This window comes from Pongo pygmaeus, chromosome 16 (assembly GCF_028885625.2).
Source record: "Pongo pygmaeus isolate AG05252 chromosome 16, NHGRI_mPonPyg2-v2.0_pri, whole genome shotgun sequence".
In the NCBI taxonomy this organism is placed as follows: domain Eukaryota; kingdom Metazoa; phylum Chordata; class Mammalia; order Primates; family Hominidae; genus Pongo; species Pongo pygmaeus.
The window spans coordinates 33468666-34612598 of NC_072389.2; the positions used below are offsets into that span (position 1 = coordinate 33468666).

General features: G+C 44.4%; 9 protein-coding genes, 1 long non-coding RNA gene and 4 pseudogenes across 32 annotated transcripts; 6 read left to right on the plus strand and 8 right to left on the minus strand.

Annotated features, from left to right (window-relative positions):
• Positions 1 to 18725: 18725 nt before the first annotated feature.
• On the plus strand, positions 18726 to 139802 carry TJP1 (tight junction protein 1). Of its 6 annotated transcripts, none has more exons than XM_054450550.2 (28): positions 18726 to 19222; positions 40257 to 40313; positions 67512 to 67636; positions 68683 to 68785; positions 74300 to 74576; positions 78466 to 78569; positions 79136 to 79304; positions 79619 to 79766; positions 98079 to 98218; positions 99450 to 99555; positions 103457 to 103607; positions 106455 to 106563; positions 107529 to 107748; positions 108023 to 108207; positions 108310 to 108405; positions 111613 to 111695; positions 112648 to 112858; positions 113160 to 113260; positions 118921 to 119271; positions 119616 to 119855; positions 120497 to 121369; positions 121505 to 121602; positions 122786 to 123013; positions 128620 to 128789; positions 130576 to 131053; positions 134173 to 134390; positions 135610 to 135753; positions 138262 to 139802. In XM_054450550.2, exons 1-28 carry the CDS (start codon positions 19196 to 19198, stop codon positions 138354 to 138356), a joined length of 5307 nt encoding a protein of 1768 aa, XP_054306525.1. In that variant the 5' UTR covers positions 18726 to 19195; the 3' UTR covers positions 138357 to 139802. The 6 variants fall into 6 exon arrangements, with proteins under 6 accessions (XP_054306525.1, XP_054306527.1, XP_054306528.1 ...); XM_054450552.2 differs by having other exon boundaries at positions 18733 to 19222; positions 135610 to 135714; XM_054450553.2 differs by having other exon boundaries at positions 18733 to 19222; positions 135610 to 135693.
• Positions 139803 to 160844: 21042 nt separating this feature from the next.
• LOC129014584 (uncharacterized) lies at positions 160845 to 166989 on the minus strand. The gene is made up of 3 exons (XM_063652343.1): positions 166962 to 166989; positions 164519 to 165212; positions 160845 to 162829 (listed from the first exon to the last, which is right to left on the minus strand). Exons 1-3 carry the CDS (start codon positions 166987 to 166989, stop codon positions 162802 to 162804), a joined length of 750 nt encoding a protein of 249 aa, XP_063508413.1. The 3' UTR covers positions 160845 to 162801.
• Positions 166990 to 226587: 59598 nt separating this feature from the next.
• On the minus strand, positions 226588 to 227271 carry LOC134738215 (tubulin beta chain-like; annotated as a pseudogene).
• A 44966-nt stretch (positions 227272 to 272237) lies between these two features.
• Positions 272238 to 740348, plus strand: ENTREP2 (endosomal transmembrane epsin interactor 2). 4 transcript variants are annotated; one of them, XM_054450957.2, is made up of 11 exons: positions 272238 to 272456; positions 477646 to 477702; positions 608213 to 608323; positions 664073 to 664207; positions 708746 to 708853; positions 723186 to 723346; positions 723874 to 724009; positions 731832 to 731907; positions 734159 to 734383; positions 735892 to 735966; positions 736998 to 740348. In XM_054450957.2, exons 1-11 carry the CDS (start codon positions 272238 to 272240, stop codon positions 737312 to 737314), a joined length of 1620 nt encoding a protein of 539 aa, XP_054306932.2. In that variant the 3' UTR covers positions 737315 to 740348. The 4 variants fall into 4 exon arrangements, with proteins under 4 accessions (XP_054306932.2, XP_054306933.2, XP_054306934.2 ...); XM_054450960.2 differs by lacking the exon at positions 272238 to 272456 and adding an exon at positions 273070 to 273078; XM_054450958.2 differs by lacking the exon at positions 664073 to 664207.
• NSMCE3 (NSE3 homolog, SMC5-SMC6 complex component) lies at positions 590775 to 592471 on the plus strand. Its single transcript, XM_054450961.2, has one exon. The coding sequence runs from the start codon at positions 590912 to 590914 to the stop codon at positions 591824 to 591826; it is 915 nt and encodes a 304-aa protein (XP_054306936.1). The 5' UTR covers positions 590775 to 590911; the 3' UTR covers positions 591827 to 592471.
• On the plus strand, positions 625328 to 662516 carry LOC129014497 (DDB1- and CUL4-associated factor 6-like; annotated as a pseudogene).
• Positions 740349 to 741835: 1487 nt separating the features above from the next.
• Positions 741836 to 969114, minus strand: APBA2 (amyloid beta precursor protein binding family A member 2). Of its 4 annotated transcripts, XM_054450953.2 has the most exons (15): positions 969072 to 969114; positions 932788 to 932866; positions 858479 to 858532; positions 804638 to 805628; positions 784702 to 784782; positions 783614 to 783650; positions 766791 to 766936; positions 765698 to 765733; positions 761435 to 761521; positions 758227 to 758412; positions 754430 to 754609; positions 753161 to 753373; positions 751611 to 751730; positions 746139 to 746279; positions 741836 to 743089 (listed from the first exon to the last, which is right to left on the minus strand). In XM_054450953.2, the coding sequence occupies exons 4-15, from the start codon at positions 805586 to 805588 to the stop codon at positions 743018 to 743020; spliced, it is 2250 nt and encodes a 749-aa protein (XP_054306928.1). In that variant the 5' UTR covers positions 805589 to 805628; positions 858479 to 858532; positions 932788 to 932866; positions 969072 to 969114; the 3' UTR covers positions 741836 to 743017. The 4 variants fall into 4 exon arrangements, with proteins under 4 accessions (XP_054306928.1, XP_063508576.1, XP_063508575.1 ...); XM_063652506.1 differs by lacking the exon at positions 969072 to 969114 and having other exon boundaries at positions 858479 to 858528; positions 932757 to 932866; XM_063652505.1 differs by lacking the exon at positions 969072 to 969114 and having other exon boundaries at positions 932757 to 932837.
• Positions 754619 to 758022, minus strand: LOC134738264 (uncharacterized). The gene has a single exon (XM_063652509.1). The coding sequence runs from the start codon at positions 756396 to 756398 to the stop codon at positions 755775 to 755777; it is 624 nt and encodes a 207-aa protein (XP_063508579.1). The 5' UTR covers positions 756399 to 758022; the 3' UTR covers positions 754619 to 755774.
• A 40314-nt stretch (positions 969115 to 1009428) lies between the features above and the next one.
• Positions 1009429 to 1017322, plus strand: LOC129014334 (golgin subfamily A member 6-like protein 1). 6 transcript variants are annotated; one of them, XM_054451633.2, is made up of 11 exons: positions 1009429 to 1009906; positions 1011235 to 1011363; positions 1012160 to 1012189; positions 1012454 to 1012504; positions 1012593 to 1012686; positions 1012781 to 1012887; positions 1014266 to 1014324; positions 1014655 to 1014796; positions 1015440 to 1016516; positions 1016899 to 1016969; positions 1017174 to 1017322. In XM_054451633.2, the coding sequence occupies exons 1-11, from the start codon at positions 1009565 to 1009567 to the stop codon at positions 1017226 to 1017228; spliced, it is 2157 nt and encodes a 718-aa protein (XP_054307608.2). In that variant the 5' UTR covers positions 1009429 to 1009564; the 3' UTR covers positions 1017229 to 1017322. The 6 variants fall into 6 exon arrangements, with proteins under 6 accessions (XP_054307608.2, XP_054307609.2, XP_054307610.2 ...); XM_054451631.2 differs by having other exon boundaries at positions 1009466 to 1009906; positions 1015443 to 1016516; XM_054451634.2 differs by lacking the exon at positions 1016899 to 1016969.
• Positions 1017323 to 1021109: 3787 nt separating this feature from the next.
• On the minus strand, positions 1021110 to 1022261 carry LOC129014586 (uncharacterized; annotated as a pseudogene).
• A 3915-nt stretch (positions 1022262 to 1026176) lies between these two features.
• On the minus strand, positions 1026177 to 1028643 carry LOC134738265 (uncharacterized). The gene is made up of 2 exons (XR_010123926.1): positions 1028099 to 1028643; positions 1026177 to 1027175 (listed from the first exon to the last, which is right to left on the minus strand). It is a non-coding gene; the product is annotated as an uncharacterized LOC134738265 (long non-coding RNA).
• Positions 1028644 to 1028816: 173 nt separating this feature from the next.
• Positions 1028817 to 1045555, minus strand: LOC129013767 (E3 ubiquitin-protein ligase HERC2-like). Of its 7 annotated transcripts, none has more exons than XM_063652516.1 (10): positions 1045371 to 1045555; positions 1044592 to 1044743; positions 1041932 to 1042090; positions 1041735 to 1041845; positions 1040842 to 1041093; positions 1038709 to 1038902; positions 1034260 to 1034460; positions 1031863 to 1032091; positions 1030100 to 1030277; positions 1028817 to 1029054 (listed from the first exon to the last, which is right to left on the minus strand). In XM_063652516.1, exons 4-10 carry the CDS (start codon positions 1041817 to 1041819, stop codon positions 1028976 to 1028978), a joined length of 1218 nt encoding a protein of 405 aa, XP_063508586.1. In that variant the 5' UTR covers positions 1041820 to 1041845; positions 1041932 to 1042090; positions 1044592 to 1044743; positions 1045371 to 1045555; the 3' UTR covers positions 1028817 to 1028975. The 7 variants fall into 7 exon arrangements, 6 of the variants coding, with proteins under 6 accessions (XP_063508586.1, XP_063508582.1, XP_063508583.1 ...); XM_063652512.1 differs by having other exon boundaries at positions 1028817 to 1030012; XM_063652513.1 differs by lacking the exon at positions 1044592 to 1044743 and having other exon boundaries at positions 1028817 to 1030012.
• A 223-nt stretch (positions 1045556 to 1045778) lies between these two features.
• LOC129014587 (uncharacterized) lies at positions 1045779 to 1079270 on the minus strand. The gene is made up of 8 exons (XM_063652344.1): positions 1079097 to 1079270; positions 1077543 to 1077716; positions 1075003 to 1075268; positions 1074304 to 1074406; positions 1069523 to 1069657; positions 1048767 to 1048876; positions 1048088 to 1048283; positions 1045779 to 1047071 (listed from the first exon to the last, which is right to left on the minus strand). Exons 1-8 carry the CDS (start codon positions 1079268 to 1079270, stop codon positions 1046907 to 1046909), a joined length of 1323 nt encoding a protein of 440 aa, XP_063508414.1. The 3' UTR covers positions 1045779 to 1046906.
• A 5666-nt stretch (positions 1079271 to 1084936) lies between these two features.
• On the plus strand, positions 1084937 to 1086516 carry LOC129013770 (putative synaptogyrin-2 like protein; annotated as a pseudogene).
• Positions 1086517 to 1143933: the final 57417 nt, after the last annotated feature.

Below are 1143933 nucleotides of genomic sequence, written 5' to 3' on the forward strand. Positions count from 1 at the left end.
GTCAGCCTTATCCAGTCACATTCCACCTTCTTGTGAGTTCTTGTTGCTCATGGGAAATGCCAATGTCCTATTTTTAGAAAAGCAGCCCTCAAACTGGTACCCTTTGAAATCTACTTCAAGGACTTTGAAATGCAGGAACTCTTATTCTCTGGTTCATAGTTTGCAATTTCAGATAGCCACACATCTACAGTACCATCTCCTAGGGAAGCCTTCCCGAAGTCTCAGTTATGCTCCCCTTTTCTGCTCCTCTCTCCTACCTGTACCCTTAGCCCTTGCTCTCTTCTTTCTTATTTTGTGTCCTTCTCTGGACTGTAGGTTCTTTGAATACTGAGACCTTCCACTTATTCTTTCTTCTATCCCAAACACCTGGCATAGTGAGTGGCATCCTATCTAAGCAAACCACTGGGACCCACTGGATACAGCAGCTGGTCTCTTTCCAGAAGCTGAAGCTGACAAACAACTACCTAGGCCTCCTTTGGCCACATAAGGATGGAGGCTTCCTGGCCTCAGGAGGCGTGTCCTGGGGCAGTGTTGTGGGCAGGATGGGCGGGGATGGAGTGGGGAGAATCCATGCCCAAGATTCAGCTCCTGGAGGAACAGGGTGCTGTCTGGAGCATCTGTCTCACAGGATAGTTTGCTGAGCCTGTCTTCCATCACCCTTTCTTACCACCCCTTCGTCTATCCTCACCTACATTTCTTCCCTCTTGCCCAACCTGAGAAAGAGACGTTTAACTTAATAACATCTCTTCAGAGTGTTTAAAAATGATGGACAAACTTAAATGTGAAACTATAAAACTTCTAGAAAATTCATAAGAGAGAGGACTTAGGACTGGGTGAAGACCTGTTAGACTTGATGCCAAAAACAATCCATAAGAGGAAAAACTGATCAATTAGAACACATCAAAATCAACCTTTGCTCTGGGAAAGAGCCTGCTGAAAGGATGGAAAAACAAACTAGACGAGAGAAAATATTGCATTAGCAAACCACATATTCAACAAAGTCCTTGCACATAAATATATAAAGACCTCTCAAAACTCAGTAGTTTAAAAAAATCTGATTAGAAACTGGACAAAAAACACACACACCTCATCAAAGGGGACATGCAGGTGGTGGCAAGTAAGCCCATGAAAAGCTGTTCAACGTCATTAGCTTTTGAAGAAATGCAAATTCTTAATAAAACCACAAGGTATCATTACACACAAATCAGAATGGCTAGAGTGAAAAAATAGTGAAAACATCATATGTTGGCAAGGATGCAAAGAAACTGGATCACTCCTACATTGGTGGTAGAAATATAAAATGAGACAGCCACACTGGAAAACAGTTTGGTAGTTCCTTTCAAAACAAAAAATGAATTTACCATACAACTTATTATTTCAATTCTTAGGCATTTATTCCAGAGAAGTGAGGAGTTATTTTCACATGGGGATTTGTACAGGAATGTTCATAACAGTTTCATGGTTTTTGTATAATATTTTTCTTGTTATTTTATTATTTATTTTTATTTTTAGAGACAAGTTCTCTCTCTGTCACTGAAGCTGGAGTAAAGTGTCATAGTCATAGCTCACTGCAACCTCTACCTCTTAGGGTCAATCCTTCCACCTCAGCCTCCTGAGTAGCTGGGACTACAGGTGCACACCACCACACCCTGCTAATTTTTAAACTGTTAAATGTAGAGATGAGGTCTCACAATGTTGCCCAGGCTAGTCTTCAATTCCTGGGCTCAAGTGATCCTCTTACCTTGGCATCTTAAAGTGTTGGGATTACGGGCATGAGCTACTGTACCCAGCCACTATTTTTATAATAGCAAGAAATTTGGAAACCACTCAAATGTCCTTCAGTAGGTGAATTTAGGCCAGGCGCGGTGGCTCATGCCTGTAATCCCAGCACTTTGGAAGACTGAGGTGGGCGGATCACGAGGTCAGGAAATCAAGACCATCCTGGCTGACACAGTGAAACCCCGTCTCTAGTTAAAATACAAAAAATTAGCCAGGAGTGGTGGCGGGCGCCTGTAGTCCCAGCTACTTGGGAGGCTAAGGCAGGAGAATGGCATGAACCTGGGAGGCGGAGCTTGCAGTGAGCCAAGATTGCACCACTGCACTCCAGCCTGGGTGGCAGAGTCAGACTCCGTCTCAAAAAAAAAAAAAGGTGAATTTTTACCGTGGGCTACTATGCTGATAAAAAGGAAGGAACCATTGATACATGCAACAACTTGTATAAACCTCAAGGAAGTTACGGTGATGAACAAACATAATTCCAGCAGGTTATGTACTGTATGGTTCCATTTATGTAATGTTCATGAAGTAACATAATTATAGAGAGGGAGAACAGGTTAGTAGTTTCCAGGGGTTAGGGACTGGGGAGAGAGGATGGGTGTAGGCTGTAAGGAGTAACATGAGAGAGTCTTGTGGTGAAGGCATAGTTAAATCCCTCAGTGGTGGTGGTGGTTATGGTTATACAAGAAAGACTACATTGTAATAAAGTTGCAGAGAGCTGTGCACACACTACACGTACACACACACACACACGAGTGCATGTATAACAGGTGAAATCTGAATAACATGTTTGGAATGTACCAATGTCAATTTCTTGGTTTGAATATTGTTCTAGAGTTACGTAAGGTATTCTTCACATTGGAGGGGCTGGGTGTGGGTAGCTTGTACTCCCCTGTACATTTCTTTGCAACTTCTTGTTTTATTTTGCTTTTTTGAGACAGAGTCTCACTCCGTCACCCAGGCTGGAGTGCGGTGGTGCAATCTCAGCTCACTGCAACCTCTGCCTCCTGGGTTCAAGCAATTCTCATGCCTCAGCCTCCTGAGTAGCTGGAATTATAGATGTGCGCCACCACACCTGGCTAATTTTTGTATTTTTAGTAGATACAGGGTTTTGCCATATTGGCCAGACTAGTCTTGAACTCGTGGCCTCCAGTGATCCACCTGCCTCAGCCTCCCAAAATGCTGGGATTACAGGCGTGAGCGACCACGCCTGGCCAACTTCTTGTTAATCTACGATTGTTTCAAAATAAAAAGTTTTATAGAGCAGTGGATATTTTATATATGCGTAGCCTATATGATGAATTTATAGATGCTAACAACCTAATTAACAAAGGGATGGACGTTTTTGGAGAGCTGGAAATGAATCCTCCTAAGTCGAAAAACCTATTCTTGCTAGGAAATAAAATTATAGGTATTCCACACTCAGATGCTTTTGAGGATATTTAGCTTGATGTCATCACATTGGATCGATACCAGGAATCAGTGTATTGTGCGCTTGAGAAGAGCAGAGGTTCAAGTCAAAAGAGATATGTCTTACCACTGCAGGCAGTTGAAAGAAGTGTTATTGGAAAAGGAAACAAAAAGAGTAAAGATATCCCACTGTGTCATGGGGCAGAAAGAAACAGGACATGATCTTTTGCTGTTGTTACTAAATATAGGTACTATCTTTTAAATTAGCCATGTTGTATTTATGTTTTCTTTGTAAAAGTCGTACATTTATATGTGTTAAGAATACACAACATATAAAGCCTACAAAATTTAAATAACCAATAGAGACTTTTTTTTTTTTTTTTGAGACGGAGTTTCGCTCTTGTTGCTCAGGCGGGAGTGCAACGGCGCGATCTTGGCTCACCACAACCTCCGCCTCCTGGGTTCAAGTGATTCTCCTGCCTCAGCCTCCTGAGTAGCTAGGATTACAGGCGCCCACCACCACGCCCAGCTAATTTTGTATTTGTAGTAGAGACGGGGTTTCTCCATGTTGGTCAGGCTGCTCTCGAACTCCCGACCTCAGGTCATCCGCCAGCCTCGGCCTACCAAAGTGCTAGGAAGACTTTTTAAAAAAATAGTTAAAATAAACTCCTGTATCAGAGAACAGAAAGAAACATTTAAAAGTATTGTTATATTTTTCTCACACATTGCTTAATTTGTTCTACTATTAATTACTATCATTAACTAGTTCTATTGTTGTTCTGTTTAAATAATAACATTTATGTTACAGGAAAGTAATACAGAATAATATATTTCACCTCCACATCTTTTCTGTGTTAAAGCAGTAACACGTGTATAATTACTTATTTTATGTTTGTCTTAGTCCATTTGTGTTGCTATAGCAAAATATCATAGATTGGGTAATTTATGGACAGTATAAATTTATTTCTCACTGTTGTGGAGGTTGCAAGGTCCAAGGGGGCTGTGCCAGTGGGTTTGGTGTCTTTGAGGGCTGCTCTCTGCTTCCAAGTTGGCACTTTGTTGCTGTATCCTCTAGAGGGGAGGAAGACTGTTTTCTTACATGACAGAGGCAGAAAAATGATGGATGGGTAAAAAGGGGTGATCTCTGTCCCTCCAGCCCTTTTATCAGGTCAGTAATCTCATTCATGAGGGCTCTGTCTCTGTGACTTAGTCTCTGAAGGCCCCACTTCATAATACTATGACATTGGCAATTAAGTTTCAACTCATGAATTTGGGGGGATATTCAGACCATATGTTATGTTATTATGTTTTTTGTCATTATCACTGTGTCCCAGGTTGACTCTTTAAAAGTTGATCATCCCGGCTGGGCGCGGTGGCTCAGGCCTGTAATCTCAGTACTTGGGAGGCCAAGGCAGGTGGTTCACGAGGTCAGGAGATGGAGACCATCCTGGCCAACATGGTGAAACCCCGTCTCTACTAAAATACAAAAAATTAGCCAGGCGTGGTAGTGGGCACCTGTAGTCCCAGCTACTCGGGAGGCTGAGGCAGGAGAATGGCGTGAACCTGGGAGGCGGAGCTTGCAGTGAACTGAGATCGTGCAACTGCACTCCAGCCTGGCGACAGAGCAAGACTGTCTCTCAAAAAAAAAAAAAAGGTTGATCATCCCACAAATAACGTAACAATAGTGTCAGCAAGAAGCAGCAGTAAGTCTAGTTGAAACTGGCTTCCTGATCCACCTCTGTATTTCCTTTGAGGTGAGGATAGTGAAGAGTGTACCAAGCTGCTCACACATTTACTTCCCCTCCTGACACCACAGTGGTTGTGTTTTCTCCCTACTAAGAGAGTGCTCTGAATTTAGTGCCACAATTTAAATGTATTCTTGAATAATCATATCCGACAAAGACAAGAGTGAGACAAAGGGAGTATGAAGTTAAAGAAGAAAAAAACTGGAAAAATTTTAAAAGAAATTGTTTCTGGCATGTAGTAAGAAGTATCCATCGCCTCTCTATCTCTCTGTCTCTCTCTTTCTCTCTGTCTCTGTCTCTCTCTCTCTCCCTCTCCCTCTCTCTCTCTTTCCCCATCCATCTATTTACCTATTTGTTGAATAGCTAAAAAAAGAATGAATGAATAAGTGACCGAAAAGTATGCTAAATGTTGCTAAGTTTTCCAGTCCAGCTAATTGTGGAGACTCTCTCAAAAGGATTTAGAGAATACAGATTTGAAATCTTTTGGGTGTTTATCACATTTCTTAGTTGACTTAAACTGATTCTACATGTGCGAATATCATGTTTTGTGCTTTTTGTTTTGTTTTTTTGCAGCTAGGGTCTCGCCCTGTGGCCTAGGCTGGAGTGCAATGGCGCGATCATAGCTCACTGCAGCCTCAACCTCCTGGGGTCAGGTGATCCTCCCACCTCAGCCTCGCCAGTAGCTGGAACTACAGGCAATTTTGTGCTATTTTAGGCACCAGTTCCTTGCTGCATTCAGGATATCAGTGAAATGAATTTGGCTTTGTCAGAATGTTTCCAAACAATCCAGAGACAGGAAGCCCCACCCTTTGAAAACACACACTCTTGCAACCATATACTTAAGCTGAGCTGGGATTTTGTATGTTTTTAAATGTGCCCAGCTTTTATAAAACTTTTGATTTTCATATAATATGCACTCTGTTACAGAAATATTAATCACATTTAAAATTACACACATTTAAAATTAGAGCTTTTCATGGAAACAAAGTATTAATATATAGTTTTGTAATAAGCACTGTAAGACCTACAGATAACCACATCTCACATTGGCCTCATAGTCAGGGATGAAAAAGATCTTCAGCTTTTAACCTAGATCACTGAAAGTTATAGCTATAAAGTATCTTGGAATTCATCCAGCCCACTTCTCCTGGCCCCCAACAAGCCCCTCTCATCACCCCTCCCCCATTCTGCAGATGAGGAAACTTCATTCCCAAAAGACCTTTTCCAGATTATTTGCATCAGGTTCTTTCTGATGCCTTCACCATGTGTGTCCACACTTTGTTAAGAGAACATTATTTTATTATTAGGTAGAATGATAATGAATCTATTGGCTTTTCCTCAGCTCTTTGTGTTGCCTTTTCAGAAAGACAAAACAGGATAAAACAGGAGCAGGAGAACAGAAGTTCTCCCCAAAGCGCAGAATCCCTGTGGGGCCCTGGTTTCTGCCGGTTTTTGCTGCACTTTAAGCTCAGCTGCAAGTTTTAATTTGTCCCCTTCAAGTTTAGTTTCACAAATAATGAAGCTGCCACCAATTTTTCTTAGCTTTTACTGTCTATTCCTTCCATTCACCAGATTTAATTATCTTTTTGTGTCATTAACCTTATTGAATAATGTTAACTCCAAAGTCATGGTTCAAAAAGGTATTTGAAACATTTACTGGATAGAAGTTTGCTACTGCAAAATAGTATAAAACATCCTCAGGCCCGGCGCAGTGGCTCATGCCTGTAATCCCAGCACTCTGGGAGGCCAAGGCGGGTGGATCATGAGGTCAGGAGTTCAAGACCAGCCTGGCCACGATGGTGAAACCCTGTCTCTACCAAAAATACAAAAATTAGCTTGGCAGGTGGCACCCGCCTGTAATCCCAGCTACTCTGGAGGTTGAGGCAGAGAATTGCTTGAACTTGGGAGGCGGAGGATGCAGTGAGCCGAGATCTCGCCACTGCACTCCAGCCTGGGCGACAGAGTGAGACTTCGTCTCAAAAAAAAAAAAAAAAAAAATCCCCATTTACTCACAAGATTCTTATGCTTTAAAAAATATGCTTACAGCTGGGCGCAGTGGCTCACACCTGTAATCCTAGCACTTTGGGAGGCCGAGGTAGGCGGATCATGAGGTCAGGAGATTGAGACCATCCTGGCTAACATGGTGAAACCCCGTCTCTACTAAAAATACAAAAAATTAGCCAGGCGTGGTGGCGGGCGCCTGTAGTCCCAGCTACTCAGGAGGCTGAGGCAGGAGAATGGCATGAACCCGGGAGGCGGAGCTTGCAGTGAGCCGAGATCGCGCCACTGCACTCCAGCCTGGGTGACAGAGCGAGACTCCGTCTCAAAAAAAAAAAAAAAAAAAAAAAAAAATATATATATATATATACACACTTAGAAAAATTATATTGCATCTTTAAAAATATAAATGAGGAGGTTGGATAAATTAGCATGTAAATGTGGGTGGCATTGTGTGAGTAGTCATTTTAATGTACTGAAAATAGCTATATTCATCAAAGATTAAAGTATCAATTAATTTAAAAATACTTTCCAAGTAGGCCGGGTGTGGTGGTTCACACCTGTAATCCTAGCAATTTTGGGAGGCCAGAGCAGGCAGATCACTTGAGGTCAGGAGTTCAAGATTAGCCTGCCCAACATGGCTAAATCTCATCTCTACTAAAAATACAAACATTAGCCAGATGTGGTGGTGTGCACCTGTAATTCCAGCTCCTCGGGAGGCTGAGACACAAGAATTGCTTGAACCCGGGAGGCAGAGGTTGCAGTGAGCTGAGACTATGTCACTGCACTCCAGCCTGGGTGACAGAGTGAGACTCTGTCTCAAAGAAAACAAAAAATTTTCCAATTAAATAGCTACTATTATGGAGAAATATTTAACTATTTTGAATTTTTCTTTTGTAAGTACAGTATTTTGCTAATGATACTAAGATTAACTACACAACCCTTATACGTATATTATTATAAATTATGTGATTCTGCTAAATTGATCAGATTTACTTGAGCTTTTTAAGGTGAAAATGTTTTGATATTTTCTTTTAGTAAAAAATACCTCTACTAGAAGATCCACATGTACTTCTGTGGCTTCTATATAGAATTTTTTTTTGTGGCACTCTAAATATTCCCTCATTAATCCTTATACCTGGATCCAACATTTGCAAGCAAAAACTTTTGGTAAGGAGGAAACATGATTTGTTCTCAGAGTACACAGAGTGGAATCTGCTTTGCTGGAAAGTGTGCCAGCCAAGTTGATGTGTGCTAGGGTGGCCCAGTGTGGCCCTTAGGGGGGGAAAGGCTAGGCGGCCTCTCACGGGGATGTGTGCTGGGGAGGAAAGGCTAGGCGGCCTCTCACGGGGATGTGTGCTCTCTCCACACACTGGCCACTTGGGTTGCAGAATTGTGTCAGGGGAGAAAGGCCAGGCCATCTGCCAGCAAACTCAGTGACTGTTTCTGTAGTGTCTGGTCATAGTTGACCAGAGGCAGAGCCAGACCTTTTTAGTCTTCCAAGGAAAAAAGTTCTACATAGTTTATCTTCCCACATCTGCCTCTGTCAGTGGAGTAACTACTTGGTTTTATAGCACTTCATATATACAAAAGGAAGTAGTCTACCTAAGCCTTCCATTGCCTTTAGACAGTTTCCATATATACCATTTTCTAGTGACATGGAATTCCCATTCAGACACCCTTATTGAGTACATGGCATGTCCCTCACAGTGCTAAGAAGCTAAGACAGTCTTCTGCATGTCTATAGTACTTCTATAGGTTTATCCTTATGTATTAGTCAGTCATTGCCATGTAACAAACCACCTCAGTATTTAGCATATTAAAAAACGATCATAATTCTGTGGGTCGGCAAATCTGGCTCAGACAGCTAGACTTGCCTGGGCTGACTCTGAAGATGCAGTCAGTTTGTGGGCCCCTTGGCTGGGGCTGTGTGGTCTACAATTCCCTCACTCATATGTCTACAGGTTGGCAGACCCTCAGCCAGGGTCTCTCATTTCTTTTCCACGTGACCTCTCCAGCAAGCTAGTCTGAGCTTCTCCTGTGGTAGGCTCAGGGCTCTCAGCGGCCCCAATGCCCTAGTGCTTTTCAAGCCTCTGCTTGTGTCATGTTTACCCTTTAACTAAAGCAGTTCTCACTGCTGACCAGATTCAAGGGATGGAAGAAAAGACTCCATCTGTTGATGAGAAGAGCCACAGTGGCACATCCAAACAGGGACAGGAATAATGTATGGCAATTATTTACAATCTACCTATTTTAGCTGACATAAATATTTCAGTTTTTATGTTGTTGATTTGAGTGATAAAGAACTGTCAAATGTACACCAATATTTAAACATACTCCAAAGAAAGATTAATAATACAATAAACCCTCCATGTGCTCATCGCCTGATTCACCAGTTTTGAATATTTTGCTACATTTGCCGCCTCTATTTTTTATTTTTCTCTTTGCTAAAGTATTTAAAAGCAAATCCCAAACATGTCATTTCAACTCTAAATATTTCAACATGCATCTCCTAAAAAGGGGTCCCTTCCTTATGTAGTCATGATGCCATTGTCACATCTAGGTCCCATCTAACACTCAGTCCATAATCAAATTTCTCTAGTTATCTTTAAAATGTCGTTTTACAGTGAGTAGATTTGAAAAGAAATCCACATAAAATCCACAGCAGTCCCATTTTCCTTTTCTTTTTTATTAACTTGTTTTTAAAATGGGGTCTCTCTTCCTATATAGACCCTCCCACATCTGTCTGTTAAGCTTGCCTTTGGAGTCATTTAACTTGCACCTTCTTCCCTTGTATTTCTGTTTATGCACATTAGCCCTGTAGACTGGATTTCATTCAGGTTTCACTTTTTGGCAGGAATCCTTTATAGATGGTACTGTGTGCTTCCAATTGCCTCACATGGGAGGCATGAATGTTTGCTTGTCTTGCTTTCAGTGATGCTAAGATTGATCATTTGATCCTTTGATGATCACTGCCTGAATCTGTTATTTCATTAAGTAGTACAGGATGATGATTTTCTATAACTCCTTCCAGATTTATTAAGAAAAACTTTCCCTCAGCAATTAGAGTTATTTGGCTATCTGAAATAAAGTTCATACAAAATATATTCTCCTCTTTTAATTGACAGCTTACAGAGTACGGACTTGGTTCCCAAGTTTTATCCAGGGGTGTTCAATAGGTTATTGTTTTGGGGGCTCTCTTGCTTTCGTGCTCTTTTTTGTTTTTGTGAATTAATGGGTTTTAGATATTCAGGGTTTTTCAGTCAGGTGCATTCTTTTTCTTTTCTTCCTTTGTTTCTTTTCTTTTGCGGATCAAATTGTATCATCTTTGGCCAATAGGAGCTACTTGTTGTTGGCTTCTGTATCCTTTTGATTCATTATTCTTTGAGAACTTCCTTGTTTTCTGGCCCAAAATGTCCCAAGATTATCTTGTATATTTCTTGCTCCAGACCTGTAATCAGCTGTTCCTAGTTGGAGATTACAATACGGACATTAGGAGTATTCTTTGCTATTGAGTTTCCATTACTCCCAGTCCTTTTCAATGGCCAGAGCTAGGAATTATATTAAAAAAAAAATTAATGCTGAATTTTTCAACTTAAACTAGAATTGCAAAATTTTTACTTAACTTTTTTTATTTTATACTTGTTTCTCTTTTCTCTTAAACAGAAAATCTTGGTTTCTAACAAAATTAACATACATTTATATATTAGTATAATAATATGTAATATTAGCATTATTATACACTAATATATAATAATGTTAATATTACTTTGAAATTCTTATATATTTATATTTAGCTTCAAAACTATTATATACATAGTATGGTAATGTTCATATAAATTGATGTGTGTTAATTGCTAATAGACGTAAAACGTACTAATATATATTACATCATATATTAGACAATACATTATATATAATTATTATACATTTATCATATAAATATTATTCTGACATGTATACATATTAGATGACATGCTAATGAATATGTAACAGTTTTAATGTACACATATATAGAGCAGTTTCAAAGTAATAGTGTTATTACTAAAAGACTACTGAATTAAATTTAAGATATTTTTACAGTGCCACTTTCATTAGAATATGCTAGTGTCATTGGAAATAATTCTTTTATCTATATAGTTAGGTCACTGATTTAATGTAAATTGATTTTCTTGCTTCAATTTGTTTTCAGCTTTTAGAGATGGCTTTTTTTTTTATTTCATTGTATTTTTTTTTTTTTAATGTAAGAATTTTTGTTTCTAGAGCCAAAGTGGTTTATAGGGCATATCTAGAAAAGTCTCATATCATTGCTGCCCTCTGTCTCCTCTAAAAGTAACCATTATTACTTGTTCTCAGTTTTCCTTCCAGTGTTTCTTTTTACAGATGTGTATTTATCGTCCTTTAAAACATTTTTAAAATAAAAAATATAGTTACCTCTTTTTAAAATGCAATGTTTTACAAAGTTCTACTAATTTTTCTGTATTTTACATTTATTTGTTTTGAAAGACTTATTATAAAGGTTTTATAACACACACATTATTAAAAAAATGCAAACATTATACTCTGGGGGAGTCTTCTGCTGCTTTTAAGAAATCTGGTTTTTTTTTTTTTTTTTTTAAGGCAATGAATTTGGTACTCCCTGCCATCTTGGGAGGACAGACTCTAATCTAAAGAGATGTAAATTTCTTCTACTCTCCCCTTAGTGTTTGAGGCTCAGAAATGTCTCACAGCAGTTCTTTCATAAAGGTGAGCATCAGGAAAAAAGTTTCCTGAACTGAATCAGAAATGTGAAATTCCACATGGACCCTCTGTGTGATTTTTGTATTTATGCTCTGCCTCCTCCAGGCACCCTCACACACCTAAGTTTATGAAAGTCCAGAGGCTCGAAAGTAACATGTCCAAAATAGTTTTCACAAGATTTGGAAAGTAGGAGGAATTGGCAAAATTGGAAGCATATAAGAGAAATTAAAGAGTTAAAACAGGCAGAACTTGATGCAATTTAATTATACTGTACCCATGTTAATCGTTTAGTTTTCAACAAATGTCCCATAGTTATGCAAGATATTAATATTAGGGGAAGTCAGGTAAAGGGTATACAGGAACTCTCTGTACTATCTTTGCAACTTTTCTGTAAAGCTAAACTTATTCTGAAATAAATTGTACTTATGTACTTAACACACACACATAGAGCCGGCCAAGTGCCAAGACTTAGAATTGGGGCCCAGCATGGTGGCTCATGCCTGTAATCTCAGCACTTAGGGAGGCTGAGGCCTCTTAAGGATCACTTAAAGTCAGGAGTTCAAGACCAGCCTGGCCAACATGGTGAAACCTTGTCTCTACTAAAAATACAAAAAAAAAAAAAAAAAAAAACCTAGCCAGGCATTGTGGTAGGCTCCTGTAATCCCAGCTACTGAGGAGGCTGAGGCAGGAGAATCTCTTGAACCCGTGAAGCAGAGGTTGCAGTGAGCAGAGATCAAGCCACTGCACTCCAGCCTGGGCAACAGAGTAAGACTCCACCTCAAAAAAAAAAAAGACTCAGAATTCATTCAGTTCAAAAGAATACGTGTTAACAAATTAAAAGAAATAACCTGATAGAGCAAAATGGGTAAGTGATGTAATAGGCAAGTGATATACCATTGTTGTCTACCAGATAGGTGAAACTACAAAAGATTAATATTATCAAGTGTTCATATAGGGGGAGGGGAGGAAACAAAATAAGTTGATCTGGTTTTCTTAGAGGGCAATTTGGCAGTATCAGTGAAATTTTTTTTTTAAGTAAGCATATTCTGTAACCCAGAAAATTCCTTTTTGGATGTCTCTCCTAGAGAAATACTTATACATGTGTACAAAAAGATATATATATATTTTTTTGTTGTTGTGACATTATAATAGAAATAATCTTAGTTTGATAAACTATAATGCACCCATATTATGGAATACTAAACAGCCATTTTAAAATGATGAAGCAGATTTTCATTATTTGATATAATCTCCAAGGTGAAATATTACATTAAAAAGTTAGAATATAAATATTGTCTATCATTAGTTTAAAACACACAAAACCATACATTCTTATATTCTTATATTCTCTCTCTCTCTCCTTCTCTGTCTCCACACACACATATCACGTAAATAAATATACAGAAAGTGATCTGGAAATACACTCTCTAGTTAGGCTTAGATCATAGTATTCCTGGGTAATTATAGGAATGGGAATGTAGTGGATATTGTTCTGTTGGACTTTAAAAAATATATCAATTGCATGAATCTTTTACAGAAGGACTGTATGCCAGTATTACTTGTGAAATTAAAGTGGGGAGGGGGAAGAATGCCAAAAGACCTGGGCATGCATTCACAACAGAAAGACCTAGTTGTGGCAGACGACTCTTGAGAAGCTTGTCACAAACTGACAGAACAGTATCTGCAGGAAGAGGTGGACTCAGAGCTGCCTCTATAATCTAGGGGCCCTTTGTTTCAAAGGGAGGAAAAAAGTGTCATTAAAGGTACACATAAAGCTTTTTCTTTTCTTCCAGGGTTTCCATCCTGACTTGTCATGTTTTTTATGCACTATTTCACGTTCAGAGTAAAGAACAATTAAAAATGTGAATTATCAGCATGAATTTTACTGTTTATATTGTGCAACACCAGTTTTAAATGCAAATTTCAGAATATTTAACTCATGCGGAGTCAATGAAATTACACAGTTTATATTTTGTGGCTTGTCCCTGGAGGATGCCTCAAGCTGGCTAGAAGAGACTGAACACAGCCAGACTCGGGAAGGCTGGAAGGAGGGAGAGGATTCCATCCCCAGGCAGGGAAACAGCCCAGGGAACACTCTGGCCCTGGGGCCCTAGAGGATTGGGGGTGGGTAATCAGAGCAAGTACAGACCCTCATAGGGCCCTGGGGTCCCACTAATGTGTGCTGGGCGTGATAGCTTGCTGTGATGACATTCATGCAAACCTCCTGACCTAAATGCCCTGCTGGGGACAGGGTCTGGGGACTTTGAGCCACGGGCCTATTGCTGCAACCCACAGCAGATGGTAACCACCAAGGATCCTTAAACCTCCATGACTGGATCTGGAATCCGGGCTGGGCCAAAGGCTCACCCTCACCAAGAGATGGCCTCCAGCCAGGCAGCCACCAGACAGAAAGTGATACTGCCTGTTTGGGGCTTTTGTGCACTCAAGATGCTGTAGGTATGCATACTCAAACCCCACACCTTGCTTGGATCCCTTTCAGCAGTGGCAGTGGAGCAGAGTGGGAGAAGACCAGCAAGGGTATCCAGAGCTGTGGGAGCGGGCAGCTCAGATACCCTCCTAGGAGGTGACAGGACCCTGTGAGAGCAGAGGCCCCAGTCCCCCAGTGTGTGCCTCATTTTCCCATTGACCTTCACTTACAAAACACAAATCCAAAATGAAAGTCCTTACAATTCAAGACAGCAACCACATTAAACCCCAGCTGCAAGCCCTTCTTCCCTGGGGTCTTGTACACCTGCAGTAGTGCACACCTTGGTAGGTAGCCTGGGGAGCCCTGACTGTGTTTATGATGGGAAACACTAGAGGAAGCTTGAATTCTCAGAGGTAGAATTCATTAGCTAATGACAGGATGAAGATGATACAGAAAGAGGACATAGCTGAGAGGGTCAGCCCCCCAAGATGGAATTCGTAACCCTTGGGGGGAAGATGGAGAGGAAAAGCGGATGCCCAGGGTAGACTTGTCAGTGTTTTGGCAGGAAGGGAAGGGAGTTTCTATTCCTTAATGTCTGTTTTCTCTGTGGATTATAAGATGAGATGTTTTGCCTGGGCTGGGGAGGGAGTCTTAAAGGAATCACAGGAAAGTATAGATCAGAGTGGAGGAGCTGTCAAGAATGGAGGACAAACCGCTCAGGGATGAGCCAGAGGCCTGTATGCCAGCCTGCCTGGATTCCAGTCATGGATTTATGGAGCTTCCGACCTGCCTGGTTGCGCAATATTTGGGACTCTGAAAAAAGAAAGCTCCACCTTGCCCCAGTCAGAGGTAAGGGTAGCCCCAAAGGAGGAATTCTTTCAAGGAATAACTTTCTGTATACTGAACTGAATTTAAAAAGACTTGTTTTTTAGTGTTTATGTCTTCTTTTTTTTAAAAAAAAAAAAAAAAGAAATGGTGTTGGTAATAGCTTTCTTTTTGTATTTCTAAACTGTGGTAATATGCACATAATATAAAATTTGCCATTTTAATTATCTTTACATATACAGTTTATAATGTTTGTTTTAAAATGTTTTTACTTTATAAGATTAAAAAGTTGGTACTCCTGTATTGCACCTCTAAGATGGTTTTAAAATTTTTGCTGGTCTATGAAATTTAGAAACATTATGAGCCTTAAAAGAATCTTTCCCCCATTTAACATTGTTACATGACTTTATTGGCAGAGGAAAATTCTGTAACAATTTTTAGAATCTTTAATGGTATGGCATAGGAGTGGAATCAGGATTACTTTTGGTTGTTATAACATCTTGATAAAGTTCTTCTCCTTCTAATATTTTGTATATATTCTCTTCTCTGACATTATCGAGATTGTCTAATGCTTCACTACCGTAAATAAATACTTCCTCTTTGTGTGTCAAGCGTAAACTCACAGTTCATGTAAAAATAACATAAATATGCTTTCCTAAGGATCTTTTTTGCAATTAAAACCATACATATACATATATACAAATTAGGTATGGATATAGTTGTTCATTTGGTCAAGGCTGTTTTATTAAGTAGTTCTATCTAAAATGTGTAAAGATTTTGCACACATAATGCTTTTTTCATTCTGAGCCGCAGACACCAAAAATCCCACAGGAAGTTGTCTTTTAAGTGTTGTGGTTTTTTTAGTTTCCTGTTTAGTTGCAGAGATGATCAGAAATAAGATAAATCTGTACAATCGAAAGAGATTTGTGGTTAAACATTATTGTAACTCTAAATGAGAATCCTTAATTAACTTGTATTTCTTCCCATATTGATCTAGAGGAGCTATTATGACATGCATGTGTAAGCATAAAAGTCAGAAAATACTTTTTTGGTGTTCCATGGATAAACTCTTTAATTGTTAAAGGGGTGATTCTTTCAGATTATGCTTTATACTTTCCACTTGTTATCAAAGCACCTACCTAAAAATAAACTGTAGGAATAAAGCTTTGTTTTTAATTGTTGGCAACAGTGTTTTACCTTTATTTTACAGATGATAAAAACCTTTTCTTGTTTATTTAAAGAACAGACTTTATGAAGTTTAATTTAGATATTAAAAATACCACTGAAAATTTTTAAAGTGATACTATTAGTCACTGAAATACTGAATATAACTTTTAAAGAATAGTATTCTCAAGATGAAATATTTTTGTTTGATTTCATTTTTTAAACCATGGCAAAGGTAAAACCGTTAAATATATAACTATTTTTAATTAGTGACAAATAGTTGCAATCTAGCATTTAAATTACACATTGGGCAACTTGTAAAAGTGACAAATAAGGAAAAGTGAAAAATGTCAGTGCATTTGTAGATACTGTCTCTAGATTTAGGTGCTATTAAAGACACCACACCTAGTTCTAGGCAGGTTATGCAATTGCACATCTTCTTAAATGGTAAAGATAATGTGAAAGGTCTTTCATCACCTTTTAAAATTAAAAAATACCTCCCAAACCTTTTTAAATGGTGTTTGCACATGAGGAAATTTAATCACAATTTTTTATTATTATTTTTTTTAATGGGGTCTCACTGTTTCCCAGGCTGGTCTTAAACTCCTGGCCTCAAGGAATCCTCTGGTCTTGGCCTCCCGAAGTGCTGGGATGATGATGATGATGATAATGATGATGATGATGATGATGATGATGATGATGATGATTTGAGACGGAGTTTCACTCTTGTTGCCCAGGCCGGAGTGCAACGGCACGATCTCAGCTCACTGCAAACTCCACCTCTCGGGTTCAAGCGATTCTCCTGCCTCAGCCTCCCGAATAGCTGGCATTACTGGCGTTTGTCACCATGCCCAGCTACTTTTCTATTTTTAGTAGAGATGGGGTTTCACCATGTTGGCCAGGCTGGTTTCGAACTCCTGACCTCAAGTGATCTGCCTGCCTTGGTCTCTCAAGTGCTGGGATTACAGGCGTGAGCCACTGCGCACGACCCCAAGTGCTGGAATTATAAGCGTGAGCAACTACGCCTGGCCACCTTTTTTTTTTTTTTTTTTTTTTGAGACGGAGTCTTGCTCTGTTGCCCAGGCTGGAGTACAGTGGCACGATCTGGACTCACTGCAACCTCTGCCTCCCGGGTTCAAGTGATTCTTCTGCCTCAGCCTCCCGAGTAGCTGGGACTACAGACACGCGCCACACCAGGCTAATTTTTGTATTTTTAATAAAGACGGGGTTTCACCATATTGGCCAGGCTGGTCTCGAACTCCTGACCTCGTGATCCGCTCGCCTCGGCCTCCCAAAGTGCTGGGATTACAGGCGTGAGCCACCACGCCTGGCCCACATTTCTTAAAAGAATAAATAATACTTTGTCCAAAAGCAAAACAATTACAACATGACTTTAAAACAAAAATGACTTTAACCATTTTTATGAAGAACAAAAAGGAATATGGGTTTGGTTTGCAGAAGGCTCTTTTCTAGTTCAGATAGCTTTGGGTTGCAAGATGTGTGGCACTTTACTTAGAAGCCTTAATTGATACTTATGTATCATCTACACATACTTTGTTAAATTTGTTCTTTTCATACAGTTGAATTCTAAAGAGAAAACCATTGTCTAAAGCCTGATGTTTATGATTTCTTCCATTTCTTCTGTGCCGGTTGTGGCACTATACCAGATACTTTAAAGATGTTATCATTGATGTTACTAAAAATTTCTGGCATTTTTGAAGACCTCTACATTTACAAGTATAGATTAGTGAGGCTAGGAATGGTTTCTTACCATGTTCCTTGGTGTTTAGCAAAGCCGTCAACATTTTGGGAAGTTTGTGTAGTGGCTGATTAAACTGGACCATGGACTGCACGTGTTTACACCCTTTTCTGCCCAACTTTGAGTTGGAGGGACAGCGTTTGGAATGCAGGGCAGCCTGACCCGTTCAGTCAACAAGAATTTCAGCAATCTTGATGGCCAAAAATAAACTTTCCAAGATTCCTGTCTAGATGGGCGGGAAAGAGACTTTGGATATATCTTGAGGTCTAATGTGGGGTGTGGGCCGAGATGTCACAGGTCTCTAGGGTGTTTCTCAGGCTGCTGCCTCCGGGTGCCCATGACCTCATCACCAGTTTCAGCCTTGGCAGTCGGCACTGGTGAACGAGAGCAAGGCTTCTGACCCTGCCGGAGCTCCTCGGAGATAAAAGCCATGACGCGCCTTGCAGAAAATGCATTCCGCTTTCCTTGGGAACAACGCCGAGGCACGCGGTGACAGCCGTGACCATGCTGTTTGCCCAGTGAAGGAAACAACTGGCGGGTATCGGCTCTGCCGGCCTTTCCAGCCGCACTCATGCATGGGGCTCATATGGCGTGGCTTGTCGAGGAGCAAGTGGACAAGTCTCTTAAGGAAAGCTTTGGTGCACAGGCGCTTTCTCCTTGGGGGCGAATTTTGCTGGACCTTGGATAAAAACAAACAGGAAGACTCGCACGGCAGCGGAAACTGTCTTCCAAGTTACTTGGGTTACCCGGCTTTTCCTTCCGCGCTTGGGGTCGGACCCCGGCCGCTCGCCCCGCCCCCTCCCCCGCCGCGGCCCCGCCCCCGCCCCGCCCCGCCCCGCCCCGCCTCGCCTCGTCCAGCCCCGCCCCCGCCGGGCCGGGCATGCTCAGTGGGCCGGGCCGGCAGGTTTGCGTGGCCGCTGAGTTGCTGGCGCCGGCTGAGCCAGCGGACGACGCGTTCCTTGGCGGCCGCCGGTTCCCGGGAAGTTACGTGCGGAAGCCGGCTTCCGAGGAGACGCCTGGAGGCCACGAGTGCTGCTGACTGGCGGGCGACTGGGGGAGGCCGACGTGGCCGGGCTGCGAAAGCTGCGGGAGGCCGAGCGGGTGGCCGCGCTCGGAGGGAGGTGCCGGTCGGGCGCGCCCCGTGGAGAAGACCCGGGCGGGGCGGGCGCTTTCCGGACTTTTGTCCGAGTTGAATTCCCTCCCCTTGGGCCGGGCCCTTCCGGCCGCCCCCGCCCCTGCCCCGCTCGCTCTCGGGAGATGTTTATTTGGGCTGTGGCGTGAGGAGCGGGCGGGCCGGCGCCGCGGAGTTTCGGGTCCGAGGAGCCTCGCGCGGCGCTGGAGAGAGACAAGATGTCCGCCAGAGCTGCGGCCGCCAAGGTGAGCGCCTCCGCGGCCGCCAGGGCCAGACCGGGCCGAGCGCCGCCGCCCGCCCACCGGCATCTGGTCCGCGTCCCGCCCTCCCTCGCCCGTGGCTACCTGGGCCCCGGGGCGGCGGGGTGGGCAGGGCTGGAGCGGGGCCGCGAGCAGCGGGCCGCGGCGAGCCCCTCGGGCGGGGGCGGCGCGGGCCGCGCTGGGGGCGGCCGGGGAGGGGGCTGCGGGCGCCCGGCTGCCGTCCTGGGCAGGTGCATAGCTGTCGGCGCCTGTGCCTAGCTGCCGGCGCCTATGTCTAGCTGCGGCTCGCTGAGGGCGGGGACGCGCAACAGGTCCCTCGCGGAGAAACTCGGCTCCAGTGAGGGTTCGGCGGCCGCCAGCCGGCCCTCGGCGGGTCGGGGCTTGGGGTGCCACCTCCAGCTGGCCGGGAGCTGCTGTCTTTGGAGGAGTGGTTGGTCCCCGGCGAAACCCTGTAGTTTCGATCTGATGTCACTCCCTGCGGTATGCGCACGCCAGTGATAAGGCGTTGAGACTGCAAAACACTCCACTCAGCCTGTGAGGTGTAGTAGGTCGGGTTTTTTTCATGCTGTATTACTTATTTAAGGTAACTTTGAAAATAACATCTTTAACATTTAATGATTTAACTTGAATTAAACTTTCAAAAGTAATACAAAGTATTCCTACGAATGAACAATAAGATGAGCTCTTAAAAATTAGTAAAGACCGGTGAGTTCAGCCAAAAAAAAGTAACATTTTTCCTGTTATTTTTCCCATGGGCTCTGAAATATTATTCCGTTTTCCCATTGCTTTGAAACTAAGTTGTGTATTACATTAAAAAGCCAAAGTTCTTGAAAAACAGCTAGAATCCTTCTCCCATTTTGTATATTAGTTTTTTCATCATAAAGTAGTACTTGTTATTTCAAACAAAGGAATACAGAAATGTGAGGAGTAAAAATCTGCCCTTTAAAGAATATCAATTCATTACTTCAAATAGTATCGAGATACTTGGGCAGGTAGTGGTTTTATGTGTGTATTTTTGTTTGAAATGCTTACTCGTAACATCTGGGAGCAGGAATACTATGCCTCTGAAACTTTTGAACTCTCACAGAAGCTTGTTTGCTGGCTGGGAGAAGCTAGCGGTTACACTTACTAATGAATAGATTGTTTTAAGGGATATAGTATTCTTCGTTTAAGAAAAATTTAACTTGTACCTTTTGACCTTATATTGAGGAAGAACAATCTAAAGGTAAAACTTGATCCAGAGATTTAGGATAAAAGGCAACATTTTGCTTTGGTTTTAAAATAAACTCCCATTATTTGTCTTTTCTGGGGCTTCCTTTCCTTGGAGGAAAGGCTTTGTTTCCGTATTACGCAGAATGTCACTTTGTTCCTGAAGTGTGATCTCTGGTACTTAATATGCAAGACAACACACTTTTAAGAGGTTATTTCAAATATGGAGAGAAATACGTTTTCAATGGATTGCCACAGTAAGGTGATTTAAAAGGAGGAGAAGTACTTCTGAATTATAGTATTGAGATTTGTATGGCATATTGAAAAGCATCACTCGTTAAATATTACATTGTAGGGACGTTTTTTGCCTTCTAAATATTTACGAGTAAAAGGCAAGTTGAAAGCTTTTTTTTAAGATGCTGTATTATGGAGCCACCTCAGAATTTTATATAGAGCAAAACAGGCCATAAATGAATAGGTGAAATGAAATAATATTGAGTGACCTGTTTCTGTAAGTCACATTTAATTTTTGAAGGTGATTAAAATGCTTACTAAGAGCCAGGCTGGACTCAGTGCTTTACATATGATGCTTTTGTTTTCCCCACCCTCCCTTCAGTTTAAAAAAAAAAAAAAGGCAACATTAATTTGGAAGCTCGCTGTTTTTGTTTTTAGCATGATAGTTTGGGAAACTCCTGCCTAATAAGCCAGTGCTTTTGGTTCGGTTTTCTTTGTAATGGTTGAATAGTTTGTCATCCTATGAATATGCTGCTGTTTAGATTATCTTTGCTTTATTGATAGACATTTGTTTCCAGGATTTTGCTCTTGGAATGTTAGCCTTTTTATATCTGTACACATATATTACTGTATATCAGATTCTTAAAAATGGAATTACCGAGGCAAAGGCTATGTGCAGTTTAAATTCTGATATATACTACTAAATGTATCTCTAAAAAGACTACCTAGAAATAAATATAACAAATATTGGTGAGCTACTGGAGTCTTAATGAAGGACATAAAGTGAGATCTGAATAAACGAGATGAAACAACGTATTTTCTGGATGGAGACAGTCACTGTTGTAGAATTTACTAATTTTCCCCAAGTCAGTGTCTTCTAGTGTCGTATTGTAGAAAACTTGACATATTGATAAGAAAACCTACCTGATAAAATGATAGCCACAAAATTTTGGAAAAAGAAGGCCCGATCAGGAAACTTGTTAGAAATTCACAGTCATTTAAAGCAGCCCGTCAGTTCAGGAACCAGGGAGGTCCAGAAACATCTGTGCATTTATGGGTTTTTAGTAATTATGATCATCGGTATTATTGCATGTCAAGTATTGTTCTGAGTGCTAAATTTATTTAATTCTCACAGTAACCCTGTGAAGTGAACTATTATCTCTACTTTTTGGTGAAGAAATTGAAACACAGAGATACGGTAACTTTTAAGTTCATTTAGCCAGCAAGGTGGAAAACTACGAATATGTGGTAAAAAATAATATCGTAGACTATTGGAGAAAGTGGCTTGTTCAATATATGGTGCTAGGACTATTGGTTATCCATTTTTTAAAAATGTTTTCTGCCTCATAGGCTAAAAAAAATCACAGGAAATCTAAATGACAAAGAGCAATAAAAATTCTAAAATAGTAGAAGAAAATGTAGAGTACTACTTAAAAATATGTATGTACCTAGATTGAAAAGAATTCTCCATGCATGATAGTAAAGAAGTAATAAAGGCGGGCGGATCACTTGAGGTCAGGAGTTCGAGGCCAGCCTGGCCAACATGGTGAAACCCCGTCTCTACTAAAAATACAACAATTAGCCGGGCATGGTGGCACGTGCCTGTAATCCCAGCTACTTGGGAAGCTAAGGCAGGAGAATTGTTTGAACCTGGGAGGTGGAGGTTGCAGTGAGCTGAGATCGGGGCCACTGCACTACAGCCTGGGTGACAAAGTGAGACTCGGTCTCAAAAACAAAAAGTAATGAAGGAAAAAACGTGGCCGAGTGCGGTAGCTCACGCCTGTAATCCCAGCACTTTGTGAGGCCGGGGGGGGGGGGGGGGGGCGGATCACGAGGTCAGGAGTTCAAGACCAGCCTGACCAACATGGTGAAACCCCGTCTCTACTAAAAATACAAAAAAAAAGCCGGGCCTGGTGGCGGGCGCCTGTAGTCCCAGCTAATGGAAAGGTTGAGGCAAGAGAAACGCTTGAACCCGGGAAGCAGAGGTTGCATTGAGCCAAGATTGCACCACTGCACTCAAGCCTGGGCAACAGAGCGAGAGACTGTCTCAAATAAATAAATAAAGGAAAAAAACGTTTTTTATATGTGTGATATACGTCTACATTCGCAATCAGAATTTTGTTTACTGGTGTACTTGATTTAAGATTATTAGAAAGTTGAAAAACAAGAATTAGGGTGGTTCTCTGCGTCACCAAAGAATTGTTTAAATGTGTAAGAAAGTGGTATGAATCATTGTAAGAAACGATTTCATTGGTTGAATTACAGAAAAGTGGCTGAAGGAAGTTTCAGTGGCTTCTGTGTTTTCAAGCTATTTCCCTTTGGAGGAAGCAATAAAATTTAATTTAAGATTGTGCTATTGTGTATGTTTATTAGATTTTGCTGAATACTTATGTTTTTGGTAAGTCTCGGGAATAGTAGTATTGCCCGCTGTGGCTATCTGAAATTATAATGTAAGTTAGTATTAAAATGATCTATGTCATTTTTTACTGTTACACTGATTTACATGATACCCAGGAATTAATATATTGTATCAAGTGAAACACAGTGGGCTTTTTTTTTTTTTTTTTTTTTTATCTTAAGTTCTGGGATCCATGTGCAGAATGTGCAGGTTTGTTACATAGGTATACGTGTGCCGTGGTGGTTTGCTGCACCTATCAACCCATCGTCTAAGTTTTAAGCCCCACATGCATTAGGTATTTGTCCTAAATGCTCTCCATCCCTTTGCCCCACCCCCCCCCCCCCCCCACCCGGGTAACAGGCCCCAGGCCCTGGTGTGTGATGTTCCCCTACCTGTGTCCATGTGTTCTCATTGTTCAACTCCCACTTATGAGTGAGAACATGTGGTGTTTGGTTTTCTATTATGGTGTTAGTTTGCTGAGGATGATAGCTTCCAGCTTCGTCCGTGTCCCTGCAAAGGACATGAACTCATTCTTTTTTATGGCTGCATAGTATTCCATGGTGTATATATGTACCACATTTTCTTTATCCAGTCTATCATTGATGGGCATTTGGGTTGGTTCCATGTCTTTGCTATTGTAAATAGTGCTGCAGTAAACGTATGTGTGCATGTGTCTTTATAGGAGAATGATTTATATTCCTTTGGGTATATACCCAGTAATGGGATTACTGGGTCAAATGGTATTTCTGGTTCTAGGTCCTTGAGGAATTGCCATACTATCTTCCACAATGGTTGAACTAATTTACATTCCCACCAACAGTGTAAAAGCGTTCTTATTTCTCCACAGCCTCGGCAGCATCTGTTGTTTCTTGACTTTCTAATAATCACCATTCTGACAGGTGTAAGATGGTATCTCATTGTGGTTTTGATTTGCATTTCTCTAATGATCAGTGATGATGAGCATTTTTTCATATGTTTGTTGGCCACATAAATACCTCCTTTTTTTTGGCAGCATAAATGTCGTCTTTTGAGAAGTGTCTGTTCATATTCTTTGCCCAGTTTTTGATAGGGATGTTTGTTTTCTTGTAAATTTGTTTCAGTTCCATGTGGATTCTGGATATTAGACCTTTGTCAGATCACTAGACGCCGAAAGTTTTTCTCCCATTCTGTAGGTTGCCTGTTCACTCTGATAGTTTCTTTCGCTGTGCAGAAGCTCTTTAGTTTAATTAGATCCCATTTGTCAATTTTGGCTTTTGTTGCAATTGCTTTTGGTGTTTTCATCATGAAGTCTTTGCCCATGCCTATGTCCTGAATGGTATTGCCTAGGTTTTCTTTTAGGGTTTTTATGGTTTTGGGTTTTACATTGACGTCTTTAATCCATCTTGAGTTAATTTGTGTATACAGTGGGCTTTTCTTGATATCTTAACGTTTTTGAAACCTTAAGAACTGCAGAAAATGGCCAAGCTAATGAACAAAAATTAATGACAAAAATCAGTCATTACATATAGGGATTGTTTCTTGAGTGAGTGATGCAATGTAGTTTTAATTATGATAGTTACTGATCAATGCATACTTGCTTCATACTGTTTTAAAAGTAAAAAACTCACTGTAGTTTGTGAGAAGTCACTGAAGTTTGGCTGCCAACTTTTAATGATCCTCACTGTAGCAATAATTTTTGTGTGTGTTTGGCATTTTAGACCGTCGTGGTTAAAGCTTTAATTTATATAGTTGGCTGATAATCCTAACTACATTTTACAACTCTTAAATTTGTTTCAGGACAGCTTCATAAAACAGTTTCAAATTGTAGTGTTTTTCCCCCCCAGGTTATATATTGGGACAAATTACATTATAATATTAGGAAAGACACCAATTTGCCAGGCTCAAGCATGTAATCCCTGCACTTTGGGAGGCTGAGGCGGGCGTATCACCTGAGGGCGGGAGTTCAAGACCAGCACAACCAACACGGCCAAAACCCCGTCTCTACTAAAAATACAAAAATTAGTCGGGTGTGGTAGCACATGCCTAGAATCCCAGCTACTTGGGAGGCTGAGGCAGGAGAATCATTTGAACCCAGGAAGCGGAGTTTGCAGTGACCCGAGATCGCACCACTGCACTCCATCCTGGGCGACAGAGTGAGACTCTGTCTCAAAAAAAAAAGGAAAGACACCAATAAATAATGAGGTGGAAACCAATCTGTGGCTTTGAGGGCTGTAATGCAGTCTATGTAGTTCTGCTTCCCGTTTGATTTGAAGGAAAAAAAGTACAGTAGTTCCACTCCCTTTTTCCCCTCCAGTCCTGGAAACAAGGTCTGGCTCTGACTTTTACTTGCGCTTTAATCTCTTTTCTGTTTAGAGACCAAATGTAAACTCTGTACAGTTCTAAGAATAAAACTGTGTATACATATGATAGATCACCATGCTGCTATGGAAAATGCCTTTAAAAATAATAGTTTTAGTGGAAAATTTGGAGATGGAATCCTGTTTCTTGACATACCCCTGATATAAAAATTCACTTTACTGAAAGACCATGAGTCCAGCTGTAAATTCATGTGTAGTGCCACCCATCTCTGACCGCTCAGTCATTGCTCATTTCAGGCCTGCCTGAAAGCATTCACGTGCTCAGCATTGTGTATGACTGAGCATTATAGTAGCTGAAGACAAGCTAGTGGAATGAGCCAGTCATTTCTAATTAGCAAAGTTTTGATATGTTAAATAAAAAGATAGTTTATGTCTAGAATGATCCTCCTGGAATATTTGACTGGAACTTGCTTTGCACCTCTGAATTTTGAAAGCAAATCTTGAAAAACCTTTTTACTTTAACAACTTTTAGTCTTGTAGAAAGAAATAGACATTAGGATAGTTTACAGATTTTAAAGTTAATCCTATAAAATTGATGTGTTGCAGTATTTCTTGCATAAGCCAGCAATAAAAATAAGACTTTTGCTGTCTCTGACCTAGAGTGTATCTTTATTTATTTATTGCAGAGAAGAGTGGCTTCAGGTTGCTCCTTTATGGGCTAGCCAGGTGCTTTATTTCCATTCCTCTTAAACAGATAAATTCTTAATAATGAGAAGTATGTGGGGAATACGTAGGGTAGGGAGTTTTATCTTATATCCTAAGCATGGATGTAAATAAATGGACTCTGAATGATTGCCTTTACCAGGAGAACACAGCTTTAGATCATGAGAACACCAGTGTTACCAAACTTTGTACTGTAAAACACCATTTGAAATGTGATAACAAAACCCTGACTGTCATATATGTAGTGCTTGATACTGAATCTCAGGTGGCCCTCACTTTGGGATAGATCAAGAGATAAGGTTTTATTAGTTTGTGTTGTGGTTATATTTCACTTGATATACTGAAAATACTGGGAAGTGAGTTAACTGATGAATGATCTCAATTCTAGTTTATCATGTCCAGAAAGGAGGTAAAACAGAAGCTGATATTACTTTCTGTGGATTCTAATTAGGAGCATAAGATTAGCGTATACCTGGTTTAATTAATTTTTTTTGATTTGCTGAAATATTTTTTTCCTTTTTAAGAAAATGTAAATTCCCAAAGACTGAAAAGTTCATTTTTCTTCTTGGTTGTCTTAGGAATTTTCACTCTTTTGGAATTGTCACTGTCTTGGAGATTGTACAACAGTTTCTGGTAACTGAATATCACAAGTTAAATTTAATATAAGATTAGCTCACTTAATTCAGTATGTAATTTTAAAATTCAGGAGGATACCAGTAATGACTAATTCTTTTTGTTAGCTTAACAAATATTAAATGAGTACATTTTGTTTGGGATCCCCATCTAGAAATTTACAGTTTTCAACTGCTGTATGCTGTAATAATCACTTTGTGAATTGTGTAACTCATTGCTGAAGAAACAAAGGATTTGCATTGTTTACTCTTAAAAATATGAGCAAACTTATGGTCATCCTGTAATAACAGAGCATTCTTGTGTGCTTTCTTCGTTGGAGGAGGTGACAAAGTCATTATCTAAAGCCTGGGCTTGCTGCTCAGCAGAGTTTCTGTATTTTTCCTTGTTAATATTTTTAAATGTTTGAATTGAATCTGGATACATTCATGTAAGTTTTCTGCATATGTTTGGTATCAGTATCTCAATAGAAGGGAGACATCAAGAATTATAAAGTAATTGGGCTTATATGCTTAACAGCTCCTTGAATATACTGACAAGGCAAATGGACACTATACTAGCTGTTACTGTTACATTTAGGGTTCAAGAAGCTGTGAAATATGTAACAATTTGGATTCCTAAAGCGGAATTTTACATTCAGCAGATATTTGTCGGTTACCTCGTGTGTACCAATCACTGTTGTAGGTGCTGGAGATGCAGCAGTGAACACATCTCTGTACTGATAGGGCATTTTAATGGTGCGGGTAGAGAGCAGCAAATAAAATTCTGTCCATAATGATAAGTGCTAGAATCCCTAACATGCCTTCTCTGGGTCATATCCTCCCTCCCTCCCTCAAGGATTACATGTATCTTGTCTTCTAGGGTTCTCATTTTCTAGTTCTTCTTTATAGTTACCACCTAATTATGCATTCTGAAAGCACTAGTTTTGACTCTCTGAACTTTGCGCATACAGAATCTTCTAGTGTGAATTCTGTTGCGTATGGCTTCTTTTGCTCAGCATTATGTTTGTAAGATTATGTTGTGGATAACTGTAGCTCATTAGTTTTCATTCTGTTCTTGTACTTCATGGTATTCCATTGTATGAGGACTTTATTGGTTTCAGGAGAAAATAGTTTCAGTTAGACTTTTGTGGCTTTTTGGAGAAAAATATTGTATATGTCTGTCTGAGGGGCAAGAATTAGATATGCATTATTAGGCAGTCATTGGAGTACTAACAGCTGAGTAAAAGGTAGTAAGCTTCTTTTGGTGTTCCTGTGATTATCTTGAAAAATCAAGTTGGTCTTAGTTTGGAGGTTGTTTTGTGACTAACATGTTTGTCATACTAAAGTTCGTTTTAGTAGTAAGTATTGAAGTATGTTTTAGTAGTAAGATATCCACTTACCTGACTGATCAGACCACCAAAAGCCACAATCAGGGGAAATACATGAATTTGGCAAAAATGGGTCTGCCTTTCAAAATATAATTGTAGGAAATTTTTCCTGGTAATGTCATATAAAGGTACTAAGGAAGATTTATTTACTGATTTTTTTTTTCTAACAGTGGCAATTATTGGAGTATTAATACAGAAGTACACTATTTTGATGCTATATCACCTATAAAAATCAAGTCAGTAGCCATGGCAAGTAGGCTTACATTTTAGTTATAAGTGTGAGAAATGTGTCAAAACAAACAGTAGCCCCTTATATTGCATGCTGACTCTGTGACAGATACTGAGCTAAGTGTTTTAGGTGCATTATCCCGTTTAATCTTCACAATTCTGTTAGATACTACGATTATCTCTGTTTTTACAGGTGAGGGATCTGAGGTTAAATTTACTTGCCATAGGTAATCATACATCTACTTACATGTTCTATAAGTCATACATTCACATCCTTATATGTTCGTGTGTTGTAAGAGAGCACCAGGGAGAAGAGGATGGAATGGTGTTAGGTAGGTCTTAGACCAGACAAGCAGCATGAATCATGAAAGCCAGAAGAGAGGGCACTGCTCCATCAGAGCACAAGCCAGTTCGTCTAAAGGAAGCAGCTCTTGCTCAGCCCCAGCTGATTGTTGTTTTGGAAGAAGACAGGCCAGATCTCCCAGTTTTTCAAAAGAGGTTGTAAATCCGGATTTTCATGTAAGTTACCCTGACTTAAGTCTTGCTAGTTGACTTAGTTTCTTATATCTTTTTATTGTGAATTATATTGCCATGTGTACAAAAGTACATAAAGCAAATGTACATTAATGGAGTATTATAAAGTGAACATCCGTGTAAACACCATTCATCTGTCAGCAGGCCAGATCCTGCACAGAGAGGTCAAGTAAAATAAGGACTGAAAAGATTATCATTGAGCAACTCTTAAGTTTTACTTATATGTGAGTTTAGCCTCTGGAATCTGTATCCTGAGTCTGCCACTAAATGGCTGTTTTCTCATCTGTACACAAAGTGCAAATGTAAAAATGCAAACAAGACCCATCTCAGGGTGATTGTGGGCTCAGCACATACTAAGATTGTGGGCTCCTATTATGTTAGCTGTGTCTTCTAAAAACATTTTAAGTGAAGCCCATTTTAATATCAGAGAGGAGGCATATAGGAATTTTATTTATTTACTTGTTTATTTATGGACAAAGGTTGGCCTATAGATTATTTAAGACATTCATTCATTCATTTTGGACAGAGATCAGCCTGTAGGTTAGTAGTTTTCAGCCCAGCAAGATGTTCTGTGGTTTCAGAAGGAGGATTCATTTATTTATTTCTGGACAAAGCTCAATCAGCCTGTAGGTTAGTAGTTTCAGCCCAGCAAGATGTTTTATGGTTTCAGAGGAAGGTTCCTTGGGTTCCTGAGATACTTTTGAAAAAATTATTGCAATGGCATTAGATAAGAGATACAGTCTTTAGTCTGATGGATTAGGCAATAGAGTTGAAAGACTATTCCAAATCCAGGGTACCTGGCTCAATTTGGATGTCTACCTAGTGTGGTGAATGGTTGATTAGCAAGTTCCATTCAGCTTTGATCTGCTGAGCACCTCAGGTCTTTCTGCTTGTTTTATCCGTACTTTCAACCATTTACATTCTCCCTCCCACTGCCCCTGCACCCCCACCAAGTAATCCTCCCTCTGGATTCCTGTAATAGCCTCCTAAGTAGTATCATACCCCCCTCTTCCCCTTACAATCTGTTTTTCTGAAGTAATCTTTTCAAAATGCAAGTTTGATTAGTTTCTCTCTGTTCCACCCCCCAACCCCCCCCCCCCCCCCCCCCGCTACACACAAATACGAACACTCATCCTAAAATTCCTAGGCTGCTTAACTACCTTTAGAGTAAAAGATCAAAATCCTTAATATAGTCAGTAAGCTCCTAGTGGATTATTTGGCCCCTGCCTACCCTTCTAGCCACATCTTATATCTTTTTCCTCCTTGTTTCTTGTTCTCAAACTGTGCTTTCCTCTTTTTGGTTCCTAGCAAGTGTACTTCCTGTCAACTTTCTCTTTGAGTTCCTCATGGCACTGTTTTTCCTTCCTTCATAGTACTTATTTAAACTTGTGGTTATATATTTAGCCATGGAGTTTTTCAATCATCTAGTTCTCCTGCTAGACTGTAAGCTCCATGGGAACAAAGGTCATACTAGTTTTGTCCAGTTATTCGTGTAGTTTAACACAGTGTCTAGTACATAGGAAACTCTCAAACATTATTTGAATGAATGAGAGATGCTCTTTCCTACACCAGGCTCTTGCACGTGCTGTTTTTTCTAGCCGGAAACCTTGCCACCTCCATCTCTCATGCACCTCATAGCTGTCTCTTCTCCTCAAAGACTTTGCCCAGAGCCCAGAAACTAGGTCAAAACTCTGTGCTTTAAACTCTGTGTATCCCTTTATAGCACTTACGATAACCTGTACTTAGTTCTCCGCTATTATTTGATTAATATCCGTTACCCCTTCTAGACGAGAGTTGCCTTTTTAATGCTGTTACTCACTTTCTGGTAATGTTAGACCACCTTAAATTCAGCTTAGCAGCAGAAGGAAGGTACTAATCCATCTCCAGGACTAGTTGCATTTTTCTTACTATTCTGAAAGGGGAGGGGAAGCAGTTGCTAGAATAGCCAGCTGATGGAAATACTACTTAATATCCTGGCATCATGGTAGCAGCATTCTTGGTTTGGGTCTTTCCTAAATCAGTAATTAATTTCTAGTCCCCTCAAGTTACCTTCTTTTAAGTGGAAAATTTTCAAACCTATAGAAAAGTGGATGTGGGGAATATAATGAATTCCCACGTTATTGTCACCCAGTATGGTTAACAACTTATAGCCAGTCTCATTTCATCTGTATTTCATTCATTGTGTCTTGTCTTCCCCATTATTTTGAAGCAAATGCCAGATATTTTTTCATCTGTTAATACAGAGTGAACATCCCAAATCTGAAATGCTCCAAAATCCAGTACTTTTTGAGCACTGACATAATACTCAAAGAAAATTCTCTTTGGAGCATTTCAGATTTCAGATTTTCGGATTTCAGATGTTCACCCTAAAATCGGAAACACATGGTTCGAAGCATTTCAGAGAAGAGATACAATACTCAATATCTATCTGAATATGTATGTCTAAAAGATGTCTTTTTTAAAAGTGCTATAACTACATTATCATTAGCACACTTTTAAAATAAACTCCAAATCAAATACTTAAGTGTTTTGATTTTTTTTTTTTTTTGTAAGACGGAGTTTCACTCCTGGTTGCCCAGGCTGGAGTGCAGTGGCACAACCTTGGCTCACTGCAACATCTGCCTCCCTGGTTCAAGGGATTCTCCTGCCTCAGCTTCCTGAGTAGCTGGGATTACAGGCATCTGCCACCAAGCCTGGCTAATTTTTTGTATTTTTAGTAGAGATGGGGTTTCACCGTGTTGGCCAGCCTGGTCTCGAACTCCTGACCTCAGGCGATCCACCCGCCTTGGCCTCCCAAGTGCTGAGATTACAGGCGTGAGCCACCGTGCCCGGCCATATTTAGTGTTTTCTAATTGTCTTAAATGTCAACTTTCCTTGATGAGGTCCTCTTACTGTGATTGTTTAACATTTCTCTTAGGCATATGAGGTCCCCCATTTGTGTCTCTCTCTTTCCCCACTTCCCTTGCAGCTTTATTGGTTGAGAAACAGGATTATTTGTAGAATTTTTCACAGTATGGATTTTGGTATTTGCTTCCTTGTGGTGATTACAATGGTGGTTGGCCCACTGTATTTCCTGTAAATTGGTTAACTGGAGCTAGAGCAATTCTGTTGAATGTAGTAGCCACACCAAAACTTTTTTTAAGGTAAAATTAATTTTCATGTTTTATTTAACACACATATCCAAAATATTACCATTTTAGCATTCAATGATATAAAATTATAGGTGAGATATTTTAAATTATTTTCCATATTCAGTCTCTGAATACTGTTGCATGTATATTTTACATATCGTATGTATATTTTGCACATAGCATATCATAATACATATCACATATTTCATATCATATATATATTTTACATATACCATATCTCAGTTTGGACTACCCACATTTTAAGTGCTGAGTAGCTCCATGTGGCTGGTGGCTACTGTACTGGATAGCACAGATCTAGAGCCTTGATCAGATTCAGATTTGATTTTTTTGTTTGTTTGTTTTTACAGTTCTACTTCATAAGTGGCATTCAGTCCCAGGGTTTTTTCTGTTGTTTTTGGATGATGTCTGCAGCCATTGATGATCAGTGTCTAGATCCCTTAATTCACTAGGTGTTACAAAATGATGATATTCAATTTTTATTATTCCTTTTTCATTGGTTAGCTGGAGTGCTTCTAAAAAAAGAAACTTCCCTTCATCTACTATTTTGATCGCCCACTGGTACTGTTTGTATAGGAAAGGAAGAGTAAATATCTTATTCTTTTCCTATATGTACCAGTTTCTCAAAATAATGAGTTCTGCCAGCACTTAGCATTTTTTGAAATCACTGTGGGCATATGGTGGATGGAAGCATATTTGATTTATTTTAATCCATTGCAGTCAAATTACTTACAGTTCTGTCAGGTTACTTTATTTTGAATTTTTAAATAACATAATACATTAAGCAAATCATAGGTGTACACAGATTGATGAATTTTCAAAGTGAATATGCCTGTTTGCCCACAACTCAGATCAAGGAATAACATTTACTTTACGTCCCAGAAGCTCCCCCACCTTCATCCCTTCCAGTTACTTCATACACAAAGGTAACCCTGTCCCAACTTTAACAGTGTAGATCACTTTTCCCTGTTTCTTGTTTATGTTTTTGTTTTAAGACAGCCTCACTCTGTCACCCAGGTTGGAGTGCAGTGGTGCAGTCTCGGCTCACTGCAAACTCCACCTCCTGGGTTCAGATGATTCTCAGCCTCCCAAGTAGCTAGGATTACAGGCATGTGCCCCCACGCCTGGCTAATTTTTGTATTTTTAGTAGTGACGGGGTTTCACCAGGTTGGCCAGGCTGATCTTGAACATCTGGCCTCAAATGATCTGCCTGCCTCAGCCTCCAAAAGTGCTGGGATTACAGGTGTGAGCCACCATGCCTGGCCACTTTTGCCCATTTTTTGTTTCGTAATTCAGATGTGACGTTTACCAGTTTTCAAGGATTATGAAATTCATGTGTTCATTGTAGGATATATAAAAACTTAAAATACACAACTCTGAAACCAAGTTTTTTTTCTGAGTACATAAATATGATTTGTTCCAAAATTGGTATCTTTCTGCATTTTTCTATACCATTATAACATTTTTTAAAACTTTTTATTTTAAAATATTAGATTTATAGAAAAGTTAAACTCTTTAGTGTGGTTACATTCTCCATCTGTAATATAGTTATGTTCATTTGTTACTGTTTTTATTCTGTTTTTGATTCCTCCCCTTCCACCCATGTCTTTTTGGTTTTAATAGTTTAATTTTTTGATCTGTGAAGGGTAATGTCATGAAACAATACTGTGGTCTAAGAAAGAGAGTTATACAAAAAGATATATACTCAGAGGACTGTCACTCTCTCTTCATCCCTGCTATGCCATTCCCTTCCTCCTCCTGTCTACCTGAGTAAACTGTGAGAGATCTTTTTATCTATCTTCAACCTTTAGAAGATGCTATACCTAAAAATAGTTCTATTTTTGATAACTGGAAAGCACTCTAGATTTTAAGTTTCCAAGAATATTGTAACTGTCCCTACTGAGATTTTCTTAATATTTAATGTACACATACTGGTAACTTTTAAGCTGATGTTCTTTCACTCTTATTTTATAGCTAATATAGAAGCTTATCTGTGAACTTATGTTTTTAGCAGACCTTCAGCTTTGATCAACCAAAAAATTACAGGTTCACTGTGTCTGTCTTTCCAACTAATATTTCCTAGTCATATCCATCTCATCATTTGTTTCCTAAACTGTTAGCCAAGGGATGGATACAATGATACATTTGTAAATTTAACCAGTGTTGAATACAGTGGGGTGTTGGATGCTAAATTTACTTAATTTCTATTGAGACTTTTATCCTATAGTTGCTGCCTTCTTATTTTGATCATTATTTTAATTCTTATGCTTCCTGAATTTTTATCTTCTATTCATGACGTTTGTTGAATCCCTGAATATCGTTAGGACCCTTCTTCATTTTATTTTAGAGTGATCTTTTTTACTACCTCCTGGACATTTCTATTTTGGGAATTTAAACGACAGCCCATCAGATCAGTCCAAATATACATATTTTGCCTTACCTTTTAACATGTAGCACTATTCCCTTTGTACTTTTGTGTTGCAGTGATCACAATTTGAAATTATGTAATTGAAACTTCATTGAAGGGCAGGGGTCATCTGTTTTATTCACTGAAACCTACCTTGTACTTCTCCTTAAGTTCCTGGCTCAACCTCTTCTCCATAGATGATCTTGCTTTCAATTTGGATGGAAAAAAGCCAAAAAGACCAAAACAGAAACACTTTGGAGTTCAGAAGGAATGAGAAGCAGTTCAGTGTAGCAGCTTTGCTCACAGAAGGAACTCGGAGGGTTCACAGAGTATTCTTAATACCTTTACTATTGGTTTTCCTAATGGGGAACTGCATGTCATCAAGAGTGTTCTTGAAGATTTGTGGAAATTTTATTATTTTATGATGTCAGATAAATGAGGTATATTGATTTCAAAAATTGAGGGATCTTAAGCTTTGGTGTATACTCTGGACAGTAAGTAGTGTTTTGTATTAGCTCCGCTGGTTTTCATGTATCCTTATTGTCTGCTCCTTCTCAAGTTCCTTTGGTTGTCTACAGGGTTATCTTAGTCCTTGGGTAATTACATCTTTTCCTTTTGACTTCAGCACTGCTACTTGGTTGACTACTCAAGAGCCATCTTGAACTCTGCCCCCACTTCTCACTAACTTTCTAACTGGTTTCCCTTTCTCAAATCATTTTCCTATTACAGCCTTCAGAATGAATTCTGATTATGTCATTTGATTGTCAAAAATTCTTTTGTGTCTTCCATTTGAGTTTAAAGTCCTTGGCATTATATTATAAAGCCTGTTATGATCTGGTACCCTTGCACCTTCTCTCCTTTTACTCTCTCCTTGTTCCATAGATTGTACAACTTAGTCATATCAAAGCCAGCATCGTGTGTAGCATCACACAATCTTGCCAACATGCTGTATCTTCTGAAACATCTTTCTCCACTTTTTTCCTGGACATCCTTCAAGCTTGAACTCAAAACGTTGCTGTCTCAGGGAACAGATCTCTGATCTTCACAGCAGACAGAGTCCTTTTGCATCTTCCATAACAGCTCTTATCTATTTGGTGCAAAAGTTATTTATTTTGGTGCAAAAAGCTCTTATCTTTTGATGCCATTTTAATGGCAAAAGCTGCAGTTATTTTTGCATCAACCTAAATACCATTTAGTGTTCTCAGCTGCTGCTTTGAGCCCCTAGGGAGGGAGAGGGACCTATTTTTGGCCTCCCCAACACTTACCATGTCTGATACATGTTTGTTGAATGAATGAATGAATGATACATGGATTGGTTTTGAAATTACAGCCATAAGGATAGTAAAATTTAACTGGCTGTGTATTTAGATAGTGTTAAGGAGTTCTTCATTTGGAGTGTTCTTTATATCTTCTCTCTTGGATTTCTTCTTCTCCCAGTTATAGGCTCATCCTGTCTTGTCAGTTATTGTGCCCTCCTATCTTTCCCCATTCAGTAATCAGTCCTAAAGGACAGTGAAACTGCCTAGAACTGGGATCTGAAGTTTTGGCAGGAAGCCCTTCAGAGTTGGTGATCTGAGTAGTGTCTTTGCCAGCTGGAGCTTAGAACAAAGAAACTAAACAAACTCTTGGCAGATTCTGAAATACAGCTTTTTGCTTGTTCAGAAATTGTGATTCTAGTCAGTTGATGCTGACTTAGAAATGTGCGCAGAACTCAGAATCCAGCAACCATGAATTGCAGTCACTTTTGATGCCTGCAGTGCTTCACTAATTATTGAATTTGTAGCCTGTTCATTGGAATTATAGTCTAATAGAATTTTGGAGCTAGAAAAGTCTTTTCATTTGAGATAATTTCACCCATTTCCCTAGTTGTATAGGTGAGGAAAATTAAGATCACGTTTCTAGTTGATGATACCTTTCGGCTCTGGTCTCCTTATGCCTGGTCTAGTTCATTTCCTGTTTACCAGCATCTGTCTGAGTTACTTAGGGAATGGTAGTGCTAGAATCATGCTTAGAGGAGTAATACATTTTCCCCTTGATCTCCTACAAGCCTAAATGTCTTGAGCCTGAGACTGGTAATTTACCAGAAGCTTTTTGTGCAAGTTATGCAATTATCCCTTGTGCATATTTGAAATGAGAAAATGACAAGCAAGTTTACAATAAGGATATTAAGTTTTAAAAATAATTTGATAAGTAATAGATGAATGTGATTAAAAGTGCAAAGGGCTTCCAGTGAAAAAGTGCAAAGGGCTCCCAGTGAAAAGTGAGACTCCTCCTACCTGGTTTTCCTTTCTCCACTCCAGAAGCCATGCGTTTCTTAGGTATTCTTCCAAAGGAACCTCCACACCCGTTGCTTTTCTAACGCATCAAAATTCTCAGTCATTAGTGAACATTTTTTCTTTATGGAATGCTCATGAAAATAGTGGTTAATAAATTTACTGGTACTAAAAATGTTTTATATCAATTTTAGCTTTGATTTCTGAGTGATTTACTAGAAGGATTTCTTAGTTTTTCCCCAGCATTTTATTATGATCACTTTCAAACACATAACAAGATTGAAAGAAGTTTGCCATGGATACCTGAATCCCAACCACTAAGATTCTACCATTATCATTTTACTGTATTTGCATTATTACGTATTTACGTGTTTGTTCATCCTTCGATTCCTCAGTTCATTCAGAACTCCTCATCAGGACTGCCTGGTTATATAAACAACTATGGATAGAATTTGCTACTTTTGCCACAGAAGCAAATGAAAGGCTAGAGAATGGAGAGAGATGACATGGTCCATGATTTAAACTAGGAATATATTTTTCTGTTTTTTTTTTTTTTTTAAATAACGAGTGGTAAAACATAGTAACTCACTTATATTATGAATTAAGTTGGTTTAGTGGCTGGTCAAGAGCCTAACCACTTCTTTTGATGTTTCATTCTCAATTACTTTCTTCTACATAGGTCTTCCTTCAGATAAATCAAGCTATAATTGATGTTTAACAGAAGTTTTTTGAGATGTGTACTTTTCCAGTCCTCCAAAGAAAAACTATATTGATTTTGATGTGGAATGGTGAGAGCAATTATGTTTTAGTATTTTAGTCTTCTCCCTTGTACAAAGTAAGTTTGTCTTACTGCACTCCTCCTGGAGATTGTACGTTAAGACCTTAATGTATAGATTGCTTACTAACAGGAGAATAAACATTTTTTATAATTAACAATAAGAACATTAATCCTCTTAAACATTATTTGATTTTCCTAAAAAGCCATGTGAAAAACAGATACAGATGCTTCTCAGCTCACTTAGAACAATGTCCTGATTAAACTCATCATAAGTTGAAAATATTTTAAGTCAAAAATGCATTTAATACATCCAACCTACCCCGTATCATAAGCTTAGCCCAGCCTACCTTAACCATGCTCTCACAACACTTAACATTAGCATATAGTTGGGCAAAATTATCTAACACAAAAGCTTATTTTACGATAAAGTGTTGAATATCTCATATAATTTCTTGAATACTGTAGTGGAAATGAAAAACAATGGTTGTATGGGTACCATCGTAAAGTCAGAAAATCAAGTTGACCCATCCTAAGTCAGGGACTGTCTGTATTCGAAATGTCAAATAGGAATGCGATTTGGTGAATATGGTTTAAAATACATTGCCAGTTTGTTCTGATGGGGAATGGAGAAAGGAAAGCAGGAAGATAAAACACCTGATAGAAAAATGTCTCCCACAGTCCCTTTACTTTGAAGGTGATAAACAGTGTTAACATTTTGTTTATCCTTAGAACCTTTATTCCCTACTAATGTTTAAACAAAATTAGGATAACCATGTACATGCTGTTTTACAACCTGCTCCCCCCTTAATGTTAAATAAATTTTCCCATTTGATTAACATCTTCTTACAAAATGGAAAACTGTGTTCATTAAGACCTTAGAGAGGATGATGAACTGTTTCATACCATAGAGTATGTTATCAAAGAGAGTTAAGTGCATGTTATCACATCACTTGCCATTTGGACTGATAGGAAAAATATTAAAAAGGCAGTAAAACAATGTCAGTGGTTAATGAAATAGATCAAGAAAAGATGAGCTGAGAGCTATGCAAGCAGTTCTCATTCTTAATATCAGCTGAGATTGGACAAACTGGCAACTCTTGCAGATACTTTTATCATGTGTATGTTAGTGGGACTGTTGATGTTTAGCTGATTTACTCATACTATTGTTGCTTCTCATTGATGGAAGAATTTTTTTTTTTTTTAATGCATTATCCCGGTCAGTGTTTGTTTAAAAAAAAAAACAGCTTTGTTTCCAGTGGAGGTCTCATTAAAGGGAGGTTTTGCTGCACTTCATTGGAAGATTGAAACAAATGCTGGTGAGGTTGGCAGTTCTTATCTATGGGAGTGAACAGAGAGATCCTTTCTCTCTCCTCTCTTATTCATCTGGCAGGATAATCTAGTTGCTTTGAATTTAGGGAAGCAAGCTTTCTTTATAGGGACTTACTTTCTAAAATGGCATTAATCTTCAATTAAAGTCTCTGTGGGAAAGGAGAGAATGGGCCCATGGCACCTTGATAGGCATATTCTCATGATGCTAATGACAGCAGTAAGAGAAAACAGACCTCACTTATGAAATAGGCGTTTATAGTAATGGGTGACTAGTGGTCTGAGAGTGTCAGGCTTAGCCTTCTCCCTTTTTACTCTACCTTTTGATAACTCTGAAGAATCTTTTTAAAATTTACTTGTAAATACATTTTAGGAGTCCCAATTTCATAAAATGGTAACATTAAGAGAGACTGAAATATTTTAAGTCTCCTAGAGCAATTAACCCCATTTAAAAGAAATTTATTTTGAATTCCTTACTGCTAATTCCTTAGATCAACCTTGTCCAACCCGTGGTTCACAGGTCGCATGCGGCCCAACACAAATTCGTAAATTTTCTTACAACATTATGAGATTTTTTTTTGCAATTTTTTTTTAAGCTTATCAGCCTTCACTAGTGTTAGTGTATTTTATGTGTGGCCCAAGACAATTCTTCTTCTTTCAGTGTGGCCCAGAGAAGCCAAAAGATTGGACACCCCTGCCTTAGATAATAATTTATTTTCCTCTCTATTGAGACGCTCATGACAGGAGGTAAAACTGAAGTACACTATAATTTGGGTAGGACCTGTATTGGAGCTCTTATTGCTTTTATTTTATGATGATTCTTGGGGGAGTTTGAGAGATTGTTCTTTTTTGTTTTTGTTTCTTGTGTGTGTCTACGTGTGTGATACATATACTAGAAAAGCTGTTCTTTTTCTTTTGGTTATGAATGAAGCTTGAGTAGGTAATTCTGTAGCAAAACTGAAACTAGTTAGAGTAGTCATGTTTGTGATGTTAAAGCAGCCATTTGCCAAACCTATTAATGGTTTTATCTGTTTTCTTGTAACATGTATATTTATAATTACTGTGTTCAGAGGCATTTAACTTTCCCTTCCTTTGTAAAACGTAAGAGATGCTTTTAAATATTTACGTACCATTAGATATTTTAAGATAATACCGCTCTTTTATTCTTTTCTAAGTATAAAGTTGCAGAATTAGCTTGAATACTGATTTCAGCTTGCATGAAATGAATATAGAGCAGCTGTCCAAATTAAGTTAAAAACAAAGGAAGTTCCTGTGTGTCGTTTCCTGTCTCTTAAAAGCAAACAAAAAACTTTCCATAATTATTAAGGTCCTTTCAGAGTATCTCTAATATTAACAGTGTGAATTTTGGTATTTCAGTGTGCTGAATTGTTGGATGTTCTTGCTCACCTTATTAAGGACATTTTCTTAAAAGGTAAATGATTTGTTTTTCTTTTCCTTTATCAGAGCACAGCAATGGAGGAAACAGCTATATGGGAACAACATACAGTGACGCTTCACAGGGTAAGTTTGTGTTGCAGTAAATAATCTGTGTATAACTCAGGATACTGGCAGCTTTGAAAACAATAGAGGAAAGCCAGATGTCAGGAAGCCAGAGGGAGGAGGAAGCTTTTTCTATATTCTTTTGTTTAAAATTAGAGTTACAATAATTTTTTATTAAGGTCAAAAGTGAGCATGATTACTTTTTCATATATCTTTTTGAGTATTTGCTGTTTTTATTCCTGACTTAAAAAGTGATTTGCTTTTTAAAATTTTGAGTGATCAGATAAAAGATTCTGTACATTAGTATAAATTATTATAAACTGCTTCAACCTTTCTGAGTATATATGCATCCATTGTGGGAATGAAGTTTGAAATTAAACCAGGGTTGTATGCATAATAAAATCCTAAAAGATACTTAATTGATTTCAAACATGTTGACCCAAGCTGTTGCTTAAACAATTGCAGATGCGAGAAGAGAGATGAGTAGTAGTAAGAGATGAGTTCTTACTTGGTGGGACTAAGAACTTTGTCCGAAGTGAGACTGCTATCAGTTTGAATTCTAGTTCTACTTTCTCTCTAGAAATGGGGAAGTGATTCAGTCACCTTCGAAAACCTTGGTTTTCACAAGTTTAAAATGGAACAAATTGACACCAGTTCATGCTTTACCAATTTGTAAAGTTAAGTGTCTCTCAAAATTCTCTTTCCTCTCTTTCAAGAGAGCTGAATCTACTGATTACTCCCTTTCTTAGAGAATGTATGGAAAGAGAGAATATTTAAATACTGGCCTTGCACTTTACACTTACTGTTTCTACCAGCTATATCCATTATTAGGAAGATGGAAAGGGGAAAGAATCATGTTCCTGGACTCTGCCCCGATTATCTCACGAATGTTTGGATCTGCACATAGTAGATAATGGGTAAATTAATTATTAAAAAATAGTGGTTTTTGGCTGGGTGTGGTGGCTCATGCCTGTAATCCCAGCACTTTGGGAGGCTGAGGCAGGCAGATCACGAGGTCAGGAGATTGAGACCATCCTGGATAACATGGTAAAACCCTGTCTGTACTAAAAATACAAAAAAATTAGCCAGGTGTGGTGGTGGGCGCCTGTAGTCCCAGCTACTTGGGAGGCTGAGGTGGGAGAATGGCGTGAACCCAGGAGGCAGAGCTTGCAGTGAGCCGAGATCATGCCACTGCACTCCAGTCTGGGCAACAGAGCAAGACTCCCTCTCAAAAAAAAAATTCTGATAAGCTACAGTCAACTTTTTAATGTTTCATTATTAAATGGTGAAGGAAATCATTATATAATACTAACCTTAACTTTCATAAACCTGCAATGTGGCCTTCCTTTGTTTGAAATGTATTGATAGGTAGCATATTTAAATCAGATACATATGATTACACATGTAAAATAACTTCTTATGACTAGTGGCGATGTCAAAGATTTGGTATTTTTTTTATCACATTACATTTATTTTTATTAAGACTTTTATTGTTTTTATTGGTATAATTTACATACAGTGAAATTGACCCTTACAGTTCTGAGTTTTGACAAGCATATACAGTTGTGTAACCACCACAATTAAAATACAAGACAACTTCAATACAAAAACTTTCTCTTACACCTATTTGTAATCATCCCAGTCCCCTCACCTCCACTTAACCAATGATATGGTTTCTTTTTGTACATTTTTGCCTTTTCTAGAATGTCATGTAAATGGACTCATACAACATGTAGCCTTTTGAGGCTGACTTCTTACACTTAGCCTAATGCATTTGGGATTTCTCCATGATGTTACTCTATCAGTAGTTTTTCTTATTGCAGAGTAGCATTTCATTGTATGAATGTATAATTGTGTATTCATTCTGCAGTTGTGGTATATTTGTGTTTTACAGTTTCCACTGATTATGAACAAACCTCTAGTGTACAGTTTTTTGTATGAACATAACTTTTTATTTCTTTTGGGTAAATACTTGGGAAAAGACTTGCTGTAGGTCCCATGGTAATTATTTAAGTTTTAAAGAAATGGTCAAACTCTCTATACCATCTAACACCACCACTGGCAGTGTATAAGAGCTCCATTAGTTGTGTATCCTCATCAGCACTTGATACGGGTTGAGCATCCCAAATCTGAAATCTAAAATGCAAAATTCAAAACTTTTTGAGTGATGATGTCATGTTTAAAGGAAATGCTCGTTGGAACATTCTGAATTTTGGATTTTCAGATTATGGGTGCCGAACTGGTAAATATAACGCAAATATGCCCAAATCCAAAACATTTGAAATCTGAAACCTTTCTGGTCCCAAGCATTTCAGGTAAAGGATACTCAATCCGTATTGTCGGATTTAGAAAGAAAAGAAAAAAAAAAAAGGCTGGGCACAGTGGCTCACACCTATAATCCCAGCACTTTGGGAGGGAGAGGCTAGTGGATTACCCGAGGCCAGGAGTTTGAGACCAGCCTGGCCAACATGGTGAAACCCCGTCTACTAAAAATACAAAAATTAGCCGGATGTGGTGGCAGGCGCCTGTAGTCCCAGCTACTTGGGAGGCTGAGGCAGGAGAATCACTTGAACCCAGTAGATGGAGGTTGCAGTGAGCCGAGATCGCGCCATTGCACTCCATCCTGGGCAACAGAGCAAGACCAATTGCCATTCAGTGGGTACCTAGCGGTATCGCACGTGGTTTTTAGTTTGCTAATCTCTAATGATCTCTTGATGTGCTCATTTGTTGTGCATATATCTTTGGTAAAATGTATTCAAACCTTTTGCCCATTTTTAATTGGGTTTTTCTTATTATTGAGATTTTATAAAATTGTGGCAAAATACAACATAGACTTCACGTATTCAAGACTGTTGCCCATTTTTAAGCTCTATGTTGCTTGTTTTTTAGTTGTTGAGTTACAGTAGTCTTTATATATTTTGGATATTAACCAGTTGTTAAATATATGATTTGCAAATATTTTTTTTTCTTTCCATGGATTGCCTTTTTACTCTGTGATTATTCTTTTTGGTACACAGAAGTTACTGAGTTTGGAGAGGTTTTTTTTTGTTTGTTTTTGTTTTTTTTTTCCCACGTATTCAGGGTGCAGGTTCTTTATCAGGTATTATTTTGTAAATATTTTTTTCCCATTCTGTGATTTGCCTTTTCTTTCTCTTAATGACAGTGTCTTTTGCAGTACATGCTTTAAGTTTTGGTAAAGCTCTGGCCAGGTGTAGTGGCTCAAGCCTGTAAACCCAACACTTTGGTAGGCCAAGGCAGGCGAATTACTTGAGGCCAGGAATTTGAGACCAGCCTGGCCAACATGGTGAAAGTCTGTCTCTACTAAAAATACAAAAATTAGCCGGGAGTGTTGGCATGTGCCTGTAGTCCCAGCTACTCGGGAGGCTGAGGCAGGAGAATCAGTTGAGCCCAGGAGGCAGAGGTTGCAGTGACCTGAGATCGTGCCACTGCACTCCAGCCTGGGAGACAGAGTAAGACTCTGTCTCAAAAAGAAAGAAAGAAAAATTTTTGATAAAGTCCAGTTTGTTAATTTTTGCTTTTATCAATCATGTTTTTGGTTTTGTATCTCAGAAATCTTTGCCAAACCCAAAATCAAGAATAATTTTTCCTCTGTTTTCCTTTAAAAGTTTTATTTCAGTTAAATTCTGTTTGTGCCATGAGACACAGGCAGAGAGATTTTTTTTTTCATACAGATGTCCAGTGTTTATTTTGAAGAACCATTTTGTTTGAAAGATTATACTTTGTCCATTTAATTGCCTTTCTCCCTTTGTCAAAAATCAGTTGACCATAATATTTCTGGACTCCCTTGTCTGGTCTATTGATCTGTGTGTCTGCCTTTTTACCAGTTACTTCTGCATCGATTACTGTAGCTTTATATTAAATGTAGAAATCAGGTAAGGCAAATCCTCCAAATACTTTTTAAAATTATTTTGGCTATTCTAGCTCCTTTGCCTTTCTGTATAAATTTTAGAATAATTTTGTCAACTTTTATCTTCCTTCCCTCAAAGAAAATAAAACTGCTGGGATTTTACTGGGATTGCATTTGAATCTACAAATCATTGGGGAGAATTAACATTTTAACAATATTGAATATTCCAAACTATGAATATAATATTATCTCCTCATTGTTTTATTTCTTTAATGTATTGTAGTTTTTGGCGAATAGATCCTGCACACATTTTGTTAGGTTTATAGTTAAATATCTCATGTTTCTTGGTGCTATTGTAAATAGTTTTTTTTTTTATTTCAATATTTGATTGTTCCTTGTTACTGTGTAGAAATGCAGGTTTTTTGTTTTTTGTTTTTTGTTTTTTATAGCAACTTTGCAGTCTTAAAATTACTAGTTGTAGGAACTTTCTTGTTTAGATTCCTGGGTGTTTTCCTATGTGTGGGCAGTCATGTCATCTGTGTATAGAGGCAGTTTTTTTCCCTCCTTTTGAATGCTCTTTATTTCTTTTTCTTGCCTTATTGCGCTAGTTTGGACTTTCAGGATGTTGTTAATTAGGAATGGTGAGCAGGCATACTTACCTTACTCCTAATACTGGGTAAAAGCTGTCTTTCACCAGTAAGTGTTTTTTTGGTTTGATGCCTTTTATCAGGTTAAGGAAGTTCCCTTGTATTTCTGTTTTGCCATTGGTGGTTGTTTTTAATCATGAATGAAAGTTGAATTTTGTCAGTGCTTTTTTTTTTGCGTGTATGACTGGGATTATATGGGTTTTCTTCTTAATCTGTTGATATGGTGGATTTCTTGTTGTTTGTTGAACAGCCTTGCATTCCTCAGATAAATTCTACTTGATTGTTACATGTTACCCATTCTAGATATTGCCGGATTGATTTGCTGATGTTTTGTGAAGATTCTTGTTTTATTGGTCAGTACTTTTTTTTAACACTGTTTGTATCTGGTTTTGGTATCATGGAAAAGCTATACCTCAAAACAAGGAGTTGGGACGTGTTCCTTCCTTTTGTGGTTTCTGGTAGAGTTCATGTACAATTGATTTTATTTTTTTTCTTAAATATTTGTTAGAATTCACTAGTATAGTTACCTGGTGCTAGAGTTTTCTTTGTGGGAAGGGTTTTCATTACAAATTCAGTTTCTTTAATTTTATGTAGGAATATTCAGGTTATGTATTTCTTCCTTGTTACAGTTTGTTTTGTTTTTTTTTGGTAGTTTGTATCCTTTTTTTTTTTTTGAGACAGAGTCTTGCTGTATCACCCAAGCTGGAGTGCAGTGGTACCATCACGGCTCACGGCAACCTCTGGGGTTGAAGCGATTCTCCTGCCTCAGCCTCTCGAGTGGCTGGGACTGTAAGCATGCGCCACCAGCCTGGCTAGTTTTTGTGTTTTTAGTAGAGCCAGTGTTTCACCAGGTTGGCTGGGCTGGTCTTGAACTCCTGAACTCAGGCAGTCCTCCCACCTCAGCCTTCCAAAGTGCTGGGATTACAGGCGTGAGCCACCATGCCTGACTGGTAGTTTGTATCTTTCAAAATATTTGTCTTTATCATGTAAGTTGTTAAAATTATGAGCATAACGTTGTTCATAATATTCCCTTATTTTTAATTTTGGATGGTTCTATAATGCTGTTTTGTTTTGTTTTGTTTCATTATTTATATTGGTAATTTGTGTCTTATTTCTTGGTCAGTCTGGCTAGAGGTTTGACAATTTTATTGATCTTTTCAAAATACCTACTTTTGTTTTCATTGATGTTCTTTATTCTGTTTTCTGTTTCATTGATTTCTGCTCTTATTTTAATATTTTTCACCCTTTTGTTTACCTTGAGTTTAAGCTCTTTTGATAGTTTTTTTACTAGAAGCGAGATTATTCATTAGAGACCACAGGTGCAATTTGCTATTACCACATTACATCTTTTCCCTACTACCTTTTCAGTTTTTTCAATAAGCAAAATAACATAAGACACCTTTAAATTAGCTAAAGTATGTTTCCTTTTGTATGCTTTTGCTTGGTTTTGTTAGGAATTCATGTGTAGGAAAATACTAAATGTATTTGCCACAGACCTGTGTCTCATTAGCTCCGGGAAAGTGGGAAAGATCCTCAATATTAAGAAAACAGAATCTGATTTTTCTGACCTTGTTAGAAGTGTCATACCAATTCACTGTGGTAGGTAATGGCTCAGGCAGGTCTGTTATGTTAATGCCGTTTTAGATGATTAGTGTAGGTTCCATTTTGTACCTGGCTTCTTTCTGTGCCTCAGTTATTTTTTTGCCATGAGAGGGCAGCCCAGAAAATGTCATCAGAAGATACATAGAGATAAGAGAGGTATATAACTCACAATTCTTTGGTTGTTGAATATGCTAACTGTTGTACTAGAAAAACAGCTGGGTTTCCTCTGAGCCTCATCACAGAGAGACTATGACAAAATCAAAGTCCTCACCAGCCATCCCTCCAGGAATGGTTTTTTGGTTGTTTTTTGTTTGTTTTTGGTTTTTTGAATTAAGAAATATTTTCAGTGCAAGCAGTAATAAAAAGTCTCCCATCAAAGAAAAGCCCAGGACCTGATGGCTTCACTGCTGAACTCTACCAGACATTTAAAGAAGAATTATATCACAAAAGCTAAGAAGAGAATACTTCCAAATTCATTCCAAAGGCCAGTATTTTCCCTGGTACCAAAACCAGACAAAGACACAACAAAAAAAGAAAACTACAGGCCAGTATCTTTGAACAGAGATGCAAAATCCTCAAACCAAATTCATCTACATATTTAAAAGATCATTCATTGTAATCAAGTGGGATTCATCCCAGGGATGCAAGGATGGTTCAGCATACTCTGATATGGTTTGTTTGTGTCCCTGCCCAGATCTTATGTTGAATTGTAATCTCCAGTGTTGGAGGAGGGGCCTGGTGGAAGGTGATTGGATCATAGGAGTGGAGTTCTCATGAATGGTTTAGCACCATCTCCCCTTGCTACTATATAGTGAGTGAGTTCTCATGAGATCTGGTTGTTTAAACCTCCCTGCTCTCTGTCTTTCTCCTACTCTGGCCATGTGTGTTCCCCTGTTGCCTTCTGCCCTGATTATGCATTTCCTGAGGCCTCCCAAGAAGCCAAGCAGATGCTGTCATGCTTGCTATACAACCTGCAGAATAGTGAGCAAATGAACTCTTTTTTTTATATAAATTGCCCAGTCTCAGGTATTTCTTTATAGCAATGTGAGAACCACCTAATACATATTCAGATCTGTAAATGCGATACATCACATCAAAAGAATGAAGGACATAACCATATGTCCATTTCTATAGATGCCAAAAAAGTATTCAGTAAAATTCAGCATCTCTTCATGATAAAAACTCAACTGGATGTAGAAGGAACATGCCTCAACACAATAAAAGCCACAGACAGATAAACCCACAGCTAGTATCATGCGGGGGGGATCTGAAAGCCTTTCCTTGTAAGATCTGGAAGAAGGCAAGGAAGCCCACTTTCACCACCTTTCTTCAACATGGTACTGGAAGTTCTAGCCAGAGCAATTAAACAGGAGAAGAAAAGAAAAGGCATCCAAATTGGAAGGAAAAATTTAGATTACCCTTGTTTGCAGACAATAGTATCTTAAATTTAGAAAAACCTAAGGACTCTACTAGAAAACTGTTAGAACTGAGGTTTAGTAAAATTGCAGGATGCAAAATCAACATATAAAAATCAGCAGCATTTCTGTATGCCAAGAGCAAACAATCTGGAAAATAAACCAACAAAATAATCTTATTTCCAGTAGCTACAAATAAAATAAAATAAAATAAAATAAAATACCTAGGAATAAACGTAACCAAAGAAGTGAAAGATTTCTACAATGAAAACTATAAAACACTGATGAAAGATATTGAAGAGGGCACCAAAAAGTGGAAAGATACTCCATGGTCATGGATTCAGTATTGTTGGAATCAGTGTTGTTAAAATGTCCACACTACCCAAAGGAATTTACAGATTCATTGCAACCCTTGTTAAAACACCAGTGACATTCTTCACAGAAGAATGTTTTAGGATTGGAAAAAAAATCCTAAAATTTTTGTGGAACCACAAAGACCCAGAGTAGGCAAAGCAATCCTGGGCAAAAAGAACAAAATTGAAGGAATCACATTACATACATTATGTGACTTCAAATTATACTCCAGAGTTATAGCATGGTGCTGGCACAAAAACAGACAAAGACCAGTGGAACAGAATAGAGAGCCCAGAAAAAAATCCACACATTTACCTCCAACTCATTTTCAACAAAGTCACCAAGAACACTGGGGAAAGGATAGTCTGCAATAAATGGTGCTGGGAAGACTGGACATCCACATGCAGAAGAATGAAACTGGACCCCTATTTCTTGCCATACACTAAAACAAATCAAAATGGATTAAACACCTGAAGTTATGAAACTACTAGAAGAAAACATTGGGAAACACTAAAGGTCATTGGTCTGGGCTAAGGTTTCTTGAGTGTGACCTCCAAAGAACAGGCAGCCACAACAAAGTGGACAGTGGGATCACGTCAGGCTCAAAGCTGCTGCACAACAAATAGTCAACAAAATGAAGAAACAACCCACAGAATGAAGAAAATATTTGCAAACTACCCAGCTGACAAGAGATAATAACCAGAATATATAAGGAGCTGAAACAACTCGATAGGAAAAAGAAATCCAATTTAAAAATGGGCAAAAGATCTGAAGCACAAGAGCTGAATAGATGTTTCTCAGGAAGACATATGGGTAAATGGTCAACAGGTATATGAAAAAATGGTCAACATCGCTAATCAGAGAAATACTAATCAAAAGTATAATGAAATATTTCATCCCAGTTAAAATGGCTTTTATCAAAGAGACAGGCAATAACAAATGCTAGTGAGCATGCAGAAAAAAGAGAAGTCTTATACGTTGTTGATAGGAATGTAAACTAGTACAGTCATTATGAAGAATAGTATGGAGGCTGGGCATGGTGGCTCACACCTGTAATCCCAGCACTTTGGGAGACCGAGGTGGACGGGTCATGAAGTCAGGAGATCGAGACCATCCTGGCTAACACAGTGAAACCAGCCGAGCGTGGTGGCGGGCGCCTGTAGTCCCAGCTACTCGGGAGGCTGAGGCAGGAGAATGGCGTGAACCTGGGAGGTGGAACTTAGAGTGAGCCTATATTGCTGCACTGCACTCAACCTGGGCAACAGTGCCAGACTGTGTCTCAAAAAAAAAAAAAAAAAAAAAAAATATTATGGAGGCTCCTCAAAAACTAAAAATAGAGCAACCATATGATCCAGCATTTCCACTGCTGAGTATATATCCCAAAGAAAGGCCTGGGCGCGGTGGCTCATGCCTGTAATCCCAGCACTTTGGGAGGGCAAGGTGAGCAGATCACCTGAGGTCAAAAATTCAAGATCAGCCTGACCAAAATGGAGAAACCCCATCTCTACTAAAATACAAAAAATTAGCCAGATGTGGTGGTGTGCACCTGTAGTCCCAGCTACTCAGGAGGCTGAGGCAGGGGAATTGCTTCAACCCGGGAGGCAGAGATTGCAGTGAGCCGAAATCACGCCATTGCACTCCAGCCTGGTGACAGAGTGAGACTCCGTCTCAAAAAAAAAAAAAAAAGGAAACGAGTATATCAAAGGGATAACTGCACTCCCATGTTTATTGCAGCATTATTCGTGATAGCCAAGTTATATAGAATCAACGTTAAGTGTCCATCAGTTGATGAAGGGGTGAAGAAAATGTAAATATGCTCCATGGAATATTATTCAACCATAAAAAATAATGAAATCCTGTCATTTGCAACAACATAAATGGGACCGGAGGACATTACGTTAAATGAAATAAGCCAGGCATAGAAAGACCAATACCACATTTTCTTACTCATGCGGGAAGTAAAAAAAAAAAAGAAAAATGAACTCATGGAGACAGAGAGTAGAATGATGGTTACCAGAGACCAGGAAGGGTGGTGAGGAAGTAGGGATGGAGAAGACTTGGCTAATGGGTGCAAAAATATGGTGAGAAGGAGTAAGATATAGTGTTTAGTAGCACAATAGGGCAACTATCGTTAATTTATTATATATTTCACAGTAACTAGAAGAGTGGAATTGAATGTTCATAACAACAAAGAAATGATAAATACTTGAGGTTATGAATATCCCAGTTACCCTGATTTAATCGTTACACATTATACTTGTATCAAAATGTATGATGTGGATCCCATAAATATATACAATACTATTTACTATAATTAAAAATAAAAACATTTTTAAAATCTTTGGACAATGAAAAAGTCTTGCCAGTGCGAGCTGAGAGAGTTATGCCAAAGCATAACTTAATTGACTTCATTCTCTGAGGCTACAGAACGGTACTTTCAACTGTCTTAGTCTTTTGGTGTTCTAAGATGATGCCGAATAAAATTTAGACTATCAAGAGCAGGGTCAGCAAAGTATTTATATAAAGAGCCAGATAGTAAATAAGTATTTTAGGCTTTGCAGACCATAAATCTCTGTCAAAACTACTCAACCCTGCAGCCGTATTGTAAAAGCAACCATAGACAACAGGCAAACAAATGAATGTGGCTGTGTTCCAACTGTGGGCCATAGTGTGCTGACCGCTGATTAGAGCAGTGGCTCTCCAGGTTTTATTGTAAAGAGCGATCAACTGCACAGTCCCTGCCCATCAGAGATTCTTACTCAGTTTGTCTGGGCTGGGATCCCTAACATGTATTTTAAATAGGCTTCAGTTTGAAATGGAGGGCTGTAGCCTCTGGCATCCCACTTTTAGGAAACACTCACAGAGGAATGAGAAAGCTTATTCTGAGGTGAGCAAGTGGGCTTTTGGCAGTGGTAGTAAGTGAAGGGGGGATAATTTGAAACTGTATTTGTTTGGCAGTAACCTGGAGTATAGATACTCTGTATTGCCAAATAAACACAAATCCATATTCTTTGACATCTGACAGTCAATTTTATGAAAGTTGGAGGTAATGTTATAAAAAAGCCATTTAATTGATGAGAACCTAACATTTTCTGCTATTTACTGTCTAGAATAATATATGCTTCATTCTTTCATTTGTATTTCCAGAAGGTACTTTCTTCATCTTATGTTTCTAGAAACCATTGAAACCCTATTCATTCTTAAAGACTTAAGTAATTTTTTGGTGTTCCACTGTATGCCAAGCACTGTTGCACTCTTGTAGGCCCTGGAATTGTATCAGAAAAAAACAGGCAGAATTTACGTCCTCATGGATTCTGATCTCTCTACTGGTCCTCAGTGACAGTTGAATATGTACATCAGATAGTTGTTTACCCCATCTCCTACTACATTATAACTTTCACAAGGGTTGGAAATCTTAAGTCAGTTTTCTATCTCCTTAGTGCTTGGTACCTAGTTCTGCCCCAAAAAACTTAATTCCCTAGGACACCAACCATGTTGAATAAAGTCACTCTTGGGAGGTCTACAACAGCACCGCCCGGTAGCAGTATAATATAAACCACATATGTAAATTTAAGTTTTTTAGTCTTCCTATTAAAAACTGTAAAAAAAAAAAAAAAAAAAAAAAAGGTGAAATTAACTTTATAATAGGTCTTATTTAGTATGTACAAAATATATTTCAACATGTGATAAGTTTAAAAATGGATCAGTTGATCTTACAAAATTGTTCACTTTTCAATGTCAGCACCTTTTAGGTAACACTAGCCATATTTGAAGTGCTTAATAGTCACATGTCTTATGCTTATCGTATTAGTGTAGGTGTGTAGCTTCAGATGGTAACCGCATGTGTTCACCTCTCCTGCTGCTGTAACACACCCACACCTTTTCAGCTTTCAGATACTCTCCCTTAGAAAATGCATACATTTTTCTAATTCTTTGAGAAATGAAGTGAATTCCTCAGAAAAGAGCTGCTCGTCATTACTCTGCTTTTTCATTTTCTAAAATAGAATTATGTAAAAGATTAAATATTTGTATACTAAAGTATTAAAAGATGAGTATAGAAAGCAAGGAAACTAGTCAGATAATTTTAAGGGTGAGCTAGTGAGTGTTTAAACTAGGGAGGTGATTGCATAAGAGGTAAACTTGGGACAGGGGTGCCAAGGCAATGCACTGGAGGGAAGAACAGTCATTAACAGACCCAGGACAGCTGGTTAACCACATGCAAAATAATGAATTTGGACCCCTACCTCACAAGATTTACAAAAATTAAGTTTAAATGAACCATAGGTGTAAGTATAAGAGCTTAAACTCTAAACCTCTTTGAAGAAAACACAGGAATAATTATTCGTGACCTGGGTTAGGCAATGGTTTATTGGATATGATGTCAAAAGTATAAGCAACAAAAGGAAAAACAGGTAACATTGGACCCCATCAAAATTAGAAATTTTTGTGCTTCAAAGGACACCATCAAGAAAGTGAGAAGATATTCCACAGAATGGGAAAAGATACCTGCAAATCATACATCTGATAAGGGATTTGTTTCTAGAATATATAAAGAACTTTTATAACTGAACAATAAAAAGACAGATCAGTTGAAAAATAGCAAATGATTTGAATAGGTATTTCCTCAAAGAAGATGTATGAATGTGCAATAAACGCATGAAAAGATGTTCAATATCATTAGCCTTCAAGGAAATGTATATCAAAACGTATAGTGAAATACCCCTTCACACCCACTAGGATGGCTGTACTCAGAAAGACAATAAATGTTGGCAAGGACGTGGATAAATTAAAACCTTTGTCCATTGCTGATAGGACTGTAAAATGGTGCAGCTGCTGTAGAAAACAGTTTGAGAGTTCCTCATAGAATTATTATGGGACATAGCAATTCCACTCATAGGTATACATCCAAGAGAAGTGAAAGCAAATGTCTACATAGTAAGTTACACATGAGTGTTAATGGCACCATTATTCATAATAGATCTGGCTATTAGCTGATGAATAATGAATAAACATTATGATATATACATAGAATGGAATATTATTTAGCAATAAAAAGAACTGAAGTACTGATACATGCCACAACATTGATGAACCTTGAAAACATTATGCTAAGTGAAAGATGCCAGTCATGAAAGAACATATATTATGTGATTCCATTTATAAGAAGTATTCAGAATAGGTGAATAGAGAGTTATATTAGTGGTTGATGAGGCTAGGGGATTGAGAGATGATGGCTAAAGAGTGCAGAGTTTCTTTTTAGGGTGGTGAAAATGTTAGAAAATTTTGATGGGGTCCAATGTATGTGTTTACTCTTTTGTTGCTTATACTTTTGACATCATATTCAATAAGCTGTTGCCTAACTCAGGTCATGAAGATTTATTCCTGTGTTTTCTTCAAAGAGGTTTAGAGTTTAAGCTCTTATACTTAGACCTATGGTTCTTTAAACTTAATTTTTGTAGATGTTGTGAGGTAGGGGTCCAAATTCATTATTTTGCATGTGGTTAACCAACTGTCCTGGCACCATTTGTAACCAGTGATGGTTACAACTATCTACATACTAAAAACCATTGAATCATACACTTTAAAGAGTGAATTTACGATATATGAATTATATATCAGTAAAGTGATAAAAAGAATTTTATCTGTCAAGCAGCTCCAGACTGCTATCTGATAAAGTATTTAAGCTGAAGCAAACATGTAATTTAAGATACACTCCCTTTATCTGGTAGAAGGCTATTGTTTGTACTTAGTGCATTATAAGTTTTTCAGACCCTTCATTATATTTGTTTGTGAAGTAGGTGTTAACCATGTGAAGTGTAATGTAAGTCTCAGAAAGGTCTAGTAAAATGCCCCTTAAGAGTGAGAACTTGAACCCAGGTTTGGACTCAGCATACAGTGCTCTTTCCATTTATATGTCAGGTTTAATTTACAGTTTTTAAATGTGGCTGGCACAGTGGCTCACAGCTGTAATTCCAGTACTTTGGGAGGCCAAGGCAGGAGCATCACTCTAGGCCAGGAGTTCAAGACCAGTGGAGGCAACATAGTGAGACCCTGTCTCTACACACCCCAAAAAAATTTAGCCAGGCATAGTCGTGTCCACCTGTAGTCCCAGTTACTTCAGGAGGCTGAGGCGATAGGATCACTTGAACCCAGGAGTTTGAGGTTACAGTGAGCTGTGATTGCACCACTGCACTCCATTGTGGGCAACAGAGTGAGACCCTGTCTCTAAAAAACAAAAAGTTTATGGAACATAATTTCTGAAATTAAGAACTCATGTAATTCACATAAACTAAACAAAGATCTCTCTATACATGCAATAAAGTAAATAAAATAAAGGGTAGGTAATTTGGCAAGGGAGGAGCCAATGAGTGTTTAGAACATTGGTGGTGAGGCTAATTTTATAGGGAAAATGACAGTCTTAAAGAAGGGGAATTGGAGGTATTCTGTAAGAAGCTGGAAATAAGAAAATGGAACAGGAATGAGAAATGAAAACTATGACTTGGGAATCAGAACTAAAAGAATGAGAGTAAGAATAAACAGGAAGACACACACAATTTGACTAGCCAAGGGACATAACTGTTAAAAAAAAAAACGAGTCAATCTGGCAGTCATAGAAGATTGAACAACATTTTGAGAACTACCAAGTTGGTAGAAAATCTGCAGTGCTTGGGTCTTGTGACTTCTAATCTGGGCTTACCACTAACTAATTTTGAAGAGGCCTTTAAATCTCTTGGGACCCCCATGGAATCAAAGTATATTAAAGTTGATAACATTAAAATCTCTCTTATTCAGATGAGGAAACTCAAATCTATGGAGGTCTTACATAAGGTCATGATTGGCAAGTAGTATAGAGACACACAGGACCCAGGCCTGCTGACTTCAGCTGTAAGAAGGGAGCTGGAACAGACAATTGCTGGGGCTCCGTCTGGTTTTCAAATTCTGTGATCTCAGTGGCCACTGTGAAAACAAATGGCTAGAACAGGTTCCATTGAATGTTATTGAAATTCCACTGAAAGGTTAATGGGAAGAATAAGAGGAGAAAAGTAAGACTAGAATTAGTGAGGAAAGTTATAAGTTAGCTGATTGTACAAGCCTGATGTGGAAAAATGGGAGAATAAAATAAAAGGCAACAAGTGGAATCCTTAAGTAAGTAATTGGGCATATTCAATAGGAACAGAGAGGAATCTTTGGTGAATAAATTAAGCAGTTATTTGTGAAACGGGAGCAACTTTCAGGAATTTTTTTTTTAAGGAACCAAGAAATACTTTAACCAGTGGGTGGGCAGACCTTTTCTGTGAAAGGCCAGATTGTAAATAGCTTGACTTTGTGTACCACAAGGTCCCTGTTGGAACTATTCAGTGCAAAAGCAGTCATAATTATATGTAAAGGAATGGGCATGGCTAGTGTCCAGTAAAACAGGACACGTAACTGAAAAAATTCCGGGACCCTGTTTCCAAGTTCTAACGTAAATTCAGTTGTCTAGCCAGGCATAGACATATAAACACAGAAGTTATTGCTGCTCATGGTTGCTTAAGGTTTCAAAAGTTTGAAATACGGCAAGTCTTTGATGCTCTTTCTTCCATCCCCAGAAGCTAAAAGTTATCTTGTACATTTTCTCATGTAAATATACTTTTAAAAATCAACTATCTTGGCAGAACTATACAATTTGTACGTTAAAGGTAGATGAGAAAAAAATGGCACGTTTTCCATTTCTTTTGAAAACCCCTTGGGAAGGTACCATGATAGTCTCTTAGGAAGTCTAATACAGAGAGCATATTATTGCTTCAGAGTAATCTACCTCTGTCAACTTTGATTACTGGAAACGGTAAAAAATTTTTTTTGCACATGCTATCATTTATTTCTCTGTTTTAAAATGGTTTTTACCGTATCTAGATCATAGAGCTGTTACATCATTTAACCTTTTAATCCTTGTTTAATCTTGGTAAGTACAGTATATATGTAATGCTTATCACCAGTCCTATCCATGTATCTCTTGTCATTTTGATTGTCAGAATGTTACTCTCTATTAGATTCCTTAGGATGAGATCATAAAGACAATATTTCCTGTGTTCTTGCATGTTGACTGGTTTATTTGTGTTTTTTTGTACTTGAAGGTCAGTTTTGTTGAATATAAAATCCTTGACTCGGCTGGGTGCGGTGACTCACGCCTGTAATCCCAACACTTTGGAAGCCGGGGGCGGATCACCTGAGGTCAGGAGTTTGAGACAAGCCTGGCCAACACGGCAAAACCCCATCTGTACTAAAAATACAAAAAAAAAGTTAGCCAGGCTTGGTGGTGGGCACCTGTAATCACAGCTACTTGGGAGGCTGAGGCAGGAGAATCACTTGAACCCGGGAGGCAGAGGTTGCAGTGAGCCGAGATCACGCCATGGCATTCCAGCCTGGAGGAGGAGAGCGAAACTCTGTCTCAAAAGAAAAAAAAAATCCTTGAGTCGCTATTTCTTTTTTCTTAAAATTTAGTCATTTAAATATATTTTTGGTGTTAGTCCTCCTGAGTTGATATTCTCAGGTAACTCACATATTTACAGTGATGTAAACTCTTTCAGTACCTAGCTTCAATGTTTTCAAAAATAGTATCAGGAAAGTTTTTTTTGTTTTTTTTAACTAATTTTTCTCTTCCCTTCTTTTTGATTTGCTTCTTTAGGGACTCCTACTGTTCATATATATCATGCCTCTTTTGCTTGTCTTTAGTGTTTGTAATGTTCCTCAAATCCTTTTTATAAAATCTCTGGCATTTTTTAAAAAATGTTATTTGTTTATTTAAAAACTTTTATTTTAGGTTCAGGGTACATGTGTAGATTTGTTATGTAGGTAAACTTGTGTCGCAGGGGTTTGTTGTACAGATTATTTCGTCACCTAGTACTAAGCCTAGTACCGAATAGTTACTTTCTCTGCTCCTCTCCCACCCTCTACCCTCCGGTAGTCCCCAGTGTGTTCCGTCTGTGTCCATGTGTTCTCATAATTTAGCTTCTGCTTATAAGTGAGAACATGCAGTGTTTGGTTTTCTGTTCTGCGTTAGTTTGCTAAGGATGATGACCTCCCGTTCCACCCATGTTCTTGCAAAGGACATGATCTTGTTCTTTTTTATGGCTGCATAGTTATACTACATTTTCTTCATCTAGTCTTCCATTGATGGGCATTTAGATTGATTCCACATCTTAGCTATTGTGAATAGTGCTGCAGTGAACATATACATGCATGTGTCTTTATGATAGAATGATTTATATTCCTTTGGGTATATACCCAGTAATGGGATTGCTGGCTCGAATGGTAGTTCTCTTTTTAGCTCTGAGGAATTGCCATACTGCCTTCCCCAACGTGTATAAGCAGTCCCTTTTCCCTGTAGCCTTGCCAGCATCTGTTACTTTTTTTTGACTTTTTTTAATATTAGCCATTCTGACAGGTGTGAGATGATAGCTCTGTGTTTTTGTTTGTTTCTTTGAGATGGAGTTTTGCTCTTTATGCCCAGGCTGGAGAGCAGTGGCACAATCTTGGCTCACTGCAACCTCTGCCTCCCGGGTTCAAACGATTCTCCTGCCTCAGCCTCCCAAATAGCTGGGATTACAGGCATGCACCACCACGCCTGGCTAATTTTTGTACTTTTAGTAGAGATGGGGTTTCACCATGTTAGTCAGGCTGGCCTCGAACTTCTGACCTCAGGTAATCCACCAGCCTCAGCCTGCCAAAGTGCTGGGATTACAGGCATGAGCCACCACGCCCGGCTGCTCATTGTGGTTTCGGTTTGCATTTCTCTGATGATTACTGATGTTGAGCATTTTTTCATATGATTATTGGCAATGTTTTTTGTTTTTTTTTTGTTTTTTTTGTTTTTTGAAAAGTGTCTGTTCATGTCCTTTGCCCACTTTCTAATGGGGTTGTTTTTTTTCCTTGTAAAATTGTGTATAGATGATGGTTACTAGACCTTTGTCAGATGCATAGTTTGCAGATGTTTTCTCATACTCTGTAGGTTGTCTGTTTACTCTTTTGATGGTTTCTTTTGCTGTGCAGAAGCTCTTTAGTTTAATTAGATTCCATTTGTCAATTTTTGCTTTTGTTGCAGTTGCTTTTGGCGTCTTTGTCATGCAATCTTTGCCAGTTCCTGTGTCCGGAATGGTATTGCCTGAGTTGTCTTCCAGGGTTTTTATAGTTTTGGGTTTTACATTGATGTCTTTCATCCATTTTGAGTTGATTTCTTTTTCTTTTTTTTTTATTATTATTATACTTTAAGTTTTAGGGTACATGTGCACAATGTGCAGGTTAGTTACATATGTATACATGTGCCATGCTGGTGTGCTGCACCCATTAACTCGTCATTAGCGAGTTGATTTCTATGTATGGTATAAGGAAGGGTTCCAGTTTCAATCTTCTGCATATGGCTAGCCAGTTATCCCAGCACCATTTATAGAATAAGGAATCCTTTCCCCATTGCTTGTTTTTGTCAGCTTTGTCGAAGATCAGATGGTCATATGTGTGGCCTTATTTCTGGGCCCCCTGATGTTCTGTTGGTCTGTGTGTCTGTCTTTGTTACAGTATCATGCTGTTTGGTTACCATAGCCCTGTAGTTTAGTTTGAAGCTGGGTAACATAATGCTTCCAGCTTTGTTCTTTTTGCTTAGGATTGTCTTGGCTTTTCGAGCTCTTTTTTGGTTCCCTATGAATTGCATTCCTGATTTGGCTCTTGGCTGTTGTTGGTTTATAAGAATGCTAGTGGTTTTTGTATATTGATTTTGTATCCTGAAACTTTGCTGAAGTTATTTTATCAGCTTAAGGAGCTTTTGCACTGAGACCATGAGGTTTTCTAGATACAGAATCATGTCATCTGCAAACAGGGATAGTTTAACTTCCTCTCTTCCTATTTGGATGCCCTTTATTTCTTTCTCTTGCCTGATTGCTCTGGCCAGGACTTCCAATACTGTGTTGAGTAAGAGTGATGAGAGAGGGCATCCTTGTCTTGTGCTGGTTCTCAAGGAGAATGCTTCCAGCTTTTGCCCATTCAGTATGATGTTGGCTGTAGGTTTGTCATATACAGCTCTTACTATTTTGAGGTGTGTTCCTTCAATTTCAATGCCTAGTTTATTGAGAGTTCTTAACATGAAGGGATGTTGAAGTTTATTGAAGGCCATTTCTGCATCTATTAAGATAATCATGTGGTTTTTGTCTTTAGTTCTGTTTATGTAATGAATCACATTTAATGATTTGCATATGTTGAACCAACCTTGCATCCCAGGGATAAAGCCTACTTGATTGTGGTGGATTAGCTTTTTGATATGCTGCTGGATTCAGCTTGCTAGTATTTTGTTGAAGATTTTTGCATCAATATGTTTTCAAAGATAATTTGCCTGAAGTTTTGATTTTTGTGTGTTTGCCAGGTTTTGGTATCAGGATGATGCTGGCCTCATAGAATGAGTTGGGGTATTGTTCCTCCTCTTCAGCTTTTTGGAATAGTTTCAGTAGAAATTGTTCCAGCTCTTGTTTGTACATGTAGAGCAGCTATTAATTCATTTGGTCCTGGGGCTTTTTTAGTTGGTAGGCTATTTACTACTGATTCAGTTTTGGCACTTGTTACTGGTGTGTTCAGGGATTCAGTTTCTTCCTGGTTCAGTCTTGGGAGAGTGGGTTTGTCCAGGAATTTATCAGTTTCTTCTAGATTTTCTAGTTTGTGTGCATGGCGGTGTTCATAGTATTCTCTGGATGGTTACTTGTATTCCTGTGGGGTCAGTGGTATCCCCTTTGTCCTAATTGTGTTTATTTGGATCTTCTCTATTCTTTGTCTAGCTAATAGTTTATCTTACTGATTTTTTTTTCAAAAATACAATTCCTGAATTCGTTGGTCTTTTGAACGGTGTTTTGTGCCTGGCTCCTTCAGTTCAGCTCTTTTTGTTATTTTTTGTCTTCTGCTAGCTCTGGAGTTGGTTTGCTCTTGTTCCTATAGTTCTTTTTGTTGTGATGTTAGGTTGTTAATGTATGTAATGTTGTTAATGTCATATGTATTGTTGATTTAATGTTAGGATGTTAGGTTGATTTGTTTTTACTTTTTCTCTTAAGATGTTTTTTGGTCTTATATTCCTATCTAAAATGACTTTTTAAAATTTCACATTTGGTCTCGAATTCTTCTTCTTCATTTCTACATTTTTTCTAATTCTTTCATGTCTTGTACCTTCTTGTGCTAATAACAGTTTTAATCCTCTCTCTCTTTTAAGCCTTCTTTCAGGCGTACTTTTATTGTCTGCAGAGATGTTATTCTGCTACTCAGTATCCATTGTATAGTAACTTTATGTAGAGCGGAGGTCCCCATCCCCCAGGCCACAGAGATGTACTGATCTTTGGCCTGTTAGGAACTGAGCCACACAGTAGGAGGTGAGCGGCGGGGCAAGTGAGCAAAGCTTCACCTGTATTTGCAGCCACCCCCCATTGCTCTCATTACTGCCTGAGCGCTGCCTCCTGTGGCGGCATCACATTCTCACAGGAGTGTGAACCCTGTTGTGAACCATGCATGCAAGTGATCTAGGTTGCACACTCCTTATGAGAATCTAATGCCTGATGATCTGTCACTGTCTCCCATCACCCCCAGATGGGACCATCTAGTTGCAGGAAAACTAGCTCAGGGCTCCCACTGATTCTACAATATGGTGAGTTTTGTGTTTATTTCATCATATATTATAGTGTAATCATAATAGAAATAAAGTACACAATAAATGTAATGTGCTTGGATCATCCCGAAACCATCCCCTCCACCTGCCGGTCTGTGGAAAAATTGTCTTCAAAGAAACCAGTCCCTGGTGCCAAAGAGGTTGAGGACTGCTGGTAGAGAGGGTTTGATTCTGATCGTTTTCTTTTTCTCATTTTTGCCTGTAATTTGTGGTGGTTTTTTGTTTTTGTTTTTGTTTTTTTGTTTTTGTTTTTGCAGGAGGTGGGGAGGATTTTGTTTGTTTGTTTGTTTTAGAATATGACTTTGTTCACATGCTAAGGAAGTCTCCATAGCCGGTTGTTTATCCTCTCCTCGTTGCATTTTGCACTTCAGGGGGGATACATTGACCCCCTAGTTTTGTTGTAAATGTTGCACTTGGATTCTTGGTTTGTTACGTAGTCAACCTGCCTGTTTTTATTCAGGAAGATTCTTTCATGCATACTGTCATTGCTGCTAATTTTTCCAGAATTCTGTTTTTAGTGCTCTAATTAGTGCTAGTTTAAAAAAAGAGTCTCTATAAAGGGAAATAGAATTAAAGTTAAATTGAATAATCAATCAAATACTTGTTGAGGTTCACTGACTTGGTGAACCACTTTGTTTCAGGCTTCTGCAGGATTGCATTGAGCTGAAAGATGTATACGAATATATTGAACTAGCAAGCCAGTCACTGTGATGACTTGTTTTGGCAAAGAGAAAAGATTTTACTCACAAGACTGCCAAATGAGGAGATGGGAGAACAAATCTCAAACCCACCTCTCCAAAGATGGGATTTTAAGGATGTTTTTGGAATAGAGTACCAAGGTTCTCCAAGGTGTGGGGAAGAGAGATTGGGGGTAAGGAAAAGTGAGTTAGTTAGGATCTGCATACATGTAGTCAAGTTATACAGCTCTTCATAGAATGCATGTGTGAAAAATGGCAGTATCACCATGATCTGAGGAAGGAGGTTTTGGCCCTCTGACATCAAACGGTCACCTCTTTGGGCATTCATGCAGGCCCAGTTGAAGGGTCGGTGGTCTTAATCAGCTTGAAGTGGACAAGAACGGCCAGCTGGTTCCTGGAAATAACTTTCAGCAACTGTTACTGTAGTGACCCACATTCAGAAGCTGTCTATAAGGAAGTTCATGGGAGATTTGCTATGTGACTTGCTAGTGGGGATTTGAAAATACATCAACTAGAAGTAAGCGATGAAGAAGGCAGGTTAAGTTTGGCGGGCTTAATCCAGGTTAGCCTTCGATTTTAAATATGTGACTTCCTCCCAAATAGGGCCTTGATAACCCAGGCTACTTGTGGTGCTGCGTGTTAAGTAGCACAAGTGTGTACATGTGCCCCAGCACATGTACAGGATGGACCACTTCTGTGAAAGCCAAGGGTGGTTTTATGAATGAGATGACGTGGAACCTGGGTTTTGAAAGATGAGCTGAAGCTTGCAAGATTGATAAGGTAATAAGGAAATCCTAGGCAGAGAGGAGATGTTAAGCCATAGTTTGATATTGCATGATCTGCCTAAGCAGGAATCAGTATTTAAGTGGGTTTAGAGCAAAGACTGGGGTGCTGGGAAGCAAGTTTGTAGTTGTAGTCAAAGGCATTGCATGCTAAGGAAGTCCACCAACTCCTCTTCTCCATTTTTGCTTAATTGGTGTAGACTGAGGATCGTGCATCAGCAAGCAGTTTTGAAATTGTTCCCAAGTGATTCTTACCTGCAGCCCGGGTAAGAAGTCGCAGGCCTCCTGGATAGTCATTAAGTGAACTGTGGTAAGCACTGATGTAGCAGGATTACCTGCCCTACTAGGTGCCGGAACTGCATTTACTTGCTCACAAGTAATTTTTTAAAATGTATGCTCGCATCCCTGCCTTGCTTATTGAAAGTTCCTAATGTTTTTGGTTATTTCTTTAATCTTTTTATATTTTTAACTTTTAAATAAAAGAAGAAAATAAAAGAACTACCAAACAAGATGTAAGTTCATACTGTAAAATTACATAGAGTAATTTTTCAAATTACTAAATTACAAAGATTAGTCCCCACTTCTTTGAAGGAGAAAAAAAGGGAAAGGATAATCCTTTACTAAGGCTGGGGTGTTTAGGTTTTTTTCCCAGCATTTTGCAGTTACAAACAGTCTGCAGTGAATAACCTTGTGCGTTTGTTATCTTTGTATTGTGAGAGAGATATGTGTATCTTTAGGGTACTTTCTAGAAGCTAGTTTGCTCTGTCAAAAGATAGTACATTTGTAGTTTTGTTAGGTTACTGCCAAATTCCTCTCCTGAAAGTTGTAGCTATTTGTGTGCCATCAGTAGTAGACTGCCTGTTTCCTATAGCCTCCCTTTTCTGAAATATGTTGTACTTTAATGTTTCTGTTCTTGGTGTTCTTTGGTTTTAATTTGCATTTATCTGTGGGTTTTAACATCTCATGTATCTTTTGTAAATTGTTTGTTTCATTGTTCTATTTTGTTGTTTTTTTTTTCTCCCTTCATGTTTAAGTAGTTCTTAATATCGACATTTTCAAAGTGTGGTCTGTGGACTCCTAAAGGTCCCTGAAACCTTTTTAGGTTCAAGGGCAAAACTCTTTGTATTCAATATGAAGGTATTTCTTATCTTCTTTGCTGTGTTATTATTTGAGTGAAGGTTCAGAAACAATGGTGATTAAAACTGTGGGCTTTGTAGCCCAAATCAAGGCAGTGCCACCAAACCTTATAATAGTCATTGTCACACACTCGTAGATTAAAAGAACAATTTCAGTTTTATTTAAGAATGACTTGAAACAGTAAGAACTATGTCTTGTTACTTTCCAACCCTTGAATACACACGTTTTCAGTAGTCTAGGCATGCAAACAGGAAGTGTGCCTAAAGTACTTCTGCCTTGTACTAAAGTACTTACGTGATTGTTTGAATTGCAGCCGTGTATTGAGTGGGGGGTGGAAGGCAGGCGTCACTTTTACTTGAACAATTGTTTACTTGAAGGAATGTATGGTTATCCAAACTTGAATATTTGACAAACATATTTCTCCAAAATGAATGAATACCTTGCTTCAAGGAGAACAATTCTTGATAGTATTTGTTGCTAACAATGAAAACTGATTTTTAACACAAAATTTAAAATTTGAGAAATTTTTATCTGCCACCATAAGCTCAGTAGCTTTTCAGTACTTAAAGACTTTTTTGATAACCTTGATAGTGATATTAACACATGATTTTAAAATACACTGTGTGGTGAAATGTGGCATCATTTGGAAGATTTGCCTAACTCAGGGAACCAGTATTTTCCAAAAGACTAAGGCATGCTATAGTAAAATTATACGTGGATAAAATACTCATTCAGAGTGTAAAATAGGCCAATAGATATTCATGCAACAGTACAGACAGTTGAATGATATGGTTTCAAACTGTACGTTGTTACTCTCCTTTAGGAAACTATCATTTATTAAGTTTTTGGCATAAAATCAAACATGAATTTTCGTAATTACCTAAAAAGGCTACTAAAATAACTCTTCTTTTTCAATGACTGTATATGTGTATGAAAAGCTGGATTTTCGTGTACTTTAACAAAAAGCAACATACTTAAAACAGGGTTTGTTACAGTGGATTTTCACAAACTTTGTTTTCTCTTCAGCGGTGAAAATCAAATTTTGTCAAAGGCTTTTTCAGGATCTTGGAGATAATCATATAATTTTTTTCTTTAGATTTATTAATAAGATATATTATGCCAGTGGATTTCCTACTAATCTTGCATTCCTGGAATTAATCCCTTTTTCATGGAGTATTTATGTAGTGTTGGCCTTTGTTTGCTTATTTTTATTTTGTATTTTGCACTGATATAAATAAATTATGTTGAGCTGTAATATTGAGGGGTTGGTCATTATCATGGACAGTCATCAGCTTTCAGTGTCAGTATTATACTTGCTTCATAAAAAGAATTTAGAAGCTTTCCTTGATATCAGTGTTCTGAAACATTATATTGTATTGAGGCTGTTTGGATATTGCATGTTTTGGCACAGTTTCCCTGGGAAATCATTTGTGCCTGGTGCCTTTTTGTGGGATAATTCCCTCATAAATTTTGCTGCTTTTTTCTCCAGAAATTGGGCTGTTTAAGCTTTTTATTTATAATAGGGTCAATTTTGGCAATCTATATTTCCTTCAGGAATTATGTTTCCTTTAGGTTTTCAAATTTATTTGAATTTGTTCTGTAGTCTCTTATGTTTTCTATGCCATACTAATAGTCATTTGTCTCTAATCGTTTATTTTTGAAGTTTTAGTCCTGCTTTTAATTTGAAATTTGGATATTGTCTTTGAATTATGATGAGTGTATGGTTTTGTGTACAGTAGTCCCCTCTGAGCCATGGGGTATATGTTCCCCCAGTGGATGCCCGAATTCGTGGATAGTATCAAACCCAGTTTTGCTATTAATTGGAGCACATTTCTGTGCCTGTCTTCCACTCACAAGTTTAATGCCTTTTCCATCTTAAATAAGCACTTACCATGAACTGTGGCGAAACCCTTGCAATTTTAGGTGTGACAGCAAAACCAGCACAAATTTCCTTTTCCTTCACAATTTCACTAGTAGAAGATTCCTTCTCCCTGTCGATCTTAGTAACCTCAGCATATGATTTTTTTTTTTTTTTTCTGTATTAACTGGAGGACTTTGGCCTTCTCTGTTGAAGGAAACACTTTACAGCTTTTCTTTGGCATACCGAATTGCCAGCATCACTACTACTGCACTTTGGGGTCATGATTAAGTAAAATAAGGGTGACTTGAACACAAGCATTGTGTTACCTCTCCACAGTTGATCTCATAACTGTGACAGCTACTGAGTGACTAATGGGTGGGGACCCCCTATGGCATGGAGACACTGGACAAAGGGATGATTCACGTCTTAGATGGGACATAGCAGGATGGCAAAATATTTCATCACGTCTTAGATGGGACGTAGCAGGATGGCAAAATATTTCATCACACTACTCATAACGGTGTGCAATTTAAATCTTACCAATTGTTTATTTCTGAAGTTTTCCATTTAAAATTTTCAGACTGCAGTTGACCTGAAGTAACTGAAAGCAAAGAACATGAAACCGAGGATAAGGGAGAACCACTGTAGTTGGTCTATTTTTGTTCTATTAAATTTTGGGGGAATATATAGAGAAACAGATTCAGATGGTTGCCATTATCTTCAGCTACTCAGAAATTTCCCTGTTTGTTATTATTTTCTTTTTTCATATTAACTTTTTTGTATTTGCTTTATTGCCATATAATTCACATACCATACAATTAAAGTATGCAATTCATTGGTTTTTAGCATGTTCCGAGTTGTGTGACCATCACCAGAGTCCATTTTAAAACATTTTTATTACTAGGGAAAAAAAAAACACCTCCCATTGAACTGTCACCACCTCCAATCCCTGTAGCCCTAGACAGCCACCATTCAAGTTTTTGTCTTTATAGATTTGCCTTTCTGAGCATTTTATATAAACGGAGTAATAGAATCTATTAACCTTTGTGACTGGTTTCTTCACCTTAGCATGGTGTTTTCAGGGTTGATTCATGTTATACTATGTATGAGTACTTCATTCCTTTTTACACACAATGTTTCATTGTATGGATATATACCACGTTTTATCCATTCATCAGTTGATGGACAGTTGGAATAGTTGGTATTTATTCATTTTTAAGAAGAGTTTTTTTTCTTTTGCTACTTCTATAGGCTTTGGGATAGGAGGACAGGTGATGTATGCACTATTCATGGTGAAAATCGTCTCCTCTGTTGCGGACTGGAAAGCTGAGGGAGGAAGTTGTTACCTTTGTCCTAAGGCAGTTTGAATTGTACAGTTTTATACGAAAACATATATTTCTGGCTTAATGATTCTGTAGCCTTAAGAAAATGTATGATGTCTCTTTAAACTTCTCTTAAGTACTTCATATCCTTTCTAGGGAATAGTGATTTCTTTGAGATCAGGTAATTTTTTAACAACCTGGAAAATATTTTGAATTTTTTATATACCGGCCTGTCCTGAGTCATTGTGGTAAAGATTCTTGGCTCTTTCAGAAGTGCATAGCTTATTATAATTTAGTTTTTAAAAAAGGTAATTTTACAATGTTTGTTCAATATGGCTAATGTACACCTTCTATTGTATAGTGTGCACATTATATTCTACAGAGATTTTTAGAAGTTGGCAGAAGTTGTTGAAAGAAGTTGAAATAACTAATACTTGATTTTCAAAGCAATTGATATTTATGTAAAATGACAAAGGGTGTATATGCTGGATAAGTCTGTCATCTTCTAAATCAGTTGCCAGGATGACTGATGATCACACTGGGCTCTGCCAGTCTCCTCAGGACCTCTTCTGATAATCAAAAATAAAGTCAGGATTTCAGTGTTAATAATTTTTCATTGTCTTTTGGTTTTTAAAGAACATGTATATAGTTGGTGATTTTTAATATTCTATTATGTCCAGTAGTTATTACAGCATGCATTCTTGTACAAGGATAATTCTAATAGGTAACCATGCAGGTGAGTGTTTATGGATCACAGATATAAGATTGTAATTTTTATATTTTGGTTTCTCTAGGTTGTAGAGTATGATATAACAATTATTTTTGTCCTTAATAGCAATATTTTACTGTAATTTTTACTTTAGGCTCCTGGATTTGGATTTGGAATTGCAATATCTGGTGGACGAGATAATCCTCATTTTCAGAGTGGGGAAACGTCAATAGTGATTTCAGATGTGCTGAAAGGAGGACCAGCTGAAGGACAGCTACAGTAAGAGTGCTGCTTATCGTGGGCACCTGTGCAACAAGCAGTGTTCCTGTCCTCAGGCACTGGCCTACTGTCTTACACTGTCTTAGTGATTTTGCCATATTCACACACCAGCTGTGCCATGCTTCATATATTTTTCCTTAAATTAACATATATTTACTTAAGAGGGAAACTGGCCAGGTGTGGTGGCTCACTCCTGTATTCCTAGCACTTTGGGAGGCTGAGGCAACCGGGAGTTCGAGACCAGCCTGGGCAATGCAGTGAGATCCCCATCTCTACAAAAGAAGTTGAAAAATCAGCTGGGCATGGTGGCTTGTGCCTTTAGTCCCAGCTGCTTGGGAGGGCAAGGCAGGAGAATCCCTTGAACTTAAGAGTCTGAGGCTGCAATGAGCCATGATTTCACCACTGTACTCCAGCCCGGGTAACAGAGTGAGACACTGTCTCCAAAGAAAATAAAGGAAGCTTTATCCCTATTAAAAATGGAAAGCTAGTATCACTCACTTTAAATAGAATGTGTAACTGTAAAAATAGTGAAAAAGAAAATTTATAACTCCTTTTGGGTAGAATCTAGCCTTCAGAAGCCTCTCTCCCCAAGTCTTGCACCCTTTTTGTTCCCTATGAAGATTAGTAAGATAAAGAGAAACACAAAATATACTAGCAAAATAATGGCACTATAATTAGAAGAATTAAAAGATGAAAAACTTAAAAGGGAGTAAGTTTTCCAGCTGTATGACTTAGTATCATTTAATGCCCTGTAACTGTACTACCAAGAATCATTTCATGTATGTGATATCTGTTCAGTCTTTTGGGGAAATACTTTGTTAATGACTTAAAAAAATTAAGGACCTGTGGTTAGTTACTTGTTAAACATTCTGTGGAGAAATCTGAAAGTAGATCGGTTGACATTATTTTATCATTGATCTGAAGAGAAATTAATTAATTGGCTCATAATAAGAATACATTTTAGAAGTACCTATCTTGAAAATATCATCATAAACTTACCAGAATGTTTTTCTCTAACATATTATTTTGTGCCCTTTTCCCCTTAGGGAAAATGACCGAGTTGCAATGGTTAACGGAGTTTCAATGGATAATGTTGAACATGCTTTTGCTGTTCAGCAACTAAGGAAAAGTGGGAAAAATGCAAAAATTGTAAGTATCTTTTCTCTTTAATTTAGTAAAGGTACCCCAACTTCATTGTTGATACATTTCTGGTATTTGAATTTATTCTTCCCATTTAAGGAAAACTGAAACAATAGTTCCAAAGTTAGTTGTTTACACTTGAGTGTTTCTTCTAACACTGGTGTGGTTTGTCACTGGTATGTGTATTTTCTCAGTTTAGATACCAGGATTTTTTTCAATTGAAAAAGGAAAGGGGACAGTTAAATAGTTACCTCTTTTTTTTTTTTTTTTTTTTTTGGAGACGGAGTCTCACTCTGTTGCCTGGGCTGGAGTGCAGTGGTGCGATCTCAGCTCACTGCAAGCTGTGCCTCCTGGGTTCACACCATTCTCCTGCCTCAGCCTCCTGAGTAGCTGGGACTACAGGCGCTCAACACCACGCCCGGCTAATTTTTTGTATTTTTAGTAGAGACAGGGTTTCACCGTGTTAGCCAGGATGGTCTCGATCTCCTGACCTCGTGATCTGCCAGCCTCGGCCTCCCAAAGTGCTGGGATTACAAGCGTGAGCCACCGCACCCGGCCGAATAGTTACCTCTTTTTGGCTTAATGTTTCCTCCTCTTTTCCTCCTCTACCAGTCACATGCTGCATGACAGTGTTTTGGTCAACAGCAGACCACATATCTGACAGTGGTTCCATAAGATTATAGTACTGTGTTTAGCTTTACCGTGTTTAGATACACACATGGTTACCATTGTGTTACAGTCGCTTACAGTATTCAGTTCAGTAACATGCTGTACAGGCTTGTAACCGAGGAGCAATAGGCTATGCCAGGTAGCCTAGATGTGTAGTAGGCTATACCATCTGGGTTTGGGAAGATACGTTCTGTGATGTTCACACAAAGACAGAATTGCCTAATAATTCACTTCTCATAATAGATATATTATGTTACTGTACTGGATACTGTAGGCAGCTGTAAAACAATGGTAAGTATGTGTATGTCTAAACATGGAGAAAGTACAGTAAAAATATATAATGGATAAAAAAATGATATGCCTGTTTAGTGCACTTACTATGAATGGAGCTTGCAGGACTGGAAGTTGCTCTGAGTGAGTCAGCGAGTCAGCGAGTGAGTGGTGAGTGAATGTGAAGTCCTAGGACATCACTGTACAGTACTGTAGACTTTGTAAACACTATACATTTAGGCTGCACTAAGTTTATTTTTAACGTTTTAATATTTTTAAAGTATTTAATATTTTATAAATTTATAAAATCTATTTAAAAGTCTTCTTTCTTCAATAATAAACCTTAGCTTACTGAAACTTCTTTAACCTATAAACTTTCTAACTTTTTGACTCTCGTAATAACAAACACATTGTACAGCTGTACAAAAATATTTAAAATTTTTTAGGTTTTTTTTTTTTTTTTGAGACAGAGTCTCGCTCTGTCGTCCATACTGGAGTGCAGTGGCGTGATCTTGGCTCACTGCAAGCTCAGCCTCCCGAGTAGCTGGGACTACAGGCACCCGCCACCACAGCTAATTTTTTTGTATTTTTAGTGGAGACAGGGTTTCACCATGTTAGCCAGGATGGTCTTGATCTCCTGATGGAGGCTGTCTCGTGATCCGCCCGCCTCGGCCTCCCAAAGTGCTGGGATTACAGGCTGTTTGTGTTTTTTTAACACATGGTTTTGCTTTGTCACCCAGGCTAGAGTGCAATGGCGTGATCTTGGCTCACTGCAACCTCCGCCTCCCTGGTTCAGGTGATTCTCGTGCCTGAGCCCTGGGATTACAGGTGATCGCTACCAAGCCCGTATTTTGTATTTTTAGTAGAGACGGGGTTTTGTCATGTTAGCCAGGCTGGTATTGAACTCCTGGCCTCAAGTGATCTGCCTGCCTTGGCCTCGCAAAGTTCTGGGATTACAGGTATGAGCCACCGCACCTGGCCTAAAATTTTTTTTCACTTTTTAAACTTTTTTAGTTAAAACTAAGACACAGGCACACACATTAGCCTAGGGCTACCCAGGATCAGGGTCATCAGTGTCACTGTCTTCCACCTCCACAGCTTGTCCTAGTGGGAGGTCTTCAGGGGCAGTAACACGCATGGAGCCATCATCTCCTATGACAACAATGCCTTCTTGTGGAACACCTCCTGAAGGACCTACCTGAGGCTGTTTTCTCAGTTAACATTTAGAAAAAAAATAAGTAGAGGGAGTACACTCTGGAATAATGATAAAAAGTTTAGCATAGTAAATACATAAACCAGTAACATAGTCATTATCAAGTATTATATTCTGTACATATTGTATCTGCTACACTTCTATTCCACTGGTAGCATAGTAGCTTTGTTTATACCAGCATCATCACAAACATAAGTACTGCAGTGCACCCACAACATTATGACCCTGTGGTGTCCCTAGGTGATAGGAGATTTTCAGCTGCATCGTAATATCATGGGGCCTCTGCAGTACTTATTGTCCATTGTTTTACGTGGTGCATGACTGTGTAGGTATCCACATGGCCATGCAACATTTCACTATGCATATATATTTATCCAACCCACTCATTCACAGGCATTTCAGTGTCCAGTCCACAAGTATTTTTTTAAAATTCAGCTGCAAAAATCATCATATTGCTACCTACTTCCTTAGTTAATTTTTAGAATAATTTTCTAGGAGTGGCTTTTCAGAGTCAAAGGGCCTGAATGACTTTTGATGTATGTATTGCCAGTTTGTCCTTCAGAAAATCAGTAGGCTGTTGAGAGTTCAGTTTTCAACAGGTCCTAAATCTTTGCCAAACTGATAAACAGGTGTTTCAAATGAAACATTTTAAATCACAAGTGGATTTGATCCTCTCATGGTGTATTTACTACCCATTTGTTTTTTCATTTATCTGTTCATGTCCTTTGCATTATATGGTGGTGATGGTCATACTAGAGTGTTTTCTGTAGTCAGATTATTAGCCATTTGTCATACTTACCTCATGTGTTGTTATCCTCTCTGCTTTTGTGAATGCTTGTAAGTTGTTTGTGTTTGTTGTTTTGTAACATTTTGTTACAACATTGAAATGTTTTCATTTTTATTTTGTAATGTCTGTCAGACTTTCGCTTTATTGGTTCTGCCTTGGTGTCATGCTTCCAAAAGCCTTTTAATTGCAAAAACCTCTCTTGTATTTTGTTCTAGTACTTACACGGCATCATTTTGTTTTATTTTACCTTTGAGACTTCAATTAAGCTAAACTATTTTGAAGTAGGCATTTTTTTTCCTAAAAATTTTGATTCCAAATTGTTCATAGTGTTAAAATCTAGCATAGTTGTCACACCTACTAATTATTATTCATGTTTATAACTGTTAACTCATAAGTAGAGAATCACAGTAGGACTGGTTACCTTTCAATAAGTTAAGCACCTACTAGATGCAAGCATTGCATTATATGTACAGTTAAATGCATGGTAAGGAACTTCTCAAAAAACTCAAATCTTAGTGGGCTGGATAGGTATACATACTGATAACCATATAATGCACGTCATCTGAGGTTGATAGGTCAGGTACAGTAGAATCCCAAAGAGGTGGCGCACCCTTACAGGAATGATAGGGAAAGCCTTGAGTGCTCATCTGCTCAACTTTGTTTTTGTTTATTACTAGGGAGGAACTGAAGATTAAAATACTACTAATACCAGGTATTGCTTCCAATATAATATGTTGGAAATTAAGTAGAAGTGAGATGTAAAAGCAGGCAGCTAGCATTAGGAATGCTTTACAGAAAATATTACCCTATAAGGACTTCAGCTGTGGGTTGCTCCAAGAGGAGAAGGGCAGCCTTTCTCTTTCAGTTCATAACAGGGCATTGGCTGTCCTCCTTTTCACATGCTGGCCTCTGCTCTTTCTCATCCTTGAGCTTCAGCGTTGTTTCCTCAGAATGGCCCTCTGCTCAGGCCCTCATCCTGATCCTGAACCAGTATCTGATAATAATAGTAGTAGTCATAGGAAGCAGTAGTATTAAGTGTAGAGCAGCCCTTTGAAGAAGTTTAGCCACATAGAGAAGAGATGAAAGATGGTAACATGCAGGTGAATAGCAAGACAGAGAAATAGAAGATTAATTGGGGGAGCTTAGTAGGTAGAGGACAGATTTTGGGTAAATAAAGAGATTGAAGTTTCAGGTAACCTGGAGTATGGTAATTGATGAAGAAAAAAGTCTTAGGGGTAGGTAGAGATGAGAATGAGAGCTCAAATACAAGGGTTTCGTTCATCCAGGGAGAAGATCGCCTTGGTCTTTGAGGCCAGAAGGAAGGAGGACCAAATAAATGAGACACTGAAAAAATTTAGGAGGGGAGGGGGAGTAAAATGGCACTGATCTCCTTAAAGCAGGCTGAGTGGCTGGGATCTTGAAGAATGGTTGTAGAATACCTACATTAGCAAATTCCATAGAGAGGCAACGATATGTAAATGAAAGGATTGCTGAACAAGAGCAAGACTTCTGTAAAATGAATTTACAAAGGGCCTCATCAGCAAAGTGTGGAAGTGAAGGTAATAATAGGACTGGAGTTTGTCATGGCAGATGATTGAGGGGTCAAGAAAAAGTCATTTAAATATGGCAACAGGATGTCTCATGCAAACTTGGGGGGAACGCAAGTGAAACCAGGATGGAACTGATGAACTGAGAGTAAGAGAAGATGAAGGAATTGGAAATAAGATAGTGAAAAGTTTCAGTAGCTCCAGGTGTCCGACATAGAAGACAAGGAGCGATACACAAGGAGATCCTGTAGAACTACAGTGAGGTCAAGTGTATACTATTGTGAGAAGGCAAAGTGTAGTCCACAGATTACAGGGCCGCTCAGTCAGCAGGTGTAGTACATGTAGATCGTCAGCTTGCAGAGAATGAAGGAAATAAGTGGACAGGCAATACAGAGCCAGTTACCAGAGTCATTGAGAAAAGAATGCCAGAGGGAAGAATTTGCACCTAGACTGGGAGTACGAATTGAAGAGATCCAGAGACTGAAAGCAGTTTGTGTTGGTGAAGTACAGCTTAGTTAATTAGCTCCAACATATTATTGAATGTTAGTGCGGCTATAGAATAAATTTATCTCTTAGAGGTTTGGGGCAATTGTGGGCTTTGATATGGATGCATTCTAAAATTTTTAAGGAAGCAAGTTGGACTTGGAAGTTTGCTGTGGTTTTGGTAGCACCTAGAGTATATTTGATGGCATTAGAGTACAGTGCTGTCCTTTTTATTCAAACCACCAACAGTTGTTAGTTTCCCTGTAAGCTTGTGATTATTACATCAGGAAGATCTTTCTGTGTGAAGTAAATAAAGAGGTTTTTAGGCCCACTCTTTCTTATTTGTGCTTAACCAGATCTGTTTATCAGGAGAACAGAAAACACAGCCTTTATGGAAATATATTCCTTAGAAATTTGTTGTTGTTGTTTGTGTATTGTTTCTTGCTGGTTCATAGTTAATATGGGATGAGAAGTGTAATGTTCCTTTGTGTTTGGAACTGAACGTACATATATGAAAATCAGTCAACTTATTTTTTAACCTTTTTAACTTGCAGACAATTAGAAGGAAGAAGAAAGTTCAAATACCAGTAAGTCGTCCTGATCCTGAACCAGTATCTGATAATGAAGAAGATAGTTATGATGAGGAAATACATGATCCAAGAAGTGGCCGGAGTGGTGTGGTTAACAGAAGGAGTGAGAAGATTTGGCCGAGGGATAGAAGTGCAAGTAGAGAGAGGAGTTTGTCTCCGCGGTCAGACAGACGGTCAGTGGCTTCCAGCCAGCCCGCTAAACCCACCAAAGTCACACTGGTGAAATCCCGGAAAAATGAAGGTATTCTCTGCCAACTCTTGCTGTTATTTTCACTTGAAAATTTAAAACTAATTTTAATGAGAAAGTACAGTTGCTGTCTCTTCATGTCTTTGCTTTGTGGTCTTCGTGTTTGTGTTCTATCACTATAAGTCAAATCCTGTTATGGCAGGCTTCAGGGACTGTTCATTTTTTTCTTTTGGAACAGATAACACTTCAAGTGAATTGTCCAGGGCTTGGCTTTTGGATTTGTAGTGATGAGAATAGCCAAGTACAAATTATGCTAACAAGAAATGTCACACCATCACCAAATGGAAATTCAGTGTTTTTCTTAACTGTTAGTAGTGTAATCATGGAGAGAAATCTTGGGAGTGTTGTTGTTGTTGTTGTTGTTGTTACAAGGTCTGGTTCTGTCACCCAGGCTGGAGTGCAGTGGCACAATCTCAGGTCCCTGTAACCTCTGCTTCCTGGGCTCAAGCAGTCCTCCCACTTCAGCCTCCCTGGTAGCTGGAACTACAAGTACATGCCACCATGTCCAGCTAATTTTTTTATTTTGGGTAGAGACAGAGTTTTTGCCATGTTGCCCAAGCTGTTCTCAAATTGGTGAGCTCCAGCAGTTCACCTGCCTCGGCCTCCCACAGTGCTGGGATTATAGGCGGGAAGCCACTGTGCCCCGCTGGGACTTCTTCCCCCTCACTCCAGACTGTTTTTTTTAAATGGAGGAATTTAAGGAAAGGAACCCCTTAAAGGGCATTTCTCCATAATGCAGTATTTCTTTGAAGTTTTTGAAACTGAAACTCAGCTGCTTTCCCTCATGCCTCATTAAATTTGATAAAAAATGGATCTGACTGTGGCTTCCTCCTCCTGTGGGCATGCATGACTGATCATTTTGATATAAAGGGTGTTACAGTCGGAATATTAACAAGACTTACTTTGATCTGCTTTACCACTTGGCATATCTCCTAGGTGGTATTCCCTACCCCCATTCTAGAGCAGACTTCTCAGTGAAGTCTCAGTGAAGTTGTCAACATTTGCTGTTTCTACTTCACCACTTACCCCTCAACCCTCTCTGGTCTGGTATCTTTTCTGCTCTGCCCCCAAAAATGTTCACACTAAATCTAGTGGAAGTTTTTCAGTCTCTAGCTTGCTTGCCTTTTCAGTATCATTTCACATGGTTAACCACTCCTTATTTTTAAAAATAATGTCTTCTTTGGTAGTACTGCATCTTTCTGGTTTTTTCCCCCCACCTTTCTGTATCTTTTGCAAGCTCATTCTCCTCACCCTGCCGTTCATAACGTTCTGTCAGTTTCTCTCCTAGAATCTTTTTTTCCACTTAACGTAATTTTTTTTTTCTTTTCCTCAGGTTGAATAACAATTAATTTAGGCAATCTCATCTGCTCCTCTGCTTCCAGTCACTGCTGATGATGGCAGAACCTCTTTCTCCAGCCCAAATCTTTACACTTTTGTGTTCCAACTGTTAGGCATATTCACTTAGATGTTCCTGTAGGTCCCTGAAACACAGCACATCTCAAATGAAACACATCTCCCTCTTAAAATTTTTCTTTGTATTTCTCATGAAGTATTCAACTGAATGTGTTCCTATTGATCCAGTTTCTCAGGCCATTCCTAGATGACATGGTAGTTACCCTTGCCTTCTCTTTTTTTCCCATGCACGATGAATGTCCTCACTCCTGAATACCACTCTTATCCATCCCACCCTTTCTCCACTGTCTCCACCCTTTTCCAAGCCACTGTCATCTCTTACATAGACTCATTTGGTCTCATAGGTTGTCTCTTGGATCCCTTTAAGTTGATTCTGCAGATTTCTTCATAGATCCTCTGTGACACTTCCGTCTTACTCTTTTGCCTCTTTCTTCATTAATTCTCAGTCTCAGCTACACTAGACTTACGACTTCATTAGGTCCACCAGGTTTTTTTCTTCATTACTTTGATGCATTTGTTTTGAACTTTTCAGCCGTCACTCACCCCATGCATCCCCTCCCCCACAAACATACCCTTCAGGTTTAGGTCTTTCTTAGGTAAAGTTTTAACTTTAGTATTTCTTCCTCAGGGAGGTCTTCTCCTTCCCCCTAGTAGGTGAAGAACCCTTGTGTTTCTGCCCTCTGAACTCACCGCATTTGGGATTACCATGCTAACATCCTTTTTTTCACTGACTGTAAATTGCCAGAGTGCAGGAACTATCTCATTTGCTGCTTTCTCCCTAATGCCTGGTACCTAGTTGATATATACCCCAAGAAATATTTAGAATGAACGAACAAACTAATATACAAGGAATATTTTGAGGTCATCTGTGTAATGGTCATTTGTAAGTGTTTAATCTTGAAGAACAGTTTTTTAACCATTACCCTATCCTTCTGTGATGTAATGACCGTATGGATGACTGCCTCCTTCCTTGCCCAGATATCCTAAAAGGCCGTTTTCTTCACCCTGATTCTATTTCTGGCTGTGAGTACTCTTTGTATATTTGTCTTAAGTTAAACTGTAATTCTGATGTAATTTTTTTTTTTTTTTTTTTTTTTTTTTGAGACGGAGTCTCACTCTGTCTCTCAGGCTTGGAGTGCAGTGGCACAATCTCAGTTCACTGCAACTCCGCCTCCCAGGTTCAAGCAATTCTCCTCCCTCAGCCTCCCAAGTAGCTGGGATTATAGGTGTGCATCACCATGCCCAGCTAATTTTTTGTATTTTTAATAGAGACAGTTTTACCATGCTAGCCAGGCTGGTCTCGAACTCCTGACCTTGTGATCCGCCCGCCTTGGCCTCCCAAAGTGCTAGGATTACAGGCATGAGCCACCACGCCCAGCCTACTCTTATGTAATTTTTAGACACTTAGGTAATAGGTCTGTTAATTTATCCCATGTTAAAACAATTTTCTGTTTTCCATCTTGGTTTTTGATTTTGTTTTTAATGCAGTAAGACTCTCCTCACAGAACCAGGGGCAATCCTTTTACTATTGACATTATACTGATAGTTGTAGTCATTGTTCTTATTTTTCTCAAAATATGTTTTTCTGCAGCTGTTGCAGGAACCTGGGCAGTTCTCTGGACTCTGCTAGTAATTTCCTCAACTTCCAACATTCCTTACCCACAGACAGAATCAGTGTTCTCACTCTTGGATACTTTGTTGGTTGTTTAAAGGAAAGGACTGGCATTATAACTCTTGCCCACATCTGCCTGGCTGGTTGTAAGCCTTTGCACTCAGGCTTAGTACATGCTAGTACTCTGAGTTTGTCTATCCAGTGTCATGGGGTGTATAGGAACTCTGAGTATGTCTATCCAGTGTCATGGGGTGTATAGGATCAGAAATATTTTTGGTCTAGGAGCTGGGAAAAATAGAAGTAGTATATGCGTGATAATAGTCATCAATAAAATGGTCAGTCTTTTCAAAGTTTTTCAAACCTCAAGCAGTTTACTCTTTAGAATTATATCTCTAGCCAGGCATAGTCTGGCACATGTCTGTTAGTCCCAGCTACTCTGGAGCCTGAGGCAGGAGGGTTGTTTGACCCCAGGAATTCGAGTCCAGCCTGGGCAACATAGTGAGACCCTGTCTCTTAAAGAAAATTGTATTCCTTAAGCATTCTGAAGAGCTAGTGTATCAATGCTTGGTCAAAAAGAAATGGTGTCCTCTTGGGGATTTTCTCCTTTTCAGTAATATGGGAACACGGTCTATCAGTCTTTCGTTTGAACCATACACTTTGCCTTTGCTTTCACGGAGACATTGCAGACTTGCTAATTAGAGGGAATGTCTTATATGCAGGATGGCCAAGAAAAATTTCTTGTTATTGATTGTACTTGAAAACTCTATGTAGTAATTAATTAGTTTAGTTGTATACTTGTAAAATCTATTTAGGTGTCTTAGGATGTTATACTAAAAACACTTACTTATATTATTTCAGAATATGGTCTTCGATTGGCAAGCCATATATTTGTTAAGGAAATTTCACAAGATAGTTTGGCAGCAAGAGATGGCAATATTCAAGAAGGTGATGTTGTATTGAAGGTATAATCATATTCTTACTTTTTAATGAACTGAAATAGAAAACAAGTTCTAGAGTTACCATGTAGTCTGCGCTCTTGTTTGAAGCAATTTTGCCAAAAAGAATTAAAAATCAGTGTTTGGGGGAGAGGGATATAAATTCCCTTTATGCATTATTACATGTCAACACTGATGCTTTAGGTATCACAGGGTCATCCTGAGATAATTATTCACAGGCCGGTACTACTTTGTAGATAGATATATCTGTTCTTACACATTAAAAAGTTCTGATAATTGCTTCCAGATACTATTGAAATGCTTATTTATTTGTTTGTTTATAAGTAATAGAAAGTGACAGCCTTTTGAGAAGGAGTTAGGGGATGCTACTATGGGTTTTTCTGACAGCGACAGTACAGTAAAGATTTTATCATCTCAGGAAGGTGGAATACTTTGACAATTTGGAAAAGTATAAAGAGAATATTTTGGTTCTTATAGCAAGGAGTGGTTTGGATATTTCTGTTTATAACAAACTAAGTTAACATTTGTATTTTATTATTTACTTTCAAGCTATAATTTATTTTCTGTTGCAGATAAATGGTACTGTGACAGAAAATATGTCATTGACAGATGCAAAGACATTGATAGAAAGGTCTAAAGGCAAATTAAAAATGGTAGTTCAAAGAGACGAACGGGCTACGCTATTGAACGTCCCTGATCTTTCTGACAGCATCCACTCTGCTAATGCCTCCGAGAGAGACGGTGAGTGTGATTCTGTTTGAACGTTCCCTCTAAGTGACCTATTTTCTTACAATACTAGGGAGATTGAACATCTTTGAATGAAATGATAATTTTCTACCAGCCAGACACCTTCAAAATCTGTAAGTTTTATATATATTTTTTCCTGTGGACACCTCACCACTATTGATATGATTGCTGGCAGGTGAAATTAATGCATAAATTTTCCATTTTATATATAATTTTACTTACTAGTTTGTCTTCATTATTACTGGAGTACCTTATACTTGACTGTAATTATTTTTGTGGGAAAATAAGTAGCACTCTTTTATTAACAGACATTTCAGAAATTCAGTCACTGGCATCAGATCATTCTGGTCGATCACACGATAGGCCTCCCCGCCGCAGCCGGTCACGATCTCCTGACCAGCGGTCAGAGCCTTCTGATCATTCCAGACACTCGCCGCAGCAGCCAAGCAATGGCAGGTAAGACACCCTATTTTTTAAAAAAAACGGGTTTTGTTTGCTTGATACCAGTATCTGAAATTGCTTACAAATAAAATTAAAAGATGGATTTCTTTTGATTATTCAAGATTAGATTTGTTTTTCTCAACTTAGACATTTTTTAAGTCTAAAATAACCGCAAACTTTCCCTTAAAGGGCCAGATAGTAAACATATTTCAGTCATGCAGGCCATATAGTTCTTGTCACTGCTCAACTGCAAAAGCAACCATAGACAATGTGTAAATGAATGGGCATGACTATGTTCCCATAAAACTTTATTTACAAAAACGGTTGATCCGCAGCTGCAGTTTGTCATACTATTGCATTAGAAGATGCTAGCAAGCTTCAGGAATCTACTGCTTGGGAAAGTTAACTATAGAAGTCCTTTAATAAACACATTGATCTGGACTTTGTTTTCTCTTTTAAAAATACACTAGTGTTGGCCGGGCACGGTGGCTCACACCTGTAATCCCAGCACTTTGGGAGGCCGAGGCAGGCGGATCACTTGAGGCCGGGAGATCGAGACCAGCCTGGCCGACGTGGTGAAACTCTGTCTCTACTAAAAATACAAAAATTAGCCAGGTGTGTTGGCACATGCTTGTAATCCCAGCTACTCGGGAGGCTGAGACATGAGAATTGCTTGAACCTGGGAAGCAGAGGTTGCAGTGAGCCGTGATCGCACCACTGCACTCCAGCCTTGGTGACAGAGCGGAACTCTTTCTCAAAAACAAAACAAAACACTAGTATTTATGCCAAAGGTTCTGGTATACTGGTAGTATATGACCTACCTGAGTTTATCTTTCTTTAGACTCACACGTACATTTGAGAATCTGAAGAAAATTATGATCCTTCTCTCCAGAAAAACGTGCATGTACACATAGACCCAGCAATTGCATACAATTTCTGGAGAAGACTCCCAAGGCTCTATAGGCCATCACCTGACCCATGGTTAACTGCAGTCCACATGAAGATCGCTTAAAACATGAGTCCAGGGCTGAAGAGACAGTTTAGAAGAAAAGGGAACTCTTATATGTTGTTGATGGGAATGTAATTGATACAGCCATTCTGGAAAACAGTATGGAGGTTCCTCAAAAAATTAAAACTAAAACGAACTAGCACATGATCCAGCAGTTCCACTTCTGGGTACATATCCAAAGGAAATGAAATCACTGTCGCGAAGAGATATCTGCACTCTCATGTTTGTTGCAGCATTATTCACAATAGCCAAGGTATGGAGTCAACCTGAATGTCGAACACATGAATAGATAAAGAAAATGTGGTGTATATGTTCACACACACAATGAAATGTGATTTAGCCTTTAAAAAGAAGGAAATCCTGCCATCTGGAACAACATGGATGAACCTGGAGGGCATTGTGCTAAGTGAAATAAACCAGACACAGAAAGACAAACACTGCATGACCTCACTTACTGTGGAACCTAAACAAGTTGAACTCATAGAAACAGACAGTAGAATGGTGGTTACCAGGGGTAGGGGTGGGGAGGAATGGGGAGATGTTGGTTAAAGTGTACACAGTTTCAATTATAAGATGAATAAGTTCTAGAGACCTAATTTACAGTGTAGTGACAAGAGTTAATAACGTATACTTGAAATTTGCTAAGAGAGTAGATCTTAAGGTATTCTTTTGACACACACTAAGAAAAGTAACTGTGAGGTATGGATATGTTAATTAACTTGGTTGCGGTCATCATTTGAATATGTATATCAAAACATCACTGTTGTACACCTTTAATAGATACAATGTTTATTTGTCAATTGGACCTCAGTAAAGCTGGAAAGAAAAAGTAAATTTGGGTCTAGATCTGAAGAGATGATTTAGGATTAGAGATGTTGAATTGAGACTTAACTTGCATAGAGGTGTTAGCTGAAGCCATAGAAGTCACTAAAATTGCTAAGAGAAACAATTTGGAAAGAAGGCAGAGAACTGGATAACAGGGAGCACTTTCTTTTAGGAAGGTGAAGAGGCAAGGGAGAAGGAAGAGAAGGGAGGCGTACCTAGCCAGGAGAGAGCTTTTTTAAAGTTTGTAAAAAACCGTAGTGACAATGGTAGTTAAAACTGTATATTCACAAAAGTGTTTTGCATTCTACTAAAATGGGAACTAGTAAGAGAAGAGGATAACTTATAAGAGCTATGAATGTGGTTGCTAATTCATATCTACGGTAGTTTTTATGTATTTGTGAAGCTGATTATTTCTAAATTTCAAACCTAGATTTATAAATTATGAGAACCCTGGTGTTTATTTTAAGGATGTAGTGTTTTTTTAAAGGAATATTATGGCATGTTATGTGTAAAGTTGGCTTATCTTATAACTGATGATGATTTTTAATTGCTGCAGTTAATATATTCTAAAAATCTTCCTGGCACAGCATAGATGTTATCAGGAAAAGGATTACTGCCGCAACACATATACACACACAGTGATATAGCACCTTTGATGATTCACGGGAGCAGCTGTAATTTTAACATCTCTTTCTCAGCTAGAAACCATGCTTAAGTAATTTGGACATGATTTCCCCTTTTAAATAAAGCAATCTGAATCAAAATCTCATGTTTGGCCATTAGTTTAGATTGTAAACAAATTCTCAATCTTAGAAAATTCTTTCTGATGTCTACTTTCTTCATTTAGAGTTCCTCAGCACTTAGAATCTGTAACCTTAACTTAAAAGTGGAGGGGTTTTTCCCCCCTAAAATTACTATTTTTGTATTATATTGTGATTTTTTTTTTCTCCTAGGAATCATAAGTATTTTCATGGGTGTAGCACCAGTAATATGGGAGCTTTTAAAAATACAAACTTCTGGGGCTTGCTTTCAGTTCATCTGAGACGGAAGCAGGCAATACATTTGACCCTCGAACAACCTGGGGTTTAGGGGGACCAAAACCTCTCTCCCACCCCTGACAGTCAAAAATCCACCTGTGATTTTTAACTTCCCAAAAACTTAACTATTAATAGCCTACTGTTGAGTGGAAGCTTACTGATAACATAAACAGTACAAAGTTTGTAGGTTAGATATGTTATATTCAGTATTCTTAAAGTAAGCTAAAGAAAAAGTGTTAATAAGAAAATCATAAGGAAGAGAAAATACATTTACTGTTCATTAAGTGGAAGTGGATCATCATAAAGGTCTTCATCCTCGTTTTCCTTCACCGCTCATTTCCTTCATCCTTGTTTTCACGTTTAGTCATCTGAGGAATAGGAGTGGTTGGTCTTTCCGTATCATGGGTGGCAGAGGTGGAAGAAAATGCGAGTGTAAGTGGACCCGCACGGTTAAATCTCATGCTCTTCAAGGGTCAACTGTATTTTTTTGTTTTTAAGCTTCTGGTATCTTTCTCTTCTGTGCACTGCTAGATGTGGGAACTACTGGTTAGAAAGTATAGTATATAAAAGAAAAGGTAACTTCAACTACAGAAGGAAAAATCTCTTCAGATTCTTTTCATATTTTTTGTGGTGAGAATTTAATTCCTGAAAATTTAGTAATCGGCCTACAGACAAGATATAAATAGTACCAGTTGCTTAAAGGTTTCATTTCCACCCCAAAGTTGAATCTTCAAATCCTGTAACTGTGGAGTTTTCATTTAGAGCATTCCCTGCATTTTGAGAAATAACTTAGATACATTATAAGAGTAAAATGCTAGTGTAAAAAAACACTAAAGGACTTCCATATATAGTCTTTTGTTTTTTTAATTTAATTTTGGCTGTGTAAGTGTCTTTTTGTTTTACAAATTGTATGTAAATTATCTTTAAAGAAGTGATTAAAAAAAAAAAATGACCTGGTCTCTGTGAGAAAGGTTTCACTTGAGTGTAAAAGGAAGTCTGTCTTGGCAAACATCAGCCCTGCCCTATTCTCTTCCTAGATTTCTGAATACTTTTGTATATTTTTAGGATGTGCGATTATCTGCTGAGAATAATAACCTCTTCATCTTCATTTTGTGAGAAGTGATAGAATATAGTGATTTCTTAGGGCTTTGGAGCCAGACTTCCTGGGTTCATGTCCTAGCCTGCCTTTGGTTACTTGCATAACCTTGAAACATCTGTGTTTCAGCATCCCCATATGCAGTGAAGCAGGCAGGTCATACGTTACAGAATGGTGAGAAATTAGTTATTACAATACCTGGCACATGTGTTCGCTACTGTAATTATTATGGTGATTCATAGTAGTAATAATAGTATCGTAAGTTAGAATTTCCAAATGTGCTTTCTTATCTGCTTGTATTTAACCATTTCTGAGATTTCCTCATTCTATAGTTAAGCAAACTAAAATTGAGAGGTTGCCATAAAAGTCCAGGATTATGTTGTTGACATGGGATTGGGGCCAGGATTAAAACTATTGGCTCTTTGACCGAAATCTTCGACCTTACTGGTGTAGAGAAAGAAATTTCATAGCTTAATTACTACTTAATCTTCAGGAAACTAAAATCTACCAGAGTTCCATTGTTGTCATGACCTACTTATGTTCCTCTGTGTGATATTCTTTTCTTAGAGAGCAAACATATGGAGAGAATTCTGAGAAAAACACACAAGCTTGTTCTTCATTATAATTAGATGAACAATGTATCCTCACTGTTGTCTAGAACTGGAGTTGGCAGACTGCACCGTGTGGGCTAAATCTAGCCTCCTAGTTTTGTAAAGTTTTATTGGAAACCCATTCCACAATGGCATAATCGAGAAGTTATAAGAGAGACTATATGGCCAAGGGAGTCAATTACAGAAAAAGTTTCCAAATGCTTTGTCTGGAATGTTAAAATAGTTTTGTTTTTAAATTCAAAAAATATATATACATAGGGAAAATAATTACAGTGGTTTTCTTATATCTTGATGCTTGTTGCTGGGCTTGTTTGCTTTGTTTTGTATTTCACTTAGTATTGTTGCAGAGCCCACTCTGGGCCAAGACTTGGGCTGTAGGAGCTGGGAATACTGAGAGAGCCCACAGTTGATGGTGACACTTTGCTTCTTGGTGATTACTGAGCAGGTATCATTGAAAAGAGATTTCACTGATCTTCCTGTAGTCCCTGCATAACTAGAGAGTATTTGATTTGCAGGGTATGATCTAGGCCTCTGCTTGGTTAGATTGTATTCTTCCTCATATTTACAGCTATTTTAACAGACCCATTTTATGTTTCCCTCTAGGGGAACAGGTGTTACCTTTTTTGTTCTAAAAATTTTTATAAAAGTGAGCATGATTAGTCATAAGCAGGTACAATATTGAAAAAATTCTATTACAGTAAAAGTTCAGACTAACAGGATGAAATTGAAATGTGGGAAATTTGGATTGTCAAGATTTACATTTGGCATTCTACCCATTTACATTTGTTACACTCATTCCCTGAAACCAACAGAGTTCATCTAAGGCCTAAACTGTTTTCTAAAGTGTTTGGGGAATGTGTTTTCACAAATAGAAAAACAGTCCAGTTTATATTTAGCAAATCCATTTTATGAAAATGGTTACTTCTGAGAAACTTAAAAGCATTGTTTTCAGAAGATTGAAATTTTGTTACAGTTACTTAATCTCTTCATTCATTGTTCCTCCTGAGAAATGCCTCTACTAAATTCTAAAGTAAAAGGTGTGTCAGCATTGATACAGCTTATGATGCAGCAAATACATGACAGTAAAATTGAATTTTCTGAATCAGAAATTTTTAGCCTAAATTCACGTTTGGCCAAGTTAAGATCATATATTCGGGATCAAAACCTCTTATCTATACAATCCACTCCATATTAGGAGTTTCCCAAGAGTGCTGAGTAAGTCCAAATAAACATGCAGGTAGAGCATATAATGTGCAGTCACGTGTCACTTGATGGGGACACCTTCTGAGAAATGCATCCTTGTGTGAACATCATAGAGTATACTTACACAAACCTAGGTGGTAGAGCCTGCCACACACCCAGGCTATATGGTGTAGCCTATTGCTCCTAGGCTACAAACCTGTACAGCAGGTTACTGTACCGAATACTGTAAGCAGTTGAAACAGCAGTTAGCATTTGTGTATCTTAAACGTAGGAAAGGACAGTAAAACTACAATATTTTAATCTTGAGGGACCACCATTGTCTGTGGGGTCCATTGTTGACTAAAATATCCTTATGTGGTCTTAGCTTTTAAATTAAAGATCTAGTTTTTTATTTACACAACTTTTCCTCTACCTTCCATAATTGTTTTCGTCAGCATTTGAGAACTATAAGTATTATTTCATCTTACTATATATAGTTTGTCACATATTGCTTAATTTTCTCTGAAACTTACATACAGGTTGAGCGTAGGTAATCTGAAAGTGCAAAATCAAAAATGCTCCAAAATCCAAAATTTGAGTGCCAACATGACGCTCAAGGGAAATGCATTTCAGATTCTGCATTTTCAGATTAGGGCTGCTCAATGGGTAACCAGTATGATGCACATATTCCAAAATCCGAAATCCAAAACAGTTCTGGTCCCAAGCGTTTTAGGCAAGGGATGCTTAACCTGTGCAACTTTGCCAATAGGCTAAAAATTATTGTTGAGACATCCTAATATTGATGAGCATTTTTTTTCTATTTCAGATGTGGAGAGGTAACCATCTTCTGACTAGTGAATTTCTTTTTAATTTTTTTGACTTTTAGGTTTAGGGGTACATATGCAGGTTTGTTACATGGGTAAACGTGTCATCGTGTTTTGTACATACTATTTCATCACCCAGATATTAAACCCAGTATCCAATAGTTTTCTCTTGTTCTCCCTCCTCCCACCCACCCCCCTCAAGGAGACCCCAGTGTCTGTTGTTTTCCTTCTTTGTGTTCATAAGTTCTTACAATTTAGCTCCTACTTACAAGTGAGAACATGCAGTGTTTGGTTTTCTGTTCCTGCATTAGTTTGCTAAGGGTAATGGCCTCCAGCTCCACTCATGTTCTGGCAAAAGACATGATGTTCTTTTTTATGGCTGCATAGTATTCCATGGTGTATATCTACCACATTTTCTTTATCCACTCTGTCATTGGTGGGCATATAGGTTGATTCCATGTCTTTGCTATTGTGAATAGTGCTGCAGTGAACATCTGTTTGCATATGTCTTTATGATAGAATGATTTATATTCCTTGGGTACATACCCTGATTGGTGAGTTTCAGATTTTATTTACTGATCATTGGTGTTAGTCTTTTGTCTAAATAAAATAGATTTCATAACTCTAATTTGATAAGTGCTTTATTCTAAACAAGAATTACATATATTGTTGGTAGTGAACATGGTGTTGGTAGTACTACGTGTTCTTTTTTAGGCTCACCATGAGGTCCTTTACCTTTGTTTTTGTTTTTGTTTTTGTTTTCTGTTTCCCTTTCATCTGAGAAAGATAGAAAGGGTGCCAGTTAGATACGATTCATTAAGTATCTCAATGGTTAATCAGCGAATGAATAACTTCTTTCCCATGGCTCCTGTACCTTACACCGTGACCAGTGTGCATAGTTCTGAGTGATCAACAGGCACCACAGTGAATGTTCCTTCTGTAGTGAAGGTTGAAAGATTTTACCAGTAATGTGGATGTTATCCTGCTCATTCGTCCTTTGCCAAATACTTACTGATGTCACATATATGTTACCAGTGTATGGCGATAAATATCCTGAGCAATCTTTTTTTTTTTTTTTTGACACGGAGTCTTGCTCTGTTGCCCAGGCTGGAGTGCAGTGGCACGATCTCAGCTTACTGCAAGCTCCACCTCCCAGGTTCACGCCATTCTCCTGCCTCAGCCTCCCGAGTAGCTGGTACTACAGGCGCCTGCCACCACGCCCAGCTAGTTTTTTGTGTTTTTTAGTAGAGATGGGGTTTCACCGTGTAAGCCAGGATGGTCTCCATCTCCTGACCTCGTGATCTACCTGCCTCAGCCTCCCAAAGTGCTGGGATTACAGGCGTGAGCCACTGCGCCTGGCCATATCCTGAGCAATCTTAGGCAAGATCTCTGCCATCATTTGGATATAAGCTCTATATCCAAAGCAAATACATAAATTTGAAAATACGAAAAAGTAAATTTTCGTTAGTGGTTAAATGCTATAAAGAGAATCAGGGTAGTGTAATAGTGAAGCAGGAGGGGACAATATTAGATAACAGGCTCAGGGAAGAAAGCTTCTCTGAGGTCACATGATTTTGAACTGGGTAAGAAAGACCCTGGCAGGTGAAGGTCATTCTGGAATAAGGCAAAGCATGTACTGCTCCTGAGATGGAAACTCGACCTACTGGAAGGGCAGCAATATAGCCCATGTGGCCACATCATAAGAGCAAGGGAGAAAGTGATTTGGAGATCCAAGAAGTGAATTTTTTCTGTTTTAAAAACTTTGGTTAGAACATGAAAGTTATTTTTAATGTTATTACTTGAAATGTTATTAAATGCTTTTTTTGCTAATATGTGTTATCTAACATTTCAAAGTGAGTGGAATATCGATGACATCCTGAACTTTTGTGAACGAACTGTTATTTTCAGTTTGAGGGGATTTCAGGTTACTTCATTGAAATTCCAATATGAGGTTTTATTTTCAGTGTGCTTTTGTGAGGGGCCAGAAGAGGGAAGATTTTAGTTGATTAAGTTTCTCTAGTTAATGGAAACCCAAGTGTAGTCATGGGGTATTCAGTGATTGCTGTTAGATTTTAACCCTTAAGAGGAGATCATGGATCAAATAGCAGAAAGGCAGGCTTCAATATTTACCACATATCCCCTGTTTAAAAAGTGAAAGTAGGCCAGGCACGGTGGCTCATACCTGTAATCTCAGCACTTTGGGAGGCTGAAGTGGGCAAGATCACTTGAGGTCAGGAGTTCAACACCAGCCTGGCCAACATGGTGAAACCCAGTCTGTACTAAAAATACCAAAATTAGCTAGGCGTGGTGGCGTGTGCGTATAATCCCAGCTACTCAGAAGGCTGAGGCAGGAGAATCACTTGAACCTGGGAGGCAGAGGTTGCAGTGAGCTGAGATCACGCCACTGCACTCCAGCCTGGGCGACAGAGCGAGACTCCGTCTGAAAAAAAAAAAAAAAAAGTGTATTTAGCTGGGCGTGGTGGTGCACATCTATGATTCCGGGTACTCAGGAGGCTGAGGTGGGAGGATCGCCTGCTTGAGCCCAAGAGGTTGAGGCTGCAGTGTGCCATGATCATGCCACTGAACTGTAGTCTGGGCAATAGAACAAGGCCGTGTCTCAAAAATAAGTAGTACAAAAATAAAAAGTAAAAGTATAAAGTTTATTTACTCCATCAGCTGAGACTTGTTTTCTTCTACAATATTTAAAAATGGCAAATTTAAAAACAGACTGCTCCACTTGTCTATATGTATAAAAATAGTAAATGTACAAAGAAAATCTTGTTTGCAAATTTTTAAAATGTGAGACAATTTTCTGTTTTCTCTGAGAGAATCCTAATAAGGTTTGTGACATTGGTCTCCCACTATAAAATCTACCAAATAAACTGCACAAAGTGCTATGTTACTCATAAGTATTAGTCAAAGTACAGAATAATCGTTATACCACCAATGGAGGTGTAACAACACAATTCTTTAAGGGAGAAAAAAGTCCTCTTGGGCTTTCCTCAGTTGTTTCTTACTAAAAGTTGTCCATATCCATGAAAATTACTTTTGAACCGTAGATCTGTTTTTCTTCTAATGCGGATGGACTAGATTAATAGATTAATGTATAAGATGAGAAGCACTTGTACAGAAGAATAAGCTCCACAAACACATACATCTAAATTATTGCCTAAAAACCTTATCACAGTGAAATAGACTCAGATTTTTTCAGAAGCATGCTCATGAACACATGTATGTTTTAGAAAGTAGATTACATGTAAAGGACAGATTTACATTGTGAGAAATTAGCTTGCAAAATGACAAAGTGGGATTAAGGTAATTATTCTCCTGCCTTCTCAGCATACTTCCTGGGCAACTTTCTTACCTTTTGTTCCCAAGTACCAGCCGTGTAACTCTTGCTTTCTCATCCCCAGAATTCTTTGGGTACCAGTGCAGAGAGAGACCATTTTTTAATTGCTGTGAAGGAGGAACTTCAATGTGTATATATTTGTTGCCATATCAAATTAGAGGATTAGCAGTGATTGCAGCATTCTAAGTATGAAACTGGAGTGTGCCTTCACTTTTCTGTCTTACATGTAATAGAGCCTTCCAGGCTGAAATTTTCCTGTCAGTGGAAAAAACTTTGGAATACAGTTAACTTAAATTCTTAGCATATTTTTATTGTTAATTGTGGCTGAGATAATCCAATGCCTTTTAAAGGGATTAGTAGCTAGCTTTTGTTTTCAACCTAAACTGTGGTGTTCTTGCCTACCTTATGCAATTAATGAACTTCTGAAAAGTATGTATAAATCCGTTTTTGTAGTATAAGTCTTTAATTTGTAATGGGGAGTTGGCTTTATAAAAGGATATTCTACTAGAGTGAATGTTCAGTGCTCCATTTATTTCCTGTATTAAGGTTATTTTTAAAATAAGGCACATCAAGTTGATTGGAAAGGTGTTCATAGAGCTAGAAGTAAGAGGGAAAGTGCTATGAAATGGCGACCAGGCATATCTTACCAATCAGGAGACAGAAAGCACAGTTTCCATGAACAGAGAAAGTTGAATGTAAAGAAATTAAACATAACAGGAGTAATCAGGGATTGACTGGTAAGAACTGAAGAGAGCTCTGAAGATTAAGAACCACAGATAGGGCTGGGCGCAGTGGCTCATGCCTGTAATCCCAGCGCTTTGGGAGGCCGAGGTGAGCAGATTGCCTGAATTCAGGAGTTCGAGACCAGCCTGGGCAACACGGTGAAACCCTGTCTCTACTAAAATACAAAAAATTAGGCCGGGTGCGGTGGCTCGCGCCTGTAATCCCAGCACTTTGGGAGGCCGAGGCGGGTGGATCACGAGGTCAGATCAAGACCATCCTGGCTAACACGGTGAAACCCTGTCTGTACTAAAAATACAAAAAATTAGCCGGGCGTGGTGGCACGTACCTGTAGTCCAGCCACTTGGAAGGCTGAGGCAGGAGAATGGCTTGAACCCGGGAAGCGGAGCTTGCAGTGAGCCAAGATCGCGCCACTGCACTCCAGCCTGGGTGACAGACCAAGACTCAGTCTCAAAAAAAAAAAAAAAAAATAGCCGGGCATGGTGGCATGCGCCTGTAATCCCAGCTACTCAGGAGGCTGAGACAGGAGAATAACTTGAACCCAGGAGGCGGAGTTTGCAGTGAGCTGAGATTGTGTCACTGCACTCCAGCCTGGGCGACAGAGCGTGACTCCGTCTCAAAAGCAAAACGCAAAAGAACCACAGATAGAAGGAGCAGTACTCTCCTTGGTGCTGAGATAGAGTGCCAAAGGAAGAGGCTCCCACCCACCCATCCTCAGGGCTGAGATCTGGCCTTCTTGGAAAGGGAACAACTGTGCTCACTGAGTGGCCGAGAATTTGCTGTGGTATGTCACCGGACGAACTTGCATGGTATTTGTACTCCCATGTGCTGGGGAGGTATCTCATGGGAGACTTCACACGACAGAACCTTTTGAGAGAGTCTCTGGAGCAGGCTGCTGGCCACCGAGTACTTTAGGATGCTGGGCACTGCAGGAGCATGCTGAGGGGATGCACCTTCTCTCCTACAGTGTTTCCCCAGGACCCTGTACTGACCATGCTGCCTGGCCTCTGCCTATACTAAATGGCTCCAAACAGCTGCAATTTCACAACTGAAGTTTTTTACTTGAAACAGCATGTTACTCCTTGCTAATCTAATTGAGTGTGTATTAATTGGCTACGCTGGTCACACATTTGATTGGGTAAGACCTAAAGAAGGCTCTGCTTACAGTGAGTCCATTCATGTGACCTATAAAATCTCTCTCAGAGGCTCCTTTCCAGTCTGTCTTTGTCTGTCAGCTGTCTTGTCTAGAGCTTTCAACTAGCTCATAGCCTCCAGATAACGAGGTCATTACCTTTAGATTAATACGTGCAAGTTAATAGAAAAAAAAAAAAAAAACCCAGAAACTCGTCTTACCCTTCTGGGGAAAAGCAAAAGTGCCCATAAGAGGGTCTTGAGGTACCTTAAAATGCCCAAAGTTTCCTTCTAGGCTACCAGGAGCTGGAATACGTAAACATGAACCTGACTCCGAACACATAATTTTTATAGAAAGCTTTCCTCATAATAGCAAACACACACACACACACACACACACTTTTTTAAGCTTAAATATTGAGAGCCATTAGGATAGAATTATGTGAGGAAGGGCTGGTCATGGTGGCTTGCACCTGTAATCCCAGCACTTTTGGAAGCCGAAGTAGGAGGATCACTTGAACCCAGAATTTCGAGACTTGCCTGGGCAACGTAGCGAAACCCCATCTCTACAAAAAGTAGAAAAAGTTAGCAGGGTATGGTGGCATGCATCTGTAGTCCAGCTACTCTTGCAGGCTGAGGTGGGAGGATTGCTTGAGCCTGGGAGAATGAGGCTGCAGTGAAGTATGATTGTGCCACTGCACTCCAGCCAGGGCGACATTGAGACCCTGACTCAAAAAAAAAAAAAAAGAATTAGGAAGGTTTGGGGAAAATGTGATTCATTATCACAACCTCACAATTTCTTTCAATAATTGTCACTGATTGTTGACTAATTTAATGTGTAAATTTAGATTTTATCTTGACTTCATAGTCACATTTGCTTGTGAAAGAACATTTTAATGTTTGGAAAAGTTAATTATTTTATTTTGTGCTGTAACTCTAGATCTGCATAGTCCAACAGCATAGCCACTAGCCACATGTCTCTGTTGAACATTTGAAATGTGGCCAGTCCAAATGGAGATGTATTGTTAGTGTGAAATGCACATTGGATTTTGAAAACACAGTATTCAAAAAATGTAAAATACCTCATTAATAACTTAGATGATGAAATATTACTTTAGATACGTTGAGTTAATAAAATTTATAAATTGATTTTGCCTTATTTTATTTAACATGGATTCTAGAAAATTTTTAATTATGTAAGCAGCTCATAATTCTCTTAAACAGTACTGTTCTAGATGTTTATGTATTATTGAATAATGCCTCCATCTTTTGGTAGATAATGGAAATGCACTAACAAAAGCTAATATTTCAGATATTAATTGTATGAAAAATTGAATAGAATGGTGTGAGTCCCATTTATGTGAAATGTTGTTTTGGAAGGCTAATTGCATTTAATGTTATAATGATTATATCACAGGACAAAAAGGTAATTAGCAATGGGATATGCAAATTGGCCAAAGATAAAAATACTCCCAGAAGTTTTGTGTGTTATATGGAGCAAGAGCCCTACTTGTATAGCCAATGACAACCTATCGTTTATCATTGAGGAGAGCATTTGAGTTAAAATATTGTAAGTTAAAATACCAAGATGGTAATGTCTGTTAATCACATTTTAATTTTTAGAAGTTTTGCTCAGTTACAAGAAAGAAGAAAATTAATTGGAATTGTTACCTTTTCTAAACAAATTCTGCTTTGTACAGAGCAACAGAAATCTGTAGAACTATTAAAATTTTGTGGGTAACTCATTCTATTTAAAAATACTCATTTTTAACTTATTTTTTCACTTTTCTCTTTTTAAAAATAATTTTATATTTATAATCATATTTTTTAATGCAAAGAATGCAGGGATAATTTACTATTTTGCACTGCCCTTTTAATCTGAGGAGCACAGCACAATTTGGGGATAGAGCTTAATTTTGTTGATTTATACTTAGCTAATTGTGGTATTTTATTACACAAGTAATAGCTAAAAATTTTGATCTTTTACAATTTATTGTTTGTATTTATTTATTTATTTATTTATTTATTTATTGAGATAAAGTCTCTCTGTCTTGCCCAGGCTGGAGTGCAGTGGCGCAATATCGGCTCACTGCAACCTCTGCCTCCCAGGTTTAAGCGATTCTTGTGCCTCAGCCTCCCAAGTATCTGGGATTACAGGTGCATGCCACCACACCCGACTAATTTTTGTACTTTTAGTAGAGAGCGGGTTTCACCATGTTGGCCAGGCTGATCTCGAACTCCTGACCTCAGGTGATCCACCCACCTCGGCCTCCCAAAGTGCTGGGATTACAGGAGTGATGTTTCATGTTAAACATCATTTGCATATTTAACCGGCTAATCTTTTCCAGTTTAAAAGTAGCTCATCCTTGTTTGAGCTAGAAAATACCTTGGCTTTTTTTTTTTTTTTTTTTCTTGAAAGATTGTTTTACTTCAGTGCAGCTCATTAAGAATATACCAAGTTAAAAGTAGAATACACCTCCACAGAATGGTTAAAAGAATACAAAAATAGAAACTATGCAAAGTACTTATTTTTTACTCCTTCAGGAAGACAACATAGAAAGAAACCTTTTCCTGAAAAGAGACTGCTAATAATATACATTAATAAAACCAAATTTTATGTTTAAAGTTAGGCTTTATTTAAAAATAATTTTAAATATATTTTTTCAATCTTTATAATAATATATTAGTAAGTTTTTGTAAAAGTTGAAATAGTAGAGATAACTGTAAAATTCCTCTTGGCTACTATTGGCTGTTTTTCCCTCCAAGGTGAACCACTGTTGCTTGTTTGGTATCTGTTGCTTGTCTGTACATGGGCATGTGCAAACATGTCTGTTTATATTATAGAGAAAACTTTTTAAATAGCTATATGGTATCCTGCTATATGTATTCTGTAATCTGTGTGTCTTACTTGGCGTTTTGTTTTGAAGTTATTTTCTTTCTTTTTTTTTTTTGAGATGGAGTCTCGCTCTGTCGCCCAGGCTGGAGTGCAGTGGCGCGATCTCAGCTCACTGCAAGCTCCGCCTCCTGGGTTCACGCCATTCTCCTGCCTCAGCCTCCAGAGTAGCTGGGACTACAGGCTCCCCCCACCACGCCCGGCCAATTTTTTTGTATTTTTAGTAGAGACAGGGTTTCACCCGTAGCCAGGATGGTCTCGATCTCCTGACCTTGTGATCCGCCCTCCTCAGCCTCCCAAAGTGTTGGGATTACAAGCGTGAGCCACCGCGCCCGGCCATTTTAAAGTTTTCATGTCTGTACATATCATTCTATTTCATTACACCTAATTTTAATAGTCTTTTACAAACAATGCATGCTTATTAGAACAAGTGAAATAGATCAAATCCACCAACTCCACTTCACCCCCAGTTCTCACTCTTCTTGAATTAAGCCATTCTCCAGACTCGTACTGACATTTGGTATCATATATAGGGTTTGAGTTTTTCTTTTAATAATTAAGAGATCAGGTTTTGAATTATTACTCAGCTAAATTATTTCAGTTGAACAATACAAGGTGGACATCCAGTTTATTCTTTTGATAAGAAACTTTCCATATTATGGACATCTTGTTTCTAGGTATTTGCCTGTGAAAACATGGCAGTAAGCACCTTCGTACCTGATTTCATGTACTGTGCTGGTGCATTTTATTTCTAAAGTCTTCAAAGAGTGTGTTTGTGTTGTTTAAAATTTTTAATGGATAGTACCAGATTACTGATATAGCTGTGTTTCAAATGTAAGTCTTTATAATACCTTTTCTTGTGCAAGTAAAAGTTTTTAATCTTGTCAGATATTTTTATCTTGCCTTTGTGGCTTCCGAATTTCTATCCTACTTGCAAAGGCTTCCCCCAGGCTAAAGTTTTAGAATGTTTAATGTTCTTGTTACTGGTGTTATCTTTTCCTTTTCATTTCCATCTGATTGTTGACGATATTGACAAAAGATTTTTTTATGTAATGAAAATTATCTTAATTCAAAAAATTTTTCAGTAGTCTTTAATATTCATTAAGTTTTGTTTTTTTTCCCCCAATATTTTGGGACCATTAGCTCGTGATTATACTACCTGGGTCTTCAAAATCAGAGTGAATAACAGTAGTGTTCACAGGTATCACTGTCCTGTTACTGAGTTTGCTGTAAATAGTGTAAATACATTCAGCATTTCACTATTTGATAGGATGTTTGCTCTTGGTTTTAGAAAATAGTTTCTTTCATAATTATATTGCTTATTTCATTTTTTGTTTAGGAATGACTGCAAATTTTCTCATGCCTGTTTGATATTAACACTTTTTTCTGTAAATATTTGTGCATAATAATGAATTGTGTCAATAAATTCCTAATGTTGAACTAATCTTGCACCCTTGAAATAACCCTGATGATAGTCTTCTAATACACTATTGTATTCTCCTAGCTAGTATTTTATTTATTTAGAATTTTTTCCTCCATTCATAATAAGAAATATATTATTTTCTCTCTTTGTACTCTTGTCATCAAGATTTGGATGTTAAAGGTTCTGGTAGCCTCAGATTGGAATGCTGATGACCAGAGTATTGATAATTGTCGAAGATGAGTACATGGGGTTTTATGATACTGTTCTCTGTATGGCTGTATATGTTTGGAAATAAAATTTTTTTTTTAAGTGAATTAGCTTTTTATATTTTTCTGTGGTCCAGGATAATTAAACAAATTATTTGTTTTTCCAAGGTTGGGAGAATGCAGCTGTAAAACCATATATACGTGATACTTTGTAAAATTATAGATCTTGATTTATCTTTTTATTCAAGATACATTTATTGGCTTCTTTTAAAATATATATTGTCTTGGTACACTTTATGATTTCTGTTTATCTGGGGAAGTTATTAATGAACATTTAGTTTTGTTTTTTGCCACTAAAACTGATAACTAGAATGAATGTTCTTATAAATGTTTTCTTGAGTACATTTGTATTTCTCTAGAATAAATATAGAAGTGGAATTACAGTGTATGACCTAGTTACATTTTTTGTTTTGGTAATTTCCATTTTGTCTTCAAATAGTCATACACCTTTACCATCATTTTGTGAATATGTCTGTTTCTCCATATCTTTCCCTACTAGTGATGTTATCACGTGAAAGTTCTCATGGATGATAATATGATTTCTTTTTTTTGAGACGGAGTCTTGCTCTGTTGCCAAGCTGGAGTGCAGTGGCACAAACTTGGCTCACTGCAACCTCTGCCTCCCGGGTTCAAGGGATTCTCTTGCCTCAGCCTCACGAGTAGCTGGGACTACAGGCGCATGCCACCACGCCCAGCTAATTTTTGTATTTTTAGTAGAGACAGGGTTTCACCTTACTGGCCAGGATGGTCTTGATCTCTTGACCTCGTGATCCGCCTACCTCTGCCTCCCAAAATGCTGGGAATACAGGTGTGAGCTACTGCGCCCGGCCGATAATACAGTTTCTAATTAATTTGTATTTCCCTAGTTCCTAGTGAGGTTAAATGTGTTTGCATATTTATTACGTATTTGTACATCTTTTTGCTGAAAAGCCTCTTTGTATTTTTGCATTTCTCTCTTGAGTTGTCTTGATTGATTTATAGATTTTTTTTTCTTTTTCAAAGAGACAGAGTCTTGCTCTCTTGCCTAGGCTGGAGTGTAGTGGCTCTATCATAGCTCACTTCAGCCTCCAACTCCTCGGCTCAAGCAGTTCTCCCACCTCAGCCTCTTAAATAGCTAGGACTATAGAACAAGCCACAGTGCCTGGCTAAGTTTTAAATTTTTTTTTACAGAGTATGGAATTTGCTATGTTGCCCAGCTGATCTCAAACTCCTGGGCTCAAGCAGTCCTCTTGCCTTGGCCTCCCAAAGTGCTGGAATGACAGACATGAGCCATCATGCCTATCTTTTCTTTTTTTAAGTACCAAATTCTTACATATGTTACTTAGGTCAGCACGTAGTCAACATTTATATTTAGTTAAACTGTATGAAATTGTTAACATTGAGCTGTTTGAACTAAAGAATTCCCATTTCATTTAGTTCAGCCCAGTATTATATATGTTTCCCAATTATTTGCACGTACTTTATTTTTATGTAATCACTTTTGTTGATATACTGTGGCTTCATTGAGTCTTACTTTAGAAGACTCCTATTGATTATGTGAATGTTTAAACTCTTTTTTTAGGACTTGATTTCATCTGAAATCAGTTTATTTTTGTCATTGTTAAACATACGGATCTAATTTTTCTACATTTGTGGACAGTTGTCCTAACACCATTTATTAAATGTTATGTTCCTTTTCCAACAGTTTTGGAATGCTACTTTCATAATAAATTTTGCTATTATAGATATATTTCTTCATTTTCGATTTTATTAATCTATTTGGTTTTTCTGTGGTAATGCTACTCTAGTTTTAATTACTAGGTTTTTACAATATTTTGGTATCTGTTAGAGCAGGTTGTCATTGTTTTTGAAGTTGCATTGCCTCTTCTTATACTGTTCTCTTACAGATGTTTTCCAGAATCATTCTTATGCTCTTGATTTTTTATTTTAATGACATATAGTCTCCGGAGTAGAGATGAAGAGAGAATTTCTAAACCTGGGGCTGTCTCAACTCCTGTAAAGCATGCTGATGATCACACTCCTAAAACAGTGGAAGAAGTTACAGTTGAAAGAAATGAGAAACAAACACCTTCTCTTCCAGGTAAGCATAACAAAACACTAAGTTCAAGAAACGTTTGCAATTAGAGTAAAGTAATTGTTAGGATTTACAGAAGATTTTAAAGATGCAATTACTATTATTCTTCTCATGTGTGAATTAGTCTGCATATGACTTCCAGCATTTTCCTTATGGGTAGCAGGTTGGCACAAATCAGTTGCCTTTCATGAATGTTTTCCTTTACTTTCTAGATAGAAAATATTTATCATTAACAACAACTTGCAATTAATAAAATTGTTTTCCAACACTGCTCTTTAAAGAGAAACATGAGATTGGCTTCAAAAATTTAAAAACAAAAGTTATTTTGCTTTTTTGAAAGTGTTTTCATAAACATTTTATGGAGTATACCTTTATTTATTTATTGTCTTTGGGTTTGTTTTTTTTTTTTTTTTGAGACAGAGTCTCACTCTGTCACCCAGCTGGAGTGCAGTGGTGTGATTAGCTCACTGTAACCTCAAAACTCCTAGGCTCCAGCTGTCTTTCCACCTGATCCTCCCTACTACAGGTGTGCACCACCACACCTGGCTATTTTGGATTTTCTGGTTTTATTGTGGGTTTTCTTTGTTTTTTTTTTGTTTGTTTGTTGTCGTTTTTTTGGAGAGATGGAATCTTGCTTTGTTGTCCAGATTGGTCTCCAACTCCTGGCCTCAAACAATCCTCCCACTTGAGCTTCCTAGAGTGTTGGGATTACAGGTGCAAGCCACTGTGTCTGACCCAAGCAGCCTTTTAAAGCTGTCTGTGAAGACAAAACAGAATCAGCAGGATGCTAAGATCGGTTGCCTGGGAGGCCTGGAGATTTTGTTTCTGATGTCTTTCACTTCCTTTTCTCAAATCATCTTTCTTGCTCTGCTTGCTGAGTGGCAGAAATATGGTTATTTAAAAACATTTTATCATAATGAGGAAAGGTAGCTACTTTGGCAGTCTTAACAGGGAAATGTAGGAATTCTCTCTTCTCATATCTATTTGTTGTTATTCATTCCTAAAGAATAGATTTTTCAAATTCTGATTGCTGGAACTATGGAAAACACAGGTGACTGTGTAACATACCTACTTATTACAAAGACTTCAGAATTTATTACTATAAAATGTTCTCTAATACATATGGTAGATATGTTCCTTATCAGGTTCTCTGAACTTATGAATCATATTGCTTGGTTGCTTGCATTATTATTCCATGTTTTTCTAAAGTGAGTCCTACTCAATTTTTTTTTCTTAGAACCAAAGCCTGTGTATGCCCAAGTTGGGCAACCAGATGTGGATTTACCTGTCAGTCCATCTGATGGTGTCCTACCTAATTCAACTCATGAAGATGGGATTCTTCGGTAATACAGTTGTGAAGTTGTATTGTTTTCTTTGTTCATTATTAAGCATTATTTAGAGTAGGAATTTAATTGTAAACCATATTGCATATATTTTTTAAAATAGTACATACCACCTAATAGTATGATTAGTTTTTATATTTAACATTCTGCTACTTATATAGATAGTCAATTAGAAATTAGACAACAAAGGAACTTTTTGGATGCTTTCTTTCTCACCACTGTCTCCTGCCTAGTTTTTAAGTTAGGAATTAGAAAAAAAAAAATTCTATTCAGACATCAGAATTTCCACAGCTTTCCAATGGAGCATTAAAAAAAAAAAAAAATCAGTGTTTCTCAATCTCAGCACTAGTGGCATTTTGGGCCAGGTAAGCATTCGTTATGAGGGGCTGTCCTGTGCATTGTGGCATGTTTAGCAGTAATCCTGGCCACTAGATGCCAGTAGCAGTCCCCTAGTTGTGACAATTAGAATTATCTGTAGACATTACCAGATGTTTCCTTGGGGGCAAAATCATGGTTGAGATTGGTTGAGAACCTGTTCTAGGGTAGTTAGCAACTCAAAAGTTTTTACTATCTTAACACCTTTCATTACTTTACATTTTATACTTGGTAGAGTTGAGATGTAAATTTGTAAACAAATTGCAAACCATCATGATTATCAAATTAGTTTTTTGTTTGGTTAGTTTTTTTGTTGTTTTTTTTTTTAACAGGGTCTTGCTCTGTCGCCCAGGCTGAAGTGCCGTGGTGCAATCTCAGCTCACTGCAACCTCTGCCTCTCGGGCTCAAACAATCCTCCCACCTCAGCCTCCTGAGTAGCTGGAATGAAAGGACACACACCACCACACCTAGCTAATTTTTGTATTTTTAGTAGAGACTGGGTTTCGCCACGTTGCCCAGGCTGGTCTAAAATTCCTGGGCTCAAGCAGTCCACCAACCTCAGCCTCCCAAAGTGCTAGGATTACAGATGTGAGCCACCGTGTCCAGCCCAAATTAGTTTTTTATTGGCACTGGTAAAGGGGACATGATGTGAATAATGGCGGGGCGAGGCTTACGCCTGTAATCCTAGCACTTTGGGAGGCCAAGGCGGGTGAATCACGAGGTCAGAAGATCAAGACCATCCTGGCTAACATGGTGAAACCCCATCTCTACTAAACATACAAAAAATTAGCTGGGCGCCTATAGTCCCAGCTACTCGGGAGGTTGAGGCAGGAGAATGGCGTGAACGCAGGAGGCGGAGCTTGCAGTGAGCCAAGGTTGCACCACTGCACTCTAGCCTGGGTGATAGAGCGAGACTCCGTCTCAAAAAAAACAAACAAAAAAGAAAATTGGCAGATTTCCTCAAGTGGGTTAGATTTAGACCGAGCTAGGTAGATAGAAGTAGTTTCTGAAAGAGATGGGGCTTTTACAAGTTTAAAACTACAATTTTAATATTAGGTAATTGATAATTCAACCTTTTATAAATTGTGCAGGCATAGATAGTCCCCTTCTTTTTCCTTTCTTGGGAATTGCTTGAAAACTTGTGTAAGTGTTTGAGGTTTAGGAAACTGTAATGATAAGATTCCAGAGACTGCCCGGGAGCGGTGGCTCATGCCTGTAATCCCAGCACTTTGGGAGGCCGAGGCTGGCGGATCACGAGGTCAGGAGATTGAGACCGTCCTGGCTAACATGGCGAAAACCCGTCTCTACTAAAAATACAAAAAAATTAGCCGGGCGTGGTGGCGGGCGCCTGTAGTCCCAGCTACTCGGGAGGCTGAGGCAGGAGAATGGCATGAACCCAGGAGGTGGAGCTTGCAGTGAGCTGAGATCGCTTCACTGCACACCAGCCTGGGTGACAGAGCAAAACTCCATCTCAAAAAAAAAAGGAAAGAAAAATTCCAGAGACCTCCTTCCCTGGGAGAACAAATACCAAAGAGGATTTGAGGACGTGGGCAGGATTAGTAGCTGTGCCAGGAAAGGTTTGGTTTTTCATTTAAAGCCAATGAATGGATTTGATGCAGAAGTTAGTGAGTCTGTTTTGCTATTGCAAGTAGTTAATATAATGCAGGCAGGACAAAGTATAAAATGTCAGTCATCTAAGGCACTTGACACTGTTGGTGAGATATGGCCTAAAGCTGTCTTCTAACAGTGGTTTTCAGAAGCCATGTTTTACTAAAGGGTGGATACTGTGCTCAGTTGTTTTTACTTTTTGAAGCGCATTAGATTGGTCAGGGTTAGAAGAGGATTTCCAAAGACTTATAGTCTTTTGTTTTCGTTTTTGTTTTGTTTTGTTTTAAAGAGACAGGGCCTCACTCTGTCACCCAGGCTAGAGTATAATGGTGTGATCATTGCTCACCATATCCTCAAACTCCTAGGCTCGAGGAATCCTCCCACCTCAGCCTTTGGAGTAGCTAGGACTACAGGCAACGACCCACAAAACCCAGCTAATTTTTTTTTTTTTTTTTTTTTTTTTTTAGTAGAGACAGGGTCTTGCTGTGTTGATCAGGGCTGGTAACAAACTCCTAGGCTCAAGCAGTCCTCCTGCCTCAGTCTCCCAAAGTGCTGGGATTATAGGCTTGAGCTACCACACCCAACTGAGACTTGGAGTCTTAAGGACTTTGAGGAAATATTTAAAGAGCTTTCAGTACAGTGGGTTTAGGAGAAGAATCTATGAGAATGCTTTTGACCTGGCTAGGATACCACTACAACCAAGGGGCTTGGACCATTTGTAGTAAAGCTGGTAAATAGTTTCATGGAGGGATCAAGGATGCCACCAGCCAGTGAGAGACCTCATCTGATTCTCAGGCTCTTTTATGACTAGCTGATGTTAGTTCCAGGTCAGGTAACCCAATCAGAAATGAATAAATAGTAAGTTGTGAAAGTTAAGGTGATCTCTTTAGTTGGCTTAAAGAGACTAGAAATCGCTCCTTCCTCAACACATTTCATTCATTTATTTGACTTGTGTTTTTTTGTTGTTGTTGTTATTGTTATCTGTTAGTTTCTAATAATTTGGTTAGTATTACATAATAAAGAGTATAGGGATTTTTTTCTACACTTCTTGGGAGAATAGGTAAAATAGTGTATTTTTTTGGCTAGGAATGTGAGAGTACTTATGAATCCCTAGAAGGGAAATATAGTGGGTAATTTTTAATTACAGTCTGTTTCTATCCAGTCAATTCTTACAAGACATCCTTTAGTATTTGTTTTAAGGAATGTCACAAGGTTTCAACACTACACTGATGCTAGAGGTGGGTGTGTATGCATTATTTTTTTTTTTCCACTCAGAGAACTACAAAGGGACAGATTGGATGTGGGGCTAATCTAGAAAGGCTGAATGACTATATGATTTGTATTGTAAAACTCAGAGGGGCAGCAGAGTAAGTAAACTACTCTGTGAACTACTGAAAGACTCCACCAACTGCAAAGTTTTTTTAAAAATCACTATCTATTACATGTAGAAATCACAATGCTTGGAGCCTTATTTTGAGTCCATCGTGTCAGGAAAATTAGCCAATTTATACTTCAATTTCTACCTTTATTTAAAAAAATTTGACTTTACAGTTATTTAATAGAAATGATGTGTGAATTGGGGTGGAAAAAATGGAAGATGTCTTTAGCCATTGGGAATGTACCATGACTCTTTGAGAGTTGAGAAAACATTGTTTTACAAAGTAATTTTATAAATTAGTTATGTAAAATAGTACTTGCATATTAAATTTGAATATTCCAAAACTGTTAATCAGAAAATAGTGTTATTAAGTCTGGTTTGAATTCTAACACTAAATTTTATTTAGTAAATTAGTGGTATGAGAGAAGTTTTAGAAATTATGGTTCTTTATTTAATTCTGAATATAGTTTTCACTGTAGTGTTTGCTATAACGTTTTAAGCTCTTCTTAACTGTTTCAAATGAAATATCTGTTTCAACAGGCCCAGCATGAAATTGGTAAAATTCAGAAAAGGAGATAGTGTGGGTTTGCGGCTGGCTGGTGGAAATGATGTTGGAATATTTGTAGCTGGCGTTCTAGAAGATAGCCCTGCAGCCAAGGAAGGCTTAGAGGAAGGTGATCAAATTCTCAGGGTATGTCAGTATTGCAACTTATGTGGGTTAAAAAGTATTTGGATCACCAGAAAAAGGTATCAAACAACAAGCTTACTACTGTAATTAGATTGTAATCTGTAAGCAGTCTCCATTGAGCCATTTAAACTTTCAAACTCAAAATCCATCAGGTCTACCTTATGCTGGACTTCTCACTTCCCATTCTTGTATCTTGCTCTTGTTTACTGCTATATTATGTGTTAGTAAAGAATGTGACATTTCATTTCTACCACTCATGTTCACGGAAATAAAAGAAAATAAGTCTTATATCCCGATGATAATATCTACCAGGTAGTCTTTGGAAGTTCAACTAAACATTCAGACTGGCAAGACTCTGCCATGGGCCACAACTTGCCAGCAAGCAACATCAAGTGTTCCTCTCCCATATGAGTCATCTTGAAGCAGTCCGCACAACCTCTGGGACCTTCTTAACCCCAGATAATGGCTCAGGCACAGGGAGATGGAATTCACATCAAAGGCAAATGTGTAAGCTGCTTGCCTGGCTTTGAAACTTCATACTCCACAAGAGACAGGATCAGTTACACAAATCAGGAAAGCCCAGGTTAGATGCAGAGTATCAATAGAGTGTATAGAGTCCTCCCTTCCCCATAAATAGTGACATAGTACCATGTTAATCTGTCTCCTGTTTCTTTTTAAAATATCCAGACCTCCATTTGATTTGCTAGATTAAACTATGTCCCATTTTAATCAGAAGGTATCTGTCCGTTGTGAGCTCCTGCATTTTTTCTGCCTCTCTACCACAAAGTCTTTTGCCATGGCCTCCCTATTCTGGTCTCTTTCTGTACTCAGCCTGCCTCTTGCCAGTGGCCTGGATTCAGCCTCCTGTCTGCTCCAGAATCTTGTAGCTTTGTTCACTTTCTTCTCTTTCTCTCTCCACTGGTTCTTCATCTATCTTCCACTGTCTCATTTTGTCCTGTTTTGCTGTTTAACTTGTTGAAGGATGTGGTTGAGGTCCTTGCCTGTTTTCAGTCATTGTGGTCATACAGTTTTGCAGCCTGGCTTCCACCTTCACCACACTGAAGCTCAGTTTTCAATAAGCCATCGCTGAGTTAATGTCATCCTCAAGCCTCATTTTCCTTTATTTTTTAGCAGCGTTTTGACTGTCTTAATCTTTTTTGAAGTACTTTTTTCCTTAGATTCCGTAATGCTGCCATTCTGGTACTGTAATTTTTTTATTCTTTTCCTGCCATCTTTACTGATACTTTTAAAACTTGGGAAATGTTGGTAACTCTCTGCTTCTCTTGCTACACTGCCTCTTTATTGGGTTTGGTTGCTCAAGTGAGCAGCTCGTAATCAAAATCTTTTCACTCAGCAATTTCCTGAGCCCTGTCATTTTCTCATTGAATCCTCCTCCTTTTCCCTTCAAACTTAGCATGTCAAAAAGTCAAATCATCATCTGACTTCAGACCTATTTCCATCTGATCTGATATGGTGATTCTTTTTCTGATGATGTTTACATTGTTGTCAATCAAGTTATGTCAAAAACATTTAAATACAACATGTATAATAACGTTCACTATACCAAGGAAAGTAAAGAGACCTATTTTCTTACCCATCTCTTAATCCTGTTTTGAAGTAATCAGGGCACACGTTTTTTAAATGTTTTTTTTTTTTCTTGAGACAGCGCCTCACTGTCACCCAGGCTGGAATGCAGTGGTGTGATCACGGCTCACTGCAGCCTTAAACACCTGGGCTCAAACGATCTTCCCCTCAGCCTCTTGAGTAGCTGGGACCACAGGTATTCGCCACCACATGTGGCAAATTTTTGTATTTTTTGTAGAGGCAGGGTTTCACCACGTGGCCCAGACTGGTCTCAAACTCCTGGGTTCAAGCAGTCCACCTACTTTGGCCTCCCAGAGTGCTGGGATTACAGACATGAGTCACTGCGCCTGGCTAAAAAATGTTTCTTAATAGTTCACTTTTGTTTTGTATCATAGAAGTAAGTGGTGCATGTCAGATTTTTTTGTTTCTAGGGTTTTTTTTTTTTTTTCTTTTTTGATCTGGAAAATTTCCAAACGGTGGAAAGAAGAAAACCTGCCTGTAATCCTGCGCACAGTCACTGGTGACATTTTAATGAGTTCATTTTGGCATTTAGAAGCTTCTAATAGAAGTAAATATTAACTTGGCAAACACTGAGCCAGATGCTCTTACAGGGTTGCCACAGTGCAGATTGTCTTTTTAATCCCATTTTCTTTTGATTTTTTTTTCTCAGCAACTTGTAAAAAGTTATCTTTTTTCATCTAAATTGGTTAAATTTTACACAGATGATCTTTAATGTCAGGACACACTGAATACTATTTAAATAAATTTATACCTTTAACTCACTTTATTTGTTTCTGTTTTTTAAAAATTAGAGTGTATTCTTTTCTCCAAAGTAAAATAAATTTTTTCATCTTAAAGATGTGATATTTTCGGCCAGGTGTGGCGACTCATGCCTGTAATCCCAGCACTTTAGGAGGCCAAAGCGGGCGGATCATCTGAGGTCAGACCAGCCTGCCCAACATGGTGAAACCCCATCTCTACTAAAAGTATAAAAAAATCAGCTGGGCGTGGTGGTGGGCACCTGTAATCCCAGCTACTCGGGAGGCTGAGGCAGGAGAATCGCTTGAAACTGGGAGGTGGAGCTTGCAGTGAGCTGAGATCGTGCCATTGCACTCCAGCCTGGGCGACAGAGCGAGACTCTGTCTCAAAAAAAAAAAAAGATGTGATATTTTCAAATTAGGTAGACTGAGAGTATCTGTGTCCTGTGTACGTTATTTTCATATTCTTAAACAGCCAAGAATGATTTATGAAATGTTACTTTAATAGGTAAACAACGTAGATTTTACAAATATCATAAGAGAAGAAGCCGTCCTTTTCCTGCTTGACCTCCCTAAAGGAGAAGAAGTGACCATATTGGCTCAGAAGAAGAAGGATGGTGAGATGCTGCCAGAAAATGGAGGAGATAAACCTGTAGAGTTTGAGGACTTACAAAGCGATTTATTCCATTTTTAAAAAATAAGTCGCTCAAAGTTGAGTGATGAATGAATTTGTTAATCTCAGAGAAAGTTACGTAATTCTAAGTCATTTAGGAGCACAGAATTTCAGATGATTCTCATTAGCAGAGGATGCTAATAGGACTAACCTTTAAAAGTATTCTAATTTAAATAAAATGCCATCCAACCCTTTACAAGTGATAGAAAGTGTTGATTTATTAGCCATCAGAACCATACAAAAGTATATATGAGCAACTTTCAAATTTTGTACTGATGTTTCTAAGCAATACACTCAGATGTGTATTAGCATTCAAGAGAAAACCCCATTTTTTCTGTGATAAAGTAGATGATTTTCACTTAGAGCCAGGTTTCTCAGCCTTGGCACTGTTGACATTTTGGACCACATAATGCGGTTTTAGGGACTGTCCTGTGTATTGTGGATGTTCAGGAGCATTCCTAGCCTCTGCTCACTAGATGAGATGCCACTAGCACACACCCCCTACCCTTTCAGTACATAGATGGGACTGTCAAAACTGCATATTGGCAAATGTCCAATGTTGGATGGCGAGGGATAAAATTACCTTTATTTGAGAACTGCTGATTTAGATATGGAAATGTCTATAATGTTTGCAGATAAGTTAGGTGATATAATAGAAAACAAGCGTGTGGCTTTTGACAAGTTACTTGATGTATTTTCTGCATCAGTTTCCTCATCTGCAAAATGGAAGTACTAAGAGTTTCAATTAGTTTCAATTCTTACAGTGATGAATACGTGAAATAAAATAATACAGTACCTGGCACATAGTAAGAATTTGTTGGATATTATTATTGATATTATCATAGCATCTGTCTTTCAGATTGTTATGCCACTAAATATTGATAATGTGTTTGTTTTTATTCCTTTTAGTTTATCGTCGCATTGTAGAATCAGATGTAGGAGATTCTTTCTATATTAGAACCCATTTTGAATATGAAAAGGAATCTCCCTATGGACTTAGTTTTAACAAAGGAGAGGTGTTCCGTGTTGTGGATACCTTGTACAATGGAAAACTGGGCTCTTGGCTTGCTATTCGAATTGGTAAAAATCATAAGGAGGTAGAACGAGGCATCATCCCTAATAAGAACAGGTATGAATGCTTGGATACTTCTCATAGAGTGAATCAAGTAAATGATGATAGATCATTTCAATCCCACTGGGAAATTTTGGTAATGTAAAGAATTTTCATTGTGTTCAGCGTATCTATAACTGAGTTAGCTTTACAAACTCCTCTTTATTATAACCATTAAGATTTAAACTGTATGTGAACTTCCATCCATTATTGCACTTTTCATTTCATTGTAGGTCTTTTTCCATTTTGCATTTTAAATGCCCTTATTTTAATTTTCTCCTTTCTTGTGTAGAGCTGAGCAGCTAGCCAGTGTACAGTATACACTTCCAAAAACAGCAGGCGGAGACCGTGCTGACTTCTGGAGATTCCGAGGTCTTCGCAGCTCCAAGAGAAATCTTCGAAAAAGCAGAGAGGATTTATCCGCTCAGCCTGTTCAAACAAAGTTTCCAGCTTATGAAAGAGTGGTTCTTCGAGAAGGTAGATTATTTTCTACAGACTAAACTAATACCCTTTAACGTCAATATGTTTAAGAAAGAAAAGGTATAAAATATGCTGTTTTTCATGTGAATTTCTTTCCAGCTGGATTTCTGAGGCCTGTAACCATTTTTGGACCAATAGCTGATGTTGCCAGAGAAAAGCTGGCAAGAGAAGAACCAGATATTTATCAAATTGCAAGTAAGTAGCCTCAAAGCTAACTTAAATGAGGTTGGGAGTTACACCTCTAAAGTGAGTGAGTTCTGATTCATTCATTCAATAAAAATAAGACTTTTTGTCAGTGAAAAATTAGCAGTTTATCCCATTCTTTTAATTTGGTGAGAAAACCCCAGTGACCGTGTCGTTGTTCGACCAATTCGTTTAATGAGAAAAATCACCGTTTAGGAAACTCTTGGCTTCATATGAAAATTGCATAGTATACAATGTCATTGAATCCTCCCAGTCATGCTCTGAGGTAAGGAGTATAATATCCATGTTACAGTTGAGCAGCTTGAGACTTGGATGGTCATTGTGTGGATCCTTTCCAGTTTCTTCAGTCTGAACTTCCTGGTGGCCCTCAGTGAACAAGTGACAAGACTTGGCTTTGACCACAACCCTTTCTTGCTCCATTCCAGCTCTTTTAGTCGTTAAATTGACAAATACACAAATAGTTAAAAAGGGTAATAAAACATTGCTAATGTTATCAGCTGTTACTATTGCAGACATTTATAATAAGATAGTAAGTGTAAGTATTGAGGCTGCAGTGCTTTGTATGCCAAATACGTTTTGCTTACAGATCCTTGTTTTATTTACTTTCTTTATTTTTTTTAGAGACAGAGTCTCACTCTTGCCCAGGCAGGAGTGCAGTGGTTAGATCATTGCTCACTGTAGTCCCAAACTCATGGGTTCAAGCAGTCCACACACCTTGGCCTTCCAAGCAGCTAGGACTACAGGCATGTGCCAACACGCCTGGCTAGTTTATTATTATTATTATTATTTTTGTAGAAACAGGGTCTCACTATGTTGTCCAGGCTGAACCTGAGCTCCTGGGCTCAAGTGATCTCTGGCCTTGGCCTCCCCAAGTGCTGGGATTACAGGTGTCAGCCACTGCAGCCAGTTTTGTTTTATTTTTAAACTGTTTCTGTAATTATAAAAGTGCCATTCTCTGTTTGGAAAAGTTGGAAAGTTAATTTTTACACATATCACCACCCTAAATTTTATTCCATTGTATTTTCTTCCACTCTTTTAAGCATATTTTGGCAAAGTTTTATTTATACTGTTTAGAAAAGTTTATATCCTATTTTCCTTTTTCATAGGTAATGGCATATTTTCATTTGATTATCCTGCAATTTTTGGTTCGATTAGGCTTTTTTTATATCGTTTGTTTCAAATTTATATTACTATTACAAAAGATACAGAAATCTGTCCGTATTTTGTTTGCTTGTTTATGCCCTGCTTTGTTTCCCAAAGGATTTAAATCCTTAAGAATATAGCTGTTCCCATAATTATGATGAAGTTTCTGCTTTCCAGAGAGTTGTACTGGGGATTTTGTTCCCACTGGCACTATATGACCCTCAGGACCCTCAGTAACCTTTTTTTTTTTTTTTGAGACAGAGTCTCGCTCTGTTGCCCAGGCTGGAGTGCAGTGGCGCGATCTCAGATCCAAGCTCCAAGCTCACCTTCTGGGTTCACGCCATTCTCCTGCCTCAGCCTCCCGAGTAGCTGGGACTACAGGTGCCTGCCACCATGCCCGGCTAATTTTTTTGTTTTTTGTTTTTTGTTTTTTTACTTAGAGACGGGGTTTCACTGTGTTAACCAGGACGGTCTCGATCTCCTGACCTCGTGATCTGCCTACCTTGGCCTCCCAAAGTGCTGGGATTACAGGCGTGAGCCACTGCACCCAGCCGACCCTCAGTAACATCTTTAAACTGCATAGTGTTAATTTAAAGAATCAGAACATCATCTTTTTTTTTAAATATATTGCTTTTCATTTGGTTGCCAATGAAGTTGATAAGGATATTTATTTTCTGAACATCAGAAGATTTGCAGACAAATGATTTGAGTAAAATCTGAGCAAGTTGGAAAATGTTTATTTGTCTTAGTTTTTTCAGAAGAAGTTTGTTTTGTTTTGTTTTGTTTTGTTTTGTTTGAGACAAGGTCTTACTGTGTTGCCCAGGTTGGAGTGCACTGACGCGATCTCAGCTCACTGCAACCTCCGCCTCCTGGGTTCAAGCGATTCTCCTGTCTCAGCCTCCCCTAGTGGCTGGGATTACAGGCACCTGCCACCGCACCTGGCTAAGTTATCTGTAGATGACATTTCACCTGAAGAAGTTGGTGGTAACCCTTACCCATAACCAAATTTAGGATTTTTAGATTTGGGAAAAGCAAGTATGATGACTTACAAAGCTCTGCCTTAAAGGGTAATACATTGGTTTAATCAGGTTTACTCCACAACAAGGAATTCAGGTAGCTTAGTTTTATATCTTCTTTGAATCTAATGACAGTCTTTTGAGTTGAGGAGTTAGTAGCATTTTTTTTCCAACCAAAATTCCCAGTTGATCTTTCTTCTTAATTCTCCAGTGTTCACTAGATTTGAAATTCTGCCCTGCTTGCCCATGGTGCTTTGTCTTATGGTAGTCTCATTCTCCAAAATCATTTATATTGACCCTCAGTGTGACTTGTCTTTCCAGATCTCTGCCTTTGTCTGATCTCTGAAACACCAAAGCTCTTCCTTTCCTTTCAAACTTTCCTTGTGACCAGAGTCACAAACGTTTCTGTGCTCTGAGATGGTTGGTTGGAAACCAGCCCAAGCTGCATTTGGCACATTATACACCAGTGAAGACAGGTTGCCAGGATGAAGCCATAGGCTGTCTCACAGTTACAGCTTCCTGCCCCCAGGTTCCCCTTCTACTGATGTAACTAAGGTCTCTAACCCAGAACTCCCTAGGCAATCTGCTATAGCACTGTTACCGATGGTTGATGGACATGCCAAGGTATTGACCTCTTCAGCCAGTAGTGGCTGGTTAGAGCTTGGCAAAGGAGCAGCCCCCTCAGTTTATCTCAGTGTGCCATATAAATAATATTTTTTCTGGATGTTACAGTGTGAAAAAGGGTGGGAAGTAGTGCCCTGTTGAGCCATATTAGAGCCCCAGGCAAAAGAAAAAAATGTGCATTCCTATATATTTTTTCTTCTTTAATGGCTAATTTTTTTTCCGGAATATTAAAGTAGTTGAAAAGAAAAATGGAAAGTGTGAATATTAAAACTCACTTTAAGTACTGCATGCATAAGACGGTTTCCACAAACAAAAGTCCTATCCAGCCCGGCATATCAGTGGTGGCCAGTAGTTGAGAAACTCTGATCTAACCAATGAAAATTTGATCTTATTTTTGTCCTGACATAATGAATAGAGAGTGAACCACGAGATGCTGGAACTGACCAACGTAGCTCTGGCATTATTCGCCTGCATACAATAAAGCAAATCATAGATCAAGTAAGTTATTAAAACTTGACCCATTTCATTATGTTATTGTGGTTTTGAGTGGGATGGGATTTGGTTAATTTGAATGTAGAAGGTAGTTTTTCTGAGACTATTACTGACATACTATAAGAAAATTAAGCCCTTACTGAAAAGCATTATAATAATTACTTTCAAGAGAATAGTTACTGTAGGCATCAGAAGATGATTTTTCATTACCACAAAACAAGTGTATGATGTTTAGATGTAATTAACAGACTGCTTATATATTATATCAGTACAATTGAATTTGTAGTTTGATATTTACATTCATAAGGAATGTCAGGAACATTAAATTCTTAAACTTATTTTTATTTTAACTGTACACGGATAATACTGTCAGATGGCGGTGTTAGGGCTAAGTCGTAAAAGTGAGCTTCATAGAAAGGTTTTTAGAAATTTGGCTAGAAATGGAATTGAGTTAACTTACAATTAGTTTTTTAATATGTGCTCCTGAGACATTAGAATACAATTAAAGATCTGTTACCACTGAAATATAGTACAGACTTTTGACTTTTTCTGAATGTGATGGGGTGTTTTTTTTTTTTTTCTTGGTTTGTATTTGTTTTTGTTTTTGAGGTAGGGTCTTGCTCTATTGCCCAGGCTGGACTGCACTGGCGTGATCTCGGCTCACTGTAGCCTCTACCTCTCAGGTTCAAGCGATTCTTGTGCCTCAGCCACCCAAGTAGCTGGGATTACAGGCGTGCACCACCATGCCTGGCTAGTTTTTGTATTTTTAGTAGAGACAGAGTTTCTCCATACTGGCCAGGCTGGTCTGGAACTCCTGGCCTCAAGTGATTCACCCACCTCGACCTCCCAAAGTGCTAGGATTATAGGCGTAGCATGAGCCACTGCACCCAGCTGAATTTGATGATTCTTAATTAATGATGTCTTGTGTCTTTGTATATATTTTTCTTTCTGTTTCTAGGACAAACATGCTTTATTAGATGTAACACCAAATGCAGTTGATCGTCTTAACTATGCCCAGTGGTATCCAATTGTTGTATTTCTTAACCCTGATTCTAAGCAAGGAGTAAAAACAATGAGAATGAGGTTATGTCCAGAATCTCGGAAAAGTGCCAGGAAGTTATATGAACGATCTCATAAACTTCGTAAAAATAATCACCATCTTTTTACAAGTGAGTATGTTAATAAAGGCCTTCTTTCAGCTTACAATGTCTGGGCAACATTAAGTAGGCCAAAATGTTACGGTATTCAAATACTAAAACTTACATGATCTTTTCTTGGAAAGCTTCCTGTTGTGTTAACAGCTGCTGTTTGGTTAAAAGAAAATATACAGTAGCAAAATAGAAATTTCAAATGTTTGCATCCTTAGATACCATCTTTCAGTAATGACGATTTAGCTCTAAGCAGGGTTGAATTAATTCTGACTTTTGGCAGTGCTCTAACCATAAAACCACATCGTTAATTTATTTTCAGCTACAATTAACTTAAATTCAATGAATGATGGTTGGTATGGTGCGCTGAAAGAAGCAATTCAGCAACAGCAAAACCAGCTGGTATGGGTTTCTGAGGGAAAGGTAAGACATTTCCTATTACTTTTTTGACTTGTTCAGTAAATTATGTAACCAATCAGAGATGCTTTTGAGATACCAGTACTTTCTGATTAGATCAACATATTGGAGAAATTTGGGGAAAGTTAGCTTTTAGGTTTTTATAATTTGTGTGTAGGGGTTATGAAAGTTGTTTCTGATGGTAAGAGAATTCTTAAATTTTCTCGCCTGTTGAATTACCACTACAGTAGGATTGTCTCCTAAAGAATCTTAAATTATAATGAAGAGCAGGTTGAGTTCTGATGCTGCCCCTGTCTGGCTATGAATGATGACTCTGAGCCTGGCTTCAGTTTCCTCCTCTGAAAATGAGGGGATTTGGATGGCCTAGGTGAGCATCTCCCAAAGTGCTGTCCTCAGCATGCTCAATTCAGGACTTGCTCTAAGAGAGAAGGCACTATGAAGGCAAGCAGCGGGTGGGAAATAAACCCTAGACCCCTCGCGAGTATCCTGGTACCCACTGGCATTTAAAGGCTCTGAGACATCCTAAAAGTTAAAAAGCCTACTTCATGCATTTCCTCACATTTATTTTTCACTCAACACCTGTTAACATTCTCACAACATACTGGGAGATATTGAACAAAGCAATAGATCCTTCCTGGCTTTGAATTTTGGTTTTCTGTACGTCCAAATGACCAGCTTTAAAATAAATACTTTTGATTGTCAGTCTTTCTGGTTTTATAGCAATCTTTGATGGGAAGGTCTGTTTATTTTGTCTGGAGAGTTAATCATTTCCTCAGAATACACTATTGAAGGAAGCTTTTTTTTTTTAAATGTCTTTTACCTTTTTCAGATCAGTGCAGTAAGTTTTGGTTATTAGGGAAGATCGAGAGTATCTCTGGTTTTTATTTTGTTCTTTGTACTTCCTTGTTGGTTTGGTTTTTGTTGTGTTTTGCCCCCGCATGGTCCCTACCTTCCTCTGCCTGGCTGTGGCTACAGATGCTCTGACAGTGCATGCTGCATGCTTAGGACACCCCATGTCCCCTACCCAGACATACACAGCCTCTGCAAGGAGAGCTGTTAACACTGAGAGGCAGTGTCTATTGTTCTCACCTATAGTAATGTGTCAGAACTATGGTTTTTCTCATTATGAACCAGTCTGGGGGATGGACCATGCATACGAGAGCCTAAGACCACTCTGAATAACATGTCAGCTGGAACTTGATAGGAAAATGAAGGTGGAAACAAACCACACCACTTTACATGAACACACTATTACTAATTTCTACTTTTGCAGTACTTGAAAGGATTGTAGTCTTGTTCATACTAATCTTCTATAGCAACACAATTCTGTTAACATCCTTTGGCAGGTCCAGTGTTAATAGCTTGCACTAGTGAATTCTTAAAATGAAATTAGTCTATAAATGTTTTCCCAAAATGCACAAAGTATACATTTGTACTATCTGAGAGGCTTTTAAAAAATCCACGTATCTTAATTTTTTATAATTTCTTTTAGTGATATTCTTGTGTGCTTTCTCTGCTTGGTTTTAAAATAAAGGTCCAACTTTCTAGCTTTTTATGTGAGGAAAAATAGGTTATTTATTATCAGGCCAGACTGATGCATTTTGTAAGCCAGAAAAGGTTGTTACAACTTAAAGCTTATCTTCCTGTCCTCTTCTCTTCAAATATATTTCATAGAATAGATTCTTAAACTAAAACTACTTCATTTCACATTGACTTTCCTGAACCAACTACTTTGACCTAATTGCTAGAAAGAGTTCCTTTTTACAAGATCTAACACAGTCTTATATATTCCCTGCTAAACCAGGAAAAGTCATCCTGAGGCTTTCTTAACATATTTCCGAAGTTCAAAGCAACCCATCGTTCTTGCTTACATCTGCATTTCAAACCAGCTGGAAAAACTAAGTGGATTGATTAGTTCTAAGTTATTCTTGCCCGGACTTTCAATATTTCCTTGACTGGCTACTGGATTATAGTATTCAGAACCCTGGCAAGTTAAAGATTAGAGTAGAGAGCAAGAAGACTTTTCTTCTGCAACGGCTGTTACCGAGTTGAGAAACCATTGAGACTTGTTCAGAGGGATTGTGCTCTAACAGGATAGATCCCTGGCAGATGCTCTCTTGAAAACTGGAGCATGGGGAGACCTGACACACCCTAGTCTTTCTTATCAGGAAGGCAGTGCTCAAGGTCAGAGTCTTAACGAGCCAAGCATGGGGACTGTGTGGAAAGCTCCATTCAGGCAACTTGACTCCCAAGACCATGCTTCTGGCACAGCAGACCTGCAGAGCCACACCAAACCTGCTAGTTAATAGCAGTGCATCTTCCTGGAGGACGAGAGTTTTATGTTTGTCCTTCAGTCCATACTGAAGTGGAAGAAATACTTTCTGATTTCTGGATTCCAGATCCTTCAGCTCTCGTGAGTAACTGAGCACGGTGTCTAGGCAGGGTCTTCAGGGAGTGTTCTCTTTAATCCAGGTACTAGTGTCACATTAGTGTCCAGTGATAACCTGTTGATAGCAACTCTGTAGCTTCCTTTCCCTCAAACACTTCTCACTTTCTTTCTGATCTACTCAGAAGATAATCAACATAAACTATTAGAAACTGAGTTCTTAATTACTTACAAAAGAAAAGCATTACTGTATTTCTCCCTCTCCATCTATTGGATACTGCTTCTATGAAAAATAATAAATAATTTCTTCTTAATGTAGCAACCACCATATAGGTGATGATTTTCCATTGTGTTTCATAACAGCTTTAAGGGCCATATGTTTAACAGGTTGTTTTAGTCTGCTCTTGAACTGCTGTAAAGAACTACCTGAGACTGGGTAACTTACAAAGAAAAGAGATTTAATTGGCTCACAATTCTGTAGGCTGTACAGGCTCCTGCTTCTGGGGAGGCCTCAGGAAACTTAAGACAGTGAAGGGGAAACAAGCATGTCTTACATGGTTGGAGCAGGAGGAAGAGAGAGAAGAGGGTAGTACTACACGCTTTTAAACAGACAGATCTTGGGAGAACACTTATCACAAGATAGCACTAGGGGGATGGTGCTAAACCATTAGAAACCGCCCTCATGATCCAATCACCTCCTACCAGGCTCTACTCCAACACTGGGGATTATAATTCAACATGAGATTTGGGTGGGGACACAAATCCAAACCTTATCATTCTGTTCCTGGTCCCTCCCAAATTTCATGTCCTTCTCACATTGCAAAATATGATGGTGCATTCCCAACAGTGCCGGAAAGTCTTAACTCCTTTCAGCATTAACTCAGAAGTTCAAGGTCTCATCTGAGACAAGGCTAGTCTCTTCTGTCTAGGAGCTTGTAAAATCAAAAACAAGTTAGTTACTTCCAAGATATAAAGGGGACATAAACATTGGGTAAATACTCCCTTTTCAAAATAGAGAAATCTGCCAAAACAAAGGAGCTCCAATCCCCATGAAATTCCAAAAGTAAGTAGATTAGTCATTAAATCTTAAAGCTCCAAAATAATCTCCGTTGACTCCACGGGTCACACCCAGGCTACAGTGATGCAAGGAGTGGGCTACCAAGGCCTTGGACAGCTCTGCCCCTGTAGCCACGCAGGGCACAGCCCCTGCAGCTCCTTTCATGGACTGGCATTGTGTGCCTATGGCTTTTCCAGGTGCATAGGTGCATGGTGCATGCTGTTGGGGGACCTACCTTTCTAGGGTCTGGAGGACAACGGGCCTCTTTTCACAGCTCCACTAGGCAGTGCCCCAGTGGGGACTCTGTGGGGGCTCCAAGCCCACATTTCCCCTCCACACTGCCCTAGAGGGTCTCCATGAGGGTTCCGCTCCAGCAGACTTCTGCCTGGACATCCAGGCATTTCCATACATCCTCTGAAATCTAGGCAGAGGCTCCCAAGTCTCAACTGTCTCCCTCTGTGCACCTGCAGATTTAGCATCATGTGGAAGCTGCCAAGGCTTAGGGCTTGCACACTCTGAAGCAACAGCCTGAGCTGTAACTTGGCCCATTTTGGCCATGTCTGGAGCTAGAACAGCCATGATGCAGGGCACCATGTCCTGAGGCTGCACAGAGCAGCAGGGCCGGGCCTGGCTTGGCTCACCCACGAAACCATTTTTTCCTTCCTAGGTCTCCAGGCTTGTGATGGGAGGGGCTGCCGCAACGGTCTCCAAAATGCCCTGGAGACATTTTCCCCCATTGTTTTGGCTGTTAACATTCTGTCTCTCGTTACTTAGCAAATTTCTGCAGCCAGCTTGAATTCCTCCCCAGAAAATGGGTTTTTATTTTTTACCACATGGCCAGGCTGCAAATGTTCCAAACTTGTATGCTTTGCTTCACTTTTAAATATAAGTTCCAGTTTCAGATAATCTCTTTGTACACACATATGAACACATGCTGTTAGAAGCAGCCAGGTCGCATCTTGAATGCTTTGCTATTCAGAAATTTCTTCCTTCAGATACCCTAAATCATCTCTCTCAAGTTCAAAGTTCCACAGATCACTAGAGCAGGGGCACAATGCCACCAGTGTCTTTGCTAAAGCATAGCAAGAATGAATGACCTTTACTCCGGTTCCCAGTAAGTTCTTCATCTCTGTCTGAGACCTCCACAGCCTGGACTTATATTGTCTATATCACTATTAGCATTTTGGTCAAAACCATTCAACAGGTCTCTAGGAAATTCCAAACTTCCCCTCATTTTTCTGTCTTCTTTTGAGCCCTCCAAACTGTTCCAACCTCTGCCCATTACCCAGTTCCAAAGCTGCTTCCACATTTTCAGGTATCTTTTGGGCAATGCCCTACTTCTCTGGTACCAATTTACTGTATTAGTCCATTCTCACACTGTGGTAAAGAACCACCTGAGACTGGGTAACTTATAAAGAAAAGGGGTTTAATTGGCTCACAGTTCTGCAGGCTGTACAGGCTGCTGCTTCTGGGGAGGTCTCAGGCAACTTACAATCTTGGTGGAAGGGGAAGGCAGCAGATCTTATATGGCTGGAGCAGGAGGAAGAGAGTTGGGGAGGTGCTGCACACTTGAAAGAACAGATCTTGGGAGAATTCTGTCACAAGACTGTGTGAGGGAGATGGTGCTAAACCATTAGAAACCACCCCCATGATCCAGTCACCTCCCACCAGGCCCCTCCCCCAACACTGGGGATTACAATTCAACATGAGATTTGGGTGGGAACACAAATCCAAGCCATATTAGTTGTTTCCTAAACATAAATATATTAGCTCTTCTTCAACTTTTGAACTGTTGGGTTTATTTCATAGGCATTCTTCCATGCGCTATTCTGTCAGTGTGTCCTTGTTTCTGTGAGCTTAGTTTGGTAACATTCTCCCTCTTCCCCTTGCTTAAAAGGGCTGAAGAGCTAGTGAGTAGGTTTTATAAATCTGAGCAGTATCAGAGTTTCTTCGTTGTCTTCCAGGGCTGGGCCCTGGAGCCTAACTTTGTCCTGGCTTACCGGCCACTGTTTCCTTCATCCATGCCCTTCAGATCTCAGGGGGTGCTCCATGTGTCTGCATGTGTGCTTGTACAATCTTCTTGACTTTTCCTTACCAGAAGTTTCAAGAAGTAGATGTGACTTCTCCAGAGAAAGATATCCTTTTCAATCTGCCTTGTACGATAAAGGCCATCTCTTAAAGAACTACTGAGTAAAATTTGTAATTTACTTTTATTTGACCCAGGCGGATGGTGCTACAAGTGATGACCTTGATTTGCATGATGATCGTCTGTCCTACCTGTCAGCTCCAGGTAGTGAATACTCAATGTATAGCACGGACAGTAGACACACTTCTGACTATGAAGACACAGACACAGAAGGCGGGGCCTACACTGATCAAGAACTAGATGAAACTCTTAATGATGAGGTTGGGACTCCACCGGAGTCTGCCATTACACGGTCCTCTGAGCCTGTAAGAGAGGACTCCTCTGGAATGCATCATGAAAACCAAACATATCCTCCTTACTCACCACAAGCGCAGCCACAGCCAATTCATAGAATAGACTCCCCTGGATTTAAGCCAGCCTCTCAACAGGTAAGCAGCAAGCATTCAACGTTTTGTAGATAGAGGTGCATTATTAAGTTTTAGAATGTGGTGATTGAGTTAAAAATATATATGTTGTCCTTTCTCCAGATTAAGAATTAATCTTCAGTTTCAATTTGAGAGTACCAAGGGCTTAATTCTAAATTTTGTGTGTTTGTCTTAACACAGCAATGTACTGGATTTTTTTTTTTTTTTCCCAAAAAGTTTAGGACATGAGGTCATAGTTTTGTTATTCAGCACACTTAAAATGTATGTCTACCAATCACTATAAATTGAAGTGGAAAGTTAGCAGTAAACAGAAACACTATATTTAAAATATTTTAAACACTTCACAGAAAGCAGAAGCTTCATCTCCAGTCCCTTACCTTTCGCCTGAAACAAACCCAGCATCATCAACCTCTGCCGTTAATCATAATGTAAATTTAACTAATGTGAGACTGGAGGAGCCCACCCCAGCTCCTTCCACCTCTTACTCACCACGAGCTGATTGTTTAAGAACACCGAGTACTGAGGCAGCTAACATAATGCTAAGAGGCCAAGAACCATCATTGTCGCCGCATGTAGACCCAGCAAAGGTACCTGTGCTGCGCTGTTGCACTCATTTGTTGCTGTCCATCAGCCTGGCACATGATCATTTTTGCTTTGCCCTTTAAGTGTTCCTTTTGCTTTTTTACTGCAGGCTTATACACTGTAATGCTTTCAAATCAATACAAATCATTTCAGTTTTGTAGTTTGCATGGCTTCCATTGGTATACTGATTATTTGAAAACAGGCCTTTTAATTGAGATTTGTGCTTATTATATTATTTTTATTTTTGGCTTTCAGTATCTTCCAGAATTCCTTAATATGTAATCAAAACCCATCATAAACATATTTATGTTAATACAAATTATGATGCCCGTAAATTTGCTTTAGGATTTTTCAGTGTCAAAATGAAGTGTAATCAATAGTGCATTAATTTTCTACTAAATTTAATATTTATCTTTAACTCACTGTTTATTTAGTACATGCTGAAACATAAAAGCCCCTACCTGCATTATAAATTTTGAGCTTTCACTTAAACCAGCTTTTTCCACTAATCTTGTCTATCCTGATAATAAATGGTAAAGCATACCATTTTCACATATTAAATCATAGTTTAATATTTAATCAGTCTAATAAAATAGACTAGAATTAGAAACAAGACTTTGTCCTTAAATGTGAATTTTTTATACAGGTGTATAGAAAGGATCCATATCCCGAGGAAATGATGAGGCAGAACCATGTTTTGAAACAGCCAGCCGTTAGTCACCCAGGGCACAGGCCAGACAAAGAGCCTAATCTGACCTATGAACCCCAACTCCCATACGTAGAGAAACAAGCCAGCAGAGACCTCGAGCAGCCCACATACAGATACGAGTCCTCAAGCTATACGGACCAGTTTTCTCGAAACTATGAACATCGTCTGCGATACGAAGATCGCGTCCCCATGTACGAAGAACAGTGGTCATATTATGATGACAAACAGCCCTACCCATCTCGGCCACCTTTTGATAATCAGCACTCTCGAGACCTTGACTCCAGACAGCATCCCGAAGAGTCCTCAGAACGAGGGTACTTTCCACGTTTTGAAGAGCCAGCCCCTCTGTCCTATGACAGCAGACCACGTTACGAACAGGCACCTAGAGCATCCGCCCTGCGGCACGAAGAGCAGCCAGCTCCTGGGTATGACACACATGGTAGACTCAGACCGGAAGCCCAGCCCCACCCTTCAGCAGGGCCCAAGCCCGCAGAGTCCAAGCAGTATTTTGAGCAATATTCACGCAGTTACGAGCAAGTACCACCCCAAGGATTTACGTCTAGAGCAGGTCATTTTGAGCCTCTCCATGGTGCTGCAGCTGTCCCTCCGCTGATACCTTCATCTCAGCATAAGCTAGAAGCTCTGCCTTCAAATACCAAACCACTGCCTCCACCCCCAACTCAAACCGAAGAAGAGGAAGATCCAGCAATGAAGCCACAGTCTGTACTCACCAGAGTTAAGATGTTTGAAAACAAAAGGTCTGCATCCTTAGAGACCAAGAAGGATGTAAATGACACTGGCAGTTTTAAGGTAAATATGTCTTTAGTGCCTTGGATGCATGGGCACACAGTTTAAAAGGCTTCTTGGCTCTCCCCTCCCCCATTACATGATATCTATTCTGTAATTATTTGTTCCTTAGGCATATTTGTCTTTTTTTTTAAACAGCCTCCAGAGGTAGCATCTAAACCTTCAGGTGCTCCCATCATTGGTCCCAAACCCACTTCTCAGAATCAATTCAGTGAACATGACAAAACTCTGTACAGGTGAGTGCACTTTGCGCTCTTTGTGGCATAGAACTGACCAGGAATTTAACCCTCTTAGTCAATAAGAAAACCTTTTACTGTGTTAGTAGAGGAGAGGTGTGAATAGGAGGAGTTTGTCCTTAAACAAAAACTATCAGCTCTCCTAAACAGTGATTCTAGGGGGAAAAAAACAGAACTTTATTATACCTTTTCTGACAAATCTTTATACCTTTAGCAAACTTTCGGAAAGATATTCTCCAAGCAGATGATTAAATAAACGTTTTTAAGCTCTGACATTTGTATTATGTTTTTTAGTTTTAAAAGTGCTTTTCGACATGTGAACTCTTAGTTTCCAGTGGTGAGGAAACAGACTCAGATTGGTTAAGATAACTAAATCATTTAGTGAGCATGCATAAGGTGCTTGCCCTTGTGCTAAGCACATCAGCATAATGAGGTGACGCTGTCGTTGTTCTGCATTGTAGAGAGAGACACTGAGGCTGAGAGGGGTTAAGTAACTTACAAGACTTCTTAGAGCTGGAAGAGAAACTTGGCCCGCTGCTCCTCAGCCTGAGCTTTTTCCTATGGCCTCATTGCACTGCCAATAAGTGACAGATTAGATTTGAATACAGTTCTTCTGATTTTTTTTTTGACTGAATATATGTTTGCACTTAGGATAAAGAAGAGAACTGTCTAATATGAATGTACTTAATGACTTGCTTTCTTCCTCATCTGCTTTCTATGCCTTCTAGAACTTTAGACCATATAGAGTTATTTGTTCGTATGAGAATCATTGAGATCCTGGACTGAGTTCTTAAAAATCCCTTTGAAAGTTCTTAAAGTCCATCATTTACTGTTCTTGACCTTGGTATATGTACTTCTCAAGATGTTCACTGTCTTGGTTACATTGCCCTTTGTCTTTCTGATTAACTACTTCTAACCTGCTGTCCCCTAATCATATAATCGTTTAGCTTATTATATTGTGTTAAAGGACTCATGAGCCAGAAGGGGGCTGCCTTTTGAGTATACTCTGTAAGGACATGGGATTTGAAATATCCATTTTTAACTGTTGGACTGCTCAGATCCTCGGTAATCACAGCAGTTAGTAATTATTGACCTTTTGGTCAAGATAAGACTTACATATTCTACTTCCTTCATAACATTACTATCTAAAAAGGTGTTCCTTTTGTCATTCATTATCTGTTAGGATCCCAGAACCTCAAAAACCTCAACTGAAGCCACCTGAAGATATCGTTCGGTCAAATCATTATGACCCTGAAGAAGATGAAGAATATTATCGAAAACAGCTCTCATACTTTGACCGAAGAAGTTTTGAGAATAAGCCTCCTGCACACATTGCTGCCAGCCATCTCTCTGAGCCTGCAAAGCCAGCTCATTCTCAGAATCAATCAAATTTTTCTAGTTATTCTTCAAAGTAAGCTATTTCACCTGGCTTTTAAAAATAGGATGCAGCATATTAATCTCGTGCAGTTCAATATATTTTGAAGAAAAATAATTTAAGTGTAATATATGATTTCTGTAGGCTCTGGTGGTTCAGCATTGTACATACTTTTTAGTTCTGGGATGTGTGTTTTGTTTTTAAAGTCTGCTATTAGATGTACATGGTTTCTGCATTCACAAAGATGCTAACATCACAGGGTTTTGACAGAAGGCAGTGTCAACCACAAGGACCCTCATCACTAGGTAATCATCGGTCTTCACTTCTGTACACACACCTAATGATGTCATGCTGGTTCTTGTTCTTTTGTTTTTATTTTTTAAATATAAAAACAGATGTGAGGAGGATCCTGTTTGAGGGAAATACTGAACAGGTTTTTGTTTTTTGTTTTTGTAAGATTTCTGATCCAGTTTTACAGGTGAGGGAAAATGACAGGGCAGAGCTGGGACTGAACCCCAAGTTTCTTGACTCCCAGTCATCTTTTCCCTGTGCTTGCTGCTCCCCTCCGTTTACTCATCCCCGGGTTTTGTGTTGGTTTGTTCTCCTTTCTTGTGCCTGGATGGGTTTGTGTCTCCTACTGGTTCTGTGTCTCTGGTTGAACCCTGACTGATAAGAGAATTTGGTACTGATAGTTGGGTCTAAGCCCACACAGGCACACAGATAGATTCATACCTCAACAGAACAAAACCCACAAGAACAAAAACAGATCTGGATTTGTCAAAAGAAATTCATTTACACAGTTACAGGGGCTGGCTAAGCAAGTCCTATTTCAGAGGGCAGTTGGTCAGGAAGGGAAGATTTTGAGCTCCTGGGGAGTGTGGGATCAGGGAAGGCCTAAATTCTCATTCAGAGGGCTCTGCTGATTAGGCCAGGCCCTCCCAAGACCATCTCCCCTCAACTGACTGGGGACATTACACCTGAAAAATCCCTTCATAGCAGTACCTAGCCAGATGGACATACTAGAATTCATCACACATAGTATTGTGTCTAGATGAAAAGCACCTAGATTTTTCCTTACTTAGTTGTGTGGGCTTTGGATTGTCTTGGGAAATGACCTATTTGTCATTTACTATTGAGTGAAAATTGTTTTAGAACGTACTTTAAAACCACTAACATTAAAACCTAATTTTAATTACCACTGCTTTTTTCTAAGACATCATTCGTAGTGAAGACTTTTTTCACTGTCCTATATTTAAGACTTTGTGTTTACAGAAGAAAGCAGTTTACGAGAACACAAATGCAAACTGAGAGTGCTGCAGTGGGGGTTATATTAAATGCAAATCGTGTCTTGCGCTAGTGTTGTGAACCACCCCTTAGCACAATACTAGAAAGGGGTTGTGGCATCTAGATGGTGTCTGGACTGAAGTGAGCTAGGCACAATATAAACCCACACAGGCGCACAGCTGGGTTCATACCTCAACAGAACAAAACCCACAAGAACAAAAACATGTGGATTTGTCATTAGGAATTCATTTACATTTACAGTGTTACAAGAATTCAATTACACAGTTATCATAGTAGCATCTAAATGGTATCTAGCCTAAAGTGAGCTAGGCACTGAGCCATAGGAGCTCACCTTTGGTAAGACAGAAGGGTGTACCCTTTAGTTATTATTTTTACTAAACACCGTTAAACACATTCATTCCTGTCAGAAGGCGGCTCAGGGGTTTAGTTTAAAGATATCTCTTATTTATCGTTTTACATATTTGGTAAATAGAATACAACCTTAAAAGATTCTGTGGCCAGGCGCGGTGGCTCATGCCTATAATCCCAGCACTTTGGGAGACCGAGGCGGGCGGATCACGAGGTCAGGAGATCGAGACCATCCTGGCTAACACGATGAAACCCCATCTCTACTAAAAATACAAAAAAATTAGTGGGGCATGGTGGCGGGCGCCTGTAGTCCCAGCTACTCAGGAGGCTGAGGCAGGAGAATGGCATGAACCCGGGAGACAGCTTGCAGTGAGCGGAGATCGCGCCACTGGACTCCAGCTTGGACAACAGAGTGAGACTCCGTCTCAAAAAAAAAAAAAAAAAAAAAAAAAACCGGGTGCAGTGGCTCATGCCTGTAATCCCAGCACTTTGGGAGGCCGAGGCGGGCGGATCATGAGGTCAGGAGATCGAGACCATCCTGGCTAATATGGTGAAACCCTGTCTATACTAAAAATACAAAAAATTAGCTGGGCATGGTGGCAGGCGCCTGTAGTCCCAGCTACTCTGGAGGCTGAGGCAGGAGAATGGCATGAACCCGGGAGGTGGAGCTTGCAATGAGCCGAGATCGTGCCACTGCACTCCAGTCTGGGCGACAGAGCCAGACTCATCTCAAAAAAAAAGGAGTATATTTAGGTCTAAAAAGTAAGTTGTTTTGCCAGGGAATCGATTGAAATGCATGTTTGCTTTCTGTGTTAATTTGTTTTTCTAGAAAGAAGACTTAGCTTATTTGTGATGTATAACTTCAGGGTGTAGAACATTGCCTTGCATACAGTAGGGGCTCAGTAATTGTTGAGTGAATGAAGCTTAAAACAGGGCATGGTATACTAGGTGCATCCACCACCCTCCTTTTCATTAACACAGCTCTGGAAGGAACCTGTATTACCTGGTCATTGTTTTCACAGGGATATATTGTGAAACAGATGACATCTGTCTTTGTGAATTTACTCAGAACTCAGTTTGATTTTACTCGCTGCTGCTGTGAGTGAGAAAAGTATAGTTTGGGCTGGATACCAGTATACTTTTTTTTCCTTTGTAGTGTGAAATTGAAACTCTTTATAATTGTGCTGCATTTTCCCATATAGGCATTTAATGGTTAGAGAACTGGAAAGGAGAATAAGGGTCATGGAAGATAACTAAGAGGGTAGTTGTTTCTGTAACTTTCCCTTGTAACGCTTTTTCATCCTGTTGTCCAATGGTGGGTACAACTTCATCAACTGGAAAATAGCTTAAAATGTAGGACTCTGTCCTGCATTTCAAAACCATTTACTGTTTGTCACTAAATAGACTGCCTTCAGGCATTTCTTCCTTTCAGTAAATATAGGAGTACCAAAATTTTCTTCCTCCAGATGATGTGTGCTTATGCTTCACTTAAAAACACACCTCAGAAATGGTGAGAATTAGAGATGGAAAATAATCTTTGTTAGCACAGGACAGATGCCCCAGGGAGCAAGCAGATATTACCCAGTCTAACAGTTCCATAGAGCTGGATTAGAACTGGAAAGGTTAGGAGACAGTAGCTTAGACATTCACCTCCAAAGTAAATTAGAAGTTTCCAGGATTTTAAGACAGTGCAAGAAGAGCAATGTGCCTCCAGGGCTGTGCACATGTCTCAGTCCAGAGATTGAGTCAACTTCTTCAGGACAAACCAGGGATTTTTTGTTATGAAATCTACCTTTCAGGACTCAACTCACTATGTGAGACTTCCAGGTCTCCATAAATGATGGTGGTTTTTAGCTTTTAAAGAACTAAATCTAAGAGACTGATGTTCAGTTGTTTTTGTGTTTGTGAGACATCATTAGATGAGAGAGAGCCTGAGCATCAAGCATGCAGCTTCACCCGTAAGACTCCACCACCACAGGGCCCAGCTTATGATTGGAGATGGAGGAGGTCTTGCTAGAAAGGAACATGTGAAGCCTGGCCAGGTTTCAAGCCAGGCATGTTTATATCTGTCCATTTACCATTCCCCTCCCAGGGGCTCAGTGTAGCTCTTCTGTTGTGTTACTTTTTCCTGTGTCTTCACTTGCAGAATTTCTTTGCCCAGCCTTTTTTTTTTTTTTAATGGGACATTTCACTCCCACTTATTCAGAACCTGCTAATTATCCTTGATCACCACTCTTTGATTTGATAAATTTCTTTGCTCACTATTAGCAGCTGCAACAGAGGTGGAGAAGGAGCAAAGTTCAAACACATTGCTCTTCACTGCAGTACCAGTTAAAGTACATGAAGGGTGGGCCAGCAGACGGGGCATAACTAAGTGACTGTGTTTTATTTATCTTTAATTTCCTTGGCCAGATAAGAGTTAGTGATATGTTCCTTTATAGACCAAATTATGGTGAAATGGTGGATGTTGGTTGATATTTTTAAATTACATTTGAGTTCCATTTGCTGCAAATTTACTTAGTTAGATTGACCATTTTCTTTCATTTTTCTATTGCGCTTGCTTTGCCATCACCTAGATTTCTTGGCTCTTACACTAGCTATGACTACTTGAAAAGGAACGTCAAGTGGTAAGACTGGCAATTAATGTGAGGCTGTTCCATAAGGTGTCCCTCACTGTGTCACTGGCATTATGTGCACTTTCAGATTTTAATGTCATCATCAAGGGCTTAGTCTAAATTCATGAAAGCAAGATAAAAAAGCCAATCATAAGACTTCTTCAATGAAAATTTATGAAAATGACCAGGGGTATTCCAAATGTATATGTTATTGTTGGTGCACATAAAGCTAGTGCAGCTTTGGCATTCAGCAAGTAAGGTTTAGATGGCAATGTTGCAATTATGGGTCTTTTAAAAAGATTTGTGTGAATTTTGTGTTACATATTAACAATTGGCAATCTGAAAAAATAAGCATACATGGCACAATTTGACTTAAATGAACCTTGTAAAATAAAGCAGGATCTGCTGCTCTAGCAGTCATTTAACCAAAAAATGGACCTAGTAACTCAAGGGGAAATTTTAAAGTAAAAGCTCCAGTTTTTTTAGTTTTACTGAAACACAGATATGCCCATTGTCTGTGGCTGCTTCGAGGCTATAACCGCATAGTTTGAATAGTTGTAACAAAGACTGTATGGGCCAAAAGACCACAAACGTTTACTCTCTGGTGTTTCAGTGAAAAAGTTTCCAACCCCTAGTCTGTGACATCTGTTTCTATGGTGCTCCGAGTATGCCAGATGCCAGATACAAAATCAGAAGTGGGTCTAGGGCCGGGTGCGGTGGTTCATGCCTGTAATCCCAGCATTTTAAGAAGCAGAGGCAGGCGGCTCACTTGAGGTCAGGAGTTCAAGACCAGCCTGGCCAACATGGTGAAACGCCATCTCTACTAAAAGTACAAAAATTAGCCAGGCGTGGTGGCTGGTGCCTATAATCCCAGCTACTCGGGAGGCTGAGGCAGAAGAATCGCTTGAGCCTGGGAGGCAGAGGTTGTGGTGAACTAAGATCATGCCACTGCACTCCAGTCTGGGCGACAGAATGAGACCCTGTCTCAAAAAAAAAAAAAGTGGGTCTCAGGAAAATTTGTGCCATGATATGTTTTCAGAATATTTGCAAGACTTTCTTAAATCTGTCAATGTTACTATCTTTTGTAAATAACAATTAAATATTAAACTATACCCAAAATTTCACCTGCCTTTGGTTGCCATCTTCTGGATGTTTTACTAATATTCTTAAAGTATTTGTGTGTCTGGACATTTCTTGTGCCGATAAATGGTTGAATCTGTTTTTATATTTTGGTAGAGTAGCTACCCATACTCATGAGAATAAATAGTGAAATTTCTAGTTTTTTTTAACTTAGAAATACATGGAGAAATGAGAACTTGTTTTGTAAATGTGAGTCCATTTTCAGGTGTTGGCATTTTCTTCATTTGTTAACAGGGGAAAGCCTCCTGAAGCTGATGGTGTGGATAGATCATTTGGCGAGAAACGCTATGAACCCATCCAGGCCACTCCCCCTCCTCCTCCATTGCCCTCGCAGTACGCCCAGCCTTCTCAGCCTGTCACCAGCACGTCTCTCCACATACATTCTAAGGGAGCACATGGTGAAGGTAGGAAGTTCAGAAGTACACATTTTAACACAGTAATGCTTATGAAGTAAAATTCTGGTGGTTTCTAGGCAAAATGGTTTTTACATTAAAAAATACATGCTTGAAACCTTTGGGCTGGGAACAGTAAAAACTAAGAATTTTGTTAAAAGTATGTCTCCTGTTTTTACAAGACCATTATTTTGTACAAGTCTTTTAGCTAAACAGATTTTAATCTGTTTTATGCTAGTCTCTAAATCTTCTGGAAGTAGTGTTTGCCAGTATATCTAAAGATGGTTTGTAAAACCTATTATGTTTTATCTTCACACACCCAAATAGAAAAGCCATAATGTTTCACATAAAATGTATCCCATAGCACTTTGACTTTTGCATTTGCATACCAGGTAGATCACATATAGCTCCAGCTTATTCATCTTAAGAGCTTTGTAACATTTTACTCTCAGCATATAACACAAAGTGTTTATCTCTTCTGCCGTGGACAGGCATTTTCCTAGCATAGACTTCTCTTATTATTCCGTTAGGAGGCACCTCCCAGGGCTTGTGAGTCTTCAAGCAGATGTGTTATAGTTCTGGATTGAGACTATCTTTTATTAAGATTTTTTTTCACACATGCCCATGTTTACAGATAAAGACAGTTTTAATTCTTACTTTACAGTCTTTATGCCTTTTCTCTTTTTTTTTCCTCTTTTTGAGACGAAGCCTTGCTCTCACCCAGGCTAGAGTGCAGTGGCGCCGTCTCAGCTCACTGCAACCTCTGCCTCTCGGGTTCTGGTGATTCTCCTGCCTCAGCCTCCGGAGTAGCTGGGACTACAGGCGCACACCACCACGCCCAGCTAATTTTTGTATTTTTTGTAGAGACAGGGTTTTATCATGTTAGCCAGGCTGGTCGCGAACTCCTGACCTCAGGTGATCCGCCCGCCTCGGCCTCTCAAGAGTGCTGGGATTACAGGCATGAGGCACCGCACCTAGCCTTCTTTCTTTTCTTGCTGATTGCACTGGCCAGGACCTCCAATAAACTCTGAAATGTAAGTGGTGAAGTTGGACCTCTTTTGCTAGTTCCTGATCTTAAGGAGGAAGGACTTCATGTTTTACCCTTAGAATGTTAGCTGTAGGATTTTCGTAGATGTCCTTTGTCATGTTTAAGACATTCCCTATATTCAGCGTTTGCTGAAAGCAGTCAGATGTTTTTCCTGCATGTATTAAGATGACCATATGATTTTTCTTCTCTTACTGTGGAAAATTATATTACTATGTTCATGAGGTATTTGGATTAATAATTCTCTTGTCTTGTAGTGTCCTTAATTATTTCACAGAGTTCAGTTGGTACTATGTTACACTGCCTCTGGCAGTGCATAAAAAATCCTGTGGTTCCACTTCTTAACCAATATTTGGCATCATCACACTTTTCGGTTTTTCCATTCTAGTGGGTGTAAAATAGTATTTAATGCTTTTTGTTGGTTTTGTTTTACATTTTTCTAATTAATAGTGAGTATCCTTATTATATGATTATTGGGCATTCTAGTTTTCACAAAGACTAGTGCCAGTCTTTGGAGGCCAGGAATCTTAGCAGCTGGACCCTGACTCCAGGGCAGCAGCGTATATTCATGGCACCACCTGTCCATGCTGCCCTCATCCCTCAGCATCACACCTAGCTTCCAGGGCTCAAGAGTCAGGCTCTGGCTGTGCGACCCACACGCCTCGACTCCAGCACCAGGACAAGTTAAGCTGGGACAGGGCTATTATAACTTTTTTTCAGAAAGTTTTTTAAATGCTTATGTTTGTTTTTCAGGTAATTCAGTGTCATTGGATTTTCAGAATTCTTTAGTGTCCAAACCAGACCCACCTCCATCTCAGAATAAGCCAGCAACTTTCAGACCACCAAACCGAGAAGATACTGCTCAGCCACCTTTCTATCCCCAGAAAAGTTTTCCGGATAAAGCCCCAGTTAATGGAACTGAACAGACTCAGAAAACAGTCACTCCAGCATACAATCGATTCACACCAAAACCATATACAAGTTCTGCCCGACCATTTGAACGCAAGTTTGAAAGTCCTAAATTCAATCACAATCTTCTGCCAAGTGAAACTGCACATAAACCTGACTTGTCTTCAAAAACTCCCACTTCTCCAAAAACTCTTGTGAAATCGCACAGTTTGGCACAGCCTCCTGAGTTTGACAGTGGAGTTGAAACTTTCTCTATCCATGCAGAGAAGCCTAAATATCAAATAAATAATATCAGCACAGTGTCTAAAGCTATTCCTGTGAGGTAAGACTTATGCCTTTGCTCAAAGCATTGACCCTGTGATTTTTCTCATGTGAGTTTGTTGTAGTTTATTTGACTTGGGACTTTGAAGTGATCTTTTTAACTCAACCTTTAAACTGAAGAGTGTTGTTGCGATGAATGCTGTTACATAGAAAGTCCTCCAGGAGGTACAAGATGTTGGTAAAATAATAAAGCTAACAGTCATGTATGGTTGGTAGGTATTGTCATCATCCCTGTTTTACTAAGAACCGAGGTTGAGTGACAGTAAGCAGTTTGCCCAGGGTCACAGCTAGAGTGAGGTGAGCCTCAGTGTAGCTACTGGTCATCCGCCTCTGAGCCCATGCTTTTTTTTTTTTTTTTTTTTTTTGAGACAGAGTCTCCCTCTGTCACCCAGGCTGGAGTGCAGTGGCGTGATCTTGGTTCACTGCAACCTCCACCCCCTGGGTTCAGGCAATTCTCCTGCCTCAGCCTCCTAAGTAGCTGGGACTACAGGTGTGTGCCACCACGCCTGGCTAAATTTGTTTGTATTTTTAGTAGAGAGAGGTTTTCACCATGTTGGCCAGACTGGTTTTGAACTCCTGACCTCAAGTGATCCATCCGCCTCTGCCTCCCAAAGTGTTAGGATTACAGGTGTGAGCCACCACCCTTGACCTCTTTTTTTTTTTTTTTAAATAAGACAGAGTCTCGCTCTGTCACCCAGGCTGGAGTGCAGTGGCGCGATCTCGGCTCTTTGCAACCTTCGCCTCCCAGGTTCAAGCAATTCTCATGCCTCAGCCTTCCAAGTAGCTGGGACTACAGGCATGCACCACTATGCCCTGCTAATTTTTGTATTTTTAGTAGAGGCAGGGTTTTGCCATGCTGCCCAGGCTTGGTCTTGAACTCCCAGGCTCAAGTGAGCCTCCCAAAGTGCTGGGATTACAAGTGTGAGCCACTGCACCCAGCCAAGAGCCCATACTCTTAACCAGCCATGACCCCTTGTAACTTCCTGACCTACTGGTAAGGTGCATGTGGAGGGCATCTAAAAACATTAAGTATCTGTGTTCCTCATTCATTATTCGGTCCACAATGATGCTAAGAAGAAGAATAGACTAACCTCTGACTGTTTAAAGAGCAGCAGTTAGTAAGATGGCTGAGCAAATGAGACAAAGCAAGCCCACCTGGAGCCTCCCTGCAGCTCCTCTTTCCTGTCTTTCATTCCACGGCGATTGACCAGATGGATTCTGGCCATACATAAAAGCTCATCTCAGCCTCCTACAGCCAGTTCCATTTTCACGCCACCATAAAGCAGAAGCACTTGCAGGCAGGGAGAACCAAAGGTCAGGATGGCCACCTGAATCTGCTTTCCAAGAGAAAGGATGGTTATGGTGGTCACTGCCTTCCTAGCTCTGCACATCCACAAATGGTCAGGGACGGACAGAGTTGGCCCCCTGCTATGTAGCTCAGGCTGCACTCTGCTCCCTTGATGTTGTGTCGTAGGATGTCATCCCTGGCACTCTGGTCATGCTGGAGTGAAACTGCAGCTACCTTCATGTAATTCTGTTTCATTGGTCTTTCTGCTCACCTTTAAGCCCTGGCTCAAAACTGTACTTTCAGGAAGTTGATAGCCTCTACTTTTGAAGCAGTCATTGATACCACATCCCCTTTGCCTTTGGTGTTCTGTGATTACTAAGTTAATCTACTGTCTCTCTTTCATGGATGTTTGGGATATGCCCATACAAGGGTCTTCACCTCATGGAACCTTGGAAGCCTTGCCTCCTGCAGCCAGAGCGGGCACTTGGTCCTCAGGGAATGCTGAGGCAGGACCATACTCATGCGCACTTAAAATCCTAGGGAGAGTTTATCAAGTCTGAGATGCTGTCAGCTGTGAGATGCACCATTGTTTTGTGTCACTAAAAATAGAAGAACAGCCAGGCACGGTGGCTCATGCCTCTAATCCCAGCACTTTCAGAGGCTGAGGCGGGCGGATCACTGGAAGTCAGGAGTTCCATTCTGGCCAACACAGTGAAAACCCGTGTCTACTAAAAATACAAAAATTAGCCGGGCATGGTGGCAGACGCCTGTAATCCTAGCTACTCAGAAGCTGAGTCAGGAAAATTGCTTGAACCTGGGAGGTGGAGGTTGCAGTGAGCCAAGATTGCACCGCTGTACTCTAGCCTGGGTGACAGCAAGACACTCCATTTCAAAAAACAACAGGAAGGGAAAAACAGGGCTACCAATTAAATTGTGACTTACCAGTTTTAAAGTTCCAATTTAATGGATTTTAAAATGTGCTTCATAAAACCCAGTACCTGTTTAGTATCCCTTGTCCAAAGTTCTTGGGATCTGAAGTGTCTCATATCTTGGGTTTTTTTGGATTTTGGAATATTGCCAAAATGCTCCAATGAGCCATTTCCTTTGAGCTTCATTTTGACACTCAAAAAAAAGTTTACGATTTTGGAGCATTTCAGATTTTCAGGTTAGGGATGTTTCACCTGTAGTTGGGTGTTCAAGGCATCAGATTTTACACTTTCAGGTTGCAATTCAGTAATGAAGGTCGTTTGACTAATTGCCTTCAAAAATTGAATTTTTGAAATTTCTCTAGAATTTTTGAAATTTTCTGGAATGGAATTTCTCTAGAAATAATATTCTCGCCAGGCGCGGTGGCTCAAGCCTGTAATCTCAGCACTTTGGGAGACCAAGGCAGGTGGATCACGACGAGATCAGGAGTTTGAGACCAGTCCGGCCAATATGGTGAAACCCCGTCTCTACTAAAAATACAAAAATTAGCCATGCGTGGTGGCGCGCGCGCCTGTAGTCCCAGCTACTCGGGAGGCTGAGGCAGAAAAATCACTTGAACCCGGGAGATGGAGGTTGCAGTGAACCAAGATCGTGCCACTGCACTCCAGCCTGGGCGACAGAGTGAGACTCTGTCTCAAAACAAAACAAACAAACAAAAAAGAAATAATATTCTCTGAGATAACCCTGTCAGTAAAATCTGTTGCCAGAAACTTATCTTGTTAAAGTAACTTCTTGATTATATGGAGAAATAAAAGTAAAGTGAAAGCACGTAATACAGTAGTAGTAAAAGCAAAGCACCTGTGTATTATTAGGAATTCACTCACTAGCCATTTCTGAACTTTCAGTCCTTCAGCTGTGGAAGAGGATGAAGATGAAGATGGTCATACTGTGGTGGCCACAGCCCGAGGCATATTTAACAGCAATGGTGGCGTGCTGAGTTCCATAGAAACTGGCGTTAGTATAATTATCCCTCAAGGAGCCATTCCCGAAGGAGTTGAGCAGGAAATCTATTTCAAGGTCTGCCGAGACAACAGCATCCTCCCACCTTTAGATAAAGAGAAAGGTAAATGTGTTTATTTTTCTCCTTAGTTTTGATAAGAGTTGCCCTGTGTGCACTTCAGAGCTTATAGTGCTTGGCTAATAATGCAGCACCTCTCTACCTCCAGATGAGTGCTGTATCGAGGGGTGCCCTGGGGACGGTGTTGCAAGCAAGCAGTAGGTGGCCTGAAGCAAGGCTGTGGTGACCACACTGCCTGCTTTTACTTTTGATGTGAAATAAAAAATGATGGCATAGGACAGGCCACGGGATGTCTCACCTGCTGAGCAGCCTAGACTGACCTAACCAAATTTGTCTTTGAATCAGTCAGCCTTTGCGTCTCTGGAGATGGGTTAGGTAACACCCACTCAGAAAGGCTTTGCTGTGCCTTCACCTGATTGGAGAACCTAAACCTCTTGACAGATACTGTCTTACTCATCACCCCAGAACCTAGCACTAGTACATGCTCGGCAGAGTGCATGAAGGAGTCTCAGGAGATGACAGTATGTTTCTGAGCTTCTTAAGGAAACTTATTTTCATAATCCTCCTGGATCTACCAGGATATTATAATGAAGTGTGTTGTGATTTAGCATCTTTTAGCAGTGCTTTTACTTTCCTAAATAAATTTAGTTTGCTTTCTTACATTTTGCTGGAATACTGACATCTGATTCTGTACTCTGATTTTGGGGATATCCTGTTTTAAAAACCAGTAGGACTGACTGTGTTGGCCCTGCATGAATCTCTTTAACCACCTATGGAGCAAACAAAACATTTTAAAAATGGAAAATATGTCACATTTGTAACAAGTACATTTGAATATGTTTTATACTATAGACCCATATGATTGAATGCAGTAGCCACTACCTGCACCTGGCTAGCTAGCACTTGAAGTGTGATAATTTTGGATTGAAAGATGCTGGAAATGTGAAATACACACCAAGTTCCAACGATTTCATATATTGATTACATGTTGAAAAACAGTGTTTTGGTTATATTGAGTTAAATAAAATATTAAAATATTGCAATATTTGATATCATCTGTTTCTTTTTACTTTCTAACGTGGCTACTGGGAAATTTAAAATTCCATATGTGGCTGCTGTTACATTTTTTTGTGGTCAGTGCGACTGTAGAGAACTAACTCCATTAGGCTTTCAAGCATATAATTAGAAGCAGGGTGAGGAAAACTGGGATTCTAGAAGAAAGACCACATCCATCCTCTCTGCCTATCCCCTTTTCCAACTCCAGGTGAAACACTGCTGAGTCCTTTGGTGATGTGTGGTCCCCATGGCCTCAAGTTCCTGAAGCCCGTGGAGCTGCGCTTACCACACTGTGCGTCCATGACTCCTGACGGTTGGTCTTTTGCTCTAAAATCATCCGACTCCTCGTCGGGTATGCTGTCTTCAGTCTGTCCTTTGGGGGCTTTGGGGACTGTCATTGATTAATACCTGGGCTGATGATGCTACCCATGCTGTGTGTTAGCAGTCTCTATCTCTGTTCCTGTGGCCTTGTAGGCATCACCAGTGTTTTCACATTTATTTGTGGTGCATATATTGTAAATAAATATGGAAAGGTAGAAGAGTTTCTGCCTTTTAAAAATTGATAATTTGGGCCGGGTGCGGTGGCTCATGCCTGTAATCGCAGCACTTTGGGAGGCCGAGGCAGGTGGATTACCTGAGGTCAGGAGTTCAAGACCAGCCTGGCCAACATGGTGAAACCCCATCTCTACTAAAAATACAAAAATCAGCCAGACGTGGTGGCACACGCCTGGAATCCCAGCTACTAGGGAGGCTGAGGCAGGAGAATTGCTTGAGCCAGGGAGGCGGAGATTGCAGTGAGCCAAGGTCGTGCCACTGCACTCCAGCCTGGGCAACAGAGCGAGACTGTCTCAAAAAAATTTTTTTTTGATAATTTGGCCAAATATTGACTATTTCTTGGTGTTCAGAAAAATGATGTATTCTGTCAAATTTTTCAAGATGCAGTGGGAGGATTGTTATTGTCCTGCACAAATAGGCATTTTTACCTTATTAAAATGACTTTGTTCCTTTATATAACTATTTCTGTTTTTGGTTACTATTGTTTAATTTCTTTTTTGTTTGTTTGTTTGGTTTGGTTTGGTTTGGTTTGGTTTTTTGAGTTGGAGTCTTGCTCTGTCGCCCAGGCTGGAGTGCAGTGGCACAATCTCAGCTCACTGCAACCTTCGCCTCCCAGGTTTAAGCGATTCTCCTGCCTCAGTCTCTATTACAGGTGCCCGCCACCATGCCTGGCTAATTTTTGTACTTTTAGTAGAGACGGGGTTTCACCATGTTGGCCAGGCTGGTTCGAACTCCTGACTTCAAGTGATCCCACCCGCCTTGGCCTCCCAGAATGCTGGGATTACAGGTGTGAGCCACCGTGCCTGGCCTGTTTAATTTCTTAATCTACAACGTATGTATACCAGAGAAACTTAACAAGGTCTTCCATTGTGATCATACTTGGCCATGGTTTTTCAGTGTAATACTCTAAATTACTTCTTTTATACGCTATTTGTAAATGACTTTTTGCTCCTGAGATCATAATTTCAAAGCTTCCATTGCATTTTCACAATTTCTCACTTCCTTGAGTGACTTAAGTCAGTTAATAATTAGAATTTTATTTTTGGTGTAGGTCACTTTAAGCGAACCTGATTTAAAGTCTAGCTTCCAAATCTTTGATAAATCAGATGAGCATTATTTAGTTTTAGTTTGGTACAGTATGAAATAAAAGTTTGTGGTGTAAAGATTATAACAAGAGCATATTTTAATGTTACCAGAGGAAAAAATTACATGTAAATACATATTTCCTCATATTTACAAGTACCCCATTTCTGGAAAAATGAAATGCTTTTGGCTCCAGATATTGCTTAGGTAATGTCTAATATACTGTAGGCAAAGTTCTCAGCTGGCGCTGTTGACGTTTTGGCCAAATGATTGTTGTAGGGCCCTCCTGTTCGTCGTGGGATATTTAGCAGCTTCCCTGGGCCTCTACCCCTAGATGCCAGCGGTAACAAGGAAAACTGTCTCCAGATGTCCCATCAGGGGCAGGGTCGTTCCTGTTTGAGAGCTACTGCTGTAAGGGGAAGCAGAAGTCCACAGTTGTGACTCTCAGCTTGCTTGGATACCACAGAGACATGTAGTCATCCCTGCCTTCTTCACATTTAATAGAAATCACCAAGAGCTTATTAAAAACTTAGATCCTGAGACCTAACTAACACCCAGTCAGTGAGTTTTTGAAGCTGCATGATTAATTTTGTTGTCCAGCTGGAATCAGAGCTGAGCAGCTCTGGTGCAGTCTCGTTTTTTTGCTTGTTTTTTGTAAGGGGGAAGATAGTCTTCAAGAACTAGATTCTGCAGAACTGAGTTTCATTTGTTGGTCTATAGTTGAGTGTGAGAAATGTGTCCTCATTCTCAGCTCAAATAGGTGATCACATAATTATCCTCCAGACTTTTGAAACTGGAAAAAAAAAAAAAAAAGTGCTACTGATAATTATGTGGGCTCCAGCAAACTGGGCCTGTCCCAGGCATAAGATTACCATCACTCACTTGTATTCATTTTTTGAAAAGGCCAATGCACTTGATAATGTAATAAAGGCAAAGTCTGAAAGTTAAAAAACAAAAAACAAAAAAAACTCACACTTAATGGTGTGAGTTGGAAAGAACGTTTTAAAAAAATATTTTTTTAGAAGTGTGAAACACCTTTGAAAATTGTTAGATGCCAGCAGATCTGCATTGAAATAAAGCAATGTGTTTTGATACAAATACAATATGCTGAAGAAACAGAAGAAAATTATGTCTAAATATACGTATTTGCCCTATAATTGCAAAGCATTACCGATAGCAGTTTACTCAACTGTAAATGACATCAACTTCTTTTCTCTCATAGGTGATCCTAAAACCTGGCAAAACAAGTGTCTTCCCGGAGATCCAAATTATCTCGTTGGAGCAAACTGTGTTTCTGTCCTTATTGACCACTTTTAACTCTTGAAATATGGGAACTTGATTAAATAATGTGAAACTGGATTAAACTTAATCTAAATGGAACCACTCTATCAAGTATTATACCTTTTTTAGAGTTGATACTACAGTTTGTTAGTATGAAGCATTTGCTTGAACTGATAAAGATGAGTGAGCATGCCCCTGAACCATGGTCGGAAAACATGCTACACACTGCATGTTTGTGATTGACGGGACTGTTGGTATTGGCTAGAGGTTCAAAGATATTTTCCTTTGTGATTTTTGTAATTTTTATATCGTCACTGCTTAACTTCACATATTGATTTCCGTTAAAATACCAGCCAGTAAATGGGGGTGCATTTGAGGTCTGTTCTTTCCAAAGTACACTGTTTAAAACTTTACAATGGCCCTGGCCTAGCATACATACACATTTTATTTTATTATGCATGAAGTAATATGCACACATTTTTTAAATGCACCTGGAATATATAACCAGTGTTGTGGATTTAACAGAAATGTACAGCAAGGAGATTTATAACTGGGGGAGGGTGAAGTGAAGACAATGACTTACTGTATATGAAAACATTTTTCTTAGGGAAGGATACAAAAGCATGTGAGACTGGTTCCATGGCCTCTTCAGATCTCTAACTTCACCATATTACCACAGACATACTAACCAGCAGGAATGCCTTACCCTCATGTTCTTAATTCTTAGCTCATTCTCGCTGTGTTACTAAGTTTTTATGGCTTTTGTGCATTATCTAGATACCGTATCATGACAAAGACTGAGTACATTGTGCATTTGGTGGTTTCAGAAATGTGTTATCACCCAGAAGAAAATAGTGGTGTGATTTGGGGATTTTTTTTTTCTTTTCTTTTCTTTTTTTTTTTTTTTTATTTGACAAGGGGCAGTGGGGGTTTTCTGTTCTTTCTGGCTATGCATTTGAAAATTTTGATGTTTTAAGGATGCTTGTACATAATGCGTGCATACCACTTTTGTTCTTGGTTTGTAAATTAACTTTTATAAACTTTACCTTTTTTATACATAAACAAAACCACGTTTCTAAAGGCTACCTTTGTATTCTCTCCTGTACCTCTTGAGCCTTGAACTTTGACCTCTGCAGCAATAAAGCAGCGTTTCTATGACACATGCAAGGTCATTTTTTTTAAGAAAAAGGATGCACAGAGTTGTTACATTTTTAAGTGCTGCATTTAAAAGATACAGTTACTCAGAATTCTCTAGTTTGATTAAATTCTTGCAAAGTATCCCTACTGTAATTTGTGATACAATGCCGTGCCCTAAAGTGTATTTTTTTACTAATAGACAATTTATTATGGCACATCAGCACGATTTCTGTTTAGATAATACACCACTACGTTCTGTTAATCATTAGGTGTGACTGAATTTCTTTTGCCGTTATTAAAAATCTCAAATTTCTAAATCTCCAAAATAAAACTTTTTAAAATAAAGTGCTGGCTTGGTCTGTTTGCCCACTGTTTTCTAGTTTCATGCAGCTTTATAATTATGTTTTAAAATCCTGCACACAAATCCTTATCACCCAGCGTCACCTGCCACCTCGTCGTCCGGTGTTGCATGCAGAATCTCTCCCCTTGGCCAGCATGTACAGATGAGTGGGCAGTGCTCATCTGAAAGGGCTCAGATTGAAGTGGGGCAGAAGGACCTGGAGACAGAGTGGGAGAAAGCAGCAGGCAGACTTCCCCCTGCGGGTAAACACACACCCCTGCGTGGAGAAACACCCCTGCATGGGGAAACACATGAGTTCGTGTGTGTGTGTGTGTAACCATTTGTATATGGTTTTATTCCCCAGATAAATAGCACGGGCATTGTTTAATGTCACCCACATTTGGGGGAAGAAAATGGGTTTAGTGAGCGTAAATATTCCATTGTGGACATCCTACTTATTTAACTGCCACCCCTGTTGATATTTGGGTTATTGCTATAGTGTTTTAGTAAACATCTTTGTGGACTGAATCCATCTGGGTGGATTTTATTTTTTTCATCTTTATTAAGGTATAATTTACATACAGTAAGTTACTGTTTTTAAACTGTTAGTTCAAATTTTGACAAACACATACTGTTTATTTACCACAGTTAATACATAGAACAGTTTATCTTCTCAAATCATTTGTACCCCTTTATATTCAACCCCTCTTCCAGCCCATGGCAGGATGATCTCTTCTGTTTCTGTAGTTGCCTTTTTGACAGTGTCATACAAATGGAATCATAAAATATGTTGGCTTTGAGTCTGGCTTATTTCACTTAGCATGATGCATTTGAGATTCATGTATTATGTTGCAGGTTCTTTTTTACTGCCAGGTGGTATTCCATTGTGTGGCTGTACCAGAGCTTGTTTATCCATTCCCCAGTTAAGGAACTTTTGGGTTGTTTCCAGGTTTGAGAGATTATTAGTAAACTGCTATAAACATTTGCATACAGGTTTTTGTGTAAACGTTTCTTCATTTCGCTTGACTTCAGTTTGATGAAGTCTAGTTTATCAGTTTGTTCTTTCATAGATTGTGCTTTTGTTATATCTTCACTAAGATGTTCTGTCTTCACTAAGAGAAATCTTCACTTAGCCCAAAGTGTAAAGATTTCTCAAGTTTCAGAATTTTTTGTTTTATATTTATGTCTGTGATCCACTTTGAGTTAATTTTATGTGTAGTATGATATAGGTGTTGAGTTTTTTATTGTTTTAAATGTGTCCTTATTGTAAACACAGACACACATATATAAGGCCTAAATAAGACAGTTTTCATTTAAATAAATTAGGGAAACAATTTATTGTGAAAGGGACACAACTCAGTAAGTCTGTTTTTTGTCCCCCTACCTTTTAGTATGTGGCATGAACACCTGGTCAGGTGTAGATACCTAGAGCTCCTTCCTAAGGACATTTCTGTTGCCTAACCATCTTCCCACAGCACTGAGCATGGTGCAGTGAGTTCATTCAGATGGCCAAGCTGTAGGGTCAGAATTCTGCTTTTGCCCTTCCCCTATACTAACGTTACAATCAACAGAAGGCTTAGTGAACATCCACTAATGCTGCGTGAGTCAGTTCCTCCTCTTGACCTCTGAGCAAATACTTAATGCGGTACACAAGGCACTGTGCAGATGGAGATGACTCAGATGAGGAGACACAGACGTTGACACTGGGTGGCTTCCATCTAGACAGGGAGCAGTTGGCTAGGAAGGGATGTGGCAGCAAATGCAGGAAGGCCACCTAGCAGGCAGATGGGGAGTAAGTTTTCGGTTTTCCTTGACTCGCAATTTGAAAACCATTTACTGGATAGGAAGCCAGGCTCTGTTTTCTGTCCAATTAGCAGAAAGCAAACCAGAGAGCTGTGTGCACAGATGCATCCTGGGACGCGTTACTGCGGCTGCCCAGCAGCCCTACATGTAGAGAGTGACCTGGCACTCTGTTTCCAGGCTGCTTAGCCGGGTTTCCCCAGATGGAGTGTGGGAAGATCCATTGTTCATGTGCTGATTCTTTCAGAACCACATTGTTGTCTCCTGATCAATTTGATCACAGCAAAAACTCAGTGGCATTTTTGACTCTTACCTACTCATGTGCTTTCCTTTGGAACTACTTGACAGTGAAGGAGCTGTTGCCCAAGATGCAGGAATACCATTTGGTTTAGGGGAGGGGGTTTTTGTTTGTTTTTGGCAGAGGAATTCACTAAGAAGGTATATATTAAACTTGGAAGATTTCTAGTTCAAAACTAAAATGGATAAAACTTTAAATGTTTGTTTTCCATTTCTATTTTGTAGATAATTAGGGCTTTCTTTACCAGTGGCCATGAAGGTGCCCCCTAGCGCTTGTTTCTCCCAGCTGATGGGTGTTCATTCAGGTTAGCCAGAAGTTGACACAAACAAGGTGCTCGCAAGAGAGGTCTGTAACCAACTACGACAAGCCTTCCACATTCTGACACTCTCCCTTCCCTCCCTTTGCACCATAGGCTGTTCTGAGGGAATTGTGTCCACAGTTGTCTAGGAAACCACATGCCAATAAAGACTAAAAATTGAGTTTTGTTGGCACCAAGTGTTCTGCCTACTGGCACAATGCCAGGCAGGGAAGATGTGTAAGGTTTTCACTTGGTGCATGAGAGAAGTGCACCTCGTGAGACGCAGCAGAGCCCCCATATGGAACGCCCTCCTCTGGCACTCGCCCACGGAAAAATAGGAAGAGGTGGGTGCACGGGTGGTGATTTTAGCATGTTTATACCTTGGCTTGATTGTCACTGTAAAGTTTTGAGGTAATTTGATCTATTTGTCCACATATCACCTCCTGGTCTTAAGTGGATTTGAAAACATGCAGGTGTGAATCATTTTATACCCCCTCAAAAACAGAAGGAAAGAAAACGTGGAAACTGACATGTGGTCAGTATGCTGCTGCTGTTTAGTGTTGAGGGGCGTGCCAAGTATTCACCCTAGCAACTCTTCATTTCTTGTCAATGGGGGTGTGGCAGAAACCGGCTGGAACGACAGCAGTGGGGTTCCTAGAGAGGACTTTGAGGACATGGGATTTCCCAGAGCACTTCTGAGAATGAGTGCCTTCCATGTTGGATAAGGACAGCTTGAGGATGAGCGGGAACCAAGTGGAAAGGAGGAAGGTTGAGACCCAAGAAGCAGCCCCAGTCTTGATACCTACCAAGCAGTGGTTGCAGTTGTAGTGGGAAGCTGAGGGCTTTCAGAAACATTTGAAACTGAGTGCTTTAAAGCAAAATTGAGTTTCTTTGCAGCCTGCTCTTTAGTAGAGGACACGTGCACCAAACAGTCCCAGGGCTTCATTGGTTTTTTTCCTGGAGACGGAGTCTCGCTCTGTCACCCAGGCTGGAGGGGCAGTGGGGCAATCTCGGCTCACTGCCCCACCATGCCCAGCTAATTTTTGTATTTTTAGTAGAGACAGGGTTTCACCATGTTGGCCAGGCTGGTCTCAAACTCCTGGCCTCAAGTGATCCGCCCACCTTGGCCTCCCAAAGTGTCCGGATTAATTACAAGTATGAGCCACTGCGTCCAGCCCATTGGTTTCTTCTTGATAGGACCAGGGAGGAGGGTGGAAGCTTGGTCAGTAGGATCCAGTGCTGCTGCCCCTGGGGGACAGGATTTGGTTCTTAACGTTTTTGAATATTTAAGCTCAGTTGAAATGCTCCCACCAAGCCTTGAGGAGTTGCTCCCCAGTTTTAGCAGCCATTAATGTGCCACATTTATGACAGCACAAACTGCAAATTTTCCAAGGAAGCATCTTGAACCTGAGTCCTCTTGAAACACTTTTGTGGCCTTTCCAAGGAGGACCACAGGAAACACAGGGCGGGCACCAGGAGTTAGCAGAAAGTGGATCTGCGTCCACTGTCTTGACGATTTTGTGGGATAGAGGCAAAAAGAACCCTGTGCAGGGAGGGCAAGACTAAACCGAAGGCCCTCACCTCAGTCGGAACCAGGAGAGCACAGCCTCCAGCCCATCACAGCCCAGCAACTTGTGTCCACCACCCAGGCAGGGGAAGGGTTATTTTTTATTTATTTATTTTTTTTTTTTTTAGCATATTTTCACACTTAGTTGCAATAACACAGCATTAGCGAGAATAATACAGAGAACTTCCCTTCTGCCCTTGACCTAGACTCCCTGAGTGTTGCCAGTTTTCCACCTGTGCAGTGCACTCTTAGGTAGGTAGGTAGGTAGTCAGCTTGGGCTATGGTAACAAAATACCATAGACTGAGTGGCTTAAACTGAGTGGCTTAGATCAGGTCCAAGATGCTTCCCTGGAAAATTTGCAATTTGTGCTGTCATTTATTTATTTTCTCATCGTTTTGGAGGCTAGAAGGTGCCAGCATGGTCAGTTTCTGTTAAGGGTTCTCTTCCTGACTTGTAAACAGCCACCATCTCTGTGTCCTCAGTGGCCTGTCCTTGATACATGCACATGGAGAGAGCAGACATGCCCTCTGGTGTCTCATTACGATCCTAATCCTATCAGATCAGTGCCCACCCTTAGGACCTCATCCAACCTCAGTTACTTCCTTAGAGACCCCATGTCCAAATGCACCCACAGTGGGGGTTATGAATTTTAGGGGACATAAACATTTCTGCCCATAACAGTATTCTTCTGAATCATGCGAGCATAAGGTTGAAGACATGATGCATATTACCTAAGAACAAGGGTATTCTCTTATATAACTACACTACACTTAACCTCAGAAAGCATTACAAGAATTGACTTTGGCTTCATCTATTTTCTTCTATTGGCTCTCTGTTTTTCATTGCGTGGAGTTTGCGCTAGTCTTTATTATTTCTTTCCTTCTTGCTTTGGGTTCAGTTTGTTCTTTTTCTAATTTTTGAAGGAGGAAGCTTGGTTTAGTGATTTCAGATATTTTTAAAATAGGCATTTTAAAGCTATAAATTCCCTCTAGATACTGTTTAGCTGTACTTCATAAATGTTGATATTTTTACATTTTCATTTAGTTCAAAATATTTTCTATTTTCCTTGTGATTTAACCCCTGAGGTATTTAGAAGTAATTTTTTAAATTTTCAGATATTCGGGGCTTTCCCAAATATCTTTCTGTTGTTTTTAATTAATTTTATTCTGATGTGAAAACATACTTTGTGTTATTTGAATCCTCTTCATTGAGTACAAGGTCTATCTGGAGAATGCTGCATGTGCTCTTGAAGAGAATGTGTATTCTGTTGTTGGGTGGGGTGTTTTATAGATAGAGGAGAAGTCAAGTTGGTTGCTGCTGTTCTTCAGGTCTTCTATATCCTTGCTTGTTTTCTGTCTAGTTCTCTCAGTTACTGAGAGTGGGGTATTGAAGGCTCCAACTATTATTGAATTGCCTTTTTCTCCCTTCAATTCTGTCAGTTGGGTTTTACCTATTTTGGAGCTCTGTTGTTAGAAACATGTATGTTTATAGTTGCTATATCTTCCTTATGACCATTATGAAATATCCCTCTTTGTTTCTAGCAATATTATCTGTCTTAAAGTCTATTTTAACTGATAATAGAATATCAGTTAAATTTTCTTATGGTCCCTGTTTGTATGGTATATCTTTTTTCATTCTTACTTAGTTTTAAGGTATTTGTGTCTTTTAATCTAAATGGTATCTCTTTATACAAAGCATATAGTTGGATCTTGTTTTATTACTATCAATTTCTGCCTTTTGATTGGAGTGTTTAATCCCATTTACATTTAATCTAACTATTGATATGGTTTAATTTCTTCCTGCCACTTCTCTATTTATTTAATGATTATATGACTTAGGCTTTTTTGTTCTTCTTTCTCCTTTATTGCTCTCTTTATTCCTAGAGCAACCAATTACAACAAAAAAGTAAGAATGAAGCAATAAAAAAGGAATTAAAAGCATACTAGAAAATATCTATATAGAGCATATAAGAAATATAGATATTTTCTACTCTGCTTGGGTTAAATGCAGGTTATCTTCTGATGTCATTTCTTTTCAACCTGAAGGAATTCCTTTAGTATGTTTTATAAGACAGATTTGCTTGCACTGAATTTCTTCAATTTTTGTTTATTTTGTCTTCACTTTTGAAGGATAGTTTTGCTAGCTAAAGAGTTCTTGGTTAATAAATACTTTTCCTACAGCACTTTGAATATGTCATTTTAATGTCTTCTTCACTTGAGACAGCTGTTAAACATAGTTCTTCCCTTGTATGTGATAAGGTGTGGTTTTTTTTTTTCTTTGCTGTTTTGAAATTTTATCTTTGTCCTTCAACTCTGTATGCATCTAGCTATAGATCTCATTCTGTTAATCCTATTTGAAGTTTGTTGTGCTTCACTGGTGTATTTTTCATCAAATTTGGGACTTTCTTGCTATTATTTGTTCAAATATTTCTTCCCTTTTCTCTCTTTTCCTTCTGGGACTTCTATGACATGTATTTGCTATGCGTGATGAGTCCCAAATTTAGGTCTGTTTTTCAGTTTATTTTTCTTCATTTTCTTTTCTTTCTATTCTTCAATTTGGATGGGTTTTATTAATCTCCTTTCAAGTTCACTGATTCTTTCTCCTGCCAAATCAAATCTGCTATTAAACCCTAAATATTTCAGTTATTGTACTTTTCAACCCCAGAATTTCCATTTGATTTTTTTGTTTTTTTACAATACCTATCTTTTTATTGATAGTCTGTATTTGACGAGTCATTGCTCTTAAAAATGGGCTGGGTGCAGTGGCTCATGCCTGTAATCCCAGGACTTTGGGAGGCTGAGGCAGGCGGATCACCTCTCAGTTGTTCGAGACCAGCCTGACCAACATGGTGAAACCCCGTATCTACTACAAATACAAAACAATAGCCTGATGTGGTAGCATGTGCCTGTAGTCCCAGCTACTCGGGAGGCTGAGGCACGAGAATCGCTTGAACCCAGGAGGCAGAGGTTGCAGTGAGCCGAGATCATGCCACTGCACTCTAGCCTGGGTGACAGAGTGAGACTGTGTCACTCCAAGAAAAAAAAGAAAAGTCAAATCAAATTGAAACGATTTCTTTTAGGTCTTTAAACATTTTATCATAGCTGCTTTGAAATCTTTGTCCACTAAATTCAAACATCTGGGCACCATCAGACAGTGTCTATTGATAGCTTCCTCCCCACTTACCACCCAAATAGGGATCACACTTTCCTGTTTCTTTGCATGTCTCATAATTTTTAAAACTGGACACTTTACATAATATTGTAGCAACTCTGGATTCTACTCCTTCCCCTTACCCCCAAGGGACTGTTGCTGTATTTTTGTTTTAGTGACTTCACTGAACAAATCCTGTAGAATCAGTCTCAACCTCAGTGTGCAGCCACTGATGTATCTGTTCAGTTTGGGGTTTTTGTTGTTGTTGTTGTTGTTGTTGTTATGTTCAACTCTAGCTTCCTAGTGGTTGCCTGTGGGTTAGCATATGTGGTCAGCCAATGATTGGTCAAATGTACTTAAACACCTTTAACCACTAAGGCTTCCACGCTTCACCAGTGTATTTGTGTGTGGTTTAGGGAATGCATTTGGAGTTGAGGCAGTGTACAAATGTGCCCCAGCTTTCACAGTCTGTCAGGTTTCGCATCTCCTCTGCACAGGCACAAGGCCTCATGTTCAGCCAGAGATATATAGTCAACCCCTGGCATCAACAGGGGATTTGTTCCAGGACCCAAAATTTGATTCCACAGATATTAAAACTCACAGATGCTCAATTTCCTTACATAAAATAGAATAGTATTTGTATATAACTTGTGCAGTCCTCTCACAGACTTTAAATCATCACTATGTTACTTATCATACCTAATACAATGTAAATGCTATATAAATAGTTGTTACACTGTATTATGTATTTGTATTTTTATTTTTCTGGGTACTGAGGTGTATATATTTATGGAGTACATGAGATATTTTGATACAGGCATGCAATCTGAAATAATCACATCAGGGTAAATGGGATATCCATCACCTCAAACATTCATTGTTTCTTCATGTTGTAAACATTCCAATTATGCTCCCTCAGTTATTCTAAAATGTACAACTAATTATTGCTGGCTATAGTCACCCTGTTGTGCTATCACATAGTAGATCTTATTCGTTGTATCTAACTATATTTTTGTACCCATTAACCTTTCCCATTTTCCATGCTCCCCCACCACCCCATGTATTATTATTATTTTTCATTGATTTTTGAGGCAGAGTCTCACTCTGTCACCCAGGCTGGAGTGCAGTGGCACCATCTCAGCTCACTGCAACCTCCCCATCCCAGGCTCAAGCGATTCTTCTGCCTCAGCCTCCCTAGCAGCTGGGACTACAGGCACCTGCCATCACGCCCAGCTAATTTTTATATTTCATGTAGAAACAGGGTTTCACCATGTTGGCCAGCCTGGTTTTGAACTCCTGGGCTCAAGTGATCCGCTCATTTTGACCTCCCAAAGTGCGGAGACTACAGGTGTGAGCCACCTCCCCTGGCCATTTTTTAATATTTTCAATCCATGGTTGGTTGAATCTGCAAATACAAGGCTGACTCAATGGATAGCTGGGACTCTGCAGTCTCTCCTGGGTGTTGTGCACAGCCCTGCACATGCATCTGGTCTTCCAGACTGCCATGGACATGTGGGCACTTAGCAAGGCCCACTATGGTTCTCATTCTCCAAATCTCCCAAATTTCTGGCTAGTCTACTGGTCTGATGTTTGCCCAACTCAGATTACCACATCAGGCTAGCTACAATATTGACCTTTCCCAAGATTGCTACTATTCCTGCTTCAAATCCAGCCAGCCCCACAGGGCAGTAAAGCTGCTGGGCTCCATGGCATGCCCTGCCTAGCAGATCTACACAACTGAGGTGGGAAGTGGGGCTATGAGAAGCCCAGGCAAAAATGCCATTTCTCATGCAGGGGTTTTTTCCTTAAGTAAACATGTCTCAACATGCTGTCTGCTTTTGGCTGTTTTCCAGTCCTGGAATGATGGTTTTGACCATTTTATCCAGTTTTGCTGTTACCTTTTAGGGAGAGGATTTGCCAAACTCCTTACTCTGCCGTTCCAACTCGAGGCTTAGGAGGTGTAACATGCATGCATGCATCTGGTCTACCCATATTCCAGTTAGTCATTTGACCCACTGACACCCTGTAGAGCACTTCCCCTCAGTGAGACCCAGCGCAGGGCCCATGTTGCCTGCACGTGCCACGTGTCTTCAGTCTCCTCCTTCACCTGAGCCAATTTCTCAGGCCAGACGGGGTTTCAACAGTGGTGAATTCAATTACTCTAGGAGCAATAGGTTATTAAAACTTGTTTGATGTACATTTCGCATATGGTCCAATTCAGAAACGCTTCAGGAGCACCTGCTATCCTCTAGACAATGTGGTGACAGGACCCTGACCTGCCTAAGGAACGACAAGTTCCAATGGTCTGCACAGTCAGCACACAGTACGACCCTCAGCAGGGAATGTGGGTTCTTTCCAGGCTGTGGGTGCCAGGGGCTGCAAACCAGGAAGAGGTGGGGCCAAATGTCCTGGGGAAGCACCTTCCTCTAACTTCCTTCAGAAAGGTAGGTTCCTATGGGGTTCAGTTCATGGGATACCAGCTTGAGATCTCAGTCCAGTGTCAGGGTCCATTTAAAAATGAGAAACTTTTGGGAGGCCAAGACAGGAGGATTGCTTGAGCCCAGGGGTTCAAGACCAGCTTGCACAACATAGAGAGACCCTGTCTCTAAAAACAAAACAAAACAAAACAAAACAAAAAATTTTTTAGATGAAGTTTCGATCTTGTTGCTCAGGCTGAAGTGCAATGGCACCATCTCGGTTCACTGCAACCTCTGCCTCCAAGGTTCAAGCGATTCTCCTGCCTCAGCCTCCCGAGTAGCTGGGATTACAGGCACCCACTGCCATGCCCGGCTAATTTTTTAAATATTTTTAGTAGAGGCGGGGTTTCACCATGTTGGCCAGGCTGCTTTCAAACTCCTGACCTCAAGTGATCCAACTGCCTCAGCCTCCCAAAGTGCTAGGATTACAGGTGTGAGCCACCATGCCTGGCTCTCCCCAAAAAAATTTTTAATTAGCCAGGTGTGGTGGCACATACCTGTAGTCCCAGCTACTCAGGAGGCTGAGGCAGGATCATCGATTGAGCCCAGCAGGTCGACGCTGTAGTGAGCCGTGATCATGCCACTGCACTCCAGCCTGGGCAACAGAGTGAGACCCTGTCTCAAAAAATAAAGACGAGAAACTGAGACACAGAGAGTCCCATTGGCTGACACACACATAGAGGTGGGCAGAGCCAGGGCAGGCACCAGGATCCCCTGACTGCCAGTACTCTTCTCAAGGTGCCAATCAGGGCAACAGTTCCAGAAGCACAAAAGGGACACCACACGTGTGCTTCATGTCATAACCAGGCAGGATTCCTTAGGGAACACTGAGGCAGGGCAAGACTTAAAACACAATTTCCCAGTCCCAGGGCAGGCCCCAGGTGGAGCTGGCAGGGGCACGCGGTCTTGCAGTGGGAGCAAGACCCATCAGTGTCCACCCAAGTGAAAAGTCTCTATCTCTGTGGCCATGGGCTGGGGCCATGAGCCCTGAAAGGCCTGGTCTTCCCCTGGTCAGGTACCCCTCTGGCCCTTGCTGTGGGCGATGTGTTCTACAGCCTTACCAGCCTCAGTTTCCCCAAGCACACACTGGGAGGCCATGAAGGAAAAACAGGTGGAACTACTCCAAGGCCTGGTCACTTGAGTCCCCCAGTGGATGCAAGGACAGATCACCATGAGGGTGGCAGGGAGCCAGGGGACCTGGAGCCCATGAGTGCCCTAGGCTCCTCCCTCCCCACTCCAGGGTGCACTTGAGGAGGGAACTCTGCAGCTGCGCGGGCAGCCTGTGCCCGCACTCCCACCTTCTAGAAAGACAGGCCCCTGGCAGCACGGGGCTGGGCTGGCATGGCGGATCCATTCCCTGACTCCTTACGGAGGGCCGGGCTCACTCAGGAGCAGGAGGTATCCACACACCACCTCTCACAGGACAGGGCCGTGACCATCCCAGAAAGGGAGAGCTCCAGCCCGCGCAGACCCAAGCCTTGGAGGAAAGTGGAGCAGGACAATACGGTGCTGGACCACCGGGCTCACGCCCTCCCTTCCCCCTCCCCTCATCCTCCCTTCCCCCTCCCCTCATCCTCCCTTCCCCCTCCCCTCATCCATGCATGCTCCAGCAGTCACTCCTCTCTCCCCAGTGTCCCCATGGTAGAACTGCAGAGACCATGATGATGGCGTCTACTTCAAGGAGCAGCCGGGTGGCATGGATGCTCTGTCACAGGTCAAGTGTTTAGAACAGGCCTACTCTCGGGAGGTGCTGTTAACCATCTGTCATCCCTGTGTCAGTGGCTTTGTTATCTCAGGAACCAATTCCCAGCAGAGTCACTAAAAATGCCATCTGCAGAATCAGAGTCATGCCAGCCTGGCCTGTCCCCGAGCCGGTGCCGGGCCCTGGCGTGAGTGAGGCCCTTCGGAGTCACATGGCGTTGAAGCACAGCAAACCCAAGCCAGCGGCCCCGTCCCAAGAAACAGGCAGCCAGGCCCGGAGAGTGTCTGTAGCTGCCTCTTGGAAGAAGTGAGGCCAAAAGCTTCAGCGATTTTCTTCAAAAGGAAGCTTCAGACCAGGAGCAGAGAGCAGCAGAGCCAGGCACATGTCAATGATCAAAGCCAGGAACGTGGCATGCAGATTGATGAGGCCAAGTGGCCATTGCTTTGAAAACTTAGACCAAGCCACCTCCTCTGCAGGAGCAGCCCCCGCGTGACTTCAGCTCCTCTTTTCCACGTGTGTGCCTGCTTCAGGCCAACTTCTCGGTCCTCTTGGTTGGAATTTGGAGGAGCAATGCAACTCCATTTAGTGTGAGGCCAGGAGAGGTCAATGGGATCCCAGGGCCAGGCTCAGCCTCACCAAAGGCAGGTGATTGCTGTGGCAGGGTGGGGCTCTTTCACGTGCTTCAATAAATTCCCCAAGAGTTGCCAGCCAGTAGCGACACCGCGTGGCAGGGCGTGCCTTCCTCCCAGGCCACACCTGCCTGCCAGGCTGCCAAGGGACAGGACTCACCTATAGGTGGAGCGTGGCTCCCTCCCAACAGGGAAGCCCCAGCCCATGCTCGCAGATACCCAAGGGCCTGACGCGCTGCGTGGCAGAGCGCCCCTTCCTCCCAGGAGGGCACAGCCGGACATCTCTCCTAGCCTCTGGCCCTTAGTGGGGCCAGGTAACCCATGCCACCCGTCACTGTGCCCCATTCCCAGGCCCGGCCCTGAGAAAGCCTCCCACGCTGTTCTCCCTGCTTTTCTTTCCCCAACAACAGCCCCACGTGACAGCAGGAAGGGAAGACAGGAAGTGTTGGGTTTGGTTCTGGTGGGAGCACGCTGACCCCACACTTGAGTCCCCGCCCCGAACACTGCTCTGGGGTTCTGCTAAGCACACTGGCCTGGCCCGCGCCTCCTTCCAGAGAGTGTCAGCCAACCAAGAAAAACGCCCCGCTGCAGAGCACATCAGGAGGTTCTGCTCGGGCAACATGAACCCTGAGCTGGGGTTTGCTCAGTGTTGGCTGTCAGTTTCTGGTGACCTTTGACCACATAGAAACTCTCACCTGGGGAAAGCAGCAGATCCGTGCCAGGGGCTCACCCTGCCACGAGCCACACCTACCTGCCAGGCTGCCATGGGGCAAGACTCAGCCTCAGGTGCAGCGTGGCTCCCTCCCGACCAGGAAGTCCCAGCCCACACTGGCAGCTGCCCAAAGGCCTGGGGCACTCGTGTGCATAGGCCACTAAAGTCACGCAATGCCAGCCAGCCTTGGTGAAAATTACCATGTGCTCAACTGAGGTACTGGGTCCATGACCCAAAGGGGACCTCATTCTGGTTGCTGTGGGCACTGAGGCTGTGAACCATCCTGCCCCCTAAAGGGATGACAGTCTCGTTTCCCACACTCTGAAAAAAGACCTGCACGTGGCCCTCTTGCTGCCTTCTCCAACCTTTGCACAAAGAATTTAGAGCTTTGGAGAACAATCCACAGCTTACAGGACCTTAGAAGCAAAATTCGTGTTTGGAGAAATTGTCAGACTGAAGCTTGGCAACACACTGCCTCGGTGCCTTTGCTACTATTTGAACAACTGCTATCAGCTGGAAAGGTTCTTCCCTCCTGCCCCCAGGGCATTCCTTTCCCTCCAGCTGGAAATAGACTGACCAGATGTGTCTGGAGTTGGTTCCTGCCATTGGGTTCACAGTTTCGCTGACTTCAAGAATGAAGCTGTGGATCCTCCCAATGAGTGTTACAGCTCTTAAAGATGGCACGGACCCACACAGTGACCAGCAAAAAAACTTATTGTAAAGAACAAAAAAATTAGCTTCCACAGTATGGAAAACAACCCCGCCACTTGCCGCTGCTGGCTGGTGAGGAGCTGAGGAGGGGGCCAGCTTTTATTCCCTTATTTGTCCCCACCCATGTTCCATTTCTGTCCTATCAGAGTGCCTTTTTTTCAATCCTCCCTGCGATTGGCTACTTTTAGGATCCTGCTGATTGGTGCATTTTACAGAGCACTGATTGGTGCATTTTACAGAGTGCTGATTGGTGCGTTTTACAGAGCACTGATTGGTGCATTTTGCAATCCTCTTGCTAGCTACAGAGAGCTGATTGGTGTGTTTTACAATCCTAGCTACAGAGTGCTGATTGGTGTGTTTTACAATCCTCTTATAAGACAGAAAAGTTCTCCAAGTCCCCACTCGAGCCAGGAAGTCCAGCTGGCTTCACATCTCACAGGGGCATCACGCCCAGAGAGGTCATTTTGGAATGACCAAAGGGTATCATTGGTGGCCCCTTTAAGAAAATATTCTGTTTCCAGAAGGCCCTAGAAACTTCCCTTCCCATGCATAGTCAACTAAATTGGCAAGAATTCTGCCTACATGGCTGATACTGTCTTGGACGATAACTCTTATTTGCAGGGGTGCTCTCTCCCCACCTTCCTGCTTTCTCTGTCTTATTTAATGTCCAGGAACAAAAAGGGTGGAAAAAATTAAGAGGTGGCCTCAGTCCTGTCCACCCTAGGCGAGGTGGTCAGACTCTGCTGGCGACTGCAGCCGTTTCTCTCAGGTGACTGGGGGGACTTCCCCCAGGACCACTTCAGCCTCCTAGATGAGACTTTCTGCAAACATTATAATTCTTGTCAAAGTACTGCAATTTGAATTTCATGGCAGTTCTACATTTTATGCTAAAATGACTCATTTCCCCATTGCAGGAGGATGATGAATACCCTACAGATGGCAGCTGCTCCTGTTCTCAGGAGCCTTGTCATTAGGAAGAAAAGGATAAAAACCACAAACCTGTTATCTACTGAGCAATTCTGAGCTGCTCTGGAAATTTGAAAGGCACTGGGAAGAAAAGTGTCACCAATTCTGCTGGGAAGGGGCCAGGGTGTGGGTGGGGGATGTGGGCAGGGCTGGCTGCTCGCTTGCCCCCTCCCTCCGTGGCGAGCCCACTCTGCACTCCTGCCCTTTCTTCAACTTTTCCTCCTTCTTATCTTCGGATCTTCCTTCTGCTCCTCTACAGCTGAGCCTTCCTGAGGAGGTAAAGGAGTGTCCCTGGTGCTTGGGCAAATGAAGTCGGTTCAGCCCATGCTGTCACCACGTGCAGGGCCCTCTCTCAGTGTGACTGGTGTGACAGGAGGAAGAAGGGCAGTGAGCCGTGGCCCAGCTATTGCAGGCGAGAGGGAAGCCAGCCGTGTGCCTTGGTACACGGTCACCACCAACCCTAACGCCACCTCACCATAAGCCAGCTGCCAGCTCCCGCCGGCCCATCCACGCCCTTGTCCACAGGTACCAGTGGCTCCCACAGGTTTCTCCTCCACATCAATGGAAACAGTCATTCAAACTGGAGCTGGAGGCCCCCAGCAGCTCTTGTTGTCTTGTTGTTGTCCACACATCACAACTCTCTTCTCTACTCAGGGACAGCCAGAGCAGCTTCCTGCAGTGCAAGCCCTGCCTGAGGCCATTCTGCCTTTCTCATCGGGTCTCAGCTCGTCCTGGCCACACCCGTCCAGGCCTTTCTGCAGGAAAGGAACTTTTGCCCAACCATCCATTTTGAAAGTGGAGACTCTATCTCCATTCTAATGCTCCTCTTCTTTTAGACTTTTAAACACTTTTTTTTTTTTTAATAGAGACAGAGTCTCGCTCTGTTGCCCAGGCTGGAGTGCAATGGTGCGATCTCGGCTCACTGCCCACCCCCCCACCACCTGGGGTTCAAGCGATTCTCTTGCCTCAGCCTCCCAAGTAGCTGGGACTACAGGCATGTGCCATCACATCTGGCTAATTTTTTTTTTTGTATTTTTAGTAGAGATGGGGTTTCACCATGTTGGCCAGGCTGTTCTTGAACTCCTGACCTCAGGTGATTCGGCCTCCCAGAGTGCTGGGATTACAAGCGTGAGCCACCGCGCCTGGCCTAAACACAATTTTATTGTGAAAACAAAACTGGAAACTGGAAGGTGTAATGATCTTCTATATACAGTCATCCCACAATATTTGTAGGGGATTGGCTCCAGGACCCCCAAAGATAACAAAATCTGAAAAGACTCAAATCCTTGATAAAATGGTATAGTATTTGCATGTAACCTCCACGCACCATCCTATATACTTTAAATCATCTCTAGTTTTCTTGTAATATCTAATACCATGTAAATGCTACGAAATAGTTGTTATGCTATATTGGTTTTTATTTGCATTATTTTTTATTATTGTATTTAAAAATTTTTTTTCCAGAGTATTTTCAATCTGCAGTTGGTTGAATGGGCAGATAGATGCAGAACCCATGGGTAATGAAGGCCAAATGTACTATCTTGATTCAATAATTGCTATGCTAACATTTTTCCACATTTGATTTAATTTCAACACACACACACTATAAATGTTTGTTGCTCTACCATTTGAGATTAAGTTGCAGACATTGTAGTAAGGTTGGCATTTCAGATTGGCAGAGGAAAGATGGGCTCTTTAGTGAATTATACTGGGACAGCTGTCCCGCCTCTTCAGGGAAAAATAAATTGCACCCCTATTGAACTATTTGACCAAAATTAATTCCGGATGGGACACAAATTTAAATCTGAAAAGTGAAATAATAAAAATGCTAGAGGAGAGTATAGGTGACTATTTTTATAATCCTGGAACAAGAAAAGCCTTTCTAAACACGCCACAAAAATCACAAGTCATGAAAAAAAACCATAAATATGACAATAAAAATAAATACATGTAGGCCAGGTGCAGTGGCTCACGCCTGTAATGTCAGCACCGTGGGTAAGCTGAGGCGAGCAGATCGCTTGATTCTAGAAGTTCGAGACCAGCCTGGGCAACATGGCAAGACCCCGTCTCTACAAAAAAATTTAAAAAAAAGTAGGCAAGGCATGCGCACCTGTAGTTCCATCTACTCAGGAGGCTGAGGTGGAAGGATCGCTTGAGCCAGGGAGGTGGACGCTGGAGTGACCCAAGATCATGCCACTGTACTCCAGCCTGGGTGACAGAGCAAGACTCTATTGCAAAAAATAAATACAGATATACACCCGTACATATATATAGGTACGTAAAGTGTAAACTGTGCCTCTTTACTGACTTTAAACAAAAAGCAACGCAGACTTTAAACAACAAGCAATAGTCATGTGTCACTTAACAACAGGGACACAGTCCAAGAAATGCGTTGTTAGGTGATTTCATTGTTATGAGAACATCATAGAGAGCACTTACACAAGCCTAGATGGTCCAGCCTCCAACACACCTAGGCTGTATGGTGTAGCCTGCGGCTCCTAGGCTACATACCTGTACAGCATGGCACTGTGCTGGATACGGTAGGCAGCTGTAACACAGCCATGAGTATTTGTGCATCTAAATGTATGTAAACATAGAAAACGTACAGTAAAAATGTGATACTATAATTTTATGGGACCACTGTTATATACGATCTGTTGTTGACCAAAATGTGGTTATGTGGTTCATGACTATACTTACGGATAGCACATCAAGTCAATGGGGAGAATATTTTGTCACGCATTAATAGTAAAAGTAGTTCTCTTAATATACAAAGAGCTCTTGCAGATCAGTTTTTAGAAGATGACAAATCTAAGGTCAGAGCTCAATAACTGACAGTTCCTGGAAGAACAATGGCCAATAAGCATAAAGACATACTCAACTTCACCACCACCAAAGAAATGTCTGGAAGACAGTGAGTCATCAGTTTCCCTCATGGATCGTCTCAGATTGGCCAAGACTAAAATGAGGGATAATCCCTGGGGCTGGGCAGGTGATGAGAAGCACATTCTCATCTGCCACTGGAAGAGAGTAAAGTGGTTCTGCCCTCTTACAGGACAATTGAGAAAAAAAAAATTGAAAATAAAACTTTGAAATCCTTTAGACTCAGCTCAGCAATCCTGCTGCTGAAGATTTATCTCACAGAAAAAAAAAAAAAATGCAAGCAAGTGTGTGAGTTGCAGCCTACAGGGATGTTTGCTGCAGCACTGGGGGGAAACCTGGAAATGGCGCCCTATTCACTGGACGCAGGTGGCAGGCAAGCTCTCACAGTGGGGCTTAGCCCCTGAGGGTTCTTGGCTTCACCCAGGAAAGAATGCAAGGGCCAGCTGGTGGCATTAGGCAGCCACTTTTCCTGAACTGGGCCAGGGCTGACTCCTCAGCAGTGCACCCAGAGTCAGCAGCATATAGGCTGAGGCAGCTGCACTCACAGCCACTTATACTGATTTCTAATGACATGCACATTAGGGGCAGGTTATTCGGAAATCTCTAGGAAAAAGGCAGCAACTTCAAGGTCTTTGCCAGGGCATTTGTAAACCGTCATGGTGCTGGTGGGAGTGTCTTGTGCTAATGGACAATGAGGGCAAGGAGAGGTTGCTTTCAGGGCCATGTGCTAGTTCCCACGGGTTTCCTCCTTCATCCCGTGGGGACCAGGGAATATATCCTGCAGGCCTCCGACCTCACACTAAGATGGGAATAACAGACAAAGGGTGGAAAACCCCAGCCTGGCCATGACGTGTGGTCACAAAGCACAAAGCAGAGGCACACAGTGACTCCTGCAGCTCAGCGCGGGACCTGGGGCTCAGAGATAGATCCTAGGGGCTGGGTCCCTGCTGTGCGTTCTGACTCCGTGGCACCCTCCCTCACTGTGACCTCGTATGGGCTGCTTTGCCTCTGTGTGTTCACATTCTCATCTTGATGAAAGGAGCACAAGTATCCAGCTTGTCATGGGCTGAAGTATATCCCCCAAATTCCTATGTTGAAGCCCCAATCCCTAACGGGATGGTACTGAAACCTGCCCCAGGATTAGACAGGATTTGTTAACCTGCAGAATTTCTTGAGCTCATTTTGCAGGACAGTGGAGAAGACAATTTGCTACAATCCCCTCTATTTGCAAATAAGTGGGCTGCCAGGAGGGACCAGTTGGAGCCAACATGGCTGACTAGAGTCTGCAGAGTGCACTGACTCTCCCACGAGCCACCTTTTGATGTCAGAGGGCCCAAAACCCCACTTCCAGGTCATGCTAATGCCAACATTGTTTTTAAACGTGCAACCCACGAAGCGGCAGGTAGGGCAACAGTGAGTGCCCGAGGGACTCAACAAAGCCCCTTCCTTCCAGCCAATCATCGTCCCGCCCCGAAACCCCACCCTCAAAATCTCCCTTACATCTATGGTGGCAAGGCCAGTGGGAAGACAGATAGGAACATTTCCTCCGGTCTCCATGTCAATCAACTGGCAATAAAGCCTTCCTATTGCAAAAACTTGGTGTTTTGGTGTTTGGCTTCCTTTCCTTGAGGTCAAGTGGACCCAGTTTGGTTGGGTGACAGGAGGAGCCCCCAGTCCCTGGGCCACGGACCAGTACCTGTCCATGGCCTGTTAGTAACTGGGCCGCACAGCAGGAGGGGAGCAGCAGGTGGACGGGTGAGCATGACCGCCTGAGCTCTGCCTCCTGTCAGATCAGCAGTGGCATTAGTTCTCATAGCAGCGCGAACTCTATTGTGAACTGCACATGTGAGGAATCTGGGTTGCACGCTCCTTATGAGACTCTAACTAATGCCTGATGATCTGAGGTGGAGCTGAGGCGGCAATGCTAGCACTTGGGAGTGGCTGCAAATACAGATGAACATTAGCAGAGAGGTTTGACAGTACAGAGCCCATCATAAATCAATTGCAGAGTCATATCAAAACCCTATGTGTGAGTGCCAAGTGACAATGAAGCTGCATGCAGTGGCAGGCTTTATCGAGGCAAGCGAGCTGATGGATTTCAGTTGTACAGCTGCATCTGGTGGCTTTCAGAGTATGTTTGCGACAACTTCAAATCTCCATACGTTCTGGATTACAGCCAAGGCAGAATCTCCTGTGATTGTTCCCAAAGCACTGAAAAGCCCACTTCCATCTCCAACATCCTGTCTTTGTGAAGCAGGGTTTTCTGCAATGACCTCGACCAAAACAAGATTACACAGCAGACTGGACATTAGCAACACACTTCAGGTGTCATCGTCTTCCATCACCACCAGATGGGACCGTCTAGTTGCAGGAAAACAAGCTCAGGGCTCCCACTGATTCTACATTATGGTGAGCTGTATAATTATTTCATTATACATTACAGTGTAATAATAATAAAGTGCACAATAAATGTAATGCGCTTGAATCATCCCAAAATCATCCCCGCAACCCAGTCCATGGAAAAATTGTCTTCCACAAAACCAGTTCCTGGTGCCAAAAAAGGTTGGGGACTGCTGAGTGATAGTACCAGGAGGCAGGGCCTTTGGGAAGTGATCAGGCTTCACTAGGCGATGAGGGTCTGGCCCATGATGGGACTGGCGCTCTTAGAGTGACAGCAGAGAGCTTGTTCTCTCCCTCTCCCTCCCTTTCCCCTCTCCCCTCCTCCTGGTCCCCACAGAGGGACTAACCATGTTCCCAACTACCCCCATGAAGAGCTTTTTCTTCAACAAAACCTGCCACTTTGAAGTTACCTCAAGAAATTCTCTCCGAAGCAACCCTGTCGTCCAGCTCTAGATTCCAGGCTTTGAGGAATCCAAAGATAGAAGAGGTCTCCCTTATTAAAAGAAAAGCCCCTGGTCCTGGTGCCTGATAGCCCAGCCTCTGATGAGACGAGATTCATCTTCACTTATCTGTCTGTAGTTGCTTAAATGACACTGATCCATATAAAGGGGCAATGTACAAACTCACCATTTTCAGGAGTAAGGAAAGTGTTTTCCTTCTCTTTGGGTTAAAAAACAAAACAAAACAGTAAATCCTGCACATCCACCCACCCCCCACCCCCCCAAAAAAACTATGAGTTCATTGTTGAGAGGGGAAAAATGTATTTGTTTATATTTAAAAATAATGTTTTGGATATTTAAAAACAATGTTTTGCTTTGTTTACCACATCGAGCCAGCACCCCAATGCACTGGCTAAAGCTGACTTTCTTTTAGTCTCAAAGGAGAAATTCCTATTCCTGATTTCCTTCTGAACAACAGAGTTTTAAAGTTTTTTTTCTTACACCACGATTGGGCTTGTAGATTTCTTTATCTGTGAAACGATTTTCATCCCAACCATTTGGACTACGGCCATAAGTGAAAGAAAAAAGCCTTGAGTTGAGAGGGAAACGTCACAGAGCTCACGACCGACTTCACAGTGGAACAGACACGATCACTGATGGTACCGCCCGTGGAAAAAAACTTCGTCCATTTCAGAAATCTTTTTCTTTTTTTTTGAGACGGAGTCTTGCTCTGTCGCCATGGCTGGAGTGCAGTGGTATGATCTTGGCTCACTGCAACCTCCGCCTCCTAGGTTCAAGCAATTCTCCTGCCTCAGCCTCCCAAGTAAGTTGGGATTATACGTGCCCGCCACCACTCCTGGCTGATTTTTGTATTTTTCGTAGAGACAGGGTTTCACCATTTTGGCCAGGCTGGTCTCCAACTCCTGACCTCAGGTGATCCGCCTGCCTCGGCATCCCAAAGTGCTGGGATTACAGGCATGAGCCAACATGCCCGGCCTCACTTTTCTCTTTTTAAGTGACCATTTCTCAGTTGACAATTTGGAGATTGAGAATGCAGGGACAGCACAGGTAATATCTGACAGCCTCAAGAGTGGCAGGAGGCCATGACAACCCCCTCACCCGGTGCCTGCACAGGGGCAGGGAAGTGTGAGCTACATGTAGAGGGAGGACCATAAAAACAGGCCCAAGAACAAAGGGCTCAGAGCTCTGCTGACCTTACAGGATTCCCGTTTCTGTGTTTCCTGTGCAATGCCCTTCACATGGCCTGCTTGAGACCTTCCATCAGCCCAGTCTGAGGTCCCTTAGGGGACGGTGTAGACCCCAGGAGGGAAGGGCTGGCTCTTCTCTAGGATGTCAGGAGGACCAGAGCTGCTGAGGCCCCACCTCATCTGAAAACAACACAGAGCAGGGCAGAGCCAAGCCAAGCTGAGAAAGGAAAGTGGAGTCCTAATCATACTATTTGAGGATGCCTGGATCCAGCTGCACCTGAAGCATTCCCCGGGTGTGCCAGTTATGCAGGACAGTCCTTTCCTCTTCTGGGGCCTAGATTTCTATCACTGAGCTCCAAGCAAGCAGACATAAAACCCAAAGGCTGCCCAGCATCCTGGGCTTGGAAATCAATTCTGCCTCCAGTCTCTGTCTTGCGGGTTCCAATGTGAAGATGTGTTTACATGTGTTTACATGATAAGCTTTCGTTTTCCTGCTCCCTGAGGTTAGGTAAGAGCACAGATACTCAAACACCTGCACATGTATTTGCTCCCAAGCCACACTGGAGATTTCATTGTAAGCTTGACGTGTTTATTATATGACAGCAATTGCCACCTCCACCCCCCAGGCCACAAAGGCTGGCCTGGCAGGGAGCCCTGAGCTCTGGGACTGCCGCCCCATGCGGACCCTCCCTTCCTGTCACTGCCAGCCACTGTCTTCCTCCCCCCGAAGGCCTCCTCAGCTCCCGGATGCTCCCGTCACTGTGTGTTTGGCAGTCCCAGGTCTCACTCTGCAGCAGGCGTCACCTTCCCTGCTGCCACCATCTCCTCCCTGCTCCTCACCCTGGGACCTCGCCCTTCACCTTCTGACTCCTGGTGGGTTTGACCTTGTGTGGCAGGGCAGGGAGTGAGGGGAGCTGCAGGAGGCCGAGAGCAGGAGAGCAAGGTGACTATCCCGATGCCACCCCCGGCTCCCTCCACACGGGGTCCCTGACATGAGGTCCTCAGCTCCGTGTTTTTGCTACAGGGACCCTGGCCGACACGCCTGTTGGTCAGGCATCCCCCTGGCCTGCAGCCATGGCTCCACCACCAGCCCGCCTCCCCACCAGAGCAGGCCTCCTGTCAATGGAACCTGTTATTTTCCCTGGGTTCTCTCTTCCTCCCATCTGAGCCACCACCATACCAGCCCCTGCGAGGTGATGCCTCTGGTCTTCCCAGAAGCAGTCTCCTCTCCCTGGATGCTCTTCCCTCTTACCTGGGGACCACTTTCTCACTCAATTCTCCCTTCCTCCACAAAGCCCTCCAGGACTGCTGCCAGGGGCTGACCCCCTGTGGACTTGCCCCCACCCCTTCATGTACACCCAAGACACCTCCATCCTCTATGTTTCCCAGCCACCAGCATCCCCTGCCTGACCTGCACACAGACGGTGCCCAAGCAATGCTCAAGTCAACGGACTCATCTGTTTGCTAAGGCCAAAACTGTAAAGAAAAGCAGTTGGGTTGGTTTTAGAAATGATTATTCTAAGATTAAAGTGCCAAATCAACACATTACCTATGAAGGAGAAGAAATGTTCACATATCAAAACTCATTAGCTCTGATAGGAAAAGAAGACATGGCCACTAGCAGTTTTAAAATAAGTATCTCTGAAATGCCACACAGCTTCCTCCTTTCCCTCTGAATCACCATTCGTTCATTCTTCCTGGCTGCCTTGGGTTGAGTGCTGAGGAGGTCTAGCAACATCAGAGCGGCAGGAGCTGCTGTCCATTAGCAGCATTTGGCACGCTGGAGGGAGCTGCAATTAGATTGAGCTATCAGAGGGGGTTTCCATAAATCTCCCGGCATTCTGCTTAATGATTCTCAGCTATCCTTTCTTCCCTTTGCAGGCAAGAGCTGGGAGGCATTTTGTGGACCAAAAGCACTTTGTTCTGCAGAGCACTTTCAGCCTGTGTGGGAGGATGCCCTGGCACATGGGGAGGGGCCATGGGTGTGTGTTCATTGTGCACTTTCTCCTGCAGACCTCTAAGAGTCCCGAGCCTCCCCCGCCAGTTTCCATTTGCAGAGACCCCATTCACACGTAGCTATTTTATACATGCTCCTTGATAATCAAACCAGAACTGCTTGGACATCTGCATGGCTATTTTGGGGCTTCTAGGAGACTGAGGAAAACAACCTTATTTTCAACAGTCCACAAAGATGTGACATCATTCTGAACAGTAAGGCTGGCTGGGCTCGGTGACTCATGTCTGTAATCCCAACACTTATGGGAGGCCAACGCTGGAGGAACACTTGAGCCCAGGAGTTTGAGACTAGCCTGGCCTACACAGTGAGACCCCTGTCGCTAAAAAAAAAAAAAAAAAAAATTTTTTCTTTTTCTTTTTTTTTTTTTGAGACGCAGTTTCGCTCTTGTTGCCCAGGCTGGAGTGCAATGGCGCGATCTCGGCTCACTTGCAACCTCCGCCTCCTGAGTTCAAGCAATTCTTCTGCCTCAGCCTCCTGAGTAGCTAGGATTAACAGGCATGCACCACCACGCCCGGCTAATTTTGTATTTTTAGTAGAGAGGGGGTTTCTTCACGTTGGTCAGGCTGGTCTCCCAACTCCCGACCTCAGGTGATCCGCCGGCCTGGGCCTCCCAAAATGCTGGGATTACAGGCGTGAGCCACCGCACCCAGCCAGTGAAAATTGTTTTTAATCATAAAAAGAGTAAGGCTTTCCAGGAAGCCAAGCAAGTGTGGTGATTGCTCTGTGAACCGCGAGAGACCAATTCCGCAGCATTTACAAAACCCCCGCTGGGACTCAGCACAGTGCCCTTCCTCCAAACCTCAACTCCCGCAGGGGCAGAAGCAAGGCACCTGTGAGGCGCATCACTTTGGACACACCACTGTGGTTTGTTTGCTTTGGTTTGACCCCAGGTGGGAAAATCCCGGCCTGGTTCTCCTCCTCTCCCTCCCTCTCCTCCTCAGCTCTCCTCAGGACTCCCCTCCTCTCAGCTCTTACCTGGAAACTGCTCGGGACAAAGCCGCGTCCCCGCTGCGCGTGCAGCCTCCCAAGGCCCTCCCCGCCGGCCTCCCTGCCTCCCCCTGCAACCCTCTCTCCACGCGGGCAGCCTCGGCGCTCACGCACCCTGCAAACCCCTATCCCTCCGGGCCGGAACACCCCAGCTCTACGGCTGAGGGTGCAGGGGCGCCGAGGGCTGGGCGCCCGGGAGTTCCACAGCTCCCTGCACTTGATCTTCTGCAGTGGTTCCAGAAGTAAACCGCCGCCTCCTTCATTTTTGCTTTGTTACGGGGTCTGGGCTCTGTCGCCCAGGCTGGAGTGCAGTGGCGCGATCTCGGCTTACTGCAGCCTCGACCGTCCCGGGCGCAGGTGATCTTCCCACCTCAGCCTCCCCGAAGTGCTGGGACCACAGGCGCGCGCCACTACGCCAGGCTAATTTTTAAATTTATTGTAGAGATGGTGTGCGGTGGGGGAGGGGGCGTCTTACTATGTTGCGAAGGCGGGTCTCGAACTCCTGGGCTCCAGCGATCCTCCCGCCTCGGCCTCCCTAAGTGCCAGCCGCCTCCCTATTTGCTGTCTGTCTGGGGCTTTGCCCTCTGGCGGGCTCCGTAGCAGTGACCGGCCCCTCGCTGCGGGTGGACCTGTTCGTGCGAGTCGCGCGGGCTCGCGGCGGCCAGGAGCCTGTGGGACGCTGCGCGGGGGCTCCCATCCCGCGGTCCCAGGACCCCCGGCAGCAGCTGCCACTCTCAGGGCGGAAAGTGCCTGGGTGGCCAGCGCAGGGACCTGGGGAGAGAGCCACCCCGGGGAGGACGGCACTGCAGAGGCGGCCAGGAGGCACGGGCGGCTGGGCGACCCGGGCAGGCGCTGCGGGATGCCGAGGGCGGGGGCGGGGGCGGCGCGCTGGAGACCCCGCGGCCAACCAAGGGGTGAGCAAGGAAGGAGGGGAGGGAGCGGCCGAGGGGCCCAAAGCTGCTGCAGAAGGTCGGGGAAGCGAAGGGCAGCCGCGCCCAGGCCCCGGCGGGGGAGGGGAGTTTCCGAGTCCCGGGATGCAGAGAGGGGAAGCCAGAGGGGCGGAGGCTGGCGGAGAGGCGGATCCCACGGGAAGAGGCGGGGAGCGTGGGGGACTGGGGGCGAGGAGGCAGCGGGACTGGGCGGAGCAGGGGCGCCACAGGTGCGGGGCGCTAGTGCGAGAGGCGGGGGCAGCGGGGAAGGAAGGGAGGCCGGCAGGGGGAAGCCCGCCCCTTCCTCCGCGCCCCCTCCTCCCTCTCCTCCATCCCCCTTTTCCCCCCTTCCCTCCTCCACACCCCCTCCTTCCCTCCGCGCCCCCTCCCTCCATGCCTCCCTTTCCCTAGGGAAAAGTGCCCCTTCTTTTACTCTCTCTTCCATCCCTCGATATTCTTAATCCCTCAGGCGGCTGGTCTCACAGGAATTTAAAGAAATAAAAAATCTGATTAAAAGTGTGCTCAAGCCGGGCGCGGTGGCTCACGCCTGTAATCCCGGCACTTTGGGAGGCCGAGGCGGGCGGATCACGAGGTCAGGGGTTCGAGAACATCCTGGCCAACATGGTGAAACCCCATCTGAACTAAAAATACAAAAATTAGCTGGGCATGGTGGCGGGAGCCTGTAGTCCCAGCTACTCGGGAGGCTGAGGCAGGAGAATCGCTTGAGCCCGGGAGGCAGATTTGCAGTGAGCTGAGATTGCGCCACTGCACTCCAGCCTGGGCGACAGAATGAGACTCTGTCTGAAAACAAAAACAGAAAAAACAACTCTTCCCATCAGGCAGCGGGACAGGGTGGAGCGTTTGCTGCTTCTGGCTGGGGTAGCCAGGAGTTGATACAGGCTTCCTGGCCCCCGAGGCACAGACCTTGACCGTTGGCAAAGCACCCCCCCCCATCCTCTGCAGGCTGGAGAAGGGCTGAGTCCCACACACCCTGGGAGGCAGGAAGTATCCCAGGACACATTTCCTCAGTCACCCTCCTGCCTGACCCACTAGAGAAATGGGGAAGGGGGGCCACACGCTCTGGTTTCTCCAGATTTCCTGAATTGCCCTGAACACACACACAGCAACAGGACGGGTACTCAAAGGCTACCACATCCCAAACTCAACCTTCAGAGAAATGGTAGATCTTACCAAAGCAATGTCCATGATATGCCTTTGCAAAACTGTAACAGACAACTATGACAGTGAAAGAGATCTGACCTAACTGACTCCATCTTTCTTCCAACCCCCAAGCTGTCCTTGTTCTTTCCTGGGCATGAACTAACTTTGGGAGGAACTTGGTTTATTGTTCTGCTTTGAAACAAAGACAATAACAGCCCTTTCCCAAAACAAACTCCCTTCCTGACTGGGGACTACACTGCCTTTGCAGGACTAACAAATTAGCTACAAGATTAGAAATTAGGGTTTAGGAGTGATGCAGCTGGAGACTGCAAGATTCTGAGCCATTCCAAATTGCTCCTGAGAATAAACTCACTATGGTAAGGCCTAAGATCAGTGCTTGAGATAATTTGTAGACCCTGCACATGATGATCAATGATCAGCTGGCAACACATGGGGTCTTGTGGCCTCTACCCAGAAACTGACTCAGCAAAAGAGGACAGCTTCGACTTTCCGTGATTTTGTCAGAGGTGTTTGAACCACAGCGACTCCATCTTGAATAGGGGCTGGGTAAAATAAGGCTGAGACCTACTGGGCTGCATCCCCAGGAGGTTAGGCATTCTTAGTCACAGGATGAGGTAGGAGGTCAGTACAAGATACAGGTCATAAAGACCTTGCTGATAAAACAGGATGTGGTAAAGAAGCCGGCCAAAACCCACCAAAACCAAGATGGCGACGTCTTTTAATAATTAGAGTATAATGAGCTGTGGTCGTCCTCACTGCTTATTATACGCTAATTATAATGTTTAGCATGCTAAAAGACACTCTTACCAGCACCATTACGGTTCACAAATGCCATGGCAACGTCCAGAAGTTACCCCATATGGTCTAAAAGAGGGAGTAAACTTCAGTTCCTGGAATTGCCTGCCCCTTTCCTGGAAAACTCGTGTATAATCTACCCCTTGTTTAGCATATAATCAAGAAATAACTAAGTATACTTCCTCGAGCAGCTCATGCCACTGCCCTGCCTATGGAGTCTCCAACTTTATGGACTCGCCCTGAATTCTTTCTTGCGTGAGATCCAAGAACCCTCTCTTGGTGTCTGGATTGGGACCCCTTTCCAGTAATAATTTTATCTTCTACCCAACCAATCAGCATTCCCCATTTTCCAACCCCCACAACCCACCGAATTATCCTTAAAAACCCAGATCCCCAAGTTTTCAGGGAGACTGGTTTGAGTAGTAATAAAACTCCAGTCTCCTGTGCAGCCGGCTCTGAGTGAATTAAACTCTCAGCTGCAATTCCTGTCTTGATAAATCGGCTCTGTCTAGGCAGTGGGTATGGGGAGCCCATTGGGCGATTACACATGGACCGTGTGTGGTGACTCCATGTTCAAGCAGCCAGAAACTCCCTGGTTGAGCCACCTGGATAACTGAAATTTCCCATACTTGATTTGACTTTTAGAACAACAACAACAAAAAAAAAATAAAGAATGCAACAGTGTTTTTCTTTATTTTTCACCTGGAAATCATTTTTAACCTTTGAAGGTAGTCAAGGACCCATTTGAAAATCGGACAACTGATTTCCTCAGAAAAGCAGACCTTAAAAATAAAAATTGTACATGCCATTTTGGGATCCATAGGCCCTTGGATAAGAATCCCTGTAGTAAACTGGGCGCAGTGGCTCATGCCTGTAATCCCAGCACTTTGGGAGGCCAAGGCCGGTGAATCATTTGAGGCCAGTAGTTTGAGATCAGCCTGGCCAACATGGCAAAACCTCGTCTCTACTAAAAATACAAAAAATTAGCTGGGTGTGGTGGCATGTGCCTGTAATCCCAGCTACTCGGGAGGCTGAGGCATGAGAATCATTTGAACCCAGGAGGCAGAGGTTGCAGTGAGCCAAGATCACTGCACTCCAGCCTGGGTGACAGAGTGAGATGCTGTTTCAAACAAACAAAAAAAGAATCCCTGCAGTAAACTGTATCTTTCCAGCCCCTGGAAGCCATGGCATCTACAGTGCCAATTCCGTGCCACTGTAGATGGAATTCAAGGCAGACGGGGGCTCCCTGGGGGACACTGTGGCGTGTGCTGCCTTTGATGGGGATCACAGCCTCTCAGCCTCTGAAGCTGGGAGAATCGCTGGGATCACCTGTCCAAACAGAGAGCCCACGAGGACCCCAGAGAGGTTCAGGGGAAATGAGTGGCTCAGATCTGGAGCCAATTTTTATGTTAAAAGGTTTCTTTTCTTAATAAAGGCCCACTGAGACCCAGATGAGTAATGAAATGTTGAACAGCAAAGCAAACAAAAGCCACCCTGCTGAGAAATGAAGAATGGGCTTGAGCTGTTTTTACTCAAACACTTCTCACACCAAATGTGGGATTTTTTCCCGCACCAGCCAGTTCTCAGTACCAACCTAGTGTCCTATGATTCAATTCAATTCTGACACTAACTAATGTCAGACTGAACAGGTTCAAGGGCTCAGTCCCACAAGATCGCCTACACTGCAGACGCCAGTCCCAAGTCTTAGGTACTCAGAGAACCTACACTTCTGTCTGACTTGGCTACAAAGTCAGGAGGTTCTTACAATCCCCACCTCCCTCAGGTCAATAATTGGCTAGAACAGCTCACAGAAACCAAGAAAACACTCATTTAATATTACCAGTTTATTACCGTGGACACAGACGAACAGCCAGGGCTAGGTCTGGAAGTGTCCCGAGCCCAGGAGTTTCTGTCCCCAAGGAGTCGGGGTGTGCCACCCTGTCAGCACATGGGTGTGTTTGCTGACCTGAAAGTTCTCCAGACTTCGTTGTTCAGGAATGTTTAGGGAGTTTTCATCACATGGGCATGACTCATTAATCATTGACCACTGGTGATTAACCCAATCTCCAGCCTGTCTCCTCTCCCCAGAGGAGGTTTGCGGGGAGTGGAGCCGAAAGTTCCAACCTCTTAATCCTGCTTTGGTCTTTCTGGGACCAGCCCTCATCCTGAAGCTGTTCAGGGGCTCCCAGCCACCAGTCATCTCATTAGTACACAAAAAACATTCATTCTTCTCACTGCAGAGATTCCAAAGGTCTTAGGCCCTCTGTACCAGGAACGGGGACAAGGACCAAATCTATGTTTCTTATTGTATCACTGTGCTTCACATCTTAGCCTTCCCCAGGCATGAGGCCCTGGGCAGCTCATGGTCCTCTGTGCCTAGGGTACTGGGACCCCTCACTGCAGGCCCTTTGTGTAGGCTCCTTGGAGGGACCCGAGCAATTCTCTACCACAATTTTTGCTTTCTTTTTCTTTAAAGAGAGCTCCCAGGTGGCATAAACCTCAGGCCCCACACATCTGCTTCAGCGTGTAATAATTTGGCTTTTCTCATCCCAGAAGGGACAACAGTGCCCTGAATGAGCAACCCCCAGCCCAACAACCTCTTAAGTGGTGGCATTGTAAGTCGAGAGCATATTCAATTTCCAAGGCTGGCCTGTGTTCACAAATACCTCGTCCTCGAAAGGCCTGAAACATCTTGTGACTCAAGCTTCCCCACCCTTCAGGGTTTCCATAGATCCCTGGGAATCACCGCTGGAACCACTGTTCTGGGCGAGACCCTTCATGCGTCCTGCCCCAGAGCCATCTCACTTCTAGGCAGAGTGGACTTGCCTCTGGAACCCTGTTTGGAAACCCAGGCACCTTTCTCTGTTGCTTACCTTCCCTCTCCCCTGTCTGCCAACCGCACTGCTGTCACCTCCTTTCAGTCCCCAGCCCCCACCATGGATACTGCCTTACAGGGGAATTTGACAGGCTGCATTTAGCCTAGATTAAAATGGCTTTAGAATACGATATTCAAAATCTGCATGTCACTCAAGTTTATCATAAATACAAGATGCAATAAACTTTCTTATCTTGACAGCTGAGCTGACATGGCTTCGGAATGAATAGCATCTTGGAGTTCTGACTCATCATGAAAGTGCATGGGGATTGCAGGGACAGGCTGGAGTGTCATTTTTAAGCACAGCCAACATGCTTTTGACAGGGCAGGCACACCGTGGGATCGGCTCTTTGCTGCTCCAGACAGCCACTGCCACGTACAGCTACTGCTTCATTATTTATGGTAATAGGGACAGGGATGACATGGATCATTGAAATCAGCATGTCATTAACAAATAAGATGCACTGAGGAAGTAATTCAATCACCTCTCTCCAGGCTCCTTTTAAGGGAGCTGCTGGAAAACCCTCCACAGGTCCTCCCTTCGGGCCCTGCATCCAATGAATGGGGTGGGGGATGGAGTCCATTCCTTTCCTCCAGGAGCCTCCTGGGGAACCAGATGAGGATCACCTCTGGATAAGCCTCAGATGTGATGGGGAATTCCTTAAGAATGCTCTCTGTCCATTTTCTGTTGCATGTAATAGAATATTTGAAACTGAGTAATTGCTAAGAAATGAAATTTATTTCTTACACTTCTGGAGGCTGGGAAGTCCAAGGTTGAGTGGCTGCATCTGGTGAGGGCTTCTTGCTGGTGGCGACTCTGCAGATACCCAAGGTGGTGCCGGGCATCACATGGCAAGGGGGCTGAACATGCTGGCCCATGTTTCTTCCTCTTCTTATAAAGCCACCAGTAATCCATTAACCCACCAGTCCGTTAGTTCATGAATGGGTTAATCTATTCACAAAGGCAGAGCCCCCATGACCCAATCACCTATTTTTTGTTTTTGTTTTGATTTGTTTTTTGAGATGGAGTCTCGCTCTGTCGCCCAGGCTGGAGTGCAGTGGTGCAATCTCGGCTTACTGCAACCTCTCCGTCTCCCGGGTTCAATGAAATCTCGTGCCTCAGCCTCCCAAGTAGCTGGGACTACAGGCATGTGCCACCATGCTCAGCTAATTTTTATATTTTTAGCCCTTTGAATCTTCCCTGGTCATAGTTATGGGAGCGGGAGAAGAGGAATTCTGTGGAGGGGGAATAAATGATGACTAGGGAAGATTCAAAGGGCTTGAAGAATATACCACCGTCTGCGGTAAAGTCTGTTGGGCCTACAGAGCAGACAATGGTTTGTGACAAAAGTCTGTCCAGGTGTGTTGACAGACTTTAGTTTTCCTTCCTGATATATGGGTGCAGTTAATGAAAACTCAGGGAAGTGACTGGAGGTGACTGTTTTTCTTTCGTAGGCCCAGACTTTAGACAGATAAGGGAATGTCAGAGAAGCCCATGCTTTGGGGCAGGAGGGAGGACAGAGACCTTGAAGCCCCTTTTTCAGTTCAGCATGTACAAAGCATCAAATTTGGGGCATCAGCTTCTGAGCCCCAGCAATGTTTTCAAAGTTAACCCATGTTGTAGTATCAATCAGTATTTCATCCCTATTTACCGCAAATAGTCTCTTCTTGTATTGATATATACCACAACGTGTTCACCTATTCATCAGTTGACGGGCGTTTGAGTGGTTTCCACCTTTTGGCTCTTACAGAGTAATATTGCTAGGAACATTCATATACAAGTTTGTACGTGGACATGTTTTCATTTGCCTTGGGCATACCTAGGAGTGGAATTGCCGGGTCATGGTAATTATATGTTTAATTTTTTGAGGACTCACCAAACTGTTTTCCAAAGTGGCTCCATCTGCCAGAAAGTGTGGTTCTCCTTTTCTGCTTTGTGATTGTTCTTGTTTATTTCTGTTGCATTTCCCTGGACTGGCAATAGCAGACAATGCAGTGGAGGCCTAGGGGCCTGAGCGGCCTACTGGTTGTGCAGATCAACTGCTCCCTCTTCTGTTGCTAGAGTGAAGGGCAGTTTCTTTAATCAACAACACCCTTTTCTTCCGTGATTGATTGCTAGGGTGCTCTCTTGCTGGGTCCTTATTATTACTTTTTTAAGACACTTTTTCCTTTCTCTGCCTTCTAGATGTGGTGTAGACATGAGCAATGGGTGTCTTCTCTCCTTGCTCACCTGTACAGTTTTAAGGAGAATGGGTAGGGAGATTCTAATTTAGACAGCTGCCACTATCCTCTGGGGCATAGTTTCAAATAGTGCAAAATGACATGGCGTGAAGAAAACAGGCCAAGATGTAGAGCAAATAGCGACTCTACATCTATAGGATATAGGATGTTTTCATGCACTGAAGTGTGTCTCCCAAAAAGATATGTTGAAGACGGCCGAGCATAGTGGAACACACCTATGATCCCAGCACTTTGGGAGGCCGAGGTGGGTGGATCACCTGAGGTCAGGAGTTCAAGACCAGCCTGGCCAACATGGTGAAACCACGTCTCTACTAAAAAAATACAAAAATTAGCTGGGCCTGGTGGCGGGCGCCTGTAATCCCAGCTACTTGGGAGGCTGAGGCAGGAGAATCGCTTGAACCTGGGAGGTGGAGGTTGCAGTGAGCTGAGACCACATGCCATTGCACTCTAGCCTGGGTGACAAGAGTGAAACTCCGTCTCAAAAAAAAAAAAAAAAAAAAGCCGGGCACAGTGGCTCACGCCTATAATCCCAGCACTTTGGGAGGCTGAGATGGGTGGATCACGAGGTCAGGAGATGGAAACCATCCTGGCTAACATGGTGAAACCCTGTCTCTACTAAAAATACAAAAAGATTAGCCAGACGTGTTGGCGGGCGCCTGTAGTCCCAGCTACTTGGGAGGCTGAGGCAGGAGAATGGCAGGAACCTGGGAGACGGAGCTTGCAGTGAGCCAAGATCGCGCCACTGCACTCCAGCCTGGGCGACGGAGCGAGACTCTGCCTCAAAAAAAAAAAAAAAAAAAAGAAAAGGTATGTTGAAGCCCTAACCTGTCAATGTGACTTTATTTGGAAATAGGGTCTTCATAGAAGTAATCAAGTTAACATGAGGTCATGGTGAATTAGAGTGGGGCCTAATTCAGTGTGACTGGTGTCTTTATAAGAAAAGAAGTTTCACAGACACATAGTGGGAGTGCCAGGTGACAATGGAGGCAGAGATTGGAATGACACATCTATAAACTAAGGAACATCGAGGGTTTATGGGAACCACCAGAAGCTGAGAAAGATAAGTAAGACAGATTCTTTCTCAGAGCTTTCACAGCAAGAGAGCATGGCCCTGCAGACACCTTGATTTTGGATTTCTGGCTCCAGAACTGCGAGAGACTACATTTCTATTGTTTATGCCATCCAGTGTGTGGTTACAGCAGCGCTGGGAAACTAAGATGTCAAGGAAGGCCACTCCAGGAACTGAAAACTCAGGGAAGAGCTTCCTTGGCAGAGGACATAACAAGTGCAAAAGTCCTGAGGTGGGGACTGGCCTGGCAGGCCCGAGAAACAGGGATGCTGGAGGGCTGGTGCAGGCACGGCGAGGACTTCAGATTTGATTCCACAAGGGAGAGGAGGTTATCGTAAGCAGGGAGCAGCACAGTGAGATTTTCATGATCAAAATAGTCTAGCTTGTCTATGGAAAATAGAATTCGGGAGAGAAGACAATGGGGGAGACATGACCTGTAGAAGGCCACTGTAACTGTCCAGGAAAGATGGTGGCAGTCTGGGAGAGGGTGGGGGTGAGTAGGGGGAGGTGTAATGAGGGTGGATTTGGAAAGCAGAGTCAGTAATATTGCTGATTGGTTAGATGGGTGAGAGAGCATGAGCGGAGTCAAGTCTGACTGCTGGATCATTGGCCTGAGCTGCTGGTGACACCCCTGCTGGGATGAACGTGGCTGGGGAGGAGGGATACTGAGAATTTAGTTTTGGGCATGTTACCTTTGAAATGCTGATTACACATTCAAGTGTATAAACAATTTTTTTTTCACAAAAGATGATGTAGGCCAGGTGTGGTGGCTCACACCTGTAATCCCAGCACTTTGGGTTCAGAGGCTGGAGGATCACCTGAAGTCAGGAGTTCGAGACCAGCCTGGCCAACATGGTGAAATCCCATCTCTACTAAAAATTCCCCAAAAATTAGCTGGGTGTGGTGGTGTGTGCCTGCAATCCCAGCGACTCAGGAGACTGAGGCACAAGAATTGTTTGAACCCGGGAGGTGAAGGTTGTAGTGAGCCAAGATTGTACCACTGTACTCCGGCCTGGGTGACAGAGCGAGACTCTGGCTCAAAAAAAAAAAAAAAAAAGATGATGTAAACAGGCTCCTTGCATTCCTAATATACACGTGCCTATGATTTGCATAATGCAGACAGGAACATAGGAACCTTCAAAACAGGTCCTCTAAATGTGTTTAACCACAGAAGCAGGAAAAAAAATCATTACGTTAGAGTCCAAGATGTGGCCTCCCAGCTTTCCCCTGTGCTGCCTGCATGAGGAATGGTTGCATGGCAGCCGGCATGCTGTTCAGGAAGAAAGAGATCTCAGCCAGCTCCTCAGAGTCAGCGCAGCTCTCCAAATATGACTTTAGTGACATTTCAGAGCACAACCCAGTTTTCCTCCCACGAGGAGATTCAGAGGGGTGTAAGCGTTCCCTGGAGGGTCTCCATTACCACCAGCAAGAAAACAAGTGGTAGCGATTGATGTCTGCTACCCACCATGAATGATCTGTGTCACCCCTCTTGAGAGAGTCATTTTATCTAGGGGAGCGCAATGGCTAGTTAACAGACACCAGAAGAGCTGAGCAAGATCTGCATTTTGCCTATATTGCAAGTACCCAGCAGCTGCTCTGTAAGTGGTATTCAGGGCATGAAACCTATGGTGAATTTTTTTTTTAACTGTTGAACTAGGCTCTGCTGATAGAGAACTTCTCCTACAAGCCAGATACACAGAAGAAAGGCACTAGCAGAGAGGAAGGTGCAGGAAAGAGAGGGCATGAGATGGGGCACTGCCCCTGCAGAGGTCTCTGGCTGGGAGCCAGTGCCCAGAGGGCAGGGCTAGCCATGAGCTCCCCAGGTGTGGGAGAGGATGGGACGGTGGGCACAGTTGCTCCTCACTCGGAGCAAGTTCCCAACCGATGACTGCAATGTTCTCTTTGAAGTGGAAAGAGAGACTTAAGGGCTTCAGAAAACCAGAGACTTGAAATAGCCACTCCAGAAGGTGGCAGAGAAAGTTGGATTGGGGACACACCAGGATTGCTGGGCACAGCTGCATCCCAGACAATGTAACATCTGACTTTGAGATTTCTCTGTGGCAGTGCCCAACAGTGCCTGCCCAGAAACAGAAAAGGCAGAAGTTTGGTCCATTCAGGCCAAAATTGGCCAGATAAGTATCAAAAGACAAAGGGCCAAGAGAGTTCCAAATATTGCCAAAGACCCTGAGACTGGCTGAGGATCCAGTCAATGCAGGCTGTTATAACCATCACAAAACCCACATTTTAGGGAGTCTGCCCAGGTCCCACAGTCCAATGCGGGTCCGAGTCAGTGGGCGGGTTTGTGTTGGGGATAATGACTCCCTCCACCCCATCATGCAAGCACCCAGGCCATACCCGCACTGCCATCTTCCACACGCGGCTTCCGAGTCTCCCAGCATCGGCATCCAGCTCAGGGAGGGAACATCAGGCAGTGCGCAGGAGCGCTAAAAAAAAAAAAAAAGAAAAAAAAGAAAGAAAAATAAAGAGTCGCTTTCCACTACAGAAAATTATAGTTGGCTTGCAAACCAGCCTCAGATACTGCCCAGACCCATTGGGAAACAGCAGCTGTGGGTTCTCCAGTTTGGTGCAGTGAAGTTTAAAGAGATAGGGGAATTTAGCTGTTGACCACAGACCAGAGTGTACCTCTCCCATCTAAGGTGTGGAATGACCAACGTGCACATCAACACAGCCGTCCCTACTCACAGTCACAGTCACAGAGCCATACTGCAGAATTAAAAGCTCACAGCATTGAAAAAATGCAGCACTTAACGTTTATAGCACAAAGGAATTTACATTTGAGAATGCATCAGATTGTAATATATATTCCGGGAGGAATTTATTATCAAAATATGAGGCTTCATCCCCCCATGCTATTTTTCATTTTTTTTTTGAGACGGAGTTTCACTCTTGTTGCCCAGGCTGGAGTGCAATGGCGCGATCTCGGCTCACTGCAACCTCTGCCTCCTGGGTTCAAGTGATTCTCCTGCCTTAGCCTCTTAGGTAGCTGGGATTACAGTCACACACCACCGTGCCCAGCTAATTTTGTATTTTTTTTTTATTATACTTTAAGTTCTAGGGTACATGTGCACAATGTGCAGGTTTGTTGCATGTGTATACATGTGCCATGTTGGTGTGCTGCAACCATTAACTTGGCATTTACATTGGGTATATCTCCTAATGCTATCCCTCCCCCCTCCCCCTACCCCACAACAGGCCCCGGTGTGTGATGTTCCCCTTCCTGTGTCCAAGTGTTCTCATTGTTTAATTCCCACCTATGAGTGAGAACATGCGGTGTTTTTTTGTCCTTGGGATAGTTTGCTGAGAATGATGGTTTCCAGCTTCATCCATGTCCCTACAAAGGACATGAACTCATTCTTTTTTATGGCTGCATAGTATTCCATGGTGTATGTGTGCCATATTTTCTTAACCCAGTCTGTCATTGATGGGCATTTGGGTTGGTTCCAAGTCTTTGCTATTGTGAATAGTGCTGCAATAAACATACGTGTGCATGTGTCTTTATAGCAGCATGATTTATAATCCAGCTAGTTTTGTATTTTTAGTAGAGATGGGGTTTCTCCATGTTGGTCAGGCTGGTCTCAAACTCCTGACCTCAGGTGATCCACCTGCCTCGGCCTCCCAAAGTGTTGGGATTACAGGCGTGACACACCATGCCTGGCCCATTTTCTTTAAGTAAATAGTTTTCTGATGTCTTAGGTAGACATGGACATGGAAAACATAGATGTTTTAAAGGTTAATATGTGTGTCACTGACTACGTTTGTATTCAAATGGAAAAGAACAGTTATTCCATTGGGCAACAGTTTTCACACTAATAATGACCCTTACAGTAAACAGTAATAATGAAGTGGAGACTGTCAGCCATTGGTTTTATGATTTCTGTGTATTATAGCCTTGGATGCTTATAAATGTGTGTGTATATGTGTGTAGCTCATTAAATATTCTACTGAATTGTAATATTCAACCTAATATTACATACCTCTTTTTTGTTTATACTCAGGTTTTAAAGTATAATCTCAGATAAATTAGTCAGCTGAATTAAAACACCGTGAGGGTATCTGAATTTTATGCAATAAAATTACATCTTCTCGGCCAGGTGCAGTGGCTCACACCTGTAATGCCAGCACTTTGAGAGGCCAAGGCGGGCAGATCACGAGGTCAGGAGTTCGTGACCAGCCTGGCCAATGTGTAGAAACCCCATCTCTACTAAAAATACAAAAATTAGCCGGGCATGGTGGTGTGCACCTGTCATCCCAGCTGCTTGGGAGGCTGAGGCAGGACAATCACTTGAACCCGGAGGCGGAGGTTGCAGTGAGCAGAGATCTCGCCATTGTACTCCAGCCTGGGCAACAGAGTGAGAGTCCGTCTCAAAACAAAACAAAACAAAACAAACAAACAAAACAATCTTCTCAGAGGATGCAATTGTCTGATTCTTTCAAATGAACTTTAATTTCCTTTTTCAGTTAAAACATCTTTGGCTTTGTTTACTAATTTTCATTAAATGGAGAATTCTTTACAAATCAGCAAAAAATGCTGTAATTACAACCACACTCTTAATTCATGTAAATATCATTAATGCTTTGCAATAATTATAGAGTTGTTCCTTGGCATCTGAGGGGGATTGGTTCCAGGACTGCCAGAGGATACCCAAATCTGTGCATCTTTAAATATTGCCGTTGGCCTTCTGGAACCCACCTATAAGAAAAGTTGGCCCTTTGTGTATGCAGGTTTCACATCCCATGAATACTGTATTTTCAATCCTCGTTGGGTTGAAAAAAGTCCTCATAGAAGTTGACCCACGTAGTTCAAACCCATGTTGTTCAAGGGTCAACTGTAATTATTGGATTCTAATTGCAAATGATAACAATAAAGTGCTACTTTAAAACTACTTTTCACACAGAGTGTATTTGCACTACTACTTGTCAGAAAGAAATCCAAAGAAATGCTCACTGAATTTGTTCATTACTTTACAATTTTAATTTGATTCAATTTTGAAGAGGTGATAGAGTCACATAGTTCGAAACCCAAAAGATACACATCTAAAAGGTACATGTCTTAGTCCATTTTGTGCTGCTGTGAGAGAATACCTGAGACTCAGTAATTTATAAAGAAAAAAAAATTTATTCTCTCAGTTCTGGAGGCTGGGAAGTCAAAGATCAAGTCACTGGCATCTGCTGAGGGCATTTGTGTATGTGTCCTCACAGGATGGACAGCAGAAGGGCAAGAGAGAGCAAAGCCCTCCATCAAGTCCCTCTAGAAGGGCACCCAATTCCGGCATGGTCGAATCACATTTTAAAAGTCCCATCTCTGAATACTACCACATGGCAATACTTGAATTTTGGAGGGGGCACATTCGAACCACGCTGTAATGGAAAGATCCTTGCTTTTATTTATCCTTGCTTATTATTTATAACAGCTCAAGCCAAAAACAATTTAAATGTTCACTGATAGCACGTACAGAAACATAGTGGTGGCTGGGTGTGGTGGCTCACGCTTATAATTCTAGCGCTTTGGGAAGCCAAGGCAGGCGGATTGCTTGAGATCAGGAGTTCAAGACCAGCCTGGGCAACATGGTGAAACCTTGTCTCTACTAAAAATACAAAAAAATTAGCCAGGCATGGTGGTGCACACCTGTAATCCCAGCTACTCGGGAGGCTGAGGCACAAGAATTGCTTGAACCCAGGAGGCGGAGGTTGCAGGGAGCTGACATAGCACCACTGCACTCCAGCCTGGGTGAAAGAGCAAGACTCTGTCTCAAAAAAAAAAAAAAAAATGTAGTCGCATATTCATGCAATGGAATATCATACGGTAATAAAAATGAACAGCTACTTACGCATGCTGTAATATGGACAACTCCCACAAGCATAAGGTTGAGGCATAAAGTTATACTATATGGTTCAATTTACATAATGCTACAAAAAAGGCAAAACTAGTCTATGGTGTTAAAATTATGATAGTGGTTACCTTTAGGGAGGCAGGAATGTAATATTTTGGGAAAATGCATTATTACTGTAGTTCCAGTCTGTTCTGTTTCATGACCTAGATAGTGGTGATAGTGGTTTTCTGGGTGTATTATTATTATTATTTTTTTTTTTAATTTTTTTGAGATGGAGTCTCGCACTGTCTCCTAGGCTGGAGGGCAATGGCGCGATCTCGGCTCACTGCAACCTCCGCTTCCTGGGTTCAAGCAAATCTTCTGCCTCAGCCTCCAGAGTAGCCGGGATTACAGGTGCACGCCACCACACCTGGCTAATTTTTTTGTATTTTTAGTAGGGACGGGGTTTCACCGTGTTAGCCAGGATGGCTCGATCTCCTGACCTCGTGATCTGCCAGCCTCAGCCTTCCAAAGTGCTGGGATTACAGGCATGAGCCACTGCACCCGGCTTCTGGGTGTATTATTAAAGGAATGATAAGGACCACCTACTAACTGAAAATGTGAGCATTGTATTTATTTCAATTGAGTGGATCCCCAAAGGGAAAAAAATATCAGGAATTTTATGTGCTAGAAAGGAGAGGTTCATTGTGATTTTGCCAGTTAACAATTGCAACTCACAGCCTGTACTGGGCAGAATGCATCCATCTGTATGTTGTGTGAAGTGAGTCTTGTTGCTTTTTAGTTGGGAAGGAATTTTCAGTTAGGTTGGGTGAGGATCACCTCTCGGTTGTTTATCACCTTTGCTAGTGTATTGCTCAAAGTTTATAGTCATTTAACAGCTTTGGCTGGTCAAAATAATATTCATGTTTGATTAAACCCCAGGCAAGTATTGCTATGATTATAAACTTGTTTTTTTATAGTACTTCATAATGGCCTTACCTTATTCAGAGATGAAAGGTTGACCTGAAAGGATAAGAAAATTATCAAGCTTTCAGATTCAGATCACATTCAGATCAGTCTTGGGTGTTGTCTTGAGTAGATTGTTTTTGTTTTATTGATTTGTTTTATATTTAATGAAGTGTGATTTATATAAGTAAAATTCTTGTTAGTATACAATTCTATGAGATTTGAATCTTATGCAGTTGTGTAACCACTACTCCCATCACCCACACAATCAAGATACACAATGATTCTATCACCCCTAAAAATTCCACCTTCCCCCATTCCGCTTTTTGATTAACCACCTCCTCCTAAATTCCCAGTTGTATTCGTCAATTATCCCTCTGCTATAAGGACATACTCGAGACTGGGTAATTTATAAAGGAAAAAGGTTTAATTGACTCACAGTTCGGCAAGGCTAGGGAGGCTAAGGCCTCAGGAAATTTACATTCATGGCGGAAGGAGAAGTAAACATGTCTTTCTTTACAAGGTGGCAGGAGAGAAAAAAATGAGTGCCCAGTGAAGGGGGAAACCCCCTATAAAACCATCAGATCTCATGAGAACTCACTCACTATCACAAGAACAGGATGGAAGAAACTGCTCCATGATTCAATTATCTCCACCTGGTCCCCCCCATGACCTGTGGGGATTATGGAAATTATAATTCAAGATAAGATTTGGGTGAGGACACAGCCAAACCATATCATCAGCATTGGCAACCCCTGATTTGTTTTAACGTTTTGCCTATTCTACCATATCATATGGCCTTTAGAATCTGACTTCTTTCATGTATTAATAGCACAAGGCATTTGAGGTTCATTCATGCTGTTATGTGTATCTGTAGTTCATTCCTTTTTACTGCTGAGTAATATTTAATTATATATATATATACACACACGTACATACCACACTATAGATAGTATTTCATACATATACCTCATAATTTGGTTATCTAATTGAGAGGTGAGGCCAGTTGGACTTCCTGGGTCGAGTGGAGACTTGGGGAACTTTTCTGTCTTACAAGAGGATTGTAAAATGCACCAATCAGCAACTTTTCTGTCTCACAAGAGGATTGTAAAATGCACCAATCAGCGCTCTGTAAAACGCACCAATCAGCACTCTGTAAAACTCACCAATCAGAACTCTGTAAAACGCACCAATCAGCAGGATTCTAAAAGTAGCCAATTGTGGGGAGGATTGAAAGAAGGGTACTCTGATAGGACAGAAACAGAATATGGGCAGGGACAATAAGGGTATAAAAGCTGGCCACCGGCTAGCCGACAGCAGCAACCTGCTGGGGTCCACTTGTGTGTTGAGAAGATTTGTTGTTTGGCTTTTCACAGTTGCTACTGCTCACTGTTTGGATCCGTGCCATTTTTAAGAGCTGTAACATTGCCATTTTTAAGAGCTGTAATACTGCTGGGTGCTGTGGGAGGCTAAGGTTGGTGGATCACGAGGTCAAGAGATCAAGACGATACTGGCTAATATGGTGCAACCCTATCGCCACTAAAAATACAAAAAAAAAAGGCAGTCGTGGTGGTGGGTTCCTGCACTCCCAGCTACTCAGGAGAGGGAGGAGAAGGGCCTGAACCCAGGAGGTGGTGTGTGGAGTCAGCCAAGACCACCCTGCTGCTCTCCAGCCTGGGAACAGAGGGAGACTTGGTCTCAGAAAAAGAAGAAAAGAGCTGTAACACTCACTACGAAGGTACGGCTTCATTCTTGAAGTAAGTGAGAACACAAATCCACTGGCAGGAACCAACTCCCGACCCGTAATCACAAGGTGATGGACATTTGGGCTGTTTCCGGAGTTTTGTGGTCACGAAAAGCTGCTTTAAACGTTTGTGTAGAGGTTCTTGTGTGAAGATGAGTTTTTCATTTCACTTGGGTAATACCTAGCAGTGAGATTGCAGAGTCATAGGGCAGGTACATGCTTAACTTTAAAAGAAATGAACTGTTTTTCAGAGTGGCTTTACCATTTTACTTTCCTTCAAGCAAGATCTGAGAGTGTTGGTTGCACCCCGTCCTTGCTAGCATTTGGTGGTGTCAGTTTTTTAGCCATTCTAACAGATGTGTAGTGGAATCTTACCGTGGTTTTAATTTGCCCTTCCCTGGCAAATAATGGTAAATTATGTTGAGCCTCTTTCCATTTGCTGTGTTGGCTCAAGTTTCTGTCTGCTATCGGAATTCTCCTACTTTAAAAATTTACTGGCCAGGCTCAGTGGCCCACGCCTGTAGTCATAGCACTTTAGGAGGCTGAGGCAGGCAGATTGCCTGCACTCAGGAGTTCAAGACCAGCCTGGGCAACATGGTGAAACCTCGTCTCTACTAAAAATACGAAAAATTGTGCTGTGGTGGTGGATGTCTGTAGTCCCAGCTACTCGGGAGGCTGACACATGAGAATTGCTTGAAGCTGGGAGGTGGAGGTTGCAGTGAGCTGAAATCGTGCCACTGCACTCCAGCCTGGGTAGCAGAGTGAGACTCTGTCTCAAAAAAAAAAAAAAAAAAAAAAATTCCGTTAACATTTCTTATATTAATAGTACAGATTTTCTAGTAATGCAGTCTTTCAATTTTTGTTTATATGGAAAAGTCTTTCTTCTTTATTTTTGTAAGATATTTTCACTGGGTATAGAATTCAAAGGTGGGAGCTTTGTTCTTTCTGCATTTAAAAAATGTTATGCCTCTGGCCTACATAGTTTTTTTTTTTTTTTAACGGAGTCTTGCTTTGTCACCCAGGCTGGAGTGCGGTGGCATGATCTCGGTCACTGCAACTTCCTTTTCCCAGGTTCAAGCGATTCTCATGCCTCAGCATGCTGAGTAGCTGGGATTACAGGCATGCACCGCTGCACCCAGTTAATTTTTGTAGTTTTACTAGAGACAGAGTTTTGCCATGTTGGCCAGGTGGTGTCAAACTCCTGGCCTCAAGTGGTCCACCCCCTTGGCCTCCCCAAGTGCTGGGATTACAGGTGTGGGCCACTGTGCTCGTTTTTTTTGTTGTTGTTGCTGTTTTTTAATTCTAGCATTTCTATTTGATTCTTTCTCATAGTTTTTATTTTTTAGTTGAAATTCCTCATCTGCTCATGTATGTTGTGAACTTTTCCACAAGCCTTTAACATGTTAATCATAGTTATCTTAAATTTCCTGTCTGACAGTTCCAACATCCGGTCATATCTAAGTCTGGCTCTCTTGATTGCTCTGTTTGACTGGGAGTTGCTTTTTCTTGCTTTCTTTTGTGTCTTGTAACTTTTAGTTGAAAGCCAAACATGGTGTGTTGCACAGTAAAGGCTAAAATGAATGGCGTTTTACATAGAGATGGGAACACATCATTTTCTGCTAGGCGTTTAGTGTGGGGAGCTGAGTCAATATAGGTGATATTTGAGTTGGGCTTGGGTTCTGTTGTTGCTATGGTGACTCTCAGTGAACGACAAGATTCAAAATTCTCTAGTTTTACCTTGTGCATAGATTAGGGTTGTGCTACCAGAGAATTTTTCCTGTTACACTCTCAGCTGTAGTCCTGTGGTCCTGTGTCTCAAAGAGAAAGGGCACATGGAAAAAGCTGAGGCTACTGGAGGGATGAAGAATTGAGGCCATCATCACGCTCTACCAAAGGTGCTAATTTTTCAGTTGTGTTTTTTTCAGAGTCATTTTAGCATCCTTTCAATTTAGGATCATTTGATGTTTGTTGAGATGGTGCAGCAGCATTTCAGAAGCTGTTTATGAATCATTTGGCAACCGCAATGATTAGAAACAGAGATAGAAACAGCATAACTAATAGATACAAAGTACCCCTCCTTTTGTCAAACTCAAGCCATGAGACTAGGTTTCAACTGTATGCATTATCCCACTTTGGACAACCTGTTGGCTTGTTGAATTTTATGTAAGGAACTCTCATTGATCCAGCTGCAACAGGAGGTATTAGTCAGGACACAAATATCACCTTGCTCTGCTAGTGTATAATCAAAGGCAATTCTGTTGTCTAGTAACACTTCATCAAGAAAGTTCAGGCTCATTTTTTTTAGCCTATAGTGCAAATATAGTTTTATTTGAAATGATTACCATGGCAATAGAAATTTTGTATACTGCAAGATAAGGAAAGATACCTTACATAGAGATATGGATCTCACCATCTCTAATTCCTCCAAGTAGATTTGCATTCCATTGAGAGCGTAGGATGGGTGTAAAACATGCTTGATAGAAATGGGGAATTTAAAAATTCATGTAAGTTCTTATTAATGCAAGTCTTTCCACAAGTTAAAAACTGACCAGATTCAGTACAGCTTTTATATGAAATCTTTCTGTCAAAGCGTATGTTCTACTTCCAGTATAAAATGAATGTTAATTGTTTAATATATATGAATTCTCCAACTGCACAAACATGTTTGCCTTCCTCTATGTAGTATTGGCACAAAATTTGGTAATTGGTCCAAATTTTAGTTTCCAGTTTTGATTTGGGTCTGATGAAATCTTCCATGATATGAATGCGAAAGTTTGAGAAAACAATTTTACCGTTAGTCACATAATTTAGTGTACAATTACAGAAATTTAGGTAGAAACATCAAAAACAATTAGGGAAAACCTGATCAGTTTCTCAGTTCAAACTTTGGAAAAGATTTTAGGCCTTGGCTGGGTCTAATATTTAAGATAAGTATAATTATAGCAATATTATAAATATTTAAGATAAGTATAGTTATACTGATGTGTATAAATGAAATATGTTCAATCCACATGATTGAACAGGACATGTTAGCATCATAAGCTTGGAAATCTTGAGCAGAAATGTGGAATGCTTGATATCCCCTAATAAGGAATACATTAGAGGTCAGAGATGCATTTAAAAATCCAGATTCTTTCCGATTTCTGGAGCTTTACACTACCAGGAAAATGCCCTGGTAAGTGTAAGCTCTCCCTGGACCACGTGTATTAAGGACAAGAATAAAAAACATGAATAAGCCATTGTTGGTGTGTGTATTAGTCCATTTTCACACTGCTATAAAGAACTGCCCAAGGCTGGGTAACCTACAAAGTAAAGGGGTTTAATTGACTCACAGTTCAGCATGGCTGGGGAGGCCTCAGGAAACTTATAGTCATGTCAGAAGGCAAAGGGGAAGCAAGGCACCTTCTTCACAAGGTGGCAGGAAGGAGAAGGAATGCAGGAGGAACTACCAAACACTTATCAAACCATCGGATCTCATGACATCTCACTCACTATCATGAGAACAGCATCAGGGAAACTGCCCCATGATTCCGCTACCTCCACCTGGTCGCTCCCTTGATGTGTGGGGATTATGGGGATTACAACTCAAGATGAGATTTTGGGTGGGACACAGCCAGACTGTATCAGTGTACTATCAGCCAGTTTAAATCAACAAAAAGAAATCCAAATCTATATAAGGATTAGAGACAGAAGCAAGAAACAAGAAGAAAAAAGAAAAGAAAATCTGTGGTTTTGGTCATTGGGTCTTATTCTGATTATCTTGAGTGGAAGCTGCTTCAAGTATTCATCAGTGTGGTGCAAAGTACTCGGGTAGCTGCTGTCAACCTTCAGACAGTTTTCTTTATCTGGAGTTTTTTGTTTTGTTTTGTCTTAAGGTGCAGTTTCAGATACCCAGTGATATGGACTCCCAGTTGGCCCTTGCTACCAAATCAATTTCTTTGTCCATCTTTTTGCACAGGGGATACATGGATCCAAGGATACACTCCTTGCAGTTTTACTGATATCTGTTATTAAGAACCTTTGTTATGGGATCTTTTGGGTGTCATTTTTCTGGCCAGAAACCTCTGAGGTTGGTGGTGCCTTTGTCTGACTTTTGATCCGGTCCATTCGGCTTGTTCCTCCCACTCGGCCTGGCAGGCTATACTTGGCTCATGCTACCGGCCTGGGTCCACCCCTGCCAAGGGTGAGCCAGGTGTGGAGTGACGGGGTGCATGAGCAAGTGAGCGTGGGGTCTGGCTGCTGCACACAGTCAAGCAGACCGGCTCCTGAAGTAGCAGGGGCAGTTTCCAGGTGCCAGCACAGGCAGCAGCTCTCTGCAAGGCTGCAGCTGGACCAGGCACACTGCAAGCAGCTTTGGCTGGCCCTGGTGGGGAGTGCAGTGGTGCCTGGAAGCTCAGAGACTCCAACAACCACAGGGCCTCAAAGACAGAGTCACAGCCCTGGCTTGGGGAACTCCCAGGTCTGGGGTCCCCAAAGGGCCTCAGCTTTTCTCTCCCACTCTTCACCTGCAATGTGGAGAGCAAGGGGCATGTTTCAGCCCTGTTTGTGTTACAGCACTTCTAGACTTACCATTTGGCGCCTTGAGTTCTTGTCCTGCAACCAGGAAGAATGAGGCATGCAGACAAGTGGAGGGTGAGCAAGATGAAGAGGAGCTTTATTGAGCAGTAGAATAGCTCAGGGACCCACTGTGGGTAGCTCCTTTCTGCAGCCAGGGTGTCCTGATGAGTGTTCAGCCCTCAGCAGAGAGGAGGAGGCCCTGGGGTGGGTAGCCTCTCTCTGCTGGCAGGTTGTCCTGTCAGCTCCACAGCTCTTAGCACAAAGGAGGGCCTGGAGTGTGTTGCTCCTCTCTGCAGGTAGTTCATTGCTGGAGTGGGAAGGCCCTCTCTGCAGCTGGTTGTCCCATTGTCTCTCCTGCTCTGGCTGAGCCTGGGGCTTTTGTGGGCCTCAGAGTGGGGAAGTGCATGCTGATTGTTCCATGGGCAGCCATGGGTGGGCCCAGTGTAGGGAAAAGAAAGAGAGATCAGACTGTCACTGTGTCTATGTAGAAAGGGAAGACATAAGAGACTCCATTTTGAAAAAGACCTGTACTTTAAACAATTGCTTTGCTGAGATGTTGTTAATTTGTAGCTTTGCCCCAGCCACTTTGATCCAATCTGGAGCTCACAAAAACATGTGTTGTATAAAATCAAGGTTTAAGGGATCCAGGGCTGTGCAGGACGTGCCTTGTTAACAAAATGTTTACAAGCAGTATACTTGGTAAAAGTCATCGCCATTCTCTAGTCTCAATAAACAAAGGGCACAACGCACTGTGGAAAGCTGCAGGGACCTCTGCCCTTGAAAGCGGGGTATTGTCCAAGGTTTCTCCCCATGTGATAGTCTGAAATATGGCCTCATGGGATGAGAAAGGCCTGACCGTCCCCCAGCCTGACACCCGTAAAAGGTCTGTGCTGAGGTGGATTAGTAAAAGAGGAAAGCCTCTTGCAGTTGAGATAGAGGAAGGCCACTGTCTCCTGCCTGCCCCTGAGAACTGAATGTCTCGGTATAAAACCCGATTGTACATTTGTTCAACTCTGAGATAGGAGAAAAGCTGCCCTGTGGCAAGAGGCGAGACATGTTTGCAGCAATGCTGCCTTGTTATTCTTTACTCCACTGAGATGTTTGGGTGGAGAGAAACATAAATCTGGCTTACGTGCACGTCCAGTCATGGTACATTCCCTTGAACTTAATTATGACATAGATTCTTTTGCTCACATGTTTTTTGCTGACCTTCTCCTTATTATCACCCTGCTGTCCTACTACATTCCTTTTTGCTGAAATAATGAAAATAATAATCAATAAAAACTGAGGGAACTCAGAGTCCGGTACTGGTGCAGGTCCTTGGTATGCTGAGCGCTGGTCCCCTGGGCCCATTGTTGTTTCTCTATACTTTGTGTCTTATTTCTTTTATCAGTCTCTCATCCCACCCGACTAGAAATACCCACAGGTGTGGAGGGGCAGGCCACCCCTTCACCCAGGAAAAAGCACCATAAGTTCCCCCTCCAGTCCACAGGACTGGCAGCCTGGCCCCCAGGCTTCAGATCTTCTCCAGCCAGAAGGTGGGGCTTCACTGGGGACCCACCCCCTTCCATCCAGGTTCAAGAACCTGTCTGCCTCCTGCTGCTGTCCACGGTGCCCAGGCTGCTTGAACTAAGGGGCACCTGCAGGCCAGCACCAAGCTGCCCTCAGCCCCTCCTTGGCTTCCCCTCCCATGCTCGTGGGTGCCCAAAGCCTGTAGGGGGCTGAGGTGGTAGGGAGCTGGTGTGTCGGTGCTGCCCCGAGTGTGTATACACCCAGCTGGGTTGTGACAGTGCCCGGGCTTGGCCCCAACCATGCTCAAAGATCAGAGCGGGCGCTGAGCTGGGAGAGGCCAGGCAGCAGAGCAGACACCCCTGAGCCTGTGGAGACGGGGCCTTCCCAGGGCCCCAAGGGTACAGACTGCAGAGATGCCCAGGTCTTGCACCTGGGAGGGCAGCTGCAGAGGTACCCGGGGAGGGCGGGGCTTCAGCCTACTCGGGGAATGGGAGGCCCGGGCCTGCCTCTCTGCTGCAGCTGGCATCTTGGCAGCTGCCATTCTAGATGGGCCGCTTCTGCCATCGCCTTCCTAGGATCCTTTCCAGAATGTCTCTAGAGAATATTTCCAATTGGAGTCTTTTCCAGAACACCTAATATCTAGGTTGAAGGAGTGTAGAGGTTCTGAAGGTGAAGTTTTTGAAAATCTAGTTTGCACCCATGGAAGATAAGAATGATTATTGAATTTCTCTTCGACAGTATTTAGCTAGGTCTGCCTGAAGCAAGGTCCAGTCAATTACGAGTGGTAAAACTTACAGGTGCATGGGTCTTCTAGTTGTTAATTCATAAGGTTACAATCTATAAGTTCCAGAACAGCCTGACCTGATGGCCACTAGAGGTAAAATTCTCAGCCACAGATGTTTAAGAGCTTCAGTTAACTTAACCAGTTTTATTATTTTTATTTTTTAGAGACAGAGGTGTCTATCTGTTGCCCAGGCTGGCATGCAGTAGTGCAATCACAGCTCACTGCAGTCTCAAACTCCTGGGCTCAAGCAATCCTCCTACTTGAGCCTCCCAAGTAGTTAGGACTACAGGTGCATGACATCATCCTTGGCTAATGTATTGTACTTTGTTTTATTTTTTTGGAAACAGGGTCTTGCTATGTTGCTCAGGCTGCTCTTGAACTCCTGGCCTCAAGCAACCCTCCTGCCTCAGAAGCAGGACAGAAAGCAAGAAGCAATAAGAAAGAAAAATGAAAAGCTCCCGAGTAGCTGGGATCATAGGCACACATCACCACCAATTTAAGTTGTGTACCTCTACCTTTCCTGGAAACTGGAGAGTAAGGGTAACAAGACTTTTTTTTTTTTTTTTTTTGAGATGGAGTCTCGCTCTGTTACCCAGGCTGGACTGCAGTGGCATGATCTTGGCTCACTGCAGCCTCCGCCTCCCACGTTCAAGTGATTCTCCTGTCTCAGCCTCCCGAGTAGCTGGGACTATAGGTGTGCACCACCACACCTGGCTAATTTTTGTATTTTTAGTAGACATGGGGTTCCACCATGTTGTCCAGACTGGTCTTGAACTCCTGACCTCCGGTGATCCACCCACCTCAGCCTCCCAAAATGTTGGGATTACAGGTGTGAGCCACCACGCCTGGCCTAGATTTTTGATGAAGTAGTAATACCTCACCAAGTCTCTTTATGACTGTTCCAGTAAATGAGTATCTTTAACATTAGTGAGTATGATTGGCTTCCCAGGTGGGAAAAACCATTGTCTAACTTTTTTTTTTTCTTTTTTTTTAGTTTAGTTATTGCAGTGGCTTTTCTACTTAAGAAGAGCTCACGTCCAGAGAATTTACAGACAACCCCTAGCACATATGCATGATCTCCTGACTTGGGAAAGTGGATAAAGCCTATCTTCAAGTGTTTAAAAGTCCTCTGGGATATAGCTCAGATCTGTGTCCCACCATCACAGTTTTTTTGTGGGGGTGGGTTATGATAGTACAGATGAAGCATACGCCTTTCACATCTCTAGTTACCAAGGGGAAATGTCCCCACTAACTCTTATCCATGGTAGAAGCCCTATTGTGCATTTTGGTCAATTTTTACCTCAGTTTTTTTGGTGTAAGCAAGTGGCCATCCTTGCTCTGTTAGAGACCACTGAAATTGACAGAACAACCTGATTTTAGCCAGCATTTCTATTTTCTTTTCTTTCTTTCTTCTTTCTTTCTTTTTTTTTTTTTTTTTTTTTGTTGAGACGGAGTCTTACTCTGTCGCTCAGGCTGGAGTGCAGTGGCTTGATCTCGGCTCACTGCAACTTCCACCTCCCAGGTTCAATCGATTCTTCTGCCTCAGCCTCCGAGTTGATGGGATTACAGGCACACGTCACCATGCCTGGCTAGTTTTTATATTTTTAGTAGGGACAGGGTTTCACCATGTTGGCCAGGCTGGTCTCGGACTCCTGACCTCAGGTGATCTACCCGCCTTAGCCTCTCAAAGTGCTGAGATTATGGGTGTGAGCCATCGCACCTGGCCCAGTGTTTCTGTTTCTTGAATCTAGGGCTAAATACTCTGTCTGAAATAAATTGTATGTAAAAAAATCTATTCATGTTTTTACATTTCCTTCATCATAAATAACTCCTAAGAACAAGGAGAAAAGTGCACTTCCTTTGTTTAATATCTGCCAATGCACTCCCATCACCTTCTTTGTTATCACTTATACTATGTACCTTCACTTTTAATTGTATGCCCCTTTTGGGAGCATCAGTGCTTTTAACAAATCTGTTTTTTTCTCCATTTTTTTAGGCCTCCCTGATGAGGTCAGCTATTCCTTCAGTCCCATAGCATCACCAAATTATATAAAACACCAAAGGCATAATAGCTCTGTGTGTGTGTGTGTGTGTGTGTGTGTGTGTGTGTGTGTACATGTGTCCCTTTTGGCACCAGCTCTGGTAAAGGCTACTAGTTCTACAATTGAGCTGGCTCAACTTTGGGTGAAAGGTTATCGTCTAGTACAGTTTTTTTTTTGAGATAAGAATTTTCGCTCTTGTTGCCTAGGCTGGAGTGCAATGGCGCTGTCTTGGCTCACTGCAACCTCTGCCTCCCTAGTTCAAGCAATTCTCCCGCCTCAGCCTCCCAAGTAGCTGGGACTACAGGCACGTGCCACCACATCCAGCTAATTTTTTGTATTTTTAGTAGAGATGGGGTTTCACCATGTTGGCCAGGTCTTGAACTCCTGACCTCAGGTGATCCACCTGCCTCGGCCCCCCAAAGTTCTGGGATTACAGGTATGAGCCACTGTGCCCGGTCCTAATACAGTTTTATGTAGTCACTGCATAACTTCAATGGTATTGACCTTGATCATTTAAAAAGAACACTTGCTCCAGATTCTGTAGGAGAACATCAACTAGATCTTCCTTGGAGATACTTGACTTCATGTTTGCTGTACTACAGTCCTGGGGCTCTTCTTCAGGTGGTGGAAGCAATACTGCAAGACTGAGATGATAACACTGACACATGGTAGGTAACATGAGAGACGAACAACAGCAGCCAGTCTGAGCTAATGGGCTTGCAGAGCAGTGCTGGCTGTTGCTTGTCAGTAGTAAGGACTGAACAGCCTGGGCAACCCATGGAGTTAATGGTGCGACAAGGATAATATCTACAGAAGCATTGACCATTTTGCAACCACTGTTATGGCACATAACAAGGAAGAAAACCCTAGCCACTGAGTCTAGAGAAGTGCCTAAATCAGGAGCGGTTTCTGGTACTTCCCATGTTGTTGAGCTAAAGCCTCTTTTTGGTACCCCATGGCACCTCCTTTTTGCTTCAGCTAAAGGAAATGTGCCAAATTGGCATAAGGTAAATGATGATGTTGTTGTTCAGGTAGAGCTGGTATTGGGGCCTGTTGTGATTTAGATTTCAAAGTGACAAGGTCAGTTTCATCAAGGAAGTTTTCTGGTTGGGTGTTTTTGGTAAGTTCATGGAGGAGTCAAGTTATGCTGGAAAAATTGGGAATCCATTGCTTTTCATACCTCTTAAGTTTCCCAAATCCTATGAGTGTCCTATTTTTGGGTAGAGTGTGCCTGTTGGTGGAGAGGTCATCTCCTAAATCATGTCCCACCTCTTGGCAAAAGGGTCATTTTTCCTTTGAGGCTTTATCATATTTAGCCACTTGCTCCTTTAAAGGGTGGATTGAGTCCTCTGGAGGGTTTTCCGGGAGAGATATATATGAGGCAAAGTCTTCTATATTGAATGAAATTGTACCCTTTTGGGAGTATGTCCCTTAAATCGTGATTTAAAGACTGGAAGGAATATAAGGTGTTTCTGAGGTATTACTGCCCAAATACCTGTATACTGTTAGTCATTCCAAATAAAGAAAATACCTATTGACTATATTTACAGAGATGCCAAAGAAGGCTGAGAAAGGTCTACCACAGTGAACTACTTGCCTGTAAGTGAAACTGGAGATAGAAGAGCATTAGAGTGGGGCACTGTGGGAAGCCTAGGGATAACTTTAGGAATGTTTCTTAAGTGTTGAATAAATGAACATCCCATCCCTTTCCATTAGGTTTGTAAAAAGGTGATACATAGACTTCTGTGAGACATTTTTGATTTGAGAATGTATAATTGGTTTTATTCCTTGAATAACTTCTGCTTTCAGAGGACATTAGAGTGGCTTAGGCAAGGACTTGAGAGGATCTACCTGTGTGTTTTCAGGCTCCATTCCTATTGTATGTCCTCCATTAACAGAGCTTTTGCTCTGTACCAGCCAGAGTAAGTTATCTACAGTTTCAAGAGTCAGGGTCTAGGCAAGTTTAGGAAAGTCAAGTGTAGAAATAGCATGCTGTGAAATTGGGTGATTCTTGCAGGTGGGCACTTAATCTGACAGCTGCATTTATATAAACGGCCTCTGCCAGGTGGGTGGAGAGGCGTGAAGCCAGGGAGGATAAATCAATGTTTTCTTCTGTTGGTCCTCATATGGTGGTCAAGGTTATGGGGAGAGAAATGGGTTTGAAATACCCACTGTAGTAACCCATTGATTTCTCTGAGTGACTGATTGTTTTATTGCAGTAGGGTTCAGGATAGACAGAGTGGCCCTTGTGTCAACTAGAAATAGGCCTTTGTGTCTCTTTATGTCTACAGATATGGTAGGCCGTGTCCTAAAAGTGCCTCCATGCCCCAAGATTTCCATTCCTGGTTATTCCATCAAATGTTCATCTAGGTACTGCCAACAAGAGATTTTGCAGTTATAATTAAGGTCCCAAGTCAGCTGAACTTAAGATTCAGAGATTAACCTGTAAGATTATCTGTGTGAGCCTAATCTAATTACATGAGTTCTTAAACGTAGAGGACTTTCCCTAGCTGATGGGAGAAGAGGCAGGTAGAAGAGAAGGCAGAAGGAGAAAGAGCCCAACCACAAGAAGGAACTGAAGTGCCATCACTGGTTTGAAGACACAGAGGGCCTCATGTAGAGAAGGACAGTGGCTCTTTACCCCTAGCTAACAACCAGAAAGGAAACAAGCTCCCCAGTCCTACAACTGCATAGAACAGAACTCTGCCAGCATCCCGAGTAAGCACAAAATGGGTTATTCCTCGAGCCTTCAGATAAAAACCCAGCCTGGCCATCACCTCAATATCAGCCTCATGAGACCTTGAGCAGAGAAGCCAGTCAAGCCACCTGGACTTCTGACCTCCAGAGTGGTGAGGTGAGCAACAGGTGCTGTTTTAAGCTGCTAAGTTTGAGGTAATTTGTTAGGCATCAATAGAAAGCTAATACAATCAATGATTTCTTTTCTTCTGAATCAGAGAACAGAAGACATATCCAAGCACTCTTATATGGCCTTTGGAATTATGCCAGCAAGAGCTCTGTTGGCTACAACTGGCCTTTTGCTTTCAAGACAAGACCAAAAGCATAAATCTGACATTTGCCCTGCTTCCAGTGTGACCTGCCACACTCGGGAAAAACCTCACATATTTCACTCTGAAATAAATCATGTCTTATTCTAGTATCCCGAATCAATAAAATACTGAACATTTCCCACAAAACTATTATGTCTTTCAGAAATATGGTAATCACGGCCAGGCACAGTGGCTTACGCCTGTAATCCCAGCACTTTGGGAGGCCGAGGCAGGCGGACCACGAGGTCAGGAGATTGAGACCATCCTGGCTAACACAGTGAAACCCCATCTTTACTAAAAAAATACAAAAAATTATCTGGGTGTGGTGGTGGGCACCTGTAGTCCCAGCTACTCGGGAAGCTGAGGCAGGAGAATGGCATGAACCCCGGGAGGCAGAGTTTGCAGTGAGCCGAGACTGCACGACTGCACTGTAGCCTGGGTGACAGAGCGAGACTCTGTCTCAAAATAAATAAATAAATAAATAAATAAATAAATACACCGTGAACAAGCTACTGTAATGTGGCAACTTTGGTGAGGTTGCAGGGAGGCGTCGTTGCTGTGGTTTTCAACATTCGTGCTTTATGATTTGGTGGGTAAATGCTCCTGATGTCTGACTGCCTGGCATGCTTTGCCTTTTCTTTTCAAAATACTTTTGTCTTCGAGTCCTCCTTTGATGCTGGACACATTTTTCCAAAGCCCCTGCTGTTGGCAGGATCTACATCTATTTTTTTCACCATTTAGACTTAATTCTAGGTTAACTGAGAAACAGAATTCTCACATGTCTCATCATCCCTGGCTTTAAGGTTTGGAGTGAGCTCTGCAGATTGGAGGGCCATGGATTTCTTTTCTTTTCCATATGCTCCATTTCTAAGAATTCTCTGATAATGTCCTGCTATAGTGTGCATTTGGTATTCCTCTAAGTTTGTGGTCTCCCAATGAACTCAATTTCTTTCTCTTTTTTCAGAGATGGCACCTCGCCGTGTTTCCCAGTCTGGTCTTTAATTCCTGGGCTCAAGCAATCTTCTTGCCTTGGCCTCCCAAAGAGCTGGAATTATGGGCTTACAAGCATGAGCTACCATGCCTGGTTGATCCCAATTTCTTCTGACTGGGTTAGTAACTTTGGGACTCACTTCTTTTTTTTATTTTTCTTCTTTACTTTTCTTTTCTTTTCTTTTTCTTTTCTTTCTCCTTCCTTCCTTCCTTCCTTCCTTCCTTCCTTCCTTCCTTCCTTCCTTCCTTCCTTCCTTCCTTTTTCTTTCTTTCTTTCTTTCCTTCTTTCTTCTTTCTTTCTTTCTTTTTTTATGGAGATGGAGTCTTGGAGTCTCGCTCTGTTGCCTAGGCTGGAGGGCAGTGGTGTGATCTCAGCTCACTGCAACCTCCACCTCCTAGGTTCAAGCAATTCTCCTACCTCAGCCTCCCGAGTAGCTGGGACTACAGGTGCATGTTGCCATGCCTGGCTAATTTTTTGTATGTTAGTAGAGACGGGGTTTCACCATGTTGCCCAGGCTGGTCTTAAACTCCTGAGCTCAGGCAGTCCGCCCGCCTCGGCCTCCCAAAGTGCTGGGATTACAGGTGTGGGCCACCACGCCCGGCCAGGACTCACTTCTATGATGATGAATTCAGGCAGAACCCTTTGAGTGTTTACTTCCGTGTCTCTATATGACTCCTTTCGATAACCGGCTTTATTGAGGTATTATTTATATACTGGCAATCTGCTCATGTAAAGTGTGCAATTAAATGGCCTTCAGTATATATTCATAGGGTTATCACATAATCCATTTTAGAACGTTTTTATTTTCCCAAGAAGGAACTCTGCACCCCTTTGTCATTGTCCCATCAGCCCTTGGCAACCAGTAATCTACTTTCTATCTGTAAAGACCTGCCGATTCTGGACACATCACAAAAGTAAAATCATAGAACATATGGTCTTTTGGAACGAGTTTCCTTCACTTAGCATGCTGTTTCCAGGGTTCATTCATGCTGAAGCATGTATCAGTTCATTTATTCTTCTTGACAAATGATATCTAATAAAACGTATACCACATTTTATTTTATTTATACATCAGTTGGTGGACATTTGGGTTGTTCCCACTTTTTGGATATTATGAATAATGCTGCTTTGAACATTCACATACAAGCTTTTATGCAGGCATGTATTTTTATATCTTCAGTATACGCCTACAAATGGAATTACTGGGATATACGGTAACCATTTGAGGAATGGCCAGTGTGTTCTCCAAAGTGACTCTACCAATTTACATTCTCGTCAGTAGTGTATGAGAGTTACAATTCCTTCAAGTCTTTTTCTTTCTTTCTTTCTTTTTTTTTTTTTTGAGGCAGAGTCTCGCTCTGTCGCCCAGGCTGGAGTGCATTGGCCCCATCTTGGCTCACTGCAAGCTCCACCTCCCAGGTTCCCATCATCCCATCATTCTCCTGCCTCAGCCTCCAGAGAAGCTGGGACTACAGGCACCTGCCACCATGCCCGGCTAATTTTTTGTATTTTCAGTAGAGATGGGGTTTCACTGTGTTAGCCAGGATGGTTTCAATCTCCTGACCTCGTAATCCACCCACCTCGGCCTCCCAAAGTGCTGGGATTACAGGCGTGAGCCACTGCACCCGGCCCCTTCATGTCTTTTTCGATGCTTGTTATCACTTGTATTTTTGAGTCTAGATTTTCTGTTGGATGTGAAGTGCCGTCTCATGTGGTTTAGATCTGCATTTCCCTGGTGGCTACTGATGTTGAACATTTTTTTGTGTGCTTATTGGTCCATTTGTATATGTTGGAGAAATGTCTATTCTAATCCTTTGTCCACTTTTCAGTCGTGTTATTTGTGTTTTTATTGTTGAGTTGATAGGATAATTTGCAAATATTTTCTCCCATTCTGTGCTTGTATTTTAACTTCCTTAATGTTGTCCCTTGAAATAGAGAAATTTTAGTTTTAGTGAAGTCCAATTTATCTACTTTTGGTTTTGCTTCTTGTGCTTTTGGTGTCATCTCTAAGAAAATGTTGCTTAATCCAAGGTTATGAAGATTTAAGTCTATGTGTTCTTCTAAGAATTCCATAGTTTTAGCTCTTACGTTTAGGTCTTTAATTCATTTTTACTTGCCTTACAGTTTTGCATGTGGAATGAGGTAGGGGTTCAATTTAATTCTTTTGCATGTAGACATCCAGTTGTCCCAGCACCATTTGTTGAAAAGATTATTATTGGCCAGGCGTGATGGCTAACGCCTGTAATCCCAGCACTTTGGGAGGCCAAGGCGGGCGGATCACAAGGTCAAGAGATCGAGATCATCCTGGCCAGCATGGTGAAATCCCATCTCTACTAAAAATACAAAAAATTAGCCGTGTGTCGTGGTGTGTGCCTATAGTCCCAGATACTTGGCAGTCTGAAGCAGAAGAATCACTTGAACCTGGGAGGCAGAGGTTGCAGTGAGCCAAGATCGTGCCACTGCACTTCAGCCTGGCGACAGAGCGAGACACCATCTCAAAAAAAAAATATATATATATATATGTGTATATATATAATTGTTATTCCCCACACCCAGTTGAAAAGATTATTCTCTCCCCCCTATTGAATGGTTTTGGCACCATTAATGAAAATCAGTTGAATATAGAGATACACAGGTTCATTTCTAGATTCTTAATTCTATTCCACTGATCTATATATCTATCCTTATGCCAATACCACGCTGTCTTGATTATTGTTAACTTTGCGTTAAGTTATGAAATTGAGAATTTTAAGTGCTACAGATTTGTTCTTCTTTTTCAAAATGTTTTCTTTTTTACTATTTTAGGTCCATGAGTTTCTATATGAATTTTAGAATCAGCTTGTCAATTTTTGCAAATAAGTCAGCTGGGATTTTGATAGGAATTGCTTTAATTTTGTAGATCAATTTGGGTAATATTGCCATGTTAACATTATTAAGTCTTTGAATACATGAACATGGGATGTGTTTTTGCATATATTTAGAGTTTCTTTAATCGCTTTCAACAACGTTTTATGGTATTCACAGCATAAGTTATGCACTTCTTTTGTCAAATTTACTCCTAGGTATTTTATTCCTTTTAATGATCTCGTAAATGAATTTGTTTTTCTAATTTTTTTTTTTTTTTGAGACAGAGTCTTACTCTGTTGTCCAGGGTGGAGTGCAGTGGTGCAATCTTGGCTCACTCCAACCTCTGCCTCCCGTATTCAAGAGATTCTTGTGCCTCAGCCTTCTGAGTAGCTGGGACTACAGGTGCGCACCACCGTGCCCGGCTAATTTTTGTACTTTTGGTAGAGACAGGGTTTCACCATGTTGGCCAGGCTGATCTGGAACTCCTGACCTCAAGTGATCTGCCCACCTCAGTCTTGCAAAGTGCTGGGATTACAGGCGTGAGCCACCGTGCCCAGCCTGTTTTTCTAATTTCATTTTTTGATTGTGCATGCTAATGTATAGAAATACAACTGATTTTTTGATATTGATCTTGTATCCTGAAACTTGGCTGAACTCATTTATTAGTTCTAATATTAATTTTTTTCTTAGACCCCTTAGGATTTTCTGTAGACAGGATTAGATAATATGCAAATAGTGATGGTTTTATTTTTTCCTTTCCAATTTTGATGGCTTTTGTTTCATTTTCTTGCCTAATTTTGCTGGCTAGAACTTCCGGTACAATATTGAGTAGAGGTGGCAAGAACAGACATCTTGATCTTAGGGGAAAAGTAGGCAGTCTCTCTACTAAGTATGATATTAGCTGTAAATTTTTCATAGATGCTTTTTATCAGGCTTAGGAACTTCTATTGCTAGTTTTTAAAAATGATTTTTTTAAATTATGAAAGAGTATTAAATTTTACCAAGTGCTTTTTTGCATCTATTAAGATTGTTGTGTGTTTTTTCCTTTATTGTAAAGGCATGGTGTAGTAAAATAATCTATTGTTAGATATTAAGTCAACCTTCCATTCCTAGGATAAATCCCACTTGATTATGGTGTAAATCCTTTTTACACATTGCTAGATTCAATTTGGTAGTAATTTGTTCAGGATTTTTGCATCTGTACTCATAAGAGATACTGGTCTATAGTTTTCTTTTCTTGTGATATCTTTGTTTTTGATATTGGGCTATTATCAGGCTCATAGGAAGAGTTGGAAAGTGTTGCCTTCTGTTGTATTTTTTGGAAGATTTTGTGAAAGATCAGTGTAATTCTTCAGTAAATGTTTGGTAGAATTCCTCAGTGCTGTGCTTTGTGGGAATCTTTTTTCTTTTCTTTTCTTTTCGGTTTTTTTGTTTTGTTTTGTTTTGTTTTGTTTTGAGACAGGCCCTCACTCTGTTGCCCAGACTGGAGTGCAGTCTCACTGCAGCCTTGACCTCTTGGGCTCAAGCAATCTTTCCACCTCTATCTCCCAGAGTAGCTGGGCCTACAAGCACACACCACTGAACCTGGCTAATTTTTTTTTTTTGTATTTGTAGAGATGGGGTTTCACCATGTTGCCCAGGCTAGTCTCAAACTTCTGAGCTCAAACCATCCACCCACCTCAGCCTTCCAAAGTGCTGGGATTACAAGCTTATACTGCACCTGGCCTAGATTTTTTCTTTTATTACTAATTCAGTCTCTTTTCTGTGACTATTTATATGTTCTATGTTTTCCTAGAATCAGTTTTGGAGTTTGTGTCTTTCTAGGAATTTGTCCATTTCACCTAAGTTATCTAATTTGTTGGCATACAGATGTCCATAGTATTTCCTCACAATTCTTTTTTATTTCTGTAAGTTGGTGGCAATGCCCTCTCATTCATTTCTGATTTTAGTAATTTGATTCATCTCTGTTTTTTGTCAGTCAGCCTAGGTAAAGTTTGGCCAACTTTGTTGATCTTTTAGAAGAACCAACTTCTGGCTGGGCGTGGTGGCTCACACCTGTAATCACAGCACTTTGGGAGGCCAAGGCGGGCAGACTGCCTGACGTCAGGAGTTCATGACCAGCCTGGCCAACACGGTGAAACCCTGTCTCTACTAAAAATACAAAAATTAGCTGGGCGTGGTGGTGCGCACCTGTAATCCCAGCTACTCGGGAGGCTGAGGCAGGAGAATCACTTGAACCTGGGAGGTAGAGGTTGCAGTGAGCTGAGATTATGCCATTGCACTCCAGCCTGGGCGACAAGAGTGAGACTTCGTCTCAAAAAAAAAAAGCAAACAAAAACCAACTTTTGATTTTGTTGATTTTCTCTATTGTTTTTCTAATTGCTATTTCATTAAATTCCTCTCTAATTCTTCTTATTTCCTTTCTTATGCTTGCTTTGGGTTTAGCTTGCTGCTGTTCTTTCACAGTGTCTTATTGTAGAAGGTTAAGTTGTTGATTTGAGATCTTTTTTCTTTGTTATTATAAGTATTTACAATTATAAATTTATCTGTAAGCACTGCTCTAGCTGCCTCCCATAAGTCTATGTCTCATTCTTTACTTTTAGTTTGTACAGCCAGCATTTGACTTATTTTTTTATTGTGATAAAATATATATAACATAAAATTTACCATTTTAATTGTTATGTCTGACTTTTGCCTAAATGCTTCAATCACAAACTTTCTGCAGAACTTTTAGGACAAGAAATAGAGAGACAAACCCACAGATAATTGTGATAAGTGTGGCAAATGACAATTTTGTGTAACAGAGAGACTTTCAGATTGAGTCAAGACTGGGCCAGTTTTTTTCTGGACAGCATTGGTCTCCGTGACCCAACATGCATTTGAACGAGAAGTACAGACTATAAATAGAATAGGCAGAAATTTAGAGAGCCGTGGGACTCTGCAGATGCTCAGTAGCTTCTTTACTCCTCCACGACAAAGAGAGTTAATAGATAAGTTACAAATCAAGGTTGAAAACTCAACAAATCACCCAGGATTCAGGTTGTAACTCCGCAAACAAGAAAGGCATTATTGCTGTTGAGTGACTCACCACAAAAAGCAGCAGAGCCCCTGACCGTGGGCTCAGCCCTTTGAGCTGAGGGCTCACACTCCTCAGATTGGGCTGTCCACTGCTCCAGACAAGGAGAATCGACAAGGTAATCTTAGTGGAACCTCCAGAATTGTTAAAGGAAAGGCAATGAGTGCCACAGTGACAGAAAAATAGAACACTGGTGTATATGTGCCACATTTTCTTAATCCGGTCTATCATTGTTGGACATTTGGGTTGGTTCCACGTCTTTGCTATTGTGAATAGTGCCGCAATAGACATACGTGTGCGTGTGTCTTTATAGCACCATGGAATACTATGCAGCCATAAAAAATGATGAGCTCTTGTCCTTTGTAGGAACATGGATGGAACTGGAAATCATCATTCTCAGTAAACTATCGCAAGGACAAAAAACCAAACACCGCATGTTCTCACTCATAGGTGGGAATTGAACAATGAGAACACATGGACACACGAAGGGGAACATCACACTCTGGGGACTGTTGTGGGGTAGGGGGAGGGGGGAGGGATAGCATTAGGAGATATACCTAATGCTAAATGACGAGTTAATGGGTGCAGCACACCAGCGTGGCACATGTATACATGTGTAACTAACCTGCACATTGTGCACATGGACCCTAAAACTTAAAGTATAATAATAATAATAATAAAAGGAAAAATAGAACACTGGATTTATTTACTTGCTAGGCAACAGCCACTCCCGGCTAATTTTCAAACTTTTGTAGAGATGGGGTCTTGCTATGTTACCTAGGCTAGTCTCAAACTCCTGGCCTGAAGGGATCCTCCTGCTTCAGCCTCCTAAAGTGCTGGCATTACAGGTGTGAACCACCATACCCAGCCCCTTAGTTGTTTATTAATTGCATAGAAATCCTTTCTATTCTCACTAAAACTTTTTAAAATAATGTTTTTAGTGAGCACAATGTGACTGAATAAGCTTCATTATGTTCTCAAACCTTGGTTCAGCACAAAACAGTGGTTCTCAGCTGGCAGGATTTTGTCTGCCACCACTCTGGGGACATTTGGCAATGTCTGGAGATGGTTTTGGTTATGACTTGCGGGGACTATGCCCTTGGAATCCTGTGGGTAGACACCAGGGATGTTCAGGATAAACCCCCCCCACCAAGGATCACTGGGCTGGAAACATCAGCAGTGCTGAGGTGGAGAAGCCCTTAGCTGGAAGAGCTGGCCCTGCAGCAGGCACTCTGGGCTGCCTGGCCCATACCCACTGTTTTTTGCTGGCAGAGCCTTGTCATAGAAACTGACAAGGCCAGATTCCCTTTTGATTTCCCTTTCCCCTTCCTTCCTTGCAGAAAGGACTGAGCCAATTCTGATCAGCAGGCAGCAGCCATTACCCTCCGAAGGTCAACGCAGTTACGTGCGGTGACAGACACACGTGGAGGTGCCACAGCCTCCTGCGTGTCCTTGTACTCCGTGTCCATTTGGTCTTCTTCACTGTGGGGCATCCTCCTGGCCAACAATAACTCCAGACCATCTTCAGGTGCTTGGCTGAAAACCCACAGAAGAAATAGCTTGCTGTAGATGTCTCCTCTGCCTTCACGGACCAGCTTTGGCAGCACGACTAGCTTGATTTCTCAGACCAGCTAGTTGGTGACTCCTCCGCTCTGCACACTTCCCTCTCATACCTTCGCTTCTCTAGCTCCTCCCGCAACTGGCAAGGTCTCGTTCCTGTAATAGATCTCTCATGCCATGACCCATTCTGGTTCTGCCCACCTGACGAACCCTGGAGGATGCCCCTGAATATTACCATCTGCAGTGGGCAGTGTTCTCTGTCCCTTGAGGTTATGAAATTTCCATCTTGTTCTACTTCAGAGAAGTAGAGTATGTTCTAGCCCAGGAAGGACACTCACTCTCTCACTCACTCTGATTTTGGCAGGTTCTAAATCTGTCATAACCTCACACATCCAGTTATTCATGGACAAGGGAACATGAGCTCAATCTGACTTTACGTTCTGCTTTTGGAGAGAAAGTGGGTGACCTGATGTGTTTCTGAGAAACGAGTCTAGGGAGGTGTGTGCCTCACTCTCTGCTCACTGCATATGTCCCCATTGCAAGCACATTTGTACCCCAGTGCTTATCTTTACCTTTATGATGTCCTCCCAGGTGAGATCACCCAAGTGGTCATTGTCATCTCCCACTATTTCAGTGTTTGGGGTTTTGGAAATGATTTGCTGACACTATATCAGAGCATAGTAACATTTAATCAAGGGCTGGCTTTCTCAAGGACAAATGTTTTCTGCCATCAGTTCCTAAGCAGAAGAGGCCAACAGCATCTGAGAATCCCTTTGTCTGGGTTCTGGCAGTTACCTCCCTTCCCAGGGTGAACAGTGACTCTGCTGTATGAGGATTTGCTTATCTTCCTGTCCTGTGTTTTTGACATTCTGAACAAAGTTTCTGGGGAAGTAAACTTTATGTTTAAACTATGTTTATGTTAAGCTTTATCTGTTTAAAAATCAAGTATATATAGCTGATCATAAAATAATGACTTATTATAGAAAATGTGAACAAATATAGAAATGTTTTCGGTGGAACATAAGTCACTCTAAATCTCTCAACCCAGAAATACTGCTGTCACCATCTTGAGCATTTCAGTCTCATCTCTGGAATATATTTAGATATATTCATGTCTTACAAAATTAGGGTCAAATTACATATACTGAGGAGGCAGCAAACTTTAAAAATAAAATAACCCCTGACTCACAGACTGAGGGAATAATATAATTTGAAGATGTGAGAGAAAAAAAATTATGTTGGTGTCAGGGTTGTTTTTCAGATAATTCTGAGATGGTGGCAGGAGCGTCGTATCAGTGTCTTGCTTCTCTAAAGTCTTGGATGTGGTGACGGACTATTGGCACAATAATGCTGTGTAACAGACAACTTCACAATTTCAGTGGCTTGTAGCAACCAATGTTCATTCTTCATGCACAGCTGTGCAGGCCAGTGGGCTCAGCTGCACTGGGCTCTAAGCTGCAGGGTGGCCTCTGATGTGCCCCATGGGCTCCTCCTTTGATCAGCAGCACCTGGACGTGTTCTCATGGTGAAGGGCCAGAGCCCAGGAGCTGAGCCAACTGTATGCACAAGCACATTCCAGGCCTTTGCCCACACCTCACTGCTAACGTTCCATTGGCCAAAGCAACAGTTGCGGCGTGAGGAAACGCCCCTCGTCCACCGCAGGCATGAGGAGAGGAGAAAATCATCCCAATGGCCACACACGACGAGATTGCTTTTCCATCCCCATGAAGAGCTACAGCTTTGGTGAGAGTTGCAGGAGCTGGTTTGGGCTTGGAATGAGCTGCAAAGAGGGCCTGCTTTAGCACCAGGCAGAGTTTCTCTTTCTTTCTGTCCTTGAAGACAGAACCACCTCCTCTTTTTCTGTGTCTGTATCTCTGGCTCCTGCACAGGGGGATTTGGCTCGCCATCAGAAGGAGACATTTGTTGTCAAACAGATTTATGTTCTGGAGGCCTTTTTCTTCCAGAGCAGCCTTACCTCATCAGAATGTGGAAGGGACCTGGCTCAAGAGGTGCCAGTATCGACGACAGCAGCCAATATTTTAGACAAATCTTTTCCTTGCCTCAGCAGTGGAGGCTCCATCCCGATTTTATAAGACAGGAGCAGGTCTGCAATTAAAGCCTGTAAATCACAGGTGGCTGGAGCAGACACCTCTGTTTCGATTCCTGGATAGGCTGTGGTCTCAAATCATCAACAGCGCATGACCGGGGCTTGACTGATCAGTCTCAGATGACCTGAACTCACAGGGAGAGGGCTATATGGGGTCTGCTTCCGTGGACCCCCTAGGTGTGCTGTGGCTGCACACTGGGGAGGCTTCTCTCGCTATTCCTTGGCAGGAGAATTGGTCATCGTGGCCTAGTCCTGCCGCACTTACGAGCTCCTCTGTGTCCTCTGTGTCCCCTGTCCCATGCACGGGGTGCACATCCTGCCCTACAGTGCAGGACTCCTGAGCACACTATGGACGAGGCTGGGTGTCTCAGGCTCATAGGAGCCCCAGTGTGGCCCCTGTGATATTGTGAACCCCGTTTCCTGGCACATGACTCTTGAAATCCTTAGCAACTCCACAGTGATGTCTTTTTGCACACGAATGAACTGGCTGCTGGCTGGCGGCACCTAGGAAGGATGGGGCTGGTTACGAGAAACACCTAGGCAGGATTAGAGGGTTAGGACTTTCAGCCCCACCCCCCAAGCTGGAGGTTGAGTTGATCACCAATGGCCAGTGGTTTAATCAGTCATGAAGCTTCCATAAAAACCCTAAGGATGCCGGGCGCAGTGGCTCATGCCTGTAATCCCAGCACTTTGGGAGGCCGAGGCGGGTGGATCATGAGGTCAGGAGATCAAGACCATCCTGGCTAACACGGTGAAACCCCGTCTCTACTAAAAATACAAAAAATAGCCGGGTGTGGTGGCGGGCGCCTGTAGTCCCAGCTACTCGGGAGGCTGGATGGCAGGAGCTTTTGGATGGCTGAACACAGGGAGCTTCTCGGAGGGTGGTCCCTGGGGAGGGCGTAGAAGCTTCGTGCTCCCTCTTCCACGCCTCACCCTATGCATCTCTTCATTTGTATCCTTTGTAATCAACCACTAAAGGTAAGTTAAGTGTTTCCCTGAGTTATGTGAGCTGCTCCAGCAAATTAATCAAACTGAAAGAGGAGCCATGGGGACCCCAGCTTGAAGCCAGTCAGGCAGGAGTTCTGGAGGCCCCGGACTTGTTCCTGGTATCTAGCGGGGCTGGGGAGAGGGGTAGTCTTGGGCACGGAGCCCTCACCCTCTGGGATCTGACACCATCTCCAGGTAGACAGTATCAGAACTGAAGTGGGGGATACCCAGCTGGTGTCCGCTGCAGAACCTATTGCTTGTTTATTTTGGGGGAGAAATCCCTGCACATTTGGCCATAGAAGTTTTCTGTGTTGATTTTTGTGGGGTGAGAGAACAGAAAAAGCATTTTGGGTTTTATGGGAGTTTTTTTCTACTTTTACAGCCCCAAACAGGAGTGGGGGTTGTAGGGAAGAGGTGGGCGGAGCCTACTGCAAGTTGCAGGGCTGTGTCCAAGCAGTGCTGGGAGGGGATTGTGTGCACTTGTCCTGGGAGGGGGTCCTGGCACAGGAGCCAGCACCAAAGGATGACAGTTCTTACCCTTTACTCCACAGAGCAAGGATGCTCAAAGCTTGTCTGGCAAACCAGCTAATCCTCCTGCACACTGAACCTTAGGGTCTCCGCCACCCTCCCCTACAGCAGGCACTTGGCGTTTGGTGCACATGAAGGGGCATCTGAAGACCTCATCTCCGGGGCATCCCCAGCCACCACACCGGAGGTGCCAGGTGTGGCCAGTTTGGTGCGGCTGCCAGTGGAAAGTAACAGCCCCACCACTGGCAGAACCCAGGTAAGACCCTGAGCAGTGAGCCCCTCATGAAACCCCCACCCCGTTTTCTTTTTCTTTTTCTTTTTTTTTTTTGAGATGAAGTCTCCACCCAGGCTGGAGTGCAGAGGCACGATCTCGGCTCACTGCAACCTCCGCCTCCCGGGTTCAAGCGATTCTCTTGCCTCAGCCTCCCGAGTAGCTGGGATTATAGGCACCTGTCACCACGCCCAGCGAATTTTTATAGTTTTAGTAGAGACGGAGTTTCACCATTTTGGCCAGGCTGGTGTTGAACTCCTGAGCTCAGGTGATCCTCCCACATCGGCCTCCCAAAGTGCTGGGATTACAGGCGTGAGCCGCCGCGCCCGGCTCCCTCACCCCATTTAGCAAAACTTAAGTGTGTGGACACTAAAATAGTTTCCTTCTGACATTTCTGATTGCAAAATTGTGCATGAACTGATTGAAGCCGATCTTTTGCCTCCCCACCGTTCTTTTTTTGTCCCTGCTTTCCTGGTTCAACTGGGCCCTTTTAAAAACACTGAAGGCTCCACTCCATGTCATACCAAATACATTTCAATGCCCCCCCACCAACATCAAATGCAATTTTATATTCCTACATGTAAGTGGAATTACAATGGATTATTTGACATAAAATACATCTTATAGTTCTATGAATGTTAATGTTGATTTTCTTTCCTTTCAAAAGTTGGAATCAATACTTCCTCTAACCCCTCCCTCTCCCTCAAGCCTCGGAGACCTTGGAAAGCTGGTACATGTGCTTATTCAGCCTTTTGGGCAACTCAGTGGGACCTGACACATGTTGTCATCTTGCCCTGGAGAAGGCTGACAGTTGGTGGTGCCAGTCTCTGCACTTTCACAGAATCCTGGGGCACCCTGAAGGCAGTTTTCTGAAGAACTTACTCCCACGGGAGTTTGGAGTGGAAATATTCCTCCAACTAAAAGTTTACTCATTCAGCAATCACAATTCATTCATGCTGGATGCAATCCTAACGCCAACGTTTGTTTCCTTCCTGACATCGCACCTGAATCAGGTTCAGGCCAGACCTCTGAAGCCTCATCCTCATGCAACTTGTCTCACAGTGGAGAGTGGCTGGTCTCTGCATTACCGTCCAAAATCACCTGTACCCCCTGCAAGACTGGGCTTCCAGGAAGAAACCAGGTGGGAAACCTGATGTAAAACCAACAGGTAGAGGAAGCAGAGGGAGGATCCAGCCACGGGTTGACACTTAACAGGGACCTTTGCGGCTTTCTCTTGGGACCTGCCCAGGCTGGAGTGCAGTGGTGGTATCTCGGCTCACTGCAACCTCTGCCTCCTGGGTTCAAGCAATTCTCCCTGCTTCAACCTCGTGAGTAGCTGGGATTACAGGTGCCTACCACCACGCCTAGCTAATTTTTGCATTTTTTAGAAGAGACAGGGTTTTGCCATGTTGGCCAGGCTGGTCTTGAACTCCTGACGTGAGGTGATCCACCTGCCTCAGCTTCCCAAAGTGCTGGGATTACAGGCATGAGCCACCGTGCCTGGCCTCTGTTAACCTGATTCTTTATCATTTTAGTAAACAGGTTATAAGACATTTCTGTATTTGAAAATAAAAGAAACATTGATTGACTCCAATATTCTGAGGAAAAAAATCCAGGAGTTTCTAGCCACAAAATAAAAGACAGCGTAAAAACAGCAGCTGGCTTTCTGGTCCTAGACAAGTAGATTCACTTCCCTCTGCTCCTTTCTGTTAAGTAAAACTAAAAACCCTGGAAATAATTTAATGGATAATCATAAGGACCCTTGGAAAAGTAAAAAGAGGCAGGCAGCCTGGTTTGAGAACTCAAGACTTGAGGACTGAGGTGGTGGCGAAACTCTGGGTTTTCTTTTTATCTTTGCTATATTCTGGACTGGGTGCCAGAGAAGCCTGCAATCCAGAACCTCCATAAGGCACAGATGGAAAATAAAGCTTGAAGAAAAGCCTCATTTCTCTAGCAGAAACAGGGAAGTGGGCAGCCCACAGGACAGAAGTCCTTTTTGATAATATCCACTTTACCTCCAGCTAAGTGAACACCTCAGCAACTCCAGCACTGCAGTGAAGTCTCAAAGGAGAGTCTAGACTCCCATGCCCCGCCCAGCAGCAGCAGGCAGCCTGGGCTGGTGCCATCGGCAGAGGCCAGGGAGTGGGTGTGGACTCCCACTCCCACCCACCAGGGCCAGGGGACTGTTGGCAGCAAGTTCCTTCCCTACTGGCATGGTGTCCACAGAGATGGAGTGGGGAGTCTGGACTTCTGTCCCCACCCCCAGCTAGACATGGGGAAGAGGATCTCAGATAAGAAAAAGCTGGAGAAAATGATTCTTTAAGCCTGCATAGAAGGTCTGGAGCAGACAGCTGATCAACCCAAAGGTAAAACTGACCAGTTCAACACATCAAAAGATTAGAACGGGACCAGTGTGAAAGTTTCACACATGCAGATGTACATACACATTGCAGAGTGCCCTGCAAGTAGCACACTAACAAACTTGACTACAATAGCACTACAAGGGCTCTGAAAACTCAATAGTCATTGGAACCACAGCCTAAGGGACTTGCATCCTAAATCTAAATGGGGAGACTGCCTGCTAAAATGGAAACTTTAAAGAAGACAGACTCTGAGTCTTCTAACATAGTACCCAAAATATCCAAGATACAATCAGAGACCGCTTGTCATGCCAAGAACCCAGAAAATAACTTGAATGGCAACAGACAATAAACAAAAGCACACACGAAGATGATTCAGCAGTTGAAATTCACTGATGAAGATTTCAAAGCAGCCATCACAAAAAGTTTCAACAAGCGATTACAAATACTCCTGAAACAAGTAAAAATAGAAAGTCTCAGCAAAGAAATAGAAGATGTAAAAAAAGAACTAAATGAAAATTATAGAACTAAAAATACAGGAACTGAAATAAACAATTTGCTGAATGAGCTCCATACTAGCTTAGAGATGATAGAGAATAAAATTAGTGAATGTGAGAGTAGAGAAATAAAATTTACTCAATCTAAATAATACAGGCTTACGCCTGTAATCCCAGCATTTTGAGAGGCCGAGGCGGGGGATCACCTGAAGTCAGGAGTTCGAGATCAGCCTGGCCAACATGGTGAAACCCCGTCTGTACTAAAAATACAAAAATCATCCAAGCATGGTGGTGAGCACCTGTAATCCCAACTACTCGGGAGGCTGAGGCTGGAGAATCACTTGAACCCGGGAGGTGGAGGTTGCAGTGAGCTGAAATCATGCCACTGGACTCCAGCCTGGGTGACAGAGCAAGACTGTGTCTCAAAAACTAAGTAAATAAATAAATAAATAGAGAAAATAGCCTGGGGAAAAAAATGAACAAAGTCTCAGAACCTGCAGGACAATGACAAAAGAACTAGGGTTTATGTCATCAGAGTTCCAGGATAGGAGAAAATTTGTGAAGCTGAAAAGGTGCCAGAAGAAATAATGGCTGAAAATTCCCCAACTTTGGTGAAAGGCGTAAACTTAGATTGAAAAAGCTAAGTGAATCTCAAACAGAATAAAACCAAAAGAATCCACATCAAGATACATTATAATAAAACTTCTGAAAACTGAAGACAAAAATCCCCCAAAAACACAATTGAAAGCAGCTAGAAAGAAACGATGAATTAGTTACAGGGGAACAATGATTTGAATGACAGAGTATTCATCATCTGAAACCATGGAGACCAGGAGGAAGTAGCCCAGCATTTTTCAAGGGCTGAAAAACAAAGAATTATAAACCCTATGTCCTAAAACTAGTGAAAGTACCATTTATTTCTGAAGGATAAAGACATTCACAGACAAAGGAATAGAATTTGTTGCCATCAGATTTACTCTTTTTAAAAATTTTATTTATTTATTTTAATTTTAATTTTTGAGACAGTGTCTCACTGTGTCACCTGGGCTGGAATGCAGTGGCATGCTCTCGGCTCACTGCACCCTCCACCACCTGGATTCAAGCTTTCTGCTGCCTCAGCCTCCCGAGTAGCTGGGATTACAGGTGTGCACCACCATGCCCCGCTAATTTTTGAATTTTTAGTAGAGATAGGGTTTCACCATGTTGGCCAGGCTGGTCTTGAATTCCTGGCCTCAAGTGATCCACCTGCCTTGGCCTCCTAAAGTGCTGGGATTACAGGAGTGAGCCACCACGCCCAGCCAAATCTACTCTTAAAGAACAGCTAAAGAAACAAAATGCAAATGATAGCAGATGGAGATGACAGAAAGAGGAAAGGAAATACAGAATGCAAGAAAAAAAACAATAGAATAAGTAAAAACAAGGGCAAACATAATAGACTATCCTTCTCCTTATACAATTATATTTGATGGTTAAAACAAACATTATAATGCCATCTGATGTGGTACTCAATGTATATAGAAGAAGTACTTAAAACAATGATATTTAAAAATTGGAGAGGGCAAAGGGAAATAAAGGGAAGTAAAGTTTCCACACTTCACTATGGTAAATGTCAATACCAGTAGACTGTGATATGCTTCATATATTTTTTGTATACCTAGAGCAACCACTAAGAAAATTATTCAAATGAATAAAAAACATTATGAACAAATCAAAATGAAATTCTAAATAACATTCAGGTAATCCACAAGAAATCAAGAAAAGGTACGCAGAGGAACAAGAACTGGAGACAACATACAGAAGATCAATAATAAAATGGAAGACTTAAGCCCTAATCTATTAATAATTATTTTTAATATAAATGGTCTCTGTAAAATATAATTAGTGACCAACTGAAAAACAAAGATTGGAAGAATGGATTAAGAAATGACCCATCTATGTGATGCCCATAAGAAACTCACTATAATCACATAAGTAGATTGAATATAAAAGGATGGAAAAGATATGCCATGCCAACTGGAGTGGCTTCATAACAGATATAGTAGACTTCCAAGAGAAAATTACCAGGGACATTACATAATGATAAAAGATGCAACCTGGCCGGGCACAGTGGCTTACACATGTAATCCCAGCCCTTTGGGAGGCCGAGGCGGGTAGAGCACTTGAGGTCAGGAGTTCAAGACCAGCCTGGCCAACACGGTGAAACCCTGTCTCTACTAAAATTACAAAAATTAGCCGGGTGTGTTGGTGCCCGCTTGTAATTGCAGCTACTTGGGAGGCTGAGGCAGGAGAATCACTTGAACCCAGGAGGTGGAGGTTGCAGTGAGCCGAGATGGTGCCACTTCACTCCAGCCTGGGTGACAGAGTGAGGATCTGTCTTAAATAAATAAATAAAGATGCAACCCTCCAAAAACACACAGTGATCTTAAATGTGCTTGTACCAAACACCAAAGGACAGAACATCAAAGTGCATGAAGTAAAAACAGAACTGAAGAAAGAACTAGACGAATGCCCAGTTATGGTTGGGTACTTGAATTCCCCTCTGTCAGCAATTGATAGAAATATTAGATAGAAAATCAGCAAAGATACAGATGAACTAAACATCACCATCAACGAACATGATCTAATGGACGTTGATAGAATATTCTAAGTGACAACAGCATAATACACATTCTTTTCAAGCACCATGGAACATTTAAGATAGATGAAAACCTGGATCATAAAAAACAAACCTTCACTAATGTAAAGACAGTAAAATCACATAGAATAATTTCCTGAATGTATAAAGAACTCCTACAACTCAACAACAATAGTAACAAACCACAAGCAACTCAATTTAAAAATGAGCAAAGGATATGAATAGACATTTCTCCAAAGGAGCTGTACAAACAGCCAATAAACACGTCAAAGATGTTAAACATTATTACTAGAGAAATGCAAATCAAAATGTGATATTACTTCATACCCATTAGGATGACTATTATCCTCCCAAATTGAAAATGACAAGTGTTGGTGAGGATGTGAAGAAATTTAACCCTTGTGCACCGCTGGTGGGAATGTAAAATGATGCAGTCACTGCGGAAAACAGTTTGAGTTGTGCAAAAAGTTAAACATAGTATTACCTTACAATCCAGTCATTTAACTTCTGGGTATATACTTACACGGAATGGAAAGCAGAGAATAAATAGGTAGTTGTTCATTGCTGTTCACAGCAGCATTATTCACAATAGGTGAAAAGAACCCAAGAGCCCACCAATGGATGGATGAATAAATGAAATATGGCACATACATACAATGAACTGAATTATTATCCAGTCTTAAAAAGGAAGGAAATTCTGACATATGCTACAACATGTGATGAACCTTGAAAACATGTGCAAAGTGAAATAAGCCAGACTCAAAAAGGCAAAGTGTATAATTTCACTTGTATGAAGCACATAGGACTGGCAAATGTATAGACAGAGAGTAGGATAGAGGTTACCAGGAACTAGCAAAAGGGGGAAAGGGGGAATAAGGATTTACTATTTAATGGATGGAGTTTCAGTTTGGGATAATGAAAAAAATTCTGGAGATGGATACTGGTAATGGTAAGATGACTTTTTTTTTTTTTTAAGACGGAGTCTTGCTCTGTCGCCAGGCTGGAGTGCAGTGGCGAGATCTTGGCTCACTGCAACCTCCGCCTCTCAGGTTCAAGCAATTCTCCTGCCTCAGCCTCCCGAGTACCTGGGACTACAGGCGTGCACCACCATAACTGGCTAATTTCTATATTTTTAGTAGAGACGAAGTTTTACCACGTTGCCCACGATGGTCTTGATGTCTTGACCTCATGATCCACCCACCTTGGCCTCCCAAAGTGCTGGGATTACAGGCGTAAACCACTGCCCCCAGCCTAACATGACATTTTGAATGCACTAATACCGCTGAATTGTATACTTTAAAATGGTTTAAAAAGTCAATTAAAAAAATAAAAGTACACATAGCTGCATGAAAACGAAAACACATCACATCGAAATTTGTGACATGCAGCTAAAGCAGTGCACAGAGGGAAATTTACAGCACCAAATGCTTATGTTAGAAAAGAAGAAAGATCCTAAGGTTAAAAATCAAGCACCCACCTCAGGAAACCACAAAAAGAAGGAAAAAATAACACAAAACAAGCAGAAGAAAAAAATAACAAAGAGAAGAGCAGAAATCAAAGAAAAAGCTGGCTCTTTGAAAATATCAGTAAAAATGACAAACTTATCGCAAGACTGGCAACAATAAAGAGTGAAGACACAAATTAACAGTATTAAAAATGAAAAAGGGAGCATCAGTATGGCACCTGCATTCACTAAAAGGATAATAGGAAATACTACAGACATCTCTATGCACTTAAATTTAAGAAGTTAGATAAAATGGACACATTCCTTGAAAATCACAAATTACCAAATGCAACTAATGTGAAACAGATAATTTGGGTAGTCTTATAACTATTAAAAATTGAATTAATGAACTAAGAGCTTCTGAAAAAATTCCAAATCCTGATGGTTTCACTGGAGATTCTGCTAAACATTTAAATAAGAACAAGCACTAATTGTACACAATATTGTCCAGAAAATTGAAGAGGAAGGAACACTTCCTATCTATTTTATGAGGCCAGTATTACCCTAATTCTAAAACGAAATCCACACAAAGATGAAAGAAAAGAAGAAGGAAGGAAGGAAGGGGAAGGAAGAGAAAGGAAGAAAGAGAAAGAAAAGACAAAGAAAGAAAAAAGAGAAAGAAAGAAGGAAAGAGAAAACTACAGACCATTATGTTTCATGAAATTAGATACAAAAATCTTTTACGAAATATTGGCAGATCAAACCTAGCAATATATAGAAATAATAATACACCATGGGCAATGTATGCAGCTATGCAAGGCTGGTTCAACACTAAATCAATCAATCTAATCCACCATATCAACAGAAGAAAAATCATATGATCATAACAATTGATTTGATCATGCTAAAATTGACATGATCATTTTTAATACGGTTAGTTTGATATAATCAAAATTAATATGATCATGATAAAATTCAACATCATTTTATGATAAAAACCCTCAGCAAACTAGGTATGAAGGGGAACCTCCTAAACTTGATTAAGATCATCTACAGAAAAACCTACAGTTGACATCATCTCAATGGTGAAAGCTCACTTTTTTCTTATAAGATGTGGAACAAGATAAGGATGCGCCCTCTCAAGTTTTCAGTCAGTAAAATAAGGCAAGGAAAGAAAATAAAAAGCATACAGCTCAAAAAGGAAGAAATAAAACTGTCCATATTTTCAGATGACCTGATTAGGTAAAAAATGCTAAGTAAGATACTGTATTAGTCTGTTCTCCCGCTGCTAATAAAGACATACCCAAGATTGGGTAATTTATAAAGGAAACAAGTTTAATGAACTCACAGTTCTACATGGCTGGGAGGCCTCACAATTGTGGCAGAAGGCGAATGAGGAGCAAAGTCACATCCTACATGGAGGCAGGCAAGAGAGATTGTGCAGGGGAACTCCCATTTATAAAACCATCAAATCTCATGAGACTTATTCACTACCACAAGAACAGCATGGGGGAAACCGTCCCCATGATTCAGTTATCTCCACTTGGCCCTGCCTTTGACATGTTGAGATTATTACAATTCAAGGTGAGATTTGGGTGGGGACACAGCCAAACCCTATCAGAAATCTAGGAAAACTCCTAGAGCTAAGTGAGTATAGCAAAGTTTCAAGATACAAGATCAACACAGAAAAATCAATTGCATTTTTATGTACTAGCAACAACATGAAGAAACTATTCTAAGTTTGGGAGGCCAAGGCAGGTTGATCATATAGGTCATGAGTTCGAGACCAGCCTGGCCAACATGGTGAAACCCTGTCTCTACTAAAATACAAAAAAATTAGCCAAGTGTGGTGGCACATGCCTGTAATTCCAGCTACTTGGGAGGCTGAGGCAGGAGAATCACTTGAACGAGGGAGGCAGAGGTTGCAGTGCGTGGAGATCATGCCACTGTACTCCAGCCTTGGCACAGAGCAAAAAATAAAAAATAAAAAAAAGAAAAGAAAAAAAATTTTTTAAATAGCTAAAATATAAAAATAGGCATAACATGAAATCTTGGCAAGGATGTTGAGAAACTGGAATTCTCACACATAGCTAGTGGAAGTGTAAAAATGGTATAACCACTCTGGAAAATAAGTTTCTTTAAAAACTAGGCATGTACAACCAGGTGTGGAGGCTCATGCCTGTAATCCCAGCACTTTGGGAGGCTGAGGTGGGCGGATCACTTGAGGTCAGGAGTTCAAGACCAGCCTGGCCGACATGGCAAAACCCTGTCTCCACTAAAAATACAAAAATTAGCTGGGCATGGTGGCAAGTACATGTAGTCCCAGCTACTCGGGAGGCTGAGGCAGGAGAACTGCTTGAGCCTGGGAGGTGGAGGTTGCAGTGAGCCGAGATGGTGCCGCTGCACTCCAGCCTGAGCGACAGAGCCAGACTCCATCTTAAAAAGAGAACAACAACAAACTAGGCATGTACTAACAATACAACCCAGTAGTGAAATGGAAAGTTATATTCACACACAAACTTGTACACTCACAGCGATTTTATTCATAATAACCAAACAGTGGAAACAACCCAAATGTCCTTCAAAGGGTGAAGGGTTGAACAAACTCTGGTTCATCTATAAAAGAAAATACTACTCAGTAATGAAAACTATTGATGCATGCGGTAGCTTGGATGGATCTTAAGGGCATTATACTTAGTAAAAACAGCCAATTTGAAATGTTTTTTTTAAAATATGGTACAAGTTCATTTCAAAACATCTTCAAAATGACAAAACTATAGAGATAGAGAACAGGTTAGTGGTTGCTGATAGGGACACGGGTGGGTGGATGGGTGAGCGTGGATAGGATGGGTATGAGATAGTTCCCCAGAGATGATAGAATGGTTCCGTATCCTGATCCTGACATTACATAAATCTATACATAGGGTAAAATTGCATAAAACTATACACACACACACACACAAATTAATGCAGGGTAAAAATAAGTGAAAACTGAGTAAGGTTGTAGTGTAATGTAGCAGTGTTAATTTCTTGGTCCTTGGCTCTCATGTTGCAATAGAGTTATAAAAGATGTCACCACTGGAGAAAGTAGGGTGAGGGAGGGCTCAACAAACTCTATTTCTTATTTTTACAAGTACCTGTGAGTCTGCAATCATTTTGAAATAAATAGTTTTTAAAAGCCAGCACTGATGCTTATTTTTCTCCTTTAATATAGAATTTCTTAAATTCTGTAGTTAGAGCTCATGCAGTTCTCCAAAATAACATCACTGAACTACAGCTAAATCATGTGCTGTACTGGTTGGAGACAGAGTGGCATTTACATAAATCCAACATTTGTAGAGAGACATAACCCTGATCAGATGGAGACATATTGCTTTAAACATAGCACAGGATCAAGAAAATGCATCCTTACACTACTCACACATTCGGTTAAGGGCCAGAAAACCGAGCTAGATGAATGTTTTCTAGAAACTATATTGTGTGTGTGTGTGTGTGTGTGTGTGTGTGTGTGTGTGTGTGTGTGTGTGTGTGTGCGCGCATGCGTTATTGGGAGACAGAAGGAAAGAGATAAATCATTTTGATTTTCTGTTATCGCTAAGTTAGAAAAGGTTGAAGTTAAATTTGGTCATAAGAAATGAGAGAATGGATATTGTGGGAATCGTAGAATAACTATCATAGGATATAGACTAAGAAGACACGGAGTGCATGAAAACGTGGATAAACCAAGTCGAAAGTACCAGTGGGCAAAGGGAACTTATATCCTGGATATTTCATGGTTACAATTACCTTTATAACTAGAGGCCAAAAGAAGGGACTGGAAGCGTGGCGCGATAGCTCACGCCTGTAATCCCAGCACTCCGGGAGGCCGAGGCGGGTGGATCACCTGAGGTCAGGAGTTCGACACCAGCCTGACCAACATGGTGAAACCGTCTCTACTAAAAATACAAAACTTAGCTGGGCGTAGTGGTGGGCGCCTGTAATCCCAGCTACTTGGGAGGCTAAGGCAGGAGAATCACTTGAACCCAGGAGGAGGGAAGGGTGAGTTGAGGGTCTGGTGGAGATACCTTACCCTCCCTCCTTCCTATCCCTGCAGGCTCATGCATGTGCCCCAACCTGGTAGTGACTTTTTTCCCCCTATTATCTGATTGCCTCCTTTTAGCACCTTCTTGATTTAAAAACAAAACCAGTGTGACACCTTCTGACACTGTGGTGTCCTCAACATCCTATCTGGAACTGGAGCTTTCATGAGTTCTGTATTGTTCTGATGGTGTTGAAATCTCTGCCACCAGAGCCCAAGCTGCATGTAGTAGTCTTCAGCCTCTAGACCCAGATTGCCTGGGTTCAAACCTCATTTTTCACGTTTACTTGCTGCATGACCTTGAGCAAAACCTAACTCTGTGTCTAAACCCCAGTTCCCCCGCTGGAAAATGGTGCTAACTACAGTGTTAATGTCCTCAGCTTTGTGAGGATGAAGCTGAATTAATTACAATTAGCCAATTAGCTATGCTAACATCTGAAACTTTGGCTGCCTGTAGCTTGGGCACCATGGCCTTGGAAACCTGAACTTGAGCCCACTCAGGACATGAGGGTGCCAAGCTTTTCCTCACTCAGATGCTGGCTCTGCAAGAACATGCCTGTGTTTCAGCGCTGAGAAACATTGTCAGGGGAAGACGGCCCCAGGAGCTACCGAAAAACATTGATGCACCCTTTTTATTGTGTTTCAGAAAGGAATCCTTCATTCTTCACCTTCTCCCATAACTCTTTGTCCAAAGATAATTTAACAAAGTATAAAGGAGCATTATAGCTTTTGCTGTAAAATTTAACTGCTACACTAGGAACTCAAACATCATCATAAAACCACTGATGATGATGTTTGAGGTGGAAGTTGTTCACAGATGGTCACCCAGCTTCCCAAAGGAAGTTCTCAGCTTCAGAGTTCAGGGGCATTGCATATCACTATGACAAGCCTCAGCCTCACACCGCTCTCTGCCATCTGGAAGGACTCGCTCATCTCCATGGCCACCTCGCCAGCCTCTGGTGCTGACTTGGCAGAACTAATGAGAATGGTGAATGCCTGGCTACACAATTAGGACAAAATAAAACACATGCCGGGGTTTAAGTAAACCTCCATTTTCCTTTTCACAGAAGTGAACCTTGAAACAATTGGAGAGGAGAGGCTTGAGGTCAGGGCAGCCCCTCTCACCTGCTCCAATTGACCAAAGAGGACCAACAGGTCTCGGCTGATGGAGTTTATTCTCAATAACACCTTCTCCTTGGTAGTTTCATCATTTCTCCTTAGGTTTTTTATAAAAGTTGTGGTGAAAAACACATATAATAAAATTTACCATTTTGGCTGGGCGCGGTGGCTTACGCCTGTAATCTTAGCACTTTGGGAGGCTGAGGCCAGCAGATCACTTGAGGTCAGGAGTTCAAAACCAGCCTGGCCAACATGGTGAAACCCTGTCTCTACTAAAAATACAAAAAAATTAGCCGGGCGTGGTCATGGGCGCCTGTAATCCTAGCTACTTGGGAGGCTGAGGCAGGAGAATTGCTTGAACCTGGGAGGCAGAGGTTGCAGTGAGCCGAGATCATGCCATTGCCCTCTAGCCTGGGCGACAGAGCTAGACTCCATCTCAAAATAAAATAAAATAAAATAAACCATTTTAACCATTTTAAGTGTACAGTTTAGTAGTGTTAAATACATTCACAGTGTTGTGCAGCCATCCCCACCATCTATCTCCAGGACTCTTTTCATCTTGCAAAACTGAAACTGTGTATCCATCCCCTCCCCACTGCATGGCCCCTGGCAACCACCATCTTACTGATGGTGAATTTGATGACTCTAGGCACCTCATATAAGTGGAAAAATGTGGTATTTGTTCTTTTGTAATTAGCTCATTTCACTTAGTAGAAATGTTGTCCTCAATACTATTCCATTGTATGAATCCACCACATTTTGTTTATGCACTTGTCTGTGGATGGACGCTTGGTTTGCTTCCACTTTTTGGTTAATGTGAATAATACTGCTACGAATGCGGTGTACAAATATCACTTCAAGACCCTGCTTTCTTTGGCATATACACTCAACAGCGGAATTTTTGGATCATATGGTAATTCTATTTTTAAGTTTTTGAGGAACTGCCATCCTGTTTTACATAGCGGCTGCACCATTTTACATTCCTACCAACAGTGCACAAGGGTTCTGATTTTTCCACATCCTCACCAATACTTATTTTCTGGGTTTTTTTGTTGTTTTTTTTTTTTTAAATAGTGGCCATCCTAATGATGCGAGCTGCCCCCTTACTTTTTTTTTTTTTTTTTTTTTTGAGACAGAGTCTCGCTCTCTCACCCGGGCTGGAGTGCAGTGGCGTGATCTCGGCTCACTGCAAGCTCCGCCTCCTGGGTTCACGCCATTCTCCTGCCTCAGCCTCCTGAGTAGCTGGGACTACAGGCGCCCACCACCGCGCCTCGCCTATCTTTTGTATTTTTAGTAGAGACGGGGTTTCACCGTGTTAGCCAGGATGGTCTCGATCTCCTGACCTCGTGATCCGCCTGCCTCGGCCTCCCAAAGTGCTGAGATTACAGGCGTGAGCCACTGCGCCCAGCCGCCCCCTTACATTTTAAGCAGGAGCAACTACTGCCAGCACCATTTCTCAAATGCAGTAATGGTGGTGCCTAAGGCAAGACCTGGGAGAGCAGCACGATGAGACCCTGAGAGTCCACCCGGCTCCTCCCACGTGCCTGGGATAATCAATACTGTCTGCTTCCAGAGGTCAGGCTGCATCTTTTGCATGTCTTTATTCTCAGCTTCTAACAAGAAACATCCAATAAATGAACTGATCAAATGAGAGGGATTTGTTCTTCCTTTCTCTCCATTTCCTGCCCTTTTCCCCACCTCTCAGGAAGGTGAACTGCCCTCTGTCTGCACAAGCAAAGCCTCTGGGACAGGGGACAGTGGCTCAGAAGCAGCCAGGCAGTTTCCATGAACTCGTTCTTCCCACTTATTTCTTTGGCCTCATCAGTCAGTGTGGAAAAGAGCCTAGCAAAACCATTATTTTCCTTTTAATTTATTTATTTTTAGAGACATGGTCTCACTCTGTTGCCCAGGCTGGGGTGCAGTGGTGTGATCATAGTTCATCAGAGCCTGGAACTCCTGAGCTCAAATGATCCTCCTGCCTCAACCTCCCAAGTAGCTGGGACTACAGGTGTGAGCCACTGCACCTGGCCCAGACCCATTCTTGAGATTTGCAAGGTGGAGGGGAAACAGTAGCCACCTTTCTCAGAATGTCAGTGTAGGCACCACGAGCTTCAAAGCCCAGGTGCACTGTCCCTGACCTGCTGGCCCACTTCCTGGGCATGGGAGAGCAACCCGGCCTGCAGCAACCAACTCCCCCCAGTTTTTCCCAATTCCCTGTCTGCTGGGCCAGGTAGTACGTGCTCAGCTCCATGGCAAAGGCACCAGCTTCTCCTGCAAGTCACCTGACAGGTGCTTCCCAGAGGTAGAGAGAAGCCCAGGAGAGCTCCAAACACATTCTCCAGGGTGAGCTTGTCCTTCTCCTCACTTCACATCCATCTGTCCTTCCTCACAGCTGACCAGACACAGAAGCAAAAAATGTACATAAACTCTAACCAGTTCCCACATTTACATGAGATCAAATTCCTATAATAAACCCCCACATTCTATATCATCCCATTGGTTCTGCTTCTGAGGCTTCACAGACACAGAACCACTCGCTGGGACTGAGATGCGGGAAAGCTGGGGTGGATCCTCCAGTTAGAGTCTGAGGGTGAGATTCAGGGAGCAAACTGTGAGTCGTGGGAGGACAGGGCTCACAGAGGCCAGGAGAGACGGCCCAGAAACCAGAAAAGCCACCTGAGGCAGAGACAGCAGAACCTCTGCGTACGTGGCCAGGAGTGGGAGGATGAGCCTGGTGATGAGGTCACGGGACGGCCCGGAGGGTGGGTGTCAGGAAATCCGTAGCCTCTACCCTGCACCTGCATGGGACAAGCGAGTGAAGCTCCAAGAGCACCGACCTCTTCTTTCCTGAGCAGTCAGAGCTCCATTTGTCCGCTACTGCAAAGAGACAGGTGACACTTTGTCCTTCACAGGCACTTTTCAGTACTGTGTCTCTGTCCTCCTGGAGGCAGTGGATAAGCGTGTAGGCACTGGAGCTGATAGGCCTGGGTTTGTGTGTGTCCCAGCTACGCCATGACCAGCCATGGGATATTTAGCAAGTTATTTAACCCTCAGTGTCTCAGTTTCCCCATCTGTAAGTAGCGATGTCTACCTCATGAGGTTGTTGTGACTTATTTATTTATTTGTTTTTGAGATGGAGTCTCGCTCTGTCGCCCAGGCTGGTGTGCAGTGGCGCAATCTCGGCTCACTGCAACTTCCGCCTCCCGGGTTCAAGCAATTTTCCTGCCTCAGCCTCCCAAGTAGCTGGGATTACAGGCGCCCACCACCACACCAGGCTAATTTTTTGTATTTTTAGTAGAGACGGGGTTTCACCATGTTAGCCAGGATGGTCTCAATCTCCTAACCTTGTGATCCACCCACCTCGGGCTTCCCAAGTGCTGGGATTACAGGCGTGAGCCATCACGCCCAGCCATGCATGCAAAACAGCTAGCACATGCCCAACCCACAGTACTCAGAAAGGGTGATTTCGCTTTGAAACTCAAATGGGCCCCTGCCGGGTGGCTCTGCACTGGGAGTGTGGTCCTCCTCCACACCAGCGGCAGCCAGGGGAATATTCCAGCTCTTGTCTGCTCAGGCTCTGTCTCCTGCATGTAACTTTCTTCCTTTGGTTTCTCCAGGGGTTGTCTTAGCGTCTTCTGGGCTTTCTCACCAAGGGTGTTTTGGCCCTTTCTTGAGAGCCAGGCTGAGTCACCCTCCTCTGTGTTTCTCCTAAGTCTGTGGGTGCTGCCACCCTGGGGTGGGAGGGCGATGTGACCAGATCAGTCTCCTTCTTCAGGGCACATTGCGGGCAGCCGCCACCCATCAGGGCAGCCTCTGGGGACCTGTTTTCTAGATTGCATTTCAGAGAAGAATGATATTGATAATCATTAGCAGAGAATGTATGCTTATCTTACCTAGGACATGTCTGTAATTTTTGTAAGAAGAATATAGCAACAAAGGTTTTTGCATTGATTTCTGTGTTTCTCTATTCTATTACTGGCTGGCAACCTGCTGAGAACTTCAGATTCACAAGAGGCTCACGGGAGGGAAAGCAGATTTAGGACCCTTCAAAGTGCGTTTCCTGGATCATCTGTGAAAACATTTTTTGTTTTTTGAGACAGAGTCTCACACTGTCGCCTGAGCGGGAGTGCAATGGCGTGATCTCAGCTCACTGCAACCTCCGCCTCCCAGGTTCAATCGATTCTCCTGTTTTAGCCTCCCGAGTAGCTGGGATTACAGGGGTCTGCCACCACGCCCAGCTAATTTTTTGTATTTTTAGTAGAGACGGGGTTTCACTATGTTGGTCAGGCTGGTCTCGAACTCCTGACCTTGTGATCTGCCCGACTCGGCCTCCCAAAGTGCTGGAATTACAGGCGTGAGCCACCACGCCCGGCCTCTGTGAAAACATTTTTAAGCCTATAGACACTATAGACATGGCTGCAGACAGATGAACTAGCCATTGTTTCTAAGACTGTAGGAAAGAGATAGGCAGCCCATAAAAATTAGGAAACAGAAACAGAGGTGGGAGTGGAGGAAGCCCAACCTTGGTCAGGAACTAATCAGCTAGTTAGAGAGTCCAGATCAGGACATGAGACCAAGAAGATGAGGATAAAGGGCTCTGGAAATCAAGATGCCAGGCTGCCTGGTCCCAACCTTCTGCCCGAGAGGGCTGAGACACAGGCCCTCTGTCAGGCTGCCCTGGGCCTCAGGCTCAGCGGGTGTCCCCGTCACCCACCACCTTGTGTGGCCATCAGGATGAGACCCTGCAGAGCTCTCTGAGAGATGCCACACAAGAGCGCCTCCTGCCCAGTGTCCACCCACTGATCTGAAATTCTGCTTTTGGTGACAAGTAGGGCTTGGTGGTTTGAATATCTTCCCCCAAAGCCTCATCTTTTAACCTAAGTTGCATCTGTGTTGATGAATCCTGATGGCATGGGTTGATGGATTCCATCATGGTTCTTAAAATACCAGCTGAAGACATGAAATAATGAGTTGCAGCAGCTAATGTCACAGGTCAACTTGACTGGATTAAGGGATACCAAGATGGCCTGTAGAGCAGTCTTTCTGGGTGTGTGTGAGGGTGTTTCTGAAAGGGATTGGCATTTGAATTCATTGACTAAGTAAAGATCACCCTCACCAATGTGGGTAGGCATATCCCATCCACTGAGAACCCAGACAAAACGAAAAAGGAGGAGGCAAAGGGAATTCTCTCTCTCTCTTTTCTGGATCTGGGACCTGCATTTTCTCCAGCCCTTGGACCTCTGCATTCCTGGTGCTCAGGCCTTTGGACTCCAGGACTTACACCATAAGCTCCCTAGGTTCTCTGGCCTTTGGGCTCAGGCTGCAGTACACCCCTGGCTTTCCTGGGCCTCCAGCCTGCAGACCGCCTGCCGTGGGACTTCCCAGCCTCCATAATCACATGAGCCAGTTCCTATAATAAATCTCATCTTATTTATTTATTTATTTATTTATTTTTATTATAATTTGAGAGGGCATCTCACTCTGTTGCCCAGGCTGGAGTGCAGTGGCACGATCTCGGCTCATTGCAACCTCCGTCTCCCAGGTTCAAGTGATTCTCCTTCCTCAGCCTCCAGAGTAGCTGAGATTATAGGCATGTGCCACCACACCTGGCTAATTTTTAGTAGAGGTGGGCGAGGCTGGTCTCAAACTCCTGACCTCGAGTGATCTGCCTGCCTCAGCCTCCCAAAGTGCTGGGTTTACAGGTGTGAGGCACCATATCCAGCCCCTAAATTTCCTCTTATTTATCTCTATATAGCCTATTGAGTCTGTTTCTCTGGAGAATCCTGACTAATATAAAAGTTGAGTCATAGGAAGCAAAATACTTGTTGGTAAAGGGGAAATGAGATCCAATGTATTTTAGAAGTTTCCTTTCCCTTTTTGTTATACTTAATGCAGTATGAAAAAAGGAAAAGGCAAACAATCAAAAATTCAACCAATCAAATCATCAAGTCACACACCTTAAATATATGCAATGCAGAAAACACAGCCAGGTTAACATTTTGTGAAGCAAATTTAAAAGCTTCCGTAAAAGCTTCTAAAGAGATACTCTGTGAGTGTGACTGTCTCATAGAGCAGGGGAATTGGAAAAGAATCTGCCTCTGAGTGTGGAGTCGTGAGCCCTCTGACAGCCATCAGCCCTGACCGGGTCTGTCTCAGCCCCTTCATGTGGTGTCAGAGGACTTGTCTTCTCACACTGCAGGCAAACTCTGCCACATTCTGGTAAAAAGAAGTCTGACCAAGGGGTCATCGTCCCATTGGTTTGGCCAAAGTTCTGTCTTAAAAGGAGCTTTTTATAAAGGGTGAGGGAAATGCTCTGTTGCACAAAGGATTTATTCCAAATTGAGGGTAATACATCAAGAATGACTTTTGTCTGCTCTGATGTTTGCAAAACTGCTGTATATTTGCATTGTTCAAGATACACTGTCTAGCAACAACATACGTGTGATCCTCCAACAGATACTGCTACCTGCAGGCTCCAGGTTAGCCTGGGCGATGGCAGCTGCTCTGTGAACCGGGGTGGGGGCTGCTCTCCCACCAGGTCCTCTGGTGCCATGGCGTGTGCATGAGGGCCCTCTCTCAGGAGTGCCCACACTTTGAGCTTCTAGGCTCTTAACAAAGGTGGTATTGGACACTGCTTCCATATATCATCCCTACCGGGTAGGGAATAAAGACAATCTGCACAGTGGATTTTTTTCCAATTCCCATTTAATTTTGGCTCTTGGGGCAATGTCATCTTTTCAATATGAGGAAAAAGCAGCAAGTTCAACCCAAAATAGAAATCTTAAGCGTAGGGTAGGACAAAACCAAGAGCAGGGGAAAAAAGGGAATAGCAAAAGGAAGAGATGAGATGTTGCCCCATCCCCTCTCGTCTTGGGAATGACTCAAACATTTAGGTGGGGGAACACACCTTCCCACATAGGTCAGGGATGTTACTCCTTTTAGGGGGTAAGACAAAGTGGGAATGGAGAGGGCATTTCTAGAGGCTAAGGGACCCAGGCAGATCTCTCCCTCTTAATCTCCTTTTCTGATTAGGGAAAAGGAAGGGATCCAAAATGTGAGAGGGGGCCAGGCGTTGTGGCTCACTTCTAATCCCAGCACTTTGGGAGGCAGAGGTGGGCGGACCACCTGAGGTCAGGAGTTCGAGACCAGACTGGCCAACATGGTGAAAACTCAGCTCCATTAAAAATACAAGAATTAGCCGAGCATGGTGGTGTGTGCCTGTGATCCCAGCTACTCAGGAAGCTGAGGCAGCAGAATCACTTGAACCTGGGAGGCAGAGGTTGCAGTGAGCTGAGATCGCACCATTGCACTCCAGCCCGGGCAATGGACGGAGACTCCGTCTCAAAAAAAAAAAAAAAGAAAAAAGAAAAAAAAAATGTGTGAGAGAGGAAGAGTGGTGGGAGAAGGAAAGACCTCACTTGGTGAAGCGGGGCAACTCCTCCAAAGGACACTGAAAATGAGATAATGCTGTTACCACCTCCCCTGAAGCTGAGAATTGGAGCACAGAAATACCTCGGAATTATGGCTTTATGAGCCTGGATTTCCCTCTCCAAAACCGTTCTAGAATGGAAAATCCCATCCTCTTCCTTGCAGTAACTTCTTTTTTTTTTTTTAATTTTTACTTAAAAAAAAACAGAGACATGGTCTTGCTATGTTGCAAACATCTAAGCTCAAGCAATCTTCCAGCCTCAGCCTCTCAAAGTGCTGGGATTATCGGCATGAGCCACCATGCCCAGCCCCTTGCAGTAACTTCTTCCTGCCACCTTCTACCTTCCCAGTGCTGGCTACTACGTGGACATAGGATGGTGCACATTATCTGGGTTTACAGCACCCGGTTGGTTCTAAATGGGATCTGAATGGGACCCAGCTTCCTGGAGAATTATTTTGAAAACAGAGGGACATATTAATTGGGCAGATGGGAGGAGGGTCCCAGAAGGAAATACACGGTTACCCAGATCGGCAGAAATCTAGGTTTCCTGGAGTGGAAAGAGAGAGGAGACATTCAGCAGACAAATATTTATTGAGCACTTACTATGTACCAGGCACTGCTCTAGACCCTCCCTCTCCCCAGATAAACAAGGTAGAGGCAGCAAACACGACTACTGAGGGAGAAGAAAGGGGCAGCCAAGGAAGAAGGCTGAGGGAATTGAGATGTCTGAGGTGATGGGAGCTCTGCCTTAGGCCTCCCACTGGGCTTCCTCACTGAGTCCTCCCCGTCTTCTGTGGTGGCGTCCTAGACTGTTGATGTTCAGAGATGAAGTCATTCATGTTGTTCTTGGCCTCAGCGAACTCCGTCTCGTTCATGCCCTCCCCTGCATACCAGTGGAGGACAGCATTCCGGCACAATACAGCAGGGAACTGCCCTGAGAGGCCACGGAGAGCTTCTGGGTGGCCGCGCTGTTGCCGACGAAGGTGGCCGCCATCTTGTGGCCAGGAGGAAGGATGTCCCACGTGGCTGTCTTGACCGTTGTTAGCATCCATGAAGTAGCTGCTGGCGACTCTTGCTCTGCACACTGAGCATCTGCTCATTGACCTCCTTCATGGATGGATGGATATTCATGGAAGAAGGCAGTCCTGGTGGGGCAGCCATCATGTTCTTGGCATCAAAGACCTGCTGGGTGAGTTTGGGTATGGTGAGAGCCCTATACAGCTGGCTTCCACAACTGGTGAGAGGGGCAAAGGTAGCCATGAAGAACTGGAGGCGTGGGAAGGACACTGTATTGACTGCTAGCTTGCAGAGGTCCGAATTGAGCTGGTGAGGGAAGCAGAGGCAGGTGGTGACCCCACGCACGCTAGCTGAGACAGGTGGGTCAGGTCCTCATAGTTTTGTGTGGTCAGCTCGAGGGTGCGGAAGCAAATATTATAAGGAGCCTCAATGTCTGTGCGGCAGGTCTCATCAGTGTTCTCTACCAGTGGATGGATGGGGAGGGGGCACTGCAGGGCTCAGCCACAGTGCCAAACGCTTTGAGTGAGGGCATTACACTGGAGGTGTTCATAATGCAGTCAGGATCCTCTTCTCGGATCTTGCTGTGGAGGAGGGTGCCCATTCCAGAGCCTGTGCCGTCACCCAGTGAGTGGGTCAGCTGGAAGCCCTGCAGGCAGTCACAGCTCTCAGCTCCCTTCTGCACATATCCATGAATAAATCAACCAGCCCAGCCCCACCGTGTACTGCTGCCTGCCCCAAACTGACCGAAAGCAAAGTGGTCTGGTCTGCAGATCTGAGCAAAAGTGCTCACTACCCGATGCGCTAGAAGCCAACGCTATGACACTGGGTTTTTGAGAAAAGAAACGCTTTTTATTGCAGGTCTATCAACAAGGAGATAGGAGTCTAGCTCTCAAATCAGTCTCCCTGTGCTGGGCATAAGGCTGTACTTTTGTTAGAAAAGGTTCAGGGAGTGAAAAGGGTGGTCTGCAAAGTCCTTGGGCATGGGCAATTATCTCTTCCTTCCTTTTTATGGGGCCCACGTGCAAATTCTGGGGGAGTTAGGATGAAACATGCAGAGGAAATTCAGGTCGTAGCATCACCAATCTCGTTCTGCATATACTCCAGTGGGCCGTATTGGTTTCAACTGATTTCAGCCTATTTTGTTACCTTATAGTTGGAGGGAATTTCAGCAAGCTGTTTCTTTTCTTATCTGCCTTCCTGCAGGCTTAAGAATTTCTGTGAGTCACTGGTTTCTTTAACTCTTTGGGGCACGGTTTCAAAAGGATCTGAACAGAGTCCACGATCCCAGGTTCTGGATCCACCAGGATAGTGGGAAGAACATATTTGTCCCCAGTGCCTTCACTGTGGCACACCGAGATGTGGTCCAGCTACAGATCGTGGTCCCTGGGCAGGTACTGGTGGGGTCCATGCTGTGACCATCACTGATAACTTCCCAGAATTTGGCACTGATCAGACTGCCACGCTGTCCTGTCTGGATGTGCACAATTTTCTCCATGGTTAACATTTAATTTTTTTGCCCCCCTCAAGGATATATGGAGCAAGAAAATATGTCATTTTTTTTTCTCTGCTGGTAGCAGGCTGAAGGTGCGCCAGAGGCTGGAGGAATAAGATTCGAATGCGGTGGTAGGAAGGTTCTAAGAGGGGCCATGCTGGGATGTTGCAACAAGAAATGCCAGCCCAGAACCAAACTCACGCTGTCATCTCCTCTCTAGCTGAGCGTCACAGGCCAGTGAGAGTAGCCTCTCCCTGGGGGCCAGCTTCAAGGAAATGCCTGGAATTTCATTAGAGCTGAGGAACCCACAAAACATCCTTGTAGCAGAGCTTCATGTAATGAAAGAGGGAAGGACAAAGCCCAGTATTCTGACTGTGGAATGCACGTGAGGAACACAGTAAAAAATGTCAGAAGGCAAGAACAACGGTCAACAATGCAAAGCAAAAGGCCCTATCTACTGACTCCGAAAGAGGAAAAACATCACAGAGATGCAGAAAAGCTGGTATCTGATTAAAAATTCCACAGAGTTGCCACGTTTGTAAAATAGGAATGCAATCTTCTCTTTTACACATATTTTGGGAATTTGATTGCCCAGATAAAATTAGAGAACAGAAGTCATCAATCCAAGCTTGAAGGAGTGGAGGTGCAGCGAAGGCAGACGGAACGCACAGGCAGAAATGGCAGCCTTGGTTTAAAGGCAACGAAATAAGCTAAGAAAATGCCTGTTAGTTGCTCAAAGAAGCTTCCTGAATGATGCGATTCCTGTACCAGAGAAGGACATGAAGTGAGGGCTTCATTCATTCACCGAACAAACTCTTATGAAGAGTCAGAAGGCTTGGGAGGTTTGGGAGGAGCAGAAAATATCAAACCCTGGGATAAAGCCACTTGAGATGACACTGGAAGGAAAATCGGGAGAGGAGCCAGCATGCTGGGATATTGGTGGTGTGGTCAGAGACAGCAGATAAAGTGGCTGGGAAGGGCAGAGGGGTAAGGCTGGGAGGCAGTAGAGAAGCTTGAGACATAAATTAAGGGCGCACGTGGAGGGTCTTGACTCCCAGGCCAGGACCGTGGACTCTATCCATTAGACGCTAGGGGATGATGGGAAAATCTGTGTCAAGGAGCAGAAAAAATTACATTTACAAAGTGTTTTTCTTTTTTAAGAGTTTTTTTTTTTTTTTTTTTTAATGAGTTTTAATATGCCTCTGTCTGTCCAACTAAAAGAGTTTCCCCACCAGGTTTCTTTCCCCAAGCTCTCTAAGAAAGGCTGGGTCATTTCCCTGCTGACTCTTTGGACTTTTGTGATGCAAAGACCAGAGAAGGGGGAGGGGTGGAGTGAGAACTGTCTCAGAGTCCAGGGCTGGGGATTGGGGGAGTTTAGAAAAGAAAGCACAGGAGAAGCCCCAGGAAGTGATGGGAGTAGGGGACAGACAAGAAGCGTGTTTGAGAAATGTTTCTATAGGCAAAGTATCCCCTGCATGGGGCTAAAGAGATGTAAAGGATGGGAGCAATTTTTAAAAATACAAGTGGACTCTGGACTACGTTTCTTTGAACATCACATCAGCCTGAGACCAGCCCACATGAATCATGGCTTCAAAGGGATGACAGATTAATCTGGCAGCAGAACTTATGGAGGATGATCAGAAAGAGTAGAGGAAATATAGAGGTGAAGGGATCATCGGAATAGACTTGGACTTGGGAACTGATTCACTGCAGAGGAATAAAGAGGGAGGAAGAGTCCCAGGTTTCAGTGCAGAGTAGTCAAATAGGGGATGGGAGATGAGATTCAGCTTGGATGCCTTCACCTCTTTGTAGGGGTTGTCCAGAGCACTGTGTTGAAAAACATTACGAGGCCAATCTGGGAAAATGTTATGGCCAAATGGAGATCTTTGCCATGAGCTGAGGAGCTAGCTCTGCATTTATTAACCCTGAACTTAGGGAATAACAGCATTGTTGATGCTTAAGGACATCAACAATGTCGATGGCTTAAGGACATCAGCATGGAAACTGGGTTTCTGGAAAAGAGAATGAACTTGGATGAAACTGAAGCAATGCACACCGCTTTTGCTATTTGTTTTTGTTTTGTTTTTTTTCTTTTTTTCCACCATCGATGCATTTTAAAGTACCAACAGGAATGAAGCATCGCAGTGTACCCCTGAAGCAGCCTCATCTGTTTACAGAAAACCTTGGGTGACTTCTAAAGAGGAGGTTGTAGACTGACTCTCAGAGATGGCATATGACCAAATGGACAGCTGACATCTAAGTGTTTATCCTGGACAGCTTTTCTCCCTGTGCTCTGCACTGAAGTTTACCCTGAAGTTTTTCTAGGTGTAGACAAATATTGGATGATACATTTTACAAAGTGTTACTCAATTGTGAGTATGAAGAGCAATCATCTAATTCTCAAAGTTGCTGAAACAACAAAGGCACCTCTGCTCTGAACTGTGAGCTCCAACAGGCCTAGGACCTCTGCTACATCCCCAGGCCCCAGTAGAGTCTGTAGTACACTAGGCAACACCTGATTGCTAACTGCAGGAATGAATAAATGTCTTTTTTTGTTTCCTCTTTCTTCTGCTCAAGGAGCCCCAAAGTTGTGCTTAACAGTATTTAAGTACATTGTTCTCAATAGAAGTCTACCTGGGCTGTGGGCCAGAACAAATTTTATTACTATTGCGGCAAATACATTTTCTAACTCAAATTAGCAAATATTTTTGAGCACCTACTGTGTTCATATCCTTTGATTTAACTATTCCACCTCTAGAAATGTATCCTACAGATGTACCTGCTCATATGCACTTGTGTAAAGGGTATGACTTGGTCCAATTTTGTGCTGCAATAACTGAATATCACAGATTGAGTAATGTATAATAAACAGATTATTATTATTATAGATTGAGTATTAATTAGTAATAATTGGGTAACAATAATAATTATTAATATTATAGGTTGGGTAATCTATAATAAACAGATGACTGGTGCACAGTTCTGGTTCTCGGAACTGTGTATGGGGTGAGGGCCTTCTTGATCAGTCATAACAAGGCAGAAGGGCAAAGAGAGGTGAGAGAGAGATGAACAGGGGTGAACCCACTCCCACAATAGCAGTATTAATCCATTCATGAGGGCAGAGCCCTCATGGCCTAATCACCTCTTAGAGGTCCCACCTCTTAATACTGTTACAATGGTAATTAAATTTCAACATGAGTTTGGGAGGGGGTAAACATTCAAACAATAATAGGGCACATTGATTGTGATAGCAAAATTCAGAAACAACCCACATGTCCATCAATAGGGGACTGGTTAGATAAATACAGTGCCCCTGTTATAAAGAATAAACCAGATCCTAGGCAAAGGGGTCCAAGTTTTCAGTTTTTCCAAGTCCCCATGCAGACACAGAGAAACTAGACAGCAAACCCCACAACCCATGGAAAATATTTACGACAAAACTAGGTGACAAATTATTCCCACTAACCTAGCGTATATAAATGGCCAACAGCCTCAAGAGTTGCATGGTATCCAGGTTTGAGGGGTTGAAAGAAGTTAGAAAGCAAGGGGGTGGGGCGTGATAGACCTGAGAACAGAAGAACCCCAGATATACCAGGTATTCGCTAGAAAGTATTGTGGGCCAATTTGAGACAAGCAGGTGGAGCTGGAAGAGTTGCCTCTCTAGTGCGAGGTAGTTCAGGTGCCCACAGTAAGAAGGCAGGAGGAGGCCAGGCACGGTGGCTTAAGCCTGTAATCACAGCACTTTGGGAGGCCGAGGCAGGCGCATCACGAGGTCGGGAGACCGAGACCATTCTGGCTAACACGGTGAAACCCTGTCTCTACTAAAAAAACAAAAAAATTAGCTGGGCGTGGTGGCGGGCACCTGTAGTCCCAGCTACTTGGGAGGCTGAGTCAGGAGAATGGGTGAACCTGGGAGGTGGAGCTTGCAGTGAGCCGAGATCAAGCCGCTGCAGTCCAGCCTGGGTGACAGAGCGAGACTCTGTCTCAAAAAATAATAATAATAAATAAATAAATAATAATAATAATAAAGAAGGCAGGAGGAGGCAGGAGCAGTCGGGCCCCTAGGAATTCCCACGACTGATCAGGACAGGGCTCCACACTCAGGAGAAAGCGCTGGGAGAGGAATTAAAATTGAGCAAGACAAGGATGAAAGAAAGGAAGGAAGGAGCAGTTTCAGTCTGTATTGGGGGAAAGAAACAGCCAGCAAATCCCAGAAAACAGGTGGCTCTATTTTTGAACACAGAAGTAGGAGCCCTGTGAAGTTTCAAAAGCATTCCTTAACACGGCCTTTGTGATGGTTAATACTGAGTGTCAACTTGATTGGATTGAAGGATGCAAAGTATGGATCCTGGGTGTGTCTGTGAGGTGTTGCCAAAGGAGATTAACATTTGAGTCAGTGGGCTTGGAGAGGTAGACCCACCCTTAATCTGGTGGGCACAATCTAATCAGTTGCCAGCAAATACAAAGTAGGCAGAAAAACGTGAAAAGGCAAGACTGGCCTAGCCTCCCAGCCTACATCTTTCTTCCATGCTGGATGCTTCCTGCCCTCAACCACTGGACTCCAAGTTCTTCACTTTTGAGACTCGGACCAGCTCTCCTTGCTCCTCAGGCTTGCAGATGGCCTATTGTGGGACCTTGTGACCATGTAATTTAATACTTAATAAACTCCTTTTTATCTATCTCTATCTATCTATCTATCTATCTAGCTAGCTAGCTAGCTAGCTATCCTGTTAGTTCTGTCCCACTAGGGAACACTGACTTGTTCTAAAAGTTTAGGAAAACTTGATTTCACATGAGAAAACAAGCACTAGAAAAGTATCAAGTTCAATCCTATGCAAAGTAATTTTTAAAACTAGAGAGAATAAAGAACAAGATAACACTGTAATTGACAAAGAAGTCATGGCGGAGAGACATAGTCATAAAACAGCAAGCTTCTGTTTGATCTATTTCAGAAAAAGACATTAAGTACATGATAGACATGGCAGAACAGCATCAATCAGAATTAGAGAAACTTGGAAATGAAGTGACAACTCAGGAAAAAAGTAGAACTAAAAAATAATTATTCTGTAAGGTAGGCTAATTATTAAGAATCCATGGATTTAAATACATTTGATGGATATCAATACCTGTGTTCCTGGAAGGAACACAAAAGTAAACAAATACAAAGGGTAATGCCTCAAGAGACATAGAAGGTGAAATAAGAGAAAAAAATAAAAAAGAAATGAAGAGAGAAGGATTTAAGAGAAAGTAATGAACATTGAAAGCTATTGTACATATGAATAATAGGTTTTCCTCATGAAGAAAACCAAAGCAAGAGAACAGAGGAAGTACTAAGAGCTATAATCCAAGAAAACTTCCTTGAAATAAAAGATTTGATAATGTATATTGAAATGTGAATGCAGTGGCTCATGCCTGTAATCTCAGCACTTTGGGAGGCTGAGGTGAGCAGATCACTTGAGGCCCAGAATTCAAGACCAGCCTGGCCAACATGGTGAAATCTCATTTCTATAATAATACAAAAATTAGCTGGGTGTGGTAGCTTGCACCTGTAATCCCAGCTACTCAGGAAGCTGGGGCGCTAGAATTGCTTGAACCCGGGAGGCAGAGGTTGCGGTTAGCTGAGGTTGTACCACTGTACTCACTCCAGCCTGGGTGACAGAGCAAGAACCTGTCTTAAAAAAAAAAAAAAAAAGGAAGAAAGAAAGAAAAGGTTCAATGCACACTTGAGAATATCAGCCCAGGATGACTGCTGTCAAGATATATCCTACTGAAATTATTAGTACTTAAGAAAAAAAAATCATTTGAACCTCTAGAGAAATTCTTTGGACATCTTGAAAAAGTCTTATGTGACTTATAAGGAAAAGAAAAATAGACAATCACCAGGATTTTTTGAGAAAAATGCTTTATACCAAAGGAGAATGGATTAGCATATTTAATATACTCAAGGAAAGAAAGCATAAGCCAAAAATTTTATACCCAGAAAAACTGGCCCTTAAGTATAAAGGGCATAGCAAATTGCTACCAACATGCAATTTGGGAGGCCAAGGCAGGTGGATCACGAGGTCAGGAGATCAAGACCATCCTGGCTAACATGGTGAAACCCTGTCTCTACTAAAAATACAGAAAATTAGCCAAGCGTGGTGGCACGTGCTTGTAGTCCCACCTACTCGGGAGGCTGAGGCAGGATAATCGCTTGAACCCAGGAGGCGGAGGTTGCAGTGAGCCGAGATTGCGCCACTGCACTCCAGTCTGGCCGACAGAGTGAGACCCTGTCTAAAAAAAGAAAAAGAAGGAAAAGAAAAGAAAAAAACAGACATGGGAAATTCGACTAGCCCAGATTTGTCAACTATAAGTTGTAAAGAAATGAAATGGATGGAGGAGGAACCATATAGATTAAAAGAGACTTAAAAGACCTAGCACACATTTTTTAGAATAGGTAGGACTAAAGTATAAGGTCTAGGGGAGCAAATTTGGGTGATAAAGCTATAAAAATAAAAATGAAAACAAGTCAGATTAATGTCACTTACGGTGGGAGGGAGAAGACAGGGATTAGGTAGGGAATATGGAGGCGCTTCTGGGGTGGCTGGCAAAGTTCTATTTCTTGTCCTAGGTAGTGTTTACCTTCAAATAATTCATTAAGCCATATATTTTATTTGCATAGTTTTCTGAATCCACATTTTATGTTTCTCTTTTGATATGGTGTCTCGCTCTGTCACCCAGGCTGGAGTGCAATGGTGCTCTCGGCTCACTGCAACCTCTGCTTCCCGGGTTCAAGCAATTCTCCCACCTCAGCCTCCCGAGTAGCTGGGATTATAGGCACCCCCCATCATGCCCAGCTAGTTTTTGTATTTTTGTAGAGATGGGGGTTCACCATGTTGGCCAGGCTGGTCTTGAACTCCTGACCTCAGGTGATCTGCCTGCCTTGGTCTCCCAAAGTGCTGGGATTACAGGTGTGTGCTACCATGCCCTGCCCTGAATCCACATTTTATTTAAAATAAAATGACTTTTAAAAAATGAGTCAGATTTAGAGATACAGATATGGATCAATTTCCAAAGTATATGGTTAAGTGAAATAAGACAAACTCAGAAGAGTGTGAATAACATGCCACTGACATTTACACATAGAGGAGGTATTTGTGTGTGCATAGACTGTCCTGGGAGGACACACAAGGAATTCAAAGCAAGTTTAGAGGGTGGGAGGCCAATTGACTTTCGACATATACCTTTGAACTTCCACTGGGCCTATGATTATCTCTCAAAAGAATAATTAATTAACTATATTTCAGAAAAAGTAATATTCTCAGAGAGCCTGACAATCTCTTTGCTTCAGTTTTACATTTGCCATTTGCCATACCACATTTTGGTCCATCATTTGTTCATTGTGGAGGATACACAGGCTGGTGGATGGGTGGGCCAGGAAACAGAGCAGCTTCAGCAGCGTTTGAGCTTCATATAAACTGCAAAGCTTTGTCTCAGTTTAAACTTTATCTATCCGTACATTTCTAAGCCAAGAGTGTTTGAGGTTAGCCTGCCTTTGAATACTCCTATAAATACCACGGTTTGTGTCACCTGCGCATGTCACCCTATGTAGACCACAGAGTACCTCCTGCAGGTGCCCACCTTTCTCACCTGCCCTTACTCGTGGTGCTAGTAAGGGCTCTTCCACCCTTTGGGGGCCAAGTCACATCACCTTCACGGGACAGCACTACTGAGCTCGAGGCACTCAGTTCTCCTTCCTAATCAGCTTCTTTAGAGTGGACTTGATTTCATAGGGAATAAAAGGTTTTCTTTTTTTCCTAGGGAAATAGCTCTCTGTTGAGATACTTTGCCAAGAGAAATAAAAAAATATTTTGGTTAAGTTCCACGCTGAATTTCAAAATAAAATATTCAAAATCTTCTGAGCAGGTTACTCCTTTTCAGTGTATTTTTGTTATTGCTAGATATTATAATTCCTCGGGTGAGATGTATGATGACTTCAAGGATTTATAACATAATTACTTTGAAAGTAAATTGAGGATTACTTGGTATAATATGTTATGAATAAGATGGTATCTACGCAGAAATTAAACTGTCTTAACAGTTTATCACTTTCAAAAATTATTGTTATAGAAATTCTTTTTTTCTGCTCATTTTCAGAGAATGAGCATTTTTAAGTTTTAAAAGACTCCATCAAATTACCATCACCAAAGATTGTACCAATTTCTATTCTCAACCACAATGTGGAATATGATCCACTGGATGGTATTTGGTCTAAAAAATTCTTGTGACCATCTGATAGGCAGAAATGTCATTGCCACTTTAATTTGCATTGCCTTGGTTGCTAAGGAGACTGATGATCTTTTTATTCATTATCGGTATTTCTTCGTTTTGTGAAATGCCCACTCACATTCTTTATCCAGTTTTCTATCGAGTTTCCTTATGGACTCCTTTGCATATTAGGGATAGTGACCGTTTCCCTTGTCATAAATGTTGCAAGTGTCTCCTTTCCCTCTTTTTTTCATCTAAATTCTTGGTGAGAAATCTACCATACAGATATAGATATATTTAATTCATATGTTGTCAAATGTGTCCTTCAAATTAAAATTGGAGTTTCAGGCCAGGCATGTTGGCTCATGCCTATAATCGGAGTACTTTGGGAGGCCAAGGTAGGCAGATCACCTGAGGTCAGGAGTTCAAGACCAGCCTGGCCAACACAGTGAAACCCCATCTCTACTAAAAATACGAAAGTTAGCCAGGCGTGGTGGTGCTTGCCTGTAATCCCAGCTACTCAGGAGGCCGAGGCAGGAGAATCGCTTGAACCCAGGAGGCGGAGGTTGCAGTGAGCCAAGATCGTGCCACTGCACTCTGGCCTGGATGACAGAGTGAGGCTCTGTCTCAAATAAATAAATAAATTAATTAATTAAATAAAATTAAATTGGAGTTTCACAACATTTTTTGGAGGGGCTTTGCTGTCTGCTTCTCAGTGCTTCCCAGGGTTCTCTCTTGCCCCCAGAAGAGCACTCGCTGACACCCAGGCCCTGTGGGAGAGCCCCCTTGCTCAGGAGTCATCTTTGCAGGTTCTTTTCTGTTTCTATCACCTCGTCCAGTGGACCTCACACTTGAGCAAGAGGCAGACTCCCCCAGAGGGCTTGAGAAAACCCCAATTGTTCAGAAATCTCAGAGTTTCTGATTCAGGAAGTCTACGGTAGGCCTGAGAATTCGTATTCTAACAAGTTCCCAGCAGATGCTGATGCTGCTGTTCTGGGACCACACATGGACCACCTGCCTCAAACGCTGGTTTGACATCTTGACCTCTCTGGAAGCTATGCCTTTGTTCCTATCTCCCTTGCTTCCACCCAGGGCCAGGTCATGCCACTTCTCTTCTGGTATCCTTTCACAGCTTCTTCCCCCACATCCTTTGTGACTCTTCTGCCATCCACTCACCACACTGCAGCCAGAGGGATTTCAACAGGGGCTCATGGCACTCCCTTCCAGCTCTTCCCCTGTCGTCATTGGGCCATCTTGTGATGCTTTTCACATCTTTCTGCCCTCTGTGCTCTCCTGCATATGGGCTTTTGGTAGCTACAAAATGCCAGGTTCTTTCTTGCTCCAGGGTCTTTGCACATGCACGTTCTCTTGGCCTGGAAACCCTTCCTTTGCAGTGATATTGGTCATTTTGGTGAGATTACATTGGCTGTTAGGCTGGTGTGTGGATCAGATCACTTAGCTCTGAATGAATCCAGCTGACAGCCAGCGTTCTCTGTCAGAACGGCTTTGTGTTTTGGCTCATTAAGGAGCTCCCAGGAACACTGAAAGAGGGAATATATCCTTTGCAAAAAATGGCCTCCAAAAGAAAGGCATTTTCTAATGATGGTGATAAAAGTGCAGAGAATATGAAAAGCCTAAGAATCCATAGCTAGGATACTGTAGATGTAGATAAATTAATCATTTATAAAATGAATGAACCTACTGCATGCCTTATATGAAAAGAAGAAAAAAAATCATAATTTTTATAAACTTTATTTTTGCAGTCAGATAAATTCATAATCAATATTATTCAGCGGGGATATAGTATAAGGTTTATTTCATTAATAGAATCTTTCAATAGCTTTATAAAATATAAAAGACTTTATTCCAATATTTATAGACTTGCTAAGGATATCTGAAAAAGTCACTTGAAATTTCCAGTTATAATTTTAATATTTTAGGGGGGAAATTATATGCCTTCGTGCCGCTTTTGGCCCTAAATTGGAGATTTATAAAGATTTCAAGCTCTGTGCCTCATAAATGTTAAGGCTCTAGACAGTCTTTTAAGCAGAACTCTTTTCCTTCTGTACTGGGGGAAGAAATAGAGTACATATGGTATGGGTTAAAGAGATAGGGATTAAGAGACTAGATGAGTAATACAAAATCAATGGAGAATGGAAAGGGGCCAAATTGTGCCATCTCACAAAGTCCAGGCTCACATAAATGTGCATGCACTAGAGTAAGGGGTCTGCCAGAATGGATGCTGCTGACCGTTTGGATGCATCTTTCAAAGTTCCAACAGGAGAATAAACTGTAAAACAAAGGGCTGACTGGGCACGGTGGCTCACGCCTGTAATCCCAGCACTTTGGGAGGCTGAGGTGGGTGGATCACTTGAGGTCAGAAGTTCAAGACCAGCCTGAACAACATGGTGAAACCCCATCTCTAATAAAAACACAAAAATTAGCCAGGCATGTTGGTGCACACCTGTAATCCCAGCTACTCGGGAGGCTGAGGCATGAGAATTGCATGAATCCAGGAGGTGGAGGTTGAAATGAGCTGAGATCGTGCCACTGCACTACAGACTGGGCAACAAAGCAAGACTCCATCTAAAAAAATAATATAAATAATATAAATAATATGAATAATAAAATAATAAAATAAAATGAAACAGTTTTTTTCATCTTGAATATGACTAAGACACAATAGTTGTTAGAATTCTGATTATATCCTTACCATAGGTAGAGATTATGCTTAAAATACATTTTTTTAAAAGAGAGAGTGTCTGAAAAATCATACTCAATTAGTTCCAGACCCAGACCAAGAATTGAAGTCTCTTGACTTTCAATACTGTGTTACATCTACACAGTTCTTTCTCTGGTGAAGAAAATAAAATTTAGTAAATATTTGTCGAGTATTTTTTCATACACAAGGTACTGTAGTAGGTGCTTGGGGTGAGCATGGGGAATATGTGCAGATGACTTCTTGAGTCACGGGTCTTGCCCTCATGGGGCTCACACTGGACTTGTGAAGACAGAATACAAATACAGGCAGGCTTTGCTTCTCGTGGTTCTGATTAAGCATGAAATGAATTCATTTACCATGGTTTCATTAAATAACTCAGTCTCCCAACAACACGGTTCAAATTACAGTTACCATGGCATATTAACTGTGAGTCATTGAATGGAGTACAAACTGGGCTGCTAGCTCTTCAGTCCACAAATCACTATGTAAGTAACAGATGCGCACCACAATCAGTTACCAATCATGACATTTCTTCCAACACCTGCAGTGCTTGGTGACCAATTGCAGCAAGTTCTTTCAAAATCTGCAGTGATTTGTCATTGTGCATATGTCATTCAATTGATGCACTGCCAGCAAAGTGTGTAGTTGTGCTGCCTTGGTGATTCTCAGTGATAAACCCAGGTGGCATTTTATAAAAACAGATAATCAGAAGGTCAAATTGGCCAACAAAGATGAAAGAAACCAAAGAAACAAAAAGTGTTAAAGATGGAAGTGAAATTTGAATGGGATGTAAATGGAGTTATAGAAGAAATAGCTGACCATGTGGAGTTATGGAAGACAGAGCTGATCATGTGAATGTTGACCCTGCCACCTTTGGAGAAACTCTAGATATACAGCCAGAAGGACTTATTGACAATAAACTTACAGACATAAATGAGGGAAAAGGTCATGACAAAAAGAATGAAGAAGATACCCCAGAGGAAGTAACTCTAGCAAAAAAAAGAAAAAAGGTGGTGGTGGGGAAACACTTTAAGTTAACGGAACTCTCAGATATATTTTATGACACTGAAAGCACAAAGGGGAAAATATTGGAAGTGATGCAAACTTAGAAAGAGTATGCCAATTCACCAAGGCATAAACAGATATCAGTTTTACTATTCCTTTTCATTTTCCTATTGTTTATAACTGTCAGTAAGAGAGATTTTAATGTTTTTACAAGCATTGGAATGTAGCATTGAAAAATCATATTTTCCCCATTGGTTATTAATATTTCTTTGCATGGTTTCAGATTGCATGGTGATTTTTACAGTTCCACAGTACCATGCAAAGCGAATACTACCTGTGTATGAATAATGAAGTCATAAGCTGGGTGTGGTGGCTCATGCCTGTAGACTCAGCTACTTGAAAGGCTGAGGTGGGAGGATCACTTGAGGCCAGGAGTTTGAGACCAGCCCCAGCAATATAGCAAGACCCTGTCCCTACAAAAGAATCAAATAAATTATAGGTTATACAATAAGGCATCATGATACGATAGAACAGGTTTCAAAGCAACACGTGACTCATTGCCAGTTAATTTTTACAGATAGTAATTTCCCTAAGAGGTCAAGGGAGAGAGATCATCATCATCACATCTATGATGATGAGATGATGATGATGATGATGATGGATGATGATGATGATGATGATGATGATGAGATGATGATGATGATGATGATGATGGATGATGATGATGATGATGATGATGATGATGATGATGATGATGATGATGGGAGAGAACTGAGATGGGCTTTGGAGTTTCCAATTTGGACAGACCCAGTGAAAGAAAAGTGGCATTCTAGGAAAGTGGGCAGATGCTCCTAGCAGCCCATATAATATTGAGCAGACGCTCAAAGCAGCCCATATAATATTATTGCCATGAATGATGTCAGTAAGGCAGACTACTTGACTCTGGAATTTCAAGCATCTTTTTTTTTGACAAATTGTTTTATATCAAAGTGTGTGCCTAAAAAGTGTTTCTCAAGCCATGCATGCTCCGATTACAAAGACTGTGGAATGAAGCGTAGAAAATTTGGCTCAACAAACTGAATTGTGCCATGGGCACCTTCTGTCACCAGCTGTATAGAGGCCACCCTCACCTTTACTCTGAGTGAAACATCGCCTCTCAGGTATTAAGAAGCCTTCCGTAAGTTATCTCCAGCAATAATATTAATCACTTATTTTATGGCTTTACAGTTTATTTGTGCTTTTAATTAAAAAAAAAAAACATACAGACAGCTAGGAAGGTAGGGAGCTGAGGCACCTGGAGAGCTGGTGCTTTGCCTAAATGGCAGGGCTGCTGCTCGACTCTTGGAAATGTGGGGACAGTATTGTGAGATCCATTAAAGTTTTTAAAGGAAGCCATAAATCTTGGCTTAATATGAAGTTTTCGAACTTGAAAAAGTTGACTCAAACTTTTAAAACATATATCATCTAGCAGGGTAAATGGCCTGTCCCTGTGCCTGATCTGGCTGCCAGTTTGTAACTACTTTGTAAGACAATGGTGCTGTCTTACACACAGTGTTCATCTAATTTGGACAAAGTAGGGATTATAATGCGATTGTTATGACCAATTTCCACATGAGGAAATAGGCTTATGGAGCTTAAGTAACTTGTCCAAGGAAGCACTGGTGTTAGGTAGTGGACCCAGGAACCTGATGCCTAACTTGATGCTTTTTCTCCTCTATATCAGCCTCTTAAAGTTTGCTCTATCAACTGTGAGAATCAAATGAAAACCTCAACCACCAGCCCTCAGAAGGTCCTGGACCAAGGGAGTTCTAGGGAACTGGGAAGCAGAACCTCATGGTCTGTCTCTTTAGAGCAACACCACTGTGATCAATTTGAATCCATCTCCATCCCTGTTAGTCTAAATGAATAGATGGTCAATACAGCCTTCAAGTAATCCTGCATCATTATTATTTCTCTTACTTAAGCTTTCTGTGCACGCTCAGCAGCAATACATTTGAGCCTATCTTCCCTGACATGTCCTGTGATGCACGTTGCCTATTAAGTTCATAGTCACATGATTTAACATCCAGTAGAGCTGAGAATATGGTTTAAAAATCCTCTTAAGAAAAATGATGGACCTGCTATCAACACGTTCTAAAAAGATGAACATTCCCTGCATGGAGATGGGATGAGGAAGTACCCTTGGACTGGGTCAAGATTTTAGGTCACTTTGGCTGGGCGCGGTGGCTCACACCTGTAATCCCAGCACTTTGAGAGGCCAAGGCGGGTGGATCACGAGGTCAGGAGATTGAGACCATCCTGGCTAACACGGTGAAACCCCATCTCTACTAAAAATACAAAAAATTAGCCGGGCGCGGTGGCGGGCGCCTGTAGTCCCAGCTACTCGGGAGGCTGAGGCAGGAGAATGGCGTGAACCCGAGAGGCGGAGCTTGCAGTGAGCCAAGATTGCGCCACTGCACTCCAGCCTGGGCGACAGAGCGAGACTCCGTCTCAAAAAAAGAAAAAAAGGAAGAAAGAAAAAAAGATTTTAGGTCACTTCAACAATGGATGAATGGAAGCCTCAAAATTTGTTACCATACATTTAGTAGTTTTAGTTTGAAAATTTTAAAACAGATATAATCTTAGTGATAAAATATCTCATCAGTGCAATGATAAAATATCTCATCAGTGCAATGATAAAATAGCTTTAAACCATGTCATGACCTGATGAACACCTCAAGCAAAACTAGCTGCAAAATGTTCTCTTAAATAACTGACTAAATAAAATTTCTGAATCAATATTATTATTACTGTTAAGCCAGTTAAATAATGGGCATTGGCCCAAAATGATGATTTTAGAATACTTAATCTGTAGTTAAACATAATTTGTTATTAGAGAATTGCAAGTCACAACAATAATGACATACCCCCACACATCTACTAGAATGGCGGACATCCAAAAACCAACAATACCAAATGCTGGAGGGGATGTGGAGCAACAGGAATGTTCATTCTTTGGTGGGAATGCAAAAATGGCACAGCCACTTTGGAAGAGAATTTGCGCTTTCTTACAAAACTAAACCTAGTCTTTTTCTTTTTTTTTGAGACAGGGTCTCACTCTGTTGCCCCAGCTAGAGTGCAGTGGTGTGATCTTAGCTCACTGCAACCTCTGCCTCCCAAGCTCAAGAGATCCTCCATCCTCAGCTTCCTTAGTATCTGGGACTACAGAGTGCATGTCATGAGGCCTGGCTAATTTTTGTATATTTTGGAAACACAGGGTTTCATCATGTTGCCCAGGCTGGTCTTGAACTCCTGGGCTCAAACAATCCACACTCCTCGGCTTCCCAAAATGCTGAGATTACAGACATGAGCCACTGTGCCCAGCCTAAATATAGTCTTACTATCAATTCAGCAATCACACTCAGGTGATTTGAAACTGAACTGATTTGGAAGCGTATGTCCCTACATAAACCAGGATGCCAATGTTTATAGCAGCTCTATTCATAATGGTCCAAAATTAGGAGCAACCAATATATCCTTCAATAGGTGAATGGATGAACAAACTATGGTACATTCATACAATAGAATATTATTCAGCAACTAGAACTGAGCTATCAAGCCACACAAAGTTATGGATGAATCTTTTTTTTTTTTTTTTTTTTTTTTTTTTTGACGGAGTTTTGCTCTTTTTGCCCAGCTGGAGTGCAATGGCACGATCTCGGCTCACCGCAACCTCCGCCTCCTGGGTTCAAGCGATTCTCCTGCCTCAGCCTCTCAAGTAGCTGGGATTACAGGCATTCACTACCAGGCCTGGCTAATTTTGTATTTTTAGTAGAGACGGGGTTTCTCCATGTTGGTCAGGCTGGTCTCGGACTCCTGACCTCAGCTGATCCACCTGCCTCAGCCTCCCAAAGTGCTGGGATTACAGGCATAAGCCACTGTGCCTGACTCTAGTTATGGATGAATCTTAAATGCATATTGCTAAATGCAATAAGCTAGTCTGAAAAAGCAATATACTGTATGAGTCCAACTATATGACATTCTGGAAAAAGCAAGCGACAGAGACGGTAAACAGATCAGTGTTTGCCAAGAGGTTAGAAGTTGAGGGGATGATTGAATAGGTGAAGCACAGGGATTTTTTTTTTTTTTTTTTGTATGAGTAATACTATAACGGTGTATACAAGGATTTGGCAAAACTCTATGGGGGATTTCTATGAACTTTACAGTGCAGAGAGCAAACCCTAATCAGGTAAATTAAAAAAAAAAAAATTGGAGCCGGGTGCGGTGGCTCACGCCTATAATCCCAGCACTTTGGGAGGCTGAGATGGGAGGATCATCTGAGGTCAGGAGTTCAAGACCAGTCTGGTCAGCATGGCGAAAACCCGTCTCTACTAAAAAATACAAAAATTAGCTGGGCATGGTGGCGGGCACCTGTAATACCAGCTACTCAGGAAGCTGAGGCAGGGAGAACGGCTTGAACCCAGGAAACAGAGGTTGCAGTGAGCCGAGATCACACCACTGCACTCCAGCCTGAATGACAGCAAGACTCTGTCTAAAAAAAAATTAAAAAATAAAAAATAATTAGGATGTTGGGGAACCCAGAATGAGAGGCAGAATGTGTCAAAAGGATCTGAATGTACTACAAATGTATGGAACAATGTTGTTGAAGGAGTTGAGGAATAAAGTGCTGGCTTAGGTATCTTTGGAAATGAATGACTAAAGGCACAGGAACTGTACATACACACTCTATTCTAGCTGACAAAGTTGTGCCCCATACGGATATGAGCTAACAATTCTGAAACCACTGTACACATATACTGGGATTAAAGAATTAACTAAAGTAAGTAAATGATGGAATCTAGGCTCCTCACTGCAAGCATGGGAGATTCCAGATAAACAAGGAGAGGAGTCTGGAAGGATCTATGTGGTAATGGATTAGAGGTGAAGGCTTCAGTAGGAACTCATACTTCTCAGTATAGATGCAGATAGTTACACACAGCATTATATATATGCACAGGTATATCTATAAATGGTTACATATAGAATTATAGATGCAGGCAGTTACATTAAAAGTAACAGCAAAACCGCAATTACTTTTGCACAAATCTAATATATTTTGCTCTTCTGCCAGCTGAGCAGGCCTATAAGCAATGAAGCAACGACTCCCCAGTAGCAATGAGCATACCTACTGCTCAGAGCTTGGTTTCTAATACCATTTTCAGTAGAAGGAACCAGGGCTTTTTGGAGAAAGGCTGAACCTGGGACTCAGGTTGGAAATATACAAGATAAGCCGGGAGCATCTTTTAGTGCCAGAAAATAAGGAAGTGCTCACAAAATAAATTCCCATAAAGATGGGGTTATGTTAAAGGGACACACAGGCCAACTGAAAGAGCCCCCGATGTCCAAAGCTAGAACAATTTGAACACCAAAATAAAGGAGGCTATAACCCAAAACGTAAATATCCATGAGACAATATTCATATAAATAAATATATGTCCAAAATGTCCTTCAATAGGTGAATGAAGGATAGATTAATTTATATAAATAAATAGTCCAGTAAATAAGTAAAGACACAGTGAAGAAGAGACAAACCCAAGCAGAAGAACTCCAATCTGTGTAGCTGCTCTTAAGAAGGTGAAGCATAGATAAGAATTTAGATAAGGAATGCCTGAGAAGCTGACACACCACGAGGAGCTGTAGGAGACGCGACAACTAATTATACTGTGGACGTGTGTTCTGGATGGGATCCCAAAAAGAACATTAGGGAGAAAAACTGAGGAATTCTGGACAAAGTATGGACTCCAGTGAATAATAATGTGTCAGTATTGTTTCATTGATTGTGACAAATCTACCAGATTAATATAAGATGTTAATAATAATAGGGGAAAATGAGTGTGGAACATTTGGGAACTCTATGCTACTTCAGTAATTATTCTGTAATTCTGTAGCTACCCTAAAATACAAAAGCTTATTTTATTTTATTTTTGAGACGGAGTTTCACTCTGCCGCCCAGGCTGGAGCATAGTGGCACGAACTCAGCTCACTGCAACCTCCGCCTCCCAGGTTCAAGAGATTCTCCTCCCTCAGTTCCCTCCCCGCTGGGATTACAGGTGTGCGCCACCACGCCTGGCTAATTTTTAATTTTTTTTTTTTTTTTTTTGAGACGGAGTCTCACTCTGTCGCCCAGGCTGGAGTGCAGTGGCATGATCTTGGCTCACGGCAAGCTCCGCCTGCTGGGTTCACGCCATTCTCCTGCCTCAGCCTCCCCAGTAGCTGGGACTACAGGTGCCTGCCACCATGCCCGGATAATTTTTTGTATTTTTAGTAGTAACAGGGTTTCACCGTGTTAGCCAAGATGGTCTCGATCTCCTGACCTCGTGATCCGCCCGCCTCGGCCTCCCAAAGTGGCTAATTTTTAAATTTTTAGTAGAGAGGAGGCTTCACCTCATTGGTCATGCTGGTCTCGATTTCCTGACCTCAAGTGATTTGCCCACCTTGGCCTCCCAAAGTGCTGGGATTACAGGTGTGAGCTACTGTGCCCGGCCCCACAAAAGTTTATTTTTTAAAAAGCAAATCAGATTGCATTATCTTCTGCTTAAAGCCCTTTCAGTCATTTACTCATTCAAAAAATTCATGAGTGACTCCCATGTTCTGGCTACCATGTACATTGCTGAGGATTTAATCATGAGCAATGAAAACATCGATTCTTATAGTTTAATAGGGGAGATTAGATCTATTGCACCTCTGGAGAAGAGGTCCAAGGAGCTGGCAGAGCCTGTACAGGAACCTGACCAGGTAAGGAGCACAGGGGAGGCTGCTCCCAGGTGAGAGTTGGGAGGCATGTCGGGGAGGAAGCTCCTACATGCTAGGAAACTTGTAAAAGCCAAGGTGGTTAGTGAAGAACAGTGGGAGGTGAGGCTGCCAGGCTTGGCAGGGCCCATTAGGGGGACTAATAGACCTTATTCAGGATCCTGGCTTGTCCCAAGAGTAATGAGAACCACAATTTATCCTCCCTATCTGTTTCAATCATATGAGTCTAGAGATACAGCCTGTTTTGCTCATAGCTACATCCTCACCACCTAGCAGGTCAGGAAGAAATTTTGATTTCTTTTTTTTTAAACCTTTTTGGAAAACGATTATAGATTCACTAGAAGTTGCAAAAAAAAAAAAATGTGCAGGAAGGTCCTCTGTACCCTTCATCCAGTTTCCCCCACCATAACATCTTGTATAACTATAGTACAATATCAAAACTGAGACATTAACATTGATACAATCCATAGAGCTTATTGAGATTTCAGCAGTTTCATAGTATTTATTTGTGTGTATATAGTTCTATGCAATTCTGCCATATTTGCAGATTTATGTAACCACCACAATCAAGATACTGTTCCATCACTGCAAGCCACACTCACCACACCCTTCCTTAACAGCCATTATTATGATTCCCTGGCAACCATCAGTCTGTGCCCCTTCTATATACATTATATTGATAATTGACATGCACTGAGTGACCTGATGCAATGTGAAAAGCATTCCCTGTTTTTGATGCATAAAGTAGATTGGAGGAGGCAAGGACAAATATAAGAATATCAGCCAAGGGAAGAAATGATAGTCAAAGGGTGAACATTGTTGAGTGAGCAAGCTGGAAGTCATGGACAGGGCATGGGCTGTTTGTGGATTTGCTATTTTGGAGGAGAACAGCTTCTGGTGAAGACAAAATCCTAGGTATGCCTATGGGAGGGGGCAGCTGAGATGGAGTGGACTGGGACATAGAGAGGAGGAGTCAAGAGGCTGTCACTGGTGGGGGAGTTGTCACGGGGATGTTGAAGTTACTCAGGGTGATGCAGGCTTGAGTGGAGAAGCTATCAGGAATGAATGAGGGCATACCAGCCACAAAGAGTAGAGAATAGAAGAGTGGATTTTGCCCTGACATTAGCTTGTTAACTGGCACAGGAGGTGAGCCGAGTGACACAGTGGGAGAGTATGTTAGAGCTAAACAGCAGGCTGTAACTATACATATAGTTATATGACATAGTTATAGAAACATAGACACAAGGAACAAACAGAAGGAAAGTTCTAGAGCAGTGCTAGTAATTAACAGATCTGGACTGCAGAGAGATTTGCTATGGTTCGAATGTGTCCCTCTGTCTTGGTCTATTTGTGTTGCTGTAATGAATATCTGAGGGTGGGGAATTTCTAAAGAAAAGAGGTTTATTATTCGGCTCATGGTTCTGCATGCTGTTACAAGAAGCATGGTGCCAGCATCTGCTTCTGGTGAGGGCCTCAGGGAGCTTCCACTCATGGTGTAAGGTGAAGGGGAGCTGCTGTATGCAGAGATTACAGAGTTCACACAACAATAGAGGAAGCAAGAGAGAAGGGAGATGCCCGTTCTTTTGAATATCCTGCTTTTGCAGCAACAAAGTAGGGCGAGAATTCACTCACTTCTCCCCCACCCCCCACCAGGGACAGCATTAATCTATTCATGAGGGATCCATTCTCACAACCCAAACACCTTCCATGAGACCCCAGCTTCAACACTGAGGATCAAATTTCAATGTGAGGTTTGAAGAGGTGAAACATCCAAACTATAGCACCCCCAAGAAGCATGTGTTGTAAACGGAATCCCCAGTACAACAGTGTTAACAGTGGGACCTTTAAGAGGGGATTAGGCCCTGAGGGCTCTGCCCCTACAAATGGGTTAATGTTATCATGGGAATGAGCTTGAATTTGGCCTTCTTGCTTTCTCTCACCCTCTCATCATCCACCATAGGATGACGTGGTAAGAAGGCCCTCATCAGATGTCAGCCCCTCAGTCTTGGACTTCCCAGCTTCCAGAGCCATGAGCCAATACATTTCTTTGTAAGTTACTCAGTTTCAGGTTTTCTGTTATAGCAACACAAAACAAACTAAGACAGGCCCCCTTGTCTCCCTCCCTGAACCTAGACCTATAGGAATTTCATGAGCATGACTTACCTGATTTTGGCACAGATGAGAGATGGGTTGGAAAGATCAGACCTGGCTTGAGCAAGCCCTCACCATACCTGGGTGCCAGCAGAACCAGGGGGCAGAGAGAGCAAGGATGATGTATTCATCTGTGAAGGCAGCCGTAACAAAGTATCCCAAACTGGGTGATTTAACAACAGAAATTTGTCACTTCACAGTTGTGGAAGCTAGAAGTCCAAGATCAAGGTGTCAGGAGGGCCACACTTTCTCTGAAATTTGTTGGGGAGAATCCTTCCTTCCTCTTCTAGTTTCTGTGTTTGCCAGCCATCCTTGGCATTGCTTGGCTTGAAGATACACACTTCGTTTGTAGAAACACCTGTGTTTTCTCTCTTCTTCTTCTTCTTTTCTTTTGAGATGGGGTCTCACTCTGTCACCTAGGCTGGAGTGCAATGGTGTGATCGATGCTTGAATTCTTGGGTTTCAAATGATCCTCCCACCTCAGCCTCCTGAGTAGCTAGGACTACAGGTGTGCACCACCATGCCTGGCTGTATTTTTTTATTTTTTGCAGAGATGGGGTCTCCCTCTCAAAGTGCTGGGATTGCAGGTGTGAACCACCGCACCCAGCCTTCTCTTTTTATGAGGATACCAGTCATTTTGGATTAGGGCTCACTGTAGTGACCTCATTTTAACCTGATTCTATCTGCAAAGATTCTATTTCAAAATAAAGACACATTCACAGTTACCGGAGATTTGGATTTCAATGTACTTTTTAGGAGACATAATTCAACCCATAACAGGTAGCAGGTAGGATGGGGGTCACTGCCCTACATATGGGGTCTGTTCATCCATGAAATAAGTCACTCCTTTTGGGGAAGAAGCAAGTGAGGGGTCGAGAAGCCTGAGCTGTGTGTTCCGATACTGCCCCTTCTAGGGCATGAAGATGGGAAATAAGTTTTCCCTTAACAATAATCTTCTAAAATTGAGTGAGTTGTTTAAAAGAAAATGCAAAACTAATTAGGTGTTGATCTCAAGAAAATTAATTATTTAGAAGGAATTGATTTGCCACAGCATCTCCCAGAAAAGACAAGTTTTCTCAAATCTTTTGGTACATTACAGCATTTTTTAAAGATTTCAGGAAAAAAAGGATGTTTTTAGATAGAAAGAAATGAGAAATTGTATTTAATAATGTTTGACAGAAGATGGGTGAAAGAACAACTGACAGTAATGTTTGAAGGTTTAATTAACATGTAAGATGAATGCAGAAAGTATTAATAGCTACTAGTTTACACAGCAGTTTGTTAAACTTCTGAAGAGAATCACATCATAGATCCCCTGGGGCGTTATTTGCATATTAACAAGAAGTTATGTTAGAACATTTATAAAGCACAGGCTTCTTATCAGTGTGTTTTTGAATATTTGGCTCCCTTAAAAACCTTTTGTGTTGTGTCTTTAAACATACCATTATATCAATCATATAAAATTTCCCTTCCTTCCCTCTTTCTCCCCTTCAAATGTATTTTTTTTCCTTTTTCTTTTTCTTTTTTTTTTTTTGAGACGGAGTTTTGCTCTGTCTCCCAGGCTGGAGTACGGTGGTGCAATCTCCGTTCACTGCAACCTCTGCTTCCTGGGTTCAAGCAATTCTCCTGCCTCAGCCTCCTGAGTAGCTGGGACTACAGGTGCCTGCCACTATGCCTGGCTAATTTTTTGTATTTTTAGTAGAGACGGGGTTTCTCCATGTTGGTCAGGCTGGTCTCGAACTCCTGACCTCAGGTGATCTGCCCACCTCGGCCTCCCAAAGTGCTAGGATTACAGGCATGAGCCACCGCGCCCAGCCTTGAACTCATACTTGTTGCTGCTGTTGTTTTCAGAACCTGTGAAGTGAACTCTTACTTACAAATGCGCCAGGATGTGGATTGGATAAGGCAGAGCTGCTCTGAAGAGGCAGGGGTGAGGGTCAGAGTGGCCGATATCTACTTCCTGACCCTAAGGTAGTCGCTGAACCTGGCCATGGAACCCCAGGCTCCTCAGAAGGGACACAAGAGAGCACTCAAGGAACCAGATGGCTCTGAGACCCCCTGAGGCCTTCCCATTCTAACACCACATCTCTTCGAACCTCAGTGGCCCAGCTGCAAGGGCATTCAAAGAATAAGCTCTTCTGATCATTTTTTGTGTTGGATGGGGCAGCATGATAATGTGACCCATTACTGTGGGTAACGACATAGAGAAAGAAATTCACCGGGAGTGAGCTGTGTGAGGATGCTGAAGACCTCTGAACAGTGAGAGTGCATTTCAAAGTTCACAAGTTGCTTTTTCATGCATCACCTCCCTCACAACAATCCCGTGTATAATCCCCACCTTCCGGATGAGGAAACGGATGCAGGAATATTGAGCAGCCTGTCCCAGGTTACAGAGCTGGAAGGAGTTGCCAGCGGAGGCCAGGTGCCTTGATTCCAAGCCTACTGTTTTTCCTACTGTCTGTATCACAGCTGCCTGCCTTGACTAATCTGATGCAGACAAAGTCTGGGAGGAATAGAGTTGACATCCTAATAGCTGTAAATCCGCAGCGGGGCAGGCAGTCTATGTTAGCATCTAAAAGGCTGCAGAGGTAGCGGAGGGAAAGCTGAATGCAGTGTTCATGGCCACGGTTTCCTTTCATTCTATAAAGAGTGTGCTTGTCAAGCACCATCTGGAAGATGATATGCAGCCCCTTCTCCGTGACGAATGAAGACACGCAGAGGCAGATTCCAGAACAGCATCTACATCTTTGTTCATTGATGTCAGACACAAAATTGAGTTGTTTAAAAACTTGCTCTCAAATACAGGCACAAAAGTCATGGTGCAGGAAGGTCATATGGAACTTGGACAGGCCAAGAAGGCGAGGTTTTAATCTGAAATTGTAAACAAACATGCTCTGGGAGAGATTTTAAAAACCTTTTTATGGAAGGACAAAACAGACACAGAAATCCACCCAAATCAAGTGTGGAGCTGGATAAGTTATTGTGAGGTGAGTGGACTTGTAATCACCCTCTCTGGTCAAGAAATTAAACTTCGCCAGCTGCCCCAGAATCTCCTCCATGTGCCTGGGCCCAATGACAATCCTCTTCCTTCTCTTTCAAAGTAGTCACTCTCTGATTTGTAGTAATCACTTCCTTTCATTTCTGTATGGTTTTATCACTCAAGTAGCTATCTCTAGACACTGTACTTTAGCCTTCTTTTTTCTTTTTTTTTTTTTCTGAGACAAGGTTTCGCTCTGTCACCCAGGCTGGAGTGCTGTGGCACAATCATGGATCATGGCAGCCTCGACTTCCCAGGGCTCAAGTGATCCTCTCACTTCATCCTCCTGAGTAGCTGGGACTACAGGTGCGTCCCACCATACCAGGCTAATTTTTTTGTATTTTTTTGTAGAGACAGGGTTTCATTATGTTTCCCAGAACTCTAGACTCAAGAGATCTGCCTGCCTCAGCCTCCCAAAGTGCTAGGATTACAGACGTGAGTCACAGCCCCGGCCTATAGTTTAGTTTTGTCCATTAAAAATTTGTACTATGTTATCAAGTCTCTTTTAATGTACAGGTTTCCTCTTTCTCCTTCCTTCCTTCCTTCCATCTGTCTTTCCCTCCCTCCCTTCCTTCTGTCTTTGTCTTTTCCTTCCTTCCTTCCTCCCCTCCCTCCCTTCTCCCCTTCTCTCTCTCTCCCTCTTTCTCTCCTTCCTTTCTTTTCCTTTCCTTTCCTTCCGTCTTTGTCTTTTCCTTCCTTCCTTCCTTCTGTCTTTGTCTTTTCCTTCCTTCCTTCCTCCCTCCCTTCCCTCCCTCCCTTCTCCTTCTCTCCTTCTCTCTCTCTCTTTCTCTCCCTCTCTCCTTCCTTTCCTTTCCCCTTCCTTCCTTCCTTCCATCTGTCTTTCCCTCCCTCCCTTCCTTCTGTCTTTGTCTTTTCCTTTCTTCCTTCTTTCCTTCCTTCTTTCCTTCCTTCCTTCCTTCTTTCCTCCCCTCCCTCCCTTCTCCCCTTCTCTCTCTCTCCCTCTTTCTCTCCTTCCTTTCCTTTCCTTTCCTTCCCTTCCCTTCCTTCCTTCCGTCTTTGTCTTTTCCTTCCTTTCTTCTTTCCTCCCTCCCTCCCTTCCCTCCCTCCCTTCTCCTTCTCTCCTTCTCTCTCTCTCTCTTTCTCTCCTTCCTTTCCTTTCTCCTTCCTTCCTTCCTTCCTTCCTTCCTTCTTTTTGATACAGTCTTGCTCTGCTGCCCAGGCTGAAATACAGTGGCACAATATCTGCTCACTACAACCCCCACCTCCCAGGTTCAAGCGATTCTCCTGCCTCAGCCTCTGGGGTAGCTGGGATTACAGGTGCCCGCCACCCTCTATCCCTTTCTTTTCCCTACAGTTTACATGTTGAAGTGCCTAGGACATTTCGAGTCTGGAGTTTGCCAAGTGTACCCTCTTGGTGCAGTTCAACATGATTACTCTGTCTTCTGAGTTTCCTGAAAATTGGTACCTGGAACTGGACTGAATTGGAGTCTGGCTTGATCCCCATTGCAGGATATAAATGGCGTGTTCTTTCATCAGGAGGCCTTCATGTCTTGTTTCAATTCATGTCTTTTTTCAATGTTAGCTGCTGTCGATGATCAGTGCCTGTATCTGTTAACTAATTGTTATTTGCAAAATGATGACATTTTAATTCAATATCTTTTTCAATTATTGTTTGCAGTATTATTACAAAAAGACACTTCTAGCCGGACGTGGTGGCTCACACCTGTAATCCCAGCACTTTGGGAGACTGAGGCGGGCAGATCACTTGAGATTAAGAATTTGAGACCAGCCTGGCCAACATGGTGAAACTCCATCTCTACTAAAAATACAAAAATTAGCCAGGCGTGATGGCACATGCCTGTAGTCCCAGCTAGCTACTCGAGAGACTGAGGCCAGCAGATTGCTTGAAACAGGAGGCAGAGGTTGCAGTGAGCTGAGATCATGCCACTGCTCTCCAGCCTGGGTGACAGAGCGAGATTGTCTCTCAAAAAAAAAAAAAAAAAAAAAAAAGACACTTCCTCTCATCTACTAACTGGTTTCCCAATGATACACTTCATATAGGAAGGCAAGATAATTGTTTTCTAATTTTCCAGGTTTTAAGATAATGAGTTGTTTTCCTATCATCTTCTGAGGGCAACCAATGAGTTTCAAAAAATATGATTATAAACTTCTGAATTTAAACATATTTGGTAGGTATGAATGCATTGCAGTGAGTATTCTTATTGGCACTCAGAAAAATTTTTTTTTAATCTTTAGCAAATAAGAACATCTAAAGTGGGCTCCTGAACCCTTTTGTCATCGCTCTAGTATAACAGTCTTTCACAGCTCTTTTGCAGTCCTGTATGATCCCAAACTTCAGCTCAGCCATTTCTCTTACTGAGAAATGCTGTAATATTTCAGGACCATAGCTGGGGCCCTTGGGATGTTCATTGCTACTGGGTTGGTCATTGTTTCTAGATTTTCTCAGTGGACAGAGCTACAAAACACACACACACACACACACACACACACACACACACAGATGGTTAGCTACACAGATAGACAGCCTATCTCATGAACTCATATTCCCATTTCTAGTTCAAATTCAGGACTACAGAGTTCTGTATGTAACCTAGCCTGCGTATGTCTCCAACTCCTTTCCTCTACCTCGAGAATTTGGTTTTCAAGAACACAAAGGATGATAGAATATCCCATAATACCTCATTTGCTTAATCTTGTATTATGCTAAGTATCTCCCCATGCTAATACTAATACTACCAGAATCAATTGATTACTGCAAGTAGTTCCCAGTTTTACATATGTTTTCCCCATTCAACTCATTTTTTAAAATAGCCAAATTACATCTACATTGTCAGAGCATATAACCAGAGCATACTATACTTTCTTTCTTCTTCTTCTTCTTCTTTTTTTTTTTTTTTGAGACAGCATCTTGCTCTGTTGCCCAGGCTGGAGTCCAGTGGTGCAATCTCGGCTCACTGCAACCTCCCCCTCTCGGGTTCAAGTGATTCTCGTGTCTCAGCCTCCTGAGTAGCTGGGATTACAGGTGTGCACCACCACGCCCAGCTAATTCTCCTGACCTAAAGTGATCCACCCACCTCAGCCTCCCAAAGTGCTGGGATTACAGGTGTCAGCCACTGTGGCTGGCCTATACTTTGTTTTTAACCCTCCATTGGTCTTTTAGAAAAATAACACCTTTATGAAATATAATTCACATTCCATAAAATTCACTCTTTTAGAGCGTACAATTCATTGTTTTTTAGTATAGTCACAGAGTTCTGCAACCATCACCACTATCCAATTTTAGAACTTTCTTGTCACCTGAAAAAGAAACCTCTACCCATTAGTAGAGATTCCCATTCCTCCTCCTTCCAGCCCTGACAGCCACTAATCTATTTTCCTTCTCTCTGCGGATTTGCCTCTTCTGGGCATTTCATACCAGTAGAATCGTGGCCTTTTGTGACTGGCTTTTTTCACTTAGCATAATATTTTCAAAATTCATCTGTGTTATAGCATGTATCAATACTTAATTACTTTCTGTGGCTGAAAATACAGTCTAGTTAGGATATACCACATTTTGTCTGTTCATTCATCTTTTGAGGGATACATAGGTTGTTACCATGTTTGGCTATTAGGAATCATAGTGCTGTCAATATTTGTATATGAGTTTTTGTGTGAAAATACATCTTCAGTTCTCTTGGGTATATACCTATGACTGGAATTGCTAAGTCATATGGTAAATCAAAGTTTAACATGTTGAGAAATTGCCAGACTATTTTCCAAAGTGGTTGTGCCATTTTTATTTTATTTTATTTTTTTTGAGACAGAGTCTCGCTCTGTCACCCAGGCTGGTGTGCAATGGCGGGATCTCGGCTCACTGCAAGCTCCGCCTTCTGGGTTCACGCCATTCTCCTGCCTCAGCCTCCCCAGTAGCTGGGACTACAGGCACCAGCCACCATGCCTGGCTAATTTTTTGTATTTTTAGTAGAGACGGGGTTTCACCGTGTTAGCCAGGATGGCCTCGATCTCCTGACCTCGTGATCCGCCCGCCTCGGCCTCCCAAAGTTCTGGGATTACAGGCGTGAGCCACTGCGCCCGGCCTGTGGTTGTGCCATTTTATGTTCCACTGGCTGTATAAAGGCTCCTCTTTCTCCGTATCCTCACCCACACTTTCTCTCGTCCATAGTTTGATTATGATCATCTTTTCGTGTGTGTGTGAAGAGGTGTCTCACCATGGTTTTGATTTGCATTTCCCTAATGACTGATGATGTTGAGCATCTCTGCATGTGCTTATTGGCTATTTCTTTTTTTAGAGGGTTTCACACAATTCAATATGATTTGAAAATGATCAGAGATAAATTTCAGTGAATCAATAATTTTGAAAATGGATGTGCTTCTCTGAAAAATTAGGAATGATGTTGAAACTCCTGTTTAAGTGTATATAGGGGTATAAAAGTATATAAGGATTTCCCAGTTAGCTTCAATCCTTGTTGTCTTATAAAGCACTCATTTTCATGTATTTTTCTGAGGTACATATTAGCTCTCTGATGTAATTAGGTGTATATAAGAGGAATGCAACATAATTTGTATTCATCTTTAACTTTACATTGAATGGGCAAACAACTAAATCATTCTGTCTATCTATCTAGCTATCTATCTATCTATCCATCCATCTTTGAGTTTCCTGTTTATATTTTTCCAGCTTTATTGAAGTATAACTGACAAAATTGTATATATTTAAGATATACAATGTGATGACTTGATATACATATACATTATGAAATTGTTTCCACGATTAAGTAAATTAATACATCCATCATCTCACATAATTACCATTCTTTGTGTGTGTGAACACTGAAGATCTGTCTTGGCAAATTTCAAATATAAAATACAGTGTTATTAACAACAATCAGCATGCTGTACATTAGATTCTCAGAGCTTACTCATCTTATAAGTGAAAGTTTTTGCCCTTTGACCAACATCTCCCCATTTCCCCCACCACAAAGTCCCTGGCAGCCACTATTCTACTCTGTTTCTGTGAGTTTAACTTTTTTAGATTCCACATGTGAGATCATACACTGTTTGTCCTTCTCTGCCTGGTTTATTTCATTTAGCATAATGTCTTCTGTGTTCATATATGTTGTTGCAAATGACAGGACTTCCTTCTTTTTTATGGCTGAATAATATTCCATTTCATACACACACACACACACACACATGCACACACATGCACACACACACATACCACATTTAAAAAATTCCTTCATCCATCAATGGACACTTAGGTTGATTCCATAACTTGACTATTGTGAATAATGCTGCAATGAAGATGAAGTGCAGGTATCTCTTCAAGATATAAATTTTGGTTTTTTTAGCAGCCATTTCTTTCCTTTGTTGGAGAAACATCACTTCAGATCTTTTGCCCACTTTTTAATTGGGTTATTTATTTCCTTACTGTTGAGCTGCAACAGTTTACAAATATATATGTTTACTGTATTTGTAGGATAAATATATACATTTATTTTCTGATATTAGACCCTTAAGAGATACATGATTTGCAAACATTTTCTCCCTATCTGTGCATTGTCTTTTCATTTTCTTGATAGTGTCTTTTGAAAAAAAGTTTTAATTTTGATGAAGTCCAATTTATCTATTTTTTTCTTTGGTTGCTTGTGATTTAGGTTTCATAGCTAAGAAACCACTTCCAATCCAGGGTCAAGTACATGTACACCTATATTTTCTTCAAAGAGTTTCCCAGTTTTAGTTCTTACATTAGGCCTTTCATGGATTTTGAGTTAATTGTTGTATATGGTGTGAGGAAAGGGCCCTCATTTACTCTCAGTTCTAAAAGGAGCAATATATCAATGCTCACCATCTATACTTACGTCAATGTCTGTCTAGTTATTTTGGTTGTTTGAAGCACATTAACACAATTCTTCAGAAAGGGATTATGGGGAACAAGATTCCTTGAATTTTTGCACATTGATGATAGTTTATCTGCATCCTTACTTTTAAAAAAATTATTATTATTAGTTTTTAAGTTCCAGGGTACATGTGTAGGTTGTGCAGGTTTGTTACATAGGTAAACGTGTGCCATGGTGGTTTGCTGCATCTATCAACCCATCACCTAGGTATTAAGCCCAGCATGTATTAGCTCTTTTCCCTAATGCTCTCACCCCATTGCTCTCCCCTGACATGCCCCGGTAAGTGTTGTTCCCCTCCCTGTGTCCCTGTGTTCTCATTGTTCAGCTCCCACTTGTAAGTAAGAACATGCGTGTTTGGTTTTCTATTCTTGCATTGGTTTGCTGAGGATAATGGCTTCCAGCTTCATCCATGTCCCTGCAAAGAACATGATCTTGTTCCTTTTTATGGCTGCATAGTATTCCCTGGTGTATATGTACCACATTTTCTTTATTCAGTCTATCTGTGTCCTTTCTACTTGAAATTTAGTTTTACTGGATATAAAATCTTTGAGTAATATTTTCTTGTCTTGATTTTCCTTAAAATGCTTTCACATCATTTGTCTGGCATAATGAATTATTGTCCAATATTTTATTTCCCTCTTAAGTCACCTGGTCTTTTTGACTTGATCCCCCAAAATATCTTCTTTTTCTTTAGAGCTCAGAAATTTTATTCCAATATATTTTGGTCATGACCATTCTGGTTTGATGTTGTCTGGTACAGAGTATCCTCCTTTAATATGCAATTTCAAATCTTTTTAAAAATTCAGGGCTGGGCGCGGTGGCTCATGCCTGTAATCCCAGCACTTTGGGAGGCCAAGGGGGGTGGATCACGAGGTCAGGAGTTTGAGACCAGCCTGACCAACATGGAGAAACCCTGTCTCTACTAAAAATACAAAAATTAGCCTGGTGTGGTGGCGCCTGCCTGTAATCCCAGCTACTCAGGAGGCTGAGGCAGGAGAATCACTTGAACCTGGGAGGCAGAGGTTGCAGTGAGCCGAGATTGTGCCACTGCACTCCAGCCTGAGCAACAGAGCGAGATTTCATCTCAAAAAAAAATAAATAAATAAAATAAAATAAATTCAGCATTATTTTCTTGAGAGACAGTTCTTAATATTTGCTTTGTTCCCTCGCTTTGGTTTCCCTTTTCAGAAACTCCTTTCAGCCACATGTTGGATCTTCTTTAACACTCCTCAAATATGCCACTGTCTGAAATCTTTTCTATCTTTTTAATTTATTTATGATCTTAAAAATTTTCCTCCTTTTTGCTTTTTATTGCTCCTCAGGTTTTTATTTATTGTGTTTATTCACTCTTGTACTGCTTTTTGTTTAGTCTTTATTTCTGAAATTCTTTTTTCCTTTCATTTCTGTTTTACATGTAAGTCCATCCATGATTCATTTTGAATACATTGTTGTATAAAGTGTGAGGTTTAAATAGAAGTTGTTATTTATTTGTTTTCGCTTATAGATGTCCATTTGCTCCAATACCATTTGTTGAAACAGTTATTTTCTTCCTGTATTGAATTACTTTTGTACCTTTGTCAGAAATCAATTAGCCAGCCTGGCCAAGATGGTGAAACCCATCTCTACTAAAAATACAAAAAAATTAGCCGGGCATGGTGGTGCATGCTTATAATCCCATCTACTCAGGAGGCTGAAGCATGAGAATCTCTTGAACCCAGGAGGCAGAGGTTGCAGTGAGCTGAGACCATGCCACCGCACACCAGCTTGGTCAACAGAGCAAGCCTCTATCTAAAAAAAAAAAAAAAAAAAAATCAGCATATTTTGGGGGTCTATTTCTGGGTTCTCTATTGAGTTACATTGAACTGTGTGTCTATCCTTCTGCCAACACCAGGATATATTGATTACTCCATCTCTATAGTAAGCCTTAATATCAAGTAATTACTCCCACTTAATTCTTTTCCCAGATTATTTTAGCTATTCTAGAGCCTGTGCCATTTTGCATACATTTAAAAATAAATGTACATATGTCTTTAAAAAAAAAACAACACCTTGCTGGGATTTTGATAGGAATTGCAGTAAACCTATCAGGAAATTTGGGGAGAATTTGCATCTTTACTATGTCGAATCTTGCAATTCATAAATACATTATGCCTCTCCATTTGTTTAGGAGTTTTTAAAAAATTTCATCATTGTGGTGATTAATTTTATGTGTCAACTTTGCTGGGCCACAGTACCCAGATATTTAGCCAAATATTATTTTGGGTATTTCTGTGAAGATGTTTATGGATGAGATGGAAATTTAACCCAGTGGACTTTAAGTGAAGTAGATTCCCCTCCATAATGTGGGTGGCCCTCACTCATCTAATCAGTTGATCTATTTTGTGGTTACGTCTTTCTGGTATGCTCTCATTGTCTATAGGGATGTTATTGTATTTCTTATTGCCTTTTTTCAATATCCTTCTTAAGAATCTAATGATACTTAATCCCTACAAGAAAAGAGTAGAAAAAGGATTTCTACACCCTTTCCAGGTTAGGAGACGACTATAATCAAATCTGAAACCTCCTAGAAAGTTGTGTTTGTTTAGACCCCACACTTACATCACTAAATCATTTCTGAAATGTCATTACTTGGTCTGTTTATTCTAAAGATATTGAAATAATGATATAATTAGAAGACTAAAACTAATAAAGGCATTACGATAATGACTACTGAATTATAGGTAGTAATTAGCCCATAAGAAATATGAGGTCTGGTGCAAGGTCTTATTCAACTTTACATGGCTTAGGGTAATGTCTTGTATATTATTTCACTCAATAGATATTTATAGAATAGATGGCTTAAAAGAGGGAGCATTTTAAATACTTTCTTAATTTTAAGACATCAATATACAAATATTTACTATAGCTTTTATTCTAATAAGGTGTTATTCTGTGCACTGTGGGAAATTCAAATAAATACCCATTGTGAAGTCTCTTCTCAGTTATTATACCATATTTGAGGAAACAGCCTAACCACTTTTGCCTTATGCTGACCTAGAAGATGACTGCCAGGTACCAAGCCACCTTTGCTGAATATCTGTACTCTGCTCTTAGTCTACCAATGGTGTTAGATCTCACCTTTCCTCCTATTTTGGTTCAGTCTTGCATTTGAAGTTCTAATATAACTTCGTCTTCTGGATGCAGACCCTGTGGGCCTAACTTTCCCTTTGGTCTTTTCCAGCATAATCTGTTCAGCTGCTATAGGCCAGGGAAAGCTAGACCTAACGAGAGTATGTTCAAATAGAAGTACTGACACAATAATAGAAAAATAACTGGCACTTAGTGTTTGCTACATGCCAGGTGCTGCTCTAAGAACTCTAGATAAATGAAATCATTTAATCCTCACGAGAAATTTATAAGATAGGTATTATTATTACCTTCATTAGGAAGTGGAGTTGGGGTTTTTACTAAGGCAGTGTGACACTAACATGGGTGCCCTAACCATTCTGCTGCCCTGACTTTTAGATGTGAGAGAAGACCTAAGGGAGGGATAGAATTTGCAAAGGTGATGAAGAAAGTCATTCTCAGCAAGAGTGACCCATTACTGTCCAGAAGCTTAGAAACCAAAGGCCAGGCTAGGCGTGGTGGCTCACGCCTTTAATCCCTGCACTTTGGGAGGCTGAGATGGGCCAACTGCCTGAGCTCAGGAGTTTAGAGACCAGCCTCGGCAACATGGGAAAACCCCGTCTCTCCTAAAAGTAGAAAAAATTGGCCGGGCGCCGTGGCTCACACCTGTAATCCCAGCACTTTGGGAGGCTGAGACAGGAGGATCACGAGGTCAGGAGATTGAGACCATCCTGACTAACATGGTGAAACTCCATCTCTACTAAAAATACAAAAAATTAGCTGGGCGTGGTGGTGGACACCTGTAGGCCCAGCTACTCAGAAGGCTGAGGCAGGAGAATAGCGTGAACCTGGAAGGTGGACCTTGCAGTGGGCCGAGATCACACCACTGCACTCCAGCCTGGGCGACAAAGCGAGACTCCGTCTCAAAAAAAAAAAAAAAAAATTAGCTGGGCGTGGTGTCAGGCACCTGTAGTCTCAGCTACTCTGGGGGCTGAGGCAGGTGAATCACTTGAATCCAGGAGGTGGAGATTGCAGTGAGCTGAGATCGCGCCACTGCACTCCAGCCTGGGGGACAGAGTGAGACTCCATCTCAAAAAAAAAAAAAAAAAAAAAAAAAGAAACCAAAGGCCAGTATTTTGCTGGAGTAGAGGATTAGAGAAACATGTTGGAGAGAGTGAAGAGAGAAATGGGTTTTGCTGAATGGTCCAGGTTACCACTGAACATATAGCTTGCTTGCATGAAAAAAGCCAACACGCCATAAGAATTATGTCTCAGCAATTTGCTGCTGCTGCTCTTGCTGTTGCTATAAAAACGTAGGGCCAATCACATAATCGACACCAAAAATGAGTGCATCCTAATGCTTATTTCTCTAAGTGACTTTCCATTTATCCATAGGCAAAGTGTTTTACTTTTGCTTCTTAATAAAAAAAAGTGAAGGAGTTCTGGTTGAAGGTGACTCATACTTTAGAGCCAATGATAAATTTTACTCCATTATTTTCTGTTCAGTTGATGGATGAGAATTATCAAATCCCATGAGGCTTGACTCATAATTTTCATAGTTTTTCCCTAAAGGCAAAATATCTCTTTCACGTATAAGTTTGTTTGAGTCTGAGCATATGAATAACTGCTTATTCTAATGAAACCATTAGAATGCATAGGTTTCTAATAACCTGATTTAATAGTGCTAGTTGAGTTAACTGGAACTCACTTCTTAGCCTTATTACCCTCCTTCAATAATTAAGTCATTTACTTCTCAGGGGTTTTTCACAAAATTCTAGTCAATATTGTCCCAGAAGTGTTAAAAACTTCAATTTTAACATAGTTTAAGATACAGAATTAGCTTGAATAAATAGTAATTGAATGCCACTATCTGCTAAGGACTGTGCTAAGTGCATTAGGATACTGCAAACGTGAATGATTCCTGTCTGTAAGGAACTTACTACTAACAGAATAAGGCTAGCATTCATAAACTGCATAACGTTTGAAAAAATACTTTTCTATATTCATGATCTAACTTAAATCTCATCACAAAACCTATGAAGTAATAAGTATTTCAAGGCCTGTCAAATTAGATTTCTTCTCTCCCTGCACTTAGTTGACCTTTAATTATTTTGGTAGCAATGAGACAGACATTTTAAACCTAAGGAACAAAGACAAGTCAAAATTCTATATGTGCCTGATTCTCCATCAGCGTCCAGGGAGTCCAGCTTGCTTCCAGCCCTCCAATGACAATTACCTGAACAAACATGCTCCAGGACACTGGTGCACACGTATCTGTTCTAGTCACTGCTGTCACTTCCTTTGGGTATATACCTAGGAGTGGAACTACTGGGTCATGTGGAAATACTACGTTTATTTTTGAGGAACAGCCAGACTGTTTTCCACGTTGGCTGCAGCATTTTACATTCATTCCAGCAACGTACAAGTGTTTTAATTTCTCCACATCCTCTTCAACACTTGTTATTTCTGTTTTTTTATTATAGCCATCCTCGTGGATTTGAGAATTTCATTCTGTTTTTTTCTTATTGTGGTAAAATATACATAATATAAAATTTACCATTTTAACAAATTTAAGTGTGCAATTCTGTGGCATTAAGCACATTCCCATAGTTGTGCAAGTAGCACCACCAACCATCTCCAGGAACTCTTCATCTTCCACAATTGAAACTGTACCCACCAAACGCTAACTCCCCATTCCCACCACCCCTCTGCCCCTAGCAGCTACCACCCTGCTTTCTGTCACTATGAATTTGACTACTCTAGGTACTTCATAAGGTGGATCTGAACAATATTTATCCTTTTGTGACTGCCTTATTTCACTTAGCCTAATGTTCATGGTTTGTTCATGTTGTAGCATGTGTCAGAATTTCCTTCCTTATAAAGGCTAAATAAGATTCCAATGTATGTATAGACCACATTTTGTTTATCCATTCATCCAAGGATGGACACTTGGTTTGCTTCCACCTTTGGAATAATGATGCTATGAACATGGGTATTACGCCTGTAATCCCAGCACTTCAGGAGGCCAAGGCAGGTGGATTGCTTGAGCTCAGGAGTTTGAGACCAACCGGGGCAACATGGCAAAACCCCATCTCTACAAAAAATAGAAAAATTAGTCAGGCACGGTGGTGCGCACCTGTAGTCCAAGCTACCTGAGAGGCTGAGGTGAGAGGATTGTCTGAGTCTGGGAGGTCCAGGCTGCAATGAGCCGTCTCTGTGCCACTGCACTCCAGCCTGGGTGACAGAGTAACACCCTGTCACACGCATTCTCTTTCTCTCTCTCTCACACACATACACACACACACACACACACATACACACTTCTTTGAGTCCCTGCTTTCAATTCATTTGGGTATTTATCCAGAAGTAGAATTTGTTTGATTTTTTTGAGGGGTCATCATGCCATTTTCCACAGTGGCTGCACCATTTTTCATTCCCACCAGAAATGCACAAGGGTTCTAACTTCTCCATATCTTGACCAACACTTGCTCCTTTCTTTCTTTTTTTTAATAATATAGCTGGCCGGGTGTGGTGGCTCACGCCTGTAATCCCAGCACTTTGGGAGGCTGAGGCGGGCAGATCATGAGGTCAGGAGATCGAGACCATCCTGGCTAATATGGTGAAACCCCATCTCCATTAAAAATACAAAAAAATTTTAGACATGAAGTCCTTGCCCATGCCTATGTCCTGAATGGTATTGCCTAGGTTTTCTTCTAGGGTTTTTATGGTTTTAGGTCTAACATTTAAGTCTTTAATCCATCTTGAATTGATTTTTGTATAAGGTGTAAGGAAGGGATCCAGTTTCAGCTTTCTACATATGGCTAGCCAGTTTTCCCAGCACCATTTATTCAATAGGGAATCCTTTCCCCATTTCTTGTTTTTCTCAGGTTTGTCAAAGATCAGATGGTTGTAGATATGTGGCATTATTTCTGACGGCTCTGTTCTGTTCCATTGATCTATATCTCTGTTTTGGTACCAGTACCATGCTGTTTTGGTTACTGTAGCCTTGTAGTATAGTTTGAAGTCAGGTAGCAATGGCAACAAAAGCCAAAATTGACAAATGGGATCTAATTAAACTAAAGAGCTTCTGCACAGCAAAGGAAACTACCATCAGAGTGAACAGGCAACCTACAAAATGGGAGAAAATTTTTGCAACCTACTCATCTGACAAAGGGCTAATATCCAGAATCTACAATGAACTCCAACAAATTTACAAGAAAAAAACAAACAACCCCATCAAAAAGTGGGCGAAGGACATGAACAGACACTTCTCAAAACAAGACATTTATGCAGCCAAAAAACACATGAAAAAATGCTCACCATCACTGGCCATCAGAGAAATGCAAATCAAAACCACAATGAGATACCATCTCACACCAGTTAGAATGGCGATCATTAAAAAGTCAGGAAACAACAGGTGCTGGAGAGGATGTGGAGAAATAGGAACACTTTTACACTGTTGGTGGGACTGTAAACTAGTTCAACCCTTGTGGAAGTCAGTGTGGCGATTCCTCAGGGATCTAGAACTAGAAATTCCATTCGACCCAGCCATCCCATTACTGGGTATATACCCAAAGGACTATAAATCATGCTGCTATAAAGACACATGCACACGTATGTTTATTGCCGCATTATTCACAATAGCAAAGACTTGGAACCAACCCAAATGTCCAACAATGATAGCCTGGATTAAGAAAATGTGGCACATATACACCATGGAATACTATGCAGCCATAAAAAATGATGAGTTCATGTCCTTTGTAGGGACATGGATGAAATTGGAAATCATCATTCTCAGTAAACTATCGCAAGAACAAAAAACCAAACACCGCATATTCTCACTCATAGGTGGGAATTGAACAATGAGAACACATGGACACAGGAAGGGGAACATCACACTTCGGGGACTGTTGTGGGTTGGGGGGAGGGGGGAGGGATAGCATTGGGAGATATACCTAAAGTATAATAATAATAATAATAATAATAGAAAAAAAAATTAAAAAAAAAATACAAAAAAATTAGCCGGGTGTGGTGGCAGGTGCCTGTGGTTCCAGCCACTCGGGAGGCTGAGGCAGGAGAATGGCGTGAACCCGGGAGGCGGAGCTTGCAGTGAGTCGAGATCGCGTCACTGCAGTCCAGCCTGGGTGACAGAGCGAGACTCCGTCTCAAAAACAAAAACAAAAAAGTTAATAATATAGCTATCCTGATGGGTGTGAAGTGGTATCACATTATGGTTTTAATTTGCATTTCCCCAATGATGAGTGATGAGTATCTTTTCAGGTGTTCACAGGACACTCGTTTATCTTCTTAGGAGAAATGTCTATTCAAGTCATTTTCCCACTTTTAAATTGGGTTCTTTATCATTTTGTTTTGAGTAGTTCTATTCATAATCTGAATACATGGCATATATCTCTGGTCGAGATAAATGCTTTGCATATATTTCTTTCCATGTTATAGTTTCTCTTTTCACTTTCTTGACAATGTGCTTTGATGTACAAAAGTGTTTAACTTTGATGAAGTATAATTTGTCTACTTTTTCTTTCATTGCTCATACTTTTGTTGTCATATCTAAGAATCTACAGCCAGAGCCAAGGTCACGAAGGTTTATGCCTATGTTTTCTTCTAAGACTTCCATAGTTTTTGCTCTTTTATTTAGGTCCATTTGAGTTAACTTTCGTTTATGATATGAGCTTGGGTTCCAACTTCTTTCTTTTTGTAAGTACAAGTCCAGTTGTCCCAGCACCATCCGTTGAAGAGACTATTCTTTCTCCCATTGAATGAACTTGGCACCCTTGTTAAAGATCAGTTGTCCTTAGATGTGTGGATTTATTTATGGACCCTCAATTATATTCCAATGGCCTAGATGTCTACTCTTATGCCAGTGCCATGCTGTTTAGATTACTATACCTTTGTGGTAAGTTTTGAAATCTAGAAGTATGAGTCTTTCAACTTTGTTCTTTTTCAAGACCCTTTGGCTATCTGGGGACCCTTGGAATTCCATATGATTTTGAAGATTGGCTTTGCCATTTCTGCAAAAAGGGCTGTTGGAGTTTGGATAGGGATTGCTTTGAATCTGTAGAGAATCTGGGGTGTTGTCATCTTAATATTGTCTTTCTATGCATGAATATAGCATGTCTTTTCATTCATTTAGGTCGTTAATTATTTGAGCAATGTTTTCAGTGTACAAATCTTTCACTTCCTTGGTGAAATTTATTCCCAGGTATTTCATTCTTTTAGATATTATTGTAATTGTCTTATTGTTTTCCTTTTCAGATTGTTCATTATTGGTGTATAGAAACACAACTAATTTCTATGTGTTGATCTTGTACCTGGTAACTTTGCTGAATTTGTTTATTAGTTCTAGTAGCTTTCTTGTGAATTCTTTGAGATTTTCTATATATCAAATCATGTCATCTGCAAATAGAGATATTTTTGCTTCTTCCTTTACAATTTGGATGTCCTTTATTTCCTTTTCTTGTCTAATTGTTCTGGCTGAACTTCCAATAAAATATTGAACAGTGGTGGTGAATGTGGACACTCACCGCATGTCAAATTCCTGATCTTGGGAAGAAGCTTTCAGTCTCTCACCATTGATTATGATGTTAGTGGTGGGTCTTTCATAAATGTCCTTTATCATGTTGAGGAAGTTAAGGGAAAGTGAGTTTTAAAAATGCTATTCATAGAAATAATTGGAGGCCTAGAATGATAATATCTTTCTTTAGAGAGAATTTTCTATTGCTTTTGCCAGCTCCTAGGGGCTTGTGCAATGCAGGATTGGGGTTTCTGGGCACCTGCAAAAAGAGGGAAGTTTGACTTATTTCCTGCTCCAGTGGTGCAGCCATATGGGGCTCTGTCACAAGGCAGAGGACTGGTTTACTGGGTCCCCACCTTTGGAGACTCCTGAACTCAAATTCATCTTTCTGATTCTGTGTGCAGCTGCCAGAGCTAGAAAGGTAGCCCACGTGCTGCACACACCTCTCCGCATTCCTTCTCCTATTGCATCTAGGTCTGGTGTTCTCTCATTATCTCCATAATCTTTGATACTTTTAAGGAGATACTTTAAAAAAATCCCCCTGGTTTCTAAGTTGTCTTTAGTAGGAGAAGTAGCTGGTCTGCCATTCCTAGAAGTAGAGTTTCTCCCCTATTACTCTTCCAGAGGCAGAAATTGTGAGATCCAAGCACAACTCTCTACTGCGTTAGAGAGGCTACCAAGGGTCTAGATTCTCTCTCATCCATTATGTATGGAAAGGTACAGGTCAAAAAGAGCAGGAATCTGAAACAAGCACGTGGTGACTGAGGCATTTGTAAGTGTTCCTCGTCTCCCCATGGTGCAAGCAGCCCTGAAACCTGTCTTTCAGCAAGAAGCTCAGCCACCTTGTCATGCTTTGCTTAAGAACAATGGTCTTGGCCGGGTGTGGTGGCTCACATCTGTAATCCCAGCACTTCGGGAGGCCAAGGCGGGTGGATCACGAAGTCAAGAGATCTAGACCATCCTAGCCAACACGGTGAAACCCTGTCTCTACTAAAAATACAAAAATTAGCTGGGCGTGGGGGCGCGTGCCTGTAGTCCCAGCTACTCAGAAGGCTGAGGCAGGAGAATTGCTTGAACCTGGGAGGCAGAGGTTGCAGTGAGCTGAGATCGTGCCACTGCACTCCAGCCTGATGACAGAGTGAGATTCTGTCTTAAAAACAAACAAAGAAACAAAACCCAAAAGAACAATGGTTTTGTCTATTAGTCCCATCTGATCCAGGGAGAAGAAAAGCTGTAACTTGGCTCCAGGGGTCCCCAAGAATCTTCTGTAACACTAGGACATGTATGATTATAATGCTTTTACAAGAGACAAACACTGAAGATCAAAGAGAGTCAATGAGTTGTCGTGATCAGTGCCAGGGAGGCTAAGCTCAGGCCAGCACCCTCTCTCCCTACCTTTCTCCTTCCCTTGTTTCTGTTCTTTTCCTCCCTTCCCTTTCATTCTTCTTTCCTTTCTTTCTTTATGATTCACTCCCATGAAATCAACTCACTTTAACTACTTTTATCTCCCTATTTATATCTCCAAATTACAAATGTTCATCAAGGTAACTTTGGCTGTTGCATTTAATACAACAGGATTAAAAAATTCTGTAAAACATAGTATGAACTAAAATTTTTTGGAGGCCATTGATTTGGACAGAGCTCCCGCCAACAGACCAAATTAGAATGGAGTCAGTCATGCTAAAGTCCTCATCCACCAAGCTGAAAATCAGTTGTTTAGCTGACTTTATGAGAAATCAGGAGAAGGAGAGGAAGAGGGGTGGGGGAAAAACAGACACAGAGAGAAAGAGAGAGAAAGAGGGAGAGAGAGAGAAAGAGAGGAGAGAGAGAGAGAGAGAGAAGAGAGAGAATAGACAAATATCCAAAAAGGCCAGTTTGAGCAGACATGATAAGGAAGTTCCCTGTTTTAACCATTATGGGGAAAGTAACTTTGAAACAACTAATCTGCTTTTTGTTCCTCATTTCTACTTTCTTCAATCTTTTTCTGTCTATACATACTCACTGCCCACATGGCCGAGTGGAGTTCTCTGAACCTCTTATGATTCTGAGGGCTGCCTTATTCATGAATTGTTCATTGTTTAAACTCTGTTAAATTTATTTGTCTAAAGTTTTCATTTTATCAATAGAACTGCTTTTTTATCGATAGAAATGCGAAGTAATTTTAGTTTCTAGATCAGTCTCTCCCTCTGGATGCAAACGAAATTTTACAGCAAAGGTAGATCCCTCTCCTAACCCACCTTCACCAAAATCTCCTGCTGTACTGCTTGGAGCTCTCTTTCCATACCTTTCATAAATAAATAAATAAAACAAATCAAATCACATATATTTTGGAAGCATCTCTCATTCATAAATGGGAGATCACTGGAGGTCACCAACTGGCTCCCCCCTCTATTTAATTCATCACTGACACCTCTGAAACATCTCCCAAACACACCCAATTCTCGACATATCCACTATCCCCACTTTAATCCAAAACACTATCACCTCTTGCCAGCTGACAGTAACAGCCTCTGAACACTCTTTCACTTGGGCACCCCTCAACCCATTTTTGGTATTGTGGTCAGAAAACTCTTTTCAAATCTCCTTATCATCTGATTCTTTTTTTTTGGCGGGGGGGGGGGGGGATGGATTGGTGGGGGGGGCACTGTGTAGTCTCCATAACACTGAACCCAGTGTGCCGCCAGTCTTCCCACTAGACGGAAAGTTCTCAGAGTACAGGGGGCTTGCAACTCATTCTTCGATCTTCAGTGCCTGGCACACAGTGGGTGTATACTATTTTTTGAATAGTATACAATGTCAATAAACTAATTCACTAATTTGTTAGGCTATTGTCTGTTTCTCTCTGAGTCCCTTAAAGGCAGGGATTTTTGTCTGTTTTGTTCACTGATGTACCCTAAGAACGTAAATAAAAAAGCCTTATGATTAGAGAGCTCTTTATGAACTTTTGTTGGACGAATGAATGAATGGATGAATGAATGAATGGGGGAGATGATCACAATGCGAACCTAACTTCCTGCCAGTCCAGGGTCATGCCTTGTATTGTTTCAAGCTCTTAAAAAAGTGCTGCACTGCAAACTTCTAGGCAGAAAATGTCTCCAGGAAATTGGAATTTGTACTGGAGTGCTTTAAACAATGCCGGCCAGAGGCTTAGTCCTGTTACAGATAAGAACTGGGGGAGAAGGCAGCGTTTGGCCACGGGCCAGCATTTTGAGATCAGCCACTCTATCTGTGGAATTCCCTACCCCCTGTTCATCCCTTGGCCATCTCGTTAAATTGGAAAATAAATCCCATCCCTGCTAAGGTGTTGGCTGATAAAGGCTTGAGCTATAGCCCCTTCAAGGGGAATTTGCATTTTAATAGAGGATCGTCAAGCCCCAAAGGAATCAATATCTCTAACGGTGAAATTTCAAGCACCAGCAACCGAGATATTTTGGGACTACACTCTCCAGCGTTTCTCATCCAACAGTAAGGTCTGCCAGAAAGCCACGGAAGAATGGTCTCACGAAATGACCGGCCGTTTCCCTTTATTACTCTGAACTTTGCCTTTTCACGTCTGGTCCCTTCAGACTCCATAACGCTGGTGATCTCTTAATCTGTCAATGCTGCCCTTTTCAACACAAGCAGAGTCTTAAAGTTGGCTCATCAACAGGGCCACAAAGGAATTATGGCAATCAAAACTTGCAGGTTTTCCCGGTATTCCAAGGGAGCCAGTACTTAGATATTTTAAACTCTATGTTGGCAAGAGGGAGTGGAGATGGTTTAATCGGTTATTAATGATATTACGCATTTAAATTCGTTTTGTGCAATTTTTTTTTTAAGCCCAAACTTTTAACTTGTATCAAAAGCATGCAAACCAAAGGTGGGTAAGAGACATCGTGTGTGTCCTGGCAATGTTCTCGGAATGTCCTCCAGAGCTGAGTTCTCGGCGGATGGCTTGGGAGATTCTCGAACTGCAGAAAAGCAGCATCTTGGATCTTGGATTTCTGCATTCGAGAGGCTCCTGTCCGCCACACCTGCGGCCCAGCGCTCGGAATTTCCCTCCTGTCTGCTCCCAGCCCGTCTCCCCGTCCTCAGAGCTCCGCGCGCACATGCCCAGACGTCCCCAAGCTCTGAGGGCTCGGCTGGCCCGCTGCCGCTCCCGGGCCCCTCCGCGCAGCCGACCCAGGGCTCCGCCGCGGAGGCTGATGCCCTTGCCCTTGATGCGCTACCGCCCCCGCTCTCCTTCCGCAGACCTGCAGCCGCCAGGGCGCCAGGCGTGAGCGCCGAGGCTGGGCCGCGAGGACCGCACCTGCGCCTTCCCCACCCTTCTCCCGGCTCCCAGCTCCCGCTCCCGCCCCAGTTGGGGCCCAGCGCACGGCGGCGGGGCTCGTGCCCGGTACGGCAGCAGCGGCGGCGGCTCGCGCCCGCGCTCGGGCCGGGGAGCGCGCGGGGCGGGCGGGGGAGGGCGCAGCGCGGCGCGGCCGGCGGGCGGGCGGCGCGGCGGCGGCGGCGGCATGGGCGCGGGCACCGGCGGGGGCTGCGGGCGCCCGGCTCCCCGCCTGGCCCGGCCCGCTCCCGGCGCGCGGCTGCCGCAGCCGCCGCAGCCCCCGCAGCCGGCTGGCAGGCCGTCCCTGCACCCGGCGCAACTTGCCTCGGACCCTCTGTGAGGAGAGGCGGCGGCGGCGCGCGCCGGGCCGGGCGGGAGCGGGCGAGGCGTGCGGGCGCCCGGCGCGATGCCTCCGGCCGGCGGCCCCCGAACGCCGCGTCCCGCCGCGCTGCCCCGCAGCCTGTCCCGCCTGCGCGAGTGCCCGGGCCGCTCCCGCATCGTGCTGGCGCTCGGGGCCACGCAGATGGCGCTCGGATGCCTCATCGTGGCAGTCAGCTTCGCCGCGCTGGCGCTCACCACCTCGGCCCGCGTCCGCCACTCCTGCCCCTTCTGGGCAGGCTTCTCGGTGAGTGTCCGCGACCAGGCGGGGACGGGCTCCGGGGACTGCGCGGGCTGGGGGCGCTAGGCGCTGCGGCCGCCGGGACGCCACCGCGGGCGGCAAGTTCCGGGCGCCAGCGCCGGGGCCGAGTAGCTGCAGCGCGGGGCGCAGTTCGAAACTCCGAGCAGAATAACTCCAGGGCCCGGCTCGCCGCTCTCGGAGCATCGCGTTCCCGCTCCTATTGCGCTGATTCCCAGAGTTACTTTTCTTGGAGGAAACAGCAGCCAGGCGCCCGCCGTCCTCCGAGCCCGCAGCGGCCGGAGGGAGCGCCGGGGACCGCGCGCGCCGGGGACACGACCTCGCCAGCCGAGCGGCCGCGGCGAGGCGAGGAGGTGGGATCCGAATCGGAGCGGAGCAGCATGTGGGCGCGCCTCTCGCCTTCGCGGCGGCCCTGGCCGGGGGGGAGGGGCGCGTCCCGTCGGGTTTTGGGTCAGCCCGGATATCGGGGACCGGCCGGGCGGCCCCTGTGACCACTCGCTGACTTGGCTTCGGGGACTTCTGGTTTCCCGCGTCCGTCCGGAACGGCGTGGTTTGTGGGTGATGGGACTGGGCAGGCGACCCGCATCCGGCGTCCTGGGGCACGGGGCAGGTAAGGGGGGCGGCGTGCTTTCTGAGCTCCAGACCTTAAGGATGACCGATTTTCAGACTCTTAACCACCAAATCAGAGAGGCCAGTGGTGAACAAATCTCCATAGAAGAAAGACATCTCTATTAAAGTGACTGTCCCCAAGAGTTAATTTTTGGCGTTTTATAGCATTTTGATGAAAATTGGTTTTTTTCCTATATTAACAAAGAATGGACGTTATGGGAATGGGAGAGATATATATGCAGAGCAGATATTTATGAAGAGAGGCACTTGTTCTGAGAACTCTTGACATCTGTAACTGCATTTGGTGGATCGTGCTGAAATACATCGCATAGGCTTGTAAACTCAGTATGTTTTACTTCCATCTACAGAAATCCAAACCAATCCTTTGTAACTAATGTTTGCTATTTGTTCTTGAGTTTTAAAATTTGAAAAATTCGTCCAGCTTTGCTTATTTGTTTATTTCATAATGGTCTTTGTTCTTTAAGTTCATTGCATGGCTTTTACCGTAAGATCTGAGCAAAATTGCCTCTGGAACACCTCGATCGATACAGGTGTGGTTGTTCATCCTAATGGGAGTATTCATTTTCAAAGCGTATTTCAGATCAAGGGTGAGCCTTGGAGAGCTGAATAGGAACAACAGACTGTGTGGTCATAGCTGGGAGTATTCAAAGAAAAGAGAGGAGATTGGAGGCAAGCACACAGAAGCCATGATTTAAATGCCCCTCTCTATATAGTTTTCACACATCTGTTGCTCAGTTTTTACCATTATTTAATATGCATTGTTTTCATGTCTGTCTAGTGGGCACTGAGGTTTAAGTCTGCTGGAACCAGCCTACAGGTGGCAGACTGGTGAATTAGCTCCACTTCCTGGCTCTTCCCTGAGCCCACCCTTCCTGGTTTAGCCTTGGGTTCCCAAGGGTGTGGAGAGAGAACTGTGTTTTAATAATAAACCTAAAGGGGAAAACATTAATTGGACACAGTAGAAAAGCTTATTTATCTGAAAGATGCACATCCCCTACATTTTAGTTTAAAGAGTTAAATAAATGTGTAGAACAGTTAATTCAGTTTGCGTTTGCAGTATTATTCTCTTCAACAGCTCTAACCTATTCTTTTTTTTTTTTTTTTTTTTTTTTTTTGCCTTAAGAGGCAGGATCTCGCTCTTTTGCCCAGGCTGGAGTGCAGTGACACTATCATAGCTCACGGCAGCCTGGAACTCCTGGGCTGAAGCGATCCTCCTGCCTCTGCCTTGCAAGTAGCTAGGACTACAGGTGCATACCACCATGCCTGGCTAATACTAAAAACATTTTTTTTTAAGAGATGAGATCTCGTTATGTTGCCCAGGCTGGATTCAAACTCAAACTCCTTATCTCAAGGGATACTCCTGCCTCAGCCTCACAAAGCGCTGAGATTACAAGTTTGAGCCACTGTGCCGGGCCTATAACCTGTTAGTTCTAACTTCCTATGATTCTGAGTAATTCCACACAGTTCTCCTATGTATGGACATTCCTCTAGGCTCTGGGGATCAACAATGAACACAGCACACTCTGCTTACATTTTAGAGATTATAAGATGACTTCTGTCCTGGGTACTCCATCTCCCACCCTCCTGTCTGTTTTTTCATGGGCTTCTTTTCTGTCTTCAAACTTACTTTGCTGCAAGCACCTTGAAAGTTCTTTCAGTACGATACAGTGTATACCATTTTTCACCTGTTGTCTACAACCCTTTGCAGAAACGATGACTGGTTCCTGCTGTGTTGAGACAGGTTTGCATGTTAACATGGTTGTGAGTGGGGAACACTGACCCTTTGCCGTATATATGCCTGCCCTCTGAGATTGGTGCAACTGCCTTGCCAAGGTTGTTCTTCATGTAAGAATGGCAGCTGGGATGGCTGGGCTGGCTTCATACAGAAATCCACACTGTGGGGTTTAGGGCTGCCCTCTGGTTTCTCTAAATCTTCTAAAATGAGACCTATGTGCTCTTTAGCAACATATGGCTTTCTAGGCCCTCTCTCTGGTTTGCACATGGTGAAAACCCATTGTAGAAACAACTCTCCTGGATTTAAGAAACAAAATTATTAGCTAAGACAGACAGCCCATGCTTAGTGAGCACTTACTTATTGTGTGTGTAATAGCCTGTTATTCTGGTGGCCTCTGCCTGCTGGTGCTGCTCAGGGTTTTGTGTGGTTCCCTCTCCCTGAGTTTGGACTAGGCCTTTGATTTGCCTTAGCCGGTGGAACACAGCAGAACTGAGCCTGACTCTGTTCCAAGCCGAAGCCTCAAGAAATGTTGGTGCTTCTGCTGAGTAAACTAAGGGGAAGAGGGATGAGTGACTTACCCAAGGTCACTCAGCTATGAAGTAGCTTTGAACTTAGTTGCTCTGACTTTTTAGAGGCCAAACTCCTGCTAACCATTAGGCAGAAGGGGATGAAATAAAGCATGCTGGTAAAGGGGTCCACTTTAGCAAGGAGGCTCTCTCTTAGGAAAAGCATAAAACATGCCTGGAAAGGTGAAGATACAAGAGAAATTTAAGGAGCCATTCCACTGGGCCAAGTTGAAGAAGTTTAAGGTTGAAAGGGGAGGACTCGGCAAGGTTGGAGACAGGAGTGGGTGGCAGGCCTGGCCGGAGGTCTGTGATGAATACAGAGCTGTGCAGTTTCCATTGTTTGAGGACCCCCTGCAGGTGGTTTTCCTGTGCCGGGTTGTGCCAGCCAGTGAGTCAGCAGGTGGATCAGTTCCCTTGTGGGTAGACGTCCTGCCCATTTTGAGAGGTAATGAGCTGTGTTCATAGTTTAGAAGACTAAGAGAGCTGGATGGAGGTCTTGAATAGTTATCCTTTAATAGAGTAGTTTGTTATTTTTCTTGGAGATTTTATTAATTCCCAGAACTCAGGGGCAAACAGCTACATTGTGAGTTATCCGCTTTACCAGTTACATATGTTGGTAACGACATAGCCATTGGGAGCTGACTCTGTGTGTGTGTGTGTGTGTGTGTGTGTGTGTGTATTTTTCCTTTAAGCAACTCCACTGGATTTTTTTCATACTCTGAAATTAATATATAAAAAGTAAAAATAACTGAAAATAAAAAAGTGGCTGGGCGCGGTGGCTCACGTCTGTAATCCGAACACTTTGGGAGACTGAGGCGGGCGGACCACTGGAAGTCAGGAGTTGGAGACCAGCCTGGCCAACATGGCGAAACCCTGTCTCTACTAAAAATACAAAAAATAGCCAAGTGTGATGGTGGGCGCCTGTAATCCCAGGTACTTGGGAGGCTGAGGCAGGAGAATTGCTTGAGCCCAGGAGGTGGAGGTTGCAGTGAGCCAAGATCACTCCATTGCACTCCAGCCTGGGGGACAAGAGTGAAACTCCATCTCAAAAAAAATAGGCCGGGTGCGGTGGGTCACGCCTGTAATCCCAGCACTTTGGAAGGCCGAGGCAGGTGGATCACAAGGTCAGGAGATCGAGACCATCCTGGCCAACACGGTGAAACCCCGTCTCTACTAAAAAAAAAAATACCAAAAAGTTAGCTGGGCGTGGCGGCAGGTGCTTGTAGTCCCAGCTACTTGGGAGGCTGTGGCAGGAGAATGGTGTGAACCCAGGAGGCGGAGCTTGCAGTGAGTGAGATCGCGCCACTGCACTCCAGCCTGGGCGACAGAGTGAGACTCTGTCTCAAAAAAAAAAAAAAAATATATATATATATACACACACACACACACACAATGTATAGCTTTTGCCTACCCCAATTCTCTACCCATAGACCACCAACATTACCAGTGTTGTTTAATGCAATCCTTGCATGCTTCCCTTTACAATGATAAAATGTATTAGAATTTGTATATATATGTATGGAAAATGTTTCTTTTCTTTCTTTCTTTTTTGAGACAGAGCCTCGCTCTATTGCCCAGGCTGGAGTGCAGTGGCGCGATCTCGGCTTACTGCAAACTCCGCCTCCCAGGTTCACACCATTCTCCTGCCTCAGCCTCCCGAGTAGCTGGGACTACAGGCGCCTGCCACCACACCCTGCTAATTTTTTTGTATTTTTAGTAGAGATGGGGTTTCCCCGTGTTAGCCAGGATGGTCTCGATCTCCTGACCTTGTGATCCGCCTGCCTCGGCCTCCCAAAGTGCTGAGATTACAGGCGTGAGCCACTGCACCCGGCCGGAAAATGTTTCTTTTCTTTTTAAAAACAATTTACAAAAATGACATTATACCACCCATATTACTCTGTAACTTCTTTTAAAAATTTAATGTATAATGAATATTCCCAGCCATAACTCACTATTATTATTTTTTAAAACATTATTTTTAATGGCTGTGGAGTAGTCGAATTATTACAAGTTATTCAGTTATTCTCCTGCTGGGAATAATCTCTACCAGTTCTATGTCTCTACAAACCATGCTGCTTATCCAGCCTGAGATGCCACTGCTTTTTTTTTTTTTGAGGATAGATTCCCCAAAGTGGAATTGCTAGTCGATGAGTATTCAAATTGGGAGTTTTGTTAGCTATTTCTGGATTAATTTTCACAAAAGAATGTAGGCACATCCACCCACAGAAGCCTACAGTGTGTGCCCCTTTTCCTGTCCTCTTGCAGCGTGGGATATTAGCAATGCTGAGCATTTTTATTAATTTGATAGAAGCAGAAAGATATTTCGTTGGATCTGAATTTCCATGGATCCTTTATTATGTGTTGCAAATATTTTCTCATTTTGCTTAATTTTTGGTGTCTTGCCAGATAGAAAATTTTAAAACTTTTAATATAGTGCATCAATTTTGGGAGTACTGACAGTTTTATCATATTAAATCTTCCAATTCAGAAACAGAGTATGTCTCTTCATTTCTTTGTTCCTTGTTTTATGCCCTTCAGAACATGTTTTGTGGGGATGTATTCATGGTGGCAAAGTAGTTTTTCAGTCTCCCCTGAACTCCTCCTGGAAGCTAAACCAATCAGCAAGACAGCCATAGATAAAGCTCAAAGAGGATATGTCAACAAAAGTGAAGGGGACTTTCTCCCTACCCCATTATTCCCAGGACTGGGTGGGTGTGGCCAAACCACAAGCATCAGAAGTACCTGGAGAAGAGCTGCAGCGACCTCAGGGGAGTGATGGGAAATGAAAGGAACTGTTGACAGGTGGTGGAACCCAAAAACTACCATGAGCTGCTCACCCTTTAAAGTAGGATGGAAGTCTGGCGGGCAGACCTGAGAGCAACTGGCAAAACTGGAAAGGGGCTCCCAGGCTTCTGGCAACAGGTGAGAGCAACCAACTGTGTGTGGACCTGGGAGAATCAGCGTCGATGTGGTGGCAGAGGCCTTGGAGAATCTTAGAAACGTACAGTGAGTCCTCCCTTCTAGAAGGACAGCACCTCACCTTGAGCAGAAATTACTGGAAACATACACCAAGCTAAGCAGAAGACAGGTGACAAGAGAAAATAAGTTCAGATGGTGGAGGTATGGAAGGGGACCCCCAAGGAAAAAGATCTCAAAAACTGCTTTAACAGTGAAAGATAACGTCAAAAGCTGAGAGCATATAGCCTTGGAAAAGAAAGACTTCGAAGTTCTAGAGCTGGAGCAAAGGACTAGAGGCAAGAGATCTTTCTGAGCTTTACAAAGTTTCTGGACTTGATGCTGGAAAACAAGTGGGTACCTGGAGAATTCCTATTTTGAGTCTTTCACAGATCAGTAGAGCCAAATGGGAAAGGCATCCTAGTCCATCCCTTCATGAGGAACTTTCCTGATCTATTGGGAACTTCCTCCTAATAGATCAGGAAAATCCACCTCATTTAATCATGGACAACAAAAAAGGAATACCATCCAACCTCATGCAACATTTATTCAGTAAAACATGATGAAAATGAACATAATGGTACTACTGAAAATGAGAGCACACCAGAAAAATTATAAATTAGTATTTCAATATAAGCTAAAAGAAAATAAAGTTTCATAAAAGTAGTATGAATCAGAAACTTTATTTTACTTATTTATTTATTTATTTATTTATTTATTTTTATTTTTGAGACAGAGTCTCACTGTGTTGCTCAGGCTGGAGTGCAATGAAGCAATCTTGGCTCACTACATCCTCAGCCTCCCGGGTTCAAGCAATTCTCCTGCCTCAGCCTCAGCCTCCTGAGTAGCTGGGATTACAGGTTCTTTCCACCACACCCAGCTAATTTTTGTATTTTTAGTAGAGACGTGGTTTTGCCATGTTAGCCAGGCCGGTCTTCAACTGCTGACCTCAGGTGGTCCACCAACCTCGGCCTCCCAAAGTGCTGGGATTATAGGCATGAGCCACTGCTCCCATCCTGAATCAGAAATTGTAAAAACTACAAAAGGTGTGGCTAGATGACAGGAAATTATGAAAGGAGAACAGAGAGATGTCAGAAAAGAGTTTGGAAAAATGAGTTTCAAAAATGAAGACTAAATTAGGAGGAACATGGGAGCAAATAGATATTCTTAGGAAGCACAGAAATAAAAATAGAGGGTGAAAAGGAGAAAAATAATAAAAAAAGAAGGGGACATAGTGAATTAAAGGAATGTAGGACACAGGCAAAGCAGGTCCAATATATGTATAATTAGTGTCCAGGGACAGAAAAACAAAGCAATAGAATAGCATAAATATTTAGAACTATAATGCAAGAAAACCTTCCTAAAATAAAAGAAGATTTGAAAGGTTACATTGTGTAACTGGGAAAAATCAATGCAGAATAGTCAGCATTGACATGTTTCCCTGTAAAATAATGGATTTTAAAGATAAGGAAAAAAACCTGACAGGGCGTGGTGGCTCACACCTGTAATCTCAGCACTTTGGGAGGCTGATGCGGGTGGATTACATGAGCCAGGAGTTGAAGACCAGCCTGGACAACGTGGCAAAACCCCATTTCTACTGAAAATACAAAAAATTAGCTGGACATGGTGGCATACAGCTGTAGTTCCAGCTACTCGGGAGGCTGAGGTGGGAGGATCACCTGAGTCTGGGAGGTTGAGGCTACAGTGAGCTTCGATTGCACCACTGCACTCCAGTCTGGGTGACAGCGAGAGACCCTATCTCAAAAACAAAAACAAAAACAAAACAAAACAAGAAACACCAAAAAAACCCAACAACAAAACACACACACAGAACCCTCCCTTGGGCATCAGGTAAAAAGTCCTAGTCATTTGAAGATATGGTACACTGGGATGCTCATAGCCAAATTCTATGCTAAAAAACAATGAAACTCTATCTTAATATTGTTTTCTGGAAATTTTTTGAAATAATTTCTAACTTATAGAAAAGTTACAGAACAGAACCAAGAATTCCTGTGTCTCTTCTCTTAAATTCCCGAATTGTAAACATTTTATTGCATTTACCCCACGGCTTGAGCTTGTGCACATTCTCTTTCTCAAAGTAAATTTCTCAATTATCATTAGTCTTTTTCTCAGTGTTTTGGGAGAAAGCTGTGGACGTGATGTTGCTTCACCCCTAAAAAAACTCAGTGTATATTCTCACCACTCATGGATGCTCTTTATGTACTCATCATAAACCTCTCCAAATTAGGAAATTAACATTGGAAGAACATTGTTATCCAATCTGTAGACCCCATTCCAATTTCATCACCTGCCCAAATAGTGTTTCTTTTTCCTCTCTGGCCCAGGGTCCTACCCAGAAACATGAGCATTTCTCGTGTGTCTTCACTCTCCTCAGCCTTCCTCTCTGTTTCACGTTTTCCACAGTTTTGAAGGGCACAGGTCTTGCATTCTGTAGGATGACCCTGAACCTGGATCCATCTGACTTATCCTCATGGCCAGACTCAGCTCATGTATTCTTGGCAGGACAGTCCCAAAGATGATGCCATGCTTTTCTCAGTGCATCGCATCAGGAGGCGTTGATGTCAGCCCTTCCCACCATTGGTGATATTCACCTTGATCACCTAACATTACTGCTGTCTGCCAGGTGTTATCATTTTAAATTCGCCATTTCCCCTTTGATTATAATTTGTGTGAGGAAGTCTCAGATTATGCCAATATCCTGTTTCTGGTCAAACCTCTATCTTTCAACTTCACATCTGTTGATGATTGCCACCCGAACCAGCCTCCTCTACGATGGTTGCCAAGTCATAATTTTCTATTTCCATTCCTTCTACATTTATTTATTTGTTTATTTTATTTTTATTATTATAATTTTGAGATGGAGTCTCACTCTGTTGCCCAGGCTGGAGTGCAGTGGTGTGATCTCGGCTCACTGCAAGCTCCGCCTGCTGGGTTCACGCCATTCTCCTGCCTCAGCCTCCCGAGTAGCTGGGACTACAGGCGCCCGCCACCATGCCCAGCTAATTCTTTTGTGTTTTTAGTAGAAATGGGGTTTCACCATGTTAGCCAGGATGGTCTCGATCTCCTGACCTCGTGATCGGCCCTCCTCGGCCTCCCAAAGTGCTGGGATTACAGGCGTGAGCCACCGCACCCGGCCCATTCCTTCTACATTTATTAATTGTTATTCTACTGTAGGAAGAGCTTTTCCATTCTCCTATGTATGTACGTATATATGTATGGATTTATGAATTCATTTTAGAACATGGGGATGCAGATATCTCTTCATTCATACTGGTTTCATTTCCTTTGGATATATACCCAAAGGTGGAATTGCTACATGGGATAGTTCTATTTTTAAGTTTTAAAGGAGCTTTCGTACTGTTTTCCATAATGGCTGTACTAACTTACCTTCTCACCAGCAGAGAAATTGTTCCCCTTTATCCATATCTTTGCCAACACTTGCTGTCTTTTGTCTTTGTGAGAATAGCCATTCTAACAGGTGTGAGATGATATCTCATTGTGGTTTAGATTTGCATTTCCCTGATGATTAGTGATGTTGAGCATTTTTTCATATACCTGTTTGCCATTCGTATGTCTTCTTTTAAAAAATGTGTGTTCATGAACTCCAACCACTCTCTCCTGTGTGTCTCCATTCTTCTAGTGATTACACTTTCCTCTTTAACAATCCATTTAAATCTGTGTTTTCTGTTAGTACACCAGACTAAATGACACTGTGATCACAATCCCCCTTGCTCAAGCCGAGTGGTTTCTTTATACTTTCACCCCCCACTCCCTTGTCATCTTCTACTCTGTAGCCCCACAGGAAGAATCCCTGGCCTGGTTCATTTAAAAATAATTCTTCAAAAGAAAACGGACCTTGAACATTATACCGGGGTCGACATAATTTGAGTGTATGAAAGAGATTTTTTTTTTCCTTTGTATTTAACCTTTTTATTTGGGGGAATTTCAAACTGGAATTTTGAAAAGGTCAAAAGTACTGTATCCGATAGTTTTATTGAAGAGTAAAGAAATTATAAAACCTAGGATGGTTTCTTCAGACTCTGTTGTTTCCACGTTTGATAGTGAGTTTAAACCACATGGTTTTTTTTTTTTTTTTTTTTTTTTTGTCATCACAGAGCTCTTCTCAGGATGACAGTTATGGAAGGAAGGATCTTGACAGACAGCAAAGGCTAGAACATGGCTTCCTTTCAGTCCCTAGAACCTCACCCTCCTTGGTTCCCCATAGGCAGGTGCTGCTGGAGAATCGCCTGATGAGGGGAGGGGGTCCTCTCAGGGCCTTTGAGAAGCCTACTCTGCCTTTGTGGCAGAGGTGGGATATGCAGTGGTTTCTCTGAGCTTTTCTGGAGCTCTGGCTATATGCCTGCCTGTGTGTTGGCCAGGTGCAGCCCAAGTGAGGTTCCCAGGCCCACTGTCCCCTGGCGTCCCTGAGCTTCAGGCCTACTTGAATTCTATTCCTGTATTTAGGAATTTTAAATTTTTTTCCCCAGTTTTTTTTTTTTTTTTTTTTGAGACAGAGTTTTACTCTGTCACCCCAGCTGGAGTGCAATGGTGTGGTCTCTGCTCACTGCAACCTCTGCCTCCTGGGTTCAAGCGATTTTCCTGTCTCAGCCTCCCAAGTAGCTGGGTGCCATCATGCTTGGTTAATTTTTGTATTTTTGTAGAAATGGGGTTTCACCATGTTGGCCAGGCTGGTCTCAAATTCCTGACCTTGTGATCCGCCTGCCTCGGCCTCCCAAAATGCTGGGATTACAGGTGTGAGCCACCGTGCCCAGCCTTTCCTCAGTTTTATTGAGGTATGATGATTGACAAAAAATTTGTCATCCTTAAGGTATACAGTACGGTGTTTTGATGTAAGTATACCTGTGTAATGATTCCCACAATCAAGCTGATTAACATATCCATCATTTGACATAGTTACCTCTATGTGTGTGTGTGAACATTTACAGTCTACTCCCTTAACAGACTTCAAGTATACAAGACAGTATTATTAACTGTACTTGACAGGCTGTGTATTAGAACCCCAGTACAGATTCATCTTTTAACTGAAAATGTGCACACTTTGACCAACGTGTCCCCATTTTTGTTATGTTTTGGAATTATAGTTTCAATTTATAAGCTTGGACTGTTCTTATCTCCACTTCCAACTGCTGATAAAAGTGTCGTGATTTACCTGAAAGACATGGTACAGTGAGATGGAGGGTAATGTAGGCAGCCCATAGGAATGGAGGATGTTAAAACACTGGCATTTGTGGGGGATGAAGGGGTGTTGGTGAGTCTAGTATTTAGGGCATAGTAAATGTAAACAAACTACTTCTTTTACATCCTAGCTACTAGAGCCTATGACATAATTATTACGTAAACATTCAAGTTATTTGTTCTAAAATAAATCCTTAAAGTTTAAGCTCATTCTTTTGCAGAGAAAACAGAGAACATGTGGGACTTCACGAAAAAGCAAATTTTTATTTGAAAAGTAAACCTCGAAGTTAACTAATTATAAGAGATGTGCTGGCTTCTCATCTGTAATGAGAAATTATAGATAATGGCTTTGATAGTGAATAGGGATAGTGATTTTGAAAGACATTTTTGGAACCCTCAGCAGAATTTGAAAGGATTACGATAATGATACCTATTTAACATGTTAATAAGCAACTTAGCCACAATGAGCATATCCTCATCAGTCTCTTGATTTTTAAAAAAAAAAACACATCTTTTTTCAATTATACCCGAGTTCTTTTCTACCATTTGCGAAGGGATACTATGTTTTTCTGATTTCTGACCCAGTGTCAGAAAAAAGCAGAGGAACATAGCATCTGCTTTGCACCTGCCAATTCATTAAATCCAGCATTGGTGACACCCAGGTCCCCTCTCTGGGCCTGCCCCTGTCTTTGGTGCCTTGAGAGGGTATGAGACACCCCAGAGCGGACTCTTCCAGAAGAGAAAGTAACATCTAAGAAATGTGAGCAGGTTAACAGGGCTGTGAGTCTGTCATAACATAGTCAATAGCTGCTCCTCAAGATTGGCTTTCTCTTTGGAAAAAAGAGAATGTGTTTAAAAAGTATACATATAATTGTATATACATTTCATGATACTTTGTTTCTTTATTGCCATATCATCAATAACAACAACAATAAAAAAAAAAGAAGAAAACAAAAACCTTTGAAACCCCCTGAGCAAGGCACCTGCCCAGTGACTTCAAAAGTTCTACCTATGCTTGCTCCCAGTGGCCCACATGCATGCCTCTTGGTGAGTGGGGTGAGGTCTGAGAGAGTTTAAGGAGGTAGACAAGCACTGTGTCTGTCTGGAGAAAGAGCCCTGCTGTGACATGCTCCCCTGGTACTGAAAGCACATTTTATATATATATATATATATATATATATATATATATATATATATATATATGTATGATGTGTGGATGTGGGCAGAGCATGTCAGCTGGCGGCCTCACCTTTGGATGCTTGGGCTGAGCATAGGTGAGCTACCTCTCCTGCCGTATCTTGGGCTAATATGAAGAGTGTCTGCTGTGGGGCATGACTTCTCAGTTTGAAAGCAGAAGAGGCCGATGGCTCATTTCTTTGGGGAGTGCAGCATTCTTTTTCTTCTGCCTGAGAATGTATACTAGTGCTGTATGTGTGTGTCTGTGTGTGTGTGTGTGTATATATAGTAATGTATATTATATATAATGTATATTATATATTATATAATGTACTTTACATATCTGTTATCTTTTTCATATATAACTAATTTTTCTTTTCATATATTACTGATTGTTTTCATATATTACTATTAGCATCATCATCACCATCATAAAACATACATATACGTATTAAAATATGTATGTATGTATCTGTGCATAAAACCATATATATGTGTGTGCTTTATGATGGTGATGATGATGATGATGATGACAGCAATATATGTTCATGGAAATAAACAGTCAGACAGTATGGAAAAGTACAGAATGAAAGGCAAAACCTACTCCTCAGCTCCTGCCCTCCCTATTCCTCAGAGTTAAATATTTCAACCCTCTGTTGTTACTTCTTTGGTGGCAACCACACCATTGTCTTCATAACTGACATCACTGAAGAAGCATCTAATGCTAATCTGGTTCATCTTCTTTTGCTGGTAACCTAACCTGCTTTTCTGGAAGCTGCTAGGGTCTACTCTTTGTTCTTGGTTTTCTGATATTTTCAGAACTTAGTGATGGGTCTTAGCTACTCAATGTGTCCTTTCTTTAATGCTGAAAATTTTGTACCTTGAGTATTTCCTCAACTCTCGTTTCTCTTTTATGGAACTCCTGTTAGTTAGGTGTCTGACTTTTTTGTTGTTGTTGCTGTTTTTTGAGACAGAGTCTCACTCTGTCACCAGGCTGGAGTGCAGTGGCACAATCTCTCTCGGCTCACTGAAACCTCTGCCTCCTGGGTTCAAGCGATTCCCCTGCCTCAGCCTCCTGAGTAGCTGGGACTACAGGTGCCCACCACCATGCCTGGCTAATTTTTTGTATTTTAGTAGAGATGGAGTTTCACCATGTTGGCCAGGACAGTCTTGATCTCCTGACCTCAGGCCTCCCAAAGTGCTGGGATTACAGGCGCGAGCCACTGTGCCTGGCCAGGTGTCTGACTTTCTGTGTTGATCTTCCAGGTGTCTTAACTTCTCTGTCACAGTTTCCACTGCTGTGCTTTTTGCTTTATAATCCAGGAGATTTCTTTAATTCCATCTTCTGGACCACCTATTAAATTTTAATTTTTATTTATTTACTTTCAGTTGTATAGATTTATGGGGTAGAAGTATAATTTTGTTACATGCACAGATCGTATAGTGGTGAAGTCAGGGCTTTTAGGGTATCTGTCATTCAACTACTGAACATTGTACCCATTAAGTACATCAGTGACACAGGGTTGGACAGTTGGAAGGACTCTGAGACTCCCCAGGGTATACTTGGGTAAGGCTTTCTTTTTTTTAAGAGTCGGGGTCTCGCTGTGTCACCCAGGCTGGAGTGCAGTGGTGTGATCACATTTCACTATAGCTTCAGACTCCTAGGCTCAAGCGATCTTCCCGAGTAGCTGGGACTACAGGCACTCAGGAGCATGCCCAGCTAATTTTTAATTTTTTTGTAGAGATGGGTTTTTTCTGTGTTGACCAGGCTGGTCTCAAACTCCTGGCCTCAAGCAACCCTCCCACCTCGGCCCCCCAAAGTGTTGGGATTACAGGCATGAGCCACTTTGCCTGACCCTAAGGCTTTCAGAAAGGGAAATGATGCAGGGCAGGAGGAGGAAGGTCACACAGGCCAATACCAGAGAGGTCCAGCCCACCCATGTGCTGCTCCCAGAGGCCTTTCTCTGTCACACAGGATGCACTTTGTCTTCAGATTGTGAATCGTTATCATACTGGCGAGACTCTTGGCCTTGGGAGCAACAGGCTCATCGGAGGAGAAGTCTTTCCTACACTTTTGGTCAGGTATCTAGAACCAGGATGCATGATGAGTTCAATAACAAAAACTCAGAGAACTAGGTGCAGACCATTATGCTGAACATTTTGTATAAACAATCTGACTGTGCAGGTTGCCCCCTGGTCAGTCTTGGACCCAAGCATGGGTTGACATTAGTTGCTAGTTACATTTCATCCTGGTTTGGCTGAAGATCTGAGTGGTGGTTCTAAGCCTCCTGGAGACTTAGCACAGGGTTGCAACAGAACAGGTGAGATTAACTTGTTATTTTATACATTTTTTATTCTCATTTATATTTCCTGCTACTTTTTCTTAGTATTTGTCTTATCTTTTGGTTGCATATTTTTTTCATTTCTACCTGAGGGTACTAATTGGAATTAAGTAAGATAAGTTTTCTAGTTTGCTCCAGAGTCAGTTTTTCTGCGTATTGCTCTAAATCTTTGTCTTTGATAGTTTTGGTTTTCCTTAACAGTCTGGTGGCCCTTTGTTGTCCTTTGATGTTTATAGGGTTGATTAAAGGTGCTTGGCATGTTTTCTTCTATGTCCCTGACCTCCCCATCAAATGAGGGAGTGGCCTAGCTCTGTCTGGATGTGGGCAGAGCATGTCAGCTGGCGGCCTCACCTTTGGATGCTTGGGCTGGGCATAGATGAGCTGCCCCTCCTGCCATATCTTGGCTAATATGAAGAGTGTCTGCTCTGGGGGGCATGACTTCCCAGTTTGAAAGCGGATGAGGCCGATGGCTCATTTCTTTGGGGAGTGCAGCATTCTTTTTTCCTCTGCCTGAGAATGCATACTAGTGCTGTAAGTGCTGGTGTGAGACATAGGGGTCTGGAGGCCCAGGGTTCATCTGTATTTCTGCAGGTAGCCTTTCGTCACCTGGTTTTTTATCCCATTTTTTGCTTTAGCTGTTGGAACTTGTAGACTCTGGGAGTTCCTAGGTGCAGCTCATCTTATCACTCTAAAGCCTCTCTCCTTCATGTGCTGAGTTGAGACTCTTCTCTCTGTTTCTTCTGCCAGTAACTGATCTTAACTTTTATTCATAACTCTCAATGGCCGTCTTTCTCTCCTCTTCCACCCAAATGAACTCCATCAGCAGGAGAACTCCAAGGGAGCAGCTTACAGTCTCAGAGACTGATTAGCAGGGCCCATCTCCAGCTGGCTCTCTCTTGAGTTCTGACCCAGTTTTCCAAGTTTCATGCTATATCTCTCTTTCCATAGCCTGGTGGAAACTTTTTGGACCTCAGTCTAGTTATTGCAGGAATAATAGTTTTGAAAATTTAAATTGACCAATTTTTTTTCTTTCTGTGAATCATATTACCCTGCAGCTCTCCCACCCATTAAATCAAGGGTGTTCTTCTCTTTGGGGGAAGAGCAAGTACTATCTAGAACAAAGAGCTCATTACTCAGCTTTGAGTCCTGGCACTGACTTTCTTCAGTCTCAAGAGGGACTACAGTCGTGAAAACTAGGCTTTGTGGCAAGAGAAAAAGAATCATATTCCAGAAGCTTTCTTTTATATACTGAGAGCAAAGCTGGGAGGCCTGAAAATGGTTTTATTCTTAAGTCCCAAGGTGGTGGGATGGAGGAGATGATGGGAGAGAAGTTCCCCTCCATCAGGGATTGGAAAGGAAGGGGAAGGAGAAAGCCATGTGAGTCTGGGAGGAAGGACTCTGAGCAGGTGGAGAGATTTGGAAGTGAAGAAGCTTCTTGGGTCCCCAAAAAGGGACATAGCACCATAGCACCCTGTACTACCCCACATGATTGAATGAATGAGGACTGGACATTGGCCATCTGTCCCCTTGCCCTCCATGTCTTCCACTATCATGGAGGAGCCATAAGATAGCACTGGGGGAGGAAAACGTGTAGATCAGAGATGGACCAATTTTTCTATACAGAAGAGTCAGTGTTTAGGCTTTGTGGTCATATGGTCTTCTGTGGCAACTACTCAACTCTGCCGTCATTGTGTGGAGGCAGCCATAGACCATTCATAAATGAATGGGTATAGCTGTGTTCCAGTGTAACTTTGATTATAAAAGCAGCAGGCCAGATTTGGCCCAGGGATCATAGTTTGTTGACCTCTGGTCTAGAAGATTGGGTATGAAATTTCCCATGGACAGTGTGTAAATAAAGACATCTGCTAGTTTCCTTGTTGCTGTGGGACATGTTGAACATAGCAGAGAGGTAAGAGCCAGGTGCTGCCACAGGGCCCCTCAATGGTGGGCAAACAGACCTTCCTAGATGAGGCTGTGGGGCAGACATCCATAGCTGGAACCTGTGGAGACTGTAGCCCAGTCTCAGAGCATCCTCAGGGCCATCTAAAACAGAGGTGTGGTGGAGCAGCAAGGGGAAATGACCACGCTCCCTGGGAATGATGACTGTGCAGTGAGTGCCCCTGCAAGGGACACCCTGGCAGTGGACACAGCAAGGGCAGGGCTGACACTGAGAGATGGGGCCAGCGGAGCTTCACTGCAGCTGGTCAGCAGGAGGACATTCCTGGGCCCAGACTCCTCTCTCTCTGCCCCACCGGACACTTCTGTCACTCACACAGGTCTCTGCATTTGAAGCTGTTACCTCTCTCCTCCTGACATACCCTATTGCTGACTTTACATCTGCACTTGGACAAGTCATAGACACTTAAAATTCAGGATATCCCCAGCCAAGTTGCGCATTTCCCCTCCAAATAAGTGTCTTCTGCTCTGTTTTCAAGGAGTGGAACCACCATTCACCCAGTTCCTCCAACCAGACACCCGTGGTCCTTCCTAACATAGCCTCTTGTCATCCTACTGATTCTTCAAAAATACTGACTTCTGCCTGCTGTGTTTCTCTTACCCAGATTATTCTGGTAGCCCCGTAAGTGGCTTCTCCACTTCTGCTCTTGTCTTCTCAATCTCCCCTTCACACAGCATCCGGAGAATCTTTATGATGCAAATGTGAAATGTCATATTCAGTTCCAGTTTTGTGGACCAGGTATTGGGACTAACCCAACGTCTAAGAGCTAGCAAACCTGGATAGGTTGAATATGGGTTAGGTCAATGTGGTAGGTGGAATTGTGGTCCCCCAGAGGAGTCCACATCCTAATCCCTAGAAGCTGTGAATCTGTGTCTCACATGGCAAAAAGGGACTTTACGGATGTGATTCGGTTAAGGATCTTGAGAGAGGGCGACTATCCTGGATTATGTAGGCAGGCCCTGTGTAATCACAGGGGTCCTCCTAAGAGGGAGACAGAAGATCCGAGTCAGTAGTAGGAGGTGCGACGATGAACGCAGCGACTGGAATGATGTGAGGAAGAGAGTTATGAGCCAAGGAAGTCAGGTGGCCTCTGGAAGCCCAGAAAGGCAGGGAAGCAGATTCTCCCCTGGAGCCCCCAGGAGGATCCAGGCTTGCGACCGCTTGAATTTAGCCCAGTGAGACTGATTTGCACCTCTGACCTCCAGAATGTAGATGATAGCTGTGTGTTGCTATAAGTCACCAGGTTTGTGGCAATTTGTTATAGCGGCAATAGGAAACTAATGCTGCTGAGGCATTCTGGGACACAGGAGGGGAGAGTTGTTTACCTGCTGGTGGTCCAGAGATGATTAGTCAGAAATCCAGGGGGGCTCAGTCACCTTGCACACAGGCCTGTGTGAGATGAGGGGAGCAGGTGTGGCTTCCACACTGTTTAGATCCAAGAGCCCCCTCTGGTGAGTGCTGGTGGGGTGGGTACAGTCATCTGTATGTGAAACTGTAACTGGATCAATCACAAGAACTAATGAGTGCTTACTGTTTTGCCAGACGCGATTCTAACAGTGTTTCATATCAACTCATTTAAGCCTAGCAGTAAACCCTGAGGAATGGGTACTACATCTTGTCCTCATTTTGTACAGCTGACCCTTGAACAGTACAGGGTTAGGGGCACTGACTCCCTCTGCAGTTGAAAATCCACGTGTAACTTTTGACTCCCCCAAAACGTAACTACTAATAGCCTCATATTGACTGGAAATGTAAATAGATGATTAATACATCTTTTGTGTATGCGTTGTATGCTGTATTCTTACCATAAAGTAAGTTGGAGGAAAGAAAATATCATTAAGAAAATCATAAGGAGGAGAAAATGTATTTACTGTTCATTAAGTGGAGGCGGATCATCATAAAGATCTTCATCTTTGTCATCTTCCCATTGAGTGGGCTGAGGAGGAAGAGGAGGACTTAGTTTTGGTGTGTCAGGGTGGCAGAGAAGGAAGAGGTGGAGGAGGTGGAGGAAGAGTTGGAGGAGGTGGAAGAGGGAGGAGGAGGTGGAGGAGGAGGTGGAGGAAGAGGTGGAGGACAAGGGGGAGGAGGAGATGGTGGAAGTGGAGGACGAGGTGGAGGAGGTGGAGGAGGAGGTAAAGGAGGTCTGGAAGAGGAGGTGGAGGAGGTGGAAGAGGAGGTGGAAGAGGAGGTGGAGGAGGAGGTAGATGAGGTGGAGGAGGAGGTGGCAGAGGTGGAGGATGAGGTAGAGGAGGAGGTAAAGGAGGTGGAGGAGGAGGTGGAAAAGGAGGTGGTGGAGGAGGTAGATGAGATGGAGGAGGAGGTGGTAGAGGTGGAGGACGAGGTGGAGGAGGAGGTAAAGGAGGTAGAAGAGGAGGTGGAGGAGGAGGTGGTGGAGGAGGTAGATGAGGTGGAGGAGGAGGTGGTGGACGAGGTAGAGGAGGTGGAGAAGGAGGTGGAGGACGAGGTGGAAGAGGTGGAAGGGGAGGTGGAGGGGGAGGTGGACAAGGTGGAAGAGGTGGAGGACAAAGTGGAGGAGGTGGAGGAGGAGGTGGTAGACGAGGTGGAGGAGGTGGAGGACGAGGTGGAGGAGGAGGTGGAGGACGAGGTGGAGGTGGAGGAGGTGAAGGAAGTGGAGGAGGAAGTGGAGGAAGAGGTGGAGGAGGTGGAAGAAGAGGTGGAGGAGGTGGAAGAAGAGGTGGAGGAGGAGGTGGAGGACGAGGTGGAGGAAGTGGAGGAGGTGGAGGAGGTGGAGAAAGTGGAGGAGGTGAAGGAGGAGGTGGAAGTGGAGGAGGAGGAGGTGGAGGAGGAGGAGATGGTGGAGGAGGAGGAGATGGAGGAGGAGGAGGTGGAAGAGGAGGTAGAGGAGGTGGAGGAGGAGGTGGAGGAGGACGTGGAGGAGGAGGTGGAAGAGGTGGAGCAGGAGGTGGAACTGGAGGAGAAGGAGGTGGAGGAGGAGGTGGAGGAGGAGGTAGAGGAGGTGGAGGAGGAGGACGTGGAGGAGGTGGAGGAGGTAGCGGAGGAGGTGGAGGAAGGAGGAGATGGAAGAGGTGGAAGAAGTGGAGGAGGTGGAGGAGGTAGAGGAGGAGGTGGAGGAAGGAGGAGATGGAAGAGGTGGAAGAAGTGGAGGAGGTGGAGGAGGTTGAAGAGGTGGAAGAGGTGAAGGAGGTAGAGGAGGAGGTGGAGGAAGGAGGAGATGGAAGAGGTGGAAGAAGTGGAGGAGGTGGAGGAGGTTGAAGAGGTGGAAGAGGTGAAGGAGGTAGAGGAGGAGGTGGAGGAAGGAGGAGATGGAAGAGGTGGAAGAGGTGGAAGAAGTGGAGGAGGTGGAGGAGGTGGAAGAGGTGGAAGAGGTGAAGGAGGTAGAGGAGGAGGTGGAGGAAGGAGGAGATGGAAGAGTTGGAAGAAGTGGAGGAGGTGGAGGAGGTAGAGGAGGAGGTGGAGGAAGGAGGAGATAGAAGAGGTGGAAGAAGTGGAGGAGGTGGAGGAGGTGGAAGAGGTGGAAGAGGTGAAGGAGGTAGAGGAGGTGGAGGAAGAAGGAGATGGAAGAGGTGGAAGAAGTGGAGGAGGTGGAGGAGGTAGAGGAGGAGGTGGAGGAAGGAGGAGATGGAAGAGGTGGAAGAAGTGGAGGAGGTGGAGGAGGTGGAAGAGGTGGAAGAGGTGAAGGAGGTAGAGGAGGAGGTGGAGGAAGGAGGAGATGGAAGAGGTGGAAGAAGTGGAGGAGGTGGAGGAGGTAGAGGAGGAGGTGGAGGAAGGAGGAGATGGAAGAGGTGGAAGAAGTGGAGGAGGTGGAGGAGGTGGAGGAGGTGGAAGAGGTGGAGGAGGTAGAGGAGGAGGTGGAGGAAGGAGGAGATGGAAGAGGTGGAAGAAGTGGAGGAGGTGGAGGAGGTGGAAGAGGTGGAAGAGGTGGAGGAGGTAGAGGAGGAGGTGCAGGAAGTGGAGGAGGAGGTGGGAGGGGAGTCAGGAGAGGCTGGCACACTTGGTGTAATTTTGACGGAAAAAAATCCGTGTATAAATGCACCTATACAATTCAAACCCGGGTTGTTCAAGGTCAGCCGTAGATTGGAGATTGCCTGGGAAGCCCCACCTGAGCGAGGTGTTTGAGGGGAGATTGGGGAGGGATGTGTGCAGAGGATGGGTGGCTGGCCGGGCTGGTCTGGGAGGTCATGAAGAGGGTGGGCATGTACTGAACCTGGGTGCTGCGGGCCAGTGTCGGGCCTGTGCCATGGTCTGCAGAGGTTAAGTATGTTTGGAAGTCCATGTGGCATCACTCATTCTACCTGGTGGGCTGGGATGCTGGAGTGGGAGAGGGAGACCCCAGGCGTGGGAAACAGCAGAGCCATTCTCCCATGGGGCGGCTTCAGAGGCCTGCTAGGCAGCGTGGGCAGTGATCACATGACGACAGGCTGCTCCTCTCTGAGCGCCCTCACACCTCTCTCTCATTTTTCCCCTACTCTTCTTGTTTCCAGGAGTAAGAAACCCCACCCCCAGATCTTTGGGGAGGTGGGTATTTTATGAGGGGCAGGCATCCACTGGCACAGATGGGTGTTGAAGAAAAGTTTGTAGAATGATTGAAGAATGACTGCCTAATTCTTTAACCTCTCTGAGCCTCATTTGAGCATTTGTGAAAAGGGGGATTGACTCTTATTGCTGTTTCCAAACCATACTGCACTGTGGCTTAGGAGAGCTAGAGAAAGTTGTTACTTTACCCGTTGCAGTTATCCAGGTATCTGATAGTGTGATGCTCCGAGATAGGCATGAGCGGTTGGCACAGGTTTCTGGGAATAATGGCTGGGGACAGTTCCTGAGAGTTCCCAGTGAGGGGAAACAGAAGAACTTGGTACGGGCAGGCTGAGCTTGAAGGGGAGAACGGGCACCTCCCTAAAGATCCAGGTGGTGAAACAAGGTCCCACTGGGTATTTTTACAACACAGATCCTGTAAACAAGTTGTCATTTATTCCTTTTTGGCCCCAAATGAGTGCTACACAGTGCCTGCTAGGGCGAACGTGAAGTGGGTGTGGGTATGAAGCAGTCCCACCACTTCTCCCCTCCCGTGTCTCTGATGGGGACCCACATCATCCAGGTAGGCAGCTTCTTGGTTCCAGCAGCAGTCTCTTGAATAGGCTCTCTGAATTATGCAGATGCAGCAGGTGGCACTTTTGGGGAGGGTGGAGAGAGGGGCCTGTGATCAGAATTGTTTGCATCTCAACCCCTGCTCTGCTCCCTGGGATCCTCAACTGTGGAGCTCGTCCCTGGGAATGAGGTGGAGCAGCTGGCATCTGCGCTTTGGGTTGTCAGAGAGAAGACACTAAAACCCCGTCGCTACTCCCTGAGGGAGAGTCAAAGTTTGGGTAACCTAAGGTGGTATTGATCTAAGTCTCTTGACCTGAAAGAGCCCTTGAAAGCACAATGGGAACTCATCAGGCAGGAGGGGAGCCTGGGCCAGAGACCCAGCATTAACACAAGGGCCTGAGACAGGGCTGGGGCCAGCCAGGTTTGCTGGTGAGGGGCTGTTGTAGATTTCTGACACATGACTGGCAGTGTTTGAGAAAGACTGATCTTTTACATCTGTGTTCTAAGTCAGTCAGGCTAGCTCTGTATGCACTGGCTGCCCTTGCAGAGGAACTAGTGGATTATTTCCTCATAGACAAACTTATCAGCTTCGAAGAAGGAATACCTTGAGCATTATGCACTCCCGGGTGTCTCAGGGCTTAATGTCCACCCCTTTGGCCATGGGATGGAGCGCTCTGGGTCCGGAGGTGGCTGCCCCATCCTGCGCACAGTCACATTGTGCCCCAGTCACACTGGCCGTGGGCGATGAGAGCTGGAGTTGGAGTAGAACAATCATGGGGACCACAGGTTGGGAACTGAATCCACATGTGGGGCGGGGGGGCCACCTGCATGGGGCTGAAGCCAGGGTAGAGAGAACTTTAGAGGACAGAGCCTTGCATGGAAGAAGAGACACTGATGGAGACAGCGAGATTTGAGAAGGCAGGAGAGACAGAAATATGCGGGAGGCAGCCAGGTGTGTACCCTGAGAGATCTTGCAAGAAAGGCTCAGAGTCAGTATCTGTTTTTATTATTCTTGGCAAAACTGGTTGTTGACATTTTTTGGGCATGAAAATACTGAGTAAACTAATGAGTAAGGAAACATTTAAAAATGTTCTCTGTTCTTTGGGAATTTCACAAGAAATTTTCCTCCCTCCCTCCCTCCCTTCCTTCCTTCTGAAGAATGACTGCCCAATTCTTTAATCTCTCTGAGCCTCATTTAGTCATTTGTGAAAAGGGGGATTGACTCTTATTGCTGTTTCCAAACTATACTGCACTGTGGCTTAGGAAAGCTAGAGAAAGTTGTCACTTTACCCATCACAGTTATCCAGGAGATAACTGTTGGAGAGATCCTTCTAACAGGGTCTCTCTCTATAGCCCAGGCTGGAGTGCAGTGGCAGGATCACGGCTCACTGCAGCCTCAACCTCATGGGCTCAAATGATCCTCCCACCTCAGTCTCCCAAGTAGCTGGGGCTACTGGCATGCCACCAATCCCGGCTAATTTTTTAATTTTAATTTTTGTAGAGAGGAGGTCTCGTTATGTTGCCCAGACTGGTCTCAAACTCCTGGGCTCAAGCGATCCACCAGCCTTGGCCTTTCAAAGTGTTGGGATTACAAGTGTGAGCACCATACCTGGCCAGGAATTTCTCTTCTTCAGGAAGAAGCTGTCCTACCCATGCGGGAGATTCAGAGGTGGGTGCGGGGGAGCTTTGACGGGGGTATGGGCACAGGTGATGGTGAAGAATGTATGATTCCATTTGTGCGCAGGAGTGTGTCTGACTCTGACCCCCAGGTCATGGGGGACCCAGAGCATAGTGGGCTCTGTAAAGAGGAAAGACGTAGGAAAGAAGGATGCAACTCTCAGAGGGGAGTTAGGGAGGGCTTGGTGCCTTTCTTCCTGGTGCCCATCTTTTCTAGTTCTGAGCTGATCTGGTGAATGCCTGCCTGGCGCGGGTGGGGGATCTGGGAATATGCGAGTAACCAGGTCACTGGGGTGGGTCACCCTGAGCAGCGTGGAAGGGCTGCGTTTACAGAGAGTGCTGCTTGTCACGGTGGCTGCTGCGGTGGGACCATGCAGGCTTTCTTATAAGTACAATAGAATGAAAATATTTTAACACAGTTTAATACTTTGTTGTTAGAGGGCTTTATTCTGTCAAATTATTTTATTAAAAAAATACCATTCAGTTATTTTTGGAAATACAGAGTACCAAAAGAGAAAACCAACCTTGTCCAGTCTAGTAGCCCCAATTCTTTCTTTGGGGAGAAGCTGTCATACACTGATTCATGGTCCAGGTAACCCTAGTGGGCATTTAAAGGACAAAAGTAAAACTTGTACAACATCTTGTTAGAAAATTCAGGTGCTACGGAGAGGTACCAGATAAAAAACCCAAATCTCTCTCCTCTCCCCAGAGGTGTTCCCTGAGGAAAGGAGGATTTCTACCAGATCATAGATGAGTATCCTTCCCTCTTCCCTGATTCCTTCTCTATGAGTCAGAAGAGGAGATACTGTGCACAGAGTTCCAGCCTTTCTTATTGTCACCTAACAATGTCTCATGTAGCTAACTGTTTGTCAGTGGATATAGCTCATGTAATTTTTAAAAAGTCTTATGGTGCTCTATTGAATGACTATAGTGTAATTTATTTAATAAGCTCCCATTGAGCTGACATTTTTGTGTATCTCATTTTTGTCATAACATACTTGGAAGTATTGCTAACGTTTGTAAGAATGTTCATGAGGTAATTTCCTAGCCAAGAGGTTTCTAGGTCAAGAGGTACATGCCTTTTAGATGGAAATAGATTTTTCAAATTGCCGCAAGGACAGGCTGAACCGTTTGTAAACCCCACAGCAGTAGGTGAGAATACCCGGGCCCTTCCCTGGCTCAGTGCCACAGCCACCTCCTCCAAGAGGCCTCTCTGAGCACTCTATTTTAAGGAGCACTTTCTCTTATCCTGATTTTTATTTTCCTTCAGCACACTTAATACTATCTGAAATTTGTCTTTTTCACTAAAATCTAAATCCCATAAAGACAAAGATTTTGCACAACACAGTGTCTCTCTAATGACTAGCTTGTGGTGGACCTGTAGATCTTCAATATTTGTTAAATGAATTTATGAATGGATTTTGATTCATTATGTTGTAAAATGTGATAGAGCCAATCCCCTTTGGCTCTCCTTCTCCCTTCCTCCCCCCATTCTTTCCTTCTTTCCTCTTTCCTTACCTTCCTCACTTCCTTCCTTCCTTTTTTTTTTTTTTTGAGACGGAGTCCCGCTCTGTCGCCCAGGCTAGAGTGCAGTGGTGTGATCTCGGCTCACTGCAACCTTCTGCCTCCTGGGTTCAAGTGATTCTCCTGCCTCATCCTCTTGAGTACCTGGGATTACAGGCAATGCGCCACCACACGCAGCTAATTTTTGTATTTTTAGTAGAGACGGGGTTTCAACATGTTGGTCAGGCTGGTCTGAAACTCCTGACCTCGTGATCTGCCCGCCTCGGTCTCCCAAAGTGCTGGGATCACAGGCATGAGCCACCGTGCATGGCCCCCTTCCTTCCTTTTAAATGGAATTCCAGTTACTGTTGTGACATCACAAGTTATCCTCAAACTTAGCAGTTTAAAACAGGTGTTTTATTTTGTTTATGATCTTGTTGGTGAGGAATTTGGAACGGCTCTGCTGGGTGATTCTTGCTTGAGGTCTCATGTGATTGTGTTGGATATCGGCTGGGGTTGTAACTCATCTGAGGACTCGACAGGGTGGGACATCCCAGAAGTCCCATTCACGTGGCTGGCAGTTGTGGCCTGCTGGCAGCTGGGGCCTCAGCCACGTGTATACTTGTAGCTCCTCCAGCACTGTGTTCTCAGGGTAGTTGGACTTCCTACATGATGTCTGCTTCCCCCAGAGCTAGTATCCCAAGAACACTAGGTGGAAACTGCTGGCTTTTTCCAGCCTAGGCTCACAAGTCTCATGGGGCCATTTCCTCTGTACTCAGTTGGCTGAAGCAGTCACAGACCTGCCAGCATTTGAGGGGAGGGGACATAGGCCCTACCTCTTGATGGGAGGAAGGCAAGGGTCACACTGCAGAAAAGCATGTGGAAAATACAAATGGCCACACCTGGTAATTCTCGTGTATTTTTTCAGATTACTATTAGTATCATTTTGCTGAGTTCCAAAGTAAGTTCCCAAATCCTCCTGGTATTTTAATTGGTTTGCAGTAAATTTAAGAGTTGATTTAGGGAGAATTAACAACTTTACAGGTTTTTTTGGTTTTTTTTTGACAGTCTTGCTGTGTTGCCCAGGCTGGAGTACAGTGGTGCGATCTCAGCTCACTGCAACCTCTGCCTCCTGGGTTCAAGCAATTTTCATGCCTCAGCCTCCCAAGCAGCTGGGATTACAGGCATGTGCCACCATAAGTGGCTAATTTTTATATTTTTAGTAGAGACGGGGTTTCGCCATGTTGGCTAGGCTGGTCTTGAACTCCTGGCCTCAAACGATCTGCCCGCCTCGGCCTCCCAAAGTGTTGGAATTACAGGCGTGAGCCACCGCACCCGGCCAAGTTTACAGTATGAAACATTCCAATCCAAGCACATGGTGCTACTGTTAATTTCTCCTTTTTGCCTCATTGGAGAACTTTCCAGTTTTCTCCATGTAGGTTCTGCCCACATCTGGTTCAGATGTGCCGTTCTTTTCAGGAGTCACTGTGAGTGGGGTCTTTTCAGCTGTTTTCTCATTGGTTTTGCTTGTTTATAGGAAAAAGATACTTTAAAATTCTGCGAACAGTCAACTTGCTAACTACTCTAATTCTTTCTAATAATTTAAAAATTGGATTCTCTTGTTTTCTAGATGTGTAGCATATCATTTTCCAGTAATAATAATAATTTCTCTCATCTACATCTATTGTTATCACAGATATTTTAAGTCCTAATTCTTTATAATCTAGTTTGTGGGGTTTTTTTTTTGTTGCCAATTTTCCCCGTTTTTTGTTATTATTATTATTTTTAGAGATGGGGTCTTGTTATGTTGCCCAGGTTGGCCTTGAACTCCTGGGCTCAAGTGATCCTCCCACCTTGGCCTCCCGAATAGCTGGGACTAGAGGTGTACACTCTGGTGCCCTGCTTCCCTTTTTGTTATTTGAGTGTGTGCATGTACTGTTTCCCTTCTGGTGCTTTGGACGGTTTAGAGTCTACTTTTAGATTTTCCAGTGGTTACTCATATAACTCTGTATATTTGTTATGTATAACCTTCTATTTCTTGATTTAGCAACTCTTAAATTACATCTATTGTTCACTTGCTATGAAAAATGAAAAAATTATCACATTTCCCCTTCTGTCTCCTGAGTTTTTTTGTTTTGTTGTTGGCTACATTTTCGCTTTAAATCCCAGGCCGCCTCTGTTTCTAGGTTTATGAATTTTAGGCCATATCTTGAGGACTGCTCATCAAGATGGGGAGAGGAAAGGAAGGCCCTTATGTGTCTTTCTATTTCCCGCTCCATGCTGTCCAATTTAGGAGACTGTTCCTTTGACATTGTCACGTTTAAGCATTTACCATCTGTAACCACAGGGAAGCGTTTCTTGCTTTTCTTCCAGCGGGGAGTCACAGCATTTTTTCCATCTCTGGGAAAAATGGATGACATGAAGGTTTTGGGGAAAATGCTGCTTATTTTCTGGAGGCTGCCTTCAGCTTTTCCCCTTCTGTTATTCTCTAAGATGGGAGCTGTTAGGGAAATGGTTCAGGATTTTGTTTACTTGTTTCTCCCTTGCTTCTTGCTTCCAAAGAGCCACAAGGACCTGCTGTGTGCTGCAGAGGCTTGGAACCGGCTTTGCTTTGCTGTTAGATTTTGATGAAGGAGTATTTTGATACTGGGATTTGCTCTTCCACCTTCTTGATCTTTTTTTTTTTTTAATAGGCATTTGATAATTCAGCATATATTGTTAAAAGTGAAGTAGTCCCATCATTGTCTTATTTTTTAATAGAAAAGGACCATTTATTTTTTAAAAAGTCTTAAGACTCAGATAGATAGATGAGAACTGGTATCTTATGATGCACAGTGAAGTTTTGAGCAGAGGCTCCCTTTATTTTGTATATAGCTCCAGGCATATGTATTGAGCATGTAATAATGAAGCACAGAGGTCAGGGTTCTTAGATGCAACCCACACCCCAGAGTCCATTTTAGCCAATTTCACAGAATTCTATATAGCCAGGATCAGTGCCCAAACCTCACCACTGGGCAGTGACAAGTGAAGACAGCTCTGTGACCATTGCTCAGCACGGAAGTGCCAGCTCCCTGCAGGTCAAACACTAGAAGCTTTGCCACTGCTGCCTACCCTGCTTGTGCCCACTACATCACACTGCTCCCCTGATTGGCAAAGCCAAGCCATATGCCTGAGCTCTAGCTGCAAGGAGGATTGGATGAGCTTTTGCCTCTACATTTCAGGAGAAGGAACTCATATGGGAGATCTTCCAGTTGTAGGAAGGGTGTTCAAACCATGTTGGGTGGCCATAAATTTGACAGCTATTGATATTTACTACAGTAGTGTTCTCTGCTGGAGGCTGATTGCATCAGACGCCTGCTGTAGCCAAGGAAACATGGCAGGATGGATAACGTGTCAGGCCAGAGGTGAGGAAATCTGATCACACCCATGGATTCTCATATTTGCTGTGTGACTGTGGGCAGATCACTTGCTCTCTTTGACCTCAATCTCCTAAAGGAAGAGCTCAGGAAGGACGATGTGTGAGGTCCCTTCAGGCATATTTAGAGCACTTACTAAATGTTTGCTGCATGAGTGAATGAATGAATCTGTTATTGATTGGGCTTCAAAGAAGATAAAAGACACAAGGAGACATTGTGTTTAGGTGGGTTAACTTTTGGTTATGAATTTTATTTTAAATTAGAGTGTCTTTATATTCTAATGGTTTTAAGGTCCTGGAAATTCTTTAGATTTTAGCTTTTTAAAAACAGTTAATTTATGGCAAGAAGGAGGAAGCAACAGTTGCCAAGAAAGTTTCAATTTGGATAAATTATTAATGATTTTCCTAGCATTGAAAACATGAGGATTTTTACTCGCTTTGGTAACTGTCAGACTTCAGAACATCAAGATCAGATAACATTCAGATAAAATAATGGAGAAGATCCTTTCCTAAGTGAGTTAAATTATTTACAATTCTTGGCTTTGCAATAAACGGAATAAATGAGCATTTATTGAGTGAGTTCCTAGAGGACCTTTTCAGCTTCTCTGCCATCTTTGGTAGGACTTGCTCATTGGTGATCAACTCTGTTTTAATATGCACTTGCTTTCCCTTAGGTTTGTTTTTTTTTTTTTTGTAAGTGTTAGGAAGTGAGGGATGATTATTTCTAATTTGTTCTCTTTCTCAGATGAGTGCTATCAAGGTTGTCCTATCTGTAAAGAACCTTGTGCCTTTTAGATGGAAGTCACTATACATATTTGACAGAGTTGGGGCCTAGATATATCCCCACAGCAAGTCCAGATGAGTCTGATCATGTCTGGAGGGTTTGAAGGAGCTCAACAGAGGGACAGTGTCTGGAGGGTGAGAAACAGCCAGCAGAACTGTGGTCTCTGCTGTCCTTGTTGTGGGTGCCTCACAGAATCCATTTCTCTTTCGTTCACCTCAGTTTCCCTTTTCCATTCTTAGGGTTGACTCCACCCCAACTCACTCTGGCTCTGAATCATTGAATCTCACTGCCTTGACACAGCAATTGTTTCAGGACCCAATTTCAGTCAGCCTGAGAGAGGGAGTTCCAGGAGCCTGAATGGGAGTTTCTAGAAGCAATGCTCTTGCTTACTCTGGTATGAAGATTTAGGCTGGGACTGCTATAGACATTTAATCATGGTCATAGGAGAGCCTGAGGGGTTCTCTGAGGAGTCCAGGGATGAACATGGCAGAGCAGAAGGTGAAGAAGAATTGGGACTAGGTGATATTGAGCTCCTGGCTCAAGCTTTGCCCCAACAACAGCACTAGTCTTTGAACTCTTGACTTACGGAAACTGCTAAAAGATGAATGAGGCCGGGTGTGGTGGCTCACGCCTGTAATCCCAGCACTTTGGGAGGCTGAGGTGGGCAGATCACGAGGTCAGGAGATCGAGACCATCCTGGTTAACACGGTGAAACCCCGTCTCTACTAAAAATACAAAAAAATTAGCCAGATGTGGTGGCGGGTGCCTGTAGTCCCAGCTACTCAGGAGGCTGAGGCAGGAGAATGGTGTGAACCCGGGAGGCGGAGCTTGCAGTGAGCGGATATCACGCTACTGTACTCCAGCCTGGGTGACACAGCGAGACTCCGTCTCAAAAAAAAAAAAGAATGTATAACAAATCTAGTTTTGCAGATTTTAGTGGCCTTTTATTTGTGATTCTAGAATCAGGCAGCCCTCAGAACCAGGGACAGGTTCAGAGAACTCCAGGGCTGCAATGTGGTCTAAAAGCATTTGTGGATAGCAGGGAAGTGAGGTACAGAAACAGAAGTGAGTTAGAGAGACAGCTGATGGCTAATGGCTCAGTGTTCGTCTTACATGAACAGGATTGGAACAGTTGTCCTGCTGCCTGCAGTTAACTGGAGCTCAGCTGCTATGATTGCCTGAGACTTAGCAATTTGTTCCCAAAGTATCCTCCTGAGTTAGGCTTTCCGTTAGTTTGCATACTAAGTTAAGTTGCAGTTCATTACACAAGCACCTCCTCAGCCCAAATTTAGTTTAATTAACAGAGCCAGTAGGTTCCCTTAATTGTTTGTGGGAATGTGTGATCAAATATTACAAGTGTATAGACAAGTATAGAGGATAATATAACAAATCCTCATTTATGCACCTCTTATGATGAAAAATACAACTCTTTTCTTATGTGCTTCATGGTACAGTTGTTTCCCTCTAAAGGATTGAAGCATTACAAATAATGCTGGAAGTCTCTTATGATTTTGTGGTCCCATTATCCTTTCTTCTTTAATAATTTTACTAGAATATGTCTTATTATGGCTTCTCTGGATTGTTTTTCTTAGGTATGCGATGTACCTTTTCAATGTATAGCATAATTCAATTTTTAAAAATTGTGGTAAAATACACTTAACATAAAGTTTACCATCTTAACTTTTTTTTGTTTTTTTATTTTTTTTTTAGACAGAATCTCGCTCTGTTGCCCAGGCTGGAGTGCAGTGGCATGATTTCAGCTCACTGCACCTCTGCCTCCCAAATTTAAGCAATTCTCGTGCCTCAGCCTCTGAGTAGCTAGGATTACAGGCATGCACCACAATGCCTGGCTAATTTTTTGTATTTTTTTAGTGGAGATGGGGTTTTGCCCTATTGACCAGGCTGGTCTTGAATCCTGGACCCAAGATATCTGCCCACCTTGGCCTCCCAAAGCGCTGGGACTGCAGATGTGAGCCACCCGGCCCCATCTTATCCATTTTAAGTGTACAATTCAATATTGTTAAGTATATTCACACTGTTGTGCAACTAACCCCCAGAACTTTTTCATCTTGAGAAACTTTTACCCCCAACCCAGCCCCTGATAACTCCCCTTCTACTGTTTCTATGAATTTGGTTATTTTACATACCTCATAGAAGTGGAATCATACAGTATTTGTCCTTTTGTGACTGCCTTATTTCACTTAGCCTCGTCAAGATTCATCCATGTTTAGCATGTATCAGAATCTCCTTCCTTGTAAAGGCTGAATTCCATTGTATGTCTATGCCACATTTTGTTTATTCATCTAACCGTGAATACTTGGGCTGCTTCCACCTCTTGGCTATTGTGAATAGTGCTGCTATGAACATGGGTGTACAGATGTGTCTCTTGGACCCCGATTTCCATTCTTTTCGATATATACCCAGAGGTGGAATTGCTGGATCTCATGGCAATCCTAATTTTAATTTTTTGAGAAACAAATTGTTTTCCACAGTGGCTGCACCATTTTATATTCCTACCAGGAGCGTATAAGGGTTTGAATTTTTCCACATCTTCTCCAACACTTGTTATTATGTGTTCTTGTTGTTGTTAATGATAGCCATCCTGATGAGGGTGAGGTGATACCTTGTTGTGGTTTTGATTTGCATTTCCCTAATGATGAATGATGTTGAACATCTTTTCATATGCTTGTTGACCATTTTATATTTTCTTTTGAGAAATGTCTATTCAAGTCTTTTACTCATTTTTAAAAATGGAATCAATGTGGGCCAGGTCTGGTGGCTCACGCCTGGAATCCCAGCACTTTTAGAGGCTGAGGAGGGTGGATCACAACGTCAGTAGTTCGAGACCAGCCTGGCCAATATGGTGAAACCCTGTCTCTACCAAAAATACAAAAAAATTAGCCAGGTGTGGTGGCATGCACCTATAATCCCAGCTACTTGGGAGGCTGAGGCAGGAGAATTGCTTGAACCAGGGAGCGGAGGTTGTAGTGAGCCAAGATTGTGCCACTGCACTCCAGCCTCAGTGACAGAGCGAGACTCCATCTCAAAAAAAAAAAAAAAAAAAAATTGAGTCAATATGTAGTTTTCAGTGGTTGTTCTGTTTCTTTCTTTGCAGAATTCCTTTTATACATATGTTGAGCCCTCTTTACCTGTCTTCTTTATCCCTTTCTCTTGAATGCTCCATATCTCTTTTTTATTATTAAAATTTTCTATCTTTTAATCTTCTAATTGTATCCTTTTTTTTTTTTTTTTTTTGAGATGGAGTCTTGCTCTGTCACCCAGGCTGGAGTGCAGTGGCGTGATCTTGGCTCACTGCAAGTTCCGCCTCCCGGGTTCACGCCATTCTTCTGCCTCAGCCTCCCAAGTAGCTGGGACTACAGGCACCCGCCACCACGCCCAGCTAATTTGTTTGTATTTTTAGTAGAGAAGGGGTTTCACAGTGTTAGCCAGGATGGTCTCGATCTCCTGACCTCGTAAGCCGCCCGCCTCGGCCTCCCAAAGTGCTGGGATTACAGGCATGAGCCACCGTGCCCGGCCAATTTTATCTGTTTATATATAGGATAGATTTCTAGTTTCATAGCTCTAGCACACATTCTCGTTATTTTCACAAAGTGGCGATTGGTTTGGCCATGTACTTTTTGACATCTGGCTCCTCTTCTCTAGTCTGCCACTTGTATCATCCTTTTCCTTCCTTTTTTTGCTCCTATTACCTATCTTCTTCCCAAGTTGGTTTCTACTGCCAGTAGTTTTGTTTTGCAAATTGGACTCTGCATTTTTATACTGGCTCCAGCACTTTGCACTGATTATCTGTTGGCGATTTTGGAGTTCTTTTGTTCTCAGGGTCTGCAGATGTTTCATTGCTTTCCTTCCACAGTGTGGTACTTTTACCTTAAAGAAGATGCTGGCTTTAATATTACAGTGTCACAGGGTAGGGCTTTCCCTTGTGTATTAGAGCTGTCAATTTTGGTACCATTTCAGGCTATTTTGAGTGTCCAACATAAAGTGATCTCCCAATGTGTCATATCAGAAGTCTCCTAAGTTTCATTGTTGAGATAGAGGGCAATGAGATAGAGTTTCATTGTTGAGATAGAAGGTTCTGTGGCAAAGGCAGCAGTAGCTTCCTCAAGTTGTTGAATCTCTTTGTGAAATTTAAATGTCTGGTGGTGATATAGAATTATTACATATCCTTTGAGTCCTTCCCTTGGTTAATCACATGTTTCCTTCTCAGCTAAGCATAGTCAGTGACATCAATCTTAAACATTAAACATTGCTTAGTGTTTATTTAGGATTAACATTACAAGGTGTTTTCCATTGCTTATCCATAGTACTAGAGGTTAGATTTATAGTGCCCACATTTGACTAACTTAAAAAAAATGTATTCTAACTTCATCAGAAGAGTTTGCTTTGGTTTAATAATGAAAAGTGAGAGGCAAGGGTGGCCTTCAGCAGCTGTTGTACACTGTGGCAAAAATGACGTGGCTCATCACAAACTAAATCACTGCAGCAAAAGACTAGTCATGTACCTACTCTTATAAAGCCTACCCTCCACTAAGAAGCATTGTTTTAGAAAAAAGAAATATTATAATAAACATAGCTTTCATAAAATATCTACCCCGTGGCAACTACATTTATCCCATACATCATACTGTTTTACTCAAGATCACAAAACTGGACTCTTAAGTTTTCTTTTCATTCGTAGGATAATGTTTTCTGTGATCTCTTTTGGCCGTTGATAGCTTTGCCTGACAGCTTTAATACTGTTCATATTCCATGCTCATGTTCTTGACCTTTTGTGTCCTTTTAGCATTGACAGCATAATTTCAAGGCATATTAAAAACTACCAGATGTCTGCATTTCTTCTTCGGTAAATATCGGATTTTCACTTTTTCCATAATTGCATTATGTATCTGTGGAAATTAAACAACTGTCATGGAAAGTCAGCTGGAACTTAGGACAGAAAAATGTTCAGTGATAGTCCTTACAGTGTGTGAGTCAGTCTCACCAGCCTGTCCTGACTTTGAACATTTTATGATCTGCCCAAAAGATTTGGCAGTTTTTACTTATTTTAATTGTGGAGCTTAGCCCGATGGAAGGCAACCTTCTGTCCACACAATAGTGTTTAGTCTCAGTTGTATATCCTCGTGAAATCTTTTTGGAGACATTTACAGGACAATTCAGATTCAACCACATGGCAGTACTCTGTGGTACTGCCATGCAGATACGTGTCACTAGGAACCCTTTATGCGTGGTTAAGTTTATGCATGCACAGGCAGACACAGCTGTTTGTCAGTTTGTTTCTTTGCTTGGCAGATAGCATGTTTCTTTTGACATTGCTTGTGTGAGTCACCTGAACATCAGAACTGTTAGCATGTGAAGAATGTCAGTGTTAGACCTGAAGAAATTCAGAACCTAAATCAGTGCTGCACCACTTCTGCTCTGAGGCAGATGTAGCACCTTCCTTTAGTAAAAGATCTCTTTGTTGATTTGCCTGAGGGGTTATGAAGGCTTTCCTTACCCTCAGCCACCTTTGGAGCAGCTTTTTCCTGCTGACCAGTCCTGCCTAGCATTAGTTATTCAAATAACTACCAAATTTTTTATTTGAAAACATGAAGAAAAAAATGTTAATTGTGGTAAAATACATGTATAAAATTTACCATGTTAACAATTTTAAAGTGTACAGTTCAGTAGTAGGTACATTCACATGGCTGTGCAGCCATCAACATCATACACCTCCAGAACTTCTCATCTTGCAGAACTGAAGCTCTGTACCCCTTCAACATTTTCCTATTCTCTGCCCCCAGCTGTTGGCAACCACTGTTCTACCTCCTATCTCTATCAATCTGACTACTAACTGTGAATTATTCTGCTCCAAGTATCAATTAATATTGAATGTTGAATATTAATATTGAAATGTCCTTACTCTAATGCCTATTTTTCTGGCTTGGAGAATGTTCTTAACAGTAAAACTTCTTATGTCTTTCTTCTGCAGTGTTACTGTATTTTTAAAAATTATTAAATTCCTTAAAGGGCCATGTAGCAATTTTTTATATTTACATGTATGGAATACAATTATTCAGAGCAAAAATACTTTTAATAAAATCTGTTTTATAAATACAAATTTATATAAGATAAAAATAAAAGAAAATATAAAATACAGTTGTATTTAATAGAATGTGTTTTGTAAACAGCTGTAGTAAAAGTTCAATTTCATTTACATAAAATCTGAGTGGAAATAAAAAGAACAAAGAAAGAGAATGGAAAATTTGACATTATTTTGGTGATAGACCAAGCCAATCTTTGTTGATCACCTTCTTTATGAAATTTAAAGTCAGATTGTGGGTTTGAAAAAGTTTTTTGGGGGATTTTTTTTTTTTTTTTTCAGATAGAGTCTTACTCTGTTGCCCAGGCTGGAGTGCAGTGGCGCAATCTTGGCTCACTGTAACCTCTACCTCCCAGGTTCAAGCGATTCTCCTGCCTCAGCCTCCTGAATAGCTGGGACCACAGGTGCCCGCCACCACACCTGGCCAATCTTTGTATTTTTAGTAAAGACAGGGTTTTGCCATGTTGGCCAGGCTGGTCTCAACTCCTGACCTCAAATGATCCACCTGCCTCAGCCTCCCAAAATGCTGGGATTACAGGCGTGAGCCACTGCACCTGTCCAATTTTGCTGTCTTTTTTTAAGCCTGAGATATATGATTGGTTTCTGAAGCTAATTTAAAAATTCTCCCATCAAAGATGACATTCTTTCTCTGCTAGGTGTCTTTGGAGGAAAAATGGAAACTCTCCTCACTAAGTTCCTGAGACCAAATTATGTTATGTGTTAGAATGGAGGTAGTGATCTATGTCTGCAGTGGTGAGTTTTGTGTGGTCCTGGGAGCAGGTGTCTGCTCCTTTGTTCACTGGCACTGTAGGAGTCCTCTGTGTACGTACAGCATTAATGGACACTATTATGATTTGCCCAGCCTGCTCTTACCTCCTGTTGTAAATCACATATGACTAACATGTAGAGAGTCTCATTAAAAGCAAGAAGTTAACTTGTAGAGAGTCTCATTAAAAGCAACTCTGGGTATATACCCAAAGAATTAAAAGCGGGGACTTGAAGATATATTTGTTTATCCATGTTCATAACAGCATCAACCAAAATAGTTAAGAGGTGGAAGCAACCCAGGAACCCATCCTTGGATGAATGGATCAACAAAATGGGGTCTCTCCATACCGTGGAATATTATTCGTTCTTAAAAAGGAAGGAAATTCTGACACATTCTATGACATGGATAGACTTTGAAGATATTATGCTAAGTGAAATAAGCCAGTCCCCAAAGGACAAATACTGTGTGATTCCACTTATATGAGGTACCCAGAGTAGCCAGACTCATAGAAGCAGGAAGTAGAATGGTGGTTGCCAGGGGCAGCAGGGGAGCAGTGTTCAGTGGGAGCAGTTTCAGTTTTGCATGATAAAAAGAGTTCTGTGCATGTTTGGTGGTGATGGTTGCACAACAGTGTGAATGTACATTGTGCCGTAGAACCGTAACTTAAAAATGGCTAAGGAGGTAAGTTTTTTGTTGCTTCGATTGTGTCACCATTTAAAAAATTTTAAAAATTACCAATAAAAAGTTACCAATAATTTTTTTAAAAGCAAGAAGTTAGGAACATTTCCTGGATGGAATGAAATACAGTAAACCGGCTGGGTGTGCTGGCTTACGCCTGTAATCCCAGCACTTGGGGAGGCCAAGGCAGGCGGATCACCTGAGGTCAGGAGTTTGAGACAAGCCTGGCCAACATGGTGAAACCCCGTCCCTTCTTAAAAAATATAAAGATTAGCTGGGCACGGTGGCACATGCCTGTAATCCCAGCTACTCTGGAGGCTGAATGAGGCAGGAGAATCGCTTGAACCTGGGAGGCAGAGGTTGCAGTGAGCTGAGATCGCACCACTGCACTCCAGTCTGGCAAAAGAGCGAGACTCTGTCAAACCAAACCAAACCAAACCAATAAACCCTACAAATTCAAGCCAAAAAATAGAGTAAACCCTACCACTTCAAGCCAAAACAGGAGAACCACCTAATTCAGAAAAGCATAAAAGATAGGCTTATTTGGAAGAAGAAAGACCTGTTATGCTTTTCTGTGTGTGTTGTAGTTCTGACTGTGTCAGCCCCAGCAGCTTAAAGCCCTTCCCCTTCTTCCCCAGAACCTCGCTGTCCTGGCTCTGCAGCCACCAGCAGACCTGTCTTGTGCAGCTCCTGTGTGCTCTCTGTGCCCAGCCACAGTGGCCTCTCGCAGTCATCTGAAATCTGCCTGTTCCCTCCCATTGTAAGCACTGGTGCCTTTTCTTACCTGTCTAGAAAACTTCTCATTCCTTTTTTCTAAGACAAGGGTGTGAGATTCTGCCCTTAAGCTGACTCCGAGGTCCCAGTAATGCCTTCTTATGCTTCAGGTCTCACCCAGCCGTCCCTTTCAGAGAAGGCTGTCCCTGTCCCTCCTCTGGATGGCAGGTCCCTGTCCCAGCCCGCATTCCTGCCCTGAGTCCTCCCCGTTTGCTCTCTCTTCTGTTACATGCTCCTCACTGTCTGAAATTAAATTCTCTTTCTCATCTGTCTTCCCTCCTGGAACATGGGCTCCCTCAGGCTGAGGCTGAGGCCTCGGCTGTGTCCATCCTGTTTCTAGGACCGTGCTTGGCCTATGGCAGGTGCTCAGTACCGATTTACGGAAGGAGCGAGTGAACAGATGAGATGAGCCGAAATTTCCGCAGTGTGCTCTGGGTCAGTTGTTGAGTCCTCCAAGGTGGGTCTGGTGAGTCTTTCTCAGCTTGCTGTGCCTTTTATTGACCATCCACATTATGTCCAAATGCCTGACATAGGGAGGGAGGGATGCTTTCTGGTCAGTGCAGACCCGGTGAATACCTGGAGGTTTCTGATCCCCAGGCCCCGAGCCATAGCGATGACAAAGAACTGCTCTGGCTCTGTCGTTTTGAGAAGGCAGCTGGATTCTTTTAATGGGCATTGTTATTTTAAAAAATATTTCCCTCATTTCCACAGATAGAGTCTATTTCTAGTTCACTAGGCACTAGGACATCATCTAGGATAAATACTCAAGGTTATAGGACTAACTTGTCTACTTTTCATTTATTCTAAGATAGCTTTTTGATGCTTTTGTTTAGAGAAAGCTTTTTAAAATTCCGGTGGTATTAACTGTGTGATCCCTGGTTGGTGCTGGCACTTTCTCAGATCACGCTGTTTAGGGAAGATCCCATGTGCCATTGGTAGTGTTACATCCCTTTATCAATGCTTGAGAATAAGATGATGGGACAGTTGTCAGTTACATGATCAATTATGCTGTCAAGCAATTATAGATGGTAGGCAAAGTGTTAGGTTTTCGTCTCCTGACATGGTATAGCACCCTTTCTATTTCTATTCAGATAGCCAGATCACCATAAAGTTAGCGGTATGTCTACTTGTCTCGGCGTGTTTATGTCATGAACTTGCCAGTTTTCCTTCTCTCTTGTGTGATGCCTAAGAAGAGTTTCACTGAACTCTGGTGGGCGAAAACAGAGTTGTCAGGTTTGTGTTTTGTTTTTGAATGCCTTCCACTGGCCTCTTTCTTTTTTTTTTTTATACATTACATTTGTACATATTTATGGGGTATATAATCATACAGTTGGATAGAAAAAAATAAGTTCTAATGTTTGATAGCAGAGTAGAGTGGCTATAGTTAACAACAGTGTGTGTAATACATTTCAACATAGCTAGAAGAGGGTTGAAACGTACCTAACACATAGAAATGGGAAACCCTAGGGTGATGGATACCCTGGCTTGATTATTATACATTCAATGCACTGGCCTGTCTTTGAGGTCTACTTTCTTTCATTTAAACTGGAAGACTGTGGATAAGGGTCCCAGAAAGGCTGGGGTGTCAGGAGTATGGGGTGCGGGGAGGCAATGGGCTGTGATATGACCCAAGCTGAGTGATCCCCATACATCCTGGGTGCACGGGGGCCACTGGCCTGCCTGGGCCACATCTGCCTAGACTTTGTCTCTTGGGAGGCAGTGAGGCAAACAGAGTGAGAGAGCTGGTGGTGGCCACATTTGCAGCTAGGTGGGCTTCCTGGGCAGCCCTGGCATGGTGTGAGGGCTCGCCAGGGCTTGGCTTGGAGTGTCATCCGTCATCTGTCATTTGTCACTCGGGATTTTGGCTGCTCTGGGCAGGACGTGGGGCACTGTTCTTGGCTCTGTAGCCTTCAGCCTTTCCTTTTGCCCTCCTAGCGATTCTGGGCCCTCTCCAACATTGTTTAGGTAAATGCCATTTTCCACCTTGCTCTGCCAACTTGATTCTGTTGCTTGGAAGTCAAAACCCAGAACAAGGCAGGATTGGAATAAGGAGTGGAGGCAGGTGGTAGACCCTCCAGGAAATAGGGGCAGGGCATGTGGGACTGGTAATTCGCCCAGTTTAAGGGCAGATCTAGTGAAAGTACAGCCAGGGTTGAGTGGTGGACTCCTCACCGTCCATGGCAGGCAGTGGGGAATTGGATATTGAGGGGCTCCTGCTGATTAGCTTAAAGAAAAAGAATGCGGAGCCCAGATTCTGAAACTTTCAACTCCTGGCATGTCCTGAACATGAAGGGCTTGCAGTGATTGCACTGAAACAAAAGGTGGGGGCAACAAAAAAGGAGTGGAGGGTTTCAGAGTGTGATCCCTCTGGTTGCTGAGCACATCAGCAGTTGTGTTCATGGCCTTGCCTGGTTCCCGAACACTGTCGTTGATTTAGGAAGCATGAGGTCTGACACTCTGGTGGATGCTGGTGGGGGTGGGGGGTGGGGAGAGGATTGGGAAGACTCAGGATCCCTCTCAACTGTGCTTGCCAACCCAGGCAGGCTGGGACCTCTGTCGGGTGCAGCGTTTCCACCCAGCCCCAGCATCTCACCTGGGAAGGCAGTTTCCTGATGTTTCTCCCTCACCACCCCTTGTGATATCCAGACTGAAGTCAGTCCCCAGCAGGGAAGGTGCAACTGCCATTATAAAGTCCACAGGGAGAAAGCGTACATGCCACGTGCCACTTGAACTGAGGTTTTGCTAATATACATGGATGCAAACTTGGCTAATATATATGCTGGTGGAATCTGAGGGTGTTAGACCAAGGAGGAACAAACACAATTTTAGATTACACAAAAATCATCAATGTAGGTGCACCTAATCCAGAAAGATTTTTTTTTTTTTTTTTTTTTTTGAGACAGAATCTCGCTCTGTCACCCAGGCTGGTGTGCAGTGGCATGATCTCAGCTCACTGCAAGTTCTGCCTCCCAGGTTCACACCATTCTCCTGCCTCAGCCTCTAGAGTAGCTGGGACTACAGGCACCCGCCACCAAATGCCCGGCTAATTTTTTGTGTATTTTTAGTAGAGACGGGGTTTCACTGTGTTAGCCAGGATGGTCTCGATCTCCTGATGTGATCCGCCCTCCTCAGCCTCCCAAAGTGCTGTGATTACAGGCGTGAGCCACCGCGCCTGGCCCAGAAAGATCTTAAACCCCACACTGATCTATAATCCTTTGATTATCTTTTCATGTCGTCCTCTCTTCATGCCCTCACTTCCTTCTTTACCTAACTTATAATAATTTCCGAGTTTAGCCATTATGATCAGTCATCATTTGCCTCTTCAGCTCTCTGGCTCTTCTCTCCTTCCTTATACTCTGTTGGCAAAACTCTAGCCCTGCTGAATTGAACTCTCTGCTTCCTCCAGGCCTGTAGCTGCCCAGTTGAACATGACTGGGACAAAACACAAGGCCGTGCTAAGTGACCTAACCAATCACATGCATAGTCACCCACCTCTTCTTTCCTCTCTTTCTCCCTCATTCAAGCATGTGGCAGACCAGACACTGCTGTGGGATGTAGCAGGGTTGGCAAAAATCCCCACCCTCCTACAGCATGCATTCTAGTGGACAATGAACATGACACATAAATAAAACGTACAGTGTTAAATCCAGGAGAAGGGGTGTGAAGGGTCAGTGGAAAGGGGTTGGGAAGGCCCCTTTGTAGAAAGGATGGCTAGGGAAGCCCTCATTAATGAGGTGATTTTTCAGTAGCGACCTGCAGAAGTGTGGGGAAGGGCAAAGCAAGTGCAGAGGCCAAGGCAGGAACCGCCTTGGGATGTTCACAGGACAGCAGGGAGGCCAGTGGAGTGCAGTGAGGAAGAGGGGGAGCAACAGGAAACGATGACGGGACAGGGATCCCCATCAGCAGGGGCCTCCTGAGTCACTGGGAAGACGGTGGCTTTTTCTCTGAATGAAACAGGAGCTACTGGAGGGTTTTGAGCAGAGGAGTGACCTGACCTAATGTAGATTCTAACTGGATCATCCTGGCAGCTCTGCAGAGTGCTTTGAAGGAGGGCCAGGGTCGCAAAGCAGAGATACCAGTTAGGAGGCTAATGCAATGATCCAGGGAGAGACGGTGGTGCCCTGGGCCAGGCCAAGGGTTTGAGGAGAAATAGTTGGATTTGCAGGTACTGTATATAGGGTGTGTGGCTGGTCCTCAGCTTTACAGTTTAATCTCTACATTAGACTAAAAGAAGAATCAGGAGGAAACCAAAGGGGAAGTGGACCTCTCCTGAGGTCCTGCACTTGTTCTAGAATTTGTGGTGTGTGCTTTTGGTTGTATATATAAGGATAACGGCATGCTGTGTGGAGCAGCATTTTGTGTTTGTGTCTGGTAGTGTGAGTTTGGGATGAAGGAAGGATGTTGATGCTGACTGGTTAAAGCGGTGCGTGGACTCCAGTGGGCATTGGCTCCTCTAGGACCCTTTCTCTGCTTGGTAGTCTCCTCCCTTGGGACCAGTTGATCAAGTTGCCTTCAATTGCAAGTACTGACATCATCACTCAAAGTGGCTTAAGCAGAAGGAAAATTTATTAATTTACATAATATACATGTATTATGTTACGTATACATAAAAAGGTCCAGAGGAAAGAAGGTGTATTAGCTTGCTAGAGCTGCCTGGTTTGGGTGGCTTAAAACAACAGAAATTTCTTCTCTCACAGTTCTGGAGGCTGGAAGTCCAACCTGAAGGCGTCAGCAGAGCTGTGCTCCCTCTGAGACTCCAGGTAGATAGATCCCTTCCTCCCCTTTCTCCTGGCTTCTGGTGGTGGCCGGCAGTCCTGGGCATTCCTTGACTTGCAGTCTTAGCAGTCCAGTCTCTGCCTCCGTCTTCACGTGGGGTTCTCCTGTGTGTCTTCACCACATCCTTCTGTGGTATGTGTGTCCAAATTTCCTCTTTTTATAAGGACACCAGTCGTCTTGGATTAGAGCCCACCCAATGACCTCATGTTAATTTGGTTAAATCTGCAAAGACCTTCTTTTCAAATAAACTCTGATTCTGAGATTTTGAGGTACTAGGGGTTAGAACTTTGACTTTTTTTTTTTTTTTTTTGAGACAGAGTCAGGCTCTTGCTTAGGCTGGAGTGCAGTGGCACGATCTCGGCTCACTGCAACCTCCACCTCCTGGGTTCGAGCGATTCACCTGCCTCAGCCTCCTGAGTAGCTGGGATTACAGGCGTATGTCACCATGCCTGGCTAATTCTTTGATGTATCTTTTAGGGGGGACAGAATTCAACCATAACAGGTTTCCAGTTGGTTAATGTAGTGCCTCGGTGACATCATCAAGTACCCATGTGTTTTCCATCTTTCTGCTCTGCTGGTAAGAGTATCTTAATTTAACCTGAATCCAGCTAGAAGGCTACTGTAATTTTAGGCACCAGAATCAGAGGACACATGTACACAAAAGAAGAGGGGTTACTGATGCCTGTGTCTCTTCTTAATGGCAAGGAAATCTTTCCTAGAGGCCCCCCACCAGACTTCCCCTCAGTGGTCAGACCTAAGTCATGTGATCATCCCTGAACCAATCATTGGCAAGGGGAATTAGCTAATACTGACCTTTTCTTAGAGTCGGAGGTAGATTCACTTGACCTTGAGTCACATGGCAAAAGGATCCTCTAACAAAGCTGGGGATCTGTCCGAGGGAAGAGGGAACGTGGCTGTTGGGCAGGCTGCTCTGCCGCCTGGGTCTGCCTCCCTGCCTTCGGGGAATGTTTTCCGACTAGCCCCTGTGTCTTGGATTTCTACTCTTCTTACTGGGATTGTAGCCAGTGCTTCAAGCAATGGTTCTCTCACTGTCAGATTTTGTAGTTAAAGTGAAAGTTCGAGAATATTTGGGGTTCTGGTGAGCCGAGATCACGCCACTGCACTCCAGCCTGGCCGACAGAGTGAGACTCTGTCTCAAAGAAAAAAAAAAAATATTTGGGGTTTGGACATAAAGTTGCTAACTTTTTGGGTAGTTTGTATTTTGAGACAGGGTCTTGCTTCATCATCCAGTCTAGAGTGCAGTGACACAATCACGGCTCACTGCATCCTGCACTCCCAGGCTCGAGTGATCTTCCTGCTTCAGCTTCCTGACTAGCTGGGACTGTAGGTGCTTATCACCATACCTGGCTAATTAAAATTTTTTTTTTTTTTTCTTTGTAGAGACAGGGTCTCACCAGGCTAGTCTTGAACTCCTGGGCTCAAGGCTCAAGCAGTCCCCCTGCCTTAGCCTCCCAAAGTTGTGGGATTACAAGCGTGAGCCACCATGCCTGGCCTTACTGTTTAGTTTTTATTCACACTGAAACTATTGTCTTTTATCACACCATTTTATTATATAAAGAAAAAGATTTTATTAGGAGAATGTTATAAGGGACACTCTCAGGTTCAACTTTAGCTTTTTACTTTATTTTTATTATTATTTTTTAGAGATGATGTCTTGCTCTGTTGCCCAGGCTGGAGTCCAAGTGGCACAGTCATAGCCCACTGCAGCCTTGAACTCCTGGGCTCAAGCGATTGTCCCGCCTCAGCCTCCTGAGTAGCTGGGACTACAGGCTTGCCCCACCATGCCCAGCTAGTTTTTAAGTTTTTTTTTTTTATAGAGACGAGGTCTCCCTGGGTTGCCCAGGCTGTCTCAAACTCCTGACCTCAAGTGATCTTCCTGCATCAGCCTCCCAAAATGCTGGGATTACAGGCGTGAGCCACCATGCCTGGCCCCAGCTTTATTTTTAAGGATTGTTCTTCACATGTAATAAATTATCTCTTGACTTTTGAAATGTATACAGTATCCGTCATTCACTTATCAGTCCATCAGTCTACAGATACTTATTGGTGCCGTTTTTTTGTGCTGGGAACTCTTCTTATTTTTGTCTCGGCCAGTGAAAACTTTGTGCCTGGCTACAGTGTGGTAATGAGGTCTCAGGAATTGGCACCATTGAGAGAATTCAGGGTCCATTCCATGATGCCTCGCCCTGGGCTTGCCACGTTTTTAAAGGGTGCCTCTGTGGACCGAGAGTACCAGAGGCTTAGCTCATCTCCTACTTAACAATAAGTAAGCCCCCATGCCCTCAAAAGAATTTTTGGAATTTACTCTTATCTTGGCATTTCATTGCTGAAAGAGATTAAGTATTTTACAAACTTGGAGACTAATCTGGGTCATTTATAGACATTTAAGAAGTGTACTTGTTTGCCCTGTTGCTAAAGCAACCCTTTTTTTCATGGTGAAATAAAACCTGTTAAATATTCTTCAGAACCAGGAGGGGTATAAATAAAGTAGCTAAGTACAAAACAGTATAATATCCTGGAAGCCCAGTTTTCCATTTTGGGTGTTGGAATTCATGAGCCACACTTATAAAGTCTAAATCCAATATCTCCACGGAACCCTTTTTAGTGTGTATTTCTCCATCCTCTCAAAGACTCCAGTGAGAAAATAGATTCCCAGTAGTTAGGGTTGTAAAAGCTGGAGCCAGAGTTTGGTTTGGTTGGCTCCCACATTCCGGTGAGCTCCTGATTAGGAAGGAGAGCAAGGCTACATATCCTTTTTTTTTTTTTTTTTTTGCCAAGGGGCACTTGCACATGTGACCCACTAGTGTGGTGTTAGGTCGGACATGTGACACTCTTTCTGTGGGTCACATATCGTTCCTATAGGCAGCACCACATGTTGCCACCTAATGCGTCTCCATACGTTCCTGAGCCGTGGGGAGTCCTGGGGCCCTGGCATTTCACAATGGAATAGATGTAAAGCAGACCCAAACTCTGTCCTGTTTCTCATTGGGCCCACTGGGGTCTGCTGTTGGCTCATTGCAGGCATGAGTGGTATTTCCTTTCTTCCTTTCCAAGAGAGTGTTGAATCTTGGTCTGCCAGAATGGGAGGTTCCCTTTCTACAGGTGAGAAGTGCCTGACTTCTGTTTTTTACTGATGTCAGACTGGCTCGTCTAAGAAGGGGAAATTCCATGGTGAGGATGGCCACAGATGTCTGCAGACAGAACACTTTCTAGGGTCAGGGCCTCTAGAATGGACTTTATGGGCAGGGAGCTCAATGGTGATCATCATGGACCCTTTGCCAAATTTTCCGGGTTGCATATACCACTTAAGATTCTTGTACTCCGTGAAGAAATGCAATTTCTCACCAGGTGAACAGGTGGAAGCTGAGAAATATTTAACTTTGGGGAAAAATAGAGAGGTATTTCTTATCCCTGAGTCTAGTCCAGCTGCTGTGTCCCAGTCACTTTTCAAGCTATTGCATTCCATCCCCCTTCATCCCACCATTGCAAGTGCAGCATCTGCTTTGCAGAGAGCCTCTTTCTGGTCATAAGTCTACTCCAACCAAAATGCGTAATTTTTATGAAACAAGAAAAATATAGACAATGTGACTGGACATTTTCTGGAGAGTTGAAGTTGTGTGTGCTGTGGCTTTTGGAGTGGATAGACGTGGTGCACTGCAAGAGAATGGAGGCCTTGTCAGACCCGCTGGGCGGGTGCTTCCTGGCTGGGCAGCCTTTAGGGGAGTTGCCAGGCCTCAGTTTCTCCAACGGTAGAGTGCTGCTAGGAAGCCTATCCTGTGGGAAATCCAGAGTCAGAGAAAATTGAATAAAGTAGCCTGTGTACAATCCCTGGATTGGAACACACACTCAGCACATGGCCATCTCCCCTTCCTCCTGTAGAGGCTCCAGCACATGGAGGGTCTGCTGTCTTTGGGTGGTAAATATGGAACCGAGTTTCAGTTGGATAGTTGAGAGTCTTGGCTGTAATCTTTGTCTTGCTATTTAATGCTTTATGTTTATTTTCTGTGAAATGCCATTGAAATTTGTTATGTTTTATAAATATTTCAACCTGAGAATTGCCTTTAATTCTTGGGGAGATCTCAGGTTTTGTAGATTTTAAAATCTAGCAGGAATTAATTCTATTGGCAGTCTCTCCTTTTTGTGTTAAAATCAGATAAATCCACATTTGCTAGTTTAGCATATACAGAAAGTTTTAAAAACTGGAACTTAGACTTAAGCATTGGTTTAGCTAATTTAACTTGGACAACCCATTTATCAAAGTGAGATTTTCATTTTTGGTTAGAAGATGATGCTGTTTGGCACATCAGTGACCAGGAGTCAGTCTGCAGTTGCAGCTTCTCTTGGTAGGTGCTAGAACAGCTGGTGTTGTAATTACTCAAACAAGTGTGTGGGATGCACCAGTTTTGTGTCTGCCAGTAGGAAGGTATGATCATGTTTTATGCTTATGATTTTGAATAAATGCCTAAATCAAGTGCATTTTTAAATAGTGTATCTCGGCCATGAATGCTACAAATCAGAAAACACTGTCTCTTTGTATAACTACATTTTAATCAGATTTTAATGCAGAATATGTGTAAAATATATTTCAAAGTTTTAGTAAACACAGATCACTTCTTGAGCTGTTTGTTTACCAGTGATGCTTTCTGAATAAAATATTTTCTCTAGGTCACAGTTTAGTGAAATAAATTCAGAATTGCTCTGCGTAATATAGGGTAAAAATTAGAAACCGAGGTATACAGAATTTCAGTTCGATAGGAGGAGGAAGTTAAAGAGATCTCTTGTACAACATGGTGACTATAGTTAATAGCATTGTCTTCTTGAAAATTGCTGAGTAGATTTTAAGTGATCTTACTACAAAAAATAAGGATGCAAAGTAATGCATATGCTTATTAGCTCAGTTTAGCCTTCCAAGCCGGGTGCGGTGGCTCACGCCTGTAATCCTAGCCCTTTGGGAAGTAGGGGCAGGTGGATCACCTGAGGTCAGGGGTTTGAGAGCAGCCTGGCCAACATAGTGAAACCCCATCTCTACTGAAAATACAAAAATTAGCCAGGCGTGGTGGTGGGTGCCTTTAGTCCCAGCTTCTCTCCAGGCTGAGGAAGGAGAATCGCTTGAACCTGGGAGGCAGAGGTTGCAGTGAGCCAAGATTGCGCCACTGCACTGCAGTCTGGGTGACAGAGTGAGACTCTGACTCAGAAACAATTTTGCCTTCCATAATGTTTACATATTTCAAACAACATGTTGAAGTACGTGCAGCTGTACAAATTGTACAATAAATATGTACAATTTTTATTTGTCAGTTGAAAATGAATTACAAAATTTAAAAATGGGTTTCCCACAGCCTTTTGCCTTCCGTCCCCGTGGTTGGCTCACCCCAGGGCTGCCCTTCGTGTTCTGCCCAGTTTCAGACCTCAGACAGGAGTTGGCCTGTCTTCTAGGCCCTTGTCAGAGTGGGACCTGGCCCTCCCCCACACCAGCCCACTTTCAGTTACCAAAAGCTTCTAATGTGAAATCCCGAAAGACGTTAAATGATGATGGCTAGTTTGAAAGTCTGGCATGTCTGCAAAGAGCCCTGGTAAAATGAATAGTAGGCATTCAGACTGTGTTTCTTGAACGAATCAGTGGTGGGTAAAATTGCTGGCTTCCCGTCCCCTACCTCCCTGTCTTCTCAAGGCGAGACTGTCACGCATAAAGGATTTGCAAAGACAGGAGAAATCAAGAGCCCTTGTAGGTAAGAAGAAAACTGGGGGGAAGGTAGAACACAGCCTACCTGAGGCTGAGAACAGTGCACAGGGGAGCCCATGACTCCACGTGTGGCCAGAGCCCCTGAGGGGAAGAATGCAGGCAGGTGCCTCCCTCTTCTCTCCGTCATTGGTCCGAGACTTGGGTGCAGCACCGTTTTGGGATGGGTCTGCATTTGAACCTTGAAATACTAACTGGATCGAGATCAAGGACAGGGCTCAAAGGAAAGGCTGCAGGAGGTGTCTGGCCGGAGCCTGCTCTGGGCCTGTGGTTGGAACTCTGTCAGATCCACAGCCCTTTGTCACGATGTTTTTGCTATATCCCCAAATGGAAGTCATAGAAAGTGCACTGTATTCTCACTTACGATTCCAAAAAGCATTACAAAGCCCTAAATGTAATTTTCACCGAAAATAATGTGTGTTTCTGTGCTTAGGCATGTTGACCACTGGGAGACACAGGGAACGACTGGGTGCTTGCACCTCCACCCATCACCACAGACATGACGGCAGCCGCACAGCAGGACAGGATGTTGCACTGGAGTGTCCTTGTCAATGGGGACATGATTTTCCAAAGTGGTGAACCGCTCTTGGTAGAGTTCCAGACACGTTGGAGTTCCCTTGATTGATCTGTTAGTTGCAGTGCTGGGCACCTTAGTGTATATAAAAACAATGAGAAAACCCCTGGGGATTAAAAGTGGAAGCAAGTTGTAGGTTGTGATTATTATAAGTTGGTGTTTCACCTACATTAACACGTAAAGGTTAACACTCCTTGCATTGATGGATGGCTACCATCCCTGACCACTTTTCCCCAAAGGTCAGGAACTGCACAGCCATTATGACAACCCAGCACCCCCACAGATTCCCAGAGAACCATTGCTCTGGGCGAGGCTCAGGGAGCACTAAGTTGTTCAGTCCAGTTCCCTAGGGTGAGAAGGCAGCTGCAGGTGGATACTAAAGCCTTGTTCGGAAGAGCTTTGCATTTTCTGGAGCGTCCCCTCCCCTAGGCGCCTTCCGCACATCTGAGCATGGGAGATGTGAGCGGGAAAGACCACCCCAACCAAGACTTATAAGCACGAGGGGCCCTGGGCTTCATCCATCAGAATGGAGCTTTAGGTGGGGCCTGAGGTCTGCAGAGGCGGTGTGGTGAAGAACCCATGCAAAAGGCTAGACGAGAAGATGTAGCTTCATTTTAGTTCTGTTCATCTTTAGTCAGATCACTAAAGAACTGCCGCTTAACTTCTGTGAGCTTCAGTTTTCCTGAGATTCAGAATGGCCATAAACCTGTGATGTTTTAGAGTTTTTGCTATATCTAAAATGAGGTGGTTTGTAAGTGCTGTGTAAACCCTAAGGTAGAAATTTTATTAGTTCATTTGAGCTTGGTCAAGTCAATCAGCCACTCTAGGTGTCATTCTCTGTGAGACAAGGTTTTGGTGTGTGTTCATTGTGCCCTTTTATTCTCTGTATTTGGGTGCTCTGGCATCTGGGGCCTTGCTGATGCTGGAGGGACTGTCCCTCCCAGGCTAGCTGATTCCTGCAGGTGGTAATGACTCGCCTGTGAGTGAGCCTTTCAGAATGCAAACCAGCCAGCCCAGAGCCCAGTTCCCCAGCACTTCTTCTGGCTCTCACCTTCTAGGCCACGGTCCACCAGCCCTAATACCTCAGAGCCAGGTACCAGACAACTCATGACAGCCCCTCCAGCCCAGAGGCTGCTGGATTCTTCAAACTAGCCAATCCTAACCGTGCTTAACCTGCCTCACCAATGGCACCGATCATCCTCAAACTTCTTTTGACTTCATAGAGAAGATACTCAGAAACTGAGTGAGGCATAGCCTTCCTGTGCCTTTACTGGATTAGCTACCACACACTCCTCCACACCCTCACACACCCCTCCACACCCTCACACACCCCTCCACGCTCCCCACACCCCCCCACGCCCCCCACACCCCTCCATGCCTCCCACGCCCCCTATGCCCCCACATGCCCCTCCATGCCACCCCACTCCCCTCCACGCCTTCCACACCCCTCCACGCCCCCCCACTCCCCTCCACGCCCCCCCACTCCCCTCCACGCCCCCCCACTCCCCTCCACGCCCCCCCACTCCCCTCCACGCCCCCCCACTCCCCTCCACGCCCCCCCACGCCCCTCCACGCCCCCCCACGCCCCTCCACGCCCCCCCACGCCCCTCCACGCCCCCCACTCCCCTCCACGCCCCCCACGCCCCTCCACGCCCCCCCACGCCCCTCCACGCCCCCCACGCCCCTCCACGCCTCCCCACGCCCCTCCACGCCTTCCACACCCCTCCACGCCCCCCCACGCCCCTCCACGCCCCCCCACGCCCCTCCACGCCCCCCCACGCCCCTCCACGCCCCCCCACGCCCCTCCACGCCCCCCCACGCCCCTCCACGCCCCCCACACCCCTCCACGCCCCCCCACGCCCCTCCACGCCCCCCACACCCCTCCACGCCCCCCACACCCCTCCACGCCCCCCCACTCCCCTCCACGCCCCTCCACACCCCTCCACGCCCCCCCACACCCCTCCACGCCCCCCCACACCCCTCCACGCCCCCCCACACCCCTCCACGCCTCCCCACTCCCCTCCACGCCTCCCCACACCCCTCCACGCCTCCCCACACCCCTCCACGCCCCCCCACTCCCCTCCACGCCTTCCACACCCCTCCACGCCCCCACACCCCTCCACGCCCCCCCACACCCCTCCACGCCCCCCCACTCCCCTCCACGCCCCCCCACTCCCCTCCACGCCCCCCCACTCCCCTCCACGCCCCCCCACTCCCCTCCACGCCCCCCCACTCCCCTCCACGCCCCCCCACTCCCCTCCACGCCCCCCCACACCCCACGCCCCCCCACTCCCCTCCACGCCTTCCACACCCCTCCATGCCCCCCCACCCCTCCACGCCCCCCCACACCCCTCCACGCCCCCCCACTCCCCTCCACGCCCCCCCACTCCCCTCCACGCCCCCCCACTCCCCTCCACGCCCCCCCACACCCCTCCACGCCCCCCCACACCCCTCCACGCCTCCCCACTCCCCTCCACGCCCCCCACACCCCTCCACGCCCCCCCACTCCCCTCCACGCCCCCCCACACCCCTCCACGCCCCCCCACTCCCCTCCACGCCCCCCACACCCCTCCACGCCCCCCCACTCCCCTCCACGCGCCCCCACTCCCCTCCACGCCCCCCCACTCCCCTCCACGCGCCCCCACTCCCCTCCACGCCCCCCCACTCCCCTCCACGCGCCCCCACTCCCCTCCACGCCCCCCACTCCCCTCCACGCCCCCCCACACCCCTCCACGCCCCCCCACACCCCTCCACGCCCCGCCACATCCCTCCACGCCCCCCCCACTCCCCTCCACACCTTCCACACCCCTCCACGCCCCCCACACCCCACCACGCCCCCCACACCCCTCCACGCCCCCCCACTCCCCTCCACGCCCCCCCACACCCCTCCACGCCCCCCCACACCCCTCCACGCCCCCCCACACCCCTCCACGCCCCCCCACACCCCTCCACGCCCCGCCACACCCCTCCACGCCCCCCCCACTCCCCTCCACACCTTCCACACCCCTCCACGCCCCCCACACCCCACCACGCCCCCCACACCCCTCCACGCCCCCCCACTCCCCTCCACGCCCCCCCACACCCCTCCACGCCCCCCCACACCCCTCCACGCCCCCCCACACCCCTCCACGCCCCCCCACACCCCTCCACGCCCCGCCACACCCCTCCACGCCCCCCCCACTCCCCTCCACACCTTCCACACCCCTCCACGCCCCCCACACCCCACCACGCCCCCCACACCCCACCACGCCCCCCACACCCCTCCACGCCCCCCCCCACCCCTCCACGCCCCCCCACACCCCTCCACGCCCCCCCACACCCCTCCACGCCCCCCCACACCCCTCCACGCCCCCCCACACCCCTCCACGCCCCGCCACACCCCTCCACGCCCCGCCACATCCCTCCACGCCCCCCCACACCCCTCCACGCCCCCCACACCCCTCCACGCCCCCCCACACCCCTCCACGCCCCCCACACCCCTCCACGCCCCCCCACACCCCTCCACGCCCCCCCACACCCCTCCACGCCCTCACACACCCCTCCACGCCCTCACAACCCCACCTTTATGTGGACCCTCTGCCACTTGCAGCTCTTGGGAGCTTATGTGCCCACAGCTCCTTGACCGGACATGCAAGAAGCTTTTGTTTTGCAGGTTGGAGAATCCCAGGGAAGACTCAAATAGGCTGGTTTCATGTCATGGTCCTATCTCTGGACTAGCCACAGTGGCTGGGGAGGGACTAGAAAGAGTATAATTGGAAGTTTCAAGTACAGTCACGGGACAAAGGAGAATTTACAAGAAGAATAGAGTTTTACGCAGATAAAACAATACATATCACTTGAGTAACATAGTTTTACCCTGTTATTTTTAATGGTTGTATATATAAAATTTTATGAACATAATCTATATAACTGTTCTGTGATTGATGGAGTTTAGATAGTTCCATTTGAAACACAAAAATGTGATTTTCAAGTGCAGAGATGTGAAATTAAGTGAATTACCTGTGAGTGGGCCTTTAAGTGAATTACGAAAGAGCGTTGGCATATAGATTTCATGGTAGAGCTAATCCTCCTACTATCTAGAATTACAGTTCTTTGTAATGAGACCTTTGGACTTGATTTGCTATCAGAAGATGTGTTTGGTGAGGAAGTATCATTTGACACATTTCAGGGGCTCTGTTTTTACATCTTTATTTTTGGGTTCTTTTATCATTGGAAACTAGCTTGTTATCTTTCAAGTGGGCACAAGGCCAGTGGACCAGATGGTCTGTACTGTAGGCTTGCTAGGCAGGGATGTGTCACTCTCACTTGGGTACTAGCGGCTGGATTTCTACTGGGAGTGGGGAGCCAAGAGGAGGAGCATCACTTCATTAGTTTAGAAGGACATGTAGCTTCTCTTCCAACTCATCCTATTTTTTTTTTTTGATCAGCCCTTAACATTGAGACTGTATCTTCTTATTTTGAAGGACTTTGAGGTTTTACAAATCTTGATGGGATTTTTATGGAATGCAATCTCAGATGCTGTCAGATGATACTACTGACTGACTACCCAATATCAAGGATCTGACCCTGTCAGATGACCCCTTGAATTTTGGTATAATGCCATCACAACCTGTCATTTGTTGTGCTTATTGTTCACGTCCGTTCACCAGGAGGTCTGCTCCCCAGGGCAAGGATCATGGAGTTTGTCACCTTCACCTAGCACAGCACCTGGAATGTAGGGGAACTCAGTGAGTGTTTGCCAAATGGATGAATGCACGGTGTCTGCAGGGCGGATGGGTGCAGAGAGGCCTCAGTTATGATGCACTGGTGTGTTTGCTGGAGTGAAGCAAGGTCTCATCAGCCCTAGGTTGTCATAATCTTAGCAGCGAACCCAGGAAGCCCGTGAGAATGGAGGCCCCTGTGAATCAGAGGGGTCTGCTGAAGCATCCTTACTGAGGGGGGCTTAGTTTGAATTCACGGACGCTGGGGTGAATTTCCTGGGGTGGAACCTTGAGATTGCATACCAATCCTTGTGTGTTGTGCGTGTGTTTATTTTCTTGGGGAGAGGAGTCCAGCTTCTCCATGACTCATGAAGAATTGTGGTGGCAAGATCACAGGGTCTGCAGTGGATGCCTTCTGTTGGCACTTCTCTGATTTTGTGCCCTGGGGAGGAAGTGAGGCAGGTGATCTTGGGAATTACCTAGGAGTAAAGTAGTAAATTCTGTGTTTCATTTCACACAAGACTAAATTTCAGTGGGGAAGATGAGAAGGATTTTGTTAAATACCTGAGCCTACAACAGGGACACAAACTATTGATTGTTGGGATTATTTTTCTAGGAATGTTTTAGACAGATTTGTTTTTCTAAAGACTCATCAGCTGATCGTGGGGTGGGTGGGGGGCATCATGTGAAGCAGTGTTTCTCAAAGGTATTTTCCCATGGAACCCCCTTTTTAATGGGACATCTACTTAGATCTCACAGACTGATTAGAAAATGTCCTGAAACCCAGCAAAGGTTGGGCCGATGAAACAGAGTGAGCAGGTGCATACAGGTGGCATTGGATGCAGGCAGGCAACAAATTGAAGAGTGTGGAGAAACGGGGGCATGGCCTGGCCATGAGGAACTTCCTCAGTATTTAGAAGCTCAGGAGAGCAGGCTAAGCTGCCACAGGAAACCAAGAAAGTGTGGCCAGATCTGGGGGAAAAGCAGGAGGATGTGGTGTCAAGGATGTTGAAAGCAGAAAATATCAGCAGAAGGAAAGTGTCAACTGGGAAGCTGAGCAAATGGACAAACACGTGCCCCCTGGATTCCACAGCATGGAGATCGTTAGTGACCATTTGAGGACAGGTTTTGTGGAAGATCAGTGAGGAGGCCAGATGGGGGTGATGGAAGGGAGAGTGGGAGTGTGGAGGCAGACATGATTCTCTGGGGGTGTTAGGTTGGCACGATTGGAAAGATGGGAAGGTGTGGGGCAAACATGATCCTTTCCAGGCTGGGCACAGTGGCTCAGACCTGTAATCCCAGCACTTTGGGAGGCTGAGGCGGGAGGATTGCTATGGCCCAGGAGTTTGAGACCAGCCTGGGCAATATCGTTAAGACCCCATCTTTTAAAAAAAAAAAATTTTTTTTATAGTAGCCAGGTGTGGTGGCATGTGCCTATAGTCTGTTACTCTGGAGGCTGAAGTGGGAGGATTGCTTGAACCCAGGAGTTTGAGGCTGCAGTGAGCTATGATTGCACTATTGCACTGTAGCCTGGGTGATGGAATGAAACCCTGTCTCTGAAAAAAAAGAAAATACTCTGTACAGGGGGAGATTAAGAAGTAGCAGTCTGCGGGCTGGGGCTTGCCTCCAAGGTGGGAATTTATCAGTGGGGGTTGGAGGAAAGAGGGAATGATGTGGAGAGTCAGAGGCTGTCCAAGAGGGGCACCATCTTTGAGAAGCGTGAGGGGACCCTTGATTTTTGGAAGATGGACACTTTACCTGTAACAAGAGAGAGTTGCGATGCTATTTTTTCTTTTCTTTTTTAACCAGATGATTGAGTTGTTTGCAAGTGCCTTTCAGTTCACTCTACAGAAAAGCTTTTTGCCAGGTGTAGCACTATATCACGTACGTGGAATTTTAATTTTACTTTTTGCATCCAAGCTTGCACAATCAATTCTTGTACTTCAGGGTATAGAATGTACCTTTCTCCTGCCATAGCATATTAAATCTACCCATTGGAAACATTTGCATTCAATAAATACAGAATTGATTAGCTCATTCTTGAAATAAATCAGTTAAACTTGTGCTTTTTGAAGTTGAAGAAATTACTTTCGTAGTTACTAAAGAATATGCATGTCAGGAAAGGAGGGCCTTATTTCTGTGTTTTTACTTTCTGTTTGTGGTTAGGTTTTTATTTTTGTTTTCTGGGTATACAGTTCTGAGAATTGTAATACATGTATCCATTCCTGTTACCATCACCAAAATCAGGTTAGAGACCAGTTTCATTACCTTGTAAAAATGGCTTCATCTTGTGATACCCCTCTCAAACCCATGCCAGCCGCCAACTACTGACCTGTTCTCCATACTATAGTTTTGTCTCTTGGGGAATATTATGTGAATGGAATTATACCGCATATAAACCTTTTGAGACTAGCCTTTTTCACTCAGCATAAAGCCTTTGAGATTCATCCATGTTGTTTCATGTGCCTAGTTTAGCCCCTTTAATTGCCTAGTAGTATCCCAGTGGGTGGCTACACCACAGTTTGTTACTCATTTACCCCTTGAAAGAATTTTGGTAGTGGTCTGTATTCTTAACATTTAGCAAAATGTTTTTGAGGTTCGTCCATGTTGTAAGCATCTAATAATACTTTATTTCATTTTATGGCTGAATAGTATTCCAGTAAACAGTTGTATATTCTATTGTTTATCCATGCATCACATGATGGACATTGGTTGTTATGAGCGATGCTGCTGTGAACATTCCTGTACAAGTTTTGGAGTGAACACATGTTTTCAGTTCTTGGGTATGTACCTAGGAATAGAATTACTGGGTCATATGTAACTCTGGGTTTAACCATTTGAGGAAGTGCCAAATTGTTTTCTAAAGTGTCTTCATCATTTTACATTCTTACTGAGAGACAGGACTAGCTGGATTTCCTAGGCCGACTAAGAATTCCTAAGCCTAGCTGGGAAAGGTGACCACACCTACCTTTAAACATGGGACTGGTAACTCAGCTCACACCCAACCAATCAGGTAGTAAAGAGGGCTCACTAAAATACAAATTAGGCTAAAGCAGGAGGTACAGAAATAGTCAAATCATCTATCATCTGAGAGCACAGCGGGAGGGACAATGATCGGGATATAAACCCAGGCATTCAAGCCAGGAGTGGGCAACCCCCTTTGGGTCCCCTCCCTTGTATGGGAGCTCTATTTTCTTTTTTTTTTTTTTCCATTGCCAATTGAGTGTTTTTCTTTTTCTTTCTTTCTTTCTTTCTTTTTTTCTTTCTTCTTCTTCTTATTATTATACTTTAGGTTTTATGGTACATGTGCACAATGTGCAGGTAAGTTACATATGTATACAGGTGCCATGCTGGTGCGCTGGACCCACTAACTCGTCATCTAGCATTAGGTATATCTCCCAGTGCTATCCCTCCCCCCTCCCCCCACCCCACAACAGTCCCCGAAGTGTGATGTTCCCCTTCCTGTGTCCATGTGTTCTCATTGTTCAATTCCCACCTATGAGTGAGAATATGCGGTGTTTGGTTTTTTGTTCTTGCGATAGTTTACTGAGAATGATGATTTCCAATTTCATCCATGTCCCTACAAAGGACATAAACTCATCATTTTTTATGGCTGCATAGTATTCCATGGTGTATATGTGCCACATTTTCTTAATCCAGTCTATCATTGTTGGACATTTGGGTTGGTTCCCAGTCTATTTTCACTCTATTAAATCTTGCAACTGCACACTCTTCTGGTCCGTGTTTGTTATGGCTTGAGCTGAGCTTTCGCTCGCTGTCCACCACTGCTGTTTGCTGCCATTGCAGACCTGCCACTGACTGACACCCCTCTGGATCTGGCAGGGTGTCCGCTGTGCTCCTGATCCAGCGAGGCACCCATTGCCGCTTCCGATTGGGGTAAAGGCTCACCATTGTTCCTGCATGGCTAAGTGCCCAGGTTCGTCCTAATCGAGCTGAACACTAGTCACTGGGTTCCATGGTTCTCTTCCGTGACCTGTGGCTTCTAATAGAGCTATAAAACTCTGGAATCCATGAGGCCAAGAACCCTAGGTCAGAGAACAAAAGGCTTGCTGCCATCTTGGGAGCGGCCTGCCACATCTTGGGAGCTCTAAGAACAAAGACCTGCCCGTAACATTACCAACAATGTATGAGGGGTTCTACTTCACATCCTCACCAACACATGTATTTTCTAGTTTTTTCTATTACAGCCATCCTTGCGATTGTGATGTGCTTTCTTGCTATGGTTTTGATGTGCTTTTCCCTCATGACTAGAGATGTTGAGCATCTTTTCATGTGCTTATTGGTCCTTCAAATCTCTTTTTGGAGAAATGTCTATTCAAATCCTTGGCTCATTTTCCAATTGAGTTGTCTTTTTATTATTGAGTTGTAATAGTTATTTATGTATTTTGGATACTAGACCTGTACAGACATATGATTTACAATTTTTTTCTTCCAGTCTGTAGATTGTCTTTCTTGATGGTATCCATTGAAGCACAAAATTTGTAATTTTGATGATATCCAATCTATTTTTTTGTTTGCTTGTTCTTCTGGTATCATAGCTAAGAAAACATTGCCTAATCCAACATCATGAAAATTTACATCTATATCTTTTTCTAAGAGTTTCATAGTTTTACCTCTTATATTTAGGTCTTTGATCAATTTTGACTTAAATTTTGTATATGATGTGAGACAAGGGTTCAATTTTATTCTTTCACATGTGGCTATCTAGTTGTCCCAGCACCATTTGTTGAAAAGACTGTTCTTTTGCATTATACTGACTTGACACTCTTGTTGAAAATCAACTGACTATAAATGTATGGGCTTATTACAGTAGCTTTGTAGTAAGTTTTGAAATCAGGAAATGTGAATCTTCCAACTTTGGTTTCCCAAGATTGTTTTGGCTATTCTGGATCCAAGCATTTCCATTTGAATTACAGGATCAACTTGTCCATTTTTGCAAAAAAAAAAAAAATCTAGCTGGGATTTTTATAAGGGTTGTGTTGAATTTGTAGAACATTTTGGAGAGTATTGCCATCCAAACAATATTGTCTTCCAGCTCAGAAGTGTGGGATGTCTTTTCATTTCTTTAAGCTTTCTTCAGTTCATTTCAATGATCTTTTCTAGTTTTTAGTGTACAAGTTATATCTCTTTTGTTAAGTTTATTCCTAAGTATTATATTTTTTATGCTGTTATAAATGGAATTGTTTTCTTTGCTTTAGTTTTTGATTGTTTATTGCACATGTACAGGAATCTCAGATTTCTGTGTATTGATTTTTGTACCCTGAAACCTCGCTGAACTCATTTATTACCTCTAACAGTATTTTTCTGGATTCCTTAAGATTTTCTAAGGAAGTCATCTGCAAATATTACTTTACTACTCAGCCAGGCAGTTGACAGCCCTGCCTTCGTCTTCGCTTCCTGCTTGTGCAAAGCCTCAAGGTCAGTCAGAGATGAGAGCTTAGGGCCTTCCCAGGCCTTTCCTGAGCATGAACAGAGTGCTTGGCATGTGCACAGCCCTTTGTGTGCATGTGGCCTTTTGATTTTCAGCGCTTTATTGGAGTTTTTCAAAGGGCCTACAGACTTTTCATTCCATGGCTTTTTTAAAAAAAATTAATTATTATTATTATACTTTAAGTTTTAGGGTACATGTGCACAATGTGCAGGTTAGTTACATATGTATACATGTGCCATGCTGGTGCGCTGCACCCACTAACTCGTCATCTAGCATTAGGTATGTCTCCCAATGCTATCCCTCCCCCCTCCCCCCACCCCACAACAGTCCCCAGAGTGTGATGTTCCCCTTCCTGTGTCCATGTGTTCTCATTGTTCAATTCCCACCTATGAGTGAGAATATGCGGTGTTTGGTTTTTTGTTCTTGCGATAGTTTACTGAGAATGATGATTTCCAATTTCATCCATGTCCCTACAAAGGACATGAACTCATCATTTTTTATGGCTGCATAGTATTCCATGGTGTATATGTGCCACATTTTCTTAATCCAGTCTACCATTGTTGTACATTTGGGTTGGTTCCAAGTCTTTGCTATTGTGAATAATGCCGCAGTAAACATATGTGTGCATGTGTCTTTATAGCAGCATGATTTATAGTCCTTTGGGTATATACCCAGTAATAGGATGGCTGGGTCAAATGATATTTCTAGTTCTAGATCCCTGAGGAATAGCCACAGTGACTTCCACAATGGTTGAACTAGTTTACAGTCCCACCAACAGTGTAAAAGTGTTCCTATTTCTCCACATCCTCTCCAGCACCTGGTTAGCCTCTTTTTGCCCTTTTGTTAACCACCACCTCTAGCAGCTGTTGTGGTTAATGATCATCTTCAACTGTTTTCAGCAAATGCCCCGAGGCTAAAGACATGTCGCACTGAGCAAGGTCTGAGTCAGGTCAAATAAAGACAGCCTTCTAGGTGGTTTCTTCTACAGAAACATCAGACAGGTCATATCATGTCAGTTCTCTGGGAATGAGAATTTGAAGGAGCTCCAGCCATGTTTTGCCAGGGTTCTGACATGCACTGTGATTGTGGGCTGTTGGTTTGCAAGGCTCCTGCCGAGATGGGGTGGTGGGAAGGGAATGGCACCAAGCTAATGTGCCACAAAGCTCACCTGTTCTTATCAAGATTCAGACATTTTTCTTGAGGAAGCACTCATCAGATTGCTGCAATCTGTTTTTAATTTCTAGGGTTCTGAAAAAGTTGATTCTGACACTTTCTGTCAGTTTTCTCATTGATTTTATGGAAGAGAGAATTTTCATTGGTCTTTAACTCTGGCATTTTTGTTGACATCATTTTTATTAAAGTTTGAGGATTCTTTTTATGTTCTAGGTACAAGACCTGTATCAGCTGTATGCTTTGTAAATATCTTCTCCTGGAATGTGTCATGTATTTTCATTCCCTTTACAGTGTCTTTTGAAGATGCCACATTTAAAATTTTGTTGTCATACGTAATAAATCTTTGCCTAATCCAGAGTTATAAAGATTTGTTTCCATTCTTTCTTCTACAGATTTTATAGTTTTATGTTTTACATTTATGTCTGTGATTCATTTGAAACTAACTCTTTTATGTGGTATGAGATATGGATTGAGTTTTATTTCATCTTTTCCCCAGATGGATATCCAGTTTTTCCAGCACCATTTGTTGAAAAGACTATCCTTTCCTCACAGAATTGCTTTTGCACCTCTGTCAAAAGATTTTTTTTCTGTGTATATGTGAATCTATTTCTGCAGTAGAGATTATGCTGTATTGGTCTACTTGTCTGTCTTGATGCCAACACCACACTGTCTTAATGTGTTTAAAAAATTGTGTGTGTGTGTGTGTGTGTGTGTGTTTGAGTGTACATATATATTCTGATGGGGAACAGTGTCTCTGGATCAGAGGAAATATTTTATATTCACAGTGCAACTAGTGTCAGTTCCCCATGGGACAGTGTGGTCAGTGCCACTTACTCCCCTGTGCATGCAGTGCTGTTCAGGAGAGGCCCCTGAATTGCTATAGGGTATCTAATAACTTTGCCCTTTTTCTGCCCCAGAGACAAAGAGGGAGAGACTCTTACTCTGCAATCTAAACAAATCCTCTCTGGGGAGAGGAGGAAAGTTCCCTAGTTTTATTTTACTGAAAGGTAGCAAATGGTTGCAAGACATATATGTCTCTAAATCTTTCCTGGGTGGTATACTACTTCTAGCTTTCAAGGCATTCAAATCCTCTATCCTTATTTTTATAGTGCTGCTTGTTTAGAAAAACCACATATGCAGAAGTTCATGGAGAATTGTCTGTTAACATACTTTGACTTAATTCTTGAAATCTCTTGAAAGGTTATGTTAATTCTCTAACTTTGTTCTTCTTCTTCAAAGTTATTGCGGCTATGCTGTGTCCTTTGAATTTCCGTGCGAATTTTAGAATTAGTTTGTCAGTTTTAGAACAAAGCCTGCTGGGATGTTGATTGGAATTGCACTAAATCTGTACATCAGGATTTTTCCACCTTGGCACTGGGAGTGTTGACATTTTGGGCTGGATAATTCTTTGTTGTGGGGCTGTCTTCTGCATTGTAGGGTGGGTAGCAGCATCCCATACTTTACTCATAAGATGCCAACAGTACCTTCTGCCACCAAGCAGGGACAACCAACAGTGCCTCTAGACATTACCAAATATCTCCCGGAGGGACAAAATCACCCCTGGTTGAAAAGCACTTCTACAGATCAACTTGGGGAGAGTTGATGTTGTAATAATATTGAGTCTTCTGCCCTATGAATATATTATATCTTCCCAATTATTTGGTCTTTAATCTTTCTCTACAGTAGTTTGTAGTTTACAGCGTACAGGAGTTACTTATCTTTTGTCAGATTTCTTCCTATTTTACAGACTTTGATGCTATTGTAAATGGTATTGTTTTTAAATTTAACTTTCTGATTACTTACTACTAGTGTATAGAAATACAGTTGCATCTTGTATATTGCTCTTGTATTCTGCAGCCCTGCTAACCTAAACTCACTTATTAGTTCTTATAGGTTTTCACAAAATACTTCAATTTTGTTTTTTATTCCAATGCAGTTTTTTAGCTTTACATTGTATGTGGATTACTCTTTTATTCTTCTAATTTTTTTTTTTTATAGGAAACATGGGCAGTGTTTTGTAGAATTGATGGTTACAATTTAATACAGGGTTAGGTGACCAGACTCAGGATTCCATTGTTTTTTGGTGAAAAATATTGATAGTGAGTAATCTAGATAATTTTGGAAGCATGAAGGTAGAAAGTGAATTCAGGTCACATATCACAGGTTGAATGGGTCTCTGACAGTCAGTTTGCTATTTGATCACCTAAATAAATGATTGCATTGGTCAGCTTTAGTTGAGACTTTTAAAAGTGTATATCTGCCTGCTATTTTTATGGAGAATATTATTTTTGTTCTTCAATAACATTTCAGATGAAGCTAGAACTATTCTTCAATTTGTAGGTTGTAGACTTTGCCATTTAGAAAAACATTAATTTTTATCCGTGTCACATAATGCACATTTGGCCTTTTGAACAATGCAGGGGTTAGGGGACCCGTCATGCATGTCTGTGTGAAGAGAGTCCACCAACAGGCTTTGTGTGAGCAACAAGGCTGTTTATTTTACTTGAATGCAAGTGGGCTGAGTCCGAAAAGAGTCAGCAAAAGAAGGTAGGGGTGGGGCAGTTTTATAGGATTAGGGTAGGTAGTGGAAAATTACAGTTAAAGGTGGTTATCTCTTGCAGGCAGGGCCGGGGGTCACAAGGTGCAGGGTGAGGGGATTTTGAGACTCATTGTCCAGGGGAGGAACATCACAAGGTCGATTGATTAGTTGGGGTGGGGCAGGAACAAATCACCACGGTGGAATGTCATCAGTTAAGGCAGGAACTGCCTATTTTCACTTCTTTTGTGGTTCTTCAGTTGCATCAGGCCATCTGGATGTATACTGCAGGTCACAGGGCATATGATGGCTTAGCCTGGGCTCAGAGGCCTGATGGGACCCAACCTCCCTCACAGTCAGAAATCCATGTATAACTTTTGACTTCCCCCAAACTTAACTAATAGCCTACTGTTGACTGGAAGCCTTACCAATAAACACAGTCAATTGACACATTATGTAGGTTACATGAATTATATACTGTATTTTTGCAATAAAGTAAGCTAGAGAAAAGAAATGTTAATAAGAAAATCATAAGGAAGAGAAAATATATTTACTATTTATAAGTGGAGGTGGGTCATCATAAAGGTCTTCATCTTCGTTGCAGTCTTCATATTGAGTGGGCAGAGTAGGAGAGGGAAGAGGAGGGCTTGGTCTTGCTATGTCAGGGGTGGCAGAGGAGGAAGAGGTGGAGGAAGTAGGAGGGAAGGCAGGAGAGGCAGGCACAGTCAGTGTAACTTTGATGGAAAAAATCCACATATAAGTGGACTCGCACAGTTCAAACCTGTGTTGTTGCAAGGTCAGCTGTATATTTATGGATAATCCTGAAGTTGTACTTGAGCTCCCAACTTTAGCTTAACGGGGACTTTTTATCTACTCTGTGTGTGTGTGTGTGTGTGTGTGTGTGTGTGAGAGAGAGAGAGAGAGAGAGAGAGAGAGAAAGAGGTGTATATTATTTTAGAATACCAAGAAATGTAGTGCTCCAAATAAATATGCAGGCTTGTTTTCCTGACTTGGTAAGAGGACTTGGTGCTTTTACTGAGAACAGCTTGGGGAGCATTTCAGGCAGTCTCTGAAGTACTCACTGGTGGAGAGGGATTTTCTTCCATAGAGCAAGGGTCTGCTTTTGTGTCGCAGAAGTGCACACCTTTCTTTGGAAAAGAGTTAGCAGTTCCTCTTGAAACGCCCTTGATCTCTGTTGTCCTTGTCATCTGTGACCTTCCTCTCTGTTCTTGCCATAAGAGGCTTTGTCAGGTGGTGGTCTTTTTCGTTTTGACATTCTGGGAGAATTTCTGAAGCTTTCCCGTGTCACTAGTTTGGTTTTCCAGGGTGTACGTTCTGATTTTTACTTCCTTCAGCGTGGGTTTTCCCCCTGTGGTTATAGCTGTTGTCTCCATGGCATTCCTGTTGACCTCATCTGGCTCCATGCCTGTGGCTTTCCTCCTGCCCTTCCCAGCTCTCTGCCCTGGATTCAGGGAGGTGCAGCCTGCCTGCAGTCCTCTGGGTTGCGGGTCTAGAAAGACTGTCCCGGGTCCTACAGATCGTTTTAGAGGTGTGTTCTCCCTCCTGATGTCCACGGCACGCCTCCTTTTCCTTGTGTTTCTATAGGAGGTGCATTTATTGGTATTTTCTTTTTTATTTGTTCTTTTAGAAATGTCATTAACTGAACGTTTGTTGTGGAAAATCATGAATACCTGCTATAAAACATTCCAGCAATACAGAAAAGTAGAAAGAATAAAAATACTAAGTGTCGGTTATGCAGGAGGAATGAGTTCTGAAGATCTAATGTACAGCATGGTTACTATAGTTGAGAATGCTGTGTTGTGGACTTGAACTATGCTAAGAGAGTAGTTTTTTTGTTTTGTTTTGTTTTGAGACTAGGTCTCACTCTTTCACCCAGGCTGGAGTGTAGTGATCACAGCTCACTGCAGCCTCCAACTCCTGGGCTCAAGTTATCCGTTTCCTCAGTCTCCCTGCTACAGGCATGTGCCACTACACCTAATTAGATAGGGTCTTGCTGTGTTGCCCAGGCTGGTCTTGAACTCCTGGCTTCAACCCGTCCTCCTGTCTCAGCCTCCCAAAATGTTAGAATTACAAACATGAACCACCGCACCCAGCAGTGTGCTTCTCACTCCATATACAAAATATCAGAGCTATGTCAGGTAATGGACATGTTAATTAGCTTGATTATGGTAATTATTTTGCAAGGTGAATATAAAAACATCACCTTGTACACCTTAAATACATGGAATTTTTATTTGTCAAGTGCACCTCAGTAAAGCCAGAGAAAAACAGAAGAAGAAAAATCACATAAAATGTCACCTTTCACAAATAACCCCTCATTGACATTGGTGAGCAGGATTTCCAAAATCACGCTGTTCATGGATGTAAAGGGAGGATGTGTGTCCAAAGAGTTATATATTATACATTTTACTTTCAGGATAAATGGTCAGTTTGAAATTTACTTTAACAAGAAAAAGAAGATGAATATGCTTCACAGTCAAGTAGAAAAGGCTATAGAATTTTTTAAGTGGTTGGAGTCCTTTTTTTACAACTGGAAGTTCAAGTGTAGAAGCGCAGAGGACATTAGTGCAGGCATACCTAATTTCAAAGAACAGTATAATGTAGGGGTTAACATTTGGGACCCAGACAGCCTGGGTTCAAATCCCATCTTGGCCACTTGACCTTAGGCTAATCACCGAACTTGCTGTGACTCAGTTTCCCTCTGTTACGTCTAAGATAGAAGTAATAGCAGTATCTTGTAGAATTATTCTAACAGTTGAGTTATTATAATTTATAATGTAAAGCACTTAGGGCAGTGTCTGGCACACTAATGTTATCATTTCCTTCCCGCGGCTAGATTGTTGCAAATTGTTGCATGTGTGGGATGAGGTTGATAGCATTTGCTCTCTGCTGCTCCCCTGCTTCCTGTGGTATTTCCTCATAGTCCTATGTTTAAGTGCTCAGAGAACCCTGCCAACCTGCCTCTCCTCCTCCTGAGCTGCTGCCATACTGCCTTTACTAAGGCCATTTCTAACTTCTTTATTTTTGCCTGACTCACCTTTGGCCAGATTTTGTTGTCCAGTAGTTCATTGTTTTTTTTTTTTGGCTCATAATTGTTTTATTCCGTAAATTCTGGAAGACAATTGGCTTTCCATTTGAAGGAAAACCTACTAGGAATAAATTCCTCAATATGACATAGCCTAACTCACCCTAGAGAGCCACCCTCCTCTGTGCTGCCCGCCCTGGGATAAACTCTTCCTGCCTGGAGACCCATATGTTGGTCTCTTTTGTTATTATGAAAAATGTTATACACCCAGAAAAGAATAGAGAAAATATGACAACACACTTGTGTTCATAACATGGAGCTACAACAAATAATACCACTTTACCATAATTGCTTCACATCTTCTAAAGTGAAATAAATTGCTGCATGGAGTGAAGCTCTTTGTACCTGCGCCCCCGTATCCCCTCCTTTGCTCTCATTTCTCAGCAGGTTTCCCCCAGCTTGCAGTTGGTGTGTGTTCTTCTTGCCCAAGTTTTTATGCTTTTACTATATGTGTTTATAGTCAACACGTAGTATCGTTGTGTACACTTCAAAGTTCATAGACATGATATCGTATTGTTACTAGTGTTTCTGCTCCTTTCTTAAGTCAACTTTGTGTTTTCTGTATTTACCATTGTTGGTATGTGTAGATCCATGCATTTATTTTAATTACTGTGGACATTCTATTCCATTGCATGAATGGAAACCTTAGAGTTTGCCATTTGTTGACATTCCAAGTCAGGGGTTCAGTTACCATCCATGTATCTGACTGTGTGTACCCTGTGTGACCGTTTCCCCGGGTCACTGAATCTCAAACTTCACTGCATGTTGGAACCCCTGGAGAGTTTTAAAAATACCAATGCCTGGGTCCCATCCCCTAAGTGCAATCTGATTTAATTGATCTGGGAGGCAGCCTGGGCATCAGCATTAAAAAAAAAATCTCTCCAGGAAATCCTAATATGCAGCAACATTTAAGAACCTCTGCTTGAGGCTCTGCTGTTCATTGTAGGAGCCACTGATCACCCATGGCTATTCAAGTTTAAGGTAATTAAGATGACCTGTATTATAAATCCATTTCCTTAGTTGCACTAGCCATATTTCAAGGGCTTAACGGCCACAAGTGGCTACCATATTTGACGGCATGGGTATAGAACATTCCTACCACTGCAGAGAGTTCAGTTGGACAGTGATGCTCTCGGGCACACACCTGGGGATATGGCCAGGGGATACATCCCGCATCAGTTGTACTAGCCACCTGGGCTGCTCGTTAAAGTGGCTGTATTAGTTCCTGCTGCTGCTGTTACAAATTACCACACATTTAACAGCTTAAAGCAACACACATTTATTTTCTTTCAGTTCTGTAGATTAGAACTCCAACACAGGACTCGCCAGATTACAGTCAAGATCTTGTTCCTTCCTGCAGGCTCTTGGGGAGAATCCATTTCCTTGCTCATTCAGGTGCCAGCAGAATTAATTCCTTGTGGTTTGTGATAGTAACTTTATGTGACTGGGCTAATAGATGCCCAGATAGCTGGTGTTTCTGGAGGAGATGAGCATTTAAATCAGTAGACGGAGTAGAGAAGATCATCCTCACCAATGCAGGTGGGCATCATCCGATTTGTTGCCAGTCTTAAAGAACAGAGAGTCAGAGGAAGGGTGCGTTCTGTCTCTCTTCTTGAATTGGGACATCCATCATCCCCCCGACCTTTGGACATCAGCACTCCTGGTTCCTGGGTCCCTAGCGCATCTTGTTCATATTTGGGGTCTCATATCTACCTCCAGAAAGCAGTCCTCGGGTCAGGATGCAGGTCTGACCCACTCTGGCTGCTCTGCACTGTCTAGCTGGGGGTCCTGCTCCACAGTCAGGATTTGTTCCATGGTTGAGTAGGTTGTGTCATGATTATTTGAGACTTTTGGAAGTCCCCACTTAATTTTGAATTCTTGAAATTCCTTTAACAGGTGTCAAAACTTTTCTTTCCAAAACTTTTAAGACAGTGTTCATGGTAGGTTTTCATGCAGACACAGATTCCATCAAGGGACCATTCTTTCCTAGGCAGTAAGGACAGGGGGGCCCTTGGAAGCATGGGTGACATTGTCCTGTCTATCCTGCCGTGTTGAAGGACATGATGAGGGTCTGTCTTTTGGGGGAACTGACAAGTGCCTCTGAAAACAGAGCCAACTGCTCGCATTCATGATTCATGTTTTCATTCTCCATTCCTCACTCTTTTATTGCACTCTGGTCCAAACAGCCCTGTGCTTTGAAGAAATCCATCTTTAGAAAATAGGTGATATTGAGTCCTCTACAGTCTGTGGGAGTTGTTCTGAAAATGCAGGTGTGGGTTGCATAGCTACTGATGAAATAGTGCCAGGAAATAGACTAAAGTGGGAATTTCCCCCTACACAGAAGGTGGACAGGGGGCTGCAGAGGAAAGGAAAGGCATGGAACCACACTGACAGCTCTGTTTAAAACTAGGTCTTCACTGAAAGCAGGGAATCGAACAGATGTTTGCACACCTATGTTCATGGAAGCCTTGTTTACAACAGCCAAAAGGTGGGAGCTACCCAAGTGTCCATCAGTAGATGAGTGGATAAACAAAATGTGGTCTATATACACAGTGGAAGATTGTTCAGTCTTCAAAAGGAAGGAAATTCTGACACAGGCTACAACATGGATGAACTTTGAGGACATTATGCTAAGTGAAATAAGCCAGCCACAAAAAGACAAATGCTGAATGATTCCACTCATACGAGGCACCTAGAGACAGAAAGGAGAATGGTGGTTGCCAGGGGCTGGAGGGAGGGGGAAAAGGAGAGTTGTTCATTGGATATAGAGTTTCAATTTTGCAAGATGAAGAAGTTCTAGAGATCTGTTGTCAAACAGGGTACATGTAGTTAACACTATAGTACTGTACACTTAAAAATGGCTAAGATGGTAAATCTTACATGTTTTTTACCACATAAAACCAAAACAGAAGCAAAACACTTGTGCCAGCACTCCCTGCTCCCCTTGTCTGGGCTCTGTTTTCCCCCCAGAGCAGTCATCATTCTTTTGTGCCCAATTTAATTAGTTAGGAGGTCTCTCCCCTCTAGAATGTAGACACTGCAAGGGTGAGATTGTTGTTTCTTTTGTTCACAGATGGTCAAGAACAGCGCCAGGTATTGATGAGGCACTTTATAAATGTGTTGAATACAAGAATGTGCTCCAGATCTGGCTGGGGCCATACTGCAGAGATGTGGACATGGACTCAGAGATGCTCCTGACGAGAGCCTCCTTAGCGTGTCCATGAAGCTGAGAGCTTGCATTTGGGTGGGAATGCTCCTTGTGGAATAGGGACAGAGAGTCAGGGGTGACACAAGGCTGCCTTTTGTTTTTAAAGTGGAGCACAGTTCATCATTGGCTGAATGAAGATTCTAACAGTCTTGCTAAAATGATAATTGCCTGTTCACCCCACGCCTTTTTAAATGTGTGTCATGCACTCTCCCCTGTATCATGGCAGGTATGTGTATCAACACTGTGTCTTCCCTCCATGGAGAAGGTGGAGGGGACATGGTTTTGCAGAGGGAAAAATTCCTCATTTTGTTTGCTTCTTGCTAATGTTGACCAGTGGTTTTCAAACTAGGTTCCATGGAACCTTAGGGTTTTTAAATTCCTTTTCAAATACAGCACATCCACTTTTAGTGGCTTCATATTTTGATGCAGCCTAATAATTAATTTGACAAAGTGTTCTGTTGCGTTTGGCTTTAGGGTGCTTTGGGCTGGGTGTACTGACTAGCTTTGTCACTTGGCCCCTTTACTGCTGGGTAGTTCAAAGCAGGTGGCCCTCGTGGTCCCTAAGATTCTTTATTTTGCCATTTTGAAAGCTCAGGGAGAGCATATCTAAAACAAGGCAATGAGTGGAAAACAGCTTTTCTTTAAGGCTCAGTACTTAAGGCTAAGACGTCACACAAAAGAGTGTTTAAAGAAGGATTTAGAGAGAAAATCTCACTGCAGATGAAAAGAGGCTGACTTTTTAAAGAACATGAGAGATTTCAGAGAAAAGAAAGAATCCTTGGGTGAATATTCCCCATAGCATTTATACAACATTGGCAGTTCATTATTTACTTATAAAACTTCAACAGAACCAAACTATAGAGCATGGCGGTGGCTTCAATATCTGAGAGTTTACCAGTGGATTTGTGCATCACCAGTTATAATCACTAGAGATGGAGTATGGGGGTGTTTTAGTCAGCTCGGGCTGCTCTCTAATGGGATACCATAAACTGGGTGGCTTAAACAATAGACATTTATTTCTCACAGTTCTGGAGGCTGAGAAGTCCCAGGTCAAAGTGCTTGCAGATTCAGTTCCTGATGAGGGCTCATATTGTGGTTTGCAGATGGCCACCTTCTTGCTGTGTCCTTGCATGGTGGAGACAGAAAGCTCTGGTGTTTCTTCCTGTTCTTATAAGGTCACTGTTCCCAACATGGGGCCTCCACACTCATGGCTTCAGCTATCCCTGATCACCTCCCCATCTCCTGATACCATCCCATTGGGGTTAGTGCCTCAACATATGAATTTTGGGAGGACACAGTTCAGTCCATAGCAGCAGAAGTGATAATTAGGAAAGGGAGAGGGATTATTGGTCTTGTTGCCTTGGTGTGGTTATCTGGGCTTGCTTGTATCCTCACTTAAGCTGAAATGTTTCTATGTCTGTCTGTCTTTTAAAGCAGTCCACGTGGACTTGTTAGGTACTCCATATTTGTTGAATCCAAGACAGCTCATAGCTTTATGGGGCCTGAAGCATGTGTAGTTTGAGGGGTTGCTTTTATGACAAATAACAAAAAATACAAATATAAACAAACTAGGGCTTCTTCCAGGGGCCTTTGGAAGGCCACAAAGCTTTAGTTTCATTAGGTTCATGGTAGTTCTGGTTGGCTTATTTCATTTTTTTTCTCTAAAATAATGTTTATTTACCATTTTTCAAATATTGGCAGTAATATCGTTCACCATAGAAAGTTTAGAAAATACAGATAAGCCAAAGCACCAGCCCTGATTTCATAATTCTGAAACAATCTCTGTTAATATTGTAGTATGCATGAGGTGTTTTGATTGCTGGATGTGCATATTTTCACATTTCAACACTGCCAGGGCCTGCATGCTTCTTTACAATAGATAACACGTCAGCATTTATTGGCAGCATACATTTTCTCTTGTGGTGTGCCTTACAGTTGTTGGCATCCTAGATATGCTGGGGTAAGGGGTTTGTTATGCATGTACTAAGCTCTGGGAGCACCCTTCGAGCCTGGAAGTGATGGAAGACCAGAAACCAATGGTGCAGAAGTGACAGGTCAGTTTTTATCATTCAGAAGTGGCCTGTGAGGTTTCAGGCCAGGATACTTGCAGGCCCTTTGACAAATCTCTGACACTCTCAGCCGGGCGTGGTGGCTCATGCCTGTAATCCCAGCACTTTGGGAGGCCAAGGCAGGCAGATCACTTAAGGCCAGGAGTTGGGAGACCAGCCTCTCCAACTCCACTAAAACTACAAAAAATTAAAAAAAAAAAAATCAGCTGGGCGTGGTGGCACACACCTATAATTCCAGTTACTTGGGAGGCTGAGGAGGGAGAATCACTTGAACTCAGGAGGTGGCGGTTGCAGTGAGCTGAGATCACGCCACTGGGCAACAGAGCAAGACTATCTCAAAAAAAAAAAAAAAAAAGAAAAAAGAAAAAAAGAAAAAAGAAGAAGAAAAGTAAAATCTCTGACACTCTGAATATAAGGAGGCTGCTTTGGGAATCTTAAGTCAAAATGAGCCCTCCTCTGCAGGAAACCCACTTAACACATGGGAGCATGTTTTCTTTTTCTTTCTTTCTTTTATTTTAAAATTATACTCTAAGTTCCAGGATACATGTGCAGACCTGCAGGTTTGTTACATAGGTATACATGTGCCATGGTGGTTTGCTGCACCCATCAACCCGTCATCTACATTAGTTATTTCTCCTAATGCTATCCTTCCCCTTGCCCCCCAACCCCCGACAGGCCCCAGTGTGTGATGTCCCCCTCCCTGTGCCTATATGTTCTCATTGTTCACCTCCCACTTATGAGTGAGAACATGTGGTGTTTGGTTTTCTCTTCCCATGTTAGTTTGTTGATAATGATGGTTTCCAGCTTCATCCATGTCCCTGCAAAGGACATGAACTCATTCTTTTTATGGCTGCATAGTATTCCATGGTGTATATGTGCCACATTTTTTTTTTTTTTTTTTTTTGAGATGGAGTCTCACTCTGTCGCCCAGGCTGGAGTGCAGTGGCGGCATGATCTCGGCTCACTGCAAGCTCCGCCTCCCAGGTTCACGCCATTCTCCTGCCTCAGCCTCCTGAGTAGCTGGGACTACAGGTGCCAGCCAACACGCCCGGCTAATTTTTTTTGTATTTTTAGTAGAGACGGGGTTTCATCATGTTAGCCAGGATGGTCTTGATCTCCTGACCTCGTGATCCACCTGCCTCGGCCTCCCGAAGTCCTGGATTACAGTTGTATATGTGCCACATTTTTATCCAGTCTAACATTGATGGGCATTTGAGTTGGTTCCAAGTCTTTGCTATTGTGAATAGTGCTGCAGTAAACATACATGTGCATCTATCTTTATAGTAGAATGATTTATAATCCTTTGGGTATATACCCAGTAATGGGATTGCTAGTTCAAATAGTATTTCTAGTTCTAGATCCTTGAGCAGTCGCCACACTGTCTTCCACAATGGATGAACTAATTTACACTCCCACCAATGGTGTAAAAGCGTTCCTGTTTCTCCACATCCTCTCCAGCATTTTTTGTTTCCTGACTTTTTAATGATCGCCATTCTAACTGGCATGAGATGGCATCTCTTCATGGTTTTGATTTGCATTTCTCTAATGACCAGTGATAATGAGTTTTTTTTCATGTGTTTGCTGGTTACATAAATGTCTTCTTTTGAAAAGTGTCTGTTCATATCCTTCACCCACTTTTTGACGGGATTGTTTGTTTTTTGTTGTAAATTTGAGTTCCTTGTAGATTCTGGATATTACCCCTTTGTCAGATGAATAGATTGCAAAAATTTTCTTCCATTTTGTAGGTTGCCTGTTCACTCTGATCATAGTTGCTTTTGCTGTGCAGAAGTTCTTTAGTTTAATTAGATTCCATTTGTCAATTTTGGCTTTTGTTGCCATTGCTTTTGGTGTTTTAGTCATGAAGTCTTTGCTCATGCCTGTGTCCTGAATGGTATCGCCTAGGTTTTCTTCTAGGGTTTTTATGGTTTTAGGTCTTATGTTAAAATCTTTAATCCATCTTGAGTTGATTTTTGTATAAGATGTAAGGAAGGGGTCCAGTTTCAGTTTTCTGCATATGCTAACCAGTTTTTCCAACACCATTTACTAAATATGGAATCCTTTCCCCATTGCTTATTTTTGTCAGGTTTGTCAAAGATCATTTGGTTGTAGATGTGTGGTGTCATTTCTGAGGCCTCTGTTCTGTTCCATTGGCCTGTATGTCTGTTTTGGTACCAGTACCATGCTGTTTTGGTTACTGTAGTCTTGTAATATAGTTTGAAGTCAGGTAGCGTGATGCCCTCCAGCTTTGTTCTTTTTGCCTGGGATTGTCTTGGCTATACGGGCTCTTTTTTGGTTCCATATGAAATTTAAAGTAATTTTTTAATAATTTTGTGAAGAAAGTCAATGGTAGCTTGATGGGAAGAGCATTGAATCTATAAATTACTTTGGGCAATATGGCCATTTTCATGATATTGATTCTCCCTATCCACGAATGTGGAATGTTCTTTCATTTGTTTGTGTCCTCTCTTATTTCCTTGAGCAGTGGTTTGTAGTTCTCCTTGAAGAGGTCCTTCACATCCCTTGTAAGTTGTATTCCTAGGTATTTTATTCTCTTTGTAGCAATTGTGAATGGGAATTTGCTCATGATTTGGCTCTCTGTTTGTCTATTATTGGTGTATAGGAATGCTTGTAATTTTTGCATATTGATTTTGTATCCTGAGACTTTGCTGAAGTTACTTATCAGCTTAAGGAGTTTTTGGGCTGAGATGATGGGGTTTTCTAAATATACAATCATGTCACCTGCAAACAGAGATAATTTGACTTCCTCTTTTCCTACTTGAATACCCTTTATTTCTTTCTCTTGCCTGATTGCCCTGGCCAGAACTTCCAGTACTCTGTTGAATAGGAGTGGTGAGAGAGGGCATCCTTGTCTTGTGCTGGTTTCAAAGGGAATGCTTCCAGCTTTTGCCCAGTCAGTATATGGGCTGTGGGTTTGTCATAAATAGCTCTTATTATCTTGAGATATGTTCCATCAATACCTAGTTTATTAACAGTTTTAGCATGAAGGGGTGTTGAATTTTATCGAAGACCTTTTTCTGCATCTATTGAGATAATCATGTGGTTTTTGTCATTGGTTCTGTTTATGTGATACATTACATTTATTGATTTGTGTATATTGAACCAGCCTTTCATCCCAGGGATGAAGCTGACTTGATTGTGCTGGATAAGCTTTTTAATGTGCTGCTGGTTTGGTTTGCCAGTATTTTACTGAGGATTTTCGCATTGGTGTTCATCAGGGATGTTGGCCTGAAATTTTCTTTTTTTGTTGTATCTCTGCCAGGTTTTGGTATCAGGATGATGCTGGCCTCATAAAATGAGTTAGGGAGGAGTCCCTCTTTTTCTGTTGTTTGGAATAGTTTCAGAAGGAACAGTACCAGCTCCTCTTTGTGCCTGTGGTAGAATTCGGCTGTAAATCCATCTGGTCCTGGGCTTTTTTTGGTTGGTAGGCTATTAATTACTGCTTCAATTTCAGAACTTGTTATTGGTCTATTCAGGGATTTGACTTCTTCCTGGTTTAGTCTTGGGAGGGTGTATGTGTCCAGGAATTTATCCATTTCCTCTAGATTTTCTAGCTTATTTGCGTAGAGGTGTTTATAGTATTCTGTGATTGTAGTTTTTGTTTCTGTGGGGTCATTGGTAATCTCCCCTTTATCATTTTTTATTGTGTCTATTTGAGTTTTCTCCCTTTTCCTCTTTATTAGTCTGGCTAGCGGCCTATTTTGTTAATCTTTTCAAAAAACCTGCTCCTGGATTCACTGATTTTTTGAAGGGTTTTTCGTGTCTCTATCTCCTTCAGTTCTGCTTTGATCTTAGTTATTTCTTGTCCTCTGCTAGCTTTTGAATTTATTTGCTCTTGCTTCTCTAGTTCTTTTCATTGTGATGTTAGGGTGTTGATTTTAGATCTTTCCCACTTTCTCCTGTGGGCATTTTAGTGCTATAAATTTCCCTCTAAACACTACTTTAGCTGTCCCAGAGATTCTGGTACGTTGTGTCTTTGTTCTCATTGGTTTCAAAGAACTTATTTATTTCTGCCTTAATTTCGTTATTTACCCAGTAGTCATTCAATAGCAAGCTGTTCAGTTTCCATGTAGTTGTGCAGTTTTGAGTGAGTTTTTAATCCTGAGTTCTAATTTGATTGCACTGTGGTCTGAGAGACTGTTTGTTATGATTTCTGTTCTTTGGCATTTGCTGAGGAGTGTTTTACTTCCAATTATGTGGTCAATTTTAGAATAAGTGCTGTGTAGTCCTGGGAAGAATGTATACTCTGTTGATTTGGGGTGGAGAGTTCTGTAGATGTCTATTAGGTCTGCTTGGTGCAGAGCTGAGTTCAAGTCCTGAATATCCTTGTTAATTTTCTGTCTCGTTGATCTGTCTAATATCAACAGTGGGGTGTTAAATTCTCCCACTATTATTGTGTGGGAATCTGAGCCTCTTTGTAGGTATCTAAGAACTTGCTTTATGAATCTGGGTGCTCCTGTATTGTGTGCATCTATATTTAGGATAGTTAGCTCTTCTTGTTTCATTGATTCTTTTACCATTATGTAATCCCCTTATTTGTCTTTTTTGATTTTTGTTGGTTTAAAGTCTGTTTTATCAGAGACTAGGATTGCAACCCCTGATTTTTTTTTGCTTTCCATTTGCTTGGTAAATCTTCCTCCATCCCTTTATTTTGAGCCTAGTGTGTCTTTGCATGTGAGATGGGTCTCCTAAATACAGCACACGGATGGGTCTTGACTCTTTATCCAATTTGCCAGTCTTTGCCTTTTAATTGGGGGCATTTAGCCTGTTTACATTTAAGGTTAATATTATTATGTGGGAATTTGATCCTGTCATTATGATCCTAGCTGGTTATTTTGCCCATTGTTGATGCAGTTTCTTCAGTGTTGACAGTCTTTACATTTTGGTTTGTTTTTGCAGTGGCTGTACCGGTTTTTCCTTTCCATATTTAGTGCTTCCTTCAGGAGGTCTTGTAAGGCAGGCCTGGTGGTGACAAAATCCCTCAGCATTTGCTTGTCTATAAAAGATTCTATTGAACTTTACTTATGAAGCTTAGTTTGGCTGGATATGAAATTCTGGGTTGAAAATTCTGTTCTTTAAGAACATTGAATATTGGCCTCTACTGTCTTCTGGCTTGTAGGGTTTCTGCAGAGAGATCTGCTGTTAGTCTGATGGGCTTCCTTTTGTGGGTAACTCGACCTTTCTCTCTGGCTGCCCTTAACATTTTTTCCTTCATTTCAATCTTGGTGAATCTGATGATTATGTGTCTTGGGGTTGCTCTTCTCAAGCCGTATCTTTGTGGTGGTCTCTCTAGTTCCTGAATTTGAATATTGGCTTTTCTTGCTAGGTTGGGGAAATTCTCCTGGATGATATCCTGAAGTGTGTTTTCCAACTTGGTTCCATTCTCCCCGTCACTTTTAGGTACACCAGTCAATCGTGGGTTTGGTCTTTTCACATAGTCCCATATTTCTTGGAGGCTTTGTTCCTTTTCATTCTTTTTTCTCTAATCTTGTCTTCACGCTTTATTTCACTAAGTTAATCTTCAATCTCTGGTATCCTTTCTTTTGCTTCATAGATTGGGCTACTGATACTTATGTATGCTTCACGAAGTTCTCGTGTTGTATTTTTCAGCTCCATCAGGTCATTTATGTTCTTCTCTAAACTGGCTATTCTACTTAGCAATTCCTCTAACCTTTTTCAAGGCTCTTTGCTTCCTTGCATTGGGTGAGAACATGCTTCTTTAGCTAGGAGGAGTTTGTTATTACCCATTTTCTGAAGCCTACTTCCATCAGTTCATCAAACTCATTCTCTGTCCAGTTTTGTTTTCTTGTTGGCAAGGAGCTGTGATCCTTTGGAGGAAAAGAAGCATTCTGGTTTTTGGAATTTTCAGCCTTTTTGCTCTGGTTTTTCCTCATCTTCATGGATTTATCTACCTTTGGTCTTTGCTGTTGGTGACCCTCGGATGGTGTTTTTGCTTGGTCATCCTTTTTGTTGATGTTGATGCTATTGCTTTCTGTTTGTTAGTTTTCCTTCTAACGGTCATCAGGCCCCTTATCTTCAGGTCTTCTGGAGTTTGCTGGAGGTCCACTCCAGACCCTGTTTGCCTGGGTATCACCAGTGGAGGCTGCAGAACAGCAAAGATTGCTGCCTGCTCCTTCCTCTGGAAGCTTCATCTCAGAGGGGCACCTGCCAGATGCCAGCCAGAGCTCTCCTGTGTGAGGTGTCTGTCAACCCCTGCTGGAAGGTGTCTCCCCATCAGGAGGCACTGGGGTCAGGGACCCACTGGAGGAGGCAGTCTGTCCCTTAGCAGAGCTCGAGCACTGTGCTGGAAGATCCACTGCTGTCTTCAGAGCCAGCAGGCAGGAATATTTGAGTCTGCTGAAGCTGCACCCATAGCTGCCCCGTCCCCCAGGTGCTCTGTCCAAGGGAGATGGGAGTTTTATCCATAAGCCCCTGACTGGCGCTGTTGTTTTTCTTTCCGAGATGCCTTGCCCACAGACGAGGAACCTAGAGAGGCAGTCTGGCTACAGTGGCTTTGTGGCACTGGGGTGGGCTCTGCCCAGGGGGAGCATGTTTTCCAAACACTTAAACGTTCTCCATGCCTTTTTTATTGTCTTTATAAGTATCTATGTTTGTGGTTTGTATAAGATATTCCAATTTAACAAACAGTTGTTGGACATTTTTTCTCCTTTTTCTGTTGTCATCTACAAGGTGATTTGGCATTGTACATCCTTGTATCAAAATCTTTGCACAACTTCAGGAGAATCTCCTTATGAGAATAGACCTGCTTCTGCAAAGGGATAAATATGTTTTCAAGGCTTTCTAATGACCTAACATGACAGTGCCAGCCCTGGGTATCATCATGGAAGACACCAGAGCTTCTAGTTTGATAGATGAAAAATGTTATGAATGCATTATTATTTTACTTAGCATTTCATGAATTACTTATGACTGCTTTCCCCACTTCCTTGTTGGTGAGTTTGATGTTTAAGATTCAACTATTTCCTCCACTCAGGTAAATAGTCTGAATCCAGCTTCAAATAAAAAAGGTCAGAGAGTGAGCCTAACAATCCTAAGAAGTATAAAAGCACGATGCAGAATTCATGGATGCCTAAACTTGGAAACACACGCTTCAGTTCTTCTTCACGATGTCTCAAAATATCACAGATCAAGTTACAGTCTCTCGTGTCCTTTTCCAACCTGTCTATTCCATCTGTAAATGAAGAGGAATTTCTCTTTTACTTCATTTCTTTGTTTCTGGAATCAATATGTAGTACTTGTGTGCATGTTTCAAAACATCACACAAATGGTTTTAACTGTGCACGTCATTCTGAAACTTGCTTTTCACAGTTGGTATTGTTTTCCACTTCCATGTGGGTTGATCTGCATAAAGTCATTTAACTCCTCTATAGAGTGCCCTTCTGAGAACATATCCCAGTCTTCTGTGTTGTGTTGTTGCTGACCGTTCAGCCTGTTTCTGGTGTTCTGCCTTTACAACATGCTGCAGGGGTGCATAGATAGAAACATGTTGGTAGAGCCTGTCTCTAGAAGTAGAATTCCTGGGGCACCTTAATGTCACTATAATCGGCAAACTGCTCTTCAAATTGTTTAAATTAATCTGTACTCCTAGTAGGGCCAAGGAGAGTTAACATTTGTCTGCTTTCTCTCCAATACCAAGTATTATTAGACTTTTTAATTTTAGCTACTGTGGTGGTTGTGAAAAGGTATCTCCAGTGGAGGATTCAAGTTTTGTAGGGCCCATCTCAGTTCTTTTAACAGAAAGAATACAAAATTGTAAATACAAATTTAGTCATGACAGTGGGTATTTATTTGGAAAGAAAAAACAAATCACAATGAATTATAAACTTAAAAATGCTTTAAATGCATGAAATATACCACACAGTTGAGAAAAATAACATTTACAAATTAAAGAATTGCATGACTCATCTTTGTAATAGTTTTTTGCTGCATACTCATTAATTGTCTATTAGTATGATAATTTTATAATTTTATTTTCTCTAGATCCTAAAAAGATATTTAGCTTTACTTGCTCTAGCATAGCTGGCTGATTAAGATGATTTTATTATCCTTACTTCTTTTAATTATTGAGGTATTATTCACATAACATACAAGTCACCATTTTGAAGTGTACAGGTTAGCGTTTTTTTAGTATAGTCACAGTGTTATGTTAATCATCATGACCTAATTCCGGAACATTTCCATCACCCCAAAAAGAAATCTCAAAACTGTTAGCAGTCACCTCCAATTCCCCAATCCCCTAACCCTTGGCACCTCAAATCTACTATCTGTTTCTATGATTTTGCCTATTATGGACATTTCATATAACTGGAATCATACAATATGTGGCCTTTTGTATTTGGCTTCTTTTACCTAGTGTAATGTTTACAAGGTTCATCCATGTTATAGCATGCAATAGCACTTCCTTTTTGTGGAAAATGACATTCCATATGTATATACCACATTTTGTTTAACCATTTATCAATTGATGAGCATTTGGTTTCTTTCCACTTTTAGACTATTACAATTGCCGCTGTGAACATTTAGTGTACCGGATTTTGTGTGAACATATATTTTCAATACTGTTAGGTATATATGTAAGGGCAGAATTACAGAGTCACACGGTAATTCAGTGTTTAACTACCAGACTGTTTTCCAAAGCAGCTGCAACATTTTACATTCCTATCAGCAACGTATGAGTTCCAGTTTCTTCATATTCTTGCCAACACTTATTTTCTGTTTTTTTTTTCCCTTTATTCTAGCCATCCTAGTGGGTATGAAATTCGTATGTCATTGTGGTTTTGATCTGTATTTTTCTAATGGCCAATGATGTTGAACTTCCCTAAAGATCTTTTTATGCATTTATTGGCCATTTGTATATCTTCTTACGAGAAATTTTTGTTCAAATCCTTAGCCCTTTTCCTAGTTGAGTTATTTGACTTCTTGTCGTTGAATGCTAGGAGTCCTTTATATATGCTGGTTACTAGACCTTTATCAGACATATGATTTGTAAATGTCTTCTCTCATTCTATGGGTTGTCTTTTCATTTTGTGGATAGGGCTGATTGAAACATAAAAGTTTTAAATTTCGATGAGGTTCAATCCATCTATTTTTTCTTTGGTCATACATGCTTTCAGTGTCCTTTCCAAAAAACTTTTCCTTAACTCAAAGTTGCACAGATTTATATCTATGCTTTTTTTTTCTAGGATTTTATAGTTATAGCTCTTACATTTAGGCCTTTGATTCATTTTGCATTAATTTTTGTATATGGTATAAGATGGGGTCCAACTTCATTCCTTTGTATGTGGATATCTAGTTTTAGGACCATTTCTTGAGAAAATTATTCTTTCCTTATTGAATGGTCTTGGCACTCTTGTTGTCAGTTACTTGGCCATAGATCTGTTTCACTGATCTATTTGACTGTCTTATACCAGTATCACACTGTCTTGATTACTGTAGCATTGTAGTAAATTTGGAAATCAGAAAGTGTGATTCCTCTCACTTTGTTCTTTTTCAAGATCGTTTTGACTTGTCTGGGTTTCAGGAATTTCCATATGAATTGTAGGATTAGTTTGTTGATCCTTGCAAAAAAAAATCTCGAGATTTTTGATAGGAATTGCTTTGATCTATCTGTTAACATTAGATATATTTTCATTTATTTCAATCTTTAATTTACTTCAACAGTGTTTTATGGTTTTCAGTGTATATGTCTTGCACTTCTTTAGTTAGATTTTTTTCTGAATATTTTATTCTTTTTACTGGTATTGTTGATGGAATTGTCTTTTTCATTTCATTTTAAAATTTTTCATTGTATGTATACAAATACTACTGATTTTTATACATTGAACTTATATCCTGTCACCTTGCCGAATTTATTAGCTTTAATATGTATGTGTGTTCATTATTTAGGGTTTTCTCTATATAAAATTAGGTCATCTGTGAACAGAGATACTTTTACTTCTTCCTTTTCAGTATGGATGCATTTTATTTCATCTTCTTGCCTACAACATTCTTTTTTGCCCTGGCTATAACCTCCAGTAAAATGTTGAATAGAAGTGGTGAGAAGTAGACATCCTTGTCTTCTTCCTGATCTTATGAGCAAAGCTTTCAGTCTTTCCCTGTTAAGTATGATGTTAGCTATTGGTTTTTCATGGATGCCCTTTATCAGGTTGAGAAATTTTCTTTTCTGTTTCTAATTTGTTGAGAATTTTTATCATGAAAAGATGTTGGAATTTGTCAAATACTTTTTCTGCATCTATTGAGATGATCATGTGGGTTTGTGCTAATATGCTTTATTATGTTGATTAATTTTTATATGTTGGAACAACCTCATATTTCTGGGATAAACTCTACTTGGTCATGGTGAATAATCCCTTTCATATGCTGTTAGATTCCATTTGCTAATGTTTTGTTGATAATGTTTGCATCTGTAGTCACAATGGTTATTGATCTGTAGTTTTTACTTTTGATGTGTTTCACTTCCACAGAATGAATTAGGAAGTATTCCCTTCTCTTCTACTTGTTGTAAGAGTTTGAGAAATAATGTTGTTAATTTTTCTTTAAACATTTTGTAGAGTACCCCAATGAAACCATCTGGTCGAGGCTTTCCTCATTGGAAGATTCTTTTTTAGGAAAGTTGACTCATTTCTTTATTAGCTACAGGTCTGTTTCTTCTTGAGTCAATTTTGGTAGATTGTGTGTTTCTAAGAATTTGTCCATTTCATCTAGGGTATCTAATTTGATAGTATCCAGCTTTCATAGTATTTTCTTAGAATTATGATAGGCTCTCTTTCATTCCTGATTTTAGTAATTGGAGTCTTCTATTTTTTGTTTGCTCAGCCTAGCTAAAGTTTGTCAATATTGTTGATCTTTTCAAAGAACCAACTTTGGTGTTGATTTTGTATGTTGTTTTTCTGTTCTCTATTTGGCTCCAATCTCTTTTTTGTGTGTGTTTGATTTAGATTTAGTTTGCTCTTTTTTAAGTTTCTTATGGTGGAAGGTTAGATTATTGATTTGAGAGTTTTTTATTTTATTAGTGAAGGCATTTACAGATATAAATTTTCCTCTGAGCACTGCTTTTATTCAAATGGATTAAACTCTGATATGAAAGATTAAGCTTTAGTATGTTGTATTTTATTTATATTTTATCTCAAAGTATTTTCTAAGTCCTCTTGTAAATTCTTCTTTGACCCATTGGCCAATGGAATGTGTTGTTAATTTGCATGTATTTGTGAATTTCCAGTTTTCCTTGTGTGATTGATTTCTTAATTTATTCTTTTGTGATCAGAGAACATGTTTTGCATTATTTGAATCTTTAAAGATGTACAGAGACTTGTTTTTTGGCCCAATATATGTTTCATCAGGAAAATGTTCCATGTACGCTTGAGAAGAATGTGTATTCTGCTGCTGTTGGGTTGAGTGTTCTATAGATGTCAAGTTGATTGGTTTATAGTGTTGTTCAAGTCTTCTGTTTCCTTGCTGTTATTCTATTTGTTATATTCATTATTGAAATTGAGGTATTTAATTCTCCAACTATTATTGTTGAATTCCCTATTTTGTATTTCAATTCTGTCAATTTTTTGCTTCAGGTATTTTTAGGACTCTGTTGGTAGGTGTGGTATATTTATAATTGCAGTATTTTCTTAATGACCATTTTATTAGTGTATATTGTGCTGCTTTGTTTTTAGTAGCAATTTTTATCTTAAAGTGTATTTCATCTGATATTAGTGTATACACTCCAGCTCTATTTTGGTTTCTGTTCACATGAAATATCCTTTTCTTTCCTTTTACTTTCAACCTGTTTTTGTCTTTTAATCTAAAGTGAGTCTCTTGTAGACAGCATACAGTTCCACAAGTTTCTAATTTATTCTGCCAATCTCTGCCTTTCTCTTAGAGAGTTTAGTTCATTTACACAATATGTAATTACCAATTAGGAAGAATTTACTTACACTTCACTGTCAGAAAGTAGTGTAGAGTTTTTGTATGTTATCAAAGTTAAGTTTTTGACTGGGCATGGTGGCTCACACTTGTAATCCCAGCACTTTGAGAGGACAAAGCAAGAGGATTGCTTGAGCCTAGGTGTTTGACATCAGCCTGGGCAACATAGTGAGACCTCATTTCTCAAAAAAAAAAAAAAAAAATTAGCCTAGTGTGTGCACCTGTAGTCCTAGGTACCCAGGAGGCTTGGGTGAGAGAATCATCTCTCAAGGAGTTAGAAGCTGCAGTGAGTTGTGATCACGCACTGCACTCCAGCCTGGGCAACAGAGCAAGCCTCTGTCTCAAAACAAACAAATTAAGTTTTTATCAGCTTAAACTGTTATAACTATAATATGCTTTATGTAAGCCTCATGGTAATGACAAAGCAAAAACATATAATAGATACAAAAAAGATGAAGAGAAAGGAATCAAAGCATACTGCTGCAGAAAACTGTCAAGTCACAAAGGAAGACAGCAAGAGAGGAAGAAAGGATCAAGGCATCCTCAAAACATCCAGAAACAAATTAACAAAATGACAATTGAAAGTTCTTATCAATAATTACCTTGAATGTAAATGCATTAAGTTATCCAATCAAAAGACAGATTGGCTGAATAGATTTAAAAACAAGACTCAACTATATGCTGCCGTAAGAAAATCACTTCAACTTTAAAGGCATACGTAAACTGAATGTGAAGGAATTAAGATACTTCTTGCAAATGGAAACCAAAAGAGAGCAGGGGTAGCTATATTTATATCAGACAAAATATAGCTTGACTACAAAACTTTAAAAGAGATCAAAAAGGTCATTATGTAATGAAAAAGGGATCAATTCATTAAGAGGATACAATAATCATATATGTACCCAACATCAGACCACCTAAATAATATACAGCAAATATTAATAGATCTGAAAGGAGAAATAGACAGCAATACAGTAATAATGAGGGACCTCATTACCTAACTTTCAACTACAGACAGGATATCCAGAGAGAAAATCAGTAAGGAAACATTAGACTTTACACTTTATACCAAGCAGACCTGACAGATATATACAGCACATTCTGTTCAACAGCAGCAGAGTACAAATTCTTCTCAAGTATACATGGAACATTCTTCAGGATAGGTTATACATTGGGCCACAAAACAAGTCTTAATGTATTTAAGCAGATTGAAATTATATTTTAATTATATATCAAATTATATAATATTTCTTTCTGATCATAGTGTTATGAAACTAGAAATAAATAATGGAAGGAAATTGGGAAAATTACAAATATGTGGAAATCAAACAACATACTCCCAACCAATGGAGCAGAAGAAATCAGTAGGAAAATTAAAAAATATCTTGAGACAAATGAAAATGAAAACATAGTGTACCAAAACTTTGGGTATATTAGTCCATTCTCACACTGTTATAAAGATACTGAGACTGGATAATTTATAAAGAAAAGAGGTTTAATTGACTCGCAGTTCCACATGGCTGGAGAGGCCTCAAGAAACTTAACGATCATGGCAGAAGGTGAAGGGGAAACAAGGCACATCTTCATAAGGCAGCAGGAGAGAGTGAGGAAGTGCCACACTTAAAAGCCATCAGCTCTCATGAGAACTCAGTCACTAACACGAGAACAGCATGGGGCAGATCACCTCTGTGATCCAGTCCCTTCCCACCAGTTCCCTCCCTCAACACATGGGGATTACAATTTGAGATAAGATTTGCATGGGGACACAGAGCCAAATCATATCATAGGTGATGCAGCAAAAGCAGTTTTAAGAGGAAAGTTTATAGTGAAAAATGCCTACATGAGGAAAAATGAAAGATCTCAAATAAACAACCTATCATTACATATTGAGAAACTAGAAGAAGAACAAACTAAACCTAAAGTTAGTAGAAGGAAGGATATAGTAAAGATCAGAGAAGAAATACATGAAATAGAATTTAGAAAAATAATAGAAAAGATCAGCAAAACTAAGAGTTGGTTTTTTGAAAAGATAAATGAAATTGACATACCGTTAATTAGATTAAGAAAAAAGAAGACTAAAATAAAATCAGAAATGAAAGGGAAGACATTACAATTGATACCACAGGATTACAAAGGATCCTAAGAGAGTACTACAAACACTTATACGCCAATAAATTAGCCCAGAAGTAATGGATAAATTCCTAGAAACACACAACCTACAAAGACTTAATCGTGAAGAAAAAGAAGTCTTGGACTTAATCGTGAAGAAAAAGAAGTCTTGGACTTAATCGTGAAGAAAAAGAAGTCTTAACAGGCTAATAATGAGTAAGAAGTTAATCAGTAACAAAAATCTTTCTATCAAAGAAAAGTCCAGGATCCGATGGCTTCACTGATGAATTCTACCAAACATTTAAAGAAGAATTAATACCGGTGCTTCTCAAACTCTTCCGAAAAAAATTGAGAAAATGTCTTAGTCTATTTTGTGTTTCTGTAACAAAATACCACAGACTTGGTAATTTACACAGAAAATAAATTAATTTCTTACAGTTTTGGAGACTGGGAAGTCCAAGATCTAGGGGCCCACATCTGGCGAGGACCCTCTTGCTATGTCATTGCATAGCAGAAGGCAGAAGAGAAAAAGAGTGTGAGAGAGCAAGAGATGGAACTCACAGCTTCAAGCCCTTTTATAATCAGCATTAATGCATTCATAAGGATGGAACCCTCATGACCTAAGCACCTCCCATTAGGCCCTACTTCCTAACACTGTTGCATTGGGGATTAAGTTTCTAACACATTAACTTTCAGGGGCATATTCAAACCATAGCAAGAAGGAACACCTTCCAACTTGTTTTATGAGGCTAGCATTACCCTGATAGCAAAGCCAGGCAAAAATTCTACAAGGAAAGAAAATTACAAGCCAATATCCCTGATGAATATATGTGCAGAAATCTTTAGCACAATACTAGAAAACTGAATTCAATAGCATATTAAACAAATAAGTGAGATTTATCCCTGGGATACAAAGATGGTTCAATATAATCAATAAGTGTGGTACAACACATTAACAGAAAGAATGAAAGACAAAAATTATGTGATTATCTCAAATATTTAAACCAACATTTGACAAAATTCAACAATCTTTTATGACAAAAACTCTAAACAAATTTAGGTATAGAAATAATAAGCCTCAACATAATAAAGGTCGTATTTCACAAGCTATCATCATAGTCAACCATAAATGGTTGAGAGCTTTTTCTCTAAAATCAGGAACAAGACAAGGATACCCACTCTCACCACTTTTATTTAAAATAGTAGTGGAAATCCTAGTCAAAGCAATTAGGCAGTAAAAATAATTTTATTATTTTATTTTATTTTATTTATTTATTTTATTAGCCATCCAAATTGGGAAGAAGGAAATTGTTTCTGATTGCAGGAGATGTGATCTTGTAATAGAAATTCCTAAAGACATCACCCCAAAACTAATTAGAACTATAAATGAATTTAGTAAAGTTGCAGGATATAAAAAGCAGTTGTGTTTCTGTACACTAATAACACATTAGTGTACAGTATTAGAAAAAGAAATTAAGAAATCAGTCTGATTTACAATAGCATCAAAAATATAAATAAATTTAATAAGGAGATGCAAGATCTATACACCAAAAACTATGAAACATTGATAAAAGAAATGGAATGATACACAAATGGGAAGATATCCCATGTTCATGGATCAGAATAATCAATATTATAAAAATATTCATAATACCCAAAGTGATCTACAGATTCAATGCAGTCTGTCAAAATTTCATTGGCATTTTTCATAGAAATAGAAAAAAAAATCCTAAAATTCATAGGGAACCACAAAAGACCCTGAATAGCCCAAGCAGTTTTTAACAGGAAGAACAAAACTGAAGTCATCCCATTTCCTGATTTTAAATTATATTACAAAGCTATAGTAGCCAAAAAAACATGGTACTGGCATAAAAACAGACACATAGACCAATGGAACAGAATAGAAAGCCCATAAATAAACCCATGCATATATGGTCAACTAATCTTTGACAAAGGTGCCATGAATACACAATGGGAAAAGGATCATTGTTTTCAATTAATGGTGTTGGGAAAACTGGATATCCTCACGCAAAAAAAAAAAAAAAATATGAAAGGAAACGAAATTGGAGAGTTATCTGACACTGTACACAAAAATCAAGTTAAAATTGACTAAAGATTTAAAGGAAAGGCCTGAAGCCACAAAACTCCTAGAAGAAAACATAGAAAGCTCAATAAGATGGATCTTAGAAGTGATGTTTTGAATATTACACCAAAAACACAAGCAACAAAAGTAAAAACAAATAATTGGACTACACCATACTAAAATATGTCTTAGAGCAAAGGAAACAATGAAATGTAAAGGCAACTCATAGAAGACATACAAATGGTAACAAGTATGTGAAAAAGTTCTCAACATCATCAATCATCAGGGAAATACAAATCAAAACTACAATGAGATGTGATCTCCCACCTATTAGAATGGCTATTCTCAAAATACCAACAGATAACAAGAGTTGGTGAAGTTGTGGAGAAAAGGGAACCCTTATACATTGATGCTGGGAATGTAAATTGGTACTGCCATTGTGGTAAACAGTATAGAGGTTCCTCAAAAAATTATAGAACGACCATATGATCCAACAATTCTACTTCTGGGTATATATCCAAAGTAATTGAAATCAGTGTTTTAAAGATAAATCTACACCCCCATGTACACTGCAGCATTAGTCACAATAGCCAAGATATGGGAACAACCTAATGTCCTCAATGGATAAACTGATAAAATGTTTATCCATTTTATCATACAAACACACATCCAGACACACACACACACATGCACACAAACACACAGGCAGAGGAGTATTAGCCAGCCTTCAAAGAAGGGAAATCTTGCCTTTTTGAACAACATGAATAAGCCTGGAGGACATTACACTAAGTGAAATAAGCAAGCCAGGGAATGATAAATGCCACGTGGTCTCACTTATATGTGGAATCTAAAAACGTGGCTCATAGAAACAGCAGAATGATGGTTGCAGGGGCTGGGCCTGTGGGAAATGGGTAGGTGTTGGTCAAAGGCAACAAACTTTTAGTTACATGATGAGTTAGTTTTGGAGACCTAATGTCACTATAACTAAAATAATAATGTTTTGTATACTTGAAATTTGCTAAGAGAGCAGATTTTAAGTATTCCTACCACAAGGATAAAAATGGTAACTACGTGAGGTGATGGATATGTTAATTGGCCTGATTGTGGTAATCATTTTACAGTGTATATGTGTATCAACTTACGTTGTTCACCTAAAATATATACAATTTTTATTTGTCACTTATACCACAATAAAGCTGGAAGAATTGAATATATTTTAATGTATTTTGGCACAATTTTATGTGTATAAAGTTCTTGGTCTTAGTTTTTTTCTAGGTACCTGGTGGAGTTTATTGCTAATTCTAAAAATTGTTTTTAATTGATTGTTACTGAAATATTGGAAAGCGTTTTTAAAGTTTTTTTTTCTATATATATACCAAACTCGTATTAGGTCTGATACTTTATATATGTTTTTGAATTTTATATGTAATCATTCTGTCAGTAAAGAATGATAATATTGTCTCTTTTTGATCCTTGTTACTTATTTTCTTAATTGTGCTGGCTGGGAATTCCCATGAAATATTGAATAGTAATAGTGAACGTGAGCATTTTTGCTGTGTCTTCATTGGGAATGCTTTCTTTAAATTTTTTGAGACGGAGTCTCACTCTATCGGCCAGGCTGGAGTACAGTGGTGTGATCTTGGCTCTCTGCAACCTCTGCCTCCCGGGTTCAAGCAACTTTCCTGCCTCAGCCTCCCAAGTAGCTGGGATTACAGGCATGAGCCACCACCCCGGCTAATTTTTTCTGTTTTTAGTGGAGATGAGGTTTCACCATGTAGGCCAGGTTGGTCTTGAACTCCTGACCTCAGGTGATTCGCCCACCTCGGCCCCCGAAAGTGCTGGGATTACTGGCCTGAGCCACGCCTAGCCAGGAATGCTTTATCTCTGTCTGTCTGTCTGTCTATCTATATTCTGTTTATTTCTATCTGATCTATTTATTTATTTTTAGAGACAGGATTTTACTCTGTCACACTGGCTGGAGTGCAGTGGTGTTATCATAGCTCACTGCAGTGTTGAATTCCTGGGCTCAAGTGATCCTTCTGCCTGAGAATGCTTTTAAATGCTCAGCATTAAGCATGCTGTTTGCCTCAGGATTTACATAGCTTCTCTTTATGAGGTAAAAAGAGTTGTCAGGGAAGCATTGGAATTACTATTATTGAATTATTAATAAGTTCACTAATTAGGATTTTAACTGAAGTCACTGTTATTTAAAATAATTTATTTCAACAAAAACTTTTTTTTTTTTTTTGGAGACAGAGTCTCACTCTGTTGCTCCAGCTGGAGTGCAGTGGCGTGATCTCAGCTCACTGCAACATCCGCTTCCCGGGTTCAAGCGAGTCTCCTGCCACTCCTGAATAGTTGGGGTTACAGGTGCCCCCACCACGCCTAGCTAATTTTTGTATTTTTGGTAGAGACGGGGGTTTCACCATGTTGGCCAGGCTGGTCTCGAACTCCTGACCTCAGGTGATCTACCTGCTTTGGCCTCCCAAAGTGCTGGGATTACAGGCATGAGCCACCGCGCCCAGCCTCAACAAAAATTTTAACAATTATTTTAACAATAGGCAGTGTGTTTGGTAGCATGTTAAAATAGTAATTGCCTTTTATTTCCTATTGGGAAAAGTTATACCTCTATATTAATATTTTTAACACTTGAAGGTCATAACTGATAGCTCATAGAATTTAGCAACCTTCCTATTGAGTCCTCATGGCTCTTGAGGTTATCTGCCTGGCTTCTTAGAGTTTTATAGAACACAATTTGTCAGTCTGATGTAGAATGTACTTCTCCTTTTATAATGGTGGTAATTATGACTTGCTCTCTAACACATGGAGATCATATGATATCGTAATCATAATTAGAACCAAAGAATGTTAGACCAAGGTGTTTCCCACTATACATATGTGAACTTGTTAATCAATCTAAATAATGCCAGGTAATAATCAGTGCATTCCTAACATGAGCTGATGTTTTCCTCATGCTACTGGTAATCCTTACAATGACTTTGCAGTCTGAGTATTACTGTGCCAGTTTTATACAGGTGATTAAACTGTGGGGTTGAGAAGTGAAGTAAGTTACATGTAATAAATGGGGATGTCTATGGTACAGCCTACTGGAGATTCTTTTTCTCTCTGAGACTTTTAGCTGCCTTTGTCTGCCCTGAAACCCACAAGCTAGGAAAAAAAAAATCAAACCAACAGTAGAAATAAAAGCAGTGAATTGTATGGCTTTGACAGATTGGGCCTTGCTATGTGATTGCAAAAAAGTTAAGTTTGACATCCTGAGTTTTTGAGCTTTTCATGGAGTGCAGGAAAAGGTCTAGCTGATGGAAACAGTTTTTTTCCCTCAGTTGAGTAATGAGATTGATATGTATAGTGTCAATCAGAAGGGTGTGGTTGTAAATTCTCTAACTTAACTTTAATGTGTACTGTGAGGCATGAGATGACCATGATTGGAAACTTGTTTTCTAGTTGTTCTAAGTCGAAAAGGTAAATAATTTCCCCTATGCTGGCTATCTCCATGAAATAAATCTTCATGTTTTTTTCTTTACCTTCTCCCAACAACTTTGGGCTGTGTGAGAGAAGCTGAAGGAAAATACAGAGATTTCTTTCTTGAATGCAGTCAGATAGCTACTGTGGGAAACTTCCTGAGATTTACTTTGCCCTTCCATTTATCCAAGGACTCTTTAGATTTAAAGGCCTCTAGAATATGAAACCTAGGGACCCTAGGGCTCACCAGTTTGGAACTTAAAATTGTAGGGAGCAAAAGAATTGATGGTTTGTTCCAGAAAGTGCAGGTACTCACACTCAACAAGTCTAGATGAGAGGTGACAACGTGCTAGCAGCGCTCACTCGCTCTCTGCCCCTCCTGGGCCTCAATGTCTGCTTTGGCCACGCTTGAGGAGCCCTTCTGCACGCTGCTGCACTGTAGGAGCCCCTCTCTGGGCTGGCCGAGACAGGAGCCGGCTCCCTCTGCTTGTGGGCAGGTGTGGGAGCGAGGGGTGCGGGCAAGAACCAGGACTGTGCATGGTGCTCACGGGCCAGCCCAAGATCCGGGTGGGCGTGGGCAGCGGTCCCGCACTCGGAGTGGCCAGCTGGCGCCACTGGCCCTGGGCAGTGAGGGGCTTAGTACCTGGGCCAGCAGCTGTGGAGGGGACGCTGGGTCCCCCAGCACTGCCGGCCCGCCTGTGCCACGCTGGAATTCTCGCTGGGCCTCAGCCGCCTCCCCACGGGTCAGGGCTCAGGATCTGCAGCCTGCCATGCCCCCGCCCCCGGGTGGGCTCCTGCGCTGCCAGAGCCTCCTGGAGGGGTGCCACCCCCTGCTCCACTGGCGACCAGTCCCATAGACCCCCCCAAGGGCTGAGGAGAGCAGGCACCTGGAGTGAGACTGCTGGGCAACTCCCCTGCAGCCCTGGCCTCTGAGTCAGGTGGGGACTTGGAGAACTTTTATGTCTAGCCTGAGGATTGTATCTGCACCAATCAGCACTCTGTGTCTAGCTCAAGGTTTGTAAATGCACCAATCAGTGCTCTGTGTCTAGCTAATCTGGTGGGGACTTGGAGAACTTTTACTTCTAGCTAGAGGATTGTAAATACACCAATCAGCACTCTGTGTCTAGGTCAGCGATTGTAAACGCACCAATCGGCACCCTGTCAAAACGGACCAATTAGCTCTCTGTAAAATGGACCAATCAGCTCTGTGTAAAATGGACCAATCAGCTCTCTGTAAAATGGGCCAATCAGCAGGATGCGGGTGGGGTCAGATAAGGGAATAAAAGCAGGCTGCCAGAGCCAGCAGGGGCAACGTGTTTGGGTTTTTTTCCACGGTGTGTAAGCTGTGTTATTTCTCTGTTTGCAATAAATCTTGGTGCTGCTCACTCTTAGGGTTGGCATTGCCGTTAAGAGCTGTAACACTCAGGGTGAAGTTCTGCAACTTCGTTCTTGAGGCCAGCGAAACCACACCCCCATTGGGGGAGAAGGAAGAAATTCCCAACATGTCCGAACATCAGAAGGAACTAAGGACTCCAGACGCACTGCGTTTAAGAACTGTAGAACTCACTGGGGGTGTGCGGCTTCATTCTTGAAGTCAGTGAGCCTAAGAACCCACCAATTCCGGACACAGACGTGTTCACTGGAGAGTCAGTGTGGACCATCTTTGACTATATAATTCATTTTCCTTTATTAAACTGCTTTGAACCCAATAGAATTATTGAATTTTATTGCTGAGCTATTTAGAGAAAGTTGTTTCATTTTAGAAGAATTAAAATATTTTGATGCTTGAACATTTTTGTGGTTATCTTTGTAGCAAAAGTGCAGGATGCATTTAAAGCATCAACCCTCTCGAGAGCTCTGTCAGGATGACCTAGTGGGAAGAACTGCGCCATCATGGCCTGTGCTTGTGAAGCTGAGCGATGGTACCCAGACGTGCAAATGAGCCTAGCTTTGTGGATGGCATCAGGCAGTGGTATGTTCACCTAGAGTGCTGTTAAGTCCTCCTTCACAGAGTTGCAGACTGATGGACAGGCACCGTTGGGGTTGTGCATGGGATACCCAGGCAGACATGACATTCTGTGTGTAAAATACGTGTGTTCTTATTTATTGGTTTAGAATTGATGCCAGTAATTGGCATTGGGATGCACCTATGTATAGAATGAATTCAATTAAAATAGTTTTTGAACCGCTCTTACATCCTTGTAAAATATGCACATACACAATCAAAGAATCAAACTTCAGGTGGCCCTTACACATGGAATTTTATCCTGTTGCTGACTGTTGATAGAGATCACCCCGCCATGTTTTCTCTCTCCACCCAAGGGCAAGGTCTTACTTTGACTGGCAGGTAAGTCATGTCCTTGGCAGTTCATGGTTCCATATGGATTAGTCTTTATTACATTACTTTTTGATATTGCTACAAGCACCTAGTTAGCATATTATCTCAAGTCAGTACCCTCGCTCCATTATTTCTCTCGGCCTGGCAGGTGAGGAAGGAAGGAAGGAAGAGATCTCAGGGTAATCCATGCTGCTTCTGCTACTGCCTGTGATTCAGTACTTTGATCAGTTTGTCAGCAGCCAGTTTTTTTTTCCATTTTTTATTTTTCTTTACTGAGGTGAAATTAAATTAACAGTAATAATTTTTGTGTGAATAATTCTTTGATGTTTAGTATATTCACACTGTTGTGTAACCGCTCCCTCTATAAAAGCCCAAAATATTTTCGTTATCTCCAGAGGAAATCCCATACTCATTAAATTGTTTCTCCCCATTTCCCCTCTCCTAGCCCCTGGAAGCCATCAGTCTGAATTATGTCCCTGTGGATTGTTACCTGTTCCTGATATTTTATACAATTGGAGCCATTCAATATGTGGGTGTAAATTTCTCCTTCATTTTTCAGGGGTATTTTTGTAGGATGTATCATACAATGCTTGGTTGGAAGCATCACCCCCATCCTGCCCATCACTTTAAAATGTCATTTCATTGCCTTCTGGTCGCCTGGTCTCTGATGAGAAGTCAGCTGTTAATCTGATTGAGGATCCCTTGTATGTGAATCAGTGGCTCCTCTCTCGCTGATTTCAAGATTTTTCTCTTTGCCCTTGGCTTTCTTTTTGACAGTTTGATTGTAATGTGTCTTAGTGTGGATTTCTTTGTATTCATCTCACTTGAAATTCTTGTGTGTGTAGATTTGTATCTTTTATCACGTATGGTAAGTTTTGGCAATTATTTCTCCAAATATTCTTTGTGTTCCTTTCACTCGCACCTCTCCTTCTGGGATTCCTGTTATGTACGTGGTGTACTTTGTGTTGGTATGCTTGATGGCATTTCCTATCTGTTCATCTTTTTTCATTTTTGTTCTTCCTCTCAGACTGGATAATTTTCATTGCCCTTTCTTTAAGTTCACGGGTTCTTTCTTCTGCCTAGTCAAGTCTGTTACTGAGATGCTCTAGTGATTTTTTAAAAAATTCAGTTGGTGTACTTTTTGACCTTAGAATTTGACTCCCTTTTATAATTTCTATGTCTTTATGGCAGTTCACTTATTTGTTCATACATTCTTATCCTGATTTCCTTTAGCTCCTTTTCCATTCTTTCCTTTAAGTCATTTAGCATATTTAGGGCAGTTGATTTAAAGTCTTTGTTTAGTAAGTCCAGTGTGTGTGTTTCTTCAGGGACAATGTTTGTTAATTTCTTACGTGAATGAGCCATATTTTCTTGTTTCCTTACATAGTTCATAAGTTATTGTTGAAAACTGAACATGCCAGGCACGGTGATTCACACTTGTAATTGTAGCAGTTTAGGAGGTTAAGGTGGGCAGATCACTTGAGGTCAGGAGTTTGAGACCAGCCTGGCCAACATGGCAGTATCCCGTCTCTACTAAAAATAGAAAAATTAGCCAGGTGTGGTGGTGCATGCCTGTAATCCCAGCTGCTCTGGAGGCTGAGGCAGGATAATCAGTTGAATCCAGGAGATGGAGGTTGCAGTGAGCTGAGATCGAGCCACTGCACTCCACCCTGGGTGACAGAGTGAGACCCTGTCTCAAAACAAACGAACAAACAAACACCTGGACATTTTGCATATTAAGCAGAGGTAACTCTGGAGATCAGATTCTTCCCCCACCTCAGGGTTTGTTGTTGCTTGCTATAGACTGTAGAGTTTTGCAAGATCTGTAATTCCTTACCGTGTGTCATCTCTGAAGTCTCTGTTTAGTTGTTTGTTCAGCTAGTGCTGTCAAAGAGATTTCCTTGAGCACCAGATGCCAAAACATGATAGAGAGAGCGAGGGGGTTGGAGAGAGAGGAGACTGACTGCTTATCTGTATGGAGTGGCTCTGTGGTGGAGTCCTCCTTTAACACTTAGCCTGGCTGTTTACAGCTATGCCTTGGCCTTCATTTCTTGTTTGTACTGAACCTAGAGCTCATCCAGAGGTGAAAGACTGGGGTCTTCTCAGGCCTCTTCTGAGCATGTGTTCTGCTCTGGGCATTCACATGGCTTTCTACATTCCCCCCCATATACATAGGTGCTTTGAGATGCCTGAATTTCTTTTTCCCTTTTATTTTTAGTTGTACGTATTTATGGGATACAGAGTGATATTTCAGTATGTGTATACAATGTGTAATGATCGAATCAGGATAATTAGCATACCCATCACCTCATTTCTTTGTGTTGTGAACATTGAAAATCCTCTATTCTAGCTTTTTGAGAATATATAATAAATTATAGTTAACCATATTCACCCTATAGTGCTATAGAACACCAGAATTCATGCTTCCTATCTAGCTGCAATTTTGTATCCATTAATCAATCTCTTACCATCCTCCCCTCACTGGTACCCTTCCCAGACTCTGCACCCACAATTTTAATTCTCTATTTCCATGAGCTCATTTTTTTTTCAGCCATCACATGTGGTTGAGATCATGTGGTATTTGTCTTCCAGTGCCTGACTTACTTTGCTTAACATGATATCCTTCAGGCTGATCCGTGTTGCCAAAAATGACAGGATTTCATTCTTTTTGTTTGTTTGTTTTGAGGCAGAGTCTCGCTCTGCCACCCAGGCTGGAGTGCAGAGGTACAATCTTGGCTCACTGCAACCTCTGCCTCCCAGGTCCAAGCGATTCTCTTGCCTCTGCCTCCTGAGTAGCTGGATTATAAGCGCACGCCACCATGCCAGGCTAATTTTTATATCTTCAGTAGAGATGGGGTTTCATCATGTTGGCCAGGCTGGTCTTGAACTCCTGACCTCAAGTGATCTGCCCGCCTCGGCCTCCCAAAGTGCTGGGATTACAGGCGTGAGCCACTGTGCCCGGACAGGATTTCATTCTTTTTTTTTTTTTAATGGCCAGATAGTATTCCATTTTCATTCTATCTTATGGCCAAATAATATATCATATGTACACCACATGGTATTTATCATTCTCTGGCTTGCTTATTTCACTTGGTGTAATGTCTTTCAGAATTATCCATGTTATTAAAAAAGGCAGGATTTCCTTCTTTTTAAAGTCTGAATAGTACTCTATTGTGTGTGTGTGTGTGTATGTGTCTCCCATTTTCTTTAACAATGTATCAATTTATCATTTTATCAATTTCTTTATCCATTGATGGACACTGAGGTTGATTTCCTATCTTAGATATTGTGAATAGTGCTGTAATGAACATGGGAGTACAGATATCTCTTCAACATACTGATTTCCTTTCCTTTGGATAAACAGCCAGCAGTGGGATTGCTGGATCATATGGTAGTTCTGTTTTTACTTTTTTGAGAAATCTCCATACCATTTTCCTTAGCAGCTATACTAATTTACATTCTCACCAACAGTGTATAAGAGTTCCCCTTCCATCCTCGCCAGCATTTATTATGTTCTGTCTTTTTGATAATAGTCATTGCAACTGGGTTGGGATGGTATATATCATTGTGGTTTTGATTTGCATTTCCCTGATGATTGGTGATGGATGTCGAGCATTCTTTCATATATCTCCTGGCCATTTGTATGTCTTCTTTTGAAAAATGTCTATTCAGATCCTTTGCCCACTTTTTAATGGGATTATTTGTTCTTTGCTGTTGAGATGTTTGAGTTCCTTGTGTTGAATGCCTGAATTTCTTAAACCCTGTGCCCAGCCTTTCCTTGCATGGTTTTGGCACTCTACCATGTGCCTCAATGGTAATCTTCTGTCCCAGGGGCTACAGGTTTCTCATTTGCCTTCTAGTGTTTTCCAGGAGTGCCTGCCACTTTTCTGCCCTGAGTGCATTCTGAGTTACACAGAACAGAGAGGAGCCCCTTGAGTCAGTCCTTCAGCAGCCTCCAGGCAGGTTAGAACAAACACAATTCTTTGTGAATCAAGTCTGCTCCTCACCCTCGGGAACCAGGGGCCAGGTCCTGCACTGGGAATGCTGCTGCTGTCTTCAAGACTGTTGCACTGTGGAGCTGGAGAGGAGGGTGGATTTGGGTAGATGAAAATACCGCAGAGCCTTCCTCCTGCTTTTATTTTACCTTTCTCTCCATTACATTTTTGCTTGGTTGCTGCGAACCATTTACTGTTTCCATTATTCTGACAAAGTTGATTCTGACAGTTTTTGCTTGAATTTTCAATGGTTTTGTGGAGGATGGACCCTTGGAGCTGCCTACTCTGCCTTTTTGCTGATGTCCCAGGCCAGAAGCCAGAAATGTTTTAATGTTGCCAACAAAGTATGCTTTTGGCTTGCAGGATGAGTCTTAGGGTTAAAGCTTTCATGCTTTAAACAGGCTAAGTGCCCAATAAAACCTTGCAAGCAATAGACAAATAAAAATTCTTATTCATAACCAGTTAACATTTTCCTGCTGTAGCCCTTAGTTCATATTCTGTATTTACATATGAGAATACGTGCTTTTAAAAGGCTTTTTTCCATATCATAGTCAATAGATACTTTGTGACTTAAGTTCTTATTTCATTCAGTAAAGAATTTATTCCACAAGTGAGCTCTATGGGTTAAGGTGTGGCAGGCCCTTAGGAAGCAAGGTGTTTATAAATGAATAGAATAGCATCTTAGCTGAGTGTTTCTGTTATCATGATTACTTTAAAAAATCTGTTTTTTGCATATTATAATCCCTTTTTTCTCAGTAAAAGACAAGCAAATATAAAGTATGTGTGTGAGAGTCTGTGCATGTGTGTGTGTACACATGCATGTACCTATGGCATATGAATGATTATTTTCTGTTGGTAATGTTTGTGTTTGTTACAATGCATGTGTACACTGTTGACAGTTTGGGATCTGACACTTAAAAGGAAGAGAAGTTTAATCTTCAAGCAGTACTGCTTCTGGGCCATGGTCCTGGCCCTCCAGAACTAGCTGTGTTGTGGGTGGTGTGACAGATTTATTCCTTCCACTAGGGCAGTGGAGTGCCCTCTGAACAATTGAAGATCTTGAAAGGGACCCCCAAATACACTTGCAGTCCATGCTGAGGCTCATGGATGGGTATTAGGAATGGAAGGCCATAGGGTAGCTTTCTGTTTTAATTGAACATTCTTGTTATTAGATGTGAAGTTCAGTTGTTCTAGCTCTTGAAGGAGCTATTTGCTTTCAACCTGTATTGTAACAAATTAAAACATTTTTAAAAATCTTTAAAATTTTTGGTTCCTTCTGAGCTTTGACATCCTGGGAAAACACTGGCTGCCCTCCCGGGTTGCATGTGTCTACCTGTGCATGCAGTGTGTATCCTGCAGGAGCTCCAGGACTGCAGAGGAGGCTGTCAGCAGTGAGGTCATCATAGTGTGAAAGCTTTTATATGAGGACTTACAGATTTTATAACAGCTGAAACGTAGACTATAGCCAGATAGGCAGTTTCCAACAAACTAATAAAATCAATCATTTTGTAGTTATTTAAAAAATGTAATGATCAGAAAGCTCAGCAAGTGATTTTGAGGATTTGAGTAAACCTATTCTGAAGTTTATGTGGAAAAGCAAAAGATTCAGAATAGTTGACACAACAGCGAAGGAGATCAACCAAGTTAGAGGACCAACAATACTCGACTTCAGCACTTACTTAAAGTAATCAGGGTAGTGTAGTCTTGATTAAATAATAGACAATTTATTTCTAACTAGTTAGACTACACAATATAGTCAGCTAATATCTGAAACATGGAACAAAAACAATTCAAGGGCAGAAGGATAGTGTGTTCAACAGATGGGGCTGGAACAGCTAGAGGCCAACATGCAAACTCTCCCCAAAAATGCATTTTGAAATAGATCATAGACCTAAGTGTAAAACATAAAATTATACAGCTCCTCATAAATTACACAGGAGAAAATCTAAATGACCCTGGGTTTGGTGATGGATTTTTTAGATACAACACCAGAGGGATAATACATGAAAGAAAAAATTGGTAAGCTGGACTTCCTTAAAATTAGAAACTTCTGCCTTGCTAAAGACAGTGTCAAGAGAATGAAAAGACAAACCTAGGAGAAAATATCTGAAGAAGTTATATGTGATCAAGGACTTTTATTCAAAATATACAAATAACTCTTAAACCTCGATAATAAGAAAACAAATAACCTGATTAAAAAATGGGCAAACAACCTGAACAGGCATCTCACTGAAGATATACAGTTGTCAAATAAACATATGAAAAGATGTTCAACATATATATCATTAGGAAAATGCAAATTAAAACAGCAGTGAGATACCACTGCACACCTGTTAGAATGGCTAAAAGCCAAAACACTGATAGCATCAAATGCTGATGTGGAGGTGGAGCAACAGGAAGTCTCATTCGTTGTTGGTGGGAACACTAAATGCTACAGCCACTTTGGAAGACAGTTGAGCAGCTTCTTACAAAATGAAACATACTCTTACCATATGAGCCTGCAGTCATACTCCTTGGTATTTACCTAAATGAATTAAAAACTTACGGCCCTACAAAAGCCTGCACTTGGATGTTTATAGCATCATTATTCATAATTGCCAAAACTTGGAAGCAGTGGAAATGTCCTTCTGTAGGTAAATTGATAAATAAACTGTGAGATATCCAAACAGTGGAATACTTTTAAGCACTAAAAAGAAATGAGCTATCAAGCTGTGATAAGATCTGGAACTTTAAATTAATATTACTAAGTGAAAGAAGCCAATCTGAAGAGGCTACACACTGCTGTGATTCCCAAGATATGACATTCCAGATAAAGCAAAGACTGTGGAGACAGTGAAAAGAACAGTGGTTGCCAGAGGTTGGGGGAGGGAGAGATGAATAGGTGGGGCACAGAGGGCAGTGAAACTGTTTCTTAAGATACTACAATGGTGGATACACGTTGTTATACATTTGTCCAAACCCACAGAATGTACACCACCAAGAGTGAACCCTAATGTATACCGTGGACTTGGGTGATAATGGTGTGTCAGTGTAGGTTCATTGATTGTAAGAAATGTACTGGCCAGGTATGGTGGCTCACGCCTGTAATCCCAGCACTTTGGGAGGCTGAAGCAGGCAGATCACCTGAGGTCAGAAGTTCGAGACCAGCCTGGCCAACATGGTGAAATCCCGTCTCTACTAAAAATACAAAAAAAAAAAAATTAGCTGCCTGTGGTGGCGGGCACCGGTAATCCCAGCTACTTGGGAGGCTGAGGCAGGAGAATTGCTACAACCTGGAATGTGGAGATTGCAGTGAGCCGAGACCGTGCCACTGTACTCCAGCCTGGGCAACAAGAGCGAAATTCCATCTGAAAAAAAAAAAAAGAAAGAAAAAAGAAAGAAAAGAAAAAGAAATATACCACTCTGATGGGGAAAGCTATGCTTCTGGGGAGAGGGGGAGTATACGGCAACTCTCTGCCCTTTTTTGCTCCATTTTGCTGTGAACCGAAATCTGCCCTAAATAATAACATGTATGAATTAAATAAACCTTAAAAACGTCATGTTTGGCAGTATGCGGGGATAAGAAGGTAGGATCCGCTTATTCATCAAGTCAGAGAACCATTGCAGTCCTAACAAGGCAGATGGTGTCTAGGACTAAGTGACTTGATTTATAGAGGAAGATCAAGGCACTGCTCTTTTCTGTATGGACTTATCCTTGCCTTCAACCCCCAGAGTGCACTTAGCCAGGCTATGTTAAGCATATAATTTAATATTTTTAATCTTTATGCCTTATAAATGTTTCCTTCAGAATTTTTATTAGATTATAAGTAGGTGTAGTGGAGTTGCAGAGTGCAGTATTCACACTAATCTCAGATGTGGAGGGTACGTGTGTCTTCCTTATTAATACTATTTTTTTTGTATAATGAGTCTGTCTTCTGTACAAATCTTGCATCTGCTTGAGAGTGGGAGGGGTGTTTTAATTCTGTTTCATTCACAGAGGTCCCTGAGGGCCTTACTACTCCGAGTGTGGCCCACACATTAGGAGTCTCCGGATCACCTGGGTGCCTGTTAGAAATGCAGGGTCTCAGGCCCCACCCCAGATATTCTGAAGCAGGATCTGCATTTTAACGGCATGCCCATGGGATTCCTATGCACACTTCTAATTGAGAAGTGCCCCTATAGGTAGTGCTGAGCCTCTCAGATTTCTCAGCCTCTGCCTGCCCTGCAGGCTCCTCTTCAGAATGTCATCTGGGAGCGGGGATGGTGTAGCTGTCTGATGTCACTGGGGGTGAGGAGCAGAGACTCTGGGCACAGCATCCTTTGGTGCCATGGACCCCCAAGGCAGCACTCCTTCTCCACCTGCTTACCGCTGTCATCTGTTCTCCCATGCTTGGGTATGGTCTGGGGACTTTCCCTCGCTGACTCAGTTCCCCTGGGTTCCTCTGCAGGATTCCTGAGTGTTTGACGCATTCCCCCATCTGGCCCTTGGGGGCCACCTCACCTCCTTGCCATGGTCGTCCCCTTGTCTCCCTTCCACGTTGCCCAGCTGTTACTTCCCAGACTCTCACCCCCCAACTGCAGCCGTGAGGTTTTCTGGGTCCCACTCACACCTTCGGAAAGTCAGAGTGGCCCGGGAAATGGGATGTTCAGTGCCTCCAAACCAGTGTCCACCAGGTTTGCTCTGGCACAGGTTTGCTCTGACAGCAGTCCAGGTTGGCAGGCTCTGCCCCGCCCCCCCCCCCTCCAAGACACTTCTCCTCTCTGCTGGGACATGGCAGAGTGGGCCGCATGCTGCCTCCCCATGCCCTGCCTAACTCTCTGCATATTCCCTTCCTTCCACCATATCCGGCTCTTTTTCTTTGCATCACGTCCTTTTTTGACCGTGCTCCAGTGAGCCTGTGGCCTCCCTGCCCTACCAGGGTGCTGTCCACGCAGGGAACAAAGAACGCTGCCCACTGGGGGGCCCTCTGTGCCACAGGGAAGCTATCTCCTTAGGACTGGACACCCACTTATTTCTCAGTGTGCATTTGTGGTTTTTTTTTTTTTTTTTTTTTTTTTTTTTTTTTTTTTTTTTTTTTGCTATAGTGAATGGTCTTGTATACACATTTTTGGACACTTGTCTGGTTATTTTCGTAGGATGAGCCCTTAAAACTGAAATTGTAGCTTCAAAAGAAATGCAGTGTTTTGAGGCTTAGCTATATTCAGACATGTTATTAAAAGCATACTAGTAACTTGAATCAGTAAGAAAAATTCAACAACAATATGAAACTTTAAAGTTGCTAGAAGGGAAAAAAAGCGGAGATAATTAGAATAATGAGGTGTGTTATCTAGGACTATTTTAATAACAGATCACATCAGTGCAGCCCAAATTTGCGTAGTGAAAAAGCAAATTTTTTAGCTCATGAGACTGAAAAATCCAAGAGTAGGGGATATATCTGTTGATGCAGAGGTTCCAGCCATGTCCACAGAACCACATTGCTTTTCCTCTCTTACTCAGCTCTGTTCTCCTCTCTCTGGCTCCATTCCTAGACAGCCTCTACCTCATGGCCTCAAGCAGCTGCTACAATTCCAGACCTCACATCCTTTCTCTCACCTTCAGCCCAGTGGGAAAAGTGTCTGTTTCTTCTGCAAGATTCCTGGCAGATCTCTCATTGACTTGACCTCTGTGGCTAGAGGGATAGAACAGCTTATTCTAGGTCCCAGCATATGTATGTATGTGTGTGTGTGTGTGTGTGTGTGTATGTGTGTGTGTGAGAGAGAGAAAGAGAGAGAGGGAGGGAGAGAGAAAGAGAGAGAGGGAGGGAGAGAGAATTGCAGCCAAAGCTATTCACAGTAGCCCTTAGGGATGGAGAAGTGGGGAGCAGGTACTCCTTCCCATAGCTGTGCTGTCCAGCTGGTTCCGGAGCACTGATGTGTGGCTGGTGCTGATTGCGATGTGCTGCTGTATGTGTAAAACACCGACTATATTAGGTCCTTCTTGTGTCGCTATAAAGAAATACCTGACCCTGGGTAATTTATAAGAAAAGAGGTTTAATTGGCTCTTGGTTCTGCAGGCTGTACAGGAAGCATAGTGGCATCTGCTTCTGGGGAGGCCTCAGGGAGTTTTATTCACAGTGGAAGGCAAAGCAGGAGCAGCCGCATACCATGGGCAGAGCAGGAGTGGGGATTGGAGAGGTGCCACACACTTTTTTTTGTTTTTTTTTTTGAGATGCTGTCTCGCTCTGTCACCCAGGCTGGAGTGCAGTGGCGCGATCTTGGCTCACTGCAAGCTCCACCTCCTGGGTTCACGCCATTCTCCTGCCTCAGCCTCCCAAGTAGCTGGGACTACAGGCGGCCGCCACCACGCCCAGCTAATTTTTTTTGTATTTTTTAGTAGAGATGGGGTTTCACCATGTTAGCCAGGATGGTCTCGATGTCCTGACCTTGTGATCCGCCTGCCTTGGCCTCCCAAAGTGCTGGGATTACAAGTGTGAGCCACCGCGTCTGGCCTGCCACACACTTTTATTATTATTTTTAATTTTTTTTGAGACAGAGTCTCAGAAGATCTCAGCTCACTGCAACCTCCGCTTCCCTGGTTCAAGAGATTCTCCTGCCTCAGCCTCCTGAGTAGCTGGGATTATAGGCGCCCACCACCACGCCCAGATAATTTTTGTATTTTTAATAGCGACAGGGTTTTGCCATTGCCAGGCTGGTCTTGAACTCCTGACCTCAAGTGATCCTCCTGCCTCAGCCTCCCAAAGTGCTGGGATTACAGGTGTGAGCCACTGTGCCTGCCCCACACACTTTTAAATGACCAGATCGTGCAAGAACTCAATATGACAAAGATGGCATCAAGCCATGAGGGATCTGCCCCCATGATCCAAACACCCCCCACCAGGCCCCACCTCCAGCATCAGGGATTATATCTCAACATGAAATCTGCGCAGGGACGAATATCCAAACTACATCACACACGGACTTTAAAGACGTGAGGTGCATGAAAGAATGTGCAACATCTCATTAATATTTTTTATGTTGTTTACACATTGAAAGGATAAGATTTTTAATGTATTGGGTTGAAGAAAATATATTGTTAGGCCGGGCGCGGTGGCTCACACCTGTAATCCCAGCACTTTGGGAGGCCAAGGCGGGCAGATCACGAGGTCAGGAGATCGAGACCATCCTGGCTAACACGGTGAAACCCCGTCTCTACTAAAAAATACAATAAAAATTAGCTGGGCGTGGTGGCGGGCGCCTGTAGTCCCAGCTACTCGGGAGGCTGAGGCAGGAGAATGGTGTGAACCCGGGAGGCGGAGCTTGCAGTGAGCTGAGATCACGCCACTGCACTCCAGCCTGGGTAACAGAGCAAGAGTCCGTTTCAAAAAAAAAAAAAAAAATATATATATATATATATAAAGTTAAATTTAATTTCTTTCTATTCTTTTTAATGTGGCTATGAGGAAATTGTAAAGTACACCCAAGGCTTGTGTTATGCTTCTGCTGGACAGTGATTCACAGAGGAAAGCAGAACGTGATTTGCAGGACAGTGATTGACCAGTGAGGGCCATCCAGTCCATTCTTGTCCACGTGCACCTCGGGAACGCCCATGCCCATGTGAAGTACACCCCACCCCCTCCCCAGGTGGGTACAGCCTTCAGTCTGTCCTGTGTAGGGGGTGGGCACGGTCTGTATGGACATCTCCCTGGACCATTTTCCCCGGCCATGTCTGAGATGGACAGGGTCCCCTCCCCAGGCCTGCAGCTTTTTCTCAGCCATGTCCCATAGGCACAGGTCTGGAGATTGGTACCTGCAGAGTAATCAGAGACCACTGATGGCCAGGTTTGGTGTTTCTCTGGTCCTAAGATTCCTTGAAAAATTTAATGGGCTTTCAGCGTGTATCCACAGTTCTCCAAGCTCTAAGGGCTAATAACCAAAGCCAGAATCTTCATTTCTTTGTCTCCTAGCAACAGTTTCTCTCCTCAGCCCTTATTTTTTTTTGCACTTTTTGTTGAAGTCTAACATACATGCAGAGAACTGCACAAACAGTTGAGTGTATAGCTCAGTATATTTTTTACAAACTGAATGTCTCTGTGTAGCCGGCACCCAAAGGCAGAACATCAGTTGTACCTCAAGGTCCCCCTTGTGCTCCCTTCTACTTACTGCCCCTAAAGGTGAACCTTTCTTCTGATTTTTAGCATCCTGTATTAATTTTTCTTGCTTTTGAACTTTATATAAATGGATTCATACAACATGTATTATTTAGTGTCTGATCTCTTACACTTTCAACAGTGTGTTTGTGAAGAGCCATCTGTATTGTTGAGTGGTTCATTCATGTTTATTGCTGTAGAGTGCTCTCTTGTATGAGTGCACTTACTTACCAGTGTGCTGTTGATGGCACTAGGGTAGTTTCTAGTTTCGGGTCTTAGAGTCAATGCTGCCGACACATTCTCGTACGTGGCCTTGGTGAGCATACGTGCCTGTTTGGATGGGTGTATGCCTAGGAGAGTGGAATTGCTGGGGCACGGGGTGTGCCTATGTTCAACTGTTTTCGTGGCTGGCAATCGGTTTCCCAGGGTAGCAGCATCGCTGTCCGCTCCCGCCAGCAGAGTGTGAGAGGTCTGGCCGCTCCTTGCTGGCACTTGGTGTTTCTCCACCCTCACTTTGGTGCCTCTGTGGCTTCTCCTCTAGGGAAGTGTGAGAGACTCACTCATCCCCTGCTTCCAGGTGGCATTTCTGCCTCATCTTTGCAGTTGAGGGAAATGTCTGTCCTCAGGTCCAGAAGTGTCCAGGAAGGACAGGGGTGGTCAGGGGCAGAGGTCGGGTATTGGGGACGCATGTCCAGGTCTGGCCCTGCCTGGTGGTGGTAAAACCTTGGTGGCTGGACCACGAAGAGGGATGTATCCTTTCTCTTTGTGGGCCCCATGCTGACCTCCTTGGTGTCTGCAGCAGCAGCCACTGAGTAGCTGTTTGGTGAATGGGCATTCTAATGTCATTTTCTTCTCCCACTTTAGCTCAGAAGCCTAAAAATAATGAAGGGTCAGCTAATGGCTTCCCAGTGAGTCCAATAGAACTACACATAGACTTTTTCCCTTTTATGGGGTGGCAGTGGCAGGTGGTCACTTTATGGTGGCTTCTGAAACAGTAAACATAAAATACACAAAATGCTTTTCACGCTATTGAACGTGTTATGTAAATAGCCAGTTTCCTGTTAAAACATTGTTATTTGGGGGGATAAAAAAGAATTGCAGATTTTAGTTATGAAAATTTAGAGCTAAAGTTTCCTTTTGAAGAGTATAGTTTGCTGTCTAAAATGTATATGTGTGTATTATTGCTTTGCATTTGAGGCTGTTGGACTCTTGACATTTTATAAGTTGGCCTTTGTTTTCACTTCAGATCTGTCACATTTTCCCCAAATGCAATTATCTTGTCTGTGAATATTTCTTAGTGGCTCTTGTCTCATGAGCAGATCTTACTGTGAACAAGACACAGATGCCGACCACTTGGGCAGGGACGTCCTGAGAAGGGAAATAGGAGACCTGTCACCATGGGTCAGCTCGCCCTTCCGTAGATCCTGCTTCTCTGGAGGTCTCTCCTCTCGGGAAGGCCTGCCTGGAGAGGGTGTGCTGTGGACCAGGGAGAGTGGACACTAGGGCTGGCATCAGAGGTGGTAACTAGCTTCTCAGGACCCATACCCCTCTCTGGGACAGCCTCATGTCCCCTCTGTGGGATGGTACGGCTCTTCAAGGGACCCTTCCTCCTCCTCCTCATTTCTTTCCACTTGGACATCCAGGGATGTGTCTGCCCTTGGTGTCCCCTTCCTTCTGCCCAGCACTGCCCCCTCGCCCCCTGCTCCTCCTCCCTCAGGCCCTCTTGCCCACTGGGTTGTGTTTTTTCCTCTGCCCTGGTGGGAGTCAGCTTCAGTCCACCGCCAAGTTGAATACATTCCAAGGCGTGGTGAGTGAACGGTCCTTCCGGATCCTGCTCTGAGGTTGGGACCCTGTGAGGTTGCCAAGGGAGCCGGGTGGAGCACGGAGCATTTTTTAATGGGGCTGTGGTCACAGGACTCAGCCCTGTGCAGGGACCGCTGTGGCAGGGTAGGCCTTCCTGCTCAGGCCAGCAGTAGTGATGACACCAAGAGTGTGCGCAGATGCAGCCTGCTGTGAGCCGGGACTCTCTCAGCGTTCTGTCTCCAGCTCACCCCTCGGAAGCAGCAGTGATTATTGGCATCTGTGCAGTGAGGACTGGGGGCCCAGAAAGGCTGTCCGGGGTCCCACAGACCATTCTTGTCACCCCCTCCCACACACTCTCTCAGTGCCGAATATCTCTGATTGCTTTGGTGTGAACATGTGCTTTTTATGGTGGAGGGCCAGAATCTATTCTGGATCATACAATGTAGGGCACACAGGTTTCTGCAGGATAAAAATGTTCATACATTTGCCTTATATAAGGAGGTGCTTCCACATTGGGAAAATGGGGTTTCTTTCTAAGAATAAAACTAGGAAAAGTCAATATGTAATGAGCAAGATACGACATCTACACAAAAGATCCCCTGAAGAAATGACCTTGGCCAGGTGCGGTGGCTCACGCCTGTAATCCCAGCACTTCGGGTGGCTGAGGTGCGAGTAAATCACCTGAGGTCAGGAGTTCGAGACCAGCCTGGCCAACATGGTGAAACCCTGTCTGTTCTAACAATACAAAAATTAGCTGGGGGTGGTGGTACATGTCTATAATCCCAGCTACTTGGGAGGCTGAGGCACGAGAATCACTTGAACCCGGGAGGCGGAGGTTGCCATGAGCCAAGATTATACCACTGCACTCCAGCCTGGGTGACGGAGTGAGACCCTGTCTCCAAAGGAAAAAAAAAACAACAGAAATGACCTTGAACTTTGTGGCCAAGGAGGTACCTAAGTCCCCACACAGTGACCAGGACATATAGATTGTCAGGGAGAGATGGAAGGACTGGACTTGACCATGAAACTGAAACGTAGTCATTTGTGTTTTAACGTGTTTGAGAAGCATGACTGTGTTTTCTGAAGGGCTGATCTGTGTGAATTGTCATCTCAGGGCCCCTACCCAGGAGGGGTGCCCTGATGCCGGGCGCAGCCATTCTGGGGACTTGGGGTAGCGTGGGGATGGCCCCTGCCCCAGCCTGGATGGCTTGTCTTTGCTGGTTTCCCTGAACCGTAGGTAGCCTCTCTTCTCGCCTACCAACTCTAAACTTGGTGATTTAAGCTTTCTCCCTCCGTTTCAGTGAGGTAGCAGGATGGGCACTGGTCTTTATACAATGAGGGCTTCTGCTCTCACTCCTAGTAACAGTTGCAACCCCATCTGTAACTAGGTCATAGGGTAGGGCAGCACGTACTGTGCTTCAGGGTTTGCTGTTGAAGACTCTAGGTAGGGGTTTGAAGGTTGTCTGCAGAATCCATGGCTGGGTTCAGTGCTGTCTTCTAGGAGGCCCAGCTTGATGTGGGAGTCCAGACTGCTGTGGCCCATGGGGTGACCTTGAGTATGTTGTTGAACTGGAACCTCCGGGGGCCTCCTAGCTCTGAGATGTCCTCGTTGTCATGAATGAGTGCTAGAGTAGCAGCATTCAGCCCGGGAGATGGGGCTGGGGCTGCGACCGGGGCCCTGAGGTCAATTTGCCAGCAGCCTCAGGCGGTTTCTTGAACTGAGGACAGCCGGTGTCCGATGGTCCCTTGCTGCTGTGCCTGGTATTGACGTGACATAAATCAGTGTAGATGTCTTTCTGACAAGTTATTATTTCTTTCAAAAACATATTTTTCTGTTCACCCTGAGCACTGAAGGCTATCTTTTTGTTCAGAGGTCCTAAAACCAAGACCACAGGTGGCCTTCCGCTCCCAGCTGTGTTTTCTTTAGCTCATGCAGTGTTTAAAAATGTTTATTTGATAACACTTAAAGCTTGGGAGAGTTCACAGTACAGAATGGACTTTGAATTCTTTTGCAGAATTGGAAGGTCCAGGCATGCTGGGTCTGCATTGCCGCAGGGAATCCTCTACGTGGGGGGAACTGCAGCTGCCACCATCCCTCGGTGGCCTCCTTATTTTGTTGGAAGTGTTATGGTTTTCCAGGAAAAGAGACACCAACGTTCAGCTATAGAAGAGGGCACATTCCAGCTGCCCAGGGACAGGTTACCCGGGTTAGTCAGAGCTGTAGCCAGAAAGGGGAAAGGAGGGGGTGGGAGCAGCCCGGGTATGGTGTGGCTGCAAGAAAGTCACACTTGTCATAGGGTGAAGCTGGGCCACCTGCTCCTCCTTCTTGCCCAAGTGAGATTACTGGAAAAACACCATCCTGTCCAACAGGTAAACCAGCTGTCCAGTGAGTGCTGGTGAGCTGCTCCTCCCCTGCTTCCCCCACCCCCAGGAACGTACCCTGCCTCCTTTCCCCCTTCCTAACTGGCCTCTTGGGACTGCTGTGAAGACTTCTCTGGTGACTGAGTGTACTGACCAGCCAGTGGATGTTTTGTCATCCTTCAGCAGATAGTTACAATCTATTTTTTATTCTCTTTCTAGTAGTCCAGTGTAAGTACTTGTATGCTTAAACCTAAAATCTTTAAAAAATGGAGAAAAGGGGGATTCTTTTATTTATATCACATGTATTATTACACTAATTTATAAAATAACTTATAATATAATTGATAATAGGCTGGGTGCAGTGGCTTACACCTGTAATCTCAGCACTTTGGGAGGCCAAGGCAGATGGATCACATGAGGTCAGGAGTTGGATACCAGCCTGGCCAACATGGTGAAACCTAATCTCTACTAAAAATACGAAAATTAGCTGGGCGTGGTGGGGGGAGCCTGTAATCCCAGCTACTTGGGAGTCTGAAGCAGGAGAATTGCTTGAACCCAGGAGGCGGAGGTTGCAGTGAGCTGAGATTGCGCCATTGCACTCCAGCCTGGGCAACAGAGTGATACCCCGTCTCAAATATATATACATATGTGTGTGTGTGTGTATAAACAAAATAAAATTAAACACACACACACACATACTGAAGCCAGAGCTGCCTTGTCTGAACAGTTCATCATGGTGCCATTTTTAAGGTGGGTTTGGATTTTCAAGACCTGCCCTTCCAGAGCTGTCTTCCTCCTGGTGTCCCCTCTTCCTGAATTGTCATGACAGGCCTGGCTTCAGCATTTAAGCTGTCCCCAGAGTTGGAGTCAAGGTAACAAAGGCAACACCATCAGGAGAGCTTTGTTCTATCTATAACATGAGGACATTGAGGCCTCATGATGATTCCTGCTTTGCATTTCTTGGGGGAAGATAGAGCAGGGTTAGGATGACGACGTCACTTGGATCCAGCCAGCCCCCTCCACTCCACACTGAGATGCCCTTGTTTTGGGGTGCTCCTCTCCCCAGCTTGTGGGGGCCCACTGCCCTGTTGCTTGGCCCAGCCCTTCCGGGCCCCCACCGTGTGCTGCTGCTGTTCCACCCTCTGCTCCACCCCAGCCCTCAGGGCCACTCCCCCTTGGGTGACCACTGTCAGCATTGATCTTGAACCAGAGAGCTGTGCTTCAGGTTCTGATTCTCCCGGGGCTGCTGGATCAGGGCCCCCAAATCTCCACGTGTGCATGTGGGCTGCCTGCAGCTTGTTCAGAATCTTCTTTTTCAGAAGAAGGCATGAGGTAGAAAAAAGATTGAGAAACAATGCGTTGTAGATCAATGTGACTAATTGTTTTCAAAGAAACACCCAGGGCCTTTGCAACAGAGGTGTGCTGTCCTACTGGCGGGTGCGGGGCTTACGTATTACCCCAGTGCATGCATACATTACCTCTTGTGGCCCTTGGCCCCCGTGCTGCCATGTGGGTTATGGTGGGCATATGGGCTCTGGTGAGCATTTGCTTGGAGCTTTGCTACTCCCTTTATTCCTAGGGATCTGCCAGCCCTTCCTCCCACTTTGTAGCCGCCGTCTTGCCTCTCTGCTATCCTGGCACCTCCCGGGGTCTCTCTGTTTTCTGTGCTTGTCTTTCTGTTCTCTCCTGTGCCTACTCTCAGCCACCTGTGCCCTCACTTTCTATTTGTAGCACAGCCCAGTCCATGCTGGCTGTCCCTGCAGCTCGAGGGGCCGCTGTGTGGTCAGAAGTCCTTCTTGGAGCTTTTTCTATTTGCACATTCACTCTCTGCACAATGCATTAGCCAACAGTTGGGAAACGTTTTTACTCTTAGTGATGGAGCCTTTTCTACCAATGAAATCTTATGAGGAAGCTCAGTATGTGAAAATGGAGTTGATCTGGATGAAGGTGGGGCCCAGGCATTACAACCCTGTCCACTTAGCAACTCCCCACCCAGGACCATCAATGTCCCCTAGATCCTCTGGGGCTCTGTGGGGCACTATCAAAAACCAGTGCATTGGGCTGAGCTCTGCTTGATGAATTCAGTAGTCGGCAGGAAAATGTGGAGTAATTCCAATGCCCCACCTCTGCTTACTTAGCAGAGTCACTTCGAGCCATAGCCAGTATTTTGAGTTGGTGTAATAGTGGTTGCTAATGTGAAACAAGGCATGATGTTTGTCAAATGACTGTGACTTGAGCAATTTTTAATTGTGACTTAGTATTAAGGAATGAACATTAATTACCAGTTAAACAAAAAATTAATCTAGGAAGAGAATCAAGGAGGAACTGCTCACTGTCAGGGCTAGCATATCTTTGAGGGACTGTCTCATGTCAGACATCTTGAAGGCAGAGCGTCCTTCAGCCTCATGAGCCCCGAGCTGGCCACTCTCAGGATGCTGTGGAAGAGTCACACGCATCACCTTGTCTGCCAATGGTTGTCAGTTGATTGTGGCTTCCGGCAGTGTTTGTAGGACTGGGAAGGATTTCGAAGTGCGTCTGGGCTTCCCTGGAAAAGACCATATGGTTGATTAGTAACGGCAGCCACAGTGAAGGATGGGCCCTGGTTGTCCGAGTGACGAGTATTTGCCTGCCCTGGATTGCAACAGAGGTGAACTTGGCAGGAAGGAGGGAGGTGTGAGTTGAATGAAGTTTGCAAGGGAGCTGGCAGGAGGCTCCCCGAGATGAAGCAGGTAAATGTACTCTTACCTGCTGATTGATGAGTGTCCTGTAGCCCTTGGCAGGGCCCAGGGCCTGTGGGCTTCACCTGTGACCTCAGTGGGCTGGCACTGCCTCAGGACCCTCCGGATGCTCAACCACACATAGAACAAACGTGGCAGTGGGGGGCACCGAGCAGCCCCTCTGCCAACCTCGAGTGGCTTTGCTGGATCCTGCTCGTGTTCACACACATGCCATGACTGTCTGTGGTATGTGTGTGAAGGTTTTCAGTTAATTTGGGATCCATTCTTTGATCTTGTCGTAGGCTCCTTTTAGTGATTTAAAGAAATCTATTCTGCGGTTTTTAAAGCTGTGTTGATCATACATGATATTGAATCTCTGCGGCTTGCTTGTCAAAAAATCAGTGCTTTTAGCTCTTACTGCTGATGACCCAGGGGCACTGAATTTGGAAAAGGAGACAAAAGTACTTCTTTAGTGGTAAAGAAAAAATTCAACTATAGATAGAAATATGGAGGTGGCAGTTTACAACTTTAATCAGAGTCTTACAGGGGGACCTGCTGGGTCCCTTCCAGGAGGCTGTCTTGAAGGTAGCCTTTGGAGCTGGAAGGGAGACTTTTTTAAAAAAATTAATTTATTAAAAAATGTTTAATTGTGGTAAAATACACATATGTGAAACTGATCATCTTAACCATGTTTAAGTGTACAGCTCAGTGGCATTGAGTGCGTTCACACTATTGCTCAACCATCACCACCATCCATCTCTATAACGTTTTCACCTTCCCAAGCTGAAACTCTGTACTCATTCAGCACCAACTCCCTGTTTCCCCTCCCCCGCCATGGCAACCACCACTCTACTTCTCTGTGAATCTGACTACTCCAGGTGCTGCATAGAAGTGGAATCATGTGGCCGGGAGTGGTGGCTCACGCCTGTAATCCTAGCACTTTGGGAGGCCAAGGCAGGTGGATCACTTGAGGTCAGGAGTTTGAGACCAGCCTGGCCAACATGGCGAAACCCCATCTCTACTAAAAATACAAAAATTAGCTGGGCGTAGTGGCATGCGCCTGTAATTCCAGCTACCCAGGAGGCTGAGGCAGGAGAATTGCTTGAACCCAGGAGGTGGAGCTTGCAGTGGGCCCAGATCATGCCACTGTACATGGCATGGGTGACAGAGCGAAACTCTGTCTCAAAAAAACAAACAAAACAAAACAAAAAAGAAGCGGAATCCCACAGGATTTGTCCTCTGTGACTGGAGTATTTCCCTCAGCACCATGTCCTCGAGGTTCATCCATTGTGTCAGTATTTCTGGAAGGGGACTATTGGGATGGGGTGGAACCACCTCAGATGCTCTTCCAGCCTTATCCTGATCCGGAGCCCCAGGGAAGAAAGGCCACTGCAATAGGCTGCATGGGGCTGCTCTTGTGGCCTTTGTGCAGGTTTTGTGTGTGTTACCTTACGTTGGAAGAACTTTTTAAAAAATCAGATTGATATTTCTTTTTGTAGCTCCACAGTTGCTTGAATCCCTGAAAACTGGGGTTACATAAGAAAATTTTCAACAGTTTCAAAACAGATTTAATTATCATATAATTGTTAAAAATGTATGTATTGGCTAATGATTAGAACTATATTTTAAAATCATATTCAGAAGTGTAACAAAAATGTATCCAAATTAATAATTGAAAAGCAACTTCAGACACTATTAGAGCTTTAATTAGTTTAATCAACTCTGCAAATGTTCATTTGGATTATCTGTCTTTTCTTTTCTTTTCTTTTTTTTTTTTTTTTGAGATGGAGTTTTGCTCTTATTGCGCAGGCTGGAGTATAATGGGGCAATCTCGGCTCACTGCAATCTCTGCCTCCTGGGTTCAAGCGATTCGCCTGCCTCAGCCTCCCAAGTAGCTGGGATTACAGGCATGTGCCACCACCCCGCCTAATTTTTGTATTTTTAGTGGAGGCGAGGTTTCACTGTGTTGGCCAGGCTGGTCTCGATCTCTGGACCTCAAGTGATCCGCCCACCTTGGCCTCCCAAAGTGCTAGGATTACAGGCATGAGCCATCATGTCCAGCCTGTCTTTTCTTAATCACTCACATTTAGATACCATTGGTGGTCTAGTGATGCAAGTTAGATCCCACCCCCAGAACCAGCTTATAAAATGAATATTTGCTGACTTGGAATTTCTTAATTATGTTCAATATACATTTAGAAATATTTATGGCTTTACAATGGATCACTAATGGAAGGAGGGTGCTCCCAGTATTGGAAACACTGTCCTAGGTTCTTTGGTGGAATAAAAACAATGCATGATGATCTTGCTTTCAAGCAGCTTGTGTTCTGTCCAGCATGTACCATCTACTCGCAGGAGAAAGAGATGTGAGCCTTGTGCTCTGGTGCAAGGTCTTTAGGCAGTGGTTTGTTTGGCATCTGGAGGCAGGAACAATCAGAAGAGGCTTCAGGGAGGGGCAGAGCTGGAGCTAGCCATGATTGCTGCTGGGTGGCTTTCATCCAGTGGATAACAGAGAAGGGCAGTGGGTTGTGGGCACCCCAAGTTAGGCACAGGGGAGCAGAAACAGAGTGTGATTGAAGGCTGGTAAGTCATGCTGCAGAAAGGTCAGTCTGGAAGGGGAACAGAGCTGGACAATGCCTTCCGTGCCTGGCCGTAGATGGTCTTAATTGGGCTACGGATATTCAACTTCCTCAGAGTAACATGTGTTCCTCTAAGGAGTGATGTGATGAAAGCAGGGGGATGTGGTAGTTTCACCGGGTGGTCTCTGTGCATTGAATCTCTTTGACACAGCCTTGGAAGGGCCTATAACTAGGACAGCCCAACCACAGAGCACTGCAGCCTTCAAAAGCATCCTCTTAACCTGCATCTCACACTGTGTTCCCATCGAACACTCAGGTGGCCGTTTCCTTGGCATTTTAGCTGAGCCACCCTGGAAATGGAACAGTACTTTATTCTAGCCATTTGGTTTCTGAAGGGAACAGGCATGTTCTGCCTTTATTCATCCCTGTTTACTGATAGATGAACAGACCACAAGTCTGGCAGTTTGCATTTTGCATTTTGGCAGTGACTTGGATTTGAACTTTGGGTGGAACACTACCTAAGCACATCTTTAAAACATGGCTTCCTTTCTTGTCCATTGTTCACTCCAAAAGCCTGAGAGGCATCTCGATTTCTCCTTTTCCTTTGGCCCTGCCCATCGCTTTGCCTGCAGGACACACCCAGGCTGGATTGCCTCCCTCCACCCCTGCTGCTGTTCCTCTGGAGGAGCTCGAGTTTTACTTGGGGGCTGCAGCATCCTCCCCTGGGCCCTCCCCTGGGGGCTGCAGCATCCTCCCCTGGGCCCTCCCCTGGGGCCATCAGCGTCCTCACCTGGGCCCCCCCGGGGGCTGCAGTGTCCTCACATGGGCACCCCCCGGGGGCTGCAGCGTCCTCCCCTGGGCTCCCCCTGAGGGCTGCAGCGTCCTCCTGTGGGGGCTGTGGTGTCCTCCCCTGGGCTCTTCCCTGGGGCCATCAGCATCCTCACCTGGGCCCTCCCCTGGGTGCAGCAGCATCCTCCCCTGGGGGTTGCAGCGTCCTCTCCTGGGCTCTCCCCTGGGGGCTGCAGTGTCTACCTTGCTGGCTAGTCTCTTTTCTGTCTTTCCTGCCTCTCTGCTGACCAGAGTGACCATGACAGAAACATAAAGCAGACATCATTGTTCTCTTGTGTAGTCTCTTTCACTGCTTTCTTGCCCTCCCCTCCTTTCTTCTTTAACCTGCCCTTTGAGGCACTGTTGCTCGGAGCTGCTCTCACTGGCCCTTCCTACTGAACTCATGCCTCACTGCATCATGCCATCATCTTGGTTTTCCTGATCCTCAAACCATATTCTTCCAGCCTCAGGGGCTGGTTGCCCTCTCTGCCGGTACAGAGAACAGCACCTGGTACATAACTGGCACTCAGTAAATATTTGTTGGATAAATGAATGAACCTAGCAGTTCATCAGTATTTGGCAGAGCCAGGCCTGGCCCAGTCTAGCTTCAGCAATGCCAGATCCCAGGCCACAAAGGAGCTACCTGTTTCCTCGAGACCTTATCAAATCTGAACATTGTTAGGTATACCCTGACGTCTCGAAAGAAGAAGCCGGTCAGATATTAGGACTAATTAAATGTTAGTGTTAGGCAATTTTTATTATAAACTTGATAGGCTCTTCCTTTTAACAATTATAAAATTATCTATAACTGTCATCCCAAAGAACTAATGATTTATGTTAAATATCTTTATTTTGGGGTTTGATTGTTGATTGTATTTATAATGGACCATACAATTTGGGAATCAAAGAATCAGTCAGGAAGCCTTTAGAGTATATCCAGTATTGCCTGGCTGCGGTCAGGACTTAGCAAATGGAAGTTGTTGTTTTCATCACTGTTACCCTTTTACTGTAGGGTATCAGAAGGTGTTTATGGTCCATTTAAGTCAATCCTCTGCAGAGTGCACAGTCCTTCAGTGGCATTTCTGATGTGTGGGCACTCCGTTTCCCTGAGCTGGGGATGGGGAGCTTGCAGTGTCACGCGGCTCAGTTGTCAGGCAGCTTTAACTAGAGCCAGATCTATTTTTGGACAATGATTCTCTTTCCCTGACTCTTCCTGGAGAACCAAGAAATGTCCTTACTTCCCTTCCAACATTGAAGTTCTGCAAATGGAGCAAACCACTTCTGCACCCCATTCCCCGCATAGCTCTTTTTTCTACTTGCACATTTGAAGGCTGGTCACCCAGTTTTCATCTGGTGGCTTCTGGGCATCTTGTCACTTAGGACATGGCACCAGTGCTGATTGGGGGTTATCGGGGGCAGACATTGGGTGGTTTCCACTATGGCCTGGGCAGCTCCCAACCGCATCGTCACTGCCTCAGGTGAAGGGGCTGCTCCTCCTCTAAAGCCCCATACTTTTTTCCTTTCCACTGTGTCCTACAGCCCATGGCAGTTAATGAATTTTGGTACCAAAATGCAGAACATTTTGTAACACTGATACATTCATCTGTTCGCTTTAGAAGTTAGCATTCCAGCCTGTTGAGATGATCTCATCTCGATTGGGAGGCTCATCTCTGAGGGTACAGGCCCGATGTTGTCAGCCTGTTTTAAACAAGTTCCCCGTCCTGCATACAGGCTGGGCCGGAGCTCTGTGGCTGGACCAACTGCTCCTGCTGTTTCTGAGGTTGTGCCATGAGCGGCCTCGCTGCCCCCTGCCCAGGGGCCCCTCCACATCGCCTCCTCTTCGTAGGGCCCACGAGAGACTGTGTTAACTTCTTGGTGAAATAAAGACCCTCATCTGCTTAGCATTTCTCTAATATGCCCATCTCATAACCTTATTAAAAGAGAAATCGAGATGCATTTGGCCTGGCACTTGCTTCCTGAAGTACTCACAAGCCTTCTGCTCTGATAATCCCCTCTCGGATCTGGCCCGTGATTGACATCGGGCTTATTGGTGTGTAGCTTCCATGATTTGATTTTCTCTTCATCTCCGCCACTCTCCATCATGTTTTAAAGTTAATGCTTAAAAATCTGTCTAGTATATAACAGAGTCAAAGTAAAATTGTGTTTAGAAGCTGGTAATGAAAGTGGCTGTTCTTGCCCCATGCTGTGCAGGTGCCCCCAGTTGCAGGGACACCCACTTCCACGTTTCTCAGCTGTCCTTCTTTTCCTTTATTCTTTTCTGTGCAAAAATAGCATTCCTTATCTTTTTTTTTTTTTTAATATCATGGTGAAATATCTGTAACATAACATTTACCATCTTAGCCATTTTTAAGAGTACGGCTCAGTGGCATTAAGTACATTCTCATTGCTGTGCAGCCACCACCACAGTCCATCTCCAGAAGACTCCATCTTCCTCAACTAAAACTGTCCCCATTGAACATGATCTGCCTTCTCCCCAGCCCCTGGAACCCCTATTCTCCTTTCCATCTCAATGAATTTGATGACTCTGGGCAACTCATATGAGTGGCATCTTGCAGTATGCGTCATTCCGTGGCTGGCTTATTTCACTCAGCGTAACATCCTCAAGGTTTATCCATGTTGGAGCATGGGTCAATATTTCCCTCCTTTTTATAGCAAAATAATATTCCACGGTGTGTCTATGCCACATTTTGTGTATCTGTTCAGCCACTGATGGACACTTGGGTTATTTCCACCATGCAGCTACTGTGAGTAATCTTGCTGTGAACATAGGTGCACAGATATCTGTTCGAGCTCCTGCTTTCAGTTATTTAGGGTATGTACCCGGAAGTGGAATTGCTGTGTCACATGGAAATCATTTCTTATTTTTAAAAATAATTCACCGTCTTTTGTTCTCAGACTCATATTTTGTTGGGTAGCAGGAAAAAAAAATCAAAAACTTCCCACATTGATAGTACCTTGGTATTTTGGTTACTTCCGTCTCTCTCTTTCTCTCATCTGTGCATTTTTAAAGTTTTGTTGCTGTATAATTTACAGACTGTCCTATTCACCTATTGTAAATCTACAGCTCAATCATTTTTTAATACATTGTATAATTGTGCAGCCGCATGCCCTGTTTTAGAAAACTCCTATACCCTAAGCAGCCCCTGGACCTGGTGAAGGTTGGTTGCTGAACTCAGCCCTAGGCTGCTGAACCTTTCCTGGTACTCTCTCCAGGGACTGGGTTTCAGTATCCCCTGAGGTGTGTGGTCACAGTGCTTCATGAGACAGGTGGAAGCGCCTGGGCCAAGCCTTCTTTCCAAACCCTGGTTTTCAGCCTGGTGGGTGTGTCTGCAGCCTGCCTCCTGGAGCCCCAGTGGCTCCAACCCACAGGCTCCCAAGTTCTGCAGGGGAATCAGCCTGAGCCTCCTCACTCCCCCTCCACGTACCTGCCATCTCAGTCGCCATTCCTATGTCCATGTTAAGGCTTTGAAAAGGCTGTTGGACTCTCCTACCCCTGGAGGCACCTCCCCATCTCCTTGTCCGAGTGTGTCTGTACCTGTGAGGTTTCAGGAGGGAGGAGAGGGGTAGGTGCACAAGATCCAGTTATCACTATTAACTAGAACTTCCTACCCTTCATTATTTTAAAAAACTATCAACAGGAGTAGAAACTACATATCTTAGGAGTCTGTCTCTGATTTTATTGTAGAGGGTTCTCATTGGTGGAATTTCTTTTTTCTGTGATAAGCTGCAGCCACCTGCCCAGAGCCTGGTTGGGCGGACACTGTCCTCTGGACATAGGAGTCATGCCCAGAGAGAATATTGCTTTGCTGAAAAGGTTGCAATGGGACTCCTAGTGATTCTCAGAACTTGCAGAGTACACCAGACACTTGGCCATCACTTTTCATCTTGAGGAATTTAATTGTATTATTATTATTATTATTAGTTTTGAGATCAAATTTCGCTCTTGTTGCCTAAGCTGGAGTGCAGTGGTGCGACCTCGGCCCACTGCAACCTCCACCTCCTGGGTTCAAGCGATTCTCTTGCCTCAGCCTCCCAAGTAGCTGGCATTACAGGTGTGCGCCACCACACCTGGCTAATTTTTTGTATTTTTAGTAGAAACGGGGTTTCACCATGTTAGCCAGGCTGGTCTCAAACTCCTGACCCGAGGTGATCTGCCCGCCTCGGCCTTCCAAAGTGCTGAGATTACAGGTGTGAGCCACTGAACAAATGAGAGTAGTAGTTCCTCAAAGAATTAAAACAGAATTACCATGTGATCCAGCAATCCCACCTCTGGGTATATACTCAAAGGATGGAAAGCAGAGGCTTAAAGAGATATTTGCACACCTATGTTCATAGCAGCACGATTCACAATAGCTAAAATGTGGAAGCAACCCAAGCGTCCATTGATGGAAGAATGGGTAAACAAAATGTGGTTTACACCTCTCATGAAATATTACTCCCAAGTGTCCATTGATGGAAGAATGGGTAAACAGAATGTGGTTTACACCTGTCATGAAATATTACTCAGCCTTAAAAAGGAAGGAGATTCTGACACGTGCTGCAACATGGATGAACCTTGACATGGTGCTGAGTGAAATAAGTCAGTCGCAAAAGGACGAATAACTGTATGACTTCACTTTACGTGAGGGACATAGAGTAGTCAAACCCACAGAGACAGAAAGTAGAATGGTGGTTGCGAGGGACGGGGCTAGGGAGGAACGGGGAGTTGTTCAGTGGGTGCAGAGTTTCAGTCTGGGAGGATGTTCTGAAGATGGGTGGTGGTGACAGTTGCAAACACAGTGAATGTATTCAATGCTGCTGAACCATACACTTAAAAACCGGTGAAAATGATGGCTGGGCGCGGTGGCTCACGCCTGTAATCCCAGCACTTTGGGAAGCCGAAGCAGGTGGATCACAAGGTCGGGAGTTTGAGACCAGCAGGGCCAAGATAATGAAACCCCAGCTCTACCAGAAATACAAAAATTAGCCAGGCACAGTGGCAGGCACCTGTACTACTTGGGAGGCTGAGGAAGGAGAATTGCTTGAACCTGGAAGGTGGAGGTTGCAGTGAGCCAAGATCGCGCCACTGCTCTCTAGCCTGGGCGACAGAGCAAGACTCCGTCTCAAAAAAGGATAAAAAAACAAAAAACTGCTGAAAATGGAAAATTTTATTTTCTGTGTATTTTATCATAATAAAAAAAACACCATCAAATGAAAAATTACCTTTCTTGAGCAAAATATTGGGATATTTTGGGCCATCAGAAATTTTTTTGAGAGGCAACTCATGTTTTCTGGTGTATTGATACTGATAGAAGCATTGTTTTAGAACAGTTTCAACAGTTGTATTTGGTTAACAAAGTCATGTGACAGTAGGTTTAAATGAACTTGGCATTTATAAAATGAAAAGAAATAACAGTGATGGAGGCTTTCTGTGACAATACGTTTATCACAAACATCACACAACACAAGGCAATACATTTACAAAATGGGATAGTGTCGGGCATGTCCAACATCCATGAAAGTAGATAAGTATTGATGTCTTGCAGTCATCCTCATGTTGATGCTGTAGTTATTGTCTTGAGAAAATCCCATTTATGTAGAATAAATGTTCTATAGTGAGGCACTATAAGAAAGTTGTAACTTGACAAGTTTTTTGTTACATGAAGACTAAAAACAGGTCAGAAGATAACTGTAAAGCTGAATCACTTTTTTTCCTGCTAGAGTTCATAGAAAATTGACTTCTAGGTTTTATTCACACCACCAATGGCTTACTAATTGGAAAAGACGTGATGGTGGTTTGGATGTTATTCTCTGTTGTGGTAAGCCAGAACATTTGGTTTTGTAGTTAGAATTTAGAATTGTTAGCTTAGAAGAATCCTAATAATCTTTTTGTCATTGCTAAATTTCTCAAATGTGTTAATGACTTGACTCCAGTTAGACGTGATGATTTAAGAATTGTGTTTTTTGTTGTTGTTGTTTTGTTTTTTGAGACAGAGTCTCACTCTGTCGCCCAGGCTGGAGTGCAGTGGCACAATCTCGGGTCACTGCAGCCTCCGCCTCCGGGCTCAAGTGATTCTCCTGCCTCAGCCTCCTGAGTAGCTGGGATTACAGGCGTGTGCCACCATGCTGGGCTAATTTTTGTATTTTTAGTAGTGATGGGGTTTCACTATGTTGGCCAGGCTGATCTCGAATTCCTGGCCTCAAGGTAATCCACCCGCCTTGGCCTCCCAAAGTGTTGGGATTACAGGCATGAGCCACCGCACCCAGGCAGACATGATGATTTAAGAATCGTAACTGACACATACATTGTTTCATATTTTTAAAGTTAAAGGCTTAGTCTGAAATAGCTGTCTTTGTTGTTGTTAAGAGATAGAGTCTTGCTCTTTCACCCAGGCTGGAGGGCAGCGGTGTGATCGTGGCTCACTGCAGCCTCGAACTCCTGGGCTCACGGGATCCTCTTGCCTCAGCATCTCGAGTGGCTGGGACTACAGGCATGCACCACCACACCCAGCTATTTAAAAAAAAATGTTTTTTGTTGTGACATGGTCTTGCTGTGTTGCCCAGGCTGGTCTTGAACTTCTCATCTCAAGCAACCCTCCTGTCTTGGCCTCCAAAAATGCTAGGATTTCAGGTGTAAGCCACCTCATCTGGCCTGAAATAGCTGTGTTTAGGTGTTCATACCTCTATTAGAAAGATCACTTGATAACTTTTAATGAAGCATGATACTATTACCATAGCTTGCAGGTAGTGGTGTTTGTAGTAACAAAGGGAACTAACCTATCAAGTCAAGTAATTAATTGAATTAGAAGTTGTGTTAATGGAAGAGTCACCTCCCAAAGGTTGGATTCCCCACACAGAGTGTGAGAAGGGAGACCGTGGGCTTCCTGGGCCAAGTTTGTGCTGCATGTGGGGCTCACAGGAGAAGGCCAAGGCGCTATGCAAACTCCAGCTTCACTCCCTCCTGGCTTACAACCCTGCAGAGTCACCTAACATTTCTCAATGTCAGTGTAGTTAGTCTCTGAGGGAGTTAGGGATAATTGGCTGTTGGTGATAATCTTTATATAACATCATGTACAACTTGTAGTTTGATTAAACTACTGTACCTGTGAAGACTGGAGAAATGAGGACCTCTTATAGTAAGGGTGAGAAATAATCTGTGAGGATGGTGGAACTGGCCTTGCTTACATTGCTCCCTAGAGAAGAGTGCCTGTCCTCAGGGCAGATGATGGGACTCACTGTCCCCTCCCAGGAAATGTCACACCAACGATTTCATAGAGCTGCCACTTCTCCACAGGCCATGGGCCAGATGACTGTCCTTGCACTCCATCTTTGAAGGTCTCTTTGAAACTGCATTCTTAAGAAACAGCTGGGTTGACCAGAAGGACCAGGACTGATAGTCTGGCTGGGGACGCATGGAGTGGCGCGGGAGGCTGGCTGAACCCCGCAGTGGGAAATAATGGAAATCTTAGCTTCTTGGTACCCCTGTTGATTGGATGGGTCGGAGAAAGAGTCAGTGGGTGCAGAATAATCCCTTGTCAACCCTGCATGGCAGCTGGCCTGGTGAAGTTTGCCTGCCCTGGAGATTGGGTCTGTTCCTCTTGCTCTGCGCCTGGGAATATGTGGGAATCAGCACTGGACACCTGCTGAATCCACGCCTACCATTAGCAAGCCCTGGCTCTGGGTAAGTCTCCTTTGTGTGAGGAAAAGCAAACTGAGAAAATGTACCAAGGAGTCCGTGGAAAAAATACTACCCCATTAAAGAAAGGGAATGGTTTCCTGAAGAGTCAGAGGAGATGTATTCTGCTGACAGTGAACGTGAGTACAATCCAGAAAAAACGTTTGTGTTTAAGCATGTGTTGTCCTCAGCAGAGAATCCTCCCTTTTCATATAAAAATGTACTATTAGCTATGATTGTTTGACATTATGGTGCAGGAGAAGTTGGGTCGACTGAGGATCCAGAGGAGGCGTGACCATGACCTTGTCTTATCTCTAGTGCATCACTCCTGGGTCACCTCCAAGTCCAGGGCAGGGATCGGAAGCTCCAAAATTGGGACGAGGGGCAGGGTGGCTTTGAGAAGAGCTGGAGGGGTTGGGTAGGGGGCTTGGTGGGCTCAGGATTGCTTTCCTTCTCTACCGTGCCCGAGGCTCTGTGATGGTTAATTTTACCTGTCAGTTTGCCTGGGGTAGGGGTGCTGGTAAAACATTATTCCTGGTTATGTCTGTGAGGGTGTTTCAGGAAGAGAGAAGCATTTGAATCAGCAGACTGAGGAAAGAAGATCTGCCCTTGCCAGTGTGGGCATGCATCCTCCAGTCTGTGGAGGGCCCGGATAGATAAAAAAGGCACAGGAAGGGCAAATTTGCTGTCTCTACTTGAGTTGGGACATTCATTTTCTCCTGCCCTCAGACATCGGTGCTCCTGGTTCTTGGGCCTTTGGACCCTGTCCTCAGGCCTTTAGACTCAGACTGACTGACATGCTAGCTTTCCTGGGTCTTCCTCTTGCAGAGAGCAGATCATAAGACTTCTCAGCTTCTGTAATTGTGTCAGCCAATTCCCATAATGAATTTCCTCTGATATATGTGTCCTATCAGTTTTGTTTCTGTGGAGAGGCCTGACTCATACAGGCTCCAGCTCCTTGCCAGGCCTGGGCTCTGTGGGCTGAGACAGCTGGTCCTCTTGGTTTGGGTGTGAGGAAGCCGTGCCTCATCCTGCAGGCTACAGGCAGTAAGTTCCCACTGGCCTGCAGTGTTCTTGTATGGAGTTTGGGGTTCGTGCGGTCCTTGATGGAGGCAAGCAAAATCAAACTGCAAATCTGGAATCCAAGGGGCAGCAGAAGTTTCTCTCGAGTGTGTCTCTCCTGTGTGACACTTTCGACTGTTTTGGGGGACACTTAGCAGCTTCATAACTGATGGGGAAGCGAGAGGCCTCCACTGCTAGTTAGGCCCTCATTAACACAGCCAAAGGAACAGGCAGTGTAACTGGGCCCTGACAACAGGTGCCAGCGCTGACAGGACAGGCTCTGTCCGAGGCTCAGGGCTGCTGTGACTGCAGCTGAGCCTCTGCCCCGAGCACCTGTCTCTTGTGATGCCCCTTTCCAGCAGGCACCAGGGCCAGGGCCTGCCCTCCTGCACAGTGCAGCCCCTTGCCACCATGGAAGGCTCTGCAAGGGACACGGAAGATGTTGCTGTCCTGAGAGCCGTGGATGGATCCTTAGACCAGGACCTTGCTCATGCTTGTATTTTCATTTCTAAACGTTGAGGCTCAAAGCTGATATTCAGTACAATTTGAAAATAAGCAAAAACGTCATTTTCTTAACTGGCCCATGCCTGCTCTGCACCAAGCGATGGCAGGGGCAGGGACATTCCAACTGGATGTGTGAGACGGCTGGGGTCCGGCTGGCCTCTCAGGCATCTTCCCTTGGGAATCATGCCGGCTTCTGTGCTTCCTTTCCTTTGGGAAGTGCTCCGTTTTGAGAGTTCTAGGGAAGGCAGTTCCTTCTGCTGGAGCCGCTGGGGAATGCTGCATACGTCAAAGAACCTTGTCAAGAACACGGGGCCCTGTGAAGGTGCACAACCTGTAGTTTCTTACTCTCATTACCTAAAAACACACATTGTTTGCTCATTTCTCTTGAAGACCAGACCTAACATTGAAGATTTTCCATCAGATTGGCCCCTATGCCTTCATCAGCCTCACGCATAGTGTACCTGTTTAGACTTTTTACGCTAACCAAGTAACTGATGAGTCCACATGAATTATGTGTTCCAGCCTCCTGCCTTTGCACACACCACTCTTTGCTGATCTTACTCCTCAGGATCTGAAAACTTTCCTCCAAGTAGCCATCCATGATTGACCTGTGGGGCTTCTAAGCTCTCCTTCTGTTCTATATTATTTGTATTATATTAATTTGTGTTCATCTTAGTTTATACATATTTTCTCCAGGGTTTCGTAGGTGGCACTGTCTCCCCTCTGAGGCTGTGAACACCTGGGAGGGGGCACTGTCCCACATGCTCCTTGCACCTTGCCAACCCCTTCACAGGGCCTAGTGCCCTGCTCAGAATCAGCTTGCGGAATTTGGCAGACGACTGACTTAGAAAGTTAGGGCAGGTTTTGTTTCTGTTTCAGACAAAAAATAGCCTTGACGTCACCCCTACCCCTTTGGTGGCTGTGACTGTGTCTGTCTCTTGATTCATGTTGCTGCTCTCCCTCTCCTCCTGCACCTGCCCCAGCAACTTCACTACCCCTCGTCTTCCATGCAGTCAGATTAGTGAGCATTTCTCCTGCCATGCTTCAGTGGAAACAACATGCAGTATTATCCTGACAAAATGAAAACAAACCAGCTGTATGGTATTGGGTCAAGATTTACTATTAATACTATACCAATAGAAATGATCACTGGAAATGATATCCCCAAATTCTCTACATCAGCAGTCCCCAGCCTTTTGGGCACCAGGGACTGGTTTCATGGAAGACAATTTTTCCATGGACAGGGAGGGGGTGGGGATGGTTTCAGGATGATTCAAGCACATTACATTTATTGTACACTTTATTTCTGTTATTATTACATTGTACTATATAATGAAATAATTGTGCAACTCACCATAATGTAGAATCAGTGGGAGCCCTGAGCTTGTTTTCCTGCAACTAGACAGTTTCATCTGGGGATGATGGGAGATAGTGACAGATCATCAGGCATTAGATTTTCATAAGGAGCCACAACCTAGATCCCTTACATGCACAGTTTACAATAGGGTTCATGCTCCTATGAGAATCTGATGCTGCTGCTGATCTGACAGGAGGCAAAGCTCAGGTGGTAACACAAGCAATGGGGAGCAGCCGTAAATACAGATGAAGCTTCGCTCACTTGCCCACTGCTCACCTCCTGCAGTGCGGCCTGGTTCCTAACAGGCCATGGACTGATGCTGGTCTGTGGCCTGGGGGTTGGGAGCCCCTGCTCTGGATTCTAATATGTGAAAACAAGGTGTTGCAGTTTTATGGAGAAGGGAGAACTGGCTGTGTAGCAAAACATTGTTAGGTCCTCACCTAATGTCATACACAAAAATAAGTTTCCTGTGGATTAGTTAAAAAGTAAAAGCATAAATATACTGTTAAGAAATATGTATGACCATGTAACTGATCCCAAGACAATAATAGTAGTAATAATGGCAGCTGTATTAGGTATCAAATGCTGTGTAACAAAACTATTCCAGAACATAGTGGCTTCTACCAGCAACCACTTACTCAGTGGGTGATTTGGGTTGGAAATTCAGGCTGGGCTTGGCTGCGTGGCTCTCTTCGCTGAGCTCATTCATGGTCGTGCATTGATGGCCTCACATGGTTAGGATGGCTGCCTGCAAGCTGGGGTGGGCAGGGGTGATGGGCTGCATGGTTAGGATGGCTGCCTGTAAGCTGGGGTGAGCAGGGGTGATGGGCCTTGTGGTCTCATCCCCCAGCAGGCAGGGCTTCTTCACACGGAGGCAGCAGAGTTTCAGGAGTTGCAAGAGGCAGGCTCCTGTGTGTAGGCGACTTCACGTTTGCCACAGCTCTATTGGTCAGAGCAAATCACACAGTCAAGCTGAGCTACCCTAGGTGGAGAAGGATCTCTTCTTTCCATGGGAGGACTGTCAACGTGTTAGGCCTTTCTTATGTGATCTGCCACAGCCACTGTTCTAAGTGCTTTACATGTATAATGCATTAGTAGTCTCCTGCTGCATAGCAAGTCACCCTTAAATGTAGCAGTTTACAGCAACAAATGTGTATTACTTCCCAGTTTTGTGGGCCAGGAATCTTGGCACAGCTTTGCAGGTTGCCTCTGGCTGAGGATCTCACAAAGTGTTGGCTGGAGCTGCATCATCTCCAGGGACCACTGGGGAGTATCTGCCTCCAGGCTCACTCCATGGCTGTTCGCAGGCCCTGGTCCCTGCTGGCTGGACCTGCGGGGGTCACATGTGAATGCCGTTATAGGAGATGGGGGGCATTGGGGCCATCTCTGAGGCTGTGTGTCACATACTAACTATACGGATTAAATGCGCTCTCATTATCCTGCACTTTCAATCAAGGACATTGAGGCAAAGAGAGGGTCACTGAGATAATGAGTGGGGGAGCTGAGTCTGGATCCCAGGCTGAAGGGCCATGACACTCTACTTGCAATGGAAGTCATAATAAGGGGAAAGATTGATACAATTGACCACACATCCATTAGCATCCTGTGTGTGTCAAACAGCATCAACAGAATTGGTAAATCAGGACATACACTGTCCACCTGCCAACCCATCCCTATTATACTAAAAGCAGTCATAAATCAATAAGAAAACATTAACATCAAATGGAACAAATCTGCAGTGGACTCTAGTTGGCAAGTCACTGAAGAAAAATAAAAGGCAAATAGAAAAGTACCAAACCTCACAAGTAATCAGAGAAATGCAAATTTAAAACATTCTTTTTTGTTTTTGGGTCCACCAAACTGGTGGAGTCTTATAATTATTCTCAGTATGGGTGAGTGCTGGAGGATAAATACTCTCATACTCCAGTGGAGGAAATGTCAAGTGATGGAACCTTCTGGAAAACAAGTGTTTGTGACCTTTGACTCAATCATCCTCTTTCTAAGGGTTTATATTAAAATCGGAGACGTTAGTAACATTTGTGTGTAAAGAGACTCACTGAAGCTTTACTTATCATAGTTGAAAATTGGATGCAGCTTGAATATCTTAATAATAGCAGGGTGGCTATACTATGTCATTCCCAGATTCTGTGGCCATTAAAACCATGCTTTCAAAGAATATTCAGTGGCCTGGAGAAGATCTCATGTTATTTTAAATGAACACAGCAAGATTCCTGTTATACAGTAGGATTCCAATTTTGTACAATGTGCATGTACAAAAAAAAAAGCCTGATTGGAAACACATCAAAATATTAGCAGCAGTGGTTATTTCCTGGTGGTGATATATGTTATTTCTTTTCTTCTTTTCTGTGTGTTCTCCACTTCCTTCCTTGAGGATGTATTATTGACATAATTGGACAAGAAATCAATGGGAAGCGTGCAGCCCAGCCCAGGGCATGCTGGCCAGTGGGTGTGTCTGTGCTCTGTATTTGCTGGGGCAAAGCTAGCGGGTCCTCCCCAGGCCTTCTGTGCAGACCCCTGTGATGATTTCTGCTCAGGAGTAGATATTTATTGTATTTTAATATCAGGGCCAAAAGCTACAGTTCACTTTTCAGTTAAGTAAATGTGTGCTTTTCATCCCTGCGTTAGTACATTGCTTGTGAGGCACAGTCCTCCTCCCCTCCGCCACTTCCAGGACATGGCTGTGAAATTGTCCTGCCATGCCTTGCAGCACCGTGACCACTGCACCATAGTAACAGTCCTACTGGCCTCTGAGGCTTAAGTGCAGATTCTTAAGAAGTTATTACATTCTCTCCCCCTGCACTGGCGTGTTCAGTGAAGGCCGGTGACTGTGGTGTGGCATTGGCAGGCCACTAAACAGCCAGGAAATTTCTGATCTCCTTTTTTATTGTGATGGAAGACTATGTGTGGTCAGTTGCCTCGAGGTGATTTTTAGAAAGGGCAGGAAGCAGGGAGGCATTTCCTTTCATGTTTGCTCATTACTTGTCTCTGCCTCCTCCGGTTTAATTTCCTCTCAGCCTCTCTCAGCTTTTCCATTCATTTCTGCCCGCTTGTCCTGCATCCCCTGCCGCTCAGCCGGCCTGACCAGGTATCCTGAGGCCTTCTTTCTCTTCCTCCTGCCCCTCCGCTGGGATATGGCTGCTCTTTCCTCCCCACAACCCCCGACCCTCTGCTTTTGGGTTTTGCTTTAAGTGTTATGTTGAGACACCAGTTAAATATATTCCTTCAGATATGAGAAATGCATTCTGTATTTTAAAGATGAGTGAGCTCCCAGTAGCAGAAAAGATGTGGATTTGGGCAGCATGCTTGCAGAAGCATCTCTGGAGCCTGGAGCGTGGACTCACACCTACCCTGTGATGCTAAAGGATGCCCGTCTGTTCTTAAGAATCTGCACTTAGGACTCAGAGGCAGGTAGGACTGTGACTGTGGTGTGGTATAATTGTCCCTGATAGGCCAGATACTACCAAGAAAACAGAAGCAGATGAAACAGCCAAGCAGCCCGTGTTCTGCTTATTCGCCACATCACATTAGTTGAGCCCTATTCCACACCGTGTGGCATGAGGCCTCCTTCCCGGTGTTTCAGAGGCTTCTGGGAGCTGACGAGGGTGAAGGGCTGTGGGTTCCCTTCTCTGGTTACTGCTTGCCCCAAATCCTTGCTCTCTCAGGATTCCCAATATCCACTTCCCCTCTTGCCTGCTCCGGGATGGGGAATGGGAGATGGGGGTGGGTGAGGGGCTGTCAGCACCAGGTGCCAGTGTTGCTGAGAAAGCAGATGGTTGTGGGTAACACTCTAGGCCACTCGTCATTTGTGCCTTAGTGTCAAAAAGTGTGCGGTAAACATTTCTGGGTTTGGCTTAGGGAATTAATTGAGAGTTGTCTATATAGAAAAGTGTGTAAAACGCGGCTTAGAAATCATGCATTTTAAAGGAGTAAAAGTTAATATAAAAAGGCATTTGATAGTCTAGAACATTTTTTTCAGGAAAAAGGTTTTAAAACCCTTTAGAGAAAACACATTTACTTAACTGAAAAGTGAACTGTAGCTTTTGGCCCTGATATTAAAATACAATAAATATCTACTGCTGAGCAGGATTCTTCGCAGGGGTCTGCACAGAAGGCCTGGGGAGGACCCACTGGCTTTGCCCCCAGCGTTGCCTTCAAGATAGGCTTGCCAGTGAGCAGGACTTGCAGGGGGGTGGGGCCCCTAAGGGCACTGGGATGAGCAGGACAGTGGCTGTGATAGGAGTGGTGGCGCCTCAAGGGAGCCCTGCAAGGTTCCGGTGGGGAGGGGGCTTTGCTGCCTGCAGTCTTAGTTCCTCACTGATAGTGAGGACCCTCCCGTGGTGGGCAGAGGGGAGCTGCTGGGCTGTTCTTGAACCATCCTTTTATGCATTTAAGTCACGTCCCGAGTCATCCACAGCTGCCCTGACCTCTCTCTGCCCTCTGTGTCCCTGTATGGACTTGCCTGACTTGTGACTGGCCCCTTTCAGCCCCTCACACCCCTGACATGAGCTCTCTGTGACAGTGGTCTGGGAGTGCCTTTTCTCTGTGGGGTCTGTGTGCTGTGTCTGCAGATGCTCAGCTGAGCCACCTGCTGGCCTGGTCCTGCAGACTCCTGTGGGAGAGGCGAGAAGGGGTGGGGAAGGATGTGGAGAAGTCCAGGGTACCTAACAGGCGAGAGGCGAGGGCCGATGGCCGGCCAGAGATATGGAGGGAGGGAGCTGCCACCCCCCTATCATCAGCGAAGGACCAGGGAGACTGGGGTACTCTTTGTAGACCCCATAGGGATTGGGGTGGGGCCACCAGAGGCTCAGTGGGAACAACTGCAGGGAGTGGGCAGTTACTCTTATTTATTTGGAGCTGTTAACACTTTTTTTTACCTTTATTTTAGGTTCAGGGGTACAAGTGCAGGTTTGTTATACAAGTAAATTCATGACTTGGGGGATTTGGTGTACAGATTATTTCCTCACCTGAGTACTAAGCATAGTACCCAACAGTTTTTTTTTTTCCTGAATCTCTCTCTCCTCCCACCCTCTTCTCTCAAGTAGGCCCCAGAGTCTGTTGTTCCCCTCTTTCTGTCCATGTGTTCTCATTGTTTAGCTCCCACTTTTAAGTGAGAACATACAGTATTTGGTTTTCTGTTCCTGCATTAATTTGCTAAGGATAATGGCCATCTATGTTCCTGCCAAGGACATGATCTCATTCTTTTTAATGGCCGCATCGTATTCCATGATGTATATGTACCACATTTTCTTTACCCAGTCTACCATTGATGGGCATTTAGGTTGATTCAGTGTCTTTGCTATTGTGAATAGTGTTGCAGAGAACATATGTGTGCATGTGTCTTTATGATAGAATGATTTATATTCCTTTGGGTTTATCCTCAGTACTAGGATTGCTGGGCTGAATGGTAGTTCTGCTTTTAACTCTTTGAGGAATTGCTACACTGCTTTCCACAATGATTGAACTAATTTACACCCCCACCAGCAAAGCAAGCAATGGGGAAAGGGCTCCCTATTCAATAAATGGTGCTGGGATAGCTGGCTAACCACAGGCAGAAGACTGAAACTGGGCCCCTTCCCTTCACCATATACAAAAATCAACTGAAGATGGATTAAGTACTAAAATGTAAGAACCCAAAACTATAAAAACCCTGGAAGATAACCCAGGAAATACCATTTTGGACGTGGAAACTGGCAAAGATTTCATGACACCACCACCAAAGCAAAAATCGACAAATGGTACATAATTAAGGAGCTTCTGCACAGAAAAGAAACTATCAATAGAGAAAACAGGCAGCCTACAGGATGGGAGAAAATATTTGCAAACTATACATCTGACAAAGGTCCAATATTCAGAATCTACAAGGAACTTAAACAAATGTAAAAGCAAAAAACTAAGAAACTCATTAAAAAGTGGGCAAAGAACATGAACAGACACTTTTCCAAAGATATACATGTGATCAACAAGCCTATGAAAAAATGATCAATATCACTTATCATTAGAGAAATGCAAATCAAAACCACAATGAAATACCATATCACACCAGTCAGATGGCTATTATTAAAAAGTAAAAAAAAAAAACAACAGATACCAGTGAGTTTGTAGAGGAAAGGGACCGCTTAAACACTTCTTAATACAAGTAAATATTAGAATATTCCCGATTTCACCATAATGTGAATATGTATTTAAAAGAGAATTATAGTACTCAACAAAATGTTTGTCTAATTAAAACCATGAAGTGGACCTTTGAGGATGAGAAAAATAATTAAAATCTTGAGTCTTAAGCTACCACATTGTTCTGTTAACAAGTTTGGTGTAACTATTGTTGTAACAAACTTGTTTTCTTCTTTAATATTAAAGTTTTTGTCCTGCTCATCTTACTCTGCTTATTCTTCTGTGCTTCAGAGTGGTTCTTTAGTGTGACTAACATGTTGGTTATTTATTCTGCTGAGGTTTTTGTCCTGTAAAGGACTTAAAGGATGATCATTCACATTCATCACATTCCGAAAGCAGAGAAGGGTAGGTATTTGTGCCTGCACTTCACCTGCCAAGCTCCTTCTTCTTCCTGTCCCTGTCTTTCTATCCAGTCAGTGATCAAGCCTTCATCTTCTGCCTCCCTGGGCCTCCCCAAGCTGACCCCTGTCAGCACCATGGCCAGCACCTCAGCTCAAACACATTCTTTCATAGAGGTTGTCCTGTCCCTGATTGCTTATTTCTCTGAGCTTCTCCTAGTTTGGATGTCACACTTGCCTTCAGATGTCTCTTCATGCTGCCCTGCCTCCTTTGAGCTTGGCAGCTTCACAGAGACCCCTCTGTTCTCATTAGGTCAGTTTCCCCGATTAAGGGAAAACTAAGTCTGGCAATTAAGCTTTAAATGTCCACTACTCTTTCTTTCTCATTCAGGCCATTCTTCAGTGATTGCAACATTCTCTCTTAACTCTTTTGAGCCATTTCATGTAGATGCAGTAACAGTGTTTGTTTCTATGGAAGGAGGTGCTCCACCCCAGGCTGGAGACCTTCAGGCCAGGGGTTGGGAAGAGACCCCTGGGTGGAGCTGCAGGAGAAACGTGTTCTTGGAATCGGGCTCCTAGACCCAGGGGCTCCAAGACCCAGATTTCATTTGTGTTTTTTATACTTTCAGTTTAATTTTTCAAAACTAATTTAAAATAATACAAGATATTTAGAAAACAGGATGGAAAAAGCTGTATTAAATTTGATTCACCTGGTTGAGCAGTCTAATTTCCATCTCTACCGATGTAATGTGATATTTATCATATGGAAGAGTTTTCAAAATCTCTTGCATGTGAACTGTATTATTATCGACTTGAAAAAATTAGCCTCTGCATTATTGGTTCGTCTCGATTTGTTCTTGAAACAAACCTTGTGGTTGTCGGTTGATGGTTTCTCTGCCTCATAGTAAGTATCACACTTAGTTTCATAGGTTAGTGTCAACATTCAGTACTAGGACACTGTAGGAAACAGTAGCTTAAATGCGTTTAGGGTGCAGTACAGAGAGGGCTTTTTACCTGGGCTCGGTTTTAAGTAGCAGGCAGTCAGAGCTGTCCTGGGTACCCATCCTGACGTTTTGGAAGTAGGTGAATTTCAATTATGAAGATACTTGTATCAGGACTGAATGTTTGGGAGATATCTGCCAGGGAGATTCTTGAAGGTCAATGATGTGTCTTTGTTTTAAATCCACAGAATCCCATCATACATGAAGCACTGGAGCCCATTGAGGCTCCCTCCCCAAGGTGCTGTTGTAGGAGGGCTTGTGTCAATGGAGAATGGTGACCCACCTATAGGCCACTGTTTTTCAAAATGCTCACCTGGTAGCATTAATTAGAAAGGAGAAAGATCTTATTGGGGTTATTAAGTTCAAAAAATTTTAAATAATTGGAAATTGCTTAAGCCCTTTTTTTTTTTTTTTTTGAGAGAGAGAGTCTCGCTCTATCACCCAGGCTAGAGTGCAGCGCTAGAGTGCAGTGGCTCAGTCCCGCTCACTGCAGCCTCCACGTCCTGGGTTCAAGTGATTCTCCTGCCTCAGCCTCCCAAATAGCTGGGATTACAGGCACCTGCCACCACGCCCAGCTAATTTTTTTGTATTTTTAGTAGAGATGGAGTTTCACCATGTTCGCCAGGCTGGTCTTGAGCTCCTGACCTCAGGTAATCCGCCCACCTTGGCCTCCCAAAATGCTGGAATTACAGGGGTGAGTCACCATGCCCGGCCAAGCCCATTTTTTAAAGTAAATTTAAAAATATTCAAAGTGGTCGGGAGCCAAGATGGCTGAATAGGAACAGCTCCCGTCTACAGCTCCCAGTGTGAGCAACACAGAATACGGGTGATTTCTGCATTTCCATCTGAGGTACTGGGTTCATCTCACTAGGGAGTGCCAGACAGTGGGCGCAGGTCAGTGGGTGCACGCACCGGGCGCGAGCCGAAGAAGGGCGAGGCATTGCCTCACTCGGGAAGCGCAAGGGGTCAGGGAGTTCCCTTTCCTAGTCAAAGAAAGGGGTGACAGACGGCACCTGGAAAATCGGGTCACTCCCACCCAAATACTGCGCTTTTCCGACGGGCTTAAAAAACGGCGCACCAGGAGATTATATCCCGCACCTGGCTTAGAGGGTCCTATGCCCACAGAGTCTCGCTGATTGCTAGCACAGCAGTCTGAGATCAAACTGCAAGGCGGCAGCAAGGCTGGGGGAGGGGCGCCTGCCATTGCCCAGGCTTTCTTAGGTAAACAAAGCAGCCAGGAAGCTTGAACTGGGTGGAGCCCAACACAGCTCAAGGAGGCCTGCCTGCCTCTGTAGGCTCCACCTCTGGGGGCAGGGCACAGACAAACAAAAAGACAGCAGTAACCTCTGCAGACTTAAATGTCCCTGTCTGACAGCTTTGAAGAGAGCAGTGGTTCTCCCAGCACGCAGCTGGAGATCTGAGAACGGGCAGACTGGCTCCTCAAGTGGGTCCCTGACCCCTGACCCCCGAGCAGCCTAACTGGGAGGCACCCCCCAGCAGGGGCAGACTGACACCTCCCACGGCCGGTACTCCAACAGACCTGCAGCTGAGGGTCCTGTCTGTTAGAAGAAAACTAACAAACAGAAAGGACATCCACACCAAAAACCCATCTGTACATCACCATCATCAAAGACCAAAAGTGGATAAAACCACAAAGATGGGGAAAAAATGGAGTGGAAAAAACAGAGCCGAAAAACTGGAAACTCTAAAAAGCAGAGTGCCTCTCCTCCTCCAAAGGAATGCAGTTCCTCACCAGCAACGGAACAAAGCTGGACGGAGAATGACTTTTACGAGCTGAGAGAAGAAGGCTTCAGATGATCAAATTACTCCAAGCTACAGGAGGATATTCAAACCAAAGGCAAAGAAGTTGAAAACTTTGAAAAAAATTTAGAAGAATGTATAACTAGAATAACCAATACAGAGAAGTGCTTAAAGGAGCTGATGGAGCTGAAAACCAAGGCTCGAGAACTACGTGAAGAATGCAGAAGCTTCAGGAGCCAATGCGATCAACTGGAAGAAAGAGTATCAGCAATGGAAGATGAAATGAATGAAATGAAGCGAGAAGGGAAGTTTAGAGAAAAAAGAATGAAAAGAAATGAGCAAAGCCTCCAAGAAATATGGGACTATGTGAAAAGACCAAATCTACGTCTGATTGGTGTACCTGAAAGTGACGGGGAGAATGGAACCAAGTTGGAAAACACTCTGCAGGATATTATCCAGGAGAACTTCCCCAATCTAGCAAGGCAGGCCAACATTCAGATTCAGGAAATACAGAGAACGCCACAAAGATACTCCTCGAGAAGAGCAACTCCAAGACACATAATTGTCAGATTCACCAAAGTTGAAATGAAGGAAAAAATGTTAAGGGCAGCCAGAGAGAAAGGTCGGGTTACCCTCAAAGGGAAGCCCATCAGACTAACAGCGGATCTCTCGGCAGAAACTCTACAAGCCAGAAGAGAGTGGTGGCCAATATTCAACATTCTTAAAGGAAAGAATTTTCAACCCAGAATTTCATATCCAGCCAAACTAAGCTTCATAAGTGAAGGAGAAATAAAATACTTTACAGACAAGCAAATGCTGAGAGATTTTGTCACCACCAGGCCTGCCCTAAAAGAGCTCCTGAAGGAAGCGCTAAACATGGAAAGGAACAACCGGTACCAGCTGCTGCAAAATCATGCCAAAATGTAAAGACCATCGAGACTAGGAATAAACTGCATCAACTAACGAGCAAAATAACCAGCTAACATCATAATGACAGGATCAAATTTACACATAACAATATTAACTTTAAATGTAAATGGACTAAATCCTCCAATTAAAAGACACAGACTGGCAAATTGGATAAAGAGTCAAGACCCATCAGTGTGCTGTATTCAGGAAACCCATCTCACGTGCAGAGACACACATAGGCTCAAAATAAAAGGATAGAGGAAGATCTACCAAGCAAATGGAAAGCAAAAAAAGGCAGGGGTTGCAATCCTAGTCTCTGATAAAATAGACTTTAAACCAACGAAGATCAAAAGAGACAAAGAAGGCCATTACATAATGGTAAAGGGATCAATTCAACAAGAAGAGCTAACTATCCTAAATATATATGCACCTAATACAGGAGCACCCACATTCATAAAGCAAGTCTTGAGTGACCTACAAAGAGACTTAGACTCCCACACATTAATAATGGGAGACTTTAACACCCCACTGTCAACATTAGACAGATCAACGAGACAGAAAGTCAACAAGGATACCCAGGAATTGAACTCAGCTCTGCATCAAGCGGACCTAATAGACATCTACAGAACTCTCCACCCCAAATCAACGGAATATACATTCTTTTCAGCACCACACCACACCTATTCCAAAATTGACCACATACTTGGAAGTAAAGCCCTCCTCAGCAAATGTAAAAGAACAGAAATTATAACAAACTATCTCTCAGATCACAGTGCAATCAAGCTAGAGCTCAGGATTAAGAATCTCACTCATAACCGCTCAACTACATGGAAACTGAACAACCTGCTCCAGAATGACTACTGGGTACATAACGAAATGAAGGCAGAAATAAAGATGTTCTTTGAAACCAATGAGAACCAAAACACAACATACCAGAATCTCTGGGATGCATTCAAAGCAGTATGTACAGGGAAATTTATAGCACTAAATGCCCACAAGAGAAAGCAGGAAAGATCCAAAATTGACACCCTAACATCACAATTGAAAGAACTAGAAAAGCAAGAGCAAACACATTCAAAAGTTAGCAGAAGGCAAGAAATAACTAAAATCAGAGCAGAACTGAAGGAAATAGAGACACAAAAAACCCTTCAAAAAATTAATGAATCCAGGAGCTGGTTTTTTGAAAGGATCAACAAAATTGATAGACTGCTAGCAAGACTAATAAAGAAAAAAAGAGAGAAGAATCAAATAGATGCAATAAAAAATGATAAAGGGGATATCACCACCGATCCCACAGAAATACAAACTACCATCAGAGAATACTACAAACACCTTTACACAAATAAACTAGAAAATCTAGAAGAAATGGATAAATTCCTCGACACATACACTCTCCCAAGACTAAACCAGGAAGAAGTTGAATCTCTGAATAGACCAATAACAGGAGCTGAAATTGTGGCAATAATCAATAGCTTACCAACCAAAAAGAGTCCAGGACCAGATGGATTCACAGCCGAATTCTACCAGAGGTACAAGGAGGAACTGGTACCATTCCTTCTGAAACTATTCCAATCAACAGAAAAAGAGGGAATCCTCCCTAACTCATTTTATGAGGCCAGCATCATCCTGATACCAAAGCCGGGCAGAGACACAACCAAAAAAGAGAATTTTAGACCAATATCCTTGATGAACATTGATGCAAAAATCCTCAATAAAATACTGGCAAACCGAATCCAGCAGCACATCAAAAAGCTTATCCACCATGATCAAGTGGGCTTCATCCGTGGGATGCAAGGCTGGCTCAATATACACAAATCAGTAAATGTAATCCAGCATATAAACAGAACCAAAGACAAAAACCACATCATTATCTCAATAGATGCAGAAAAGGCCTTTGACAAAATTCAACAACCCTTCATGCTAAAAACTCTCAATAAATTAGGTATTAATGGGACGTATCTCAAAATAATAAGAGCTATCTATGACAAACCCATAGCCAATGTCATACTGAATGGGCAAAAACTGGAAGCATTCCCTTTGAAAACTGGCACAAGACAGGGATGCGTTCTCTGACCCCTCCTATTCAACATAGTGTTGGAATTTCTGGCCAGGGCAATGAGGCAGGAGAAGGAAATAATGGGTATTCAACTAGGAAAAGAGGAAGTCAAATTGTCCCTGTTCACAGACGACATGATTGCATATCTAGAAAACCCCATCGTCTCAGCCCAAAATCTCCTTAAGCTGATAAACAACTTCAGCAAAGTCTCAGGATACAAAATCAATGTACAAAAATCACAAGCATTCTTATACACCAACAACAGACAAACAGAGAGCAAAATCATAAGTGAACTCCCATTCACAATTGCTTCAAATAGAATAAAACACCTAGGAATCCAACTTACAAGGGACGTGAAGGACCTCTTCAAGGAGAACTACAAACCACTGCTCAAGGAAATAAAAGAGGATACAAACAAATGGAAGAACATTCCATGCTCATGGGTAGGAAGAATCAATATCGTGAACATGGCCATACTGCCCAAGGTAATTTACAGATTCAATGCCATCCCCATCAAGCTACCAATGACTTTCTTCACAGAATTGGAAAAAACTACTTTAAAGTTCATATGGAACCAAAAAAGAGCCCGCATCGCCAAGTCAATCCTAAGGCAAAAGAACAAAGCTGGAGGCATCACACTACCTGACTTCAAACTATACTACAAGGCTACAGTAACCAAAACAGCATGGTACTGGTACCAAAACAGAGATATAGATCAATGGAACAGAACAGAGCCCTCAGAAATAACGCCGCATATCTACAACTATCTGATCTTTGACAAACCTGAGAAAAACAAGCAATGGGGAAAGGATTCCCTATTGAATAAATGGTGCTGGGAAAACTGGCTAGCCATATGTAGAAAGCTGAAACTGGATCCCTTCCTTACACCTTATACAAAAATCAATTCAAGATGGATTAAGGACTTAAACGTTAGACCTAAAACCATAAAAACCCTAGAAGAAAGCCTAGGCATTACCATTCAGGACATAGGCATGGGCAAGGACTTCATGTCTGAAACACCAAAAGCAATGGCAACAGAAGCCAAAATTGACAAATGGGATCTAATTAAACTAAAGAGCTTCTGCACAGCAAAAGAAACTACCATCAGAGTGAACAGGCAACCTACAAAATGGGAGAAAATTTTTGCAACCTACTCATCTGACAAAGGGCTAATATCCAGAATCTACAATGAACTCCAACAAATTTAGAAGAAAAAAACAAACAACCCCATCAAAAAGTGGGCAAAGGACATGAACAGACACTTCTCGAAAGAAGACATTTATGCAGCCAAAAAACACATGAAAAAATGCTCACCATCACTGGCCATCAGGGAAATGCAAATCAAAACCACAATGAGATACCATCTCACACCAGTTAGAATGGCAGTCATTAAAACGTCAGGAAACAACAGGTGCTGGAGAGGATGTGGAGAAATAGGAACACTTTGACACTGTTGGTGGGACTGTAAACTAGCTCAACCATTGTGGAAGTCAGTGTGGCGATTCCTCAGGGATCTAGAACTAGAAATACCATTTGACCCAGCCATCCCATTACTGGGTATATACCCAAAGGAGTATAAATCATGCTGCTATAAAGACACATGCACACGTGTGTTTATTGCAGCATTATTCACAGTAGCAAAGACTTGGAACCAACCCAAATGTCCAACAACGATAGAGTGGATTAAGAAAATGTGGCACATATACACCATGGAATACTATGCAGCCATAAAAAATGATGAGTTTATGTCCTTTGTAGGGACATGGATGAAATTGGAAATCATCATTCTCAGTAAACTATCGCAAGAACAAAAAACCAAACACCGCATATTCTCACTCATAGGTGGGAATTGAACAATGAGAACACATGGACACAGGAAGGGGATCATCACACTCTGGGGACTGTTGTGGGGTGGGGGGAGGGGGGAGGGATAGCATTGGGAGATATACCTAATGCTAGATGATGAGTTAGTGGGTGCAGCGCACCAGCATGGCACATGTATACATATGTAACTAACCTGCACATTGTGCACATGTACCCTAAAACTTAAAGTATAATAAAAAAAAATATATTCAAAGCCAGGTGGGAAGGTCACTTGTGCCCAGGAGTTTGAGACCAGCTTGGGCAACATGGCGAGACCCCTATCTCTATGGAAAAAAAAAAAATCAGCCAGGTCTGATGGCATGCACCTGTAGTCCCAGCTACTCAGGAGGCTGAGGTGGAAGGACGGCTTGAGCCCAGAGGTTGAAGCTGCAGTGAGCTACGATTGTGCCACTGCACTCCATCCTGGGCAACAGAGTGAGACCCTGTCTCAAAGAAAATAAAAGAAATTCAACCTTTTGCATGGGATGTGAAGCACTACCCCAGTCAGACACACAGGTGCTAGGAAGGAGCCTCAGCCTGGCGAAGACTGTGCTATGCAGAGCTCCCTGTACTCTGTTTTCTATGAGTAAAGGCATGCCCACTGATTAGCAGAGGTGGTAGAAGGGGCCTGGTCTCATCTAATCCCAGAATGACTTCTTTTCTCCATGGAAATCTTAGCATTCGTGATTCATTGTGTTTTAAAGGTTGGACTTTCTTTTTTGATTTATTGGATTACAGTCCCAATTTTTAATATTCAATTAAAAATTTTTAATTAAAAATTATTTGTGTTTTAAATAACAAAAGGAGTTTTCTTGCTGTAAGAATTTGTGGTTGGCAGAATAGTGACCCCCCTCCACAAAGATGTCCATGCCTTAATCCCTGGAACATGTTAGGTTACGTGGTAAAGGGGAATTAAGGTTGTGGATGGAACTAAGATTGCTGGTCAGGTGACCTCGAAAAGGGATGTAATCCTGGATTATCTGGGTGAGAAGAAAGTCCCGTAAGTGGAAGAGGGAGGCAGAAGAGGAGAATCAGAAGGAGGTGTGACTGCAGAAGAATGGCCCAAGAGATACCATGCTCCTGGCTCTGGAAGTCAGGAATGGAGGAAGCTGGCTGACATCCAAGGAATGTGGGTCACCTCTAAGAGTGGGAAAAGGCAGGATAATGGATTCACCCCTAGAGTCTCCACAGGGAGACCTGTGTGGGACTTCTAACCTACAGAAATGCAAGATCATAAATTTGTGTTGCTTTAAGCTGCTGAATTCGAGGTAATTTGTTGTGGCAGCCATACAAAACTAATGCAGAGGTGAAACAGTATACACGTATATCAAGAAGAAGCCATGATCTGACTCCTCACCCCATGGTGCCACTGGGGACCCAGGCTCCTCCTCCTTTCTGCTGGCCAACTTTGGCTTGTTGGCTTTGCTCTGTGCGTATTGTCTCAGGATTACTGCAGGACTTCTATTTCTCTAAGTAGCGTGTCTGTCTTCCAGGCAGCAAGAATTGGAAACAGAAACGTGGGGAACCTGTTCTGGGTAAGAAAAACCTTCCAAGAACCACCTAGCAGACTTCCCCCCTCACCTCTTTAGTCCGAATTGGGTCACATGGCCACTCCTAAGCCAGTGTGGTCTGGCAAAGGAGTGTTAGTTGGTGTCTTAGTCTGTGTGGGGTTGCTATAACAAAATGCCTTAGAGTCGGTAGCTTAAAAACAACAGGCATTTATTGCACACAGTTCTGGAGCCAGAAGTCCAAGGCCAAGGCGCTGGCAGATTCAGTGTCTGAGAAAGGCCTGCTTCCTTGTGCATCATGCCTTCTTGCTGTGTCCTCACTTGGTGGAAGGGGCGAACTAGCTCTCTTCGGCCTCTTAATTTATAAGGGCACTGTTTGAGATATTGAAAAACACAGTTTTTCCAGCCCTCACTCTCAATAATTTAGAATGCTTCTCTGGTCGCCCAGATGTGTGTGGGATGTTTTCCCAAACAGCAAGCAATTCTCCAGCAGACATCAGCTGGGTGTCCTCTAATTCAGTTCAGTCCTGATACTGTCTGTCTGGAATTAGCATCAGATCCCACAGGTTGAGGGCTCAGATGCTTCCACTCTAGATGCCAGTTGCAAATCCCAGGTTGTGACCTGTACCTCTGACTGATGGTCTATAAATTGGGGTTCTCACAACTGCCTTCTCCAGGAGTTGGATGGCTGGTATGGCTCGAGAACTCAGGGAAGCATTCTTGCTTACATTTATCCAATTATTATAAAGGATATTACAAAGGATACAGATGAACGGCCAGATGGAGGAGATGCACAGGGTAACCTCCTATTTGTGGAAAGGGGTGTGGAGCTTTCTCTGGGCGCCACCCTCCAGGAACCTCCATGTGCTCAGCAACTGGAAGCTCTCCAAACCCAGTTATTTTAGGTTTTTATGGAGGCATCATTGCATAGCTTGATTGATTACATCATTGGTTGTTGGGTGATTAACTCAACCTTTGGCCCCTCTTCCCTTCCCTAAGGTGAGGGGTGGTGGTGGGATTGTGGGCCTGAAAGTTCCAACACTTTAATCACAGGATTGGTTCACTTGGCAACCAGCCCCCATCCTGAGGCTGTCCAGAAGCTCCTCACTACCACTCATCTTATTAGCACACAAAAAGACATATCACCTTGGAGATTCCAAGTGTTAAGAGCTGCATGCCAGGAAACAAGAAGAGCAGATATATATTTCTTCTTGTAAATCCCAGTATCTTGCCCCATAATTCCATTCATGAGGGCTCCATCATCATCGCCAAATCACCTCCAAAAACCCCACCTCCTAATACAATCACATTGGGGGTTAGGATTTCAACATAGGAATTTTGGGGGGACCGAAACATTTAGACCATAGCAGTTGGGCACATTGCCACCCCAACACATCTGCTCTTCTATGAGGCAGCAAGGTGTCAGTATTGGGCTGGCAGCCCTGTTTCTTCTAGTCTTTGTCCAGTCTGATACATCCATCCTTAAACCTTATTGGTACCTGCACTTCCTCCCTTTTCTAGAGCCAGGGTCTCAGCCTGAGTGGCCGAGGACCTCCTGCCAGTGCCCCCTCCAGGGACTATGGAGCCTCTCTAGCCATCTTCATCTCAGGGCTTGCCCAGTAGACCACACATTTGTGAAAGGAAAATGAAATCTGCGGGCCAGGTGTGGTGGCTCACACCTGTAGTCCCAGCACTTTGGGAGGCCAAGGCGGGCGGATCACAGTGTCAGGAGTTCGAGACCAGCCTGGCCAATATGGTGAAACCCTGTCTCTACTAAAAATACAAAAATTAGCCGGGATGGTGGTGGGCGCCTGTAGTGCCAGGTACTCGGGAGGCTGAGGCAGAAGAATCACTTGAACCCGGGAGTCGGAGGTTGCAGTGAGCTGAGATCAAGCCACTGCACTCCAGCTTGGGTGACAGAGTGAGACTCCGTCTCAAAAAAAAAAGAAAAAAAAAAGAAAGCTGTGGACCCCAGACTCACTATGCCAAAGGAAAAGTTAAGCTTGAGAACTGAGTCATGCAAAAACCCACTTTCCTTTTTATCCTGCACCCCGCAACGGATAGCCGTGATTTCACATGCTTGCTTATACAAAATGTAGATTTGCTGAGCCTGAGAAGAATGCATACTTGACTTTTCCCCTACCCCCTTCTTTTCTTTTTCTTTCTTTCTTTTTTTTTTTTTTTGAGACAGAGTCTCACTCTGTTGCCCAGGCTGGAGTGCAGTGGCGTGATCTCGGCTCACTGCAAGCTCCACCTCCCAGGTTCACGCCATTCTCCTGCCTCAGCCTCCTGAGTAGCTGGGACTACAGGCGCCCACCATCATGCCCGGCTAATTTTTTTATATTTTTAGTAGAGACGGGGTTTCACCATGTTAGCCAGGATGGTCTCGATCTCCTGACCTTGTGATCTGCCCGCCTCCACCTCCAAAAGTGCTGGGATTACAGGCGTGAGCCACCGTGCCCGGCCCCTTCTTTTCATATGTAAGTAAGACGCAGATTCAGTGAATGCCAATCAAAGCCTCTGAGGATGTATCCACTTGTCACATGGGCACCCCTCCCTCCTTTTCCCCTCCTGCTTGCTCTTTCCCAGACCCCTCTTTGGAGAAAAGCCCAGGCCGCAGACCCTACTGTAACTTGTGTTTCTTTTGCCTGGGTACATCCCAACCTTGGCAAAATAAACCTCTAAAGGATTGAGGTCTGCCTCAGACACTTTTTGGTGCACACACTCATGCTCACTTATCCAGTCCCCAGTGGGTGAGAAACACCCACCAGACCTGTGGGCCCCGTGGGATGTTCAGCATCATGGTTTCCTGGAGGCTGTTTTGGTGGGCTAGTGTATAATTACTTAATCCTGCTCCTTGGCTATTTCCTAATGTACTTATCCCCAAGGCAGGGCCTCTTCCCTGGATTCCTGGTGTTTGGGAACGCTGGGCATCTTTGGATGTCAGCACAGGGAGAGGTTCCTGGGCTTTGGAGGGGCTGGTAGGAACCATGGCTTCCCACTGCATAAGGTGGGTGGGGGGTGTCTGAAGGATTCCAACGACAGTGGTGCTGTAGGGCCCTTCCTTTTGGCTTTTACAAGTGGGACAAGGAGGCTGGTGAGCAGCTTCCACTGAAGAGTGACCACAGGAGTGGTGACAAATGTAGAGGCCAAGGGCCTCTTGGAACAGAAAACTGTTGCTCTGTCCCAGCAAGAGGTACCTGAGGAACTCAGAGGTGCCGATCACAGATCTGCACTGTATCTCAGCATGAAAACATGAGGCTTCCCTCCTTCGCAGAGATGCTGTCTTTGGTTTGAAAGGGCTGGGACAGAGAGAGGATTGGTCCCTGCCCCTGGTTTCTGTCCAGTGAGGACTGAGACTGTGCCCTGACAGTGCTGTTTTGGGGGCAGGCACCTCTGGGGGCTCTAAGAGAGGCTTTGTTATGTGAACAGATCAAGTGTGTGGTTTTAATTGGGGAGGGTAAAATATGGATAGTGAGGAGTGCCAGCATTGCTGACAAGTGCAAACAGCCTTTTCATCTTCTGTTTTTCCCATTTCAAGAGGCCCCGAGGGACCCATCACTGAAGCTGACTTTCCAGGTGGGGGGTCAGGGGGACCCTCCGTATTGCTGATGTGCCCTCCAGTCAGGCCACTGGAGCCTCTTTGGCCAGGTGGGCTCTCGAGGGAATGAGAGGAAGTGACAGCATGCCCTGATTTGGGGCTGTGTGTGCCCTGATGGGGGCTTCCCTGGAACATGTGTTTTCCTGATGATTGGGACAAGTTGCAGAACAGAACTGGTTCTCAGCAGAGTACTCTGCCCACAGAGTTCCTTCTCTTTGATATGAAAAATAAAACGTGATTTCTCCAAGAAGAAAAATTAGAATCAGGGTTGTGTTCCCTTTTTACACTCCTTAGAGCCTCTGATCATTTCCAGCCAAGGAGCATGCAGCTGTGTTTCTCAAAGATAGTTGCACACGGTCTTCCCAAGTCAGGGTAGCTCGCTGGAGGCAGAACCCGGTCTTTACCCAGATGGCAATGGGGTGGTTCGGATAGTTGGTTTGGAAAATGATCTCCACTCTGACCCCATACCAGTTTTTATAACGCTTATCTGATTTTGAACATACTCTGTTCCTGGTGCTTCCTACCCATCTATTAACAAGGGGTCCGTGCTGGGAGGGTCACTGTGTGCAAACGCTTCCACTAGGAATCCCAGTGAGGAGGCTTTTCCTTTCCCTTGGTGCTTCAGGGGGACAACAGCAACAGAGGTTATAAAACAAGGAGCATAGATGTTGGAGAGGAATTGGGAGGGAGGGATGGAGAGAGAACGGGGTTGGTATTGGCTGTCCTGATTCTGAGAGGCTCATGGGAAATGTTGGGTGGACACATGGGTGTGGTGTCTGGAGCTCAGCAGACGGGCCTGGACTGGAAAGGAAGACTCAGCCATCACCACAGAGATGGCGGTGAGCTATGAAAGTGCATGAGCTCACCTGGGCAGATGAGGAGGGACAGAACCCCAAGGACTCCACCATATGATGATGCCAGCAAAGAAACCACGAAAAAACTGGTGATGGTGTAGATGGAGTCAGGAAGCAATACAGGGCAATTTGGGGGGATTATATGGGATGAGGCATGTAAATACTTGTGTAATATCTGATAATGGTAGTAGATGTTCAGTAAGTGGAATTATAAAAACATCGTCTATATGCATATATGTACATAAATGCACACCCGATATAATTCATAACATATATTCTCTCTCACACACACACACACACACACACACGCATAACTGTCCCTCAACAATTGCAGAACGAGAGCTGGGGAGCAGCGGGCTTAATGCTGTAGAAGTTGGTTAGCAGTGTCAAATGCCATGGAGTTCTGAGAATGGGTGATGGGATTGGGCATTTGGGGGATTATTAGTCACCTTAGTATGACCAGCGCCATCCATCCACAGAATGCTTTTCATCTTCCCCAACTGAAACTCTGTATCCATCACCATTCAACACGAATTCCACATTCCCCCCTCTCCCCAGGCTCTGGCAACCACCACTCTACTTCCTGTCTCTAAGAATTTGACTACTGTAGGTACCTCACAAAAGTGGAGTCTCACATATTTGTCCTTTTGTGATCAGCACAGTGTCCTCAGGGTCCATCCATGTTGTGGCACGTGTCGGTATTTCCTTTCAAGGCTGAATAACACTCCGTTGTGTGGATGGACTCCATTTTGTCAATGCACACATCTGTGGATGGACGCTTGGTTTGCCTCCACCTTTTCACTATTGTGAGTAATGCTGCCGTGAACGTGGGGGTACACATGCCTCTCCCTTCTTTTGTTCTTTTGGGTATATACCCAGAAGTGGAATTGCTGGATCATATGGTCATTCTATGTTTAATGTTTTGAGGAACTGAGGAAGGTTCTTTTTTGGGATGGGGAGACAGTGTGGGTGTGTTTGCTCATGGGTGGGAGGACTGAGGAGAGACAGAGTGGAGGCAGGGGAGGAGATAACCCCTGGAGGGGGCCCTGGAGGAGCCAGTGGTTCTGGGATTCAGGAAAAGGAGGGAGAGCGATGGTGGCAACCCTGAGGCAGAGGATGGTGACAGTGGAAGAGGCAGGGAGGCCCCTTGTCATCCTGGGCCCAGCCCACCCTGTGGTGAGAGGCAGGACAGGAACCACAGGTGAATTGAGTATGATTGAGGAACAGGAACATACAGAACGGCAGCTGAGCTAACAGTGGAAACTGGATATTTGTGGTGACATTAATTGCAGTTTTCTCCAGTAAGATGTGGAAACCTGGGAGTAACCATTCTCTTCATGCTAATGTTGGAAATGAGTGAGGGTAGTAATTTTATAGGTGAAAAGTTAACTCAAGTCTACTGCAGAAAATTTTATGATTAATGCATACTATTCTATGATATGCAGAATAAAAAATATTTCCCCACATGTAGGATGATGCAAAAATGATGTGCTTTGGCTGGTGTCTGGTATTAGAACAGGAAAAGGAAGTGAGGGGACTGTTGTGTTAATCATTTAACACAGAAGCGGGGAGTTGCTCAGAAATCAGCATCTCATGTAACCATCATACATTTGTCAAAACTAAAAATAACTAAACTACAGACTTTTTTGGGATTTCACCAATTTTTCTACTAAAGGTCTTTTTATCCAGGGTACCATGTTTCATTTAATCATCATATCTCTTGAGTCTCCTCTAATCTCAGTTTCTCAGTCTTTCCTTGTTTTTCATGACCTTGACACTTTGAAGTATACGGATCAGGTATTTTGTAGAATATCCCTCAATTTGGGTTTGTCTGATGCTTTCTCATTGTTAGACTGGAGTTACGAATATGAGGAAGACCACCACAGAGGTAAGGTACCCCCCTCATCACATCATATCATGATGTCAACATGTGACTTACTACTGGTGAGTTAACCTTGATCACCTGGCCAAGCTGGTGTCTGCCAGGTGTCTTCTCTGTGAAGTCACCATCTTTCCCCTCCCTTACTCCTTGTTAGAAGCCAGTCACTCAGTTCAGCCCACACTCAAGAGGAGGAGGATTAAGCTTTGCCTCCTGGAGGAGAGCGTGTCAAAGAATTAGTGGACATGAGTTAAAGCCATAGTGATTAATAAATATTCTGGGCGAGATACTTCCAGGTCATGCAAATATCCTGTTTCTTCTTAAAATTTCAAGCACTGATGTTAGCATTCTAGAGTGGATCTGGGCTCAGCAGCGATCACCCTTGTGTTCTGGGGGTGATCTGTTTCCTTCCTTTGTTTTTCACATTTCTGATTTGAAATTCTTCTTTAAGGAAAATCGGTCTCTTCCTCCATTGTTAATTTAGTCATTGTGACATTAATATGGACTCCTGTCTATTTATTTTGGCCTTTAGGTTGTAATTCAATAGTGTGGGTATTTATTTTGTTGCTCAAGTTATTTGACCTTTGGCCATTTGGCTCCTGCTTCATCTTCTCCCACCCTCTACTGTTTGTGTGTGTGTGTGTGTGTGTGTGTGTTTGTAATTCTAATTTTCTAGCACTATAAGATGCTCCTGGTTCATCTTACATTCTGATGCTTTCCCTGCCCCTACCGTCAGCTGCTTCTGCGTTTCTCATTTTATCAGAGAATGGTATTAGAAAACCAGGGTGCTAGTTGAGCTCCTTACTATTGGGTATCGTTGCTTCTATGCTGTCTTAGGGGACAGAACTAGGAAATATATGTGTGGCCAGTTCTCATCATTTGCAGCAGTTTTGTTTTATGAAGTCATCATGGATACTCAGTTAGTGAATACTGAGCTATTGCCTTCAGGGGAAAAACACATGTACATGCTTAAGGTCCTGTTGCCTCTGGCCTCATTTTCCTCAACTGGTTAGTACATAACCTTGTTTCATGTGTGTTTCTGTTTAACCTGTTTGATCCGTTCCTCTGTCTCATGGCATGCATTTCAGTCCTCCAATTCTATCTTCCCTTACGGGTGTTAACAAAAGACCAGTGAGATCTGTGGAGGCAAAAGGAGAACTTTATTTTCTAAAAGCAATCTGAAGATTGGGAGAGACAGCCTTCGGCACAAAACAAAAATGTACTCCAAGGAGAGACTGGGGATAGAAGGTCATAAAGGTGCAAACCACAGGATAGCTGGGGATTCAGGTGCAGGGGCTGGGTTGGATGGCCTTTAAGGAGGGCATCACAAGTCTCTCTTCGTGGGCTAGCCTCTGGGGGTCTCTGGGTGGTCAGCTGCAGCATTTCCAGCTACACTCTATCTCAGCACTGACAACAGGAACTGGTTTGACTGGATGGCAGAAAGGGAGGTCCTGTGACACTTTTACAATATATTTCTGAGAACACAGAGAATATGACCTTTTCCTCACCCAACTATGGCCACCTGGCTCTGCTTTCGTTTTGCACACATCAGTTAGCCACGGGGAGTCCATTTTGACTGTCCACTGAAGACATACTTTAACACTGGGGAAGCTGCATCTGTGAGCTTTGTAAAGCGGTCATTTGTGGAGGCCTGCTATGTGTTGCGGACAGTGCAAGGCACTTCCCCTTCATTGTTTCTGTGATCTCCATTCAAGTCTCAGAACTGTGGATCATCTTTCCTTTTTTGAAGATATAAACACCAAGCTCAGCTTGTGATGTGTAGGTCTACACGGCTGCCCAGGGCTGGAGGCAGGATGCGGATCCAGGTCTCTTGTGTTCAAGGTTGTGCTGCTCTTGTGTTCAAGGCTGGAGCTGCTGAGTTTGACTCTCCGGGTGGGGTCCTGGCAACCATATTTTTAACTTACTGAGTAGCTGATACATTGGCTTTTAAAATTTGTGTTGAATTCTTTTGACTTGCACTCCTTGTTTGTAATTAAGTAACTGACATTCCTGAATACCAAGGTCAGGTCGAAGATGAAGCCAAACTGTGATGGTCATTTTCAGAATTGATGTTTAGGACTGGATGGGACCGTGGGTTCTCTGCCATTCAGGAGGACACCACTTTTTTCACTAAAAAGCCAAGTTCTGATTGGAGCTGTCTTACTTGAAAATGTTCTGGGAATTCATGTCCTTGCTGGATTACCAAGGGGATTTGCATTTACTTTGGAAATTCAAGCACATTTTATCCAACCTACAGGCACTAATGAAAAGCTAATGAACCGCTGAGACACTGTTTCAAATAAATGATTACAATCGACAAGAGAAGTACAAACATGACCCTGATGAAGGATAATCAAGAGCCAGGGGAAAGGGGTGATTTTATTAATTATCTAACCTCTCAGTCTAGTTTCAGAATGGTGAATAAGAATAGAAGTTGGAGATGGAATATTATATAAAGTGTTCTGTTACTTTTAAAACAGGCCAATTAATAGAAGACAGTGTTTTTTAGGATCATCTTGAGCATGGTTACTGATCTCCTCTTAGAATCTAAATATCAGCTTATTTTAGTAATTTAGATGTTTACTTTTTAAAGTTTTACATTTTATAGCTAGTTGCAACAATATTGCAGTTATGATTTTTTTCTTTAAATGTGAGACTTTGGCTTATGTACTTGATAGGGAAAGCTTTATAGTCCATTGTAGATTTTAGGCTTTAAGAAATCATTGTTTACTGGAAAAAGCCATCATTTCTTTTCAATGACCTGATTCTTCCTTGGTCTTTTGCACTAGTGGGAGATGCTCGGAAGGGATAGGAAAAGTCAGAGACAGCTTCATGGACTTCGGTTTTGGATAATTTATGAAGTGGAGTGTAACTTCTAAAAGACAATTTAAGATTGAAGCAGGAAGTTGTATTGTCATTTTTGTTTGGCCTCCACCTCCTGTCCATTTGATCTTTTTGGGCCTTCTGAGTTCTTGGACAGGAGGTTAGGGGTCAGCATGGAAAACAAAGTAAATTTGACCGTTTGAAATTTTGTCTAAAGACTGGATTGATATTTCAAAATATAACATCGTTGGAAATTCTGTAATGTTACAGATATGTTTGAAAAACATTTTCTCCCAAGTAATTAATATTTAAACGAGTGGATAAGTCATTTATTGATTTCTCTTCATGATTCAGCATTGACATCAGTGTTCCCTTGCATTTTGTTTTCAAGCTTCTGAATGCATTTCATTTGAGGGTATCCTAAAATTACAAAGTAAAATCTGTTTTCAGAATTTTCTTGATACTGGGCAGCCAAAATTAAATTTATAAGTAGATGATTTTCGTAGGCTGTTATGACTTCAGCTGCCCTCTATAATGCCAGTTTCCAACCTTTTTGTTCTCTTGACTGAATATGTAATACATATTTTACATCTGAACTTATAAAAGAAATCTCTGCTCACAGAACACCACTTTTGTCTGTTTTATATATTAGATTCTGCATAGGAATGTCTTTGGGGAATAAAAAGTTCTCTTAAAAGTTTAAAAACGATTGACCCCAGTGCCAGCTGGGCAGTGCTGTTTTCCTTCAGGAAGTCCATGTCCTTTGGAGGGTGAGTAGAGGTGCTTCCTAAGCGATGGGACCGAGGGCTCTTTGCAGGTAGACAAGACCTATGGAGTATTGCTAACATATATAAGATAATCTGAGTATGTTACACATGAATTAAACAGCTACATTTTTCTTCTCCAGGTCAATGTCAGGTGTTTTACAATATGATTCCTGACATTGTAGAGAAAATGACAAATGGCAAGATCTCCAACATCTGAACTGCCCGATGGAATGGCAGGAACTCTGCATGTTCTCACCCCAGGAGTAAAATCACCAGATAGGATCATTCCTTGTACACCTGAGTTCTACTTTGCCCAGATCTAGCTTTGTCACCATTGACTGCTCTAGTACATTGGTTGACTCATCAATAGCAAAGGGCTTAATGGTTCCCTCAGTAGATGCCTGTGCTCTGCTGTCATGTTTCATAAAAATAGGGTGAGCAACCAGGCCTGAGGGACTTCCCAGGATGGAGGTCTTCCATCTTCCAGTGCTAAAACCGGAAACTCCAGGGCAAACTGGGATGAGTTGCTTACCGAGATGTGATACTTTTCAACCACAGTGAAAGAGCATCTTTAGAGTTCCATTTACATTTTGGATGTGTGTATATATATATACACACACACACACACATATGTGTATATATATATGTGTGTGTGTATATATATGTGTATATATATATATGCAGCAACATTCTCTTGAAAGAATCCAAGGGCCTTATTTTGATGTCTACCTTTCCCTCCCACAGAGTTTGATTAGAACCAAATAACAATTTATAAAACTACACTATAAAGATGGTTTGAAGGCTTGGGTAAGTTTTATCATCCCCCAAAAAGGATATTAACAAACATAAAAATTAAACAAGCAGTGCTGAAAACTTGCCCGAAGCATCACCCAGGATGCACTATGCTAGTCAAGCATGGTCCCCACTGCTCATTCCTGGGAGTACCGGGCAGATGTACCAAAATCTGGGTCCAGCTGCTTCTTTAGGAGGGTTTCCTCATTTGAAATTTATATTACTTCCCCTTTGAGGGTTTGCAGACTGGAAGACTGCTCCCACCCCGGAGCCACTGGGGAGCACAGAGTCAATGCAGATCTCTGAGCTCACGTTTCTTGCTGTCTTAAAAACACAAATGCCAGACAAAGGCAGACTTTCCAAAAAAGAAAATGGGAGGGAAAAGTCACTGAAAGAAGCAAATACGTTTGTCAAGCAGGATGGAGTTAGTAGGGAGCAGCCTGGAGAGTGATAGGGAAGAGGGGAAAATGGGGAGGAAAGGAAAACAGCTGTCCAGTACTCTTGAAACAGCCCACAATTAAATAGTTGCAGGAAACAAGTCCCACTGGGTTTAGAGCAGTTTCTCAACCTGGATCATAGCTGAGATTCCCTGGGAGCCACAAACTCCCATTTTGAGAAACTCGAGTCTTGGAGTCTGCCTAACACTCGGCCATGGTCTGCCATGCCTTCTTGTTGATTGTCTTACCAAAATTCCATTTTGAAATGTTAGTTTTTAACACAAGACTTTTTTCACCATCTAAGGCATTGTTTCTCAAGCTTCGTGAGACTCCATGTGCACTGCCACCGCCCTGCCCTGCCCCAGTGTCCTCTGATCTCTGCTTGAGGAGCATGGATGGACTGTAAGGTTTAACTCCAGTGGAAGTAGTTTGGTCATTCGTGTATGCTCTATGTATGCTATGTATGCTTCAGGTCAAACCTGCAGGAGTGAGATTCTTTTCTCCTTCGTGGTTTATTTTGCACCACGTGGATGTGTCTGTGTGATCTGGGTATTCTGTAATTTGCAGCACATGATCCTTCCAGAGACTCTGAGTCTGATTTATGATACATTGCACAGCTGTGAATTAGTGTGGGACACTGAACAGGTGAAGGGATGCTGAGGAAAGGCAAGGATGTGGTTTTAATCACCCAAACATCCAGTAATCACATAGTTTCTTATGTGAGGCTTGTTTAGGAAGGCGAAGGAAACAATTTGCAATGTTGAAAGGCGAAGGAAACAATTTGCAATGTTGACCTATGCACCAGGGAACATCTTTTTGAAAGGCTTAATGAATACCAGACCTATTACAGAACAACAGTCTCTTCCAAAGCAGAAGCAATGAAATGCATAGATACTCGCCCATAGATTGCTGAATTCTGCAATCAGGGAAGCCCCATGACCCCTTTGAAAGATTGCAGGGAATTCCTGAATTCTTAAAACTCAAGATATATCCTAAAGTGGCATGCCAGCTAGAGCCACGGTAACCACACAGTCGCTAGTCATTCAGCAGATTTCCTTGGTCATCCGTTTCTTATACTGTTGTACACTCTAAGCTCACATTCTCTAAGATAGACAAGAGGGTAGACAGACAAACAAATTGACAATAATACTGGGTAGTAAGAAGTCTTACAGCAATAAATACATAGAAGCAGGGCATGGGAATAGAGTAACAGGGTTGGTGGTGTAGAGTCATCAGGTGAATGACATGCTTTTTGGTTCTTTATGAGAGGATGAGGGTGGTTCGCTTTAGGAAAGGAGAATGCACAGATCCTAGGGCCAGAAGGTAGCTGTTTTATTATTTTTTTCTATGGAGGAGTCTGTGTTTGGTGTCTGAGAGACCTTGAGACCCCTTGAGGGACAGCCAGTGGCAGAGAAGGGATCTCGGGAGACTTCCCCTACTGGGAATCCCTACCAGCTGCCAGCAGGGGCCATGGGGCCAGCCTTTGAAGCCTATTATGGGGATTCTCTCTAGACTTGTCAAGAGCCAAATTTGACTAAAAGGGACATTCTGGGAATTTTTTCATCTTGGCTTGAAAGAATGCATTTTTAACTAGCTGTGTTATGTGATGTGGAATAAGATTTGTACCATTAAGTAAATTGGTCTTTCTCTCATGGATATGTGAATTACTATGAGCAGCCTTAAGAATAAAATGTAGCTAAATCGCTGTTGGAGTTGAGTTTCTAAGGGTAAAGGGAATTTTCTACCATTAGTTCAAAAGGAAAGGAGCAAACCGGGAAGGGGCACCTGTGGTCCATTTGAAACAGGACACAGCCCTTCATTGCATTATTCTATTCTGAGTATTCATTACAATGAAAATGCAACCTGAAGACACAGTGAACTGAGGTTGGCTGAGACCTACCCTCCTAGACTAGACACTCGCCCACCCGTGATGCTGTGGGGAGGAGACAGTCACAGCCACCAGTACTGGGGCTGGGTCCAGTACACAGAGTGCCAGGACCATCGGGGTCTGGCCCAGGCAGGTTCCTTGGCTCATGACAGGGCAGTGGTGTGATTGAGACCTGTTTGTGCTGGGATTCAGTTGTAAAAAAGATGCCTCTTATGGTCATGGAGAACTTTACCCAGGGGAGCCTTACACCATGATAGAGGCCTGCAGATGGAGGTGGGGGTGCGATGAGCAGGTAAAGAATAGGTGATTATACCCGGTGCCTGTTGGGGGTAGATGCCCAGGAGTGAGGCTGGAGGCAGGAGCCACGGCTGGACCAGCAGTGAAGCCAGCCAACTCCAGGCCTGCAGGGAGAGCCGAGGGCTCCTCACAGCTGCATGGATCCCAGGGTCTGGGGAGGCTGCAGCTGGGAGCTGGGGGAGGAGGGGAGGGGTGAAGCTGTGCTGGGACAGAGGTGTCTGCCAGGCCCTGTAGGTGTGGGCTGCCATGCTGTTTCTAGCCGCTGGTCAGGGGCACTGCCCTGGGTGTGGGCTCCTGCAGCCTCAGTCACCAGCTGCAGCCAGATTCCCCCAGTGTGCACTGGTGACCCAGGATCCTGATCCCAGCAAAGCTTACAGTGTTGGGGAGAGAGTCAGATGGGAACAGCACTAACCAGACAGAGTAAGATGATCAAACATGGTGCAAATATGGGGAAGAAGACATCAGAGCAGTTCTTCAGGCCAAGCCACTGGGATGAGATGATGTTTAAGCCCAGGCCAGGATGGCGACGAGGCATCCGTAATATGGAAGCCTGGTGAAGAGCCTGCTAGGCAGCACAGACCCATGCTCAAGAGCTCAGACATGGCAGGTGTGCGGGGCAGACAGAGGGCCTGGGAGGCTGAGCCTGGTGTCTGGGGCAGAGGTAGGTGGGACCAAAGCCCAGGGCTGTAGGTGGGATTTATTTGAATTGCAGAAAATTGGAATTGAGGTTATAAACAGGAAGGAACAGGCATTGCCTGAAGTGAGCAGAAGTCTTTTGAATTAGAATTAGACTCCATGCGTTGAGAGAACATGTCGCTAATTTCATATTTAACACAATCCACTTTGCCTGCCTATTTAAAGGTAAGTGCATTTTGCAGTGATATGGCATATTACGGCCCGAGAGCCATTTTAGAGCAACAAAGGATGAAATCTCAGGCAATTTGTCCTGGTTTTGCTAACTATCAAAATAGCCTGTTCACATTGAAAGGGAATGCAAATGCTACCGCGTTTCCATTATTTCAGACTTCCTCATCAGAGTGGTCTTGTGTTCATTTAATTAATTTGAAGAATAGAAAATGAGGGTTCTTAGACCTGGAGTGAGAGGCAAATGGATTGATCTCTCTGCCTCCAGCTCCCACTCCTTTCCCCTATAAAAATTGTCATTTAAATTTTGAGTGTGTGAACATAGGCTAAGATTTATTTTACTTTTTAATTTGCTTACTGTTTTTCCTCAAGCTGAGTTCTCTATGTTCTGTGCTTGGAGATGCCAGGGAGTATAAAATCATATTATGATCAGACTAATGAGTTTACCATTGCTTAGATCTAAAAATAATTTTAAGAAAAATGGTTATATATGTTATATAAATTTTGGGAGAGGGTTTCACAAAGTAACTTTTATTTTGTGGGTTACATTTTTGCTAAAAGCATGTCTGTAAAATGTCTCTGGGGCAAGTTATAAAATTATATTTTTAATGAATTTAAATATAATTTAAAATAAAATTACAGTTTTAGGAGAATGATTCAAAGCACAGTCTAACAGTTGTACAAGATTCAAAATGACACAGGTGGATCCTACTCCAAGCAGACCTGTTTCATCAAAATTTTAGATTCATAAAAAACATAAGTTATATAGGATTCTTTACTTATCACAATAAACCATACCTGCAGGGGCCAGCGTGGCATCGCAGGAGGGAAATTTATGGCCTGGGTGTAAACCGAGGCTCCCCTGTTATTGCCAATGTGATTTTACCCAGGGTTACGTAACCCGGCCACTGGTATCCTTAGAATACCAGATTATAATTGCATTTCCCTCTTTAGGTCCTTGTGAGTATTAAACAGGTAGAGTGCCCAGATGTAAAGCTTGAAAACAGTTTGGGCCTGCAGTGTGCCTCAGCAACCCTGAATACATGCTCCTGGAATGGGGTATATTTGAGGCAAGCAGCAGAAGCCAGCTTTGGGTAGCTATGCACAAAGGAGTTACTAGAAAGACATCGGGGAGGGTGGGAGCTCACTGGACCCATGTCAGTAAGACCAGGAACCTGGGGACCATGAGGATCTCTAGCACAGTTTTATTGGACACTGCCTTTCTCTCCTTTTGTCAATCCATCCGACTCAGAGTGGTTATTGGCCCTTTTTTGGGGAGTGGGTGGTCTCCAGGAAAATTAAATCTAGGTCAGATTAGGCCTTGTTTTACCGAGTGATGGGTGTACCTCCATTCCTCCCTCCTTCCTCCCATCCTTCCCCCACCCATCTCTCAATGCATTCTTTTTGTTTGTTTGTTTGTTTTTGAGATGGAGTCTCACTCTGTTGCCCAGGCTGGAGTGCAGCGGCATGACCTTGGCTCACTGCAACCTCTGCCTGCCTCCCAGGTTCAAGTGATTCTCCTGCCTTAGCCTCCCGAGTAGCTGCGATTACAGGCATGTGCCACCATGCCCGGCTTCTCAATGCGTTAATAATGATCATAGTCCCTGCTACGGGCCAGGCCTGTGCTGGGAGCTGGAGGTACTGCTTTGGAGAAGACACACCAGGCCTCTGCGTGGCGACTACACGTCCTGGAGCAGGAGAGACAGGCAAAAAATAAGGAAACCATTTCATACAGAGATACGTGTTTGAGATAAAACTGCAAGGCCATCGAGAGGGGCCAGGGCTGTGCTGTGGACTGGGGGCTCAGCAGGGACCTCTCTGAGCCTGTGGCCTTTGAACTGAGGCTGGCAGGATGGGTGGAGCCAGCCATGGGAGGAGCCTTTTATCAATGGGGGAAGACAGGTGGTATCTCTAACTCACCTTCTGAAAGAGAAAGCCTTCCTGCCCCTCCCCACTTCCCACTTCCTTGTTCCCGCTTCCTCCATTCCCAGGTTTTCCCCACGGAATTGATTTCTCCTTAGAGACAATGTATATGTAGTGGTTGAGGTCTGTAACACAGGCTTCTGGGTTTCAGAGGAAATAAAGGTTCAGTAGGTATTTGAAAGTCTGCCCCCAGCCCTGTTGTACAGATGGGGTATGTGGGTGGCTTTACATCAGGCATGGATGAATGAAGCCACCTGGCTCGCTAGGAGCGCCTTTTGGTAATGGCTTCTTGAACTGGGACTCCTTCCCTCATCCTCACCCCATCATGGAGGTGCCCTCACACCAGCCCGGATCGGGCATTGCACAGCCCTGTTGGCATTCCATACCTGCTTCTCTGTATTCCTTTGAGAACTACGGGGTCTGTAGTTTCAGCTCATGGCTGTCCATAGGTTTTAACCACAGACGAATTTTTCCCTTCTACCAGATCCTGTCAGAATTAGGACAGAGGGGAGGAAGGACTGCAACCAGCAAAGCAGGTGACATTTTTAATGGGTTACATGTGCTAGAGAGTATACATGTAAGTACAAAATCCCAGCTCCAACGTGGGAGTCCCAAATTCAAAAATTAAATATTGGCTGGCCATGGTGGCTTATGCCCGTGATCCTAGCACTTTAGGAGGCCGAGGTGGGAGGATTGCTTGAGGCCAGAAGTTCTAGACCAGCCCTGGGAACATAGTGAGACTATGTCTCTACAAAATTTTAAAAATTACGCAGGTGTGGTAGTGTGTGACTGTGGTCCCAGCTACTTGTGGGCTAAGGCAGGAAGATTGCTGGAGCCTGAAAGGTCGAGGCTGCAGTGAGCCAAGATCGCACCACTGCATTCCAGCTTGGGCCACAGAGCAACACCCCATCTCCAGATAGATAGATGGATGGATGGATGGGATAGACATCTCAAGATAGATGGATGGATGGATGGATGGATAGGTAGACATCTCAAGATGGATGGATGGATGGATGGATAGATAGATAGGTAGATAGATAGATAATTAACAGTGCAGGCTTAGGATGCAGGAGACCTATCATTTTGACAGCTAATGTAAAAACAGATCTGGGTATGTCAGTTGAGAGCAAGTTCAAAGTGGGCAGATCTCATCAGCCACCCAGCAAATCCTCAATGCCGCAAATTCTGCTGCCTCTCTGTGCAGCGAATGTTGTTGCTTGTGACACTGGTGATCCGTGACTGTATTTAAAACCTTTTATTTGGCCAGCCTTAGGGATGACTGATAGCTGCATTTTTGTATTTCCTGGTTTCTAAATGGGATGCCGTTTCCTGACATTTTCATTACACTCACTTTTGTGTGTGCCGGTGAATGGCAGCACAGGAAACCTTGCATTATGAAGTCTGTCAGTGCTGGTGCTATTTATTATAGAAATAGTGACACATTTGGAATTTGGGCATGTACTAAGAAGACTGGCCTTTTAAGTTCTGTTTCCTAATAATGTATTTAAACAATTCAGAAATTTTACTTTTTTTGGGGGGAAAAGAGCTTAAGACAAATGGAAAAGTGAAGCTTTAAAACATGGAAGTGGCTGGGCACGGTGGCTCACACCTATAATCCCAGCACTTTGGGAGTATAAGAAGGGTGGATCACCTGAGGTCAGGAGTTCAAGACCAGCCTGGTCAACATGGTGAAACCCCATCTCTGCTAAAAATCCAAAAAAATAGCCGTGTGTGGTGGCGAGCGCCTGTAATAACAGCTACTCGGGAGGCTGAAGCAGGAGAATCGCTTGAACCCATGGGGCAGAAGTTGCAGTGCGCTGAGATCGCACCACTTCACTGCAGCCTGGGCGATAGAGTGAGACTCTGTCTCAAACAAACAAACAAACATGGAAGTATGTTTTTTGAGTGTATCAGAGTCTCCACAGGGTGTCATCTTGATTCTGCTATGGAAAGCGGACTTGGCTTTGGGTTTGACTTTTATTTTTCCCCAATGATTCTTAGACATTTCTGTTTTGTCATTTAACTTTCCACTTAAAAAGGAATTCTGGGTAGGTCTAGGTACATACTGCAATATTTTATCTTAATAAATTGTCAAAGATGGTGTTTTGTTTATATTATGATATTTATCACTCTGTTGGTTTCGGACTTTTAAGGTGATGGGTCTGAAGAGTGTCCTAAAAGAAAAAGCTCCAGCCACCATGTGGTGGGTGTGATTTGGTGTTTTTCACCAGGCAGTCTGCTGGTTCTTGTTCAACATGCAGGTTTCTGGGTGTATAGGGAGACTCGTACCCCCAATCCCACTGATGTCCATGTCCTTCCTAATCCCTGGAACCTATGAATGTATTACTTTACATGGCAAAAGGGGCTTTGTAGATGTGGTGAAGTTATGGGTTTGGAGATGGGGAGGTTATGCCGGGTATCTGAATGGGCTCAAGATAGTCACAAGGGTCCTCATAAGGGAAAGAGGGAGGCAGGAGAGTCAGAGAAGGAGAGGCGAGGATGGAAGCAGAACTCAAGAGTGCAGTGGGGCCACAAGCCAAGGGCTGAGGGCAGCCTCTGGAAGCTGGAGAAGGCAAGGAAAGGGACTCTCCCCTGGAGCTTCCAGAAGGAGTTCAGTCCTACCAACCCAACCCATTTTGGACTTTTGACCTCAAAAGCTGAAAGGTGATAATTTTGTATTGTTTTAAGCCACTGAGTTTTTGGTCATTGGTTGCAGCAGCAATAGGAAACTAACAGATAGGGCTATATCTCAGGTACCCCAAGTTGGACTCTGGGGGTTGGGGCTCAGGCAGTCTTTGTTTTCAACCCCGCTTCTCCATGATTCTTATGAACAGTGGAGGAGAGGAAATCATTGCTCTCACTTCTTTGAAAGTTGTTGCAGGATAACGATTAGGCCTGGAAAGCTTTGAGAATGGAAAAATAACAACAGCAATTAATAGTATATATACTCAGTGTTTACAAAGACATACACATACTTTTAATTATAGAGCAGAAATTGCTAGTTTGCTTTAAATATAACAAAATAAATCACCTAGGGTCAAAGAACAAAAAGAAACCAAGCACCCATAAGATAATAAGGTCCATCTGGAGGCCACATGGCTACAGTTTTCTTTGGCCTTCTCTCATCACTTATTTCCTGCACACAGTAGGTCAAAGCCATCATGTTTAATCCTGATTGGACAATTCTTTTCTACTTTTGTATGTAATGCACTTCCCCAAGCTTCGGGCATCACACTGACCACTCGGTGCTCAGTGTGCATAGCATTTTGAAGCATTTGTGAATGTTTAGGATATATCACATACCAACTCCAAAAGCCAATGGAGTAAATGGCCCACAGTGAAACAGAGAAATGGAATAAAACTTCAAAACAACTCTGGCTTATGACCTGTGAGATCTGAGAGGTGCCACATTGCAAAAGAAGAGACTGTCAAGTGCAGTGGAGGCAGACGGAGGACACGAAAATGTTACTGTGAGAAGGAAACCAGATGACCAACATTGGATTAGTGAATTAGGGTATCACCTGGGGGATCTATTTTGCAACTGAGAGGAATGAGACAAGATGGGGAAATTATGAGAGAAAAGCTAAAGGTCGTGGAAAATACATGTAAGACGTCAGACAGGCATATAGGAGATGTTTTTGTTTTAGGTTTGATTCATGTAATAGAAAATTATCTGAATTTCAGTAATCAAAAAAAAAATCAAAGATAAGCATTAAACAAGACAAAGCGGGCTAGAGAAAGTAATCAGATTAATACTAGATTTTAATCCATAAAGTCAAATGCTAGAAGATAATGCAGCAACATTTGCATATTTTAGAAGGAACAGGTTGTTAAGCAAGATTCCTCTAGGCTTTCTGTATGCAAGATTTCTAAGCTCATTTATATGAATGGGTACATGAAAGTCATTTTCAGAAATACAGCGGACTCCAAATTTCTGCATACCATTTCTGAATAAAGGAAATTACTTGTAGTGCACAAGCCAAATGAGGAAAATTATTAAATATTTAATACCTTTACTTGTTATTAAAATAAACCAATTATTTAATTATTAAGATAATCAATTATTATCTTTATGTAATAATTATGTAAATTCAATAATTTATATAATTATATAAATTTAATAATTATATTTAGTTATTAAAGATAAAAAACAGGAAGCATTGGTATAAATACTGCAGAAGTAAGCAATTAAACCAATGAAATGTAAAGTTAAGTTTGAATTGTTGATGCTAATGTGGTTGTTTTGATAAAATCTGGGAGGTAGGTTGAGGTAGAAAATTTTGCCATGTTGCATAGAGACTATAGATATCTATGCTATTGATATATACTTATTAGATATATAATTTCAAACATATATTTAAAATTTTGGTTAGAAAATTGATATATAATTTCCAAATCATTAGAAAAAGCAAACAACAAACAAAAGTTGAACAAAATAGCAAAAGACAGGAAAATTAGAGAAACAAAAATTAAGGAAATATAGTAAATAAGCCAGGAAATAATTCAGTTATGTTAGCTACCACGCTAAAGGTGTTACTTAATTTCCTCTATTAAAAGACAGTGCTTTTAGATTGGGGTAAAAAGCAAAAATCAGATAGATACTATTGGCAAACAAACAAACAAACACAAATAGCTTAAAATAACAGACCAAGCCATTGGCAAAGAGATATCTGGCAATGGCCAAGTAAAGGAAAGTAGGACTGTCCACATATGATCAAATAGAATGCAATATAAAAATATAACTCCAAACAGGATAAAGAAGATTTAAAACTAGTCATAAAAAGCCAGGCATGGTGGCTCAGCCTGTAATCCCAGCACTTTGGGAGGCTGAGGCGGGCAGATCACGAGGTCAGGAGATTGAGACCATCCTGGCTAACACGGTGAAACCCCATGTCTACTAAAAAATACAAAAAAAACAAAACAAAACAAAAAAAACCTGGGCGTGGTGGTGGGTCCCTGTAGTCCCAGCTACCTGGGAGGCTGAGGCAGGAGAATGGCGTGAACCCCGGAGGTGGAGCTTGCAGTGAGCGGAGATTGCGCCACTGCACGCCAGCCTGGACAACAGAGCAAGACTCCATCTCAGAAAACAAAAACAAAACAAAACAACAACCAAAAAAACTAGTCATAAAAGTATAATCACCCCATTATGGTGTTTGCAGATCTATCATCTGTCTGATGGGTTTTGATGATGGAAATAGAATGTACTGTGTCAGTAGAATTAGAAAACCATGACTTGGTCAGCAAGAACAAGATACTTGGAGACACAGACATGATGAGGACTTGCTGGTCTTGTGCCTGCAGTGAGAGAGACACTGGGGAGGATTTTGGTAGCAATTTGTGCAGAAGACAACTTTCAGAAAGACTCCAGTTGTAAAGAAAAGGAAATGTGTTGAAAACGCTGTGAGCTTGAGGATTCCTGGGGCACTGCCTGGCGTGTCTCCTCTGCCTCATGGTTACCAATGGAATAAATAAACCAGGACTTTGCAGGGCCCCTCTCAGTACCTCTTCTCCCTGTTGTGGATGACCTGGTGTTAGGTCACTAGAGGTCAAGACAGCCTTTACCTTCTCTTGTGCTCTTTTCACCTGATAGGTTGGAGCCTACCCAGACTGGGCAGAATAGAGTCAATAGCAATATTAGGAGGCGAAGCCAGGCTGGGCTTCTGGGTTGGGTGGGGATTTGGAGAACTTTTGTGTCCAGCTAAAGGATTGTAAATGCACCAATCAGTGCTCTGTGTCTAGCTAAAGGATTGTAAATGCACCAGTCGGCACTCTATAAAAACACACCAATCAGCACTCTGTAAAATGGACCAATCGGCACTCTGTAAAATGGACCAATCAGCAGGATGTGGGCGGGGCCAAATAAGGGAATAAAGCCACCCAGCCAGCAGTGGGGATTCCATGGGGTCCACTTATACAGTGTAGAGGTTTTGTTCTTTTGCTTGGTCTTCGCAATAAAGCTTGCTGCTGCTAACTCTTTAGGTTTGCATTACCTTTATGAGCTATAACTCACTGTGAGGGTCTGCAGCTTTCTTCCTGAAGTCAGCCAGAGCATGAACCCATGGGAAGGAAGAAACTCCAGACGCATCTGAAGGAACCAACTCTAAACACACTATCTTTAAGAAGTGTAACACTCACTGTGAGGGTACACGGCTTCATTCTTGGAGTCAGCAAGACCAAGAACCCACAGGAAGGAATAAATTCCGGACACAATATCAGCCTCATTTTTTTTCCCAATGAGACGGTCTGAATGTCCATCATTGGAGGATGGGTGTCCACATACGTCTGTGATATATTTTTAAAGGAAAAACTGTGTACTGTGAACGTAGTCCTGGGAAAAAAAATCAAATAAATTTTATTTTTTTTTGAGATGGAGTCTTGCTGTCATCCAAGTTTGAGTCCAGTGGCGTGATATCTGCTCGCTGCAGGCTGTGTCTCCCAGGTTCACGCCATTCTCCTGCCTCAGCCTCCGGGGTAACTGGGACTGCAGGCACCTGCCACCTCGCCTGGCTAATTTTTTTTTTTTTTTATTTTTAGTAGAGATGGGTTTCACCGTGTTAGGCAGGATGGTCTCGATCTCCTGACCTGGTGATCCGCCCGCGTTGGCCTCCCAAAGTGCTGGGATTACAGGTGAGCCACCGCGCCCGGCCCAAATAAACTTTATAAACAAAAAAATCTAGGTATGAATACATTTAAACATTGCCATTGGTTTATCTTTGTGTATGGTGGTGTGGGTGAATTTTACATTCTTCTCTAGAATTTTTCACGTTAACTAAATTTAGCAGCATTAGGGTGTACTATTTATATGTATAGTCAGAAAAAGGAATTTTCATTGTGAAGGAAAAAAAAAACCCTAACTTACCTCTCTCTGAATTCCCACTATAATTTCCTATGCCAGCATTTTCACTAACGTGTATAGTAAACAACTGTGTATACAAGATGTTAAATGTGTATTCTGAGTTAAAAAGAAGATTCCAAGGTCACATCTGGGTCAGGCGGGGTTATTCAGGGTTGAAGCATTTTCTTTCCTGTGGTGTGTATTTTGACTGTGTTATTCTCATGTGCACCGTGACTCTGCATGAAAAGGGTACACTATGTCATGTTTTCAGACCTCGTTGATGTGGAACCCATTTTTATATGCGTTCCTTGATAAGCTAATATTTTGTAAAAACATTAAAGACACACTCACCTATCCCGAAATTATCCATTGGATTCTGCATCTCAGATTCCATCTTGATCCCCTAGCTGCCTTAGGTATACCGGTTCCATTGGCCACAATGTCCCAAACTCTCTCCATACTTACTTCTAATTCCATGGAGTACGAGTTCCATCCCCCTGGATCCATCATGCTCACGGGCTGTGTCTCAGCACTGTTCTTTCTCGCTTACCTAAGTTTCACACCCAAAACCTTTGTGAGTCCTTGTCACCTTCCCTCCACCCTGGTCTACCCTTACAAAGATATCTTTGTCCAGATAAATTTACTGATGATTTTGTAGGTGAGATGGTAGAGGGTGGGGGTAGGGTTACCTTGCATAGCAGAGAGCCAGCAACTTCCGACATTACAGAGCCTCAGAGTTCTTTGGCCTTACAGCCACTGGGATATTTCTCTTGTACTCTTCCCTTATTTAACACACAAACTTGCTGACTTTCCCCCTACAAACTCCTAGAGTTTACCCTGCCGTTCTCTTTATTCAAGTCCAAGAATTTAACCTTTCTTTCTGCTCTGTAATTCAAAGTCTACTGTCACAGTGTTGCTAAGCCCCTGGAGAGGCAGGAGAGCACATAATGGTATGTGGGGTCCCCATCCTGGGTGAGAGAGAACCTTCTTAGCACCAGTCAGTGGCCATGTCCTCATTCTTTTTTTTCTTTTTTTCTTGACACGGAGTTTCTCTCTTGTTGCCCAGGCTGGAGTGCAATGGCGCGACCTTGGCTCACTGCAACCTCTGCCTCCTGTGTTCAAGCAATTCTCCTGCCTCAGCCTCCAGAGTAGCAGGGATTACAGGTGCCCACCATCGTGCATGGCTCTAATTTTTTTGTATTTTTAGTAGAGACGGGGTTCCACCATGTTGGCCAGGCTGGTCTCAAACTCCTGACCTCGGGTGATCCACCTGTTTCGGCCTCCCAAAGTGCTGGGATTACAGACATGGTGAGCCACCATGCCCGGCCCCATGTCCTCATTCTTGAGTTCTCTTCCAGGCCTCCACCATGCTGTCTTTAGCATGTGGCAGGGTGTTGGCTGCTGTCCAGGACTTAGAGTTCATTACTCATGAAGTCGTAATTGAAGAAATTAGCTGATCTTAATCCTTTTGGTGTTTTGAGGGTAGAAACATCAGATTTGCTTTTTCCCATGGCACCATGAAAAATTGAGAGATTTGGGAATTTTGGCTTAATTTAGGAGAGTAAGCTCTCTTTATATTAAAAAAAGTTAAATGTAAAATGATCAGCTGTTTTCCCGTAGGTTATTTATAGATGCTGGTGTTACATAGTTTTAGCATTTTAAGTTTTATGTTACTACAAGGAAAAATATTCATATTTATCTGTTTTTAAAGTTAATTTTTATGTCATCTAATAAAATGAAAACATAGTTTAAAAAGTCAAATAGCAAATAGGAAAACCCAGTAGTTCCCTGCTCTAACTTGTGCAGAGGCAACTACGTTTAATTCAGCTTTTTTCCCTGGGACTTACTACATCTCCACATTTCTAAATAAGATACAAATTCTGCTATCTTTGATTAATTGGTTATAGATAACATTGTATGTTTCTGATTATGGCAATGAGGATTTAGCTTTTCATTTTCTCTCTAGTTCCCCTTCGTCACCCTCCAGAGTGGAACCAGCCTCAGAATGCATTCTGTTGCCTCATGTTGCTGCAGTGTGGTCTGGGGCTGGTCAGTCCACAGCACAGACCTGTTTTGACGTTTTTAGGAGAACAGTTCTTCAGAATTCTGCTAGGGTGCAGGGAGGGGAAATCTAACTGTTTTCAAGTAGCTGTCCAAGTTTCCATTCCTTATCTTAGCCCTTCTTCCCAAGTGTCATATAGAGGCCAAAGGTGGCCGCTGTATATTGGCCCCTAGGTTGTTTATTTCTTCATAGCAGACTGAGATCTGTTAACTCAGAAGCCCACTGGTACCAAATTCAAATTTTTACACGTCTAATTATTTTTTTCAAATAGCCTGAATTAGCAGATTTTTAGCCATTAAGAGCCTGCCTGCTTTGCATACCCGATGAGCTGGCCTCTGGTAAGGTAGAGCCTCATGGTTACAAAGCTGCAAGCCACTGCTACCCTCAAAGCTCTCTGACCCTGGGACCCCTTGCTGTGCTGCTACAGACTGTCATCTGGCTATGTCAGCCTCCTCTCTGACCCCCTTTCCCCAGGAGTTCCCTTGTCCTCTTCCCCTTCTGGATAGACCCCTTGCTTTAAGCCTGTGGATGTGTCATACTGTGAGGGACTTCCCCTCCCATATAACCTTTTTAAGAAAGCTTGCGTGTGTTACTGCTTCCTTTCACCATATCTACTTCCTTGATTAGCCCCCAAATCCCTCAAGCCTTCTATACCAAATTAGCCCCACTTCAAGAGGTGCCCATTGAGACTCGTGCCTGAATCTTTTGAGGGTTCTAAGGTGCACAATGGGTTGTTCTCTTTTCTCTGCTGCTGTTGCTGCTTTAGGATCCATCTTTCTTAATTTGGCTAAATCAGTACCGCCTGCCTGTCCTTTTCATAACTTCCAGAGTTTGGTTGCAGTCCATATTCATTCATCCCTTTCATCAATCTTCATTTCTTCGTCCTTATTTGGGTTTTTCTCTGGGTCATTTTTCTTTTCTTTAGTGTAAGTTTGCTGGTGACAAATTCTGCTGTGATTGTCTCAGAAACATTTTTATTTTAGCTTCCTTTTTGAAGGATATTTTCTTGGTGATAGAATTCTAGGTTGGCAGTTACTTCCTTTCAAGACTTAAAAGGTGGCTTCCATCAATTTTGTTAGAAAATGACTACCAGTCTTTTTGTTACTTCTTTGAAGGTAACGTGTGTGTGTCCAGATCTACTCCTTCGCTGCTTTTAGGATTTTTCCTTTTATTTAGGTTTCTTTTTCTTTTGTGTAAATGGCCAGCTTAGCTTTGCGGCTCTTGGGAATGATTTGAGATTTGTTGTTTTGTTTGTTTTAGAAAATCTTTGGCCATCATTTCTTCTACCCTGTTTTCTTTTTCTCTGAATGGGACTTGAATCACATACACTAGGCCCATTCATTGTGTCGTACATCTCTTTAATACTCTTAAATTTTTTTTTTCTCCGTAGGTTTTAGTTTGGGTATTTGTTTTAATTGACCTGTCTTCCTGTTTACTAGTCCTATCTTCTGTATCTAATTTGCTGTTAAACCCATCTGTTGAGTTACTCATTTTAGATGTTGTATTTTTTAGTTTTATATTTTCTCTTTGATTATTAATTTTTACCGATTATAGTTATCTGGTGAAATTCTTCTTTTCATTTATTTTATTCATCTTTTTCTCTGTTTTCTTGGACGTAATAACTATAATTGTTTTGAAGTCAGCCAGCTAACTTTATTGTCCAGATTATGTGGTGTTCATCACCTTCATTGAAGCAAGGACTGTGCTGACTCAGAGCTGGTTTGCAGCCCTGGTAAGCTTCAGTCTTGCTGTTGTTTGTCCTTGTCTTTTAGGATTTTCAAATGAGAGTCTTCTATATTCGTCACAGCCCCTCCCTCTTGTGTTTCCCAATTACAATTTTTATTTTGAGGCTGCCTTCCAGTGGCTTTTTGTTAAAATTTAAGTCTCTTACCCTCAGAATTGGAAAGCTATCCCAAGGGAAAACCCAACTATGTGCTTGGACCCCAAGTCTCCACCCATAGCCCTGCTGGGGTTTCCCCCAGAACTGGCTTTCAGCAGCTGCATAGCCAGAGTTCTCAGGCTGCTGCTTGTGCCCAGAATTGGAACACTTCTAGGATAAAAGAAGCTTCAGAGTTTAGCTTCCTTCTTGGAGGGAGGTTCATTCCTCTCTCAAGCGTGTTTGCATTTTGTCACTCTCAGCCATTTTCAGAGAGTTGATTTCTTATTTTATTGAGCTTTTCCTGTTGTTCTTACTGGGGACACTGATGAGCTGCTAACTACTCCATCCCACCTGGAAGAGAAAGACCTGTGCAACCGTGAACTGCCTTTTAGAATTGTGAATAAGATATATAACTGTATTCCCCTAGCTGCCCTAGCCTATTTGTATAGCACCTTCAGGTAGGTGGGATCTGGCATGCCAACACAAATTCCAAGTCATGGTGCCTGGAATACTGTGTCAGAAGGATTCTAAGGTGGCTTCTGTACTCGGCACGGAGGGTGTGGTGATAGGTGAGCATTGTCCTTCTGGGTCGAGAAAGGGAGTTGCCACCTGTTTGCCACTCCTGTGTTTGTTAAATGCTACCACTTTACTACTTTCTAGATATCTGGATAAAGCCCTTAAAGAAAAAGAAAGCATATTACATTAAATGCTAATGCATTTGTACATGGGGAGAGGTGGTAAGCAGGGGGTACTGGATAAAAGGTTTGGTTTTTAGTAGTGCTGATATTAACATTTTGATAAAATAGTGGGCTCCTTGTGCATTTGTAGTTTCTGACATGCATAACTTGGACTTCACAGTGGACTCTATGATAGTGGGTCTTTAAAACACATTTGCTGTAAATTCTGAACAAATGACCTCAATCATTATTCTAAAATGTTCAGAATGGCTTCTATTCTTACAGTTGTTAATATGCAACATATTATTCCATTCTGATATTTTGCTGAGCAAAACATAATTGCTTTGTGGAATATAGCTCTATTGATGGTGTGATCAAGTATTAAAAATAGAACTGCAGAGTTTTCCAGAAAATGCAATTAAAGAAGCAGTGAATGCCCATGACTTCACTCCTGTTCATAACTATACTTTTCAGACCAGATCTATTAGAGAAAATCAAATCTTGATTTGAGATGATTTATATGGAAAATAGCCATGAATTATATTTGCAAGATACATACGTATATATTTCAGCCACATCAATGTTTCTTTTTTTACCTAGATTATTATTATTATTATTTTAAATTTTATTATTATTATACTTTAAGTTTTAGGGTACATGTGCATAACATGCAGGTTTGTTACATATGTATACATGTGCCATGTTGGTGTGCTGCAACCATTAACTCGTCATTTAGCATTACATATATCTCCTAATGCTATCCCTCCCCCCTCCCCCCACCCCACAACAGTCCCCGGTGTGTGGTGTTCCCCTTCCTGTGTCCATGTGTTCTCATTGTTCAATTCCCACCTATGAGTGAGAACATGCAGTGTTTGGTTTTTTGTCCTTGCGATAGTTTGCTGAGAATGATGGTTTCCAGCTTCATCCATGTCTCTACAAAGGACATGAACTCATCATTTTTTATGGCTGCATAGTATTCCATGGTGTATATGTGCCACATTTTCTTAATCCAGTCTATCATTGTTGTACATTTGGGTTGGTTCCAAGTCTTTGCTATTGTGAATAGTGCCACCATAAACATACGTGTGCATGTGCCTTTATAGCAGCATGATTTATAATCCTTTGGGTATATACCCAGTAATGGGATGGCTGGGTCAAATGATATTTCTAGTCCTAGATCCTTTAGGAATTGCCACAGTGACTTCCAGAATGGTTGAACTAGTTTACAGTCCCACCAACAGTGAAAGAGCGTTCCTATTTCTCCACATCCTCTCCAGCACCTGTTGTTTCCTGACTTTTTAATGATCACCATTCTAACTGGTGTGAGATGGTATCTCATTGTGGTTTTGATTTGCATTTCTCTGATGGCCAGTGATGATGAGCATTTTTTCATGTGTCTGTTGGCTGCGTAAATGTCTTCTTTTGAGAAGTGTCTGTTCATATCCTTCGCCCACTTGTTGATGGGGTTGTTTGTTGTTTTTTTTGTAAATTTTCTTTGAGTTCATTGTAGATTCTGGATATTAGCCCTTTGTCAGATGAGTAGATTGCAAAAATTTTCTCCCATTCTGTAGGTGGCTTCTTCACTCTGATGGTAGTTTCTTTTGCTGTGCAGAAGCTCTTGAGTTTAGTTAGATCCCATTTGTCAATTTTGGCTTTTGTTGCCATTGCTTTTGGTGTTTTAGACATGAAGTCCTTGCCCATGCCTAAGTCCTGAATGGTATTGCCTAGGTTTTCTTCTAGGGTTTTTATGGTTTTAGGTCTAACGTTTACTTGAATTAATTTTTGTATAAAGTGTAAGGAAGGGATCCAGTTTCAGCTTTCTACATATGGCTAGCCAGTTTTCCCAGCACCATTTATTAAATAGGGAATCCTTTCCCCATTGCTTGTTTTTCTCAGGTTTGTCAAAGATCAGTTGGTTGTAGATATGCGGCATTATTTCTGAGGGCTCTGTTCTGTTCCATTGGTCTATATCTCTGTTTTGGTACCAGTACCATGCTGTTTTGGTTACTGTAGCCTTGTAGTATAGTTTGAAGTCAGGTAGCGTGATGCCTCCAGCTTTGTTCTTTTGGCTTAGGATTGACTTGGCAATGTGGGCTCTTTTTTGGTTCTATATGAACTTTAAAGTAGTTTTTTCCAATTCTGTGAAGAAAGTCATTGGTAGCTTGATGGGGATGGCATTGAATCTATAAATTACCTTGGGCATTATGGCCATTTTCACGATATTGATTCTTCCTATCCATGAGCATGGAATGTTCTTCCATTTGTTTGTATCCTCTTTTATTTACTTGAGCAGTGGTTTGTAGTTCTCCTTGAAGAGATCCTTCACATCTCTTGTAAGTTAGATTCCTAGGTATTTTATTCTCTTTGAAGCAATTGTGAATGGGAGTTCACTGATGATTTGGCTCTGTTTGTCTGTTATTGGTGTATAAGAATGCTTGTGATTTTTGTACATTGATTTTGTATCCTGAGACTTTGCTGAAGTTGCTTATAAGCTTAAGGAGATTTTGGGCTGAGACGATGGGGTTTTCTGTACAATCATGTCATCTGTAAACAGGGACAATTTGACTTCCTCTTTTCCTAATTGAATGCCCTTTATTTCCTTCTCCTGCCTGACTGCCCTGGCCAGAACTTCCAACACTGTGTTGAATAGGAGTGGTCAGAGAGGGCATCCCTGTCTTGTGCCAGTTTTCAAAGGGAATGCTTCCAGTTTTTGTCCATTCAGTATGATATTGGCTGTGGGTTTGTCATAGATAGCTCTTATTATTTTGAGATACATCCCATCAATACCTAATTTATTGAGAGTTTTTAGCATGAAGGGTTGTTGAATTCTGTCAAAGGCCTTTTCTGCCTCTATTGAGATAATGATGTGGTTTTTGTCTTTGGTTCTGTTTATATGCTGGATTACGTTTATTGATTTTCGTATGTTGAACCAGCCTTGCATCCCAGGGATGAAGCCCACTTGATCATGATGGATAAGCTTTTTGATGTGCTGCTGGATTCAGTTTACCAGTATTTTATTGAGGATTTTTGCATCGATATTCATCAGAGATATTGGTCTAAAATTCTCTTTTTTTGTTGTGTCTCTGCCAGGCTTTGGTATCAGGATGATGCTAGCCTCATAAAATGAGTTAGGGAGGATTCCCTCTTTTTCTATTGATTGGAATGGTTTCAGAAGGAATGCTAGCAGCTCCTCCTTGTACCTCTGGTAGAATTCGGCTGTGAATCCATCTTGTCCTGGACTTTTTTCGTTGGGAAGCTATTAATTATTTCCTCAATTTCAGAGCCTGTTATTGGTCTATTCAGAGATTCAACTTTTTCCTGGTTTAGTCTTGGGAGGGTGTATGTGTCGAGGAGTTTATCCATTTCTTCTAGATTTTCTAGTTTATTTGCGTAGAGGTGTTATAGTATTCTCTGATGGTAGTTTGTATTTCTGTGGAATCGGTGGTGATATCCCCTTTATCATTTTTTATTACATCTATTTGATTCTTCTCTCTTTTCTTCTTTATTAGTCTGCTAGCAGTCTATCAATTTTGTTGACCTTTTAAAAAAACCAGCTCCTGGATTCATTGATTTTTTGAAGGGTTTTTTGTGTCTGTGTTTCTTTCAGTTCTGCTCTGATCTTAGTTATTTCTTGCCTTCTGCTAGCTTTTGAATGTGTTTGCTCTTGCTTCTCTAGTTCTTTTAATTGTGATGTTAGGGTGTCAATTTTAGATCTTTCCTGCTTTCTCTTGTGGGCATTTAGTGCTATAAATTTCCCTCTACACACTGCTTTGAATGTGTCCCAGAGATTCTGGTGTGTTGTGTCTTTGTTCTCGTTGGTTTCAAAGAACATCTTTATTTTTGCCTTTATTTCGTTATGTAACCAGTAGTCATTCAGGAGCAGGTTGTTCAGTTTCCATGTAGTTGAGCGGTTTTGAGTGAGTTTCTTAATCCTGAGTTCTAGTTTGATTGCACTGTGGTCTGAGAGACAGTTTGTTATAATTTCTGTTCTTTTACATTTGCTGAGGAGGGCTTTACTTCCAAGTATGTGGTCAATTTTGGAATAGGTGTGGTGTGGTGCTGAGAAGAATGTATATTCTATTGATTTGGGGTGGAGAGTTCTGTAGATGTCTATTAGGTCCGCTTGGTGCAGAGCTGAGTTCAATTCCTGGGTATCCTTGTTAACTTTCTGTCTCATTGATCTGTCTAATGTTGACAGTGGGGTGTTAAAGTCTCCCATTATTATTGTGTGGAAGTCTAAGTCTCTTTGTAGGTCACTCAGGACTTGCTTTATGAATCTGGGTGCTCCTGTATTGGGTGCATATATATTTAGGATAGTTAGCTCTTCTTGTTGAATTGATCCCTTTACCATTATGTAATGGCCTTCTTTGTCTCTTTTGATCTTTGTTGGTTTAAAGTCTGTTTTATCTGAGACTAGGATTGCAACCCCTGCCTTTTTTTGCTTTCCATTTGCTTGGTAGATCTTCCTCCATCCCTTTATTTTGAGCCTGTGTGTGTCTCTGCTTACTCAGATGATTGAACATTTCCCTGGGCCATCATCATTGTAGGAAGTCCAGGCAAATTTCAGAGCTGTAAGAAAATTTGGTAGGAAGAGGGGGAAGAGAGTTCACAAGCGAAATATCGTATGTATGTAGGGGTTGTGATGAACCCTGGTCACAATGTAGTTTGGAAATTGTAGATTTTTGTGTAGTTGTTTGGATGGGCAGATATCAACCAAAAGAATATTGGCAGAGCCATTTTAATATCAGACAAAATCGACTTTCATTCAAAAAGCCTTGTGAGAGAGAGGCTCATTACATATAACAAATAGGTACAATTTTATGCTTATATACTTCTGATTAAACCACTGCAAAGTGTATAAAGAAAAAGTAGATAAAAATGGAGATAGAAATTGATCAATCTGTCATGAAAAGGGGAAATTTTTAATACGTATTGATTGTTGATCTATCAGACAGAAAATTAAAAATTATGTAATAATTTAAAGAACACAACCAGGTATAATTTACATATACAGAATTCTGCAGCTTTCAGAGATGTTCTCATGTAAACAGGGACTATCTTTAAGAAATTGATCTTGCAGTTTTTTAGTCTGTAGAGTAAATATCAAAACATTTCAAAGAATGAATATCAAGGAGATCACATTCTCTGACCACAATTTAATTAAGTTAGAAATAAATAACAAAAGGATAAATGACCCTAATATATTTGGAAATTACAGAAAGATTTTAATAACTCATTAATCAAAGAAGAAATTGTAATGCAAATGAATAGCCTTAGGTACCTAGAAAGATTGACAATTGAAAATGAATGAAGTTATCAGATTTACTTAGAAAAAGAAGAATGAATAAATTTAAAGAACACAATACATAAGAATAGAAATTAATGAAATAGAATATAAGGCTACAATAAAGAGGATAAACATAGCCAAAAGATAGCTCCTTGAAAATTCTAACAAAATAGACAAATATGGTAAGAATGTGCAAGAACAAAAAAGAGAAGGTACAAATAAACATTATTATGAATGAAAAGGAAGATGTAATTACAGATACAGAAGAGATCAAAAAGTTGATGAGAGACTACACATTCGATAACTCAGATGTAATGGACAGATTTATAGAAAAACGTAACAGAACTTAAGTTATAGAAAAAATACATATACAAACTTAACAGAACTGTTTTATTCTTAATGAGGAAACATTGAAAGTATTCCCTTTAAAATCAGGAATAAGCCATCTACAGTCAATTAGAAATAATGAGTTTGGCAAGGTGGTTAGCTAGAAGGTTAATATACCAAAAGTCAATTGTATCTTTATACTTCAGCCACAGACAGAAAATGTAAATTAAGGACATTATTTACAATAGCACAAAAATAAGGAACTTAGAACTTTAAGAAAAAATATGTAAATTGTATATGCAGAAAAATGTAAAACTTTATTGAAAGACATTAAATAAAACCTAAATAAATGGAGGGATATACCATATTGAGAGAGCTAGTCTAGGCTAACTCAATACTGTGAAGATGACTGTTTTTTTTTCCAAATCAGATTCAATTGATTTCATTAAAAATCCTGACAAAAGTTTTTGTTGGGAGGGTAAGACTTAACAACCTAATTGTAAAATTATATGAAAGAGCCATAGGCCAAGAAAAGTCAAGAGACTCCTGAAGAATTTGGGGAGAATTTATGCTAGCAGATATAAGACTCATTTTTAAGCTATAGACAGTAAGTGTAGGTGCAAAGGAAGACAACGCAATCAGCATAACATAAGATAGAGCCTGAAGCATATATGAAACAATGCAGGGCAGGCCAGGAGCAGAATTGAGGGAGTCTACCATAAATGGTTCTGGGATCATTGGCTATCCATACAAGAGAATCAGTGTCAGGTGGTTTAAACACTTAACTGTGAAAGCAAAACATTAGAACTTTACAGAATAAAATGTAAGATGTAAGAGATTTGGAAAGAATTTTTTAAACAAGACAGAGAAACGCCAAAGCTGAAAAATATGTTTGAAAGGTAAGTACATTTAAACGTTCTTTTTATTGAAAGACACCACGAAGAAAGCAAAAACACAACTGGAAGGAGATGCTTGCAATACACATAACTGATTATGATTTCATGTAGTGAACTCCCACAAATCAATAGGATAAAGGCAGAAAACTCAATAGAAAAGTGGACAAAATGCTTACATAGGCATTTCATGGAAGTGGGCATATGTAGGGTCAATAAACATGTCAACACATGTCCCAGTCAGCATGGAAGTGTAAAATTCAACTGTGGAGAGAAATCATTTACACCTACTAGATTGGCCACAATTAAGAAGTTTGACAATGCCAATTTGGACAGAATGTCGATCAGGAGAATTCTTGGTGGGAGTGGAAATGGGTGGGACCACTCGGGAATACAATGGAATACAACTTGGCATTCTTTTCTATAGCTGAACATGCACACATACCGTGACCTGCAATTCTACTCATAAGCATATACCTTGCAGAAACTCCTGCCCACGTGCACCAGAATAGTCATCAACGAATAGTTCATGATAGCAAAAACTGGAAACAGTGCAGATGTTCATCAGCAGAAGAATGGGATATTAATAACTTATATAGGCCAGGCGCAGTGGCTCACGCCTGTAATCCCAGCACTTTGGGAGGCCGAGGCGGGCGGATCACCAGGTCAGGAATTCGAGACCAGCCTGACCAACATGGTGAAACCACGTCTCTACTAAAAATAAAAAAATTAGCTGGGCGTGGTGGCGCACGCCTGTAATCCCAGCTACTCGGGAGGCTGAGGCAGGAGAATTGCTTGAACCCGGGAGGCGGAGGTTGCAGTGAGCTGGGATTGTGCCACTGCACTCCAGCCTGGGCAACAGAGCAAGACTCCGTCTCAAAAACAAACAAAATAACTTCTATGGTCTAATGAAATGTAGTGTTGTTATACCGTAGTGAAAGTGAATAAACTATCGCTGTGTGGGACAACATGATAAAGGAATCTTAGGAACGTGAATGTTCTTAGCCTGGATGACCCTGAAAGCAGAGACTGAGAGCAGGACTAGCAGGAAGCTCTCCTGTTTGCGCGGAGCACAGTCAGGAAGGCAGAGGGAGGCAGGGAGGAAGGATAGCTAGTCCAAGTGTGTTACCCAGTTGGCTACAGCGGGTGATCGTGCTGGCTCCTGAGGGGACTGGAGTGCAGTTACCGAGCACATTTCAGACTTGCCTCCCTGAGGCCCATCGCCTCAAGTCTCTGTTGCCCGAGGGCTGCTCCTGGGGCACTGGCTTCCACCAGAGCAGCCCCTGCAGGGGAGTGAGACCTGCGGTGCAGGAGCCAATTAGTTCTCTGCCTGTGAGACACACATGAAAAAATACTATGTTTTTTCTATGACACTGTTTTTGTAAAGTGCAAAAACAAGCAACATCAAACACTGTCTTGCGGAGATGAACTAAGTATGCCAGAAAAGTTTCAGAGAGAAAGGGAAGGAAATTATCAATGCAAATTCAAGAATGGGATTCCACAAGCATCTAGGTAGGGGACCTTATTTTCAGCAAAGCAAACATACAAACAGAGACAGGCCTTAGAGTTCTCTGCTATGATAAAGCAGAGGACAGGCACGCAGCATCTGCAGTGATTGAGGGGAAGGTTTGCGAATCCAGACCTGCGCTAGGGCGACCTGCTCTTCAGACATGATGGCAGCTGAGCAGGCGAACAGGTCCACATTGGTCCTGGGAGCCCTGAAGATATGCTCAGGTATCGGGGGCTTTGGGGACCCTCATGGGAGTCTCGTGAAGATGTCATTCAACATTTTAGCTATTAAGTCAGCAGCTTGAGTTGGTGGAATCATGGCTAAGCAGAACTAATGCAGAACACTGAAACTAGTTAAAACTGGAAAGTGGAAATTTAAAAAACATCGAAAGACACAGAATATAGCCAGGCAAGGCGGCTCATGCCTGAAGTCCCAGCTACTCGGAGGTTGTGGCAAGAGGATCACTTGAGCCAGGGTGTTCAGGACCAGCCTGGGTAACACAGTGAGACCCTGTCTTTAAAAAAAAAAAAAAAAGAAAAATAGGCCGGGCGCAGTGGCTCATGCCTGTAATCCCAGCACTTTGTGAGGCCAAGGTGGGCAGATACTTGAGGTCAGGAGTTCGAGACCAGCCTGGCCAACATGGTGAAACCTGTCTCTACTAAAAATACAAAAATTAGCTGCGTGTGGTGGCAGCCACTTGTAATCCCAGCTACTCAGGAGGCTGAGGCATGAGAATTGCTTGAACTCGGGAGGTGGAGGTTGCAGTGAGCCGAGATTGCCTGGGCAACAAAGCAAGACTCCATCTCCAAAAAAAAAAAAAAAAGAAAAATTAATTTTTATAAAGGAAAAAAGATACTGAGTATAATATGAAAACAATGTAATACGAGTTTGAACCTAAAATTCTAGATTATACTAGCAAAGAAAGAGAGGTGGGATGTGTGAAGGGATGAAACCATAATTGTATTAAAACGCTTGCCTACCCTGAAAACCAGAGACATGTGGGTTAAAGAACAAGCTGAAAATTTAAAGCTACTTAACAAAATTACAACCATGTAGGCACATAACAAATTCCTAAGCATTGGAAGCTAGTTTGAACAAATTAACTGCAAGAAGTTATTTTGGGGACAATCTGGGAAATTTGAATAGGAATTGGGTATGAAATCATACAAAGATGATCTATTAATAATTAGTATATTTTAGATGTATTAATGGCCTCATAGGTTATATAGAAAAATGTCCTTGTATTTTAGGTATGCATATTGAAAAACTTAAAATGTCATGGTTTGTAATTTATCTTGAAAAGCAAAGAAAAGAGATGAAGCAAATATAGTAAAATTGTTAACGTGACAGGCTAAGTAGATGGATTGAATATTCTTATTTTTGTACTTTTCTATTTGAAAAATTTCAAAATATAAAGTTTAAAAATCATCAAAGGCTTGAAAGATGAAATTGGGGGAAATCTCTCAGAAAACTGAACAACAACCAAAGAAAGACCAGGAAGCTGGAAATAGGGAAGACAGTGAATGAGAGGGTCAGCCAGAGAATAGAAATAGGCTTTGCAGAGACCAAAGGAAGAGGAGTCATCATTGCAAAATGATACAGGAGTTATTCTCAGAACTGAAAGGAGATTGCAGATTCAGATCAGTTTCTCATACTTCACCCAGTGAATAAAAACAAAGACCGTCTCACCATTGTAGAGTCCTGTATATCCCCATCAGGAACCGGCATCCATCCCACCAGGGCCCCTACAAGCCCAGGATTTCCCAGCTCCTGAGCCCACACTTTCCCGCCTTCTTTTTCTTCATTCTGTGTAACATGCCATGTGGTTTCACTCTTGTTTTTGTGTCTGCCTCCTCTGCTGCTCCCCAGGATGTCATGAGGGAGGCACTATGCATGTCTTTTTTTTTAAACTGCTGGATCCCCTGTGCCTAGAACAGTGCCTGGTAAACAGTTGGTCCTCGCCAATATCTGCTGATGAATCAGACCTCTCAGGAGTCACCATGGAGATGAGCACATATTAGATCATTGCCTAAAAAGTTCTGAGACAAAATAATCTGCAACCTGAAATTTCTGTCCTCACATGTTAAACGTGTAGGGTCCCTCAGATTTCACCTACTGTGAATCCTTTCTCTGAAAGTTAGTGGAGGATATGATCTATCAAAAAATGTGGGCCAGGTGCAGTGGCTCAGGCCTGTAATCCCAACACTTTGGGAGGCCGAGGTGGGTGGATCACCTGGAGGTCAGGAGTTCGAGACCAGCCTGGCCAACATGGTGAAACCCTATCTCCATTAAAAATACAAAAAAAAAAAAAAAATCAGTAGGGCGTGCTGGTGGGTGCCTGTAGTCCCAGCTACTCGGGAGGCTGCGTCAGGAGAATTGCTGGAACCCGCGAGGTGGAGGTTGCAGTGAGTGGAGATCGAGCCACTGCACTCCAGCGTGGGTGACAGAGAGACAGACTCGGGGTCTCCCCCCCAAAAAATGGGGAGCAAACCACTCTGGTTTTCTGAGGCATGTCCTTCTTGGACCCAGGTCACCTGCTCCCTCCTTACCTGGCTGTGCCCTGGCCTGGGGCACCATGGTGCCTAGGGACTTCCCTGGGTCTTTGACTCCCCTTCGCCTCTCTCCCGGGCTAGAACCTCTGTTTTCTTGAGCCCATGTCTTCTCTTTTCTTGGTTTGCTCCTTCATTTTTTGATAGACTTCATGTGCTCATACATAGTGAGGGAGACGTCAGGGCTGTTGGAGAGCTAGGATGAATTTTTGATAGATACACAGTCATACACCACATACCAGTGCTTCCCTCAATGACGGACTGCGTATACAATGGTGGTCCCATAAGATTCTAATACCATGTTTTTACTGTGTCTTTATTATGTTGAGATGTGTTAAATACACAAGTACTCACCATTGTATTACAGTTGCCCACAGTGTTCAGGACAGTAACATGCTGCCCAGTTTTGTAGCCTGGGAGCAGTAGGCCCTACCATACAGCCTAGGTGTGTAGTGGGCTTCGCCATCTAGGTTTGTGTAAGTGCGTTCTGTGAGGTTCACACAATGATGGACTCGCCTAAGGGCGCACTTCTCAGAACATAGCTCCGTTGTTAAGTCACGTGTGATTGTGTAGAAGACGTAAGTGAAAAATGAGGCAATTAACCGCAGTTAACATATTGTGATGTGATTTTTTTTAAAGGCACGGTAATTGTAGTACTCCTTGTGGCCCAGTTATGGATGACATTTTACGTAGTCATAATAATGCCAATACTGAATGCTGAAATATCAAAAGGTGGGTTGTTGCTATATTTGGATTGGGAAAATGAGGAGAGGGAGAGCGAGTGTGTGCATTTGGGTGTGTCTGCTGTGTGTTGGAGGGGAAAGTGAGAATCCTCAATTTCCATAGTCAGAAGTCAGTCAAAGCATCAAGTTTAGAAATGTGAAAGTAAATTGAAGAAACAAGCAAAACTATTTGTTGTAAGTGGCAGCTTCTCTACAGAACAATTTTGACTTTTCAGATTGTGTAAGAATGACTAGATCAGAAAAAATGAAATACTTTTTAAAATATATTCATATATTTAATATATTTTTTAATATTCTTTTAAAAAAATTTTGAAACAGAGTCTGGCTCTGTTGCCCAGGCTGGAGTGCAGTGGCATGATCTTGGCTCACTGCAACCTTTGTCTCCCAGGTTCAAGTGATTCTCTTACCTCAGCCGTCCGAGTAGCTGAGATTACAGGCACCTGCTATGGTGCCCGGCTAATTTTTTGTATTTTTAGTAGAGATGCGGTTTCGCCGTGTTGGCCAGGCTGGTCTTGAACTCCTGGCCTCAAGTGATCCGCCCGCTTTGGCCTCCCAAAATGCTGGGATTACAGGCTTATGTTTATCTTTTCATAAGCTTGTTAAAAATATATTTTTCACGTATGTTTGTGATTCCAAATGTTTATGGAATAATAGGTCATGAGTATTTTGTATTTTTATACAATGGAGTCCCCATTCAGCCATTAAGGTGATGTCAGTGAATACCTACAGGGTGTACTATCATGATCATGACATATGATATGGTCATGCGAAAAGGTTATTGACAACATCATGACCCAATTTTTATAAAAACCGATTTAAATAGAACCCAGCCACATGTTCACAGGAGTTAGAGGAGAAGCCGTGTGAATGTAGAGGGTTTCATTATTTCCTTCAGCTTATCTGCCTCTCCTAACTTGTTATATATTGAACTTGCATTGCTTTGGTTATAAAATAAAGGGGAAAAGTCAGCGCACTGCCCCTCAGGACCGTGCTGCCTCCGTGGGGCTGTGGAACTGGTCAGGAGCATGGGCACAAAGTCTCCCGCCTGGAGGCGGGCGCTGGCCAACCTTGTGCGTGCTGACAGCCTTCACTCTCATGTGTGCCGTGGCACCAGGCCCTTGCTCCAGTGGGCACTGTGCAGATGAAACAGGCGTGCTCTGGGCCCCCAGGACCTGCTGAGCAGCCGAAGGCAGGTGCATGAGTGAGCGGCACTGTGGGGTGCTGGTGCTGTAGCCCCGTGGTCCTGTAGCTGTTCGCTACCCATGCTGGGTAATTAGCTGTTTGGGGGTTGAGGGGGAGGCAGAGGTGACCCCACCCATGGAGTGACCTGGATGAGGCGGGAAGGGTGGGGGACCTTCTGAGCTGGAAGATGTGGGACTTATTCCAAGGGATAAAGAAAGCCCCTAAAGGGCGTAGTGTCATTGAGTGGGGCGAGTGACTTGGTCAGATTTTTTTTTTTTTTTTTTTGACACGGAGTCTTGCTCTGTCACCTAGGCTGGAGTGCAATGGTGCGATCTTGGCTCACTGCAACCTCCACCTCCCAGGTTCAAACGATTCACCTGCCTCAGCCTCCTGAGTAGCTGGGATTACAGGCACATGCCACCACGCCTGGCTAATTTTTATAGTTTTAGTAGAGTCAGGGTTTCACCATGTTGGCCAGGCTGTTCTCGAACTCCTGACCTCAGGTGATCTACCCGCCTCGGCCTCCCAAAGTGCTGGGATTACAGATGTGAGCCACCATGCCCGGCCAGGTTTGCATTTTAAAAAGATGATTCTGCAGTGTGGAAAATAGGTTAGAAGTGACCAGGAGTCTGGGCAGGGAGGCCTTTGTAGGGCTCTTACAGTAGCTTCAGTGCCAGGTGGCAGCCAGGTACCAGGTGGAGGGAGGAACTGGGGGCTGGGGCCCAGGGTAAGCTGGTCAGTAGATGTCCCTGATTTGGATGGATTTGAGAGTGAGATTGGGTGGGGGAGGGACATGGGGTATCTGGGACCCTGACAGGTACATCTGGGTGAGTGGGGCCTCCTGTGGAGGTAGGGCAGGCTCCAGGAGCACTGGCTGTATTGAGTTAGGCTGCTGGGGAGGCATCTGTCATGTTTCCATCAGGCCAGTGGGTGGACACAGGGATCTGGGAGGAAGAGAGGCTGAGAGAGGCTTAGGGTACCCTGGAGGATGAAGCCAGGGAGGGAACAGGCTCTCCCAGGATAGATACTGCGAAGAGGGGAGGGGAGGTATGGGGAGATGATGGGCCGAGGGAGCGCTTACTAAGGAGCAGCTGGGGAGCGTGAGTGGGGGAGGAAGCAAGGGGGCGGCCAAGGCAGGAGGGTGTTCCTTCTGCAAAGCAGGAGTAAGATCAGTGTCAGCCTGCTGGGTGCTGAAGGGGGTTCCTGGGACTCAGCGACCCAGAACTGACCAGACAGGGGAGGTCTGCCTGTGACAGTGAGGGGAAGGGGGAGCAGGACTGGGGAGTGGAGACGGCTGTTACAAGGGTGCTGGGACCACTTAGTCAGATCGGGGGGTTCCCTTCATGTCACCAGCATGGCACGAGTTGTCCAGATCCCTACTGTGTTTGGGGATCCTAGAAGTGCCTAAACCCAGGGATGGACATATGTGATGAGTGAGGGGCATAGACTGAGTCCCTGCCCCAGGGTGTGTCTTTTCACCGGGGCTATCATCAGCGGGAGTGGGCGGCACTGGATGTACTCCTGTGTCCTTGCAGGAATCCAGCCTCCTGCCCCCTTCCTCCCCTGTCCTGCTGGCCCTCTGCCTCCTCTCAGAACCTCGTGGGGACGGGAGATCGGCTCTGCACTCCAGTCTCTGTGTGTGGCGCTGTCTGGTGTGAGAACAGATGGCAGGAGGGCCACCTGGGTGCAGTACCTGCAGCGGGGAGAGAGAGGGGAGAGCAGCCTGCGGGCCCTGCAGCGGCCAGCCAGGGGCAGCAGAGCAGAGCACAGCCCCCAGGCTGGGGCAGAGGGCTGAGAGTGTGCAGATTCAGGCAACCCTTTGGGGGTGCAACCAGGCTCCCTTCAGGGTACAACTGGGCTCTCTGGGCAAGAATTCCGAGAAGGGAGCCTGCTTTGGGGCTAAGTCAGGAATGGGAGCACAGCCTCTGGGTCTGAGAACAAGATGGTCCTGGGAAAAACCAGGCAGAGACACCTCTAGGGAACAGTCCTGGATTTGAGAGTTTGCATAAATAGTGTGTGGTTTATGACATTAGTACAGTGGCCTTTATTCATAATGATTTGGAAAAGAAAGAGCAATTTGTCTACCAGACAGATTCAGTTCCTATTGTATAGTTCCAGTGGATTTAAAAGTTGATGTGGGTCTGTGAATTTCCTTGCATAATTATACTCTGATAGCTTTTCATTACACATAATGCAATTTTAATGGAATTAATGTTCTGTATCAACAAATACATTGTTTTTATTATTGTGCCATGAGGAGATTTCTAAAAGAAGAGAATAAAAGTCATTTGCAAATGGTTTATGTAATACTCTTTTTCAAGCAGGGCAATCTACCTTCCCACTTCATACTTTTTTCTGACAATGGGTTGAGAAAGGGAGGGGGGCAGAGGCTCTTGAATACGTTTGGGTGCTGCTTGGAATTTATTCTTGTAGCTTGCATTTATGTCTGAAATTCTCATTATTCTCTATCAAGGAGCAGCAGCCCACATAGAATTGCACACGGCCACCTGGCTGACCACTTTCTGTGCAGATCAGGCCCCGTCCCTCCCCTACACACCTTGTTGGTCATCCTGCCACCCTGGACCCCGTCACTGTGCAGGGATTCTGGCTTCCTGCCCCTCACTCAGACTGGCCGCCATTGTTTCCAGAGCCTTTCCGTACCTGTTCTGAAGCCAACGGCCCTCACATTGAAGTGCTGGAATTTGTCTGGCCCCGTCCACCTCTCCTGCCTGCTGATGGGAACATTAGAGGGAGTTAGTGCCCACTGGCGTGGGTTATGCCTCCTCACTTAGGAGGCAGAACCAGCTGTCGCTGGCTTGGGTTTTAATAATGCGTTTTCTCTGTTACGTATCAACCATGGGAAGTAGAAAAATACAGAGGAAGCCAAAATCTCACTGTCTGGAGATAACCATGGTAACTTTGAGATGCAGCTGCTGATTTTCTTTATGTATTTGTTTGCTTCTCAGAAGGGAAATTATGCACTTTCCAAATCATTTTGCAACCTGCTTTTCCTTCTTCTTCTTTCACTTAGTGTGAACGTTTCTACATGGCATTAAATATTCTCCTGTGGCTGGGCACAGTGGTTCACGCCTTTAATCTCAGCACTTTGGGAGGCCACAGCGAGGGGATCACTTGAGCCAGGAGTTCGAGACCAGCCTGGGCAACATAGTGAAACCCTCTCTCTACAAAAGATACAAAAATCAGCCCGATGATGCATGCCTGTATTCCCTGCTATTCGGGAGACTGAAATGGGAGGATCACTTGAGCATGGGAGGTGGAGGTCGCAGTGGGCTGTGATCAATGCCACTGCACTCTAGCCTGGGCTACAGAGGGAGACTTTGTCTCCAATATACATATATACACGTATATGTATACATATACGTGTATATATATGGGTGTGTATATATATACACAATATACATATATATGTGTATATATATACACAATATACATATATATGTGTATATATATACACAATATACATATATGTGTGTATATATATATTCTTATATAATATGATTTAATGGCAGCAACTGGGAAGGACCCAATAAATATATGTAATTCCCTCTTGCTGCACACCTTGCTTGTTTCCAGTTTCCAAAATAAGTAATCCTTTGGTTAATACTGGAATTCTTAGAAGTAGAATTCTAGGTTCAATGGTATGCAGAGTTTTAAATATGCATAACATAATACATGCATGGATTAAAGGTTAATATTACAGAAAGTTACACATTTAAAAGCAAGTTCCCCCTCGCCTCCTCCTTAATCTAGTTTCCCATTGTTAGGTTTCTTGTGTATCGTTCCAGAGAGCAATGTTTATGTAGTAAATGCATTCATCCATTCCTTCTTGTTTACACAGAGATCCTTCAGTGCACACTGGGCTGTGTCTTGCTTGTCAGTTATTTATCTTCGAGATCATTCCACAGTGGCATAAATAGATCTACCTCAAACTTTATAATGCATATATTCATGTTCTATGTAAATATCAAAGTCTATTTAACTAGCCCTTTATTGCTACTCACTGGTTCAGGTTTTTGTAGTAAGCGTCCTTGTGTAAATAGGCTGGCCTATTTCTGTTAGTATATCCACAGGTTAAATTCCCAGGATTGAAACCATTGAGTATGGGTATGTACAGTTTTTATTTTGAGAGATGCTATGAAATTGTCCCCAAGGAAGGCTACATCAAATTATGCCAACATCAGAAATGTTTAAGAGAAACTTTCTTTCCCCTCTGCCCTTTGCCATCACTGGGTTTTACCAAAACTTCACCAAAATGTTTCCAGTCTGGTTGATAAAAATACTTATCTTATTGTTTTCACTTGCTTTAAAAAATTGATTAGGTTTATGCATTCTGTTACATGTTTATTGTTCATTAAAAATCTAAACATCCTATTCATCGTATTCAACCATTTTTTTCTGTTGTTTCTTTTATTAATTTATATGAGCTCTTTGTAAATTAAGAAAATCAACCTTTTGTCTGTTTATGTATTATCAATATTTTTCCTATTTGAAACCAGCCTTCAGTTTTATGGGTTTTTTTTAAACCATAAATGTGTTCATTGGCCCTTTTCAGAATAATGCTACATTAAAAACCACACCAAAATGCAGTGCTTGACAGTAGCAAGCCATTATTTTCTCCTCTGGGTTTGCAGGTCAGCTGAGGTGGTTCCACTTTGGGTTGCAAGCTTCTCATGGGGTTTGTGTCTGTGCCATTTGTCCATTCTGGGGCCCAGGCTTGAAGGGGCAGTGGCCACCTGGGCGAGGAGGAGGGCAAGATGCAGCACGTAATATATCAGAAGGCCCAGGGGCGATGGCACATGCCGCTTCCACTCACCACCGCCAGGCAAGTCCCATGGCCAAGTTCATTCTGGGATGGGGACGGGACTCCACCCACTCTGTAGGAGGCTGCGACCTCACACATCAAAGGCACAGACTTGTTCTTCTAATGCAGATGCAGAGAGGCCCTGGGATTGAGAACACAGATTCCTCCTATCACAAACAAATGTGGGTTTTTTTTTAGCCATAAACGTATACATTTTAAATTCATTAATTGTTTCTATTATGACTTAAAATTGTGTGGTGCCTCAAAGGGCTTACTTCAAGATTCTTTTACAAATTTCTCAAATATTTATGTTTTAATTTATATTTTACTCTTGGATTTCTCTGGAATTTATTTTAATGTTAAAACGCAGATATTAAGTTTCATTTCATTCCAAGTGGCTAGCCAGTTGCCCTAGCACTTCTTATTGTGTAGATTTTCTTTTCCCCTTTTAGGTATTTTAATTAGAATTGCATGGAACTTATACATTATTTAGTCTTTTTATTTAAAAAATGAATTTCCCTCCCATCTAATCATGAAGTCTTTTAGGTTCCCCAGTAGATGTGTAAGGATTCTTTGATATTGCTCCTGCTCACCTCTTATTAAATCTGTTTATTCTAAGATATTCTGCCTTTTTGCTTACCATTAGAAATGGAATTTTTAATTGTATTCTCTTTTCTAACCAGTCTTTGCTTGCACATATGTAGGAAAGCTATTTGTCTATAGTTTAAGAGCCTGTGTCCTAACCCTGCCCATCATTGTAACGTTAGGCAAGTCACTTAATCTCTTTGTGCTTTAATTTTCACATATGTGCATGGGCACAAGAGCCACACATACTAATTAGGGTTGTCAGGATAAAGTATAAAAACTTAGTAAGTATATCTGGCATATATTCAGGGCACAATAAATATTGATCCTGTTGACCTTGAACAACATGTGTTTAAACAGCATGTGTCCACTTATATGTGCATTTTCTTCCACCTCTGCCACGCTGAAATGGCAAGACTAAGCCCTCCTCTTCCTCCTCCTCCTGAGCCTACTCAACAAGAAAATGACAAGGAGGAAGGCCTTTATGATGATCCACTTCCACTTAATGAATAGTAAAATATGTTTTCTCTTCCTTATGACTTTCTTAATAGCATTTTCTTTTCTCTTTATTGTAAGAATACAGCATATAATACATACGACATCCAAAATGTGTGTTAATCAACTGTTTATGTGATTGGTAAGACTTCCAGTCAGCAATAGGCTATTCCCAGTTAAGTTTTGGAGGAGTGAAAAGGTTATACATAAATTTTTGACTGCACGGAGGTTGGTGCCCCTAACACCCCTCTTGTTCAAGGGACAACTATATATAGTATTATAATTTTCAACATATTGATTTTGTAACCAGATAACATACTGTATTTTCTTATGGTTTCTTATTCTTCTGAATCAATTCCGTTGGGGTTTCTAATTAGGTGATCACATTATTTTCAAATAGTAATGATTTTGCTTCTTCTTTCCAATGTTTATAACTTTCTTTTATTTTTCCTTTTTAGTGTTATTAGCTAGATATATTAGTTTTCTATTGTTATGTGGCAAATTGCCACAAGCATAGCAGGTTCTAACAGCTCAACCTTATTATTTCAGAGTTTCTAAGGGTTGGGACTCTAGAGTGTTTTAGTTGGGCTTTGTCCTCAGGGTCTGCAGGCTGAAATCCTGGTGAGGCTGGAAGCATCTTCATCCAAAAGCTTGATGAGGGAAAGATCCACTTCCAAACTCCAGGTTGTTGGCAGAATTCATTTTGGGGGTTGTGTGACTCAGCCCTGCTTCCTTGCAAGCTGTGGGTGGGGAAGCTCTCAGCTCTTAGAGGCATCTCACCACACAGCAGCCCACTTCTTCAACGCCAGCAGCAGAACTTTTTACACCTCAAATTGGGACTTCACCAAGGGCCCAGAACCAAAGGTCTTGCCTGATTAGGTCAGGCACACCCAAGAGAACTTCCCTTTTGATGAACTCAACAGCACACTGATTTGGGACCTCCCATCCACCATTGTCAGGCAGCGTAACCTAATCACATATCTATTCACAGTCCCACCCATGGCCCATGGGAGAGGATTACATAGGGAAGGTACCCCAGGGAGTGGGGACCTTGGGGGCCATCTCATAATTCTGCATACCACACAAGTACTTTCAGAATCATTTTGTTTTATTTTATTTTATTTTTGAGACGGAGTCTCACTCTGTCACCCAGGCTGGAGTGCAGTGGCATGATCTTGGCTCATTGCAACCTCCGTTTCCTGGGTTCCAGTGATTCTCCTGCCTCAGCCTCCCGAGTAGCTGAGACTATAGCCATGTGCCACCACACTCAGCTAATTTTTGTATTTTTAGTAGAGACAGGGTTTTACCATGTTGGCCAGGCTGGTCTAGAACTCCTGACCTCAAGTGATCCGCCTGCCTCAGCCTCCCAAAGTGCTGGCATTACAGGTGTGAGCCACTGTGCCCAGCCCTAAGAGTTCTTTTTTAAAAGAGAAGATGGAGATCAAATTTTATTGGATGTCTTCCATGCATCTACTGAATGATCAAATTTTTCATTTTTGTCACATTAATATGTAGAACCATCTTTTCATTCCTGACATGAACCCCCATGTTCTTTATTCTTTTAAATGTACTGCTGAATTCTGTTTTCTAACCTTTTATTTAAAAATGATGTACCAGTAAAATTATCATTTTAATGCACTGTCGTATGAGTTTTTAGCATTTAAATTTGTGTGTTTATGTCTAGTATGTGTAGTAGATGAGGAATGCTAAGTTTTTGAGTCTCTGTCTTTCATGTTTGGTTTTGTTTGGATGTTGGCCCTTGAAGTCAGGAAGAACTTGCTTTGTGAGGGGAGGGAATAACTTAATGTAACTTTTGCCAAATAAATAATGAGGGGGAAGGGGTTAAATACTGAAAGAGTCCAACAATGCCTGATATATGGGGGAAATTCATTAAATATTGATCCAGCACATGAAAAATAAAATAAAAACTATGTACTTCTGTTTAAAAGCCATTGGTCTGTTCCTTATTTTTGTGATATTTTACAGGTTTGTGATTGTTACACTGACCTTTATAAAGACAATTTGGAAGTTCCCCCTTTTTTCCCCTCTGTGCTCAGAAAAAATTTAAACAGCTTTGGAAATCTTTGTACTTAGAAGTTTTTGAAGACTTTGCCTGCAGCTGTTTGAGCATATTTCCAATTTCTTGGTGTTTATAGGAACAGTTAGTGTTTTGGTCTTTTGGGGGATCAATTGTAGTAATTTAGCAAGTTATCTTTGTCATCCTGGGTTTTGAATTTATTTGCATAGAGCCCATGCTTTGTTTATTATGCTTTTTGCCAGTTGACAGCGTTGTACCTCTTGATGATGTACATTCTCTACAGGCCCTGTAAGTGAGGACCACTGTTCTTTCTAACCACTGCTAGCTTAACAGGCAGCAAGGGACCTCTTATTCCACTTTGCATTTTATTGATTACTTGTAAGGTGTTTTTCTGAGTACATTTTTTTTTTTCTTTTTTAAGATGGAGTCTCACTCTGTCGCCCAGGTTGGAGTGCAGTGGCGCAATCTTGGCTCACCACAACCTCTGCCTCCTGGGTTCAAGAGATTCTCCTACCTCAGCCTCCTGAGTAGCTGGGACTACAGGCACATACCACCATGTCTGGCTAATTTTTTTGTATTTTTAGTGGAGACAGCTTTCACCATGTTGGCCAGGGTGTCCTCAAGCTCCTGACCTCAAGTGATCCGCCCACCTTGGCCTCCCAAAATGTTGGGATTGCAGGCGTGAGCCACCCACCATGTCTAGTCTCTCAGTAAATTTTTTTTGAGGGGCGGTTGCCTTTTTGTGAGTTTTAGCCAGTAACCTGGGTGGTTAATTATTTACATTTAATATTTTAATCATCTTGTAATGTATTTTGGTTTGTGGGAGGGAACTAATTTTAATTTCTCTATCTGCTTATTTATTTACATCTAACAATTGTCTCAGAACCATTTATTGAATAGCCTTTTCCCCCATCCGTTACTGTGTCATTCCTTGTATAACTAAATTGTATAAATTAAATTGTAAAAACTAATTTAATGTGTTCACATGCAAAAAAAATGAAGTTGGACCCTTAACTAACATCCTATACAAAAATTAACTCAAAATGGATTAAAGACCTAAACATAGGAGCTAAAATTATAAAACTCTTAGAAGGACGCTTAGGGGAAAAGCTTTACAACCCTGGGTTTGGCAGTGATTTCTTGGATATGATGCCAAAGGCATAGGCAACAGAAGAAAAGTAGGCAAACTGGACTTCATCAAAATTAAAAACTTGTGCATCAAAGGACACTATTAAGAGAGTAAATAGGCAACCCATAGAATAGGAGAAAGTACTGGAAAATCACATATTTCATCAGAAATTATTATCCAGAACATATAGAAAACTCCTAAAACTCAACAACAAAAAAGTAAAGAACTCAATTCAAAAATGGGGCAAAGGATTTTTGGCAACATGGATGAACCCAAAGGACATTATGCTAAGCGAAATTAGCCAGACACAGAAAGATGAATACTGAATAATCTCACTTGTCCGTAGAATCTAAAAAAAAAAAAAGTCAAACTCATGGTAACAGAGAGGAGAAGGGTAGTTGCCCGGGGCTGGGGGAGAGAGGGGAAAAGGGAGATGTTGGTCAAAGGGTATAAACTTTCAGTTATAAAAGAAATACATTCTGGAGACGTAATGTACAGCATAATGACTATACTTAATAATAATGTGCTGTATATTTGAAATTTTCTGAAAGAGATTTCATATGGTCTTATCAAACGCTCAGAAGAAATGGGAACTAGTGAGGTGATGGATATGGTTAGCTTGATTGTGGTAATCATTTCACAGTATATGTATACCAGAATCATGTTGTACATTTTATATACAGTTTTTATTTGTCAGTCATACCTTAATAAAGCTGGGAGGAAAGCTTCAAAGATAGGCAAAAGACTTGACTAGGCCTTTCTCCACAGAAGAGATACAGATGGCTAATAACCACATGAAAAGATGCTCAACATCACTAATCCTTAAGGAGATGCAAATCAAAATCACAACAATGGCTGGCGTGGTGGCTCACACCTTTAATCCCAGCACTTTGGGAGGCCCAGGCAGGAGGATCGCTGGAGCCCAAGAGTTCAAGACCAGCCTGGGCAACATGGCAAAACACCCATCTCTTGAAAAAAAAAAAAAAGATACGAAAACTAGCTGGGTGTGGTGGCATGCACCTGTAGTCCCAACTACTCGGGAGGCTGAGCGGGGAGGATTGTTTGAGCCCAGGAGGTTGAAAGTGCAGTGAGCTGTGATCACGTCACTAAACTCCAGCCTAGGCGAGAGTGAGACCCTGTCTCAAAAAAAAAAAAAAAAAGAGAAAAAATCAAAATGACTACCACTTCCTACCCATTAGAATGGCTATTATAAAAATAATAGCCATATGGTAATTCTATTTGTAATTATTGAGGAGGTTTATACTGTTTTCCACTCTGTATTATTACAAATAGAATTACCATATTTCACTTCTGGGTACATACCCAAAAGAATTGAAAGAAGGGTCTCAAAGACATATTTGCACACCTGTGTTCATAGAAGCATTATCCTCATAGCTAAAAGGTGGAAGCAACCCAAGCATCCATCTGTAGATGGGTGGCTCAACAGAATGAGGTCTATACGTACAGAATACTATTAGACTTAAAAAGGAAGGAGAGGCCGGGTGCGGTGGCTCAGGCCTGTAATCCCAGCACTTTGGGAGGCCCAGGCGGGCGGTTCACGAGATCAGGAGATCGAGACCATCCTGGCTAACACGGTGAAACCCCGTCTACTAAAAATACAAAAAAAAGTAGCCGGGAGTGGTGGTGGGCGCCTGTAGTCCCAGCTACTCAGGAGGCTGAGGCAGGAGAATGGCGTGAACCCGGGAGGCGGAGCTTGCAGTGAGCCGAGATCGCGCCGCTGCACTCCAGCCTGGGTGACAGAGCGAGACTCCATCTCAAACAAAAAAAAAAAAAAAAAAGGAAGGAGATTCTGACACATGCTACATATGGATGAACCTTGAAAACATTATCCTAAGTGATAGAAGACTGTCACAAAAGGATAAAACTATGATTCCACTCATATAGAGACAGAAAGCAGAATGGTGGTTGCCAGGGGCTAGAGTGGGGGAGGGAATGGGGAATCAGTGTAAATTAATGGATACAAAGTTTTAATTTTGCAAGATGAAAGGTTTTCTGGAGATGGATGAGGAGAATGTTTGCACAAGGTGAATGGACTTAATGCTACTGAGTGTACACTTAAAAATGGTTAAATGGTAAATTTTATGTATGTATATTTTACCACAATCTAAAAAACAAATAATTTTTAAAAACCCTAATATATGCCTAAGTCTCTTTCTGGACATTATATTCTGTTCTTTACAGGTCTGTTTGTTCTTGAGCCACTTTTAACTGTTGTGGCTTTCTAAACTGTTTTTGTTCCCAGGAATTTTTGACTTAAAATAATGAAGGGATGAAAATTGTGTCCAGTAATACATAAACCTCTTTCCCTCCACATAGTTCAATGACATTGTTTCTTCTCTACCATCACATGTTTTTCCTTCAGATAAATTTTTGAATCATTTTGTCAGCCTTCAAAGAATCCCGTTGGGATTTTGATTGAGATTTCACTAAATTAATTTATGAATATAGAGAAATTAACATTTTTATTATCTTTAGGTTTCCTCATTTGGGAACATGGTATATATGTCCGTTTACTAAAAATCTTCCTTCCTATGTCTCAGTAGAGTTTTGTAGTTGTCTTTTAAAAAACCTTATACATTTATCATGAAGTTAATTCTTGGATAGTTTTTAATTTTTTTGCTTTTGTGAATGGAATCCTTGTCTTACAGTTTCTTACTGGCATGTAGGAAAGCTACTGAATTAGAAAGGCTTTGGATGGGAGTAATATTTTTTTCCAGGGGAAAATGGAGGGAAAGAATAATTTGGGATAACATTTTGTTTTTTTGAAAGTAAAGTGATTTGAGAAATATAGTTGCTGGGGCTAAAAGAGTAAATAAATAATAGGATATGTGGAATACTTTGGAATTTATAAAGAATTTTACTAGGTAAATAAAGTTTCATATTTTGATAGCTTATAACATTTGTTAATTAAAAAAAAGTAAAAGTAACCTCTATTCATGGCTTTATTGGTGTACTTATGTGACCATTAAAAACAGCAGGAATGGGGGATTTCCTTCTGATTCTGGCATTTTGGCTGAGTAGGCCCTTTGAAGGATGCTTCTTCTATAGAACAACTATACACCGCAAAGGACATGCTCCTTGATGCATTGCAGATCTTCAAGGTCCACTGCCCTACTCCCAAACAAATAAATAATGAACTGAGGCCAGAGTGGCAGGTGGCTGGAGTCACAATGACAGGAAGCAGCGTCAGGTGACATGTGCCTGGAGAAGGGACTTGCCCTGAGCATGAGTGCCCACCATAGCACTGTGGCTGAGCCTGGTGCCCACTGCAAGGTAGGGGCTTGGCCTGGGATTTCTACTATGCTGTGAGCTGAGGCCCTCGAGGATCACAGTGTTTCCAAATCCTGGTGGGTGCATTCCTGTTACTGGCAGAACTGTACCTCTCTAGGGAAAAGTTTTCCAACTTGGCTTCACAGAAGCTCACTGATGAACACCAAGCAATGCATGCACAGTCAAACACTTCCAAGCGCTCAAGCATCAAAGAAAGCAAGTCACAATGAGACAACAAAGGGCAAACTTTGATACCCTCCTGGGACAACATGTCTTGGAATCTAGAACATTAGTGTGTGAAACATTTAAAGAAATTATCAACACAGTCATACAGATGAGTACACAACAAGGAACTATTTGAAATAAATAGTTACATTTGGAAATAAAATAAAAGAATTTCTAGATATTTGAGATATAATCACTGAACTTTTCTAAACAAGTGCAGTTATATAGTTCAACAGCTGATTAGACACAGTGCAGAGATAATTGATGATCTGGAAGATACAGCTAAAGAAAGTAACCAGAATGAAGTCATGAATGACATGTGTAGGGAATATGTGGAAGAAAAACTAAGACATTTGGAGGATGGAATGTGAAGGACAAACATACAGCTGTTGGAGTCCCTGGCAAAGAGAATAGTGAAGATACAGTATTTGAAGAGATATTAGCTACAAAATTTCCAGAACGAATGAAAAACATAAATTCACAGATTCAGTAGCCCAGTATCTCTCAAAGAAGATTAAAAAGAAATCCACACCTAACATACCAGGCAAAAAGTTCACAATACTAAAGGCAAGGAGATGATCCCAAAAGTCTTTAGAGAATGAGGACAGCTGACTTTTGGCTGCAACAATGGAAGTCAGAAACAGTGGAATAATAGTTTCAAACTGTTGAGAGATGCAACTGTCAACCTAGGGTGTTTCCAGCATAACTATTTTTCAAGCATCAAGGCGAAGTAAGCTATTTACAGATAAACCAAAAATGGGAGTTTATCACCAGAAGATCTGCTCTAAAGGAACTTTAATCGGGGTGGGGGGGCGGGGGTCATAACTTTTGTCATGACAGTCTAGTGAAGCCTGTGGATCCCTTCTCAGAATAAGGTTTTTAAAAGCATGAAATAAAACTATTACAGGCTGGGCACAGTGGCTCATGCCTGTAATCCCTGCACTTTGGGAGGCCGAGGCGGGTGGATCACAAGGTCAGGAGATCGAGACCATCCTGGCTAACACAGTGAAACCCTGTCTCTACTAAAAAATAGAAAAAAAAAAATTAGCCGGGCGTGGTGGCAGGTGCCTGTAGTCCCAGCTACTTGGGAGGCTGAGGCAGGAAAATGGCGTGAACCCAAGAGGTGGAGCTTGTGGTGAGCAGAGATCACGCCACTGCACTCCAGCCTGGGTGATAGAGCGAGACTCCATCTCAAAACAACAACAACAACAAAAAACCCAAAAAAACTATTACAAAGGAAACAAATTATTTTGAAATTTTTAAACTAAACATATTTTGAAATGTATTATAATAATATATGTGCTACCTAATAACCCACTAAATAACAAAATCCAGCAGCTACCCTAATGTCAGAGTAGATACCCGTAAGAGGAGGCAGCATCTTACACAGCAGGCCCTGGATGAATGAGTTTGTTACCAAGCACTTAAGAGAGAATGTGCATCAAAGAAGCATGCATTGCCTCAGAACAGACCATGGTGTATTTCACCTTTCAGTTTCTTTTGACTCATGAGTTATTTAGAATATTTTAAAACACTTTAATGGAGTTTTTTTTCCTTTCATGAAGTGATCTTTCTCATCAATTTATAGTTTTGCTTCTGCTTGAGAAGATAATGAAAGCTGCAGAGTTCTTTTTCTATCAGTAGGTTGAGAAGAAAGGTAACTTTTCTCAGGGACATTATGAGTGTGATGTGTTGGTACAGCCCCTGAAGGGAAATGGTGTGGGGGATGTTTGGACCACAGCCTGGGATGAAAGGCTGGGAGAGGGAATGGTGAGTTGGAAGTTGCCCTAAGGAGAGGGGGCAGAAAGCATGGACAGGGTCGGGGTAGCGATGAGTGTGTCCTCAAAGGTAGAGACAGATGGTGGAGCCCTGCATGCCTCAGTGAGCCTTCTGTGGCCCCAGCAAGACCCAGAGAAAGAAAGCCACACCCAAAGCAAGGAGAATTGATGGAGGGTGAAGTAGGAAGATCAGCTGCTCCAGGAGGCTGTAGGAGGAATATTGCACAGAGCTGCAGTGCAGGAGGTTTGGAAGATGGGAGGTTGGTGGACTCAGAATATTATTTGCTCTGTTTTTGCAACAATTCTTTCCACAGACACAGTGAATGCTGGCTTCTCAGTGGTAAATTGATATCACTGTAGCTATTGGGCACCCATCTGCCACATGTTTCATGAAAGTAATTTACTTGGCTTTCAAGACTGTGTTCTAGAAGGACTTGCTTCACTATCATTTGCCTTTGGACCAGACTTTATGATCTGAAGAACATTCTTGATTTTAGGAAGTGAAAGAACTTTTCAGTGTTAGAGGACAATATTTAAAGAGCTAATTTATTCCAGGCCTCTGTGTCCAGGCAGGGTACCAATCAGATGGGCAGGTCTTTGACTTTAAGGATGCCATTATTTCCCGGCAGCCTGTTATCCCCTGTCATCAGCCTCAACAGCAGGAAGTTCTGTCTCTGTTCTGATTTTATCTCTTGCCTCTATTAGGCTGGGTGGGGAAGTGGAGAAAAGAGCAAGTTGGCGACCTTGTGACAACTCATGGTGCTCACAAGGTTCGGCCTCCTCTCCTTGAGCAATATCATGCCTTCTCCAATCTATTTGGCTTTTTTTCCACAGCTATTTAATTCTATGTTACTCTTCCCCAACCCTCTTCGGTTTCTCTATATTCTTTGTGAACTGTGGACTCTGAATAATGATACCTGTAGATTAAACGGGATGAAGGTTTTGTGATGTGGTAATTTCATGGCTAACTAGATTCATGACCCTTTTTCTCATGAGAGTGGTGCAAAATCAACCTACAGGATTACTGAGATGTCAGAATGTGCAACATAATCCTTGCTGGTAGCTGGAATTGAGCAAAAACAGTTCAAGATCTGATGGTTTCAGAGCAGGGCCTCTGAGCTTCTTTTACATCAACCGCCCTTGGTCTCCAGTGGGCCAGAGCAGGCCTCTGCAGAGAGGAGGCACCCCAGCACCTGGGCCGTGAAAAGCCTCCATCAAGCCATTCTGCAGGCCCTCCGTCATTAGGCTTAACCTCCTCTCTCTGAGCAATATCATGCCTTTCCCAATCTATTTGGCTTTGGTATTTGGACCTGTGTCAGTGTTTCCGGTATCAGGGAGGGGTGGGGTGAGTGAGGTCTGTGCTGCCCCTCCTGGAGAGGTCTGGGGAGAAAGCAGATGTTTTGAAAAAATGAACCAGTGTCCCACTCCCAAACAAACAAATAAACAAATAATGAACTGAGGCCAGAGTGGCAGGTGGTTGGCGTCACAATGACAGGGAGCAGCGTCAGGTGGCATGTGGCTGGAGAAGGGACTTGCCCTGAGCATGAGTGCCCACCATAGCACTGCGACTGAGCCTGATGCCCATGGCAAGGTAGGGGCTTGGCCTGGGATTTCTACTGTGCTGTGAGCTGAGGCCCTCAAGGATCACAGTGTTTCCAAATCCTGGATGCATTCCTGTTACTGGCAGAACTGTACCTCTCTAGGGAAAAGTTTTCCAACTTGGCTCCACAGAAGCTCACTGATGAACAGCAAGCAATGCATGCACAAACAGTTCCAAGCGCTCAAGCATTGGTGTTGGGAGCTGTGTCAGTGTTTCCAGGATTGGGGAGGGGTGTGGGGAGGGAAGCCTGCGCTGCCCCTCCTAGAGAGGTCTGGGGAGAAAGCAGATGTTTTGGAGCAACTATCCAGTGTCCCACTTGGGGTGTCGTAGTGTCTTAGGCTACTTAGGCTGCCATAACAAAATAGCAAAGACTGGGTGATGTAACAGAAATTTATTTTCTTGCAGTTGGTGAAGCTGGAAAGTCTGAAATCAGGGTGTCAGCAAGCTTGGTTTCTGGTGTGGGCTCCTTCCTGACTTGCGCTCTTTTTTTTTTTTTTTTCATAGTTCCTGGATATTTTAATTATTATTATTGTTTTTTTTAATTATACTTTAAGTTCTAGGGTACATGTGCACAACGTGCAGGTTTGTTACATATGTATACATGTGCCATGTTGGTGTGCTGCACCCATTAACTCGTCATTTACATTAGGTATGTCTCCTAATGTTTTCCTTCCCCACTCCGCCCCACCCCACAACAGGCCCCGGTGTGTGATGTTCCCCTTACTGTGTCCAAGTGTTCTCATTGTTCAGTTCCCACCTATGAGTGAGAACATGCGGTGTTTGGTTTTTTGTTCTTGAGATAGTTTGCTGAGAATGATGGTTTCCAGCTTCATCCATTCCCTACAAAGGACATGAACTCATCCTTTTTTGTGGCTACATAGTATTCCGTGGTGTATATGTGCCACATTTTCTTAATCCAGTCTATCATTGATGGACATTTGGGTGGGTTCCAAGTCTTTGCTATTGTGAATAGTGCCGCAATAAACATACGTGTGCGTGTGCCTTTATAGCAGCATGATTGATAATCCTTTGGGTATATACCCAGTAATGGGATGGCTGGGTCAAATGGTATTTCTAGTTCTAGATCCTTGAGGAATTGCCACATTGTCTTCCACAATGGTTGAACTAGTTTACAGTCCCACTAACAGTGTAAAAGTGTTCCTATTTCTCTACATCCTCTCCAGCACCTGTTGTTTCCTGACTTTTTAATGATCGCCATTCTAACTGGTGTGAGATGGTATCTCATTGTGGTTTTGATTTGCATCAAAACTCTGTACTTCAAATTATCAGAGTTTTGCATCAAAACTCTGATGGCCAGTGATGATGAGCATTTTTTCATGTGTCCGTTGGCTGCATAAATGTCTTCTTTTGAGAAGTGTCTGTTCATATCCTTTACCCACTTGTTGATGGGGTTGTTTGTTTTTTTCTTGACAATTTGTTTGAGTTCTTTGTAGATTCTGGATATTAGCCCTTTTTGTCAGATGAGTAGATTGCAAAAATTTTCTCCCATTCCATAGGTTGCCTGTTCACTCTGATGGTAGTTTCTTTTGCTGTGCAGAAGCTCTTGAGTTTAATTAGATCCCATTTGTCAAATTTGGCTTTTGTTGCCATTGCTTTTGGTGTTTTAGACATGAAGTCCTTGCCCATGCCTATGTCCTGAATGGTATTGCTTAGGTTTTCTTCTAGGGTTTTTATGGTTTTAGGTCTAACATGTAAGTCTTTAGTCCATCTTGAATTAATTTTTTATAAGGTGTAAAGAAGGGGTCCAGTTTCAGCTTTCTACATATGGCTAGCCAGTTTTCCCAGCACCATTTATTCAATAGGGAATCCTTTCCCCATTTCTTGTTTTTGTCAGGTTTGTCAAAGATCAGATGGTTGTAGATGTGTGGTATTATTTCTGAGGGCTCTGTTCTGTTCTGTTGGTCTATGTCTCTGTTTTGGTACAAGTATCTGCTGTTTTGGTTATTGTAGCCTTGTAGTATAATTTGAAGTCAGGTAGCATGATGCCTCCAGCTTTGTTCTTTTGGCTTAGGATTGACTTGGCAATGTGGGCTCTTTTTTGGTTCCATATGAACTTTAAAGTAGTTTTTTCCAGTTCTGTGAAGAAAGTCTTTGGTAGCTTGATGGGGATGGCATTGAATCTATAAATTACCTTGGGCAGTATGGCCATTTTCACGATATTGATTCTTCTTATCCATGAGCATGGAGTGTTCTTCCATTTGTTTGTATCCTCTTTTATTTCATCGAGCAGTGGTTTGTAGTTCTCCTTGAAGAGTTCCTTCACATCCCTTGTAAGTTGGATTCCTAGGTATTTTATTCTCTTTGAAGCAATTGTGAATAGGAGTTCACTGATGATTTGGCTCTCTTTTTGTCTGTTATTCAACATATGCAAATCAATAAATGTAATCCAGCATATAAACAGAACCAAAGACAAAAACAACATGATTATCTCAATAGATGCAGAAAAGGCCTTTGACAAAATTCAACAGCCCTTCATGCTAAAAACTCTCAATAAATTAGGTATTGATGTGACATATCTCAAAATAATAAGAGCTATCTAGGACAAACCCACAGCCAATATCATACTGAATGGGCAAAAACTGGAAGCATTCCCTTTGAAAACTGGCACAAAACAGGGATGCCCTCTCTCACCACTCCTATTCAACATAGTGTTGGAAGTTCTGGCCAGGGCAATCAGGCAGGAGAAAGAAATAAAAGGTATTCAATTAGGAAAAGAGGAAGTCAAATTGTCCCTGTTTGCAAATGACATGATTGTATATTTAGAAAACCCCGTCGTCTCAGCCCAAAATCTCCTTAAGCTGATAAGCAACTTCAGCAAAGTCTCAGGATACAAAATCAATGTGCAAACATCACAAGCATTCTTATACACCAATAACTGACTTGCACTCTTAATGGTCTTCCTCATTGTGTGCGTGCAGAGAGCGTGGGAGCTCGCTTTCTTCCTTGTATAGAGCTACCAGTCCCATCGCGAAGGCGACATCCTCATGACCCAGTCTAATCCTAATCACCTCCCAGAGGCCCCATCTCCAAATACCATTACATTGGGCATTAGGGATTCAACGTCTGCATTTTGGGGGGTCACATACATTTAGTCCATAACAATTGTTTTCTGTGGCTGTGTAGCAAATGACTGTAAACTTTGCAGCTTGACAGAACACTCACTTAATACCTCACAGTTTTCTTGGGTTAGGAGTCCGGACCTTGCTTAGTACAGTTGAAACCAGAGGAGTTCCCTTATCCCCCTCACCGGGTGTGTGACACGGGTGTGGTTCGCTTCTTCGGTGCCCCACTGTTCAAACTCAGGGGAACATGAAGATCGGTAGGTTTTGGGGAGCGTTTTGGGACTCCAACTCAGTGGCAGTGTCCAGGGTTGAGTGTTTGCAGGTCCCAAAGCCCCAGTGGGTGTGTGTTACAGAGTGCTCTTTCAGTTTTGCCGTCTGCAGGCAGCTTGTGTTAATCAGCTCAATTAGACCCTCTGCCTTATCACAAGGACAGAGGGCTTTCTGTATCCTGGTTCTTGCCCTAGTGTACAGGAAAAATCAGATCACACGTGGGCTTGGAGGATGGGTGCAAGGTTTAATTGAGTGGCGGAGGTAGCTCTCAGTGAAGTGGGTGGGGTGCTAAAGGGGGATGGAGTGGGAAGGTGTCTTCCCCTGGAGTCAGGCCGGCCAGTGGCTGGACTCTCCTCTGACTGCCCTCGACCAAATTCTGTCATCCCACCGTCAGTGGCCTGCCAGTGTCTGCTGGTGTCTGTTGGTGTGCTCTTCTCCTCCTTTCAACATCCAGCTGCTTGTGTCCGTGCCCACTATGGTCTTGGATCTTTATGGGCACAGGTTGGGAGGCATGGGAGGCCAGAGTGGTCTTGGAAAATGCAACATTTGGGCATGAAAACAGGAGTGCCCGTTCTCACTTAGGTCCGTGGGCACAGGCCTGAGGGTGGAGCCCTCGCCAGGCACCCCACCGTTCTCTACCCAGCATTTCCTTGCCCCCCTCCCATATAAGAGTCACCTGGCCAGGTTTCACAAGGCTGCAACCAGAGTGTTGCTGGGACCACGTTATTTGAACATGTCCCTGGGGGAAGACCACAAGAGTGACAGCCCATCATATTCTTACTCAGGGAGAGCATTCTGTAAGGCCAGGGGTCACCAGGGGTCATTTTAGAATTCTGCCTGCCACACCAAGTTTAATGGCTTTATTCTTTTGCTTTGTGTAGGAGAATTTGATCCATTCCTAGTTGTAGTTATTAATGATATTTGGAAATGCACATTGTCTTCAGTGAGCAAGTCACCCGTGTTTGTTGAAAGTAAAATTCTATAAGGGGATTTGCGGAATGATAGCTTTGCTTATGGGAATGGGGAAGGTCAAGAACTCTCCCTGTAGCTTAATAAGATAAGAGCAACATTAACTTCCTTCAGGCTTAGAAGTAGGTGGAGCAGTGGCTACGATTTGGAGGTTTATGTACTTCCAGTGAAATTCCTGCTACAAGCGACTTAGTCACTGTAGAATTTTGATAGAATTTTAATACACTGCAGCTGAGAAGCGGTCAAGGCGTTCTATCTGAGTTTATTAAAGATGCCTGCAGGACTCTGGTGGTAATTTGGGGATCTGATGGGCCCCCTGTTCTCTTGAATTCCTGGGCTCTTTGTGAGTGAGGAGGGTAGGGCCATGGTTGAAGAACGGGTAAGATTTCATCTGGTAGACATGGGAAGTAGAAGGCGCTATTTTCTAGGGGATGTTTCTTCTCACCGTCTGTCCAGGCTTAGTCTGGGTGAGGCCAGTGTTGGGGCGTGTGGAAAAACAGAAGACGCTTTTTGGAAGTTTCATCCTAGGCAGATGGCAGGGTCAGAGCCAGAGCCCCGGAACATGGCCCTCAACTTGAGGGATAAGAAGAGTTGGGGGCTGAGGCTGGGGCCAGGAGGGCTGGGGACAGGAAGGGAGTGCTGGAAGATGGGGGCTGTCTTGGAGGTTGGGTGTGGAGGGAAGACAGCCCACAGAGCTCTGTGGCTTGTATGTGAGTCACACAGTGGCTGCTGTGCAGTTTCCTCCCTTGCCAGCCTCCCTGGAGGTGCCCAGAGTGGCCTGGACAGGAGTGGGGCCACCAAGGGAGGTGCCTCCAGTGCTGGAAAATCAGGGACCTAGCTTTGTGGTCTAAATTGTCAGGCCAGGGAGATGTGGTTTGTTTGGTGGAGGCATCCAGGATGGCTTCAGTGGGAAGGGAGGAGGTGGAGACAAGAGCGAGTGGACAAGGCTGTCACTGGGCAGGTGAAACAGGAGAGTGCCGGCAGAGGTGAGAGAGATGAACCGGGAAATGGAGGGTGCTGAGCAGAAGAATGGATCCTGCTTTGTGACGGAGTGGCCCCTGAACTATACCACGAGCTCAAAACATGATGGCATTACGGCCAGAAATTTTGAATTCACAAAAAGAAGAAGGTGGGGGTGGAGGAGTGAAGTCAGGGTCTGAAATGTCAAACATGAAATGATGGTGAGAGCTCCGGTGGGAATGGTCAGCTCCTTCCAAGAAAGGCCGGTGTCCTCTGACTGTGAAATGACATGGGAACATGGTGTGCCCACTGGGTTCAAATGTTGGCTACAGAAGGCAAGAGAGAGGTTTCAGGGGCATTTGGAAGGAGAGTTAGTGAGACACAGCCCCAGAGAGACACGAGAGACGTTGATCAAGGATTTCTCTAGGGCTGGAACTGGACTGAGAGGCAAGGAGCCTGGGTGGCATGGCCACGAGAGGGGACCCAGGAGGTGGGAAATGGCTGTAGATAATATCTATCTGGTAACTGTGTTTGGAGGACTTGTGTACATTGCAGAAAAAATACACATGTGAGAGGCTTGGGAGCAGAGCCCTGGTGCGCTCGCTGTGGTTCATGTTTTTGTTGTTGTTTTGTTGTTTTGTGGCCAGATGTTTTTGAGACTAGACTAGCGTGGTGCAGGGTGTGATAGAGGCTGCTGTGTCTGAGACCTGGTTCTGCCCCCTGTGGAGGTGGTTGAGGGTAAACTGCAGTCTGTGACCAAGGGGACCTTGTGAGTTTGTCAGCATCATGCCCTCCTCCCGAGTCTGGCCAGTGCTTTTGGAGTCCCAGGGGACATGCAACCAAGCCCTTCCAGCCAGTGCCCGGATGCCTGGCTTGTGCCCACAATGGCAAGCATGAGCAATTTGTCTTCACAGGAGACCTGGTCTGCAAACACCTTCCTTTTAATTCGGCCTTCTCACATGCTGCCCTGTTGAGTGAGCCTTAGCCTCCTGTTCCTCCCTGCTTGGACATGGGGGTGAGGGAGAGGGAAGGATCTCCAGGATTTGGGCTTGAGTGACGGGGAAGAAGGGGTACTCTTGTGGAGAGCAGAGGTTGCAAGAGGAAGTGTGGGCTTCCGAGGTGGAGGCTGCAGCTGCATTTTTGGACATGTTGGGTTGGACAGATGCCAGGAGCAGAGCCTGTGGACGGTGTGATGCTGTGGCCATGGCAAAGCCCTGGGCTGAGAATCACCTGTGCAGACACCAGTGGATGGTACTCGAGGAGCCTCAGTACAGCCACCACAGAGCCCTGGGGAGAGGAGACAAAGGGCTCAGGAGACAGGTCTTGGGAAACCAGGAAGAGGTTGGGGAGAGGGAGGAGGCCAGGAGGGAGGCTGCAGAGCAGAGCGGCCCCTGGGAAGTGGGAAGAACCGCAGGGGAGCGAGAAGTGGCAGGAGCCCAGACGGGAGGGAGCCTCAGCCCTCAGCCAGGTGATGGGGACCGAGCTTTGTCTGTTGCACTTGGTGACTGCTGGGGAGCCTTGGGAGAAGTTTCCTTGGAGTTGTGGGGCTGAAGCCAGATATATGGCAGTGGGTGGGAAGTGACTGTGTTTTCATGATCCATTGGCCCTTCCTGGACACCAGGAAATCAGGAATGTGGGGATCAGAGCCAGTGTCATCCTCAGGGTGCCTGGCCTCAGGAGGCCGCCCAGGAGACAGGCAGGCCAGGAGCTGGACACAGGGCTAAGCAGTGGTTCTTCTAAGGGACAGAAGTCACAGCATATTCATGTGATCAGGACAGTAGGGAGGAGGCAGGAGAGAGGGGATGACTTCTGGTGGGACCCCAGGCAAGGTCAAGGGCAGGACTTGGCCCGGGAAAGGAGTGGGCCGCTTGGAGTCAGGGCCTAGAAAGTTCTGGAGCCTCATCAGAAGCCACTGCCTATGTACGGGTGAGGTGGGAAGCTGTGATGAGTGAAGGGGAGGGGCTCGCAGGGGCTGGAGGAGAAGGAAGGGTGTGCATCAGGGGAGCCAAGTGTGTATAGGGGAGAAGGAGGGAGCCTGCAGGGTCTGCCGTGCCCAGGGTCCATGCAGCCATGGCAGGTGGCCAGGTAGCCCATGAGTGGCGTTGCATTTGCCTTTTCCCCAAATAGTGTTCTCTGTGATTTTTTTTTTTTTTTGAGATGGAGTCTCACTCTGCCTCCCAGGCTGGAGTGCAGTGGTGTGATCTTGGCTCACTGCAACCTCCGCCTCCCAGGTTCAAGTGATTCTCATGCCTCAGCCTACCGAGTAGCTAGGAATACAAGCGTGTGCCTAGCACAGCCAAATCACATCGAGGACCAGGGTGGGGTGTTTCAGAAAGCCTGTCACTCTCAGGCCACCTAGCGCAGTGCACAAAGTGACCCCTCCATAGCACCCTGGTGCCCTGAGAGACCAATGTGCCTCTCAGAGTGGGTGCAAGCTGTGAAAATGCAGCTCATGGTAGCCCCGTCACTGTGTGTGTGCTGTGTTCCACACATCCTTCTCCAGGTTGAAACAGTTCACAGTGTTTTGATTGCCCATGAAAGGTTTCGGAAGCATCTCACCTTCCTGTATCTTTTGTCCTTCCAGGTGCTGCTGTCGGGACTCATAGGTGTCGTCTCCTGGAAGAGGCCTCTCTCCCTTGTGGTAAGTGGCACCTGTGTCTCCAGGTGGCCTTGGAGCAGGGTTCCACCTTCAGATGTGTGAGCAGGTTAGAGGCAATGGCAAAGAGACTTCCAGCTTCTTTTCAGGCAGCGGAAAGCAGAGCTTGATAATATCTCACTGCTGAATGCTGATGGGCTCATGAGAAGCGCTGTTTCTCATAGGAGGTGCTTCTGAAAGTGCCCCTCAGTGTCTTGCTGAGATGCTCCGAGGGCATCTTCTTTGTGTTTGTTTTGTTTTGCTGTCCTCCTGTAAGGACCGAGCGTGAACCAAGGGCTTTTTTTTTTTTTTTTTCTTTTTTGAGACAGAGTCTCGCTCTGTCACCTAGGCTGGAGTGCAGTGGGATGATCTCGGCTCACTGCAACCTCTGCCTCCCGGGTTCAAATGATTCTCTGCCTCAGCCTCCTGAATAGCTGGAATTACAGGCGCCTGTCACCATGCCCGGCTAAGTTTTTTGTATTTTTAGTAGAGACGGGGTTTCACCATCTTGGCCAGGCTGGTCTGGAACTCCTGAACTTGTGATCCACCCACCTTGGCCTCCCAAAGTGCTGGGATTACAGGCGTGAGCCACTGCGCCCGGCCAACAAGGGCATTTTAAAAGTGTGGATGCGGCTTGGCGCAGTGGCTCACGCCTGTAATCCCAGCACTTTGGGATGCCGAGGCGGGCAGATAATGAGGTCAGGAGCTCGAGACCAGCCTGGCCAACATGGTGAAACCCCATCTCTACTAAAGTTACAAAAATTAGCCGGGGAGTGTTGGCGGGCGTCTGTAATCCCAGCTACTGGGGAGACTGAGGCAGGAGAATCGCTTGAACCCGGGAGGTGGAGGTTGCAGTGAGCTGAGATCGCGCCATACCACTGCACTCCAGCCTGGTGCAGAGAGAGAGTCCATCTCAAAAAAAAAAAAAGTGTGGATGCATGCGTTTCCTCTAGACGTTAAAGCCTGTTTATGCACTACGCATGCATACGTATGATTGCACAAACAGAACATATGTTATCAGAGTTCAAGAAATGTTGGATTTTTATGTTTTGGGGGGAACCCTAAAATTCTGTGAGTAAAATAAAGAGAGTTATTTGAATTGCCGTGGCATTGTGCTGAGGAGCAGGCGACGCGGGAGATGGAGAGAGGCTAATGGTTTTTCCCTTGGAAAAATACCCTGAGCAGATCTGTGTCTATTGATTTGTATGCCTGTTCTTCTCAGTGTATGCATTAATATATGTATGTGTCTGTGTCAGGACTAGAGGAAGAAGTTTTCTGGGTTTTGATAGATAATGAAAAAGACAGCGTGGCATTTTTCTTCTTTTATATTAATCAATTATTTAAAATCTCCTCTTTAAGTGATTAGACTTGGAGATAATGACACGTAGTAAATATTAATGGGAATAGAAAAATAACCCACATTTGTCTATTGAAAACACCTCTTCCTTCATGAGGGTAACCATGACGCCCTGAAGTGGTATCAGGGAAGACAGGAGTGGCCTTAGAGTCAGGTGAGGCTCCTCTTCTGCTGCATCTCGGCTCATATAAGGAATTTCCTTTTAGAAAAATATTTTTATTTAGAACTTTTCAAACATACGTAAAAGTAAAGAGACTGCTGTCATGAACCCCTGTGTGCTCCTCTTCTGGCTTCAACAGATGTCAACATCTGGCCCATCTTGTTTTGTCACTATCTCCCCACCCCCCACCTCCCCCCAGCCCCTTGCTGGATTATTTTGAAGCTGGCTCTTGGTGCCGAGGGGAAATGCAGTGAATAGGCTGACTGTGGGGTTGACATCCTCGGGGTATGCAGTGTGGTGACTGCGCTGCCTTCAGTGACACGGGGACAGCTGCCTCCTCCCTCCACACCCACCTTCATGGTGCAGACTGAATAAGCTCTCTAAACAAAGGAAAAGCCGCCTTCCGCAGAGTGGGTGTGCGAATGAAAAGACAAGAGAGAAATGACGTCCATCACCCAATCACCCCCGCGCGCCACCCCCAGCCCTGGCCTCAGCATCAGGAATCTCACGGGGCTGGGCATTTTACCACACAGGGTGCATAAGCTTGTAGCTGACGAGGAGTTAGGACCCCTTATGGTGGTGGCTGAGGAGTGTCCCAGGGAAGCCAGAGGAGCAGGCTAGGGTCTCAGGACTCATCCCAGTGGGGGGATGTAGCAGCAGCTGGACCTACAGGAGCAGAGTGTTCAGAGCGCTCGCTCCCCAGCCCTGCCGCATAGTTGGAGCAGGGCCAGTCTGCTCTCTGGGAGGCAGTCAGCACTGACCTCCCATGGACTAATTTCCTCCCAAGCCCCAGGCAGAGGAGAAGGGGTTCATGTGGCTTGACTGACTTCCTTGCCTTATGTAGGGAGGTTAGGGTATCATTAGGGTGACACTAGTTGCTGGAGCAACCTCCTGACTTTCAGTGGCTCAGTTCAGGGCAAGACTACTCTGGCCCCGTCCTGGTCAGGTGTGGCCCGTGGCGGGCTTCACAGAGGGGTTCAGGGACCTGGCAAGTCAGTGAAAGGGAATAGAGAACAGAAAAGGAACCCTAGCGGTTTAATTTTCTTGGCCTGAAACTGACATTCATTGCTTGCCTTTCAAGCCGTTCAGGAGAGCCTGTCATGAGGCCCCATCTAGGAACCCGTGGCAGGCACTGCCTCTCTGGACAAGCGCTTCCCAGAGGCAGTTCCACACTGCAGATGGGAGTGTATGGATTTTGCTGGGTAGTTTTTTTATCTGTACCATGAGAATGTTCTTCTGTTGTGTTGACCACAACAGTACAATCTTTTGATTCATTAGCAAAAACTCACTGTCTGAATCATGACCATTCAGATAGCCTCGGCTTTGGCTTTATGAGGAGTAAAGGCATTCACAATAGATGGGAGGAAAATCTACAATATAAAGATCTATTAGGGTGCTCTAGAAAAACATAACCAATAGGAGATATACAGATATAGAGACAGATATAGATAGATATACACATGCATACATGGATGTATATATATATATCTAGATTATAACTTTTATATATGTATGTATATGTATATAGAGAGATTTATTTATTTTAAAGAATTGGCTCACACATTTGTGGGAGCAGGCAATTCGAAAGTCTGTAGTGCTGGCCCGCAGGCTGGAGATGGAGGGAAGAGCTGAGGCTGCAGCTTTAGCCTGAAGGGAGGCAGCAGGCGGAATTTCCTCCCTGGAGGAGGTCCGTCGTTTTCTCTTCTTTCCACTGACTGGTCGCAGCCCACTTACATTATGGAGGGTAATCTGCTTTGTTCAAAGTCTACTTAAAACTTAGTTCAACCATTGTGGAAGTCAGTGTGGCGATTCCTCAGGGATCTAGAACTAGAAATACCATTTGACCCAGCCATCCCATTACTGGGTATATACCCAAAGGACTATAAATCATGCTGCTATAAAGACACATGCACACGTATGTTTACTGAGGCATTATTCACAATAGCAAAGACTTGGAACCAACCCAAATGTACAACAATGATAGACTGGATTAAGAAAATGTGGCACATATACACCATGGAATACTATGCAGCCATAAAAAATGATGAGTTCTTGTCCTTTGTAGGGACATGGATGAAATTGGAAATCATCATTCTCAGTAAACTATCGCAAGAACAAAAAACCAAACACCGCATATTCTCACTCATAGGTGGGAATTGAACAATGAGAACACATGGACACAGGAAGGGGAACATCACACTCTGGGGACTGTTGTGGGGTGGGGGGAGGGGGGAGGGATAGCACTGGGAGATATACCTAATGCTAGATGACGAGTTGGTGGGTGCAGCGCACCAGCATGGCACATGTATACATATGTAACTAACCTGCACATTGTGCACATGTACCCTAAAACTTAAAGTATAATAATAATAAACAACAACAAAAAAAAACAAAACTTAATCTCATCTACAAAAATACTTTCACAGCAACATCCAAACTAGTGTTTGACCACATATCTGGGTACTGTGGTCTAGCCGAGTTGACACTTAACAGGAACCATCACTGCAGAGTTTTGGAAATGTGACCAAAGATGTTCTATCCAGAATAATACCAAAGAAAATACTGTAAACAGTGATGGTAACTGTTCATCGAGTGGGACCTGTATGTCCTTATCCTCACAACAGTCCTGGCAAGAGTAGGTTTTCCCACTCTTTTTTTTTTAAAGAGTTTTTAAAGTTTAAAAGAGTTTTTTTTAAAAAGGTTTTTAAAGCGAGGCCAAGGCTTCCACACCTTAAGTAATGAGCTAGGACTTGAACCCAAAGCTCTCTGACTCCCAAATCCTCCTTTTTTCCAGCCAACTGTAGTCTGTGTGGATATTATCTTTCTTCTCTAATTATGTATCACATAACTTACATTCCTTCAACCTCATCTTCTTGTCCCTTTGTATTTTCTGTCTCAGTTGATGACACCACCGCCTACCCATTCTAGAAACTGGGGAGTCACTCAGACATCCTTCTCCTTCCTCACCCATCATACTTATTCACAAGCTCTCTCCTTGTGACTCATATTATTATTATTATTATTATTATTATTATTATTATTTTTGAGACAGAGTGTCACTCTGTTGCCCAGACTGGAGGGCAGAGGTATGATCTTGGCTCACTGCAACCTCTGCCACCCGGGTTCAAGCGATTCTCTTGCCTCAGCTGCCTGAGTAGCTGGGATTACAGTTGTGCGCACCACGCCCAGCTAATTTTTGTATTTTCAGTAGAGACAGGGTTTCACCATGTTGGTCAGGCTGGTCTCAAACTCCTGACCTTGTGATCCGCCTACCTTGGCCTCCCAAAGTGCTGGAATTACAGGCGTGAGCCACTGCGCCTGGCCGTGACCCATTTGTATGCAGCTGCCCCTCTCTTCTCTCTGCCTTGAGCCACCATTCTAGGGCAGGTCCTTGCCTGGCATCTCATGCAGTAGCCTCCTAACAGATTCTGTGTGCCGGAAATCTAGCTCTTCTCCAATCCATTCTCCACACACACAGATGCCGTGGGTGGTATGTAAAGTGTCCACCGGCCTGTGTCACTCCCCTTCGTTAAGCCCTTCATGGTTCCCCAGGGCCCACAAAATGGAACTGAGGTTTTCCACATGATGTATGAGACCTTGTGCAAGGAAAGGAAGACCTAGAAAGCAAAGTACCCTGCCCTGGGACTAGCATGGCTTGAAGTCTTGATTTCAATGATTTTTAAAATAAAAGCTCCTGCTTTTATTGTCTGTGCTAATGATATGTTTTTTTCTTCCTGGAGGTGTCAACTAAAGATGCAGCAGTGAGTTTTCTAGTTCATTCCCAGGGGGACACACTGGCCTGCCCTCCCCCCAACTCCTTCCATAAAGACCACACAGTCAGTTGCCCTCTCTGAAAGGAGAGTATCCCTCAGGATAGTGAGAAGAAGCAGTTTTGGGCCCAAGGCTCCAGGGTCTGTGCAGCCACTCCATTTGCCCTGTAGGCCTGGCTGGCTGAGGACAGGCGTGAGTGGCCCCTGCTGCTGGAGCATTTTGGTGCTGCCATTGCTCTCCTGGCAGCAGTTTTCCTCTGCAGGGCTCCCAAGCACAAGGCCATCCGGAGCCCTGCTGCAGCTCCTTCTTTTCATCATTCTGTGCTTACAAACACACAGAGCGAGATGAAGGAGAGCTGTACAGTCCCTGCCGGAGTGACTGATGTGCGGGAGGGCAAAGAGAGGGGAGCAGCAGGCCCACTGTGAGCACTCGGTGAGGGAGGCCTCCCTTTGTAGGCTAGTGAATGCAGTGTGAGAGGGAGGGGAAGAAGGGAAATGCTGTGTGTGTGTGTGTGTGTGTGTGTGTGTGTGTGTGTTTACCACAGTGTTTTGTAAGTGCCTTTCTAAATGCTGAAAACTAGCGACATGAATAAAGAATATGTATTTTCACATTACTGGGGTAGTTTTTTTTTTTTTTTAAATCTGTGCTTAATGTCTTCTATGATTGAGATCATTGTCTTCCTTACATTAAACTATAACGGGTCCTATATTATGCTGGATGCCAATTAGAAATCAGATTATATAGCTCTAATTAGACGATTTTTTGAAAGATTCAGTGAACCATCTTGTGATGGCTTATGTATCAATAATGGAAACAGTCTGCCATAATCACAGGCGGTATAAGTTTTAACACCTTGGGTACAGTAGCACTGAACTGGATATTAGATTATTCATAATAACTAATACTGTTGAGATACTAATAACCCTGGAGTTGAAAACATTTTTTAGAATTTATTTTTACCAATAACAAATTAGTTACAGTTTAGGACAGTTTCTTTTTTTTTTTTAAAGCGAAGTAAATCTACTTTAAGAAGCACTGATCTATGGGAATGTGAGTACCATATAGATCCAATAATGTGTTTAGTATTGTTTGCATTTTATATTACATTGTTTGAGGGATCTGGCTTTTTGCCTTACTCAGATGGTGGTTTATTTTTATTTCTAAGCTTTATCAACCCAGACAGAAACGTGTATCCATCACGGCTCAATCAGAGAAACAGGGCTTTTTAGAGCCAACACCAAAGATCTCGGTGAGCCGGTCTACTCTGATCGCTGCTTTGGCTCTCTGTGCTTCACAGTAACCACATCCACCATGCCTTTGGCAATTAAGTGCTGCCACCTGGCCCCTGCAACCCTGGGGTCTCATCATCTTCATTGCATTTAGGGACACTAGTTAGATGGTAGCACAGAAATTCCAACTGTAATTTGTGGCCTCCAGGAAGAGTTCAGGGATGCTGAGGTTCCTCTCGCGTATTTATTTCTCATAACTATAGAAAGGTGTGCCTCTGGATCCTCTGGGGATGGATGAGGTCAGACATGCCAAATCTACTCTAACATTCCAGTCCCCTTGAGTCTTTAGATCCCTTCGTGTGTGGTATACCAAGAAAGTCTGGCATTTCAACTTCACTTAACATAGCCCACCTTCGGCTTTGTATTTTAGCCAACCAAACAAGCTACTGTGGGTCCATAGCAATAAACGTGGCCTGATTCAACTGTATATTTTCCCTACTTTGATCTCACACCATTAATGGTAAATCAGGATTGCTGAAGCCTCCTGTTGTGAGAAAGTTTCCAGGCCACAGCACAGGAACCTGGGAAGAGCCTGGCAGTCCTGCTGAGTTAAGGAGGCTATACTGAGCCTGGGAGTCCAAAGTGGCTAGAATTTGCAGAACAAAGTGCCAGAGAGGAAAGACTTACTCAGGCAGAGGGTTCTGGAGATTTGGAGAGGAAGCCCTGTGAATATTCAGCTGCTACTGATCAGCTCTTACATGTAGGGAAACTGAGGCCATGAAAGAACTGTCTGAGAGGACTAGAGAGAAGAGTGCCAGTCACAAAATTAGAGTTTTCCCACCATCCAGATTGGAAAACCTCATGATTCACTTGGGCATTGTATACAGTACGCAGAAGAGTTTTACCTCAGTAGTGGAGAATAACTAGCCTTGAGCTAAATGCTGTTCCAGTTTTGCCTAACAAATATTAAAAGCAAGATCCAAAGGAATCAGATAGTTTCCAAGTAATTTACCTGTGTCCCAGAGCAAAGTTTAAGAATGTTCATAGGAATACAAAAGTATCCAGCACCAACTAGATAACATTCCTAATGTCTACCGTCTAATCAAAGATTACTAGGCATGCAAAGAAGCAGGAAACTATGGTTCAAAGTGACAAGAAAAATAAACCCATTGAAACTGATACAAAATTGACACAAATATTAGAATTAGCAGACAAGGACATTAAAGCAGTTATTAAAATTGTATGTTCCAAAAGTTAAGTAGACACATGGAGGTATAAAAAAAACCCAGTTGAACTTCTACTGATGAAAACTACAATGTAAGAGAAAAAATTCCCTGGATGAGATTAATGGCAGATTTGAAACAAGAAAAAAGATTAGTGGACTTACAGGCATTGCAGTGCAATATACATTCTCCAAAATGAAGAACACAGAGAAAAAGCATTTTTTCAACAAAAATATGAAAAAAATCAGACAGCTTTGTGGAATAATTTCCAGAAACACTAATATATGTGGAATAAGGAGTGAGGGCAAACAGAAAAAATACTTGAAGAAATAGTAGTAATTTTTTTTCAAAATAGAATAAAAACTAGAAACCCACAGATTCAAGAAGCTGAATGCATACAAAGAACCAAAAATAGGAAAAAAAAACACACCAATGTATTGTGGGATTTATAACATTTGTATAGGTAATTGTATGAAAATACTGTAAAGGAGGGCGGATGGAAGTATACAATGTAAGATTCTTAGACTATACTTGAAGTCTAATGTCACCTGAAGGTAGACTATGATAAATTAAAGTTGTATACTGTAAAGCTTAAAGCAATCACTAAAATAAAACCAAAAACCCCAAAGAGTTGGCTAAGAAACCAACAAAGGAAATGGAATGGAATAATAAAAAATATCCAATTAATGCAAAAGAAGGCAGAAAACAGGAAAAAAGAAACAAAGAATAGATGGGACCGAAACGAAACAAATAGTTAGATGCCATTACCTCTTTGAATTTCTTCCATGAATTGCTTGTACATATTTTTTCTGTGAGACTGTGTTACATTGATGTGTGAGATTTCTTTTTTTTAATTTTTAAGCTCTAGTATATTAAATATTCATTGTTTTGAATTTGGCAAATGCATAAAAACACAATAAGACAATTTAAAAAAACAGCCCAAATCCCAAAACTTAGAGGTAGACAATTATATTTTGCTGTTTTGCCTTCCATTTTTCCCTGTGCATACACAGATGCATACATATTTTTATGAAAATTAGATTCATAGTGCACCTATTTTGTAGCCTGCCTTTTTTTTTTTTCTGCTTAGGAGTATTTCATGAGTGTTGCTGCATTCACTAAATATTTCTTAGTACAAACTGTTTTAAACAGTTGCATATTATTTTGTTGTGTGAATGTATTAACATGTAAGCAATTAGAAAGGGACATTTTAAAAATTGCAAGGAAAGAAGTTGTTTTCCAATACCCTTAAGCAATTTGAAAATAACCATTTAAATCCAAACAATTACAAAATTCTTATTTGTCTACAAAAGAAGATTCAATAAAGCAACTCAAGTAGGAGACAATAAAAATAAAAATAAAAGAAAGCAAAATAAAAAAATAAGAGAATGAAAAGAAAGCAAAACAAAAACAACACAGTCTTATAATTTTTCACATGAAGTCTATAGTTAAGTTTTCTGTTAACTCAAATGAATCTGCCTAGTGAGACTAAACTAGAGGAGCCTCCATGTTAGCATTTATCCTACAAGGACTCCAACTCAATCTACTCCAAACCCAAACTGATTTCTTTTTGCTCCCCTATCTCATTAGGAATGTTTCTCCCTTTCCTTCAGTTGCCATATTCCAAAACCTAAACTCAGGTTCCCTTGGTTCCTTCCTCACCCCGACCTGATTCACTATATTGAACCAAATTATTAATATATCATTTCCTTACCTTCTAGTCTTTCAAACCACTCCTCTCCTTCACCGTCACTGTCCCTCCTTGGGGGGACCTCTCCTCATTTCCTTATTTTTATTTTTCTTAACATCATCATACTTTTCTGTTTTAAGTGACTAATATTTTATCCCAGTTTGTCTTGTTTGTCAGTTTGTTTGTCATTTAATTTTTAACAAAGTGTCTTTTTAAAATATACACTTTAAAAGATCTCTCTTGGACCATAATTCTGAAATTATTCACCTGTGTATTTCTAAAATGTTTAATTTTTCTTTTTATGTTTAATTGAATCAAAACTTATTTTTACATATGGTATGAAGGCTCTAACTTTATCTTTTCCTAATGATGGCCATTTTCCCAGTATTATTTTTTTGAATGATTCAATATTTCTCCCGCCATTTGAAATGTTTTCCACCACCTCGCTGCTAGATATGGGTCTGTTTGTTAATCTTTATTTTGTGTAATGAATCTTATCAGTTCATTTCTAAGACAACACTACATTATTTTAACTAGTCCAGCTTTATAATAAGTCGAGTGACTTATTTTCACATATTTTTTGCTCTTCTCTGCATTCTTCAATAAATTTAGAATGAGTTTGTAATGTTACACAGTGGTCCTGATTTGATTTTGTGATTGCATTGATTTTATAGATTAATTCCTGGAAAATAATGCCTATAATATTTAGAGATGGGGATATACAGTTGACCCTTGAACAACATGGCAGTTAGGGGCACTGACCCCTCATGTAGTTGAAAATTTTCATATAATGTGTGACTCCTCAAAAACTTAACTACAAATAAGCAACTGCTGACTGGAAGCCTTACCGATCACATAGTCAATTAACACATATTTTGTATGTTAGATGTATTATATACTGTATTCTTACAATAAAGTAAGCTAGAGAAAAGAAAATATCATTTCAAAAAGTCCTAAGAATAGAAAATGTATTTACTATTAATTAAGTGGAAGTGGACATCATAAAGGCCTTCATCCTCATTGTCATCAGTTGAGTAGGCTGAGGAAGAGGAGGGGTTGGTCTTGCTGTCTCAGGGGTGGCAGAGGTAGAAGAAGATCCATGTATAAGTGGACCTATGCAGTCCAAACCTGTGTTGTTTAAGAACCAACTGTATTTTCTGCTATAATTTCTGGAAAAATTATGTATATTGATCTCATACTTGTTTATCACACACCATAGTGAATTATTAGACTAGTTCTAGTTATTTGTCTGTTGGATAGTTTAAGAAAAATTGTTGGGGAAATTTCTTCCGTTAATTCTTTGATTGTATCTCTTATTTATTTATTTATCTATCTATCTATTTATTTGTTTATTTATTTTTGCCTTCTCTTACTTGAATTCCTAGTGGATAGATGGCTCTACCTTCTAAATTGATCCTATGGGATTTTTAACATTTTCTAATGTTTTCTTTCTCTTTTTCTTTACTTTCTGGGGCACTTCTATTTTATTTTCTAGTTAACTACTTTGGATTTCAGCTGTATCCATTCTACTGTTTGATCCTTCTGTTGAATTTTTTATTTTGACAGACAGCTATGTTATTTTCTAAGAACTGTGTTTTTCTCTAATTGCTTTTTTTCATAGCAATGTGTTCACATTTTATGAAACACTCCTTTAATGGGTGCAATCTCCTTCAAGTATATTAATTAGAATTCTGTTTATCAGATATTCTCACCTCCCCCCACAGGTTAATTGGTCTCTTTAATCATCTAGGTCATTATCCATGCTATTTTTTCCCACTCAATATCGGGTCATCTTTCATTGTCCTATTTATATTTACAAAAGAAGGACTATGTTAATGAAGGTAGAAAGTTGGTGTTGTTGGATTAGTTGGTTTCTTGTGTGTGTGTGTGTGTGTTTTGTGGGGGCGTGGTGGTATGGGAGGGTGGCACAGTTTACCTTTCCTGAACTTCACCCTAGTATGCGTGGTCCAGAATGTGAAGGCCATCTTTGAAAGTGGGAGCTCTGTTGTGCTGACTGGCAGGATCCACTTTAGTCTTCCTGGAGGATGAAGCGGGCTCAAGAGGGAAGAGCTGAGCTTATTTTCCACCAGGTAAAGCTGCCATTTGTCTCTTTCTTCCCCAACTTCAGTGTCCATTGTGAGGGTTCAGAGGTACCTCAAGTTGTGCCTGTCCTGGGCAAATGATGATGATGACAGATGATGATGATGATGACAACGACAGTAATGGCTAACATTTATTAACATTCACTGTGTTCCAGACACTCTTCTGTGATGTAGGTACAGCAAGGTTCAGTCATGTTCAAGGTTTTTTGGAGCGAGTAAGAGGCAGAGCTCAGGTTGAAACCCAGGCTGTATGTTTCAGAGCCCATACTGTCACACTCTAGGCCCATGTCTCCTTATCCTGCCTGAACTTCAGAACACCTGGGGCACTTTAAGAAATGTTACTTCAGACTCACTATATCAGGATTTCTTGGCATAGGGCCAGGGTATCTGTAGTTTTAGACTCCGTGGATCATTTCAATATGCAGCCAAGATGGAAAACCTGTGTCTTTCCAGGGTGCACTTGATCTTGGTTGCAGTCTTCTGGTTGTCAATAATTTAGGCAAATGACATTTCTCATTTTTCAGTATAGAGCTAGCTACCAGCTCAGCTGTTCAGAATGTTGTTCTTTGCTAATTATTTGGTACTCTGGCACAATTGTTATGTACAAATATGTCTGTAATTGTTCTCTATTCTTGAATGATTAACACTTTATCATTATAAAATGTCCTTATTTGTTTCTGGTAACAATTTTTGTCTTAAAGATGATTTTGTCTAATACTAGGATAGTTACTCAAACTTCTTTTGGTTAGCATTTGCACAGTATATCATTTTCTACTTTTTACTGACAAACTCTAGTGAATCTCTGATAGACAGTGTGTAATTGGATCATGTTTTTAAAATCCATTCTGCAATTTCTGCCTTTTAATTGGAGAGTTTAATTTTTTAATGTAATTACTGATGAGGAATTACCATGTCTCCCAGTATGCTATTTGTTTTCTATATGTCTTACCTTTTTTTGTATGTTGCCATAACAGAATACCTGAGATTGGGTAATTTATTTAAAAAATAAGTTTATTTAGCTCATGGTTCAGCAGGCTGGGATGTTCAAGATTGGACAGTCGCATCTGCTGGCTTCTGGTGAGGGCCTTGTGCTTAGATAAAGGGAAAGGCAAAAAGGGAAAAACGTGAGAGGCAACCTCACTTTATAACAATTAACTCTTATCAAAACTGATCCATTCTGTAGATAACTAACCCAGTCTTGTGAGAAGGACATTAATCCAACTTAAGTTAATCGTATCTTAAAGACACCACCTCCAAACACTGTTGCATTGGCAATTAAATTTCAACCTGAGTTTTGACTGGGACAAACCACATCCAAACCATAGCATCTATGTAGTTATCTTTAATCATGCTTCTTATGTCTATGTGAGTTTAATTTACTATCTATCTAGTTTTGCACATGCTCGTGCACCTGGGTGTGTGTGTGTGTGTGTGTGTGTGTGTTTAATTTCAGCCTAAAAGACTTCCTTTACTATTTGTTGTAGGGCAGATTCCATAGAGACAAATTATCTCAGCATTGGCTTATCTGGTAATGTCTTGATTTTTTCTTTATTTTTGAGGGATAGTTTTGCTGAATATGGAATTCTTGGTTTACACTTTTTTTTTCTTCTTGCCATTGCACTGCCTTCTGTCCTGCATGTTTTCTAGTGAGAAACTAGCTGTTAATCTTATTGGGACCCCTTGTATGTCGTAAGTCACTGATCTTTTGCCTTCAAGCTTCTCTCTTTGGCCTTGGCTTTTGACAGTTTGTTTATGATATGTCTAGGCATGGATCTCTTTGAGTTTATTCTACTTAGATTTCATTGAGCTTGGATGTGTAGATTCTTGTCTTTCATCAAATTTGGGAAGTCTCTGGCCATAATTTCTTCAAAGGTATTTTCTGCCCTTTTCACTTTCTCTCCTCTCCTGTTGACACTCCATTGCATGCACTTTGGTACACTTTATGATGGCTCACACACTTCTTAGGATCTGTTCATTTTTCTTCATTGTTTATTGTGCTGCTCAGACTGGATAACCTCAATTAACCCATCTTTAGGTTAACTGATGATTCTTTCTTTGGTCTACTCAAATCTGCTCTTTAACCCCTATAGAGAGTTTTTTATTTGAGTTATTGTACTTTTCAATCTATAATTTCTATTTGGTTCTTTTTTTTTTCAGACAGAGCCTTGTTCTGTCTCTCAGGCTAGAGTGCAGTGGTATGATCGTAGCTCACTGCAGCTTTGAACTTTTGGGTTCAAGAGATCCTCCCTCCTGCCTCAGCCTCCTGAGTAGCTTGAGATTACAGGTGTGTGCTACCACACCTGGCTAATTTTTGTGTATTTTTTTGGTAGTGATAGGATCTTGCTATGTTGCCCAGGCTGGTCTCAAACTCCTGGCCTCAAGCAGTCCTCCTGCCTCAGTCTCCCAAATTGCTGGGATTATAGGTATGAACAACCATGCCCAGCCCCATTTGATTCTTATAATTTCTGTCTCTTTATTAATACTCTCTATTTGGTGAGATATCATTGTCATCTTTTTCTTTAGTTCTTTAGACAGTTTGCTTTAGCCCTTTTAATATGTTTAAATAACTGATTTAAAGTCTTTGTCTTCTAAGTCCACCACGCCTTTCTCAGGGGTCATGTGTGTGTGTGTGTGTGTGTGTGTATGTGTGTGTGTGTGTGTATGAGATATATATATGTGAGATATATATATATATATATATATATATTTTTTTTTTTAGATGGAGTCTTAATCTGCTGCCCATGCTGGAGTGCAGTGCCATGATCCTGGTTCACTGCAGCCTTGCCTCCTGGCAGAGTTCAAGCAGTTCTCGTGCCTCAGCCTCCTGAGTAGCTGGGATTACAGGCATGTGCCACCACGCCCAGCTAATTTTTGTATTTTTGGTAAAGATGGAGTTTCACCATGTTGGCCAGACAGGTCTCAAACTCCTGACCTCAGGAGTGATCTGCCCACTTCAGCCTCCCAAAGTGCTGAGATTATAGGCATGAGCCACTGTGCCCGGCCAGGGATCACTTATATTGATTGCTTTTTTTTTTTTTGCCTGAGTATGGGCCATGCTTTCTTGTATCTTCATATTTCTCATTTTTTTTTGTTGAAAACTGGGCATTTTCACTAATATAATATGGTGCCTCTAGAAAGCAAATGCTTCTTGTCCACTATAGTTTATTGTTGATGAGTTTTCTGAACGAATTCTGTAAAGCCTATCCTTTGTCATGTGTGGCTACTGAATTGTCTACCAAGTTAGTTTAGGAGTTACCTAGTTATTGGACAGAGATTTCTTTAAATGCCTGGAGCCAGTACATCTCCCAGTCTTTGACAAGGGGGTCTGTGTGACTCTTGGGGCACACCTTCAACATTGTGCAAGGCAGTTGTCATCTGAGAGCTTAGAGCCTTCTCAGGGCTTTCCTGGGCATATGCACAACCCTATGCATGCATGTGGCACTCTGTATTCCCAGAGATATGTTGGGGCATTTCAAAAGCCCTATGGGCATCTTATTCCCCAGGATTGTTTCTAAGTGTTTAGATTAATACATTGTTTGCCCCAACTATTATCTACTAATTAGGCAGCTGCAAAGTGAAAACACTTGTCTATAAATGTATTTGACAGTCACCCCCAGGGAAAAGACTGTTCACACTGGGTGAGCTCAGGGTCAGGTCAAATACAACTAGGTTTTTAAGTATGGTCTTCTAGGGAATCACCAACGTGGTCACATCTGAAAATTATTTGGGAATGGGACTTTGGAAAAGATCCAGCTTTGTTCCCTTCCCTCAAGTGGCTTCCAGGCTGCACCAGGCATGTGAGCTATTTTTCAAGGGTACTGTAGAGATGAGGAATGGAGGATGGGACTAGGGCACACCAAAATGCCCCAAATCCTACTGTTCTTACCGAGATTCAGCTCTTCATCTTGAAGAAATGCTTCCAAGGTTGCTGCAGGCCTTTGGTTAACTTCCAGAGTTGTGAGCAACTTGATTCTAACCATTTCATTCAGTTATTTTTTCCTCTTATGGAGGAGTGAATTTTTAGGTCTTTGCCACTTTTTCTGATGTCATCTCTCCAAATATCTTTAATGGTCTTTAGCTAGCAAGATATTTAAAAAATAAATTCATTGTATCCATCACTTAGCAATCTCCTTGCTATCCTAAAATAGGAATCACCTGTTGTTCAAGGGTCTTATTTGAGAGGGGTGGAATACAGTTCTTAAACATCTTGGAGTGTTTTTCTACAGTAGCTTTTGCTGAATAGTTTCCTACTTTCCAGCCCAAGTATTTCTGGGGTTAAAAAGATTCTCCTTGTTGATACATGTAATGTGGGTGAATCTCAGAAGCAATTGGCTAAATAGAAGAAGCCAGACACAAAAGACTGCATACTGTATGATTCCATTTTTCTGAAATTCTAGTGATGGAGGAGAGATGAGTGGTCACCTGGTGCTGGGGTGTGAGAAGAGAATGGCTACAGGGAAGCACAAGGGAAACTTTGGGGACATGGAATGTTCTGTAGTTTAATTGTGGTGGTGCTTCCATGGCCATATGAGTTTATCAGGCTGTACTTTGTCAGGAACTGTGTGCATTTTAAATGGTTGGATTTTCTTTTATGTAAATTGTACTTCAATAAAGCTGATACAAATATCCCAGTTTAAATAATACATTAAATTTAATGAAGGTCGGGCGCAGTGGCTCACGCCTGTAATCCCAGTACTTTGGGAGGCCAAGGCGGGTGGATCACTTGAGGCCAGGAGTTTGAGACCAGCGTGGCCAATATGGTGAAACCCCATCTCTACTAAAAATACAAAAAATTAGCTGGGCGTGGTGGCATGAACCTGTAGTCCCAGCTACTCAGGAGGCTGAGGCAAGAGAATTGCTTGAACCTGGGAGGTGGAGGTTGCAGTGAGTGGAGATCATGCTACTGCACTCCAGACTAGGCAACAGAGCAAGACTTCGTCTCAAAAAAAAAAAATAAATAATAATAATAATAATAATGACATAGCACAGTATTTATTAGCCAAAACAAAATAGGTTTTATTCCAGTAGGTGATAATGGAAGTCATCTAACAATCCATGTCAATGGCTGTTAGATTTGTGTCTACATCAGAGCACAGGACATGTGTTTCAGCGTAAATGCTGGGTTCTGCTGCACCTTGATTCGGGGGGTTGCTGGGTGGTGCTGGGGCCCTGGCTTCTGAGTCTTTAACAAACAGAACCAACAAAGGTGTGGTCTTCTTGTGTGAAGGTACGCAAGATACCAAGTAAGCATGTTTAGCTTGCAGAAATGTCAGAAGCACCTTTATTAGATTCAGTTTTTTGTTTTTTTTCCCGCAGACTTTTAAAGGACGAAGACGAATCAGAGCAGCCTTCAGAAATACTAAAAGCGGCTCTGTATTTTTTTATAATTTTTGGAAACTATATTCCCTGTAATCCCAGCTATTTGGGAGGCTGAGATGGAAGGATCTCTTGAACTCAGGAGGTGGAGGTTGCAGTGAGCCGAGATCACACCACTGCACTCCAGCCTGGGCAACAGAGCAAGACTCTGTCTCAAAATGAAACAATAAAAAATAAATGAGCTATCTAGCCATGAAAAGACATGGAAGAAACTTTGCATATTACAGTGTGAAAGAAGTCAATCTGAAAAGGCTATAGACTGTATAGTTCCAACCATATGACATTCTGGAAAAGGCAAAATTGTGGAGGCGGTAAAAAGATAAGTGGTTGTCACAGGTTGGGGGAGAGGGATGAAGAGGTGGAACATAGAGGATTTTCAGGGCGGTGAAACTATTCTGTATAATATAATGGTGGATACAGGTCATTATGCATTTCTCCAAACCCATAGAATGTACAATACCAAGAGTGGACCCTAATGTAAACCATGGACTCTGAGTGATAATGGTGTGGCAATGTAGGTTCACCAGTTGTTAACAAATGCCCCACTCTGCTGGGGGCTGGTGGCAGTGGCGGAGGCTGTGCCTCTGGGGAGGGAGGGAGTATATGGGAACTCTCTGTACCTTTTGCTAACTTTTGCTGTGAACCTAAAACTATTCTAAAAATAAAGTCAACTAAAAAAATTTTAAATTAAAAAAATTTTTAAAAGGCACCACCCCCAAACCAGGATACATTCAGTTTATTTGAAATGACTAACAATAGGTAAAGGCATGATCTATCTCTGTCTCCCACACCATTTATGACTCACAGCTTGCACTGTTATCCAAAACGGGAGTAAGTGTTCTGCCTTTCAGCTGGGTGAGGGAAGGCACTTAGAATGAAGCGTTTTACCGCAAGAGAGCTGAATGGAAGGATGTCACAGCAGAGAAATCTGACCATTTCTGTGTACCTTCCACAATAACAAGCGTGGTGGGAAACTGCTACATGCCGGGCCCTGTTCAGATGCCTGCTGCACTTAGTTCTTATGACACCCCAGTGAGACACCTCTGTTATCATCCTAGCCAAAAGAGAAACTGAGGCACAGGGCAGGTGTGTGGCAGGCAAGTGGTGGGCAGGTTTCCAGCCCAGGCCAACCGGCTCTTAATCAGTGCCTTAACTGAGACCTTAAAATATAACCAAAAAAACCTCTTTCCATGCCTTAGTAAGGCATAATCCATTCTCCTCTGAAGCTCATGCTGAGACTTACTGCAGCACAACGTTAAGACGTAGTGAAATACGTTTAGGTGCAATTAATTCTTTCATGGTTTCCTTTTAATTAGAAGCTACAAAATAGAGGAAAGTTTTTTTCCTTCCATATTTCTTTTCTCAAAAAAAAGAGGGTTCCCAGGGTTTTGCATTTATCCTGCGGATGATTGGGTGGTTCTTAGGTTACGGAGAGCAATTCTGGCCCTAATAAACCCAGGTGTGTGGCACCAAAAGCTCTGGTAGTTCTCCTGTTATCCTGGACACTAGTCAGAATATTTCTAGTCCTGTGGAGTTTGATTCATTGGTGCTGTCCCCGGAGTGGTGGTAATAGGTGTCTGATAATTAGCCCTATTAGAGAAACCAGCCCTTACTTTATGCATAAGTATAAATGCTCAATTCTTGTCATAGCCCCAATTTTATTGGAAACCTATAGACAACTGTTGAAGAAAAATAGCTTTGATTGTCTTTCCATTCCAGTTGGATTCTCTTATTTTTGTTTTTCTCCACTGCAGTATTTAATGTAACATGCAGACGTCAAGGAATTGGAAGTGTGTGATGAATGAACTTCAGCCTGGATTAGTGGGTTTTTTATTTCTCTCTCTTCATTGCTATGCTGATCATTTTTCAATGTAAGAAAGCTTAAAATCTTATGCTGCATATATTAACTTCTTTTCAAAAGTGTCTTTGAATTTTTGCACTTACAGAAATGTTTCCTGCTGTGCCCATCAGAAATTCAGTCCCAGTCACACTACAAAGTCATCTGTTTGCCATATTCTGTGGAAAAAAATTTATGAATCATCTTAACCTTTAATATGAGTTATAGGAAGCCTGCAAGGCTTTCTTTCGAAGCCATGAATTGAACTCAAATATCACTTTATATGCTATTAAAAATATAGGTGAGTTAAAGGTTAATATTTTTAATGTTAATGTATTTGGAGTCATTATTTATTCGGAAAATATATTATAAATCCACTTTGGGGGTTTCTTACAGTCAAGGTCGTGACCTTTTTTTTTTAAGAGAATGTATTTTTGCTTGGTCACATTAAAGATGAAGTCTTCATTTGTTAAGTGCAGAAGAAAAGAAGGAAGTAGGGTGAAACATATTTGTACAGATCCTTAAAACAATGCAGAATTTTGCTGTGCTCATAAAGCAACTTAAGTATCCCAACCTCCCACCTCGTTTATGAAAATGGACTAATACGCTTCTTTTAAATTTACTAACAGTATTAAATATCAGCAGGGAAAGATAGTCTAACCAGAAAAATGAGACTGAAACAGACTAAAGTATAACATAAGGAAACCACTCAAGACCAAGTGAAATTAAAAATAGTTGTTGATAAAATACTATTTTTTATTGAAACACGACAATTATTTTTATTTGCTTAAGTCACTTCACTTGGAAGTATAAACTCTTTTAATCCATCGGGCACATTTTTTATTGAAAATATATAAAAACTTAACTTTTTGCAAGTGACAGCGAGCTGGAATAGAAAGATAAAAAACTAGGGGCCGGGCTCGGTGGCTCATGCCTGTAATCCTAGCACTTTGGGAGGCCGAGGCGGGCATATTGCCTGAGCTCAGGAGTTCGAGACTAGCCTGGGCAACATGGTGAAACCCGGTCTCTACTAAAACACAAAAAATTAGCCGGGTGTGGCGGCATGTGCCTGTAGTCCCAGCTACTCTGGAGGCTGAGGCAGGAGAATCTCTTGAACCCGGGAGGCAGAAGTTGCAGTAAGCCAAGATCGCGCCACTGCATTCTAGCCTGGGTGACAGAGCAAGACTCTGTCTCCAAAAAAAAAAAAAGATTAAAAACAAGGTACACAAAGATACCCAATAAGGTAATTATGTGCTCAAAAATCATAAAGAATTAAATGCGTCATCTTGAATTCACCTGGAAACAATTGTAATCAACTTTTCCCTGATTGCTGCTTCTGACTGGCTGAGAAGCTTCTGAGAAAGAGTGAGTTATTCTCACAGCCCTGTCTGGGTAATGTTACTTTCTTCCTGTGAAGGTAGAGACTGAGTGGGTGGTAAGGTCTGTGGAACAGCACTGAGTGGGGGCCATCCCTGGGAGCTCAGAAGCCCCAGGATGTGCCTCTGGATGGAGTCCCAGACTCTGTGTGTTTCTTTTTGGCTGGAGTGATTTTCTTGTGATCCGTGTCTGTTGGTTAATGTGCTGTGAAGCGAGTTCCATGTAGCTGGACCCCAAGACCATGATACATTTCTTGATTACAATAAACCACTTAGTATCCCCAGGTGTGGGCATCAGCAAAGCTTAAGGATGTTTCCAGAAAAGGGGAAGAGTTTGTCCAGCTGCTGCTAATGGAGGCTGGGTTACATGTTTCCTGGGGTGCTTCCCCATTGGACCTGTGAGTGTCTAATCCTGGGCTGATTCTGTAGCCTGCCTGGTCAGCAGTTCCTTGTTCTATCTGTCCTGGATACATAAAGGACACCATCAGCACACCGTGAGCACAGAGTGGTCGTCAGAATTGCCACGAGATGAGGCTCAGAGCCTGTTGTGCCGCAGTAATGGAATGCATTGCACAAGGCCCTGGGCCGTGCAATGACTTGGAAACTAACAAGGTTAAGATATGGTATTTAGGTTTAGGTTCTAGGTGAGGTTATGATATGAGTTGGGGAAATAAAAATATCAATAAAATGTTAAAGATACATAAAGTTGTATAAGATAATGGGAGGAAATTGCTGCAGGTTAGAAATCGAGAAATCAATTTTGTATATAATTTTTATTTAGAAAGATGAGAGGAAACTGGTGCCTACCTGGTGCTTTTTGTACATTGGCCCAAGACAAGTATTCACAGCTGCATTTGAAGAGCATGTCCTTTTCAAAGGGATTATGTACTTGGGTAGTGTGACTACCAAGTTATATACTTGGGTAGCATAATACAAGGGTAATTGCTAAAGCTTGGATGGAGAAGTCTAGGTGTGTCTGGTTTCAGAGGGCATGCTCTTTTCATTGTGTCATGCTGCTTCCACTAAGGTTGAAGTAGGAGAAGACTGATTCAGACTGAATCTTGCAGTTAGAATGGGACTCGGCCCAAATATTATTGGATGGGTGGAGTTTGGTCTGGTAGATCAGAGAGTAGACTCCTTGCAGGCTAGCAGAACAATCAAGACAAAACCCAGGAAGCAGGAAAAGCACCAGGTGCAGGGGTCCAGGAGTAAATCGAGCTGTAGAAAGTTTTGGGAGAAAGGGACAGCCGTGGTGGAGCCACCAATGGGTTGTTGAATCTTCTCTCCAGCCTCAGAGTCGTCCTCAGCCTGTGCTCCAGCACTCCTAGCTTCAGATGGGTGACTGCCCCAAGGCAGCCCAGCCTGTCCAGGGAATAGCTTCTCGGAAGTGCTTCCTGGACATACTCTAGTGTCTGGCTTTCGGACCAGAGGAGTGATAGGGACTCTTTTTGCCCCCACACTGAATAATCACCTGCTGCTATGGTCCAGGAGAGAGCAAGGCAGCTGTCAGGGTGAGAGGACCCTCGGTCTCCTGTTCCACGTGGTATAAGCAGGTACTCTGGTCAGTTGGAGTTGTCCGGGGAGGAGCTGTGCAGGGTGATGCCTCAACTGAGAGTGGGAGGTGCAGTGAGCAGTGACATACTTGATATATGTTTTGCTATGTTAGGAATTTAATTCACTGTATTAATGATGAATATTGCAAATTTCATAATCTTGTTTGTATAGATACCAAAATTCATCTATAGTTCACAGGAAATGGAGGATCTTGTGTTCAGTCTATTCTTGACAAGAATTGTCTGATGTCTACCTTAGAAATTCGTGCCTCCTCTAAAATGCCCCCCTTTCCTAATGGACTTCCTTTGCCCTGGGGTCTTCATGGTCTCCTAATAGAAAAAAGTCATTAAGGAAAAATCTAATATGCTGAGGTAGCTCTAATATAAGAAAAGTAATAAATGAAGTGTCACTAGATTCAAAATGCGTGTTCTTTCAGAAAGAAGGCAATTACTGTTATAAAGATATATCATTAGAAAAAATTATTATAGCTGTGAAGTATGTGATATGTCTGTCTGTGGCACAGTTAATTTAAAAAGTATTACCAAGCATACAAATAAATCATCAGAATAAAATGCTGAACCATACTAATTGACAGTGCATTTAATATGCAATTCTGAGGAACTCTCTCTATGTACTCAGGTTTTAAAAAATTCTACCTTATAGGCTATTAGTTACCAGATTTTCTTTCAAATATCCACCCTCTTTTAATGAAGAATATTATTCATGAATCTTATCTTTGATTCCTGAATAATTTTATGATATACAATAAATAGTGGGATGAAGTTGAAACAATTTTATTTTACCCTGATTTTCATGTGTATTTAATCAAATTGCTGTAGATCTATGTTTCCTTGTCAAAATATAAAAATTCTGATTAGTAAGGGAAGGAAGACTCAAAGGTTTCAAATTTGTTTTGCTCTTTAGTTTGTGTGGTTCAACAATAGAAAAATTGATTGAAATTGGCTGAGCACAGTGGCTCACGCCTGTAATCCCAGCACCTTGGGAGGCCGAGGTGGGCGGATCACGAGGTCAGGAGATCGAGACCATCCTGGCCAACATGGTGAAACCCTGCCTCTACTAAAAATACAAAAATTAGCTGGGTGTGGTGGTGCATGCCCGTAATCCCAGCTACTTGGGAGGCTGAGGCAGGAGAATTGCTTGAACCCGGGAGGCGGAGCTTGCAGTGAGCTGAAATTGTGCCACTGTGCTCAATTTCAGCCTGGGGGACAGAGCAAGACTCCGTCTTGGGGGTCGGAAAAAAGGAAGTTTTAAAAATCATGACTTTCAGCAGTGACTTTTGGAGGAAGAAAGGAGTCTGCCTTTCTTAAACGTGTGATATCCTCACCAAAACACAGATCTTTACAGTTATGTTTTTCCTGATAAGTGAGTATAGATGTGTATTACAGAAAACCTGGAAAATGCAGGGAAACAGCTTAGAAAACACTCCTTCGTGTTCTGCCCTGGCCCACAGCTACTGTTAGCTTTTGCAATTTTTTTCCACAACAGCTTTTCCCTACATGATCCATATTCATGTTCATATTCACTGCGGCTCTTTCTGTCACCTTTTGCTCTGTTTGGATGTTGGGATATTAGTGTTCATTCCCTGTAGATTATATCTTTTAATAATATAAAGTGGTCTTGTCTCAATTTAGTGTTTTATTGTCTTGAATTTGGCTTTGTTTAAATTAGAGCACTGGGCTTGCTTTCCTTTTGTTCGAATGTGCCTGATATCTTTGCCCATCAGTTTTTCTTTAATTTCTCTCTGACATTTTCTTTCAGGTACATATCTTATAGAAATCAAATTGTTTAAAATAAGGGATTGAGTTATTATGAAATCTCTTTACTTATTTAGGGATTGTTTCAGTCACTCTTTTTATCTTTTTGTTTTTACACGTTTCTTCGGCACTTCTGTGTTTTATTCTGTTTTTTTTTTTCCGATAAATACCATGTTGAGAGTGCTTTACTTTATGTAAATATTTAGACTGTAGGAATCTAGCTTTTTTTTTCTACTGACAGTTATGTTTAAAATGTATTTCGTCTTTTGTTTTAAATTATGAAATATTTGTTAATAAAACATTATTAAACATGAAATATATGACACATACAATGAAATTCGTGTATTGCTATGAAGCAGGCAATTGAAGGCCCCACCAATCAGCACCAGAAGTGTAAGCTGCCCACTCCAGGACCCTCCTGTGGGCTCCTTCCCATCTGGTCTCCTGCCTGTCTTCAGAGCAGAGATTCAAGGTTCATCATTCTTTTACACATATGTACACATCCCTAAATAATGTACTACTTACTTTTGCTTTTGAACTTTGTGTAATGGAATCGCACTTTATGTTCTTTGATTACTTGCTTTTTTTCATTCACCATGATATTTGTTGATTCATACGTGTTCGTGTGTAGCTCTACATCAATTATTTTGATTGTTGTTACGGTCTTCCATGGAGTGAATAGATCACAATATATTTGTCGGTTCTCCTTCAGTGGCTACATGGGCCATGTATATAATATTTTGTTCCTGTGTCCTGTGTTGCTGTGAATGTTTAAATGCCCGTCTCCTCAGGTACATAGGCATGGGTTCCTCCAGGGCACTCACTTGGACATGAAATTGCTGGGTCATGGGCAGTGTGATTGATGAAATGATGTCGCATGGTTTTCCCAAAGCAACTGTACTCATGTATATGCCCCAAGTGTTCCGCATTCTTTAGGGCATGCCTTGAGAGGTTTGCCAGTCTGGTGAGTGTGCCACGGCATCTCCAGTCCCAGTTGGCGCTCTCCTTGTTCCTAATGAGATCAACCAGTTTTTTCTTTTCTTTTCTTTTCAGAGTCTCGCTCTTTCGCTCTGTTGCCCAGGCTGGAGTGCAGTGGCGCGATCTCGGCTCACTGCAAGCTCCACCTCCCGGGTTCACTCCATTCTCCTGCCTCAGCCTCCCGAATAGCTGGGACTACAGGTGCCTGCCACCACGCCTGGCTAATTTTTTTGTATTTTTTAGTAGAGACGAGGTTTCACCATGTTAGCCAGGATGGTCTCGATCTCCCAACCTTGTGATCTGCCTGCCTCGGCCTCCCAAAGTGCTGGGATTACAGGCGTGAGCCACCACGCCTGGCCGAGATCAACCAGTTTTATGTTGTGTTTCTTCTTCTGTAATATGTGAGTTTATGTGTTTTACCCATTTGTGTCATTTCTCTTTTTCTTACTAATTTATAAAAGTTATTTGTACTGTATCTTCTGGTGCTGATTTCTTGATGGAATATGTGAAAATACCCCCTCTGAGGCTTGAACTTACCATGTCATTTTTCTTACGGTTATCTTTATAAATTTATTAATTCCTTCACTGGGGATACTTTATGTGCATGTATGTGATTATCTTTTATTAAGAAATCCTTCCCTACCTCGAAGTTGTAAAAACATTTGCCTCTTTTTTTTTCTCCCCTACAGAATCAGAAGTGTTGCTTTTCACATTTAATCTTTTAATCTACTTGGAATTAAATTTTGTATATGCTGTGAGACAGGAATTCTCTTTTCTTCTTTTATGCGTGACCAATTGTAGTGGCACCAGAACCTATTTTTTACCGTGACCTGCAGTGCCCACTTTGTCATAAATACACTTCCTGCATCTCTGTGTGTCTGTTTCTGGGCACTCAGTTCTGCCCCTTTGGTCTGCTTTGGTAGTTCCTGTACAACAAGATACCTGTGAGGAGGAAGGGCCCCCAGCTTTCTCTTCCCTCCAAGGTCGTCTGGGCTTTTCTTGGCCCTTTGCTCTACCATGGAGACTTGAGAATCAGCTTGTCGGATTTTATGAAAGACTCCCTTATTGGGATGTTTATTGGAGTTGTGTTTTATCTGTGTATCATTTTAGGGAGAACTAACATCTGTATGATCCTAAGTGGCCTTGACCATGGAATACTATATCCCTCCATTTGTTTTGGTCTTTTACAGAGTATTTCGTTGGAGTTTTATGATTTTTTCTGCAGAGGACTTGCATATCTTCTCATGCACTTATCCTCGGTACCTTATTTTTAACTTCTATATCAATATGTTTTTGAAAAATACATTTCAGGCCGGGCGCGGTGGCTCACGCCTGTAATCCCAGCACTTTGGGAGGCCGAGGCGGGCGGATCACGAGGTCAGGAGATCGAGACCATCCTGGCTAACACAGTGAAACCCCGTCTCTACTAAAAATATAAAAAATTAGCCGGGTGTGGTAGTGGTCGCCTGTGGTCCCAGCTACTCGGGAGGTGAGGCGGGAGAATGGCGTGAACCTGGGAGGCGGAGCTTGCAGTGAGCCGAGATCACGCCACTGCACTCCAGCATGGGCGACAGAGCGAGACTCCATCTCAAAAAAAAAAAAAAAAATTTCATATCTTCTTCACTTCTGGACCATCTTGTTGATTTTTCAAAAGTATCCTAAATCCTACATTTATCAAATTACCAAAACCAAAGATAAAACTCTTCTCATCCTCACATCCTCACATAGAACAAGATGCACTTGTTTTAAGAATAGAGTTCAATGAATTTCAGCAAATGTAAGCCCCTGGGTGACCACCATCGCTATTGGAACAGAGAATATTGCCTCATAGGTAAGTGATGCTCCCAAAAAAAGTCAATTTTACCATCTTTTCCTTATAGAAAAATTAGTAAATTAGCATTTTTTATTATGTGCATCTAAAACCCCCTTCACATTTTAATTTTACGTAGGGAACTCAGGTTATAAAGCCTCCTCTTTGTGGGACCCCTTATTTAGCTCAGCCATTCCACTCTCCATCATTTGCTTACTATCTGACTTCAGCTCTCTTACGTTCTGAATTTTCATTCATCTCTTCACCATGGGGACATGGGTGATATATATTTCCCACAGTGTATAAATGAAAATAGCCATCTGTTACTTTCAATGTAAGAGTAATTTGGTTAGATTCAGAATTCTTGAGCAATCAGTTTTTCTGGCATTAGCAATTTGAGGAAAGGTCTGAAGCCAGTGTAAGTTTCACTCCATAATGAGAACAGAATGATTTGTTCTGGGCTCTTCTCTGGAAGCATGCATTATTAATCATTTAAATCTCAGCTTCTGATCCTCCAAGTGTGAGGTTTTTTTTTTATTTGTATCACTCTGTCCCTTTTTTGGCATTCTCATGAATGCTTCTCAAATTTAAACTTCATCTTTGGTTTTTAAGCTTAAAAAAAAAAAAGCCAATGGGACCTTTAAAAACTCAAATTACTATCCAGAACCATTGTTTATAAAACAGATCATGATACAGGGGCTCTGTCCTGGGGGATGCCTGGAGCACTTCATACTCAGTATCTCAGCAGGAAGCAGGTGACATATTTAAATTGGGTAATGGGGAGTTTAATGGGGAGACTATTTACAAAGGTAGGGGCAGAAATGGTGAGGCTGTCAGGGCTAGCCATAGCTGGGAGCTGCCCTGGCTCCTCGACCTCAACAGCACAGGGAGGGAGTGGCTCTGGGGCCTGGAGTGAGACCTGAATTCATAGGATTCACCCTGAGACAGGGGTGGCCTTTGGTGAGAGAATGCAGGCACTGGTCCTTTCCAGCGGAGAGGAAACAAATACCCCAGTTGCCATCCCTTGCCCACTCCAGTCTCCCCCCAGTGCTGCCCAAGTCTGAACCCGGTGGAAAACAGGGAAGCCTCATCAAGATCAGCCTCCAGGCAGCAGTAAAGGTGTATGGTGGATCTGGAGGGCAAACAGAAAAATCTAGCAAAATGAGGGGAAATGTAAAATACTACTCTACAGAAAATATTTTTACCAGTTTTTTCTTTTTTTGCAGTATCTGGCCTGCTCTTGACTATTTCCAGTGCAGAGTTTAACTGGGCCAGTCTCTCTTTCTGTTTTGGTGCAGTCTCCTTTTCTCTTGGTGTGTTTCCTTCTGGTCACTAGCTATTCTCATCTCTTCCTTTTCTATCATTGAAACTTGTGCATGTTTCATAGAGACAGTGTCTGTTTATCACCGTCAGACTCAGAAAATTTCTAAGAATTTACTCTGGTTTCATCAAAATATCTATTTTGGAGCCAGGCCCTCCCCCACCCCCGATCCCCCAGTGTCTTAGAACGTGTCTCCATTCTCTCACGGTAGAAGGGTCTTAATTGAGCTGTGAATGTGTGTACACATATGTATGTCTTTTTATACATTCTTAAAAGGAAAGTGTATTAGGAGGATTCTCCAGAGAAACAGAACCAATGGAGTATACGGGACATTGATCATGGGAATAGGTTCATGCACTTGTGAAGGCCGAGAAGTCCCACAATCTGCCATCTTCAGGCTGGGGATCCCGGAAGGCTGGTGGTGTGCTTCAGCCAGATCCCGAAGGCCTGAGAACAGGAGGAGGGGTGGAGCTGCTGGTGTTAAGTCCTGGAGTCTGAAGGTGGGAGAAGCGGAAACTCTGATGGCCAAGGACAGAAGATGGATGTTCCAGCTCAAGGGGAGAGAGACAGCGCCCTTCCTCTGCCTTTTTGTTCTATGTGGGCCCTCAGTGGATTGGATGAGGCGCACCCACATTGGTGAGGGTGATCTTCTCTACTCTAGTCTATGGATTCAAATCCTAGCCTCTTCTGAAGACACCCCGACACACATACCCAGAAATGATGCTCAACCAGCTCCCTAGGTATCTCTTAGCCCTGTCAAGTTGGCTCGTAAAATTAAGCATCACAGAAGGTGATCTTTCTCTACTGGGAAGTAGTGTGTGTGCTTAAGGGTGCAGACTCTATTTCTTACTGTATGGCCTCGAGTGACTTTCTGAACGTCTCTGTGCCTCAGTCTCCCCACTGGTAACATGGGGATCATAAGAGCTTCTCCATTGGGTGAGTGACTCTATCCCCATGAGGCTCAGTTAATTCATTTATTTCATGGGGAAAATGATAGAACCTACCTCCCAGGTGGTGACAAGGCTTAGAACACAGCCAGGCAAATGGGAACCAGTGAATATGGGTGGCCATTGGTATTTCTATTGCAAAGGTTGTTGTAATGACTAAATGAGCTACTGTGTCTTGGGGGCATATTGCAGAGACTTGCACACAGTAAGTGCGGTCAGTGTTAGCCTGCTGCATACATGTGTACTTCCATGCAACATACACACACCCATAGACATAGATTCATACACATATGTGTATACATGCATAGACACATTTACCTACCTACCTACCTACCTACCTACCTACCTACCTACCTAAGTGCATACATTCATAAGCAAACAGCCTGTCCAGGTGGGACCTTCAGGAATGAGCTCCTTTCCTTCCCAGGCAGACACACAGGGCTCTTGTCCGGCGGGTGCGTCCTCTTCATGGCCAGTTCTCTTTTGCGTGCAGTACTTAGTCCCATCTTTTTTTCTGGATCCCCATCAAGTGCACCAGTCCATAAGAGACTAAAGACAGAATCCTTTTCAATCACCTAGGAGAGAACATATTGCCATTCTGTGCAATGGGGAGAATAAATTATTTATATATTTTTAAACATTTAAAAAAAATGCCGCTGTGTGTTACCTTTTAAAAGGCTGCTGCTATCCCACATTTTCTGACCTGTGAAAGGGAATGGGAGTTTTATTACCAATATTCATGTGCCATAGGGAATATGCTCTAATGTAAGTGTCATCCTCATGCAAATTCTAAGTCACTTGGCACAGAGCAAGATCTGTATGGGTTTAACCTAATAGAAACAAGAGATGGAACTCACATTATGTATGTTGACTAATAGAATCTGAAAAGCTGTCAAATGATGAGGGGTGAATAATATCAGGTGATAAGCAAATGAGCCAAGTGGTTGGCAGGTTGGCAGAGGAGAACAAGAAGAAAAAATTCTAAGAGATGTCTGAAGGGAAGTTAATAAGCAAAAAGGAATAAAATAATCTGACAAATGAGCTAATAGCAGCTCCTAAGAAAAGTATCGGTTTGGCTGGCAAACAGTGACAGGCGGCAGTATGTCAGAGTGAGCGGCAGCCAGGGTGTGGGGATGCATGCGGAAGGACAGGCTCATCAGTGGCTGCATGACGAGTGAGTTAGTAAATCTGCCAGGTGATGAATGAGCTGGTGATGCGCATCAGACAGATGACAGGCAAGCGGTTACGGGAAAGAGCGGAGGCAGCCGGGGAATGAGACCGAAGGGCTTCAGAATGTAATCTCATAAGCAGGAAGAAACCGTGTACCTAATCACAGTATCTGATCTGCTTTGGCAACTGTCAAAAACAATAAAACTTCCATTGAAGTTAAAACTAAGACTCTCTATAATGTGCTTGTGGCTATTAATAATGATTTGCATTATACACCACCCACTTGCTAGCTCTCACTGCCTTCATTCCTGGGGATTTCATCTGTAAAATGGGGAGAACAGTGTTAATCTCCATCATTCTATATGGGATCTTTTGAGGATTAAATTTCCTATGAAGCCAGGTGCAGTGGTTCACACCTGTAATCCCAGTGCTTTAGGAGGCCAAGGCAGGAGGATTGCTTGAAGCCAGGAATTAGAGTCCAGCCCGAGCAACATAGTGAGACCGCATCACTACAAAAAATTTAAAAATTAGCCCGGTATGGTTGCACACACCTGTAGTCACAGCTACTCAGGAGGCTGAGGTGGGAGGATCACTTGAGTCCAGGAGTTCGAGGTTATAGTTAGTTATGATTGTGCCACTACATTGTTGCCTGGGCAACATAGCAAGACCCTGTCTACAGAAAATAAAATTAGTTGGATGTGGTGGCTCGTGCTTGTAATCCCAGTGCTTTGGGAGGTGGAGGCAGGAGGATAGCTTGAGACCAAGAGTTGGCAACAAAGTGATACCCCCTACCCCATCTCTACGGAAAAAAAAAAAAAAAAAAGCTGTGTGTGGTGGCATATACCTGTAGTCCCAGCAACTTGGGAGGCTGAGATGGGAGGATTGCTTGAGCCCAGGAGTTTGAGGCTGCAGTGAGCTATGATTGCAATGACTGCACTCCAGCCTGGATGACAGAGTGAGACCCTGTCTCAAAATAAAATAAAATAAAATAAATAAATTTCATATGAAATAGTTAGAACATTACCTTGCATGTGATAAGTAACCAAGAAACTACTGTTAGTTGCTACTGATATTGTTAATCATCTTATTGTTATTACTTTTAACTTTTCATTTCTGTTTCATTCTTGGAGTATAAACTTTTATCTTGCACATCCTCAGTTCCTAATTAGCCTATCACTCATCCTGTTATTATTGATCACACACCTGTTATTATTGGTTACAAAAATAAGAAGACTCCCATGTCATCTGTTGAATGAATAAAATACAGTTTTGTGCTGCATAATGATGTCTATAATGATCCATCGATGACAGACCACATATAGGACAGTGGTATTGTATCACATTTTATTCACTTTTTCTATGTTTAGATAGCTTAGATACACAAATACTTACCATTGCATTACAGTTGCCTACAGTGTTTAGTACAGTACATGCTGTGCAGGTTTGTAGCCTAGGAGCAATAGGCTACACCATATAGCCTAGGCATGTATAGTAGGCTATGCCATCTAGGTTAGTGCGAGTGCACTCTCTGAAGTTTGCACAGTGATGAAGTTACCATTTGCATTGCTCAGAATGACACATTTCTCAGATTGTATCTTTGTCATTAAGTGATTTGTGACTGCATTGATGTGTTCTCTTATCTCTTATGAAATGTATATATGTATGTGTATTATATATATATTTATTTATTTATTTTAGACGGAGTCTCACTCTTGCTCAGGCTGGAGTGCAGTGGTGTGATCTTGGCTCACTGCAGCCTCTGCCTCCTGGGTTCAAGCAATTGCCCTGCCTCAGCCTCCCAAGTAGGTGGGATTACAGGCGTGCGCCACCACGCCCAGCTAATTTTTGTATTTTTAGTAGAGACAGGGTTTCACCATGTTGGCCAGGCTGGTCTCAAACTCCTGACCTCAGGTGATCCACCCAACTCGGCCTCCCAAAGTGCTGAGAGTACAGGCGTGAGCCACCACACCTGCCCTCTCTTATGAAATATTAATAATTATTGCAAAACTTTTGGTGGGAGCTTAGGAGTTTTTGTTTGTTTGTTTTTGCAGTTTTCAGTTACTTTTCACATCTCACAAACACCAGAGATAAACTTAAATTTCTGTTTGAAATTCTTAAAGTAAATGCACACATTCACAAAAAGAATAATTTAAGTAAGATTAAAGGAAAAGTAACGAAATGGATATCCAAGAAGCAATAGAGGCAATCAAAAATTCTTTGAAAAGAGTTATAAGTACACACACCTGTTATTGATTACAATAAAAGAGAAGAAACATGAATAATGGAGAAATAGAAAAGGAAAATAACATAAACGAGATTTCAGACATGATAATCAGCAACCTTATGCCAAATATTTGAAGATTTAGATGAAATGGCTTAACTTATGAATAATATAGCCAAACTTAACCTAAGAAGAAATAGAAAACCCAAACAGAGAAATAGTCATTAAAGAACTCAAATTAGAGTTGAAAAATCTCCCTATTTCTTAATAGACACCAAGTTTAGATAGTTTTATAGGCAGATTTTAGCAAATTTTAAAGAAATAGCTAGTAGAAATAGGAATAGAAAGCAATATAATTTATAGCTTGGTTGGTAGTGTTTGTATTTCAGGGTGTGGGAAGCCCTTAAACGGAGATGCCTGTAGGCAGGCATAAGATGGTTTTCAGTACCTGCAGAAAAGGGAAAACAGCTCCAATTAATTAATTAATTAATTTTTTTTATTTATTATATTTATTTTGAGACAGAGTCTCTCTCTGTCACCCAGGCTGGAGTGCAGAGTGGTGCTATCTCAGCTCACTGCAACCTCTGCCTCCTGGGTTCAAGCAATTCTCCTGCCTCAGCCTCCCAACTAGCTGGGACTACAGGTGCACGCCTCCACACCAGGCTAATTTTTTGTATTTTAGTAGAGACGGGGTTTCACTGTGTTGCCCAGGCTGGTCTCGAACTCCTGAGCTCAGGTAATCCACCCGCCTCAGCCTCCCAGTCCTATTAATTTATTAAAGGCTAGTGTGCTGTCTTCTCCCCCTTACTATTAATTAGTTGGGTTATCACTATAAGTTTTCTATACTGTAGGAAACGAAAACACTGCCTTCTTCCTATATCCGGCAGCTTGGGGATGCTTCTAATTTGCAATATCATTTATATTGTTAGTTTACATTCCAGTTTGCCAGTATGCCATGTAAATAAGTCCCATACATGAGATGCAAAAAGCCAAAATTCATTTATTCATGATTGATGCCAGTTTGTATGCAATATAGCTTGTACACATTCCTGATTAAACTGTTCTGTTTGTTTCAGCAGATATGTTAACAGTCTGGAGTTCACATCTCTGACTTGTTTTGTTTTTGCAGTTGTGTAGACATAAAACTGAGTCTTCTCATTTTATTTTTTTTAATGCGAGTAAGTACGTTAGGATTTTGCTTTTCACTGTACCGTGTAGGAAGGAGCCCACACGTTTCCTGAGGGGAGCCGGTTTTTCAGGGCCACGGGAGTTGTGTGCATGTGTGAGAGTCTGTGAACTTTCGGGGGTCTGGAAAGAAGACACCACCGTAGAGGCGGCAGCCCCAGATCAGCTGTGAATCGTTCATCATCCAGGCCCTGCTCTGCCAACTGGACTTTTTGTTAATTGCAACTTCAGTTGATGAGATATTTGAGTTATGGTATCAAATTAGGTCTCAGATGCTGAGTGATCTTGTTGGCCAATCTTAAGTTATTTTATCAGAATTCAGAAGTTAGGCCACAATTCTGTGAAAGGGAAAAACATGATGATTAAATTTTCATTTATACCATTTAACTTACAGGAAACAGGTTCCCACCTGGTACTGAAATTGAACTGTGTGGTTTTACTCATATGACACCATGGGGCTGAAAATATTCTTCTGTGAATCCTTGTGTGACTTCTTTATGGCCTTTGGCCATTTTCCTACTGGGGCTGGAGTTCTCAAGGTTGTGCCAAATCGCGGGTCACATTGCAGAAGCCACATAACCCCACTTCTTCTGAGCTACTTTTGCGAAACCTTTCAAAGCTCATTCCAAATCCTGTCACTCCTGTAATGGAAATGCTCCAAAGACTCCACATTCTCTCAGACTAAAAGCCAACTCCTCCATCTGCAACCACCCCTCCCACTCCCGAGCCGGTCTTCCTGGATTCTCCTCTCCAGCTCAGCTCCAGCCACACGCCTCCTTGCTGCCCCCTGAGTCGGGAACGTTCTTCCCCATGTAGCTGCAGCCCTGCAGCCCTCTTCTTGTTCTGTTGACATTTCAGTGAGGCCAGACCCATTCAACATCGCTGCTCCCTGTCCTAGCCCTCCCCGTTTCCATTCCCCCCACGTAACCACCATCTAATACCCTATATGATGTATCAAGCCTCTTACCCTCTCACTGTGTGAAATTTACTTGACAGTTTTATTCACTGCTGCATGCCCAAACTGAGAACAGTGCCTGGCACATTGAAGACATACACAGATATTTTTGGACTCAATAAATGCATTCAGGATTCAGCACTTAAAAGTTGATGTTTTCTCAAACCCTAGTGCAAAGTTGGACATGTATTCCTTATAGATTTCCCCTCACTCTGGTAAGCTCGCCCACCCCTTGCACCCTGACGCAGAATCTGACAATACTCCCCACCCATCCCGGATGGTGCCCCTGTATATTTGTTACACCTGACTCTCTGTGCCTCCCGGAATGCCATGACAGTGAATGGAAGTTTGGTCTCCCAATACAAGGCTCTGGGCTGCAGGAGAGAAATTAAAAATCTGACTGACCTCTGCCTCGCAGATACCCTGCGTCTACATGCCTTGATCCTGTCAGTAAAAGAGCAGTGAGTGTTGCAGCTGCTGCTGTGTTCGCGAGCCTGCGTAGACTCCTGATGAGCCCTTCTAGGTGCTGACGGACTTCATGTGAATGCTTTGTTCCAGTTACCCCTTATCTTCTTTTGAATCACAATCACTTTCGTCCATCGTTTCCTAGCACTTACCTTTCTCCATGATTTTTAAGTTAAAAAGTATTTTCTTGTAGCAGGACATTGTATTTTTTTGATTTGTTTTCTGATTCTGAAGTCCTAAGTCTCTTTGTGACTATGTGTATCTATGTTAAATGAAATAATGATCTCATGTAGAAAAAATAGTGAAAAGAGATGAAAAATTTAAAAATTAAGATGCCACAGGCTCAGCATGGTGGCTCACACCTGTACTTCCAAGCTTTTTGGGAGTCTGAGGTGGGAGGATTGCTCGAGGCCAGGAGTTGGGGACCAGCCTGGGCAACACAGCAAGACCTTGTCTCTACAAAAAATAAAATAAAATGAAATTAGCCAGGCACAATGGCATGGGCCTATAGTCCCAGCTATTCAGGAGGCTGAGGCAGAAGGACTGCATGAGTCAAGACAGTGAGCTATAATGGTGAAGCTGCACTCTAGCCTGGGTGACAAAGCAAGATCTTGTCTCGAAAAAGAAAGAAAGAAAGGAAAAGAAACCATATATGAGACAGGAAATGATTCCTTCTTTTAGAAGAAACATGGAAGGATCAGTTTGGATTGCATTTAAACAGGGCTTCTCTGGGACTTTTCAGATGGCTGTGTGTATGAGGCAGTTCTGACATGAATCCAAACTTTACTTTGGACCACGAATAACTAGTTACAGATCGCATTGGAAGCAAATCAGAAGCTATAGTTTTAACTCTTGGTCTGTGGCTTAAAATTCCAATTTATGCCCAGAGAAGCTGGGGAGGACTAGATTTGATCAGAGCTTTCATTTAAGATGTGACTTGCACCTTTTGGAGGTTAGCTTTAGCTTTAGTGTGTGGCCAAAAATCTTGAAAACGAATAACTGTGAAATTGAAGCATTTTCTGAAGTTTACTGTTATTTATAATTAAAAAAAAAAGAAAACTCACTAAATAATGTCATCATAAATCTTCTTGGTTTACACAGAGGATAATAAGCTTTAATTGAAGATGAGAGGGAAGTGAAATATGAATTTGGAAGTCAGCAGAAAGGGCTGTTTAAAGCTAAATGAAAGTGCTCTTTTGGAACCATTCTGTGGAACCATTCTGTGAAATATCAAAAATTTAGTTAATGTGGATATTTGACTTTAATGGGAGTAATTTATGGAGAAAATGGGAACCAGCAGGCTTGACTTCCCTAGTAAACCAGAGGCTCTCCCCCACTGACCACAGCCCCTGCCTGGGTCCCTTCTCTTCTACTGTCTTGGGGTGGGGCTGAGAGCCCAGGCCCTGCGGACAGAAAGAGCAAAGATCCGTGTTTTTGTGCCAGGACTCCTGGCTTGGAGCACAGGCCCAGCTGGATTTCAGCCTGAGGCACCTTTAGAACAAGCAGTCCCCGGCCGGTGAGTGGCAGTTCTCAAACCCTCTCACTCAGAGCATGTCCCCAGTAATTGGTGACATGCTCTGCTTCCCTGGCTTCTGCCTCGGCGTTTGTCTGACTTCGTTCTTAGCTTTTGGCTTCCTCCTTGCCCTTGCCCTCCCTGATTTCTGACAGCTGGACCCTCCAGTTTCTCTTCTTGGCGTCGTTGTGCAGCGCAGCTTCTGCCTTTGAGGGCATGGGCTCTGGAGCTCGTTCGCCGAGCGGGAAGCTTGGCTCTGCTGCTTACCAGCTGGGCAGCCTCAGAAAGTTAGCTTCTCTGTGCCCCAGTTTCCTCTTTTGGAAAACAAAGTCATAGTAATTTGTGGGGTTGGTGTGAGAATTAAAATAGTTAATAATAAAGTGCTTAGGTCAGTGTCTGGCAGGTAATAAATGTCCGCTGCAATCATCATCATCTTGCCTCACGGGCACATGCTTTTGATGGGCAGTGTGGCCTGCACTCCTGGGGGTGTAAGTGAGGTGATAGGAGGGGCCTCAAGTCCTTGGTCTCCTCTTTGCATTCCTAACAGCTCTCCCCACTGGGGTTGTTTTTAGCCCAGAAGCAGAGCCCAGGACAAGGAAGCAGGTGTGAGGAGCTGGGGGGGATGTGAGGCAGGAGAAGGAATCCCTGGGGGATGTTATCAGGGCTGCCACTGTGAGCCTGGGGAGTGCCTGGAGCCGTACAGAATGTCCCAGAACTGTCCCCCTGAAGAGGGCATGTGGGGCCTTGTTCCCATTCCCCCTGGTTGTTTCCTCTGGGGGCATCAACTCTCCTGTGTTCGGGGGGCCAGGTGGGCTTGCAGGGGTAAAAGGGGCCTTGGTGCAGAAAGCAGACAGCCTTGGCGGGGAGCGGAGGTGGGGTGTGCTTGCCCAGCAGCCCTGTCTGCCCCACCCCAGGGCTGTGCTTGTTCTCTGTCCCAGCCCCATCTCTGCTCCCCACTAGCCCCACTCGGCTGAGCTGCTCACAGGAAGGACCCTGGCATTACTCCTGAAAGGCCTAAGGGTCACGAGGAACTTCATTCAAGAGATGATCCATGTGATATGTTTCCAAATACACCCTCTAGAGACAGCTTTCAAGAACTATCCAAAGACCTATATGTCTCCTAATATTCCCATCAGTTACGGAGGAGGAGCCAGCATTTAGTAAGAAAGCACTTACTACCTACGGTATGGGCACTTGTAGCCTTAGTGTTCATCATTGCATTCGGATTTCATGACAGTTCTTTATGGTGGGATTATATTGTTCCCACTTAATGTAGGGAAAGGCAGCCTTGGCAAAGGGAAACAACCTCCAGAAAGTTATGTAATACAGCTGGGATTAAACACAGGCGTGTGTGTGTGTGTGTGTGTGTGTGTGTGTGTGTGTTTAATCCAAAACACAGGCTCCTCACCATGAGTTTACCTGGCTGTATAATGCTGTGCATGCAGTTTCTTTTAGCAGGGCACTCCTCATTTCAATAAATAGCTCTGTCCTCTGCCTCTGTCAGCCCTGGGAGTCAGGCCTCTCTGTGGACGCTGCACTGTGGATGCTTGGGGACAGGCTGTATGTCCCAGGACCGAATGCAGTCTGAGTGCCCAGTGTTTCTCTGTGGCACTGACCTTCCACCAGAGGACACTCCTCCCCACTCCACCTCTGGTGTGGAGCAGTAGCTGGGTCAACTAAGGCAACTTACTTGAAGAAATGTCATCAGGTGCCAGCTCAGCAGTCACTGGAGTGGCCCAGAAAGCCCCATGTGTTATGAACACCAGCAGGTACACAGCAGGGTGCTGCTAATATAAGTAAAGACCCTTCTATAAAGCCCCTTCTTCCGAGAGTGAGAGGAATGTGTCCCAGATGGTAATACTTTTCTTCAATCTAGAAGAGAGGAGGTTCCCTGCTACAAACGAGATTACATATGTTTAAGGTTTGAGTTTCCTGTAAAATGGTGTGTACTTCCAGGATGAAGCTCTTGTTATGCATTATTCTTAGTTTTTATTAAACATTTAGAGTTGGCTTAAAAAGCGTTGGTTTACCCTGGACATCTCTGAATCCTTGCACGCAGCGTGAAGTGTTTTGGGGAGGTGGCACCTGTTCCCTGGAAAGTCTCCCCAGCCACAGGCTGGCCACTCCAGCCCAGGTCATGGCCTGGCCTCTTTAAAGATTGCCACAAGTTATGTTTGCCCACCTGGTGGGGTCAGGAGTGGAAGAGTTGGTGGGAATTAAACCTTGTATCAAATGCATGGTGGATACACCAGATTTGTAGAATATTATATGGATTTAAATATGGTATATAGGTTCATGTTTAAAAGAATTGCATCTCAGTGCTTTTAAAAATTGTCTTCTTCCTAAGCAGTTCATCTTTTGAATAAACCTGGATAATTCTTTTTTTGTATCTTAAATTTGTATAAAACAAATAACCTTTATTGCTTATAGAGCATTTATTTCATTTTATACCTAAAAGTTGATTTTGCCCCAAATTTTACTTTCTGTTTTGAGTAGGTGAGATATTTACATGGCTTAAAGTTTCTAACTATAAAAAGGCCTAAACTGAGAATTCCCATTACCACCCTTCCCGCCTCCTTCCCACACACAGTTACTGTATTCATTTTTTGTGGAATCCTCCAAGTGTTCTGTGTTAAATCAGGGTTCTCTAGAATAACAGAACCAATGAGAGGAAGAGACAGAGAGGGAGAGAGAGAGAGAGAGAAAGAGAGAGAGAGCGCCTGATTTTTTTTTAAAGGAATGGACTCACCTGATTGTGGGGGCTGGCAGGCCTGAAATCTGTAGGGCAGCAGGGAGGCTGTAGGTTAGGTAGGTGTTGAGGTTGCATTTGTTGAGTCTGAATTCTGCAGGCTGGAAACTCAGGTGGGCTTTCTATGTCACAGTCGTGAAAGGAATTCCTTCTACTTGGGGAACCTCAGTCTTTGCTCTAAGGGCCTTTGACTGATTGGATGAGGCCCCCCGCAGTATGGAGGGTAATCTGCTTAACTGTAGATTTATTGTAGATATGAATTACATCTAAAAAGGCCAGCCACAGCAACATCTAGACTAGTGTTTAACCAAATGACGAGGCACCATAGCTTGAACAAGCTGACATATAAAATAACCTATCATACTTCCTTTATGAAAATATAAACAAATAAGAACATACGTGCCCACTTTCTTCTCTTTCTTAGAGAAAAAGGGGTATAATATGTACCTTTGCTTTTTCCACTTTACAATACATTTGGAGATCTTTCTAAATCTGGACCAAAGAACCACCCCCCCATTCCTTTTTACCAGCTTATATAGGATTCTTTGCGGCTATAAAATTTTGATAAATGTGACCATATCAAAGCAAAAACTTTTACATGGCTAAATAAATAAAATAAAATTTCTAAGAAAATACGCAAACTTAGAAGCAAAGTACCAAACTGGGAGAAATATTTCTAATTCAGATCATGAGTAGTTCCTGCATTCTAGAAGTTTATAAGAAAAAGACCACAAATATCCAAAAGAAAAATGGGTGGGGTCAAAGAGCTCACAGAAATGGCCTAATCACATGAAAACACTGTGAACCTCGTGGTAACAGAAATTACAATTAAAACAACAGTAAGATATTGTATGTCACCTGCCATGTCAGGCAAAAACCCACAAGCTGGAGAACATAATCTTTTACTGAGGCTGGGGTGAAACAGACCTTTTCACATTTTGCTAAGAGGAGTGTAAAATGTCCCCCCCCACCCGCCCCAGGAGGATAATTTTTCAGAATTAAGACAATTATAGGTAATTCACGCTTTGACTCAGGAATCCCAGTACTGGAATTTGATCCTGCAGAGAGGCCTGTACATCGGAAGGGAGACTTCATCGCACCATGGCATGTGATGCAGAAGACTGAGAACAACCAAGAATCTCTGGGAAGCACTTATCTCTGGCATGTGCATGATGGGAAATCTGCAGTTGTTTAGCATTCCTATAGAGCTGAAAGCTTGCATTAGGGCCACAAAGATAATGGAATCAAGATGCATGGAACGGACAGCAGTCCCTTTCCCTCTCCTCCCCGCCCATACACATACAAATCCCACCAGCTGTTCCTTCAAAAGTTACCTGCAGTCCATCCCCTCATTGCCATCTGTATGGCCACCTCTTTGGTTTCAATTGCCATCCCCCAACTTCTGCAGCAGCCAGAATCAGGGCATCTTCTGCCCTGCATGGCGGCCTGGCCAAGGGTTGGAATCTGCCTCATCACTTAGAGCAAGGGGTGGCCTTTTCTACTTGTAACATTACCCCTCTGTGGGCTTGAGGGTCCAACCAGTATACTTCTTTAAAGATATAAATAGGATTCTGTCAATAAAAAGTCATCTGAAAGCTTTCAGGGGCTTCTTGACACATACAGGAAAAAATTAAAAAATTTCCCTCCACCTGCAATGCTTTGCTCAAGCTGCTGACTTCATCCGACAATACCCTGTACTCCAGCGCCACTGGCCTCCTGACAGTTTCTGTAACTTTCCATGGTTTCTCTCCGTGCTTGTAAGGTGCTTCCCCTGGTCCTTTTCCTGCAGGCTCCAGGCCCAGATGCCACCACCTTCTTCATAGAAGGCCCCCAAGACCCGGGAGTACTTCACTATTCCCTTCCACGGCGCTTGACACAAGATGCAGCCTTTGCTTCCTCGCCACTCCCCCTTTTGACTCTTGACTTTCAAGGGGCAGGGGTCCTGTCTGTGCGGCACCTGGAACATGTGAGCGTGTGTTGCATATTATATAAGCGATCAGGTTTGCATGTTGTGCAGTGATTCGCTAGCACTTGTCAGGGCCACTTCTGCAGAGACTTCATCGAGCTGCCCAGACCAGTTCAGCTTTCACCGGCCAATGTGCCTGTAGCACCGTGGTTATGACCTTTGCAGTGTTCATTAGCCTTGTTATGCCTCTGTGCCTTGTAGCTGAGCTGAGACAAGAGGGCCTGCCCTGTGAGTAATTAATGGATGAATAACTGATCGACTGTTGAAACAATGAATGGGCAGTGAACAAAGATATAAGCAAATGAATGAACAAACGAATAAACCGAAAAATGAATGAGGCAGAGTGAGTAGGGTGGAAATTAGGAATTCTAGATTTTAGTTGTAACTCTGACACAAGCGACGAAGGTGTGATGGGCAGGACATGTCTACTCTATAAGCCTTCAGAGGCACCTGGCCTCTCCTTGGGAGTATGTGGCACAGTTGTACTTCCCTAACCAGCCGTGTGGTTACTGGTTCTCTCCTTCACTGGAAGGCGGGAGTGATAGTGTGGGATGGTGCTGGCTCCAGTTAGTTCACTGTGTGTCCCAGCTCTCCCATGGTGCCTGGCATATTTGAGTCATAAATAAGTGAAATAGTAAATGGATAAAGGGAAAATAGAATGGAAATTAAAACCGGGGTTGGGGGGAGGATACAGAGAAACAGGAGTAGACAGTCCATGGCTCTGAAGCTCTGGAAAGCTTGAAATGGCATGGATGCTTCTTGAAGGGGTTTGGGACTTTTTCATCCACCCATCTCTCATACATGTGATTTCCTCGGCCACCTTGCCAGATCTCCATTATCTATTTTTATTTTTTCAATGTATTAGCAACAGTCACGCTAACACTGTTGGATGAGAGATGGTAGAAGCTTCCTCCGATAATTGGTTTTTTGTTAAAATAAAAAGTTCCAATATTAGAATCATCACAGTTTCACATATGCTTAGCATTATTAGAACAGCTCTTGTTCCAGGTAGTTTTTGGTGTAGGGTCTAACCCAGCATTCCCAGTGAGGCTGCAAACACATTTGGTCTGAAAGCAATGTAGCATTCTTCTAAGTGGTCCCCTCCCCTGCACTGGCCCTCTGTTCATCCCTGCCCTGCTCCAAATCCACCCTTCCTGCTGTAGAACTCGTCACTTCGCCACCCTGCTACGTCCCCTCTGATGCTTCCCCATTGTCTACAGAGGAAGCATGAAATTTATCAGCAAACTCCTATTCTTCCTGCAAAACCCACTGAGATGTGCAGTGGTGCGATCTCAGCTCACTGCAAGCTCTGCCTCCCGGGTTCACGTCATTCTCCTACCTCAGCCTCCTGAGTAGCTGGGACTACAGGTGCCCGCCACCGCGCCCACCTAATTTTTTGTATTTTTAGTAGAGACGGGTTTTCACCATGTTAGCCAGGATGGTCTCAATCTCCTGACCTCATGATCCGCCTGCCTCGGACTCCCAAAGTGCTGGGATTACAGGCGTGAGCCACCACACCTGGCCTATGTCATTCCTGATACCTCCCAAACTGGACCATCTTCATAAGGCATTTCTTCATGCCACTACAAAACCCAGTATATGTATTGTATTGGATACAGGGTGGTTTTGTCCTCATTTGGGGCAAAGTTGTAGAATTATGGCCATTTTGCAGTTTTCTCTGGTTACCATGGTTGCATCTGATTGACAGACTCCTTAAGGCAGTTTTATCTTGCAGCAACTTGGAAGCAGCTTTTAAGATAAACTGTGTTAAACACCAGTGCTTCAAGAGAATCTTAATATCTTATCCTAACACAAATACTAATTCTGAAATATACCCAGCTAGAAAATCAGAATACAATAAAATGAAATAAGAAAGAACCTTGTATGGCAAAAATATCTATCTGGCGACTCCATCTGAAGGCGGAGGGATGGCCATGGCCGGTGACATCAGGTGATGAATCAGCGGAGCCGCCTACTGGGCAGCACCTTCACCCACGTCCCATCTTCAGGACCTCGTTTGACATAAGCAGTTTATTAAACGGGAACATTTTAATATGTTAATGAGTGACTTTAGAGTGATGAGATGACGTGCCTTACAGTGATAGTTCTTTATATCTGGAAATCTTCCTAATTAGACATCTTTCTCACAAGTCAAATGATGTAATTTATCCCAAAGTTGTACATAAATTGGAGTGCTGCTGGGGGCCACTGCTGTTGTCATTAAAACATTATTTGGTAAATTAAATTTGTATTTAGTTCAGATCTAATGACTGAAATATTATGGTGACATATGGTAGAGAGAGCACTGAGCCTGTTACAGCACACGAATTTTCTTTCTGTCTTCACTTCAAAGTTCATCCCCACATCCCAAAGCTGCACACCTGTCCCAGTTAAACACGGGTCCTTGGATAGATCTCTCATATCATGCCTGTCTGTCCCCAGAAAGACCTGGTTACCTGTTCCATCTCCACCCCACTAGCCATTAGAATGTCTTTTCAATTTTCCTTGCTGATTCTCCCTTTACTTGACCCCTTCTCCCTCATGCTAGGAGCCACTCTGAAGGCCTGGGCCCACTGGTCTGGACTGTCACTGGCCCCAGCCACCTCCCATGGCATCGAAGCTGAGTAGGGGGTGGGCTGCTGGGCAGCTGCCAGGGGCCCTATCTCATGCCAACTCCACTAGTGCTGGGCAGTAGCACATTACTGGACCAAATCCCTGAGGTTTTGCAGGTGATGGACTCGCAGTAGAGCTGGTGAGTCAGCAGTCAGCACCTTCCTGTTGCTGAGATTGGCAGTGCCTTTGAGGGCAATGGAGAGACACATAAAAACCCACCCCGTCCAAGTGTTCCCTGATCCCTGATGCAGAGGACTGGGCCTGGCACAGGCTCTCGGGCCCTGCTGCATTCAGCTGAAAATCTGAAACTGAGTGGGGAGTATTATTTGCTGGGAATCAATCATTCATTGCATGATGTAAATTTTAAACGTTTACTATGCCTCCCACAACTGTTTTATTTGGAAACGGTATTTTTAAAAACCTTACTTTGCAATTAAAAAGAAAGGCATAATATTTTTTATTAAAAGAAAACCAGTTTACTCCCATCCCTCCTCATGAGTGTTGAAGAGATATTGAAGGAACATCAAGCTGGGTGGTTGGAGGAGAGAGTGGGTGGAAAGTTAACCCAGTCAGCCAACCATCTAAGTGATGGCTGGCCGAGGAGCTCTTCCAGACACCAGTGCCCTATGGAGGCCACACAAAGAGACATCCTCTGTGTCCTCCAAGGCAGCTGCCTGCATCCATGCTCTTTGCCCAGGCTGTGGTCCAGAGCCCTCTCAGGGGCTGACCTCTCCACGTGGCCATCTGTGCCTGCCTGGTTTCTTTTTTTTTTTTTGAGACGGAGTCTCGCTCTGTTACCCAGGCTGGAGTGCAGTGGCGTGATCTTGGCTCACTGCAAGCTCCGCCTCCCGGGTTCAAGTGATTCTCCTGCCTCAGCCTCCTGAGCTGCCTGGTTTCTTAGTCTCAACTCCTATTCCAACCCTTGTCCTACCTCATCACCACCCTCCTCTTCACTCCTTATATGCAGAGGGGCTGTGGGACATGCACTCCTCACTCTCTAAACTGTCGCTTATCAGTGGATTTGATGGCATCTTGCCCACACTCAATAGTGCCCTCCCTGTGAGGTTGGTTGGGCACATAGCTCTGCGGTCCCCTGTCTGCAGGCACTGGGCAAGATGATATATTTACATATATGATGATATAGATACATACGATAAAGATATGTAAGATTCCTTTTTGCAAAGGAATCTTTGCAAAAAGAAGGAGGTTGTGTTGTCACCTTCATTTGACAGATAAGAAAAATGACCCTCAAAGAGGCTGAATGATTTGATAAAAGTCAACACAACTATGAAGTGTCACAACATAGAGAGCTCAGGCTTTAGGATACCTGGATGGGAATCCCAGCTATACCTCTGATCACTTTAGGATCATAGGGAAATTGCTACTCTCTCTGTGCCTCAGTTTCTCACCTGTAACAGGGATGACACCTCATGGGGAAATTGTGAAAACTGAATGATGTAATATAGGTAAAGAGCCCAGGCAGGGCCTGGCACGTGGAAGCATTGCCAAACTCTGATTAGCCTCTGTCTTTAACTTTCTTCCTGACGGGGTTGATCTCAAAGTCTGGGCATTCAGCCACAGGGAATGTGGAAATGTGGACACGGCCCTCTTGGACCACGCTCTCTAGGGATCTGTTTCTCTTGCAGTTTGTGTGTTTCCCTTTCTGTAAATTATAAAGGTAATACAATCTCACTATAACCAGTCATTGTGCCTTCCCCTTCTGGAAATTACAAACGTGATAAAATCTCACTGTCACCAGTCAATCAGTAGGGGAATGTCTACAGAAAAAGGCAGGCAGCCCTCCCTGACTCCGCTTCCCTCCCAGCTGTCTGAGGTGGAGCTTTTTGCATCTCCACCCACACTGTTCTCCATGCCCCCACACAGATCCACAGGTACGCTTTTCTGTTTTCCAGTGTGATTTCAGATGGAAATGGATTGACAGTCCGCACAGCACTCTTCAGCTCCATGCTTCCCCTTAGCATTTCCACATTCCTCCAGGTCGATAAACTGAGACCCAGCCAACTTGCTCTTAAGCTCCATGATACTCTTTGAACGCTGCAGGGAATTCATAATCTCAAATTAATTTTCCTTGCCACACATAATTTAAACACTGTTCTCTCCTAACACCAAGGTAACTAAGTCTAACTTCACATCAAACAAACAAATGAACAACCTGAGGACCTAGAATTCTGACCATTTTGCACGGGATCTGGGAAGGAGATCTGTAAGATGCTCACCCAGCTGCTGGGGTCAGAGAGGGGATGAGAAAAGCCATGCACACAGCATGGACGGAAGGACCTCGGCACTGCTGGTGGCTGGGGATGGAGGGGGTATTAGGTTGGCACCATCCAGATCCTTTTCTCATGGGTGCTGGCATCTGGTAGATCGGGCTTTGACTGCTCTACCAGGAGCCAGCTGTGGGCCGGGGAGAGCTGCCTGACATTTCTGCTGAAATGAGCATGACATGGACTTGACCTGAGGCTTAAAGGAGATGGCATAGGTGAGCACATGAAAACGGTGAGCCTCCAAGTGCAGGCAGATTCAGGTCGCTGTTAGTACACTGTTTGCTTTTGAATTTTAAAGCATACTAATGCTGGGCGCGGTGGCTCACATCTGTAATCCCAGGAGTTTGGGAGGCTGAGGTAGGAGGATCACATGAACTCGTGAGTTTCAGGCCAGCCTGGGCAACATAGCGAGACCTTGTCTCTACTAAAAAAATAAAATTTAGCTGAATGTGGTGGTGTGTGCCTGTAGTCCCAGCTGCTTGGGAGGCAAGGTGGGAGGGTTGTTTGAGCCTGGGAGATTAAGGCTGCAGTAAGCTGTGATCACGCCACTGCACTCCAGCCTCGGTGACAGAGTGAGACTCTTGTCTCAAAACAACAACAACAACAAACCATATTAATGTTGGTTTTCTGTCTATTTGAAAACAGTTTGGCATAGGTTATCTACCCAGCAGAGGCCACGCATCCAAATATCATTGGCTGTGAACTCACAGTTTGGACAAGTATGACAATAGGAAAAGGGTTTATGTCCCAGCAAGGAATTTTTTTTTTTTTTGAGACGGAGTCTCGCTCTGTCGCCCAGGCTGGATTGCAGTGGCGTGATCTCGGCTCACTGCAAGCTCTGCCTCCTGGGTTCATGCCATTCTCCTGCCTCAGCCTCCTGAGTAGCTGGGACTACAGGCGCCCGACACCAGGCCCGGCTAATATTTTTATATGTTTAGTAGAGATGGGGTTTCACCGTGTTAGCCAGGATGGTCTCAATCTCCTGACCTTGTGATCCGCCCGCCCGGCCTCCCAAAGTGCTGGGATTACAGGCGTGAGCCACCGCGCCCAGCCCCAGCAAGGAATGTTTTCATGAGATAGGAGGAAGATATTTTTCCTCTGAAGTCTGTACAGACAACCAACAGAAGTTGGGGCTGTTTCTCTGGAGAGACACAATGGAGAGCCAGCTCTCAGGTTCTGTGGAGACTGTCTTATCTGGGCAGTGCCAGGGTGACTGACCCCAAGGTGGCTGACCTCTGGCTGGGGCAGTGACCCCTGGCCCTGCTGAATCAGTAGAGCCCATATTTCCAGGTCTTTGGCCACATTTTCTTTGGCATATCTGATACCTCTTGAAATCAGAGCTGTGAAACCCATAAATGACCCCAGAAGGTCATTTTTATTGGCATTTCTGACCTCTGCTGTGGGGTTGAATCCTACTTTGCTTGCAAGCGTTGCAGTGACACTGTTCACCCCGACTAAGTCTCCGTTTGATTCAGGGAGTTGTTAAAGAGTATGAACTTGGGGTACATGTTGTACTGGATGACTTCACAGAGTATGATGTGGTTTGGCAAAGATAGTGCAGGCCTTTGCAGTGGGAAGATATATTAGTCCTGCTTGCTTGTTAAAAAGCATCTTTAATGGAATTTCAATTACACCGTACCCTCCGGATAAACCCATCTAACTGTTCGAGTCTGGAAAGAAAATACTTCACAGAAAAGTATGCTCCAGTTATCTATGGCTGCACAATAAACCACCCCAAAGTTTAGTGGCACTAAACAACCACTTTTCATGATTCTGTGAGTGAGGAATTTAGCAGGATGACGCAGAGACAGACTAGTGACTAGAACCCTCACTGATGGCTGGAGATGGCTGGGGCGGCTGCGCTGGGGCCATACATTTGGAATCTTGGTTCTGGCTGTTGGCTGGGTTCCCTGGGCCTTCTGCATGTCATTTCTGCTGCGGTGGAATGTCCAAAAAGGTTCCTTTACTCACATGCCTGGCTGGGATAGACAGAGCAGCCAGGGTTGGCCAGACACCTTTCTGTCTTTAGATGGCCTCTCCATGTGGGTACCTGGGCTTCCTCACAGCGTGAGTGATACTTGCTACATGGTGTCTGGCTTCTGCCAGAGCCAGCATTCTAAGAGGCTCCATGAGGCTTCTTACAACTCAGCCTCCCGTGTCCCAGAGTGTCACCTCTGTCACATTCGCTGGATCACGCAAGTCACAGGCCGGCCGGTGTGCGAGAGGCTAGGAATTAGACTCCACTTTCCTTCGGGAGGAGAAGCCACCTTTAATTTACTACAAAAAGTTCCTTTTCGGTGTTAACCTTAAAGTATTTTAATACACGAAGTCGAAATTCAACCTAACGTTCTATTTGAATATTTAATATGTTGTTCAGATGTTTAACCTAGTAACAGAGACTTTCATCGTAGCCCTCAGAATCCTCGCACTATGAAAACATGCCTTTCAGAATTGATTGTGATGAGGAAGAAAACAGCTAGGAAATTCTTAACTGCCTTGAAAGCCCTGCTGCTCATTAGAGATAAAGTGTTCTGCCTGCCCTGGGTTGTGTATTTTCCTGAGCTTCTAGTAAGAGTCGCGTAGTCTCCGATGGAAGGCCTGGGGGCTCCCATGAGTCAGGCACAGGGACCTTGAAGTGTGACAACAGCAGGATCCCCTGGGACCTTCTTCACTTGTTTTCTGGGTTATCATGTCCCGGGAAGTTGCTGGAACATCTCTGTAAAACTGAACTTCACATTACAGACTGGATTCCTGTCCTTGGGCTCCCATAATAAAGTACGATAGACAAAGTGGCTTAAGCAACAGAAATTTATTCCTTCACAGTTCTGCAGACTGGAAAGCTGAGATCAAAGTGTTGGCAGTGTGGATTTCTTCTCGAGGCCCTGAGGGAAAATCTGTTCCAGGCCTCCCTCCTCGCTTCCTGTGATTTGCTGGTAATCTGTGACGTTCTTTGGCTTGTAGACACATCACCCCATCTCTACCTCCTATTCACATGGTGTCCTCCTCGTGCTCATGTCTCTGTGTTCAAATCCCCCTTTTCCTAAGGACACAGCCAGATTGGACTGCTGGCCTCCCCTACTGTCATACGACCTCATCTTAGTTAATAGCATCTGCAGTGACCCTATTTCCAATAACGTCATAGTCTCAGGTATTGGAGGTTAGGAATTCCTGTGAATTTTGGGGGGAAGGACAAATTCACCCCATAACATAGGATAACCACCAAAACTAATAATTTTGATTATTTTTCCTTGGGGAGTAAGAGAAAATGGATAAGGCTATGGGGAAAATCTTATCACTAAACAGAATGCAAATGAGGAGGGCGGATCCTGCTGGAGGGATAGGGTCTGTGTGTAGCTTGCTGCCCACGTGTCCCCCCAAAGCCGGGTGCCCGGGAGGGCCATGCAGGTACTGTCTGCACAGGGAGTGGGTATTCTCATCACAGGTGCTCACCCTGATGTGCCCGTGTCAGGTGGGGCGGGGGGGTGCTGGATGTCTCTGTACTGCTGGCCAGGCTGCCTCCTGGGCACAGTGCTCCGTGGACAGTAGCCCCCGTCTTCTCTGCAGGCCCTTCTAAGGCCTTCATGAGCCCTGTATGGACTCACTTTTCTCAGCTCAGAGGTCAGAGGTGGCATCAGCTTCTATTTTCTGCTTACGGTGGCATTTGATGTTAATTCTAGTTCTGCTCTGAAGACAGACTGTGACCCTTCTCTGGCCTCTTCTTGGTTTCCCAGGACTCTGTCCATAGCCATTTCTTCATGTCACTTCACTCTTCGTGACCTCCAGTGGGTCTCCTCAGGCTCTGGCTGCTTTCTTAGGTCAGTTCTCTGAGGGGGGCATTTCCGGATCTCCCCAGTTTCTGCCAGTCACCCCTGTCTAGCCCCATGTGCTCTAATTAGAATGCACTTTAGAAAGACTCATGCTTAAAGTCCAAGTATGAAGGGTTTTTTTTTTTTGAGATGGAGTTTCGCTTTTGTTACCCAGGCTGGAGTGCAATGGCGCGATCTCGGCTCACTGCAACCTCCGCCTTGCGGGTTCAGGCGATTCTCCTGCCTCAGCCTCCCGAGTAGCTGGGATTACAGGCACCCACCACCGCACCCGGCTAATTTTGTATTTTTACTAGAGACAGGTTTTCTCCATGTTGGTCAGGCTTATCTCGAACTTCCAACCTCAGGTGATCTGCCCGCCTCGGCCTCCCAAAGTGCTGGGATTACAGGTGTGAGCCACCCCACCCGGCTCCAAGTATGAAGTTTTTAGGAAAATGACTTACACCACATGTTTTGTTTCTGAAGATGGGCGATGCGTTGGGCACTGTCGTCTGTGGTTTGGCTGCTAGCATGCTTGCTTCTTACCACGGTTATTTATTCATGCCAGCACCCCAGGCTGCAGAGGAACTCAGGACACCACCTAATCTATTTTCTTCCCTTCAGGAAAAAAACTCAAAGCTTTTTAGCCAAATGAGAATTTATTCCTTTTTTTCCTATTTAAAAATATTCAATAATCAACTTCCATTAGAAGCTACCTATAACTAATCAGCATAAATAATTGAGTCTCAGTGGTCTAAAGTAACCACAGATTTTGCATTTTAAATCCAGTGTTTACATGTAAAGCTATGGCTATAGAGTTACACTGGAGTCATGATGATTTCATCATTTTGTTTGCTGAATTTTAAAACCACCTTCCTTTTTTGGGAGGCCGAGGCGAGCGGATCACAAGGTCAGGAGATCGAGACCATCCTGGCTAATGCGGTGAAACCCCGTCTCTACTAAAAATACAAAAAATTAGCCGGGCGAAGTGGCGGGCGCCTGTAGTCCCAGCTACTCGGGAGGCTGAGGCAGGAGAATGGTGTGAACCCGGGAGGTGGAGCTTGCAGTGAGCCAAGATCGCACCACTGCACTCCAGCCTGGGCGACAGAGCGAGACTCCGTCTCAAAAAAAAAAAAACACCTTCCTTTTGTAATTTCCTGTTTAACTTTGTTATGTCTTTGAGGATATGATGAGAAATTTAACAACTTTCTTCGACCTCTTGTTTAGCTGGTATTAGTGTAAATTTTATTAAGGTATATTTTCTTTTGTCTGTAGTTTTGCCTATTGAGCAGTGCACTTTATCTTACTGTACACCTAAATTATTGACATGGATTATTTATGCTTTAGGTGTTTATATTCAGTTAATCCTGGCGGAAGAATCAGGCTGACAGTGTTGGAGAGGTTCATAGAGAAAATTCTGTTGTGGTTTTGGGGATGATTCGGTCCCTCCCCTTAGACTTACCCTGGTTCCATCACCTCAGCTGCACTGGTGAATCAGTGCTGCAGGTGTGATGGGTGTGGAAATCACATTCTTGGTCTGTCGGGTGCCTGCCTTTCCCCTGAGGAGCCTGCACTATCAGCTGTGGTTTCAGAGCTTTTGTGCTTTATTTTCTTTACTTAAGTAGAATTGTTGGGGTGGGAAGACGGAGCCTGCAAGGGCAAGTGACTTGTCTTCCCAGCCGCTCAGCTTGCATTTTTGGCTGGTGGATTAACGATCGCACTGTCATTGATGAATATCGGTGCACCAGTGTTCATACAGTATGCTCAGTTCATGGGGTTGTTTAGATGTCACAAGGGAACCCTCTAATTCTGTCAGTTGCACATAGATAGATGAGTCCCTCCTGCTTGAAACTGGATTAGGAGAGTCAATTTCTAGAGGTATGAAAGACGTTTTGAGCATCAGTGCCAAGGACTTGTCTCAGATTCCTAGTGCCCATCGAGAGGCCCCGGTCAGGTGTTCTGACCTGACCTCCCCATCTCCTGTGTTGCACTGTGGCCTTCGTGACAGGGTAGTATGAGAGGTGTCCCCAGCCCATCGCTCAGTCCCCACTTGGGTCCTTCACGTGTGTCCAATGTGCTTTTCCCTCCTCCCGGCGGGCCTGCTGTCCAGCGGCACAGACTTCAGCTATTGATCGTCATGCCACCTGCTACCGATTGAAAAGCTGCCCTCTTTGGTCCTTCTAAAAGTCATGCTCTAAAATTATTCCTCCATACATCAGTTTTACACCAAGCAAACATTAAGCCCTCATTCCGTCAGTGTAAAACTCATACCGCATGTAAATTAATTTGGATGGGGGATTGAATCCCCTGCAGTGGAAGCTCAGGGGCTTGCCCTGGGTATAGTGGGGGCACAGCCCCTGAGCCTGGCCCTGGGGATTCTGCAGCAACCAGCAGCTGTTGGTTTATAAAAGCAACTTACTGTGGGATGGGGTGTGGTTGGCTGTGATATTTATGCGTTGTGATTGCCATTTGGATTTTTAAATAAAGTTCATCCTTTAGAATAGTTTTATAGGAACAGAAAAATTGCAAAGATAGTGTAAAGAATTCCCAGTTTCTTTGTTTGTAACATCTTACATTAGTATGGTGCATTTGTTAAAATGAATGAGCCAATATCGATACATTATGATTATTTAAAGTCCGTGGTTATTCATATTTCCTTAGTTTTTACCTAATGTTTTTTGTCTGTCCCAGGATACCATCCAACCCCACATCACATTTCGTCGCCATGTTGCCTTAGGCTCGTCGCAGCTGTGGCTTTTTCGTAGACTTTCTTCACTTCTTATGACCTCGACAGTGTTGAGCAGTACTGGTCAGTGTTATGTAGGGTGCCCCTCTGTTAGGATTTCTCTGATGTTTTTCTCATGATTAGACTGGGTTTGGAGGAAGAAGACCAGAGAGGTAAAGACCACTTTTTTTTTTTTGAGATGGAGTCTCGCTCTGTCGCCCAGGCTGGAGTGCAGTGGCGTGATCTCAGCTCACTGCAGTCTCTGCCTCCTGGGTTCAAACGGTTCTCCGGCCTCAGCCTCCTGAGTAGCTGGGACTACAGGCTCATGCCACCACTCCTGGCTAATTTTTTTTTTTTTTTTGTATTTTTAGTAGAGGCCGGGTTTCACCATGTTGGCCAGGATGGTCTCCATCTCCTGACCTCATGATCCACCTGCCTTGGCCTCCCAAAGTGCTGGGATTACAGGCATGAGACACCGCACCTGGCCAAGACCATTCTTATCACATCACTGTTGATGTTGACTTGATCACCTGGCTGAGGGAGTGATTGGCAGTTTTCTCTACTGTGAAGTTCTACCTGCCTACTTTCCTATATTGTATTCTTTGGAAGGAAGTCACTATGTGCAGCCTCCACTTAAGGAGTGGGGAATCATGTTCCTCTTCCCTGAGGGCGGAGTATCTACATAAAGTATTTGGAATTTTTTCCCTTGGGAGATTTGTCCTTTCTTTACTATTTATTTACTTATGTGTTCAATCATGTATTTATAGCAATATGGACTCATGGATATTTATTTTATACTCACAGTTATAATTCAATGTTACTTTATTGTTAAAAGTTGGCTCCTGTGTTCCTTTGACACACCCCCATCATTGTGAGGTTATTAATATTTTTATCATGTTCTTACTTTCTGGCACCGCAAGAGGCTCCTGGCTCATTTTGTATGTTTCCTGCCCTAGTCCGTGGGCAAATTGGCCATTTCTCCAAGAAAGCTCTGGTTCTTTTGGTTGGAGGTTGGCATTAGAAATCAAAATCTCAGTGCCTGGTGTGTTTGTTATTATTGGGTGCAGGAGAGGGCTTTACTTCTAGGTTCACTCAGCTGACAAAACAAGGAAATACACTGGTTCCTCTTTATTCGCAGTTTTCATTTCCATGGTTTCAGTTACGTGCAGTCAATCATGGTCCAAAAATATTAAATAGCAAATTTTAGAGATAAACAATTCATACTTTTTTTTTTTTTGAGATGGAGTCTCGCTCTGTCACCTAGGCTGGAGTGCCGTGGTGCGATCTGGGCTCACTGCAACCTCCGCCTCCCAGGTTCACACTGTTCTTCTGCCTCAGCCTCCCAAGTAGCTGGGACTACAGGCGCCCGCCACCACGCCCGGCTAATTTTTTGTATTTTTTAGTAGAGATGGGGTTTCACCATGTTAGCCAGGATGGTCTTGATCTCCTGACCTCATGATCTGCCTGCCTCAGCCTCCCAAAGTGCTAGGGTTACAGGCGTGAGCCACTGCATCCGGCCTAGTTGTCTATTTTATTATTAGGGATCATTGTTAATCTGTTACTGTGCCTAATGATAAATTTTATCAAAGGTATGTATGTATAGGAAAACACATAGTATACATAGGGTTCAGCATTACCTGTTTTTTCAGGCATCTACAGGGGTATTAGAATAGGGTATTCCCCACATATAAAGGAGGACAACTGTATATGAGTGTATACCAACACATGTATATACACATACCTGTAACTATTTCTATATATAACCATCAATATTCTATTAAGCTAAACATGAGTTCATAGTGACGTCTTTGATGCCAATCCTTTACAGCGTGTATCAGTCCAGCCACCTCCCCTGTTCCCACTCCAGCGGTGAGAAACCTGGTTCTCACCATCTGCCATCCATTTACTTAATGGTCAGTTCCAGAATACATGAGTAGTGGTATCAGAACTATGAACCACTGCCCGCCTGGGAAACAACTTTATCAACTAGAGTTCATCACTGATGTACAGCTTCTTTGGCCTTTAGTGTTACAGACGCAATTTATTTTCAGAGTTACTTAAGTCAGCACCTTTTCCCCCCAACCCGTTTCAGTGAGGTTGTTTCATAGATTGTTTTTTGTCACATTTTGCAAAACCAGGATCCTGAGATCCTACCACCTTTTAAATACTTTTTAAAAGTTAGCATATCTGCAGATTAGCTCTTTGGCCTGTACAGTTCAATGGGTTTTGACAAATGCATAGTCATGTATCCACAATTACATATCATAAAAATAGTTCACCACCCTGAAAAATTCCCTTGACTTCACTTATTTAATCCTTCCCTCTCTCCCTAAGCTCTTACTGATCTTTTCACTATTACTACTGTTTTGCCCTTTCCAGAATGCCATGTCATTGGAATTATGCAATATGTTACTTTTTAAGATTCACTTATTTCACATAGCAATATGCATTAAGATTCATCCATATTGTTTTATGGCTGGATTCTTCATTTATTTTTACAGCCAAATAACATTTCACTATGTAGATGTACCACAGTTTGTGTATCCATTCATCTATTTAAGGATGCCTTGCTTGTTTACAGTTTTTGGCAATTAAAAATAAAGCTGCTATAAACCATCACGTGCAGGTGTTTTCAAATCAGTTACATAAATACCTAGGAGTATGATTGCTGGATCATACAATAAGACTATGTCTCGTTTTGTAAGACACTTTTAAACTGTTTTCCTAAGTGGCTGTTTTACATTCCTACAAACAATGAATTAAAATTCCTGTTGGTCTGCATCCTCACTAGCAATTGCATCCTCATCAGCAACTGACAACAAATACTGTCCATTTTTGGATTTTAGCCATTGTGATAGGTGTATAATGGTAACTTACTGTTGCTTTAATTTGCAGTCCCCTACTGGCAAATGATATTGAACATTATGTCATATGCTTATTTGCTGTTCCTATATCTTCTTTGGTGATGTTTGTTCAGATCTTTACCCTCTTTTTTTTTTTTTTTTTTTTTTTTGTGAGATGGAGTCTTGCTCGGTCGCCCAGCCTGGACTGCAGTGGTGCAGTCTCGGCTCACTGCAAGCGCCACCTCCCAGGTTCATGCCATTCTCCTGCGTCAGCCTCCTGAGCAGCTGGGACTACAGGCGCCCGCCAGCACAACTGGCTAAATTTTTTGTATTTTTAGTAGAGATGGGGTTTCACTGTGTTAGCCAGGATAGTCTTGACCTCCTGACCTCGTGATCCGCCCACCTCGGCCTCCCAAAGTGCTGGGATTACAGGCTTGAGCCTCCGCGCCTGGCCACCCTCTTTTAAAGTTAGACTTTTTGTTTCCTTATTGTTGAGTTTTACTTTTCTTTACACATTTTGGATACAAATTCTTTATCAGATATGTGTTTTACAAATATTTTCTTTCAGTCTGTGACTTCTCTTTTTCTTCTCTTAACAGTGTCTTTGAAGAGCAGAAACTTTTAATTTTTCTGAAGTCTATCTTAGCACCTTTTTTCTTACATGGATTGTGCTTTAGGTGTCATATCTAAGAATTCATCACCAAACCCCAAATCACCAAGATATTCTGTGTTTTCTTAAAGAACTTTTATAGTTCTGCATTTTACATTTAGGTGCATGATCCCTTTTGATATAATTTTTTGAGTAAGGTGTAAGTTTTATGTCTAGGTTTCTTTTTTTTTGCATATAGATGTCCAATTTTTCCAGCACCATTTGTTGAAAAGTCTTCTCTTTTTTCCATTGAATGACTTTGTTTATATTTCAAAGATCAGTTAACTATATTCATGGGCTTTATTTCTGGGTTCTCAATTCCATTAAATTGATCTCTTTGTCTGTTCTTTTGCCAATACCATGTTGACTTGATTATACTATTTTTATTGTAAATCTTTAAATTGGGTATTGTGAGTGCTTCAACTTCTTTTTTCTTCTCCTTTAGCATTTTGTTGGCTATTCTAGGTCTTTGGTGTCTTCATATAAATTTGAGAATCAGCTTTTATCTATAAAATAGTTGTTGGATTTTGATTAGGGTTGCATTGGATTTATAGATCTGGTTGAGAAGAATTGACATATTAACAATATTGTCTTTCCGTCCATGAACATGGAATATCTCTATATTTATTTAGGTAATCTTTGAACTCTTTCATTTAAGTTTTCGACTTTTCTGCATATAGTTCTTATACATATTTTGTCAGATTTATACCTAGTATTTCATTTTCTTGGTGCAGTGTTTAATGGTACATTTTAAATTTCAAATTCCAATTTTTCATTGCTGGAATATAGGAAAGCAATTGACTTTTATATATTAACATTGTATCCTGTGACCTATGCTAGCTTATTAGTTTGGGAGTTTCTTGACAGTTCTTTGGGATTTTGTACATGAACAGTCATGTCATTTATGAACAAAGACAGTTTTATTTCTGACTTTTCAATCTGTGCATCTTTTATTTCCTTTTCTTGTCTTATTGCACTAGCTAGGACTTCTAATATGATGTTGAACAGAATTAGTGAGAGAGGATATCCTTGCCTTGTTCTTTTTTGGGGGAAAGTATGCAGTATTTCATTATTAGGTATGATGTTAGCTTTTTATAAACACTTTTTATCAAGCTGAGGAAGATCATCTTTGTTCTTAGTTTGTAGAGAATTTTCTTTCATGAATGAGTGTTAGATTTTGCGAGATGCATTTTCTGCATCAATTGATGTGATATGATTTTTCCTCATTAGCCTGTTGATGTGGTATATTCCATTGACTGATTTTCAAATATTGTATCAGTCTTGCATACTTATAATAAATCCCACTGGGTTGAAGTTTATAATTCTTTTCATACATTTTTAGTCTTGCTAATATTTTGTTGAGAACTTTATGTTCATGAGAGATCTTGGTCTGTAGTTTCCCTTTTTTATGCTCTATGTATCTGGTTTTGGCATTAGGATAATGCTGGCCTCATAGAATAAATTAGGAAGCGTTCCCTCTGCTTCTGTTTTGTAGAAGAAATTGCAGAAAATTGATACTATTTTTTCCCTCAGTGTTTAGTAGGATTTGTCAGTGAAATCACCTGGGCCTGGTGCCTTCTTTTTTGGAATATCATTAATTATTGATTCAGTTTCTTTAGTAGCTTTAAACCTGTTCAGACGATCTAGTTCTCCTTGTATGAGTTTCGGTCATTCATATGTTTCAAGGAATTAGTCCTTTTTCTAATTTGTCAAATTTAGAGGTATAAAGTTCATAGTATTCCTTTGTTATCATTTTAATGTCCATGGATTAATATTGGTAATCCCTTAATTTATTTCTGATATTAATAATTTATGTATCCTTTTTTCTGAGTCTAATTTTCTCTATTATTTTTCAATTTTCTATTCAGATTTCTGCCTTAATTTTTAGTATTTTCTTTCTTCTGTTTCCTTTATGCTTGGATTGCTCTTCTCTCTCTAGTTTCCTAAGGTACACGCTTATATTATTGGTTATAAACCTTTCTTCTTTTCTGTTATAGGCATTTAGTGCTGCAAATTCTCCTTGAGTATGGCTTTTGCTATACACAACAGTGATAAGTTGTATTTTCATTTTCATTTAGTTCAAAGTATATTTTCATTTCACTTGAGACTTCTTTCAACCATATGCTATTTAGAAGTGTGTTTTAAAATCTCTAAATAATTGGGAATTTCCATCTTTTTCTGTTAGTGATTTCTAGTTTAATTCTACTGTGGTCTAAGAACATACTTTGTATGATTTCAGTTCTTTTAAATTTGTCTAGGTGTGTTCTCTGGCCAAGAATGTGGTCAATCTTGGTGAATGTTCCCTGTGAGCTTGAGAAGAATGTGTATTCTGCTGTTGTTGGATGTAGTCTATAGATGTTGATGATGTATCAATTACTAAGAAGAAAATGTTGAAGTCTTCAACTATAATACTACATTTGTCCATTTTTACTTTCAGTTCTATCAGTTTTTGCCTCATGTATTTTGATGATCTGTTTTTAGGTGCATACATGTTAAGGATTGTTATGTCTTCTTGGAAACTGACCTTTATATCACTATGTGATGCTCCTATTGATCTCTGATAATTTCCCTTGTCCTAAAGTCTGCTTTTTTTGAAACTAATACTGGTACTCCAACTTCCTTTTGATTAGCATAGCACACTATAACTTTCTTCATCCCTTCACTTCTAATCTGAGTCTTTATATATAAAGTGGATTTTTTGTAGACTACATATAGTTGGCTTTTTATTTTATCTACTCTGATAGTTTCTGTCTTTTAATTGGGATATTTAGGTTATTTACTTTAAAGTGATTATTGCACAGTTGGATTGATGTAGTTAAAAATATCTACATGGCTGGGCACAGTGGTTCATGCCAGTAATCCTAGCACTTTGGGAGGCCAAGGTAGGCCAATTGCTTGATCCCAAGAGTTCAAGACCAGGCTCTAAAAAAAATAAAAATAAAAATAAAAATAAATAGCTAGATGTGTGCCTGTAGTCTCAGCTACTCAGGAGGCTAAGATGGGAAGGTCACTTGAGCTCAGGAAGGTTGGGGCTGCAGTGAACCATGATCGTGCCATTGCACTCTAGCCTGGGCCACAGAGTGAGACCCTGTATTTAAAAAAAAAAAAAATTCTACTATGTTTGTAACATTTTTTATTGTTGTTCACTTCTTTCCCTTTTTTTCCCTGCCTTTTCTGGTTTGAATAGAGCATTTTTAATGAATCAATTTTATCTCCTCCTTTAGCATATCAATTATACTTCTTTTACAAATTATTTTAGTGGTTGCCCTAGAGTTTTCACTCTACATTTTCAACTACTCTATATTCACTCTCAAATAACACAATAGTGGTTCATATCTAGAATAGGTACTGTTGGAAAAAATTTATCAAATTGTGTTTTTCCTCTGCTCTCGCACCACAACGATAATCAACACAGAACCTTCTGTGACCTAAATTGTGGGGGTTTTCCCCACACAGCAGGGAGTGGCCACCAGGTGCTTATTCTCTAATTTAATTTTAACATCTTCTACCTGGAAATAACCTCAGACCTCACTGGTGCAGGGCCTGGAACCCATGGCTGCCCCCTCTCCCAACACTAGTCCTAAGTCCAGGCCTCTAGGACTTCTGACCAATCAGCTTTCATTTGGGGTTCCCACAGCCTTCTCTTTGGGTTTGATTAATTTGCTGGAGCAGCTCACAGAACTCAGGGAAACACTTAATATTTACTGGTTTGTTATAAAGGATATTAGAAAGGACACCGATGAGGAGATCTGTAGGGTAAGATAGGAGGAAGGTGTACTTGGGTTCCATGCCCCCTTCAGGATGCCACCCTCTGGGAACCTCTGCGTGTTCAGTTATCAGGAGGCTCTCTGAACCCAGTCCTCTTGGGTTTTTATTGAGGCTTCATTGTGTAGGCATGATTGATTAAACCACTGGCTATTGGTGATCAACTTAGCCTTCAGGCCCTCTCCCCTCCCTGCGGTTGGGGGATTGGGCTGAAAGTCCCAAACCTCTAATCCTGCCTCTGTCTTTCCAGTGAGCAACCCCATCCTGAAGCTGTCAGTCAACATTAGCATCATTAGCAAAAGGACTTTGGGCATTCCAAGGATTTTAGGAATTGTTTGCCAAAAAAAGTGGTCAAGACCAAATATTTCACAGTATCACAGGTACCTTATAAATGAATATTCTGTTTCCTTCTTCCATTTCTTATGACATTGTTATCATTCATTGCATTTATCTATATGCTATAATCACTCAATAGATGTTGACTATTATTACCGTAAACCGAAAAGTATCTGAGACAGGTCTCAAGCAATTTAGAGGTTTATTTAACCAAGGTTAAGGCGCATCCGGGAAAAAGGAACACAAAACCACAGGAACAAGCTGTGATCTGTACTTTTTCCCAAGAGGATTTTGAGGGCTTCAGTATTTAAAGGGGAAAAGCAGGCAGGAAGGGCAGGAGGGTGAGTGTGGTCACATCACTGAATCCACGTGTTGCACGTGAAAAGGAGGAGACATAGGAATAGTTGATTATATATTCATCTAGTGCCTAGCAAGTCGACACTTTACACAAGATAAAGTAAACACAGAGCAGCACTTGTGGAGACGGCTGGCCTCTGTCTGGCCTTTTATCTTTAGCTGTCTGCTGGGCAACAAAAGGAAAGACAGCTTCTTGCGTGACTCAGCTTCCAGCTTAATTTTTCCCTTTGCCATGCTGAATTAGGGTCCCGGGATTTATTTTTCTTTCGTATTACTTTAAGCAAACAGTTATCTTTTAGATCAATTAAGAATAAGAAAATATATAAGGGGTTGAAGAGATGTTGTCAGGGGATAAAAAATTTATCTTAGATAAGAGGGATAAGTTCAAGAGATCTGCTGTACAATGTGGTGACTATAGGTAATAACAATGTAGTGTATTCTTGAAAAATTGCTAATAGAATATATTTTAAGTGTTCTTAACACAAAAAATAAGTATGTGAGGCAGTACATGTGTTAATTAGCTCAGTTTAACCACTCAATAATGTATACATATTTCAAAACAACATGATGTACATAATACATATATATAATTTTGTCAATTAAAAAATAAAATAAGTTTATATTGGAATTTTTTAAAAAATAAGAAAAATAAGACTTATTTTACCTTCATTTATTGCTTCTTCAAAGCTCTTTTCTTTCCTTATGTAGATCTGAGTTTCTGACCTATTTCATTTTCCTTTCTTCAAAGAACTCCTTTTTTTTTAATTTAAAGTTTAATTTTTAGTTCTGGGGTGCATGTGCAGGATGTGCAGGTTGGTTACATGGGTAAACGTGTGCCATAGTGGTTTGCCGCACCTATCAATCCATCACCTAGGTATTAAGCCCAGCATTCATTAGTGATGTTTCCTAATGCTCTCCCTCCCCACCCACTCCCCCAAACAGGCCCCAGTGTGTGTTGTTCCCCTCCCTTTGTCCATATGTTCTCATTGCAAAGAACTACTTTTAACATTTTTTGCAGGTCACGTTGCTGGTGATGCATTTCCTCCATTTTCCTTTCTCCGAAAAAGTCTTTATTTCTTTTTCACTTTTTTTTTTTTTTTGAGACAGAGTCTCACTCTTGTCACCCAGGCTGGAGTGCAGTGGCATCATCTCGGCTCACTGCAACCTCCGCCTCCTGGGTTCAAGCGATTCTCCTGCCTCAGCCTCTCGAGTAGCTGGGATTATAGGCACCCGCCACCATGCCCAGCTAATTTTGTTTGTTTGTTTGTTTAGTAGAGATGGGATTCCACCATCTTGGCCAGGCTGGTCTCGAATTCCTGACCTCGTGATCCACCTGCCTCGGTCTCCCAAAGTGCTGGGATTACAGGCATGAGCCACTGCGCCCAGCCTCTTTTTCATTTTTATGGGATAATTTTGCTGGATATAGATGTCTAGGTTGGTGGGATTTCTTCTTTCATCACTTTAAATATTCCACTCTCTTCATGCTTGCCTTTTGATGATAAATCTACTGTAATTCTTATATTTGTTCATCAATGGTAAGGTGTTATTTTTTTCTCTGGTTTCTTTCTAGATCTTCTCTTGGACTTTGGCTTTCTGCACTTTGAATGAGATGCCTCAGTGTAGAGTTTTTGGTAGTTATCCTGTTTGGGTTCTCTGAGCTTCTTTGATCGCTGGTTTGGGGTCTGTTTGGAAAGCTATCAGCTTATTTTATTAAATAAAATAAATTTAATTTAATTTATCATTATTAAATTACATTTGGAAAGTTTATCAGTTTATATTACTTTAGATGTGTCATCTATTCCATTCTCTTTTTGCCTTTTAATATTCCTGTTATACATATATTACACTTTCTGAAATTATACAACTGTTGTTGAGTGTTTTATGGTGGTTATTTTATTTTTATTTTTTCTCATTCTTTCTTGCACTTTAGTTTGGGACATTTGTGTTGACCTATCTTCAAGCTCACTGTTTCTTTCCTCAGCTGTATCTGGTCTATTTATGAGCCCATCAAAGGCAATTTTCATTTCTGTTACAGTGTTTTTGATTTCTAGCATTTCCTTTGATTTTTTTTCTCAGACGTTCCATCTCTGCTTACACCACCCATCTGTTCTTGCATATTTGTCCATTTTTCCCATTGCAGCCCTTAGCATATACATCACAGTGGTTTTAAATACCCCATTTAGTCATTCCAAATTCTCTGCTGTATCTCAGTCTGGTTCTGTTGCTTGCTCTGTCTCCTCAGACTTTTTTCCTTGCCTTTTACCATGCCTTCTAATTTTTTGCTGAAAACCAAATATAGTGTATCAGATAATAAGAATTAACGGAAATAGGCCTTACCTATGAGGTTTTATATTAATATGGCTGGTATTAGGCTCTTAATATTTGCTGTAGCTGTAGGTGCCAGAGGGTTCAAATTCACCTATTTCTCTTGTTTTTGTCTTTTTCTTGTCTTTGGATTTCCCTAAGAATGCTTTCTTGTGTCTAGCAGCTCCTTCAACTGTAATTTGTGGTAGTTATACTGCAGTTCTGTTGCTGTGGTGGGAAGATGTGTGTGTGGTGTGTTTTGCTCTGATGACGAAATTTCAGTCTTTTAGTGGGCCTGTATCTCTGGGCTATCACCTTAACAAGCGTTTCTAGCCTTTTATTCCTGTCTTAGGTGAGACAGGAAGGCTGCACGGGCATGGGGTCAGGAAAATGCCTTCCCCCAGATGGAATACTGTGTTGGAGAGCAGGCCTTTGTTATGGAGAAGGTTCTGTTCATTTGTCACTAGGACTAGCCTTTCCCTCCCCTGCTACAGCCATCAGGGCTCTTAACCCTGAGAATCTGGTGATGTTCTTAGAGGCAAAACACACAAAAGTGTAGGGGGTCCCCCTAAAACTGCAGCCCCAGCAGTCTCGCTCTGAGGCTGGTCCACCCTCAGCCTCCAGCAATTTGTCAGAATTAACGTTTGGAGGCTCCAACCGGGGGCTGGCCCAGCAGCATCTCTAGGTGAGCAGATCTCAGCCGGGACCCTCTGCATTCCCATCTCTTCAGATTTCGCAGTGGCAGTTTGTTCTGCAACCTTAATTCTCTGAGGGGTCCAAGAAAGGTTGCTAAGTTTCTGTTTGTTCAGCTTTTTTCTTGTCATAAGGATGGGAGTGACAACTCCAAGCTTATTACGTGTTGGAACTGAAACTGGATGTCCTTGTTTGTCTTTTTAAAGATAAATTTGTTATTCCAGATGAATTTCTCACCCAGCGGCTTGTGTGTCAGAAATCTGGGCATCTCCGCTTCTCTAGTCCAGGGGCACAGATGCTCTGCCATTGGATTGATGGCAGCAGTGAGTTTCAATAGGGAATTAGACGGCACTTGAACAACCCAGGACCTCTGTTCACTCAGCCTGCATTGACTTGCGCTACTTCAGAGGAAACTGGGGCTGTCTGAGCTTCTTGTTCCAAGAGAATGGTCAGTGCTTTAAAGCAGGGGTCTGGCTTACACTTTTTCTTTCTCTCCACTGGTCTCTAATGTGAAAACCCAAGAGTTTATAGAACATGGAAGCCTTCAGATTTCCATTCCTCTGAAGTGAAGTAAGAAGCGGCCTGCCATTAACTATTTCTCGTGTCTTCAGTACCCATGGCGGTCGTGAGGGTCTCCCTGGCACTTCCTCTCAGGGCTCTGCCTTGGTTTGAGTATGCAGTGCAGATGGCAAAATGAGATGTTCTTAATTTTCATAGCTTTGTTTTGAATAGAGTAAGTACTTTAGGTGGTATACAGTTAATCGTTGCTTTTAATTTTACATATGACTGTAAACAAATTGGCTTCTCTTTGGTAACAGTTTTGTAGAGGAAACGGCTATGTGATGGTAGATGTTCCTGGAGAAAGGGAGCATTCAGTTTGCAGAAACTGGTTTCTACCTAATCTTTGCCAGTTTGGGTTCATCTTTTGCACTAAGCCAACCAATAGGAAAATGTATAGGCCTACCTTGGAGAGCTTGTGGGCTCTGTTGCAGACTATTGCAATAAGACGGGTATCACAATAAAGGAAGTCACACACATCCTTTGGTTTCCCAGTGCATATCAAAGTTATGATTACACTAAGCTGTAGTCTAGTAGGTGTGCAGTAGCATTGTATCTTTAAAAAGTGTACATACCTTAATTTGGCCAGGCGCGGTGGCTCACGTCTGTAATCTCAGCACTTTGGGAGGCCGAGGTGGGCGGATCACAAGGTGAGGAGATCGAGACCATCCTGGCTAACACGGTGAAATCCCGTCTCTACTAAAAATACAAAAAATTAGCCAGGTGTGGTGGTGGGCGCCTGTAGTCCCAGCTACTCCGGAGGCTGAGGCAGGAGAATGGTGTGAACCCAGGAGGCGGAGCTTGCAGTGAGCCAAGATCGCGCCACTGCACTCCAGCCTGGGCGACTGAGCAAAACTCTGTCTCAAAAAAAAAACAAAACCAAAAAACAAAAAAAAGTGTACATACCTTAATTTAAAAATACTTCATTGCTAAAATATACCAACAGAGAGACATGAAGTGAGCACACGCTGTGAGAAAAATGATGCTGATAGACTTGCTCCTTGCAGGGTTGCCACAAACCTTCAATTTATAAACAGCACAGTATCTGTGCAGTGCAATGCAACGAAGTGCAATAAAACACGGCCTGCCTGCAATTACTCCTGCAAGTTTGTTGCTGGGAATTTTCCATCAACATATGAAGAGCTCTCTGGAAACACGGAAAATTTACACCTCTAATCAGGAGTGTTTTGTTGCCTGTGAGAGCCAAGTTTGGGTGGACATTCAGAAACACTCTCATGAGTTTCAAAATCATCGACATTGCCACCGTGCAAAAGCCACACCCTCATCTCACCTTGAGAGCTAGCCAGAGTGGGTGCTAGTCTGTTCATCTCACCACAGCCTCCCGCCTCGTTCTGTGGGTCAGTGCTGAGAATTCTTCTCTTCTTCCCACCCGGGTCGGATGAAGGCTTCTGGACGTTGCTGCCGTGACACTTTTTTGCCTCTTTGAGGTGGGTTGGCCTCAACAGCCATAAATTCAATTCTGCATGAGCCTGTAGCAGCACTTTTTGCTTTAGGGCCATTCCCCATGTTTTCTAGATTAATATAGAAACATTATTGGAGTGATATTATATTGAATTTTTCTATGCTATGTCTAATGCACTCAAGCATTTTAATAAGCCAGCAGTTATGATAATTTTAATGGGAGATTCGTGTTCCATTTTGCATATGTGATGAACTTGAATTTGATTGAGTCTTTGAATGCAACTCTCGAGAGTATAAAGATCTAGTTCTTTAATGCTTTGAGGTCTGTTCCTGACTATTTTGATTCAAATATTTCTTCATTTTAAAATTATTCTATTTACCAGGACATTTGAAAGGGAACAGTGTTTTGCCTGTGGCTTTCTAATTGACCTAATCTGATTACTGTGTGTTTTTTATGAAACAGTAGGCAGAATATGTCAGCAAAGTTTTAGGTACAGAAGGCTTAGCAACTGCGGTCCCACAAATTAAATGTTATTTATGGTAATAGCTATATGTAGTTTTATGGGTGTTACTCAGAATAACGTCATTGTATCTGGTATTTGAATCGGGCAATAATTGAGGAATACATTTGGGCATAAATTTAGTTCTATTCTAGTATTGCTATTTTGTCTAATTATAAAACCAAAAGGCTTCATTCTTTATTTCCTCTTTAAAGCTCCATGTGAAATCTTACTTTGATGTGATGTTTAGTAAAATATTTTTAGTAATTTGGCATAGTTAAATTTGTACCAAAATAAAAAATAACTGGCCTTTGTTTAGTTCTGCTATATGACAGGCTTTGTAATATGTAATAAGACAAATTTGTAATATTTGTTTCCCCCAATGATTTTAAGTGACCTCTTTATCATATACTAATTTGTCTTGTAACTTAGGTTTATGTGTCTTCTTTTTAAAAAGAAGGAATTGAGGTTCCCAAAACATAGGAAATTTTTACAAACTGGCTGTGTGACTAAGTAGCAGAGTTATTATCTGAAGCCATATTTTCATATTTTTCGACATTTACATTGTAGATATCTCAACTATATACACAAGTAAAGAGAATGACATATTGAACCCTATGCATCCATTACTCAGCTGTAGCTGCCAGCCACTCCTGGACATTCTTGCGTCATCAGTACCCCTAACCACTTCTCCCTTGGATGAAGAAAGCAAGCCTGAGACATCACATGACTTCATGTCAAAATACATACATGCGTACCTCTAAAAGAGAAGGTGGCCCTTATTTTTTATTTTTAAAATGATACAGTCACAATGCCGTGATCACAACTAATAGATACCAATAATTTGGTTTATCATCAAATATCTCATGTTCAAATTTCTGTGTGTCTGTCTGTTTCTCTCTTTTTGCATTGGGTTGTTATGTCTCTTAAGTCTCTCTGTCTCTCTTCTTTATTTTCCCTTGCTGGCCCCAATGAGCAGAGGCCACCAGAGCTCCCATGTCTCTTGATTATCCTTCAGGAAATAAACCACTTGAGATATACAATTAAATGGTGATAAGTTACAGTCAGTTTAAACCACTCTCTGTGGTTAAGGCACCTGCCCATTATACTGGTTCACTTATTTCATTTTGCTTTTGATTTTAGGGATTTTAATTAATTTTTGATTTAATTTTGTTTCATAATTATATAAGACATTTACTGTTACAAAGTCAAATCTACGCAGTAAAGTGTTTTCCCCTGAAAATTCTAGTTATCATCTCTATCCTGTTTGTATTCCTTGCCTCCCCACCCCCCACCCCTATAGTAACTACTCTTAGATTTTCGCTTTGTCCTTTCGTTTCTAAATTATAAGCAAGCACATGTGCTGTACACATACTGCATGTACGTGTGCCTACCCTGCACATTGTTCCAGCCTTTGGTTTTATAACTTAGTGATATCGCGTGGGGTCAGTCCGTAGCGGTGTATAAATACATTTCTTATTCCTGTTTACTGCATAATGCGGTTTATCATTTGTCTTTTTTATTTGCTTCTGGTAGTATTCATATGTAAAGATTTGTATTTTATGTAGTTAAGTTCATCAGTCTTTCCCTTATTACTTTGGACTGTGAGTTATAGGAAATATTTCTCAACTTTCCAGGTAGAGAGGAATTCCATGTTTTCTTCTAATACTTAAGTGGGGTCTCTCTGTCTCCATTTAAGTTTCTAATCTATTTGGAATCAGTTGTGATATAGCTGGTGAGAAACAGATGTGTATTTTTCTTTTTCCATATGTCCATCCCATCTGGATTTATCAGTACTACTTATTAAAAGTGTATGTTTCCCTCAGTTATTTTAAATGACCCCTTTGTCATATACTAAATTACCATAGACAAATGTGTTTGTTTCTGGATATGTCCGTTTTATTTTATTGGTCTGTCAATTCATCGGCCAAGAGGGGTGCTTTAAATACATTTTAATATCTGGAAGAGCTAGCCTTCCTTATTGATCTTTTATGGAGTTTCCTTTGTGATTCTTGCTTAGTTGTTCTTCCAAGAACTGTATAATCAGTTTGCCTAGCTTCTAGGAGACAATGATGATTTTTTTAATCAATATGGCATTAAATTTATAGATTAACTTTAGGAGAATTAACATCTCTTTGCTGTTGTATCTTCTTTTCCAAGAATATATTTCTTTCCATTTATTCAAAATACTCTTTAACAAGCATGTCACCATTTTCTTTCTTTTTTGAGACAGAGTCTCGTTCTGTCACCAGGCTGGAGTGCAGTGGCACGATCTCGGCTCACTGCAACCTCTGCCTGCCAGGCTCAAACAATTCTCCTGCCTCAGCCTCCCAAGTAGCTGGGACTACAGGTGTGCACCACCACACCTGGCTAATTTTTGTATTTTTGGTAGAGACGGGGTTTCACCACGTTGCCCAGCATCGTCTCAAACTCCTGAGCTCAAGCGATCCACCCGCCTCGGCCTCCCAAAGTGCTGGGATTACAGACATGAGCCACTGCACCTGGACTTCTATTACATTTTCTAACTGGTTATCTATGTTATGGATAAACATTATTGATTTTTGTATACAGACATACCTCAGATATATACTGAGGTATTGCAGTATATTATAGAAGATCAAACTTCTATTTTGATCTTGCAGGTTTAGTTCCAGACCAGTGCAATAAAGCGAATATCACAATAAAGCAAGTCACCAATTTTTTAGTTTCCCAGCGCATATAAAATTATGATTACATTATACTGTTGCCTGTTAAGTGTGCCACAGCATATGTCTAAAAAAATTATATATATATATACCTTGATTAAAAATACTTTATTGCTGAAAAATGCTAACAGTCATCTGAGCCTTCAGCAAGTTGTCATCTGTTTGCTGGTGGAGGGTCTTGCCTAGATGCTGATGGCTGCTGACTAATTGGTGGTGGTTGCTGAAGATTGGGGTGGCTGTGGCAATTTCTGAAAATAAGACAGTGATGAAGTTTGCTGCATTGATTGGCTCTTCCTTTTACAAAAGATTTGTCCATAGCATGCAATGCTGTTTGATAGCATTTTACCCGCAGTAGAGCTTTTTTCAAAATTTGAGTCAGTCCTCTAACCCTGCTGCTGCTTTATCAACTAAGTTTATATCATATTCTAAACCCTTTGTTGTCATTTCAATGTCTGCAGTATCTTGACGAAGAGTAGATTCCATCTCAAGAAACAACTTTCTTTGCTCATCCATAAGAAGCAGCTGCTTGTCCATTAAAGTTTTATCATGAGATTGCAACAATTTAGCCACATCTTTAGGCTCCACTTCTAATTCTAATTCTCCTGCTATTCCTACCACATCTGTGATTACTTCCTCCACGGAAATTTTGAAAACCTCAAGGTCACCTGTGAGTACTGGAATCAACTTCTTCCAAACTCCTGTTAATGTAGCTATTTTGACCTCCTCCCATGAATCACAAATGTTCTTAATGGCACCTAAAATGGTGAATCCTTTCCAGAAGGTTGTCAGTTTACTCCACCCAGATTTATTACAGGATCACTATGTATGGCATCTCTAGCTTTGTGAAATGCCTTTCTTAAATAATAAGACTTGAAAGTGAGTTACTCCCTGCCCTGTGGGCTGTGGAGTAGATGTATTGGCTGGCAGAAAAATGACATTAACCTTCTTGTACATCTCCATCAGGGCTCTTAGGTGTATTGTCAATAAACAGTAATACTTTGAAAGGCATTTTTTTTTTTTTCTGAGCATTAGGTCTCAATACTGGGCTTGAAATGTTATGTAAACCATGCTTTAAACAGATATGTTGTCATCCAGGCTTTGTTGGGCTATTTCTAGTGCACAGGTGGAATAGATTTAGCATAATTCTTAAGGGCCCTAGGACTTTTAGAATGGTTGAGTATTGGCTTCAACTTTAAGTCACCAGCTGCATTAGCTCCTAGCAAGAGAGTCAGTCTGTCCTTTGAAGCGTTGAAGCCAGGCATCATCTTTCCCTCTTTAGCTATGAAAGTCCTAGATGGCATCTTCTTCCAATATAAGGCTGTTTTGTCTACACTGAAAATCTTTTGTTTCATGTATCCACCTTCATCAGTTATCTTAGCTGGATCTTCTGGACAACTTGCAGGTTATCAGCATTTGCTGCCTCAGCTTCTTAAACTTCAGGAACCAACCTCTGTTAGCTTCAAATTCTCGTCTGCAGCTTCCTCACCTCTCTCATCCTCATTGAATTGAACTGAAGAGAGTTCGGGCCTTGCTGTGGATCAGATTTTGGCATAAGGGAATGTTGCGTCTGGTTTCATCTTCTATTAGACCACTCATAGTTTCTCCAAATCAGCGATAAGGCTGTTTTCTTGATCATTCGTGTGTTCACTGGAGTAGCACTTTTAATTTCCTTCGAGAACTTTTCCTTTGCATTCACAACTTGCTAACTGGTGCAAGAGGCCTAGATTTTGGCTGGTCTTGTCTTTTAACATGCCTTCCTCACTAAGCTTAATCACTTCTAGCTTTGGATTTAAAATGAGAAACATGTGACCCTTCCTTTCACTTGAACACTTAGAGACCATTGTAGAGTTATTAATTGGCCTAATTTCAATATTGTTGTGTCTCAGGGAACAGACAGGCAGGGGAACGGCCAGTCTATGAAGCAATCAGAACACATGCATTTCTCAGTTAACTTCACTGTCTTATATGGGCACAGTTCATGGAGCCCCAAAACAATTATAATAGTATCATCAAGGGTCACTGATCACAGGCCACTATATCAGATACAGTAATAATGAAAAAGTTTGAAATGTACTGAGAATTACCAAAATATGACTCAGAGACAAAGTAAGCACATGATGTTGGAAAAATGTTGCTCATAGACTTGCTCAATATAGGGCTGCCACAAACCTTCAATCCGTAAGAAAACTCAACATCTGTGAAGCATGATAAAGTGAAGAACAATAAAACAAGGTATGCCTATATTTATTGTACAACCAGTTTTCTTATTAGATTTTCTTTCTTTTTTTTGGTGCTTGTTTTGTGGGGATTCTTTTGTTTTTCCATATGTGAGTACATAAACATATGCTCTGCAAGTAAAGATAATTTTAACTTCTTCTTTCATGCGTGTTATTTCTACAATTGATTTCTCTTGTCTAAGTACGTGGGCTAATACTTCAGACTCAGTGTTAAAGAGTGAGTGCTTGTCTTGTTCCAGACTGTAGCAGGAAAAGTTAGTTTTTCTTTGTTAATTAAGATGCTGGCTTTTGAGGTTAGGTATGTGTTGGATAAATATGTATTTTCTATCTTGTTAGGCATGACTTTATCCTATCCCTCAGTTTCTGTTTTGTTGTTTCTCATAGGAATGAATGCTGATTTTTTCACATACCTTAGGTGCATCTGTAGAGATGATCATATAATTTTTCTCTTTAGCTCTGTTAACAGGATGGACTATATGCTAATGCTGAATCACTCTTGCATTTCTGGAATGAACTGTATTTGGATTAATGTTTGTCTTCCTGAATCTATAGCCTCCATGACTTTATCTGGAAGCTGGGCAAGGTCTTGGCCTAGCTCATAACACCAGTGCCTAAAATAGTGTTTAATATCTACTTATTGAAAGAATATTGAGTGGATTTTCTTCCCTTTAAAGATCATACTTTTTTTTTTTTTTGAGATGGAGTCTCACTCGGTCACCCAGGCTGGAGTGCAGTGGCACGATCTCAGCTCACTGCAACCTCTACCTCCCAGGTTGTAGTGACTCTCCTGCCTCAGCCTCCTGAGTAGCTGGGATTACAGATGTGCACCACCACACCCTGCTAATTTTTGTATTTTTAGTAGAGACAGGGTTTCGCCATGTTGGCCAGGCTGGGCTGGAACTCCTGATCTCAAGTGATCCACCCACCTCACCCTCCCAAAGTGTTGGGATTACACGCATGAGCCACCATATCTGGCCAAGATTATACTTTCAAAAATAAAAAACAATGCATGTTTCTCATAAATTATTTAAGCAAATACAGAAAAGTACAACAGCAAAGGCAATGAATTACCCAGAAGTATACCATCCAGAAACGATCAGACTATTATGTGGTCATAAATTCAGAAATCTATCAATCATATAATGATACAAGACACAAGCTATGGAAGAATAATGTGTGTGTTTTAAAAAATTGTTTTTGTTTGAAATTAACAGGAGAACTGAAGTGAAACTGAAGAGAGAATACTAAATTTTAGAATACAGGTCTCTCATCACAAAGCACATTTGTTTCTAGAGTTAAAAAAAAAAATTCCCAATCTCCTTACAGATCCTCTTCATTGTAATTTATCTCTTCCTTCTTCCACAAAACTACTGTGGAGATCTCACACCTTCCCCCATGCCATTATCTTGAATTTTCACTCATGTCTACTCTGTTCCTTGCTGTTTCTAAATTATTTACTAGATTTGCAGTGATGGGGTTTTAATTCTCACATTGTAATTGGTTTCCTTAGTTCTGTCTCTAGCTTTCTTTTCATCATAGTCTTGTTTTTCTCACTTTGAGTCCTTCCTTTGTTGAGTTTATGTGTGTATTAGGTTCCATGAAGTTCTTGTGGGGAGCTTCGGCGTCTGGGTTGATGTTTCTTTCCCCGTTTTCAAGCTCTGTTTCTGTTGACCTTCTGTTTGCCGGATAAGCTGTGGTGTGCTTGCATGCACCTTGATGTACCCACTCTCCTTGTGCTCCTGGGCTTGGCCCTGACAATTCTTCCCTGCCCTGACAGCCTTCAGACCCACCAGGGCCAGTTTCTCTTCTTCTGTCAGAGGCTCCGTTTCAGACATGGATGTTGCCTTCGGCCTTGACTGTCTAACTTAGGACAGGGTGGGGAGATCCCCCAGCGGCTGAGCACATCCTTGCTAGGTCTTGGGTTCTTGCTCTTCCTCTGAGGACATCCCTGGGAGATGTTCCCTTGACCGAGCCGGGGCAGTTCCGCTCCAATGAGCATCACCCGTCCCTCAGTCCCGGCCCTTTCTTTCTTGGTTGAGCTCCTGAGTTGCTGCGTAGGAGCTTCTGTTTTAAAGAGATTTTTAAAAATTGTCCTACAACTACCTGCACCCAGCTCAGACCCCATCACCCCAGACTTGAAGGTATTAGTGCAAATTCTCAGGTTCTGTCTGCTTACCTGTGCTCACATAGGTGAGGGTTGGGGAGGACATGGAACCTTCAGGATCTCCTTTTCTCCACTTATTTCTGTCCTGCCCCCTGCTTTGTAGTTCATGACAGGACATGATGCCCCTTTCTTCCTGTCTTGATTGCTGCTGGTGACACTCATAAGATGTTTGTCTGGCTCATCTCATGAAGAGTCAGGAGAGGGACCTTCAGTCCACGTCACATGGAAGCAGACCCTCGGAGCATGCGGGGTCTACTCCCAGGCCCTGTGTTTCCCTCTGACAGTCTCAGTCCTATGCCCAGGTCAGTGTACACATTTCCTGAGGGCCATGCGTGCCAGGCTTCATGCACAGGTGTGACATATGTTATTGTTCAAAATCTCACAATCGTCCTATGGGATAGGCATTACCAGTGAGCACTTTTTTTTTTTTTTTTTGAGACAGAGTCTTACTCTGTCTCCCAGGCTGGAGTGCAGTGGCATGATCTCAACTCACTGCAACCTCTGCCTCCTGGGTTCAAGTAATTCTCCTGCATCAGCCTCCCAAGTAGCTGAGATTACAGATGCCCACCGCCACGCCCGACTAACTTTTTGTATTTTTAGTAGAGACGGGGTTTTGCCATGTTGGCCGTGCTGGCCGTGCTGGTCTCGAACTCCTGACCTCAAGTGATCCACCCGCCTTGTCCTCCCAAAGTGCTGGAATTACACGTGTGAGCCACCGTGCTTGGCCCACTGAGCACTTTCTATAGAAAAGAAAGCCAGGGTTCAGGGAAGGTCATCAACACACACTTGACTTGGACCCCAGGAGACCTGGTCTAGAGCCTGCTCTTTTAGCATGTTGCTGCCTCTGTGGAAAAGCAAGTGAGGTGATTTTGTGTCATGGAAACTAATTACTGCGACAATGGTAACAATGCTACAACATGTGAGTGGGCCTTGGTATTACAGGAACTGAAACTATTTTAAAAGGGATTACTCTGATAGCTATCATTATCACTATACTCAAATTAATGACTTCTCTCTGAGTATATTTTTGTGTTATAATACATTCAGTTATAGGGGAGACAGAATTTCACTTCTAATCTCCTAGGATTTTCAGCTGGGCCTGTGAATTAAATTGACACAAGACAGATTAACAGGAAAAAGCACACCAATTTATATAAGTTTTATGTGACTCAGGAGCCCTCATAAGGAAATGAAGACCCAGAGAAGTAGCAAAACCCAAATGCTTTTATACCAGATGGACAAAGAGAGGCAGCTGGGGACAGGTACACTATGTGGGGAGGCTGAAGGAGTAAGAATCATTTTCACAAGGTTTCTTGGCTCTTCCTCCCCATCGAAGAATGTTTCATTCTCCTGGTGAGGGAGGACATCTTTCACATGGCAATGTTTACCTCCTATTTTCAGGAAGAAAAGGGGTGATTAGAATGTCCTTCTTGCCTCTGCTGTTTTTCAAGGGTCTTTAACTGAAAACAGTCAGTATGCCAGAGCTCCATATGTTGGGGTTGGGTATTCTGAACATCTTCAAAGTCATTCTAAAAATAATTCCTGTTATGTGCAAGGTACCACTGCAGCTGCTTTATATATGTGGGTCATTCACTGCCTCCAGTCACCTGCAAGGGAGCTCCTATCCCTGTGTTGCTGAGGAAGAAGCTAGGGGTGGGAGGAAATGCAGTGAGCGCTAGGGCCGCGCCGCTGGTAAGAGGAGGCAGCTGACTCAGGGGCAGGTCCACTCGGCGCCCAGGCCAGGGTCTCCCTGTGGCACTGTGCCGAATCTCTGCTTTGCCTGGTCCTGTGAACTGTCATTATCAGTAGTGAAAGTGTCTAAAACAAGTCACCACACTTTCCTTTTTTTTTTTTTTTTCAGACAGTCTCACTCTGTCAGCCAGGCTGGAGTGCAGTGGCACGATCTCCGCTTGCTGCAACCTCCGCCTCCCTGGCTCAAGCAATTCTCCTGCCTCAGCCTCCTGAGTAGCTGAGATTACAGGCGTGAGCCACCACGCCCGGCTAATTTTTGTATTTTTAGTAGAGACGGGGTTTCACCATGTTGGCCAGGCTGGTCAAGCATCAAGACGGTTCGAATTCCTGTTAGGAGTAATTGTTGAGGTCAGAGTTTATGGAAGAAGTAATCTGTAGACAGGCATCCTAGGGGGAGAAATTTACTCAATTTAAAATTTTTCTCTCTCAGAAAAATCATAGAAATATATAAACACATTATTACATATTTGTTGACATTACAACCCAATATATTGTTTCTCTTCTAAAATAATTTTTTAAAAACTCATTAATAGGTATTTTAGTCATCTTGGGGTGTCATAACAAAATAACATAGACTGGGTGGATTAAACACAAAAATTTAGTTTTTCTCAGTTCTGGAGGCTGGAAAGTCCAAGATTAAAGTGGCAGCATGGTCTGGTTCTGGTGAGGACTTGCTTCCTGGCTTGCAGACGGCTGCTTTCCCACTGTGTCTTTACATGGCCTTTTCTCCATGTGTGTGCAGGTAGAGAGAGAGAGGTCTCTGTCTCTTCCTTCTTTTCTAAGGCCACCAATCCTTGTGGGTCAGGACCGTACCCTTGTGACCTTAGTTAGCCTGAAGTACCTACTAAAGACCCTATCTCCAAATATAGTCACACTGATGGTTAAGGCTTCAACATATGAATGGAGAGGGCACAATTTAGTCCATAGCAATAGGTAAGTTAGTTTTTTCTCTAAATCTAATTTCTCCCTTTTAAATTTTTTGCTATGTTCATATTTCATTCAACATCTCTTGCAGTTGGATAGGAAACACCAATGGGAAGGATCTATATCCAATGCCTGATCTACTTTAAACCACTAGCAAGTTCTTAATCTTTCAGTGTTAAAGTGATGATTATGATAGAAAGCAATGTTAATTATCAGCATGTTCAGGTTATTTAAACGTTTATTTTGACTTCAGGTTTTTTTTTTTATGTTAGCTGAAGCATGACATGATCAACTTTTAAAACATGGCTGTTCAAATTTTCCTATTTCATGAGATAATTGTCATTTTTTTTTGTATAAAAGGAAGGATAGAGCACCCTGTATGAATTTAGTAGAGAGATACATTTGAAATTAATGTTCTCATTTAGTCACAGAAAGCTAGAGAGAAATACCACTATAAACAATTGAGTTCTTGGCAAATAAACTTAAAAATAAAAAAGAATATTTGCCAGCTGGGTACAGTGGCTCACTCCTGTAATCCCAGCATTTTGGGAGGCCAAGGAGGGTGGATTGCGTGAGCTCAGGAGATTGAGACCAGCCTGGGCAACATGGCGAAACCCTGTCTCTACTAAAATGTACAAAAAAATTAGTTAGGCATGGTGGCATGCGCCTGTAGTCCCAGCTACTCAGGAGGCTGAGGCTGGAGAACCACTTGAACCAGGTAGGCAGAGGTTGCAGTGAGCTGAGATCACGCCACTGCACTCCAGCCTGGGTGATCACACCACTGCACTCCAGCTTGGGTGGCAGAGCAAGACTCTGTCTCCAAAAAAAAAAAAAAAAAAAAATGGCCAATTATTTTTCTGTGTATCTTAGATACACTACTATAACTTCCTCTTGAGAAAACATATGAAACAAGTGTAAAAAGCTGGCATAGCATTATCAGAAATAAAAGTATATGCTTTTAAAAATGTGCTGGATTATAAAAGTTAATTAAAACTAAGACATTGTCATGTGGTATTGTAAACTTGTTACATATAGCCTTTTCCATGAGAAAAGCAAACCTTTTTCTTCTCTGTGAGTGTAACTCTCTTGGTGTCTTCAAGGCTTCCGGAATTATAGGATGGCTATTTCCTTTCATATTCAGGTTCACTGCCTTGCACCCTAATGCCCCACATTTAGGAAACGCAGCATGTTCAATCCCTCTCCCTCAATCCCCCAAGGATCCTTGTGCCCGATTCGGGAGATTTTCCTTGTCATTCTGACTCCAGGTTCCTGTCTATGCTGAATGCTCAGGTTTCCCTGAGCACTGGGCCTCCCACAGTCAGCCTGTACCCACCCTACTTGCCCCAGTGGGCACTGCTTCCCATCCCGAAGGATCACCAGCAACCCACTGGGGTATCGCAGCACTGCCTGGGGCCCCGAGGCCCTCATATGGCCAAATCCAACAGTCAGTGATTAGACTCCTCTCCCCTGACCCCACAGCAACATTTAAAACACATGCTCCATGTGGCTTCCAGTTCGGTAGAGCTGCTCAGCCCTTCCCTACCTCACTGGCTGCTTCTTTAGCCCCTCTTGCTGGCTTTTCTTCCTAAAGGGGAAGTGCTTCAGCACCAAGCCCTGAGTCTTCCTCTCTATCCAGCTTCTCTCTCTAATGGGATTTCAACCAGACCCATCGCTTTAAAAACTATCTTTAGTTCAGCTTCTTTTTTGGGCTCCAGACTCATGTATCCAACTGGCCAGTCAGCACCTCCATATGGATGTCTGGTAGGCATTTCCATTTTAACACATCCAAAGCAGAATTCTTGATTCCACTCCCAAGTCTGTTCTTCTCCCCTCTGTTCTGTCCCAGTAATGGGTACTGCCATTTATTCAGTTTCTGAGGCCAAAACTTTAACAGTTACTCTTGACTGTCGCCACTCCCTCTCTTCCTCTCCCTCTCAGCAAGGTGCATCAACAAGACCTGTTAGCTCTGCCTTCGTGGTATATCCAGGGTCCAGCCACTTCTCATCACCTCCAGCACGACTTCTCTGGTCTGAACCACTGTAATCCCTTGCTGGACCAAGGCAGCTGAAATACTCTCCCTGGCGCCACTCCTGCCTTTGAATCCTGTGCACCACACAGAAGCCATGATGAACTTTTAAAAACCTGTAAGTCACCTCATGTCACTCCCCAGTTCAAAATTCTCATGTGTCTTCCAGCCTCACTCAGAATAGTCATCTGAACTCATCGTGCCATGCAAGCTCCAGTATGACTTGTCCTCTGTCCGTCTTCTGCAACCAGAAACTCTGGCAGAGAATTTAAATGAAAAATTTATCTTTGCATTTGATAAGCCCTTTATTTGTTCATTCAACCAATATTTATTGAGTGCTTTTCAACTATTAACACTGTTCTGAGCATTTGAGATAGATCAGGGAACAAATCAGACCAAGACCTCAGCCCTCATGGAGCTCACATCCTAATGAAGGTATATAGTAATAGACTAAAAATGGTAATGTCTGTTAGAAAGTAGAATGCGGTACAGTTGGCTGAGGGAGTGATGGGGGCAGAAACTATCATTGTAAATAGGATGGGGACAGCAGAGCTGATTGAGCATGTGACTCTTGAGCCAAGTGAGGGCTTGAGGAGGTGAAGGAGCTTGTCTTGCAATGTCTGAGGCAGAGGGAATAGTCAGTACGGAGGCCCTGAGTGGGACTGACAGTTGTAAGAGCAACCAGGAGGCCCTGTAGCTAGAGGGAAGTGAGCAGTGGGCAGGGAAGAGAGGGGATCATAGAGGAAGGGAGAGGGAAGGAAACCGCAGGGCCTTCTAAGTCAATCTAAGTCCTCTGCCTTTTACTCTGTGTGCTGTAGGGAGCCACTGGGAGGTGTTAAGCAGAGAGTGTCATTGCCTGGCTTAATTTTTTAAAGGCCCATTCTGGTTGTTGAGTTGAGAGCATGCTGCAAGGGAGGTCTTGAAGGAGGGAACAGGTAAGATGGCTGTAACAGTGTCATGGTTGTTTGCCATGTAGTCGTAGTCATATGGTTTTGAGTGATTTTCTTAGTGTTAATTTCTATTTTTATTGCACTGTGGTCTGATAGTGTGGTGGCTATGATTTCAGTTTTTTTGCATTTGCTGAGAATTGTTTTACGGCCGATTGTGTGGTCAATTTTAGAGTATGTGTCATGTGCAGATGAGAAGAATGTACATTCTCTTGATTTTGGATGGAGAGTTCTGTAGATGTCTGTTAGGTCCATTTGGTCAAGTGTCAAGTTCAGGTCCCAAATATCTTCGTTAGTTTTCTGCCTCGATGATCTGTTCAATATTGTCAGTGGAGTGTTGATAAAGAAAATGTTGTACAGCCGGGTGCGGTGGCTCACACCTGTAATCCCAGCACTTTGAGAGGCCAGAGCAGGCAGATCACCTGAAGTCAGAGGTTCAAGACCAGCCTAGCCAACATGGTGAAACCCCATCTCTACTAAAAATACACAAAAATTAGCAGGGCTTGGTGGCAGCTGTCTGTAGTACCAGCTACTTGGGAGGCTGAGGCAAGAGAATCGCCTGAACCTGGGAGGGGAAGGTTGCAGTGAGCCAAGATCACGCCACTGCACTCCGGCCTGGGTGACAGAGTGAGACTCCATCTCAAAAATAAAGAAAAAAGAAAGAAAATGTGGTACATATAAACCATGGAATACTATGCAGCCATAAGAAAGAATGAGATCATGTCCTTTGCAGCAACATGGATGGAGCTGGAGGCCATTATCCTAAGCAAATTAATGCAAGAACAGAAAACCAAATACCACATGTTCTCACTTATAAATGGGAGCTAAACATTGAGTACACATGGACACAAAGAAGGGAGTAATAGACACTGGGGCCTACTTCAGGGTGGAGGGTGGGGGGCGGGGGTTAGGATCAAAACACTACCTGTCGGGTACTGCGCTTAATCACCTGGGTGACAAAATAACCTGCACAACAACCCCCAACAACACGCCATTTAGGTGTATGACAGTGTACCCTGAAACCTAAAAAAGTACCCCTATAACATGTATTCCTAAACCTAAAAAAAAAAATAAAAGGCTGAAAAAAAACCCAGTGTCATGGCTGGTTTTATGTGTCAGCATGGCCATGGGCTATCTGTCTGAAATCAAAGTCAGTTTGGTTGGAATCATCTGAGAAAAGCATTAAGCATTTCTGTGCAGCTGCCTACATCAACTAAGAAAACAAATAGTAACTTGTTCAGAATGCATAATACAAATGTAAAAGGCTGAAATAGCTGCAAACAAATATGAACTAAGTGATGACATGAAAATGGACTCTTTCTGTCACCTTTTCAGCAGCTATGCCTGGGGCTGAGAAGGATACAGCAGGTGCCAGCAGCCCCATATTTCAAGTGGCAGGCCAGGCCACCCAGCCCCTGTGAAGGAGTGTCGTGTGGGCTCCGAAGTATCTTAGAAGCTTAGGGCGGAGTGGATGCAAAGTGGCTCCGAGTAGAAGCGGCCCCTTTGAGTCTGCTCAGACTGGCCTGCTCCTCCCCGGGTAATGCAGAGTTGGTCAGGTCTGGGGTCGCTGGGATCAGCCTCAGCTCATGAACCGGATCAGGATCCTCAGCAGGCGGCTGTGCAGCATTAGAATCAATTCCAAATGTGATGCCAGTCTTCCATTATTGTGGCATTTGGAAATAAATGTTGTGTAATTGATTTGGAGAATAAACAATATGTAAACAAATAAACATAAAAACAGCGAACATTTCAAGACAGAATATTCCAAAATTGACACGCCTTGCAAATTGCTCAAGGGTTCCAAAACCGTTCTTCTTTCTTGCGGGAAACATCCCATTTTGCACCAACCCTCTTTTTCCGTTTTCTGTGAAATGAGTTTAAATGGTTGGCAGAAAAAAATGGGATGTAATTATTTTTGGCAAGCAGGATAGGGTTATAAATATGCCCATTTTGAAGCTATTGTGAGAGCTCTTTTCTCCATTAATTTCTCATTCATTTGAAAATCTAATATAAAGTACTCTCGCTGTTAATGGACTTAAACTTTATCAACTTTCAGTAGAACTAATTTTTATTTTGCTTCAGCCGGCAAAGGATATTGCTGCAGTGTGAGTGAGCTGCGTCTTGCTTTAAAACATGGGACTCTATACCTCCTTAACTCACCAGCATCATTCTACTTTTTAAAAAGTCAGTGAATGGGGATTTTCTGTATCAAATACCAAGATGATAAGTTGAATGAACAGCTTGGACTCATGATAAATTTAACAGGAATTTTTTAAAAATCTTGGTATGCATTTTTTAAATGGCTTTTTTCAAAATAGTTTTGGTTTTCCATTTTTGTTACATGGTCTTACTGGAAGAGAAGCTTCCACTCGACTGTCATATCAGATATTTGCAATATGAAGATGAAGAGTGAAAATGGGCCACAAACTGAGCAAACATCAAAAATGAAAAAAACACAGGGAAATGGGCATGGGTTTAGAGCTTCAATATGCATGGTAAACAAACAAAGACCCCGGGTGTCTTAGTTTGTTCAGGCTGCTATAACAAAATACCATAGGCTGGGTAACTTACAAACCATAGACATTTATTGCTCACAGTTCAGGAGGCTTAGAAGTCCAAGATGAAGGCACAAGCAGATTTGGTGTCTGGCAAGGGCTCACCTTCTGCTTCATAGATAGTACCTCCTCGCTGGGTCCTCACATGGTGGAAGGGGCTGGGAAGTTCTCTGGAGCCTCTTTTATAAGGACACTAATTCCATTCATTAAGGTTACGCCCTCATGATTTAATCACTTTCCAAAGACCTCACCTCTTAATACTATCACACTGGGAATTAGGTTTCTATATATTAATCTCATGGGCCACAAATGTTCAGATTACAGAACCAGGGTTTCCAAAATGCTACTTCCATTGGGTCATTCCCAGGGAGCCATCATTGAATGGACAACCATGCCTCTACTTAGTCAAAGGTAATATATGGAAACACAGAATCAGACATAAAACTTAGTATAAAAAGTTTTAAACCATATTTATTTACTAAGTGTTTTTCTGTCAACTCTGTTATACTGCCTATTACTGTAAAATTACAGAAAAGCAGATGGTGTACAGAACAAAGTGCTCTGATTATCTGAAATTTTTGTTACTGAAAACTCTAAGGACATACATAAGTAAAAGTACTTCTGCCTTAGCAGATAGAAAATATTGAACATTATCTAATCCTTATGTGACAAAAGAAGACCTCTCAGTGATTCAAGGAAGTCCTTAAAAACTAGCATTGCTTTTCTTGATTCTGTTAAATAAAATTAACCCTTATTTTTTATTTTATAACAAGTATTGTTTTAGGTAGCAAGAATTGTAAAGAAAAACTGTTTTAAATAGTCCATGATCATACCGTCAAAAAACTCCTTTTGATATTTTAAAATAAAAATACGAGTAGCATGGTTAGAAAATTCAAACTTTGCAGAAAAGTGTAAATGGAAAAGTAAGGCATCCTTCCCACCTGTATTCCAATCCTTCTCCCTAGAACTTCCATTATGAATAGTATTTTTTACTTCTTTCAGAAAACACTGATGATGCATATCCACACATATTTACCTGTATAGAAATTATTTTTTAAATGGAAATAAAAGGGGCATATTAAGACTATGTTCTGGCCGGGCACGGTGGCTCACGCCTGTAATCCCAGCACTTTGGGAGGCCCAGGCTGGTGGATCACGAGGTCAGGAGATCGAGACCATCTGGCTAACATGGTGAAACTCTGTCTCTACTAAAAATACAAAAAATTAGCCAGGCGTGGTGGTAGATGCCTGTAGTCCCAGCTACTCGGAAGGCTGAGGCAGGAGAATGGTGTGAACCCAGGAGGTAGAGGTTGCAGTGAGCCGAGATCGCCGCACTGCACTTCGGCCTGGCCGACAGAGCAAGACTCCATCTCAAAAGAAAAAAAAAAAAAAGGCCATGATCTGTACCTTGCTTCCTTCTCATAATAAATCTTGGTAATTGTTCATACCAACACATAGTTTTAATTCATTCTTCCTAATAGCAACATATATTCTCTTTTAACCCAGTGATTATCTACCATTGGTGATGCCATGCCTCACATCCATCCATCCCATCCACTCATCCACTTACCCATCCATCCATCCATTTACCCATCCATCCATCCATCCATTTACCCCACCCGTCCATCCATCATTCATCCATCCATCCATCTACCCACCTACCGATTCATCTGTCTACCCGTTCATCCGTCCATCCGTCCATCCATCCATTTATCCATCCACTTATCCATCTGTACACCCAGCTACCTACCCATCCATCCATCCATCTATCCGTCCATCCATCCATCCATTATCCATCCATTTACTCACCTACCCATTCATCCATTTATCCACTCACCCACCCATCCACTCACCCACCCATCCATTCATTTATCCATCCATCCATTCATCCATCCATCCACCCATTCATCTATCCATCTATCTACCCATTCACCCATTCATCCATCCACGCATCCATCCATCCACCCACCCACCTAGCCATCCATCCATCCATCCACCCACCCACCCATCCATCTACCCATGCACCCACCTACTCACGCACCCACCTACTCATCCGTTCACCTACCCATCCACCCATCCATTATCCATCCATCCATCCCCCACCTACTCATCCATCTACCTACCCATCCATTTGATCAACAGATAAAGTTTGAGTGCTTTATTATATGCTAGATTATATGCTAGGCTCTGGGGATACAGCAGTGAATAAAATTAGACAAAATATACCTGCCTCATGAAGCTTACATCCTCGTGAGGGAAGACATAGAATAAGTATAGTTAAATAAGTTAACTATATTATATATTATAAAGTGATAATTACAGGCAGAAAGGGGGTCAGAGAGGGTCAGTGGGCACAGGATGGGGATTTTGATTTTTCATGGGGAGGCCAGAGAAATCCCACTGAGAAGTGACTTGAGAAAGAAGAGTGTCCAAGCCAGGTTGGTGTCTGGTTAAGAAGGCCCCAGACAGAAGGAAGAGCAAGTAAGGTCTGTGATGCTGGAGCCTGGCTGGTGAGTTGAAGGAACAGCAAAGAAGCCAGTGTGCTGCAGCCACGTGACCTGGGGTTGAGTGGTAGGTAAAAGGTGATGCTGAGGGGGCAGCAGGTCACCTCCCCCACTGCATCTTTCCAGCAGAGGCCCAGACATCATGGAGCAGACACAAGCCATCTCCACTGTGCCTGGAGAATTCCTGACCCACAGACCTCCTGACCATAGGAAAGTGGTTTTCAGCTGCTGAGGTCGAAGGAGTTTGTTAAGCACCCGTAAGCTGTAGCCAAAACTCCTAAACCAAGTATGCTAAGAGTTTTTAACATGAATACTTGTTAAACACAGTTCTGTAATTTTCTTCATCTGTCACATAATCATAAAATATTTCTTCAACCTGTTATGGGTAAACCAAGCTTCCTGGATCCAACCTTATGCGGTCATGGTGTGTTATCATTTTTATGTACTTCTAGTTTATTTCCATGGACATTACTCTTCTTTTTTCTTTTTTTCACTTTCAAGTCATGTTTGTTAAAGTTTTGTTTAGGATCTTTGCATTTATGTTCATGAGAGACATGGTTCCTATCATTTTCCTTCATGAAAGGTCTTATCAGAGATTGGTACTAAGATTATGCGGCCTTTAGAAAACACAATGAATAGTTCTTTTTCTATTTTCTGGAAGAGTTCATGTAAGACTGGTAGTATCTCTTCCTTAAATGGTCATTAGAATTAATTCACTGTTGAAGTCATCTGGCTATGGGATTTTATTTCATGGAAGATGCTGAATTATGGATTCAGTTTCTTTAATAGTTACAATATATTCAAATTCAGTATTTCTTCTTGTGTCAGTTTTGGTGGGTTGTATTTTTCTAAGCAATCCTCCATTTTATCTAAATTTTCAAATGTATTCTTATAAATTTGTTGATAATATCCTGTTACTAGCTTTCTAATGCCTGTAGGAGAAGTGATACCTCCTTTCCATTTCTGATGGTAGTTATCTATGCCTGTAGTTTGCTTTCTTCATCAATCTTACCTCAATTTACCAATTTTATTAATTAGCAATGAATTGTTTTTCTCTTTTTATTGTATTTTGAAATTTTATTTCATTGCTGTCTTTATTATTCCTTTTTTTCTCTTTTCTGAAGATTTAATTTGCAGTTCATTTTCTAAATTCTTTAGATGAATGCTTAGGTCATTAATTTTCAGCTTTACTTCTCTAATAAATGCTCTCAGGGCTATAAATTCCCTCTAAACACAGACTGACTCCTATCAGTTTTAATATGATCATTCTGTTCAAATTATTTTCTAATATTGATTATTATTTCTTCTTTGACTCATAGGTTACTTAGAAGGATATTAATTTGTGAACATAGGTTTTCTAGTATGTTTTTGTTATATAGTCCTAGCTTAATTACACTGTTGTCAGAAACCATACATTTTCTGTTTCAAACCTTTGACATTTGTTGAAGCTTGCTTTTCTGCCCCATGTGTGGTCAATTTTTGTCAATGTTCCACATGTTTAAAAACCATGTGCATTTAGCTGCTAGGTTCTTTTATTGTTTCAACACTAAATGTGCATCCTTAAGACACTGCAGTTTAGTTTTGTTTTGTTGGATTTTTTAAAAGTCTTTTTGTCTCCTTTTATCTTCATGGGTCCTTTTTCCTTATAGTCTAGCTGTTCAAGAGCCGAAGCATTTCACCTGTAGACCCTGCATGGATTCACTGATTATCTGCTTTTGCTGCAGTTCAAAATGTTCCTGTGTTCTGTGTATTTCCTGTTAATAAGCAACAGGATTTAGAGGCCTGATCAGACTCCAGTTCTTTCTCTTTGGTAAGATGATAGGTGAGATTCTGTTCATTCATAAAGAGGCATGCCAAAGTCTGGTGTTCTCTGTGATGTTAGCAACTTTTAATGTGCAATGCCTAGATTCATTAATACACTGAAGGTTGCAAACTGGTAATATTCTAATTCTGCAATTTCCTCATCATTTATTAGCTTGATTATTTGATATAGAGATGGTACTAGTTATCTACTGTGCTTTGTTATTTCCCTTTATCTGTCATCAGGAGAATACATTGGTTTTTGAGCATCCTCTGGACGTGGCCAATTAGTGTTTTTGTAAAGATCATTATGAACTTCATAGACATGTTTTACTCCCTGCAATTATTATTCCCTATGATGCATACACTGTTCTAAGTTTGGCCAGTGAGAGCTTTCCATTTGTCTTTTCTCAGTGTCTCTTTGGTCATTTTGGTTGTCTGAAACTTATTCTCTAGTGAATTCATCTATTAAGTTTTGAGCGTATGCTGGACATTGTAAATGTGATACGGCTGAGTGTCTGGATTTTAGATTTTGTTTCCTTCAGAGAGTGTTGAATTTTGTTCTGGCAGGTAGTTAGTTCATTTATTTGTGGATCAGCTTGGTGCTTTTGAGTTTGTTTTTAAGATTTTTTATGGTAGGTTTCCAGCAGGGGTTGGTAAACTTACTGTAAAGGACCAGGGTTTATGGGTCACAGATGGTCTGTGACATATATTTCTTCATTAAAATGTAAAAGTCATTCTTAGTTCACAGGCTATATGATAACAGGGCAATAGGCCAGATTTGACCCATGTGCTACAGTTTGCCAACCAATGGCCTAGATTAACCCTTACTCTAGAGCTGAGATAGACCTGCTCTTAAGGGATGGTCTTTCTAGAAAGCTCTGATTTGACCAATTCTCTCCCTAATGGATGCTTTGTTGTTTTAAACCACCCAATTTGTGGTACTTGATTACAGCAGCCCTAGAAAACTAATACATATCCCAATCCAGTTATTACTGTAACTAGGATTACTGGATTTATATGCTATTTTAGTAGAACAGACATCTTTATAGTATTCAATATATGTAATGTTTAATTTAAAAAACATCAAGTTTTATGATTTTCTGTAGAGTTTCAGAGTTTTTACTTTGCTTTAGGTTCACATTTTCTGTCGATTTTAGGCCTAGTTATTTTGTAGTTTTGTAACCATTTTTTAAAGGATCTCTTTTTCCAATATTTGTTCTGAGGATTTCATGTGTTTTTTAAAATAGGTCTAATTCTGCTTTCTATAGCATCTTACATTTGCCCTTTGTAGAGTCATTCTTAATCCTTCTCTTTCTCTCAATCCTATAATCCAAACTTTCAGGAAATCCTACAAATCACCCTGAATGTAACTATTTCTCATCACCTCCACTGCTACCCCCTCGTCCAAGCCACCATCATCTCTTTTCTAGATTACTGTTTCTATTCATTGGGATTCTCTAGAGAAATAGAATCAGCAGGATGTGTATACATACATAGAGAGAGATTGTTTTTAGGAATTGGCTCGTGGGGTTGTGTAAACCTGCAGGGTAGGCCAGCAGACTGGAGACCCAGGGAAGAGTTACAGTTCAATCCAAAGCCCTTCTGCTGGCAGAATTCCTCCTTGCCCAGGGGAGATCAGTCTTTGTTCCCTTGAGGCCTTCACGTGATTGGATGGAGCCCACACACATATGGAAAAGGTTTAAAAGTTTTTTATACAGCAGTCCCCTCTTCCCCAAGGTTTCACTTTCCACAGTTTCTGTTACCTTTGATCAACCATGGTCTGCAAATACTAAATGGAATATTCCAGAAATAGATAACTCACAAGTTTTAAATCCACTGTTCTGAGTCGCAGGATAAAAATCTCCTGCTGTCTTTCTTCATCCCTTTATCCAGCGTCTCCAGGCTGTCCACACTCCCCACGCAGCCGTCACTTAGTAGCTGGGATGGTTATCAGACATACATCGCAGTGCTTGTGTTCAAGGAACCCTCATTTTACTTAATGGTGGCAAAACACAAGAGTAGTCATACTGGCATATTGTTATAATTGTTCTATTTTATTAATAGCTATTGTTATTCTCTTATTTGCTTAATTTATAAACTGTATCATATATATGTATGTAAGTATAGGAAAAACTGCTGCATAAGATTTGGTACCATTTGCAGTTTCAGGTATCCATTGGGGGTCTTAGGATGTATCCCCCTAAGGATAAGGGATGAGTACTGTGCTGAGTTTTATGTCTGATTCTACGTCTCCAGATGTTGCCCTTGACTCAGTAGAGGCCTGGCTGTCAATTCAGCAATGGCTTCCTGGGAGTGACCAGGTAGGGGACACCAAGTGGGAAAGAGGTGCAGGGGAACCTGGCCCTCCCTGAGGCCATGCCACTCCTCTTGTCCCACTCCAGCTGCGCATCGTCGTCAGCGCTGACTCCAGCTTCATGCTTTGAGGGAGGCAGCATTTCAGATGGAGCACAGGCAGGGGTTTTCAGTAGACAGTTCATTGATTATTTCCTCTGGAAGTTAGAATAAGCACATTCACGAAGTCCTGATTTACATGGGTTTTTCACTGTTCTTGGAATGAAATCCAATCCAAGGATCTTCATGAACTGACCCCTGTCACCCTGTTTTCTCCCTCCCGATGGTCTGGCTCTAACAAGCTTCTCTCAGTGCCTGGGCTCTGCACATCCCCCTCCATCCTTGCAGCACCACACAGCCTTCTCCCTGCAGCAGGAGACTGGCGGCTTGGAGCCTGCAATGAAGAAGGCTCTCCACAGGGTCCCAGCCTCGGGACTTCACTTTCCAAGATGCCAAATTGTCCCTCAGACACCTCTGACCTGTGCCTCTAGAATGCAAAGACTTAGCTACTTTCATCATTGTTTTCTAGGTAACTGTAAATAAGACACATTCAGTCTCCTTGTGGAAAAGAAAGCACAATATTTTCTGTCAGCCACGTTGCTGGAACCCTTTTCAGAAAGTCACGGCATTTTAATATCATCCTGGAAATTACGGCACTTTCATTTCTAAGATTCTAAGATTTTCTAAGATTTACCCTTCTTGTTTATATATGGCTGTTTGGTTTCCCAGGTAACAAATAACAGTGAGTGGGTCTGCTGGAGGAAATGTGTGAATGTCTTCTTTTTTGTCAACTAAACCTTTCTAGGACAGTGGACTTGGTCCTGTAGCAAAAGAGACACGTTTGCCTCATTTCCCCACTGTGGAGGCCCAGGGCGGGCTGTCTCCCTACTCATCCCACTGCTGACCTGCAGAGACCCAGGACAAGTGCAGTTCTATGGTTGGGCCTCCTTCTGCCCCTCAGGGTCGTCACCATCTCCCTCTGTTAGCAGGGAGTGGGCTGAGGTTGAAGGCAAAGTTGGTTCCTTCTGGGCTCTGGCCACTAACGGGAGTCTGCCCACACATTGCCTGCTTCTTTGAATTTCCAGAACCTTTCAATAACGCTGCTTCCAGGATTGGTCATGTGCTTTCCCCTCCCTGTTTCCTCATTCCTGGAACCTAATCCCAGCTCCCGGGGCTGGGGCTCTGGCTGCCCATACCAACCCTAAGTCTCCTTTGTTGATTGTCCCCCCAGAGGGCCCTCTTTGCTTCTGAGCACCAGACCTAGTGGGCAGAGGCTCTTGCTGTCTGCCCTGGGCTGCACGATTCCCTGGCAGTGACATGGGGGGGTGGAGGTTAGGCTGCAGGGAGCATCAGAATCGTAGGCCCAGCTGCTCTTCCCGGAGAATCTCCCTCCACCCTCAGTTTCCCCACAGTTACTGCAGGATGCGCTGTGAGGACAGCATGAAGGTGCACTGTCTAGGGCATGGCAGCAAACCCCAAAGAATTCCATTCCCTAGAATACCTGGACTTGGCGTGGTGTGCTGGCAGTGGAGGGGGGGGTGGAGGGTGTGGACCCCACACTCCGTCTCTCCATTAAGAGAGTTGCTCAGTGTGGCCAGCTTCCACGCTTCCCCGTGTGTGAAGTAAGCCATGCTGCAGGATTAGAGCCAAGCCAAGGACAGAGGGGACGGCTGGACAGAGCGATGCCCACAGCAGCTCACACCTGCTTCTGGGCCTGCTTGCATCCCCGCTCTCTGCCTGGGACCTGGGAGAACCCTTCCTGGTTCTAAGAGTCAATAAATTTGGCCGGGTGCAGTGGCTCACGCCTGTAATCCCAGCACTTTGGGAGGCCAAGGCGGGCGGATCACAAGGTCAGGAGATCGAGGCCATCCTGGCTAACATGATGAAACCCTGTCTCTACTAAAAAAAAAAAATACAAAAAATTAGCCAGGCGTGGTGGTGGGCGCCTGTAGTCCCAGCTACTCGGGAGGCTGAGGGAGAATGGCTTGAACCTGGGAGGTGGAGCTTGCAGTGAGCCGAGATTGTGCCACTGCACTCCGGCCTGGGCGACAGAGTGAGACTCCGTCTCAAAAAAAAAAAAAAAAAAAAGAGTCAATAAATTCCCCTTTTTGTTTGAGGTAATGGGAGTTGAGTTTCTATCACTTACAACCCAAAGACCTCCCTACCTAATGCATCTCTTCACTTTGGTTTTCTGTCCTCCTCTGGACCCTTTGCCCGACTTGAAGATCTTAATCCAGAAAAAGCATCATGTTAAGCAGTGGATGTTGGGCCATGAGCCATATAGACCCAGCCTTTTTGTGCCGTTATCTTTGACACATGGCCACTCGAATAGATTCTTGTAACTACACAGCTGTAGTAGAGAATGCGGCATTGTGTTTTAATACTAAGCAATATTGAGAAGCCATAAGTTTTGATTTTTATCTTTTTCTCATGGCAAATGTATTTGGCCTGCATCTGGTGTTCTTTATGACCACGTATGTAACAGTAGAAAAGAAGTGAGGAATGAAAGAAGCAACTGATTGGATTTATCCTCTCCCTAGCCCTCTCCTTTTAAAACCAAAGATGTACAGCTTCTAGATGGGGACCTTATAAATTTTCCAAGCCATATATATATCCATGATCTTAGTATATACACTTCTGTGTTTTGTGGAATATATGAAAATGCATTGCTGGGCGCAGTGGCTCATGCCTGTAATCCCAGCACTTTGGGAGGCCAAGCAGGGCAGATCACCTGAGGTCAGGAGTTCAAGACCAGCCTGGACAACATGGTGAAACCCCATTTCTACTAAAAATACAAAAATTAGCCACGCGTAGTGGCACGTGCCTGTAATCCTAGCTACTCGGGAGGCTGAGGCAGGAGACTCACTTGAACCCAGGAGGCGGAGGTTGCAGTGAGCTGAGATCGTGCCATTGTACTCCATCCTGGGCAACAAGAGCAAAACTCCATGAAAAAGAAGAAAGAAAGAAGGGAAGGAAGGAAGGAAGGAAGGAGATTCATATATGAAATTATGTACTGAAGAAAGAAAAAAGAAAGAGGAAGGAAGGAAGAAAGAAAAGAAAGAAAGAAAGAAAAGAAAAAAAGGTGGATGAAGATTCATATATAAAATTATGTACTGAAGCCTGTCAGTGATGATCAGTAGTCAAACTGATGAAATGCCTTGTTAAGATCATGAAAGTGCTGGCAAAGTTGCACTGTCAGGTCTCCAGCAGGTATTCTTTGGGTTATGCAGATAGAATTCCTGTGAAAGGTGGGAAGATGGATATAAATGATAGCACTCGGGATAGTGTTCACTAGTAGAAAATCAGATCATGAGATGGGAGCCTGGATTGTGTCCCAGCATTGGCAAACATTGGGTGCTGGGGCAGTTTTTCAGACTTCACAGGGCTTTATCTGATTTAAAATGGTAATAATAATATTTTCCTTTTGTTCTTTGAACTGATATTTTAAATGTACTCTGAACTTCTTGGAAGAAAAAAAAACCTATGCAAACCTAAAAGTTTTGCTGTTCTTAGCAGTGGTTACAATGAATATTCAAAATAAATAGGTATTCACGAAATGTTTATTGTTTATCACTATTTCTCCTGAAGCACCATTAAAATGACAGTAAAAGAATAAAAGAAAAAAGATTCAAACTCACAAAGAGGAGATGAACAGATGGGAAATGTCAGCAGCATTTTGGAAGCATGAGAAGCGTATCATTGTGTGGTTGGCTTCAATTTCTTTCTGCTTATCCACTGTGCTGAGAGCTGGGGGTCCAGGGTGGGGCAGGGAGAAACAAGCTGATTTGTGCCTCAGGGCCCTGCAAGGGCTCAGGAATTAGAGTCACCAGATGTCTCTGAAGGCAGGAATGTGGATGGGGCAAAAGGAGCACTGGTTTACAGTCTGTGATATGCAGGCAGCCCCCTCAGAGTCCCAAATGGAGCCTATGCAGCTTTGTAACTGTCCCTCTGACCCCAGTAGCAGACAGAGGTTGAACCAGAGAGACATCAGAGTGCAAGGATGTCCAGTACAGCGAAGGCAAGAGTGGAGGTGCCTGACGGAAGATCGTCAGGATGAGATAGTCTATGCTGCAGTAACAAAAAAACCCTTGAAATTTCAGTGGCTTAACATAGCAAAGGTTTGTTTCTTGGTCACAAATGCATAGTATGGACTGGCTAGCTCTTCAGGGCAGCTTTCCTCTGTGTGGGAAGGGAGGTAATGAGACCCCTTCCATGGCCCCCAGAATTGCTGTCTAGGGGGAAGAAAGGGATGGGGGAGGCACCTGATGGTGAGCACCTCAGGCCAGAGGGGACACACCCCTTCTACTCCCATGTCCCTTCACCAGACTCAGGCACATGGCCCATCCCAGCTGCAAGGGAGGCAGGAACTGCAGGGGGGCACATGGATGTTCTGTGAACACTGGGATTAAGTCACTTGGGATTAAGTGAGAGCCTTTGAAGAGATGAGGCTGCATCTCCATCCGCCTCCTCAGCTTCACTCCCTTTGGCTCCCACAGTGCTGGCTGCTAGTCTTAACAGTGCCCTGGCAGGAGCTGCAAGAGTCCCTTCTATAGAAATTCACAGCCTAGAGAAAGGAAATCACAGGCAGAGGAACCTACTGGTGAGGCCCACGGGTAGACAAGCTCTGTCTAAGCACAGACAGCATCAGTCAGCATTCGTGTTTGTGTCTTCTTATGTTGCCATTCTTTTAACAGAATTGTACTGAGCGCCTTCTATGTGTTAGAAGTGCTCTGGCTCCTACGGATATAACAGTGAGCAAAACAGGTGAAATTCTCATTCTCCCAAAGCTGCATTCTTGTGCAGGGAGATTGATCATACAGAATGGGCAGATAAATCATATACCAGATGCAGGTAAGTGTTACGGTGAAAAAGTAAAACTCGTTCAAAACCTTGGGAGTATGGACATGGTGTGATACCTGAATATAGAGTCATGGGAAAGGGCTCATCGTCCCCAAGACCTGCAGGAGGCAAGGGAGTGAGCCACATGATTCTGCAGGGGAAGAACTTTCCAGGCAGAGAGGACAACCCGTGCAGAGCCCTGAGGTGGAAGCGTGCCTGGCACACTCAAGGAACAGACAGCGAGGAGAAGTTATGGCTCAGGAGAGTGCCCTCAGGGAAAGTAGGAGGTGAGGCTAGACAACAGGGGCTGCCCGGTGTGCAGGCTGGTGGGGGATTTTAAAGAGTTTGACTTTTTTGAGGACCACTGTGGTGGTGAGGTGAGGAGGGACTTGCAGGAGGGTCCCTCTGGTACCTGTGCCCTGGGAGGCCAGGGCCAGATCCACAAAAGCAGTGAAGGAATGAGATCCAATCATGTTGCTGCATTTAGCCGTAGTTCCTCCTTCTTATTGCTGTACAGTGTTTCATCGTATACATCCTGCATTTTATTTATGCATTTTGTTGTTGATGGACATTTAGATTATTTCAATTTGGTGACTATTACAAATAATGCTGCTATGAACTTTCACATATATATATATATATATTTTTTTTTTTTTTTTTTTTTTTTTTTTTTTTGAGATGGAGTCTCACTCTGTCACCCAGGCTGGAGTGCAGTGGTGCGATCTTGGCTCACTGAAACCTCCACCTCCCGGGTTCCAGTGATTCTCCTGCCTCAGCCTCCTGAGTAGCTGGGTTTACAGGTGCTCACCACCATGCCTGGCTAATTTTTGTATTTTTAGTAGAGATTGGGTTTTGCCATGTTGATCAGGCTGGTCTCAAACTCCTGACCCCAGGTGATCCACCCACCTCGGCCTCCCAAAGTGCTGGGATTACGGATGTGAGCCACCACACCCTGCCTCCTATCAAATCTTTTTGTGCACTATCTAGGAGTGAAATTTTGGGGTACATAGGTTCAACTTTAGTAGATAATGCCAGATCATTTTCCACAGTGGTTGGTCCAGCTTACATTACCCCACCAATGTTCCTGTTTTTCCCCATTATCACCTGCACTTGATGATGTCGGTCATTTTCATCTTAGCCATAGGGTGGTGAGTCATGGTGTCTCATTACAGTTTTGTTTTGCATCTCCTTGATTGCTAATAAGGTAGAGTGCCTTTTCATGTTTATTTGACATTTAGATGCTCTTTTTCTTGAAGCCCTTGTGTTCCATTGTGTTATGTGCATTTATCTTTTCTTTTCTTTTCTTTTTTTTTTTTTTTTTTTGAGGTAGGGTCTCCCTCTGTCACTCAGGCTGGAGTGCAGTGGCGTGATCTTGGCTCGCTGCAACCTCTGCCTCCTAGGCTCAAGCAATCCTCCCACCTCAGCCTTCAGAGTAGCTGGGACTGCAGGCATACACCACCACACCCAGCTAATTTTTTCTAATTTTTTGTAGAGACAGGGTTTTGCCATGTTTCCCAAGCTGGTCTCGAGCTCCTGAGCTTAAGCAGTCTGCCCACAGCCTTCCAAAGTTCTGGAATTACAGGCATGAGCCACTGCACCCTGCCCATTTTTCTTATTTATTTTGTATGTTCTGGAAATGAACCCTTCATTGAGTTATTTGTGATTTGTTGGGCGGATATATACATATATGTGCGTATACATACACATGTACATATACAGATATGTGTTATGTGCTTAATGACAAAGGTGTTTGGGGAAATGCATGTTGTGTAGACATCATAGAAAGTACTTACTCAAACCTAGATTAGGGTACAGCCTACTACACACCTAGGCTATAGGGTACAGCCCGTTGCTCCTGGACCATAAACCTGTACAGCACATTACTGTGCTGAATACTATAGGTGACTGTAACACAGTGGTGAGTATATGTGCATCTAAACATACCTAAACACAGAAAAGGTACAGTAGAAATATTGTACCGTTAATTACTATACTTAATATAGAGTTATGAGGGAAGATGTCACCATTGCTGGGGACCTGAAGGAGGCAACGGAGTGAGTCATGTGGGGAGAACTTTCCAGGCAGAGAGAACAGCCAGTGCAGAGGCCCTGACTACACCAAGTGTTGGTGATGATGGGGAAACAGGAGCAGGGGCACTGTGCTGGGCGTTACAGTCAAACGAGACCACTGTCACATACGTGGCCCAGACTTGACTAAAACAGCATTGTGTGGCACATGACTGTATATGCACACACACACGTATACAAATATACATACAGAACAGTATGTGTTTCTTGCTTTCAGAGGCTTGCCTTTTCAATGGTCTTTTTGGTGTCTTGATTTAATAAATATTTTTCCTACCTCAGGGTCACAGAGTTTTTCTCCTGTTATCATCAAATAACTTTATTTTCCCACCTATATTTAGAACTACAGTTTACTGAAAGTAAATTTTTGTTAAAAAATGTAATTTCATTTTTCTGTATGAATATCCAATTGATCCTGGGCTATTTATTCAAAAGACAGTCCCTTCCCCACAGCTGTGCAGTGCCATCTCTGTGACGAATGAGTGTCCTCCTAACCATGGGTCACTTTCTGGATTCTCTGTTCGATCTTGTTGGTCTTTTTGTCTATACTTGCATTAATACCAAATTGTCTTAATAACTATAGATTTATAAATAAGACTTGGTATCTATAACATCAGCATTTTGTTGTTCAGACTTGTTTTGCTATTCAGGGCCATTTGCATTTTCACATGAGTTTTTTAGTAAATTGGTCAAATTGTATAAAGAAACCCTGCTGGAATTTTTCATGGGATTATATTGAAGCTTTAGATTAATATGGGGAATATTGATATCTTTACCATAGCATGTCTGCTATGAACATGTATTTGGGTCTTACGTAATTTATCTCAATATTGTTTTATAATGTTCTGAGTAGAGGCACTGCATATCTCTCATTAGATATATTTCTACTTTAAACAAAATAAATGTGTGTGTGGTATTGTGATTAAGTATGGTGTTTCGGTTATCTATTGCTGTGCCACAAGCCACCTCAAAAGGTAATGGCTTAAAACAACAATAGTTCATCATTCCTCAGGATTCCATGGTTTTTTTTTGTTTGTTTGTTTGTTTGTTTTTTTGCTGGTCTTGCCTAGACTTTCTTCTGTGATTGCAGTGTAGCTGGAGCAATCCAATTGTAACCAAATGCAGGCACGGCTATTTGCCACTTGCAAAGCCGAGAACAAGGATGAGATACAGTGAAAGGAAAGTGACTTTATCCCAAAAGCTTTCTTCCCCATTCCATGGGGAAATGGCCAAGGATAATGCCTGAAAGAAACCATTTTAGCTATTTGGGTCAAGGGTAAGTGCTTAAAAAGGGTGTTTGGTATGAGGGGCATGCAGGAGTGATGAGGAGGTGCCAGTCTACGTGACGTGTTCCTATGACTGTCTTGCGTTATTGCCCCATCTGGTGAATGGGCTGGTGCCATCTTGGGTACAGCCCAGTTGCAAATTAACTGCAGCTTGGAAGTAATCTGCAGGTCAGGGAGAATCCCATAGTGGCCTGAATTGTTTCGAGATTTAGTCTCTGGAACTTGTAAACAAACACATAATTAGATGAGGGAAACATTGTGCCAGGGGGTGCCTGGTAGAAGGAGGGAGAGCAAAGACTATTATCTCATGCTAAGGGCAAGACAAGGAACAGGCAGGAAGGAGAAAGAAGAAATACTTATAAAAACAGGACACTCAATTACATAATGGTCTAAACGGCCTCACTCTTCTATTTGGAACTTTGATGCTGGCTGCTGAGCCTTTCCTGTCATCCCCAGTCAGTGGCGTGGGCTGAGCTCTGTCCGTGCAAGGAGAACACTACAGTGGGGACCATGGCCAGAGGACAGAAGTAGAGGTGCCAGCCTCCGAGGCCGGGGCTCCAGGACTCAGACAGTGTCACTACCGCCGCATTCCATTGTTCAAAGCAGGTCACAAAAGGAGTTCACATTTGAGAGGGTGGACAGCTAGTCCCTGTCCCTTGATGGAAGGTTCAGCTACCCACATTTTGGTACAAAAGGGCATGTAGGGGGGAGATTGCATTGCATCCATCTTTGGGAAAATGTACCACATATGCTGTTATTTTCATTCTATTTTTTTATTGGAAAACAGAAATAAAACTGATGTATGTCTATTTACCTTATGTCCAGCTACTTTGATAAATTCAGTAAGTCTATTAACTTACCTTTACATTCTTTTTGAATTTTCTACATGTCGAATCACATCATTTGAAAATAAGATAACTTGGGGATTTTCCCTAATCTTTGTAACTTTTATTTCTTTTTTCTAATTGCACTGACTGAGATGTCCAGTAAAATGATGAAGTGATGATGGCAGCTTTCTTTGTTATTTCTTATCTCTGAGGCAACATTCTCATTATTTCACATATGATGTTTAATGGAAGTTGTTGGAGTGATTGTTTAAGTTCCTTTCTATTTCCAGCCTGCTAAATTTTGTTTTGTTAGTTTAAAAAAAAATCATGAATAAGTACTGAATTTTATCATATGACTTTTCTTTTTTGGGGGAAGACCATATGAGAGAACTCCCTTATTCTGTTAATATGGTGAATTATCTTGATTGGTTTTTGAATGTTGAACCAACCTTATTTCCTTGACTGAACTCAGCTTGCTTGAGCTGAATCTCTTGATTCTGTTTGTTAATGTTTTGTTTGGGATTTTTTTATTGTATATTCATGAGGGAGATTGGCCTTTCATCTTCATTTTTCAAAATGTCCTTGACAGATTTTTATATGGAGGTTACACTTCCTTCATAAGACACAGTCGGGATTAGTCCCTCTTTTGCTTTTCTGGAAGCATTTATTTAAGGCTGGTGTTATTTCTTCTTCAAATGTTCAGTGGAATTTACTAGTGAAGTCATCTCGGCCTGAAGTTTTCTGGGAAGGGAAGTTTAGAATTCCAGATTCAGAAGCTCCTAGAATTATTCAAACTTTGTGATTCTTCTTGCATCAGTTTTTCTTGGTTGTGTTTTTCTAGGAATTTGCCCACTTTCTCTGTTTTTCAAATGTTTTGGGAAAGGCTGTATATAGTATTCTCTTTCAGTCTTTTTCATATCTGCAGGGAAGTGCTTTGCTATTGTTCATACTTCTGAGAGAGCACAAGAAAGCTGGTTTGGGAGTCTTGAGAGAGGTTGAAGCCCCGGGCAGGGGTACTGCCAGGCTGGTACTGACATGGAGAGCAAGAGAAAAGGAAGAAGCAAGTTCATCTCCTCTCCCCACTTTTCAGGCTCCCTCCATTGCCTCTTACTGGAAGAACCCAATAGAACACCATCTAACAAAAGAAAACCACAGCTTAAAGAGCCCCCACTCCAGCGTCAGGGAGCAGTGGATTTGAAATTGAGAAAACGTAGCTTAATTACCAGCACACCCTTCTGCCTGAATATTTTCAGTGTCCTCTTCATCTCATCCCACCTGGAGGAGAAACCCTGGGAATCATGTTTCTTTTCACTCCTTTGCCCTTGTCTTCTCCTTATTCCTGGAGTATGCTGAGATTGGGGCTAGGATCTAACTAAAATTTTCATTATTTCATTTCAAGAATCCTCAAGAACAATTGTGTTATAACTTGCATTGATGGTACCATTGTGCATGAAGATTTAAAAATAAATATTACGAGATTCACTCTCACTGTTGATCACTGGACTCTGTCTTCTCCCTTGGACCCTTGTTGTGATCTGGCTCTTTGGTAGCGTATCCTGGAGTATTCGCAGAGAGTATGCAGGGAAGCTCTGCTTCCTGACTGCGGGTCCAATCATTGATTTCTCTGTAGTTGCCTGGTAGGGGATTCCTCATCAGTTCTTTCTTCTCCCTAGCCACTAAATGTTAGCCCATGATCTGTTACTTTCCATGACTGCAGGTAAGAAATGTGATATTAGACTGGTTATTTATTTTTCTTTTTTTTCTTTTTGAGATGGAGTCTCTCTCTGTCACCCAGGCTGGAGTGCAGTGGTGCAGTCTTGACTCACTGCAACCTCTGCCTCCTGGGTTCAAGCGATTCTCCTGCCTCATCCTCCTGAGTAGCTGGGATTACAGGCCTGCGCCACCACACCTCGCTAATTTTTGTATTTTTAGTAGAGATGGGTTTCACCATGTTGGCCAGGCTGGTCTCGAACTCCTGACCTCAAGTGATCTGCCCACCTCAGCCTCCCAAAGTGCTGGGATTACAGGCATGAGCCACCATGTCCTGCCCCTAGACTGGTTATTTCTAAAAGCAACGTGTTCTTCCTGTCTGGAAGCTTATATGATTTTCCTCCCTATTCTGGAAATTCAGCAACTTTGTGAGGATGTGTCTAAATTCAGCATTTTCAGAACCCTTTCAATCTTAAGACTCGATTGCTTTTGTTTCTTTGGCATTTCTTTGTTTATTCTCTCACACTTTTGTTTTCTCCCTCAACTCCTATTATTTACGTAGGATGCCTCCTCCTGCATCCACCCTCCATATCTTGATCTTTAACTCGTGATTCTTAGTTCATTAACTTTTTGTCTTGTGTTGTGGGATACGTCTTTCATTTTATCTTCCTAAAATAGTAATTTGGTTTTTAGTGGGGACCATTCTTTTATACAGTACCTCTACTAAATTTTTAAATGGAAGAAGTCGAGCATTTAGAGTTTCTCTTAGGATCCAGGAACAACAAAACAATAAAAAAATCAAGCATTTTTCTGTTCTGGCAGCATTTTTTGTGCTCTAATAATATCTCCTTATGTGTTCTCATTGTTTATATTATATAGTCTATTTCTGTTTCTGTCATTAGTTCTGCTCTGTAGTAGCCATCTGTTCTAGAATTTGGCTGTCTCCTTCCTTCAAACCACTGTCCCTCTTAGGGGGCACATGAGTTTGCTGTGCTGCATCATTTTGGTGGGTGTGGAGTTTCCCCGGCGCTGGTTTGGGCCCAGCTGCAGGCTATGATAGCTAAAATCCCCCCCCAGGCCATTGTGGATTGATAGAGATGGGGCCAGGCATGAAGGCTTATGCCTGTAATCCCAGCTACTGGAAAGGCTGAGGCAGGAGAATCACTTGAGCCCAGAAGTTCAAGGTTACAGTGAGCTATGCTCACACCATTGCACTCTAGCCTGGGTGACAGAGCAAGACTCTGTCTCCAAAAAAAAAAAAAAAAAGAAGAAGAAGAAGAGATAGAGGCAGATAGGGTGGGATTGTTTTCCCTCCGCAGTTGCACTGGCAAACTACACTGTCTCTTCTCCTTATGGTGAGGGTGGGGATAGTCTTTTCAGAATCAAATAGAGCTGAATTGTCCTCGGTACTACCTTGCAACTTCTCTTTCAAGTGTGTAGGACAGGCTCCCTCTCTTCTGCTCCAGAGCCCCCAGATTGGCCAGCTGACCCCACTCTGGCCTGGGATAGCTGCTTCTCACCCTGGGGTCTGCCAGAGATGCAGACTGTCTCCAGACTGCCTGACCTTTGGTCCAGAGATTCTTGTTGGACTCTGGTCTTTGGTCCCAGCTCCCTGTCTGAGCATGGCCCTCTATCATAGGCCATGGGGAGCAACAGTGGGTCAACCTCTGGACACACCCCCATACCAGGCATCACCAGTGACCACTGGAGGCAAGAGAACATCTTGCTGGTTGGCCTGAAGCTTTCAAAGTTCATCTGTCCCCTGGCCATCACCATATTGAGATCAGTTGTATACAAGAAACGGTTAAAGGGAGACTTGGATGTGCTGGAGGAGTCCAGGCAACAAGAACAGACCAGTATGCCTGAAGCCCTCTAGAACCTCGGGTTAAAACTTCCTGTCTTCTTCCAAGCAAACAGGGGACCAAGATTGTAGCACATAATGGGGTCTCAAGAGTCAGGGATCAGTGACAGGCAATGTGACAGGCATCCAAAATATTGAATTCATGAGGTGGGTGGAGAAGAGATGACTTGCTGGAAACAAGGAACAATTTGAAGAGTGCTAGGGAGCTTGTGATAACCCCTGAGGTCCAGTGTGCAGTGGGAGAAAACTCCTTGATGGATACTCACAATGGACCACTCACTGAGGGCAGGCATCATTCAAGTTAGGATGATGTATTAGTCTGTTTTTGTGCTGCTGATAAAGACATACCCGAGACTGGGTAATTTACAAAAAAAAAAGAGGTTTAATGGACTCACAGTTTCACATGGCTGGGGAGGCCCCACAGTCATGGTAGAAGGCAAAAGGCACGTCTTACATGGCAGCAGACAAGAGAGAATGAGAACCAACCGAAAGGAGTTTCCCCTTATGAAACCATCAGATCTCGTGAGACTTACTCACCAGCATGAGAACAGTATGGGGGAAACCTTCCCCGTGATTCAGTCATCTCCCATGGGGTCCCTCCCACAACATGTGGGAATTATGGGAGCTACAAGTCAAGATGAGATTTGGGTGGGCACACAGCCAAACCATATCACATGATGTCCGTGACATATGAGGATACATCTTTATAGCTTCCAAACAAATCCTGTCTTTCTAACCTACAGACTTTAGCTATCTGGGCAAACCATAGACCTTCCCCCTTTCTCAGGTCCCAGGTAACATTGAAATATCTCTTTGCCTTCGAGAGGGAGGCAGACTACCAACCTGTAGTCTCGCATTCTTGAGCTGTAGTCTACCTGAACTTGAGCTGTAGTCTACCTGAACTTGAGCAGCATTTCACGCTCACATTGAAATATCTATAGATCTCAGAGACAGGTGGAGTGGGTTGGCATGGCTTCACTAGGTGAAGTCTGTTCCTCTTGTTGGGACTCCCTAGTCTACAGATGTCAGCTGGGAAGCTTTGGGGTGGCTTTTGGTTGCAAGTGGTATAAACCGATTCACACAAGCTCCAATAACGAAGGAAGTCATTACGTCAAATGGCAAGTCCAGAGGGGGACTGCCGCAGGGTTAGCTGGTTCAGCGGCCTCACAAATTCAAGGACCTAGAATCTTGCCAGCTTTCCCTTCTGCCAGTTTCAATGTGTTGATGTGGTGGCTTAGCTCCACTCAGTCATGAGATAGTTGCCCCTCCTTGAGGCAGTACATGCAGATGCCTGGTATGGGTGTCCAGTAGAACAGGAAAGTTTTCCTTCTTTTTTCCTATAAACTTCTTTTTTAAGAGCAAGTAAACATTTCTCAGATGCCCCCAAAAATACCCCTTGCAACTCATTGGCCAGAGCTGGGTCACATGTCCACTCCTAAACCCGTCACTTATTATATAACCTCCATTTTAATAGGCTGCATCATTTATTTATACATTTAGAAAATGTCATCCTTAAGTAAGACTAATCAAGTAAAACTGTAAATGGATAATAAATTACAATGAGTTCGGCAGAATTTCTATAAATTACATCTAATAATCACACCTAGGCACAAAGGATTAAGCATAACAGGTGTATTCATATTACTATGTGAAATTTCCCAATACACAGCTTTTAAATATCCAGAATAATAACCATGTTGAATTGGGTAATTTGCTTAGAGGTAAATGTGGAAGGAAAATAAATGCATGAGAGTATGAAGCACTTGGATAATGATAAACAATTGAACAGCTCGAGAAAATTTCACGGGTACATTTTTAATGACTGGTTGAATCCTAGGAAGCAGTTCATTCATTAATACTTGCTTTCCCAACCACCTCTCTCAAACGTGTGGGATTAATAAAGTCTTAAAAAAAAAAAGTACTGCTTCTCAAAAAGGATGCCCAGGTTTATCCATGCAGATGAAGGGATGGTGTTGCCAACTTCAAGGGGCAGCAAACCATCAGAAAACCAAGCTCCTCTGCCTTTCATGCATTTTGAGGAAACGCCTTCCTATGGCAGTTCCCTGGCTGCTGGAAGCAAAGCTGCAGCCAGGCCAGCTGAGACATCACCAGGCAGCAGGGTCCTTCTGCTCTCGTCCTTCCCGATGAATGTGATTCTCACCTGTGTAGGGGGCGTTGGCTGGTCTTTCATAACCCAGGTGCTGACATGTGTCTGCCAGGGAACATCTTTGTATTTATAAGGTTGCTATTTTTTCCTGAGGTTACAGAGTCCATTCTATCTTCCCCGTATCCTGCCTCTTCCTTCCCCAGGCCTTCTTTGTACCTCCTTCTGTCCAACTGAGATTAAGCTTGTTTATTCCCTAGAATGCCATTCTTCCTTATTGTCTCTGTTCAAGGCTTTTGACAGCTCCACATAGCAGTCAAAGCATATCATGCAAACTGAAGGAAAGCAGTTGGGGAGAAAACTGAAGTTTCCTTTCACATTAGGTTTCTGGGGGCTCCCCACTTAGGGGGCCAGGGACTTTGTAACATATGAGTTGGTCAGCCTCTCCTAGTGGAGTTGTCACTATGCTGAGCATGATTTACACGTTTTCAGAGAATTCGAGTAGAGATACGTCTTTTAATGATCTAATAGAACTGAACATTGTAGATTGAAATATTTGTTTTTAATCATGTGTACTTCAGGATCACATATATACATAACTCAGGGTTTTTTTTACTGTGAAATGCAGATACATCAAAACAGAAATGTGAGAATTCTAGTTGAGCACAAGCTTTACTCATTTTAAGAGTTTTTCATACTAAGGAAAGCAATTATCACGTTTCTGCAATACCTCTTTTTTTTGTTTTCCAGGCGAGCAAAAGAAAGTCTAGATAAGAAATTGGGTTGCCCATGTACAAAGGACACACCACCTGACTTTCTTGCTCCCTCCAGGTAGAAAGATACAACATCATTTCTCATGTTGATATAAAGTTTGTGAAAATAGTTTTTTGGAGGAGTAATAAATTCACTTGTCCACATTAACTAGCATCCCATGTTTGTAGATCGGTAGACTTAATTTTAAGATGTCAGTACTACCCAAATTGATCTGCAGACTCAAAACAAGCCCTATGAAAATCCCAACTGAGGCCAGGCACGGTGGCTCATGCCTGTAATCCCAGCACTTTGGGAGGCCAAGGTGGGCGGATCACGAAGTCAAGAGATCAAGACCATCCTGGCCAACATGGTGAATCCCCGTCTCTACTAAAAATACAAAAATTAGCTGAGTGTGGTGGCGCGCGCCTGTAGTCCCAGCTACTCAGGAGGCTGAGGCAGGAGAATCACTTGAACCCGGAGGTGGAGGTTGCAGTGAGGCGAGATTGCACCACTGCACTCCAGCCTGGTGACACAGTGAGGCTCCATCTCAAAAAAAAAAAAAAAAATCCCAGCTAAATTTTAGGAATAAACAAGCTAATTCTCAAATTCATATGGAGATGGAAAGGACCCAGAATAGCCCTAATAATCCTGAAAAATAACAGAACTGGAACACTTATACTTTCTAATTTCAAAACTTACTAACACTCTGCAGTAACCAGGCAGTGTAGCGGTGGCACACGTCAACATACGTGATGGGCTGCAGTGTCTCCCCCAGAATTCAAAAGACTCAACCTCAGACTTACTGTGTGTGGAAATAAGTTATTTAAGTGGATTAAGTTAAAATGAGGTCTTTACAGTGGGGCCTTGATCCCATAGGACTGGTATCCTTATAGTCAACAAAAGGAGGAAGAGACACCAGGGATGTGCATGCGCAGAGAAGGGCCAGCTGAGAACACAGTGAGAACGTGGTCATCTGCAGGCCAAGGAGAGAAGCCTCAGGAGGAACCAAACATGCCGACTCCTTGATCTCAGACTTGGAGCCTCCAGAACTGTGAGGAATCACTTTGTTGTTTAAGCCCCCAAGTCTGTGGTATTCTGCTGTGGCAGCCCCAGGAAACCAGTGCACACATAGAGCAATGGATTAGAATTGAGCTTCCAGAAATAAATTCATACATCTGTGGCCAATAGATTTGCAGAAAAGAGGCCAAGGATATCCAGTGGGATAACTGGAATGGGGTCTGTGCTTCTCCCTTTCCTCTGTGGGTCATGTTGTTGGGAGTCACTGGAAAAGTATGAGGCTGGCAAGTAGCAAGAGGCCCAGAAGGTTTTGCTTTTATGGCCACGATGCATCAGAGGGCACACTGTCTACATGCCTGTTGAAGTACTATGAAGGGCCTCTTGGAGCCCAGGCCTCACAGGGGGCAAACTGCTGGCTCTCCCAACCTTGAGGCCTGGCAGCACTTAGCCCGCCTGTGAGGCTCTCCCGAAGAACGACAGCCTGGGACAGGGTCTTGGAGGACTGTTCTCAGAAAGGGGACAGCTGTGGACTCTCTCAGAAGGGAGACATGGGCTTCTGCCAGCACAGACCCCACAAGTACCACACAGTCCTTGCTTTTCCCAGGCCTTGGGAAGGGGCAAGCCCTCTTCTCCGCATGAAGTTGCTAAGCTCTCACTTGTGTCTCAGGGAGGGAGGAACCCTATACTGGATCTCTTTTGCAGATCTTGGAGAACCCATGGCCTCTGATTACCCTCCAGCCCTGAAAGCATGCTTGCTGTGGTTATTAGTCCAAGGGAGGGAGCTGCAGTGGGGTGGGGGTGGGATCAGAGAGGCGGGGCCTGTGTAAACCCATCTCCCCAGGACTCCTACAGTCACCTGTTTCTCTCTTTATGGTTGTTTTCTCCCTCAAGACCACCAGTTATGCATACATGTGGTCCTTTTTGTCTGCCTTGAATATTTTTATTTTTTCTCTAATTTATTTTTTTTCCATTTCAATGTGTTCAGTTTTCTCATAACCTATCTGCATTGTCCCTGTCTGGATATTAGCTTTGTCAGCTCTCCTTGTGGACATACCTCTGTCCTGTGCGTATATCTCTACTTTAGGCTAAAGCATAGTCTGGAAGAACGAGGTTTCTGTCATCTTGCGTGGTATAGCAAGTGGGGAAATGCTTTGGGTTAAATATGGAGAAAACAGCCACTTTAGAGTAGCTGATGCTTTAAGGCAGGGGTCCCCAAACCCCGGGCTGTGGACCAGTACCAGTCCGTGGCCTGTTAGGAACCTGGGCGCACAGCAGGTGAGTGGCAGGTGAGTGAGCATGACTGCCCGAGCTCCACCTCCTGTCAGATAAGCGGCAGCATTAGATTCTCATGGGTATGTGAGCCCTACTGAGAACTGCGCAGGGAGGGATCATGAAACCACCCTCCCACTCCCACACCTTCCGTGGACTGCTGCTTTAATTTATATTCCAAGTTGTGTAAAACTCCTTTCTGCAAAGGTAGATCACCAGATTAGCTCATTTGTACTTTTTTTTTTTTTGAGACGGAGTCTCGCTCTGTGGCCCAGGCTGAAGTGCAGTGACACAATCTTGGCTCACTGTAAGCTCTGCCTCTTGGGTTCAAGCGATTCCTGCCTCAGCCTCCCGAGTAGCTGGGACTACAGGCACCCGCCACCAGGCCTAGCTAATTTTTGTATTTTTAGTAGAGATGGGGTTCTGCCATGTTGGCCAGGCTGGTCTGGAACTCCTGACCTCAAGTGATCCGCCCGCCCCGGCCTCCCAAAATACTAGGATTACAGGCCTGAGCCACTGTGCCTGGCCCATATATATTTTCCATATGGAAAAGTACAGTTCTTCATAATTTGTCTCTCCCTTACCCGTGTTGCCGCGAACTAAAATGATGAGCACATTCCCCAACCACAGAACACTGGGAAGAAACATAACAAAAATGTCAAATTGTTTTCAATTCACCTCTCATTATATTCAAAACTCCTCATTGGGTTTAACCTTCCCTAGCTCCAAAGTCTCATTTCTTACTACCCTCTTTTCCCCTGAATAATAGGATTGGCTACTGATTTAGCCAGACCTTGTTCACTTTCAAGTGACAGGAACCAACTCAAAGCAGATTAAGCAAAAGGAGATGCCCTAGTAATTCATTATCTCGAGGAGTCTGATCTTGAACTCAGCATCCAGGGATTTAAATGGCAGCATTAAGATTGTTTCCCATCTCTTAGATCTCTTTTGAGTTGCCTTCGCCCTGAGGCAGGTTTTTCAGAAGCAAGGGCACAAGTGGCTAGGCTCACATCACCCCTCAGCTTGTTAGCTCAGAGGAGCGAGAATCTGTCTGAATGTCCTGGAAGGATGCTGACTGAACTTCTGAACCAGTCACTGTGTCTGGCCTGAATCCTGTGCACTCAGGAAAGGAAGGCAGCCCTATACTAAGGTCTCTTAAAGGTGGGAAGAGGCTGTTTCTAAAGGGAAAGGATACAGAACAAAGGGGTTAGAAACCAAGCAAACGAAGAGAATCTTAGTGACCACTATCAAGACCTTGGATGTTTGTAATTTTATAACTTAATAGGCCCTAATGATTTTCTTAAGTAAAGGGCCCTGGATAACTGGAAGATGCATTTCTTGAAAAGAGAGTCTAAGACCAGGTTTCTGGGCCAAATGGCTGCAGTGCTTGGAAAGCACTATCTTATCAAGGCCCACCTCTCCACCCGCTTCCACCAGCCAAGGAAAACTCTGTTGCTGCTTCATCAAAATATTCATTTATGAGGGACAAAGTGTTATTAGGTAGTCTACCATGTGACCTAAGCAGGAGGGATCTTTGCTGTGAATGAATATATATAACTGTTGTAAATGTGTGGACACAAGGAACTTTATTGCAACCATTAAGATGTCTGGATTGCTTTTCCTGCTACCTACCCACCAAAATAGTATTTGCCTCCCAACTCCCTTGCTCACGTGCTGCACATTGGCCCACTTTCTTCCACCGGAAAAGGCAGAGAACAGCTCATATGTGGTGGCTGCATGCTTTGATCATTGCCTTTCTTCCTAAAAAGTCCTCACCTGCTTTTAGCGCTGTGTTGCTGTCAGAAAAATTAAAGCCTTTTTCTGATTCACAAGAAATACCATGAATGAAGAGGAGAATCTAGTAGATAATAAAGATGATTAGAGTTTCTTGGCAGGCATTTGCTATCGAAAAGACAAAATAAAACATTTAATTACTATAAACATCTAAAGAGCAATTTGTAGTAGGCATTTCCTTGTTCTTTGCACTTGAAATCTTAGCTAGCTTAGCTTTTGCCTCAAAGACTTTTGATTTTTTCTTTTGGGTCTAGTAATTAAAGCATGAAGGTCATTAACATAAAGTGTTTGAAAATGTTTTTCTTTTTTAACCACTTGTCTTTGTGACTTCACTGCCTGAACAGAAAGTCACAAATGCCATATTCGAATCACACTGAATGTATTGAACATGTGAATGTGCATAGCTGCTATGGCATAGTGTCACTTTGAAGTTAAACTTCATTGAAAATATATTTTTCATTCATCTCCCAAGCAAGAAAATCAGGGTTGATTTTTATTTTTAAAAGCAAATTAACTTTAATAGCACCTTGATATATATATTTCTTTCCAGCCCTTTTGATTCTTGTGTACATGTATTTTGCTGCAGTGAACATCTTTCTCATCGTTCTACTGAAAGATGGCAGAATATGCTGCCCGCCCAAAATATGCCACTTTGGCATAAGGATTACTTTGAGCTAAAGGCACTTGAAAAATAGCAGATGCAAGAAGGGCATTTGAATTTCCTCTTTTCTTCCTGAAAACAGGAGATAAAAACTCCCATGTGAAAAATAGCTTTACTGTACCAAGAGGAAAGAAACATTACTCAATGGGGAGTCAAAGCCAAGTGAATTCTGTACAAACAACTTTGTTAAAATAATTATCTCCCTTTATCCTCCCCACATAATTTACTTTTCCCACAATTACCTTTCTTTGTTCAACCAAATATAAAAGCATTTATGTTTTGCCACCTCTTTGGGTCTTCATTTCCCTAACAAGCGCTGCTATGTCATGTAAAACTTAAATGAAATTTGAATGCTTTTCTCCCGTTAATCTATTTTGTATCAATTTAAGTCTCAGGTCCAGCTGGGGCCCTTCGAGGGTGGAGGGAAGGTTTTGCCTCCCCTGCAATATATACAACTTTGTGTAGTCCTCAAATATTTTCCTTAACAGAAATCCCTGGAAAGAAGCAAACTGTTATCAAACTACCCTGCCAGGCACTGTGCTAGGTACTGGGTAAACCTATCTCACTTAATCCCTTGATGCCAGGTTTAGGCCTCATTTTGTTGACTTGGAGACTTAAACGTGGAGGAGTGTCAGTAGCTTTCTGAGCATCATACAGGTGTCTAATGTTAGTTCATCTGATCCCAAAGCCCTTACTTTTTCAAGGACACCATGTCTGTGTTTGCTCTGAATCAGTATACAGTTAAAAGCCCAGTCTCTGGAGGCAGATTGGCTGTGTTCAGATCTCAGACCTACCACTTACTTGCTATAGAGCCTCAAAACTTAATAATCTTCTCCTGAGCCTGAAAACTTAATAATCTTCTCCTGTGACAGTTTATTTGTGAGAAGAGAAACATAATAAATGCACATGCCTCATAGGTTTGTTGTGGGGATTAAATGAAGTCATACCTGTAAACCACCTGGAATAAGGTCTGACCCACCATTCACTTTGTATAGTAGTCCCCCCTTATCTGTGGAGGATGTGTTCCACGACCCTCAGTGGATGCCTGAAATCATGGACAGCACCAAATCCTAAATACACAATGTTTTTCCCTATGCATAGATACATACTGTATTAGTCAGGGTTCTCTAGAGGGACAGAATTAATAGGATAGATGTATATATGAAAGGGAGTTTACTAAGAGTATTGACTCACATGATCACAAGGTGAAGCCCCACAATAGGCTGTCTGCAAGCTGAGGAGCAAGGAAGGCAGTCTGAGTCCCAAAACCTCAAAAGTAGGGAATCCAATAGTGCAGCCTTCAGTCTGTGGCTGAAGACCGTTGAACCCCTGGCAAACCACGAGTGTAAGTCCAAGTATCCAAAAGCTGAAGAACTTGGAGTCTGACGTTCAAGGGCAGGAGGCATCCAGCGTGAGAGAAAGATGAAGACCAGAAGACTCAGCGAGTCAAGTCCTTCCACATTCTTCTGCCTGCTTTTATTCTAGCCGAACTGGCAGCTGATTAGATGGTGCCCACCCAGATTGAGCGTGGGTCTGCCTCTCCTAGTCCACTTACTGAAATGTTAATCTCCTTTGGCAACACCCTCACTGACACACCCAAGCACAGTACCTTGCATCCTTCAATCCAATCAAGTTGACACTCAACATTAATCATCACACGAACCTATGATAAAATTTAATTTACACCAGGAGCGGTGGCTCACACCTGTAATCCTAGCACTTTGGGAGGCTGAGGTGGATGGATCACTTGAGGTCAGGAGTTCGAGACCAGGCTGGCTAACTGGGTGAAACCCCATCTCTATTAAAAATACAAAAAAAGTAGCCAGGCATGGTGGTACACACTGTAATCCTAGCTACTCGGGAGGCTGAGATGGGAGGATCTCTTGAACCCAGGAGGCGGAGGTTGCAGTGAGCCAAGATCGTGACACTGCACTCCAGCCTGGGCAACAGAGCGCGACTCCATCTCAAAAAAAAAAAAAAATTTAATTCATAAATTAGTTATAGTAGAGATTAACAATAATTAATGAGAAATAAAAATGAAATCTTAAGCCCGCCAGCTGACTGAACAGACCCCCTCTTGGCCAAAGGGACCCCAAATAACCTTGGAAACCTCACCCACTCTAAATGCCATTAGGCTTTCTTCCCTAAGAGCTAAACAGAAATCAGCTAAACAGAAACCACCTGATGCTGCCCCATCCCTTTTGCAGTTTTGGCACAACTGACCAGCAGTTCTTCCTGGTAAAAGACCACCAACCATGGAGTAGTTCTGGCCAGTCTATGGAAGACATGCAGTCAGGGTTTTCATGTCCTCTACTTCACCTTTTGATGTCAGAGGGCTGAAAACTCCTACCCTGGATCATGCTAACACTGCCAATTTTGGAATATGGATCCCAGGGAGAGACACGAAGTGCAATTGCGCATGTGCACATTTCTCCTTGCGTAAATGTTCATGACTCCTCCTATAGCTTATTAAATGTGTATATTTGGCCACCCCATTCTGCATAGATTCCTGCTCCCTTTGCCCTCCCTTGAAGTGTCTGTTTCTGGCTTCTAGCATGAGGTTGTGCTTCCCAGCCTGTTGGAATGGCCACCCCGCAGACTGCAACCCTTTATGAGAAATAAAGCTCTTTCCAAATTTATGAACCTCGTCATCCTTCAGTTGACACTAACAATACAGTAGAACAAATATAGTGTAATAAGTTATATTGTGGTTTCTCTTTGAAATATCTTAATATTTTCGGACTGTGGTTGACTGTAGGTAACTGAAACCACGAAAGTAAAACTGCAGACATGGAGCAGCAACTACTATATAATCATTGGCTGTTGTCAGTTATATTTATTGTTACTAATGTTAGTATTGTTATCACCACAGTTTCTCCCCAAACATCCATGGCTTCTGGTATCAATCCAAGGTGGAATGTGGGTCTGGATGACTTCATGCAGGGCCTAAACTTCATTCTAATACTCTTATTTTATGTCTGCATTTTCTCACCTGCATTCCTCTGGACAGAGTGTAGAGAGATGTTTTGAGACTTAAAAACTGGCATCTCTTCTCTGTTTTGAGTAATGACAGGCAGCTATCTAGGTAAGAGTGCTGCTGGAGGTAAGAGTGCTGCTGATTTTCACAGTGATGGGGGTAGTCTGACTGGTGGGCTGCTTGGTAACGTACGTGAATACCTTAGCAAGAAAGAGCACTGAAAAACCAGCCCAATTGTTGACAATAGCTTTTATCTAATTTTCCACTTTCCCCTTATATCTTGGTCACCGAACTTTTTTGACTCAAGGTACTGTAGCAGGACGGGCCACAGACAAAACGTCTCAGACACCAAGTGGTAGAAGGAAGGGTTTTATTCAGCTGGGAGCATCGGCAAGCTACTGCCTTAAAATCCGAGCTCCCCGAATGCACAATTTCTGTCCCTTTTAAGGGCTCACAACACTAAAGATTTTACATGAAAGGGTCGTGACTGATTTGAATAAGCAGGCGGTATGTGACAGGGGCTGCATGCACTGGTGGTCAGAGAGAAACAGGACAGGGCAGGGACTTTCACAATGTTCTTCTATACAATGTCTGGAATCTATTAATAACATCGGTTTCTAAGTTATGAGTTGATTTTTAACTACTGGGTTTAGGCCAGGCAAGCCCAGGCCTGGTTTTGGGCCTGGTGCCGGGCAGCGTGTCTTTGGTTTTACTTCCTTGTTGTTTTTTTCTTAAAACAGGTACTGAGTATAAAACAATATAAAACAATATGAGAGGGTCTCTCTCTTCCTTCAGTACAACATCCACATCCTGCAGTAGGGACCTTTTGCAGAATTCTAGATGGCAGGAAGCTTTTATGAACCTAAGTCCAAATTTTAATTTGCAAGGAAACTGAAGCAGATGAATTTTCTCATTGTAAAAAAATGAATGCCTTGATAATATATTTGTTTTTCATAGTAGGCCTTTGTCATTAAGATTAATGCCTGAGGATGTATATCTTGTGTGGAACAGTAAGTTATTACTCATCGCATACCAGATTTTAGCATACTTGCATTAGTTCATGGAATATGATTTTACATTTACTATTGCAGTTCCAGTGCCATTATCAGATTGCATTTTCCTACTGAATTACAAACAAAAGTTTTATGCTACTAACATTTAACAAAATTTTAATAAGGTTGTGTTTGATGCTATTACTCAGATAATGTGTTCTAAATTGCTTTCCTTTGAATATATTTGCATTAAAGAGGAACTCAATTTGGTTCTTTGAAGAGTTTATCCACTTTCTGGGTAGCTTTAAAGACACAGAGGGAAATTCAGTTTCTTCTTTGCAAGTCAATAAATAGAGAAGAAACAAATTTGCTAAGATCTATAGAAGTAATGGCAGCAGATTGCTGATGGTTTGAGTTAATGAAATGACTCATTTTGGCTACTTGAGTTGCACAATTAAAATATACAGTAGAGACTGTATATCACATCATAGATGAGAGATAAATACCCCAGTGTTTTTTCTTTCTCAAGGCTAATATATTATTAATTAAGAAATTTAAGAGCTCCACATTATTGCAGTTCTTGATCAGTGATGCCCAAAATTAAGTGGTAATCTCTTGAGAGTGCACGTTTGTTTGCAGCATTCCTCTTACCTATTTCTGCTAAAATTGTGGTTGTGAGCCGAAAGCAGTTGTTTTCCAAAAGATAAACCCATGTGACCAAGCTAAAACATTTACTTAATATTGACACGTTTTGTGTGGTTTTCTCATAGTTGTCTAGCTAAAGGAGTTTAATGCAGAGACTATAAATATGGAAATAGTGAAACCGAAGTCCTGCTTGCGCGGAAAGCCTGTAGCAGACTTTGTTTTTTAACAGACTCCACGGGGCATTAGAGAAAGTAACTGGGGGCAATGGGATGGAGGGTATGAAATTGGGCGTAGGGACGAAAACTAAGAGCCCTCTGGGTCTTTTATGTCCTTCTACATTTTGTGTAGAAATAAATGCTTTTACTTTACTTCCACGGTCGGCCCTTCACCTTTTTTTTTTTTTTTTCTCACACATTCATCCTGTGAATTCTTTCCGTTTACAAATGCTCCCGATTTAGAAACTCCTAATACTGTCTGTAAAACTTGCCTGAGCCTGTGTGGTCTGAATTTAGCGACACACTTGCTTAGGAGTTTCGGTTCTCGCTCTCTGCTTGCATGGTTTGCTAACAACAACACTTCACTATACTAAAAAATCATCACCCGGACCAGCACGGCTGCACAGAAAACGCCGTTCCTTTCGGTACCCGCCGCAGCCGCGCAGGCGCACCGCCCAGCCGCCGTGACGCAAGGCGCAGGCTTCATGACGCAGCACGTAGTCTCAGCCGACACTGCGCGCCCCTCCTGGGGCCCCGCCCAGGCACGGGCGTTGGCGGGTCTCCGACCCACAATCCCTGCCGCGGCTGCTTGCCTACCGGAGTGTGCGCCGGCACCTGCAGCCGGGGACATGTTACAAAAACCGAGGAACCGGGGCCGCTCTAGCGGCCAGGCCGAGAGGGACAGAGACTGGAGCCATGGCGGAAACTCCGGGGCCTCGCGGGCCGGCGAAGACGCCCAGGTCCCCAGAGACGGCTTTGCGGAGGAGGCCCCGAGCACGTCCCGCGGGCCGGGCGGCTCGCAGGGGTCGCAGGGCCCCTCGCCTCAGGGCGCCCGCCGGGCCCAGGCCGCCCCCGCCGTGGGACCCAGGACCCAGAAGCAGCTGGAGCTGAAAGTGTCGGAGCTGGTGCAGTTCTTGCTGATTAAAGACCAGAAGAAGATTCCGATCAAGCGGGCCGACATACTGAAGCACGTCATCGGGGATTACAGGGACATCTTCCCCGACCTCCTCAAACGGGCCGCCGAGCGCCTCCAGTACGTCTTCGGGTATAAGCTGGTGGAACTTGAACCCAAGAGCAACACTTATATCCTCATCAACACCCTAGAGCCTGTGGAGGAGGATGCCGAGATGAGGGGTGACCAAGGCACGCCCACTACGGGCCTCCTGATGATCGTCTTAGGGCTCATCTTTATGAAGGGCAACACCATCAAGGAGACTGAAGTCTGGGACTTTCTGCGGCGCTTAGGGGTCTACCCCACCAAGAAGCATTTAATTTTCGGAGATCCAAAGAAACTCATTACTGAGGACTTTGTGCGACAGCGTTACCTGGAATACCGGCGGATACCCCACACCGACCCCGTGGACTACGAATTCCAGTGGGGCCCGCGAACCAACCTGGAAACCAGCAAGATGAAAGTTCTTAAGTTTGTGGCCAAGGTCCATAATCAAGACCCCAAGGACTGGCCAGCGCAGTACTGTGAGGCTTTGGCAGATGAGGAGAACAGGGCCAGACCTCAGCCTAGTGGTCCAGCCCCATCCTCTTGAAAGGTGGATTCAGAGGGACCCCCTGGACAAGGGTCTGAGACCCAAAAGCACAGTGCAGAGGAATGGGGGAAGGGAGAACGAACCCAGGGAGCATATTGCTGTAACGCTTCAATGTGTGTAGCTTTAGGATGTGTTTGCAAAGTTTTGTTTTTTTAATGTTGTGTTATTTGGTTCCAGATTTTCATCTATAAACAAAGGAGCGTTTGTTTTGATTTTACTCTTTTTGGTATAAAAAATTTTGCTAGCTTAGTAAAACGAATTGGAAAACTTGACTATGATCTGGAACAGATATGCAAGAAGGAACACATAAGTAAGTTGCTGTGGTGCCAAGAAAATAAAAAAGTAGCTATTATCAGGTCTCCTAACTACCCCAGTTTGTAAGGAAAAATAAAAGTCTTTATAAAATTAAAAAAAAAGTAATTGTTTATATCCTTATTATGTTAACCTGTTTTATTTTTCTATATTTCCTACATATATAAGTATTATTCATGGTTCCAAGCAATGAATGTAATGTATTTTCTCCAAATAGCAATTGTTTATATTCATAATTATTCAGCTCTGTTGCTAAACACGTAGTTCCACTTAGTTTTTTTCTTCTTGCTACTCTAGTTATTACAATAAATACTGTATTTTTGAAGCACTTAAGCATTGTGTGTTTTTTAAATTGCGGGTCATGAGAGAATTTCATGACTGGAAATCAGCATCTTAAAGTTTTTGCTACGTATTAAGGTCAATGTTGTTTTGTAGAAGTTGTTTTTTGTGTGAAACAAAATCATGGATCATGAGATAGATCTTATGTTTTTGCTACATATTAAGGTCAATGTTTTGTAGAAGTTGTTTCACTTTTGTGTGAAACAAAAGTGAGGTAAAATATATTTCTCACTGTGGATCTCAAAAAGGCTCATAAAACAATAGCGTAACCATTAACCATGCCTGTTTGGGAATCGGACTGCCTGGGTTGAGATCCTGGCCCCACCATAACTAGTGTATGAATTTACGTAGGTTCCTTAGTTTGTATGCAGATGTTTCTTGACCTGTAAAATCGTTTTAGTCCCTGATGTGGAGAATTTTACTTGTTATTCTTTAATGTTTTTATTTTTTATTCTCCTTGGTCTGGAGCTGCCACTTTTTAAATATAACTTTTCTTTATCTTTTTTCCAAATAATTCCTAGGAGAGCAATTCCTGGTTCAAAAGATATATTCCTCTAGTCTGACTCTATTGTATGGGGAAATATAACGTGTATGGTGAGTACAGCCCACATAGAACATAAGAGCAGGACATAAGATCTACCTCTTAGGGAGTTAGGTATAGGGAAAAGGGTATGGGTCTTGGGGCTGTCTGGCAAACTGAATTTGAATTACGGCTCATGCTAACTTGTCAGCATGGTGGTTGTGGGGGTAGGTTTTAAGTTCTCTGAATCTCAATTTATCTGTAAAATGAGAAAAATAATAGCTATATAATAGTTTTATGCACTAAATGAACTAGAAGAGTTCATAGTCCCATTGTGTTCCTCCATTACGTGTAGCAGATGCTGTTTTTAATGCAGAGATTCAACACATTTTATTCAGTGGGTAAATAAGTTAATTGTTTTGGGGGAGGTGCTGCAAATTAACCTTGAAATAAGGCAAATACTTTTCACTCGGGGAAAAAAAGTGAACTTCATCAACACTGGACTGCATGTCATTTAAAAGAGTCTATAGTGAGTATGGAGGAATGTGATAGGTTACTGGGTTTTATTTCATTCTTTTGAATTGGGATTTGCATTTGTTTTCATTAGTGGAATATGTTTGGCCCTTACAGGCATTTCTTCTTGATCTGCATTTTATTTCAGTGTATAAATTCCTTCCTGCCTCCTGGTCCCCTTGCCTCCCTGACTCAGCTTTCTCCTCCTCATGCCCTCTGATACTCGCATTCTCACCTGTATAATAAAAATTATTACCCAGCAGTCACCACCAGTTATATCTGAGGCAAAATTCCCCCGCTTTTCTCAGAGGTGTTAACAATTTACCTTCGATAATCTTGTTTCAAATTTTAAAATATGAAACATCAGAGGCCACAGCAAGGTCTTATATCTTTTCCTTCTCACCCTCCCCAGAGGTAACAAAAGTCTGTGGCTATCGGGCTGTTGTATGACTTTATAATTTTACTATACATGTGTGTATACATAACCAATATAGAGTTTTATTTTATGGGCTTTCATGATTTATATAAGTGGTGTTACGTGTGTCCTTATGCAACTTGCTGTTCTCATTCACCATTATGTATTTGAGATTCAGCCATGTGGATATATGTAGACCTGATTCACTCATTTTAATTGTTCTTTTATGGGGGAAAAGTAACTATCCATTCCTTAATGTCTAGACAGTTAAGATCTTTCCAGTTCTTTGAGATTTGCAGGCATTGTACAGTACTTCTTTAGGCACATGTGTGAGTTTCTCCAGCCAGAAACAAATGGAGCAATCAGGGACTATTGCCAAGCTGCTCTTGAGCTTGTATCAAGTTACACTCCCACCAACATTTTATACAGTTTTGTTTTGTTTTTGTTTGCCAATCCCTCAACCTTCACCCCCTGTGAACACTTGGCCTTTTCAGTATTTTTTCAGCCATTCTGGTACAGTGTGAAATGATAATTTATTATGGTATTAACTTATACCTGTTGCTTACTAGTGATGTTAAGTATCTGCCTATCTTTTGCTCTCACTCTTTTTTGACTGTCAGATTTCATGTCTTAGACCTATTTCTGTTGATTTGTAAGACATCTTTATATGTTCTACATGTTAATCCATGGTCTTCTCTATCTATCTAGTGCAAATACCTTCTCCCACATTTTCACTTCTTTTGGTCATACAGATCATTTGACCTTAATGTGTAACGATCATCAGTTTTTATAAGAGCTACATTTTTGTATAGTGCTTTAAAAAATTCCCCTAATCCTAAAATTGTAAATATGTTTTCTGCATTTTTTCCCTAAGTGTTCAAAGTTTTGATCTTCACATTTTATGCTTTTAATCTGCTTTTGTGTATGATGTGAGGTATGGAAATAGTTTTTGTATTTTTCCTATATGGATAGCCTAGCACCAGTTTTTCATCATTTATACTTTCCACACTGATTTATGACACTCAGTATTCTATAGCAATGTCCCATATGTAGATAAATTTATGGCTAGGACTGAATTGGTTTATTTGCTATCCATTTGCAAATATCATACTATAATTATTATTATTATTATTATTTTTTTGAGACGGAGTCTTGCTCTTGTCACCCAGACTGGAGTGCATTGGCACATTCTTGACTCACTGCAATCTCTGCCTCCCGGATTCAAGCGATTCTCCTGCCTCAGCCTCCTGAGTAGCTGGGATTACAGGTGCTCGCCACCACATCTGGCTAATTTTTGTACTTTTAGTAGAGACGAGGTTTTGCCATGTTGGCCAGGGTGGTCTCGAACTCCTGACCTTAGGTGATCTGCTCGCCTCAGCCTCCTAAAGTGCTAGGATTACAGGCATCAGCCACCTTGCCCAGCCTATAATTCTTTAGCATCATATGTCTGTCTTCTTTTTCAATTCTTAAAGCCTTTTATTTTAGTCTTTTTTGCATTGGCTGAAAATGTAATATATTATTGAAATGAAGCAGTTACAGCAGGCTCTAAGGATGTTTCTGATTCCTTATTCTTGATTTTAAAGGAAATAATTTTTAAGTTTTGCCATGGAGTGTGATGTTTGCTGTTAGAGTTTTTTTCCCCTATAAATACCTTTTATTGGGCTATTTAGTTACCCCTTCAGTCCTAGCTTGCTTAGAGATGTTCAGAAAAACTATGAATGACTTTGGATTTATATATGTTCTTTATTCACCTGCTAATATGATTCAAATGTCTTATTTACTCTGTAAATTGGTTTTTTGGGGAATATAATTTGATGTAATAGCACATAGAGTTTTCTGATATCTAAACATTCTTGCATTTTGGAGACAAACATTTCTTGATAAAATTTTTAAATACATATAGCTCAAAATGTATAATTTTGCATCTTTTTACATAAGGGGGGTTAGTCTTTAATTTTCCTATATTATCATTATTTTTGAGGTTATGCTAATTTAATTAGAGATAACCTCAAATTTACAGAAAAGTTGCAAGCCCAATGCAAAATAATTTGTTCCCTGAACTATTTATTATGTTTCTTTAGTCTCCTTCCTATTGCCAGTAGTTCCTCAGTCTTTCCTTGACCATTATGACCTTCACTGGAAGAATACAGGCCTGTTTTCTGTAGAACATCCTTCAGCTGGGGTTTGTTTGCTGTTTCTTCATGATTGGATTTGAATTATGCATCTTTCAGAAGAATATCACAGAAGCAATGTTGTGTTATTTTTGGATCCTATCAGGTGGCACAAAATTTCAATTTGTCCTGTTATTTTGACACTTTGATCACTTTGGTTCAGGTGGATTTCTGTCATGTGCCTCCACTGTGAAATTTTCTCCTTTAAGGTAAACAGATAACTTGTGTGGAGACACTTTGAGACTTTATATAGACCCATGGGTCTCTTATTATCATTAACTTATTATCTAATCTTTTATTATCATTACATATTTCGATACTCAAATTGTCCCTGATTTGGCCAGTGGGAGCCCCTTAAAGCTGGCTTTTGCATCTTTAACATGCCCCCAACGTCATTTATTGAGCATTTCCTTACTTGATAGCACAAAAAGAGAGGGAGTTCTTTTTTTTTTTTAGACAGAGTCTTGCTCTGTCGCCCAGGCTATAGTGGATTGGTGCAATCTCAGCTCACTGCAATCTCTGCCTCCTGGGTTCAAGCGATTCTCCTGCCTCAGCCTCCCGAGTAGCTGGGACTACAGGCACCCGCCACCATGCCCGGCTAATTTTTTGTGTTTTTAGTAGAGACGGGGATTTCACCATGTTAGCCAGGATGGTCTCAATCTCCTGACCTCGTGATCCGCCCACTTCAGCCTCCCAAAGTGCTGGTATTATAGGCGTGAGCCACCGCGCCTGCCCAGGAGTTCAGACTTTAACTCTCCCTGCCCTAGGCCTGTAGTTAATCCTTTTCCTAAAGAGCTCTGGTTTCCTTTGGTGGAGAATGGAATTCAGAAACAAGGTTGCTAGGTTTGCTCATGCCTACTGGAAATACCATTGCTTCCAGCCTTCTAGGTGACGAAGTTATAGGATATTTATCTATCAGTCATCTACACAGCACTGAAGACTATGAGATTACGTTGATACTGCCATTTGCAATACAGCACCACCGTGTGTATTCTGGTTTGAGAAACTCAGCACTTATTATCTTTACCATATTTACTTATTTGATTAATTCCCCTTGTAAATAACCAATCCACTATCCTCGCTGCCACACTGTCCCCCATGGGTGCGCTTAGCTTCCCACCTGGGCTCCAATGTCCCACATAACTGGCTTGTCTGTGCAGTCACCCTCCACCCATTGCTAGAGCTCTAACCCCACTCAGGTGACCTTGGCGTCTCCCAGGACATGGAACTTGTTCTGTCTCACTTAACAGCTATTGCACTGAATTGTTCAGGAAATAGAAAAACTTCTGGTCTTATAAATGCATTGGGAAACTTGCCTTTTGCCCTATTATCGGAAGATGTTTTCGAAAGTTTGGAACAAATCTACCTGTGAAAGGATGTGGGCCTCGTGTTTTTTGTGGGTAGATTTTTACTGATATTTTTCTCAAGATTATATTCAGGTTTTCTGTTCTTTAGAAATTGGATTTTGATCACTTGTATTTTCTAGAAGATATTTTCATATATTTTCTGATATAATTAGTAGAAAGCATTTCTTAGTATTGTCCTTTGATTTAAAAATTATTCTTTTACATCTTTTTTAGGAAAAAACTCTCAAACTTCATTTTTCCTCTGCTCTCACACCACAGCAATCATCAACACAGAAGAAGACTTCTGTGATCAAATGAGTAGGGGGTTTCCCCTACAGAGGAAACAGCAGACACCAGCTGGGTGTCCTCCAATTCAGTTCCAACACTATCTACCTGGAGATAGTATCAGATCCCACAGGATGAGGGCTCAGTCCCCAAGACTGCCCACCCTCAAGACACTAGTCAAAAGTCCAGGCCTCCGGAACTTTTGACCAATGGTCTTCAAGTTGGGGTTCTGATGATGCCCTCTTTGTCAATTAATTTGTCCTCTTTGTCAATTAATTTGCAAGAGCAGTCCACACAACTCATGAAACACTTATGTTTACTGGTTTATTATAAAGGGTATTGCAAAAGATACAAATGAGGAGATGCATAGGGCAAGGTATGGGGAAGGTGTGTGGAGCTTCCATGCCCTCCCTGGGCACACCACCCTACCGGAACCACCACATGTTCAGCAGTCTGGAAGCTCTCTGAACCCTGTCCTTTTGGGTTTTTATGGAAGCTTCATTACATAGGCATGATTGACAACTGTGCAGAAATGTGATTGGACAAAAATGCACACGAGCTAAAGCCAGCAAAGCCTGTCTGCTCAGAGTTTTCTTGGCCTCTCCGTGTAGTATTCCTTCCTCTAGGGTTTGGAGCAGGACTCTTCTGAAATGAGGGTCTTTTGACCCACAATCAGCAGCCTGACTGGGACAGATGAAAGAAAGACCAGGAGAAGGTCAGAGAGAGAGATTCTGTTGCCTGAGGCCTAAAGAACCCCAACAGTATAACGAAGATTATGGGAGTTAGGAAACAGGAACCGTGGAAGGAAACCAATATGTATATATCATAACACCATGCATCTTTACTTATAGATTCTCAGTCTTTCTTTTTGTACTCCCAGAATTATTTTTTGCCATCGCTCTTTTTTTTTTTTTTTTTCCTGGAGCCATTTGTGCTGGGAGTTTATTTATTTTATCAGTATTTTCAAGAAACTTTTGTTGTATTGATCTTTTTTATTGTTTCCCTTTTTGATTTAATTACTTCGTGTTTCCTTTCTTTTTACTTTCCTTGGGTTTACTTAGTGGTTCTTTTTTTTTTATTTCTGGAGTAGATACTTAGTCAATTGATTTTCATTTCTAATTCATTTAAGGCAATATATCTATCTTGACAATATTACTCATTTGATAAATTCTCAGATGTATTTTTGTTATATTCAATTCTAAATATTTCCTAATATCTGTTTTGATTTTTCTTTGATTTTAATTGCAAGTCAGTGATCTTTTTAAATTTTCAAATATTTGGATTTGAACTATGCTTTTTGTTGTTGGTCTTTGATTTTTTAAAAAATTGCTTTGAGTGATATAAAATGTTGCATATAAAATCAATTTTTAAAATATTTTAACGTGCTCTTTGGCCTAATACGTGGTTAGTTTTTTGTATGTTCCAAGTGTCCTTTAAAAAAGAAGTGAATTCAGTATGTTTTCTTTTTGTCTTTTCCTTTTTAGAGATAGAAGTTTGCTTGTTGCCCAGGCTAGAGTGCAGTAGAAGCAGGCTCAAGTGAGCCTCTTGCCACAGCCTCCTAATTAGCTCAGACTACAGGCAAGCGCCACCATGCCTGGCTAATTTTTAAACAACTTTTTAGAGATAGGATCTTGCTTTTTGCCCAGGCTAGAATGCAGTGGCACAATCATAGCTCACGGCAGCTTCCAACTCTTGGGCTTAAGCAATCCTCCTTCCTCAGCCTCCTGATCAGCTGGGATTACAGGCAAGCACCACCATGCCTAGCTAATTTTTAAAACTATTTTTTTAGAGATGGGATCTTGCCATGTATTTCAGGCTGGTCTTGAGCTCCTTACCACAAGCAGTCCTCCCCCGCTGGCCTCCCAAGCAGCTGTGTATGTGTTTTTGATATGTTCACAGTATGTTTATTACGTAAAGCTTGTTAATTGTGTTTTTTAAATATTATATAGTCTATTTTTATTGCCTAATCTATTTCTGAGCAATGGGAAAATCTCTCATTATGATTTTGTTAAGTCTTCTTTTTTATTTTATATATTTTCAGGCTATATTTGTAAAGGCAAAACAGGTTTAGCATTGTTATCTCCTCCTGGTGAATTGTTGCTTTTAGACTCTCTTTATTCCTAATAATGCTTTTTAGTATTATATTAACATATTTCCAGTTTCCTTCCTGCCTTATTTTAAAAGTATCCTCTTAAAATGTCTTTTCATCTGTTTTTAAATTTTTTATTTTAGAAAATTTCAAACATGTGAAAGTAGAAAGATGAGGTACAAGATTCAATATGTGGATAATCTTATTTTGTCTGTATCCCCACCCAGTTCAACTACTTTGTATTCCTCCCCTAGTCCAGATTACTTAGAAGCAAATGCCATATATGATTTTACCTGTAAATATTTTGGCACGTGTCTCTGAAAGATAAGAATTCTCAAATTGGGTCAAATAGTTTTTCTGTGTTGAGATGATGATGTGCTTTTTTTGTAATTCAATGTATTGATGTTGTGTATTACATTGATCAACTTTCTTGCATTCCTGAAGTAAATCCCAGTTGATCACGGAGTAGAATCCAATTTCCTTTTGTTTCCTTCCAGTTTTCTTTCTGTTACTGATTTTTAACTTCATTTTATTTTGGTCAGAGTAGGTACTTTGTATGATTTAATCTTCTGAAATGTATTGAGGATTTTCTGTGTATATTCATAAGTGATATTAGTCTATGGTTTATTTTTCTTGTAGTGTCTTTGTCTGGCTTCGGTACCAGGGTAATCCTGCTTCATAAAATGAGTTAGGAAGTGCTCCCTCTCCTTCAATTTTTGAGAGAGTTTGCATAAGATTGGTGTTAATTCCTTAAATGTTTGAGAGTATTCACCAGAGACCCCAAATAGGCCCAGACTTTTCTTTGTTGGGAGGATTTTTGATTCCTGATTCAGTCTCTTTCCTTGTTATACAGATATTGAGAATTTCTATTTTGTCTTGAATCGCTTTTGTTAATTCACGTGTTTCTGCCAGAGATACACAAAGCTGGACACCAGTTAAAACGGAAAGGGCAGATTTTAATGAGTAATAAACTATTACACTATGGAAAAGAGCCCGGTGTTAACTGAACTCAACTTCAATTTGTACAGAGGTTTCTGGGCTTTTGTTTTGTTTTGATTTTTTAATCATTGCGTTTTTTCTTCATATATATATATATAAATGGGATTTCACCATGTTGCTCAGGCTGGTATCTAACTCCTGGGCTCAAGTGATCTGCCTGCCTTGGCCTCCTGAAGTGCTGGGATTGTAGGTGTGAGCCACTGTGCCAGGCCTCACTAGGTGTTTTAAAGGAAGAATGAAGAATCAGGAGGGAGGGTGAGCAGGGTGTATGGGGTGGTTAGTAAAGTCAAGGAAGTGAAAAATTACCAAAAGTGGAAAGTAGGGATTGGCCCGTGTGAAACCCATCTGGGATTGTTAGCTAGTGCTTATGAAAGTTAGGCTCCTACCCTCCCACAGAGGCTGGGACACAGGGTGTCTTCAAGTGTTGGCTGGAACTAACAGTAAACTCTTTTGGCAGCCTTGAATTTTCTCAGGCAGGCACTTTAGGGGGAGCTAGAGCCATCCTAGGGATGTGGCCTTGAGCTGTTAGAATCTATGTTAATATTTTGTTCAAGTGCTAGAGATTGGTCAAGAAGGAAATATTTGAGAATTGGACATTTTGAATATTGTAATGTGGTGACTCTGAAATCAGATTATCTTCCCTCCTCAATGATGCCTGATAACTGCTTTTTGAGAGCTGTAGCCATCCATTTCTTTAGTGACTTTTCCAAACTAATTTTGAGTGGATTTTATTCCTTATTGTGTGTGATCACTAAAGTCTCTATTCCATTATATCCATGGTCAGCCAATGACCTGATGGAGATTTCCTTGAATGCCAACCTCTTTCTTCATCATATTATCCCTCTGGATGCTACAAGTGTTCAGCCAGCTTCCAGAGTTATGAAATAGTTGATTCAAAGTTCTTGCCCACTCAGAAAAGTTGTTTGATTGGCAGGACCGATTTCTGGAACAATGGAATATTATTCGAATAGCCCTGAAAAGGAAGGAAATTCTGACACATGCTACAATATGGATGAACCTTGAAGACATTATGCTATAAGTGAAATCAGCCAGTCACCAAAGGAAGAGTACCGTATGATTTCCCGTATGTAACATATCTAGAGTAATCAAATTTCAAGAGACAGAAAGTAGAATGGTGGTGATTGCTAGGGGCTAGGAGGAGGGAGGATAAGGAATGATTGTTTAATGGGTATGGAGTTTCAGTTTGAGAAGACAAAACATTCTCTGGAAATGGATAGTGATGATCATTCCATAACAGTGTGAACATACTTAATGTCATTAAACTGCACACGTAAAAATGGTAATAAAGGTAAACTTCATGTTATGAATATTTTACCACAGTTTAAAAAACAAATTAGAAAATGCAAGTACATTTTTATTATGGATATTTTACCACAATTAAAAAAAAATAAACAGGCAAAAAGATCTTATTCTCTCTTACCTCCTTGACTTTCGTAGCATCTGTGTTGTTCAGCACTTACTAAGTCTCAGGGTAGTCTCTTATTGGCTTCTGTGTAGGTTTGCTTTCGTGATGTTTTCAGCAATTATTTTTTGACCTCAATTTCAAAGCTGTGCAGGCCAGTTTATTTATACATCATTTGAATGATATTATGGGACTGCTGTAACTTCTAATATGAAAAATTAAAGTTGGCCCTTTCTTTTTTCTTTCTTTCTTTTTTTTTTTTTTTTTGAGACTGAGCCTTGCTCTGTCACCCAGGCTAGAGTGCAGTGGTGCAATCTTGGCTCACTGCAACCTCCACCTCCGGAGTTCAAGTGATTCTTCTGCCTCAGCCTCCTGAGTAGCTGGGATTACAGGCGCGTGCCAGCACGCCCAGCTAATTTTTTGTATTTTTAGTAGAGACGGGGGTTTCACCGTGTTAGCCAGGATGGTCTCGATCTCCTGACCTCGTGATTCACCCGCCTCAGCCTCCCAAAGTGCTGAGATTACAGGTGTGAGCCACTGTGCCCAGCAAAGTTGGCCCTTTCTATGTGACCTAACTTTCCCAAGGGATGCTGTAAGACTCTGCAGTTATTAAAACCATTGCTGAGATACTGCTAACATTATGAACTTGAAATAGTTCCTAAATGAACAAAATATCCTCCTATGAATTCTGTCTCCCATGTACATTTTTAAGGAAAATAAATTTAACTGCATCTGGGGGGCATACATTATGGTTATGGTAGAGAATAGTAATACCAATTTTTTTCCTAAATTTCATTTAGCTTACATTTTTAAGGTATTAACAGAAAAAGAAGATCTTATCCTTCTCATACATTGTTAGTGGGAATGAAAAATAGTACCAGTCGTATGATGAGGAATGTGGTAATGTCTAGCAAATTAAACAAACATTTATCCCTTGATCCAGCAATGCCACTTTTAAGAATATATCCCAAAGCCATGCTGGGAAACATATAAAAAGATATATGAACAAGGCAGTTCGTTGCAACACTACTTATAATAAATAGCAACGGACTAAAAATAACCCAAATGTTCATCAGTAGGGACCTGGCTTAATAAACTGATTTGGCCTGGCGCAGTGGCTCACGCCTGTAATCCCAGCACTTTGGGAGGCCGAGGCGGGTGGATCACCTGAGGTCGGGTGTTCCAGACCAGCCTGACCAACATGGAGAAACCCCATCTCTACTAAAAATACAAAATTAGCCCGGCGTGGTGGCTCATGCCTGTAATCCCAGCTACTGGAGAGGCTGAGGCGGGAGAATCGCTTGAACCTGGGAGGAGGAGGGTGCGGTGAGTAGAGATCGCTGCATTGCACTCCAGCCTGCGCAACAAGAGTGAAACTCCATCTCAAGATAAATAAATAAATAAATAAATAAATAAATAATAAAAAAATAAATTGTGATTCATCTGTGCCATGAAGTATTAGGCAGTTGTAGAAGGGAACAGGGTTATTTGTGTGTTCTTATTTCGAGTGATCTTCACTATATTAAGTGCAAAAAAAGTAAGTAAAGAAAATGTGTGTATTATGCTACTATTATATACTTTTACTAAAAAATGATGGAAGGATAAAATATAAAATTAAAAAATAAATGCTTGCCTATTAATAAATGGGAGGAAATAGAATGGAGGAACAGAATAAATGCTAGACTTATGTGAAACTTCATTTATGGACCTGACTTTGGAATCATTTTATATAATTAGAAATGAAACTCAGTTTTAGAAACAATTCTTAAACAAGAAAAAATGAAATAACAGGAATGAACCTGGGTTCTTGATCAGTAGCATAACCACATATAAAGGAACCATGTGAGTTTAAAACACCATAATTTGACTATTTCTGGTAGAATGTACTGTAAGAATAAAAAGAAATATAAATCTTAAACTATTTTCAGTCATTTTTTTCAGCAGTTGTATTGGTGTTATTTTGAGACTGTTGCGTGGATATTGTGAAATTAAATCCAACAGATTAATTATGTTGAGAAATAGTTTTTGGCATGGTTGAAAGGAGATACAGATGTAAAATTAATATGGTTACATAAAAACCTTATAGTTTTGTTTGCAGTTTTTTTGTTATGTATAACTATATTTATTTTAAATTTTAGATTCAGGAGGTACATGTGCAGGTTTGTTACCTGGGTATGTTGCGTGATGCTTAAGTTTAGGCTTCTAATAATCCCATCACCCAGTTAGTGAGCACAGTACCCCAATAGGTGGTTTTTCAGCTCTTCCCCCCAACCCCGGGTTGGAGTCCTCAGTGCGTATTGTCCCCATCTTTGTGTCTGTGCGTACCCAAAGTTTATCTCCTACCCTATAAGTGAGAATATATAGTATCTGGTTTTGTTTCTGTGTTAATTCATATAATATGGCCTCCAGCTGCAACCATGTTGCTGCAAAGAACATGATTGTGTTCTTTTTTTTCTTTTTTTTTTTTTTTGAGATGGACTCTCGCTGTGTTGCCCAGGCTGGAGTGCAGTAGCGTGATCTTGGCTCACTGCAAGCTCCGCCTCCCAGGTTCACGCCATTCTCCTGCCTCAGCATCCCAAGTAGCTGGTACTACAGGCGCCCACCACCATGCCTGGCTAACTTTTTGTATTTTTAGTAGAGACAGGGTTTCACTGTGTTAGCCAGGATGGTCTCAATCTCCTGACCTTTTGATCTGCCCGCCTCGACCCCCCAAAGTGCTGGGATTACAGGCATGAGCCACCGCGCCCGGCCATGATTGTGTTCTTTTTTATGGTTGTGTAGTATTCCGTGGTGTATATGTACCATGGAATTTTCCTTATCCAATCCACTATTGATGGGCACCTGGGTTGGTTCTATGACTCTGCTATTGTGAATAATGCTGTGGTGAACATATGGGTGAAGTTGGGTTTTTTTTTTTTTTTTTTTTTGGCAAAACAATGTATTTTCCTTTGGGTATATACCTAGTAATGGGATTGCTGGGTCGAATGGTCGTTCTATTTTTAGTTATTTGAGAAATCTCCACATTGCTTTCCACAGTGGCTGAACTAATTTACATTTCCACCAACAGCGTATAAGTGTTCCTTTTTCTCCACATCCTTGCTAACATGTTATTTTTTACTTTTTAGTAATAGCCTGGTGTGAGATGGTATCTCATTGTGAACACTTAGTAGTGTTGAATTTAAATCAGAAACATAATTGTGAACTCATGATATGTTTGACAACTGAAAACAATGAAGCTCCAAGTAGCAAAGAGCACCTGTAGCCCAAAAATTATGGTATCTGAATACCATTCTCATTGAAAGGAACCTGGACTTACTGGAGAAATGGCTGATTATAGGTCTCTTGGGTAGAAAACTGTAAGATGATCCTGTACTATCTTCTCATACAGAAAGCAAGACAGCTGTCAAGGTCTACTGGAGTTGTGTTGAAAGGACCCGGGTGTCAACTTGGGTGGACTCTGTCCAATGACGCAGATGATTAAAACATATCAAATGTGTTTCAGTTCTTGGCTCATAATGACTCAAACTCACTCCCCTCTCCACCAAACAGAGACTATTTCATGATATTGTTAATTTTGGAGGATGCTAGGGAACCAGCTTTTTTTTTTTTTTTTTTGACGGAGTCTTGCTCTGTTACCCAAGCTGGAGATCTCGGCTCACTGCAACCTCCACCTCCCGGGTTCAAGCAATTCTCCTGCCTCAGCCTCCTGAGTAGCTGAGATTACAGGCATGCAGCATCATGCCCAGCTAGTTTTTATATTTTTAATAGAGATGGGCTTTCACCATGTTGGTCAGGCTGGTCTCGAACTCCGGCCTCATGATCCACCCACCTTGGCCTCCCAAAGTGCTGGGATTACAGGCGTGAGCCACTGCGCCTGGCCGGGAATCAGCTTTTTAAAAAAATAGACATGTGTCAAAGACTGTGTCTAACTCATTATTTAATGAGGAAATCAGTAAGATGTTACAAGCAGTTCAAAGGCTAATTCAAACACTGCACACATATAAGCAATCAGGAGTGCCGAGATAAATTTACAAATAAATGTAAAAGTGGTCAATATCAGTGGGGCAATAATCAGTTACATTCTACCAGACAAAATTCCTTTACATTTGTATTGTCAAGAATCATTTGCACTACTATCAGTTTTATACAGCTATCAGTTGATAAACTATCAGTTTTATCAGTTTTATGCCGAGTTTTGAAATAGCATAAAGACATTGAAAGGCAGAAATAACCCTGAAGTGTGCATTAGACAGAATATCCAGTGAATTTTTTTTTTTTTTTTGCTCTTTAACAAGTTTTAATGCCAGTCTCCCTGCCTCTTGATCAGATTAATCTTAAAGGTTATTCTCCATCACAAAAAGGGTCTTTCTTCGTTAGATTTGGCCTAATTATTTACATAGGTGCAGAAAGAGTGCTAATTAAGCATACAGACTTCCTTGAGTTTATTTTGCAAAATTTAAAATTATTTTAAAGCCTAGAAAATGAACAGAAAAGAGTCAAGTATATATCCTGCTTTTCCTGTATGAATTATACCTCAGGGTAACAAAACAGTTGATGAGGAAAAGTCTCTGTCTCTATATGTATTCTTATTCATAAAGAAAAAATGACAGAGTGAGACTAGCACTATTTTGGAAACCCTAATAAATTAATGAGTCCAAGTCATCATTAAAAATGGCCGCTAACATCACAAAAAGAGAGACAATATTGGCCGGGCGTGGTGGCTCATGCCTGTAATCCCAGCACTTTGGGAGGCCAAGGAGGGCAGATCATGAGGTCAAGAGATCGAGACCGTCCTGGCCAACATGGTGAAACCCCGTCTCTACTAAAAATACAAAAATTAGCTGGGTGTGGTTGTGTGCACCTGTAGTCCCGGCTACTCAGGAAGCTGAGGCAAGATAATCGCTTGAACCCGGGAGGCAGAGGTTGCAGTGAGCTGAGACTGTGCCACTGCACTCCAGGTACAGAGCGAGACTCCATCGCAAAGAAAAAAAAAATAGAGAAAGACAATATTTGCCTTTTATTGATCTGAATTTGGCCAAACCTCTGTATTTAATCACCAAATTACAAGAAATACAGAGGCTAGAGAAATGTTAAATGATACAGGACTACAATCAGAAAGTTTAGACTGTAAGAAACTCTATAGGACAAATGAACTGGTTTCTTCAGTAAATTTCCCAGAGGAAAAAGTGGACGGGAAACCCACAGACTGTTTAAGATTCCTAACAGCCAGTTGTACCACATGGACCTGCTTTGTATCCTGTGTAGCCTGATTCAAAGTGTGAAAAAATTTAGACAATTAGGGAAATGTGAACTCAATATCTGATGATATTAATGAATTTTTATTTATTATAGATATGATGACTATTTTGGCTACGTTTTCAGAAAGCTTCTCAATTCCTTTAGAAAGACTTAAGGGTAAAAGTATATGATGCCTGGTATTGGTTGTGAAATAATCCAGATGGTAGGGGCTGTAAATGAAACACAGTTGGCCGTAAGTGGATTAATTATTGATGTTGGGTGATGGGCACATGTGACTTCATTATGCTGTTTTCTTTGGTTTTGCCTGTGTGTGAAATTTTCTGTAATAAAAATTAAAACAAACCTAAAGACCTTCTAATAAATATACTTCTTTCACTTGATTTCCTTTAATAATGTGTGACTTGTTACTGTTAAGAGTATATAATGCACAGTCTTTCAAGTTTAACTCCTTAAATATTTTATCATCATAGGTTTTAAACAAAATCATGGTAGCTTGCTGTGGCTTTCTACAGATCTTGCTTTTTCTATTTCAGATCATATGAATTTGGAAGTTTGAGAAATAACCTACCACTTTCCTTTAAAAACACATACATGTTATTCATGTAATTATGTGATCAACTGTTGTATAATAAATGAAAGCTGTCGTAAAGCCATGTCATTTTTCCTTTGAGCCTCTCCAAGTGAATAATCAATTTTTTGTTTGGTTTGTTTCCAGATAACCTTTTTCATGCTGCTTTCTGCAGTGTGTGTAATGCTGAATTTGGCTGGTTCAATTCTCTCTTGCCAGAATGCTCAGCTAGTCAGCTCCCTAGAAGGCTGCCAGTTGGTAAGTAATGAAATGCAAACCCTTTCATAAAGGTCATAGGATTTGATTTTGCACAAGAGCAATTTTAAAAATAATTTTATTGTATTCTTAGGTTCTCATGCACACTTTCAATTCATCATGATGTTTTCTAGTTTAAGGTATTTAGGTTAAGCCGATTTATTTCTATAAGTTATATAACAGTTCTCTTACTGATTTATAAGTAGAACAATTAAAACTTTTTCTTCTTGTAAATCAGCTACTAGTAGTATATTTTTAAGGATCACAACGTAGTGCTATTTTAGAATAAATATCCTTAGTAACTATTATATTTTAGCATTTGTTACATTGATTCTTATTTGTATTGAATTTTTAAAAATCAATTTGCAAGTCAATTTTAAGTGCTGATGTACATATTATGCTGGATGACGAATATATCAAAACAATATAGTTAGCATTTCTCAATTAAAAAGAATTTTCTTTCAGATCCAGGAAAATTGTAGACAGTGTGCTATGTACATTGCAGAACAGAGGTATTCAATCTTCTGGCTTCCCTGGGCCACGTTAGAAGAATTGTCTTGGGCCACACATAAAATACACTAAAACTAGCGATAGCTGATGAGCTAAAAAAAATAAGTCACAAAAAAAAATCTCATAATGTTTTAAGAAAGTTTAAGAATTTGTGTTGGGCCTCATTCAAAGCCGTCCTGGGCTGCATGCAGCGTGGTGGGTCGGACGAGCTTGTTGTAGAAGATCAACAACTTGTTTGTTGGATAGAACTATCATTTCAAAATAACTTAGCTCATGGTACTGTAATAGGTACATCTGGCTGTGACAGAAATTGCAGTGTGTGTGGTTGCATTCTGGTATGAATATACTTAAACTCCCGATAGGACTGTGGCTCCTGGGTATGGGGACATGGGCCTTTGTTTCTTTGTCTTGGAAGCAACAGCAGGCTACCTTTCATAGCCATGTCCCTCCACAGTTGCCCTCTGCCTGCTCTACCTGTGGCTGTGATTCTGAGAAGTGATTGCTGAGTTACCAGAAGCTTTTCTGCTGTGGGACCATGCCTGCTTGGCTTGGGATCATGTTGTTTGGATTCACAGGGGCAGCCACTGGAAAGCCTGCTGCTTTCTGCATTCTTATCTACGAAGGTCAGCAGGACCAGTGTCAGTTAGCACAGTTTCAATGCTGAAACCGCCCACTGAGTTACAAAAATGAATTGTTGGGGCTTCACCTTGTTATTGTCTGTTGAATGTGGCCTAGAGAACATTGATCAGATTTCATCCCTATATGATGTGCACAGAAGTATTCTCGGTATGGTGTAGACCCCCTTAAGATTGACGATTGACACAACCTGGATCCCCATCTCCATCGGAAAGGATAACTCGCCATCTTGTATCCATAACTTGGCCAGCCTCTTTATTCCTAAATACTAGGTGCTATGAGTATAGCAAAATCTGGTGACCTACGAGGAACTAGCCATTTTTTTCTTAGACTCTCATTTTCCAGTGCAGGGCCCCGTGTGGGGGAGACAGAGTGATTGGGTGAAGGGAAACCACAGTGCCTGGAGGTTCACACCAAAAAGAAAGCTCACACACAGTGCGCAAGCTTGAAGGGCTGACCCCTCCTGGTCTTAATCTCAGACCCTGTTTCCCCACATCGCAGACTGCATGGAAAGTATACGAAAGGGAGATTTGGTCTCCTCTATTTCTTACCGCTTTCTATACCTCCACAGATACATAAAAAGAACATCATATACCACAGATGTGTACTCTCACATACATCTGTTTGGTTGATGGTACCACGGAATCATCAATATTTACCTCACTTTAGAGCTTGATCCTAGGTGTCTCTCTGCCTTGGCTCATACAAGGCCAGAAATCGCAGAGCTACAGACCAGTGTGTTCATTTGCTTGGGGTCAGTGTGTGCAGCACAAACAGTACTGGATTTGGAGGCAGCAATCCAGGATCAAGGCCATGCTTCACCACCTCCTGGTTGTGTGACTTAGGACAAGTCACTCTCTCTGTCTCGGCCTTGCTTCCCTTTCCCGTTGATATGGTTTGGATTTGTGTCCCTGCCCAAATCTCACATTCAGTTGTAATCCCCAGTGTTGGAGGTGGAGACTGCTGGGAGGTGATTGGATCATGGGGGCAGAGTCTCATGAGTGGTTAGCACCATCCCCTCAGTGCTGCCCTCATGATAGTGAGGGAGTGAGTTCTCACGGGAACTGGTTGTTTAAAAGTGTGTGGCACCTCCCTTCCTTGCTTTGTCTCTGGCTCCTGCTCTGGCCACATGACTTTCTGGCTCCCCCTTCACCTTCCACCATGATTGTAAGTTTCCTGAAACCTCCCCAGAAGTCAAGCAGATGCTGGTGTCATGCTTCCTGTACAGCCTGCATGAGCCAGTTAAACCTCTTTATAAATTACCCAGTCTCAGATGTTTCATTCTGGCAATGCAAGAATGGACTAATAACACCTGTTCAGTGTGGACGTGACCTACCCTGAGTTCTTCATAGAATATTGCAAAACCTATACAACACATAAAAGGTATGCTCCTTTCATATTATAAAAATTATACATTTACTATAGAAATTCAAAAAACAAAACACTTCACAATCCTACCACCCAGTTGATTATGTCCTTCCAGTCTTTTCTGTGCATAATGTGTGTGTATATGGATGTATGGATATGCACGTATGTACACATATATATTTAATGTATTTAAATGTGCTATCCACTTCATGCTGCCTTGTGATTTCTTTTTTAACTGATCACGTTGTTCCCTGTTTTATTTTTTTTTCTTTTTGAGATGAAGTTTTGCTCAGTTGCCCAGGCTGGTGTGCAGTGGCGCAATCTCGGCTCACTGCAACCTCTACCTCCTGGGTTCAAGCGATTCTTCTGCCTCAGCCTCCCAAGTAGCTGGGACCATAGGCATGGGCCATCACGCCCAGCTAACTTTTGTACTGTAGTAGAGACAAGGTTTTACTCTGTTGGCCCGACTGGTCTCGAACTCCTGACCTCAGGTGATCCGCCTGCCTTGGCGGGATTACAGGCATGAGCCACCACGCCCGGCCTGTTCCATGTTTTAAAATATTCTACAACTTTATTGTAGTGACTACTCTATATGTATGAATGTAACATTGTTTATTTAACCATATCTCTGCTTTTTGCAATTAGAGAGATGGCCATTATTCTTATACAAATTAAATCCTTTTTACAGCTCCTAAAATTAGATATACATGATAAAAATGAATGTATCTTTAGAGTATTTGGTGCATATTGACATACTGCCTTTTAGGAAAGTTTACCCATTTATATTCCCAATATATGATAATGCTCTTCTGCTACACCTTTGCCAGCACTGAAAGTTGTTATTCTTTTTAATCCGTGCTAATTTGAAAGATATAAGATGATTTCATTGTTTAATTTGAATTTCTTTGAGTACTAGTAAGATTAAACTTTTTATTCATTTATAATTGCATATACATAAGCTTATATGTATTTATACATATATGTGTAATTATGTCATATATTTATGTTTATGCACCATTTATATTTTATTTTCTTCTCTGTTTTGTCTGTATGTGTTCCGTACTCAGTTGTAGATTTAAATATTTATCTTAATGATTTATAAGAGCTCTTTATATATTATGGTTTTGAATCCTTTGACTTATATTGGGCAAATATATTCCCTGGATTGTTATTTGCCTTTTAATTTTTGTCAGAAAAATAGAAAACTTTTTAATTTTTATGTATTCAAATTTACCAGTGTTTCTCTTTGTAATCTTACCTTAGAATCATGCTTAAAAAGATTTTCTCCTTTCCAAGATTATGCTACCCCAATAACTTCCTGGTTATGCTGTGCTTTTTTATATATAGTTAACTCTTTAGTATTTTGCAATCTACCTGATGAATTGAACTTTTTCTCTCTAAACAGTTTAGTAGTTTACCTGAAACTATTTTCTGAATACTCTAGTATTTCCCTGCTGATTTGAAATGTTACCCAAATCATTAAGAATCATTTGCAGCAAGTTACAATTACTAAGAAAGCCACAGGCCGTTTATTGTGAGGATAGTGGGGCCTATTGAATCATCAAGGAGGCTAGAGATCAGGCTTGGAAACTGGCTGGTTCTAAGGAAGCTTCTTCTGTTGGCTCAGAAATGTGACTCAGACTGGGGCCTACAGTGGGAACCCTGAACTTACCAGGGTACAGTTCTGCAGGAGTGGACAATTCCTGTGGTTATTTACCTCTGTTTGCTTTAGAGTCAAAGTCCTGGGAGGGAGTGTTTAATTGGACACAGGAGGATGATAATTTGCTCACCCATCCTACCAGAGTGAATTCAGTCACACATGGGCTACTTTTTTTTACAGACATAGGCTACCGACATGGGATTCAAGATGTAATACCTGAAACAAAGTTAGCTGCTATTAAGCAGGGTTGGGGGAGGAGGGAAGCTGGACATGTATGCTGGGTGGTGAAGAAACAACCAATATCAACTCTACCAGTGTTATCATTGCATGCACACATGCGCACACAGATAGTAATGCCCATTTGACTATTTCTGGACTTTTTATTCATATTCATTCAACATTCATATGTCTGTTTATTCATATTCCAGAACAATACCATTTAAATTACCTTGACTTTATAATCTATTTTTATACACGGTAGGACAAGTTCTACCCCTTACCCCATCCTGGACTTTTAATCTATTTCTTTAAAATGTTCTTGACTGGTTTTAAATGTTTAGTCTTCTAGATGCACTTTGATTTTCTTTTGCCAAGACGTGGAAAGAATGGATTTGAGATTTGAATTGGCATCATATTAAATTTGTAGATTACTTTGAGGGGAAATTAAAACATCTTAACAATACCATGTCTTTCCATTCCAGAACATACAGTATATGCTTTGGTTTATCCATTTTCTTTTCAACTTCTTCACTCCAGTTTTTGTTTTTCTTTAGGATACCTACTACATTTCCGTATGTTTGTGTGGTGATTGTGTTTTTTCCTCTGCATAATTTAAGATTAGCTAGTGTTCTCTGCATAAAAAGGATATCTAAACTAAAGTCAATCTTTTATTCTGGGCTTCTAGCACCTCCCCTTCCTGCTACAGGGTTTTTGTGTGTGGGTGGGTGTGTGTGCCTTTCCAGTCATCATCTACACATATTTTTGTTTATGGATTTTTTTTTACACACATGGGCTACTCACATGGATTTTGTAGTCTACCATGTAGCCTGGTGACATTTTCACATCAGCACTTGGAGGTCTTCTCTGCTGTTAAACAGGGAGTAGCAGATAATTCCACTGGATGGATGTGTGATAATTCATATAATCACCGCTTAATGAAGGATAAGTTAAAAGATGTTTCTAGTCTTTTGCTAAAACGAACATGGCAAATAATTTTTTTTTTTTTTTGAGATGGAGTTTCGCTCTTGTTGCCCAGGCTGGAGGAGTGCAATGGCGCAATCTCAGCTCACTGCAACCTCCACCTCCTGGGTTCAAGCGATTCTCTTGCCTCAGCCTCCTGAGTAGCTGGGATTACAGGCACCCGCCACCGCGCCCAGATAAATTTTTTTGGTATTTTTTGTAGAGATGGAGTTTCACTATGTTGGCCAGGCTGGTCTCAAAACTCCTAACCTCAGGCGATCCACCTGCCTCAGCCTCCCAGAGTGCTGGGATTACAGTCATAAGCCACTGCGCCCAGCCTTTTTTTTTTTTTTTTTTTTGGAAACAGGGTTTCACTCTATTGCTTAGGCTGGAGTGCAGTGGTGCCATCACAGTTCATTGTAGCCTCAACCTCCCTGGGCTCAGGTGATCCTCCCACCACAGTCTCCCAAGTAGCTGGGACTACGGGCATGTGCCACCACACCCAGCTAACTTTTTTTGTATTTTTTGTAGAGAGTTTCACCATGTTGACCAGGCTGGTCTCAAACTCCTGAACTCAAACTATCTACCTGCCTTGGCCTCCCAGAGTGCTGAAATTACAGGTGTAAGCCACTGTGCCCGATTGAATAGTACTCTTTGTACATATTCATTACTCAACAGATACTGAGTGGCTATTGCTGCTGCTTGGGGAACTGGCCTAGGTGCTGAGGGTGTAGCAGTGAACAAGGAAGGAATGCAAACAGATCTAGAGAAAGAAATCACTAAGACCGTCCCTGCAGTCAGAGCATGAGTGCACTTTAAATTTAGAATCTTATTCCTAAATTGCTCTCCAAACACGAGGCACCCTTTCACACCCTTGCCAGCAGTCTGAGCCTGTGCCTGGTTACCCAGATCCAAACTTGTGTGTTGTCAGAATTGTTTTTGTCTTCACCAATCTGACAAAATTGTACAATTTTATTATGTGATTTTCATTTCTTTAATTAAACGTGAAGTTGAGCATCTTTATATTTGTTTATAAGTTGCTTATATTTCTCTGTTAACTGCCACTTCACGTTTGTTACCTATTTTACTGTTATATTGTTATTTTTATAACTTACATATTTTATATATATATATACTTCTTTATGTTAAGGCAACTGGCTATTGTTATATTGGTTGCAAACATATATTTTTAATAGTTTGTTATGCATCTTTTGACTTTTTGAATGGCATTCTTTGTGTGGGTATTTTCTGTACTCACATTGGTTTTATTCATTTACATATTTTAACCCTTTTGGTTGCTGGGTTATGTGTTTTTCCTAGAAAAGCCTTTCCCACTCCAAGATTATAAATAATTTTCTACTATCCCCTCAGTATTTTAGGGTTTTATTTTTTAAATATTTATGTGTTTTATCGATCTAGGATTTATTTTGTTATAAATGTTACTACACTTTTTATAGTTTTCTAAAATATACGTATGAACTTTCCATGTTTCAAATTTAGTCCTAGGTATTGTAAATATTTTCTTGCTCTGGTGGATGCCTGTTTTAATTATTATTTTATACTGAAGAGGCTACTCGCCGCATGTAAGACTTTTTGCAGTTTTTTGTTACTTGCATTGAACTGTACAAGCAGTTGAATGTACACCTGAATCTTTGATCCCATAGTTTGTCAGAGGAAATGATTACATTTTCTTCTGCTTTCCAGTATCTGTACATCTTGTTTTGTTGTTCTGTGTAGTTGCTGTGGCTAAAACTGTTAAAATAACATTGGATAATGATGTTTTGTTAAAATAACACTAGATGATGGTATTTCATCATCCACCTCTTGTTCCTGAATTTAATGAGAAGCTCTTAGTGACCCACCACCAAGCATGCTGCTGAGAGACGGTTTCTATTAGCAAATCTCCCCATTTGCTGAGCTTCATAGAAGGACACAGGACAGGAGGCGCAGCAGGGACAGCGTCTTCACATCACTGGGAGGTCCCGCAGCTCTATTTCCCTCTCACCCACACGCGGTGTTCACTGCCTGCATGGGGGAGACTCTCACTGAGAAGCCACGGTTCACTTTTCCATCAGTTGTTTTTATAACACTTTTGTCTTCACGGAGGCCCAAGGCCTGCAGGCCACTACGCTGCTTCCCCGATCCAGGCATCCTTCCCAGCACGTGAGATGGCCACAGCCTTCCATATCCATCTCAACACTGCAGTGTCCGAGAAAAGGAAGCAGTGACCTGAGAGGACAGAACTTTTGGGTCATTTTTCCAGGCGCACATGTGTCAGCCCAGACCCGATGTGACCCTTCACTCACAGTGAGGATTTACAGGGAAAAAGGTTGACTAACACTGGAATTTTTTAACACCCTTGTTTTATTCCTGGCTTTCACAGGATTGCTCCTAATGGGTTACCATTTAGAGTAATGTCTGCCGTCAGCTTCTGAGAGATGCCTTTATTAATGGGAGGTATTCATTTCCATCCTGGCTTTCTAAGATTCTTTTTTAATCAAGATGCATGTAAATTTTATCACCATCCTTTTAACATCGTGAAGATGATCATATGGCTTTCCTTCTTTAGTTTATTAATGTAGTGATTTGCATTAATGGATTTCCTAATGCAGAATCACTTTTGCATTGCAGAAATAGGCAATGGTCCTGGTGCTGAGAAGGTATACATTAGGCTGCATTCACTTTGTTAATATATTATTAAGAGTTTTGCATCAAAATTCAGAAATGAGATAACCTACAGTTTACCTTGAGGTGTCCTCCTTGTCCAATTTCATCTTAGAATTATGCATACTTTAAAATGAAAGTGGAAGAATTTGATTTGACTTATGCTCTGAAATAGTTTATATAACCTGGGAATTATCTAGGTTTATTTTAAGTTGGGGGAGGTAGTTTGACTACTTTTAACATACGTATTTTCCCATGTTCATTATGTTATTCGTGTTTTCTTTCTTTTTGGGGATCATTTTTGTTAATGTCTTTCTAACATTGTATATTTCATCTAGTTTTTCCAATTTATTGTTATAAAGCTACAGATAATATTCTTTTACAGTTTAAAAATAAACATTTTAGCAAATCTTTAGAGATTCAAAGTAGATTAATGGTTCCCTAGAGCTGGGGGTCTTGGGAGGAAATGGGGAATTTGAGGAAAGGGTTGACTGTGTATGTTTTTATTTTATTAACCCCTTCTACTTTCTTAATTCACATATTGTTAATTTTCCGCCTTTTATAGTTGAGTAACTGTAATAATACTATATAGATTGGCATTGTTGATACACAGTGCTCTTGTGGACTTAGTTCCACTTGGTTTGTAATTTTCATTTTTGCTTTTCTCTTTAACCTAATCATTGCTCAGATTGATGTCCTTAACTTTTTAGGTAGTTAGACTTTTTGGTTTTTTGCTTTCTTTTTACTGTTAATTGCTAATTTCATTGAATGAGAGCATGTGGCCCCTAATTTCTACTTTTTACAATCCACTAAAATTTTCTGTAACTTTGTATAGGAATAGTTTTTGGATATATTTTGTGGGTTTTTGTTAAATAGAACAAAACATATATTCCCAGCTTGTTATGATCAAAATGTATTCACATATTTGTGTGTCTGTGTGTGTGTGTTCGTGGCGAGAGAGCTTCTTACAACATAAACTCAGCCATGTGCTTCCCACTGGACGCGGAGCGCTGTCCAGCATCCTCGCCGTGGCGTGTGAGTGCCTGCTTTCATCTGGCCCCTCCAGCTTCGCTAGCCTGCAGTGGTACTCCCGGGCACCCCGTCCCAGCCTTGCCAGCTGTGCTAGAATCTCAGGGTCTTTCTACTTCAGGCTGCTCCTGCACACTGCACCACTGTTCTTCCTCCCAGGCTGGTCTCTAGGTGGCTCCTTCTGGACCTCTAGATTCCAGAGTCGGTGGGACATCCCTGCAAGGGCCTCCCCTCAGCCCTCGTCCAAGGGGCTCCCCACCTCTGCGGTTCTCTGTCTGAGCATTCTGTCTCTTTTTCTCCAAGCCCTGACATTTCCCCATCGTTCTCTACGTGGCAAAGCAGCACAAGGGAGAAGGCCATGTCTGTGCTGTACCTTGTCCCACATCCAGGGCCTGGCACCATTCCTGGAGGGGAGCACGTGAGTGAACCATTGACTGCCTCCCAACTGTTCCTGTCTGAAGAGCCCCTTAGGAAATTAAAAAGGCATTTTGGGATTTCAAGCAAACATGCTGTTTCACTTAAATTAATTAGAAAAGAGCATTATTGATTTTCAAATGCCCCTTAAAATGCCTCATTATGTTTTAATTTGAGGCTCCATGCACATTAAAATATGACAGCTACAAAACTTTATTAAAAAATGGATTTTTAAAAAATATACATGTTTTTTAATTTAAAAAATTCTTTCGGCCAGATATAGTGGCTCACGCCTGTAATCCCAGCACTTTGGGAGGCCAAGGCAGGCAGATCACTTGAGGTCAAGAGTTCGAGACCAGCCTGGCCAACCTGGTGAAATCCCATCTCTACCAAAAAATACAAAAATTAAGTGTGAGTGGTGGCATGCACCTGTAATCCCAGCTACTTGAACCGGGGGCAGGGGGACGCAGGGGGTGCAGTGGAGGTTGCAGTGAGCCAAGATCGTGCCACTACACTCCAGCCTGGGTGACAAAGTGAGAACATGTCTTCAAATAAATAAATCATAAAAATACAAATAAAACAATTTTTTAGAGACAGCGTCCAGGGTCTCACCTATTGCCCAGGCTGGAGTGCAGTGGTACAATCATAGCTCACTGTAGCTTCATACTCCTGGGCTCAAGTGATCCTCCCACCTCACTCTTTGAAGCAGCTGGGACTACAGGTATGCACCACCACACCCAGCTAATTTTTTAATTTTTTTGTAAGGGTGGTGGTGTGGGGGAGTTCTTGCTGTATTGCACAGGCTAGTCTTGAACTCCTGGCCTCAACTGATCCTCCTGCCTTAGCCTCCCAAAGCACTGGGAAATAAACTGATTTTTAATGACCCAGTTAGTTCAATTCATTCTGCAGAAGTTTGAGATTTCCCATCATACTTTTCTTACTGTGTTTTTAAATGAAAGCATAACAGGATACTTTTAAATTGCAATTTAATGTAATATAATGCATTATACGGCTTGATGAATATTTGGTTTTAAATGAATAGAACTATTTTCCCTTTCTTTTTAAATATGAAATGAAACAGTGATAGATTCTTATTGTAAAAGATGTGAGAATTACACGAACTGGAGCAAAACAAAGTCTCCCTCCTCTCTCTGCCTCCTACTCCCTACCACACAGGCAATTGCTTTATGATGTATCCATTTTTTGTGTATGCACATATATATTTATGTACATGTATGTGTACACAGTCATCCAACTGTATAGTTTTATTTTTAAGCAAATATGCTTATACTGTATGCATTTGTCTGCAATGTTTTCCATACTCAAAATTCCATTTTATACATTGCTGTATATCTAGGGGGCTGCTTCATCTTTGAAAGGCAGCAGAGAGTACTTTACCCCTGCTGAGAAGCAGCCCATCCCCTCTGTTTTGCTATCGAGGCCTGACCTCAGTGAATATATATTCTTTTTCTTCTGGTAAATTTAGATATAGTCAGGCACTAATTTCATTATAAAGAAAACAAACAAAATCTTCATTATGATAGTATTGAATGAATTAAAATATTTTTCCTACTTAGTATTGTCACAGAAACTAGAAATTTAGGTGGAAAATTACATAAAAGGTACATATTTAACACATTTTAGTATATGTTTGGACATAAGCTTAAAATGTGCTCTTCGATATTTTTATACAAACCTAATACTGACTGCATCATGATGATGATGATGATGATATGATGGTCGCTAACTTTCCTGAGCCCTTGCTGTGTGTGCAGGGCACTGCTTGAGCACATTCCGTACGTTCATTCATTTACTTCTGACAACTATGAATGGGAGACAGGTAGGGAATCTGAGACCTTGGGAGTTAGGTAGCTCTTCCAAAGTCATGCAGCTAGCAGGTGCTGGCATCAGATTCCAACCTGTGCTGTTAGCTGCTCACAAGTCATTATATTTCGGCTTGACAGTGCATCTTAGTCTGTTGTGTGCTGCTATAGCAGAATACCACAGACTGGGTAATTTATTTCTCACATTTTGGGAGCCCGGGAAGTCCAAGATTGAGGGGCCAGCATCTAGCCCAGGCCTTTTTGCTGCATTATCCCATGGTAGAAGGTGAAAAGGCAAGAGAGGGCCAAAGAAAGAGCAAGATATTGAACTCACAGCCTCAAGCCCTTTTATAATCAGTATTAATCCATTCCTGATGGTGGAGCCCTCCTGACCAAAGCACCTCCCATAGGCACCGCCTCCCAACGCTGTTGCATTGAGGATTAAGTTTTCCTTTTCTTTCTTTCTTTCTTTCTTTTTTTTCTGAGACGGAGTCTCGCTCTGTTGCTCAGGCTGGAGTGAATGGCGTGATCTCGGCTCACCACAACCTCCGCCTCCCGAGTTCAAGCGATTCTCCTGCCTCAGCCTCCTGAGTAGCTGGGATTACAGGCATGTGCCACCACGCCCAGCTAATTTTTTGTATTTTTAGTAGAGACGGGGTTTCTCCATGTTGGTCAGGCTGGTCTTGAACTCCCGACCTCAGGTGATCCGCCCGCCTCGGCCTCCCAAAGTGCTGGGATTACAGGCGTGAGCCACCGTGCCCGGCCAAAGATTAAGTTTTCAACACATGCTTTCTGGGGAGCTCATTCAAACCATAGCACATAGGACTTTAACTCTAGAATTATACTGACAATTAAAAGAGAAGGAGAGCATGAGAAACACCCGACGGTGGAGGGAAGGAATATATCTTATTTATTTTTGGGAAAAGTCATTCTTTGAATAATGAGAGAAACTGTCCCATACAGGTAATTTTAAAGAATCTAAACCAGAGGTTGTGTGTCACAACAAAGAGATGCAAAACTAGTATGTAGTTTTGTACGAAGTGTGAGCTCTTCCTTGCTGGCCACATCAAGCATGTAAATGGGAAAAGTATTGTTTCCTGTAAGTAAACAATAAAATGATTTCTGTTGTGCTTACCTATTATTACACCAGTGTTTTTCTGACCCTAAGTCCTTTTTAATTAGATTCGACACACTGCAGGGACAACATGACATATCCTTGTCAGCTGTTTATCCTTGAAAGTCTGGTTAGCCCTGATCCCAGCTGTGCCTGTGATCTGCATTCTAATCAAATGTCTCTCTCGACTTGCTGCAGGCTTTCTGGATACACATATTTACCTATATTCCCCCCCAAATTAAAGAGGGGTGTCCCTGGGAGATCTGACACCTGGCTGAGGGTTTTGATGGAAACTGATTGCTGCCTTCTTTTTCCTTGTCTGTTTGTGTTTCTGATTGGTGAACTTGACCTCAGCCTCTTCCCTGATGTGTGCCTCAAGTATGATGCATGGTTTCTGGGAGGTGAAGGCCGGAATGTAGCCCTTTTCCTAAAAGTAATTAGCAAAGGACTTTTTATACAACCCAGGGGAACAGGTGTTAAAAAGAAATAGAAGCATTTGGTGGCAAGGGAAGGAGGCATGATGAGCTTGGTTTTTGTAATTTTCACCTTATCCTTATTTCCACGTCTACCTGAGGGATGTGAAAGGGATTATGGTTTCCTCCCTTCACGTGGCATAAACATCTCCTCAAGCAGGGGTGTGCTGGAGCTGCCTTGTGTTGGCTTGAGAGAGTGGCTTATTAAAATTATTAGATTTTTTTCAAAAAACAAAACAATTTTATATCTCTTTATTGACGTGTAAGTCATTGCTGTGGTTTGGATATATATCCCCACCCGAATCTCATACTCAATTGTAATCCCCAGTGTTGGAGGTGGGGCCTGGTGGGAGGTGATTGGATCATGGGGTGGTTTCTCATGGTTTAACACCATCCTTCTTGGAGCTGTCGTCATGATAGTGAATTCTCATGAGATCTAGTTGTTTAAAACTGTGTAGCACCTCCCTCCTCTCTGTCTGGCTCCTGCTCTGGCCATGTAAGATGTGCCTGCTTCCCTTCACCTTCTGCCAGGATTGGAAGCTCCCTGAGGCCTCCCTGGAAGCAGATGCTGCCATGCTTCCTGTATAGCCTGTGGAACCATGAGCCAATTAAACCGCTTTCTTTTTTTTTTTTTCTGAGACAGAGTCTCACTCTGTCACCCAGGCTAGACTGCAGTGGCGTGATCTCGGCTCACTGCAACCTCCGCCTCCCAGGTTCAAGCGATTCTCCTGCCTCAGCCTCCTGAGTAGCTGGGACTACAGGCACGTCCCACCAAGCCTGAATAATTTTTTGTATTTTTTTTTAGTAGAGATGGGGTTTCACCGTGTTAGCCAGGATGGTCTCGATCTTCTGACCTTGTGATCTGCCCACCTCAGCCTCCCAAAGTGCTGGGATTACAGGCGTGAGCTACCGCGCCTAGCTCCAGACTAATACAGTCATGTATCACATAATTCACCCATTTAAGGTATACTATTCAGTGGTTTCTAATGTATTCACAGATGTATGTAAACATCATTGAAGTCAATTTCACCTTAAAAAGCAACCCTGTACCTTTAGCTCTCACTCTCCTTCCTTGCCCCCATCCCTGGGCTACCACTAGTCTACTTTCTGTCTTTATAAATTTCCCTGTTCTGGACTTTCATATGAATGGAATCACATAACATGTAGTCTTTTATGACTGGCTTCTTTCTTAGCGTAATGTTTTTAAGATTCATACATATTGCAGCATGTATCAGTACTTCATTCTTTTTTATATCTGTATAATATTCCATGGTATGGATTAACCACATTTTGTTCATCCACTCATCCATCAGGGGATATTTGGGTTGTTTCCACCTTTTGGCTATTATGAACAGTGCTGCTATAAACATTTATATACAAGTTTTTATGTGCATATATTTTCATTTCTCTTGGGTATATCACTTTTAATGGCAAAAATCACAATTGCTTTTGCGTCAACCTAATACCTCGGAATAGTATTGCCAGGTTACTTGGTAACTCTAGTTGAATCATTTAAGAAAGTGCCAGACCATTTTCTGGAGCAGCTGCACCATTGTACATTTCCACCAGCAATGCATGAGGGTTCCAATTTCTCTACATCCTTGCCAACGTTTCTTTTCTGACTTTGTTTTAGGCCATCCTAGTGGGTACAAAGTAGTATCTCATGATGGTTTTGAATTGCATTTCCCTGATTACTAATGATTCCAAGCATCTTTTCATGTGCTCATCAATCATAGGCAAAACAGTGAACCTCAACCTAAACCTCATCCCTTTTATAAAAACCAACCTAATGGGATTAAATATAAAATGCAAAACTACAAAACTTTTAGAAAAAACATAGGAGAAAAAATGTTAGAATCTAGTGCTAGGCAAAGAATTCTGAGACTTGACTCCAAAATCATCATCTATAAAAGGAAAAAGTTAAGAAAAATTAAAAACCAGTTCTCTGAAAATCCACCTGAAGAGGTTGAAAAGACAAGCTACAGACAGGGAGAAAATATTAGTGAGCCACACATATGCCAAAGGACTGGTATCTAAAATATATGAAGAACTCTCAAAATTCAACAGTGAAAAACAAGCCAATTAGAAAATGGGCAAAACACATTTCATTTTGTCGAAAGCTTCTTCCTTGTCAATTGATATGATCATGTAATTTTTCTTCTTTGGCTTGTTGATCTGGTGGATTTTATTGATTTTCAAATGTTAATCAGTTTTATATACCTAAAACAAATATCACTTGGCCATGGCATGTAGTAATTTTTACACATCGTTGGATTTGGTTTATAGATATTTTATTGTGGATTTTTTGCTCAAAGTTCACGAGAGGTATTGGTTTATTGTTGTTTTTCTTTTCTTTCTTCCTCCCTTCTTTCCTTCCTTCCTTCTTTTTTTTTTTTTTTTCTTTCAACTATCTTTGTCTGGTTTCAGTATCAGAGTAATACTAGCTTCAGAAAATGTGTTGAGAAGTCTTCGCTTCTAGTTTCTGGAAGAGATTATGTAGAATTGATGTTAATTATTCTTTAGGCATTTGGTAGAATTTTCCAGTGAAACTATCCAGGCCTGAAGGTTTTATTTTGGGGAATTTTAGTGTTATGAATTCAATTTCTCTTTTTTTATTTTAAATTTTTGAGACAGGATCTTGCTCCGTCACCTAGGGTAGAGTGCAGTGGCACAATCATAGCTCAATGCAACCTTGAACTCCTGAGCTCAAGCAATCCTCCTGCCTCAGCCTCCTGAGTAGGCAGGATAACAGATGCATGCCACAATGCCTGGCTATTTTTTTTTTTTTTTTTATGTTTTGTGGAGAGAAGTCTCGCTATGTTGCCCAGGCTGTTCTTGAACTCCTGGGATCCAGTGATTATCCCATCTCAGCCCCCAAAAGTGCTAGGATTACAGGAACAAGCCATTGTGCCTGGCTCCCTAATTTCCTTAATGGTTACAGGACCATTCAAATTATCTGTTTCATATTATGTGAATTATGGTAGTTTGTGTTTTTCAAGGAATTGATGCATTTTATCTAAGTTGTGAAATTTACCTGTGAAGAGTCGTTCATATTACTCACTTATTATCCTTTGGATGTCTGCATGGTCTGTAGTTGTATTTTTGTTTCATTCCAGATATTGATAATTTTTGTTTTCTAGCATTTTTCTTGCTAAAGTTCTGTCAGTGTTGTTGATCTTATTAAAGTACCAACTCCTTTTAAAAGTTTTCATATCAATTGTTTTTCTGTTTTTTATTTCATTGATTTGTACTTTTATGATTTCCTTTCTTCTGTTTGCTTTGGGTTGATTTCTTTTTTTTTTTTTTTTGAGATGGAGTTTCACTCTGTCGCCCAGGCTAGAGTGCAGTGGCACAATCTCAGCTCACTGCAACCTCCGCCTCCCAGGTTCAAGCAATTCTCTGCCTCAGCCTCCCGAGTAGCTGGTATTACAGGCACCCACCACCATGCCCAGCTAATGTTTGTATTTTTGGTAGAGACAGGGTTTCACCATCTTGGCCAGGCTCATCTTGAATTCCTGACCTCGTGATCCACCCGCCTCTGCCTCCCAAAGTGCTGGGATTACAGGCATGAGCTAACACGCCCAGCCGCTCTTCTTTATCTAGTTTCCTGAGGTAGGAATTAGCTTACTGTTTTCAGAGCTTTCCTTGTTTCTTATGTAAGCATCTAGTGCTATGAATTTCCCTCTCAGTATTGCTTTAGCTGCACTCCACATATTTTGATATGTTATGTTTTGTGTCCATTCAGTTCTCTTGATTTTTTCTTTGAGGCTTTCTCTTTGATCCATGAATTATTTAGAACTATGGTGTTTAATTTTCACATGTTTAGAGACTCTCTTTAAGGTAGCAAAGAAAAGCTAAGGTGTGGCCAGGACTTTCATGTTAAGGACAAGCAAGATGAAAAGACAATAGATGCAACCACACAGATGTCTTACAGCAAAAAAAGGTAAAAGAAGGAGTATACAAAATATCACAACTTGTAAACAGGATCAATCATTATTATAGTGCTTTTGGAAAACAGAAGCTTTCCTTATTTTTTTAAATGTTCTATAATGATATCAAGACTATAGAACTGTTGTATGACACTTTGAAAAGATTCACCAGTTAGGGTTTCCCCTCCCACCTTGCTCAGGCAGAGCCATGTCTCGGGGTGGCTCCTGCTCACATCTGTTGTGGGACATGAGGAAAAGGTCCCTTGGGCTGGAGGACCCGTCCTGGCTGTGGGGCCACTACCTGGGAAGAAGAGAATTTATCCAAAGATTGAAACTTGAAGCAACCCTAAATGTGCATGATGGCTGTGTTAATACAATCTGTTGGAATGACACTGGAGAATATATTTTATCTGGCTCAGATGACACCAAATTAGTAATTAGTAATCCCTACAGCAGAAGGGTTTTGACAACAATTCATTCAGGGCACCAGGCAAACATATTTAGTACAAAGTTCTTACCTTGCACAAATGATAAACAGATTGTATCCTGCTCTGGAGATGGAGTAATATTTTATACCAATGTTGAGCAAGATGCAGAAACCAACAGACAATGCCAATTTACTTGCCACTATGGAACTACTTATGAGATTATGACTGTACCCAATGACCCTTACACTTTTCTCTCTTGTGGTGAAGACGGAACTGGTAGATGGTTTGATACAGGCATCAAAACTAGCTGCACAAAAGAAGATTGTAAAGATGATATTTTAACTGTCAACGTGCTGCCACATCTGTTTCTATTTGCCCACCAATACCATATTACCTTGCTGTTGGTTGTTCTTATAGCTTAGTACAAATATATGATTGGCGAATGCGGGGCACAAGAGCTACAGGGAATTATGCAGGTCGAGGGGCTACTGGAATGGTTGCCCATTTTATTGCTTCCCATCTTAATAATAAGTCCTGCAGAGTGACATTTCTGTGTTACAGTGAAGATGGTCAATAGATTATCTTTAGTTACTCTGCAGATTACATATATCTTTTTGACCCGAAAGATGATACAGCACGAGAACTTAAAGCTCCTTCTGCAGAAGAGAGAAGAGAAGAGTTACGACAACCACCAGTTAAGCGTTTGAGACTTCGTGGTGATTGGTCAGATACTGGACCCAGAGCAAGGCCTGAGAGTGAACGAGAACGACATGGAGAGCAGAGTCCCAATGTGTCATTGATGCAGAGAATGTCTGATATGTTATCAAGACGGTTCGAAGAAGCAAGTGAGGTTGCACAAAGCAATAGAGGATGAGGAAGATCTTGACCCAGAGATGGAACAAGTCAATCAGATATTTCAACTCTTCCTATGGTCCCATCAAGTCCTGATTTGGAAGTGAGTGAAACTGCAATGGAAGTAGATACTTCAGCTGAACAATTTCTTCAGCCATCTACATCCTCTACAATGTCAGCTCAGGCTCATTCGACATCATCTCCCACAGAAAGCCCTCATTCTACTCCTTTTTTATCTTCGCCAGACAGTGAACAAAGGCAGTCTGTTGAGGCATCTGGACACCACACACATCATCAGACTGATTCACCTTCTTTTGTGGTTAACAAACAGCTCAGATCCATGTAACTTGACGAGCAACAGGGTGTGTGCAACAGGAGATGTGCTATGCCCGTCCATCCATAGCTTTATTTCAGTGCATAAACTAAGCTCTCTCACACCTTTCATAGCATTTCATTTTGATTATGGTCTTATAGTCAGTATTTTGTGGACTAAATTACAGTAGGTGGTATTGTACACAAAAGGTCTATTTGGCCTATACAAATTATTTTCTATGTAAGCTAATTTCTACTTTAGACCCTTGATGCCAACTTTGAACTCTGTCCGTATAACAAAATTATAATGGATATAAGCTATATCAATTTTTTAAATCCTAGATATCTGTCATAAAATTGTGTAGAATTGTGAGTGTGAGGTTAACACTACCTCGTTGTTTATGTAGGGTAAGTTATTTAAACACAGTAATATTCTGTATTACTAGATTGCTTTAGTAATGATACTTGGTTTTATGTCTCACTTATCTGGTAGCCAAATTCCTGATAGCTTTAACTAAAGAATACAGTTACAAACCCAGAGGTAAGCTCAAAAGCTATCAATCAGAAGCTCCCACTTCCACTTGTACTTTTCAATGTGGGAAAGTTATAGAGTCAATCTCCAAGCATTGAATAGAGCCTGATGAAATAAACAGGTTACTTGTTTATCAAGCTTTATTACTAGCAGATCAAATACAGCACAGAGGATTAGTAGAGGAAGACATTCCGACATGGAGGGACATCTGAAAAGGTTAGAGATAGGAAGACCATTCAAAAACTAAAAAGGCTATTTAGGGTTAGCACAAATGGTTTGCTATCTCACCTCAGAATTTAATGAAGTATTTTAAATATATTGTGACAAAGTATGATAAGTAATCTCAGTTAAGTCTTTAAGAATAACTTAACATGATATTCACTTCCTCTATTTAAAAAGGCAGATAGCTGGAGGTGGTGGCACACCGCCTGTAATCCCAGTTACTTGGGAAGCTGGAGCAGGAGGATCACTTGAGCCCAGAAGTTTGAGACCAGCCTGGTCAATATAGCAAGACCCCGTCTCTTAAAAAAACAAACAAACAAACAAACAATTTAATTAGCTGGGTATGGTGGTACGTGCCTGTAGTCCCAGCTACTAAGAAGGCTGAGGCAGGAGGATTGCTTGAGCCCAGGAGTTCAAGGCTCCAGTGAGCTATGATTGTACCACTGCACTCCAGTGTGGGTGACAGAGTGAGAACCCTCCATCTCTTTAAAAAAAAAAAAAAGGCAGATGAATGCCTTTATATATTTTACAAATATTCCTTTCAAAAACATTTTTTTAAAATTAGCACTAAAGCCATAACATTTGGTTGGCTGAACGTTTACATGTTAGATGACTCATATGTCAATAGTAATGCAGAAATTAAATATTGCTGTAGTACTTATTTGGTGTGAAATAGATTGAATTTAAACTATAGTCTTAGAGAAATATTCAGAAACTAATTTTAAAATCAATTAGAAAACTTCCTTTGTACTTCTGATCTTAAATTATTCCTTATGGGGCCAGGCGCGGTGGCTCACACCTGTAATCCCAGCACTTTTGGAGGCTGAGGCAGGCAGATCACCTGAGGGCAGGAGTTCGAGACCAGCCTGGCCAACATGGCAAAACCCCGTCTCTACTAAACACAAAAATTAGCCAGACGTGGTGGCCCATGCCTGTAATCCCAGCTACTCAGGAGGTTGAAGCAGGAGAATCACTTGAACCTGGGAGGCGGAGGTTACTGTGAGCCAAGATTGTGCCACTCACTCCAGCCTGGGCAGCAGAGTGAGACTCTGTCTCAAAAAAAAAAGAAAAAGAAAACGTATTCCTCATGGACCTGAGATGAATTTCTGATCTTAAATTACTCTTTATGGACCTGAGATGACCTGTATTGCTATAAGGTTTTCTGTTCTTGACAAAGAAAGAATGAATGAATTGGTAAATTAATTTGCAAACTAAGAAATTAAGCATGTTTTATTTTATATGTTTATTATAGAGGTATTAACAATGAAGAATAATTAAGGCAAAACACAACTATAGCATACTACATTAGACTACTGTTTATAACTACTCTATAATTAAAGGGAATTTTTTTCCTAAGGATATATGGATATAAATAATATATCACTATCAGAGATTTTATTGCCAGATTTATATTCTCATTAATCACATACAATAATTTTCATAGCATTACATTGAATGTTATATTCAATTTAAGTTGATACTTAATTTACATATGATATGGGATATGAGAGGAAGAGAAAAATTATGATTAACTCCCAGATTTTTTACATCAGTGCCTGGGTAGGGTAAATGGTAAGGCCATTTACTAGGGAGTTGAGTAGCTTGGAAGTAGAAATCAAGTGGCTCTTTATCTTTTGACTATATGAAGTATGATATGCATTTTAGTCATGTAAGTAGAGATGCTATGTAAGAGGTTAGTACTGAGTGGCTTTGGCAGAAGCTGCATCGTAGTAGACTATCAGAAATGTAGCTTTGTAATAAGACCTCTGAGCAGAAATGTTCTAATGGTGGAAAACGTATCTAATTAATTAAATCCTGAGTTTTTACATACCTTTTTGTTCATCAGCATTATAACTTTTAAAGTACTAGGAACTTCACATTGCAGGCTCACATTACCTAAAGATAACTTCTAAAAGTTAATAGAGACTGCCCACCACCATTTTTCTCTCCTAGGCTAATGGAATAATCCCTTTACTAGTCTTCTCACATCTACTCAGGCTATAATCTCTTCTCTACCAGCAGCCAGAGTGAAACTTTAAGATGTAAATATAACCATGTGATTCATCTGCCTAAAACTTTTTAATTGCTTCCCATAGCCTTTCAAAAGAACCCAAACCCATACTTTGGCTTACAAACCCTACATGACTTGGTTTCTATGTCAATAATCTTGTCTCTGGCCACTATCCCATCCTTCACTAAGCTCTTGCCAAATAGACTTACTTTCATTTCTTTTAACACTCTAACCTCCTTTCCCTTTCAGATCCCTTGTACATGCTTTTCCCTCTACCAAAACTACTTTTTTGTTGAGCAACTTCTACTCATTTTTTAAACTCACCGAGATATTATTCTCTCAAAAATAATGTAACTTCACAATCTCTAGTAGGTCTCCTCTTTTTCTTCCTTTGTGACTTGTTATTTTTCTTCATTGCATTAGTCAAATTTGTAATCATACATTTATTTAGGGGATTGTTTAATATCTACCTTTCTGCATATTCTCTAAATATTTTCATGTACTATAATTTCCTCTCTGCCTAAAATCATACATTATGTGGTAAATAATATTTGTTAAATGAGTGAGTAAATGAATTAATTCTTTAAGCAACTAATTATTTAAGAGCTGTAGGGATTACTTCAGCTTGGGAGAAATGTGATCAGATTTATGTATTGGAAAGATCATTTTGGCAACATTATAAATGATTGATTGGAAGGAGTAAGATTGAAAATGCCAAGAACCTGTAAGAGGCCATTGCTATAGTCCACCTAAGAGATTATGAGGGATCCAACCTAAGGCAATAGTGGTGAGAAGTGGGAATGGACAGATTTTAAAAACAGTTGAAAGGTTGAATTCATGGGACTTTGAGACTAAGTTAGAAATGAATGAGAGTATGATATCCAGGTGTCTTGAGAGGGCGATAATGAACCATCAGCCAAGGTAGAGATTTTAGGAGGAACAGCTGATTTGAGGGGAGAAGAAGGTACGTGAGATTTTTTTTTTTAATGTTAAGTTTGAAGTGTCTTTGGATATCCACATGGAGAAATCTCATAGATGGTTGGATGGCTGTATGATGCTGGAAGTCACCAAAGTGGTCTGAGATAGAGATAAAGATAGTTTATAGATAGCAATTGAAACCATGGGAGTGGATGAGATTGTCTAGAAAAAGAGGATAGAATGAGAAAAGCAGAGTCTGCACTACAGGAGCAAGTAGAGAAAAGGATCTAGCTAATGAGACCAAACAGGAATGATAGAGAAGTATGCAGGGCAGAAAGAATGCCATATCCAAAGCCAGGAGAAAACAAGTACAAGGAGGGACAGGTTAGTAATGCCATGTGAAGCAATGATACCAACTCCCAAAAGGTCTGGGAAATCCTTTTTTAAATTTGGCAACGTGATTGCTTTGACATTTTAGTTTCAGATATGATGTAGTGGAAGCAGAAGCCAGATAGTAGTGGTTTGAGGAGAAAGGTTTGGAGAAAAAAAGGTAGAGACATTGGTATGTCTCTTTCCATAAGCTCAATTAAGAATTGAAAGATAGAGCAAAGATAATATCAGGTATAGGGGGTGGTAGGTTCAAAACTGAGCATGTTTACAGAGTAAATAGAAAGATTGTATGTTCAAGATGTAAGGAATAGTTGATGTCCCCAGATACGCTATTATTTCAAAATTTTAACCTTTACCAAGATTCTCATTCTCAGTTTTACCATGGAGAATGAAAAAAGTAGTACATTTATTAAGTTTCCTTTTTGAATATATCTCTGACTAATGATTATTTAAGCATATTTTAAATTTTTTTCATACTTTTAATGAAACACTAAAGCTTTTTAAAAATTGATAGTTCCGTTTTATATTTATGTCACAAAATATTTCTTCACCATCTTCCAGGTGCCCAAGTGATTTTATATGTTGTTTAATTTAATTTTCCATAGCATTTTCACAGATTTCTTTATTTGGAAGGATTACCAAGGACAAAAATGTGACTAATAAAAATTTTTTAATTTAAAAAAAAGAAAAGAAAAGATTCACCAACTGTCAGACTGATGATAGCTAAGGATATAGTTATTTGGCAATTTTTGCATTTTTTTACATTTGTGATCTATTTGGGCTTTGAATCATTGTTTAAGTCATGAGCATAAAATAGTTCATTGTATTATTTAGTAAGTATTTTACAATTTTTAAAAAAATTTCATTATTATTATACTTTAAGTTTTAGGGTACATGTGCACAATGTTCAGGTTTGTTACATATGTATACATGTGCCATTAACTCATCATTTAGCATTAGGTATATCTCCTAATGCTATCCCTGTATTTTACAATATTTTTATACATTTCTAATATTTTAAGTTCCTCTGTATGCAAGGTCTGTTATCTCACTGATAATTTGTACCTTTTGACTTTTTTCCTTTTTTGATTGGGCTTCTAAATTAATAATTAAACAGTATATTATTCTACTTATGAAAGTGAGAGTCCTTTTTCTTTTTGGTTATGGTAAAATATACACAGTATAAAGTTTACTAAATTAACCATTTTAAGTGTGCAATTCAGTGGCATTAAGTACATTCAAATTGTGTGAAACCATGACCAACATCCATTTCCAGAACTTTTTCATCATCCCTAATAGAAACTTTATACCCATCAAACAATAACTTTTCATTTCTTTGCTTCCCCAGCCCCTGATAACCAATATTCTACTTTCTGTCTCTATGAATTTATCCCATTCTAGGTCACTCATGTAAGTGGAAGCATATAGTATTTGTTTTTTTTTGAGACAGAGTCTTGCTGTGTTGCCCAGGCTGGAGTGCAGTGGTGTGATATTGGCTCACTGCAACCTCCACCTCTCTGGTTCAAGCGATTCCCCTGCCTCAGCCTCCTGAGTAGCTGGGATTACAGGTGCCCGCCACCACGCCCAGCTAATTTTTGTATTTTTAGTAGAGACAGGGTTTCACAATGTTGGCCAGGCTGGTCTCGAACTGATCCACCCGCCTCAGCCTCCCAAGGTGTTGGGATTACAGATGTGAGCCACCGCACCCGGCACAATGTTTGTCTTTTTGTGTCTGGCATCTTTCACTTAGCATCACGTTTTCAAGTGTCTTTTTTTTTCTCATCGGTAAGTTTTGTCTACTTATGTTTATGAGAGATGCTTGGTCTCAATCCTGTTGACTTCTGTTATATGTGGTGTGATTAAAATTCTCATATCTTGGCTCAGAACTGCAGAAATGTGTTCTTCATTTTCTGTAACTGATTTCTACTTGGCATGTAGAAGTGAGTTACTTCTGTGGCCACTGATTTAGAAAAATTGAATTCGACTCTTACCACTGCAGAGTGGTTCCCCCTTTACCAGTTTCAAACAGTCTCCCCAGGATTAACTTTGTCTCTTTCCAGAAGGTATTCAGCCCCTCCACTCCTCTTTTCCTTCCGTCTTCTCTTTCTCTCCCTGGTGGCGGCTGGGTGTGGGGGAAGCGGATTTAGCCTTACAACAGCGGGAGGGGTGGGGGTCCCTGTTCTGTGCTCTGTCCTCCCAGCCCTTTCTGGCCTGCAGTGATGACCCAGATGATGAGCCTGATGACCCTTATGGACTGTGGGTGGAGGTGTGAGGGCGACATCACAGACCCTTGCACCCTAAATATGCCAGCCGCTCCTCCACTTTTCCTGCCTTGCTCCCCAACCCCTGTAAACTCCAGGTGCCTTTAAGACCAGCCTGCAAACACAGGGCACAGCTCCCCAGATGCTCAAAAACGTGTTTCAGATTTCTGGGACCCGATCACCTTTGTTTGCTATTCTCAGCCTGGTGGCAGAGCCATGAGGATTCTGGGTGCCTGAGAAGAGCCCCTGGCTGAATTCCATTTTAATGAACTATATTCCAGTCCTAGCTCCCTCTTCCTGCCTGTTCTCTGTATTACTGTCCCTTTCTCTTTGGAAAACCTGTTTCTTGGGCCACATCCCATGTCATTCCCCCTCCAGCCAGTCCTCCAAGCCACTGTCCCCAGAGCTCTTCCTCCTCTCAGTGTCCAGCACGGGGCTATGGCAGTAACTCAGGAAATGTCTGCTGAAGGGTGATCTGATCAGGATATTCACAGCAGACTCTGCTCTCTCTGTGTGTGACAACCTAGTTCAGTTAGCTGAGATCATCTGGTTAAGCGTTTCATGATTCTGTTACTATTTTTAAAAGGCAATTATTATTTGAATGGGCCAATTATTTATTGTTGCTGAATCTGTCAGGACCACAGGTTAAGACAATCAGTGGCACATTTTGGAGGCGGACCTTAATTTTGAGACTATCTCATTTTTTCCAAAGCCTGTTTGAATTTCTTCTTGAGGGGGTAGCCACCTCTATTACCAGCACTCTAATCTCAGAATTGAAAGCCTCAGTCTCCAAGCCAACACCAATTATGTCGCCAGGGTCCTCGGAAGAGCCCCATAGTAACCAGGGCAACCCTGATTTAGCTTCCTCATCCTGAGTAATAAATTACAGGAGGACATAGCCTCAGGCTGGGGCTGCTGGCTTGAAGTCTTCATCTCTGTTCCCATTGTTGCCCAAAGGCACAGCCTTTATTGTACTAATCACAGGTCAGGGATAGTTTTGGCCTCTCTTGGCTTCATGAGAAATTTAGCATTTGACAGCTATTTGTGCGTTGTCATGATGGCCCAGAATTTTTCCCTTTGTAGGAACATCATTCTGTTTTCATTCTTCTTCATGTGCAATTTGCTATTATTATAGATAAAGAGATTCCATGGCAAAAGCTGCAATTTGAAAGTTGATTCCAAACCCCCAAAGTTTCCTAGCAAAGTAAACTTTCCTAGCAAAGTAAACATTCCCAGCAAAATAAAAATTGGTATGTTTTAAGTAAGGTAACAGTGGTTCCATAGAAATATGTATCTGTCCATGGTGTACATTCACTCATTCTTTGATTCAGTGGATTAATACATTTTACAGAGGGAGCGCCCCATGTCCGGCATGTTCTGAATGCTAGGAACACGGCAGTGTCAAGACAAGACAAGTCCTGGAGACAAGACAAATCCTGGCTCCTCTCCCTTCTGGTGAGCAGCTCGGGCTCCAAAGAAAGATGTGGGGAGCTGTGGTGGACAGTGTCAGACAACAGGAAGTGCTCCAAGAAAAGACGCAGGGAGCTGCTGTGGACAGTTTCAGACAACAGGAAGTCCTCCGAGGAAAGACGTGGGGAGGTGCGGTGGACGTGGCCAATACCTCTCTGAGCACCTGGCCTGCAAGCGGAGAGCTAAAGGATGCAGGGAAGTGGTTGGGGACAAGGCCCGGAGGCTAATTTCAGTTTGGAGAACAGGAAGGCGGGGGTGAGGCGCAGGGGCTGAGGTGCTCAGAACTTGCAGCTTCAGCCCTTGCCGTGTGTCCCCCGGTTCCGTGGGTGTTGTTCTCACCGCATGCTCGACCGTGATACTACTTCTCTCCACTGACTTTGCACCTGCCAGGCAGGGAGAGCAATGCGCTGGCCTCTCGTAGTTTTGTTTCTGTGATTTCATGACCGGGGCACTTGGTGAGCCTCAGGTCTCCAGCCACCTGTTAGGGGATGCTTTTGTCATCCCTGTAGATAGGTCCTGGTAAGCTGTGGGTGGAAGTGATTCCCTGCCTGATTCCCACAGTTCCTCACCAAAATGCAACAAGATCTTGAAGGTTCATCATCTGTCACAGTTATATGGACTTGGATGAATCATCTAATCCTCTAGCGTTCCTTGGGAGATCCCTGAATGTCAGTGTGTATAGTTTTTATTTTCTCTTGGGCTGGGCTCCTCCTGCTTCAGAGAAGTGACAGCGTGCTGGCAGCCCTCACAGCCCTCCCTGGCTCTCGGCGCCTCCTCGGCCTTGATGCTCACTCTGGCTGCTCTTGAGGAGCTCTTCAGCCCGCCGCTGCACTGTGGGAGCCCCTTTCCGGGCTGGCCAAGGCCAGAGCCGGTTCTCAGCTTGGGGGGAGGTGTGGAGGGAGAGGTGTGGGCGGAACCGGGGCTGGGCGTGGTGCTTGCAGGCCAGCGTGAGTTCCAGGTGGGTGTGGGCTCAGCAGGCCCCACACTCTGAGTGGACGGCGGGCCCAGGCAGTGAGGGGCTTAGCACCTGGGCCAGCAGCTGCTGTGCTCAATTTCTCACGGGGCCTTAGCTGTCTTCCCACAGGGCAGGGCTAGGGACCTGCAGCCAGCCATGCCTGAGCCTCCCCCCACCTCCGTGGGCTCCTGTGCCGCCGGAGCCTCCCCAATGAGCACCGCCCCCTGCTCCACGGTGCCCGGTCCCATGGACCACCCAAGGGCTGAGGAGTGCCGGCAAACAGCAGGGGACTGGCAGGCAGCTCCACCTGTGGCCCGGTGCAGGATCCACTGGGTGAAGCCAGGTGGGCTCCTGAGTCTGGTGGGGACTTGGAGAACCTTAGTGTCTAGCTAAGGGATTGTAAATACACCAATTAGCACCCTGTGTCTAGCTCAGGGTTTGTGAATGCACCAATCAGCACTCTGTAGTTACTCTGGTGGGGACTTGGAGAACCTTTATGTCTGACTAAGGGATTGTAAATGCACCAATCAGCACTCTGTATCTAGCTCAAGGTTTGTAAACCCACCAATCAACATCCTGTGTCTAGCTCAGGGTTTGTAAATACACTAATCGACACTCTGTATCTAGCTGATCTAGTGGGGAAGTGGAGAACTTTTGTATCTAGCTTAGGGATTGTAAATGCACCAATCAGCACCCTGTCAAAGCGGACCAATCAGCTCTCTGTAAAACAGACCAATCGGCTCTCTGTAAAATGGACCAATCAGCAGGATGTGGGTGGGGCCAGATAAGAGAATAAAAGCAGGCTGCCCGAGCCCGCAGTGGCAACCCACTGGGGTCTCCTTCCGCAAATAGGGAAGCTTTGTTTTTTTGCTGTTTGCAATAAATCTTGCGGCTGCTCACTCTTTGAGTGCATGCTGCCTTTATGAGCTGTAACACTCACCACAAAGGTCTGCAGCTTCACTCCTTAAGCCAGCAAGACCACGAACCCACCAAGAGGAAGGAACAATTCCAGACTCGCTGCCTTAAGAGCTGTAACACTCACCGTGAAGGTATGCAGTTTCACTCCTGAGCTAGCCAGCCTACGAACCCACCAGAAGGAAGAAACTCCGAACACCTCCGAACATCAGAAGGAACAAACTGTGGACACGCCGCCTTTAAGAACTGTAACGCTCAGCGTGAAGGTCCGTGGCTTCATTCTCGAAGTTAGTGAGACCAAGAACCCACCAATTCCGGAACTCTTCTGAGTACATAGTGGGCGCTATCTGTGTTCACAGGCAGAGCTGGGGCCGGGCAATCTTCAGCCTTAATGTGCACTGGAACTTCTCAGTCCTCGGTCAGCTGAGCCCTCTCCAGAGAGTGCCTGCATTTTTTTTGCTGGGATATCTGCAGTGTGGAAGGATGAGGCCTTCCTGCTGCAGGGACTGGGGAAAGGGGTGGAGGCCCAGGGGCTCCAGGACCAGCCTCTCTGGCTGCTTTTCCATTCCCTCCACCCCCACCCTGGCCAGGAGCACCACTACAGGAGGCCTACTGGGCCTGCATTGTGTTTAGCAGGGCTTTAGTGTCTGCAAAAAGTGTGGTCGCCAGTGGGAAAAAGGACCTTCCAAACTGTTTCTTGGATTTATAGCTCATTTTTAGGGGGTATTAGTGGCTAAACTGATATCCATTTACACGTAGCTGAGTCAACACATGCATGTGTGTCTGCGTCCACTGGACTCCCCACTAGCATGTCTGCAAAGGAACAGGCTCACAGGGACAGATATGACAGCAGGAGAGGTGTCCCCACATGGAAGATGGAGAGCCATTGGAGCTGGGCACCTTTCTTTGCAGAGAGGAAGAAACAGAATCCCAGAGGCTGCTGGCAGCCAAGCCAGACACAAACACTCTCCAGCCCAGAACCAGGAGGACTTGTCTGGAGGGAGCGGCTGCCACCCATGGCCTAGTGAACTTGGAACTCAAAACTTTTCAAGAGAAGCTAAGAATTGCAATGTTTTAATGTGACGTTCCCCAACTATACCCTCAAATACTATATGATCTACCCGAAAAATAAAAGAAAGTAAACTTTAAAAGTCACTGTCCATTGGCCGTCAGGTGACCAGTCAGCAGCAGCCGTGCCCAGCTTCTTTGTTTGATTTGTTCCTGTCATTGAAGTTGATCAACAGAGTAATTGGTTAAGGACTGACCAGGTGTCCAGTGCTGTATTCATGTTTTCAGTTTTGCCTAGAAACACACGACACTGCTATGAGCAGTTTTCTCCTGTATAGCTCTTGAAAGTCATGAGATTGTATCACATGCTATTCTGTTGGATTAGAGACCAGACAAAAACTTAAACTCATGAAAACGTTATTCTTTATTGCTTTGTATTTATGGTATGTTCTAGGAAAGAACAAATACCAACTGGCAGGCATTTGCGTCTGTAAATAGAGTAATTCCTAGTGGAGCGAGCATGAGGGAGGTGGTGGCCCTGCAGGGTCCCCTCGGAAGCTGGAATGTCTGGAGGGTGAAGCAGGCCCCTGAGTCTCTCCTGAGCATCTCATTCTGCACTTCTCACAGCACATTCTCCTGAGCATGAGTGACGGGAGATGCAAATGGGTGTTATTTTAAATGTAAGAAGGAAAAGGAGGAGGAAAACGTGGTCCACTCAACATGCTCACCTCTCTTCTTGGAGGGTAACAGTGTTACCGAAAAGGGGTCCCGATCCAGACCCCAAGAGAGGGCTATTGGGTCTCGCGCAAGAAAGAATTCGAGGCGAGTCCATAGAGTAAAGTGAAAGTGAGTTTATTAAGAAAGTAATGGAATAAAGAATGGCCCTCCATAGGCAGAGCAGCCCTAAGGGATGCTGGTTGCTGATTTTCATGGTAATTTCGTGATGATATGCTAAGCAAGGTGAGGATTAGTCATGCCTTTTCTTTTTGACCATATAGGGTAACTTCCTGACATTGCCATGGGGTTTGTAAACTGTCATGGCGCTGATGGGAGTGTAGCAGTGAGGATGACCAGAGGTCATTCTTATCACCATCTTGGTTTTGATGGGATTTGGCCGGCTTCTTTACTGCAAACTGTTTTATCAGCAGGGTCTTTATGACCTGTATCTGGTGCTGACTTCCTATCTTATTAGAATGCCTAACCATCTGGGAATGCAGCCCATAAGGTCTCAGCCTTATTTTACCCAGCCCCTATCCAAGATGGAGTTGCTCTGGTTCAAACACCTCTAACAACAACACACACTGAAATATTACAAGTTGGAGAAGTCATGCAGGAGAGCTCCTAATTTAATGTTTTTGAAACAGTTTTCCCAAGTTAACTTGACGACAGAACCTCATGTCGATTCTTTCCAATCTTTTGTTATTCCAAGCACTGCTGCTGCGAACATTCTTGCTTGGGTCTCTGTGGTGGAAAATCGTGCAGTGTTCCTTATTTTCCTGTTACCCAGCACGATTCTCTTTAGCCCTTTCTCCCTTTCTGTCAGCAAAGTGGAGCTCTACTTTGATGACCGTGCTAATTAATGAAATTTCTGAGTCGGGCCTAAAAGTGCAAGTCTACATTATTAACAGAAGAGTCTCAGAAGGAGAAGAAGGCAAGACAGGGAGGAGGAATCTCTAACTTATTCCATGTCTCTCATGTGATAAGAGCACCTCAGGAGTGCCAGTCTTATTTTCCTGTTCAAGAGGAGGCTTGTGTGAACGTTACTAACTCAGCAAGCTAAGCTGTCCTTGAAAGTGTCGGTCGTGGTGGCTCACACTTGTAATCTGAGCACTTTGAGAGGCCGAGGTGGGCAGATCATGAGGTCAGGAGTTCGAGACCAGCCTGGCCAACACAGTGAAACCCCGTCTCTACTAAAAATACAAAAATTAGCTGGGCATGGTGGTGGGCACCTGTAATCCCAGCTACTTGGGAGGCTGAGGCAGGAGAATCACTTGAACCCGGGAGGCAGAGGTTGCAGTGAGCCAAGATTGTGCCACTGCACTCCAGCCTGGGCGACAGAGCTAGACTCCGTCTCAAAAAAAAAAAAAAAAAGAAGTGTCATTTCCATTAAAAGGTGGTGTAAAAATTCCCAGCGCTGTAGGAGCAGTTGCTGTGTCCTAGGAAGACATGCTTTCAAAGAGAACTCCAGATTCTGGCTTGGTGCTCTCACTTGACAGTTTCCTTCTTGGCAGGAGTTCCAACTGGCATCGCAGATTCCCACAGTCCTCAGATTTATTCTCATCCTGTCTCTGTCTCCCTCATCACGATGGCACACATGAAATGAAAAATTAAAAGCCTGTGACTCAGATCTACTATTTCTCAAATAATTTGAACATCTGTTGCAGAGCAAGAGATGAATTAGCAAACGGAATATGATGAAATGAAGACCAAAATAAAGGTGAAATATCTGATGCTAGAAATGAAAAGCAGGTAGTTTTTTTTTCCCCCTAAAAGATCAACGAATGTTATAAGACTTAATTGTATAATTTATATAATAAAGGTTCTATTTTTTGGAATTAAATAACTTTTTCCTAAATGTTTTGTGTATACACGTTCATGCACCAAACAAAACCCTAGATTCTCATCAGATTTGAGATTTTAAAGGAGTTCTAAATTCCTTTAGATATATATTTTTTGATGAAAGTTTCCCACCGTTCCCGTGGAGCAGGTAGAAACGCAATTAGCAGATAAAGCACAATTAGAAAAAAAGAATGTGGCAGCTCCTCTCCTTCCTCAGCCACATGAGTGCATTTCCTGTGCCACGTGCCTGTATTCTAATGGGCTTTAATTGCATGAAAAGTGAAAAATCACAAATACTGATCGGTTATAAAGGCCAGGCTTCTTTGCATAAAATATAATAATAAAAGCAATGCAGAGCCAAAAATAACGTGCGTTTAAAGGTAAAAATTTAAATTCTAATGAGCTTGGACGGAATCATAACAGACCTGGTAGGAACCTTTCTGATCCTGGTCTCTCTGAATTCACATGTGCTAAATGAAAACTAGTAGGCCAGGCCTTGCGCGGGCCAAGCCCCTGAAGGTTCTAGGCTGGGTGCTGGAGCCAGCCCACGCAGACCCCTGAGCCAGCCCAGCGGGTCTCCCCAGCCCACAGCCTCAAATAAGCCCTAGAAATCAGGCAGGTGGCTAGGGCTGCTGCCATTAAGCACAGCGGCTTCTGGCCTACTGTCTCACCTCTCTACTTAAAGCTTTTATTTCCAATTTTCTTTTTTATTTATTTTTATTTTTTATTTTTCCATAAGTTATTGGGGAACAGGTGGTATTTGGTTGCATGAGTAGTGGTGATTTGTGAGATTTTGGTGCACCCATCACCAGAGCAGCATAACTGCACCCTATTTGTAGTCCTTTATCCCTCACCCCCTTCTTACTTTTCCCCTCAAGTACCCACGATCCATTGTATTATTCTTACGCCTTTGCATCCTCATAGCTTAGCTCCCACATATTAGTGAGAACATACGATGTTTGGTTTTCCATTCCTGATTTACTTCACTTAGAATAATAGTCTCCAATCTCATCCAGGTCACTGCAAATGCCATTAATTCATTCCTTTTTATGGCTAAGTAGTATTCCATATATATATATATACACCACAGTTCCTTTATACACTCATTGACTGATGGGCATTTGGATTGCTTCCACAATTTTGCAATTGCAAACTGTGCTGCTATAAACATGCGTGTGAAGTATCCTTTTCATATAATCACTTCTTTTCCTCTGCATAGATAACCAGTAGTGGGATTGCTGGATCAAGTGGTGGTTCTATTTTAGTTCTTTAAAGAATCTCCACACTGCTTTCCATAATGGCTGCATTAGTTTACATTCCCACCAGCAGCGTAGAAGTGTTCCCTGTTTACTGTATCCACGGCAACATCTACTATGTTTTGATTTTTTGATCATGGCCATTCTTGCAGGAGTAAGATGGTATTGCATTATGGTTTTGATTTTCCTTTTCCTGATGATTAATGATGTTGAGCATTTTTTCATATGTTTCTTGGCCATTTGTATACCTTCTTTTGAGAATTCTCTCTATTCATGTCCTTAGCCCACTTTTTGATGGGATTGTTTGTTTTTTTCTTACTGATTTGTTTGAGTTCATTGTAGATTCTGGAAATTAGTCCTTTGTCATATGTATAGATTGTGAAGATGTTCTGCCACCCTGTGGGTTGTCTGTTTACTCTGATGACTGTTCCTTTGGCCATGCAAAAGCTCTTTAGTTTAATTAAGTCCCGACTATCTTTGTTTTTATTGCATTTGTTTTTGGGTTCCTGGTCATGAAATCCTTGCCTAAGCCAACATCTAGAAGGTTTTCTCCAAAGTTATCTTCTATAATTTTTATAGTTTCAGGTCTTAGATTTAAGTCTTTAATCCATCTTGAGTTGATTTTTGTATAAGGTGAGAGATGAGGATCCAGTTTCATTCTCCTACATGTGGCTAGCCAGTTATCCCAACACCATTTATTGAAAAGGGTGTCCTTTCCCCACTTTATGTTAATGTTTGCTTTGTCAAAGATCAGTTGGCTGTAAATATTTGGGTTTACTTCTGGGTTCTCTATTCTATTCCTTGGGTCTGTGTGCCTATTTTTATATCAGTACCATGCTGTTTTGGTGACTGTGGCCTTATAGTATAGTTTGAAAACAGGTAATGTGATGACTCCGGATTTGTTCTTTTTGCTTAGTCTTGCTTTGGCTATGTGGGCTCTTTTTTGGTTTTGTATGATTTTAGCATTGTTTTTTCTAATCCTATGAAGAATGATGGTGGTATTTTGATGGGGATTGCATTGAATTTGTAGATTGCTTTTGGCAGTATGGTCATTTTCTCAATATTGATTCTACCCATCCGTGAGTATGGGGTGTGAGGACAAAGGGCATATACTCTTGGGAGTTCTAGGGCCCTGCCCACCGTGGGTTCTTCTCCATACCACCACAGCCAATGCTTTCTGGAAAGTGCCACCTCCCGGCAGGAGGCCAACCGGCACAAAAATGGAGCATTAAACCACCAAAGCTAAGAACCCTCACATAGTCCATTGCACCTCGCTGCCACCTCCACCAGAGCAGGCACTGATATCCACGCTGAGAGACCCATTGATGGTTCACGTCACAGGACTCTGTGCAGACCACCCTGAGTACCAGCCTGGAGCCTGATAGAACTTGCTGGGTGGCCAGACCCGGAAGACAGACAATAATCACTGCAGTTCCGCTCACAGGAAGCCACATCCATGGGCAAAGAGGGAGATTACCACACCAAGGGAACACCCCATGGGAAAAAAAGAATCTGAACAACAGCCTTCAGCCCTAGACCTTCCCTCTGACAGAGCCTACCCAAATGAGAAGGAATCAGAAAACCAACCCTGGTAATATGACAAAACTTTAACACCCCCAGAAAATCACACTAGTTTACCAACAATGGATCCAAACCAAGAAGAAGTCCCTGATTTACCTGAAAAAGAATTCAGGAGGTTAGTTATTAAACAAATCAGGGAGGCACCAGAGAAAGGCAAAGCCCAATGCAAGGAAATCCAAAAATGATACAAGAAGTGAAGGGAGAAATATTCATGGAAATAGACAGCATAAGGAAAAAAAATAAAAAATTCGGGAAACACTGGACACACTTATAGAAATGCAAGGTGCTCTGGAAAGTCTCAGGAATAGAATTCAACAAGTAGAAGAAAGAAATTCAGAGCTTGAAGACAAGATCTTCAAATTAACCCAATCCAATAAAGATAAAGAAAAAAGAAAAAGAAAATATGAACAAAGCCTCCAAGAAGTCTGGGAGTATGTTAAATTGTAATGCCCAACCTCGTTTTTACTAACCCTGTTTTTAGACTCTCCCTTTTTCCTTTAATCACCTAGTCTTGTTTCCACCTGAATGGACTCTTCCTTAGCTAAGAGAACCAGACAGACTCCATCTTCGCTCTTTCACTGGCAGCCCCTTCCTCAAGGACTTAACTTGTGCAAGCTGACTCCCAGCACATCCAAGAATGCAATTAACTGATAAGATACTGTGGCAAGCTATATCCACAATTCCCAGGAATTCGTCTGATTGATAACACCCAAAGCCCCAGGTCTATCACCTTGTAATAGTCTTAAAGCCCCTGCACCTGGAACTGTTTACTTTCTTGTAACCATTTATCCTTTTAACTTTTGCCTACTTTACTTCTGTAAAATTGTTTTAACTAGACCCCCCCGCCCACCAAGGTATAAAAGTTAAATCTAGCCACTTCTTCAGGGCCGAGAGAATTTTGGAGCGTCAAGCCCTCTCTTAGCCGCCGGCTTAAATAAAGGACTCTTAATTCGTCTCAAAGTGTGGTGTTTTTCTTTTTCTTTTTCTTTTTTTTTAACAGTGGTTAATAGTATTAAGCCATTTTTATTATGGATGATTTTAATTTACATCTTTATACTTTTGTATGTTTTATAAAATGTTTACGTTGAGCGTTTGTTACTTTTATAATCAGGAAAAAACAAATATTGCCAATGAGGCAATAGGAAGAAGAAAGCTACAGAATGTTTAGAAACGTAAGTTCATTTTTAAATGTTGGCAAACCATGGAACTCGCTCGGGTATAACAAAATGACTAACCCTAAGAATGATCAGTGTCCCTGAGGAAGAAGAGAATTCTAAAAGCTTGGAAAACATATTTGGGGGAATAATAGAGGAAATTTTCCCTGGCCTTGCTAGAGACCTAGATATCCAAGTACAAGAAGCACAAAGAATACCTGGGAAATCCATCACAAAAAGATCGTCACCTAGGCACATTGTCATCAGGTTATCCAAAGTTAGACAAAGGAAAGAGTCTTAAGAGTTGTGACACAGAGGCACTAGATAACCTATAAATGAAAACCTATCAGATTAACAGCAGATTTCTCAGCAGAAACCCTACAAGCTAGAAGGAATCGGGGCCCTATCTTCAGCCTCTTGAAACAAAACAATTATCAGCCAAGAATTTTGTATCCAGTGAAACTAAGCATCGTATATGAAGGAAAGATACCGTCTTTTTCAGACAAACAAATGCTGAGAGAATTCGCCACTACAAAAACTGCTAAAAGGAGCTCTCAATCTTCAGACAAATCTTGGAAACACATCAAAACAGAACCTTTTTAAAGCGTAAATCACACAGGACCTGTAAAACAAAAATACAAGTTAAAAAGCGAAAACAAAAAAAACCAAAGTACACAGGCAACAAACAGCACAATGAATGCGAGGGTACCTCTTATCTCAATACGAACATTGAATGTAAATGGCCTAAATGCTCCACTTAAAAGATACAGAACCACAGAATAGATAAGAACTCACCAACCCACTGCTGCCCTCAGGAAACTCAGAACTCGATGCTTCAGGAGCAGCAGAACTCAACAACCATCTGCTGCCTGCAGGAGACTCACCTAACACATAAGGACTCACCTAAACTTAAAGAGGTGGAAAAAGGCATTTCATGCAAATTGACACCAAAAGGGAGCAGGGGTAGCTATTCTTATATCAGACAAAACAAACTTTAAAGCAACAGCAGTTAAAAGAGACAGTGGGACATTTATATAATGGTGTATTAGTCTATGTTCTCTAGAGGGGCAGAACTAATGGAATATATATATATTATATATATATGAGTTTATTATTAATTCACATTATTACAAGGTCTCACAATAGGCCGTCTGCAGGCTGAGGAGCAAGGAGAGCCAGTCCAAGTTCCAAAACTGAAGAACTTGGAGTCTGATGTTTGAGGGCAGGAAGCATCCGGCACGGGAGAAAGATGTAGGCTGGGAAGCTAGGCCAGGCTCTCCTTTTCACATTTTTCTGCCTGCTTATATTCCATCTGCACTGGCAGCTGATTAGAGTGTTCCCACCCAGGTTGACGGTGGGTCTGCCTTTCCCAGCCCACTGACTCAAATGTTAATCTCCTTTGGCAACACCCTCACAGACACACTTAGGATCAATACTTTGTATCCTTCAATTCAATCAAGTTGACACTTGGTATTAATCATCACAAATGATAAAAGGCCTTGTCCGACAGGAAAATATCACAGTCCTAAACATATATGCACCTAACACTGGAGCTCCAAAATTCATAAAACAATTACTAACAGACCTAAGAAATGAGATAGACAGCAACACAATAATCGTGAGAGACTTCGGTACTCTACTGACAGCACAAGACAAGGTCATCAAGACAAAAAGTCAACAAAGAAACAATGGATTTGAACTATACCTTGGAACAAATGGACTTAACAAATATATGCAGAACATTTCATCCAAGAACCGCAGAATACACATACTATTCAACAGCAAGTGGAACTTTCTCCAAGATAACCCAACGATAGGCCATAAAATGAGCCTCAATAAATTTAAGAAAATTAAAATTGTATCAAGCACTCTCTTAGACCACAGTAGAATAAAACTGGAAATCAACTCCAAAAGGAACCTTCAAAACCGTGCAAATACATGGAAATTAAATAACTTGCTCCTTTTTTTTTAACTTTTTTTTTTTTATTATACCTTAAGTTCTAGGGTACATGTGCACAACGTGCAGGTTAGTTACATATGTATACATGTGCCATGTTGGTGTGCTGCGCCCATTAACTCGTCATTTACATTAGGTATATCTCTTAATGCTATCCCTCCCCCCTCCCCCCACCCCACAACAGGCCCTGGTATGTGATGTTCCCCTTCCTGTGTCCAAATGTTCTCATTGTTCAGTTCCCACCTATGTGTGAGAACATGCGGTGTTTGGTTTTTTGTCCTTGCGATAGTTTGCTGAGAATGATGGTTTCCAGCTTCATCCATGTCCCTACAAAGGACGTGAACTCATCCTTTTTTTATGGCTGCATAGTATTCCATGGTGTATATGTGCCACATTTTCTTAATCCAGTCTATCATTGTTGGACATTTGGGTTGGTTCCAAGCCTTTGCTGTTGTGAATAGTGCCGCAATAAACAACGTGTGCATGTGTCTTTATAGCAGCATGATTTATAATCCTTTGGGTATATACCCAGTAATGGGATGGCTGGGTCAAATGGTATTTCTAGTTCTAGATCCTTGAGGAATCGCCACACTGTCTTCCACAATAGTTCAACTAGTTTACAGTCCCACCAACAGTGTAAAAGTGTTCCTATTTCTCCACATCCTCTCCAGCACCTATTGTTTCCTGAATTTTTAATGATTGCCATTCTAACTGGTGTGAGATGGTATCTCATTGTGGTTTTGATTTGCATTTCTCTGAGGACCAGTGATGATGAGCATTTTTTCATGTGTCTGTTGGCTGAATAAATGTCTTCTTTTGAGAAGTGTCTGTTCATATCCTCACCCACTTTTGGATAGGGTTGTTTGTTTTTTTCTTGTAAATTTGTTTGAGTTCTTTGTAGATTCTGGATATTAGCCCTTTGTCAGATGAGTAGATTGCAAAAATTTTCTCCCATTCTGTAGGTTGCCTGTTCACTCTGATGGTAGTTTCTTTTGCTGTGATTGTATATCTAATCTAGAAAACCGCATCGTCTCAGCCCAAAATCTCCTTAAGCTGAAAAGCAAATTCAGCAAAGTCTCAGGATACAAAATCAATGTGCAAAAATACAAGCATTCTTATACACTAATAACAGACAAGCAGAGAGCCAAATCATGAGTGAACTCCCATTCACAATTGCTTCAAAGAGAATAAAATACCTAGGAATCCAACTTACAAGGGATGTGAAGGACCTCTTCAAGGAGAACTATAAACCACTGCTCAGTGAAATAAAAGAGGATACAAACAAATGGAAGAACATTCCATGCTCATGGATAGGAAGAATCAATATCGTGAAAACGGCCATACTGCCCAAGGTAATTTATAGATTCAATGCCATCCCCATCAAGCTACCAATGACTTTCTTCACAGAATTGGAAAAAAACTACTTTAAAGTTCATACGGAACCAAAAAAAAGCCCGCATTGCCCAGTCAATCCTAAGCCAAAAGAACAAAGCTTGAGGCATCATGCTACCTGACTTCAAACTATACTACAAGGCTACAGTAACCAAAACAGCATGGTACTGGTACCAAAACAGAGATATAGACCAATGGAACAGAACAGAGCCCTCAGAAATAATACCACACATCTACAACCATCTGATCTTTGACAAACCTGACAAAAACAAGAAATGGGGAAAGGATTCCCTATTTAATAAATGGTGCAGGGAAAACTGGCTAGCCATATGTAGAAAGGTGAAACTGGATCCCTTCCTTACACCTTATACAAAAATCAATTCAAGATGGATTAAAGACTTAAATGTTAGACCTAACACCATAAACACCCTAGAAGAAAACCTAGTCAATACTATTCAGGACATAGGCATGGGCCAGGACTTCATGTCTAAAACACCAAAAGCAATGGCAACAGAAGCCAAAATTGACAAATGGGATCTAATTAAACTAAAGAGCTTCTACACAGAATAACTTGCTCCTGAATGAGCATTGGGTCAAAAACGAAATCAAGATGGAAATTAAAAAATTCTTCAAACTGAAAGACAATAATGACACAAACTGTCAAAACCTCTGGGATACAGCAAAGGCAGTGCTAAGAGGCAAGTTCATAGCCCTAAACGCCTACATCAAAAAGACTGAAAGAGCACAAACTGACACTCTAGGGTCACATCTCAAGGAACTAGAGAAACAATAACCAGCAAAAGAAAGGAAATAACAAACCCAGCAAAAGAAAGGAAATAACCAAGATCAGAGCAGAACTAAATGAAATTGAAACAAAAAAATACAAAAGATAAATGAACAAAAAACTGGTTCTTTGAAAAGATAAGTAAAATTGATAGACTATTAGCAAGATTAACCAAGAAACAAGAGAGAAAACCCAAATAAGCTCATTAAGAAATGAAATGGGAGGTATTACAACTGACACCACTGAAATACAAAAGATCATTCAAGGCTACTGTGAACAGCTTTACACACATAAACTAGAAAACCTAGAAGAGACGGATAAATTCCTGGAAAAATACAACCCTCCTAGCGTAAGGCAGGAAGAATTAGATACCCTGAACAGACCAGTAACCAGCAGTAAGATTGAAATGACAATTTAAAAATTACCAACAAAAAAAAGTCGAGGACCAGATGGATTCACAGCAGAATTCTACCAGATATTCAAAAAGGAATTGGTACCAATCCTTTTGAAACTGTTCCATGAGATAGAGAAAGAAGAGACCCTCCCTAATTCATTCTATGAAGCCAGTATCACCCTAATACCAAAACCAGGAAAGGACCTAACCAAAAAAGAAAACTACAGACCTATATTCTTGATGAACATAGATGCTAAATCTTTAACAAAATATTAGCTAACCAAATCCAACAGCATATCAAAAGATAATCCACCATGATCAAGTGGGTTTCATGCCAGGGATGCAGAAATGGTTTAACATATGCAAGTCAATAAATGTGATAACACCACATAAACAGAATTAAAAACAAAAATCACATGATCATCTCAATAGATGCAGAAAAAGCATTCAGCAAAATCCAGCATCCCTTTATGATTAAAACTTTCAGCAAAATCGGGATACAAAGGACATATCTCACTGTAATAAAAGCCATCTATGACAAACTCGCAGCCAACATAATACTGAATGGGGAAAAGTTGAAAGCATCCCCTCTGAGAACTGGAACAAGACAAGGATGCCCACTCTGACCACTCCTCTTCAACATACTACTGAAGTCCTAGCCAGGGCAATCAGACAAGAGAAAGTAATTTCCCATATTTGGAGAACGATTTGTCCTAAAGAATTCTGAAGTGAAGTGAGACATAGATCTGAAGTCACTGGAGGAGGGGCTGGGCCATGCTGGGAGGGGCTTGTGGAGCAGCCTCAGGGCTGCAGGGCACACGTCGAGTGTGTCTGAGAGGTGGTTGGGTGCACTCTGCCACACAGCATGATGGTCGCAGAACACTGTGACTCTCCACTGGCTTCACCGTAGAGGGAATGACGGCAGATTTTCATCATTTTACTATAGGAAAAATGAGGCCTCCCTCATTTGTAGTAGTAGCAAAAACAAAATGCAGAAATCTTCCTAGTAAAAGACTGAAGAAATAATTTGATTTTTTACTCTTTCCATTATTATGTAGTAACCTGAATAACTGCATATTTTACAGACAATCCCCTTCTATTAATCATCTGATCCTAAGTGTTAGGAGTAACGTGGTACTTGCACAGTTCATACCCATGGATTGCATTCTGGGACGTATCTTAATGCATTTGAAGCACAGGTGTCTATTGAAAATATACAAAGGAAAGAGATGAATTGGGATAAGAGATAGTTAGAGAAGGATGTATCATCTTTAAGTTGCAAGCCTATTTTAAAAGGTGCCTGGGATTTGTTGTAGTCCGTTATGGTGGGATGCCAGACACAGAGACCACTGCTCTGAAAGAAGAGTTTATTACTCACAGTTTCCAAGAGGAAGGGCCGTGCTACCCAGGCAAGACCACACAGAGAAGCTCGGAGGGATCTAGGGCAGTGGTCCCCAATGGTATTGGCACCATGGACAAGTTTTATGGAAGACAATTTTTCCATGAACTGGGGGAGGGTCCAGGTCAGGGATGGTTTCAGATGAAACTGTTCCACCTCAGATCATCAGACATTAGATTCTCATAAGGAGTGTGCAACCTAGATCCCTTGCATACACAGTTCACAATAGGAATCGCACTCCTATGAGAATATAATGCTGCTGCTGATCTGACAGGAGGTGGAGGCAGTAATGCTCACCCACCGCTTGCCTCCTGTTGTGAAACCCAGTTCCTAACAGGTCAAGGACTGGTACTGGTCTGTGGCCCAGGGCTTGGAGACCCCTGATCTAGGGGACAGCATGGGCCAGATCCTTTACGGTGGTTTTTGTGGGGAAGAATGTGCAGGCATGTTTGAGCCCGGTGAGAATTGGCTGGTTTGACCTGTTGGCTGTAGGAGTAGCCCCCAGTTGTCTAGTACCTTACCTGGCCCTGGGATGATTTACGGCAGGGGAAATAGTGGCTTAGTTGTGAGAGTTAAATGAAGGGCGTGGTTCAAGGTGTGGGCTGTGGATTGGTTGGTCTGCATAGGAAAAGTGGGCTTGCAGGTGAGTTGCTTATTATCTGAAGGAATTAGCTAGCCCTGGGAGGGGCAGTCTCTCCTGGATTAGTAGACCCCAAGATGTCAAAGCATCTTAAAATGCAGAAAGTAAAAAGCATTATACAAAACCTTCTTGAAACCTTTACAATCCAGTTGAATTAACCCAGGTGACACTTTTGCATCCAACTTTTTACTTTTACATCCTTCCACTAATTTCAGAATCAGTTGTGAGCAGCCACCCGATGCCAGGGAGCAGTTTGTGCTCTGATGGGGTGACAGCTGGGTAGAGTGACCCTGCAGGGGTACCAGGGCACAGAGACTCACAGGAAGAGGGAAACTCAGTCCCTGAGAGCAGAGGAAGATGCTCAGGCTGAGTCTTGGAAGAAGCCCACCCTTTCCCTGTGTGAGACCCGCACTTTCCAGGTGGAAGAACCAAAATCAAAATGCAACTTTCTCTTTTGCTTCCACCATCCCTGGAAGGTCTCCTCATGACCGTGGTCCTTCTCTCTCTGTGGGAAACTGAGGCAGGCCTTGAGGTCCACTCAGTCATAAGCAACAGACTCTCCCCCGGACTACTGTGTATTTTTTATTTGTTTTTGTTTTTGTTTTGAGACAGAGTCTGTCTCTGCTGCCCAGGCTGGAGTGTAGTGGGGTGATACCGGCCCACAGCAACCTCTGACTCTGACTCCCGGGTTGAAGTGATACCCCTGCCTCAGCCTCCCAAGTAGCTGGGATTACAGGTGCCCGCCACCACGCCCAGCTAATTTTTGTATTTTTAGTAGAGACGGGGTTTCACTATGTTAGCCAGGCTGGTCTCCAACTCCTGACCTCAGGCAGTCTGCCCACCTTGGCCTCCCAAAGTGCTGGGATTACAGGCATGAGCCACCACGACCAGATAGATTTGTGTATTTTTTTTTAAATGGATCCTCTGTGTTAGCTCAGACATAGCCAGAGAACAAAGCACGCATTGTAAGTATTGAACCCAATAACTCTTGACAGGTGAACAAACCCATGGAACCGACACTTAGATCAGAAGTAAAACATCTCCAGCATCCCCGGGAGCCCCGCCCTTCCTTCTCCCAGTTACTCATACCACACTCCCCATGGGCACCTGCTATCCTAACTTCTAATGTCACAAAAGAATTCTTCCTGGCTTTCAGCTTTATGAATAGAATCATATGTAATTGACCCTTTTGTTTCTTGCTTTTTTCATTCAACATGTCGGTTAGATTCGCTCATCTTATTGCAAGTAGCTCTGGTTTCCGGTTTTTCATCGTGTGAGTACATCGCAGTTTTGTCTTCCCCACTCTCCTCCCAGTGTGAAGCTATTGTGGATACACAGGCATGGCTATTCTCCTGTATTGCTTTGGATGAACATCCATCTGTTGGTTACAGCGGAAGTGAAGTCTGTAGGTCATAGGATGTAGGGTATACCTATAGGTATATAGGTATAGGTATGTTTAGCTTTGGTAGATACTGCCAAACTGCTTGTTTTCCGAAGTTGTTCGTATTAATTTTCACTCCCACCAGGGGTGTATGTGAGTTCTGTTTACTGAGGAATCTGATGTCTGTGGTGTGCTGGCGCCTCCCTCAAACCTCAGCTGTCACTTCCTGCAGAAGCACAGAGAGAATTGCTTCCCCTGTCGCTGGGCAGAGGCTTGAGAGAACTCTGAGGCTGCCCTATTCGCCAGCATTTCTCGATCGTTTCAAAGTAGATGACACATGTTTAAGGAGTCAGCTAATTCCCTCCTAGCAAGCATCAACATTTTACAATGTCTTTATGTACTTGGTCGGAAGCATTTTATTTTCTCTTATTTTTGGTCCTATCTACTTATAGGTAGGGCAGGGATGGCAAGTAGGTTTCACGTTGTGTGCCAGCTTCCTCTGCCTGGCATTAAGTGCCCAGAACAGTGTGTTGGATAGGATTCTGAGGCTGTTATCTGGACTTAGGGTGGGGGGAGGGGACGGTGAAAGCAAAAGAGGGAAACGGTGGGATGTGTGTTCTGTGTTTGCCATCCCTGCTGTAGGGGACACAAAAGGGAGTCTCAGTTCTCAGAAATCCCAGCATTTGTAGGCCCCCCCCAGGGGAGAGGGGGGCTACAGGCTAGGAGGGGCCAGTGTGGGGGTTTGTGTCCCTAGCAAACCCCCTTCCCTTGGCAGGGAAGGTGGGGTGACCCCTACTGATGGCTGCATTCCCAACCTAGTGGGGAGGCTGAGGGGAATCTCTCAGTGACACGCCCATCCACACGATTCCAAGCCTATTGTGCAGAACAGGGAAACCCCCCAGTGATGAGCTGGCTTTGTCCCCAGGCCTGGCAGGGACTGGATTTAGCATCTCTCCAGGAACAAACAGGTGCCCAGTCCCTCGTGCTCTGGATTAAGGAAGAGACAGGTGAAGCCAGCTGGACTTCCTGGGTGGAGAGGAGACTTGGAGAGCTTTTCTGACTTACCAGGGGATTGTAAAACACACCAATCAGCACCCTGTAGCTAGGTTTGTAAAATGCACCAATCAGCACTCTGTAAAATTCACCAATCAGCAGGATTCTAAAAGTAGCCAATCGTGGGGGAGGATTGAGAAAAGGGCATTCTGATAGGAGAGAAACAGAACATGGGCGGGGACAAATAAGGGAATAAAAAGCTGGCCACCCCAACCAGCAGCGGCGAATCGCTCGCAGGCTGTGGAAGCTTTGTTCTCTTGCTGTTCATGATAAACGTTGCTGCCGTTCACTTTTTGGGTCCGTTGCCATCTTTAAGAGCTGCAACGCTCCCTGGGAAGGTTTGCGGCTTCATTCTTGAAGTCAGTGAGACCACGAACCCACGGGCAGGAATCCACTCTGGACACACCAGTCCACATGCTTCCACGCCCATTGTGTAGCACAGGGGAAACCACCCAGTGATAGGGTGGCTTTGTCCCCAGGCCTGGCGGGGACCGGATTCAGCATCTTTTCAGGAACAAACAGGTGCTCAGTCCCTAGTGCGCTGGAGTAAGGAAGAGCTGGAGGGGCCGACTGAGGGCACTGCTGTAGGAGTTGCTCGGGGAATCGCTTTGAACCCCACGAGGGAAAGCAGCTCCGTGTCATGCAAGCCAGGGACCACGTCTATGCTGGCCCTGAGTTTACACGGGGGAGACAGCGGTGAAGGTAGTTTTAATTGGTCTCAAACTGCCTATGTTGGTGACACGTGTGAATATAAAACGTTTAGGCAGAACACGGAAGGGATTAAAAGCATCCAAACTAAATTAAGTTAGTAATCACGGGTGGTGGTAATTTATTTTTCTAAAACACCTTTATGGTGATATAATTCACATATCATACAATTCACCCACTTAAAGTGTAAAATTCAGTGGTTTTTAATATATTTACTGAAGGTGCGTTACCACCACAGTCAATTTTAGAGCATTTTCATCACCTCAGAAAGATATACCATACCCTTAATGTCCCACCGCTGGATTGGCCCCTGTCCCCGACGGACTCCCTGACAACTGCTGAGCTGGTTTCTGTCCCTGTGGGTTTTCGTGTTCTGGATGTTGAATGGAATCATGCGAGGTGTGATCTGTGGTATCTGGCCTCTTTGACTTAGCATAATGTTATCAGGGTCCACCCGTGTTGCACTGTGATTACTGGAGTTTCTGGGGTCTTACCAGTGCCTTTAAGTGTCTTGAACATCACCAGCATAAGGGTTTTTGCTGTGGTCTGAATGTTTTTGTCCCCCACCCCCCCGAATTCCTATGTTGAAATTCTAACCTCCAAGGTGATGATATTAGGAGGTAGGGTCCTTGGGAGGTGATTAGGTCACACGGGTGGAGCCCGCATGAGTGGGTTAGTGCCTTTATGATAGAGGTCCCAGAAAACTGCCTTGTCTCTTCTGCCAGGTGAGGACACAGTGACCCACCTGTGAACCACGATGTCACCATACACCAAATCTGCTGGTGTTTTAATCCTGGACTTCCCAGCCTCCAGAACTCTGAGAAATAAATGTCTACTATTTATAAGCCACCCTGTCTGTGGTATTTGTTATAGTAGTACAGAGAAAGGCAGTTATGTCGTCGTATGTCATTGGGGCTGGTGTTGGTGCGGACCCTCTCCCGCCACCAGCAGGGGTGCTGCAGGACAGTGGCATTGCTCAGAAAGCAGGACGAGGACTGAGTAAGGCAAGTGAGATGCTTACCTCTGCAGCAAGACTTAAGGTGGCTCATCCTTCAGACAAAGGAAGCAAAAATTACTGGGTTAGGGAGAAATCAACAGGTTACTGAGAGTTTTTGTGAAAGAGATGGAAACCTACAAGTATTCAAAAAGTTGAATTGACTTCTGTTCGTCACAGAACACAATCAACAGAAGAGGCTCCATGGGTGAAAATATTTACCAATCGTATATTTGATAAGAGGTTACTATCCGGAATGTATAAAGAACTCCTACAGCTCAACAAGAACACAAACAACCCAATTTAAAAACAGACAAAGGACTTGAATAGATATTTCTCCAAAGAATATATACAAATGCCCAGTAAGCACATGAAAAGGTGCACAACATCACTAATGGTTAGGGAAATGCAAATCGAAACCAGAGTGAGATACCACCTGACACCCACTGCAATGACTATGATTTTTTGAAAACCCAGAAAATAAGTGTTGGTGAGGATGTAGAGAAGTTGGAAGCCTTGTACACTCTTGGTGGAACATAAAATGGCACAGCTGCTGTGGAAAACATTATGACATTTTCTTAAATCATTAAACAGAGAATTGCCACATGATCCAGCAATTCCACTTCTGGGAATTTACCCAAAGAATTGAAAGCAGGGACTCAAATAGATATTTGCACACCCATGTTCATAGCAGCATTATTAGCAGCAGCCAAGAGCTGAAAACAACCCAGGTGTCCATCTACAGATGAATTATCAAGAAAATATGGTAGATGCATCTGATGGAACATTCTTCAGCCTTAAAAAGGAAGGAAATCCCGACACGTGCTACAACATGGATGAACCTTGAAGACATGCTGAGTGAAATAGGCCAGCCACAAAAGGACAAATACTGCCTGATTCCACTTGCGGGAGGTACCTGGAGTAGTGAATCCACAGAGAGAGAAAGTAGAATGGGAGTTGTTGGGGGCCTGTGGGAGAGGGAATGGGTATTTGTTTAGTGGGGACAGAATTTCAGTTTGGAAAGATGAAAAAGTTGTGGAGGTGGTTGGTAGTGATGGTAGCACAACAAGGTGAATATGTTTAATGCCACTGAACTGTATGCCGACAAATGGTGAAGATGGTAAATTTTATGTTGTGTGTATTTTACCACAATTTAAAAATTAGGGTCTAGTTTTTGTAGCTTTGTTTGAACCTTTGGGAAGAAAAATTAGGGGCTAGTTTCTACAAATCTATTCTTTAATGAAAATAATAGCAACACCAATAACACCGGCAAATAGCATTGGCACTTTGCATTTTTACCTGTCTAATCTCATTTGATCCTCACTGGGGTCCGGGAACCTGAAGACCAGAGAGGTCACATGGCTTGTCCTGGGTCACTCCATGGCAGTTAGGACTGTGAGTAGTCTCTGTCGCCTGTGCTGCGCCTCCTTCCTCCTCGAAACAGGCTCCTCACATCCAAGGATACTGGCTTTGGTGTGCCCACTGTAAGTTCTCAGGCTTGACACATGCCAGCCTCTTCCCAGCCCTCTGCCCTGCTCTGCCTGCAGGCTCAGCCTTCCCACACTGCCTTCCCTTTGAGAATATCTGAAGGTCACATACTCATCCCATTTGTACTTCTGTAAGAGAATCGTGGGGGCATCCCCCTCTTTTTGTTGTATAAGCCCTTTCTACTCCCAGACAGGCTGATAGACCATAAATAAGGGGGGCAGGCTAGCTGTTAAGTGCCCCAAAGAGATTTGTGAAAAATTACTGTGGCCTCATTTGCAAAGCTCTGCGGTGTCGTTCCCAATGACTCGAACACTGAGGGATACTCTTAGAATAAATCTGTCAGCCGCCTGCACACCCAGATGTCGAGGTCAGGGAACTAATCAGGAGGTTTTCAGAATTTTTCTAAGAATTAATCACAAACTCAATGAAATAACTGATGGAAAAGATTTATTTGGATGTCTATTCCCTGGGGTCATTGAAGGGTTATTTTGTTTGATAAATCATGCTTTCCAGCCAAGCTGATCTCCCCTCCCTTTCCCTGGATGATCCTTCAGACTGAGGAAAATGTCTTGCCGTTTATCATAGCTACTTCAATATTAATGCCTAGCCTAGAGATGTGATCATATGAGATAATTCCTTGCATGTTTTTGAGATGTGGGAGAGTAAACTGTTTCAGGAGAGCTGGACTCCTGTCCAGTTGATCACAGCAAAGGGAAACGGTTGAAGCCAAAGAGGATATAGATCAAAGGGTACAAAATTTCAGTTAGATTGGAGTAAGTTTTAGTGATCTGTTTCACAAAATGATGACTATAATAAATAAATAATGCATCGTATATTTCAAAATTGCTTAAGAGTAGATTTTAAATGTTTTCACCACAAAAAGATAAATATGTCGGCCAACAAACATGAAAAAAAGCTCATCATCACTGATCATTACAGAAATGCAAATCAAAAAGCACAATGAGATACCATCTCACACCAGTTAGGATGGCAATTATTAAAAAGGCAGGAAACAACAGATGCTGGTGAGGCTGTGGAGAAACAGGAACAATTTTTGTTGTTGTTGTTGATGTTTTGTTGTTGTTTATGGGATGGAGTCTCGCTCTGTCGCCCAGGCTGGAGTGCACTGGCGCAATCTCAGCTCACTGCAAGCTCTGCCTCCCGGGTTCACGCCGTTCTCGTGCCTCAGCCTCCGCAGTAGCTGGGACTACAGGCGCCTGCCAAAACGCCTGGCTAAATTTTTGTATTTTTAGTAGAGACGAGGTTTTGCCGTGTTAGCCAGGATGGTCTCGATCTCCTGTCCTCATGATCCGCCTGCCTCGGCCTCCCAAAGTACCGGGATTACAGGCGTGAGCCACGGTGCCCGGCCCTAGGAATGGTTTTATACTGTTGATGGGAGTGTAAATTAGTTCAACCATTTTGGAAGACAGTGTGGCTGTTCCTCAAGGATCTAGAACCAGAAATACCATTTGACCCAGCAATCCCATTTCTGGGTATATACCCAAAGGATTATAAATCATTCTGCCACAAAGACACATGCACATGTATGTTTATTGCAGCACTATTTACAATAGCAAAGACTTGGAACCAACCCAAATGCCCATCAATGATAGACTGGATAAAGAAAATGTAGCACATATACACCATGAATACTATGCAGCCATAAAAAAGAATAAGTTCACGCCTTTTTCAGGGACATAGATGAAGCTGGAAGCCATCATTCTCAGAAAACTAACACAGGAACAGAAAACCAAACACTGCATGTTCTCACTCATAAGTAGGAATAGAACAGCGAGAACACATGGACACAGGGAGGGGAATATCACATACCAGGGCCTGTCAGGGGTTGGGGGCAAGGGGAGGGAGAACATTAGGACAAATACCTAATGCATGCAGGGCTTAAAACCTAGATGACGGGTTGACGGGTGCAGCAGACCACTATGGCACATATATACCTAGGTAACAAACCTGTACATTCTGCATCTGTATCCCAGAACTTAAAGTAAAATAAAAAAATTTTTTTAAATGTGAGGCGATTTGTGAATTAGCTTGATTCAATCATTCTGCAATGTAAACATTACTAAGACATCACACTGTACCCCATAAATATGTAATATAGAATTATTTCTCAATTAAAAATAAAATTAAAAGAAGAAACTAGATAAAGAGCAGCATAATCAACCCAAAGCGAGTAGGTGGCAGGAAATCATAAATGAAAGAGCAGAAATCAATGAAATGGACAACAGAAAACCAATGGAGAAAAACCAATGAAAAAGGAACTGATACTTTGACAACATCAACAACACTGACAAAACTCTAGCAAGAAAAAAAGTTAGAAGACACAAATTCCCAATGTCTGGGAAGAAACCGGGATATAACTACAGACCCAGCAGACATCAAAAGGATAATAAGGGAATAATAGGAATGGCTTTACACAAATGAACTTCACAACTTAGATGAAATAGATCAATTTCTTGGAAAACACAAACTAACATAATTAGTACACTATGAAATAGAGAATTTGAATAGCACTATAATTATTAAAGAAATTGAATTTATAATTCTAAAACTTTCAGAAACAAAATCTCCAGGTCCAGATGGTTTCATTGGAGAATGCTATTAAGGATTTATAGAATTAATACCATTTCTACACAATTTCTCAGAAAAAATAGAAGAAACATTTCCAAATTGATTTTGTGAGAGTAATATTGCTGTGCTACCAAAAACCAGACAAAGACAGTATAGAAAAATAAAATTACAGACCAATATCCCTTATTAATGTGATATAGATACAAAAATCCTTAACAAAATAATAACGAATAAAATTCAACATATCTGAAAGGAGTTATACATCATTGCCAAGAGGGATTTATTCCAGGGATTCAAGACTGGTTTGATATTTAAAAATCAGTCAATTTATTCTATCATATCAACAGGCTAAAGAAGAGAAACCGCATGGCTGTACCAATTGATACAGAAAAAGCATTTGACAAAATCAAACACCTTTTCATAACTAAAAAGGAAACTTAGAAAAATAGGCATAGAGAACATCCTCAACTTGAAAAAGAGCATCTACAAAAGACCTACAGCTAACACACTTAATGGAGACTGAATGCTTTTCCCCTAAGATCAGGAACAAGACAAGCATGCTCATTCGTACCATTTTTTTCAACATAGAACATAATGCCATAATTTCAAGCCAATGTAGTATGGCAAGAAAATAAAATAAAAGGCATACAGATTAGAAAAGAAGAAATATAACTAACGCTGTTTATGGATGACACGAGTATCTATGTAGAAAATCCCAAAGAATCTTTAAAAAACAAACAGAACAAACAAGCCTCTTAGAATTAATAAGTGAGTTCAGCAAGGTTGTAGGATACAAGATAAACATACAAAATTCAATTGTATTTCTTGTGTATTAATAGTGAGCTGTATAGTAACAGTAATACTACATATTAACAGTGAGCATATGGACACTGAAATTAAAAATCACTTAAAAAGGTACATAAGTGTAAATCTAACAAAACGTACACTGAAAACTACTTAACAATGAAGAAATAAATAAATTGGAAAATTCAGTGTAGTAAATATGTCAATTCCCCCCAGTTAATATGTGGGTTTGGGCCGGGCGCAGTGGCTCACACCTGTAATCCTAGCACTTTGGGAGGCCAAGGCGGGCAGATCACCTGAGGTAAGGAGTCCAAGACCAGCCTGGCCAACATGGCAAAACCACATCTCTACTAAAAATACAAAAAAAACTAGCTGGGCCTGGTAGTGGGGCACCTGTAATCCCAGCTACTCAGGAGGCTGAGGCAGGAGAATTGCTTGAACCCAGAAGGCAGAAGTTTCAGTGAGCTGAGATCATGCAATTGCACACCAGCCTGGGCAACAAGAGCAAAAATTCCATCTCAAAAAAAAAAAAAAATGTGGGTTTGATTCAATCCCTGTCAAAATCCCAGCAACATTTTTTTTTGTAGACAATGACAGTCTTATTCTAAAATGTATATGGAGACCAGTTGTGGTGGCTCACACCTGTACACCCAGCGCTTTGGAAGTCTGAGGTGGGAGGATCACTTGAGGCCAGGAATTCGAGTGGTCTTGACCACTCGACCAGCCTGGCCAACATGGCAAAACCTTGTCTCTACTAAAAATACAAAAATTAGCCAGGCATGGTGGCGTGCGCCTGTAATTCCAACTATCTGGGAGGCTGAGCCACAAGAATTGCTTGAACCCAGGAGGTAGAGGTTGCAGTGAGCCAAGATCGTGCCACTGCTCTCCAGTCTGGGTGACAGAGCGAGACCTGTCTCAAAAAAAAAATGTATATGGAAAGATAAATAATTTTGAAAAATAAGAATTAAATGGGAGGAATTAATTTTTTGATTTCCAGACTTATAGCCACGGTAATCAAGACTTGGTGATTGGTGGAAAGATAGATCAATGGAACAAAGAGAGACACACAAATATGCCCGACTAATTTTTGACAAAAGCCAAAGGAATTAAGCAAAGAAAAGTTAGATTTTTCAACAAATGTTGGAACAATTGGACATCTATAGGCAAAAATAATCAACCTCATCCCAAGTCTCATATCTTACACTAAAAGTGACTGAAAATGGGTCATGCAATCAAATGTAAAAATAAAATTATAAAACATTTAGAAAAAACATAGGAGAAAGATCTAGGGCTAGGCAGCGTTCTTAGATCAACACCAAAAGTGTAGGAGCAAAAATATGTAAGTTGGACTTCATCAAAATTTAAAACTTTTACTCTATGAATGATCCTTTTGAGAGGATAAAAAAACTACAGACTGAGAAAATATTTACAAGCCACATATATAACAAAGCCATGTACTATATATGATTTGTCTTTTATGCTGAGTTAAAATTGTTTTATTATTTGTTTAGTGTCTCTGTTTCTAATTTACTCTCAAACTTCCCAGGAGAACTTAAAATCTCCTCTGAATACAGTCCTACCCATCAGGCGTTCTGTCAGCTTCATTTTCTTAGAGACATTTCCATTGAGCCTCTGTTTCCTGCTTCAGTCTGGACAAGTTAGCCTATAGTCAGTCTATATATTTACCATGCTAGGACATCCTTTTCCCATTTTCTTAGAACTTCCTCTATCTCTTTTCTGTGTTAGATCCCATCTTCTCTTTTTTTCTTGGCTTAGTCCCTCATTTCAGGGAAGAAGTACCTCTTCCAGTACTTTCTTGTCTAAAATTAAAAAGACTAAAACAAGCACAAGCCAGGATGTGGAGTAATGGGGACCCTCGAACAGTACTGGTGAGTGTGTAAATTGGTACAGCCACTTTGGAAAGTGGCTTTGTATTGTCTGCTAAAGCTGAAAATTCCCAGGGGCCCAGCAGCTCTGATCAATAGGTATTTTGTACCCAAAAGAAATATGCACATGTGTGTACCAGCCGACCAGTACAGAATATCAAACAGCATTAATCTTATTGCAAAAAACTTAGCAACAGTCCAAACGTCCCGTGGCAAGAGAGTAGATATATAAATGGCAGCATATTCACACAATGTAATATACAACAGTGAACATGATCAATTATATTTATATGCAGTAAGGTAGATGAATCTTGTAATTTTGAATGAAAGAAGCCAAATACTAAAAATATTGTATGATTCTATTTGTATCAAGTTAGAAAACCAGGTGAAGCTAAACTATAGTGGTAAATGTATAAAGGTGGAAGCCTAGAAGTGATTATTTAAAAAGTAAGGAATGTGGTGAGCTTTTGGTGCAGCGAGGGGGAGGAATGACAGGGAATGAGGCATGGAAGGCCTTTTAGGAACATGGCCATGGGCCGGTGGGTGCTTGCTTAATGATAAATCATTGAACTGAATATGTTTGCTTTGTGCACTCTTTGTGTATGTGTGTTAGGTTTCACAATATGAACGGTTAAGAAAATGAGCAAAGATGAAAACAAACCCACCCACCCACAAATTAGATACTATTATATTAGTTACTGCATGGACAAAAATGTCTAAGTCCAACATTAGCAAGCATTGGTGAGGATGTGGATTAGCCTGAATTCACACCCTATTGGTGGGAGTATAATTTGTTTGAATTATTTGAAAAATGGTTTGATTTTACCAAGTAATGTTGTGTGTGCATGTACTATAGGGCAGAACAGTTCTGCCGGGGTGCTCCATGGGTCTCCTGCTGGGGCTGGAGAGCTGGCACCTCCCTGGAACCTGTTCTTTTCCTGGTGTATATTGGAAGTTCCAGGGAGAGGGTGCAGAAACATGAAGCCTGTGGAGGTCTTAAGTTCAGAACCTGCAAGCTGTCACCTCTACCCATATTCTCCTGCTGAAAGCCACTCGCAAAGCCCACCTGACATGGAGCAGGGGGTGGCAGGGGCTAAGTCTTAAGCTAAGCTGAGTTCCTCTGGTGAATATCAGCACATTTCTTGGCTCTGAGGATGCTGCATTACACCTCCCCCAGTATTTAGGAGAGGCGGACACGTTGATAGCTGGAGGTTTTATAAGTATTGCCTCGGTCTCAGCAATATTCATGCAATGAAAAATTATTTGTTACGGTTATAAATGGCCAATATTTGTCTGAAAAGTATTTGTACTTCGAGTTGGCTGCTGTTTCAACATATTATCTATTGGAAAGTAGGGCACTTCTTAGTCTAAGGAAAATAACTTGTTTCATGTTCAGTGTTATTTTGAATAAAATTGCATAGATTTTACTGATTTTTTTTTTTTTTTTTTTTTTTTTTTGAGATGGAGTCTCGCTCTGTCATCCAGGCTGGAGTGCAATGGCATGATCTCAGCTCACTGCAAACTCCGCCTCCTGGGTTCAAGCGATTCTCCTGCCTCAGCCTCCTGAGTAGCTGGGATTACAGGTGCATACTACCATGCTGAGCTAATTTTTGTGTTTTTAGTAGAGACAGGGTTTCATTGTGTTGGTCAGACTGGTCTTGAACTCCTGACCTCGTGATCTTCCCGCCTCAGCCTCCCAAAGTGCTGGGATTACAGGCGTGAGCCACCGCGCCTGGCCTGATTTTCTTTTTTAGTAGTTTTACATCTAGGATTTTATTATTTTTTATTTATGTATTTTTGAGACAGGGTCTCAGTATGTTACCCAGCCAGGCTGGTCTCAAACTCCTAGGCTCAAGCAATCCTCCTGCCCTGGCCTGCTGAGTAGCTGCAAATGCAGGTTGTGTACCACCACGCCTGGCTAGGACTTTACTTTTTTAAAGCTGCTTTTGTCCTAGGCACTGGTAACTCTGTTCTCTCCCTCTCACTGAGACTCTCATACTCTCTCTTCGTCTAACACTGCTTTTTAAAATACTTGAAATGCATTTTTTTTCCTTCCATGGTTTTCCATTTTCCAAGCTGTTTTTATTAATTCAGCATTTATTGAACACCTACAACTTATTGCCATTGTCCCTACTGTGGTGGTAAGATGCACCTGTAGCTGGATAAAGTCAGTCTTCAGTAGCAGTGAGACAGGAAAACCAGACAAGGCCTCGAGGGTGGTGCTGGAGTTGGGTCTTGATGGATGAGCAGGTGTTTGATAGGCCATGAAGCGAGGCAGGAAATGTCTGACTCTGGAAGGAGAATGAGCCAAGGCACAGAGCTAGGGTAACACATCGCCGTGCATACATCAGCGTGAGTGATTTTCAGTTTATTTACCTTTGTCTCATTTTGCAATCCACCTGCCATTTTCTCTAATGTATAGCTTAAGTTTCTTCAAATGTACTTTTGCTTTTTTTAGACATTGCTGTTAAGATAGGAATTTGAAGTCCTCCTGATGGCCTGGGTCAATAGAAATTGTTTTTGCTTTACTACTTAAACACACTGAAACAGGCTCCTTTGAACTGAGCCATTTTCCTGTGTTCTGAATTGTGTCACTCACGCGTACCCTCGGAGGCCGAACGCCTGTTAACGGTGAGGTCTGTCTGTGTTCCTCTGTCTAGATTAAGTTTGACAGTGTGGAGGTGTGTGTCTGCTGTGAGCTGCAGCACCAGTCGTCCGGCTGCAGCAACCTCGGGGAGACGCTGAAGCTGAACCCGCTGCAGGAGAACTGCAACGCTGTGAGGCTGACCTTGAAGGTGACCCCGCTGGGCGCTGCTTGTGCATGCATTTCATTCCATGCCTTACAGACAGTTTAGGAAGCCTTATTAACATATAGATTCCTTTCAGCTCTTAACTTCCCGGGGTAGGTTCAATGCAAGAGGGACTATCTTTCCAGAGAACATCTGAAAGGATTATATATTTTGATTTTGAAGGTGTTGCTTTCTGGATCTCGCTTTGCATTTTTGCTATTTCATTGTCCTACCTCTGACATCTGCAAAGTCGGATGCAAATGGTTGAAAGAGGTCTTTACAAATGATGATGGGATCATTCTACGGCTTTTCTGACATTTTTGGCTGTTATACCATCAGGGAACAAATGGGGATTTATTTTGCTTTTTAAAAGATATTTGGAGGAAAAATTATCAGACAATCTCCAGTGGCAGTCTATTCTCATGTGTAGTATCTGATGTTTAAAAAAAAGTGATTTGGAAAAATTGTTTATATTATTTTATTTTTTCTTCTGAGTGTTTTATTCTGAAAAGCAAAATTGGCTACTTAAAAATACATAAGAAGAGTGAACCCCAATTCTTCTGTTTCCCCTGAATAAAATTGTGCCAAAACTTTTTAAAAAGATGTGGCACAGGCCGGGCGCAGTGGCTCACACCTGTAATCCCAGCACTTTGGGAGGCTGAGGCGGGCGGACCACTTGCGGTCAGGAGTTCAAGAACAGTCTGGCCAACATGGTGAAACCCCCTCTCTACTAAAAATACAAAAATTAGCCAGGTGTGGTGATGGGCGCCTGTAGTCCCAGCTACTTGGGAGGCTGAGGCAAGAGAATCATTTGAACCTGGGAGACAGAGGTTGCAGTGAGCCGAGATTGCGCCACTGCACTCCAGCCTGGTGACAGAGCAAGATTTCATCTCAAAAAAAAAAAAAAAAGGATAAATAAATATAAAAAGATGTGGCACAGTCCAAGGAACCCTTAGTTGGTGGTAAAATTGTGTTTGCAGTATGGAGGGGGTTCTAGCATGTGTGTAGGGAATGCAGTATGCAGGGGATGGGAAACTGCAGAGAGCCACCTCAGATCTGGGGAGAGGAGGAAAGCGTTGACCTTGAGTGCCTGTGATTAGTCCTCCATGGGTGGTCTCTGGCTGGTAGACAAGCAAAGATGTACAGAGAGAGAGGATGCGGCTCATCTCCATGGTAGGACTATGCCTGGCTCACAGCATCTGTTATGTTTTACACGGAGGAATGGTCCAAATTGAATGGTCCCAGCAGCTCACCAGAGTGACAGATGCAGTGGGGTTGGAGGAATCAAGAAGTGCAGCACTCCAGGGCCCATCCCATCATGGGACCAGGTATTTCATGCTGCCCACATTACCTACGCCCACATTCTACCTCACTGCATCCTGGGGCCTGCCTGGGTCAGTGCCTGAGGTCTGCCGTGGCCATTCACAGCCCTCCTGGGAGGGGACATGGACAGCCGTTGCTCACTCTGTGATCTCATTCTGACAACTGCTAAGTCACTTCTTCAACCTGGGAATGTTTTCTTGAGTATGGGGATGCATTTGGGCTTCACGTTACCTCCCGTTCCTCAGTTGGCTGGTTGGGGTGTTCAACCGGCTCCTCTAAGGTCCTGGCGTCCCCCTTGAAAGCTTTCACTCATGGGATGCAGGACCCGGTTTTCATGACTCTCCAACCCCTGCAGCAGTGACTGTGGCTTGAAAGGTCATGCTGGTGAAAAAACAACACTGTCTCTAAGAATGCAGTCTCAGGTCTAGGGGGAGCTGGTGACCTTGCAGTCTCACTCTTATTCACTGTTCTGGTACATTGGTGAGAAAAGCCCTTGGTATGAGGTGGCAAAAACGGCATAGAGTAAAGGCCACTGAAGTCAAGAAGTTCCAGGGAAGGGTGGAAGCCTACCTGAATGCATGGCACATCCCCGTGGATATTCAGATTGCCCAGGACACTGGTAAGAGTTGAAAGCAAAAGAAAGACTACACCATTTTAAACTCCTTAATGAATTTGTGTACAAAGCCTACTTAGAGGTAGGAACTATCAAAACTGGTGGCAGGAGGCTCAAAGGAGGCAGGAGTTGTGATTAAGGTGCGAGGCCAATAGTCTGGAAGTGGCAGCAGTGGCTTAGGTGCTAGGAGAAGAGGCAGCCTGCCCCTGTCCCCCACCTGAGGGCCTGTGCAAGGAGCAACAGGCTTGGCAGGGACTGACTTTCATCTGAGATCAAGAGGACCAGGGACTATTGGAAGTGAGTATCTGTTTATTGCTGTTGTCCAACTTTGTTGCTTTTCAGAATTGTCTTAGCTATCATTTTCTTTGTAATTCCATATAAATTTTAGAATCCACTTGTTCATTTTCTACTAGAATCCTGCTGGGATTTTAATTGAGGTTGCATGGAGTCCACACATCACTTTGAAGAGACTGGACATATTCATGATATAGTTCTTCATTTATTTAAGTCATACTTCATTCTTCAGTGTTTCTTTTTCTCATCAGTCTTGTGTAAATTTCAGTATATAGATCTTAACATATTTTGTAATAGTTATGCTTAAAGTATTCCACATTTATTGGTGCTATCCTAATGGTATTTTTTAATGGTCTCTTATTCACTGCTAGCACATAGCAATTTGATTTTTGTTACCAATCTTGTATCCTGTGGTCTTGGCTAAACTCACTTAGTTCTGGTAGCTCTTTTGCAGATTCTTTGGATTTTCTTATGTAGACAATCATGTGCTATGCAAAGAGAGGCAATTTTACATCTTCCATTCTCCAGACAAACAGAGCCAATAGGACAGATATAGATAGGTGAGAGGGAATTTATTGAAAGAATTGCTCACATGACCATGGAGATTAAGAAGTCCTATGACAGTCACATCTGCAAGCTGGAGACCCTGGAAAGCTGGGAGTTTGGCTCAGTCCAAGTCAAAAGGCCTCAGAACCAGGGAAACCAATGGTGGAACTCTCAGTCCAAGAACCTGGGGGGAGTGGTTGCACCAGTGTGAGTCCCAGGGTCCAGAGGCCAGAGAGCCTGAAGTTCTGATGTCCAAGGGCAGGAAAAGGTGTCTCAGCTCCAGAAGAGCAAAAGAAAATAATTCACTTTTCCTCTGCCTTTTTGTTCTATCCAGGTCCCCAGCCGATCAGATGGTGTCCCCCAACATTGAGTGTGGATCTTCCCCACTCAGTCCACAGACTCACACACCAATCTCCTCTGGAAACACCCTCACAGACACACCCAGAAATAATGCTTTGCCAGTTCTTGAGTATCCTTCATCCAGTCAAGTTGACACCTAAAATAAACCAGCACACACTGCAATCCGGATGCCTCTTACTTCTTTTCCCTGTTTCATTGCACTGACTAGACCGCCCCGTACAGTGTTGAACAGATGTGGTGAGAACAGATGTCCTTGTCTTGTTCCTGCTTTTAGGGATTAAGTATAATGTTAGCTCTAAGTTTTTCGTAGATGTTTATTATCAGGTTGTAGAAGTGCCCTCCTATTCCTAGTTTGCTGAGAGTGGTTTTTTGTTTTTTGTTTGTTTTTTTTTTACCACGAATGGCTGTTGAATTTTCAGTCTTTTACTGCATCTGCTTAGATATTCCTATACATTATCTTCTTCACTCCACTCAAATGGTGAATAACACTGACTTTTGAGTGGTAAGCCAGCCTTGCATTCCCAAGATAAACCCCACTTGGTCATTTTTTCCTCAACTGTATCCAGTCCATTGCTGATCCTGTCTATCAAAGGCATTCTTCATCTCTGTGCCTGTTTTTAATTCCTAGTATTTGCGTTTGACTCTTCCTCATTGCTTCCATCTCTCTGCTACATTACCTCAGTGATCTTGCATCTTGTCCACCTTTTCCACTAGAGCTGGTGTCTGACTGCATACGCCCCAGGTAAGTGCTCATGTCTCTCCTTGGAGACTCTGTCTTTTCCTTAGAATTTGCTGCCCTGTGACCTCAGCTGTCTGATGGGTTCAATGTAAGTTGGGAATTTGCAGAACCCAATGTCTTCTTGTTGTTGTTGTAATGGTGGGGCAGTGTTCTTTCCAGCTTTCTCCATCCTCAGCAGAATCTGGAATAATGTTCTACATCATTTTTCCCCCTGGGTGCAGAATTCTTGAGGAAACTTTCTCTTAGGGGTTTATAGATGATATGTTATTCTCTTTTGCATTGAATATCTGTATAGGGAGAAATCTTAAAGTCAGCCAAATGCTTTCTCCCCTTTAGGTACGTGATGGTCATTAATGCTGTTTTAAAATATGTCTAGCTCTCCAACTTCCTTTTACATGGTAAGATTGTACTTCCCTGTCCCCTCATGATTGCTGGGGGCCATGTAAGCAAAACTTATATGTACCACTTTCAAGTCAGAATGTTTAAATGTGGTGTGAGGTCTTCCAGAGCTCTCTTTCCCACTGGCACAGTAATTGGCAGAGTAGAGGTGGTGGCAGTGCCATCAGCCTGGGTCACTACAATGAGCAGAGCCCCCTGCACCCTACCCACATTGGAAATGTAGCATGAATGACTTAACAAACTCTTTTGAGACAGGGTCTCACTCTGTTGCCCAGGTTGAGTGCAGTGGCGTGATCACAGCTCACTGCAGCCTCAAACTCCCGGGCTCAAGAGATCCTCTCACCTTAGCCTCCCAAGTAGCTGGGACTGTAGGCATATGCCACCATGCCCAGCTAATTTTTTATTGTTTGTAGAGACAGTATCTCACTGACCCAGGCTGGTCTCGAACTCCTGGGCTCAAGTGATCCTCCTGCCTTGACTTCCCAAAGTGCTGGGATTATGGGCATGAGCCACTGCCCGTATCCCTGTTCGGTTTTTGTAAAGCTTCTCTTCCTAGCTGTTCTCTGCAGCAGGCATTACCTTTTTCCTCTGCTTGCGATGTGATCTTGAGTCTTGGCAACTCCCTCCTCAGCTCCTTCTGTCTTTATCTTTTTTTTTCCATGAGCCCTTGTGTCTTTGTTTTTATCTCTGAGATTGCAGCAGCCTTCTTCTCTCCTTGGTTATGGTTTGCACCCGTGGATGTCACTAGCTAGTTAATTACAGTGGAGTTTTCAGTGTATTTTATATCTTTTTCAGATCCCTTTTCTGAAGTATATGGATACTTCAAAGCACTAAGGCAGATTCCTAACCCTTAAATTCTATCTCAAGCATTATGCTCTATTTAAATAGTTAGCATAATTAAGATTTTGTACTTCCTTCCCATAATTATAGATACTTCTTCCTCTGAGAGTCATGTGCCACATTATCTAGTTTTCTCATAATTAGTGGTGCAGTCATTTTTAATATAATCCTTACTCTTGAAAAGTCATCCAAGCCAAGCTGTGCCTGATGACTTTGACTGCAGTGAAAGGATCTTCTGCAGGGATCCGGTGTTGCTTTATTAAAACTCTTGGGCAGCAGAACAAATATGGGCCATTGAAAATGGAGCCACTCTGGGAAGAGGCTGCTCTACTCTTTTGCACGGATATCGATGAGAGCCCCTTCCTATCACCTGCAAAATGTTCTTGATGCTTAGCTAAAGAAGGAGCAAAAGAGAACGTTCCTTTGATTAGTTTCGCTTTTGCTTGCTTCTTTTTGGTTGGCAATTAGAACAGATCCATTGATCTTTTCCATAGTCTAATTTGAGGCTCTGTTTATCTGATTAGTAACACTCCATGTCGGAATTTTCCATATTAAATTATGGATTATCTATACTTACTATGTAATGAACTCAATTTATGTGGGGGAAATCCTATATAATTGGCTTGGGAATCAAAGCACTTTGATTTTAGTTGTGTTTGAATTAACTGATACTGACTTAATGAGATTTGTCCAACTACTTGCTTCCTGTCAGGCACCCTCCCTCCTTCCTCCCCTCCCATACCTGGAAGGCTGTACAGGCATAGCCCATCCTCAGGGAAAAAAGCAGAAACGAACTTTCTTCATGGCCATGGAGAAATAAATTTGGAATCCAGAAGAGCACGCAGATGTTGCTTCACTCATCCCTTGGATTGTCTTTTGTTGGTCTGGAAGCCTCGAAACCCCTTGATCTCTGTTCTGCACTGCCTGACTGGCCCTGCTCCTAGATTCTCTGTTTTTTTTTAGCAGAGAACCCCTGGGGGCCAACAAGCCTCTCTCTTGAGGATATTGATGGTTTCTTACCTCCTTATGGGGCTGAGCGAGGAGCAGGGCAGAGGGCACAGAGGGGATCTGGGACTCCACCACACCGTGCAGGGATTCACAGAATTGTAGAGCCAGAGGGAGGGTGCATCCTGGGGTCCATTGACCAGTGGTGTGGGTGTGAAGGCTGCAGCCGAGAGAGGGCAGGTGGCTCCTCCTGGCTCCCTGAGCAGGTCCTGGTGGAGGGCAGGGACCCTCTGAGGGTCTCAGCCCTCCAGGACCCATGTCTCTGCTCCCTGATGACAGGGCCTGCCTCTGGGCATCTCATTATGAATAGTCAGGAAATAGGGTCTAAAAATTAGGATTTCAGTATCTGCTTTCTCAAAGCCTTTGACAGTGATAGACAAGTGCTACTGAAAAAGCAAGGCTACAGACCCCCGTTCGTGATGAAACAGTGTCTCAGCTTTTGTAACAAAAAGTGATGTAATAAATGCTTAAACAATAAAAAGACGTTTAGGTAGATTGATGGCCGTTTTTGCCAAGTCAAATCCAGCACAAGACTGTGACATATTTTTGGACCAGAATTCACAGAATTTTTTTAAGTAACAAAAATCAGAACTGCTAACTGGTGAAATATGCTTCGTAACATGCTGACAGTGCATCTAGCCACCTTTAGTGCTTTGCTGTATTCAACAATGTCCTTATGGTTTTATTATAGTTACCTAATTCAAATCAGAGTTAAAGATCTTATTCTTCTTTCATGTACCTAGTTTAATTTACTTAGCCACAATAAACCAAATTACTCAGAGAAACCTTATCAATGGACAAGGAGATAAAAGTTTCCCAAGAAATCAATCAGTTATTGAGTTTATGGGCTTTCTTATCTTTGTCTCTAAGAAAGTTAAAAAAAAAGCAAGACAATTTCTAGCCTCCAGTGCTCTACTCTCACACACCACTCAGCACGAGACTTCTGACACCAGATGTATTCATTTCCCCCATATACCAAACCATTCTCCAGCAGACACCAGCTGAGTGTGCTCAGTTCAACTCAATTCTGACACTCTTTACCTGGAGACAGAATTGGATCCCACATGTTAAGGGCTCAGCCCCACGAGACCACACTCACTTCTCATGCCAGTCACAAGCCCAGGTTGTGACCTGTACTTCTGGCCAATGGAGTATATACTGGGGCTTCCACAACACCCTACTTGGGTTTGATTGAATTGCTAGAGTGGCTCACAGAACCCATGGAAAGGCTTTACTTCCATGCCCTTGTTGATTATAAAGGATATGAGGCAGGATGCAGGTGCACAGCCAGGTGGAGAGATGCATGTGGCGAGGTTGGGGGGGTCCCGAGCACAAGAGCCCCTGTCCCCGAGGAGCTAGGGTGCACCACCCTCCTGGCATGGGGATGTGTTCGCTGATGCAGAAGCTGTCTGAACCCCTCCATTCAGGGACTTTTATTTAAGCTGCATCATGTAGGCAGGATCAATTTTTAACTCCATTTCCAGCCTCTGTCCCTTCTCTGGAGAATGGGGAGTGGGGCTGAAAGCCCCAAGCTTGTCATCATGGCTTGGTCATTCTGGTGACCCAGCACCCATCTAGAATTCCATCAAGAGTCGCTTCATTAGAACAAAAGACGCTCCTATCACCCAGGAAATTCCAAGGGATTTAGGAGCTGGGGTCAAAGACCAAATACTAAAACAGAAGATTCTCTACTATGCAGCCATTAAAAAAGAATGAGTTCATGTCCTTTGCAGGGACATGGATGAAGCTGGAAACCATCATTCTCAGAAAACTAACACAGGAACAGAAAACCCAACACCGCATGTTCTCACTCATAAGTAGTAGTTGAACAGTGAGAACACATGGACACAGAGGGGAATATCACACACCAGGGCCTGTCAGGGGGTGAGGGCAAAGGGAGGGAGAGCATTAGGACAAATACCTAATGCATGCAGGGCTTAAAACCTAGATGATGTGTTGATGGGTGCAACAAACTACCATGGCACATGTATACACATGCAACAAACCTGCATGTTCTGCACATGTATCCCAGAACTTAAAGTATAATTAAAAAAAGAAAGAAAAACTAACTACAAACAACAACAAAAGGAAGATTATCTAGTGCCCCTGTCACTCAGGAAGTGACAAGGATTTTAGCAGTTCTGTAGCAGGGACTGAGGAGCAGAGACCAGAGATATATAATATATATCTTATTATTAATAATTCACACAGCCCCATGGTGAGTGCTCTCCAGCTTCAGCCAGACTCCACTGTGTGATACCGCCCCTCTCTCTATGCGTGAACCATGTCCACCCGTTCAGCCATCCCTGGACCAGTACCTGAGAGCTCCTTCTCATACTGCCTTTCTGTGGTGTCTCCCTGGCTAGCAGGCATCCCTGGATGAGCCCAAATATCTGCTCTCTCTGTTTGCATCCTGAGCAACAAGACCAGTGGAGCATACCGCACAGCCTGTGGGTGAGCAGCTTATGTGTCTGTGGTCACTAGCCTGACCTGGCCTCCTCACTGCCTGGCATTTCTCCTGTCCTCTTCGGGCTTACAGCGAGGGGCATGGCACAAATTATACTCAGTAACTGTTTTTGAAATCAGTAAGAGTTTTTAATTTATTCATTCAGAGAAAATTTTTGAGCACCTCTTCTGTGTCTGGGTTGGGCACTGGATGTACAGAGATAAGAGACACTGACTCTGCCCTCCACATCTACTGAGGGAAACAGACAAGAAAAGCAGACAGTTGGCCAGGAGCAGTGGTTTCCATCTGTAATCCCAGCACTTTGGGAGGCTGCGGAGGGTGGATCACCTGAGGTCAAGAGTTCGAGACCAGCCTGGCCAAAATGGTGAAACCTTATCTCTACTAAAAATACAAAAATTAGCCAGGCGTGGTGGCACATGCCTGTAATCCCAGCTACTCGGGAGGCTGAGGCAGGAGAATTGCTTGAACTCTGGAGGAAGAGGCTGAAGTGAGCAGAGATCGCACCACTGCACTCTAGCCTGGATGACAGCGCGAGACTCTGTCCCAAAAAGAAAAAAAAAACAAGAAAAGAAAGAAAGAAAAACACAGTGACAGTGTAATATGTTGTGTTTTCACTATGACGGGAAATTAAAATATTAACTTAGAAGTATTTTCAATCCTTCCCTCTGTCCTGAAGGAGAGCCATTATTTTGTTGAGTAGGATGATGGATGCAGTTTTCAGTGTGTATGGGTGATATAGGGGTAGGTTAGCTATAGGAAAAAATGGTAACATCTAAGAAGCTGAGGAAGTGGGAATATATGAAAAAAATCTGGGATTCTATTGCTGAATGATACCAAACACAGCTCTAGGTATGTGGTAATGGGAACACAGATGGTTGGCCATGTATACACATACCTCACCTCTAATCCTAGCTGAAATGACAGAAAACCTATGCAAAAATGGCTGAAGACCTGTACCCTTCCTTAATGGCCAATGTATCACATGCATTTTTCTAGAATGTTCTAGAATTTTCTGCCAGGCATATTGCATATAAGACCAGAACAAAGAAAGAGAAAGAACAACTTTCAACTCAGCTTTATGAGGCCTTCTGGGAGGTTACTGGAAGCCATACTAGGTCTCAAATGTCCCCTCATTTTGAAGAACAAGGACTGATAGGTGTTTGGTGGGTCAGATGTGAAATCAACCTATGGTGCCAGTGGTAATTTATGGGGAGAGTGAGTTCTAGAGGCCTTTATAATTTTTATAAGTAGCACTCCCATTATTTGAAATGGATGGTGGACATTTTTAAGGTCTAATGCAATGTGCTGTGCAAACACAGCTTTAAGATACCCCTCCTTCCCCTGCACACACAGCCTCCTTCCAGATTGCAGTCCTAGAGCCTCTGCTGAGTTGAAATTCTGGAGCCACCACTAAGGGAGGCGCTGCCTTTGGAGTTTTTTGGCAGCTGTGATGTGGCAGGATTTAGGGCAGCTTCTTGGGAGACTCTGGGACCCAGATGGCTATGCCATACAGACTCCCTCCTTCCCCCAATGCAGGGACCCACAGTTCGGGGCACGTTCAGATAAAAGGAACTACAGAGAGACAGTCCCTCCTTCCTTCCAGCTGTGGGGTCTCTGCCATGCCAGCACAGGCTGGGTTTCAGGATCTTAGGAGAGGGTTCTGTTTAGGGTTAGCACACACCGGATGGTCTAGGATGGTCCAGCATAGATATTAGTAGACCCATTTTCACACTCTAAAGTACCCCAGTCACTCTAGTGTCCAAACGGAAAATACGGGAGGAGCTCCACTGTCCCATTTGGGGGCCAAACACCAGACTGGAGAAAGTGTTGCAGATGGATGAGTAAACAAATGGGAGAGGACAGCATGGAGCCTACCTGGAGATCAGAGGTTATTTTTAAAGCATTTGGTAATTTCAGGTCTCTAAATGAGTATCAGAATGAGCGAGAGGAGAAGGCAATATTGAACCATATGAGATGTTCTAGAATAAAGAGACTATGGTGGCTCACACCTGTAATCCCAGCATTTTGGGAGGCCGAGGTGGGCAGATCACCTGAGCTCAGGAGTTTGAGACCAGCCTGGCCAACACGGCAAAACCCTGTCTCTACTAAAAATACAAAAATTAGCCAGGCATGGTGGCGGGCGCCTGTAATCCCAGCTACTCGGGAGGCTGAGGCAGGAGAATCACTGGAACCTGGGAGGCAGAGGTTGCAGTGAGCCGAGATCACACCACTGCACTCCAGCCTGGGGGACAGAGAGAAACTCTGTCTCTAAATAAATAAATAAAAAGAGACCATGGGATGAAGGGAACGTGGAAAAGAATACCTAAAAATGGCGGCAGGGCAAATGAAAGCACAGAATGTGTACTGTGTGAAAACTCATCAGACTCATGCTTCAAATAGGTGCCCTTCGTTGTGTGCCAGTTTTACCTCAGTGAAGCTGTTGGAAGTTTTCATGACAGGTAAGTGAGCAGGGGAAGAAGAAAGGACAAAAGCAAAGGCAGGAAAGATAGGACTGGAATAATGCATGAATTCAGAGATGCATAGAGGGCATTGGGTGTGATTCCGAAACCGACAGGCGTTGGTTCCAGGAACCTGAGCAGGGAATCCTACAATCACAGGGGAGTGGAGCACAATTGTTCTGAGCAATTTGATATTCTGAGGTCGGGAGTTCAAGACCAGCCTGGCCAACATGCTGGGACAATATCTGGAAGGTATTATATTATTCTCATATTTTCTGTATGTTGAACTAGCTAATAACTTTTTTTTTTTTTATTTGAGACAGAGTCTTGTTCTGTTGCCCAGGCTGGAGTGCAGTGGCATCATCTTGGCCTACTGCATGCAGCCTCGACCTCTCAGGCTGAAGTGATTCTCCTGCCTCAGCCTCCTGAGTAGCTGGAACTACGGCCACACACCACCACACCCATGGTCTCATACCGTTCAATACTGCCTTCTCCTCTCTCTCATTCTGATACTCATTTACAGCCCTGAAATAACCAAATGCTTTAAAAATAACCTCTGATCTCCAGGTAGGCTCCATGTCCCATGGTCCCCAAAGTGAGAGGGGCCACAGGACAGGGCACTGGACAAAGGAGCAGAGCGTCTATGGGAGAAATAAAACCTACTAGTATTATTTTGCGCTGGTCCCGGGCTGGTTTCTCTGCATGGGCATCCTTTGGGAACTGGTTTATGCAGCCCTTTTAAATCCCATGAGCTGTTTTCTCCACCACCACTCCAGCCGCAGTGAAATCCATGAGGCGGACTTCATGATTTCCATGAGGAGATGGGAAAACAGAGGCCCCAGGCCGTGCAGGGGCTGAGCCGCAGACTCGTAACTGGTGGTAGATCCAGATTTCCATCTTTAATGCCAGATCCATTGCTTCCTCCACTTCCAACTTGATCCGCTTAGTAGGAGACAGAGATTAGGTGGTGCCTGAAGAATCGCAGCAGAGCAGGGGACAGCCAATGGGTCATTTCCGTGCAAATGACCAGCGGTGCCCTCAGCAGGTCCTTGTTCTGTGCATCTGCTGGCACATCTGAAAGTTGAGCACTGCACCCTTAAAAAAGTTGTCAGTGGCTGGGTGCGGTGGCCCACACCTGTAATCCCAGCACTTTGGGAGGCCGAGGCCGGCGGATTGCTTGAGCTCAGGAGTTTCAGACAAGCCTGGCCAATATGGCAAAACCCCATGTCTACTAAAAATGCAAAAATTAGCTGGATGTGGTGGTGTGTGGCTGTAATTCCAGCTACTCAGGAGGCTGAGGCAGGAAGATCACTTGAGCCTGAGAGGTCGAGGCTGCAATAAGCCAAGATGATGCCACTGCACTGCAGCCTGGGCAACAGAACAAGACTCTGTCTCAAAAAAAAAGTTACTAGCTAGTTCAACATGCAGAAAAGTATGAGAATAATATAATACCTTCCAGATTTATTCAATCTTACTATGTTTACAATATTTGCTTCTACTCTTTTTCTTTAAATAAGAAATATATTGTCATGCATCGTTGCAGACCCAACTGAGTCCCCTCCACTGCCACGGCTCTCTCTCCCTCCCTCTGTCTGAAATTAGAGATTGTCTGGAAGCAGCCACTATCCTGAGGCCTCAGGGAGTTTTGCATTCCCCTCCAGAGTTGTCTGCTTCACGGAAACTTTACATCAAAGTTGATGCATTTGGTACCATAAGCCAGTTTCTATTCTCACCCCCATCAGGTTTGTGATACTGATCCATATAGATAAGGGTTGCCTTAGTCATCTTCATGTGGCTTCTGCGTGGTCTTGCATTGAGTGAGTATTCCACAGGTTGCTTCTCCATCTCCTGTTCGTGGACACTGGGTTGTTCCCGGTTTCTCATTATTCTAACAGTGCTAGAATGCAGAGTGCACTCGGCAGTGTGTGTGCACCTGCTGCATTTTCTCCGGCCTGCAGACTTGCCGGCTCACAGGGGAAGTGCATCTGCAGGACTTTAGTCACCGCACTCCACAGCGATGGCAGGGATCCCCACTCTCCTGGCCAGTGGAAAAGGCAGCCTTGCTTCTCGATGTCCTCAGGCTTTCTGTGTGACTGATGGCTATTTGTTTTGATCTGCTAACTGCCTGGTTTTTTCTCTTTTCCTGCTGAGTTATTTGCTCTTTACTCTAAATGATTTCCCTTTGTCGTAAAAGTCTTCTCACGATCAGTGAGTCATCACTCAAAGCTGTTTTGGGCATCATTTGTCGTAGAGAAGTTTTCAGTTTTCATGCAGGCAAATTCATTTCCTGGATGATGTGTCCTTTTAGTGTTGCATTTTAAGAACTATTTTTCCATCCCCAAGTGATAAAAATTTTCTGTATTTTCATGGAAGTTTTAAAACTTGGCCTCTCACACTGAGCTCAGTAATCCCCCTGGGGTTTAATTTTGTGTGTTGTGAGAACGGATCTAATTGTATTTATTTTTGTGTATGGATAGTCATCAATTATTACAGCACCAATCTGTTTCTATATTTGAAGATGTCTATTTCTGAGGGCTCTTTTTTTTTTATTTGTCTATGGCTTGTCTCTCTTATTACCACATTACGGGAAATACTGGTTCTGTATATGTCTTGTTGCTAATAGGGTAAATCCCCACTCTTCCCCTCTTTAGAACTGTCTTGGCCATTCTCAGTCCTCCAAGAGAGATGGAGAGAGAGCTCTCTTCTCTCTTCCTTCTCTCTCTCTCTCTTTCTTTCTCATATATAAACACACACCATCATTGTAACTGTATTGTATTTTTAGGTTAATTTGGGGAGAATTATCATTTTTGGTACATCTTTTCATTTAGCCTTCTGTTTTTCAATAAAAATGTTACCATTTTTAATATACAGTCTTGATCATCTTATGTTAAATATATTCCTAGCTGTCATACCATTTTGTCGTTATTGGAAAAGTAGGGAGTTTAAAATTTTTTTAGTTTGGCCGGGCGCAGTGGCTCACGCCTGTAATCCCAGGACTTTGGGAGGCCGAGGCAGGCGGATCACGAGGTCAGGAGATTGAGACCATCCTGGCTAACACGGTGAAACCCCTGTCTCTACTAAAAATACAAAAAATTAGCTGGGTGCGGTGGCGGGCGCCTGTAGTCCCAGCTACTTGGGAGGCTGAGGCAGGAGAATGGCGTGAACCCAGGAGGCGGAGCTTGCAGTGAGCTGAGATAGCGCCACTGCAGTCCAGCCTGGGTGAAAGAGTGAGACTGTCTCAAAAAAAAAAAAATTTTTTTTTACTTTAAAATTTTTATGCTCTAACAGTTTGCCTGTAGATTGTTTAGGACTTTTTATTTAGAGGGTTCCGTCGTCTGGGAATAAAGACAGTTTTGTTTCTTCTTTCCCAGTCTTCACATTGATTCTTAATTTTTGCCATCTTCATGCACTGGTTAGGACTTTCAACACAATGGAATGGAAGTTGAGCCAGTAGCCATCCTTGTCTTGTTCCCGATTTTAAAGGAAAGAGTTTAATAATTAAGAATAATGTTTGCTGAAAATTTCTAATACTAAATAGTATTTGCCAGATGAAGGGAATCCCATTTTGTTCCCAATCTGCTAAGAGTTTGCCATGAGTTTTAAATTTTAGCAACTGCTGCATCTATTGAGATAAGTATATATGCATGTGTGTATATGTATGTATATATGTGTGTGTATATATGTATATACACATTCATACACATATAACTGTATTCTGTTAATATAGTGAATATACATGAAACTACATGAATATATTCATGTAGAATGGATTTCTAATGTGGAACCATTCTTGCATTTCTGGGATAAAACTTAGGCACAATATTTTCATATAATTATGAAAATCTACTTTGCTTTTGTTTTATTAAAGATTTTTCATCATTATTCATAAATTATATGAATCAAGCTTTCCCTTGTTCATACTGCAATTGCCTAATTTTATTTTATTTTTTAGTCTACACTAGCCTAGAAAGATGAGCTGGGAGGTGTTTCCCTCCTCTTCCCTCTGAAAACAAAGTTTGCAGAAGATTAAACTTATCTATTTCTTGAATTGAATGTTTGGTAAAAGTTATAAAATCACCAGGGCTTGGTAATTTCTTCTGCGGTCAGTAGATAGTTAAGTACTGATTCAGTGGATTATAGGTTACTTGGATTTCCTCCTTCTTCTTGAGACTATGTTAGAATGTTTTGCTTCTCTGGAATAAATTGTCCGTTTTATTTAGGTTTTCAAATTCATGTGTATGCTATGCCTAGTTATGTCTCTTTTAATTTTTAATATTTTAATTTATTCCTTGTCTTTCTTTGTTAATCAGCTTCTGCCAGAGACTTGCCTATTTCTGTTAGTTTTTTTTCAAAGAACCAGCTTTATATTTATTGATCTTGTCATTGCTTTGTTTCTTATTTCATTTGTTTCTGCTCTCTTCTCCATTTTTTCCTTCCTTCCAAATTCCTTTTTCTTTTTCTCACTTCTCTCGATGTGTGCTCTGTTACTAAATTCAGTCTTTCTTCCTCATATAAGCAGGCAAACTGCATACGCTAAGTTTTGATGTCTAGTAATTTTTTTATTCAGTTCTGAGACTTCTTTAATTTTCCTTATGATTTACTTTTCAATCCCTGGGTTATTTAGCAGTATTTTTTAAATTTTGCAGATATATGGAGGGTTTTTCTGTTACTTTTTAATTTTTATTTTATTTTATTTTGTTTATTTATTTATTTTTGAGACGGAGTCTTGCTCTGTCACCCAGGCTGGAGTGCAGTGGTATGATCTCGGCTCACTGCAACCTCTGTCTCCTGGGTTCAAGCGATTCTCCTACCTCAGCCTCCCGAGTAGCTGGGATCACAGCCGTGTGCCACTACACCCGGCTAATTTTTGTATTTTAGTAGAGACAGGGTTTCACCATGTTGGTCAGGCTGGTCTTGAACTCCTGACCTCAGGTGATCCACCTGCCTCGACTCCCAAAGTGCTGGGATTACAGGCGTGAGCAAGTGCACCTGGCCTACTTTTTATTATTTATAGCAAATTTAATTGTACTGTACTCAGGTAACCTGATTACAGTGTGTCTGATAACAAGTCTTTGGTGTTAGTTGAGATTTTGCTTTGTGCACGACTTTGTGGTGAGTTTTTGTAGTAAGTCATACATATCTTTTTGAGGACAGGTAAATGTATATATGGTACATGTCCATTAGATCTGGCACGTTCAGCTCTTCTGTGTCCTCACTAACTAGTTGTCTGCTGGACACGTTGAGACAAATGTGTTCCTCCACTCCTATGGTGGGTTTGTCCATGTGTCCTCCTGTTCTTGGTTTCCATCTTTCTCTCTGGTCATTCTCATCATGATTGTCTCTGTAGACTCTTCTTCCTGCTCCTGATTCTGGGTCCTTATCCAAACTCTCTTCTTTCTGTATTGAGCACACCATCCTTGGGCAAATTCGTCTGCTTCCATAGCATCAGTCCCATCTCTGCACTGGCCGCTCCCAAGTTTAAGACTCCAGCCCTGGCCGGGCGCGGTGGCTCACACCTGTAATCCCATCACTTTGGGAGGCCGAGGTGGGCAGATCACGAGGTCAGGAGATCGAGACCATCCTGGCTAACACGGTGAAACCCCGTCTCTACTAAAAATACAAAAAAAAATTAGCCAGGCGTGATAGCGGGCGCCTGTAGTCCCAGCTACTCGGGAGGCTGAGGCAGGAGAATGGCGTGAACCCAGGAGGCAGAACTTGCAGTGAGCCGAGATCGCGCCACTGCACTCCAGCCTGGGCGACAGAACGAGACTCTGTCTCAAAAAAAAAAAGACTGCGGCCCTGATCCATGCAGTTACTGTGGAACACCACGCAGACTCCGATGACTCAAACTAAGCTCATCCTCAGTATCCCTTTAGCTCCTGGCAATTCCATGCCCCTTCAGCCATCCCACTCTCAGAGAATGGCTTCCCATTGCTCAGACCATGGAATGGCTCTTTCCTCTCCTTTGCTCCCAAGTGCCATTATTCACTAAGTCTTCCTAAATATCTATCATATTCATCCTCTTCTCTTGCAGAAAAAAAGGGATTTGCATTGTGCATTTGCACATGGCTCCTATGGTCACCACATTTAGTGTTCTTGCACTGTCCAGGAGGAAAATGAAATGGAGTGGAGAGCAGTTCCAACCCAGCAAGAATATTCATACTATTTACTTAGAGACTGGTTAGACCAAAGTAAAGCCATTACCATCCTAGCCTGAAGAGTATTTATTACAAGGTTGGTAGGTAAATTCAATGTCCTAATGGCAAATTTAGCCTCTTATTTCGAGAGAAGAATGGTTCCCATAAACATATAACAAATATAACATCCTGCAGAAAAGCTGCCTGTAGGCCACATAAATAGTTCAGTTCTGCAAAGATGATAGCAAAACCTTTCTAGTTTATAGCTCAGTATCACCAGACTGCTTCTTGCCCTTCCCAAGACACAAGATAGGAAGTCTCAAATACAAGATGATCTGATACTGATTAAGTATAGATTTAATTTCAACTAGATCTTTCCCTTTTAAAAAATGTTCTTAGTTCTCTGTGTCCCTTTGGTCATTTGCGTTGTCAAGCAAAACTAATCTTGTCTTAGATAAGGAGAAGATTTATTCAAAAAGACTCTTGCAACTAACGGGAGAATCCTTGGAACTCAAGAACTGTAAACATCTCAAACCCAATCAGAAAAGGGCTTTTCTTTTATAGGGCAGGGAGGTCAGCAAATCTTAGCAGAAACTTAAGGGGAAGTTGGGTGAGCAAAGGAAGATGACCAGGATATGTGTCTCACTGTGGGATGAGCTGATTACTGGCACATTCTCCTTTCTAGTGCTCGCCCAGGCCCCAGGGACAAGCAGAATTCACGGGACTGTAGAGAGGAGAACAGCCTGACTAGCAATTAGTCCAGACAAAAAACAAAAAACAGAGAGAAGGTAAGAAAGGTGCATTGTGAAAACAGAGAGATGCATTGTAAATGCTTGGGCAGGATATAAATATTCTTTAGTTCTGTCTTCTCTAATTCATTGAGATGGTAACCGGTTCTTTTTTCTTTTCTTTTTCTTTCTTTTCTTCTTTTTTTTTTTTTTTTTAGACAGGGTCTTGCTCTGTTGCCCAGGCTGGAGTGCAGTGGTACAATCACAGCTCACAGCAGCCTTGACCTCCTAGGCTCCAGCCATCCTCCTGCCTCAGCCTCTGGAGTAGCTGGGACCATAGACACGTACCACCATATGCAGCTAATTTTATTTTTATATTTGTAGAAACAGGCATCACTATGTTGCCCAGGCTGGTCCCCAACTCCTGGACTTAAGTGATCCTCCCGCCTCAACCTCCCTAAGTGTTGGGATTACAGGCACATTACACTCTTAAAGAAACTGTGTTAACAAAGTTCATTTCTCCTTGAGTATTTTTAGGCACTTTAATTTTGTCACCACCCAGGTGTCCCTGCAGCACATCCACCCTTCTCCCTGTATCCCTCCTGCCCTGCCTCCCCTCACCCACCCTCTTCGACTAAGCTCCCTTCACAGTGCTTTCTGCCCCCTCCCATCCCTACTCTCTACCTCTGCACTCAGCCTTCCCTCTCCCAGTAACACTGTCCCCACCAACCTCCACCACCCTTGACTTGCCTCACTGCCTGGTGCCGCCTGGATGTCCCTTCCTCTGGCCCGAGAGTGCTCCCTATGCACCTTTTGCAGGCAGCTCTGCTGTGGCTTGGTGCATCAGCCTCACGAGTCCAGATGCTGGCCAGGGCATCCCTGTGTCCCTCTAGACTGAGTTTCGTGGGTGCAGACCCTGCGTCTATCTTCCTCTTTTCATCTCTGTGCTTGCTGCGTTGTGGGCTCGATCTGTGTGCACTGGAGGAAGGAAAGGAAGCAAGGAGGGCAGGAGGAAGATACATATTGAGCAAAGAATATATTCCTGAAAACTGATAGTCACACCTGTGAGAGCCCAAAATAAAGCAAGAAAACAACTACCAATATATTTTCTGACATTTGATTCATAGATGCATTTATGTTCTATTCCAGAAAGCATGTGCAGCCTTGCTGTTCAGTGTATTTTAAAATAGAAGCCCTGTCCTTCCCATGGATGAGGATCCTGCCATACAGTTGCTTTTTTGCCAGCCGTCACATGTGTACTCACATGACAGAGTCCCATACACGAGAGCGGGACCCCTTGGATCACTCCCTGCCGTCCTCCCCCAGCTGCTCCCAGAGGGAATCCATTGGCTCAGCTTCTACTTCTCTTCTCAACCTTGTCGATGTTATCACCACCACCCCTAGCTGCTCAGCTCCCAGGTGGAGAGCTGGGCGTCCCTCCAATTCCTCCTTCTCCCACCCTTGGCTCTACCTCCTGAAAGTCCTGGGCCCTGCAGTATCAGAGCTGCAGGCAACGTGGAGACACTGAATTGGGGTGTTTGGGGTAGCAGGGAAGAGAGGGCAGTGGCCAAATGCATTACAGAAATAGATCATCCAGCAGCAGCAGGGGACAGGACTGAGAGCCAGGCCCAGAGAGGGCACAGACACCAACCTGGGCAGAGACAATGGGACCAAAACTGCAGAGGCACATCAGAGTAGGAGGAGAGGGCATTGACTTGGTAAATATTTGGAAGATGAAATTAGCAAAGCCTGGCGACCTGGAGGGAAGGAGGGAAAGAGATCTAACCCCTCCTGGGGCCCGGCCTCAGCCTTCAGGTGCACGGTGCTGCCCCATCCAACAGGGTCTGCGGGCCATGGGCTTGGCAAGGACCTCAGCATGAAGTGGGGCCCGTGGCTCCTGCCCTGCCTGTGCCACACTTCCTGGGGGCTTCTCTGGCAAAGGGTCCTGTGCCTTCCTCCATTTTATCCTTTGTCTGGTGAGATGGGGAGGGACGCTTCTCTGCTCTTCCACCCTCTTCTCTCCTCTGGCCTCTTCCCACTTCCAAGTACTGAGCTCCCCTCTCTTAAAATTATTGTCACCATCCAGGAGAGCCTGCCCCTTGTGGCCCCCAAACTGACTGTTCTGGAGGTCCACCCAGCTGCACACACCGAGAACTACCAGCTGCATTAATCAGGAAAGGTGTGGGCTCCTTCTCCCACAGTCCAGCCAAATGAATGTGCCCCCCCACCACTCATCGCCTATGTGCCACGGCTCTCAGGACATTTAAGGAGAATTGTCTAGCCTATGAAGCCTGAGGAAAAGAGGCCTGTATCTTTAAGGAAGAGTTAGAATATCAGTTAAATGCAGATTAGAGACATTACTTCTGGATATGAACATTAACCAAGTACTCAAGAGGCGAAAGGCTAATAAGATCGTTGAAATTACTTCTGCATGTCAGCCAGTATCTCCCACCAGTGTCTCTTCATTCTTTTTAGCTTTGTCCTTAATCTGCCTGGGCTTTAATCAAACTACTTTCACTCACACTTTACCTTGATGGGAGTAAAAGAAGTATGAGAGAGGACAATCAAGACCCAGAAAGTACAGCAGTGAAAGATGGACAGGCTGGGTACAGTGGCTCACACCTGTTATCCCAGCACTTTGGGAGGCCGAGGCGGGTGGATCACGAGGTCAGGAGTTCGAGACCAGCCTGACCGACATGGTGAAACCCCGTCTCTACTAAAAATATAAAAGAAATTAGCCAGGCCTGGTGGCGGGCGCCTGTAATCTCAGCTACTCAGCAGGCTAAGGCAGGAGAATCACTTGAACCTGGGAGGTGGAGGTTGCGGTGAGCCGAGATCGCGCCACTGCACTCTAGCCTGGGTGACAGAGTGAGACTCTGTCTCAAAAAGGAAGAAAAAAAGAGATGGACAAACATCAGCGTTCCTGTCCCATCAGTTGAACACAAGGAGCACCCTGGAGAATCAGTTTAGACTGCAGAACGCATTCTTGGATGTTCTTGGATGGGCGTCTCATAATCTTTAGGGTTCTTTTCCTGAAGCATTCATGCATGAGGTCTGAAAGTCCTCTGCTGAATTTGTCTGCAGGAACCTGTGTTTTCAATCTGATCAGACACTCAGATGATTAATCGTGTATGATAGTCATAGCTAATGTTGATTGAGCCTTGCTGTGTGCTAAGCATTACCGGAAGCACATTTGTGAAACTGATCTTACCCTTACAAGAACCTGGTGAGGTATAGGTATCATTTATTCTCATTTTACAGATGAGGATACTGAGGCACAGTGAAATTTAGTAACTCCCCCAGGTCATGCAGATTGTAAAGGTGGAGCCAGAATCCCAGGCTGGCAGTCTGGCTTTGGAGCCCTGGCTCTCACTGCCATATGCAGTGATACATACACCAGGCTGCTACCCAGGACACTGGCTTAGCTTCAGGACTGTGGACCTGAATGCTCAGAACAAGCTGAGGCCCAGCGAGAAACTGATTACTGTCTGAACTACCAAAAATCAAAACATGTTTACTCTCATATATTCAGTGTCTTTGTAAAAGGTTCTTTGAAAATTGATAAACCACAAATTCATGCATTACATATGTGCTTATCCTCTGAGCAGAATATTTTGTGATACATAAGTTTTCTATACCAAGCAGGCCAAGTCAAAAGTTTTAGTGTGTTATGAATTCTACCTATGAAATAGATACCTTAGGCAGGGAAAAGTTCTTGTTTTACAAAGCAGTGGCAGTGGCAAAGCTTTATAGTTCCCAGTATGAGGTGTTTCTAGTTTTCTTTTTTTTTTGTTTAGTCGGAGTCTCACTCTGTCACCCAGGCTAGAGTGCAGTGGTGTGATCTCAGCTCACTGCAAGCCCCGCCTCCCGGGTTCACGCCATTCTCCTGCCTCAGCCTCCCAAGTAGCTGGGAATACAGGCGCCTGCCACCACGCCCGGCTAATTTTTTTGTATTTTTAGTAGAGACGGGGTTTCACCGTATTAGCCAGGATGGTCTCAATCTCCTGATCTCATGATCTGCCCGCCTCAGCCTCCCAAAGTGCTGGGATTACAGGTGTGAGCCACCGCGCCCGGCCATGTTTCTAGTTTTCACAGACACCTGGGACAAGGCAGTTTGTCTCTTCCTTGTCAGCTGAATAAAATGTCATTGAGGTCTCCCTGCATTTCCACTCCATTGTCATGCAAGGAATGAGTTGTCGTTCTGATACTTGGAGAAAAAAATGATGTGGCATCTGCCATGAAAGAAACCTTGATGTACAAGGGATGCAGTGACCCAGGGGATCTCCCATCAAGGGAAGAGACATGTCCCCAAAATCAAGAGTAATACCTGGAAACAAGTCACATCTGTAGATGGCTTTTACTTAGGAATCTGCAATCATGACAAGTACTCTTTGGAGTTTTTTCCGCCTAGGGTTAAGATTGTGTTATAGTTCCTTTAAAACAATGCTTAAAATAGAGCCTGCTATTTCCCCGACTCTTCAATATTCCCCAGTCATCTAAATAAAAGAGTGGGATTTTTTGGCTTTTTTTTTTTTTTGGCTATCAAGATATTAGTTTTCACTTACAGATAGTTACAATCAATTGCTTATATAATTGCTAATAAAAAGATTATAAGACATATTATAAAGCAATTAAAATTTAGTTACCCTTCAAAAGTGACTTAGATATAGGTAATTATTACATCTGTTAAATGCCCGAAAATGCTTCATAATGTTTATAGATGAATAACTTACTTATTTTAGTCATTTTGGTCCTCCGGAGTGACTGAAATCAAACCAAATATGATAACCAATCAGAAGATGAATGGTGCCCCAACCCTCCGAGGTGCTGGTGACTATCTCCCCCCAATTCAGAACCTGCCAGTAATGAGATCACTCGCTATCACAGGTGGCTCTGCACACCCTGGGGGAATCCTCCCAGGAGGGCTTCCCTTTACCAAGCACCCCAGGGGTTCACCTACTTCGGTTTAAAGTCTAAGCCAGTCATCCCCTCACAGATGAGATCAAGGCTCAGAGCGATGAGGAAACCCTCAAAGCCACATCCCCAGAAATAAGGGAGCTGAGGCTTCCATCCAGGGGATCTTTTGTGGGGTGTGAGCCAGAAGTGACCAAAAGAAGATCCGAGAGCTTTCTCAGAGGGAAGGCTTCAGTGCCGTCTTCTGTCATAGTCACATAGAAGCAGAGGGGCTAGGCAGTGGCCCCATGGTGAGTTGGCTCCCCTGTCACCCAGGTTGGCTTAGAAAGCACGCCCAGCTTACGGCACCCTCCTGTGCACCCTGCCCCGCCCATTCCTGCAGTGGACTGTCCTGGGAGTGGACATGTGCCCAGGCTGGTTCAGTGAGCCCCTTCCCTGGGCGGGGGACTGGGAAGCAGAGAGAGCTAGACCAGTGTGGAACTATGGTAGCACGATGTGTACTTGGGGGCTGGTCTGCAGAGAAAATGGGAGACAGCCTCTGTGGAAATGAGGCAGAAATAGGCTGCAGAGGGTGCCAGCCAGGGATGGGGGAAGGCGCAGAGATTTTATCACTGTGGTGGGCCTCCCTCCACAGACTGTAACCTGGGAGGGACAGGAGTCAACTTATGCTGAAACAGGTGCCCTGACAGGCAAGAGTAGACCTGAGGTGCTGGGAGGCCACCTCAGATTCCAGGTGAGAGGGGGAGGTTCAGCCAGGGCAGATGGAGCTAGAGCCCAGTGAGGATTGCAGGTGAGGTTGGTAGCCGGGTCAACACACCAGGGAGAATTTGGATGTGGGGTGTGTGGGATGATCAAGGATGAGGCAGAGATGTTGGCTCCACCAACCACATCCATGGCATTTCCCTTCAACAAGAATCAAGGGCATTATGAAGGGCAAGGGACCCTGTGTTCCTATTGTCCTCTCTGTCCTCCCTCCTTCTCCCTTCTCCCCGAGGCCTCTCATCACCCCGGGCTCTACTTATTGCACTCCAGCAATGGGCACCTGCTTAAATTTTTCCCTGTCCATCCCCACTGGCCTGCTCCAAGTCAGACCTCATTCCCCCTCCCCAGGAGTGTGGAGCCTTGTACAATTACTGGCGAGACACTAGAAGACACTCTTCCCTTCCCTTCTGACACTTCCAACCATCTAGGACTCCTGCTCCTTGGAATTAAATGAGAGAAGTGCTGATTGGATACTGGATTAATATGGTGGTTAGCAAGATAAATTACTCAGTAAATTACTGTCCTTCACAATCAAAGTTAAATCAGTACATCACGATGGAAGTGGAATTGGCTTTTTTGATCCTATTCCTGAAGTCCAGTTGGTCCCTGGCCTTAAGACTGTGTGGATTTTGGAGGGCCCACTAATGGATTCTTCAGTAATGAGATTTTCTTTCAAGCAGGTTCAAATCTAATTGGCTTCCAATTCCTAAGCAAAAGAGGTGCATTATGGGCTGTTTCATGAGTGAAAACACTCTACTACTCTTTGTTTCTTTGGGGAATTATTTTGCCATAGGAGATGAAGCACAGTAATTGAAGTCAATTAAGGTTAAAAGAAATGTGCCCCACAGCACTGCAAGAGGAGCTGTTTGCACACCTCAGTCAGTATTGGTTTCTAGACCTTACCGTTCAGGATTATAGATGACAGTAGTGTTTTAACTCATGAAAAAAGATTCTAGATGGCTTTTTGATAAGCACATCACATAGTGGCTAAAGCTGCAAAGCTGCTGATCTTTTTCTTTTTTCTTTTTTCATGTATGATTTTCCTTGCCAATTATTCCACACGAAAACCAAGAAAACAGCTCATGGATCATTGTTATTAACCAGTGGCTGATTTAGTTGGAGTTCTTGAGACCTTTTATGAGTACCTAATCGCCTTTACATGAAATTGCTAATCGGGTATTGCTAATATAAATACAATATTTTCATTGTGTCAAAATTAGAAACTTGAAGGAAAAAACGTACCTTAAAAAAAATACCTTCCTTGGGTTTTCTTGCTGGGGGCAGGAGAGAGACGGGACCCCATAGTAGACATTGCAGCTGTGCCTGGGTTGGGATCATCTTGGCCTGTTACATCCTGGAATGCACAGGGGTGAACAGACAGTAGAGTGTCCAGGATGTGAGTGAGGGTGGCTCTGTCACAGGTGTTGTTTATGAGTGAACCTGCATTCCTCGAAATATGAAATGTTGAACTGCTCAGGACAGCTGGACCTGCAATCAGAGGACTAATGGTGTTTTGGATGGTTTAATGATAGAAGATAGAAAAGCCCACTGTCTTAATCAGTTCAGGCTGTACTGTGGTTTGAATAGTCCCCCAAAAGTTCATGTGTTGGAAACATAATCCTCAATGCCACAGTCAGTGTTGGAGGTCGAGTTTAATAATAAGTGATTGGGTGATGAGAGTGGAGCACTCATGTGTGGATTGCCATTAGCATGGGAGAGGTTAGTTATGGTGAGAGTGTGTTGTTATAAAGGAAGTCTGGCTTCTCTCTCTGTCTCACACACTCACTTCAGCTTTCTGCCTTTCACCTTCCACCCCAGGAGGACCCCCACCAGATGCTGGCCCCATGCTCTAGGACTTCCCAACCTCCAGAACTGTGGGCCAAATAAACTTAACATTCTTTGTAAATTACCCAGTCTGTTATTCTGTTACAGCAGCAGAAAATAGACTGAGACAGGTTGCTGTAACAGAATGCTTTAGATGGGGTGGTGTAAACAGCAGACATTTATTTCTCACAGTCAGGAGGCTAGAAGTCTGAGATCAAAGTGCCAGCATGGTTGTTCTGGCGAACGCCCTCTTCCTGTTTTACAAAGGGAAGCCTTCTCACTGTGTCCTCACATGGTGTGGGTCGGTGGAGGGGGGTGGGGGCGGAGAGAGAAGATAGATGAGGAATTTAAAATTATCCTGTCACAGACTATGCACACACACACACTCAAACACACACACACACACAAAGTCTTGTTGTGGTCTTTGTTGGAATTCCATTGGATTTATAAGTTGATTTGGAAAGAATTAATGTATTTATGGTATTGAATCTTCCTATTCATGACTACAGTGTCTCATTATTTATTTGTTCTCAACACATTTTTCCATCTTTTTCTATATTTATTCTTGGCTACTTTACATTTTTTGCTATTGTAAATTGTATCTTTAAAAAATTTATACTTGCTGTTTGTTGCTAGTGAATGAATTTTGCATATTGATTTTTTTTTTTTTTTGAAACGGAGTCTCACTCTGTCACCCAGGCTGGAGTGCAGTGGCATGATCTCAGCTCACTGCAAGCTCCACCTCTCGGGTTCATGCCGTTCTTTTGCCTCAGCCTCCCAAGTAGCTGGGACTACAAGTACCCACCACCACGCCCGGCTAATTTTTTTTATTTTTAGAAGAGACAGGGTTTCACTGTGTTAGCCAGGATGGTCTCGATCTTCTGACCTTGTGATCCCCCTGCCTCGGCCCCACAAAGTGCTGAGATTACAGGCATGAGCCACCGCACCCGGCCTGCATATTGATTTTATATGCAGCAACATTGCACAACTATTATATTTAGTTCTAAATATTTGGAAATGTTATTGAGTTTTCTGTATGAATAATTGTATCATCTTGGACAGTTTTTCTTCCTTCCCAGTTTGAACACACTTTACTTCTTTTGCCTGTCTTCTTCCAATGACTGGGACCTGTGTAGAATAGAAGTGATATTGGCAGCAATCCCCGTCTCCTTCCAGATGTTTGCTGTAGGGTTTCTTGAGTTTAGGGAGCTCCTGTCTATTTCAAGTTTATTAGAGGCTTTTACACTAGTGTTGAAATACCAACTGCTATTTCACATCTATTTAGATTGTCATATAGTTTTTCTCATTTAATGTAGTGAATTCCATTAATAAATTACATTATGTTAAAACTTCCTTGTAATATAGGGATAAACCACATTTGGTCATAATATGTTTTTTAAAATGCTACTGTATTTAATTTGTCAATGTTTTATTTAGGACTTTTGCATCTAGGTTCATGAGGAAGAATTTTCCTCTCTTCTTTTTACATCTAGATCTGTCTTACTTGTTTTTTAAAGACAGCCAATTATCCCAACACAAGTAATATGGTGTACTTCTTTTATTATAACAGGATCTCTATTCTGTCCCTTTATTGATGCCACCCTATACTATTATTGTAGATTTAGGGTACATTTTGATGTGTGCAAAGCCTTTTTTTTTTCCAAAATGTTCTTGACAATGCTTGTTTATTTTTTTCATTCCCATAAATTTAGGGTAAAGCCAAATATTTAAAAATGGTGTTTTGTTCAACATTGTTTTAAAGCTAGAGGCTCATTAGGATCACAGTAAGTTTTCAGAAATCCAGAATTTATAGGAAAGATTTCTGTATGTATATATGCATATATGTGTATAATCTATCTCATATATACACACACAAAGATACATACATGTGTATACACACAGAAACTTTTGTTGCCTCATTACTTTGCCTTGAATATCAGAAAAAATGGCAAATAGTTTTCTTCTTAAAACTTCGTAGAACTGTAAGACAATAATTTAGTCTACGATTATTTACACAGATGATCATGTAGACAATTTACAGCCATCCACTAAAGAGTAAAAGCTATTGTTTCAGATGACAAAAGCCAGGTTTTCAATTATCAAATAGGGTGCAGTTCTGAACCCTTGCGGAGAGTGTGTGAACTCCCTCCTGGGTCCTTGCCCAGAGTTAAAAGTGCCATTGAGCAAACAGCAGGCACCGTGTGGGGAGCAATCCTGCCTTCTTGGAGCAGCACTTGTGTTACTGGTGGCGAGTGGCCAAAGCAAGGCCAAAATCCATCGACATTTTTAGGGATTGTAAATGGATGTTTGCCTCTTGAAATTATAGCTTCACAGATTTCTCTATGAATCACTTACCTTCTCCATATGACAGCCTAATTTTAGCTCCTTTTGTAGGATCAGTATTTAAGCCAGCCACAAAGACCTCTGTAGACTATAACTGCTTTCTACAGAGACAAATTAAACGGCCCTAGATCTGCCTCAGGATGTGTCTCATCACTCTAGAAATTTCATGGAAAATTTAAATTACAGATTTTACACATACATGCTGATTGTGCTACCAACAAGAGTCTTTGTACAGAGTCTTGCTCTGCATTACTTTCTTTCTTTATTGGGTTTATAACTATGTGTAGTAGGTTTTTTAAAATTCTTTTTTTCCATAAGTTATTGGGGTACAGGTGATATTTGGTTACATTAGTAAGTTCTTTAGTGGTGATTTGTGAGATTTTGGTGCACTCAACACCCGAGCAGTATACACTGCACCCTATTTGTAGTCTTTTTTCCCTTTCCCGCCTCCCACTATTCTCCCCATTGTATCATTCTTATGCCTTTGTATCAGTCTTATTCCCCACTTTGTATCATTCTTATGCCCCTGCATCCTCATAGCTTAGCTCCCACATATCAATGAGAACATACGATGTTTGGTTTTCCATTCCTGAGTTACTTCACTTAGAATAAGAGTCTCCAATCTTATCCAGGTCACTGCAAATGTTGTTACTTCATTCCTTTTTATGGCTAAGTAGTATTCCATCATATGTATATACCACAGTTCCTTTATCCACTCGTTGATTGATGGGCATTTGGGTTGGTTCCACAATTTTGCAAGTGTGAATTGTGTTGCTATAAACATGTGTGTGCAAGTATCTTCCTCATATAATGAATTCTTTTCCTCTGGGTAGATACCCAGTAGTGGGATTACTGGATCAAATGGTAGCTCTACTTTTAGTTCTTTAAGGAGTCTCCACACTGTTTTCCATAGTGGCTGCAATAGTTTACATTCCCACCAGCAGTGTAAAAGTATTCCCTGATCACGGCATCCATGCCAACATCTACTGTTTTTTGATTTTTTGATTATGGCCATTCTTGCGGGAGTAACGTGGTATCACATTGTGGTTTTGATTTGCATTTCCCTGATCATTAGTGATGTTGAGCATTTTTTCATATGTTTGTTGGCCATTTGTATATCTTCTTTTGAGAATTGTCTGTTCATCTCAACCCACTCTTTGATGGGATTCTTTGTTTTTTTCTTATTGATTTGTTTCAGTTCGTTGTAGATTCTGGATATTAGTCCTTTGTCAGTTGTATAGATTGTGAAGATTTTCTCCCACTCTGTGGATTGTCTGTTTACTCTACTGACTGTTTCTTTTGCCATGCAAAAGCTCTTTAGTTTAATTCAACCCCAGCTATTGATCTTTGTTTTTATTGTATTTGCTTTTGGGTTCTTGGTCATGAAATCCTTGCCTAAGCCAATGTCTAGAAGGGTTTTTCCAATGTTATCTTCTAGAATTTTTATAGTTTCAGGTCTTAGATTTAAGTCTTTAATCCACCTTGAGTTGATTTTTGTATAAGGTGACAGATGAGGATCCAGTTTCATTCTCCTACATGTGGCTAGCCGATTATCCCAACACCATTTGTTGAAAAAGGTGTCCTTTCCCCACTTTATGTTAATGTTTGCTCTGTCAAAGATCAGTTGGCTTTAAGTACTTGGTTTATTTCTGGGTTCTGTATTCTGTTCCATTGGTCCATGTGCTTATTTTTATACTAGTACCATGCTGTTTTGCAACTTTGGCCTTATAGTATAGTTTGAAATCAGGTAGTGTGATGCCTCCAGATTTGTTCTTTTTGCTTAGTCTTGCTTTGGCTATGTGGGCTCTTTTTTGGTTCCGTATGAATTTTAGAATTGTTTTTTCTAATTCTGTGAAGAATGATGGTGGTATTTTGATGGGGATTGCAATGAATTTGTAGATTGCTTTTGCTAGTATGGTCATTTTCACAGTATTGATTCCACCCATCCACAAGCCTGGGATGTGTTTCAATTTATTTGTGTTGTTTATGATTCTTTCAGCAGTGTTTTGTAGTTTTCCTTGTAGATGTCTTTTGACTCCTTGGTTAGGTATATTCCTAAGTATTTTATTTTTTTGCAGCTATTGTAAAAGGGGTTGAGTTCTTGATTTGATTCTTGGCTTGGTCACTGTTGGTGTATAGAAGAGCTACTGACTTCTGTACATTCATCTTGTATCTGGAAATTTTGCTGAATTCTTTTATCAGTTATAGAAGCTTTCTGGAGGAGTCTTCAGGGTTTTCAAGGTAAATGATCATATCGTCAGCAGACAGTGACAGTTTGACTTCCTTTTTACCAGCTTGGATGCCCTGTATTTCTTTCTCTTGTCTGATTGCTCTGGCTAGGACTTCAGTAGTATGTTGAAGAGGGGTGGTGAGAGTGGGCATCCTTGTCTTGTTTCAGTTCTCAGAGGGAACGCTTTCAATTTTTCCCCATTCAGTATTATGTTGCCTATGGTTTTGTCATAGATGGCTTTTATTACATTGAGGTGTGTCCCTTGTATGCTAATTTTGCTGAGAGTTGTAATCATAAAGCAATGCTGGATTTTGTCAAATGCTTTTTCTGCATCTATTGAGATGATCATGTGATTTTTGTTTTTAATTCTGTTTATGTGGTGTGTCACATTTATTGACTTGCATATGTTAAACCATTTCTGCATCCCTGGCATGAAACTCACTTGATCATGATGTATTGTCTTTTTGATATGTTGTTGGATTCAGTTAGCTAATATTTGGTTAAGGATTTTGGCATCTATGTTCATCAAGGATATCGGTCTGTAGTTTTCTTTTTTGGTTAGGTCCTTTCCTGGTTTTGGTATTAGGGTGATGCTGGCTTCATAGAATGAATTAGAGAGGGTTCCTTCTTTCTCTTATCTTGTGGAATAGTGTCAAAAGGATTGTTACCAATTCTTCTTAGAATGTCTTCTTAGAATCTGTCTGGTCCTGGACAGTTTTTGTTGTTGGCAATTTTGTAATTACCATTTCAATCTTGCAGCTTGTTACTGGTCTGTTCAAGGTATCTAATTCTTCCTGATTTAAGCTAGGAGGGTTATATTTTTCCAGAATTTATCCAACTTTTCTAGGTTTTCTAGTTTACGTGTGTAAAAGTGTTCATAGTAGCCTTGAATGATCTTTTGTATTTCAGTGGTGTCAACTGTAATATTTCCTGTTTCATTTCTTAATGAGGTTATTTGGATTTTCTCTCTTCTTTTCTTGGTTAATCTTACAAATGGTCTATCAATTTTACTTACCTTTTCAAAGAACCATCTTTTTGTTTCATTTATCTTTTGTATTTTTTTGTTTGTTTCAATTTCATTTAGTTCTGCTCTGATCTTTGTTATTTCCTTTCTTCTGCTGGGTTTGGGTTTGGTTTTTCTTGTTTCTCTAGTTCCTTGAGGTGTGACCTTAGAATGTCAGTGTGTGCCCTTTCAGTCTTTTTGATGTAGGCGTTTAGGGCTATGAACTTTCCTCTTGGCACCACCTCTGCTTATATCCCAGAGGTTTTGGTAGGTTATGTCATTATTGTCGTTCAGTTCGAAGAATTTTTTAATTTCTATCTTGATTTCGTTTTTGACCCAATGCTCATTCAGGAGCAGGTTATTTAATTTCCATGTATCAGCATGGTTTTGAAGGTTCCTTTTGGAGTTGATTTCCAGTTTGATTCCACTGAGAGAGTGCTTGATATAATTTCAGTTTTCTTAAATTTATTCAGTCTCGTTTTATGGCCTATCATATAGTCTATCTTGGAGAAAGTTCCACGTGCTGTTGAATAGAATATGTATTCTGAGGTTGTTGGATGAAATGTTCTGTATATATATTTTAAGTCCATTTGTTCCAAGGTATAGTTTAAATCCATTGTTTCTTTGTTGACTTTGTCTTGATGACTTGCCTAGTGCTGTCAGTGGAGTATTGAAGTCCCCCACTATTATTGTGTTGCTGTCTATCTCATTTCTTAGGTCTATTAGTAATTGTTGTATAAATTTTGGCGCTCCAGTGTTAGGTGCATATATTTTTAGGATTGTGATATTTTCCTGTTGGACAAGGCCTTTTACTATTATATAATGTCCCACTTTGTCTCTTTTAACTGATATTGCTTTAAAGTTTGTTTTGTCTGATATAAGAATAGCTACCCCTACGCTCTTGTCCATTTGTGTGAAATGCCTTTTTTCCACCCCTTTACTTTATGTGAGTCCTTATGTGTTAGGTGAGTCTCCTGAAGGCAGCAGATAGTTGGTTGGTGAGTTCTTATCCATTCTGCGGTTCTGTATCCTTAAAGTAGAGCATTTAGGCCATTTACATTCAATTTTGGAATTGAGATGTGAGGTACCATTGCATTCATCGTGCTATTTGTTGCCCATGGACTTTGGTTTTTTGTTTTGTGTTTTTGCCTTTCAACTTGTATTTTTGTTTTATAGGTCCTGTGTGATTTATGCTTTAAAGAGGTTCTGTTTTGATGTATTTCCAGGATTTGTTTCAAGATTTAGAGCTCCTTTTAGCAGTTCTTTTAGTGGTGGCTTGTTAGTGGCGAATTCTCTCAGCATTTGTTTGTCTGAAAAAGACTGTATCTTCCTTCATATATGATGCTTAGTTTTGCTGAATACAAAATTCTTAGCTGATAATTGTTTTGTTTGAGGAGGCTGAAGATACAGCCCCAATCCTGTCTAGCTTGTAGGGTTTCTTCTGAGAAATCTGCTGTTAATATGATAGGTTTTCCTTTATAGGTTACCTGGTGCTTCTGTCTCACAGCTCTTAAAATTCTTTACTTTTCTTAACTTTGGATAAGCTGATGACAATATACCTAGGCAATGATCTTTTTGCAATGAATTTCCCAGGTGTTCTTTGTTCTTCTTGCACTTGGATATCTAGGTCTCTAGCAAGGCCAGGGAAGTTTTCCTCTATTATTCCCCAAGATATGTTTTCCAAGCTTTTATAATTCTCTTCTTCCTCAGGAAAATTGGTTATTCTTAGGTTTGGTCATTTAACATAATCCCAGACTTCTTGGAGGCTTTGTTCATATTTTCTTATTCTTTTTTCTTTGTCTTTGTTGGATTGGGTTAATTCAAAGACCTTGTCTTTGAGCTCTGAATTTCTTCTACTTTTTCAGTTCTATTCCTGAGACTTTCCAGAGCATTTTGCCTTTCTATAAGTGTGTCCAATTTTTCCTGGATTTTTTATTTATTTAATTTTCTTTAAGCTATCTATTTCCTTGACTATTTCTCCCTTCACTTCTTGTATCGTTTTTTGGATTTCCTTGCATTGAGCTTCACCTTTCTCTGATGCCTCCCTGATTAGCTTAATAACTAACCTCCTGAATTCTTTTTCAGGTAAATCAGGGATTTCTTCTTGGGTTGGATCCACTGCTGGTAAACTAGTGTGATTTTGGGGGGTGCTGTTGAAGACCTTTATTTTGTCATATTACCAGCATTGGTGTTGTGGTTCCTTCTCATTAGGGTAGGCTCTGTCAGAGGGAAGGTCTAGGGCTGAAGGCTGTTATTCAGATTCTTTTGTCCCACGGAGTGCACCCTTCATGGAGTAATCTCCCCCTTTTCCTATGGATGTGGCTTCCTGTGAGCCGAACTGCAGTGATTGTTGTCTCTCTTCTGGGTCTGGCCACTCAGTAAGTCTGCCCAGCTCCAGGCTGGTTCTGTGGGTTGTCTGCACAGAGTCCTGTGATGTGAACCGTCTATGGGTCTCTCAGCCATGGATACCAGCACCTGTTCCAGTGGAGGTGGTGGGGGGTGTGCAGTGGACTTCATGAGGGCTCTTAGCTTTGGTGGTTTAATGCTCTATTTTTGTGCAGGTTGGCCTCCTGCCGTGAGGTGGCGCTTTTCAGTAAGCATCAGCTGTAGTAGTTTGGAGGGGGACTGGCTGTGGGCTGGGCTGTAGAACTCCCAAGATATGTCCTTTGTCTTCTGCTACCAGAGTTAGTAGGGAAGGACCATCAGGTGGGGGTGGGGCCAGGCGTATCTGAGCTCAGACTCTCTTTGGACCGGTCTTGCTGCAGCTCCTGTGGGAGATGGGTGTGAGATTCCCAGGTAACTGGAGTTATGTACCTAGGAGGATTATGGCTGCCTCTGCTGAGTCATGCAGGTTTTCAGGGAAGTGGTGGAAAGCTGGCAGTCACGGGCCTCACCCAGCTCCCATGCAAACTGAAAGGCCAGTCTCACTCCCACCATGCCCCCATCCAACCGCCCCAAGTCTGTTTTCAGGCAGTGGGTGAGACAGACTTGAGAACTTGCCATAGGCTACCCACCTCCCAGCTGCAAAAGAAAGGGCTTGTTCTTCCCCGCCTGTGGAGAGTCTGCACACCAGATTTGTGCCCTCCCCCGAGTTCTGGCCAGGAGGCTTCTTACCCTGTTCAAATTGTTACAAATTTCAGCTAGAGATTTCCTTCTCCCTGTTGAGTTCTACTCTCGCTCCTCTGGTGGCCCTCCTGGTGGATCCCTGTGGTGCCAGGCAGGAATGACCTGCTTGGGGACCCAGGGAGCTCCCAGGGCCTTTCCCGCTGCTTCCTCTACTTCTGTATTTCACTCGACTCTCTGAATTGACTCAGCTCCAGGTAAGGTCGGAAACTTCTCCCGCAAACAGACCTTCCTTTTCTCCAGTGGGGGTGTGTGTTTGGGAGAGGACGCTCTCCCTTTCCCACTTCTGCAGTTTGGGCACTCACAGTATTTGGGGTGTCTCCCGGGTCCTGCAAGAGCAGTCTGCTTCCTTCAGAGGTCTTTAGGTCCTCTCGGGGTTGCTGGTTTGTTCTTGCAGTCGATCTGGAGCTAAAATTCACAACGCAAGCCTCTGCACATTGCTCTGTTCAGAGCTGCAATCTAGTCCTGCCTCCCGTCCAACATGATCCTATGTGTGCTGCATTACTTTATTTAAAGGTGAAGGTGAATTTTCTGTGTGGTTAGAAACTTGGAAATTATGCATTTCCTTCTAGTCTGAACTTACAATTCAGAAGAGAACAATGAGCCTGTAAAATTTCAAATATTTAGCAACCACCTATTTTGAATAAGATATTCTACCATACAGAGTAGCAAAATACTTGGTCTCTGCTCTTGATGTTCTCACAAGATGGAGATGGAAATAAACTGCCAGGAACTGCAGGGTCTGAGCTTTTAACCTACTTTCAAGCTAAAAAACTAGTCTGTTACTGTTTACTGTTACTTTCCTGGCAAAAACACATGAGATTCCTGGTTCAGAGACAAGGGACTTTATTACTCATGGCAAAAGCAGTAGCCAGAGCTCTAGGCTAGTGTGTGTCAGTTCCCCATGCCCTGGGGTCTCAGGGTGATGCTAAGGGCCCACCACGGATGCCTGCACATGTGTGGTGAGCTGCGTTATGGGGCAGGAACACTGAGCTTGGGGAATCCCTGTCTTTGTAGTGAACCTACACTTTGTCTAGGGGAGACATTACCTCCTTCCTCAAGGTTTCTTGGTGCAAACACAGCCCTGGGAAATGGGTCAGGTAAAGAGCAGTCAAGGCCTTACATTCTTGGCATACCTAGCAGGAATTTGAGGGCATGCTCAGGGCCCATGGCAGACTGCCTCTCCCAACATAGATCTGCACGGAACATCAGCTCCATGACCAATGTCTACCATCACAAGGCAAAAAAGAATAAATGGTGTGGGCATTTAAGATAATAATTTGGATAAAACCCAACACCCATCTCTTATAATTATTACCATGTATACAGCTATTATTGCTGGATATTTCCTCATCACTTGTGTTTTATTCTGTGGAACTCTCCTTATCATCATACCTTCTATCATTATATCTTGACTGATAATGGGTTCCCAGAAGACCTCTTTCCTATTCAAAGAGAGAAGACATAGGAAAAAAACTACTGAATGAACTAGCAGAAATAAATGTAAGACAGTTTGTCCTCATTTTGTCCAGCAAGCAAAGGTATCAATGTCCTGATTTTTTTTTTTTTTTTTTTTTTTTGAGACAGAGTCTCACTCTGTCACCCAGGCTGGAGTACGGCGTGATCTCAGCTCACTGCAACCTCTGCCTCCCAGGTTCGAGTGATTCTCCTGCCTCAGCCTCCTGAGTAGCTGGGATTACAGGTGCCTGCCACCACGCCTGGCTAATTTTTGTATTTTTAGTAGAAGCGGGGTTTCATCATGTTGGCCAGGCTGGTTTCGAACTCCTGACCTCAGATGATCTGCCCTTAGCCTCCCAAAGTGCTGGGATTACAGGCGTGAGCTACTGAGAGGTGACAGCGTGCTGGCAGTCCTCGCAGCCCTCCCTGGCTCTCGTCGCCTCCTCTGCCTGGACTCCCACTTTGGTGGCACTTGAGGAGCCCCTCAGTCCGCCACTGCACTGTGGGAGCCCCTTTCTGGGCTGGCCAAGGCCAGAGCTGGCTCCCTCAGCTTGCGGGGAGGTGTGGAGGGAGAGGCGCTGGCGGGAACCGGGGCTGCGCGCTGTGCTTGCGGGCCAGCACGAGTTCCAGGTGGGCGTGGGCTCGCGGGCCCCGAACTGGGAGTGGCCAGCCGGCCCCTGGCCCCGAGCAGTGAGGGGCTTAGCACCTGGGCCAGCAGCTGCTGTGCTCAATTTCTCACTGGGCCTTAGCTGCCTTCCCTCTGGGCAAGGCTTGGGACCTGCAGCCCACCATGCCTGAGCCTCCCCCTGCCCCCAGCCCCCGTGGGCTCCTGTGTGGCTGAGCCTCCCCGACAAGCGCCGCCCCCTGCTCCAGGGCGCCCAGTCCCATCCACCACCCAAGAGCTGAGGAGTGTGGGCACACAGCACAGTACTGGCAGGCAGCTCCACCTGTGGGATCCACTGGGTGAAGCCAGCTGGGCTCCTGAGTGTGGTGGGGACTTGGAGAACCTTTATGTCTAGCTAAGGGATTGTAAATACACCTGTGGGCACTCTGTATCTAGCTCAAGGTTTGTAAACACACCAATCAGCACCCTGTGTCTAGCTCAGGGTTTGTGAATGCACCAATCGGCACTCTGTATGCTACTCTGGTGGGGACTTGGAGAACCTTTGTGTTGACACTCCTTATCTAGCTAATCTAGTGGGGACATGGAGAACTTTTGTGTCTAGCTCAGGAATTGTAAATGCACCAATCAGCACCCTGTCAAAACGGACCAATCAGCTCTCTGTAAAATGGACCAATCAGCTCTCTGTAAAATGGACCAATCAGCAGGATGTGGGTGGGGCCAGATAGAATAAAAGCAGGCTGCCCAAGCCTGCAGTAGTAACCCGCTCCTGTTCTTTTTTACACTGTGGAAGCTTTGTTCTTTCGCTGTTTGCAATAAATCTTGGTGCTGTTCACTCTCTGGGTCCACCTTGTCTTTATGAGCTGTAACACCAGGAAGGTCTGCAGCTTCACTCCTGAAGCCAGTGAGACCAGGAACGTATCCAGAGGAATGAACAACTCCAGACACGCCGCCTTAAGAGCTGTAACACTCACCACGAAGGTCTGCAGTTTCACTCCTGAGCCGACGAGACCACGAATGCGCCAGAGGAAACTCGGAACACTTCCGAACATCAGAACGAACGAACTCCAGACACGCCGCCTTTAAGAGCTGTAACACTCAGCGCGAGGGTCCACCGCTTCATTCTTGAAGTCAGTGAGAACAAGAACCCACCAATTCCAGATACACTACCCCGACCTGCTCCATGTCCTGAACTCTTAATGTTCTTAACATGTAGGCATATGTACATTATCATTGCTGTCACCTTTGTGTGTTAATCGTATTATTGTCCATAATTTATGTGGACGGGAGAGATTTTCAAAATAATTTATCACCTGTAGCTTCGCCTAAGTATCTAAAACTTTTTTTTTTCTTGGTTTTGTTCTATACATCACTCATTATATACATAACTTCCTTAACTTTATTAGCATTAATATCAGAATGTCCAGCAGCAAAACTCAGTATCAGCAATGAAAGACCCGCCTCTTTCACATATTCGCCGTTTTGGATCACCTTGTAAAGGGATTTTATAGAATGTGGATTTCGGTATTTGTAAAGGACTCTGATAAAACTTTCAGAAAGCAGAGATAGCCTAGCCAACATGGTGAAACCCTATCTCTACTAAAAAAAAAAAAAATACCAAAATTAGACGGGAGTGATGGCGTGCGCCTGTAGTCTAGATACTTGGGAGGCTGAGGCAGGAGAATCGCTTGAACCCGGGAGGGGGAGGTTGCAGTGAGCCGAGATCACGCCACTGTACTCCAGCCTGGGTGATAGCGTGAGACTCCATCTCAAAAAAAAAAAAAAAAAGAAAAAGCAGAGATAGTCATTATTTAAGCCAAAAAAGAATTCTAAAGAAACACATAAACACAATTTCAGGTGGTTTGCGGTTACTTAGAAAAACATCAAGTATTTAAACAGCTGGAGGGGAAAAGTCTTTCTGGCCTGTGTTTCAAATGAATACCTTTCATGAGAGGTAAAGCAGGCTGCCTCATGATGCGTATGCAAACAGAGGTCAGAGTTGGTGTTTATGTGTGTGAGTAGTTTCATTTGGTAGCATATGCAAAGTTAATATTATTTTTACAAAGGCATTCATTTAAATGACAGTGGACTATGTGGTCAATAAAGTTGAAATTTCTAGGTTGAGGACAAAGTAAAGGTATTGCTTATATTTTAGCAATGGTACATTAAGAGATGTTGCTATTGGCCGGGAGCGGTGGCTCACGTCTATAATCCCAGCGCTTTGGGAGGCCAAGGCGGGTGGATCACCTGAGGTCATCCTGGCCAACATGGTGAAACTCCGTCTCTATTAAAAATAACAAAAATCAGCTGGGCGTGGTCGTATGCCTGTAATCCCAGCTACTCGGGAGGCTGAGGCAGGAGAATCATTTGAACTTGGGAGGCGGAAGTTGCAGTGAGCCGATATCGCGCCACTGCATTCCAGCCTGGGCAACACAGTGAGACTCCATCTCAAAAAAAAAAAAAAGGTGTCGCTATTTTAGTTATAACTTTGAATTGTCCTCCTGAGATATATAAAATATATACTTAAGAGTTCTAATTATGACTTCATTCACCAGCAGGATTGTTTTAAGACTACAGTGAGTCCAACTTCCTGCTCAAAAATGTGCTAAAGCTTCTGGCTGAGCCTTAAGACATTTTAGAAGCTTCCTCACAGGAGAGAAAAGGCACCCAGCCAGCTACTGCGCACATGGATAAATCTGTCAATTATCTAGAATCCAGCACAAAATTCATGTCACTTAGAGGAAAACTATGCTGAGGTGTATCTTTAAGGTGAGAATGGTAATTTCATCAAAGAAATGCCCTCTTCTGTAGGGAGCCTGCGGAGGCCCCCAGGCCCCTGAAGTCTGATGGATCTGGAGAGGGGAATGAGGACACACAGGGGCCCGCAGATACATCAAGGAAATCCGCAAGGTGAGGGCACATTTTGAACTCTGTAGGGATGACTCCTGGTCCACACCTCCAGTTCTGATCTCCATCGTCAGCCCCAGCCCCAAATTTCCAACCATTTGCCAACATCTCAGTGGGTCAGGCCCACTGGTAACTCAGCCTCCACATGTCTCAGACCACTTCAGGTGTTTTTTTTTTTTTAATTTTTTTTCTTCCAGACAGAGTCTTGCTTTGTCGCCCAGGGTGGAATACAATGGCATGATCTCGGCTCTCAGCTACCTCCACCTCCCATTTTCAACCGATTCTCCTGCCTCAGCCTCCTGAGTAGCTGGGATTACAGGCATGTGCCACCTCTCCCGGCTAATTTTTTTGTATTTTTAGTGGAGATGGGGTGTTGGTCAGACTGGTCTCGAACTCCTGACCTTAAGTGATCCTCCCACCTCGTGTGAGCCACCGCGCCTGGCCTGCTGAGGTGTTCGTTAAGACTGCTTCTCTCCCACAGTCCCTGGCCCATGCGCAGGCATCTCATGTTTCCACTCACCAGAAGCATCTTTCTACTATGTCTGCACCCTCATCCCGGTCTCCCCTACTCCAGTAAACAGCCACGCCCTTTTGTTCTCAACTTCAGAGTCGCCTTCAGACTGGCATCTGCATGCCTCCTCCTGGGCTCTGCTTGACTCCTCTCCGGTACCGCCTCACGGGTCACTGCCCTGTGTCCAGTCTCACTTCGACCGATGTTTACTCCATCTATAGTTCTGTGCTAGGCCCTCCCTGCAAAGGTGTCTTTCTCAATCAATTCTGAAAACAGGTTGCATGGGCTGGGCACGGTGGCTTGCACCTGTAAACCCAGCACTTTGGGAGGCCGAGGCGGGTGGATCACCTGAGGTCAGGAGTTCGAGACCAGCCTGGCCAACATGGTGAAACCCCATCTCTACTAAAAATACAAAAAAAATTAGCCAGGCGTGGTGGCAGGTACCTGTAGACCCAGCTACTCAGGAGGCTGAGGCAGGAGAATCGCTTGAACCTGGATAGATGGAGGTTACAGTAAGCCAAGATTACGCTACTGCACTCCAGCCTGGACTGCAGCGAGATTCCGTCTCAAAAAAAAAAAAAAAAAACAACAAAACAAAAACAAAACCACCACCACAAACAACAACAACAACAAAAAACAGGTTGTATGACCTCTTTCCCAGCATCACACATTTTCAGTGGCATTCCATCACCTGCAAAATACAATCTAGGCTCCTCAGCCTCCCTCCAGCCCCACCTGTGTCTGCTGTTTGCCACAACTAAGCCCCCATCCTGCTCCATGTCTAGCAGCTGTAGGAGCAGGGAGAGCAGTGGAGATGCCTATAGTAGGATCCCTAAGACAGTCTGCCTAGTCCTGTTACAAACACTTAGAAAACGCAAACAAAAAAGCCACCAAGAGCTTCTGGCCAAGATGGAGTAGCAGGACACTGGATTTAACCTCCTGCCTGAAACAGCCCCCCAAAATGGACACAGTGTAGGAAGACACTATCAGGCAATGAAGGACCCTGATCCCTGAGGGGTGGGTGATAAATGAGGTGAGCCCTACGATTGCCCCAGCTTACTGCCTTGAGAGAGTTTCCAGCTTCATTGCTGGAAAGGGAACTCAGCAGGGTCTCTGCAGACTCCCTGGGGTGGACTTAGAGAGCTGAGAGTCTGAGGGGGATTAAGGCCTGGAGAGGAGAGTTCTCAGGACAGAGCACCAGCGACGGCAGAGCTGCACCAGGAGAGAACCATGGGGATCTTCAGAGGGTCTGCCTGGAGTTGTCAGTTGGATGCTGGTTAGCACGTGCATATGAAGAAATGACCTGAGTCTGGGAAAAGAACTGCCCGAAAGGATTAGTGATAACAGCACCTGGTGCTCACACATGAACAGTGCCTGTTCCCACATCGTTCAGGGACTCGGATAGGCCTTAACTCCGAAGTGGGGAATAGTTAGCCCTAAACTGAGCCTTGCCTTAGTTCTGCCTAATGCTTCTTCTTTTTTTTTTTTCTTTTTATGAGACGGAGTCTCACTCTGTTGCCCAGGCTGGAGTGCAGTGGTGTAATCTTAGCTCACTGCAAGCTCCGCCTCCCGGGCTCACGCCATTCTCCTGCCTCAGCCTCCCGAGTAGCTGGGACTACAGGTGCCCACCACCACGCCCAACTAATTTTTTGTATTTTTAGTAGAGACGGGGTTTCACTGTGCTAGCCAGAATGGTCTTGATCTCCTGACCTCGTGATCTGCCCACCTTGGCCTCCCAAAGTGCTGGGATTACAGGCATGAGCCACCGCGCCTGGCCGGTTCTGCCTAACACTTCTTAAGTTTGGGACTCATTTTTCTGCCTTCACATGTGCACGGGGTTCTATAAACTTGGGAAAGTGTTTAAACACTGTATGTTAACCACCTTCCATGATAATATCCTAATCACAGTTCTTTACTGTTTCACAGTGTGGGCTTGAGAACTGATGAACAGGTTCTGAGGAAGAGGATTGGGCAGTGATGTCTGTAGGAGAACAGGGAATTGTCCAGAGGATGTTACAGATTGGAACACATGGGCTCATGTATACATGAATGAGCCCTGAGGATGCTGCTAGACTCTGTGTGCCCACATCCTAGCACATGCACAGGACGTGTCAGTGAGGGCGTCCTTCCCTCTCTTGAGCACTTGCCAACCCCTTGATTAGATAATTGAAACTAATCTGATTAATGCCGTAGCCTTTGTGGTGAAAGATTCATGTTTTCTGATAGCTTTTTGAGTGTGTACAGTATTTTGTACACTTGTATATGAAAAGATTTAATTGAAGGACATACTATCATTCTAAATCTTTTTTTTTCTATTTCTGGCATGGATTTGATAGTAAACTTCTCAATGAAGGATATATTGCATTTCGATTGTTAAAACTCCATCAAGTTTACCCTCTAAGATAGAGCACAAGACAGAGATGTCTGCTTTCATTATCTTAGTCATCTTATACTTTTATTTATAATGCTCAAGGTTCTAGCTAGCACTACGAGACAAAAAAAAAAGAACTAGTAATAATAAAAGGTAATAAAATGGAAGGAAATCAATAAAACACTTGCAGATGGCCTGATTGTCTACATAGAAAATCCCCTGGCATCTTCAAAAAATTGTTAGAACTTAATAATTTCAGCAAAGTCCCAAGATATCAATTTCAGCAAAGTCTCAAGATATCACATAGACATACAAAAATCAATCACATTTCTATGTACTAACAATGAACATTTGGAAAATGAAATTAAAAACATAAAAAGGAACCTCAACCTAAAACTCATATCTTATTCAAAATTTAACTTAAAATGGATGATATTAGCTGGGCACAGTGGTATGCACGTGTGGTCTCAGTTACTGAGGAGGCTGAGGTGGGAGGATCACTTGAGCCCAGAAGGTGAAGGCTGCAGTGAGCCATGACTGCTGCTGCACTCCAGCCTGGGCAACAGAGCAAGACCCTATCTCAAAACAAAAATGGAGCATAGACTTAAATGCAAACTAGGAAACTATGAAAACCTTTAGAAAAAATGGGAGAAACTGTTCACAATCTGGGGCTTGACAAAGTTTTAGACCTGACAGCAAAATTATGGAATAAAAGTTGATCAGTTGGATCTCAAGAACATTAAAAATTTTTGTTCTTTAAAAACTCAGATATAATGGACTTAATGCTTGTGTCCCTCCAAAATTCGTATGTTGAAATTCTAATTCCCAGTATGTTATTATTTAATAGGAGGCGGGGCCTTTGGGAGGTTGTCAGGTCATGAGGGTAGAGTCCACGTGATGGGATTAGTACGCTTTTAAAAGAGGCACTAGAGAGCTCCCCTGCCCTCTTTTCACTAAGCAGGGACACAGTGAGACATTAGCCATCTTCAACCAGGAAGCAGGCCCTTACCAGAATCCAACAGGCTGGCACCCTGATCTCAGACTTCCAGACTTCAGGACTGTGAGAAGTGACTATTGTTAGGGCCACCTGGTCTATGGTATCTTTGTAATAGCAGCCTGAGCTGACTTAAGACTCTATATGAAACATGAAAAGACAAGCTACAGTCTGGGGGAATATATTTGCAAACCACCTATCTGACAAAGAACTAGTACCTAGAATACATAAAGAACTCTCATAACTCAACACTACAAAAAAAAAAAAGTAAACATTACAATTAGAAAATGGGCAAAAGACATGAACAGACATTTTACCAAAGAGGATCTCTAGATGGCAAATAAGCACATGAAAAGATGTTAGACATCATTAGCATCAGGGAAATGCAAATTAAAACCTTGTATAAAGGAGTATCATTATGCACCTATGAGAATAGCTAAAACACAAACAGAGACACCAAACGTTGGCAATCATGTAGAGAAACCCAATGACTCATACACTGCTGGTGGGAATTAAAAATTGTTCAGCCACTCTGGAAGGCATTTTTGCAGTTTTTAAAATAAAACTAAACATGCAATTACTGTACAAATCAGCAATTGTACTCTTGGACATTTATCTCGGAGAAACAAAAACTTAGGTTCACACAAAAACCTATAAACAAAGGTTCACAACAGCTTTATTTGTGATAGCCCACAACTGGAAAACTGGAATACCAAAAACCCAGATATTCTTCAGTTGTTGAGGATTAAACCAATGTGGTACATCCACACGGTGGAATACTACTCAGCAATAAAAAGGAGTCAACTACTGATACATGCAACAACCTGGATGAGTCTAAAGGGAATTATGCTGAGTGGAAAAAGCCAATTCTAAAAGGTTGCATGCTGTGCAATCCACTTATGCAACATTCTTGAAATGACAAAATTATAAAAAATGGAGAACAGACTAGTGATTGACAGGGGATCGGAACTGGGGGTTAAATGGGGAGCAGGGAAAGGGAAGTGAGTGTGTCTATAAAATGTCAACACTTGGGGGGGGACCTGTGTGGTGATGGGACTGTTCTGCATCCTGACTATACCAATGTCAGTATCTGGCTGTGATATTGAACTATAGATTTGCCAGATGTTACCATTAAGGGAGAACGAGTAAAGGGTACCCAGGATCTCTCTGTAGGATTTCTTACAATTGCATGTGAATATACAATTATCTCAAGATAAAAAGTTTCACTTGAGTTATAGGTTGTGATTGATAAAAATTGCCCACCTCCTTAAATGTTGGCCACCTTATGATTTTCTTAGACATGTTACTGACTACCTAATAATTATCAAAATTGTAAAACACATTGTTGAGTGTTATGAATACTTTGATCATCATTGTAACGGAATAAACGAATGTGTTTCTGTGAAAGGCCAATTTTGATTATGAGGAAAACACAGACACACACAAAACAAAACCTCTGTGAAGTGGATGGTCATCGACCTCGCTCATTCTGGGCCCTGGCAGGAGGGCTAAGGATTCTGCTATCTGGGATTTTGGGATGAGGCTGACATTCTCCTGCACCTTTCCTCGCAGGATCTCCTCTTCAGCGTGTGTGCCCTCAACGTCCTGTCCACTATCGTGTGTGCGCTGGCCACAGCCATGTGCTGTATGCAGATGGTCTCCTCCGACGTCCTGCAGATGGTGAGTGGCCTGATCCCCTCCTCCTCTGCGCGGTTTGAAACCAGTGTAGGAGTGGACGCTTCTGGCTTCAGCCAGATGCGGTGAGGACAGTGGCCCCTGACAGTCCATGGCACCTGGAGTCCACCTTGTGTTGCCCTCTGGAAGACCAAGCATCTGCACACGTGGTGCCACTGATTATTTTAGGTGTTGTTGGAGCTCCATATTGACAGTGTTCTGCCACTGTCGTGTTCTCTAGGATGGCCCCTGGCATGTGCCCTTGAGTCATGTAGTGAAATTCCTGCAGCCCTGGACATCCCCTGGACCCAGCACCTCCAAAGCAAGGTGGCTTCCTCAGGCTTCAGAATTCTCTTTTAATCCGGGAAGTTTAGAGGTGTTAGAAGATCAGTTCTTTTCCAATTGGAAAATTGCTAACCTGTGCATTTTTGATTTGCTAATGATCCCTGAGCTCATACTGCAGCGGCCAGTCACTGGCCACCATTTGACCCTTTGCCCAGGGTCATACACAGGAAGACCTGCCACTCCCAGGGGCAGCGAGGAGGCCCGGAGCATGGTTCACTAACACATGTTATAATATGTGGGTTATTAATACACATTTATAAATACACATCTCATAAATAATGAACGCTCTTCCTGTTTCAATGTGAATGGAACACAGCCTACTGATCAGAATGCTACTGAGTACAACAAAGAGAAATTGATGAAAAAATATTGTTCTTCAATGGTAAGGGTAGGAATACCTATGCGCGCGCGCGCGTGTGTGTATGAGTGTGTGTCTGTCTGTCTCTCTGTCTCTGTGTGTGTCTTTCTGCCTCTGTCTCTTTCTGTCTCTCTGTCTCTCAATTTGCCCCTTTGAGTCCTACCCTGCTTCCCATGCAATGTTTTATGCATCTTATGCAAGAAAAGGCAGCTGGTTCTTATAGTGGGTTTTTTTAATGTGCTCTTCTTTGTCATTCACCCTGTGGCAGTCAACATCAGTTAATCAAGATACAGGGCCAGAGAGCATCATTACCAAGACGTTAAAAATTCATTGGTCCTAATTGCATGCCACGGGCGTCTCTCCCTCCCGGTGTATATCCACACAGCTATTCAGCCAAGCTGCCCTTTCTGAAAGGTATCTAATTAAGCAGTTCTTCGGTAGCCATGAACTTCGGCCCTTGTTCATTGGGGCCTCGTGTTGGCAATTTTCTCCAACGTGTTCTGTAAAGGAAAGGTTAAGTACCAGGGGCTTCTCCTCACCTCAGCAGATTTTACTATTGATCTGTAAATATCACATCAATTTGACCAAACTTACAGAACTAAAGGCATGTAAATGCTAAAAGTTTGCATTCTCCTGGTTTTATGCATTAAAATGAAAATTGCCAACTAAATAAGAATAAATTCTCTTTATGAGAGCATATATGATTATAACAGCAATGTGCAGAGTTGCTTTGTAGTTGTGATGGGTAGGGCATGAGCAGGCATGGAGCCATGCGTCTGAAGCCAGGCGCTCCAGGGTCTGAGTCCCACCTTTTCTGCATTCGAGGCAGGTGACTCTGGGTGTGTCACTGAACCTACCTGTGCCTCAGTTTCCTCACCTGTGAAGTGGAATGAATGGGATGCCTGGGGATCCCTAATACGTGTGATGTGTTTGATTTGAAATGTGCAGGGAATATCAGTCGGTCACTGGGACGTCGCAGCAATGTCTGCAGACGCGGTGGGCTGAGGCTCTTTACCAGCAGAAAATACTGTGCAAGGGAAAGGCAGGCTGCGGCGACAGCGGCTGCCGTCAGAAGCCCTGTTGTTTCCTCGCTGAGTACTTTGTGGGTGAGTTTGCCTCACACCCCTGGCTTGGAAGCAGAAATATCGGGCTTCCTGCCAGCACATCCTTTCCGCTCTGTGACGGGTACCGTGGGAGCCCAAGGCTCTGCTCTGGTGATGAGACCCCGGCTCTGCTGCCAGGCTTCAGAGTCATGGGCGAGGCAAAAGAGAGCTGGTGGTGGGTGAATCCACACTTCCCTGTGGATTCAGAGGGTGGCCATGGCGCCCTGTGGGACTGGCACAATCTTGGGCACATCACTGCCTGTGGGACCCCGTTTCCTCGGCTCTAAAGGTGAAGTGTGTGCCCTGCTGTCCTCACAGAGCTGCTGATGGGATGAGTCCGCTCATCTGTGGGAATGGGATTTGAAGGAACGTGATGGGCACATGGAGGTCGGCTCTTGCCATGTGGGCCGGAGGCTTGAGCCAGGCTGACTGTGCGAACCATTCCCTACCAGTAGCTTCCGCAGTTCACCCCTGCGCCGTTTCTGCTCCAGGAAGCTGGGCCATGAGCTTTCCAAGGGACAGTTGTAGCTATTCCTAACTAGTTTATGCCAGTGATATTTGTTGTAATTACATATTCTAGTACTATGTAAAGCCACGAAATATGAGTGCAGAAAGATAATTGTTTCTGGTACAGCACAGTCGAGTTCTTTGGAAAGGTTCGGTGAAAGGGGGGTGCTGCTGAATATGTTGCTGTCCATTAGATGCAAGTGAGACAACTATGGCGGTTGCGATAAATGCTGATAAAAATCTAGAGGAGCCGGGCCTGGTGGCTCATGCTTGTAATCCTAGCACTTTGGGAGGCCGGCAGATCACCTGAGGTCAGGAGTTCGAGACCAGCCTGGTCAACATGGTGAAACCCCATCTCTACTAAAAATACAAAAATTAGCTGGGCATGGTGGCACATGCTGATAATCCCAGCTACTCGGGAGGCTGAGGCAGGAAATTTGGCTTGAACCTGGGAAGTGGAGGTTGCAGTGAGCCAAGATTGCGCCATTGCACTACAGCCTGGGCAACAGAGCGAGATTGAGACTCAAAAAAAAAAAAAAATCTAGATGGAGTCCACGTACACATTGCTTGACAAGTGCCTTTCAGCTCTAGCTCCACTTTAAAAACACAGAAAAGGGTTGTTAGATCCATGTCTTATGGATGCAGCTTATGCAGGAAAGACCACGAGGCACTCCACACAGCAGACTGACTCTCAGAAAGAGGCTTTACTCAGGCAGAAAAAGGTCAGTCCATGTATGTACAGTCAGCCCCCATTGAGCCAACCGTGGATCAACACTATTCAAGGAAAAAACACAATAAAAACAAAACAACAACAAAAATATAAATAAAAAACAATACAGTATAACAACTATTTCCATAGCATTTATATTGTATTAGGTGTTAGAAGTATTCTAGAGATGATTCAAAGCATACAGGAGGATGTGTGTAGGTTATGTCCAAATACGACACTATTTTATATAAAAGACTTCACCCTCCACCGATTTTAGTATCCAGTGGCAGAGGAGGTTCTAGAAGCAATTCCTTGTGGATTCAGAGAGACACTGTATAAACGGTTTTTTCTTTTACCAGGGATCTGTGAGATGGGGGATTGGGTAACAGCTGTCTTGACGTACAATTCACCTATCATACAATTCCCCCATTTAAAATTCAGCGGTTTTAATATATTCACAGAGTTGTACAACCTTCACCACAATCCATTTTAGAACATTTTTATTATCCCCAAGAGAGACTCTATAGCCTTTAGCAGTCACCCTATTTCCTTCCCAGCCCTCAGCCCTAGGAAACCACTAATCTACTCTCTGTATCCATGGATTTGCCTGTTCTGCACCTTCCATATAAATTGAATGATACAACATGTGGCCGTTTGTGTCTGGCTTCTTTCATTTAGCATGATGTTTTCAAGGTTCATTCATGTTTCTATATGTACCAACATTTCATTCTTTTTTACGGCTCAACAGTATATGCCATTGTATCCGTATACTACATTTTGCTTATTCATCAGTTGATGTTCATATGGGCTGTTTGCCTTCTTGGCTGTTATTAATAATGCTGTTATGAACATCCTTGTACAAGTTTTTGTGTTGACATATGTTTTAATTTATCTTGGGTATATACCTTGGAGGGGAATTGCTGGGTCATAAGGATGATTCTATTTTTGAAGAACTGCAAGGTTGTTTTCCAAAGCAGCTGTGCCATTTTACATTCCGACCGTGAGACTGTGAGGGTTCCAGTTTCTTCACATCCACGCCAACACTTATGATCTTTCTTTTAATTATAACCATCTTAGTGGTGGTGAAGTGGTATTTCATTGTGGTTTGGATTTGCATTTCCCTGATAATTAATGATGGTGAACATACTTTCATGCACTTGTGGCTATTTGTATATTTTCCCTACAGAAATGTTTTTCAGACCTTTTGCCTATTTTTAAAATTGGGTTATTTGTCTTTTTATTACTGAGTTGTATAAGTTATTTCTGTATTTCAGGCACAACCCCCTTATCAGATACATAATTTGTAAATTTCTCTCCCACCCTGTGGGTTATCTTTTCACTTGAAGCACAAAAGTTTCAATTTGGATGAAGTTCAATTTTTCTGTTTTTTTCTTTAGTTGTTTGTGCTTCTGGTGTCACATCTAAGAAAGCAGTGCCTAAGAGTTTTATAGTTTTACTGTTAGCTCTTACACTTAGAGTTTTGTGTTTTTGTTTTTTTTGTTTGTTTTTTGTTTTGTTTTGTTTTGTTTTTTTCCCGAGATGGAGTCCTGCTCTGTCACCCACGCTGGAATGTAGTGGTATGATCTTGGCTCACTGCAACCTCCGCCTCCAGGGTTCAAGCAATTCTCCTGCCTCAGCCTCCCGAGTAGCAGAGATTATAGGCGTGTGCCACCACCCCGGCTAATTTTTGTATTTTTAGTAGAGATGCGGTTTCACCATGTTGGCCAGGCTGGTCTCAAACTCCTGACCTTGTGATCCACCTGCCTCAGCCTCCCAAAGTGCTGGGATTACAGGCGTGAGCCACTGCACCCGGCCTACACTTGGGTCTTTAGACCATTTTGAGTTTATTGTTATACACTGTGTGAGGCAGGCTTTGTTCTGTCCAGCTTTGTTCTGTCTCCAACACCATTTGTTGAAAAAATGAATCTTTCCCCATTGAATGGTCTTGGTAACATTAGTCAGAATCAATTCACCATAGATATACGTGTTTATTTCTGGACTCTCAATTCTATTCCATTGACCTATGTCTGTCCTGGTGCCAGTGCCACATAGTTTCGATTGCTGTAGCCTCATAGTAAGTTTTGACATTTGGATGTGTGAGCCCTCCAGTTCTGTGGTTTTTCAACATTGTTTTAGATATTCTGTGCCCGTTCATTTCATATGAACTTTAGGATGAGTTTGTCAACTTCTGCAAACAATCCAGCTGGGATTTTGATAAGGATTGAGGTTAATCTGTGGATCAGTTTCAGGAATATTGTCATCTTAACAATAGTAAGCCCTCCAACCTATGGACATGAGGTGCCCTTCCATTCATTTAGATGTTCTTTAATTTCTTTCAGTTATATTCGCAGTTTTCAGTGGGCAAGTTTTGCTTTTTTGTTAAATTTATTCCTGAGTATCTTATTCTTCTTGATGCTATCATAAATGGAATGACTATCTTAATTAAATTTTCAGATCATTCAATGCTAATATATAGAAATACAAATGATTTTTTATATTGATCTCATATCCTGAAACCACGCTGAACTCATTCTGAGCTTTACTGTTGGGTTTTTCTCTGGATTCTTTCTATATGCAAAATCATGTCACCTGCAAATAGAAATCAGTTTACTTCACTCTGGATGTCTTTTATTTTGTCTTCTTGCCTGATTGCCCTGGCTGGAACCTCCACTACAATGTTGAATAGAAGCAGTGAGAGTGGACTTTCTTAGTTTGTGTCTAGGGGAAGCATCCAGTCTGTCACCATTAAGTAGTATGTTAGCTGTGGGTTTTTCATAGATGCTGTTGATCAGATTCAGGAAGTTCCCTTCTATTCGTAGTTTGTTGGTTTTTTTTTTTTTAGATGGAGTCTCGCTCTGTCGCCCAGGCTGGAGTGCAGTGGTGCGATCTCGGCTCACTGCAAGCTCTTCCTCCCAGGTTCACGCCATTCTCCTGCCTCAGCCTCCTGAGTAGCTGGGACTACAGGCGCCTGCCACCACGCCTGGCTAATTTTTTTGTATGTTTAGTAGAGACGGGGTTTCACCGTGTTAGCCAGGATGGTCTCAATCTCCTGACCTCGTGATCTGCCCGCCTCGGCCTCCCAAAATGCTGGGATTACAGGCGTGAGCCACTGTGTCTAGCCTGTTGGGTCTTTTTTATCAAAAAGAAAATTGGATTTTGTCAAATGCTTTTTCTGCATCTATTGAGATGACCATAGGGTTTTTGTCCTCTGTTCTATTAATATGTTGAATTACACAGATTGATTTTTCTGATGTTAAGCCAACCTTGCATTTGCGAGATAAATCCCACTTGGTTATGATAAGTAATCCTTTTCATATTAATGGAAGAGTTTGGAAGTGTTTCTTCCTCTTCTGTTTGTTGGAGGATTGTTTTGAAGAATTGGTATTAATTATTCATTAAATTTTTTTTTGAGATGGAGTCTCTCTGTCACTCAAACTGGAGTGCAGTGGCTTGATCTCAGCTGACTGCATCCTCCACCTCCCACATTCAAGTGATTCTCCTGCCTCAGCCTCCTTAGTAGCTGGGATTACAGGCGTATGCCACCACATCCGGCTAATTTTTTTTTTTTTTTGTATTTTTAGTAGAGATGGGGTTTCACCATGTTGGGCAGGCTGGTCTTGGACTCCTGACCTCAGGTGGTCCAGCCGCCTCAGCCTCCCAAAGTGCTGGGTTAACAGGTGTGAGCCACCACACCCGGCTAAATGTTTTTTTTTTGTTTGTATTTTTCTGAGACAAGGTCTCACTCTGTCCCCCCAGCTGGAGTGCAGAGGTGCGATCATGGTTCACTGCAGCCTCTACCTCCTGGGCTCAAGCAATCCTCCCACTTCAGCCTCCCAAGTAGCTGAGACTACAGGCACACGTCACCATGCCTGGCTAATTTTTTAATTTTTTTGTAGAGACAGGGTCCCTCTATGATGCCCAGGCTGGTGTTGAACTCGTAGGCTCAAGTGACCCTCTCTCCTTGGGCTCCGCAAGTGCTTGGATGATAGGTATGAGCCACCATGCGTGGCCCTCTTTAAATATTTGATAGAGTTCACCAGTGAAGCCATCTGAGCCTGCACTTTTCCTTGCGGGTAGTTGTATTATTACTAATTCAATCTCTTGTCACATTTTCTATTCTTCTCAAGTCTGTTTTGGTAGTTTGTGTCTTTCTATGAATTTCCCCAGATATACAGGATTTAAGTTAAAGTAAAATGGGTTCAGTATGTATGTATTATGTTTGCATGTGTATGTGTGTGTGAAACTCCCCACTTTAAAAAACTTTCTTATTCATTAACCAGGCAACCGCTAGTCCCAGAGAAGAAGGCGTCTCTTGGCATCTGTATGTCTTGGTGTTTTGTGCTTTCCTCAGCATGACTTTCTTCTTACCCTGTCATTTCTTTGGAGTGCGTCACTTCCCTCCTCCTCCCGCACCATGGCCAGCTTCTGGGTTTTCCTGCAGTGGTTTAAAGTCATTTAGTTCCAGGCGAAATGTGTTAGAGTGTAAGCTCTTTGGGATGTCCTTTCTATGTCACTCATGCTTAGCCCTTAAATCACAGCATCCCTTCACATCTTCATGACCCCTTTAGATTTAACTTTATAGAAGCTTTACTGCTCAATGCTGTTTCTGTGTTCTTTACCTTCCGCTATGTTGGCCTCTTTGTTCTGAGCGGGTTTTCATTTCTTGCATTCAGTTGTGGCTTTTGTTGTACTAACTCTTCATTTCTGGTGTTTATTTGTATCTGAGACCTTCAAAGTGAGAAGCACTAATTTATAAAGGGAGCATAATTAAGGAGGAAGGTCACTGTGGGCAAGTGTGTATAAGTCCTTCGGCCACGCTTTCCCAATCAACTAATTTCTTTTCTCAGAAAGAACCTGTGGGAAGCCCCCACAGCCACAGCTTCAGCCCCCACGGCCCTTCTCTGGTGCCCTGTCGTGCTGCGCCCTACAGAGGGGTGCTGGGCTGAGGGGATAACAGCCATGCCCTGGCCTCCCACAGGAAGGAGCACCTCTTCCCAATTTGCCCCCAAGGCAGCCCTGCAGCCTGGCAACTCTGCTCCACTGTGCGGGTCTCAGCCCCACTTCCCCAGCCCCTCTCCCTGCACCTCCATGTTAGCAGGAAGGACCCAGGCTGTGATTTCTACTGTGATTGATGTGCTGACAACTTACACAATTGATCAAAATTCCAGCCGTAACCGTTTTTCAGGAAGAGTCCCGGTTTTGTGTTTACTGATCTGTTCACTTCTTTGCTCACTCATTCATTCATTCAGTTAGCAATTATCTCAGGGGCTTTGCTATGTGTCCAGTGCTGGTGGGAATCTAGGAATAGCAAGAACAAGTCTCCAAAGAACCTGAAACTCCCATCTTATTTCTGTGGATCAGCAATTTGGGATCATTAACTGCCGATGGAACTAACATAATGCATGCTTGTATCCATGAGAAGCAAAGCGTTCTGCCTATTGTCAGAACTGATGAAGCTGAGCTACTCTAATATGTGTGGAAATCGTGGCAAAAGACATTCTGATGATACAATGTGGTTGACTGACATCATTTAGCGGAAAAGGTTTTTGATCATTTAAGTGTCTGTAATGTCATTTTTTGTTTTTAAATGTTATCTCATTCTTCCACTTTTCTGTTACATTGTTTTCTTCTTCACTTACTTCCTTGCCAGCTGCTGCAGCCTCAGGAATATCATCTACTATGACATGTATCTCCATTAGGCATGCGCTTATTAACTTCATCTTTCATTATTGTCATTTAGGTAGCTGTCTGCCCTACAGAGTTGACCTCCTTTAGACAGTGCAGAGGGGCACTGTGCCTTCCATAGCGTGGTAACTGTGGGTTTGCCCATGGAGCTGGTTAAGCAGTGCTGGCTGGTCAGGGACACGACACCACCCCATGGGAGGCACAGCATCACCAAGTTCACCAGTATCTTCTCTCTGCCTCACTCCAGCACTGGCTGCACCTGCTGGAGAGGGCTCTCCGGGGACCCACAGTGACCTTGAGGTCCTTGAGGCCTGGGATCCATAGAATTGTCTCTGGACAGTAGGTGCTACTTATCTATCAGACCAGGAACAACAGGCGGCTACTTCATCCAAATAGCTAATGCAGACAATCATAAAAATGATGTGGACACATAATCGTTTTTCTTTGACGTTAAATATGCTAATGAACATCTGTCCACCAGTCATCTCATTTGGGGCCGTGGTCATCCGTTTGGTTATGGGTCTGTTGTCCTGTCTGGGTGTATTTCTTGCAGAAAGTTCATGGAAATCGCACCATCGATGATTTTCAGATTTAGTTCCTCTAAAGTGGAGCCAGCCAGGGGAAGCCAGCCAGGGGAAACAGACCTTCCCTAGATTTTTATGATTTTTCTCTGCTCTTAGACCTGCCTTGCCTGGACTTGACTTGGCAGCGGTTTCTGCTTGGCTGCCCTCCTTTATTGAGTCTTTCCAAAGCATTCAACTTGGTTTTCACACAAGAGCAGCTCTTCTTGTCTGCATCCCTATTTCCTTATGCAATTAGAGTAATAATGAACACAGGCCTCACCCTGTGCAGTAAGGCACCCTGGAGCCCTGGGTGGGCATGGAACCTACCTGGGGGTGGCGGCAGGACCAGGGAGCCGCAGGGCGGGCTATCCCCAGGGTCTGGAGTGCAGAGTGGGAGCTCCAGCTCATCTGCAGGGTTGTCCAGGAGGAAGTTGATTCAGCAAACTTCGGTAGTAACAAGCCTGCTGTTTCTACCAAGTCTAAGGAAGGCAGAGGGAGAGGGCCCTTCCCTGTAATTCTGAGTCTTTCTGGAAAAACTCAGAGGTGTGTGTGCTCCCTTCAGGAGCCAGGATGTGGCGAGGACATTGGTAGAGGGAGCAGGGAGAGTGGGTGCTGGGCAGGAAACCACTGAATATAAAGGGAGGTGAGCAGACCCGGCTGGGACCTGGAGGAACGGGCAGCTCAGAGCTCCACGGTGTTCCTGGAAATCCCTGGCCCTTGTCCACAGACCCCTGACACCTGCCCTGCCCCACCCTGTTCCCGATGGCAGGAGATGGAGGCAAGGGCTGGATGAGCTCATACTGATGATCCAAGCCTTCCTTTCAGCCACACAGCACTGCTATCTGGGTCTGTGTGAGCAATGGTGCTTCTCAGGGAAGGGGACTGAGACTCACAGGATCAGAAATGTGCTCACATCCTGTGGGCCCTCAGTGCCCAGGCAGGGCCCAGAGACAACTGACTTGCGGTATGACTCCCGGTCCCAGGCAGGTTGACCTCTTCACGCTCTCCCTCAGATCCCAGACTCTGGGATGTGTGGATAGACCGAAATGTTCAGGGCTCTGTGTTAAGTAGGCTTTGGGAAGTTGCCCAAGGCCAGGTAGCCTTAGTTCTCATCCTCCATCATTTCCACATGCACCCGGAAGAACAGCGCACACCTGAGTTCGCATCCCCTCTCCCCGGAGCAGACTGAGCAGGGGCTCTTCTCCAGCGGGGTCTCAAATCCTCACTCCTGTTGTGCGGGGACAGCCCTGGGCACTAGTGATGTCCACGTCAGGTGCGTGAGCCCCAGCTGGGCACCAGACACAGGTGTACCTTTGTCACCACATGGATCAGAGAAGGCAGTTACAGATCAGGGCAAGCAGAGCCACCTGGGAAAGGAGTGCCTGTTCACAGCCCCTTTTTTGCCCTCCACCTCCAGGTGCAGAGTTGAGCTTTATACCTGGTAGTCAACATGCAGGTGAGGCTGCAGAGCCTGGAGCTTGGGCGGGGTGGGGGAGGGGTGGCTGCCCACTGGCTTTTCAGGGTCACAGGCATTTCCGCTGTTCCTGAAGGTGACTGGGAGGCGCCAGGTGAAAGGGAGGTGCGGAGCTGGGAAGAGGGAACAATACGTGTTTGATAGTTGGGATTAGAGCAGGTTTGTTCAAAGAGCGGGGAGTTTGGGGGCGCTGGGTTAGGAAGCTGGAAACCAGATGGAGTTCAGTGAGCCAGGATCTCGTTAAAGTCTTTTCAACTGCAGTGACCTCATCAGATTGATTTAAAAACAGCTGTGGTAGCAGGATGGAGACCAAATTATAGAGACAGAAAATCAAGGCAGAGAGGCACACAGGTTAGAAGCTCCTGCGAGGAGGAGGTGGACAGGGGCTGAGTGGAGGTGCTCTGCAAGGAGGCATCTGCCCGTCTCCTCTGCAGAAGTTTACTGAGTACCCGCTGTGTGCGATTGTGAGACGGATACAGAGGTGGGTAAAATAGATGTGCCCCAGATGGTCAGGAAAAGAAATTGCCCTTAGGATTTCAACACAGTTACGGGGAGCAGGTTACTTGGGTGTGGAAGGCTGAAGGAACAGAAGAGGGTGCTGAGGTTACAGAGAGAGGAATAACTGCGGAGGGCAGCTCTCAGCCCGCAAAGCCGGGGAACTGAAGGGAGGAAGTGGGAAGGCGCAGGAAACTCGCAGCTCCCTGCTCGCCCCGCAGGCCGTCCAGGTGCCCTCTGGCGCCCTCTACAGGCAGATCCCGCCCGCAGCCCGGGCACGGTAGCCTGGGAAGCGTAGTCTGCAGACCTCCAGCCCCACCCTGCAGAGCAGAGGACAGAGCTGGCCACCCTGGGCCGCGAGACACACCCTGACGTAATTAAACACACACTGATGGTGGGGAAGAGAGGGGAGACGTCAAGCGCCACTTGCAGGATTCTCACTGGGGAGGCTGAGGAGTCAAGGTCAAAGGATACCTGGGAAAAGAGTCCAGGAAGGTGGGGCCAACACGCCCCGAAAGGCGACCCGGAGCAGATGCAGCCGCGTCCTTTGACCTTTACATAGCCTCCAGTGTGTGGCAGCCTCTGCTCACTTGCACCTGCGGAGAGGGTCCCTTACAGCTCTGCCCCTCCTCAAATGCTTGTTCTCCTTCCTGGTAGAATGGTGCCTTGAATTGGAAAGTGTTTTGGTGTCTGCATGTCATTAGTTTTGCTTAAGTATGTCATTGATTTTTTTCTAATTTCTGATAGAGACTAATTGAAAATATTTCCTGATTAGACCTGAGGGCATTTGCCCTTGCCCTGCCTCTCAGCTCTGTGCAGCAGGCATCAGAACTGACAGCCTCCAAGGCGGAGGACGACAGACGCACATGCGCCTTTCTCACAGCCAGTGATTTCGCCTGTTTCGGACAATTAAACACAAGCAGCCGTGGGTCGGTCCAGCCAGAGAGGCGAGGAGTGTGCTCTATGTGTTAGAAGGCCCACGGGAGCCATTTTCCTGTGATGTGTTACACCTTTAGACACGGCCACCAGCCTTCCTCCATCAACCTAGAGCATGCTTATTTCACAGTGCTTGACCCCATTCAGAATCGTGCAAAACCCCTACCAGTGCAAAAGTGCTTCATGTCTTGGCCTCTGTCAGCTCCAGCCCACCCTACCCCTGCTGCCAGAAGGCACCTCCTACCACGCAGGTCCAGTCCCCCTGCTCCCCAGCTCCAACACCCTTACCGGCTCCCCAGCCGGTGCCCCAGAATTACGAATTGACTTTCAGAGCCTTATCTATTTGCTTTTCTTGAACACATCCTTCCCTGGTTCACCTCTTCTGGAGCCTGAGTGTCTCCCTGCGCACCCACTAGATGAAATCCCACCAATCTAAGACCCGTTCCGATGCCTTCTTCATGAATGCTTTCGGGACCGCAGTCCCCACGCAGTGCTTGGAGACCTCATTGTTTTCTAATGGAGCTGTCCTTGCTTGTGTAGGGTGATTCTGGGTCCCTGTCTTCCCCTCAACACACACACACACACGCACGCATAAACACACACATACACATACACGGAGAGACACACATACATACCTATATGCACACATACGTACACATCTACATGCACACACACATACATGCACATACACATATGCATACACATATACACATGCACATACATGCACATACATACGCATACATACATACATGCACACACACAGACACACACACATACGCACATCCACATACATACATGCACATACACACATACACATGCACACACACACACATACACACACACACTCACCCTTCCTCTCCTTACCTCACCTCCCCTGCGCCAGGAGGGCCCCTGGCCCAGAGTTTTTGCAGCATGGATCTTTTTGCCATGTAGACCCTCACAGGGCAGCGTCGACTGGAGCTGGAGCAATGTCCCAGGCATCTCACGCCACAGGTGACCTCTGGGCAGCAGAGATGTGAAGGTGGAAAGAAAAGCAGTTGGCTGTTGGTTAGTCCTTCAGAAATGGAAAACTAGGCAGAAACAGGTTTCATTTTTGTTAAAGCGATTTCACCTCACTATTAAAGCAGCATCTCGGTGTTCAAGATTGGCCAATAGAATGTTCTGGAACTCATGAAGTTGTCTCTTTCCTCAGGGCAGTGTTTTACAAATTGTGTGAAATCCTGAGAGCTGCAAAATATTAATAGATACTGTGTGTCCAAAGGGGCCCATTATGAAATATTTGAGAAATGCTGGGTTAAAATGTTAAACAGCTAAATAAGTATTTCAGCACAGCCCTTCTCAGAGCCTTTAACACACGAATGCACAATGCAGGCCTCCAAGAAGGGAGCATGTGGCATTTCCCACAGATTCACCACAGGAATTCTGGGGTGGGGTGGGGACATTTTGAGGGGAGGGTCTAGTGTTTTCTCATGAACACACTTCGAGAAATGCTGTCTTTTGTTTGTTTGCTTGTTTGTTTTTTCAGACAGAGTCTCACTCTGTTGCCTAGGCTGGAGTGCAATGGCACAATCTTGGCTCACTGCCACCTCCGCCTCCTGGGTTCAAGCAATTCTCCTGCCTCAGCCTCCCAAGTAGCTGGGATTACAGGCATGCACCACTACGCCCAGCTAATTTTTTGTATTTTTAGTAGAGACGGGGTTTCGCCATGTTGACCAAGACTGGTCTCGAACTCCTGACCACAGGTGATCCACCCGCCTCGGCCTCACAAAGTGCTGGGATTACAGGCATGAGCCACCACACCCAGCCGAAGTGCCGTCTTAAACCACGGACGTCAGGCAGCCTTCCGTCTGCAGTCTTTGAGTACTGTCATCAGAGGGGCCAAGTGGAGCGGTAGGGACAGCATGAAAGACTTGCCAGACCGTATGTTTTCTTTAAAAAGAGGCATTCCGTATAACAGCCTGGGCAACAAAGCATTTTGAGACTTCTGAGACGAGGCGTTCCTCCTGGCGCCTTCGTTTGAAAGTGTGTGCTTAGCAGTCATGGCTGGACAGTTGAAATTACAGGCATTCCAAACTGATCATTAAAGCTCGTGTATAATTAGCTTAATGAGACACAAGCCACACAGATGTCCCAGATAACTCTGTGATTGTCTCTGTTTTCCAGTTCCTTCCTCAGAGGTCACATCCTGCCAACCCCACCTGCGTGACTCCTCACGGCACCGTTCTCCACCAGACCCTGGATTTCGACGAGTTCATCCCCCCACTCCCGCCTCCACCCTATTACCCCCCAGAGTACACCTGCACACCGTCTGCTGAGGCCCAGAGGTTGGTCTCCCACGGCTGCCCCCACCTCGAAACCATTGAGATCGGCTGCAGTGTCTGGGAGGTGGGAGTTGCAGTGGTCCTGCAGGCATGGCGGTGAGAACAGAGGAGGGACAGTGGAAGGAGAGGGTCTTAGACATAGAACATTCCGTGTGGCACCTTTGCAACGCAACCCGAAAGAAACCGGAGGCAGACAGGTGTTGCTGCCTTAAGTTCTCATGACGTGCAAAGCTGCGGTTGCGTTGCAGTCATTCGTGTAACATGTACAGTTTAATGAAAGATGTAATCAGCTGTATGATTATTTGAATTTTAATGGACAGGTCGGTAGAGTTTATTGAAAATGTTGGTGTCGTTCCAGAAAAAAAAAAACAAAAGTGTAAATCGCCCAGTGACTGAAGCTTTGATTTCACAATGATGGGAAGTATTAGAAGAGGGGAAGCCCTGGCCGCCTCTGCTCTGGCTGCTTTTAGAGCTGTCAGCACTTCCGCCTCCTTCTTTGGGCAATGACGATGTGATGATTGTCTTTTCAGGGGCCTCCACCTGGACTTTGCTCCGTCTCCATTCAGCACTTTGTATGACGTGGCCATCAACAGCCCCGGCCTGCTCTATCCTGCTGAGCTGCCCCCTCCGTACGAGGCAGTGGTGGGCCAGCCCCCTGCCAGCCAGGTGAGGCCCGGGGCCCCAGACAAGGCCAGTTCCCTTGGGAATGCTGGGGACACCGTCCTGGCCTGCCCTCGGAAGGCACCTTACACCGCACCAGGTCCGAGCTGGCTGTGGGGTGAACACTCATGAGTGCCCTGTGCTGAGGCCCCCGGACGCATTCATCTCTCTTGAAGCCTTTCAGCAAACCTGTGGGATATTGGTCTTATCAGCCCTGTGCTGTAGATGAGGCCACAGGCGCAGAGCGCGGCACCTACAGAGACGCCAGCCCGGGCCTGGGGCACCCGGTGTTGGTGCTTTTCCCCTTAGATCCCCAGTTCCGTTTCTGCAGCCACGAGTCACAGCCCAGGTGCGTCTGAGCTTCGTGCTGGTGGGTGGTCTGGGATCCGGGCAGAAGGACCTGGGACAGCTCCTGACCCAAGGGGAGAGCCCCCAGGAGCAGAGCTGGGTCCATGGACCGAGTACCCAGGGCGCCCCAGCCTGTCTTGATCACACACTGCCGTCTCCGCCCTCTGGGGTGGGGAGAAAGCGGCCCTGGATCCCTGGTCCTGTCTGAGGCCAAGAAGCTTCGGGCCAGGGAAGTGCCTCAGCCGCCAGGTCCTTCCGGCCTTCTCTGAGCTGGGCATGCCAGGCACTCCTGCAGTCTCATGGTGCCTGACACGTGACAGGCAGTATGTTCGTGGAGCCTCAGTTTCCTCATGTGTAAAATGGGGATCATAACAGTACCAAGGTTACGGGACGAAATGGGATGTTGTCTGTAATGGAGCCAACAGGACTTGGAACATGGTAAGTTCTGAATTCAGCAAAAGTCAGTCACCCTTTTGGGGTATTGTTTCCTCCTTATCATCGTTGTTGTCATGACTCTATGTGGAATGCTGCTAGCCAGGACAGAGAGATGGGGACATCTGGAAAAGTCACGTGGCCCACAGTGCAAGGGATCCTCCAAGGACCCACCCTCCAAGGAATATGGGGTTATGTAAATAGACCAAATTGACAGCTCACTGGTGTCCCTGAAATACAGGGAGAGAAAGCAAGTGACTGGAAAACATATTTTAGGATATCATCCGTGAACATTTCCCCAATCCTGCTAGAGAGGCCAACAGTCCAATTTAGGAAATGCAGAGAACTCCCGTGACAGGTGGTCAGGGAGGTCCTGGAGGCCTCGGGCCTGGGGCATGGCTGGGGAACACAGCAGTGAGTTGGAGCAGAGGGTATGGGCAGGGGAGACTTGGAGATTCCCCAGGGAGGGGCAGGGGTAGGGGCTGAAGCCAATTCTGAGCCCAAGCAACAAGCAGAGGAGAGCAGATGACAGCATGACCAGAAGCATCCAGGCCCACCCAGAACTGCACCTGCTTTGGGCTTCTCAGCAGCCGTGGAGCCCGGGACGGTTATCGCTACCCAGATCACCGGCCAGGCACTGGTTCAGGGCATCAGATCAGGCCTGGCCGGCTGCTCGCTGTCTTTGCTGACTCCTGTAAAGACACCCTAGCACAGGGCTCAGACCTTTTGATGTCACCCCCAATGCTCTCCCTGTCACTTTGAGATCCCAAGAGCCCATGTGCATGCAAGCCAGGTGGCAATGCTGGTCCCTGTCCCAACCAGTGACCAAGGCAGCACTGACCCTGAGGAGCCTCTGTGGGTGGAGGAGCAGTTTCCATGTTGGCTGATTAAGCTCACAAGCCCTTCTGACAATCACACCCACAAGGACTGGTCACCATTGCAGGCAGGGTGGTCTTAGGACAGGAAGAGATGCGACTTCCCTGTGCCCTGTGGAGTCATATATGGACAGCGCATTCAGACGCTGTAAGGTGCCACACACCTGGGGAGTCATATATACCACAGGGACCTCCTTCAGGGTGGCTTGTGGTCGGCCAGATCAGCTTCTGGCTGGCCCGTGAGCCCCCAGCACATCCTCACACAAGCAGACAGTCCCCGAGCAGCCACCCTGAAACGCCTGGAGCAGCTAGGCAGGCTGCAGACAGTGGCCCCCTGAGCGCCGGCCAGGACCCCCTTTTTACTCTGGGTGCTAGAGGCAGATGTGTGGGAGCTGTCTGTGGAGAGGAATCCTTTAGTCAGGAGGCGGGCATGGCCCTGAAATCCCGTTCCTGAAGTTGCAGTAATGGAGATGTTCTTAGATGTTTTTTATAAAGCTGAGCTGGGACCTCTGCCTTCCCAATGTTGTTTAGTTTTCCGTTTATGATAAAAATAATTCAAATCAATGTTATCAGTGGAGACAGTTGGCTGTCATAATAGTTGTCATCAGCACTGCGAGGGGAGCCCAGTGCACTGTGGGGCACCTGTCATGATGTCAGGCCCAATTTGGGGGTCCATGGAGGGTCTGGGAGGTCAGGCTGGGTGGGCATCAGGCAGGCGAGGTGCAGGAAGTGGGGCTGGAAGGGCTCCTGAGAGAGGGAGCAGCCTGTGCAAAGGCTCAGAGGGAAGAAGGACAGGCACAGCGTATCCCCCAAACAGAAGGTCGTCCATGAAGAGTCTCGGATGAGTGTGCGTGGGTGGTGACCTGTCTGGGTGTGGTGGGTTGAATTCTGAGTGAGTGTCCACCAGATGACAGGAGCTGTAGTTCATAGTGATCAGAGTTAGCTGCCGCTGTCACTGGAGCCTAGGAAATGGGAGAGAGGGAGCCCCACAGAATGACACCATTGCCGGTGGCAGGAGAAAGGCACCCCCACACACGACAGGCTACAGGGCACTAGGCAGGGCTCCCAGGAGCCTGGATTTGCCAAAACCAGCAGTTCCGGAAGAAAGCAATGGGCCAGGTGCTGTCCAGAAGCTAACACCCAGGGCCACGTGGCTTACCGTGGAGGGGCTGCTGGTGACCTTGGCAGAGCAGCTTCGGTGGGATGGAGGGCAGGGCTGGACTACGCCAGGTAAAGGAGTGGATGGTACATGCGCAGGGGAGCGCAGGTGTGGCTGTGGTTTTCAGACACCAGTGGGTGCCCCTCTGGGGAACTTGATAATCAAATCCTAATGTCTGGGCCCACCCCCAGGGCTCCTGAGTCAGTAATTGGGGTATTGAAGTTGGGGGTATAAAAGCTTCAGCCCTGCTGCTGCTTCCACTTTGAGAGCAGGAGTAGATCACTCTCCCAGGATGTTCGGTAAAGAGGAGAGAAGATGGGATGGTAGGTAGAGGGGAGTATGGATCTAGGACCTTGAGGAGGTTACCAGGCAGATGTGGAAGGACCTAGATGGTGGGGATGGCAGGCCCAGGACAGGGCCCTCCGTGAGGGAAGCCCCTGGGAAGGCAGAGGGGAGGCTGACCGAGGGTGCAATGGGAAGCTCCACGCTGTAGCCAGCAGGGGCACCGGGCAGGGCGGCGGGTGGACCCGGAAACCCCTGAAGGCGGCAGGGGTGTGCGGTTCCCCATGGCTGCCTCGTGGCGAGGGGGCAGCTCTGTCCCCTCCACCGCTTCTGCTCAGTGACCGTGCCTGCTGCCATCACAATTCCAGCTCCGCACTGGGACTGGCTCTGAGCCTGCTTCCCGGTTCTCCCTGCCCCTTGGACCCCTCTGCCTCCTGACGACAGGAACCCCTGTCCAGGGAGCCCAGGCCCTGGCTTCCCAAGGGCCCCGCCTGCTGGAAGTAGCTTCTGGACCTGGGTGTGCCATTCAATGTCTGACCCCACAGTGGCCCCCGGAAGGAATGGGTTCCTGTTGTGTACACAATTTTACTGTTTTCTCTAAAGAATAGAATATATTGGAAGGGATCTGGCTGGTTCTGAAACCAACGCGACACCCTTCTCCAAAACTCTGGGGAATTCTCTCAGTTGAGATTTCTTTCTCAGAACTGCGGTGAGAACAGCTGAAAGGTCAGAGGCTGATCTCGAATTAGCATGTGTTGGCTCGGAGACCTCCAGCTCCCAGCGCTGGCAGGGGCACAGCACGACCGCCTGCAGGGCCTGTCCCTGGGCGCCCGCCTGGCAGCAGGGCAGCATCTGATGATGAAGGGGCCGCTAGAGCCCTCGGGCCCACTCTCTTTGACCCCATGGCCTGGGAGCACTTTTCAATTCACGGCCGTGTCTGGGAGTCTGGAAGTCAAAGCAACCCATTACCGTCCACAGAGGGAAGGCCGTACCGCCAGCTGCGCCGCCAGCTGTCCCCTCCCCAGGCAGCAAGGCCCCCCTGACTAGACAGCAAGGAGCGCCCCTTCACAGCACGACCCTGCGCCCCGGGCGAGGCAGGGTCAGTTGCTCTTCCTTGTTAGGACAAATGGCATAGAAAGTGCCCTCAGCACTCCTTTGGATAAAGAGAGGAGGCTGCAGAAGGCGGGCTCTGTGGGGGAGGAGCTGACTCTGGGGCGGGGCAGGGGGTGTGCTGGGGAAGAGGTTTAACACAAGAGGGGGCAGCCTCCACGAGGGTGGGCTCCGTGAGCACTCGCCTGGGTGATGGGCCGTGCACACTTCCTTTCCGGCTTAGGTCAGATGCCATTCTCTTTCCTGTAGTTTGAGGCTGTGCTCTTCAGCTGGTGTTCAAGGAGTGAGTTTCTTTTGATAGCAGGAGAGTGATTGAGAAATTACCAGTTTAATCTTCTTGTCTGGGTGGCAAGTGTATGTTTCAGGGACCACTGGCGACAGTGGTCCTCCACGGGATATAGGACAGAATCCCCCTGTCACAGCACTCTCATATGGAGACCGGACAGAGACGAACTTCTTTGAGGCTTCTGCAGAAGAATCGGGCCTGGTGATCTGGGTGGGCTGGGGTGTGTGTGGAGGGGGAGGTGATGGGGGGCTGGGGTGTGTGGAAGGGGAGGTGATGGGGGCTGGGGTGTGTGGAGGAGGGGGAGGTGATGTGGGGGGGGCTGGGGTGTGTGTGGAGGGGGAGGTGATGGGGGCTGGGGTGTGTGGAGGGGAGGTGATTTGGGGGGGCTGGTGTGTGTGGAGGAGGGGGAGGTGATGTGGGGGGCTGGGGTATGTGTGGAGGGGAGGTGATGGGGGCTGGTGTGTGTGGAGGACGGGGAGGTGATGGGGGGCTGGGGTGTGTGTGGAGGGGAGGTGATGGGGGCTGGTGTGTGTGGAGGACGAGGAGGTGATCTGGGTGGGCTGGGGTGTGTGTGGAGGGGGAGGTGATGGGGGGCTGGGGTGTGTGAAGGAGGGGGAGGTGGTGCAGGTGAAGGTCACAGCACCAGCTAAGGCGCATGGCAGGACTGTCTGGAGCCTGGCTGTGGGAGCTTCAGCACCCCAGGGCTGAAATCGTTTGGGCAGATATTTTCTGACCTTGGATGTCAAACTGTAGAGTGCCCTTGAGGAGTTTGACGTCTTGGGTGTGACCCAGTGGTTGCTTCAGGAGTTTAATTTGGTGGCAGCATGCCGGGTGGAAGGGAACCTGAGTGCGAGACCAGGAGTTGTGAGAAGGGAGAGGGACCAGCAGAGTCCAGGAGCAGCACCAGGGCCTGACACTTACGATCTACCTAAAATCTGTTAGCAAAGTGTCTTCAAAGTTTGCCTTGAGCCACCAGCCTAAAATTTTAACTCACATTTTCCATAATCGCTGTAATTGCCCCAAACGAAGCGCTCTTCATAAATCTGTTTCTAATGTTTGGCCTCACCCAGGAGTAGGAAACTACAGAATGGTACAGAATTTCCATGCAAGTGTCTTAGCCACTGAGCTTCATACAATTTGAATTATTTGTTGAAAAGCCAACTTATTTTCCAATTACGATGACTGTTCAGAATAGCACATCTGCAAACCAGTAAGACCCAGGTGAAGTGATTCCTGCAGTGTCTCCTGTCAACAGCCCTCTCCCTGCTCTCCTTCTGCAGGGAGCTGTGTTTATGAGCTTCCTTGCTGAACTCAAGTTTCAACTTAAATTCTATGCCACAAATATATTTCTTCCCCACCCTTTTCTACTGCCGTTATAGTTCATCGAAAATGCTGTATGAAAGGAACTGCTATTTTCCCCATGGCTTAGCATGGCAAGGTGGCTCCTGACATCAGGGAAGGGCCACATTTAAATTAAACTCTTGACACTCTGCTTGCGAAAGGTGATAGATACGCTCCCAGGAGCTGCCTCCTCTGGAAACCAAATCTGACGGGGAGCCAGAGGGAAGTGAGTGATGCTTCTGCACAACATGAAGCAAATCCAATTTCCTCCTGACCTTGTCCCACTGTATATTTTCTTTCTCTTGTTTTATTTATATTTCTTTATTACCAGATTTTCTTTAGACAGCAGAGTTCTAAGTTAGCACCCATCTACTATCCAAAAGGAAAGCAAGTGCAAGAGAGGGTTAGATACAGGAGGGGAGACACAGGATGAAACAAACCGTTAGGACATTGTTCACTCCTTGTGATTCAGTGGAAGGTTCTGGACAGAGATTTCCAGAACTGGTTATTGGCACATAATGACTTCAGTGAAAAAGCAGGTGGGTGCTGATGGTGGGGTGAATTCTCCCTCACCAATTCCCTCCCAGCAGAATGAGAGGGCTAAGGAAGAAAAATAGCACGGACCGTATTACACGAAAGCATCTTAGTGAGATCAAAGGACACACTTGGGCAGCTCTCCATCTTCTCTTTGTCTCGGAGCCCCACGCCGCGGGGGCAGCTCACACCCTTTGTGTGGGTGGGAAGGCTGCAGCCCCAACCCCCGCCCTGGTGTCAGCCTGGTTGAAGAGGAGAGATGAAGGAGACAAGCTATCTGATTGAAGTGGCGGGAGATGAGGGAGGCAGAAATGTAATTACCTGAGCTGGAATTGGACCAAGTCGCAGGAGCCCCCCTTACCTTCCCAGTCTCCTCTGGAGCTCATTATTTGCAAGTGTATCCCCAAAGCAATTCTGAAATAACACAAGGATTCAAAAAATTGTTTTCTGAGGTAGCATGGGGTGCATGGGGGTACCCACGCAACATGTGTATAGCTTGCATCACATCCAAACATCGCATCTGGGAGGCCCTAATGCCCTCCGAGGTGGAAACCATGGCCCACGCAGAATGGGCAAAATGAAGATGGGGCAGAGAGCAGAGGAGGTATATAGCCTTCCCCTTATTCCGAGGCCTCTCCAGGCGGAATCGGAGTATATCCAAGAAGAAAGCTGAAAAAAGCAGGGCGTGGTAGCTCATGCCTATAATCCCAGCTACTCAGAAGGCTGAGGCCGGAGGATCACTTAACCCCAGGAGTTCGAGTCTGCAGTGAGCTATGATTGCACCACTGCACTCCAGCCTGGGCCATGAAGCGAGACCTTGTCTCTAAAATATAGTAATAAAGAAAAGAAAAAGAAATCGAAAGCCACAAAAGCTCGATGACCGTGCAACTCGTAGGCTCAGGTGGCTCTGTGGCCCTGCCGGGCTCTCTGATTGCAAAAGTTCAGAAAAACAGGCTTTTGGCCAGGTGCAGTGGCTCACGCCTTGTAATCCCAGCACTTTGGGAGGCCGAAACAGGCGGATCGCCTGAGGTCAGGAGTTTGAGACCAGCCTGGCCAAGATGGCAAAACCCCATCTCTACTAAAAATACAAAAAACTAGCTGGGCACAGTGGTGGATACCTGTAATCCCAGCTACTCAGGAGGCTGAAGCAGGAGAATCGCTTGAATCCGGGCAGCGGAGGTTGCAGTGAGCTGAGATCGTGCTATGGCACTCCAGCCTGGGCGACAGAGCAAGACTCCGTTTCAAAAAAAAGAAAAAAGAAAACTAGGCTTTGGCCTTGGCAAGGGCAACTTGAACCCTCACACCCCACCTCATAAATGTAGGGGAGAAGAGTGGAGCTGTGGGTGAACGTCTCTCAGCGCTTCCCACCAGGAGACAAGTTTAAGCGCCTGCACTACTGGAGGCTGCTGTGCTGCGTTCCCACGGACGAACCGCCTTGACACTTTCCGTTTCTTACTGTAGGTTACAAGTATAGATCAGCAGGTGGCCGAGTCCAGCCCCGGGGACCCAAACACCAGTGCTGGCTTCAGCACTCCAGGTAAGCTTACCTCTTTCAGCTCCTGAAGTGGGGTATTCCTATTTTCAAGGGTGTCTCTTTTCGTCCTCATCCTATTTTCTTCTCTTCTCTTCTCTTCTCCCTCCTCCTCCCTCCATTTCTTAATCTTTCAGAGGCTGGAGTTTGCAGCAGCCTTTCCTATTAAATACCCTGTATATCCCCACATTTCTTCCCGTGCCTGCATCCACAGCAGTCAGCATACCCAGGAGACCTCCCACACTCTCCGGGGAGACCTTGTCCTCCTCTGCCCCACTTTCTCACTTGAGGACTATGGATTTGAAGAAGAGCACGACTCCATCTAGGGTCCCCTTTCCAGAGCCAAAGTTGTACCTACCGGGCGAATGTCCACACGGCACCTCCCTCTGAAGAAGGTGGCTGGGCTGGGCGGCTGGCAGGAGGGTGCAGGCTGGAAGTCATGTCCTTGAGGGCATTGAAGGACACGTGTGCAAGGGTCAAATCCCCAGACACAGAGGGTGGGTGTCACATGCAGAGCCGGGGCGGGGGAGGTGATCTAAGGCTCCAGGAAAGCAGAAGGGCCCTTTGCAGCAGAGGGAGCAAGGGCGTGGAGGCCAGGTGAGCCAGAGAGCCACCGTCTTGAGGCCCCTGCGAGGGGTCACATGGGCTGGCTTATTTGGAGAACAAAGTTAGATAACTCATGCGATCCCACAGAGGGCCAGGATGATCGTCCCAGGGCGCTCTGTCCCCTGCTGAACACTCACTCAGCATCTAAGAGAAACAGGAAGGGGCTGTCTTTCTGAGAGGCCACTTGGTGTTGTAGAGCGCAGCATCTTTGCAGTTGTGGGATTTGGAAGCAATCTTTTCCTTCCTTTGGTCACTCCAAGCCATCAGAGGCTGTTCAAGAAGGTGTTCAGTGACTTTCCCAGGGCCAACCCAGGGTACAGTGTATCTCAGTCACTGTCACAGGGTAGCCACACCTGCAGCATTCCAGGGTTTGGGCTGAGGGGTGCCGGTGCTACCGGAGCCCCTTCCTGTTTCCCATCTCAGGGCAGGTGGAAATAGACAGGGGTGCTCCTCGCCCAGAATTCAGCAGGGCTGGATCTTCCTCCCTCCTGCGACCTGGGCAGTGAACTCTACAGCTGACCCAGGGACCAGCAGAGCTTCCAGCACCCAGACTCCTGCTGGGGTACAGGGGTCAGGACTCTCCTGAGTAGAGGACCACCTTGGTGGCTGTGTGACCCTCAACCCTTCCCCGTCTAAGCCCATTTCTGCAGCTGTGGGGGGCCTGAAAAGCCTGTCGCCCATGGGCAAGCTCACAGACGCAGGGAAAAACAGAAAGGGATGGCAGGAACAGACCCGAAGCCCCCCACACCTGGAGGAGTTCAGGCTTCTGTGATCTATGAAGTGTCCCCCATGCAGGCAACTCCACTCCAGTGCCAGGAGGGGGCTCTGAGGGCACGTGGTGATTGGAGGGGAGTGCAGGAGCAGCCTATCACGCTGTCACGTGCATGCACACCCTGTGGAGAAGGCATTAAAACAGACTCCGATCCAGCCCCCGTAGAGTGGTTCCTGGCAGAAGCCCAGCCCTGACCAACATCCCGGTCCAGACCAGCAGTTCTTACAGTTTAGTTTGGAGGGCATCAGAATTCCCTGGAGGGCTCGCTCCAACCCCGGTGGCTGGGCCCAGTGCCAGGGTCTCTGCTTCCATGGGTCTGGGGTCCAACTGAGAGTCTGCATTCCCCGCTCGTTCCCAGGGCAAGGCTGCTGCTGCTGCTGGCCTGGCCTCCACACCCTGAGAGCCAAGGCCAGTGTCTGGTGGGTGGAGTTTATCCCACCTGCCTGCACCACCCTGTCTGGCCACACTCCAGGCCCGGGGCTGCACCCCTGCAAAGGGGGAACAGATCTCAGGCCCACCGGGACCTGTGGGGATGCCTTGATATCCCTCGGAGCTGCTGTGTACCCCTGCACCGGCCTTGTTCACCCAGACCAAAGCGTCTTGTGACCAAAGCGTCTGATTTCTGACTTTTAGTCTCTTGTGTAGTGTGAAGGGTCTAAGCCCCTGACCCATGCCATTCCTGGAATGATTTCTGGGAGCTCATCTGGTGCCCCCAACTTTCGACAGCATAGAGCAGCAGCATTTGTCAATCTTATTCAGTGTTTCCGCACCTCCAGGGTTTCAGAGTTCATCTAGATCTGGAGTTTGAGGGGGCAGGCCTGTCCCACGCCAGCGTCCCCTGTGGCCGCCCACTTTAATGCCATGTCCCTTCTCTTGCAGTACCAGCTGACAGCACCAGCCTCCTGGTGTCCGAGGGCACTGCTACGCCAGGTTCCAGCCCATCCCCCGATGGCCCTGTGGGCGCCCCAGCACCCTCCGAACCTGCCCTTCCCCCTGGCTGCGTGTCTCCAGAGGATCCTGGCATGGGCTCACAGGTGCAGCCAGGTCCCGGGCGTGTGTCCCGCTCCACCAGCGATCCCACCTTGTCCACATCTGGCATGGCAGGTAGGCTGGCGAGGCTCACCCATGTCCCCAGAGTGTGGCCAGCTTTCCCTGGATGCTGCAGGTCTCAGTGACCCTGAGAGTGGAGGCCCGGCCCTGCAGATCCTGTCTGGGGCCACACTGGGAATGTGGTCTTGATCACCCCTGAGCCAGGGGTGGGTGGGGAGCAGCCTGTGGGTCCCTCTGCAGCCCACCAGGCTTGTCACTCTGGCAGGGGACGAAGGATTCAAGGGGCCCAGGGCCCAGTCCAGGACATTAGCTGTGAGTGCTGCACACATGCTCCAGGGCCCAGAAAAGGCCTAGAGTCTGGCACAAGACAGATGACCCCCGACGATAGCTCTGGGTATGGGGGTGTCATCGGCTGGAGCCGCCCCACGCAGACACGGGTGTGTTTTCAGCAGCATTTCCCAGGCAGCTTGGCTCTCCACACAGCCCAGAGCTTTCAAAAATCGCCCCATGCGACTGTGTCTGCAGGCAGTGCCCTGTGGAGTCTAGGACCTGGCACCGGGTCCCTGTGGCCAGCAGCCCAGGAATTTGCATTTCACACTAGCTCCCCGGGAGTCTTGGGCACCCCCGGCGCTGGAGAACTCACACCCAGTCCTCATCGCTGTCTTTTGAGAGGAGGCATAATTTCTGCCAATAAAGATTGGTGGACCTTTGACCTCCATGCCATTGCTGTGGGGACTTTTCATGAAGTGAAAGTGCAGGAACCCTGAAGAGGGCGCAGTGGGTCCTGGCTCAGTCTCCCCTCGATGGTCTTGCCCAGCTGATCCCTACTGGAGCCCGGAACCAAGTCCCTGAAAGGAACCAGGGCCCGCAGTGGCCCGTTGCCTGGAGGTGCCCTCCTGGTGGAAATACCAGGTTTGGCACATGTGGACTCCCTGGCTGCGGTCATCTCTGTATTCCTCCTTCTGGCATCCCATTGCCAGCTCACAGGCAGAGAGTCCCGTCCAACGTTCTGAAACACCCCTCTCTGCTGGTTTCTTCAGAGCTCCGGAACCTCTCTCTACCATGCTCACATTCACTCACTGAGGTTTGGAGGAGGATGCCCTGTACTTGGAGGGGCTCATGGGTCCACTCTGTGGCCCCCTGATGGCTTTGTTGGGCCTGTCCCTCTCAGTGAAATTCACACCTCAGCACCCACACACCCGCCTGACGCCTCTGTCCCCTCTTGGCTAGGCTGATCTGCACGCCGCAGGCACGTGCATTCCGGGGTGCCTGGAGCCCTTCAGGTGTGGGTGGGAATTCCCATGAACGGTGCTGGGCTTTCTTTGAGCCACTGGCCCATTGCACTGTGTCGGGGTGGGACCTGGGACACCACTTGACCCACGGCAGGCCTGGCCAGCTGCAGGGCGGTCCCTGTCTGATCTGCAGCTGGGTGGGCGTCCGCTCAGCAGGTTTCTCCTGCTTGCTCGCCATCTAAAATGTCTTAGTCACAGGCGGGTTATGATAGCTTTCTCAGGAATTCCTTTTTCCTTTCATGTGTTGACTGAATTCTCCTTCTGGTTAAGGCGATGCCTCTTCACACAGGCTGTCGTGTAGCCAGGACCTGGAAACGGGACTGTCTGAGGCTGTGCCTGGGAGCGGTGAGACGCTTCTTTTCTAAAGCGCTTTGACTGAGCCTGCTGCGAGGTGGGGCGGGTGTTGGTGGGTCCTTGGCTACATTGTTTCCAAATGCAGCTCCTCACCCCATCCCCGGGAATGGGGGCTGCCCACTCTCTGGCTTTGAGGGCCTTTCTCTTCCTTTCTCTCTCGGTGCGCTTATATCAAGGGCTAGCACTAATTTAACACTCATGTGACTGCTCAGCCCACTTTATGAGATTTCATCTGGGGTAGATGGGTGCCACCTGGGAGTTTCTTAATTTCTCATGTTTAATTGCTAGGCTTTCCAGTTGCCACCAAACAAGACACCAGAACAGACCACCCAGAATGTGCCGACTTTGCGTGGCGTGAAGCTCAGGCTGGGCAAGCCGGGCCTTCGCTGGTCCTTGTTGGCGTCCCTCGCCGCTGACTGCCCAGAGCTGGCCTTCTTAGAGGGACCCTCAGCCCAGTGTCCAGCCTGTGGGTCATGCAGACAGGCCGTCAGCCCTGTGGGGAGCTGGAGCCAGGTCCCCAGCCTCTGGCCTGGCAGGCAGTGGAGCAGGGCACTGGGTGGCGGCTGCCTGCACCTGGCATGATGAGGGGGGTGGTCTCATGTTCCCTCTGCCACCCCCGTTCTGGTCTTAAGGCAGACCCTGTCTCTAGATGCCATGATTCTGCCCCAGCAAGAGATCAGACCCAAAGGGGCAAAGGTCGTGGAGGCGAGAAGACTGGGAAGGACCAGCCCCTGTGCCCTCGGGATTCTAGCAGAAGGCAGAAGTGGGTCCCTGCCTGCTGTGGTGGCCCTTCCCCCGCAGGCCTTCGCTCCTGGAGGCTGCAGCCCCTGGAGGTTGACACTAGCTCAGTTTGGGGTTGAGAAGGGGAGAAGGGATAGGGACAGCACGGCGTGCCCAGAGCGCCAGCCCCAGGAACACAGAAACCCTAGCAGGAGGCTCCTCCCAAGCAGGCTTTTCTTTGCTTTTGAGTTAACTTCTTATTTCAGTGAGTTTCGAATTGCATTTTTGCCTTTGATTTTTAGCTTCCATGTCTCGCTCTGCCACGGCTGCCTGTCGGGCCCAGCTTTCACCAGCGGGGTACCCAGATACCTGGAAAATTGACCGACGGCCAACACCAGAGCCCTTCCCGGCGGCCTCCAAAGAGCGGCCACACTCTTTAGTGGACAGCAAGGCCTATGCGGACGCCAGGGTTTTGGTGGCCAAGTTTTTGGAACACTCACACTGTGCCCTCCCCACCGAGCCACAGCACATGGTGGGTGCCATGCGCTTGGCTGTCACCAACGAAGAGCGCCTCGAGGAGGAGGCCGTCTTCGGCGCTGGCGTTCTGGACCAGGTATGAAGGAGCCACATTTCTGACCATGGACACCAACGCCTGGCGCCACAGATTTTCTTGGCAGAAGCCATCATGCCTGACAAAGAGGCCTTCAGGCCCAGCTTGGCTGAGGATAAATGTGAGGGGGACACCCAGGATGATCTGGGGGCGGCGCAGGCAGGGAACGGTTACCCCCTCTCTCAAGGGGAGCCGAGCAGTGTCTCCTTGGGGATTGCATTTCCTGCCTAGCCCAGTAATTCGGAAAGATGACTTTCACGTCCATAGTGAACTCTCTGGTTTTATCTGGCGTGCAGCACCTTGAGCTGAGCAGCGTTGCACAAATGTGAATACAGCAACAGGTGACACTTACGTCACCTAAAGACTCAAAGTATCTCCAAAATCAGGGCCATCCAAAGCAGGAGTCTCCCATCCCCCATTTAACTTAGTGTTCAGTGGACAGAGGGTGACATCGAGTCATGAGACATTTTCTCATGTGGCTCGATGGCTCTATCATTAAACGTTCATCACGCTCTGGACTATTTCCTATGAAAGGAAATAGGTAGTGTTAGCACAGATGGCAGCCTGGGCCCAACTTTCTGTCCACAGGGCTATTGTGCAAACAAATGTACAGTGAGGGCCTCTGCCATAGCCCGGCCACCCCAGGGGACAGGCCGGTGTTGCGGGGATTGGAGGAACCCACCATCTCCTGGGCCTTGAGCTCAGCCTTCCTCCGTGGGGTGCCTCCCCCACCTCCTCCTGGGCCCCCTTTCTCCAGGCTCCCGTCCTGTTCTTGGAGCAGTTGTTTGATCCGTAACAATAAGCACCGATTCCCAGCTCCTTTGTGTCTGAGCTCACTTGATTGAGCTCAGTGGGTCACAGTTCTGCAGGAGGCAGGCAGGTTTCTCTGAGAAGTAGCCCCTCCTGATAAAGCAGGTCCCTTTGACCCAGAGCTGACCTTCCCCCGGGCATGCGGCAGCAGACACACCTGCACAGGAGGATCATAAACCACTTACAAACCCATGCGAAAAGGGAAGCAGACACGCCCAGCTTGGGGACAGCCTGGGGGCCTTGGACTTTCTTGGCCCCCATCCCCGTGTTTTCTGGTGGCATCAGTGGCAGCTGCTCCCAACAACGGCCGTGGAACAGCGCCATCCATGAGAACTTTCTGCAGTGATGGAAATGCCTGTTCAGGGCCACTAGCAGCAACAGCCCCTGAGCTGCCTTGGGTGGGCCCTGCGGTGAACAAAACAGCCCAGAGCCCGAGGTCTCCCCAGAGAGCCCATGAGCCTGGCATGGGGGCACAGGGGGACCAGAAGGTGCCTTCCACTCCTGGGTGCCAGAGCAGGGGGCTCACGCTGCTCTTCCCTCGGCTTTGTGGGGCTTGTCCTTGAGCTCCCCCAGTTCCCCAACGCCACTGTGGCCAGTGTGGGGAGCTTCTGTGTGGCTGGAAGCTGGGAAGGGGGTGGGGTTCCAGTCCAGGTGCCCAGAGCCTTCCTCCAGTCCTTTATCTCTGCCCTGGGGGCTGTGGTGTAGGACTCCCCCAGCTGTGGTCCGCTGAAAAGGCTTCGATTGCTTTAGAAAGCTGAAAACACATAAACCAGGCCTTTTGATGACAACCTGCACTTTTCCAGGAGAGACGTACTAGAGATGAATTTATGAGCACTTTATTCAGACTATAAAACAGAAAATCTCTAATTTTCCTCAAGTGGGGGCTTTTGAATTCCCTCAAGGCAAGTCCCTTTGCAGGTGAAATTAATTGGTGGATTTTCAGAATGGCCGCCCTGGAGCCGAGCTTCAGCCACGCCTGACGCCCTGGCCTCTGAATCTCCACTGTCTCTGAGGTGTGCTGGGGCCACGCCGCAGGGGTTTCACCTGCTTGGGGGGGTCCACACTAGGGCTTGGGGGTTCACACAGCATTGTCCCTGGGCCGAGCCCTTGGGTGGGCTAGAGCTGCAGTCCTCAGACACGGCTGCGATTCCAGTGAGGCCAAGACCACCGAGTGGACTCGGCCTCTGGGGTGTTTTCCTCATGCAGCCGGGGCGGAGGCCTACTGGACCCCCTAGCCTGCTGCTCAGCATCCTTCCCTTCTCTGCAGCAGGGCCCGGTCCCAGTGGCCAATGGGGCTCCTGCGCCAGCAGTGCCTCCCTGCGGGTCCCTCACCTGCACCCCACCCTCACCCAGCTCTGGGTTTGCGCTGGTGGCAGCTCTGTTTTGTGGATACGGAAACTGTACCCAACTTGATGCCACTGGGCTGGAAGCTTCTGCCCCTTCGAAATGAGGCAGTCAGGGATGGGGTGGGGTGCCCCCATCAGCCCAGCTGCTCAGGGCCACTCATGGACTCTAGGAGGGTCCAGGTTCTGGGCTTCCCGGGAAGGTCCCCAGAAGAGAGAGGTGCTGGTAGACTAGGGAATGTGCTGGCAAGTTGACCCAGCAGCTGTGGTGCCCTTGGCCCTGGCTCCACGACATCTAGGTACCAGCAGCAAGAGCCCAGGCCCCAGGCTGCACGTCGGCTCACAGCCAAGGAGAAAGCTGGCTGCTTCCCCTCCCTATGCGTCCTTCCCCCACTCCAATCATGCTCCGTCTGGGATCTGAAATGGGCCAACTGTGGCTGCTTTGGGGGTGACACGCTCCTTCTCCAGCTCAGCTGGGCCCCGGGCATCCCCTGCCCTCCTGAGACCCAAAGGGGGTTGGCACCTGTTGTGACACCACCATTGACCCCAGCCTGGGGGCCACGAGGTTGCTGAGTGGGGAGAACCTGGACCTCAACTCTATGGCCAGCAAGATCGGAGAAGGGGGAGCATCATCCGCAAGAACTTCAGGTCTCCCTTGGCTGGAGATGAGGATCCACATTAAATGCTTGTAACACACCAGGCCACAGAAAGCTCGCTACACACAGATGCTTCTCCCCACCCATGCTGACTCTCAGAGGCTGCTAAGGCAGAATTTATAGGAAATTGTTTTCAAGCCACCAGAGACCTGTTTGTACAACTGGAAAGGCTGTATTTATTTACTGTACCTCAAGGTGTTTTAATAATGATCCGTGTTTTAATAAAAAGTATTTCTGGCCTCTGTGTCTCTGAGGTCTAACTGGGACAGAGGCAGGCTGAGAGCCTGTGTGCACCACTGGCCAGGGGCAGGGTCCTGAGAGGACCTTGCAGCAGCCAGCCGGGGAGCCTGAGATACCCATGCCACTCAGCTGTACTTCCAGGAGCCTTCCAGAGAGGGTCAACTCTGGGGCAGAGTGGGGAGGGCCAGGGCCTGGACACACACACAGGCCCGCCCACACTGGCCATGGCAGCCCCTCCGTGGACGTGGCCTCCAAGGGCTGCTGGGAGGAATGCAGGCCATGGCCCAAATTTTTCCTTAAATACAGGTTTTTAAAAGATGTGTATGATTTGGTGGGAGTCCTGCCTGCCTGTCCTCAGCTAGCCAGGTCTCTCCTCCCTGGGACCTGCTTCCCTGTCTTGTCCTGGGCATGGCAGGAATGTCCCCCTTGGCCTCCTGAGTGGAATCCCGTTCCCTCCAGCTTTGACTCAGGTGACATTTCTTTTCATTCGCCAAGTATGTGGCCATCCCTGGCATTCTTGTTTGTTGGCCACGTAAAGAATTGTATTTGCTTTTCATTCTTCAGCATATTCAGAGCGAGTGCATATACATTTCAGCATATACACAGCTCTCTGTGACAGTCTCCTATGGAACAGCTTTCTTTGCCTCTACCATGTATATTTTCTGGGAAGAGGGAGACACGAAGCTGGAGTGCGCCTTGAAAGGCTGTCTCTTTTATATGCGCCAATGGCCAAGGTCACGCTGAAGCAAGCCCTTGGCCCACACCCTTTGGGCGGCTAGGTGAGAGTAAGAATCCTGGGGCCTGAAGGTGGTCAGTGCCCACAGTGTGGAGCTCACGCTGCTGTGGGCAGGCCAGAGAGGAGGGCTCCTGCCCATCCAAGACCCACAGCCTAACCCAGCTGGACCCCAGGCCTCCGCCTCTGACCAAAGCCCATGCTTGCTACCTGGCTTTCCCACACCAAGTGACACCAGAACGGTGGCCATGAAGAAAGGTAAGTGCTGGCAGAGCTGCCAGAATTGTCATTCTAGACAGGCTGCAAAGGACCCACAGGTGCAGACAGGGTGCTGGGATAGGCGGTCCAGCTTTTACACACACACACGCATGCACACCTTTCCCAGGGGTCATTCACGTTGAAATCCGAAGGAGCCCAAGCCTCCCTGGCTCCCTCAGTCCATTAGTCAGTGCTCTGCAGACGTGTCTCCCTGCTGGGGCAAGTGGGTCAAGAACCTGGCGCTGACCCCATGACCTGGCAGCATTGCTGGCACCTCCAGTTGCAGCGGGGCGTTGCCCAGCTGACACCTGGTGCCCAGAGTGCCCACCCACCAAACTCAGTGACAGCTTCCAAGGTTCAGGATCCAGGAGGAGCACAGAGCAGCCACGGCTGCCACCGCATAGTGAATTTGCAGAGCTGCATCCAAGCTGTGAATGAGAGGACAGGCGGGCACCCGCCGCTCAGGTAACAGACCAGTCACACACTCGGCTTTTCATCACGACTTCAGGTTTATTAGTGATATGCGCGAAGTCTTCCTACGGGTAGCTGCATGCAACACACGGCACTCCTCGAATACAGTCATCCTAAAGCTTTAGTTACTGCGTGGTAAGGCTTCTTAAGTCACAGTGTATTCTTCAAGGCCTGGGCCAAAAAAAGAGACTTCGAGACAAGATGACGTCAGATTACATGGATCGCTAATGAACCGAGCTGGACTAGATCCGACTTGATCTACACACACACATGCCACTACCGCTCAGGGCCGCCGCGCCACACTGGCCAAGGGGTCTGCACTCACGGCTGGCTGCCTTAGGCGCGGCCGAGCTCGTGTTTTCTAGAGTGGGTTTCGTTTCCTCGGGGGAGCATGTGCGTGGATGTTTGTAGATCGATTTTTAAAGAGGAGGCAGACACCTGTGCCTTCCTTGTCTCTGTGGGAGCCCTGCCCGGGGATGCAGCCGGGTGGGAGGGTGCCCAGAAGAGACGACGGGAGAGGCAGGTGTTGTCATTGGTCACGTTGGAAAACCCTAGAGTCTGGAAAAAAAAGCCTGCCAAAATAAAAGTCCAAACAGTAATAGCATCTAAATAAATATGGAGTTTTCATGTTGTGGCCATCGTCCTTTATTTACAATCAATCACATGTCCCCAAACTTTTATTACAAGTCGTGTCCTGGGAGCCGGGCTGCCCGTGTCCCTGCAGTCAGTAGCAGAGGCAGCTGTTTGGGACCATTGCGGGGGCCCCACAGGACCCCAGACGTCCCAGCCAAGGGGGCGGGAGGCAGGGGTGACAGCTGCCCTGCCCCGGGAGTCGCGTCCCTCGGAGGCACCAGTTCGCTCCGCACAGCTTCAGGGAGGAAAGACACACACTCCACACCACGCACAGCTACCGAGACACACCCTGGCTGGTGCAGGGAGAAGACAGTCCAGAACATGGCAAAATACTTGAACGCTTTACAGACATTTGTTCTGTGACTCTCCTTTGATAAAGACATACCCCTTTTTGGCAAAATGAAAACAAAGAAAGAAATCAAGTGGGTGGTGAGGGCACACCCTTTGGGGAGCCAGCGTCTGTGGCTGGGCTGTGGCGTCGGGGTCAAGTCTGCGGCCCGGCTCCCAGCTCCTGTGGGCCCAGGTGGCCCTGCCCGGTGTCCAGGCTGCATGGCCAGGATGGGGGGGCCTAGATGTACAGCGGGGTCTCCTGACCTGTGAGGAGCCTGAACATGGCGGCAGGCATGGTCTTCATGTGGATCTGCGGACAGAGACAGGAGGCTGAGCCGCTGCCCTCCCACCTCCCCTCCCACAATCAGGTGAAAGCAAACGACAGAGGCAAACCCCCCAGAGTTCTGCTTCAAATGCCCATCTCCTAGAGTGGAGGAGGAAGGCCAGCCTGCCCAGGCCTGGGGGCACTTACGATGCCTTCTAGATGCGGCAGACCGAGACTCCGGGTCCCCACCCCTGGCTCCAGAGGAGTCAACACAGTTGAGTGCTAGTTTTACTTCCAGTCCAGCTGACACCCGGGGGGGTGAGAAATTGGACTTCTAGTGGTGACAACAGTTTGCCCATCCACTGGGGCTGGCTGGGGATGGCCAGGCCTCAGCAGAAACCGCGAGGGATGCACTCTGCTTCAGTGAGGAGGAGACCAACGGGGGAAGACACACACACCCCTTCTTTTTTTTTTTTTTTGAGATGGAGTCTTGCTCTGTTGCCCAGGCTGGAATGCAGTGGCGCAATCTCGGCTCACTGCAAGCTGCGTCTCCCGGGTTCCTGCCATTCTCCTGCCTCAGCCTCCTCAGTAGCTGGGATTACAGGTGCCCGCCACCACGTCCGGCTAATTTTTTTGTATTTTTTAGTAGAGACGGGGTTTCACCGTGTTAGCCAGGATGGTTTGGATCTCCCCACCTCGTGATCCACCCACCTCAGCCTCCCAAAGTGCTGGGATTACCGGCGTGAGCCACCACGCCCGGCCTACACCCCTTCTTACAAAACACACACCGGCCAGGCAAATGTGCTGGGGGCTGGGAACAGGCTCGCTGGGGCCCAGGGCACCTCAAGTCCTTAGCCTTTGGGGATAGGTGAGCAAATGACTCTTTGGGGCCTGGCCTTGAGCCCTACTCGAAAGGAGCTGGGTATACAAGCAAGGCCTCAGACTGCCCCAGGAAGACCAACCGTGTGGGTGGCACACCTTGTAATCCTTCTTTGGGGACACTGGGAAGGAGCAGACTCTAAACGTCTGCTTCAAGAACAGAAGGGGAGCTCTGCTGCCCACTTCTCCTCCCCTGAGCACGACGCTCTCCCCTGTCCTGCCCGGGACTGTGCCGGGCTGCGGCCTCGGGATGGGGGCCCTCGCACTGCCAGGGTCGGCTGCCGCAGGCGCTGCTGGCCTCCCCATGGGGTGCAGCCGCCGTACATCTGCCGCTCCTCAAGCAAGCAGGTCTCGGGCCCTGGGCTGAGCAGCCCAGAAAGGCACATCGCGCAGCTCTGCTTCTGAGGTGTTGCCCTCCCTCCCCCGCGGGGATCCGTGTGGCCAGTGTAGGTTTCCGCTGCTCCTGCCCCCGGCACGGGCTTCCTCCATCAGTCATTCCCCAGCGTTCCTCAACTGGAAACCCACCCCGAGGCCCCTCGCAACTGCAAGCCTTGTTTATCAGTGACTCATGTTCCGCGTGGGCTCAGAGCGGCTGGAAACAGGCACCATAACCTCGGCAGGGCTGAAAGGATTCCAGCGCCCCGACCGCCTCCTGCCTCTTCCCCGTTCTCCCGCCCGCTCCTCCACGGGTGGATTCCTCACAGGTGTGGGGCTGATGGCCATGGGGGCGGCCGCTTCAAAGCATCTACTTGGGAACACTGGCTTTTCCTTTCTTTGAAGCCATCAAAGGGAAGCTGGTGTCCGCCTGGCCCCTCCTCCTCCTGAGCCAGACCCCTGCCCCCACCAGTCCAGGGAAAATAGGCCTCCCAGCTCCCAGCCGACCCTGCAGTGCACAAAATACGAGTGTCCCGATGTGGCTCCGGGAGACCTCATCGGAAGAAGAGGAACTAGAGACCCCTCCACCCACCCCCCATCCCACAGGCTTTAAGGATGGTCTCCACGCACTCAGCCTCACAGAGCCACAAGGGGGAGCACCACAGACCACCTGGCCTGCTGCTGCTGTCCCCAGACCCAAACTCCCTGCCCGGGCCCCAGCGGGCCCCTCTGCAGGCCGGGCTCCTCAGCTCTCAGCCTCCCGCCTCGTGCGGCCACCACGCTTCCCAGAGAACCTGCAGCCCCTTTGTGCTGAACACCCCTTCACACACCCCTACACACACACACAGTCTCACACTCTCCTCCACACCCCCATGCCTCACACCCACTCACAGACCCACAGCCACAGCCCCGCACACACACACTCATGTTGGACACCCCCATGCTCTCACACACCCACCGCCACACACCCCTGCACACACCCACACTCGCACTCCTACACACCCCATGCTCACACACACACGACATCCACATACACTCACCCCAACACACACACTCCTCCACACGCACACTCTCAGGTACATTCACACAGCCACACACCCACACCCACCCACTCATGCACCCCTATACACCCACATGCGCACACACACACTCATTTCCCACACCTGCCCACACTTACCCACCCTCATACATCACATCCCACACACACCCATGCTCTCACACATCCACATGCACACACCCACACTCGCTCACACTACACACACACACACAGGTACACCCGCAGCGCACTGGCCAGGCCTCCCCCGGTGTACGTGCCACCCTCCCAGCACCACCCCGCCCCCCCAACCCCGCGATGATCCTGCCACCTCGTGAGCTCTGGAGGAGAACCTGCACCTCCTCCACACCATCCTCGCACTGCCGTGGAAGCAATGCCAGAAAGAACTGGACTGTGGGGGGTTCAGCCAGTGAAGCGGGACAGGGCAAGCAGTCTGGCTGTGGGAGGGGATGGCCAGCAGGGGCAGAGAGGCAAGCCTGCCAGGGTGGCCAGAGCTGTGTGCCCTGCAGAGCTTCTGAAATGGACATACAGGTCCAGTCCTAAAAGTAGTGTCCAGGGAGCACCCCCAGCAGCCTCTGCCCTCCCGGCTGCTCAGTTAGAGCCAGAACGGGATGGCCCTGCATCACCTGCCGCTCCATTCACCCTTGTCACAGCAGCCCCGGTGGGAGACACAGCCTGGCTGACCTTCAGACGCCCTGTGTCCTCTGGAGCCGGGGAGGCTCATGGAGGGCAGGCGGGAGCACATGGGAACCGGCATGCAGAGGCACACCCAAAGTCCCTCCTTACCTCTCCGACCGAGTTGGACAGAGCTTGGACTATCTTCTCGTGGGCTGTGGCCACCACGCTCTGCCCGTTGATCTCGATGATGCGGTGGCCCACACGGACGCCCCCTCGCTCAGCAATGCCCCCTCTCATGAGGCTGCAGATCTAAGCAGACATGGCCAGGTCAGCACACGTGTTCCCGCCACACCTGACAGGCGCTCCACCATGTGCCCAAAGATGGGACATGCAGAGGGAAAAGCACCACATGATGAATACATGCACGTGCAATTCGCTGACTCACAGACAGCGATGCTTATGATCTGGAATATGTTTCCTTAAAACAGCGATGCTTATGATCTGGAATATGTTTCCTTAAAACAAAAGAGTCAATGCCATGGTGTGTGGGGAACCAACAAGTTTTCTGACTCCCACAGTGGAACCTGTCCCCCAGCTGCACCTCCCCAGGGTCCCTCCCTTTGTGGTCAGGCTGGAGACTGGTGACACAGCCCAAGGCCACTGCCACTTGGCCTCCTACGGCAGAGCCTGGTTACCATCCTGGAAGACAAGCACTTAGCTGGTGGGCGGGCGGGAAAGGAGAGGCAGCCTGTCCTCTGTCCACCAGAAAGGTGGAGCATCTGTTCTGTGAAGGGAAGGCTCTGTTTGCCGGATGCCCAAACGCTCTACATAGACAGGGAAGAGTCATTTTATTCCTATATCCGCCCCCACAAGTGACATAAGGGCATTTTGTGCCAAACATACTGGTTCTGGTTTTTTTGGAGACAGGTTCTCATTCTGTTGCCCAGGCTGGAGTGCAGTGGCGGGGGCTTCCATTCCAGCCTAAAAGTGACGCCAAACAGATGGACAGGAGGGCCTGGGAGTGCCTATGACCACGAGACTGGACAGAATGGAAAACAGGCACCCTGCACACCCGTGTCCACGGCAGCAGTGTTCACAACAGCCGAGGGTGACAGCACGGACTAGCGGAGAAACAGAATGTGCCCTAGGCCGGCAGGGAAACAGTACTCAGCCCTGGAGAGGAAGGAGAGTCCGAAGGGTGCTACAACACGGACAGACCTCGGGGACACTGTGCTGCGTGAAACAGGCCAGGCACACAAACAAACGCTGTGGGATGCCACTGATATGAGGTATCTGGGGTTGTCAGAATCACAGAGACAAAGTAGAAGTGGGGGGCCACCAGGGGCTGGGAAGGAGAAATGGGCAGTGGTGCTTAGTGGGGACAAAGTTCCTGTTGGGGAGGAGGAAGACGTGCAGGAGAGCGCGGTGGCCACGGCTGCCTGACATGCAGATAAGTCCACAGAACTCTGCACTTCAAAATGGCTATGATGCTCGATTTTATGTTATAGATATATTTTACCACAGTTATTTTTTAAATGAAAACAAAAACCAGAAAAATGGATGTCCAAGGAGAATTAGGACTAGAAGAGAAGGGGGTGGGGAGAGGCAGATTCCATACCGCAAGGCAGCTCCTTCGCCACCCTGGGGCCCTCTTATCCTGGAGAAAAGAGACTGTGCTGAGCCCTGGGAGGAGGCGAGTGGCCTGGGATGGGAGAACCAGACTCACCTGTCCCAAACACACATGCGTGCACACACACATGTGCAGACACAGACAATTGTGAGGGGGCCTCCCCCTCTCCCACACACCAGCACCCAGATTTCTGCAGCAGGCCCATATCTCACTTGACTGCTCGCTCTGCGTGCTAAGCACTGCCACCTGCCACAGGGAATGTTTCTGTGGTCATCGGGGAGAACTGCTGCAGGTCGGGGCAGGAGCTGACAGACCCCATTTCCTAGCCAGGCATCCTCCAGCGCCTGCACATGCTCCCCAGGTGGCCGGGCACGTGGAGGCTGAAGGGACCCCCAGTCCCTGCCCACCAGCTCCGGGGATACAAGGTGCCGAGTGGCTGCCCCAGGCCAGCTGGAGCCAGGACTTCAGGCAGAGGGCCTGGCAAGAACAGGACACTGGTGAGAGCTTCACTGGGCATGGTGGGGATGGGGGTGCCCGGAGAGGTGACACCAAGGGAAGCGCGCCACTGCTGCAGGGCCGGGAGCAGCAGGAGCCCGGGGTTCCAGGCTCCTGAAAGTAGAGGCCAGGGCCCTTGGGGCTGCGGGTCCCATCCTGAGCACGCTGTGAGGGATGAGGGGCTTGGACCAGAGTAGCCAGCACCCTCGGGTCTCCTGAATGTTATCCCAGGCTCATTGCTCCCTGGAGGTCCTGGCTGGGCAGTGGAGCCCCAGTGCACCTCAGCCAGGCAGATGCCTGGACATGGCCCTGGGGTGGATAAGCCCTGGCCTGTAGGGGCACACGTGGCAGCCACTGTGACAGCCTCTCTGTCTAGGTGCACAGAGGGCCAAATGGGGACAGCCAGCCCCTACCCTCAACCCCCACCATGACCACGGGCACTCATGGAGCAGGTGCAGAGGAGCAGGTGCAGAGGGTGGGGTACACATTTAGGGGCCTGAAGGGGCCGGTGTTTACCCAGGCAGCCGAGCCACTCAGATATGGTGACTGATCCGTATGGCCGCCTGCATGCCATTTTCTGGATCACTGGGGAGATGGATCATAACCAGGACAGAACCATGCCGATTCATTCACTTCATCTAACCCTCCCTGGCACTCTAAGGGTGAGCTGTCCTGTATCCTGGAGAAAGCCCCTAAGAGGCGGCATTTGCCCCTCCCCTCGGCTGCCAGCCTCTCCCCTGCATCCTGAGCACGGGGGTCTCAAGGAAGTGGGACCCCATTTCACAGACAGGGAGGCGGAGGCCAGAGGGTGGAACAACAGCGCATCCACGAGCAGGGCTGGGACCTTCAGACCCTCCTCGTCCCCAGTCGTGACCCAGACCACCCCCCAAGTTTCACAGACGCTTGGCCCCCTCCATCACTCCGGAACTCAGACCCCGGACCCAGGGCAGAGACACCAAGCAGTGGGTGGCACCCTCTCTTTTGTATTGCCACCCCGGAGATTTTGTCTTCAGAATTGCACATGACCCCTTCCTCACTGCAGGCCCCGCAAGTCTGCTGCTGCCCTCAACCCTGTACCCCCTGATCTTCTGAGAAACCCCCATCTGCACCACCACCCTCAGCTTCCTGGCCACTCGGACCCACCTTGCCCCATCTTTGGGAGCTGCTCCAGACCCCTCTGCACCTGCCCCAGAAGGCAGCTGGAGAGAGCCCTGGTGCCCGTCCGCTGCCCTCGCCCTGGCTTCACACCTGCCCACTGCGCTCTCCAGCTCTCTGAGAAGGAAGACACCGAACCCTGCACCTGGGCTTGGCTGGGCTGCTCCAGGCTGTCCCCTCCTTTCCCATTCATGTTAATTTAGCCCCCACAAAACACAAACCAGAGTCCTCCCCTTCCTCGTCTCTTCTCCCCCTCTCCCCACCAGTGTTCCACAGGGCTGTGTGACCTGAGGCAAGTCACTAAACCTGTGTGTGCCCCAGCTTCTCCAGTTCCTGTGCTCCTCATGGGGTTATAGTTTGGGGGAGACCAGCAGACTGAGGGGGCATCAAACTCATCCTGGGCAGGGCTATATTCACAGGCCCTAAGAGTAGGCAGCCCCCAGGCCACCCCATGGTGGGGAAAGCCAGCCTCTCCTGCAGGGCTCACAGCAACAGGGATGTCAGTGAGCAGCACTGGCCACCAACCCAGGCCCACCTGCCTCCTAGGCTGGGCAAGGGGGTGCAGGAACAGGACAAGCAGCTCCCCAGTGCCACTCAGGAGGCAAAGGCAGTGTGGTCACCAGGCTTGGCCAGGCAGGGGCAGCCCTGGGGACACCACACAGTGCCCCAGGCTCTGCACAGCAGGGCTCCTCGTGAGGGCTGCAGGGCTGTCAGTCCCCAGCTTCCTCCACTGTTCCCAGTGCTGCGGTGGGAGGCACACAGGCAGGGCCTGGTGATGGTCGGGGGTGCAGCAGCCCAGAAGGCTGTCCCAGCCCTCCTCCCTGGGGCCCAGCCATGCCCATCCACAGAGTGCTCACAGCAGCTGCAGACAGGGCCCCAGGTGATTTTCTGCAGAGCCCCCAAATTAGCTGGGGCAACTGCTCGTGCCCAGGTCACATGTGTGCAGAGCAGTCAGGCAGAGCCGGACCAGGCCAGACCACCAACTGGCCAGCTCCTGCAGCAGGTGCACTGTCCTGGACAGAAGTCCCAAGTGGGGTGCAGACAACTCGTCCTGGCACCTGTGCCAGGTCCAGGGGCCACGGGGCCTCCTCCTTGGCAGAGACTAGGACCAGTGGGCCCACCTTGGATAGCTTGGGGTACTTTATGGATTTTCTCAGCTGATCTTCACAAGCACCTTTTGAGGGGAATCCAGTGAGCGTAAATGACTTGCCGAGAGTCACACAGCAGGGAAGGTATGGCTGACACTGGTGATGCCCCTGTCCCTCTTCGTTCTGGGCACCGGCTGGCCCCCCCTTCCCAGCCTCCCCATGGGTCCGTGGCTGAGCTATCTGGCCAGTGGGCTGTGGGCAGAAATGACAAGGGCCACTTCTGCCCTGGCTCTGAAAACCTTCACAAGGTCTTCTGAGCTGCCTCTCTTCCTGCAGTGCCAGCCAGACACAGAGCAGTGCCAGCCAGAAAACAATGGAGAAGATTTGGTAGTCCTTCTAGAATGTTCTCCCACTGTCTTTCCTCTCTAGTTGTGGGTGGGCACACACCCTCCCCATCACCTCCACACCACTCCCACTCCAGCCCGCAGTGTCTCTCCTCCTGGGTTCCTTCATACTCAGGGCTGGTTTAAACAATTTGGGTATTGCCAGCCCTTTTCTTCTTTACTCCACTTAGTGGCCACATCTCTGCCCTCTGGGTCTTTCGCAGGAGGAAAAACAAAGGAAAGAGAATTCAGGCCAGTCAAACGCAGATCAATGAGAGGGTGGAAACTCTGGGCTAAAGAACTTTGGCCTGGGGAACTGGTACAGGTTTTTGGCCAGAACCACGCTCATTCAAGCCCAGCATCACCTCCTCCAGGCAGCACTCCTGCCTTCCCACTGCCTGGCACAAAGCCTAACACAGAGCAGGTACTTCACAGAGCAGGTACCTAACACAGAACAGGTACTTCACAAATGTCTGCTGAACGGCTGAGTGAACAAGTGAATGATGAGTACATGAATGAAAGAACAAGTGAACATCTATTTGTTGAGCACAGTAAGTGATGCCATGATTGGTTGTGTCCAAGCTACAGTGGCTGGTGAAGTCTGCTGCCCTCCCTCCAAAGCAGGGGACAACCACCATGGGGACAAGGGAGCCTGGGAAAGGCTGGAGGGGCCCAATCCACGGCCATGCCCTGGCCCTCCCCTTCTACCCAGACCTCCCAGAGAACCGTGGAAAGTTCCTGCCCCGGGTGGCCTGGCTGTGGGCAGCTGCACCCACGGGCCAGGTCCTGCCAGGCTGCCAGGCATAGCCCGCCCCATCGGACGGGAGCTGCTCCCACTCCCTGGGCCCTGCAGCGGTGGTGGCGGCCCAGGGCAGGAGGGGGCACTCACAATTCCATTCTGCACGCTGAAGCCCAGCTGGTACTTGAGGTCTGGCCGCTTGATGAGGACCGTGGTGACCGGGGGACAGCTGACGATGTTGAGCTTCACCTGTGTCTGGTTCTTCAGGCCCTGCAGAGCACGGAAACAGGTGTCACAGGCTGGGCCTTAGACATCAAGCCCAACCCCGGATGAGTGAGGCTGGCAGGGTGGAGGCCGGGGGTAGTGAGAACACACACTGGGTGAGGCAGACAGTCCCCTCTCAGCCTCGGTAGCCCCTCTGTGCAGCGGGGATGAGCCTCGCCCTGGCCCTTACCAGGGCTGCCAGGTTTCCAGGGCGGCACTGCGCCCTCTGTCCCACCATGCTCAAGGTGCCTCTGCCCTGGGGAAGATGAGCCACTGCAGGAGCGAGCCCAGGCTCTGAGTGCCACTGGGCAGAACCAACGTGCCTGGTACCAGGTCACCCTCAGGGTGTCGAGGGGGCCATCATCATGCCGAATTCGGGAGAGCTTCCTACGGAAGGATGTGGGGACACCTTCCTCAAAACCCAATGCCCTCCAAGGACGGACCTCCTGCAGGGCAGGGAGTGACCGCACAGCAAATCTCTGTGAGTGAAGATGCAACTGTCAGCGGGTGCGCCAGGCTGCCGGGGTCCGGTGGGGGTGAGAAGGCACAGGGAGGAACCCAAGCCTCCACCTGGGAGCTGCAGCCCTGGGAGGGGGGGCCTTGGCTGCTGAGCCCTCTGGTGCCACTGGTGGAGGCCTCTCCCGGGTCTCCCTGTGTGGCTGCCCATTGGGCAGAAGCTCTGCCAGGCCAGCTCCGAGAGCCAGTCTATGGGATGCTCTGGCCTGGGGAATGCCCTTCATCTCTCACGCTGAACAAAGAGGAGGAAGCCGCTTCCTCCAGCACCAAGACCACAGCAGGGTGGGGAGGAACATGCCACAGAGGGCTGGGGGCCAGGCCACAGCTGGGTCACAGGAGCCGCCAGCAGCAGGCAGAGCCCACTCCTTCCCAGGCGGCCAGTGTGAAGGCCCCACCCCACCTGCCGGTGACCCTTCTGCCTGACCCCTCACAGAGACAGGCAGCACCTCTCAAAGCTGCAAGCTCACAAGTCTGATGGTCAGGGTGGCCTCCTTACTTAAGGGAACCTGCGTCCCAGCACCCAACCCATGCAGGGTGCCCCACCTCCCCAGCCCAAGAGCACTAAGGGGGTTTTCCCAGAAGTGGGACTTTCAGTGCTAACCTGGCAAAGTCCCAGGCAAAGCAGGATAAGCTGGTCACCCTATACTCACTGGTTCTTGGGCCCTTGCCCAGGGCTACATGGCTCGGTACAGGGCTAGGACGACACCTCCCCTCCCACCCCAGGGCAGCCCGGGTCCACCTCTGATTCAGACATGGGGAATGGTCTTGAGTTCAAATTTTGAGGCCATCATCGACCAGTCACCGGGTGGGTCTCCCTGGGCCTCAGTTTCCCCATGGGTGAAGTGGGGATTGCAGCAAAGTGCGAATCAAGTGAGGCAGGGCTGAGGCGACCCGTGGGTGGAGGGTCCCAGGGTGCCCACCTTGATGATGCCTTGGCAGGTGGCGAGGGGCAGCCCCACCAGGCTGGTGCCATTGATGGACATGATCTGGTCCCCGATGCTCAGCTTCCCCGAGCGGGCGGCCGGGCCGCCATTCATCATGTTGGCCAGGATCACGGTGGGCAGGATGGAGCCCCAGCCCGACTCCACCACCACCACGCCCAGGATCTCGCCTTTGTGCTTCTCCAGCTGCAGCTGCAAAGGGATCAGCAGTGTGAGAGGGGCTGGCAGCAGGGAACAGGGCCTCTGCCAAGGACCCACAGGAGGATGAGGCTGACCCTGTCCTGGCACATCCCGCCCTGCCCTGGGATCCAAGGCTGGCTCATCTCAGCCAGGAGAGGTCTTGAGCTGGGAGCCCTGCCCACCCACCCCCAGCCTCACCCCACTCTGGCTCCCACACCTTCCTGGGGTCCACCCAGCAATCCTGGGAACCTGGAAGCACAGACCCCCTATCCCCACCCATGCCTGGCATTGAGCCCATCCCCACCCATGCCCAACATTGACCTTCCCACCCGAAGCAGGGCTCCAGTGTCCTGGTTCCTGCTCCTTCCACCCCATCACACGCACAGAGGCCAGAGGAATGTTGTCAGACTCCCATACCCATACCCTGCCCCCGGCCTTCACTCTTGTTGGAAAAGTCCTTCTACTTTTATTTCCTCTCAAAGGTCATTGTCTCAGAAACTGCTTCGAATGTCTTCAGCAAGAAACCAGAATCACGCATTCACCCATTCAACAAGCAGCAGAGACCATCCGCTCATCCACAGCAGACAGAATCCTTCAGCCATTTAACAAACAGTCTGGGTATGGGCCATCCCCAGGGAATTTGCTCCTCTGCCCATAAGAACTTTCCAAAGTCCCCTGGGGGAAGCCACTGGGACCAGCTAAGGCCTCTGCTACTGGTGGCTTCCAGCCTCCTCTGCCAGAGCCCCCAAGCTCCCTTTAGAGATGCCACATGCTTTTCAGAAATATCTCCTGGGTGCTGAGTGCTGGTTGATGATAATAGCAGCATTAAAAGGCGCATTTTCGAGGTCATTAAAGCTGACTGTAATCAGCTTCTTTGTTACAAACACCTCATTTCACACCCAAGTGCTCAGCTGGAAGGCAGGAGCGAGGTGCACATTCCGGGCAGCACTCAAGTCTGATAGGAAGGCAAGGGTGTGCATGAGGACCCTGGGAAGGCTCGCTCTGCAGGAGCTCAGGGAGCAGAAGCTGGCAAATGTGGCCTCCCAGAGGCCAGTGGGTGTGGCTTACCTCCTTGCAGTTCTCCGAGTTTGAGAAGTGGATGAGGTCATCGTTGTACATCTCCTGGGTGTTGATGATGTCGCTGTACTCCTTCTGGCTCAAGTCTTCGGGGTTGATGCCATTGGCTCGCAGAAACTCCTGGTAGGCCACGCTGAAGGCCTGGCCGATGGACTGGGCGATGAGCTGGGCCTGTGCAGAGGGCAGACCCGCTGGAGACAGGCACGTGGCACAGGCTCCCCGCAGCCTCCTCAGCAGGGGCTGTGGCAGGGCTAGGTGCAGGATGCACCCGTAAGCCTTCAAGGGGGCCCTTGCTCGGGCTTAGAACAAGAAAGAAACTGGGGGCCCTCTCTCATCTGATGAAGGCTGTCTCCCACCAGCACTCCATCGTGAGCAAACCCCAGTGTTGCCCTGAACCCCAAAGGGTCTGCTCCTGACTGTCCCTGCCTAAGCTGTGGCATGGCCCAGATGCTCCAGGTCAAAGCTGTTTCAAAGAAAGTCTGGGACAACAATGAATTATTTACTACATGTCATATTTTTGTTGCTTTCTTTTTCTTTTGCGATGAGGTCTGGCTCTGTTGCCTAGACTGGAGTGGGAATGTAGGTGAGCACAACCACATCCAGCTAATTAAAAAAAGTTTTCTTGTAGAGGTAGGGGTCTTGCCATATTGCCCAGGCTGGTCTCAAACTCCTGGACATTAGTGATCCTCCTGCCTTGGCCTCCCAAAGTGTTGGCATTGCAAGTGTGAGCCACTACACCCGACCCCATCTGTATTTCCTTTCCACTCATCTGATGCCGAAAATGGACTTTCAGTGTGTTTTCCAGGAGCATCGTGCTGCTAGTTGTCTACCCTGCATGTATTTATCGGTAGCAACAGAACCCAGTGCCCACTGGAGGCAGAGGGTGTGCCTGGCTGCTCTTCTAGGGATGTGTGGCTGTGCCAGGCCGGGCCTGCAAGACATGAGACCTGGGACTCCACACAGGCCCCATGGAGCACGTCACTTCTTTCTACTTCCGCTGAGCTGCTTCAGTGGACATCACTGACTCTGACATGGCAGAGGCCTGGACATTGAAACAGCACTCAGGGCCTGGCCGGCCGCCTGCTGGTGCGCAGACAGGAGACAGTGGGAGGTGAGGGCTGTACTGAGCTCCCGGAGCTCGCCAAGCAGGCTGGCAGCTGTGCAGCCCTGGGAGCGCGGCAGGGCTCTTGGCGGCCTCGGTGACGCCTCAGCCCACAGCGGGGCCTCCCGCCAGGCTGAGCTGTGTGAGCCCTCCTTATGCGCTGTCCTGCTCCTCATGTGCCTCCCCAACTGCCCTCAAGGGGGTCCTGCACGGGCGCCCCCAGCAAACTCCTACTCAACAGGATCCCAAAACACGTGAAAACAAGGGCTTTGGCCTCAATTCCCTTCCCACTCTCCACGTGGCAGGATGTAAGAGCAGCAGATGAATGTATGCATTGGGAAAGGCAATCGGGGCCGGATTAGAAGCGCGCAGCAGGCGGCCTGCCCTCCAGCAGGCCTGGAACTGCCCTCCCTGACCGGCCCTAAGCGGTTTCCAGGACTTGCCGGTTCCCACGCCCAGCATCTCTGCCGCGGACAGACCCGGCTGGAGGCGCGACGCCCGGCGACCACCAGATGGCGCCGCCGGGCTGGCCTGCGGAGTTGGCGAGCTGATGGGGCTCGGCTGGAGGGCCGGGGGCAGCGCCCGCGCAGGAGAGGGTCGGGCCTCCGGGAGGGGCGGAGGGCGGCCCCCAGGCTTCTGCTTCTGTCTCCGCCTGAGGAGGCCCCCTGGCTGGGAAGGACGGCCTGAGAGCCCTGGAGCCCCGGAGGCCCGGCTCCACCACCCACGGCCCTTGGACTCCACTTGGGCTCCCTCGGGCCACCCCCATTCTTCCTCCCCTTGGACGACATCCTCCGCCCCCGCGGAAGCTCCAAGCCCGGGGAGCCGGCTCCGCGGGGCTGCGCCTCCTTCAGGCGTCATCCGGGCAGCTGGTGTGCCGCCAGCCGCCGCCTCCCCGTCACTCCACACCGGGTCCCGGCTGCCTCCTGGGAGGTGTGGGGTTCAGGGGGCTCTCTCTGCGGCTGGCGCTTCAGAGAAGGGGTCCCCCTGCCGGCCCCAGCTCGCAGCCAAGCCTGTGGGCGTTCACTGCTGTGAGGGCAGGAGCCCAGCCCAGGCCCCACCTCAGGGCTCAAGCGGCCTCCTGCAGGTGGGCTGTGGGCAGAGCCTGCAGGCGCTGGAGAGGTGGGGACGAGGCGGCTGCTGTGCGGGCAGGACCACCCCGTGGCCTCATCTACCGTGCCTCTCAGCCTCGCCTCATCTACCCAATACGGCATCCCCTGGCTTTAACCCTCCGCATCGGCTGCACCTGGGGGCTCTCAGTGCCCCTTGGAAACTCTCACCAGCTGACGTCATGCCACCCTTCGCCACCGGGCCTGCTCCTGGCCTCATTCCGCCAGCACCTGTGGCCCATCCCCATGCCATCTCTCTCAGACATCCTCAGCCCTCTGTCACACAGAAATACCCATCCAGGTTTCAAGGGGTCCCCGTGTAGCGGTGGAAGGAATGTGTGAGTGCACCGTTGAAATGCCCTCTCCCTTCTGTAAATCTGCCATTGCGCCGAAGCATTTCAAGTGGACCCAACTTCTTAGGAAGAAGATGACTGCGCCAGCCACAGGTTCGAACCCTGTCTTCAGTTTCCATGCTGTATGTCAGGATCATGACAATACGGGGACCCTGCCCTATTGCCCAGGTCCCTGAGACACCCTTAAGTCCTTATGTGAAAAAAAATGCCCTGGCCAACTGCCCCTGGAGGATTTTCTTTTTTTTTTTAAGGCGGAGTTTCACTCTTGTCGCCCAGGCTGGAGTGCAATGGCACAATCTCAGCTCACTGCAATCTCCGCCTCCCAAGTTCAAGCAATTCTCCTGCCTCAGCCTCCCAAGTAGCTGGGATTACAGGCACGCACCACCAAGCTTGGCTAATTTTTTTGTATCTTTAGTAGAGACTGGGGTTTCACAATGTTGGCCAGGCTGGTTTTGAACTCCTGACCTCAGGTGATCCACGCACCTCAGTCTCCCAAAAGTGATGGGATTACAGGCATGAACTACCGTGCCCAGCCATAGATCATTTTTTAAAATTTCACTCTGGCAACAGCCACAAAACTGGCTCACCAGCAGCGCCCCCTGCTGGTCTGTGAGTAAGATCAGCCTCCAGGAAGGACAGTTCCTCTCTGAGTTCCCCTCTTGGCCCTGCTGCTCCTTCCTCAGCCCCTCTGTCCCCTTCCAGGCTAAAAACAACACTCTTCTCCAGCCAAGGAGGAAGCCAAAGGGCTTGTGATCCTTTTCTGAGTTTTTGGTATCTTATACTTCAGAATCACTTTTTACTTGCTCTGAAGACATACCACACGCAAAGGCAGAACTAAGCCTCATGTGCAGATGTGCTTTCTTTATACAGCATGCCAGGGCCAGGCGAACATTTGCATTTTAATAACAAAAGTTATGCAAAGATTAACTTCATTCTAAGTAGAGAAAATGTTTTGTAAAGGGATTTCTGCAAATAGCTCCCTCATATATTTAACCATGGCTCAATTTATAAACAGCTCCTGAAGAACCTGTTTCAAGAAGTAGAATAAGACTGTGTTCACTATCTTTGCAAACCCAAAGTGTATGCAAAAGATCACTGATCCACAGGAAACGTCAATAACGGCACGGAGGCTTTCCACCTGAGGGTGGTTTCCAAAGCACCTGGATCCTGGAGCCGCCCTGGGCTGTGAACTTTGGGAGGGGAGTGCCCTGGCAAGGGCTTACTTACATCCTCCGACTCGAACACGTGGCAGATCATCTTATACTGCTTCTTGCCTTCCTGGGCCCCGGGTGTGGTCTCGATGCAGTCCTGAGAGGCTGACCGGGGCATGCGGCGTCTGGCCATCAGCACCACAATGTTCCCAATGTCGGCAATGTAGGAGATGGTACGCAAGGCGTGGTCCATCATGGTTTCCTGTCGGGAGGGAGACGGTGCCACGTCAGAGAACACTACTGGGACAAGCCATTGAAAAGCACTCCAGGGCTGGGCGTGGTGGCTCAAGCCTGTAATCCTAGCACTTTGGGAGGCCAAGGCAGGCAGATCACCTGAGGTCAGGAGTTCAAGACCAGCCTGGCAAACATGGTGAAACCCCATCTCTACTAAAAATAAAAAATAAATAGTTGGGCGTGGTGGCAGGTGCCTGTAATCCCAGATACTTGGGAGGCTGAGGCAGGAGAATCGCTTGAACCGGGAAGGCAGAGGTTGCAGCAAGCCGAGCTTGCGCCACTGCACTCCAGCCTGGGCAACAAGAGCAAAACTCCATCTCAAAAAAAAGAAAAAGAAAAAAAAAAAGGCACTCCAATTATTCAGGTTTCGCAACCCTGATTCTCCTGACATTTGGGGCCGGATCATTCTTTATTGTGGAGGGCTGTCATGAGAACTGCAAGGTGTTAGGAGCATTCCAAGCCTCTCCCCAGGAGATGCCAGTAGCACCTCCCTCTTCCCAAGTGTGAGAACGAAAATTATTTCCAGCCATTGCTAAATGTCCCCTGGGGGACAAAAATCACACTGGTTGAGAACCATGGCCCTAGTTAACAGAGCGTTTTACGGTAATGATTTACAGTCAAAGTCACTCTGCCCTTATCTCAGTCCCAGCTTCCAAAATGGACTGTACAGAACCCAGGGAGGCATGATGTCAGGTGAGCTCTCGGGCTGTCTCTGCTGGAGCAGGGGCTTGCCATGTAGTGAAACCCATACGCTCCCGGATGACAGGCCACCCATGGCTCTGGAGAAGGGTCCCTTCTGAACAGGGTGCTCCTCCCATGGGCCCAGGAGTGGCCTGGCCTGGCCTTCCTGCCATGCAGAAGAGGAAAGCATCAAGGCCAACGTTTGTCACTCAATGAGCTCTTCCCAGGGAGCCCAAACAGCCTGGGCCTGGGTCAAGAGACACCAAGGTAGCCCACCTGACTTCAATTCCCTCGGCCTCTGGCAGGCCCATGACTCTTGATGGTTTTTTGTCCTTGGACAGGAATCTCCAGCCAGCATCTTGCCCACAACTCCCACCTAACAAACTAAATGCACACAAAGCTCAAAAAAACTAATCCACTGGTCTTTTATGCTTTTGTTCACAAAAGAAACTCGAGTGTTTCTGCAACCTCTGGACCTCATTTCTTCCTCACAGAATCCACTTTGCAGTAGATGCTGCTTCACCTTTGTCTCAGCTGCTGATTTTTTTTCTGGCCAAAGCCATGAGGCTGTTTCATAACCACAAGAGTCACCTTCCAGGGAGGGACACTGAAAGGAAACAGCTGGAGTGGCTCTTCAGCATCTCCTGATTTCTGTCACTGTCATAAATGCCTGAATCAATCCCCAGGTGTCAGAAACATGTTTCTTCCCCAGCTTCTATCAATGGCAGATCCCTCCCCCTCCTCACAGACAGAGGCTGCCTACCAACATGGCCGCATCTGCTCTCCTGCCCTGACTGGCTACTTTGGCCTTCCCAGTCTCTCTCACCTGTTCCCTCCTCTCCAGCTCCTCTACCCCAACAGCTTTAATTTGCATGCCCTGTTCAGAATCCAAAGATCCAGAAGGGAAAGGAAAGGAAGGGAGAAGAGGCCAGAGGAGTGAACCCTGAACTGGGTCAGCCTAGGAGATTTCTCATCTCTCCTTCACAGGATCCAGCGGAAGAGTTACTCTTTCAGCTGGGGCTGTGGGTATTACGAGGTTCAGAGATGTTCAGGAACTTGTTTAAGGCTATACAGCTCATGAGGATGGAGCTCAGCTTCAATCCCCAGGCCCCTCCTCCCACCCTGGGTGTGGCACCCTCCATGTACACTGGCAAGAAGAGTTACTGGGGCAGGCCTAGCAGCTGTCCCCAGAAAGGCCCGCCCGCAAGGCTGGCCCTCTCTGGCATCTGGGAATGTGGATCTCAGGAGGGTTCCCAGCACCCGAACTGACAAACATGGTTCCTTTTGCCTAAACTGTTTGTGCAAACAACGTGGTCTAGGCTGGACACCTCTTTTCCCTCTGGGAGTCTGGAATTTTGGTAGCTGCCAGGCAGAGGGTGCCTATGTGACCAGCTCCCAGTAAACACCTTGGGCTGAGTGTCTATGAGCTTCCCTGGTAGACACAACTTCATTCTGTTGTCACAGCCCCTTGCCAGGGGGTTCAGTGTGTCCTGTGTGACTGTGAGGAGGGCTCTGGAAGCCTGCACCCGCTTTGCTGATTCTGCTTTGGAGCCATCTACTGAAATAAATCTCAGCTGTGAGTGCACTGAGTCCTGTCAGTCCTCCGAAACCACCCAGCCTGTGGTGGTCTTGGGGACCCCCAGCACAGGTGGGTGATGAGGCACGGGGCTCGGAGGGGGGGGGGGATCTAGTCCAGATGGTTTGCCCACAAAAGATCAGAAAATGAAGTCCAAGTCTGTGAAGTGTCGCAAGCCCAGTGCCTGAGCCCTGGCACCTGTCTCCCTGAGTTTTCACCAAGTGCCAGGCTCCAGGAGGGGGCTGGTTCCAGGGTAGGGGTGTGCAGGACACAAAGATCAGTGGGACAAGGCGCAACCTGGACACAGGACAGACATGTGACGAGGAAGGGTGCCACTGTGCCCGCATCAGGGTATGTGAGGGCCTGGAGCGTGGTCAGGGCACGGCACTGGGTTGGGAGTGGTGGGCTGCAGTGTGAGCCACGTAGTGGGGGCTGCTGCCTCCTCTGTCCCCAGAGGTCAGGCTCCCCGGGAGTGGGGAGCAGGGGAGGGCCCAGGTAGCCCAGCAGGTCTTCCCACCCACCTCCCACCCGCAGAGCCCTGGGGTGACGCCAGCACGACTGCCACCTGCTGTGCGCTCCTTGCTCCTCCCGCAGCCCGGGCTATGGGCCTTGGGTTGAGGGGAGCAGAGGGCACAGGAGAGAAGCTGCTGAGAACCAGGGCCTATACCGTGGGACAAGAAGGAGTCGAACTTAGGAGTTTACCTGATTTTGAACAACTGTCTTAAACGCTTACCTGCGTGTCTGCATTTAAAACCTTGATCCTCTGGGTGGAAATGAAGAGGTCCACTTCCGTCAGCGTCTGGGCGTCCCCCTCAGAATTCTAAGGACAGTGGATATTGTTAAAGTTCAAAAACCAACTCGGAATACAGGACATGCAGATAGCATTATGACAAAATGCTCAACATCCCTAATCACCAGATAAATCCAAATTAAAACCACAACAATATATCATTTCATATCTGTCAGAATGGCTCTTATCAAAAAGATAAAAGATAAGAAGCATTGGCGTGGGGTGGAGAAAAGGGAACCCTGGTACACTGTGGGAGGGTGTGACTCAGTGCAGCCACTGTGGAGAATAGAATGGCGGTTCCTCCAAAAATTCAAACTACAACCACCATGTGATCCAGCAATCCCACTGCTGGGCATATTTCCAAAGGAAGTGAAATCAGCGTGTCTAGGGGACACCTGCACTCCCATGCTCACTGCAGCACTATCCGCAACAGCCAAGACATGGGATCAACCCAAAGTCCATTCACGATGAATGGATAAAGAAATGTGGCGCGCAGACACACTGGAGGCCTGCCTACCCAACCTTCACAAAGAAAAAGCCATGTCATTTCCAACACATGGATGACCCTAGAGGACATGCTTGTGAAGTGAAATCAGCCAGGCACAGAGAGATAAATACTGCACCATCTCACTCAGGTGGAAGCTACAAATGTTGATCTCACAGAAGTAGAGAGCTGAATGGTGGTTACCAGGGGCTGGGGCAAAGGAGTGAAGGGGGAAGTATTGGTCCACGGACACAAAGCTCCTTCTAGACAGGAGAAATGAGTTCAAGAGATCTATTGTGCATCGCGGTGACTACTGTTAATAATATTTCATATTCTTAAAAATTGCTAAGATAGTGAATGTAGTGTTCTCTTTACAAAAATTATAACTATGTGATGTAATGCACATGTTAATTAGCTATAGTCATTTCACAATGTGTGTATTATGTGTACATAGTAAATACATACAATTTTATCTGTCAATGTAAAAAGTAATAACTCGAAGGGAGGCTCGGCAATTTTAACAATTACCCAGAGTCCACGTAGAAGGAAATGCTACTGGCCATCAGAAATCTACCTGCACGACACTGGCCGCATCATCTAGCTAAGTGTGAGTTCTGGAGGCAGTCTGTAAGAGGAACCCGGGAGGGAGGAGGGCCGGCCCCCGGGAGCTTGACTGAGATGGAGCGGGACACCTGGGTCTGTCGCCACGGCCCCTCCTGTCAGTGGCAAGCAAGGCCCTCTGCTGACCCCTGTGGAATTTATAGGCTCAGGTTACATTTCCTGGATTTGTGATTCTAAGTATCCTTAAGAAATGGGGAAGACATTGTCAGAGAAGCTGAATGAAAATGTCAGCCTTTCCTTCTGATTTAAACAGTCACCACCATGTCCACCCCACAGCGGCCTTGGGGGACGAAGCCCTGGGGCTGGCCTGAGTGCTGTCCTCACAGCGACAGAGAGAAGCCAAGAGAGGTGCCACACAAATGGCCTAATTCGTCACCTGTAGCCACTGTAGTATGCCTGGCATATGGCTGTGAGACGGGCTTCATGGGCTCTTCTGAGCTGAGTGAACTCTTCAGGGTTTGCCCCAAACTAGGATAGCCTTTAATTGGTTTTTACATTTGTAAGAATCCTAATTACCACTGCACAGCGGCCATGAATTTCAAGTTCTATTGGTTTGCCCACCGAAGTGAATAATTCTCCATGGTCACTGGGGAGCCCAGGGTGATCTGTCTTCCATTTTGAAACAGCAAAAACTATGATTTAATTATTCACTAGAAAATCTGAAATAAGAAATCTCCCTGCTGACAATTCCTCAAGAATTCTGAGTTGTAGAGAGGCCCGGTATTGTAATAATAAATGTGTATTTTAGCTCAGTTTTCAAGGGAAAGGGTCTTTTGAGCTTTCTTTGCTTGTAACTCATTAGAAAGAGAAAGGAGTTGAAAGCAGTGCAGCTGACAATCTGTAGCCGTGGAGGAACTTTTCCTCTGTTTTTTAAAATTGCGTTATATTCAGCATCAGCATGCATTTAAAGGTTATATTCATGGATTGTGGCTCAAAATCTTCTTGCTAAAAAGTAGGTCAAGCCAGAAGTGAGAAAAGTTGCAGGTGGACCTTGGCATTAGTGACAATTGTGGAGGAAACCTGAGGCTGGGATCCCTGGATGGGAGAAGAGGGGCAGCCTGAAGCCACCCAGCCTCCAGCAGAAAACCCATCAGTAACAGGGCAGGGAGAGGGCACCCATCATCCTCCTTGGCAGAAGAAGGCAGGGTGTCAACAGTACGGATCCTACAGACACCAGAGAACAGGCCACAGGGTGGGCCTCAGCACGTCTGTGGATAGGGGGCATGACCTGCAGTCATCCCCATGGCTGTGGCTGGGCCGGGAAAGGGACCTTCAGCAATGACACTGAGCACCCCACTTTCCAAAAAGGAAGAAAAAACCGTAATTAAATGTAATCAGGCGGCTACCTGACCAGCCGCAGAGGCCTTTTTGAGCTGGGTCTGCCTGTACCAACCCCTCTAGAGGTGGCAGTGACTCTGTAGGATTGCTGGACCTGCAGGTCCCAGAAGCCAGCTGCAGTCCGTAGGGACTTCCTGCTCCAGCTGGACTAGGAGGCTGCAAGCGAGGGCCCCTCTCTTTTGAGAAAAGCACACCCCAACTGCAAGTCTGCAATGTGTGGCACATTCTGCCTTGCCTGGAGGAAATCAGCCCGGGAAGAGGAGCATGAGCACGATCCTTCCTCTCCTGCTCCTGAGCAGAATCAAAGGAGATGCTGCTGGGCAAAAAGTAGACGTCCTAGGTGGACCAAAGTCTCACTCCAGAAGAGGGAGTCCCCACATGGGGTCTTCTGGCCAAAGCGCCAGAAAATGACATTACTTCAGAGCAGGGAGGGGGATCTAAATCTCCTGCTGTTTAAACAGAAGAAAACAGTGGCAACAAGCCAGTGCCAAGGCCCCCGGCGTCTGCCCCAGGCCTTGTGACACCAACTATTTTGATATTTTCTGTATGAGGAGGATTGGAAAAGCTCTAGCATTTACTAAATGAGCAGGTGACAAACAAATGACTCAATGTCAATCCTTTTTTTTTTTTTTTTTTCTTTTGAGATGGAGTTTCGCTCTTGTTGCCCAGGCTGGAGTGCAATGGCATGATCTCGGCTCACCGCAACCTCTTGCCTCCCGAGTTCAAGTGATTCTCCCACCTCAGCCTCCTGAGTAGCTGGAATTACAGGCATGCACCACCATGCCCGGCTAATTTTTTGTATTTTTAGTAGAGACGGGGTTTCTCCATGTTGGTCAGGCTGATCTCGAACTCCCGACCTCAGGTGATCCACCCACCTCGGCCTCCCAAAGTGCTGGGATTACAGGTGTGAACCACCGCACCCGGCCTCAGTGTCAACCCATTTTAAAAAGTCTGCCAGGGTTTCAACACTTATTTTCTTTTTTGTGTCTTTTTTGTTTGTTTGTTTAAGAGATAGGGTCTCACTCTGTCGCCCAGGCTGGAGTGCAGTGGTGCAAACACGGATCACTGCAGCCTTGAACTCCCAGGCTCAAGTGATCCTCCCACTTCCGCCTCCCAGGCAGCTGGGACTTCAGGCATGTGCCACCATGCCCAGCTAAATTAAAAAAAAAAAAAAAAATTGTGGAAACAGGGGTCTCACTGTGTTGCCCAGGCCAGTCTCAAACTCCTAGACTCAAATGATCCTCCTGCCTCTGTCTCCCAAAGTGCTGGGATTACATGTGTGAGCCATAGCACCCAGCCCAAAAACTCATTTCCAATAAAGAAAGCACCACACGGGCAAACTGAGCTACTCACCCTCCTGACTTAGTAAATTAAGCTTAAGGAATCTTTAACTATCAGAACAATTCAGTAGTACTGCACAGGAGGCCCAGGCCCTACACCCACCACGTTGTCATATCAACTAAATGTCATATCAATTTAAAATGTCCACGTAAAACAGGAACATCACAGCGTTATCCATATGGTACATAGGAGATGCTAAGAAAGAGGAACTAATAAATCCTTCCATAAATGGGTGGTTAAAAAAATGAAGTGTCTGTAGTTTCATTTACAAACATCTAAGATTCACCTACCAAGGGAAGAGGAAAAGCTGCTTTGCAACATTATTTGGATCCCCAGGGAACCCCCCCGGCCCCCACCGCCCAGGACAAGCCACAGAAACACATGCAAACAGCACTGTCCCAGGGCCTCAAGGCCCTACACACCGCTTTTTTCTTGATCTTAGCAGCTTTTTGCATCCTCTGAGAGCATGGAAGAGAAAAGAAAAACAAGTTGGCATGGAGAGAAGGAAGGTACGTGAGGTTATGTCACTCTGGTGGTTGACTCCCCCACACTCAGGCCTGGTGCCTAGCAAAGCCCAGCAGGGATGGGTGGACAGCCACTGCCCACTTCAAGCACATACAATGACCAAGAGAAGCCCACACAGGTGTCCCTGGAGCACTAGAAATGACTGCCAACCACCCCATCTACAGAGGATGGGAAAGGTGCCATCAGCAGGCAGGAAGGCGAGCTGAGCTCCAGACAGCGGAGCAAGGCAAGGGTCTGGGGTGGGAGGACTGGGCCTCTCCTGAGAGGCACTGACTGGCAGGGCTCAGCACTGCCCTGGGTTACCTGGCTTTCTCCTGCCCACCCCAGATGGCCTCATGGTGCTCCTCTCCTTCTGTTAGAGGAGGTTGTGTATGGTGAGGGCTGGGGAGGAGGTTGCCACCATTTCTCACCCCTGGGCTGGCGGGCCTCTGCAGATCCTGTCTTGCTCAGAGAGCTGAGACCTCAGATGGCTACGCCCCCTCCCCCCCGACCCCATTTAGTTTTGCTGATGTGGCCTCATCTTCCCCTTGCCCGGCCTCACCCAATGTTCAAAACCAGACAATCCAACGAGCACTTAGAGCTACAAGCAGGTCAAAGTTTTTCTTGAGGTCCTGAATTTAAATAAAAAGTGATTTATTTTTCCCCCTTTCTGGAAGCACTCTGAATGGCACTAAAAATACACATACTGTTGAACTGGGATTTGGGATTGTTTTATGACTAGAATGCTTTGGAACGATGATCTTTAAAGGTCATATTTCTGGGATTCCGTGCACCTCTCGTTAAGGAGCTGGTTGCCTCTACCCAGCCAGCTTTCTCCCAGCCAAGGCACAAGCCTCCCTCAGCCTCGTCAGCACCTGGGCCGATCCTGCTCCCTGTGCCGAGGGCTGTGCAGTCAGAGCTGGAAGAGGGCCTACACCCTGCCACATTCCCTCCTGCTAGTGCCCCCCAAAGTGTGTGGGCATCCCCGAGGGGCCCTCGAAGCACCTCTACCTTGACCCGGCTGACGGCCTCCTGCGCTTGCATCATTCTGATGTTTTTGGAAGGGTTCCGTTCTGATAGCAGCTGGGTGGACCCCAGGTAATTGGCAGCAAAGATGATCCCATCGATGAGGTCTTCTGGTTCGCAGGGCCCTGGAACTGAAGGAGGGCACAGAGTCAGAGTCTTCCTAGAGGAGAAGTCCCCTGAACAAAGGACTTGCATGCCTGGCCATAGCACAAGGAACATGGCAGCCAGGATGCTGGGCAAACTAGAAGGGCCCAACCATCGCGATCTGCAGCCAGCCACGGGCGGCCGGTCTACTTCCCTCACTACCCTATGCTGCAAGCAACTGCACAAAATCAACACGGGCCAGAAAACTCTGCACAAACGGTGTCAGGAAGACAATGCCAGTATTCCAGCTGACTGTCACTCAAGATGACAATCACAGGCTGCAAATCCAGAAGGCGTCACATCCCAAACACGACAGCACTTTCCATGCCTTCCCCACAGCCCCGGAACTCATGCTGGTGACCTGAAACTGTGCCCTGGGCTTCTCCTTGGCCTGTCCTTGTGCATCTGTCCTGAGGGGCTCCTGCCTGTCTGTAGCCTCTCAGGACACCCGTGTAGCTCCTAACACCCATCACACCGCAGGCCCAGGCTTGGCAACATCATGCTTGTTCCATCTGCTGCCCCTAGACCATCGTGGCCCAACGAACTTCCTGCCAGCCACAACGGAAGGTTCTATCTCTGCAGTGTCCAATACAGGATCCGCTACCCACATGTGGCTTTGAGCACTGGCACTGTGGATCCTGCTGCTGAGGGACTGGACCCTTTTCTTGTATGTAATTTTAATTAATTGAAATCTAAAGAGCCACATGTTAGAGTCATATCCAACCAACCCCCAAGTCCTGTCCATGTTGCCCACAAACCAATCTTGAGTGGCTCCTATGCCAGACAATAAGGCTCCAGCTAGGGGTGGGCAAACCTTTCCTGTAAAGGGGGAGATGGTAGGTGTTTTAGGCTTTGTGGTCTCTGTTGCAACTATTCACTGTTGTACCTGAGGCGTAAAGGCAGCCGTAGACAATATGTAAAAGAGGAGGTGCGGCTGTGTGCCAAGGAAACTTTATATGCAAAATCAGGGGGCCAGGAGGATTTGCCATTGGGGCTGCAGTCAGCCGACTTCTGAGCTGTTCTAGACCGTGGCTCGGCTGTCCTCTCAGACCCATGCTGGCCATGTCACCTGCCTTACCCCTCCCGACTGCCCACCTCCTGGCCAGAGCCCTTTTCTTCGGGGATTTTGGCCCTGGCTTCCTGGCTCCCCTCGTGCTCCAGCTGGCCCCTCCCCGAGCCCCTCCAGCGTCATGGTCACGGGCCCAGCCATCCTGCATCCCCAGCCCTTGAGCCAGCAACCTCCTGACCTCTTCCCTCCCTCAGCCAGCTGATCCCTGGTCTCACCTCTAACCCATTCTGTTGCTAAAATCGTCAACTGGCCCAGCTAGGGCGCCGCCATCCACCACTTCAGTAACATCTGCCCAGTATCCTCAGCTCCCTGACCCCAGTCCTGTATATCTGCCCACAGGAGTTCAGCAAATCTCCAACCTGTTTTCTCTGGACCTGAGGCTGGAAAAAGCTGCCCAAGAGGGCAAATGAGTGCCATGATAAATGTATTATAAATTCCTGACCCCAAATGCCCCCCAAACAACCTCACAACTCTTATCTCTCTGGGAAGCTCAGCCTCTTCTTCCATGCAAGAGTTATTCCAGACCCCTCCACTGCCTCAAACTCCTGGCTGCCCCTCCCTCACCTGCTCAACAGACCAGGTGGGGAGCTTCGCCTCAGTGCCCAGCCCACCTGGCCCTCCTTCCTGCTTTCCTGGGCAGTAGTGGGTCTGCGTGCCCCTGGGGTCAGAGGATCACCTGTGCTCCCAGCCGTCTCTCCCCACAGAGCCCCCCATCCCTCCCTGTGCACCTAACTGAGTCCTATCAATGGGGTCCTCCCACGGCTTTTAAATATCCTCGTCACCCCTTGCTCTGGAGCCGATAAACCTTCTCCCAGCTGGGCAGGGCTGCAGGCGCCAATGTAGGGGACTGCAGGATTCAGGGGTGGCACCAGGGGAGGAACCCCTGCCCACCTGTCCCTCGGAGGGTACACCGGGGCCTGTCACCAGGGGAATCAGAGGCAGCCCCATGGAGGGAACAGGACCCATCTATCCCAATGCAGCACCCCCACCATAACCTGGCGCCTCTTCAGAGTGAAGTGTGCACATCTGCCTAGCTGGGGGGCTTGGACAGCGTGTATGACAGCCCTGGCTGCCACAGGATCACCAGACACGCCCTGTGCTGCCTTTTATGGCATCTAGCTGCGGGGCTGGGAAGGCTCCCAGTGCCTGAGGTAGGCCTGTTTCTACTACCTCACACCACCTTGCCGTCCCCAGTGAGCATGGCTCAACAGGCACCCCCCAGTGAAGCCCCAGTCACCCAGTGGGGCCCAATGCAGTGGCTCTCACTGACCACTAGATGGCATTACTTTGTTCTGCAGGAAAGCTCTGGTTCTTCCAGGCGCCCCAGGTACCCCAGCCTCACAGCCCCAGCAGGTGACCAGAGCCTTGGGTGAGTGTCCTTATGTACCCTCTGTGGCGGGGGCTGCCTGGCACCCTGTCGGCCCCAGGACCTGGGGGGGGGGGGGTTGCTGGGAGACCAGCCTTCCCTTTGGAATCTGACTCCTGCCTTCCCAGGCGCTGCCCCCTGGCTGCTCCCTCGCCAGCCCCCAGGGTGGCCCTGGTCAGCGCACCAGACCCTTCTGAGGTTCACATTTCCGTCTCGACCCATGCCCTTGAGTAGATTTAGGAAAGACTGGCCTCGTCTCCCCCTGAAGTGAGCGTCACCAGCTCAGGGGCCCATCTGGGCACAGACTGCTGCATGTGAAGGGTGGCCCATCCCAGGCAGGGGGTCACCGCTGGCACTCACGGATGCCTGCTTCCAGGATGAGGCCAGTGAAGCACTCAAGAGCCTTGCTGCAACTCCAGCCACCACACACCTCTGCCTGGGGGCCTTCCATGCCTGCCTCGCTGTTTTGTTCAGCGGGAAACAATCGAGTCCACGGTGGCCCCAGCATCCTGTCTCCCGCTCACACGCACCACGGGAGGAGAACCCAGACCCAGAGAAGAGTCCAGTGGGGGCGGCATGGTGCGGGGAGTATATCAGATTCATGGGCACAGCTCTCAGCTTCCGCAGGAAACGCAGAACCCAAATCCAACAGCTTCGTTAGAAAATGAAAGCAGCTAGCCCTACATGTTTGGATAGAAATTGCTGTTATTTTGCTCAAGTCTTGCACTGACCCTAAGCTGAGACCACCAGAGGGAGACAAAATGACAAGAGAATCAAGACACAGGTTTAAAGATCTTGTCTCCCCAGAGAGTGATTTATCCTCTTCACACCGTATATCTTACTCACATAGGCATATGCACAGTGTATCTGCACAGTCTGGAGAAGAATAAGGTGCTCCAGGTTCTCCCCTGCCAGAAGAAGCCTCTGTTTGAAACACTGCTTAGGAAAACCCTAGGCCCTCTGGACAGGGAAGGAGGGGAGTCCCACAGCTTCAAGCCTGAGGGTCTCCACTCCTGCCACCTTTGGAGAAAATTATCCTGAACATGGGTGGTGGACAGAGGCTTCTAAGGTGCCAGTGTGGCCCCAGGGGGTCTCATTAGCTCCAAGATCTGTCCCTGTATCTCCTGGGGGTCTGGGAGGAGGTGGCTGGGTGGAGCTGGAGCACAGGTGTACGTGGGAGTGTGGAGGTGCATCCACAAGGCCCGCTGCTCTCCGCAAAGGCAGGGAGTCTTGGAGTGCAGCCCTCATGCCCAACACACCAGACCTCTGTGCAACAATGGTACAGTTCCACCCAGTCCTCAACCGTGCCATGAAGCAATCTCAGGGTCCCAATTTTACAAATAAGGACCATCTAAGTGGGTCACATGGCTTTGCCCAAGTTCACTGTCATGAGTTCAGGTGCTCAGCATTTCTGAACCCACTGTATAAAGACCGGTGTTAAGACAGACACATGGAGCTCACAGGCTACACAGTGAGGCTGACATCAGTCCCACAGCCACAGAACAAATGCATCAGGATGGGCCGTGGTGAATGCTCAGAAGGGAGGCTATGGCCCTGGGAAGGAAGGGACAGGGAGGCTGCTCTGGTGAGGAATTTGGGGGTGGCTGCTGTTTAAGCTGAGGACTGGAGGAGAAGGAATCAACACGCCATAAGGCAAAAGGGGGAGAAAGCTTTCCAGGCTGAGGTGGGGAGCAGGTGCAAAGGCCCTAGGGTGCAGAGACAATGACACCTTAGAAGAGCTATAGGATGTCTGGACTGCCAAGGCCCAGGACATGGGCCAGCAGCTGAGATAAGTCGAGGGTGGGGAGGAAGTGCTGGGCAGATGTGAGGACCCCTGGGCCACGGGTGACAGGTCATAAGGACTGTCACTTAAGGGTATCCATCAGGGAAGTGGCCCAACCACTCCTTCTTTAGAAATGAACTCTGGCAGAGGGGCAGGCAGCAGAGAGGAAGAAGGGAGAGCAGCTGAGAGGCTACTGTAGCCATCCCAGCACGAGTGGCGATGATGGTGTGGACAGGGTGACAATGGAAATGGAGAGACAGCAACAGATGGGGATTTAGGGGTCCGTCAACAGGACAGGAAGTTGGACTGGAGTCTGAGAGAGGATGAGGACCCTAGACAATGGTTGCAGAGCTCGACAGACAGACCTGCCCTCACTGAGAAGGTGTGCTTGGAAGAGGACTGAGCTTGGGTTGGGGATTCCAGGCAAGTTTAGTGGCAGGAGCCTGGATGCTCAGTAGGCGGCTGGACTCGGGAGTCCTGGTTTAGAAAAACAGCTTTGGGAATGAACCATCTGCAGGTGCCAAATGAAGCTGCAGGCACGGATGAGTCTGCAAGGGAAGGTCATGGGCAAGAGGGCAGGATGAAGCCCCAGGACTCTGCTCTGCTAAGTACCAGGAAAAGAAGGGGCTTAGAAAGGGAGGCCTGCCCATCTGCGCCCATGCTAGCAGGAGGCCAACTACAAGGAGACTTCATGTATTGGGCACAGTGTCAAGGAAGTCAGTAATGACTTGAAAGAGCTGTTTCAGAGGAACTGGGGATAGGAGCCAGAGAGGGGGCTGAGAGGTGCAGGGCAGGTGCAGACAATGAGGCAGCCACTCCCAGATTCCAGCTGTGAAAGAAAAGGGGCAGGTAGAGCCAGGGGTGTGGATAGATGCAGGGTGGGGCAGACGTGGTCAGAAGCCAGTGAAGGGGTGAGTGAAAGGGACAGGAGACAAACGACATCAGATTGTGTGAGGTTCCAAAGCGCAGGCGGGACCTGGCCTCAACTGGGAGGAGGGGCTGCAGCTCTAATGGGGCAGGACAGGACTGGGGGGAGGTGAGCCACCAGATCAGCAGGAGAGCCTGCCCCCTGGAGTGCCCCCTGGGTCTGGAGCGAGGAGAGGAGGCAGGAGCGGGTGAGTATCAGAGTCGTGTAACTGGTGTCTCAAGTGAGACCTTCTGCTGCAGAGCTAAGGCGTCGCCTCCAGGCCCGACTCTCCATCACTGCCAGGGCCTGTGCCTCAAGAAGCTCCCACTGAAGGAGACCCTATAAGGCTGATACGAAAGAGAAGACGCCATCTGAAAACCACACCTATGGGACATTCACCAGGGAGTGGCCACACCTGGGCCTGCAGCACAGGCTTTGTCACTGATAAAAGGGATTTGGGGGTTCCACGGTGTTGAACTTTAGACACCCAATGAGCAAGATTAAGTCACTGGATGAGGAAGAGAAGACACAACAGAGAGTCAGGGAAGGAAGGTCAAAGCCAAGCTCAAGAAAACACACAGAATTGTCCAAGACAGATCCTAACCCTTGCAACGGGGAGAATGACTTCCCAGAAAAAGCATAATAAATTTTTTTTTAAATGGCAAAAACAGGAAAAAGCATATGCATAGGCAGTTCACTGCAGCACCACTATTTGTAATAGCAAAAACCTGGAAACCACCCAAACGCTCCTGAATAGGAGACATCTATCTGCACAGTGGAGTTCTACAGAACATTCTCTCCATGCTCCTGTGAACAGCACAGAGCTGCGGCATCACCGCCAGGGTTTAGTGTGAAGTGAAGAAAGCAAGATGGAGATACGGGGGTCTAATCCACTACCATTTACCTAAGAAAGGGGAAGATATGCTTACAATAAAAATACGTAAAATGCTCAAAATGGTTACCTATAGGGGAAGGGAAGAAATTGGGAGGTGGGGGGATAAATAGGGGAAGAAACTGACCTCTTTGCATATATCCTGTGTTGTTTATTTGAATTTCATACCATGTAAGTATTTTATATAATTATAAAACAAAATTAAACGGAAAAAGCAAATTCCAAATAACTAAGAGAAAAATGAAACAAATGAATCTAAAAGTGTATCCAGTTGTGATCTATTCCAAAATATTTTAAAACACAGTCGTCTGACTGTACATCCCTTGTGGGATGTATTCTAAAGACAAAAGTAAATGCAAATAAATCATAATCTGTATCCACAATCATGTGTCCTTGGCAGTGTTTGGTATTGTTATTCTGAGACTGTTGTAAGGTTAATGGAATAAAACCAATGCAAAATTATGCCGGTGTCCTTGAGAACAGGAATTTGGGGCACAGGAAAAAGAAACTACAAATGTTAGAACCTATAAACCTGACAAAGTATCATTAGGAATCATGATGTTATTTCATCTTAAAAAATATGTTGTGTATTAGTTATTGTTGGCTGCATAACAAATTATTCAGGAATTTAGTGGCTCAAAACAACAACCATGGATTATCTGAGAGTTTCTGTGGATCAGGAATCTGGGTGTGGCTTAGTTGGGTGACTTTGGCTCAGGACCTCTCATCTGTTACAGGCAGTGAGGTACTGAGTGATGCTGCAGCCATCTGAATGCCTGAAGAGGGGGCATCCACTTCCAAGTTCTCTTACCAGGCCGCTGGCCAGAGACATCAGTCCTGTGCCACATGGGCCTCTGGATGGGGCAACTGCCAACCACACCAGGCTAGCTTAGTTCCTTTAGAGGGAACAAGTAAGAGAGAAGAAGAAAGGGCAAGCTGAGACAGAAGCCACATCTCTTTGTATCCTGATCTTGGAAGCCATATCCCATCACTTCTGCCATATTCTATTCAATAGGAGTGGGTCAATAAGTCCATCTCCCACACAAGGGGAGGGGAGGACTCACGGCCATGAATATCAAGAGACGGGGGTCCTTGGGGGCCATTTAGGAGGCTGCCTTCCACATAGACATATACACTCTCACCAAATCTACAGCAATGAGCAACCGCACTACCCAGATTACAGTCTCTAAATGTTATTTCACAGGGCTCCTTGGAGAAAGAACCAACTGGTTCCAGACCTGGGGCAAGAAATATTTAAGATGATCCTGGAATATACCAGAGAGGAAGGAAACAATCAAAGACTACTGGGTTCACATTGACAGGACCCGGAAAACAACCTACAGAAGCTCCTATTGGCCATAGAAAACTTGAGCACCAATAATCATGGTAACACACACAAAACACACCAACTGTGCTAACAACAACATACACAGCCTCACTGGTTATCTTTTAAAGGCTGTCAGGGAAACTCATTAATTTTTTTTTTTTTTTTGAGATGGAGTCTTACTCTGTCACCCAGGCTGGAGTGCAGTGGCACGATCTTGGCTCACTACAAGCTCCGCCTCGGGTTCACGCCATTCTCCCACCTCAGCCTCCTGAGCAGCCGGGACTACAGGCGCCTGCCACCACGCCCGGCTAATTTTTTGTATTTTTAGTAGAGACGGGGTTTCACCGTGTTAGCTAGGATGGTCTTGATCTCCTGACCTTGTGATCCGCCCATCTTGGCCTCCCAAAGTGCTGGGATTACAGGCGTGAGCCACTGCACACAACTCATTAATTTTTAAATTTTTCAATAAAGAGAAGAAATCAAGCATTTAATCTACTTTTCTTATATGAACCATATTCAGGATACCAAATACTTGAGGGAAAGTTTCTCTACATAGAATTCCAGCTAACTAATGAAGAGGAAATGTTGAAATTAGAATACCACCATTTGGCAACTTCTAATCAATTACTAGATCTAGATAATGATCATTAATGGTTGCTAATATCACCAAAAAAGAGAAGACCAGATATCATGTGCCCCAATAGAACAACACAATAATATGTATGAAAGTTTTTGCCCAATCAAACTGAATCTGATCAAGCTTCTATGTCTAAAAACAACCACTATTTTACAGGACACAGAGAATAGAGGAATACATTAAACAACACCGTGAAGATGGAATCAGCAAAATCCACACTGCAGGAAAATCTACGGGATAAATGACAGATTCTTCAACAATAACACCAACAAAAATTTGTAACACAGAAAAAAGAGATGGATGGACAATCTAAAAGAGACATAAGAGAATTATGAAATGCATTGACCAATCTCAATGGATGGGTTTTGTTTGGATCCCCATTCAAACAGCACCCTGTAAACTGGGAAAAATGCAAACACAAACAAATATTTAATGGCATAAACAAATATTAACTTTAGTTGTGATAACAGCATTGAAATTATCTTTAAAAACAATTCCTATATTTTAGAGACACAATATGAAATATTTAAAGAGGCTATGATGTAAGATCTGAGATTTGCTTTAGAATAATCTGGGAAAGGGTCAGGGTGTAGATTAAATACCACTAGCCATGAATGGGTAAATACTAAAGCTATTTTTTCATATGCTTGAAGTTTTTATGATAAAATTAAAAGTATAGATCTTTCAAAAGGGTGTTATTTTTAGGAAGCCATATTCTACTATTATGTAAAATTGTTCCTTCTGTTCTACCCAATCTGATTAAGCAAGAAGAAGTGATAGAAAACAAGAAAGGAAGCAGCAAAAATCACCCTTGTTTGCAGATGGTATGATTGCATGCCAGGAAAAACTCAAGAAAACAACTAAAAATCTATTTTTAAAAAATAAGAGAATTCACTAAGGCAATGGTTTCAAATTTAATATATAAAAATCGATAGCTTTCTTTGTACCTACAAACGGCAACATGTTGAAAAATAATGAAATGAAAATCAGCATTTACAAAAACAATAAAAGGGAATAAAACAACAAGAAACAGACAAACAAGATATGTGTTGAATTTTTATGAAAAAACTTTATTGATGAAGATAAGTGAGCTTGAATAAATAGAAAGATAAATCCTTTGTTGGCTAGAAACACTATGTTGTAAAGCTGACATTTTTTCCCCTAAATGGACAGACTTTAAGCATGCCTAATAAAAATACCAGTAAGAGTTTGTAGTGGGCCGGGCGCGGTGGCTCATGCCTGTAATCCCAGCACTTTGGGAGGCTGAGGTGGGCGGATCACCTGAGGTCAGGAGTTCAAGACCAGCCTGACCAACATGGCAAAACCCCATCTCTACTAAAAATACAAAAATTAGCCGGCCATGGTGGCACACCCCTGTAATCCCAGCTACTCGGGAGGGTGAGACAGGAGAATCGCTTGAACCCAGAAGGCGAAGGTTGCAGTGAGCCAAGATTGCGCCATTGCACTCCAGCCTAGGCGACAGAGTGAGACTCTGTCTCAAAACAAAACAAAACAAACGAAAGAGTTTGTAGTGAATAACCAGACAAACTGGTTTTAAAGTTCCTATGGAAAAATAAAAGTGCAAAAATATCCATGAAAAAAATCTAAAATGAATGATGGTAGCAAGGTCTGAAAGTAGCCCTACCAGGTAATAAAATGCACCATAAATCCCCAGTAAATAAAGCAGCCTGGATCTGGAACCTGAATGGACCATCCCTGTAACAGATCCAGAAACAGACTGAGACCCACATGACGACTTGGGCATGGTAAAGTCAGCATTTCAAACCTGCAAGGGAAAGATTCCTTGGATAGCTCTGGCATAACTGGCTAGCTATTGGGACAAAATGCCTAAAATGTAACTTTTCCTGTATCCATACACCAAGATAAATTCCAGATAAATCAATTATTTAAATAATTTGAAATAATACCAAAGTCCTGGAAGACAGCTTTTTATTTATTTAATTAATTAATTAATTAATTTATTTATTTTATTTTTTTTTTTGAGATGGTGTCTCACTCTGTTGCCCAAGCTGGAGCACAGTGACACGATCTCGGCTCACTGCAACCTCTAACTCCCAGATTCAAGCAATTCTCCTGCCCCAGCCTCCCTAGTAGCTGGGATTATAGGCACGTGCTGCTGCGCTCAGTTTATTTTTTGTACTGTTAGTAGAGACGGAGTTTCGCCACGTTGACCAACCTGGTCTTGAACTCCTGACCTCAGGTGACCTGCCCACTTTGGCCTCCCAAAGTGCTGGGATTACAGGCATGAGCCACTGCGCCCAGCCAACACTTTATTTTTAAAAATGATCTTAGGAGTGTGATGGTCATACTAACCTCAAAAACTCAGTAAGCTCAAAGGAAGAAGACTGATATATCTGACTAAATGACATGTTTAGCAAAGTAAAAAGCGTACCAAAAAAAGAAGAAGAAGAAAAGAATGGGAAGCTGGGGTAAACTTTTACAGTACAAACCAAAGGGCTCATTTCCTTTATATGTAAAGAATAATACAAATCAATAAGAAACACCCAAATTCCCAATTGCCAGGGGCTGAGGGGTGGGGGAAATGGGGAGATATTGGTCAAATGGTACAAACCTTTAATTATGAGATGAGTAAGTTCTGGGGATCCAGTGTGTAGCACCATGTCTGTAGTTAATAATCCTGTATTGTATACTAGTAATCTGCTAAGACAATGGATCTGAAGTGTTCTCACCACACACAAAAAAAGGTAGCTATGTGAAGTGATGGCTATGTTAATGCGCTTGGCTGTGGTAGTCATTTCACCATGTAAACTTATATCAATACATTACATTGTATGACTTAAATATACAAAACTTTTATTTGTCAATTATACGCCAGTAAAGCTGGGGGTGAAAATCTAACAGAGGAATGAGCACAGAAACAAACTGGTAGTGCACTGAAAAGAAAAACCACTTATGAACATATGAAATAGTGTTTGGCTTCACTTATTATGAAAGACACGTGAAATCAACAAGACACCTCTTTGCACCCATCGGCCTGGAGCTTATATCAAACAGCTGGTCATGCAGCGTTGGCGACAGCGTGGGAACCTCATACGTAACCAACTCTCATACATGACCAACAGCAGCATACGCTGTCCCCCCTTGGGAAGGCATTCTGCCTGTGTCTATCAGTCGGTGTGCTCCTGGCCTGTACCCCTGCCATAGCCAGGAACCACCTCTATAAAAGAACCCACACCCAAACACAAAGGCATAGCCACAAGGCTGTTCACTGCTGCACTGACTGGAAATCTCCTAACAATCAGTCCAAGGGGGCTGGTTAATACCCCATCCCACATCCACTAAACCGATCCTGTGCTGCCGCTTAAATAATCAGGTGGACCTATTGCTGTTTCCAAGATCTAGCAAGAAAGGAAAAAGCTAAGTACAGATCCATGTGGCCAGTGCAATGTCTATTTAAGGAAAAGGGCCTATGGATGAGCTGATATAGGTCTAAGAAATTCCTGGAGAAATTTACAAGAAATGTAAGTGGCTTCCACTATACAGAGGGACTAGGGATCTGGGATGCACAGGCAGAACAAGAGGTACTGTGGGGATTTCTCATTTTTAACTCTTGCAGCTCTTGGTCTGATACAAGCACTATTCTGAGAAATCTTTAGCAACTTCTACTTAGTGAATAGAAGTTCATATTTTAAAACGACTAATCCCTATTCCTGCTGACTGTATGTAGTACAGGAGAAACATGACCTTGTTTGTAAAAAAAGGAAAGTCATCTGGGTTTTCATAACCCCTTTGGAATGCGCCACATCCCCTCTGGTCCCACAGGGTGGCCTTCCTCCCATCCATCCCCCACCCAAATACACCAAAGAGGAGGAGGTGGGAGATGTCTTCACTTTAAGAGTCTTATCTGAACAGGTTCACCCCAACTGCCTATTTTAAGAGCAAACTAAGTCTCAGATCCCATGTGCCCACTGTATGAAACCAACAAAGCAGCTTTACCACTGTGAGGACCCCGGAGAGAAGGAAGGGGTGATAGGTGAGCTCAGGTCCAGGTCTGGGGAATGTAATCTCCATGCCTTCCCCATGATCCACACGGAGCTGGGCAAGTTGATGAGCCATAGACAGGCTGTAAAGGACCCCAGGACCCTAAGGCTTGGCAGCATTTTGGCATAAGCCTCAAGCTGCTGGTGGGGTGGTGGGTTTCAAAACATCCTGTATGAGCTTTGGTTGTTAGATTAGGAGAACAAAGTACAAAAAGCAGAGTAAGATTTACCAGTCTTTGTTATTCTGTACTGAAGCTGCCACTGTTAGGCCCCATTGCTTGGGACTAGCATCAGCCTTTTGGTTTTAATGAGCACGTGTTTACCTTTATAGAAAAGCTGGTCATTCACATATACTCATCCAGAGGCAGTGACCCTCTAAGCAGCTTGGGCTCAAGCTGCTGCCAGTCACCACATCCTGTAGGAGGGGACATCTTGAGGGTGGCTGCTTTCAGATTCCTTCCCGCAGGAGAGGCAGTGCATCCTCTGTGTAATCCGCACTTTCACAAGGAGGTTTTCTCTGCAGTGTTAACCTTCCCAGTCTGAGAGGATCGCTAGACCCCGAGAGCTTTCCACAGACAGTGATCGTGGCAGGCCCTTCCTCATGATGCCTCTGCTGAGAGAAGGCTGTGATCCTGAGCCTGACGAAACCAGGAGCTCTGGCATCTGGAACGCTCCCCTCCACTGAACTCTCTGGCACCTGCATGGTAGGTCTTCTCTAAGTGAAGGCTCTTCCTCACCCACTGCGTGAGGGTCGCCAGGCAGTGCAGTGTGAAGGTGATGAGCTCAGATTCCAGACTGGTTCGAATCCTGGCTCTGCCACTTGCTACCTGGTGACCTTCGGCTCAGGATTCACTCTCCCTGAGCTGTGGATACAGTGATTGTTAAGTTGATATACTTAAACACTTAGATCTGAGCCTGGCTCAAAGAAAGCACCTGACAGGTCTTACCCATTCCTGGTATATGAAGGCATGGTGGGTAGGGAGGAATTACCTTGGCTTAAGAGTTTATGTGTCAAGCACCAAGACATGGGTCCAAGTCCAGGCTCTGTCCCCCACACGGCCATGGGACTGCACACAAGTGACTTTAGCCTCACTGTGCATCAGTTTTCTAACCTATCAGATGGGGGAGAGTACATACTCCTCATGTGGTGGTTGACCAGGCGACATGAAATAGAGAGATGCTGCACAGCACAGGGAGTGGGACACCAAGCCCCAACGAGGGTTCAGACGGTATCATTTGCATTGTTACTATTATTTTATTTTTCCTTATTATCAACAATTATCTGATATGAAATAAGGCATAAGCTGAGACCAAATACTCATGAATACTCCAGGAATATTTCCCTCCAGGGCAACTTCTCAGACACAAATGGGGTGGAGGAGCTGCTCCTCCCTTACACAGGGGCTTCCCAGGAACTCACATACTCAGCCTCAGCACTGGACACACCAGGAGGCTGGAAGGGCCCGCAGTGGGATGGGAAGTGGTGGCAGGCACCCAGGGCTGATTCCAGACCTGCCCTGCCTTCATGAAAAGCCCAGGGTTTGATTGTCTGGCCAACACTAACATCTGAGAGGCTGGTCATGTGACACAGCTCTGGCCACAAAGAAATAAGCAGTGTGTTGAAGAGGCTTCTGGGTCTTTTAAGTAAGGTTCAACTAGGTATTCAGAGGCATGCAGTGTCCTAAGGCTCAGCTACACATGGGGCCGTCTACTCCAAGGGAACAAGGCAGACACCAGTTTGCCTCCTGGACTCTCTGGTGGGAGTCTGCACTGCACCCACACAGCTAGTCTCACGGGCCCCTGGATGGGTCAGCTGCAAGGGTCCAAAACTCCCTGGGTAGGTCAGCTGCAAGGGTACAAAATTCCCACCAAGAGGGGCGCGTGGAACCCGTCTGGTCTAAGAGCCTCATGCTCCCAGCAGCCAGTGTCTCTCACAATCACCCCATGGGTGGGGCATAGCTTCCAGGGTCACCTTCAAGAGACATGCCAGTCACGAAAGTCACCACTGTGAGAAGCTCAAAGCCCTGGATGCCCTGTCCCGCAAGCATTAGAATTTTTCCATCTAGATACAGTTTATCAAAAAGAGCATCTCACCATAAGCAATGTTGCCTGGAGACACAGCTGACACGCTGCCTTTCAGGTTACCCAGGGAGCACACTATGAAAGGTAACAGAAGGTCCGATTCTCATGCAGAGAAGTCATCATCTCTTAATCCACAGAAAACCTTTGCTTTCCTCATGTCAAGGGGAGGACGTCCAGCTGGTGTGGACTTCAGCCCTTCTCCTTTTTTTCTTCCTGCCTAGAACAAGAAGCAATGGCTGGGGCTGCCCACACACTGTGTGACGATGAGGTGACAAACCTGAAGAGGAGGCCAAGAGACATAGCAGTGCCGATCCTGACATCACAGAGCCACTGAACCGGCGGCCTCTTGCCTCTGGACTTTTTTTTTTTTTTTTTTTTTGATACAGAGTTTCGCTCTGTCGCCAGGCTGGAGTATACTGGTGTGATCTTGGCTCACTGCAATCTCCGCCTCCTGGGTTCAAGCGATTCCCCTGCCTCAGCCTCCCAAATAGCATGACTATAGGCGCTCAGCATCACGCCTGGCTAATTTTTTGTATTTTAGTACAGAAGGGGTTTCACCATGTTGGCCAGGATGGTCTTGATCTCCTGACCTCATGATCCACCCACCTCGGCCTCCCAAAGTGCTGGGATTACAGGCGTGAGCCACCACGTCCAGCCCTGGACTTCTTTATGTAAGACACACACCTCCTATTTGTGTAATGTTAGATGGGGATTTTGATACTTGTACCCAAATGCATTCAAACTGATAACGGTGTTTAATTTGGAGAAGCTTTTCCCAAATCCATTATATTCTAGGGTTTGGCATCACCATTAAGATGATCTCTTCCTGTTGCTGAGTGAGATTTTGATCCATGAAGGCCTTGCTGCATATAAATGCTGTAATAGTAAAGGATGTTGTTTTGCTTCAGTTTTCTATGTTTTCATAACAATCAAAGGGCTTCTCTCCTACAGAAGAAACTATAAATTCAGGTTTTCCACATTGGTTCCAGTTGGTCACAGCAGTTTTAGCCCGTCTGAATTGGTTTAAGGCATCCAGCCTTGTTTGGATTTGCTTTGGAACAGTCTGAGTGGTGCAGGGAACCGAGTCTTCTGGGATGCCAGGAGCTAGGGTCAGAGGTACCCCAGGCACTGACACTGCTTCCTGATCCCTCGCGATCCCACTCTCTGCAGATATGAGATTGGCTCAAGGGCCGGGGAATTTAATGTCTAAATCACCTCCTAGTGTGAGAGTTCTGTCCAGATGACACCATGATACACTGAAAAGTGAGCTTCTTGGATCCATGAGACCCTGCCTCACTGGAGCAGTGTGACTGGCAACCCCACCCTGGCTTCTGCCTGCCAAGGAAAATGACACAGTGACGTACGGCATTCGCCCTGCTCACGAGGTGCCAGCTCCTATAAACCAGGAACCCAATCACACCCTACAAGTGGGAATGTGGGGAGTGTGGTCTCTTCCAGGAATCATCATAACCTGTTGTGGCCTGAAGAAAACCACTTTGAACCAGATAAAATGTACCTAAAACCACATATAAACTGCTGGGCAAAACCCATTTTAGCCTATTTGAATTGGTCAAAATGGAACCAAGTCTATCTCAATTGCATGATATTAATTCTGATGGTTTAAAACAGATTTTCACCCAATCTGAGCAGCATTAAGCCAGTTATAATGGTCAAAATTGATTTGAACCAGTTAATCCAGTTTCAACCAATTGGAACTGGTTAGCCTGGTTCAAACTAGTCCTCTAAAGGCGAATTTGGGGGCTTCAGTTCCCCAGGCTTTAGTTGTTTGCTAAAAAAAGAAAAGCAGCATGGGAAGGGCTGAAAGTCATTTATTTCTGAAGACTAATTTACCTTGCTCCCATAAATATTTATAAGAATTAATTACCAGCTTATTGAAAGAATTAATGAAATTCACATTGTTTATTATAACACTTTAGCAGGGGCAGGAAACATCCTCCTGGCAAAGAGAGAAATCCTGCCGAAGAAGCTCTTTACTCTGAGGTTGGAGCACTAGAAGCAAACCCAATGGATCTCCTACAGCGGCCCTGCAAGGTCTCCAGATGCTCAGCTCTGTCAAAGCCAGGCAGGTGTGCTCCCCACCCCCAAGAGTGACAAAGAACATATCGACCAGTTTCATTCTTTATTGAATGTTGAAATGCCCTATTAACCTCCTCAAAAATGGTGGAACGGTAAAGAAAAACAAAGGATCCAAAAAAAAAAAGCATGAATTTGAATGCATTATATCCACCCTGATGAGAAGTGTTAGCTATAACCAGCTGCTTATAAAGACATATCTCAATCTATTCAGTCATCAGTGTTGTCTGTGATGTAATTAGCGAGGGTATAATTAAAGGAGATGTTCTACTGTTCCTTGCATCAAAACGGGCAGATCAGCTGGACCTCCCCTCCCCACTAAGTGGGGCTACACAGTGTTCAAACAGACAATGGCCAAGCACCTTGCTGGTAGGTAGGCACGCTTTGTAAACAAGCTTTGCAGGTGAATGCCCAAACTAAAAGCACCATTTATTTTGACGTAAAATGCAACTGCCCCTTGAGAGATAAAATTCAAAGTCACTTACCGGCCACAAAACTTGGAAATGATGCCACCTTCTTTGTCTGTTAGGAAATATGGAAAAATAAAACACATATCAATTGTAAGTAGGTAGCCCACAAGGTGAAGGCTAAGCAGGGCTGTGATATGAACCGTAATGAGAAAAACAAACCCCCCATGAGTGACGGTGTTCCGAAGATGTCAGCTCCATACAGGAAACCAGTCTGCTGCACGCAACATGATGTTGGGGAGTGGCCCAAAAGCCCATCATCTAAAACTTAGGAACCTTCAGACTAGCATATCTTGACTAGAAGGGAGGCTAGAGACCATCCAACACAATGGCGCTCCAACCGTGGGGCATGAGAGCCATCCAGGCACATCTTTAAAAGCAAGATAAAGGAGACTGGATACCACTCCATTGGTGGCCATCGTTATTTCATCAAAGTTAAACAATCTCATCTAAACTATGTTACCAGAAAGGGGAAATAACTTCCATCATAGCACTGTTTATAGGAAATTGTTTGTTAAAACCTGTTGTTGATTTAGAACAGTGGTTCTCAACTGGGATGATTTTTGTTCCCAAAGGGACATCATTAGGCAATGTCTGGAGACGTTTTTGGTTACCACAAATCAGGGGTGGGGATGGGGTAGGTACAAGGATCTCGTGGGTTGAGGCCACAGATGCTGCTCAACTCCTACAATACACAGGACAGTCCCCAAAACAAAGAATTACCTAGGCCTCAATGTCAATGGTGTCATTGTTGAGAAACCCTAGTTTAGAACATGGTTATCAGACAATGAATAGAATGGCTTTTTATAAAATTAAGAAGTACCAATGGTCCCCCACCCCCACACATACACCATCTGCAAGACACGAGCACTCCATGGCATGGTCCTAACATCACGGAGGCCCTCTCCTCCCTCCTCCCAGGCCAGCGTGCCCTCATCTCCTCACCATATGGTGACACCAACTTGGCCTGACCTGGACTCCCTCTCCCCCAGGCACTGGGTGGGACGAGAACATCATGGACAAAGTGAGCAGACCACAACTCAGTGGGCCACTCCATCATTAGATGAGTGTTCCGGCCCAGAACTCTCATCCTTGAAAAAAATTACCTCTGGAATGTTGTTATTGTCAACAGGTCCATTGAGATCAGAGCGCTGCTGCTTCCTTGGCTGCTCCAGACCATTGCAAACCTGGAAACGGGGAAGTTAAAGATCGTGATTTTATATGTTAGAGAAATGCAAGATGCAAAACCTGGATATGCAATGTGATACAATTTGTAAAATGCATGTGTATGTCCGTATGTGTATAGGTGTGTGTGCAGACATCTATTTAATTATACTTAAACTGCTATGCACTTAATATTCTATTTTCATACTTCTAAAAAAGTTATTTTAAATCATTTTGAAATTCGTTATCTTTTGATTGCAGTAAAATGCGCTAACATAAAGTTCACCATTTGACGATTTTTAAGTGTACAGTTCAGAGGCACTAAGTACATTCACACTGTCGTACAACCATGGTCACCATCCACCTTCAGAGCGTCTTCCTCTTCCCAAAACTAAAACTCTGTACCCATTAAACAAACTCCTCAATACCCCCAACCCCAACCTAAGCCCCTGCCAACCACCATTCTACTTTCTGTTTCTGTGAACTGGGCAGCTCTATGCTCCTCATGTAGTGGAGTAATTAAGCAGTCAGTATGTGCCCTTTTGGAACTGGCTTATTGCACCCAGCAAAATGTCCTCAAGGGTCGTCCACATTGAAGCACATGGCAGAATTTCCTTCCTTTAAGGGCTGAATCACATTCTACTGTGTGTACATCCCACCTCTTGTTTATCCAGTCATCTATTGATGGACACTTGGGTTGCTTCCAATTCTTAGCTATTGTGAATGGTGCTGCTATGAACGTGGGTGTGCTAATATCTCTTGAGTCTTCACTTCCACTTCCTTTACATACATACCTGGAGGTGAAATCACTGGATCATAGGATAACTCTATTTTTCAGTTTTTAAGGACCTTCCGTACTGTTTTCCACAGCAGTAGTACCATTTACGTTCCCACCAAGAGTGCCCAAAAAGTTAAAAGCCATATTTTTAAAAAACCTAAATTCTTGGATAAGAATAAATGCAAATTAGCCAATCTGTTACTACAACATAGAAAATGCCTCCAAGTACATGTCATAAGTCTTCTCTTAAAGAAGACACCAAACTACAACTGCTTCTACTTCAATTAATAAAATTTAAGGTTACATATATTTTCTCTATTTAGTTCCTTATATCATTCAGAAGACAGAAGCCAGATCCATAGCCCTTAAATCCCTGTCCACACCCCAAAGGAGGTTCCGGAGCCTGCATGGTAAGTCCAGTTCCAGAACTTTCTGGAAATAAATTATTGAGAAATAACAATATGATGATGGCAAGGAAGACAGTGATGATAAAAGTTACATTTACCAGCTGGGCGCAGTGGCTCACGCCTGTAATCCCAGTACTTTGGGAGGCCAAGGCAGGCAGATCAATTGAGGTCAGGAGTTTGAGACTAGCCTGGCCAACATGGTGAAACCCCGTCTCTACTAAAAATACAAAAATTAGCCGGGCATGGTGGTGGATGCCTGTATTCCCAGCTACTCAGGAGGCTGAGGCAGGAGAATCACTTGAGCCTGAGAGGCGGAGGTTGCAGTCAGCTGAGATGGCGCCATTGCACTCCAGCCTGGGCAACACACTGAGATTCAGTCTCAAAAAAAAAGTTACATTTACCTAATTTACCTAGCACCTTAGGGTTTACAAAAGCCTCTTGTGTACGCAATGAATATTCTTCTCCCTGCTTGACAGGTGAGAAAACTGAGACCCCAAGTGTTGGGCTGGCTTCTCTCGGAGTCAGGTGATGCCACGAGGCGTGGCTGCCAGCCCTGTCCCCTGTCCTAGTCTATCAGTGTCTTGCTCTTTGATGGAACTCTGCCTCTCTGGGGTTTTGAGAAAAATTAAAGGACCTGGGCCCACCCTCCCAGCACTGATGGGGACAGATATGCCATGCCCCAGGTAGTTGGAATGATTGCTGGCTAAGCCTCCCCTCCAGAATCACAGACACCACTGGATTTCAGAGGCAATGGGAGTGGGGGATGCAGGGGAGCGGGCACCGGGCTTTAAGGATGGCGAGTGAGAAGGGAGAGCACTGCTGCTACATCTCAAGAAAGCTACATGGGGCTGCCCTTCCTAGAGCTGAGACGGTGCAGGGGTGCAGCTGGGACCCAGCAGTTCTGAAGTCTGGTTGGTCCCTGCCTCCCCCAGTCCTGCTGCCCCTACCCCTGAGCCCCACAGGGGCTCACAGGCCTAGCCAGACCACACCCTGCTGTCCTGGAATGACCGAAGGCCCGGCTCTGGTTTGTCTGGGACTGCTGGCACGCTGCCCTGCTTTTCGAAGCCTAGCATCCCAGGAGCAAAACCCATCCTTCCCCTACAAGAGGGCTGTGATCCACCCGAGACTCTACTGCAGTAGACCCTGCACTGATCAAGCTGAGCAGATAGTGCCCCTTTCTGCAGGGCTGAGACTGGCCCAGGTACTGCTCCTCCAAGGTTTCTTCCCCTCACCCATCCCTGGCACTGCTCTTCCTGCTATGGCCAAGGAACACCAGGCAAAAGCTTCCAAAGGATGAAACAAGAGAATCTCGCCTCGGATGCTGCTCACGTTCTCCTAAAGTAAACCTTATTTGGGACATCCCCCAGAGAGCTCTGTTGAAGACACCTTGCTGTTTCAAGGTGCACATAGCACACATCGGTATTTTACCAGCTTGTGAAAGTTCCCCAACACAGTGCCCTTCTGCATGGACTTGGTTTCCTGGAGGCCTTCCTTGCCTTACTAGTTGCTGGACAGGTGCTGGTCATCTCCAAAAAAACCCCAAAGAAATCAACCAGCCCACCAGCAAATGAAATCAGGTTAACAACATCCCTCCTGCAAGCTGGGTGGGATTTAATTTGTCAGGCAGAGGGAGCGCCACAGACGTAGGGCGACAGACTCTCATCAGGCGGCCAGATAAGTCAGGGGTTGGGGGACACAACAGGGGCTGCATCCACCACGGGTTAGGGCTGGGCCAGCCACTGTACCTTTGTGCAACTTCAAGCCAGGGCTCAAGGCTTGGCTGGGGACACAGACTGATGGCCGCACCCCCATGCCCTACCCATGGGACTCCCCAGCACGGGGACCATAGTATGGGGTGTCCACGGGCAACACAAGGTTGTCTCTAGGGGTGACCTTTCCTCCACATCAGCGTTTCCTCTAACTCCCTCTCAAGCCGGTGTCCACTTGTCACCATGACAACCACATCTCACAATAAACAGCCAGGGTTACTTTCCAAAGAGGCAGGAGGGTGGGCTTGTGATGTTTCTCCTTGGGAGAGCCCATCTGGTGCTCTAATTTCCATCTCAGGGGTGGTGGGGTTAGGGGGCTGGCAGCATCTGAAATTCACACAGTGGGAGGCCCACATGGATTTGGGGCTCCAGGCATCCTAGATAAAGATGCTATTTAAATCCTGTTATGCCCTCCCCAAAGTACAGCAGCCAGCCACCCCTCAAAATAAGATGCCAGCCAGGGTCACCTCAACTCCCTACAGCCAACAGAGGACACGGGGTCCCATCTCTCGCTGAGTAACTGTAGTGGGGCCTGAAACCCACATCAGCCATCCACTCAGAGAAGGCGGTGGGTACAGCATGAGAATCAGCGTGTGTCCCCAGAGCTCTGAGGACAGACAATTAATGTGTGGTGTGGCACAGACTCTTCACAGCACACGGGACTCAGGGGCAACTGTTCAGGGCAGAGATAAATGCTTGTAATAAAAATACACTAATGCCAATAAATCTTTCTAATAAACACCTTGGCTCCAGTTGGTGAAACTTAAGCTTGGATTTTTAAAAGTGTCAATTCTGATTTTGCCTGCTTGATGAAACTGAAAATACAGCAATATAACCACATTGCTTTGGATGAAACAACACCAAACTAGTGCACACCCATTCCGCTCAGGCCATCTTCAACAAAGGCAGGATGCTTCCAAGCACTCTCTGGAATGAGAGGCATGTCAGGAGCTGAGGTTAGGGACAGAGGACATCAGCGGAAAGCCAGGCTAGCCACAGCCATCCCCAGTGGCCTATGAAAATTCTCCCCAAACATGACCCTGTGACAGAGAAGTCCTGGGCAGGTGAATGACTTCGTTAGATGACAGTCTTCTCTGGGAATCACTTCATGTCTCCTGTTTTCAAAAGGGGCGATCATCCCTACTCATCTGATATTTCAACAGGGACTTCTTCCTCTACCCAGCTCAGAAGGGGCGGCCGAGACCCGCTACAGCACCAGAGCTCCAAGCAGGAGCAGTGAGAGCATGACCCCTGGTCAGATGGAAGGTACTCAGCAGCACAGAGGAAGGTCTCACTTAGCAGCGCGGACGTCTTCTTTCAGACGCCCTTGGATCCATCCCCTGACATCTGCGTGGCTCAGAAAACATTATGATATTGTTCTTTTCCTTCCACTCCTCTTTAGAATTCAGGTCACTCCTGTGATGTTTATCTTGAGGAGAATGGAAGCTTGGATAGAGTATTTGTTCTTATAATAGTTACTCCCCTGGGGGAGATCATATCTTTTCAAAGCAGATCTGTGGCTTAAAAGTATCAGGACAAGACACATTGGGAAAAACAGCCAGTCAGTCTGTACTTAAAAATCTCTAGGCAGGCCTGTGAATGGGAGGAGGAAGGGGAGTCCCTCCTGCATCCCGGTATCCAGACATTTCACGGAACATATTTATACTAAAAAATTATTCACTATCTACCTGAGATACAACTTATTTTTTCAATTGCTTATTATGGTAAAATACACATGCAATAAAATATAGTATCTTAACCATTTTTGAGTGTACAGTTCAGTGTTATTAAATTCATAATGTTGTACAACCCTCATCACTATAAGTTTTCTCATCTTGAAAAACCAAAATTCTATACCCATCTAAATTCTAATGTAACTGGGCACCCTATACTGTTATTTGCTGAGTCCATCAGCTCTAGGGGGCAGACAGGCTGATAGCACACTCTGGCCTGGCTTTATTCTCCGTGCTTGGTCTGCTGAAATCTCTCCTCCATCACCGACCACTGGGGCCACCTGCACACGTCCTCCACTTCATTGTTCACTGTCTCTTCACAGAGCCCTGTAAAGGGCAGGCAGTGGATGGCTGTGTCCAGTGCAGCATTTCAGAAAAGAATCATATTTATCTAAACTTGTCACTGCATTTTGAGGCTTTGTCAAGTACTATCCAAAGGTGGGCCCACATGGCCAGGCCTGAACAGGTGCCTGTTGTATGTCCCATACGGCACAGGGCAGCTCTTGCTAAGGACAGGACGATGCATGCAACAAAGACCCTGACCTAGGACAGCTCACCTTCCAATGTGGAGACAGAACCCAGTGATCCTGCCAGCCTCAGACCCTCCACAGGATGAGCCAGGGTATAAACAGACACACACATGAACAAAAGCAGGCCCTCGGAGATCAGGCCAGAGGAGCTGAAGCGGTGAGGCCAGAGACCAAACCATCAAGGTGACAGGGCTGCTTAATTTTTTTCCTTTGAAAGTAATCAGAACCCTCATGCATTGCTGGTGAAAATGTAAAATGTTCTGTCACTGTGGAGAACATCTGTGGTTCCTAAAAACGGTAAACACTGAATGACCACATGACCCAGGAATTCCACTCCTAGTGATACACCCAAAAGAGCTGAAAGCAAGTGTCTACACAAAAGCTTGTACACATATGGTCACAGTGGCACTATTCACATTAATTATGCAGTAGAAACAACTCAAATGTCCATCAATGGATGAGTGAATTAATAAAACGTAAAATAGCCATTGAGTGGAATATCATTCAGCCACAAAAATGAACAAAGTACTGGCACATGCTACAACAGGGATGAGCCCTGAAAACATGCTGGTGAAATAATCCAGACACTAAAGGGTACATACTGTCTGAGCCCACCTTTATGGAATATCTGGAATAGGCAAATCCAAAGTGAGAGAAAACAGATTTTTCACTGTGGGGGCTGGGGGCGGAGGGAAGAATGGGGAGTGACTGCTTAATAAATACAGGGTCTCCTCTAGGGGCAGTGAAAATGTTCTGGAACTAAAGAGCGGAGGTGGCTACACAACATTGTACTAAATGCCACTGAATTGTACACTTTAAAATGGTAAACTTTATGTTATATGTGTATTACTACAGTTTAAAAATAATGGGAGAAGCAAGAGTAAAGAGAGCCCTCTAAGGGTCTCAAACATACTGCCCTATGAGAGCTCCTTCACCTAAGCTCTACGGAGGTCATCCGCCAGCTTGTACTGAGCTAACCCTCCAGTGACTGACACCCAGGCAAAGTGGGATGGTCCAGGGGAGGGGGTGGGTCATCCAGGCAGCAGAGGCAGCTGTCCATCAACCACTGACAGCCCCTTCTCCTGGTCACCTGCCTCACATACCAGGTGCCATTCTGGGTCCATCTGTGGGGAAGGTGGGAGCTCCGCCCATCCTTCCCCCACAAGAGCGCTGTGATCCACCTGGGACTCCACTACAGTAGACCTTGTGCTGACCAAGCTGAGCAGAGAGTGCCCCTTTCTGCAGGGCTGAGACTGGCCCAGGGAGAGTCACCCACCAGTGCTGCGGAACTAAGGAGAATTCCATCTGGTTTTGTTCAATTCTCAAATGAGAAAATCTTCATCAAACCTTTCTAATACCATTGCTTAGGGGCCAGCATGGCTGCTTCTGCCACTGGTTCTACACGTTTGCTGCAAACATCTGCAATTTTTCCATCCTGCTAACTTAAAAGCAAGAAGCCCTGTGTGCATAGTTTAATGACAGCAACCTACTGGGGCTAAAACTCAATCGTGTGACTTTATCAGAGGCTCAAGCCTGCAGTTCTCTCAGGAGGCTTGACCTGTGACCTCTCCTGTATTCACCCAGTGGCCTCCACACTCGGCCTCCAGCCCTGCACACATTCTGAGAAAACTAGCCTGACATCTGAAACATGAATGTAACGATGGTGCCCAAGCCAAAAGGAAATTAAATGACCAGTAGTAAGTCAGCATTAGACTTCAGTTGCCAGAGGGCATTTTCTACAGTATTTAACTTCCACTCATTTACACAGTCCAGATCTCTGTTCTCCTAATATGAGGAGTCCACAGTTCCAGTCAGTAAGATTAGCCCTAATAAGAAAAAAACTTAGTCTCAATGGAACTGCCTAAGGCTACAGACATTAAAACAAAGTCCTATGACTCATAATTTGAAAAACAAGTTTCACCAGATGATCTATAAAGAAGGTACCAATGATCCAGTTAACTTCACTAAATCTACCTGTCTACTTTTAGGAATATACACAATAGAATATCTGGGATATTTAAACTTGTGGAAAAGGTGACAGGATAGCAGAAATAGCTGTTATTTGACGGCGGATTTAACGATATATGTTTATTTTAATGACACTCACAAGGCATGACCACAATCACTTTACTATAAGCCACAGCCTGTGGGATCTATGTTCCTTCCACTCCCGCCGAGGGGGGATCATGACCCATACAAGACCTAGGAGAGAAGGGGAGGCTCCCCACTCCCACTCAGGATGTGGTTGTATTATTTACTCATGGCTTATTTTGGTCGTGAATGTCCTCCTGACACCTCCCAGGGCTATGCCGACCCACCGCCCCACGACCACACACGCCAGGTCCACAGGCCTGAATGGGTGTAATCACAGCTCGTCCCTACTGTGGCTACATCTAAATAGTTTTGATTGGCCCAAAATGTTTTTGCTTCTTTGTGGGTAATATAGTTTGGATATTTGTCCCCACCCAAATCTCATACTGAAATGCAATCCCTAATGCTGGAAGTGGGGCCTGGTAGGAGGTGTCTGGATCATGGGGTGAATCTTTCATGAATGATGTGGGCCATCCCCTTGGTAGTAAGTGAGGTTTTGCTTTGAGTGCACAAGAGATCTGGTTGTTTAAAAGTGTGTGGCACCTCCCCCTCCAACCCCCACTCTCTCTCTTGCTCCCGTTCTCACCATGTGAAGTGCTGGCTCCCACTTTGCCTTCTGTCACGATTGAAAGCTTCCTGAGGCCTCCCCAGAAGCAGATGTTAGTATTATGCTTCCTCTACAGCCTGCAGAACTGTGAGCCACTTAAACCTCTTTTCTTATAAATTACCCAGCCCCAGGTATTTCTTTAAAGCAGCGCAAGAACAGCCTAACACGGTGTGATAATGGCTACATAGGTTCAGATTGGCTCAACTTGGTTTTAGAGGATCCAAATTGGTTCAAACCAGTTATTCATTGAAAAACCTCTTCTTTTCTTTATTTCTTTTATTGTGCTAAGTATACATAACATACTATTTACCATCTTAACCATTTTTAAGTGTACAATTCCGTGGCATTAAGTACATTCACACTGTTGAGCGACCATCACCACCGGATGACCTCCAGAATGCTTCCATCTTTACAATTGAACCTCTGCACCCATTAAACACTAGCTCCCCACTCCCTGCTCTCTCCAGCCCCTGACCACCGCCATTCTACTGCCTGTTTCTACAACTCTGACTACTGTGGGTGCCTCAGAAGTGGAATCACACAGTACTTGTCCTTTTGTGACTGGCTCATTGCACTTAGCAGGATGTCTTCAAGGTTTGTCCATATTGTAGCCTGTGTCACAATCTTCTTCCTTTTTCAAGGTGAATAACATTGAAATCCTTTTCTTTTGTACTTTATCGCTATGCTTGTGGCTCAGAAGAGCAAATACAAGGCCGCAATGCAGCAAGAGGAGCCCTGACCCACCACTGCTTTGCCTGTGGAGTGGGTTTTGAGGACTGGAGAATGGCTGGATGACCTCCCTCTCCGGAAGATGAACACAAGTATTTCTAAAAAGTGGGGCCCAATGAATGAATGAATGAACATGCTATCTTTCACATAACTGGGGCCCCAATGAATGAATCAGAGGGGGCAGACAGTCTCCAGAGGCAGAATCAGAGGCCACCTGCAAGCACATGGGCCAAAGGACAGGGGCTGATGAGAAAGAGGGTAAATGAGTGATGCCGCCACACACAGCAACAGCCTCCACCCTGACGTCACACCCGAGCAGCTCTTGGGGAGCAGCGTCTCCCCACCTGAAGTCCACCTCGGGCTCCCAAACCTGCACAGCCTGGCTGCACCCACAGCAGACCAGGCAGGCCACCCGTGGGACAGATCCAGAAGTGAGTCAGCACCCAGTGTCTCTTAAAAGGACCAGGACCAGACGGAGGCCTGGACCACGGGTAGCTGTTGACACTGGACGAGGGGAAAACAGCTTCTGCGAGCCTAGCCCAAACTTCCTTCAGCTCCAGCAGTTTGGGTCTTGGCTTGGTCTCAGCTGGAGAGAGACCAACTTCTCTTCTGTGAAGGTTGACTGGCGAATTGGGGGCAGACGTGGGTGTGGCAGGTCCTGGAGGCCTCTGTCAGCCCAGAGGGCTCCATTCCATTCCACATCTCCTTTCTCCACATGTCTGAGTTGTGCGTAGTTTTCCTGAGCTGCCCATGGTATTATCTGACATACGATTAGGAGTTATTCTTGGTCAGCCCCCTATTACCATAGTCGCATGTCTTCATAGTAACTGACTAGCACTGGTGTGATCTGAATGCTTTGGGGTAAAACTCCCATGTCTGCCATCACCACGCTATCACATCTTGGGCAAGCACACCATGGGTGACATTATGCATCTCAGCGTGTTCAGCCATGCAATCTTCCTTACTAAACAGATATTTCTGTAACTTCTTGCGCCGAGCCCTGCACTTCCTAGGGAATGTCACGGACTAACTGATTTTGCCAGCTGGGTGTCTCTCAAGCCTCTGGTGCAAGAGAGGCATGATGCCAGGTGCCATGGAGGCCCAAGAATGGGAGGCACGCGGCCTTGAGAAGCAGATGCATGTGGACAGCCTGGATCCCATACCCAATGCTCTCACTCTCCACAATCTGCCCTAGACACCCCACTGGCAGGTGAGTACAATTCAAGTCAATATCTCACATACGCACACGTGCATGTGCGTACACACACACACACACACACTCCACTGGCAGATGAGTACAATTCAAATCAATATCTCACATACGCGCGTGCGCGCGCACGCGCGCGCGCACACACACACACACACACACACACACACACACACACACACACACACACACACACACACACACTATGAGCACCTCAGCTTGCCGGCACCTCCTTGGGTCCTCTGTGCAAGTCCCTATAGACACTGTCCATCTACCCTTCCCATGCCTCTGCCTTCCCAATCCACCAGAGCTGCTTAGGCTCAGGGGACCCCGCCAACAGGTGGCCACCGCCAACGGGTGCTTCTTCCCAGCAAGATATCTCCTAACTGCCCTGCTACATCTGGCCTTCCTAATGTCCCTCCCCTCAGCTCCCCAGTTCTCTCTTGGCTCCCCTCCATGCCCCCAGTGGAACCCTCTGTCTCTCTCTCATCACCATCCCCCAACCCATGTCCTTCACCTTCCCCTTGTCTTGTTTCAGGGCTCAAAGCTACATCACAGTTCCAGCCCCCTCCATGCTGAGGACACCCACGCACCTCTAAGTTCATCCCCACCTTGTCGGCTGACTTCCCAAAGCCCCTCTGAAAGTCCCAGAGCCTCTCCGCCTATCCCTAACTCTGGAGCCTGTCCCGGAAGCCTGCCTGAAACTCGTCTGGAGCCTGGCCACACCTGGATGGGGGCGGGGAGAGTCTCATGTATCTGTCTCCCTCTAGAATGAGTTTCAAATGCAGGATAATGCCACTTTCACCTTTGCAGTCCCAGTGCCTACCACGTGGCAGGTGCCAATTTGCATGGGGCATGCGGAAGGGATGCAGGGAGGGCCAGCCCCCCCACATCAGGAGCGGCCCAGCACGGGGAGCTGGCTTTGAAGAGTGTGAATTCGGGGTGGAAACTGGAAAAAAGGTGCCCAAGGTTAAGAGAGGCTTGGCTATCATTTGGAGTCAGTGAGAGACAGGTGGTCCCAGGCCCAGCTTGTCTACCTGGAAGAAGAGGTGTGTGGGCTTCTCAGCTAACTTCCTATCAGATATTCGGTGTGAGAAAATCAGGGCAGCCCTTGGGGCTGTGTAGCTGTTGCCCCATCTCCCAAATCACTGACTCTGGAGTAGAAAGAGGTGTGTGAGAACTTCCCCAGCAGGGCACAAGCCACATTCAGGAGGGCCCTGCAGAGGGGACAGTGTGGGGGCACCTTGGGAGGCCCTTACCCGACCTCACACCCAGCAGCTCCAGTGTGGCCCTGACCAGTCCTGGTCCTCCTCTCGTCCTGTCTCACAAGCAGGGCTCACCACCTCCTTTGTGTCACTCCCGAGGACAAGTCCACTAGTGTCCTCACCCCTGCCCAGCATGGCCGGTACCCAAACTGAGTGCAGGGACTTGCCCACCCACCTCCCCCAGACCCGATGAGCTTCCCGTGGACTGAAAACTCATCATCATCATGATCTGCACAAGCACTCCATGCCCCGCACCATCCATACGGACACTGACCCAGATCAACTCCCCTCCCCACAGCCCCAGGAGATGGGGGGCTGCTGGCACAGGTGGCCCATCCAGAATGTTCCCGGGCCCCGAGCTGCTGCAGCTGGGTGGGATGCCGGCTTCCTGACCGTGACTCCAGCATTCCTCACCACTGCACTCTGCTCTCTCCCTGAGGACTAGGGTGTGTTGAGGGGGGAGGTACTTTTTAGATCACTATTAATGGGAGAGCTTTACATGCTCTGCCCCGACAATGTTTTAGAACAATGTTTTAGAAACCCCAGCTTTACCTAGATTTTAAAAGTACCCAAAGCAATCCCAGATCCTGATAGATAAACTGCTCCCTGATAATAACAGCCACCCATGGTGACATGTCATCAAAACATGTCATCAAAAACATGTCACCCATGGTGACATGTCATCAAAAGGCTTCATATAAATCAAAGAAGCCAGCTGTGCTGACTCAGCAAATGGGCCCTGAGCTTCTGAACATCAAGTTCAGAAGCTCATGCGGAGCCAGCCAGGATTGAAACGTCAATGCATACCTGTAGGATTTTATTTTTCAAGGCAATCCTGGGAATCAGTAGCAGGAGGTGCGGTGTCCACCCTGTCACAGTGCTGGGAGCAGAGGTGCGTGGGAAGGGGTTCAGTACAGATGACAGGGGACACAGGAGCACCCCAAGAACCCTCCTGTGCAGCCTCCCCGTGTGCAGAGCCGGAGTGCTAGGCCTGACACCATGGGTGGGTCAAGCACCTCCCAGAGTGGCAGCATAGACGAGTCAGCACTGTCACTCAGCCCTGACACTGTAGAATCTGGGGCATGGCTGCAGAAAGGAGGGAGCCGACTACTCCACTGAAGCCTAGGGGGCTGGAGAGGACCTTCCCCTGCCCAGGCAGGCCATGCCCCAATGCCCCCCATAAGCCCCTGCCCTCAGCACCACCTACAGGCTCTTTCCCAAGTTCCATCCTACTGTGGGCCAGGTTTAGACAAACCCCAGACCACTCCCTCCTGGGCGCAGTGCAAGCCCCAAAGCCCCTCTATGCAGGACCACCCCATCTGCACACCTGCTGCCCCACCGCATGCTGATGGAGGGAGGGCGCCTGGGTGCCAACAACCCCATGCCACTCCTGTCTCAGTCCTCTTCTGTAAAGCAGATACTGATACTCACTTCCACTTCATATGCTGTCCAGCGGGGCATGTGTGTGAGGTCCCGGCTCAGAACACACACAGTGCCACTGCCTCCCACCTGGGGGACACACCCAGTTACCTGTGCTTTTAGCACCTTCTCTCCCTTGGCACCAGACTCCTGTCACACTCTCAGAAGGCTCTTCAAAAAGCAAGCCTCTACTGAACGCGAAGTCACAGCCAAAGCATCGCTACAATGAGCAATGATGCACAATTCTGCATTTGATGTGGCCTCGGGGCCCTCGACCATGCTTCCCTTTAACTGTTGTATTAAGTTGGCTACAATGTATTGATTTTTCTTATTTTTTCTATTGTCAGAAGGCTCTTTCTAAAAAGCACCAGCTGGGCCAGGGATAAACAGAAATCATGAAAACCCCAAATAATCAAAACGTGTATTTGGTTTGCCATTCCATGGTGTGGAGCTATTCTACACTTGCTGAGTAAATCAAATACCTCAACTCGGTAGCCACGGAGGTCCTGGACAAGGAATGCCTGCAGCTCCAGAAATCTCCAAGGTCCAAAGGAGTAAGTCTCTACAGGGAGAATTTCAGGCAGGGTTGACCTTTTCAGAGTATCTCCTGATAGACGTCACAAGGTAACAGGTGGGATGGGGCTCCAAAACAATCCGTCCAGCCCTCGCCAAACCCGTACGTTCCACAGGCCACCCAGAGGTATCCAGAGAACATGCCATCCAGGGCCATCCCACAGACCCACAGAACTAGGATCTTTGGTGCTGGACAAACGCTCTTATGGTGCCCCCCATCAGTGTGGGTGAGTTGCCCCAGGGAAAGCACTGATCAGCAAACTACTCTCTTCAAGGGAAGGTACCAAGGACGTGCCAGGTCCACAGGCTCATCCCTGGAGCTGTGAGACTGAGCCAGGCACCGGTGCCCAGCTGGGGTCCTCCCTCCACTCACGCTTCACTGCCTGATAGTAGAGGGCCAAATGGGTAGGTGTAGGAATACTAATTCCATCAGGTCACTCAACACGAGCCTGGCTGCACCCAACTCATGTATTCCTTAATCACTGAATGAAAAAAAAAAATCAATACTTTATGTCAACAAAGCTCAAAAAAATTAAGAAAAATGCCACATGAAATCTTTACTTGACTTGTTTGATCTGTGGCCTGAGCCCTGGTGAACTCAGGACATGTCAGCACTGAGATGGGGACATTTTACAGACCGGAGGCTTCCGTATCTACTGGTCACCTCAATGGCACCGTATCCCACTCACTGAGAACAACAGGGCATGCCAAGCCTTTCAACAGCAAGGAAACAGACAACAGAGGAGAAGAGACCATCACTCTCCAGGAGGACCACTGCATAGTTCCCCCACACTGACTCACCCTCCAGCAGGCAGGCTCAAATGCAGATGCACAGAACTGGACGCTTTCTCGTCCCAGGTTCTTCAAGGGCTGTGTTATGCACTGTTTAGAGGCATGGGTTTTGGCATAACACAGTCCACAGTCCATTCACAAGGGAGCTACTGAACTGTGCCATCTGCAACACGGGACTAACCCTAGCTCCCTCTCTCTGGGTTGCTCTAGGATTTACTGAGATCATATTTCTAACACCCCCAACATGGTGCCGGCAGTCACCACCAACACCACTGCCACCTCCACCGGCACCCACAGACTTTACACAAACCACAAAATAAGAAAGGTGAAATCTGCAGAAGCCAAGGGTCCTGATGATAACACAATGACAACCTTTCCATCATCACCATTTGGGGTTGCTGAATTATCTTGGAACTGAAGCATACAGGGAGAGGTCTTGGGAGTTCATGTGTACAGGTCCTCTACTCCCCAGGGTGTAAAGCTTGGGTCTGTATTCTCCCATAGACCCTGCATGGAGGGAAAAGGGCTTGCTGATACACCATGTTTGGGAAGCACTGGCCAGGCTGGCTGGTGTCTCCGCTATAGCGAACGTGGGACTTTATGCTGTTCGTGTGTGAGAAATCAGTAAACCCCCAAGAAGGGAAAAGCTTTGCAACAAAGTTCCCGAAAGTCATTTGCCAACCAAATACAACCAAGTCTCATTCACATAGTTATGTTCTGTAAAGCTGCCCTGAGCACTGAGTTGATGAATACTGAATATATTGCTCCTAGGGGTGATACAGGGTTAGGTTCCTATGAGCCTCAGGACACATTTTTGTCAATGAATCAACACAGAACCTTGTTTTATGTGTGTTTCTGTTTATACACACCTTGTTTAACATAGATTTCTTACAAATAATTAGTTATATGCAGTATTTCTTTAACATAAAATACTAGCTGAGAAGAGTTTAACATTTCCCTGACCCTAGATCACAAGACAGTAAAGTTCTTGGGTTTTCTACCTGTCCACTGTGCATTTTTTAATTGGTCATTGTCCCATGAATCTGCAAATTTAGCCATTCCTCCATCTTTTCCTTAACTTCATCATACACTACAGAAGTTACTTTAGCACCTCCCAGAGTGGCAGCATAGACGAGTCAGCACTGTCGCTCAGCCCTGAAGGAAGCTTCTCTAGCACATGTAAGGCACATGGCAGCCATTCTGTGCTTAGGATCACTAGGCTTCAGCACCACACTTGAGGGCCATTTTATCACCAACACACACACACACACAAACACACATCAACAAAAATGCAAAGAACACAGACTGTGAAAAGAACAGCTGTTTACAGTATGAGAGCTGAAACAAGAAGGCAAAGCCTTGTCCAACCTCAGCTGGGAACGTGAGAGTTGGGTGACTCAAATTCTTCCCTTCTCTGTACCTCCGCAAATGACTGGGAAAGTGCTACGAGTATTTATTTCAGGGTTACAAATCAATTTTAGCAAGTTAACAAAGTTGCAAATATGAAATCCATGAACAGTAAGGATCAAACGGTACTTTGTTTACAGAACACCTCTAAGAGCTTGTTTTGGGAAATCCTGACCTAGGTTTGTCTCTTTCGTTCGAAAACTCTACAGTGGAATTCTACAATGCCACATGGCTAAAGATTTTTTTGCCTGCATTTTCCAAATTTTCCTCAGTAAACTTGCAGTGCTTTGAAATAACCTTTTTTTATTTTACTAAAATAATTCATTTGTAGATCTCTGTTCCCCATCCTGTCTTCCTACAATTTTAGAAATTCTATCGCCTTTGTGCCTCTCATATCCCAGCCCCTGGGCAGACCTCTTGGTCTCAGCGGAGTTGCACAGGTGGGAGGGCTACCTGCAAACTGGAGCCTTTTCGAAATGCATGGCATCCTACAGCTCAGGAGGGCTCCAAAGGCTACACAATCTACTTCTTAGTACAGGCGCAACTCATTTTTCTTTACTTTTTTTTTTTTTTGGAGGTGGGGAGTCTCACTTTGTCACCAAGGTTGGAGTGCAGTGGTGCTATCTTGGCTCACTGCAGCTTCTGCCTCCCAGGCTCCAGCGATTCTCCTGCCTCAGCCTACTAAGTAGCTGGGATTACTGGTGCATACCACCATGCCCAGCTAATTTTTATATTTTTAGCAGAGACGGAGTTTCACCATGTTGGTCAGGCTGGTCTCGAACTCCTGACCTCAGATGATTTGCCCACCTTGGCCTCCCAAAGTGCTGGGATTACAGGTGTGAGCCACCGCACCCAGCCGGCAACTCGTTTTTCATATCGACCAGACCAAAGCAATGTCCTCTGTGACCCAGACGGGGAAGAAGGAAACATCCAATTAAATCCCTCTGCACCCAAAGGAAGTGGAGGGGTCACAGATGAGTCATTAACATCTTAAAAATGGTGCAGAGATGATGAAAATAATATAACCAAAATTCAAAAGAAAATGTAATAAAGAAGAGGACATACGCAACAGAAAGTCACACCTACGGTGTAGAGAGTGCTTCTATGAGATGGAAATGCATCCAAACCCCAAAAGATAAAGGGCATGCATCCAACATCCACAGAAGAAGGAAAACAATTAGGCAAGGTCATCGAGGGGAAATGGTCAACGTTGATGTACGGCATGGGGATTTACCCTCAGGTAATAAACCAAAGAAGGAAAACATGATTTGTACAAAGATGTCTGTGGCAGCCTCAGAGCTAAGAGAAAATGCCACCCACAATCTACATGCTCAATGGTAGAGTGTGTACAGAGAAATACGTTATACGGCACATCATCGCCCAAATGGATCATGGAAAGGTCACTAGAAATAATCATGAAAATTACATGGTGATATGGAGAAACATTTATCATACATCAGATTTTAAAAACTGTATGACAAAAATATATCTGGGTTATGATGACAGCTACGAACATCGTTTATGCTCAATGCTATGGTCTGAAAAGGCACACGGATGAAATAGCTCATCTGTTAGGGTAGTAGGGACCATGCAGAATACAACATTTTTCATCTTCCCATTTTTTCTTTCTTTTTTTTTTTTGAGACAGAGTCTCGCTGTTGCCCAGGCTGGAGTGCAGTGGCGATCTCGGCTCACTGCAGGCTCTGCCCCCCAGGATTCACACCATTCTCCTGCCTCAGCCTCCCGAGTAGCTGGGACTACAGGCGCCTGCCACCTCGCCCGGCTAATTTTTTGTATTTTTAGTAGAGATGGGGTTTCACTGTGTTACCCAGGATGGTCTTGATCTCCTGACCTCGTGATCCACCCGCCTCGGCCTCCCAAAGTGCTGGGATTACAGGCGTGAGCCACTGCGCCCAGCCTCATCTTCCCATTTTTTCTAACTCTATTTTACTACTGCCATTCGTGCAATGACTAAATGCTATTCAATCCTCTTCAAAATATCCAGGACACACTTTTTCAAGCTGTAAAATGAGTAGAAGAGAGGGGAGGGTTGCTACACAATTTCTTCCAAGTGAGTCTCCTACAACATCACAGCTGGAATGTGGCATCTTGTTGAAATGCAAATTCAGATTCAGCAATTTGGGGGTGGGCCTCCCCAGTAATGCCAATGCTGCTGGGTTAGGGTTAAAAAGCAAGAGTCTACAGCATCTAAGTGACCAATATTGCCCATTTCTCCCTTCAGATTTTTTTTTTTACTGCAGCCTCAACCATAGGGATCACTACACTATGTGGACAGCACTGGGAACAGAGAGGTGAGCATGGGACACATGGCACCCTGTGCACCTGTTTGAGGCCAGGCCTTTGTTGGCTCCTGGCATGGCCTGGCTGTCCCCCAGGGGAGGAAGGGGATTCCTCTTAGGAAAGCAGGTTGTTATTTCAAGCAAGGGCAGCACCAAATCTCCCAGTGCACATGCTTCATAAAAAAATCTTGCTTTCCAAATGAATTCTATGGCTCTTTCTGGTCAGGTTTCAAAGAGGTCCTCATCTGGAATGGGGTACTCAAATCTAAGGACGTGGAGACCCTGCCCAGGTGCAGCGGGCCTGGTAGAGTCTTCAGAAAGAGTAGTCAGGGCCCCTGGCACCAGGGTCCTTGTTAGCCTGGAACTCTGGGACTGGCAGGTGCTCCCCTTGACAGAATTAATTTGTGAATTGATAGGAAAGAAAGAAAGAAAGAGAGAGAGAGAGGAGGGAGAGAGAGAAGGAAGGAAGGAAGGAAGGAAGGAAGGAAGGAAGGAAGGAAGGAAGGAAGGAAGGAAGGAAGGGAGGGAGGAAGGGAGGAAGGGAGGAAGGGAGGAAAGGAGGAAAGGACAGAAAGAAGGGAGGGAGGGAGGGTGAAACAAAACAAAAGCTATACAATCATTAACCAGTTTAAATGAACTTTTCCAGTGTCTCGGACAAGAGCATTTCCTTCAAGGACACACTCTCCTTAGGGGGAGAAGCGACCTACTTTTTCATTCAGTGCCTCTTCTGGGAAGAACAGACCTCCTCTTGATCCTCTACAATGGCTGGGGACTTCCCCCACCTCCACCTGCCCTTTTAAACAGCTACTACCACCCATCCATCCATTCATTCCCACTCATTTACCTCCCAGCTCTCCAACCGCAATATCTCTGTGTTTTTACCCAAATTACCATCTGGTTAGCATGAAGCACAAAACCAGAAAATATCAGGACTTGCTTACTCCCCACCACGCTCTAAAGATAATCTTCTTTGACAAGAACTTGGCTAGCGATGCCATTTGTCACAATAAGACGCAGCATGTCACACGCTCTGCACAGCCCACGTCAATCCCTGAGGTGCCTTCACCACTGTTGTGGGACAAGCCCAGGCCCTGCTAAAGACCAAAGAAACACTTTGCTTTGGCCTAAAGCCCAGACCCAGGGTACAGAGCCTCCTGGCCTTGGGGTGAACTCTCCCAACATCCACTAGTACCATAGGAGCTCCTATGCATCCCACAGCCCCCTGTAAACATGGAATTGCTGTGAATGACAGGAACACCCCCAAAGCAAAGTCAACTGACACTTAACGTTCTTTAGAGAGAATACAAGACATTAAAATACAAGTGCTGAAAATCCAAGAGTCAATTAAAATACAAGTGCTGAAAATCCAATGATTTCCATTCCAAACCCAAGCTCTCAGTACACACATACACACACACACACACACACACACACACACTGAAATTCATGAACTCTTCTCGGAAAAAAAATATTTAATAGTTCAAGCTTTAAAAAAATATGACAGAGGTCCACATAATTGGCCAAATAGAAGTTCCTTTACACAAGTCCAATAATCACATCTTTATATACTCACAGTGAGGGTTTTTTTTGGAAGTCAGCTTTTCAAATGTGTTTATTAGAATGCACGCTGACTTTGCTATAATTAAAATACAGTTATGCTGACATCCACTGCCCTCATTAGCATGCATTTCTTCCCCGAGGTTTTGCCAAACCTTCAAAAAATCCTTTTTCAAATAGGTATTCACAGCTGATTGCCCATCAGGCCAAGGCCCCCGGGCTTTCAGAGACCCGTCCACTGTGAAACGCACTCCCGCCCCGACCCCAGCCACCAGGCCACCCAACACTGGCTGCAGCAGTGTGTGAGCACCAGCACCCCCATGTCTTTGCCACTGCCCTGCTGGTCTGAGTACACCTGTGAGGATTGAGGGGCTCTCCCACACATACTGCCCCACCATGAGCAGACCCAGGGCAGTGGGCAAGAAATCGAACCTCTCTTCTAGGGTGGGAGGAGGGGTGTCTTCTGCAAGACACAAGTCGCCACTCAGACCTCAACCGGCTTTATTCCTGAGTCTGAGCAGTGAGCTTAAGAGTGGCCGGAACATCCACACAACATGTCTCCCAACTGGACCAATGAAGAGCTCAGCCCCCACTAGAACTGTGAGGCACCCAGCACCCCCCACCACCTCGCTTCAGCATCTGCGAGGCCTGTACCCTGAAGTCCCTTGCTCTCGGGCCCCTCTGCTCCCTTCCCTGGGACAGCCAGAGTCCTACCTGCTCATGGGGCCACTTCGGCCTCTCTTCTGGGGTCCTGGTCTTGGGCTTGAAGCCTCTCTGGGGGTCTCCAGGGTGCTTGGCCTCGGGAGGGAGGTTCAGTGACTTGGGCCTCGCCTCGTGCCTGCTGGGGCTGCAGCTGGCCTTGATGGGTGGGCAGGCCTCTGCAGAGTCCCCAGGCCCCGGCTCAGGCCCATGCTCGGGGCTGGCCTCACTGGCGCTGGTGATGCTGGTCATGCTCAGACTCATCTTGATCTCTGCCACGATCTGGTCGATGTCCTCCTCCTGGTCCTCCAGGTCCCTGTCCCCGCGCCTCAGGCGGTAGGGGGAGGCGCCGGTGTTCCCGTTGGCCTCCTCAGGGTAGTAGTCCTGGTAGCCCTCTTTGCTGGCACAGTAGTGACCGTCTTCTTCCTGGTCATGGGCCTCAAGGACGGAGGGCTCATCCTCCGGAATGGGCAGTTGGCCATCTGGGTAGTCCTGGCTGCCTTCAGCCTCGTGGCTGTGGGGGCGCGGGCCTGCCGAGTCTGTCCACTCCTCCACCGCCTCCTGGCACTCGTCAGTGTCCACAGGGTGTGCACCGTGGGCCAGATACTCCTCCCCATTGCAGTCCATGCCCTCCAGGTAGCTGTCGTCCTCGGGGCAGTAGCGGATGTAGTAGGTGATGCCCTCCTCCTCCTCAGGGAGGCCCTCGTCATAGTCCTCCTCCTCAGAGGTGTTGTTCACGTAGTCGGAGCTGGAGTCCCCATCGGGGCTGTGGTTGTGGCACTCCTGTTCCTCTGGTGCGGGGCTCTCTGGCCGCAGGGCAGCCAGCTCCAGGCCCTCGGGCACATAGCCCTCCAAGGGCAGCTCCATGTCCTCGCTCTCAGGCTCCTGGCTGTGAGGGACAGGACCCGGTCTCACCCTATGGTCCAACATGCCGCTCCCCACGCTCTCAAGCTTCTGGTGGGCCATGGCAGTCGCTCACGCGGCCATCATCACCTGGAGGCAGCCACTGCGGGGAGGAACATTGGGAAGGACAGAGTCAAAACCCCACAAAGCCCAGCCACATGTGGGGCCACTTCACCACAGCACCTCCTACCACGTTCTCCCGCAGCAATGTGAGGGCACATCCGTTCAAACCGTGTGCCATCCCCATCCCCGCTGACTCATCAGCAGAACAACATGCATCCACACCAAGGAGAACAAGGGCACACAGAGGTCCAGGAAAAGCAGTCAAGGGAGGCACCAGCAACTCGCCAGGACACCTGCCTCTCCCCAAGAACCCACCAGCTCATTCCTGACTTCTCACTCAGTTTGGGTAGCCCAGGTGACCAAGACAAATGGTCGTAAGATCAGGTTGTTTGCTCTCAAGAAGAAAACGAGCAGCTTTCATTAAGAAGACACAATGAGGACCAATGAGGAGGGACATTAACTCTTCCCAATCTAAATCTATGGCCCCTCAAAGACTATCTTGGGTACCTTCCCCTTCAGGCTTATCCCATCCTCTCCCTCCTCTTCCCCCTCAAACTGAACAATGTTCACAGAGGAACTGGATGTTCAGGAACCATCCAGGCTGAGCAATGTGCAGAAAAGCTCAACACAAGTCCCCAGCATGGCAGGCTGGAGGGCTCAGGAGAGGGGACAGCACTGCTCGGCCATGGGGAGAAGAGGACAAAGGGTGCAGCCGCAGCCTACAGGTATCATGGGGTGACAGGGCAGCTGCAGAGACCTGGCAGGCCAAACTGGGAGAGGGCCTGGACCCAGTGCCCAGGACTCTGCACTTTATCCCCCAAACCACACTGCTATGGCTTTAATATGTCCCCCAAAGTTCATGTGTTGGAGACTTAATTCCTAATGCAACAGTGTTGAGAGGTGAGACCTTTAAGAGGTGATTAGGTCACGAGGGCTGTGCTCTCATGAATGGATTAATGTCTTTATCTTGAGAGGAAGTTCTTTATTGTGAGAGTGGGTTTGTTATAAAAATGAGTTCAGCTCTCTCTTGCTCTCTCTCTCACTCTCCCTCACCTTCTCACCTCTGCCTTGGGATGACATAGCAAGAAGGCCTTTACCAGATGCTGACACCTTGAACTTGGACTTCCCAGCCTTCAGAACTGTGAGAAACAAATCTCCATTCTTTATAATCACCCAGTCTCAGGTATTCTGTTATAGCAACAGAAAACATACTAAGACATATGCAGAGTCACTGAGCAATTTTCAACATTTTTTCTTTTAGCCCTGTCTCTCTGGGCCTGGCATGGGGACAGAGGCTAGAGGCAGGGAGACCAGTGAAAAGGCTATTCTATCTTCTAGGGGAAAGCAAGGCACTAGTGTCAGGAAAGTGGCACAGAGGACGTCCAAAAGTTTGCTTAATGTTCTACTTCTTTTTTTTTTTTTTTTTTTTTTTTTTTTTTTTTTTTTTTGAGACGGAGTCTCGCTCTGTCACCCAGGCTGGAGTGCAGTGGTGCCATCTCGGCTCACTGCAAGCTCCACCTCCCAGGTTCACACCATTCTCCTGCCTCAGCCTCCCGAGTAGCTGGGACTACAGGCGCCCCCCACCATGCGGAGCTAATTTTTCATATTTTTAGTAGAGACGGGGTTTCACCGTGTTAGCCAGGATGGTTACGATCTCCTGACCTCGTGATCTGCCCACTTTGGCCTCCCAAAGTGCTGGGATTACAGGCGTGAGCCACAGCACCCAGCAACGTTCTACTTCTTCAGCTAAGTGTTTCCCCAAATGTTTGTCATATTATTTAAACTGTAGTCTTACATTACACATGCCTTTCTGCTTGCATGATAGTTGAATTATTTAAAAAAACATATTCCAGTAGTCCAGTTAAGAGCTTGCACACTTGAAAATGCTTAAAATGGTAAATTTTTTATGTCTATTTTACTGCAATTTTTAAAAAGAAAAAAAAGGAGAGCTTAAACTAAAATAGTAGAGAGGACAGTGGAGAAGTGGCTCAGCGAGCACCTTATGTGGCAGAACTGGGCTCAGATGGGAGCAGGGAGTGAAGATGAAAGAGGAGCTATCAGTGACCCTCAGTAGTCACTGCCCGGGCTCTGATCTTGCCTTCCTGTACCTCCTCTTCCCCTCTAGTTTAGGCCACAAACTCAAGGCCTTCCATATTGTGTATCCCCCAGAGCTCCAAACACAGCACCTTGTTTGTAGTGGTGCCCAAAACACATCTTGTTATGAGACTGAGTGTACCAGATGGTCACAGTTACAGCAATATGAATATTCCCAAAAGAACAAAGAAGGAGATAATTATTTCATCCAGTCCAGACACTCAGGGTGTGGGCACAATTACTGATGGAGCCACATGCTTCCAACGTGTGAATTCACTCCAAGGACACTTGACATCTAAAGAAGCAATGTTTACTCTGCCACCTGCACAGGCTTGTCCATGGCCGTGTCTCAGGAGCATCACTAGTATGCGGAGCAATTCACAGCACTCCCCCTAGAGTGGCCCACAGACAGCAAAGATGTCCCACACCAGGAAAATTGTCACTGAGATGGACCCTGCAGGGCCTGTCACCCCATTTCCAAACCCTGAAACTGGCAGGACAATTAGAAAGAGCTGTTCCCCAGAAGAGAACAAGGGGCCAGCACTCACTAAGACATCTGCAACCCAGACGTGTCAGAGGACACATCAAGAACACTGAGCTGCCTCAAAGACCACATATAACTTGTCACCAGATTTCTTATCTTCACAGAGGACAGCCAGCCACAAGAGACAAGCTGCAAGAGTGATGTCAGGGACTTAGCAACCACAACTCTCGGACACAATCTCCAGTAACTACATTCCTCATGACGGTCCCTTAGAAGCATGTGCTGAATGCAGCTGCTAACATGCAACCAGATGTCCATGTCTTGACTGTCAGGACAGCAAAAGGCAGATGGTACATCACCGGCACATGAGCACACAGCTCCCATTCCCTGCATAGCGGTGCCGTCTCTACGGCATCCCTGTATCTCGGCAGGCTCTGACACCAAGCTGTGCACATTGAAGGTATGCACATCCTTGTTAAGAGAACAAACTAAAGTACACAGTACTCTTGCTATCTTAACTTCAAATTCTCTGTCATTCAGGGGGATAAAATCTGTAATATGCACATAGAAATATGTATACCAACACTAAATAAAATATTCTCTAGGCCAATATAAGACATAAGGACTAAAATACACATTACAGTAACATGGAACAGTCCCGATCCTATTAATATGTTATCCAAGTTTTCAAAAATGAAAACACTGAGGACATTGTAGGAGAACTACAACAGAACCAGGAGTTTATTTTCCACGGTGTTTCCCATTAGCTCTCCAAGCCTTCAAATGATTTCAGAAAAATTCATTCCAGATGTATAACACTATGACAACCACACAATTTGGACTATAATTACTCAATTCATAACTTACTACTGCCTCCTATACTTTTTGCATTTCTTTCTCTTGAACTATTTAGTGGGATTTCATTTTTATTTTGTAAAAATAATTGTTAGAGTCATCTTGTTTAGTTAGGAGATAGCCCTTTTGTGTCTATAAAATGGCTCTGATCTCACATAGAATGATACCTTTGCTAGGTATAAGATTATTGTATTGCATCCTTTTCACAATAATTTGCTAACACTGTTCCACTATCTTCTAGCTTACAGACTCGCAGATTTGCACTTTAATACTATTCAGATTCTTTTTACCTTGGTACAAAAATCTATTCCTTCTGTCTGGAAGCTGATACAATTTCCTCTCCACTCTTAGAGTTCAGAAATTCCAGCAAACTATGTCTGGATAAGGGTCTTTTTTAATTTTATGAGGGTCTCATTAATTTTATGCGAGATTCATTTGGTGAGCCCTTTCCGAATCAAGTCCCACATCTTACTTTAATTACAGGAAGATTCTTGCTATTTCTTTTTTATTTCTCTCCCTAATGGCCTTTTACTTTTTCTGGAATATCTCTGGAATTTGCCCTCCAAATCACTGAACTTTACACTCATAGCACCCATTTCATATTTTTTTCTGTGTGGTATAAATTAGTTCCTCCATTTGATCTTCCAAAACACTAACTCACTTTTCAGCAAGATATGGCATGTGACCTGTCTTTGCTCTTGCTGGCAACAAAGGGCCCCTGAGACAACAGTGCAGGTCTCTCAGCGACTGGTGGATGGCTTGGCAGTGTAAGATACAGTGGGAGATGATTTTATGATGAGCTGGAGACAGTCAGGGTGGTCATCTGGGACTTCACTGTTGAGATGTGAAGAGGTGCCTGTATTTTTTAGGTACAACAGAGATAGGCTGTCCTCAGCCAGATCTGCTTGCTTCCATGGAAAATGTCCACCCTTCCTAGAGGCACAGGAATAAGGTGCTCCCCTGAAACTCCCTGAGTCTTTGTGCTGCACCTGTCCCTAGCTCCAGAAGTTCCAGACTTTTCATGGGAGGGGTCAAACCTCTTCCCTTGGAGCAAGCAAATCCAGTCACTGTCTAGAATCCTTTATTCTTGACATTGAAATATTTAACCCATCAGAAAGTGTACACATACAAGGTAGGGAGCAGCTTTGTGTTCTCCACGATGGTTACCCCAGTGATTTTCAAGTTTTGTTACCCATTAAAAAGCCTGATGCCCAGGTCACACCTCATACCAATGAACCTAGAATGTCTCAGATAGGAACTAGGCATCAATATTCATAAAAGTTTCCCAGGTGATTCTAATATACAGCAAAGTGTGGGCACCACAGCTTTACTCAGGTAACTCAATACCCTTTACTAAATAGACCCTTCTGTTTCTCACGTTTTACGGTGACCAACCATCTCAACTTTAACACTCAAAGTCTCATGTCCCAGGAAACCCTCAGTTCCAGAGGAACTGGGATGGCTGGTCACCCTGCGTGTCATACACTAAATTCTTTTTTTTTTTTTGAGACTGAGTCTTGCTCTGTTGCCAGGCCGGAGTGCAGTGGTGTGATCTCAGCTTACTGAAACCTCCACCTCCCAGGTTCAAGTGATTCTCCTGCCTCAGCCTCCCGAGTAGCTAGGACTACAGGTGCGCACCACCACGCCCAGCTAATTTTTGTATTTTTTTTTTAGTAGAGATGGGGTTTCACCATGTTGGCCAGGATGGTCTCGATCTCTTGACCTAGTGATTCACCTGCCTCGGCCTCCCAAAGTGCTGGGATTACAGGTGTGAGCCACCGGGCCCGGCCATCATACACCAAATTCTTACATAAACTTGTATCTGTCCCTGGACTTTCTAGTCTACATCATTTCTATCTGCCCAGCAACAGTACCATGCCATTTTCATTATTATGATTTTAGAGCATATTTTAATACGACATAAGGCAAGTTCTCTCTCATTATTCTCATTTTTTCATCTTCCTCTGCTATTTTCACATTTATTCTCCCAAAAGAACTTATGAGTTAGTGGTTCCAAGTATCCCCAATATTCCACTGAAATTTTGGCTGGAGTAACTTTAAATTATAAATTACTTTAGGGAATTTTTTTTTCTTTTGAGACAAGGTCTCGCTCTGTCGCCCAGGCTAAAGTGCAGTAGCACGATCTCGGCTCATGGCAGTCTCTGCTTCCTGGGTTAAAGTGATTCTTGTGCCTCAGCTTCCTGAGTGGCTGGGATTACAGGCATGTGTCACCACCCTCTGGCTAATTTTTCTATTTTTTGTAGAGATGAAGTTTTGCCATGTTGGCCAGGTTGGTGTCCAACTCCTGGCCTCAAGTGATCAGCCCACCTTGGTCTCCCAAAGTGCTGGGATTACAAGAGTGAGCCACCATGCCCCGGCCTCAGAAATTATTCACACTTACAACACTGAGTCTTTTTACCGAATTTCACCCCCCAAAAAAATCTTCCTATTTATTGAAGCCTTAAATGTCTCTCAACAGCTTTGTAATTTTCTTTATAGCTGTAGACAGCTCATATTGTTTTTTCTTAAATATAATATTTCTGTGGCTGTTGTGAATAGATCTTCTCTTCCTTATATATTTACCTGGTTATTGTGGGCATACAGGAAAAAAACGATATTGATTTTGTAAAAATAGATTTTACTAAGCTATTTTTAAATCCTAATAGTTTTTAGTTGATAATGTTTTTCTAGGTAAATGACGTCACCTTCAGAAGTCACCATTTTGCTTCCCCTTTCCGGCATGTGGTCATCTTGTCTAACTACCCTGCCCTGCACTTACTTCCCTGTGCAGTTAACAATGGCACTAAGAGGCACCCTTGACTTATTCCTCATTGCAATGAAAATGCTTTCACTCTACGATGGCTGAACCAGGGGAGACAAGGGAGGCCCCCAAAACCTAAGCAATCAAAAATAAATAATATTTTAATGCAATGCTTTAGAAATCAAAACTAATGCAAAATAAATCCATGATGAACAAAATATCAAAATTGGAAATGAAGATAGGATTGGTATTCCTGATTTTTCCTGTTGCCTCAGGCTGCAATATGGCTTGGCTGTGGACTGGTAATGATCCCGTTTTTCACCATGACTACAATGCTAGCGCTGGCTAATGGCAGCTCTTTTCCTGAGTTTGACACCACAGACATTCTGATCCAGTTCTCTTTCCCATGAGTACAAAGGGTAAGGGACCCACAGCAGCTGCCCAGGAAGGCAGCCACGTCTTCAAAGACTCTGCAGAATTACACTGAACCTACTGGGGCACTTTTGGTATAAGACAAAGAGCCCGCCTGTTAAAGATGAAGACTGAAGGTCCTTGTTTCAATTCAGACCCCTGTTTACTGTGAGGCCTGGGGCAAGATATTTAATGGAGAGATGGCCTTCCCCTCCTTAGGAAATTGAAAATGACAATATGTGCCTGCAGGGCTTGAAGTGAGTTAAAGAAGAGAGTAACCAGTGCAGGCCCGAACTCCATAAACACTACATAAAGGGAGTTAAGGAAAATGTCAATGAAATGGTCCAGGAGAGATGCCTGATGAGGTGAATGTCTTAGATGGGAACGGGGAACTCTGCTGACACAGGTGGCTGGGAGCAGCTGTGGCCAGGTGACACTGTCCCTGGCTATGTATGCAAATCGCATCTCTGCAGTGGGATACGGGTGCATCTTGGAGGGACTGAGGAAAGCAGGGAGAGGTCCTTGTGGAAAGCCAAGAGTTACTCCTCCAATGCAGTGATTCACTCACTTTGGTGGGCACAAGGCCCACCTGGAGAGTGTGCAGGTCCATGGCCCAAGATTCCAAGGTTGTGGGCCAAAGGCCAGGTCTAGAGCTGCAGGTGGTTCTCATGTTAGAGGTCCAAAGACTGCACTTGAAAACTCTGCCCTAAGTAGATGCTTGCAGGTCTCTGTTGATGGCCCAGGGAATGGATCTGACCACCTTGTCAACAAATACAGGGCCCTCCCCAAGAAGCCTAGGCCCACCACATTCCAAGCCTTCTTCCCCTACTCCAGGGGGTGGAGAGCAAGGACAACTGTCCCCAGCTTCTTCAAACAAGGGCAAAGGTGGGTGGCCTGGCACAACAGGGCTATTCAGAGCACAGCAGATAATTCCCAAGACACAAAAGTAGGGTGTGGCCAAGGGGAGGTGAGAAGGAAAGATGGGCAAAAATGTAGGTAGAAATAAGTGGTTCTTTCAAAGAAAGAGTTCTCCTACTGGATTTCTGGTATCTCATTTAGTTCACTAAAAGCATATTCCTGCAAGGAACTAACACATTGCCTTTTGCACAGAAGCAGTTTGCAGCCTGATGATAAAGAATTTCATTTAAGACACCTCAATGTATAAGCAACTTTTTCAGGAAGTCTTTAGTGCCTGAAGGAAGGTCCCACATAGCTGCCAAATCCCACCTTTCTGGGCTGCCAGACTCTCAAAACGTCTGGTCAAAGAATCTCCAATTACTTTAACTGCATACTCCTTCTAGGGATACAACTGTTATATGGGGACAGCTGCCCTGTAGGAGGGCAGGAGAGAGCCGGAGATATGACTAATCATCTAGCACATCATTTGTGAAACTGATGTGGGCAGACTTCTGTACTCAGAGGGTGACTGTTTCTGAGGGCACATTACTTTCCAGCAACAAGGACTACAATCTATTTTGCTCTGTGTTCTTAATAGGAAATATAGAGAAGAATGGATGCCCACTCACAGTTGTTCCACCCATAGAAAGCCAGTGTTTGTTTGGTGGTTTCTTTCTTTCCAGTCTTTTATCTGTGCATCTCTTTTGCATAGCTGAGACCTTACTGTAAACACAGATCCATGTTGTTCTCTTTTAACATGTGGTAAGCAACACAAGCTCTCCATAGGTATCATTTTAATGGCTACATCCTATTTCCCAGCTGAATAGATATCATCCGACCACTACAGACTGAATGTTTGCATCCCCCCCAAAATTCACATGTAGAAATCCTGACCCCCAGTGTGATGGCATTAGGAGGGTAGGGTCTCTGGGGAGTGATGAGGTCATGAGGATGGAGCTCATGAGTGGGACTGTGCCCTTATGAAAGAGACCCCAGGCCGGGCGCGGTGGCTCATGCCTGTAATCCCAACACTTTGGGAGGCCGAGGCTGGCAGATCACATGGTCTTGAGTTTGAGACCAGCCTGGCCAACATCGTGAAATCCCATCTCTACTAAAAATACAAAAAAAAAAATTAGCCAGGCATGGTGGCGTGCACCTGTAATCCCAGCTACTTGGGAGGCTGAGGCAAAGAGAATCGCTCAAACCTGGGAGGCGGAGGTTGCAGTGAGCCGAGATCACACCATTGCACTCCAGCCCAGGTGACAGTGCGAGTCAAGAAAGAAAGAGAGAGAGAGAGAGAGAGAGAGGGAGGGAGGGAGGGAGGGAGGGAGGGAGAGAGGGAGAGAGGGAGGCAGGGAGGGAGGGAGGAAAGAAGGAAGGAAAAAAGAAAGAAGAAAAAGACCCCAGAGAGCTGCCTTGCCCCTTTCACCATGTATGGACACAGAAAGAAGACAGCCACCTAAGAACCAGAAAGCAGACAGACCTCATCAGACACTGAATCTGCCCATACCTTGATCACAGACTTCCCAGCCTCCAGAGTTGTGAGAAATAAATGTCTGCAGTTGGAGCCAGCAAGTCTATGGTGTTTTTTGATATAGCAGCCTGAGCTGACTAAGACACTAACTATTCCCCTGCTGAACCCACATTATATACTGGTTTTGCATAATAAGTAATGCTGTTTATTCTGTGTTTCCCTCAGAATATACTACAGGCCTTTTCTCCCCTCCCAGAGCCTTTATCCAGGACCCTTTGAAGCTGTCTTTGCTGCATACAGTGTCAATCCAAGGCCCAGGTCCCCAGACGAGCCCAGGAGGGGTGTGGCCAGGAGAGAGTTAACCAGACGGTTAAGCTGGGGGCTTTGCATTGCAGAGCATGTATGCAAACATACTCAGGTCCTTTGCTTCTAGTTAATCATATTAAAGATAAATCCTGTACAACACACCATCTGGAAAGCAATTCAAATGTACAGGAGAAGCATGATTACCTGCTACATGTCCAAGAAAATGAGTCCCCATGTCCAGACTCAATTAATTCTATAACAGCTCATAAATCAATAGCAAATGCGGCCCCCGACACTGTGCTCACCACTCGCCTCCTGAAACATTCTAATTAGATGTGAGAAATAAAGGCTCATTGTCAACAATAAAGAGCTCCAGTGTCCTTATTCTAAACCATGTTTTTCTTTTGCACAGGAAAATAGCATTAGCTGGTGCTTAGAAGAGCTAGTAATATAGCAGACGAGATGAAAAATAGCTATTCAGTGACCACAATACAGGCTGGGTGAAAACGTATCATACAAATGAGAAACAGACTCAGCCAAATTGTTCCTGACACCAATCTTGTCCCCCATTTGGTCTCACATGTTGTAAAGATAATATTATTTTGTTCCTTTCAAATATAATTTAGTTGCTTTCACTATACACTATACATGATGTGGGTTTGAACAATCCTGGAGAATGCTTGTATAATCAGCCCAAGCATTCCAGACAAAAGTCACCAAATAAGTATTTCACTTCAAGATCACAGGCAACCGCAAGCTCTGAAAGGACACTAATAAATTAATCTTCCAAAAACCATACTGATATCCAACACTGTCAAGCAAGGCTCTCTAACCCAGCTTAGGGTCACAAAGGGATGTGTTTCTCTTTGGAAAATGGCAGTGAAATGGACAAAAATATTGAGCACACACTAAACCTTCAGTAACAGGATCCTAGATAAATCAGTGTTAGCACTTCCACAAGACAATTTTGTGGCATCTGAAATATCTACAAAAGGCTTAGCATGTAATATGCATTGTTATGATTTATTCACAACAAATAAACATAGAATCAACTGTGAAGAAATGCATTAAGACGTTAGCAAGGGCTGCCTTCGAGTGATGTGACAATGGTACCTATTTCCTTCCTCTCGTCATTCCTGGCTACAGTACTTCTACAGACAAATAACATAAAAAAGACCAGCACCGTGGACTGCAAGCCCTCTGCAGCCCGGGAAGCCTTGGGCAGCCATACCTGTCAGGTGACATTTCTGCGGTGGGAAGGGTGTTAAGTCTCAGCAGCCCTTGGAAGAGGCGTGGGGTTAATGTTGGGCCTAACTTCTTCCTTCTGGGCATTCAATATGCTGGGACATCTGCCCCCACTGCATCCTCATCTCGAAATAAGCAAAGGGTGATGATCTGCCCTTTAAATATCATTAAAATTGCTGTCAGACCTTCATCGTCAATACTAGTCTCCAGGAAATGGCATTTTCAATATCTCACAATGTAGTCCACACCTGAAAGCAGCATTAATGCCATAACAGGAACAGAGTAACTGTGTGCACTTCTGGCATGGCCGGTATTTGCTGTTCTTCCTGGGTTACGTCTAACAGTAAGAAGTCAACTCTCTCCCACAAGAACTTCTGGAAATAGTGGTGCCTTGGCAAAGTCTACCTCTGCATGTCATGTTTGCTCCTGGATGCCTTTAGGGGAAAAGCGAGGGTCCAGATAAGAGGGCAACTGAACACAGAACATTACCAGCACTGACCTTTTTCTTAACATGCTGGAGAAAGGGGCGCAGCTTCTGCAGCGCCAGGACACTGTGCGAAGAAGTACACTGCTAAATACCCCTCTACCAGATCCATCCTCAGAGACAAATCTGTCACCCCCAGAGAAGCGGCCACACAACTCGAGGGGGAAAAATCTGCTTCTGCTTGTTGCCCTGTGATTTTCACATTTTTCTAGTCATTTCCAAGTGCATACGGTACTGTGTAGATTTAAAATAAGCCACATCCGTGTTATGGCTGAATTATGTCCCCTCAAAATTCATATGTTTAAGTTCTGATCCCCTGTACCTCAGAATATACTTTGTTTAGAAATAGGATCACTGTGGCTGGGTGCGGTGGCTCACTCCTGTAATCCCAGCACTTTGGGAGGCTGAGGCGGGTGGATCACAAGGTCAGGAGATCGAGACCATCCTGGCTAACACAGTGAAACCCTGTCTCTACTAAAAATACAGGTGGTGGCACGCACCTGCAGTCCCAGCTACTCAGGAGGCTGAGGCAGGAGACTGTCTTAAACCCGGGAGGCAGAGGTTGCAGTGAGCCGAGATCGGGCCACTGCACTCCAGTCTGGCAACAGAGTGAGACAAGAAGAAAGCAAGCACTCCAGCCTGGCAACAGAGTGAGACAAGAAAAGAAAAAGAAAGAAAGAGAGAGAGAGAGAGAGGGAGAGAGAGGGAGGGAGGAAGGGAGGGAGGGAGGGAGAGAGAGAAAGAGAGAAAGAGAGAGAGAAAGAAAGAAAGAGAAAGAAAGAGGAAGGAAGGAAGGAAGGAAGGAAGGAAGGAAGGAAGGAAGGAAAAAGAAAGAAATAGGATTACTACAGATATAATTCGTTGACATACAGTAATTTGGGTAGGCCCTAACCCAATAGGACCGGTGTCCTCTAAAGAGGGGAATTGTGGAGACAGTCACACAAACAGGATGAAGGCAGGGCTCTAAAAGCTAGGGAACATCAAAGATGGCCAGCAAATCACCACAAGCAAATGGAGAAGCATGGGACAGACTTTCCCTCACAGCCCTCATGAGGCACCAGTCCTGAGGACACCTCGATCCGGGACTTCCAGCCTCCAGAACTGAGAGAGTAAGCTTCTGTTGTTTATGCCACCCAGGCTGTGGACTTCTTACAACAGCTCTAGCAAACTAAGAAAGTCCATAAGGATCATGTGCCCTTTATTCAAAGTTCAGAGTTCCCTTGTTTTTCATCTTCTGGGAAATTCTCCCGCATGTAATCAGGAATATTTTTTCACCTGGGATCTAACCATTGTTTCCACTATTGATCCCTTATTTTTCTATATAAATTTTAGAATCCCATTATCAATATCTATTTTTTTAAATCCTGCTGGAAATTTGATTGGGATTGCAATGAATGTATAGGTCGATTTGGGGAGAAGTCACAACTATACTGAATCTTCCAAAATATAAATATATCTTTCCATGAGTTGGGTCTTTGATTTCTCTCATCAATATTCTTTAGTCTCCAGCATACATATTTTCTTATTTATACGTATCTCTTGCATATTTTCTTATTTATACGTATTTCTTTCTTTTTTGGGGGGATGCTATTGTAAATGATACCTTTTTTTAATAATTGCTTTTTTTTTTTTTCTGAGACAGGGTCTCGCTCTGTCACCCAGGCTGGAGTCAAGTGGCACAAATATGGCTCACTGCAGCCTCAACCTCTGGGGATCAAGTGATCCTCCTGCCTCAGCCTTCTGAGTAGGTGGCACTACAGGTATGTGCCACCAGGCTCAGCAAAATTTTATTTATTTACTTATTTATTTAGTAGAGAAGAGGTCTTACCATATTGCCCATGCCGATCTTAACCTCCTGGCTCAATGATCCCCCCACCTCGGCCTCCCAAAGTGCTGAGATTACAGGCATGAGCACCACACCTGGCCTACTCATTTCTTAAACTCATTTTTCTTTTATTCAGGATAATTTCTATTGCTCTACTTAGAGCTAACTTAGATTCTTTCTTCTGTCATATACATTTGCTTTTGAGCTCATCTAGTAATATTTTTAGTTCATTCTAAAATTCCTATTTTTTTCTTTTTTGTTCATATTGCTCTGCTGCGAATTTCTATGTTTCTATTAATTTCAGAAGTATACATCTTTTACCTCATGGAACATGGTTATAACAGTCACTTTAAAGTCTTTGATAATTGCAACATCTATGTCATCTCAGGGTTGACATTTGTTAATTGCCTTTTCCCTTGAGAACTGGTCATTTAAAAAATATTTTTAATTGATTGACTGAAGAATTGGTCAGATTTTTTTGCTTCTTTGTATCCCAAATAATTGTAGATTGCATCCCAGACCGTTTTAATATGTACCTTTTAATGCTGATTAAAAATGTTGAATGAGAGAGAATGTTGAGAATGTAGAGAATGTTGATTTTCATGTGTCTGCTTCATCAGACGATAAATCCACTCAGGTTCAGAACACAAGCTCCGGCTCCCCTTCGTTAGGGGATGGTGCTAATGTCAGTGCGGTTTCAAAACCCTTTGCTGTGCTCTGTGAGTTGGCTTCAAGCACGAGCTATTCAGGGATTAAGTCTGGGACCCGGGCCATGGTTTCTATTGCAGCTTAATTCCAAAGCCTTTGCTATGGTTCTCTGGGTATATCCCATACATGGAGTTGGTTCAGAAACATAAATAAACCCTCTTTTCCAGATTTCCCCTCTCCAAGATTTCTTCCATATTCTTCTACTACCAGATGCCCCTTTTCCTGGTTCCTCTGCCCATAAAGCTGGGGCTCTCTCAGAGTTTTAGCCTAACACATCACACTCTTTCACAGTTTCTTGCAACTGCAGCCCCTGCTGAGGGCAAGGCAGAAAGAGAAACAGAAAAAAATGGGGATTCTTCCCACCACCTTTATACAACAACCGGTTCCTCCACCCAGAGGGCTGGATTTTCTCTCAGGGTAGTGGGTGCTACCACTCTGGGTCTGGCAGGGCCAGGAGAGAGGAAAAGACAAAACAAAACAGTGCTCCCTCCTAATCTTCGGCTTGCAGCATTCCTCTTTTCAACCTCTGGCCACAAAGACGGGTTTCTCGCAGAGTTTTGCTGCCTTTGCCCACTGTGCTATTTCCCAAATCAGTCAGCACTCAGATCAAAGGAGGGAAAAAACCCAACCACAGAAACTCAATTCTAATGTGCTGGGCACTCAAGCTGCAACCCCCTTCCCATTGGGGTTGCTTTTCATTCTGTTCAGAGTTTTGAGTTCTAATCTGTGAGTGGAATGGGCGATAGTGGGCTCACTCCATCCTGGACAGCACTGATGTCCTCCATGGATCTCTTTACAGATTTTAGGAGGTACACTAAGTTAAAACCTGCTTATTTTTACTTCACTTGATTCATCAGACACTGCCCATCAGTGTTCAGCTAGGCCTGACATCATCAGCATTATCATCGGCAGGAAAGGTCACACCACACGAAAACTGGCGGGCTCTGGTCCTCAGGCCTAAACCCCAGTTGGATGCTAGAATCAACCTGGGGAGTTTTAAAAAAATATCAATTCCTGGACTCAAGCAATCTGCCTGCCTCAGCCTCCCAAAGTGTTGGGATTTCAGGCATGAACCACCATGCCTGGTCTATTTAATGCACAACTTCTAAACAAATGTTACCACTGTAAGAAGCAGGGAACTCTGGGGTGTTCAGCAGGAGATGATGTAAAAGAGGTGTGGGAGTCACCTGCTGGGACTCTGGCCACCCCTCCTTTGAAGGCCACCTGAGGTCTCTGCACCCCAAATCCTCACACACAGTTCCCCAGTCCAGTGGAGAGGCCCCACATCGCTTGCTGGGGTGGAGGCAGCTTCACCCCCCACCCCACCAGGTTTCTCCAGAGCTGCTCCCACCAGCCCTCGGCTCAGCAGCACTGCCTCCCATCCTAGCTGTGCAACCTGTGGCTGCTAGTGAGGCTCACTTTGAAGTGAGCGTCTCTGCTGAAGCGCCCCTTCCTCAATGCAGGTGATGCTCATCTTCCCTGAAGGAGACCTGGGGACATTTGTCTACTAAGCAACATTTTCTTCCCCAAGAAAAACCTGTAAGGGGAGAGTCTGTAGATATTTTAAAAAAAAAATAGTTTTTTAAGACAAAAAAATATATATGTATTCAGGCCATCTGTCAGGCACTGAGGCCTGGGCAAGGAGGTGTGGCTGGTGGGTGGCGGGAAAGCATAGGGGGGTGAGGGCTCTGCCTACAAGGACATAAGGGAGGGGCAAGGCGGCCTCTGGCAATGAACTCTGGCACCTCTCCAGCCTCCTGGGCCCAGCCTTGAGCCAAAGGGCACAAACAGCACAGCCAGGGCCAGGTGAGGGGGTCACCAGCGGTGGAGTCCCTGGGCCTTGACTTGCAACCAGGAAAGTTGCCAAAGCTTCCCCAGGTAGGGGGATGCTCCGGGGTGACAGCTGGCACCCTGAGGGGTCCATATTCAGCCTCAGATCTTTGTCTGCTCCTGCCGTCTCTGGCCTGCTTTGCATCCCAACAGTTCCTTCCCATGTAGCAGAGCCACCTGTGGGGCTGGGTCCCACTCCTAGAGCTTCTGGCTCAGCAGGTCAGGGGGAGGCTGGGAGTGTGCACTGCTCATACATGCCCAGGGGATGCTGAGGCTGCTGGTCCAGGGCCCACACGTCATGGAGAACCCCTGCTTCAAACGTGGAGCACCACATCGATTTCTTCTCACATAATGAGCCAGCAGTCTCACTGTTGAAATCAATAATAAAAATCCCACGATGATGTCCCAGAAAAACAGATTAGCAGCTTCCACAACTGAGACAGACTACAGTCAATCATCACATGGCGCCCCCAAGGTCCCCACACACACTCCTAATTCCACCCTCACTGAACATGAGAGAAAACAGGATTTCCAGGCCACATCCACTGTCACTTAACTGGCCTGAGCAGGGGCCCCCACACCGGAGCCCCTACCTGAGACAGTAGTCAATTCATGCTTTCCCCTCAAACTGGGAAACCACACCCAACTGCCCTCCCAGGCTGTTCCTGAATCTATTTTTTAAGCTCTGATGGCTATTTACTAATTAATCCTAATGATCCCTCAATTGCAATCATTCGATGTTCTCTGCCCCGGTAGCAAGCCCTCACACCCCTGCCTGCCTGGCAAGACTGAAGGAAGGGCAGTGGCCCCAGGTGACCAGGCCCCAAGCCTAGCAGCCCAAGTGGAAGCAGCACTCCCTCCCCCGGCAAGAACAGCCTGCACATGCCCACCAATTGCCATTAAAGTCCAGCCAAAATGTGAGACCTGGGACCTGAATGCTAGCTAGCTGCTAGGCAGAGGCACCAGGCCAGGGCCCAGGGAAGAAAGACCTCCCCGGGAGCCTGTGGGTGGAAGTCATCTTTATTCCTGCCAAACTTCCCATTTTGTCATTGTAATGTAAAAACCTATGGCTAACAATCCGAAGTTCAAACACCCATCACAGAGTCTGTTCTGGGGCTTCTTGAAGTGTGGTCCCTGGGCCAGCAGCATCAGCGTCACCTGGGAACTCCACAGACATGGAAACTCTTGGGCCCTCCCCCAGACCAATGAAAACTCACAGGCAGGACCCTGAAGTCTGCATGTTAAAAGATCTCCAGGGGATTCTGATGTCTGCAAGTCTGAGATCCACTGCTCTAGGGTAACACCTCATTCATTCTAAATATGCAGTTCACAGTCTGTGCCCCAGCAAGTCAGGGCAGCCTGTGAAACTGACATTGGTTCCAAGTGTCACTCTTCAAAGTAAACAAATAGCATGCATACATCCTTCCTAACACTTTCATTTCATGTAGTCTATATCCAAGGGGTTGTGTCAGGCCTGAAATCTAAAGGAACCCCAAACCCCACTCTTTATTAACCACTAAGTCATGGCAATCAGTTGGTGTGTAATAAAGAACTTGGCTGGCCTTCTGGTACCTTGGAGGGAGCCTCTACATCCTTGGAATCTCCAAGTGATAGGAGTGTCCTTGTTATTCATGGTGGACTCCAAAGTTTATGCAAAAGGGATGACTCAGGATGGAGGTTGGTCATGCCAGAGAGGCCAACTAGCTACTAGAGGGTTGGGGCTTTGAGACAGGAGACACGGGTTACCGGCCTGACTTCTAGGAAGGCTAGATATTGAGCTCAACCACATGGCCAATAATTTAATCAATTCACTGATTCAATTCATCATGCATCATACCTACATAAACAATCCCAAATAAAAACTCTAGACATTGAAACTCAGGTGAGGTTCCTTTTTTGGCAATACCCTTTGATTACTGTCACACTTGGATGCTGGGAGGATAATGCATCTCTGAGGATGCCAAAGCTTTGCATCTGGAAGCCTCCCAGACTTCACCCTAGGTGTCCTTTCTTTTTTTTTTTTTTTTTTTTTTGAGATGGAGTCCCACTCTGTCACCCAGGCTGGAGTGCAGTGGTGCCATCTCGGCTCACTGCAAGCTCCGCCTCCCGGGTTCATGCCATTCTCCTGTCTCAGCTTCCTGAGTAGCTGGGACTACAGGCGCCTGCCACCACGCTCGGCTAATTTTTTAAAAACATTTTTAGTAGAAACGGGGTTTCACCGTATTAGCCAGGATGGTCGCGATCTCTTGACCTCATGATCCGCCTGCCTCGGCCTTCCAAAGTGCTGGAATTACAGGCGGGAGCCACCGTGCCCGGCCAGGTGTCCCTTCTTTTTTCTGGTTCCAGGTTGTAAATTTTTGCTATAATGAAACTGTCATTGTTAAGTATAGTGCTGTTCTGAGTTCTGTGAGTCATTCTAGCAAATTATCTAATTTAAGACTGGTCATGGGAACCCCTGACCAGCTGCTAAGAAGTAAGGATAGGCCTGAGGACCCCTGAATTTGGGGTTGGTGTCAGAAGTGAGGGCAGTCTTGTGGAAAACTGTGCCTATAACCTCTCGCTTGGCTGACTTTGGAGAGCTGGGGAAGCAGGTTTTGAATCAGGGGTTTAAGACAGAGGGAACTATTAATACATGGTAGGTGAAGAAGATGGGTAAGACCATTCCTGTTGTGGACAGAGAGGTCTTACCACATAAACCAAGGAAAGGGAATGTCAAGAAGAGGTGTCAGTTGCAGAAAGGACATCAAAGAGGAGAGGGCTGGGCAGCAGACGTGGCCCTTGTCTAACCCTGATCCCAGATCGTCCTTCTGGAGATGTCTAGTGCAGACCTTCAAAACCTGCAGCACATGCACAGATCACCTAGGCATCTGGCTGGTATGCCAATTCTCGTTCAGAGGCTGGGGTGGGGCCCACAGTGCAACCTCAGAGGGGTGAGGTTGCCCTGAGTGATGCAGCTTGGATAAGGATGGCAAACGCTCCCATTCCTCAGCACACAAGAAAGCCCAGATCTCACCACAGAGCCATCTTGCCACAGCTGTGGGCAGAGTCCATGCTTCCCATGCTGCAGCTGGCCAATCGGTGTGTCTGTCTGACCTGTCCACATGTACTGTCCGCCTTCTGTGTGATTTCCACAGCAGGGGTGGAGCAGCCCACAAAGAAAGGATCCGGGATCTGGTCTCAGAGGCAACAGCCCCAGAGGCACAGAACCCAATGAGATGAAAAGTACTGAGCGCCACAGTCTTGTAGGAACTGGATCTCAGAAAACTGAACAGGGCTGGGCAGCGCTACTAACATAAAGGCATATTTTGGCATGGGGCTGTGCTTTGGGGATGGAGGGTCCTGGAGACACATGACTTCTGACTTTGAGGCTGTCCCAACTCAGAAGTTACTGAGATAGCCAAATAGATCACCAGATGAAAACACTACAGTATTAGGAATTTTCAGAGAAAGAGAACCAACAGGATATATAAAAAGAGATTTCTTTCAAGGAATTGGCTCACATGACTGCAGAGGCTGGCAAATCTGAAATCTGCAGGGCAGGCCGGCAGGCTGGGAACTCCAGGAGGAGATGACATTCCAGTCTTGAGTCACAAGGGGGTCTGGGGGCAGACCTTCCTCTTCGGGGAACCTCAGCCTTTGGTCTTAAGGCCTTCAACTGATCGAATTAGGCCCATCCAAATATGAAGGACAGTCTGCTTTACTCAAGGTCTACTAGGTTCATCTTACCCAAAAATTACCTTCCCAGCAACATCCAGACTGGTGTTTGAGCAAAGCAACTGGGCACCAGAGCTGAGCAAAGTTAACACACAAAATTAACCATCACGACTACACAGGAATGACTCTGCCCCTTTGACACACATCAGCCACAGGCTGAGGAGACAGGGGCAAAAAAGACAAAGTCCCTTTTCTCATGGAAGTGTCACTTCTTCCTATCCTGCCCAGAGTTACACACTCTTCTTCTAGACAGTCCTTCCAAGAAGAACCCCTCTGCTACATAACTCTCACCCCTGGCCATGAAATTCTGTGGTTAACACCACCTTCCTTTTCTCAGTATCAAGACAGCATCCTGTGCATGGCCTGCCCTTCACCCTCAACTTCCTTGGGGTGGTTGTGAGAGGTGAAGCCAGCTGAACTTCCTGGGTTGAGTGGGGACTTGGAGAACTTTTCTGTCTTACAAGAGGATTGTAAAATGCACCAGTCAGCACTCTGTAGCTAGCAAGGGGATTGTAAAATGCACCAATCAGCACTCTGTAAAAAAAAGCACCTATCAGCGCTCTATAGCTAGCAAGAGGATTGTAAAATGCACCAATCAGCACTCTGTAAAACACACCAATCAGCAATCTGTAAAACCCACAAATCAGCAGGATCCTAAAAGTAGCCAATGGCAGGGAGGATTGAAAAGGGCATTCTGCCAGAGGCTAAGGCAGAGAATCACTTGAACCTGGGAGGCAGAGGTTGCAGTGGGCCAGGATTGCGCCACTGCACTCCAGCCTGGGCAACAAGAGTGAAACTCCGTCTCAAAAAAAAAAGATAAATTGGGGTACACAGAGAGACCCCAGGGGCACACAACAGGTATAGAAAGAAGAACATATGCAGGGGCATTAAGGCCAAGCAGAGAGGGCCCCAAGGAGGCCAGCCCTGCTGACACCTTGATCTCGGACTCCCAGCCTCCAGAACTGTGAGGCAATACATTTCTGTGGATTCCGACACCAAGTCTGTGGTGTTTTGTTACCGCAGCCTGAGCAAATGAATACAGTGCTCTTTATATTCTCTTTTAGTCCATCTGTTGAAAAACATAGATTTTCAGATTATTTTAGAAAATTAAACCATGAGTTTCTTAGTCTCTTCTGATGACACCTGAAAAAAACGGCACGAAGACTGCTAAAAATGAAAGTATAGGAAAAGATACACCAGACAAGTGCTAATAAAAAGAAGGCTCATATGGCGATATTAATCGGACAAAATGAATGTAAACAACAAAGTACGCAAAGGCACAAAAAGAAAAATTCCCATTAATAATAAAAATAATCCACCAAGAGCATCATGTACCTTTATAAACTTCACAACATAGCTTCAAAATACAAACCAAGCAAATAATGATAAAAGGTGAAATTAATAGCCACATTCATATTGAGAGATTAAAATCAAATTAACCAGACAAAAATAAGATGGGATATAAAAATTTAAATAACAATAAGATTTATTTAGAACCCCGTACCTAACAAATAGAGAAGGCAGAGGTTTTACACACACACACACACACACACACACACACACACACACACAGTTTTAACCAAAACTGCCTATGTAGCATTAGGTCACAAAAGAAATGTGACATTTTACAAAGAATCTGTACTGGCTACACCCACTGACTACAATGGGACAATTAGAAAGGAAAGACAAAAAGGTTGTGTCAGTTATCAATTTATTGCCTCCCAATTCTGAATGTATCCCTCAATATCTTCTCTGAATAAACAACAGAATTCCCTTAAGCGTTTCTCCTTTATTATTATTATTATTATTATTTATTTATTTATTTATTTTTATTTTTTTTAGACGGAGTCTTCCTCTGTCGCCCAGGCTGGAGTGCAGTGGGGCGATCTCTGCTCACTGCAAGCTCCGCCTCCTGGGTTCACGCCATTCTCCGGCCTCAGCCTCCTGAGTAGCTGGGACTACAGGCGTCCGCCAACACGCCCGGCTAATTGTTTTTAGTATTTTTAGTAGAGACGGGGGTTTCACCGTGTTAGCCAGGTTGGTCTCTATCTCCTGATTTCGTGATCCGCCTGCCTCTGCCTTCCAAAGTGCTGGGATTACGGGCGTGAGCCACCGTGCCCGGCCACATTTCTCCTTTAAAGTGAGCACACTAAGCTTTCTGGGCAGAGGGTGATGGAGGAACATTGCTGGAGGAAAATGGTTCCCACAGTTCCTGGCTCAGGCCACAGAGGCACCTAGTTCTTCTGCAACCCTGCAGCCTTGTTTGGGCCACCCATTGGGCCTCGAACCCAGAGCTCCACATGGCCAGCCACCTCTGGACTCCCTCGACAAACCCCGTGTAGCCTGCGTGGTCTGGAGAGTCTTGCATTGAGGAATCGTTCCTTCTGCATGTCCAGCACCACTGGATGTGCTGGTGCCCGAACTCACACCGCAGACCCAGCCTCAAGCCGCTGCTCCCCAGCCTGTACTCCAGATGGTGGCCTATTGTGACCAACAGCATCTCTAGACCAGTGCTGGACTGCCTGAACCAGCGGCTGTCCCTGCTCTCCACTGCTGAACCACACCTTCCCTAACAAGCTGGTCCTTCCCTGGGGCTTTCCCAGGTCTGCCCTTGCTTAGGTCCCCTCCCTCTGCCCCCACGATACCACACAGAACTTCCACCTCTTAATAGCTACTCTCTCATCATACCTAATAATTCTATTAAATATGATGTTCCCCCTGGGGTTCCCATCTCCTGAGAAGACCCAGACTGCTACAAAGATAGTTAAATAACAAAAACAAAACAAAATATGACACACCTGGGAAATTCTTAAACATTAAATAACTGAGGCTCAGAAAGCATTCAAAATGTAAATGATGTATTTTTAGACATGAACAAAAAATTGGATATCACAACTAGGGGATATGGCCAAATTAGTACTCATTAGGAAATATACACATTTACTACAGACGGTTTTTTTTTGGTAGAAAAGTGGGTTAATGTCATCTGATCTTCAACAGACTTGACATAAACAAGCAATGGGGAAAGGATTCCCTGTTTATAAGTGGTGCTGGAAGAAGTGGCTAGCTATATGCAGAAAATTGAAACTGGACCCCTTCCTTATACCTCATACAAAAATTAACTCAAGATGGATTAAAGACTTAAATGTAAAACTGAAAACTATAAAAACTCTAGAAGAAAATCTAGGCAATACCATTCAGGACACAGGCACCAGCAAAGATTTCATTATGAAATCGCCAATAGCAACTGCATCAAAAGCAAAAATTGACAAATGGGATCTAATTAAACTAAAGAGCTTCTGCACAGCAAAAGAAACTATCATCACAGCAAACAGGCAACCTACAGAGTGGGAGAAAATTTTTGCAATCTAGCCACCTGGCAAAGGTCTAGTATCAAGAATCTACAAGGAACTTAAATTTACAAGAAAAAAAAACCAAACAACCCCATTAAAAAGCAGGCAAAGAACATGAACAGACACTTCTCAAAAGAAGACATTTATGTGGCCATCAAACATATGAAAAAAAGCTCAACATCACTGATCATTAGAGAAATGCAAATCAAAACCACAATGAGATACCACCTCATGCCAGTCAGGATGGTGATTAATAAAAAGTCAAGAAACAACAAATGCTGGCGAGGTTGTGGAGAAATAGGAATGCTTGTATACTGTTGGTGGAAATGCAAGTTAGTTCAACCACTGTGGAAGACAGTGTAGTGACTCCTCAAAGATCTATAACCAGAAATACCATTTGACCCAGTGATCCCATTACTGGTTTATAGACTCAAAGGAAAATAAATCATTCTGTTACAAAGATACATGCACCCATATGTTCACTGCAGCACTATTCACAATAGCAAAGACATGGAATCAACTCAAATGCCCATCAATGATAGACTGGATAAAGAAACTGTGGTACACATAGACATACCATGGAATACTATGCAGCCATACAAAGGAATGACATCATACCCTTTGCAGAAACATGGATGGAACTGGAAGCCATTATCCTCAGCAAACTAACAAAGGAACAGAAAACCAAACATCACATGTTCTCACTTATAAGTGGGAGCTGAACACTGAGAAAACACGGACACAGGGAGGGGAACAACAAACACTGGGGCTTGCCAGGGGTGGGATGGGGGGAGGGAGAACATTAGGAAAAACAGCTTATGCATGTCGGGCTTAATACCTAGATGATGGGTTGATAGGTGCAGCAAACCACCATGGCACACATTTACCTACCTAACGAACCTGCTGCACACCCTGCACATGTACCCCAAAACTTAAAAATTAAATTAAAAAAAAAGAAAACGAAAAGAGGGTTAATGTATAAAATAAGTCTAAGAAACGAAAGTGAAAAATCAAAATGAAGGAATTAGAAAAATATAAGACTAGGCTGGGCGCAGTGGCTCACGCCTGTAATCCCAGCACTTTGGGAGGCCGAGGCGGGCAGATCATGAGGTCAGGAGATCGAGACCATCCTGGCTAACACAGTGAAACCCCATCTCTACTAAAAATACAAAAAATTAGCCAGGCATGGTGGCAGGCGCCTGTAGTCCCAGCTACTTGGGGGGCTGAGGCAGGAGAATGACGTGAACCCGGGAGGCAGAGGGTGCAGTGAGCTGAGATCACGCGACTCTACTCCAGCCTGGGCAACAGAGCGAGACGGTCTCAAAAAGAAAAGAAAGATAAAAGACTAAAAAAAAATTGAGACAGAAACTAATTGAAAGTTGGCCCAGTATAAAAAGAATACATACCATAAGACAAATCAAGGAAAAGAAATAAAACACAAACATTGGAACTGTAAAGCCCATAATTACAGATGGAGAAAAATTTATAAAATTATGAGAATACTTTTCAGAACTTTATGCCAATGAATTTGCAAATCTAACTGAATGAAATGTAAGATTTTCTAAGAAAATATAAATTACCACAATTGGCTCAATAAGTAGAAAAACTGAATAGCTATAGAAGATATTTTAAAATAACAGGGTAACCTAATAAAGGCCAGACCCAGATGAATTGACAAACAAGTTTTATTACATTTTCAAGGAATAGATTACGGTGATGTCACATCTCAGAAAAAGATGGAAAGCTGAAGCAATTTATTTTATGAAAGGATAAGCACAAACTAGTCTCCAACATGAGAGAGGCAAAGATCTTACCTCAAACTTTAACAAACTGGTTCAGTGTTAGCATTAAAAACTAACACATCATGACCAAAAATGGTTTATATCATAAAGGGGAAGATGGCACACCCTGAGAATGTATCATACCATTAAAATTGGCTATTGCCAACTTCTTATTCTGAAAATTAACAATTGAGGAGAAATAAGGATTTGGTTTTGTTTTTGTTTTTTTGAGACAGAGTCTTGCTCTGTCGCCCAGGCTAGAGCGCAGTGGCACGATCTTGGCTCACTGCAAGCTCCATCTCCCGGCTTCACGCCATTCTCCTGCCTCAGCCTCCCGAGTAGCTGGGAGTACGGGCGCCCACCACCACACCCAGCTAATTTTTTTTTCTGTATTTTCAGTAGAGAAGGAGTTTCACCGTGTTAGCCAGGATGGTCTCGATCTCTTGACCTCGTGATCCACTCGCCTCAGCCTCCCAAAGTGCTGGGATTACAGGCGTGAGCCACCACGCCCGGCCTGTTCTGTTTTAACGATACTGTATTTCAGGGTGGTCTAACAGCTCCAGGTGATGAGGAAACTCTCTTCTTTACAGAAGAAGAACAGCTAATAAATGAAAACAGTATGAGAGAATTGTGAAACCACCAATTTGCAACAACTAATGAATTAACTGATTCAGGCCAGGATCACCAATGGACAACAGAGGGTTAACTGGCCACTCATATACGTGGTGCCAAAGAACTAGCCACAGATTTCTTGACAGTCTCAAGCATAAGAAACTTTATAAAAGAAGACTCAAGCTGTCACCAGCTGTAGGGTAAATGCACCTGATAGCGATAACTTAAGCCTACCCTCAGAATGACCCTGTACGGCAGATGCACCTGAGTGTGTGCGCTGAGCTGGGGAATCAGGTGTGGCCAACCCAGAGATTCGTTCCTTGTCTATGAGGAACATTTGAGCCCCTGGAACATCCTATGGAACACGGGCCATACAGGGCATTGAGGCCCTGAGTTTTGGCGTAAATGAAGGTTGCTAGGTAGGGGTCATTAAGAGGAGGGTGTTAAGTAGAAATGCTAAATAAGCTGCATATAGTTGGCAAGAAGTTGCAGCTTTCCTGCCCAGCCCACTGCCACAAGACTGCAGGAAGGCTGAGATGTCATCCAGCCCGCCATCGCTGGGCCATTTCTCTTTCTTTTTTTTTTTTTTGAGTCGGAGTCTGACTCTGTCGCCCAGGCTGGAGTGCAGTGGCGTGCTCTTGGCTCACTGCAACCTCTGCCTCCCGGGTTCAAGCAATTCTCCTGCCTCAGCCTCCCGAGTAGCTGGGATTACAGGCACCCACCACCACGCCTGGCTAATTTTTGTATTTTTGCAGAGATGGGGTTTCACCATGGTGGCCAGCCTGGCCTCGAACTCCTGACCTCAGGTGATCTGCCAGCCTGGGCCTCCCAAAGTGCTGGGATTACAGGCGTGAGCCACCACGCATGGCCCATCACTGGACCATCTCTGTATGTAAGGCGGTTCTCTGGTCCAATCCACCACCATCCGTCTCCCCTGTATGCAGGCCCCTAATAAAATCCCAAGTCTTGGCCGGGCGCAGTGCCTCAAACCTGTAATCCCAGCACTTTGGGAGGCCAAGGCAGGAGGATCACAAGGTCAGGAGATCGAGACCATCCTGGCTAACACTGTGAAACCCCGTCTCTACTAAAAATCACAAAAAAATTAGCTGGGCAGGGTGGCACATGCCTGTAGTCCCAGCTTCTCGGGAGGCTGAGACAGGAAAATTGCTTGAACCCAGGTGGCGGGGATTGCAGTGAGCTAAGATGGCGCCACTGCACTCTAGCCTGGGTGGCAGAATAAGATTCCATCTCAAAAAAAAACAACTCCCAAGTCTTGTTTCCTGGCTCTGGGTCTCTTCTTCAGCTTTGAACCTGGTGCTTTCCCCTTTTGAGGTTAACAGAAGTTCAGCATAGCATCTTATTAATAGATGGTAACTAGTCAGATCAGTTGCTAATAATGAGACAACCACGTATTACATGTGAATTGTGACATGTTGCAATAGAATGCACACACCACCACTTATGAAGTATTCTTGCCAAGAACTTTTACTCTGAATCTAAACATGCCTTGGTGGGTTGGATTTAATCATTCAGCAAATACCCCTTCCTCCTCCACGGGACAAGCATACTGCCCACTCCACTGATACTCGACAGTGGAATGGGAACCGTCCACCTGCAAGCCCCAAGGCTACACCTCAGGCCATCTCCTGCTTCCATCCGCTCCTCCTGTGTTCCTCTGACTCACCATGGGCAACACGAGCCCCATGCAGCCCCTACCCTCTAGTTTGGGTCTCAGAATAAACATGTCAGGCAGAGCTACCCCAGCAGACCTGCCAACCTGAACAAACCTGCCCTTTTGCTGACCCTGCCTACAAACAGGAAGAAAAATTCTCGTCCTATGAGATTCTGCTGTTGTTCCACAGCAAAAACACACAAGCCTTTGTACTGAAATTCCTGTTTACAAGAAGCGCAAGAGCTAGAGGGAAAAGTTAAATGCTAGCCCAGAAAGCAATCCGACGAATGCTAAAGATGGGATTTGATGCAGGACAGCTGGTCCAGATGAGTCTCTGCAATAGAGAGGTGTAATGGAACAAAAAGGAAGAGGGTGCATTCCAGTTAGAGAAGGAGTGGAGACATCAGGGCCCACAGTGCTGTCTGCGCAGTGACCGGGCCCTGGTAAAGAAATCAGCTGTAGAGGACATTCTGGTAACAACTGAAGAGTGCTTACCATAGATTGAGTATTAAATGTTATCAATGAATTACTATGAATGTTGTTACTATGATAACGGTCTCATGGAAATGTAGGAAGATGTGCTTATTTTTAAGGTGCACGCTGAACTTGTATGGCCAAATAATGATGGCTACAACTTTTAAAACTTCAGCAAAAAAGGCCGGGCACAGTGGCTTGTGCCTGTAATTCTAGCACTTAGGGAGGCCAAGGCGGGTGGATCACTTGAGGTCAGGAGTTCGAGACCAGCCTGGCCAACATGGTGAAACCCCGTCTCTACTAAAAACAAAAAAATTAGCCAGGCATGGGGGCATGCACCTGTAATCCCAGCTACTCAGGAGGCTGAGGCAGGAGAATCGCTTGAACCTGGGAGGTGGAGGTTGCAGTGAGCCGAGATCACGCCACTGCACTCAAGCCTGGGCAACAGAACGAGACTCTATCTCAAAAAAAAAAAAAAAATCGACAAAAAGGAAAGAAGTAGCAAATATAATAAAATGCTAACAACAAAAACTAAGCAAATACGGCAATGGATATGTTGTGTTTATTATACTTTTTTCTCTTTTATTGTGAATTAGAAAATGTTTACTTCCATGAAAAAGGTATAAAATGGGGCCAAGTGCGGTGGCTCATGCCTATAATCCCAGCACTTTAGGAGGCTGAGGCAGGTGGATCACTTGAGGTCAGGAGTTCAAGACCAGCCTGGCCAACATGGCAAAACTCCATCTCTACTAAAAATACAAAAATTAGCCAAGCATGGGGGCGGACGCCTGTATTCACAGTTACTCGGAAGGCTGAGGCAGGAGAATCGCTTGAACCTGGGAGGCAGAGGTTGCAGTGAGCCAAGATCGCGCCACTACACTCCAGCCTAGGCAACAGAGCAAGACTCTGTCTCAAAAAAAAAAAAAAAAAAAAAAGGAAAAAGGTATAATGGCCATCAAATTCAACAACCCATTCCTGATTTAAAATAAACCTTAAAAGCTAGACCAAGAAGCAAACTCCCTTAACTTGATAAAGGATATTTATCAGCCAAGTGCAGCAAAACATCTCATTTTATAGTGATGCCATGAAAGCATCCCCTGTAAATTTAGGGACAAGATTAGGAAGGTTGCTATCACTGTCACCTTTCAGTCTGGGGCTGGTTATCCTACATAGAAGTACAAACACAAAGAGACATCTCAAGAGGTGTACAGTTTGAGAAGGAAGAGGGGAAGAAGGAGGCATTTTTTTCAGACAATATTCCTGTCTTTATAGAAAACCAAGAGAATCAACGGACAAATTATTAGAACTAAGAAAAAGGTTTAGCAAGGTGGCCAGATATGAGTTTAACATATAAATCAATGGCTCTCCTAAGCACCAACAACAACCAAATAGAAAATGTAATAATAAAAAATACCTCATACACAATAGCAACAAAACTATAAAGCATGTAAGGGAAAGAACATAACAAAAGTTTACAAAACTTTCAAGAAAAAATATACTACATTCCCAGATAAAAACAAATAATACTGCATTTTAATATAGTAAGTATTTAAATTTTAAGTTATTTTAATTTGGTCCAAATCAACTTAGAAAGTCAGTGCAATTCCAAAAGAACCTCCAATGAGAATAATAAAATTCAGATGGCAGAGGAAACAATTGCAGAAACACTCTAGAAGAACAATGAAGGATATAAAAATAAAACTATAGAATTTTTTATTCCACAAGAGTATACAAATAGACCAGCAGAAGAGAGTCCAGAACAACTCATCATCTAAAATAATTTACCATATGATAAAGGTAACATTTCAAATCAGTTGGTGGGGGGAATGGGTTATAAACTTTGCAACTCATTTTTTAAAAGCTATATATATCCCTGAGTTACGCTATTCACAAAAATAAATTTCGAGAGGACTAAAGACTCATTGTAAAATAGGTGACTCTAAAATGTTAGATACTCAGTGTAAGGAAGCCCTTCTTAAATAAGACAATAAAAAATCATCAAGGAAAAGACCAATCGGGGAAATGCAAACCACACCATTACCTGTAAGAATGGCTAGTATCAAAAAGATGAAAGATAACAAGCGTTGGTGAGAATGTGCAGAAAAGAAAATCCTTGTGCACTGTTGATAGGAATATAAATTGGTATCACTATTATGGAAAATAGTATGGAGGTTCCTCAAAAAATTAAAAATAGAACTTCCGCATGATCCAGCAATCCTACTGCTGGGCATACATCCAAAGGAACTGAAATCGGTATTTCAGAGAGAAGTCTGCACTCCCACGCTCACTGCGGCATTATTCACAATACCCAAGATATGTGAATAATCTAAATGTCCTTTGAGGGTTGAACAGATAAAGAAAACATGGTATATACTTACAATGGAGTGTTATTCAGCTTTTAAAGAGAAGGAAATCCTGCCATGTACAGCTACACGGATGAAACTGGAGGATATTAAGTGAAATAGGCCAGGCACAGAAAGATAAATACCGCATGATCTCACTTATATTCAGAATCTAAAAAAGTCAACTCATAGAAGCAGAGAGTAGAATGGGGTTTCCAGGAGCTGGGGGTAGGGGAAGCGGAAAGATGCTGGGCCGAGGGTACGCGGTATCAGCTATCCGAGCTGAGTAAGTTCTGGAGATTTACTATTTAAAGCACAGTGCCTACAGCTAACGACACTGTATTGTACAGTTAAAAATCTGCTGAGAAGGTGGATCTTCTGTTAAGTTTCTCATCACAAATCATCATCATCATAATAAAGTAGGCGGGAGGAAACGTGAGCAGGTGACGGATCTGTTTACGGCACACACTGTGGCAATGGTTTCATGGGGGTTGGCTTAGCTCCAAACTCACAAAGTTGTACATTAAATATATACAGCTTTTTGGAGTGCAGTGGCACAATCTCGGCTCACTGCAACCTGTGGCTCCTGGGTTCAAGTGATTCTCCTGCCTCAGCCTCCCGAGTAGCTGGCACTACAGGTGTGCGCCACCATGCCCAGCTAATTTTTGTATTTTTAGTAGAGACGGGGTTTCACCATGTTGGTCAGGCTGGTTTCAAACTCCTGACCTCAGGTGATCCACCTGACTTGGCTTCCCAAAGTGCTGGGATTACAGGCATGAGCCAATGTGCCCAGCCCCCATCCTCTTTTTTTATTTTTTAAATCTCTTCTCCCACCATAAAATTAATTTCTTTTGTATTTTTTGGTCAGTCAGAATTGGGAAAGTCCCACACTCTCCTATTCTCCTATTACCTTAACATCCCAAGCTTCCTTTCCTTTTTGGTCTTTATGAATATATTTACATGGACAGAATTAAGATAAACAAAATTGATTTCCCCATTCTCTCACTTCCCCATCTTGTCTTCCTAGACCCCACAGAGTTAAAACTTGGGACTCTCCTGACCCCCCAGAACACTTATATATTGTCTGAGGTTTGTGCCGCAGTAACAGACACAGTATTGAATTGCACATACAAATGTTTGCTGGGTATATTCACTGTAAATTTTATTTAATCTGGTTTTTTGTTTGTTTGGGGGTTATTTGGGAGGAGGTTGTTTTGTTTTTTGTTTTTTGAGACAGAGTCTCGCTCTTGTTGCCCAGGCTGGAGTGCAATGGCATGACCTCAGCTCATTGCAACCTCCGCCTCTGGGGTTCAAGCAAAGTCTCCTGCCCCAGCCTCCCGAGTAGCTGGGATTACAGGTACATGCTACCACACCCAGCTAATTTTTTTGTATTTTTAGTAGAGACCGGGTTTCACCATGTTGGTCAGGCTGGTCTCCAACTCCTGACCTCAGGTGATCCACCCACTTCGGCCTCCCAAAGTGCTGGGATTACAGGCGTGAGCCACAGCACCCAGCTGGTTTTGTTTTTAAATATATTTTTTAAAAAGTCACTGGAAAAAAAAATAAATATGCACAGCTTTTGTATGGCAATCTTACCTCAATAGACTGGTTTTTTAAAAAAGAAATAAGTTTCATAATACTAAGAAAATGGAAAAGAATGCAAATTTACTTTCTACATTTTCTTATAATCCCTAAAGTGAATTATTTAGCTACAACAATAAACAATGTTTAAACCTGGATGAGAAAAAAAAAAAAAACACCTAAAACAGACGACAACAGACTGGAAGAAAATAGTCGAAGTAAATGTATCAAAGAATGAGCGTCCAGGATGTATTAAACCTTTTTTTGCTTGTATACCCACATACTCAAACACTCACATGAACGCCAACAAGACCCTCCTAGATATCAATAAGAAAAAGACAAATAACCCCATGGGAAACTGAGCAAAAATTACAAAAGGGAAATTGACCAAAGAGAAAATACACGTGCCAGTAAACACAGACAAATATACTTGACTTCACAAATAATCCAGGAAATGACAAAATAAAACGGAGATTTTCTCCCCATCATATCCACAAAGTTATAATATCGTGAACTGATGACACTGCAGGGACCAAACCAGTCTGTAGCCATTTGGGAAGGGAACCTGACAGTATCTGGTAAACTGCAGAATGCAGATGACAGCCAGCACTTCTGCTTCTTGCTCTCTCCCCTAGAGAAGCATTAACCCACCAGCATCACTGTTTGTGATTGCAAACACTAGGAAACAACCTAAATGTTCATCAGTAGGAAAGTGTTCATTAAACAGTATCTAGTACCGTACACACGGTCCCTGGAAGCCTCTGCAGCAGTTAAAGCAAATGAGGCAGATCTCTAAGACAGACCTGTGTGTACAGTCATGTGGTTCTCCCCAACACTGTGTGTTGAACAACTCTGGCAGCAGAACAATGCACAGATACCTTCAACGTGCATAAAAACAAAACACAGCCATCTACATCTACACATGCATACATGCTTATATAAGATAATGGAGGAAAACACACTAACCACAGAGTGGTTCTCTAGGGAGAGGAAGGTTGTAGATACAGCCAAGGGAGAACTCTGCTTTATCTCTGATGTCTGAATTTTCTTCCAGAATGCACTCCTGTGGTGCACAATTCTTCAGATGATTTACAAAGAAAATGCAAATAATTTCTGCCTAAATATAATATCCTTAATCAAAAATAAGTGACAATAAGTAACACACCAACAGGGAATGCAAAAGGCCACCTTCCTCCTTCGAAAATGGCCGTGTGAGGCCCAGCCCCACAGAACAGAAGGGGGAAAGGGAGAGATATGCATAGGCAGGCAACCCCCTCCTGGGCCCTCACTCCAAGAGCACAAGTCACCAGAGGTAAGGGGCCGGCCTGCAGCATGCCCTGTCCTCTGCTTACTTTTTTCCCTTTCCAGCCCTGGCCTTAGCCAGTCTGCAGGTTTAGGGGCAAACCTGATCCCTACAGCATGGGAGAATGTTATACCATAAACTCTGAGAGTCAATTTGCTTCCTATGCTCCGGTTTCTACTGCCTCACAACACACATCAGCCCATTTCCTCTCCTGCTTGGCAGAGATGGTCAGGATCCTCATTTCCCAGTTAAGAAGCCAAAACTCCAAGAGAAGGTGTGGCAGGTGGAAGGTCACTGGCAGCAAGTGGGGGCCCAGGTTCTGGCCACCTCTCTCAGGTACAGAGTATTACTCATTGGCCTCCTGGTGTTGCCCCTCCTCGCTGCCCTCTCCAACTACAGGTTCCTCCTCCTTATGGAGCTACCATATCCTGTCACTCCTGGACTCCACTGTTTTCTCAGAGCTTGGGAGAGAAACAGTTAGCTTCATCAGAGCCCAAGAGCCAAGTTACCTGGCCTCAAAGCTTCCCTGGCAGCTCCAGCTCCATCCCCAGCCAGGGGCTGCTCAGTGGCCACACCTGCCACCAGGTGGCCCCTCCTGGATCCTGCTCTGCACAGCTGCCCTTCCCATGCTTCCTGTCCCAGCCCTGATGACTCGTCTGGCAGAAGGACTGCTGGCCCCTCCCCAGGAAGCCAGTTCATCCTTCTTGCTCATAGGTCCCTGAAACTTCATTCACTGAAGTCTCTGTAGGGATATATAATTCCTCCCAATCTGCAATTTGCCAAAGGCACAGAAAGAGAATCATATGGATGAAATCAATGTCTTCCAGGCACCCAGCACAGTAAAACGCAGAGTGGTTTCGCTGCACGGTAATTACACCAACTCTCCGGAGGCCCGGCACTGTCACCCAAGACTATACAATGCTCAGCCCTGGTTGCACACTAGAATTGCTGAGGAGGGAAAATCTGTATTTCTACCTACCGATCTCTATCAATATCTCTATTTATCAACCTATCAATATGCAGACCCCAATCCAACAGATCTTCATCCAATGGCCCTGAAGACAGTCCCCCAGGAGAGGTAGTTTTTAATGCTTCCAGGTGATGCTAACGTGCAGCCACGTTGCAGACACTCCAGTCAATTTTCAGTGCTTCACTTCTCAATGCGAATTAACAACTACAGCTCACAGATCTGGGAGGAAGGTCTCAAACAGGAAGAAGAAAATCCAGGCAAGCAAGTGCAAGGACAGCAAAGGAAAAAAGATAGTGAAGGAAACAGAAGTAATTGTCAAAGAAGAAACAAAATAACAAATTAATACCTTTAAATAAATAGAAGATATTGCAGCAGAAACACAAAGATACAGTGCTACAAAATAAGAAATGATGAAAGAATAGAAAGAGCCCTCAGAGAGCTAAAGTAAGAGCAAGCATAAACATTTCAATACAGGTATTTAAAGTCATTGAACTATCCCAGAAAACAGAACAGAAAGAAAAGAAGATGGTGCCGGGCACATTGGCGCACGCCTATAATCCCAGCACTTTGGGAGGCCAGGGTGGACGGATCACTTGAGATCAGGAGTTCAAGACCAGCCTGGCCAACATGGTGAAATGCCGTCTCTACTAAAAATACAAAAATTAGCCGGGCACAGTGGCGGGCTCCTGTAATCCCAGCTACTCTGGAGGCTGAGGCAGGAGAATTGCTTGAACCTAGAAGGCAGAGGTTGCAGGGGGCAACAGAGAGAGATTCCATCTCAAAAAAAAAAAAAAAAAAAAAAAAAAGAAAGAAAGAAAAGAAGATGGAAAAATATGAAAGAAAAGAGAGACTTCAAAGATAGAATGAATAGGTCAAAAATCAGATAGATGGGAATTCCAGAAAGAGAGGAAAGAGAGAAAAGAGAAAATGGAGAAATTAGAGAAAATAAGAGGAAACCTCCCAGAAGTGCGTGCAGCAAGCTCCGGGTGCATCTGGCCTTGGTTCTGACCCTCTTCCCACCACAGCCCTTCAGATGCCCCAGACCAGGGAGCAAGGGCCTCAAACTGCAAAGCCTCCTATTCTCAAGCAGGCAGGTACCACTCTATGCACAAACACCCACCGAATCAGGGGTACCCGGGACCCAACCCTCCTTCCTCCAAAGCTCTGCCTGGCTATCATCATTATTGTCTTTTCACAGACTAAACTTACAGTTATTTTGATCAACTTTCTTAGAAACAAAAATATAAATTACCAAATGTATTTAATAAGCATCACTGGATGAAAGGAACAGGTTAAAATTTGAAGATAAAAAAGGAAGGAAGAAGGAATAGAAAGAGACAAAATTCAGGGAGAGAGAAACAGAGACAGAAGAGCAAAGGGGAAACAGGCAAACAAGGAAGGGAGGGGAGAGAAAAGCCCAGACACCATCAGAGGAGACAACTGCACCCAGTAACACATTGACAGGGGGCGACACATGGACAGAAAAAAAGAGCAGCCATTTCTCTCTCCCTGCCAGGCTCACTGCCTGAGTTGCAAGGTGTACAAAATAATGACTTCCTTCTGAAGAGCCAGCCATCTATTCCCAGTTTTCCCCTGGCTCTTGATTTCTAACCTTCCCCCCTATTAATCCAGGCCTGCACGTGTGCAGCACACTGCCAGTGTCTCTTAGTCCCCAAGAGAGGCTGCAAGTCAGAGGCTGGGATTGTTGTCTCCATCCTGGGAGGCCTTCCCTGACTCACCAAAGGTTCCACAGAGAGTATCAGGACCAGGAAGTGAGGGATCTTCCCATACAAATAATAAGAGTGAATTTGTGCTTCCTCGTGACATGCATGCTCATTAAGCTCTGTTGCTTTGTCTATCAAAGGGGATAATAAAAGCTTACCTCGTTTCTGTGTTGACCAGAGGTAGATATGTTTGTTTGTTTGTTTGTTTGTTTTTTGAGACTGAGTCTCACTCTGTCTCCAGGCTGGAGTGCAGTGGCGCCATCTCAGCTCACTGCAAACTTCGACTCCCTGGTTCATGTGATTTTCCTGTCTCAGCCTCCCAAGTAGCTGGGATTACAGGCATGCGCCACAATGCCCAGCTAATTTTTGTGTTTTTAGTAGAGACAGAGTTTCACCATGTTGGTCAGGATGGTCTCGATCTCTTGACCTTGTGATCCACCCACCCTGGCCTCCCAAAGTGCTGGGATTACAAGCGTGAGCCACCGCGCCCGGCCAACCAGAGGTAGATATGTTAACCCAGTTCCTGCACATACATGCACAGTTCCTCACAATAATTCTGGGAAGTGGGGGGCCGGGGGGCAGTGGCCAAAACCAAGACCCAGCACTGCAAGGACCTGCCCCAGGTCACACGGCTGGTGGCCAGGGTCCCTGCCTCCTGGCCCAGAGCGACTTCCTCCAGAACTCCCTTCACTCTTGTCCCCCCACACACCTGGCTCATGATCTGCTATTTGGATGCAGTTGTCACTGAGCAAGCAAGTTTCCAAACAGTGGGTGGATTTTCAAAAATCCTATTAGCATATGAGCAAGAAATCCCAAGTGCCTGACGAACACTTTCTTATCATTTTTTAAAATGTATTCACTCAACTAACGATGATTTTTCTTCTTCCTGACTTGATAATAAGCTCTCCACTAACAATGATCTCCAGCATCTGGGTTCTAAAATATTCTCTCCCTCTTATCATCCGCCAGCTGACCAAACTGGTGAGTGTGGCTCCTGGGGGACAGCAGGCAAACCACAGACAGGAGAGGGAATGCCCCCTTGGGATGGGATTTAGCAACTGAGACTGTCAACCCCAGGAGAGCTGGGCACATTTTTTTTTGTCTCTTAACACTGGAATTGTATTCTACTACAGATGCTGTAAAGAAATAAATGAAGGACCCCAGGCACTCATTGTAAAGTGTGCTCACTCTGCAACTGCCCTGGACAACACCCACTCTGGAAAAGACAGCTTGATGGCTGATTCTCCAAGAGCAAGCCACTCACCTCCAACAGCACTCAGAAACAGGTATGCTGGACCAAGCAACGTGGGTCCCATTCATTTCTCCTTATTTCCCTTAACAATCTTAGCAGTCACGTAAACATCAGCAAGACAGAAAGAGCACAAATTCAGGCACAAATCCTAGAATACCAAACGTGGCTTCAGCTCATCTGCAACCCAGCCTCATTAGAAACCAAAAAAAAAGTCCACATCCAACACCTAACACTTTAGACTGATTTGGGCAATACAGAAATGGAGTCACGTTCAAAGGTGATTTTGAAGGAAATGGAGAAAAAGAGAGGTGACAGGAAAAAACACATGTAAATGTTTCTTAAAGACTCAAATAATGTCCAGGCCTGGTGGCATGTACCTGTAGTCCCAGCTACTCAGGAGACAGGCAGGAGGATCGCTTGAGCTCAGGAGTTCAAGGCTACAGTGAGCTATGATGGCACCACTGCACTCCAGCCTGGATAACAAAGTGAGACCCTGTCTCTTTAAAAAAAAAAAAAAAAAACAGTCAAATGATGACTGAGTAATCTGCAGACAGGTGAGCTCAAATCTGATTCTAAAACAAGGTTTTAGAACAGCCCTGTTCAACAGAAATTTCTGCAATGATAGAAGTGTTCTATCTGCACTGCCCAATATGGCAGGCATTGAACATTTGAAACATGGTTAGTCCAATAGAGAAACTGCATTTTTTGTTTGCTTCATTTTAATTCATTTAAATTAAATTTAAATGGCCACATGTAGCAAGCAGCTACCATTATGGACAGTGCAGTTCTAAAATGCATTTATTAAAGGATTGTTTTGGGATCATATCTAAGAAAAGTGGTAATTATTAGAGCTAAAAATGAATTTCGTAAGAATAAGTTTGTGAAATTAGCCTCATTTCTTTCTCCGATATAGAATCTGCAAAGGCAGTTAAGGGAGATCTAGAAGAGAGTATACCTGGACTTTAGCAAGGCAGGATTTTGGCAGGTCCTTCCCAATGTTCTTGTGGATCATCTGAAATATGTGAGCTGCATGCAGCGAAGTGAGATGGAATAGGAGCTACGGCTACCTGCATGAGCACACTAAGCAAGCACTGATTCAGGGAAAACTGTCAGTCTGTGGGGATTCTCCAATGATCTGGCTCTTTTCAATCCTGGATGATGATAAAGCACACGGCAGTTCTTCAGAACTGTAGATGACACAAAACTGGGATGCAGACTTGAAGGGGATGTAAAAATATCAAGTCAAGTTCAGGGATGGCAGCAGTAAAGTTTCGCAAAAGCATACACAAAGATCTTACATACCCTGTTTGATTGAGAAAGATACGCTTTCACTGCCAGATATGCTAATGTGAATCACAAACCTCATCTCTGAAGCCATCTTCTTACACAAGTCCATTATTAACCATATAGGGAGGCTTAATTTCTTTAAGGCCTAACTAGAAATCTGTACCAGTAATTACACTGTCCCATTAGACTGAAAAGCCTATTTTACATAGTTCACTCCAATTGCTCCTTTCATCAAGCGCTTTTATGATGAATACTGTCTTCCAAGGTCATTATTTATTTCCTTACCTTAAAGACAGTGTGGAAGCCAACTCTTTGCTAAAGCCCTTGTGACTAAGGGCATAAATGAATGAAATGCAAAGAATGACTCATTTTCGGCTGGGCGCGGTGGCTCACGCCTGTAATCCCAGCACTTTGGGAGGCCGAGGCGGGTGGATCACGATGTCAGGCCATCAAGACCATCTTGGATAACACGGTGAAACCCCGTCTCTACTAAAAAAATACAAAAAAATAGCTGGGCGCGGTGGCGGGCGCCTGTAGTCCCAGCTACTTGGGAGGCTGAGGCAGGAGAATGGTGTCAACCCGGGAGGCGGAGCTTGCAGTGAGCCGAGATCGCACCACTGCAGTCCAGCCTGGGCTAAAGAGCAAGACTCTGTTTCCAAAAAAAAAAAGACTCGTTTTCCTATATGACATAACATCTTCATTACTCAGGATAGCTGTTGCTGTATGGGTGCAAAGCATCAGACATTAAAATATTATGAGGCACCATCAACCATGACATCGTGGGAGAAGTAAAAAAAAAAAATATTATGTCTGAAAAATTCCACCGCCTGCTATGATGCACTAGCTTGTGTCAGACTAATCCTCTCACCAAGAACAACTAGAAACTCTTGACGAAATTTTTTTAAATGATTTCTCTGGAAGCATCAGAGAGCTACCAAGGCAGCTAGGACTTGAGGGGCTGAGATCATGACAAGTAGATAATTACCCAGAAATAAGCTCAGCATTCTGTGCTGCTTTTCTCGTCAAGGCATTTGGGGATTTGTGAGTGATGGAAGCCAAAAGGTTAAAAACACACACAGGAAGAAAGTAGTGGTTAAGAGGCAACAGGGCTAAGCAGAACTTTCAGTAGTCTCGGAGGAATGGGGAAATAAGAAATTGTAATTTATGGCTAATAAGGCAACAAGAACTTGAGGGTCCAAATTGGTAGAGTTGAAACAACACAGAGGGGTGAGTCCGCTATCTTAGGAAAGGGCAAAAGCTGGAACTATCTGAACAACAAAATTAATAATGCATTACTGGTTTATAACCCAAAGTATAAAATGAATATCCATGAGTCCATACAAATATAAATAAATGAACGAGAAAATAAACAAGTGAGAACAGACCAATCTCCCTGTGCAGAATTGCAAATAATTTGTGTAGATACTGTCCCCTCATGGAGATGGTGCACAACACTCAGACGATTGAGGGTAACATCAGCAGTGATAAATTGTGTAGCCCTGATTTGACAGGATAAGAATGGCACTTTTTCAGATGGGATCTTCTGCCCCAAAGCCCATAGCCCCTATTGAACCATGAGATAAATGCCAAGCAAACTCAAATTTAAAGATATTCTATAAAATACCTGACCAGTACTCTTCAAAATTGTCAAGGTCATCAGAAACAAGGAAAGTCAAAGGAACTGTCACAGTCTAAAAGAACCTAAAGCGACATAATAACTGAACTCAAAGCAGTCTCCTAATAGAATCCTGGAACAGCAAAAGGACATTTGATAAAAACTAAGAAAATATGAATGAAGTATGGACTTCAGTTAATAATAATGCATTGGCACTGGTTCATTAATTGCAACAAATGTTCCATACTAATGTGAGATGTTAACAATAGGGAAAAGTAGGTACAGGATGTATGGGAACTCTCTCTACTATCTTCGCAACATCTCTGTGAATCTACAACTATTCTAAAGCAGTAAGTTAAAAAAGAAAGTTTATATACTTATATTGGTAATTAGACAAACTAGATTTTACGAAAAGCAGCATTCTTATGGAAAACAAAGAATTCATAATTAAAAAGGGCAACCTACTAGGAATAAATTCTAAATTTATATGTATCTAGTTAAATGCACTCAAAATTTATAAAGGGAGAATTGACAGGACAAATCTAAAGTATTAGACATTATGAAATTTATGTCTATTAGACATAGACATGAACAACGGAATAATTTAACACACTTCTTTCAGTAAATGACATAACAAAGAAGTAAAAATAAGAATGGAAGTATAAGATTTGAACACCACAATTACCCATTTTTCCTCATGAATATATCTAAAGTACTGAACCGAAGAACTACACACAAGGGCACATGGGATATTCTGTCAAAATTAATCATATGGTGGACAAGTCTAAAGCCAGTGTAAACAAATTTCAAAATGTTAACATTGTAAATAATCTGTTCCTGACTACGGGGTAAGCAAGCTAGAAATAAATAACAAAAATATAACCAGAAAATATGGAGGTATTTGGAAATCAACTACTTTAAAATAACCCACATTTCAAAGGAGAAATTTTAAAAAGTGAACACATTTTGAACTAATTAATAATAAAAATACAATGTATCCAAAGATGGTGCTGGACAGCCAGCCATGTTCACAGCAGCGCTACTCATCATGGCCAAGGAATAAAAGCAACCCAATGTCTATCGATGGATGATGGATAAACAAAATGTGATCTATTCATACCACATAATATTATTCAGCCTTAAAAAGGGAGAAAATCTTATCACACAACCCAGCACAGATGAACCTTGAGGACACTGTACTAAGCAAAATAAGCCAGTCACAAAAAGACAAAAACTGTAGGATTCCACTTAACTGAGGTACCTAGAGTAGTCAGAAAGCAGAATGGTGACTCCCAGAAGCTGGGACAAGGAGAATGAGAAGTTGCTGTTTAATGGGTATAGATGTTCAGATCCGCAAGATGAAAAAGTTCTGGAGATCTGTTTCACAACATTATGAATTTACTTAACACTACCGGACTGTACACTTAAAAATGGTTAAGATGGTAAATTTTATGCTGTTTTTTTACTACAATTTTTAAAAATAGTGGATTACAGCTAAAGCAGGCTTAATAGGCTATTTATAACCCTAAAATCATATATTAGAAAACAAGAAAGGCTGGAAAAAATAAATATGCTGTTGTTTTCATGTTCTTAGGTATGCATAGATTTCCTAAACAGGGCACGAAAAGCATTAACCTTAAAGGAAAAGATTGATAAGCTGGGCCTTCTCATCAAAAGATACCACTGAACGTGAGAAAGTGTGAGAAAATATTTGTAATATGTACATCTAGCAAAGGTCTCATGTACTAACTATATAAAGAACTCCCAGCCGGGCTTGGTGGCTCACACCTGTAATCCCAGCACTTTGGGAGGCCGAGTTGGGCGGATCACGAGGTCAGGAGATCGAGACCAACCTGGCTAACATGGTGAAACCCCGTCTTTACTAAAAAATACAAAAAATTAGCCGGGCTGGTGGCGGGTGCCTGTAGTCCCACCTACTTGCGAGGCTGAGGCAGGAGAAGGGCATGAACCCACGAGGCGGAGCTTACAGTGAGCCAAGATTGCACCACTGCACTCCAGCCTGGGCGACAGAGTGAGACTCCATCTCATAAAACAAAAAAAGAACTCCTACAAAGCACTAAGAAAGAAAATGCAACAGAAAAATGAGCAAAAACTTGCACAAAAACTTCCAGAGAAGGTTTCGAAAACACAAGACAAGTATTTGAAAGAGATATTCAACAGTCTTCAGTGAACTGAAAATCATACCAGAGGATCCCACCATGCATCCACTAAAAGTCATATTAAAATGACTAACACCACCAGTTATGAGCAAGGATGCGGAGCAAATGAAACTCCTATTTGCAGGTGGGAGTGTAATTGGGTACAATCACATCAGAAAAAGGACTGGCAGTGTTCACTAACATAGAAACATACCCAGACCCTGTGACCTACCCATTCCAATCCTGGATGTACCCTCAATAGAAACGCAATCATGTGTACACCAAATGTGTAACAGTGTTCCCAGCAGCAATCATGACCCAAAACTAGAAAAGATGCAAATGTCCATCAAACATAGAATGGATGAATTATTTGTATTTTTACAATGCTCTGTAACAGTGAGTCAATGAACTACTGTCACACTTACCACCTGTGAGTAACTCTCACAAACATAATGTTGCATAAAATAAGCTGACACAAAACAGTATATATTGTAGAAATTCATTTATTTAAAAAAAATTCAAACATTTGCAAAAATAACATTTGGTGCTAGGATTCTGATTACCTTTGGGTGGTGGTGGTAGTGGTGGGGGGTGGGTTATGGCTGGGAGAGGACCCTAGGGGAGATTCTTGGGTTGTGGTGATGTTTTGTTTCCTAGTCTGGGTGTCCCGTGCCAAATCTTGCCCTCAATTGCAATAATCCTCATGTCAAGGGTGGGGCCAGGTAGAGATAACTGAATCATGGGGGTGGTTCCCCCACACTGTTCTTGTGGTAGTGAATAAATCTCATGAGATCTGATGGTTTTATAAATGAGAGTTCCCCTGAGCAAGCTCTCTTGCCTACTGCCATGTAAAACGTGCCTTTGCTCTTCCTTCATCTTCCGCCATGATTGTGAGGCCTCCCCAGCCATGTGGAACTGTGAGTCCATTAAACCTCTTTCCTTTATAAATTACCCAGTCTCGGGTATGTCTGTATTAGCAGCATGAGAATGGACTAATACAGGTAGTATTGACATCTTAACAATATTGTCTTCTAATCTAAAAACATGCCATGTCTTTCCATTTACTGGTGTCTTCTTTAATTTCTCTCAGCAATGTTCAGTAGTTTTCTGTGTACAATTTTTTTGCTTCCTTGGTTAATGGAATTTTTTTCTTAACTCCCCTTCCAGATTGCTCATTGTTAGTGTATAGAAATGCAACTGATATTTGTGTGTTGATTTTGGATCCTGCAACTTTACTGAATTCATGTATTAGTTATAACAGCTTTGTGTGTGTGTGAAGTCTTTAAGGCCTTCTACATACTGCATAAGACCATGACATGTGAAAAGAGAGAAAATTTCACCTCTTCCTTTCCAATTTGGATGCCTCTGATTTCTTTTTCTTGCCAAATTGTTCTGGCTAGAATTTCTAGTACTATGTTAAATAGAAGTGGTGAAAGGGGGCATCCTTCTTGTTTCTGATCTTAAGAGGAAAAGCCTTTGCAATTTTTCACCACTGGGTATGCTGTTGGCTGGGGGCTTTGCCTATATGGTCTTTATTATGTTGCGGTATTAAACTCTTTCTTTTCTAACTGTCAAAGCAATATTTATTTATTTATTTATTTATTTATTTATTTTGAGACAGAGTCTCGCTCTGTTGCCTAGGTTGGAGTGCAGTGGCATGATCTCGGCTCACTGCAACCTGTGCCTCCTGGGTTTAAGTGATTCTCCTGCCTCAGCCTCCTGAGTAGCTGGGATTACAGGGGCCTGCCACCACGACAGGCAATTTTTGTATTTTTAGTAGAGATGGGGTTGCACCATGTTGGCCAGGATGGTCTTGAACTCCTGACCTCAAGTGATCCACCTGCCTTGGCCTCCCAAAGCACTGGAATTGCTGGCATGAGCCACTGCACCCGGCAGCAATTTTTATTTAAAAAGCAGCAAGAGCAGTGACTCACGCCTGTAATCCCAGCACTTTCGGAGGCCAAGGAGGGAGGACTACCTGAGCTCAGGAGTTTTAAGACCAGTCTGGGCAACACAATGAGACCCTGTCTCTAATTAAAAATTTAAAAATTAGCTGGGTGTGGTGGTGTGTGCCTGAGGTCCCAGCTACTCGGGAGACCAAGGTGGGAGGACTGCTTGAGCCCAGGAGGTTGAGGCTGCAGTGAGCTGAGATTGCAGCACTGCAATCCACCCCAGGCAACAGAGAGAGATGCTACCTCAAAAAAACAAAAAAGGCACATTATTCCCACTGTCCAGATAAGGAAATCAAGGCTTAGAGAGATCAAGCAATCTGCTCAGGGTAACACAGAGACAGGTAAGTGGTAGAGGCAGAATTCCGATGCAAGTCTGGGTAATTCTTAAGTGTTTAATTTCAGCCCCTATCTATGCCTTTGCTATTTAAGATGTGTTCTGAGGACCAGAAGCATCTGCACACCTGGGGGGTTGTTAGAAACACAAAATCACAGGATCCACCAAAAACCATGGAATCAGAATCTGCATTTAAACAAGGTCCCTGGCCGGGCGTGATGGCTCACGCCTGTAACCCCAGCACTTTGAGAGGCCAAGGTGGGTGGATCACCTGAGATCAGGAGTTTGAGACCAGCCTGGCATGGAGAAACGCCATCTCTGCTAAAAATACAAAAATTAGTCAGGCGTGGTGGCGTGCACCTGTAATCCCAGCTACTCGGGAGGCTGAGGCAGGAGAATTGCTTGAACCCAGGAGGCGGAGGGTACAGTGAGCTGAGATCATGCCATTGCACTCCAGCCTGGGCACCAAGAGTGATTCTCCATCTCAAAAAATAAAAACAAAATAAATGAGATCCCCAGGAGATTCAGTGCACACTGGAGTTCGAAAAGCCGTGTGTTATGCCAGTGGTCCTCAACTTTGATGTAGGTCAGAACCACCAAGAAGGCTAATAAAGAACACAGAGGCCCAGGATGGAGGAAGCAGGATATGACCTGCATTTGTATTTTTACCAAGTTCCCCAGGTGATCCTGATAGCAAACACAGTCTGAGAACCACGGTGCTACACCAATGTGGAAATGGGCTCTAGGTTTCAGGACTGAGAGTACCACTAGGCTAAGCTAGGGCTGGGAATCGATTTCTGACAAAATTGTCCCCAGCACAGATTGTCTCTGGGGCATGGAGTGCAAAGAGGCAAAGAGCCCTCTGTCACAGGAAGGGGGCAACCAGGGGTGAGACCTTCACTTCCAAGACTGAGCTCAGGAAGTCTGCTCAGAAGCCATGTGGGGTCTCTCCAACCCTGAAAGGCCAGATTCTGTCTAGAACTTGGCTTTTAGAAGGGATCCTAGACATATACCAAGTCTCCGAGACAAAAGCCTGGACCTCAGTCTCCCTCCAGCATCCCTGAGAGCAGATGTGGACCATGCTACAGCCACCAGCCCACTGTGATCCTGAGGTTAGTGGGAGACAGGAAGTGACACTGCTGCCACCCCACGCATCTGCGGCACCAGCTTTCGGTCCTGGAGCCCCCACGTGTTACCAAGAGTGTGGTCTTTTTGAGGTACTGACTTGGCTAGGCAATCACGCCACTCTTCTAGATGTTGCTGTGAAAGTCTTCTGTCCATGTCATTAAAGTCCATAATGAGTTGACTTTTAGAAAGGAGATCATCCCAGACAATCTGGCTGGGTCTGGATCAATTTGTCGGGAGACCTTAAAAGTAGAGCCAAGGCTTCCTTCCGGAAGAAGAAATTCTGCCTGTGGACTGCAGCTGCAGCCATGCCTGGGAGTTCCAGCCTGCCCTTCCCCATGGCCTGCCCTGCGGGCTTCAGGCTTGCCTGGCCAGGTCCCAAAACCCCGTGAGCGGATTCCTCACAATATATCTCCTCATATCCACCCCCTACTGCTTCTCTGGCTGAACCTAATAGATCAAGCCTTTCTCCTATCCATCCCCTACTGTTTCAGCGCACCACTGAAACTATTCCACCTCCATAGAGACTCCGCAGGTTGATGTCCTATCAGCCAGCTATGAGACCTGGAGCTAGTGGCTTAACTACTCTGGGCCTCTTTCCTCAAACAGCAAGAGTCTAGACTAATTGATGTGCAGAAGGAACCCTCATGGTGGAAAAACATTCAGCACCTGCATTAGCTTTTGAAGAGCTATCTCCAGTAGCAGCAGATGTTCTTTGGAGGGTAGATTTGACTCATCTTAAGTAGATTCTGAAGCGAGTTTCCGAAGACAACCTCCATGCCGTGAAAACGCTAGCCTGGTCATCTCTCTGTAGAGACTCTATGAGGAGCCTCTGGTGCACGGGCCTCCACCCCATGCCGCACCCTCGAAGGTCAACTATGGAAAGCACATACCCCTTCCTGTCAGCCCTCCAATAAAGACTTGCCAGGGCTTCTCCCAGGCCATCTACACAGGTCAAGCTGGCCTCTGCCACCTCTTCTACCTCACCCCCTGGCTCCTCCATCAAGCCAGATCAAACAATTCCATTCCCAGACCCGCCACGCTGCTTCCTCTGTCCACGCTTCAGTCATATATACACGCTTGTTTGCCTGGAACGCCCGTCTTGCCCCTCTCTCGCAGAAATGTATATTCATCCTTTGAGATAAAAGATCAACCCTCACTCCCTCCTGGACAAACCACTGGACTGATGAGTCCGCCCTCCCCAGGGTGCACTCTTCGTCTCCCTTGACATTCACAGTGTGCGGCCACCAAGACACCACCCTTTCCCGCAGTGGCCGATTCTCGAACTGAAGGTCAGGGGCTCTCTTTCCAGCCTCGCATTAACCCACGCCAAACACGCCTGTCTGCCACCATTCTGTTTTTCAACATAATCACTTTTAGATGAACAAGGAATACAAATCCAACAACAGACAAAACACAGTGCACCCCACACGTGAGGCTCAGGAGGTAAGTGGTGGTCTCTCCCTGCAGCCCCCCACTCGCTGACCCCCCCCGAGACCAGCACATGGCAAATGACGTGGACTTTCTTGTAATGAGAGTCTCTTATGAGATGGTAACAGCCACCACTGCTAGGAGTCCTCCCACCATCCAGGGTGGCATGCCATCACCCTTTCCTCTGCAGATGTATGAACTGATTGAAGGAGATTAAGCGATTTGCCCAAGAAAGGAGATTAGTTCACAGCAGCCCTAGACCATATGGAAATGAAATTCTTTGCAGTATGCTCTGCTGCGATACAGGAGACCCCTGTTACAACTCTGGAAGACTTAGAAAATGTCTCCATGACATGTACATTGCTCATCAATTCATCCAAGCACACCTTGTGGTATGAGTTAAATTACCATGTCCGTATGTGCCTAGCAGCACACATGGTAAAAGTAAGTCTGGAAAATGACAGGTTAAAAGAAGTTTAAATTGTTCCCTTTCTTGCAGGACTTCTGAAGGTCTTTCATATGGTGCTTTGGGAGTGTCCAAGACGGGCAGTACAGACAGCACTTCCCAACCTAATGTGACCGGGGACTATTATATTCAGGAACATCCGCTGGGAATCCTCAGAACATAGTTTGAGAATGCCGGCTTGCACACTAATGTCATTAATTAGAATTGGACATAATTAATTAGAGCTGAATATCATTAATCAAAAGTTACATACAGAAATGGCTAACTTCCCTTCCATCACACTAATTATGTTGGGCTCACAGTTCCTCGTGCTACTTTCTTAACCCATTTTCCATCTTTTAAAAAAAAGGGTGTTGATGAATTTTTTTCTCTTCCAAAGTACAACTTGAAACAAAAAAGAACTGGGTGTCAGAAGAGCAGGAGCTTCCAATTTGAAAGCACACACCAAGTCTGCAAGCAAATAGTAACAGCCAGCTCCTCGTCCTCTCTTTGCCTCTTCCAGGGAAGGAAATCAGCAAGATCAGAAAACTCACATGTGCTACACATTCCCTCTTCATTATGTGGTTCATTCTCACAATCTACCCACCCCCAACTCATGAGTCTCCACTTTGCAGATGGGAAATTGAGCTTCTGAACATTTCTAAAGTCTAGGAGCAGTGGCTCATGCCTGTAATCCCAGCACTGCGGGAGGCCCATGTGGGAGGACCACTTGAGGCCAGGAGTTCGAGACCAGTCTGAACAATATGGTGAAATGCCCTCTCTACAAAAGATTTTAAAATTAGCTAGGCATGGTGGCACTCACCTGTAGTCCTAGCTACTCAGGGGGCTGAAGTGGGAAGATTGCTTGAGCCCAGTTCAAGGCTGCAGTGAGTTATGATCATGCCACTGCACTCCAGCCTGGGTGACAGAGTGAGACCCTGTCTCAAAAAAAATACATAAATAAAAATAAAAATAAGAAACTAGAGCTATGTGATGACCACATACTTCTTGAGCATCCACTGTACATGAGGCACTGGGCTGGGCACTGAGGATACGGGACAAGCAGGCCTGCAAATCCACAGAGACAGAAGCCAGGCAGGAGGGCTGTGGACTCAGATGTCCACCTAAGGTCCCAAAAAGTGAAGCCCATGAGCCTCATCTCTGAAGATAAAGAGAAGCACCTGAGAGAGGAATCAGCCACACAGGCAGGGCCAGAAGGAGCCTCCCATGTGAAGGCAGCAGTTCAAGAGGCAGAGCCAGGTCAATATGCAAAGCCTGGCTCATTCAGAAATCCTACTCATTTCACACAGGGAATGATGGCTTACACTTGCAATCCTAGCACTCTAGGGGTCAAGGAGTTCAAGACCAGCCTGGTCAACATGGCAAAATCCCACCTCTATTAAAAAAATATATATAAAAATAAGCTGGGTGTGGTGGCACACGCCCTGTAGTCCCTGCTCCTCAGGAGGCCAAGGAGGGAGGGTTGATTGAGCCCTGGAGGCCAGGGTTGCAGTACACCATGATCACACCACTGCATTCCAGCCTGGGCAATAGAGCAAGACCCTGTCTCTAAATAAATCAATAAATCCCACCCATTTCAATGAAGAGACAAACAGAACCATCTGTACAAGGGTGAGGCCAGGTAGTCAGCCAAGGTGGAGGATGAACCAGCAAGACGGGAGCAAGACGGCTCCATCAGAGGGACCCACAGCACAGAACACTGGGGTCCGTGTGCCTACATCCAGGGGTTTACCATAACTTCTTTTCTCCTCAACTTTGCAAATACACAGAAGTATAGAAAACAATGTAGCAAACCTCCATTCAGGCTTAACCATCGCTGTCAGTACCATCCCCTCGAAGTCCTCCTTCTCAGGATCACTATCATTCACTATGCAGAACAAACCCTGGTATCTTCTGTTCTAATCCGGTTCGTATTTTTAGAAAATGCTGGTTGTGACCCACTTGTGATGGTTAATTTTATGTATCAACCTGACTGGGCCACAAGGTGCCCATGCGTCTGGTTAAACACTGTTTCTGGATAGTCTGTGAGGTGTTTCTGGAAGAGGTTAGCATTGGAATTGGCAGACTGAGTAATGCAGACGGCCCTCCTCAGTGTAGGTGGGCATCGTCCACTCCAGTGAGGACCTGCATAGAACAAAACAGCAGAGGACGGTTGAATTCACTCTCTGCCTGACTGCTTGACTGGGACATTGGTCTTCTCTGCCCTCCATGCTGCTGGTTCTCAGGCCTTTTGGCCTGGACTGGAATCTGCACCAGTTCTCTGCTTCCTAGGCCTTTGCACTACAATACTGGCTTCCCTGGGTCTCCAGCTTGCAGATGGCAGATTGCGAGACTTCCCAGATGCCATATCATGCAAGCCAATACCTTATATCAATTGACCAATCAATCGATTGATCGATACATAAACTCTAAAATAAACTGATCCTATTGGTTCTGTTTTCAAGAAAACTGACTAATACAACACTGAATCCCTTTCATAAGCAGAATTGCTGGGTCATGGGGGGTCCACATTTCAACCTTACTAGATAACATCTAATTGTTCTCTAAAGGGGTTTTACTAATTTGCCCTTGATAAACAGGACATGAAGGCCCCCTTGCTTCACACTCTGAGCAACCCTTCGATTATCAGACTTTCTAATTTGCCAACATATGAGTGTGAAGTGGTATCTGATGGTCTCCCAGGCAGTTCCCTGATTAGGAGCAAGGCAGAGTTCATTTGTCTATTTGACATTTTCATTTTTTCTTCTTCATAGTATTTGCTCATTTTTCAATTCTATTGTCTTTTTAAAATTAATTTGAAACAGTTCTTGATACAAACAGAATACCAATCTCTCACAGTAAATTCATCATGAATATTTATTCCAGCCTGTAGTTCTCTTAAAGAAGTTGCTAATACTGATGTTTGATTAATCCATCTTTTCTTTTATGATGTGTGTATGTTTCTCACCTCAAAAGCAGATAGAAAAAATCTTCTATGTATTTTAACATTTTTGTCTTTACATTTCGGCCTTTAATTCTTTTTTTTTTTTTTTTTGAGATGGAGTCTCATTCTGTCACCCAGGCTGGAGTGCAGTGGCACGATGTCACTCACTGCAACCTCCACCCCCCAGGTTCAAGCAATTCTCCTGCCTCAGCCTCCCGAGTAGCTGGGATTACAGGTGTCTGCCACCACACCCAGCTAATTTTTTATATTTTTAGTAGAGACAGGGTTTCGCCATGTTGGCCAGGCTCGTCTCGAACTCCCAACCTCAGGTGATCTGCCCACCTTGGCCTCCCAAAATGCTGGGATTACACGTGTGAGCCACCGTGCCAGGCATAGGCCTTTAATTCTATGGCCGTTTACTGGTACATATGCTGTGAGGTAGGGATCTCACTTTATATTTTCCCTTTTCCTATGTGGCCAACCAGCTGTCCTGCATCACTTCCCATCTGGTCCATAACACACCTCTGCCACCTCCTGGCTTCCTATACATGTGAGCACTTGCTCCTAGCCTTGCTACCCTGTCCCAGCCATTGCCGTGTCTCTCCCTGCACAAATGTTGCACAGTCTTCATCATTCTGGCTCTCCATCAGGAAACTCACTGCTTGGGGGTCTCATGGCCTCCTCCCTTAGTGCTCTGGCTTTGTGTTTTCTCTTCATGTCTCATAGCTTGGAATTTCCACACCTTTCTTTGGATCTTATGTTTTAAAGAACACTTTGGGCTAGCTTTTACACAACACTTATATGCATCCATACTGGGGTACATGCTAGTATCACATCAGCCCATCATTTTCAGGACGTGATGTCTTCTAACTTAATATATGTTCTGAGACTTGCCGTGATTTAAATACAGCTTATTAATCTTTTCTGTGTTCCTTCAGGATAATCGCTGATTTTATATATTTCATTATTCACACATTTTATAGATCAAGGGCCTATAGGATAGTTATCATAGGATACAGTGAGGCCTAGAATTTAATTCTCAAAAAAAAAAAAAAAGAAGAAGAAGAAGAAGAAAAGAGCCTCAAACTTTTCCTGTAAGTGGAAGCACATTCACAAATTATCCTATGAAAAGACATCAGGCACACCATGGGTATTAGTATTCTGAAGCTACAGAATGATTCCATTTGTAGTAGAAAAATAAATAAACCCAGGCCCTTTCTTCTCTTTACAGATCTCCTCACAGAGACTCATTCTGGCATAATTGGCATTTAAAAATATCCATCTCCTTGCCACCTTTCTCTCCGAGAAGGAATATGCTTTTCTGCTGGGAAGCTGCAGAGAATTGTGATGAGTATATTCACTTACATGATAGGCCTATTACACTGCAGATGGGTGAGAGCAATCGGGAAGACAGCCCAGCACCTTCTCTATTGCAATTGATTTTGATCGTCTAATAGTACTTCAGGATACATAAAAATTCCAGTAGGTCTTTTCTAGACTCAGAAGAAAAAAATACCTTATACCTTACAGGCATAAATAGAACCACCCTATGACTCTATCAGAATGTAATGACACCCCAGGTTCCATAAGGAAAACGTTAAGCAGCCAATTTCACCGCGGACAGTCCCTAGAGGGTGGATGGGCTGAGGCAGCTGCTTAACCCTGGGCTCCCAGAAGACTGGAATTTTATGGAATCATGAGCTGCGTCTCCATAAGTAACATCTCCCTTCATAAGCTGTCCTTACTGCTGGTGACAATCAAAATCTCCAGCATTTTCAGAGCTGAGAGTGGATGATGCAACTAATGTCATTACGGCTGAAGTATGTTTACAACCTTAAGTAGAAAGTTAAACAGAGCAGAAAAGGCCTTGTTGAGAGCACAAAAGTACATTCACAAACTTTGAAAACTGACAACTGAGAAAAATTTCAGTAAACACTCCAGCTTATGTCCAAACCCATTAATAATCACGCAGCTCCTCTACGTTTCACCCTGTTTCATGGACGAGGGCTGATTGTCCTGCATCTCTTAAATGCCTTGTGAATGTGCTCCCTCCATGGAGAACCATCACGTAATTCACCTGGGAGATTTGTGACAAGAATGCTCCCCAACTGGATGCAAGGGAATTCCTGCCTCACCAGCAGAACAGGGGTGGTGAGTGGTTACCACGATGTGGGAAAGATGCAGGGCAGAAAGTGAAATCAATAAAGCCACCTTGCTTTACAAATAATGGCTTTTTGGGTGGCTTCAAATAGCCAGACCTGTGGCCTTGTGCTGCCCTGGGAGAAAAACTGATTCTGAACCTGAGTCTTGACACTCCAGAATCCCATCCTCACCCCTGCTGGTCTTCATCCGTCCCCTCACAACTGGCACAGAGATTCCGCACTGGGACATACAAAGTGTTCCTTGCTTTGGTCAGGCATGGGGGGTGTTCCCAAGGCCACTGCTGCCTTGCACGTAACACTCTGAACTGCCTCCCTGTCCAAGCTTACCACATGCTCCTTCCCACGAATACGTAAGAACCCCCAGAATCCATCAGAAGCTCAGGCCTGCTCTGGGCATCAGGACATGAAGACCATCCCTGGCTCTGCTTCTTTAACTCCAGCAACAATGCCCTCTGCTTCTCATTCTCCAAACATGCCCCACCCTGTACACCGGCTTCCCTACAACGCCGCCGCCTTGTGTGTCTCCAGCCACAGAAGACAGCCAATTCATCTGCAGTGTGGAACCTGTCCCTTGCAAGTCTCCCCTGTGTGGAACACTCGGCTGGCACCAGGGCTCTGTTCCTACCAGTCCTATGGGGCAAGGGCAAGCCAGATGCTGACCATGGGGCAGTGTCACCAGGGCTGCAATACTGCTCCATGCACAGGGAGGGAGGATGGACCACGCTCCATCCCTGGCAAGATGAGGAGGCCTCTTTTTATCAAAGTTAGATTTCTTCTGCTCAGCTTCCTGGTATCTCACAATGGCTGGTCCCTTCTCAAAGTAGACCAGCCACTGCCCACACTGGAGAGTGAAAGGTTCAAGGGCTACCTACTGTTGCCGATATACATGTGTCTACTTTTGCTGTAACTAGGAACCCAGGTAGGGGTTACACAAATCAATGACTGAGTCTAGTGAGGATCGTGGTTTACAGAAACACCAGTATGATGAGGAGAGGACAGATGGGGAGTGCGTGTCTTGCTGTGTTGTCATTGGGTGGTGGGCAGGTCGGTTCCAGGCAAGGTAAGTGCCAGCAGCGTCCCCAGTGTCCATCCACTCCTTGGCTGTGACTCAAACCCCAGCTTCAAACTCCCCGAGCTCACACACACAGGATCCCAGAAAACAATGAGACACGGCAGTTGCCAGGTCTGCCTGCAATGTAGCATTTTCCCTCCAGTGAAACGGTCCGCTCCCCACATGGCAGAAGTAAAACCTCATTCCATGCAACCCTGCCTTGTATTTCTTACCTAAAATCAGTGGTTTGGTAATGTCCCGAAAAATCTCCTGGTGATCAAATCTTTCTGGAATAAAGCAGAAGAAAACAGAGAAAATTACTTTCACTTCAGCAATGATACAGGTGCGCACATAGAGCTCCTTCAAGTATAAAAATGTAAATACGAGGCTTTGAATCACCTGTAAAAGTGGACAGATTATAATTCTAATGAGATAATCAGAAATTACCCTAAACAAATAATTAAAATGTTTCTTCAGCCATTCATCGCATAATTATTGCCTTAAGAACAACGTGTTGGGCAAATAAAGAGATGGCTTATGTACCATTCTGAAAGGAGAGACTCTCTGCATTTTAATGAGGCTCCTCAAAGCCCTCATGAATATGTATTTTCCCACAACAAAGCTTGACCCCGCGGGTTTGCAGAGCTGGTGCTTCACGACACTTTCAGACTGCGGAGGGTGTGCATATGAGGTGGGTGGGGAAAGGACAGCGATGAAAGTGAAGAGAGGAAGGAGGACCACCTCTCCCTTCCAATGCCCAGGGTCTCAGCCCACCTTCTCCTGGGCAAGATGGTTTCATGAAAAGAATGAGAAAGAGGCCACCGGGTCTCAGACTTCCCTGAATAGAGGAAGCTCTGCACAGGAAGGCTGAAGAGGAAGCTACTGCCAGCAGGCTCGGGGGCTTCAAGGCCAGGCCCTTGGGTTGGATCAGGAATTCAGGGCAAGGGCATTAGAAGGCTACGGGCAAGAAGCTGGGGTGGAACAGGAGGAGGGGTGTTCAATTGTCTGCAACATCACATCTGAATTCTGCCTCTCCCTCCACGTTGGCTACAGACAAAGTTACAAAGGGCTTTCTGTATTCCTTTCAAAAAGGATAGTAATACAGCCTCCTCCCGGGGGCGTCAGCTGTTGAGCCGGGCCAGGCTGTGAGCCCTTCACGAACGGCTGCACTGCTGGACAAGGCACCTGCAATCTGGTCCTGGGGTCTGCAGTCGTAGGGAAGAGCCCCATTTGCTGGGGAAGGAGACAGGACACAGGCAACACAGTGGCTTCAACTTCATCACAAAGGTTTAGTCTGTACTCAGCGTCTTCATTTCTCTAAGAAAGCGGCCAGTTGCTCTCACTTCCTAGGTAGACACTCCTAGCAGAGGGTTATAATTACGAAATTTCCTCCACCCAAAATGGCCCAGGGCAGATACTTCTGGTCCCCATGTAAAGGAGATGACCCGACGTCTCTCCTCTGACGAGGCTAAAGATGTTTCTATGTTGAACAAGCTACCCATTAAGGGAGCTGCAGAGCTGTAACCTGCTTGCCTCTGCTCAGGGGAAACTGGCCGTTTGCACCATTGTTCCATTTCTTTCCCAGGGTATGGTGCTTCTGTGGCTTTTCATGGCCTGTTCTGTGAAGCAACATGGTGCTTCACAGATCCTGGCCCTTTGCAAGGAGGCTTCTTTGTCACACCCAAAGTGAGCACCACACAAAAAGCATGTCAATCACACACAGGCTTTCCGCAGTGGAGTCAGCATGGGCTGCTTGCTGCCTGTGCGAACGTCAGAAAATCGCTTCACACCATCTCTGTCAGTTTCATCGTGTGTAAAACTGGACAATAAGAACTACTTCAAAGGTGGCTGGGAAGGTGAATTGCAAGGAAACCTCTAGAATGTTGCCTGGAATCACATTAGCATTGAATGGTATTCCCTTCTTCACTCCTGAGCTCACCATCTGCGGTCCTCCAAAAATAAGTAATTTCTGGGTGAGTGCATGAACTAAAGGTTAGTCCAGCAGCAAGAACCCTCCACTGGGAGTCCAGGGATGCGGCCTCCGTTCCTCACTCTGTTGCAGGTTAGCTCTGTGACCCCAAGCGGATCAGTGAGAAAGTCAGGCCTGCCAGCCCCTGTCCTCTCCAGGCACCCTAAACCCCAGCTCTGGGCAGCTGTCACTTGACCAAGCCCTGCAGTCCAGCTTTTCCCACTTGCTCCTGGCCCAGAAGCACCTCAGGAAACCCAGAGCCTGTCTCAGGACTGCTTCCCAGCCCTGGGAGGCCTGCCCATCGCCCACTGCCTCCTTCCCAGAGTCTGCGAGTCTCCAGAAAGGCCAGAGCTCATCCATCTGCATCCCCCAGCAGCCCCACAGGCTTCACACTGACTTCCAACAAAGGCACAGAATCATCACACCGCCCAGGAGCAACAGCAGCACTGCACCTTATGTAAGGCCTTTCCATAAGAGGAAGCAGGCCCATGTCTTCACTCCATTTAGAATGGGTTTTGAGTGTCTATTTATAGGCATCACATACCCAGCCTTCGCGGAGGGCGGAGGAATCAGGCCTCTGGGCCCCTGTCCACCACCCTCATTTGCATTCTTTTCATGTTTCTTTTCTCTCATTTCCCAGCAGCATTTTCGCTCAAAAGCCAGGTCACCTACCACTCGGACCCAGCACCACTTTTCATTTTCTGCAGAGAAAAATATTCATTTTCGTTTCCATGTAGGAGTGTCCTGTCCTTGCCCTCTTCAAGGACCCTGGCTAGCATTCACTAAAGCACGACTGTGTGATTCGAGTGACCTATGTCTCCCGGACAGAGGGCTCCCCTGAAAGTCATGCCCAGCAAGGTCACGAGAGCCGGGAAGGCCCTGGGGGCAGCTGACTCTGAGTCATCAGTGGGCCAGGCACATTTGGGGGGCGGGCTCCATCCCAGCGGGCAGAAGGAACACAGAGGATCAGACACTGCTTGGAAACCCTAGGCTTTTCCCACTGCCTGGCCATTCCTGCATCTGCCAAGCACATCACTCCATCCTCTTCCAGCCCCTCCAGGGGCAGTGAGGACCAGGCCACTTCCCCAGTCCCCCTCGGCTGATTGTGATCAGACAGAAAGGCTGGGGCCTGCTCTTTTCTCACCATTTTTGGAACAATTAAATCCTTCTCAATCTTCAGACCATAAATTAAGTACACAGGTCTCCCCATGATACCAAAACTCTGCTCTCCAAGTGTAGCCATTCACAGGTCTTTATTTTTGTTTGGAGGCTTGGGAGCTGGTTTATTCTGCAGCCCTGCAGCCCAGGGGGACACACAAATACAAGGCCAAAGAGGCTCAGGGGTTCCCTCCTTCTCCAGGGTGCAGGGCCTCCCTGAGCCCCCAGCCCTGGGAGCCAGTCCAGAAGGAGAGACAGGCCTTGCCTAGACTAGCCCAGAATCCACAGCAGAACTCAGCCACAGAGAATATGTCCAGTACACAGCCTCAGCTGCCTGACTTCAAACACCACGCACGAGGTTCGCTTCTCTCATGAATATTTTGCTGAGGCTGTTGGCATTTAGTTTCAGGACTAATTAATTTTCTCACAGGATACCACTTCAACTGCCATCATAGGCTCTGTATTATTCTACGTGCAAATTTCTGGCAGTAAATTGGACTTGTGATCTAACCGAGCCTTTGAAATGCCATGCTTCCAGGGACTCTGGAATGAGCAGAAATGCTAAATATTCCTTAAAGAAGATGATTCATACATTTCCTGATTACCTTTGATTATTATGTCACAGGAGTTGGTGAGGGGGTCCAAGATCCAGAAGCGATCCTCAGGGACCCAAGGTGACCCAAATGGCTGGGGAGGGAGCCCGAGACAGGAAGCCGCTTAGGCTAAGAGAACCTTGACAGACCCCCAATAGGGCAGCTCATGTTAGCGTCCCCTCCAAAGCAGGGGACACCAGCCCTGGAGCCAGAAAGGCACATGGGTAAAAGAATGGGTGAAAGAACCCATCTCCCTAAGCATTTCTTAGCAAAGCTAAGGCATCACTCACAACATCACAGACTCCCAGACCTGGAAGTTGTCCCAGGAAGGCACAATCACACTCCTTCCTCTAGCTGGCCCCAGAGCTATGGCTGCATTTCCCAGAGTGAAATGCACAACGCTGCACTTGCTAAGGGGCTGGCACTGGGCACACAGGTTTGGGAAACTCTGGTGCACTGTGCCTGGGTTGTAGAGCAAGTGGAATCTGGTGAACAATAATAACCCAAAGGCAGTGACACACTTGTTGACAGGAGGCTCTGGCCACACTGAGCAGAGGCCCTGAGATGGGTTGGAAGGGGTCTGTGCTGAGCACCATGGTCAGAAGGATGGGGGAAGCATCAGGGTGCATCAAAGACAGAGCGTCGCCCCAGTGCCAGCTCGACCTGGCTCCTCCTGGTACCAGCCTAATGGCTGCAGCCCGTACCGGAAGGCAGGTATCCCCCAGACTGATCAGCGCCATCTCATGAGGGAAAGCTTATAATGGGGGTTCACACTCACGTGGCCTTCGTGGGCTGGCTGGGCTGCCAGCAAACTCACCTGCACGGGGCGGCCTCACAGTGGGGCCGGGCAGCTGGCAGAGCTCAACACCTGGCACAAGGTGAGCTCTGGCACAAGGAGGCCTCCTGTGGCCCGGCCCTGTAACTCAGCCAAGCTGCCGCAAGAGGGATGCAATGAGATGGCAGTGTCCCCACAGCTGTGGCTGGAACCCCAGAACACCCAGGATGGGACTGGGGACAGGGGGGATGGATGCGCCCCCAGACCAGGAGAGACGTTTTTACTGTGGGGCTTGGGGAGTTGTCTGTTGCTTCCTGATGGGACACACACAGATGGTGCTGAGACAGACAGAGCAGGGCCCTTCCAGGACAAGGGAAGCAAAGGGTCCCCAGGAACCACTCTAAGAAATGGCCAAAGACCAGTGACAGTGGGTGGGGGGGTGGGCTCAGAGGGGCTCCAGGTCCTCAGAGCCAGTCAGGGAGGAGGACACCCAGGTTTTGGAGGGAAAGGTGAGAGGGACAGTGACAGTGAAGTTGGGGATGCTCCAGCTGGGGTAGATACCAAAGTGCTCTTTACAAGTAAAATGTTTAAATTCTGAATAACTGAGTCTCTAGGCTGGCTGCAATGTAAAGGACTCCAATGCCATAACTCTATTTATAAATATGAGCATGTATTATTTTTCTCCCAGGCAAGAAGCTGAGCCTTTAGAATAGAAAGCTCAAACCTCAAGACTCTCATTTGTGCAAATGTTTTGAGAACAAACTGGATTAAAAGTTAAGTCTTCAAGAGTCTAACTGCCAAAAACAAGTGTTTTGTTTGGGAAGGTGGCTTGTAAACACGGCATTAAAATTATTTAGTAATAATGTACAAACTGCTATCATGAAAATGGTCACAGAGCTCTGTTCTTGGAAAGTTACCTTGAAGTCTAGCAGTGGCGGGCCACATGTGATGAGTAACATTCTGTCCCCAGGTCCTCACTTTTTACTCCAGATTTGAACTGGGAGACTCTTCATGGGTGATTAGTTCACCCACTGGGGACCAATTCTTTCAAGGAGACCACAGGGGCTCGCACAGCCAAAGGCAGAGTTGGGAGTGCAGCTATAGAGTATTTCAGCCTGTTTCCAGACTCACAGATGTTATCTAAAACCAAACTGGCTTTTAGAGCTCAGAAATTTGCCTTCAGGACAAATGTTCACTATATCTGACTTTATTGCTTTTTACACATTTGCTTTTATGTAAAGTTATCTGAGGCTCACTTAAATAAACCCAGGAGCTCCTTGCAGTGGGGCTGAGCTGACTTGTTCTTTTTTTTTTTTTTTTTTTTTTTAAGACAGAGTTTCTGTTGCCCAGGCTGGAGTGCAGTTCACTGCAACCTCTCCCACCCCAGGTTCAAGCAATTCTCCTGCCTCAGCCTCCCGAGTAGCTGGGATTACAGGCATATGCCACCACACCTGGTTAATTTTTGTATTTTTAGTAAAGACGCAGTGTCACCATGTTGGCCAGGCTGGTCTCGAACTCCTGACCTCAGGTGATCCACCCACCTCAGCCTCCCAAAGTGCCCACCACGCCCAGCGCAGCTAACTTCTTCTGTGTGGGGTTGACACTAAATGTGCCCTTTTCCCCCTGGGCTGTAATCTTTGGTAAGTCTGTCCTTGTGCAGCCCACAGCATGAGGTAGAAAGAAACACAGTTCCCTGCGCCCTTCTCAGCAGGGCTCTGACACGGCTCTCCAGTGATTCCCGACATTAAACCGACCTTGTTTTCTGCAATTCCTGCCTGGCTTTGAGAAATCAGGGAACAGTGCGACACTGAGGTATTAAGAACTGGAACTTGGTGCCAAGACAGCCCACATCCCAGGATGGACCCTCATGCCCACTGCAGGTCAGGATGAAGGGGAAGGGAAGGTCTGCAGGCAGCTTAGCCACGTCTATGTCTGACCCCAGGGAGTGCGGGGACAAGCAGAGGGTGTATACAGCCCGCCAAGGCCGCCTCTGCTGGCTTGCCTCCTCGTCATTGTTCTCTCCTAAGCAAATGAGGTTTTTATTTTTGCTGTGAGGAGCCTGATGCCTTCCAATTCCCAGGCACCCCCTGGAGTGGGGCTGGGATTTCGTTTTCCGTTCAGGCAGCTCAGGGATGGAAGCAGGGCCACCCAGGAGACCCGGAGCCAGAGTGAAGCAGCATCTGCCAATCTTCTCAGACACATCTGAGCTCCAGCTCTGGCCATGGTGACGACGCCTGTGCATACAGCCCCGTGTGGCCACACAGGGCCCAGTACACCAAGTTGCATTAGTCTATCTTGTGCTTACTACGACAGGCACTAACTGCTTCACAGATACGAACCTGCTCATCCTCCCAGGCCCACCGTGGGGAGCCATCATCCCATTTTGCAGATGAGGACACTGAGGCACACACAGATTAAGCCTAAGACCACACAGGAAGTGCTGAAGCTGGGATTTAACCCTGGCAATATGGCCCCAGAATCCACACTCTTAGCTTCTACATTATGTTAGAAGGAAGAAAAGAAAAAAGTTATTTATGGTACATAAACTCAACAACGGATCAGATTGATCAATAAGAAAGTAGAAAAAAAGGTGCAAAAGATATGGCCAGTCATTGACAGAATACCAAATATATGAAAAAAATACATATATATGAAAATAGATATATGGAAAGATGTTAGCCTCACTGGCACGCAGGGAAATGCAAATTAATATCTCATGTAGACAGCACTTTCACGCATTAGACAAAAATGTAAAATGTCTGACAATACCAAGTGCTGTCAAGAAAAAGGAGAAGAGGAAACTCATACGCTGTCAGTGGGACCACTCATGAGGACACCCACCCACTGTGGAATAAAATTTAGCTGTTTCTAGTACATTTGAAGATTACTGTACTCTCTCCCATAGCAATTCCAATCCTTGCTAAATATTCTGACAAATCCAGCTCACGTTCACAGAGAGACACATACTTGAGTACTCAAGACAGCCTTGTTTGTAGCAGCAAGTCATAGGAACCCAACTAAGTGTCCATCAATGGAGGACAAATAGTCTTATGTTTGTACAATGCAATATCACACAGCGGTTAAAATGCATGAAATACAGCCACCTGTTTTCACACGGATGAATCTCACAAACATAATGTTAAGCAAAAAAGGCACACTGGATGGGCACAGTGGCTCAGGCCTGCAACCCTAGCATTCTGGGAGGCCGAGGCAGGCAGATCACTTGAGGCCAGGAGTTCGAGACCAGCCTGACCAACATGGCGAAACCTCGTCTCTACTAAAAATACAAAAATTAGCTGCACACAGTGGCGGGCACCTGTAATCCCAGGGATTGGGAGGCTGAGGCAGGAGAATCGCTTGAAACCAGGAGGTGGAGGTTGCCATGAGCCGAGATCACACCACTGCACTCCAGCCAGGGCAACAGAGGAAGACACCATCTCAAAAAAAAAAAAAAAAAAAAGGCACACTACAGAAAAAAAATAAGGTGATATCATTTACATAACGCTTACAGACAAAATGCAGAACTAACAAGGATAGGAATACTTATACATGTACTAGACCATAAACAAGGATCAAACTTCAACAGTAGTTACCTCTGTGTGAAAGACAAGATGCAACGGGGGAGGGCTCTAGCTACAATGGTGTTATGATGCTTTAAAATATATCCACAGGGTGGGCACGGTGGCTCATACCTGTAATCCTAGCACTTTGGGAGGCTGAGGCGGGCAGATCACTTGAGGTCAGGAATTCGAGACCAGCCTGGTCAACATGGTGAAACCCTGTCTTATTAAAAATACCCAAATTAGCCAGGTGCGGTGGTGTGTGCCTATAAATTCCAGCTACTTGGGAGGCTGAAGCAGAAGAATCACTTGAACCTGGGAGGTGGAGGTTGCGGTTAGCTGAGATCACATCACTGCACTCCAGCCTGGGTGACAGAGCGGTGAGACTCCATCTCAAAAAAAAAAAAAAAATATATATATATATATATATATCTCCCCACAAATTCTTTGACACTCCCTTCAAAGAGTGGAACCTAATTCTTCTCTCTTTGAGTGTGGCCTGAATCTAGTGACTTGCTTCTAGTGAACAGACATAAGCAGAAATGACAGTGTATGACTAATGAGACCAGGTCATAAAAGGCACGGCGGCTTCCTCTCTACTCTCTCTGTACTCTCTCTTGAATCACTGAGGCTGGGGGAAGCCACCCGCCATGTTGTGAGGACACTCAAGCAGCTCTGTGGAAAGGTCTATATGGCAAAGAACTGAGCCCTCTTGCCAGCCAACAGCCAGGTGAAGTCAACTTTGGACGTGGATCCTCCTGCCCCAGTCAAGCCTTCAGGTGCCCCAGCTCACATCTTTCCCCTCCACTAGAACCACCCAGCTCAGCAGCTGCTTCCATATTCCTGGCCCACAGACTATGTGTGAGATAGTAAATGTTTACTGTTTTACACCACTAAGTGTTGGCATAATATGTTACACAGAAATAGGTAACCAATATGGTAGTATTCTCTACCTTTAGCAGCTTGTGGATACCTAGCTGTTCATCACATTATTCTTGTTACATTTTTGTATGCTGCCATGGACTCAATGTTTGTGCCTGCCCTTCTCCAAATTCACATGTTAAAACCTAATGCCCAAAGTGATGCTATTAGACAGTGGGCCTTTGGGAGGTGATTAATGGGATTTGTGCCTTTGTAAAAGAGACCCCAGAGAACTCTCTTGAGCCTTCCACCAAGTGAGGATGTAGTGAGAAGACGGCCTTCTATGAACCAGGAAGCCCTCACCAGACAGCAAATCTGTTGGCGCCTTGATCTTGGACTTCCCACATCCAGAACTGTGAGAAATAAATGTCTTTTGTTTGTAAACCACCTAGTTTATGGTATTTTGTTACAGTAACCTCAAGAGACTAAAATATATGCCAATTGTTTTGTAATAAATTTAACCCCGAAGACTAACATAAAAATAGGAAGGGGACTGGGAGCAGTAGCTCATGCCTGTAATCCGAACACTTTGGGAGGCTGAGGCAGGCAGATCACCTGAGGTCAGGAGTTCAAGCCCAGCCTGGCCAACATGGTGAAACCCCGTCTCTACTAAAAATACAAAAATTAGCCAGGCGTGGTGGCACACACCTGTAATCCTAGCTACTAGGGAGGCTGAGACACAAGAACCCAGGAGACAGAGGGGCAGTGAGCCAAGATCATACCACTGCACTTCAGCTTGGACAACAGAGGGAAACTCTCAAAAAAAATTTTTTTAATAATTACAATTTTAAAAAGAAAAGCAGAGTGGCCAACAGTAGTGACCTCCTAAGTACAGGCTGAGAAGTGGCGCTCCTTCTTACGGAACAGGCTGAGTGTTCCTACGAAACAGGCATCCACTGCAACACTCAGGAGGGCTGGATGACAGGAAGTGACCAGCCAAGCGCTGGCACAGGAAACGCTGTCTGTCACATTAACCAACTAGTGAGTCCTGCACCTGAATGGGCTCAGCACTTTAGTTAATGTTTGCAGATGTTGGGCAGTGACAAGCAAGGACGCACAGTGGGCATGTACTTCGTCCTTTTGGGTGATCGGGGAATGGCTTCTCTCCTCCAGGAGGTAGGAAACTTTGAGAAGCCTCCTCTATGGGCTGGAGAGCCGCCGGGAATTCTAACTGGGCAGGGGAAGAGGAGGCAGAAGGATTTACTGCATTACGATATTAATTTTAATTAAGGAGACTTTTTTAGGCCAAACGAGCATATACTTGTGCCTGAGAGGCAGGGAGGGCACCACATCCCCCAGGAGGAGCTTGCTGGAATGGGGGTGTCTGGCAAGCCCAGGGCAGCCACCTGCTCTGCCGCTCCTCCCAGGTCCTGAAGCCATCAGGAAAGACTGTTCAGAAGCCAGCGTCTGGCCACCAACACATCTGTCCTTCTTTGTCTTTCTATCTCTCTTTCCTTCAGATTCCAGAAAGCAGAAGTGCGTTTCATTCCTTAGAACGAACCAGCTGAGCTGGTCAGACGGAGTCAACCCGATCTAGTTAAAGCAGCAAGAACTCGTTACATCCAGGAGACCCCGTCTGTACCAGTCTCGAAGATCCGCTGTGGAACTGCTGAAGACCACTTATTTTAAATCCTTTCTAAGAGCAGAAATCCAAAATCTCAACGTGTGCTATTTCCCCCCATTTACTCATTCCAAGAAAAACGAAGTCCAAAATCCATTTTAATTGAAACAACCCCTTTTCTGGCCATGATCTGACAACAGACATCACCATAACACCTAATACATACATCCCACACATGCTTTCCTTTTTGAAAAACACTCAGCCGAGGTGACAGAAGCACTTAGGCCTCCTTTTCAGTGCTCTCTGACCTCGGCTTGTTAGGAAAATGAACACAAGAATCTGGACCCGATGCTGTTTGTTCTCATTATTCACTGCCCTCTGGCTGGTAGACAAAAAGGGCAAAGCGTGAAGGGGTGTGTGGGGCGCTGGAGCCTGATCTCAAAGCATCGTGTGCCCTGGCCCAGAACGTGCTGAGCCCGTGCCCCTGCAGTGCAGCCACACAGCACAGCAGCCATGCTCAGCCTCAGGGCCTCCCAGACCCCCACCTCCTCCTCTTCTCCCAGCCAGTCAGAGCCTGGCTCAAACAGACACAGCCTGAAGGTTGTGACGCCACCAAACCTTCCTGCCATAGCCACCCAAGCTCAGCCTCAGGATCCAATGTGTACAGACTGGACAGAGGTCAGCTCAACCACTGAGGCATAGGGAGTAACAATGCCTGCATCTCAGCCGCTCTGCATCCCAGGCAGCTCCCCCAACCTCCAGAGATGGCAGTGGTTGGGGCGGGGGGGAGAGAGAGAGAGAGAGAGAGAGCAGCTCCCCCAACCCCCAGAGATGGCAGTGGGGGGAGAGAGAGAGAGAGAGAGAGAGAGAGATAGAGCAGCTCCCCCAACCTCCAGAGATGACAGTGGGGGGGGAGAGAGAGAGAGATAGAGACATACAGCAGCTACCCCAACCTCCAGAGATGGCAGTGGGGAGGGGGAGAGAGAGAGAGAGAGCAGCTCCCCCAAACTCCAGAGATGGCAGTGGGGCAGGGAGAGAGAGATACAGAGACAGAGCAGCTCCCCCAACCCTCAGAGATGGCAATGGAGGGAGAGATAGAGATAGACAAAGAGAGAGATACAGCAGCTCCCCCAGCGCCCAGAGATGGCAGTGGGGGGAAAGAGAGAGAGACAGAGAGACCCTGCCTCTCTTCTAATGAGCGGTAACCACAGCGCGCCCCTCCACTGGTCTGAGTTGGAAACAGGACCAGGAAGGATCCTGGCACTTGAGAGGAAACCACAGCAGAGAGACTGAGTCAGGGGGCTGGAAGCTGATACTGGCTCAGGACTGGGTGGCTCTGTGACACTAAGCCTAGGTTCTCCCAGCTGTGAAATGGGGATAATTATAGTCCCCTATAAGCCTATGTCATGGGGTTGCTATGTGGCATAAATGAGGTGCCGGCAGGTACTCAGTGGGAAACACACAATGGCTCTTGTTCTAAAGCCCTCAGAGCCCTGCCCCCGCAGCTCCCCCTGCCCTCACTCCCCCAGCATTGCCCGGCACTCAGAGTCCCGAATAATAACGCTCCGAGAACTTGTTTTCAAGCCCACTGTGAGCCCCTCCAGGGCAGGACCCTACACCCAGACTAGCCTCCCCGATCCCAGAATCCCCCACCTTGCCACTTGTGCACCCCACAGCAGCGTAACTGATCAACCAAGGGCACGCCTCACACCAAAGTGTGAGCGTCTGCACGGCCTCTGGATACCTTCAGAGAGGACAGTCATTAGCCCAGAGAAAGCCAGGTTCCTGGGGCAGGGCAGGGCAGGGCAGGGGTCTTCTAGCACCACTTATAACTCAGCAGGACCCAAACCCAGGGGTGGGGACCACAGAGTGGCCTGGGTGCTTGGGATCACAAATCCCATTAATCTACTCCTAAAACCCTTCCCGCAGATCCCGTGGCCCAACCTTCCCCAGAGGTGGGTTTCTCGGGAGAAGGCAATGTTCTGTCTTGGGCTACTAAGGAGCGTCCTCCACCCAGTGGGGGAAAGGGCCCAGCTGCCCACAGAGCTGACCCCAGGCCAGGTCTCTCCAACCCACTCTGACAGTGACTTGGTGGATCCTCCCACACTGCGAGGTGCGTGGGTGGGGCCCATGAGCCGACAGCGCTCCTGGAGGCCACTTTGTCCACTACATTACATGCCTTGGGAGCTTCAGCATGCCACACCAGCCTCGAACAGAAAAGTCAAATTTGAATTTGGGGTTTTTCAGTATGCTGGGAGAGACTCTAGAAAATAATGTATTGGCAAATGCTGAAAAGAAACACAGAATTGTCACGCATGGGCCCAAAACTGAGTATCAGAACAGGACCCTGGTGTCCTCCTTGTCAAAACCAAAGCCAATTACTCTCCCGCCACACACACACCACAAATACATGCCTTTTCATCTGGAAAATGAAAGCAAGGAAATGAATTTCATTTTCAAAATCAGGCTCGACTCAGGCAAGGACCACCCTGCATGATGCCTCCCCAACGTGACAGCTGACTGAAGCACCCAGGGAGATGGCAGCTGGGCTGCAGGTGTTCAGGGAAATGTTTACACCTTCCCAACCTCAGAAGTCATGCAGGTGACCCAAGTCCACTGAACAAGGAAGACAGTGATGCCTCTCCAGGGTCTGCACCAGGGGATTCCCCCAGCTAACTCGGTCAGTGGGCACATGGGTGTGCGACTTCCTGTTTCACCAAGTTATCTTCCACCCTGACACACTTGTGACCTCCGTAGGTGCCAGGACCTCAACCCAAATGAAAGCCTACCTTTGGTTTTAATTATGCATTTATTTCATTTCTACATAGACATCACTACAACCTGGGGTCATTATGGAAGCTGGCCCATTATTGCGATCTCTAATTCGGCTTCTATAGAGCAGGCTGGACACCAGCCCTGTAGGCAGCCATGCCAGGCCCCGCAAGCTTGGGAAGGACACTTGGCACTGAAGACATCATCAACGTGTCCTTGAATTGGTCATGCTGGTCCAATGCCTCTTCCTAGTCTTGCTTTGTCATGACAAATTGCTGCTTATTTTCTTCAGGTCCATCCTTATCAACTTATTTTCCAATGACTAGACTTTAAATAGGGCATGAGGACTTTGAGGATCGAATATAAATCCTCCATTGCCAAAGCAGAAATACATACCATCAGAATATCTTCCCTGAACCAGCCTTAGGATGAAGCTGATATAATACCAGGGAGGACTGAGGGAAAGAAACTAGACCTGTGCTAACAAGGTCAAGCTGCTAGATCAAGCCTTGCCTGCAACCAGGTATTCTGGACTTTCCAATGACATAAGAAAAAGTTTATGTCACCATAGGATGGGTACTTAGTTACATCAAATGTCTTAATGGATAAGGAAACAGCCCAGTGAGATAACCTGACTTTATTAGCCCAAAGGGCAACAAAATTAAAGCCTAGTGACACTGCGCTAAGTCCTGCCTTGTGTCAATATGTTGGGCTGAGTTCAACATGGCTTAAAATAAACACAAAATCCTTAACTCTTTATAAGTGTGGGGGGGAAGGTCCACTTTTCCTTATTTTTTGACTAATTTCAACTTTTATTTTACATTCAGGGAGTCCATGTGCAGGTTTGTTACCTGGGTATATTGTGTGATGCTAAGCTTTGGGGTATGATTAATCCCGTCATCCAGGAAACAAGCACAGTACCCAATAGTTAGTTTTCAACCCTTACCCCGCTGTCACCCTCTGCCCTCTAGTAGTCCTCGGTGTCTACAGTTGCCGTCTTTATGAGTATCCAATGTTTGACTCCCACTTATAAGTGAGAACATGTGGTATTTGGTTTTCTGTTCTTGTGTTAATTTGCTTAGGATAATGGCCTCCAGCTGCATCTATGTTGCTGTAAAGGACATGACTTTGTTCTTTTTTTATGGCTCCATAGTATTCCATGGTGTATATGTACCATAATTTCTTTATCTAGTCCACTGCTGATGGGCACCGGACTGATTATGTGTCTTTGCCCTTGTGAATACCACAGTGATGAACATACAAGTGCATGTGTCTTTTTGGTAGAATGATTTATTTTCTTTTGGAAATATACTGAGGAATGGGATTGCTGGGTCAAATGTAGCTCTGTTTTAAGTCCTTTGAGAAATCTCCAAACTGCTTTACACAGTGGCTGAATAATTTACATTCCTACCAATAGTGTATAAGAGTTCCCTTTTCCTCAGAGCCTTGCCAGCAACTGTTATTTTTTTTACTTTTGAAAAATAGCCATTCTGACTGATGTGAGATGGTATCTCATTGTAGTACTGATTTGCATTCTTCTGATGATTAGTGATGTTGAGCATTTTTTCATATGCTTGTTGGCTTATCTGTTTTCTTTTGAGAAGTGTCTGTTCATGTCCTTTGCCCATTTTTTAATGAGGTTATTTGGTTCTTGCTTGTTCAACTGTTAAAGCTCCTTGTAGAGTTGTGATATTAGACTTTTGTTGGATGCATAGTTTATGAGTATTTTCTCCCATTCTGTAGGTTGTCTGCTTACTCTTTTGCTGTGCAGAAGCTCTTTAGTTAATTAGGTTCCACTTGTTGATTTTTGTTTTTGTTGCAATTGCTTTTGAGGACTTAGTCATAAATTCTTTCCCAGGGCCAATATCCAGAATGATGTTTCCCTAGGTTTTCTTCTAGGATTCTCATAGTTTGAATCTTTAATCCAACTGAGTTGATTTTTTACATGGCAAAAGGTAGGGATCCAGTTTCATTCTTCTGCATAAGGCTAGCCAGCTATCCCAGCACCACTTACTGAATAGGGAGTCCTCTCCCCATGGCTTATTTTTGGCAGCTTTGTCAAAGGGCAGATGGTTGTAGGTGTGTGGCTTTATTTCTGGGTTCTCTACTCGGTTCCATTGCTCTGTATGTCTGCTTCTGTATCAGTCCCATGCTGTTTTGGTTACTGCAGCCTTGTAGTATAGTTTGAAGTTCGGTAATTGGTGCCTCTGGCTTTGTTCTTTTTGCTAAGATTGCTTTGGCTATCTGGCTCTGTTTTGGTTCCATATGAATTTTAGAATAGTTTTTTCTAGCTCTGTGAAAAATGGCCTTGGTAGTTTGATAGGAACAGCACTGAATCTGTCCATTGCTTTGGGCAGTATGGTCATTTTAACAATATTGATTCTTTCAATCCACGAGGATAGAATGTTTTTCCATTTGTTTGTGTCATCTCTGATTTCTTTCACCTCCTTGGTTCGCTGTAGTCCTAAGTATTTTTGTGTGTGGCGATTGTAAATGGGATTGTGTTCCTGATTTGGCTCTCAGCTTGAACATTATTGGTGTATAGAAATGCTACTGACTTTTCTACATTGATGTTGTATCTTGAAACTTCATTGAAGTTGTTTATCAGTTACAGGAGCCTTTTGGCAAAGTCTTTAGGGTTTTCTAGGTATAGAATCATATCATCAGTGAAGACAGATAGTTTGGCTTCTTTTCCTATTTGGATGCCTTTTATTTCTTTGTTGCCTGATTGCTCTGGCTTGGGAAGGTTCACTTTTCAAATCTTACATGACCAAACTCTAGCAGAAATCAGATTACATTCAATCAGATCTTTTCTGGTTCCCCCAAAACAAGCAGGACAAACCTACATGGTCAGTGCTGAATCTACCAAGTGTTTAGCTAAAAGGCACAATTTACATTGAACATTTCTGCACTTCCCTGTCTCTGAAAGACAGCTTTGGCCCTGGCTCACATTATTGTGCTACAGAAAATCTCCATGCAGCTTTCAAAAATACATTTTCTTTTAACTAGCCACATAAATAAGCCCTGCTCCACCAATCAGCCGAGTACGGTTGTGTTGGCTTGCTTTTCTCTTTTTTTTAAATAACTGATGCAAAGACCCAAAGAAGGATCAGAAAAATCATCTCTTAACTCCACTGTCTGTCTCATTTTGAACCTGAGCATGAGGACCCAGAGGTAAGTGACCTGCTCAGAGTCTCAGCGTAGGCCAAACCTACGGGGTCAGAGAGCCCTAGGTCCATCTCACCCCCGACTTGGCTGCCCCGCCAAGAGACTGCACGCTCCGCCCAGAAGGCCATCTGCTCACACAGGGCTGGGGGCACTCTGCAAGGCCAGAAAGGGGCCAGGTGAGGACCTGCGCTGGACATAGCACCCTGCCGACACAAATGGGGAGGAACTGACAGGAAGAAACTCTGGACTCCACCTCAAGAGAAGGATTCCAAACAGCTTCACCGCCCTGCACCCCCAGGGAAGCCTCATTGTCCAAAACTGACAGGGTCTTAGAAGCTCTGCCCCAGACAGGCAGGCAGCAGAGCCCTTTGCTGGATAAATCAAATGACGTTAGGAGGACCACACACACTGGCTCAAAACACAACAGAGGCCCGAAGCAAATTCCAGCAGATACCATTTGTTCTCACATGACAGGAGTGGACCAGGACCCAGGAGGACCATGTGATGCTGAGGAATACGGCTTGAGGGACAGAAGAGAATGGCAAGGAGAGGGCTTGGTGATAGGGCCCAACAGAAAGAGCCACAGATAGATGAGGAGGGGGACGAAGAGGGGAGGGGAGCCTGAGGCCCAGCCTGGAATCAGGGCAGGCCAGGCAGGGGGTGTGGATGGAGATGGCTGCAGGGCACCTGCAGTGCTCCAGGCACAGTGCTCAGGGATCAGCTTGCCTCCAGCCCTTCTGGGAAGATAAGCAGGTCACAGCTATTGCTGCAACCCTGGGGACCCGTTGTAGCCAGATAGCCAGAGAGAGCAGAAGGGGTCAGACCCACAGGATTTTAAGATCTTCTTGTCCCCTGACCTGCCAGGCATAGAGCCCTTTGGACTAATCAAATGCTTTCAGGCCCATTAAGCAGCTCAAGCTGCTTAAAATACTTAATGCATTTGGAAAAATACAATCCAACTCCTGGTGTGAGCAGAATCCTTTCAACTGCCTGCTGCATTTCAAGTTGTGGAACTCTGTGCCCACTCTCCTGCAGTCCTGGAGAAGAATGTGACACAATGATTCCATGCCCTGGGAGGCACCTGCTGGATTACTGTGAAGCGACAGGAACTTCATGCCAAGACAACAAACAAAAATCCTCATGGGTGATTCTATTGCAGCTCAGAAGCCATCACAATAGCTCTATGATTTAAAGAAAGGTGGGGAAGAAAGATTCCCCCTTTTACAGCATTCACCATCAAGGCTCCTGGAAGTACACTGCAAACGGGCTGCACAGCCCAGCAGCTGGACTCCGGGGAACTCCTTGGTCTTCCTTCTGTCCTATCATTAAAGTCATCCAGGCCCAGTCCTGGGTGTGCCACCGGCCTGGGGCAAGCCTCACCCCCTTAGCTCTGGCGGCTCAAAGCTCTACAGAACTCCAGAGCTCAGACCAAAGATGACCAAGGGCATCTTCTCATAGTCATCTGTGACAATGAAGGCAAACGCCACTGTGTGGAGGAGCCAGGCTGCAGGGCCAGGCTCACGGATCATGCGGCTTATGGCTTCTGCACTGCAACATGGTAACAGCAAACTGGGAAGCAACATGAATGAGCTGCTGGGTGTCCAGACCTTCCTTTGGCAAACGCCCAAGAGAGACAGGACCCTCATCTTGTAGTGAGAGGGAAGCTGGAAACAGAGAGAGGGAGAATGGAAACTAATCCATCCGAGCCACAGTACACCAGTCCTTTGCCTAAGCCCTCACCACACCCCTTTGAGAGACTGTTTGGATTTCCCCACATTTGGCTTTGGACAATAGATGCAGCCTGTCTGCACACACAGCCCCTGAGTGGCAGGGCTGGGATTTGAACCAAGGCCTGCCCGAGTCCATAGCCCAAGCTGTTCACTACCTTTCAACTGAGGATGGGTGCAGATAGGTATGTGGGTCCAACTGCTCCACACCCAACTGTCTGGGAGAGACACAACAGCCAGTCAGTAGGGTTCTCACTCCTGTGCACCGCTCCACATTTCTGTACTAGGCAATGAGGTACCTTCTGGAAAGGTTGTGTGCCTGTCACATACGAGAGCAGGATGGTAGGCCCAGACATGTACACATTAGGAGGGTGGCTCACTTTCCGCGAATCCGGAATGCTTCAGGAGGTTTATGTGCTGGACAGAGGTCACCCAGAGGAACTGGAAGCAGCACCAGGCACCCTAGCAGCTGAGCATGACTCACGTGTTCATCTTACTGGCAGGATGGCATGGGGCTGAATTACGGCCAATGGAATCAGGAAATTCCCATCTCAGCCAACACCAGTCATGAGAAACCTCCTTCTAAAATGCTGTCAGAGGCCAGGAACAAGGCCAGGGGATGACTATTCATTCACTTAGGAAAATCTTGGGGGTGGGGTTCTGCTAAGGGTTGAATGTGCTCCTCCCAAATTCAGAGGTTGAAGCCTAATCCTTAATGTGATGCTATTATGATGTGGGGCCTTTGGGAAGAAATTAGGCCCTCATGAATGGGAATCAGAAGAAAAGTCACGAGAGAGATGCTCTCTCTCTCCCTGATATGAGAGCACAGGAAGAAGGTGGCCATCTGCAAACCAAGCAGAGGGCCCTCACCAGGAATCACCAGCCCCTTGATGTTAGACTTCCCAGCCTTCAGAACTGTGAGGAATGAATGTCTGTTCTTTAAACTAATCTATGATATTTTTGTTATAGCAGCCTGAACTAAGACAGGCTCACATACTCACAAGAAAGAAGAAAAATGGTAGTGTTGAAGGAAGCCAACCGGTGAGGTAAGGTTTATTTCCTCATTGTGAATAGACTTTAAATGTTAAGGAAATTTAATTAGTCACTGAAAATCTGGCCACTAGTAATGCACTGGAACCAGAAGGTGTCACAGGTAAGTTTTAACGATACCATTGAGGAATGTATCACCTCAGTCTTATATTAATTGCTCTCCAAAAGAGAAAAGGATAAGATGCTGAATGTTATGGGTCTAATATAATCTCCATACTAAAACCAATGAAAGGCAGAATAAGAAAGGTAAATTATAGGCCAAACTCATTTATAAACGGTGAAAAAACATCCTAAGTAAAGTATTAGCCAAGTGAACCCAGCAATTTTTAAGAGACATATCATGATGAAATACGGGTTTATCCGAGGAATGTCAACTTGGTGTAATATTAGAAAAGCTATTATCGCAATCACATAATTCATCATATTAACAGATCATCTCAATTGATGCCCAAAAACCATTTCATAAAGTTCAACATGCATTCATAATTAAAGGGAGAAAAAACTCCTAGCAAATTAGGACCAGAAAGAGACTTCCTTAACAAAGTGAGGATCTACCACAAGCCCACAGCAAACTCCACACCTCATGGTGGGCCATTAGAGATGGCCCTACAAGAAGGGATAAGACAAGAATTTGCAGTATCACTGCTTCTGCTTAACACTGTTCTGTCACTCCTAACCACAGAAGTAAGAAAACAAAAAGAAATTAAAGGATGAAGATTGCAATGGATGAATGAAAGCCAACTGTCATTATATGCAGGAGACATACTGTCCATAGAGAAAAGCCCCAAGCTGCTCTTCAGACTGTTCAGCAAGGTTGCTGGATATCAGGTCAAAACACAAACTCAACAAAGGTCATTTCCAGAGAGCTGCCACTGGGACAGTAGCCAAAATTTCACACCTGGGAATCAATTTAATGTAAAAATGGAAGACCTCTATAGAAAAATATCTATTACTTTATTGAAAGACATAAAAGAGGACCTATTAATTTAAGATCTCCATATGCCATGGGCATGTTTGGATTTGGGGTATTGTCTTCCAGGTAAATTCAGGAAGGAGGCATGGCTGAGTCAGGGTCTGTGCAGGTGCACCAAGTCCCAAGGCAACCTGTCTCCTCCAGGGGCGGAGCAATCTGAACGGCTGCTCCACAGCCTCACCAATAGAGGGCGCCATCAAACTTGTATTGTATTGTTTTGTGTTTTTTTCCTCTCTGCCAATCTGGCCCATGAGAAATGGTATCTTGTTATAATCAATATTTTGAAGGAATGAGCTTTGTGATATAAGATGCAAATATTTTCTACTGGTTTATTACCTGGCTTTTTCACTTTGCTTATGGTGTCCCTCCCCCATCATGCGAAAGCAGTTTTTTGGTTTTTTTTCCTAATGCAACCAAATTTCTCAATCTTTTTTACATTGCTTTTGGATTTTGAATCATAATTTTCCCTACCCACAGGTTATTTTAAAATTTACCCATGTTTTCTTGTGGTGGTTTTTCTGGTAACTACCTATGTAGAGACATTTGAAATGTATGCTTGTATATGATGAAAGATATCAACAAAATTTTATCTTTTTCCCAATGGCTATCCAGTTGTCTCAAAACCATTTTTAAAGGGTTCTCTCTACTACTGTTTTACTTAGGCATTTTACATCAATATTCCTAAGTGATATTGGTGTGTGGTTTTCTTATTGAATAATCTTAAGGTTTCTTTTTCTGTGTTCTAGAATAATTTAAGTAGCATTGAGATATCTGTTCTTTGAGGATTTGATAGAATTCTCCTGTGAAAATATATAGATTTGAATTTTTTTCCAGTAGAAATTTTTTTTAAACTTTCTGTGTCTACTGGGGTCAATCTGAATATATTTTCCTAGAGAAGTTCCCTTTCTATCCAGGTCTTCACACTTATTTGCAAAGCACTATACAAAGTAAGCTTTGAATGATTTTTTAAAATATGCTCTGTTATGTTAATGTCATTTCTTATTCTGTGTGTTTGGGGTCTCTCTCTCTCCCCTTCATGATTAGCTGAAATAGAGGTTTGTCCACTTCATTCTTTTTCTAGGATGTAGTATTTTGTGTATTTATTAGTTTCATCTTTTTCTCATTCCTAAAACTCATGAATTTCCAATCTTACTCTTATTTTTTGTCATTCTGCTCTCAGTTTATTTGGCTATTTTTATCTAACATTTTTAGTTAGATGATAAATCCATTAATTTGTTTGGTTTCATTTCTGAGGTTATAACCACAGCTTTATGTGTATTCCACAGAGTGATATATTTTAATTATCGTCAAATTCAAAAATTATGCACTTGGTTTGTGTATTTCCTTTCACCTAAAAACTTAATAGAGTTTAATCTTGTAACTCTTCAAATTGAAGGACCTTTTTGGTTTTTAATCTTGATTAATTTTTAGTTTTATTGCATTGTGAGCATAGAATGTTGTTTGGATTATTTCTGTTATGGAACTCACTGAGGTTGTCTTTGTAAGCTAATATATGTCAACCTTCCTAAGTGTTCCAAGTAGTCTTGAAACAAAGTTGTATTCCCTATTATCACAGCACAAAGTCTGGTACATTTGGAGGCGTATGTTTTGGTCCCCTTCACATGTCTCTGGCTGAGCAAGGCGGTCACAATGTCCTGGAACTGTGTGTCCCCATGTCTCCCCGCCGCCCCTCTGGTTTCCGCATCTTGGAGGTTCTGGTGATGTTATGTGAAGCAGATATAACCACACCTAGTGTATCTTCTCTGCAGACTGCAGCCTTTAGCATTGACAGCGGCTCTCTTTGTTTCCATTAATGCTTTTGGCCTGATACTAGCTTGGTTGCAGTCAGGATTAAAACTCCCAAGCTCTTTTTCTCTCTTCATTGCTATACACCCTCCTGTCATTTTCAGCCTTCCTGGATCACTGTGTTTTGGATATGACTTCTTTATACAGCATAGAGTTGGGTGCCACTATGTAAACCAATCTGAAAATCAGTCTTGCCTTTTAATAAATGGGTTAAATCCACTCTAATTTACTGATGCGGCTGCTACGTTTGGTCTCAGTTCTGTTCTTTGGTGTTATATTGACCGTGTGCATTTCACCATGTGGTCTGTTTACTTCTTTAAAAGTTGTTTTGTTTTGTTTTTGCATTTCTTTGGGTATTTAAGAAGGTCTATATTTTTGTTTCAGTGGTCATTCTTGTATACCAAACAATGTTACCACTTTCTTACCTGCAGGGCAATCAATGAGCTGATTCTCTGTTCCTCTTTTTCTCTTCCTACTCCAACTATTATTTTTATACATTATTTCTATTTTGTCAGAATATATAACATTCATAGCCATTCCTCCATATTTATCCCTACCTTTCTTTCGGTCATACATGCACAATTTTTTTAAACGTTTTAAAATACTTGTTTAAATGTAAAAATACTACCAGTGCCCTCGCCAAAGTTTCCCACATCATCTTTTCATTGGATGACGCCTGTCCCCTGCTACGTGGCATACATAATGTGGCTAATTTTTAACACCTCCATCCTCTATGTGACAACAGTGTTTTCAGTAATTATCACATAATAACCAGTAATAATCACTATTTCCTTAATTGGATCTGTAATTTTAAAAACCATGGACAATTTTAAAAGATGAATTTCAGTCCTAATGGTACAGCTCATATTCAGTAAAATATATCATGTGTCAACTAAAAGTTGCACCAAACAAAAATATCCAGTCTCATCATCTGTGTTCTTACTCTTCAAATTTTACACACCAATAAAAACCCCTAGTGTTCACATAGAATGACAGAATTTAAGAAATCCAAGTTCTGTTTCTTTGTCTTTACCTATTGCGATATCACTGGTTATTCCTCATCTGCTATCCAAACAGAGGAATACACAGGGTCACAGGAGTCTGGACCTCAATGGAGTTTGCATGATTCTGGATTGCCACAAACTTCCTCTCAAAATAAACACGTGTACCTCAGTCTGCAGATGTCAGGGGCCGATTGCATACTTGGGAGTTCTCCAAATTAAATGCCATGTAGAATATAATGTTTATTAAAGCATAAGTAATGCAAATATGCTAATTTGAGGTTTACACATAACATTAAAATGCAATTGTAATAGGAAAAATTGCTTAGAAATTAGACCAACAATAGGTTTTCTTCAGGAGGAGTATTTTTTGGCTGACATTGTTTAGAAGTGTTGGATCACAGTGACATAAAAAGCAGACGGACTTTCAGTCAGTTTTATTATTGTTTTTAAATTATCGACAGATGATGAAACTCCTGATTGCCTGCAACCAGGGCAGACCATTTCTGCCATCCAGCCTCTGACACATCACTAATTCCAGCTGATTCTTTAAGTGCGCCTGGTGGGCACAATATTTTTGTTCCTGAATCACTTAAAGAACCATTGGCTGGGCATAAAATCCTTCACTCATGTTTTCTTTCCTTGAGTTTCTTAAGTGTTGTGCCACTGCTGTCTTGCTTTCTATGTTGTTGTTATAAGTCTGACACCAGACTTTGCATATAACTTGTAACTTTGTAAACAACTCTGTAAATTTCCTTTGTAAATCACTTGGTCCTTTTGCCTGGAGGCCCTGCTGATATTCTCTTTATCTTTAGAATTTAGTCTTCCTAGAGCATAAGTCTTGAATCAATCATTCCCGGAATGGCAGTGGACTATATTTCCATGTAGATTTGGGTCTTAATTTTATTTTAGGAAAGTTTTCTTGACTTGCAGTTTTAAATTTTTAGTTCTGTTCCATTGCCTTGTTTTAGTTCTTCAGGGTCACCAATTACAGGTAAATTGGATGTCTTTCCAACAGACACTTTGGTTTTGATCTTGTCTATTCATTTCATTTCTATCCCTACTGTGCTTTCAGCTGTAACTACTATCCCTTTGGGGCACCTTATCATTTACTATTAATTTCAGAGATTATCTTAGACTTTTCTTCATTTGCTTTCCTTAATTAGCTCTCATTTCATATCTCCCGTTGTTTATCCATTTCCAGTCTTATTTTATGAAGAGCTGGCTCATGTTGTTTTTTCACATTTGCAATTGCCTATTACTTACATTTCATTTGTGCTTCTTGGCTGTTTTCATGTCCAGCATTTTGTTACACATTTTCTATTTCTTTTCTTACAGTAATATTGTATGGATGCTAGGTGTGCTTGGGTTTATATTAATTTACTTAGACTCTCCAAAAGCTGATTAGTAGAGTCAGTAGGGAGGGAGAGATCTGTGTGGCTTGCTCAGGAACACGGTTCAGCCGTGCACTCTTACTGCTCTAAAGTACAGTTTCTTTAACTAGGGAGAGAGATTTTCCTCTTCTTCCACCTCCTCCTCCCCTGAGAGGAGATCTTCTTTGTGGATGCTTAGTTGTTTTACTAAGTTCCTTATTTTCAGCGAATTCTTCTCTTCCCTTTCACACCAAACCTCCAGGAAACATCTCTCAGGAGCAGACTCTCCTGTCCCATGCACTTTCCAAGACCCTCTCTTTTATTCCTTCAAAAGCCAACACTGAGTGACATTTGAGATGTCTCTTATTATCTCCCGAGTGAGGGTGGGACCAGGCTGCTGCTGCACTCTCCTGATGGTTCCGGGCTCTGGCCTGGCCCTGAAACCCTGTATCCTGGTCTTGGGTGGAAACAGAGGTTTGCTACATTAATTGTCCCCTAGTTGTGCTATAATCATGGACTATGGGCAACTATATTTTCCTCCTGATTAACTGTATGTTTTTCAGGGAGATTCTAATTTGGTGGGTGCTGTTATCTTGCAGGGATCCCCCCTTATCCAGTCGTGATTTTAAAAAAATGGCAAGCACAGACAGAAAAGAAATCAAATAAAAACAACTTCTTACCCATTACAAATAGACTAAGAAAGCACAGCATTTTTATAAAGCCCTAGAATAATTACTTGTTGAAGAAAAGTGACATAAAATGAAATGAAAATAGAAAACGCAATTTACACGGTGAGAGTGAAATGGGCGTGCGGATTACTGCCCTGGTATCCTGGGTGTCAGGCATGGTCTGAGGGGATTCTATATAGCTTAGGAGACATCAAGGCACAACAACTGATGACATGCATTTGCCTGGTAACTCCAAGGGGACCCGGTGGTGTCTGTGTGCACGCACATGGGCACACATACGGGGGTGTGCATGGCAAAGAGCGGCACTGAGACTGGCAGGTGGGGACTACCTTTCCTCCTTCACCTACTTAACCCCAGCCCTGGGCTTTGTTTTTTTTGTTGTTGTTGCTTTTTTTTTTTTTTTTAAATTCAGCAAGACAAAAAAATGAGAATGTTCTTGTTTTCCCTTACACCATATGAAATTTTCTCAAAGTAGCCTTTCTGGTGACTGTTAGAATTACAAGACACTAGGATGGATTTTCCAGGACGCTTGCAGGCAACAAAGTGTAAACTCTTTGCTACACTAGAAAAAGTAAAGTGCATTTTCAAAATTGTCCTTTAAAAATAGTAATAGGAATAATAATAATAAATTACTATTTTTTTTTTTAGAAAGACAGGGTCTCCAGGCTGTTGCTCCAGGCTGGTCTCAGACTCCTGACCTCAAGCAACCGTTGCTCCTGCCTCAGCCTCCCAAAGGGCTGAGATGACAAGCATGAGCCGCTGTGCCTGGACAGTAATTTTTATTATAATAATTACAATATATTATAAATTATATAGTATATATCATACATTATTATCATACATCACCACATGCTATATAATGTATAATATATTACATTGTATAAATGTATATTAACAAGTTTTATTTTATAATTTAGAATAACAGGATCTATAATAATACATAATAAAACTATCAGTGGATTCGAAAACCACACGTCTCTGTATTCCTTTCAGAACCACTGGCACATGCACCTGCGGTTGTTTCGGGCTGTGGGGTGTGTGCTGCACTATTTGTTTTTTACAGCATCATGGGAAGGGTTTAATATTATCCTGGTACATAAAGGAAAACACAAGAACAGACAAGAGGCCAAGCTGTCCAGTCTGAAAATCATGTGTCACCTTGAACAAGCAGTGAAGGCTGGAATGTGTGTCTGAAACTTATGAATTTCAAAGCCAGCAGGCAGCGAGGAGGCTCTGCCCGCCCGGCCTGGCCTGCGAGCAGCTGGCAGCGCCTTGGCAGGCTCCATGAGTAGGCGCCACGCTCCCTCCAATTCTGGCTTCGGCACCTAAGTGGGAATATTCCAGGAACCAGGAAATGATTCAGACCCGAATCCGCCGCTCAGCCCCCGCACAGAATTTTGTCAGCTTTTGGCCCCTTCAATCCTCAGTCTCCTCACCAGTCCTGGGGGCAACGGGACCCTTGGGCAGCGAGCCTCCCAGAGGCCACCTCTGACTCCGGACACCTTGCCAAAGCCCTTTCTGCTCAGCCGAGGGGTCGGGAACTGACAGTCATGTGTGACACAGCAGGACACCTGCTGATCAGGGAGGGGCATGTTTCAAAACACTCTGTGTGTCCTTCTGTCTTTACACTGAGAGCCCACACAGAATTCCAAGTTATCTCCTTTTTATTTGAAATGAAAGGTTAAGGCTGGGTGCAGTGGCTCACACCTGTAATCCCAGCACTTTGGGAGGCCAAGGTGGGCAGATTATCTGAGGTCAGGAGTTCGAGACCAGCCTGGCAAATAGGTGAAACCCCATCTCTACTAAAAACACAAAAATTAGCCAGGCTTGGTGGTGCATGCATGTAATCCCAGCTACTTGGCAGGCTGAGGCAGGAGAATCGCTTGAGCCCGCGAGATGGAGGTTGCAGTGAGCCGAGATTGTGCCACTCGATCCAGCCTGGCCGGCAGAGAGAGACTCTGTCTCAAAAATAAAAAATAAAAAAAAGAAAGAAAGAAAGAAAAAGAAATGAAAGGTAAGGTTTTTGTACACAGGGTCTCCCTATGTTGCGCAGACTGATCTCTAACTCTTGAGCTCCGGTGATCCTCCCGCCTTGACTTCCGAGAATGCTGGCATTACAGGGGTGAGCCACTGTGGCTGACCCTTAAGACTTTTTGACAACCATGATTACCTCCAGAAAAAAAAAAGAGTAGCCTATTTAAGACACTCAAGGATTTCCTGTCCAGCAAAGCGTTCAAGAATGAAGGGCAAGAGACAGCCGTGTTTATGTTTATATAGAGTCACCACATCTTCCCATCCTCCCTCTGCACGTGTCTGCTTCCGCACGTCCTCTCCTTGGAAGTACGCTGGGCATACTGGATTAGGGCCTGCCCTAATGACCTCATTTTGCTTTGATAAGCTCTGTAAAGACCATTTCTCCAAATAAGGGCAGGTTCTGAGATGCTGGAGCTTAAGACTTCAACAAATGAATTTTGGGGAGACACAATTTTACCCGAAACAGGGGCATTGAGCATCAACAGCTGCCTGCTCACAGAAAGATGGGTGAACAGACATAGAGAGCTTCCTCTAATCCTGCCAAAGAGACAGAACCAAGTCTGGCGAAGGTACTGGATCCAGCTGCCAATGTGCAGGAGAGAGAGGACAAAGGGACACGCTGAACTTCACCAGGAGTGCACCCATCCAAAATAAGATGGGAGACATTTCACAGGTCAAATGCCTCAAAGTCTTCCACAGGTGTTTGTAAGGAAAAGACAGGGACAGATAGTATAGCAGTTCCTCCAAAAATTAAAAACATAAATTACCACATCATTCAGCAATCCCACTTCTGAGTATACACCCAAAAGAATGAAAAGCAGGGTCTATCTCAAAGAGATTATTTGCACACTCATGCTCATAGCAACATTATTCACAGTCCCCAAAACGTGGAAACAATCCAAGTGTCCATCATGGATGAATGGATAAACAAAATGTGGTCTACACATACGGTGGAGTATTATTCAGCCTTCACAGGGAAGGGAATTCTGACACTTACTACAACATTGTGAGAACACTATGCTAAGGGAAAGAAGTCAGTCACGCACAAAAATATTATAGGATTCCACTTACGTGAGGTACCTAGAAGAGTCAAATTCACAGCCAGAAAGTAGAATGGTGGTTGCCAGGGGGTGTGGAAAGAGGGGAATGGACAGTTTACTGCTTATTGAGTGCAGAGGTTCAATTTTGAGAAGATGAAATCATTCTGGAGATGAATGGTGGTGATGGCTGGACAACAATGTGTCCTTAACATCACTGACCTGTACACCTAAACAATGCTTAAGATGATACATTTGTATGTATCTCTTGCCGCAATTAAGAACTAAAAATTAAAATACATTTTAAAAATAAAGAAAGGGGCCGGGCACGGTGGCTCACGCTTGTAATCCCAGCACTTTGGGAGGCCGAGGTGGGTGGATCATGAGGTCAGGAGATCAAGACCATCCTGGCTAACATGGTGAAACCCCGTCTCTACTAAAAATACAAAAAAGTAGCTGGGCTTGGTGGTGGGCACCTGTAGTCCCAGCTACTCCGGAGGCTGAGGCAGGAGAATGGTGTGAACCCGGGAGGCAGAGCTTGCAGTGAGCCGAGATCGTGCCACTGCACTCCAGCCTAGGTGACAGAGTGAGACTCCGTCTCAAAAAATAAATAAATAAATAAATAAATAAATAAATAAAAATAAAGAAAGGGATGGAGAGAGGAACCTGAAATTTATAAAACACTTGAAAAGACTATCAACTTCTAGTTCCAGAGCAAGATGGTATAGACTGCTTTTCCTTCTCTCCTCTATCATATGCAAAAAGCCACACTTATAATTTTATTACATTAGATTGTGGTTATGATTCAAAACTCTTGTGAATACACTAAAAACCACTGAATTGTACAGTTTAAAGGTATGAATTACATGCTATGTGAACTATGACTCAATAAATTTGCTATCAAAAAAAAAGAAATGAAGGAGAAATAAAGATATTCTAAGGAGAAGAGAAGCTAAAGAATGTATTACTAGCAGACCCACCTTTAAAGAATGGCTAAAGAAATGTCTTCAAACAGAAAAAGAGACTAACAGAAGACTAGACTGTCCTTCACCTCATGAGGTTCTTTAATCATACTTTAAGTTGAAGCAAAAGTTATGATGTTATACGATAAGGAACTCAGTGGATACGGAGGAAATACTTAAGACAATTATATTTAAAAAGTAGTGAGGGTAAAGGGTCCAAAGTGGTAAAACTCTGACACCAGTAGGCTGACTTAATATTTACAGTAACTATAAAGAACACTATCCAAAGCCGTACATTCAAACACAGTATAAATAAGGAAACGTGGGACTCTAAAAAATGTTTGTCACCATAGGAAGGCAAGGAAAAAGAAACAGAGGAATGAGAAAGAGAAGGAAAAAAATCATAAAATGCAGACTTAAACCCTAACAAGTCAATAATCATTTTAAATATAAACGGTCTAACTACATCAAATAAAAGACATTAGCAGAATGGATTTAAAAAATAACCTACAGGCTACCTACAAGAAACTCATTTCAAACATAACAACATTGGTAGACTCAAAGTAAAGGATGAGAAAAGACATGTCATGCAAACACTAATCATGAGAAAGCAAAAGTGGCTATATTAATATCCAGGCAGGCTTCAGAGTAAAGAAATTAAATAAAGACAAGGAATAATATTACATAATAATAAAATGCCCAACCTACCAAGAACATACAGAAATTCTAAATGCATACTCACCAGACAACAAAACTCATACAGCAAAAACAAATCTTGCCAAGAGAAAAACAGACAAATTCACAATAATATTTGGGGATGTCAGTACCCATTCTGAGCAACTGACACAACTACTAGACAGAAAATCAGCAAAGATACAGAAGTGTGCAACACCATCCAACAAAAAGATCAAATTGACATTTATAGAACATTTGACCCAAAAACTGCAGAATACACATTCTTTTCAATTGTCCATGGAACATACACTCAGATAGACCATATCCTAGGTAACAAAAAAAAGCCTTAATAAATTCAAAAAAATTAAAATCATGCAGAATATGTTGACCAAAATGGACTCCAACTAGAAATCAATGACAAAAAAACTACAGGAAAATCTCCAAATACTTGGAAATTAACCAACACACTTCTAACTAATCCATAGGTCAAAGGGGAAATCTCAAGGGAAATTTTAAACTATATAGAACTGCACTAAAATGACAACACGACATACCAAGTTGGTAGGATGCAGCTCAGACAGTGCTGAGAGGAAAATATATAGTTCAGTAAGGTTTCACGGTACAAGATCAACATTCAAAAACTGATTGCATGTCTATACACTAATAACAAAGAAGTGGAAATCAAGACTGTTAAATGCAACACCATTTAAAGTTGCTCTAAAGATAACAAGAAGATACTTATGAATATATCTAACAAAACATGTACAGGATCTATATAAAATTAAAATTACAAAATGATAAGGAAGGAAATCAAAGACCTAAATACTGAAGAGACATACTCATGGATTGGAACACTCGACATAGTTAAAAGGTCGATTCTGCCTAAATTGATTGACAGGCTTAACAAAAGTCCTGTCAACCTTTGTAAGGTATTTTGCAGATGCAAACAAACTTATTCTAAAATTTATTAGAAAGAGAAAAGCCTGAGAATAGCCAAATAATCTTGAAAAAGAAGAATAAAATTGGGGAAATCACCCTGCCTGATATTAAGGCTTCCTACAGAGATAGAGTAATCAAGACAGTGCGGTATAGGCAAAGGGAGAGACGCAGAGATCAAATGGAATGGAGTAGAGAGCCCAGGAAAAATGATCCCTACAAATATGCCCAACTGATTTGTCACAAGGAGCAAAAGTAATTCCATGAAGGAGAGACAGCCTTTTCAATTAATGGCACTGGAGTATTTGCACATCTATAGGCAAAAAAAGAAAAAAGAAATTTGACGTTTCATACCTTATACAAAAACTAACTCAAAATGAATCAAGGACTTAAATATAAAACTATAAGACATGTAGAAAAAAAAAATCAAAGGAAAGAGCTTTGGGACCTTAATGATTAGGCAAAGAGTTCCTAGACATACTCCAAACACAATATCCATAAAAGGAAAAAACTTGATAAAACTTTGACCTCCTCAAAATTAAAAACTTTCATTCTGTCAAGGGTCAAGTTAAGATAACAGAAAAAAAAAATTATAGTCTGGGAGAAATTATTTGCAAATCACGTACCTAACAAAGGACTTGTATCTAGAATATATAAACAGCACTCAAAACTCAACAATTAAAAAATAATCTAATTAGAAAATGAGCAAAAGTGGGCCAGGTGCGGTGGCTCATGCCTGTAATCCCAGCACTTTGGGAGGCCGAGGCAGGCTGATCACCTGAGGCCAGGAGTTCGAGACCAGCCTGGCCAACATGGTGAAACCCCAACTCCACTAAAAATACAAAAATTAGCCAGGCGTGGTGGCAGGCGCCTGTAATCCCAGCTACTCGGGAGGCTGAGGCAGGAGAATCACTTGAATCCGGGAGGTGGAGGTTGCAGTGAGCCGAGATCATGCCGCCGAGATCGTGCCACTGCAATCCAGCCTGGGGGACAAGAGCAAGACTTCGTCTCAAAAAAAAAAAAAAAAAAAAAAAAAAGAGCAAAAGTGATGAACAGATATTTCACCCTTGAGGATACACAGATGGCAAATAATCATATGAAAAGATCCCCAACATTATTAGGCATTAGAAAAATGCAATCTAAACCACAACTAGATATCACTACACACCTATGAGAACAGCTAAAATAAAAAACAGTGACAACACCAAATGCTGGCAAGGATGTGGAGAAACTGAATCATCCATACATTGCTAATGGGAATATAAAATGGTACAGCCACTCTGGAAAATAGTTTGGCAATTCCTTTAAAACTAAAATGAATTTACCATGCAGTCCAGCAATTGTAGATAATTGATCATAGAAGAATAAAAACTTGTTTTCACATAGAAACTTGTAAGTGAATATTCATATAGCAGATCTGGGTTCATAACAGCCTCAAATTGGAAACTCCAAATGTCCTCCAGTGGTTGCCAAAGGTTAGGAATGATGGAAGAGGGACTGTGCATGTGGCTACAATGGGGTAGCATGAGACAGTCCTTTGCTGATGATGCAATTAAATATCTTGATTTTGGTGGTGGTTACATGAAGTTGCACATGCAATTGGACAGAATCTCACACACACACACACACACACACACACACACACACACATTATAACTGCTGGAGTCTGAATAGTTTCTGTTGACTACATCGCTGTCAATTTCCTGGTTTGACTATTGTACTACCGTTATGCATAATGTTAACATTGAAGCGGGGCTAAGTGAAGAGTGTTCGGGATCTTCTTGAATATTTCTTTGCAACCTCCTGTGAATCTAAAAATATTTCAAAATAAAAAGTGAAAAACAGGAGTATATCAACTCCCCCCAAATTCCTTGAGATTTATATTCTAAAACAAGCCTATTTGTTGGATTATGTTGTCAAAGAGACCTTGGTCATAGCCCCTGTTTAGTGGACTGTGGCCGGCTTTCTCACCCACTTCTGCTGGTAACAGAAGTGAGTCACAGCTGAGTTCAAATTCCGACTCTGGCACCTGCTAGCTGTGTGGCTTGGAGAACCCATCTGGAAGGTTCTCATCAGTCCCCCACTTCTCATCTTTCAGTGGGTGGGGAGGACGAAAGGACATCTTTCAGGCAAGGTCCTCGGCAATGTGCTGGGCACAGGGAAGGCGCCTCACTGGCTGAGGATCTTCAACAATGATCTTCAACAAAGCCAGGCCTGAGCTGCATGACTTTCCTTTCCATTCCTAAAGCACCTGAGTAACGAAACATCTCCGACAGAAGGGCATCCCTCCTTCCCAACTCTAGGAAGACCTATACACTGAAAATACCACATCCCACATCAGGCCAGACCAAACAAACAAACAGAATTAGAAAAATATTCTTTAAAATATGAACCTGATAACCAGCTAAAAAATTCACACCAGGCCTTCTTCACTGAAGGCTTTGGGTCTGGTCCTCTCCCCCACAGCGTCCCATCCAGTCCCCAGTGCACCTGCCACCCACCTAGTGCCCCACCCAGAGTTTTCAGCCCTGGATTGCTACCAAGATCTCCAGGCAACTTTCAAAACGTACTGATCTCTGCGCAGGTGGTATAGTGGTGAGTGTAGCTGCCTTCCACACCATACCGATATCTGTATGCAAAGTCCCTGCCTTGTCCAGGAAGTGGTTAAAGTACCAATTTAAAGAAGACCATCATCACTAGCATCTAATGAGTCTGCAGATCATAACCTCTAGGACAACCTAAAATAGTAAATTAACACATACTTAAAGCTAGTGGAAGAGCGATGGGAAATAAAACTGCTTCACTCTTAAAAGGCAAGGAAATTAGGCTGGGCATGGTGGCTCACACTGTAATCCCAGCATTTTGGGAGGCCGAGGTGGGCAGATGGCTTGAGTCCAGGAGTTCGAGACAAGCCTGGGCAACATGGCAAAATCTTTTATTATTATTATTATTATTTGAGATGGAGTCTCACTCTGTCGCCAGGCTGGAGTGCAGTGGCGTGATCTCTGCTCACTGTGACCTCTGCCTCCTGGGTTCAAGCAATTCCCCTGTCTCGGCCTCCTGAGTAGCTGGGACTACAGGCTCCCGCCACCATGTCCAGTTAATTTTGTATTTTTCGTAGAGATGGGGTTTCACCGTGTTGGCCAGGATGGTCTCGATCTCCTGACCTCGTAAACTGCCCACCTCTGCCTCCCAAAGTGCTGGGATTACAGGCGTGAGCCACCACGCCCGGCCAAAACCCATCTTTATTATTAAAAAATATATACAATTATAATTTTTTTAAAGACAAGGAAATTATCAAAGATAACTAGAATCAGGTCAGAAGGTCTCAGAGGCCAAGCTGAAGACACTACCACCAGCCACAATGAACCTCAATGAGGATAATGATTGCAGTGGTTTGAAACCTATGAAACACGTTCACGTCCCAGGAGTTCACGACAATAGATTAAAATAAATTTTAAAAAAACACCTTTTGAAGGTCATGGAAAACAAATTCATCATCTTCAAAACTGGTAAATGAAGTGGAAGAATCACATGTCACCCAGCCTTTTCTCTCTGAACTGTCCCACTGGGTGACCACATAATGGATAAAGGGAGGTATCTCTTTAGACAAGCAACAAGCTGAGAAGTAAAAAGAAAATGATAGAATTAGAGTATCACTTCATCTAAAAATATGCTTAAAAATACTGACGTCCAGGATCTATATCCGAGATCGATTAAATCCAGATCTCCAGGAGTACAGCCCAGGCACCTGTTCTTTAGAAATCGCAGCTGGAAATCTGCAGCCGGAGTTGAGAAGCACTGGGTGTCCCTGCAGTTCCCTTCAATGCCCTCACATGCGACAGGCTTCTCCTTCCATTCGCGCCTCAGTCACCTGCCCGGCCGCTCCCCCGGGATCCTGTTCCTCCACTGGGAGTCCCCTGCAGCTGTCTCTCCTTACCAAAGACACTCCATCATTCACATCCAGCTCAGAGCCCGCTTCCTCCAAGAAGACTCCCTTGATTTTCACAAAGCTGAACTGAGTGGCTTCCTTGGCTTTCCTAAGATAGAACTTGGGCCCCACACAGTTCACCCTCCGTCAGCATGGAGGACTTCTAGTGAATGTCGCAGTGGCTCAGGCACACGATGCACTTTTAGAACCCTCATCACCCTGAAGGCTCCTCATGGCTGCCTGCAGCCAATCCCCACTGACGCCCCAGACCCAGGCAGGCCCTCATCTGCTTTCCGTCTCTGTCATTAGGCCCTTTCTAGAAACGTCCTATACATGGAATTGCACCACATATAGTCTTTCGTGTCTGGCTTCCGTCAGTCAGCACACTGTTTCTGAGTGAACTAGGTATTTTTAAGCGTATATGGGGATTTGGTATTTAAAGGAATCCTGGATGAACTTAACAGTAAGCAAATGAATCACTTCCCGGTGTGACTCATCATCTCCCTGGGTTTTCACTGGGTAAGAATGATGGGTGTAGGCCAGGCGCGGTGGCTCACGCCTGTAATCCCAGCACTCTGGGAGGCTGAGGCAGGCGAATCACCTGAGGTCGGGAGTTCGAGACCAGTCTGACCAACATGGAGAAACCCTGTCTCTACTAAAAATACAAAATTAGCCAGGCATGGTGGTGCACGCCTGTAATCCCAGCTACTCAGGAGGCTGAGGCAGGAGAATCATTTGAACCCGGGAGGTGGAGGTTGCAGTGAGCCGAGATCACACCACTGCACTCCAGCCTAGGTGACAGTGTGACACTCTGTCTCAAAAAAAAAAAAAAAAAAGGAATGATGGGTGCATCCTGGTTCCTCTCCCAGGTGTGGTCTGAATCCTGGTCCACGTGATAGGTTGGCTCTGACGGGGGCAAAGCTGCTCATTCCATTTTCATCCATTCACTCCACAAACCCTTCCCATACCTGAAGCCTCAGTTCCTAAAGGGGAACCTAGGAGGGTGTGTGAGTCCATCTGCCCCCTGCAGACCACTGGCATTATGTGTGACCACCCACCAGCAAGGGTTTCTAAGGTAGACAGATGTCATATGATTCTGATTATGAGAATTCAAAGTGCTCTTTTTTTTTTTTCTTTTTTGAGACAAGGTCTTGCTTTGTCACCCAGACTGGAATACAGTGGCATGATCATAGCTCACTGCAGCCTCAACCTCTCGGGCTCAGGCAATCCTCCTGCCTCAGCCTTTAAGTAGCTGGGACTACAGGCATGCACCACCACGCCCAGCTAATTTTAATACATTTTTTGTGGAGACAGGGGTCTTGCTGTGTTGCTCAGGCTGATTCTGAACTCCTGGCCTCAAGCAGTACTCCTGCCTCTGCTTCCTGAACTGCTGGCACAAGCCATTTCGCCCAGCCTCAAAGTGCATTTTTTTTTTTTTTTTTTTTTTTTGAAACAAGGTCTCACTCTGTCACCTGGGCTGACTGAAGTGCAGTGGTGCAATCTCAGCTCACTGTAACCTCCGCCTCCTGGGCTCAAGCAATCCTCCCACCTCAGCCTCCCGAGTAGCTGGGACTACAGGCGCCTGCCACCAAGCCCAGCTAATTGTTTGTATTTTTAGTAGAGATGGCATTTCACCATGTTGCCCAGGCTGCTCTCAAATTCCTGGGTTCAAGTGATCCACGTGCCCCAGCCTCCCAAAGTGCTGGGATTATAGGCTCAAGCTCCCACACCCAGCCTCAAAGTGTTGTTAACTGAAGCTTGTCCTCATGAATTTTTCCAGTTTCCATAGAGTGTCAGTTTCACAAGGGCAGGTGCTGCCTAATTCTCTGCTATAGGCCCCATGCTCCCTGCATTTCGGGAGCGGTCCATGAAGATTGCTTAAAAACTGGAACTGCTGATGCTGAACAATAGCACACAGGCACTGCATTAGTTTTCTAGGAATGCTATCACAAAGTACCACAGACTAGGGGACTTAACCAACAGAAATGTATTTTCTTCCAGTTCTGGTGACTGGAAGTCTGAGATCATGGTGTCAGCAGGGCTGGTTTCTCAGGAGGACTCGCTCCTTGGCTCACATATGGCTGTCTTCCGCCATGTATGTACACGGCCATCCTTCTGTGCCTGTCTGTGTCTGAATCTCTTCTCATAAGGACATCAGTCAGATTGGATTAAGCTACCTTGATGACATCATTTTAACTCAATTACCTCTTCAAAGACCCTCTCTCCAAATACAGTCACATTCTGAGGTCCTGGGGGTGAAGATTTCAACACATGAATTTTCAAGGATCACAATTCTCTCTGTTTTTACGTATATTTGAATGTGGTGGCTCATGCCTGTAATCCCAACACTTTGGGAGGCCGAGGTGGGCGGATCACGAGGTCAAGAGATCGAGACCGTCCTGGCCAACATGGTGAAACCCCGTCTCCACTAAAAATACAAAAATTAGCTGGGCGTGGCGGTGTGCACCTGTAGTCCCAGCTACTCAGGAGGCTGAGGCAGGAGAATTGCTTCAACCCAGGAGGTGAAGGTTGCAGTGAGCCAAGGTCGCACCACTGCACTCCAGCCTGGCAACAGAGGGAGATTCTGTCTCAAAAAGAAGAGAAGAGAAGAGAAGAGCTCTATAGAAGAAATAAACTTAAAATGAAGAGATCTGTTTAATGAATAGTTACTGAACCACCAAAGCAGTACTAAAAACAAGACCATAGCCAAGTAAGGAAAACCTGGAAATTTTCTGATATTAAAAAGGCATTTCTGCAGTCAAAAAAAAAAAAAAGTTGGGAATAATGCTTAAAAACAACGACCTTTCTGCTTTGGAAGTATAATGAGGTCCACAGAGTCTGAAGTTGTCTCCTGGAATGTAAACAGCTCTGGATTTGATAAGCACTGGAAAACACAGAGGCCGTTAAAGCCAGGCAGAGATGCAGGGTTCATGAGTTCTCATTACCTCCCTGCCCCATTGGGGACAGGCCTCAGACACGCACAAGCCAGAGCTCTGTGCCACTGACAAAATGAAGCCATTACCAGCTGATAATGAACTCTTCAGCAAGAGATTTACCTACAGAAAAGTTCAGACCCTTCACCAAGTCTTGAAACTGTTGGAGATACTAAGAAGCATGCAGAATTATCCCAAAACACTACACTTTCATCTTCACCTATCTGTGCACTTAAAATACTTTTCAGGTTCCTCCTGGATCAGTGAGGACAGGCTAGGCTGTGCTGCGGCAACAAACAGCTCCCACGCCACAGGGCCTGGGCCCGGTAATGGTTTCTGTCTTGCTCACTCAAAGTCCACTGTGAGTCCAAAGCAAACAACAGCCACGTTGCTATTATGGCCCCTCCTCCTCGGCATGTGCTTCTAGGACCGATGTGACTGGAGAAAGGACAGCATAGAAAGTCCCTTCCAGCTTCTACCCACAAGTCACTTCTGCTTACACGTCGTTGGCTGAAGCAAGGCACACGGTCTTATCTAACTTTGAGAAAGCGGAGAGTGCAATCCTCTCATGTTCCCAGGAGCATCGAAAATACTACTGGGCAGTGCAAGTGCTGGTCACTTCTGCAAAGACACCACAGCAAGGGACACGTCCTCCAAATGCTCCCCCACCTGTCTCGGCTCCTCTGACTTCAACCCATTCGCAGCAGGACACAGTCATAGGGCAAACGTGGTGGGCTTGGTGCAGCACAGGCCACACATCAAACCAGACGATGCTCCCTTCTGCCTTGGGGATAGCACCCTGGACATATTGTGCTCCCACAGAAGCCACCAAAGTAGCATGGGGGAGGCCTGATGTGCAGATGCAAGGGGCAGCGTCCCCATCACCCCAAACCTGATGCACAGCACTACCCGTCACCCTCTCCTACAGCCCTCAGCACGTGCCTCCCCACCACAGAGCCCCTGCTCACCAGGCCACAGTGCTCCCACACAGGAGAGGTGCTCCACACCATCGTGCATCAGGAAAACACCATCCAAACCACAGAGAGCTGCTACCCCACTCCCATCAGGGTGGCCACGATTGAAAAACCAGAAAATAACAAGTGTTGGTGAGGATGTGGAGAAACTAGAACCCTTGTACATGGTGGGTAGGAATGTAAAATGGTGTGCAGCCCCTTTGGAAAATGCTATCCTTAAAACATTAAAAATAGAATTACCATATGATCTAGGAATGACTCCACTTCTGGGTGTATGCCCGAAGGAAGTGAAAACGAGAGCTCAGGTCGGGCGCAGTAGCTCACACCTGTAATCCCAGCACTTTGGGAGGCCGAGGCGGGTGGATCACGAGGTCAGGAGATCGAGACTATCCTGGCTAACACGGTGAAACCCCATCTCTACTAAAAATACAAAAAGTTAGCCGGGCATGGTGGTGGGAGCCTGTAGTCCCAGCTACTCGGGAGGCTGAGGCAGGAGAATGGCGTGAACCCAGTAGGCGGAGCTTGTAGTGAGCTGAGATTGCGCCACTACGCTCCAGCCTGGGTGACAGAACGAGACTCCATCTCAAAAGAAAAAAAAAAAAAAGAAAACAAGAGCTCAAAGAGATTGTATCCCCATGTTCACAGCAGCATGATTCACAACAGCCAAGAGGTAAAAGCAACCCAAGCGTCCTTCACCAGATGAACGATCAACAAAATGTGGTCTATTCATACAAGGAAGTATCCCTTAACCTTAACAGACAAGGAGACTCTGACATGTGCTACGCTACGACGTGTGTGCACCGTGAGGACGTTGTAAGTGAAATATGCCAGTCACAAAATATAAATCCTATACAATTCCACTCATATGAGGCACCTGAAGTCATCAAAATCATAGACAGAAAGTACAATGGTGGGTGCCAGGGGTGAGGGGAGGAGGAATGGGAGTTAAGTGTTTAATGGGGACAGAGTTTCAGTTTTGCAGGATGAGGAGAGTTCTGGAGGTGGATGGGGGCGATGGTTGCACAGCTGTGTAAATGTACTTAATGCGACTGAGCTCTACACTTAAACATGGTTCAAGAAGGTGAATCCTATGTTATGTGTATTTTACACAATCTTTTAAATAAAATAGTATTTAATTTAAAAAAGTTTATAGTAGCTTCCATGACCCACTGGATAAAGTCCAAATATCTAAACGTGGGACTGAAAGCCTCCAAAACCTGGCCATCGCCTGCTCCATTCTGACACTGGCTATTTTCTGACTGCATCTGCATCTCTCCAGCCTCCGCGCCTTTCCTCATGCAGCTCCTCCTGCTTGGGACCCCACCCCATCTGTTCTCCCTCCTTGCATCTCAATCCAGCCCACCCATGGGGTCCATGGCACTCGTGCTTTGTAAAACACCACGGTGCACAACTGCATGTGCCAGCCCCTGCCTGTTCTGGAGACAGCAAGCCCCAGAGGGCTGGGAGGGCTCTGCCCCACCCTTCTGTTACCACAGCACATAGCACGGTGCCCTGCACATGGTAACCAACCACATTCTCTACTGCTGAGGATGACCAGCTGGATGATAAAAATTAGAAACCACAGACCTGAGTCCTCAGGCCAGAGCTGGACCAGCTGTGATGTGCATACAAACCCCCAGTCTCGTTAACATGCAGGTTCCAAGTCAGCAGAGCCAGGGTGGGGCCTGAGACTGTGCATTTCTCACAGCTCCTCCATGGTTGCCGAGCTACGGGTCCACGGCCCTGCCTGCAGGAGCAAGCAACCAAGGGCCAGAAGCAACACCTACCTCCAAGCACAAGGTTCTGCCCTAAACACACCCAGTGCAATGGAACTGTGCTCCCTGGCCCAAGGCCTTGGCCCGACCCTCGGGGAACCCACCAAGGCCCCCCACGCCTCCCTGGGCACCTGGGAGGAGCTTTGACGAATACCCTTTCTAATTCAAATCACCCATATGTTCCTGCAGATGGAACCAGCTTTTGTGTTTAACTTCATTGTTCTCTACAGTTAAATAAATGACTATAAAACCGGCTTCTTAGACCCTCTTAATTACTCAGAAGAAATCCCACAAAAGATGCATTTCCCTGAACAGAGCAGGTGAGCAACTACAATAACATTTCTCGAACAGAGCTGATGTTCCTCCTGGGGTAATTTAAATAAGCCACAATGGTGCAATCATTAAAATTGATTACACAAGCCTAAAAAAGCCACAGGATGGGAATCAGAGGACAGAGTTCCAGTCCTGGCTGTTTGGTGAATTCACTGGTATGACCTTAGCGAGACCCTTAGCTCTCTGCAGCTCAGGTTTCTCCTCCAGAACACGAAGTATGGCTGAGAAAGCTGTGGCTTACGGACTGCTGGGGACCCACAGGCAAATCGCCAAGTGAGTTTATGGGGCAATGAAACCGAAGACCACACAAAACGCATCACCTCTAATGAGAGTAAGAAACTGTCTCCTGAAACTTCTCCTTAAGGTCTACAATGTAGAGGTATCCTAGGTGGTTAAGTAAATTGTATTTTTTACGGGGTTGAAAATCAAACTATCTGACAAAGTCCTACAATTCTAGGCTTTGTTCACTGCAACAAATACAGATGCGCACAGCGTTGGAAAGGCCAGGGGACTGGGTGAACCGTGAGCGATGGGGCTGGGGGTGGGCCAGCTGTGCCTCTGGCCCAGCTCTCTGCATAGGAAACCAACCCTACCAGTCAGTGTCCATGCACGTGGCCCTGAGGGCCAGAATGAGGGCCCTCCTGGACAGAAATCCACAGAGCACACACACGGTCACCAAGCAGTCAGGTGTTAGAAAGGTCCCCAGGTTTGGAGGATGCCAAGGCAGATGGGGAAAGAAATTCCCCGACTGTCCTCCAGGTGTGCCCAGGACTAGCAGGAGGCAGGTGAGAGGCCAGAGTGCAGCATGGCAGGAGGCCCTCACTCCTAGGTGCCAACTGTGAATTTGCTGCAGCCTGACCGCGAGCACCGTCTTCAAGCAGATGCCAGGACTGGGAGCCCAGGGCTGAAGAAGGCAGACCAAGCCCCCAACCCCCACAGGCTTCCTGTCTGGAGTGGCACAGACAACAATAAACAAATAAGCTACAGAATTAATGTGGGGGTGCTTGTGCATGGTGGGGGATTACCAGCGCAGGGATGTGGGCCAGTACCAAAGTCCGCAGAAGCCACCTGCAGAAGGGAACGTTGGAACCAACACAAAGAAGGGGATAAAGTTATTAGCCAGGCAGGACTTTGCAGGATAGAGTTTTAAGAAATGAAGTCAGTTGAGGAGGGGCCTCCAGCATTTACTGTGAGTGGGATGGCCGGGGAATGGAGCGCTCTGGTCCGAGGAGCATTCTCATTTAAGTTTGTATGCAATAAACCAGCTGCTGAGCAGACACAGACTTGGGTGGGAAGGTATGCAGTAAGAGTGGAAACAGGAACCATCAGGAAACTGGTACAGCAATCTAGCAAGGAGATGACAGGCTCTCATCGCACGGCAGCGGTGCCGATGTGACCATGGGCAGCTTACGGAACAGATTCCACGTGGGGTTTAAGAGAGACAGGAGTCAAGGTTGGCTCCAAGTCTATGGTCTAGGCGTCCGGAAGCATGGAGCTGCCACTTACTGAGATGTGGAGATTGGGGTTGAGACGGCCAGGGACAGCTTGGTGCCTGTTGTGTGGGGACGTCAATTAGAACTCTAAGGGAAAGTGCTGGGTGGGCAACAGGGTGTACAGTCTGGAGGTCAGGAGAGAAATCGGAGCTAAAAGATAAATGTGAGATCCTTGTGCCACAAGTCAGAATGAGGTCAACCGTGGTGGAAATGTGGACCGAGCGGAGAAGGGGGCATGGACTGACCGCAGGGACACTCTGACACTCACAGGTCAGTAAGGGGACTGAGCAAAGTCCAGTGAAGCAAGAAGAAAATCCCAAGCACAGAGTGCCCCACAAGCCAAGGGAAGAAGGTGTTTCCTAGGGGGGACGACTGTGGCAAACACTGCTGGCCAGTCACGTGGGAAGGGACCGAGAGCTGACCACTGGATCTGGAGACTTGGAGTCTTACAGATCTTGATCTCTAAGTGATGGGGTCAAAAGTGTCAGGAGAGGTGTCTGTGGAAGGGGCAAAAGTCCGACTGGAGTGGGTATAAGAGACAACGGGAAGGGAGGAAATGGAGAAAGCCACTGCAGATAACTCTTTCCAGAAGTTCTACAGCAAAACAAAGCACAAAAATAGGCCAGCAGCAGGGGGTGGGGCGAGGGGAGTGGGAGCAAGAGACTTCTGTTCTCTTTCCGACGACGGGAGCGGAAGGCAGCTGTTTCAATGCTGAGTGTGAAGGCCAAGATCCCATGGACCACAGGCAATGCTGCTGGAGGGCAGCGTGAAGCTGAGGGGCAGCATCTGGTGCTAAAATAAGGAGGGGCTGACTTTTGAGCCAACTATACATTATTTCCCACTCAGGAGGAGAGGAGGATTCTGCACAAACGCTGGTAGGGAGTGATGAGGGGGTGGGAGTCTCAACCAGCCATATGGGTCCTCATTTCATCAAAACTCCTGGAGCCTGCAAAAGCCAGATGGAGACTGGAATTCCAGGCTAAGGGAGACACCAGGACCTCCAGGTCCCAGAGAAGCAACAGGGTCACGGAGTAACCAACAAGACCTGCTTGTTCTTCCTTTTCCTGATGAATCTCGACATTTATGTCATACAAAGAGCATGGACTAGGGCTCTGAAGATACAAATGTGAGTCGATCTCCATTTGCTGCTTGAAATTAGCAAAAATCACATCATTGCTCTACATTATCAGTTTCTCTATCTATACAATGGAGACAGTGACTCTTGCTTTTCTCAGGATTGCTAAGAAGATAAATACATGTAAAACGTCTCAGTTAATGAACATTCAAGTTGTAGGAACACAGTAAGATATCATTTCTACAAAGTTTGAAAATATCATAACAATGGAATATATCATTTAGGCATACATGCAGTGTAAAAATAAAACATGCCTCCAAAAAACAAACAGTAAATTCAATTTACTGGGTTTCACAGGGGTGGCTGGGGAGGCATGCTCACGGAAAGCTGAACCATATTTGTACATGTCTTAAACTGGATAGCAGGTACCCCAGATACTCCTTTTTTCTTAAGCAGAGTCTTGCTGTGTTAGCCAGGATGGAATGCAGTGGTGTAATCATGGCTCACTGCAGCCTCAATTTCCCAGGCTCAAGTGATCCTCTTGCCTCAGCCTCCCACGGAGGTGGGACCACTGGTGCGTGTCACCACACCTGGCTTTTTTTTAAATTTTTTTGTAGAGACAAGGTCACCCTATGCTACCTAGACTGTTCTTGAACTCCTGGGCTCAAGCAATTCTCCTGCCTCAGGCTCTCAAAGTCATTCTTCTTATTATTCTCTGTATTTGTGTATACTTGGAAAATATTCTTTCAGCCTTTCAAGTCTTTTTTGTTGTTGCTGCTCCTGTCTACACAGTCAGTTGTCCAAGTTTTCCTTTCTACTATGTGACACGTGGTCATGGTTCCCATGAGTGATCAGGAGGCTAGGTCCAGGACTTGGCCCCAGATGGGGTCGTGCATTCAAAAAAAAGCTATGGGACACAAAAATGAGCCAGGTGTGGTGGTGCATGCCTATAATCCCAGCTACTCAGGAGGCTGAGGCAGGAGAATCCCTTGAACCCATGAGGCGGAGATTACAGTGAGACAAGATTGTGCCATTCACTCCAGCTTGAGCAACAGAGTGAGACTCTGTCTTAAAAAAAAAAAAAAAAAAAAAAGGCCGGGTGCAGTGGCTCACGCCTGTAATCCCAGCACTTTGGGAGGCCAAGGCGGATGGATCATAAGGTCAAGAGATCAAGACCATCCTGGCCAACATGGTGAAACTCTGTCTCTACTAAAAGTACAAAAATTAGCTGCGTGTGGTGGCACACACCTGTAGTCCCAGCTACTAGGGAGGCTGAGGCGGGAAAATTGCTTGAATTTGGGAGGCGGAGGTTGCAGTGAGTGGAGATCGTGCCACTGCACTCTAGCCTGGCAACAGAACAAGAGTCTGTCTCAAAAAATAAAAAAATAAAAAAAAAACTATGGGAGATACATATGTATACACAGATCAGCATACACACGTATTTCCTAGCTCTGTCTGCTGAGAGGGCCTGGAAGCAATGCACCTCAGTGACAAGAAGAACCCTGTGTCCAGACCTTGGTTTCTAGATACCATTCTTCAATAAAATAAGGCAGGGATCCTTGCAGAAATAGCTGAGTCCAGGACTGGGTAGGAAAAATTCAAGATGAGCCTGAGTATCTTGTGCCAGAAAGAGGCACAGTTTTCTTTGGGTATCTGTAAGGGATTGGTTAGAATCTAGGATCCCCTGCAGATACCATAATCCTCAATGCTCAAGTCCCTTCTATAAAATGGTGTAGAATCTGCATATAACCTATGCACATTCTTCAATATATTTTAAATCCTTTCTAGATTATTTATAATACCTAGTAAAATGTAAATGCTATGTAAATCATTGTTATAATGTATTGTTTAAGGAATGATGACAAGACAAAAAGTCTGTTCAGTAGAGATGCAACCATCTATTTTTCTCCCAAATATTTCCCATCCAAGGTTGGTTGAATCCACAGATGCAGAACTCACGGATAAGGCCAACTGACTGTACTCAAAAAAACAAAAAGGTAGGGATCTCTCAAGGGGACATGGGAGGCCACCTCAAAGGGCTTCATATGGTCAAAGCTGGGACAGTTTGAGCAATAAAATAAATAACATAGCACGGGATTATAAAGCAAGGTATAAATTATATATCCACAAATCTATATTGATGTAAATGTTTGAATAAATGGGGGAGAATAGATAAGTCTCTCATATAGAAATATTCCAAATAATTTATACAGCTATCCCCACCCCCCATGAAGGAGGTGGAGTGTAACTGCACATTCCTTAAGCATGGGCTCCCCACATCTACCTCCTTCCAGGGAGGACTATGGAAAGAAGGTGGGGTAATCTTCTTTTCTTTCTTTTTTGAGACAGAATCTCGCTCTGTCACCTAGGTTGGAGTGCAGTGGCGTGATCTCAGCTCACTGCAAGCTCTGCCTCCCGGGTTCACACCATTCTCCTGCCTCAGCCTCCCAAGTAGCTGGGACTACAGGCATCCACCACCACGCCCAGCTAATTTTTTGTATTTTTAGTAGAGACGGGGTTTCACCATGTTAGCCAGGATGGTCTCGATCTCCTGACCTCATGATCCACCCACCTCGGCCTCCCAAAGTGCTAGGATTACAGGCATGAGCCACGACACCCCGCTAAAGGTGGGGTAATCTTACAGTGAGCAACTGGCAAATGCTACTTCAGCCAGGTGATTGGGGTCAACATCAATAGTGATGAGTCATGTTGATATCATGTAACATTGATGTATGTTGAAAAGGGTGCTTCACTTCTGTGGTTTTCCTCCCCCAAACCCATAACTCCAGTCTAACCATGAGAAGAACAGCAGATAAACTCAAATTGAAGGACGTTCCACAAAGACCCGTACTCTTGAAAACTATCAAGGTCATTAAAAACAAGGAAAGCTGAAAAACTGTCACAGACCAGAGGAGGCTAAGGAGACACAAGGACTATAGGTAACATAGTGGCCTGGACAGGCTCCTGGGACAGAAAAAAAACAGTAGGCAAAAACTAAGGAAATTGGAATAAACTTCAGAGTTTAGTTCATAGCAATGGACCCATGTTGGTTCCTCAGTTATGCCAAATGCACCGTGTGATGTAAGATGTTAATGACAGAGAAGACTGGAGGAAGAAAGCATGAGAATTCTCTGCAGTCTTTGCAACTTTTTTATAACTTTAAAGCTGTTCTAGAATTAAAAGTTTACTAACAACAACAAGAGGCCGGGTGTGGTAACTCATGACTGTAATCCCAGCACTTTGGGAGGTGGAGGCATGAGGATCACTTGAGCCCAGGAGTTCAAGAACAGTCTGGGCAATACAGTGAGACCCCGTTTCTACAAAACATTTAAAAATTAGCCAGGCATGGTGGTGCTCACCTGTAGTCCCAACTAATTGGGAGGCTGAGGTGGGAGGATCGCTTGAGCCTGGGAGGCAGAGGCTGCAGTGAGCTGAGATCGTGCCACTGCACTCCAGCCTGGGTGACAGAGTAAGACCCTGTCTCAAAAAAACAACAGAAGCAATGGAATAGGCACGGCTAGGAGGGCAGGCACCTCTCCTCAGTGATGCGTAGGAACTGGTTGGTTAACACATCCATCCATGCACCCTGGAAAGCGCTCTTCCGCAGATACCCCAGGGGCTTCTGCCCGGCCCTGACTTGCTGCCTCCGCTGAATCTTGGTCTTCTGGAAGCTCTACTCCTTGCAAGTATTCCTCTCCCTGATGCACACGTAAATACACACCTGCCCAAGTCACTCTCTGGGTGGCTTGCTTTTCGGAAGGTTTCAGTAGCACAGCAGTCTGTATCACAGCAATGCAAACAACAGCACATGAACGGACAACCTGTCTGGGTGATTAATTCCTTTACCACCCTGCCATGACGCTCAGCCAGCCTTGCTCTCCTCCCTTCTCGGTGTGTTCTCCTCACTTGAACAAGAAACAAAACAACTAAAAGCGAAGCCAAACCTCTGCCATTTCTTACACAGAGCCCCTGGACCCCGCGGTGTTTCCTTGAGCTGGACTTGCTGGCTGCCCCACCTGCTGCTTGACAACTCTGCAGCCTTGGACGCCCACCCCTGTCTATCCTCACCAACCCCCCGGCCTCTCACTCAGCAACATTTACTGAGCAGCTGCTCTGTGCCTGGCCTGGGACATCCAAGATATCCCACCATGTGGCTCATTCCCAAACAACTGCTTCCTGCCCCTATTTGCAGTGAGCACTAGCAAAGATGCCGCAAGGCCCTAAAAACCACAACCGCAGGGCACGGACTCTATCAGCGTTTACGGTATCTGCCTATAATAAAACAACGGGTACAGTAAGACCACAAAACACTGACACAGACAGAACAAGACAGAAGAAAGAAAAAAGAAATTGCTGTTAAATATTCCAGGGTACAGCCGTAAGCAAAGGCTGTGGCTCTAACAGCCAGTGAAGCTGCGGGGACAAAACTGGACACACCAGGACTCTCCAACGGGTGTGTCCCCATCACCTGCCAAACTCTGAAGTTACACAGGGCAGAAAGCTAACATGTTAGTCCAAAAATCTCTACGAAAGGGGACTTTTCCTCGGTCTCAAGCTCCCAGAGTTTTAATTTTTTTTTTTTTCCAAAAATAATCAGAACTCACCAGTGGCCAAAGGAAAGAAGGATATGGGGTGGAAGGAGGTGGCCATTATGGCAAAGAAAGGAAAAGGAAAATTTCTGTCTTCCAAGAAAGAAAGCGCCTTGGCCTCAGCCCAAAGGGCCCCTCTTAGGAGCTGGTGACCCAGCAAACCCTGAACCTCTGTGAGCCTCTGACTCCTTCTCTACATGAACTAATCCCTGTGGGGATGCTCTGAACATCGAATGAAACCACAGATGCAAACGCCCCCTGAAAATAGTAGACTCTATACATGGGAATAACCACATCATCACCTCTCTGGATGGTGCAAGGACCCAGAAGTCCATGGCCCTGGGGTGGAGAACTGGCTCCCTAACACCCTGCGAGGCCGACCTAGAGCCACGACTTGGCTCTGAGTCTCCTAATGCGAGGGACTGTTAGTTTGTTAGCGCTCCTTAAAAGCTGCTTTATTTATAAATAAGTTGCCTGACAGTAAATCTTGAAGCAGAGGCATTAGTCAGTTTTGAAAATTTCCACTTCAAACATTAGCAATTTAGAGGAAAAACCCATAAATAAGATAGTATGTAGTCCTGGTACTGAGTAAAAAGTCAATCGTTCACTCCCAGTGATATTTACAAGGTAGTTTGAGTCTCCAGAGGCGCTTTACTGAGGCCTCCTGATTTTAAGGCTTAGTTGTGTGATGACCCAGGCAAGGAGTTCTGGTCCCCAGGAGGCTGCGGGACTGCCTCTCCATTCTGGATGATGGGGCCGGGCTACAGGCCTCTCATGTCACAGATTCCAGTGGTGGAGCTGCTCCAAGATATGAAGAAGCCTGCAGAAGCCAGGCCTGAGCACAGCCACCTCATCCCCTAGCCTGAGAGGCAGCTCAAGGAACACAGCACTCGTGACAGGACAGGTCAGGCCAGGACAGGTGATGGCTCCCTGATGGCTCTGGCTCCAACAGAAGCTGAGAGAAGGCACAGCCTCTCAAGGATACTCCAGCTTCTGTCCACCTGCACACACACCAGGCCACACCCACAAGGACGGCCAGTCAGCGTGCAGCCAATACAACCACAGAGGGATGGGGAGCAGCCCTCAGTGCCAGCTCCAAGAGGCCTGCTGCAGGTCCCGTCACTGCCCCCAAGGAGCTGCCTTCCATTTCACCTGACATTTCCACTAAGGGCCCAGCATTTACCATTCCAGAAGAATAGCGGGCAGAACCTTCACCTCCCAAGAGCTGCAAGTGCGCTGTGGCAGGAAAAGAAGATTTGGCGTCTGAAGTCAGCTCCTGCTCTCCAGGAAAAGAGAGACGATGACATAGGACATGAGCAAAATAAGAGCCCCGTGATGGGAGAGAACAACTGATCAACCTTGCTGCAATGGAAAGGCTTGGTTCCTGAGTCTCTGTGTTAGCTTCCTATGGCTGCGGTGACAAGTCACCATAAATCTAATGACTTCAGACAACACCAACTTACTCTCTTACAGTTCTATAGTTCAGAAATCCCACACAGGGCTGAGTGCGGTGGCTCACGCCTATAATCCCAGCACTTGGGAAGGCTGAGGCAGGTGGATCCCTTGAGCCCAGGAGTTCAAGAACAGCCTGGGCAATATAGCAAGACCTTATCTTTACAAAAAAATGCAAAAATTAGCCAGACATGGTGGCATGTGCCTGTATCCAAGCTACATGGGTGGCTGAGGCACGAAAATGGCTTGAACCTAGGAGGTGGAGGTTGCAGTGAGCTGAGATGGCGCCACTGCACTCCAGCCTGGATGACAGAGCAAGATCCTGTGAAAGAAAGAAAGACAGAAAGAAAGACAGACAGACAGAAAGAAAGACAAGAAAGAAAGAAAGAAAGAAAGAAAGAAAGAAAGAAAGAAAGAAAGAAAGAAAGAAAGAGAAAGAAAGAAGAAAGAAAGAAAGAAAGACAGAAAGACAGAAAGAAAGAAAGACAAGAAAGAAAGAAAGAAAGAAAGAAAGAAAAAATAAAAAGAAAGGAACCCTACGCAGGTCTCCTTGGGCTAAGGTCATGGTGTCGACTGGCCTGGTTCTTTATGGAGGCTCTAGGCAAGAATCTGTTTCCTTGCCTTTTCTGGCTTCTACAAGCCACCTGCGTTCCTTGGCTTGCAGCCGCTTCCTCCGTCTTCAAAGTGCATCAGTCTGATCTCCACTTCCGTCATCACAGCACCTTCTCCTCTGACAATTAACTCCTCCAGCTTCCTTCTTGTAAGGGTCACCATGATTACAAGGGCCCACCTGAATAATCCAGAATAATCTCTCCATCTCAAGATCCATAACTTAATCAGATCTGCAAAGTCCTTTCTGTCACATAAAGTAACAGATTTACAGGCGCCCCGGCTAGGGTGTGGATATCTTTGAAGACCATTTTCCTGTCTACCACAGTCTCTGAATGACATACTCTCTTTAAATTGGAATCCTATCTGCAACAAAATCAAGATCTAAATTAAGATTTTGAAACTCATTAGGAAGAGACACATGCATGAAGAATGCAACTGTGCCGCCCACATTTGCATAACAGTAATAGGCTTGTTATCCGCTGCTTCAACCCGTCACACCCAGTGTGGGCAAAAACACCAAACAGCCTTGTGAGGCAGAACCCTCATACACTGTTGGTCCAGAGTCCTCCTCCTCATCACGACTCTATCTAAGACGGCTGTAAACACAGGATCTCCTCTGTGGAGAGTGTGTTTTCCCTCCATCAATCTTCCTGGGAACAGCAACAAAATTTAAGGAGCGGCACCTCCTGTAATCCCAGCACTTTGGGAGGCCGAGGTGGGCTGATCACCTGAGGTCAGGAGTTACCAGCCTGGCTAACATGGCAAAACCCTGTCTCTACTAAAAATACAAAAATTAGCCAGGCGGGCGGCAGGGACCTGTAATCCCAGTTACTCAGGAGGCTGAGGCAGGAGAATCGCTTGAACTTGGGAGGCCGAGGTTGCAGTGAACCAAGATTGGCTGCTGCACTCTAGCCTGGGCAACAGAGCAAGACTCCATCTCAAAAAAAAAAAAAAATCAATGAGCGGGGATCCTGATTTTCAGATGTCTAGCCACCAATAACCCTAAACACACAAAACTGCACTTCTCCCTTTTTTGTAACATGAAATTTTCATAATAAACCCCCAAATACTGAGTGCTGACAAAACCTCCCAACGATGTCACCCAGAGTGGTTATTTCCAGCGCCTTGGACAGCTGAGAGAATCAATGTGATTTCAAACACGAACAACTGTGAGTGGCCAAGGTCACCCTGAGATGTCCTGAGTTTTGACTTACATTGCTTCTGACTTTCACTTTTTAATGGTCAGCTGAATACTTATGCTCTACCCGTCTCCTTCCCTCTGGTCGTCCCCGCACCAAACAGAAACCTCGTTTTTCAGAGTCCTGACAGTGGCGCCACAGCTGGCTGCGAGGTGCCAGGTGGATCTCTGCGTGCTCTGCCACACCTCCTGCGTGGCTGCGGTGTGCTGGGAAGAAGCACCAGGCTCCCTACGAACAAGGAAGGCCCAGCTCTTCAGGGCAAAGTTCAAATGAAGGAGGAAACTCACTGCCTCCCTAGGCAAAGCGGGGGCAAGGCCTCTGCCAGCCGAGGACCCTCAGGTTCCCACCTTCTAGCAGCTTCCACCCCACCTGCTCTTCCAGGTGCCACCAGACTCCAGAACCCACGTGGGGCAAGCAGCGTGGCGGGGCTGCAGCACTGCCTGGACCTTTCTGCAGGGTTTCATCCCAAACCACAAAGGAGCATCGGGCAACGACATTTCATGTTCTTTTCCAGTGTCTCTTTTTCACACTGAAGTCTGAGGTGGAGGCCTCCTCCTGCCCCTCTCTGCACGTATCTCTGCACAGTACAGCTGTTCCATTCATTTCTCAACATTGCCTTGGTTCCTTCGGCACGCCGAGCAGCACACCAGGTTATAAAAGGCACAGGTTCTCCTGCTCACCAGGAACTCACACCCTAGGGGACATTGACTCTAAGAAACAGATGGGCTTGAGGGCATGTGGCCAGTACTGCGAGGAGCGAGTCCACAGGGTGGTCCAGACCCAGCCTGGGAAGGCGTCCTGCGGAAGGGCTGAAGTAGATGCCATGTGCAGAGGAAAAATGAGTGAGGCGGGTGATGGACACTCAGGAAGCATCCCAGACAGTGGGTACCGGATGGACAGTGACACGGAGGTAAATCCAAGGGTCAGAGCAATTTTCTGGGGTGACTGTGCGTACAAAATAGAGGATGACAAGAGGTGGGTTGGCAGGTGAGCTAGGCTCCTGCACACCTTTCTGCATGGCTTAATCCCAAACCGCGAAAGAGCTCTGGGTGACCACAATTCATGTTCTTTTCCAATGTCTCTTATCTGATGTCTCTTTTGGAAGAGACACAATTTGATCCTGAGAGCAGTCGCAGCCATCAGCAATACTCAGTCAGATGTGCTGCTGGAAAAGATCACTTGGCTGCAGTGTGGAGAGTGGGCCAGGGTGGAGAGTGGGCCAGAGGTGGCAGGATGCAAGGGTTCGGGCAGGAGGCTGTTCAAATGTCCAGCAGACACAGTAGGGAGTTGGGGAGCATGGGGGCCAAGGCAGGGCACTGTGGAGCGGCCACCCCAGCCTCCCCAAGCAGGACAAAGGGGGCCCTCTGGGATCCATAAGAGCCTGTGGGCACACCATGTAGGGGCGGTGTCTGGTTGGCCCATGGGCCTTTGGGTCTGCAGTGGGTGGAGCCCAGGGTGCAGCCACAGCCCAAGGAGGGGCCAGGGCTGGAGGAGCCAGGGCTGGAGGAGCCGGGGCCATCGATGAGCGTCCTGGGGAGAAGGGACCCTGACTCCTGATGGAGGAGGCCCAGAACACTGTAGGCATCATGTACTCAGTGCTGAGTGAAAAGCTTCCCACCACTCAGAATGGACACGCTCGGGATGGCTGAGACATCTGCAACTCACAACTCTCACCTCCCAGCTGTGGCACTGAAAGCCTCCCTCAGAGCCTTGGTTTCCTAACCCATCAAACAGGATTAACTGCACTTGCCAGAAAGGGCTTGAGGTGGCGTTTCATAGGATAGTGCAGACCAATGCACTTTGGAAGCTGTAGATGCGGGGCACAGATGGGAGATGGCACAGACAGGTCCTGCTCGTCGAATAGCCAGGGAGTCTCCCATGCTTCTTGGCCTCCCTAGGCTGGGCCACATGGCAGCTCTGATCTGTAGCACATGAGCAGAGGGGACCGTGTCATTCCCGGGCAAAGGCAGGTCTGAGCTGTGAGCCCTGTAGCCTGGCCAGAACCGGTGCCCCAGGGCAAGGAAGAAGCCTTTAGTATGTTCACGCTGTTGGGGCTCACCCAGCCTGACCGTCCAGAAATCAGTCAGGCCACAGACAACCCTGTGGCCTCAGGGAGAGGGCCATTGTCTCATTCTGAATGGTAGTTTTCAAAAACTCAAGGAACTGCGTGAGGAAGGAAGGGGGATTTATAAATCCCTGATTCCATTAGCTTTGCTCTGTAATTTTGGGTGAGTCACAGCATGAACAAATTAGAGGGCTGAAAACATCTCCCAGACAGTCTGGCAGAAGCCCCTGCTGAGAATGAGGAAACCGAGGCCCAGGAAGGAGCAGAGTCGCTCAGGGGCTGCTCCAGCGGCCACGGGCCTCGGGGACAACGCAGGCCCTGCCCAGGGAGAAGCCCCACACCAGCCTTCTCTCTCTCCCTGCGGGGAAGAGGCAGCCACACAACTGGGCATGTCCTTCTGGCCTGCACACCTGCGAGTCTCCAACAGATGCACACTTGGATCCTGGGGTAAGGATGCCTCCAAGGTCACTTACTGGAGAAGGAGCCACACATGTGTCCCTGGGTCTGATGGTTGCAGGAGGAAATGGAAAGTGTGGGATTCCACGCTGGCAGGAAGACCCTGGCAGCCTGCACCAGGCAGGTGGGTCCAACAACCGACCTCAGGGTGGGCTCAGCCTGGAACAAACCACACCGAGTTCCTCCCCCAAGAAATATTGAAGACGGCAGCAATAAGTTCCATGTGCTCCCCATTCGCCCCTCACAGGAAAGGCCAAAAGGCATGACCATGGAATCATCGGACAAACTATTCCCAACAGTTCCTTATGTGAAAGAACATGGAATGAAGTCACAGCCAACAACAGAACTCCAAGGTCCCCTAGTAAAGCGCAGACCCCAGACAACAAAGATACGAGTGGGTCTGAGTCAAGACAGAAGACAGGATTACACGGGAAATGGCAGCAGTGAGCTGCGTGTGCTGCAGGAAGGAGCGGGGCCCGCAGTGGAGGGAGACGGCACTCCCACGACGAAGCGCCACATCTTGCACCAGCAGACTGTTCACAATTCCCCACTTGCAGCTTCAAGACCACTTCCAGGAACTTCTTCCTTTGACTTTTATGTTGTTAAAATAATTTTACTTTTTTAGAAAACATAGTGTAAATATTTAGCTTAACAAATGGCTATGAGGCCAGGCACGGTGGCTCACGCCTGTAATCCCAGCACTTTGGGGGGGCCGAGGCGGGCGGATCATGAGGTCAGGAGATCGAGACCATCCTGGCTAACAGGGTGAAACCCCGTCTCTACTAAAAATACAAAAAAAATTAGCCAGGCGTGGTGGCGGGCGCCTGTGTTCCCAGCTACTCGGGAGGCTGAGGCAGGAGAATGGTGTGAACCCGGGAGGTGGAGCTTGCAGTGAGCTGAGATCGCGCCACTGCACTCCAGCCTGGGCGACAGAGCGAGACTCCATCAATCAATCAATCAATCAATCAATCAATCAATGGCTATGAAACGACTTTTACAATCCTCAGGCAGGGAAGAAGAGGGGCCCTACCGGCCGCTCCAGCCCTCGGGACCCAGCCTCCCTGTGTACCCCTGACCATGTCCTGGTTGTGGGGTAATCACAGCCCCACCTTGCTCCGTGTAGCACATGTCCCTAAACACACACTATGTGGGACTTTTATGTTCCCTTTAACCGTTGGTTGTGCTTCCACCTCTTTTTTTTTTTTTTTTTTGCCTCCCAAGTTATTAACTGAAGAGTCGTTGGTCACACAGCATTTCTCGTGGTTTGGCTTTTGATGGCCAGGTGCCTGAGGCACAGCCAAACATCGTCCTCTGTCCTTTGTGTTCCTGCAAATCGGTGGTTGGATCTGGAAGTCGAATGAGATCCCTGTTAGAATCGAGGCAGACCAGCTCTCGGGCAGTGGCTCTTCCCCCCTTCCCAAGATGTCAGCAGGCCCCAGGGCCACCAGCACCCAGCTTGTGAATTCAGATGTGCTGGGACACTTCAGACACAGAGGTTCCATCCTCTATACATGGAACCTCCCAACCTGCCACCTGCTCACCCAGTAGTGCGGCCTGCATAAGAAAAGCAGGATACATATTTCAGAGCTTTCCCTTATTTACCAATGTTCAAAAATAAATAATTGGTTCCCTAGCATTCTCCAAAGGTGACGGATTAGGTTTGTTTCCTGAGCATTGTTAAAAACTCACGGATTTAAACATACTGCATACATTTCAACCCACTGTGATTTTTACTCTTACTGATGTTCAAATTGTCCGTCTCTGGCCTCATCAGGTGAGCTCACGAGTCCTTTTAACACTATCCTTGTGGTCTTTGACTTTAATAGTTTTTTTCTTCTTTTAATGCTCTCTCTCAGCAGAATCACATCCTCACAGTCCAATGTGGCTCCTTTATTATCTGCTATGACAAAGTGTTTAGGTTCAACCTGTACATTTCCTGCCCCCAACCCGGTATCAACCATTTGTCCAAGTAGTCCCAGCTTCTTTCAGCAGAAAACTGAATTTCAAGACACGACCCGGGACTGGAGGTGCTCCCTGTGATTGGGTTGGCCACTGATTCCAGGCCTCTCCAGGGAACGCTCTAGGGCTATTTATGGATTTGTAGTTCCGGATTCCAGAGGCTTTGTTTTTCTTTTTCTTTTTTTTTTTTGATACAGAGTCTCACTCTGTCACCCAGGCTGGAGTGCAGTGGCGCGATCTCGGTTCACTGTAAGCTCCACCTCCCGGGTTCATGCCATTCTCCATTCTCCTGCCTCAGCCTTCGGAGTAGCTGGGACTACAGGCGCCCGCCACCACGCCCCGCTAATTTCTTTTTTTTTTTTTTTTTTTTTTGTATTTTTAGTAGAGACAGGGTTTCACCGTGTTAGCCAGGATGGTCTCGATCTCCTGACCTCGTGATCCACCTGCCTCGGCCTCCCAAACTGCTGGGATTACAGGCATGAGCCACCGCGCCCAGCCTCCAGAGGCTTTCTTAACCCACAGCACCTTTCCTCCATATCTCCTTTCTCCTCCCCACTGAAAATCCTGGTCAAGGTCCTCAAAGTTAAAAGATCACATCAGTAATCATTTGCTTCATCTCACATTACACACAAAACATGCTAGGAATAACAATGCTGAGACTCTCACTACCCACAAGATTCCGGGAAACCACACGGGACTTTTTCTCTCCTGTTTCTTCCATTCTCTTCCCACTTTGTAGGGCTGTAAGCACAGAGATGGAGCACACAGGCACGTACACTACACTCGCCCCTCAGCTGCGTCCGTGGATCGTGGTTCCACACGGAACTATGGACTGGACGTTCCCCCCAGTCCTTACGGCTCTGTTTCTGTGCTTATCTACTCGTCTGAAGCACACTGTCTGGTTCCATGGTTCCCAAGTTGCACGGAGGCACCCTAGGGGCCCTGCTGCACCCACAGGGGCATTGCAGCATAACCCAGATGTCCATGGGGAAGGCAGTGACCCTTGGCACCTGTCAGCACCGCATGCACCACTGCCTTGAGGCAGCTCTTGTTTCCAAGGTGAGATCACACTACATTCCTCTGAAAGACGTCTCGTGAGGCCAGAAGTAGCTGTAATTAAAAGCAAATTCCTGCTATCACGCTTGTTGGGATAGTACCATTTAAAAAAGGAAGAAGAAAGAAAGAAAAGAAAAACAAAAAAAATGAAAACACAAGTGCTGGTGAGGATGTGGAGAAATTGGAGCCCCTGTACACTGTTGGCATAATAGAAATGTAAATGGGTGCAGCTGCTGTGGAAAATAGTATGGCACTTCAAAAAATTTTAAAAAGAGCTACCATATGGTCCAGTAATTCCACTTCTGGGTGTATCCCAAAAGAACTGAAAGAAGGGACTCAGGGAGACATCTGTACATCCCTGTTCACAGCAGCATTATCCACAGTATCCAAATGGCGGAACCAAGCCATGTGTCCAGCAGCAGATGAACGGATCAACAAAATGTAGCATATTCACGCAATGGAGTGTTATTCAGCACTAAAAAAGAAAGCAATTCTGACGCACGCCACAGTGTGCATGACCCCTATGGACACCATGCGAAGTGAAATAAGACAGTCACAAAAGAACAAATACTGCATGATTCCACTTACATGAGGTACCTAGAGAGGTGAATTCAGACAGAGGGAAAGTAGAGTGGTGGCTGGGAGGGGCTGGAGGAAGGGGGAAAGGAGAGGTACTGTTTCATGCGCACAATTTAAGTTTTGGGAAGATGAAAACGTTTTGGAGATAGCTGATGGTGATGATTGCAAAACAATGTTGATGTACTTAATTCCACCGAACTATACACTTAAAATGATTAAGATGGTATTTTATGTTATGTGTACTTTGCCACAATTAAAAATTTATATGCTTGTATTAAAATACCACATGTAGACCAGGCGCAGTGGCTCATGCCTGTAATTCCAGCACTTTGGGAGGCCTAAGCAGGCAGATCACTTGAGGCCAGGAGTTTGAAACCAGCCTGGACAACGTGGTGAAACCCCATCTCTACTAAAAATACAAAAATTAGCCAGGCAAGGTGGCACACCTCTGTAGTCCCAGCTACTTAAGAGGCTGAGACATGAAAATCGCTTGAACCAGGGAAGTGGAGGGTGCAGTGAGCTGAGATGGCACCACTGCACTCCAGCCTGGGCTACAGAGCAAGACTCTGTCATGCTGTCTCAAGAAAAAAAATCACACGTACCCCCATAATATGCATGACTATGATATGTGTATAAAAATTAAAAATAAAAATAAACTTTTAAACAGCAAGTCCCACACAAAAGTCAGCATCAAACAGGAAATGAGAATGGTGCCAATCTCATTCAGCAGACACCCTTCCGTTTGTAATTGTGGTTTAGGATGAAATACATTTGTTTCAATTTATAAGTATTATTTCTCATGCGGCTTCCAAGTTGTTGGGACATAAATACCATGTGGTTTGGACCTAGCTACTTAAAAAGTAGAGTTGTTAGCTATGTGTTTTGGTCTAGAAACACCATGAAATTGCTGAGATCCAGGGCACCGTGGTCTGAGAAAGTCTGGCAATCTCTGCTCCAGAGGCTCCTAAGGGTGCTGGTTGCTTTTTAATAACTAAGTCCAAATCCCTGATGACCTCAGGACACCTACTTATCAGGTGGGGGTTGGGGACATTCACACAGTGGCAGAGAGGCCACAGGACTACCTGGAGCTAAAGAAACTAAGTCCAATAGGCCGGGCGCGGTGGCTCACGCCTGTAATCCCAGCACTTTGGGAGGCCGAGGTGGGTGGATCACGAGGTCAGGAGATCGAGACCATCCTGGCTAACATGGTCAAACCCCATCTCTACCAAAAATACAAAACAATTAGCCGGGCGTGGTGGCGGGCACCTGTAGTCCCAGCTACTCGGGAGGCTGAGGCAGGAGAATGGCGTGAACCCGGGAGGTGGAGCTTGCAGTAAGCCGAGATGGTGCCACTGCACTCCAGCCTGGGCAACAGAGGGAGACTCCATCTCAAAAGAAAAAAAGAAAAAAAAAAGAAACTAAGTCCAACACCCTCCATCCTCAGTGGAATCCCCGAAGCCCGGAGGGGGAGAGGGGCCTAACTCTAGTGACAAGGCACTTCACAGTGGGGCAGAGTAAGCAGCCACCAGGAGGCCCTTTCTCCTGCAACCTCTGAGCTTCAGGAACCGAGGGAACCTGGGCACAGCTCCCCAGAGCAGCCAGGCTCCACCTGACCTGCCTGCGATGTTCAGAGCCACACCCCAAGCACACTCTGCGACATGGGAATTCAGTCACGGCAAAACTGTCGTGACAGGGTTCTGTCCCTCAGAAGATGGCACACCTGAATGTGACCCTCTCAATACATCCTTAGATATTACCCTTCCTCCCCAGCACCATCTGAACAAAGCACCCCCGGCCCACAAGGAACTGGAAGAGGCAGGAAGTGCCTCAAATCCTAGCTCAGCATGCCACTGTATGACACCTCTTCTGGTGCCCCTCCTGGCAGCACACTGTCCCTGGTATAGAGGGGTGGATGATGGCTCAGATGACCTCGAGACCAGCACCGGGCACGTGGGAGGCCTGTGTCTCGTGAGATAGCGGAGGCATATGATCCTGGAAGTAGAGCCAGGAAAATCTGAATAATGCTTCACAGTTGCAAACTGCTTTCTCTTTCTGCACAGATTTATTAGTGAGATGCACCGTTTCTATTATGCCCATTTCGCAGACTGGAAGGAGGGAGACTAAGGCTCAGAGACACACAGGGCTCCCGGTAGAGGCCACCATCTGCATGAGGATAGGTCGAGGACCATTTCTGCCACTGGCCCCTGGTCTCCTGTCTGTCCCAGCAGGGCCCCTGCCTCCCATCCCCCACCAGGTCTCAGTTTCACCAGAGCCTCCAACTCACATCCTGTGCAGGCCCCACTGTGCTTCCCTTTAACTTTACTTGGGGTCTATCTGCCTGTCCCCGGGTGGCACAGCCCAGTCAGGGAGCCCTGGGGCTCTGTGGACACTGGCTGTTACCAGCCAACTCTGCCTCGCTCACCTCTGCAGGGGACAGCCGGTGATAGAGAGGAACAAAGGAGATGCTCAAGCAGGCACCCAGCACGTGCCTAACGTGCTGGCACTAGTGCCTTGGGAATAAAGCTGCTATCACTTCTGCGAAATACACTGGGGACTACGCTGGCCTCCGAAACACAGAACCGGTGTATCCAAACCCCCTTCTGACCTGAACAGCCATTCACCAGGTCCACGCGGCTCTGGGACAGACCTGGGCCTGGGTGCTCTGCTCCTGACTGTGCACAGATGCTTTTCCTGCCCATGACTTTGTAGCCTAGTGGGAGGGGCGCATAGCTCCCTAAGCAAAGCTGGCTGGCGGGTCACAGAAGGACAGCAGGCTGGGGACTGAATGGACCATGGCTTCTATTTAGAACATCTCACTCAAGAACTAAATGTGCAAGAGCGCTGGCAGAAAGAGAGCCATGCGGCACAACTGGAGGAGCAAACGCAAAACCATCACGTCTTCCACATTAAAATGTACAGGGCCGCTTCTAACACCACAATCAATGCAAGCCAAACTCTGCGTCTATTTTCTACTAGATTGGAAAACCTCTCAGGAGAAAGAAAAATTTTCCAGAGGGCCAGAAAACTTCATTCTTCTGCAAGCAACCAAATAAACATGCAACAAAACAAAATCAAGACTTCAAAAATTGTTCTGAACACACATGCACTGCATTTCACCACTCTGGTGTGGGAATAGGGCTTTCTGCCTAATCATACATTTTGATTAATAGAGATGAGCTCTGCATGAATAACCTATTGTTAAAGAACGTGAACTAAAGTAGTATAAAACTTAGCGAAACAGAAATTAGGCCTTTTCTTCTTGTCTTGGACAATTAGGGGACCCAAATTAGGAACAAACTCACTGGCCCTTGCCCCGACTCCCTTCCTGTAACCTCAGCCGAGACCAGGTGGCTGTCCTCATGCAGACCTGGCCTTGAATCTATAGTGTCTGGAGAGAGGCTGAGGGGAGGACTTGGCTGACTCCTCTGCCTCCTCATGCCAGTCCTCCAGATTGAACCCTGCCCTGCTAGGCTGGGCGCTGCAACCCTGAACTCCATGCTGCAACCTTGAACTTCAGCCCCAGATGCCTCTACTTCCTCTGTTCGCCCCCTAGTGTCCTACGCCCTGGACAGCCACTGTCCATTTCCAGAGGGGCTCCCCCAGCAGCTCACCGCCTGGAGGCCCAGACAGCAGCGGCACTGAGCTCTGCTGGCCCTAGAATCCCCCAGGGGCAAATTAAAATCCACCTGCCTGGACCCTAAACTGCAGGTTCCCACTCCCCATTCCCATCCTTGCCATGCAGATGACACGTTTTCAAACCCACGGGAAGTGCTGTGCATGGTGAGCAGGTAAAGACTGGGCCACGAGGTGCATTGGATGGAGGGGGAACCAACGGTCCAGGCCACCGCGCAGGGCTCTTGCTCTCTTTAAGGCGACCTGTGATTTAGGGAGTATCAACCAGCACAAAAATCCAAAGAAACCTAGTGTTGGAGAAATACCAGTCTCTCCTCATTCCAGTTCACTCTGTGGGGAAGTGGAGAATCCCTGCTTTTTTCTCTTACAACAACAAGGCTACACTGAGCATACCAGGAACTGTGTGGGCATCATTCATGGATTATAGTCACCATGCCATGGGAGCACTGAGAACCCCTGCCCTCATTTCATAAGCACGCAGTGGGTCAGTACAACAGAGCAGAGGACACCCAGGTCTCCGGGCTCTATCCCAGTTCAGGGACCTGCCTCCCCTCCCACCTGCTCTCCTGACGGGGAAACACTGCCAAAGTAACCACAGCAAGGTGTAGGTGGCAGGGCAGAAATCAGCTCAGCCCATGCGGTCCCTAGCCCATCTCTGTGACAGCCCTGGGTGACCGAGCTTACCAGGCACAGCATGGGGCAGTCCTTCAGAGGTGAACCATCTCTTACGGCTCTGGGGAGGCCCCAGGGGATAAAACATTGAGACTCACAAGTGACTGCCCTGAGCCACCACCAAATCCAGCAACCAAAGCACCTAGAGCGAAGGCAGAGCCCAGTGTGGCATTTGTGACTGGCCCCAAGCCCCTGGTTTCCCGCCTTCCCACACAGGCGCCAATAGACCTCACATACCTAGACCCTATGGGGATGTCACTGGTCACTGCAAGGTCTTCGTTCTGCCTCTAAAGTTTTCCCTTTTCATTATCTCAGAAAGACCAGCGTTTAGCTGCCAGACCTTGACAACAGGATCTACAGACCAGACAAGGACAGCTGGACTCCAGGCAGATGGGCACCTACTTAGCCCAATCAGAACCTACACTGAGCCCTGGCACTCACCTGCAGACAGGAGTCCACAGCTGCTTGTCCTGCCTCCCACCCCAAACCATTCCCCACACTCACAATCATACACAGCAAGTTCCACTGAGTCCCTCCTGGCTCCAAAGCCTGCAGTGGCACCGGCCCCAGGACATAGGACACAGTCCAAGCTCTTCACTCTGTTCCCAAGGCCATGGAGGGCTGGCTGGCCTGCGAGTCCTGCTCTCCTCCACCCCCGTCTCTTCTCCCCAGCCCCCTCTTCATGGGTTTAGAGACCAGGCGGAAGGAGCTGCCCACTCCATGCCTTGTTTTCCTGTGTGCAAGCTGCTCTCTCTGCCTGGAACCACCCCCACCCCCAGCCCATGCCCCCCTTTCTCCTGGGCTGTCTACTCCTGCAGTCTCGGCACACAGTCACTTCTTCCTGGAACTTCCCCAGGCCCTCTGCTCGGCCCATGTGGGCAGCCCCTCCTCGGGCTCCAGCATCAAACCCCAGATCGTGGACTCCTTGTGGGGAGGAGCTGTGCCTGTCATTATTCTACCCTCAGTCCCTGCTGGGCCTGGCACAAGGCAGAGGGGATAGGGGTGCTCTGGAGAAAACTGCTCCACAGGCCAAGCACGCAACCTGTGGGGCTCCAGCAGGCCCTGACTTTGGACCAATAAAACCTCAGGTCGAGGACTTCGCTCCTAACTCAATGATAAGGTCTGAAAATCCGAGCCAGTGTGGGCTTGCCATTGCTCCTACAACTGTCTTTACTAGCAGACTGTGAGCCCCACACTCTCTTTCAAAGAGCAGGACATTTGTTTGAAGGGAGTCTTATTCTATTCAGGGTACTCTCACAAAATACCATCAACTGGGTAGATTATAAACGACAGAAATTGGTTTGTCTCCGTTCAGGAGGCTGGGAAGTCTAAGACCAGAGAGCCAGCAGATTCCGTGCCTGGTGAGTGCTCATATGATGGCTCAGAGACGGCACCTTCTCACTCTGTCCTCACATGGTGGAGGGCGGGAGGCTCTCTCTGCAGCCTCTTTTAAAAGGGCATTGATCCCATTATGAGGGCTCCACCATCAGGACCTGATCACCCACTGCTATAGTTGGAATGGGCCCCCCACAAAGTTCATGTGTTGGAAACTTAATCCCCGATGCAACAATGTTGAGAAGTGAGACCTTTAAGAGGTGATTAGGTCCTGAAAGCTCTACCCTCATGAATGTATTAATGCCATTATCGCGAGAGTGGGTTAGTGATTGAGGAGCAGGTTCCTAATAAAACAATGAGTTTGGCCCCCTTCTCTCTCTCGCTCGCTATATGATGCCTTCCACCATGTTAGGACGCAGCAAGAAGGCCCTCAGCAGATGCAGCCCTCAACCTTGGACTCCCCAGCCCCTAGAACTCTGAGCCAAATAATGTTCTGTTCATTATAAATTACCCAATCTGTGGTATTCTGTTTCAGCAGCAGAATACAGATTAAGACACCTCCCTAAGGCCCCATTTCCTTGGGAATGCAAATTCCAAAGTCCCCCTCCCTCCCAAAGGTCCCATCACTTTGGGGATGAGAATTCCAACATATGGATTTGGTGGAACACAAGCATCAGATCACAGCAAAGAACCCCTCATTTTCATTCCCTCAGGAGCCACGATGGGACCTGGCTTTAAACAATCCACTACCACAATAGGCAGCACTGACCACTAAGGCCTCACAGGTCACTTCTGCTGGTGAGATGGGACTAATCCCCTATGGGGCCATCCACCATCTCCACTGTCAGGGAACCCTGGCTGTCCTGCCATAGGCTTTGCAGGAGGCTAAGCCACCCTGGACGTTGCTTTTACTGCCCTGGTGGATAAAGAGCATGGCAGAAGCCCACGGGTGTTTCTGAGACTGCAGCACCAGGCCCACCTGCATTGTCACATCCTGCATGTGCTCAGAGGAGAGGGTCTCTAAACACCATGGGGCTGTGCTCCAGGGAGGGCTGCCTTCTGGGTTTTAAACCCTACCCCACTGCAAGGGATGGGCACTTCATGGCACTGCACCTGCACTAGGGTACAGAAGCCAGCACCCCATGCTGTGGGCTGCAGAGGCACTCCAGGTGCCCCCCTCAGCTCTCCAAGGTTCAGAAAAACCCGCTCCCTGGTGAATGTGAACCTCTCTTCTGCCAGCATGAGGGTCTGCTCCACCCTGTCACCCTCCTACCCCTCATCTCATTGGCTGGCTCCCTTCCTCTCCCAAGGACATCTTACCAAGGCAGACACAGTGATTCTGACACCAGGTCAGTCTAGGCAACTGCGGCCTGTGTGGCCGTATTCCCTGGGATGCAACAGCACAGAAAGGAGGGCTAGACTCAGCTGCAGCCATGCCCAGACCCAGTTGGGAGGGCCGCGTGCTGTGGACGCTGTCCTGGATGCCCCTCTGCCAGGCCAAGGCTCACACGCAGGGACCATTCTCCACTTGAACGTCTGTGCATTGTAATATAACTTCCCAAAATATTACTCTGCAATTATTTCCAAAGACTTAAATGGGATCTCCAAATACATACAATTAAGACTAAAATTGTAATTTTAAATTACTGATAATTTGAATAAACATAAAACTTTCCTATCTCTAAGCCAAATGCAGACAATAACATCCCAATTAACCCTTAGGTACTGCCAAACTCCGGAAAACAACCACTTTGGACTCTCAGAGGGAGAAACAACTCCTGAACTGCATGGAACCTGGCAACAGACTCTGGAAATAGTCATGATCTTCCACCTGTGCAAAGCCAGATGCTTCCCCGGCCGGACCCTGCGGGGCAGTGCTGGCTTGCTAAAAGGGCGGTGGGTGTTCCGGCCCATGGTGGCAACAGCACCAGGTCCCAGTGAACAGGAGACAAGGATGCAAGGTCATCCCTCATCAGACCCACTTTGCTAGGGGATGGGAGCACAGGAGGCAGTGGCGTGAGACTCCCTCTGAGTCTCAGTGGCTTTAGCTAGCTCTGGAACCTCCTTGTGACCTCCCATTCCCAGGCCCCCACTAAGATCCAGGAGCTACAGGGGGACCGACTGGAGCAGTCTCACCAGAGGCCACTGGCAGCGGGACGAGATGTTCATGTAAGCTGTCCTGCTACCCTGAGGGCCAGGAGAGGTGACAAGCACGCCTGCATCCCACATCAACAGACGCTCCCAGCTCCCCACCCCAGCATGGTTTCTGGCCTACAGGGGACCAGGAGAGGAGCAGGGACTTTCCGTGAAGGGCTGTGCCTCATGGAAGAGGTTGGGGAGGTGACTTCACCTTGATTCCCAAACAGGGCTTCTAGCAGACCCCTAGGATAGCTGCACCGCGTCCCCAATGTCTGCAGACGCGGCACCCGAGTTTCCTGAGAATCCAGAGGCAGGAGGCCATGACCAGAGCTGCCTCACAGGGGAAGAGGAGGAGCTGCCCAAGGAGGAGCTGCCTGCTGCTCCCACCAGTGTGGGGCCAGCCTGGGGCCTCCTTGAAGTAACAGCCCAGGAGCACTCCCGAGGGGCATGGGGGAGGATAGGGGGAGCAGTCAAGGGCATGAGCCCAGCAAGGCCTCCCACAGGTCGCAGGGATGAGCTGCAAGTTCCCAGCAGGGTCATCTCTAAGAAACCTACCCAAGGGTCGCCAGAGACAGGAAGTCCAAGTGAAACATCTGCTGGACCCCAGAAGTGCCACCCAGCCCATTTGTGGAAAGAATGCCCTCTCCCCAGACACTCCATCCCTTGGAGCACTCCCTGGCCAGCAAAAACAGAGGCAAAGGAAGAAAGAAGGGGACACACAGCCCTCCCTCCCTAGTCGGCTCCAAGACGGGTCAGGCTCCAGCGGGTGGGAGAAGCTCCAAAGAGTCTATAATTACTCCTTTTCATGACTGACCAACACTGTTCCTGGGACTGAAAGTAACCAAAGAACCCTTTATTGCCTTAGAATGACAGAAAGTTCCAGGGCCTGCCTGGAATGTTCATTTGAGCAGAAAAAGAGCTCACCCCCAGGGCAGGCTCAGAGGGACCACGAGGGTGAAGATGCTCATGTCTATCCTGCTCCCATCGTGGAGAGCTCAGCGCCCACCCAGATGGACCTTGTGGTCCTTATGACTTCTGAGGGGAAGTCAAGCCTGAAACTGAGCCTTCTTCTGGAAACAGCCCTAGCAGCAGCAGGGACCACCACGATGCAGCCCTGCCAGCCCATTCCCACCTATATTGGCAGGGGCTGGAGGGTCGGGGGGCTGCAGTGTCAGGGAGGGGCATGAGACATAGCCTTTGCCCCACTTCCACCTCCCCAACTCAGCTACTTCCACCTTTTCCTACCTTGTTTTTATAGAGATGCCAACGGGCCAGTTTTACCCTCTAGGTAAATAATGGTTCAACAGCTTTGAGGACGGGCAGAAGCAACCTTTCCGTTAGTAGGCGGGTGGCGGATCTACACTTCCTCATACAAGAACTGTGGTCTTTAGGAATACATATTCTCCCTCCCCTTGACGGAATTAGGAAAATAATACTTTTTACACTTGAAATTAAGAGCAGAACAGATGGTGATGGTTTAGAAATCTGTTCATGAGAACTGATGCTGGCAGTGGGACCATCAACAAGACATGGATAATGGGGGCAAATTGGTTTTTTGCGATGTGCACCCAAGTCCCACTACTGCAATCCCAAAAGACAAATACTGAGAATGTGGGACAGGTATGAACAGAAGGTTTAGCCACAGTAAGAGGGCAAAACAACTGACAATGCGGAAGTGACCACAGAAAAGTCCCCTTCTTCTTCTGTGTCGACTGGGCCACCGCTGTTGCCCCAGGGAAGCCTGGGCGCCAGCACCATACAAAGTGCCATGCTAAAGACAGCCCATCAGCTCCCAGTGATAGACGGTAAGTGCTGCACCCTTGGATCTGAGCGGTCACTCCTCTCTTTGTTGAGGACATCTGGGAGCCCATTGGCAGCACTCATGTGTGGTCTCAAATTCACTGAAACCACAAGGCACGAGAAATCCTACGGATTAGCAGCCACCCATAGCCAGGTGACTTGGCCTCGTTATTTATCCCTTTTGGTGTATTCATTCAGAATGTGCCAGGCTGTCTTGTGGGTGCAAGGACGCGAGGGAACACTGACACTCCAGTTCCCTGGAGCTTATGTTCTAATTAGGAAGACAGATGACAACTGAGTAAACCATCAAATAACAAACACGATTCCCGGTTGGGGTGACAGGAAAATCAAAGCAGGGGAAGGACCGGGGTTTCCGCTCCAACACGTAAAGAACTTGGAAGTCATCAGTCCCATCCTCATGACAAGAAAATGGTGCACAAACTGAAAATCAATGACCTTCTTTGGACTCATCAGTGAATTGAGTTTGCAACCCGCCCCCCTGAAATCTAGAGAGACAGCCAAATCCAAAGATCCACTGACCTGGAACGGAGCCTCTAGGGCCATACCGCAGTAGTTTGGGTAATTTTGACAAATTGCTGCAGGCCAAGGATGGACTCCCGTGACTGAGAAACTCCTAGAAGCCACAGTCTTAGGGGGGCCCAAAACTTTCATGGGCTTTTCCTCCAGGATCCCTACTAGGTTCTCACCATGAAAACCCAAGAGACATCTCCTGGTGACTCTGGCAGAGGGAGGAGAAATGTCATCCTGGTGAAATGCAGCCAGAGCCTTCTCTACGACAAAGGCCTGCTCCCCGCAGGGAAAGACTTTACCAGAACCTTGTTGCAGAGCCATCATTCCCGAGTCCAGCCCCCTCTGGCCTCCTGTTTGGGGTCTAGAAAAGCTATAAATGAAGAAACGTCTGTGACAGCCACAGCCCAGGGAAATGGGACCACAGAAAGACTGAGATGTAATCAGAAGGCTATAGACCGCTGGCCCTCCCCACACCCTACAACTACACCAACAGGACTCCAGTGTGCAACAGCAGGTGAAAGCTGGGAGAGCTGCACGACACTCACTCTCTCTGAGGAAGGGAATTTAGGGAAGCCCAGAGCCAGAGGACAAAAACAAGGGCACTGCAAGGATCGGAACACTCCGGCACTCACAGCTACAACAAACATTACACGTAGCCCATAGCCAGATTAACAGAAAACCTCACGTTAAAAGCCTGTTTACCTCAGTTCCTATCACCCTATACATCATATCTAGCTTCAAAAAACTTACAAGGCACGCTAGAAGGCAAAAAGGACAACATATTCCTTTTTTTTTTTTTTTTTAGATGGAGTCTCACTCTGTTGCCCAGGCTGGAGTGCAGTGGAGCAATCTCGGCTCACTGCAAGCTCCGCCTCCTGGGTTCACACCATTCTCCTGCCTCAGCCTCTCGAGTATCTGGGACTACAGGCGCCCACCACCACGCCCGGATAATTTTGTATTTTTAATAGAGACAGGGGTTTCTCCATGTTGGTCTCAAACACCCGACCTCAGGTGATCCACCCGCCTCGGCCTCCCAAAGTGCTGGGATTACAGGTGTGAGCCACCACGCCCAGCCCAAAAGAACCTATTAACAGAAATGAAGAATGCCTTTGACAGGCTCATCAACATGGCTGAAAATAATCAGCCTGAAGACAGGTCAACAAGAACTTCTCAAACTGAAACACACATGCACACAAAGAATGGTGGGAAGGCCGGGCACAGCGGCTCACGCCTGTAATCCCAGCACTTTGGGAGGCTGAGGCGGGAGGATCGCCTGAGCTCACAAGTTGAAGATCAGCCTGGGCAACATGGCAAAGTCCCATCTCTACAAAAAAATAAAAATAAAAAAATAATAATAATGGGTCCGGGAGGAACAGAACAAAGTATCCAAGAACTGTGGAACAACATCAAAGATGTTACACGTGTAATTGGAATACCAAAAGGGAACAAAACAGACAATGGAGAAGAAAATCATTTGAGGTAATGATGGCCAAAATATTTTCAAAATTAATGACAGATCCAAGCCACAGACCATGGAAGCTCGAAGAACACCAAATAGAGTAAATACTAAGAACAAAACAAAACAAAAAAAAACAAAAAGCAAAATACCCTACACCTAGGCACACCATATTTGAACTATAGAAAACCAAAGACAAAGAGAAAATGACCAAGGGAAATGACCAGCAGGGTAGGGAAACATCTTATCTATAGAGGGATAAAGATAAGAATTACAGCCCACTTCTCATCAGAAACCAGGAAAGGAAGAACAGGGTGGAGAGGCCAGGTGCGATGGCTCACGTCTATAATCCCAGCACTTGGTGAGGCTGAGGCAGGCAGATGATTTGAGGTCAGGAGTTCAAGACCAGCCAAGGACAACATGGTAAAACCCCATCTCTACTAAAAATACAAAAATTAGCCAGGCATGGTGGCAGGCGCCTGTAATCTCAGCTACTCAGGAGGCTGAGGCAGGAGAATAGCTTGAACATGGGAGGTGGAGGCTGCAGTGAGCCGAGATAGCACCACTGCACTCCAGCCTGGGCAACAGAGCGAGACTCTGTCTCAAAAAAAAAAAAAAAAGAGAGAGAGAGAGAGAGGAGTAAAATCCTTAAAATTTTGAAAGAAGAAACCACCAACCTAGCATTCTATGTCCAGAAAAAGTATCCTTCAAAAATGAAGGAGAAATAGTTTCTCAGGCAAACAAAACCAAGGGAATTCATCACTGGCGATATATACTCTGAAATAAATGTTAAAAGATTTTTCTTCATACAGAAGAAAAATTATACAGGTTGAAAACTTGGATCTACATAAAAAAGAGGTATTCAAAAAGGAATAAATGACAGTGAAATAAAATTTTCTATTTTCCTTACTCTTATTTGATATAAAAATAAATTTATTTACCGCAATAATAGTAACGATACACTGTATGATTATGACATATGGATAATTGAAATAATTAACAGCAATGTCACAAGGAACAGGAAGAAGGATTTCGGAGTATTCTGTTATAAGGTAGTCGTACTAAATGGGAGGAGGTATAGTATTATTTGAAGGTGGGCTTAGATTATTTTGAAATACATATTGTAAACATATATTGTAAAACTTTTAAAAAGAAGTATGAGTGATACGCTATGAAAGGAGATAAAATGGCATCACATAAAATGGTCCATTGAAACTAGAGGAGAGAGAAAAAGAAGTCTCTGGCAAGTACAGAAGACAGTTACTAAAAAGTTTGATATTAATCTAAGTACCTCAAAAATCAGTTAAATGTGAATGATCAAAACACACCCATTGAAACAGAGATTTTCAGAGTGGATAAAAAACACAAGTCCCAACTCTATGCTATCTACAACATATCTACTTTAAATGCAGAGACACTGGTAGGTTAAAAGTAAAGGGATAGAGAAAGGTATACCATGCTAACTCTAATCAAAGTAAGTTGGAGTACCATTATTAATTTCAGACAAAGCAGACTACCAACCAAGCAAAATCATCAGGGATAAAGAGGCAACATTACATAATGAGAGAAAAATCAATTTTCAAGAGGATGTTACAATCCTTAAAGGCTATGCACCTAACAACAGATAATTGAAATATATGGGGCAAAATTTGATACAATTTTAATTCTAAATGAGAAATTGGTAAATCCACTATTATAAGTGGAGACTTCAAGACCTGCAGGTAATTGATAGAACAAGCAGACAGAAAATCAACAAGGACAGTTCACTTGAACAGCACCATAAATCAACTCAATCAAACTGACATTTATAGAATATTCCATCCAACAACAGCAAAATACACATTCTTCTCAAGCTTGCATGGAACATTCACAAAGATAGACCACATTCTGAGCTATGAAGTACACCTTAACAAGTATTTTAAAAATATAAATCATAAAAATATGTTCTCAGACTACAACAGAATTAAACTAAAAATCAGTAACAGGAAGACATTTCACTGGTGAATTCTACCAAATATTTAAGAGAGAAATTACACCAATTCTTTACAACCTATTCCAGAAATTGGAAGAGAAGAAACACTGCCTCACTTTATGAAGCTGAAATTATCCTAACATCAAAACAAAAGAAATTATAAGAAAATGACATACCACTGCCTCTCAGGAGCAAACAACTTAAAAATCCACAACAAATTATTAGCAAATCAAATCTAACAACGTTTAAAAAGAATTATACACTACAACCAAGTGGTATTTTTTCCAAGGCTGCAATGTCGGTTCAACATTAGAAAAATCAATGGATATATATAATCTATCACATCAACAGACTAAAGAGACAAAATCATATGATCAGATCAATTGATGCAGAAAAAGCATCTGACAAAAATCCAACACCCATTTCTGATTAAAAATCACTCACTAAATTAGGCAAAGACCATCTTCAGCTTGATAAAGAACATCTACCAAAAAACCTATTCAGGAAATGCCAATAAACAGTCAGATCCCACTTCCCACCCAGTAGGCTGGCCGTCATGAAACAAAGAAACAAAAAACAGAAACTAACAAGTGTTGGCTAGGATGGGGGAAAATGAGAACCCTCACTCAGTGCTGGCGGGAATGTAAAATGGTGCAGCTGTGGTGGAAAACAGTTTGGCAGTTCCTGGAAAAGTGAAACAGAGTCACCACAGAACGCAACAATTCCACCCCTAAATACATACACAAAAGAGTTGAAAACAGATACCGAATCTAACACTGTCCACACACACTCACAGCTGCATTATTCCTGACAGCCAAAAGGTGGAAACTACCCAAATGCCCGTCAATTGAAGGCACAAACAAATGTGGTGTATCTGCAGAATGGAATATTGTTCAGCCTTAAAAAGGACTGAAGTTCTGACACATGTTGCAACATGGATGATCCACATAAACTTCATGCTAAGCCAAAGAAGCCAGAAAGAAAAGGTCACAAATTATATGATGCCTAATTTATGGGAAACATTCAGAATATGTAAGTCCATGGAGACAGAAAGCAGATTGGAGTTGCCAGAGACGGGTAGGGAGGCTGGGGAGTGACTGCTTAATGGAGAGTTTCCCTCTGGGATGATGAAAACGTGTTGGAACTAGACACAGACGGTGGGTGCCCAACACTGCAAATGCACTACAGGTTACACACTTTCAAATGGTTAATGGCTAATGTTATATGAATTTTACCTACTTAAAAAAAAAACCTACAGATGACATCATATCTCATGGTGAGAAACTGGACATTTTCCTCTTGAGGTTGAGAACAAGGAGGGGAGAGGGAAAGCAACAGCACCAGGGCTGCCAGGCACTCAGGAAGGCAAGGACAGAAATCCTGTGTTGTGTCTGTCCTCGTGGGACGCTGTCACAGCAGGGCGACGGGGCGGGAGGCCCACTAGAACAGGCTTAAGGGTGGCCAGGTTGACCACTGGCTTTTAGAGGTGGGGTCACAGCCTTTCTGCATCGTCTCTTGAAATCACTCAAAACCAACAGAGAATGAGAAATGAAAACTGCACCTGCAAATCTTGCAGGACGAAGCGCTGAGACAGCACAGGGATACAGAGCCCCGGCGGGCAGGGGAGGCAAAGAAGCCTTTTCACGCCCAGCCTCACAGCCCACCTCTAAAACCCCAAAAGGCCCAAGCACTGAGACACCAGCACAGAAAGGCAGTGAGGCAGAAAGCAGGGGGCTACCCAATGGTCCAACAGGGAGCAGTCAGACCCCCAGCCACTCAGAGGAGGACTATCCTGACCCCGGAGCAGGGATGCCCTGGCAAAAGGGCACCACGGGTTCCATATAAGAAGAGGGCAGAGAACATGATGACACCAGTAAGCACCTGTCTGCTGAGCACTGAGGCCCCTCCTCCCACCCCACACCTCCCCCAGACTCAGCACCCACCCCCAGGGCAGGAGGCTAGAGAAACGGAACTCTCTCAGCTCCGGGGATGCTTGTTCCTGCCTCACGAGGCAGCCTATCCTGACTGATACACACTGCATAAGGGTTCACCTAAATGATGACATAACTCTGTATGTTAGAGTTAGGGTTAGGGTTAGATGGAGCCGCTCTCAGGAGGGAAATCTATGAGTTCAATCATCTCCACCACAACTAAGAGACTAAGAAATAGCAGTGTGCCCATGTTCTTTACAAATGTGGAGATAAATCCAGAGGAAGAAGTGACAAGAGCTGGAAGTGGTAATCTATGGGGAGTGGGCAGGGCAGGGGCTGTGGGGAGATGGTCTGGGAGGCCAGGGGTCTGCTATTTTTTTCATAAAACTTATAAAACTCTTTGACGTCTTAAAATATGTATATGTATCATGCTGACAATATAAAAACTGTGTCTGAAAAGTAGACCAAGCCTTTGAGGTGCAAAGGGGGCGAGGGTGGGTGGTCTGGGTAAGCATCCCAAGGCACAGGCTGGTCCTAGCTGTCTGGTTTCCCCAGCGCCGTGCACAGGGCATGGTGTGGTGGCTGAGGCGTGACTGAGGCGTGGCTGAGGCTCTGAATTCCAGTTCTACCACATGGGCAACAACCTCAGTTTCCTCACCCCTAGTGACCATTAGGGGAGTGACCGTGGCTTCCTCAGCACAGTGCACGGTGCATGTGGGATAAATCCTGCTGTCCCTGCTTCTAAGGTCTCACCTAATACCTGAAGGACCTTCAGTGTTCTGGGTTGAGAGGCAGGAGCAGGACAGGCCGGGCAGGTTAGGATGTCCCCTGAGAGAGGATGTGGAGCAGGATGGTGCTGAGCCAGCTCCTGGGAACAGGGTCTGGGTTACAGATCGAAACCATGGGGAGGCCAATGGGAGCAGGGTCATCGAGGAACAGCAGTGTCGGAACAGGCAGTGGAACATGGCTCAGACGGCCCACTAAAGGACAGAGCATGGCTGTGATACAGCTGTGGCCCCATAGTGCACTGCACTGAGATATTCCACTGGGCACAGAGCTCCTGCGGGACAATCGCCGGCTGCTGAAGATGCTCCCGCCTCTGCAAGAGGGGCTGAGCTGCAACCACAAACAGACCCTGCAGGCAGCTCAAGAACGTGTCCTGCACAATCGCCTTGTAGGAACTAACTGTGGTGGCCACCAGTGTCTTGGGCTGCCCTGCTGCTGCCCCTGGGGAGGGCCCTGCCCACACTGGCAGTGCCTGGGACTGGCCACCTGGGTCAAGGCAAGCAGCCTGGGGTGCTGAGCAATTTAGAAATTGTTATTGCCAGGTCGAGCGGAAAGAACCCGCCCACTTTCTGCCGGCATCTCCTCCTGGGTCCCTGGGAAGAACTGACCACTGGGATGCCCCCGGCCCATCTGCACCCCATGGGGAAGGGAGGCTGCCCAAGAAAGCAGCACAGCTCCACCAGGAGGACAGAGAACTCAGTGCAGCTGGGAAAAGGGACCTGGGGCGTGCCAGGGACAGGATATCCGAGGTGAGACTGACGGGGTCACAGGGAATGCACAGTCTTCTCCTAGTAACTGGTCCCTATAAATGTCTGTTCTTCCCCTTTCGCCTCAAAATAAATGTAAGTGTATGTGAAGTTTGTGAAAGCAGAAATCAAAAAATATTTAGCGTAGCCGTGTTTAAGCTTTTGTTAGAGAAAGGTGAGGGCCATCTTGGCTATAACTCTTCTTACGGCCCCCAATTAGCACATCAGCCCAGACTCATGCATGAATGCCACATTAAGTGCAGTGGGGATCATAATGGGTTCTACTCACTCAGAATCTCCAGACACAAGAAGAGGCTCACCCCGTCTGTCCACAGGACAGTCCTGGCCTGTTGGTGGTTTGTCCACAGGAGATTCAGCAATGCGTAAATATTCAGGAGACTGTAAAGAAAAAGAACACAAACAAATGAAGCGTCAACCAGCTGAGAAAGGAAACCACTGATTCACCCACAGACGGGCAGGTGTGGATGGCAATGATGGGCCACATGCTCATATGGGAGGCTAACAGCTCCCTCCCCAGAACCTCTAGAGCAGCTGGAACTCCAAGGCTCTCCAGAGTGGCCGAATATCTGAAAAACCAAGAGTCACAGGTTGACCGTGATTCTCCCCCAAGTCTTCAAGTGAACCTTCGTGTTTATTTCCAAAGGTCAGTGAGTATGGACAACTAATGATTGCGGGCCACAGGTAGCAGAGCTGCATGCTAAGTTTGTGGGGAGTACATTTTTCAAGCCCTTTTGTAGGAAGATAAGGGAAATCTGGTGCCATTAATATTTCAGGTTTCATTTGCTCTGACAGGAAATGAAACACATTCATCAGGGTTCTGTTCCCAACTTGTTTTTTCAAAGTACAAAATGCTGCATGAGATACAGAGCTTGTGGCACAGTGCATGCCACACCTAGTAGGCTGGGGGATGTTCTACCAAATACACTAAACAAACCCCTTGCAGAGAAAGGGCAATGGTGCCCACGTGCTGGTGCCCAGAGAAGCCATCAGATTAGCCAGTGACACTGTTTCTCCTTGAGATGCAGGTGGCCATCAGTGCTCAGCCAGCACCCCTTACTGATCAGCACCATCTGCCTGGACTTCGCACAGAACTGAGCTGCAGAGACAGACACTTTGGTTCACGTCCTAGCTCTGCCATTGACATCCTGAGAAGACTATGTAACCTGCCTGTGCCTCAGTTTCCGTAATTACCATGAAGGATGATGGCAGCACTGAGATATGGGGGTTCAGGCTCCAGCTCCAGCACCTGCTCCCAACCCCTCTCACCCTCATCTTCCTACCACGTCAAACAAGGGAGCTGACACCCATTCCTTAAGAGGTTCCTCCAGCTTTAACATCCACGGCTGCTGCCTTCCGACTTGCTACTTCTTCTAATCTGTGTTTCCTGCCTGGGAGCAGGCCACCCAGCTGGAGGCCTCCTAAACCCAAACATTTATTCCCACCCCATGGGCCCACTCTGATACTGAAGCACAGGAGGGAGTAGTGTCCATTTTGGGGAAACCCAGGCCAAACCCCACCTGCCTGCTCCCACTGTGGTGTGGGCATGAAAGGCACACCAAGAGCCAGGGACTCTAATGGAGCCCATGGAGGCACAGTGCTGCATGACAAGGCCATTGCCTCCAAGTCATGGCGTGCAAAGCACCTGAGGTCCTGGGCCTAGACCCTGCCCATGACTGCCTTGCCCCATCACACCCCAAATCCCTGTGCCATCTGTGCCTCACCTCTTCTGTGCCCACGTTTAAATCTTTTTGTTGCTGTTGTTCCTCTAGAATCTTCCTGGCAAACTCCTATTCATTCTTCAAAACCCAGCTGGTGCAGGCATCTCTGAATTCTAGGGGAAATCACACTCTTCTCAGCCCTGTCTTCTTTCTGCAGTCCTCACAATCATTCGTGACCACTTCTCCCATTCCCTCTCAGGCTCCTACCTGGCCCCGAGAGGGCACACAATTTATAGACTGCACATGATGCTGCTTGCCAGTAAACCCTCAAAGGCAGCCTTAAAGAAGGAAGATAAATGAAAGCAAATGCAAAGGCTGAGAAGGGGCCTCTGCTGGGTGAGGAGGGAGCATCAGGCTGGGAGTCAAAGACATCGGGCTACAGAGGAAGGAAGCTGCCACGGAACATGCCACTGTCGCCACACGGAGCACAAACAGCCATGCTCAAGCCCATTCTTATCCCACGGACAAAGGGGGCCTCCAGATGTTTCGGACTGAGGAGGGGGTTATCACATCAACATGGAGCAGGATGACCTGGGGGAGCAGGGCTCATCTGGGAGCCCCCAGAAAGGAAATGCAGACGTTGCCCTCAGGGCCGAAAGTACACAGCCCCTCTGGGACAAGAGAGCTGCAGGATGCTCACTGAGTCCCCGCTGCAGGGTGTGCTGATGAAGCTGTTCAGGAGACACAGGGAAAGAGCTCCTCCCTGACCTCTGCCTCCTCTGGGAAGAACCAGCCCTGCATACTGAGCCAGAGAAAGCCTGGCCTGCCCAGCTGTGCCCCTGCCGGCCCCCACAGCACACCACACTGCAAAACCACCGCTACCTGCCACGGGGCCGTGGGCTGCCACCTGCCACATGTTCCTGAGGCTAAGCATACAGCCGGTTTGACCAGGAGCAGAGGGGCAGTGATGCCGCACCCAGGAACCAGGGAGTCAGCGGTTGTTCATTCTCCCTCCATTCAACAACCGCGGGCGGGGCTCAGGCTCCTGGCTTTCTGTGTGTCGCAGTGCCCAGCAGATGACTCTCCCTGCAGGGCGTGTGTGGCATCCTGCCTCCTTCCCTTGGCTCGGCCTCTCTCCCTGCGCACCCAGATAAAAGGTCCGCAGGGAAGTGCAGAACACTCCAGCAACTCTCAGATAATCCCCACAATTGGCCGGGCGCGGTGGCTCACGCCTGTAATCCCAGCACTTTGGGAGGCCTAGGCGGGCGGATCACAAGGTCAGGAGATTGAGACCATCCTTGCTAACATGGTGAAACCTCGTCTCTACTAAAAAACGCAAAAAGTTAGTCGGGCGTGGTGGCGGGCGCCTGTAGTCCCAGCTACTCGGGAGGCTGAGGCAGGAGAATGGGTGAACCCGGGAGGCAGAGCTTGCAGTGAGCCGAGATCGTGCCACTGCACTCCAGCCTGGGCAACAGAGCGCGACTCCGTCTTCAAAAAAATAATAATAATAATCCCCACAATTAACTGGCAAGCGGCCCTGCCCAGCCTCGCAGTGAGCGGGCGGGACAGGAACCGCTCGCTGATGTGGGCAACAACCCCAAGCAGGACGCAAAGCGACCCGTCGCCCGCTCTCCAGCTGCCATGGCGACAGCAGGGCCAGCAGTAGCCTCTGCAGCCCCCTCCAACCAGGATCCTGCATAGGCCCCGCTGCAACCACCCCCAGCCCCACCCCCACCCCCAACTCCACCACACCCACACGCAACAGGCATTACTTTAAAATACATCCCGCCCGAGTGTTCCCACAATGACGCGGACGCCAGGGGGCGACCGAAGGGAAGGCTGGTGGAGAAGAGCACCGGGATTCCTCCTCGCAGTGGGGGAAGCCATCTGCTTCACCTCTCCCACCTGGGAGTCCCGCTTCCTCCAAGGACAGGGCCTGGGGGCCTGAAGGGGGTGCAGCGCATCAAGGCTGCTCCTGTGTCCCTCTCCCTTCAGGAGTGAGCCACGCCTCCTTTCATGAGTTCTCCCTGTGTGCCAGTTGGCCAGGTGGCCATTGCAAAATAAAGAAGGGGCTTGGCTGCCGAGGGCAGTGGCCTGGGTTGAGATCCGGCTCTATCACTGACCGGCTCCGTGGCACCAGGAACGCTTCGGAACCTCCGTGTGCCTTTTCCCTCACCCACGGAGACCGCAGGCAACGCTACAAAACTCAAAGCAGACCGCCTCAGCCTGCAGGCCTTCCCTTCCCGCCGAGCCTGCGCCTCCCAAGCGCTCAGCAAACACTCACGGTGATTCTTATCCCTATCTGGGCAGAATCCTCGGGGACCGACTGGGGGCAGCTTCCTTGCCCCATAGTGGCATCTAAGCAGCAGGCAGCTGAGCTGGGGTAGGCAGGTGAAAGGAGCAAGGGAGGCTGCTGAGACCAGAGAGGAGCAGAATGGAGCAGGGGCAGGATGCAGTGAGTGCTGCTCTCCAGAGACCAGCTGGCCCCGAGTACCCCTGCCCCACACCACAGTAAGCTGGGGTGCAAAAGGATGTGACAAAAAGGTCTTCTCAAAACAGGAGTCAGCTAATAAGACAAAAAGCAACTAACGATCTACTAAAACAAAGACATGGTAGCTGAGTCATTCCACATTTGTCAAAACCCATAAAATATACAACATGAAAAGTGAACCCTAATATGTTTTAACTATGGGCTCCAGTTAATAATAATACTGCCCCATCAATGGTAACGAATGTACCACACCAATGTAAGATGTTAATAATGAGGAAACAGGGGAAATGGGGTGATGGGGTACAGGGGAAATGGGGTGAGGGTGTACAGAACTCCCTAAACTTTCTGCTCAATTTCTCCATAAACCTAAAACTACTGAAAAAAAATTAAATCTATTAATTTTTTAATATGGTGGTTGATTGATTCAAACGGCTAAATGTGAGAATGGGATACCATTAAACGGCCAATGGGTAAAGGGAAGATGGGGCTACAGGATTCTCCCAGAATGCAGTGCAAGCCGGATCCTAGGAAGGAGCCCTGGAGGGGAGCGGGTTTCTCCTGATGCTGGTGAGGGCCATCAGGCTCCGGGTACCGTCTCAACCCCCCTCATCACAGTCCCTCTCTCTCCAAATTGAGGAGTGTTCATGAGAATTCTCAGGATTTTAGTTATTTACCGTCTTTCCCCGGTACTGCTTTCCTGGGGGTTTGGAGGGACGGCAGGGAGGATGGGAACAGGAAAGGAAACGTTAGTAACCATGCCACCCTTTGCCCGGGTCCCTGGCTTCTCCCAGGCTGCCACATTTCCCACCTCATGGCCTCAGGGAGTCCCCCTCTCTCTATTCAGCTGTTGGCAGCGAACCGCTTTTTTGCTAGCTTTCCCTTTTTTTGAGAAGTGTATTTCTTTAGAATGAAGCCTTTCAGAAAGGCAATTCAGCATTCTCTATCAAAAATTTAAATAGGCATATCCTTGTGCCCAAAAACTCCATTTCCAGGAGGACTCACATGTATAAAAAATGATGTCTGAAGATTTTCATTGCCGCAATCTTTTAAAAAACTGGAAACCTAAGTACCCATAAATAAGAGAATGGTTAAATAAATGACGACAGAGTTCATGTGCTGGAAGCGTCAACGGCGTTTTTAAAGAGGCAAGGCAACGCGCACTACAGTGAGGGATCTTACAGGCCTGTTTTTGAGGGAAAATGGTAAGTGAGCTACAGCGAGCGCACGTGTGTAGATCCCAGTTACAGGTCTGTCAAGATGGCTAGAGAATACACACACTGCCCAGCCCATACACACATGCAAAGGCACACAGAAAGGGGAAACCCCCAAAAGGCTTGTCAGCCATGTCCTCTGGGGAGGGGAGGGGAGAGAAAGGTGGGAGGGGAGAGACAGGTGGGAGGGGAGAGACAGGTGGGAGGGGAGAGAGAGGTGGGAGGGGAGAGAGAGGTGGGAGCAGAGGGGGCCTGGACATTTTACTTTATTAAAGGTATGTGTACTGGTTGAGTGTTTCACCAAAATGCATCTAATATTCAGCAGCATTATAATCAAACCCACCTGTGTGCCTTTGAGGGTCTCCTCTTCTAGCTGGGGAGATGTCGGCACTGAGACAAAACGACCTGTGGGGAAGGGCAGACTGCAAGGGGAGGAAGCAGGACTTCCCTCACGGGCCGCCGCTCTGGGCATCAGGAGAGGTGGCAAACAGGCTGGTCTCCTCCAGGAAGGCAGCCACTGCAGCAGAGCAGCCAGCCTCCCACAAGATCAGGACGTGAGCACGCCCCAGGGCACAGCCAGAGACACCCAAAACACAGGAGGCGGTGCTGACCCAAAGGAGAGCAGGACCAGGGAATGTGCTGGCCAGGACAGCCAGGGGTGCGCAGGCGGGGGCAGTATTAATTTTGGGAAAACAATCATTCAGTTTCATTTGATGAGGAGTTTACGTGCAAATGTGTGTGGCGGGGGTGTGTGGTGTGTGCGTCAGATACAGAGTATGTGATGTGGTGGGTAGTGTGTGGTGTGTATGTGGTAACTGTATAGTATGGTGTGGGTGTGTGGTGCATGTGTGTATGGTGGGGGGTGCCCTGGAGGGTGTGGTGTGTGGAGTGTGCTATGTATGGTGTGTGGTATGTGGTGTGTGTGATGTGAATGTGTTGTGTGTGTGGTGTGTGTGTGGAGTGTAATGTAGTGTGGAAGAGTTGAGTGTGTGTGTGTTTTGTGTGCATGGTATACTGTGTGTGGTATATGGTATGTATGGGGTGTGTGGTGTGTATGGGATGTGCATGGTGTGTGTGTATATGCTGTTGTGTGGTATGTGTATAGTGTGTGTGGTGTGTATAAGATGTCTGTGTGGAATGCGGTGTGTGATATGGGTGCTGTGATATGTATATAGAGTATGGTGTGATGTGTATATGGTGTCTATGAGGTGTGTGTGGTGTATGGTATGTATGGAGGGGTGTGGTGTGTATGGGGTGTGTATGTATGGTATTATGTGGTGTGTGTGGTATGTGTGGTGTGTGTGGTATGTATAAGGTGTGTGTGGTGTGTATGGTATGTGTGTGGTGTGTATAGGGTGAATGTGTGGTGTGTGAGGTGGGCATGGTGTGTGTGAGGTGTGTGTGGTATGTGTGGCATGTGTTTGGTGTGTATGGGGTATGTGTATGGTGTGTGGTGTGTGGTGTATATGGGGTATGTGTGTGGTGTGTGGTGTGTATGGGGTATGTGTGTGGTGTGTGTGAGGTGGGTATGGTATGTGTGTGGTGTGTATGGGGTATGTGTGTGGTGTGTGTGAGGTGGGTATGGTATGTGCGTGGTGTGTATGGGGTATGTGTGTGGTGTGTGTGAGTTGGGTATGGTATGTGTGTGGTGTGTGGTGTGTTTGGGGTATGTGTGTGATGTGTGTGAGGTGGGTATGATATGTGTGTGGTGTGTATGGGGTATGTGTGTGGTGTGTGTGAGGCAGGTATGCTATGTATTGGGTGTGTGTGAGGTGGGTATGGTATGTGTGTGGCGTGTGGTGTGTATGGGGTATGTGTGTGGTGTGTGTGAGGTGGGTGTGGTATGTGTGTGGTGTGTGGTGTGTATGGGGTATGTGTGTGGTGTGTGTGAGGTGGGTATGGTATGTGTGTGGTGTGTGGTGTGTATGGGGTATGTGTGTGGTGTGTGTGAGGTGGGTATGGTATGTGTGTGGTGTGTGGTGTATATGGGGTATGTGTGTGGTGTGTGGTGTGTATGGGGTATGTGTGTGGTGTGTGTGAGTTGGGTATGGTATGTGTGTGGTGTGTGGTGTGTATGGGGTATGTGTGTGGTGTGTGTGAGGTGGGTATGGTATGTGTGTGGTGTGTGGTGTGTATGGGGTATGTGTGTGGTGTGTGTGAGGTGGGTATGGTATGTGTGTGGTGTGTGGTGTGTATGGGGTATGTGTGTGGTGTGTGTGAGTTGGGTATGGTATGTGTGTGGTGTGTGGTGTGTATGGGGTATGTGTGTGGTGTGTGTGAGGTGGGTATGATATGTGTGTGGTGTGTGGTGTGTATGGGGTATGTGTGTGGTGTGTGTGAGGTGGGTATGGTATGTGTGTGGTGTGTGGTGTGTATGGGGTATGTGTGTGGTGTGTGTGAGGTGGGTATGGTATGTGTGTGGTGTGTATTATGCACACACATGCACACCAGTGCAATGCAGATAACAGGCAGGCCGGCAGCCCAGGACACACAGCGATGACCAGCTCAGCCCAGGCCGGGATCAGTTGGGGAGTGGCCAGACCCCCATCAGCTCAGAACCCTGAATACACGAAGAGTCCAGGAGGAAAGAATGAGCTGTGTCCCCATCTCCACCGAAAGCAGCTCTCACAAAGGGGCTGATCAGGGTCGTGCAGCCCAGGAATCCTGGGGAAGACATTTTCTGTAACTTTTCCTGGGCAGGGGAGGTCCGAGGTGCGTGGGCAGGACCAGTCCCTTATGGGCTGTGCAGCTGAGAGGGGCAGCAGGACCCGGGACATGCACTGCACGGGAGGAGGAGCAGCTTGTAGCACAGCCACCCGAGCTGCAATCGGGGTGGAATATCCAGCCGCACTCTCAGGCCCCATGGGCGTCACAGAAGAACAAAGGCACTCCAAAAGGAAGCCATGTGCAAGATGGCCCCAAACCCCCAGCCATCCTTCAAACTTAGGCAATTCTGAATCCTTCATAGATGAAGGTCAAATAGACAGTATTTTTGTATATACAGATCTTCTTCCGAAACCTGCTTTCCCTTCAAAAGTCACCTAATACCATTATGCTCTCATACACCAGGCTTGGAGGTGAGCTGCTTCCCCAAGGTCTACACCGCAAAGCAGCCCCTGTGAGGGCCCCTGGGATGAGGAGGGGAGCCTGACCACTCCCCTCCCCTCTCTCAACTGCAGCAATAACGGAAAGTGCAAGGAGAACATTTCTGACCCTTCCATTAGGAAACGTGTTCACAGAATTAAAAAGCAAGTAAGTCATTTTCAGACTAGACACAAGAGAAGACTAAAATATTTTTTAAAAACCCAATGTTTCACCTCAAGGACTTCCACATGGAGGGAGAAATAGCCTGCAGTTGGCATAATTATCCAGGGCCCCAGTGTTCCTAGAGGGGTGTGCGTGAGTGTACCCCACTGGCCCGCAGCCTGTCACTGCAGCCTAGGACAGGAGGCTCTAGGGAGGGGTCAGCTACTCACTGACCCAGATGTCAGACCAGAGCAAGGACTATTCATGAAATAGAACCTACCAAACTGGCTTCAAAGTCACCGAACACAATGCAAGAAACTTGGTGACTGTAAGCTACAACTAGTAGAATTTTTTTAATTTAAATAAGTGCTAACGTTCTAAAGACGGTGAGACCCACAAGTGGGGGCTCCCCTGTCTCATGTGCTGCTGTGGCTCCAACCCCTAAGCCAGCACCAGCACCCTGGGGCTCCGCAAGGATTTCCTGAATCCATTCAGACACTGCTGTGGAAAGACTGGAGGTCAGCAGACTGTCCCTTTCTACCTCCTGGTGGTGGACTACAGGAAGAAGACAGGCACACATCCCAGGACAGCTTCCCAGGGAGTGCCTTGCAAACCTGGGCCCAGGGGATTGAAGTCAAAGACCCTAGGATCCTGGAGGAAGGGCCAGGAGGTGGTACTGTGGCCTGACAGGTCCCGGAGGTGGAACAAGGCGGCAGGTGCAGTGGTGGGCACGGGCCACTGCTGAGCAGCCCGGCGGTTGCAGCAAGGTGTGAAAGGGCACCAGGCCTCCAGATGCTGCCCCGCCTCCTCCTCTAGCTACTGTGAGGACAAACCCAGCTGACAGATGGGAAGGCTCTGGTGTCACACACAATCAGCAAGGATCCCTGTATTAGGAGGGGTGGCACATGCTTTCACCTCAGCTACTGAGCAGCCTGACCTAAGCCAACCCCTTTTGGCCCAGAAGTTTTTGCACTCAATCCTTGCCCATCTACGGTGGACACAAACTGTAGTGCAGATACATGCTGCTTTATATATGACAAAACGCAATGGTCCCTGTCCCAGATAGTGCAGATGCGTGAAAATAACTAGAATACTAGAATGCAAGCTCCTTGGAGCAACAAAGCCCTCTGGCTCACCCACCGCAGTGCCTAGCACACAGCAGGTATTCAACAGGTATTTGCTGAATGATGAATGAATGGATCAATGGATGTCTTTAGAACCTTTTCCTTATAAACATTTAAATGTGTGCTTTCAAAGTGAATATACAAAAACAAGGTACTCAAGATATCTGCAAGTAAAAGGCCTAGGGAAAAAGAATAAAATAATCAAAATCAGGAGACATTAGGGTCCTCCTCTGACATCTCTGCAGCCTGGAGGACTGCTCAATAACAGTAGCGGGGTGCCTGCCAGAAATGACGCCAGCTCCTCTCCTGCCTCCAGGGAACCTGAAGAGTCAAGAACAGAGACAACCTCTGGAGGGTGCTGGGCTATGTCCCCAGGCCTAAGCTGTAACATCCTGTAACAACCAGGCAGCCATCAGGACTCCCCAGCCTGAGCCCCGCTCACCCTGCTGCTCCAGGAGATAAGTAGCCAACAGCTAGAGCTTGGGGTTTTATGAGCTCCTTGCCTTAGCAATGCTGTCTGGGACCGGACGTGGTACCCAAATACAAGATCCAGTCCTGATCATCTCCCTTGCATATTCTAAAACTCCTCCTCAGTGAGGCCACAGTTTCTACATTTCAGATTTCAAAGCACAAAAGGACAGATCTTTGAATAACCCACATGTCCTAATCCATAGTATATTCTCAGAAACACAAAGTCTCTTCTCTGGCCCTTCCTTGAAATGGCCTGACTCTTACATGTCACAAAATGGATGGGAAGTAGCATCTCTATGACCCAAAATATGGAAACTGGAAACACTTCCTGGTCTTCCAAATAGCAATAAAAATTATTTAATATAATTTCATATTAAGCCCATTTAATAGAAGTCAAAATATCTCAAGGACGTACGCTATTAGACGGAACTGATATGAAACTAAAAATTCAAACAGATACAGCAACATAAATAAAAATGAAAAAGTGAAAAAAAAATCACTTCATTGCTATATAGGATTTCCAAAGATGATGCTCTTGAAATTGCTTTTAAAACAATATGTTCCAACTTCCCACTAATCCAAATTACTCTAGTGATGTCTGGCTTCAGCAGCTCACTGCAAATATGCAGCCTCATTATTTTACTTGGAATGGTAATAGCAAGGAAGCATCTATTTCCATCCCTCCATCACTAAGGCTAACATAAACCTATAATCTGCACTGAAACTATTCCACTTCTGATTAGAATCAGAAACACTTTCAGATGGGCTCAGCACAGCCAAGGGGGGACTGTCCCACAAGGCCTCGGTGTAGGGGTGGTGAAGGAATCATGGCAGCAACTACCTTTTGTTTTTTAAAATGTGAAACATTTCTGAATGGCTTAAGCAACATCTATTTAATTTAAAAGCTCTATTGAGATGAACAAAGAAAAAGAACACATGCTCAGCTCCAGAGACATGTAAATGAGATTGGGGGACAGAAGGAAGTGCATTCATTCTCTCCACGACCCCTGAAGAGCAGCAGTGGGTCTGAGCATGCTATCTCCATGAACCAGGCCAGCAGGCAAGCCAGCTGCCACCTCGTTCACCCTGTGCAAACCACAGGCTCCGTCCCCAAAAGCAGGCAAATGACTATCTTATTTGTTCAGGGGAAGCAAAATGGTCCAGGGTTGGTAGCCGAGTTTTCTTCCCAACAAGACCTAACTGCTGTCATCTTTCTCTGGGACCCAGCCTCCCTGAACAGAGTGAAAGGCGGCCAGCAGAACCCAAACTGTTCTGCCACAGGCTCCTCCCCACAGAGCACAGCTCAGTGCAACAGAGTCCCCAAATCCAAGATGCAGAATCCACAAAGAGAAAACCTTCTGCTCTAGAAGGTACTTACAGGAAGTCAAAATAGTCAAAATTAAAATCACATCTTCTTATGGTTCTTTTTTCTAACATAATCCATTATTTCTTACTGCAAAACCTAGAAGATGTTTACTATTTATAACCAGAAATAGTTTCTCATAAAATAACCATAAAATGTAAATTATTCAGTGACCCATCTTTCTGGAAAAGAATAACACCATATGAAATTGAGGTACTGCCCCAAAAATCAAGACGATGGGCCCTGAAACTCTAAATATTTGAATTTTTAAATAAATTCATATCAAGCCCACTTAACAGAAACTATGTCAAGCAGACACACTATTAGAACTGATATGAAAATAAAACTTCAAACTGACACAGCTGTATCAAAAAGAAATGAAAAGAGAAAAATCTCTTCATTGCCTTTTAGGATTTCCAAAGATGATGTTAAGCCCAGCCATGGTTCTGATCTCCAGGAAAGCAATTGCTGTGGTACAAAAGGACAAGGGTTAAAAGAGAACGGTGGGAGCTCTCTTTCCCAACTAACCCAGGTGGCGTGACACAGAGGCTTTCAGCACAGCCCAGGGTGCCCGGGACTGAAAACTCCTTCACCAAACCCCTCCATGGGTGGGAAATACTCGGATCTTCATTCCTGTGACACGAGACCTTGAAGGTTGCTGAAAAATGCTAGTCCCATCTGACTGGGGCAGCATTTTCATTTATTGCACACCATTAAGATTTTGGCAGGAATCATTGTGCTAGATACCATTATCCCACCAATCACCGAGCACTTTTCATTTCCTGCCCCTGGTGCTGTTGGATACCTTACGGCAAGCTGCCGTCCCTGCCCGCCCACCTGAGGACAGAAACCTCCAACTCTGCTTTGCCAGGAGAACTGACCAGCGTGTCTGACAGATGGTCAGTCCTTTGCTGTATATGGCCCTAAAAAGAGGAGACAATTCTTTCACTCAGACCAAAGTAAGCAAATGCTGAAAGGGCTTATAATGAAACATCACATTCCCCAATCTGGACTTCCCCACTCCGCTGGCCATCCTTGTCATTATTTCTGATTTTAATTCTACTGGTGGCTATTTTCCACCTCTCTAAATAATGTTTAAACTCTCTTTCTGGGTATACCAACTTCGGATAATATTTATTGGCATCCCATTATAAGAGGTGAGTTTTGTGAGCCACAACCTCCCAGGCTTTGGTACAAGTGACCAGAGGATTGCACCAGCTACTGCAGTCACGCAGAAGGGCTTTCCATTCTTAGCAAGAGCACTGGGATAAAAGAGATCCTTCTAAGAGCTCCCACCTAACTCTGGGAACACAGAAGCATCCTTTAGAAGCCCTGTGGTCACACAGCCTTCAGGATGGATACAGGCTCTTTTCTTAGCTTTATAAAGCCCTGGATAGGCTGGCACTAATGTGACATGTTGCTGCTGCACTTTGGGGGCAGGAACTGGCTCCTGCTCCAGTTTGCATCCTCTGTGCCCAGCACCTGTGCCCAGCATCCAGCTCAATGCAGGATGAGTAGGTAGCTTTGGCCTGTCCACCCAACCCCCGCAGAGGCAATCAAGATGAAGTCCTCATTGGCTTCTTGGATTCTTTCTACTGTGTGAGATATTCTCGATGTCGGAGGGATGAACCGCAAACAAAACACGGTCTATCCATACAATAGTAGTATGGGCAGTAGTCAGCCCGAAGAAGGAAGGAAGTTCTGATGCACGCTACAACACAGATAGGCCTTGAAGACGTCACGCGAAGTGAAAGAAGCCAGTTGGAAAAAGACAAATGATTGTATGATTCCACTCACATGTGGCACCTGGAATCGTCAAATTCACAGAGACAGAAAGTAGAATGGTAGTGGCTGGGTGCGGTGGCTCACGCCTGTAATCCCAGCACTTTGGGAGGCCGAGGCGGGTGGATCACGAGGTCAGGAGATTGAGACCATCCTGGCTAACACGGTGAAACCCCATCTCTACTAAAAATACCAAAAAAATAAGCCAGGTGTTGTGGCGGGCACCTGTAGTCCCAGCTACTTGGGAGGCTGAGGTAGGAGAATGGCGTGAACCCAGCAGGCGGAGCTTGCTGTGAGCCGAGATTGCACCACTGCACTCCAGCCTGGGTGACAGAGCAAGACTGCATCTCAAAAAAAAAAGGAAGCAGAATGGTGGCTGCCAGGGGCTAGGGGAGGCGGAAGGAGGAGTTAGTGTTTAACGGACACAGAGTTTCAGATTGCAAGATGAAGAAATTCTGGAGATGGATGGTGGTGATGGTTGCACAACACTGAGTGTATTTAATGCCACAGAATTATATACTTAAAAGCATTTCAGATGGTAAATGTCATGTTATGTGTATTTATCACAATTTTTAAAAACTAAAAATATTAAGATATCCTTGATGTCAGATGTCAGGAGAGCAGTGTCAGGCATCTCACCAGTCGATTCTCTCAGAATGTTTCCTCTATCGGGTAACCAGGAGCCTGGGGTATCCCAAAGAGAAGCCTCAGTGTAAAATCAACAATAACCTCAGTGGGCCCGGCGCGGTGGCTCACGCCTGTAATCCCAGCACTTTGACAGGCCAAGGCGGGCAGATCACAAGGTCAGGAGATCGAGACCATCCTGGCTAACATGGTGAAACCCCATCTCCACTAAAAATACAAAAAATTAGCTGGGCATGGTGGCAGGCGCCTGTAGTCCCAGGTACTTGGGAGGCTGAGGCAGGAGAATGGCGTGAACCCGGGAGGCGGAGCTTGCAGTGAGCTGAGATCACGCCACTGCACTCCAGCCTGGGTGACAGAGCAAGGCTCTGTCTCAAAAAAAAAAACAAGAAAACAAAACAAACAAACAAACAAACAAAAAAACAATAATAACCTCAGTGGAGTGGCTCCATCAGGGAGTGACAGGGGCGTGACTTACTATTGGAGGACAAGGCAGCAGTCAGGGAAGATGGCCCACGCCTGCTTTGAACTGTAAGGAGCATGCAAAACCTCTTATCCAGGCCCACAGGGCTGCCCTGTCAACAGCACAAGCAGCTCGGGGACAACGGCTCGGGAAAACCCCAGGGTCCAGCCAGGTCACAGGCACAGGCCTGCACTCACGGGGTACTTCAGAGAGGACAGAGGTGCACTGCAAATGCGTAAGAGGATATTTTCACCAATGGTAAAGTGGATTTTTAAATAACATTGAGGTTTTTAAACAGATTTTAGAAACGAAAGGACTCCCCCTGTATATGTCAAGAACCTGAGTTTCTTTCTGAAACTTGGGCAGGACCCTTTAGAGTTGGTTCAAATAGAAAATACACCAGCAGCGGCCACTCCCCTGGGGAAAGGCAGACTTTATGACTGAAAGGGTCGCCCAAGCGCTCCCGGTTTTCAGCATCACACGGAGTGGCTCAGGTGCCCATTCATTTTATGAGTCAGCTCAGGGAGAGTCCCCACAGATTCAGAGTCATATCTATGATGGGACACAAGCTCTACACTTCCCAAGCATTGATCCTGAGGTTGATCAATCCTGAGCATCGATGTCTGCGAAAACAAATCACTTAGGTGCAGAGACACCGCAATGATGACCATCCCGCCGGGGGCTCCCGCCTGATTCCTTCCACATCCTGGTCAACAGCTCTGGCCAACAGGGCAGCCCACGGACAGCTGCTCTGCCTGGCTCCTGCTGAAAGGATGATTCTAGTCAAAGGAATATAGAAGAAAGGTTAGGGGGGAAATGAAAAAATAAGAGGAACGAAGAGGTAATGGCCCTTTAAGATAACAAAGTCTTACCAAAAGCCATAGTAACTTACGAGGTAGATATCGGCACAAGAATAAAGCGGTAAATTAGAATGGAGAATCCAGAAACACAGGAGAAACACTGAGAACACAGCAGCAACTTAACCCATGACAAATCTGCCAAAAGAGAGAGGTCAAAGTGGCTGACTAGGAAATTAGGTTGGAAAACTGAATACTCCTATAAAAAATCTACATCCCCAACTCACACCATATCTAAAATACATTTTAGATTGAATAAGAGATGTAAATGTAGAAAAATCTGGACTATCAAGTATTAGCAGAACATGCAGGAGGGTGCTTATATATATTAGGGTAGAGAAACCCTTTCTCTAAGTAAGACACAAAATTCAGGGTAAATAAAGCAACCTTGATAGATTTAACAATGTAATAATTCCAAATTTTTGCATTGCCAAATATGTCTTTAAACAAAATCAAAGGACAAGTGGCATCTGAGAAAAAAAATCTGCAATATATATAGCAAATGAGGAATAACCCTATGTACCAAGAACACCTATAAATCAACAACAAAAAAAAAAACCTTCACAAGTCAAGAGGAAAAGAGGCAAGGACGAAAAAGAGAATTAGAAGGAGAAATTCAAATCAGTATTAAGCACCCAAGAAGCAGCTTGTTGTCATTCACAATTTTTACAAATACAAAATGAAATAAGCTATCACTTTATACCCACATGACTGAATGAAACCACGAAGACTGATCATGTCCAGACAGTGCGGATGTCCAGAGAGTGTCAGTGGGGACACCGCTGCCCCACACACCAGCCTCATTTAAAATGGTCACCACCTGTCCAGAGAGCAACTTGGCCATATCTGTTGACACTCTGAATGCCCAAACCATTCAGCCCAGCAAGTCCACTTCTAGGAACCTATGCTGCAAAAACAACCCCACGCAGATGCAAGAGTTTGATGTACGAGACTCCACATGTCAGCATTCTCCATGAGTGCGAAAAATGCGAACAACCCAAACGTTCTATAAGTAAACGGTCACATATTGTGCAAGTGTCAGACAAAATAATGCTGCTTCCAGCTTTATCCAAGTCCCTCCAAAGGACATGAACTCATTCTTTCTTATGGCTGCATAGTATTCCATGGTGTATATGTGCCACACTTTCTTTATCCAGTCTATCATACATTCTGCATGTGTATCCCAGAACTAAAAGTAAAATTTTTTTAAAAAAAGAATAATGCTGCTATGCAGAACGGACAAGGGATCTTGGCTAAGACACACGGCTGAGGGATAGAACTGCAAATCTTATTTACAATAGGATCTCATTTTGTTGAAAAATACTTCTAAAATATGTATTTGTGTAAAAGACAAGTAAAATATTTCCACAGACAGAAAAAAAATGGGAGGAATCTCCACCAAATTGTGAATAATGATAATCCTTGTGGGCACTGAATGGGGCAGTGGTGAAACTTGGGGGGAAGCTTTCATTTTCTATTCTACATGATGCATTTCTGTAAAGTTCGAGTCCTGATAATTAGTACATTTTAATTTCATAACCAGAAAAAATATTTAAAGGATCTTAAGATCTAGCATGTTAGACGCCAGCCCCCATTGATGGAGCCAGGGTCCTTCTCAGCCCCAAATTCCACTGCCAGAAAAATGGCACCTTTCTTCTCCAGAGATACAAGATAATTGCGAGAAGGCAAAATTTTTTAAAACAGAGATATCAAGCCAGGTGCAGTGGCATGTACCTGTAGTCCCAGCTACTCAGGAGACTGAGGCGGGAGGACTGCCTGAGCCCAGGAGTTCAAGTCCAGCCTAGAGGTAACATAGCAACACCTCCAGCTCAAAACGCAAAACAAAAACTACAGATGGCAGATCTATTTAATGATTAGCTCTGGTGGGGAGTGCTGCCCCTCAGACCTTGACCTACCCAGGCAGCCTCTAGTTGTTAAAGACTTCTCAGTATTGGAGAATGAAACAAAACAGACAGGCACTTTAAAATTCACCAGAAGTTCCCAAGGAATTTGCTTCCACGCGTAGAAAATAGTCAAGTCCGTTTTTCCGAAAGCTTGCTTCGAAGTCCAATTGTGGGGAATTGATGTAGATGGTTCCATTTTAACTTCTGCAGCCAGAGGAAATCTAAAAATTCCTCCTTCCAGCTCAACAGAGCAAATCCACCTATTGCTTCTGCAAAAGGAGGACAAAGATCCTCCTGGGGCCGCAGAATTCGGCAGCTTTTCCTTGGATTCCTAGGGCAACCAACAGCTCCGGGACACCAGGCCAAGCTTCAAAAGGCAGCCTGCCAGCCATCGGACTCCCAGGCACCTGTGCAGTCCCAGGCAGTTGAGGAACTGGGGGAGGGCTTGGTCTCAACCTACTTGCCAGATCACCAGCAAAATAAGACATATTTAAAAGAAACAACTGCACATAAGCCAGGGCTCTGGTCCCCAGCCCATCAGGTCAGTGGCCCAGCCCCTCAGTGTGCTGGTGAGTGGGACAATCAGAAAAGGCCTCTCTCCCTGGAATAACTAACAGTCTCTCTCCAGCCCCACTCCCACTGCCTCATGTGTCATGGGAAGTCTCTGAAATTCTCCACGGGCTTCCCCACACGTTCTTGATTTCCTCTCCAAACACCACCAGCCAGCCTAGGAAGCTGGGTCACAGGGAGTCTGCGTGCTGCAGACACTGAGGGGTGCTGCAACGCTGTTTGCTGGACACAGGGAGTCTGCGTGCTGCAGATACCGAGGGGGGCCGCCAACACTGTTTGCTGGATGCTGCACAATGGTGTACCATCAAATGGGTGTGAGGAGGAAGGGAAGAGGGAAAAGGAAGGAAGAGGGGAGGGCAACCCCTCCCTCTCACTGTCAGTGGGTAATAAAACCTTTCCAGATGTCAATCAAAAGCCTTAACATTCTGCCCAGCAATTCTACTCTTGTAAATTTATAGTAAGGGGTCATGAATATCTGCCAATAAAAAACAAAAAACACAACCACAAGGATATTTATCACAGCATTCATTCATAGCAGAAAAACATTCTAAACAAATTTAATGTCCAACCCCGGGATCCAGCTCCAGAAAGGACAAACTCGTATGGCTGGGTGTAGAGGAAACCGTCCATGATTGTGGAAAGGGCTCCTCATATACCGTCCAGGAGAAGGAATGCTGGCAGCCTGGGCGCCCAGGCACAGGGAGGAATCGTGGGCGAACAACAGGAGGGCCCCTGGCGGGTGGAGTCTGGTATCTCAAAGCTTCTTCCTTTCACTTTCTGCTATCTCTATTTTCCAATACAATGAATGAATTCATATGTGATAACTAAAAATAATGTTTTTTAAATAAAAGTGTTCTCTCTTGCCAAAAATCGCTGTAATGCTAAACTGCTGAGTTGAGGCATATGAAGTTGCCTATATTGGATCACTTTTTGACATACAGAAATAACAGTTTCATATGGTTCAACCTAATTTTGTCACAAAATCCGGATGAGTGGTAAGACCCATAGGAATCACTTCCTCTGACTTGTCCTTGTCCCTCCTCGGGGACAAGTGAGGAGTCTGTGACTTGCCCAGGGCCCCGGCAGTGTAGGTCTTCTGCCTTCCAGAAGGGTCCTTACCACCACTGGCCCACCACGGAGCATTGCCTGTCCCTCACCCAGCACCTCCCCTGTGCCAGGTCCTGGCTCTGTCATGAGTCACATCATCTTGCAAAGTGGATGTCATTGCCAGCAGCAAGCCGGACTGCAGGGAGCCAGTGGGGTCCCAGGAAGGCCCCTCTGACTCTCCACTAAAACGCAGCTGTCCCTGCTGACTCCACGAGACCACGGAGTCCCCGCCCATTTACAGGACTGCAGCTCTGCCCTCCCTGGGCAATACTTCACTTCATCCTGGGCCTCCACCACAAATACAGGCACCAACACTTACGTAAGTTGAAGCTGAAACGGCCACTTCAGTGGCCAGGGCTGTTTTTCTGTGTCCCCAGAAGGCCACCCTTTCTGCAGGAACAAAGTGGATCGACCAGCTACTCAGCTATGCCGTGGCCATAAATGCTCAGGTGCCAGCCCAGTTCATGAAGATGTTGGCTCTCTTTTGCCTCCTCACTGGACGGTCAACCGCACTTACAACAGCTTTGGTCACCATCGTCTATCATGACCAATATCACCCCCCAAAAAAACATGGCCTCTGTCACTGACTATAAGTGAGCCCACGGGCTGATCAGGGGATCAAGAATCACAGGACATATTCTTCTTTTCTAGTGAACATAAGATGAAGCCAGAGGCCAGGGACACTGCTGTCGGCATCATCAGACCCATGGAACCTGGCCGGCACTGCAGAAAGTGAACTGGGCCATAGGACGTCAGCAAACCAGGCTTTGATGTTTTGTTTTCAAAATCTTCCACGCTCAAATCACTGGGCTTCTCTCTCTCCCAGGGATAGTCCCCAGCACCCAGGCAGGCTGCATCTGAGAAACCGGTCATTTTCAAGCACCCAGAAACTTGGGGCACTAAAACATACATATTCTAAATACTAACATGAGCTCGCCCCCCAGTTTTCATGGGAACAGTAAAGAGGAACCGAAAAGGATGACAAAGCTGAGGGTCCTGAGATAGATGGGGGAACAGTGAGGTTTGGAGCCAAGGTCCCACCACCGGGGACATGGTGGAGGGACACAATCTGCCTTCCAACAATTAATAGACTTCATTTTTAGAACAGTTCTAGACTTACAGAAAAACTGAGCAGACTCCACAGAGTTCTCATATACCTACAGCCACCTTCCACAATTATTAACATCGCCATACATCAGCACGGCATATGAATCACAATTAATGAATCTCGATCCACTATTATTAACTAGAGTCCACACTTCATTGGCATTTCCATAGCTTCTCCCTAGAGCCCTCTTTCTGCTCCGGGACCTCCTGCAGGACAGCACATCATGTTCAGCTGTCGCATCTCCTCAGGCTCCCTCTACCTGAAAGGGGAAGAGGGCCCTCCTCTTGGCTGTGACAGCATCTCAGAGTATCCTTAGTTTTGATGGACTTGATGTTTTGAAGAGCATTGGCAAGGTATTTTGTAGAATGCCCCTCAACTGGAATTTGTCTGGAGTTTTCCTCATAATTATGTAGTGGTAACAGATTTGGGGGAGGACGGATACAGAGGGAAAATGCCCTCCTCCCTCCACGGAACCCAGGGCACGTGCCACCCACATGACTTGCTGTTGGTGCCAACAGTGGCCCCCAGGCTGAGGCGGTGTGTGTTGGGTTTCTGCTTCCCCTTTCTGCACTGGGCTCTGTGGACAGAGGTCACTGTGTGCAGCCCACACTGGAGGAGCGAGGATGGAAATGCACCTCGCTTTACCTTTGGGTTTTTATGAGTCCCCATCTGTGATGCCTGCTTCACTCAGGCCTGAATCTTTCCTCCTGTTGCCATACCTCGCTGGAGCCCCATCTGGCCCTTTATTCTTCCCCTCCCCCACCCCAGGCCCCCAACATACACACACACACACACACACACACACACACACACACACATCAAAAGCTCCCCGAGGGCAGGGTCCAGGCTTCCCGATGCTGGTTTGTGCGTGTGCCAGAATCCAGCATGATGCCCTCAGCACTGCAAACACTGACTGGAATGCTAACTCCTGAGACGTCCCCAACCCCGCAGGGTGGCCAGGCAGCAGTTCACAGGCCAACGTGGGCAGGGAGAGTCTCTGGCCACAGTCCAGCTCCCACATCAATCATCCAGGGCAAAAACAGTCAGGGGCGTGGCCACCGCACAGGGAGATGAGAGGGGGCTGCATCCAGGACCACTCAACCCTCCCCCAGGTGCAATAAACAAAGCGCCACCCCCCAACCAAGAACGCGGGAGATGAAGCTGGAAAGCATCCAGGGCACAGAGAAGTCGTGCGTCTGTGCTTCTGAACCACACACAGCACCACATACTGAAAACCCACCCCAAATCCCAGCTATGCTGAAGGCAAGGACAGGCCCATAGGAAAAGGGGCTTTCCATAGTGCAAATGCCAGCCAAGAGACCATAGAGAGAGCCTGGCCCAAGCCACAGGGCCCTGCCATGCCAGGCTGGCTCCCACTGGATCTGGGAGGGTGGGGCGGGGCTCAGAGAACCCCAAACCCCAGAGCTGGGTGGAGGCTGGGGGTAGAGGCAGCACCACCAGGCCCACCCCTCAGACACCCTTTCAGATCCTCAGGCCACGGTGATGGCTGATGAAGCCACTGTGCTACCCAAGCACCAGGACAGAGCCAAGCGTGCCTGCAGTATGGCTGAAGACACAAAATCTCTCTGAGGTCCTAGAGTGACCGCATCACATGACACCAGCTTGCTTCACGCACATCCCTGGAAATGACCACCGGAACAGTGCTGGGCTTGGTACTCTAGTCTCTCTGACATGGGACAGGGTGTGGAGCTGTTGAAACCATCTGACCACTTTCCTGGAGCAGCTACCGAGTTCCAGGTGCTGTGCCAGGTGCTGGGATCCAGGGGTCAGCCCCAGCCAGGGGCAGGGCAGTGGGCCGCATGCATGTGGACAAGGGTAAGTTGTAAATAGACAATTTACAATACATATTACAAGGAGGACCTGGGTGAGGGGGTGTGCAAATGAGTGAGTGCCTGCCTCTCTGCCAGGCAGCCAGTCAGCCACAGGACAGAGACACAAGAGAAGTCTCTGCACGGTGAAGAGGCTGCAGATGGGACAGGACATCCTGACAGGGAAACAGGACACACGGGGTGCCGCCCAGGCTAAAGGGCTCAAAACGCAGGGAAGCGGCCCCCGACGGCTCATCCTCACATTTGTAGAAGCAGCCACAGCAACAAAGGGCACAGCAAAAAAAATCATCACATTTACAAATGTCACCAAACACACTGCAGTAGTAAAATGCCAAGGTGATGGGGAGAGTCTGTCAGGACAGCTCCCTTGGCTGGAAAGAAGATGACGAAGGCACAGGGAGGCTTCAGTTTGAGCAACTACAATGTGTCACCAAGCATAGAGTGACCTGAGTGAGTGGCCAGGGCAGTGGATGCTGGTCTCTGTCACGTGGGACCCTCAGAGCCCGAGAGGGCACAAGCGACATTCCCTGAAGATCCACCCAATGCTGCCGTCACCACAACGCTGATGCATGGTGCCCAGCATTAGTGATTTGCACTGGGGAGAACGGCACCCGTCACCCATTCCCACACAGCCACACTGCCAGGCTGTTCAGGTCTGATGAGCCCGAAGAAGCCTGAGTCCAGCCGGAGGAGGCCGAGAAGGACGGTTGGGAGGACCCGCGGGGCACAGGGTCAAGGTCTGGTGCAAACAAAGGCTCTGCTTCTGCCGCCCGTGACCACGGCCCAGTCCCCCTGTCTGGGGCTCCAGCTCCTCACCTAGAAAGGAACTGACACAACATTGAGGTCCTCTCCCCCAGGGGTCCGTCACCTCCTGCTCTCCGACCCTCCACCCCTGCCCTGCCTCCTCCTCATCTCTCCCGACACACTCTCCCACACTTCACACCACTGTGTCGCAAACCATCTTGGGGGAAAGACTGGTTTTTTCCTAGTATATTACAGATCCCTACTTTTGCAAAATAAAATAAAACTAAATTACTACCTAAATGAATTTTTTTAAAGACATTCCTCACTTTATTATCCAATCCAACACACAGAGGCGACCACAAAGGTCCCTACATGCTCATTCTGCATTTCTACACCCTTTGCCCTATGAATCGGAAACAGCCCGCAGATAGCACGATTGCAGGAATGCCATGACCAGGCCTGCATGCGTGTCCAGTCCAAAGTCTCCCAGTGCCTCCGTGGGAGGCTGAGGAGGAAGTGAGCTCACATGCACAGATGAGCCGTGCAGAGCAAGGCCGGGCACACACGACGCCCTGAGCATACGAAGCCTCCAACCGGCTGCAACGCAACACGGCTTCCACGAAGCCTTAGGTGAACCCACACCACGGCGTGCTCACTCAAGCACACTGTAGCCCATGAAGCTGAGTGGTTACGAGGTCAACAGTCGTCTGACAAAGAGTCTCTCTCCTCTGAAGTCAGCGACATGACCCTATCCTGGTGGGCTCACAGCCAGAACAAGAGCTCTGGGGGAAACCGGGAAGGGGCTAAGTAGAGTCCAGAGGGATGAGAAGTTCAGAGGTGGATGAGGCAGGGAAGGCAGCGGGGGAGAGATGTGGGCAAAGAAGAGGGGGCGCCTCTGGGGACCTGAGGGGTTGGGCCCTTGCCTGGGGAGGCAGGTAGCCAGGTGGTGCCATAGAACCTCCACCCAGGACTTCTGGGCTGCAAAGACATGGGGCTGCCCCCGAGGAGTTCTCCACGCGCCGCATCTCCCCCCGACTGCTCTTCTTAAAGCTCTTTGGTTTCCCACTCAACTGCAACCACATAACGTTTGATACTTAAACATTTGGTTATTTGTGTCTAGTTTTCTTTAAAAGCACAGCTTCTTTTATATGCAGAAATAAAAATACATTTCCTGCAGATAACTTATCCACACCAATTAAATCTATATAGATCTTAGCGTCCTACTCGGGTTTACATACCCTGATCACACTTAGAAAATATAGTGTACATCTAAATATTTAGTAGCATTTGTTGTAATGGCAAAATCTAATTATCTCACATTAAGTATAATCTCAATTTTGATAGTATTGTTCCAGCAGTAAAAGAAGCTATGACTCATTCCATTCAAATTTCACCTTGAAAACTCCAAGATCATGAACTGCTCTGTTTCTATACCTTTTCTTGAAATATGTACATACAGAAAAGTTCCATAGCATAAATGGAACCTTCCCATGCAAACCAAGATGGAGAAAGGGGACATCATCAGCACCTCCAAAAGCTTCCCTCCCCCTGGGCCTCCTCTAAGTACCGTCTCCTGAGGGCAACCTGATTTCCACACATGACAGTTGTCTGTTGCCCTTCCTAGACACAGAATCATGCAGTACGCACTCTAGCATCTGGGGTTTTTTGCTCAACATTACATGGCAAGCCCCATCCACACAGCTGCCACACTTGCAGAGTGCTCATTCTCGGCCTGCCGTACAGTGTGCTCTGTGAGAAGACCCTCGGGGTACTGATCTATTCTGCTGCTGATGGCCATCTGGTTTATTTGCACTTTGGCAGTTACCATCACGCTGCTATGGACGCTTCTGTGTGTCTCTTGATGGCTGTATCCGTTTCCAATGGCTGCTGTGACAAATGACCACAAAACTGGGTGGATGAAAACACATTTCTTCTCTCGCAGTTCTGGAGGCTAGAAGTCTGCATGCAGTTTCACTGGGCTGAAATCAAGCTGTTGGCAGGGCCACATTCCCTCCAGAGGCACCAGGGGAGAATCCTTTCCTTGGCCCTGTCCAGTTTCTCCTGGCTGCCGGTGCTCCCTGAGCTGTGGCCGCATCACTCCAATTTCTGCCTCCTTGGTCACGTCTCTCTCTGCCTCTCTCTTATACGATCCTTGAGGATGGCATTTAGGGCCCACCCAGATAATTCAAGACAATCTCCTCATTTCAAAATCCTTAAACACATCTGCAAAACCACTACCATATAAAGTAACATTCACAGGTTTCAGGGATTAGAACCTGATGTCATTTGAAGGACACTAATGCCCATATGCTCATTTTACTCCATTTCATTTGGATTGAGACTGCTGGTCATAGAGTATATGTATGCTTAGCTTTAGTTAATTCTACAAAAAAGCTTCCCAAAGCAGTTGTACGAATGTCTACTCTGACCAGCAGTCAGAGGTCCATTTGTTCCACATCCTCACCGACACCTGCTATTTTCTGCTCTTTTTCTTTTTCTTTTTTTCTTTTTTGAGACGGAATCTCGCTCTGTTGCCCAGGCTGGAGTGCAGTGGCGCAATCTCGGCTCACTGCAACCTCCGCCTCCCAGGTTCAGGCGATTCTGCCACCTCAGCCTCCCGAGTAGCTGGGGTTACAGGTGCCTGCCACCACGCCCACCTAATTGTTTTGTATTTTTAGTAGAGAAAGGGTTTCACCATGTTGGTCAGGTTGGTCTCAAACTCCTGGCCTCAGGTGATCCACCCGCCTCAGCCTCCCAAAGTGCTGGGATTACAAGCATTGAGCCACTGCACCCAGCTTTTTCTGCTCTTTTGATGTTAGCCATTCTGGTGGGTGTGGAATGGTGTCCCATTTACAATTCATTTTGCATCTCCCTGATGACTAATGGAGTGGAGTACTTTTTCATCTCTTTAGTGGACGTGTGTGTGTGTGTGTGTGTCTGTGTGTGTGTGTGTCGTGTCTTTTGCCATTTTCCTACTGGGTGTTCTCTCATTTTCTTGTTGATTACATAGTGCATTATTTTAAGATGAGTCATTTGTTAAAATAGATTCCACTAAGACATTGGCAGATGGAGGCCTAGTTTCTGGTGTCAGGGCCAGAGATGTGAGGTCCAGTTGTGTCCAAGCAATCAGGTGACATGAATTCTGGACCTTGAACACCTGTAATGGACTCTAAGCCTATGCTAGCCTGGAAGGTTCCAATAAGGAACATGACTGACAGTTTGGGGACCACTGTCAGGGACTGGATGGGTGGGACAAAAATCAATTTGGGATTAGTCCCAAATTAATCTATTATAACTCCAGTTACTTCCTTGAAACTAAATCTAATTGTACTTAAAAGGGTGGCCACTGGGAAGTAAACTCTATTTGGATTTCTACAAATACAGGTGGGTTTTATGGGACTTTTTGGGAGCAGCCACTACTGACCCAGTCAGCACAATGATAGCCCACTTCCAGAATCAGGCACTGCCCCCACACTATGAGAGGTGAGCCAGGCAGTGATCCCTGCTGTGAAACACAACGGATTAAATACACCAGAGTTTGGTTTCTCTACATCACAATAAAGAAAGAGGCCAGGCACGGTGGCTCACGCCTGTAATCCCAGCACTTTGGGAGGCCAAGGTGGGTGGATCATGAGGTCAGGAGATCGAGACCATCCTGGCTAACACAGTGAAACCCTGTCTCTACTAAAAATACAAAAAATTAGCCGGGGGTGGTGGTGGGTGCCTGTAGTCCCAGCTGCTGGGGAGGCTGAGGCAGGAGAATGGCGTGAACCCGGGAGGCGGAGCTTGCAGTGAGCTGAGATCGCGCCACTGCACTCCAGTCTGGGTGACAGAATGAGACTCCGTCTCAAAAGAGAAGAGAAGAAAGAGGGGAGGGGAGGGGAGGGGAGGGGAGGGAAGGGCAGGGGAGGGGAGGGGAGGGGAGGGGAGGGGAGGGGAGGGGAGGGGAGGAGAGTGGGTTTGGGATATCAGTTGACGTGAACTACTGATATAATATTAGATATCTGATTGAAACCAGCAAGATGACAGAAAGGTCTACTCACAGAGGTGCTCTCCACCCTCAACCCCCGCATCAAATAGAGCTCCCTCTCCTTCAAATCAGATATTTTTTTGAGACAGGTTCTCACTGTCACCCAGGTTGGAGTAGAGTGGCGCAGTCACAGCTCACTGCAGCCTCAACTTCCTGGGCTTAAGCAATCCTCCCACCTCAGCCTTCCGAGTAGCTAGGACCACACGCATGAGCCACCACATCCGACTCAATTTTCTATTTTTTGTAGAGGTGGGGTCTCCTTACGTTACCCAGGCTGGTCTCAAACTCCTGGGCTTAAGCGAGCCTCCCTCCTCAGCTTCCCAAAGTGCTGGGATTACCGCATGAACCACCATGCCCAGCCTTCAAATCAGAATTCTAAGGATCCTAACAAGTAGCAGGCCTTTCCAGTTATGGCGCATGAAAGTAACAAAGGCAGCCTCAGCCAGCATCCAGCGCAGTCCCAGCAGACAGGGATAATGAGGTGGACATGGTCCTCATGGGAGGGAATACTGTCCCCCACCCCCATGCCATGCCAGTGAGAAAAACAGACTGACTGCAGCCCCAAAACATACAGCAACTTACCCATGAAACAGGAACCTCTGATGCTTGACATTATCAGGTGAGAGATATTTCTGGCCCAGTAGCCCCCAGAGGATGAACAGCTCCCTCCACCTGAAAGGGGAAAAGGGCCCAAGCTGCAGGCGCCCTGGCAGATCGAGGTCATGGACAGGAGGCACTCAAATGTCTCCCCAGACTACCCCTGCTGCAGAGGCCTCTGGAGCCCATCATCCTGCAGCGCTGCCGCTCCCGCTCCCTTTCCCAAGCCCTCTGCAGTCCTCTCTCCTGACGCAGGACCAGAAAGCTACTGGGAGCCCCGTAAGGACAGCCTGCATGCCCAGCCAGGCTGAGGCCAGCCACTGGGGGCCAGCAGCAGGGAGGCCACACCTGCGCTGTCACCCGCACCCCTGCACACTGGAGCTGCCTGTGGGACCCAGGCCTCCCTCTGTGCCCAGGGTAAGTTGGCGGAGCTGCACAGGTTAAGGCTGGATGAGCAAGTTAATAACATGATGAACGGTTTGTCATGGATTTTGTCGTTCTTGTAGAAAAACAGGGGCAAGTTAATCTAGAAATCCTGTAAATCTCTAAAGGGTAAAATTAAACGTCCTCACTAGCAAGGCTGGGACTTGGCAGCAGCAGCCGCCTCCTACAGAACACAGTAGGGAGCGGGCTCTGGAGCCCCCCAATGACGCAGGAGCTGCCTTGGCCAGACACCTGCCCCCGCCACCCTCCTGCGTCCTCACTGAGCCCCTCCCCACCCCGTCCAGTGCATCTTCCACCAGCACCTCCCCACACCCTCCCCTCGCCTCTAGATGCACCCCTGAACATGCCCCTGACGGCGTCCTTCTCCCACGCTCTGACCTGTCCGCTAGGGAAGCCAGCTGCAGAAATCACTCTCCTAGAGTTCGCTTGGTAAAAAACTATGTGTTGTTGTTGGCCCATCTGCTTCGCTCCCAACCCACAGCAAGGACTCTCTAGGGCCACCAAGCTCCTAATCGTCAGCAACTGCCCTCCAACCCCCATCTCCAGCTCTGACCTACACAAACCACATAGTCCTCCCTGTGCCCAGGGTGCCCCACTCCAGGCTGGCCCTTCTGCCTGGAAGGCTCTTCTGGCCTGGGCTCTGAAGGGGTAAACCCACCCACTCTTATAGGATGGGGTCCATGATTCACCCCAACCTACCATGGGGCTCTCACATCTGCCAGACTGTGCCTCTCTAGGAGGGCCTTGGACCCAGAGCCAGAATGGGGCTCTGATGCCATTGCACATTCTCCAGCAGCCCCCTCCATGCCCTCCCTCCTGATCCCACCCAGCTCTAAACTGGGAACAAGAAAGCTGGAATATAGTAGCTGCTCAGAAAATACCTACTGAGTAGATGGGTGGATGGATGGACAGAGCTCCAGGCAAAGGGACTCAGGAGTAAGAAAAGTGAAGGGTACCTGCCCCTGGTTCTACCACTGCAGAGTCCCTGAGTGTCAAAGGACTGAGAGGTGAATGACGGGCAAGGTGAGACCTACCACGTTAGTGTCCCATACCCCTTTGTTTCCACTATTAGATAAACCAGCCTATGTGATGGATAAAAGGAGTAACACATACGGAGTTAGGCCAGAGTTGCCAAAGTGAGGGGTGGGAATGCTGCCAGTCCAGGGGTCCCCCACGGTAGCTCCCCAGACGAAGTCAAGATAAGTTGGAGGTGAGGCTGCCCCTGGGTGTATCAAATCAACTGAAGCAGCACCAGTCCTCAGTGCTGATTAAGCACAGGCACGCCTGTGATCAAGAAGAAAACCATTACTTAATAAAATGCAATTAATTTAGAAGCTGAAATCTGCAAAAGCCCAAGGGAAAGACACAATCAGGAGTTCTTGGTCTGGAGGGGCTTCTGCTCTCAAAGCTTCCAACCCAAGACAGCACAAAGACGTCTTCCCCAACCGCACATCCAACCTGCAAAACGATGACATGCTCCTCTCCAGGTGCCTGAACCTTAGGACTCAAAGGGTAGAGAAAGTTCACAGGCAGAATCTTCACAATACATGCACAAAAGAAAGGCACTTCTAGTAGGAGCTGTGGGTCAGGAAAAACCTCGACTTCACCCAATGCCATTCCCAAGACAATCAGCCATCAATGTGACCCACTCAGTCCTGCCTCAGGGGCTCAGAATCTAGCAGTCAGGCCAGGTGGGAAGTGCAGGGACCTGTGGCCAAAATCGGCCTATTCATCACTCAGCTGACAGCTTTCACGCGTACTAGCCAGAATCAGTTAGAGGCTGGAGGTAGGGCCAGGTGTCTGAAACCCAGCAGGCAGGTTGGTAAAACACACACACACCCTAACCCTGGAGACTGCACTGACTGAGTGCTTTACTATTGCAGAACACTTGCACACATCTCAACTCCTCTATCCACAGTAACTCAGTGGCTGGTGAGGAATGGGACACAGATCTCCACATGCCCTTCTTGGGATGAGTCAAGACAAACTCTGAGCAGTGACGCTCTACAGCTGGCTCACGTGTGGAGGCAGAGCCTGGCTTCCCAGAGCTTCCAGTTCCTAACACATGCCTGGCACCACTGCACCACACCCGTGACAGCTGCCACCAGCTCCTGATAATCCCGACAGATGCTAGAGCACATGGCTCACTTATTACACCAAAAGACTGAGAAACAGAAACTATGTTTTATTTGCACAAGGCACACACTTGCTTCCAGAGAGACCTGAGAAATCCATCATCCCTAAATGCACGCGTTCACTCAATTAGCGGTTTTCCTGTTTTTGCAACAATGGATTTTTCCAAGACAGTTGATAATTAAACCAACTGTGGGAAACCATAAAATGTACTTTACTAAATTAACAATCCATACAACAGTTCGGAGGAATTCATATTTACAGCTGCCCAGTTGGAGAGTCAATTCCAGGAATGTAAAACCAACCAAGTAAAAAAAATTGTATATATATATACACATACATACACACATATATACGTACACATACACACACACACACATATACACACAGTTATGCATCGCTTAATGACAGGGATGTGTTCTGAGAAATTTGTCATTAGGCAATTTCATCATTGTGCAAACATCATAGAGCATACTTTATACAAATCTACTCCACACCTTGGCTATAGGTTACAGGCCATTGCTCCCAGGCTACACACCTGGGCAGCATGTTACCACGCTGAATACTGTGGGCAACTGTAACACAAGTATGTATCTAAACATAGAAAAGGCACAGTAAAAATATGGTATAAAAGATAAAACATGGGCCAGGCGTGGTGGCTCACGCCTGTAATCCCAGCACTTTGGGAGGCCGAGGCGGGCGGATCACGAAGTCAGGAGGTCAAGACCATCTTGGCTAACACGGTGAAACCCCGTCTCTATTAAAAATACAAAAAAATTAGCCGGGCGTGGTGGCAGGTGCCTGTAGTCCCAGCTACTCGGTAGGCTGAGGCAGGAGAATGGTATGAACCCATGAGGCAGAGCTTGCAGTGAGCTGAGACTGCGCCACTGCACTCCAGCCTGGGTGACAGGGCGAGACTCCATCTCAAAAAAAAAAAAAATATATATATATATATATATATATATATATATAAAAAACACAGTACCCCATCTAGGGCACTAACCATGAATGGAGCTTGCAAGACTGGAAATTTCTCTGGGTGAGTCCATCTGTACACTAGCGTAGACTTCATAAATATTGTACACTTAGGCTACATTAAATTTTTTTTAAAAATAAAATAACTGCACTACAACTTTACGACAATGTCACTAAGCAACGGGAATTTTTCAGCTCCATAATAATCTTACGGGACCTCTGTCACCTATGGTATCATTAACCAAAACACCGTCATGTGACGCATGACAGTACATATATATCTCAATTGAAAATGCCAAATGTCAATAGTGTTCTCCGACTCACTATTTACTAATGAGAGTTTCCTCAGAACTGTCCTTGCCTGAGAGTTTCAGAACCAAGCGTCTCTCTGCACAGTTGAATCTAGGGATAAGAAGTGCTAAGAATCCATGTTGGCTTCAAGTGCAAAACGGAAAACACCTTCATGTCCCATCAACCATGTCAGCCACCTTCCTGGAGGGCAAGCTCCCAGACCATCTCCCCATCCCTGTGAAGGGCCCACGTCATCTGTGGCATTTCCATGACTCTCCGATGCCAGCCATCAGTCTCTCAGCACATGTTAAAAATTAGCCCCTGTACATGTCCACCAGTGGTCATGAGTCCTAGTCATGCCCACCCCATGAAAAACAAATCTGATACAAAATGGGCCCCAGCAGGAGACAGGGAGAAAACACGGACCTCACACTCTCTCCAGCTCAGGCTCAAAGGCCAGCACTACCCCGTCACAGCAGAGTGCTCTTAGGCAACCCACAGCTCAGCTACCTGTCCCCAGCCTCCTTGTTGCGAAGTTAAGACAAGACGCGCCTTCCAGATTTGTCGGGAAATTATTTAAAATGACAAACAAAGAGGGATGGAACTCAACACACAGAATTGCCCGATGATGTGCGTTTCATTCCAGTGGTTTCGCCATCAAAACCATCTTCAAATGTTGGAGTGTTTCCATTTCCAGAAAACTAGAGATGAAAATATTTTCAGTCACTCAATGCAGGAAGTTCAACCACATATTTTTTTCTCTTAATTTTGATCCTTGAAACACAAAACAACAGACATAGCACCTTATATTAAAACAGCCCCTTAGAGTTTATGACGTGCCTCCTCTGCATTCTCTCACTAGGCAGTAGCTGTAACTCACAAACCTGACCCTTAAAACTCTCAGGACAGTAAGAGAAGCCGCACAGGCCCGAGGCTACGTGGCCACACCAAATGACTTGCTGTCATAAAATATCTTGCATCAGTTGAAGATCACATCTCATTTGTGCCTCAAAACAAGTACTGGCAAGAGGCCTCGTGCGTGTATTGCAGATGCTAAGAAAGACTCTCAAGCCAGGTGACTGGCCCTGGGCCCCAGGGATTAGTGGCAGGACCAGGCTGGAACTGAGCTCTTGTTACTCCAAATCCCATCCTCTTTTCCAACCTCCAAGTCCCTTTCTCATAAAACTAAAGCATCTCCTCCAACCAGGCCAGGACACAGGCAAGAGAGAGTCAGGCAGGCGGAGGCTTCTGGAAGGTAAAGCAGAGTGGCTGGGAGCCCTGGGACAGAGTCTGACATTACACACAAGACAAGTTTGGAAAGATCCAGATGGAGTGGGAAGGGAATCTGGGCGTGGGGGTGCCTCCTTCCAAAGTGTATCCACATCTGAGGTGACTGCAGGGAGACACAGAGCTGACTGGCAGCAGGGACCGCCTGGGTGCAAAGAACCCAAACAACTGAAAATCCAAAAAGAAATCTTAGTGCAGAATCAGAAAGCTCACTCTTTGGGCTGGTTACCTTCCCAAACACATTCTCCTCTGGCCTATGTGAAACTGACATTGCACTGTACAACTCTGCAGCTCTGTCCTGACTGCCCACTGAGTGAGGGTCTGTGCTACAAGCCAGGAGGATCCAAATGTGAACACAGCTAGGTTCCAGCTCTGGGACTCGGGGAAAGGAGGCGCAGGGAGCTGGACATGTGCTGCAAGGGAGACTAACGCTCCCATGTCTCACTCACTCGCTCATCCAACGATAGCGCTAAGGCTCTACCATGTGCCAGGCACTTTTCTAGCTACTGGGGATCCAGAGGTGAACAAAGTCCTTTACATTTGAGTGGTAAGAGACTGACAATAAACAAACAAGTATATAAATAACACACCGAATGTTGAGTACTGAAGAGAAACACAAAGCAAGGTTAACAAGAGAAGGGGAAGTAACACTAATTTATGTAGGGCTGTCAGGGAGCGGGCAGTAAGTGAGGGGCCGGCCAGGTGGCATCTGGGGGTGGCTCATGCCAAGGGGGTGGGAATAGCATGTGCAAAGGCCAGAGGCAAGAGTGGCCTGGCAAATCTGAGGACCAAGGGATAAGAGGGAAAGAGCCCACATTCAGTTGGGATCTCCGGGATGGACATGGGCCAAGATGACAGGTGGGGATGGGGTGGGGACAACCCAGGGCAGATCTGGGCAGTGAGCCTGTCTGCCTGGAGCCAGGGCAGCCTGGAGGGGCCATTCTTGGGAGCAAGTGGGGGAACTTGAGAAAATCCAGCCAAGTAACGTGGATGTGGAGGGAGCACTGGAAAGCCACTGAAGGCCTGGGCAATGGTGACACACCTGGCCTGGGCCAACTTGCAGACTCAGGGGTACCCCACAGCCCAACCTGGGAAACCTCACAGCCGGCACAGAAATCATAATGCACACAGCAATGGCACCCCACCAGTACATAGGGTTCCACATACTGGCAGAGAGCCCGGCTGCATGATCTTGAGGTCACCTACCTCCCGGGGCTCCCTTGTGTGTCTGGACAGGGAGAGAGGGGAAGATTGGCTTCAGGAGAGGCGAGAAAAGACGGTGCCCACGACAGCTGACTCAGCCTGTGCCAGCAGGCTGCTCTGAGACACGAGCTGGACCCAACCCAGGCGGTGGGCGGCAGGGGGGTGGGGAGGAACTCTGGGAAAGGAAGGAGCCAGAGAAGTCTCCCTGTGGGCGCTCAGCCCAACCACCCTCCAAGGGAACAATAAGCACCTCCAGCCCCCGCCGGGCACACAAGCTGCCTCCTGGTGAGCAACCCTCTCAAACTTCACCCCCAGCCCCCGCCGGGCACACAGGCTGCCTCCTGGTGAGCAACCCTCTCAAACTTGACCTACATCGGGGAGGCCTGCCTGGTGGTCAGTGGCTACCTTACACCCCACCTGTGCCTCCACGTTCCCAGTCTTCACAGCCACCTGGCAAGGGTGAGGAACTGAGACTGTGCGGGGAGGGCACACAGCCTGTGAGTGGTACAGCCAGGACCGCCCGCCACCCAGGCCCAGAGCTCTCTCCACTCTCCCCGTTCTCTAAGGACCAGGCTGCAAGGCAGGGCATGTGATCTCTGCCGAAGACATTCAGGCCATCCAGTGATGTGTGCTGGGTCTCGATCCCCACCGACCGCCAGTCCTCTCTTCCCCTGGACAGTAAAGGTTTCTCCAAGACTTCAGACCATGGTGTCACCTGAGACCCACACCTGTTGAGTCACTGGGACAGGTATGCGTGGCAGAGGACATCCAGAAGCGCTGGAGAGGAGCTGAGGCCTGGAGGGGCTCTCTGAAGCCAGGCTCAGCCCCCACTCTCCCCACTCCAACAGCCCTCACCGCAGCCACTGCCGCCCAATCCAAACAAAGCCCAGGCTGATGCCAACCTCACCATCAACTGTTTTTCCTCTGACTTCCTCAGTTTTGTCTAGGAAAAATCAAGGTGTCTTATCACCCCTCTCAGCTTCCAGGGGTGTGATCAGTGTCTTTTACAATTATCTCTTATTTTTATCCAGTATTTCTAAGCTCAGTTGGCAAACTAGGTATTTATGCACCTCCATTTCACAATCCATCCCCACCAATTATGCCTGTAAAACTAACATTTTGTTGGAAAAAAAAAAAAGGTTAGAACTACTTAAAAAGGTTATGTAAACAAGTTAACTAGCAGGCCACAACTTGGGTCTGGGGTGTCAGAGAAAACATGCAAGGTGGAAGAGAATGAGGAGCTGACGGTCACCAGTTTCACCTCTTTCCAGCGCCCACCCAACTCTCCTGCTCACACACACTCCCACCCCGTGGGACTCAGCCTGCAGCTTCTCCCATCCCAGGAGCCCAGGAGACCGACAGTAGGGAGGGGCACAGACCGCACTTCCTAACAAATGAGAGGGAAGACTAGGTGCCCCATCGCTAATGCCATCACCCAGTCTCAGCCCAGCCATGGAGCCCACTCCAAGGGTCCCCCTGACAGTGCTGCTAGAGCCCACCAAGGGAGGGCTGCCGGCACACAGCTGCAAGCTCCAGCTTTATCCACTCACGCCCTGGACATTGCCCGGAGCCCCAGCGTTCCAGGTCCGTGTCACCCTGGCCCTCCTGCCCGGCAGATCCTAAGCTCAGGAGACCCTCTCCAGCCCAGGCTTCAGGGGGAAGCAGCCCCCACGGTCACCCAGGAATCAGCGCAGAGGGCAGGGCATCCTGGACGCCCCGGACTGAGAAACCCAGAACCTGTCCCCTGCGTAGCGGCCACACACAGGAGAAACCCCTGCCTCACCTCACTGGAGGGACCCTGACCCAGAGGCCTGAGAAAAAGCCGCCTGCAGGCTCCTGGCACCTGCCAACCTGCACCTTAGGAAAACTTGTCCCACTTCAACCTGCAAAGCTCTCAGGTCATTATTTCTAAAATCACTGTCCTTTCTCAAAGAGCAAGGAAAACACACACACACACACACACACACACACACACACACACACACACACAAAACAAACAAAAACAGAAAGAAGCACAGGAGGTTGAAGAGGCCAGAGGCAGTTTAGCCCAAAAACAGTGCCAGACGCAAGATGCCGAGTTCGGGGTGCCTCACCCTCCACATGCCCATTTAGGAGCTGACTGCACTCAACCACAGATTTATGTCTGGTGCCTGCCAGGTCGTATCTGAATAGATTGAAAAATTAAGCCTTCCTTCTGCCAGTAAATACGAAGTTAAGACTAGCAGGCCCCTCTAAGGCTCTGCTCTCCACGGGGGTCCTCGGCAGGCGTCAGGGAAGGAAGTTCGCCGCCTCCCCGCCTGGGCACACCGAGGCCCGCTGCCCGGCCCATGGCGCCCTGCTTGGGGACCGGGGGCCTCGATGTTCTCCTTCACCATCTGCAGCCAGATCTACTGCCAGCAGCCTTGCCAGGCAGTGCCTGCCATGGGGAAGGGGCCAGGCCGAGGGGCAGCTCCGCGCCGTGCCCCCAACCGGGCACCTGCAGCCCAGGGACAACGGGGTGTGGGGTTTTGAATTGATAAGTTTTTCCCTCTGGGCCTTATTATAAAGGGAAAGGGAAGGGGGCGAAGATCTGGGCTTGGGTTCTCCGGGGGCAGCGAACCCAGAGGCGACCCCAAACTCAGTAGTTGCCGCCCGGCACGAGGACTTGATGCCGGTGCCAAGCGGCCCGGCCAGCCCGGCAGGAGTCGAGCGGACAGCCCCGCCACACAGAGCCTCTTGCCCGCGCCGGGTGGCCCCTTGCCGCGGTGCCCCCCGCGCGGGATGCGAGAGCCGCCGCCTGGTCCCCGCCCCGCCCGCCCACCCGTCGTGGGAGGGGGAAGAAGCCGGTCAGAGAGGAGTGGGGCCGCCGGGCTGTACCCCCATATCCCAGCGGCGGCCGCCCCGCAGCCACGCTGAGTCGGGAGGGCAGCGCTCGGGAGCGCTCGGGCCGCAACCTCCGCGCCGCCCCCCACGCGTCCGGGTCCTCGCGGCGCCCCAGGCGGCCCCAGGCTGCCGCCGCCGGCAAGTCAGGCAGCCCAGGTTCCCCAGCTTACCTGGCCAGGGCGCTAGGCTGCCCCGGTACGCCGCCGTCCCCGCCCCGCCGCCGGCTCAGTCCGCGAGGCCGAGCTCTTTGTGAGCCCGCGCCGAGCCGCACACCGCGACTGCTAATGAGCCCGGGAAGCTGAATAGCTTCCCGAATAGCGGCGGGCGCGCCCCGGACGCAGCGTACGGCACGCAGGGCCGCCTCTGCCGGGCGCACGCGGCGCGGCTGCGGGGCGCATCCCGCACCGGCCTGCGGCTGCCGGGCCTGCGCCCCCGCCCCGGCCGCTTCCGCCTCACCCCCGCCGGGCACACTGGGGCCGGAAAACGATTCCCGGTTAGATCGCGCGCCGTGAGGAGAGGGAAGACAAAGATGCGTCCGTGCCGGGCGTGCGCGAGGCCCTGCGCCCCCTGGCCCTAGCGCTGGGACAGTCGGCAGGGCAGGAGGGTGCACTCGGGACCCGGGTCCCGCCGGGCGGGTCTCCGGGATCGGGGCTGGAACCCAGGCGCTGGAAGGCGCCGCGCCCCGAACGCCCCGGGCCCTGGGGAGCACACAGATTCCCGGGCGTGCCCCTGCCGTGCTGGCTGGGGAGCTGCAGGGGTCTGGTCCCGCAGGTAGAGCCGGTGAACGCGAGGCTCCGCTGGTAGAGGCGGTGAACGCAAGGCTCCGCACCTTGCCCCGGCCGCCGCGCCGCGCCGCGCCCTGCTTGCTCAGCCCCGCGCAGCTGTAATGGGGGACCCTAGAGCGAAGAACCCTCGAGCGAAGAACTAACTCTCGGGGATCTCTGAAAGCCCCATCCGGCAGGGGAGGCCCCCTGCTGCCTCCCCACCGCAGCTCCCCTAGGCGCATGCTGGACTCCCAAGTCTTCCCTGGCGGTCCCCGGTAACCATCCCAGCACCCCGTTTCTGATACTCTGTGCTGCTTTAGTCCCCAGCCCCAGGGCCTCACTCCAGGCCTTTCTCTCCTTGCTGTCCTAAATGGAGAGAACCCTGACCTCCGCGGGGCCCTGGGGAGCACACACTTCTAGACACTCACATACATCCCCAGGGGAGCCAGTCTTCCCCCACTACAGCGCGAGAAATGCCCTGGAGGCCCTCGAAGGTCGTGCTGGAGACTCCGGTGTCACCTTCGGCCCTCTGGCCCTTTCACTGAGTCCCAGGCAGATGTGATAAGCCATGGGAGATGCACAGGATGCCTTGTCCGGGCAGAGTGGGGGCTCAGGTGCCTCCCTCCCCCCAAGTCGTGGTGATTTGCCCTCGTTTTCTTTTCTCCTGTGGCTGGACTAGGCGAAGCTGTGGCATGGGAAGTTCTGCCCATGACAGAAGGCACAGAAAGGCAGGGGGACTGGGGGGTGAGGAGAGCGCATCTTCCTGCTGCCCTGAGGGCCCAAGCTGAGACCGTAAGGAGAAGGGGCTGGGGGAAGCCGAATCCTGAGATGGACTAGGGTTAGATACAGTGTGGACTTGGCCTCTCCACACCCTGCCCCCACCAAACATTCATAGGTCCCCAGGGCCAGAGCCGCCAGTGGGGGCTGCTCCTGGTAGGGGAGCTTTGTAGCCACAGGGCCAAACAAAGGGGCAAAGGCCAGGGCAGGCCAGAGAGGTTCCTGACCTATGCCCCGCCCCACTCAGATGAGCACACCTTCACTGTCTACTTTCCACCTGCACAGACATCCTGCTTACCTGACTAACGCAAAGTTCATCCAGCCTCCTGTGGCCCAGCCTTTCACCAATGCCAATGGTGGGAAGCAACAATTAGGAAGAAGTGATTCCGAGAAGAGAAATGCAGTCATCTTCTTGCCTTACTGTTATGTGGTCACATCCCATAGGAAACCAGACACCTGTGCCTGAAGCTGATCCACACAACACCCCCCACCTCCTCAAACCCCCACCCCCATCTGTGTGAATGTGTGTGGGCCGGCAAGTTGCATGCTGTTCTTTTAACAGCCTCCCTTGAGATCTTCCCATGAGCAGGCTCTGGGCCAGTCACTGGAAATTAAACCCCATCCCAGCACCCGGGAGTGATAGTGGCTGATGTCCTCAGTCCACAAGATGAAACGTACAGGCCTAGGGCCAAGAACAGTGGCTCCCGCCTGTAATCGCAATACTTTGAGAAGCTGAAGCAGGAGGCTCGCTTGAGCCCAGGAGTTCAAGACTGCAGTGAGTTGTGATCGTGCCACTGCACTCCAGCCTTGGTGACAGAACAAGACCCTATCATTTTAAAAAATGAAATAAATTAAATAAATTTAAAAATAAAGGTACAGGCCTGCCCCGAGCCTCACTCGGGACTCCTGAATCTGGTGAGCTTGAGCCAACTGCCAGTATTCAGAGAATTTTTGAAGAATCATTAGGACAAATAGTTACTGCATGTGAGGCTTAAAACCTAGATGACAGGTTGATAGGTGCAGCAAACCACCATGGCACACATATACCCGTGTAACAAACCTACACATTCTGTACTTTATCCGGGAACTTAAAATTGTAAATTTAAAAAAAAAAGTATCTTGGAATGGGAAAGGCCTTTCTAATATGCAACAAAATCAAAAAGTGGTAACAAAAAACAGCTAAGTTTGACTTCAAAGAAACTCTGGCATGGCAATCACTACCATAAGCAAAGTCTACAACAAAGGGGGAAAAATTATTTGCAATTCATATCACAAGCAGCTAATTTCCCTAACACATAGATAGCATCTAGAAATTGATAAGAAAAAAAAATCAAAAGAAGGCATCACATATCATCACCAGGCCCCCACCGTGGCTCACACCTGTAATCCCAGCTACTCAGGAGGCTGAGACAGGAGGCTCACTTAAGCCCAGGAGTTCCAGGCTGCAGTGAACTATGATCATCCCAATGCACTAAGCCTGGGCAGCAGTATGAGACTATCTCTTAACAGAAAAGACAAAGAAACAGGTAAAGGGTAAGAAGCAGACAATTCACAGGGAAGGAAATACAGATGACTTTTAAACACCTGAAAAGCTGTCCTCCCTTATGCATAATAAGAAATGCAAATTAAGCCAGGCATGGTCGCTCACACCTGTAATCCCAACATTTTGGGAGGCTGAGGCAGGTGGATCACTTGAGGTCAGGAGTTCGAGACAAGACTGGCCAACATGGTGAAACTCCGTCTCTACTAGAAATACAAAAATTAGTTGGGCATGGTGGTGGGCACCGGTAATCCCAGCTACCCGGGAGGCTGAGGCAGGAGAATCGCTTGAACCTGGGAGGCAGAGGTTGCGGTGAGCTGAGATCGCACCACTGTACTTGAGCCTAGGCAACAGAGCGAGACTCCATCTCAAAAAAAAAAAAAGAAATGCAAATTAAAAGTATGCTGAGATGCCATTGTGTTCACTGATCAGAGACCCAGGAGTTCAGTAACACAATATATTCCAGAAAGCAAGAGGAAACTGGCAGATTCCCACACTGCCTATGGGAGTGTAAATCAGTACAACTTCTATGTAGGAAAATCAGATGATGTCTATCAAAATTACAAATGCACGAGCCCTTTGACCTAAGAATTCTACTTCTAGGAATTTTTCGACTTGTATATCACACGTGCGAAATAGGCATGAGTAGAATCATTCATGGTGCTATGTTTCTGTAGTAAACGACTGCAGACAATCTCGATATCCATGAAAAGGGGACTGTTCAATGCATGAGGGCACTTCCCAACACTGAAATAGAGTACAGCCATAACAGAAGGAAGAAACGCATGATAAATCAACATGGGAAGTTCTCCTAGATAATTGTTAAGTGAAAGAACAAAGAGCAGAAGATGTGTGTAGTATGCCACCATATGAGTAAAAAAAGCAAAAAGGAAAAAAGGGTGAGCCTATAGATGCTCATATACAATCATAAAGCCTTTCTGGAAGGATCACAGGAAACTGAAAAATGTTGTCACCCTTGGGAAAGAAAGTAGTGTCTGGGGCAGGGGTGACAGGAAAACTTTTCAGTGATTTTCCTTTTCTTTTTCTTTTTTTTTTTTTTTTTGAGACGGAGTCTGGCTCTGTCACCCAGGCTGGAGTGCAGTAGCTCTATCTTGGCTCACTGCAAGCTCCGCCTCCCGGGTTCACGCCATTCTCCTGTGTCAGCCTCCACAGTAGCTGGGACTACAGGCACCAGCCACCACGCCCGGCTAATTTTTTGTATTTTTTAGTAGAGACGGGGTTTCACTGTGTTAGCCAGGATGGTCTCGATCTTCTGACCTCGTGATCTGCCCGCCTCAGCCTCCCAAAGTTCTGGGATTACAGGCATGAGCCACTGCGCCTGGCCAATTTTTAATTTTTGAAGTATATGATATTATCTATCTCTGAAAAAAAAATGTAATTATCATTCTTAACCCTGGTTTTTAACCCTTTGGAGGGTAAAAGATCTCTGAAATCTTTTGTCTATTGTTTTAGGGGGAAAAAGGAGAACAAGGAAGGTCTGTGACTGTATGTTTGGACCACATGGGCTGTGATCCCTACCACCGCTTAGTGACAGCATATATGAATTGTATGCTTAATGCCAGTACCATGCAGCCTAGAGGGGCTCCTGGACCAGGCCAGATTTCCTGCAAGGTGTTACCAAGTGGAGTTGGAAACTTGTCAACTTCTCACACCCTAACTTATTTTTTAAAAATAACATATGCCTTTCCTATATAGGACAGAAGATTAACGCATTGTTTTATAGGCTGAACAAGATGTTCTTTTACAAAACTTCCAAATGACAGAATACTAATTTTTCCTTCACTCTTTGGCTGACTGTAAAAATGTGCTTAATTAATAAAGACATGTCCTCTCTCTGTGGGGATGGCAGAATAACTTCCCTCTCATAAAGTTACTGCTTGGCACAGGCCTTGTTGGGCCTGGGAATATCAAGCTCTTAGGCTCCTCCTGCTGACTGCTCATTTTATCCTTGTGGAGTCTAAAGTGGCCTGAACCAAGAGCCAAGAGGCCTACATTCTGGTCCCAGCTAAGGCACCAGCCAGGCTGGGGGGACTCAAGTAAATCAGCTGGGGCCTCCACGGTACAGTTTCCTCCTGGGTTTAGGTGAGGAAGTTGGCCTAGAAAATCCCCAAGGTCCAGGGTGTGTGAGAAGGAAATGCTAAACCCCTCTGTGGGAATCTGATTTTCTTGCCTTCAGGATTTAAGTCAGTGGAAAAATCACTAACCAGATCACACTCTAATAGGTTTTTCCAAGACCCACTGCTTTATTTTGGAAGACACAAAGAGACAGCATGGAAATGTCTTTGACAACTGTAGAAGCTAGTATCTTCCTGAAAAGTAAATACCATTGATTTATTTGGCTGATCTCAAGACTCAAAATCCAGGCTTTGTAGAAATAAACGGATAATTGTAAACAATGGAAACTAGACCCTGGCCTTGGGAGCCACGTAGAATAGTCAGCAGGCCAGACTATCTGTGGAGGAGCTTGAAAGTATAGCCCTTACCCACCGGGAGGGCCTGTGAGGAGGGACCCACCGTGCAGGTGCTGGTGTGCTGGAACAGCAGAGGTTTGTTCTTTTTTCATGAGATAAGTTACCAACTGCATTTTATTTATTTATTTATTTATTTATTTATTTAGACAGGATCTAGCTCTTTCTCCCAGGCTGGATTGCAGTGGCACTATCTCAGCTCACTGCAACCTCTGCCTCCCAGGCTCAAGTGATTCTCCTGCCTCAGCCTCCCAGAGTAGCTGGGACTACAGGCACCTGCCACCATGCCCAGCTAATTTTTGTATTTTTAGTAGAGACAAGGTTTCACCATGTTGGCCATCCTGGTCTGGAACTCCTGACCTCAAGTGATCTGCCCACCTCGGCCTCCCAAAGTGCTGGATTACAGGCATGAGCCACCGCGCCCAGCCACCAACTGCATTTTAGTAAAGGTAAGTAGGGTTGGAAAATCACCACAGTGCCGACCTTCTTTATCCTAGAGACTCTTTTGTGTAGATAACAGAGTGACGGTCACAAAGATCATTAGGCGTGGCTATAGGTAGCATCTATAGTATAGATGGTACGTAGAAGAAAGAGCAAAGTTCTTATTGTATAATATGGTCTAGACAGGCACTTGAGCATGTCTAGTTACGGGGATGTAGAACGAGTCAGCACCCAAGTATCTTGGTGGGCCAGACAGTGATAGGAACGAAGCTGCCCTCCAATACCCCCTGTGTGAGTCTGATTAGCAGCAGAGTGTTGGAGGTGAGTCAGTGTTCACAGGAGGTCAGGCCGCCTGGGAGGGAAGGACTAAGACGGCAACTGCTCCTTTCCAAGATACAGCACAAGAAACCTTCCTGGGCGGCCAGGATGACCCAGATCAGAGCTGGGAGGGGCAGAAGGGCAGACAGGCTGGTGATACATATTCCCCAGAAGAAGGGGCATTCAGGCAGGACCCCAGGACCCAGCCTGAAAGTTCCAGAGAGCACAGCCAGAGGGGATACTGGAAACGTTTCTGATCCCAGCCCCACAGGGATGTGTCTGGGGACAAGTGGCCAGGGATGGCCGCACACCAGGAGCAGAGCTGTGAGCCAGGCAGAGCCCGCTGTGAGACTCACCATAGTAGGGAACAAGGAGCCGGAGGAAGGCAGGCAGGACCCATCTGCAAGGCTGCCTGTGGGCATCAAGGGGCTTCCACTGTCAAGGCCTGACAGCCCTGTCTTATGGCCGTGGGGCATTAGGAAGGGAACTGAACTCCCATGGCAAGGAGCATTTTCAACCCAGGTTGGGATGGCTTCCTGCTGGTAGGGCAGGCGGCACGTCAGCAATTAACAGGAAAAGAGAATGAAGCAGTGCCCCCGTATCTACCCTCCCTCATCCTTAGCCTCCTGGTTTAGAAGAACTGGCCTCTGCCCCACTCAACCCTCCTGCATCACTTGGGGTGGGCATATGAGTTGGACCTGGCCACTCCATGTATTCCATCCCCTTGACTCCAGGGCTTAGCTGAGGGGTGGGTATGGGACCAAAGACCCTTAAGATTCCATCCCAGGACCTCACTGGAAGCACTGGCAAGGCAGCACTGTCTCCACTGAGATTGTAAGCAGTAAGGACAATTGGAGCCTGGAGCTGCCCTGTTGGGGGGCTGGCGGGAGAGTGAGGCTACAGCAGAGGGAAGCAGAGCTGAAGGTGGACAGCGTCTGTGGCTCTGGGTCCAGCCCTACCTTATCTCCCTTCCTCTAGACATTTCTGTTATTTAAGTCAGTTCAAGTTGAGCTCCTATCTCCTGTAACCTTAAGAGTCCTCACTGGCCGGGTGCTGTGGCTCATGCCTGTAATCCCAGCACTTTCGGAGGCCAAGGTGGGTGGATCACGAGGTCAAGAGATGGAGACCATCCTGGTCAACATGGTGAAACCCCCTCTCTACTAAAAAAATACAAAAATTAGCTGGGCGTGGTGGCACACACTTGTAGTCCCAGCTGCTTGGGAGGCTGAGGCAGGAGAATCATTGGAACCCAGGAGGCAGAGGTTACAGTGAGCAGAGATCACGCCACTGCACTCCAGCCTGGTGACAGAGCGAGACTCCATCCCAAAAAAAAAAAAAAAAATAGAGTCCTCACTGATATAGTGAGAATCATGGTGGTTATTTGTTGTAGCTATAAGTAGCAGGAAGAAACAAAGCTGTGGGGTTCCAGAAAGAGCAGCAGCATTCATTGTCACTGCCTATTTCGGTTCCTGAAACAATCTGATGTGAGCAGCTCTCCTGGAGCCTTAGAACGTGTCTGAGAAGGAACGGAAGGAATTGGGTGCATAAAGTGTGTGGCAGTAATGGTTCAAGGAGCTTTTTTGAGAGCTGCCTTCCGAGGCTGGACTGGCTGTCGTGTGGGGAGACACAGACGTGTGCTGGGGCCAGTGCTGCAGAGGGGTCCACGATGTGGAGGGGTACCATAAGGAGCAGCTTCACAATGGCTAGTGCTGGGCCGCACAGTGACTTTCAACGTTGCGGGAGCTCGCCTGATGGCCCTGGTGAGCCACACGTGGGGACTCTAAGGACAACTGCACAATGTGGCTTCTCCATGGGCGTGAGACCGTGACCTGAATGACCTCACCCGAGGCTCCCAGTTCATCTCTCCTGTTCTTTAGTCCTGCTCGCGCTTGGCTTATACAAAAGACACCACGTTTCCTAGTCTCATCTGAGAACTTGGGGCCTGACCCTGTATGTCAGTGGCTCTCAACTGGGGGCGATTTTGCAATGATCTGGAAATGTCTGCAGATGTTTTTGGCTGTCACAACTTAGGGGAGTGATGCTACCGGCATCTGGTGGGTAGAGTTCAGGGATGTTGTTAAACATCCTACAATACACAGGACAGGTGCCCACCTACTCAATGAACTGGTCCAAGCCAAGATATCACGTCAAGATGTGCTGAAATTAAGAACCACTGCCATTTTTTTTTTTTTTTTTTTGAGATGGAGTTTCGCTCTTGTTGCCCGGGCAGGAGTGCAACGGCACGACCTCCACTCGCTGCAACCTCTGCCTCCCAGGTTTAAGCAATTCTCCCAAATAGCTGGGATTACAGGCATGTGCCACCATGCCTGGCTAATTTTGTATTTTCATAGTTTCACCATGTTGGCCAGGCTGGTCTTGAACTCCTGACCTCAGGTGATCCTCCCACCTCGGCCTCCTGAAGTGCTGGGATTACAGATGTGAGCCACTGCGCCCAGCCCCACTGCCATAGTATCTTCAAATATGTCCATTTATTTACATAGAAGAGAGTCTTTTTTTTTTTTTTTTTTTGAGATAGAGCCTCACTCTGCCCTCCAGGCTGGAGTGCAGTGGTGCCATCTCGGCTCACTGCAAGCTCCGCCTCCTGGGTTCACACCATTCTCCTGCCTCAGCCTCCTGAGTAGCTGGGACTACAGATGCCCGCCACCACACCCGGCTAACTTTTTTTTGTATTTTTAGTAGAGACGGGGTTTCACCATGTTGGCCAGGATGGTCTCGATCTCCTGACCTCGTGATCCATCCGCCTTGGACTCCCAAAGTGCTGGGATTACAGGCGTGAGTCACTGCGCCAGGCCAGAAAGTCCAAATATATAAAAGTTAATCACAAGTAATAAATGACTTAGAACGAGAAAAAAACATTGCTATATTTCCACAGTATGGGATGACAGAGACCCAGGTAGTGATGAGGCTGTGACCCTAGCCTTGGGTGTCCAGCCAGAGACTCTGCAGGAAGCCCACCCTAGATGAGGCAGGGCCCCTATGCAGTCTGCCCAGTCGTCCTGCGCCGCTGCTCCTGAGCAGAGTAGGCACCTGTAAGTCATATCTGCCACCCCATGCCTATCCTCCCTCTCAGTGCCCCCAACCCAGGCCTGGAGAGGATCATCCCAGATCCAACAGCAGATGCTGTCCAGCACCGGGAAAAGGAGAGGGCTCAGGGGACGTGCGTGCACTCCTCTCTCAGGGGCATAGTTGAGTGCCTGAACCACTGGGCGAGGCCCAGGGCCTCTGCCTGGCCAGGCCTGAGGGACTGCAGTGCTGGGTGACAAGGACAACCCTGATGCCTGCATTAGGGCAGATGACAGATAGGTGGTTCCCCGGTGAAGAGAAAAGCTGCAGGGAGGGCTTCCTGGAGGAAGTGTGCAGGCTCTCAATGTGGAGCCCACCCCTCCTGCTCCTCCTCCACTGCCCTGTCCTGGGCTCTGTGCCTCCACCTCCTCCCCAGTGCCCCCGCTCTCCACCCTCACCCTGCACCAATGACCGCACTGGGTCTGGGCTCATCTCCCTGGGTCTGACTGCCTGTCTTGGAAGCATTCCTGGAACCCTTTACACAGAATTTAGTGACCCCAGGAAGCCGCCTTAGAGTTTCCAGAGCAAAGGCTTTGCGGCATTGTTCCCCTGCAGCGGGATTGCTTTCTCTCTGCTGTGTTCTCTTTGATGCTTTCTCAGAGACGTTCTTGTCAAAGCCACTCCCCACAGAAAGCCAGGCCTTGGAGGCTGGGAGTTCCAAATGGGCCAGCAGTGGCATTCCCCACCACACCAGGCTCCGCAGGCAGGGGAGGGAGGCCAGTGGCCCTGCTCCCCACTGCTCCATGAGGTCCCCGCTTACAGCCTTCTCAGTGCCGGGAGCTGTTGCCCTGAGTGTGCTTCCTGCAGGGCTCTCGGCTCTCCAGGAAATCCTTCACTGACTGCCACCCCACTGGGCCCAGTCCTGAGGGCCGCGTGCTCATGGCAGCCTGCACTGGCCTCCCTGGCTTTTATCACAGCTTGCAATCCTTTATTCGCATGATTAGCAATTCTCTCTCTCTCTCCCTCTCTCAGAGGGACTGTACCTGCTTTGACCCCCACCCCACGCATCACAGCTCATGTCACGATGCCCAGGTATGAGGAGGCCCTAAGTATAGGTTCTGATGACTGAATGAATGAACGAAGAAAAATATTTCAGAAGCACTTCAAGGCCTTCTTGTTCTCAAAGATCTGTCTTATCAGCCTTGCACAGTGCCTTCAATTCCCACTGCTGATCACCTGTTTAGAGAAGGCGTTGTGTCCAGCTGGGCCCTTCCATCATGGATCATAGATTGATTCATAAGCTCAGTGGGAACCCAGGGGCTTCAGCAAAGATTGGCAGAGAGGACAGAAGATGGGGCAGGGACTGGGGACAGGTGAGGGGTTCAGACCCAGACTTGGCGCTGCACTGCTGGGCTTCACCTGACTCCAAGCTGTCAGCCTCTCCTGGGGAAGTGGATGGAGGCGGGGACTGACTCCAGGCTGGGGTCTCACCAACTTTCCAGGCAGCAGGAATACTGGAAGAGTACTATCCCAGGCCTCATTTATTTTGCTGTGAAGTCATTCACCTTGTGCATGTGCGTTAGAAATTGGCCTTCCCAGGCATGTTGGGATGAGATCGTTCTCGTAGGTGTGGATGCAGAAAGAGAGAGCACATGGGAAGAACGAGCCTCAGCTTGTGAGTTCCAGGTGCCCTCAAGTCACAGACACATGCTTCCTCTGGCAGGAGGCGCTGGGGAAAGGGTGGAGTCTTTTGAGTTGTCTGAAGCTCATTCTAATTATTGGTCCCCCCCAACCCTACTGTTACTGAACGACACCTTTTCAGAGGCACTGAAGATGTCAGTTCAACAGCTGCAATAGGACCACTCAGGATCAAGTTTTCTTTTCTTTTTTTTTTTGACAGAGTCTCTCTCTGTCAGCCAAGCTGGAGTGCAGTGGCACGACCTCAGCTCACTGCAAGCTCCGCCTCCCAGGTTCATGCCATTCTCCTGCCTCAGCCTCCCAAGTAGCTGGGACTACAGGTGCCCGCCACCACGCCTGGCTAATTTTACGTATTTTTTTAGTAGAGATGGGGTTTCACCGTGTTAGCCAGGATTGTCTCGATCTCCTGACCTCGTGATCCTCCTGCCTCGGCTTCCCAAAGTGCTGGGATTACAGGTGTAAGCCACCACACCAGGCCAGGATCAAGTTTTCAATTGAGAATCTCGCTATTTTAATCCTGTACATAACCACAGGGTTGTATTATGCTTGGGAATATTTTGTGCATTTAGGAGACCAAGTCAGAAATTTTATATAAAGACACATGCAGGCCAGGCACAGTGGCTCACACCTGTAATCCCAGGACTTTGGGAGGCCGAGGCGGGTGGATCACGAGGTCAGGAGATCGAAACCATCCTGGCTAACATGGTGAAACCCCGTCTCTACTAAAAATAGAAAAACAAATTAGCCGGGCATGGTGGCGGACACCTGTAGTCCCAGCTACTCAGGAGGCTGAGGCAGGAGAATGGTGTGAACCTGGGAGGTGGAGCTTGCAGTGAGCCGAGATGGTGCCACTGTGCTCCAGCCTGGGTGACACAGTGAGACTCCATCTCAAAAAATAATAATAATAATAATAATATAGACACATGCTAACTACTACTCGGCTCAGGAGAGTCCAGGTCGTGCCATATGTCATCAATTTTCTCTGGTGGCAGAGAAGGAGGCTATGGATGTCCCAACAGCATGGACTTCCTCCCACCAAAGCTGAGCCAGGACTATCATGAGGAATGTCCGATCTGTCAGCATCACAGACCATGCTGATCCCTTGTCAGCCACCACCCCTCAAAACCACCAACCAGCCTGCTTAGTTCACGTGGGGTGCTATAACAAACTATCATAAACTGAGTGGTTTCTAAACAAGAGAAATGTATTTCTCACAGTTCTGGAGGCTGGGAAGTCCAAGGCCAAGCTGCTGGCCCATCCAGTGCCTGGTGAGTTCTTGATTTCTATTCACAGATGGCGCCTTCTAGCCGTCCCCTCACATGTTAGAGAGGCAAGCCAGCTCTCTGAGGCCTCTGTCGTAAGGACATGAATCCCATTCATGAGGCCTCCACCATCAAGACCTAATCACGTCCTGAATGCCCAACCTCATAACACCATCATATTGGGAATTAGGTTTCAACATGCAAACTTTTTGGAGACACAAACATTCAGACCACAGCACACTCAATGGCAAAACAATTACACGAGACCTCTTCAGCTTTGAAAATTACAATTCACCCTGATTGGGGTTGCCGTACATTCCAGAAATAAATTTGCATTTTTTGCCAGGACCACTAGTTAAGGATTTACCAATGTGGGATCCTCGGACCCATGACTGCCTTTCTGGCAAGGGCAGCATAGCAATGGGCCTGATGGAGCATAGGCTCAGCCTTCTGAAGGGACAGGCTGGCTGTGTCTTTTTTTTTTACATAAAGACATCAGTCATTGGCTTAGAGCCCATCTAAATGACTTCATTTTAACTTGATCGCCACTGTAAGGACCCTATCTCTGAGATACTGGGAGTTAAGACTTCAACATAAGAATATTTATAGGGACAAAACTTAACCTGTAACATGGAGGGAGTTGTTCAATATCATTTGTAGCCTCAGGACCAACTGCAGCCACGGGTCTGAAGCTCATCCCACGAAGCCTCCCAAGCTAGATTTTCCCCATAGACAATGACTGTTTGTATATAATGAACTAATAACAACAAGAGGTTAAGGCGGTCATCTTCCCCACTTAATCATTGGACATCCATGCCCATAAGTCATTGAACATCTGAGATAATTTGGGGAAATGATTGAGTTATTCTGAGAGAAGGGCTATTCAGGACTTCTACTCAGAGTGCCACTTCTTGGTATGTGGCAGATGGCAGAAGACACAACTCCTGGAGAGGAGTTGAGGCAAGGCTTCCCTGGAGCCATCTTCTAGGTTCTAGGGGAAGGTGAGTGTATCAGTATCCTGCCACTGCTATAACAAATCATCACAAACTCCAGGGCTTAAAACAACACAAATGGATCAGTCCACAGTTCTATGGGTTAGAAGTGTGACATGGGTCTCAATAGACTAAAACCAAGGTGCTGGCAGGACTCTCTTCCTTGTGGAGGCTCTAGGAGAGATGATTTCCTCACCCTTTCTAGCTTCTTCTTTTTTTTTTTTTTTTTTTTTGAGACAGAGTATCACACTGTTGCCCAGGCTGGAGTGCAGTGGTGCTATCTCGGCTCACTGCAAGCTCTGCCTCCCAGGTTCATGCCATTCTCCTGCCTCAGCCTCTCGAGTAGCTGGGACTACAGGTGCCTGCCAATGCGCCCAGCTAATTTTTTGTATTTTTAGTAGACATGGGGTTTCACTGTGTTAACCAGGATGGTCTCGATCTCCTGACCTCGTGATCCGCCCGCCTCGGCCTCCCAAAGTGCTGGGATTACAGGTGTGAGCCACCGCACCCAGCCACCTTTTCCAGCTTCTAGAGGCTGTCCACATTCATCTGAGTAAACGCAGGTAGAGTTGCGAATCTTGAACCTTGAGCCTGTCTGAACCCACGTCTTTGCTTTGCTGGTGGAAACTGCCAGCTCTCCCATATCTAAAGAGACTAGTCTCTCACTTAAATACCCTGTGGTTTCTCCCCTCCACGGACCAGGTCTGAAAGTGGGCAGCGTCACTATCGAGATGGTTCCCCTGGTTTCATGGATGATGGTGGAATTCCACAATGGCAGGTAGCAGTTCTGAACCACCAAAGACAAGGGGGTGTATTCATTATAATGGGTAGGAAGACAGTGATCACCAGAATGCTTTGACCCACATGACCTTTGCCAGTTGCTAACGGGCCTCAAGGAATGAAATACATACAGCAAATTTCCACATTGAAACTAGTTCACAGACTCAGAGTCCCTTGATTGAAGAGGAGGCTCAGTGTCCCAAGGAAGGACCCTGTGACATTGTCACAAATATGTGCTGTAAATCTTCATCCACTTCTTCCCCATAGGGACATTTGGCCATGTATTGAGGTCTTGTGTGCGTGGAAAAAAAGGACATGCCACGACCTTTTGGGGATTTCTGGACATGGGCTCTAAAATGACATTAAATCTTATGAAATTTTGGCCGGGTGTGGTGGCTCATGCCCATAATCCTAGCACTTTGGAAGGTCGAGGTGGGTAGATCACAAGGTCAGGAGTTCAAGACCAGCCTGGCCAATATGGTGAAACCCCATCTCTACTAAAACTACAAATATTAGCCTGGTGCAATGGCAGGCGCCTGTAATCCCAGCTACTCGGGAGGCTGAGGCAGGAGAATCACTTGAACCTGGGTGATGGAGGTTGCAGTGAGCCGAGATCGCATCACTGCACTCCAGCCTGGGCAACAGAGTGAGACTCCATCTCAAAAAAAAAAAATGAAATTTTTAGAATATTCTTAGGAAGCAAAATGCCAGTGTATGCTATCAGTCAAAGTCGGGATTTATGGTAGTCAGGCTAAGATAATGGAGTTTTGCCCCAAATCTGACTCACAGTGGGCCCAGCAGGTCTGCAGGTCTACCTCATGGTTATACCCCAGTTCTGGGATGTATCATGGGAATGAATATGTGCGGCCCCTCAAAATGTCCCCACATGGGGGCCGGGCATGGTGGTTCACGCCTGTAATCCCAGCACTTTGGGAGGCCGAGGCGGGAGGATCATGAAGTCAGGAGATAGAGACCATCCTGGCTAACACAGTCAAACCACGTCTCTACTAAAAATACAAAAGAAATTAGCCAGGCATGGTGGCAGGCACCTGTAGTCCCAGCTACTCGGGAGGCTGAGGCAGGAGAACGGCGGGAACCCAGGAGGCGGAGCTTGCAGTGAGCCAAGATAGTGCCACTGCACTCCAGCCTGGATGACAGAGGGAGACTCTGTCTAAAAAAAAAAAAAAAAAAAAAAAAAAAGCGTCCCCACATGGGCTGCCCTGCCCTGACCCATGGGATGAGGGCCATTATAGTAGGGAGGGCCGAAGAGCTGCTCCTCCCTCCTGGGTTAGTGAACCAGGAGGCGCTGTGTGCAGGAAAGCCTCAGAGACCATTGTCACCACAACAGCCTGGAACGGAGCGGGGTGGGATACCCGTTACGGCCCCCTCTTTGCCCTGTGTAGATGGAATATGAATCTTGGAAAATGACAACAGATGGTCATAAGCTTGACCTGGTAGTGGCGCCAATTGCAGCTGCCATTTCAGAGATGGCTTAGAAATACTCCAGATGTGTGTCCAGACTAGAGCAAAACAGCATAGTCCCTGACACCTAGTATGCTTTGGGTTAGTTAACTCTTTCTTTTCCCCATTTCCTCATATGAACAAAACTGGTTAACATTTTAGGTTCCAAGTGAGAATGCGACTGAGTTGACACAATTGTGCAATAATACGGTACTGATGAGACTTCTTCCAGACGCAGGGCAGGGGGGTACGGCGGTGGCTGCATGGGGTAGCTCCCTGCTTGCTCTCCAGACCTCCCCATTGCTCTGCACCTGAAAAACTGACCTCTGAGGACAGACCCATGGGATCCCTGGCCCTCTGGCCTCCAGCTGGGTTTGCCCAGTGGGAGATACTGAAAAAGACTGCAGGGAGTGGAGAGTGATACTGGTGCATGTAGCCCTAGATCTCCTCCCTCCCTAGCACTGTGAATTGGCCCTGTTCTCCTACCAGAGACTCTAGCTCCTGCACTCAGCCCTCTCCCCCAGCTGCAGGCCTCACTGGATTCCAGTAATCCTTCCCTTCAGTTGCTCCTTTAGGCCTGGGGGTGCTCATAGCTCTCCAGTGGTGCTAGCCCCAAGAGGCTATTCTGTTGATGGCACTTAACCCTGCCCCGCCTTTGTAAATAGTCCTTTCGCTAAAGACTCCTCATTTATCCCATCTGAAATTACCGTCTGTTTTCTACTGGGACTCTGACTGATTCAAGGAAGAGAATGGATTCCTCCACCTAATACTTATTGGGTAGTTACCATGAAATTCATGCTAGGCATTGGGGATGTCATTGAAGCAAAACTAGACATGCTCACTGCCCCCTCAGAGCTTTCTGGGAGAGATGGCTATTAATCCAATGACCATTCAAAGGGAAATTACAAATGAGGCATGCCCAAGGAAGGATGGGAACACGGTACTGTGAAAACTTCTCGTGGGAGAGTGGGTGTTCTTCCCTTCCATTTGAGTTGGCATTCCAGGCAATGGAACAGCATGTGCAAAGGCCTGGAGCTGTCAGGAGTAAAGTGCTTTTGAGGAATTTGAGAGAGGCTCATGCAGAGGAGGCTGGAGAGGCAGGAGGGTGTGTGAAGGGCATCCCAGGGAAGAACAGTAAAACCACTGGAGAAAGTAGTAGGTGGCCGTGAAAACGGCCCTGATGGCCCATGCCTCCTGAGAACCATGGTCTTGTGTAATCCCCTCCCTCTGAGTGTGTGCTGGACTCCCTGACTTACTTCTAATGAACAAAATACTCCAGAAGGGGGCCAGGCACTGTGGCTCACACCTGCAATCCCAGCACTTTGGGAGGCCAAGGTGGGTGGATCACGAGGTCAGGAGATCGAGACCATTCTGGCTAACACAGTGAAACCCCATCTCTACTAAAAATACAAAAAAAATTTAGCAAATTAGCCGGGCGTGGTGGTGGGCACCTGCAGTCCCAGCTACTCAGGAGGCTGAGGCAGGAGAATGGCGTGAACCCAGGAGGCGGAGCTTGCAGTGAGCCGAGATCACACCACTGCACTCCAGCCTGGGCGACAGAGCTCGAGACTCCATCTCAAAAAAAAAAAAAAAAATACTCCAGAAGGGATGGGATGTGAATTCTGACACTTGTTTACAAAGGAAAGACTATGACTTCCATTTCTGCATGCCCTCTTTTGTTCTCTTTTTCTTGACTCACCAGCTGCTGCATGGTGGGGACACTCATGCAGCCTGTGGGGTGGCCCAGATACTGAGGACCCAGGCCTGACAGCAACCAGGTGGGTGAGTGAGCTTGGACATGGATCTCATGAGGCCTGTACTGTGAACACCACTTCCGTGTGCATGCAAGGAGTTTGTCCAGCCCCAGGTGAGCCTTCAGGTGACAGCAGACCTCACTTATAGCTTAACTACAACCTGCCCACGACCGTGGGCCACAGGCATCCAGATTCCTGACCAGCAGAAACTGGGAGATAATAGATGTACATCGTTTTAACTGCCATGTTTTGGAGTAATTTGTTATGCAGCTATAGGTAACAAATACAGAGCATATTCCAGAGTGGGGTGGCATATTTCTTTTCTTTTCTTTTTTTTTTTTTTTTTTTTGAGATGGAGCCTTGCTCTGTCACCCAGGCTGGAGTGCAGTGGTGCGATCTCAGCTCACTGCAACCTCCGCCTCCCAGGTTCACGCCATTCTCCTTCCTCAGCCTCCTGAGTAGCTGGGACTACAGGCACCTGCCACCATGCCGGGCTAAGTTTTTTGAAAAAAAATTTTTTTTTGAGACGGAGTTTCACTCTATCGCCCAGGCTGGAGTGCAGTGTCTCGATCTCGGCTCACTGCAAGCTCCGCGTCCAGGGTTCACGCCATTCTCCTGTTTCAGCCTTTTGAGTAGCTGGGAATACAGGCACCAGCCACCATGCCCGGCTAATTTTTTGTATTTTTAGTAGACACGGGGTTTCACCGTGTTAGCCAGGATGGTCTCAATCTCCTGACCTCATGATCCGCCCACCTTGGCCTCCCAAAGTGCTGGGATTACAGGCGTGAGCCACCGCACCCGGCCTGTATTTTTTTTAATAAAGACGGGGTTTCACCGTGTTAGCCAAGATGGTCTTGATCTCCTGACCTTGTGATCCACCCGCCTCCACCTCCCAAAGTGCTGCGATTACAGGCCTGAGCCAAGGTGCCCGGCCAGGGTGGCATATTTCTTTCCTTCAACAAATACTGACGGGCTGCTATATATCAGGTACATTGTGGGTATTGACGTGTATTAGTTCACTTTGCATTGCTATGAAAAATTACCTGGCCCGTCACGGTGGCTCACGCCTGTCATCCCAGCATTTTGGGAGGCCAAGGCAGGAGGATCACCTGAAGTCAGGAGTTCGAGACCAGCCTGGCCAACATGGTGAAACCCCGTCTCTACTAAAAATACAAAAATCAGCTGGGCATGGTGGCACGTGCATGTAATCCCAGTCACTTGGGAGGCTGAGGCAGGAGAATCACTTGAACCCAGAAGGCTGAGGTTACAGTGAGCTGAGATCGCAGCACTGCACTCCAGCCTGGGTGACAGGGAGAGGCTCCATCCCAAAAGAAAAAGAAAAAAGAAAAAAGGAAATATCTGAGGCTGAGTAATTTATAAAGGAAAGAAGTTTAATTGGCTGACAGTTCTGCAGGTTGTGTAAGAAGCATGGGGCTGGGCACAGTGGCTCACACCTGTAATCCCAGCACTTTGGGAGGCCAAGGTGGGCGGATCACGAGGTCAGGAGATAGAGACCATCCTGGCTAACATGGTGAAACCCCGTGTCTACTAAAAATACAAAAAAATTAGCCAGGCATGGTGGCAGGTGCCTGTAGTCCCAGCTACTCAGGAGGCTGAGGCAGGGGAATAGCGTGAACTCAGGAGGTGGAGCTTGCAGTAAGCCGAGATCATGCCACTGCACTCCGGCCTGGGCAAGAGAGCAAGACTACCTCTCCAAAAAAAAAAAAAAAAAAGGCATTGAACCAACATCTGCTTGTGCTTGTGTTAAGGCTCCAGGAAACTTTTACTTATGGCAGTAGGCGAAGGGGGAGCAAGTGTGTCCCATGGTGAGAGAAGGAGTGAGAGGAGGAGGTCCCAGTCTCCTAACAACCAGTTCTCCTGTGAACTCATGACTGCAGGGAAGGCAGCAAGTCATTCACGAGGAACCCGCACCCATGACCCACACACCTCCTGCTAGACCCAGCCATCAACACTAGGGGTCACGTTTCCATATGAGACTTGGAGGGGACACATATGCAAGCTATATCAACATGATACATTCTATATATTTTTGTGTAGTTATATTTTGAATGGGTAACACAGGAATGTGGTTTTAACATTTCAAGCCAGGTGGGGTGGTTCACACCTGTAATCCCAGCACTCTGGGAAGCCAGAGCTCGAAGATCACTTGAACCCAGGAGTTCAAGACCAGCCTGGGCAACATAGCAAGACCCTGTCTCTATTTTTAAAAGTAATTAAATACAATTCTAAAGTAACAGTAAGGGACATAGGAAAAAGTCTCCTCTCCACAGACACCCAGTTCCTTTAGTATGGCTTCATATCATCAGTTTCTGCTGTCCCCTTCCAGAAAGATTTTATGCAAGTGGGAGCAAATATGTATTGGTTCCCAATACCATTCTGCAACTTGCTTTTCTCACATAACAGTTTATCTTAAAGAACATTCTGTGTCTGTACGTAGAAGATTCCTTCATTGTTTTTCACAGCTATATAGAATTCCATTATATGAATGTATCCTCCTAACTTTTCACCCATCCCCTACTGATGAACACCTAGGTTATTTTACAAACAAGGATGCTGAATAACCGTCACTATATAACATGTTGTGTGATCAGATAGATTCTAGAAGTGGGTCCAAAAGCATATGAGTGTCTAGCTTTGATAAATGTTATCCAACTCCCATGACAAGGTATGGTGGGATAGAGGCTTCCTCATTTTCATGGCTGTGAGCAGCAGATGAGAGTGTCTGCTTCCCCAACAATTGTCAGCTGTGTCATCAAATGTTTTCACATCGCCAGTCTGACCATGGAGAAACAGCATCTCAGCGAGACCTGAGAGCGTCCTGCCCGCCCTTCTTTCTTTCCTTCCTTCCTTCCTTCCTTCTTTCTTTCTTTCTTTTGATGGAGTCTAGCTCTGTCGCCAGGCTGGAGTGCAGTGGCATGATCTTGGCTCACTGCAACCTCTGCCTCCAAGGTTTAAGCCATTCTGCCTCAGCCTTCCAAGTAGCTGGGATTACAGGTGTGCGCCAACATACCCGGCTAATTTTTGTATTTTTAGTAAAGATGGGTTTTCTCCATGTTGACCAGCATAGTCTCCATCTCTTGACCTTGTGATCCGCCTGTCTCAGCCTCCCAAAGTGCTGGGATTACAGGCGTGAGCCACCGCGCCTGCCCTGTCCTGCCCTTCTTATTTATTTATTTATTATTTTTGAGATGGAGTCTCACTCTGTCACCCAGGCTGGAGTGCAGTGGCCTGATGTCAGCTCACTGCAAGCTCCGCCTCCCGGGTTCATGCCATTCTCCTGCCTCAGCCTCCCTAGTAGCTAGGACTACAGGTGCCCGCCACCACGCCCGGCTAATTTTTTGTATATTTAGTAGAGACGGGGTTTCACCATGTTAGCCAGGATGGTCTCAATCTCCTGATCTCATGATCCACCCGCCTCAGCCTCCCAAACTGCTGGGATTACAGGCATGAGCCACCGCGCCTGGCCTGTCCTGCCCTTCTTATGTGTGAGGTAGAGAATCTCCGGACATGCTTAAGAGCTACTAACATTATTTGGGTTAAGGTTATTGTAAAAAAAAAAAAGAAAGAAAGAAAAGAAATCACACTGGCTGCTGAGTGCAGAATGGATTGGATTGTGTGGACCACAGCGGATGCCCACAGATGAAGGGGGTTGGGGAAATGGAGTGCAGCACATGGACTGAGAGCTGTTTGAAAGGCTCAAAAAAGAGGACTTTGTGAGCCCTGTGTGTGTGTGTGTGTGTGTGTGTGTGTGCCTGTGCACACGTGCTCTCAGATAGAAAGTTGCTGAGGGAGAGGCAGTGCCAGCATTGGCCTTCAGTCTCTGGCTCTTGCAACTTGAAGAAAGATGGTGCCCTTCCCTGAGACATCCAATGCTGAATGAAGGCCAGGCTTGTGGGAGAAGCTCAACTATGTTTTCCGCTGTTGCTATGAGAACCATTAACTTCTTACATTTACTATACCACTGTGCCTTCCTCCTACACCTTAGCAGGGTTTTAAATTTTAACGCATGTCTTGGATTTAGCATATTTAAAATACCAAGCTAGCAAATCATATACGCAAAGAGTATGTCAGGCCATCTATAAAATTTTGATTATTTCTCTGATTGTCTACATAGTACGAGGGAGCATTTTCAAGAGAAGGTGGTGGAGGCTGGGAATCACCTGGAGGGGGAGCCAGCCCTGGATCTGGCTGTTTAAGTAATTCACACAAACAACACAGGGAGGCAGGGCTCCCTGGAATTGGTTTTCTTCCATCTGCAGCCTGTGAAGTCAGTTGAGGCATCTGAAGTTCTTCAGTTTTTCACTTCTACGGGGCCTTCTGATCCAGGTGTGTGGTATTAATGTTCTCTAGGTGCCTGTACTAGATCCCATCCAACTCTCAGAGTCTGCTGTCGAAGGGATCTCAGAGGGAGTAACTACAAAAAAGAAAGAAGCAGGGGCTCGGTGCGGTGGCTCATGCCTGTAATCCCAGCACTTTGGGAGGTCAAGGCGGATGGATCATGAGGTCAGGAGACCAAGACCATCCTGGCTAACACGGTGAAACCCCATCTCTACTGAAAATACAAAAAATTAGCTGGGCGTGGGGGAAGGCACCTGTAGTCCCAGCTACTTGGGAGGCTGAGGCAGGAGAATCGCTTGAACCTGGGAGGCAGAGCTTGCAGTGAGCCGAGATAGCACCACTGCACTCCAGCCTGGGCTACAGAGTGAGACACCATCTCACAAAAAAAAAAAAAAAGAAAGAAAGAAGTAGTAACTTCTAAAATTATATGTGTATATATCTTCTTGGATAAAAGAGACCATCCCCTTAAATACCAGCTAAATTTAACCAATGGTATTATGGTCATTTAGTGGGTTTTCCCCCAGAAGCCCACACTTCTCCCCATCCTCCAGTTCACACCATTAGCTGTGAGCATGATCCCCATGCCAGTGAAACCGGAGAATAAATATGTCAAAGTCCTGGCTTCGATTCTTCCAAAGTCAAGGTAAGAGAGAAACGGGAAGAACAGCTCCCTGTTCCTCTCTCTAGGGTGGTGGTTCTGAAACTGTGGTCCCTCAACCAGCAACACTGGCCTCACCTGGTACCTGGTTAAAAATGAAAATTCTAGGGCCAGGCCCAGTGTCTCATGCCTGGAATCCCAGCACTTTGAGAGGCCAAGGTTGGGGGATCTCTTGAGGCCAGGTGTTGGAGACCAGCCTGGGCAACATATCGAGACCCCATCTCTACAAAAAGTTTTTGAAGGCCAGGCACAGTCAGTGGCTCACGCCTATAATCTTAGCACTTTGGGAGGCCGAGGTGGGTGGATCACGAGGTCAGGAGTTCAAGACCAGGTTGACCAACGTGGTGAAACCTTGTCTCTACTAAAACTTCAAAAATTAGCAGGGTGTGGTGGCAGGTGCCTGTAATCCCAGCTACTCAGCAGGCTGAGGCAGAAGAATTGCTTGAACCCAGCCAGCGGAGATTGCAGTGATCCGAGATTGCACCACTGCACTCTAGCCTGGTGACACAGTGAGAGTCAGTCTCAAAAAAAAAAAAAAAATTGAATTAGCCGGGTGTGGTGGTGTGCTCCTGTTGTCCCAGCTACTTGGGAGGCTGAGGTGGGAGGAGCTCTTGAGCCCAGGAGGTTGAGGCTGCAGCCAGCTATGTTCACACCACTGCACTCCAGTCTGTGCAACAGAGCAAGAGCCGAAAGAATGAAAGAACAAAAGAAAGAGGAAGGGAGAGAGGGAAGAAGGAAGGAAGGAAAAAGAAAAAAGAAAGAAAGACAGACATGGACATTCTTAGGCCTCACTCCAGACTTACACAGAATAAGACATTCTGCAGTACAGTGCCAGGAAATCTGTAATTTAAAAACTCTCCCAGTGGCTTGATTGCACAACTGACCTTTGAGAACCACTGAATTTTGACATCCTAGGGCTGAGAGAAATCCCCAGGCCACCAAGTGGGGTCAGTAAAGACAGTGAGGCTGAGTGGTCTCAGGCAGTGGCCTCCCAGAACTGCCTGTAGCCCTCGTGGGAGTGGCTTGGCCACTCCAAGACAGGACACAGACAGCTGGGTAGGCTGGGCCCAGGACAAGTTGATGCTGAGACAATGGAACTTGCACCAGAGATCCAAAACCCTGGAAGGAGTGGACACCTCAGCCAACACCAGTGTGGAGGGCTGATTAGACACAAGAGAAGACCCTCGCGGTGTGGCCAGAGTGAGCCAGAGGACCCAGACTCAGGCCCTGACGCCGCTTTGCCTCTGCCATCCTCACTCTGGTCTGGACCCATATTGAGCTCCTGGCCTGCGAGGTCTTACTATTTCACAGAGTAGACAGACAAAAGTAGTCCACTGTCGGCCGGGCGTGGTGGCTCATGCCTGTAATCCCAGCACTTTGGTAAGCCAAGGCAGGCAGATCACCTGAGGTCAGGAGTTTGAGACTAGCCTGGCCAATATGGTGAAATCCTGTCCCTCCAAAAATACAAAAATTAGCTCAGAGTGGTGGCGGGCGCCACCTGAAAACGAACAAGGTTTTGCCATTTGCCACAAGATAGATAAGGCTGGAGGACATCATGCTAAGTGAAATAAAGCATACACAGAAAAACAAATATTGCATAAACTCATTTATATGTGGGACTTAAAAATGTAAATAAATAAATCCACAGAGATAGAGAGTAAAACATTGTTTAGGAGGGGAGGTGGGATAGGGGAGGAATTGGGGACATGGAGGCCAAAGGAAACAAAGTAGCAGGTATGAAGGATGAGCAAGTCTAGAGATGTAATGGATGACATGAGGACTACAGGGAACAAAATTTTTCTGTATGTGAAATTCATGCAAAGTAAGTAGATTTCAACTGCTCTTGCCACAAAAGCAACAAGGAAATGGAGAACTATGTGAAATGATCGGTGTGTTAATTTCTTTCAGTATAGGAATCTTTTTACAATCTATATATAACCCATAACATCATATTGTAAACCTTAAATATACAAAATAAAATTTATTTTAAAAAAAGAAAAATTGACAAAGAACTGACAAAGCAAAGACTAAGTAAATAAAAACAAGGGTAACTGTATTTATATCTGTTAACCAAAAAATGAGCGAGTGACTGAGGCAAGTACCTCCATCAGTAGAGATTTTTTGAGCCAAAATTTGATGATGCACCTGGATAAAACACAAGCCACAGAAACACCTGTGACCTGTGCTTTCCAAAGAGGTTTTGGGAACTCAGTACGTAAGAGGAGAAGAAAGGAGAGAAGAAAGGGAGGGGGAGCAGGCAGTGAAGTGGTGGTTACAGTCTTATGAAGCTCTAATTAGTGCTCAGCAAATCTTCATTTTACATAAGATAAGGTAAACATCTGAAAAGAGGGAGGAAAGAGTCAATTATGCAGCCATCTCAGGGTAGGTGGAAGAGTGATTGATCTCATCATGTTCTTGCTCTGTACCTGGGAAGATAAGCCTGTAATCAACATGGTCAGTGTGAGATTGAATAGAACTCAGTTTTACTTGTTAAACTGAGGTTACAGAGCTACAGTTACAATTGGCATATGCTTATTTTATAGGGGGACATGGATCCTGAAATATTTAGGGGCTAGCAAGGAATGTCCCTGTGAGCAATTTGTAAGGGTGGCCATATGGAGACATACGTGGCCTTTTGTGGTAGTGGGGACCTGGCTTATGTCTAATGCCATCACACAGGGTTGTGAAATGGCAGCTATCTGTTTGGGGAGAAACAATGGCAGTGTCGCACGACTCAGCTCCCAAACTTATGTCTCCCCTTAGCATAACAGGTTTGGCAGTTCCAAGAGTTTCTTTTCTTTTACATATTAAAAAAAAAAACTCTAATGAAACAGCAATGTGAGAGATAAAGGCGGTATTTCCTAATGATAAAAGGGTGTGACCACCAGGGAGAAAAAAGGAATTCTAAATTTCGCAACCTACTCATCTGACAAAGGGCTAATATCCAGAATCTACAATGAACTCCGACAAATTTACAAGAAAAAAACAAACAACCCCATCAAAAAGTGGGTGAAGGACATGAACAGACACTTCTCAAAAGAAGACATTTATGCAGCCAAAAAACACATGAAAAAATGCTCACCATCACTGGCCATCAGAGAAATGCAAATCAAAACCACAATGAGATACCATCTCACACCAGTTAGAATGGCAATCATTAAAAAGTCAGGAAACAACAGGTGCTGGAGAGGATGTGGAGAAATAGGAACACTTTTACACTGTTGGTGGGACTGTAAACTAGTTCAACCCTTGTGGAAGTCAGTGTGGTGATTCCTCAGGGATCTAGAACTAGAAATTCCATTCGACCCAGCCATCCCATTACTGGGTATATACCCAAAGGACTATAAATCATGCTGCTATAAAGACACATGCACACGTATGTTTATTGCCGCATTATTCACAATAGCAAAGACTTGGAACCAACCCAAATGTCCAACAATGATAGACTGGATTAAGAAAATGTGGCACATATACACCATGGAATACTATGCAGCCATAAAAAATGATGAGTTCACGTCCTTTGTAGGGACATGGATGAAATTGGAAATCATCATTCTCAGTAAACTATCGCAAGAACAAAAAACCAAACACCGCATATTCTCACTCATAGGTGGGAACTGAACAATGAGAACACATGGACACAGGAAGGGGAACATCACACTTCGGGGACTGTTGTGGGGTGGGGGGAGGGGGGAGGGATAGCATTGGGAGATATACCTAATGCTAGATGACGAGTTGGTGGGTGCAGCGCACCAGCATGGCACATGTATACATATGTAACTTACCTGCACATTGCACACATGTACCATAAAACCTAAAGTATAATAATAATAATAATAATAATAATAGAAAAAAAATAAAAAATAATAAAAAAATAAACAACCAGATCTTGCGAGAAAAAAAAAATAAATAAATTTGTTTAGGCCTGGTAACTTAACCTGAAAATACACAGAACAAAGCTTAACAAACGAAAAAAAGAAATAAGTTAATGACCATTGTGGGAGACTTTAATATCTGTCTCTCAGCCACTGAAAAACAGACAAAACATCAGTAAGGAAATAGAATCTTTAAAGGATGCATTTAACACACTGGACATCATTGAGATATGTGGTACACTACACTGAACATGTAGAATACATATTCTTTTCAAATGCAGAAGCAATATTTTAAAAAATTAATCATATTTTCAATCATTGAGAAGACACAAATTCCAAAGAGTTTTAGTTATGCAAATATTTACTCACAGTGGAACTATATGTTTGGAAATTAAGCAAAATATTTTTGGTATGGTAATGAGAGGAATAAAATCAAAGTTTGCTTTTTTGAAACACTAATAAAATTGATGGCCTCCAGCAAGATTGATTAAGAAAACAGACAAAAGGCACAAACTCTAACCATAGACCTTATAAGTATTAAAAAGATAAATGAATATTAGAACAACTTTGAAATTTTAGATAAAATGAACAAATTTATTCAGCAAACACAGCTTACCAAAATGAATAGTCATATATATGTAATTGAACCTGTAATTAAAAACCTTATAAAGAAAACTGCAGTCTCACATGGCTTAAGAAGTGAATTCTTTCCAAAAGCTTAGGGAGAAATAGCACACATCCTACATAAACTCTGTCAGAAATAGGAGAAAAAACATTTTTGAAATTGTTTAACCGGCATAGCCTTAATACTTCGTATTAAAACCTAACAAGACATCACTGGAAAGGAAACTTAGACTCCACTTCCTCTTGTGAACATACGTACAAAATTACCAAATGAACTATGAGCAAGTCCGTCTCAACCACATATAAAATGGTATTAATCATATATCACAACAAAGTTGATTTAATTCCAGTACGCGATATTAGTTAAACATTCAAAAGCCAATCACTAAATTACCTTATTAACATAAAAAGATGAGAAAAAAATGCTCAATCAAGAAAGAGAAAAGCAATTGATAAAATTCAGTACCTATTCATAAATCTTAAAACCTATCTAACAGAGAGGAAGCAACATGCCCAGTTAAACACTCCCATAGCTGAGAATAGTGACATAACTTATTTGCAGCCAAAAGATGAAAACTGCAGGCCGGATGCAGTGGCTCATGCCTGTAATTCCAGCACTTTGGGAGGCAGAGGCGGGTGGATCATGAGGTCTGGAGTTCGAGACTATCCTGACCAACATGGTGAAACCCTTTCTCTACTAAAAATATAAAAAATAAGCCGGACGTGGTGGCACGCGCCTGTAGTCCCATCTGCTCGGGAGGCTGAGGCTGGAGAATTGCTTGAACCACAGAGGCAGAGGTTGTTGCAGTGAGCCGAGGTCACTCCACTGCACTCCAGCCTGGCCACAGAACGAGACTCCATCTCAAAAAAAAATTGAATTGCAGTATGATCTTAAAAGTTTTGAGAAATCTGTTTTTCAGCTAAAAAGAGACAGACTCAGCCTTTTGACCTTTCCTCTTTCTCTCCCTAGAAGGCAATCCAAAGTGTGGAAAAACAGCAGCCACATTGTAACCACAAAAACAAAAACATGGCTAAAGAAGTATCAGGAAACTGAAAAGAACCCTGGACTGCCTTCCTCTGCACATTTTTTTTTTTTTTTTGAGGCGGAGTTTCCTCTTGTTGCCCAGGCTAGAGTGCAGTGGAGCGATCTCGGCTTACCACAACCTCTACCTCCCAAGTTCAAACGTTTCTCCTGCCTCATCCTCCAAAGTAGCTGGGGTTACAGGCATGCGCCACCATGTCTGGCTAATTTTGTAATTTTAGTAGAGATGGGGTTTCTCTATGTTGGTCAGTCTGGTCACAAACTCCCAACCTCAGGTGATCCGCCCACCTCGGCCTCCCAAAATGCTGGGATTACAGGTGTGAGCCACCAGGCCCAGCAGAAAGTTGCAGTATAATCTTAAAACTTCTGAGAAATCTACCTTTTTCGGCTAAAAAGAGACAGACTCAGCCTTTTGACCTTTCCTCTTTCCCTCCCTGGAAGGCAATCCAAGGCCTGGAAAAACAGCAGTCACATTGTAACCACAAGAACAAAAACATGGCTAAGGAAGTATCAGGAAACTGAAAAGAACCCTGGACTGCCTTCCTCTGCACATTTTAAGTGACAAAAATGAAATCTATTTCTTTAAGTCACTGAATCAGATTTATTCTTACTGTGGCTACATGTAGCCCTAAATGATGTGTTAACCAAAAATGCACAGTCAGCATCATGCTTAATGAAGAAATAATAAAGACATTAAAATCAGGAATAATCCGAAATGCCTGTTTCCATGCCTAAGCACTAACATTATATAACTATCCTATCCAATGTAATCAGACAAGAAAAAATAAATGCTACACAAATACTAGAAAGGAGGGTGAATATTATTATTCATAGACAATACAGTTGCTTCCCTGAAGATTCTAGGAATAATAACTGTTAATTTTTTTTTGAAACAGAGTCTTGCTCTGGTGCCCAGGCTGGAGTGCAGTGTCCCAATCTCAGCTCACTGAAACCTCTGCCTCCCAGGTTCAAATGATTCTTCTTGCCTCAGCCTCCCAAGTAGCTGGGATTACAGGTGCCTGTGACTACACCCGGCTAATTTTTGTATTTTTAGTAGAGACAGGGTTTGGCCATGCTGGCCAGGGTGATACACCTGCCTCAGCCTCCCAAAGTGCTGGGATTACAGGCATGAGTCATTGTGCCCAGCCAACTGTTAAACTGTTAAGAGAATTAAGAAAGATTATCAGATACAATACCAAACATACAAAAATCAAAAGTATGGCTAGGCATGGTGGCTCACGCCTGTAATCCCAGCACTTTGGAAGGCCAAGGTGGGCGGATCACCTGAGGTCAGGAGTTCAAGACTAGCCTGGCCAACATGCCAAGCCCCACCTCTACTAAAAATACAAAAAAATTAGCCAGGCATGTTGGTGTGCACCTGTAGTCCCAGCTATTTGGGACTGAGCATGAGAATCACTTGAACCCAGACAGCAGAGGTTGTAGTGGACCAAGATTGTGCCACTACACTCCAGCCTTGGTGACAGAGTGATAATCAGTCTCAATTAAAAAAAAAAGACAAAAATCAAAAGTTTTTGTATACTACATCAAATAATCAATCAGAAAATAAGAGGAAATAAGGTAATATTAAAAACAGAAAATAATATTTAACTGAAGAACACAAAAGAATGACTGAATAAATGTAGAAATATGCCATATTTATGGATGGCAGGCATCTACTTTGCAAAGATGTCAATAACCCCTCATTTAATCTACATATTTATTGCAATCACGATAAAAATCCACTGAAGTTTTGCATATAACAAATTGTCTTAATATTCAGAGGGATGAATACAGATCCAAGAACAGGCAAGATGATTCTAAAAAAGTAGTAAGAAAGTGGGGTAATTTGTCAACTTGGTATGAAGACTTCAATAATCAAGCAGAATCATACTGGCTCAGGGACAGAAAATAATAAAGCACCCAGGAGCAGAGACATGTTTATGTGGAAATTTTATATCTGCTGGAGGGAGTATTTGAAACATGTAGAGAAAGAATTGATTATTTGGTAAATGGTACTGGGAAAATGGGCTATTTATTTGGGAAAATAGCTTAAAATAAAACCCAGAGGAAATTAACAAATAAAAATAATTTTAAAGTATTAGAAGAAAATATAGGACAGTGCCTTGAAACTTATTAGGAGAATGACGTAATTCAACTTGCATGAAGAGAATGTCTTCTAATATAGGACACCCAAGGCAAAACTCATAAAGGAAATGACTGGTAAATTTGACATCCAAAGACTTTAAAACTTCAGTATGACAGAAAATAAAGAAAATGTTAAGTCACAAACAGAGAAACATTTTCAACATAAATAAATGACCAATAATTAGTGTGCCAAACATATAAAAGAAATCATACAAATAGAAAAATTGGGCAAAGGACATGGCAGGCAATTAATGTAAGAAAAAACTGGAGGGTTCAATAGCCTTACAAGGGAACATAGAAATTCAACCTTTTAGGCCGGGCACGGTGTCTCATGCCTGTAATCCCAGCACTTTGGGAGGCCGAGGCGGGTGGATCACCTGAGGTCAGGAGTTTGAGACCAGCCTGACCAACATGGTGAAACCCCGTCTCTACTAAAATACAAAAAATTAGCCAGGCATGGTGGTGCACATCTGTAGTCCCAGCTACTCAGGAGGTTGAGGCAGGAGAATTGCTTGAACCTGGGAGGCAGAGGTTGCAGTGAGCTGAGATCACGCCACTGTACTCCAGCCTGGTGACACAGCAAGACTCCGTCTCAAAAAAAAAAAAAAAAGAAAGAAAGAAAGAAATTCAGCCTTTTGACCATCCCCCTTTCCTTCCATTAAAATAAATAAAATACCATTTCCTTCCATTATCGTGGAAAACAACTAAGTTTGATAATATGGAGCATTGGTAAGATTTTGAGTAAACAAGTACTCTTAAAAATGGCTGGTAGACATGTAAAAATGACCATTTGGTAGTATCCAGTAAAAATAAAAATGTGAATTGTACAAATACTATTACAAACAATTCCATTTGTAAGGTTCATCCTAGGAAAAAAACACATAGATCTAAGGAAAGTTGTAGAAAGTTCTTTGCAGCATTGTATGTAATAATGACTCACTGGAAATAACCTAATTGCCCATTAGTGAAGCACCTAATAAAACCTGGTGAAGCAGTAAGCAGTGTATTCCAAATGCACTTGTTACTTGAGTGCATTGGAAGGACAAATGAATTCTAACTATGACTTTTCAGGGCAGGCTTCATGAAGAGGTACAATTAGAGCTAATACTTGAAGGACACTTAGGGTTTCTGGGCAGAAAAATGGAATGAAGGGTATTGGTAGAGAAAACAATGTGTGCGAGACACAAAGATTCAGAATTGTGCTCAAAGAATATAGATATCAATAATATATATGTATGTATATCTTTTTTTTTTTTTTTGAGATGGAGTCTCACTCTGTCACCCACGCTGGAGTTCAGTGGCATGATCTCGGCTCACTGCAAGCTCCACCTCCCGGGTTCATGCCATTCTCCTGCCTCAGCCTCCTGAGTAGCTGGGACTACAGGTGTCCACCACCACACCCAGCCAATTTTTTGTATTTTTAGTAGAGATGGGTTTTCACTGTGTTAGCCAGGATGATCTTGATCTCCTGACCTCGTAATCCACCCACCTTGGCCTCCCAAAGTGCTGAGATTACAGGCATGAGCCACTGCACCTGGCCGGAAGTTTCTTGAGGGCAAGAATCAAGTCTCTTACAGCTTCTAGCATGCCTCTGTGCACCCAGCAGGTCCTCAATAAATAATTTGTTACCCTACCTTCTCATAAAATGTAGGACATACGTAGCTGTACAGCACATGATTTGATCACACCCAACCTATGAATGGGTAATAACATTGAATCTGTTTAAAAACAACGCTCACACCCTATTCCCTTTTCACCTTCATAGTATATTCATTTGGTTTCTAGTAATGTTGGTTCTATCCATATGTTTTTAGATCATGGTACAAACTATGTTGTCCCTAAGTAAAATTATACCAAGAATTTTATGAGGAAAAGCTAATGCCCTGCTCTTAGTTTTGATTAAGATTTTAGACATTTGAAAATATAAATTCAGATATTGGACAGTGAGTTTTATTTTGGAGGTTGGAGGAGATTGAGGTATTGGGGTAAGACTGATAGATTCCTTTGGCTACTTGTGTATGGGGGTGGGGAAAATTTACAAGTTTGCAAAATCTTGTACATTCTCACAGTGCTTAGTTTTGTGACTACAAAAACTGGCATTGTTTTTCTAGCTCTCAGTGGAGAAATGTAAACTGTGAGTTTAACATCATGTTTACTGTGTTATGACCAGGATTGTGCAAGTTTTGTGGAAAAAATTATATTGCTTTCTTTATCCTGTTTGTAACATATATATATGTGTGTGTGTGTGTGTGTGTGTGTGTGTGTATAAATATGCTTCCTTGTATTTTACTATGGTAAAGTTGTGTCTTGCATATAGAGAAATAAGTCTATTAGAGTGAATTAAAAGAAATCTTTACTCTGATGTGGCAGCATGGTCTAATGGACCATATGTTTAAGCCTTTTGAGTAAATCACATGAGGGCCCAGCACAGTGGAGTGCTCCTGTAATCCCAGCCACTTGGGAGGCTGAGGCAGGTGAACTGCTTGAACCTAGGAGTTCAAGACCAGCCTGGGTGACATAATGAGACTACATCTCAGTCAATCAACCAATCAATTACACTAAAAAGAGCAAGATCTTAAAAATTCCAACAAATGTCTGGGTGTCTAAAACAATGAAAAGAGTTTATGGCAGAGTTGAGCAGTCATCAGAGAAAAATCCTGGATAAATTGCAAATTTGCACAGTTGTGAATTGCCATGACTGCAGTTGAAAACCAAAGTTATTTTTGTACAGTCTTTTTGGGTGTATTTGTGTTTAGTAATAACTTGTTTGCAAATTTAGAGGACTCTAGCTATGATTTCTTCTTAGAAACCTTGACATTTAGGGGCTCACAGTTTAATAGAAGAGAGAACTAGAAACCAAGAATTAAATGCAGAGAGTAAGTTTCTGCAGTACAGGGTGTATACAGGGTGCAGAGAAGCGCTGTGTTCTGGCCTCATCTTCTGCGCTAGACTTCCCGATGTGCCATTTCCCGAACCTGCCTGTTTTGTCCCACCATCTGGACCTCTCTCTGTAGGTGCTGTTCACTCTCCTTGCAAGGCTTTTCCAAGCCTTATGTGCCTGGTGAAGTTCTGTTTCTTCAGAAGCTTCTTGAAGCCTGCCTCTAGCTCATCCAAATAACTGTTTTGTCTACATATCTGTTATTTCTTTATGAATAGTTACAGTCAATTCTCATTATTTGCAGTAGTTCTATTCTATAAAGTTGCCTAGAACACTGAGTTAATCAAATACTAAACCCTTGTTTCCAGGGTAAATATGTACATATATACATATCTCACATAGTTTGTAACCTTAATTCCTAAAAACAAGTCATCCTGATAGAGTAAATTTTCTTTATTTACAAAAGGATAAAGAAAGCATAGAAGTGTTAAGTGATTTGCTTGAGGCCACCCCACTAACAGGAACCAGAGTTAAGATTCAGACCTCATCCAGTTGGCCCCAGAGCCAGAGCTTCTTGCACTACCCTGCACTGCCATCTACCGTCTCTGCCCTCTGGTCATCTTTGCATGACAGCTGAAATCAGAAGAAGGAGGGTCACCTTATTTGACCTTAGCTTGGGATGTGTGCAAGGAGTGACAGAGTTTTCACTACTGTCTGTTTATCCAGGAGCCACCTTGAAAGCTCCACAAGTATTAATTTGGGGATTACAAAGACATTTTAGCAAGAAAGCAAATTTGCAAATATGGGATCCACAAATAATGGGGGTCAACTATATTTGTAAGTAACTGCTAGGGTCTGTTTCATGGTAACCCCTTCCCCCAGCAATGTGGAATGTTTCTTTAGCTTCTTTGATAGTTCAATTATTTATTCATTCATATATTTACTAAGCACTTATTATAAGGCAGACTCTGCTTTAATCTGTGATGAACAAGCTAGAGATTAATGTCCTGCCCTGTGGATTTTATATTAGAGTAAGAAAGACAGATAGCTAAGTCTGGAGCTCAGGGGAGAGGCCCAGGTTGCAACTAGAGATTCACTTGACCAAGATGAAACCTGGTGTGCCCCCTCCTACTTCACATCCCCAAACATTCTTTCAGAACATTTCTGCTCTAGTCTTGTGTATAAACTCTTCCTTTTGAGCCTCTCTTCATTGATGCATGTCACCCTCTACTTGTCTTTTGTTGATTTTGAGGCCACTTGTCCATGCAACTGGCAGGATATTGTAGAAGAATCATGCTGACCTGGTCTTTGAATTCTGGTTCTGCTACCTACCAACTGAGTTACTCTGGTCAAGCTCTTGGACTTCTGAGCCTGTTTCCAAATTTCAAAAGTGGTGATATGATGTGTTAGGCCCTGGTGGGTTGCAAGGAAGAGGCACACACATCAATTTTGGTGATGAGGGCTGAATGTAAACTTGGATGGGAAGCCATCTAAGTAGCCATACTGTCTCTTGGCTCTAGTACTTTCCCAGAAGATTAATTTAGCAGCGTTTAGGATAGGATTTGAGCTCTGAAGACCTGCCCTCTTTTCCTTTGTTCATCCAACATTTGTATTTTGCAGGAGAGAATATCTGATTGGATTAGTGTGTCATCTTCCAAAAATGGAAGGCCCCTATTAGGGAGAATTCTGAGCCACGTCATGTCCTTGGTGATTGATCTCCCTGAGGTTCAACCTATACGTTGTCCTTAGCTGAAGCACTGAGCCCTGGTCCAGTCACTTGTGGCCAAAGAAGTAAGGTTGGTTTTGGCTGGGTGCGGTGGCTCATACCTGTAATCCCAACACATTTGGAGGTGGAGGCAGATGGATCACGAGGTCTAGAGATCGAGACCATCCTGGCTAACACGGTGAAACCCCATCTCTACTAAAAATACAAAAAAAAAAAAAAAAAGGCTGTGCATGGTAGTGTGCACCTGTAGTCCCAGCTACTCAGGAGGCTGAGGCAGGAGAATCATTTGAACCCGGGAGGTGGAGGTTGCAGTGAGCCGAGATCGCACCACTGCGGTCCAGCTTGGTGACAGAGCAAGACTCCGTCAAAAAAAAAAAAAAGAGAGAAGTAAAGTTGGTTTTATCCATTATCAGTCACACAGATGTGTTACAGATACGCTTTTTGTGTATGCCACAGTCACATAATAGTTGTATGACTGTTGCATATTCAAAAAGAACCTTAGACAGTTTCTTTAGAAGACAATTGAGAGTGTAGCAGTCCTAGAGTTTCACAGCCTTCTCTCCAGTTCAAATAAGTATCTAATATGATCATAGATAATTGCTAATAAAGCATCTAACAAGGAAATTGACACATGTCAAATATTCAATACATCTCCCTTTTGGTATTGCATTTAATATTATAGTGTGGTTATTTGTTCATATGGCTGTTTTCCAAACTAGTCCATAAACTCCATCAGGGCAGGGTCTACAGTTTCATCTTTCTTTCCTGGCAGTTAGTTCAGTGCCTGATACATAGTAATAGAGGCATGAATGTTTCAAGAGTTGAGGAATTCTCAATTCTTACTGAAAGAATGGGAGGATATAAAGGCTTCGCAGAGAAGGTATTATTTAAGCTGATTCCTTTTTTTTTTTTTTTTTTTTTTGAGACAGAGTCTTACACTGTCGCCCAGGCTGGAGTGCAGTGGTGTGATCTTGGCTCACTGCAAACTCCGCCTCCCAGGTTCACACCATCCTCCTGCCTCAGCCTCCTGAGTAGCTGGGACTACAGGCGCCCGCCACCACACCCAGCTAATTTTTTGTACTTTTAGTAGAGACGGGGTTTCACTGTGTTAGCCAGGATAGTCTCAATCTCCTGACCTTGTGACCACCTGCCTCAGCCTCCCAAAGCACTGGGATTACAGGCATGAGCCACCGCGCCAGGCCTATTTAAGCTGATTCTTTAAGGGTGAGTAGGAATTCTTGCCAGGTGAATAATCTTGAGGCATCATTCCAAGCAGAGACCAGCAGGGGTAGGGACACAGAGATAGAGAGATGGTGAAGTTTACCGAACACTCCTAGATTAAAAAAACAGAAAGCAAACAATCAAAATCAACAATTAAAATAAAAACCACCTAAAGAAAAAACTGTGAATGGGCTTGGCCAGAGGGCATATCACAATTAAGTTAACTATGAATGTAGACACTCTGTAATGGATGGAAGTTTTCGGGAAATGGCATAACATTCTCAGGTTGATGGCAGAGCATCTAGAACAATATAGAAATACAGGTATTGAATTCTGGGAATGATGACACTGTAGTGATGTCTTTGACTTCTCTGCACATGAGGCATGTATGTGTCACACACTGTTCAAGGGGCTGAAAGTCAGACTCTTCTCAAGGAGCTCAAGCAGAGAGACAGAGAGGTGAGCAACTGATTATCATGTGACAAGTGAGGTCATAGATATATGACTAAAATGCTATCTAAACAAGATGAAAGGAATAATTAGTAATACATTGAGTGCTGGGGAAAGATTTCTCAAATGAAGCCAGCTAGGCATGATGGCTTGCACTTGTAATACCAGCACTTGGAGAGGCGGAGGTGGGAGGATCCAGGAGGATCTAGGAGTTCAAGACCAGCCTGGTTGACAGAGCAAGACCCTGTCTGCCTCCATATTTGAAATAATAAATAAAAATTTTTTAAGGAAGTGATATTTGAGCACTCGGGATTACTATACAAATATAGGACAGACTGAAGGAATGTATCCAGCTTGAGTTAACATTTTTTGAAATTTTATATTGCAAGAGTAGTTCATATTCACTGCCTCAGCCTCCTGAGCAGCTGGAACTACAGGCACCCACCACCACGCCCGGCTAATTTTTTTGTATTTTCAGTAGAGACTGGGTTTCACCATGTTAGCCAGGATGGTGTCGATCTCCTGATCTCTTGATCCACCCACCTCAGCCTCCCAAAGTGCTGGGATTACAGGCATGAGCCACTGCACCCGGCCAATTTCATAGATTTTTTAAAAAAATACTCTGAGAATAATAAAACAATTTAAAACAAAAAGGTTTCCAGACCTTGTAAAATAAAAGGAAGGGCGGGGAGCAGTGGCTCATGCCTGTAATCCCAGCAATTTGGAGACAGAGGTGGGCAGATCAGCCAAGGTCAGGAGTTTGAGACCAGCCTGGCCAACGTGGTGAAACCCCATCTCTTCCAAAAATACAAAACATTAGCCTGGTTTGGTGGCATGTGCCTGTGATCCCAGCTACTCAGGAGGCTGAGGCAGGAGAATCACTTGAACCCAGGAGGTGGAGGTTGCAGTGAGCAGAGATCATACCACTGCACTCCAGCCTGGGCAACAGAGCAAGACTCTGTCACAAATAAATAAATAAATAAATAAATAAAAGGAAGATGGGACAGCTCTGTGTGTACTGCACATCCAAAAATGGGCTGACTGACCTCAAGAGGAAAGGATTCAAGCTCTCTAGGCTACATGGGACACATACAGAAGAAAAAAGGAAAAAAAAAGAAAAGAAATAAATATAAGTAAATGAAAATAACACTTCTCCCTGGCTATAAAGGAAATCACATTCTTTTTGTAATAATTTGGATGACAAAATATAAAGAAAAATCTTTAATTTTGCCACTCAAAACATTCTGGTTCCTTTTTACAATTTTTTATGCATGTAAACATTTTAAAAAGTAGAATCATATAGTCTTTTGTCGCTTACTATATTTTGGGCATATTTCTATGGCAGAAATATATCTGACATCATCATTTTTAATGGCTGGATGTATATTAAGTGAATCATTGCCACCCCAGAGGTGAATTTCCTTCTATATACATTTTAATGAACCCGAGCAAGGATTTTTGCACTGAATTCATAGAAGTAGAATTTCTAGAGAAAAATAATATAAAACAGTTTTAGGATTTTTAAAAGAAATGTTCCAATTATCCTGTAGGAAAATTGGTTCAGTTTACACTCCCACCAATAGGGACAGAGCTCCAGGTTCCCCCTTCCATTTGTCACCTTTGCTGGTCTTTAAGCAGAAAATCTCATTGTTTTCATTACATTTCTTTGAGTTTTAGTGCTTTTGAATCTTTTTCATATGCTTATTGGATATTTTTATTCTTCTGGGAAGTGCCCATTTCTCTATTGCCCACTTTCCGTTGGAAATCATTCATTTTTTTTTTCTGAGTAATTTTAAAGATTTCTTTATAGGCTAAGGACACAAATCTTTTATCTGTCATGGAGGTTACAAAGATTTTCTCCTAGTAAGTAATTTATCATTTCACTTTATTTTTTCTTTTTCTTTTCTTTTCTTTTTTTTTGCTAGCCAAGCACCAAAGTCACATTTCACTTAATTTTTATCCTGATGAATGAACATATTTTAACTTAGTGATTTATTGGAAACAGGAGCAGGACAGAATGTAATACCTAGATCTCACTCTATCACCCCAGCTGGAGTGCAGTGGCATGATCATAGCTACTGCAGTCTCAAACTCCTGGGCTCAAGCGATTTTCCCACCTCAGCCTCCCAAGTAGCTCTAGGACTACAGGTGTGTGCCGCCATGCCCAGCTAATTTTTAAATTTTTTTGTAGAGATGTGAATTCGCTATGCTGCCCAGGCTGGCCTTGAACTCTTAACTTATGCCACCTTGGCTTACCAATATGCTGGAAGTACAGGCATGAACTACTGCTCCTGGCCAAGAGCTTACTTTTGTTTGCTAGTGGTGTTCTTGGTATATTTTTATATTTGAGGCTTTCGTGCTAGTGCTGAACTATTACACTCACCACCTGAGGTTTACGGGACTTTTGTTTTAATATGAAATGGAGGGAACTGTTTAGTTTTGCATCTTTGCAGGTATACAAAATGTGCCTACCAGGACTCTGCTTTATATCCATTGAAAAGCAAGAAGTAATACAGTAAAAGTTTGCCTGGCTAGAGGCTGTGGAAGAATGGAGTATTCTGATTTAATTCTATTAACTTGGAAAGATGAAGGTGAAAAAAATTCAAAACTTTAATTTCCTGTTGAATGTAATTTGAAAATATAGCCAATGAGTCCACTTTTCTTCTCTAGTAAGTTTGGACATTCAGATCTACCTGGTCTTTTATCATAGAACTCCTAGTGTACCTGAGTCTTACATTGTGAAGATCCTTTTCTAAAACTTTAGATGTAAGAGGATAGAAATGATATTGGATGAGATCAGGCTGGATGAGAACTGATACCTGTAAATATATTTTTTAGATGAAATCTCTGATTGCCACGTGTTTTCTTATTGAACTCATAAAAATAAAACACACTGGCTGGAGGGTGGAAGTAGGAAGGAGATTTATGCCTTTTAATTGCATGTCACTGTTTCATATTGAGACAGAACACATAGTATCCCTGGCTTTGGACCTACAGAAGGAAACACATTTTTCTACCTGCTGTATGGCAGAGGTTCCTGAACACCTGGACGGCTTATTGCAGCATGGACTGCTGGGCCCTACTCCAGAGTTTCTGATTCATCAGGTCTAGGGTGGGGCCTGAGAATTTACATTTATAAGAAGTTCCCAGGTGCTCCTGGTCCAGAGACTATATGTTTGAGAACCACTCTTACATACTAACTGTAAATTGTAGAACTCTATAAAAAAGCTTAGTTTGGTCTGAGATAAGAAGCACACAGGTAATGGAGCAAATCATGAAAAAGTCAACCCTTGATCCCAGGTAACAAGCAATACACAGTGACATAACACAATTCTTGGTTTTCATGATTGCAAGTCATAGCCAAGTATCGAGTGAGAAATTCAGTTTCATTTTCAGGGCTTAGAGGCCAGGTGATTCTAGAAAAATAGGATTTAGTGATTAACCTCATGAGAGTGGGAGTTATTTATGTCCTTTTTCTCTCCCCCACCACTTAGCATTTAGCCTTACTTTAGAAGGGTCCTGTATTTGCTTTAACCTTGTAAAGAACTTTGAGTGCTTATTAAACAGAAAGCTTTGTGTGTGTGTGTCTGTGTGTAGAGACAGAGTCTCATTCTGTAGCGCAGGCTGAAGTGCAGTGGCATGATTTTGGCTCACTGCAACCTCTGCCTCATGGGTTCAAGGGATTCTCCTGCCTCAGCCTCCCAAGTAGCTGGGATTACAGGCACCTGCCACCATGCCCAGCTACTGTTGTATTTTTAGTAGAGACAGGGTTTCATCATGTTGGCCAGTCTGGTCTTGAACTCCTGAATTCGGGTGATCCACCCGCCCCAGCCTCCCAAAGTGCTGGGATTACAGGCATGAGCCATCACGCCGGGCTCAAAAGCTTTGTGTTTTAAAGATATTAGACATGTTTCTTGTTTTTTTTTTTTTTTTTAACTTTAACGTAGGAGAATAAGAGAAAGTTTTTCCAAAAAAGAGAAAACATTGTGATTACTTTATCTTATTGGAATGTTGGATACTAAAGTCTGCTTTATCAATCATCAAGCACACTATAAAATTTCCATTTTAATAGGATTTGTACCTCAATTGAGGTAATAAAGTTTTAAAGTTTTTAAAGTGAAAGCCAGCCCCGCCCCTCTCCTGGAGTGGGTGGGGACAGCAGTTGCATAGGCAGCTTTCCTTGTGACAACACAGGTCCTATATGACACGCTGCTGTCTGGCCACGCCTCCTTTTCCTTTCATCTTTCTCATTGGCCAATGGGCTTCAAACATTAAGGCCACGCCCCTATTCTGCATTCTAGTGCAGCCCTGGTTACGCCTCCTCTGGCTCAGTCACACAGCGACGTAGAGGTGACTGGAGGTGTATAGTTGTCCTCACCTGGATCATGCTGATGTGGCCCCAACCCCACCTCCCTACCCATCCCCACCTCCCTACCCATCCCCAACTCCCTACACACCCCCACCTCCCTACCTATCCCCACCTCCCTACACACCCCCACCTCCCTACACACCCCCACCTCCCTACCCACCCCCACCTCCCTACCCACCCGCACTTCCCTACCCACCCCCACCTCCCTACCCACCCCCACCTCCCTACCCATCCCCAACTCCCTACCCACCCCCATCTCCCTACCCACCCCAACCTCCCTACCCACCCCAACCTCCCTACTCAACCCACGATGTCCAAAGAAACCCAAAAGAACAAATTGGCCGAGGCCAAGGAAAAGGTAAACGCACCAGCACCCCAACCCAAGCCAAGGCCCCCTCTGACAGCCAAACTGCTGCCAGTCTGTGCCACTCCCGAGGCACACCGGGCTGGACCCCCCCGGTACCTCTGGGATCCCCACACCAAAATCTTGTCAGTCAGCCCAACCCCCACATGAGTCCTGCCCCTGCCCTGCCCGGCACCCCAGGGTGACTTTGAGCAGGTGACTCCCAGGGCTTCCAACTCCATACTCTACCCTTACCTCCTGCTACCCCAAACCCGACCTCCCTGGGCTTTTTGGGCTCACATCTCGAAGGACCTGGGTGCCCCAGAACCTGCCCTCACCAGTTGCCACAGGGTGACTTTGAGGACGTGACTCCTGGGGCTCCTTGTTCCTTACTTGGCCCTCACCTCCTGCCGCCCCAAGCCTGAACTCCTGGGGCTCTTTGAGGTCACGTCTCCAAGGACCTGGGTCCCAATTTTGTGACCCCCCCTCCCCAGTCTCAAAGTGGCAACTTGGGCATTGCACTCATGTGTCCCCCCCACCCCCGCCACTCCACCGAGGATTGGAATGTAGTGATGTCACAGTCCCTCTACAAACTGTCATTACTACCATGAGACCAGCCTTTGGTCTTAGGACCCAGTCCCCTAAGTGTTCTTGCCCACTTCTTTTCCTCTGGTTGCAGCACAGTTTTCCAGCTGGAAGGGGAATGGGGACTGTGGGACCTAGAAGAGAGAGGTTTCAGGCTGCCTGACTTCCTTATCACAGACGTTGACAGTGTGAAAAGCCTACACCTCTCCCATGAGCTCAACATGTTGACAGTGTCTCTGGGTGGCAATGGGAGAATGGGTTGGGTTTGGTTTTCTCCCAGGCTTCTACTCTCCAGAAAGACTTTAACATTTTTTCTGAGTTCTGCACCTCAGATTTGAATTCTCCATTGTTCTGGAACCAGAGTGCCCCTCAGTCACTGGTTTCTGGAGTGAGATCTGCTTATCTTCTGCGGAACAGATCTTGGGAAACTGGACTTGACAGCTTGAGTCTTCCTCATCTCCTCTCAACCTGGGGTACTTTGAGTGCCACAGGATAAATATGGGGCATCTTTCTGAAGTGTCAGTTTCCCTTGATTCTATTGAGAGACAAAACATTAATGTACTTAGGGATGAAAGTCACATAGATTTATAAGAGTATACAAGACTTCTCTCAGTCACTAAGTGATTGTGACAACATTTCCTACAGTTGGTGGCATTAAATCAGATGGTCTATAAGAGTATTTAGTATAAACTGTAAAACAGAATGTGACTGTAGGAGCTTGTAGTTCTCATGAGTATCACTGCTTTTCCTTTCCACAGTTGGCAGACCATCATGCCCAGACCAACCCTAGTGTTGGTGCAGGAGCAAGCGACACCAAAAAGAAGAAAATAAATAATGGCACTAACCCTGAGACAACCACTTCTGGTGGTTGCCACTCACCTGAGGATGTGAGTCTTGGCTGGCCAGGCTCCTGGGGACAGAGGGCCCAAGAGGTGGTGGAGGGTAATTGTTAAGATTGTGGAAGAACTGCCAGGTACTGGTTAAGAGTTCTGGGTTTGAATCCTACCTCTCCATCTGCTAGGGATATGATTTAGGGCAAATTGCTTGAGCTCTTTGGGCCACTCTTTTCACATCTGTAAAACAGGAGTGGTATTGTTTTACTTGTATTTGTGAAGTTTAAATGGGATTTGTCATTGTGTTTTTATGTTAATCCCTAGTCCAGGGCCTGCTGTAAACTCTCCTTCTTGGGCTTGCATTTCCTGAGGTAGAGTTAGAGAGTATCAGAGGTTTCTGTTAGCTCTGAGAGCCCGACAGTTAAAGGCCCACTAGAATGGAAACCTTGGGGCCAAGGGCTCCTGTCTGCCTTTTCTGACCTCTATCCCCACTGTGAGGAACTGTCCCTGGCCCGTATGAGCTCAACGTTTGTTGAATGAATGCACCTTTCTAAATCACAAGCTGGCAGAAGGGTGGGCTTTTCTCATACTCCATCTCTGAAGGTTTCTGTTACTGTCTTTTCAAGAGAATCTAGTTTTAGACTTTGAGTTCCGCGGCTGTGGGCAAAAACAAACAAAGACCCAAATCCTTCTTCTTTGGGAGTTGAGGAGAGTTTACCAGTTTGTGTTCCCATTGGGTCTGAGAACTATGCCTTTTAAATCCATTCTTGACCCCTGCCTACCGCTTCCTGGCCTGGGGAATAGAGTCGAGGGTCCACCCTCAGTCACCTTCCTTTGACTCTCCCCACAGAAACAACAGAACCGAGCTCAGCTGGAAGAAGTAACGCGATTTCTTTGTTTGCTCACGACATGACCGCTGGGTTTGGGGGCACTCAGATGTAGAGGCCCCAGTCTCATCTCCCCCACTCCCAGCCTGGGGAAGAAGGCTCACCCCCCTTATTCCACCCCATCCCCACAGGGTCCCTGATAAACTGGTCCCATGGGTGGGCCTGTCCTGGGGCAGTGGTGCCATTCTGGGGGCATGTCTCTTGCTGTGCCATCTCTGCCTCCTCCTAGCAAGAGCTCTGTCTTCCTCTTTCTATAGGAAAAGAAGGCAAACCACCAACATCAGGAAGCTCTGAGGAGGGAGCTAGAGGTGAGTGGAGGGTGTGAAGTTCCCTCCTGTCCTCTGGAGAATGTTTCTTTGCTTCTCTTTCAGCATTTGCTTGTCTTTTCTCCCAAAGGCCCAGGTTCATACCATACGAATCCTTACATGTCAGAAAACCGAGCTTCAGACGGCACTCTATTACAGCCAGCAAGCTGTCAAGCAGTTGGAAGGTGGGAATCTGGCACCCCATCATCCTTCAACCTGGCACTTTTACAGGCCTTTAGGGGAGTCCCTTGGGCCACATCTGAATGTCTCTCATTCCAGGAGAGGCCAGGGATCTGATCGGCCGCCTGCATGATTCATGGAAGTTTGCAGGAGAGTTAGAGGAGGCTCTCTCTGCCGTCACTACACAGAAGAAGAAGGCGGATAAGGTGAGTCCAACCACTGCCCCGTCCCCTGGGAGCCCAGCTTCGCAGATGGAGGAGTGAGCCTAAAGTTCCCTTCTGTAGGATGGAGTGTCCTGCCCAGAAGGCAGCATTGCCATTTCTTGCTGCTTTTGTGTGTGGTTGTTAGAGGCAGACTGGGGCTGAGTCGGCTGCTGCAGGTGAGCTGGGGAGTACTGTGGGGAGTGAGCACTGGACATAGAGCTCAGAGGCCAAGTGCCCGCCCTGCCCATCCTTGGCTGTGGCCTTGGCCAAGTCCTAAGTGGCGGTTAGGGTACTTGTACCATAAAGGTACAGAAGAGTATCTTGAGTATGTTATTATTTGTGTGGAGAGAGGGAGCAGGTATATATGTGTGTGTGTGTATGTATTATGGTAATATACATAAAACATGTTTGAAAGGATTCATAAAAAAAACTCAGGATAGAGGCACAGTGTGGGGGAGGGGAGATATTTCCCTTCTGGACTTTCTGAGTTTTGGACTATGCGAACGTATCATCCTTTCAAAAATCCAACAAAGGATTAATTTCCTCCTTCTTAACTGTGCCCCTACCTCCAGCGAAAGAATGGGCTTAGAGAATCAGATATACCTGGGTGTTGAAATTCCAGCTCTAAGTGATCTTAGGCAGCACTTAACCTTTAATGCCACACATTTTTTCATCTACACAACAGAGATAATAATGGTAACCATCTCCTGTGGAGGTTGTGAGGATTAAATGGGATTATTAGCATCGTGCCTGGTGAAGCACTCAATAAAGGTTCCAACAGTGGTAGTAATAAGAGTAATAACAATAGCAATATTATCTGAGCTCTCTGGGCCCCTGTTAGCCAGCCCTAAATTCAGTCTCTTTTCCTGTCCCGTCCACCTTCACTGAGTTCTTTGAAAAACAAATGAGGGCCGGGTGCTCTTTCTCACGCCTGTAATGCCAGCACTTTGGGAGGCTGAGGTGGGCAGGTCACCTGAGGTCAGGAGTTCAAGACTAGACTGACCAACATGAAGAAACCCCGTCTCTACTAAAAATACAAAATTAGCCGGGTGTGGTGGCACATGCCTGTAATCCCAGCTACTCGGGAAGCTGAGACAGGAGAATCGCTTGAACCCAGGAGGTGGAGGTTGTGGTGAGCCGAGAGTATGCCATTGCACTCCAGTCAGGGCAACAAGAACGAAACTCTGCCAAAACAAACAAACAAACAAACAAACAAAGAAAAACAAATGAGACCACGGACTTGGAAATGCCTTGAGAACATGTCAGGTGTGATTGAGAGTAAGGAAGTGTTACTGTGGAGTAGTCACAGTGGCTGTTGTTCCTGGTCATTCAGCTACTCCTCTGCCTGCTCTGTCCTGACTTAACCTTTCTCTATTTGCAGTACATCGAGGAGTTAACAAAGGAGAGGGACACCCTGAATCTGGAACTGTACAGGAACACGTAGGATGGGGGAAGGTGGAATGGGAGGTCTGGGGGCCCTTAGCGTGGGTGGTGTGCTGGGAGGTGGGGGGTACAGGTGAGCATGGGGAGAGGCTCCTGCAGGTTTTCATGTGTGCACAGGGAAGCTCTAGTTCCGGCTGTGCCACTGACTCATGGGGTAGCCTCAGGCAACTCATGTCTTCTCTCTGGCCTGCCACCTGTGACTTTTAATTCCTGGGGTCCCTACCAATGCCACGGTTCTGTGGTTGTGGGCTGAAAGTAGAGGGTTGATCACCAAAGCGGTCCTTTCTGTTTTTCGTTCATTCCTTTCTCTACTGCCTCTGGCCATAGCATAACCGATGAGGAGCTGAAGGAGAAAAATGCCGAACTACAAGAAAAACTTCGACTTGTAGAATCTGAAAAGTCTGAGATCCAGCTCAATGTAAAGGAGCTAAAAAGGAAGCTGGAGAGGGCCAAGCTCCTGCTGCCACAGGTGAGCGGCTGCAGCCCCGGGGGTTGTGAGAGCTCCACCCAGCTGGGACCATGGTCTAGGGATCATGCAGGGTATGGGGAGGCTCCAGCCAAGAGCTGGAAAATTTGGGTCCCTGTTCTGGTCCCACCATAGAATCCTCTAGAATGTGCTAAAAATGTACAAACTGGGGCCCTGCCTGGGGAATCAGAATCTCAGTTAGTGCTTAAAATATTTTTTTAAAGGATCCTGGATGAAAACCATTATTTTATAGATTACATTTACTTATTTATTCATTTATTTATTTATTTATTTTGAGTTGGAGTCTTGCTCTTTCGCCCAGGCCAGAGTGCAGTGGCACAATCTTGGCTCACTGCAAGCTCCGCCCCCCGGGTTCATGCCATTCTCCAGCCTCCCAAGTAGCTGGGACTACAGGTGCCCACCACCACACCTGGCTAATTTTTTGTATTTTTAGTAGAGACGGGGTTTCACCGTGTTAACCAGGATGGTCTCCATCTCCTGACCTCGTGGTCCGCCCGCCTCGGCCTCCCAAAGTGCTGGGATTACAGGCGTGAGCCACCGCACCTGGCCTATAGATTACATTTATATGGCTAGCTCATGAGTCTGTTTCCTTCTGAGGTTCAAACCAACACTTTCACTATTCCAGCAGCAGCTGCAGGCGGAGGCTGACCACCTGGGTAAGGAGCTGCAGAGTGTGTCAGCAAAGCTCCAAGCCCAGGTGGAAGAGAACGAGTTGTGGAACCGCCTGAACCAGCAACAGGAGGAGAAGATGTGGAGGCAGGAGGAGAAGATACGGGAGCGGGAGGAGAAGATACGGGAGCGGGAGGAGAAGATACGGGAGCAGGAGGAGAAGATGCGGAGGCAGGAGGAGATGATGCGAGAGAAGGAGGAAAAGATACGGGAGTTGGAGGAGAAGATACACGAGCAGGAGAAGATACGGGAGGAGGAGGAGAAGAGGCAGGAGCAGGAGAAGATACGCGAGCAGGAGAAGAGGCAGGAGCAGGAGGAGAAGATGTGGAGGCAGGAGGAGAAGATACATAAGCAGGAGGAGAAGATAAGGGAGCAGGAGGAGAAGATGTGGAGGCAGGAGGAGAAGATGCATGAGCAGGAGAAGATACGGGAGGAGGAGAAGAGGCAGGAGCAGGAGGAGAAGATGTGGAGGCAGGAGGAGAAGATACGAGAGCAGGAGGAGATGTGGAGGCAGAAGGAGAAGACACACCAGCAGGAGGAAAAGATACGGGAGCAGGAGGAGAAGATGTGGCGGCAGGAGGAAAAGATACGGGAGCAGGAGAAGAAGATGTGGAGGCAGGAAGAGAAGATACGGGAGCAGGAGGAGAAGATGGGGAGGCAGGAGGATAAGATACGGGAGCAGGAGGAGAAGATGAACGAGCAGGAGGAGAAGATGTGGAGGCAGGAGGAGAAGATGCACGAGCAGGAGAAGATACGGGAGGAGGAGAAGAGGCAAGAGCAGGAGGAGAAGATATGGAGGCAGGAGGAGAAGATACGGGAGCAGGAGAAGATGTGGAGGCAGAAGGAGAAGATGCACGAACAGGAGGAAAAGATACGGGAGCAGGAGGAGAAGATGTGGAGGCAGGAGGAGAAGATGGGGGAGCAGGAAGAGAAAATGCAGGAACAGGAGGAGAAGATTCGGAGGCAGGAGGAGAAGATGTGGGAGCAGGAAGTGAAGCTGCGGCACCAGGAAGAGAAGATGCAGGAACTGGAGGTGAGGCTGCAGGAGCTGGAGGAGAGGCTGGGGGAGCTGGGGTGGAAGGCCGAGCTCTGGGGGGAGCAGACGAAGGTGCGTGGAAACCCTGGAGATCATACAGAACGACCTCACCACAACTTAGCAGATGGTGGTTGGCTCCCTCTGCTTTTCCACCAGTCTGTGGCCTACAGTTTAAATGGTGGGAAGAAGGGTGTGAGATTTGAGGCTCGGGAGGGAGGCATTGGCCTCTAGGCAAGGGAGGCAGTCATTTAGGCCTGGAGGAAGGGGCCAGGGCAAGGGGCCTGGGCAGGCGACAGAGCCCCGCAGTGCCCTCGCCACCCTGTTTATGGGCCCAGAATCTGGAAGCCAGCCACTACCTACACTGACGCCTATCCTGCAGGTGGAGCTGAAGAGCCAAGAGGCTCAGAGTCTGCAGCAGCAGCGAGACCATTACCTGGGTCACCTGCAGCAGTACGTGGCCACCTATCAGCAGCTGGCCTCTGAGAAGGAGGCACTGCCCAGCTGCAGCAGCAGGAAGCTCAGGGCGAAGCGGTGGCCGAGATGGCCCACCAATAGTTGCAGGAGACCTGGTTGAGGGAGGTGATGAGGGCGGGGCCCCAAGAGGGATGACCTGGCAACCTCCGTGCCTTCTCACTGTCTTTCCTGGCCCCTTAGGAGCACCTGGAAGCTGCCATCTACCGAGCAAATGACAAGAACGCAAAAACAATAAACATGTAAAAGCCGGCAGCAAGGCCTGGAGAAGAGTAAGCCGCCACGTGACTGTTTAGAAGAGAGTCTGAGCACAAACCTGAAAAAAAAACATTTATTTATTTTAAATTGTGGCAAAATACTGACCAGGCGCGGTGGCTAACGCCTGTAATCCCAGCAACTTGGGAGACCGAGGTGAATGGATGACCTGAGGTCAGGAGTTCAAGACCAGCCTGGCCAATACAAAAATTAGCCGGGCATGGTGGCGCGTGCCTGTAATCCCAGCTACTTGGGAGGCTGAGGCAGGAGAATCACTTGAACCTGGGAGGCAGAGGTTGCAGTGAGCTGAGATCGTGCCACTGCACTCAAGCCTGGGTGACAGAGCGAGACTCCGTCTCAAAAAAAAAAAGTTTCTTCCTTACATGTATGTTTCTATTGTGTTTTTTCTTGGTCTTTCTCATTTAGTCTTGTGTTGTCTTATGGCATTCCTAATAAACTTTGTTCTGCCTCCAGAGAGTATTGACTTTGACTTTATGGCACACAACTGGAGTAAGGGCAGATCGCCTTCATCTAGTTTGGGACTAAGCTGGTTCAAAGCAAGTTTTAGGTTTTGTGATGGCTGGTCTATGTTTTATTCATTTGGACTCCTAGGGGTGGCCCTTCCAGGGTCCCCACCGAGGTCGCATCTCCTTCCTGGGACCCAAATTCTCATTAGATCATTTCAGCCCTGTGAGAATGCCAAACATTCAGGTAGGCTCTCCAGTCCCTTAAGTACTACTTCATACTCAGTTTCTTACGCTCTTAGCCCTCTACTGTTGACCAATCACCAAATGTGGGAAAAGCACCACAGACTGTCAGGGTCACCTCCTAGGCCTGGTCCCTCAAGTTCTGGCTGAGGTTTTCAGTTACCTTCCAACAATTGTTTTTGATTGGGGGCAGGGCACACTTTTGTCCAGTTTTTCTAACTGCTCTTTTGGGGAGGCGAATCTGTAACAAGCTCCTCTGCCTTTAGTGAAAGTTGAAAACCTTCATCCATCCTTTTTTTGTTGTTTTTGAGACGGAGTCTCACTCTGTTGCCCAGGTGCTAGTGCAGTGGCACGATCTCTGCTCACTGTAACTTCTGCCTCCTGGGTTCAAGCAATTCTCCTGCCTCAGCTTCCCGAGTAGCTGGGATTGCAGGCGTGTGCCACCATGCCTGGCTAATTTTTTTGTATACCTTTAATAGAGACAGGATTTCACCATGTTTTCCAGGCTGGTCTCGAGCTCCTGACTCAGGTGATCTGCCTGCCTCAGCCTCCCAAAGTGCTGGGATTACAAGTGTGAGCCACTGCGTCCACCCCGTCTGTCTTTTAAAAAAATGTTTTTAATTGGAGGTATAATTTATATTCAGTGAAATGCACAGATCTGGTTTACATTTGGTGAGTTTTAACTCATTTAACATTACCCATGGAACCTACCTCCTTTGAAGATACAGAGTATTTCTATCATCCAGAAAGTGTTCCTGTGCTTTCATCCTGTCCGGCACTCCCCCAGCAGCTGATGAACATGCTGAGGACATTGGCACTGGATTCTGGCCGCCCCAAAAGAGCCGCTTTGACAAGGCTTACCCAGCACTAAATCCCTGCCTGCTCTCTCAAAATTTCCATCTTTAAGCTGGTTGTACCTATAACCCTCCCTCATCAACTCAATAGATAAACAAACCCTGAAAAATAAACACCCCTTCCTGGCCCAGCAGCCCACAGCCTAATATTGACTGTATTCCCAGGCTTTCAGAAATGGAACTCGCCTGCCGGTTCACCCTCACTAGGGTGGCAGCTGCACAGGAGCAGCTGGGCTCACCCATTAAGCAAGAAGCCAATAGCTGGACAGTGACACTCAGACCCCAGCCTGGGCCAGCCTGGCTGAAAGCCCCCTTCTTTCCGTCCCACTGTGGAGAGAAGGGGCGGAGCATACACAACTCTACTGCCCTCCGCATCCTTCAGCTGTGCTTCCTCCTGGGAGAGGGAGCCGCTCATTAATTTGGCCAAAGCCTTCTTGAGGGCTGTAGGTTTCACAGGCTGGGTGTGTGGGGCCCACCACGCTAGAGAGAGAGGCTGGTGTGTCAGAAGGCAGCCACCTGGCCAGAGGAGGGTCAACCACCTTGGTGACCTCCTTCCCCCGGCTGGACACAGCGTCCTGCACTCTCTACATGTGACTGTTCCCCTCAGAGCTGCTTCCAGGGGAGGGGTTCTAACCCTGTGGGTGGGGACATTGTGTCACTTTACAGTGGGCCATGGCTCCCTCTGACATCTCCAACTCAGAGGCAGTAGAGAGAAGACGAGAAATTCCCTGGTCCCTCCTCCCTCAGCGCCCCCACCTCTGCACACGTCCACATATGGAGACCCTGACAATGGGCCCTGGGAGTGCCGCCATCTGCGCCTCCTTTCCATGCCTGCAGCAGCCATGCCCACTCTCCAGACCCTCACCCGCCTGGCTCAGTAGACGCTGCACCGCCTGTGGTCCTGCGCCTACACCTGGGCCTCTGTACCCGTCAGTTCCCCCAGTCTGGTTCTTATTTTCCCCAACAAGTAGGGAGCCTGTAAGGTCACCTGTTGAGCAAGCTGGGGGAGAGAGTAGAATGGGGCTGGGAGGATGAGGAGGAGAAGCTCATGGTCATGCTGGAGACTCAGCTGAGCAGAGTCTCTACAGGCCCCTTGGCTGCCTAGCCAGTGGTGATCCCGCTCCCACCCTCATTTCTTCTTTGTTAACAAAACCATGACCTCATTAAATATTGGACACCTATAAACCTCATGGACCCTCCTCCAGCCTCCCCACCGTGTACTGGTGAGTCTAAGTCAACTCTAGTCATTTCATTCCTCTGGACATTGACTGCTTGGGGCTTGGGCATGAGCTGCCTCTTCGCCTGAGCCTGAGCCACAGGTACCCTCTGCACCTACCATGCTGATGTGCTGAGCCAGGGAGAGCTCCGTCTCGATGGAGATGAGCTGTGAGGAGGTGGCGGCTGGGTGGATCAGGTTGTGGTAACGGGTTTTGTTCGGAAGGTCGTCCATCAGTTTCTGCTCGGCATGGGCCACGCGGCAGTCCCCTGGGTAACCACGCAGACATGCTGGGACCTTGTGCAGCTGTCCCCCACTGCAGCTGACAGCTATGAAGCAGGAGCTGAGAGGGCCAGGGAGCACAGACACCCTGAGAGCTGGCTGAAGCAGTGAAGGTGCTGGCGGGCCTTTCTTTCCCTGGGGACTTCAAATGACATTAATGACAGAGCTCAGCTACCTCCTCCCCATGCCATACCTCCTCCTCCTCCCCCTCCCTCGATCAATGAACAGCATCCCACGCTCTACACATCTGATACAAAACTGGGTGTCTCTTCCTGACTCCTCCCTTGGTTCATCCAAGTAGCCCCCAAGTCCTGTCTGTCCTCCCATCTCCACGGCTACAGCCATGTCCCTGCCTCCCCTGCCCTGCCCACCTTCTATTCTCTCCACCTGCACTCTGCCCCTGCCATCCGTGTGCCATACAGTGGCAGACTGGTCTTTCTACAGCAAACTGGACTAGGGCCCTTCCCTGCCCACAGCTCCCAGAGCTGGAGGTGGAGTTGAAGCTCATGTTCTGGCTTGGCATTCAGAGCTCTTTCCCCCTCGGCACTGGCTTATCCAGAGTGCTCACAGTGCAGGGCAGGAGCCCCATGACTCAAATGTGGGTTTGGTGCAGAACTGGGTTTGAGGTGGTGCTTTCCCTATGAAGAGACAGGGCCAACATGGAGGGATTTTCTGGGTTCAGAGTTAGACCTACAGAGTGCAAGGTTTCTCTGAGGCACCAAATGGAGGGGTCGAGCTAGCAGCTGGCTCCTGGTCTGGAGCTTCAAGGAGGGGTCTCAGCTCAGAGCCACATTCAATAGCGAGCTTACATGCAGCCTCCCGCAGGGAGCCCCTGGAGCTTCCACAGCCTCAGATCTGCCCCTCTGCATACCCCAGATCTCTTGCCAAGGGGCGTTTGGGTCTTCATGTCATCTCCCTCCCATGTCTGGGAGTAAAGGTGAGGTGCGGGGACTTGCGCTTGTGTACTCTGGTGTCTTAGGGGAGAGTGTGTCAAGTAGAGTGGAGGCGGCTTGGAAAGAGGGAGACTCAGAGGAGAGTGAAGGACACGTGACCAGGCGAGCCTGGGAGCAGGAAAAGAGAGTGAGCAGAGGAAACCGCTGGGTCAGGGGAGCGGATGGGAGGATCAGGGAATGAGGGGGGCTGGAGACATGGGGGTGGGGACGCTGCTGAGGGGCTGCCTGGCTCACCAGGCTCAGGAGTCAGTTACATCCTCCCACAAGGGCCAGCTCACCTAGTCACCCCAAAGCCCTCCCTCTGTGGGTGGGACCAGAGGGCCAAGAGCACAGATAACCCAGGTGAGCAGGACTGAGGCGGACTCAGGTGGGTGCTGGGCTGGACTCCTGGCTGTGGGGAGCAGCCGCCCCCCTGCCTACTGCATCCACCTTCCAACTCGCTGCCTATCTGAGCAGATGCAATATTGGGCACCTTGTGAAACATGCTCCTGGTGCATCTGCTGCCTGCTGCCCCTCCTGCAGTGTGCCCGGGCTCTCCGGAGGGGATTCCTGTAGAGGCTTGGCCTAGATTCTGAGTCCTGCCTCTCATACCCGGGGCTGCTACCCCAGAGGCCAGCTGCTTGAATACCCTGGAAGCCAGTCTGTAGCCCCAGGCTACAGCTGGGTCCATCCCACAGCCCTTCTTTAGTGTATCTATTTGGACTGACTGCTCAGTTCATAGAGAGGGGTGTGTCTTGCCCCAGCCCATCTGGCATGTCTAAGGCAGCTGTGGGGTCAGAATCTGCAGCTCCCAGCCCCCAGCCCTGCAACAGTAGGAGAGGCTGGACCCCACATCTCTGAAGTCCCACTGGGCTGGTGCGAGCGGGCTCCCGAGTCCAGAACTGCTCTGCAGGCTGTGGGGCTCATGCACCAGCTTTGAACCCACCTGATGTGCTCAGGTTGCTCACCTTTGGGCCTGTCCTGACTCTCAGGCATTCGGCTGAGCCTGAGGGCCTCTCCGTCATCTTGACCACCAGCTACAGGCTCTGACTTAGAGGTTCCCAGAACCTTAGACCATTTGGCCGGCCCCCCATTTCTCACCTGAGGAAACTGAGACCAGAGAGGGAAAGCAACTTTCTCAAGGACCCCAGCAATTCAGAGGCAGAACCAGGTCTAGGAGCCTCTTCTCGATAGATTTTCTCCCTGTCCCCTGAGCCTTCTTTAGTGCCTCATTAACTTCCCTGTAAGGAAACTGCCCCCCTGAGGCTGGAAATTGTGCTGTCCAGAGTGGTGTGCGCCAGTGACTGTGCCTGTGTTTGTACTTGTGAGTGTATATGGGGGTGGGGATGAGGGGGGGAATAAACGGCAGGGATTCTGGGGCCTGGATGCACTCCACCTCACCCCAAAAAGGGGCGCAGGAGAGCCCAGCCAAGCACAGCACATGCTTCGACTTTCCAATCTGCTGAATGCCTGTGAGGCCGGCTGGGCCCAGAAGACAAGGGACAGGCCTTTCCCCATAGATGGCAGGGGGGGCCCAAGATGGGTGGAAGCTTCTGCCGCAGCTTTGGGGGTCACATCCCAGCCCATGGGCTGACACTTAAGCAGAAAAAGCCACTTCTAGGAGTCAGTCATGATCTAGTGATTCTGATGAGGAGGGGCCCCACCAGCCTCTGTCCAGGGTCTTGTCTGGGAAAAACTGCTCCCTGGCAGAAAGAGGCTAATAATTTGAGAGGAAGCCATAGCTGAAATCCTAAACTGTGTGAGTGTGTGTGTCCAGTTTGAAAAAGCGTATCTGACCTAAACATTTATATTGAAAAAATGGAAAGATATTCCCCTTGTTTTGGAATACAAACTACAGAAAGCAACACTTAACAGAATCTCATCGGAAACGTCAGATTCTGCATCTGGAAAGGCACAATGATTTTCAACTGCGGTGTGTGTCCTTAACTGAGGAAGGGAAGGTGAGATTTATATTTAGTAAAAGGCAGCTATGAATTTACCTGTTATAAAGAGCTTGCTATATACTATTAGTGCTTTTCAATCATGTCAGAATCAGCCAGATGCCTGTGGAAATGCAAATTCCCAGGCCTCATTCCCAGAGATTCTGGTCCTGTGAGCCTAGGGTGGGGCCCAGAAATCTCTGTGGGGTGGTGCAGGCTGCCCCAGGACCACACCAAGAAACACTGCAACTGGCCCCCACACATCCCAGTCCACAAATATGCAGGCAGGCATCTTATCTCCACAGAACAGATACGGAAACTGAGGTCCAGAGTGGGGAAAGAAACATCACGGGGCCACCCAGCAAGTGGCAGCAGAGCCACGATACACCCACTGCCTGCAGACACCATCTCTGATGACAGCTCCACCTCCCCACGGGAACCTTGCCTACCCCCACCCCTACCTCCTGCTGCCCGTATGGTGGGTCTCTGTCCAAGGAAGATGTATCCTAGGTCCTCTAGGCTGACTGGGGCTCAGAGGAAACCTTGGCCCAGAGTGTAGGAGCTAGAGGGGTCCTTGGAATTCATGTGGGGAATTTGAGGCCCAAAGAAGGCAGTCCTCACATTTGAACTCTGTCTGGAGAAGGGCTGGGTCTCCTTCCTGAATGGTACGTTTGACTTCACCAGCCTGGCCCTCAGTCAAGCTGGCTGTCCAGGCCCGCCACACCTCAGGGTGGGTGACCAGAAGCGGTGGTGCCATAAAACACATTTCCTGGGAGATCCATCCCCAAAGCTCAAAACATTCCAGGGCTGGTGAGTTGGGCAAGCCCCCTTCCCACTCAGCCCAGTTTCCCCATCTCTACAACAGCTGTGCTGGTGGAGACTTCTCCCTGAGACTGAGCCGCAGATTTTCTCCTGGGTGCCTACACCACCCACGTTGCCGGCTCCTCTGTGCCCGGTCTTCCAGAAAGTCAGCTCTCAGGTAAGGAAGGTGCCTTGGCTCTATCAGGAGCAGGAGCCGGTGCACCCCCAGCCTCCCAGACCAGTGGGGATGGCCCGGGCTGCCTACAAAGCTGCTGCCCAGCCCAGAGACACCCGCCTGGGAGGGTGGCCCTGGCCCTCACAGCGGCTCTGAGAAGAGGTGACCCCCACTCCAAAACTGGCAGAGCCACCCACACCTTCCCTCAGCCCAAAGAGGCTTTTAGGAAAATGAATCATCTCAGGTTCAAACCCATGGGGTTGCTGAAAGACAAGAAAGTGTGGGGCGAGCTGGCGCAAGGGAGCGCTGCTCCGTGCAGACTTTGCAGGGAGGGCACTTAGGAAAAGGGACTGGAGTCTGGGAGGGTGACTAGCTCAGGGTTAAAGGGAGGGGATGGAGCTGGAGTGAGCTGGCCTCGTCCTCCCCCTTGGGCCTTCCAGCCTGGGCTCAGGTGATTCAAAGGAGCGAGCACCTCCCTCTCCCGGCCAGGGAGTTCTTGCCACATTCTTCAATCAGTACCATTCCCTTGGGGGCTGGGTGACAGCACCCACCTCCAGACCTGGCTGGAGCTGCTGTCTCAATTCTAGATCCAAAAGAACCTCTGGCAGCTTCTCCATCTCCCTCTCAGTCCAGCCTCACCTCTTCGCCCGTGGAGGAGCTCCAACAGCAAATCTCGCAACTGGAGGAACAAGGCAGGAAGGGCAGGGTCTGAAGAAGGAACCACCTTCAAAACGCAGCTCTGCCACATTCTCTCCAGGACTCTCAGGCTTGCTTTCCTATTGTGCCCTCGACATCCTTTTGCTATAATCTGGCATGTTGACGTATAGTCTTTAAAAGCAACAACACTGTTGACGTGGAGCAGACTTCCCATTTGGGATGGTCTGGAGAAGTTAGGTTTGAGGGCATCCTCTCTTCTGCAAACTGCAGCAGTAATACATGAGATATACAAAGTAAATAAAGGCCGCACGCGGTGGTCACGCCTGTAATCCTGTAATCCCAGCACTCTGGGAGGCTGAGGTAGAAGGATCACTGGAAGCCAGGAATTCGAGACCAGCCTGGCCAATATGGCAACACCCTGTCTCTACTAAAAATATAAAAATTAGCTGGGCATAGTGGTGCACACCTGTAGTCCCAGCTACTCAGGAGGCTGAGGCAGGAGAATCACTTGAACCCACGAGGCGGAGGTTGCAGTGAAACGAGATCCCGCCACTGCATTCCAGCCTGGGTGACAGAGTGAGACTCCATCTCAAAAAATAAAAATAAAAAATAAAGTACATAAAAAAGACATGCCCAGGCTGAAAAATAAGTTAATCTTTATCTCCATGAACGAAAAGCAGAAAAGAAATGCAAAGTGGTTGGAGGCTGAAGAGCCTGGACCCTGCTGGGCTTTGGGAACCAATGATGGTGGCAGGTCCTTTGGGATAAAGAGGGACCAAATGACTCCTAGCTAGAAGCTGGGAGCTTGGGTGTACCCCAGTACTTGAAAGGATGCTGGCCGGGCGCAGTGGCTAATGCCTGTAATACCAGCACTTTGGGAGGCCGAGGGAAAGTAACTCTTATGTCAGTGTGAAAGCAAATCAGACAGGACAGGGGAACATGGAGGGGAGGAGAGCCAAACCAGGGCCTGGTTCCACCCGCCCCATTGGGCCAGAAGCACAAGTGGTTCTCTGCACAACATCAAGAGCGAGGACATGCTTTCAGCTCCACTTTAACTCAGGTTCCTAATGTGACAGCAGGCTTGTCAATCCCACTTGCCCCTGCGGCTCACACCAGAAAACTACCAGCAGTGTGAGTAAGGACAGAAGCAGGAGACTGAGGAGCCAGGGTTTGGGAATCCCACAGCAACCCACAGGCCCTCATCACACACAGCAAGGATGTACCCGATGTGCCCTCACTGGGCTCACCACCACCACCAGACATCACCTTCACTACCTGATAACCTGCCTGGGTAACACCACTGTAACACAAGAAACAGGTCTAGAATCTAGCATGTATGCTACACCTGAAGGAGCAAAAGATGGTAATAAAATACGATAAAATTTTTATTTCTTTAATATAAAATTTAGAGCCATAATCAAAATGTGCAATTCTGACGGGGTTCACTACTTATAAAAACTTCACAGCCCTCTATTTTCAAATGTAAATGGTATTCCGTGGCTCCTCGCCAGCATGTAACTAGAGTTGCTCTGAAATCCGTTTCACGGCTTATTTTTGGCAAGCGGCGATTTCTTCAACCCACGTTTTCCAAGGGAAACAAGGACATGAAATGTTTCCAAAAGTTTCTTACAATCTTTAGATAAACTACTGCTCAACAACTGCATCCTCCAAGTCAACACATCAAGAATCCTTCAATCACTAACACTTAAGGTGAGAAAACGGTGTCTATCCATGCAGGAGAGGGACACGTTATCCATGCTTATGAAGACAGCCTGGATATCGGCTACTGAAAAGCTGTGAATGTATCTTCCTTTTTCTACTTTCCAAAATTTTTGTGAGGTGATACTTATTTCTATGTTTGTTTCTATTCTTTTTATTTTGTATTTTTTAGTAGGTACATCCTTATTATAAATCTACTGTAGAACCAATGTCCCATACAGGACTCCACGTGCCACAGGAACCAAAAAGTCACATGCAGCGAAGATGAAGACACAGCAGACAACCTGTGTGGACACCACAGAGCCACCTGCCCAGGACACCAGTGGAGCCACAGGTGCAATTCAAAATGTTCTTAGTCGTATTCATAAACATGGCCAGGTGCGGTGGCTCATGCCTGTAATCCCAACACTTTGGGAGGCTGCGGCGGGCAGATTACCTGAGGTTGGGAGTTCAAGACCATCCCGGCCAACATCGTGAAACCCCATCTCTACTAAAAATACACAAATTAGCCAGGTATGGTGGCATGCATCTGTAGTCCCAGCCACTCAGGAAGATGAGGCAGAAGAATCATTTGAACCCAGGAGGCAGAGGCTGCAGTGAGCTGAGATTGTGCCCCTGCACTCCAGTCCAGGCAACAGAGTGAGTCTCTAACTCAGGGGGAAAAAAAAATTGTTCTTAGTCACATTAATAAAAGTAAACACACACACACACACACACACACACACACAAAATTAATTGTAATAATGGCCAGGTGCAGTGGCTCATGCCTGTAATCCCAGCACTTTGGGAGGCCAAGGTGGGCAGATTACTTGAGATCAGGAGTTCGACACCAGCCTGGCCAATGTGGTGAAACTCTTGTCTCTACAAACATACAAAAATCAGCCAGGCGTGGTGGTGTACATCCATAGTCCCAGCTGCTTGGGAGGCTGAAGCAGAAGAATTACTTGAACCCAAGAGGCGGAGGTTGCAGTGAGCCAAGATTGCACCACTGCACTCTGGCCTGGGCAACAGATCAACACTCCATCTCAAAAATAAAAATAATTTTAATAATGTATCATACTTATCACAACAGATTGAAAATATTACCATTTCAACATGAAATATAAGAAAAATGATTGAGATATTTTACATAGGTTATTTCATATTAAGTCCTCAAAAACCATCAGCATAGCTTACATATGCAGCACATTTCAATTTGCACAGTGAAATTTGCATTGAAAATATGTGATCTGCACTTAGACTCATAAAATATATAGTTGACAAAGTAGACTCACGTGGCCAAGTGACATTCTTAAATGTTTTCTAATAACGGAATCAAGTTTTTAAACCTGCATTTTAATTAATAAAATTTAGATAAAATATTCAGTGTCTCAGCTACGATGGACACACTTCAAGTGCTGATCAGCAAACGGTGTGAGTGCTGGCCAGACTAGCCAACGCAGGCTACACCGCTGCAGCTGAAACAGGCCAGTCTCTCTGCGCACGGGAGCAGTCTGGGCAAGCAGGAGATGGGGAAACGGGCGCTGCCCTCGTGAGAACAAAGGACCCACAACAGGAACCCTGCACTCACCGCCTGCCGAAGACACCAACAGCCCACGACGCAGCCTCCTCACAAAAGGGAGAGGCATTCAAGAACTTAGAAAATCACCTCTTCCTGGAAAATGCTTAACTTTGCATGTAACTTTACATTTTAATTACAAGGTTTTTAACATCCATTTTCTCATGTCTTCTTAACTCTGTGAAAGTAAACACAGCTTTTTTTCTTATTCCTATAGTTACTGCGTTGGAAGTTCACCTATCTGAACAAGCAGTTGCAACTGAAATTTTCTGAGAACAAATCTCAAGCTCTTTCCATTAACACAAACTATATTAAGTTTAGTTCTCTAATTTCCATTGCTTAAAGGCCAGAATGTGTGAAATATGCATTATCAGATTAGAAAAACAAAACAAACATTGGAAAAATATTTTGCAAAATAGCATTTGCTAAACTCTATGATAGAAACTAGCTCTAAAACTTCCTGTTTCAAAATTTCACTGTGTGTCCACTAAGTTAGTTTTTCTGGCTGTGGACAGCAGGCCCACCCCACGCCGCAGGCCCACCCCACGCCACAGGCCCACCCCATGCCACAGGCCCACCGCACGCCGCAGACGCATCATGCCCCCCATGAACAGGCCAGCTGAGAGCTGCGGCCACTGCCCAGGGCTCCCTGCTCTGTGCTCAGCTGCCTGATCCAACCTGCCAGGGCTCTGCTTTCTCTATGTGTAGAAGCAAAAAACCAGGAGCACGATTTGACAAAAAGCAGATTTTTATTTAACAGAGGTACAAACGTGTTTCATTTTCTAATAAATCTCTTTCACAAATCACCTTGTTTTTTCGCTCTTCTTGAATGATTATTTTTAGACAACACTGTCTGACTGTTTTGGCTTCTGCCAAGGTTAGTCTCTGTTCACAGGCTGAGTCTGACTTCTTCCCACCTCCTCCAAGTCGGGCCTTCCAAAACAATGCTCACCATTCTTTCACATTGACTTTAGTTTTGAAAAGAAAAGTTATCTTACAAAGTAGTATGTATAACTCTATAATATATGAAGTGAGGCAATGATACAACCAGTTTTAAAAATAACCTTCTATGATGATTTTCATATACATCCACCTGCTTATTAGCAAGAATCTTTTTACAGGTTTACTGCACACCCAATTTCTCTTCTGGAAAAACTTTTGAACATCACCATGCCCCCCAACTTCTCCTCTCACCTATATTTAAAAGGGTCTGCTCTTTACCCTAAAATCTATACTAGGTAATTTTCAGAATATTCCTTCAATCACCAAATAAAGTTTTGAGATCCTCGTGCTGGATTTCACCATCTTAATATGAAAACCAATAATCACCTATTAAAATTCAATACAGGCCAGGCACAGTGGCTAACGCCTGTAATCCCAACATTTGCAGAGGCCAAGGCAGGTGGATCACCTGAGGTCAGGAGTTTGAGACCAGCCTGACCAATATGGTAAAACCCCATCTCTACTAAAAATACAAAAATCAGTCAGATGTGGTTGCAGACACCTCTAGTCCCAGCTACTCGGGAGGCTGAGGCAGGAGAATAGCTTGAACCCAGGAGGCGGAGGTTGCAGTGAGCCAAGATCATTGACACTGCACTCCAGCCTGGACGATAGAGAGACTCCGTCACACACACACACACACACACAAAAACGTTAGTAAGTAAATAAATAGGCCAGGCGTGGTGGCTACTGCCTGTTATCCCAACATTTTGGGAGGCCAAGGTGGGTGGATCACCTGAGATCAGGAGTTCAAGACCAGCCTGACCAACATGAAGAAACCCCGTCTCTACTAAAACTACAAAAATTAGTGGGGCGTGGTGGCGCACGCCAGTAATCCCAGCTGCTCGAGAGGCCGAGGCAGGAGAATTACTTGAACTTGGGAGGCGGAGGTTGCGGTGAGTCAAGATCGTGCCACTGCACTCCGGCCTGGGCAACAAGAGCGAAACTCTGTCTCAAAAATACAAAAAAAAGTAAATAAATAAAACACAATACAATACAGCTAATACGACTTACCTAAGATGCTGTTGTATGAGCTGAACCAGAGGCAAACACTGTTTGCCAGAAGACTCACAGATCCCCATATTAATAAGGTCTTTATCCAATGGAGTCCTGCTTCTATGAAATGCTGAGGCATTTGCTTCCTGTTCATCAATTTCTTTTTCCTTCTGTGCTTCTTGTTTGGCTTCAATATCTTGTAATTCATAAACAGAAATTGTTTACAAGTGATCTCATTACCAGGTGTAAGACACACAGGCTGGCTGAGCCCTGACCCCAGTGCCAAGCTATCCCAGCCTCTGTGGCTGCCGCACACACCTACCCACAGGCCTCCACCTGCCCTGTTGGAAACCCCAACTCAGTTGTGCAGTTTCAAACAGTGTCTTCTGTTTACAGATCCAAGGTCCAGGCTGCCTCTGCTGATGCTCTCCAGCCTCCTTCTGTGAAGTCCCTAAAATCCTTAACCCTGCTACTGGCTCTCACAAAACCCAATGTGATCTGCCCCACACACGCAGCATCCAGCTGCTCTGTAAGGACAAGAAGGAGCTAGAATTCTCACACACGGAAGTCCTGTTTCAAATGTAAATGGCAGAGCCACTTTGGGAAACTATGAACACACACTGACCCCAGAACCTAACAAATTCCACTCCAAGTGTTTACCCAAAGGGAGGACATATGTTCACTAAAGTACTTGTTCACAGCACAATCGTGGCAGCTCTACACAGCTAAAAACAAGAAAGCCTGGACGTGGTGGCTCACGCTTGTAATCCCAACACTTTGGGAGGCCAAGGTGGGGGGATCCCGAGCCCAAGAGTTGGAGACCAGCCTGTGCAACACAGTAACACCTTGTCTCTACAAAAAAAAATCAAAAAACTAGCCCGGCATGGTGACATGCCTGTGGTCCCCGCAACATAGGAGGCTGAGGTGGGAGGATCATGTGAGCCTAGGAGGACAAGGCTGCAGTGAGCCAAGATCAGGTCACTGTATACAGCCTGGGTGACAGAGCAAGACCCGGTCTCAAAAAAAGAAAAAGAAAACAAAAACCAAAAACAATTTAATGTCCTTCAATAGGAGAATGAACTAACAAAGAGTACTACACCCATAAAATGGAAAACTTCCCAATAATAAAAACGAAGTCACAATAGACACATCAGTGAGTGAATCTGAAAATCATTCTCCAAGGCAAGGCAGGAAAGAGTGCATACTATACAGTTATACTGCTGCGACACTCAGAGCAGGCGAAATGCATCTCATCTGAGGGCAGGGGAGTATCCTGGCTGCAAGTGCCAAGGGCACAGGGATCTTTCCGGGTGACGGGAATGGTCTACATGAGTAACAGGTTATCTGTTAACTTCACTGAAACAGGCAACATGCAGTATTTCATCACAATTAAATCACCTCAATAATTTTTAAAATTAGCACATAAAAGAATTTTAATTTAAGAAAATACTTGGATATCATAAAAGTTGAGTGTTTTACAGTTTTCAGTTATTCTTCACATGTGTGAGTGTTTTATTTCCGATCTCAGCACACCACCAGGTCACGTGTGCCTCCAAGGCCATATCTGGATCTCTGCAGTAATGGCTGCGTGTAAGGCTGACTCCAACCCTCCAGCAGCCATCAAGCTGCCCACCAGAAGATCAATCATGAATCGACAACCTGGACTTATGTTCACTTCATTGCCTGAAACTGAACTAGAAAGTGTGTGCCAATTTGAGTGAAACGCCATCCCCTCCCAGCACCCTGACCCATGCCCTCTCCTGTTCCTTCCCCGAGCCCACCTGCACAGGGCAGGAGAGCAGAGAGCGCCCGGGCCTGCTTCTCTGCGGTGGGCAGCAGCACGGACCAGCCGCTCTGCAGCATGGCCTGGGAGGCTGAATGCATGGTGCTCAGCACGCCTGTGCTGCTGGCCAGTGTCACCACCGTGTGCTTCAGGCTGTTCAGGAGGACGCTGCCCAGACCTAAACCAAGGAATTCCGGGTCAACCTGGTGACTAATGGCAGCATGCAACTGAAAGGAGAAAAACAATTTTCACTTAGAACCCCTAAAAATGAGTGAATTTCAAAGTCTTATTAAACACCGAATAAAACTCAATTTGAAGTATTATTTAAATAGACAAAATAACTTCTCAGCTTATGTATTTTTAAAAACTGGACTAAAAAAACTCTTACCCACAATAGTTGAAGTATTTTCTAGAGGAATTTTTGTAACCCCACTATGAACACATATATGGAAAAGCTCAAGATCAGCAGAAGAGCTAAACAACTAGCAACAGCAACCTCCACCCCACTCCAACCATCTGCACCAAACACAAATAATGGCTACAATGTAACCACAAAAGCTGCCACAGGCGGTGGCTCATGCCTGTAATCCCAGCACTTTGGGAGGCCAAGGTGGGAAGATTACTTGAGATCAGGAGTTCAAGACCAGCCTGGCCAACATGATGAAACCCCATCTCTATAAAAAAATCAGCCAGGTGTGATGGTACACACCTGTAGTCCCAGCTACTTGGGAGGCTGAGGCAGGAGAATCACTTGAACCTGGCAGGCCAAGACTGCACCACTGCATTCCAGCTAGGGTGACAAAGTGACACCCTGTCTTAAAAAAAAAAAAAAAAAAGCTGCTAAAAATTAGATTGCGGAGCTGAGAGTACACAAGGAAACTCCTCAAGTGCAAAACCGAAATTCACATGGGCACACACAGCAGGAATCAAGAGGTTCCGGGCTCTGAAAGCAGAGCCAAGCTGCCAGGCTTCAGCACAACCTCCCACACGGGAATGCACACAACAACCCACTGAACCCGAGCTTCCTGCAGAAGGCTGGGAGCCACTCAGGATCACCTGCCTGCCAGCCAACCACAGCCAGGGGGCAACGCACTGCCCGTCCCAGGCTCTGGGTAGCAAGAGGCCCCACGAGAAATGAGAGACCCGGCCCTGCCCTGGGAGTAGAAGTGAAATCAAAAGCACACCACTCATCTAGGTATAGATATCACAGGTCAGGAAATGACCACCGAAACTCACCTAGAGTCTGTGAAACCTACAGAACCCTCAGGACCCCGGAGAGGCAAATGCAAAACCATACGCTGGGACACCTCGACAGCCTAAGACATACACGAGGCCACGCCCCACAGCACCGACCAGAACAGAAACATCACTGAAAACCAGGAGGGGCAGCAAACACCTGGGGTGCACCCACGCAAATGCCAGGATGCCACAGGTATGGTGATAAATGAGTGCTACAGAGGACTAGAGAAGCAAACTTCAGACCTCTGCTCAGTTCATTACTGCAACTAAACACTACACTCGGTTCTGTACATTCTAGAAGCACGCCAAAAAGGGGAGGGGCTGGAAGAGGGACATGACGGGTTGTTACACAGAAACCACTGTAATAAAAGGGAAAAATTACTATGTCCAGAAAACTGTGGTTCTTGTCATTAAGTTAGAGGGTTTTATTACAAAGACAAAAGATGATGATCAAACACTGCTTTATTTTGCCAGGGAGGAAGACTTTTGTAGCTTTTATTTTGACCGTAACCATAACCTTCATGGTGAGGAAAGGAAGGTATTGCTTTGGGAGCCGAGCTTACTGAGTAGATCAAGCTTGTCCAACCCACGGCCCGAGGGCAGCACGGGGCCCAGGACGGCTTTGAATGCGGCCCAAAGTAAAATTTCTTAAAACATCATGAGATATTTTTGGGATTTTTTTCTAAGCTTATCAGCTATCGTTAGTGTATTTTATGTGCAGCCCAAGACAATTCTTCTTCCAGTGTGGCCCAGGGAAACCAAAAGACCAGACCCTCTTGGTGCAGGGTTTTCACAGTACAGAGGAGAGACAGGCCAGCACTGGTGTCTCAGCTGAGCGCTGTCTCTCTCCATCACCTGTGATCTCACCCAGTCATTTCTCCACACGCAACAACAGTAAAACAGTAACAATGCCAACAAACTAATGATTCTAGCAAAAATAACACAATCCATACACACACTTCCTGCATGCCGAGGCTGACTTCCAGGACAAACATAAAATAAACAGATCAAGTTTTTTTAGCCTTGCGTCCATTATTAGTGCATTACAATCTTACTTTAAAATACTTCACCCAACAGGCCTTCAAAATACATAAACCTTCTTACAAATCGCTAAGACACTTATAAAAGGAGCAAGAGGAAGGGAAATCACAAATACCTGAAGTCGGAGAAGATTCAGCATTGCCACGGCCACGCACTCTATCTCCTGGGGCGGGGGCCAGTCTGCGGAGCCGTCCATCCCCTCACTCACCTGCTGCAGCAGGAGATCCAGCTGCTTAAAAGTCACTGAGCAAATGTCCACCCCAAAAGGGACACGGAGGCCAATGGACCACTCAGAATACGATGACCAAGCACAGCTCTAAGAGGAAACGCAACAATCTAAAATGAATCTCCAAATGCAGCTGCTGGTCTGTTCCACAGGAGTCACCAGCGTGTGTGATGGAGCTGCCTTATGTTATTACCTATCATCCCTCTAACTGCCCACTCGAAAAGCATTCATGGGTGTCCAGCTCACACACTATCAGCTTCCAATTTTCGCACCCATTTCCCTAGCCCCATCTCACTTGGCCATACCTAAAAAAGTAAAAACATTTTTAAAAATCTTTTCACTCTCAAAATGATTAATGCACATTAATGGATGGCAGTGAGGCTCTCCATCCACTTGAAGTGGTATAATAGCAACTCTAACTAGACAATGAACTGTTAGACACATATAACACACACACTACCTTTCATAGTGAGAGAACAAGTAATCGGCAAAAATCTAGGAGAACTGTAGAACACCATCAATAAACTGGATCTAATTTATAGAACACTTCACCCAACAACAGCAAAATACATACACTTTTTTTCTTTTGTGAGACAGAGTCTCACTCTGTTGCCCAGGCTAGAGTGCAGTGGTGCAATCTCAGCCCACTGCAAGCTCTGCCTCCCGGGTTCACGCCATTCTCCTACCTCAGCCTCCTGAGTAGCTGGGACTACAGGTGCTCGCCACCATGCCTGGCTAATTTTTTTTTGTATTTTTAGTAGAGACAGAGTTTCACCATGTTAGCCAGGATGGTCCTGATCTCCTGACCTCGTGATCCACCTGCCTCAGCCTCCCAAAGTGCTGGGATTACAGGCGTGAGCCACCGTGCCCGGCCATACATATACTTTACATATACTTTTATTTTATTTTATTTTTTTTTGAGATGGAGTCTAGCTCTGTCGCCCAGGCTGGAGTGCAGTCGTGCGATCTCAGTTCACTGCAAGCTCCGCCTCCTGGGCTCAAGCCATTCTCCTGCCTCAGCCTCCCGAGTAGCTGGGACTACAGGCGACCGCCATCACGCCCAGCTAATTTTTTTTGTATTTTTAGTAGAGACGGAGTTTCACCGTGTTAGCCAGGATGGTCTCAATCTCCTGACCTCGTGATCTGCCCGCCTCAGCCTCCCAAAGTGCTGGACCATACATCTACTTTTTAAGCACAAACAGACCACACATATACTTTTTATACGTATATGTATACATATATGTATATACAGACCATACATATACTTTTTAAGCACATACAGAATGTTCACTAAGACAGAACATATCCTCACACATAAATCTTAACAAATTTAAAAGAAATGAAATCATATGCAGTTTGTTCTCCAATCACAATGGTATTAAACTAGAAATCATTAACAGAACAATCTGCAAACACTTCAAAATAAAACAACATACTTAATAATCCATGGGTCAGGCCAGGCGCAGTGGCTCATGCGTGTAATCCCAACACTGTGGGAGGCCAAGTTGGGGGGATCACCTGAGGCCAGGAGTTGAAGATCAGCCTGGCCAACATGGAGAAACCCCATCTCTACTGAAAATACAAAACAATCAGGCATGGTGGCGGGTGCCTGTAGTCCCACCTAATCAGGAGGCTGAGGCAGGAGAATCACTTGAACCCAGGAGACAGAGGTTGCAGTGAGCCGAGATCATGCCATTGCACTCCAGCCTGGGCAACAACAGTGAAACTCCGTATTGAAGAAAAATAATAATAATGATAATAATAATCCATGGGTCAAAGAACAATTCTCAAAAGAAATTAGAAAATACTTTGAACATAAATGAAAACGCACCAAAATTTGTGGGTTTAATTAAAGCACTGCTTAGAGGAAAATTTATAGCATCAAATCATTATATATTACAAAAAAGATAGGTCTAAATCAGCAATCTAAGTTTCCACCTTAAGAAACTAAAAAAGAGCAAAGTGAACACAAAACAAGCCAAGGGGACAAATGACAAGATAAAAGCAGAAAACCAATGAGATTGAAAGCAAAAAAACAAGGCAAAAATTAATGAAACTTAAAGATTGTTCTTTGAAAAGATCAACAAAATTGAAAAACTCCAGCAAAACTGACAAAGAAAAAAACAGAAAAGATACAGATTATCAGTATCAGGAATGAATGAAGGGACATCACTGCAGGGCCCACAGACTTCAGACGGTTAGCAAGAGAATGCTAAGGAAAACTTGACATGTAAAAATCAGACAACTTAGATGAAATAAAGCAATGTCTGAGTGCCATAAACCAGGAAAATCCTCCTAGAAACAAACAGGTCACCTCAATAGTTCTGTATCTGTTAAATAAATTCAATTTGCAAAATCTTTTTTTTTTTTTTTGGAGCCGGCGTCTCACTCTGTCACCCAGGCTGGAGTGCACTGGTGCAATCTCAGCTCTCTGCAATCTCCGCCTCCCAGGTTCAAGTGATTCTCCTGCCTTAGCCTCCTGAGTAGCTGGGATTACAGGCGCACGCCACCAAGCTCGACTAATATTTTGTATTTTTAGTAGAAACGGGGTTTCACCACATTAGCCAGGCTGGTCTCAAACTCCTGACCTCTGGTGATCCACCTGCCTCGGCCTCCCAACGTGCTGGGATTATAGGCGTGAGCCACCGCGCCCGGTGTAAAATCTTTTAGAAAGAAATCTCCAGGTTCAGATGGATTCAAAAACATTTAAAGAAGAAATAACACTAATTCTACACAATCCCTTATAGAAAATGGAAAAGGAGGGAACACATGCCAATACTTTGTATAAGGTCAGCTTTCCCCTGACAGAAAGTCAGACGAGATAGTATAATACAAAGAAAGAAAACTGCAAACCAACATCCCTGATGAGCATCAACAGAAAAATCCTCAAAAACGTGTTACCAAGTCAAATTTAGCAATACAGAAACAGAATAGGACTAGGTGCGGTGGCTCACACCTATAATCATAGGATTTGGGATGCCAAGGAGGGTGGATCACTTGAGGTCAGGAGTTGGAGACCAGGCTGGCCAACATGGTGAAACCCCATCTCTATTAAAAACAAACAAACAAAATTAGCCAGGTGTGATGGTGCACACCTCTAATCCCAGCTACTCAGGAAGCTGAGGCAGGAGAATTGCTTGAACCCAGGATGCAGAGGTTGCAAAGAGCTGAGATTGCACCAATGCACTCCAGCCTGGGTGACAGAGTGAGATTCTGTCTCAAAAAAAAAAAAAAAAAAAAAAAAAAAAATAGAGTAGTAAATTGTAGCCAAGTGATCCCTATCCCAGTAACACAAGGCTTGGTCAGTATTTAAAAATCAGGCTGGTATAGTGTCTCACACCTGTAATCCCAGCACTTTGGGAGGCCAAGGCAGGCAGATCACTTGAGCTCAGGATTTCAAGACCAGCCTGGGCAACATAGTGAAACCCCATCTCTAAAAAAGAAAAAAAAAAAGTTTAAGAAAAAGAAAGTAAAAATCATCAATGTAATACACCACACTAACACACTAAAGAAGGAAAACTGCATGACCATTTCATTTGGATTAAAAGCATTTAACAAATTTTAACACCCATTCAGGATTTTTCAAAAGCTTCTAAAAGGGGGAATTAAGGCCGGGCACGGTGGCTCACGCCTGTAATCTCAGCACTTTGGGAGGCCGAGGCAGGCAGATCACAAGGTCAGGAGATCGAGCATCCTGGCTAACACGGTGAAACTCCGTCTGTACTAAAAATACAGAAAGTTAGCTGAGCACGGTGGCAGGCGCCTGTAGTCCCAGCTACTCGGGAGGCTGAGGCAGGAGAATGGCGTGAACCCAGGAGGCGGAGTTTGCAGTGAGCCGAGATCACGCCAGCGCACGCCAGCCTGGGCATAGAGCGAGACTCCGTCTCAAAAAAAAAAAAATTGGGGGGGAATTAAAGAAACTGCCTTAATCTGGTAATAAGGCACCTCCATAAATATGCGCAGCTAACATCACAGTTGATGGTGAAAGACTGAACTGCTTTCCCCTACAGTCAGGAGCAAGGCAGGACACCCACTGTCACCTCTCCTATTCAGCTTCACACTGCAAGTCCTGGCCAGGGCAATCAGGCCGGGAAAAATACATAAAAGGCAAACAGACTGGAAAGGAAGAAATGAAACTGCCCCTCTATACAGATAGCATTTAATTGTCCATGAAGAAAACCCAAGGAAACTACAATGAAGCTCATAATAAATGAGTTTAGCACAACTGCAGGACACAAGAACAACAAACAAAACTCAGTGGTATTTCCTATATACTGGTAATGAACAACTGGAAACCCAAATCCTCCAAAATACCAAATCAAGCTCTATATTCAGTACCTGGGCAGGCCCACAGGTAATTCCCACTATGTGTTTGGCGTCCAGTCCTGGCAATGCTGCAGGTTCTGGCTTGGTCACGCACAAGGTGTCAAAGTGCTGGCACTGGTCGTTGCTCCTCCAGCTGTGGACCTCGCTGTCCTCAGTCAGAGCCAGGCAGTGGGTGGAGCCTGCAGCCACATCAATCACCTTCTTCCCTACAAGGAAAGAGGGATGCAGATGCAGCTTCAAGCCTATGACCTGAATGACCTAGAAAGATCTTTCCACTAGGCCATTCAGGTCAGAAAGCTTTTAATATTAACTTCTTGAGGATAATCTGTTGCTTTAATATTAAGCACAATTCATTTGCTTTGGATGTGTTATTAAAACTCCTATATTTTGTCAGCTACAATTTGGTAGGACCCACAGCCTACAAACATCATAATGCTGGGATACGAAAAGGATCTGTTCTTTTTTCTCCTCCTCATTCAGATTTTCATTCCGAAAGAAACAAGGTGCTTTTAATTAACCATTAGATCACATTCTCCCATCCCAGATACAACAATGCACAGCACACTCTTCACTGAGGAAGGCTTCCTAAGAAGAAATCTATTGTTCTCTCAGAGTTAGGTGATAATCACTATTTAAAACGTTGTTTCTATTTAAACACTCAGCAAAATATTCTATTTTTCCTTCCTGGTAAATCTAACATGACCAACACAAAGGGTGTTTCACAGAAATGTCAACATATAAAATAATTCAGCTGAAAAATCACACTGCAGTGAGGGGAACAATTCTATCCTAGGAGCTTACCATAAGTTAACATCAGCAACAACAAAAGGTGTTTTCAACAGTAATTTAAATACTCTGAAAGTAAACGATTTCTGTATCTAATAACTGTCGTAGCTTTCCTATACTAATGGAGGGGAATATAAACAAGGAGGCAAGTGAAATTCAAATACCATTCAATGACACAGAGTAAACTTCTTACTCTGCAACTTATCTCAGAAGCTTAGAAAATAATAAATACCGTATGGGCACACAAAACTCTTAGACATCAAGATATTAACATGCTTTAAAATAAAACCAATGGAGAAAGGAACTGGGAAGTCTTAGTTAAAAGTCCCACTTGCAAACCCACTTGGTAAAGAAGCAAACACACAAAGCATGTATATAGTAACCAGGACCTAATGAACTACAGCCCCCCATAGAACGCAGCCCAAAGCCTGCTTCTGTGAAGACACTGGTGTTGGAACACAGCCAGGTCCACCTACTTCAAATACAATCTGGCCCTTTAAGAAAAAGCCTGCCCACCCTGAGAGAATCCTAAACAGTCCATCTGATGTACCTCTCACTGCCTTTTCCCTTCTTCCCTACTTTCTTGTCAACTTGCCTGCCCTTCGCCAGTTCTCGACTAGGATGAAGACTATCTCCCAACCACTAGGCCAAGTGGTACAGAAAAGTCCAGTTTTACCTTAGAAAAATCCCTCCATCATCATAGTTTTGATGGCCCCCACCCCAACTTCCTGCAGCATTACATCCCTAGTAAGAACACCATAGAAGAATCTCAGGGTCTTCTTGCGGAGGCTCCCATCCTCTCTGCCCGCGCCGGCAACCCACATTGAAGGCGCCGGCACTCATATCTACATAGCTTGGCTTCCATCTGTTCCCTCCAACTACAATGCATGCTGGACACCTTTGCAACTGAGCAAGCAGGAATCACCCACCAAGGATGAGTTCACATGAGAGCATCCCAGGTGGACCCAATCCCACCTCCCAATGTGGCCCCACAGCACAACGCACACTCACGGTCTCAGTGTGCCTGCAGTACAAGTACAGGTGACCTCATCCGACAGAGGGAACCCTTACTGAGTCCAGCCTGCTGAGTGATGAATGCGTGCCTGCTACAGAAAGTGGCAATGTTTGTAAAACTCAATGGGTTTAAATTAAATTTGGTAAGAGTAACTCAAAGTCATTTTTTAATAGAGACACACCCACTTTCCTCTTAGTATCAATACCTACACCAAGCTAGCAGTAAAAGTTTCTAATGACAGTCCATTCATGGAATGTCAGGTTAAGAACATAAAACCTGCAAACTTTAAAACATTACTAAAGAAACTGTCCTGAAGGGTTTTAAAAGTTTACGTTTACACTCACCTTGCAAGCCTTCTAAGAGTTTTGGATAATGAACATATTCCTCTGTTCCATGTCCAAGTCTCTGGTTGTCACCTTTTCCCCATGAATAAACTTGGCCACTTTTCATCAAAGCAATGGAAAACTGACTTCCACAGCGGACTTTGACCACATCCAAGTCTTGAAGCTTTTCAGTCAGCTTTGGGGTTTTGCAGCCATCACTACCACCTCTGCCCAATTTCTCATAGTCACCATCTCCCCAAGACCACACTTGCCCTAAAAAATACAAATGCATTTAAATAACAACAACTCTGCATTTTAATGAAAAATTTTAAATGACTGAAAATAATATAATGAAAAATGCACACTAATCTAGACCACCCATGTGCATAGTTAACACTACAAGGGTGGCTACTGAGCAAATGAAATCTAGATGACACTTGAGGTTGATATAGAAGCAATAAAGACAGGGAAAGCTGAGTTTTCTTTTTGTTTTCATTCCATGGAAAACAAAGTCCTGACTCTTACTAGCCTGGGCTCAATGTTCACTGCTTCACAGAAGGCCCACTGCCTCTGTAACACATAACTGGGGCCCGGCACACAGCAGACACTTGCGGACCACCCTCCCATTTGCCTGCTGCTTCTGTTGCCACCGTGCGGACTGCTGGTCAACTGTACCACTGTATGTGTTCCCAACTGCATGTATCAGCATAGTTGATAAAATGCTCCCATAGAGATGGTAGCAGCTGCGAACCATCTGACAGGCCCCAGGCAAACAAGCCCAGTAACCACCGGGGCCTCTTCACCAATGCCACTGAGCCCCACACCCACTGGACAACAGGGTGGGTGGCTTCCTCCAGGGAAGCTGCCATGCGTGTCCTCAAGGGCCTGTCGAGGGTGGCGAGAGCTCTACGTACCGTTCTCAGTGACAGCCAGGGTTTGAGTGTCCCCACTCCCACACACATCGATGACCTTCAGTCCTTTAAGCCCAGCTACCAGCATCGGAATGGCCTCGTCCTCACTGGAGCCTTCAAACAGATAGGACGGCTGTTTATTAAGTCCTGTAAGAGGCCACCTCCTGCTGCATGCTCCCACTCACGCAGACCAGATGTACCGTGGCCCAGCTGGCTGTAGTTCCCGCGGCCCCAGGTGTACAGCTCCCCCCTCAGCAGTGATGGCTGCGCTGTAAGTGCTCCCGCAAGCGATGTGCACCACGTGCTTCCCGGCCTGCTTTCCAGAGAAGGCGGAGATCACCTTAGGCTCCTCCAGAGGCCTTGGGGAAGAAGGGAACAAACATGAACGCCTTTCTTCTTGGTGTTATTTCTTATTAGTGTTAGCAAAGGAAATTCACTATCCAAATTTAGACCATCACAGCATCAGGCCAGTTTCACCTTCCAGGTACCTAATAAAATAAGAAAGACAGAATTCAAACACCTAACACCTCCATGACTTTTTGTTCAGTTGGAACCCGATGCCAAGCATGGTATCCAGTAGAAATATAAAAACAGTGTTTGTTAAAGACTTGTACAATAGGCCGGGCACGGTGGCTCACGCCTGCAATCCCAGCACTTTGGGAGGCCGAGGTGGGCAGATCACCTGAGGTCAGGAGTTTGAGACCAGCCTGGCTAACATGGTGAAACCCCATCTCTACTAAAAATACAAAATTAGCTGGGCATGGTGGCGGGCTCCTGTAATCCCAGCTACTTGGAAGGCTGAGGCAGGAGAATCGCTTGAATCCGGGAGACGGAGGTTGCAGTGAGCTGAGATCACGCCATTGCACTCCAACTTGGGCAACAAGAGCAAAACTCCATCTCAAAAAAAAAAAAAAAAAGACTTGTACAATGAAGTCCATTGCAGCTTTATTCACAATGGCGCAAAACCACGGTCCATCTGCAACAGAAGGACTGACTTACCCACACACCCAACAACATGGCGTGTTCTCAAGACATCTGCTAAGTGAAAGACGCCAGAAACAAAACACCATACGCTGTATGGCTTTGTTTCTATTAAATGATGGAAAAGACAAAACCGTAACAACAGAGGGCAGATCAGAGGTTGTCAGGAACTGGAGGTAGGAAGGGGCATCGACTCGAATCCCCGGAAGCGACGGGAGCGCCCCACGTCTTGAGGATGGTGACCCAACTGCGTGCGCTTGTCAAAACCACCCAACTCTACATCTGAAACTCAGTCATCTGGCTGTATGGAAGCCTCATAAAGCTGACTAACATTTGTATGTATTTGTTAAATGAATGTGGATGGAATGAAGCCAGCACTCTGCAATCTATACTTTACAAATGAAAAGTATGAGGCAGTGGGGATTAGGGTAGAGAAGTCTTACCAGTTGAAGAAATTGCAAAGTTAGCAAAATACCCTATTCTTAGGATCCAGAATATGTTCCTATGATGGATGACATTTTCTTGAGAATCTATAGAAGCCAGGCCTCTCCAACGACATGGTTTACTCACTTTGAGACCTACTAGTTTGCAAAATACACACACACACACAGTGGCACAGGCACTCACAGGGACAGCCCAATGACTCCACTCAGTACAAACTCTCCCTTATTCAGCTTAAGTTTCAACTTCCCCAAAAGGTTATCTCCAGCTTCTGCCATCCGCGCTCATCTCTCTTCCTGCCTCGAAGTCCTAGAATAAGGCCTAAGTTACTCATCCCAGCACTTACTCTCCACTGAGAATTGTTTTACTATGAAATATTTTATACAAAGTCAGTTACAAATACCATAAAGGAAGTAAGCAGATATACCACCCTGTCCTGCACCTCGACGCCTTTCAAGTCCCATGTACTCCATGTCAATCCCAGCCTTTAGGATCCAGTGTGAGAGTAACAGCTATAAATTCCATGGAGATCAATCTTTTGTTTTTCACTCATTTTACATTTGTCTGAATCCCTTTCAACACTGTCAGGGTTGGGCTGTTCTGAGCTTGGCATAGATGTACCACACAATGAGCATCACTCTGCTTTTCTCCCAGTTTGGGATCTTCCCAGCGGATGCTGTCAGCAATGATGACCTCAACTCCACCCTGTGGTGTGCATGGGCCATGCCCCCCAGGCTCCTCTCAAGGGACACAAGTGCAGTCATGACTTCGCTCATTTCAAGCTCTGCACTGCCCGCTCCCTGCTCAGGGCTCTGGCCCACATGAAATGGGCTTGCTGGGTTGGTATGCACACACATCCTTCATTTAAACCTAATGCCAAAGTTCCACGCACAACAGCAAAGTACAAGAGGGTTCCCATCACTCCATGGGGCTGTCAGACCTCCCAATTCTTACAACCTGGCATTTATAACAACTTTGTTTTATCTCTGTTCTTTCACAATAAAAGGTTCCACCGAATAGGATAATATTAGGAAGAAACTGCTGACTTTTGTTCCTGTAAAAATAATATTATGGTTCAAGGAAAGGGTGACACCTTATCTATGGGAGACAGGGTGAACTGTTTGTGAATGAAAGAACAGTGGTGTGGGATTTGTTTTGGCAAACTCCAGAGTGGGGATGCAGTTTGAGTAGATAGAAGGCTGGCCAAGGCTGCACAGGGTGGAGAAGAGCCGAAAGGCCAATTCCTGTTGCCCTCCACGCATGGGCAGAGCTCCTAAGCCATCACCAAGGAGGGGCATATCATAGTGTCCTGCTCCACCCCAGCGCTACATGTCAGGGCAGCTGGAAAACACCTGGACACACATCTGTGCTCCATCCTGTTTAGGATATGGCAACATAAAAGAAGAGTGTGTCTCCTACAGAAATGAGCAATACATACACAGTGTCCCCGTGGCCCAGCCGTCCGCCATCCCCACAGCCCCAGGAGTACACCTCTCCAGTGGCAGCCAAGGCTAGGTAATGGTGACCATCAGAATGGGCAGTAATTTTTACAATGTTTCTGGAGGCAAGGCTTTGGACCAGCTGTGGGACCTAAAAAAGGAAAAATACGAAGAAAAGTAGTCATCAGTCCAAGGAAAATGAAAGCAGCGCAGCTCTCCTTTATCATGTATCCCTGAGCAAAGCCTGCTCTAACTGGAAGTGGGGCGTAAGTCCCTGGGGGCACGGGCCGGCTCTCCAGCCCTTCCCACCCAGCACCAACAGAACAGCGGGCAGCTTCCAAGTGCTCTGTGCCAAGACCAGAGCCGATGCAGGGGCAGGGCAGGCTAGCCCCGTGCCACAGAGACACACAGCCGACAGGGAGGAATACCTCACTTTAATGAAAACATGCCATGTCCCAATTTGCCACTATCCCCATGAGGCCCATCTCCCTCATCTGTCACCTGTCTGGTCCCAAAGTCAAATGAGTTTACACATGGAAATGAGTTTACAAATGGGAATCTCATGATTAGCAATGAGTTTCACTGTAAGGACTTCCTAATCTTCACAACCCAAATCTTGACAATATTACAATTGAGATCATTAAACATAATATACAATAAACAGAAGCTTATCAATCTTCAGAAATCAAATGGCTTAAAGAAACACCAGAGCTTGTGCATCTATAGTACAGACCCTGCTCCACAAGGGAACACTGCAGGCAGTGCCCAGAACACTCACCAGTGTGTCACTATTGTAGGCCTGTGTGTACACGCGGACATCGCGTGACAGAATCAGGAAGTGCTTCTCTGCACAGGCAATCTGTGTGACTCCCAGGTTGGCCAGGCCTTTGCACTGGATTGGACCAATCACATTGGCATAGTATTTCCATCCTATTAACCCCCAACCTATGACCTCTTGCAATGATCCCTGCAAGATGTGGCGTGCTCTTGGCTCGCTGCAACCTCTGCCTCCCGGGTTCAAGCGATTCTTCTGCCTCAGCCTCCTGAGTAGCTGGGATTACAGGCATGTGCCACCACGCCCGGCTAATATTTGTATTTTTTAGTAGAGACGGGGTTTCTCCAAATTGGCCAGGCTGGTCTCAAACTCCCAACCTCAGGTGATCCATCCATCTCGGCCTCCCAAAGTGCTGGCATTACAGGTGTGAGCCACCACACCCAACCCTCAGCACTGTTTGTATAGCACCATTGTGGCAATAAGCCCAAGTGTCCACCAATAAGAGACTCACTACAGAAAGATGCATAAAAGACACATCCGCACACTGAAGACTAAGCTGCTTTATAAAAACAAAGAGGGACACTCTGATATAGTACTCCAGTATATATGGTTAGCAAAAAAAAACAAGCAACACAATGCAACATGCTACCACTAGCGTACTCATTCCAGAGAACAAGGAGGTTACAAGAAGAAGGAGGTTACGGGAACAAGGAGGTTAGAAGAACAAGGAGGTTACGGGAACAAGGAGGTTACGGGAACAAGGAGGTTACGGGAACAAGGAGGTTACAGAGGAGACTGAAAAGTCAGAGGCAGCAGGTGGAAAATGGGTGGAGGGGGTGGGCGGGGAAGCGACAGTGTGTCTCTGCCTAGGTTTGATTTTTGAACCATGTGACTGTATTCCTTTTTTTTAAAATGACTGTAAAACAAAATAAATACTCTTCATATTAGAAATAAAATCTTAGAAAAATCTGGATTCAAAACTAGGATTAGTTATACCCCGGCAAAGTTCACTACCATTCCCAAAGGCAGTTTTCTCATTGACATAATGAGATACAACAGCGTGCATGAGGTCCTCAGTGGGCCTGCACCCTACAGGTGCTCCACACATGCAAATCACTACTATTACCATTACTATTACATAACAGATATAATATATAATTATACTCTCACTACTATAACCAGCATTACATACTAAGACAGCCTGTGTTCAGAGCATAAAGAAGGCTGTGGAACCCCCTGCAGAAGGTGGGAGGGCCTGGGGCTGTGGATAAAGGGGAGCTCTCTGGGGCTGTGCCACCTGAACCTGGAACCTGGGCCCCCAGGTTGGGTCCCCAGGCCTGTGTGCCTCAGCTTGCTCATCACTCACTCTCAACACAGATAACATTTTCAACGGCAAACACATTTAAAAACCGTAAGCCAGCTCCCCCCAACAATACCAGAAAAAACAAGTCTCCACACGAGCCCAGGAGGAGAACCTAGAAGTGGTACTAGCTACAAAACACATGGAGAACACGGTTCTTGCACACACCTTATGAGATGTCAGAGAGCTACACAGCGGAAGCATCTACAGGGCGTAGCCAGACGGTCTAAATGGGCCATGACAACAATCACCATTTGTCGCAGATCAATGGCAAGCTCGTTGTCTTGTGGAAGGGTGAGGTACCTCAGGAAACTCTCAATGGGGCTCAGAGGGCCACACAAAAGCTAGAAAGGAAAATAAACAAACATTCAGAAATGGTGGGAAAAATTAAAGTAACAATTAGCCTTTAATTACTCTTTATATTTTGGTATTGACTCATTTGACCCATCAAATGACAATGTCGATGATACAGTTATACTATACAGCTATATATTTATGCAGCATATAAACTGACTGTACAAATGTCTAAATTTGCTGTATACATGTACACAACATTGACTGTGCATATATACATTTATGATACTACAGGTAAGTTGAATCCACACAGATTACTAACACAACCAAACCACCCTGCAGGCCTAGGACCCCTGGAGAAAGGCAGAACCACCTCTGTGGGAACCCAGCACAGCATCTCAAGCTGGCCTTGAAATCTAAAACCAAAAACTTTATTTCAATCTAAACGTTGCCTGCTCTGGAGAACACCTACTTTCATTTGCAAATTAAATCATAGTTCTAATTCTTCTAAAGGCAGAAGAGCCCTATTATCATTAAAGACTGCAAATAATAGAAAAACCAAAGCATGATATTGGAATGCCTAAGACTTTCCCAAAAAACCAGCAAAATCCAACTTGTACTTGACCTGTAAAGACCAGCAGTCCTGGAGGTTTACGCCCAGGGCCCCACACGCCTGCTCCTCCCCCAGCTCGGTGTCCACACCTGTTAAGGGGGGGAGCTGGTACTAAACAGAGTGACAGCTCAGGTGACAAGCCCTGCACAGAGCCCAGTACATAGGAAGGGCCAACAAAGCAGGCCACTACTTTCGTTGTTCTTTTCTGGTATTGATTTAAAAGTGCATGTTTCAAGCTTGGTTCTCTGCTGACAAGGAAGTTAGTGTTCACTGATCCGAGTCTTCTCCACAAACAAGTGGCCTCCCACACCTGTCTCATCTGACTCAATGCTGTTACTACCAAACACACACACACCAGAGAAAAATACTGCCGTGGACACGCAGGCCGGTCTTGCTTAAAAAATAACTAGACTCGAGTGCCACCTACACACAAAGTTCCATCATGATACCCACGTGCATGTCGCCCTCGGAGCGGGGCGTATCCTTCCTGCAAATGATGCTCTGGAACCTTTGCAGCAAGGGCAAAAGCCGGGCGCTGGTGCCCTGGGCGGAACGCTCATTGTCAGTCTCCTGTGCCTCGCTGTCCCACAGCTGAAGCAACATCAAGATGGCAGACAACATTTGGCCAAAGGAGAAAAGATATTTATTCCTAGTAAAAACAGATTAACTTTTTTTTTTTTCACGGTGGAGCAAAAATAAAAGCAAACAGCTAGATAGAAGTGAAGAAATACTTGGGATATGAAAGGAAATGAAAGTAAAGCCGTGGCAATTAAATCACTGAATTGACACCAAGATTTCAGCACACGACATCGCCTTTTGCTGATAGGAAAGACCAGTTAAGAAGCTCAAAGAGCATGTTTACATGAAAGATCTAGGATCTTAAATTCATGGAATAAAAATAATTAAATGAGGAAAACTGAAAAAAAAAAAATTCCCAGTCTAGAAAACTAAGCATAAAAAAAGGAAGTGAAGAAAAGGAAAAGAGAGAGCGAGCTCTGGGACATGGTTCTCTGGTTACAGAGCACCACAACTGCTGCAGTCACACATGATTCAGTGAAACACACACAATGCAACAGGTATTTGGATACAGAGCCGCTTCCCCAAAGCGTTCCCAGTCTGCAGCAGCCCTCACCTCAGCGTCCCTCTCTGCACAGCCAGCTCCAGCAGGATGGCCAGGGCCAAGTGCTGGTCCTGCAGGGGGACGCTTCTGGCCCTTTGGTGCCTGGTGTTCCGTGAACATCCCTGAAATGAAAACAATGGATGCAGGAACAAAGCGACCTCCAGAAAGACAGCATGCTTACAATCACACTAACACGTTTACTACACACTCCCTCCCAAGGAAGGATATATTTTTAATATTTAGAATCAAGTTTCTGAGACTTGCTACTCAAATTTTTCAGAGATTTTTAAAGTGTACAATTAGCTTACAGAAATATATTTTATTTAAATTATTCATTCAGACACTATATTACAGTAGATGACATACTCCAAGTTTGTGAAGCATAAAATAATTTATCTCATTATCAAAAACATGAGTAGAAGAATATCTAGCTATCTTTTCCAGTTTCAATGACTTGTAAGACTATAACAGTATCAACATTCTCCTACGGAATTAGAGAACCAATCTCCAAAACCACCTGATAATCTGGAGGCAAAATGTCTACACTAATTTTTATCTCTGATCAATGAAATATTTTTAACTTTTCTGTGTTACTCAATAATAAATTTTTTAAAATTCTATCCCAAGACTGCGGAGAAAGGATCTTATGGCATCAATATTATAGCTGAATTTTTGAAATCAACTCCATGCCTATGTTCAGGGCCTCCAGCATTAAAAATCTGTGGTGATGCCTTCACCAGCAGGCTCAGGAAGTGGACTCAGAGCCAGGGACGCAAACGCCAAAGGCCTCCTGCCGGATGGAAGAAGGCACAGTGCTGACCTCTGCAAGGAGAGTGAGGAGTGGCCTCACTTTTCCTCTGCATCTGTCCTCCCTGTTGAATTTTATATTTTCTTTAAATTTAAAAACCTTAACAAAAATGCATAGCACCTAAGACCAGAATTCATATTTTTCTTACACACAAATGATTCCTATTCAAAATTTTTTACGCTAAAAAGACCAGCTAAAGGACTAAACTATTTGATCCTGAGTAGTTGTTTACTCCCACGTTATCTATAAGACTTCAAACCAAGCGCCACTCTGCACTCAGGACAGCAGCTCCTAATCACAGACAGACACACAATGTAAGTGCTCAACCCTCCACGAATGACTGATGGCCAAATCTCCAAGCATCCTCCCTCGTCCATCCCATTTAGTATAACAGCTTCCTGGGTCTAGTCAGAGTATCATATATCAAATCTCCTGAAAAGCTGAGAACTCAGACCCGGAATCACAGCGCCGAGAGCCCGCTGAAAACAGGTGAGAAACCAACCTACTACGCTTCTTAGCTCTAAAGAGAGGGTGGTAAGAACCAGCCTCAAGCAGGCCAGCTGTCTGTGTGCAGAAGGCAAGAAAGGAAAGAACTCACCCCATCACAACGGACCTGAGGAAGCTGGTTGCTCTCTCCACCACCTCCAGCCACAGAGAGGACCCGGTGCTCTCATCGAAGAGCGAGGCCTCGGGAAGTGCTCATCGGGCGTCCAGGGACTCCTGCAACAGCTAACTGCAGAGGTCTGCATCCTCGCCCGGGCGCACACTTGTCAGAGGAGCCCACCCACTCCCCTCACTCTCCTGCTGGGCTTCCCACCCCTCAGCGAGAGATGATGCCACTGTCACCTTTCCAATCCCTCACTCAACAGGCCAAAATCTAGCGCAGCTGTTCCAGTCAATTCTGTATTTCACGGCTGTCACATGAGCAATACAGTAACTTCTTGTTCTTCTAGAATTAAGTCTGTACTCAGGTGTTCCATGGTAGTGGCTGACGTGGGGGTGAGGGTGCATGCACTCTCTTTTTTTTCCTTTAAAGCACAGACATGAAAAGCGAAACAGCCTCTGCAGCCTCTCATCTCACAAGCAAGGAAACCGAGGCACAGAGAGCACAAGGGATCAGCCGAAAGGCACATGGTGGCTGAACGGAGCTCAAAACCCAGACTGTTGATGTGTTAGGGAAGCAGAACAACGTGCCACACCAGGGACCGTACCTGATCGCCAAGCCCTACGCGGGAAGGTGAAGGCAAAAGACAGCGCCGCTCGGGATCCCACTCTGGCGAGCCCCTCCACACCTTTGCTCACAGGCCGGGAACTGCAGACGACACACACGGAACATACAACCAGTCAGCAGCGGAGGGTGCAGATACTACATTAAATCAATACTATGAAAGGGTGTGTACCAAAATCTGACCAATGGTTTTCTTCAAGTGACAGGATCACAAGTGGATTTTTAGTTTCGTTGTTTAACAACTTTGATCAAATGTCTTTTGTAAAGGAAAAGTTTTCTCTTTAAGAATCAAAGAAATGTATAAGGAATTTTAAATGTCTTGGGAAAATGCTCATGAAATGACCTCCCAAAGTGAGATTCTAGTGGGAGGAAGCAGACGATAAACAGATAAATACATAAACAGAGGGAGAATAAACCCCACATGGGAGACCAGGCAGAACAGGAGCTGGAAGAAGAGCAGCAGAGACACACAGGGTAGCCTGGCTCGCCCCAGCTCCGGCGTCCTCCACTCGGGGTCTGCTCCTGGCCGCGGGTGAAGCCCTGTGTGCTTGAGCCACCCCGTGGGGAGTCGCCCTCTTCTGAGGATGGTGCTCATCACCGGCCTGTGTTTTTAAGCTTTTCACTATTTGCGTATGTTAATTTCACAAGTCAGTTTCATTCCGCATGTAGTAAAAGGTTATGCAAATGGTACACCACAAAAACCATCCTGTACAAGAGAGAAAAGGCTAGAATACAAAAAGGCATAATCTCAACTCAATTATGCATAGAAAGTAATTTTATTTTATACCTTATACTGTATCATATTTCTAATATATGTATATTACAGTATTGCTACTATAGACTATATTCTCCAAATTTACTAAAATTTGCTTTCATGATCAGGGGATACTCTATAAAAACAGGTGATATGGAGTTCAAGACCTGCCTGGCCAACAGGACGAAACCCTGTCTCCACTAAAAATACAAGAAGTAGCCAGGTGTGGTGGTGACATGCCTGTAATCCCAGCTACTCGGAGGCTGAGGCAGGCAAATCACTTGAACCTGGGAGGCGGAGGCTGCAGTGAGCCAAGATCGCACCACAGCACTCCAGCCTGGGAGGCAGAGCAAGACTCCATCTCAAAAAAAAAAAAAAAAAAAAAATACAAAAAACAAAACAAAAAACAACAAACAGGGATGTTATAGAAGGATCTCCCCAAGATATAATGTGTAATAAAAATGGCAAAGAAGAACACGGCTGGCCGGGGCAATGGTACACGCTTATCCACAAGTGCCTGAATAATGCACCGGGAGCTCAGAGAGGAAACACAAGAACCTCTGAGAAGGGCACCGGGTACCTGGAAGATGGAAATCTTTGCTCACGAATCCTAAATGAGAAATATGAACATGACGAGACACAGACATGTAACAGGACACACAGTCCTTACAAGAGAAAGCACATGGGCCAAGTGTGGTCAGAGGAGGTGGGTGAGTCACTTTAGGTCAGGAGTTTGAGACCAGCTTGGCCAGCATGGCAAAACCCCGTCTCTACTAAAAATACAAAAATTAGCCAGGCGTGGTGGTGCTGGCCTGTAGTCCCAACTACTTGGGAGGCTGTGGCAGAATTCCTTGAACCCGGGAGGTGGAGGTTGCAGTGAGCCAAGATCGCGCCACTGCACCCCAGCCTGGCCTGGGTGACAAAGAGAGACTCTGTCTCCCCTCCAAAAAAAAAAAATCACTACTCAGCAATAATGATACATGCAAAGACCTCCTTGGGAAAATGTCAAGGGGATTATGCTAAGTGAAAAAAGTCAATCTTGCTTGAGGCCAGGAGTTCAAGACAAGCCTGGGAAACATAACAAGACCCCAGTCTCTACAAATACAAAATGAGCTGGGTGTGGTGTCATGCATCTGAGGTCCCAGCTACTCAGGAAGCTGAAATGAGAGGACTGCTTGAGCCCAGGAGTCTGAGGCTGCAGTGAGCTATGATTATATCACTGCACTCCAGCTTGGGCATCAGGGTGAGACCTTGTCTCCAAAAATTACAGTAATAACAATAATAAAAAATTAAAAAGCCAATGTCAAAAAATCACATAATAGACACAGAGAACAGATGAGTGGTTACCAGGAGGTAGGGTCGGGAGAGAAGACGTGCATGTGGGTATAAACGGCCCTTGTCCATGTACCCTGGTTGCAGTGGAGGTCTCAGAAAATCTACACATTAAAAAACTGCAAAGAAATACACATACAATTGGGAGCATGTAAAACTGGGAAAACCTGAATAAGACAGGCAGACTATCAAACACCCTAGTTCTGATGACTGTGTCATAGTTTGCAACTAGCTACCATTGAGGGCAATGGGGCGAACAGTAAAAGAATCTCTATACTATTTCTTACAACTGTATGTGAATCCACAATTATCTCAAAAAAAGGCTTTTTTTTAATTTTAGGAATTCTTCCAATTAATGAAAGCTATATTCCAATTAATCCATCAACCCTATGTCATCACAAAGGAAACAGCGCAGAGAAAAATCAGCTGGGCTCTCAGCCATTTCTGCAGCTGAGGGAATTCAGTTTGATTTGACAAACACACAACACTGCTTGGACAATCTTAGCACCCACCGCGCACCTGTACGGAACACTCTGATTCAGGACCATCACAGCCGGTCCAGAAGGAAGGAAAGAACCATGGCACTCCTATTACCAAATGGGTAGGAATCTCATCTGTCTCTTGGTTTAATTTACTCTAAAACTATTTTCAAAAATACAACACGTACAGTTGTCCCTTGGTATCTGCAGGGGTTTGGTACCAGGCCTGCCCCACCCCTGGCTCCATACCAAAACCCTAGGATGCTCAAGACCCTGATAGAAAATGCTGTAATATTTGCATATAACCTGTGCACATCCTCCCATATAATTTAAATCATCTCAGCCAGGCACAGTGGCTCACACCTATAATCCCAACACTTTGGGATGTCAAGGCGGGAGGGTCACTTGAGCCCAGGGGTTCAAGACCAGCCCGGGTAACATGGCAATACCCCATCTATACAAATTAAAAGAAAAAAAAAATTGGCCAGGTGTGGTGGCTCATGCTCGTAATCCCAGCACTCTGGGAGGCCAAGGCAGGCAGCTCACTTGAGGCCAGGAGTTAGAGGCCAGCCTGAGCAACCCAGTGAGACCCCGGCTCTACAAAAAATACAAAAATTAGCCAGGCATTGTGGCACACGCCTGCAGTCCCAGCTACTTGGCAGGCTGAGGTGGGAGAATCACTTGAGCCCAGGAGGTCAAGGCTGCAGGGAGCCATGATAGCCCCACTGACCTGGGCAACAGTGAGACCCCCATGTCAAAACAAACAAACAAACAAAATCATCTCTAGATTAACACCTAATACAAGGTAAATGCTCTGTAATTAGTTGTTATATTGTACTGTTATTTGTATTTTTTAATTGTTGTGTTGTTTTTTATTGCTTTTCTTCCAATATTTTCGATCCACAGTTGGTTGAATCTGTGGATGTGAAACCCACAGATACAGAGAGCCAACTGTAATGTGATTTCAACTATATTTAAACAGAAGGAAACAAAAAAGGAAAACAAACACAAAAATTAAAACGTAAGGAAACAAGCTGCAAGTATTGCTCCTGTCTCTGGCGAGCAAGATGATCAGGGTTTTGCTCTTGTTTCTTCCTGCCTCCTGTACTTTCTATGTGCTCTCCAGGGAGTCAAAGTCACTATCACAGTCAAATAAAGCCAACGCTCCTAACTACATAAAATATAGTTTCATCTGGCAATCTTGTAGTTCAACCTTCTGAGGACAAAAGTCTGATAGACAGCTTCATTTTGGAAAAGTACAATTTTACATAAGCTTTAAACATTCTAGTGGCTGTCAGCAAATAGAGGAAATCTGTAATATATTATCAGGCATCAACAAATTAAAACTCATATGCCCAAAAGCATCCCCACTTTTTTTTTTTTTCTTTTTGAGACAGGGCTTCATTCTTGTTGCCCAGGCTGGAGTCCAACGGCACGATCTCCACTCACCGCAACCTCCACCTCCCCAGTTCAAGCAATTCTCCTACCTCAGCCTCCCGAGTAGCTGGGATTACAGGCATGTGCCACCACGCCCTGGCTAATTTTTTTATTTTTAGCAGAGACAGGGTTTCTCCATATTGGTCAGATCTCAAACTCCCGACCTCAGGTGATCCGCCCGCCTCAGCCTCCCAAAGTGCTGGGATTACAGGCGTGAGCCACCGCGCCCGGCCCAAAAGCATCTCTTGTAATAAAAGAATAAGAAAATCACATTAGGAAGGAAAAACATGAAGCATCTAAACTAGATGGGCACTGAACATTACAATCTATCTCCTTACCCAGCAGCAAAACAAAATAAAACGTACACAATGTTCAGAATTCATTTTCAAATTTATACTTGAGCTGATCTAAAGCTTTGGCTGGCTTCCACAGTTACTGACAGAAAAAAGTCTTTAAAATAAAGACACAGAGCCAGGCGCAGTGTCTCATGCCTGTAATCCCAGTACTCTGAGCGGTTGAAGCAGGAAGATTGCTTGAGGCCAGGAGCAAGACCCCATCTACACATACACACACACACACACTCACTATTTTTATTTAGCCAGGCATGGTTGCATGTGCCTGTAGTCCCAGCTACTCAGGTGGCTGAGGCAGGAGGATCACTAGAGACCCAGAGTTCAAGGTTAGAATGAGCTATGATTACACCATTGCACCCCAGCCTGGGTGACAGTGCAAGACGTTGCTTCTCAAAAAAAAAAAAAGAAAAGAAAGAAAAAATTTTAATTGAATAAATAATGACAGAGATTACATAGTATGGTCTGTTACTACATGAGCAAATTGGCAAATTCATTCTCCAGATTACATAAAACATACAAAAAGGGAAAGCAAGAATAAATTTCAGAAGGTGAAGACAGACACTATATTGAAAATCTTAATTAAACTTTCTGAAACAAAACAGTCTGAATTTTATATTTAACTGGCATTAGGATTCTTTTTTTTTTTTCTTTTTGAGACGGAGTCTCACTCTGTTGCCCAGGCTGGAGTGTGGGGACACGACCTCAGCTCACTGCAAGCTCCGCCTCCTGGGTTCACGCCATTCTCCTGCCTCAGCCTCCCAAGTAACTGGGACTTACAGGCGCCCGCCACCACGCCTGGCTAATTTTTTTTGTATTTTTAGTAGAGACAGGGTTTCACCGTGTTAACCAGGATGGTCTCGATCTCCTGACCTCGTGATCCGCCCGCCTCGGCCTCGCAAAGTGCTGGGATTACAGGCGTGAGCCACCACGCCCGGCCCATTAGGATTCTTTCTTCGCTTTATATTACCTTTTTTTGTCCACAGGAGGCAGAGAAATGCCGCTGCTTTTCCACTTAACTTTGACATTCTCCTGAAAAATGGTTCAAGGCAATGAAACAGTGCTCCAAGATTACCAGCCTCTGCTTGAGTCACAGGGCTGAGTGGTGGTGGCTGACTGGATGGCCAGGGCCTGCTGCTCTTTAACCAGCACAGAAAGACACTCCTTCAGTTCATTCACATCTAGAAAACAAGACAAGATAACATCTCACCTATGGACAATGTGGCCACAGTTTGTTGTAATGTTGAGAAAATGGATGATGACAACAGGTACTACTCAAAGGCATGATATGTGGCAACAACGGTTTTAACCACTTTACACATACGAATTCAGGCAACCCTCACAACCAGCACTGTCAAGCAGTGTTGTCCATCCATTTTATGGATGAAGAAACTGAGGCACCAAGTGGTTAAGCAACTTCTCCGAGGCCACACAGAGGAGTACAGCACATGACAGAGACTCTGAACCACCATGGCATAGTGCCTCTCTGAAAACATCATACAAAAGTTGGCCGGGACAGTGGCTCACGCCTGTAATCGCAACACTTTGGGAGGCCAAGGCGGGTGGATCACTTCACGTCAGGAGTTCGAGACCAGCCTGGCCAACATGGCAAAACCCCTTCTCTGCTAAAAAAAAATACAAAAATTAGCTGGGTGTGGTGGTGCGCACCTAGAATTCCAGCTACTCAGGACGCTGAGGCACAAGAATCGCTTGAACCCAGGAGGTGGAAGGTTGCAGCGAGCTGAGCTTGTGCTGCTACACTCTAGCCTGGGTGACAGAAGGAGACTCTGTTTCCCAAAAAAAAAAAAAGTTACTAACACAGAACTCTGAAGTCAATCAATATTTATCAGCAGCGCATCTCCTAAACAGAGAAAAACACTACCCATTATTTTTGTGTTGCAAAACCAAATTCAAAATAAAAACGATGTCTTGATAAAATTACCCAGTACGCATGACTCATGAAACACATTTATGGACATATTTTGGAGGAAGATAAAGTAACCAGTTAGAATACACATTCCAACTAGTAAGTGATATTTCATTATATTATTCTCTTCTATGTATCTTCAAAAATTTCCATACTAAGAAGTGTTTTGTAAGTAGCTAGAAGGCAATCACATGAGTGAAAATAATTCAAAGGATTCTGGTCTTTCGATTAAGCATGCGTCTACCTCAGAGTACAGATCATTATAGGGGAATTGTAAGTTACCTCCCACCAATCCCCTATAACAGCACAGTTCCCAGTGGCAGGGTGACAGCTGGGCTCTTCTGGGCCTGCCTCTCTGCTGCTTACTAGCCTGGAGGCCAGCAGTCACCAGCCTCGCAGCCCTGGATCCTGACAGGTAATAGCAACACCCCTACTGGCTGCCTCCCCTTGGGCAGAAGACATCAGTTTTCCGGCTACCCATTACCTGGATATGCTCTCCACTGGACAGGAGGGACCTTAGAAGGCAGGAGAGGGACACATCTCACCACTCCCTGGAAAGGCACAGGGTGACACACACTGCGCCCAAGCACCAGCAGTAGGATGTGAGAGCTGGAGCTTTGCAGCTAAGAGCTAATAGTTATTTAAAACGACATGAAGAATACTGAATTGCACACTGGGCTCAAGATGGAGAAGTGAAAGACTGATAGGTAAAGCAGTGCCCCTGCCCTTCTCAGGGCATCCGCACTGAGCCACCCTTCAGGCAAGGAGGCTGGCCCAGCACTTTAAGGGTTAAGCCCTTCCTGAAGAGTCACTGCATTTTCCACTTTTAAATAATACATCTCCCTTCTGCTTGGCTGCAGAGCCCAGAAACAACCCCAAAGCTCCAAGAGGGCAGCTCTGCCCTTGAGCACCCACGTGCCCTTCTCCCTGACACCCTCCTGCTTATTCCATCGCAATCCTGACTGCCCAGTCCATCACTCATGTACACTCTGAAACAGTGGGTGAGAAAATACACAAACCATGGACACCACTGGGGAGTCAGAACTCCTACCCCTGCCTCACAGTAACCAGGGGCCTCTAGGCAAAGTGGGAAGCCTGGACTTCGTCTCAAGCTGCCAGTGATGAGCTGAAGCACACCCTATCCCCGCCAGAGCAGGGTCACAGAAAGGTTTAACCACTTACACAGAAGATTTAAGTAACACCTAGAGTCGCCTAACAACATGTTCTATTGAGAAAGTCACTCATGATACCAAGAACCAGGAAGATCTAAAACCAAATTTTAAACAACCATTATAGAAATACCACAATGAAAGATGTGGGAATAATGCGGCCAATAATTAAAAGCAGTCATGATAAAAAGGCTTCAACAAGCAATTATAAACACATGTGAAATAAATGAAAAAATAGAAAGCCTAAGACAAGAAAAGGAAGACAAAGAAAAAAAAAGAAACCAAATAGAAAGTATAGAACTGAAAAATACAATAACCAAAATAAAAAGCTCAGTGAATGAACACAGCAGTAGAGTGGAGGAAAAAGGGCAAAGAATCAGTGACGTAAAAGATAGAAGTTACCCAATGTGAATAACACAGAAGAAATACACGCCCCTAAGGTGGGGCATGGTGGCTCATAGCTGTAATCCCAGCACTTAGGGAGGCCGAGGCAGGTGGATCACAAGGTCAGGAGTTTGAGACCAGCCTGGTCAACATGGTGAGACCCCATCTCTACTAAAAATACAAAAATTAGCTGGCCATGGTGGTGGGCACCTATAATTCCAGCTACTCAAGAGGCTGAGACAGGAGAATCGTTTGAACTCGGGAGGCGGTGGTTACAGTGAGCCGAGATGGTGCCATTGCACTCCAGCCTGGAAAACAGGGAGAGATTCCGTCTCAAAAAAAAAAAAAGAAAGAAAAGAAAGAAGTATATGTCCCTGCGGAAAAAAAAAAACAAACAAAAAACAAAACAGTCTTAGGGACCTATGGGACTGTAACAACTCCAGTCACTGAACTCACAAAGGGACAGGAGAAACAAGGTAGGGTTGACCGGGAGGCGGAGCTTGCAGTGAGCCAAGATTGCACCACTGTACTCCAGCCTGGGAGACACAGCAAGACTCTGTCTCAAAAAAAATAAAAATAAATAAAAAAAAAAAGAAGTTAGGGTTGAAACGGTACTCTAAGAAGTGATGGCTTAAAAGTTCCCAAATTTGGCAAGAGACATAAACCTATAGATCTAAGGTAAGCAAACCCTAAACAGGATGAACCCGAAGAAATCCAAACTAAAACATATCATAACCAAACTCCAAAAAACAAAAGACAAAGAAAACATTTCAAAGGCCACTAAAGAAAAACAGTACCTCAACTATCGTGGATTAACAGGTCAAATGACAGCAAATTTCTCATCAGAAACCATGGAGGCCAGCTGAAAGTAAAAAATATTTTTCAAATGATGAAAAGAACCATTAACCCAGAATTCTTATATCCACCAAAAATGTCCTTCGGGAATGAAAAGGAAAGCAAAACATTCTCAGAGGAAGTAAAACAGAATTTGTCACCAGAAGACCCACACCAAAAGAAAGGCTAATGGAAGTTCTCTAAGCAGAATAGCAACCATAAAAGAAGAAAACCCTGGAACTTCCGGAAGAAGGAAATGACAAGCACACCAATGCATAAATACAACAGACTTTTCCCTCACCTCCTGACTTTGCTAAATTATGTCTGAAGGTTCAACCAAAAATTATAACATTGCCATATGTGGTTATAAATGTAAGCAAATGAAATATTTAAGGCAAGTATATTATGAACAGGAGAACATAAAGGAACGTCAGGGGAGGTAGTTTCTATATCCCTGAAACTAGTAAATGACAACGCCAGGTACAATCTAATAAGTGTTTATACACACACAGGCTGAGTGTCCCTTACAAAACGCTCAGGAGCACAAGTGCTCCGCATTTCAGATTTTTATCAGATTTAGGAATATTTGCATATAAATAATGAGATATTTTGGGGATAGGACCCAAGTCGAAATACATTCATTTATGTTTTATATATACCTTATAGAGAGAGCCTGAAGGTGATTTTATATAGTATTCTTAATAATTTTGTGCATGAAACAAAATTCATGCTAAGTACTTATGAATGGAATTTTCTACTTGGGGGCATCATGTTGGGGTGCCCAAAGTTTCGAATTTTGGAGCATTTCTGATTTTGGATTTTGGGTTTAGAGATGCTCAATCTATATGTAATATATTACCTAGAAAAGCCACTAAAAAAGCTATACAAAAAGATACACTCTAAAACACTACAGAAAAATCAAAATAAAATGCTAAAAATGGTCAAGTAAACCACAGACAGCCAGGAAGAATCAAACCAAAAAAATGACAAACAAAAGAAATAGAAAATACAAAATAAAATGGCAGTGTTAAGCCTCAATTTAACAATAATGACATTAAATTAAGTGTAAAGTCTAAATACATTAAAAGACACTGGGAGAATAGGCTAGAGAACATGATCCAACCACATGTTGTCCATAAGAAAGTGACTTCAAATAGGCAAACTGAAAATAGAAGCATAGAAAAAGAAAGATCACGCAAACATTACTGAAAGGACAGCAGAAGATGGCTACATTAATATCAAATAAAGTAAACTTCACAGCAAAGATAATTACCAAGAGGGCTGGGCACAGTGGCTCATGCCTGTAATCCTAGCACTTTGGGAGGCCAAGGTGGGTGGATCACCTGAGCTCAAGAGTTTGAGACAAGCCTGGCCAACATGACAAAACCCCATCTCTACTAAAATACAAAAATTAGCTGGGCGTGATGGTGGGCCCCTATAATCACAGCTACTCAGGAGGCTGAGGCAGGAGAATCACTTGAACCTGGTGGGTTTGGAGGTTGATGAGCTGAGATCGCGCCACCTCAGTCCTGCCTAGGCAAAAGGAGGAAACTCTGTCTCAAGAAAAAAAAAAAAAAGAAAAAGATAATTACCAGGAACAGACGGCAACATTACAAAATGAGAACTTGGTCAATACAGCATTAAGACGCAGCAATTTGAAACAAAAAACAATGAACAGAACTGAAAGGAGAAAAAGACATTTATACTTTTATAGTTGGAGACCTCAAAATCTCTCTCTAATAAAATTAGGAGACAGAAAGGCTGCCAGGGTATAGAACTCAACATCACCATCAATCAACTAGATCCAATCAAAATTTATAGAACACTCCAGCCAATAACAGCAGAATACATAATCTGTTCAAGTATCCACAAATACTAAGTTAGAACATATTCTGAGGCATAAAACAAACCTAACAAAGTTTTTGAAATTACAATCACACAGCATATGTTCCCTCAAACAATGGAAACAAATTAGAAGTCAACAAGAGAACAATTACAGGAAAATTGCCTAACTCTCAGAAACTAAACTTTAAAACTTCTAAATAACCCATGGATCTAAGAGGAAGTCTCAAGGGAAATTTTAAAATATATTCTGAACTGAGAGAAAATGCAAGTACTATACATCAAAATGAATGGGAAAGAGCTACAGTGGGTGATGAGAGAGAAATTTACAGCACTAAATGAATGGTACGTTAGAAACTTGGAAACAAATCAATAATATAAGTGCCCATCTCGACAACCTAAAAGAAAAAAAAATAGCAAAATAAACCCAAAAGTAAACAGAAAGGAAGAAATAATTAAGGTAAGAGTAGAAACAAAGTGAAAACAGAAAAACAATAAACAGTAAAGCAAAAAGCTGCTTCTTCGAAAAGATCAATAAAACTGACACACCTCTCTCAGCAATACTGACCAAAAAAAAAAAAAAACAACAGACATAAATTACCAACATTAGTGATGTCACAGACTCTAAAGATATCAAAAAAGATAATTAATTAGGAATTACTAGGAACAACTCTACACACATAAATTTGACAACTTGGGCAAAATGGACTTATTCCTCAAATAATACAAATTACTACAACTCACCAAATACAACATAGATCATCTGAATAACCCTACCACTATCAAGAAAACTGAATTCATAATTCTAAGAATCCCGAAAAAAAAGAAATTACCAGACCCAAATGAATTCACTGGATAATTCCATCAAACATTAAAACAGAATTAACAAAGACTCAAAACAATCTCTTCTGGAAACTAGAAAAGGAAAAACCTCCCAATTCATTTTAAGAAGCTAATATTAGCATGATATCGAACCTAAAGACAGTACAAACTACAGGACAATATACTTTATATACATAGACACAAAAATATTCAGTGAATTATTAGCAAGTAGAATTAAACAATATATAAAAAGAATTACACATCATCGCCAAGTAGTTTCATTGCAGGAACACAAAGCTTGTTCAACAGTCAAAAATCAGTGTAACCCACCCTATTAATAGGCTAAAGAACAAAAATTGCATGATTACAAATCAATTGATTTAGAAAAAGCAAATGACAGGCTGGACACAGTGGCTCACGCCTGTAATCCCAGCACTCTGCAAGGCCGAGGTGGGCGAATCACAAGGTCAGGAGATCGAAACCTTCCTGGCTAATACCGTGAAACCCCGTCTCTACTAAAAATACAAAAAATTAGCAGGGCATGGTGGCGGGCGCCTGTAATCCCAGCTACAGGAGGCTGAGGCAGGAGAATGGCGTGAACCCTGGAGGCAGAGCTGGCAATGAGTCAAGATCACGCCACTGGACTCCAGCCTGAGCGACAGAGCGAGACTCCGTCTCAAAAAAAAAAAAAAGAAAAAGAAAATGACAAAACTCAATACTCATGCATAAAAATTCTCAAAAAACAGTAACAAATGGGAACTTCATCACTTTGATAAGCAGCATTTACAAAACCTTAAGCTAAAACCTATGCTAACAACAATGTCAGAGAGGGTCCTCCTAGACCTACTTTACACAGCAGAGAGAATTATTAAGAATGATTCAGATAGTCACTAAGAGTTTACTCTCCTAAGAGATTACAACACCAAATGGCCAGCAAGCCCTTTTCGTTAGACAAAAAGAAAAGCTGTGATCTGTTAACACTCCCAGAAGGCTCACTATGAAATGTACACTTCTGAACTCCTGCTGAGGGCCTACATGCGGCAATGTTGAGAAGCAAGTGTCCAGAGGTCTCCTTGGAAACACTGCAAAAAAAAAATGTAAGGGACTGATAGATGAATAGAGGGATGAAAAGGTGGAGAGAGCAGTGATAAAGCACGTGGGATGATGCCAGCGGCACAGTCTTAGGTGGTGAATATGTGGGTGCGCACTGTAAAATTCTTTCAACTTTTCTGTATTTTTTTTTCATAATAAAATGTTGGAAAAAATAAACCTGTGAAAAAGGAAGTTTTAGTCAAACGTATCTAAGCAAAAGAAAAAGCAAGTTCTAAATTCCTATGGCTCAAATTAATGTGTTTTTCCTTTTAGGTTGAGATGCAAAAGCAAAAAAGAAAAAAAGGATGAAAGGAATAGGAGCTATTCTAAAAGCGACAAATTCCACCTGCAGTTTGACTAAAGATGACGTGGCTGAAGAACATGCTTTGAATCCAAGCCCCTTCAAGGCTGCTAGGTAGAGAGTCGGTTCTGCGAAAGCTCCATACCTGTGAGCAAGCAGAGCTTCCAAGTAAACCCTCTTCATTAAAGCCGCCCTCAGTCAACAAGCTGGGCTTTAATCTGAGCAAGAAAGGTATACTTCGTGGCTAGTTACCCACCCATAACTGTAGGTACTTTGATAGCTAGGTGAGGGGAAAGAAGGAGAAAGGCAAAACAACAGATTTTAAAAATCACAACAAATGTTTATCAAACAGTATGTGCCAGGCACTGACTTAGAAGCTTCAAGTGCATTATTTCACGTCATTTGCACAGCAACTCTCTGATAAGTATTCACTTATTTTATATATATTATATAATTTTAATTATTTACATTATATTATACTTATTCCTTTTTTTTTTTTTTTTTTTTTTTTTTGAGACAGAGTCTCACTCTGTCACCCAGGCTGGAGTGCAGTGGTGTGATCTCGGCTCACTACAAGCTCTGCCTCCCGGGTTCACGCCATTCTCCTGCCTCAGCCTCCCGAGTAGCTGGGACTACAGGTGCGGGCCACCACGCCCGGCTAATTTTTTTGTATTTTTAGTAGAGACAGGGTTTCACCGTGTTAGCCAGGATGGTCTCAATCTCCTGACCTCGTGATCCACCCGCCTCGCCCTCCCAAAGTGCTGGGATTACAGGCGTGAGCCACTGCACCCGGCCACTTACTCCTATTTTATACATGAGAGGCCCAAGGTGAGACAAAGTGATTTGTGTAGAGTCAGAGATAAAGCCAAAATTGATAACCAGACAGACTGAAAAACTTCTCTGCCAGCAGATCTAGAAATGATAAATGAAGATCTTCAAATTGAAGGAAAATGATACCAGAGGGCAACTGGATATAAACAAAACCTTAAGGGCCCAAAATGATAAACATGTAGGTTAACAGAAATACTTTTTTTTTGGCCGGTCGTGGTGGCTTTTGGGAGGCCAAGGCAGGTGGACCACCTGAGGTCAGGAGTTCGAAACCAGCCCGACCAACATGACGAAACCCTGTCTCTACTCAAAAATACAGAATTAGCCAGGCCGTGGTGTTCACTTGGACATATGACACAGCAACACAACCAACCAAGAACAGGTCAGAAGCAGGAAGCTGTGGTCAGAGCATTGCCCCGCAGCTCAGGCAGCGTAATACCATTTGCAAGTGGAGAGTGACAAGTTAAAGATGTAACTGAAAATGCCAGAGATGATAGATTTAAACCCAAGTGGTCTAAAGATTCCAAATAAAAAACAGAGGTTGTCAGGGTGAATAAAGAAGCAAGACCTAATTATATGATACCTAAAAGAAATCCACTTTACATATACACAGAGGTTGAAAGTGAAAAAAGCTAAACCAGGCAAACACACTATGCAAACACCAAATCAGAAGAAAAGAGGGTAGTCAGACCAAGGTTACTTCACAACAAAGAATATCAGCAGAGATAAAGGGGGTCAAATTTACGAAAATGACATAAAAATCCTAAAAGTGCATGCACCTGGCTGGGCGTGGTGGCTCACGCCTGTAATCCCAGCACTTTGGGAGGCCGAGGCGTGCAGATCACGAGGTCAGGAGATTGAGACCGTCCTGGCTAACACGGCGAAACCCCGTCTCTACTAAAAATACAAAAAGATTAGCCGGGCGTGGTGGCGGGCACCTGTAGTCCCAGCTACTCGGGAGGCTGAGGCAGGAGAATGCCGTGAACCTGTGAGGCTGAGGTTGCAGTGAGCTGAGATTGCGCCACTGCACTCCAGCCTGGGGGACAGAGCAACACTCCGTCTCCCAAAAAAAAAAAAAAAAAGAAAAAAACTGCATGCACCTTGTAACATAGTTTTCAAATACATGAAGCAAAAACTGCAGAGCTGAAAGAAAATAATCCATAATTAGCATGAGAGATTTCAATTCTCCTCAGAAGAGGAACTAAGCAGTGAAATTGCTCTTCATGCCTCCCCAGCACAATGGAGATACTCCAGGGAAATAAAGGCCAGTCACTGGGGCTCATCTCCCCAGAACGCTGAGACGCTGAGACTGGCTTCTTTGTAAATAAATGACTAGTATTTGCTAGGAAAAGAGTCCTTATCTATGAAATGTTTTTAGCAAGATGTGGTTAGTTGAGGATTGTGTTTGGTAAACATACCTAAAATCCACAGACTTATGGGACATGGCTCCCTGGAAAAGGTTCCCTAAGGTGTATAAACCATCTGACTACAAAATGGGAACACTGCACATCCTTAATGCTCCTTGTTCAGTGAGATGATGACACACCTCAGTGAGAAGACGACACGCCTCAGTGAGAGGGCAACACACCTCAGTAAGGGGACAACACACCTGAGAGGACGACACACCTCAGTAAGGGGACGACACACCTCAGTGAGCGGACGACACGCCTCAGTGAGGGGATGACACGCCTCAGTGAGGGGACGACACACCTGAGGGGACAACACGCCTCAGTGAGGGGACGACACACCTGAGAGGACGACATGCCTCAGTGAGGGGACGGCATGCCTCAGTGAGAGGTCTCATCTCTCAGGCGGGGTTCAAAGAGGACGGACTTGGGGGAGTTGCACAGATTGTCCCACATCTCTCCCCACTTTGCCTGAGCACACAAGTGAGGATATTACTTGTATCTTTAAAGTTACTAAGTAATCAGGTATGGGTAAGATCTCTGAGATTCATGTCAAACTAATGTGGTAATCCAACCTTGTGTGTTAGTTCAACTCCTCTCCTAACAGTGAATAGAACAAGTAGGCAGAAAATTATTTCAAGTCAAGGATACCTGAACACTATCAACTTGATCTCATTAAGCTTTACAGGGCAGCAAAATACACATTTTTCTTTTTTTTTTTTTGAGACATAGTCTCACTTTTGTCACCCAGACTAAAATGCAGTGGCACAATCGAGATTACAGGCGCCCACCACCAGACCCAGTTAATTTTTGTATTTTTCGTAGAGACAGGGTTTCACCATGTTGGCCAGGCTGGTCTCGAACTCCTGACCTCAAGTAATCCACCCACCTCGGCCTCCCAAAGTGCTGGGATTACAGGCATGAGTCACCGTACCCGGCCACATTCTTATTACGTGTGCATGAAACATTCCACAGAACAGATCATATTCTGGGGCTTAAGACAAGCCTCAACATTGAAATCACAGAATATTTTCTCTGACTACAACTAATTTAGAAATTGTTAACAAGAGATATTCGAAAATCCCCAAACATTTAGAAATGAAATAACACATTTCCAAATAAGTGGGTAAAAGAAGAAATTAGAAAATATTTTCAACTTAATGAAGATGAAAATAAATAAACATTTCCAAATTTGTGAAACGTGGCTAAACAACGCTTAGAGATAAATTTATGTTATAGTTTTGAACACCTGTTAGAAAAGACAAAAAATCTAAAGTCAATGATCTAAGCCTTTACCTTAAAAAACTAGAAGAGGGACGGGTGTGGTGACTCACACCTGTAATCCTAGCACTTTGGGAGGCCAAGGTGGGCAGATCATGAGGTCACAAGATCGAGACCGTGCTGGCTAACATGGTGAAACCCCGCCTCTACTAAAAATACAAAAAATTAGCCGGGCGTGGTGACGGGCGCCTGTAGTCCCAGCAACTCGGGAGGCTGAGGAAGGAGAATGGCGTGAATCCGGGAGGCAGAGCTTGCAGTGAGCTGAGATGGTGCCACTGCACTCCAGCCTGGGAGACAGAGCGAGACTCTGTGTCTCAAAAAAAAAAAAAAAACTAGAAGAGACAGAAGAGCAAATGGAACCCAAAGGAAGCAGAAAAAAGGAAATAATAAAGAGTAAACAGAAATCAATGAAAAACAAAACAAACAAAATCAATAAAACCAACAACTGGCTCTTTGAAAAAACTCAATTAAACTGATAACTTCTAGTAAAACTGATGAAAATGGAAAGAGAGAAAATACAAGGCACATTTCAGCAAACTTCTGGATAACAGGTAGTATATGCTGGTACTTACTACACACAAGATAACTGCATAGGCACTCTGCCTGGCCTACTGTGCTGATCCCATAATAGCCTACAAGGCAGGTACTATTATTAACCCCACATACGGACTTTTTTTTAAGAGACAGGGTCTCACCCTGTCACCCAGGTTGGGTGTAGTGGCACAATCATAGTTCACTGCAGCTTCAAACTGCTGGCCTCAAGCAATTCTCTCACCTCAGCATCCCAAAGTGCTGGGATTACAGGCGTGAGCTACCATGCCTGGCATCACAAATTATTTTTATATATGTATATTTACACAGGTATGTCCATTCAAGGAAAAGAAAGTCTGAATATCCACACTGAAGGGATAATAGTGGCTAACTCTTAGAGGAAAACTGAAATTGGGGTGGGCAGTCAGGTGAAATCTTTATCATCTATACATTTTTATAAGAATCCAGGTATATTTTTAATTGGAACAAAAATGCATCACACATTTAAAAAATTTAATTACACAAAATAAAGTAAGCAAAGAATAAATATATGGGTTTCACCGGGTTGGAGAAAGGGAAGAGATTATGAACTCCATCCATGATAAAGAACTCCTATAACCCAAAACAAAAAACTCAATTAAAAAATGGGCAAAAGGGCCAGGCACAGTGGCTCATGCCTGTAATACCAGCACTTTGGGAGGCCTTGGTGGGTGGATCACCCGAGGTCAGGAGTTCAAGATCAGCCTGGCCAACATAGTGAAACCTCGTCTCTACTAAAAATACAAAAAATTAGCCAGGAATGGTGGCAGGTACCTGTAATCCCAGCTACTCAGGAGGCTGAGGCAGGAGAATCACTTGAACCCAGGAGGTGGAGGTTGCAATGAGCCAAGATTGCGCCACTGCACTCTAGCCTGGGCAACAAGAGCCAAACTCCGTCTCCAAAAAAAAAAAAAATGTGCAAAGGATTTGAACAGACATTTCTCCAGTAAATGTATACAAATGGTGAATAAGCATGTAAGAAGATGCTCAGCATGACTGATCATCAGGGAAATGCAAATCACAACAACGAGATGCTGTACCTACTCACACAAAAAAGGATGGCTATCATCAGAAAAGGATAAAAAAAGAAAAAGTGTTGGTGAGGGTGTGGAGAAACTGGAACCTTGGTATACGGCTGCAAGAATGTGAAACAGTGTAGCCACTGTGGAAAACAGTTTACTGGTTCCTCAAAAAGTTACATCTACTGCCAGGTGCAGTGGTTCACACCTGTAATCTCAGTAACTCAGGAGTCTGAGGCAGGAAGATGGCTTGAAGCCAGGAGTGTAAGACTAGCCTGGGCAACACAGTGAGAGTCTGTCTCTAATTAGTCAAGCGTGGTGTTGTTCACCTGTAGTCACAGCTACTTGGGAGGCTGAGGCAAAAAGATCACTTCAGCTCAGGAGTCCAAGGCTGCAGTGAGCTATGATTACATCACTGCATTCCAGCCTGGGCGACAGAGTGAGACCCAATCTCAAAAATAACAATAAATAATAAGTTAAACATAAAACTACCACATTATTGGCCAGGCGCGGTGGATCACGCCTGTAATCCCAGCACTTTGGGAGGCCGAGGCAGGCGGATCACGAGGTCAGGAGATCGAGACCATCCTGGCTAACACGGTGAAACCCCCGTCTCTACTAAAACTACCAAAAATTACCCAGGCATGGTGGCAGGTGCCTGTAGTCTCAGCTACTCGGGAGGCTGAGCCTGAGGCAGGAGAATGGTGTGAACCCAGGAGGCAAAGCTTGCAGTGAGCCGAGATCCCGCCACTGCACTCCAGCCTGGGCAACACAGCGAGACTTCATCTCAAAAAAAAAAAAAAAAAAAAAAATTGTTACCAAAAAATTACTAATAATCCATCCAAGTTATTTAGAAAAGGAGTGTCAGATCAAGCTTTCCAAAGTGCCAAAACTCAGAAGATTACCTGGTTGCTTGCCCCATACCCAGCTGTCCAGAATTCACTTGGTGCTATATACAGGTGTAGGAGTTTCTTCTTCATCTTTCTTCTCTCTGTCATCCAGATCTTCTTTCTTTGTTCCACTTTGTTCAACACTATCATCTGCAGAATTAAAAAATTTTTAATCTGTAACCGCTTTTCAGAATGCCATACCATTAGTCAGTCTCTGCAAATGTCCCTCCCCGAAAAGTTAAACACACATCATGAACTGAATGTTTGACAACTTAAAAATAAAATACATCAATCATATCTGTAACAGATCCAGTAAAATTTTCATAAAGAAACCAAAACATTGGCTGGGTGCGGTGGCTCACACCTGTAATCCCAGCACTTTGGGAGGCCGAGGCGGGTGGATCACAAGGTCAGGAGATCGAGACTGTCCTGGCTAACATGGTGAAACCCCACCTCTACTAAAAATGCAAAAAATTGGCTGGGCATGACAGCGGGTGCCTGTAGTCCCAGCTACTCGGGAGGCTGAGGCAGGAGAATGGCGTGAATCTGGGAGGCAGAGCTTGCAGTGAGCCGAGATGGTGCCAATGCACTCCAGCCTGGGTGACAAAGCGAGATGCCATCTCAAAAAAAAAAAAAAAAAAAAAAAAGAAAAGAAAAGAAACCAATATATCAAATTATTTAAAGCATGTCTTCCAAAATGATATTCCATCAACTTCCTAATGGGATTTTTAAGCCATTCTACTGAAATCAGTTTCTTAAGAGTGAAAATTATGTAGTATAGATGACTTCTTTCTATAAGAAACATTAGTTAACATTTAATTATAGTGTACAGGTAGGCTTACAAATAGAAATTATTTAGAAGCAATATGATTGTTAAATAATTTGATAACATTGGTGATGAAAACAAAATGACACCTAAAAGGTACAGAAATAGTTTGGTGGTAAAACTTTGCATATTGAAATATAGAGACCCCTCTGTTATCTGAAATAAACATGAACAAAAACTGACACAGAAAATCAGTTCAAGTAATAATTAGCAAAATATTTACCAACCGTTTTCATTTGCATAAATAGGGCAGAATCATGAAATTTCAAAGATACAATATTAGTATTAATACTCATAACTATATATAGTTATATGTAGCTATATACACCTATATAACTTTAAATTTAGTCAGAATTTTTATGGTAACAAATAAACTGTGTGCTATTTAAGTCGTATTTTCCAAAGAATAAACAAAAGTGTAATGAAGAAATAGTGGTGCATTTCAAGTTCTTAACACAGATGACACCTTGGTAAACTTTTTTAGATCACAATATTTTTAAGTCATTAAGACCATCTAAAACTATGCCTTAACTTGCTTCAGAAAACAGTTCAGCACATGACCCAACTTTCACACTACTAGGTCTTTATCCTAGGGAAATGGAAACTACATTCACACAAAATCTGTACAGAAATGCTCACAGCAGGATTACAATTGTGAAAGAAAAATGGAAACAACCACAAGGTCCTACAATAGCAGAATGGATAAACACCATGTGGTACATCCAAATGATGAAATACTACTATTCAGCAATATAAAGAACCATTAATACACAGAACAACTGATAAATCTCAAACATATAACTGGGAGTAAATGAAGATGGTTTCAAAATGTTACTTAAAATACGGTTCTACTTACATGACATTCTCAAAAAGAATACCCTACACCGATGGAGAACAGATCAGTGGTTGCCAGGGTAGGAGGCCAGGGAACATGTGATAAAAAGGAGCACCTTAAGGGAGCTTTTGAGGTGATGAAACTTCCCCATCCTGATGATGGTGGGGGTTACATGAATCTATAGAGGTCAAAATTTACTCAACTAGATACCACAATAAAATAAATTTTATATAAGTTTTTTAATTAAAAAAAACATCAGCTGGGTACAGTGGCTCACACCTGTAATCCCAGCAATTTGGGAGGCCAAGGCGGGCGGATCACAAGGTCAGGAGTTCGAGACCAGCCTGGCCAACATGGTGAAACCCCGTCTCTACTAAAAATACAAAAATTAGCCAGGTGTGGTGGCATGTGCCTGTAATACCAGCTACTCGAGAGGCTGAGGCAGGAGAATCGCTTGAACCTGGAAGGCGGAGGTTGCAATGAGCTGACATCATGCCACTGCACTCCAGCCTGGGCGACAGGGCGAGACTGCGTCTCAAAAAAAAAAAAAAAAAAAAAGTTAATGGTTCTCATTAATATTAAAGTTTCAACGAAATTCTACAAACATGTATTTAACATTCAGCGTATTCAAAGCACTTTTATACTAAAGTAAAAAGATAACATCTAAAAAAAACTTTAGAAAAACCTATCATATACATATAACTAATCGATGCAAATCTGGCTTTGGAAAGGGTCATGAGAAAATATCTAGGTCCAGGGGCTGGGCACGGTGCCTCACGCCTGTAATCTCAGCACTTTGGGAGGCTGAGGCAGGCAGATCACTTGAGGTCAGGAGTTCAAGATTAGCCTGGCCAACATGGTGAAACCCCGTCTCTACAAAAATACAAAAATTAGCTGGGCGTGATGGCCGGCACCTGTAATCCCAGCTACTCAGGAGGCTGAGGCAGAAGAATCACTTGAACCTGGGAGGTGGAGGTTGCAGTGAGCCGAGATTGTGCCACTGCACTCCAGCCTGGACCACCGACCACCGAGTGAGACTTCATCTCACCAAAAAAAAAAAAAAAAAAAAAAGAAAAAAAGAAAATATCTAGGTCCAGGTTAGGGAGGACAGCTGGAATACAGTCTGGTGGAATCATATCATCATATCAGAGCAGGGAGCTGGGTCTGGAGGGCTGGAGTAGAGTGTGGCCCCACTCTAGAAAGAAACTGAGAAACGCATCCTGGGTGAAGCAAGAGCAGAGTCCCATTCTGCAACAGGTGAGCATTTATCCCGATCTGAGAAACTACATGCAAATTTATAAGTCTCACTTAGCCTCTTATTTTCCTTAACAACATGGAAAATGAGAGAACAAACAATTCAGAAGGTTAAGACGTGAAATACACTGAATTCAGAAATCATACACAGAAAGGTAGGAAATGAATGGGGGAAAAAAGCAGCTAATGGAGAGTGAAAATGAGCCAGGTGGGCGGCTCACACCTGTAATCCCAGCACTTTGGGAGGCCGAGGGATCACTTGAGGTCAGGAGTTTGAGACCAGCCTGGCCAACATAGTGAAACCCCATCTCTACTAAAAATACAAAAATTGGCCGGGCGTGGTGGCAGCCACCTGTAATCCCAGCAGCTCGGGAGGCTGAGACAGGAGAATCATTTGGATCCAGAAGGCGGAGGCTGCAGTGAGCCGAGATGGCACCACTGGATTCCAGCCTGGGCAACACAGTGAGACTCTGTCTCAAAAAAAAAAAAGGAATTTAATATGTATAAATCTATCTATAAATATTTTCTAATAATAAAAAACACACATCATGCCACACTAAAAATAAAGACATTTACTGAGTGCCAAAAAATCTCCCTAAAAATCCCAATCACTTGGGATCTACGTAAAGAACAATTATGCTCTGCTTTCTAACCATGATTTTTAAAAGAACAAAGGGCAAAAAAATTCACCAAATGTGGGCCAAGCGCGGTGGCTCAAGCCTGTAATCCCAACACTTTGCGAGGCCAAGGCGGGCGGATCATGAGGTCAGGAATTCAAGACCAGCCTGGCCAATATGGTGAAAGTCCGTCTCTACTAAAAGCATAAAAATTAGCTGGGCGAGGTGGAGGGCACCAGTAATCCCAGCTACTCAGGAGGCCGAAGCAGAGAACTGCTTGAACCCAAGAGGTGGAGGATGCAGTGAGCCAGGATCATGCCACTGCACTCCAGCCTGAGTGACAGAGCAAGACTCCCTCTCGAGAGGAAAAAACAACAACAAAAAAATTCATCAAATGTAATGAATAAAACACATAGTTTAGATTTTTCCATGTACTTAGTTTTTCTAAGAGCATCTTTTGGAACTACTGTTTCACAGAAAACACTTTGGGGAACGTTTTAATTTATTAACAAATACTGGAGGGCTAGGAGAAAGAGGTTAAAACTTTTTAAAATATACAGAGTGAATCACTGATACGTGACTAAAAAAAAAAAAAAGTTGCTGACTCCTGTCATGGAAGGCACTGTCATATGGACACTGTTAGCCTCAGCATGTGGAGGTCCAGAAAGGGAAAATTTCAAGTCAGATAGAATTCTATATATACCATTTATTTGGAGCCTTCAGCCGTCAAGATCCTAACATCATGACCTCAGTTTCAACACAATTGTCCTTAGTCCTTGTATTGGTTACAAATACAAACCAAACAGCTCAACTGAACTAACTCTCATCTCTCCAGAAACACAAACACAAGACCTCATAAAATCAGTGAGTTTCTACAGGCCATAATTACTGAACTTACTTCTCCAATTTTCCCCTCCACAGTTAACTAAACAGCTCAAAAACTGTCAGTAACAACAGTCACCATGATATGGTTAGGAGTGTGGCAGATTTCTTAACCAGCAATAATAAATAGGAAAAAAATTTTGCCTATTCATAGATCTCAAGTTTCGTGCACTTGCAAGAAACTAATTAAAAGGCAGCCGTGCACAATTTACAAAAACAGCCATAAAGACTGTTAACATTGTAAGTTACAGGAAATAAACCTGCTCCTCTAATATAGCAAGACACAACTGACTTCCCCTTACATGCCCTAAAAAAAAAAGCCTTACCCGAGAAATTTAATGGAAGCAGAAACACATCAAGAAAAAGACATGTCAAATCCCACCTGTATATCTGTTTGCAACCATTTGGAGTCAAGTCGAGCCTGGGCAGCCAAACAGAAAGATTCAGAGGGCATCTTTTCTCCAGCTTCCTCCCAGTTCTCAGGCCTGCAAGTAAACATACATGTTGAAGACCTAACGCTTTTTAATAACTTACAAAGACACTCCCGAAAAAGTTTAATGCAGAAAAAAAAAAAGAGAGAGAGAAAGAACAGAAAGAGGGGAGAGAAGAGCTGGGGGAAGGGAGTGAGGGGGAGAGAGGGAAAGAGGGAAGAGATGGAGGGAGAGGGAGGTTCGGGGAAGGGAAAGCCTCCTTCCAAGGTAGGCAGGGTGTGCCGGGTTTCTGCACCACGCTGGCGAGACCTGGAGAATGGACGCTCACATGAGGCCAAGTCACAATGTCATCTGCCCTCAAATCCAAAAAGTACACACACAGGACAGGAAGCCCATCGTTTTAACGGACAAATAACAGCAGCATAAATCTGCCGCTTTACCCCACAGCAGGGCGCGTGCGTTCAACAAATTACTCAAAAGGATCGCTAGTAGAAAAACCCACAGCCACCACCACCTATAGACGAAGAGAGGCCGGAGGCTGCGCCGCGGGCGGTCAACGCAGTCCCAGGTGCGGCCGCCGCGCCCACGCCCGCCAGCCCCGCGCCCGCACCGCCCCCGCCGCCGGCCGCCCCGGTGTCCCAGGCCAGGACCTGACGCGCTGGGCCGGGCCGCCTCGCCCGGCCGGTTTGCGGACACAGCCACCCAGCAGCCGCTGGCTCAGCCCGCGCCCACGATCCCGGCGCCTCTCGCGGCCCGAGGGGCGGGCGGACGCGGGACTACCGCCCCCCCGCGTAAGGCCAATCGCAAAGGGGCTGCTCCGCGGGCGCAGCCAAAGGGGAAGAGAAGCCCTTCGCGGCTCCTCCGGACTCTCCCGCTTCCCGCAATCCCGTTTATCTTCCTGCTTGGCGCTCACGGGCTGCGGCCAGGGCCAACCGCGGGCGCCGGAAGGCGGGATTTCCGTTGCACGCACGCCCGCCCGCACTCCCACGGGAGACTGTCTGTTCCCTGTCCCCCCCCCGCCCCCCCCCCCCCGCCCCAGCGCTCTTAATTATGCCGCGGGTGGTTGCGCTCACGCCAACTGGAGCTGTTGCTTGAACTGAATCCTGGGCTCAAGCAATCCTCCTGCCTCAGCCTCCCAAGTAGCTAGAAGTATAGGCATGCACCACAATGCCTGGTCAATTTAAAAATTTTGTAGAGATGGTATTTCACTGTGTTGTCCATCTTCCTACAGCCTCCCAGAGTGCAGGGATTACAGGCGTGAGCTGTTGCACTTGACCACATGTTATATTTTGGATTTGTGTCCCTGCCCAAATCTCATGTAGAATTGGAGGAGGGCCCTGGTAGGAGGTGATTGGATTATGGAGGCAGATTTCCCCCTTGCTATTCTAGGGATAGTGAGTGAATTCTCACCATATCTGATGGTTTAAAAGTGTGTGGCACTTCCCCCTGTGCTGTCTCTCCTGCTGCACCATGGTAAGACGTGCCTGCTTCCCCTTCGCTTTCCACCATGATTGTAAATTTCCTGAGGCCTCCGAACCATGCTTCCTGTACAGCCTGTAGGACTATGAGTCAATTAAATCTCTTTTCTTCATAAATTACCTAGCCCCAGTTAGTTCTTTATAGCAGTGTGACAATGGACTAATACACCTTAAATGTTTAGTTTTTATATGGTTGTGTTCATCATATTTTGCCCTGTAATAAGTGCATTTGGAGTCTTGTTTAAGAAATCTCTTCCCTGAGGTCTCAGAGACATTTCCCCTCACCTTTTGGTATCTGGGTTGTGGATTTCCTTTTCATATGTGGGTAGTGAATCCAATAGGACTTTGCCTTTGTTACACAGCATGAGGCAGGGATCCAACCCTATGCTCTCCATCTAGTGAGGGGGTTTCCCCATCATTGCTGTTAACAGATTCATCTACACATCCATCGTCTCCCCACAGGTCTTGTGTGCCACTGCTTTCCTGTGCCCATCCAAGGTCCATGAGGGCAATTTTGGGCTCTTGCAGGCTGCATCCATCTCTTTATGTTTCCTCTGCCAGGACCAAATTGTCTTATCACTCTGACTTTGTGCAACGACTTCACGCAGGGAGAGTGCTCTATTCTCCGTCACTCTTGTGTTGCCAAATGTTCATAACTCTTCTAGGACCTTGCTCATCTAGATTCACTTTAAAATCTATCTTTTTGAGTTTCTCAAAATGTGTATAGAAAATCAGCAGTCACTCACTAACGAAATACTCTCTTTTAAGTGAAAAATAATATATGTGCTGTGTGCTGTGAAGCTCTGTGATCTACTTTAAACCTAGGAATGAAGCTCCAAGTGTTAACGGTGATTTAAAATCCATTCCATTGAGTTTCGTTTTGTCCGGGGCATCAGTAAATGCTCATTTCCAAAAGTGCTTTGCTTTTGAAGGCTACTAATGCATGCAGTGTGTTGCCATGGCAACAGTTACTTTTAGTTAGTACTTTTTATAGATTAAAGTGTTACACCCTGGAGTCTATTCATATAAATGCATAAATCTTAAGACAGTATGGTACTTCATTTAATGTAGATATTTAATGGAACAGAGTCAGACTTAACTGACTAGAAATGGAAAATTTTCAACACTTATATTTGATACGGACATGCAGTGTTACCAAAAATATAACATTTTCATTACTTTTTTTACAAAATATAAATTAACCTTGCTATCCATTTAACTTGGTCAATATTTAATAAATTGTGGTTGAAATGTATGTGTCTGTCAGAAATTTGCACATATCACTTTGTTTTCTACCCTAGAGTAAAATCCCCAATTATTGTGGGGATTCAGAAGACTTGGAGAAACACCTTGTTTCCCAATCAAATGGAGGAGAAGTCATGGAGCCCTGGGTAGGAAAGAGTATATGGGCCTGGGCTTGGATTATTGGCAGTGACTTTTATTAGCTGTATGGCCTTGAACTTCCGTTTCCCCAGTCATAAAATGGAGATCATCACATCTACTTTGCACAGCAGTTGTGAAGATTAACTGTATCTTCAGTGAGTGATATCTATGATTAAAAAATGACTAGATAATGATTTCAAGTCAATATTTAAGACAGAAAGAGAGGGTGGAAATATCAAGTACAGAAGTGCTGCGGAAAGTCAATAGTCAACGATCCTGGTGGATGGGAGGTCTCACAGACAGGGGAACTGGGCACCGCTTCCACGCACACGAGAGGAGAAGGACACAGAGGCAGAGATCAGCAGAGCAGTGAGCATGGAAGAGGGACCATGGAGCTGGCTGGGTGAGGCTTGGTCAGGAAAGACAAAGGGGTTGGTGGTAGGAGCCCCCAAGGGTGGGCTGAGAGCTCTGTGCCTTACACAAAGAGTGACCCTAAACTGTGCCTATAAGAGGTGACAAGAAGTGTTTTAGAAGGGAGATCTGGCAAACTAAGGGGCACATGGAGACAAGCATGAGGGCTGGATGTGCCCCTGGCCTGAGGACAGCAAGGCCTGAACCCAGGAGGGGTGTGGAGAGTGAGATGAAGATGAGAATCTCACAGTCACAAAGAAGACGATATAGGGATTAGCTCTACTGGAAACAGGAGTGGAAAGAGCCAAAATGGTCTCTGAAGCTTTGATCTCTTCTGATGAACAATTGTTTAAAGCAACAATGATGACAATAACACAACAGTCATCCCTTGGCATCTGGGGGGTATTGGTTCCAGGACTCAGTTTCTTGCCATATGAATCTCTCCAGCTTGCTTTGTCAGAGCAAGCATGTGAAAAGAGTCTGAACAAGATGGAAGTCACTGTCTTTTATAATCTAATTTCCAAAGTGGCATCCATCACCCTTGCTGTGTTTATTCATTAAAACCAAGTCACTGAGTCCAGCTCATATACACAAGGAGAAGGAACTACACACGGGCATGAAGACAAGGAGACGGGGATCGCTGGGAGCCATGCTGGAAGCTGCCTACCATACTAGAGGACTGGAGAAGTAGAAATACTCTTGACCAAAATAGGACAGGAGGATGGAAATCATTTAGGACCCAGATGATGAATTCAGTTGTAATCATGGTGTATGAGCTAATGGCATGGCATCAGAACCAGAATCCACAGCTATGTGAGCCATGGGAGAGCTCTAGAAAGAAGGCAAGCCATGGACATGGATTAGGAAGCATCCTGTTTTGACCATGTTCAGGACATGTATCCTTAGCTTCATTGCACATGTCTGCAAAACAAATGAGTCTGCTACAGGGCTGTCAGACGGGGCTGTGGTTTCATCTGAAAGTTCAACAAGAAAAGGACTTATTTCCAACATCACTCACATGGTTGTTGGCAGGATTCAGTTCTTTGCAAGACGTTAGGATGAGGTTCTTGATTCTTTACTAGCAGTGGCCTTGTGAGAAGTCTTGAGCTGGATAATCCAACTCAACAATGGCTGGATACCTGACCCACAGAAACTATGAAATAATAAATGTGCTTTTCAAGCCACTAAGTTTTGGTGTGATTTGTTATGCAGCAACAGATAATTAATACACCCAGTTTCCAACTCTTTGATCCTATCAGTTACCATAAGGCACCTAGAAGTTCTCCCACCCTTCCAAGGCCTCAAAATTTATGCTTTTCTGGAATTTGAGAGAAGGTAATGGGCCACTTAGGGAGGAAGCTATTGTGTGGTACACGCCTCCAGGCACCCTTTCTCCTGCTGGACAACTGCTTCTCCAGTCTAATCCTGCTCTAGCTTTTTGCTGGGAAGTAACACTCCACTCGCTCTTTCACCTTGGACTTCATGTGCTCCCAAACTTGGCTTGGGTCCAGACTGTATTCTTCTGTGTCCCTGACCTGGATTTCTATTCCAGAACCTAAATGCTGCATGTCTAAGCTGATCTGGTCAGCAAATTTTTTATCGCTCCTGCATTTGATAGTTGGATTGTGGCATTCCTGACCTTGCATTGCGCCCGCACAGATCAAAACAGCCTCGGCAGCCCTGTAAGGTAATTTGATTCCATTCCCTAGCAATGTAGGGCCAGGTCCAAAGTTACCAAATCAGGGCCCTGACTGCTCCTGGCACCCAGCCCTGGCCCATGGCTTCCTGACTGATCTTCCTGACCTTTGCCTTTCCAGCTCCACCACCTCAAGGAGTCGTGAACGATCTTTCAGAGGCATGTGCCAAGTTCTGAGCTTGGTCTTCCCATCCTTCCAGGGGGTGTGGGATGGGACTTGGAGTTATGCCGGCTCTTCAGGAGGGGATGTGCATGCGCCAGCTCCAAGTAGAGTTGGCAGTAGGCACCGCTACTCAGTGGCACAGTGGTGACTCATGAAAGCAGTGGGGAGTGGGACATGGTGGCAGAGAATCAGTTCCCAGGCCCTGCTCAGCAGTTATGAAGAAGTCTGTTAACTTGGTGCCCGGAAAATAGAGTAAAGGTCCCTTTTCCTGACTTCCAAGGACTTCCACAGACTGAGGCCAACCTGCTCGCCCAATCTGTTCTCTACTGTGAGCCCTCTGCTCTCACTGTCACTTTCTAGTCTGGAAGTCAAAAAATTCTTCTCCTTCTCCTTCTTCTCCTGCTTCTCCTCCTCCTTCTCCTTCTTCTTTCTCTTCTTCATCTTCCTCTCCTTTCCTTCTCATTCTTCTTCTTTTTTTTTTTTTTTTTTTGAGACAGGGTCTGACTCCGTCACCCAGGGTGGAGTGCAGTGGTGTGGTCTCAGCTCACTGCAACCTCTACCTCCCAGGTTCAAGCAATTCTTGTGCCTCAGCCTCCCAAGTAGCTGGGATTATAGCCGTTTGCCACCATGCCTGGCTAATTTTTTATTTTTAGTAGAGACGGGGTTTCACCATGTTGGCCAGGCTGGTCTTGAACTCCTGGCCTCAAGTGATCCACCCACCTCAGCCTTCCAAAGTGCTAGGATTACAGGCCACTGTGCCCAGCCAAAAATATTTATTATTAATAAATGGATGAGCCTTGTAGAAATTATGTGGAGCAAAAGAATCTGGACACAAAAGAGTAAAGACTGTGTGCTCCACTTAGATGACTTTTTAGAATAGGCAAAATTCATCTAAAGTGGATAAAACAAAGGTCATACTAGTTGCCCCTGGTTAGTTACCTGGAAAGAGACATGAAGGAGCTTCCTGGAGTGATGGAAATGCTCTATATCGTGATAGGGGTGTGAGTTACAGAGGTGTGTGTTTGTTAAAATAAGACCAGATGCGGTGGCTCACACCTATAATCCCAGCACTTTGGGAGGCCAAGGTGGGTGGATTACTTGAGGTCAGGAGTTTGAGACCAGCCTGGCCAATGTGGTGAAACTCCATCTCTACTAAAAATACAAAAATTAGCTGGGCTTGGTGGTGCATGACTGTAATCCTAGCCACTTGGGAGGCTGAGGCAGGAGAGTCACTTGAACCTGGTAAGTGGAGTTTGCAGTGAGCTGAGATGGTGCCACTGCACTCTAGCCTGGGTGTCGCAGGGAGACTCCATCTCAAAAATAAAGAAATAAATAAAAAATAGGCCGGGCACGGTGGCTCATGCCTGTAATCCCAGCACTTTGGGAGGCCAAGGTGGGTGGATCACAAGGTCAGGAGATGGAGACCATCCTGGCTAACATGGTGAAACCCCGTCTCTACTAAAAATACAAAAAAAATTAGCTGGGTGTGGTGGTGCGTGCCTGTAGTCCCAGCTACTTGGGAGGCTGAGGCAGGAAAATGGCATGAACCCGGGAGGCCGAGCTTGCAGTGAGCCCAGATTGCGCCACTGCACTCTAGCCTGGGCGACTGAGCAAGACTCAGTCTCAAAAAAAAAAAATATATATATATATATATATATATATACTTAATTTTTGTTACTTTGTCATTATGGCATTTTGATATATGTCAATTTTACCTCCAACAAAACTGTAAAAATATTCATGGTTGAGTAAGGGCAGCGGAGTGGGGGGAGCTACAGAAGATCCTGGAATGGCAGAATGCTGAATGTTGAAGCTGGGTATTTGGCACATAGGGGTTTATTATGCTATTGTTTACTTTGTATATGTTTGAAAATTTCCACAATAAAGAGTCAAAAAAAATTTTATGGCACACATATTCTGCACCAGGTCCTATGCTAAAGGGCATGCACAGGCAGACAAGGCTGCAGAATACAGAAAGAACAAAACTGAAGATGGAATTCATTTTTTTACATTTATTTTTAGAGATGGGTCTTGCTATGTTGCTCAAGCTGGTCTTGAACTCTTGGGCTCAAGCGACCCTCCCACCTCAGCCACCCAAGTTACTGGGATTACAGCATTATTCATTGTGCCCAGCCTGAAGATTGGAAATTTTTTTTTTTTTTTAGATGGAGTCTTGCTCTGTCACCCAGGCTGTGGTGCAGTGGCGCGATCTCGGCTCACTGCAAGCTCCGCCTTCCGGGTTCACGCCATTCTCCTGCCTCAGCCTCCCGAGTAGCTGGGACTACAGGTGCCCACCATCGCACCCGGCTGATTTTTTGTATTTTTAGTAGAGACGCGGTTTTCACCATGTTAGCCAGGATGGTGTCGATTTCCTGACCTCATGATCCGCCTGCCTTGGCCTCCCAAAGTGCTGGGATTTCAGGCCTGAGCCAACCGCATCCGGCCCAAGATTGATTTTTTACTTACAAATGTAAAGTGCATTGAAAAGGGGGAAATGTGGACTAAACGGAAAGTCATGCCAGCCCCAACATGTGGCTTCAAGAAGAGGAGAACCCTGCACCAGAAGGGAAGTCATCCAACTGCTTGTTTCGTGGCTCACAACATGTCACGAGACCATCGCCAGCAGAACTAAACACTGGGTGAAGCGATGTGGTTGATTTACATTCTGGCTCAAGCTCTGTTCTCGAACCATCAGCCAGACATGTGACCAACACTAAGGCAATGATTTATTAGATTCACCTGGGAGCACCCAGATAAACTACATCAGAATCCCTTGTGGCAGGGTTCGGGCATCAGTGTATTTTGATGTTCTGGATGCAATTCCAATACACAGCCAGGGAAACAAGCAGCGATCTGTGAGCTGCTCAAGTCACATTGCTTCCAGGAAGTCTCTCTTCATGCTCTCTCACAAAGAGCCTTCTTTTATCCAACACCCTAAACATTGCTGACTGACAGTCTGCTATCTAGGTATATGGGGCCTTGTACTGTTTCAAACAATTCATGCTTGTCTTCTTTAATGAGGATGTGTGCACATGTGTTCTTGAGGGTAAGAATTATCTTTTACATTTTTTCTTTTTTCTTTTTTTTTATGATTCTTTTTTTTTTTTCTTTTATTATTATTATTATTATTATTATACTTTAGGTTTTATGGTACATGTGCGCAATGTGCAGGTAAGTTACATATGTATACATGTGCCATGCTGGTGCGCATTCCCCACAACACTTTGCACTATGATGTTCAATAAACATTCAATTTTCAAATGTTTATTTAGACAACAATGAAATATTTCCTTATTATAAATTGGCTGCATTCTTTAATTCTCAGAGTACTAAACTAAATGATTAATCATTACTGGAACATGTTCTTTCATAATGAAAATATTAAAAGATTTATAAACTTAAACATAACTTTTCAGTTATTTAATTTGGGGATTTTCCAAGTCAACGTATTTCCTGTTTAACAGATTTTTGTCTATATTATTTTTGCTCTCTGACCTGATGTGAATCTTTCAGATGCTGGGTTGGTTGGAGGGGAAACAGTTTTTCTAATGGAGTTACTGTGAGCTGAGGTGACTTAGGCCTTGGAGAATTACCATTTTTACCAATTGACCACAAAAGCAGATAGGAACAGTATCTACGTATTACAAACCAGAATCAAAATGACCTTCACACATGATTAGTGTAGAATTCTCTTCAGTGAAAAATGGCAACATTTAGCAGCACAGAGTGCAGTTGGCTTCAAATACTCTCTGAAGTGGAACCATTGTGTTTTCCTGGGTGACTGAGCCCAGTGCTAATGCCCATCGGAGAAGCTGCTGGGAACTGCAATGCTTTGATTAAACAGAGTATTAACCACAGGCTGGCTGTTTGAACCATATCGATAAAGACAAAATTCACCCTATCTACCAAAACATTCTTTCCATGTAAGACAACAATGAAAATAAACAAAAGCTTTAGCTGTCAACTATATATACCATGAAGAATGGCAGAACTGGTTTTTGTTAATGCTATTTTGTCTTTTAATCACTCAGTTGGGTATGAAAACTCTTGTTTACATTCCTTTACATATTGTTGAGCTTCAAGATAATTGTGAAAGAAAACGGGGAATTAATATCACTTCCCAGAAGCCACATTTTATTTAACCTCAAAAACTTTATGTAAAAGATTTTGTTGTGAATCAAAGGCTGTCATTTCTTCCTACTGGGGTGATTTAGGAAATTAAATTTAGGAGTAGATGGTGCTAATGGGAATGGTAAGACTAGTCAGAGTGATTTATTCCTTGCAGAAAAAAATCACTGTCGATGCTAAGTTGAAATAATGTGGAATTTAATAATTACCTCATAGTACCATCTAGTGGTGCTATATCTCTACCCTTGTGTTAAGTGAGGACTGTAGTTTTCTGTAGCCTGAAGCCAGCAAAGCCAGGTCAGTGGTCTATTACAAACACTTTAACTGTAAGCTGTTAGAAGGGTGAGTTCACAGAGAAAAATGTAAACAAAGTATTAGTAGCTCATATGCCAATATTAAATTTTAAAATGTTCCCAGAACTGACATGTTCAATATGGATTCTCAATAAATTGTGTTTTTAAATATTGAACAAATACTGTGATTGCTTTTTTTCACAATAATTACAGCAATTTGGGTAGTTTTGGGTACTACTGTAAGATTCTAAGCACTATTTTATATTTTTCCTATTCTGAACAATTGTGGTTTGTGCATTTCTTCCAGTAAATGCAGTCTGGAAAATAAATACCTTTCACATGGTACGTGTTATTGGAAAACAATTGTCTTTAATGAGATTTATGGAATGTGGAGAAAAAATTTTTTTTAAGGAACTATTGTTCCTATGAAAACTTGACAGTGTTACGGGCAATGTAGGCACTTTTAGATCAAATTCAAACATAAAAAGGCACTTACACACATTTTAAGAATACTTGTAATTATAAGCACATTTTCAGACTTACAGGACTAAGTCTAGTTTAAACATAAACCAGATGCAATGTGAATCTCTATATATTTTTCTTGCTTCAAGTATTATTTTACAGAAGGGACACTGATTTGTTTGGCCCGTGTAAACCTAAGAATCTAGGTTTAGTCTAGTAGATATCATATCTAGTAGATATCATATCTAGTAGATGTCGTATCTCAACAATAAAGTAGATTTGATCTAGTAGATGTCATATCTCAACAATAAAGGGTCTGAAGAGTAAACATTAATATTTAGGCCTAAGTTATTTTTTAAAATTCATAATGTGTCTGTCCTGCTTTGCTTACTGAATTAACAAATCTTTAAAGAAAACCTTCATATATTATAGTGATATGATTTATACCACATAGTGATATGATTTATTGAATGTGAGAGAAATTCTCACACTCAATTTTAATTTTCTTAAAACTAAAAGATGGGAAAATGTTACAGTATTTAAATAGTGAATGCTGGGCGGCGACGGCACATGGGGAGCGGGGCCTACGGCGCAGCCAAGGCGGGCGGCTCCTTCGACCTGCGGCCCTTCCTGATGCAGCCGCAGGTGGTGGTGAGCGCCGCGCGCCTGGTGAACCCCCCGGGGAGCGCCCCGCCGCCAGGCCCGGCGGGACCCCTAGCCCACGAGCGCGACAGGTGGCGGCGGCCGCGTCGGGGGCCTGGGGGCGAGCGGGGGCCGGCGTCCGGCGTCCCGGGCCCCACCTTCCCGCCCTCCGCAGTCTTCGCCTTAATCGTGTTCTCCTGCATCTATGGCGAGGGCTACAGCAACGCCCATAAGTCTAAGCAGATGTACTGCGTGTTCAACCACAACGAGGATGCCTGCCGCTGTGGCAGTGCCATCGGGGTGCTGGCCTTCCCGGCCTCGGCCTTCTTCTTGGTGGTCGACGCGTATTTCCCCCAGATCAGCAACGCCACTGACCGCAAGTACCTCGTCATTGGTGACCTGCTCTTCTCAGCTCTCTGGACCTTCCTGTGGCTTGTTGGTTTCTGCTTCCTCCCCAACCAGTGGGCGGTCACCGACCCGGAGGACGTGCTGGTGGGGGCCGGCTCTGCGAGGGCAGCCATCACCTTCAGCTTCTTTTCCATCTTCTCCTGGGGTGTGCTGGCCTCCCTGGCCTACCAGCGCTACAAGGCTGGCGTGGACGACTTCACCCAGAACTACGTCGACCCCACTCCGGACCCCAACACCGCCTACGCCTCCTACCCGGGTGCATCTGCGGACAGCTACCAACAGCCACCCTTCACCCAGAATGCGGAGAGCACCGAGGGCTACCAGCCGCCCCCTGTGTACTGAGTGGCGGTTAGGGTGGGAAGGGGGACAGAGAGGGCCCTCCCCTCTGCCCTGGACTTTCCCATGAGCCTCCTGGAACTGCCAGCCCCCCTCTTTCACCTGTTCCATCCTGTGCAGCTGACACACAGCTAAGGAGCCTTACAGCCTGGCGGGGGCTGGCAGAGCCACACCCCAAGTGCCTGTGCCCAGAGGGCTTCAGTCAGCCGCTCACTCCTCCAGGGCACTTTTAGGAAAGGGTTTTTAGCTAGTGTTTTTCCTTGCTTTTAATGACCCCAGCCCCGCCTGGAGTGGCTGGAAGCCAGCAGGCACCCATGTGCTGCTGACAAGTGCCTCAGCTTCCCCCCGGCCCGGGTCCGGCCGTGGGAGCCGCTATTACCTGCGTTCTCTGCCAAAGACTCGTGGGGACCGTCACACCTGCCCTGTGCAGCGGAGCCGGACCAGGCTCTTGTGTCCTCACTCAGGTTTGCTTCCCCTTTGCCCACTGCTGTAAGATCTGGGGGCCAGCACCCTGTGCCGGTGGCCTCTGGGCTGCCTCCCATGGTGTGAGGGCGGGGCTGGTGCTCATGGCACTTCCTCCTTGCTCCCACCCCTGGCAGCAGGGAAGGGCTTTGCCTGACAACACCCAGCTTTATGTAAATATTCTGCAGTTGTTACTTAGGAAGCCTGGGGAAGGCAGAGGTGCCCCATGGCTCCCAGACTCTGTCTGTGCCGAATGTATTATAAAGTCGTGGGGGAGATGCCCGGCCCTGGGATGCTGTTTGGAGACGGAATAAATGTTTTCTCATTCAAAAAAAAAAAAAAAAAAAGTGAATGCTTTTGTAAAATAGCAGCAAAACCAAGACCAAAATGTTTCTTTAGTGTACTTTCATGCTTAATGCTGACAGATAGCATTGTTTGAACTCACGATCAATTTTTTATATATACCTTTTCGTTACAAAACAAATAATATTCATGGCAGAAAATGAAGAAAACCAAAAAACAAAAATAAGATAAGAAATTTCACCTGAAATCCCATCACTTAAAATGCCATTTAAAATATTTTCCCAAGTAGCCCCATTTTTTAAAATGAGCAAATTAGCTTCCCACTTAACTTCTTTCACTTAATACTAAACTGTGAATAACTTTCACAGTGTGATTTTCATTTCTGAAATTGCCCAGCTTCTAAGGCCCACTGCATGCAAGAAATTTAGCTAAAACACACAGTCCTTGAGGAGATGACAGTCTAGAAGCAGAGACAATATACACTGTAGTTAATGACAGTTAAAATGTCCTTAACAAGATTAAAAACTCCTTGGGAAAAGAATGAAATCCTGTCATTCACAGCAACATGGATGAGCCTGGAGGACATAATGCTAAGTGAAATAAACCAGGCACAGAAAGGCAAATACCACATGATCTCCCTCAGGTGGCATCAAAAAGGTTGATCACATAGAAGTAGAGAGCAAAACAGTGATTACCAGCGCCTGGGGAGGGGAAACAGGGATGGGAAGAGGCTGGTCAATGGGCACAAAGTTACAGTTAGATAGGAAGAATAAATGCTGGTGTTCTCGTCCGTAGTAGGATGACTACAGCTAATAACAATGTAGAGTATATTTCAAGTGAGCTAATGAAGAGGATCCTGAAAGTTATCACCACAAATAAATGTAAATTTTGTGGTGAATGATATGCTAACTACCCAGATTTGGTCATTATACAATGTATACACGTATTGAAACATCACACTGTACCCTATAAATGTGTACAATTATTATGTGTCAAATATAAAGACTTTTTTTTTTTTTGAGATGGAGTCTGGCTCTGTTGCCCAGGCTGGAGTGCAGTGGTTCAATCTTGGCTCACTGCAAGCTCTGCCTCCTGGGTTCATGCCATTCTCCTGCCTCAGCCTCCCAAGTAGCTGGGACTACAGGTGCCTACCACCACGCCCAGCTAATTTTTTTTGTATTTTCAGTAGAGACGGGGTTTCGCCGTGTTAGCCAGGATGGTCTCGATCTCCTGACCTCGTGATCTGCCTGCCTTGGCCTCCCAAAGTGCTGGGATTACAGGTGTGAGCCACCTTGCCCGGCCTAAACACGTTTTTTAAAAGAACACACAAAAAAGAATAAAATTCCCTGAGAACTAGCTTTATTTTTTCCATTTCTGTGGTCTCCTGGTCTCAGACTGGAATTGTTTTGTTATTAAGTGAAAACCAGCCCTCAACTGGCCAAAGCACAAAGGTAAGTCGCTGACTCACGTAACTAAACTCCCTAGGAATAGACCCAGCTTCAGGCAGAGCTGGATACAGGCTGCTCATCTGCATCATTTGGTCTGGGTGCTGCTCCTTGGCTCTTGGTTAGCTTCCTTTCTGTTGGTTCCTTTTTCCTTTGCAGAGGCAAAAACAGCACACGCTTTTAGTTGGAGTCTTGCTGCCTCCTGGAATGTTCTTCACTACCATCCTGGGGATTCACTTTGACTCAATCTTGGGTTGGGTTCTTTGTCTCCTTATCCCATATATTCCTCTTCTTTGATTTGCTCTCTTATTTTGGTGGAGCCTCCACTCTACTAGTTTCCTGAGAGAAGGTGCTTTGGAATGAAATGTTTTGAGACTTTGTGTGACCAAAATGTTTCTTTAGTTTACCCTTGTGGTTAATAGTTTTGCTGGTGTGAGAGAGACTGCCAGTGGTACATATATCTTGTCCTCCTTTCTTTCCTGGGTACATGACGGGATTACCTTTGCAAAGGACTAAGAGCATGCTTGCAGTTAGGTAGTCTTGTGATGAGTGTAGCGAATAAAATGAAAAAAGAAGTGTGTGACTTCCAGGCCCAGGGAATTAATAGCTTGGGTGCTACTCCAGGCTCTGTTCCCCTGCTGCAGGAGCTTTGGAGGCCACGTGTTTCACAGCAACATCTCAAGGTGAAAAGAACCTGGATACCTGAATCACAGGGTGGAGGAGATCACCTGCCAGCTTGCCTTTGCATGAACAAGAAGGAAGCATTGTTACGCTGGCCTACTGAGATGTTAGAGTTTCTTTCTTTCCTTCATTTTAAAATTGCAATGTATCTCAGTGGAATAAATTATTCTTAGGTGCATTGTTCATATAAAGAAAATTCATGTAACCCCAGCACTTTGGGAGGCCGAGGCAGGTGGATCACGAGGTCAGGAGATGGAGACCATTTGGGTAACACGGTGAAACCCCGTCTCTACTAAAAATACAAAAAATTAGCCGGGTGTGGTGGCAGGCACCTGTAGTCCCAGCTACTCAGGAGGCTGAGGCAGGAGAATGGCGTGAACCTGGGAGGCAGAGCTTGCAGTGAGCCAAGATCGCACCACTGCACTCCAGCCTGGGAGACAGAGTGAGACTCCGTCTAAAAAAAAAAAAAATTCAAAACACCTGAGGGATACAGAGAAAAGTCAAAAAGGTGGAAATCTGTAATCTTGGAAAGGAAGATTCATGACCAGAACAGTAACCATAGTGGAGAGTGTGTTAATAATAAAGTTGATGCAATCCCAATAAATATCCCAACAGGATTTTCTTTTTTGAGGGAGAATGAAACAATCTGATTATAAAGTTAATGTGGAAAGAAAAACTCTAAAGAAATATAAAGTTAAATTCAGATCTCACACCTGACTCCAGGATAAATTCTAGTTGATTAAAAAATTAAATGTAAAAAAAGATATAAAATATTAGAATAAACAATCATACTTGTTTTGAAGCAAATGCTGGGGAGGGCGTTTCTAGATACAACATAAAACTGGGGAGCCATCAAAGAAGAGATTGATAGATTCAATTATTCTAAAAGAAAAAAGGAAAAATCCACACATAAAAACCCTCCCTAAGCAAAGTCACAAGACACACAGTAAACTGGCGAGCATTTGCAACTCAAATCACATATAAAGAATAATTTCATTGCTGTATGTTTTAGTCCATTTGTGCTGCCATAACCTGAGATGGGTAATTTGCAATGAACAGAAATGTAAACCCACAGTTCTGGAGGCTGGGAATTCCTGAGAGGTCAGCGTCTGACAAGGACCTTCTTGCTGCATCATCCCATGGTGGAAGGCAGAGGGCAAGAGAGAGGGTAAGGGGCTGAACTCACTCTTTTATAACAACATCAATCCCACCCGTGAGGGCGGAGCCCCCATGGCTTAATTACCTCTCAAAGGTCCCATCTCTTAATAATGTTACAATGGCAATTTAATTTCAAGGGTATGTACCACCACACCCAGCAAATTTTTTTTGGTATTTTTTGTAGAGATGGGGTTTTGCCATGTTTCCCAGGCTGGTCTCAAACTCCTGGGCTGAAGCGATCCACCTGCTTGGGCCTCCCAAACAGCTAGTATTACAGATGTGAGCCACTGCACCTGGCCTTGTCTCATTTTAATGTCTCTCTGGACATTAAATGCCTCTCTGATAATTAAAAAGACTTGCATTTCTCAGATAAAAGTGATTTTCCTTTTCTCAAAAGGATATGAACAGAGAGAAAAGAAAATGCATATGGATCTTCAAAGATGAAATGATGTTTAGTCTCACTCATAATAAATAATTTCACACTGAAACTACAATGGGATATAATTTTTCACCCACTAGACCAACAAATACTTCAAAATTTGATAACACATTGTATTACTGAGGATACAGGGAAACAAGAACAATCACAAATTACTTGTGGGAGTCTAAATTGTTGTAACCCTTACAGGGCACAATTTGACAACATCTATGAAAATTTTGCATGCAAATACCCTTTGAACCAGCAATTCTCTTTCAGGAATTCATTTATATTTATAGATATGTGACATGATGTGTGCACAAGTCTCTTCATGGTGACACTGTAACAGCAAAGACAAGATAAGCTAAACAGTAGTCAATAGGGGATTGCTTAAATAAATAACAGTACAGCCACACAAAGAAATATTCTGTAGCTCTAAAAATGAATAAAGAAGCTCTTCATGAAGAGACATGTATTCATCTCCACTGCATATTGCTCAGTGAGTTGTAGAGCATGTCTACAATATACTACTATTTGTGGTTTTCTTAAATGAGAAAAATATGTATAGCTTTTGCACGAACAAAATATCTCTAGAATGAAGTATGTACAAAAATCTGTTAATCATGACTGTTCATGGGAAGGGGACTGGATAGGAGAAAAGGTGGAAGGGAGAATTTTCACCATTTATACTTTGAACCCATTGATTTTGGGACCAAGTGAATACACTGCTTATCTAAAAACTAAAAATAGTTAAAATTTAAAAAGAAAATGTGCAGTGGCTCACACCTGTAATCCCAGCACTTTGGGAGGCCAAGGCAGGCAGAACATCTGAGGTCAGGAGTTTGAGACTAGCCTGGCCAACGTGGTGAAACCCCATCTCTACTAAAAAATGCAAAAATTAGCCGGGCATGGTGGTGGGCGCCTGTAATCCCAGCTACTCGGGAGGCTGAGGTAGGAGAATTGCTTGAACCCGGGAGGCAGAGGTTGCAGTGAGCTGAGATCGCGCCACTGCACTCCAGCCTGGGCAACAGAGTAAGTCTCCGTCTCAAAAAAAAAAAAAAAAAAAAAAAAAAAAAAAAGAAAAGAAAAAGAAAATGTGCAGAGAACAGTTTGGGCACTTGAAACCTACCTTTCAGCATCATTGGTGATGTAACCCCTGGGGTGGTCAGTTTGTAGGCCACACGTGTGAGAGTGCCACTCTGCTGTCTAGTCTATTTTAGCAATTTTAGGGACACTACTGCTGTGAGGAGTGACACTGTTCCTGTCCACCATATGACAAGAATGTAGGTTTTGGTTTCCATTTGCTAAGGTGACATTCAGCTGATATAGTCCAGAGGAAAGGAAGGAAAACAGAGCAACTCCCTTTTGATATCTTAGTTGATGACAGCCATAATTAGTGAGTAAGAAAAAATAAAAAGATTTCCAGTTGAAGATGACCGACTAAACATGAGAATTTACCCTTCCTCCCTGTTTAAATCCTATTTCAGGGACCAAAGGGATATAAAATGGAGAGTAATTCTGTAGCAGCATTGGAAATTTAGAAAGGGTGCTTTTTGTGTTTTAAAAATAGATTTAGGGGGTACAAGTGAAGTTGTGTTACATGGATATATTGCATAGTGTTGAAGTCAGGGACTTTTATTGCAACCATCACACAAATAGTGTACATGACACTCATTAGGTAATTTCTCATCCCTGAGCCCCTTCTCACCCTCCCACCTTTTGGAGTCTCCAATGTCTATTGTTTTACTCTTAATGTCCATGTGTACACATTGTTTAGCTCCACTTATAAGTGAGAGAATGCACTATTTGACTTTCTGTTTCTAAGTTATTTCACTGAAGATAATGGCCTCCAGTTCCATCCATGTTGCTACAAAAGACATGGTTTCATTTTTTTAATGGCTGAGCAGTAGTCCATGATATACATATATACACCACATTTTCTTTATTCAGTCATCCATTGATGGACACTTACGTTATTCCATGATTTTGCTATTGTGAATAATGCTGCAATGAACATACAAGTTCAGGTATCTTTTTTATATAATGATTTCTGTTCCTTTGGGCAGATATCCACGAGTGGGATTGCTATATCAAATGGTAGTACTACTTTTATTTCTTTGAGAAATCTCCATACTGTTTTCCATAGAAATTGTACTAATTTATATTTCCACCAACAGTCTATAAGTGTTTCCTTTTCACCACATCCTTGCCAACATCTGTTGTTTTTTCACTTTTCATAGCCACTCTGACTGGCGTAAGTTTTTTTGTTTGTTTTTTTGAGATGGAGTCTCGCTCTGTTGTCCATGCTAGAGTGCAGTGGTGTGATCTCAGCTCACTGTAAGTTCTGCCTCCCGGGTTCACGCCATTCTCCCACCTCAGCCTCCCGAGTAGCTGGGACTACAGGCGCCCACCACCACGCCCGGCTAATTTTTTTTTTCTTTTTGTATTTTTAGTAGAGACGGGGTTTCACTGTGTTAGCCAGGATGGTCTCGATCTTCTGACCTTGTGATCTGCCTGCCTCAGCCTCCCAAAGTCCTGGGATTACAGGTGTGAGCCACCACGCCCGGCCAAGATTTTATCTCTTTGTGGTTTTAGTTTGCATTTCTATGATGATTAGTAATGTTGAACATTTTTTCATATGTTTGTTGGTCACTCGTATATATCCTTTTGAAAAATGTTTATTCATGTCCTTTGCCCACTTTTTAATGGGGTTATTTTTTTCTTGTACAGTTGTTTGAGTTCCTTGTACATTCTGAATATTAGTCCTTTGTTGGATGCAGAGTCTGCAAATATTTTCTCCCTAGACTTCATAAATTACTTCAGTAAAGTTTCAGGATACAAAATCAATGGTACAAAAATCAGTAGCATTTCTATACACCTATAACAACCAAAACTGAGAACCAAACGAAGAACTCAATCCCATTTACAATAGCTATGAAAAAATACCTAGGAAAATATTTAACCAAGGAAGTGAAAGATCTCTACAAGAAGAACTACAAAACACTGATGAAAGAAATTGTAGATGACACAAACAAATGGAAAAATATCCCATGCTCCTGGATTGGAAGAATCAATACTGTTAAAATGATCATACTGCCCAAAGCAATCTATGGATTCAATGCAATTCCTGCCAAACTACTGTGTTAGTCTGTTCTCAAATTGCTACAGATACATGAAACTGGGTAATTTTTAAGCAAAAAAGGTTTAATTGGCTCACGGTTCTGCTGGCTGTACAGGAGGCATGATTCTGGCATCTTCTCAGTTTCTGGGGAGGCCTCAGGACACTTAGAATCATAGCGGAAGGCAAAGGGAGAGTGAGGAGTCTCACATGGCGGGAGCAGGAGAAAGAGAGAGACCGGAAAGGTGCTACACCCTTTTAAACAACCAGATCTCATGAGCACTCACTCACTATACAGTACCAAAGGGACATGGTACTAAACCATTCATGAGAAACTGCCCCCATGATCCAATCACCTCCCACTAGGCCCCACCTCCAACACTAGGGATTACAATTTCACATGAGATTTGGTGGGGATACAGATCCAAATAATATCAATTACCAATGTCATTTTTCACAAAATTAAAACAAATCCTAAAATTGATATGGAACCAGGAAAGAGCCTGAATAGCTAAAGCAAAAAACAAAGCTGGAGGCATCACATTACCTGACTTTAAACTATACTACAAGTCTATAGTAACCAAAACAGCATGGTCCTAGTATAAAAATAGACACATAGATCAATGGAATGGAATAGGGAACCTAGAAATAAAGCCACATACCTACAACCAACAGATCTTTAACAACATAAACAAAAATATACAGTGGGGAAAGGACACCCTATTCAATAAATAGTGTTGAGAAAATTGGCCAGTCATATGCAGAAGAAGGAAACTGGACCTATATACAAAAATTAACTCAAGATAGGATTAAAAACTTAAATGTAAGACCTGAAACTATAAAAATCCTAGAAGAAAACCTAAGAAAAACTCTTCTGGACATTGGCCTAGGCAAAGAATTTGTGATTAAGATCTCAAAAGCAAATGCAACAAAAATGAACGAAGAAAAACAGGACTTAAACTAAAAGGCTTCTGCACAGCAAAAGAAATAATCAGCAGAGAAAAACGACAACCTACAGAATGGGAAAAATATTTGGAAGGGATGTTTTTAAGAGATCAGAAGAGACAAAACATTCTTGAAGATATAAAGTAGATGGAATCAGATTGGTGGCAGTTCTAGAATTTGGGTCCAGAATAAACCTGCTAGCATTGCTCCAAAATAAAACAAGAAATTGTACTAAAGGTTTAGGTAGTGCTAAAGAGAAAGAGAGGGCTGGGCATGGTGGCTCACGCCTGTAATCCCAGCACTTTGGAAGGCCAAGGCAGGCAGATCACCAGAGATCAGGAGTTTGAGACCAGCCTGTCCAATGTGGTGAAACACCATCTCTACTAAAAATACACACACACACACACACACACACACACACACACACACACACACAAAATTAGCTGGGTATGGTGGCACACACCTGTAATCCCAGCTACTCGGGAGGCTTAGGCAGGAGAAGGCGGAGGTTGCAGTGAGCTGAGATCGCACCACTGCACTGCAGTCTGGGTGACAGAGCGAGACTGTCTCAAAAAAAAAAAAAAAAAAAGAGAGAGAAAGAGAGGATATTGGTGCTGGAGAATAGAATCAGTGCTCTCAGGTAACAGCTGCATGGAGTGGGGACAAGGAGGATACCTACTAAGAAGTCAAGCAATTCGGAGAATCTAAATGTCAGTCTGTCTAGTCACAGGTCAACTCGTTGCTATGTCAGAAAAGCAATCAGTTCTAGAAAATTAAAAACACATTCTAAAATAAAAAATCGAACGACTGTTTCACAAAGAATGGGCCTAATTGAAGATCTTATCAGAAAGCTGAAAGACTGAACAGAGGAATTCTCTTAGAATACAGTGCAAAACAAGATGACAGGGATAAAGCCGAATAAGTAAGCAATTATAATTAGTATGACCAATGTGTAGTGCTCATAGAGTACTTGGGTTCAAATCCCGCCCAATGCTTTCTGATCTTGGGTAGGTCATGGAATCACTCAAATCCTCAGTTTCTTCAGCTGTTAACTGGGGACGAACCAGAAGAACTACCTATAGGCTAGGTCTGAGCACTGTATAAAATAATGTGGGTAAAGTGCTCAGGAGAATACCTGAATTGAGAGGACTCAATACCGCTTAGCTACGTTTCTATCACTATTAATATTACCAATAGGCCATCAGACATGCTAAAAATAAATACCTACAACAGAGTGGAGACCCTGTCACTAAAAACATAAATAAATAAGTAAATAAAATATACAACCACATTAACATTCACAAAAGTATTCTAAAATAAAATTATTCAGGAATGTTGAAAATTAAATGACAAAGGTAGTCACTCGTTTATAAAATCAGTGAAAGATAAGAAATGTGAAATAAAAAAAAACGGAATTTAAAGCCAAAAATATTCAATAGGACAGATTTTATATTTACACATAAGAATATGAAGACACTAGAACAGCAATGAATCTTTATGCCTGAACAACATGCTATCAAAATATATAAAGAAAAATGAATTGACAAGTTAACAGTCAAAATGAGAGGATTTAGTAACTTTCTCAGAAAAGAACTGATTTAATAGACAAGAAGCAGTTTTAGATTTTGAGATCACAAGGCTGACTCAGTAGTAATATACAGAAATTGGAACTCAGTATAGAATATACACTCTTTGTAAGTACACATATACTATCTACAAAAATTGACATAGTGATAAACCAAAGAGTCTCAATGAATTTCAAAAAGCGGAAAACACTCAGGCTAATTTTCTAACTACCACGCAATAAAACCAGAAATTAGAAATAACAAAGAAAAGAATATCCCCAATCAAAAAAAAGAAAGAAAAAGTTATATGTATTTGGAGATAAAAACAAAGCAAAACAGAGAGGCTTTCTGTTATTTATGCGTAAACCAGGAAATCATGGTTGCGATTGCCAACAGTTTATACTGGGACAAGGGCTCAGTGTAGTAAAGCCAGCAGGATGTGGCCAAAAAACGTTAAGAAGATAAGGGAAAATAAATGAACTCTAAATGTTAGGAGACAAAGCATAGAAAGTAGAAATTTTAAAATAAAAAAGCAGAAATTAACGAAACAAACAAACAGGGCAAACAACAAAATTTGATAAGCCCCAAATCGAGTTCTTTGAAAATAGCTAATATAACTGTGAAACTACTGGCAGACCTGACCCAGAAAAAAAAAAAGGAAGAATTAGAAAAGAAATATAACTATAAATAGGGAAGAGATTTAAAACTTGTAATCAACTCTATGGAAATAAATTGGAAAATGTGTAAGAAATGAATATTTTTATAAAAATGTAAACTACTACAATTAACGAAAGAGTCAGAAGACCCAAATCCTTGCTGGTTCTGTTGAAGAAATGGAAAAGGTAGTCAGAGATCCGGCCCTGAAACAGGCCGCAGATACAGGTAGTGTTATGGGGGATGCTAGTGAACCTTCAAGGAGCATGTGATTCCAGTTATTTAAACTGTCAGAGCACAGGAACAGATGGAAAGTTTTCCTCCTCCTTCCAAGTCTAGCAAAATCTTGATAACAAAACTCATTTGAACGATAAGTATATGAAGTAATGCATATGTTAATTAGCTTGATTTAGCCATTTTACAGTGTCTACACATATCAAAACATCATGTTGTACACCACAAATATATACAATTTTTATTTGCCAATTAAAAAATAAAGTCAAAACAAAACTAATTTACACTCAAGGGGTACAGAGGTTTGCATGGAAATGCTTCAAAAAGGCCTGGAAATAATCCAGATGCTAGCAGGCTACCTCCTAGTGGCTGGAGAAAGAGGGCTGTCACTTTTTACCCTACACACTTCTGTACAATTTTATCTTTTTTCATTAAGTATGTATGAGTGGATTAACAATGGAATAATTGTTTAATGCATTCCTTATTTTATTACTTTTTAAACCATAAGAAGAGGTAGGAAGTATTATCTATATAAGGGGTTGGCAAATTTTTTTCTGTAGAGAGCAAGATAGTAAATGTTTTAGTCTTTGGGGGCCATGAAGTCTGTCGCAACTACTCAGCCTTGGTGGCTAGCATGGAAGAAACCACAGACTATATGTAAATGAATGGATGTGGCTGTGTTCCGTTAAAATTTTATTTCAAAAACAGGCTGCAGGTTGGATTTGGTCCACTGCCATACTTTGCTAAATCTGATTTCTATATCAGTGGGGAAATTGGTATTTTGATATATTTTATTAAGCCTCAGTCCAATGTTTTATTCATTTATTTAAAAATATTTACTAAAGACCTTTATGTTCCAGGCACTGCTGTGGGAACTAGGAGTACTGGGAACATACCCAGTGAATAACACAAAGCCACTTTCGTCATGGTGGTTGCATTCTATTCTGAGAAAACAGACAACAAGCACGTGCAGAACAAAAAAACAACAAAAAAACAAAAAAACATGCTCAAGAGTGATAAATGCTATAAAGAAAACAAAGCAGGATAAGAGATAGAGGGCGCTGGAGTGGGGGTTGGTACAGTTTTAGAGAGGATGGTAAGAAAAGCCTCTGGGCCAGGTGCAGTGGCTCACACCTGTAATCCCAGCACTTTGGGAGGCTGAGGCAGGCGGATCACAAGGTCAGGAGATGAGACCATTCTGGCTAACATGGTGAAACACCGTCTCTACTAAAAATACAAAAAATTAGCCGGGCGTGGTGGCACGAGCCTATAGTCCCAGCTACTCCAGAGGCTGAGGCAGGAGAATCGCTTGAACCTGGCAGGCGGAGGTTGCAGTGAGCTGAGATCGCACCACTGCACTCCAGCCTGGGCCACAGAGCCAGACTCCGTCTCAAAAAAAAAAAAAAAAAAAAGAAGAAAAAGAAAAGAAAAGAGAAGAGAAGAGAAAAGAAAAGAAAAGAAAAGTCTCTCTGAATGGTATGTGACCATCAGGGAGTGTGAAGTCCTGAGCCAGAACCAGGAGAAGGCTGACGTGTCTACAGGGGGCTGAGGGGCGGGTGATGGGGTGATGGTGGTGCAGGGAATCCAGGGTCTGGGCAGTGACTCAGAGGAAGACAACATGGTGAGGAGTGGTAAGATCCTGAACACAGTTTGAAGGTGGAGCTGGCAGAAATACTGGTGGCTGGGATGTGGGGTGAGGGAAAGAGAAGGGTGGAGAATGATTCAAGTCTTTGGACAGAATGGCCATTTGCTAAGACCCGAGCAAGTAGTGGGTTTGGTGGGGCGCTAGTTCTGAGTTTTTTTTTTTTTTTTTGAAGATGGTGTCTCACTCTTGTTGCCCAGGCTGGAGTGTGATGGCGCTATCTCTGCTCACTGCAACCTCTGCCTTCTGGGTTCAAGCGATTCTCCTGCCTCACCCTTCCAAATAGCTGGAATTACAGGCGCCCACCACCACACCTGGCTAATTTTTTGTATTTTTTTAGTAGAGACAGGGTTTTGCCATGTTGGCCAGGCTGGTCTTGAACTCCTGACCTCAGGTGATCCACCCTCCTCAGCCTCCCAAAGTGCTGGGATTACAGGCATGAGCCACCGCCTGGTTTTGCATGTGTTGTTGAGGCTGCCTGTTAGACTGCAAGTGGCTTCTGTGAATAAGCAGTGAATTGGAGGGTCTGGGGTTCAGGGAGGGGTCAGGCTGAAGAGGCAAATATGGTACTTATAGGGTAGAGGCCCATGAGCTCATCAGGAAAACACTTGGAGAGTGTGCAATGAAGAAGACCTGGGGCCCTGGAGCAACATAAGGATACAGGATCCAGGATTCAGAAAAAGAGGAAAAGCTGGGCAGGAGAGCAAGGAGGAACACGGGGAAGTGTGGGCCTTGGAACCCAAGAGAAATGTTAATGAAAGGTCAAAAGATGAGAACCAAGAAGGTTCTCACTGGCAACCTTAACGGGAGAGTGGGGTACAGAATAGGTTCAAGAAGGAATGTGATGTGAGGAAGTCAAATCCAGTGCTTGTAGGCCCCGGCTTTGGGACAGAGAATTGGTCCCTGCAGAACACGGTCTGAGGCCAGTGTGACTTTCACCTCTGCCCACTGCAGGACAACCAGAGAGCTCCATCCCAGGCTGAGCTGGGCTCTGAAATTAAAAGGTGGATTGAAAAGGTTCCTTCCCCTTTTGTGTGTATGTCGGGGTAGGAGGGGGTGGAGGGTGAGGGCTGCTGGAAGAAGGTGAGGAATGAAACAAAAATGGCCAACACATGCTGATAAGCATGTAAACAGGGGCCAATGCAAGGGTGTATGGAAACAGAGGAGGCTCCTATCCCATTTGCCCAGGACTGTTCGGTGGAGGACAAGGGGAGTTTGAAAATAAAACGCCCAAGGATTTAACCAACCAAAGAGCCAGGACCGTCCATATGTTGTTGCCATGATGACCATGCCCGTGTGGGGGGTAGTTTGGCCATTTTCTATCCAAGGCGGAAGCCCCGGTGGGCAGGGGTAGGTGGGAGGCCCGTGTTTCCATCCTTAAGCTTAAGAACCAGGCCGGCCCATCTCAGGTTTGTGTCTGGGCACACGCACCCTGTGGGTGAGATGCACCAGGTCATTGTAGGCCTCAGGCTCTGGAAAGGGCATGAGCAAGTCACTTCAGCTCAGAACCTCAGTTTCCAAGCCTGCCGTTTTGGGGAACTGGGGTTCATGATACCAGGGAGTGAAAACTTCTAGGTATAATACATGACCAGCATTTCTTTCTACTTCTCCCACGATTCCCTTTTCAATAGATTAAATGTTTGTGAGCCAAAGCACAATGTGGGCTCCGCTTCTCTCTGCATGCTTCAGCCTTGTCCGGACATGGCGTGTCACCTGTGTCTCCGGCAGTCACCAGCTGTCCTCCAGGCTGCTGCTGTGGGCTTCTCATTGGTGGATCCGAGGTCCTGGATACTGTCGCCTTGGTGAATGCACAGTGATGTGTGTGGGGAGGTGCAGAAGCTCCTCCGAGTTATTCTCTGCACTTACAGATTGAGTTTATCCCATGATGAAGCTCAAAATCGGTTATGCTTTTCTATCTCCTCTGTTGTATTTCTCCTCAACGTCCGCTTCTGTGAGCGAGTAAGGTTGTCTGTTTTGACAGCTGAATGAACAGAAAAAGGAGGTTTTAAAAGCAAAAGTCTGCTGTGTCCCAGTTTCCCAGTTAACTCCATTCTCTCTAGCCATTCATGGCATGGAGACAGAAAAATCACAGAGCAATCAGAGTGCATTTTCTGAAATCAGTCCCCACTGCGGAGTGGGAACGTACCACTCTGAGGAACTTCCTTCCGGCCCGGCTTTTGTGACATGTCGTGCGGTAGCGGTCGTATTCTATCCCACCTTGTCCTCCAGTGCTGAGCTCAAGGATTTGGGAAAGCACATGGTCCCACCCCGAGGTCACAGGGAGAGCTTTCGCCACAGCAGACGTGTGTGCCGTTCACATGTCCTCGACAGCCAGTGGAGTCACAATTGATTTTGATGTTAATATGGCAAAATCCATTAGGGAGAAAAACTTTCCCCCATTCATTGACTCAAAACCCAAGTAGAAATTGTTTTTTGACATTATCCATATTCCTGTTCTTCCCATGAGGCATATTTGAGGCGGGCAGATCACCTGAGGTCAGGAGTTCGAGACCAGCCTGGCCAAAATGGTGAAACACCGTCTCTATTACAAATACAAAAATTGGCTGGGTGTGGTGGTGCATGCCTGTAATCCCAGCTACTTGGAGATGCTGAGCCTGGAAAATTGCTTGAACCCAGGAGGCGGAGGTTGCAGTGAGCCGAAATCTCACCACTGCACTCCAGCCTGGGCGACAGAAAGACTGTCTCAAAAAAAAAAAAAAAAGAGCTGACATTCTAGGTGTTTAATAATACCACACTATCATATCTAGTGTGATAAAATAATGTGCATTTTCCACAGGACTATATTTCAAAAGAGTATGAGATGATTATATTAATCATATTTTTAGACCAAAGTTTCACTGATGCAGAAAAATCTGTAAGTTGCAGGTTTATTTTTAATAAACAAAATCTACTTTATGCACCTTGTAGGTTAACCTAACCGACATTGTTGTAATTTATTCAGTAGGTAGAGAAGTTTGAACTCTACTCTTGAATTCATGGTGGGATATATTAATAGTAGGGAGCACGCGGGGAAGTACGCAGACATTGTTAGCAATAAGCAGTGAACACACAGGGAGTGGTGATATAAAGACAAACCAATACAGACAGAATGTCCAGATATGGCCCCAGCAGGGCATGTTTTCCACATTTCCTAGCAGGGTTGGGAATACCCTATTTAGATTTTCAGACCAGAAAAGGATAATGAAGTCAGAGAGATTAGCCTGGGCAGAAAGTGAAGAATGGACCAGGGGCCATCCATTCTTCCCTGTGCTGGTGAGAGCACAGGTCATGGCTACAGAGAGGGGGTCAACCTAAGGATGCAGGCAGGGTTGGCTGTAACTGTTCCTTGGGAAATGGAAGTGTAGGAATATTGTTGGCTTAGTTTTAAACCCAGAAGAGGAAATAGCTCTGGAACTTAGGCTGGGGGATGGGGGCAGAAGGGACTCAGGTCTTTATTCCTAGACTACTCCAGTACATATCTTACCCCATGGGCACCTGTATCAACAGACTCCGAGGGAAAGGTTGGCAGCAGACATGGACCTTGAAAATGCCGGAAAAAGAGAAGGTGCTGCTCCTCCCCAGGAATCAGAAGACCAAAAGCCTTAGAATCTCAAAGAAAGAAAGCTATAGCAGGGGGGTTACTTTGGATCCCAGACTTCAGCTCTCAGGGCCAACATAGAGCTATGATTTGAGGACTGTTCTTTCCATCTGTATTAGTTAGAATTCTTCCAGAGAAAGAGAACCAACAGAATACAAACACACACACACACAAAGATATTGAGATAAACATCTCAGTATATATGTGTGTATATTTATATACACATATAAAATTTAATGAAATGTATTTTAATGAATTGGCTTAAGAGACTGTGGAGCGGTAGTAGATCCAAACTACGCAGGGTTGACCAGCAGACTGGAGACCCAAGGAAGAGTTACAGTTAGATTCCAGATGCAGTCTGTTGGCAGAATTCCTTCTTTCTCAGGAAGGGTTAGTCTCTGTTCTATTGTCTTTAACTGATTGGATGAGATCCCCCACATTTTGAATGGAATCTGCTTTTACTCAAAGTTCACCAATTAATTAATTTAATTATTTATTTGAGATGGAGTTTTGCCCTGTTGCCCAGGCTGGATTGCAGTGGCGCGATCTCAGCTCACTGCAACCTCCACCTCCCAGGTTCAAGAGTTTCCCCTGCCTCAGCCTCCTGAGTAGCTGGGATTACAGGCATGCGCCACCACACCTGGATAATTTTTTTTTGTATTTTTAGTAGAGACGGGATTTCACCACGTTGGCCAGGCTGGTCTTGAACTCCTGACCTCAGGCGATCCACCTGCCTCGGCCTCCCAAAGTGCTGGGATTACAGGTGTGAGCCACTGCGCCCAGCCCAAAGCTCACTAATTTAAATGTTAATTTCATCCAAAAAAAAAAAAGACAGAAACATCCAGAATAATGTTTGACCAAAGATCTAGGCACTGACCTGGCCAAATTGACACATAAAATTAATTATCACACCATTTTAACACTGTCCCTGGGTAAAGGACTAAAAAAGAAAAGACAGAAGAAAGAAGGAGCTAGGACCCAGGGACAGGTAGGATGTATCAAGGAATAAGTATCAAGATACTGTGTTTCCACAAAACACAAGAAAGAAAGTAAAAATCTAGAAAGATCTGCAGCACTGTTTAATTCAGTGCCTGTGCCTCAGGTATTTCTGGGGGCTGGTGGGGGGCCAGTCCCAGGCAAACTGAAGGTGCGGAAGTGGTGGTGGGATTAGCTTAGTCAGCAGGCCTGGTACGCATGGACTAGTTGCATAAAGTACTGGAAGCCTTGGACCTACCTGATGGTTGTCTTCAGAGTAAAAAAGGAAGTAAGCAGAAAAATGCAGTCTACAAGCTGCTGAGTCAGTTACTACTTAGCATGACTTGAGTGCCAAAGATATGCCAGGCATAGAGTAGTTTGGGGCACAGAAGAATGGATCAGAGGAGGTTACAGGTTTTTGTGCATTTAATCCTTACCACAAATTTATGAGACAGGTGCTGTTCATTATCCTCATTTTCCAGATGAGAATCTAAGGCATAGAAAGGTTTAGCAGTTTGCCCAAGGCTGCACAATACTTGTGATGCTTAATTTTGTCTTAACTTAGCCAAGCTGTGGTGCCCAGTTGTTTGGTCAAACATTAGCTTACATGTTGCTATGAAAGTATTTTTTTAGATGTGATGAACTTTTTTTTTTTGTATTGAGACAGAGTTTCGCTCTTGTGACCCACACTGGAGTGTAATGTCATGATCTCGGCTCACTGCAACCTCTGCCTCCTGAGTTCAAGCGATTCTCCTGCCTTAGCCTCCCGAGTAGCTAGGATTATAGGTGCCCACCACCACACCCGGCTAATTTTTTTGTATTTTTAGTAGGGACAGGATTTCACCATGTTGGTCAGGCTGCTCTCAAACTCCTGACCTCAGGAGATCCACCTGCCTCGGCCTCCCAAAGTGCTGGGATTACAGGTGTGAGTCATCGCGCCTGGCCAGATGTGATGAACATTTATATCAGTAGACTTTGAGTAATACATATTTCCCTTCATAATGTGCGTGGGCCTCATCCAATCAGTAGAAGGCCTTAAGAGCAAAGACGGAGGTTTCCTGAGGAAGAAGGAATTGTCTTTAAAACTGTCACATGGAAACTCTGCCTGAGTTTCTAGTCTCCTGCCCCTTGGAATTCAGATTCAAGACTGACTGCAACATTGACTCTTACCTGAATTTCCAGCCTGTCAGCTTTCCCTACAGATTCTGGACTTGCCAGTCCCCATAGTTGTGTGAGCCAATTCCTTAAAATAGATCTCTTTCTCTCAGCATGTGTGCATATTATAGTTACATATAAATGAGGCTCTGTCTCTCTCTCCATACTGAAAGCAGGAAGTAGAAGAGGAAAAGAAACAGAAATCACATTTTTGTCAAATCCCAGAGGCACTTGCAGTCCAGAATCTTGTATTAGGAAGGGCAGTGGGTGATGCGGCACCCCTTACTTCCTGGATGGGGCTGTCAGGACTTCATGTCTCCATGGAGGGGGCCCACCCCAGAACCACCAGCTCAGCCCCAGCCAGCAAAAGCCTCCTGGCTCTTCAGGAGCCTGCCATCACAGGGAACCCAAGTCCACCCACGTCAGGCTCAGGGACCTTGGAGGGCTTTGTCTTGCAATTACATTGGTCTCTATCCAGCAAAAGAAAGTTGGAAAGCAGTCTGTGTGCTTTCTAAATGAACACACTGTGATAATGGGGGCCCCAAGTACATGTTTCTAATAACAAGCCTGATTAAAGGTAAAATTAATTATATATGCTATTTAAACATAGTAAATGTTGACTTGTGTATTATATTTTTTTACAATACTTACTGATGGTTGTGCCTTGGATACTTATACGCCATAAGCAAGTTAAAGAAAACAAATGGCTTACATACCAACTATTGACATTCCATTCATGCCTTTTTTTTTATTGTTTATTTTTATTTTTTTTGAGACAGAGTCTTGCTGTGTTGCCCAGGCTGGAGTGCAGTGGTGCAATCTCAGCTCATTGCAACCTCCGCCTCTCAGGTTCAAGCAATTCTCCTGCCTCTACCTCCTGAGTAGCTGGGATTACAGGCTCCCACCACCACACCCACCTAATTTTTGTATTTTTACTAGAGACGGGGTTTCACCATGTTGGCCAGGCTGATCTCGAACTCCTGACCTCAAGCGATCTGCCCACCTTGGCCTCCCAAAGTGCTGGGATTACAGCATAAGCCACTGCGCCCAGCCTCCATTCATGCCTCTAGAGGTGGGAAGGACACTGCATGGAGTAGGGACCATTTGGATCGTTGCTTTGTGTTCTCATTTTATGCAAATTCTTCCTATCAGACAGTCTGTACCTGCAAGGAATAGCCATGAAGGCTTACCGCAGTTCAAGTGTTACTCTAGCCCACAAAACACATAATTTATGAGCCAAAAGAGAAGCTGGAGGCCATTTATGTTGGAGCAACTTCAGAATGTCTCACCAGGAATTAAGACTATTTTTGTTTTCCTTTCGGAGAAGCATTAGCACACATTTTAGAGAATGACCGCTTAATTTATAACCACTTACTCATATTTTATAAGTTTACTGGAATGTTCTGAATGAGTTGCATCATCTTGTTTTAGGCTCCAACAAAGGCTCCAACAAAGAACAAAAACCAAGAACAGACACCAGGCACACACTTCAATGGCATCAAGTGCCCACAGTCAAATGGAGGCCTCCAATTACCATTCTTCTCACACTGCGGAACAACCAAAAAAATCACACAGTGGCCTAAGTATGTCCTAGAAAATATTAGCATCAGCAAAACGACGTGTAAGTAGCCAAAGGATGTGGTGGAACAAGAACTATGAGGAGAGGAAGAAAATGAAAAGTAAAAAGACAGGCCTTTTTAAAGATTGCAGACACACCGAGAATGTTAACATACTTGTTACATAATTGGAGACTTTGTTCTTGATCTTCAGTGTCAAAGGCACAGCTAGGATCGGGTTGAGTTCCAACCCTTGCTTTTTCTTCTGCAGCAGATGCATCTTGTAAGATCCTATGGGTTTGTTCTGCATTATAACACAAATGGGTATCACAATTCTGGCAAGTTCACCCACTGGTTGCTTTTCTTTTTTAAAGTTATAACAATATGTTGCTGGAGATTTAGCTATCCCAAATTGTATATAAAAGAACAAACATTATTCAGTTTACATTTCTCTAAACAAACATCCATTCATTCATTGAAAAATAAATCATTACCAGTTGTTCAAAATAAATAAGTGCTTGTCTCGGCTAGGAATAGAGTGGCCCTTTTTCAAAAGTGCATGCTGCTATTTTTCTGAACATGTGACTTTGAGAGGAAATACCCACATTCTTTGCAATATTTAAAAAAGGGCTTCATGGAATCAGGGGAAGAAGGAAAAGGAGGCACCAGAGTCACTTTCAAATATGGCTTCTTCCTGAGCCTCTGACTGATGATGTGCACGACTTCCCCATCTTGGGCCTGGGTTTGGGCTTGGTCCCTCTTGAGCTTGGGAACCAGAGTCAGAGGGGGTTCTGGCTGACTTCTAAGACTCACCAGTTGAACTCGTCTTGCTCTTTCTCAGGATCTGACCATGATTTCTGCCTCTGCCTGGACAGCACCTTCACCGCACACCTGGTTGAACACTTCTGCCACTTGGTTCCCTCGTAGGCCTTTCCACCCTGCTTCCCATCAGGCCCAAGAGGCAATGGTCCCCAGCAAAGAGCTGATAGCACATGGATTGAAACCTTCTGTGGGTCCTCTTTAACTCTCAAAGCCCACCCCACGCACCTCTTCACCCACCCCTGCCCATACCACCCGCCACCTTTGTTCACATCTTCTGTTCCTCCAGCTCCTGAAGGCAGCGTCCATCCTGCCATCATCATGTAGTCGGTGCCAGCCCTGTGCCTGCTGGTTGTAAACACATAATCATGCAGTCACATTGAGTCACGTCACTGCGGAAAAGCCCACCCCAAGAGACGAGCTATGGGAAAGATGGTTTGGGGGCTGCTTTCCCTGAGCTTTCCTGGTATGTTCACACTTCAATTGCTCTTCTAGCTCTTGCTCGTCTTCCCAATGGGAGAAGGTCAGGAACAAAAGAAATGTGGTGGCCACTTTAAGAGGTGGGAAATGCTGTAGGGATGAGCCTCTTGCCCCTACTCCCCAGTCCGTCCCTGGGAGGTGGCTCTTCCCCTGTAATTAGAGGTGCCAGTCATTCTTTTTATGGTACAAGTGACCTGTTGCAACAACCAGTATTGTCCACAAACAACATTAAAATGTGGATATAAAACATGAAGAGACAGTATAGGACTTCCAGGCCCCATGAATATCACTAGCGATGATAGCGAAATACCACAAGTTCTTGCCTTCAGCTTTGTGCTGAATTGATAATCCTGCCTTCTATGGAGCACTCTGCAGCCGCACTGCTAACTTGGAACTTTCTTGCTGTGCTACCCTAGGATGCAGTTATTTAATAGTCTGTGTTTCTAATCACGGCAGCTGGTTGTTTTTGTATCACAAGAATTATAAGGCTTCCTCAGAATTTATATGAACTGAATCTACCCCATACCGTGAGAGGAAATGGATTTCCTTCTGAAGTTGGATGTCATTATAGCCGATCATAAATCAGCCTCTTTGGGGGCACCCACAAAGGATGAGCCCCATTGAACACAGATGGATCACCCAGTGCTGGGAGGGACTTGAGCCTTTGCAAAGTACTTGCTTTATAGCCTGGGATTGATTATTACCCAGGGAATCACTTACAAACATTAGTCTGAAAGTCTACATTCTGACCACTGGTATGACATTCAGGTAGCAAAAGAACTTGAACATTTTCAAATTTTCTTTTTTTGTCTCTTTCTTTTCTTCCTTCCTTCCTTCCTTCCTTTTCTTTTCTTTTTTTTTTGAGACACAGGTATTATAAGGTATTATAATAATAATACATTATTATTATTATTTTTGAGACACAGCTTCGCTCTTATCACTCAGGCTGGAGTGCAATGGCATGATCTCGGCTCACTGCAACCTCCACTTCCTGGGTTCAAGTGATTCTCCTGCCTCAGCCTCTCGAGTAGCTGGGATTACAGGCACCTGCCACCATGCCTGGCTAATTTTTATATTTTTAGTAGAGATGGGGTTTCACCATGTTGGCCAGGCTGATCTCGAACTCCTGACCTGAGGTGATTCACCTGCCTCAGCCTCCCAGAGTGTTGGGATTACAGGCGTGAGCACCACGCCCAGCCGAGAATTTTATTTAAAAAAAAAAAAAATCTCAAAAACAATCTCTCCAGTTAAACTCTGATAATATAATTGCTATATCTTTTTTTAAAATACAACTTTTAAGTAGTTTTAGATTCTCATGGAAGTTGCAAAAACACGTAGCTTTCATTCAGCTACATAGATGAATAAATACTTCTCAGAAAAAAGTTGTATTACATGACAGCCTAAAGTAACATAAGCAGCCATTCATAAATATTCATTTTCACCAACTTGACTTTTTCAGGGGCTTGATCATTTTATTCAATGTTATGGGGGCTGTGGAATGGAAGGGTTTATAATTAGCCTATAATTTGCCACAACTATCCTAAAAGCCAAGGGCAATTTTTCCAGAGACAAACCTTAAAATATATGATTTCAATATATTGTAAAATATAAAAGCTTAACTGTATTACAAAAGCTTAAAATATAAGCCTGGGTCCTTATGGTTCTGTCTTGGAGAAATGTAGGCAAATGAAGACCAGCAACCAAATGCTACTTCAAAATAGTTCAAATCCTTTTCTTGCAATTCTCTAAAACCTGAATAGGTCCACATGCACACAGGCCATCGTATCACAAAATAGGAATCCCCTGTTCTTGCATCTGTCCCCGTTATTCCTGCAACTTTCCCAGAGCATCCGCTGCAGTTACCTTCCCCAAACCCTTCTCTTCTGACCAGCCCTGTTCACCTTTTCTCTCTCGCACTCTTCCTTCCCTCCCCCACTCTTCATTTCTTTATGACATTGGCCAACCCAAACCCTCTCCTAGGAAGAAAGAATCCTTTCTCTTGAGAAGGAAGGAGGTTGGGAAATTAGAACAGGCAATTATAGGTCTCTCTTTGGAAGGCTGGGAGAAGAGAAACAGTTGAGAAGACTTCCATGCCAATTTTTTTTTTTTTTTTTTGAGATGGAGTCTCACTCTGTTGCCCAGGCTGGAGTGCAGTGGCACCATCTTGGCTAACTGCAATCTCTGCCTCCCAGGCTCAAACCGTTCTACTGCCTCAGCCTCCCAGGTAGCTGGGACTATAGGCATGTGCCACTACGCCCAGCTATTTTTTTTGTATTTTTAGCAGAGACAGAGTTTCACCATGTCGGTCAGGCTGGTCTCAAACTCCTGACCTCAAATGATCCACCCACCTCGGCCTCCCAAAGTGCTGGGATTACAGGCGTGAGCCACCGCACCCAGCCCCATGCCAATTTTTTTAAATGACAGCTTTATTGAGATTTAACGTGCATACCACAGAAATCACCCTTTTAAATATATATAATTAAACATATTTAATATATTTTAAAGTATTTACTATGTTAAATATTAACATATTTATATTTAATATTAACATATATTTAATATATTAAAATATTAAATACTAAAAATATTTAATATTTAAATATTTATATATAGTTCAGTAGTTTTTAGCATATTCACAGATGTGTGCAAACATCATACTCTAATCTCAGAACATTTTCATTATCTCAAAAAGAAATACTGTATCCATCAGCAGTCACTTCCTACTCCCCCACTACTTCTGGTCCTGGCAACCACTAATCTACTTTGTCTCTGTGGATTTTCCTATTATGGACATTTCCTAGGAACAGAAACCTACAGATGTACATTTTGTGATGGGCTTCTTTCTCTTAGCATAAAGTTTTAAAGGTTCATCTGTTTTGTAGCATGCATGAGTAATTCATTTCTTTTTACGATAAAATAATATTCTATTGTGCAGAGAGACCATATTTTGTTTATCCATCTGGTTGATGGGCAATTGGGTTGTTTCTACTTTTTGGCTATTATGAATAACGCTGCTATGAAACTTCTTAGACCAGTTTTTCATGGACACATTTTCATTTATCTTGAGTTTATAACTAAGAATGGAGTTGGTAGATCATACGTCAACTATAGCGTTTTGAAGAATCATGATCATTTTTGTGCCTCTAAGTGCAGAATGAAAGCTAAGTCCAGCTTCCTTAACCTATTAATATTTTATGTCTTGCACCTAAAAATCCTCATTAAAACAAGAAAGATATAAATATTTCTATTAGATGATTAGAAATCATCCCTCAGGTTGTGTCAGGAGCTGTGCACAGTTTTATTGGGCATCACAGATGCTTACTTCTGTATAACGAGATTTCAGAGAGAAGCATTGGGTATTTTTATTAAAGTAAAAATCAATGCAGGGTTGAAACTCTTGATTACATACTGTGGCTGGGTACCTGATATTTTCGTTAGATCATAATTAAGCTTACTACTTTTTAGAGCAAACTATGTCCTTACCTTTGTAATAAAGAAAAAAGCAGGTGAGTAGGTAAGGGCAGAATTCCTCCAGATGAGAGTAGAAAGCACAGAAGGCACTTGCACCTTTGAAAAGGAGCTTCAGGAGAAAAGCCTCCACTCTCTTGGGATAGCAATCCTGAGGGAGGACCTCTCCGTACTCCTTTAAGGAGAACAGCCATCAGATGCCAAGTGCGGGAGCGCCTGACTCACAGTGAATTCCTTCAGGATCTTCTCTTTATAACTCATCAGTATCCGAAAGCCACTTGTTCCTCTTCTCCTTTTCTCTCTGTGTTCTTGTCTCACTGTCATAAAACCAAGACTTGGCTCTTCTCTCAAACATCCTGGTGTGTGGAGAACTTGGGAAATATCTCCCTCCTGGGTCTTGCTGCTCTGTGCCCTCCGTGGGCAATGTCCACACCGCACTGACACCTGTAAGCAAAACCATACTGCCATCTGGAATTATTATAGATCTGTGGGAGGAAGGGAGGCTTCAGATTAAAGCCAGGAGCTGCACAATGCTGACCGTCCTGTCCCAAGACAATTGTGCTGCACTAATCAATCCCTTGCAGCAGTAAACTTCAAAAGATGAAAAGAGATGCAGTCTGGCTAACCCCTGATCAATTTAAATCCCTCCTCTATCCCCAAATAACCATTTCCCCAGCTCCTCACACCCTCAAATGATGATTTTCAACATTATGAATATAACAGGCTCACAGTCTGTATTCAATGGTCTCATCATAAGGCAGGAAGCCCTATCAGGAACTGCGCTGCTCTCCTATCCCTATACTTCCTACCACGTAGTTCGGGGTTAGGCAGGGAATTGCAGTAAAGCGATACACAGTAAAGTTGGTTTGTGTGTGTATGTGTGTGTGTGTTTGTTGTTTGTTTGTTTGTTGAGACGGAGTTTCACTCTGTTGCCCAGGCTGGAGTGCAGTGGGACAATCTCGGCTCACTGCAACCTCTGCCTCCCGGGTTCAAGCGATTCTCCTGCCTCAGCCTCCCGAGTAGCTGTGATTACAGGTGCATGCTGCCAAAGCTAGCTAATTTTTGTATTATTTGTAGAGACAGGGTTTCACCATGTTGGCCAGGCTGGTCTCGAACTCCTGACCTCAGGTGATCCACCCACCTTGACCTCCCAAAGTGCTGGGATTACAGGTGGGAGCCATCTTGCCCGGCCGGCATTTCAGTTTTATTAAACTGTCTACTGCATGCCAGTTCTTAGTAGCACAGTCTTTTTTTGTTTTAGAAACTCAAAACCTTCTAAGTGATCACCTGGTTAAATAATGCAATCCCATAAATGACCCCTCTCTTCTGATCCACGCCTGGTGTCCACTTAATTAAACCAGATTAGAAAAAGGGATTATTGCTGGCTCAGGGAGGCTGCTGCCACAGACAATGCCTCACTGCGGATTGTGCAGATATAATACGATTGCTCCAAGCCAGCCTTCATGTTTACACCTGCCTGGAAGCTCTCAGGCCCTGGAGTAACCTCAGGACACTCCTGGCCCTGTCTGCGGGTAACCAGTTCTTCTCTCAGATGTGCGGTCTGTGCTGTTCCTCCCCATCTGCCAGTACAAGTAAGGTGTGGCACCTGGGTCCTTCTCCCACTCACATTGCCTGTGTCCTCTCTCTAAAAGTCACCTTAAGACCATGCGGGTAAAGAGGAGTGACTTAAAGGAGCTCAAATACATCTTACTTTTTTCCAGTTGGGAAATTGGCAAAAAGTTCTGTGGTTATGGTAATATTCTTGCCAGTTTATAGAAGCAATTAGATCTTTTTCTATAGCATCTGTGTGGAAGATTTCCTTTTCAGGAAATCGAAACTCCTTTGAGTGGCCTGACAATAGTAACCATAAGAAAATAATTTTCCTGGAATTGCTCCTGACCTCGTCTGTGAACTGGAGAGTAGAACTTTGTGTCACTATACTCCATTTTACTAACCATCTGGTTCAGATGCTTTGGCATTTTGGAGCCTTGGTGACCCTGGAGAGACTGCGTTTTCCAGGGTTAGCCAGTTCCTAGAGATAGCAAAGAACTTGCTTGAAAGCCTGCCTTTCATACACAAATCAACCAGTCCATTACAGACCAGCCTGGCCAACATGGTAAAACCCTGTCTCTACTAAAAATACAAAAAATTAGCTGGACATGGTGGCACACACCTGTAATCCCAGCTACTGGGGAAGCTGAGACAGGAGAATCTCTTGAACTTGGGAGGCGGAGCTTGCAGTGAGCCAAGATCGCGCCACTGCACTCCAGCCTGGGCGACAGAGCGGGACTCCATCTCAAAAAAAAAAAGAAAAAAAAAAATCAAGCAATCCAGTGCTCATACCCCAGCCCCCTCCTTTCTCAGACTCCTCTACTCTGGGCCAGGATCTACCTGCCCTAGTCACCCCAGGGACAGCTACCAGAATACTACGGACAGCCCTATGCCCCAGTCAATCATGCCCCAGAAATTATTCAAACCAGTCAATGCTAAGTCTGCTTACCCTGCGTCACCTGTCCCTTCCCATGGAAACCACAAGAAAGGCTCTTGCCCTCGTTTTCCTCTTGCTCTATCTACTGACCTACCTGGTACCCCTTCCTCTTGGGAACAGTAAAAAACTCTCTTTCCAGCAGCAGTCATCTGATCTGTTGGCCTCATCACACCTGAATCATAATAATACCTATCTTTAATAACACCCATGGAAAGTACAAACCTGGGGTTGGGCTGGGACAACATTGTGAAGCTCTTTGAGCTTCATGAATAACGGGGCCAGGGGCAGTCACAATCCCTGCTACACTCTTCAGCAGTAGCAATTTCTGGAAATGCAGCCCTCATTGAAGCTTCTGAGAGAAAGAGTGCCATCTTGTGGTATTTTGTAGTTTCTTAGGCCATTTCCTTTCTCTCTCTCTCTCTCTCTCTCTTTTTTTTTTTTTGAGACCAAGTCTTCCTCTGTAGCCCAGGCTGGAGTGCAATGACATGATCTTGGCTTACTGCTCACTGCAGGCTTTGCCTCCTGGGTTCAAGCGATTCTCCTGCCTCAGCCTCCTGAGTAGCTGGGATTACAGGTGTGCCCCACCACACCTGGGTAATTTTTGTATTTTTAGTAGAGATGGGGTTTCACCATGATGGTCGGACCGGTCTTGAACTCCTGACCTCGTGATCCTCCCGCCTCAACCTCCCAAAGTACTGGGATTAACGGTGTGAGCCACCGCGCCCGGCCTCCTCTCTCTTTTAAATAGATCATTTTTAGAGCAGTTTTAGGTTCATAGCAAAGTTGAGCAGAAAGTACAGACAGTTCCCATATAGCTCCTGCCCCCACACATTCACAGCCTTCCCTACTACCAACATGGGCACCAGAGTGGTCCATTTGTTACAATCAACGAACCTATACTGATGCACCATTATTGCCCAAAGTCCATGGTTAACATTAGGGTTTGCTCCTGGTGTGTTGGATATTTTATGGATTTGGCCAAAAGTATAATAACATGTGTCTGTAATTATTGTATCATAGAGAGTAGTTTCACTGCCCCCAAATCCTCTATGCTCTGCCTATTCATTCGTCCCTCCCTTCAACCCCTGGCAATGACTGATCTTTTCACTGTTCCCATAGTTTTGTTGCAGGCCATTTTTACTCTAAGATTTTCTTTGTTTGGGTGTCCACTTTGTGCTGGGTGTGTAATATAGAATCATAATGAGTAAGACAGACAGCCTGGAGCATCTTGGAGTCCATATTGGGATGAACTCATGAATTCCTATGTTTTCCTACTCCAGGAAAGAGGTGCAGGTAGGGATAGAAAAAAAAAGTCAAGTAGACAAATAAAAATAATTAGGCTGGGAGCGGTGACTCACGCCTGTAATCCCAGCTCAGGCGTGTGGATCACCTGAGGTCAGGAGTTTGAGACCAACCTGACCAACATGGTGAAACCCTGTCTCCACTAAATATACAAAAATTAGCTGGGCATGGTGGTGGGCGCCTCTAATCCCAGCTACTCAGGAGGCTGAGGCAGGAGAATCACTTGAAGCTTGGAGGTGGAGGCTGCAGCAAGCTAAGATCACACCATTGCACCCAGGTTGCAGTGCAGTGGCACGATCTGGCTCACTGCAACCTCTGCCTCTCGGGTTCAAGCAATTCTCCTGACTCAGCCTCCCGAGTAGCTGTGATTACAAGTGCGCACCACCACGCCTAGCTAATTTTTGTATTTTTGGTAGAGATGGGCGTTGGCCTCTCAAAGTGCTGGGATTACATGCATGAGCCACGATGCCTGACCTAGCCTTTTTGAAAATGAAGATTTCAGCCAGCGCAGTGGCTCACGTCTGTAATCCCAGCACTTTGGGAGGCCAAGGAAGGTGGATCGCCCGAGGTCAGGAGTTCGAGACCAGCCTGGCCAACATGGTGAAACCCCGTCTCTACCAAAAATAAAAAAATTAGCTGGGCGTGATGGCATGCACATGTAATGCCAGCTACTTGGGAGCCTGATGCAGGAGACTCACTTGAACCCGGGAGGCGGAGGTTGCAGTGAGCCAAGATCGCACGATTGCACTCCATCCAGCCTGGGCAACAAGAGCGAAACTCCATCTCAAAAAAAAAAAAAAAGGTGTCCTTTTTTGTCTCAACCCCTTTTTTTATATTTTTATTTTGAGACAGGGTCTCACTCTATTGCCCAGGTTGGAGTGCAGGGGCCCGATCTTGGCTTACTGCAGCCTCAACCTCTCCAGCTCATATGATTCTACCACCTCAGCCTCCCAAATAGCTGGGACCACAGGTGGGCACTACCATGCCCACCTAATTTTTGTATTTTTTGTAGGGATGGGATTATGCCATGTTGCCCAGGCTGATCTGGAACTTCTGGGCTCAAGTAATCTCTCTGCCTCCACCTCCCGAAGTGCTGGGATTATAGGCGTGAGCCACCATGCCCGGCCCTGCTTTAATTTAAAGTGTATTTCATTTGATATTAGTACAGCCACTTCAGCTCTTTTTTGGTTACTATTTGAATGTTGTATCTTTGAATCCTTTTACTTTCAATCTGTTTATTTTAATTTAAAACATTTATCTTGTAGATAGCACATTGGTGGATCATATTTTCTTTTTTAATTCTTTCAGCCAGTCAGCTTTTCTTTTTTCCTTTTTTTTTTTTTTTTTTTTGAGACACAGTTTTGCTCGTCACCCAGGCTGGAGTGCAATGATGCGATCTCAGCTCACTGCAACCTCTGCCTCCTGGGTTCAAGCGATTCTCTAGCCTCAGCCTCCTGAGTAGTTGGGATTACAGGCACCTGAAACCATGCCTGGCTAATTTTTGTATTTTTAATAGAGACAGGAGTTTCTTCATGTTGGTCAGGCTGGTCTTGAACTCCTGACCTCAGGTGATCTACCGCCTCGGCCTCCCAAAGTGCTGGGATTACAGGCGTAAGCCACCATGCCCGGCCAAAGTGGTGGATTTTTTTTTCTCAGAAAATCTATTCCATTCCTTTTCCAGAAACCAAATTTGCACAAGTTAACTAAAATAAATATTTATACTCTAATTTTTTTGTTCTGAGGTCTTATTGAGTTTTAAGAATTTTATCTTTACATGTTTAGAAAAATTAGAAAATATAGATAAAACATAACTAAGAAAATAATAACATCTTTTCCTTCTGTTCTAAGTTCATTACTATTAGCCGATGCAGTGGCTCACACCTGTAATCCCAGCATTTTGGGAGACTGAGGTGGGCGGATCACTTGATTCCAGGAGTTCGAGACCAGCCTGGGCAACATGGCAAAACCCTGTCTCTACAAAAAATACAAAAATTAGCCAGGCGTGGTTGTATGTGCCTGCAGTCCAGCTACTGGCAAGGCTGAGGTGGAGAACCACCTGAACCCGGTAAGTCAAGGCTGCAGTGGTGCAGCCTCTGTCCCCCAGGATGGAGTGCAGTGGTGCAGTCTCAGCTCACTGCAATCTTTGCCTCCCGGGTTCAAGCAATTCTCCTGCCTCAGCCTCTCGAGTAGCTGGGATTACAGGCGCGCGCCACCACACCAGGCTAATTTTTGTATTTTTAGTACAGAAGGGGTCTCACCATGTTGGCCAGGCTGGTCTTGAACTCCTGACCTCAAATGATCCACCTGCCTAGGCCTCCCAAAGTGCTGGGATTACAGGCGTGACCACCATGCCCCGCAGGTATTTTTCTTAGAGGCAGGATCTCACTCTGTCGCCCAGGCTGGCCAGGCTGGTCTTGAACTCCTGACCTCAAATGATCCACCTGCCTCGGCCTCCCAAAGTGCTGGGATTACAGGCGTGACCACCATGGCCCGCCGGTATTTTTCTTAGAGGCAGGATCTCACTCTGTCGCCCAGGCTGGGCGTGCAGTGGCACGATCTCAGCTCACTGTAGCATTGATCTCCCAGGCTGATGCGATTCTCATGCCTCACTCAGCCTCTGGAGCAGCTGGGATCACAGGTGTGCGCCACCACACGTGGCTAATTGTTAATTTTTTTTTTTAAGAGATGGGGTCTTGCTATGTTGCCCAGTCGGGCAACATGGGATCCTCCAACTCCTGGCTTTGAGGGGTCCTCCCGCTTCGGCCTCTCAAAGCTCTGAAAATTACAGACGTGAGCCACTACGTCCGGCCTATATTGTTTTACATTTCTTCAATTTTGTTTTGTGGTCGCTGGAGGTGTTTCCTTCTTGGATTCCCTGCACAGTGCTTCCACAGCTGCTCCATGTAATCTGCCCAAGACTCGCTGCATTCAGTTGAACACACACCAGGAAGCTCTTCAGTCTCCAGCCGACCACACAAAGAGCCCTTCTCATCCCCAGGGGAGCCGGTCTCGCCACTGGATCCCTGGACAGCTCCAGCTGGTGTGAGAACAACCACCCGCCGCATGACTAAGAGGCTCCGGGCCAGACAGTCTCCCGTGGGAGTGCGGGCGTGCGTGCCTGCGGCGGAAATCCCGCCTTCCGGCGCCCGCGGTTGGCCCTGGCCGCAGCCTGTGAGCTCCAAGTAGGAAGATAAACGGGATTGCGGAAGCGGGAGAGTCGGGAGGAGCGGCGACGGGCTCCTCTTCTCCATTGGCTGTGCCCGCGGGGCCGGTAGTCCCGCGTCGGCCCGCCCCTCGGGCCGCGAGAGGCGCCGGGATCGTGGGCGCGGGCTGAGCCTGCGGCTGCTGTGTGGCTGTGTCCGCAAGCCGGCCGGGCGACGCGGTCCGGCCCTGCGCGTCAGGTCTTGGCCTGGGACACAGGGGCGGCCGGCGGCGGGGGCGGTGCGGGCGCGGGGCTGGCGGGCGTGGGCGCGGCGGCCGCACCTGGGACTGCGTTGACCGCCCGCGGCGCAGCCTCCGGCCTCTCTTCATCTCTAGGTGGTGGCGGCTGTGGGTTTTTCTACTAGCGATCCTTTTGAGTAATTTGTTTCACGCACGCGTCTTGCTGTGGGATAAAGCGGCAGATTTATGCTGCTGTTATTTGTCCGTTAAAACGATGGGCTTCCTGTCGTGTGTGTGTACTTTTTGGATTTGAGGGCAGATGACATTGTTACTTGGCCTCCTGTGAGCGTCCATTCTCCAGGTCTCGCCAGCGTGGTGCAGAAACCCGGCACACCCTGCCTACCTTGGAAGGAGGCTTTCCCTTCCCCGAACCTCCCTCTCCCTCCATCTCTTCCCTCTTTCCCTCTCTCCCCCTCACTCCCTTCCCCCAGCTCTTCTCTCCCCTCTTTCTGTTCTCTCTCTCTCTCTCTTTTTTTTTTCTGCATTAAACTTTCCGGGAGTGTCTCTGTAAATTATTAAAAAGCGTTAGGCCTTCAACATGTATGTTTACTTTCAGGCCTGAGAACTGGGAGGTAGCTGGAGAAAAGATGCCCTCTGAATCTTTCTGTTTGGCTGCCCAGGCTCGACTTGACTCCAAATGGTTGAAAACAGATATACAGGTGGGGTTTGACATGTCTTTTTCTTGATGTGTTTCTGCTTCCATTAAATTTCTCGTGTAAGGCTTTTTTTTAGAGTATGTAAGGGGAAGTCAGTTGTATCTTGCTATATTAGAGGAGCAGGTTTATTTCCTGTAACTTAAAATATAACAGTCTTTATGGCTGTTTTTGTAGATCGTGCACGGCTGCCTTTTAATTAGTTTCTTGCAAGCGCACGAAACTTGAGATCTATGAATAGGCAAATTTTTTTTCCTATTTATTATTGCTGGTTAAGAAATCTGCCACACTCCTAACTATATCATGGTGACTGTTGTTACTGACAGTTTTTGAGCTGTTTAGTTAACTGTGGAGGGGAAAATTGGAGAAGTCAGTTCAGTAATTATGGCCTGTAGAAACTCACTGATTTTATGAGGTCTTGTGTTTGTGTTTCTGGAGAGACGAGAGTTAGTTCAGTTGAGCTGTTTGGTTTGTATTTGTAACCAATACAAGGACTAAGGACAATTGTGTTGAAACTGAGGTCATGATGTTAGGATCTTGAGGGCTGAAGCCTCCAAATAAATGGTATATATAGAATTCTGACTTGACATTTTCCCTTTCTGGACCTCCACATGCTGAGGCTAACAGTGTCCATATGACAGTGCCTTCCGTGACAGGAGTCAGCAACTTTTTTTGTTTTTTTTTGTCACGTATCAGTGATTCACTCTGTATATTTTAAAAAGTTTTAACCTCTTCCTCCTAGCCCTCCAGTATTTAATAAATTAAAACGTTTCCCAACGTGTTTTCTGTGAAACAGTAGTTCCAAGAGATGCTTTTAGAAAAGCTAAGTACATGGAAAAATCCAAAGTATGTGTTTTATTCATTACATTTGATGAATTTTTTTGTTGTTGTTTTTTCCTCTCGAGAGGGAGTCTTGCTCTGTCACTCAGGCTGGAGTGCAGTGGCATGATCCTGGCTCACTGCACCCTCCGCCTCTTGGGTTCAAGCAGTTCTCTGCTTCAGCTTCCTGAGTAGCTGGGCTTACTGGTGCCCTCCACCTCGCCCAGCTAATTTTTATGCTTTTAGTAGAGACGGACTTTCACCATATTGGCCAGGCTGGTCTTGAACTCCTGACCTCATGATCCGCCCGCCTCGGCCTCCCAAAGTGTTGGGATTACAGGCTTGAGCCACCGCGCCTGGCCCACATTTGATGAATTTTTTTGTCCTTTGTTCTTTTAAAAATCATGGTTAGAAAGGAGAGCATAATTGTTCTTTACGTAGATCCTAAGTGATTGGGATTTTTAGGGAGATTTTTTTGGCATTCAGTGACTCTCTTTAGTGTGGCATGATGTGTGTTTTTTATTATTAGAAAATATTTATAGATAGATTTATACATATTAAATTCCATTTTTTTTTTGAGACAAGAGTCTCACTTTGTTGCCCAGGCTGGAATGCAGTGGCGCTGTCTTGGCTCACTGCACCCTCCGCCTTCTGGATTCAAATGATTCTCCTGCCTCAGCCTCCCGAGCTGCTGGGATTACAGGTGGCTGCCACCACGCCCGGCCAATTCTTGTATTTTTAGTAGAGATGGGGTTTCACTATGTTGGCCAGGCTGGTCTCAAACTCCTGACCTCAAGTGATCCGCCCACCTCGGCCTCCCAAAGTGCTGGGATTACAGGTATGAGCCACCCACCTGGCTCATTTTCACTCTCCATTAGCTGCCTTTTTCCCCCATTCATTTCCTACCTTTCTGTGTATGATTTCTGAATTCAATGTATTTCATGTCTTAATCTTCTGAATTGTTTGTTCTCTCATTTTCCATGTTGTTAAGGAAAATAAGAGGCTAAGTGAGACTTATAAATTTGCATGTAGTTTCTAAGATCAGGATAAATGCCCACCTGTTGCAGAACGGGACTCTGCTCTTGCTTCACCCAGAATGCGTTTCCTAGTTCCTTCCTAGAGTGGGGCCACACCCTACTCCAGCCCTCCAGACCCAGCTCCCTGCTCTGACATGATTCCACCAGACTGCTGTATTCCAGCTGTCCTCCCTAACCTGGACCTAGATATTTTCTTTCTTTTTTTTTTTTTTTTTTTTTTGAGATGAAGTCTCACTCGGTGGTCCAGGCTGGAGTGCAGTGGCACAATGTTGGCTCACTGCAACCTCCACCTCCCAGGATCAAGTGATTCTTCTGCCGCAGGCTCCTGAGCAGCTGGGATTACAGGTGCTGGCCATCATGCCCAGCTAATTTTTGTATTTTTGTAGAGACGGGGTTTCACCATGTTGGCCAGGCTGATCTTGAACTCCTGACCTCAAGTGATCCGCCCGCCTCAACCTCCCAAAGTGCTGAGATTACAGGCGTGAGCCACCGTGCCCAGCCCCTGGACCTAGATATTGTCTCATGACCCTTTCCAAAGCCTGATTTGCATGGATTAGTTATATGTGTGTGATAGGTTTTTCTAAAGTTTTTTAGAAGGTACCTTTTTACTTTACTATAAAAATGCTTTGAATACGCTGAATGTTAAATACATGTTTGCTGAATTTCATTGAAACTTTAATATTAATGAGAACCATTAACTTTTTTTTTTTTTTTTTTTTTTTTTCCGAGACGCAGTCTCGCCCTGTCGCCCAGGCTGGAGTGCAGGGGCATGATTTCAGCTCACTGCAACCTCCGCCTTCCAGGTTCAAGTGATTCTCCTGCCTCAGCCTCCTGAGTAGCTGGTATTACAGGCACGTGCCACCACACCTGGCTAATTTTTGTATTTTTAGTAGAGACGGGGTTTCACCATGTTGGCTAGGCTGGTCTCAAACTCCTGACTTTGTGATCCGCCCGCCTCGGCCTCCCAAAGTGCTGGGATTACAGGCATGAGCCACCGCACCCAGCCAGGCACATGCACTTTTAGGATTTTTATGTCATTTTCGTAAATTTGACCTCCTTTATCTCTGGTGATATTCTTTGTTGTAACCTTGGTCTGACTACCCTCTTTTCTTCTGATTTGGTGTTTGTGTGGTGTGTTTGCCTGGTTTAGCTTTTTTCACTTTCAATGTTTGTGTATATGTAAAGTGGATTTCTTTTAGGTATCATAATTAGGTCTTGCTTTCTTTATTCACCCTGACAACCTCTGTTTTATTTGGAATCTTTAGACCACTTGGGTTTAAGTCTATCATCTCTGACATTTTCAGTTACATCTTTAACTTGTCACTCTCCACTTGCAAATGGTATTACGCTGCCTGAGCTGCGGGGCAATGCTCTGACCACAGCTTCCTGCTTCTGACCTGTTGGTTGGTTGTGTTGCTGTGTCATATGTCCAAGTGAACACCACGGCCTGGCTAATTCTGTATTTTTGAGTAGAGACAGGGTTTCGTCATGTTGGTCGGGCTGGTTTCGAACTCCTGACCTCAGGTGGTCCACCTGCCTCGGCCTCCCAAAAGCCACCACGACCGGCCAAAAAAAAAGTATTTCTGTTAACCTACATGTTTATCATTTTAGGCCCTTAAGGTTTTGTTTATATCCAGTTGCCCTCTGGTATCATTTTCCTTCAATTTGAAGATCTCCATTTATCATTTCTAGATCTGCTGGCAGAGAAGTTTTTCAGTCTGTCTGGGTGTCAATTTTGGCTTTATTTCTGACTCTACACAAATCACTTTGTCTCACCTTGGGCCTCTCATGTATAAAATAGGAATAAGTGGCCGGGTGCGGTGGCTCACACCTGTAATCCCAGCACTTTGGGAGGCCGAGGCGGGTGGATCACGAGGTCAGGAGATTGAGAACATCCTGGCTAACACGGTGAAACCCTGTCTCTACTAAAAATACAAAAAAATTAGCCGGGCATGGTGGTGGGTGCCTGTAGTCCCAGCTACTCGGGAGGCTGAGGCAGGAGAATGGCGTGAACCTGGGAGGCAGAGCTTGTAGTGAGCTGAGATCGCGCCACTGCACTCCAGCCTGGGTGACAAAGCGAGACTGTGTCTCAAAAAAAAAAAAAAAGGAATAAGTATAATATAATGTAAATAATTAAAATTATATAATATATATAAAATAAGTGAATACTTATCAGAGAGTTGCTGTGCAAATGACGTGAAATAATGCACTTGAAGCTCCTAAGTCAGTGCCTGGCACATACTGTTTGATAAACATTTGTTGTGATTTTTAAAATCTGTTGTTTTGCCTTTCTCCTTTCCCCTCACCTAGGTATCAAAGTACCTACAGTTATAGCTGGGTAACTAGCCACGAAGTATACTTTTCTTGCTCAGATTAAAGCCCAGCTTGTTGACTCAGGGTGGCTTTAATGAAGAGGGTTTACTTGGAAGCTCTGCTTGCTCACAGGTATGGAGCTTTCGCAGAACCGACTCTCTACCTGGCAGCCTTGAAGGGGCTTGGATTCACAGCATGTTCTTCAGCCACGTCATCTTTAGTCAAACTGCAGGTGGAATTTGTCGCTTTCAGAATAGGTCCTATTCCTTTCATTCCTGTTTTTCTTTTTTGCTCTTGCATCTCAACCTAAAAAGAAAAACACATTAATTTGAGCCATAGGAATTTAGAACTTGTTTTTTCTTTTGCTTAGATACGTTTGACTAAAGCTTCCTTTTTCACAGGTTTATTTTTTCCAACATTTTATTATGAAAAAAATTATACTGAAAAGTTTAAAGAATTTTACAGTGCACACCCACATATTTACCACCTAAGACTGTGCCGCTAGCATCATCCCACATGCTTTATCAGTGCTCTCTCCACCTTTTTGTCCTCTATTCATCCATCAGTCCCTCACATTTTTTTTTTGCAGTGTTTCCAAGGAGACCTCTGGACACTTGCTTCTCAACATTGCCGCATGTAGGCCCTCAGCAGGAGTTCAGAAGTGTACATTTGATAGTGAGCCTTCTGGGAGTGTTAACAGATCACAGCTTTTCTTTTTGTCTAACGAAAAGGACTTGTTGGCCATCTGGTGTTGTAATCTCTTAGGAGAGTAAACTCTTAGTGACTATCTAAATCATTCTTAATAATTCTCTCTGCTGTGTAAAGTAGGTCTAGGAGGACCCTTTCTGACGTTGTTAGCATAGGTTTTAGCTTAAGGTTTTGTAAATGCTGCTTATCAAAGTGATGAAGTTCCTATTTGTTACTGTTTTTTGAGAATTTTTATGCATGAGTATTGAGTTTTGTCATTTTCTTTTTCTTTTTTTTTTTTTTGAGATGGAGCCTCGCTCTGTCGCCCAGGCTGCAGTCCAGTGGCGCGATCTTGGCTCTCTGCAAGCTCCGCCTCCCGTGTTCACGCCATTCTTCTGCCTCAGCCTCCTGTAGCTGGGATTACAGGCGCCCGCCACCACGCCCTGCTAATTTTTTGTATTTTTAGTAGAGACAGGGTTTCACCATATTAGCCAGGAAGGTCTCGATCTCCTGACCTTGTGATTCGCCCACCTCGGCCTCGCAGAGTGCTGGGATTACAGGCGTGAGCCACTGTGCCCGGCCTGTCATTTGCTTTTTCTAAATCAATTGATTTGTAATCATGCAATTTTTGTTCTTTAGCCTATTAATAGGGTGGGTTACATTGATTTTTGACTGTTGAACTGGCTTTGCATTCCTGCAATGAAACTACTTGGCGATGATGTGTAATTCTTTTTATATGTTGTTTAATTCTACTTGCTAATAATTCACTGAATATTTTTGTGTCTATGTATATGAAGTATATTGTCCTGTAGTTGGTACTGTCTTTAGGTTCGATATCATGCTAATATTAGCTTCTTAAAATGAATTGGGAGGTTTTTCCTCTTCTAGTTTCCAGAAGAGATTGTTTTGAGTCATGTTAATTCTTTTTTAATGTTTGATGGAATTATCCAGTGAATTCATTTGGGTCTGGTAATTTCTTTTTTTTCGGGATTCTTAGAATTATGAATTCAGTTTTCTTGATAGTGGTAGGGCTATTCAGATGATCTATTTTATATTTGGTGACTTGTAGTAATTTGTATTATTTGAGGAATAAGTCCATTTTGCCCAAGTTGTCAAATTTATGTGTGTAGAGTTGTTCCTAGTAATTCCTGTAATTCCTAATTATCTTTTTTGATATCTTTAGAGTCTGTGACATCACTAATTTTGGTAATTTATGTCTGTTCTTTTTTTTTTTTTTTTTTGTCAGTATTGCTGAGAGAGGTGTGTCAGTTTTGTTGATCTTTTCTGCTTACTTTTGGGTTTATTTTGCTATTTTTTTTTCTTTTAGGTTGACAAGGTAGGCACTTATATTATTGATTTGTTTCCAAGTTTCTAACGTACCATTCATTTAGTGCTGTAAATTTCTCTCTCATCACCCACTGTAGCTCTTTCCCATACATTTTGATGTATTGTACTTGCATTTTCTCTCAGTTCAGAATATATTTTAAAATTTCCCTTGAGACTTCCTCTTTGATCCATGGGTTATTTAGACGTTTATTGTTAAGTTTCTGAGAGTTAGGCAATTTTCCTGTAATTGTTCTCTTGTTGACTTCTAATTTGTTTCCATTGTTTGAGAAAACATATGCTGTGTGATTTTAATTTCAAAAAATTTGATAGGTTTGTTTTATGCCTCAGAGTATGTTCTAACTTAGTATTTGTTTTGTGGATACTTGAACAGATTATGTATTCTGCTGTTATTGGCTGGAGTGTTCTATAAATTTTGATTGGATCTAGTTGATTGATGGTGATGTTGAGTTCTATATCCTGGCAGCCTTTCTGTCTCCTAATTTTATTAGCTGTAGAAAGAGATTTTGAGGTCTCCAACTATAAAAGTATAGATGTCTTTTTCTCCTTTCAGTTCTGTTCATTGTTTTTGGTTTCAAATTGCTGTATCTTAATGGTGTATTGACCAAGTTCTCATTTTGTAATGTTGCCGTCTGTTCCTGGTAATTATCTTTTTTTTTTTTTTTTTTTTTCTTGAGACAGAGTTTCGCTCCTTTTGCCCAAGCAGGACTGAAGTGGCACGATCTCAGCTCATCAGCCTCCAAACCCACCATGTTCAAGTGATTCTCCTGCCTCAGCCTCCTGAGTAGCTGGGATTATAGGGGCCCGCCATAACGCCCAGCTAATTTTTGTATTTTTAGTAGAGATGGGGTTTTGTCATGTTGGCCAGGCTGGTCTCAAACTCTTGAGCTCAGGTGATCCACTCACCTTGGCCTCCCAAAGTGCTAGGATTACAGGTGTGCGCCACTGTGCCCAGCCCTCTTGGTAATTATCTTTGCTCTGAAGTTTACTTTATTTGATATTAATGTAGCCATCTTCTGCTGTCCTTTCAGTAATGTTTGCATGATCTTTCTTTTTCTATGCTTCTATTTTCAGTTTGCCTATTTGAAGTCACTTTCTTATGGACAACATATAGTTGGATCATGTTTTCTAGCCTACTTTCCCAGTGTCTTTTAATGTATTTAGGCTTTACATTTAATGTCATTATTGTTAAATTGAGGCTTAACACTGCCATTTTATTTTGTATTTTCTATTTCTTCTGTTTTTCATTTTTTCGGTTTGGTTCTTCCTGGCTGGCTGTGGTTTACTTGACCATTTTTAGCATTTTATTTTGATTTCTCTGTAGTGTTTTAGAGTGTATCTTTTTGTATAGCTTTTTTAGTGGTTTTTCTAGGTAATATATTACATACGAATTGAGCATCTCTAAACCCAAAATCCCAAATCGGAAATGCCCCAAAATTCAAAACTTTTTGGGCACCCCAACATGATGCCCCCAAGTAGAAAATTCCATTCATAAGTACTTAGCATGAATTTTGTTTCATGCACAAAAGTATTAAGAATACTATATAAAATTACCTTCAGGCTCTGTGTATAAGGTATATATAAAACATAAATGAATGTATTTCGACTTGGGTCCTATCCCCAAAATATCTCATTATTTATATGCAAATATTCCTAAATCTGATAAAAATCTGAAATGTGCAGCACTTGTGCTCCTGAGCGTTTTGTAAGGGACACTCACCCTGTGTGTGTATGAACACTTATTAGATTGTACCTGGCATTGTCATTTACTAGTTTCAGGGATATAGAAACTACCTCCCCTGACGTTCCTTTCTGTTCTCCTGTTCGTAATATACTTGCCTTAAATATTTCATTTGCTTACATTTATAACCACATATGGCAATGTTATAATTTTTGGTTGAACCTTCAGACGTAATTTAGCAAAGTCAGGAGGTGAGGGAAAAGTCTGTTGTATTTATGCATTGGTGTGCTTGTCATTTCCTTCTTCCGGAAGTTCCAGGGTTTTCTTCTTTTATGGTTGCTATTCTGCTTAGAGAACTTCCATTAGCCTTTCTTTTGGTGTGGGTCTTCTGGTGACAAATTCTGTTTTACTTCCTCTGAGAATGTTTTGCTTTCCTTTTCATTCCCGAAGGACATTTTTGGTGGATATAAGAATTCTGGGTTAATGGTTCTTTTCATCATTTGAAAAATATTTTGTACTTTCAGCTGGCCTCCATGGTTTCTGATGAGAAATTTGCTGTCATTTGACTTGTTAATCCACGATAGTTAAGGTACAGTTTTTCTTTAGTGGCCTTTGAAATGTTTTCTTTGTCTTTTGTTTTTTGGAGTTTGGTTAAGATATGTCTTAGTTTGGATTTCTTTGGGTTCATCCTGTTTAGGGTTTGCTTACCTTAGATCTATAGGTTTATGTCTCTTGCCAAATTTGGGAACTTTTAAGCCATCACTTCTTAGAGTACAGTTTGAACCCCAACTTCTTTTTTTTTTTTTTTTTTTGAGACAGAGTTTTGCTGTGTCTCCCAGGCTGGAGTGCAGTGGTGCAATCTCAGCTCACTGTAAGCTCCGCCTCCCGGTCAACCCCACCTTCTTTCTCCTGTCCCTTTGTGAGTTCAGTGACTGGAGTTGTTATAGTCCCATAGTCCCATAGGTCCCCGAGACTGTTTTTTTCCCCCCCTCCGCGGGGGCATGTACTTCTTTATTTTCTTTTCTTTTTTTTTTGAGACAGAATCTGTCCCTGTTTTCCAGGCTGGAGTGCAATGGCACCATCTCGGCTCACTGTAACCACCGCCTCCCGAGTTCAAATGATTCTCCTGTCTCAGCCTCTCGACTAGTTGGGATTACAGGTGCCCACCACCATGGCCAGCTAATTTTTGTATTTTTATTAGAGATGGGGTTTCACCATGTTGACCAGGCTGGTCTCAAACTCCTGACCTTGTGATCCGCCTGCCCCGGCCTCCCTAAGTGCTGGGATTACAGCTATGAGCCACCATGCCCCACCTTAGGGGCGTGTATTTCTTCTGTGTTATTCACATTGGGTAACTTCTATCTTTTACATCACTGATCCTTTGCCTTTTTTCCTCCACTCTACTGCTGTGTCCATTCACTGAGCTTTTTATTTTGGTTATTGGTATTTTTCAGTTCTAAACTTTCTATTTGGTTTCTTTTTTTTGTCTTCCTTTTCTTGTCTTAGGCTTTCTATTTTTTCATTTATTTCACATGTGTTTGTAATTGCTTGTTGAAGCCTTTTTATCATGACTGCTTTTAATTATTGGCCACATTATTCCCACATCTTTCATTGTGGTATTTCTATAATTGTTGTTTAAAATTTGGTTTTAGATCTTCCTGGTTCTTGGTATCATGAGTGACTTTCTCAATAGAACATGTTGTTAGGCGACTCTAGGTCTTACTCAAATCTTCTGTGTAAGTGGTTAAACCTTTCTGTGACCCTGCTCTGGCCGGGATAGGGTGTGCTTCAGCTCATCACTGGCAGCTTGAGACGAAGTCCAGGCTTCCCACTTTGCCTAGAGGCCCCTGGTTACTGTGAGGCAGGGGTAGGAGTTCTGACTCCCCAGTGGTGTCCATGGTTTGTGTATTTTCTCACCCACTGTTTCAGAGTGTACATGAGTGATGGACTGGGCAGTCAGGATTGCGATGGAATAAGCAGGAGGGTGTCAGGGAGAAGGGCACGTGGGTGCTCAAGGGCAGAGCTGCCCTCTTGGAGCTTTGGGGTTGTTTCTGGGCTCTGCAGCCAAGCAGAAGGGAGATGTATTATTTAAAAGTGGAAAATGCAGTGACTCTTCAGGAAGGGCTTAGCCCTTGAAGTGCTGGGCCAGCCTCCTTGCCTGAAGGGTGGCTCAGTGGGGATGCCCTGAGAAGGGCAGGGGCACTGCTTTACCTGTCAGTCTTTCACTTCTCCATCTTGAGCCCAGTGTGCAATTCAGTATTCTTCGTGTCGTTTTAAATAACTATTAGCTCTTAGCTGCAAAGCTCCAGGTCTCACATCCTACTGCCGGTGCTGGGCACAGTGTGCATCACCCTGTGCCTTTCCAGGGAGTGGTAAGATGTGTCCCTCTCCTGCCTTCTAAGGTCCCTCCTGTCCAGTGGAGAGCATATCCAGGTAATGGGTAGCCGGAAAACTGATGTCTTCTGCCCAAGGGGAGGCAGTCAGTAGGGGTGTTGCTATTACCTGTCAGGATCCAGGGCTGCAAGGCTGGTGACTGCTGGCCTCCAGGCTAGTAAGCAGCAGAGAGGCAGGCCCAGAAGAGCCCAGCTCTCACCCTGCCACTGGGAACTGTGCTGTTATAGGGGATTGGTGGGAGGTAACTTAAAATTCCCTTATAATGATCTGTACTCTGAGGTAGACGCATGCTTAATCGAAAGACCAGAATCCTTTGAATTATTTTCACTCATGTGATTGCCTTCTAGCTACTTACAAAACACTTCTTAGTATGGAAATTTTCAAAGATACATAGACGTAGAGAGAATAATATAATGAAATATCACTTACTAGTTGGAATGTGTATTCTAACTAGTTACTTTATCTTCGTCTAAAATACGTCCATAAATGTGTTTCATGAGTCATGCGTGCTGGGTAGTTATCAAGACATCGTTTTTATTTTGAATTTGGTTTTGCAACATAAAAATAATGGCTAGTGTTTTTCTCTGTTTAGGAGATGTGCTGCTGATAAATATTGACTGCTATTGACTTCAAAGTTCTATGTTAATAACTTTTTTTTTTTTTTTTTTGGGAGACAGAGTCTCATTCCGTCACCCAGGCTAGAGTGCAGCAGCACATGCTCAGCTCGCTGCAACGTTCCGCCTCCTGGGTTCAAGCGATTCTTGTGCCTCAGCGTCCTGAGTAGCTGGAATTCTAGGTGCGCACCACCACACCCAGCTAATTTTTGTATTTTTTTCTTAGCAGAGAAGGGGTTTCACCATGTTGGCCAGGCTGGTCTCGAACTCCTGACCTGAAGTGATCCACCCGCCTTGGCCTCCCAAAGTGTTGCGATTACAGGCATGAGCCACCATGCCTGGCCAACTTTTGTATGATGTTTTCAGAGAGGCAGTATGCCATGGTGGTTCAGAGTCTCTGTCATGTGCCGTACTCCTCTGTGTGGCCTCGGAGAAGTTGCTTAACCACTTGGTGCCCAGTTTTTTCATCCATAAAATGGATTTACAACACTGCTTGACAGTGCTGGGTGTGAGGGTTGCCTGAATTCGTATGTGTAAAGTGGTTAAAACCATTGTTGCCATATATCATGCATTTGAGTACTACCTGTTGTCATCATCCATTTTCTCAACATTACAACAAACTGTGGCCACATTGTCCACCGGTGAGATGTTATCTTGTCTTGTTTTCTAGATGTGAATGAACTGAAGGAGTGTCTTTCTGTGCTGGTTAAAGAGCAGCAGGCCCTGGCCATCCAGTCAGCCACCACCACTCTCAGCCCTGTGACTCAAGCAGAGGCTGGTAATCATGGAGCACTGTTTCATTGCCTTGAACCGTTTTTCAGGAGAATGTCAAAGTTAAGTGGAAAAGCAGCAGCATTTCTCTACCTCCTGTGGACAAAAAAAGGTAATATAAAGCGAAGAAAGAATCCTAATGGGCCGGGTGCGGTGCCTCACGCCTGTAATCCCAGCACTTTGGGAGGCCGAGGCAGGTGGATCACGAGGTCAGGAGATTGAGACTATCCTGGTTAACACGGTGAAACCCTGTCTCTACTAAAAATACAAAAAAAATTAGCCAGGCATGGTGTCGGGCACCTGTAGTCCCAGCTACTTGGGAGGCTGAGGCAGGAGAATGGCGTGAACCCGGGAGGCAGAGCTTGCAGTGAGCTAAGATCCATGTCACTGCACTCCAGCCTGGGCGGCAGAGCGAGACTCTGTCTCAAAAAAAAAAAAAAAGAATCCTAATGCCAGTTAAATATAAAATTCAGACTGTTTTGTTTCAGAAAGTTTAATTAAGATTTTCAATATAGTGTCTGTCTTCACCTTCTGAAATTTATTCTTGCTTTCCCTTTTTGTATGTTTTATGTAATCTGGAGAATGGATTTGCCAATTTGCTCATGTAGTAACAGACCATACTATGTAATCTCTGTCATTATTTATTTTATTCAATTAAATTTTTTTGTTTCTTTTTTTTTTTTTTTTGAGAGGCAACGTCTTGCACTGTCACCCAGGCTGGGGTGCAGTGGTGTAATCATAGCTCATTCTAACCTTGAACTCTGGGTCTCTAGTGATCCTCCTGCTTCAGCCACCTGAGTAGCCGGGACTACAGGCACATGCAACCATGCCTGGCTAAATAAAAATAATTTGTGTGTGTGTGTGTGCATGGAGATGGGGTCTTGCTGTTGGCCTCAAGCAATCTTCCTGCTTCAGCCGCTCAGAGTACTGGGATTACAGGCATGAGACACTGCGCCTGGCTCTGTGTCTTTATTTTAAAGACCTTTTTCTGTCAGTAACTGTAGAAGCCAGCCAAAGCTGTAGATGAGCTCAAGTATAAATTTGAAAATGAGTTCTGAACATTGTGTACGTTTTATTTTGTTTTGCTGCTGGGTAAGGAGATAGATTGTAATGTTCAGTGCCCATCTAGTTTAGATGCTTCATGTTTTTCCTTCCTAATGTGATTTTCTTATTCTTTTATTACAAGAGATATTTTTGGGCCAGGCGCGGTGGCTCACGCCTGTAATCCCAGCACTCTGGGAGGACGAGGCGGGTGGATCACCTGAGGTCAGGAGTTCGAGATCTGCCCAATATGGAGAAACCCCGTCTCTACTAAAAATAAAAAAATTAGCCAGGGCGTGGTGGCACATGCCTGTAATCCCAGCTACTCGGGAGGCTGAGGTAGGAGAATTGCTTGAACTGGGGAGGTGGAGGTTGCGGTGAGCGGAGATTGTGCCATTGGACTCCAGCCTGGGCAACAAGAATGAAGCCCTGTCTCAAAAAGAAAAAAAAAAAAAGTGGGGATGCTTTTGGGCATATGAGTTTTAATTTGTTGATGCCTGATAATATATTACAGATTTCCTCTATTTGCTGACAGCCACTAGAATGTTTAAAGCTTATGTAAAATTGTACTTTTCCAAAATGAAGCTGTCTATCAGACTTGTCCTCAGAAGGTTGAACTACAAGATTGCCAGATGAAACTATATTTTATGTAGTTAGGAGCGTTGGCTTTATTTGACTGTGATAGTGACTTTGACTCCCTGGAGAGCACATAGAAAGTACAGGAGGCAGGAAGAAACAAGAGCAAAACCCTGATCATCTTGCTCGCCAGAGACAGGAGCGATACTTGCAGCTTGTTTCCTTGTTTTCTTACGTTTTAATTTTTGTGTTTGTTTTCCTTTTTTGTTTCCTTCTGTTTAAATATAGTTGAAATCACATTACAGTTGGCTCTCTGTACCTGTGGGTTTCACATCCACAGATTCAACCAACTGTGGATCGAAAATATTGGAAGAAAAGCAATAAAAAACAACACAACAATTAAAAAATACAAATAACAGTACAATATAACAACTAATTACAGAGCATTTACCTTGTATTAGGTGTTAATCTAGAGATGATTTTGTTTGTTTGTTTGTTTTGACATGGGGGTCTCACTGTTGCCCAGGGCAGTGGGGCTATCATGGCTCCCTGCAGCCTTGACCTCCTGGGCTCAAGTGATTCTCCCACCTCAGCCTCCCAAGTAGCTGGGACTGCAGGTGTGTGCCACAATGCCTGGCTAATTTTTGTATTTTTTGTAGAGCCGGTGTCTCACTATGTTGCTCAGGCTGGCCTCTAACTCCTGGCCTCGAGTGAGCTGCCTGCCTTGGCCTCCCAGAGTGCTGGGATTACGAGCATGAGCCACCACACCTGGCCAATTTTTTTTTTTCTTTTAATTTGTATAGATGGGGTATTGCCATGTTGCCTGGGCTGGTCTTGAATCCCTGGGCTCAAGTGGCCCTCCCGCCTCGACATCCCAAAGTGTTGGGATTATAGGTGTGAGCCACTGTGCCTGGCTGAGATGATTTAAATTATATGGGAGGATGTGCACAGGTTATATGCAAATATTACAGCATTTTCTATCATGGTCTTGAGCATCCTAGGGTTTTGGTATGGAGCCAGGGGTGGGGCAGGCCTGGTACCAAACCCCTGCAGATACCAAGGGACAACTGTACATGTTGTATTTTTGAAAATAGTTTTAGAGTAAATTAAACCAAGAGACAGATGAGATTCCTACCCATTTGGTAATAGGAGTGCCATGGTTCTTTCCTTCCTTCCGGACCGGCTGTGATGGTCATGAATCAGAGTGTTACGTACAGGTGCGCGGTAGGTGCTAAGATTGTCCAAGCAGTGTTGTGTGTTTGTCAAATCAAACTGAATTCCCTCAGCTGCAGAAATGGCTGAGAGCCCAGCTGATTTTTCTCTGCGCTGTTTCCTTTGTGATGACATAGGGTTGGTGGATTAATTGGAATATAGCTTTCATTAATTGGAAGAATTCCTAAAATTTAAAAAAAGCCTTTTTTTGAGATAATTGTGGATTCACATACAGTTGTAAGAAATAGTATAGAGATTCTTTTACTGTTCGCCCCATTGCCCTCAATGGTAGCTAGTTGCAAACTATGACACAGTCATCAGAACTAGGGTGTTTACTTTGATAGTCTGCCTGTCTTATTCAGGTTTTCCCAGTTTTACATGCTCTCAATTGTATGTGTATTTCTTTGCAGTTTTTTAATGTGTGGATTTTCTGAGACCTCCACTGCAATCAGGGTACATGGACAAGGGCCCTTTATACCCACATTCACGCCTTTTCTCCCCACCCTACCTCCTGGCAACCACTCATCTGTTCTTTGTGTCTATTATGTGATTTTTTGATATTGGCTTTTTAATTTTTTATTATTGTTATTACTGTAATTTTTGGAGACAAGGTCTCACTCTGATGCCCAAGCTGGAGTGCCGTGATATAATCATAGCTCACTGCAGCCTCAAACTCCTGGGCTCAAGCAGTCGTCTTATTTCAGCTTCCTGAGTAGCTGGGACCTCAGATGCATGACACCACACCCAGATCATTTTGTATTTGTAGAGACTGGGGTCTTGTTGTGTTTCCCAGGCTTGTCTTGAACTCCTGGCCTCAAGCAAGATTGACTTTTTTCACTTAGCATAATCCCCTTGACATTTTCCCAAGGAGGTCGTTGCATGTATCATTATTGCCGAGTAGTTGTTTTTTTGTTGTTGTTTTTTTTTTTTTTTGGAGACAGAGTCTCGCTTTGTCACCCAGGCCAGGCTGGGGTGCAGTGGCGCAATCTTGGCTCACTGCAACCTCCACCTCCCGGGTTCAAGGAATTCTGCTACAGCCTCCCAAGTAGCTGGGACTACAGGCATGCACCACGACGCCTGACTAATTTTTATATTTTTAGTAGAGACGGGGTTTTGCCATGCTGGCCAAGCTGGTCTCAAACTCCTGACCTAAAGTGACTCACCCACCTCCTCTGACCACACTTGGCCCATGTGCTTTCTCTTGTAAGGATTGTGTGTCCTGTTACATGTCTGTGTCTTGTCATGTTCATATTTCTCATTTAGGATTCAGGAGCAAAGATTTCCGTCTTCGAGCTACCCAGTGCCCTTCTCAGAGGTTCTTGTGTTTCTTCTCTGAGCTCCCGGTGCATTATTCAGGCACTTGTGGATAAGCGTGTACCGTTGCCCCGGCCAGCCGTGTTCTTCTTTGCCATTTTTATTACACACTGTATCTTGGGGAGATCCTTCCATAACATCCCTGTTTGTTGTTTTGTTTTTTTGTTTTTGTTTTTTTTTTGAGATGGAGTCTTGCTCTGCCTCCCAAGGCTGGAGTGCAGTGGTGCGATCTTGGCTCACTGCAGCCTCCGCCTCCCAGGTTCAAGCGATTTGCCTGCCTCAGCCTCCGAGTAGCTGGGATTACAGGCATGTGCCACCATGCCCGGCTCATTTTGTATTTTTAGTGGAGACAGGGTTTCGTCCTGTTGGCCAGGCTGGTCTTGAACTCCATATCACCTGTTTTTATAGCATATCCCCTGATCATGAAAGCAAATTTTAGTAAATTTGGAGAATATAGTCTATAGTAGCAATACTGTAATATACATATATTAGAAATATGATATAGTATAAAGTATAAAATAAAATTACTTTCTATGCATGATTGAATTGAGATTATGCATTTTTGTATTCTAGCCTTTTCTGTCTTGTACAGGATGGCTTTTGTGGTGTACCATTTGCATAACCTTTTACTACATGCGGAAGGAAACTGTGACTTGTGAAGTTAACATACACAAGTAGTGAAGAGCTTAAAAACACACAGGAGGGTGATGAGCACCACCCTCAGAAGAGGGCGACTCCCCATGGGGTGGGTCAAGCACGCAGGGCTTCACCCGCGGCCAGGAGCAGACCCCGAGTGGAGGACGCCGGAGCTGGGGCGAGCCAGGCTACCCTGTGCGGCTCTGCTGCTCTTCTTCCAGCTCCTCTCTGGCCTGGTCTCCCATGTGGGGTTTATTCTCCCTCCGTTTATGTATTTATCTGTTTATCGTCTGCTTCCTCCCACTAGAATCTCACTTTGGGAGGTCATTTCATGAGCATTTTCCCAAGACATTTAAAATTCCTTATATGTTTCTTTGATTCTTAAAGAGAAAACTTTTCCTTTACAAAAGACATTTGATCAAAGTTGTTAAACAACGAAACTAAAAATCCACTTGTGATCCTGTCACTTGAAGAAAACCATTGGTCAGATTTTGGTACACACCCTTTCACAGTATTGATTTTATGTAGTATCTGCACCCTCTGCTGCTGACTGGTTGTATGTTCCGTGTGTGTCGTCTGCAGTTCCCAGCCTGTGAGCAAAGGTGTGGAGGGGCTCGCCAGAGTGGGATCCCGAGCGGCGCTGTCTTTTGCCTTTGCCTTCCCGCGTAGGGCTTGGCGATCAAGTACGGTCCCTGGTGTGGCACATTGTTCTGCTTCCCTAACACATCAACAGACTGGGTTTCGAGCTCGGTTCAGCCACCATGTGCCCTTCAGCTGATCCCATGTGCTCTCTATGCCTCAGTTTCCTTGCTTGTGAGATGAGAGGCTGCAGAGGCTGTTTGGCTTTTCACATCTGTGCTTTAAAAAAAAAAAAAAAAGAGTGCATGCACCCCCACCCCCACGTCAACCACTACCACAGATTTAATTCTAGAAGTACAGACTTAATTCTAGAAGAACAAGAAGTTAGTGTATTGCTGATGTGACAGCCGTGAAATACAGAGTTGACTGAAACAGCTGCGCTAGAATTTGGCCTGTTGAGTGAGGGATTGGAAAGGTGACAGTGGCATCATCTCTCGCTGAGGGGTGGGAAGCCCAGCAGGAGAGTGAGGGGAGTGGGCAGGCTCCTCTGACAAGTGTGCGCCCAGGCGAGGATGCGGACCTCTGCAGTGAGCTGTTGCAGGAGTCCCTGGATGCCCGATGAGCACTTCCCGAGGCCTCGCTCTTTGACGAGAGCACCATGTCCTCTGTGTGGCTGGAGGTGGTGGAGAGAGTGACCAGGTTCCTCAGGTCTGTCGTAACAGAGTGAGTTCTTTCCTTTCTTGCCTTCTGCATGCAGACAGCTGGCCTGCTTGAGGCTGGTTCTTACCACCCTCTCTTTAGAGCTAAGAAGCGTAGTAGGTTGGTTTCTCACCTCTGTTTTCAGCAGGCTCTCGGCGCTGTGATTCCGGGTCTGGGTTCTCAGCTTTTCAGGAGATTTGATATATGATACTCTGACTAGACCCAGGAAGCTGTGATACTAAATGAGATGGATGAGGGAGGATGCTTAGAGATTTGGCCATCAGTCATTCGTGGAGGGTTGAGCACTTACATTGTGTGTCTGTCTGTGATTAGGAGCTGCTGTCCTGAGTGCAGAGTGGCGCTTGGTTTGAAGTCTTATAGATAACGTGGGAGTAAACAACTACTCAAGATCAAATAGTTTAGTCCTGTAGCTGGTCTTTTTAGCGTAAAAAATTTTGAATAGGAATCATTTGTGTGTAAGAAAAACATGAACTCTGGTTTTAGATGCTACGCATTTTTGTTAAGGTTTTTAAATTTAAAGAAAATATAAAATTCAACAGGGAGGACAGATGCAGAGGAAAAGTGAGGCCACTCCTCACTCTCCTTGCAGAGGTCAGCACTGTGCCTTCTTCCATCCGGCAGGAGGCCTTTGGCGTTTGCGTCCCTGGCTCTGAGTCCACTTCCTGAGCCTGCTGGTGAAGGCATCACCACAGAGTTTTAACACTGGAGGCCCTGAACATAGGCATGGAGTTGATTTCAAAAATTCAGCTGTAATATTGATGCCATAAGATCCCTTCTCTGCAGTCTTGGGATAAAATTTTAAAAAATTTATTATTGAGTAACATAGAAAAGTTAAAAATATTTCATTGATCAGAGATAAAGATTAGTGTAGACATTTTGCCTTCAGATTATCAGGTGGTTTTGGAGATTGGTTCTCTAATTCCGTAGGAGGATGTTGATACTGTTATAGTCTTACAAGTCATTGAAACTGGAAAAGATAGCTAGATATTCTTCTACTCATGTTTTTGATAATGAGATAAATTATTTTATGCTTCACAAATTTGGAGTATGTCATCTACTATAATATAGTATCTGAATGAGTAATTTAAATAAAATATATTTCTGTAAGCTGATTGTTTTTAAAATCTGTGAATAAATTTGAGTAGCAAGTCTCAGAAACTTGATTCTAAATATTAAAAATACATCCTTCCTTGGGAGGGAGCGTGTAGTAAACGTGTTAGTGTGATTGTAAGCATGCTGTCTTTCTGGAGGTCGCTTTGTTCCTGCATCCACTGTTTTCATTTCAGGGATGTTCACGGAACGCCAGGCACCAAAGGGCCCGAAGCATCCGCCTGCAGGACCAGCACTTGGCCCTGGCCATCCTGCTGGAGCTGGCTGTGCAGAGAGGCACGCTGAGGTGAGGGCTGCTGCAGACTGGGAACGCTTTGGGGAAGCGGCTCTGTATCCAAATACCTGTTGCATTGTGTGTGTTTCACTGAATCGTTTGTGACTGCAGCAGATGTGGTGCTCTGTACAGAGAACCATGTCCCAGAGCTCGCTCTCTCTTTTCCTTTTCTTCACTTCCTTTTTTATGCTTAGTTTTCTAGACTGGGAATTGTTTTTTTGTTGTTGTTTTGTTTTTCTTTCAGTTTTCCTCATTTAATTATTTTTATTCCATGAATTTAAGATCCTAGATCTTTCATGTAAACATGCTCTTTGAGCTTCTTAACTGGTCTTTCCTATCAGCAGAAGGCGATGACTTGTGCTAAAATCTTGGTGTCAATTCAGTGATTTAATTACCACGGCTTTACTTTCGTTTCCTTTCATATCCCAAGTATTTCTTCACTTCTATCTAGCTGTTTGCTTTTATTTTTGATCAACCATGAAAAAAAAGTTAATCTCTTTTTACTAGGAATAAATATCTTTTCTCCTTTAGCCTTCCAATGTTGTCTGCCATCCTGTTGTTGCTTCAGCTGTGGGACAGCGGGGCCCAGGAGATGGAAAATGAGCGTTCCACCGCCCAGGGCACCAGTGCCCCACTTTTGCCCTTGCTGCAAAAGTTCCAGAGCATCATTTGCAGGAAGGATACGCCCCACTCCGAGGGCGACATGCACGTGAGTGTCATGATGGAACTTTGTGTGTAGGTGGCACTCGAGTCTAGTTATTTTTTAAGCAAGACCAGCGTGCTTGTCCACGGCAGTATTTTTCTCTGGTGTGTGTGTGTTTGGTGGTAACAGCATCGAGTCAGATGAGACAGGTGTGGGAGGCCACTTGTTTGTGGAGAAGACTCGGATCAGTGAACACTGACTTCCTTGTCAGCAGAGAACCAAGCTTGAAACATGCACTTTTAAATCAATACCAGAAAAGAACAATGAAAATAGTGGCCTGCTTTGTTGGCCCTTCCTATGTACTGGGCTCTGTGCAGGGCTTGTCACCTGAGCTGTCACTCTGTTTAGTACCAGCTCCCTACTTAACAGGTGTGGACACCGAGCTGGGGGAGGAGCAGGCGTGTGGGGCCCTGGGCGTAAACCTCCAGGACTGCTGGTCTTTACAGGTCAAGTACAAGTTGGATTTTGCCAGTCTTTTTGGGAAAGTCTTAGGCATTCCAATATCATGCTTTGGTTTTTCTATTATTTGCAGTCTTTAATGATAATAGGGCTCTTCTGCCTTTAGAAGAATTAGAACTATGATTTAATTTGCAAATGAAAGTAGGTGTTCTCCAGAGTGGGCAACGTTTAGATTGAAATAAAGTTTTTGGTTTTAGATTTCAAGGCCAGCTTGAGATGCTGTGCTGGGTTCCCACAGAGGTGGTTCTGCCTTTCTCCGGGGGTCCTAGGCCTGTAGGGTGGTTTGGTTGTGTTAGTAATCTGTGGATTCAACTTACCTGTAGTATCATAAATGTATACATGCACAGTCAATGTTGTGTACATGTATACCGCAAATTTAGACATTTGTACAGTGAGTTTATATGCTGCATAAATATATAGCTGTATAGTATAACTGTATCATCGACATTGTCATTTGATGGGTCAAATGAGTCAATACCAAAATACAAAGAGTAATTAAAGGTTAATTGTGTTACTTTAATTTTTCCCACCATTTCTGAATGTTTGTTTACTTTTCCTTTCTAGCTTTTGTCTGGCCCTCTGAGCCCCATTGAGAGTTTCCTGAGGTACCTTCCACAAGACAACGAGCTTGCCATTGATCTGCGACAAATGGTGGTTGTTGTCATGGCCCATTTAGACCGTCTGGCTACGCCCTGTAGATGCCTCCACTGTGTAGCTCTCCGACGTCTCATAAGGTGTGTGCAAGAACCGTGTTCTCCATGTGTTTTGTAGCTAGTACCACTTCTAGATTCTCATCCTGGGCCCATGTGGAGACTTGTATTTTCTGGTATTGTTGAGGGGAGCTGGCCTGTGGTTTTTAAACGTGTTTGCCGTTGAAATTGTTATCTGGGTTGAGAGTGAGTGATGAGCAAGCTGAGGCACACAGGCCTGGGGACCCAACCTGGGGGCCCAGGTTCCAGGTTCAGGTGGCACAGCCCCAGAGAGCTCCCCTCTATCCACAGCCCCAGGCCCTCCCACCTTCTGCAGGGGGTTCCACAGCCTTCTTTATACTCTGAACACGGGCTGTCTTAGTATGTAATGCTGGTTATAGTAGTGAGAGTATAATTATATATTATATCTGTTATGTAATAGTAATGGTAATAGTAGTGATTTGCGTGTGTGGAGCACCTGTAGGGTGCAGGCCTGCTGAGGACCTCATGCACGCTGTTGTATCTCATTATGTCAATGAGAAAACTGCCTTTGGGAATGGTAGTGAACTTTGCCGGGATATAACTAATCCTAGTTTTGAATCCAGATTTTTCTAAGATTTTATTTCTAATATGAAGAGTATTTATTTTGTTTTACAGTCATTTTAAAAAAAAGGAATACAGTCACATGGTTCAAAAATCAAACCTAGGCAGAGACACACTGTCGCTTCCCCGCTCACCCTTCCACCCATTTCCCACCTGCTGCCTCTGACTTTTCAGTCTCCTCTGTAACCTCCTTGTTCCCGTAACCTCCTCGTTCCGGTGACCTCCTTGTTCCCGTAACCTCCTCGTTCCCGTAACCTCCTCGTTCCCGTAACCTCCTCGTTCCTGTAACCTCCTTGTTCCCGTAACCTCCGCGTTCCCGTAACCTCCTCGTTCCCGTAACCTCCTCGTTCCCGTAACCTCCTTGTTCTCTGGAATGAGTACGCTAGTGGTAGCATGTTGCATTACTTGTGTTGCTTGTTTTTTTTTTGCTAACCATATATACTGGAGTACTTTATCAGAGTGTCGCTCTTTGTTTTTATAAAGCAGCTTAGTCTTCAGTGTGCGGATGTGTCTTTTATGTATATTTCTGTAGTGAGTCTCTTATTGGTGGACACTTGGGCTTATTGCCGAAATGTTGCTATACAAATAGTGCTGAGGGTCGGGTGTGGTGGCTCACGCCTGTAATCTCAGCACTTTGGGAGGCCGAGGTGGGCGGATCACCTGAGTTTGGGAGATTGAGACCAGCCTGGCCAACTTGGAGAAACCCCGTCTCTACTAAAAAATAGAAAAATGAGCCGGGCGTGGTGGCACATGCCGGTAATCCCAGCTACTCGGGAGGCTGAGGCAGGAGAATTGCTTGAACCTGGGAGGCAGAGGTTGCAGTGAGCCAAGATTGTGCTATTGCACTCCAGGCTGGGCAACAAGAGTGAAACTCCGTCTCAAACAAAAACAACAAAAAACACAAATAGTACTGCAAGGCCTGACCTGGAACATGTGTCCTCCACGTGTGCACACGTGTGTGCCTGTGCACATGCACGGGTGGGGATGCACCTAGTGTGGGCTGATTGTCACCAGGTTGCTCCTGTACAACTTGATTTCTCTCACCACCGATAGGGCTGCTGGTCTCCCAGCCTTGTGTGTAGCCTTTTGGGATTTTGCCTGTTAAAGCACAAAATGGTGACCCTGATATAGTTTGAGCATTTTAAAATACATTAGTATTTAAGGGCCATTTATACTACTTTTTAATGGGCTCTGTTAAAATGAAATGCAATAGAAACGGAAAAATAGCCTGTTCAGTTGCTTCATCATACCTGTTAAATGAGGTAACACAGCATGGTACGAGCTATTTTGATGTTTTGAATCAGCATATTCTTATCTTACAGGGATCATTGCAAGAGGTCAAAGGTTGGGGGTTAATAGGATGGAAATACTATGCCAATGTGATTGGTCCAATCCAGTGCAAAGGCCTGGCCATCCTGGGAGTCACACAGATTGCCTGTGCAGAGAAGCACTTCCTGATTCTGTCATGCAATGGCCGCGTGTACACACAGGCCTACAATAGTGACACACTGGTGAGTGTTCTGGGCACCGCCTGCAGTGTTCCCTTGGGGGGCAGGGTCTGTACTACAGATGCACAAGCTCTGGTGTTTCTTTAAGTCATTTGATTTCTGAAGATTGATGAGCTTCTTTTTATTGTATATTATGTTTAATGATCTCAGTTGTAATATTGTCAAGATTTAGGTTGTGAAGATTAGGAAGTCCTTACAGTGAAACTCATTGCTAATCATGAGATTCCCATTTGTAAACTCATTTCCATGTGTAAACTCATTTGACTTTGGGGCCAGACAGGTTACAGATGAGGGAGTTGGGCCCCATGGGGATAGCGGCAAATTGGGACGTGGCATGTTTTCATTAAAGCGAGGTATTCCTCCCTGTCGGCTGTGTGTCTCTGTGGCACGGGGCTAGCCTGCCCTGCCCCTGCATCGGCTCTGGTCTTGGCACAGAGCACTTGGAGGCTGCCCGCTGTTCTGTTGGTGCTGGGTGGGAAGGGCTGGAGAGCCGGCCCGTGCCCCCAGGGACTTACGCCCCACTTCCAGTTAGAGCAGGCTTTGCTCAGGGATACATGATAAAGGAGAGCTGCGCTGCTTTCATTTTCCTTGGACTGATGACTACTTTTCTTCGTATTTTTCCTTTTTTAGGTCCCACAGCTGGTCCAAGGCCTCGCCTCCAGAAACACTGTAAAAATTGCTGCCCGTTCTGATGGTCACCATTACCTAGCCTTGGCTGCCACTGGAGAGGTGTACTCCTGGGGCTGTGGGGATGGCGGACGGCTGGGCCACGGGGACACTGTGTATGTATTGCTCATTTCTGTAGGGGACACATTCTTCTTTTATGTTGCCATATCCTAAACAGGATGGAGCACAGATGTGTGTCCAGGTGTTTTCCAGCTGCCCTGACATGTAGCGCTGGGGTGGAGCAGGACACTATGATATGCCCCCTCCTTGGTGATGGCTTAGGAGCTCTGCCCATGCGTGGAGGGCAACAGGAATTGGCCTTTTGGCTCTTCTCCACCCCGTGCAGCCTTGGCTAGCCTTCTATCTACTCAAACTGCATCCCCACTCTGGAGTTTGCCAAAACAAATCCCACACCACTGTTCTTTCATTCACAAACGGTTCACCCTGTCTCCCATAGATAAGGTGTCACCCTTTCCTTGAACCATAATATTATTTTTACAGGAACAAAAGTCAGCAGTTTCTTCCTAATATTATCCTATTCGGTGGAACCTTTTATTGTGAAAGAACAGAGATAAAACAAAGTTGTTATAAATGCCAGGTTGTAAGAATTGGGAGGTCTGATAGCCCCATGGAGTGATGGGAACCCTCTTGTACTTTGCTGTTGTGCGTGGAACTTTGGCATTAGGTTTAAATGAAGGATGTGTGTGCATACCAACCCAGCAAGCCCATTTCATGTGGGCCAGAGCCCTGAGCAGGGAGCAGGCAGTGCAGAGCTTGAAATTAGCGAAGTCATGACTGCACTTGTGTCCCTTGAGAGGAGCCTGGGGGGCATGGCCCATGCACACCACAGGATGGAGTTGAGGTCATCATTGCTGACAGCATCTGCTGGGAAGATCCCAAACTGGGAGAAAAGCAGAGTGATGTGCATCGTGTGGTACATGTATGCCAAGCTCAGAACAGCCCAACCCTGACAGTGTTGAAAGGGATTCAGGCAAATGTAAAATGAGTGAAAAACAGAAGATTGATCTCCATGGAATTTATAGCTGTTACTCTCACACTGGATCCTAAAGGCTGGGATTGACATGGGGTACATGGGACTTGAAAGGCGTCGAGGTGCAGGACAGGGTGGTATATCTGCTTACTTCCTTTATGGTATTTGTAACTGACTTTGTATAAAATATTTCATAGTAAAACAATTCTCAGTGGAGAGTAAGTGCTGGGATGAGTAACTTAGGCCTTATTCTAGGACTTCGAGGCAGGAAGAGAGATGAGCGCAGATGGCAGAAGCTGGAGATAACCTTTTGGGGAAGTTGAAACTTAAGCTGAATAAGGGAGAGTTTGTACTGAGTAGAGTCATTGGGCTGTCCCTGTGAGCGCCTGTGCCACTGTGTGTGTGTGTGTGTGTGTATTTTGCAAACTAGTAGGTCTCAAAGTGAGTAAACCATGTCGTTGGAGAGGCCTGGCTTCTATAGATTCTCAAGAAAATGTCATCCATCATAGGAACATATTCTGGATCCTAAGAATAGGATATTTTGCTAACTTTGCAATTTCTTCAACTAGTAAGACTTCTCTACCCTAATCCCCACTGCCTCATACTTTTCATTTGTAAATAGATTGCAGAGTGCTGGCTTCATTCCATCCACATTCATTTAACAAATACATACAAATGTTAGTCAGCTTTATGAGGCTTCCATACAGCCAGATGACTGAGTTTCAGATGTAGAGTTGGGTGGTTTTGACAAGCGCACGCAGTTGGGTCACTGCCGTCAAGACATGGGGCGCTCCCGTCACTTCCGGGGATTCGAGTCGATGCCCCTTCCTACCTCCAGTTCCTGACAACCTCTGATCTGCCCTCTGTTGTTACCATTTTG

Bases quoted from the DNA above. Each gene is read 5' to 3' on its own strand.
- APBA2 (XM_054450953.2), bottom strand. From the start codon at position 805,588: ATGGCCCACCAGAAGCTTGAGAGCGTGGGGAGCGGCATGTTGGACCAT. The intron at 754,610-758,226 runs GTAAGTAAGCCC...CCCTCTGCACAG, and splicing joins ACGTGTTCGAGTCGGAGGAT to GCCCAGCTCATCGCCCAGTC. The intron at 746,280-751,610 runs GTGAGTGCCCCC...ATGTCTGCTTAG, and splicing joins TCAGCGTGCAGAATGGAATT to ATCTGCAGCCTCATGAGAGG.
- NSMCE3 (XM_054450961.2), top strand. From the start codon at position 590,912: ATGTTACAAAAACCGAGGAACCGGGGCCGCTCTAGCGGCCAGGCCGAG.
- LOC129014334 (XM_054451633.2), top strand. From the start codon at position 1,009,565: ATGCTGATGTGGCCCCAACCCCACCTCCCTACCCATCCCCACCTCCCT. The intron at 1,009,907-1,011,234 runs GTAAACGCACCA...TCCTTTCCACAG, and splicing joins TGGCCGAGGCCAAGGAAAAG to TTGGCAGACCATCATGCCCA. The intron at 1,012,888-1,014,265 runs GTGAGTCCAACC...CTCTATTTGCAG, and splicing joins AGAAGAAGAAGGCGGATAAG to TACATCGAGGAGTTAACAAA.
- LOC129014587 (XM_063652344.1), bottom strand. From the start codon at position 1,079,270: ATGCAAGGTCAGGAATGCCACAATCCAACTATCAAATGCAGGAGCGAT. The intron at 1,077,717-1,079,096 runs GTGAAAGAGCGA...CACCTCTTATAG, and splicing joins GGGAGCACATGAAGTCCAAG to GCACAGTTTAGGGTCACTCT. The intron at 1,048,284-1,048,766 runs GTGAGGGCTGCT...TGTTTTTACTAG, and splicing joins GTGCAGAGAGGGACGCTGAG to GAATAAATATCTTTTCTCCT.
- TJP1 (XM_054450550.2), top strand. From the start codon at position 19,196: ATGTCCGCCAGAGCTGCGGCCGCCAAG. The intron at 112,859-113,159 runs GTGAGTATGTTA...ATTTATTTTCAG, and splicing joins TAATCACCATCTTTTTACAA to CTACAATTAACTTAAATTCA. The intron at 119,856-120,496 runs GTACCTGTGCTG...TTTTTTATACAG, and splicing joins CGCATGTAGACCCAGCAAAG to GTGTATAGAAAGGATCCATA.
- LOC129014584 (XM_063652343.1), bottom strand. From the start codon at position 166,989: ATGGCATTTGTGAACCGTAATGGTGCTG. The intron at 165,213-166,961 runs GTAAGAGTGTCT...CTCTCGCACTAG, and splicing joins TGTGAACCGTAATGGTGCTG to CGCCCCGCACCTGTGGCGCC. The intron at 162,830-164,518 runs GTAAGACGCCCC...ATCTAATTGCAG, and splicing joins AGACCCGCCTTCGCAACATA to CTCCCTCCAGCGTGCCAAAT.
- LOC134738264 (XM_063652509.1), bottom strand. From the start codon at position 756,398: ATGACGCCTGAAGGAGGCGCAGCCCCGCGGAGCCGGCTCCCCGGGCTT.
- ENTREP2 (XM_054450957.2), top strand. From the start codon at position 272,238: ATGCCTCCGGCCGGCGGCCCCCGAACGCCGCGTCCCGCCGCGCTGCCC. The intron at 477,703-608,212 runs GTAAGTGGCACC...GTTTGTTTCCAG, and splicing joins AGAGGCCTCTCTCCCTTGTG to ATAACCTTTTTCATGCTGCT. The intron at 724,010-731,831 runs GTGAGGCCCGGG...TTCTTACTGTAG, and splicing joins GCCAGCCCCCTGCCAGCCAG to GTTACAAGTATAGATCAGCA.
- LOC129013767 (XM_063652513.1), bottom strand. From the start codon at position 1,041,819: ATGCTGGTAGCTGGGCTTAAAGGACTGAAGGTCATCGATGTGTGTGGG. The intron at 1,038,903-1,040,841 runs GTGAGTGTAAAC...CTTTCCTTGTAG, and splicing joins ACTCTTAGAAGGCTTGCAAG to GGAAGAAGGTGATTGATGTG. The intron at 1,034,461-1,038,708 runs GTACTGAATATA...GTTTCCTCTTAG, and splicing joins TTACCTGTGGGCCTGCCCAG to AGCTGTGCTTGGTCATCGTA.